We start from the raw sequence: 944138 nt of genomic DNA, 5'->3' as shown, positions 1-944138 counted from the left end.
ACACAGTAGACACTCTATTAATATATATTCAGTGAGGGAGGGAAAATAGTGTACTAGTACTTTACGCTGTGTTTTCCCTTGTGTTTTCTGTGAGGAACCAGATCTCAGGGCTATACAAAACTTTCTCCCTCAGAAAGTTTAACCAGAGAAGTTCTGCACAGTGAATCCCAGCAGAGGTGTACAAAAACAGCCTTAAGGAAGTACTTGCAACCTAGAGCCAGACCTAAAGGAGGGTCTCTCCATTTCTAAAGAAGGAAGGTGGCAACCTCAAAGGGAGCCAGTCAACTATGGAGCAAAGAAAATGAAAGGAACTGAGGCAAATGCAGTTCTAATTCCTGAAGTAGTAGTCCCAGGAAAGGGTGCCTGGTCAGCTTGACAGGTAAATCCAAATTGTAAACATCTCCACCCAAGAGTCTCAGCATAATACGTGAAACATTTAACTCATCTAATGTCCTCCTTTGTTGTGAGGCCTCCAAACATTTGCACACCCTCCCCACCCGCCCCCACACTCCGCTGTGAGTAGCTTGCCATTCATTTATTTTTTCATTCATTCATAAATTTATTGAGCATCTAATATGTGCTATGCCTTGAGGATATAGTAGTAAGACAGAGCTGGTCCTGCCCTCACAGAGTATTACAGTCTATCAAGTGACAGACAAGAAAGCAATTTACCATAAAAGTGTTGGGTCCTAAAGTGTAATAATGCTGCCTGCCTGCCTAAAATCCTTTCTTCAGAGAATCTCTCCTTCTCTCATCCGGTGACGCTATCCATTGCCATGACATAGCACACTACCATACCACCGCACCCTTATCACCACAGGGTCAATCAGGCTGGTCAGGGCCTCACTGAGATTTGTGAATGAAGCCAGGATTGAGAGGGCCTCTCTTCTCTGGGGATTTTGAGTTATGTGGATATAGGTTTGGGGCTGCCAGCAACCATCTTGCCTATGCTGGGGAGAGAGCCACCAGATCTAACAAATTAAAATACAGTACACAATTATTTGTTCAATCAACAAACACTTATTGAGCACCTACTCTGTGTCCAGTACTTTTCTAAGAGCTGAGAATTCATCAGTGAACTAAACACATTAAAATCCCTGCCCTATGGTGTTTCCTTCCTAGTGGAGAGAGAAATTAACAAATAAGACTAACAGATAAAACATATGGTACACTGAAGAGTGGTACATGCCAAGTTAGGAAGGTAAGGGAGCAGCCACATGAATACAGGGAAAAGCAATCCAGGCAGAAGGAATAGCAAGCACAGGGGTCTGAGTGGGGAAAGTGTCCAGAGTATTGGGGGATGCCACCCTGGCTGGGGAGAGTTGAATGAAGGGACCAGCAGAAGGAGATAAAGTCCTAGGAGGTAATAGGGGCCAGATCTTCCAGGCATCACAGGCCTTTGTAAAGATTGCGACTTTTGCTTCCACTGTGACTCTTACTTTGAGTGAGATGGGAAGAGTAAAGTGTTTAGAGCTGTTTCAGATGCTCAATCTGGATATTCTGAGAATCCAGGGCAGAGCAGAGAAGCTGGGAGACCAGAAGGAGGACTTATGTTAAGGACAAAGTCTGTTCTTGGTTAGTTGCTACTATCATTAATTACACTATATTCACATTAGGTAAGTTGTACATGTCAGGATTTCAGAATTACTATACACTTTTATGTTTTTTATTAATTTTTTTCTTTCCTTGGTACCATTTGACATTGAAGCCCAATGACGTTCAGTTTGTGGTTAAGGAAATGGTAATGGAGATACTTAACATATCAATAAACAATCCCTATCCCAGGATTTCAATTTCAGAAGCATTATTATATGAGGGGAGAGTTTAAACATCATCACCCTTGTTCCTTGATACCACAAGTCAAAAAGCAACCCCTCTACAGCCAGAGGGCAAATTAGTTGCTGGTTCCTGTGTAGATGAATTATGGCTTAAGGAGTAATAAAAATTTTGAATTACTAAACAACTTACATTGAAAGAAACAAGAAGAGAGGAAAGATGCATGAGCCTAGGGAAAGGATTTTATAATGTACCCCAGTCGACTCAATGATAAATGTACATAATTAATCATAGATGCCATTTTTGCAAATGATATTTTTAAATGATAGAGGCAATTATCTGTACAGTTACATATGCACAGCAATGCATTATTTTCTGCTTTCAACAGGCAACCTACCCTACAGAATAGGTAAGGAAGAGACTTACCTAATTTAGCATCCTAATTTTAACCTCTATCTCAAGAGGACATTTTTTGGTAATTAGAGGAGGTTCAGAAAAGGAATGTAAAATGGTGACTTCTTGGTTCACCTACTATCCTGGTGAAACTATTTAATCACTATGGTTTAAAGCCATAAAATATAAGTTACATTCTCTTTTTTTAAAGAAACATAAAATAATTTTCTAAATATTTAGAATGTTTTCCAATAAACATTCTGGAAATAAATTATAAAACTTGTGAAAATGAAAGAATATTTGCTACTCTTTTTTGTTGTTGAGGAATGCTTTTTTATTTTTTTCTTTTTCGTTTTTTTTAAATTCACATCTTTATTGGAGTATAATTGCTTTACAATATTGTGTTAGTTTCTGCTCTATAACAAAGTGAAGCAGCTATATGTACACATACATCCCCATATCCCCTCCCTCTTGCGTCTCCTCCCACCCTCCCTATCCCACCCCTCTAGGTGGTCACAAAGCACTGAGCTGATCTTCCTGTGCTATACAGTTGCTTCCCACTAGCTATCTATTTTACATTTGGTAGTGTATATATGTCAATGCTACTCTCTCACTTCATCCCAGCTTACCCTTCCCCCCCAAGCCCCCATCTCCTCAAATCCATTCTCTACATCTGTGTCTTTATTCTGGTCCTGACCCTAGGTTCATCAGAACCATTTTGTTTTTAGATTCCATACATATGTGTTAGCATATGGTATTTGTTTTTCTCTTTCTGACTTACTTCACTCTGTATGACAGACTCTAGGTCCATCCACCTCACTACAAATAACTCAATTTCGTTTCTTTTTATGGCTGAGTAATATTCCATTGTATATATGTGCCACATCTTCTTTATCCATTCATCTGTCGATAGACACTTAGGTGGCTTCCATGTCCTGGCTATTGTAAATAGCGCTGCAATGAACATTGTGGTACATGTCTCTGTTTGAATTATGGTTTTCTCAGGGTATATGCCCAGTAGTAGGATTGCTGGGTCATATGGGAGTTCTATTTTTAGTTTTTTAAGGAACCTCCATACTGTTCTCCATAGTGGCTGTATTAATTTACATTCCCACCAGCAGTGCAAGAGGGTTCCCTTTTCTCCACACCCTCTCCAGCATTTATTGTTTGCAGATTTTTTGGTGATGGCCATTCTGACCAGTGTGAGGTGATACCCCACTGTCATTTTGATTTGCAATTCTCTAATGATTAGTGATGTTGAGCATCCTTTCATGTGTTTGTTGGCAGTCTATATCTTCTTTGGAGAAATGTCTATTTAGGTCTTCTGCACATCTTTGGATTGGGTTGTGTTTTTTTTTGATATTGTGCTGCATGAGCTGCTTGTATACTTTGGAGATTAATCCTTTGTCAGTTGCTTCATTTGCAAATATTTTCTCCCATTCTGAGGGCTGTCTTTTCATCTTGTTTGTGGTTTCCTTTGCTGTGTAGAAGCTTTTAAGTTTCATTAGGTTCTATTTGTTTATTTTTGTTTTTATTTCCATTTCTCTAGGAGGTGGGTCAAAAAGGATCTTGCTGTGATTTATGTCATAGAGTGTTCTTCCTATATTTTCCTCTAAGAGTTTTATAGTGTCTGGCCTTACATTTAGGTCTTTAATACATTTTGAGTTTATTTTTGTGTATGGTGTTAGGAAGTGTTCTAATTTCATTCTTTTACAGGTAGCTGTGCAGTTTTCCCAGCACCACTTATTGAAGAGGCTATCTTTTCTCCATTGTATATTCTTGCCTCCTTTATCAAAGATAAGGTGACCATATGTGTATGGGTTTACCTCTGGGCTTTCTATCCTGTTCCATTGATCTATCTTTCTGTTTTTGTGCCAGTACCATACTGTCTTGATTACTGTAGCTTTGTAGTATAGTCTGAAGTCCAGGAGCATGATTCCTCCAGCTCTGTTTTTCTTTCTCAAGATTGCTTTGGCTATTCAGGGTCTTTTGTGTTTCCATACAAGTTGTGAAATTTTTTGTTCTAGTTCTGTGAAAAATGCCATTGGCAGTTTGACAGGGATTGCATTGAATCTGTAGGTTGCTTTGGGTAGTATAGTCATTTTCACAATGTTGATTCTTCCCATCCAAGAACATGGTATATCTCTCCATCTATTTATATCATCTTTAATTTCTTTCATCAGTGTCTTATAGTTTTCTGCATACAGGTCTTTTGTCTCCTTAGGTAGGTTTATTCCTAGGTATTTTATTCTGTTTGTTGCAATGGTAAATGGAAGTGTTTCCTTAATTTCTCTTTCAGATTTTACATCATTAGTGCATAGGAATGCAAGAGATTTCTGTGCATTAATTTTGTATCCCTCTACTTTACCAAATTCATTGATTAGTTCTAGTAGTTTTCTGGTAGCATTTTTAGGATTCTCTACATATAGTATCATGTCCTCTGCAAACAGTGACAGTTTTACTTCTCCTTTTCCAATTTGGATTCCTTTTAATTCTTTTTCTTCTCTGATTGCATGGCTAAAACTTCCAAAACTATGTTGAATAATAGTGGTGGCTACTTCCTACTAAATTATTCTTTCTATTAAAATGAGAAAGAAAAATTCAGCAACTCCAGTAGGCAATGGCCTTTTTTTTTTTTTAACTTGATAGAATGAATACATCCGCTCTGTGCTATTTCTTTATCCTGATGGTCTTATCTTACAAAGGCAATAAGCTGTGGTGAAGGGTTCAGTCTGGAATCAGATCAAACATAGCTTCAAATCTCGTTCAGCAATTTACTGTGATTCTAACCCTGAGCAACTTACTTAACATGGCTAAGCTTCAATTGCTTTGTAAAAGTGAGTCTAATCATATCAATCTCATAAAATATGCTGTGAGTAGTACAGGAGATAATGTTTATCAAGTATCTGGTCTAATGTCAGGGATTCAACACATGTTCAATACTCTAGGTAGTATTAATGTTAAGTCCTCCCCCTCAAGTTCTTTATCTTACCCGACTAAAATAAATTGTAATGTCAACTATCATTCACTCATTCTACCAATGTGTATTGAGTGCTGTGGATACTTACAAGATATCAGTGTATAAATAAATGAGTCATTTTGGATGTAAGTAAAGGAAGGATGGATTATTCAGGCTAGCAATTTTGATCTCTAACTCAGATTGTCTATAACTGTGTTGTCCATACGACAGCTACACACATGGTTCTTGAGCACTTGAAATGTGACAATTTTAAATTGAGATATACTGAATATGTTAAATATACTCCAGATTTTGAAAACTCATGTTTTAAAAAAAGACTGCAAAGTATCTCTTTACGACTTTTTTGATATTGATCACATGTTGAAATGATGATATTTTGTATATACTAGGTTACATAAAATATATTATTCAAATGAATTTTTTTCTGTTTCTTTTTACCTTTTTAGATATACGGCTATGGGGAAATTTTAAATTTTGTTGCTCACATTTGTGGCTACAATTATGTTTCTATTGGGCGGCACTTATCTAAATATTTAAATACAGTAAGAAAGGAGGAAAGATTGGAAAAGAGGGTGGAAAGGGGGAAGGAAGGAAAATAAAAAGAATCTTCAAGATCTAAAAGATATAAGCCTTAAAAGATCACATAGTGGAACAGTCATTTCTCCACATAACACCAATGACAAAAATATCTGGGAGACTGAGCTACTGTACTTATAGCACAATGCCAGTTACTTGGCAAATGCCAGCTTGTAATACTTCTTTGTTTCATGATCACCTCTCATATTTTAGGCACCACACTAGTGGCTACAGTTACAATGCTGAACAAAACAATCCCGTCTATCCAGGAGTACTCAGTCTAATGAGAATTACAAACAAGAAAAAATTTTGCAAACTTTTTTGTTTTGTATTTTATATTGTTCTCATGGACATAAAAGATACAACGTTCTAATTTTCCTTCAGAGTTTGTACATACCTCTCCACATCTGACCCTTATTAGCATAATTTCTGTTTTGTTCTTGTGAAAATTAAGAGCAAGGCGATATCGAAAGGCATTTTTAGTTCCTCTGGCAAAAATTTCATTGACTAATATACTGCAAAGTTGTTCAGTAACAAAAATCAATTTAGAAGCACTCAGCTGGCATATATTTCTATATCATACATATCATTCTCACGCAAAATCATTCCTGAATCCTCCTACAATATTTCAGGCTGCCTATGTAGTCATGCTTGTATATACGTGTATGCAAACCATTTGCATTCAAATATGCAGAGCAAACCCTTCATTTTGGAGCAATCACGGCTCTCGCCCACCCCCTTCCACCACCACCTCCCCCTACCAAGCTCTAAGAGGAAGGAGCCCGCAGCTCTGGCAGCTCCTGGCCTTTTGTCGTGCTGATTAGAACTGAGCTGAGCTGCAGGATTTACATCTTAAAGGAAACCAAGCCCTGGCCCCAGAAACCTATCGATCCCTGAAGGAAGAGGAGAGAAAAGGAAAAGCTTACAGGAGCCAGAGTTGGGAAGCCGAGTTTGGGGGAGTGGAGGGAGAGAGAGAGAGAGAGAGAGAGAGAGAGAGAGAGAGAGAGAGGAAACAGAGAACAGTTACCATGGCGAGCCGTGCAAGATATTGAGATTTAAGATGAAACTGAAATACTGAGCTATTGATAAGGGATGAGATTCTGAGACAGAAGAGAAATAAAGGCAGAATGAGCAGAGGCAAGAAGATCCCAAGACTTGCCGAGGGTTATATAATCCTTTGGTGATTTTCTGAGAGGCTGCAATGAGGATTTAAAATGCTTTTCATTAATTCTTCCCTATCCAACTGGTGTTTCTACCTGCTTTGTAACATTGACGCTGGTGAGAGCAGCTGGGTTAAATTAATTAAACAATGAGGCTGAGGCTGTTAGACTGAAGGGGCTCTAATGCTGTGCCAGCCTATAGGCAAACCTAAATCTAAGCTTGTAAATGCCTCCAGGTTAGGAATGAAAATGCTAAGGACAGCCAATCACAAACAGCCTACTTGGCTTTGAACCACAGCCAGTCAAATAATTTCCTTTCTTTGCTTCCACACTTTCTCTATATAAGTCTTTCCTGAGCTCCTGTGGTCCAGTGTTCCCACCACTTCTGGTTTGGTGCTGCCTGATGCAAACCAATTTTTGCTCAAACTTAAAATTTTTATTCTGCCTCGGTTTATCTTTTAACAGTTCAAAGCAGCCCAGCTCTCTCTGGGTTCCTGGTGCTACTTCAGTAACTCAGTCTGGAAAGTCAAGGTTGTCCCAAGCCCTGTGCAGCACAGCGGCAATTATGGCGGTCTCTAGCACCCTCACCCAGAAGATGCTCCAGAAATACGGGCTGAATGAAAAAACCTCTGGGGTCTGAAGGGAGATTCGATGTTGGTATCTCCAAACACAGACTAGGTATGCGGCAACTGACTGAATAAACGCATCTGTATGGTTGGAGAAAGTGACAAGTACCGCTCCAAGCACGACCCTTCAACCTTCATGTTTGTGACGCCACGAGCTAGAACAGACCTGGTTTAGTGGTTTTTTTCAGCTGTTTTGTTTGTTTTGTTTTTTGATATTCAATTGTCCTTGACAAGAAATACACATTCTCAGTTTAAATACACAGGTCACTTTACTGCCTCTCCCACCTCCTCCTGCCCCAGGTTCCCTAGTTGCAGGGCCATCCCACTGCCTCTTCAGCACAGGGCAATCCTGGGCGAAGGGAAGAACAGGGTATGTTGCCTAGAAACCTGAGAGAAACCATAGAGTTCCAGGTGAGGTGCACAATAGAATCATCAAAATCTTGTTTAGGCCCAATCCAGAATAATTAAAATTGAATTCCTGGGCCTCTGTAACTTTTTCAAGTCCCTGGGTCATTCTGACACTTCGTTAAGAGAAGAGAAGCACTCTCCCCTTCATCCTGACCAAGTTCAAGTCTGAGTCTTCACTTTCGACATCATAATACCATAGGTTACAGTGAAGGCCTCCAGGCCTCTACAATTTAGTCAATAGCCCAGGTGTGAATCTGAAGGGAGATTCCTTACTCTATCCCTAACTATTGAGACCTGATGCCTTGGCTGGCTGGGCCAGTCCCGGGTCATGCTGGCACCTTGGAAAAATTACTAACAGCTCCTCTTTCTCTCTTAAAGAAGCTCAGGTTTGGATGGTAACTTATATGGTCCCTCTACACATATCAAACAGGGAAAACCTAGCCTAGCGTAGTATTTACCTGGGATTCCTTCCAGCAGCAATGTTAATGTTCTTTCACTCTCTTCCTTCCTCAGATGTCTTTCTTTCCAGTCCTTTCTTCTTTCTCTTTCATCAGATAAGGCTTAAACACTCCAAATAGTCCATCCCCTCACTCTCCCCCCACCCGACATCCCTGAGAGTTTTCCTCTTCATCTCCACATGTGGAGAGCTCAGGGGGAGGCTGCAGCTTAAAGATTTTATCTTGTTTGTCCTGTTTGAGAGCCAGGAGAGAGGGAAGTAGCCTGAAGCTCTGTGGAGCCAGACCACCCCTGGCTTTTCTCCAGGAAAACTAGAGATATGGATAACTTGGATAAGTAGAAATATGGTCTATCAAGCACAACATTCAAAAGGAAATCACTGCAACTGATGAGGGAATCAGATACTGTCACCAAAGTGTGGACCTCAGACTACTACAGATAGAAAACGGAAACCATGGGTTTTCCAGATTCACCCAAATCAGACTTCCCAAAAGGAATGCGAAGGCCAGAAACTGGCATCTGCATCTTTCTGCATCTGGCTTAGGCTCTAAACTTAGTATCCTAATTCCTGTATCTCATACTTCTTATGCTTTGGTACTGGGTTTGCTTTTTGCTCCACCTTTGCCTTGTACCCTGATTGCAGTGCATTGTAATTCCCTCCACCCCCTATCTTGGGCTGACTCTCGCCTCATGGAGCTCTTCCTGGCTTCCGTTTCTAATTCTGGTGATTCCCCAGGAACACAGGCCAGGACTAGGAACTATCACTTGGGGCAAAGATGATATACAGGCCATGTCAATGGCAGAGAGTCTCTGACATTGTCATGAATGTCATGGATTTTTCTTCATGTTTACTACCTGGCCTGCTCTCTTCTCACCAGAATTCAGAAGATTTCTCTGCAGAGCTAATACTAGACAGCAGACTGGATCCCCTGAATCTGTTCTCACATTAAAGCGTGATTCTTTTCATGACCCTCCCCTTCCATTCAGTCAGGCTCTCTGTTTTCATCATATTCCCTACCACCCTCCTAAGCTGCCTCAGCTCTGCATCTGACTTCGATATGAGTTGTTAAATTAGTTTATGAACCAATTTTTGGATCATAAACTAACTACTGACATTTCCAGTTACAGAACTTAATTGTCCCATAAGGGGCAGCAGTTGCAAATTCAAATGACCACAGGGGGCGGAAGACAAGGTAAGTGAATGAAGCAGGCTGGGTGGCAACTAGAGCAAGCTGGCAGGCACCTGCCCTGGATAAAGGGTCTAGCTGCTGTCCTTTCTCAGTGAACTGTTGCCATGAAGGAATGCTGGCCCCAAATGCTAGATCTTTCCAATTTTCCAGAAAAAAAAAAAAAAAGATATCTAGATTCTTATGAACAGTCTACTATTTTTTAGAATATTGATGACTAATTTTAAAACATTTAAATTTCATCCTGGATAAACAAAACTCATCTGTGAGTAGCATCTGGTTTTCTGGTTGCCAGTGTGCAATGGCTTTTCTAGTGTATGCTCAGACAAATTTCTACATAATTTTAAACATGATTTTAATATGGAAAAATCATCTGAGGCAACCCAACATCAAGGGATGTGAAATGCTAAAGGAGATCCTGGAAATCTACAGGTGCTGGTGTTTATGCATAAAAATGACAGCAGCAACAACAGAAATTCCTATTAAGTGGCAAATAGCCACTTAAGAAAATCTTTGAACGAAAGGAGATTTTAAACCTTCTATAAGAGGTCCACTGTGCGTTTTGTGCCTGAACTTTTCATAAACAAAAAGCATCTCATTGTCTTCCATTTTAAAACATCTTTGTCAGCGAAGATATTGAGGAGGTAGTTAGAGGGGAAAATAAAAACACTATAAGAGTTAGCAGTGAAATCAGTTAATCTCTTATCCCTTATGACAGTTTACATTTTGAGTGACAACTAAGGTTATCTACTTTGCAAATACTGTAGCTTTATTCTTGAGCAAGGTGATAGGAAAACACATTATTTTCCTCTATTACTGGACATTATCTTTTTAAAACAATCAGAGTGTAATGCTTTAATACTGCAACACATGCAATATTTTGAAATGCAAAGTATTTCAACATGGGATGACAAAAATGGTCAACTGACGAAAATGCTAGAGCGGGGTTTCTCAACTTCAGTATATATAACTGACATTTTGAGTCTGATAATCTTTTGATTTGGGGGGAGGGTGTCCTGTGCACTGTGGGCTGTTTAGCAGCACCTCTGACCTCTATCTACGAGATGCCAACAGTACCCTCCCCAGCTTGTAACAACCAAAAAGTATTTCCAGACATTGCCAAATGTCTGCTGGGGGCCACATTTGCGCCCGATTAAGAACCATTGCTCTAGAGGAAATGTTGTACCTCACAACTTGGATTTTGACTTTCCAGGAAAGTCTTAAAATGGCACTTCACACAAAGGGGAAGATATTGGCTAAAGCATCACCCCTGACTTCATGTAAGTCCTCAGGGGACTGTGGGGATTGGGGAGGGAGGTCTTTGAGGCAAGAGCAGTGAGTGTATACTGACAAGAAAGTTTCTGTGGGGGGCAGGCGGGGTCAACCCTAGATGTGAAATCCACTCTTCTTGACAATAATGCCGTGACAAGCAGGAACAAATAGAGATCTATCAGGCCAGGCAGCAACATCTGGTAGATTCCAAACTACATATGGGGAATTCCAGCCTTCCTCTGGCCAAGTCTGAGGAGAATTTTCAACATCTTGAAGAATAGGATGATACCAACCAGTTACACATTTAATAGGAAATCCTTTTTTTTTTTCCATTTTGGAGAGAAAACATTTTTCCAGAAAAACATGAAAGGTTATAATAGTGGTTGGAAATCAGTAACTCTCAATTTTTTCTTTGTGGTTATGGAAGAAATCATCAATTCCATTTCTCAATAGAACCTCATAAACACAACAGGCCAGATGCCAGAACAGAAATTAAATGGCTTTGTGAGCCTCAAGGGAAGACATACTTTAACTATGAAGTATTCACACCAAACTTTGAGAACAGTACACGAAAGAGAATAGGCTAGAGTATGTGGTGTTCGCATTTGCTGTTTTTGACAGCACTGTTTATCAAAATAACTACAGCTTTCAAAGACAGGACTACTTAATTTTTACTATACTGCTTTTCTGACAGGTAGGAACTATAAAGAATAAGTTCACTAAGTTTTGGGTTTTTAGTTCATTTAACTTGTTTCAGCCACACTTAGATGTTTCAAAATGGTATCTTCCAGTCTCCTTTTATACTTAGTTAGCTTAAAATCTGTTTGGATGATACTGTAATGGTGGATACATATCACTATGTATTTATCAAAACCCCGTGGAACATACAAAGAATGAACAGTAATGTAATCTATGGTTTAGTTAACAATAATGTATCAATATTGACTCATCAGTGTATCATATATATCACATTAATGCAAGATGTTGATAATAAGGGAAGCTTGGGGGGGTGGAGTGGAGATGTGTGGGCAGAGAGGGCGTAGAAGGGAACTGTACTTTCTGCTCACTGTTCCTGTAAACTTGAAACTTCTCTAAAATATAAGGTTTATTAAATTTTAAAAAATCTGTTTTATAAATTTTAGAATAAAAAACCCAAGACAGTTAAAATTCTTTAAGTGTCTTTTAAATAGGCCTTTTGATGATTGTTCTGCTACCTGCTTATTTACTGATGAAAGATGATTGTTCAGGATGAATTGGGGAGAGGACAGGACTTCCTTCCTTGTCTGAGCCTGGTCCCTGACCACTCTCATCTAAACTCCTGGAAAGCACTATTTGAGCACTGTAAACAGTGAACCTCGAATTGCATTACATTTATGCATTTTCTTCATATCAGCGATTTCACATGCTTTTATGGTTTTTCCCCACAAAATAACTTTTGAAGTAAAATTCACTCAAAACTCTTTATAATGCATTTTACATGCCAGGCCAAATTTGTTTCTAATTAACGACATATACTATTTGCTACAGAAGCAGTAAGTTATGATGCATCAAAGAGCTTTTTGTTGGACTTTATGCAACAGCAAACAAGTTGTGTTGAAATATAGTAAATTTGCTTTCTCAGTGGCATTCTATTCACCCTGTCATAAAAACTGTTGGTTCCAGTTCTAATCTCTGCCACAATGGGACATTTTTCAACATAGACGCTTCTTGGATGGTTGTCAGAGACTCTCCAGGCTAATTAGACCATCATCTGTCAAGGGAAGGCTCAGAGCAAAGCTTCACACTAGATGCTCTGAGGCGAAAGGGCAATCTAAAGAAAGTTTTAAATGATCCTGTGTTCAAAGGATACTCCTCTAGTTGAAAGGATAGAACTACACTTATGACAACATTAAGAACACACCCAAAGCAGATGAGTAAGCACAACTGAATTTAAGAGAAAGCTAGTGCTGAAAATTGCCAAACACTTAGAGAGTTATGAGGTACAGAACAAAGTAGTAAACTCATGGGCTCTGGAGTCCTAGAGACTCAGGTTCTACTCCAGACTGTGGAATCCTGGGCAGGTTATTTCACCTCTCTGGGTTTCCAATCTTGCATCTATGGAGTGAAGCAAGGTGAGGTCATGTCTTTCGAGAGCTAGATTCATGGTAAGAGTGCAATAAGTGATAGTTTTATCATTATTGTTAAGAGTAGTAATAGCAGTACTAGTAGTAGCAGTAGTTATACGTTCTGAAAGAGAGACATGTTTTCCAAGAAGGTGAGACATAGTCAGATGAAGTAAGGAGACTGGATTTCAAGGTGAAAGTTTGTATTTCCAAAGAAGTTGGAAAGAACGAGTCACATTTTGAGGTAAGACTAAGAAAGGGAAGTTCCTTTGGGAGATTTATATGAAGTAAAATCAACGCAGTCAATATCATTTAGGGAATAATATCTGAAGGTTTTGGGGGAGGAGAGCAAAAGGTAGAAAGAAAACTGGTTCAGGAGTCAGAACACTGGGGCTTTGAACTAGGTTTTACCTTCCGAATACTAATTCTTCTGCTGACTAGCTGTGTGACTCTGGGAAGGGCAAATCCTCTCTGGGACTTGAGTTGTTCACCGATGAAATTGGATGTGTGGTCTTGGAGGGTCACACAAGACCTGTGGCAAATAAGAGTCTAAGTTCTTAGGTATATAAGAGGCATGATGAAAACAGGAAGACAGTTGCTCTACAAGCTCTTTGTAGAATTGATTGAAGAGGGAAATAGAGAGGGACCAGGAAAGAAAAGAGTTACATTTACAAAGTACTGTCACAACAGGACAAGAAGGATTGAATCTGTTAACTTGGTGCAGGAATGGATATTAAGAGGCCCATGAGTTGGGAGAATGGGAATAACATGAAAATTACTAAAATTGAGAGAAAGGAATTATTTGTAGAAGAAAGGGAACATGATAAGCTAATTTTTCAAAGAGGTTAAGTGTCAAGACATGGCAGGAGATCTTTAATATTGACTAATGAGCAATAAATTAGATTTGATATAAGTAGAAAAGGTTATATTACACATTTTAATTACCACTTTATCATATTAAAGATTTCCTAAAAACTGACTATAAAATTCATATAAGAGCATAAAATTCCTAGGATAACCAAGACAAATTTGAAGAAGGAAATATGAAGGAAAGATTTGCTTCATTAGAGATCATGAATTACTATAGTATACTACTATATCAGCTAAAATAATATGGTGTTAGGGGAAGGTCAACATATCAATGAATGGAAAAGAAACCAGACCTATCACTGAATGGAAATACCTAGTCTTATATAAGACCTGAGTGCAAGCAGAGGTGACCTTAAAAGCCAGCAGGCTTTATAAGTAGCTTCACTCTCTATATGGAAAACAGTACAGTTAGAACTGTACCTTACATATCATACTCTAAGAAAAAAGTTCCAAATGAATTAAAGACATAAATGTGAACACAACATATTATATCTTTTCATAATGCAGAGAAGGAAGAAATTCTTAAACCATGCTCAGCAAGTAGAAAATCATAAGGAAAAGATTGATTAATTTGACTACCTTATTGTTGGTGAAAGTATACATTTGGAGAGCAATCTGGTAGAAGATGCATGTATTCTAGACCCAGAAACCCCAGCTGTTGCCATAGACTTTAAAGAAACTTGAACATTTATACAAAAGGAGACATGCTGCATAGTCTATATAGTGAAATATTGGAAGCAAACTAAATCGTTAGAAGAATAAGTAAATAATTATGGTGACCTAGTTAAATTTATTTAAACCTTGATCTACATGTATTCACATAGGTAGAACTTAAAAACAAAATACTGAGTGAAAAAACCAAGACTGAAGTACAATATCGTTTATGAACTTTTTAAGAACTCACACAAATACTATTTACCAATTATGGTAAAATTGGTAAAATACACATTTAGTAAAAATGTAGACAATAGATAGGCAGGGTATATGCCTACTTTAGGATGGAAGCTATTTTGGAGAGCGAGGAAGGGAAATAACACCAGAGAGGGGTTTAAACATTCTCAAGTACATGTACCTATGTTTATTTTTTAAACAATAAAGAAAACCTGTTAGTATTTTAAAATTCTGAGTAGTGGGTAATGAATCTTTATTATATCACTCTTTATATTTGTCTGTATGTTTGAAATATTCCAAAATAAAAGACTGTTAGTAAAGCACAGTGGGAAAATTTTTATCACTCTAATAATTTAAATATTATCTATGTATGGCTACTTGAATTTTAAGGCATTGTATTTACTGTTTTGTAAGCGTTTGGAAATTTTATTTCAAATTTTCGGAATGACTTTGTTTGTTTGTTTTACTTCTCCATTTCCCAAAATGTTGAATACAAATACATCAGAAAGAAAACCTGCCATAAAACACTGATAGTTACATCACAAAAGCATTCTTAGCTTATAACGAGATTTATTTCATGGCTCCACTTAAATTTGATCAATTAAATGATCAGGGGCCATTACCAATTGAAAGGATTAGTGGATTAATAAAATTCAATTCACTAAAATTTACTTTCCAATATGTTTCAAACATAGAAGAGCTGTGTAAAATGAGGTATACCTGTAATTCCAAAGTGTAACTCAGGCTCCTGGGACCATAGACCCCTTTGATCTTGTTACAAATTAGCTCCTGGAAAGCAGAAGGCCTCCTGGACTCAAGTCTCCAGGGATTTTACCTCTGAAGCATCTCAAAACAAATAAAATGACTGAGACAGATGCTGGATCCAGACAGAATGGCAACCATTTCACAAAATTAACCCCCAAATGATGAGAACAGACAATTCTCCACATGTAATTATGGCTTTTGTTACTTTTCTCCCATGAAAGCATTCTATTGCTTTGGCTTAAATGCAACAGATAGAGGTATTCAGCCTCAGCTGGCAATATTTCTGATCCATATTTCAATAGATTATCCTGAATTGGCCTCCTGGAAGCATTTATGCTGACCAGTTTTGAAAACCTCTTTGTCAGCCCTCACCCTTACCTGCTAACGCCCAGCTCTAATGGATGAAAGCAGGGGGTGATAATAATCACTGTCTGCCCAGCCCTGAGTGCAGTGCCTGCGTCTGCAAAACAGTCTGCCTGGCGGGGGGGTGGGTGGGGTGGGGAAGGTAACAAGGAGTGTAATTCAATGAATACTTGAGAACCAAGCTTGAGGGTTACTTTTTCTTTTTAAAGGAGTAGTGATATCAGAAGCAGGATTATGAAAAAGAAAGAGTTAGCAAAAATGGGATCTTTGTGAATTAGAACAGCAAGGCCATTTCAAATTGAATTACACAGGATCATGGCAATTAGAATTGGAAAAGATCTCTCAGTCTTTCTCTGTCAAAGCATGATTACTCCCAATGGTACATTCTCCCAAGCTTAGTTCAGTCAAATTTTAAATGATTCAAATGATGAAGCCTCGTTGGCTTCTCTTGGGATATCACTTCACAGTCTAAAATAGCTAACTGCTAGGGAAGCCCCCCCATATATATATTTTTTGTTTGTTTTGTTTTTTGTCTTATTTCTATTATTCTGTTTTGTATTTCCCCAATCCACCTTAAAACTATTTGAATTTAATTTTAAATGGGTACAACCTACATTTAAATGATTAAACCCAGCCGAGTCTGTGTCTTTTTGGATGGGTTAATGTCTCTCTCTCTTTCTCTCTCTCTCTCTCTCTCTCTCTCTCACACACACACACACACATATACACACATCACACATGTACTCACATATACAATTAGAAAATATTATACAACCACAATGTATTTATGGGAAAAAATTAATAAGGACCATTAAGTTTTAGGTCATTCATTGATAAAACAATATAAAAAATCAATAACCTACTGCCTTTAAACTGACAAAGAGGCAACAAACAATAAACCTAAATATTATTCCACTTTGTGAATATTATATCTATTGTACATGAGTAAAATAATATGATCTAATATAGTGTTTTCTATAGCTTATTCAGTATAAATAATATAGATATACAATATGGTGCTAATGCCATAAATATATTTATAGAAATTATTTTATTGAAACATTTTTTGCATCCATTCAAACAAAAGTGACTCATACTTTCTTTGTAGATAGACTCATTCTTACACTAAATTTGGTTTGAGCTTTGAGTAAGTTGTAGAGCCTGGGGGAGCGGCTTGGAGTGTTCAAGGTTAATGGAGGTTGCTTAAGGGTATTTAATTTTGATCAAGATTTTATATAGCTTTCCATGTCCTTTCCAAAGAGCTGCCCTAAAGTATTTTTCACACCTGTCAATCAACCAACCAATATCCAATCAGGTATGAAAATGAGTACCCTGGGAAAAGGAGAAAAAAATGTAAAGAAATGATTTGAGCTTAATTTAAAGAAATGGAATTTACCATTTTTGTAGGCATGATATTTTTATGTCATCAGATCACAAAATTTTGAGCTGGAAGGAGTCTTAGAACTAGGAATCTTTGAGCTAGAATCATCTAGCTCAATGATTATACAGTCATGGTGGAACAATTATAAAGAGAGCCTGTGCAGCAATTTAAACTTTTGAATTTGTCAGTTGGGTGAATTTTAGTTAAATATGTGGATTGAACATGTTTTTACACCAAATTCCTCCATAAATCTTGTGAAAATTACAACAAAGAAATTTAAAAGAACAAGGAAGTGAGAGAAGCCAGTAGCCAAGGAGAAATGTCTACGCAGTTTTGTGAAGATGAAAGCAAATGGAGGGGTAACAATGACTTGAATGGAGGAAGTTAATAATATCTAATGATTTTTGAGCATTTATTATGTGCTAAGCATCATCATAAAAGTTTCACATAATTTAATTCAGTAAACCCTCACAACAACACTATAAGGTAAGTAACTTTTTTTTTTTGGTAAGTAACATTTTTATCTCCATTTAATAGGTGATGTTTCTTAGGCAGAGTAGGTTACTAAGAAAGCTCTTAAGTGACAGTAACTGGTATGTAATCCCAGAGGATCGAACTCCCACATCTGTGAGAGGGGAATATCAATGACAAGCAAGCCAAATTGCCCCACTCAACACCCCCAAAAGCTAAGTGGAAGAAGGAGTGTGAGCAGTAGGGCTGAATGATGGTTGAAAGAACATAGAGAAAACACTTAGACCACTAGCTCCCCTTTACCACACCAAATGAAAGGAGATTTTGAACATCCAAGTGGATCAGAAGATTGGAGGAATCTTTACGGCAGAAACTGATCTCCTTGAAAAAATATTTACAATACCTGACATTATGGGTTCCCATAAAAAAGCGAGATAGCCAACAAATCCCCACACAGTGGTGCCTGTTTACAAGCTCCACTCGTGTATGGAGAGTGCTATCAGATTTTACCGCATCATTCTTAATGTCTGTTTATATCGACTGCTTTATCTTTCACAAAAAGGCTGCTTTTCCCTTGCCTCTTTGTGTCTCATTTTCCACTGAATGCCAGACAGTGTGTGCAGAAGACCAATGGAGACAGGAAAATTTCACCTGAATTTCCATATTAAAAAGAAAGAACCTTGACTCCTACCTCGCCCCATACACAAAATTAATTAAATATGCATCATAAACCCAAATACAAGGCAATTAAGCTTTTAGAAGAAATCATAGGAAAATATATCCAGGACCTAGCAGAGCTTTCTTAAAGGGCACAAAAGGCACGAATCATAAAAGAGTAAACCGATATAGATTTCATTAAAATTAAGGAATTGATTCACAAAAGACAACATTAAGAAAGTGAAAATAAGGGCTTCCCTGGTGGCGCAGTGGTTGAGAGTCCGCCTGCCAATGCAGGGGATGCGGGTTCGTGTCCCGGTCCGGGAAGATCCCACATACCACGTAGCGGCTAGGCCCGTGAGCCATGGCCGCTGAGCCTGCGCGTCCGGAGCCTGTGCTCCGCAGCGGGAGAGGCCACAACAGTGAGAGGCCCGCGTAAAAAAAAGAAAGTGAAATAAAGACACAAACAAGAATTATAAATCTGTAATAGAGATGTATGACAAAATACTTATGAGATTATGCAAAGAACTCCTTCAAATAAATAAAAGTTATTTGTAAAAATTAAATGAAATACTTGAAAACAAACATCGTAAAAGAGATGGTCCTAGAGTCTGTCATACAGAGTGAAGTCAGAAAAAGAAAGACAAATACCGTATGCTAACATGTATATATGGAATCTAAGAAAAAAAAATGTCATGAAGAACCTAGGTGCAGGACAGGAATAAAGACACAGACATACTAGAGAATGGACTTGAGGATATGGGGAGGGGGAAGGGTAAGCTGTAACAAAGTGAGAGAGTGGCATGGACATATAACACTACCAAATGTAAATTAGATAGCTAGTGGGAAGCAGCCACATAGCACAGGGAGATCAGCTCGGTGCTTTGTGACCACCTAGAGAGGTGGGATAGGGAGGGTGGGAGAGAGGGAGACGCAAGGGGGAAGAGATATGGGAACATATGTATATGTATAACTGATTCACTTTGTTATAAAGCAGAAAATAACACACCATTGTAAAACAATTATACTCCAATAAAGATGTAAAAAATAATAATAATTTTAAAAAAAAGAGCATATCCAAATGTCCAATGAGCATAGGAAAAAAATAACCAATATCACTAGTCATCAGGGGTATATAATTTAAAATGACAATGGGATATCACTGTTAAACCACTAGAATGGCTAAAATTAAAAAGAGTGACTATATCAAATTTGGGTGAGGCTTAAGAGCAATTTGAACTCATATACTCTAGCTGATGTGAATATAAATTGATGCAACCACTTGGGAGAACTGTTTGGCAGTATCTACTAAGTCTAAATAAATAACTATTGTACAAGTCAGCAACTCTAGTCCTAGGTATATACTCAGGAGAAATGGGTTTATATGTATACCAAAACATATGTAAAAGAATATTAACAGTAACTTTATATATAATAGCCTCAAACTGGAAATAATCAAAATATCCATCAGTGGGAAAATAGATAAGGAAAGTGTAGTATATTTATATGGTAGAATAGTTAACAGTTACTTTTTTTTTTTAAGTTTTAAAAAAGAATGAACTACTACTATATACAACAACATGGATAAATCTGCCAGGCAATATTTTAGTGAAAGGCAGATGTAAAAACATATATACTACATAATTCAATTTATATGAAGTTTAAGTACAGGCCACACCATCTATGGTATTAGAAGTTAGTGATCACCTCTCTGGGGGTCTTATCTGCAATGCTGAAATGTTCTGTATCTTGACCATCTGTTAGTTACTTGAATTCATACGTGTAAAAATTCATCACGTACATTTAATATCAGTGCACATTACTGAATATACACTATTCTCAATGAAAAATTTTAAAAGGCTAAAACAAGTTCAGCTAGGATCATGACATATTTGAAGAAATCTCTAAAAGAGAACAAAATGAAACAAAACAGACTATCCTTTTTTCCAGAAAGTCAAGAGTATATATATATATATATATATATATATATATATATATATATATATATACATCCATGAAATAGAAAGCAGGAATTAAAAACATAAAACAAAGAACAGAGAAAAAGAAATAGGTTTTTTGGGGGAAAAAAAAGATAAAATGTAAAAATTCCATAGAAAATAAAGTTGAGGAAATTATCTAGAAAGCAGAACAAAAAATTGGGAGATAGTCCATAAAAGTTACCAGGTTTTTAAACAACCTAGCCACTCCAGGCAAAAATGCTCATGTCAGGACATGGTAGTCCTTGCCCTCCATGATTTCAGCCTGACCTTGGGAGGGCCTGGGCATATTTTCCTGTAACAAGGCTGTTCAGAGACTGCAACAGTGTATTTTTGATTTTTTGAGAAATTATATCAACCCAGCTTGGTCACAACTATTTCCTCAACTATGATTGGCAAATATAATTTTTTGAAAACAATTGAGAAAGCCCATTAGTTAACCTTTACTTAATTTTGTTTGGTAGATAGAGGAAACATTTCAAAACATGAGGTCTATATGAGAGGGAGAGAATAACAAATATAGTCCCTGGTGGTTATAAAAACAACAGCAACAAAACAATAAGAGGGGGAATAGTTGAACATACTCCTTTTGGTGTATCACAGAATTATTCAACCCTCTGTATTTATCCATTTTAGAATATTGCATTTTATCATTTCAAAGTCGTTCCTGTTTATCTATTTTCTTAAATAAATAATGTACATTCTAGAAAATCTGGATAATATAGTTAAGACACAAATAGAAAAATCAGTGATGTTTCTTCTGCACACAGATAATCACTGTTGATATTTAGTTAAGAATTTTTAGAGTTTTTTTCTCTTTCACCATATATATATATTTGGGGTGATAAAATCGAGATCATAATATATATATATATATATATCAATACAAGCTTGAACCATTTTTTTAGTTAATAATATATTGTGGACATCTTCCTATGTATATAATCATTTTTAACTAGTAATATTTCACAGTATGGATGATACATGGTTTATTTACCATTATCTTATTGTTGGACATTTAGCTTGTTTCGATTTTAAAATATTATAAATGATATAAAATATTTGTACTTTTTTTTTAACATCTTTATTGGGGTATAATTGCTTTACAATGGTGTGTTAGTTTCTGCTTTATAACAACGTGAATCAGTTATACATATACATATTTGTACATTTTTAAGGTATCTGATTCTTATTGCCAAATTGCCCTGAGAAATGTTACCTAAATTTACATTTACACCAGACACTGCAAGAAGTGCCTGTTTCACTGAGTTGTAGCCAAATCTGGAAATTTTCATTTTTATAAAATCCTCAACAATCAAAAGGGAAAAAAAAGGTAACATTGCTTTTTAAACTTGAATGTCTATGTTTCTAATATTGTTGAACATTTCTTCATATGATTGCTGGCATTTTAATTTCTTTCTTTTATGACTTGCCCATTCATGACTTTTCCCCCAAGTTTCAATTTTTCTTATTAAAGTATAAAATCTTTAATAAATTAAGCCAAGACCAATAATTTTCAAATGCTTTTTCTCTTTGGGTGTTTTTGTTTGGCAAATTATGTATGTCTACACGAAGGAACACGTGTGATGGGAAGATAAGTGGAAAAACAAGGGTCAGAGGGGTTGACAGCTCACAATACCTTAAGTGTGGACATATTTGAAGATGGCATCGGTAAATCAAGAAGGAAAAGAAGGCTAGAAGAAAATGGTTCTTATGGATAAGATGTATTTTGGGGAGTTTTCCATATATTTGTATAACATAAGTAGGGTATTAGCAGGATAAAGTCTCTCTCAAAATCTGGAAGTCAATTCTTTGAATGATGATAGAAATCTTTCTTTTGCAGAATGAATAAGTCTTTTCGCTAAACATAGATAAAAGCTTTTGCTCAATATGGCATAATAATTCCAGGAGGCTCACAGAAGCAAAACTAAGTCTGTCTCAAAGTGTCTTATTACAATAAAATCAAATTTAACCTACTAAACCCAAGACGTACATCACTCACTTTTCTTTTCTTTCAAACAATTTGTTAGTATATTATCATAAATGCTACCTGTCACAGACTGATAGCTGTCAGTAGCTCAAAACTATGAATAAAATTGAAAATGAATTTGAATATGGGGACCATAATAGCATTTCATAGAGAGGTGACAATAATAAGAGGTTGTGGTAGACAAGAAAAATTCTCAAGAATAAGGAAATCAAGAAAACTTTCTTCAAATCAAATAAGCTCCCAAATCAGTCTCACCAGAGTTATATTTCCACCAAACCTAACAGTCAATAAAATACTTATTGGCCCTTGGTAGTCTGTAGCAACAGCAAGTTGAGTTTACCTTGTGAATTTTTATATTGTAAGTATGTATCAAGCTGCAGAGCATAATTTCAAAATAACACAATCTGAGTTTATGTTTCTTTCCAAATGATACCTGAAACTTTCATTAATATTTCTCCAACAATGTAAAAATCTCACTTGAATTTTAAAATATAATTTTAATCACTAACTAGGATCAATAAACACAGTATCTTTTAAAAGATCCAAGTCAATATATTTCAGATAAAAGAAGTTTCATCCAAATTTTAGGACTCAATTTATATTTCTTTTGCATTTTCTGGTTTAAAAAACAGTATTACATGCAATTATTTGGATGGATCTCAAGGGTACTATGCTGAGTGAAAAAAGTCAGTCTCAAAATTTATATACTTTATGGTTCTATTTATGCAACATCCTTGAAATGACAAACTATAGAGATGGAGAAGAGATTACGGGTTGTCAAGGGATGGGTGGAGGTAGGTGTGACTAATAAAGGGATAGCGTAAGAGAGTTCCTTTGTGTTGCTAGAACAGTTCTGTATCTTGATTGTGGTAGGAGTTACAGAAATCTATACACAGGAAAAAATTGCAAGAACAATACACACACTCACAGATAAATAAGCACATGTAAAAACTGGTAAAAAGTGAACAAAATCTGCACTCTCTGAACGGACATACTAATGTCCGTTTCTTGCTTTTGATATTGTACTACAGCTATATAAGTTGTCACCATTGGAGGAAACTGGGTGAAGGGGTCATGGAACTCTAGGCATTAATTTTGCAACAGCCTGTGAGTTTAAGTATTTAAAAATAAAAAAGGGTTTTAAAAACATGTTTTCCACTTATCCACACGTTTAACTTTATATAGACAATTGTCAGAAAGGAAGCAAATTAGAACTCTTAGCAGCCACTATTGATCACAAAAATTCATGCACTGACAATAATTCATTTTACTTACTGGAGAATTCCTCAGGTTCTCATGCAGTGCCAACTTGCTCTGACTTCAAACACATTTCTAGTATACTTGGTAATCTGTTTTTCTCAACTATAGCAGATACATTCATCCAATCAGTCAGCAGTCATTTATTCACTTATTTATGTTTATTCATTCATACTTTTGCTGACTGTGCCAAGTAATGTGATAAGCATGATGTCCTGATGAATGACACAGTTTCTGTCCTCAAGAAACTTATGACTTAGAGTGGTGATTTCTACACAGAGGTTCAGAGAGAAATGAGGAAATATGTATCTGAAAGTTACAAGCTTTTCAAAATACATACTACCCCATCCCCAAAACTCTTATATATCTCTGAGGAAGACATCCTCCCACTTCCTAGAATAGAGGGAAGATGATAAATGGGAAGGGAGAGGTGAAGATAGATGGGACCAGATCAGGAAGAGTCTTATATGTAGGAGCTTTGGACTTCATCCTTAAGGCAGTGGGGCACTACTGAAGGGTTTAGGCAAGGGGGCGGGGTAAATAATCAAATTTACAGTGTTTTTCAAGATTATACCAGCTTCAGCATGCAAGTCTGGAGGATGGATGACTAGTTAAAAAGCTGTTGCAATGATTTTGGGATGGCATAATAATGGCTGTGGGGATAAAGATAAGTAGACACGTTTTTGAATTCATTAGGAAGAATAACTGACAGGATTTGGTGAGCAGTTATTCCTCATCTCCACAGAAATGGAGGTAGCCAAAGTTTACCCATTGCAAGGTGGAGAGGGTAATGACTGGGTGGGACATAGGAGGCCTTCCAGGTTTCCAGTAATGTTTTGTTTCTTGACTTGGGAGCTAGTTAAACTGATCTATTTACTCTGTGAAAATTCATTCAGCTTGTACACTTATGATCTGTGCACTTTTGTTTCTGTGTATGTTAAACTATGATTAAAATTTTACATAAATTATGTACATAGTAGCAAAAATGCACTGAGATGCTGTATGATTTGCATGGTAATGAAATGTATTCAACTGCACATCACATGGGAAGAAAAAAGATAAATTTTAAAGATTCCCCTGTCATAGTGATAAGTCCTTAAATGCCAATATATATATGCAAATGAAAGAAAGAATTAGGCCTTTGGGCTATCAACCATCACATTCAACAGGCTGAAAAACATATGTGCAAAATTTGGCAGTTTTGAAAGTACATGTTTTGTATTAGACCTACAGAGACTGAAAAAAGTTTTCTTACTGACCTTTGATAAAGATGAATACGACTTTCTTTACTTAAACATCATCTAGAGACAAGTCTAGGTTTACCCATAAAAATAGGTTCAGGGACTTTGTGTTTCTCATTGGTGTAAGGGGCTTAGAAGATGCCATTTCATCCTAACATCAAGTATAAAAGTGAACAAACTGAAAAGTCAACAACTCTTCCTAGATCTGTCAGAGAAGTGAGGTCATAAGCAAACCCTAGCCCCCCAGATTGGAGAGAGAGACAGGCAAGTTCAGAGAATGCCAACCTACTAGAGCAGGAAAGTCAGCAGAACCAGTGCTGGGGTAAGAAAACCTAAACTGTAATTGATGAATTGTTAGAGGCTCAGTGTGGACATGTCTGAGAGTTAAAAACTCCAGGTGGACCCAGTCATAGAGGGTACAATACTTTCATTAGTTGTACCTACCAGTTCCTCATATTGAATATCAGAGAAAAATCTCTCCTTGTGCTTCTGGCAGGGTGAGAGGAAAGGAAACCATTTTGAAATACACCAGAGCATTCTGTTTTTCTTAATAGAGCCTGTCTGAGGAGAAACTATTTTACTAGAGCCTAACCTGCTAGGATGTTATCAGAGCATAGCCTACCTGGGGGAAGTGAGATACCTAACTCCAGCTTCCTGTAGCCATCCAGATTCACCAAAGGAGGGAAAAGGGAGAGGGAGGGAGGGAGGGAGGGAGGGCGGGGGAGAGAGAGAGAGAGGTGCATTGGTGAAGTTCACAGTCCAGAGACGCAGGCTCACCAAAGGCTGAGACCTAATCATAGAACTGTAAAATGCTTTTCCTCCACACTTGCCTTGCCACTTCATTATTAAAGTCTTAATTACTGTAGTTCATTTTCCAAGTACATCATGTACACCATTCAACAAAAAATTACAAGGCATACTAAAAGACAAAAATATCAGTTGGAAGAGACTGAACAAGCATCAGAACCAGAGTCAGATATGGTGAGAATGTTAGAATTATCAAACAGGAGTTTTTAAAAACTATGATTAATATGCTAAGGGACTTAATGGAAAAAGTAGACAACATGCAAGAACAGATGGATAATGTAAGCAAAGAGATAAAAATTCTAAGGAAGAATTTTTTAAATACTAGAGATTAAAAACACTGCAACAGAAAAGAAGAATGCTTTTGATGGGCTCATTAGTAGACTGGACATGGCTGAGGAAAGACTCTCTGAGCTTGAGTATACAGCAACAGAAACTTCTAAAACTAAAAATCAAAGAGAAGAAAACCTGAAAAATTAAAACAGAATATCCAAGGATTCTAGGAAAACTAAAAAAGGTATAACATATGCATAATGGGATTATCAGAGGGAGAAGAAAGAGAAAAAGGAAAAGAAGCAATGACTAAGAATTTCCCCATATTAATGCCAGACACAAAACCACAGATCCAAGAAACTCAGAGAATACTAAGAAGGATAAATACCAAAAAACCCTACACCTAGGCATATCATATTCAAACTTCAGAAAATTAAAGATAAAGAAAAAAATCTCAAAAGAAGTCAGAGGGGGAAAAAATGCTAAGAATTACATCCAACTTCTCCTCCAAAACCATGCAGGCAAGAAGAGAGTGGAGTAAAATATTTAAGGTGTTGAGAGAAAAAATATCCACCTCCCTAAAATTCTGTACCCTGCTAAATTATCTTTCAAACTGAAGGGGAAATAAAGACTTTCTCAGACAAACAAAATTTAAGAAGTTTTTTTTTTTTGCAAGTAGACCTACCTTATAATAAATGTTAAAAGAAGCTCTCTGGAGAGAAGAAAAATTATATAGATCAGAAACTTGGATCTACATAAAGAAAGAACATTTGAAGAAAGAATAAGTGAAAGTAAAATAAAAACTTTTATTTTTCTCATTAAAGAATTTTTTTTTTTGCAAGTAGACCTACCTTATAATAAATGTTAAAAGAAGCTCTCTGGAGAGAAGAAAAATTATATAGATCAGAAACTTGGATCTACATAAAGAAAGAACATTTGAAGAAAGAATAAGTGAAAGTAAAATAAAAACTTTTATTTTTCTCATTCTTAATTGATCTAATAGATAACAGTTTACTCAAAATAATAGTAGCAACAATGTATTTAGATATATATAAATCATACATAATTATATATAACCATATGTGATACATAATTATATCTTTATATATATGATTCTGTATGCTTATATATAAGTGAAATGAATGACAGCAATGAAACAAGGGACAGGAGGGAGATATTAGGAATATTTTATCATTATAAGTTACTCACACTACCCATGAAGAAGTGTAGTGTTATTTGAAAGTGTATTTGGATTAGTTGTAAATATATGTTGTGAATTCTAGGGTAACCACTGAAAAAAGCTTTTAAAATGTATGATTGATATGCTAAGAAAGGAGAGAAAATGGAATCAGGTAAAGTGCTCAATTAAAATCACAAAAGGCAGAAAAAGTGTGGAAAACAAAAATAGGAGCAAGGATAAAAGACAACAAATAGAAAACAGTAACAAAATTAGTATATATTAATCTACCATATCAATAATGACTTTGAACATCAATGGTCTAAATACACCAACTAAAACATAGAGACTATCAAAATGGATCAAAAAACATGACTTATCTATACATTGTCTCAGAAAACCTGCTTTAAAGATAATGGCCCATTCATATCAAAACTAAAGGAATGGAGAAAGAAATACACTGATCAAAAGAAAGTGGGAGTATGTTTTAAATTTCAGATGGAGCAGATTTTGAACAAGGAAAGTTACTGGGGATAAACAGGGATACTATATAATAATACCCCAAAGAAGACATAGGAATTCTAATGTGTATGTACCTGGTAACAAAGCTTTAAAATACATGAGGTAAAAAATGGAAAAATCTAAAAGGAGAAATAGACGAATCCACTATAACATTTGGAGATTTTAACACACTTTCATCAGAAATAGACAGATCCAACAGTCATATAGTAAATCAGTAAGCATATAGTTGAACTCAACAGCATCATTGATCAACTGTTATAATTGACATCCATAGACTAATTCACCCAACAACAGATGACTACACACTCTTCTCAAGCTCACATGAAACACTTACCAAATAAACCACATTCTGGATCATAAAACACACCTTAACAAATTTAAAAGAATAGAAATCATATAATGTCTTCTTTTAACCACAGTGGAATTAAACTAGAAACCATTAACAGAGAGATAACTGGAAAAATCCCAAAGTATTTGGAAATTAAACATACATCTAAATAACACATAAGTCAAAGAAGAAGCCTCAAGATTAAATTAAAAAATATTTTGAACTAAATGAAAATGAAAATACAACATATCAGTATTTGTGGATGCAGCAAAAGCAGTGCTAAGAGGGAAATTTATAGCATTGAATGCAGGTATCAGAAAATAAGAAAGATTTAAAACCTAAAATCTAAGCTTCAATCTTAGGGAACTAGAAAACAAAGAGCAAAATAATCCAAAATAAGTAGATGAAAATTAATAATAAAAATTAGAGCAGTAATCAATGAAATTTGAAACAGGAAATCAATAGAGAAAATCAATAAAAACCAAAAGCTAGTTCTTCAAAAAAGATAAGTAAAATCAATAAGCGTCTAGCCATGCTAACTAAAAAAAAAAAAGAGAGAGAGAGAGAGAAGACACAATTGATATCAGAAATGAAAGTGGGGCTTCCCTGGTGGTGCAGTGGTTGAGAGTCCACCTGCCGATTCAGGGGCTGCAGGTTCGTGCCTCGGTCCGGGAAGATCCCACATGCTGCAGAGCGGCTAGGCCCATGAGCCATGGCCGCTGAGCCTGCGCGTCCGGAGCCTGTGCTCCATGGTGGGAGAGGCTGCAACAGTGAGAGGCCCTAGTACTGCAAAAAAAAAAAAAAAAAAAAAAAAAGAAATGAAAGTGGGAACATCACTATGGATCCCGTGGACGTTAAAATAAAGATATATTAAAATAAAATAAATTATATTAAAATAAAGATAAAGATAATAAAGAAACATCATGAACAACTCTATGCCCCCAAATTTGATAACCTAGATGAAATGGTCCCATTCTGTGAAAGACACAATTTACCAAAACCCACACAAGGATAAATAGACAACCTGAATAGGCCTATAACTATTAAAGAAATTGAATCAATAATTAACCTTCCAAAATAGAAATCACCAGGACTGGATGAATTTACTGGAAAACTGTACCAGAGATTAAGGAAGAACTTATACTAATTCTCTACAATTTCTTCCAGAAGATAAAAGCAGAAAGAATATTTCCTAAATCTTCTATGAGGCCAGCATTAACCTGATAACAAAACCAGACAAAGGCATTACAAGAAAACTACAGATCAGTATGTTTCATGAACATAGATGCAAAAATCCTCAACAAAACACTAGCAAATCAAATCCAACAATGTATAAAAAGAATTATACACGATGACCAAGTGGGGTTTATACCAGCTATGCAAGGTTGGTTCAACATTTTGAAATCAATTGATACAATCCATCACATTAACAGGCTAAAGAAGAAAAAACTCACATGATCATATCAATAGATGCAGGAAAAACATTTGACAAAATCCAACACCTATTCATGATAAAACTCTTGACAAACGAGGACTAGAAGGCAAACTTCCTCAACTTGATAAAGAATATCTACAAAAAAACCTAACAGCTAACATCATACTTAATGGTGAGAAACTCAAAACTTTTCCACTAAGATCAGGAACAATTCAAATTAAAACAATGAGACAATACTACCCACCTATCAGAATGGCCAAAATCTGGAACACTGACAATACCAAGGATGTGGAGCAATAGGGACTTTCATTCATTTCTGCTGGGAATGCAAAATGTTACAGGTACTTTGGAAGACAATTTGGTAGTTTCTTAAAGACCTGAACATATTTTACCTACAATCCAGCAACTATTCTCCTTAGTATTTAACCAAATGAATTCAAAGCTTAAATTCACACAGATATTTGCACATGGATATTTGTAGCAGCTTTATTCAGAACTGTCAAAACCTGGAAGCATCATGATGTCCTTCAGTAGGTGAATGGATAAATAAATTGTGGTACATCCAGACAATCAGATATTATTCAGCACTAAAAACAAATGAGCTATCACATCATGAAAGATATGGAGGCAACTTAAAAGTCTATTACTATGTGAAGGAAGCCAATCTGAAAAGGCTACATACTGTATGATTCCAACTATATGACTGACATTCTGGTAAAGGCAAAACTATGCAGATGGTGAAAGATCAGTTGTTACAGGGGTAAGGGAGGAGGGAGGAATGAATAGGGCAAGCTCAGATGCATTTTTAGGGCAGTGAAACTACTCTGTATGATATTATAATGAATACTTGTCATTATAATTTGTCCAAACCCATAAAATGTACAACACCAAGAGTGAACAAGAGTGATAATGATGTGTCAATGTAGCTTCATCAATTGTAACAAATGTTCCACTCTGGGGGAGGATGTATGTCGATAGTAGGGGATATCGTGCATACGTAGGGGCAAGGGCTATGTTAAAACTCTCTTTACTTGGTGCTCAATTTTGCTGTGAACCTAAAGCTGCTCTAAAAAGTAAACTTTATTAATTAAAAAAAGGTAGGTTCAGAAAAACTTACACCAATTTTCACACTCACATTTAGAATTTCCCTACACACTGAACTGTGAAAACTAGAGAGAGATTTTATTCAATTGCTTTCAGAATTACTGACACCACTTAGGTCTCTTATTTTTTTGAGCCTTGAGGCAATGCTTCTTTTCATGGCAGAAATATAGAGAAATTCTCTTCTTCTCATGCTACTTTCCATTTCATATTTTTATATAAGATTTCCATTTCATATTTTTATACAATCCTCTATGATTTTATATTTTTATAGAGAAAAATATTTCATTAAATCTCTTAAAAGTAGCTTTTTGGTGTTTATACTGAGGCTTTAAAAATATGCTAATAATTATTTTATTAATTTCTTTTACTTAGGCTAGCATAAATATGAACATATACGTAATTTCACTTTAATGCTAATACATAATACATTGTGTTTAGATTGGTTAGACATTGAAAAAGAAGTTTTCAATGTGATTTTTTTATTACCGAAGAAGTAATTTATGTACTTGAAGAAAAATGGAGAAAAGTATATGCTATCAGGTACATTTTGTGATTATCTGCAGGTGGTAATGTTTATGAAGAATGAGGCAATTTTTTAAAAAAAAGTGTTCATCCCTGAGCAGATCTTTTTCTGTCATCTAGTCTGTGCCCCCTTCTAACTGCACCTGTTATATTCAGAGATCATGTTGCATATAATGATATAATTATCTGCTTTGGGAGATTATTGATATGTTATGAATGAAAGATAATGGATCAGTCACTATGTGTGATTATAATTTTAAAAAACTGTTACCAATAATATTTGGACAATGAACTCCATGAAGAATGAGTAGAAATTGATTCTCAAGACTTGGGGAGTCCCGAGAACCAGTGGAAAAAATATTTTAAAAGACTTCTCAAGGTCTCAAAAGCAGAAAGTTTCTACAGACTCACTGAAAATTTTTTAATGTATGTTTTTTTAAAAAGTAACTCCCAATATATTTATAGAAATGGCCATCTGATGTTTCAAGACTTCATTCTCTACCAGAGAGTATTTCCTTCATACCAAACTTACTGACCTTACTTCTAATTATTTTCAACCTCATTTTTCTCTGATTTTACTTAATTGCCTATCCTCCAAAGAATTCCTAAAAATGGTCCTAAATAACTATCTTTTAGTTTTCTTCCATGATTTCTGACTACTCTTCTATGCGTTATTCTCTCTTCTGACTCCGTAGGGCTAATGAGCTCCATGCTTTGACTCACCTGCTCAGGCCTCTTGAGAGATGTCTGAATGTCACCATGGTGACAGGGTACCACTCAAGGCCCTGTTGGGAATGGGATAGGGCTCAAGGGCTGAGGCATATGTCTGACAGAATGAGTTTAAGTACTCTTAGTTGGGAGAGAATAAGAGGTAGACAGAGGTACATAAAAAAACTATGTTCTGATGCCAACAGGCCTTGGAAGCCAAATTTAATTTACTATTTCAAGAAACTAAATCTTGGTTTTGCAGCTTCTCTCTATATTCAAGTGTAAGGATAGTCAAAGCTAAGGCCCCAGAAATGTTGCTGTGTCATCTCTGTGTTAATGAACCTGGAAGGGTGTGTGCGTGTGCGCGTACGTATGTGATACTATAACACTCTCAAACTAGGCTGAACATTAGGTTCCTAGTCTTCTATTTGTAGAGGTAGTTTGGGAATAATTAGTGTTAGGGAAATAATTATTAGCAACCTTGTTTTATCAAAGTGCCCTAACAGAGGACAAATAATCCAGCCATTTATTTTTTATTTATTTTTTTATTTTTTTGCGGTACGCGGGCCTCTCACTGTTGTGGCCTCTCTCCTTGCGGAGCACAGGCTTCGGATGCGCAGGCTCAGCGGCCATGGCTCACGGGCCCAGCCGCTCCGCGGCATGTGGGATTTTCCCAGACCGGGGCACGAACCCGTGTCCCCTTCATCGGCAGGCGGACTCTCAACCACTGCGCCACCAGGAAGCCCAGCCATTTCTTCACTGACTGATTTTAGATCCCTATGCTCGGAGATGTCCCCACAAATGCTGAACATCTAGGGAAACCTGCTTCCTTAAGAATCCATAATTAATGACGCAGTAGCCAGGAGCTTTCCTGGTGGCGCAGTGGTTGAGAGTCCGCCTGCCGATGCAAGGAACGTGGGTTCGTGCCTCCAGTCCGGGAAGATCCCACATTGCCGCGGAGCAGCTGGGCCCGTGAGCCATGGCCGCTGAGCCTGCGCGTCCGGAGCCTGCGCGTCCGGAGCCCGTGCTCCACAATGGGAGAGACCACAAGAGTGAGAGGCCCGCGTACCGCAAAAAAAAAAAAAATAGAAAAAAATGATGCAGTAGCCACTTCACAACTGTGGGCTGGCATATAGAAAAATATTTATATCTCAAGATCTTCAATACAAATTTAAATCTAGGTTTTTCATTACAAACTTTTAGAAAGCAAAATTCTAAACCACATCTTTTCTAAAATGTCAAAGATATTCCAATAACGTTCTCAAATGGCTGAAGAAGGGGTAAATAAGAATCGCTTATTGATCAAAGTCAAGAAAAAAGAGAATCACTGCTCAAAGGCTAAAGTTAAAGAAAGACTTGAGGTTACAAAATGTGTTTTGAGTTTCAAGATGCAGGAAGTAAAGAAATAACAGACACTTAGGTAGTACTTTGTAATTCTAATTTCAAAGGTTGGTGTGAGAGCTGAAATGAGCATCTTTTTATATAGGAGAAAACACTATAACCCAACATCCTACATAGTTTCCTCTCATTATTTGGTTCCATGTGTGTCACTCTCCAGTTGGACCCTAAGTTTGTTCTTGTCCAGCATGGTGCTAGGAACGAAAAAGTTTTCTGCCTCTGGAACTGCCCTCCGCAAATACTTAGGGATTAGGGAAATTTAAGGATAATGACTGGATTGGAATGCAGTTTCCTTGAGTGCTAGAGCAATGGGTCTCAGACTGGAGACTGCATCATCTGGAGGACTTGTTAAAACAGAGTTTGCTCGACCCCCATCCAGTTTCTGATTCAGTAGGTCTAGGGATGAAGAACCTGCATTTCTAACAAGTTCCCTGGTGCTCATCTGGGGAGCACAGGTTGAGGGCCTTTGTTCTAGACCAGTGGTCTCAACCATGGCTGCACATGACAATAAGCTGGGGAGTTTTTTGACTCCTCATGCCCAGATTATTATCCAGACCAATAACATCAGAATCTATGGCGGTCGTGACTAGGCTTCAGTATTTTTTAAAGCTTCCTAGTAGATTCCAATGTGCAGCCCAGACTGGGAAACACTGTTCAGTCTCATAGTTGTTCTCAGCCCAGGCTGTATATTAGAGTAACTTGAGAAAGCATTTTTTTAAAAAATTGAGCTATAATTGCCATAGTATAAAAATTACCCACTTCAAAGTGTACAAGTCAGTGATTCTTATTTATTCACAAAGTTGTACAACCATCACCACTATCTAGTTCCAGAACCTTTTCATCAACTTCTAGGGAGATTTTTAAACAAAGTTCTGATACCTCGGTTCTACTCTTAGAGATTCTGATTTAACTGGTTTACAAGATAAAGGCATCAGTGTTTTTGTAAGTGCCTCAGGCGATTCTAATGTCCAGATAGGGCTGAGAATCACAGTTCCTGAGTTTCATTACTGACCTTTCGAGACTGTTTTAGGAGTTAAGACCTATTCGGGAGCTTTCACTGACCCAGGCAGGGATGTGGTAAGTACAGAGGAACTAGCACACATTTTCTGTCTAAACTCCTGCTTGTCCATTAAATATGGTCAATCACAATACAGGGAAAACATCATCCTTGATTTCTGGCGCTCAGAGCAGAGAGCTGGGTGGCCTTTAACAGATGGATCTGGAAGTGACCCTGGTAGTGAAACTGGCTCCACTGTCTGCGGCATTTCCCTGAAAACCATAGCTCCATTTTAGAGACTTCAAGAGCCTCTAAGGCTCTTTGGGCCCCCAGTAGGACTCAGAGCTGTTAGTTAAATTTTTAAACATTTGCTTCCGTTGGTCTGATGTTTCAGTGACGGGCTTCTGTTGATTAAGGCACAGAAGCCGAGTTAGAGTCCTGGCTCCTGCAACTACTATTGCCTGATGTGGGGTAAAAACAGTTTCCTCATTTTGTAATAATCCCTTCCTCCCAAAGATATTTCTGTTATTAAGGAAAATAGTGTATTGGGAGCATTCACCTCTGCACAATTAATTCAGTAGAAAGATGATGAGATTTTACATCATGTGATCTGGATTCAGTCCCTGGCTCTGGCCCTTTTAGCTGATGTGATTTGAGCAAAATGTGAGCATTCACACTCTATAAAAGGGGAATCCAACAATGACAACAATAATAATAGTACCTGACTCACCTTTAATAACACCTTTACATATTTTTGTGACGATAAAATGGTATAGTTCACATGAAAATGTTTTATATACTATGGCATCATATAAACGATTATGCCTTAGGAGGTAACTAGAGACACAGACTTACGAAAGGAGGAAAGAATGCATAATTTATAAATTAAGATGATTCCTTTTGCTATGTAGACAGTTTGAACTTTAGGACCTCAGGAACAAAAGGATACTTCTTCTACAGATCATTTAAAAGCAGCTATTGGGCTTCCCTGGTGGCGCAGTGTTGGGAATCTGCCTGCCAATGCAGGGGTCATGGGTTCGAGCCCTGGTCCGGGAAGATCCCACATGCCTCAGAGCAACTAAGCCCGCGAGCCACAACTACTGAGCCCGCGAGCCACAACTGCTGAAGCCCGTGCACCTAGAGCCTGAGCTCTGCAACAAGAGAAGCCACCGCAATGAGAAGCCAGAGCACCACAATGAAGAGTAGCCCCCGCTCGCAGCAACTAGAGAAAGCCCGCACACAGCAACAAAGACAAAATGCAGCCAAAAATAAAAAAATTTTAAAAATTAAAAAAAAGAAGCTATTGCCTGAAATCTAGGTAATGAAACCTCATTAAAATGATTTAGGGAGAGGGGTACTTCCCTGGTGGTGCAGTGGTTAAGAATCCGCCTGCCAATGCAAGGGACACTGGTTCGAGCCCTGGTCCGGGAAGATCCCACATGCCGCGGAGCAACTAAGCCCGTGCGCCACAACCATTGAGCCTGTGCTCTAGAGCCCGTGCGCCACAACTACTGAGCCTAGTGTGCCACAGCTACTGAGCCTGCATGCCTAGAGCCCTATGCTCTGCAACAAGAGAAGCCACGCAATGAGAAGTCCGCGCACCGCAACGAAGAGTAGCCTGCGCTCACCCCAACTAGAGAAAGCTGGTGCTCAGCAATGAAAACCCAACACAGCCAAAAATAAATAAAATTAAATAAGTTAATTAAAAAAAAAAGATTTAGGGAGAAGGAGATCCTAAGTTGGTATCCCATAAGTAGTCATTTTTTCACTTTTCCTGATTCTATCTATCTCCGCCTTTTTGGGGGTCTTTGCCTATACAGAATTAATTCTCCTCTTTAGTTCATAGCACTTAACTGGTCCATATGAGGCCCCTCCTTTTAATTTATTCTCCTCCTTCATCTCCATCCCTGATCCCATTTCCCATCCTTACATAGTCCCTATTCTTGTGTTTGCAATGTGGATTCCTCCAATCTACCTTCTGAACATTTGTTTACATGTATATCTGTAAAACTATTTTTTAGTATGTATGAAATTTTTGACATTTACACAATTACTGTGCTATAAATTTCATTTGTTTCACTTAGCAGTAGGCTTTTATTTCATGTGGTAAGAATACTTACATGAGACCTACCTTCTTAACAAATTATGTGTATAATACATTATTGTTGACTATAGGTACAGTGTTGTACAGTAGATCTCCAGAGCTTATTCATCTTGCTTAACTAAAACTTTATGCCTGTTGATTAATTACTCCCTACTTCCCTCTTCCTTCAGTCCCTGGCAACTACCATTCTACTCTTTGATTCTATGAATTTGACTATTTTAGATACCTCATATAAGTGGAATCATGCAGCTTTTGTCTTTCTATGACTGTCTTATTTCACTTAGCAAAATGTTCTCAAGGGTCATACATGTTGTCACATATTGCAGAATTTCCTCCTTTTAAGGGCTGAATAGTATTCCATTGTATGTATATGCCATTGTGAGACTGGTCGTCCTACTATATGAAGATCTAACTCATTTTCGTTGACTGTTGTATATCATTCCATCTTAGGCAAGTATTCTATCATATGTACCTATTCCCCTAGAGAGGGATACACATTGCCCCCCAACTCCCACTGCCCAAAACAATGGTGCAGTGTTCCTCCTTGTGTTTCCCCTTGTACATCACTGTACCAGGAGTGGAGTCCCATTTTTTTTCTGTTGAGCTTCTGTCTTTCCTTGAAAATTTTTGAGAATTCCTAATATATTCTGGAAGTTAATGTTTGCCTGTTTATAGATGTTGTGAAGATCTTCCAGTCCATGAATTACTATTTTTAAATTATTAATTAATATTTTATTTTTGGCTGTGTTGGGTCTTCCTTGCTGTGTGCGGGCTTCCTCTAGTTGTGGCAAGTGAGTGGGGGCTTCTAATTGCGGTGGCTTCTCTTGTTGTGGAGCATGGGCTCTAGGCACGCAGACTTCAATAGTTGTGGCACGTGGGCTCTAGAGCACAGGCTCAGTAGTTGTGGTGCAATGGCTTAGTTGTTCTGTGGCATGTGGGATCTTCCTGGACCAGGGATCGAACCCATGTCCCCTGCATTGGCAGGCGGATTCTTAACCACTGCTCCACCAGGGAAGTGGCCATGAGTTCGTTTTTAATATTGTGTGTAGTGTTCTTTGTTCAATAGAAACCATGAAATATTTTGATGTAGTCAAATTCCATCCTTACTCTTTTTAGGGATTTTACTTTGAGGGTCTATTTTAAGACACCCTTTTCTGCCCTGAGGTCCCAAAGGTTCTCCTGCAGGGACTGTTTCATAACTCTATTATTTCTTTATCATTTGTTCTTTCCCCAAATGATAAAGTTTTTCTTAATATCCATAATATTTCTTAATATCTTTTAGGTCAAGCTCCTTATGTGTTCTTCCTTTTCAAAACTGTCTTAGCTGTTTATGGGCTTGTATTGTTCCATGTCACTCTTAGAAGCACTTTATCCTGTTCTCCCAAAATATTCTGCTGGAATTTTTATTGAAATTGCATTGAATTTATAGATCAATTTGCAGAAATCTATATCTTTGAATTGTAAAGATATCAATCCATTCACATGATGTGACTTTACGTTTATTCAAATCTTTGTTCCTCTTTTATTATAATTTTAAAACTTCTCTATAAAGATCTTTATTAGATCAGTTTGTAGACAGTTTTTAGCTTTTGTGTTATTGTAAATGATGTTTTATTTTCTACTGTATTTTCTAATTGGTTATTGCTGGTATAAAAGAATGCTACTTATCTTTGTTTGATATTTTATTTCTCAAACTTGCTAACCTCGAATTCCTTTATTTATTACTTTTCATAGTTTATTAGTTCTCTTGTATTTTTATGTAAATTATATAATCTACAGACAATGGCAATTCTGTCTTCTCCCTTCCAAATTTTATCACTCTTATTTCAGTTGATTGTCTGATTGCATTGGCCAAATCCTCCAGTACTATGTTGATCAATAGCATTCAAAGAATTAGCCTTGTCTGCTTCCAGACCCAATCATATTGTGGTTATGAAACTCACTGTCATATCTTCTTGGTTAGAAACGTGGTAGGTTTTTCCATAAGGCTCTTATCTTCCTGTGGTGGGGAAGGGGAATGGGGCAGAACCTGGCTAAAAAAGGAAATATATGAAAAGTCTTAGATAACACTTATAAAGCCAGGGGACTCATTATACCAAAGCTGGGTAATTCTAGTAAAGATGAATTTTGGGTTTATACTTGAGTGATTACTATAATCCAAAATAAATCCCCTTCCTTTATTTTCTCTCTATTCTCTCATGCCTTAAAATTGCTCTGAAGCCCCTCTGTCTTTAAACACCCCCAAACTCTTTCTTGATATGAACCCACAGGCTTTTCTGTCTCTTCCTCTACAGGTCCTCCTTTCCTGCTTTATTATGTAGCTTACTTTTTCTCCTGGAGAAAACATAACCCTTCCTTTTTGGAAATAGAGTATCCAAAGAGCAAGTGGGTGCAGAAAGAGGGCTGTGAACATTCTCATTATTAATTTTTATACTTTCTGCTTACATGACTTGGCACATTGAGACAGATAATTAGATATCCAGGTAGAAATATTTGAAAACTTTAGTTCCTTTGGCTCTATATCCCTCTGCCCTATCAGTCTGACCACAATTTGTTCAATATGACATCTGCCTCCATCACCATTGTGTCCTATTTATGCAATGAAATGTAGCTTTATCTGTCTATTTATGTAGGCAGCTGTATCACATTTCGGATCCATTTTGAAATTACACTTAACTAAGCTTCTAGTGTTACCCAGTTATTTGTGTAGTTAGCTTTTGGATTCAATTCAAAGATTTTACATTTGTTCTTAAAATTTCATTCTGACGCTCTAACATATGAAGAGTTTTATAAACTGATTTCTGTTATCCAACGTACTACCTATTGCTCCAATCATCTTGTCATCTGTGGAATTTGACAGGAAGGCCATCAGTGTGCTCATCCAAATCTTTGATAAATATGTCAGAAAGGACAGGGCCAGGGAAGAACCCTAAGGCACACCACTATAAAATGTCCTTCAGCTTGACATGGAATTAGCATTCTTGGACATGACTCTTCAATTATTGATGAAGTCACCTGACTGTACTTGCATTCACTCCACATTTCTGCACATTATCCACAAGGTTTTCATGAGAAACACTGTCAGATTCCTTGCTGAAATACTAACACGCTGTGTGTGCACCATTTCCTTAACCTACCCAATTAGTAAATCCATGTATTATTCAGTTCTATTTTGGCTTCAAGTGACAAAGTTTCAACTTCAACTAGAATAAGCAAAAGAGATAATTCGTAATGTACCTAACTGTACATTCTATACCATCAGAGCACTGGCTCTTTCCACCTCTTGGCTCTACCATCCACTGTGTTGGCTCCATTCTTACATTGTCTCTCTACTCTTAGCTTCAAGATGACTACCCGCAACCAGGGAGTTTTAACCCAGCAGTTACTCTGACATCCTAGAATTGAGTCTCATTGTCTCAGACAGGATCATGAGCCCATCTCTAAGTCAAACCCAAGGAGATGGAAGGATCTGAGCAGCCAGCCTGGGTCACATGCCCACCCTTGAAGCTGGAGCTGGAGTCTGCTTCACCCAAATTACATAACCTGAGAAAACCTCAAAGATAACAATGATATCAAAGGAAGAAGAATGAATGGATATTTTCTACACCCAATAAAAATGTCTCAGCCCTCAGTGTATGCTCCAAAGTATTTTCTTAGGAGCCTCACAACTCAAGGATTATTCACATTATATCTACATTTGTATAATCAGTTACTTTATACAAATATATATACACACACACACACACACATATATGGAATACATATATTCAACTATGTATATACATATATATGTCCAGTTGTTACACAGTTGGAAGTAAAGCCCTGTTTGGATAAACAATGTATCATCAGAAGTTTATTTCTACAGGGATGACTAATGAGTGTTCTCCTCTCTGCAGCTGGCCGGCTGACTTCAAACCCACTCACCACAGAAATCTGGGAAAGAGAGTGGTCTACAGATGAGGGGTGAGGGTATCATGTAGGTATTTATGGTGAGCTGTCCTGCAATGAAGAGATAATTTCTTGGTCCTGATTTATTTGAATGGCAACAGTAATATATGGTCCAAAATATAGTGGTCTTAAAGCAACAGGAAAGGCCAGGGGTGAAAGCTATAAGAACGAGAACTGTATTTGGCTTTAATATATCTATTACAATTCGGGGCTGAATTGCTTTTTCAGAAATGGATTCTCTAAAGGCACTTGATGATCTGATTGGTTTGTCACCAAGGTACTTTTCTATGTACTTAATTTTATTTGTTCCAACCACATTCAAGTCCATGGAGAAGTCTTACTCACTTGTGCAAATCTGCTAATGAGAGAGTCCAGCAATGAGCACTAGGGAAGATGCTCTTAGGGAACACTTCAAGGGGATGCTTTTGCAGGGGATAATCTTGGGAACTTTTATTTCATGGAGCTTTTCTAGAATCATTTATAACCAGACTCAAGGACAAAATGAGGACACTTCAGGTCTGACTGCCTGATAAGAGTGGCTTTCTCATGTCTGTGCTGTCAGGCATCCCAGAAGGAAAACCAACAGCAACAAAGGCAGGACCCCACTCCTGCTGCTTGACCACCCAAACAATACAATAAGGCCCTGGCCTGAACTATATACCTGTATACATTTTGGGTAGTGTCTGCTACCTTTCCTGTTCTTATTTAACAAATGTCCTGTCTTTTGTGTTAGACAAACTTGATGTTATCAGAGTCAATATCTAGGCAGCAGCAGAATCACCATATCTTACTTACACTGAGAGACAGATATGCTGGCAGCAGAGAAATAACAAGAGGATTGTCAATTGTCGGGAATATATTAAGCTTTTCCTGAATGTAGTAGATATAAGAATGAAAGCAAAAATCTGTTGGGAATTTTGCTACTATGCTATGAATATTAGTACATTAGGGGACCACCTTCAGACAATGTAGGGAACCAGTGGATATCTTAGGAATCCAATAGAGAAGACAAATAAGCCTCATGTTTTGACAAGGTAGAGCCAACCATATAACCATAGGAGTGTTGGGGCATCCTAGCACTTTTCAGACTGATCAATAACATTAAACACTGCAGTTAAGTCTGACAAAATGAAACTAGCAAGAACATATCAATGAACACAAAGAACCTGATTATTATCACTCCCACGGTGGAAGAGCAACCAAAATTGTAATTTATCTGAGGGTCCCACCATTAGAAAATAGGACACAGTCTGAATTTCCTTTCTCATTTTCACAATAAGAAAGTCAATCCGGTGCTCCAGGCACTATTACATTAAATACTGATATGGAGTCACTGCATAGTAAGTTTTCCTTCTAAGAAATTGATTAATCCTTAATGAAGAATAGGGAGACAAAGCCCAACCTAAATGGGTAATTCGTTCAAATACAGTTGACTTTTGTCTTTAGAGTCATTCTTTTCCCATATTACATAACGAATGATTTTCTTTGGAATTTAATTTTTCGGACAGTAACACATACATACCTAATAAATCTTTGTAGATTATAAATGGACATTCTTGGAAAGCTTTCATTTGGTACAAATGAAAATGAACTAAAGCTAGCAGGGAACTGCCTTAAAACCTACGTTTCATGTCAGGCCCAACAATCAATAGTGCCCACTGAGGATAAATATATATATATATATGTGGCTGGCTGCAAGGCTTCTGCTCCTGCTGCTTTCTGAACCCTTTGAGGCTATCAACATTCTCTGTGCTTCTAGGGAGAAGTGGAGGGTACAGACTTCTGGAACTAAGAGGGCCCTGAGATGTCCATCTGCATCAGAGCTACACAGAGCCATGGAGGTGCGTCACTGCCAATTCAAGGATTCGGTTCCATTCACTTCAGCTCAAAAGTTTTCTGCTGAGCACTTAAGTACAGAGGTGTAATGAGAGCTAGAGGTAGGAAAGGTGCAAAAGACACAATTCCAGTCCTCAAGATACATATCATCTAGGACTTATTCAAAGCTCCCACACATGAGCTAAATAGTCAGGATCAATGTGTGATGATACTATTTACCAAGCTACATGCAGAGGTGCTAAGTGGGTGGAGTTATTTTTTGGACTGAAGTGTAAAGAAAATGACAGGGTCATCTTTTGGCCTTAGGACGCACTCACCTATAGTATCACTGGAAGAGTGTCCCAACTGAGATGTGCCTTAGGAGCTTTGGATGAAGAAACCCAATGGGGAATGCTCTTGGTAAGTTAAAAAGGTGTGTTTTCTGGAACTGAGTGTGTATCTTTCTGGAGATCCCAGCAGAGCACTGCTCAGAGGATGGCCGATGAGATGTTCCATACAACTTGCAGATGACCTCTAACCAAATAACCAGAAACTGGAGGGGGCCGCCCAGTCATTTCAGTCATTATTTTGCTGTTCCCCATTCCAGGATCACACAGAATCGGGGAGCTTACCTGGATCCCAGAAAAAAAGGGATCAGGCTGCTAACTGTCTATTCCAATCTGAAGATGCTGACCATATTCCAGTCTGAAGATGATGACCATTCTTATTTACTGAGCCCATAATGGCCCCTTAAAGTTTTGTGACTCTGCTGTTTTGAGACACAGTGACATATAGAAATCTTTGCTAAGGCTTTGAACATGGTCTCACCCCCTGGGTAGAAGCTAAAGCCAATGTTTGTGAAGTTGTGCCTTTTGCGGGGGACATTGCCACAAAGGACACACTCAGTTCTCTATCTAAGCAAACTTTACGCCCTTTTCTCAGTCTTAAGTAATCACTCTCTCTCTCTCCTGTGGCTATCTTCAAAGTCTTCAGGGAACTCAGGTTTTAAGAATGTGCCTTGCAAGGTATCAGTTAATACAAATTTCCCTCCAAGGAAAAGACAGCCAAAAAGCTGGGCTGCCTTTGTGGAATGGGGTAGGGAAAAATAGATGGGGAGAGCTCCTATTAACTAATATTTCAAGGTGTTTTCCTGCCACACCTGGATATTTGGAATTTTTCTTATAGACAATGATGCTTTAAGTGGTAAAATGATTCTTCTGAGGGCAGGAGGCAGCATGGATTGGAGAGGGGAAGGCATTATTGGGAAACCACTTAGAAGTATATTGTCAAAATCTAGACATGATGTGAAAGATCCTGGACCTTAGTAATGGCAGTGGCCATGGGAAACAGGACAGACATTAGAGGCATATAGAGAAGACTTTAATCACTGACTAGATACAGAAACTGTATGAGAAGGAGTCAAAGACAAATGTGAGCTTTCAAGTCTCAGGGAGTGGAAGATATTGACTTGGAGGGATAGGAAGGGGAAACAGGGGACACGGAGATGTGAAAGTGTTAGCAAGATAGTCAGTGACGTGAGATAATTCAACCAGACAAGCAAGTTGTGAGGTTGAAATTCTGGAAAAGAATTAAAGGCTACGGAAGAAAATTTGGGACCCACTTGAAAAAGGAAATAGTTGAAAATGTGAACATGAATGAGAACTCTGACAGAAAAGTAAAAAGGAAACCAAGACAAAGCTGGGCCCTGGAGTTTGCTGGTGTCTGGCACAGGCAGCTAAGATCCAGAAAACTGTCTCATGAAAAGGAAGAGAATCTCTTCAGAGATCTGTCCCTGAAGCCTCGGGGTCAAGTCAGGGTCAATGAAACTAGATGTTTTAGAAAGAACGGGAATAGCCAACTCAATATCAAGTTGGGAAACTAATATTAAAAAGTTATTGGAGTAGGTTTCTAGCATCTTTGTGAGAAAAGATTTAGTCATTTCGTGGGAAGACAAACAAGGAGTTCAGGAAAAACTAGGTGGTAAAGAAAAGGAGACAGGGCTTATAGACCCATTCAAGAAATCTGGCTGTGAAAATATGGTGACAAATAGAACAATAGCTAGAGGGTATTGCAGAATAAAAGGAAGAGTTGTTTCCTCTTTCCACATACCTAAAGAAAATATCTTTTCTGAGGGCCTGAAGTATCAGCCAGATACTGTTGAAGGAAATAACCAGGTTTTATAAGAGTTTGCCATTTGTAATAGTCATAGTGGAAGCTGTTTGCCTAGATTATTTGGCTTAGGCTCTACCATGACTCAATAAATGATTAAATGTCCATTTTTGTGGCTTTCTGAAAGAGACATTGACCACCATGGCACGGTCAGCAAGTGACAGTGGGTTCTTTATTCTCTGTTGTCATCACAGTCAGTAAGTTGACCACTCCTGCCCAGTGGCTGTCAGTTCACTGCAGAAGATACAGGAAAGAGAGCAAGAAGTTGCAAAGGAAATGTATACTTCAGTCCCACACAGAGATCTAAAGGGCTGGATCTAGACTTGTTCTCTTTTCAGAATTTGGAATTAGAAATAGGCAGAGATGGAGTCTCGGAGAACAGTGCCTCTGGCATTATGACTCACTATTTAAGGATATCATTAGGAGGGGAAGCACATGTCCTTCAGTCAGTCATCAGGAAATCACGACTGTCCGCTTATTCTACCAAATCCTGCAGAATTTAGCTGGAGAGGGTAAGAATCTGGAGGTGGAAACTTCGACACTGTAATGATTTCCTTGCCTAAATCCAATCTTTTCTATTTCAAGTCATGAAAACACATATTTTTAGATGGATTGATAGACATACACATATACAGAGTGCATATATATTATCTTTTCATAAACATTTACCTGTCAATGTCTGTAACTTAGGGTGCCTTTAAATAAAATCCCAACTGAATTAACCTAAAATACGATGTTCTCAATAACAGTTCCCAAAAGAAGATGAATCCTAAGAAGGACTACTTAAATTCATTCCAGAGAAAATAGGGAATAAATGAGAATACCAGGTAGAGTTAGAGGGTTATTATGATGAACTGATTTCTATATAATATGACGGAAGATTAGAGCTCATAGGGTTCCGCATTTTAAAACAAATCACTGCATGGAGGCAGAGGAAACATCACTAAGAATTTTGTTCTGATGTCTGGTTAACACTTTCCTCTCTTTAGAGATTTCAAAATTTCAGAGGGAAAGCACAATTTAAGCAGCCCTTTCACCCATTCAACAAAAAAGGCATTGAGGGCCTCCCATGAGCCAGGCACAATGTTAGGCTCCAGGACAAGAAGGTGAACAAAAAAGACCTTTCTCATTCCTGGGGCTGAGAGGATAGTGGGGAGAGGGGGAGAGCAGTAAACAATACTGGCACTGATGAATGTGTAATTACAAACTGAGATAAGTGCTTTAAAAGAAAAGAATGGAGCCCTCTAAAAAGCAAAGAACAAAGGACTCAAGGTGGAAGCGGGGTGCAGGGACACGGAAAGGCTTCCCTGAGAAAGGGCTATTTGAGCTGAGAACCAGGGTGAGTTAAAGCTAACCAAGGAAGGCGTCGGGGGAAAGCAGCCGATACCCAGAGAAGAGCATGCGCAAAGGTCGATCCCGCCCCCAAGCTCAACCCTCACAGGGGCCTGGCTGTGCAGCTCCTAGTTAAGGGTTTAGCCTTTATTCCGAGAACAGTGGGACGCCTTTCAAGGGTTTTAAGCAGGTTGGTGACATGATCAGATTTGTGTTTTGAAAGAGCACTCTGGCTGCAACGTTGAAAACAAATTGGAAAGACATTGTCTAAAAGCCATTGTTTCACAAAGTAAATGCTAAGGCCTGCAGCTGTCACAATCACTTTCTTGTGGTCACCTGACCCCACTAATATTTTTCTGCCCCCCTGTGGACATTTGGAAGCTATTTGAGGCTGAGGATTAAGAATTTATTGATCCCAGATTATTATACGATTATGTCAACATTTGGGCTAGAGACACAACACCTTTCTGTCTGCTCAAAATTTTGATTAGCATGACTAATCACCATTCTTGTCCGTGATTGAACAAACAAGGCCTAACAAACAAACTTCCGCATTTTACAGTCAGGCACAGTATCAGATTACCCTTCTCCTCCTTCCACCTCCATCGTTGTAAATGCTCATCATCTTTGTAGTGGCTCTGTCTGTGTGTTTTTGTTTTGTTTGTTTGTTTGTTTTTGCGGTATGCGGGCCTCTCACTGTTGTGGCCTCTCCCACTGCGGAGCACAGGATCCGGACGCGCAGGCCCAGCGGCCATGGCTCACGGGCCCAGCCGCTCTGCGGCATGTGGGATCTTCCCGGACCGGGGCACGAACCCATGTCCCCTGCATCGGCAGGCGGACTCTCAACCACTGCGCCACCAGGGAAGCCCCCTGTCTGTGTTTTGACACTCCACGTATCTCACCCTGTCTCTGACTTCCCTGGTTTCTCATCATGAGCCCCTGGTCAGTCGCTTCAACAGTGCTCTTGCTGTGGTGCGTGACTGAGGACAGCAGAGAAGGCACCGTCGAGAGAAAGAAAGAGTCTTGGGTGCCAGGCGGGTTCCAGTCATCCTGAGTTGTTTGTAGCTTTATTGTAGAAAGGCCTGATTGCATAGGCCAGTTTACCAAATTTCAACTAACCAAAACCATGAGTGTGCAATTGCCCTCACCAGAACCCTGCATTGCCCTCAGGTTGCCTCAGCAGTAGTCCTGGAGCCCAGGGGGTGCTGAGCTGCAGTACAGGCTGGTGGTCTCTGCTGACATACACAGAGGAAAGCAGGGGCGGGGAGCCGGGCCAGTCCTGATGGCCCCAGCCTGGAGAACCCACCTTTCGCCATGCCGGCTATGAAATGTTGCTGTAGAGCTGATGTGCTTAGGGAGTATCCAAAACCTCCCCTCCACCGTGTGAAAAACTCTCTTCAACATTCCAGGCAAGTGGCCATCCCTTGGTGTCAATAACATGGCTTTAGTTGTTGTATCTTCCTTATATGGAGCCTAAGCAGACTCCTCCCTTAACTTCCACTAACTTAAACTAACTGTGGCCCCTGCCACCACATAGAAGGCAAATCCTTCCTTGACAAGGTGGCCCTTTAGTACTTTAAGTGTGTCATTATGTCTCCTCAATCTTCTCCACGCTGAAGCTCCCTATTTTCTTGCATGGGTGTTTCTCTGGTGAGCTTTCTAGGGCCCTGTTGTCCTGGCTGTACTTCTCTGGACTTGCTAGGAATTTGAAAAATACCATTCTTGAGAAATGTGTAATTGGCTGATTAAACAAGCTGGGCTCAATCAACTTTATTCTTGTATCCATTCTTTTCAAACCAGTTCTTTTTCCATCTGTGTACAAAATTTGAAACAGACCCCATAGATTTTCCACTATGGGAAATATTATTAGTCCCTTTGTTTGGGCACTAAACATCTAATAACTCTGTCCCAGTCTAATTCACCCCAGTTTAGTGAAAATTCCAAATACATGTCCAGTTTAGGGCTTACCCCCCACTCCTGCTCAGATCTGACCCAGTCTTTGAAGCCTGGAGTTGGGAGCAGTGTGGTTGCCTGCTTTACTGTTTCATAGCTCTTCCTTTTCTTCTCACCAGCTGCTGTTCCCAACCACGCCAGGGCTGGGCTGGGGTAGAAGAGACTAGGGGAAACTGGCTGGTACAGTTAGGTCTGTTGATGTCCTCTAGGCATAAGACATATGCAAAGCTGATTCTCTTATGTAGCACTTTTCCTGTTCCTCAGAGATGCTCTGCTGGTGACAGCTAAGCCACTGCTTCTCAAAGTGTGGTCCACAAATGAAAAAATTATGATCACCTGGGAGTTTGTTAGAAATACACATTTTGGAGCCCTTCCATCCTAAGGAATCAGAAACCCTAGGAGTATGGCCCAGGAATCTGTGTTTTAACAAGCCCTCTGGGTGATTCTAATGCAGGCTAAAGTTTGAGAAACATCGATCTAAACAATCGTTCCTCCCCTCTGGCTGGTCACTTACAACTTTGTTCACACCCTGGGTTCCTGGGCACACTGCACCTCCAGGCCTGTGTTCCCCTGCTGAGCTAAGCCCACAAACCAACCCCGGGAAACTACCCTTTCCCTGTAGCTAAAGGCGGCACATTTCCCTCCCAACATTATCTTCTCATTGCTGTACTCCTCAGGGGTCCCTGCGCCTAGACTGTCCATCTTAGACTTATGGGGACAGGTAGATGTGAATGTCTCTGTGCCCCAAACTTCAGGAAGTAAGTGCCAAGCTCTCAGGATGTTCTCTTGAAGCCTCCCTCTCTTGGCTTAATGAGAAGAGTATGCTCCTCTCTTTACCTCCTGTTGAAGTGGGTGATGAGCTCTTGCTGACCAAACTGGACTTCTGATCTGTTAACATGTTCCATGAAACTGATCTAGCACACCCCTTTGGGACATGGGAGGACTTTGATCACTCTTGAACTATTCATGTCCTTTGGGGCCTACTGCAAAAATCCAAGACAACAGTAGAGTTAATATTTGACATCTTTTTGGACATGGCAACCAAAACTCAGTCCAATTGGGTGGTTGTACTTTTAGTAACGCAGTCCAAGCTCACACCGGTCACATCCCAGCATTGACATATAAGGAATATATTGTCAATTTCCGTAAATAATTTTCACTCATGTTCCTCTTAATTCACGTCTCCCAAAATTTATTCTTAGTTAGGTCTTTGTGTCAGTTTTAAAATGGATTTATGCTTCTCTTTATATTTAGCATGGTTATGTGCCACTCACGCCTTCTTGTATTCATACATTGCTGAGCTCATGGGACTTTTCAGACATTAACTTGCCTGGTATCTAGACTATCTGTCCAACTATGTTACCTACTTTTAAGTGAAATAATCACTGTTCCCATTATTCCTAGCATTTTTCCTTCTTGTTCATCAGAATTAAGAACAAATTGCTAATTTCCTGATCAATTCCTCTACATCCGAGAGATGAAATCATCAACAAGGCAAATGAAGTACTTATCAGATGTCCTGCTGTCATTGCATTCAATATCCTACAGATGCTCATTCTGTATAGGAGCTATTCACCTTTCCTAGTTGGGCACTCACTGCTGCTCGGTAACTGATTTCTTAACTGCTCTTTATTGCTTCTCCATGGAGCTTACACTAACTCTTCTTTACCCCTTAAAATCCAGGCACCGTTTCTTCCCAACACTACTCATAGATGACCCCTCATCCATTTAACGAAAGAACTAATGTCAGACAACATGAGCTCCCTCAACTCCCCACCTCTTGATCTCAAAATCTCCCATAATTTGATTCTTTTACTTTCTCCCTGTTACTATCTCAGAAAACATACCTCTTATGCTTGCCAAGACCATGCCTCCAACTTTGTCATCTTTTCTTACCCTCTTTGGGACTTTCATTTCTTTTGCCTCCTTAACGTGTCTCTCTCCACCAGCCCCCTGACATTGGCCTAAAAAACAAAAGTTTTAGTCCCATATCCTACAAACCAACCGACAAGAAAACACCCCTAGATGCTCAAGTCGCCATCATGTTGTTTTCCTTTGTTTCACTCCTGTTGACCAATCTCAGCTTGCTTTTCTCCATTCTCCTGATAACTTTCCATTCAGAGTTAGTCAGTGATCTCCTAACCATCAAATTCAAAAGCTTTTTCTTATTTTTCTTCATCTTGGAACCATAGACTTTTCATATTACACTTTATAGTCTTGACTCTCCACTGGGCACATGATAAGTCCTCAATCCAGATCAGTCTCGATTGTTGTAATGGCATCAGCTTCAAAACTGATCTCCCTGCTGAAAATCTCATTGTATATTCCATTGTCAGAATTACTTTTGTAAAGGAAATTCAGCTTTGCTTAAATCTCTTAAATAATCTGGCCCCAATATCCATCTCCAGCCTTATTGCCTAATGTTTCTTGACACACCAACCAAAGTGGATGACACAGAATGGAACCATTTCCCTCTTCTCCAAACAAAATGTTTTTTATTTCTTCAGGCTTTTGATTATGATGTTTTTCCACTTTGAACTTCTCCTCCTTCCCAGTTCTTTGTCATAGTACTTATGCTTTAAAATCTATCACAAATGCTACCTCTTCTGTGAAGACTTGCCTGATTCTGTTAGATGAGTGACTTCTTTTCCTCTAAATTTCTACAGGCTATTGGCATCCCTCATGTTATACATTCAAATATACGAATATGGATAATCACTAAATTTAGAGAGCATAACTTCTTTCTAAAATGACTACATCTTTCTTACACAAGGAATACAATATAAAACCAATCCAGGGCTTCCCTGGTGGCGCAGTGGTTGAGAGTCAGCCTGCCGATGCAGGGGACATGGGTTCGTGCCCCCGGTCTGGGAAGATCCCACGTGCCGCGGAGTGACTGGGCCCATGAGCCATGGCCGCTGAGCCTGCGCGTCCAGAGCCTGTGCTCCACAACAAGAGAGGCCACAACAGTGAGAGGCCCGCATACCGGAAAAAAAAATTAAATTAAATTAAAAAAAAAACAAAAAAACCCCCAAAACCAATCCACCTTTCTTGTCTTGCATTAGTTTAGACAAAACACCATCTGAGAACTGGGAAAACCATAATTTTCTTTAATGTTTTGCCTGTAATTTGTAAAACAACAGAAAATATTCCTGTGGACATGTTTAAAATTTTTCCCAGATGCCATAATCTCAGTACTGTATGGCAATGTCTTCATGACACTCACTGAACATCCAGATGCTGAAAGAGTCTGGAGGACAGGAACTAAAATGATTAGCAATTGTGGAAATAGGCCCTTTGTGGAAATAATTTATATATGAAGAAGAAGAAGGAGGAGGACAAAGAGGAGGAGGAGGGTGAATTATTTGACTCAGAGAAGAAAAGGTAGGGGCAGGAAATGTTAGTTATTAGTCTCTGAGTGTCTAAAAAAACTATTATATGAGAGACACTGAGCAGCTTTTTCGTGTTCCTACTCAGAGGAGGACAAATGCTTTGGGCTGCTGCATGAGAGATTACAAAGAGACAGTGGGATAAGTCTCCAGACTCTAAAGTTGATAAAATTGTGGGGTGTGATAACATGTTGTCAAAGAAAGGGAGGACATCTTTCTACACTGGGGTCAGGGTGGTACCTTGGCTGAAAGAAAAGATACTGGAGATAGGGTTTTTATTCATGAGGTCATACATGTAGAGAAAGAAATGATTCTATCACACAGTGTATGAGAAAGCTCTTTCAGAAAACCTAAGTTAGGAATCTAATCTATACCCAAGGAAGGGAGAAAGGTTCTGAGAATATGGCCCTGTGGGTAGATGCAGTCTTTGAAATGACATTCTGTTTACTTCTCATGGATCACCCACTCCCTAGCATTGTGACTCTGGGAAAGTTATTTGACTGCTCTAAGAATCAGTTTTCTCCTCTGCAAAGTGGGGATAATAGCTGTGCCTCCTCCACAGAAATGAGAGTATTCTCTGAGATGATGATCAATAAATGTTATTTTTTAAAATTGTATTAGATATGTAGCACCTTCTAGGTACTACATTAGGCATATTCCCAATCATTATCTCCTTTACAGAGCAATCATCCAAGCCCTATATAAAACAGATGATGCGACGACTTTTCACCAGAGTTATGTTCTTTAATTAAAAATGAAAGCCCTAGGTATCAAAGACCAGCCTGCTGAGTTTCTTTACCTTTCCCAACCACGAGACATTTCCCTGATGTCTGCAGCATGTCTTTGACGTCTGGGACAGAAGACCAATTTGCCTTTACCCCCACATGGCTCCACCTGTCACCATTATTATGTGATCTTTATAAAATTAAACAGAGAATGTACCAACCTTTTTTTTTTTTTTTTGCTATGCTTTCTACCAAAACCATTAAGCTTACAAATATGGTGTCTGTTTAATAAGATGAATGGATACCAGAAAGAAAATTCCTGTAGTTAATTTTATATCTTCAAAACAGTATTTATACCCACTAAAGTATGCGTGATCAATTTGAGCTATAATGTATTTCTCATCATCTGATGAACTTGTGATAGAGGGTCTCTTTTTAGCCAGTGGTTATTATAGAAAGCATATTTTCCTCTGGGTCATTGTTTCTTTCTTCCTCTGCCACTTACCTTCACAAAAAGCCATTTTCTCAAGGATTCCAGGGTGTGAATCCTTTAACTCTTCTCTGTTTCTATCAAGGGAAGAGATCACCATTCTGATCTGGGCAGTAGTTACTGTGTATCAATATAGACAACTGGTAAGCTTTCAATTCCCTATTTGAGAGTCAATTAAGAAGCACAGAATGCTAAAGTTACCTATGTAGTTGTAGTAGAGTGAGTGTGTGTGTGTGTGTGTGTGTGTGTGTGCATGTGCGTGTGTGTGCATGTGTGTATACATATGTATTCCCTTTTTTTAAGGAAAGTTTGGATACTCAGGAGCAAGGATAATGAGACATATGCTCCATTCTTAGCAAAATAAAGAGTTCAGGACAAAGCATTATATATAGCTTAATGCAAAAATATATTAATGACTATCTCTATGCTAATAGTGAAATTTAAAAATCCAAACTGCACAGTTGAATTTATATGGCTGAGTCAGAAAGAGTCATCATAATTGGAATTCGGCAACATGTTTGGATGATAGAGATCAGTGGGGCATGACAATCTTTACTTTGAGTTATACATAAAGATAACTTAGGACTGGAATGAGACATGAGTGATGTATAAAGGAATCCTTAGACACTATGAAAGTAGTTCGCCACTGTGAAGAGAAAAGGGGAAGGTTAAATTACTTTGGCTATAAAACCCTATGTAGGGCTTCCCTGGTGGCACAGTGGTTGAGAGTCCTCCTGCCAATGCAGGGAACACAGGTTCGTGCCCCGGTCCGGGAAGATCCCACATGCCGTGGAGCGGCTGGGCCCGTGAGCCATGGCCGCTGAGCCTGTGCGTCCGGAGCCTGTGCTCTGCGACGGGAGAGGCCACAGCAGTGAGAGGCCCATGTACCTCAAAAAAAAAAAAAAAAAAAAAGAGGAAAAAAAACCCCCATGTAATGCAAAAACCAACTGAACCAACTGTGCTTTCCAGGTGTCTTAAGAACTGCATAATTGCAGAACTTGGAGGAGTATATGAAGATGATTTCAGGGTATGTCTGATACTTTATTACAGAAACAGCAACAATAATGATAAAAGTTTTAAATGATCCCAAGATGAACAAAGGAAATACTACTGCACAGGTTTAATAAGACATCCTTTTATAGAAGATGCCTAAAGTGTCAGCCTTTAGAGTAAGAACCACTTGAGTTTGAGCCCCAGTGTCACCACTTACTCTCTGTTGGAGCTTGAAAAAGTCCTTTACCTCACTGAGCTTTAGTTTGCTCATCTGTAAAAGCTGACCAAACAGGGCTAATGTGAGGTTTAAATGAGATATGAATAAATTTCTTAGCATAGAGTCAGGGGCAAGGATTAAGGGCTCAATAAATGTCAGCTATGGTGTTGATAATGATGAAGAGGAGGAGGAAGGAGAGAATGAAGAGGAAAATCAGCTAGATTGTCTATCTATAGATGCTTGTTAAAAGAGACTCCCAAGAAGAAACAATTGTCGGATGATGAAATGAGAGAATCCTCTCCTTCTAGGGGAAAGTTATATTATAGTAAATCATTTAGGTGCATTCCTATCTGTCCTTGTAGAAGAATATTCACTGTAAAATTGAAATGGGGTCATATGACTTCTGTCAGATGGAAAGAGGAATTTTTTTACCGAGAATTAAGAACAAACCTTAAATATGCTATTAAAAAAATCTGTCCTTTGGCTAAATCCCAATATAGCTAAGAGTTTATGAAAGAGAGCAGTTTGTTTGTTTGTTTCTTTTTGCGGTACGCGGGCCTCTCACTGTTGTGGCCTCTCCCGTTGCGGAGCACAGGCTCCGGACGCACAGGCTCAGCGGCCATGGCTCACGGGCCCAGCCACTCCGTGGCATGTGGGATCCTCCCGGACCGGGGCACGAACCCGTGTCCCCTTCATCGGCAGGCGGACTCTCAACCACTGTGCCACCAGGGAAGCCCGAGAGCAGTTTCTTCACTGTCCCTGAGTCTGCAGGTACAGTGGGGGTAGAACGTAGCACATCAAAAGTTAAGGTGCAATGAGCAGCAGTTCTTGAAATTGACAAGCCAATCCTAATATTTATATGAAAATGTAAAAGACTTCAAATATTTGGAGCAATCTTGAAAAAGAATAACAAAGTTGGAGAACTTACACTACCTGATTTCAATATTCTGGGAAGCTACAGTAATCAAAGCAGTGTGATTGTGGATTCACAGAGCAATGGAACAGAATACAGAGCAAGAGACTCCCACTTGGGTGGTCATTTGATTTTTGGCAAAGGTGCCAAAGTAATCCAATAGGAAAAAGAAATTTTTGTCAATAAGTCGTACAATGAATAAAAGGAAATAAGTATCAATAAATTGGATATCCATATTGAAAAAAGTGAACTTTGGCTTCTACCTCACATATACACATACATTAATTCAAGATGGATAATAGACCTAAACATGAAAGCTAACACCATAAAATTTTAGTAGAAAACATAAAAGAATGTCTTCATGATTTGGGGGTAGGCTAAGGTTTTTTTTTGTGTGTGTAATGGGACAAAGAAACACTAACCATAAAAAGTGTTTTGATAAATTAGTCTTCATTAAATGAAAAGCGTCTTTCATCAAAAGACACTACTAAGAAAATGAATAGGCAAAATGAAGACTGGGAGAAAATATTTGTAAAATAGATATCCAACAAAAGACTGGTATCCAGGATCTAAAGAACTTTTACAACTCAGGGACTTCCCTGGTGGCGCAGTGGTTCAGAATCTGCCTGCCAATGCAGGGGACATAGGTTCGATCCCTGGTCTGGGAAGATCCCTCATGCTGGGGAGCAACTAAGCCCGTGTGCCACAACTACTGAGCCTACGCTCTAGAACCCGTGCGCCACAACGACTGAGTCCACGTGCCACAACTGCTGAAGCCCGTGTGCCTAGAGCCCGTGCTCCGCAACGAGAGAAGCCACCACAATGAGAAGCCCGCGCACTGCAACAAAGAGTAGCCTCCGCTCGACACAACTAAAGAAAGCCTGCGCACAGCAACGAAGACCCAACGCAACCAGAACTAAATAAATAAGTAAATAAGAGCAATCATTAAAAAAAAAATAAAGAACTTTTACAACTCAGTAATATAAAGTCAAATAACTCAGAAATAAAGGGGGCAAAAGATTTGAAGATGCTTTCCAAAAGAAGATGTATGAATGGACAAGTATACAAGAAGATGTTTAACAACATTAGTTGTCAGGGAAATGTAAATTAAAACTACAATGAATACCAGTATGTATCCACGAGGAAGGCTAAAATAAAAAAAAACTGACAACATCGAAATTTGATGAGGATGTAGAGTGATTAAAACTTGAAAATATTATTGGTAGGAGTGAAAAGTAGTACAATCTAAAGTTAGTACAATCTACTTTATGACCCAGAAACTCTACTCCTAGGTATTTATCCAGGATAAATTAAAACATGTGTCTACAAAGGCTTGTACAATAATGTTCATAGCAGATTTATTCATTATAGCTAAAAACTAAAGATAGTCCATCAACAGGATAATGTAGAAACAAATTCTGCTCTATTAATGCAATGGAATACTGTGATAAAACGGGGAAAAGCCATACTGATTACAGACAACAATATGAACAAATCTCAGAAACAATACCGAGGGGGAAAAGGAAATTTTAGAACAGGCAAAAGTAATTTATGGCAGAAAATGTCAGAACTGTGAGTGCCTGAGGGGGGCGAATAATTGACTGGGAAGGAGCCATGTGGGAGCTTTCTGGAGTGTTGGTGATGTTCTATATAGGGGTTTGGGTTATACAAGTGTCAAAACTCATGGAATGTTTCTTTAAGATTTGTGCATTTCATTACATATAAATTTTACCTCAAATAAAAACAAGACCATAAACAAATATTGAACCCTAATTAATAATATGCATACTGAAATGCTTGGGGGAAAGTGTACTGACATTTGAACTGGCTTTGAAATGCCTCAAAAAATAAGATGGATCGATAGATGCATTGAAGGATGGATAGATGGACTGTTAGGTGATATGTGATAAATCATGTGATTGATATGTGATGAAATAGGTATAGTAAAATGTTAATGGCACAGTCTAGGTGGAGGGTATGTGGGTGTTCCCTGTAAAATTCTCTCAACTCTTCTGGATTTTTGAGCAGTTTTGTAATAAGATGTTAGAAAAAGAAGTTAAGGTTGAATGGGTAGTTGATGGGTTGATCTGGGTCTGACCAAGACCCAGATGAGTGAGTCTGGTCCTCTCCTGTGGAGTATAGAATAGAAGAGCCAGGAAGGTTTTAAGCAGGGCAGTGCTATCATCCGATTTACATTTCAGAACGACCTCTCTGCCTGAAGTGTACAGGGTGAATTGTAGGCAGAGGGAGAGGAACTAACTGCAGTCTAGGAGACCAGATAGGAAACTATTCCAGTTGCACATGTGAGATATTTAACAGGGTGAGGTCTATAGAATTACAGTAGGCGATAGTTAGGTAATGGGGGAGATGGCCAGGAAGGAGTCCAAAAGGGCACCCAGGTTTCTGGCATTGTTCACAGAAAGAATGGCCTGACAACCTCTGGAGGAAATGGAGATGAAGCAAATGAGGGGTTGGCGGTGGTGGGTGAGAAAAGGTATTTCATTCCATATCAGACATGCTGACTTTGAGGTTCTCTGTGGTTCTCTGAGATGAAGATGTCCAGGTGGCATTAGTAATAAGGGTCTGGAGCTCAGAGAAGAAGTCTAGGTTGGAGATATGGATTTTGAAATCATCAGCTAAATGATGGCAGTTGAAGCCATGCCAATGGATGAGATGGTCCAGGGGGAGAACATAAATGAAAGAGCCCTGGGGTTACTCACTCTTTAGGGTTTGGCTGAGGAAAAGGAGGCGGGCAAGGAAGGCCAAGGAGGAACAATGTAGAGCGATGTTTGTGGATCTCAAAAGGACTAAGGGCAAAATTCATAGAGAGGAGGGTACACATAACTCTGTTCGGGCTTTTGGAGTGGGAAGAAGAGGATGCAGCAAAGTTTTCACAAAGGAAATACCGGTGGGACAAGACTTTAAAGGGTGAATAGGCGTTGTCCATGTGAACAAGGGAGGTAAAAGAAAGGCAAAAGGAACAAAACGATAGGCCAGAAGTTTCAAGGAGTATTTAGGGAGTTTCAGGCCATGTTTTGTGGGGTTTTTTTTTTGTTTTGTTTTGTTTTGTTTTTTGACCCTAGGTTGGGGGTTACAGTTTGGCTTTTTCACCAAATATCAGCCTGTTGGAATACAGTGTTGGGTTAGGGAAGGACGATTTCTGTACTTCTCCCTGATATAAACTACTAGTTTTCAACAGTAGTGCACACCAGCATCCCCTGGACAGCTTGTTAAAACAGATTGCTGGGCTCCACCCCCAGAGTTTCTGATGCAGTAGGTATGGGTGGGCCTGATAATTTGAATTTCTAATAAGATCCCAGGTGATGTCAATGCTGCTGCTCCAGAGACCACACTTCGAGAACCACTGAGAATGCAGAGAAGAGGTGCCACACTAGCCCCAGAATCAGCTTCTAAGGGCAGGCTTTCCCTGTCAGAGGGGACTGGTTATATTGGGAATAAGGGACTGTTCACATCACACAGTCTTCACATCTTTCTCACTTTCTTGGTAGACAGCTCCTTCCTGTTTAATCTTCAACTTCTAAAAATTTTGGAAAATTTCAAGGCTGGGTTCTTTTCAACAAAGCAGACGCATGCTCGTTTGAGTGCCAGGGCCTCCTCTGTCCACTCACCCTGGTGACACACAAAAAAGAAAATGACTGCCGTGCCTCTCTCCCCAGTCTTGGCTGCCTTGTGGAACTGATTTACATCAGTTCATCATTTTCCCCTCCTAAGCCAGCCCAGTTATTACTGGAAGATAAAATAAGCAAGCATAAACGATGATAATGTATCAAATTCCCCACAATAGCTCCTGGTCTGGTGGTGACCCTAGTGACACCACAGCCTCTCCTAGAAACTGGTGACACTTTTTCATGTAAAATTTACCTCTTCTACAGTTCTGCGACATTTCGACAACACAATCTAATGCAACATCCCCAAATTAATCAGGAATTGTAGTCCCTCCACACCCTCCCCTCCCAGATTGTAGGGTTTTATGGCATTTGAATTTAGGCTGCCTATTACTTTGTGAGAATGAGCTGCTTTTAACTCTCCTCCTTCCCCCCAAACCTTGAGATTACGGGGGTCTTGCGTATATCTCTGTGCCACCATGGTGTAGGAATAGCATAGTTGATATGTCTGCAAGGTGAGTGCCAATTTACTACCCCAAGCCTCCCTGAGACTGGCGGAGAAGAGCTGGGCTGTTCCTCTTCCCACAAGAGGAACACAAAAGGGATGAGCAGGGATCAGAGGATCAAATTAATCTGTAGCAAGGAGGACATAGCGTGACCTGTGGGGCCCATGACAAAGGCCATGGTGAGAGGGAAACTGAGCTTGTTAGATGACTGATCATAATCCAGAGAGGTGTTTACATCAGGTAAGAAAGTTTAAATAGGGAGAATTATACACAATGGTAGAGACAGGGCCAAACTAGAATATACTTGCGAGATACTTCAGAGTTTTAGAAGGCATTCAAATCAAACTTAGCCAAAGAAGAGATAAAGTGATGCAGTTCCAGGAGATTCTAAGGGCGACATTATCACCAAAATACGAGGCTCCTATAGTCTAATCCATTCCTCTACCAAACTAGGTTCAGTTTGTGATAAAGATATTAAAATGGGGAGGAGGGTGTAGGATTCAGAGCATCAAAGAACCCTTACACAGTGTGTGATCTAATAGAAAAAAAACAATGCAGCTGAGCCTCAAAACCAGACAATTCAGGGAGATGTAACACTGGATATTTAAAAGTCTGTCATGTGAAAGGGGATGAAACTTGTATGGATGGGTAGATGTTACAGGGAAAAGATTTTAGAGCAAGAAATATAATAAGGAATTTTCTGGAAGGTAGAACAGCTTGAGGAGTTAGGAGCATGGGGTTTGGAGCAAAGCTGCTTAGGTTTGAAGGTCCTGTAGTAACCTTCTGATTGATTTACCCTCTTGGTACCTCAGTTCTCTAATCAGCACAGTGGCTTTAAGAATAGCATCTTCTAAGAGTATTGTTGGGAGATTAAAGAGTTAATAGTTCTAAAATGCTTACACAGTGTCTGGCACATGCCAAGGGTTATAGTTGTTGTTATTCTTGTTACTGATAGAGCTACCGATGGAAGAATGGCTTTGAGGGATGGTGTGTACCCTCCGAGTTGTTGTCTGAGCAGAGATGTTCAGGTAGGCAGGAAATCAGAGAGGAAGCAGTGGTAGGAGGGCAATGGCACCAGATTGATGGTTTCAGCGATAGGCAGACACGGGACTTCAGAACAACTACAAAGGATTAATTCTCCACCATCTCTATTTCCACTCGCGACAGCATCGTGACTACTTCTAAAGGTTGTTTTTTTCTTTAGTAAAAGCATGAGAACTCACTCCCACAAATACTTCCACAATTATAATATCTTTAAAACTGTCTATAGATGATATTTACATTTTCACAAACTAATAAAAGTCAGTCTTGAGAAAAAGTGAGCATTTTGAATCAGGTAAGATGCAGGGACATTCCTTCATCCTTTCATTCAATATTTACCAAGTAATTCATACGTCGGGCACTGTGCTAGCATCGGGGATACATATATTAGTAGTGATAAGCTACATTCCCTTGCCTTAAAGGAGTTTACGATTTAGTCACATGGGTCAGAAATAAGATACAGGAGGTTAAGAACCACTATGTGAAATAAACCTAAGAGAAGCCTTTCAATACTGAGTGCGAGTCTACAAATCTACAATTCTTGCCCCAGTAAGTAGCAGCAGCAACAGTCCCGTGGACAAATTTAGTACAGAGAACAGATAAAAACCAAAGCCAAAACCCAAAATCCCAACACACACACACACACACACACACACACACACACACCCTGCCGCCCAACCCACAGACAGCAGCCTAGAATCCGCCTTGAGGCTGTATAAGCATGTTGAGTTAAAGGCACTGAGGGTCACTTTGCTTTTGAGAAGTAAAGCATAAGGGCAAGAAAGAGCAATCCCTTTGTGATGAAGCAGAGAAATGACTTCTTCAGAAAGAAAACAGAAATTCTCTAAAGTAAAATATAATCTAAAAAATAAAAATCCACCTGGCTATAGCCATTGAGGTGTTAAATACATACATTAAATTCCAGTGGGATGGGGTAGATAAATATACAGTACAAAAGAGAGATTGCTGAGAACCTTTATGAAAACTACATATTGTAGTTTAGAAGCTGGATGAAAAAATCTGTTGCTAAAGATAAATTTAACAAAGAATAGAGAATTTAAGACATGCAGTTTCAACAAAAGAAGTTTAAGGTAAAACAAAAATTTCTCCTGCAATCACTTTTAGCAAAATGTTGATGGAGACTAAAGTCTCTTCCAGGAAGTCATTACGTAGCACTTAAGACATGTAAGTGTTTCAACTCTCCAAAGCCAGACGGTATTCATTGTGGGGTCCCAGGAGGACTCACATGTGAATGGCCACGGTATTGGTCAGAACGTAAAATACAGCCTCAATGTTACATACTTACCTAAACATCAGGCTCCACTGGGATTTTTGTCTTGAATAAAGGTTTGAGAATTGGGTCCCATCATCTATTAGTGCAGAGGAATTATTTCTGGAAATTAGAAGGGTGTTTTGTCCTCTAGAGATACAAGAAATTTAAAAACTCTGAACCTCTTGAATTCTAAAACACTTTCTTCAAAGATTAATTGAATCACTATGCTGTTATAATCATGATATATTCTGAAGTAAAAAATAAAATCAATATTCAATTTAAATTCTTTCTGGGGAAGGAAAACAAAATGGGGAGAAAAATAATCCAACATTAATTTCTAAAAGTGATTTATATTTTTCTGTTTTTTTCCCCAAATTTTGTCTCTTGAATATGTATCATTTCCATAATCAGGAAAGATGGTTGAAACAAAGAACTATAATATACCAATATTAAGACACTTCTTAAAATATTTATCTTAAAGAGTGCAATTAATTCTGGTAGCTCCACTCAAAAAGATTTAGGATAGCCAAGCATAATAAGAGTTAAGGTGACCACTCTGGATTAAGACTCCAAATAGAGAGTGCAAGATGGATGGTCCAATACATGGTATGAAATTGAACAGTCTAACATTATTTTATTCTAGAATACAGAAAAATTATTAGAGACTTTGTTGAGCTATTTAAGCCCTCAGTGTAATCTGAGCAACTCCCCATTTTAACCTATGTGCTAAGGAGAAAAGAGGGATGCTGTACGAAATTAATAACCAGGAGAATTAGTAAAAATATGAATTAAGTTTTCACTCTATATAGAGCTAAAGTATAGAATATTGTGTCAAAGATTATAGTGGGAAAATCATGGAGGTATATATTTTACAATCATTAGTTATATTTGTCTCCACAAGTATAAAAATATTATTCTATCAAGTAGGTAATATAAAGCTATCAAAAGCAATAGGACATCAGTTGATTACCTACAAAAGAGATTACATTTATTTCCCTTGCTCAGTAGTATCACACATACCCATTGGTTATTGTACTATGGGGTCAAGGGCCAGCTTATTTTAGTATTAGCAGATGTTAGCTACTAATGAAACAGGACACCTGGTGAGGGGGACCAAATATTTGATCATTTATGGGAGATCTTTATTTCTCTTGCAAGATTTTTCTTTAAGAGAAGCTCTTGGTCCTTAGGAAGACTAGTATGTTTCCCAGGGAACTGAAAGCTCTGTGTAGAATAACCTCTATTATGCATGAGATACCATCTGTCTCTGGGTCAAAGAGATGATATACTGTGTTGCAGGACACTGGTTCCTTTTTGCTCCCATTAGATTAAGTCAGACACTTGGCTTCAAGGGACCGTCTGCACCAGTCCCATACCGCGAAGTTTACCCATGGCCTAATGTCAATCAACAGTCTGGAGGGCAGAAGCTCTTCCTATGTAGCAACAATACTTCATTTTAACTGACAGCTGACATCCTCCTTAATAGCAATTAGCACATTGAAAACTCCCAACAATTAACCTTGGCGGGAAAATAAATAATTACGATTAACGTCTTTACCAGGGTCAAAGACTATCATTTCATTATGCTCATACCCTCGTTAGTACATAGATTTTCTATTAATTTGCTGATCATGTATGGACTTCAGTCTCAGTGTACGTATTTAAAATTTGTAGAGGTTGATCCTATAAAAACACTATCCTGTGAACGCTTTAATAGAGTTAAAATGCCTAAGCAGCCCTGCCGATACAATTCTTCCTTTGCATATCTGACTTCTAAAAAGCACACATTCTCTTTGTAGTGTTCAAGCAAGTAGCCTTGAGCTAGAAGCAAGAGTGAAGGTCAAATAAGAGAGGAAATCTTAACTAAATCAGATACATTTCATTTTGCACAAGAATTTTCTATCAGTTACCTCTATCAAAAATCAGCCTATCTTTCCAGTTTACTTTTTACCAGGAGTAAAAATTAGTTTGCAAATTGTAAATGTAGGGGGGAGAGATAATTTAGCACACTGTTTTATCACTGTCAACCCAGTGGTTTTCATAACTGAATCCCACATATTCTGAGAACGTCATTACTGCCTTGCAGTGTTTATAAAGCGGAGTGGAACAAGCCCATCTCCACCAAAGGTCAGAGAGAGAAACCGAATGACCCAAGGAAGGACAGAGTGTGACCTGTTTGTGACTAAACTCTGAACAAGATCAACTGAGTTAGTATAGTAGGCAGAATGAGAGCGAAGGAAGATACACACTGGGGGCTCAGCCATATTTCCTGAGGTTTTTCAGCCCCCCTGCCCCTGCACACCCTGATGACGCCAAGGCTGATAACTGCTCTTTTTAGATCAGGGCATAAATGCTCTTTCCTCAGTATGGTCATTAAAGCCAGGAGAAGGTGAGGATCTTACTTAGTGATGCCAGGATGTACTTCTGTTTGTTTATTCCTTTCTACTTAAGGACAGAAAGAGGCAAGGGGAGTTTACCCTGGGTTTCAACATCTGTCCACATCCCTACAGAAATTTTCAGCAGCTGAAGTCAATCAGTTTCCACAAAGTGCTAAGCAACCGTACCAAGTGCTCCCAACTAACATTACCTCCGGATGTGCATGACCAGGCATATCTCAACGTGCTCTGCCAGGCGGTGTTAGTAATGTGAGCAATACGCAGCTCACTTTACTTGCTGACTGGCTTAAAAAGAGAAAATTAAATACATTTCTCATAAGGATATTTTGTGGAATTTTTCCACATCATTAAATAAAATGTAGCCCTGGTTTAAAGGCATTTCCTGAGAGAAAACATTTCTTAACCTAAACTAACTGAACCATGTGAAACAATCTGCCTGTATACACCATAATATTTTTTTCCTGATTACATGTAATGGCTCTCCTATCATCCTGCAAGTTTACCCATATCATCGAATGTTTCATGGCCATCCGAAAAAATTGACTGCAAACTTTTTAAAGCTGTTCTAGGGAAATGGGTGGTTATTCAATTTTCTCCTCGTAGTTACAAAAGACTGGATGGTATCAGAGATGACGTTTCGGAAATAATTAAGCAAAATAACGACTTGCTTTCTTCAGCTAGGTCTGTGTTTCCTTCACAACTTCGGCATAACAAGCTATAACATTGCTTTCTTATTGCTAGAATAAGGAAGATGAGCTCAAATGTGACAGATAGCAAGAAGCAGATGCTATAAAGAAATACAGAATCAAATGGAAAGCTTTCTTGTTTGCCATCAGAATGCATATTTTTCACTTTCTTCCCAAGGAAGGACTGCACATCCCTAGTGATGACTTAAATCCATTCACAGTTTGGGTTTGCAACACCGTTTAATTACTTTAGATCCCCAGTGAGGCAAATTACCACTCCTAACTCAGTCAGTTTTGGTTCCTGCATAGGGACTGAGGTGCTGTACAAGATTTGTGTTTCTTTTTATTTTCCATTGGAATAGCCACATGAGATGTTCTGATTTTTCAACAGACCCTCCTGGCCTCTTTGTCTCAGTCAGAAGTTTTCTATTAAAAAGAAAGAAAAAAAAATGCTCCTTACAAGAAGATACCACACATCTTCTGTTTAACCCCAGGAGTCCTCTCTCCAATTTGAAAGTCAACATCAGACAGAGAGGTAACGCTTTTTCGTTTTGTTTCAATCCAAACTCTCACAGTTGTTCAAATTGAATCAAGAAGCAAGAGTTTCAAAATAAGTGGTGAGCTAAAATAAAACTGGGAGACATTCGTTCTAAAGGTTGTATGGGAGAAGTGCTGAGTACACCCTGAGAGAAAAAGGAGGGGGTAAGGTCTCCATAAGAGGTTATGGCTACACAACAATCCACAAAGCAATGTGTAGGAAGAGAATGTACATACCGCCCCCAGCATAATCCAAGTTGCTGTAATACAGCTTGGTGAAACATTTCAGCACTGGGGTTTTTGAAAAAACTCTGTGAGTGAGATGCCTTCAGAAATAAAAACAAAGTTGGGTTCCAAGAATCTTAGCGATTCTTGTCCCCATCTGGCAACACGGACAAATGTGCATGTGTGAGTGCGTGTGCGCCCACCCCACACACACACGTGATAGGACAAGGCTGCTGTGTCTAAAGAGAAACATAGAACAATTTTCTCTTTGGAATGCTGGATCAAATTCCCAGTCTCCTAACTAGGTTAGGACTTTGTCCCTGCTTTGAGCATTGCCTTGTGGCAGAGAATAACCTCCTGCTCCATTTCTATTCCCTGCAAAAATAAAACCTTCAAGAAGAAAGAATGTCCTATTGTTGGAGCAGAATTATTCCTCCAGCTTCTCAAAGAGGAGGTATTTTTGGCATCTGGGAAGAGATTGTGTCCAAAGGGGCTTCTTAGTTTTACAGCTGGGTCCACTCAAACCAGTCCAACAAGCCAGCATTACATAGAGGAGCCCCGCCAAACACAGGCACTTCAATCACGCTCGATTCACTTGGGTTCTGGTAAATGAAATAAAACCCCAAAGCTTGGCTTTTTATTTTTCTTAGGGCAAAGTCCATTTAGAATTGATATAATCGCTTGCTATGGTTACATATGCCACATTTATTTTTAAATAGCTCCACATCCCAAGGGCTCCTGATTTCCATCCACACGGCAGGTAGAAAGGCTGCAGGAAAATAATTTTCAACACAGTCTACATTTTACCAGGTTCCAAAAAAGCACATCTGGAGATGCACACCTAAGTTGGTGAGAAGCTGGGCTGCCTGGTAAATATGCCCTGCATTTTGGGTCCTGCTAAAGGATGCCCAGCCAAAGACGTGGCTGGGGATGAAATCCATCCCATAATCTGCTAGCCAAGCTGAACATCCTGTCATGGGGCTGCAATTGCCTAGAGGAAGAGGCCTTTTTTTTTTCCCTACCCTGTGTAAATATGTCATCCACTCATAACTCTTGTGCATGTGGGGCTGTGTCTGCAAGTCACCTAATAGGCGACTGGGGGCCCTGATTAAGAAGTCCCATGTTTGCTCTCGAATACCAGTGGAGGTGGATCTATAGAAGGCTGTTCCTCTGCTATACGAGGGCTCAGGGGCCAGACTTTCACAGCCCCTGCCAAGAAGCTGACTAAGATGCGGACCAACACTGGGATAAGACTCAAGCTCTCTCTGACTCGGGTTCCTCTGCTTCCTGGCCGAATGGTATTTTGTGCTTCTCCTGAGGAAGGTGACATTTGCCTACTCTTATCCAGGGCTGGTGCTTTACTTCTCTTCCTTATCAGCTCCTTGCAGTCAGGGACTGGGTCTCACTCATCTTTGGATGCTAAATAGAGTCCAGCTGAGTCTTGATGGTTAATATCTTGTTTAATCCAGAAATTGCAAACTGTGACCTGTAGACCAGCCTGGCTGCTTGTGTATTATCTGGCACAGATAGAGTTTAGCAAGTCATAAATTAGGTTTCATGTTTTACATACATTCTTACATTTACAAATGGAGAGGTTTCACATTAAAATCTGCATTTCTGGTTTCTTTGGAAAAACTGGGAATGCTGGCATCACTGGCTTTGCTTTGTCTCATGACAGCATTCAGCCAGAGCAGAGGAGCTGCTAGGCTTTTTGATCTGGCGTGTTCTCTAGGTCACAGAGTCACCATGGTGCCTTATTCCTTCCTGTGAATTATCTGCCTTGCTCTTCTACGAATACGGTTTAATTGAATAGGAGTCCATTGGAATAATGATCCAATAATCTCCCTTATTATATTCAGTTACCGGATCCAATGCTGTAGCATGGAGTTTGTCAACTTTTTTTCTTCCTTATCATCCATGGTAGATGACTTTCACATGTGCAACACACTCTCAAGGGTGCTGTCAGTGTTATTCTAGCTGTAACAAGACTGTGAGATGGTTGCTATAGCCTGGAAAACTCTCTTCTTAGAAAAAGAAAGCAAATGCTTTGCAGGCTTCAGAAAAGCTATTACTGGTAACAAATTTCTTGTGACATCTCACAACTGATCATGACACACTTGTGTGGAGTGAGAGTGCAGTTGCAAACAGCTTTGAAGCTGAAAAAGGAAAAGCATAAATAAGTTTAGAGAATTGTGTTTATAAAGCACGATAGAAAAGCATCAACAAGACCTCCCAGTAAATAATTTTAGGTCAGAGTAAATACTAGGTTTACTAACTTCAATTCAGTTTCCCACACATATATTTAGGACCAGGGCCAGCCCACTACATGGGAGAAATTGGCAGCCACCTTCTTTTTGTGATCGGGCTGGTAAGGAATCTCTACTATTAGACTCATTTCTAGGATTTAGGTAAAGACAGGGTATTGTCTCTGGGAGACTCTTGAAGACAGAGAAGATCAACAGATTCTCTCAGATGCTCTCCTAGAACTTGAATTAGGGTCGGTGTCTTAGATTTGTAGTTTGTACCAAGAGAGTAGCAGGAAGCCTGGATCTGTCTCAAGAGAAGGCGTGGAGGCTGAGAGCTCGGCAGCAATGGGGAGGGAGAAGCAATAGGTCTGGACAGCGGGTGATAGAACCAGATGAAGGATTGACAGAGAGCCCTGGGGTGCTGAGTGCTGACTTAGGGAAAGAGACCCAGGAGATGAGCTTTTGAGAAAGAAGAATGGAGTAATGGCAAAATCCATGGGGATGGATTACTCCAGAAGTTCTTTCCAAAGCTGGCTTTGCTGGTGATTTTGAAATTCACCAGTGTTATACGGGCTCATTTAAGGCATGGTTGATGGATTGCCTTCACCTGGGGGGCAAGTGGAACGTCAGATGCTAGTCCCTAATGCAGAGTGTGGTTTTTGTCTTAATCACCAAGCTTTTTTTTTCAGGATTTTTAATAGGGTGACTGGCATTTTGCCTGAGAGCAATAGGGTCTTAAGATAAAGTATTGAACGTCTGATGTTTCTAGGAATTAGATTGTTAACAGGCACAGTAAATGGATCAGGTGGTTCATTTTTCTTTGCAGTCTGGATTATGTACAAGTTGGCCTGGGCAAATTAGGAACCATCTATTGAGAATTAAGTATTTATTACTCTGCCCAGGCTCTGATTTCTTCAAATTCAAAGATGAAGAATTTTGAACGAAAAAGAGGTTTTCAGAAGCTTCTAAAAAGGTGGTGTAGACTAATGGTTTTAGTCATAGCTCTTTAAGTTGTTTTTACCACCTCTCAGAGGGACTTAAATTTCAGCTGTCTGAGGCTGGCTAATTACTGAGGTAAAGTCAAAAGTTGTTCTGTGCTCAGAGAGGACAGGGGAATAAAAGCAGTGAACCACAAAACTGTGTCAGGAAAGTTTACTTTTCATGGTCATTGAATTAACGAAGGAACATGGCAGCTCTGGTCCGTCTCTGTCTGTCTTCGTGTCACCCTGGGCCTCGGTGCCACAAAGGGAGAGACTCTTGTCAGACCCAAGCACCTTTTCCACCAGAGGGGAGCTGGCAAAACAGAATGCTCCTTGATTAGAAAAAAAAAAAAGGCTGGAAATTGCTAATCCTCACTTTCCACTCACTTGCTTAAAATGTGACAATTGTGTTTCTGGGGTGTCCTTTGAGAGACACAAGGATGAGAAGTGGAGTCGGGGGCAGAAAACACAATGCCTGCCTTTTTTCCCTCTGGAGACAGAGAGAGAGCAGAATGATTTGCAGGTGGCCCCACCTGCAGCCACAAGGAATGCAACGACTTGGAAAAGAGCTCTACTTTTTTTTTTTTTAATTATTGCAAAAAAAGAATGAGAAGAAAATGCTAATAGTTGCAGCTAGAAAATATGCCTGGGAGTATGGCCTTTATCATCTGCTTTTGAAGTAGGGGTTGAGAAAGAGATGAAGCCAGGGAGAGTGCCCAGAGGGCTGCTCAGGCGTACAGAGCGCCGTGGGCACCAGGACACATTTGGCACCTGAGGGAGAAACTTTTCTGTAAAGTCATTTCAAACTTGCTCGGTGATTTGGTGAGAATAATTTACATGGTCTTCTAAATGGTATATTCCTGTTTCATCTCCAGACAAGAGCACAAGAGATATTTATAAAGACCTTAGCCTCTGTTTAGGGATGTCTAAATGCATTCTGGTAATTAACTTAACTTTGATCCAATGCAGTGCTTTTTCTTGGTAAAATAAAGAAATCAGTGAAGGTTCTGGAACACTCTCCCCATTGAGACCCCTATCATTAATATCAAACTGAATTATTTCAATGGATATTGTTAAGTCTGTTTTTTTTTTTTAAATCTCCTATCTGGTTTTCCTATTAACAAATAATATTAACTATCTATTAATAAGAGTTCAAAGTGAAAAACTAATTTATTAGCGCAATGCTTATCTTCTCTCATAAAACAAAACCTAAAAGTGTTCTATATAAGACTGTCCACATGCTGGTAATATTCTTGTCATAATCTGCATCTCAGTTCCTCACTATATTGTTAGGAAGGCTTAGTCACGTGGCACAAGTAATAAAGAGAAGAGACCACAGTTCAGCTTCCATAACAATGAATGGATTACGTACATTCAACTCCTCTTGCCATTTTTATGTATCTCTCTTCCCTGAAACCCAGAAGGGAAAGAGTGAGGTAGAATTACTATTTAGCTGAAAAGAATCACAGGCTAATATGTACTAGATATACTGTCACCCTCCTCTTGTCCCTGTTTCCTGGTATTTCCTCAGTTGTGGTGTCTGTGAAATGGACTGGTTCAATATCAGACCTGGAGTTATGAAAGGAAGTATGATTCTTTTCATAAAGGGAGAAACAGATATATTTAATCATTTCATATGAACATTGAATTTCATCAATATAGAGCATCCGGTACCAGTCCGCTGCCTGGGGGTTGAGGACCCCGAGTTAGACTATCCAGTGACATTGGCCCCTAACGAAAAGACTGTGGAATCCTTGAGAAAGGCAAGGTATTGTCATGCTTGATATAGGATACTGCACCCCACAATTCTTCCCAGCCACACTCTTGCAACTCGAAGGTTGCAAATTCAGGTGCCTACTTGGCCAGGAGAGGAAACTGAGTGACTGAAGTGGGAAGGTGTGAGAAATGAATAGGGAAAGATGGGAACCATGGTAAACAGGAAAGAATGTCTCATGGTGTGAGGGTGGAGTTACCACTCAGACTAGTACTTAATGGAAATGAAGCCTAGTGTTACCCTTTTGATTTTTTAAATGAGAAATAAGAAACCTAAATTTTCATGTGAATTTGCCCAATTTTTTAAGGTTGGCAATTTATTAAAACATTTAACAGCGCTGAACTATCCTTGCCTATTGGCTGCCTTAGAGGGCACTCTTATTTTTCTTGCATAAAAGCCCCCTCACTGAAGATGACCATTGCTTTAACTTTACCTGCAAGCCCTAGCTTCTCTAAACTCTGGAACAGACCTCCCCCTGCCCATCTGTTTCTCAGAAGGAAGCTCATGTGACACAGCTAGCTGGTACAGACCCTGACATAACATCACAGCATATCCAGGGCAAAAGATGAGCAGGGCCTTGGGGCAGGCATAGAACGAGGACAGTCCCATTTTTGCCATAGACAGAAAGTGGCATTTTGATCTCCTAGTTCTGCTACTATGATAATATAAGGGGACACCTGAGGCTGCAGGGTTAGGATGGTACCCACTGCCACAAAATGGCCCTGTCTGTCTCTGGTGGAATTCTCCTTCCTGTGAGGGAGCACTTAGGCCAGGGAAGTTGTGGGTAAGAGATCTGAAAATGGTCTAAATATCCTTTTTAAAAAATCCTCTTAAGATGGTCTAAAACCTTTTCCCCCATTCTAAAATATACTCTTTCTGAAACCCAGCCCAACTCCCTTTATTTGTGTTAGCATATTTGCCCTTGAGTGTGCCTGGGTGAGTTTACTCTGTCACCTAAGAAGCAAAAGAAAGCAAATTCAATTTTATGTAAGTAGTGAAAGAAAAATACCATCAAGAATCTTCAGAGCAGCAATTGTAGATGTTTTGCACCAGGGGAATTGAGAATGTGCTTTGTGAAAATGACAAAAGGTTGCTAACAAGAGTCAACAAACCAGTTTGGGAACCGATGTCCCATAAAAATGATGGCCACTTGACAAGGTATGGGTGCCATAAAGGGCACTGGTACACAGCAGAGACCTCAGGTCCTATCTTTACAATGAGGCAGACATCAGTTCACTCAAAATGGCTTACAATTGATGTCTTTGCTATTCTCCTACCTAAAGCAGTGTCTCATTATTTGAATATTGAAACATGGAATCAAACAAACCGATCAATCTATTTCTCCTAGTTATTTGCATTTCAAATTAGGGAGGTCTTTTAAAATATTCATGTTCTTTGACTCAGTAACACCACTTGCAGGAATTTAGTCCAAGGAAACAATTCTACACAATAGCAAAAAACAGAAAACAAGCTAAATATTCAGTAATAGTGGAACGGTGAAGTAAACCACAGTCTATGATCTCAGTGAAATGTTATACAACCATTGCAATGATTATAAGGACTATGCAATAACATAGAAAATACTTCTGTTAAAATGTTGTCAGAAAGGCAAGATGTAAAATTCGAAACAAGCATGATTTTATATTATACAAACCAGCCAACTAGCGAGCAACAAAATCCTCTGTACAGGAAATACAGGATTACAGGAAAATTCATTGAAAAGTTAACAGTAACACTGTCTGGGTGATATCAGTTTTTCTCTTCTTTCCTTAATTTTCTGTATTTTCTAAAATGAGCATATATTACTTGTGTAATGAAAAAATGTATACATTTAAAAATGGGGCTCAGTCCCAACACTTTAGAAAACGATAGCTAGGGACTTCCCTGGTGGCACGGTGGTTAAGAATCTGCCTGCCAATGCAGGGGACATGTGTTCAATCCCTGGCCCAGGAAGATCCCACATGCCGCGGAGCAACCAAGCCCGTGTACCACAACTCCTGAGCCCGTACGCCACAACTACTGAAGCCCGCACACTCTAGGGCCCTCGTGCCGCAACTACTGAGCCCGCGTGCTGCAACTACTGAAGGCCGCGTGCCTAGAGGCTGTGCTCCACAATAAGAGAAGCCACCGTGATGAGAAGCCCGCGTGCTGCAACGAAGAATAGCCCCCACTCGCCGCAACTAGAGAAAGCCTGGGTGCAGCAATGAAGACCCAAACGCAGCCAAAAAAAAAATAAGAAGAAAAAGAAAATGACAGCTAACACAAAATGAAGCAGTCTCTTCAACAAAGTGGATGTAGGGTTATCATTAGCAGGATTTTCTAAAGCGAAAATGTTCATCCTGCGCAATAATGATCCAAAAGCACTGCTTGTGAGGAGGGGAGATAACGCCAACATTTCCCTCAAATAACTCTGCCAACACTGTGCCCAGAATCAAGTTAATTATTCCAAGGATGGTTTACAACCCGAAGCAAGAGATTTTCTTATTTTTATCATAATCTCAGTGAAACCTTGTACATGTGGCACCATCAGTGAGAAAATTAACCTTATTAAAATCCAGCTACAGTATTAAATAAGGGATTTCCATGGAAGCAGATTCAGAAAGTTGAATGAATGTGATGTGAAGTGGAATTTCCTTTCATTTTGTACCCCCTCCCCTCATAAACCTCTACCCTTCAATTTCATCAAGTGATCCTTTGTTCTGACATTCTGGGCAGGAAGTATGGAGAGAACTGATCAACTTTCCTAACACCTCTTGTGAGTTTTGAATATGCACGTGTTGGAATACATCAAACACATCTGCTTCAAGACAGTCCATGCTAAATAACCTCACCATGTGTAATTCATACACCACACCAGCTCCCTTCCTCTTGTCTCCCCTTCATATAATAGCAACTCACACAGACACACACTAGAGTTTTCCCAGCCTGATATTTAAAATGGAGGAAAACAAATTTGCAACAGGAACGTGAAAAGCACTATGTTGCTACATCCAAATAACCATCAAGAGAGAAATAAATCAAATTCAGCAAGTGAGAGGAGAGATGGGAAAGGGAGAGGACTGAGAGGAGAGGAGCGAAATTTAGGCTGGAAATTCCATTGTGTGGTTTTCAAAGGCTTTTCTGAGCTTTCTATTATCACCTTACAAATAGCCTATTGAGTAGAAAAGGATGCAAATATTTGTTTTGGGTTTCTTGCTACCTTCTTCTAGAAGATGGAGAGAAATGTTAAAGAGGATATTTTATTATTCTTGTATCATTTTTGCTTTATTTCACTGAAGTGGCCAAAAGACACAAAGTGAACACACAAAAACAAGCATTACTATTGATGCCACATTGACTTACTTTTTCATCTTGTTTTCTTCGCTTGTGTGGCTCAGGCTACTAGAAGAAATGTATTGATTGGTCGACAATTACTCCTAAGATCCTTCCGTAGGGATGTGTGTGAATTAAGTTTGTATGTTTTAAGAATTAAGTTTGAAGTAGACAAAGTTTATATTAGCTTTCCCTAGTCATTATCATCTTTCCTTTCATTTGTACAAATTAAATACTACATGCTTTCCCCTGGCCTCTTTCCTAGTTTGGTTGTATCTGAAAAGTCTTCAAGTTTGCCACGGCTTATCCTCAGGGGAACAGAATCACCGGCGTTGACATCTGCAACAAGGCTTCAAATTTGGTTCTGAAAGTAACCTGGGCAGAATTATTTTCTGTCTTTGAGCATTAGTTTACTTATTTGAGTCTGTTCAAAAAACAAGGTTAATAGTACAGAGCTTAATTGAATGGAATTCCCAAGATGTTAAGTTAAACATCATTTATGGAAAACCGCATTTAGTTCATAAGCTCATCAGCAACACTCAACAAGGACATGAGGATGCATGTCCTACCACTAAATACTGCCTCACAAATCCAGCAAGTCCTTCCCTTTCCTAACTGGTTTTCGATTCACAAAGGGATCTGACCTTTACCCTATGGTTTCTTATTTCCTTTAAAAGTCAGAAAAAAGTTATGAAAGAGTTTACTAAAATGTCTTATAAAAGACTGTCCATGCCTCAAAAGCTGGCTCTTGCCTCTCAGCTTTTCTCTTCATCCATTTCCACTGGGATTTGAAACATTACTTTAGTTCCCAAGTCAGGGAGGACATTTCTCTTTATTTCCCACATATTCCTCTGACCGGAGCATATATTTAAAATAGCAGTAGCTTGCAAAATTGAATAAACAATTCCACAGGTGTTCCAGTGCCCACTCAGACTTATCAGGAGGTGTGGAGATGGCCTCTGAATGGCTGGGAGACTGGCACAGTGGTGCTAGAATTAACCAATGTGAGAGTTCCTCAGTGAGTTGTTTCTCAATTAAAAAAATAAAACAAAAATAGGGCCCCATAGCTACTGTGCCCTGTGTTAAGAACATTATGCATTACCTATTCCAATCTGAACGATTCCCTGGCCTCTATGAACCCTTCGTTTTTCCTCCCAGTCGCTCTGTCCCAGGAGGAATTTTGCTGTGTGACCCTAGCTGCCAGCCCAAATCTTTACTGGTCTCAGGTCCTTAGTGATTCCACTAACATCCACCCCGAAAACTTTGACACTTCCTTTTATAGTGACATAGGACAGACCATCTCTTTGTGATTGTCCCAATGAAAATGGAATACAGCTAGTGCGTGCGTGTGCGTGCGCACACACGCACACACACACACACACGCACACACACCCCATACACATACAAATTCTTCTCTTGCTTCCAAACCCAAATGCTTTTACTTTCCTTTGATTTTCAGCATGCCTTTTTGGGAGTGAAGAGCTTCATTGTTCGAGGCAAGTTTCAGTGAATGGGTCATTTCCTGGCCTTCTGCATTGCGAACACACTCAGGATAACAATTAATGAGAGGAAGGGTTTTTATGATAGCGTCCAGCTTCCGGTTTTCAGCTCTTAGATTCTCCCTATATGCGCACGGATCCTATTACCTCTGGGAGAGCTCTTATTAATCTCAGTGTCAGAGCTGTTTCAACAAATCTACTGTAATAATGAAAAGTCATCTTATCACACTTTGCTCTCAGTAAATTTACCATTCTTTGATAAGGTTGCAAACAACTGGGAAGTAATTGATCTGTAATTAGCGTGGCAACTGCTGAAGAGAGTCTGGGCTGGGGTTTCAACATTTATCTGCCCAGCACAGCACATCCTTCTCCCCGATGCTAAATTATTTAGCATTCCTTTCAAATACAAATGGTCTCAATGGGTTCTCCATTATTTTAAGAACTTTCTGAAGAGGAGGCTAACATTTAAATTTGTGATTATCTGTCACCAGTGCAGTGCTTAGAGGAGCTGGGAGTGGAGAGGGATCATTTTTCACACATGACTTGCCTGCTGAAGCCAGCCTGTGCTATGAATGGAGAAGGACGGGGGCTCTTTGATCTGAACCAAACTCGCGCAATTTATCTTTCAAATGCACTAAAGCTTTTGATAAATGTCAATTTGACAATTAAATTCTTCAAGGGCCACAATATATCACCATCACAGTGTCTATTTTTGAGGGTTGGTCAGCCATGACATCTTTCAGCAGACTGCAGCAAGCAGAAGTCAGAGGAGAAATGATAGCTCTCAGGCTTTGCTCTTCTACACGTGGTATTTTTGTCTCTTGCTGAGTAAAAGAGCTGTGATCTTTTCCTTCAAGACAGGGCACAGCTCTGACGGCAGAGTTTAGGGTTTGGCTTGCAACCCAAAGGGATTGTGTTTGAGATCTGTCCTCTGTCATTTCTCTGATAGTTCAGGGGAGAAATGAATGAAATTTTTCTTGTCATTTGCCCTTTCTGACAGTCTATTTGCTACATTAATATATATATATGTATAGTCTACTATATTAATATATATATGAATATATATGTATTTCTCTTCTCAAAGGTATTTTCCTTTGTGTTTTGCAAGAGACAAGACAAGGCAAGCCTGCCGTTCTCACAAGTCTCAAAGTTGGTAGGAGGGCAGAAGTAGGATCACTGAGTTAGGACTTTGGTTTTATGTAAAACCCAGTTTAATGACAAAAGTCATTGTTAAGTCAAAGAGTGTAGATCGTAGTTGCAGGTTGAAGGGAATGGAGAAAATAAACGGTAGGCATGAGGGTTTGAGGTGAGATTTCACCTTCAAGGCCATTTCAATCTTTTAGGGTACAGGAACTACAAAGTTATTTCATGCCTAAGCCTGGATCTTTCTATGCTTCTTTGAGAACTAAAATAGCTATCAGATCATGAAGAAGGACTGGTTCCTGCCTTCTCAGGGTTGATGTTCAAAAGCACTTCTCCCCTTTGCTCTTTTTGCTCCATGAAAACTCAACCCTTACTGGAAGAATAACAACTGTAATGTGACATTTTGAAATGTTTCACATGAAAGATTATCGCGAACTCCATGGTTACGAAGGAGTTTCTGAAGTGCTGACAAAGGAAGATGCTTTGGATGGAGCAGCAATGCCTCTGTGATCACCTTTTAAGCTCTTCCGTCATCACAGATAGTGCTGCCATGGCCCAGTGTGGTCCCACCACCCAGACATTTGGCACGGATATGATTCTATCTTTTGCAAAACTGACATTTCAGTATGATTGTGAAGAAGACTAAAGCTCCCTCATCAGTTGGCTGACGTGCTGAAAATACAGACATAAGATGCTGCTCTGATGTCTGCGTGGTACCTTTTCTCAAGAACTGAGGAGAATTGCTATAATCCTTACTATCTCTAAGAAAAAGTAAAAAAGAACCAACTGACTGAGTGTCTTGAGGGCATCTCACTGTTTCCAACACAGATTAATTTTTTGGATGGGCTATCATGCACTATTGTCAATCAAACCCTCCTAGAATCATAACGTAACATCAGCCCTCAGTACAGCGTACTGTACTCACTAGAGTCATGAGTGCTGAAAGTTAGCTACAAAAGAAATGGAGGTCACGTCCCTGACCTTCAAAATGTTTGCAGTCTCTAACTTTTTTGTAAGGACTGAGAATAACAATTATTCTGTAGTTGGAGCTACCAGAGGATATCTGTCATATGCTTAAGGTTATTTCATGATGGCAAAACTGGATGTAATGACAGGAAAAAAAAAGTTATTTTGGTCAACGCCATTTCAAAGTACAGTTCTAAATAGCACCAACAACTCTAGTTGAAATTTAGCAAGTGATCATTTAGCTCATCTATGGCAGCCGTGTAATATTTAGTTCTTTGTTCTGCTGTGCCTATTATTGTAAGGTACACACATGCCCTGCAAGTAAAATTCTCTTTTTTGTTTTTCTCGTATTTTCTCCAACCGTATCTTATTGGATACACTTAATAGATCAGTAAGTAGGTAAACCTCTGCTGATGGATAAACAATTATCCATTTTAAGTACCGATATTCAGACATTCCATATATCATAATGCATTTTTTAAGAGATGGGCAACGTCCTTTGGAACGATATTGCTGATGTAATAAACTTCAAACTTTCATTCTCTATGTAAATTGTCTACTGAAATATCACTAAATTAATCATTGACATTAAACATATGAAATCAGATTAAAAAATTAATCCATAATTGAAAATTTCATCATTTACCCCCAAATAGCGCTTGGTAAGTGTCTCATGTTATCTAACACTCTCCCCTGCATCACTGGATGAACTGCTTCCAGAACTGCCCAGATTTTGTCCTTTTCACTGACTTTTGATACATCACACACTGTAGTAGGCGGAGTCTGAGGCAGAAGCACAAATATAGGCCAAGATATCACATCTAAATATTTAAAAGTTACACATGTCTAAAAATTATAAAAGTTACACATTAAAACTAGCACTCAATAAAATATGTTTATTCTTCTACTTTGGTAAATATATGATCATAATAACAAAATTGAGTAACGTGTTAAAAAAAGTAGAGTTTCTATATGACTGAAAGTCAGCAAAATATAAAATGACAGAATTCAGTTACTTTTACACATGTCTGGATGTTTTGGTGATGTACTGCTGATGTTTGGATGGATAATAAGACATATATAATTCATAAGTTATTATATATATGTATCCCCTAAAATTCTTTTTCTTGCCTTCCTTTCAACAAAATTATATTGCTTTATTTATTTTTAAAAAATTGTATTTAGGTGAAATTCACATAACATAAAAGTTACCATTTTAAAGTGAACAATCAATGGCACTTAGTATGTTCACCATGTTGTGGAATCTAGTTCCAAAACATTTTCAGGACCCCAAACAGAAACCCCACCCCCTAAGTACTAACTCACCGTTTGTCACTCCTCCAACACCTGGCAACCATGAACAAAATTATATTGTAATGATTAAGAATTTTTTCATACATTTTTGTTCTACTGCCAAAAATCATCATGTGTTAAATGTGAAAGGTACTAGTAATCAAATATATGAAATTCAAATACATTTTTTATCAAAAACTTAAATCACTGGGTGGGAAGGAGGGGACTCTGCCCTGCAGATGCTGGACCCGCTGGCATCACGGGTGTGGCTGCCCTGCTGTACCTGTGACGTTGGGGCAGAGAGGAAGCAGCTATTTCTATGCTTTAGTGCTCAGAACAGTGGGTGCTAAGAATGGTTTGTAGCTGGACATTGCAAAAAAAGCCAAAAAAAACCCCACTTAAATAAAACATAAAAATTATTATTGGGTTGGCCAAAAAGTGCCTTCAGTTTTTAAGTAAAAATAAGAAACATTTTTCATTTTCACCAAGGACATTATTGAACAATGTATTCACTGTTTTGTTCCACTACCTTCTGCCATTTTTCAGGCAACTTCATAATTCCATCTTCCCAAAACTTTTTATCTTTTTGAGCAAAGAACTGCTCCAGGTGCCTTTTACAGTCTTCCAGGGAATTGAAATTTTTTCCATTAAGAGAATTTTGTAAAGACCGAAACAAATGGAAATCCGAAGGTGCAATGTCTAGTGAATATGGCAGATGAATCAGAACTTCCCAGCCAAGCTGTAACAGTTTTTGTCTGGTCATCAAAGAAACATGCGGTCTTGCGTTATCCTGATGGAAGATTATGCATTTTCTGTTGACTAATTCTGGACCCTTTTTGTTGAGTGCTGCTTTCAGTTGGTCTAACTGGGAGCAGTACCTGTTGGAATTTATCATTTGGCTTTCCAGAAGGAGCTTATAATAGAAGACTCCCTTCCGATCCCACCATATACACAACATCACCTTCTTTGGATGAAGACCGTCCTTTGGTGTGGTTGGTAGTGGTTCATTTTGCTTGCCCCACGGTCTCTTCCATTCCACCTTGTTGTACAGTATCCACTTTTCATCACCTGTCATAATTTGTTTTGAAAACAGAACATTTTCGTTACGTTTCTGTAGAGAATCGCACATGGAAATATGGTCATGGTCAAGAAGGTTTAGCTTCACTTATGTGGAACCCAAACATCAAAGCAATTAACATAACCAAGCTGGTGCAAATGATTTTCAACACCTGATTTGGATATTTTGAGTATGTTGGCTGTCTCCCACGTGGTATATGATTGTTCTCAATTAATGTCTCAATTGGATCGCTATCAACTTCCACTGGTCTACCTGACCATGGAGCATAGTCCAGTGACAAATCTCCATCATGAAACTTCAAAAACCACTTTTGACAAGTTCGATCAGTCACAGCACCTTCTTCATACACTGCACAAATCAAATCTTTTTTTGCGTTTCAGCTGCATTTTTACCATTCTTGAAATGATAGAGCATAATATACCGAAAACGTTGCTTTTTTCCTCCATCTTAATATTAAAATGGCTACCAAAAATTCACCGATTTTGATGTTTTTTTTTTTAATGCAAGCTGATATGACAGCTGTCACAATACAATCTAACAAAATTGTTTCGAATGAAATTAAAGACAACTAAGCACTACTAGAGCCAGCTTACGGAAAAAACCGAACAAACTTTTTGGCCAATCCAATAGTTTTCATATATTTTTCAAGAATGTTATTTTTCTTCTACAATATTAAAATTACATATTAAAATTAAAAGGCAAAATATAAACTACAATTACTGACTATATGAATTTTTCATAAACTTTCAAAAGTAAAGTTGACTTTTTAATGTACTTTTAAAAAGTTGTATTATTTTTACAAAAATATACACAATTTTAACATTCAGTGTTCATTTACAGTGTAAGATACCTACATATATACAAATTTAATAGCAACATTAATTATTTTATATTGCAAAAATTTCCTCAGCTACCACACTTTCAAAACTGTTGCAAATACCATGCTAAATTGTGGGTACCTCCAAAACAATGAAAAAGGACATGACTAGACAAAAAAAAGAAACAAAAAAAGGAAACTTCATACCAGTATGCTGCTAAACCAGCATAGGGAGAGAGGGGATTAGGACTAATTAATTACTAATTAGTACTAGTAGTGTCCTGATTAAGTAGTATTTACCAATTTCATTTAAGGCTACCAGTGATTTAAAATCTGGCTTGCAAAATTCCTGCCTTTTTAACTACTGGCTCTTGGAAGCTGGTATGAGCTAGCTCCAGCATACCACTGTTAGCACCTTGGGAAATGATAATTCACTAGGCAGGATTTGTACCATTTATGCCCTCTGAGAGTAAGAATTTGACAAGTTACTTAATATGTCTTTTCTCATAACCAAGCATCCTCAGCTCAACGCTCCTCAGAGTTTAGATGAGCTTCCCAAGTTGGCAATACTCTATGTGTACTGTTACACATCAATGCTGGGAGGGTAATGCGTCCTGGGGACAACAGAAGCTTCACATTTGGAACCAACCCCAACTATGCCTTAGTAGTCTCTTCCTTTGACTGATTTTCTGAAAAGTTTTTTTCTCTCTAATAAACTGTAACCATGAATATAAATAGCTTTCAGTGAGTTCTGTGAGTACTTCCAGAGAATTATTGAAACTGAAGGTGGTTTTGAGAACCCCTCTTCTCAGAAGTGAGGGTGGTCTTATGGAGAACTGTGCCCTTTGGCCCTGTAATTTAGCTAACTCTGGGTATGCCCCCTTTTATTGAATTATAGATGTTTTTACATATTCTGAATACAAGCACTTTGCCAGATATATATATAAGGCAAATATTTTCTCCGTATGTGTGGAGTGCCTCTTTACTTGTTTAACAGTATCTTTCAATGAGCAGAAGTTTCAGCTCTGAAGAAGTAAAATTCATTATTTGCTTCTTTTATATTAAGTGCTATCTATGTGCTAAGAAATCTTTCCTGGCCCTGGTGTCATATTCTATGTTTTTTCTAGAAGTTTTATGCCCCTTATATGTATTTTAGAATTTGTTGATTATATCTGTCTCCTATCTTCTCCCTGAAAATGATGTTTACAGAAATTTCTTTATTTTCTTTTGCTTTTGTACAGAGCAAAGGGGAGACCATGCTGACCTGTACTGCTCTGGTCATACCAGGAGTCTACATCAATGTAATTTGAATTTAGAAAACCAATCCCAATATCCCATTAATTTTATATATTTGGAATCTGTTCCATTATGAAAAGTCATGAATTTATAGCTCATGTAAAAGTAAACTTTACTCCAGGAGATTGTAGGACCAGCCCCAGATAAGCCAAGTATATGATATTGAAAGAACACCTCAATCCTGAGGGGGGAAGAGGAGGAGATTAATGACATGTACTTTTAAGACAGGGACCCAATGCCCCATGCACAAATATTACCAGCTGGTGTGTGAGTAAAGGAGGAACAATGGAAGAAGCAGAACAAAAGAAACCATGGTAAATTTTCAATCTAAATTTTTTTTTTACCTTAAAATAATATTTAGAAAATCTGTAATTCCTCTTTCTATAATAAACTCAAAAGTCCCTCCCACAGCCCTAATGATTTTTACAAATGCTGGTCTGGTCCAGATGAAGGAATGAGAACTACATGCACTTTGCGTAGAAAAGAAATATTTGGTAAACACAATCTTGAATAAGATTGGTAAACTGAAGTCATAAATACAAATATGTTGCTGTCTAGGCCTACTTACCACTAGTAAAATATAAATGGGCTCAGAATTTCAGTGTTGCAAGAGATTAGATGATGAGTTAGTAAGCTTAGTAGAAGGAATGCATATGACAGTGGATTTAACTATTACTGGGTATCCTAGACTTAGTTGAGATCATGTCAGAGCGTTTACTACTGTGACACTATAATAAGAGAGCATTGCTGGGAAAAATCTTTTGTATAAACATTTTGCTGTGGTATCAGCCAAATGTGTACCTGCATGCATGTGTATACACATGAATGCATATTATTTGTAAAATATGCACATGGTTTTCTCGTTCATCATTTCCTGTCTAATAATACAGGGCAAGAACAACGTCTATATGAGTTAAGACTAAGTAATTCTCTAATTTTGTTTGTTTCCTTTTGAGTTTTTTACGGTAAAGGTGACTAGTTTAAGAAATTAAGGTATTATATGAGCTTTTTGGTGCCATTTGTAAAACTTATGACATTTAACTCAGACTCTTTATAAAACCCTACTCGCCCTTCTAATATGACAGTCTGAAAAGTTTTAAAAATAGGATATAGTCTGGAGCTTGCCCTCTTGTAAGGGCTCTGAAGGTGTTTTGCGGCCTCTCTTGTGTTTAGAAGGCAAACTTAATTTTTGTCATTGGCTATAAAATAGTAATTTCCTTTCACAGATGGCTGCTGAACTCACTACACCCAACAAAAGAATATTCAACTGGTTCTTGCTAATGTAAGTTCATGAAAAAACTGAAGCAGAACTCCTTGGAAAATAGAAAATGTTCTTTCCTTTTCTCTGTTTCCACAAAATGACAAGAGTATCAATGAACTGACAAATGAGCAGAGTGCCAATTTCATCTGAGGATTTCACTATTTCAGAAATACAGGTGCAGATTAATATGTCTTTAGATTTATATATTGAGATGAAATTTTAACACTGCAATACCCTTGATATATAATAAAATATAAATAATATTCAGCTGTTATGTTCCATGCTGAAATTATCCCACTGATTCTCATCATTTATCATTCCTTTCTAACTAAAGAAATCTATAACTCTTAAACTGATGAGTTCTCTTTCATTTACTTTGAGACTGTGACTGTAGCAGGATTAATACATTCACTTCTTGCCTCAGTTCAGTAGCTATCTATAACCTCTGTTAGACCCAAACGGTCTACGAGGGATTCCAACTCGCCCAAGAACCGCCAAGAGTCGAGAGCCGCTGCAACACGCAAGAGGTTTATTAGGAGCCGATGCACCGGGGTTCCCTGAACCTCACGCAGGAGGCCGATGGGGAACCCCTAAAAGCGGAATCACATACTTTTTATAGGTTTATTTACTCATAGGGCGGGTATATTCTCACAATGATTGGGTAAATGTGGTGACTTTTGAATTCATTGGCTTAGGAACTTTTGTCCCACCTTCTGGCCGTTATAGTTGTCTGTTCATTGTGGCGGTTAGGGCGTATACCTGTTACGGGCAACTGGAAAATTACCCGCTGTCTGGCAAGTCCCCGTCAACTGAAAAACTCCAAGAATTGGTTTCGATAGGGAGAAGGAGTGGCGCACGATAGGGAGAAGAACTGGTTTCGATAGGGAGAAGGAGTGGCGCACGATAGGGAGAAGAATTGGTTTACGGGAACAAGTGAGGGGGTGGAAAGTCCCTAAAGGCCCCACATTCCCCCCCCTTTTTTTTGTAACTAATTTCAATCATGGAATTTCAGTTTCTTTTTGCGAGTTTTGGTATTGTTGCCTTAGCATTAAAACTTGTACCGTACTAATGCGTTCTCTAATAAAGGCTATCAGGCGATTCAGAATGCATGGTCCAAAAGTTAAGAGCAACAATAAAATAATGAGGGGCCCTAACAAGGTGGAAACTAAAGTAGTAAGCCAGGGAGATTTATCAAACCACGATTGAAACCATCCTTTTTGATTTTTCCTTTCCTGTTGTCTTTTGTCCAGGCGCTCCCTAAGTTTGTCCATAGTTTTGGTAATAGCCCCAGAATGATCAATATAAAAACAGCATTCTTCTTTTAGTGCAGCACATAGTTCGCCCTCCTTAAGGAACAGCAGATCTAATCCCCTCCTGTTTTGCATTACCACCTCTGAAAGCGAGGTGAGGGATTCTTTTAACTGAGTTATGGAACTTTCTAATGCCCGGAGGTCAACATCTACAGCTTGCCTTAAGGCATCATAATAGTGGGGTTTTGGATGAGGGCTGTTGTACCCATTCCTACCCCGGCTGCCATTCCTAGTCCTAGGAGTACAGCCAGGGTGAGTGTTATGGGTTCCCTCTTAAACCTTCCTCTGCCCTCATATTCATCTAGAAAGGATGAATCTGAATGATAAATGAGTCTGGGGACCAGCTGAACTAACACACAAAAATCGGTTGAAGCTTTAAGGACCTCTAAAGAAATGCAGGGGGTCAATCCTGTGTTACATGCCCACCATCCATCCGGAGGAGGGAGGAGATACCCTGAGCCCTGTGGGAGGCTTAAATTGGCACAAAGATGTCGGTGGGACGAGGGGGGCGTTCCTACACATGTACCGTTTCCTAATACTGAGGCCAGGGTCAATTTACTATTTCCTTCTTGTTTCCATCGACATTGATCTGGAGTGTTAACATTATTATAATTAGAATTATATCCTATAGCATCATAATAAGGGGGAGGAGCAGCATAGCAAAGCCAACATGATTTGGTAGCCTCCGGGTTTGTGGCATTTAAAACCTCAAAAGCCGCCTGGACCAATGAGAGCATTCGGTCCCGGGGGGTCTTGGGCTTGATTGTTATTCCTTTTGGCTCAGAAGTTTGGTTTCTTATCTCTGGTAACGCTGTGGGAGGGGCCAAAGGTAGCGAAGACTGCCCTATCTCAGGGTTGGGGCTTATAGGAACTGGAGTAGGGGTTTCAATTTTTAGTTTGATGGTCATTAGTAATCCATCATTATATCCTTCTTTATAAAACCTGATTCCCCATGAATGGCCATTTATCCAGTTTTTATCCTTTTTTCCTGGTTCACTAAAAGAGATCTTAAGGGGATGGCACCATTTATTACATTCAGGCCTATAAGTTAAGGGGTTGGTTGGGTGTGTATAATTGGCTGTCACCTTAATAAAGTCCCAGCCAGAGGTGGGCTTCCAATAGGTGTCTCCTGTGGTTTCACACCCCCAGCTTTTACAATAAAAATGTTCCTTTCCCCCACATTGATAATTTAGGGACCTATGGCGATGAAATCCCGGGCATACATAAAAGGTAGGGTTGCTAAGTTTCTGTCGCGTACCCGAGTTTTGGCAGCCGTATTGGCCGGCCCAACCGGGTATGGATGGGGCATTTTGACGATGATGGGAGTGTGCTGTGTCCCAATTGGGAGCTCCTATGGCTAATTTACAAACATCGGGGAAAAGGTCTGGCCACCAGGTCCAAGGAGCAGCAGTATGGCTAACAGACCATATTACATCTCCAGTTTGGGAAATTACCTGCCAGGTTAAATGCTGGGGCAGGTGAGGACTAAAATTACTCACAGTCAGTAGGGGTAACAAAGTTAAAGTTATAAGTCTGATGATCGCAGAAGCTTGAGCTTGAGCGGGTTGCTGGTCTTTTGGGCTCGCCATTCCGATGTTGCAGATGCTGGTGCGGCCTTCACGTGTGAAGCGTGGATCCACGCAGCGATGCCGTCTACCTTTATAGCCGTGGGGGTGGTGAGCAGGACGATGTATGGTCCTTTCCACCGAGGCTCTAGAGTCTGGGTTCGGTGCCGACGGACGTACACGGAATCTCCGACTTGGAAGGGATGAGCCTCTGCTGGTGTTCCTGGTCGGTAAGCCTCTGCCAGCTGGGACCACACCTCCTTTTGGACCAACTGGAGTCCCAACAGCCTAGCATATAAGTCAGTGTTATTCTGGCAGTCAGGACTTAATTTCTCCCTTAGCGTAAAAAGAGGAGGTGGGGCCCCGTATAGTATTTCAAATGGAGTAAGATAATAGCGGGAGGGGGTATTTCTAGCCCGGAACAGGGCTAAGGGAAGGAACACCGTCCAATCTGTACCGCCAGTCTCTATGGACAATTTAGTTAGGGTCTCTTTTAGAGTTCTATTCATTCTCTCTACCTATCCTGAACTCTGGGGTCTATAGGCACAATGTAATTTCCAATCAGTCCCCAGGTATTTGGCCACACCCTGACTTACCTGGGCGACGAAGGCGGGACCATTATCTGATCCTATTACCTTTGGTGCCCCGAACCGGGGGAAAATTTCTTCTAAGATCTTTTTGGCCACCACAGTAGCTGTCTCCTTCTTCGTCGGGAAAGCTTCTACCCATCCTGAGAAGGTATCTATAAAAACTAGAAGATACCTGTTACCGTACCTTCCAGGGCGTATTTCAGTGAAGTCGACCTCCCAATAGGCTCCTGGGCGGTCTCCTCTGAGCCTTTTTCCGACCTCAAGTTTTCCTTTATGGGAGTTTACCTGTTGGCATGGAATGCACTCTCGTGCAATCTGCTCAGCTAATTTAGTTAGTCCAGGGGTATCATAACCTGTCTTGTGTAGTAGGGACACCATCTTTTTGGTTCCCAAGTGTGTCCATCTGTGAATCTGTTGTAGCATGGATTTTGCTTGTTGAGGAGATAATGTTCCTTTAGTTATGGCTGGGGTAATTGTTCCCCTATCATTTGGTTTCCCAGGACTCTCATCTGATAGTTCTAGTATGATTTCCCGTAGAGCCACTTCTCGTGCCACCCTATCTGCCAATTTGTTGCCTCTTGTCACCGGGGTATTGTCCTTCTGGTGTCCGGGGCAATGAATGATGCTGACTTTAGTGGGGAGCATGAGGGCAGCTAGCAGTGCCACTATTTCTTCTTTGTTTTTAATTTCTTTGCCCGCCGAGGTGAGCAACCCTCTTTGTTGGTAAATGGCCCCATGGACATGGGCGGTAGCAAATGCGTACCTACTGTCCGTATAGATGTTTACTTTTTTGTTTTCTGCTAGTTCCAATGCTCTAGTCATGGCGATTAGTTCAGCCCGTTGGGCCGATGTCCCTTGCGGTAATGCGGCTGCCCAGATGACCTCTTTCCCGTCTACCATGGCAGCTCCCGCCCGACGCTTACCTTCCTCTAGGAAACTGCTTCCGTCAGTAAACCAGGTAACGTCGGCGTTGGGGAGGGGCTGATCCATCAAGTCTGGTCTGCTACCGTGTGCTGCAGCCAGTACTTCCTGACAATCATGGATGACGGTAGTGCTTTCCAGGTCAGGGTCGGGTAGCAAGGTGGCCGGGTTGAGTCCTGTGGCTGAGGTAAACTTAATACGATCTGAGTTTAACAGCAGGGCTTGGTAATGAGTCATCCTGGCATTTGTTAGCCATCTGTCGGGTGGCTGGCGAATTACACTTTCTAATGCATGGGGGGCTGTTATCGTTAGGTTCTGCCCCAAAGTCAGTTTGTCAGCATCTTTGACCAAAGCGGCCACCGCGGCGATTATTTTTAAACAGGCGGGCCATCCTGCTGCCACAGGATCCAATTTCTTTGATAGGTACGCAACCGGGCGATTCCAGGGGCCCAGTTTCTGAATTAGTACTCCCTTTGCAATACCTTTATTCTCGGCCACGTACAGATGAAAAGGCTTAGTGATCCTTCCCCCGTTCCTTTTTTTAGGGCATTCTCTTGCCCAATGACCTTTTTCTTTACAGTAGGCACATTGGTCCTTGTCTAATGGCCGCCTTCTATCCGTTGTTCGCCCTTCCTGTCTATTTCTGTCTCTACTGTTTCCTCCTCTGACTACAGTGGCCAGTATCTTACTCAAATGTCTTTCTTGCCTCTTATCTCATCTTACCTCACGAGCCTCTTGTTCCTTCTGCTTTCTTTCTTCTCTTTCTTCTTCTGTCTCCCTCTTATTATATACCTTATCTGCCTCTTTTACTAAGTCCTGAAGGGAGAAACCTTGTAGGCCATCCAGCCTTTGTAACTTCTTTCTAATATCAGGGGCCGCCTGGTCAATAAAGGCCATTGCTATGGTGGCCTTATGTTCCTCAGAAGTTGGATCATAAGGAGTGAATCGTCTAAAAGCCTCCATTAAGCGTTCTAGGAACACGGTTGGCGATTCCTGGGGCCCCTGAGTTACCTCTCTTACCTTAGCCAAATTCGTGGGGCGCCTGGCCGCTCCATGGAGACCCGCCACCAGAGCCTGGCGATACATTTTCAGGTGCTCCTTACCTTCCGGGGTATTAAAGTCCCAATTCGGCCTGACGAGTGGAAACCCGGCATCAATCTCGTTAGGCAACTGGGTAGGTTGTCCATTGGCGGCTAACACATTCTTTTTAGCCTCCAGGAGAACCCGTTGCCTCTCCTCAGTTGTGAGGAGAGTCTGGAGGAGCTGTTGACAATCATCCCAGGTGGGTTGGTGGGTGAAGACAAGAGACTCTATTAAAGCAGTAAGAGCCTGTGGGTTTTTAGAGAAAGTAGGGTTATGCATCTTCCAATTATAAAGATCTGCAGAGGAAAAGGGCCAGTATTGAAGGGGTCTATTCCCGTGGTTATCGGGGGGGCCATATTCTCTAAGGGGTAAAGCAGTAGAATCCGGGGAAACAGCCCTCCGGCTTCTGGTGCCCGCCGAGGGACCCCCCCTTTCTGCCATAACAGGTGGCCCTACTGGTGCGGAGGGTTGTGAAGCTGGGGGTCCTAGGGGCGACATGGGATTTAGGGCCGGAGGATAAGGAGGTGGGGAATCTAGAAGAAGCAAATCAGACTGCAGGTCAGGATATATCGCCTTTGGCGGGTCCGGGGCAGCAGATGACTTTTCTGTGTCTGGGGTTTTCTTCAGGGCCAATATCTCCGATTGTGCTGGAGCGCATGCAGACGTGCCTGTTGAGGAAACAAAGGGCCGGACCCACGGAGGCGGGGAGAGAACTAGATCTTCCCAGACCAGGATATATGGTATCTGGTCTGGGTGTCCGTGGGGTCCTGTGTTAAAGACCCTAGACTTGACTAGCCCAACCTTATCTAACAAAAAAGATCCTTCGGGTGGCCACCCTGTCTGAAATGTAGGCCACTCAGAGGTACACAGCGTTTGCCATTTTCCTTTCCTTACTTCTACCGAAAGGTTGTGGGCCCTAGCCCTAACTTCGGTCCAGTGGCTTAGGGTAAGAGAAAGAGGAGTCGTCATAGTTTGTCCCATTGTCGTCCGTCAAAAGAAAGATAATAGTACAGAAAAACAATAAAATTTCAAAAGACACACATTGATATTGCCGCCGCGAACTTAAACCCGAAACCAACTCAAATTCAGATGGCAGCTTATATAACCTGCCAGAACCAGCCGCCGCGAACTTAAACCCGAAACCAACTCAAATTCAGATGGCAGCTTATATAACCTGCCAGAACCAGATGAAGGGGAGACAAAATTTGTTTCTCCTTCCAGATGGACCACCAGGGCGTCCCCCGGGGCCCGTGGACACCAGCTTTCAGCACGTCTGCCTAGCCAGGAGTCCAATACAGATTCCACAGCAAGCCGGTTCGCACGGCTTTTTCCTAATGGCGGCTAGCAACAAACAAACGACAAACAAACAGACAATTGGGCTCGAGCCTACCTGATACCTCCGACTCCCGATGTTCTTGTGACCCGGGGGCGAGTGGGGATCCCGGACGAGCCCCCAAATGTTAGACCCAAACGGTCTACGAGGGATTCCAACTCGCCCAAGAACCGCCAAGAGTCGAGAGCCGCTGCAACACGCAAGAGGTTTATTAGGAGCCGATGCACCGGGGTTCCCTGAACCTCACGCAGGAGGCCGATGGGGAACCCCTAAAAGCGGAATCACATACTTTTTATAGGTTTATTTACTCATAGGGCGGGTATATTCTCACAATGATTGGGTAAATGTGGTGACTTTTGAATTCATTGGCTTAGGAACTTTTGTCCCACCTTCTGGCCGTTATAGTTGTCTGTTCATTGTGGCGGTTAGGGCGTATACCTGTTACGGGCAACTGGAAAATTACCCGCTGTCTGGCAAGTCCCCGTCAACTGAAAAACTCCAAGAATTGGTTTCGATAGGGAGAAGGAGTGGCGCACGATAGGGAGAAGAACTGGTTTCGATAGGGAGAAGGAGTGGCGCACGATAGGGAGAAGAATTGGTTTACGGGAACAAGTGAGGGGGTGGAAAGTCCCTAAAGGCCCCACACCTCCATTTGACATAGTTTTAATCCCCTCCCTAATTTCAATAAAAAAGTTCTTTAGAAATAATAAAAACAAAATTAGTGTATTATATTCACATTCATTGATTATATTCTGGAAGGTTTACCTATTAAAGCCACCAGGTCATTTGTACTTTTAACAGAACTGCATTCTGCTGATAGCGTTTTCCTTCTAGTTTCATTTTGCGCTGGAAAAACCGTGTAGCAGGTTTTTCCAAAGTGTGTTTCTTGAAGTATCAGAGTCCTGCAGGATATTGTAGTTCTTCAGCCAAAATAAAGGGAGGTAAGATTTAATGAGCCAGTGTATTTGGGAACTTCTGGGTTAAAACAAGGGAAGGCGTTTTCACCTCTTTACTACAGAATTCTCAGGGTTTTTGAAATGCTGGTATGTACTGTGACTTTCTAAAAATGCCATGAATTCTCAAACTTTTCTCAAATATTGGAAACCATGAAATCATTCAAAAATATAAGTTTTTAAAATGAAAACAGGTTGTATCAAGTTAATATCCCAATTCCCTTTCCATCAAGATACTGAAATCAATCTTAAATCAATTAAAGAATAAAGAAATAAATTACAGAATATACAGTAGAATATTGTACAGCCATCAGAAATAATTCTTTAAAAAAAAATATATATATATACATATATATATATATTTTTTTTTTTTTTGCGGTACGCGGGCCTCTCACTGTTGTGGCCTCTCCCACTGCGGAGCACAGGCTCCGGACGCGCAGGCTCAGCGGCCATGGCTCACGGGCCTAGCCGCTCCGTGGCACGTGGGATCCTCCCGGACTGGGGCACGAACCCGTGTCCCCTGCATCGGCAGGCGGACTCTCACCCACTGCGCCACCAGGGAAGCCCCTTTAAAATATTTTTTAATGGTATTGGGACATGCTAATGATATAATAATATTGAATAAAAATAATATACAACTATAGAGAATTTGGCAATATTACTGGATGTTATTGAAAATTACCAGAAAAATAGTAGAAAATTAATGAAAGGAAATACACAGGAAAAAAATGGCCATGGTTTTCTGGCTTATTTTTTTCCTTGCATTTTTCTGTAAATTTTACTTTTTAAATATTAACATGTATTAACTTTATAATATGAAGAGAGTGAAAACTTTCCCCTTCATTTCATTTTCTCTACTATTGTCAGCCCATCATTATTTCTCTGTTTTAGCTGACTCTTTACTTTCTCTTTACCTCAAATCAATCCTCTGTATCCGGAGTCAGCAATTGGGATGCTGCCTGTTTTTTGTCAATAAAGTCTTATTGGAACATGGTCATGCCCACTTGTTTATATATTGTCTGTGGCTGCTTCTGCTCTGTGGCAGAGTTGAGTAGTTAAGACACAGACTGTATAGCTTGCAAAGCCTAAAATATTTACTTTGTCACCAGGCTAGGACCAGAGAGGCAAATAGGGCCCCCAGGATACACTCACTCTCAGGAGACAGGCACTTACTCTTGGGGCAATGATGGGTTCAGATGTGTGCGGCACTCACCTGTCCAGTAGATGCTTGTGTCAGTTTGGCCTGGGAGGAACAAATGCAATAAAAGAATTGGATGTGCAAGAGATTTACTGGAGGAAATGCCTATGGAGAGGAAGAGGAAGAAGCAGCAGGAGGAGGTGTGTGCTTGGGGAGAGGAGTCATCAGACCCACATGCAGGTCTGACCACTGTGACAGGAGAGAGGGACAGAAGATCCGATAGGAGGAGCCTCACAGTGCAGAGCTGTTCTGTTTCAGCACTGCCCACACGGAGCCCAAGAGCAAGACTGACGGTAGAGGAGTCCCACAGTGAGCAGGAGTGGCCTGAATCTAACACCCCTGCTTCAGCAGGAACGTCCAGGTGGGTCCACAGGTGCCACTGCTGGAGGCTGTCACCTGAATACATATATCACAGAAAGTTCTCTTGAAGAGACCTCTGAGCGGTACATCTCCATCCACCACAGCGCTTATAATATTTGCCTCTGTGATTTGAGGTGTGTGGCGAACATTGTGGTTATTTTCTCCAAACCATCACACCTCTGATTTTCGGCTTGGGAGAGATTGATTCCATTTTGGACTAAAGCAATCAGGGGTAGGTCATTCTGGGCCATAGTGGTGCATGGATGGTTCAATCAGAATGAACTTTAGGATTTTTATTAAGTGGGTGGAGTTTGTAGTAGGTTCTCTCTCCTTGGATATGAACAAGGAAGCATGTAACCATGGCTGTTGCTGGGTTAGTCAAGAATGCTTTCAGCTAAAAGTATCCAAAATACCTGATTGGAGTAGTCTGTTACAGTTAAAGAACAAGCGGATCAGAGATGCAAGGTTGCTGGCATTAGTTCAATGGTTTTGAGGGAACATCCACTTGGCCTCATCACTGCAGCAGCTCCATCCTCACGCATTCATATTCAGCGGCAGGGGGTAAAGTGGCACAAGGCACCTGGCATTATTTCTCCTCACGTGCCTTCCGGCCCTCCTCCCATCAGGGATGAATAAGTATCATTCTCAGACACCTCAGAACCATGACTGGGTTACACACTGACATCTAATGCAGACCATGGACCCACATTCCCTGAATCAGGGAATCTCTACACAGAAAACAAAAGTAGGGTTTCACCTAGTGTGCAGGTTCCAAGGAGGTGGAAAAATAGCTTCTGGAAGGGCAACACACAGAACTAGCACCTAGTTATCTTACAAGGCCAGCCTGAGGATGAAGCTGACACACAGAGATAGAGCTGGGAAAACACAGAGAAGTGGAGCCAGAGCCCCCATCAAACCACACGATGATATTCACTCTATGTCACGAATTTTCTGTTATGTGAACCCATGTAACCCTTTGGCAGTCTGGTAAATTTTAATTGGTTTCCTCGTTCCTGCCTCTGAAGAATTCTAGTTAACTGAAGGAAAGAAAGGTATCTTTGTCTTTAGACTTTCTAAAGTTGAAAATAAAGGGGGTTGGGTTGTATTTGTTAAGATGCTTTGGGTTATAAGTTACAAACAAACAAAAAAATTCCTAACTCAAAGTGACTAAATGGTAATGAAACACATGATCTCTTCTAGCAGGAAATCTAGAAGTAGGGCAGCATGCAAGAATTCAGCAGCTCAAGAACATCATCAAGAAATGAGATTCTTTCTGTCTCTCCACTCTGCAATCGGCATCAACTTCAGCCTAAGGCAAAGATGGCTGTCACTGGCAATGGAAGCTACATCTAAGAGGAGAGAGAAAGAGCACAGAACCCAAGGTTTCTCTTCAGTTTGACAGGATCCACCTGGACCAACAACACATGAAAAAAATGGAGAAGCAGCAGGGATGAGATTTGGGAATAGCTGATAATGTATGTATATACATGCGCATGCACACACACATACACACATACCTATGTAGCTAGTGGCCTATTTCTTCAGTTTAGAATAAATATAGTCTTAAGTACCACTTTCATCATCATAATTACATAAACTAATAACTGCTAAGTGTTTACCATATGCCAGGCATCCTTCTAAATATCTGTACATGCACTATCCATTAAATCCTCACTGTAACTGCCCTTTGAGGCTATTTTCATCATCCCTGCTGCACAGAGGAAGCAACTGAAGGCACAGAAATGTTAAGTAATTTGGACAAAGTCACACAGCTAGTAAGTGGCAGAGCTGATATTTGATTGCAGGAAATTTGAGTACAAGTTTTAGTTTCAAACAGTCCTGGATTTGGGTCCTTGGCTCTGTTATTTTCTGGCTGTGCAACCTTGCGCAAGTCACTTCCACCTCTTCAAGCTTCATGCTCCTCCTCCACGCAATGAATCAGATGACAGATCATGCTCCACATCATGGATATGCTCATCACTGTGCTGGAGTTCTCCAAGACCACCCTACGATTCTTCCTTAAAAGGACTCAGAACTCAGAAAAGCTGTTTTACTTAGGGTTATAGCTTATTACAGTGAACAGATACACGTTAAAATCAGGAAAAGGAGTACAGTGCAGACATAAGCTTCCAGTTATCCTCTCTCGGTCGGAATCTCCAGACAATGCTTAATCCTCCCAGCAATGACGTGGAGCAATATGCACAGAGTACTGCCAACCAGGGAAGCTCATCTGAGCCTTGGTGTCCAGGGCTGCTGTTGCAGGTTGGTAATGTAGGCATGGAGTACCCACACGGCTGACCATAGTCACTCAGGCTCAGGCTCCAGCCCAAGGACAAACCGATGGAGTGTGGCCCAAGGCTGCCACCATCAATCACATCATTAACATAAACTCTCTGGTGTGACCCGAGGCCCTAGCTATGCAAAGTCACTCTTATCAAGTAGGATATTCTGAGGATTTAGAGGTTATCTCCCAGAAGCCAGAGAAGGGCCAGTCCTTTCTTTGGGATACGAAAGATTTGAACAACCCAGGCCTGCTAGTTAACCCTTTACTGGGTAATCAGATTACATGAAATTTGTAAAATGTAATCAGTAACATTTGTCTCCTGGCAATCACTCAGTTCTCTCCTTTTACGCCCATCTTCATGGCCAGAAAGCAGCATTTAGCAATGAAAGACTTGAGAGGATCTATCCAGTTTCAACTCATTGATTACCCTTATTCAGAGATTAATACTATTCCTGGTCCCACAACTCATAAACATCAATAAATTGCAATATTTTGAAATCTCAGAACCAAGCGCTTTTAAAAGGGAAGATTCCTCAAAAGTCATAGCCCTGGGCAGAGTTCGCATCTCCCCACAACTGGGGCACCTGCCAGGTGCTGGTGGGGGACCCCGATGAACCCAAGGAGATGGGAAGAACCCCCAAGTGAACCAGTAGGACGTGGGGGGACTAAGGGGGGAGGAGAAGTGGAGATCAGATAGGACTGGCGCCCCTGAGGGGTGGCTGAGAGGGGGGAGGGGTTCCCACACCTGGAGGGACCCTCAGGGGCTCAGATCAGTGGGGGGGAATGGACCCAGCGTTTCTCCTGCCCAATCAGCTGGGGAAGTCTGCCCAGCTCTCGGGCCAGGTCCTACACCCTCAGAGGTCCCCTCCAGGCTGGGTTGGTCCTGGGGGCGTAGGAGGCAGGCCGGGGAGATCAGGAGAGGCAGGCAGGAGGGGCCTTCCAGGACCAGAGGAGCAAGAGAGGAGTGGAGGGTGTTTACCTCACCCACTTGAGCCCAGGAAGCCTGCTGGGCTCCCAAGTGGGGTCCCCTGCCCTCTGAGACCAGAGGTGGGAGGCACATCTGGGCCCCTTCTGTTCTGTTGAACCTAAGCCCACCCCCCACACCTCCTGGGCCTTTTCCAGGCCTGTGGGTCCTAAGTATAGGCCCCTCCCACCACCCAAACCTCACTCCTGCTTAGGCCCCGGCCTCCACAGCCAGGGCCTTTTCCACCTTTTTTTTTTTCCTCCTCCTCTTTTTTTACTACTGTAGCTCTGCTTTACCTTCCTGTTGTTGTTTCATCTATGTTTTTAGTTTTATATTTTTTCTAACATAGCTGTTACTTTCCTAGTCTAATTTTATTTTTCACTTTGTTATTGTCCCTTTTTTTTTGCTGCCCTGAGCAGCTTGCGAGAGCTTGGTTCATGAGCCAGGGGTCGGGCCAAAGCTCTTGCAGTGGGAGCTCTGAGTCCAAACCACTGCACTAACAGAGAACCTCAGAACCTACGGAATATTCATCGGAGTGAGGTCTCCCAGAGGTCCTCATCTCAGCACCAAGACCCAGCTCTACCCAACAGCCTACAAACTCCAGTGTTGGAAGCCTCAGGCCAAATGACCAGTAAGACAGGAACACAACCCCACTCATAAAAAAAGAAAAAAACAAAAGAGGCAGCAAAAAAATATGTCACAGATGAAGGAGCAAGATTAAAACCTACAAGACCAAATAAATGAAGGGGAAATAGGCAACCTACCTGAAAAAGCATTCAGAGTAATGACAGTAAAGATGATCCAGAATCTCAGAAATAGAATGGAGGCACGGATTGAAAAAATATGAGACGTTTAACAAAGATCTAGAAGAACTAAAGAATGAACAAACACAGATAAACAACACAATAACTGAAATAAAAAATACAATAGAAGGAATCAATAACAGAATAACTAAGGCAGAAGAATGAATAATTGAGCTGGAAGACAAAATCGTGGAAATAACTGCTGAGGAGCAGAATAAAGAAAAAAGAATGAAAAGAATTGACGACAATCTCAGAGACCTCTGGGACAACACTAAACACACCAATAGCAAATTATAGAGGTCCCAGAAGAAGAAGAAAAAAGAAAGGATCTGAGAAGATATTTGAAGAGATTATACTGGAAAAATTCCTGAATATAGGAAAGGAAATAGTCACCCAAGTCTAGGAAGCACAGAGAGCCTATTAATCAAACTAACAAAAATTAAATTCAAAGAAAAAATATTAAAAGCAGCAAGGGGGCTTCCCTGGTGGCGCAGTGATTGAGAGTCCGCCTGCTGATGCAGGGGACACAGGTTCGTGTCCCAGTCCAGGAAGATCCCACATGCCGCGGAGCGGCTAGGCCCGTGAGCCATGGCCACTGAGCCTGCGCGTCTGGAGGCTGTGCTCTGCAATGGGAGAGGCCACAACAGTGAGAGGCCCGCATACCTCAAAAAAAAAAAAAAAGCAGCAAGGGAGGGGCTTCCCTGGTGGCACAGTGGTAAAGAATCGGCCTGCCAATGCGGGGGACAGGGGTTCAAGCCCTGGTCCGAGAAGATCCCACATGCCATGGAGCAACTAGGCCCATGCACCACAACTACCGAGCCAGTGCTCTAGAGCCCACGAGCCCCAGCTACTGAGCCCATGTGCCACAACTACTAAATTCCATGCACCTAGAGCCCGTGCTCCACAACAAGAGAAGCCACCACAATGAGAAGGCTGTGCACTGCAACAAAGAGTAGCCCCCACTCACCACAACCAGAGAAAAGCCCACGCACAGTAACAAAGACCAACACAGCCAAAAAAAAAAAAAAAAAAAAAAAAAGCAGCAAGGGGAAAACAAAAAATAACAGACAAGGGAATCCCCATAAAGTTATCAGCTTATTTTTCAGCAGAAACTCTGCAGGCAAGAAGGGAGTGGCAGAATATACTAAAAGTGATGAAAGAGAAAAACCTACAGCCAAAATTACTCTACCCATCAAGGATCTCATTCAGATTGGATGGAGAAATCAGAAGCTCTTCAGAGAAGCAAAAGCTAACAGAATTCAGCACCACCGAACCAGCTTTATTACAAAGGCTAAAAAAACTTCTCTAGGCAGGAAACACAAGGGAAAAAAAAGACTCACAAAATAAAAAAAAAAAAAAAAAAAAAAAGACTCACAAAAAGAAACCCAAAACAATTAAGAAAATAGTAATAGGAACATACATATTGATAATAACCTTGAATGTAAATGGATTAAATGCCCCAACCAATGTAAACTGATACAGCCACTATGGAGAACAGTATGGAGGTTCCTTAAAAAACTACAAATAGAGCTACCATACGACCCAGCAATCCCACTACTGGGCATATACCCTGAAAAAAACATAATTCAAAAAGAGTCATGTACCAAAATGTTCATTGCAGCTCTATTTACAATAGCCAGGACATGGAAGCAACCTAAGTGTCCATCATTGGATGAATGGATAAAGAAGATGTGGCACATATATACAATGGAATATTACTCAGCCATAAACAGAAAAGGAGTTGAGATATTTGTAGTGAGGTGGATGGACCTAGAGTCTGTCATACAGAGTGAAGTAAGTCAGAAAGAGAAAAACAAATGCCATATGCTAACACATATATATGGACTCTAAGAAAAAAAAAAAAAAGGTCATGAAGAACCTAGGGGTAAGATGGGAATAAAGACACAGACCTACTAGAGAATGGACTTGAGGATATGGGGAGGCGGATGGTAAGCTGTGACAAAGTGAGAGAGTGGCATGGAAATATATACACTACCAAACGTAAAATAGATAGCTAGTGGGAAGCAGCCGCATAACACAGGGAGATCAGCTCAGTGGTTTGTGACCATCTACAGGGGTGGGATAGGGAGGGTGGGAGGGAGGGAGATGCAAGAGGGAAGAGATATGGGAACATATGTATATGTATAACTGATTCACTTTGTTATAAAGCAGAAACTAACACACCATTGTAAAGCAATTATACTCCAATAAAGATGTTAAATAAAAAGAAATGCCCCAACCAAATGACACAGACTGGCTGAATGGATACAAAAAGAAGACCTATATATGTGCTGTCTACAAGAGACCCACTTCAGACCTAGGGACACATACAGACTGAAAGTGAGGGGATGGAAATAGATATTCCATGCAAATGGAAATCAAAAGAAAGCTGGAGTAGCAATTCTCATATCAAACAAAATAGACTTTAAAATAAAGACTACTACAAGAGACAAAGAAGGAAACTACATAAGGATCAAGGGATCAATCCAAGAAGAGACATAACAATTGTAAATATTTATGCATCCAACATAGGAGCACCTCAATACACAAGGCAAATGCTAACAGCCATAAAAGGGGAAATCAACAGTAACACAATAATAGTAAGGGACTTTAATACCCCACTTTCACCAATGGACAGATCATCCAAAATGAAAATAAATAAGGAAACACAAGCTTTAAATGACACATTAAACAAGATGGACTTGATTGATATTTATAGGACATTCCATCCAAAAACAACAGAATACACTCTCTTCTCAAGTGCTCATGGAGCATTCCCCAGGATAGACCATATCTTGGGTCACAAATCAAGCCTTGATAAATTTAAGAAAATTAAAATTGTATCAGGTATCTTTTCCGACCACAACGCTATGAGACTAGATATCAATTACAGGAAAAAAAAATGTAAAAACAACAAATACATGGAAGCTAAACAGTGCACTGCTAAATAACCAAGAGATCACTGAAGAAATCAAAGAAGAAATTAAAAAGATACATAGAAACAAATGACAGCAAAAACACAAGGACCCAAAATCTATGGAATGCAGCAAAAGCAGTTCTAAGAGAGTTTATAGCAATTCAATCTCACCTCAAGAAACAGGAAAAATCTCAAATAAACAATCTAATCCTACACCTAAAGCAACCAGAGAACAAAAACAGAGAGAACCCAAAGTTAGTAGAAGGAAAGAAATCATAAAGATCAGAGCAGAAATAAATGAAATAGAAACAAAGAAAACAATAGCAAAAATCAATAAAACTAAAAGCTAGTTCTTTGAGAAGATAAACAAAACTGATAAATCCTTAGCCAGATTCATCAAGAAGGGAGAGGACACAAATCAATAAAATTCGAAATGCAAAAGTAGAAATCACAACTGACACCACAGAAATACAAAGGATTATAGGAGACTACTACAAACAATTTATGCCAATAAAATGGACAACCATGAAGAAATGGACAAATTCTTGGAAATGTACAATTTTCCAAGACTGAACCAAGAAGAACTAGAAAATATAAACAGACCTACCACAGGAAATGAAATTGAAACTGTAATTAAAAATCTTCCACCAAACAAAATCCCAGGACCAGATGGCTTTACAGGTGAATTCTATCAAACATTTAGAGAAGAGCTAACACCAATCCTTCTGAAACTCTTCCAAAAAAATTGCAGAGGGAGGAACACTCCCAAATTCATTCTATGAAGCCACCATCACCCTGATACCAAAACCAGAAAAAGATATCACAAAAAAGGAAAATTATAGACCAATATCACTGATGAACATAGATGTAAAAATCCTCAACAAAATACTAGCAAACAGAATCCAACAACATATTAATAGGATCATACACCATGATCAAGTGGGATTTATCCCAAGGATGCAAGGATTCTTCAATATACACAAATCAATCAATGTGATACACCACATTAACAAATTAAGGAATAAAAACCATATGATCATCTCAATAGATGCAGAAAAAGCTTTTGACAAAATCCAACACCCATTTATGATAAAAACCCTCTAGAAAGTAGGCACAGAGGGAACTTACCTCAACATAACGAAGGCCATATATGACAAATGCACGGCCAGCATCCTTCTCAATGGTGAAAAACTGAAAGCATTTCCACTAAGGTCAGGAATAAGACAAGGATGTCCACTCTCGCCACTCTTATTCAACATAGTTTTGGAACTCCTAGCCACAGCAATCAGAGAAGAAAAAGCAATAAAGTAATCCAAATCTGAAAAGAAGAAGTAAAACAGTCACTGTTTGCAGATGGCATGATACTATACATAGAAAATCCTAAAGATGCCATGAGAAAACTACTAGAACTAATCAATGAATTTGGTAAGGTTGCAGGATACAAAATTAATGCACAGAAATCTCTGGCATTCCTATACACTAACAACAAAAAATCTGAAAGAGAAATTAAGGAAACAATCCCATTTACCATCGCAACAAAAAGAATAAAATACCTAGGAAAAAATCTACCCAAGGATGTGAAAGACTTGTACTCAGAAAACTGTAAAACACTGATGAAAGAAGTCAAAGATGACATAAACAGATGGAGAAATATACCATGCTCTGGGATTGGAAGAATAAATATTGTGAAAAAGACTATACTACCCAAAGCAATCTACAGAATCAATGCAATCCCTATCAAACTACCAATGGCAGTCTTCATAGAATTAGAACAAAAAAGTTTACAGTTCGTATGGAAACACAAAAGACCCCGAATAGCCAAAGCAATCTTGAGAAAGAAAAGTGGAGCTGGAGTAATCAGGCTCCCTGACTTCAGACTATACTACAAAGCTACAGTAATCAAGACAGTATGGTACTGGCACAAAAACAGAAATATAGATCAATGGTACAGGATAGAAAGCCCAGAGGTAAATCCATGCACATATGGTCAACTTATCTACGACAAAGGAGGCAAGGATATACAGTGGAGAAAAGACAGTCTCTTCAATAAGTGGTGCTGGGAAAACTGGACAGGTACATGTAAAAGAAAGAAATTAGAACACTCCCTAACACCATACACAAAAATAAATGCAAAATGGATTAAAGACCTAAATGTAACGCCAGGCACTATAAAACTCTTAGAGGAAAACATAGGCAGAACACTCTTTGACATAAATCACAGCAAGATCTTTTTTGACCCACCTCCTAGAGTAATGGAAATAAAAATAAAAATAAACAAATGGGACCTAATGAAACTTAAAAGCTTTTACACAGCAAAGGAAACCATAAACAAGAAAAAAAGACAACCCTCAGAATGCGAGAAAATATTTGCAAGTGAAACCACGGACAAAGGATTAATCTCCAAAATATGCAAATAGCTCATGGAATTCAATATCAAAAAAACAAACAATTCAATTACAAAATGCGTGGAAGACCTAAACAGACATTTCACCAAAGGAGACATACAGATGGCCAGGAGGCACATGAAAAGATGCTCAACATCACTAATTATTAGAGAAATGCAAATCAAAACTACAATGAGGTATCACCTCACACTGGTCAGAATGGCCATTATCAAAAAATCTAGAGACAATAAATACTGGAAAGGGTGTGGAGAAAAGGGAACCCTCCTGCACTGTTGGTGGGAATGTAAATTCATAAAACCACTATGGAAAATAGTATGGAAGTTCCTTAAAAAACTAAAAATAGAACTACCATACGACCCAGCAATCCCACTACTGGGCATATACCCTCAGAAAACTATAATTCAAAAAGAGACATGTACCCCAATGTTCACCGCAGCACTATTTACAATAGCCAGGACATGGAAGCACCCTAAGTGTCCATCGACAGATGAGTGGATAAAGAAGATGTGGTACATATATAGAATGGAATATTACTCAGTCATAAAAAGAAATGAAATTGAGTTATTTGTAGTGAGGTGGATGGACCTAGAGTCTCTCATACAGAGTGAAGTAAGTCAGAAAGAGAAAAATAAATACCGTATTCCAACACATATATATGGAATCTAAAAAAAAAAAAAAAAAAAGGTACTGATGAACCTAGTGGCAGGGCAGGAATAAAGACATAGACATAGGGAATGGACTTGAGCACACAGGGTGGGGGGGGGTGGGTAGGGGGAAGCTGGGGCAAAGTGAGAGTAGAATCGACATATATACACTACCCTATGTAAAATAGTTAGCTAGTGGGAAGCAGCAGCATAGCACATGGAGATCAGCTCAGTGCTTTGCAATGACCTAGAAAGGTGGGATAGGGAGTATGGGAGGGAGGCTGAAGAGGGAGGGGATATGGGGTTATATGTATGCGTATGGCTGATTCATTTTGTTGTACAAAAGAAACTAACACAGTGTTGTGAAGCTTTTATACTCCAATAAAGATTAAAAAAAAAAAGTCACAGCACTTATCATAGCAAGAAATGTCAATGGTTTGGGGTTACACTTTATGATGCTACATCAGACTGGTTCCTTTTAAAGTCAGATTATCTCTTTCATTGTATTCAGAAATATGTGGACAGATCAAGGTAGTTATTTTTCTGCTTGCACTTCTATGCCAGTACTCTCAAAGATTTTTTGACTGCACATCTACTTCTAAAATAACTTTGGTCTCTCCCCTCCAATTAATGTGTATTAATTATAAATTACATGCACCTATACTACTGTACTAATATAATACATGTATGATAACAATTATACCCTCAATAAAAATCTTAAGAGGATGAAACTGAAAAGTAAATGTAAATAGAAGTTCTAATACTGTCTTCCTTTACTTGAGTGGATCATCTTGTGAAACCCTTGGGGTACATGTCTCCAATGTGGATACCTTTATTCTCCACATGGGAACCACACCACAATTCCTTTATGTCACGCTGTCCTGGTTAGCCTGGGCCTCTCTGAGGTCCTCACTTTAGTATTATGGCAACAGCATTGAATTATGGAGAATATTACTTGATAAGGGAGAAGCAGAAAGAATCGATATGTAGGAAATAACCCAAAGCAATGGAATGCTAAACTGTGTGTCAAGGGGATTAGAGGTTGAAGGCAATCTCCAGGTGTTGGATTTATTGGACTAGGGTAGCCAGGAAGGGTCCGAGAAAGAGGGAAAATATGACTGGTTTTTAAGATGGATGGAACTGGGTTGGAAGATGGAAGCATAAAGTGAGCAAAGCCCTGGAGGAAGGATTAAATGTGATCAAAACTGGGGAGAATGTGAGACCAGCCCAGCTGAAAGACACAACCCAGGCCAACCTTGAAGCTCTTGAGCCTTTCTCCCATTAGGCCACTAAAGTGATTCAATCTGGTTCCTTTCCTAATTCTCAGGAGCTCCAGAGCCTGAAAGCTGTCCTCTCGAGCCTCATCTGTCAAGGCAACTAAGGACTGTCCATAGTTCTCAGAGGTCAGCTCCTCGCAAACTCCTTTCTGAGCTTTGTAGCCTCTGGCTGGCTTTCAGGCTCTCCCCTGAGAAGTCATCAAACCCAGGCTTCCTCTAGGTAGAACTAAGCTGTAGGTGATGGAAAGGGAGTTTTTGACAGGATTAGGACCTCCCTGCATGGTAAGCAATTTGTGTTTTCAAGTTAAAAGTCCTGACAGTAAGCTATGTAGTGTCTTGTGCTGTGTGCAGTTTTCATTTAAAACGTGTGTGGGGCTAAGGTTGAAATAAGATTTCACTGATACATCAACTTTCTCAGTCAAGTTCACTTGGGATCATGTCTTGAGAACGCACCCTCTCCTGTGAGTGGGTCTGAAGGAAGATCACTGAGAAGAGAGCGAGGATGGTGGGTGGTGTGGCAGGAAGTATGAGTTAATGGAGTTAAAAATTAATCGGTGTGTGTGTGGTAACAGGAAAAATGAAAGGAACAGATGTTGAGGAGAGGCCAGTTGCCAGCACACAGGGATGGATGGTCTGTCTCTCTGCCAGGGCTCAATCCGAGCTCCAGGGAGAAATGGTTTCGCTGCCTCAAGATCTTAATGGAACATTAGTCAGGGCTGTGGGGACTAAGTCTTTGCCAAGGAGACGTCATCTCAGACCAGAATTCAGAGAGGCAGGTGAAGTGTGGGACTCTGCCCCTTATATGCTGTTTCAGACAGACAACTTCCAGACTTGTGTGCTCTCGTAGCACCTTCACGAAAGCAAAACTCAAGGAGCCTGTGGTTTTCTCTCAACACTCATTCTGAGTGATCGTTGACACATTATAAGCCACTGAATCTCCAGATTCAATCCAGCCACAAAACAGGACTCGGGCTGTGCCGGTTATCCTTTACAGAATTACAGCCTGTTAGGACACTGGGGCTTCTGCAGAGATCGGTTTCCATGCATAATTCTGTTCATTCATTAAGTCACAACAAAGATACAGTGAGTGCTCCTACTGTACTTTGTGGCTACGTACCAGAAATATATCAGTGAACAGAACAAACATTTCTGCCCTCATGGAGCTTACATTCCAGTGGGAGAAGATAATCAATAAACAATATTCATAACAAGTAAATTATACATTATGATGGAAGGGACGTGTGCTATGGATGGAAAGAAAAAGTAAAACAGAGTAAAAGGGATAGGGAATGCCAGGGCTGGAAGTGAATGACAATTTTAAATTGACTAGTCAGGGCAAGCTTCTTCATTAAAGGGGGTATATGGATATTAGGGGGAAGAGTATTTAAGGTAGTGGCAACAGCCAGTGTAAAAGCCCAGCGTTGGGAGGTACATGAGCAGAATGAGCAAAGGAGAGAATAGTAGCAAATTAGGTCAGAGAAGAATGGGGCCAGAGCACCAGGGACCTTGTAGACCATTGTAAGGGCTTTGGCTTTTAGTCCAGGTGAAATGGGAGCCATTGCAGTGTTTTGAGCAGAGGAGGGACATGATCTGACATGTTTTGAAAAGATGTCTCTGATTGCAGTGTTAAGATAAGGGGCAGTTATAGACACAGGCAGATGCTTTAGGAGGTCACTGCAGTGATGCAAGGAAGAGATGATGATGGCTTGGACCAAGGTAGGAAGGTAGGAAGAAGCAATTGGATTCTAGACATATTCTTTTGAGACTGTCCTCCTCTTATGTTTGAGTGTCCTAAAGTATAAGCTACTGCATGGCCTTCACCATGTGTGAGTGACTCACCCTATCTTGAATTTCCCAAACATGCTTTTTCATATAACACTGGTTATGATTAATCTTGGAAAATGTTGTTTTAATGTCTAAGCCTCGGGGTGAAGATGGGTAACTGGCATCCACAGGCTACATCTGGTATAAAGCTTTTTGTTTCTGTAAAAACTGAACTAGCGTTCTAAGAACAAGAGATTCACATAAAAATCTGAATTCCCAGTTAGCTTCATTTAAAAAATCAGGAAGTTGGGCTTCCCTGGTGGCGCAGTGGTTGAGAGTCCGCCTGCCGATGCAGGGGACACGGGTTCATGTCCCGGTCCGGGAATATCCCACACGCCGCAGAGCGGCTGGGCCCGTGAGCTGTGGCCGCTGAGCCTGCGCGTCCGGAGCCTGTGCTCCGCAACAGGAGAGGCCACAACAGTAAGAGGCCTGCGTACCACAAACAAACAAACAAACAAACAAAACAACAAAAAAATCAGGAAGTTGGCAATACATTTTCTTATGGCAACCATCACCTGGAATTGAGTAACTATTCCCATCGTGTCCTTCAATTCCCCGCAGTCCCTACTTGGCTTCTTTCATATGTTGACATTACTTGCTTAGACCATGTAAGCATCGGGGTTTATGAAATGGCCCTAGTCCAGGGGGAGTTCTGAGGAAGAACAGGGCTATGGGTCAAGACCACAGAAACTACTGGGCCATTAGTCTCGGACTGTGGGACACTCAAGCAGACGAAGAAGTTTAAAGCTCTTCTGTCTAAACAAATACCCTCTTTAGATTTTCTCTATGGGCACGTTTGTCTCTCTTCCTCAGTGGCTCTGTCCCCTCTCACACAGTGGCGTGATGAATGAAACCAGGCCTCTTCGGGCTTGTGGGAAGACTGCTTCTCTCCTGTAGAGAGCCCAGTGGGTCCAAGGAGGGCTTCAGGTCCTAGGACCCATGGAGTGGGTGGCAGAGGCCACATGCTCTAGTCTTTAGGGGGAAGACTGCTCTCTCTTGCTTTCGTCTCTACCATTTTCTGCCTTTTCTTGCCTTCTGACTAGTAAGAATTGGAGGGGCAACACTAGTAAGAAGTTCTAAGTGACAGACTTGAGCCACCGTCCTTGGGCAACCACCCTGCCCAGCTCTCCAGGGCCAGGGGCTCCATGGAGGCCGCGGGACCAATTTTCTCTAGTCATGAGACATGTGCCTCTGCTTAGTTTCCCCTGTAAACCTAGAGTGTCTGTAAACAAGTGTTCAAAGACATGGTGACTTGAGGCTCTCGCCACCTTTCTTTACATAAGAGGTATGTGGCCCTCAACTAAGAGTGAGAAATATTTCAAAAGGCTTGTTTCTGAATTTATTAGGAAAATGCAAGGAAAGACTCATTCTTTCCCCTCTCCTCTTGTTATGGATCCTGAGGATGGAGCAAAAAGGTCTACCTTACCCATTTTACAGAACGACCTCAAGCACACGCTCTCTTCCATGACCCTTACCAAAATCATCCACACTCTTGATGAGGCCTGAAATTCCAACAGTCTTTCATTCCACAGTTAAAAATAAGACTCAAAATGCAAACTGCAGAAACACCATCCTCTAGTACTGCTGCTCCTATTAAGGTCTCAGGGAAGCATGGAGAAGGCACAGGTGATAAGAATCCAGGTGTGTTTACCCTTCATCACATAATGAGAATCAAGCAATTTCTTGGTCTAGGCTGGACTCAGAGGAGGACATATTCACAAAAGTTTTATAGCATCTCCTCATCTTTTCCTAAGTCCCATCCTCCTATCACCATGGCAACCCACACGTTACAAAGGCAGGTGAAGAGGTTTGTGAATCTTAGCTCCTTGACCTTCAGGCCTCTTTAAGTTTTATTCTGTGCTTTTGAAGAGCATAAGTTACCTAACTTGTACATTGCAGGGAAGAGGATTTCTATGGAGGATGTAAGAAATAGAACTTCTAAATGTTTAGCTGGAAATAGCAGGAAAGCCTTCACACTAATGACTGGCCACTCAAGGCTATTGCACCAAGAGAAGAAGATGTCAGGCCCCTAACTGAGAATGGCTGCAGGGAGAGAACTAAAATGCTTATGACTCATCTAAGTTAGCTCCAGTCTTGTTCAAATGTTAGACCTTCTTATCATTAAAGTTTACCTTTGCGGGCTAAACTTATTGCACAAAAGCAGAAACACGTGAGAAAAGTGATGCGTGCACACACACACACACATACACTCTAATTCTCACTAAGGTAGAAATGACTGACTCGAGATCATTCCAGGAGAACCCAGTTTTTTTTTTTTTTTGGCGGTATGCGGGCCTCTCACTGCTGTGGCCTCTCCCGTTGCAGAGCACAGTCTCCGGAGGCGCAGGCTCAGTGGCCATGGCTCACGGACCCAGCCGCTCCGCGGCACGTGGGATCTTCCCAGACCGGGGCACGAACCCGTGTCCCCTACATCGGCAGGTGGACTCTCAACCACTGAGCCACCAGGGAAGTCCGAGAACCCAGTTTTAAACAGAGGAAAGAGAACACCGAATCTAAGAGCAGAGGTGAACACAATGGAGCAAAGAAAATCAACTAACTAGAAAAGTTAGTAGGCGATAGGTACAGAAGAATGCTGGAGTATAGCATTTAAACAGTTTGCTTTTGGATGTATGAATTACACCTGAGTCTAGAGTGCAACGGGAAGGTCAAGCTGTAGGGATGGTCTTTGCTCTCACAAAGGAGTTTACATAGTGAGTTTGATAGGGTTTTAAATTCTAATGCATGTCTTGATGCTGGGTGAAATTTCAGAATTTCCCCGTTCTGGTTCAAATGGGTCTCAGCATTAAATCATTCCTGGTATGAGGCAAGTCCATTCAATGTGGTTCCCAGATGCCCCTTAATAAGCTCTAATTTGAGCCAGGTGCTCAGGCACGGTCACCTCCCTGTACTCAACTAAGTCTGAGCTGTTGCCTGAATGGCATGTCCATTTTTCTAAGCCCGAAGAAGCATACGGTCAATGCATTACTGCTAACGGTAATTAGTGGCCCTGCTGAGGTCTGGTGCTTTCTCCCGGCTCCTGCACAGAGCCACATTTGTTGCTGCCCACAGCCAAAGAACTGCTTCTTTTTTTTTCAATCGTTTGAAATCTGAAGAGGGATTTAGACCTCAGGATGTGAATGACAAAATGCACGTTGTACCCTTGTAAGTGGTTGGAGCCCCTGAGATTCTAGTGTTCTCATCACTGACACAAGGACACAACATGCCAAACAAGGAGAAAGACCCTGCTTCAGCAGAGAGCGATTCCCGTGGACAGCCTGCTGTTCTCCAATAATAGCTCCGAAACGGAGAAACAGGAAAACAAGATCAGCCATTCCGGAAATCAAAAAGAGATGGAGTGGAGGGTGAGGAGGGATGAGACAGCAAACATATGGAAGAGTTTTCAGTTATGGAGGAAGGAAGCCAAACACGCGGGCCATTATTTCAATTTTCTTCAGTTTTCAGCCTTAAGAGATGCCCAGGAAATACTTTATGCTAATTCTCTTTTCTTAAAAAGCTGAAAGATCTTTCAAAACTAGAGAGAAGTAATTGTGGCTTACAGCCGGTTTGGTGTTTTTTTTTTCCCTGTCCTTCAAAATAACCTGCATTTTTTTTCTACCCGGGAGTTAACTAGTTCAAATTCGATTCATGAGTGACAATTTCACTAAAAGAATCTGAAACTATTTGCTATGAGGAAATTCTTATGAAGCTGAAGACTGCATGGGAGCCGGTTATACAACACTGGATTCATTCACTTTAGAAATCCTGAACACATAGAGGATACCTTCTATTAAGAGGACCACTCTGGACTTCTATAAATTTCCACAGTGCTTCTTGGCCTATCTTCACCTTTTTGTCAGTAGCATTCTCTGTAGAGAAGCGATTTAGCGGAAAACAATAAACAGATCAGAATTTAAAGCAACTCTTCTATTTTTGTAAGCCTTACATGGTTTCTGACTATTTCAATCAACATAGCCAAAAATTTTCATGGGGATAAACATCCTTTTGTAATAGTTTTCTGACAAAAATTTTCATACTTTTCAAAAATTACATTAATTAATACTCATAGCCATCAAGGTGAAAATTGTACTAGTTCTATTACGGAGTCATTTTAATCACTTAATAAACATAAGGTGTTGATTGTTTCCTTGGATAGCAAGACAAGCCAATCAACATAACAGAGAGTAGAAAATAATCTCGGGCAAACAGACCCCATCATCTCTTCATACACAAGTGTAAGTTTGTGAGTGTATGTTTGTGCATGCAAGGTACATTTTAAAGTAAGTTTTAATTCTCCCAAAATGTCACTTTTGAAACAAAGCAAGATTAAAGGTGAAAATTTAAGAAATTAAATCTTAGCAGTAGTTCTATCTTTAAGTTTAGTAATAGTACCACCTTTTAAAACAGTGTTGCTTGGAAAAGAGTTCGCCTAACCTCATCTTCATCTTAAAATTTAGGTATTTAAATTAAATACGCCTATTCCTTGGTACATATACCAGGATCACAAAAGCCATCGTATCATTTGCCACAATCAAGAAATAAATATATCATTATCACAAGTAATAAGGAAAACTGAGATGCTTACAGTCCTTTGGCAATGAAATCCCTTGTATGCGCCAGTTCCTTGTGGTATCGGAGTAAATCCTTTTAGAGAAATCTGTGGAGAACCACACCAATCCCCATAACCAGAGTCAAGGGAGCAGGTAGTGGAGCCATGGGGGCAGAGGTGCGGTTGGGAAAGGACGTCTGTTGCGGGAAACTAATCAGAAGTTCTGGCTCCTCTTACAAAAGTGGACAACCCGACAACAAAGAGCACGCATTCCTACCAGGAAATGCTGGGCTGGAGCCCTGCCCCCTTTAGACTTTTAGACAGTGCCCGCATTCTGTCTGCAGCGTTTCTCACACCTTGCCTGTTGCAGTCACTTGTGTTACCTTCCTCACAGCTGTAGGCACTTGAGTTGACTCTGACTTTATGGAGCACATGACCCAATACCCTTCACCTGGCAAAATTCTACCCGGCCTTAGGCGCCCTCATCTAGGAGCCTTCCCTGCTCCTCTGAAGACGAGCCTAGTGTCTGCCATTGTGCTTCTCACAGGGCCCTGTACCCTTCTCCGCCAGTGCGCTTTTCATGTCACCTGAAGAGGACAGCTTAGTGTGTTTGCCACCCCAAGGTTTGTATATAGCCCCTACTCTCCACCAGGCCCTGGAAGGATGCTGGAATAAGCATAACATATTCTCCAAAAACATGAAAAGATAGAAGATGGGATAGGATAAGGGCTATATTCATTGTTCACTTAAGGAGATCAAGAAGGGCTTCGTGGAGTAATTGACATTGAAAGTGCTTTGTGGAGGTTTTCACAGGAAAAATGAGGCAAGGGATGTGTTCCAAAAGGAGGAGACAGAAATTGGAGGAGCATTTAAGGATCAGTGAGTTTATAGGGTGTGTCTGAGGCACAGGGAGCACCGGCAAGCAGGGTGGAGGAGTAGGCACTCGTATAAATAAATGAGAGCTCTTTGGGTTGCAGAGTGACATAATCAGTGCTGGACTGTGGTGACAAAGCAGGAGGAACCGGAGAGGAGAGACATAATGTGAAAAGGAGCAAGCATTTGTTGAGTGTGCCAGACCTGAGCTACATGCTTTTTATCTATGGTTTCTCTTATCCTCACAGCCCTGTGAAGAGGTTGCTAGGATTTTTGTTGTAATTTCAGAGGGGAAAGCTCAGACACAGCTGGTTAAGTGAATTGCCAAGCTCTCAATTTCTGTACCCTTAACATCTTGCCCAGTGTTTGCTATATGAGTACAGAAAAAAAGAAACAAATGGGGACTTCTCTGGTGGCGCAGTGGTTGAGAATCCGCCTGTCAATGCAGGGGACACGGGTTCGTGCCCCGGTCCGGGAAGATCCCACATGCCGCAGAGCCACTAAGCCCGTGCGCCACAACTACTGAGCCTGCGCTCTAGAGCCCATGAGCCACAACTACTGAGCCCTCATGCTGCAACTACTGAAGCCCGTGCACCTAAAGCCCATGCTCTACAACAGGAGAAGCCACCGCAATAAGAGGCCCGCGCACTGCAGTGAAGAGTAGCCCCCGTCGCCCCAACTAGAGAAAGCCTGCACGCAGCAACGAAGACCCAACGCAGCCAAAAATAAAATTAAATAAATAAATTTAGAAAAAAGAAACGAATGAACAGACAAATGGATGGAGCTGGCACTGAATCAGCTCTGCCTCATGCTAAGCCCATTTCTTGCCTTCCACTGGCTGGAAGATATTCAGTAGGCAAGAACAGGCTCAGTAAAGGTCAGACCTTGGGTTGTGGTGCTGAGGGTGGATGGCGCAGCCAGCAGGAGAGGGGGCGGTGTGCTATAGTCACAGCACGGAGACATCATTTCTAGGGAGGCCAAGCACCTGATTTTCCTGGTAAAACTGGGACAATACCAGACAAACCAGGACTGTTAGTTCTCCTAACTGGGAGCCCAGAGGTAAGAGTTCTATATTCCAAGGCAGAGGCTCCAGGACACCCATTGGAAAAGAAGTAATGCTATAAGTGGACAGTGGTGGCTCTAAAACCACCAGCAGGCATCAGCATCCCCTGGAGGGCTTGTTGAAACACAGAGTGCTAGATCCCACCGCCAGAGTTTCTGACTCGGTGGCGTGGGGTGGAAACTGAGGATTTGCATTTCTAACAGGTGATGCTACTGCTGCTGGTCTGGAATCACACTTTGAGAGATGCTGCTTTCCAGTTTGCAAAGCTCTTCTGCAGCCTCAGCTCATTTGCTTCTCATGATGACCTTACGGGGTGGGCTGGGACCACTGGGAAGGTCTGAGGATGACTGCTGGCCCGTGGAGCTGTCCGGTCTCAGACCAGAGAAAATTAGAAACAAATGTCAGACTAGACACTGTCTTGGAGTCGAGTCCCTGGGGGTTTCTGTGTACTTTCTTGTCAAAACCAACCCTGTTGCTCTTATACCGTATACATCCTTGCACCCCCAGAGAGCTTTTATGCACAGTGAATGCTATCCCGAAGTCCCAGAATTCATGAAGTCGGTCTCTTATAACTAGACAGAATCATGAATGTCTTTCCTTTTCCTGCCATATGCTGTGCATTTCTTACCCTGTGATCCCGAGCAAATGGTTTCTTCTTTAAAAAATGTTATTTTATTGAAGTAGAGTTGATTTACGATGTTTTGTTAATTTCTGTTGTGCAGCAAAGTAATTCAGTTATATATATATTCACTTTTATATATATGTGTATTCTTTTTCATAGTCTTTTCCACTGTGGTTTATTACAGGATATTGAATATAGTTCCTGCTTCCCAAAAGTGCTCTTCCAGAAGCTGCCCTCTTCTTTTTTTTTTTACCTCTCTTTATTTTATTTTATTTTTTTTTAACATCTTTATTGGGGTATAATTGCTTTACAATAGTGTGTTAGTTTCTGCTTTACAACAAAGTGAATCAGCTATACATATACATATGCTCCCATGTGTCTTCCCTCCTGCGTCTCCCTCCCTCCCACTCTCCCCATCCCACCCCTCCAGGCCGTCCCAAAGCCCCGAGCTAATATCCCTGTGCCCTGCGGCTGCTTCCCCCTAGCTATCTACCTTACTACGTTTGTTAGTGTGTATATGTCCATGACTCTCCCTCGCCCTGTCAAAACTCACCCTTCCCCCTCCCCATATCCTCAAGTCCGTTCTCCAGTAGGTCTGCGCCTCTATTCCTGTCTTATCCCTAGGTTCTTCATGACATTTTTTTCCTTAAATTCCATATATATGTGTTAGCATACGGTATTTGTCTTTTTCTTTCTGACTTACTTCACTCTGTATGACAGACTCTAGGTCTATCCATCTCATTACAAATAACTCAATTTCATTTCTTTTTAAGGCTGAGTAATATTCCATTGTGTATATGTGCCACATCTTCTTTATCCATTCGTCCGATGATGGGCGCTTAGGTTCTTTCCATCTCCGGGCTATTGTAAATAGAGCTGCGATGAACATTTTGGTACATGACTCTTTATGAATTTTGGTTTTCTCAGGGTATATGCCCAGTAGTGGGATTGCTGGGTCATATGGTAATTCTATTTGTAGTTTTTTAAGGAACCTCCATACTGTTCTCCATAGTGGCTGAACCAATTCACATTCCCACCAGCAGTGCAAGAGTGTTCCCTTTTCTCCACACCCTCTCCAGCATTTATTGTTTCTAGATTTTTTGATGATGGCCATTCTGACTGGTGTGAGATGATATCTCATTGTAGTTTTGATTTGCATTTCTCTAATGATTAATGATGTTGAGCATTCTTTCATGTGTTTGTTGGCATTCTGTATATCTTCTTTGGAGAAATGTCTGTTTAGGTCTTCTGCCCATTTTTGGATGGGGTTGTTTGTTTTTTTGTTATTGAGCTGCATGAGCTGCTTGTAAATTTTGGAGATTAATCCTTTGTCAGTTGCTTCATTTGCAAATGTTTTCTCCCATTCTGAGGGTTGTCTTTTGGTCTTGATTATGGTTTCCTTTGCTGTGCAAAAGCTTTGAAGTTTCATTAGGTCCCATTTGTTTATTTTTGTTTTTATTTCCATTACTCTAGGAGGTGGGTCAGAAAGGATCTTGCTGTGATTTATGTCATAGAGTGTTCTTCCTATGTTTTCCTCTAAGAGTTTGATAGTTTCTGGCCTTACATTTAGGTCTTTAATCCATTTTGAGCTTATTTTTGTGTATGGTGTTAGGGAGTGATCTAATCTCATACTTTTACATGTACCTGTCCAGTTTTCCCAGCACCATTTATTGAAGAGGCTGTCCTTTCTCCACTGTACATTCCTGCCTCCTTTATCAAAGATAAGGTGTCCATATGTGCGTGGGTTTATCTCTGGGCTTTCTATCCTGTTCCACTGATCTATCTTTCTGTTTTTGTGCCAGTACCATACTGTCTTGATTACTGTTGCTTTGTAGTATAGTCTGAAGTCAGGGAGCCTGATTCCTCCAGCTCCTTTTTTCGTTCTCAAGATTGCTTTGGCTATTCGGGGTCTTTTGTGTTTCCATACAAATTGCGAAATTTTTTGTTCTAGTTCTGTGAAAAATGCCAGTGGTAGTTTGATAGGGATTGCATTGAATCTGTAGATTGCTTTGGGTAGTAGAGTCATTTTCACAATGTTGATTCTTCCCATCCAAGAACATGGTATATCTCTCCATCTATTTATATCATCTTTAATTTCTTTCATCAGTGTCTTATAATTTTCTGCATACAGGTCTTTCGTATCCTTAGATAGGTTTATTCCTAGATATTTTATTCTTTTTGTTGCAATGGTAAATGGGAGTGTTTTCTTGATTTCACTTTCAGATTTTTCATCATTAGTATATAGGAATGCCAGAGATTTCTGTGCATTAATTTTGTATCCTGCTACTTTACCAAATTCATTGATTAGCTCTAGTAGTTTTCTGGTAGCATCTTTAGGATTCTCTATGTATAGTATCATGTCATCTGCAAACAGTGACAGCTTTACTTCTTTTCCGATGTGGATTCCTTTTATTTCCTTTTCTTCTCTGATTGCTGTGGCTAAAACTTCCAAAACTATGTTGAATAAGAGTGGTGAGAGTGGGCAACCTTGTCTTGTTCCTGATCTTAGTGGAAATGCTTTCAGTTTTTCACCATTGAGGATGATGTTTGCTGTGGGCTTGTCATATATGGCCTTTATTATGTTGAGGAAAGTTCCCTCTATGCCTACTTTCTGGAGGGTTTTTATCATAAATCGGTGTTGAATTTTGTCGAAAGCTTTCTCTGCATCTATTGAAATGATCATATGGTTTTTCTCCTTCAATTTGTTAATATGGTTTATCACATTGATAGATTTGCGTATATTGAAGAATCCTTGCATTCCTGGAATAAACCCCACTTGATCATGGTGTATGATCCTTTTAATGTGCTGTTGGATTCTGTTTGCTAGTATTTTGTTGAGGATTTTTGCATCTATGTTCATCAGTGATATTGGCCTGTAGTTTTCTTTCTTTGTGACATCCTTGTCTGGTTTTGGTATCAAGGTGATGGTGGCCTCGTAGAAGGAATTTGGGAGTGTTCCTCCCTCTGCTATATTTTGGAAGAGTTCGAGAAGGATAGGTGTTAGCTCTTCTCTAAACGTTTGATAGAATTCACCTGTGAAGCCATCTGGTCCTGGGCTTTTGTTTGTTGGAAGATTTTTAATCACAGTTTCAATTTCAGTGCTTGTGATTGGTCTGTTCATATTTTCTATTTCTTCCTGATTCAGTCTTGGCAGGTTGTGCATTTCTAAGAATTTGTCCATTTCTTCCAGATTGTCCATTTTATTGGCATAGAGTTGCTTGTAGTAATCTCTCATGATTTTTTTTATTTCTGCAGTGTCAGTTGTTATTTCTCCTTTCTCATTTCTAATTCTATTGATTTGAGTCTTCTCCCTTTTTTTCTTGATGAGTCTGGCTAATGGTTTATCTATTTTGTTTATCTTCTCAAAGAACCAGCTTTTAGTGTTATTGATCTTTGCTATCGTTTCCTTCATTTCTTTTTCATTTATTTCTGATCTGATTTTTATGATTTCTTTCCTTCTGCTAGCTTTGGGGCTTTTTTGTTCTTCTTTCTCTAATTGCTTGAGGAGCAAGGTTAGGTTGTTTATTCGAGATGTTTCCTGCTTCTTAAGGTGGGCTTGTATTGCTATAAACTTCCCCCTTAGAACTGCTTTTGCTGCATCCCATAGGTTTTGGGTCGTTGTGTCTCCATTGTCATTTGTTTGTAGGTATTTTTTTATTTCCTCTTTGATTTCTTCAGTGATCACTTCATTATTAAGTAGTGTATTGTTTAGCCTCCATGTGTTTGTATATTTTACAGATCTTTTCCTGTAATTGATATCTAGTCTCATGGCGTTGTGGTCAGAAAAGATACTTGATACAATTTCAATTTTCTTAAATTTACCAAGGCTTGATTTGTGACCCAAGATATGATCTATCCTGGAGAATGTTCCATGAGCACTTGAGAAAAATGTGTATTCTGTTGTTTTTGGATGCAGTGTCCTATAAATATCAATTAAGTCCATCTTGTTTAATGTATCATTTAAAGCTTGTGTTTCCTTATTTATTTTCATTTTGGATGATCTGTCCATGGGTGAAAGTGGGGTGTTAAAGTCCCCTACTATGAATGTGTTACTGTCAATTTCCCCTTTTATGGCTGTTAGTATTTGCCTTACGTATTGAGGTGCTCCTATGTTGGGTGCATAAATATTTACAATTGTTATATCTTCTTCTTGGATCGATCCCTTGATCATTATGTAGTGTCCTTCTTTATCCCTTTTAATAGTCCTTATTTTAAAGTCTATTTTGTCTGATATGAGAATTGCTACTCCAGCTTTCTTTTGGTTTCCATTTGCATGGAATATCTTTTTCCATCCCCTTACTTTCAGTCTGTATGTGTCTCTAGGTCTGAGGTGGGTCTCTTGTAGACAGCATATATAAGGGTCTTGTTTTTGTATCCATTCAGCCAATCTGTGTCTTTTGGTGGGAGCATTTAGTCCATTTACATTTAAGGTAATTATCGATATGTATGTTCCTATTCCCATTTTCTATATTGTTTTGGGTTCGTTATTATAGGTGTTTTCCTTCTTTTGCATTTCTTATCTAGAGAAGTTCCTTTAGCATTTGTTGTAAAGCTGGTTTGGTGGTGCTGAACTCTCTCAGCTTTTGCTTGTCTGTAAAGGTTTTAATTTCTCCATCAAATCTGAATGAGATCCTTGCTGGGTAGAGTAGTCTTGGTTGCAGGTTTCTCTCCTTCATCACTTTCAGTATGTCCTGCCACTCCCTTCTGGCTTGTAGGGTTTCTGCTGAGAGATCAGAAGCTGCCCTCTTCTGGTGTTTACAGAGATGCCCGGCTATAGGAAAGGAGCTATTCATTTGTAATTAACCGTTTTCTAAAAGCACCCCTAAATCCTTATCTGACAGTCTCTGGATTAAGCCAAAAGTTGCTTGCATTAGTTTTTAATGCTTAACTATTGAAGATGGTATATAGGCTACCAACTTTTACAAAAGAGATCAGAGGAAAAAAGCTTATTTTTTTGTATTGCTTACAATTTACAAAGCCTTTCATAGGTCATGTCGTGCTCAATCCATATTAAATCCCTCTGGGTATATTCCACGTTTCATAGATGAAGAGGATAAAGTGATGTATCTTAGGGTTGACAGCTGAGAAGTAATAGAGTTAGGACACATTCCCACTTCTACCCACTGTCTATCTCTACCATTCATAGAGGCAGAAAGTCAGACCAGCTGCATTCTCTCATATGTACATTACGAACATGCATCATTCTTTCTTATGAATGTCAAGTCTGTGAGATATCCAGATCCTAGCCAGACCCTCAAACCCATATCCCCGTAGTGAGCACCCCCTTCTCTCCTATAGCTTTTCATCCACTTTGTATCATAAATTTCATATGTACATGTTTATTTTCTCTAATTAGATGGTAAGTCCTAGCAGACAGAGTCCTGCATTCCTTCCATTCTTCCTAAGACCCTAGAACAATGCTATATACATAGCAGGAGCTCAGCGAGCATGTGCTGAACGCTCAGTGACTATTAAATAAGAACCTGGCCTTCGTGCAGCTCTATAAATGCCAGACAGAGTGAGACGTGTTTTAGTTTCCTATTGCTGCTATAACATATGACCGCAAATCTAGTGGCTGAAAACAACACAGATTGATTATCTTATGGTTATGGAGGCCCGAAGTTTGAAATGGGTTTCATGGGGCTGAAACCAAGGCGTTGGCAGGACTGCATGCCTTCTGGAAGCTCTAGGGAAGAATCCCTTTCCTGCCTTTTTCCAGCTTCTTGGGACTGCCTGCCTTCCTTGCTACACCATGACCTCTCTTTTCCATTTCCAAAGCCAGCAGAGGGGGTTGAGTCCTCACACTGTGTCACTCTGACCTTCTCTTCTACCTCCCTCTTCCACTTTCGATGACCCTCGTTGATTAGCAATCTTAATTTCAGCTGCAACCTTAATTTCCCTTTGCAGTGTAACATAATATTCACAGGTTTCAGGGATTAGGCTGTAGACCTCTTGGGAGGAGAAGGAGAGCCTTATTCTGCCCACCACACTGAGGGAGGAAGAGAGTAAAAGGTGTCCAGAAATTGGTAAAATCCAAATAAAGGTAACTCACTAGAAGTGCCTGCTACCACTGCCTACTGTTTGAGCACTTATGAGGCATCTAGCTCTTACATATATGAGCGCCTTGTGTATATTTTGTGCATCATTTAATCCTCACATCCATCTAGTGATACTGGTATTAGGCCCATTTTCAGACTAGGAAACAGAGGCAAAGAGAAATCATGCAAATTGCTTATAATCCACACAAGAACTCAGTAAGGGAGCCAAGATGGAGCTATGCTCTTCACACCACTGCACACCCAGCCTCCTGGGGTCCATCTCAGCTCTGCTCTGCAGGCCACACACGGCCTTGCATTTTCCTCAGCTCCCTTTCTGTAACTCCCAGCCCAGAACCTGCTTAACTACACAACAAGAGGTAGGGTAAAACAAGACCTGGCAAAGCTCTCCAGCAGGTAACTCTTAGGGGATTTGTTTTTCCTCTTATTCTTGTTGTTCAAGGAGACATGATAATTAAAATGTCAGAGCTCTTCATGCTTCCCTGATCAAGATAACTACTTTACCACAGGTGATAGAAAGGCAAGGAGGAAAATGTCTGCTGTGGGGGAAGGTAGGTGATGATTCTGACAGGGGGCAAAGCTGGGGAAACTGATCCCACTGAGCTCAGGGGGGAGTTGATTGCAGCTTCGGCTGAACCAGGATGAGTGCTCACCCATGGGGTCTTCAGGGAGCTTCCCACCCCAGCCCTCCTCCCCAAATCCCCATCCCCACCGGCTCGAAGAGAGCCAGTTCCCAGCGGATCCATCCAACAGCTTGCTAATTCTATCCAATCTCTCCAATTCAGTTAATTCCCAGTTTTAGTGACAGAAGCAGCAGCTGTCAAGCTCGGCAGCTGTGTTCTTTGTCTCTCTAGCTCTACCTCTCCCCCTTCTCTCTCCAAGTTAACTGAGTGGATCACATACAACCTTCTAGGGGGAAAACAGAATAAAAGTCCTGGATAAGATGAGAGGAAAGGAGAAACAAACCTGTAGGTGCTTGAAATTGTCAGGTCAGCTGGAGACAATGGAGAGAATTCTTTCCCAGCCTGATGTCTCAGTTTAACACTGAACAGTCTCCTCAATGCTCATGTGCTCTCTAGAACAGACAGGGAAGTAGCTTTTAAGTTCTAATCTGTTGCAGGCCAGCGCATGGATCTACTGTGTGTGACTAAGGAGCAAGCTCACACCACACGTGACTCACCCCCAAGAGCAACAGTACCCGGGCTGCCCTGCACTCTGTTCAAGAGACCCCATGCACGGATGTTGCAGTAATGACAAGCTGCCATAAAAAATTCCTATACACTTCAATTTGTGTATTTATCTCATTGACTAAGCTGCACTGTCCTAGAGGCCTCATGGAGAAAGTATGATCTGCACAAGGATTTAAGTTATGTTAGTTAGCCTTGTGAATTTCTGGGGGAAGCATACTTCAGGCAGAGGGAACAGCTAGAACAAAGGTGGGAGACAGGATGGGCAGAGTTGAAGGAATGAGGGGAGAATTTAAAAAAGAGGAGATCCAGCAGGTAAGGGAGGGTAGTAGGTCATGTTGGGCACTGCAGGTTGTTCAAAGATTTTGAATTTTTTCTTACTCTGAGTGAAATGGTGTGTGTTGTAGGATTTTGAGCAAAGAACTGGCATGATCCAGCTGCAGTATTAGGGGGGCAAACCTAGATGCAGGGAGAACAGTAGGTGTTACAATAAATCAGGCAAGAGATTGGAGGACTGACTACAGAGGCTGGGTGAAGATAGAGGATGGACAGGGTACAAGAGAAGAGGAGCCAGGGATGGTGTCATTGTTTTTGGCCTGAGCCACAGGAAGGGTGGAGTTGCCATCACTGGGTTGGGGAAGGCATCACGCAAAGTAGATCTGGTGAAGGAGAATCCGGACTTTAATATTCAGCACGTTGAGATATTGAAATATCTAAAAGACCTCCAAACTGAGAAGAGAGATGCTGAACAGCAGTTGGAGATACAAGTCTGGAGTGTGGGAGAGACGTCTGGGCTGGAAATAGAAATGAGGGAGTTGTATTTCAAGCCATGGGGTTCAATGAGATTTCCAATGGAGTAAATTTAGAAAAGAAGGTACTCCAAAATTAAGAGATCAGGCAGAAGAGGAGGAATGGGTAAAGGAGGGGGAGGATGGAAACCAAGAGAGTACAGTGACATGAAAGCCAAGGGAAGAAAGCATTTAAAGCAGGGGCTCGGGCAAACTGCCAAGCTTCACTTTCTACATCTGCTAAACGGGAATATGAACTCCTCCTGTGAAGTTATCGTAAAGATTATAAATGAGTTAATCCATTTAATAAATATGTACTAAGTGCACTCACTGTACTGGGTATTTGGATTTGAGTAACATATGGGTTCCCTGCCTCGAGTGGGAGGTTACCCATTTGTAAAACACCCAGTGCAGGGCCTGACCCCAGAAGGTGCTCAAATAGGTAACATTACTGCTCGGGTAAGAATAGCAAGTTGCCTGTGTGTGGCCTATGTGGATTTACATTCTCCTCTGCTTCTTGAGGCCAATTAAAATTACTTAGTGCTAATTAGTGAGTCTGGGTAAAGCAGGGGATCTTCCAGTTCCCCACCACACCAACCATCTCGGTCTAACGCTCGGATACTCCACAGAACATATGGATTTCTTTCTTGGTTGGGGAATAAGAAGGGACCGCTTCGGGAACTAGTAACTAGTCTTACCTGTGTACACAACTCAGCCCCAACTCCCCAGCTCCCAAGCCTCGAAGGAGATGAAATAAGGCAAAGGGCAGTTTCCAAGGGGGAAGAAGATCAAGGAAGGGGAGCCCGGATCCTGTGGCCTGGAGAGCAGGCCCAGGGAGAGGCTGTAGACCGTTCATTGCCTACACATTCCCAGAAGGTGCACATGGGTTTATGTGTTGATGTGTAAGATTCACTTTTTAATTTTCCCACAGGCCGATCAGCTGCCTCCTTCACCTGTTTGCTTTGATATTCCAGCAGCCTGCGCCCTCCCTTCTACAGGCTGGATCTGACGCTAGGGCTCCACGGGCCAGGTAGCCAAGGTAGCCAGAAGCCCCTGGAGCCCAGGAGGCCTCCCTGAGGACAGTCCGCAAGGGCCATGGGCTCCAGGCAGTCAGCATAGGGCTCTCTCCCAGCTGCCTGTTTTCTCCCCAGATGTGCCCTGCCTACCTGGCCTGCTGCAGAGAGAGGCTCCTGGGGCCTGCTGTTTTCCTTATGACTATGGGTGACATTGCACAGGCACTCCAGTTTCTTTCACAATGCCTTTGTTTTGATCTACAAAAGTCTGCTGAGTTTCTTTTGGGCCTTGTCATGTTAACAAAAACGAATGTAATAATATGCACTTGAAAAGGCTCGCAAGTCTTGATATTCTAATAAGCTTTTGATGCTACAGGGACCTCTGAGGTTTTTTAAAAGTTTAAAGTTAATAAAGAGAGTAAAAGAAAAAAATATGAATTGTTTTTAATTATTATTATACAAGATTAACCAAACCAGTTGTGTATAATTAGACAGTAGCTACCTTGCATAGTAGAGGCAGTAAATAGGTCCACAGGGGGGCTGCCAGAAGGCTGAGGTGTTTACAAGGCACTGGAGATGTTTTCACCAAGCACATAATCCCCATTGCAGTTACTATTGCTTTTATAATGGATGTGTTCATTACAACCAGAGACTAACAGACGTATCCATCTTCTTTCTAGCACAGATGACTCTGAAGCGGGGGATGGCAGTGGAGAGTGTATGATATAACCTGGCGGTAAAATTATTAAGAGGGCCCATTAGTATGCAGCTTTTTTTGTGGTTTTATTTTTGTTGCCATTGCCGAGAGGAATTTTAAGTTAAACAAACAACTGCCAAAGGAGTGATGATTAAGATATTGCTAAGAAAGTGTGGTTTAAAAACAAAAAACAGAAAGAACCCTCCAGCATTGAAAGCAATGGGTCAGGAGTTCCAGGGCTTGGTTATGAACCAACCTATGACTTCGGGGAATCCATTCATTAACTTAACATTTATTGAGTGCTGCCATATGCCTGGCATTGTCTTAGGTGCTGGGGGAAAATAATGAGTAAGAAACACTGAACCTTTCTTCCCAGGTGTTCTGAAAGAAGGACATCCGTCAGAGTCACCTGGAAAGCTTTTCAAAACATATTCACTGAGACTGCAGTCCAGAGTCAACAGAGCTAGGTATGACCCTGGGCGTATGAATTTTGATAAAGTGTTTCAGTGATTCTGAAGGTTGTTGACTGGAGTGGGAGAGATACATAATTAAACAACAAATATGATGAGTGTTTGATCTGAACTTCCAGTCCTATATTTTTATAGTGGGGATAATAGTATCTGTCCTACATATCTATCTTGGGTCAGGTTCCCCAGGAAGCAGACTCTGAGAAGGAGTGTGTAGGGAATTTATGGGGGAGTGGACTAATTTTGGGGAGTGAAATGGACCGGTCATTATCTACCCCCCTGGTAGGGATGTGACTTGGGGCAGGGCAGCTCTCTCCAGCCCTAGGCTAGTTCCTGGTGTAAGTTAGCTGACAGTTATCAGCCATGACCTCTGCCTGCAGTCCCACTAGCTGAAGGAATGAGGCTCTCAGTCCTGAAGGGGGATGGGAGTGGCATGTCATAGCACCCTACAGTATAGCTATTTCCTACAGAAATAGATATTGAGATGGAGACTGGGAAGTAGTCTAGACTAAAAGTTACTCAAGACTAGAAGGTACCCATTTTCTATTATTAACACATCACCAAATTTGCTCTTGACAATGGCTTTTGAATTTTATTCATTTTTGATGTGAGAATGATCTGACTGTGAAGTGTCACCCCATAATTACCAGTGTTGATTAGGCTGAGCTGGCTGGCTGGGTCAAACCTGCACACCCTGACTGAGAAGGAAACAAAATGAAAAGACAACCCACAGAATGGGAGAAAATATTTGCAAACAATGCGACCGACAAGGGATTAATCTCCAAAACTTACAAAGAGCTCACGCAGCTTAGTATCAAAAAAAGCAAACAACCCAATCAAACAATGGGAAGAAGACCTAAATAGACATTTCTCCAAACAAGACACACAGATGGCCATCAGGCACATGAAAAGATGCTCAACATCGCTAATTACGAGAGAAGTGCAAATCAAAACTACAATGAGATGTCACTTCACACCAGTCAGAATGGCCATCATCAAAAAGTCTACAAGCAATAAATGCTGGAGAGGGTGTGGAGAAAAGGGAACCCTCCTATACTGTTTGTGGGAACGTAAATTGGTGCAGTCATGATGGAGAACAGTATGGAGGTTCCTTAAAAAACTAAAAATAGAACTAACATATGACCCAGCACTCCCACTCCTGGGCATATATCTGGAGAAAACCATAATTCGAAAAGATACATGCACCCCAGTGTTCATTGCAGCACTATTTACAATAGCCAAGACATGGAAGCAACCTAAATGGCCACTGACAGATGAATGGATAAAGAAGATGTGGTACATATGTTCAATGGAATATTACTCAGCCATAAAAAAGAATGAAATAATGCCATTTGCAGCAGCATGGATGGACCTAGAGATTATCATACTAAGCGAAGTAAGTCAGACAGAGAACGACAAATATCATATGATATCACTTATATGCAGAATCTAAAAAATATATATGTATATATATATATATATATATATATATATATATATATATATATAACTGAACTTATTTACAAAACAGGAACAGACTCACAGACTTATAGAATGAGCTTACCAGGGGGGAAGGGTGGGGAAGAGGGATAGATTGGGAGTTTGGGATTGACATGGACACACTTATATTTAAAAGAGATAACCAACAAGGACCTACTGTATAGCACAGGGAGCTCTGCTCAATATTTTATAATAACCTAAATGGGAAAAGAATTTGAAATAGAATGGATACATGTATATGTATACCTGAATCACTTTGCTGTGTACCTAAAACTAACACAACGTTGTTAATCAACTATACTCCAATATAAAATAAAATTTAAAAAAAGAGAGAGAGAAGGTACATTTCCAGGGATAAAATAACTGAGTGTTGATAAGAGACATAAATGAGCTGAGTACTCTTGCTACACGCTTTAAACAAGTTTGCAGGTTCCACTCATAGTCATATAGCAACTATGTAAGAAGCAGTAGTTTTTTTGTTTGTTTGTTTTTTTGCGGTACGCGGGCCTCTCACTGCTGTGGCCTCTCCTGTTGCGGGGCACAGGCTCTGGACGCGCAGGCTCAGAGCCCATGGCTCACGGGCCTAGCCGCTCCGTGGCATGCGGGGTCCTCCCGGACCGGGGCACGAACCCGTGTCCCCTGCATCAGCAGGCGGACTCTCAACCACTGCGCCACCAGGGAAGCCCCAGAAGCGGTAGTTTTTTAATTCACATTTGTCGAATTTTTTTCTTTGATTCTCCTACTCAAGGATGAGTTGCTGGAGTTGATTCATGCATTCAAGCAAAGAGTTGAAACCTGTGCTTCTCCATTCCAGCACCTAGAAATGAAGGGATTAATTAAAATGACCTTTAAGATTTCTCTGGCTCTAACCTTCTATGATGACCCAAGTATTTATCTTGGGCTGGGAAGACCAGATTTCCTCTCAGACAAGAGCAAGCAATGCAAGGAGACCTCCAAGCAGAAGCCTGTTATGCTAGAATGAAAGCTTTATAAAATGTCTCTAAATAACAATAAAGCTGGAAGATTTTTTTCCATGCAGCTTCTCCAGTACTGTCTCTTCTTTGTCTTCACTGTGGAGCATGCAGGTCAATAAGTGTGTATACACAGTGGCAGGAGGGGTACAAATAGGAAGATACTATAGATGGGAAGAAAAAAATTGATTTAAAATTGGGTGAAAAGTTGGAGTGTCCTCCATTGTCTTGGCTGGACACATGTTAACACTTCATCCCCACCCTCAAATTGTATTTACCCATGTTCTTGATGTAGTCAAGCAATCTGATGTGTAAAATTTTTTTTAAATTTTACATTTATTTAAATGAGCCATCTCAGCATGTTCTAGAATATTTTAAACAACGAGAAATGCTCCACGCGACTTCACTGGGGCCTAGAACTCCCTGCTCTGGGAATTGAGAACCATAAACCAGTTCGCTGGGGGATAGTAAGCCAAAACACAAATAGAGCTAGAAAAATACTTGGAACTTGAGAACCTAGATGGCAAGTTGGAAATGAGTTTTCAACATACTCACTTGATTTCTAGAACTTTGAGCTTCAACCACAGGCCATTGTATTGGATAGATATATAAAAAGGTATTTGCATAAATATATGTTTGTATAAAATTTCCATAATTTTCTTCCCTCTGGAGTTAGAGATGGGGCCATCAGGACAACCTGTCAGACCTGGAACCAGACTATTTTGGGACCTGAAAGGGCAATTAGGAGATGGGGTAGCTACCAGGATTTGGTGACTAGGAAAAGTGAATAATGACAAAATGCTTTAAGAAAAGATGAAAGAAATACTTTGGAGCAGAAATGGCTAGGAGGAATGTTAATGGTCTGCCTTCATTGTGCTGTATAGGAAGTGAAGTACTGAGAATCCAACGAAGAAGCCTCATCCCCCTGGTATAGCTGAGAGGTATAACAGGCGGAATTTAAAAAGAGAAATTTGAGACAGGCATTAGGGAAGAGACCAAACTTCCGTGTTCCCAGGGGAAGGGGAACACACTCAAGGCATTTGAAAATTGAGGTTGAATTAAACTCTAGGAAGTATTTTCTATTGTCAGCAACAATTCCATGCTGGCCCACTGGGATGGAGTACATCATCTAACAAGACGTTTTCATTTCTAATTTCTTTAACTTCATGGAAAATCCTTCCTGAATTCTCCACAACTCTCTGTGGTGTTTAATAAGTGAAATAACTTAGTGCCCTCCACGGCCTTCACTAATTTACTATCCACTCGCACCTCCAAATCAATAATAAACACATTAAATAACATTGGTCCCCAAACGGACCACACTATTAACCTCCCTCCACTCCAAGAGACCAACCAACACTGTTTCCTGCTGCTTAGCTGGTTTTGTAAAAATCTACAGTCTTTGATTGCTTCTGCCCAGCTGAAAGAAGAGTCCAACTCCGCTTTTGTTCTTTCCTGGCTAATGCCGCGTGACTATCAGGTCACAGGGCCTGGACCCCTGGGCGCAGGGGTGGGGTCACACCAGTTGCTTTGATGGGAGGCGCCAAAGATTGAGCAAGGGAGCAAAAGAAGGTAGAAAAAGTTCATTGTTCTTGCTGAAAACTCAATTGCACTGCCATTTTTCAATTCCATTGAGAAATGTCAATGTTCTTTTTTCCAGCGTCTGGCGGAGGCAGATTTGACCAGGTGTCTCCACACAGAGTGGGTTCTCACAGTTGGGCTGCGTGTGTGTCATAAAGCTAAATAAGGAGCCAGCTCAGCCCGCCACCCCCCTTCGCTTCTGCCGGCCAGACACACTTCCGCATATGACAGTCTTATAAATAGATGCTGAGCAGCTGGTCCTCCTCTCACCCCCTGACTCCATCAGCTTCCCCCATCAGAAGCCCCTGACAGTCACGCAGCTGGGAGCTCTCCCTTTCCCTTCTCTACCCTCCACCTCCGACACGTGGCCACCACCTCAGCTCTGTCCGCTATAACCATTCAGAGATTGGCTGGTGTGGGAGAAGGGCTCAAGGAGATGGGGGCTGGATCTGACCACTGAAGCAAGCTGTCACCCCACTAAACGAGGGGATGGAAGGTTGTGAGACACCCAACAGCCCATAGTATGGGGCCCAGATGGCTGCCCCAGCCCAAATCCCAGGAATCATTCCGAAGTGAGTTAAACGTTCTAAATATCTATGGGGCTCTGCTATACCTCTATCTATATATGTACCTAGTCGAGAATAGTTTGGGGCAAATAAATATAAGATAAAATGCATTTATTAACTTCTACAAAGTACCAAGAATGTATTCAGGGTTCAAATGAGGGTAGGATTTAGGATAAGGAAAATATATAAAAGAATTAAAGATTTGGAAGCCACTATGTAATTAGGAGGTAATATAATAGAAGTGATATTTTCTTCCTAAATACTGTTATTTTTTATGAAAAATTCAGGCTTTACAGGATATCAGAGTTACAGGGATGGTCAGAGTCAAGTCATTTTACAGGAATTAATTGAGTGTCACTATGTGCCGGACACAGAGAATGCAAGGAGATATCTCCTGGCCTTGATCGGCCCCTGGGCTGGTGAGACAGACAGACAAGTCGAGGGCCAGGGAATGATGCAGAAGATGGAGTGGCCAATTTTGCTTTCCGTAAGGAGAGTTTGGGAAGTATGCAGAGAGGACATAGTGTCGTCTAGGCTACAGAGACAGCAGGAGTTTGGGCAGCAAGAGGTGCATTTCCGGCAGGTCTAGGAAACAGTGAATGGATCCACTGAGGGTGGGGACTGGCTGACATGGGCTGGGGCGGAGTGTGCCACCACAGGAAGGGGATTATAAATGTGAGAGAATGAAGTCTTTGGACAAAGTGTGTGGTAACCACAGGTTAATGCTGAAACTACAGATCTCGATTGTCACCTAAAGAATCCTTCCACTTTCTGGTTCATTCAGGTAGGCTAACCTGAATATTTAAATCTCTCATAGTTTGAATCTCCTACCGAGGAGTCATCCTTAAACCATGGCCCCATCGTTTCCCAAAATACCCACATATTCACTGGAAATGCATAGGCACACCTCCACTGAGGGACCCTTCACAAAGTGGATAAAAGTTCCCAAAGTGGATAGAGCTCCCTTCTGGGTTAACACACACCAAGTTGTCACATTCTATGGGAAGCCCTCCCCGGTCCTTCCTTATATACTCTCATAGCACCATGTACCTGTTCTTTTCATTGTTGTTGTGACTATGATTTTTTTATTGATATCTGTTCCTTTCTCCTGGAGGATGGCAGAATAGCTTTCCTCCCCGCTGAATCTCCTATCCCTACACCTGCCTGGCACACACTATACACTCAGAAAATAACCATTTCTTGAAGTTTTATAAGAGCTAGCGTTTATTGAGAAGTTTGTGTTTAATCTTTCAAAACCACTTGTGAAATAAATAGTGTTAATTGATCCCATCTTACAGACAAGTAAATGGAGAATCAAAGGATTAAGTAATCTGCCAAATGCTAACGAGTGGCAGAGCTGGGATTTGAACTCTGGTGTCTGCTTTACCAGCTTGCATGGGCTGGGAGCGGCCATGGAGAGGGCCTGGTGGCAGAACAGGAAAGCACAGTGACCCAGAGACGGGGAGGCAGGGAAAGTGGTGGATAAGGAGTGGGGGGGTGTATGGAAATCCTTTCTTCCTTTTAGGCTCAAGGGACCCCAGTCTCTGGCTTTACCACTAGCTCACCTCCATCTCAGCTGTTGAGAGTATTTGTCAGTGAATGAGGCTGGTCATCTTCAAGAAACACTGCCCACCCACTCGGACGGCCCTCCCCAGCCGTGCACTGCCGAGTTCAAGCTCAGGTGCCCCTTGGCAGCAGGTCCCCCCAGCTCCCCATGCAGGCTCCCTGGTTCTCACCTCTGACCTAGGCCCTGTTCTTGGGAGCATCTCCATAGCAGGTAAGAGGTCAGGTGGCTCTGAGTTCAAGGGTCACATAGTTCCTGGGAAATACAGGAGATGACCCTAACGAAGACTATCACTACATGCGTGAATCTGAAGTGTCCCGTAACCTCCCTGAGCCTGGGATTTAGATGGTCCCCTGTAAATGTTAGTCCTTCTCTATTTCAAAGCCATTTCATTAAGTCTTAATTTGATGCCAAGTAGACAATATTTTGTCCTGTCCTGAAAGTCAAGCTGGCTTTCTCAGGGTAGTTTTCTTAAATAAACTGAACGCTGACCTGTGCTAAGTGCTCTACATTTATCGTCTCATTTCATCCTCACAGTAGCCAACGAGTAGGTATTAGTATCTCACATTTATAGATGAAGAAACCAAGGCTCAGAGTGATGAAGACACTTAGTGTCACCAGGGAGTGAATAGCGGAGCTGGGATCAGAACACTGATTTTTCTAAATGACAACTAGGGTACTATAGGTTAAGAGCCCATTATGGCTGCCAATGTACTATATGTGTAATTTTTTTCCATTTTGGGCTCTTGAAAATAAGATTTTTGAGCAGTCAAATCTATTACCTGAAATATTGTAAGGAGTCAATGTGAGGATTTCTTTCTCAATCAGCAGCTTGGTTGTTTAATGATCTTTTCTTTTAAGAAAATTAGCCACCAGATTAATAAATCCCATCTTGGTCTGTAGTGCTAATTCTAGGAAGCCTAATCTTTATCTTCATAGAGAAAAATGCAAGGGGAAAAAGGGGGGGGTAGTATTGTCTGAATGGTTTCATTTGGGGATTTTTTCAACAACAGCTTTTGTCTAAGAAATTAAATGTGACAAGAAATTAATCCACATTGTGATCTAATTATTTTTAGAATTATGAGAAAAATGTAAGGTGTCTCAACTATTTAATTTTGAAAAGTGTCTACCGAAATTAACTTTTATTACCTTTCATAAAGATTTTTAGTTTTTTTGACGTCCTTAAATGGCATTTTCGGGCTTCCCTGGTGGCGCAGTGGTTGAGAGTCTGCCTGCTGATGCAGGGGACACGGGTTCATGCCCCGGTCTGGGAAGATCCCACATGCTGCGGAGCGGCTGGGCCCGTGAGCCGTGGCCGCTGAGCCTGAGCGTCCAGAGCCTGTGCTCCACAACGGGAGAGGCCACAACGGTGAGAGGCCCGCGTACCGCAAAAAAAAAAAAAAAAAATGGCATTTTCAACAGTCACTAATGTTGCTATTGTTGTCATGCAAGGTCACTAGCATATAAGGTAGGGTGTCTTACAAAGCCTGACTTTAAAGAACATGTGATATATGATGATCTTGGCTTGTCCAAATACAATTTATCAAATTCATGAATCAGAATGTGGGAGCAAACTAAAGACCCAGCCATTTTCCTGACTTCCTTTATGTCTCTAAAGGATCAAATGTTAATCAGGAAGGAACCCCAAACATGGGGAGCTTCCTTGTGGGGTGTTAAAAGCAATATCAATCTGCCCCTTGAAAATTAGACTAAAGTAAGACCAACAATCATGGAAAAATGGCTAATGGGGATGGAATTAATTAACATCATTAAAAATATTTGAATCGGGGAAGAATTCACAATTGTGACATTTTAATAAGGAATGTTTTGAAGATGTTTAAATCCCACCTATCTTTCCCAAAATATGTCCCCCAACTGCAGGATCCAGTGACCCAAATTCTGAATATTGAAGATGATCTTCAGAGGAAAAAGGCACTGGATCCAGAAAGCACCAATCAAACTCAAGAGTGTACTCTGGGAAGAAACCTGCCTAAGTCACCTATTCTCAGGAAAAGTGGGTTCTTACAGCATTTGGTAGAGAACAAGTCACAAGTGAAGTACAAGAAGTTCTGTTGAGGGGGAAAGTAAAGGGGAGAATGTGAAGCCCCAACAAGAGAGGGTCCACAGTGATGGTGGGAGCCCCAGGGCTGCGGGAAGGAGCTCTAGAGGTGGGGAAAGCCAGGGGATGCTACATTTTATTTACTTAGCAATTCTATAGGCCCTTCCGTCATTCGGGATCCTAAATTCAGTGCTAACCCCTGGGTATCTGTAATCCAAAACACCGGTTCTCCTGAATACCACCTTTAAGCCCCGGGGAAACTCACATTCGCTTCTCTTGTCCTAGATCCTCAACACAAATGGCAACCACATCCAAATGCCATGCAGGTCTGCAGCTAAGGTGCAAGCCGGAGGGGATGGACTCTGCTTCAGAATACGGGAGGGGGAGGATTTCCTCAGCAGAAGCACTTAGGTGAGAGAAATGACAAATTAATTAACTTGTCAGATTCTTACTTTCACAAAGCTTGAATGCAATGGATTTTTAACATAACAAGACACCATTTCCTGGCAGTGCCAAGTATCCATTTACTTGCTTCTCTTCTTTCTCCAGCTGGGGATTCCGAAGGTACTCACACACTAACGTGGCATTCAGAACAGTTACACATGGCTGCTAATGTGTATCACTCTGGTATTTGAATATATACACGGGTCTCTATGTAACATGAGTGAAGTATGACACTGATTCTTTACATTGACGGCTAGATGGCCATTTAATAATGGGGCTGCAAATAGTTTTTTTTAACAAAAATATATGACAAGATTTATATTTAAAACGTTAAATGGAAATCTAGCCTTTAATTTTAAAAATTTTAATAGACTTCGGATATTTTAAAAGAAAAATATTGTTTTGTATAAAATACATAACATAAAATTTACCATCTTAACCACTTTAAAGTGTACAGTATAGTAGTGCTAGCTATATGTGTCTTGTTGTATGACAGATCTCTAGAAATTTTTCATGCTGCAAAACTGAATCTCAGTACCCATTGAACAACAATACTCCCTCTTTCCCCCCTCCCCAGCCCCTGGCAACTACCATTCTCCTTTCGGCTAAAGAAAAAAATTTTTTGAAAATATAAGTCAATTTTAACTTCTTTCATTTTTAAGCTTTACTTTCATTTACATTTTTATAAAAATAAGTTCAAATTGTATGTATTTTAATAAAATTGTATCAATATTTTAATTCTTTAGACTACTTTCAATAGAACACAAATTATATGAAAAATCTTGACTGTAATGTCTTAATTAGTGATTTTGTTGAAATGAAGCCAAAAAATAAATTTTATGGAATAAACACATGATTTTTTATGAATTATGTACATCTTTATTATTCATTCAAATATCTCTAGCTCATCAACGTAACACTCAGACAAGTGCAATAACAATTAATTCAGTCACTTTTGACATTTTGCCAACTTTAAGTCATATAAAGGCTATAATTTTTCTCATATTTTTCAATTCTGTCTCTATGAAATATGTTTTTCAAGGAAGGAAAATAGAACATATTTTGTTTAACAGTTTATTAGCTTTAAATATTTAGACATATGGTATGTGGGCCTGTATTTGTACTCCTGTCTGGCCACCAGAATATGAGCCTGCCTGATTGCAACTGCATGTCTAATTATCATTAATAATGATACACATGTTATCACCATGTCTTCACCATGTTACTATAAACTTTCAAGGGGCAATTATTTGTTTTGTTTATCATCATATCTCCAGTGTTTGGAATAAACCTGGTGTATAATTGATCCTCCTACAAATGTGTTAAATTATATTGAAGTCACCTTCATTGATGACAACTAATTGAGCTACTGAGTGAGCCATTGTATTAAAAATCCATATAGGTACATACCAAGTGCTATGGACAGTAAGTATTGCTAAATTCTAGATCCCATGTGTAATATAGGGATAATAAAATTACCTACTTTGCAAGGTTGTTGTGAAGATTAGAAAAGATAATGCATGTGAGGCACTTAGCCCAGGGCTGGCACAGAGTATCCACCCAATAAATGGTGATGGTAATACAAGTAGTAGTTTTGTAATAGTAGTAGTGGTCCTGGAAATTGTAGTGGTGATAGTCGTAACAGTAGTAATGGTAACTGATATGGAAGTTCAGGAACGAACAGTGTCTATGCGCTCAGATGGTCAGGAAAGGCATCATGAAGGAAAACACAGAGGTATTAGAGAGTCGAGCATACTTGAAAAAATGTATTTTTGAAAAGATGTGTCAAGGAGTCTAAGCTAGATAAAAAAGAATTGAAGAAAGGTAAAGTGGAGAAACCCATAGGTTAATAGATGAAAGCAGCTGTGAAGGAGACAGGGTGATATAGCTGAATGGTATAGTTCACAATGGAACTTGACTGCAGGGAAAGAAGGTCAGGGAGTTCCAGTCAAGGAATAACAGCAAGAAGCAGAGAGGACAGACTCTGAACCCTCTTGGCAGCCTCGAGGTTTACTGTATGGGAAAGGATTAAGAGTCACACTGTGAAAGAGCTTCAGGGGATGCAAAATTTGGGGGAAAGATACAAGCTTCAATTAAGGGAATGAGTTAAAGAGAGCACTCTGATAAAAGACTATAGACCTGTTTTTCTGGAATACGGCAATTCTAGACAGCAAGGTAGAAGCGTTGACAGACTTATGGTGAGGACTGGATCAGGAACAAGGAAGAAAACAGGTGATGGAGCAGCTCAGCAGGATGTGAAGAATATATCATCCCACTCCTGTCACCAAATCTGTATGAATTTAGATAAGTGACTCAACTTTCTGGGTTCATCTCTTCATTTAAAATATAAACTTAATAATACTTGCTTTGTGTATCAATGAAAAATAATTTTTAATATATAAATATTTGGAAGCTTGAAAAAGTGAAACATGCTTTAAAAATATAAGGTATGATTATGACATTCATATATCAAGTCAGATTGGGTTCTCAGTTCACATATTCCAAATACACTAGTAAATATGTAGAGACACGTGGGATACCAGCTTCAACTACCTGATGGATTTGTGTGAAATACAAGTGATTCAGAGCATTGGTCATAACAATAACATCGACCATTGGCATGTTACAAGTCAAGCTGGATAAAGAGGTACGTGAAGAAAGAAGAGAGCAGACTAGGAGAAAGAAGGAAGGACAGACATCTGGATGGTTCCATGAAGCTAAAGAACAGGCGTGATGGAGGACAGCGCTCCATAGACAGGGCTTCCTCTGCCCCACTGGAGCCATAGCTCCATTACATGCCACAAACTCAGCAGTCTTGAGTGCAGAAGCAAAGAATAACTTAACAGGATACAGTTTAAATTAGCCTCATGGGAGGACCTGAGTCATATTTGGGTAGAACAGTGATATTATTTCCCCGGCTCTAGCAATATTTTTCCCCAAAGCTTGGCTGTGTATAGCTTTAGTCACACATCTCTCCAGAAAGTTGTAATTCACTGTAGTTTCTCACGTGTTAATATATCACATTGAGTGTTGACAGGATGGGCATTTAATTATCTGGGGATTGCTTTACTTTCTTTGCTTCTTGAGTAATGAACTGGATTCTATACCAAGGTGTGAGGTACTTCCAGCTTCTCTGAGACACCAGGGACTCTTCCTTAAGTTGCACAGGGATTCGGCTATTCATGTATACCCCCAGAGGGTAAGTGAAGCAATTATCTGGAGATTTCAGGAAAGCCACTGACTCATCTTTATTATCTGGATATAAGTAAAATCCAGTTTCAACAAACTTTAAGACACTGTCCTAATTACTTTGAATGTTGAATACTGTTTACTAGAAGTGACTCATCATTTGGGAATTAGATCTCTGTTGTATAGGCTGTTATCGTTGTAATGGTGTCTATGATAATTAGATTTAACCTGCTTGAATTATCTAGAAAATGGCCTTAAATTATCACTTCATTTTTGCAAAAGTATGTAATCCACCTTGAGTAGAGACAAGCAAAGCAGAAAATACCCCTATTCAGTAATGTACTTGGATTTTCAGACCATGAACTCTGCCGCAGTCAAATCATGGTTCTTACAAAACAATTTATTCTGAGATCACTGGAATGAAGGCAGCAGTGGGTTTAGGCTCCTTGTCCTAGTTAGTTTTGCATTCCGGGCTGCTTGTTTAGATCAGCTTGTACACGGTTTAGTTCAGTTGTTTTCTGAGTATTGCCTTTCCTTAGCCTGGCCCTTCATGTGGGCTGGTTTTGTGAGCTCCTTCAGTTGCCAACGTCATCACTCCCTGGCCGCCTTTAGACAACACTACAGGAGGCTATGAGGTCTTGTCACGTTACATCTTCATACCATTATAAAGGCTTTAAGTACTACAAGGCCACAAGAAGGTGAGCTGCATTAAGAAATGGAAGAGCAGCATACCAAAGTATTACCTGAAGGCCTAGCACAGTGTCTTACACACAGAGGGTGCATGAATGTTTACTAAGTAAATGAGAACATGGTGTGCCCCATATTCAAACACAGCTGCCACAGAGCTATGTAAAAAATTGCTTCACACACTATTATAGTTTGATCCAACTTTCCTTTTCAACTTCAGATTTATACTTTCAACTAACCAACTGACATCAGCATCTTAAGACCCCATAAGCAGCCCAAAACCAACATTCTAAAAGGTGGTGGGGTATGCAGCCCCTAAAATGGCTCCCACTGATCCTGCCCCTTGGTATTCATGCCCTTGTGTAATCCCCTCCCCTGAGCAGGCTGAAGCTGGAGACGCACTTCTAACAAATAGAATATAACCAAAGTTCTGGGATACTACTTGTGAGGTTAGGTTCCCCAAAGACTCTGGCATTTGATTTGCTTGCCCTCTCTTGCTCCCTCACCCTCTCTCTCTCTCTCTCTCTCTCTGAGTCCTTGCTCTGGGCAAAGTGAGCTGCCCTGTTGTGAGCAGCCCTGTGGAGAGGCCAGTGTGGCAAGGAGCTGGTACCTTGGCCAACGATCAATGAGGACGTGTGGCCTGCCACAGCCACACAAGTGAGCTCGGCAGTGGGACTGTTGAGACCTTCCAAGAGCCACGTGAGTGAGCTTAGGCATGGATCCTCCCTTAGTCAAGATTTGAGATGCCTGCAGCCCTGGTTACACCTTGATTGCAGCCTTGTAAGAGACCCTGAGTCAGAGATGCTCAGCTAAGCCTTGACTGGATTCCTGGCCTATAAGATCTGTAAGATAATAAATGCTTATTGTTTTCAGCTGCAAAGTTGTTACACAGCATAGATAACTAATACAGTCAGTTCTGTGTTTTCTAGGGTATTATAATGATCTGATAAATGGCATCCTTGCTTCACACTCTATTTTTTTCCACCACAAATCCAATCATACTCACCTCACTAAAGATGTTTTATGGACTGTTGTTGCTCCAAAAGAAGAATTCTAAAAGTCTGGCACAGAACATCCTAGGTCCTTTGTAATCTGGCAGTTACCTGCAGCTTTTCAACCTGTTTTCTATCAGTGATCCAACTTCTAAATGTCTCTGCTCCAACTACACCAAATTACTTGCAATTCCCAAGTGCATTACATATTTTTATGTTCCTCTGTTCTGTCCTGGCTGTTCCCTCTGCCTGGTACGCCCTCTCCATCTCACACCTTACCCTCCTGGAGAACTACTACCCATCCTCCAGGCCTCAGGCCCCAATCTTCCTCTCTGTAAATTGTTCTATGCCAGGCAAAGCAAGGCACCCCCTCGTCTGTGTCCCATAGCACTCTGCTCCCACTACACCATTCTCTCTCTGAATACAACGTGGGTTTCTCATACCTAGGAAACATGCTTCCTACAGCATGATCATTAAAAGCAAAGGATTGGGTGCCAAACTGACTGGGTTCAAAATCCCAACCCGACCTCTCTACTTAGGGGCAAGCCTTGGACAAATTTTTTAACCTAATTCTCAATATCCTAATCTGTAAAATGAGGATAATAATAGAACCTACCTACTGGGCTGTTTTATAGTAAATGAGATACGGAAATGGGCCGAGCACAGTGCCTCATGGTAATAAGTGTTCATGTTATTATTATTTGCGTCACTAGCCACAGAAACCAACACATAGTAAAATTTCAATTAATGTTTCACGATTCTTTGAAACTTATTTGAACTAAGGACACACTCATGCCATCTGTAAATGGGGGATGGTGGTACCCATTCTCCCTAAGTCACAGCACTAAGCCACAGTCAGGAGGAGCAAATGATCATATATGGGAAGACAATGTTTGAAAGTTTAAGAGAACAGAAATGTACGATGTGTATATTTTTGTGGTTTCCTATTTAAATAAGAAATAGTCAAGCACGTGTAAGGACAGCAATGGAAGACATAATTGATTCTGCTTATGTAAATGTGGTGTTTTTCTTACACGCTTTCCAAAAAATGCAAAGGAAGTCATAAGACTAAAAGTCATTTTAAGGAACTTTTTTTTCGTAAATTGGAGTAAAAGTGATTTTTCTTTTTTGGAACTAACAGAACATGACTTAAAAAAAAAAAAGAAGAAGAAAAAAGGAAACCCTGAGGGATTCCATATTTAACACAAAGGAACTCAACGTTAAGAGCCAGGAACTAGCTTCTTTACTGTGTGCTTGAATTCTCACAGATGTCATTAGGTCAGGTAGATCAGCTCCAAGATACTAGTAAGTCTCTGTATTTCTCAGGGGGTCTATTTGGAATCTGCTCATTGTTACTTGTCTTGAAAGGGCCAACCTATCTATCTGATCTCCCTCAAAAACCATTGTTGTAAGTAGGAATTTGAAAACATCAAATGCAAAAGATGATTCCAGATAAACTAGATGAGCATGGTTATCCTTAAAGATTGATTCATTCCAATAGAAAAAAATAATGAAGGAAAATGGTAGCCAACCAACATGGTCTCCATATTAAACAAGGCATTCCAAATCCAGAGGTTTCTCCTTTGATTATCTCTCAGAGACAAAAATCACTCTTCACAATTTGAAACAAAAGTAAATGGAAGTTTGCAATGCTAAGAACCCCTGTGGAAATAAGGCGAAATAAGACAAGGCCTTTAGACCTGTGAGAAAAATCAATCTGATGGAAAATTGACAAACTTGTTTAACGTGAGGCACAAGAGCTGAGGGCTGACCCCAGAGACCTCCACTGAGACACCCCTGAAGTTCCTGTCAGATCCCTTAATCCATTCAATTACACAACAGCATCTCAAAGGGAACCTTTTTTTTTTTAAACCAAACATCATTTTATATTAACTTTTTCGCCATTGTGCTTTAAATTCCAATTTCTTTCTCTTCATTCTCTCTTCTGTACTAAATTATTAAAATCACCAACTGCTCTACAATCAAAAATATTTCAGAAAGCAGTGATGCCAAATTTGGACTGACTAAAGTGAAATCAGACAGAAGGAAAGATATTTTAAACATTTCCATGCTTGGTGCATTGTTTAAGGATATGGCAACAAGTAATTAAAATTGACTACTTGGCTTTTCCCCATGAAACCAATGCTAAGCTCAGTGTTTGGCCCCATAACAACCTAATTCAGACCAGGGAGGCATCTGAGTGAAATGAAACATATTAATATATTTATAAATAGACAGATTTTTTTCTTCATTTATAACTTGTTCCTTTTTTATATATATTTATAAGCCATGGTAAGATGATAAAATAAGTAAAATTACACGTTGGTTGGAAAGTCAGAATGAAATGACAAGATAGGTAACCTTTTACAACTAGAGAAAGGAAGAGGTTCTTGACTGTTCTTAAAGAACAGATTTTACTCAAATGTCACTTCAATGGACTTGCATGCGTAGCTAGCCATAGCAATTCTGACCTGTATGCTTTTCATTTGGAATCATCTATCTATATACACACTTACACAAATAAAATAGCATACCCAACTACACAGAGGGAGCAGAATCGCACTTCGCCTTCACACACAAGTAACAAACACACCTCCACCACTGGCCTTGCTGCCTTCTGATGGGTGATCACCACTGTCTCCTGATCAGGAGTTTCTATTCAATGCCTGTCAGCTTCTGGCCTAGCCCCTGGCTTTACTATGCTGTCATATGCATCTGTCATCTCAATTTCATTCAGTTCAACAGTTGAGTTCAACCAACACTTACTGAATTTTCTCTGTGCCAAGCATTGTGCTATGCACTAGAGATGCAAAAATGGCCCCTGTTCTCAAAAAATTTATGGAATAGTGAGTCCCTTAAAGTTCCTTCATTGAAGGGCCCTGTATTCCAGGCAGCACGGAACAGAATAAAATTGCTGAATCCCAAACTAACAAGTAGGCTTTGTTTAAAAAGAAAAAAAGGGGGGACTCATTATTTGATTGGAAATCAATTCACATTTTTTTTCTGTGAAAAAAGAATATTCACAGCAGTGGTGGTGATTACATGGCTGGGCCTATGGATGCTTATTTAACTCCTAATGTGGCTGAAATTCCCTTTGATGTCAAAGAAAAGTGCAATGAAAGGAAACTGCACTGCTGTAAATGTGGACCATTTCAGATATAATTTTCCTACTTTTAAAAAAGTCTGTACCAGGCTTCCCTGGTGGCACAGTGGTTGAGAGTCCGCCTGCCGATGCAGGGGACACGGGTTCATGCCCCGGTCCGGGAAGATCCCCCACATGCCGCGCAGCGGCTGGGCCCGTGAGCCATGGCCGCTGAGCCTGCGCGTCCGGAGCCTGTGCTCCGCAACGGGAGAGGCCACAACAGTGAGAGGCCCCCGTACAGCAAAAAAAAAAAAAAAAAAAAAAAAAATCTGTACTAACTTTCAGAGTCTAGAAACCACTTTCAAATATTACCTGGTTTGACCCTATGAGATCAGAGGCTTATTGATCTCAGTTATCACAAATTAGGAAACCAGGCTTGGTGAGGCCAAGGAACTCGTTAAGGATCACCTGGTTAGGAAGTGGTGGTTCCAGGACTGAGGGTTTTCCGATGCAAGAGCCTGTGTTCCTCCTTCTACCTGAGGCTGTCTCAGGAGATCTCTGGGGTAATACAGGCTATTGCACCAAAACATTGAATTGCATTTAAAAATAGAAATACAATGTTTCACTTTGTTATAAAGCAGAAACTAACACACCATTGTAAAGCAATTATACTCCAATGAAGATGTTAAAAAAAAAAAGAAATAAAATGTTCACCTAGAACTTTCCAGTGCTCCTGGTATATTTGATTTCTTCCTCGTGACTTCAAGGAGTAAAATATACCTTGGGGAAGAATGAACTTATCCTGAAGCCATTTTTCTGGCTGGCAGTGGATGAGTAGCTGGTGAACCACATTTTACTTGGCTTACTATTTCAAGAGTTAGTTCTTGGTTCCATTTCTAGATAATGACAATCTTTAAAAAAACTTTCCTTTTCAGGTTTGGAAATTGACATACTGATTAATTAGAAAAGAGAGAAAGGAGCTGCTGCTAAGATAAAAGGGAATGTTTTGTTTGTTTGTTTTTGCGGTATGCGGGCCTCTCACTGCTGTGGCCTCTCCCGCTGCGGAGCACAGGCTCCGGACGCGCAGGTCCAGCGGCCATGGCTCACGGGCCCAGCCGTTCCGCGGCATGTGGGATCTTCCCGGACCGGGGCACGAGCCCGTGTGCCCTACATCGGCAGGCAGACTCTCAGCCACTGCTCCACCAGGAAAGCCCAAAAGGGAAGGTTTGTAAAGACTGTTTGGTTTTGGACATGGGTCACCTAAATTTTCATTTATTTCTTAAATGAAGGAGTTTAAAAAATGTCAGTTATCAAGGCATTAGTTGGACCAAGATTGCATATTTTATCAAGCATTTTATGCAGAAGATAGATCTTTAAGAAAATCAGACATAAGTAGCCTTTCTAATTATGGGGGCCCATAGTGTCAGCAAATGAGTGACACTTGGAAAAACTTATTCTAAAATTAAAATGTCTGAATTTCAGTCCTGTGCTGAAGATAAGGAAACAAAGGCGTTTAGACCACAAATTGCTACGCTGAGTGTCAGACGCAAATCTGTTGTAAGAAATGCAGTATCTCCTGTTATTTTCGAGTCCACAATACACCTTCTGTGTGCAGACTTGCTCTAACCTCCTCCGCCTAACTCCATTTCACTTAGAATACACACGTAGTTTATTACTGTACCATGCAATGGTGACATATTACTTTTACTTTGTGAGCTGAATATTGCACTTTCCCACGTTACTGAGCTGCAAGCTTTTGTGAGCTCTCGTGGGAAATTTGTGATGGTGTGAAGTGAACTCCTGTCACCACTCAATGGATTGCAAAAATAGTGTAGCTCTTGCTAAAGACCTGCATCATATCTTGAAAGATTGCACTGTTCAAATCAATACCTTCAACAAGATTTGCTGTAGCCAGCCTCGTTTAAATGTGTGAAATGGATATAGTATGCTTAAGAACATATAGTTGGCTATCTCCTTCCATTGTACTCCTTCTAGCTAATCTTTTGGTATGGATTTTTGTAAGTATAAAAACAAAAGGTAAGGGCTTCCCTGGTGGCGCAGTGGTTGAGAGTCCGCCTGCCGATGCAGAGGACACAGGTTCGTGCCCCGGTCCGGGAGGATCCCACATGCCGCGGAGCGGCTGGGCCCGTGAACCATGGCCGCTAAGCCTGCGCGTCCGGAGCCTGTGCTCCGCAACGGGAGAGGCCACAGCAGTGAGAGGCCCGCATACCGCAAAAAAAAAAAAAAAAAACAAAAGGTAAGTATCCAAGCACGAATATTGGCATTCTGTGGAGAGAGGATGTTGTGGAGTCTCACAGACCTAGATTCAAAGCCAAGCTCTGTTGCTAAGTAGACATGTCACTTTGGGCAAGCTTCCTAACCCTTCTGAGCCTTGGTTTCCTTCTATGCAAAATGGAGGTGATGATGTCTGCATCACAGGCTTGAGAAGTACCAAGCACAAAGCAGTTACCCACTATATGCTGATTTACTCTCTTTTCTTCCCTACGAGGCACCATTCTTCTTTTGCCCCATGATTCACCCACTTCTCATCTCTATATTATCACACTCTTGAGTATATCTGTACATTTATAGGTGTTCATGCATATGTGTGGATTTACCCCTTTATATTCATACCATTGAATATTGAGCTGAACGGTGACTTTTTTCCTGCATTACCTTTAGGAATTTCAAAATAAGTTCCTTTTTTATATGATTTAACATAGGCCATTAAAAAATTTTAATAGCTATTTTAATTTCTAATTGGTATAATCAATAAAAAGAAATGTTCCTCTTAAAAAATGGTATTCCTGACCCCAAAATATGTAAAAGGGATTTGTAAATAAAAAGGAAAGTCTAAATGAGTTCTATTTACTTGAAGCTTATCTGACAATATACTGAAAAATTAAGCATATGAAAAAGGGTGTCTGTAAGAGATTTAGTCACATACTAAAGAAAATATTGGCTTCTAAATGGGAGAAATTTAAAGTGAAATACTAGAAGAGATGTTACGAAAAGAAAGAGAGCAGCATGTTACTGAGGCCCACACACTCCATTTGCATATGAATTTTGCCCTCAGGATATACCAGGAAGAACAAAGGCAGGCTGGGAACAAGACAGATCATGTCAGAAAGAGTTCCTGGTAATATGGCTTTAGAAAGTGTCTGCAGTCCTTTGCTTAAGCCGGGACCTTAGAACACAACTTCAAAAAGTAGAAACAAACTTTAGTGTGCTGAACAGCAGCCATATTTGAAAACCTAGTGGCAAAATTCATTGACTTTGCCCAAGGTCTTCATCCTGATACACTGTGCTTCACCCTTAGCAAGCAGGCATTAGGAGCTTCCTGAGGGGGACCCCCTCAGGAGAGATTTTTGTTTATTAAGCTCTTTTACCCTGTGGCCGAATAATATTTTTGAAATTTTAATCAATCAATTTTAATCAACCCTTTCAAGCAGCTGGGCCACTTTAGGGTCATTGTTCAAGGTTAGGAGGCTACAGCAGGGTGGAAACCAAAATTGCATTCATGGCTTTTCTCATCCAAAAGCCAGGGCCCCTGGAGCATCCTGAGGAGAGAAAGTGACAAGAAGTTTGAGAGCTGAGGATCTGAGTGGGAAAATGTAGAAATGTATTTCTCCCCACCTTTAACTCCTCAGACTAGAAAAAACCCCCTGGGCTGGAAAAGATGGAAAAGAGATAGGAAAGAATCCATAAGAAAACAGATGGTGGTGGCTCCTGGTTAGAAGGGTCTTTTGTCCCTGTCTCCTGGGCTGAACCCTGTGGAAGCAGGAAAACCCTAGGCGCTTTCCAAAAGCTGAGACCGGAGAGCAGCTGTGCCCTTTCCCAAGGGCTGTGCAGGGAATCTAGGTAGCCAGGGTAGGATCTACAATAGTCTTGCAAAGATTTTCATGTCTCAGCCCGGCACATGGCACGAAAAGAGCAAAATGATGACTCTGACATCAAGCATGGCACCGAGAAGCAGTGAGAGAGAGAGAGAGAGAGAGAGAGAGAGAGAGAGACAGAGAAAGAGATTGACCTCAGGGGCCCAGGTGAACAGAAGCAAGAAGGCTGACAGAAGCGGAAACCGGAGTGGGAAAGGCTCCAAGGACTAAACGCGTCCCCTGTCATCCTCCTTCCACACGGCCCCTCTGTGCCTTCAGATGCAGCCCCAGAGAGAAAGGCAGGGTAGAACCTTAGATGACGGAGGGTAACTTTCCTCCACCTCAGCAGAGCCCGGACTTAATATAAAATTAACCAGAGTTAAAGAAAAATAAACTCTGATAACTCTTGCATACCTGACTTATGATGTACAGCCTTATCGAAACCTAATAAAAAGTCCAGAGATGAAACTAGATAGGCTGCCGAGGAGAGACTAGGGGGCGGGACAAGGGGCAGCTGGAACATGGCTGGGGCAAGAACGTCTCCTTTGGTCGGAAGAGCGTCCCCTCCGCTCCCTTCCTGAGTCGCGCTTACAATTCTGTTTAAGTTTTGAAGCTGAGAGAAGAGAAGGCCCGTCGGAGGGAACTGAGGCCTTTAACACCGTGCACTGCAGTTAGTTCTTGAAGCACAGCAGCTCTGCCAAGGTGTTTAAAAATGAAGTGCAGTTCCCACCTCCCACACCTCACATTCAGGAACTTCAGTCAGCTCACATTCCTTTCACATTTGTTGCAGAAGCTCCCCTTACACCTGAGGGGGAAGCTCTGAGTTTTTCAACTGTTCAAATGCAGTGTTTGAGACGAGCACAAAGTTTCCATTCCAAAGCAGTAGCGGTGGAGGATGGAGCCCGAGGCGCGGCAAGCCTTTCTTGCCAGGTCCTGAGCAATGTCAGGGCCTCTGAGAGGCGGCCTCCGAGGAGCTGTGGACTCAGACCCTCCAACAGGAGCCAGAAAGAGCCCGAGTCCAAAGAGCAGACTCTGTGCTCATGAGAACATTGAACAGCTAAGCCGAAAAGACGTCTGGTCACTAAACCACAATAAAGCGGGCTTTACTTTACAATAGGGCATGGGTGTTAGTCGCTAACACTGAAGGAAGCTGACAGATGAGCCATCTATATCCCAGGAAGGAAATAGGACTGGCTGAATTTTAAGCCAAAACCTTGGAACAACAAAAACAAATACGTGAAGGGCTGGCCAAGGGCAAGTCAATAAAGAAAAAAGGGAAAGGCTCCCAGGTGTGGCTGCCAGAGGTTGAGATTGATTACTTTGCATGTGTTATAAGAGAAGTTGCATGTAATGCACTTCATATTTTTGCTTCCAATCACACCATTTCTGTCTAACAGGGGAGAGCTCTGGTCCCGGATGCACACTGCCAGGCCTGCCAGATAAGGGAAATGTATTCCTCTGGGCAGCCTCCCTGTAATTTGCGGTCACAGTGAAATCACTTGTGCTGTCTCGGATTCCTTTCAGAGTGTGGGAAGGAAGATGACAAGAGCATCCCCTGGGGGCTGCAGGGTCGTCTTAAGCCACCTCTAAGGCAGGTGGGGCCTTAGAAGGTGCGGGTCTACCTGGTAATATTTCAGTGACACCTGGAAGGCTCTTCGTCCGCCTCCTCCAATTGCTCTCAGTTGCTCAGCACTCTTCTAAATAAATACAATCTTTCCTTCCACTGTTAGAAAGAATTTCATAGTAAGGTGTAAATGACTGATAGCATATCCTTTCCCGAGGATGGGTTTTGATAAGAGGAAAATAAGGGGAACATGGAGTTATTATTGATAGCCGGAGTAGTGCCTTGAGGAAGGGAGGAAACTCTGCGTTGGGGAAAATGATGAAAAATGGGAAAGGCGTGGTTGCCAAAAGTTGATCACTTCATAAATTTCCATAGAGTCTGTCTTATTCAAAAGTACTGAAAGGGCTTTGCTGACCCATGTGAAAGTGTCATTTAGAATAATCTACCAGTTGAGAGATCTTGTATGTTCCACATTATTAACATCGAGGTAAGTAGAACTCCCACTAGAACATCCTGCAAATGCTTGGCATTCTCCAGCTCTGGCCTTCTGGGTTACGTAACCTCTGAGTAAAACATAGTCCTAATACATGCCCAGCGGAGCTCACTGCAGTGCCTGGAGGGCAGTGGTCAGAAACCATCAGAATCCCCTTGGACATTTTACAAATGATGGACCCGAAGTGTTCTTGATCAAGAAGTCTTAAGAATTCGCCTTCCAATGTAGGGGACGTGGGTTCGATCCCTGGTCAGGGAACTGAGATCCCGCAAGGCGTGTGATGTGGCAAAGAAAATAAAGTCTCTTCATCATAAATATCCCAATTCTTCCTAAACTAAGTTATGAATTTGACATGACCTCAACAGAAGTACTAACAGTTCTTTTCTGTACCTAAACAAGCTGTTTTTAGAGGGCAGTGGGTACTACAAATCAGCTCTAGTAGATATTAGAACATACTAAAAAGCCTCAATATTTAAAAAGTGTGACACTGTCACATAAAATGACAGGCCTTTGGAACAGAATAGAAATTATAGAAGAATAAAATACATATAGAATTTAGTATATGATAAAGATGGACTTTTTATACAGGGTGTTGGGTGTCATATGCTAAAGGATAAAATTGGATCCATACTTTACACTATACAGCAAAATTAATGATTTAAATGTGCAAAATGAAACCATAAAAGTACTAGAAGGAAACATGGGAGAATTCTTTTATAATCTTGGTATAAAAAAGGCCTTCTTAACTATGACTAAAAATTTAGAATCCATTAAAAAAAGATTGATAAATTCAGCTACATTAAAAAAAAAAACAAAAAACAAAGCCTTCTCCATGTAAAAGTAGCATCAAGTCAAAGAGAAAAAATAATTGGAACTCATATATAGACAAAGTGCTCATTTCTCTACATAAGGAGCTCCTAGAAAAGAAAAAGAGGCTAACAACCCAAAATAGAAAAATGAACAAATGACATGAGCTAACAGTTTGTAGAAAAAGAAACACAAATGCAAAACATCAAGATTATCAGTGTCACTCATTACAAGAGAAAAGCAAATTAAAAATATACAGAGACGCTATTTTTCCCTGTGAGACTGACAAAAATCCAAAAGTAGGACAACACATTCTTCCGGTGAGGCAGGAAAAGAGAAGCTCTCATTCACTGCTGGTCAGACAGCAAAATAGCAAATTCGGAGGCAGGTATTGGGGTGGCCAAAAAGTACATTCAGAGTTTTCTGTAATATCTTACTTTTTGGCCAACCCAATGATTCGTCAGTACCCCCAGATTAACAATGCATCTGCCAGACTTCTGCTTTCAGCCATGATAGAGTAAGACAAACCAAATTTACTTTCTCATCTTAAACAACAACAGCAAGAAAAAGGAAGAAACTTTTTTTTTTTTTTTGCTGTACGGGGCCTCTCACTGTTGTGGCCTCTCCCGTGCGGAGCACAGGCTCAGCGGCCATGGCTCACGGGCCCAACCGCTCCGCGGCATGTGGGATCTTCCCAGACCGGGGCACGAACCCGTGTCCCCTGCATCGGCAGGCGGACTCTCAACCACTGCGCCACCAGGGAAGCCCCAGGAAGAAACATTTGAAGCAAAAGTTTTTAGACATTGGACAATAAGCAGCACAGGACAATGTTGATGGTTAATTTTATGTGTCAGCTTGACACATGGGTCATGGGGTGCCCAGATATACGGTCAAACATTATTCCGGGTGTGTCTGTGTGAAGGTTTCTGGATGAGATTAACATTTGAAGTGATAGACTGAGTAAGGCAGATTGCCCTCCTTCATCCAATCAGTTGAAGGCCTGAGAAGAACCAAAAGGCTGACCCTGTTGTGAGTGAGAGGGAATTCCTCCTTACTGACTACCTTCAAGCCACCACGTTGGTTTTTTTCCTGTTTCCAGACACAAACTGAGACACTGACTCTTCCTGGATCTCGAGTCTGCCAGCCGTCAGACCGGAACTACACACCATCCTGGTTCTCAGGCATTTGGTCTTGGACTAAAACTACACTGTCAGCTCTCCTGGGTCTCTAGCTTGCTGACTACAGATCTTGGGACCTGTCAGCCTCCATAACTGCATGAGGCAATTCCTTATAATAAATCTCATATATATTCTGTTGGTTCTATTTTTTCTGGAGAACCCTGACTACCACAACAGTGAACCCTGAAAAGAGAGAAACAAGTAAGGTGACGCTGTGGTTGCTACAGCCTACCGCCTAGAGTCAGGTTCCAGCCCAGGGAGGGGCCTCCCCAAGAGCCCACAGCCTTGATAAGTTGAGGAGACAGAGTTCAGAATTCTGAGAGGCCAGGGAGACTAGAATTCACAGGGCAAAATACCAGAGAGGTAAGAGCTCACAGAAAGTTCAGAGATCAAATTGTTCCCCTTGAGGGTTCCCCTAAGTCAGGACTCTCTCGATCTATGAGTTAGTCAGTTCTGGGCTCTCATGGTGGGAGCATCTTTACAGACTATGATTCTTGACCTTAAAAGACCCATTTCCTACACAACAGGGTCTCTAAACCCCAACCTGCTACTTCATTTGGTACATAAATTAAGAACAACAATCTACTCTGAAGGAAAATCTGGCCGTGTTGGACTCAGTGGAAGACATGTGTTTGTTTCCAGCATGGTGCCTTTCTAAGAGATTTTCAGAGGCTATTTTTTGGACCATCTGCTATTTTGACCTGATGTAGGCTTCATCTCTGTGCAAAATGCAAATCAAATGAAATGGCAACAGTGCTCAGTTTTGCATCAGGAGGCTTGCTGTTGGCTTTAGTCTGTCACATAACCTCTCTGGGTTTGTTCTCATCTTTACAAAAGGAAGTTGCCCCACTCTGTGATCTCTAAAGCCCCTTGAGCTCTAGAATTCTATGAAAATTTCTGCTAATACATCACGATCACAAAGAATTTACAGTGCTCCAAGATAAGGCATAATTGCACTAGTTCTAAAATATATAGTTATGCTATTTAATTTTACAATGAGATTTAATTAACTTTCCTTTCCCACTGTCAAAAGCCTCAGTGGAATAATTGTCTTTGCAAATCGCGCAGAGCTTTGGTGCCCTGATCAGACACTCCAGATACCCAATTTGCTCTCATAGCAGCAGGAAAAACCTTGGAAAGCAATAATGCTTTATTCACTGGAGAAAAGGACAGCGTAGTTGCCACAGGAAAGCCACCTCCATCCTCCTCTCCACAGCCCCAGAAGAGCTGTGGTACCAGGCGCCGGCTAAATGCCATGAGAAGGATTTAGCCCGATGGATAAATCTTGTTCCTTCGGTTGCCTCAAACAGGTGGATCCAACTGAAGCAAATGTTACAAATTGGACTTTTTCATACAGCCTTGTGGAAATATCCATTGCCCTAGGCCCCCAGAGCCATCAGGGAATGTCTGACTTAACCACAGCTTTACTCATCTTTCAGCTGAAGCAGACCTTCAAGCATAAACCTGAGTCACGTTGGGGCACTGAGTGGATTTGTGACCTTCCCTGGAGGCGACTGGCTCCAAACCCTGGGAATGTGTTATATGAAAAAATAAATGCCTTTTTTTTTTTTTACCATCTGTGAATGAAAAACATTCTTCATATGTTTAACTGTTTCAAATTGCCATATGTCACACACACACACACACACACACACAAACACACGCATGCTGCATGCTTGCTGGGGGCTGGGATCAAGTTGGTACTCGAGATTTTAGGTCCCTCTTCCAACCCTCTGCTTTTTCTTTCAAGGAGGCTACAGGTAAGAAGCTTCCAGGTGGGCTTCCCTGGTGATGCAGTGGTTGAGAGTCCGCCTGCCGATGCAGGGGACGCGGGTTCGTGCCCCGGTCCGGGAAGATCCCACACGCCGCGGAGCGGCTGGGCCCGTGAGCCGTGGCCGCTGAGCCTGCGCGTCCGGAGCCTGTGCTCTGCAATGGGAGAGGCCACAACAGTGAGAGGCCCGCGTACCGCAAAAAAAAAAAAAAAGAAGCAGCTTCCAGGTTTGTACCCACCCGGAAATAGCACAATTTAAATCTTAGTGGGGATGCTATGGCTGGCTTTTCTGGAATTTCAACCATCTGCTGCAATTCTCCCCCTCCCCTTTCAGCCATTCACTTAAACTGTCCCCATGCTGCCACAGAATCATAAACATCTAAGGATTAAAACCATGGCAAAATAGGGTAAGGCACTTTATGTTTTATTTTATAAGAGGGATGGATGGGTAGAGAGAAAGGGAGAAGGAAGAAACTAAAAGAAACTTTTGAATTCAATTGTCCCTCATTAACTGAGTAAGAGGACTAATTAGCTTCTTTCAGAGACTTTTTGGTTGGGTGTTTGCTGCTTGAATTAATGTTCCTGGGAAGCTAACAAGCCAGAGCTTTTCTTATTGTCAAAAGTTCCTCATTCCTCCCTCAAAACCGTTAGGGGATGAAGGCAAACCCCCTAATAGTACCCACTGCAAGATCTATTTTGGTCTGATCTGATCATGGTGACTGAGGAACGGTCAGTGAGCAAGGTGGTGACCCATGGAAGACATGATTCTCTAAATCTAGAAGGAAACCCTCTCATGAAGGACCTTTTAAACTGACTCACAGGTATTGCCAAATAAGTCCTTTTATAGCGAGCAGTGGGTACTGCTGTTTGCTTATCCAGATCGATCCCCTTCCTGACTGGCTGGCACAGATGTTTCTTTACTTCAGAGGGTTGATACTGATTCCATTCCCCCGGATGGGGTTTCAGTGTAGTCAGGATCATGTGACCCAATTCTGGACAAAGAGATATAAGAGGCTTAGAACTTCGGGGAAAAGCTGAACAACATAGGTAACGTTCACTAATATCTGGTTCTCCTTTACTTCTGAATACATGGAAAATTGTACCTCCCTACCCCCTTGAAGTGAAGCAGGGCCATGGCAGGTTTCTGGCCAATGAAACCGAAGGGGAAGTTACAAGAACTATAAGAGGAAGTCACCTCGGGCCAAAAGATTTATCAGCAGCCTTCTTTTTTCTTGCCACTACAAACTCTGAAGTTCTTTTTAAGATGAGAACCTCCATTAGTCTGGGTCCAAGACTGAGCCAGCAAATCTGTGTAAGACATGGAACATGGGCAAGCAATGTGATTTTGTTGTTTTCAAGCCACTAAGATTGGGAGGTTATTTGCTACTGCAGTATAACCTAGTCTATAATGACTGATACAGCTTTACTTGCGCTTGAGAAACAGACATAAGATGCAATAAGGAAGAGCTACTTTTCCTACCCTGGAGACAATTTTGTGAGAATATGACACTGGATCAATTTGGTTCAGAGAAGGATGCCAACACATAAAAACCTAAAGAAGCCGGGCCCTTGACAACATCATTGAACACAGAATAAACCTGGAAGTCACCAGACTTCTTTTTCTTATGTGAGATAATAAACATCTCATTTTTATGCCACTTTCAGTCTCATACTCTCTTATTGGCAATCAAAAGCATCCAAACCAATATACTACAGACGAGGTTATCCACCTCTCTCCTTCTTTCTATATCTTTTTTTTGTTTCCATCCATCCATCCATTCGTTCATCTCTATGACAAACAGATATATCAATTATTTTTCAGGCCACACCAACCATGGGAAACAAAACACAGCAAAAGACCCCCATGGTTTTAACCAAAGCCATACACAGATTCCCTGGAACTCTGGCTCCACCAAATCCCCCCAGTGATCACTGGTGCTGTTCATATACTGACCACCTCCCAGGAGGTGGTCAGTAATAAGAGCTGGGTCTGCCAGGTCCCCTGGCAGGTGGCTTCCTAAGTATCCATTCCAAGGACTGGAAGGCAAAATTCATCTCTGTTCCTTGATGCTTGGACCAAAGGCCCCTACAGAGCTTGAAATGGAATGTGTTCTCCAGAAGCAGACATTTAGATAGACTTTGGGGTACAAGATGGTTTGGTTTTTTTTAGCGAATAACGGCTGTGAACAAAAGGCAGGATTAGGCAGAGGAAGAAGTAAAACTATGATGCAGGATCGACCAACCTCAGCCAACCCGGTATACTGTGTTGGGCTGAAATGGCCAGGCCTCCATTCTGCTCCTGCTAGCTCAGTCACCAGAAGAGAGGGGCTCCAGGAGGAGTGTGACCCAGAGTGAGGCTCCCCTACAGCTGAGGCAGACCATGACCGAGCTGACGGGGGGAGCTGTGTCTGCTGGGCTCCCCGCAACTGGGCGGCAAGTCCTTCTCCGGGAGGGATCTGGCAGACCCAGCTCAGTGTGCACCACAGTCTGCCCTTTGGGCTTCTTGGCTCTACTTCTCCAGGTGTGCTCAGTGAGCAGCTCCTCCAGGATTCCTGTGGGCCTCTTGTAGAAAGCGGAAACAAGTGGACAATTATAGCCCCCAGTGTGATCGTCTGAGCAAGGCAAGTGCTTTCAGGGCCCACAGTTGATGCTTATTTTCTCCTCCCCCGTTCACTCTTGGGTACCACCTCAGCAGACTCAGACCGTCCTCTCCAAAGTTCACCATATCCTTCTCTGATGGGGTTGCTGAATCTGTCCATCCACAGTTACAATCGGGCAAGGAAGTAAAAAGGGGCACCCATTTGGTTCCATACATATTCTTCACTGGTCCCATGGTGTAACAGAAGCCCACCTCCCCCTGATGATCAGGGTCAGCTACACCTGCAATGATCTTGCCCACTTGTCCCTGGATACAAGGATCCTAAAATGCCTGGGAGCAACGGCAGTTGGAATTCAACGGGACTCTTGCTGTGTCCCCTAGAGAAAGTCTGTCCCCTCTGGGACAACTTTGGGTTGCAGGGACATAAAGCACAAAGTTCCCCAGTGAGTCACTGAAAGTGGGTAGGGGGGTCACTCCTACTTCCACCTGTTGGTTCCCAGATCCATGTATTCTTCCTACTGAGAGCATAGTGCTACGGGGACACAGCGCCCTATAAAGGCCTTTGGTTCAATGCATGCGTTATATCCTTCTGGGCAGTGGGGAATGTGATACGACCAACCCGTGGATCCCATGGTAGTGTGCCCAGTCCTCATATCTTTGCTGTAAAGTGGGTCCCTTGATGGGATGCCATGTTTGGATCAAATACTGCACAAGCCCTTAGAGAGTAGTGCTGGCTGAGCCCTGATGGTGGGAAAGTCAAACTTGTGTCTATTCTTATGACAACAACTGCTGGCTTTTCCAGAATGGAAGAGGCTCAAGGTAGTGAGCTTACCACCAAGTGACCAGTTGATTTCCTTCAGGACGGATGCCATATTGGGCACTCAGTGTCAGTCACTGTTGCTGGAAGGTGGGACAATTAGCAGAGGAGTAGCTAGATCAGCCTTGGGAGGTGGGAATCCATGCTGTATGTCCTGCATGGAGACTCTATCTCTGCTGCCATGGCCACTACATTCATGTGTCCATTATGCCAGCACTAATGTGGCTGATGACGAAGGCTAGATAATGTCAGCTGGCCTGGTCATTTCGTCTACTTGGTTGTTTAGTGCTTCTGTAGTGGTTGCTCTCTGGTGGCTTTGGCATGTGGGATGATGTCTTCACACTTGGTGCCCCTCCCCATCTTCATCTGCATGCCTCTGCCTCAGACTGGCTTATCCCCAACCTTCTAATCTTCTCTCTATCGGGCATCTAACCAGAAAGCCAGGACATTTGCTATATCTAGCCCACAATATATATTCTAATCTTGGGTCATTTCTCTTTTTGCAATTTGGTGAACAGGTACGTTAGGAAACTTCCCACTGGGAAGATTTTCCCTTGATGCTCTCTTTCAAGTTCATTGCTGATGAGGTTATATTGAAGCTGCCGTCCATTTTTGGCTCAAACCCACATACTGAGCCAAGCCATCTGTGTACTAGACTCAGGCGTTTCCCTCTATTTTAAGCTGGTCGTACAAGATGTCCTATGCACTCATTAGCAAGAGCTGAGGCGGGGGGAATGTACCAAAATGGTGGATGCTCTGGTCTGGGCTACCTGTTCATGCAGCTTGCTTGTGCACTAGGTCCTCCTTGGGCCTGATCCCAGATGGATCATGTCCATCTTATGATGGATTGCTGCTGGGCTCACCCAACCTTCTGATGTGAAGGGTGTGACAGGACCCAAACCCTGATGGATAATGCCTGGTAACTTAGTATCCTGTTAATGCAGGACTGAGGGATTTCCCATGATAAAAGACTTTCAGTGTTAAAACTGAAAGTCTGGGGAAGTCCTGGGCAAACTGGGATGTGTTTGCCATCCCACCCATGGTCAGTCACTCTATCTCCAGGAGGGCCCCGTTAACATGACAGCAGTTGTATTTCCAAAAGGTGCATAATTCTCCACTGAAGGTAACATGGCTTTGTTCCAGAACCCCAGGAGTCTCCTTTGTTGTTCTTCCACTGGGACTTGCCACAACTCTTTGAGATATTGTTATTAACAATAATAACAGATATTGTTATTGCGTGTGTCAAGGTCCCAGGTTTCCCAGCCCGGAAACCTGGGTTAACATACCTGTCTCGGTTGGTTCGTCCACTCCGACTTGAAGTCCTGGGCTTGGTCCTTGGCTTGTTGCAGTCTCCAGCTAGAGAAGATGAGAGCTTCACTGTGTGTGAGCAAAGAGGCCCTCCGGCTTTCATCCCTGACTTTCAATTAGTTGCCTGCTACTCATTTTCAGGTGTTCACGATCTTCCGTGGAGTAGCAACAGCACCTAGCAACAGCCATCCAGTCCCACTTTAGGGCTAGATGTTCATAAGCTTCAGGTGCCTCATATACTGCTTTCACTAGTACATTCTCTGTTACAGATACACCATCCCAATTCACCACCGAAGGAAGTTTTAATGATAGGACCACCACCTGGTGCCGGAAAATGGGGCCTAATTGCCAGCCAGGCGGTGAGTGATTCAGCTTAAAGCTCCATCTTACCCTCTGCTTTCTGAGACTCTTCTCAGTAGCAACTGTTGAAAGGCTGCTTCTTCAAACTGAGACAGTCTGGGGAGCAGGATAGCTATTACAGATGAATACACCTAAAAGGGAAAGGGGGAAGAGACAGGATTGGTCCCAGGAAGAAGGTGATCTGTGATGCAGGCCTGACAAAGCTCTGGCCAAGCTGGCAAGGCACTCTGGAATGAGTGTTGTCTATAGAATCTAGTGCAGGCTGCCCTGAAAGAGTATGACGGACCACGTGGCTTCTGTTGAAGGAGCCAACACCTGGAGGCTGGCTGTTAACTGCACCCACTCCCTGTAGCTGACCAGGAAGTCCTTCCATGATGGGGGCTCTGCACGCCCCCGCTCCACACCTACCACCTAACTCTCCTCCGACAACTCAGAGCCCCCCGTGAAACACGGCTGTGGCATTGCACAGGGCCCATGGTAGGCATGGGCCCTAAGCCATACTGTGATTCCTGGCTTGTGGGTTCTACAAAGTGAGTCCTTTGTTTTCCCATCGGGGAAGAAGGGGAAAGATGGCGGGGGGGACCCGAAGAATCACTGTTTGTAAATTAGGAGGTAAAAAGAGAAAAGCACCACAACAATCTGAGGAGAAGAAAAACGAAAGCTTGTCTCTCTCCAGATATCCTCTTTCATTGTCTTTTCTTCTCCATATTTTCCAGTCCAAGACCCAGAATAAAAGCATCTGGACTAGGACTTTTCTTAAAGTGTCCTAGAAAAGAGCCAGACATGTCTGTATGGACCTTTCTTCCAGCTTTCTGCCAGAAATATTCAATCAAATGATGACTGCTCTTCCTTGTACTGGGCTATCCAAATAGAGACAGAGAAATCTCTTATCTTGTTCCATAAACCCAAGTCCTAGGAATTCCACCACTGGCCCCATTTCCCACTCACTCTCCAACCATCCAACCATCTGTGTTCACCCCACGCTGACCATCCTGCAGGGAACTGACCAAGTGTGTCCCTTTGGCATGACCAGCCATGCAAACGTAGTGAGACCACTTTCCAGAGGTCTACTACATTGCATGTTTAAAAAGTTAAGAGCAATTTAAAGTGCAAGTATTACTCTGAAAATGCTCCCTAATTAATAAATGTTCTACATTTTTATGTGGGAATGTTTAATATTTAATTTTTCAATAATTTTATCATTTATAATTTATTAAATTTATTTTATGGCTTGTATTTATTAAAAATTTATATACTTCCTATTTCTTTTACTCCAATGTTAGATTTTTATGCAAAGTGAAAATAACTGGTGCTTTTCAGTCATATGACTTTTTTCAAAGCCTAAATTGCAGTGTATCAAGGCTCCAACATCCTAAGCTTCCCTTATGGTATCTCTCTTGACATTTTCTCAATGACCAATGCATTTGTGTAGGTCAGGGTATCAGCAGGTCTTTGGAAGTGGGCTAAGATGTTCAGCTTTTTTCTCCAATGAGCTGGTTATAGCAGTTATTGCAGCACTAAAACTTCATGGTGTTGGAATTGTATGGACTTGGAGCTACAATGTTCTATATGCCCCCGAAAATTCAGACCCTGTATCAAGATGGGTTGAGTAGGGATTTCCGGCCCTCAGGCGTTGACAGCTCAAGTGCGTTAAGTTTCCAGTCAGGTAATAGAAGGGAGGGGCTGGCAGAGAATACTAGAAGTGGAGTTGGTGTTAAATGCCCCAACCATTGAAAACCAAATATTTTCAAAGAAACAAAGCATGTCTGATGTCTTTGGTCTGGATTCTGCAAGTTTGCAGCCTCTGCAAGGGAATCCTTGAGACTTTGAACTGAAATCTGAATATTGGGCTGTACATCTTTGTAGGTAGAGGGAGGGCCAATATTAAAAGTCTCCTTTCCGTACTGTGGATTTTAGGCAAGCTCAAGTTATGATTAAGGTCAGGAGACCACATATGCGTTAAGTGGAGGAGGATTTTATACCGATAAAATCGGCAGGCACACAGTGGGTTCAGTTCATTCAGTGCACACATGTTTATTGAGCATTTACTATGTGAGGTGCTCATGAAGTCAGATAAAAAGAGAGGTGCAAGGAGTGAGAGGGCATTTCGATGAACGATGCTGCAAAAACAACAGAGGGGAAGAATGACCTTTGTCACTCTGTAAGTCACCAAAATTCTATAACAAAAGCCCATCAAACAGGGCTGTGAAGTGTTTCGAGATGCTGGGTTTAAAAATATGATATAAAATCATTAATGTCAAAATCTACCACTCATCACGTTCGACATTTTTTTAAAATTAATTTATTTATGGTTGGGTCTTCATTGCTGCGTGCACGCTTTCTCTAGTTGCGGCAAGTGGGGGCTACTCTTTGTTGCGGTGCGCGGGCTTCTCATTGCTGTGGCTTCTTTTGTGCAGCACAGGCTCTAGGTGCAAGGGCTTCAGTAGTTGCAGCACGTGGGCTCAGTAGTTGTGGCTCACCGACTCTAGAGTGCAGGCTCAGTAGTTGTGGTGCACGGGCTTAGCTTCTCCACGGCATGTGGGATCCTCCTGGACCAGGGCTCGAACCCGTGTCCCCTGCATTAGCAGGCGGATTCTTAACCATTGCGCCACCAGGGAAGTCCCACATTTGAAATTTTTTATGACAACTTTTGAACATATTTTCTCACCCCTGTTAGAACCGAGGGCAGAGCCCACCTCTGTTTTATCTTTACTTCCCTGCATCCTGTATAGTGCTTTGCTCACAGTAACTCCCATAAAGATGAGCTAAATGAGTTCAAGTTTATACCCAGACCATCTCTAGCTTGTAAGCTACAGGAGGATAGGTTGGATGCATTTTTCATTGATGTTTTCCAAGGAGCCTAGAATAGTGCTTTGCACTGAAGGTGCTGAATAAGTGCTGGTTCAGTCAAAGAGAAACTTCTGACACCCTATTCTTTTTATGATCCAGGCCTCCCCCAGTGCCCTTCTCCCAACCTGGCAATGCTGAGTTGGGGCTCCTTTAGTGCCAAACACAGCTCACTCCTGTAATATAGCTGCTGAGTGTCTGTAGCACTTTGATATAATGCATTAAAACATTTCCTCAGCCAAGTGTTTTACACAACATACAATATTTTCCTATGCTAGTGTTTCTTTTATTGAGTTTTTTACAAAAAAAATTATCACACATTCTACAGATATTCAGCAACACTTACTCAACTGAAACACAAAATAAAATTACAGAAACACCAAATACAGACATTCTCTCAAATTAACTGGAAAGAACTGATTGTTAGTGGGGCATCAACTCCACGTAAATTGCTGCGTGGCCTCTGCATAGGGTTCTCTTTGGTCAAATGTCACATTGGTGGGGCACTTTCCAGGTGGGTCAACTCCACTGTCCCTTTATCTGCCAACCCAGCAATCAGGACAGAGACTGAGCATCCCAAGTTTAAGTTCACGGAAGAGGGCTTATACTGTAGCTCCAAGGGTCACAAAGCAGACAGTTGCTACACCTTGTACAGCCCAAGATGAAGGCAAGTGAGGAGGGTATGTAGACTTGGCAAGAGTTACTGAGCTGAGAGAAACACTTGTTGCCAGAAGAATGTGCAAGCGGCCCCTCCCTGTGGAAGGACCATTGTCTGGGGAAAAGATGACTTAGAGAAGAGAGCAGATAGCAGAGGTCTGGGCATGGAGATGAAAGCATGAGGAGGAGGAGGTGTAGGGAGCAGGTCAGGTAGGAAATCAGTGAGGGGAGGTCACGTGGGGGCACCTCCATCCTGGGAATTGAGACCACAGCTTGTGTCAGGTGCTCAGGGAAGACTTAGAATAACCGCCCAAAGCTCAATCGTTATACTTCCACTTGAACTCTAAATCACACCAATTTCATCCCCCTGTGAGGTAGAGGCAAAGGGTCAAGGAGCCTAGACCTTAGCTGATAGGGTTAATAGCATTCATGCCTGCGTGCATCACTTCTGACCCTTGAAATCACCCCCAAATTCATCAAAATAAGTATTTTCACTCTAAGTCAGCAAATGAGGGGACCAAGCACCAGGAAGTTTAAGTATCTTGCAAATTGTTGCACTTGGCATAAAGGGGGAGACCCAGGACTGGGATTCAGGTCCTCTGGACACTCACCTACTGGTTTCCTCCCTTGTTTCCTTTATACCTCTGTGCAAATTTTACCCTCTCAGTGAAGGTGATCACCATTTACAAGTAGGAACCCTTACTCCACATCAGTACTCCCTCACCCCCATCCCTTCCCGAATACTCGTCAACAGCAGAAATACTAATACTTACTTGTCAGCTTATCTTTTGATCTTGCTTCCCTCCCCTATTACAATGTAAGCTCAGGGCAAGCAGGATTGTCTGTTATATTCACTGCTGTATCCTCCAAACCTAGAACTGCACCCGGCACGTCACCCTTGCCTAATCCTATTTGAAATGTCTGGATTAGGACTTCTGAATCATCCAGGGATCTTGCTTGAATGCAGATTCAGAGCCTGGGATAGGTCCTGTACGCTCATATGGCTGGTCTGGGGAACACTCGCCATCACATGTGGTTTTCCTTTAGCTCTGATTTGGTGGTAGGTGGAGATGGCTAAAGAAGAGGGCAGGGTGGGGCCCGAATGGAGGGGAATAGCTGAAAGGAATCTCTTATAGGGAATTTTCTATCCTCGGTAGTTCCCCTTTGATCTCACGTGCATCATGAATGTGTAATATTTCTGAATGGTACTTAAGGAATAGGTATTCTCATCCCACAGCGCTTTGACAAGCACCCAGCCTCATTTCCACTGGACCTCCCTGATGAACATGCTAGGAGCCGCAATGCTGTTGAAAACTTGGTTCAATTCCGAAGCCTACCTTAAAAACAGAAAAGCCGGGCTTCCCTGGTGGCGCGGTGGTTGGGAGTCTGCCTGCCGATGCAGGGGACGCGGGTTCGTGCCCCGGTCCGGGAGGATCCCGCGTGCCGCGGAGCGGCTGGGCCCATGGGACATGGCCATTGAACCTGCGCGTCCGGAGCCTGTGCTCCGCGGCGAGAGGGGCCACGGCAGTGAGGGACCCACGTACCGCAAAAAAAAAAAAAAAAAAAAAAAAAAAACATAAAAGCCTCAAAGGCTGCAACTAAGGGAACCAACTCTCTCAAACAGGGATTTTCTTTAGGATCTGTTTGGCAAACACGTATGTTTCTTACTTTGAGGCAGGCCATGTCAGCAGTTTAATTTAAGACATCAAATGAGAAACAATCTGTCTGGCATAACCTTTTGCCGGTGAAATGAACAGCCTCTGAGCCAGCTCCCAGAGAACACTCTCATTATCCTGGTCTCCGTGACATGGGACATATTGTCTCTTTTCTTGACTTGACCTTAACACATCACTGATGCAAAACATATTTTTAGTTTGAAAAATAGTCATCTAGAAAATAAAACCATTTCATCGTCTCAGCCACAGTTCTGAGCCTCAATGTTATTGAAAATGTGTTTTATTTGTTTGATTTGTACCACTGACTGGTTCTAGCCTCTTAAAAAATTAGGGAAATATTTGTGAGCATAGAGGTACCCTGCAAAAATTTATTCTTTCCATTCAAAACCTAAGGTTAACAACTAAGATCAATGGGAACATGGACTCTTTGACTCTGGTCACAAAATGTTCTTGGAAACTGAGGGATAAAGGGAGTTTTGTTTGGAAGTAAAGACTCATGATCAAATTAAAGAAAAAAAAATCTCCATAACTGTTTAAAATAGCAAAAATGTGATCTACATCATAGAGAGTTCCAGTGGCATGGGGGAGGAAAATTAGGGACCATTTAGTTTAATGAGACTTTGCAGAGATGAGGAAACTGTGGCCTGGTAGGGAGACTTGCTCAAAAATATGTAGCTATAGTGGGAAGAGGCAGGACTAGAATTCAGGTCTCCTGGTTTGTGGCTAATGATCTCCCACTTCACCTACTTTCTTCCCTGTAAAAGTCCTACGCGACAGATATACTTGCACTAATTGGTGCATTGCTTATATGAGAGCCTCTTGTACCTACATCAGTTAGGATTAGCATCAATTACTATTAACGGGCTAGAGCAAGATAAAAATTTATATTTCACTCATTTAAAAGAAGCCTGGTGGTAGGCAGATCTGGTGTAGTGACTGCACAGAAATTAGGGACCCACTCTCCTGGTAACTCTTTACTCCATCTTTCTATTGCCAATTTATGACCTAAGATAGATGCTGAAATTCCAACTATTATGTCCACACTACATGCTGGAAGATGAGAAGAAAGACAGTGGACGAAGGGGCTTCCTTCTGCTGTCTCTTTCTCTTTTAAGGTGACTTCCACTTTCCCCCCAACAACTTCTGCTTATATCTCACTAACCAGGACTTACATTGCCACAAGGGAGATGGGGAAATGTGAGTTTCCATAAAATTGGGTTCTGTTCCTGAAGAAGAAAGAGAATATTGGTATTGGAAGGCAATGAGCTGCCTCTGCAACTGTACGAAGTATATTCATAGCACTGAAAGCCATCCTCTGGTCTAAATTTGGCTTTTTTAAGATCAATACATTAGGAGTCATGATTCTGATAGTGGTATAGCAGCTTGTATTGGACTAACCATCTCACAGATAATGATTAAACTCTAGGGAAAAAACAAACACAAAAAACCTCTTGAAGTCACTGGAGAACAACCCGAAGTAGGAGCTAAAGGGAATTCAACCATTTAAAGAAAGGAAGCGGGGGGCAGAGTCAAGATGGCGGACTAGGAGGACACAGATTTCGAGTCTCCTCACAACTAGGGCACCTACCAGGCACTGGTGGGGGACCACGGACACCTAAGGGGACAGGAGGAACCCCCAGGTACTGGGTAGGATGTGGGGCATGGGGGAGTGAAGGGGAAGGACAAGTGGAGGCGGGATAGGACCGGCACCCCTGAAGAGTGGCTGGGGGAAGGGAAGGGATCCCACGCCCTTAGGGGGAAATTGGGGGACCACTGGGAGAGCAGAGGATCAAAAGGGAGCGTGGCCAGGTTTCCCCTGCCCACTTGGACCCCCAGGAACCTCTTGAGATCCCCAGCCTGATCCTCTGCCCACTGAGGTCCCCTCCAGCAGTGCAGGTCCTGAGGGAGTGGGAGGGAGGGAAGGGGGAGCAAAAGTTAAGGCCGGACCTCCAGGACTGGCACCCCTGAGGGATGGCTGGGGGAGGTAGGAGTTCCTACACCCAGCGGGACCCACCCACAGTTAGGGGTCCAGCAGGGACAGAGGAGACCCTGGGGGAGACAGTGGGGGAGGGGTGCAGAGGAACAGAAGGAAACGTGGCCAGTGCTTTCCCTGTCCACTTAGGCATCGGAAGCATGTTGGGCTCCCGGGCCCAATCCTCTGCCCTTGAAACCTCCCTCCTGTCCTGCAGAGCCCAAGCCCCGCCCCTACACCCTCACCCAGGGCCCTACCTCCAAACTCCAGAAATCCACACTCCAGAGGCCTTCCTTTCCATGTGCTGCCAATCCACTTCCACACCGGGCCTAAGCAGCAGCCTCGCCCCAAGCTTGAACATCGCCCCGCTGAGGCCCCGCCCCCAGGGCCTTTTCCAGCTATGAGGGTCCTGAGCCTAGGCCCCGCCCCCCTCTCAAAATGTCACCATCCCACACGCCTAGGTCCTGCTCCACCCTAAACCCCACCCCTGCCTAAGTTCCACCCCGCCTAAACTCCACCCCCATAGCCTAGGCTTTTTTTTTTTTCCTCTTTCAGATTGGGGTTTTGTTTTACCTGGTTGATTCAGTGTTGATTCTTTCATATTTTTATTTTTCCTAATCTTTTATTTTTCTAATTTTATTTTATTCTTTATATTTTGTTATTGTTTTCTTCTTTTAGCTTCTTTTCCCCTCCCCCACCCCTTTTCTTTTTTCTGTTGTGGTTTTATTTTACCTTGTTGCAGCTGTTTCAATTATAGTTTTATTTTTCCTAATATAATTTTTATCTTTCTAATTCTATTTTGTTTTTTATTCTTTGATATTGTATTGCTCCTTTTTTTCTTTTATTTCCTTTTTTTTTTTTTACTGCACCACGAAGCTTGTGGGATCTTGGTTCCCAGGAAAGAGGTCAGGCCCAAGCTCCTGTGGTGGGAGCTCTGAGTCCAAACCACTGGACTAACAGAGAACCTCAGACCCCAGGGAATATCAATCAGAGTGAGGCCTCCCAGGGGTCCTCATCTCAGCACCAAGACCCAGCTCTATCCAACTGCCTGCAAACTCCAGTAATGGACATCTCAGGCCAAACGACCAGTAAGACAGAAATACAGCACCACCCATCAAAAAAAAAAAAAAAAAAAAAAAAAAACAACAAAAAAATAAGTTACAGATGAAGGATCAAGATGAAATAAATGAAGATGAAATAGGCAACCTACCTGAAAAAGAATTCAGAGTAATGATAGTAAAGATGATCCGAAATCTTGGAAACAGAATGGAGAAAATACAAGAAATATTTAACAAGGATCTAGAGAATTAAAGAGTAAACAAACAATGATGAACAACACAATAAATGAAATTAAAAATACTCTAGAAGGAGTCAATGACAGAATAACTAGGGCAGAAGAATGGATAAATGAGCTGGAAGATAAAATGGTGGAAATAACTGCCAGGGAGCAGAATAAAGAAAAAAGAATGAAAAGAATTGAGGACAGTCTCAGAGACCTCTGGGACAACATTAAATGCAACAACATTTCAATTATAGGGGTCCCAGAAGAAGAGAAAAAGAAAGGGTGTGAGAAAATATTTGAAGAGATTATAGTCGAAAGCTTCTCTAACATGGGAAAGGAAATAGTCAATCAAGTCCAGGAAGCACAGAGAGTCCCATACAGGATAAACCCAAGGAGAAACACACCAAGACACATATTAATCAAACTATCGGGCTTCCCTGGTGGCGCAGTGGTTGAGAGTCCGCCTGCCAATGCAGGGGACATGGGTTCATGCCCTGGTCCAGGAAGATCCCACATGCTGCGGAGTGGCTGGGCCTGTGAGCCATGGCTGCTGAACCTGCGCATCCAGAGCCTGTGCTCTGCAAAGGGAGAGGCCACAACAGTGAGAGGCCCGTGTACCGCAAAAAAAAAAAAAAAAAACTATAAAAAATTAAATACAAAGAAAAAATATTAAAAGCAGCAAGGGAAACGCAACAAATAACATACAAGGGAATCCATATAAGGTTCACAGCTGATCTTTCAGCAGAAACTCTGCAAGCCAGAAGGGAGTGGCAGGACATATTTAAAGTGATGAAAGGGAAAAACCTACAACCAAGATTACTCTACCCAGCAAGGATCTTATTCAGATTTGATGGAGAAATCAAAAGCTTTACACATAAGCAAAAGTTAAGAGAATTCAGCACCACGAAACCAGTTTTAAAAAAAATGCTAAAGGAACTTCTCTAGGCAGGCAACACAAGAGAACAAAAAGACCTAAAAAAACAAACCCAAAACAATTAAGAAAATAGTAATAGGAACATACATATCGATAATTACCTTAAATGTAAATGGATTAAATGCTCCAATCAAAAGATATTGACTGGCTGAATGGATACAAAAACACGACCCGTATATATGCTGTCTACAAGAGACACACTTCAGACCTAGGGACACATTCAGACTGAAAGTGAGGGGGCAGAAAAAGATATTCCATGAAAATGGAAATCAAAAGAAAGCTGGAGTAGCAATGCTCATATCAGACAAAATAGACTTTAAAATAAAGATTATTACAAGAGACAAAGAAGGACATTACATAAGGATCAAGGGATCAACCCAAGAAGAAGACATAACAATTGTAAATGTTTATGCACCAAACAGAGGAGCACCTCAATACATAAGGCAAATGCTAATAGCCATAAAGGGGGAAATCAACAGTAACACAATAATAGTAGGGGACTTTAACACCCCACTTTCACCAATGGACAGATCATCCAAAATGAAAATAAATAAGGAAACACAAGCTTTAAATGACACATTAAACAAGAGGACTTGATTGATATTTATAGGACATTCCATCCAAAAACAACAGAATATACTTTCTTCTCAAGTGCTCATGGAACATTCTCCAGGATAGACCATATCTTGGGTCACAAATCAAGCCTTTGTATATTTAAGAAAATTGAAATCGTATCAGGTATCTTTTCCAACCGCAACGCTGTGAGACTAGTATCAATTAAAGGCAAAAAACTGTAAAAAATACAAACACACGGAGGCTAAACAATACGCTACTAAATAACCAAGAGATCACTAAAGAAATCAAAGAGGAAATCAAAAATTACCTAGAGACAAATGACAATGAAAACACAATGACCTAAAACCTATGGGATGAAGAAAAAGCACTTCTAAGAGGGAAGTTTATAGCAATACAATCCTACCTCAAGAAACAAGAAACATCTCAAATAAACAACCTAACCTTACATCTAAAGTAATTAGAGAAAGAAGAACTAAAAAAAACCCCCAAAGTTAGCAGAAGGAAAGAAATCATAAAGATCAGATCAGAAATAAGTGAAAAAGAAATGAAGGAAACAATAGCAAAGGTCAATAAAACTAAAAGCTGGTTCTTTGAGAAGATAAACATAGTTGATAAACCATTAGCCAGACTCATCAAGAAAAAGAGGGAGAAGACTCAAATCAACAGAATTAGAAATGAAAAAGGAGAAGTAACAACTGACACTGCAGAAATACAAACGATCATGAGAGATTTATTACAAGCAACTATATGCCAATAAAATGGACAACCTGGAAGAAATGGACAAATCCTTAGAAAAGCACAACCAGGAAGAAACAGAAAATATAAACAGACCAATCACAAGCACTGAAATTGAAACTGTGATTAAAAATCTTCCAACAAACAAAAGCCCAGGACCAGATGGCTTCACAGGTGAATTCTATCAAACATTTAGAGAAGAGCTAACACCTATCCTTCTCAGACTCTTCCAAAATATAGCAGAGGGAGGAACACTTCCGAACTCATTCTACAAGGCCACCATCACCCTGATACCAAAACCAGACAAAGATGTCACAAAAAAAGAAAACTACAGGCCAATATCTCTGATGAACATAGATGCAAAAATCCTCAACAAAATACTAGCAAACAGAATCTAACAGCACATTAAAAGGATCATACACCATGATCAAGTGGGGTTTATCACAGGAATGCAAGGATTCTTCAATATACACAAATCAATCAATGTGATATGCCATATTAAAAAATTGAAGAATAAAAACCATATGATAATCTCTAAATGCAGAAAAAGCTTTTGACAAAATTCAACACCAATTTATGGTAAAAATTCTCCAGAAAGTAGGCATAGAGGGAACCTACCTAACATAATAAAGGTCATATATGACAAACCCACAGCCAACATCATTCTAAATGGTGAAAAACTGAAACCATTTCCTCTAAGATCAGGAACAAGACAACGTTGCCCACTCTCACCACTATTATTCAACATAGTTTTGGAAGTTTTAGCCACAGCAATCAGAGAAGAAAAAGAAATAAAAGGAATGCAAATTGGAAAAGGAGAAGTAAAACTGTCATTGTTTGCAGATGACAGGATACTGTACATAGAGAATCCTAAAGATGCTACCAGAAAACTCTATAGCTAATCAAAGAATTTGGTAGAGTAGCAGGATACAAAATTAATGCACAGAAATCTCTTGCATTCCTATACACTAAGGATGAAAAATCTGAAAGAGAAATTAAGGAAACACTCCCATTTACCACTGCAAAAAAAAGAATAAAATACCTAGTAATAAACCTACCTAAGGGGACAAAAGACCTGTATGCAGAAAACTATAAGACACTGATGAAAGAAATTAAAAATGATACAAAGAGATGGAGAGATATACCACGTTCTTGGATTGGAAGAATCAACATTAATGACTATAGTACCCAAAGCAATCCACAGATTCAGTGCAATCCCTATCAAACTACCAATGGCATTTTTTCACAGAACTAGAACAAAAAATTGCACAATTTGTATGGAAATACAAAAGACCATGAATAGCAAAAGCAGTCTTCAGAAAGGAAAACAGAGTTGGAGGAATCAGGTTCCTAGACTTCAGACTATACTACAAAGCTACAGTAATCAAGACAGTATGGTACTGGCACAAAAACAAATATCAATGGAACAAGATAGAAAGCCCAGAGATAAACCCACGCACATATGGTCACCTTATCTTTGATAAAGGAGGCAAGACAATACAGTGGAGAGAAAACAGCCTCTTCAATAAGTGGTGCTGGGAAAACTGCACAGCTACATGTAAAAGAATGAAATTAGAACACTCCCCATCACCGTATACAAAAATCAACTCAAAATGGATTAAAGACCTAAGTGTAAGGCCAGACACTGTAAAACTCTTAGAGAAAAACACAGGCAGAACACTTTATGACATACTTCACAGCAAGATCGTTTTTGACCCACCTCCTAGAGAAATGGAGATAAAAACAAAAATAAACAAATGGGACCTAATGAAACTTAAAAGCTTTTGCACAGCAAAGGAAACCATAAACAAGATGAAAAGACAACCCCCAGAAAGGGAGAAAATATTTGCAAATGAATCAATGGACAAAGGATTAATCTCCAAAATTTACAAGCAGCACATGCAGCTCAATATCAAAAAAACAAACAATCCAATCCAAAAATGGGCAGAAGACCTAAATAGACATTTCTCCAAAGAAGATATACAGATTGCCAACATACACATGAAAAGAGGCTCAACATCATTAATCATTAGAGAAATGCAAATCAAAACTACAGTGAGGTATCATCTCACACCAGTCAGAATGGCCATCATCAAAAAAATCTACAAATAATAAATGCTGGAGAGGGTGTGGAGGAAAGGGAACCCTCTTGCACTGTTGGTGGGAATGTAAATTGATACAGCCATTATGGAGAACAGTATGGAGGTTCCTTAAAAAACTACAAATAGAGTTACCATATAACCCAGCAATCCCACTACTAGGCATATACCCTGAGAAAACCATAATTCAAAAAGAGACATGTACCCCAATGTTCATTGCAGCGCTATTTACAATAGCCAGGACATGGAAGCAACCTAAGTGTCCATCGACAGATGAATGGTTAAAGAAGATGTGGCACATATATACAATGGAATATTACTCAGCCATAAAAAGAAATGATACTGAGTTATTTGTAGTGAGGTGGATGGACCTAGAGTCTGTCATACAGAGTGAAGTAAATCGGAAAGGGAAAAACAAATACCGTACGCTGACCCATATATATGGAATCTAAAACAAATACAACAATGAATGGTTCTGATGAGCCTAAGGGCAGGACAGGAATAAAGACACAGATGTAGAGAATGGATTTGAGGACATGGGGAGGCGGGAAGTGTAAGCTGGCATGAAGTGAGAGAGTAGTAGTGACATATATACACTACCACATGTAAAATAAATAGCTAGTGGGAAGCAGCTGCATAGCACAGGGAGATCAGCTCAGTGCTTTACAACCACCTAGAGGGGTGCAATAAGGAGGGTGGGAGGGAGGCTCAAGAGGGAGGGGATATGGGGTTCTATGTATGCATATGGCTGATTCACTTTGTTGTACAAAAGAAACTAACACAACACTGTAAAGCAATTATACTCCGATAAAGATGTTAAAAAAGAAAGAAAGAAAGAAAGAAAAGAAGCACAGTCATTTCATGAGATCTACTTTTACATGGGTTTTCCCTTGAGGGGACTCCTCAGTCCACATGGTACCAGGAAGATTAGAACCTGAGAAGAAAGCTTCTGTTTATAGACTTGAAGGGCCAGGGAAGGGTCTAAGAGATGGGCAATTGAATGGGAAATCCTGGAAATGAAAGAGCCTCATCAGAATCTGCATATAAACACTATGCCAATCCCTGGCTGACTCCTGTTCTGCACATACGTGGGGAAGGCTATAAAGAGACCAGTGAAAGCAACAATTGGAAGGCTGAAAAGATTAGAAAGATATTTCAGCTCTGCCAACACAGGCAAGAGAGAGTTGAGAGTTTAAGTCCTTCAAAGTTAGAGGGACTTGGCTATTATTTTTAAAAATAATTTTCACCTCTATTATTTTCTTCCTCTTTGCCTGGGATTCAAATTGCACATACATTAGGCCAGTTGTACTACTTGTCAGTGAGACGTTTTTCTGCCCCCCCCCCAACTTTTTTCTCTCCATTTTTCAGATTAGATCATTTCTACTGCTATATATTCACATCCACTGACCTTTCTGCAAACTCCATTTGCTCTTAAACCCATATGCAATAAACTTTCTGTTTCAGATACTGTACTGTTCAGTTCTAGAATTTCCATTTTTTAAATGTAATTTCTATTTCTCTGTGGAGATTCCCCATCTGTTCACTCATTATGATCACTTTTTCTCTCAATATTTGGGCATATTTATAATAGTTTCTTTCAAGTCCTTGTCTGCTAATTCCAATAATGTGTCATATCAGGTCTATTTCAACTGACTGATTTTTTTCTTGAGTATGAGTCAGATTTTCCTTTTCTTTCACATATCTATTAGTTTTTGATTGTACACAGGACATTGTAGATCATGTGTTGTAGAGATTCTGGCTTATGTTATCTTCCTCTGTTGATTTTTAACTTTTTTTCCATTAGGTAATTAGATTATTGGCTAATGACCTTGAACTTGTGGAGGCTTGGTTAGAGAGAAACACAGATCTCTTTGTTAGAGAGAAAATATAAATCACCAATAGCAGGATTGAAAAGGGGTATTATTATACAGCTTGCAAACATTAAAAAGATTACAGGGAGTTATAAACAACTTTATGGCAATATTCTGTAACTCAGATGTAATGAAAAATATCCCTGTGTTGTCCTGATACAAGAAAAATTTCACTGGGGAATTCTTTTAACTATTTAAGAAATAAATAATACCACTTTTACATCCTCCTTCAGAAAATAGAGGGACATTAAGAGGCTAGAGTATACCAGAAGAAAATAAAAGAATCTATATGATCATATCAATCAATTACAATAAATACTAAAAAAAATGTTCTTTAGGATGGAGAAAAGTGACATTAGAATAAGCAATAGATATGAATAGATATTAAGAAAAGCACTTGACAAAATTAAATATCCTTTTGTAATAAACACTCTCAGCAACCTAAAAATAGAAGTGAATTTTTTCAATCTTATGATTGGCCTCTACAAAACTCTACAACTAAGATCATACTTACTGGTGACAGATTAAATGCTTTCCCCTAAGACCATGAACAAGGAGGTCAGCTCTCATCATGTGTATGTAATATTGTACTGGGGTTCATAAGCCAGTGCAATAAATCAAGTAAAAGGTATAAAGATTGAAAAGAAATCAGCATTGTCCTTATTATTGCAGATTTTTTTTGGATTAAAAAGTCCTCAGAATCTGCAAGACAACTACTAAGAACTAATAAGTGAATTTAGCAAGGTTGCTGGATACAAAGACAATGTACAAAAATAAGTAGCACTTCTATATACTAGCAGCAAACAATTCAAAAATGAAAAAATTTAAATTCCATTTACAGTAGCATCAAAGCGTAATATACGTAGGAATAAATTTAATGAAAGCAATACAAGACCTCTACTCTGAAAGCTACTCTGAGTTGCTGAGAGTAATTACAGAAGACTGTAATAAATAGAGAAATGTACCATGCTAATGGACTAGAAGACTCAATATTGTTAAGATATCAATTATCCTCAAATTTATCCAAACACTGAAATAAAAGCCCAATTAAATCTCTAACGGGCCCCTAAAATGGCTAAATTTGAAAGACTGACAACATCAAATGCTGGTGAGGATGTAGAGTAATTAAAACTCTCATTCATTGGTACTGGTAGTAGTGGAAAATGGTATAGCCACTTTAGAAACCAGTTTGGGAGTTTTCTTATAAGGACTATGTTTATACAAATACCCTATGACTCAGCGATGCCACTCCTAGGTATTTACCCAAGCTATTCCACTCCTAGGAATATATCACATAAAAAGAGTTACAAAAATGTTTATAGCTCCTTAATACATTAGTCAAAAACTGGTAACATCCCAAATGTCTATTAAGAGGAGAAAGGATAAATAAATGGTGGTATATTCATACAATGCAATACTACTCAGCAATGATTGATACACACAATAGGATAAATCTCAAAAACAGTCATGTGAGGGAAAGACATTAGACACAAAGAATACCTGCTCTATGATTTCATTTATAAGATATTCAATAACAGGCAAAAATAATATTCAATAGAAATCAGAACAGTGATTGTGGTGGGGTGAGGTGATAGGGGAAATTTCTGGGATGGTATACACACACACATACACACATAAGTGTTTATATATGTATACACACATACATTGTATAGCTTGTTTTATATATATTATATAGCTTGTTTGAGGTATTTGTTACAAAATCTACATATTTGTCAAAATGCAAAAAACTGTGCCTTAATACATGTGTATTTTATTGTAGGTAAGTTATGCCTCAGTTGAAACAAATGTGACTTTTTAAACCATGAGTGCCTATCAGTTGGGCATCTGCAGGTACAGTAAAAGTCCTCTTATCAGCATGGTAAGGACAGCTAGTTGGCCACTTACTTTTAAAAGCTTATTAAAAATCATTTAAAAACATGTATGTACATAAATTTTTTAATATTTTACTTTTAATATAAACACACACACACACACACACACATATATATATATGCATTAATTTGCTTATCTTTTGATGTAGAGCCAAGGCCTTTTTTCTTTGATTTGTGTTCTACACTGTCATTCTTGAATAAACCATCTCCATAACATATCTATGATTTCTAGTTTCAATTTCTTTTAAAAGCAGTAAGAAATTAAATTCATTTTTGAAGCAATCTAAATGCAAAATTCCTCCAGGTTTTAATAATTCTTCCACATTCTACATCTTGTGTGCCCTATAACTAACCTGAAAGATTTCTCTTGTGCCTATCTTTTCATCTGAATTTCCAAAGCATTCAACTTTGTTTTTATAGCAGAGAGAGAACTCTTTTTCCCATTCTTATCTCACTGGTTTACACGGTATTTAATTTAATTACATCATCACTATAACCATACAATTACATAACCTTAATAACCATACAGCTACAGATCCCTGTACTTTCCCATTTAAATCCAAGATAATGGCCTCCTTCCATACAAAAAGATGTAATAACGTCATAGGAAGATAAAGGGCTAAAGTCACAGGAAGATGAAGGGAAAGAAAGCTCTGTTTTTTTAATCAATAAACCTCTTAAAGGGTCTCTCACTTTCCTTGCCCTCTTTACATACCTTTTTACCCACGAGCTATGATCCACAGTGAAATTGTGGCAATCCTCTCAGGCCTTTCCTGTCTATGTTCTTTCTTTTATCTGAAACGGGAAGGCAAACATTGGTTTAAAGGTCTTTACAACCATTATTTCCTAAGTAGCCAATAAACATATGAAATGGTACCTAGTTTTTTAATATTCTGGAGAATGCAGACTAAATCATGATAAGATACCACTACAGGGCAATCGGAAGCAAATAGGTGCTCAATAAGAACTTCCATACTCTGCTGGTAGAGATGTGAATTGGTTCAACAGCTTTGGAAAATGGTGTGGCATCACCTAATAAAGTTGAAGATATGAAAATAGTAGCACTTCCTCTCCTAAGTGTGTATCCTGTGTGCTTGTGTGCACTATGACACTTGTACGAGAATGCTTTCAGCAGCAGAATTTTTAACTGTCCCAGACTGGAAATAAACAAAATGCTTTTCAATAGTAGAATGGCATTTCCACACAATAAAATGGATGGATCCTACCAACACATTTCATCAAGTAAAAAAAGAAAGCTACAAAACAATACACACAGTATGATTCTTTCATGCAAAGTTCAAAACCAAGCAAAACCAAACTATATTTTTCAGGAGGCATATAGGTGGTACAAGAAAAATAAAAGCAAGAAAATTATTTCTATAGAGGCCAGGAGAGTGATTATATCTGGAAGGAGGGAGATGCCTGGGCTTGGGGAGGGGTATTTGGGGGGGCGCTTCTAGGGTGCCAGTGTTGCTCTATGTCTTAAGTGGTGCTTGCTTGCGATTTTGTTACAACTGTATGTGCATGTATGTGTTTTTCTCTGTTATATTCACAACAAAATATTTTAAAACATGGAGTATTTTATGTAATTCACTTAATTCTCCCTGCCTCTCCCCAGTTCCATGTTTGGAGATTACTTTCAAATCTATCATTAATCCTTGGAGGCATGAAGAGCCTGATCAATAATTTTCTTAGACTCTTTGATTAATTATAAGAATGAAGTAGGGCTTCCCTGGTGGCGCAGTGGTTGAGAGTCCGCCTGCCGATGTAGGGGACACGGGTTCGTGCCCCGGTCCGGGAAGATTCCACATGCCGCGGAGCGGCTGGGCCCGTGAGCCATGGCCGCTGAGCCTGCGCGTCCGGAGCCTGTGCTCCGCAACGGGAAAGGCCACAACAGTGAGAGGCCCGCATACCAAAAAAAAAAAAAAAAAAAAAAAAAAGAATGAAGTATAGCTAGGAAGAAATGGTAACATTCAACAGCAGCCACAGGAAGAGAGTAAGGAAGTGGACTAAACATCCATTAGTATACATGTGAGCAAATTCGGTCATCGGAATTATCTAATAACAAGGGATACCAGTAACTTAATTTTTACATTAAACCCAATTATTTAAGTTATCTATGAGTGTGTTTCCCAGTATTTGCCTCTCTATATTCATCCATGAACCCTGAATAGTAATCCATCTTTTGATTTGGAATCGAAGAAACACTAATAAAAGCTTCATTGAAATCCAATTATCAAAGATGTCTTTTTTTTTCACTTAAGCCAGAAAGTGAGTCAGACGCAAGATGCTGCTTAAATTACAGTAGAATTATTTGCTAACAAAATCAAGCTTGCTGAGCTTTCTCCATTAATTTTGGTATTATTTATAAAAATCACCCTTGTCAGTAGCCACCAGGCCCATCAAGGCAGCATCTATTATTTTAATAACACTTCTTTTAAAAAGCCCTCCTTTAGTCACTGATTTTTCATTTTTGATTATGTTAATCACTAAAAACTCCAAGGAAAAAGAAGGCTAAATAGATTGCATTCAGTAGACGTCATTTATGATTGTATGGTGTATGTGAGCACATGAGCGTACACACATACACACGCACACACACACACACACACACACACATAGTCACACCATTGAAGATTTCAGGCAAGAGAAAGGAACTCAGTGAGTGCCCATTGGCCAGCTCTAGTCATGAATCCTCATGCCACTCGACATGATGCCAAGCTGTGGAAAAAGTACAAGAAACATCCATCCGTTATGTGGTGAATAAAAGAGCCGAAATAAACACTTGCCCTTTGAATGTTTCTTTTTTCTTGGGCTGATGACATCCATACATAGTTTTATTAGCCCAGCAAAATCATAGGAAAGCAGATGCTCTTTAGGAGATGATTTTAGTTTTCTGAAGACAGAATTTCTTGGAGACAGAAGGTTGCATTTCAGGGACTGAGGAAGCAATATTGATACATTTGTATCTACTATCTCTCTCAAGAAACTGGGATTAATTTTAATAAGCATAATGCCCAAACAGGAAACAACCTAATATCCACCAATGGTAGTATGGGTAAATAAATTGTGATTTATTCATGTAATGAAATATATAGACTTGACCCTAACTGACTGTTCCATTTCAACTATAGATTATCACATTATCAGACAAGCCTCTGTATTACTAAAAGGTTTTGATACCAGATTTGTGTAATTAAAAATGAAGTGATAGTTCTATTTTTAGTTTTTTAAGGAACCTCCATACTGTTCTCCATAGTGGCTGTATCAATTTACATTCCCACCAACAGTGCAAGAGGGTTCCCTTTTCTCCACACCCACTCCAGCATTTATTGTTTGTAGATTTTTTGATGATGGCCATTCTGACCAGTGTGAGGTGATACCCCATTGTAGTTTTGATCTGTATTTCTCTAACAATTAGTGTTGCTGAGTATTTTTTCATGTGCCTCTTGGCCATCTGACCCAGCAATCCCACTACTGGGCATATACCCTGAGAAAACCATAATTCAAAAAGACACATGCACCCCAATGTTTATTGCAGCACTATTTACAATAGCCAGGACATGGAAGCAACCTAAATGTCCATCGACAGATGAATGGATAAAGAAGATGTGGTACATATATACAATGGAATATTACTCAGCTATAAAAAGGAACAAAATTGGGTTATTTGTAGAGACAAGGATGGACCTAGAGACTGTCAAACAGTGAAGTAAGTCAGAAAAACAAATATCGTTTATTAACGCATATATGCAGAATCTAGAAAAATGGTACAGATGAACCTATTTGGAGGGCAGGAACAGAGACACAGACGTAGAGAAGGGACAAGTTGACACTGTGGGGGAGGGGGAAAGGGGGGATGAATTGGGAGATTGGGATTGACATATACACACTACCATGTATGAAACAGATAGCTAGTGGGAACCTGCTGCATAGAGCAGGGAGTTCAGCTCAGTGCTCTGTGGTGACCTAGATGGGTGGGATGGGGGGGAGGTTCAAGAGGGAGGGGCTATATGTATATGTATAGTTGATTCACTTCCTTGTACAGCAGAAGCTAACACAACATTGTAAAGCAACTATACCCCAATTAAAAAAAAAAAGCTACTTCCAAATATTAAAAAAAAAATGAAGTGATAATGAAAGGGCCCCCCACTGTTTTACAAAACAGTGTAGTGGTCCGTTGATTCCTGTAGTGGTAATGACATGACAGGTGTGCCAGAAAAATTCCCACAGCTGTCTCCCTGCCACATGGACAGCTGTTCCACTTAAAATTCCAATGATGGTCGGATAGAAACCAAGGAGTTACACAATGCTATGCTCCCAGCACAGGAGAAAAGAAAGGTGAGACTAGAATGTTCTTCCACTTCTGCCACCTGCTTAGACATGGGATTGTGTAAACTCTGTGTCACACAGAGCTAACCCCCACTACCAAACAGGTAGGGAATCTTGCATCTAGGTTTAGCGATTTTGGATAATCAATCAGTTTAAACAAGGTATAAAATTTTCTTTCAAATGTTAACAAAACTTTCGATACAAAATAATTTGTTGCATATGAACACATTATGAAGCATATTAATAAAGCAAATACAGGTGAATCCACACTTCAACTAATGAAGTAGAACCTGCAGATTCAGTTGAAGCCCTCCATGTGGTCCCACGCCTGCCCACCCAAGGGTAACCACCACCCTGAAACTGTGCAGCTGTTACCTTTTCCTTTTTCCATTTTTATTAATACACTGTGTCCCTAAATAATAGCTTATTTAATTTTGCTTGTTTTCACTTGATTCTAGGATAGAGCACAGTCCTGGTTGTCCTCCTTCCTCTCAGGTTATTCTGTGTCACTTTCCTTTGAAGAGTTTGCTTCCTCTCCCTGCCTTCCAAATTTTGGAGTGACCAAAGACACAGTCCTTAGACTTGATTTTCTATCTAAAGTAATGGATGATGACCAGAGATGACGATTTCAGACTGGCTTATGGTTTGAAATGCCATCTGTATACCTCTCCTCAGAACTGAACTCCTATATCCAACTGCATACTCAATATACTCATTTGGAAGTCTAATGAGCATCTCAAAATTAACTCATCCAAAACTGAGCCTTTGATATTCTCCTCCAAAATCTTTTTTTTCTTCTTAAGTAAATGGAAACTCCATTATAGCTTTAAACACTGCCATTCCCTTATTCTATTTTTTCTTCTGCAAGATTAGATATGTCGGAAAGTCTCATACTGTGTCCCATGTGTCTTAACCTCTCATTCATCCATATGGAAATTATCCACGCAAAAGAAGAAAAGCTTTTTTTTTTTTTCAATTTTCCTTTTAGTTTACTCACATCTACCTTTCTGTTTACGAATTATCCCTATAGCTGAATCTTTTCTACTAATGCCTTTCCATTTTAATGGTCAATTATATTTTTCATTTCTAAAAATTCTATTTTGCTCTTTTAAAAATATTTCCGTTCATTTTTTTGGTAGTTTTTTTCTTATACGTTATAAATAATTTTTAATATATTTGAATATATCAAACATTTTTTCCGAATTATCTATCTTAACATTTAGTATTGAAGCCTTTGAGGATGTGGGCCTATTGTTTGTTTTCTCTGTTGACTTGAACTAATGTTGGCTTACCCCTGCTATTCTCTGTGATTTAGACTGTGAGTTCATATTTGCTGGCAGGATATTTGTTTTTCTTTTGAGGCTTCGGATGATTTTTGTCTGCTTTGTTGGGCAATGAGCACTCCTGAAATGAATCCTTTTAAAAAGAAAATTACAAGCGATACAAACAACGCAAATACTGTAGATTCAGAAAAACCCATGTGAATGGTAGCCAGTGGCCACTTATTTTCAGAAGAACCTTTTTAAAAAACAATTCATGAATAGCCAAGGCTGAAAATAGTAATTTTTCTTACCGTCTACCTCTTCAACTTTTGTTTTGCTTTGCTTTATTTTAGTTCACTCTTTGTAAAAGGGTATGGCCTTTCCTATTTGTGCTCCCTCTAATAATTACATCGACTGTGCTCCGCTACTATGGCTAGTTTTTAAGACTGTCTCCTTGCTATGCTATGAGCAATTGCAGGATGGGAATGAGTTTTATTTATCTTTAAATGCCCAGTGCCTGGCACATGTTTTTTACTCAATAAGTTTATTTATTTACTTTTGAGAAAATGAATAAATGGCTAAGTAAATGAATGAGGGTTTAGGGAATGGTACTTTAAACGGACCACCTGTTTAAACCCTTGAGGTTTTAATCTTATCTCAGTACTCACTGGCCAAATGCAAATCTCCTAAATTCAATCTTGTTTATTATTCTGGGTTCACTGAACCTACATAAAGTCTGCAGTGAGACACCCAAGGACACGGACCGCTGCATGCATCACACCCAACCAGCGTAAGGGAGGCCATTTATTGTCTCTAAAATAAAACAAAAGACACTGTGTTTTCTTTCTCTTTTATTGCAACCCATTGCAAGGTCAAAAGATTCACAGAAATATAGAAACTCGAAACTGGATGAATTTCCTTTATCCACTCAAAGAGACGTTAAAGACAAAGGACCAGAATTTTCCACCACAGCAATACATTTCATAGTCTTTATTCTGAAAATACTGTTGACATTTTGGAGAGGATAAAAAGCCCTGCATTAAACATGTTCACATATATTTATGACATTCTAAGCAAAAAAAGAAACTCTATATTGCCCAGAAAAATCATTTTAAGCCTTATTTCAAAGCATCTAATGAGAGCACATTCAACAACCATCACAGCATCATTCAAGGTGATGCTTTTTCTGGTTGTTTTTGTGATTAATGCTTTGAGGCTGGATGTGATGTTTCCACAGATTCCTACAAACACACCAAAGCAGTTTTCCAGGTTATGATGCATCAGGCTTTCTGGATTAGTCAACATCTTAAAGAATAAGTGCAAGTCCCCAACCCACCCCCACCCCCAAGCTAAAGCATGTTATAGTGCTGTACTTGAGATTCAAACAACGCAACATTAAAAACAAATTGATTACACACTTCTGAAACCATCTGACAACCAAACTGTGACATTCCAAGGATTATCACAACTTTGAACTGAAATGGCACCACCTATATCATCGATGGTTCTCCTTCCTTTTGTCTTTTTTAACTATTTAAAATATAGTGTGACATATATAAAAATTAAACTTTTGCTTATTCACTCAAGCTACTATTACTTTACATATTGTCTTATAAATTAGTTTTGGATTAAAAATCAGTTAAAATATTGTGAATTAAGATCGTTTTCGGTAGTGGGGAAGTGAACATGAAGGTGACACAGTTCAACATTTAAGAAGAATTACAGTTTGTTAATAGTAAACAGCTTTTTTTTCTTACATAAATTTTATTCCCTTGAAATTAAATTAGTAAGCCATTTAGTGATGGAAAAAATACTCTCGGTGCTTAGTGACTAGATTTTCCAAACTGATTGGGATTAAAAGCAAAAACATGCCACATCAGAAACAGGTTGACATAATCAAAGGAAAGTTGTTTACACAAAAAGAGTTATTATAAATAAGTGAACGGCATTTGAATGTAAAGCTATTTTTCATTTCTTACAGCTAGTATCATTTTAGCAACACTGGGACTTATATAAAGTGAATCTCAAATCTTAGCATATCTGTTAAAGACCAAAAAACAGTTATGTCCACATTGGGAAAGAATAAATAGCAAACTCACAAGTCAGGTTTTTGTATATCTAACTCTACTGTGAAAGACAATCACTCTTTAGCTTAAAAAGCCTCCCTGCTGTCTTGATTATAAATCTAGACATAGGAAAGGTTATTTGAGCCTGAGTTCCCAATATGAATTACTCATAAAGATGTGTGAAATCAAAACATATATTCATTTACTAATAGATACTGTCTAAACTGAAAACTGGCAATCTTTAATTAAACAAAGAAATGCTTATTTCTGACAAGTGTAAACAGAAGCTTAATGAAAAGATTTTCTAATTTTTCTTCTTAACTCATACATTAACCAGCAACAGATCTTTGCCATAGCATAATAATTATTCAAAATATGACAACATGCATATATCCAAAAATCTGTTCCAAAGCCCAAAGCAAAAAAAAAAACTTAATAGAAAGATTGTCTACTCATATCTCACTCATTAACCTTCTATTGACGTGACTAGCCCCAAATCTCAGAAATATACTTTCATAATTACCAAAATTAACAAAAATAATTAAATGATCTGTAGAGTTTTTTTTTTTAATAACTGCACACTAGTAATTACATTGGTGGCTTTAATGTGGATAATGCTAAGAGTAGCTCCAAATATCATTAAAACATATCCAGACCAGTTACTATCCATTGTATTATAAAAGCTAATACAATGTTAACATGAAACTCAAAATACTTAGTACTCAACAGAATTTTGTACAATAATGAATAATTAACTTTTGTGAGCTGGTCAGGGGAGTTCAGATTGTTGCTTCCATATGAAAACTTCACAAAAGGTTTTGTCCCCTATAGTCCCTAAGTCGCCCACCAGACAAGCAGGTTGGGCCACCTGTGGGGACAGTGAGTTAGGCAGAGTGACAGTGGATGCCATGCTCCCTCAGTGGCCTGGAGAAAGGCCCCTGTGTCAGAAAATGATCTAGAAAGAAAGTGCTGTGGGTGTGTGTGTGTGTATGAGAGAGTATGAGAACCTATATGTGTGTACGTGCTTGAAATCTTGAAAAGTACTGGTTTCCAGGCTTCTAATTAGCGCAACGTGGCTCCTTTCCAGTCATCGTCAGTAGAATCGCACAATTCTTTCCCATCAAAAAAGAAGGCAGTTGCCTTCATTTGGGGGCATCTCCAGTGGAGTCATTAGAAGCTCAAAATAATGGATCTGCTTTTTTTTTTTTTGATTCTACAGCAAAAAAAAAAAAAAATTTTTTTTTTTTTAGAGAAATAAGCCTTTGAACTTAAAAACTAAAGGTCTGTGCCTGTCAAAATCGTTATTTAAGGAAAAAACCAGCTCACCTGGGAACAAAATAGCAATTGAGCTTATGCTACGCAGTATGCAAACGAGACACAGATATACACACTCGGGTACACATGGAGACACGGGACAGTCAAAACCTTTGCAAGAGATCACCCACCCCAACTCTACAATTCCTCTCCGCTCTGCTGGCTGATCCACATGGACCCAAGCGTGGGCAGAGCTGTCAGGAGGAGGCAGCAGACATGTTGGGGGTCCAGCCCATCTGGTAGGCTCTCTCCAGGGTCCTCTTGCAGTCCTGCAGGACGGTGCTGAAGGTGATATGGGGGTACTGCTGCACCAGCTGCTCCACTGTCACTTCACTGACCTGCAAACACAAAGAAGAGCCACGGTCACCCACAGGGACCACCGAAACCACCAGCCGCCCACGCTCACTGGGGTGCGCTTTCCACGGCACCGGGAACCCTCGTCTCCTTCCTTTTCAGCAGTGTGACCAATGCTTCGTGAGAAGACAGTGTCGCTTTTTGTGTGACCTCCCTGATTTCCTAAGTACTACATTCACCCTAAGGGATTTTCTGAAAAGACACGATATCAAGAAATTAGTGTTTTCTAGACGCACAGATGACTGTGACTTGTCAAGATCTTAACAATGTCCATTGAAAATGGAGCGCTTGGGAGGTGAGGCAGCAGTTAGCCTCCTAGTGTGCACTGGACTTCATCGTCCAGCTGACAGCTTTTTTAGGATAGAACTGTAGATTGGTGGAGAGGATACACAGGATTCCGGATAGAAGTGTTGGGGAAAATGTTTATTTTTCTTCCCTTTAAACGTTAAGGTATTGCAAACTTCAAGTCCCTTTGTGGAAAGGGCTGAATTGTGAAGAATCAATAATTAAAACATACATGGCTGGCAGGTCAGGGATGGCCCCAATAGACCTTAACCATCAAAGATACCACTTTGATTCTTGATTAGACAAGGCAATCAGACAGGTCTAATTAAAACTAACACCTTTACAATTGCTGTGCTGTGAAGGGATTAATTTGTCAATTATTTTTAAGCTGATTGCTGTTCATATCACAAAAGTAGACAGCTTCCTTCATCCTTTAGATAAATAAATGATTAACCTAAGAACCGCAACTTTTAGGTAGCTTTATTTAAAATCTTTATTGAACACTCAGGCATTTTCAAATACATCAATATTTCATTTATACTGGGTAAGCTGGTCTGAAAGAAGGTGCTGGTGATACACATTTTTGTGCTTCCTCTCCATGTCTGTCCACTATTGAAAAAGATCAGGACCACAAGGCAAAACCTAAAACAGCATCAAACCCTTGCTGTTTGCTTTGAAAGCACGCTTGGGAGTGTGACAACCATGACATTAAGTCATCTGCACTTTTCTGAAATAACATGGTGTTTTCTGGGTGATTTGGTAAACCATGTTATATATAATCTTTTTGTTAAATTTAGGGTTGATATTTCCACGTTGCACTGATGATACTTAGTCTTTGTCAGCATTTCTATACAAGACTTTCTTGTATTAAAATCAATTTTCATTCCAAATTCAACCAAGCCATGTAGTTAATTCTTTCTGTGATGAAGATACAATGTATAACATTTTATTCACAAAAACACAAAATAATTTTGAATAAAAAAGAAAAACTGATATACAAATTAGAGTTGAGAATATCAACTGATGATCTCAAAAGGAGTTCTAAGCAATATGATTTTTGATTTTTTAAATTTGAATTTCTATCCTAAGTCTTGCTTGAGTTGAGGCTGCCTAGAACAGTACACTTAGAAAGTCATGCATCATCTAGCCATGCCTATCTCTCTAGTATATTTTTGATACTAACCAGTCACCTGACCTAATTTAAAGTTATCAAGCTGTCCGAGTTCCTTCTGGCCTCAGGACCTTTGCACATGCTGTTCTCTTTATCTGGAATACTGTTAAATCCACTTGCACCTGAACGTCCCCTTCTCGTGCCTACTCCACCTTATTCTTAGTTCAGTGTCATTTCCCCAGGGAACTTTGATCACTACCCTCACCCTGCTCCCCCTCCCCACATTAGGTAAGGCTTCCAGGTTATTCACTCTTCCAACACTGCCTACGTTTCGTTCATGGTACCTTCAAAGTTAGTTTATAATTGCTTTGTTTAATGTCTACTCCTGTTCCCACGTAAGATCTTACAAGAGCCATGATCATTTTTGTATTCATGAGCCAGGCCTGCTTCTCAGTGAATGAATGAGAAAACAATAACACACTACAAATAAAAAATAGAAACCCAAGAGCAAGGCAAAGCCAGACACTAACATACTAATCACAACATACTGAAGACCAACAATTCCCAGAGGAACTTGTATTCAGCTCAGGAATTCCCTCCTTCAGGAAACCTTCCCTAAGCAAGCCTGTCTCCCCACGAGGTTGGTCTCGGTACACCTTCTCTGTGGACCCATGGCGGGTAACTGCAAGGCCTGTCTCTTATTTAAGCACTCTCACATTGTGTTGCAACCATCTGTTTACTTGCCTCTCTCTTCTACCTGAACCAAAGTCTGGGGACCAGAGACTGCCTTTTATCTTTAAGGCTATAGAGCTGTGTACAAAGTAGAGAAGAAACATGACAACTGTAGTTGACTTGAGAGTCAACCAGGCACAGGTTGGAATCCTGGTTTCACTTTACCATTTGGTTTCCTCAACTGTAAAAACTGGATAATAGTACTGATGTCACAGGACTGTTACAAGGATAAAACAATATGCCTAACACTGCGACTGACATAAAAAGGTCCCTAAATGGTAGCTCTTATTAGTACAGCTGGCGTTCAGTAAACGGTCATTCATTGAATTAATTAATGCTATGGTAGGGTGACCAGTTCTCTATAGGGACGCTCAATATTGTTCAACTTCTGAGATATTTCGGAAATAAACCTTGATAACATAAGTTGTAATGCTCAAAATAAAATCATCGCAGGACAAGAAGTAACTATACACTATTGACACTATGTATAAAATAGATGACTAATGAGAACCTACTGTATAGCTCAGGGAACTCTACTCAGTGCTCTGTGGTGATCTAACTGGGAAGGAAATCCCAAAAAGAGGGGATATATGTATACGTATAGCTGATTCACTTTGCTGTGCAGTAGAAACTAACACAACATTGAAAAGCAACTATACTCCAATAAAAATTTTTAAAAAATACTTTGGTTACAAGAAGAATCTATTCTATCTTAATGCTCTCTGGAGAAGAATTCAGAACTTTTCTTAGTAATACAGTCCAGGTTTTAAATATCCACTTTCAGGAAATCCTCCCTTTTCTTTACCTGACATTCCCCAGGCTGTGGTTAGGTTACATTCCACCCTCTAGCCATGAACAAACCCAGAAGGATGCAGGTCCTTCTAAGGGACAGCTGAAGTCATCTGGTCAGAGGACTTTCAGAAAATCTGCCTCGTATTGGAAAGGAAGTAAACACGGCCCAAATCACTTAGCATTCAAGGAACAACTAACTGAAAAATAGACGGAAAACGGAGGGAGAAGGGAAAACATTTAAACCCACCATAAAGATGGGGCCTGTCTTCTGCAGTACATCTTTTCTAATCTACACATAGGCCTGTACAAAGTTTTATACCGAGGGTTGACAGGCATTTTGTTTTGGAGGTCCAATTTTATTTTTGTTTGTTTTTTTGCGGTACGCGGGCCTCTCACTGTTGTGGCCTCTCCTGTTGTGGAGCACAGGCTCCAGACACGCAGGCTCAGCGGCCATGGCTCACGGGCCCAGCCGCTCCGCGGCATGTGGGATCCTTCCGGACCGGGGCACGACCCCATGTCCCCTGCATCGGCAGGTGGACTCTCAACCACTGCGCCACCAGGGAAGCCCCGAGGGTCCAATTTTTAAAAAGAGAAAATATCACTAAGTGATAACTGTTTTTCAAGAGGAGATATAAAATTCACCTTAAACAAACTTGATACATGAGGTATGGATTTATGAAGTACATAAATTAGGAGATAATTGTTCACTTTAGCAAAGACTTTCATGGTAGGGTTATTTTGTCAGCTCTCTTAATGTGTTTTATATTCCTTTGACTTACCAAAGTTCAATTTACCTATCTCTGTTGCATAAAGTAAGGTCCACCTATAGCTAAGAATACAGAGTGTGTTAGATCTCTGGCTTTCATAGCTTATGGGCAAGGACAGACAGTAAGTTGGCTTTGTATAGCTGTACGAAAAACGTTACAGGTAATCCTCCGTGGATATAACGTGTCTTCTAAGCAATCTTTTTGCTAACTGTGTTAGCAAAACAAAGCAGTAGGGAAAATGCAAATTTTCCATTTTAGAGCTTTGTTGGGTAGAAGCTATTCAGGGGAAATACATGTACTCCCACTAGGGAAGGTTCTATCTTTTACTTATAGTGTCTCCTGGCGATACGGTGTGACAAATTTTATACTGAAGTTATTTTCATTTACTCCTCAGAAGTATAAATTATGCTCACCTCTTTGTATAGACTCCATAAGTCCTTTGGTGCCTTAGAGAAAAAGTTGGGTGTAAGACACCAGGAGGGTCCAAATCATTTTAAATCGTTACGCCTACATACACATTTCTGTAGGCATTTTGTCATGCACAACTCCACTTGCTAGAATGAAAAGGACCATTCTCTGTTCCAACTCATAAAATGTATGTAATATAAAAAAAGGAACATAAAGATGAATTTTAAAAAGTTTCCCCGCGATCCCTGGTTTTCTATAATTTCTTTTTCACCTGCTGAAAACTATCAATGGCAATTCTTATATACACATAAGATTTGAAAAATGCAGCGTATCTTCTTAAAGAAGTATGCCGCAGTGTCCTTTGAAGAAATTACTGTGATTAAAGGGGAAAAAAAGCTTGTACCACAGGTTTTATTTTTAATATAAGAAATATAGTTCTCTCCAAAGACTGTATAGCCATAATTTACATTTTCAAAATTATTATAACTCTTTTTAAGGTAATAGCAATTTGTCTGGTATTTTAATCTATTTTGAGTTAACATCTATTAGCACTTTTTGAAAATGTGAGGCAAACTGCTATGCAAATTAAGGTAAATCATACTATAGTTTCATCCTATTGTTGCTGCTACTATAGAAGGGTGAGGAGAGAGCCTTCAGAGTTTCTGAGATTCAGTTTAACCAATTTATCCACACCATCACCCTGTTTCTTCACCTCCTTATTGACACTTTCCCCAGAAAATTCCAGAAAGTGCAAGCCTAGGCCTGAATGATCTCCTCAATAATATCTATTGTTCAAAAAATACAATTTCTAATGGAATTTGCTGCAGAAACCATTTATGTTAAGTGATTCTTACTTCCTCTTTGACTCTTGTTATAAAATAGAACATGCTTCTTATGTCGGGGGGAAATATTTGACATCTGAGTATATTAAAACCACACTTGAGAATATAATGAACCACTTAGGGACTTCCCTGGTGGCGCAGTGGTTAAGAATCCACCTGCCAATGCAGGGGACATGGGTTTGAGCCTTGGTCTGGGAAGATTCCACATGCTGCGGAGCAACTAAGCCCATGCGCCACAACTACTGAGCCCACGTGCCACAACTATGAAGCCCGTGTGCCTAGAGTCCGTGCTCCACAACTAGAGAAGCCACCGCAATGAGAAGCTCGTGCACCACAACAAAGAGTAGCCCCTGCTCGCTACAGCCAGAGAAAAGCCCACGTGCAGCAACAAAGACCTAACACAGCCAAAGATACATAAATTAATTAATTTATAAAAAAGAATATAATGAACCACTTAAAATCATTTTTTTTAATGAAGAAAGTTTCTCTGCAAAAAGTGGACACTATTTAAAATACCACAAGCAATAAATGTATTGCATTTTTCCTAGACCGTAAGTTCCTTGACAGCAAGGAGGATTTTAGTCATCTTCTTGTTTTCAGTCCTACACATGCTCTCTGGCACATTGTCATCCCGTTAGAATATAAGCTCATGAGACAGGAGTTTTTGTTGTTTCTGTTCACTACCAAACCCCTAGCAGCTAGCGAATGCCTGGCACATAATAAGTACTCAATAAATATTTGTTGGCTAAATTAATATAGTAGTTGTTCCATGAGTGTGTATTGAGGAAACAAAAAGGTGCCAAATAATACTAATACCCAGAAATCATGGAGATAAGCTCATCTTGTTCCCAGGGCATTTAGCTATGGTGGTGGCAGTCTCTAATGTCTTGACATTAGGGCAGCTCCAAACTCCTTTAATCTTCTGAAGTTCACAACCAAGGTGATTGTTTGTGCTACTCTCCTTTCTCTTCTTTCCATCTGATATCACCGGGTGCCTCCTTCCAGATACACCTTGCCTGGGCTTTCCAATAACTTTGCACAGGAGACCAAAGCAGCCCGTGATGGTGGTTCAGCATTATGAGCTGGTGGTCGCTGGGCCATGTGGCTGTTGGGCAGCGCTCAGGAAATGCCTAGGCTATACTTCAGTGCTCAGGAAATGCCTAGGCTATACTTCAGCGCTCAGGAAATGCCTAGGCTATACTTCAGATTAACTGATGGCAGCCTTCCTACTGGAGGTGAGCGACACACTACACTGGGTAGGTGACACTGAGAAACATGCTGATGGTCACTGCACATGCGCCAGTCTCCAAAACTTTGTGAAAACCCACACGGTTCAGAAGATTTCATACTTCAGCCTTCAGCATCCAGTGCCCCACTCAGGGTAGCAGACCCAGGAGGGCCCCACAGAAGATTCTGAAGTTTTGTGATATCTAAGGTTCCTTCTGATGTCACAGTTGCCTGGCGACAGGGGGAACTGTGGGCAGATCTCCTGACTCAAAACAATGCTATTTCCACCCTCTGATTTCTTGGGCTTCAGCAGTTCTACATGTCTTCACTGTTTACCAGAGGGGCTGGTTTTTGGTTGTTGTTTTCCTTGTTACAGTGGTATTTGGCATTTGTTGTCCCAGGGAACATGTAAACAGTACTCCAAAATACAGTATAGTCCCAGACAAGGAAAAATTCTCCCACTAAAATTGCCGCATGCGCCCTACCGAGAGACACTTATCAGGATTAGGCTCTCACGTGCTACGGGATAAATCAAACGCATTCTTCAGCATGGTTTATTTTGGCAAAATACTTGAAAGCAATTTGTTAATTTTTCAGCCTAATGACCAATAGGCAAAATAAAAGTCTGTCCCCATTCCAGTAAGGATGGAGGAAGAGGACTAGGGAAAAACATTCAGTGAGCATCTACTATTTTCCAAGCATCTAAGCATTAATACCACTGATTACAGATGAACTGTGGCTCCTACAGAATTAGTATTTCACACAGGGTCACACAGCTAGTAAATGGCAGCCAGGATTTGAATCCGGGACCCTGCAACACAGGCGCTCTCTGCCCTGGGACACATTGCCCTGCACACAATGCGATGCGCGAAGCGTCAGACTAGGGCCTAGCTGAGCACCCACTCAGTGACACGTTCACCGACATTCATTTTCCAGCTAACATTAAAAAAGTGATGGCGGTTTACATATAAATACAATTCAAAGTCCTTTACAAGCTCTTCAAAGCGGCTGCTCTATGGGAATGTAAATTACAATAGCTCTCACTTGGCCTGGGGAACATTCTGCTGTGGAACTGTGGTTGTGGAGACTTTGACACATGATGGAAACGTGACGGAGCCTTTTAGCAGGGCACCATGCCATAAACTGGTGTAGCTTTCCCTCCAATCTTCTACCCTTCAAAACATTTTTCTGTGTCCCAGAGGTAGAATGGCCAGCATGACAGATATGGTCCCTGCCCTCTTGGTGTGGGAAGATGGACAATTACAACAACAGCAGCAAGGCCTGAGAAGCGCTTTCTAGGGGAAGTACAGGTTGCTGTGGACAAAACTTAGTAGCTCCTGACCTCCGCCAGGAGGGCTGGAAAGGGCTTTCCAAAAAAAGTGATACTTAAGGGGACTCCTGAAGGACGAGGAGGTATCGGCTTGTGTACCCCATGCACTAAATATACACATATGATTCAGGGGAGAAAGGGAACCCGCTCATGAGCTAGAATAAAACAAATAATCTGTCCTTCACTTTGTAAGTTTTGTAAGGCAATGCTTCTCCAGCCCATCTAACAAACTCAAGGGTATAACTGAAGTAAGTTCTTGTTTCCAATAGCACTGCTCTGAGGATGGGGGTGGGTGGGTGCAAAGAAAAGGCCTCCCCTCCCCTTTCTGCAGGCTGGAAAAGTAAGGAGCCCACAGTAAGTCTGTGAAAGTGTCGTAAATAGCACAGTCAACTCCTGCGTCCTAATTCAGGGCTCTTGCCCTCACGCTGGTCTGTCACTCTTCACAGACTCCTGGGCAACAGCCACTCACTGCTAACAGCCCCACAGGCTGACTTCTGGGCAATATGCCTCCGGAGTCGGCCTCGCTCTGAGCTTCTTGGCTCCCGGGAGAGCGTGCTGGCTGTCCGTGGGACCTGGCATTCACCGGGTGACAGCTGCTCTTTCACCAAGTGCCCACTGGCCCCAAGATGGGCACGTATTAAAACGGATAAAATAAGGGTGACATGAATTTAGTAATACCTCAAATTTGCATGTAAATGAGATGAGTCATCTAAGTGCAGTTTAAAATATTGTAAATAGGACACTAAGAAGAGAATAAAAGAGCAGACAATAACAGTGATTTTGCCAGGACCCTCACAGCCAACCACATGCACTGGGCTCTCCGCAGGCCAGGGTAGATTTTTTTGATGACTCTATTTCCCTCCCTTTGCAGCAGGACGTTTCGTGTCCCTGTTTGGGTGGCATACCCCATCCGGCTAATGTTTCCCTATGATCAGAGCAGGGAGGTCCAGGACACCAGGAATCTGGCGCCACTGTTACAATCTCTCACCTCATCTCTTTCCCTTCAGCTGCAAGCCTAGCGTCCCAGCAGCCAGCAGCTCAACAGGCAGAAAGAGGCTGCAGGCGGACCCCACAGGGAAGCGAAAGGCTGGTGAGGGCTGTGGAATGATTCTCGGCATGAGTGGAGCGCCCAGCTCCTTTTCTCCACCCTGCAGGCAGCTTCACGTGCCTTTCCTTCCCGCTTCGTTTCTCAGTCAAACCAAAGCCTTTCTCCACACTCCACAGTGACTCATACGTAACAAATGATCAATCCACGTTTACTGATGTGGGACGAATTAAGCTGTGTCAATAATGCCCCCAAAGGAGAATCATTTAAGAGCTCTTTGGACTTCATCCTCAGAAGTAGCCAAAGAATTCGAGGAACAGTTTACCCCAGAAAACCTTTTGCAGTTATTGAAATTAGGGTATAACTAAGAATGTTCAGAACACCACACACACAGTTTAGGTGGTCTTAGGTATATAACTCATAGTGGTGGGACAGCAGTGATTGTAAAATGAAAGTAATTAACCTGAACACGCTCTGTCTGGGGGCCCTAAGGGGAAACAGGTGTTCAGCCTCGGAAAACGTTTCTCAGTGGATTTCCTATGAAGTCAAAGTGGCTTGGATTTAACTTTGAAATACAAATAACAAATTAAAAAAAATTAAACTGTGTCTGCAACCAAGAATACGAACAAGAATACAGTGGTTCTCAGCCCAACTGCTCATTAGAATCACCTGGGGATCTCTGAAAAATCCCAGTGCCCAGGCCATAACCCAGACTAAATGTAACCCAACCTCGGAGGGGTGGGACCCAGGCATTAGTATTTTTTAAAGCTCCTAGGAGATTCCAATGTGCAGCTCAGGCTGATTGAAGAGCTCCTAGAGGGCACAGGTGGTTTCTGCCCTTGGGAATCTGAAACCAAGGTCTGAACTACCATCACCTACAGGTAACAAGTACCCACCCACCTCCCATGCCACCCACCACAGTAAACACTGAGTCAGGGGTTCTGGAGGAAAGCAGCTGTTGCTCCTACAGCTTGTTGGTCCATCTTGTTTCAGATATTCATCACTGTCTGAAACAAAATGTATATTCTTTGAGTGTAGCAAAAACAGACTGGTTTCCTGTCCTTCCACCTTGGTCTTCCATCTCCAGTTGGGCACAGCCAAAGGAGGTGGCCACCTGACCTTCCCAACAGCTAACGGAGGGAAAGATTCCCCTAAACCCCGTTCACACAAGGACGTAGTGCTTCCTCAAGGACCACTCAAGAGGTGGGAGGAGAGGGCACACATGACTGAGTATTTAATATAATTTTTAAGAAGAAAATGATTATCTTTTTGGAGCCTAAAAGCCACCTGCTAAATTATGGGCATCAGCTGATTATAGGACACCCATAATGCACTATGCCTCATGCGTGAACCTCATACCAAGAGCCTGAGGCCTTTAAGGATGTATTTTTTTTTATATATAGAGGTAAGAAATATTACTTCTGGGTGGCAAAAAACTCATCTAAAAATCCCAAAGCGTAGAAGGAGACAGATACTGAGAATGCAGTGAACCTGACAGAGGCAGGCTCATAAATTCAGTCAACTTTGTCAAATGCAGTCACTCCATTTCAGGATCTGCAATGACTGGAAGTGCCATGCTCTGTCAATATCACAACAGGCCTGGATTCATGCTGTCTCTTTTTCATGAAATGTGGGTTTCCTGTTAACACTAGCATTGCTTCTGTTCACTTGAATTAGCATGGTGAGAAAGCCGCAAAGAACCTGGGAGGATGGAGATCACAGAAACGCCTGCAGTACTAAGTGAGAACCGGGGCTCACCAACCTGAAGCCTCTGATTAGAGATTAGTGTGACAGGAGTCCAAAAACTAGACTGTCAGAGAGAAAAGTTAGTGACATTTTTATTCCCTGTTTCACCGAGTGATCCTTCACCTGGAAGGATGTTTCAAGCCAATTGGAAGCTCCAGGTACACAGTATTCCATAGGACGTTCTGAGGCCACAAACCCATGGAACTGACCCATCGTGCAAGTCTGTACATTTTTGGTATAGATTTGCATGTGCAATGCAGGTTAGAACCAAAATTGACATGTGTGGGACACCAGGATGGAGAAAGCCACTCGGGGAGTCTTGGTGGCGCTCTAAATGATTCAGTAAAAGACTATTTGAGAAAACCTGGGTCCTAATAAGATAATTAATACTGTCACTAAGTGACCGGTAAGTGTAATATATTTATGGAACACATCTGCGTGCTTCTAAATTAAACTTGCAAAGTTAAGCTGAAAAACACAATTGAGGGAGAAAACTCTCAGAACCAAAACTTATGTTTTCTTTTGCGCGTAATGGCTTTCTTGATCTCAGTTTTTATTTTCTTACATAAAGCCTAGGACGGTGGTAATTACCCATGGACACCTGACGAAAAAGAAATCTTTCTAAAATTGAGTTTCCATCAGGTAGAAATTAGGGATTTGACCTGTTTCCTAAAACAAGTTTATTAGCAGCAAAAATGTATTCTGTATAAAAGTGATAAATCCATAAATTCAAATTAAAAAACCTGAAAATAAGTGATATTTTTGGCTTTCAGAAGAGAGACTCTACATAAATCAGAGCATTTCAGGGTTAGGCTCTGAAGGATGCTGAGTCCCGTCACACACAGCAGATGTCTGAACTCTGTCCTTGACTGACCTGAACCCTTGAGGCTGCACTCAGAATTCCCCAGCTACAGGAAACTGGTATTAAATCCAAGGTGTCATCTTTCTTATTTATTTCCCTCTGTCTAGATGCTTTTTGTTACCTATCAAATTATTCAGAGGCAGTGGGATCTAATGGTTTTCAAACTTGCTTTTGGCTGTACAATACTTCTGCACACCAAAGTAATAAATAAGTATACGAACCAAATAAATAACCGGATAAAGCAATAAAAGGGGGGTTGCTCTGGCTGATGTTAGGTGCAAGGACCAGGCCCCGTGGCCTCTTAGCCACTCTGTCATTCCTGGAGGCTCTGAGGAACCTCCTCGGAACCTTGGAGCCACACAGAATTCAGATGAGGAACAATCCCCAATCCATCTATCCATCATCCAACACATATTTGTTTAGCATCTGTTACGTACCAGCCACTGTGGTAGGGCCTGGCAATATAACATAGACTAGAAGCCCATGGATCTTATATTCCAAGGAGGAGGGGAGTCATGGGGGTGAGAATGTAAGAATTCACCACCACCACTACAAGTAAGAGCTAATATTCACTGTTTACTTCATGTAAGGAATTTTACACATATTAACTCACTTAATCCTCTCAATAGCCTAGGAGATAGCTGCTGTCTTTATTTCCACTTTACAGATGAGGGAACAGAGGCACAGAGAAGCAGTATGGGGGGTGGAGATAGAAAAGCCAGGAGTGTGGTGACACTGGAGACAACAGAAAAGCATCCTCACTAAGGAGGGAGTGGTTACCATGTGGATGCAGCTGCTCAGAGATGGAGCAAGTTGTGGTTAGAGAAAATGGAAACTGGATTTGGTGACACGGAAGTCACTGGTGACCTTGCAGAACAAAAAGAGAGTGTATGGAGTGGTGAAAAGTAAGGACAACTGTACATAGTGAATCCTTTTCAGGAACTGAACGGTCGAAAGATAAAACTGGAGAGGACCATAGCTGAAAGCCAGGTGGGACCAAAGTGAAGTTCTTCATGTAGAAGAAACAGAATCGCGGGTGCCGCTTTTGAAAATTAATTTGCAGTCTGATAGCACGGTAACTGCCCATTTACTTGTCTGTCTTCCCCAGCAGGCTGCAGGCTCCATGGGGTAGGAACTCTATCTCGTTCACTGTTTTTTCTGACCTGTCTCCTATTACAGTTACTGGAACACAGTAAGGAGCTCAATAGATATTTCTTTTTTTTCTTTTTTTTTTTTTTGCGGCACACGGGCCTCTCACTGTTGTGGCCTCTCCCCTTGCAGAGCACAGGCTCCAGACACGCAGGCTCAGTGGCCACGGCTCACGGGACCAGCCGCTCTGCGGCATGTGGGATCCTCCCGGACTGGGGCACGAATCCGTGTCCCCTGCATCGGCAGGCGGACTCTCAACCACTGCGCCACCAGGGAAGCCCAATAGATATTTCTTCAATAAATGGACAAAATATATAATAAAAATTGGACGCTGGGGAAGGAAGCTTAGGTTTTCTCTTGAAAAACTACTTGCCAAAATTTTCATTAGACCCAGCATGGCGGGGCCCCGGTAACCTGCTGCTGAGTGGCTGGGCCTCGGGGGCAGGCCGGCTGGTTCCTTTCCACGGAGTCACGGTCCCCCAGTCTCCTGAGCCTCAGCAGGACGTCCTTGTTTCTACTTTGTGAAGTCAGGTGCTTCAGAGTTCTGGGATCTAATCTGAGCTCCATTAAGAAACTGCTGTTACCTTTTCTATTTCTAAATTAGAAAAATAATATGATCCTGCAACCTAATTCTTTCTCATAATTACTTAAGCCAAATCAAAGTTCCAAGGAGATTATTTACTGCAAAGCAATGATGCTCCAGGGAGCCTTCAGGCAAAGTCCAACGTAACATCCTATTCACCTCACAGCATTTGGGAAGCAGTAGGCCCCTCCTGCCTCCTTTTTAAAACAAACAAAAACAATTTCACTATACATCCATCCCGTAACAGAAGTGAGCAAAACATAAGCAACTGCTTGCACACTCCCTTTAAAGGTTCCAGGGAGATGCCGTTTTTCTTGAAGAAACAAACCAGCCTGGAACTGACTGGTGGTCAGACTTGCCGAGTTTTACTCTTACTTATTTTCTCTGTTCACAGAGCCCTGCTGGTCTCTAGGTTTCTTCTTCCTCTATAAGTTTGACTGTAATTTAATGGGTTCTAACTATTAAAAAAAAAAAAAAAAGGATCGTATCATTTTTTTTAAGAATTGCTGTCTAAGTCTCAGGGGCCTAGTTTTCTTTGGAAGATCTTAGCATGTGAATTTATATTCATGGCTAGCATATATGAACTAGGCAGTTCATATCATGGTTAAGTGTCAGATAGGATTCCAGAGCAGCCATGTATACATGAATAAATAATAATGATAATAATGATAATAGTTGACATTTACTGAGTGCTTACAGAGTACATGACATTAGGCTAAGTGCTTTATTGCAATATCTCATATAATCTCATAACAACCCCCTGGGGTAAATATTACCCCCATTTTCAGATGGTAACACAGGGTTTTAGAGACTAAGTTGTCCAAAGTCCCACAGATAGTAAAGTGAAGGATGTAGAATTTGAAAACCTAGTGGTTTGACACTAGTGCTCACCAATTTAACCTCTGCCATAAAGCTCCACACCAGTGTCTCTTGCTTTATTACTGAAATACAGGCAAGGCCTTTCAGTTACCACTTCGTAGAAGTTTAGGTGAGGAGGGCTGGAAGAAGAAGGGATGGGAACTTGGCTAAAATGAGGTTGAGAGATAACCTCTGAGTTTCAGCTGATGTGTTTTCCCCTGTTTCAATTACCAGCAATAATCAGGAGAGGGTTGTAAAAGTGTGTTTTAAAGTATTCCTGTGCGGAAATCACTGGAAGAAACTGTTTCATCAGCAAAAGGAACAAGATGCTGATACTTCAAGTGAAGGACTTAAGTGTAGATTTCAGAGCCCCAGCCATACTCTCTCCCCATTTTTCATCTCCCCTTTCTCTTGGCGCGCATGGCATTGCGGGCTGTTCGGGTAACGGTTATGTCTCCCACGATCTATAGGACTGCACGATCTGATACAGTCAGACCACTCCTGTCTTATCAGGAGAGAAAGTTTTGTTTTGTTTTTTTCACTTTATTTTCTTTGATAAGGCATACTTTGCAATATTCGATTTTGGCCATGGGCAATCTGGAAACATCTGTGGATACACACTGTGGGGAGAGGGGAGTCCCTGCAGGTACGCACTTTGTTTCATGGCTGAAGTGCTACCCAAACAGTCCTGGACACAGTGCCCCACAAATTACTTTTCCCTTAAACTGATTTTTCCAGTTAGTTCTGTATATTAGTTACAGAGTCCTATATTACTTTCCCCATAGGGCTTTCCTGCTCATGGTTCCTAAACAAGCTGATAAAAACTCCATATTCCCCACAGAAATCTTTATGTTGTTGAGGCTTTCTCTTACCATAATTACTTCCTGAAAAATGCAGTGGTCAATGCTGCCTGAATATTTTTACATTAAAATGGGCACATAAAACTTGGCCCTTGAGATTTTAAGGTTGCAAAGCAGGTTCCTGGCTTTAAAGAGCTGACTGGTTGCTATTACTTGCTTTCTGTATTGACTTCTCATTGATTTGATTCAATCTCTCTACCATTTCAATGAGGAACTCTGTGCGAAAACAAGGATTTCTTATGACCTGAAGAAATCTTTTCTTAGGAAAAGAAAATCATCTGTTTCATTCCTTCACTAAGTACTTCAGGAATTAGGCCAGGTCGAGGAGAAAGGTCTTGGCAGCGGCAGTTTGATGAGAAATGAATTAATTTGATTATTTCCATGGTGTGGATCAATAATAGTCAGCCTCCACAGAGGCCCCTGGCCTGAAGGCAGCTGGCTAGTCAATAGGAACACACAGAGGTGCTCTCCTCCCCCAGCAGCCTCTCTGATCTTTTCTGGGTGGACTCTTCACGCCTGTGTAATTCTAATTTATGTCAACTAGAAATCAAAGAAATTCCAAGAGGCTTTGGTCATAGGACATTGGGGTGGACCTTTCAAAATCTATTTATGTCTATTCCTTAAGTAATGTGTCCCCCACAGCCCTCCTGGCGCCTCTACAGGCCAAGGAGAGGTAGCTTCTCAGTGGAAGTCCTGCTACCTGCTCTGGGCAAAGGCAGAGGAATGCAGTTAGGTAAATCGAGGTACCCTTTCTCCTTCCTATTGACAACTCCGCAGAAACATAAGAACTAATAAGCATTTTAAGCAAAACGCTTTGCCAAGAGTGGCTCCCTCAATAACGCTCTTTGATGATACCCCAGACGCTGGCATTTTCAAATCAAACGAACAGTGTATAAAATTAGTTCTGTATGAAGTTAAAAAAAAAAAGTAGAAAGTGAAAGGGAGCTTTTAAAAGCTCCAGCATTTCTTCATCCAACTGCTTTTCACAAGGGTTTGGCATTTGAGAATTGTTACATTTATGATGCTACTTGCTGCTCATAATTCAGGCCCTCTGTCTCCAAACTTCTGTATTAACACTCGCTGCGGAGGTTTCCACCGCGACATTTTATCACTGAGGTTCCCCAAACCAGCCAGGCTGCCTCTGGTGAGGTCTGGTTTCTCAGCCAATGCCATGCCACTGGGCTTCCTCCCTTTTCATCAACCTTGTTACCCCAAACATTTTTCATTAACACTGAACATTGCATTTCCATTTGCCCTACAGCTTTCCCAGGAATTTTTTTTCTTTTGGTCCTTTTTAGTTTTGTTCTCCATCCAAACTGCCATGTAAGAAGTGAGAAAAATATCATATTAGTAGAAGAAACAGATCTGTATAGAATCTAGAATTCACTGAAGTTGTGAAAATGATTTCTATGACCAAAGCCACTGCCTGTCCGTAATTGTGGAAAGCAGAAAAAACATACTGCTCTTATTAGAGAGTCCCCTTGGTTATACAAGTAGTTTTAACTAAATCAGCAAATAAATGCGTGTTAAGTTGATAGGTGATTTCGGGTCAACTCTAATTCCCAAGGTCAAGTAAGCCTTTGAACAGTCTTTAAGAATATGAGTTCACCCCAATTCATCAAAGCCGTCTCACACAGTGTTTTCTTCTCTGGGTTCTTACAATGCGCTAAAGTTTAGGAGATTAAGTGGCCTCGGCTTCAAAACCGAAAGTAATGCCTCTAACGTGCTTATCCATCCAGCAATTGGAAAAGGTACTCAAACAGGGGCTTCTTAATGCTCTTCCTAATTTTACAAGTGTGTGGGGAACGCTGCATTTGTCTAACGGCTGGAGGACTCCTTCCTAGGAGTCACCAATGTTGCAGCCAAATTTACTGCTGTTTAGCTTAGACCCTGACTGATAATCTATATACATGTTGCTTTCATCTGCAAAGAATACATTTAATGTTTCTTATCTGTTCTTTGTCTACCTAATGAAAATGGGAGAAAAAGAAACAGAGGAAAACCACTTTTTTTCCTACAACAAATACAATGCATTTTGTTATTTAATTCTTCAGAAGCTCAAGTGAGGAAAAAAGCAGATGTTTGGTATAGCTTCCAAATCAAATATAAGTGGCCCCAAATGAAAGAAAATATAATTAGCCTTCAATATTTCTGAGAACCCCAGAATTGCAGGACACGAACCCTGGGACACACAGATATCACAAACCCCATCTCTCTCCAATGCAGGGATCCCACTGGTAACATGCCTGACAAGGGGGCTAGTTGTGGAAACCAGTGAGGTCTCTTGCCCCCTCCTTTAGCTCCAGTTGGTGTGCAGAGGGGAAAGAGAACTCAAATGAACAAGTCTTTAGTGGTTAGCAGATTAGGTTAAGGTACAGGGAGAAGAGTAATAGGTCTAAATTAATTTTGTTCTTTAATTCTTTGTTGGCACATATGATCACGTTGAGATAGACAGTGGCTCTTTGTCTCTCGTGTCCTAATCGTAATTTCACTGTTTCCTGTTTCTGTTCTTCTATTCTTTCTCCATTATTTTTCTTATCCTAGCCACTAGACCACCAGGGAGCCACATCTCCATTATTCTCCTTAATACTTTCTTTTTGTTTCCTTACCTATTTGAATTGTTTTATCTTCAACTCACCCTTTTCCCCCACTGCAAATCTTTCTTCAGCATTATGCCTGGATCAGTAAGTTGATTCCAAATACACTGTCCCACAGAGGTATTAGTTTTCCTTCGTAAAGTGTGTTGAAAGTGTAATTATTGATATATTTATGTAGAAAATAATAATCTTAAACTTAAGTGACAAAAATGTAAAAGGGCAACATCTTCTTTAATCTGAGTTCATTTCTTTCTTCTTTTTTAAAATTTCCTTTCAAAATGGCAGGCAATACAGTTTTTTTCTCATTTGGAAATTCAAATATCAAAACACAGGTTAATATAATGATGATGATAAGAATAATCATTAAAAAAAAGAATAATCATTAACACTGAGCATTTTATATATAACAAGCTTTACTCTAAGGGCTTGATATATGTTCACTCATTTAAATGCTCGTAGCATTTCCACGATTATCATCCTTATAGTAAATGACGAAACAGAGAGGTTAAATAACTGCCCAAGATGACACAACTAAGTGCAGAGCCCAGATCTGAACCCGAACTCTGGCTCCAGAGTCCATGTCCTCAGCTACTAACTTCTTTTCTTTGCTACTCATATCTTCCTTTGAATCTTGATAACTTTAAAATCTGGAGACGGACAGCGTAATACAAATGTCAAAGACAGAATAGCTAATCACGCTAGATCTCCAACCAACTAAATCAACCCGCAGGCTTTTAAGTGCAAGGTTTTACGTGCGCTGTGTGTGTGGTTTGGAAACTTCTTCCGTCCTCACAGAACTTCCCGTGTTTGGCCCTGAGCTGCCTTAAGTCTGAGGATGCCAGACGGCAGGCCTGGGCCATGCTGCAGCAGGCTGTGGTCGGACGGCTGGGTGCGAGAGCCAACGGGCTCTCAGAGCAGCAGGCTGGTTGGAGAAAGGATTCAGAGGCCACCTGAGGAAAGGGCTAAAACCCTCAGGAATATCGCTCATCAAAACCGCCTTCTGATCCCATTTTGGACTAATTTGCATTTAGGTAGAAAAGGATCCATTACCTAACTGAAAATTGGCAAAACGCTGGTCAGCAAATATGTCTGGAATAATCTTCTGCGCTAACCGGAACCCAAATTTCTACAGTTCATCTCTGAAGGTGAAGCTGATCTCAACAAATCTAAAGGGTATGGACTAGAAACATGGTGACTTCTGAGAATGGTTGTGGCTACAAAGATACATTTTGAATGCATACATTTTGGCATCCTTGCTTAGGTAGTTCTCATGTAGCAATTCCTTCTGGTGAAGGTGAGAAGCTCTGCTGTCACTGTTTAGTGTTTCTAGAACACTCTGCCTACTGTGGACCCTTTTATCTGTTTTAAAAGAAGTCATTTTAAAGTGACAGGGTTAGTAGCAGTGTTAGGTTAGTCAGTAGTGAAATCTGAGGGAGACTTGCAACCCCTGGGTCTCCGCTGTTGCTTAGTAACAAAGTCAGTCAGCCTTCTAGGCTGGGCTTAGAATATAAAATAAAATCTCTCTAAACATAACTAACTGGCAAAGGCCTAGTATAAGTTGGGATTGTAAAGCATATGGAGAAAAGAACTAGGTCAATTAACAAAAATGACAAAGATCTTGGGCCATTCTTCTTATTTGCCCCCAGATTTGCTACATTTAGAAAATGCATGTCCTTTGAGAGGCATACATATTTAGTTTCACTCTCATTTCACTCTCATTGCTGGATTTGCTAGATTTGTCCCTAATCACCAATTGTAAAAGTAGCACACACGTGTAAATCATTACATGATGCCGGCACTTTCGGAGCAAGTATCTGAGGTGGGTCTTTTCCAAGGAAGCATCCCCTTGCCTGGACATAGCCCCCAGGGTTTGCCACAGGCACTGGACACAGACTTGAAGATCTGGGGTAAAGTCTTGGAGGAGTGGCCTTGGGCCAGTGCCTGGTCTTTCTGAGCCTCTATTCTTTCCCCTTCACAGTACAAATGATTACTTCCTAGACTTGTTATAGGGGAAAACATAAAGTGACAAAGGGGAAGGCACCTCTCTAATGCCTGGTTATCAATTCAGGTTTTGATCATCTTTAGTAAATGCAGCACAATTTCTCAAACTCATGCTCACGTCTCTGGCCAGCTCCACTGACCGTCCTTGGGGCGTCTGGGACCGTTTCTCAACATGTGCGAGAAGTGGCGCCTGAAACGTGGAGAGAGGCAAATTCCCACATAACATTCCCTCACTGGCCCTTTCTTGCCCCCAAATGGCCAGAATACATAGATGTTGAGCACTGAAATGGCACACTTCAGATTGTGACAAAACAATTTGGCACTGTGCTTTCCATCTTACTGTTGTAGGAAACTTGGAACCCAGAACAAAATTTTACTCTTAGACCGTGCACATTGCAGTGTGCCATGCAAACATTTTTAATTGTGGTCCATAGACTTATGGACAGGAAGCCAAAATCTAAGCTGAGCGTGTGTATGATTGTTTTTTCTTTCTGCATAAGCACGAAATTCATTTTTAAACAGAGAAATTCAAAAATAATCTCAGATAAGTTTAGAAAACCGGGCAACTTACAGTGTAATGGTATATGCATGTGTGTGTATACAAACATATATATATAGGGAGAGAGGAAGAATATAATGTCAAGCTATTAACTGCAGTGATATGTAGAAAGAAACTTGATAGACAACTCTTACTTTATCGCATCTCATCAGCCCCAAATATCTTAGAGACTTGCTGCTCTGTGCAATCAGGGTGGCTCCTTGGTCTGTAATTTCTTTACACCATCCAACATCCACAGTCTCTATTGTCATGCTGTATCGCCCAATGGCTATCAGTGCTGCAGGGAGGGACAGAGGGGAAGAAAGCAAGCATAAACGTTAGCAGGGTAAGGGATCTCTGTATCTCATTATGACTATTTCTCTCATTTCCTCACTAAATTTGTTCCTGAAATGTTGTGTGTAAATGAATGTTTTGTAAACGAAATTCAATTTAAAATGCTTTAGGAAAGCTTGCCCTATGACAAACCCTTTCACAAAGTGAATAATCATGCCATAATTTCCCTTTCATTGGAACATAACATTTTATCAGTTTTACTCATTACAAGGTTACCTGTACTTCCAAACACTCATATCTGCAGAAGCCATAAATTAAAATGAATTACACATATAACGTTACAGAAAACCCTAAGCAGTAATTAAATTTTACCCAAGATAACTTTAATAATTTTAAAGAAGAAAAAACATGTAAACACCATTTTGAGGTGTGTTATACTGCATATGAATTTCTTTACCAATTGGCATTTTTTTCCCATCTGTTCATGATCTGTAAAATGTAAGAGTATATAATATTTTTCACGTTAGTCCTTCTTGGGACCGCTAGGAATTAAACGTACATTACACATACAGCTGAATTTAACTGCTGCTATGCTAGAGCACAGTAAAGGGAATGCATTTGTCATGGGGAATTTCCTCACCGTATCAAAAGTCTTCCTCCTATTAACATATGAAATGAAGCCTGTCATCTGAACGTGACGACAGTGTCTCTAGTCTTCTGGACTGTTTAGCACTGTAGCACTACTGACGTTCAGATGCTGAGCCCATCATCTATGATGTGTACTACTTATCACTGCAAAGCTCCATAACCTATCTTCCTGGCAGAGCAACCAGTCGGTGAATTTGGCTCTTTGCTACAGACTTCTGATTAAATAGACGTGCACACTTCTACCTCTGCAGCACAGGAAAACAGATTTCAATACCTCCAGCCAGAAAAAGTTTACGGTGCATTGGTTTGTAAATGAAAACCCCGAAAACAATGCCAAAGATGTTAAAAAGGAATAATAAATTGTTTGCTAATTATTTCCTCATCCTAAGATAGGATGAGTTGATTTCTGTGACATTAAAAGCGGATGATAATTTCCAATTGATTAGATTGATAAGAGCAGAGTGAATTACTCATGTAAATAAACATTAACTCTTTTTTCACTTTAATTTTTTTTATACAGCAGGTTCTTATTAGTTATCTATTTTATACATGTCAGTGTATATATGTCAATCCCAATCTCCCAATTCATCCCACCACCCCACCCCGCCTCCATCCCCGCTTTCCCCGCTTGGTGTCCATACGTTTGTTCTCTACATCTGTGTCTCTATTTCTGCCTTGCAAGCTGGTTCACTTGTACCATTTTTCTGGATTCCCATATATGCGTTAATATATGATATTTGTTTTTCTCTTTCTGACTTACTTACTTATAGCTCGCAGAAAAAAAACACTTGGCAAAATCTCTTTGCTAATTACCTAAGTAATTTTTTTTTAAACTAGAAAACTCATGCCCATGCATTCAAGTATCAAAGCACTCCGAAGTAGCCAGATATTTAAAGTTTATAAAAACAATAATCATGCTCCCAGTGTTTTCCAGTGAAAATGCTCTAAAGGAAGAAAAAAAAAAATCCTGGAAGTTCCTCATGTTATCAGTTTGTTGATGTTCTCATCTGTGCACATGCTGTTTTGGCATTTAGTTTTCCAAGGAGGTAGGGCGGGGCAGGGGAAATCTGCAAAGGTTTGCTGAATGGTCTGAGTGATATTTTCGTGTAGTATAAGCAATATCCCAGGTTAATCCCATCAGTGTTCCTGACCTAAGAAAACTATTGTTATCTCTGATATTGTCATAAATTCCATTGGTCACGATATCCTGAGGATCTTGTATGATAAAAGAAGTAGAAGGTGCAAAAAGAAATTCCTTTCAATACAAAGTGCTCAAACTGTGATTTCAAAAGATGGAGCACAAGATGCAGGATGACCCCACATTAGTGGATAGCGTATTTTTACTGAGGTTTGAGACTAGAATGTGAAAGCCCTGCACTATTCAGAAAACAGTAAATCAAGTGATCTGCGGAGTTTGCAGAGGCTGCTTGATAAGCAAATGAAGAGTTAACAGCTACTAATTCCAGATGCTAAAATCACTAGTGTTTGGTATTTTCCTTTTTTTTCTTTCTTGTCCAAATTAAAACAAACAGTAAATAAGACAACTGAAGATGAAACAAGGTATTCAGTTTTTGTTTTGCCATAGTTCTATTTACTGAAGCAAGAATTAAATTTTATTTTTCTTTAACTCATTCATTTACTCAACAAACACTTCATGAGCACTCACCCTAGAGCATTTCTCTCCAATACTTATTGACTATCCATGTGCTATGCATTGGGCTAAGAATTTTAGGTGCACTATCTCATTTAATCCTCACAGCAACCTTACAAAGTCTTATTGGTAGTTCCATTTTAAAGATCAGGAAACTGAGACACAGAATGATGGAACACCTTTCCCAGTATCACAAGATAGTAAGTGGGGAGTAGACAGTAAGCCGAGAGCCGGCTCTCAGTCCTGGCTGCACATCAGATCTACTAGTTCAGAATCACGGGCCCAGGCACCTGGCAATTCCAACATGCTGCACTGCCAGCATATGGAACTGTGGTGTGACACACCTGGCCTGTGCTCGGTCATAGGGACAGAAAGGTTCACAGAGGTCAGTTCAGTGGGGATGGCGGGGGGAGGGAGGGTTGGGTGGAAATGAGGAACAACCAAGTAAACAGTCACAACACAATGCTCATCCCCCATCTCTTCCCATCCCTAACTTCTCACTTTTCAGATCTCGAGTCAAAGGTCAGCTTCTCAGAACCGATTGCCCTGTCATTTTCTGATATCAGAAAAGTTACTATTTATTTGTTGTTATGTACATTTTTTGCAGCTCACTTCTCCCATTAGAATGACGGATTCCCTATTCACTGTTGTATCCCCAGCATCTAGCATATACCTGGTACAGAATCGGTTCTTAAAAATATTAGTTGAGGGCTTCCCTGGTGGCGCAGTAGTTGAGAGTCCACCTGCCGATGCAGGGGACACGGGTTCGTGACCCAGTCTGGGAAGATCCCACATGCCGCGGAGTGGCTGGGCCCGTGAGCCATGGCTGCTGAGCCTGCGTGTCCGGAGCCTGTGCTCCACAACGGGAGAGGCCACAACAGTGAGAGCCCTGCGTACCACAAAAAAAAAAAAAAAAAAAAAAAAATATATATATATATATATATATATATATTAGTTAAACACGCCAATGACTATAATGTGGTTTGGTCTATTATAGAGGCACACCAAGAGGCATGCGAGCCCCTCACTCTTCAGGGGAGGAGAGAGATCACAGGAGCTCTCATGGAAGAGTTAAGCTAGGTCTTGAGGGATGAGTAAGGATTCTCCAGAAAAACAAAGGCGTGAGGGCTACTATGTCGGGCTAAGGAAATAGCCTATGTAAGGGCAGAGAGATGTGAAAGGACTGGGGAGCTGCAGGTCATTCCGTGCGGCCGAATGCGGCTGAAACAAAAACAAGTACAAGGAAGTGGCAGATTTATTCCAGAAATATTCACCCCGTGATTAGTAGCACTGGGGTTGGCATAAAACATAAACGGAGTAGCAAAAATAAACAGAGTCCTTGATGTCATGAAGCCCATATTCTAGAAGGAGAGATGTGAAGTGGACACAAAAGTATATATAATTCTAAATTGTAACAAGTGCTTTGAAGGAAATGGAATGATCATTGTAAGAATGACATTTAGATGGCACCAGGGATGAGTCTTCCTGGTGAAGTTACTTTTAATCCCTCCAACAGCACTGCAAAAACAATATCCATGGTAGAGGTAAGAAAACTAAGGTTAAATACCTCACCAAGGCCCCATGCCTATTTAGTGGCAAAACTAGGGTGCAAATGGAGATAGTTTGGCTCCAAAGCCAGGGCTCATTCTTTCACAGCAGCAGCATCCAGGGTGGTAGAGGAGCCTGTGTATGTTCAGAATATATTTCCCTTTACCTCCATTCAAAATTTAAACACTACTGCTCATAGGTAGCCAAGTATTTACCCTTTGACTATAAAACAGGGTCCAAGAGTATCTTTAAATCCCGAAATATATACTGAGTAATTTACCTCTCTGTGAATATATCCTACCTTTGGATATATTTTTTTATTGTTTTTCATGAGCTAGCTGTGGCAGTCTCAAATTCATTTCCGGCCTCACTACTTAGTAGATGTTGACCTCAGGATGACATTTAACTTTCCTGAGTCTCAGCTTCCTCACCTGCACAATAGGGATGGTGACTATATGTCCTGTCTACTTCACAGGGTTGGTCTGAGGTTCAAATGAGATAATACATGTAAGGGACTTTGCACTACACAAATGTACTACATAAATAAAATATTGATTTATTCGATATTTCCCCACGCCATCCTACAGTGGTGCAGTTGATTTAAAATGAAAAGACTTGAAAGAGTTTTGAAAAATAAGAAGCTCTGGGCAAATGGGACCATTATATAAATACTTAGTCATTATGTCACTGCTAGAGTTCTTGAATTGCCTGCTCTCCATTGGTGATCACGAACTTACAGACTGCACCTGGGATGATAGGGCTGTAAATGGAATGTATGATTACTGTCCTCACTAGGGGCTGTTGACACATTATAATGGTATTTATTAAGCCTTGAAAAGGGATAAATTATGCAAGACTAATTCCTTATCCCAATGCAATTTTAATGCACTTTTTAATGTGCTAAGTGTAACTAATAAAGTTAAATTTAAAAAAGTTACACAAATTCAAAGTTGTAATTCAGAAACATATGATGATCAAGGATATACACTAACTCACTAAAAGGTGTTTCCATAGGCATACAGAGTGACTGAAAGACATGAGCACATATGTAGTTAATTTTGACAAAGAAACTCCATTTCTAGGAATCTATCCTGAAAATATACTTCTAATTATACAAAATTACACACATACAAGTTTATTCATTAAAGCGTTGATTGTAATTGCAAAATAATGGAAACAGCCCCTAATGCCCATACATAGGAGAGTGGTTAAATAAACGATGCTACATCCTCACAGTTGAACACTATGCAGCTTTAAAAAAAATTAACGGGGGCCGATCACTAGGAACTTCCAAATCATTCAGTGAAAAAACCAAAGTGCGAAAAAGAGTTTACATGATGCGCTACCACCATCCAAAAGACAATGCAATTAAAAAAATAAACAAAAACAAAAACATCAATCTGCTCACTTGTGAAAAAAGAATACGGGAAAGATACACCAGAAACTACAGAGACTGTTTAACTATAGGGGGCTGGTGGGAAAGGGGGAGAAAAGAAGGGGGCATAGAATGTGGAGGTGAGGCTGGGAGAGTGAGGGGGACAAACACTTCTTAGACTCTCTCTTTGGCTATAGCTTTGACTCTCTGAGCCATAGTGATGCTTTACATACTTCCCAAAATAAAAAATTAAAACCATCCAGGATGGGGAGCCCGAAGTGGAATACCAACAGTAACAAATAAACCTAACTGTGTTACAAATGAACAACATGGCCCCAGCAAATAATATAACCACACCAAAGGGGATGGGAATTAAGAATTAAGTGGCTTCGGAAAACATGATTTTGATTGGATATCGTAAAGTGAAAACCAAAAAGGACTGTCAGCAAATACTGCACTCTAGTTAGGAAATCTATTTCTCACAGGGGTGTGAGTTAGCAATTCAGTAAGTATTTTACGCATAATCTAGGACTATAAATAACGAGAGCCAGTCTTTTCACTGTTAGGGAAAGAAGTTACAAATAAGAAAAGTGGGGAGGCTTATAATGAATCTTGTAGTATTGAACTGGAATCAGAGATATTAGAATGAACTCATGGTATTTTATACACACATTACAGATAAATACATGTAGAAATAATAAATATGATGTATGTGCATGCATACATGGCTTAGTATACATACATACATTTCCTAGCTCTTTCTGCTGAGAGGAACTTGGAGCAAGGATACCCCAGTAGCAATGATCTACTAGCACCCAGACCTTAGCTTTTAAGTATCATTCTCCAATAAAGTGAATAAAAAAAATCAGGGCTTCTTAGAAAAATGGCTGATTCCAGAACTGGGGCCGGGAAAATAGACGATGATTCTGGGATATCTTGTGATCGTATAAAAAAGAAGTGCTTAGAAATGAGTGAGGGTACATCAAAAAGACAGAGGATCCAATCAGAAAGAGCTGCCAATGGCCACAGCTGGAACAATTTGATCAGCAAAATAAATAATGATAGTACTGGATTATAATTCAGAAAACTGAATAAGCATTCACAGATTCATACTGATATAAATAAAAAACTAGCCAAGGAAGGTCACCTTACAGAAGAATTCCAATTAATAAATGTATAAGGAACGAGGGAAATAAAAAAAAAAAACATTACCAGGCGAAGACTAGAGTAATAATTATTGCAGGCAAGATCCACCAATGGGTGCAAAAATCAGTGAGTGAAAGTTTGAGGTGAAACAGAATATTGGCATAGTGCCAAAGATATTTATCAACTATCGAAAATTGTAACTTTATAGTGGAGAGACCCAGCAGACACCCCCTTACCCAAATGATCAAGGTTAACATCACCAGTAATAACATATAGAGATATAATGTATCGCTGATCACTTCTGCAGTATTCTCACCAAAATGAATAATTTCAATCTACTCATAAGAAAATATCACACAAACCCAAAGTGAGAAACATTCTATAAATAATTCACCAGTACTCATCAAAAGAGTCAAGATAATGGAGCATAAGAAAAGAATGAGGAACTGTCACAGATTAGAGGAGCCTGAGGAGACATGACAACTAAATACAATGTGGGATGCTGGATTGAATCCTGGACCAGACAAGGAAATTAGGGAAAAACCTGGTGAAATTCAAGTAAGATTTGTAGCTTAGTTAATCTTGTTGTTTTAAGTTAATTTCCTAGTTTGATAACTGTACTGTGGTTATATGTCCTCAACATTAGAGGTAGCTGGATGAAGAGTATACATGAACTCTCTACTATTTTTGCAACTTTTCTGTAATTCTAAAATTGTTTGAAAGCAAAGAGAAAAAAACATGGATAAGTTAATAAGAGATACCAAGTGAATGAGCTAAGTAGAGGACTAAAATTTTCTAAGTGAAAGCAGTTATTATTTTTACACTGTAAGATCTGATATATAAATGTTAGGACTAAAAATACATTTTTTCCTCATAGGAGAAAGATTAGTCATATGAGTGCACTAACAAGTGACCCGCATGTGCCATTTTGTCCCTTCCAGTTCTATCATCTGCTGTAGATCTATGTACCTGTAATAAAATCAGAAGAAATGCCCTAGTGCATGAAAGAATCAGGGTTAAAATTTAACAGTAGGGTTAACATCTTTCATGTAATACTTGGATAAAAGCCATTTGCAGAGAAATTTCTTGGCACAGATACAGAGAGATAAATATGAAAAGTGCTCTTCTTTGTGGAAGCCACAGAAGCCCCCAAAACAAAGGAATGGCGCTTTCAGAGACACTTGTTGTTGCATCATGGTCCCTGCAAAGGTTCCCTCTACCCTGCAGGGACTACAGCAGTGGCTCCTAACCCTGGCAGTTCAGGAGAATCACAGGTGCCTAAAAAAAGTACAGATGCCCGAGTCCCACCCCTGGAGATTCTGATTCAGGAGGAGCTATAAAAGCTCCTGTGATCCCAATGTGAAGTCAAGGCTGAGAACCACTGGAACAGAGTAACCTACAACTCCAGCTAAGTCAGTCAACTAAAAACAGAAGAACTCATTTTTAAGGATATAAATAACTTATGTGTTCTGATATTTTAAAACAACTTTGCCTCTCAAACAGTTATGACTTCTTGTACACAATCCAATGCTTTTAATCCCTTTATTTCTAATTTATAGCTTTAATTCCACTTTTAAACATTATTCTGTTCCTCCCATTATTATGTAGCAAACCCAACAGTGACTACACCCTACATTTTTCCAAGTTGTCCTTTTTTGTAAATATTTTTCTTTATTTCACTGCATTTACTTATATTTCTAATGCTGCACTTATCAGAGTTTGTTTCATATCAGAATTATTTATCAACATGCCCATCTTCCCCAAAACTGTAAAATCTTTGAAGCAGTGAACATGGAGAGTGTTTTCCTAGGACCCCTGAATCTCTGAAAATCAAGTGTCACTCATTTTTTATAGTTTTAATATATTTTTTGGAAGTATACATGTAGAAAATTACACAAATCCTCAAGGTACAACTTGATGAATTTTGACAAAGTTAACATAGCTGTGTAACAGTATCTGGACTGAGAAACAGAGCACGACTAGCACCCCTAAAGCACCCTCATCCCCGACTCCAGTCACTACTATTCCCCCAAAAGGATAACCACTATCTTGACTTCCCATCACACAGATTAGTATTCTTGTTTTTGAACTTCATACAAGTAGTCAAACACCGAACACACTTGTTTCTGGTTTTTTAGCTGTCCATCATGTTAATGAGATTCATCTACATTGCTATGTGTACTGGTGGTTCATTCATTCTCAATGCTGAAAAGTATTCCATTCTACTCTAGATGGACATCTGGGCTGTTTCCACTTTTTGGCTATTAGGTATAACGCTGTTATGAACATTAGCGCACATATCTTTGTGTGAATACATGTTCTCACTTCATTTGGGTAAATACCTAAGAATAGGATTTCTGGGTCATATGGTTAAGTTTATGCTTAACTTCCTACGAAACTGCCAAAGTGTTTTCCAAAGTGGCTATACAATCTTACATTCCCACCAGCAGCATATGAAAGTCCAGTGACTCCACGTCCTTGCCAATACTTGGGAATGTCTGTCTCTTTGATTACAGCCACTCTAGTAGGTATGAAGTGGTGCCTGATTGGGGGTTTTAATTTTCATTTCCCTAAGCACTAATGATCTTGTGCATCTTTTCATGGTGTCATACATTTTTTAAAAATCCTAGCTTAGTGCCTCTATCCTTGCAAGTATTCAGTAGATATCTATTAAATTAAATGATGAAGAGGAAAAGCACATAGATAATTTTTCTATTATTAGACTATAGCAGAGAACTAGCTTTCTAGACAACAGATAATTTTCCATGTAATTTGAAGGAAACTGTCAGTAAAATAAGCTTAGTCTATCCTCTGGAGACATGAAAAGTCTTGAAGTTTCTTAAAATAATAAAGTAAACTCAGGGAAAAAATAAGGTTATAGATAACTTTCCAAATGCTCACTTACTTCTGGAAATTTCAAAGACTGTGGAGTATGCTTAGAGTTCCTAAGAACTCTAAATCTCTAAAAATCAAGTGAAAAAGAAATCTGTATGAAAACTGTCCAAAAATGGTGGATAACAGAGTGGAGACACTGAATTGTGCTAGAATTTTCAAGATGCTGCACATAGGGCATTTATTTTACATAACTCTGCTTACTGAGTTCAGAATAGCAACATGCGAATATTGTCTGACTTACAAACGGAGCAAGCTGGCTGTGGCCCTTGACCTTACTGGGAAGAGGCTCTCCTGCCCTATACATCCTGAAACAGAAATGCAAGCACTATTTATAGGCTGTGTCTGCTTTCCTTCCTATGAGATAAACAAGTTGGTGGAAAAGTAAAAGTTCAAGTGAAGGAATTTTTAAAATAAAGGTCTTTTGATACATTAGGAGCAAGGATAAGTATTTTTCCTGCTTTATCCCTTCTTAATTATTTTTATTTTAATGCAGAAAGATACAAATCTGATTAAGTAGAAACTATTTCTGAATACGTGACATTCAAAAATGTAATGAACAAGGGGTGCATTTAGAACTAACCTTCATTTAACAGGAATCTGATCCACTACTCTGGTTTTCAGTGGTGCTGTATTTGGTGGTAACCAACCCTTTGAGTGGAATGTTAGGTTCCCCTGACAATCTCCTTATTAAATTTTAGAATTTGAGATGAGGAAGAAAAAAAGCCTTACCACTCTAACATTAGCTGAGAACCTAAAGTCCCTGGTTCAATGATTCTTTTTTATTCCAGCCTGCATAAATACATACATTACTTATCAAAGAATTATGCATCCTTTTCAAAATCCTGACATTATATTAGATTTCCTCACTTTATGAGAAGTGAATTCTGGGCTTAAATATGTTGGTTCATAGATATGGAAAAGTACATTAGTGTCTCTGTCATCTATCTGCCTTGGCCACCTTTCTGAACGGAATTTTCCACACCACCATAAAGACAGGGCATCAGTTTCAAGCAGGCGTCAGATACAAACATCTATCTGCCCCAGTGTGCAGAAAAGTAGGATGTGATTTCAGCGACTACCACTTAAGAAATACCAAGGTTAGTGACAACATGTGTGTTGTCGAGCTGCCCAGTAAACATTATAAAAGTATCTTGATGCTGAAAGGAAGGAAACCAAAGGAAGAAAGAACATGTGGGGATGTCAGCCGAGTGAATATATTATCTCTCCTTTCTTTCAACAAATACTAATTGAGCACCTACTACGCACCAGGAAATGTTTTAGGAGCTGGGGATAAAGAGATCAAATCCTTGCCCTCGTGGAGCTCGTATTATGAATACAAATAAATAATACTATATAACACTTTGGATGGTAAAAATGCTTTGAAGAAAAATAAAGCAGGGACCAGAGGTAGGAGTGCTCTAATTTTAATTAGGATGGAAGAAGGCCTCACAGAGAAAGTAACATTTGAACAAAGATCTGAAGGGGAGGGGATCAAGCCATACAGGTATCTGAGGGAAAAGCATTCTGTGCAGAGAAAACCCAGTGCCAAGTCCACGAGGTGGGAAGGTTGCTAGCTTGTTCTAGAGTGAGCAAAGGAGCAAGATGGCAAGCAGTAGATTTTAGATCAAGGAGTTGATGGAAAAGGGGGTGGACAAAATCATCTTACAGGCCAATTTAATGACATTGGCTTTCACACTAAATGAAGTGGGAATACATTGGAGAATTTGTGGCAGAAGAACATTATGAGCTAAAAAAATTTCAAAGGACTTCTCCAGCTTCTGGATTGAGGACAGAGTGTAAGGAGGCAAGAACAGAAGCAGTGAAACCAATAAGGAGGCCACTGCAATTATCCAGACAAGAAGTGATAGTGGTTTGGGCCAGGGCAGCATAATGGAGATGGAGAGGAGTTGAATTATGAATAGAATTTAAATATGGGCCCAACAATATTTGCTGATGGAGTGGATGTGGAATGAGAGAAAGAGAACAGTCAAGAATGTCAAGAGAAAAGAAATCTTTTTGGCACTTAGATTTGAAAGAAATTTCCTACGTGGGATTTTACATAGCTGCTCTTGGTGTCCTTGTGTGTCTAAGTGTCCTTGTGTTGGTAGGGATTTGTTGGCTTCTTCTACTGGATATAAATTCCACTGAGAGGAACAAAGGCCACCTTTATTCATCTTTATATCATCATTGTCTAGCATAGGGACTTTACTTGTTAGTACTCGAGGTATGTTCATTTCAATATGGGTATCTTAGATACCACAATTATAGGCACCTAGGGAATAAAACTCAGAAAGGGGTTTTATGTGTTCTCTAGAGTTCATATTATTCTTTTACTCTAAAAATATTTATTGAGTAGCTCTAGTATGTCAAACACTGTGATGACTGTAGGTATCTTTGGGGAGATTATAGGTAACATATATTTGATTAAATATTTATGCATTCTAAAATGTTCAACACTAGGCAAGTTTTACTTTTATAAAGGATTAAAAACCAGTTTTAAAAAGGTGCTACTGAACAGATCATTTAATTTTACCAAAGTGAACAACTTGACATTTCCTATAATACCATTTCTCTCCAACTCAGCGCTCCTTAAGGCAAACAAACACACTTACTGGTGCCGAAATTCAATATCTAAAATCATGGGAAAAAAGCAAAAAGCTATCTGTAAACTAAAACGAAACACAGAAAGTTGAGCTCAGTTATTCCTCCCTGACTATAACCAGGGCAGCTGTAACTCAGGGGCTGTTGTGCAGTGTACGGACTAGTTTAGAAACTGGCAATAATTCTGGCTGATGGGCATTTCTGCCATAAGAAGGGCAAAGTAAATAAAAATACGAAATTCAAAGTATCTCAGTCTGAGATTTTAAAGTTTAGTGCAGAACTAGATTAAAATGTAGAGAACACTAAACTTTCCTATTCTTTTTGCTTTTGAAGGAGAAGAGAGAGTCCCAGCCCTGGATCCTCTTACCTGGGAGCTTGAACCATGCACACAGGTTCACACGCTCACATGTGCACACAGACACAGATGCAGACATGCAAACACACATTTATTCCTAGGCCCTAGCCCACAGGTAGACCTATCCTGAAACTAATGAAGGTTAAGCTTCAGGGTCCATCATTTACATGGACCTTTACCAGGGCCTGGTCCTAGAAGTGTATTCACATGGTCATATATTTTTGTAAAATCGGTTAAAGCAAGATATTTTGCATTCATTTTCTTAAAGAGAAACCCCGAACTGTACAAACCTCAGGCCCTGAGAAACCCTGACTTTGTCCCTGACCCAACCCCAAATATTCTGATTCAGTGGCTTTGCGGGTGGATACCAGGAGGCTGTATCTTTTCCTGATTCTCCTTTTTTTTTTAAAATGTCACCAAGTGATTTTGATACACAGCCAGGTTTGGAAATCACTGACAAAGGACCACAGACTGTTCAGTTTAATGAGTCCCTGACATCTAGGTAGTAATTCTTTCTGGAGCTTTGCCACCATTGATTGGGACATAAACCATATAACACTATGTAGTTTGGAAAAAGCTGAATATTGGCAACATTCACTTCCTCATTGCAGTGATGAATCACATAACCCTCTGTGCAGAGTAATTAACTATCCATTTGTATGTATTGGCTGTAGTGATAGAGTTTTTTTCCATGAGGAAGGAAGGGAATTTGGACATAACATTAACAGTTGTTAATACCAAGCAAATAGAGTAAATTGGATTTATTAAAAAGAGTATGTGTGTGGATTTTTTCCCTAGGAGTTGATATAATTTGTCTAGCTCTCTAATTACAGCTAGGACAGAAAATGGCTGAACCCAGAGACCTCTCACGGTATCTAATAAACTTTTACTTACAGGGAGAACATTTCTTGGGCTGGAGAATGACAAATAATTTACTAAGCCTTTCCTGAAAGACAGCTAAAGGTGTTTCACCTATATCTAGCTGATGAATTAGCTTTAGCTAATAATCAGTGTCATGAGACAGGGAAAAAGCAGCCTGTAATTACCTTGAAAGGAATGAAGGAACAGATCTGATAAAGAAACTAAATCAGTTAATTCCTCTAGAGGCATACTGAGTGAGAGAAGCTTACTTTACTGCAAGTTTAAAGTGAGGCAGAGATGGGGGCATAGGTAGTTTTTACCTGCCCGGCATCCATTCATTCCCACTTTCTGGTAACAAACCTTCAATTTTCCTTTCCATGGGTGCAGTTTGGGAGCTCTAATCAACGGTCCCCTCCCTTCCCCAGGCTGCAGGTGGGCATGTGCCCCAAACTTGACTAGGCACACTCACCAGCAGATATCTGAATTCTGCCTGGAATGACTTAAGAAGAAAAACAGCTAGAGTCCATGCATCCTTGCAGAGTTCCCTAAAGAGACTCTTATGAGTCTCAGCTACTTAGAGATCCCACGTGCTTATCCTTCCCAAGGCCTACCTTACTTAGGTTTTATTTTTGATTCTGGGAATTACCCCATTTTTTTTCAATAATTTCTGTGTTTTGTTCTTGGTTTTGTTTTCACTTAAAGTAGCCACTGTTGGTTTCTGTTACTTGCAACCAAAGAATCGTAACTGATACAGAAAACTATGCACGGGATGGCTCAGTTATTTTCTACAATAATGTGAAAACCCCAAAAGGATTCTCAACAGTGTTCAGCTGAAAGAGTCACAACAGCAGAATGTATAAATATGGCTCAGTTAATAACCATTTGTTTTGTTGGTAGATGTTACTGAAATATCTGTACTCACTTTAAAAAAATTTACTTTATTTATTTTTTATTGGAGTATAGTTGCTTTACAATATTGTGTTACAATATTGTAACTGTGTACAGTTTCTACTGTACAGCAAAGTGAATCAGCTATACGTATACATATATCCCCTCTTTTTTGGATTTCCTTCCCATTTAGGTCACCACAGAGCACTGAGTAGAGTTCCCTGTGCTATACAGTAAGTTCTCATTAGTGTACTCACTTTTTTAGCTGTCAAATGAAAATAACTTTATTCAGTTCCATGATTTTTAAACAATGACTCTATTGAGTAAAAATGGCACAACTTATTACAAAAGTTAAATTAATAAAGGAAAGTACAAGAAATCTTAAAAATTATCCCAATCCCACTATCCAGAAATAGCATCACTAACTTTGGTAAACATTCTTCTAGGATCTTCTGCATATACACAGCAAAAGAAAGATAAAAATAATTTCAGAAATATATATTATTATACATGCTTTTAAAAAGTATTTAATTGAGTTTTACTTGAATTTAATGAAAATAAAGAAACTGAATTGAAATTAAAAGAATCATAGAACTTCAGTTAAATATTTCTTCACCATAAAAGATAGCAACTCTTAAAAGAGTTTACATATTAATTTTTAAATTTCATGAAAACTTTTAAGAATTCTGAGCTATTTTAAAAATTCTAGGGCTTCCCTGGTGGCGCAGTGGTTGAGAGTCCGCCTGCCGATGCAGGGAACATGGGTTCGTGCCCTGGTCCGGGAAGATCCCACATGCCGCGGAGCGGCTGGGCCCATGAGCCATGGCCACTGAGCCTGCGCGTCCGGAGCCTGTGCTCTGCAGCGGGAGAGGCCACAACAGTGAGAGGCCCGTGTACCGCAAAAAAAAAAAAAAAAAAAAAAAAAAATTCTACACTTTAATCTCAGACAGAATCTATTGACTCTCTTCTAGGAGAGATGAGAAAACTGGCAGGCTTTTCTTCCTCCTCTCATATTTGTTAGCTATATTATTATTTTTACATTATCAGGTTTCAACGTTTCCATCTGCTTTTCTAACCACAATTCTCATGGCTGTTTTGCTCTGGTTCTATATTAAATGGGTGAAATGCCATGAGTCTCTCCATGATTGTTTTTTTATCCTTGAGTTTTTTTGTTTTTTGTTTTTTGATTAATCTCTTGGGTGGCTAGGTAGCATCTTTAAGTAGTTTTGCTTTTTTTCAAAGACAGATTCGTTATATAATTCCCTAAGTTCTTGAATGTTTGAGAAAGACTGTTACCCTTATGTTTAAGGAACAACGTGGCTAAGTATTAAATATGGGGGTCATACTTATTTTTATAGACAAGTACTTTAGTTTTGCTGTGGAGAAACCTAAGTACAACCTGATTTTTCCCCCTTCAAACGTGTCTTGCTTTTAATGTCTAGAAGTTATGTGATTTATTTCTTAGGATCAATACTTTTATCAGGACATGTCTTGATTATTCTGTAGTGATTTAATCTCCTGGAACCTGTCAGATGCTTTTGACTTTTCTACAAAACTCTTTAGACACAAGATCCATGTGTTTCACTCTTGTCCTGTTTGCCTAACTTCCCCCTATCCCACCCCTCACCTTGCAAACGATGTGCTCAAATGAAATGAGAAGCATAGATCTGTTCCTTTCAAAATTGTCTTTGATTGACTGGGATTGGTTATCTGTGGAGAATGTGGGGAATATGGGGAGGTGAGTCATGAGCTAGAGCCATTTGCAGCAACTACTTGGGAATCTTTATGTCTGGTATCTTCACCACAAGTCTATTATTTCCTTTATCCTCTCAGGTTTCTACATTCAAGATGTTACATATTACTAATAACTAAACTATTGGGGTCATTTTTGTGTTGAATTTTGGAACTTTCTGCTTCTCTCCCTTATGATTCATCCACTTCACTTCTAGCAGTCCTCCCCATTCCAAAGCAAGCTAGTAGATGAGAGAGATGGCTCATCAACATGGTTTCTCCTTTAGTGACCTCTTCCCCAACATTTTTGCAATGTGAAACTGGGACTCTACTTGAACATTCCCACCTCTTCAGGGACTTGGAGACTCATGGCTCTAATCAAAAATTGCTGGATGTACCTGTCTGAATAGGGGATACCTATTTCATGTTAATCAAAAGTATCCCCCAGGATTTTTTTGTTTGTTTGAGAATTATGAAGTTAAAGAGAGTCAATAATGTTGAGAAATAACAAATTACATAGAGAATTGTTGAACTGTAGGTTAATTTGACTAATATTTGTTGTATGATTACTGCATGCAAAATGATAAAGGGGATAAAAAATGAGTAAAAGAAAGTCCCTTTCTTTTATGTTCACTGCTGAGCCAAGTAGTATACTACGACCAACCTTTATTCCTCAATTTTTATCTGGAGTTTATATTTGCATCATTATTTTTTGAATGTTCCTATAGATGGTTCAAATCCCTACCAATATTTTTCCAAAAGCTTAAACACTTAAATTAACTTATTAGTTCCATTACCCAACCACACCCTCCTGTGTCTATGCCCTCCACTATGAAGTCCTCCAAACTCCTGCTCCTGCTGAGGGGAAGACTGCTACAGATAGGTGCCCAGACATCCTAAGATTTTCCTTTTCAGCTGTCCTGTGGATCCCATGTCTTCCCCCTATTGTAGTTTATTCTCTCTTGTGATGAAACACATCTTCTAAAGTGCTAACGGGAGATAAAATTTGAGCCCTTAAATGTCTAAAAGAATCTTTACTTTATTTTCACAATTAATTACTAGTTGAACAGTGTATAGAAATCTAGGTTGAAAACCATTCCTCCTTAGTTTTGAAGGTATTGCTTCATTATCTTCTAGCTTCTCGTAATGCCTTTTCCCCTCTCAGCTTAATTGAGATATAACTGACATATAACATTGTATAAATTTAAGGTATATGTTGATTGGATACACTTATAGTTTGCAAAATAATTATCACCTATATGGCTTGTAAGAGATTTGGAGCCATTCATTTCTGATCTATAGCATGAATCCGGTCTTCTTTCTTGGGTAACTTCTAGAATTTCCTTTTCATCCTTGGCAATATAAAATTTCATGATGATGTGCCTTCATGTAGGTCTATTTTCATACATGTTGCTGGGCATTTGGTGGGCCCATTCAATCTGGAAACTCATACTCTTCCTTCTTTCAGAGCAGACTGTTCTTTTCCAAGGATGTAATCGCTTTTCTTATCTCTGAGAACAGTACTTAAGGTTTTTGATGTTTTCTTATGCTATTCGCATTGCCTCTGTTTCCTCTTAGCCTCATTTTTCTGTTTGTTTTCATCTCTCTGTTTTACGTCAAAAGCTTTTCTCAAATGTCTGGTCATTTAAGGATTTTTGACCATATCACGAGGGCCTTTTAGCATATCTGATGCTTCTGAGAACTGAGCCTTGCAGGGGTTCTGCAGGCCAACAGGCTCACCTGCAACAAGCTCACCTGTCATGGAGGCCCTCTCTGAAAGCATTGAGGTTATGAGTTCCTCTACTTTGTTAAGACAGCTAGCACTCTTCCTTCTGATTTCTGTTTTCCAAAAAAATTGTTGACATCTTTCTCATCCTCTCTTATATCCATTCCTACTCTCTCTCTCTCTTTTAATCCCATTAATGTCACTTTAGCAAGATTTTAGGAGGAAGAGAAGATAAATGCATGTGGTCCATCAGTCATTTCAATTGGTGAGAAAGAACATGGGAAACCTATGGTCTTTCCTAATTGTTCCCAGTTTTAGTCATTCATTAAAAATTGCTTTTTTGGGCTTGAATGAAATATAGTTAAAGGAAAGGTCAGTCTCTTTACGTGTGTACATGTTACATACCCAGTCTATTAAAAGCAAAAATTAAAGGCAGAGTAAAATGTAGCCCAACTTAGCGTCAAAGGTGAGCAGTATATCCTGGAAAATATAAGTAAACCTAATAATTAAATAATAATATCTTCTTAGTTATTCCTGGCTCCTGCACTATTAATCTGCTCTTTATTTTATATTACTCTTCTCTATATTTAGGTTAGTCTATGTGGGTGAATAGATTATTTAAAAAATCTATTGGGATATACGTTATCAGCCAGAGTAATATGTTTACCATTGAGTAAAACAATATTTGAAATAGAATCTCAGATGCTTGAAAATTCTCCCTATATTCTCAAAAAATAGTTTCTACAATTTAAATCTTTCCTTCATAACATATTTGAAACACTTCTTCTGATTTCACCAAAACCTTAATACACTAAATATTTTTATTTCAAGATATTTTAAAATAAACAAGTAAACACCTGGCATTTTATGCAAAAGTATATTTTCAGTAAAGGGACTATTTTTGCTAAAGTAAGTGTATTAACATGACTTGATTCAGTGTGTTTTTTGGTAAGAGAATTCAACTCGATTTAATTGCAGCAAATCTTGATGAAATTCCATCATCTATCCACAATATATGAAATAGTCATTAAATTCAGTCAACTATTTTTCAGGTCCAGAGAGAGATGTCTTCAAGAAAATAGACTATGACTGACAGTTCCCATAAATAAATCAGTAATATCATAAATATTTATATACACAGTTATAAACAAACTATTATCAGTTTAGGAAATGCAATTTATCCTCAGTGATAATAGCTTTGAAATTTAAAAGCAGAATTTAAACATTTTAGTTTTCTGAAATTTTATGCTTTAAACAAAACCAAACTCTTCCAACTAAAGTATATCAGATAATGTAGTTCTCTACTAATTACTATATTTCAATTTTTTAGGATATGTATGTAGCATAGGGTAACCACCATGTGCTTAAAAATTATTTGTGTGCACTAAATACATCACTTGCAAGAATGGTTCAGATGCTAAATGAAGGATTTAAAATAAAACTTCATCTCCAAAAGCTTCTATTTAAGTCCTTTGCATTTACTGAAGATTCTTATAAAATCTACTGAATTTCAGGTGATGATCTCTTTCTCAGGTAAAGCCTATAAAAGGTGAAAGTTGCATCCACAGAGGAAAACAAACAAAGTGCAATGTAGTTAATTTCTAGAACATATTTATTAGATGCTAAATAGAGTAAGCCTCTCTAGAGAAAGCATTACATCTCAGGGGATTCGATTTGTGAAGCTACTATCCTCTCATAATGCAGGGATCATCAACTGCAAAATATTTTCAATCATTACACTCGGAATACATTATCACATCCATGAACATAAGCTATATTTCAGACTGTAATGAAACGGTACTGTATGTTTTAATTGCTTTTATAAGCTTCACATAATATCTGTAACTATTCTTCTATATATTTTGAATTTTATTAACCCAGATAAATCACTATCTCATTTTTTGATATTGTGGGAAAAGAAGGAATTCCATATAAGTGAAATAAGCAGGTGGCAGAAACTTACTACTTTACAGTAGGTTAATTAATGTGAAGCTGCCATTTTTGTGGGTTGAAATTACTAAATACTGGCAGCTTCAAATGCTTCAACTTACACACTGAAAGTTTCTTATTTTGGCTATTCTAGATTGAAGTAGTTCTGGAAAGTTTTATCTACTTCTTTATCTTCTAAAATAGCATTTACTGGACCTAGCAAAACTTTTCCTTGATTATTATAACTTTACTGGAATGAGAAGCTGTGCTCCAAGCTATAGAATTCTTTACTAAGCGCAAATGCCTAAAGGGTCGTGTAGATAAAGTACATGAGCAAAGCTGCTTTGTTTATATTTCTTTGACACAGACACACTTTGTTTGCATATTACACACTGAACCATTTTTCTCCTCTATAAAAAAAATGCACTTGCTCCCTGTCTTTTAAAAACACTCAGCCCACGATGCTTGCCTTCCTATTCCTCACTTTGATGGACACTCAGATGTAACAAATATTTTCTTCAGTTTCTTTTTAGCCAGACTGTAGATAAATGGCAACCAACACTAAGCTTCAGTATTGGTGAGACAATGGGGATGAGTGGGGACTGTGAATATTGAAATGCCCTCCCTAAAAGTAGGGGCAGTAGAAAACCAGATACCTCCAACTGCAATCAATATACTGCAGTCAATCTAAATTCCCAAGAACTAATTACTGTTTTTTAGGAATGTAGATTCAGTGCTTCCAGATCTTCAGTTCTTCAAGGGAGACTTGAAATAATTTTTTTTAAATGTGAATCACCTGATACTTGTGTTAGGAACTGAAGAAAATCAACAAACAAAAACAAAACTACTGTGAAGATCAACAGATTGGGAGCTAAACTAAACATGTTTGTGAGATGGACATGGACCATAAAGCATTAGTTTGGAATCTCTGCTCTACCTGTTCCCACATGATGCTGTGTTGTTTTGCATCTCTCTATGTATTTCTCATTTCCCTGTTGCCATAGCTATTTTTCAGTAACTCCAGGCTGTTGGACAGCTTGAGAAATCGGATAATCTCGCTTGTCACAACAATACATAAGGTTGGAATGAATGGGTTTGGCAGGAGTAAAGGACAAGAGGGTTCTCTGAAAATACTTAAATTTACTTTGCTGATTCCAACATGACATCACAGGGTGGGTTTTAATGAAATATTTACTATTGGTACAGTACTAATGCAACTAGGAGTGCCAGAGGGACAGGCAAGAAGAGCAGGTGCCAAGGATATTACCCTCTCACAGCATCCCCCTTTTAGGGTAGGAGTTACAGTCAGAGTCATTAACACTGTAACATTTCAAAAAGCTAAACAAGGATTATCCTTCAGTAACTAAGCAAAGCATGGGTATCTCAGAGGTTGTTTTCTTTCTTCCATAAAGTAAAGCAGCTATGTGAAGATGATGCAGTCTTGAAGACCATCTAAAAATATCTTTTCATACTTTCTTCTCATCTGCCTTTATTTATTTCTTAAAAGTTCTTATTATGGAAATTTAAAATCAAAAGTACAAGAGATTTTATGCATGTACTTTGTGGTATCTATTTTAATTGCACAGCGTTTTTTTTTTAATAACTTGCAGGCTTTTGGTTTGTGTTCTAGTTGAAGTTGGTTGATACGTGATCTCCAGATCACTGAAATTTCACTACAGTTTGTATAATAAAAATCATCATTCACAGCATTGCCTGAATAAAAATTGAAGAGAACAGAAATGTTGTTTTATCTCAGTAATTTATGAGACTGAAGAACTTTTCTTGTGTATTTCATCAACATCTATATAATAAAAATGAAAACCATTAAGTCATTTTGATTTTGTCTTTTTAACTGTAACTTGATTTGTAATCTTTTTTTTTCTTTCACATCTTTATTGGAGTAAAATTGCTTTGCAATGTTGTGTTAGTTTCTGCTGTATAACAAAGTGAATCAGCTGTATGTATACATATATCCCCATATCCCCTCCCTCTTGAGCCTCCCTTTGATTTGTAATCTTAAGCTTAAACAAAAAGATTTAGGAAACATACTTCTGGAAAACATTGATATTTCATATTTCACAGATCTTATTGTAAGATATTTCCTCCTATATTTATTTTACTTTAGATTTTCAACGTAAGCAATTTTAACTTTCCTGATATCATTTTGAAAATAGTTAATTGAGGCAATATTTATAGTGGTAGTAGTCAATCATATAATCATTATTAAAAAATTTATTTATGGAGCACTTTCAAAGTAGTCTAAACACGATACCTCATCCTCACTGTAACACTGCACAGTATTGGATTGAACCACTTGAAATTGTTGTCTCTGTAGACTGAACATCTGCAATTGCAAATGAATCAACCCATAAGTAATATTAGCATAACTCTTATGCTACAGAAAAGAACACTGAGCAGACAGAGGTGGAATGTAGCCAGTTAACAGCAAAGCTAGGATTCACACCCAGGTCGACCTGGTCCCAAAGCCTGTATTCTTAAATTGAAGATCTGTCATGGGGGCATGTGATGACAGGTGAGGACAGACAAGGGGAAAAAGGAGGAAGACAGTCCCTTAACTATAAGACGTTTACAGTTTGCTTGGGGAGAAAATAATAATCCCAAAGTTAACCAGGAAAAATAGAAACCATCATACCACAAAGTGCAAAATGACGGGACATTTGCTTTCACACCATGGTCTGAGCTTTACTATTACAATTTCAGAAGCAATTTTTCTCTGACCCTCTTCATCCCCCCTGAACTGGTTTTCTTGAGGCCATCAAGGCACCATGTCACAAGCTGGCAGGAGGGAAGCCTTGGTCATATGATCCAAGGACTACAAGGCAGCTTTCTTTAATACACCCATAATCACACATTTATAAGAATAACATTTTGAGGGCGATCAGCTTGGTGCTTTGTGACCACCTAGATGGTGGGATAAGGAGGGTGGGAGGGAGATGCAAGAGGGAGGAGATATGGGGATATATGTATATGTATAGCTGATTCACTTTGTTATAAAGCAGAAACTAACACACCATTGTAAAGCAATTACACTCCAATAAAGATGTTAAAAAAAAAAAGGGTCATATAAAGCTACTGTTATGCAACTTGTACTTTTCCCTTGTTGGACATCTTTATATTTGTAGAAAAGCACATTCTATTTATAGTAATGCTGTATCAATGTTTGGCCTAAAATCTGTCATTTTATTTTATTAAAAAAATGTTTACGTCGTTTTCAAAAAAAAAAAAGGAATAACATTTTGACTTTGATATCAGTACAGTTCACTGTACAAGAATGAACTTGTAAAACATTAATGACTCCAAGCCTAGTCCTCTCTCCAGAGCTCCACATTGAATTTTTGCATCTGGGACCTCACCTAGATATTCCACAGGTGTTCAAAGGCCACGTGTCCAAAAATAAATTCACCATTCTTGACTCCAAACCTATTACTCCTCTGATTCCTTATCAGGTCATGGCACCCATGAGTTGCCCAGATCAGAGCCAGGAGAGTCATCCTTTACTCCTCCTCTTCCTTGACCGTCATATTCAATCAGGAACTTACTGTACTTTTGATTCTGTCTCCTCAACAGCTCTTCAACTTCCCCCAGATTCTGCATCCCCACTGCCTCTGTACGTATTTGGATCCACAACATCTCTTGCTGACCAGTGACCCAGTTCAATTAGTTACCCTGCCTCCAGTCTAGCCCCACTTCAATCTAGCCTTCACAGGAAGAAAGCTTTCTAGTTTCCAGTCATATCAAGCATACTTAAAAGATGAAGAAACAACCTTATTTACTTGCAAAGCCCAGTTTAGTGCTTGAACCCCAAAGCCGGGATATAATAAACATCTCAATTTTTTGATAGGTAAGTAGCCCCCAATGACAGCAAGGTCAGGCCTATAAACTTAAGTTCTTAATGGAAAGTTTATACATGACAATAGTCAAATAAAACAGCGAAAACCAAACAGAAGTATATTTTCCCTAAAGAAAGTTACTAAAGGATCAAAGATATAAAACAGTAACAACTATCTCAGTGTCTACGTATTATCAGTCTGGGGTCACGCTCGCTTATTATCAGTCTGGGGTCACGCTCGCGTATTATCAGTATGGGATTATTCTGAATTGCTATTTAGACTTTTTAATCCAGGAGTAAATTTCCAGCAGATTGCTAAAGAACCCTGAATTCTGCTGAAGTACCCCCAGGTACTTCCTCAATTCAGGGATGGGGCAAAAGGAAGAGAAAAGTGAAAGAGAAAGCAGAGGGAAGAGGGAAGGAAAATCCAAGTAAGCTGGATTCCTGGTTTCCTGCTTCCAGCTCAAAGAGGGCAGTTCAACTCTGTTTTGCTAAATACATTGTGGCTCTTCATAAGACTTAATTATAAAAGGGTAATAATTCTTTAAATAGTGATTTAAAAGTTATTGCTCTAGTTTAAAAAGTTTAGAGTAGATGAAAAATGTTAATTCAGGTGTAGCAACTAATAGTGCAAAAATAGCTTTTAACTAAATAATCATTAACACAATACCAATCTCTCTTTCATAAATATAAAACTGTCTATTCTGTGTCTTCTTAAACATTCTCTGTTTACAAAATATATCTAAAAGCAGCTTATCTCAAACTCAAGATTTTATCTGATATTATTGTGATCAATTCCTTTTGCTCTGATTTCTAACATAATCTACTTTTGGTTAATGAGCAAGTATACCCTTAAAACAAGGTATGTGGAATACCTCTTCAGACTTCTAACTTAATATTTGCTTACTATTTGTGGAATAATGTACACTTAGTACTTAGTATCTACTGTGAAAATGAGACCTTGAAATACATCAAATACATACAATTGCAGATATTTGTAGTTAAATACAGCCAGTTACAGGTAAATCTGAACATACAATCACAACATATGTGATGTACATATATACATACATCAGATACACACAACACACCACATAGGTACATACATGCAACAGATGTACACATATACATACATCTCCTGTCTTTGGATATATAGCTGAAGCTATAACTTACCAACACTAAAAGATTATTTTCAGGCCTTTGTCCATCTGGAATGATTCTCATAGTAAAATTTCAAATCATACTATTTGAGTGGAGACTTGCCTTTTAATACATCCTATATGTTTTATATTTTCTTGGGGCCTCACCTGCCTTAGGCAGCTGTGGTCTCCAGTGCTAATCTGTGGGTCTACATTTGTGTCTTTGGGCAACATTTCTTGAGAATGATACATGCAACTGCAGTTCAACTAAGCAGGAATATAAGGACATGACCATGTTGGGAACCAATCTAATATTAGGCCCAAATGAACTGAAAAGGAAAAGAGGTAGACTGCATGCCTGGAGCAGACTTTTTTTCTTGGGGAGTTCAGCAAATCTGCTTAAATTCCCTAGATCCAACTGTACATTTTGACCTTTTCTTGGAAGCTAGATGACAGGCTAGTCAAATAGTGAGAATAATTTCTACTAATACATATTTTTTGAAAGCATGTTCCTTAAACATCACAGGCATTCAAGGTATGTTATATCTAGCACGTACATCTGGAATTTAGTACTTTAAGGCTTCATATACTAAAGCATAATGGGTAAAAACTACTTTAAATAAAGGTAAAATAAAAGATAAAGCATACTCTGTAATGACCTATATGGGAAAAGAATCTAAAAAAGAATGGATATATGTATATGTATAACTGATTCGCTTTGCTGTACAGCAGAAACTAACATGACATTGCAAATCAACTATACTCCAATAAAAATTAATTTAAAAAAGAGATAAAGCAATATAGCAGCCATCAAAGAGACTATGAATAACATAACAACAACAAAAGGAGCGACAGGGGACTTCCCTGGTGGCGCAGTGGTTAGGAATCCACCTGCCAATGCAGGGGACACGGGTTCGAGCCCTGATCCGGGAAGATCCCACATGCCGTGGAGCAACTAAGCCCATGTGCCGGAGCTACTGAACCTACGCTCTAGAGCCCGTGAGCCACAACTACTGAAGCCCACACGCCTAGAGCCCGTGCTCCGCAACAAGAGAAGCCACCGCAATGAGAAGCCCGCGCACCTTAATGAAGAGTAGCCCCTGCTTGCCGCAACTAGAGAAAGCCCGCGTGCAGCAACAAAGACCCAACGCAGCCAGAAATAAATAAATAAGTAAAAGTAACAATTAAAAAAAAAAAGAGTGACAGTTTATGAATATGTATTATCTGATAACATGGTGTTATATTCTTTTATATACATTTACTCAATTAATCTTCATCCCCTTCTTGTGATGTAAATGCTATTTGTGTCCTATAAATGAGGAGGCTACATTTCAGATGAGGTTGTATGACTTAAGGACCACAGCTAATAAGAGGTAGGGACAGGACTGGAGCCCAGATCTGTTGGTTGTACCAGACTCCAACATTGCCCCTCATACCACTGGATAATTAGAAACAACTCATAAAGAAAAGAAGGCAACAGGATTCCGGTGGAGAGAACATATCTAGGAACGTGACTAATAAACGTGAATTGTTATAAATAGTAAACTGAAGTAACCAAAGAGATTCAAAAGCAACTAAGGACTTTCATTTAAACAGTCTGAACAAGACAAAGAAACTACTCAGTCATAAACATTATGCAATTTTGGGGTCGCTTATAATACTACTGTTACATTAAACTTAATTTTTCTTTAATTAGGCGTATCTCTAGTTTCCATTCTGCATGGAAAGTAATGTGATATTAGATTACAAGAGCAGACATTTCCCAGTCAGACTTGGAAATACAGTCAACTTTTGAATCACAATTAATACCTTCATAAAATAGATAAAACTCCCATGACATATATAGTAATTCCTTGATAGAGGAAAATATTAATAGCTAATTTGCACCTTCCTACCCTGTCGTCCTCTACCTCTCCTTGACCATATCATACATTTACACTTCACACATTTACCTTGTAAAGATCTATGAAGTATGACTACAGTGTAATGAATAAGGAATAGTCTCAAAAGATGACTAATTTGAAGGAGATAACAGTGATCTAAATAGGAAAGCTCTAGTATGTTGATTAAAGGTCAGTCACATTACTTTATAGACATCCTTTGGGCATCGCCACTGAACAGTTTCACATGCAATAGCCACAATACGTACATATAAGCTCAGTACCAAACACTGTAATCTCAGCACAGTGCCAAATCAGAATAGCTGCAAACTATTTTCTCTCCAAAACAAAGCACAACAAACAAAAAATCAACCAAGCAAACAAATAACCTACAGGACTCTACTTGGTATCTCCTGTACTTATTAGGGTAAGAACTACTTCTCATGTATTTTGCTTATTTAGTCATGGTGGATTTATTTGCTAATTTCACCAATATTCAAAATACTGTCTTCTGTATACAGAAAAATCCATTCATTTATCCAACAAATGATTATAAGTATCTACTAGGTTCCAGGCATAGTTCTTAGGCACTGGAAAATGAAAGAACAGGTTAGGTGGAAGACAGATAAAAAATACATGACTTTAAAGTTAAAAATGTCCATATATTCAAATTTAAAGGAACCTTGGGCCCATTCAAGAAAACTATACATACAAAACTGAAAACTGTGACCAGAAATCTGTAAACAATTAATTCCCTATAAAGAGCCATGAGTTCAAAGAAAGGGAGAATCCCTGTGTCCTGGAATCATCAAAAAAGACTCCATAGAAGTGGGCTGTGAGCTGGATCATGAAGCAGAAATGGGCTGATAAGTGATGAGAGGGTATTCTAGAAAGTGCGTAGGGGAAGCAAAGGCTCTGAGGTGGGAATGTACATGGTAGGATGGGGTTCAACAAGCACATCAGCGAGCATATGAATCTACGAAAAGAAACAGTGGATATTAAGGTCGTAAATGAAGATTGGGCTCTTCCTACAAGGGTCTGAAATGCTAGTTTGGAAAGTTGAACTGTATTGAAAGGTCCCAACAGCCTTATACTTATGGGTCTGGGATAGTGATCTCCTGCTGAAATGGCTCTTTCTGCTGTGCCAACACACACTTTTGCTGAATGCAGCACAAGTGGCCACAGTGATAGATTCTGCCCCATGTTAATTATGACTAACCAAACCTGTGATGATCTCACTTGTATACTTAAATGAACATAAATAGATATTTAGAACAACTTATACTGAGATTCCGGGGGAATAAATGAACAAAATTAAACAGAATTCTACACTGTGAATCAACGTAGACTGAGTAAAAATACAGTGAAGGGAATGTTTCCAGTCAAACCATTTTGAAGACTCATTATTAACTCCTTTAAGTGGATCCTGAGTACTTAGAAAGAACAATTGCACCAAGTTTCCATGGAAAGAACCACAATTTGTGCATAGTGTCTCAAGTCTGTCAAATTAGTTTCAAATAATGATACCTACTGTATGTGAACAATGTTTATTGCTCAGTGGCTACACATAACTTACATATTCTTTAGACTAACAGAGCTTCAAACCATAATTAGCTGCCTTGCCTAATGAGCACATGGAACTTTAGGAAGGTGGTTGAATGAAATCGTCTTCAAAATCCTTAAACGACAATGGAATGATGGAAATACAAAGAATAGCTATTAGTTCCGCAGGTCTTTGAAACATTTTCCCCTGAACTACAACATTTCTCCAGCCTATCCTGCATCATAAGCTTAAGTAGCAAAATCTTACTTTCCCCACTAATTGAGGCTTCTTTGCCTCAGGGATTTCTCAAGAAAACATAATACAAATGGCAGCAATCTCCTTCAAATCCTTGCCCAATGAATTCTGAGACTTTAAATACAATATAAATCTTTTTTTTTTTTTTTTTTTTTTTTTTTTTTGCGGTACGCGGGCCTCTCACTGTTGTGGCCTCTCCCGTTGCGGAGCACAGGCTCCGGACGCGCAGGCTCAGCGGCCATGGCTCACGGACACAGTCGCTCCGCGGCATGTGGGATCTTCCAGGACTGGGGCACAAACCAGTGTCCCCTGCATCGGCAGGCGGACTCTCAACCACTGTACCACCAGGGAAGCCCACACTATAAATCTTGAATGCAAAAACAAAAGAGATAAGTGGGAGGGCTGCATCCAAAGATGGGGGAGGCTGTTACAGTTAACCAACACTAAGGTTAACTTTCCCTAAAGAATCTTGCTCAGAATTCAATAAAACTCACGCTTCAGGCACTGGGACCAGACCTGAGCTATCTTCTGCTTCAAGTAGGTTTAAACATTTCAGGGATAAAATTCAATCTTGAGGAAGGTTAACAAATATGTTTATATTTACCTTACTATAATTGAAGCTAAATGGCTTAATATATAGGATATATATTGGTTGCATTCTAAGAATCTGCTTCTTTAGAAAAGTAGGGTCACTAAATTCTTCTTGGAGAGCTACGCTGAACTAAAGTAACCTCACCATAAACCACTCAAATAAATGCAGTTCAGAATCTCCAATGTCATTTACTCACAGTATGGGATGGGGGTTGTGGGGAAAGATGTTCCAGGGTGGGTAAAAGCCTGGCCAGGGGGAAATAGGGGACAAACTATTCAAAGAAGTCAAGAAAAGAACCATTAAAGGAAGGAAAGAAATAATGGAATTGGGCCTGACTTTTCTGAAAACTAACAAAGAAGGAAATGAAGTAAATTAAAATTCTTTCATTCTTCAAAACTTAATCAGTGACAAATTACAAGTAAATATATTAGGACTTCTGCTTTACAGATGAAGAAGGCCGACAAAATTTTTAAGGCAAAAGTGCAAAATGAGAAACAGCATGGTGTAGTAGAGAGAGTCCCACTAAAGAGTGTTCATCTAAAACTCACAGCAAACATCAGACTGGAAGGTGCAATAATGTAAGTGTCCATTAAAGCCAGGAACAAGCCAGAGATTCTCCGACATTCCTAGCACCCAGGGTATTTATGGTGCTATATAATGGCAATAAAATAAAAAGAAGAAATGTGAAACCTAAAAACTGGAAGGAGACAAAATGATCAGGATTTTCAAAAGATACTATTACTTACCTAAAAAATGCAAGAGATTCAAACTGACAAACTATTAAAAATACTAAGAAAGTTTAGTAAGTTGGACAGTTACAAGATTCATAAAACCAACTGCATTTCAATATAGTAACAACAACCAATTAGATTTTTTTTTTTTTTTTGAGGTTGAGCAGAGGAAGGTTATTGCAGGGCCAAGCAAGAATGGGTGGCTCGTTCTCAAAAACCTGAACTCCAATCAGTTAGAATTTAAAAGAGAAAAAAGATCCTACTGACAACAGTAACACACACACAAATAGCATTATATAGGAATATAACTAACAAAACATGAAATAGCTTTGTGAAGAAAATCATAAAACTTTATTAAAGGGCATAGAAGAAGACAAATGGAGAGCTGTACCTAATTTATAGATGGGACAATTTAATGCTATGAAATACATCCTCTCTTCAGAAAAACCTATACATTCAGTGCAATCCCTCCAAAAACCAATATTGTTTTTAAATAAAATTTAAGAAATTGATTGTATAATTAGTATGAAAGAATACTGTGTAAGAATGAGAAAAGGCAATTTTGAAAAAGAATTAAGGGGGAATAAATCTACTAGATTTCCTGTCAAAATATAAAGTTACAGTAACTAAAACAGTATAGTATTGGTGACAGAATAGACAACAGATAGAAGAGATTCCAGAAACAGGCCCGTAAATATATGGAACTTCTGTCTATGAGAGAAGTGCCATATCAAATCAGAGGGGGAAAGACATCGATAAATGATTCAGAGACAACTTATGATCATTACACAAAAATTTGTAGATCCCAACCTTACATGTAAAAAAAAAGAAATTCCAGGTCAATTAGAGACCTGAACTAAAGAAAATAAAATTAAAATCATTACAATACTATAGAAGAATATCTTTTTGACTTTCAGTTGAGGAGGGATTACTTAATATTAGAAAACAAAAAAATAGTAGAAAATGGTGCTCATTCTGTGCCTGACACTTTGCATGTATTAACTCATCCACCTCACAACAACCCATGAGGCAGGTATTATTACTATCCTCATTTTATAGCTGAGGAAATGAAGGCATTGAGAGGTTATGTAAGTTGTCTAAGATCTCAGGGTCAGTAAGTGGCAGAGCTGGGATTCAAATCTCAAGTCTCAAGGCCTAAAGCACATCAAAGAACAGACTGATAAATGTGGCCCCATAAAATTCAATCTCTTAAAGACAAAGATATTTTAAGCTAGGGTAAATAAGTGGCAGATTGAGAGAAAATATTTGCAGCATGTAACAAAGAATTAGTATCAAGAATATATTTTTTCAAATTTGACAAAAGTCTATAAAAATAGAAAAATGAACAATGGCTACAAATAATTTAGAAAAGAAATCAAACTGGCTAATAATACGTAAAAATATTCATCTTCACTACTAATCGAGAAAATGCAAATTAAAATGTCACTGAAAGGATTTTCTTATTGGACAGAAGAGCAAATAAAAAGGTTTGCTAGGGGCTTCCCTGGTGGCGCAGTGGTTGAGAGTCCGCCTGCCGATGCAGGGGACACGGGTTCATGCCCCGGTCCAGGAAGATCCCATATGCCGCGGAGTGGCTGGGCCCGTGAGCCATGGCCGCTGAGCCTGCGCGTCCGGAGCCTGCGTTGCTCCGCAACGGGAGAGGCCACAACAGTGAGAGGCCCGCGTACCGCAAAAAAAAAAAAAAAAAAAAAAAAGGTTTGCAAATACAAGGTGTTAGGAAGAATTAGGAAAATGAGCACTCTTACACTGCTGAGGGAATTATAAATCTGTGTGGCCACTTTGGAGGGCAATTCAGAAATACCAATTAAACTAAAAATGAGAGTAACTCAGGATCCAGACATTTATGCTGTATCATAAATGCTCACTTTATAGAGCACTTACTATGTTCTGAGCCTGTAACTCAGCACCTGATATATATTACCTCATCTAATGCTTATAACAACTCTATGATGAGGAGAATGAAGTTCAGATTGTTTAGGTAACTTATCCAAGGTCCCACAGCTAGTAACTCGAGAGCTGGGATTTAACCACCAAAATATATTGCTTTGTTGCACACAAGGAGGTCCACCGAGGAACTTGTAATAGTGAAAAATGAAAAAGAGCTTAATGTTGATCAACAGGGGAATAGATGAATATGACATGCCATGTTCATTTCATGAAATGCACAAAGTGGTTAAAAGAATGAGCTAGATATATATACATTAACATAGGCAAATCTCAAAAGGATATTGTTAATATTGTAAGGGTACATACATATGAATATGTATAAAAATAGTCTGCAGGAAGTACACCTGTCACAGGGTTTTCCATTAGGGAAGGGGAGCAGTAGCTAAAAGGAATTTCAGATTTATTTGTAACATTATACATGTTTTTCTAAAGGACAAAGTATTCATATATAATTAGTACAACTAAAATATAATATTAAAAAAAAGTTCACAATTTGGTGCCCAAAAGACTTAGGTTCAGATTTTAGGTTTGCCACTTATTTCCATATTTAGCCAACGAATCAAATGTTGTAAAGAGGTGTAATATAAGGACTTGGGGAAGACTTCAGGTTTGATGTCTAGGTGGGCACTGGGGACCATTTCTGAGGGAGTTTCAGTGGCTTAACCAGGGTGGGAAATAGCTATCATAAGACTGTAAGTGGTTTACATACGCAAAACATTCTCTGACATAAATCGTACCAGTGTTTTCTTAGGACAGTCCCTCAAGGCAATAGAAATAAAAACAAAAATAAACAAATGGGATCTAATCAAACTTACAAGCTTTTGCACAGCAAAGAAAACTATAAACAAAACAAAAAGACAATCTACAGAATGGGAGAAAATATTTGCAAATGATGCAACCGACAAGGGCTTAATATCCAAGATATACAAACAGCTCATACAACTCAACAACAAAAAAACAAACAACCCAAACAAAAAACGGGTGGAAGATCTAAATAGACATTTCTCCAAAGAAGAAATACACATGGCCAACAGGCACATGAAAAGATGCTCGACATCACTAATTACTAGAGAAATGCAAATCAAAACTACAATGAGGTATCACCTCACACCAGTCAGAATGGCCATAATTAAATAGTCTATAAATAACAAATGCTAGAGAGGGTGTGGAGAAAAGGGAACCCTCCTACACTGTTGGTGGGAATATAAGTTGGTGCAGCCACTATGGAAAACAGTATAAAGGTTTCTCAAAAAACTAAAAATAGAATTACCATATGATCCATCAATCCACTCCTGGGCACATATCCAGACAAAACTATAATTCAAAAAGATACATGCACCCTTATGTTCATAGTAGCACTATTCGCAATAGCCAAGACATGAAAACAACATAAATGTCCATTGACAGATGAATGGATAAAGAAGATGTGGTATATATATTCAATGGAATACTACTCAGCCATAAAAAAGAATGAAATAATGCCATTTGCAGCAACATGGATGGATTTAGAGATTATTATACTAAGTGAAGTAAGTCAAAAAGAGAAAGACAAATACCATATGATATCACTAATATGTGGAATCTAAAATATGACACAAATGAACCTATCTACGAAACAGAAACAGACTCACAGACAAAGAGAACAGACTTGTGATTGCCAAGGGGGAGGGAGTGGGGAGGTGAATTGGGAAGTTGGTGTTAGAAGATGCAAACTATTATATATAGAATGGATAAACAACAAGGTCCTACTGTATAGCACAAGGAACTATATTCAATATTCTGAGATAAACCATAATGGAAAAGAATATAAAAAAGAATGTATATATATATATATATATATATATATATATATATATATATATATAAAACTGAATCACTTTGCTATACAGGAGAAATTAACACAACATTGTAAATCAACCATGCTTCAATAAAAATAAATTTAAATAGAAGATTGTAAGTGGTTTAAAGACAAGGCCATATTTTGTATCATAACAGTAATTAGCTTTTCACACAATAGGCTCACAAGAAATACTTACTGAATTATTAGAGATTTTAGGAGGATGTGTGTTTGTGTGGGAGGGTGAAGGTAGAAGGAGTATCAGGAAGCTGTTATGGACTCTGATACTGACTACCAAGAGGCTAGCCATGAAGAAAAAAGAGAAGGTGTGATTTGTGTGGAAGTGACAGATTGAAGAGAGGTTTGTTTTGCTGCCTTTGTTATATTCTGAATAGGCAGAGGGGGAGGTGGAGAAATGGTGTCAAGTTTTGGAGTAGGACAGAGGAAATGGGAAGAGAGAAGCACACGTGCTGGGTTAAGAGAAGTGACATCTTCTTCTGGGAAGGGAGCAAAGGAAAAGAGGATCTGTAAAGAGTTGGTGGTGATACTGATGATGGTGATGATCACAATGATAATGACATCACCTTGTAATTTCCCTTGATTCTCTTGGAACACTTCTTAGATACAAATGGTTTAGAGCTTCCCTGAGAATCTTTGATCCTTAAGTGAAGCAGATCCGTTAACCCTTCACTGCACTACATCCTGGAGACTAGGGGTGCGGGTCAGGAGGGATGAAAGGCCACATTCTAATCCTTAGATGCCTTCCCCCTTTTCGTCTAAGGACAGCATTCAGGGCTTAGCTTCATAAATGCAGCACGGGAGGATGATATTTGCTAAGGGCAACGGTATCACTGCTCATTCTGCAAATACTGACAGCGGTGGGTAGAAATTCAAACCCAGTTGAGGGCCAAGCCAGGGAACTTTCACGGCTGTTACAAACAGCACAAGAGCATGGGCCACACAACTGAAATGGATGTACTCGGATGAGCACAGGTAAAGAAACAGGAAAAGCACAGGGAAAGACTTCAGGTTTCATTCTATGAGGTTGGTTTGTTTTTGTTTGTTTAATGAGAGACACTTCACACAATCACACGAGTATACAGTGCAACCATGAGTCCACCATACGCAAGTTCAGCATTCTACAGGAATACATCATCATAAATTTAGTAGAAAAACTAAATGTAAAGCTAGTAAAATAGTTATCAAATCTAGCTTTTCTCTAAACTGTATAAGCAGTTCACTGAAACCAGAACAGTGTTTTCAAATCAGAGCATACAACTTAAGGTGGAATGATGAGGCACTAGAGTCAAGGGGGAAGACTCAAGTTACATCTGCTGATTACACTCCTCCTTTGAAAAGTGAATTTGTTTTCAAAATGGATTAAGAATTAACATGTTGGGGCTTCCCTGGTGGCGCAGTGGTTGAGAGTCCGCCTGCTGATGCAGGGGACACGGGTTCATGCCCCGGTCCGGGAAGATCCCACATGCCGCGGAGCGGCTGGGCCCGTGAGCCATGGCCGCTGAGCCTGCACGTCCGGAGCCTGTGCTCTGCAATGGGAGAGGCCACAGCAGTGAGGGGCCTGCGTACCGCAAAAAGAAAAAAAAAAAAAAAAAAAAAAGGATTAACATGTTGAAGTAAGGTTGCAAAAGTCCTACTGGAAAATACCCAAATAATGGGATTGGATGACCTCTCTGCTGAGAGGTAAAGGGGGATAATGGGCAAGATAAACTTCCCCCGACTGATTTAAGCCTAGGTATCTAAGTCTGTACCCTTTTTAGGTACACAGTTGCAGAGGATATTTGCTGGCTCTTTCCTAATTATTCGCCATCCTCCCGCCCTTGTCCTAAAAACACTCAGATTTCCTTTAAGAATCAACCAATACCCAAATTCTTAGCTATACTTGGGTTAAATGGAATCCATCTTTAACCCTGGAGTTAGGCTTTGAAGAGCTTAAACACATCTATGAATTCCATACACCCGGCCAAAGCGATAAGTGGAAAATTGATACATGCCAGTCCCACTAGAGTAAACCCCAGGACTTTGCTGTGAATTCTGGGACACAGATTCTTTCTTTCCTTGGGATGATATTTGTGAATTATTGGGTCTACAACTACTATAGCCCTTTTTGCTACCACAAGGAGAGCCAGCCTAAGGACAACACCAATAGACTGAGGGAGACAACATGCAAAGAACTGCAGGAAAACAGAACTGGAGCCTGAGAACACGAACCTCACAGGTAAATAGAACTACCTCTTCAGGTCCATGAGCCAATCAAATTCACCCCTCCTTTTTTGTTTAAATCAGTTGAGTTGGTGTTTTTATTAACTGCAACCAAAAGATTCCTAACTGACCATATTCCATTCGTTTGATTAATGGTTTTAAAAATAAATATGGAGAGAACACTGAACTACATTTTAGCCTTTGATGGAGAGGCTAATAAACTATCTTTTGTGTAGAGAAAAACTAGTTTCTTACTATAATTGAAATCTTAAAATATATTATTTGCTTAGACCCAAGCGTCCCTTCATTATTTTGGGAACTTCCTAAAATTTATGCCATATGGAATCTGGAGGGGTATGTTTGAATTCTAAAGGAAGAGTCTCAACCATTAAAAGCTTCATGAGCATAAGTAAAACATTTTTGCCAATTTTTTTTATTTGTATACCCTATTTTAGATCTGGGAATCTGACGCTAAAAATGGTCTCAGATTTAATGCTGATTTGTATTCAATGCCAACAATAAAAAAAAAAAAGAACCCTAGTTAATGTCTTTGGTGTTTTTATTTTAGAGAACTGCTATTTCATAAGAGTGGTTTCCCAGATTGAATAGAGGCTGGGGTCGGAGAATGGTTTATTCTTTATATGTGAAGAAAAATTTCCACCAATAGTCTGGAAAAAATATGCAACAGTCTTTTCTGCAAGAACTTATGAAAGTAATGAGATTTTTTTTCCTTCCTTACCTTCTAAGAAATTTACAGTGAACCACATTGTTCTTGCGTAATCTAGTCTTGGGACATACAATTTTAGAAACCAGATGTACCTTTTTGCATGTAAAAATAAAAGTAATTTTGGTGCTTACAATAAATCAATAGCTAAACAGGAGAGCTGTGTTTACTTTAGCCTTGTCTGCTGCCTTGTTCAGCTGCTAGAACAAAATACCTTAATCCAAACTTGACTTCCCAAACATTTCATCGTTATTGCTAGTTCTCGCTGTCTCCCATCTGTGTTCAATCAGGCTGACATCTATTGGTTCAAAGAACTTTACACATATGCCAGCAGACAAAGGATGCTTGGTGCCAGATATCTGCACTCACCCATAGGTACCTCTGGACTTCTCACCTCATCGTTTTGCAGATATTTTCCCTGACTATATAAGACCTCATTTAATACTTTCTTCCTCAGACAATAGATTTTTCTTCTTGTGGTGGGGCAGTCTAGTAAGTACCTAAACTGGTTGCTTAAAGATCTTCTGGGTAGAGCAGATTTCACCTATGCCCCACTGGGTGGTGTAGCTGGTGCAGTAAACATAAAATCCAGATCCCAGGTATTATGTCCATATTTATTCAATAAAGATTAGGTGGTTTGGGACTATAATAATCAATCCCTTGTTTTCACAAGGTTTTATAAAATGTAAGACCACCTAAACATGGTTTAAGGTCATGCTTTTAAAGTCTAAAACAAAATGTACCACAGAGATTGGGAAGGCTCTTAGTCACGGCTAAAGTTGCTGTGAGAACTCCACCTGATCCACATCCTAGGTGAACACAGGGGTGGGTAGAGTTATCCCATTAACTTCAATTTCTTTTCTGACATAATTTTCCTTAAAGCTGCATCACTTCCTGCTTACCTTTTTTGTTGTTGTTGTTAATATATTGGAAAATGTCTTTTATTCTTTTTGTTGTTGTTTTTAATATATTGCAAAGTCTCTTTTATTCTTCTTTTTTAAATGTTATTTATTTTTTATACAGCAGTTTCTTATTAGTTATCTATTTTATACATATTAGTGTGTATATGTCAATCCCAATCTCCCAATTCATCCCACCACTGCCACCACCCCCACTGCCTCTTTCCTGCTTTGTGTCCATATGTTTGTCCTCTACATCTGTGTCTCTATTTCTGCCCTGCAAACTGGTTCATCTGTACCATCTTTCTAGAGTCCACATATATGTGTTAATATACGATATTTATTTTTCCCTTTCTGACTTACTTCACTCTGTATGACAGTCTCTAGATCCATCCAGGTCTCTACAAAAGAACCAATTTCGTTCCTTTTCATGGCTGAGCAATATTTCCTTTTCGTTCCTTTTCATGGCTGAGCAATATTCCGTTATATATATGTACCACATCTTCTTTATCCATTTGTCTGTTGATGGGCATTTAGGTTGCTTCCATGACCTGGCTATTGTAAATAGTGCTGCAATGAACATTGGGGTGCATGTGTCTTTTTGAATTATGGTTTTCTCTGGGTATATGCCTAGTGGTGGGATTGCTGAGTCATATGTCAACTCTATTTTTAGTTTTGTAAGGAAACTCCATACTGTTCTCCATAGTGGCTGTATCAATTTACATCCCCACCAACAGTGCAAGAGGGTTCCCTTTTCTCCACACCCTCTCCAGCATCTGTTGTTTGTAGATTTTCTGATGATGCCCATTCTAACTGGTGTGAGGTGATACCTCATTATAGTTTTGATTTGCATTTCTCTAATAATTAGTGATGTTGAGCAGCTTTTCATGTGCTTCTTGGCCATCTGTATGTCTTCTTTAGAGAAATGTCTATTTAGGTCTTCTGGCCATTTTTGGATTGGGTTGTTTGTTTTTTTAATATTGAGGTGCATGAGCTGTTTATATATTTTGGAGGTTAATCCTTTGTCCGTTGATTCATTTGCAAATATTTTCTCCCATTCTGAGGGTTGTCTTTTCATCTTGTCTCTAGTTTCCTTTGCTCTGCAATAGCTTTTAAGTTTCATTAGGTCCCATTTGTTTATTCTTGTTTTTATTTCCATTACTCTAGGAGGTGGATCAAAAAAGATCTTGCTGTGATTTATGTCAAAGAGTGTTTTTCCTATGTTTTCCTCTAAGAGTTTTATAGTGTCTGGTCTTACGTTTAGGCGTCTAATCCATTTTGAGTTTGTTTTTGTGTATGGTGTTAGGGAGTGTTCTAATTTCATTCTTTTACATGCAGCTGTCCAGTTTTCCCAGCACCACTTATTGAAGAGACTATCTTTTCTCCATTGTATATCCTTGCCTCCTTTGTCATAGATTAGTTGACCATAGGTGCGTGGGTTTATCTCTGGGCTTTCTATCCTGTTCCAGTGATCTATATTTCTGTTTTTGTGCCAGGACCATATTGTCTTGATCACTATAGCTTTGTAGTATAGTCTGAAGTCAGGGAGTCTGATTCTTCCAGCTCCGTTTTTTTCCCTTCCTGCTTACCTTTTTTAAATGTAGTTTCACAAGATAAAAATGACATCAAATAAAGAGATTTGAGGATATACGGTTTCTGACAAGACTATTCTTTCCTCCAAGAAACTCAACAATAAATAGGCATTATGGTTGATCATTTTAAATGAAGTCAAGTCTAACATTTGCTATTTTTATTCCAGACCACAGGCTATACAAACATCTTTCTTCTTTCTTATATAAGAAAGTAAACTTCTTAAATCAGCTATCCTATTTCGCCTGGCAGCTGGGCATAAAATGTGCCATTTAACTAAAGAGTATTTTACCTCTTCTCTTTATCCTGTTCATTTCCAGCAAAATAATGTACATCTTTTACCTTCAGAATAGGTTGAATGAGAAAATGCCTCAAACATATGTGGTTAAAGAAGTTTGTTTTCTGAATTAAAAATCCTCAGAATGAGAAACCGTTTTCTCAACATGCTAAAAATTTAGTCTTTGAGCATGATCAAGGTGTGTCACTAAGACATAGCAACTTTGGGTCTAAGAATCCTATTTAGGATCTCCTATTTCACAGCCTGTCAGGGCATTTCTATCCTTTCCTAAGGGCATTTCAAAGACATGAGTAAAAGTTTCTTCAATATATAAACCTTAAATATATTTAACCCTGTTAACTTGCAAATATTAGTAGATTAGGACCACCATGACCACCACTACCATTACAACTATGATTCCTGGTTGCTGACAGAAACTGTCAGTTTCCTAGAAAGGAATGAATGCAGTGTTGTGGGGAGGCTTCCCTATTTTTTTTTTTTTTTCTAATTTCTAAGATTCCTGAGGATTTAAAATGATCTTGCGAGGACGCTGGTAAAACCACAGCTGAAAATCCAGGGAATGAGCATTCTATAAAACCTAAGAACGAAATAATATCAAAAGCTTTAGAAAGCTGTGGATTTTGTTTTTTTAAAGAAGGTGAAAGATGAAAGGAAAACCTGCACAAGTAGCATACCAAGAAGCAGATGGTCTTTTTAAAAAATGAACTAAGAGTGTGCCTTCCACAAGCATGCTTCTTAATTGTAGCATACTGAGCACTTTTATGCAGATTATTTCATTGCTAAGCAAACAGCCGAATAAACGGGGTTAGCTCATTGACATTAAATGACATAGTATACTTGGAGCTCATCTACTGTTTAGTCTGTGAACACCTGATATGCAAAATCGGATGAAGAAACTAGTGCCAAGAGGGTTTAAGATTGACCAATGTTCAGTGAAGATTTAAAAGCTTGGCTTTCATTTTGCAAAAGATGCTCCCTTTCATATTTAATCAATGAACTCAGTTCTGTTTTAAGCACTCGAGTTAGAATATATGATCTTGTTTCATTTCAGCTTATTCCAAATGAGTTAAAGGAAGCTTAGAAGCTAGAAGGGGGAGGGGGAGGAAAAAAATAAGAACTAATGTGAGTTAAACAGAAAATTTCACAAGAAAATTTCTGAAACAAGTAGATTATCGACTTTACCTCCATTGGACAGACTGAGGAATAATGGTTTAAATGTTTATTTCTATTTAGCACAGGATCGTAGAAACATTAATGACAACCCTCAGCTAAGGTCTTCTTCCTCCTCACTTTGGTTTGCCAGCTTAATGTCCCCTTACTCCTTGCCGAGGAAGCCTTCCAGCGAGGGTAGAGGCAGACCTACTGACACTTAAGAAAGCCAGCTGCTGCCCCAGCTACTTGATGGGAGAAGAGCTGGACCAATGAGGGGCCTGCTCTGAAGAAGAGGAGGCAGATCTCCCTTGTGTGTGTGGGTGGTGGAGGGGTGGGGCTCACGGTGGCAAAGCCAGAAGTCATTCAGAGTCTGCACACAGCAGCTCTCCAACCTTCTGGGATGGCTGTAACCCAGGCAGGGGCACCTTTAGAGCTGGGAGGGAGCTCTTGGCACATCTACGAGAGTCACTGAGATTACCACACCCTGTTACTCAATGCACCAGGTTTTTTCAAGGAATCTGGATCAATATCTTCTCATTAACATGGGTACTAACTTTCCAAACTGATCTTTTTATTTTTGTGGACAAAAAGCTTTGTGTAGCTTACATGACCTCTTACTTTACTATTGCTCTTACTGATCACAGCAGCCAAGCAAATTCTGAAGACTAAAATTTGGAACAAGAATATGCCTAAGTTTGCACTCACATACCTATATTGCTGGTCTGTGTATACATAAAAGACGTACATTGAAATATCTATCTATACAGATCTATATTTAATATATCTATATTTATATTTGAAATAGTCACATTACTGACATATATCTCTGTAAATGATATAAATAAAATCCTAGTGCTCCACTGAGTTATGGAAGGCAAGGTACTTTCATTAGACTTTAAGCTCCTCAAAGATGAGGATGTGCCATGTTCCTTTGTTGATTTCCATGCTTAGCCTTGCTGAGTAACTATTGCAACCAATCTGTGTTCAGCCCTCCTCCGGATTTTGTCTCCCCATCCAGGGAATTCATGCATGAGCTCTTGTTTTTGTTCTTCCTATATTTCAAATTTGACCCTCCCTCTGCTTCCATTACTCATGGACTGTACTTTGGGGGAGAGGGGTGTAGTACAGAACCTGAGCGTCTGGTAACTTAATTCTCAAGCAGCATCTCTATTTTGTTACACCACAGTACAACTTTGTTTACCTTGCAGCAAATACTACTTGTATCATGTTGTTCGTTTTATATACAGAGACACAGATTTTCACTGAGTCAGAAAGAGAAAAAATATGTAGGGTCCTAACTAAATGGAAATTGGATTTCTTGTTTTGGCTACTACATAACAAGTAATCGGGACTATAATGCTGGCAGGCCTGACTCCTCTCTTGCTCTCACATCTATATTTGCTTCATCAGCAAGTCCTGTTGGCTCTGCCTTCCATCCATCCAGAATCCAAGTGCTTCTCCCCACCTCCTTTGCTACCACTCGGGTCCAAGCCAACTTCCTCTCCCACCTGAATTACGTATTATTGCAACAGCCTTCTAATCTGTTCCTCTCCGTCTGCCTTTGTCTTCCTAGAAACCATTCTCTCGAGCAGCCAAAGGGATCCTTTTAAAGCTAATCAGTGCAAGTCCCTCCTCCTTGCACAAGCCATCATAGAGTCTCACCTCACTCACAGTAATGTCCTAAAGGCTTTAATGTTCTGGCTCCCTTTACCTCCCGGTCTTATCTGCCTGTGCTTTTGGTTTTGCTCACTCCACTCCAGCACACTGCCCTCTTCACTGTTTTACCAACAAACAAATCATCCTCCCATCTCATGGTCTTTGTACCTGAAGTTCCCCTCACCCAGGTATGCTCAATCCTCCCTCTCCCAAATCTTCATGGCTCACACTCTCACCTCCCTCAGATCTTTCAGAGTTCCCTTCTCAGTGGGAGCCTTCCTTGATCCCCTTGTCAAATGGCACTACTTCCCACCCTCCCTTATCTCCCCTGCCTGGTTCTATTTGTCTCTCTATCACTTATCAGCTGATTCTACTTATTTACTTACACTAGAATGTAAACCCCTGAGGGCAAGAATTTTACCTGTTTCCTTCACTGCTTTATCTCCAGCAAGCCTGGGGTACAATGCTCAATAAATACTTAAAGAATAAATGAATTGAATGATGGCAAAATAGTTCAACCAAGCAAACTCTTAAGATCTAGTTTTATGCCATAGTTGCAGAATGCATACTTAAAACTTAAGCTCAAACAGCCAAGTTATTTAGTTTTGTGACTCTTTCAGTCATTAGATATTTCAAAATGACATATCAGTTCTTTTTTGACAAATTGGCAAATTGAGAACCAAAGTGACTGGGGCTGCTGCATTTATGTCTAAACTGTGGATGTGCATCTTAGTATATGGCCCACAAGTCTCTGCAGCACTGACTTTATCATTTAATCAGCAAAACTCTGGTGGCCAGAAAGGGTTAACAAAATTTTTAGGTGAATATCAATTATTACAGAGGATTGGGACAACCTAGCTCAATATGAATCTGAGATGTTTTTGGATGGTCAACTTTAGGGGACAATGAAGTGATATCTGGGACATGAATGAATCCACACCCCAAATTCTGAACGTAACTTTTGAGAAAATTGAATGACCTCTGTATAACACCTTTTATAAATCTAGCAGAAACCAAATTTACATCAATGCCAAAGTCAGAGTGACACTTTCTCCAGGAAGTGCCTAATCCTGCAATAAACCTGTTGAAGAGACAGGTTTAATGTTCACCAAGGCTAAGTGTTTAAGAGGTCTCCACGGTATAATTTATCACTACTACAAGTTTTTGCTTTCCTTTCAAAGTCGTGAAGATTGCTCCCCAATCCCACTAGGAACTAAGTTCCTCATGTCAGGATCACAGTTTACAATTCGTTTCTATTTTCATAGTACTTGTTTATTCCTTGTTGAAAAAATATATGCTATTATATACACTACAAAGCCACAGGATGTAGTCACATGAAAATTCAAAGGATAAAATATTTAAAAACTAATACTGCTTGACTATAATAAACTGAGTAAAAACAAGGCAGAATGATTTGAATAGAAGGTTTCAGATTTAAATGGGAATGAGGGAGGTGGTCATTGAATTTTTATTTCCAACCTAGTCAGAAGTTAATTATCCACACACTCTTAGCAAAACCTTACAGTCCATGAGGTTTATCCAGGAATTCTGAAGGCTGAACCTTCCTGAGTTCTTTTCATCACACTAGTTGTAAAAGAAGATGTGTGCTAAATTTACCTGCAACAGCGTTCAAAATTAATGCTGTAGGAATCTAAAGAGAACATTTTTGTATTTACATGCCAAATATATAAAAAGAGTAAATAAAGACACAGTTGGCAAAGACTTATTTTCCATTCATTCTCCTTTAAAAACAAACCAATTTTTTAAATTGTATAAGTCTATATGCACGCACATGCTAATTTGATGTCAGGGTCCATTTTCAGGGAGACATTCATTTACGACAGTACTGTTTATTAATGGTCACAAGAGGACCGATAAGGCTGAGGAGCTTCTATCATGAATGATAAGCTGAACCCTTTCTCAGATTTCATCTCAGAGCATCCTTTGATAGGGTTTTAGTGTAAAGTGTTAGGAGGAGATTTGGTACTAGTTTTTGAAAATCCTAAATATTTACCCCCAACTTTTTTTTATTTGTTTATTTTTGCGGTACGCGGGCCTCTCCCGTTGCGGAGCACAGGCTCCGGACGCGCAGGCTCAGCGGCCATGGCTCACGGGCCCAGCCGCTCCGCGGCATGTGGGATCCTCCCGGGGCACGAACCCGTGTTCCCTGCATCGGCAGGCAGACTCTCAACCACTGCGCCACCAGGGAAGGCCCCTCCCTCCACCTCTTGCTTTCCGGGGAAGATAAAGGCACATAACTTAAACCTGATTTGGCTCAGATTTACTGAGTCCTGATTCAATTCAATTTCAATATCTATGGAGCACCTGCTGAATACAAAGCTCACATTTCCTGTGACCACACAGGTAGGACAGTACTGCTGGGGACCTAAACCTTGTGGCAGAGACCTGGGTATCACCAGGCAGATTCTAAGCAAGGATGCCTGCGCTGGCTTCCTTACAAGGTACCAAGGGATGGCAGAAGTCAGAGAGAGGCCAATAAGATGTGCTTTCCCTCAGTGTATGGAACATTTTATTTCCAAGATGGATTGAGGTCAGACAGAAATACCACAAGGCACGCTGAATCTCTGAATGTGGAAGGTTTGCAATGTGTGCTGTGGGCACCAGAGTCACTAATATGTATGGAAGTCCTCAGGACTATCTCACCATGTAATATATTACAGCATCTGAAAAATCAATGTCCTAGGGCACAGAAAGATGGATACAGAGCTTTTCAATTATCTTTTTTTTTCCCCTAAAAATATTTCTCCCTTCAAACAGATTCAAAAGGCAATATGATACTGTTTTCATTTTGGTTAAGAAGATGTTGAGTTTATGCAAGGATCTCAACCGCTGCAATCCCACAGGGTAATGGCCCACTGGGCAAAAGCTGTTATAGACCCTGAAAACACAGTAGGTTAATAAAACTCTCCCTAAGAGCTCAGTGAATGAGGATGAGGCATCTTCAGTAAATTGACTTATCTGCTTAACAGTCTAGCTGCACCCAACTTCTTTAAGACTGACACTTTTTTTTTTTAAACCAATGTCTTCTGTCAGTAAGTACGTGGATCACAGTATTGTTTTAAAATAAAATTTCCTGTCAAACTCACATCTTGGGAAATATAACAGAAGCAATCCTAAAAGCCCAGCTTCTTCAAATAAAAAACCTGAGTGAGTTTGGCAGAAACCTAACTTTCAATCTCAGTTACCTGAAGGTGCAAGGTCATCTGCCACCTTTGAAAAAATAGGCCTGCACACAAATGATGCAATATCAAGAATAGCCTTGGAGACTTCTCAATTTCTCGGGGTGGGGGGGTGACAGAGAGGAATATTCTGGTGGGACATAGAGCATTTATCCTGTGTTTCAGAACATCTGTATTCTATCTAGTGCCCAAGCACTCCCTACTAGTGTTAATAATGTGTGCAGAGAAGGCTTGGTGGGTTTGTTATAGTGGCAAAGCCCTTTTTCCAAACCAAATTTTACAAGAGAAGTCAATGAATAATGAAGTCAAAAGCAGAGTGCCTCCGTAGCAATGGGTACGCAAGTGTGTTGGGGGTGAGAGGAGCGGGAAGGAATGAGGCTGGAGTCTAAATGGTTTGATAAATATTTGTTAAAAGAATAAATGACCTACCATTTCAGGACAGACTGGACTGCTGTGAACTGCCATGGTATGTTTACCTTAAATACACCCAGCTTGTGCTTTCCCCTGGTGGCCTATAATGGCATTTTCATCTTTGTCCTGGTCTTGGTAAATAGGCCCCTGCAACCAGGGAATGGCTCGACTGTTTGAGCCATGAGAAAGTGGAGATTTATTGAGCCTTTGATTCCTCCTGTTTCTTCACTGATTCATGTCATCTTAACTTCCAGGTACTTCCCAATTATATTTCCACAGCTGCCTGGCACACTGGCCAAGAGTGTCTGCTCCTGGCCATCCTCCAAAACCCTGCACCTAGTGCTCCCTTGTCAGAAAATCCATGGTCAATAGCTCAGCATTCTATTCCTGAGAGGATGCCTCTTTTTCAGATCTTTATATTATTGCTGCAGTGAAAGAAAATGCCTCTTTTTAAGCTGGAAAGAGTTAAAGTTTTTTCCTATAACCCTAAGGCACTTGATATGCTACATTGATTTTCAAGGACACAGGATTCTTAATATCCATTCTTTCGTTGAGTCATTCAACAAAAATTTATTGAGCGCCTACTCTGTGGGAAGCACTGTCCTTGACATTGGGGTATAACAATGAATAAGACAGATCAATTCTCTTCCTCCATGGTGGTAACGTTCCAGCGGGAGAAGTCAAACAAACATACACATAAAGGAACAAGAATAAATAAAGAACACAAGATAGTGATGAATGTGCTGAAGAAATATAGCAGGGTGAGGTGATGAACTGAGTGGCAGGGACAAAGGGCTATTTCAGATGGGATAACCAGAGAAGTTCCACCTGAGGAGGTAACATCTGAGTCAGTGAGACTCGACTTTTGAGAGAGTGTTCCTTTGAGACTTCAGTTTGTATGTAGCTTTCACCAGAAAATCTCAAAAATATGAAGGAAGTACATAAAAGGTCTTTTCATTTGTCTGCATTTATGTGGTTTAAGTTCCACTAAAAGCTTAGCTTCAGGGCAGAGAGCCACATACATTTCTAATCGGGTACAAGGAGTCTTATTAGAAAAATATTTATTACATGTAACTGGGTAAAATACTCCAGATGGCATCCGGGCATTTGCATAGCACTTCATGTCAAATTAATAATCATTAATTAAGGGTTAGAGTATTCAGAATAAGCTGGCTTGAAAGAAGATAAATAAGTAGTCAGGCTAGGACTTAACCCTCTATAAAACTTTCAAGCAGATAAGGTTGGGCCTTGAGGTTGCTCTAGTCTCCTTCTAGAATTCTCTTTTTATCACATTCACCACCAATGTATCTGGAGTCCATGTACTTTACAGTTTAGCAATTCTGGATTTAACAAATAATCAAGAGGATCTGCCCTGAAAAGAATCTGAGGAACCCTCATTTTAACCTAAAAGCAATATCACCAGATGATCTGTTTTAAATTGAGTAAACCATCCATCACAAAATTCTTGAGACCAATTTAAGAATTCAACAAAACTCCTTGTGCCTAATAACACCTTGCTTAGCTGCAGAGGAAAGCTCACGAAGATAATAAGTGAAATAGAGCAATTCTGAAATCTTTGCATTTTCTGATTTGTGTTATAGTGAAAGAACTGCTTTTGACCCTGTCAAGTGGAACCTCAAGGACAAAGGTTTTACTGTTTCTTTTCCTGGAAAATTGATGTAAAGATTCAATTGACTTTGGAGTGTCCAAGTGCTTCAGCAACTAAGGGGGAAAAAAAGATTGATTTTTCATATGGATGTTATGTAATTAAGTTCTAATTTGATAAAAGAGCTGATCAAAAAGTGGTGACCATTCTAAAATGTTCCTCAGAGCCGAACAATTACCTGTAATGCTTTTAGAAGGAAAAATTCTCAAGTAAATTTCCTTTATGTTATTCAGGTGTTGTGTTTCCATACTAATGTTCTCACCTTTATTTAAAAATATATACATGTAAATCCAGCATTTGTACACTCCTCTTATGTTTCTATATATTTTGCCACATTCGGCCTCATGTTGTAGCTTTTGGGTGAGGATCTATGTAGCCAATGCTATTGGTGCCCTCCCACATCCCTCTATAATTACTGTTTCTGAAAAGGCCAACAGTTTCCTGTTGCAAGTGCCTGTGACTCCACTGAGAGCGCTCTCCGGGCCCAGAGCAGGCCTGGGTAGCACACGGTGCTGGTTGGAAGTGCCACGGAATTATCTCCCCAGAAGCAGCCCTTGGCCAACAACATAAAGTCAATGGTTGATACATACCCCATTTTCTTTTCTCCTTGGGGAGACATGTTCTCTGTCAACTTCTTGAGCCCCTCAAGTGGGACTGAGCCCCCGTTGCCCACTGCAGTAATGTGTTCATAAATGTGCCCTCTCGTGGCTTTCTTTTTCTGCCCATTTTCCATCTCCAACCCTTATAACTGCTCCTTGAGATAGCCTCCTAAATACTTGCATTCAAATCCTTGCCTCAGAGTCTACTCTCAGGAATTAAAACCTAAAGTAATCTACATCTCAAATATGCAAAGAGACTATTAATGATAAAGGATAGGTCCAGTCCAAACCTTCTTCTGATTTCTTATAACACGTTACTCAGTGCTTTGTACACAAAATGTGGCATTAATAAAGATGAGGAAAGCATGTAACATCGACTGAGCACGTCCTCTACGTCAGGCACTGTGCCCTATTCTATACCCTATTGACTCTCCCCACAGCCTTGTGAGGTAGGTACTATGGAAGGTACAGCCTTTTTTCACCACTCACTGTTCATGAGATGTACTAAAATGTTCCTAATTTATTTTGAAGCAGAATTAAATACTACCACTACAATCCCCTCTACCTGCCTCCCTCCATATTATTACCTTTTTAATGATAATAATAATAATAAAGGAGATACATTTACTTTTTTTACCTAGCACAGACTGGCTAGTTATTATGCCATCCTAACTTCACTCTTAAGCCTCAGCTCCTAGAAGAGTTCCTAAAACGTATCAGGCACTCATTAAATACCTATTGCATAAATCCAATTTTACAGATGATGTAATAGTGACTTAGAAAGGTAAGTAACTTCCCAATGGTTCTGCTGTAAATGGTAGAGCTGATTCCAGAGTTCAAGCTCTTAATCCTGCACTACACTAGAAGATGATCTACATGAGGAGGAGGCGTGGGGAGTCCACTTAATATTTATTTGCTCTGGGCTTGCAGAGAGACTAAGAGATCTGAGGGGTTGCTGACATATTTGTTGTCACACAAAAATTCTGCATTACTGCATCTTCATTTACTGATGATACCAGTCATAATCCTTCTGGCTACCTGCATCCCTGCCTGCTCTTTCTCCTTGCATCTCCTGAATAAGTAAATTCATGTGTCTGCCTTGCGTTTGATGAGACTATTCCAATGTTTAATTTGGTGATTAATGTGTGTCGTGATCTATGGTAAATGTCCTACTTGTCTAACAGTCATTTCTCAGGTCAAAGGAAGCAGAATAACTAGCCTGTCCGTGCTATGTGAAGAAGTAAACGTCTCTCCTTTTTTATTATCATGAGGGAGGCAGGTAGATGAGGTGGTGGTGGCAATTTTTTTCCACTTCAAAATAAATTAGGAACATTTAGTACTTTAAGAAAAAAAATTTTTTTAAAAAGAAAAAAAAGAAAAAAATTTTTTCTCAGTTACTAATGTACATTTTTGAGCTACCTATACCTACCTTCTCCAATAAGTTAATGGAGAACTGGAAACCTATCTATTTTTGTTGGACTACTGACTTGAATTTTGTTTAAAAACAAAGCACAATAAAATTACTGATGAAACATTTAAAGAAAATAAAGCAAGAAATGATGTATCTAAAAATAATAATTGTAAATTACACAGGTGAATAAGCAAGTTAAAAAATATGCTAAACTTTGTCATCTACAGAATGGGTGTTTAGTGGTTATTAAAATGATGTCTCTAAAGTCCACCGACTTTTAATAAAAAAACACCAAATAGAAAAACAAATGCTAAGCCAATTTCTCTTCAAATATTTAAAATGTTAAACGTTCATCTATTTTGGTGAATTAGCCATGATGGAGTGAAATGTTGTAAATAATAAACAGCCTCTAATAATAATTGTAACTACATTACATAATAGCAGTATTTAAATAACGGTTCAGAGTCACGTCGCATGCTGTCAGTAATTAGCCACGTGAGGAAAAAATGCAATGGTAACTCCTACTCCAGAGTTACGTTACCCAAGATTTTGTAGAAGAGCAAGTGAGTACTTAAGACTCTGTAGAAAGCTTTAAAGTCTTTGATTCTTGAGCATCCCATCTGCCCAAAAGCTAAGAACAATCACTTCCTTTTATATAAAAGATTATGAACCAAATGTGAAAACTGAAACATACAGCAAAGAATTTTTCCAGTTAATCAGCTCTCATAAGACTTTAACTATAAACATATAATGATTCTCTAGTAAATAAAGCTGGATATAGAAGAGCATATTATCTATTACAAGGTTATGTTTTTCACTAACACAGTAATTTTCTTCTGAAGAAAAGATTCTATAATTTCAAAGAAGTATACTTTAGGGGGAGGAAAAAACACTCCATTTTAAAAAAATATTATGGTACTAAATTGACACCCAACATAACAAACTTTTCTTCGCACATGATGATTGGTATTCTACATGTATTCCAAGAAGCTTAGGAGCAAGCATAAAAGAGATTGCACATGACCTCTTTTCATATCATGTTAGCAATCACTCTTTTCAATTCAACTGACCTCATTTGGCATGGAGACATTAAACATCCAAATATTTTAAGGATGGCAGATGATATTATAAAATGATTAATTTCTTACCATTCATCTGCAGAGGCTTTAAAAATATTAAGGCTACCCTGGGAAAAGAGGTTCTTGGGTAGTCCCTCTCAACCATAACAAAGGAAATTCTAAACAATAATTAATATGAGAAAATGTGATTGCCCTTTGAGCACTGGTGAAGGAAACGTGGATATATCTCAAAATCTGGTAAAGAGAAGCAGCATGTAGAAACACATAAAGAGAAAATAGGGCTCCTATGGGGCCGCTCAGGCTCTAAGGAAAGCTTTTCGCGAAGATTAAAGAGGCAGTGGGAAAAAAAGCCTTTGACTAGCTTTGGAGGAAAATACATATACAGTAGCAATCCATCACACCCTTAGTTGTGAAACATTTATTCTCTTAAACCTTTATTTACTTAAGAGAGTTCAGCTCTAGGATTTGTTCTAAGAGACAAAAAGCTGCTTTGATTTTTTTATAAGTCAGCAAAGATGACCTCCCCAAAATAATTCCTAGATATTCCTTTTGAAGAGGCTATACTATGTTTAGAAATATTACATTTTAATTTTACATACAGAACCTCAACAATGACTACTACTTCTAAATGACCTTATATACTCAGATTTAAGGAAGGCATGTAGCTTGCACACTTAGTTCACTGATCAATAGCTTCAAAATTTTATTTTATGGGAAGGACAAGAATCTGAAGATAAAGAGGTAGTGGTTTTAGCAGGATTCATTCCTAACATATTATTACTGTAAGAGCAAAATGATGTATCCCTAATCTTCCCAGTAAGGGTCTTTCATCTGTTATGTAGTTGTGGGCCTGCCTATGATTATACAATCATCACTATAAGTGCATGCAGCCATTTGTAGGAAATATGCTCTTAAAACAGAAGTTATGTATTTCCTAATTACCTCTCTGGAAGGAGAATTTCTTGCTAAAGCAGATTTTTTTTTTTTTTTCAAACATACACGACGCTAGAAAAAAGAAAACAATCTCCTTGTACAGGACTGAATGATCTAAGGCTCTCCATCTCTGCACCACCATTTTACCATTTACCTTTCTTTACATAGTTCAGTAGAGGGGAAATAACACAAGGCAATGAAAGGCAAAATCTCTCTCTACCTCAGAGGAACTTGCCATATTGGTGGTGAAAAGAAACTCACTGTCAATACTGGAAACTGTTAGACTAAACAGATACAATAGGGAAAGCCTTCAGAGAAAAATTCATTTATAAATGGCTTGTCCTTTTATTTCCTTTGGGGTAGGGTGGAGAATATGGAACCAAGTGATTTTGAAAGCCTAAATCTAATTATTCTGTGGTTTCCAATTTTTCCTGATGCTTCTTTTCCTTCTCTACTCTCATTACTTAAAATGAGCCACATTTGTTTGCCATTATTAGATCTGATAAATTAATCTAAATGCTCTAAAATTACTTTTACTACTACTTAGTGGGAAAACATATTAAATTATTATAAAAACAATATTTAACTATGATATGGTTTTTAAGTGTATGCTAGTAAAAATAAAAATATTTTAAGTATTTTTTCCTGATTTTTAGTTTCTAAATGCTTCAGCAGGTTTTCTTGGATTTTACTCTCAATCTAAAATGTTGATTTATTTACCAAACAGAAATAGACTCACAGACATAGAAAACAAACATGGTTACTAAAGGGGAAAAGAAAGTGTGGGGGGGGTACAAACTAGGAGTTTGGGATTAATATATACACACTGCTATATACAAAAGATAACCAGTGATGACCTACTGCATAGCACAGGGAGCTATACTCAGTATCTTGTAATAAATCTATAAGGGAAAAGAATCTGAAATATATATACGTATATATATGTATATATATAACTGAATCACTTTGCCATATACCTGAAATTAACACATTGTAAATCAACTATACTTTAATAAAAAAGAAAATTTTAAAATAAAAAAATGTTGATTTATTGACAATTTGAACATGGTATAAAAGTCAAAAATACGAGTTGTAATCAGATATCTGTGATACACAATGGTTCCAAGAAACATTTTCCCATATAATTATAGGACCCCACAATGCTTACAGATCTTTGTGGGACAAATCAAAGAGAGAAAGGCTGTAGGAAAGTGACTTGTTCCATCTTCTCCCACATCTGTGTATACAAAGGCAAAACATTTCTGTGGTGACCACACTAAAGAGGACAAAGTCTAGGGTGAAGAAAGGATGGGAGCTAGCAGCTGTGAAATTTTTATCCCCTATTTGCTTACATTTCTACATCTACAAAGTCTGGATTTACATATATTCTTCCTGAAAATAATGCTCTAATAACTTCATGTAAATTCCAGAAGAAAATGCAATCCGTCAGCAAAGTCTGTTTATTCTACCGCCAAAATATACCTTGAATCTGTTCACTTTTGTCCATCTCCATGGTCACCATCATTTGTCCTTGGACCACAGCAATAGTCATCTTTCCACCACAGTGCCCCCATCTCCAATCCATTCTGTACACAGCAGCCAAAGTAAATTTTAAAAACATATTTCTGATCACATTTCTCTGCCTAATACTCTTTAATGGCTTCCCACTGCATTTGGAATAAAAGCTAAGTTCATTGCCTACACAGAACAGTCTACCTATCTTCCTTCAACTCATCAGACTTTCCCTCTGTAGGGCTTTTGTGTCTGTCGTTTGCTCAGTTTCTTGATCCAACTCTTCTTGTGCCTGGCTCCTTCTCATCTTTCAGGTTGGGGCTGAGATATTTCCTTCTAGGGGCAGCCTTCTCTGCTAATTCTGTGTAGAGTTGGACCCCTGCTCTGTTCTGTACTTTTCTGTCATAGAATCTTGTAAATTTCCTTAAGAATTGTTTTATAACTTGGTTTGTTCATGTTTTCACGGACTACTCTCCAACTGGTATACAAACCCCAAGTGGTAGGAGTGATTACGTGTGCTCATTCTAGGCTGCAGCCCCACGGCCTAGGACAGTGCCTGGCACTGTCACTTAATAAGCATTTGTTAAATGAATAAACACAAAAGAAGGAAGTGAATAGGAAATCTAGCAGCATCCTATGTCCTTTTATATTTCAGTGCATGGTATTACCTATTTATATGTAATTATGTCCTATAGTACAAAGTTACTGCATGCTTATCTATGAAAGGTGACTGATTTATAAAATGAGTACCTTATTAATAAATTCTGGAAAGCTATATCCTTTTCAGGGGTCTTTATTTATACTGGTTTGTCAATGTTTTCTACCTTGACATTCCCAAGTGTTTTCAAGACTGTACAAGCATCTTTTGCAGTTTAGCTCTATTTATCATTTTGTAGTGCTGGGTAAAAAGTAAATAAGGACATTTTTCCTTGGGGCTATATATACAGTCTTTGTGAGCAACTACTTTTGGCTGAGCTGAGCAGTTGGTAGAACTGAGCAGAACAGTAAAACCCAACACTACGAGGCAGTAGCGCTGGCCTCAAGTAGAGTCACTTGATATTGCTTTTGCTGTGAAATATCTAAGAAGCCAAGACCTCTTTAGCGTTTTTGAGCTATTTTTTAATTGAGTAACTTAAATAGGTATCTTTCTATTTTACTGCATGGCAGATTTATTCCTACTCCGTGCAAACATGACTTCATTCTGACATTTCTACTCCAAAACAGACAGAATGTCTAGAACAGTATGCTTAATTAATTTCTGTTAAGACTTAAAGGCACCAATGGCATGGAATTTTAGATAAATACTTATCCATGTCTCACTCCATATGATAGGTCATATGTTCGCATTTTACATACATTAGAAACATAAATTTAAATAAAGTATCTATCAATGCCAATTCTATTAGAATAATTATCACTCAGTGTTATACTTATTTCTTTTGAGGTCCAGCTTCTTGATATACAGGTGCCTCTCAAATTAATGAGCCTCAGAATCACTGGATAAGTTATTCAAAAGTGCAGATTCCTGATCCTATCTTCAGATTATGGTGCTAAAGGTCTGAGGTGGGGTCCAGGAATCTGCATTTTTAACAAATTCTGCAGGTGATTTGGATACTGATGGAAAGGGGCACACATGCTGAAAGTCACTAGTCCAGTCTTTTCTCCTTAGCAGAAGGACTTTTATTTTGCACTTTTTAATGTCTCCATCAGCACTTTGCACATCACCTGGCATCTTGTAGTCATCAATAAATTTTTACTGAATGTTCATGAGAATAGAAAGTTTTATGACTTTATGAAACATCTAATGGAATATTCTCATTGGTGTATCTTTTGAATAGTAAAATTAGCTAATACTAGTTTTTTTTTAAAAAGGACTACATTTAAGGAATATGTTTATGTTTAAAACTTTCTGTGAATACAATGAAATTGGATATTTTAATGACTTCCACGTGGCTAGCAGCAGGTGGAATTATTGTGAAGAACAGAAAAGAACTCTTTACTACTTGATCTATTTTATTCAGTTCCATTAAATGGTTTGAAATAAAGTGCGACTGTTGTCTACTGAACTCTCAGCAACAAATGTATTTAATAAAACAAATTTGATTTGTTTTATTAATATTGTCATATCTCAAATCATTGAACTAAGTCTCTCTTCTCTAATACACGGTAAAAGATTTTTAAAGATCAAAGACAATCTTAAAATATTTGAATTGAACATGATTTATTTCAAAATAAGAGATATCTATTAAAATAAATTTAAAGAGAAACTGGAAAGAATACCAGAAGGAGGGGGACAGACTCATAAACTATCTCTAAAACAGCGTTTAGAATCCAAGTTACTTCTAAGCCTGAAAACTATCACCACTGAAAGCAAGAAGCATGCTCAGGGATATACAGAATGTCTAGTTCAATGTTGATTGTGGATATAAACTAGGAATTCCAGGAGCTGAGTGTAAGGTTATGGGTATTATAAAAACTGAAAATGGAGATAAAAGTTTGAAGAGGAAAAACTGAATGGTATCAGAAGACAGGAAGAGGCAGCAGTAAAGAAAGAACAGGATTTAGAATTAGAACATAAGAGTTCAAGGAACAGCAATGTGACCCTAGCCAAGTCACTTTAAAGAAGTCTCGGGGACTTTCCTCATGGTCCCGTGGTAAAGAATCTGCCTTCCAATGCAGGGGATGGGGGTTCCATCCCTGGTCAGGGAACTAAGATCCTACATGCTGTGGGGCAACTAAGCCCATGCGCCACAACTACTGAGCTCGCACGCCTCAACTAGAGCCCACGTGCCGCAAACTACAGAGCCCGGAGCCCTGGAGCCTGTGTGCCACAACTAGAGAAGAGAAAACCCACACGCCACAACTAGAGAGAAGCCTGCATGCCGCGACGGAAGATCCCATGTCCTGCAACTAAGGCCCGACACAGCCAAAAAAAATAAGTAAAATAAATAAATAAAATTTTTAAAAAGGAGTCTCTTTTTTTATTTTAGGGATGAAATGGCACTGAATTTCTTACTGGCTTATTCTGGGGACCCACCATGATTTATGTTATGGGTGCCTTGTAAATGGCTGTCTTTTATTATTGGCTTACCATTACAGAGGCACAGAAATAGGATCAATGGGTAAAGAATGAGATGGGACTTGGAAGATATCTACATTTGCCATTTTATCCAATGTCATCAGTTTGCACAAAACTCATCCTCTCACCGATCACTCCATACACAGCCTGGGAAGATGCATCGCAACTATCAACTTACCAACAATAAACAGTCACTTAAACCACACCTAAGACAATGTGACTTAATAAGCTTCTCAAGTGTTCTTTACATCAGGTTAGTTAGAACTCAAAGAATAGAAAATCTAAATCCCTTCTTATTTTCCTAATTATTTCAAATATATAAGGAATCTGTGGTAGGTATATAGACTTTAAACAATACCCCATCCCCCAGATAGGGTTACAGTATAGTCACTGACCTGTATCCAATTCTATTTTCTTACTTTTTACCAGTTTGCCTTTGATTCTGCTTGTGGGTTTTTATCTTGACTTGCTATTCCTCCTTTTGCAAAGTGTGGGGTAGTGTTAAAAGTTAAAAATCTGTGATATACTTCAGGACACATTTCTCCCTAACGGTCTGACTTTGACCATTACATTTATTTTCATTTGAGAAACTCTAAGAAAAACAGATGGGAACTGGAGGAGAGGAAGAAAGGATGTGAACTCTTATCCCACATAGCTTTATACCAGGACTACATAAAGGAAGAGGTCTGGATTCTTAGGATGAGATAAGGACTGTGGCTGCTCTGGGACTGTGACTGTGCTTCCATGTAACATGGACTTGAGGGGTGTAAGCACGGCCTGACTTTTGACATCACAAGTGCTACGTTGTGAGACCTGAAAAATTGCGTATTCCTTTGTGGTATCTGAAATTCTTCTCCCTGTAATTGACTTAGATTTGCTTTACCTCTTTTACTTTCCATGACAAATCTAGGCTTTGGGAAAAGAATTATTTCCATGGTAGAATAATAATAATCTAAAAGTGAAGTTTGAATAAAAATGCTATTTCAAATGACATATTCGACTACGTAAGTTGCACTGCAGATTTCAAAGAGAACAAGTCTAGTTAAATCACTTTTTCACTATCATCCAATATTAAATGAGCATTTTAACATAAACTAAATGAATCTTTTTCTTAATTTCAAAATAGTCAATAGGACAGAATAAGCAGACATGTTTTTTTTTTTTTTTTCACTATGCGGGTCTCCCACTGCTGTGGCCCCTCCCACCGCGGAGCACAGGCTCCGGACTCGCAGGCCCAGCGGCCACGGCTCACGGGCCCAGCTGCTCCGCGGCATGCGGGACCCCCCCCGGACCGGGGCACGAACCTGCGTCCCCCGCATCGGCAGGCGGACTCCCAACCACTGTGCCACCAGGGAAGCCCTCAGACATGATATTTTGATATTCAAAAAATACTTTTAAATTACTATCCCTACGTTAAAAGTTATTGAAAAGTTCGGTTAAGCCTTAAACCTTTTTGAAGCAGGTTAACTTTGCCAAAGGTGTTTGTTTTCTTTTTGAAACTAGGTACATACAATGTTAAAGGCTGTTTTCTAACTTTCTTTCCTATTTTGTTTTCTTAATTTCATTTTCTTCTCATTCTTTCACTACACACTCTTTAACTGCAGACTGGCTCTAGTTACCATATCTGAAATGTAGCCTCTGGTGTCCTTATTGGGGGTAGGTGGAGAGGGGAATCACAGCCATTGCTATGACTGCATTTCAGATGGACCCCTGACTTTAGGAGTCTTAAAAGCTGGAATCTCTTACTATGTACTGTATTTCCTACAAAAGTATGAAAAGGCATTTTGAACTACTTATACACATTTTATCACATACTTCAATATACTTTGTAAAGTACATAAAGTCATGTTAAAAGGTTAGGTGCCAGATGTTGGCCTAAAACATAGTACTGGCATGATTGGAAATAAAATGTGTGCTGAAAGCGTGGACGTCAAGTCAGGTGGTCTTCAAAATTTATTCCAAGGAGGTTATCATTGTCGTTTGTTTACAGAAAAGAATGGTCAGTAGATCAACAAGATGTCTTCTGTTTTATGGTACTTTGTTCACACAAGGTACTGTTGAATAAAAAGTGGTATTTTATATATTACTTACATGTCTATTTCCTTACAGAAGATGCAAAGCGCGCCTAGATTAGTCTCTGTTTGCTATGTATGAACAGCAGCCTTCAAAAATCAAGGACTCTTAAGAACTGATTTGAAAGTAATTGCTGTCCCTTTTACATTGGCAGGAGACTGTAGTAAAGGTATATAAATATTACTGACCCGCCTCAGCTTTCGTGTAAAAACCAAACTAAAGCAAACAAAACAATGCTCTTGATTCTCAGAAGAGGCATATATACACACACATCTCTCTCTCTCTCTCTCTCTCCACACACACACACACACACACACACACATACACACCTCATCTCAAAATATTGTACAACATCTTTTCAAAAAGTGTTGTCGGTGGTAACAGAACACTTACCACAGTGATTGTTAGGGATCTTTAAGAGAAAGAAGGTGAATGTGCTCTCATGGTTTGCCTAGTTTATACTCTAGTGCTTTAGAAGGAATGATAAAATAAAAGGTATATCAAATAGAATAACATACACCATTTTTTCCTTTGACACTTTTGCAAGATATAAACATGTAAGTTGGCATAAAGGGCCATTTTTCATTTATTAAGTCAAAGAAGAACATTAGGTAACACATCTGAACTGAAATGCCAGCACCAGTTCGTCCAATACGTTCACAAGACCTCATTCTGCAAATCAGACTGAACAGGGGAAGAAGCAATGGAGGGGAACCTGAGATTGTAGCAACCATGGGGGGCGGGGGAGATGCAGAGCACCACATGCCACCTGACAAGCAATTAGGAGAACTGTTTGCAAGCTCAAGAAATCCTGGAGAATTTGGGGTTGTAGATAGCACCATAGTTAAGAGTCAAGTAACACACAGAAACTTAACTGGGAATTCTCCTTTAAACTTATAACACTCAGTCATAATATTAACACCCCTATATTAATAATACTATAGTTCATACCAGCCACTTTGCTGTATGCCATCTGCTCCAAAAAAGTCTTATATCTTTACGTTATTACTACAAGCATGAAAGCTGTTTTTAAAGTTGCGCTGATATTTTCCTTTTAGTTTGCATTAATGACACTATTGGATGAGTTTGAAAATGAACTTGATTTTTCAAATGCAGTATTTTATAATTTCTCATTAAGGCACTCTGCAGCTTCAACGTTTATGTAACTGTCTATTTCACACTCTTAAATTTGTTCAAATTCTTACTACTGAAAAAGTCAAAGTATAAATTCTTTCCTAAGATTTGTTTTACATTGCGAGATTATTCAACTTATTGTTGAATGGGGTGGTCCAAGAAGTTTGTAAGTCACTTAATTTACCATCTATTTCTTCTAAAATTATTCCCAGAGGCTCTGAATCCTCTTAAGTCTGTTGCTTTTCTTTTGCCTTCTGGCTAGCTATTCCTCCGCCCCTTGTGCCACCTTCTACCTTGGAAGATCTAACAAGTATTCTTTTGTCCTACTTTCTTGTATTCGGAACTATTGATGACTTTACATTAGAAGGCTGACTGATGTGTTACACAAAGGCCTCTATGTAGGTGAGGTCTGAAGATGTGCTAAGCAGCCCATTATTTTCACAGTACAGTGATCTGCTTGTGGAATTTTCTGAAAACATTTCCAAGGGACAAGACATCAGAGCCTCCATTCCTGTTTTGCATTGACTTTTGACCTAACATTGGACCAGTAAATCCCATGTGTAAATAGGAGGCTGGGTGGCAAGGCCACTTTCCTAAATATTTACAGTGGTAAACTCTCCAGGTTATAAATTACAAGAGAGACAAGATGATCACCTTTACTCACCACGAACTTGTATTTAACACTTATTTTTGTATTATATTAAGCAGGCTAGCGGAAGTTTAGCAGTATACAGAAACTCAAAGAGGAACAAAAATTAGATTAAATAATTCATCATTTCAAATAACCATGGATAAGAAAAACAGCTGAGAAAAAAACAAACAGCCAGTGTTAGCATAGGAAAATGTTTCTTAAATTTAAAAAAGCAAGATAAAACTTGGGTAACAAATAAGCAAAAATGCCATGTTCTCATTTATAAACATAAAAGAGTGTGAATTAACTTAGTGATTAAAAAAACATTACACAATGTATGTGAAACATCCAATGATTGTCTGAACGTAAATAGGCTGAGATGCTCAGTCACCAATCGGTGAAGCAGGGATGCAAATCACCCCATCTTATTCAGTCTGTTGTGCGCAGTGATTCTCTGAGAGTAGAATAAAGGGCTCAGGAGCCAGCGTTAGACTGTGATTTTTGTCTTCTGGGAAACTCCACTTAACAGCTCTGAATATCATTAAAAGCCTGTGAGAGTCATTCAAGGGCTGCTGCTGTAGGCTGACGTGGGAGCTTCCAAAATGCACACATGGAAAGACAGCTCATGGTTACAGATCTTTCTGCAGAATAAATCCAGTGGCCAAGATGCTGAAAAGCTTACTCTGACCTCCAACAGCACTTCTCATCTGTCTCTCCTAATCGTGAGATGGACTTTTATCAGCAGGCAATAATACTGTAAGCCCCTTGAAGGTAGAAAATGTGCCCGCATTTCTTTCTATCCTGTGGCACTTGTGTATTTCTAAGCCAGTGGCAGGTGTGCCATAAATAGATGCTGAACTGAATTACAGCATGAGATCACATACTTGGCCCCGTCAGCAGAACCCCACACAGCGCTCACTGGCAATATTGAGATTACAGGGGTCACTGGCAGCGCTCTGCCTAATGGTGTGCTGACTGACAGAGTAGAAAATCAAATCAAGGAGGCCAGCATGACCTCTGAGTTGGGCAGACAGGGTGCGCACTTACTGTAGCAAGAAGGTCAAGATCAAAGTGACGAATGTCCAACCTTCCAGTACATGGCTAGAGACCCTGACTGACCACATCTGATTATCTGCGCAATTTCATTAGCACCACCTGTAATACTTTAGCTAATAGTAAACAATGAGAGAGGAGCACAAAAAAACACAATCCCAGACCACAGCGAATTTACCAGTTTGAAGAAGTGCACTTGACAACAGGCTTCTTGTGGATTATGCAAGCCTGCCGATTAGACATGAAAACAACTGCTTTATGGTGACCCAAAATGGGATCAACGTAAGCCGGATGAGTGTTAGAAATTCTTTAAAGAACTCAGTGAAGTACCATTCAAAATGATACAGCCAAGCCGTTAAAAAAGAAAAAAAAAGTCCTGGGAAAACAGAGAAGCTGAGGTGAAGCTGGTTATCAGTAATCAAGAAATGGGATGGCTCCTACTGAGAAAACTTATGTGGGAAAACATGATTCTAGGCATCAAAGTCACTAGTTTCTATGAATCCAGGGTGAAAAGGGTTACTAGTCACTTATCTGTCTGTTAGCCACATCAGTCCTCACAAATGGTAGTCAGACCATTTAAATACTAAAGACAAAAATAAATACGCTGTATGTAAATATGTATCTAAATGATTTTTACATCTAAAAGTAACTTCACTCTCAGCTACTAAAAAGCTCCTTTAATTCTAAGAGAGATAGTCAGTGGGTGACTAAGGCACTGCAATTTACATCTGCCTAGTGGTGATATATTAGTCCAGTCTCCAGAGGGCTTCACCTTGATTTTCTCCATATGTTACCCATATGTTACATTATCATAAACATATCTTCTAGAAAATATCCATACGCTTCACTTTTATAACTGGATAATAGTGGCCCTTCTTTATCCTTTGGTTGTTATCTCTTCTATGGATTTTGAAATATTTATAGGAATTATATATTAAAAGAAATATTTTAAAATCAGTTGAATATAATCCCTATTATGCATAACATTGCATTTCTAGGATCTATAAATTTCTTTCCTATAATACTGAAGTTCTCACACTCGAATATCAAGATAGAATTACTACTTACATTTGGGTCAAACAGAATTTAGCCTGAATTTTAATGCATCATCCCAACCAATGTTCCTAAGTGTGCTCTGGAAGTGGAGGATTTTCTCCTTTTGATGAATGAGTCATGGAATAATCATCATCAACCCCGTGATATCAATAACAGTTTATGGTTACTGAGTTCAGATGATGTGCCAGGTACTGTGCTATGGGACACTGCACGTCATTTTTCATTTTACCTACAACTAAAATGTAGGTAAAAATGTAGTAATGATGTTTACAGCTATATTATTTCCAGGTAGAATTCACTGTAATTCTCAGTTATCACAATGGTAATTTTGCACATATGAGACCCTAACAATCCTGGTGCTTCTAGGGTATACAGCATGAGAAAGAGTAAATAAATAATCTGACTGTTGGCTTGCTCTCTTTTTTCTCCACCTTCTAGCTTTCTAACTACTGGAACCTCCACGGATCAGAAAGGGCTATGATGATCTGGTTTCAACGAATGCCTCTCGGTGGATGACTGTAGCCATAAAGTTTTTTATTTCAGGCTGCTTTAAAGTAGGAAATTCAGAGTCAGTCTCTACCCTCAATAGTCTCATTATTTCATGTCAGATTTTGGGGAGAATCACCGTTTCCAGTATCGCCTATTTCCAATCATGTAAAATTGTATAGAATAATTCTGCTCATATACAATCTGAATTATTTCACTCTCTTGCTAGAGCATATCCTTTCAAAACCAAGGATCCTCTCTTTGTCTTTCAAAGTCTTCTCCCAGCTGAGTCCATGAGCTCTGTGTACTCCTTTCCCAAAGCCAGCCGATAAGGCCTTGGAAGAGAAGGGCAGGAGGTCTCAATCAACCTAGACTGGACTAATGCAAACTTCACTGACCATGTTTCACCTATTTCATGCTCTAATCCCTACTGCAGATAATAGTTAGACTTATTATCCAGATAGAAAACAATTAGGAGGTAATAAGAATAATAGCAGTGAACATTTATTTAAAGCTTCCTATACATTAGGTACAATATTAGGCACTTTACAAATAGTATCCCATTTAATTCTCACAAACAGGAAACAGTATTATTCTCACCTAACAGAAAATGAAGTCGAGGCTTAGAAACACTACAAAACTTGCTCAAGGTTACAGATAGTAAGTGGTAAATCTGTCATTTGAACCCAGGTAATCTATCTCTGTAAGCCATGCTACTGCTCCCCATAAAATGAATTTTTATAGTAAATTTCATTCATTCCTATGCTGAGTCCTCACTATGATTTAGGCACTGTATAATAAGACAGAGTAGTAAGGCGCACCCCACCCCTCAAATAACGCGTGTTTTGTTGGGGGGAGGGGTGTGTAGCTAAATAGTGGGATTGCCTGTCTGAGAAAATGGAGTATTATTGTGGTAATCATTTAGGTATATATGTCCAATAATTATGCTGTACCCTTTATACTTATACAGAGCTGTAGTATATCAATTATATCTCAATAAAACTGGAAAATAATGGAGTCATTGGAGGGTATGTACAGCAGACTTGCGTGAGCTTATCTGGATGAGTAGCGGAGCCATGCTGGGAAGGATCTTAAATGCTAAGCAGTTAAGCTGTTTTCTGTGGAAACAGAAACTTTAAAAGGGTTTTAAAGTGTGGAGGCCCCCAGTTGGATGTGCATGTTAAAAGGCAGGGGTTCTCAAACCTGGCTGCACATTAGAATCATCAGGGGATCTTTTAAAGAAATACTGGAGCCCCGACCCCACTCCCAGAGAATCAAATTCAATCAATCTGAGGGAGGGCCTGAGCATCAGTATTTTTAAAAGCTCCCTAGGTGATCCAAATATGCAGCCTAGGCTGAGGACCACAGCTTCTTGGCTTCTAGTGTCTCATTGAGAAAATTTTAAAAATGTACTTTTATTAAACATTTGCCACACAGACAGCAGAACATAACCACCAGTTCAGAAGATTTCACCTAAGATATGATTCTAAACAATGTCTCAAGCAAAATTATTGCTAAATCAAGTGAAAAATTTTTTTTTTTTTTTTCCGGTACGCGGGCCTCTCACTGTTGTGGCCTCTCCCGTTGCGCAGCACAGGCTCCGGACGCGCAGGCTCAGCGGCCATGGCTCACGGGCCCAGCCGCTCCGCAGCATGTGGGATCTTCCCGGACCGGGGCACGAACCCGTGTCCCCTGCATCGGCAGGCGAACGCTCAACCACTGCGCCACCAGGGAAGCCCAAGTGAAAATTTTTTTAAATAATTTTTTTGCTTGTGATTACATGCTAAAAGGTAAGGATTTGCTGGCAAGACGTGAGCCAGAATGCTGAGAGGTTAAGTCACAGCACATGATGATGAAACAGTGGGGAAAATGACTTTAAAGGGGTAAAAAGAAAATCAACCACTCATCTTCAAAACCTTATTTTCCTAAAATTCCGCAATTCTCTCTCAATGCATCTTGGGTGACAATAGTTAAAAATCAAACGTATCTTTACACTATTCTACAGAATCGTGGCTAAACTCTGCCACGGCAATTGCAGACCACTCTCAGCTGAGTTACATAACAGAAGTATCTGCAGTAGTGAAAGTTATTCCAGCTCTTGGGTAAAATGACGGATGCTCCAGTTTCTTCGGATGTGAAGCCACTAGGGACCTGGCTGCAAGCATGTATTTTTATAGACACCTCAGCTAATGTAAAAGTCTTAATGCGAACTTCAGTGCTTGGGAACATTAAATAGGTTTGGGATGCTTCCCCAGAGAGTTTCAGTTCCATTAACACAAGACTTGGTGGCTGAGGACGATGTAATCCTGATCCCATGTTAGAGATATAGAAAGAAAATCTCCTCACTGTCTTCAAGTTAGCACTCACGTTTCAAAAGATAAGGAGAACCTTTCTATGTCGAGAGGACTAAGGAATTCAAGCGGAACCTAATTCAGCATCTTATACACACCCCCTTCCCCCAACAGAACTCAAGTGGCAGAATATAGCTAAACTATTTCAGCTGTTAGAAGAGAGAAAGAATTTGTGGGCCTCCTTCAGCGACTACCATGATAGGAAATTCTGTTTACTAGCTCTTGGCCCTTCAGGTGCTGACTGTTGGCTCTCAAATGGCTACGGGTGGCAGCTGCACGTGAAAATGTCTGCTGCCAACTCAAAGGCACCATGGTGGTCACTGCACATGGAAGGCCTCTGTACACAGATGCTCCTGTATGGAGCTTCTACCTTCTGGCACAAGGCTGAAGTCTGGATACAGGCAACACCAGCAAATCTACTGAGCTCCCATGATTGTTCTCAGAGGGCCTAACGTTCCCTCAGTAGGCCCTTCCCCACCATCATGATCCCAGGAGTCATACAAAGTGGACTCTAAAAAAAACAAGACTTTGTCCTCTTGGAGAGTTCAGAGAAGAGGTGGAACAGTCTCCAAGGACATTCAAGGCTTCCTAGAGGCAGGTCCCACAGCAATTCTTCCCTCGCTACCAGCCTCCACCCCATTCCAGAACACAACCGTGTCCAGTATACTTCCACAACATTTCCTTAGCCATCCCTTTCTCTCCATCCCTACTTTCACAGTCCTGGTTTGGAAGATTTTTTTTTTTTTTTTTTTTACCCAATCCAGTCCAATCATTCTAGTTCACCTTGTCTCCAATACATCTTCTCCTCAATCTATCCTCTATTCCAGTGGTCAGTAAAGTATGGCCAAGGACCAAATCCTGCCTGCTGCCTGTGTTTGTATATAAAGTTTAATCAGGCCACACCTATTCATTTATGTATTATCAATGGCTGCTTTCATGCCACAATGGTGAAAGAGAATGCATGGCCCACAAAACCTAAATTATTTATAATCTGGCCCTTTACAGAAAAAGTTCTCTAACTGCACCACTGTCAGGATGATTTTGATCAAAATATAGATCTGATCACACTGCTTCCATGCTTAAAAGACTTTTGTGGCTACATTTGGTGGTGAGGGACCAAAATGAGGTTGCCTAATGTAGTATTTCTGACCACATTAAATAAACTCCTGATCTTGAAGGTGCCTTGCAATATTAACACCAACTTTATCCTTCTGTGCCTACGCTGTGTGTTTTGCATATCACGCTCTTCGTCTGAAGGATTTCTATTCATCCTCCCAGGTCAAGTGTCATCTTTAATAACCATGTAGACTTCCTTGGCTCCTCTCAATGGTCGGATCCTCCCTATGTACTTTCTTTAGTGCCATAGCACATTTTTCAAATTTGCATTTCTCACTTAGTATTTCATTCATTCATCTATCTGCAGATCTGGTTGCCTTGCTAAGTCATAAGGAATTGGCTTAAATATATCAGGATTAAACTTCCAAATAAACATAATGGAGATTTTATGCCCTTATTTATATTGAGATTACTGTTATTTCAAAATAGTTTGAGAATTTCTCTAAAAGTCTGCCTTCAGAGTCATTTTATGTTCACACCAGAAGAGGAGTCTTAACAGTTTGTAGGTACATCTCATTTCAAGTTAAATGAAAAATCACTCTTTAGTTTCATCACTAAGCTTATTCTAAAGGAGTTCTAATCCTTTCCAAAACTTAAATCTGCCCTTAAAGAAAAATTTACCAATGATGGTAGTTGTTAAATAATTTTTAGCAGGCTTTGAATGTCATTTTAAAAAGATAAATTTCCAAAATATTTTGAGTGATGGCAGCCATCTTGAGAGAATAGATACTTCTGTTAGGATATTAACTTTTTTTTTTTTTTTCCTGTATGTGGGCCTCTCACTGTTGTGGCCTCTCCCATTGTGGAGCACAGGCTCTGGACACGCAGGCTCAGAGGCCATGGCTCACGGGCCTAGCCACTCCGCGGCATGTGGTATCTTCCCGGGCCGGGGCACGAACCCATGTGCCCTGCATCGGCAGGTGGACCCCCAACCACTGCGCCACCAGGGAAGCCCCAGGCTATTAACTTTGATGGGAATGCTACATGGTTTAGAATGTATTTTTTGTTTAATTAATTAAATGGCACCGTGTAAAGAATGGAATACTCAATAATTTGGTTAACCACATTTTTAAAAAATGGATTCAGATGGATAACAAAAACAAACTAAAACTTTTAGGAGAAAACAATCTATATAATTTTTTTTTTTTTCCCCCTGCGGTACGTGGGCCTGTCACTGTTGTGGCCTCTACCGTTGTGGAGCACAGACAGGCTCGGGACGTGCAGGCTCAACGGCCATGGCTCACGCGCCCAGCCGCTCTGCGGCATGTGGGATCCTCCCGGACTGGGGCACGAACCCACTTCCCCTACCTCGGCAGGCAGACTCTCAACCACTGCGCCACCAGGGAAGTCCCAATCTTTATAATTTTGGATAGAAAAGGCCTCTAAAAGGCAAAATAGAAACAACGAAACAGCAAAAAATGATAAATGCAACCTCATTAAAATGAGAGACTTGTTCATGAAGATACCATAAACAAAGTAAAGTCAAGCCATAGCTTTGGAGAAGATATTTGCAAAGCATATAGCTGACAACAGCTTCACATCCAGATTGTCTAAGAATGCCTACAAATCCATAAGATAAAAGCAATCTCCTAAACAAACAAACAAACAAAAAGATAAGAACAGGCAGTCCAAGATAAGATGAAACTTGAAGGTCCAATAAACATACCTAAAAATTCTCTACTTCATCAGAAATCAAGTAAATACAAATTAAGCCATAATGAGATATCATTTCACACCGATCAGATTGGCAAACATTAAAAAGTCTGGCAACACCAAATGTTGGCAGGGATGTTGAGCAATGAGAAATCTTATACCTGATGGTGGGAGTGTAAATTAGCACAACTTGGCTAATTTTGGAGAGCAAATTGGCAATATCTAGTAAAGCTGGAGATGCACTCCTAGGTTTATTCTTAGACACAAAGAGACATATCCAAGGATATTCATTGCAGCACGGTTCGTAATAGAAAAATCACCTAAATGTCCTTCAATTGGAGAATGAATAATTAAATCGAGCTCGTTTATAGAATGGCAAAAACGAATTAACTAGGACACATATACCAACTTGGATAAGTCACAAAAGCATAATGCCGAACAACAGCAAAAAAAAAGTGAGAAGCAAAAAACATATATAGTAAAATACCACCTACATAAAATTTTAAAACCTGCAAAGGAAAGATCTATATTGTTCAGAGATACATACAAATAGAGCAAAAATACATAGTTGTGTGTGGGACTGATAAGTACCAAAATCAGGAGAGTGGTTACTTTTGGAGGGGAAAGATGGAACGTAATTATGGACTTTGTAATCATCTGGTTTTTTAAGCTAAGATATACTGATGTTTGTACATTATTCTCTATGCTTTTCTGAGTATCTAGAACTTTCACAATTTAAAAAGTCAATCACTTTGAAGACAATTCTTTTTGAAGGAAGTTGATATAACATGCACCTCCACAATAATAAAATCCAACAGCCATATTCCAGTACCCGACAGCAAACTGGTGAGATTTTAAACTACTCAGACAGTGTTATCAGTTCTAGAATTAGAATTTACCTTCAAGTTTGGCCAGCCTAGCTCTCTCCCATTTACAAGAAAGGAAATTGCAGGGATAACTCAATTACTCAGTATTGTCAGATTGGCAAGTGACAGGCTTGGAACAGCTGAGTCTGTACCCAAGCTGCTACATCCGCAGACACGGGGTATAATCAAATAGGGGCATTTTCAAGCAATGTCCAACATTCTCGCATTATTACTTTCATCAATCTTACTTAATTTTGAATTATAAATATGTATCTTGAAACTTTCATTAGGGGCAGAAGCACCTGGATACATTTTGGATTTAAATGACTCCTGTATTATGATATAATATTTATCAGATGAAAACAGTAAGGTACAGAACAGTGTGCATAATGCAGCACCACTTTGTAAAAAATGAAGGGAAACAAGAACATTGTATTTATTCAGCTTGCATATGCAAAAAAAAAAAACCACCAAAAAACAAAACTGGACAGGATAAATTAGAACAGTGGTTAGCTGTTAGCAGGAATGGGTACTGGGCAGAGTACCAGGATTGGGAGGGTTACTTTTCGCTATATATTTTTTTATAGTTCCTCTATTACAAAGCATACATTATTTTTCTTATCCTCTTCTCTCAATGAACTCCAGTTCCCGCTTATTATCATGCCTACGTAACCTTTTTCATGGACTGATCAGACAGTGATGGCTTATGGTCAGGGCCTGACAGGTGGTACAATGCCCATTACCTTGGCATTGCTTACGGACCCCAATTTCAATGGCTCAGCTTCTTATGTACTAAGATTCTGGTTTTTACCTCCCAGGATGAAATGCCTCATGCCTATTGCTTTCTGCTTAAGCTCTGGTCTCAAGCTCCTGCAGGTCTTAAGCTTTTCTCACAAGGACACTGTCTTATAAAATTTTCCTTAAGACTATGAGGTAACAGAGAAGTAAACCTTCAGAAGGTAGCGAGCTTTGCCTGGGCTGTAAGATGCTCAGCTTTCTTTTGATGTCTGAAATATGCCTACCAGTCCACTTAGCAACCTCTTTACACCTGACACCTAGGCTCCTGGGTGCTTACTGACTCTCATTATCCTGTCTGAGGTTTGACTGACCTTGACTCTGTGCTGTTGACTCTCACTAGGGTTATCTACTCTAAGCTCCTTTCTCCTCTCTTCTCACCTGTTGATCCCTAAAATGTAGAGTTCTCACTGATATATTTTTTCTATGATTGTTTCCAGCAATCAAGTGGAAGCTACTTCTTCCTTAACTTAGAATTTGGTTCTTGTTCTACAGCTCTTTTTTTAAAGAACTGGGTTCTAAAAGATACTCCAAGAAAAATCATGGCAGACAAGAGAACCCTAGCCTGAGGATCTAAGGCTCCAGGCTGGATGAAGAACAACTTCTCGGGCCCTTAATTTTCTCAACTCTAAAATGAGCAGTTTAGTAAATATTATCTGTAAGGTTCCTTACAGACCTGAAATTCTATGATCCTCCTCTTTCTTTTAGTCTCTTCTACCTTCTTCCAGCTCTACTCCTTCTTTCACCTCAACATTTCAAACATACTCTGAACAGATGTGTTTAGACACATGTACCCATGATTTAATCTCATAGAAATATATCAGAGAAGACTAAAAAGCTTGGAAACATAAAGGAAAATGAGAATTGCCGCCTGCCAACTTTCCTCATGGGAAAAAGGCATTTTCTTCTAGAGAGAAAAATCTCTTGAGGTACTATTGTTAAAAAAAAAAAAAAGGCTCCATTTTCTCATAAGGACATTGTCTTATAAAATTTTCCTTAACAATACAGGAAAATAGAGAAGTAATAGGAGGTAACAGAGAAGTAAACCTCCAGAAATTATTCCTTTAACTTTAACATATATCATCCATTCATGTAGTCACCCACTAAGATATATATATTATGAGCACATAATCATGTAAGTAATTAGGTCTCTATAACTAGTTTGTATTTCTAATCATCACTGTCATGTTGTGGCTGAAGCTAGAAATCTGGGAGTCACCCCAGAGTCCTCCCTTTCCTTGACCACACATCCAGCCCACCACCAAATCCTGAGGACTCAAACTCCAGAAAGACCTTCCCTTCCACTTCTCTTCTGCCCTTGTGCCTGCCTAGCCATGGCTTGCCTAAACTCTTTAATAGCCTCGTGGTGGCCTCTTTGCACTCCGGCCATTCTCCAATCTTCTCTCTGCAGAGCAGCCAGAGCAATCCTTTTAAAACCACAAACCTGGCTATGCCACTCCCCAGGGAACACACTTCAGTGTCATATCAATGGCTTTTGAATCAAATCTACACTTCTTCCTGAGACTTCAGGGCATACAGGATTTGGTTCCTGTCTACCTTTCCATCATTAACTAGCTATGTGAGCTACAGAAAGTTATAGGATCTCTCTTTACATTATAAATTTTATGCTATAAAAATGCAGCTAAGAAGTAGAACCTGCCTGTAAAGTGCTTATGATAGTTCTTGGTACAGAGCAAGTACTCAAGGAGTGTTAGCTCTGAATATTTTATAGTCAATAAAGACTCACAGGGTATCTACTCTGTGTATCACACTAAGCTAGGCACTTCAAAAAACCAACAAATCCTTGCTAATACTTCTCCCAATATATCCCCTTTTCTCATTGCTATGTCAACAAGGGGATTACTACATTTAACTTAACTTTTTATAAAAGTTAAAAAATATATAATATAAAGTCTTACATTTGGGCTAAAATATCAACAACACCAAAAATGGCTTAGAGCACTTCACAGTTAATGTAAAAAGACCTTAAGGATTTTAGGTGATTTAGGATTTTAGAATCTAAGAGAAAAGAGCACAGTGGTTTCCACACTACCTCCCTACCCCAATGCACACACAGAAAAAACTACAGAAATCTTAGATAATGATACTGTTTATATCTGTAACAAACTTACGGTTACCAAAGGGGAAAGGAGGGGGTGGAGGGATAAATTAGGAGGTTGGGATTAACATATACACACCAGTATATATAAAATAGATAACCAATAAGACCTACTTTATAGCACAGAGAACTATACTCAATATTTTGTAACACTCTATAAGGGAAAAGAATCTGAAAAAGAACAGAATCACTTTGCTGTATACCTGAAACTAACACAACATTGTAAATCAACTATATTTTCATTAAAAAATAAAACAAACAAATAAAACAAGAGAAGTCACATGTTGCACTGGTCAGATAATATCTGGTTTTATTCTAGGCATCATATTTTAATGGTTACATTAACATGTGAATTAAGGACCAACTTAGGACAAGTAGGAAGGTAGAGGTCCTGCTAGCAATGTTATATATGAGATGGTTAAGGGAACTGGGGTCATTAGCCTTGGGAAGAAAAAACCTGGAAGAGAGGATGTCAAGATATTTCAAATATTTGAAAAGACTTTTTATAGAAAACACATTATATATGTCCTGATGAGCAGAGCTGGACCCAAAGTCCTGAAGACGCAAAGAAGAAGACTTCAATTCTCACTATCAGAACTACTCAGAAACAGTGGGAAAATACTTGGGAGAGTAACAAATGGCTCTTCATAGGAAAGATTTTAAGTACAGACTGAATTATCATCCTCTAAGAACCATGTGGAAAGAATTTCCTTTTTGGATAAGAGTAGGGACTAGATAATAATAGCTGACTTTTACTAAGCACTCAGCGATGTGCTAAGAGCTTTACAGAATTACTCATTTAGTGTTCACAGCAACTCTAAAAATAGATACCACCATTTTTCTGATGAGGAAACTGAGATAGGTTAAGTGACTTGTCCATGGTCTGAGAGAAAATAGCTGAACAGGAGTCAGATCCAGGCTGCATGACTCCAGAATCTGGACTCTCAGCCTTCATATTAGCCAGCTTCTAAACTAGTTGATTTCTGAATCTTCTCTACCTCTAATTTCCATGTTTCCATCTCTCACAATTTCTGCAGTCACTTGTTGACTGGCATCCCATAGGCCTGTGATTTCCCGTTTCTAAGATTTGTAAGGAAAGGAAGTTTATGGGAAATAGATGGAATATGTACCATTTCCTGGAGATGTATAGGAATCTATATGCAAGGAGACAGAGTTGTAGCAGAAGGGGAATATTAAACTACAAAAACCCTCCAAGAAAAAGTCTCTATAATAAAAAACGACCCTATAAGAGATCCCTCTGCTCATTCAGAAAAAGAATTTTGAGATGCTTTTAGATATACAATAATTTAAAATATGCCATACTTAACAAAAAGATCCAAGAGAAAAATCAAAAGGTATACCAACCTTTATAAATATCGTCTTGCCATTACATTAAAAAGTGATAACTGCAGGAAGTTAAGACTGTTAACATTCTAAAAATAGAATAACAACCATACAATATTCCATATAAGGAGAGAGTTTATAAAGCAAAGTGTTCTGGAGTAATTTGAGATCCATATAAAAATCAGGTGGATAGGGCTTCCCTGGTGGCACAGTGGTTGAGAGTCGGCCTGCTGCTGCAGGGGACACAGGTTCGTGCCCCGGTCTGGGAGGATCCCACATGCCACAGAGCGGCTGGGCCCGTGAGCCATGGCCGCTGAGCCTATGCGTCCGGAGCCTGTGCTCCACAACGGGAGAGGCCACAACAGTGAGAGGCCCGCGTACGGCAAAAAAAAAAAAAAAAAATCAGGTGGATAAATAAGATAATGACAAAGAGCAGAACACCCCACAGAATGCACAGATAATCTGGTCTGGTAAAAACTTTTGGGTATATTACGATGCTTAGATGACTCACATGGTCTCATCCGGCACAATTTTGTAGTGATAGTAAAAAAAATTACAATTTGCTCATTTAGAACATGTTTTAGAGCTGGGTGAGAAATAATTTCCCTAAATTGAATATGTGGGAACGAATTACAACTCCAAATCTGCTATTAACCTCAAAATAGGTAATTGCAAGTTTGTGTCTAAATCCATTTGTCATAATAGAACAAATGAAGAATCAACATGATGGATGTGGTTAATGTGTGACAGTTATCATGAGCACCATGAGCCCAAACTAATAACAACATCAAAGAGAGATTCCAAATGTGATGCAGCCATGAAGGCAAAACTAATTTCCGAATTATAATAGCAACATCCAAGAAAGCTAATGTTTTCTTTGTGTGATAGACACAGCTGGGCATCTGGAGGATGGCCGGCCACTAATATCCTAATAAATGGTTGGCACACACTGGAAAGGTTGTCATCACGTGGTGAGCTGAACAAAATTGCTGCTGCTTTTGTCATAATGGACCTGCCTGGCAGCATGTCACAAGGTGCTGGAAAAAAGTGAGTCTCATTACCGGTTCGGGCTCCGGGCTCGACGCGCCTAAGAATTCTCAATCCGACGGCATAAACACATTTTCAGTGCATACGGGTAATACTCCTTCTTTACTCTTCTGCAACATTTCTTCCCTGTTCTTCTGTTGAGAGAATACCAGAAGTCCTGGAAACTACTTGGTAGCGTCACAGCAAGAGCTTGCTTTAGGCAACAGTCACCTCGCAGTTAAGACAGAAAACTGCCTGCAGATTTTGGGAGAACAGAGGCTTTCGTTGATGCCACTTGATACCGGGGGAGAATAACCACTCTGGTAGCCACTGGCAGACCTTGGTGAACTGTACAAGGAAAGGCAATGACCCTACCCTGCTACACTGAGTGTCATGAGATCAGAGAGATCGGAGAGAAGGTCTTTTTCATCTTTACATCCCTGGCACCGAGCACTGTGCCTGGAATGGATAGCCAAGAAATAAAGGACAGTATAGAAGAGAGTTAAGCAAACAGGCTCAGAATCTTGGCTCTGCCGTTGACTAGCCTATGTGACTCTGGCCAGCTTATTTCAGCTAAGTCTCAGTATCTCTCTACAAAAAGGAAAAACAGTTGTGGGGATTAAATAGTGTATTAAAGCATTTAATACACAGTTGTGCTAAAGAAACCGGCAGTTTATTGCATCAAATACATTTTAATGATGAAAGCTGCCTAGGAAGTATGAGGTAAGGGAAAATAGAGAAAAAGCCCAAGATGGTCATTTTTCACAGATCACAGGGGATGACAAAAGTTCTCTGCATAGCACTTTGAGGTGAATACAAATGACCTTTACTTGTCCAAAGCAGCTTTTTAAAAAAAAATCTAATTGGCTTTTTATCATTGGTCACACAAGGGTTCAAACACAAAGTCTGTCCCAAAACAGTAAATTCTGAGAGTAAATAGAAATTAGAATTAATATTTCTGCCTCATTTTAGCTCAGCAAATTCCTTAAAATCTGGACTACTTTAACACTTGTAGAACCTCAAGGACAGGAATACACATACATTTTTAAGAAAAACAAACTTCTTAACTTTTAGTCATTCGTTTAAGTATGAACATATCTGCCAAACTAAGTGTAGACACATAAAATAATTGATGGCTCCTCTCTTTCAAACATTTTTACATTTATCTACTCTTGGCATTCTTCTATAAAATCACCTTTCTATGGTTTTCTCTCTTTTGACAGGATACAATTTGGATTTTTATTTGCACTGCTCATAGTTTTAAAATTAAAGTAGATATCTTAGATGTTGGCAGTTTTCCACATCTGCCTCCAACATGACTGAAACTATCTTGGTATCGTCTCCGGGGATAAATAACTAATTAGTTATTTGAGTCTCCAGTCACAGAATTGGTTAGCAATGATGAGTATTTTAATACAATTGTTTTTTATTGAAGGGTTAAATTTGAAAGAAACTGTTAGGCCTCCGAAGACTTCTTCAAATTATGGTTTTCTGATGTGTGTCAAATTTTAGGTTCACAAATGTGTTTGTTATTTTAATATACCATCAAATAGCTCTGATAATCAAATGATGTTTTCAGTGGTTCTGTTTAATACATTGGCATGTTTCCAAAATACAGACCTGAAGTAAGTAATCAGACATGAAAGCAAGGTTATTTGAACTATTTAAATGGCATAAATGGCACTTTCATACATCCACATATTCTGATTAAACTAGATTGTATACATGAATGTGTATGTGAACATGATTCAGCCTAAAGAAGTCCAGCTTTTCTTAGAATGGTCAATAAGTTAATTTGACTTTCCTGATGAAAAATATACAAATACTCAATGCAAGGTGAAATCCATATGTATATCTTGTGATTAGTGATTACAGCCTCTTAAGAACCACCACTCCAGTGCTAGAGCACGACATCTGTCTCATCAGACACAGACTGGTCAGAAAGTCAGGAGACATGAACTGTCACTCCTTACTCTGTGATGTCACCACGCATGCTGCTTCTCTTCTCTCTTTAACACTATCATCTGCCCCATGACAACACATCCCCTTCTACTTTGTCTTCATCCACTTGGAAACTTCAGTGTTCCTCCAGGATCAGTCTTCCTCCTTCACTCTCACTAAATATTCCTCTGACCGTAAAAGGTTAGATGTACTTTTATGGGCTCAATTACTACCTGTGTGTAGCAAACTCTGAAATGTTCCTTTATGGAATGTTAAAATGCAAGGACTCTCAGGACTCTTATTTTATGTACAAGAAAATGGAAGCTGGAAGCCATGAAGTCTCTTGGCTAAACTTACCCATCTAGTTGGCATCAGGGAGAGCACTAACTAGAACACAGGTCTCTGCAATTCCAGTTGCCTGCTCTCTACTATACAGCACTGCATCCATTTCTATCCTTGGTGCATCATTTTGTCTCTTGCACCTCTACCTTCTTACTGGACCTCACTCTTCAAATGTCCAAAACCATATTCTTCACCTTCTCTCTCAAGCCAACTCCCACGACATTTCCCCCCCCCCCCACTAATGTCATCTCAATCTCCAGGTTATCCTAGCATGAAATCTTGAAATCTCCTTTGAGTCCTTCCTTTTATCTTCTGAATATAATCAGTAGCAAGTCTTTGGTATGGATATGATATTGAAATATACCTATCTTTCAAGGACAAGTGTAAATACTATCTCTTCAATCAACCCTTCCAAGGTCATCAATTCATATTGATTTCTCTCTCCTCTGAACTCATAGAGCATTGACTGAGTCTACCAATTCTTTTGATACTTAATCATATATCTTATATCTTACTCTGTCACAAATTACCAAACTTTAAATTTTTTTGTAATTCTCATAAGACCTAGAAAAGTTTATGCATATAGTAGGTACTCAATAAATTCTCGTTGTGTTGAATCATATTTCTCTGTAACTTGTTATTGACTGACATAGCTCTAAAACATGAATACGATGCTTGCAAATATTTTCTGATAGTTTTGAATATTAAAAGAAAAAAATTGAGTGCTGACTAAATATTCCACTCAGAAGAGCATCTCATTTAATATAATATTTATAAGTGAGAATAAAAGTAAGTAGATATGCACAAAATAAAATGAATATAAAATAACCCTAACAAGTATTATGGATATTACCCAAATGTGGCCATTTCAATAATGTTTTTCCTGACACATATATGAAACACAAAAATAATGTAAAATAGCAACGTCTTTAAGTGGACAGTGCTGTCTCAGGAAAGATCAGTTGAGAAAGTATGCTGAACCACGCACCGAACAGCAGTCCACTGGCCTGTAGTGCAAAGGAGGGCACACTGTTACAGAGGGCAGGGGTCCTCACACAGAAAACATCCTATTTCAACTTCCCACATCTAACTTGCGGAATCATTAATAGGCAAAGACAGCTGATTTTAATTGATTCACTTGTACACAGGGAGAATGACAATCTCAAAAGTAAAGAATTCTTTTTCCCCTCCTAATTAGTCAAAGAAAGTTGACATACCATGGCATATTCATGAGTCTACAGGAGAGGAAACAGATTTTAAAAGGAGAGATGAATGAAAAGATAGCAGGCGGAGAGAAAAATGATTTTGATCACAGAAGACTACAAATGAAGGAAATTTAGATAGACTAATATTAAAAAGCTGAAATGGTTAGGGCAAAATTAATAAATGTAAAAAGCAGAAAAGAAATGGAATAAGGTTAATTATAGGAAAACTGACTTTCTCCTTTTTCTTATCCATAAAATTAGGCTCAAGAAACTATAGATTGCACAATTACTGCTCTGATACAAAAAGCGACTTTAAAGCCAGAAATTTACTTCAAATTCCACACAGGAAAGTTAATCTCATTAACTTACTGACATGCCTTAGATATGTTAAGTATGGAATATGTAATGCATTTTGAAAATCAACTCTAAATTTTACCCAACTTCAAGGAAACAAAATTTTTCTTTCAAATAATAAAATAATTTTTAGAAGTAAATGTGAAAACTAGTAAACTATAAGGAATTTCATTTTTTAATTACATTTGCTGATATTTGAAAATTGTTTCCAACAAATAGAATAATTCATATGAACAAAATAATGCATTGAGCAGGAGGAAGTATTGACCCTGAAGAACCGCAAATTCAATACATACCACAAAATCATTCTCCCCTTACCTAAATAGCTGTTAGTCTTAAGAAAAAAAAAAAGAAATTAGAGTGAATAATATCAGTAGCATGGGTTTGTGATTTTTTTAAAAACAAATAACTAAGAAAGATCACAAAGATGCTTTACTTTACCACAAACTGATTCCGTAACCCTCTTTAATGTTGATTTTGCAGTCAGAGTAGAGGCAGCTCAGAGCTAATGCAGCTCCCTGTGACAAGAGTCTCCAAAGGAGATGAATGAGATCATCCTATTGATAAGGTCGCAATCAATCTGAAGCAGACCTTTTATAAATTAGCAAAATGTTGCAGCACTTTAGTAAGTGTCACCAACACCCTTTCTCCATGAAAAATGCACTGGCTTATAGAAAACTATTTTTTTTAATTAAAAAATTCTCATAACAAAAGATGTGCTGCTACACCTACTTTTTCCCAATTCGTTATTATTTCAGAGACATAGATTCTCAAGGTAGCCTACACTTACATCTGGGTTCAGAATAGCCCACCTTCCAAAAATCTTTTAAAGTAAGTTATGTCCACTAATTAAAATCAATCTCTATGGTTAAAGTGTCAAAAGAAAGTTTTCTCAAAACACTAAGAGACATCAATCTTAAATAAAATTCTGACCCTATTAAAATGAAAATATCTTTAGCAATACTTGAAAAGACTTAACTCAAAATCAATGAACTCTTGTATCAATCTGAAGAAAGCAAAACCAACCCTTTAGCTTTCTTGGGATGAACAAAGTGGACAGAAAAGGAGTGCTTAGATTTAAAGGAGTTGTCATTAAAACTATCAAAAACTTAACCATCTTTTTTTGTAATTTATTTTTATAATGGGATATAGCTGGTTTTCAACGCTGTGTTTTTTGCTGCTGTACATCCACTTGATTCAATTACAGAGACATCAATAAATTCTTGTTAAGAAAAAAAAAAAACTTAACCATCATGTGGCAAGAGAAGTCAGTTTTTTTTTCCTTCAAGTAGAAATTATTACGGAAACTCTTCCAGATCCACATGCACATGACAGATGCATGGATGGATGGATAGATATTTACAAATAATTTTATTAGTACTTACAGAAAAGCAGTCCTCAAAGTGGAAATCTGCTTCAAAATTACCTAGGGTACTTGTTAAAAATTCAGATTCCTGGAGGTATATTCAGATTCCTCTGCAGGTATAGTAAGGAATCTGCAATTTTACTATGCTCCCCGTGCGATTATTTTGCAGTGGGGTTTCAAAACTACTGCTGTAGAAAGACTTGGTTGGCCACTTTGCTGTGTACAGTATGGTGCTGGTAATCTCTAGCTTTCTTTCCACAGGCATAAGGTGTAGTGACTTCAACTCTCTGTGATTTGGGTTCCTCATCTTGAAAATAAGGATTTTAACCTCCCATAGAGGTGCTTTGGGATGAAAGAAAATTTACGTTAAGTCTGGCACACAGGAGCCTCTCAAAGATCATATTATTAGTTCAATCCCCACAGGGGCAATTAACTTGTCCTGCAGCTGGTCCACAAAATGTACCTCAAAACAGCAGCCAAGAAAAGAAACCGACTATTCTGGGGTGATGTGCTCCTGACTCTCTAAGATAAGGTGATATGATGAAACTCTGAGAAGTTTTACCAACTCTTCACAAAACTAATTTTGTAGGAGTGGGCAGAAGAGAGACTGCCAATTGAACAGTTTAGGGAAAGTCAAGAGAAGCACTGAAAAGAAATGGCTCCAAATCAAAGGTACATTTTTAGTTCTTGTGCCCAAATCTAGGCACCGATAGTGTTGGGAAGGTAGCAAATGAATCCGCATCGATTTCACATTTAAAATTAGGATACAATTTGTCACCTTCAGGACTGTGAGGCTGATTCCCTTCATTTTAAATTTACATGGTTTCACTGCTTTGCTTAATATAGTCATTTCTTGATTATTAGTTTCTTTCCCTTGTGCTTTCTCAACCTTCCAGTGTCACTGATTAAAAATCTTGGTGCCAGAAGTATACAGCTAAGAGGACAAAGGGCATTGGCTTTATAACTAATACAGGTGAGGAAAACGGGGATAGAGACCCAGGAAGAGTGGGTGTAAACAACATCTGGTTCCACCAACTGCTCCACTAGACTCAGCCAATTAGTGTGATCAGGAAGTAACATGCTAATAAACAGTTCTAACACTGGAAAGGAGAGAAAGGAAACAGGATTTTTTCATTGGTTAGAAAAAATGGCTTCAGGCCAAGTTACAAAAAAAAAACAAACCCAAAATCACTCAGGAAGAAGAGACTCTTTATTTCCTACTTGAAATATACATTTAGAAATACATTACTAAAAAGTACTGCACTTAAAGTTGATATTAGTGAAGGAAATGCTGCATGTCACCTTTCAGAGCTTCCTACAGATTTTAACGCATTGACTACATTTGATTCCTCAAATTGGGGCATATTCCTTTTCTCCACCTAACATAACTGTATAACTTTCTGCCCACATCAACTCAGGTGTCACCTAAGCTGCTTTGTATGTCCAAACACAGCACAAGCACACACTTATGTACACATAAAATGAAAACTAGCACTTTGGATTGTATTTTAATTACCGAGAATACAGTTTGCAAATGTTTATGATTAATTGTGGTAGAAACGTCCTGATGATTCAGTTGGATTGAGGAAAAACAAAACATGTTTTAAAATGAACCCCTAATTCCCATTTTTACTAAGCAGTTTTAAGATGACCCAGTTGATTCTAGGTGGTGATGGATATTGACATGTAGAATGCATCCGTAAACAGCAGTTTGTGAATCAGGCATCCTGTACAGGGCATGAGGCTCTGTGTCCACGCAATAAACTCTTAACTGTTGACGTGGTAGGGAAAAGGTCTAAGGTGAAATGGTACAATGGCCACGTAATCCAGGTGGAGAGCATAATTATCTCCCTTATGATTATGAGTCAACTATAGTACACAGAGATGAAATGGCTTTTAAAAAAAAGTGAATCATGAGTAAAAATACAAGGAGAAAAGATAGCCCAGATTCTGGTTTTTTTTTTTTTTTTTTGGTCAGTTGTTCTCAGCACATAGAGATATAAAACTGTTCCTTTATTTTTTGGTAATTTTAAATCTCTCTCTTCCCTTCATAGGCCATCACCCTTTCCCCTTATTCAGTTTTAATACTCTTATTGACTAATGTAAAATATTTACTCTCAGAACAAAAGATATACTATACAGACCTCAGAGTGATCTGCACTTCAGCCGACTCAAAATTTAAGAGTCAACATCTAATATATCTTTTTCTATCTCCTTTTGTGAATAAAGAAAAGCCTAAATTATTTATCCCTCTATAGTTGGGCCAGCTACAAGTTAACTTGTCCTTAAAAAGCACCAAAACACAAATGATTGGGCTATTTAATACAGAGATATTTACAGCGTGCTTCTCTGACCTACGGCCTCACTTAAAAAAAAGTCATCCATTTCTTAATTTTATTTCAAAGTGATGTCACACAACTAGAGTTCAGTAAAAACAACATGACAAATTAGAATTTACAAGAAACCACGTTCTTTATTTTAAAATGTGACCTGCAGCATGTTTGCATTTTGTACATCTCAAAAAATATATCATTAAGAGCTCCTTCCTCATCCTCAAATGAAAAGTTACCAGAATTCTTCCATCCTTCAATCACTCCCCCTTCAATGGCCACTGCTCATGCTCTAGCTGTGACTCATCCATCAACAGCCTATGATGATACAATCGAATGGAAGCTTTGGGATCACTCAAGCTCTGGCCTCACTTCTTTGAGGAATGGGGCAAAGGCTCTAAAATGAACACTCCTATGGGTGCTCCTGGCACACCTCTAAACAACAGTCTCTTCTTCTAGTGCTGGGCCAGCTAACACCCTGTGGCCCATTTTCCCTACATTAGACAGGCCTGTGCTTTCTCCTAAATTAAAACAGTAACATTCAAAATTACGTACAAAATTATCCTGTGATAATGCTAAGAAGAAAATGAAGGGAAAATTGAATCAAGTTCCAAATTTTACAGGGATTATTGCACATCTTTCAAAATTTCGCATCCTGAGTTTTATGAATGATGGGGCAATCACATATTTTCTTAAAATAAACTGTCACATTAGAGTTAAAACTGTCAAGTATGGTCAAGGTTCTGTGGAAATTAGTGGAGACATGAAGATCAGGTGCTTTAGCATCAGGAAGTGACTTGAATGTGGTCTCCATGGTAACAGCCTTGGTGCTTACATCAAAGGCCCTTCTCTTATATGCACAATACCCCGTGATATTTCTGACTTTCTGACGAGCGCTTGGGCCATGGAATTGTTCTCCTCTTAGGTGGGGGCTCACTACATTCAGGGCTGATCACTAAGTTTAGTTTAGATGTTGATGGGTGAAATTCTCTCACAGAACCCTGGGTCTAGCAAAGTACAAAGACCACTTTATATAAAGAGAGGTGTTCAGGAATCATGTAGAAGAACCTCATGTATTTTCGACTTACTTTTATTCAGTTACACAGAAAATTAAAACGTTCTGAATCACGATCATTATTTAATATGTAGGGCTGAGAAATAATCACACACACTCACACGCACACAGGCAACTCTTTGTTATGGAGATAGATTTTATTTCTGTATGCATTTTGTGATATGCCTCACCTGCCTTTCACCTGGTTCTAGTCAACTTCATACTCCCTTCTACTCACTCATTAAATTCACTAGTTTATTTGCTCGGTACATTTCAATGACCACACTGTGAAAAGCATGCTAATCACCCCATCATATGTTATATTTTAGTAGGGGTGGCTTTTATTATGCAAAAAAGTTCACACGCACAATGTACTAAGTTTTGTTATAGTGGTTCTTATAACATGGGGACTATGTCTGAATTTTACTGAAAATATCAGTTTCAGGTCCCTTCCAACATGGTCTCAACTGACACAGACCAGAGCTTAAAGCAGTTTGCTAAAGTTGTGGCCAGAAATGGCCTCTGAGTTCCCTGTTTCTTTTATGCTTTTTTTTTTTTTTTTGTCTTTTGAACTAACATGGTCTCACAAAGGCAAGAAAAGCTCTGGGAGGTTTATTCAGCACTTTGCAGTAAAATCCATACTTACTGCAGGGAACATTTCAGTAGATCTGTTCTCAATGACTAAAATTAATCTGTGTACTTTCCTTCTCATGCGACACACAAGTCCTGGGGCCTTATTCTGTTGTGGGAACTGATATTCAGATTAACCAAGAACAGGAATGATATGGGCAGAAGGCAAATTTGGGGAACTTTGTGGTTCCTGTTGGTTCTTGATTCGTTTTTATTTTCACTCCTTTGGATACCTTGCTTTTCATGTGGGCTGGAGCTCACAGTTCTGGGACTCAACTTGTCCTCCTTACATGCACAGTTGCTCATTTATCTACTCTCACCTTAAGAGTAACCCCCAAAGGCTTCTGATAGACTGAAAATACAAATATAGCAATCCATTGTACTTGGGTCTGAAAGGTTGACTACAATTGGAAAAACTCGAGTACTGTAACATGTATTTAGTAACTATTTACTAACTGCCTCCTCTGTGCCAGTACTGTGCTAGAAAATAGGGTTATAAATATTTATAAGTAACACTACCAAACCTTAGGGAGTTCCCAATCCAGAGGGAAAGAAGGCTGGTGAGTATTTATTCTCAGCAGAGTGTGATACAGGTTACCAGAGGTTTTGCACAGGAAGTTACCGGAGTACAGAGGAGAGGCAGGCGGGCTGGGTGCCAGAGAAGGATTCCTTGAGAAGGTGAGTCTGAGCTGACCACAGAGTGATAGTAACAACCAGCCTGGCTTCAAAGAAGTGGAGGTTCAAGTTGGGGAGGGACACTAGGGCAGAAAAAGCAATACATGCAAGAGGCACAGACATGGGATCGCCAAGTGTGGTCAATGTCTGTTAACTAAGGGAACGGCGGTGGGGGGTGGGCACTAAGAGTGGGGCAAGGCCTGGGGAAATAGAGATGATTTAAACTCATGGGTAAATCAAAATCAGTCAAAACCTGCTACGCTGTGGATAAAATAGAACTAACGTCAAATGTTTTTCCTGGTAAATATTTATTTCCTGAAAGAGAGCTAGTTGGAGAATGCCTTCATTTGGATGTGAGAACCTCTACCTCAGTTGCACAGCTTTCTCAGCTGAACTTCTTGATTCCGAGTGATCATGGGTGGGTATGTGGCAATGGGTGGGAGGGAACAAAGCATAGGAGATGGGTTCTTGGAGTTTGGGTAAGAAAAGATCAAGATTCTTATAATGATACCTTTATTCATTAATTCATTATAGTAAATGTGATTCACAGAAGAGTGAAATGCCTTTGGAATTAAAAAAAAGGGAACACAGTAAATGTTCACTATAGATCTGTTATATATTTTTTGTTGTCTACTTCTTTAAAAATGGAAAACAATTTAAAATTTAAAATAAAACATATAACAGTTTCTATTTGGAAAGTTCTGGAAATGAACAGTGATGATGGCTGCACAACACTGTGAATGTACTTAATGCCACTGAATTGTACACTTAAGATGGTAAATTCTGTGTCATGCATATTTTTACCAAAAAATTAAAAACTATATAAAGTTATACATAACATATATACACATACACACACACACACACACACACTTATACGCAGATGTTTTCAATAAATATGTACTACAGTACTTCATGATCCCTGGTTGGCTGAATCTGGGGATGCAGAATCATGGTTACAGAGAGTCGACTGTAAAGTCATACATAGATTTTCAACTGCAAAGAGAGTCGGTGCCCCTAACCCCTGCATTGTTCAAGGGCCAACTTTGTATATACAAGTTAGGACTTATAGTACAAAACTCTTCGTGTAGGGTAAAACACCAGTAATGACATTATTTAATAAGCCATGCTTTCACTGTGACTAACATTCCACTATATAAATAGCTACCAATTATTGACCATCTACTCTGTCAGGCCTGTGATACAACCTACAACACGTGCCCTTTGATACTGGTACTATTCCCATTTTACAGATGAGGAATATATACTATTAGGATAAGAAATAACATTTACACACAAAAATTGAAAGACCATTACATAGAAGTTACTGCTACTACTTTACACGCCAGATGGGATTTAAAAATTTTTTCTTACATTCTTTTTTTTTAATTTTTAAAAAAATGTTTCTTACATTCTTAAATGCAATTTTAGAAGATACCTATGGACCAGTTGGTTGTAAATAACAGAGCAAGTGTTAGTTTTTTAAAATGAACCACTTTCCATTTTATTTTAAGGAATCTTGTGTAACCATAAGCTAATTATTTTCTTCATAAATTAGAACAGAGAAGTGGATATCAGTAAATTTACACAGCTGATAAATTTCTTTTAACAATTTAAGTAATTTCAAGATTCATATAGGATTCCTCATAGATATGCCAGAATTTGGCAAAAGCATAAAATTTGATAGAGAAGACAGTTGTTTCAAACAATGCATACCACCCAATAATCTAATTTTAAAAAGCTATCTGAATAACTTCATGGTACAAAACCCACCCCCCTTTAGGGAAGTCTTTATCTGTAACAGAAAATTATGTGTTCATGATGAGGAGGAAAAAAAAAAAACCACTTAAAATATTTGGAAGAAGTAATCACACACTATCAAAGAATAAAGTATTTGTAGGATTCTCAAATCCTGATCTTTTAGTAAACTACATATATATTGCAAATCCCAGGACTTTACCTGAATACTTGAAGGATCTGGGAGTGAGAAGCCTGTGGCTCTGGTCCTGGGCATCCTCCCGTTAATTGAGAGCCTACTGTGGGCCAGACACTCTCACTAGGCACTGATGAACAAGACAGACACAGTCCCTTGCTTTTAAAATGGGGAATGAGAAATTTAACAGGAGCAACACATAAATATAAGACCTACATAAGAAATGTACAAGATGCTAAGACTAAACAGAAGGGGAGGGATCTAATTTGCCAACAATTTCTACAAGCTGAAAGCAAAGGCTTTGAAGTCAGGAAAAACTGGATTTTAATCCTGGCTTCTCTGGTTAGTAAGTAGTTGGGTTACTTAACAGCTGTGCTACTGAGCCTTTCTAAGCTTCAGTATTTTTACCTGGAAAATGAGGATAGCACTGCTTTTTCTTTGAGTCTCATAGTAAGAAGAGATAAAGTATGTAAAATGTCTAACAGTACCAACTGCACACATAGTAGGTACCATTATTATTTTAGTACCGCCATTTATTATAAAATACACAAACAGCATGAAACACATTTGACTCTGGGAGCATGGAAAATCATGTTACTACTCTCTGACACTCTGTTGTTGTTATCTTTAGCATACTCAAATTTTGGAGATGCAAATCAACAATTTTATTATTTGAAAACTCACTCTAGGGTTTATATAACAGAAAGTAAAGTGTGGGAAGTAAATTCTTTTCCAGTTAATGAAGTTAATCATCAGATAATTGAGAACATCTAAAATCCTGGATAAATGCTTAAGTTTGTCTTCCTATGCCAGTACAAAGGAGACCTAGCACTTTTATCACCTAGGCAAATGTCCAAATAAACAAAGTTTGAGGAATGTAAATAAAGTGGAATAGGTTTTATGTCAGTAAGAGCTTTTTAAGATTTATCATGGACCCAATCTAATATAGACAGGTGAATTCACTCCACAGCTGCCCTTTCTTTTTTTTTACTTCACTTTATGTAAGGAGGACCCGGCATCAAGAAAAGGTTCCCATTTTCTTTATCCAAATGGATAATTTTGCGCAAAGAGATCACTTTGTCATACGAGCTTTCACGTGGTGAGCTGGACGATTTGTTGCTGCCTTATATGATCAAACAACAACAATAAAAATCACAGGGGATGCAGTGTATGGGCAAAGCACAATTAGAGCCATGAATAATTCTCGGGGATAAAAATGATTACTTAGAGAATAAACACCATGAAATTACTGATTATCTATTCCTTTCCAAAAAATTACCCAAAGTGAAGAGTACTTAAACGTGATACAAATATCAAATGTAATACAAATATGCTAACTGGATCCTAACTGCATGAGATAACAATCCTGAACCAAGAAGCTGCACCCAATTCTCATGCTTTAAATGAAGAATCTTAATAAAAATCATAGTTTCCATTAAATGTTGTCCCATTATCATTAGCACACAGTTAAGACTTGATATCGAATGGATAGCTTTACCTTCAAGGCTATTTATAGGAAGCTAATAACTGGGACCCCAAAGACCTCAATTTGCATAAAAAGGAGGCAAGGCTACATTCACTCAAGTATACAAATGGCAACCTTATAGACAAAAGCTCTAAGAACTCATAATCTCTTCTTTTTGGATTTTGTCAGGGATGGCTGGCTAATTGGAGGAACTCATGAAAGTTCCTTACAATCCAATTAGCACTTCAGTGCAATTAAGCGGTAGAGGCTTCCCTATTCTGCAGAGAATGGCTTTGATCTTGCAGTGAAAAGTGTCCTTCCTTAAAGCTGTGGTTTTGATTTTTTTCTCAGTAATTAGTGCTAATTGTAAACCCAAGCCTGACCCGCTATAAACAGAGTGTTTTACCGCATTTGACACTAGGACCTTAAATCAGTGTTCTCTTTTGTCTATATTGTACTTGCTTATTAGAAGTCTGGCTATTTTGCTCATTATTTGATGCACAATGGATAAGTACATACTAAAGTCAGCTGAAACAAATGCCTGGATCTTAAGAGCTTGTGTGGGTATTTTCACTGATGTCTTTTAAGCCCAGTTACCATAAAAGTAGTTGATTGAATTTCACTTAAGGAATATACTGTAGTTTTTCCACACAAAGAATGACTATTCAGAAGCAATTTCTAAAGAGGTTTAGTGACCCTTGTATGTTTTGAAAATAAAAACAAAAGATGAAAATGGTCTTTTCACAGGAGCAAACAAAGAACTGTACAAATCAACTGCAGCAGTCTGCTGAAAAATACCTATTACAACAATGTCTGTTAAATGAAATCATTGTTTAGATTCATAAAAATGAATTAAAACAGAAGCCTGTTAGTGACTAGGCCAATGAGATATCTCTATATGGAAATAAGATGCTGCAAAATATAAAATCCCATTCCTTCTCTAAGGTACAGATAAGACCTTTTGAAATTAGCACACATTTTCTATGCAAATGCAAAGCGGCTGGATATTAGATAGGACACTTTTCCCTCAAATGTTTTTAAACATACTCTATTCCATTACTTAGTAAATGGAATAGAAAAAAAAAAAAAGATAAAGGAAGCTAGCCCAGTCCAGGTTACATCATTAGACATTCTGAATCCGGACCAATTTACTGATCTTGAAGTAGACATAGTCTAGTGTACAGACATATAATTACTAGGAGGAAAAATATCTATCTAAATACAAACATACTCTACACAAAAAATATGATGACGCCAATTAGCGCTACCTAGAAACAGCTATTTTGGTAAAAAAAATTTTCCCTTATGGAATAAAGTCAAGAATCTAGAAACAGTATTTTCTCTAAAGGACAACATGACTGGGCAAGATGGACTGTTAGAAACCATCCCTTATTTTATGTCTTTTAAATTTATTCTAATCATTTAAAAAACCAAAGTATTGCATGCATACAGTTTAGAAATCAAATAATAAAAAAAGGTCAGTCAAAAACTTAGGGGTACTTTCCCATTCCCTCCCCTCCTCCTTCCTAGAGGCAATGACTTTCAACTCTTTTAGCCATTGCTCCGGCTCTTCTTTGGCTCCATATTTTAAATCAGCTATGACTGTAGTGACGTGGCTCACAGGGATAAGCCCTGACTATCTGCATTTTGGAGCTCCTCAGGGGAAGAGGCTAGAGGCTCAGGTTTAGGACCACTAGACTTTCACCTGTGTTTTCGGTGTGGTTCCCTCACCCTCTTCAGTCCCTGTAGCCTCTAAGTCCTGAGACTCCCTGATTCTGTCTTCCCCAGAGCATCATCTTCTACCTGGATGGAAGGGGTGAGGTCATCTGAGCAGGGGCAGTGGAAATGACCAGGAGGTCTAGTTGCAACTTGTACACATTTTCTAGCAATCCCTATTTTCACTACCCTGACCCTCTATTACTACATGACCTCCAATTCTGAGATCTTTTTGGGAGGCAGACTGGTAAACTGTTCTTTGGTACTCTCAACCTGCATGCATTTTTGTTTGACCAAACTCTACTAAATCACCTATCATTCCTTTAAAAAAATTTATTGTGGTAAAAAATATATTCAAATTGTGCCATTTAAACTATTTTTAAAGGTATAATTCAGTGGCAACAATTATACTCACAGTATTGTACAACCATCAACACTATTTCCAAAATTTTTCCATTACTCTAATCATTTATCATTCTCCCATCTGACTTCCAACTTCACAGGCTGTGTTCTTGGACTACAGTGGGAGATTCCCTACTTCAATCATAATCAAACTTTATGTTTACGTTTTTTTCTAGTTGTGGGTGTGATTTTCAAGAGAAGGGTGCAAAAATGCTTTTATTCTATCATTGTAAAACCTAATTTCCCATCTCCTTATTTTAAAGATGGGACAACTCTTGCCTGGAAAGAGTAAGCAATTTGCTCTGGGTGCCCCTGTGATTTGCCTAATTACCCAACAGGGCACTTTCCATCAACTAGACTACTCGTTTCATTATTGGGGTCCTTATGGGTTTAGATCATTTTGTGGGGTACACAAAAAAAACTGTGTATACCAAAGAGATTGAGAATGATGTTTCTGTAGAAATTATTAGAACAGTAACTGTTGGACAGTTGATGCTTAGGGACCTAGATCTTCCTAAATTCCTGCAACTAGGAAACTGAATAATAGAATTAAGTCTCTGGAACATCTTGGATGTGCAGACATGGAGAACTTGTTGACCAATGTTGACAGCTAAACTTAGCTCCTCCTAGAGCCGGCAGACTTTATTTTAGGACCTGTTTCATACAAAATTTTCAATGTTTTACTGTGCATGCATGCCAAATTCAATGTAGATAATACCTTAAACATCTAGTAATGTAATAGCAAAAATGATAAAATAACATTTTCTGTACTTGGATGTGGCTTTTTATGTTATAAATCCTCACTTTCTGTATTTCATGCACCAGTGTGGCCACCATTTTAAAGTCTGGCAAGTTATTTTAATCTCAGGAGTCATCTGCTTCAACCATGAACTGGAAAAAAAAAAGGGGGCCTTAACGGGATAGTATAACTTAAATAGTGTGGTAAGATTTGAACCTATGGTTGATCTGAATGTCTCTTGAGGAAAGGAGGAGGAAAAGAGGAAGAATTATAAGGGCAACAACATCAAAGAAACAGAACAACTATGCTCTCAGGTAGGTACCCTTGTCACACCTACTCTGTAGATGAAAGAGCCAAGGCTCAGAAAAGTTAGGTAACTTGCCCAATATCACACAGCTGTAAGTGACAGAATTATAGTTTGAACCCAAATCCAGTGCTCTCAACAACTCAGCTATGTGGGCAGATGGAAGAGTTCCAACAACTCAAAAACAAAGTTTAGTTATATGAATAAAGTAAACTAGAGTAGGCACAAAATATTATGGAACACTGATCATGGCGAGGGCAGGGCAATTTCTTTTCATCTGAAAGGCAATTTAGTCTCTTCTTTTAGAGTAGACACATCTGTTACTCTTTTTTTTTTGTTTTGTTTTGGTTTTGGTTTTTTTTTTGCAGTATGCGGGCCTCTCACCGCTGTGGCCTCTCCTGTTGTGGAGCACAGGCTCCGGACACGCAGGCCCAGCGGCCACGGCTCACGGGCCCAGCCGCTCCGCGTCATGTGGGGTCCTCCTGGACCGGGGAACGAACCTGTGTCCCCTGCATCGGCAGGCGGACTCCCAACAACTGCGCCACCAGGGAAGCCCCACATCTGTTACTCTTGATAAACTAATTCATAAATATGGAAAATACTGGACGAGACACACTAAATTATGCCCATGAAAATGCAGTTGAAAAAATTGTTTTTACTTTTAAGCAAATGTGATGTATAGTTACAAAAGCCCATTGAATTACAACAAAATTCTTTTAACACAAAACTTATTTTCCACATTAACAATTTGTTCAAGAACCTAGAAATAAATAAAAATGGCCCCTGAGCAAGTATCAAGAAGGAAAGCCATAGTAAATGCACTCTGTTCCTCTTGACTAGAAAGCTTTTTGACCCTCCCTTGGAGTCTAGTGATTCTTACTTTAAGTACGAATCTAACAAGCTATGTTCTTTTCCCCGGTAGGCCAAACCACATCAAAAGCAATAAACAGAAAAGGGTGAGACATTGCTAAAGGAAGGAATACAAGAACATCAGAACAGCAAGAAACGAGAATCATGAACTTCTAATAAGTTACTCGAGAAAGATGGTAGTTGAGGTCAGAGGTTGTCAAACCGCAGCCTGCAAGCCAAATTCAACCACTGCCTATTCAATGACAAAGTTTTATTGGAAATCAGCTATGCTCATTCACTAAATATTAGCCATGACTGCTTTTGTAATACAGTGGCAGCCGAGCAGCAGCAACAGAGACCACCTGGACTGCAAAACTTAAAATATTTACTACCTGGCCCTTTATAGAAAAAGTTTGTCGACCTTGTGGTTGAGGTCATTAAAACCATGAGTAAACAGCGTTCTACACCTCACTAGGCCACGTGGGCCCAGAACAACTGAGTTACCCAGAAATTGTTGGCTTATCTTTAGTACGTTTCAGTATATACTGTTTAATAAAGCATTGAAGGATATGATGCACTTTAGAAGTTTCCCCCCAAATGATTTTCTTTTAACCAACACAGCTCAAACATTTCAGTTATCCAGAAATCTGATTATAAATGAAATCTAATATTAAAAAAACTATTCAGAAGTTGAAATCTTAGAATTATTCACTGGCATAAGCAGGTGAACAAAATGAAATCATTGCGGACGCACTTGCTAAAGTATTCTTTCTCCTTGAGATCAAAGTTTGTCTTCTAATTTCCTCCAGGTGATCCAGTCTCAGGGCTCTAGAAGCCTTGTGTTCCCTACACTGAGCAAGTTGGAAACACTGATATCGACAAGTGAATTGGCATTTTTTGAAGAACTGGTGCTGTAATCTAAACTACTCCTTGATCTTCCCCCAAAGCATGCTAGAGAACCTAATTTCCGTAAAACTTTCTAACCCAATTATACTAACAGTATAATGTGGACAGTGCGGAATGAGTTTGATCAATTATGAATTTATATGATATGTTAGTAAGCTATTCAGGCTAAGTCTTACAATTCAGTATTTTGAACACTAATGCCATGCTACATAATTTTAAAATGGTGCATTTCAGAAAAACCTCACTAGGGCATATTTGCATATTTGGAAATCTAATTAACCCAAGCATATCTTAAAGCTTTCAAGAGAGAATATACAATAACATTTTTGTCAGCTGAATGTTTGCTTGAGGCTGTGTAAGGATTTTATCATCTGGTATAATTTAACTCTTTAGCTCCCAATTTTTACACAGACCTGTCAGATCTGGCAATTAAGTGTGGATAGATGGAACCTTTCCCTCTCTCTGGGCCTGTGACTCCCGGGGCTGTGTGAACAGGAGGACTCCAGCCACTTCAAGAACACCATCAAGTGCCTCTGACGACCCTGCTACCTCATCCAAACCCAAATGCAAAACTGTCTCTTCTCCCTGACCTCAGATAACGTAACTCTGAGCTGCCTTTCTTGCACAAACACTTGAATTAAGTTAAAAAAAAAAAAGACCTCCACATTGCATAGAGAGCAAAACAAAACATCATTTTTATATCTTTTGTGGTGGAAAATATTTCACAAGGAGACAGAAGCCCGGAGAGGGACGCTGCCTGACCTGCCTCCCCAGCTGCAACCTCCTCTGTCCTTCATGAATCTCCACCACTGGGGTTTTCCTCTCCCCCTACGCCAGAATCTATGCCCGTTGACAAAAAGGAGAGAGCAAAAAAAAGAGTCCAGTTCTAAGGACCTACTGGCTTCCTACTAAAAGGCAGCAGTGATTCCTGGTCACTGAGGTTGATCCATGGCCAAAGCCCTACTCTCCAGACATCTTCCTTTGCATTTCTGGCCATTTACTTTGTCAGAGTGAAGAAAAGACCTGCAGTCCTTGTGACTGCATCTCCCCAAGGATTGCTGCAAATATGGAGGCTCCGGCTGCCAAACACTAGTTGCAATCTCATGGCCCTCACCTGTTTTGCCAAGTTCCCTGCAGATGCTCCCCTGTTACAGAAGCTGAGAGGAAAATGTAGCTCTGGCAAAAATGGAAGTCACTTATATCAGCAGTAAGTAGGAGACTGGATTTATGAGGAATTCTGACATGTCCAATAATCTAAACACACTATGTTAGAGATTTCAGGATATACTGTAAGAAAATTATGAACTTAATTTGCAACAAATACAGTCAGTTCTGCAATAAGGCTTGTTTGGAAACTGCACATTTGTTCCAACAGAATTGATACATTAGGGAAGGACTTGAGCATAATGTGAATTTCACACTTGCTTTTACTCCAAGATCTTGGTGAGAAACACTAGGTGAGCATAGAAAACTGTACCCAGCTGAACTGAATTGTGGAGAAATTTGCAAAACACACGCCAGCACACATCTCAAACTTCTCATTTCACTTCCCGTGTTATGACTCAGTTATGAGCCATATTCATGCCTATCTCCCATCACAATCTTCTATCCTATTTCAGATCACCTCCCTCCACCACTTCTCCCTCGGACTTGACTTCCACAAGTAAACTCCAGGTCTTCTTCAAAGTACACTGCCACATTTTTTGTAGAATCTATATAGTACTGTAGTATTAGTATGTATTCCTTGACTCTTCAATATGTGTAAACCATGCTACCATTTTCATTAAGTTCCTAACATTTAAAAATTTTGTGTCCCCCGGATGAAGTTTTTGAGCGACAAAAACTAAGCTCCAATTTTCTGTGCAGCATGGTAAATTTAGAAACATGTATGTCACCTTATAACAGAACTGACTGTAAATTAGGTTTCATTGTTTTATTAAAGATCAAAGAAAGGGCAGAGGACAGAATCAATAACATTTTAGCTGATAAAAAGAAACAAATGCTTTCATGTATCTTGCCAGGTGGTAACAATCAGTTCCTGTGATAATCCTCTTAGCATTTTGGAGCACAATGGACTCCCTTCTCACCACGCGGCAGTTCAGCTCAGATGGCATCTCCTCCAGTAAACCCTTTGAAATCTCCAGACACTGCCAGAGTCTGTACTAGACGCACCCACCATGTCTCACATGTTTCCAAGCCGCCTGCTTATACCTTTGGCACAGGCCAAGTCACATCGCACTGCAATTCCGTTTACTTATTATCCTCATTCACTAGCCTGTGGGCTCTTTCGAGCCATCTTCGCACCTGTAGTTGGATTCTGAGCGCGTCACATAGTGTTTAGCACAGGGGAGATGACTAGCAAATGCTTGTGAAGAAAGAATAAAGGAGTGTTCAGTTATTTGTATCACTCATAGCCTTGAGCAGTGCTTTACACAGAGCAGGCACTCAACAGACATTGTTAAATAAATGAAAGAAAAGGAAACAAAAAAGTGTACTTACTTAGAGATAGGGAAACAGTGAGCAAAGTCATCTCTTGAAATTGTCAAATAAAGCCTTCATATTAATAATGGAAATTTATCTTTATAGATGAATAGGAAAGGAAGATGACTACGATATTTTATTTTATAACCATGATAGAACTGTTAAATTTCTCAAAAAGTTTGTCTGGCTCAGTTCTACCATCAAGCAGGTCAACTGTTAAGCCTTCCAACCAGGTGGGTGCTCATTTCATTGGTATTATCATGAGATCAAGTTGCTGAATGATTCAACAAAATACTAAGTAAACTGCAGACAGAAGCAAAAACTAGTGAAAAGTAACTAAAATTAAGTGTATTCAGCTAAAATGATAGTTAGCTTCTAAACTTCAAACTAGATATCCTATTTATATAGTTAAAAAAGGGTAAAGCAATTATGTCAATAGTTGCAAAGTCTTTCTTCATTGGTAATTTTTAACTAGATAAGTGAATTTACTTTCTACTAAAAAAGATTTGATCCTAGAGCAATTTCCACCACACATTTCTGTCATTGTTGCTACAATCTTCAATCATTTCATTTTAAACATATTCAAAGATTATATTCTGTCTCTTGGTAACCTTAGACAATGCTTATTGATATTTTATAATCAATAAATCCCTTCCAATGTAAAAGCAAGCTATCCCTTGCTACTTTAAACTAATTTTCTTTTGTTCCTTCTTCCGTAGGGATAGAGAACTGGTCTGCATTCTTATGATAAACCTCTATATACTATAAGACAGTTATTAAGTCAGCTCTTAGCTTTCTATTTTCCTGGCTAAGCAACCAAACTCCTTTTAATCTTTCCCCACATGACCTATTTTACATCCCATTTAGCATTTCTGTTGTTTTGCTACAGACCTTTTCCAATTTTCACACTTCCTTTTAAAATGTAGAAATTCAAAGTCGACAAAATAATTTAATAAAAGCTTATACAACACCAAACATAACAAAGGATTATCTCCTACCTCCCTAAATGCCAGCATCATAGGAGTTTTATAGCACACTTTGCTGAAAGCCAACAAGCTCTTACAGCCTCTCCGTGTCCGCTGGTCCTCACGCACTCCCTGAACGCGTGGTGTCTGAGGTGGGCCTGGCACCCACATTCTCTCTGTGGACAGTTGCTCAGAGGTGCCCTGAGCACACGCTACACCCTCTGTTCTGCTCTCACCAGCTCGCTGAACTAGAGCTTCGGGGTGTGGCGCTGGTTCCAGGTGGGCCTCGTCTTAATTTCCTGTAGTTCTAGCCGCAAAGGAGCTACATGTGCCTTTTGCGGAGCGAGGCTGGCCCTTGTAGTCTTGTTTTAGGGTGAGCACGGCTCTGCTGACTCTCCTGGAGCTCAGTCTTTTTCTTGTCCTATCTGTGCTTGGACAACCTTCCTCCCTCTGCTGACAGTATAGTTTGCTTTTTTCTCTCTTACGATCTAACCTTGAATTTGTTCCATATTTTTGAAATGTGATTTATATAATTTATTAAGATCATTTCAAATTCTAGTTCTAGCTTTCCAAGCATCGTAACCCCTGTTAGCTTAGTGTAATCTCCAAACTTAATCAGTATGCCTTTTATTCTGTCGCCCAGGAATTAATGAAAAGGCAGAATGGAATCTATCATGAGCACCAGGGCTGAATCCTTAAGATCTTCAATTAACAGGCCCTTACAGCTTACAATAAGGACTTTAGAGGGTAATCTCCTAAAAAAATTTTTAAAAAAAAAACATGTTTACCTAATTGTGATTGTCTTGGGATCTACTTAGACAAAATCTTATTTATTGATAAAGGGTAGTAATTTATGGGGTGGAATTAAAGGTGATAGTGAATTGATAATGACTTTATCCATTGCTTTCCTTTAGCCTGTATGGGTTAATTTCATCAGAGAAGGAAATTATACCACTTTGGGTAGATTTGCTATTCACAAAACAGAGCAATAAAATTATAACCAAGATTTTGTAATGATGCTTTTTATTATACTGGTTATTGTCACTGTCCAACTTAAAACTAAATCAATACCTAATTAATTAACTATTAAAATGTAAAACGATTTTAAGTCAATATAAGAAACTAAAGGTAGAAGCTTGATCAGTCTAGGTAATTGTGACAGTGGTATTATCATGAGATCAAGTTGCTGAATGATTCAACAAAATACTAAGTAAACTGCAGACAGAAGCAAAAACTAGTGAAAAGTAACTAAAATTAAGTGTATTCAGCTAAAATGATAGTTAGCTTCTAAACTTCAAACTAGATATCCTATTTATATAGTTAAAAAAGGGTAAAGCAATTATGTCAATAGTTGCAAAGTCTTTCTTCATTGGTAATTTTTAACTAGATAAGTGAATTTAATTTCTACTAAAGGAGATTTGATCCTAGAGCAATTTCCACGACACATTTCTGTCATTGTTGCTACAATCTTCAAAAGATTGAAGACAATGAACAATAATGTCCTTCAAGGGTAGTGTTCAGTCAATCAAAAATATTTATTGACTGAAAATTTGATTGCTATATGGAATCTCTTTCTTGATTATTTCCTAATTTCTTTTAGTTCCAGGTTCAGTTATTTTAGACTACTAAGTTGTTTTGTGTAACTGTTTTAGATGTTTACAGCACTGCATGCACAGAAATGGGTCAAGGGAGAATTACAAAAATTTATCTCACTAGACTCCGATTTATGGAATGTTTCATAAAGGGATAACTGCTGTTAACAGAAAAAGGAAAATATATCAAAAAAGGAAAAAAAATCTGAGCTGTGATGTTCAGCAAAGAGTTAGTGAACTGACCTTGGAATAGTATTGTATAAACACACAATTCTCCCGCATTTAGTTTTCTGCTGGCATATACACTCTGTCTGCATATAATGTTAATGCATCATTTATTTATATCAAAAGGCTGCCCTAGACAATCATCCTAAAAATATAGTAAGATAACAGTCTTTGTTCTGGGAGTAAAAGAACTTGAGAAAGTTCTCATTCTTAAAATATGCCATTTTATAAAATCAATTCTCAGATATTCAGTGTCTAGTCATTGAGCTATGGATTGCCTATAAATGTGCTCAAATACTTCTCCTCTTCCTTTTTTTCATGTATTGGCTTTGAATGCTCATTAGCATATCCAGGACAAGACAGGCTGGGTGATGCAAATCTATCGATTTAGAAGCCTTGCCAAAAACTTGTGGAAATTCACTTCCCTACAGTAATCTTATTTTTCATTACAGTTCTTGAAATATGTTTAATTAACAGGATTAAATCCAAGGTCAGGTAAACAGATCACATAAAGAAATATCATAATACACATTCAATTCTAACATATCATCAACTTATAATGTATTCTTACTAAATACTATCTGATATTTGTATTATTATTTTATATAGTTTTCAAGATTAAAGATGTAAGTAAACCCTTTTAAAATTAATATATTTAAAAATTTGTTTTGGAACAATCTATTCCATTAAAGAGGACTTGAAAAAAACATGTCATTGCCTGAGATTTGGATATTTTTATTATAGTATTTTTCATTTTAATGGCATTAGGATTACTGGAATTTGAATTGAAATGGGTTGGATGAACTTACTATTTTCTTAGGTAATACACAAAGAATTCTAGAAATCAAAAGGATGCAAGGAATCTGAATCAATCTAAATGTAAATTTGACAGTTCATTTTTGTTACAATGATAATTGAAGTTTTTGAAATAACAAGCTTAAAAATAACACCAAAGATCCCATTTGTAAGGTTCAATGAGGAATCTTGCTCTTACTAGATTGTTCTGTTTTTCCTAGCTTAGTTAAATCTGATTTTTCCAAAAAGAAACTTAAAGACAGTTGACCTAATATAGGTAACAAAGTTTTATGGGGGAAATGTTTAATGTTCTAGCATGAAGATAATTATACCAATAGTGGGTATGTAATAAAATGGTTGTATAATATCAAAATGAATATAAATATTAGTTTACTCCAACCCTTTGTTTTATAATACATTGAACAAATGTGGACTTGATAACAGGAAATTCAACAAAAGGTTAGAATGGTTATGTTGTATTTGAATGGCGGTGATGGGGATTTTTTTTCCCCTACAATTTCTATATCTTTCAAATATTTGACTATGAATATCATGTTTACAGACAAATAAAAAGGTATTAATAAGCTAAATACAACTGTGAGAAGACTGGAAGATTTCTGCTAGCATTCTCCAAGAGATCATAAATCTCCAGATGTTATATATGATACAAGCTGACTTCTCTCAGGGCTGATATACGGCCACTTGGAAGAATCATGACTTTATCTTAAAAGCCTATCTTATCCTCACTAGTTACAAGTATAAAGAAGATTTTTTTTCTTTCATAATTGAGATTTATTGGTTGTTTTGAGGATCAGTACGCAGACATTTCAAGTTGTACACGATTCTTAACATAATGTACCAAAAATATAAAAAATCAAGTAATTGTGATTCTTTTCTGAACAGTTATTCCAGTGACTTTCCAGCTTAAAATTTGGAGGCAAATTTTCCTTGACAGGATACCAAGTACCAATATCTTCAAATATTGATATGCTGTTACATCGTAAGTCTCACTAATTCACAATTTAATATCATATACACTACATACTCAAATTGTCAATTGTTCACAGCACGTTAACAAAGTTACTGGAAGAACTGGACTGCCACCACCAAAGATGTTACAGAATGCACAAAATTCTGCCCAGGAGAGCCAAGATCAAAGAGTGAGTGGTTTGCTTTAGGAAACAATTCTACCAAAAACAACACGGGAAGAGAAACACTTTAAAGAACATTTTTAAGTATTAAGGAAGCAGAAGAATCTAGAATTCTGTATCTGCAATTTTTCTTCTCATCACTGAATGTCCCTTAAACCAACAATTATTGAAGTTGATATAAGAATGTCTGAAATATGGGGGAAAAAGATATTTGAATTGTTCATGCTTATCTGAAGCTAATACATAGCATTCAGTCAACAAAGAGTTATTGGGTAAATTGTTAATTTTACGCAGTACTAGAAACTGGACAAAAATGAAGAAAAAAAGACCTGCACTTTCCTTCTCAGGGCTCATAATGTATAAACTCAAAGACTAGGTGGCGGTGACACTGGTATCAGGGATCTGAGGGCAGGTAGGGTCTGCCCATGATCTCCTGTGATTGTAAAGTTTGCGCTTTCAGTTTGACTATTTGGGACACCCATTCCAGACAATCATGGGAGATAAGATGTGAGTAGAAAAAGAAACATATTTTATTTTTTAAAAAGTGCTTGAATGACATTTTTTTCTCTTCTTGAGACATTTCATGTTATGGCAAACAAGGAGGAAAAGAAAAGGATAAGACAGTAAAAGAGATCATGGAACAGACTTCCATATAAATAAATAGTGCTTAAATTGTGGTCTCAGGCTGTAACATCTAGAGATAAAACACAATTAATTCTAGTCTTGCTGGAGGGAAATTATAAGTATTAGAATACACTAAGAGAATGAGAGACATTTTAAATCCACATTCACCTCCATTCCCTTCCCACTTTCCAAGCTCATTATCACTGGGAATTGACTGCAAAAAGGGGCTGGAAATTTCAAGGATGTTTGCTATTTAAGTACCAAATTAAAAATTTTAAAGGCTTATCCCTTGCCACTATTATAGGACAAAGAATATATAGTTGGGTGTAGACATGCTAAATCTTATTCGTGTACTATACTAAATTATTCATTGAAGATAATTCTTTCTAAGCAGGTTTACAAAGAATGATAATATACTATTTAGTAAAAACGGGGGTTACTAAACTGTGCATATCCCAAATGTTTTTTTTTTTTGCGGTACGCGGTCCTCTCACTGCCATGGCCTCTCCCACTGCGGAGCACAGGCTCCGGACGCGCAGGCTCAGTGGTCATGGCTCACGGGCCCAGCCGCTCCGCGGCATGTGGGATCTTCCCGGACCGGGGCACGAAGCCGCATCCCCTTCATTGGCAGGCGGACTCTCAACCACTGCGCCACCAGGGAAGCCCCCAAATGTTTTTAAAATTAGAAGCAATTGTGGTTATTCCTGAGTTATTAGTTATCTTATTTATGGATTATCATTTATTTTCTTTGTATTCATCTGTATTTTCCAAATGATAAAGAATACACACATCTACATAATTTAATGAGTGCCCTACTATAATGCTAGGAGCTTTAAATTTATTACTCTAAATTTTCAAGGATCCTACAAGGTGGGTATTATTACCCCTAGTTTACAGATTTAAAAAAAACTGAAGCTCAGAGAAGGTTAGTCTTGTTTAAGTTCACACATAGATACTTAAGTGTCTCAGATCTTTTTTTTTTTTTTTTTTTTGCGTTATGTGGGCCTCTCACTGTTGTGGCCTCTCCCATTGTGGAGCACAGGCTCCGGACGCGCAGGCTCAGCGGCCATGGCTCACAGGCACAGCCGCTCCGCGGCATGTGGGATCTTCCCGGACCGGGGCACGAACCCGTGTCCCCTGCATCGGCAGGCGGACTCTCAACCACTGCGCCACCAGGGAAGCCCAGAGATAATATTTTTTTAAAGAAAAATATACTACTGAACACAGAGGTCAGATTTTTTTAAGGAAAAATACTACTGAACAGAGATGAACTGCTTATTGTGTTGTGAGGGGCATATAGGGGCCTTGTATATAACCTTGATGATACTTTACAGCTGCTACCTGAGAATCTTCACCTGAACTCCATGGTCATCCCATGGATTGGCACCAGGGAGACACGATTAATGAGTTCTACATGGACATATACACGTGCATTTCTCTGGGCAGGAGGTTCATACCTTTCATCAGATAATGATTACATAAAGTGCTTGTTCAAGAGTAAAAGCTAGCACATAGTTTGTTCTTTCAATAAACTTAAGTAATATTCCTTGTATGGCTGGATTCATGAAAGACAGCAGGGTGATTAGAGGAGGGGCTGGAGGGGACGGGGTGGATGCCAGAAGGCAGCTGCAGCTGGGCACACACAGGCTGGGAACCTATGCTTGAGAGGGGAGAGGAGTGGAAGGCTGTGATTCTCAAACTTCAGCATGACCAGAATCACCTGGAGGGCTTGTGAAAACAGATTGCCGAGCCCCATCCCCAGAGTTTCTGCTTCTGTCGGTCTGTGGTGGGGCCTGAGAAGTTGCATTTCGGACAAGTTTCCAGGTAGTGCTGGATAAGGAACCACATATAAGGGTTGAGGCCTAGGCTCTGGGGCCCGATGGGGTTTAAATCCTTTGTCTACTACTTACTAGTATGGAATCATTGACAAGTTACTTAACCTCTCTCCACCTCAGTTTTCTAATCTGTAAAGTGGGGATGATTATACCTAATGAAATTTAATAGGATAATGCATGTAAAGTGCTTATTCCAGTGCATGACACGTTAAGATATATAATAAAGTTATACACACACACATACATACTTGGATTAAACAAAATTATGTAATACTGAAAACTTCCATAGACAATATGTTAAATCAAAGCAAGCTGAGTATGATATAGTTTTGTCTTTCAGATAAATAAACCCTTTTCAAATTACTGAGTCAAGTTAATCATATCATTGCTATTTCCTTAAATTTGCAGCATTTCAATCACAGCAGGCCCACCGATGCTAAGGGAATCCATGGTAACCATACAAAGTAAACATCCACCTACCCATTAGTGCCAGCAATTATTTGGCATTTGTTATGTTAGTTAAACTGTGTAATGGTGTGTGAGAAATCAGTTTCTGCTTCCTTGACCCTTTGGAAAGCTGGTTTTCCAACCCAGTATGCCTTGCTGAGACTCCAGAGTCTGACAGCTGTGACTTCCGGCACTGATTCTCTCACACGCCTCTTCTGAAAATGAGGCAGCAAACATTGAGGTCTCCTCTAAAAGAGTAAGAATCTATTACAGGGACTTGATTATTGATAATGACCATTTCTATTTTGGGGCTAACAGCTAACTAAGGACTTTTATTGTTCATTTTAATGAGTATTCATCATGAACCCTGAACTGTCCTTCAGAGAACATTAATTTTAGATGCATGAGATACACAAGAACACAATGAAAGGATTATTTTCATGCCTTTAGATTTCAAGAAATATAACCTGTTTACTTATACTGAAGATGTACACAGAAAAGGAAAAGAGATTTAAAAATAAAGAAATAAACTTTAACAAGAACAGTTTTAAATATAAATGCATCTTCATGCTCTCATAAATCCTTAACCTTAATTCTAAAGATATTACAGACCTAAAAACTACACAGAAATTTTACCTAATAAAATAATATTTTTTAACTCTATGCATATTTACTGTCTCCTTAGTAAAATATCCTGTATTAAATTCTGGAAGAGATACAAAAGTGAATAGTGCTTGACTGTTATCAGGGAACTGATACTTCAAAGAGGAGATGATACACGATAGTGAGGGAAAAAGGGAGGGCATTTGAGGCATGGGCAAGGTCACAGAGACTGGACTGAGGCTGAGAATGAGAAGAAGCTCGGCTTGGCTTGAGGAAGAGCTCATGCTGGAGAGAAGCAGGAGATAAAGTGAAATAGAAGGAGACCTGGGGGTGAAAATGAATTCTTTGGACCTGATCATCCCTTTCACAGTCAAAGGCCTTCTTAGCCAGAATCCTGATGTCATCATAGCATTTTATTTTTCCTTACTGTTTCTGCACCCCTGTGCTGGTCACAGATACGCCTTCTCTGTCTCCACAGTGATAGAGATTTGACTAAGGGAGTAACCCTTTGCTACAGGCAGACAGAAAGAGTAGAGGTGGAAAGCTGCTGAGTCACGGCAGGGAGACGAGGAGAGACCGGACTACGTCATTGTTATCTACTCCTTTGGGCTTTAAGTGTCCCACTGGTCTAATGAACATTTGCTCTACTCCTGCCAGAAGAAAGTACGTTTTCTTTAAAGAAATCTGGGTTGGCAGTGGCAGCTTCTACTTTAAAGCATAATACAATATGGCACCAGGGCAGGGGACATTATATGAGAAAAACATTCTCCTCGATGCTCTTGCCAGCATGTGAAAGGGAGAAAAACCAATGAATAAACATAGTAAGTAAAAACAAATAGTTATTCCCGAGCCACGCCCAGATGACGTTTTTACTCCACCATGTTGGTTGACCTCTTCCACTACTTTCCTTCATTGCAGCCAAGAACACAATGCCTCCCTATGGATAAAGCTATGTTTGCATATAACTTGATTACAGAAATACAGAGACTTGAACCAAGGCTGATTATGAAAATGTTAAACATGACTCCTTGGTCATTGTGCAACATTTCTAACATAATTTTAGAGCAATACAGAGTGGAGTCCTAACTATAATGATAACTTAATGAGAAGAGTCACATATTAGGTGAAAAAAAAAAAAAAGACTAGAATGAACCCTGAGCACAGGGTAAAATACATTTGAAAATACATACCCTCCACTTAAAGTCAGAGATTCTCATCTTTAACTGATATGCAGATAATACATAAATGAATTTTCTTTCATTTGTAAACACAAAAGCTTAAAAGGATATTTGTACTTTAAGAAACATCAGGGCATATTTTACAGAATTAGAGTACTGGGCCATCAATATTGACCTTATCTATACAAAAGATTTTTATATTAGGATGTCAAGGAAATGTACCAGGTTCACATAAAAACAAGTCCTTCAATATTCAGTTACACAACTATGAAGTGAGTACTCTTATAATCCTTTCACTCAATGCATTGATGAGTAAAATATATGGCAATGAACTTGGCCATGGAAACAACACTTTTATTTCAAAATGAAACTTTGCTGAGAACCAGAGGAAAAATGCGTCCAGTTTCTCAGGGTGCTACACTGGCTATACCTCATTGATGCAGAATTTAGGTTAATTGATAGGACTCACAGACAAGGGTTCTATAAACCATTTTACTGAGCATACATCCTGATTATAATGTCATGTTAAGAAATGGAGTGCGATCTGTCTTCGTGTCATATTTAATAGATTTCTAGTAAATAGCCCACAAGTGCTCCTTCTAACAGGTGATGAATTATATTAACGCCCTGTTGTACTTTCCTAATTAAGGGTCTGGCAGGATTTCCATTACAATCAAGACTCCTCTGAGGGAGGGAACAAAAGGAGTGGTTTTCATGTTTCCTGGCACTGACCACAGGGCTTCCCTCATGCTCCGCTATGGGGGCCATGGGGAACACACCTATGAGGCCTCTCTCAGAAAAAAGTTTGGGAAGTTGGCTGTTTAATTATTAGCAACGTCCGTTTTTATCAAGTCGTTCCCATTCTTTTCCTAGCTTACTTGCCCTTTCTCTCAGCCTCTGCTTCTCTACTTTCTTACTCAAAAGCATCCTATTCTCCTTCATCAGGGGTGGACTTGATGACTTCTCTTTGATGCCATTTTCTTTCCCAGACTTGGTTGCTGCCCTGCTGTTTGCTCTGGAAGAAATCTGTCCGCCCTGCATCTGAGCTGCACAGTGTCAGCATTCTTTGCCTTTTGAATAACAATGAAGGACCTTCATAAACAAAACCAATACTAAGATGGCAAAGGGAGAGGGGTATACGGTTGATGAGGAACCTCTCTCCACACAATAAACATGAACTTATCAGAAAATTCAGAGGATAAAACTACAGCCTCTAAGGTCCACCCCCAAAGTAACGTTTCTAACAGTGAGAACGTCAGAACAGCTAAGCCAGACGAGGTGGGTAGAGCCTGGGTAGGACTGGAAGCTGACGCCTTGCATGTTCCCCAAGTTATTTTGTGGGCATGCATCACATCCCACTTGCATTAACACTTATCAGAAATTGAAATAGAAGGGATTGGGCAGTGCAGGGAATAACAAAAGTAGAGGGGAGCATAGGACAAAGGGGAAGACACAATGATAAAAAAGGTGGAGGGGTGTTCTGGATTGGTTTAACCTGCTTTGAAATGAACAAAAAAAATCTGAGGACCTAAAGAGAAGAAATGGAGTGGCCAATCATGCCTCTCAGACATAAGTAATTTTTATTTTTATTTATTTATTTATTATTATTATTTTTTGCGGTACACGGGCCTCTCACTGTTGCACCCTCTCCCGTTGCAGAGCACAGGCTCCGGACGCGCAGGCTCAGTGGCCATGGCCCACAGGCCCAGCCGCTCCGCGGCATGTGGGATCTTCCCGGACCGGGGCACGAACCTGTGTCCCCTGCATTGGCAGGCGGACTCTCAACCACTGTGCCACCAGGGAAGCCCCTATTTTAATTTTTTATTATTTATTTTATTTTTTCCATAAGTGATTTTAAATCTTGTTATTTCCATCACAGGCAGACTGTGTGGTCTCATGAGCAAGCACAACCTTGGGGGCTTGCACAGGTGAGGATTTTGATTCTTAGCTTTTCCCCTTATGAGCTGGTTCATCAACTTGGACAAGTCACCTGGGGACAATAACATAAACTACCCAAAGCTATTATGAAGGCAGGCTTAGATATTTAAAACATTTTCAGAGTCACAGTCACATTTCCATCTCCTATTATGAACTTTCAAGCTATTAAATTCTTTAAATTTGTAACATAAGTTGTGCTTAATTCTTATTTTTATAAAATTCAGACATAGTGTATTGACTGTTAACAAGTGAGCACACATTTTTGGAATGACAATATTAACAAAGGTCTACTCCCTCATCCTGTGAGGTCCCCAGAGGTACTCTGGATCTAATTCCAGGGTAGAGGAAGCCAGCCACACAATTTCAGTTCCCAGGTGCCCATGAGTTTCTGGTATCCACTTGCTATAAGGCACACTGCATTCTTCTAATGACCTATCCCTTTGCTCATACCCAAGCAAAGTTTTACTTCTTGCACTAAAACAGTTAAATCAAAGTTAAATAAAAATTAAAAATGGTTATCACACCATCTAACTTCTTACCTGTTTTGCACTGGAATTATATGATCATAGAGGGGGAAATAATCTGATATGCTTTTAAGGTGGATAAAAGATATTTAAATATTGAAAGACATTATTCAGAAAATTAGTATTCATTTTAGCACACGATAAGGATATTGTGCATAGAATCCCCATATATTCATCTTTGGACAAAAAGAAGGAAGTATTTCTGTTGCTGAAGTTGTATATACTTTTCTAGAGTCAAAACTTTATACTAAGCTTTTGTAGAAAATCAGAATGAATTAGTATGGTGTATATGATAATCTACTATGTCATCGTGCCAGAAGTTTGACCAATTCCTCTTCATGGAAGTTTGAAAATGTCAAGTTCGTTTTTAAACCCATGGCTAGTTTCATCTACTTTAAACCAAAAGTGACAAAATAGGAATTGACTGGGGGGAAAATTCTGCAATCCACTGTTCTTAATATTTGATAATCCATGTGAAGCAGGTTTACCACAAACTGCTGTGATAGAACAAAGATGACAGATAAACTCCTGTGACCAAATTAATTGGAAATAGATGCCTCAGACTTGTGATCCTATTTCAGTTTTTGAAAGAATTATATGCACCTTTAGAGCATGCCACGTCTAAGGATGATTAGTCCTTGTACCTCTGGCATCAGGCTGATATGGCATGTTGCCAAGTGTCTCAAGAGAAAGCTAAAAAGTTCAGTGGAGGTGGTGCAGACTGTGTAGCTATTCCAGGATTACCACAGAGAACATTCTGGCTTTTCTGTTGAAAGCCTGTCAGAGTTTGATATCTATTCTCTTTGTGCCTATGATGTGTGTTTTCAGACTGCCCTAAGTGGACCTTCTTAAACTGGTCTCTTGTTTTTTTTTCACTCTGCCATACTGCTAAGAAACGTAATATAAAGCAACTTTAGGCATTTTTTTTTTTTTTTTTGGTACGCGGGCCTCTCACTGTTGTGGCCTCTCCCATTGTGGAGCACAGGCTCCGGACGCGCAGGCTCAGTGTCCATGGCTCACGGGCTCAGCCACTCCGCGGCATGTGGGATCTTCCCAGACCGGGGCACGAACCCGTGTCCCCTGCATCGGCAGGCGGACTCGCAACCACTGTGCCACTAGGGAAGCCCTAGATATACATTTTTTTATACTGTTAAATCTACTTCTTGCCTTGTCAAACCGACCATAACTAAGATAATACATGGAAACCTGAAATAAATAATTATTTTAATAGAGAGGGTTTTTGTTGGCATGTTTAATTCTCTCATCACAAAAGACATCAATGCTCTCAACTTAACTTTTTTTAGGGCTAAGAAAAATTATAAGATTAAACACCCAAAAAAAGCAGCTTAGGGCTTCCCTGGTGGCGCAGTGGTTGGGGGTCCGCCTGCCGATGCAGGGGACGCGGGTTCGTGCCCCGGACCGGGAGGATCCCGCGTGCCGCGGAGCGGCTGGGCCCGTGAGCCGTGGCCGCTGGGCCTGCGCGTCCGGAGCCTGTGCCCCGCGACGGGAGAGGCCACGGCAGTGAGAGGCCCGCGTACCGCAAGGAAGAAAAAAAAAAAAAAAAAAAAAAAAAAAAGCAGCTTATTCAAATGTTAGAACAACAGAACACAAGCATAACACTGATTTAGATATATTTATCATTTTACTTGCAATGTGAATAAGGTTACAAGAAGTATCCCTATTTACATTAAAAGAACTCAAACTTCAATATCATATATTGATAGCCTTTTGAATGTAACAGGAATACACACTGAAATCAAGTAAACTGTTTAAAACTGATCTAAATCACTTAGAATAGTCTATTAAATTATATTTTATTGGAATTATTTTGACAACTCGATAATTATTTTAATTAAAAAATAAAGCATATACATTAACACACTAAACATTCTAGTTAATAGTGACACATTTAAGAATGTGCAGTCCTATTTATAATAACAATTTTGAAAACTATCAGTCGCTCAAAATTTAACAATATATTCCAGTAATCACATTTGAAGGTGGAAATATCTAACGAATAATATCATTTTAACCTTACTGTAAAATCAGTTGTGGGAAAGCTATGTTTATATGGTTGAGCAATATTTTCTCGAATATAAAAGCTACTAAATTTTCCAAAAGTCCATACAAATTTACTGACATCTTAGGTTGAAAATTACTAATAAACTCGGGCCAAAAAAGTCACATAACTGAAACTTTAACACATTTTTTAGCAACAGCATTTATAAAAGGATGGCTGGATATGATCCGCTCCTTTGAGAAGAGAGAGAAGGAAAAACACAGGAGTCAAATTTAAAATATATGATAGTTCATACACTTTAGATATTTTGTCTGTACGATACTTGATTATTTGAAAAAAAAAGTGGCATTAAGAGAAATGTATTTTCTAAGTGATATATAAAAGCCAAAACCACATAAATAGTGCAGATTTCCAGCTTTTCATATCTGCTACTGCTTAATTTTTTAACCAACATTCATCTTTTCTTAAAAGAAAACAATATCAGATTCATAATGGTCAGGCAGATAAGTAAAAATTTTTTCTCCAGGTGCTAAAACCTATAAGATTTTCATTTTAAAAGAATAATAACAATCAATTACAGAATGAAATCTACTATAAGCCAGGTGGTTTGTATAAGTTCTTTATGCCCTCCTTCGTAAATTCTTCAATTTTTTTCAGGTGAGAAAAAAGGCTCACGTATATTTAGTAGCCCAAGGCACATACCTAATAAGAAAGTAGTAGTGATTCAGCCTGAGGCCTGCTCATGCTCTTTGCGTGTTGTGTGTCCAGAAAATAAAACCCGTCTTCAGTGGGCATCTTGTTATTGTTTTTAAGGAATGTCTACTATAAAGATATGCAAAGCCAAGAAATGTAGCATAATTTAGCACATGTTGAATAGATGCTCTGCAACCACGGCTGGTTATGGCAAGACTGAAAAATGGGTTTGAGTGTCCTTAGGAATGATTGAAAAGCTCTGGTCAGGCCAAGCAATGACTAAATCTATACCTATTTTAATGATAAAGACAACACTTTGATAGTGTTTAATTCATCATGGATGGATTAGGTGAAATTGAGTTGATGCTGATAGCTGAGAGAATTATTTTCTAAACTAATTAAATCTTTTTGTATAAATATAGGCTAAAAGAGAACACTGTTGGATTTATTTTTTTATACCTACATGTTTGAAAACAAACAAAAGTTAACTAATGATAATTTTAAGTCACCAATACAAACACAAATATCGTCAGGTTTACTTTAGTGTACAGAGACAATTTTAATATATTTCTTCTTTTTCTAAAAGAAAAATAATTAAAAAAATAAAGATCAAATGACAAAAAATTCAAATGTCCTCTTCATAATATATGCTGTATGTAATATAGCTACAATATCCTGAATTCTATGATTAGTCTGAAACCAAGTAATTCGATATCTGGGAGTCTAGCAAGATATCACCTTTCAACTCATTACCACTTTTTTCTACTGCAGAAACAGATTAATCTGAGAACTTACTGGTCAAACACTTTTCTTCCACTTTTGAAATTTAAAAAAAGAGTTTCAATCATTTTCTCCTGAAGATGTCATATAGGGTGCTAACACTTTCATAAGCAAAATCAACACGTTTAGAGCACTGAAAGATTGATATACGTTGAATATATAGGCTGCTACAAATAGTCCTTTCCTAAGTGGTTTAGTTTTAGGAGTAATATTCTCATAGAGAACCAAAGAAATTATTTTATAAAAATAGAGCAATGCATTGAAATTAAAGATCATTTCCTATACATGAGTGAAATATCAAACACACAAATAACCAGTACTATTGATAATAGACCAAATTTGGAGGTTTAGTTTTTAAATGTAAAAATTTTGCTTAAATGGATTAAAAGAATAAAATTTCTCATCTAGATATGGTACTATATTTGAATTTTTAGACCCATTAATTAAATGTAAATTGAAAAACAGCCTGATGATCTGATCTTTTGTTTAGTGTAATGTAGGTAACTGCCCACCTGGAATTTAAGCCCAAGATAAATTTTCTCTTAGACAGCAATGAAATTTGAAAAAGAAAGAACTTTGGGCAAAGCAGTCAACTCTTGATTATACCTGAGAATAAAGAGGATAATCCCAAATGGCTATTTAACCTCATATCATGTCTATTTGCCCATGTGGGTGTTGTCATCTGAACATATAACTAAGAGTGTATTTCCTATATTTGGAGTTTGTAATATTTCTAGATAAATAATGACATACTGTGATTCCTTGAATTAAGTTAATTTCTCCACCAGGTTCTCCCTGTTGAAACCATTCGTAGATCTCTACTCAACAAGGACCACGACTGCTGGGCTCCAAGAGAAAGCTTTGATGTTCCTTTCTGTTCCTTTCCTAACCCCTCTTCATCTCTCTATGGAAGAGGAGTGTGGATCTGAAGTTGGATTCCAGGACGGTAATTGAGCAACATGTTCTAGGGATGAAACTTTCAAGAGATAAGAGCTTTTCTATACCAGCTGTGGTGGTTGCTTTCTTCCGGCATCCTCCCATGAGGCTCTGCTCAGCAGCCTCCCTACCATCCCTTTTCCTTCAGCATGCGCAGACAGAACTGGAGCTATTGCCCCAGGGAGGACAGGCGGGTGAGGGTGCGGACAGATGTGCCTTTTTGTTTCAATGGGGTTATTAATTCTAAGATTGGTGTTTAGTGGCAGGAACACCCAGGTGGTCCTACAACCAGGAAAAAAGGAGTCCTCCATGTATTTTTTTTTTTTTCTTAATTAGAGTTCTGTGTTAGGTTTGGGGCCAAAGGGGGTCATCATCATTTATTCAGTTAACAATTAATTATTAGGTGAGTAATGAATAAGGGTGCAAACTCTGGGGTTAGTCCTTGTAAATCTGAATTCTAGCTCTGTCACGTAAAACCTGCATAAATTTGGGCAAGTTATTTATTTGTGTCTTCATTTTCTCATCTGTAATACGAGAATAATAACAATAATAACTCCCTAGTTAGGACTGTTGTGAGAATTAAGTTAATAAATGTGGAAACCCTTAAAATAGACCTCACACATAACAAGTGCTCAATAAATATTATTAATAATTTTTAATATAAGAAATATGAATAATGTTAAGTCTTGCTTGACAAGCAGCTAAGCAAGGGAGGATGCAGACAGACATGAAAGACAAGGTCCCTGCCAGGGAACCTGTCTGCTGGTATCGGGCATGCATCTTCTTAGGGACTGATAGGATCTGTCTGCGTCAGGATTCCTGAGGTGAAGTACCATCGTAATAACCACCTAATTGTATCCTTATAACAAACATCAATTTTCAGAATGAAGCCAGGATCAAATCTGAGGCTAAGTGGCTAAAATTTTTTTATATTTGAAGAAGCCCAACTTTATACTTCAAGGTTGACTTATATTAACGAAAGATTTTAAAAAGTGATAATATTGATAGGCATATGAAAGTAAGACTTCCTGAAGATGAATTGAAATGTACATGACTGTAGATAACTGGAAGCCAAAAACACAAAGAACGTCAGCCTTTCTTCTCAGCTCCTTGTGCCTATCTTCAAACGCGGGGGCTTGCTTTCTAAAAGCCTCTGTTCGGTTTGTCTAACATGACTACACAGCTTCTGAAAGTAGAGATGAGACTATAAAAGGCTGAGTTCAAGGAACAAGGCTGAGGTCTAATGGTTTGTAGTCCTGGAGGCCTGAGAAGTGTTGTGGAAAGCAAATATCATACACATAGAAGATGTATATGTTTCTAAATCCACATTTTTTTTTTTTTTTTTTGAAAGAGGATAATGTTCTCTGGAGCAGTGATACCTAAATCTAACTAATCATAAAACTCACCAGAAAAACACTAAATAACATTAACAAAAAGCTACAGAGCTCTGCCTACCATCCTTACACCCTTACACTACTCCTGCCAAGAGTCAGATTTTAGTAAGTCTGATATAGGGGTAGTAATTTGTACTCACCAATGCCCCACTTCCCGCAAAGATACCCAGAATATTTGAAGGCAGTACCAGGATTGGATGCACTCATCTCGATCTGATCTTTAGAATCATCACTCAGTCCCCAACTTCCATAGAGACCCTGGTTTCATCGGTCTGGGGTGGGGCCTGGCGCTGGTGTGTTAGAGAGCACACCCAAGTGTTCCTAAGGTACAGTGAGAGCTGTGTACCAGGGGCCCTAGTTCAGTGCTTTCCTGCTGAGCCTTTTATTGCAAAACTGGACGTGATTTCTGTGCTTCAAAGCAAAGACCAGATGCTACTGTCATTACCAGAAGGTGTTACCTGAGCTCTTACTCTGCATAAGCTACAGCACTGAGTGAAGACACAAACATGACTTGTTACATCCTAACCAGTGATGAAGCCAAATTACAGATAAGATTAAAAAATTAAAAAAAAAAATTAAACTCCAGGATGGCAAACGTGCTATGTAACCTTCATCCACTTCCCCAGAAATAACCTGAAGGCTGCTCTTTCAGATCTAAGTTCCTCTTACTACTTTATCTCTTTCTGCTTTTGGTATTTAGATACTGCTTATGCTGGAAGAAAAACAATCCTGCATGGTTTATCTGTTATTTTACAATATCCTGTCATCGGCTTGGGAAATGAGGCATCAACATAATTTATTTTCAGGGGCACCTTATATAAAACACACTTTAACATATCTAAGCATATCACTCCATTGCTTCTGGTAGGGAGATTTAATCACAATATTTAATGAAATAAAAACTAAATCAGAATTTCTTTCAAATGAAGGGAGAGGAGAGATGAAATATGACTTCACCTGTTTACATCTAAAAATACTGAGATAAAATTATACACACACACACACACGACTTTTAAAAATATTAAATTGGGGCAGGTATATAACCATGTAGGCAGGTATATAATCATGTAATGCTGGGATTTTCCTTATGACAAACAAGAACTAGGAGGAACTACGTACAAATCATCTCTCTTTATACAGTTTAATGATCAAATAGATCTAGTCAGACTAGGAAGAATTTAACTTTCTATTATGGAAATATAACATATTACAAATATCCTGCACTAACATGAAAAGTATAGTATTAAATTCAGAGCACGGTGAAATTTTCTATTATTGAACATCAGACAAGAATACTTTGTCTCCTTGAGACTGGAACTAGAATCCAAAAACTGTTGGCCTTGAGAAAGATGTATAAACAAAGCTATGACTCTTCCAATTTTTATCTTTTTTTAATGTTAAAAATCTTGCCATTATTAAGCGGATTTTGAAACAGGAAGAATTTTTCAGATCAGTTCTAAGAGTGCTTTGGGGGACAAATTTTAAAAACTCTTTTATCATGGAAACTTTTCAACATACACAAAAGTAATAAAATAGTATAATGACCTTCCACGTATTCATCACCTAGCTTCAACAATTAACCCACAGGCAAAATTGTTTCACATATACCTCTGCCGACTTCCCCCACCCTCATGGGCACACTGACTGGATTGTTTTAAAGCAAATGTCAAACTGCATGACATACCATTGGAGGGGGAGGGTGTCAGCGTTTCATCAAGCGATTATCCAGCACCTGAATAATTAGGAATTTGCTTTCTTTTTCAAGGCATAGCTCTTACACTTTTTTCATTCCTAGAATTTTTTTCTCTTATGTCTTAATACTTTTATTAGCTTGCCTGGACAAAAGAAGATTCTTTTAGACTCACATGGTGAGACGATGAGTGATCATTCTTTAGCCATGTGTTTTTCTGATGTCTAATCTGTGGCTCTATCAAAACAATCATCTGGTAAGAAATCAGAGGTTCAGGGATCTTCTAAACCCCCATTTGCAAATATGTTCTAAACAAAGCTATTAAACACATGTAGTTTTCCTGACATTTTTGATATACCAGGAAAGTTCAATGTCAGTGCAGCCTTTACTTTTGCATTCATTTGACTAAGCAATAAATAGTCTAGGCAGATGTTTTTCATGTATCTAAAAGTCAAGGCCTGCATAATTAGGAACATTTCTTATATTTTCCTTTATTTAATCTGATATATATTCTAATATATATTTTCCTGAGGGTGTCCCATTTTTACATATAATATCTTCTTTTAATATAATGCTTAGCTTGAAAAAGTGGGTATGTGTTATTGTTTTTCAGGAATCTTCCTCTAAATCATACTCCTTCGTATTATAGTGCTATCCCAAATAGATAAGTTACGGCAGTACTAAAACAAAATGTGCTGGTAAACCAGAATTTATACCCGATAATGCCACAGCCCACCAATTTTTGAATAGAGCCCATCCTAACGGATGAAGCTCACTTCAGACTAACATCCTTTAGCTCAAGAATGCACGATCCCTTCAGTGTCCTATTCAGGGCTGTGGTGCAGAGACTGAAGAGTAAGAATTAGCTAGTAGAGATTTTCCACATTATGTTAAAATTATACTAAAATCATCATTATGATTAATTCTACATATTTTAAAATAAATTTTAAAGGTAAAGACGAATAACCAAGAAAGCTTGGAAGAGGCAGAATAATGCTGATTCATAAATAGAATAAACACTGATTCATAAAGCTGGATTGTTTTTCTGACTATTCAAGGAGGTTTCAAAATTATTTCCAATAAAGGCTAGTGACATGGTATCACAAAAATTGTTTTTAAAAAGAAAAGCTTCCATTTTGATGCCAAATAATTCCAAATGTTACCAAAAAAATCAATGAAATAGTGTGTTTTCTTAATATTGCATTGGTTTAAGTCAGAAGAATTTGTGGTAGGGCAAAATCTGTGCGTGTGTGTTTGTGTGTGTGTGTGTGTGTGTGTGTGTGTGTGTGTGTGTGTGTATTAGCCTCCCTCCCTCCCTTTGAGGCCACAGATAATTCATTTATGAACCATTTATCTTCAGGCTGAAGATAGCATTTTAAATTGAATATTAAAAAAAAAAAAGACAATAAGCATACTAAAAAACTTATTTAGATATTTCTATAATGTTACATATGTTTAAAGAAAAATGTTTTTTTAAGTAGAAAAGGAGGCAAAATTAATCTATGCTGTCAGAAGGAATGATACTGATTACCCTTGGGGTAGGGTAATGACTGGAAAGGGTAAAGGGAGGGGTGAGGATTGTGAGGTACTGGAAATGTTTGTTTCTTGATCTAGCTGCTGGTAATATGATGTATTCCGTTTGTGAAGATTCACTGAACTTATATGTTCACTTCATACTATACTTAGAGGTTTTTTAAAAAGTAGAAAATGAATTAAAATAGTATTAGACAATTTTTCACACTGTATCACATGTAGTATTTGCTATTTCTGAATTTTATGTATTAATAAATACTTTTATATACATATAAAATATACAGAAGCGGTTCTTCTAAATAATTTCAATGGTGTACAAGGCCAATTTTTTTTAACCTGATTTATTTAAAATATATGCATCTTTGAGGTTTTAGGAATAATTTTGAATGTGACACAGCCTCCATTAAGAGTAAAGATGGCTAAATAAACTCTTTAGTATAGGATATTTAAACTATGTCAGGTGAATGAAAAGAACCAAAAAACAAGGATATATTCCTCATCAATTCCAGTAGGCCTTATTTTAGAGACTATAAAACTTCCCTTACTTTTAAGGAAAAAAAATCATCTGTCCCTTAAGAGTTTGTATAGGTATGTATTAATGTAACCCAAAGCCTTATGAACTCAAATTTCTGAGGGGTTTATAAATTATTCAGATCTTTAAAAGAGTTATTTTTGAAAAATAATGAGATGTAAGAAATTCAAGTAGTCTGGTCCCACTTAAAGTTTAATTTAATAATATTATCAAATAAAAATAAATAATATTAAATAAATAAGTAGTATTAAATCAATGAGTATTTAACTTAGTTCTGTGAAACCTAGTAAAAGGCCTAAAACTGCTATTACAAAAGAAGGTGAAAGTTCTGGACATGGAACATGGAAAATGAAAAAACGCAAACATGGAAAAACGCAGGCATTAAAGGAGTCAAAAAATTGAAATCTGCGACTGATGAAGTACAGTGGGGTAGTTGAGTCTGGAAGAGACAGCCCACCAGAACAGATTTATTCCTTTAGCTACAGTTAGACACTCAGGTAGAAGAAGAAGCTACTTAATTTTACAGTTAACTTATCACCAAAAACTCAACAACTTGAACCATGTTGAAATGCTCATAAACCATTACAAATTCCGAATGTTCTCATATCTGCCGTTCCTGGTTTTCACCTTTGTTCATATAATGCTGCTCACTCTGCGGCACAGTTTTCCTGCTCAAATCCTCCCTTCCTTCTTCCACCAGTCTAAAATCTTCATCCTCTCCAAAATCTTCCCTGATCACACTCCAGTGCTCAATTATCTTTTTCCTTCTCTAAATTCCTTTGACACGGCTTAACTCTTATGTAAGCAGTGTTTTATGAATGAAACTCTCATTTTTTCTGATGGGGAAAGTAAAGAAAGGACAAATCCTGTCTACTCCATTTTCTCTTTGCATCTCCACGACAGTCCGATTCACAAAGAAATTGGGACTCAGGGAGACTGAATAATTTGCTTGTCTTCACACAGATATTAAGAAGCAAGACTGGGTTCTGAACTCGGGCCTGCTTGACTCCAAGGTATTAAAGCCTCTGCCTTCAAGCAGATGGTGATTTGGGAAGACAGAGAGAATCATATTTCACCATGAAACCTCTCCTAGAAAATGGACTGCATTACTAAGTTCACTACTCCTAGCACATTACCTGAGACAGATGTAGATAAAAAATATTGGAAGGAAGATAAAGAATTTGCTCATTTTCGTACACACTGTTAGTGGCAGGACAGGGACTAGAAACCATCTCCTGGGTCCTCTGCACCACACTCAAGAGAGTTCAAGGATGAAAGATTATATCTAAGCAGGCAGCACATTGCAGTGGAAAGAGTACCAGATTTAGGGGCAGAGAGATGCGGGTTTAAATCCTTTCTCTACCATTAATTTATATCCTTAGGCAACTTTTGAGTATATTTCCTTATCAGTACAACAATAATAATACAGATACTGAAGGTCTATAATGTGAAGACTAAGGGATCCAGCATATGTTAAATTACTAACAAAATACTCAGAGCTAGTCTCTCTGCTCCTCCCAATTGATATGTAATATTAAAATGCTGAACTCTGGTATTCTACTGACACCACATCATTTCCAAGGGTTCATCATAAAGCACAGCCCAGAAATCCGACGGATGTCCTCTACAGGGGATCCACCCCACGTGGGCTTCCCGTGACCCCTCTAGGCAGCCTAATGAGAAAACAGTGCTCCTTACTTTTCATTACCCAAGAATATTAAAGAGATGGCATCTTGAAAACAATTTCAAGAATTGACTATCATATCAACTAATACAGGTTTCATTACAAGAGGGCAAGGAGTTATGAAGAAGATGGTTTCCTTTTTATTTGTCTGATTTGTTCCTATCTGTCTTCCAGGATGTCAGATGGATAGTCTGCTCTATTTATAAATGATAGTACAGCTGAGAACAAAGGATGAGGTTACAAAAAGAAAGAAAAAGCCTCAGAAAGATGAAGGAGGTAAACTTAAGGCCTATTAATTAGATGTATGAATTAACACCCTGAGTCACCAAGTCAATAAAATAAATAAAATCCATTTTCAGTGACTGGTTGCATCTTTGCCACAAAGAAAGAAAAACAGAAGTCACACTGACATCCATCTTTCTTATATTACACTAACTTAGAATGAATTCCGAAATGGAGTTTTACATTAAAGATGGTTAATCTAGAGCTGCACTCTCCAATATAGTAGCCACTCCAGCGATTAGTGCACTTGGGCACTTGCAACATGGAGAGTCCAAATTGAGATGTGCTTAAAGGGAAAATACACACCAGATTTCAAAGACTTCATATAAGAAAAAAGAATGTAAAATATCTCGGTAGTAATATTTTTAATTAATTGCATGATGGAATGATAATATTTTGATTACATTTTATTAAGTATATCATTGAAAGGAATTTCACCAGCTCCTTTTCACTTCTTTCAATATGCTATTAGAAAACTTTAAATTACATATGTAGCTCAAATCTGTGAGCATTTGTATTGGACAGTACTGGCCTAGAATGAGAATCAATTTGGTATTTGATACTCAGGCAAGTGACAATACATGAGAAATACTCTCTCTGACTCAAACAGAAGGGGTTGAACTTCATTAAGAATTCCATGTGCAAACTGTTTCTTGAGTCACAGATGCTGATGTGATTTTATACAGTAGGTATTTAGCATGTTACATTGCTACCTGAAATGTTTTTGCTCTTTAGGATTATGATCTAACAAGATAAGATTTAAAGAACTTAATTGTAAATATATACTATAAATATAAATTCTAATACATAAATATAAATTCTAAATGACACAGATGTCACTAGAATATGGAGTTCAGTACATATATATATGTATATGTAAAATTTTTGAGGTCAGAGAGTCAAACAAAAACCTTGAGGAAACTGAGATTTGTCATTTCTTTCCTAAACTACTCCAATATCTTTCCTGTTATCACTCTCTCCACTGATCTCTTCTCAGTGCAACTCATCCTCACACCGCTGTTAGAGTCCTCTTTTGGAAGATAAATTGGATTTTACCACTTTCCTCTTCAAACACCTCCAATAACTCCCAACATTTATAGCATAAAGTCTAAAATCTTTAGAGTTAAAGCTTGCCAACATCTCACTCCAAATTAACTTTCCACTTTCATCTTTGAGAATTCTCCACCGCAGGCGAATGCCTCGCCCTCCCCAATCATGCCAAGCTTGCTCATAGCTCTGCTGCCCCTGTCTCCCTCCTTGTCTGCTGGTGAGCTCTCCCTGCCTTCAGTGCTACCCCCAGGTGACCTCCAGGAATCTGGTACATGGCTATCATCATATATCCCACTCACCGCACTATACTGTACAGGTCTAGCGCCCCTGCCAAGACCAGTTAGATAGGGAGTAGGATAAAGATAAGAACCTAGTGTTGTTGTTTTTTTTCTTATTCTTTTTAAAAATTATTATTGAGATATAATCAACATATAACATATTAGTTCCAGGTGTACAACATAATGATTTGATATATGTATATACTGTGAAATGGTTACCACAGTAAGTTCACTTAACATCTATCTCCACACATAGTTACAATTTTGTGTGTGTGATGAGAACTTTTAAGACTTACTCTCTTATCAACTTGTAAATATGCAATGCAGTATCTTTTTTGATGTGTTAATGTAGGTTTATTTTTTATTATTATTTTTAAATTTTTATTTCATTTTATTTTTTTATACAGCAGGTTCTCATTAGTTATCTATGTTATACATATTAGTATATATATGTCAATCCCCATCTCCCAATTCATCCCACCACCACCTCCCCTGCTTTCCCCACCTTGGTGTCCATACGTTTGTTCTCTACATCTGTCTCTATTTCTGCCTTGCAAACCGGTTCATCTGTACTATTTTTCTAGATTCCACATACATGCGTTAATATACAATATATGTTTTTCTCTTTCTGACTTACTTCACTCTGTATGACAGTCTCTAGGTCCATCCACATCTCTACAAATGACCCAATTTCATTCCTTTTTATGGCTGAGTAATATTCCATTGTATTTATGTACCACACCTTCTTTATCCATTCATCGATGGGCATTTAGGATGCTTCCGTGTTCTGGCTATTGTAAATAGTGCTGCAATGAACATTGGGGTGCATGTGTCTTTTTGAAGTATGGTTTATTTTACCTTTGTGTCCCCAGTATCTAGTACAGTGACAGACATGAACTAGGTGTTCAATAAATATTTATTGGTTAAGAGAATTATGTTTTTTTCCTCTATCACCTTAGGCACTAGCCACGTAAGACTCTCACGTTTCTGAAACATGTAGCACTTTCCTACATGCCTACTGTCCCATCACAGCTTGGAGTGCTTTTCTTTTTGAAATTTGTTTACTTTTGGTTTTAGTTCTATCAGAATAATACATGTTTATTGTTAAAAAAAAAAAAAGTTAAATGCTACAACCAGCAGTCTCAGGCTGTACGTGTCCTCATTTCCAAACCCTACTTCCTGAAATCAACTATTTCCAACTACTTAGCTCTTTTTAAAATTTTTCCCTTCACTCTTATATTTCTCAGGCCTTGTTCTCAAGGAGGACATAGGCAAAAGAAGGCAGGTCTATCTCAATCTTCATGCTCACTAAAATGTCTTGCAGAGTACTTTAATATAATAGATACTCAATAAACCCTTGTTGCTTGATTAAATGAATGGATAAGTGAATATTCATGCTCTTTGGTGCTTGAGCACAAACTACTCAACAGTCTGAATCAGAGATACCTTCATATACCACAGTCAAAGCAAAGTAACAAGTTAAAATGGGGTGTCAATTAAGAAGTAGGAAGGAGATAATGAAAGGCAAGACAAGGTGGGTGGAAAACAGGAAATTCTCCAAAGTTAAAAAGGTCAGAGTGGTCACATAATAGAATGTGAATGAAATTTAGATTCAGATAAACTTAGATTTGCCTTCTAGCTGCATAGGCTTGGGTAAATTACAGAACTTTCCTGGGTCTCAGTTTTCTTATCTATAAAATGGGGATAATGCTCCTTCCTTTCCAGATTTGCCGTAAGTGTATGGTATGCTCTATAAATGGAAGCTGCTTTCTTATTCCTGGGTATGTATATGGGAATAATAATAACAATAACATCACTCTGGAAACCTTGAAGATGAGGCAGACTGATGGCTTAACCAGAAGCTTCTTATACACTTTTTTTTTAAACATTTTTATTGGGGTATAATTGCTTTACAATGGTGTGTTAGTTTCTGCTTTATAACAAAGTGAATCAGCTGTATGTATACATATATCCCCATATCTCCTCCCTCTTGCGTCTCCCTCCCACCCTCCCTATCCCACCACTCTAGGTGGTCACAAAGCACCGAGCTGATCTCTCTGTGCTATGCAGCTGCTTCCCACTAGCTGTTTTATATTTGGTAGTGTATATATGTCCATGCCACTCTCTCTGTCACAGCTTACCCTTCCCCCTCCCCATATCCTCAAGTCCATTCTCTAGTAGGTCTGTGTCTTTATTCCCGTCTTGCCTCTAGGTTTTTCATGACCATTTTTATTCTTACATTCCATATATATGTGTTAGCATATGGTATTGGTTTTTCTCTTTCTGACTTACTTCACTCTGTATGACAGACTCTAGGTCCATCCACCTCACTACAAATAACTCAATTTCGTTTCTTTTTATGGCTGAGTAATATTCCATTGTGTATATGTGCCACATCTTCTTTACCCATTCATCTGTTGATGGACACTTAGGTTGCTTCCATGTCCTGGCTATTGTAAATAGAGCTGCAATGAACATTGTTGTACATGACTCTTTTTGAATTATGGTTTTCTCAGGGTATATGCCCAGTAGTGGGATTGCTGGGTCGTATGGTAGTCCTATTTTTAGTTTCTTAAGGAACCTCCATACTGTTCTCTATAGTGGCTGTATCAATTTACATTCCCACCAACAGTGCAAGAGGGTTCCCTTTTCTCCACACCCTCTGCAGCATTTATTGTTTGTAGATGTTTTGATGATGGCCATTCTGACCAGTGAGGTGATACCTCATTGTAGTTTTGATTTGCATTTCTCTAATAATTAGTGATGTTCAGCATCCTTTCATGTGTTTGTTGGCAATCTGCATATCTTCTTTGGAGAGAGAAATGTCTACTTAGGTCTTCCTCGCATTTTTGGATGGGGTTGTTTGTCTTTTTGATATTGAACTGCATGAGCTGCTTGTAAATTTTGGAGATTATACACTTATTGCTGAGGCTTCACCAGACTAGGGTGGAAACAGAAAGAAGCGGTTACACTTGGTAATGGAAAGTATGTGGGGAGGACATGAAGACAGGTTCCTTCTAGCAGCACTGTAAAGGCAGAGTTCTACTTACATCTATATGTTAATCATCTTTTTTGTTTGCTTGTTTTTTTCCAGAGAGTCTACCAAGGAAAATCAAGTCTCTTTTTCAGATGGCACACTCAGAAGCACAGTAACGATATTTCAGAAATGACAATGGATATGTGATTCCTGCTAAAATTTAATACATATGCTTGATGGAAAGGTAAATTTCATAACATCCTATACTAATGTAATCCATACACTGAATAAAAATTCTATCTTCAACTTTCTATTAAGAGAGATAGCCAGAATCTCAAGACAATAAAATCGAACTAGAGGGTATCAAATAGCAGAGCCTTAAATTGCTCTCAGCATCTCCATGATGATTCAGTGCATTAATGGTAAGTGATTGGTTAAAAGCATTTAAATCAACCTTACATCCTTGAAATTTTCCATGAACAAAACCAATATCCATTTAGAAAGATCTCGCAAAAATGAGTTTGTTGTAAAGAAAAAGAGAAATAGCACAATAAGTTATTTTAAAGCATTTGGCTAGTGAAGTAACATCATCTGCTAGGTGGAACAGAACATAAGCCCTTGAATCACGAAGTAGTCATAGGTGATGGGTAATCAAAAACACCTGTGCTCACTTCCATTTACTATGGACACATGGAATTATGAACTAGCTGATGCACATATCATTAAATTGATCTGCAAATATAAAACCTCAAATGATTGAGGTTTCATATGGTATTGTATATGAATGATGTCCTCATAGCCCTAAATAACCTAAGAGTAGAAGGAAGAAAAATTATCTTCATATATGGTAGTAGACTTTGTTAGTTTTGCAATATTTTTATATAGAACAATTGTAACTATTTACTAGCTACGATCTGATTTATAGAAGAGAAAACCCCAAGCAGAAATAAGGATGGTATGTGTGGATGTTTTTATGCTTGTAATGAAAGAATGACAAGTCAAAACCAAGTCTCCAAAATGGAACTAATTTCTAATTAAATGACTTCATCATTACAAATTTTTAAGTTAATGCTTATTATAATATTAAATGCTCATTATAATAACAAAAGTAGAACTTAGGTAATCTGAATTTAAATATTTGAGTAAATTAAAAATGTATCTCTTTCAACCTAATTCTTTGGCTGAAAGAACAGAAAAGAAATTAGTTTCTTGGGGTTAGCTCTCCTATGTCCTAGAATAAAAACAAAAACAAACTACAAACAAACAAAAACATTCCCTTTCTGAATGAGAATCTGACCTTTGGTTAACTTCCTAGATGTGTTCTCCAAAAATGGTACATTAACCATGTTGCTAGGCAACATTGCTTATAGTATCAATGATCCCCTAATTGGTAGACAGCATCTGTCTGGTTTAAGGGAACTATAAATACCTGGTGGGGACACCACTGCTTAGATTCCCTGAGTACACTCATTCTTGTAACTGGACATGTAACTGTTAGGGATGCTAGATGCTATGCCTATTGGTTGTTTTAAAAGATTATTAGTTCTCAGGGGTTTGAAGCTTCTAAGCCAAAGTAGTGCCTACACCCATGCAATGTGGATCTCATCTCCTGGTACTTAAGCCTTCACCTGGTTGGTGAAAGAGGTTTCCTGGCTGCTGGGTGAGCTGTGGAACGGGCTGCTGCGAGGTCTCCCACAGAAAAGGACCAGCTGACACTGCCCTATGGCAAGCTGAGGTCCCCATCCTTCGCCCTTCTGAGTAGACTGTGCCAAGTGCCCCGTGCAACAGCTAAATGTCTAAGTGTTTAGTTGAACCTAATACGACCTCATGGTAGGCAAGGCGCCTAAATGTTTAACTTTTAGTATTGCTTTTGGTTTTAGCCCTATATGTAACCCAGGATAAACAACAATACTGCTAAAGTCATGAACAAATTAACTTTAATAACATTTTAATTCATTCATTCGCCCAAGAATATTTTAGAAAGTTCATCGTAGCTGTTTTGTGATAGACTGTAAGGTAAGGAGAAGACAAATAGGGGATACAATTAAGTGGCCAGTGCAGTTATCAGTGGAGCTGGCTCTATTCGAGATACATTTTGAGGGTAGAGTTGACCTGGCTTGTTAATGCATGTTGATGAGGTATGAAGAAAAGTGAGGCATCAGAGACACCTAAGTTTTGGCTGGAGTAAGTAGGTGAATAGTGATGCCCTTTCTGAGTCAGAGAAGACAGGTAGTGCTAACAAAGACGTGGTAGACATGGTGAAGAGTAAATAGCCTTCCACTCTGCATTTAGATTAACCCACTGAAAAGTAAGTACTTACATAAGCCAGTTTGGGGAAATGGTGCTCTGAGAATAGTGATAATAAGGATCCAGTTTTATAATCAGCATTACATACTTAATTCCTTTTACAGGGAGCAGGAACGAATAAAGAAGAAAAAGGAGGAAAGGCAAAACACATCTTTCAGTGTGCAGCACATCATGTGTTAAATTGAAACAACCCCAAATTTCAACTTCCTTCACTGTTCAAGGAGAAAATCCTTTACTATGTACTTCACGATAAAGGATTTGCAACTATATGGTGCTTGAGAAATATGCTATTGCTGTAATTTAACTCACTGTATGTGGGCTTCAAGATGCACAGTGGCATTCCAAACCAACTTTTAAAGAAAATTGCATGGAATTTTCAAGACATCAGGAGCGTTCTTAAAAGTTACGCAGAGAAAACGGATTTTTGATAGTTATGAATTACATTTAGTGCTGCCAGATTGCAGGGAACGCTCTTTTTGCCTCAGTATGGTAGAATTACTGTTGACAAAGTTTTAATTTAAATTTTTAAGGGTTTAAATGGAAGAATATAGGTCACTGAATTTTCATTCACTGTGTGAGTATTACTAGTGGCAGAAAGCAGGCTTTGTTAGTGAGGGTCCAATTTTGGGCCTGGAGTCCATCTTTTCTGTAGTAGTTGGGAATTGAGTATGTGTTAGCGAGCATAATTTAGCTCTCAGTCAGTCAATCAGTGGACTGAACACTCACAGTTAGAAACCTGCTTGGCACAGAACAGAAACTCGGTTCAGAAAATACTAAATGCATCTGTGAGACAGACTCAAGTCTGCACAAATCATATATTACAATCACAAGCTGGAAGGGATTCGATCTTGCCTAGCAGGTCGTAGATTTAGATACACTTGTAATAGTCTGAAAACACACTACACAGCTCCAAAGTCTAATTCTAAAATTTTCAACTGGTTTCCTGAAGTTGAAAAAAACGAGGTAAATATTTGTAGAGCCCACTGCATGTAAAACTTGTTTTAAAGAGGCTTGCGATATATCAGGAAACCTTAAGAAATTACAGTAGGTATCTAATTTAAATGCTGTATCTTAAAATAACTAATTTAAAGGTATATGCTATATAGGCTATTAAAAATAAAAATCATTTTCTTGAATAAAAAGTTAAAAATTCTATTTTTTCATATATTTGAGAGACTAGAATAGATTTCAAATCAACATTCTGTTTAACGAAAAGATGAAGTACGAGCTATGTGAGAAAAGCGGTATAATTATTGAAAGGCTTTTTCCACATAATTTGCCTTTCTGCATAATTTGTGGGTGGGTGGGGATCTTTCTCCAGGTTTGTACTGTGTTTGCTGCCCTATTTGCCCTCAGTGCCCCCAGCTCTAGAATCCATGTTTTCCTCCACAGATTGATGAATGTGACGGATAATACTGACATGTGTAGCACATACTCATGCACATTCCCTGAATTTGCTCTAACCCCAAAATACTGTGGAAGTAAATTTTAGGAGAATATGTCTATGTGGAGTAAAGGACTGGCGTTCGCAATAATATATTTTGTAAGCATGTAAATGATTAGTAATGGTATACTTGTAAGTACCACACCGAATGCTCTGACAACAAAGAAGCCACAAATTATGTGCAAATTTCAGCATGCCTGCTAGACTTATCTCTCTTTCTGCCACTCAAGAAGAAATCATCAGAGTCCAAGTGAGTGAAAAGAAGTCACTAAATCTGTTCTAATTTCTAATTTTTTAGAAAGAAAATCCTTTGCAAACCTTGATTGCAAGGTGTGTTGTAATCCCGAAGTTGAAAACGAATGCTTTAGAGGATTTCACCCAATTTCTTATGTAAACTAGTGCAGAAGGTATGATTCTCATGAAAAGCCGAGTACATCTGCCTCAACATAAAATAGGACTGATTGAATTTCAAACTCTTCATTTATTTTGTAGAGTTGAAATGTTAAGTTCCTTACTGCTGTTCAAAATTGGCTTGAATCTTATTTATCCTGACATACATGTATATATATCATATATGTACTATTGTAATGTGTATGTGCTATTATCAATACATAGATATAACAGTAGTCCCTCCTTATCTGTGGGGGATTCGTTCCAAGACCCCCAGAGGATGCTGAAGCCTTGGACAGCACCGAACCTTACATATACTATGTTTTTTCCTATACATACTTGCCTATGATAAAGTTTAATTCATAAATTTAGGCACAGTGACAGAGTATCCAAATTGCCATCATCACTGCTCTTGCAACTTTGGGGTCATTATTAAGTAAAATAAGAGTTCCTTGAACACATGCACTGTTATACTCCAATAATCATCTGAGGACTGAAAGGGCTACTATGACTAATGGGTGTGTACAGTAAGCAACCTGGACACACTGGGCAAAGGGATAATTCACCTCCTGGGTGGGATGGAGTGGGACAGTGCAAGATTTCATCATGCTAGTCAGAAAGGCACAAAATTTAAAACTTACAAACTTTATTTCTGGAATTTTCCACTTCATATTTTTGGACCAAGGTTGACTATGGGTAACTGAAATCATGAATAAGGGAGATTACTGTATTCTCATTCATTTAAAGGAAGTTTTTGGTTACTATAGGATATAAATGATTTAAAATTTCAAATATATTCTCCTCAAGTATGTTCAGAAAGTGTTATTCTAGATGGTTTTGTCTTGGTCATGAGCTGCTTCCTGCATGACTGTCTCATCCTCAGTACCCCAGAGAAGCACCTCTGGACTTCAAATCTCCAAATCTGACTTTCCAAGGCTGACTTCAGAAAGATTCTCAAACAGAGGGCAGAAGAAGGGGCTGGATCCTATGAGGGCGTTATTGTGATTTCAAATCTAAAAGAACAGAAGAATCCTTTATGAGAGGAAGTGAAATATCTTCAAAGCAAAACTGCTTTCTTGGAGAAGCTCCTACAGCCGTATGTGAGGAAAGAGATAATAGAAAGAAAGAAAATGGGAAATTTAACCTAAGAAAGAGATAGAGATGATTAAAAATATATTACAAGTATCACTCATCAAACATTACTTAGCTAGTTTTCTACATACTTTTTTTTCCCACTTCTAACAATTATTTACCATATAAAATATTTCTGGCAAGCAAAATTTACATTATACCAGTATGAAGGTAGTTCATTTAAAAAAGCCATACATATTAATATATATAAAATAGAAGAGTACGATAACTCCCTGAAGACAGAGAGAACTTTTTTGTTTACTTCTTATTTCTAATTTTTAAAATCTCCTTTTCTCTGCCCATACTCAGTCATTCTCAATGAAAGACAAGTTGCTTTCAGGCATTTGGCATGCAATGCATACAGAGGCACGTAGGCTGGATCAGTCACATCAAACTCAACACAATTGTTTGAAAAGTTGAAAAGTTCAAACTATTTATTTAATGTCATGCAGATAAACCCAAGAAAAGGAAAACATTTGACAGACAAATTCTCATTGACTGAGTCTTAAAAAGCCAAGGCAATGTTTTAGGATATGGGCTAAAATGAATAGTTTCATATTCAAGTTAAAAGTAAGTTTGACTTAATTAGGAAATTAAATTAACCAAACTACCTTTCTGCCTCAAGTGAAAGTTCCATTTCATATCTATCCTAAAGTGAAATCATAAAGGGAATCTATTTGATTCTCTTACTCCCAAAGATATGAGAGGAAAGGAATATTAACTCCTTATTTCATAGATAATAAGATCAACACACTGGATTTGATGAGCTTGGGAAGGTTGGCACCTTCTACCTCAAGAACAGTGTCCATTTTGTATCAAGGAAATCCACCAGTTTCCTGCTCTTAAGCAGGTCACTGACTGAGAGGTCTAGTTTTTATATATACTTTGAAGGAGATGAACTAGAGCAGTGTTTTACAAACTGCTAGTCATTCTAGTAAGCGATGAAACAACTTTAGTGAAAATCCAACAAGCACTTTAAATGCAAAATGTATTTTTCACAGTAGAACAAGGAAGTTTAAAAGCCCTGAATAAGATTATGTAACACCATACAGTTTGAACACTTTTCTACATATTTCCAAATGGGTCCAAGAGGTCATATTTTAGGACTTACTTAAAACAAATGCAGAATATCTGAGACAAAATTAGAAGGAAATCCCCAGAAAATTGATGGGGTAGCTAAAATGTAAAAGTACCTCTCCTTCCCAAGTTCCACTCCTAATTTCTCCAAAAGCAGATAATGTGGGTAGAATTAAAAGAGTGTTGGATACAGGCATACCTCGGAGCTATTGCAGGGTAGGTTCCAGACCACCACAATAAAGTGAATATTGCAATAAAGCAAGTCACACGAATTTTTTGGTTTCCCAGTGCATATAAAGGTTATAATGTAGTCTATTATGTGTGCAATAGCATTATGTTTAAAAAAACCAAGGTAGATAACTTAATTAAAATATACTTTATTGCTAAAAAATGCTAACCATCATCTGAGCTTTCAGTGAGTCATAGTAGAACGTCAAAGATTACTGATCACAGATCACAATAAGAAATAAAGTAATAAAGGGAAAGTTTGAAACATTTTGAGAATTACCAAAATGCAACACACAGACACAAAATGAGCAAATGTGTTGGAGAAATGGTGCCAATAGACTTGTTGGACATAGGGTTGCCACAAACCTCCAATTTGTAAATATCGCAGTATTTACAAAGTGCAATAAGGCAAAGCAAAATAAAATGAGGTATGCCTGTGTAAGGAACTAGAAATTTCTAGTGTGTTGAGAATCCCTAAATGAGGATTCTCTAAAACCCAGGGGGCTGATGTTACTGAGCTGTAATGGAAAGGTTGGACTTGTGATGAGATCTAAAGTAGGTTTTAAGCTGGAGGCTTAAAATACAGAAAATACTGTGATGTAAGATTCAGAGAGCAGCATAGACTTCGAAGATACATTTTTAAAAAAATCCTAATTCATTCGAAGAACCAAAGTTCTTTAGAAAAACGGCTGATGCCATGTCTCCAGCATGAAATGCACAAGATGAGCCGGGCATATCTTGACATAATCAGTCTATGTCAAATGGACAGGGGAACCATTTTGAAGAAGCTTGTACTACCAAAAGATAGGACAATTTGAGTATCAATTTAAAAATAACTGCAGTGGATTATTGAGTTTATAATAATACTTAAACAAAAGCAACAACAACACCTCATTGGTCACCTTGGAAGAATAATGGAAATGAAATTAGCATTTTAAAAACTGGTAAATAAAGAGAAAGAATCATTCCTTCCTTTCCTATATAAATTGAACTCAAGTAAACCAAGAAGTCAATAAAGGAAAGCTGCTCTTAATAATAAGGAAATTCTGCTAATAAATAAAAAGAGAAAGAACTTCTGGTAAGGTTTAATCCTACCAGTGTTAATGGATATAACAATGTGAGACTAATTTGTGAAAGACATACAGTAAAATCAATTAGTTTAATGTTTTTTTAGTTTTGTTTTGTTTTGTTTTTTTGCGTTATGCGGGCCTCTCACTGTTGTGGCCTCTCCCGTTGCAGAGCACAGGCTCCGGACGCGCAGGCTCAGCGGCCATGGCTCACGGGCCCAGCCGCTCCGCGGCATGTGGGATCTTCCCGGACCGGGGCACGAACCCATGTCCCCTGCATCGGCACGCAGACTCTCAACCACTGCACCACCAGGGAAGCCCTAGTTTAATGTTTAATTTATATTTTGCTATGAGCGTTACTATCATTTTCTAATGGGAAACTTGGTGGACGTTTGTTTTGTTTTGCTTTTCCGTTTTTTTTTTCCCCAAAATAAATCAGATGCCAAGTGTCTTAAGTAGGCTAATTAACCAGTAAATAGTGAAGGAGATTTAGTCAAACACACAGCTGGGGAGGGCATAATTATCTTAAATTATCTTAAAGAGAAGGTGACACCCTACGAGAGCACTTGTAGATATAATTTACTGCTTTAGAAGGAAGAGATGCAGCCCTTGTGTTTTTACCCCCTTTCGGCTCCTACTTCTCATGATATTTCAGAAAATGAGGAGCACTGATGCTAAGCAGCATAAAGGAGGCAGAGAGCAAAGCCACATTGAAGAGAGATTCAATTTTGACTTCTCAGAGGACATTCTCGGAAGAGGGAAGAAAAGTAAGGGGCACCTGATGCAGGTGATGACTCTGAGGCCCCGGGAACTTCTGAGCCCAGGTTTAAGGAAGAACTTAAAGAAGAGAACAATTACTTACGTTTTTGAGAATGGTACAACTGTGTATCTTTAGAAATATCTGTACTTTAAAAAACTGCTATGGAATAAAATATCTAGGAATAAACCTACCTAAGGAGACAAAAGACCTGTATGCAGAAAACTATAAGACACTGATGAAAGAAATTAAAGATGATACAAACAGATGGAGAGATATACCATGTTCTTGGATTGGAAGAATCAACATTGTGAAAATGACTATACTACCCAAAGCAATCTACAGATTCAATACAATCCCTACCAGACTACCAATGGCATTTTTCACAGAACTAGAACAAAAAATTTCACAATTTGTATGTGGAAACACAAAAGACCCCAAATAGCCAAAGCAATATTGAGAAAAAAACGGAGCTAGAGGAATCAGGCTCCTGGACTTCAGACTATACTACAAAGCTACAATAATCAAGACAGTATGGTACTGGCACAAAAACAGAAATATAGATCAATGGAACAGGATAGAAAGCCCAGAGATAAACCCACACACATATGGTCACCTTATTTTTGATAAAGGAGGCAAGAATATACAGTGGAGAAAAGACAGCCTCTTCAATAGGTGATGCTGGGAAAATTGGACAGCTACATGAAAAAGAATGAAACTAGATCACTCCCTAACACCACATACAAAAATAAACTCAAAATGGATTAAAGACCTAAAGGTAAGGCCAGAAACTATCAAACTCTTAGAGGAAAACATAGGCAGAACACTCTTTGACATAAATCACAGCAAGATCCTTTTTGACCCACCTCCTAGAGAAATGGAAATAAAAACAAAAATAAACAAATGGGACCTGATGAAACTTAAAAGCTTTTACACAGCAAAGGAAACCATAAACAAGACCATGGTTCTGAAGAACCTAGGGGCAGGACAGGAATAAAGACGCAGATGTAGAGAATGGACTTGAGGACACGGGGAGGGGGAAGGGTAACCTGGGACAAAGTGAGAGAGTGGCATGGACTTATACATACTACCATATGTAAAATAGATAGGTAGTGGGAAGCAGCCGCATAGCACAGGGAGATCAGCTCTGTGCTTTGTGACCATCTAGCGGGGTGGGATAGGGAAGATGGGAGGGAGATGCAAGAGGGAGGAGATATGGGGATATATGTATAGCTGATTCACTTTGTTATAAAGCAGAAACTAACACACCATTGTAAAGCAATTATACTCCAATAAAGATGTTAAAAAAATTTTATGAAACATGTCATTTGGCATTAACTAAAATTGCTTTTAAAGGATCATTTAAATGAAGAAATTATTTCTATATGAAAAGAAGAAAAATTTAAGAAGTTATCTGCACATAATCCAGTAAACGATTTGGAGTGAGGAGATTATAGTTCCGGTTTTGTTAATTAATTAAAACCTATCTGGGCTCAATTTTCTCATCTATTAAAAAAGTAATATTTCTGCTTCCTTCATAAGCTTTTGGTAATAATTTAGAAGGAGAGTATAAGAAAAAATTTTAACTCATGAAGAATTATATACAGTTTTGAAATAATTAAGAAAACATTTATTGAATGCATGAATACACACTGAATATCAATGAGAGTCTCTATCTTCCAGCTAGGGAATGTTTAATCATAGAATATAACTGATATTTGGTGGCAGCGCAACAAAGTTATAGTGAATAAGCACATTAAACCTATTAAGTTCTATAACTATATAATTAGATCTCATGGGGTAGCTGCTTTGCGACATTGTTTTTTTATACACAGATGGACAAACATGGTTATCATGGGATTCAGTTACCTTTGTTTAAGCTTTGACAACCGGGAAAATCCAACAAAGCTTTCTAGTAATAAATACTACTAAGCATATCACTGACCTATGAGTGGTTATCCAAGAGATATTTAACACTGAATCTATACCATATGGTTATTCACAGACAGTGTGAACCTGAGGGTTTCCTAGCCGCAGTTTCCACATCTCTAGGCTTGAATACTAACAGTCCATATCTAAGGGGATTAAATGAATAATGCCCCACAGAAAATATCCAATAAATGGTAACTATTCTATTATATTATTATGAAAATTTACACTTCTCTCAATTGAACTGGGTACTTGATTAGTAGTTAAAACCCAAAGTAGTGTTTCCTTTTATATATGTTAAGTGAAGTTGTTACCATGGGAATGGTGAATAAGACAGGAAAAGTCTAGATGAAAGTTGGAACTTACCCTGAATTTTCAACTAGAGTATTTTCATAAGGTTTCTTCAAAATTTGCCTGTGTGTGCACGTAATCACTTTGGATGATTTCTGCTCTTTCTTTAGATTAACCAATGCATACAAACTCATCCATTCAGACACCTGCTCTTGCTCTGAGCCTTTCCTAAGGCTGTACTACCTCAAATGCCCTTGCTTCTCATATCTGTCCTCCCATGCCTCCTCCAACAAAAATCCTTCCCCAAAGATTTCAGCCTCTTATGACCTTGTCCTCCTGAGCTCCTACATCTTGTAGGGCCTATTTGTTAAAAAAAAAAATTGACACCATCATGTTGCTTAATATGTTGGAAAACATTTTCACTGCTTATGTCTTCTTTCTCTATGTAAGAGTATATACTTCTCACCCATCTCTGTATTCTCCTCAGCACCCAGCTAGTACACATACAGTAAACATTTGTTGAATGAAACAAAAATGGAACTGGTCCAGTATAAATCCCAGGATTAGAAAGAAATTTAAACATTATGTACGTCAATTCCTTACCTAGTGCTTCCATCTTTCCATATTCTTTTCGAGAGATTATTTTGGTGTGAATAACTCTTGTAATAGAGGACTCACTACCACTCAAAATTTCTATTTTTAAGAAGTTTTAAACATTAGAAGATTGTTTATTTTGTGGGATACTAGAAATTTAGTATTATTGCAGTTATCTTGGTGTTTATTGCAGTCCCCTTTAGATCTACTCATTGCTGATACAATACTGATAATGGTCAATAATGACTCTATATTACAGCATATTTCAAGGAAAATAAATGCTTAGTCTGCATACTTAAGGGTACTAAGCAGTGGGGGTTAAAAATAGGAACTCCAAAAAATTACTTTTCATGTGATTTGGGATAAATTTCTTTTATCTGTAACAGGACTCCTTCATAAGATTAACGCTAAAACAGCTAATTAATACTAAAAATCAAACACTCTATTTTAGAAATGCTAAAAGCAGTTGAGAGAAGGAAAGTGGGAAAGTTAATATTTTAGCTAGTGATTCGGTTGTATATGGAAATTGAGTATTTGGCTATAAAAATTAATAAACTAAATAATTTGCAGCAACAACATTCATGTATTTGGTGGTGTAAGAAAGTTCAGGGGCAAGCACAGAAACCGGTCCATTCGTCTTTTACATGTAAGTTAGAAGATTCCTTAATCAAAAAAAAGAACCCTATTATATAGGAAGCTAGAGATGGCCTTTGAATTGGTTATGGGAGACTTTTCTTAAAATAAATGTCTTAAGGGCTTCCCTGGTGGCGCAGTGGTTAAGAATCCGCCTGTCAATGCAGGGGACAGGGGTTCGACCCCTGGTCTGGGAAGATCCCACATGCCACGGAGCAACCAAGCCCGTGCACCACAACTACTGAGCCTGTGCTCTAGAGCCCGCGAGCCACAACTACTGAAGCCCGCGTGCCTAGAGCCCGTGCTCCGCAACATGAGAAGCCACTGCAGTGAGAAGTCTGCACACCGCAACGAAGAGTAGTCCCCGCTCCCTGCAACTAGAGGAAAGCCCGCGCACAGCAACGGACACCCAACGCAGCCAAAAATAAATAAATAAAATAAATAAATTTATTAAAAAAAAAACCAAACGTCTCAAGAAGTGCTTCTCGGGCTTCCCTGGTGGCTCAGTGGCTGACAGTCCGCCTGCCGATGCACAGGACACAGGTTCGTGCCCCGGTCCGGGAAGATCCCACATGCCGCGGAGCGGCTGGGCCCGTGAGCCGTGGTCGCTGAGCCTGCGCGTCTGGAGCCTATGCTCCGCAACGGGAGAGGCCACAACAGTGAGAGGCGCGTGTACCGCAAAAAAAAAAAAAAAAAAAAAAAAAAAAAAGGAAGTGCTTCTCAATACATTTGAGATGAAAGTCTATTATGAAAAGTCTATTATGATAAGCATGGTTATTGTTAAGTCTTTTATTTCAGGGTTATATAGCTGCAGGCTTAGGATGACCTAGGGAAGAAAGTCAACAATTTCTTTGCTGTTGAGGGGGGGGGGGGCGGGAAGCATTTAGAAAACACTTATAATTAAATACCAATTTTTTGGTTAAAAATCATGACATATGAAAGAATTAGAAGTGGAGAGAAATAACTTTTAAGATGGACATAAAAACAAGGTGAATTTGCAACAGTAGAAGATTTAGCAATTTAGTACTATTTTGTTAGAAACAATAAAAGCTATCTATATTTAAATGACAGAATGGAGAGAAAGTGTGAATAATCAACAGTAAACAATAAAACATTCTTTTTGACTTGCAACTGTATTTTCTAAAGTTCTTCTCTGTCACTTTACAACTATTAGAGTTATTCCTGCTGACAAAAGGAGTTGAATCTTACCCAGCAACCTTGGAGCAGTCTGAAATACAATTTGAAAATGAGACAAAACATAAAAGAAAAAAACCAAGAATTAAATATTAAATGGAACATCACTGTATGTAATACATACCTAATAATATGAAAAATAAGATGGTGTAAGAAAGAGCAAAATTATTTTTGGTATAAGATTTTTTTCTTGAATAATATATCAGTGTTGGTTTGGCAAGAGAAAAAAAAAAAAAAGAAACACTCCTGATACTAGTATAATCCAGAATGCTTCTTGGGATCTCTTTTTGTTTCTTCAGTGTGCTTATTCTGAAAATGTATCCCAGATCCCAATTTGGATTAACTAATAGCTAAAGAGGTCTGGTATTCCAAGAAGAGGTAGCGAATGTACAACTTATTAATCTTTCAATAGCGTCAGAAGGCCAACAAGGCTGGGGTGAGGCATGGGTTAGACCAAAGCAAAGATTTATGGCTGCTGGCACTCCCTGCCATTCTTCTTGTCTGGAAAAAGATGCATTACCTGTTTTTTTTTTCTTTTTCTCTTTTTTTTTTTTAATAAGCAGGCCAGCCCTGTCTTCTGGATCCCAACAGGGTGAAAGCTCCAGGAATGCAGAAACTACATGTCCTGCCTCTAGCACAGAGCCCAGCACATAGTAGGTACTGAATCAATATTTGTTAACAGAATGAATATACATCACGTCTGTCGTGTGGCAGACCAACTGAAATGACATCTCACATGATAACCACCGGAACAAATGACCTCCTTGTCTTGGAAGACCTTTTGCCCAGAGCAATCCAAAAGCTTTTATGGCAAGCCTTGGGGTTAGGTTTAAAAGGCCCAGATCAGGCAGAAGCGCATTGGCAAGCAGAGTAAGGGGCAGTCAAAGACTGTCCTCAGAGAGCAGCCCCAGGGCCTGCGGGAGTGACGGGAGAATGTGGAGCGGCCCAGATTAGCCTGTGGGTTGTCAGAGACTTGTAGGCCCCAGACATCGATGTCAGTAGTTGAGTGTTTACAGTCCTCTTTAATTAAAAGGTTATTTGACAACCTGAGATGGGAAGCAAAAAGGTATCCTCTAGAGTGTATTTCAAGGGCCCTGAGGAGTGCTAAATAAAGTCAAAGGAAATGTGATAACAACCCAGAAAGGAACCTGGGTCCTTTTTACAACTGCTCCCTGACACAGGGTCACACTGGTAACCTTCACTACGGAGATGCTAATGGAGAAACGGGCTTTATTCATCCAACCCATTTACTATACCACATATTCTATGCCTTGCAGCTGGAGTAAGACTGGCTCTGACCTCTGTAGGCTTGAATGATACAAGTTGTTTTCCCTTTAATCCTAAGGATACACTGTTCTGAAGGAGGAGAATTTTCAACAGAAAAGTGTTTGAAGGTGAGCAGAAAGGTTGGTTGGAAATTATTAGTTGATAAATTATTATAAGAACAAAAAACAAAAGCATACGGGAAGCCAAGAGAAAATTATCCAAACAAAAATGAAGGTAACATAGAGAAGAGATAGGGAAGAAACCTAAGATAGGGAGACAAATTAAAGATTTTATACTTTTTGCTGCATCTTTCTTTTTATTCCCCACTAATAAGAATCTGGTTTAGATAGCTTAGGTGTGAAAGTCAACTAGGCATGTATAGACTAATACAGGTCAAATTTCTAAATAATGATTCCCACAAACGGAAAGCCACACTTGGAGGAGGAGGGCTAATTCTTCTTCAGAAAAAGAGATGATTCTGTAATTATAAAAACTGCCAATTAGTGAGTGTCCACTATGCCACCAGGCACAACACAGATATTTTGTATTCATTTTCACTACCTTTTATGGTGTGTATTATCATATGCTTAACAGATGACAAAACTAAGAGGTTAAGTAACTTGCTCAAGGTCACAAAGAAAAGAAGAGGCGAATTCTAACCTACTTCTCTCAGTTTGAGTTTTTTTCCCCATGATACTACCTATAACATTTATTTGTTTAGTGACAGAAGAGTGACAATATTAGATTTCTCTTTAGGGAGCAATTTCCCAAGACTGTATTTTCCATTTAGCTGTGCCTGAATTATTGATTTGTTTATAATTGTTATCCTTTACCATAAAGATCTATGTTCAATCTGGGGAATAAGAAGCCTATTAGAATGATAGTTTTCTTCATGACAACTGTATCACATATCAATTAAAATGAACATAACTGGGCTTCCCTGGTGGCACAGTGGTTAAGAACTTGCCTGCCAATGCAGGGGACATGGGTTCGAGCCCTGGTCCGGGAAGATTCCACATGTTGCAGAGCAACTAAGCCTGTGTGCCACAACTACTGAAGCCTGTGCGCCTAGAGCCCGTGCTCCACAACAAGAGAAGCCACCGCAATGAGAAGCCCATGCACGACAACAAAGACCCAATGCAGCCAAAAATAAATAAATTAATTAAAAAAAAATGAACATAGCTTCCTAACAGCCTGGGCAGGTGTTGCTAAGTACTATAATACTACACTCAACAACTGTGAGAATCTTGAGAAAAATTACAAATGATAAGCCAGGCGAGCTGCTGTTTCTGAATCAATGCATCCTGCAAAAACACTACAAAAATCTCAGGATACAGTACTGAATGCATGTACGAACACAGCACCAAAGAAAAAGGAGGTGAGGAGAAGACTAGCTAGAATATGAGCAAAGCAATAGGAAGCAGAATTAGGGAGTAGTCTCTTGAAGGATGAAGTTCCCCTGGTATCAGGTGTACATCAAATTTTACAATTTCTAAGTAGCCTCAAAAATCAAAAAGTCCCACAGAATATGTCTTTAATTATCCAGTTAAAGAAGGAAGAAAGCATCTGCTTTTCCTTCTTAAAATTTATAATTAACACAGGGCAAGCGATCACAGCCTCCCCTAGTAGAGCAATGACCTCCAATAACATGCCGTTTCTCTGGTTACAATGAAGAATCTTTCTTGCTGTCTTTTTGACAAAAATTGTTCACGTGTTATTGGCATGGTACCAGAGGAAAAAAGATGCACTGAGCTGAGTGTTTAGTAACTTCTTTTAATTTTAAAATCAAGTAGCAATTATAGTAAAATCTCATAAACTATTGACCTTTCCCCCTCATCCTCAACTGTGCCCAAACATTTTGAAAAACAGAACCAACAGATGCACAGAGACTTTCATCACAAATCCTTAGAACACCTAAAACCTCACGGAAGAAGGAAGAGAGACTAGGTGGGGCGGAGAGCTTGAAAGCTGGAGGGACTGAGGTATGAAAAAAACGGTGATAGATTTCATGTCTGGGTGGAGGAAGGAAGTTCTCAAAATTTTCACTTCTACTTCCTCTCAACTAGACTAGATCAGTGGTTCTCAACTTTGGCTGACATTGACAACAGTTAGGCAGGTTTTACTGCCTGGGCACCACCTCCTAGAAATTCTGATTTAATTAGTCTTGTGTAAGGTTCAGGCATCTGAATGCTTTAGAAACTCCCCAGGTGATCCTAATGTGCAGAGAGGGTTGAGAACCGCTGCCTCAATAATTCAGAGATAGGAATAAATGCAAACCACACGGGCAAAGTTCTAACCGTTTTCACCTCGCCAGGAGAAAAAAATCCTGAGATCTCAAAATATCAGAACCTGAGGATATCACTAAACAATAGCAATAAACAATAGCAATAAACCTTCCTTCCTTCCAAGCAAAGGAAAGGAGGTAGAAGAATTTTGTGTGAATCTTTTCTCTGTCCCGCTCCTGTAGGAAAGCAATTTTTCTCAGCAGTATACATTGTGCTAATCATTAGACTAGGTACCAGGTACACACAGGAGCATGAAGTCAATTCACAAATGAGGAAACAGCCTCAGAGACGCGAAGGAACTTCCCTAAGGCCAAAGAACAAGGAACGAAGACAGAACTCGATCCCAGATCTGTCCCAAGTCCAAAGCTTTTTCTCATTTCCGTATCTTCTGGAACACTTCTTTGCACTGGCTAACTTAACTGGTACTGGGACAGAGTGTAACTTTAGCAACATTTTCCACTGCAGGACCTTGAAGAGTTCATTCTAAGGAACTTAATCCATAGCTCTCCTGGCAATTAGCAATCTGACATTGACAGCAAACAGGTAAAAGGAAGAAATATAAAGTAAGGTTGGAGGGGCAGGTAGGAGACTAATGGTAAAGGATCTTGAATGCCAAGTAAAGAGTCTGCAATGTATGAATGTACTAATTAACAAATCTACAGGTATTGAGGATATGCCCTGTGTTGGGCAGAGAGAACACTCTAAGGCCTAGACAATAGGGAGATATTGGAGGTTTTATTTTTTTTATTTTTATTTTTTTTTTTTTTTTGCGGTATGCGGGCCTCTCACTGTTGTGGCCTCTCCCGTTGCGGAGCACAGGCTCCGGACGCGCAGGCCCAGCGGCCATGGCTCACGGGCCCAGCCGCTCCGCAGTATGTGGGATCTTCCCGCAGCATGTGGGATCCTCCCGGACCGGGGCACGAACCCATGTCCCCTGCATCGGCAGGCGGACTCTCAACCACTGCGCCACCAGGGAAGCCCCTATTGGAGGTTTTAGAGTTACTGTATCTAAGTGGCAATCTAACATGCCAAACCAGAAAACAAACTACAAGTAAAAAGAAAACATATCAAAACACTCCTTTCTCATGGTATAATTAGGAAAAAGACAACAACCCAGAAACATTATAGATAAATCCATGTAAGACATTTACCATTCTCAAAAAATAAACTTTGAAAAGAAATTAGGGTTTTCAAGCCAAATCCTTTATGTTATTTTTTATTTTTTGTTACAGCTTTCATAGAATTTTTCCAAAGGATGAATTTAGTAGCTGATAAAATACAACTCTCCCACCCAGGGCAGATGGTCAGTATGACATCTTAGGATTGGAGTCGGTTATTAGCATATGTTGGAGTTAACAATAAAAAACTTAATGGATTATTAGTTCCCTTCAAGGCAGAAAGCATATTCTCCAGTTTAAAGGAACAAATTTAAAAATCAGAAAAGAAAAATGGAAACCATTTTAGTCTCCCATAAAGCCAAATAATTAGTTAAAACTCTGTATTTAGATTACATACGCAAATTAATAGGAAAAAATATATAAAGCCGAATGAAAAAGGAAAGGCTAGCTTACTTTTCTTTATTACTCCAATAGGATGATTTCATACTTTTCATATTTTTAAAAAACAACTTGCTTTTCTCCACTTTAAAGGGATATTTAAAATTAAGATAATTTAAACTCTTACAAACAAATGTATACCCTTTACTTCCTGTATATCTGAACTTCCTATTGGAAGTTTCCAGCGTTTTAAAGAATTTAAGGCACTAAGAAGGTTGGCATTTGGAATGGCACAAGAATGCATTTTACATGACATTAAGCAAATCAACTCAATGTAATAGTTACTTTATATTTATTATATCAAATATGTAATTATCCTAGTATTTATTTTCATCATACAGCAATTTTAGCCATACTTTTTAATCCTATGTGAGTGTGTACGTGCATGTGCACATATGTGTGTATGATTACATGTGGTGATAAACTGATATACATGTTCATTTTTACTCTGGTTCCATTTTCATGATTTCTTGATTCGGCGGGGGGTGTGATCAGAGACTACAAGTAAAGATAAAACTCATAGTCTCTATGAGTTAGTAGCTTTTGATTTCTTTTAAAAAAGCTTTCAAAGATCTTGTACCTTTTTATTCTTGAAAATGATTAGGACAATGGCTCATTACATACCATAATCTGTGATTTTACAGGACACCAAATACAGCTCTTTCAGGTTTTGTCCTTCCTTTGCAATGACCTCCACACACCTAAAACACATACAAAAAATGGTGAGTTACACTAATGCGTTTCAAGTTAAATTAGCAAGAGTTTGGCCAGGACTATAACAGGAAGAGGTCAGCGTTTGATGAATGCCACAGCTCTCTCCTTTCAACAAACCTCTTTCAGGGTGTTTCAGGAAAAGGTATTATATTCCCTGCTTTAAACTCAAGTGCTCTAATACCTAAATGACTTTAATTAAATACATTTATGACTAGCACATCTTTTAAAACCACAGTGATGAAAGAGAGATATTCCTGTAAGAGTAGTGTTACATTTGGTAATAAAGGATTTGTAAACATGTGCTATATAATGAACATGTTATTTACATAAAAAATAATGTAATTAAAGTGTAGAATATAGACAGATGGTCATTATAAAAGAATGGTAATATTGCTCATGGTTTAATTATTAATGATGGACTTTGATAACACTGAAGTACACATTTTGTGAAATTTTATTCAAAATAAAAATGTTTTAAAAATCTGTAACACTGATTAAAGATGAAAGAAAAATCGTACACATAAGAACTTTAAAATCTTTTACTTTAAAATGTTTTACTCTTAACATTTTAAATGAATTGTTGCATACATATAGGCCATATTCATAATATAGATACAGATATGTAAGATTTAAAGTCTTTTCTGGTTTCATTTCAGTTAAAAGGTTTTTGAATGGTGTACTCTGCTCTAATGGCCATAGTGGAACATGTAGTACAGAATTGAATGAACTTTGAAAACAATGATTAACAGTGTGGCTCAGTCCCCTGAATTATCAGAAAAACCTGTACAGTCAAACTGACACATTGGCAGATGCATCCTTCAATGCAGCTCCTGTTTTAATCTTTATAAATAACAGTTAAGTAAAAGGGTAAAAGCAAAAAGAGTCATTAACCTTTTCTAGAAAGTAAGGATCAAGTAATTTGATACCTATGTGTATAATCCATCAAAAAATTACTGAGTATCCATCTCTGTCTTCCAGATATTTTATTTGCTGTCTGGCTTATTTGTAAGTATCTTCATAAAATGTCAGGAAATTTTATACAATTTTACTTCACATAATTTATTACTGAAGGTTAAATTAATTATAGAGAAGACATATTTTTCTTTTAAAAATATTTTTATAGAATATTGTTTTAATGGAATGATAAACATTTCTAAGTTCCTCAGAATAACTGAATAAACATTTTTTTGGCTATTTAAAAAAAAAAGGTATATGATAAAAATGGGTAAGCTCTTCCATGGTTACAACAGAAAACTTAAAACAGTAACAATGTAATTATGATTGATACAGGTTATTATGAAGGGAAATTTTTTTTTTTTTTTTTTTGAGTTACGCGGGCCTCTCACTGTTGTGGCCTCTCCCATTGCAGAGCACAGGCTCTGGACGCGCAGGCTCAGCGGCCATGGCTCACGGGCCCAGCTGCTCCACGGCATGTGGGATCTTCCCGGACCGGGGCACGAACCCGTGTCCCCTGCATCGGCAGGCGGACTCTCAACCACTGCGCCACCAGGGAAGCCCAAAGGGAAATTTTAAAATCTAATTCCGTGTCATTTCGCTTTACTGTAATATTTGAATAAAGCCATAAAAAAAGGGAAAGTAAAACATTACAGGCAACAACCATGTTTTACATATGACTTTAAAAACTAATTTTCACATACTAAGGATAAAAATAAAGGCCCTAGATGATTATATTATAAATAGTTAATAAAAAGTCTACTTTCTACTGTATCAAATGTGCATAGCTCTCTGTCCTCCTCCATTACCTACCAAAAAAGTTAGCAGATCCAACATTTTGTATGACCACCACAAAATGAAATAAGTTAGTGCAGAAATAATGTTCATATCATTTATTTTGTTCTCATGATCTTTTCAAATAGTTCAAAACACCTGATTTTACATCTGATTATGGAAAAACTCTAAGCAAATACAATATTCTATTTGTGTTCCTGCCACTAGATTCTATATTAATAGGTATGCTACAAGCACACGAGAACATTAAAGACACACAGAGCAGACTACAGACAGCAAACACAAATTGATTTCAGTGTACAAGCCAGATCAAATGCTATTTCATAGGCAACAAAAACCGGTATTCACATAAAATCAGATAATCAATCACTGGATAAAAACTGTCCTAAAACTGATGAAAGGCCATGAGCGTCAGGTTTCCTCCCTACATGACAGAGAAAGTTATGAATAGATATTACACATATATTTAGCTTACTCAAGAGGCAATAGCCAAGAGAAAACATGTGATTAAGAAATAAAAAACAGTACAGTACATATCTTTTAGAGGAAAAAATAGAGGAACATAAGAGAAAAGCACTTTGCTTTTACAAAGGATCACCTAGGATTTTTGTTCTTTTGTTTAAATGTTTTTAAAATTAATTAATTATTTTAAAAATAAGGAACGCTTCATGAATTTGTGTGTCATTCTTGCGCAGGGACCATGCTAATCTTCTCTGTATCATTCCAATTTTAGTGTATGTGCTGCCAAAGCAAGCACTTGCTCTGTTTTTAAAAGTCCAGTCACGGGCTTCCCTGGCGGCGCGGTGGTTGAGAGCCCGCCTGCCGATGCAAGAGACATGGGTTCGTGCCCCGGTCGGGGAGGATCCCACGTGCCGCGGAGCGGCTGGACCTGTGGGCTGTGGCCGCTGGGCCTGTGCGTCCGGAGCCTGTGCTCCGCAGCGGGAGGGGCCGCAGCGGTGGAGGGCCCGCGTACGGCAAAAAGAAAAAAGTTCAGTCACATAAGGTTTTCCAAATACTTTTAATTACCCTGTAATCACAGCCAGTGTGCTAGAAGTTATGCACAACATAAAACTATTCCGCAAATAGGAATTCATGGAGGAAAAAAAAGTATTCCCTGGAAGATTTTTAGCAAAAATTATTTTTTAAATTTAAATATCACATATTTCATGGATGTGATATTTGAGAAGTCCCAAGTTCTGTGAACCTGGACTGAAACTCAATATCATATTAACACACAAAATTGAGTGGTTCAAATAAATAGGTAAAATAGCTATTTTTTTGAGAGTTGAAAATGCAAGTGGTTTATATTATCCTGTTACTGCAAATTGGTGAAAATGGAACACCACATCAGGTCCCTGGCTAGTGTCTTAAGTCCTGTGATTAGTCTAGGCCTACCTAGTTCCCCAGGCAGCTTGTAGTGATAGCAAGTCATGATGAGAGACCACGCTGGTGACTGTCCTTTCCTTCTAAAACGTTTAGAGTCCATTCTAGAGTATATTTACAGGAGGTACCCTAACACAAGTCTGTTGATCACATTTACTCTAAATCTACTCTGTTTCAAGAGTCTTGGCTTTAGTCGTGGCCTTTAGTGTATTAACATCAGAGAATTTCCCAGTTCACTGCATAGACTGTATGCAGGCAACAAACAAGGCTTAGTAATTATGTACACCTTTTGACTACAGGTATTCATGTAAATTTTTAAGGGGTATTAAAAATGATACCAAAAAAAGGGAGGAATGTTTGCAAAGTCATAGTCTGTGAGGAGAGTGAAAGAACCAAAGACCACATTTAAAACCTTTGCTTCTCCATCCCCTCTCTTATTCACAGATATCAAATAGGAGAATATGCATTAATCTCAGTGATTAATTATAGTTTTGTCCCTAGGGGTAAGCCATGAATTCCTAAACTCAGAATCCAGAATTCAAAAATTTCCCATTATCCCCCTACCCGTCCCCACCATCCCTAAGGATAAACCTCAGAATACCATACGACCAACATTTTCTATGGGTCAGCGCATTCGAAGATTTTCTATTTCATGCATGACAACCTAAGGAATTACAAAACTTGGGAAAAGAACAATATCCTTAGGGAAAGTAATAATCTATAAGATTATTAAGAACAAATTCATAATATAGGAATATGGCATAGTGGAAAAATGCAGAATATCAAATATTGTTAAAGTAGCCCATGAACATCAAACACAAGCCTACTAAACCACCTTTCTGAGTTCTGAGAAACAAGAGGAGATATGCTTTAACAAGAGTGAATAAAGAATCAGAAGACATACATTCTATTTTCACCTGCATGAAACCACAGAAAAACCCCTATCTTCTTCGAAGTCCCACATCATCATTCTTTATAAAAATGAGGGCCTATATGAAAAATTTATCCAAATGAAATGTCCTAGGTTCATTTAAATATATTTTAGTTCATTCTGAATTGCCTCCCCTCAGATTATTTTCTTGCTTTTATGTTTTGGCAGGGTTCTGAAGAGAATTAAAAAATTGCAACCACTGTAAATTCCTGAGTAACAGCTGTTGAGTACATATATGTATAAACTCCGTTAGAACAGTAAAAAGGGCCAGAAAACCTGCTCCAAAGTATCCAAAGCGTCCAGAATTATTTTTTATAATAATGTGATTTTATGCTCACTTGCTTTTGATGATGTTCTAAAATGCACCTAAAACATTTGATGAAATATGAAAAACAGTAAAAAGGTACTTTTGTGATCAATATAGGGTTTTTTTTTCTTAAAAAAGAGAAGGCATTACTTAGTTTCAGTGGAGGGAAAAATCTGTCTCCCTAGCAATAGATTCCTGGTAACCTGATTTATGTGAAGGGTAAAGGTTAATGAATTAAGCTGTGTAAGCTTCAAAACTATCAAAGGAATTCAAAAGAGCCTTGAATTATAGAAAACAATGGCCATTCTACATACATATCAAATTTTTATGTTTTTTGTCTCCAACTCAAAAGCTGGAACATGGCATTAGTGACAATTGAAAAGAACTAATGAGGAAATATGACTACATTGCTTGCAAAGAGGAGTGTCCTAGGAGACCTTGTTACTGTTTGTGATGTGTTTCAAATCCAAATGAAGCTAATTGGAGCTGCCAGACACTGGTTTGCAAATCTCACTTTAAAGGACAGGCTCAATCACCTTAGAGGTGTGAAAAGAAATGTCCCCATTAGAGATGCATTAGTATGTGGCTTGGTGAATTTCTAAATAAACTTTAGGATGTTCTTTCCTAAGTCATTTTATATTTGAATAATAGACATATCTTCAAGCAGAAGAAAAAATGCAACAAGACAAAAACAACCCTACAGATTTAAAACAAAAAGTAAGAACAGTGCTATAAAGTAATTGGCAAATAAGTGCAACGGGGAGCTAAGTATGTTTAAAGTTGAATAAACATGTAGATCAAACGTTAAAACTCCTGAAATACAAACACATCATAAAAGTGATCTATTTGGGGGTTTTAGAAATAGAACTTAATTTTCATCATTTCCTGAAACTAGACAAGCCAACAAGCCACTCTGTGTTATATAGATTGTAAGTGGGTAAAAGCAGAAGAGCCTGCAACACACACACACACACACACACACACACACACACACACGTAAAGGAATAAAAAGGATTTACAAGATCTAAAGAGAGAAACAAGGGAGCAAACTTGGTCCAATTCTGTGCTACAAAAGCTCATTGTGACTAACTCATATACGGGTCATTTAAATGATAGCAGAGGTCACCAAAACACAATTTGGCATCTTACACAAAGAATATTGATATTTGATTGATTTTTCTAAAGCCCCAAATCGAGTTTTACTGACGTATAGTCTAATCCCAGTGCAGCAAATGAATGGACATGATTTATAGGTATACCCTGCTTTCAGAATGTGCACTATATAACAGATTTCTATGATAAAAAAAGATAAATTTACAGTTAAACATTTACAAGATGAATCAATTCAAGAATTTACTAACAGTACCTTTCCCGTTATATGTGAATATAATTTCATTTATAAACATTCCATTCATAGGTACTTTTTTTAGTAACAGGACACCTTAACATTATATAGCATGCAGTGGTTATTTTTATCTTTAACTTAAAGAAATGTACATAATGACAAATGAAAGCCTATTTTGAGAAAGTGATACATGGCATCATATTGATACATTGAGCACCCTTTGTATTTCATGGTACACTTTCTTGTAAACGTTCTTCTGTTCCATCCCTTTAACAGCACAGTATCAAATGTATGCTTAAGTCAATTTTTCATGCAAACATCTAAAGATAATCTCATAAAAGAGATGTTCACTGCAAGAGAGATATTTTTAAAAGGATGACTTGCAGTTAAAATGCTAAAGCGTTCACTCAAAACACAATATATCTCAGGGACAAAGACTAGGAGTGACATGCAAAATGTCACCAGCTCCACCAGTTACAATTCTCTTAGGATATTCATTAAGTTCTCACTTACCAAATGTTATTCTCTGGAAAGCCAAAATCTGATTAGTGAATCCAAGATTAATTTAGGTAGCTGCTACTTAAACAGTGGAAAACTGATGCCCATTTTGTCACACAGAGATAGTGAAAGATTACACAATGAGAAGAGTGGTTTGTTTGTTTGTTTTTAATAAGATGTACCACAATAAGTGGCCTGAGATGTTATTGAAACGTAAATTCTATGGGTTTACATCTCTGCCAACAGAGGTGTTACACCTTTGGAAGAGGTGGAGCAGATGTTGTCATCTGCTGATTCTGTCTGGACCACCCTTTCCCTGACAGTCTCTAGCATTAGGTAGGTTTCCTAACTGGAGAGTAAGTAGGAGTCAGCACTGAAAAAGGAGTAATACAACAGCAAAATAATATTTTCTAACGTATTTAGGAGTGACCATCACAAACCAGCTCTTACGGGAATATTTTGTTCCTTCGTTTATATAGCAAAACATGTTTAATGTAATTTGAATGTTTCTTAGAGAACTTTAAAAATGTTTTTCAAATAGAATAAAGCCTGCAGTATTTTTTTAAATGCACATTTTCCTTAAGCTACTAAGAAACAAAATGGTTAAATGTTTTTCCAAAGCAAGGGGGCAGGGGAGAGGAAACCACACTAACACATTTGGATAAACTTGGTTCTGGCTTTAATATTTCAGATACATTTATCCAAAAGTCTTGTTTTTAATTTTAGCCGTTGATCCACCCTTTTACCGCAGCTACACTAAATCATTATATAATAACTTGAGCTAACTTTTTCTAAGCGTGCCTCCGAGTATGTAAGAAGCAAAAAAAAAAAGATTCTAAGCTATTTCTGATTTATTTATTTCAACAAGGTTTTATTAAGTGCAAATTATGTGTTAGAAAAGTTAAAAGATCTAATCAGAAAGCCACATTATTATAAAATGATACCCATAATACTTATAACCTTGATAGATCAACTACTATTTATTTTTGCTGCTACGGCTGATATTAATGTTCATACCCAGCAGCAGAAAAAGCATATCACTACCTCTATATCTACTGAAAATCAACTGAAAAGAGTCATGTTTCAGGACTGAAGGAAATGCTAGAAAGAAAGGGAAGGGGAAAATTTAAAGGTAAGAATTCCTAATTCAGCAGAGTAGTCATTCTTCAATGGAAAAAAAAATGTAGTTATTTTGAAATAGGAAAAGTTAAGAAATCTCTTCCATCCTTAAAGGTTTTTGGGGTTCCATCAATTTATAGCCAACATCTCTGGGGGAATCCAGGCATTGCACAATGTTGATACAGTTAAGACTGGTGCTATCTTTATGGTATTCTGGCATATTTTAAGATAGAGGGTGGAAGAGAAGATTTTATTATCCTACATGTAACAAAAATTTACTGTCTGGAAGCAAAAGCCCAGCCCCTGAAAAAAAAAATAAAACAGGAATATAAAAACATATAAAACTATGGTCCAGTTCAGTGAATTGTGATCCATCAGAGCCCATTCCTTTTCTGAAAAAAAAAGTCAGGCAAAATTCTGGCAAGTTCCAACTCCTACCCCGCCCTACAATAATAAATAAGAACTTTAATGGTAAAGCTAGAAATATTTCAGAGACTTGTTAGGCTTCCAAACAGCTAACATGAAATTTAGATGGAATATTAAACATACAATTGATGATAATCTCCCTGCCCATCTCCACCCCCATTACACTTACTGCTTTAAGTATTGATGAGAAAGTCTAAATTCAACAGACATCATATATTTTAAGCTCACCTTTAATTTAAAATGGACAAGAGAAAATTATTTTAGTGGACTATAAAAATAAACTGAAGATGAGATTCCAGGCATTTTTCAGGAAAGAGTTAAGTACTTCCTTACCAGAAGACGCCACAAGTCGGCTTTGTAGTGACTAATTGCCTCTTTAACCTCTGTACTGGGGGAGCTGGCCTGTGCTTCAATACCAGTTTTGTGATAGAGCCAAAGACTGATGTTCAACAGAGACCTCCCATGACCTGTGTAGCCAAGGAGTTAACTCAGACAAGATGCTGACAAAAGGTTTCCTTCTCACTTGGGAAGGCACAGAATCTCTTTTTGGATAAGCCAAATTCTCAGAAGACTATAAAACACAGCAGTAAAGACAATTATAAAAGTCAAAAGAATGGTTTCACTTTAGCTAACAATGATTCCCAACATCCCAATGTACCGCTCAAAATTTTGTTTGAGAATGGTTTTAGCAATATGAAAAAACTATATTTGTAAAATGCAATGAAGAGGGCACCTAATTTGATATCTTTGAAAGCTTATAATTAGATAGCTGTAGTAGGACACAAAGAAAGCAGGTCAACATTCTCTGTTCCAAATGTTTCCCACATGCTTCAAGCGTTCATATTCAGGAAGCCTGCACTTTGTCACTAATTTTTAAGCTTAGCAAATTTCTGGCCCAATCAAAAGCCAATAAAAGAATTTTTACAGGTGATTTTAAGTACAATTATAAAAAACTAATTAATCCTGTAATTGGGAGAAGAAAATGGTGAAGGCTTCTTATTAGTTTCTGAAAAGGAAAGTATGAGGAAGGAGTTCTAGGTTAGGGAGTGGGAAAAGTATAGGCAGTAGGAATAAAGTTATCCACATATTCATTCGGAAAGACCAAAGGAGAAAGATCACATGGCACTGATGAAGACAAGGACACTACATAAACTTGACCTTATTGATGCTTAGCTAGATTGAACTCTGAACCCTTTGAGGCTTAAGGGTCATCACTGCTGAATTCATAAAACCTACTTCCAAAGCTCCGGGACTCTCATTACTTTATTCCTATTTTCTTCCATATCATTACATATTAATGTCATGTCAGGGGTGAAATAATCTTTGCTCTAACATTTACAGGTAAGAGAGGCAGCGGGTCACCTTTAGTTGTTTTGGTACATTATGTTTACACGGAAAGATAACTTTCTTACTTAGTAAAAAGAAATAACATTTACACTTCTTTAAAAATAAAAACGAAAGAAACAATTCATATATTTCTACAAACTACAATAAGGGACATTAACCAAGAATCCTCTTATGAAAAGTATGCAGTTTACATTTTTAATCCCAAAGGAAGAATGACAACTGATTTCAGTTAATTTTTATTTATCTGAAGGATAGAGAAACAAAGGCCTCCCCATTTCCTTCTTAAATAATATTCAAGTAAGTGCAATAGAATGAGATTTTAAAATTCCAGAGAAAGGCTATTGAATCTTACTTAGCTTCACCTGGCCAGTTCAATGATACTTGACACTATAAAGTCCATTTGCCTGTAAAATATACTTCTAGAGGATTCTTTCTTAACACTTTAATTTATCCATCAATGACAAGAACTGATTATCAGCAATTTAATTTATATTCAAAGTGCTATGTAGTATAGATGTCCACATGTATATAAATACACTTATAAATACAATTCTTAACAAATACTTTTCCCTTCCCAATCAACAAATAACTAATTGTTGTAAATCAACAAATTATCTCAATCAAAAAATATCTAATTGTTGTAAATGCACATAGTAAAGGAATTTTAGCAGCCTAGCCCCTGAAATGCCATGATCACTAAAATTCAGGTTGCTTTGCTTAAATTAGTCCTCAGTCTATTCCCTATGAAGGGAAAACACATCTCTTTGTTCTTGGAGAAAGTGGTGGAAAGCTAATGAAACCAGTGCTAAGACTGATAGAAACCATAGTGGGGAAGCATTACCCATTTTCTCCTTGCAGAAAGTTGCAAAAGCAAGACAGTAAGTAAGCATGGAGAAAGAAGACAGCACATTTCACAATTTGTTTCAGACAGCGAGTACCTTACAGGCAACATCATGTCTGACAGCCAGCAGGAACAAGCAACACTCCCAAACCCAGTCCTGTTTTATGTTATTTTAAAAACGTAAATCAGGGCTTCCCTGGTGGCGCAGTGGTTGAGAGTCCGCCTGCCGATGCAGGGGATGCGGGTTCGTGCCCCGGTCCGGGAAGATCCCACATGCTGCGAAGCGGCTGGGCCCGTGAGCCATGGCCGCTGAGCCTGCGTGTCCGGAGCCTGTGCTCCACGACGGGAGAGGCCGCAACAGTGAGAGGCATGTTTCTAAATGCTCCGCTGTTGATTAGTTGTTGATTATTATAGTTACTGTTCTGTCTGCATAATCAACAAACCATGTAGCAAAATGGAGTAACAGTATTAATATTTCTGCTCTACACACAAAACACTTCTCTCATGTACCCAAGTAAATAAAGAAATACATTCTGATATTCTGAGGAAGAAGATTGAGGTGAGAAGAGGGGCAATTGATTGTTTTCTAAGGTTGTTAGTGGAATAAAGAGGCAAGAGCAATGCCAGGCGTTTGAAATGGACGTCAGGTAAATGTGCTTGGAGTCAGTTGTGTGTTCCTATGGTTGGTTACTGGGGGCTACTATGAGTGCTGCCCTGGTAATGATAGAATTTTATAAAAAAATTAAGAGAACAATTTCCTTTTTGTGATCCGTTATTGAAAGGTAAGTGCGTGCTCATCAGACACAGGACACTCTTCGGCCATTGGGCAAAATTTGGGGCTTTGGGAAAATTAATGGCAATCCAATGCCACATCACACTTTGAAAAAGGTGAAAGAAAATATAAAGGGTAATAGTATAAGCAAGTCAGTGACCATGATATATACTCAGGGACACATCAGTTGAAATAGTGGCTGTAAAGAGGAAAAAGAAGAAAAACAATATATACAGAACATAATATCTATATAAAATAACATTTTATATGTAACATATACAATAATACATTCATATATTTCATAATTACTAAGGAGCCTAAATTCATTTCATCTGTTTACTTATATCCAGCCTTATTTCCCTAGAAATGCATACAAAACTACAAAAGAAATGTTTGAGAGGGGCAAAGAAGGTAGAAAATACGGATAGTAAATAATAAAGTTAGGGATATACTCACCCTGAAGGGATTGATATGACAAGTGGAATAAGATTTTGGAATAAACTTTCAAGGAACCAAAGTAAAGAGGGAAGTATGATTATTTATAAGATTCATAATATCAGTGAGTTAAAAAAATCTGATCAAAAGAAGTTACAAAAAGACTAGATAGGCTTGACATATCTCTGGGGAAAGGCTGAAGTTTCAAGAAAGTGTTAAAATATTCGGAATCATTTGGAAAATTTCCTCCCATTTCTTAATACCACTGTGGACTTAATTCACATGAAAATGGCCTCTCAAAAAGCTGAAAATTTAAAAGTATATCGCACATGATTAATAATATAATGCAATAATAAAACAGAGATGATATTTAGCTACATCAAAATTTTACTGAAGTTTAATGTTTCTTGTACAAAATCAATCAGTCATGGACAGTAGAAATATGCTTCCAATGCTCACATTGTCAAAGTTTTGTATGTGTGTACGTGTAAGACACAGTCCTGGGGTTCGGAATGTAATTGAACTTCTCTAAGGCTTTTCTGTAAAATTCTGGAAATTACAATACCTATCTCCAAGGATTTTGCAAATGTTACATTTCACAATGTTTGCAAAGGTGCTTTTAGTTATTCAACAAACATTTACTAACCCTTACTCTGCCCCTAACTAATGGATACAAAGATGGAAAAGACAAGTCTCTTCCCAAAGGGAATTCACAATCTTGTCAATTTTAACACCTTCCACACAAATAAGACAGGGTTATTTAGGAGCGAATAGAATTTTCAAGTACATCTCTTAGAAAACTAGCAATGTGGGACTTTAATAGTTGACATATGCAAGAAAGAAATGTATCCTCCAATAAGTTCATGTTAAATCGATTTTTTTCCTTAGTAAAAAAATGAATGTAAAGCACATAGGACAGCACCTAGCACACAGGAAGCAATTAAATTTTAATTATTATTATTTAGGCCCTAGCACAGAACTTGGCACATAAAAAAATGCCTGTGGTAGGCTGAATAATGGCCCCCAAAGACATCAGGTCCTAGTCCATGCAACCTTTAAGTGTTACTTTATATATACTTTATACTTTTTTATGGAAAAAGGGTCTTTGCAGGTGCGATTAAATTAAAGATTTGAGATGGGGAGATTATTCTAGATTATCTGAGTGGGCCCTAAATACAATCACAGGTATACTTACAAGAAAGAGGCAGAGGGAGATTTGACACAGACAAGAGAGGAGAGAGTAATATTACCCCAGAAGCAGACTGGAGTGATACGACCATAAGCCAAGGAATGTTGGTAGCCACCAGAAGCCAGAAAGAAAAGGAATGAATTCTTCCCTCCAGAGGGAGACTGACACCTTGATTTTGGCCCAGTGAAACTGATTTTGGATGTCTGACCTCCACAACTGTGAGAAAATAAATAGTTTTGCTTTCAAGCAACCAGATTTGTAGTAGTTTGTTACAGTAGCCACAGGAAATGAATATACTGCCTAATAAATGGCATTAAACTAATCACTGGATTACACATGTGGCACCAAGAAATACGACTTATAAAGGTAACAAACTGGGGCTTCCCTGGTGGCGCAGGGGTTGAGAATCCGTCTGCCAATGCAGGGGATACGGGTTCAATCCCTGGTCAGGGAAGATCCCACATGCCACGCAGCAACTAAGCCTGTGCACCACAACTACTGAGCCCGCATGCTGCAACTACTCAAGCCCGCGTGCCTAGAGCCTGTGCTCCGCAACAAGAGAAGCCACCGCAATGAGAAGCCCGCTCACCGCAACTAGAGAAAGCCCGCGTGCAGCAGTGAAGACCTAACTCAGCCAAAAATAAATAAATAAAATGAATAAACTTATTTAAAAAAAAATAAAGGTAACAAACTAATTGCAATTAAGATGACATAATCAGATAAGACAAAATTTTAAGTTGTGAAAGGGAGAAAAAAAGAAAACCTTAAAGAATCCTACCAAATCTTCAGCCTGAATTAGAATAAATTCCAAAAAGGTATGTCTTCTAAACTTTTTTAGAATAAACACTCATTTTTGCACAATTTATTATCGAAAATTTGAAGCATACCGAAATTTAAAGGAATTGTTCACTCAAAGCCATTATTCACCATCTAGATTCCATAATTAACATTTTTCTACATCTGCTTTATCTCAGATGTATCCCATCTATTTCTCTATCCACCCAGGTATCTATCTATCCATTCTTACTTTTTAATGCATTTTAAAGTTAAGTGCAGACATCAGTACATTTCACCCATAAATACTTTATCACACACATCATTAAAGTTCAATGTTTATAATGGTTCTCTTAAAAAAAAAAGTTTTACCTGCTGTGAAATACACAAATCTCAAATGCAATCAGGTTTGACAAGTGCATATACCTGTCTACCTTGAACCCCTATCAGATCTAGACTATTCCTAGCACCCCACCAAGTTCCCTCATGCCCCGCCTTCCAGTCAATGCCCATATCCACCCACAAAGGCAACTACCATTGTATATGTTTTGTTACTTTGTTTTATTTTACCATAGCTTAGTTGTTTTGTTTTGTTTTGTTTTTTGCGGTACGTGGGCCTCTCACTGTCGTGGCCTCTCCCGTTGTGGAGCACAGGCTGCGGACGCGCAGGCTCAGCGGCCATGGCTCACGGGCCCAGCCTCTGCGCGGCATGTGGGGGATCTTCCGAGACCGGGCATGAACCCGTGTCCTGCATCGGCAGGCGGACTCTCAACCACTGCGCCACCAGGGAAGCCCTGTAGCTTAGTTTTCTCTGTTCAGAAATTTCATAAAAATAGAATCATATTTGGGTAACTTATTTTTACTCAGTGTAAGAGGTTGAGATTCATCTATTTTGTTTAACATTTCAGTAGTTTTTCCTGATTGTACCTTTCAGTTGCCAAGAGGCATTCCATTATATGAATATAGCATAGTTTCTTTATCCATTCTTCTCTTGAATGGCAGGTTAATTGTTCACAGTTTGGGGGGAATTCATTAATAACACTGCTAGGGCTTCCCTGGTGGCGCAGTGGTTGAGAGTCTGCCTGCCAATGCAGGGGACACGGGTTTGTGCCCCGGTCCGGAAAGATCCCACATGCGGCGGAGCGGCTAGGCCGGTGAGCCATGGCCACTGAGCCTGCGCGTCCGGAGCCTGTGCTCCGCAACAAGAGAGGCCAAAACAGTGAGAGGCCCGCGTACCGCAAAATAAATAAATAAATAACACTGCTAGGAACATTCTTATACAGTTTTTCCGTGGACATATGGTTTCATTTCTCATGGGTAAAAACCTGGGAGTAGAATTGCTAAGTCACAGACTATTACCAGTATGTATGTAGTAGATGAATGAATTTCCTTCCAAAGTTGTTATACCATTTTACATGCCCATCAACATCTATGAGAATTGGAGTTTCTTCAAATCCTCACCAATACTGATGTTATCAGACTTTCAGCCATTTGAGTATGTAATTAAGACCATTCTACATTTAAAAATTCAAAGATCCCATCATGATAATAATTCTACTCTTTTTTTTTTTTTTTTTTTGCGGTACGCGGGCCTCTCACTGTTGTGCTCTCTCCCGTTGCAGAGCACAGGCTCCAGACGCTCAGGCTTAGCGGCCATGGCTCACGGGCCCAGCCGCTCCGCGGCATGTGGGATCCTCCCGGACTGGGGCACAAACCCGCGTCCCCTGCATCGGCAGGCGGACTCTCAATCACTGCGCCACCAGGGAAGCCCCTACTCTTTTTATCTTTTAAGAAAATACACAATAATAAAAGATAGCTAGAAACTGATCAATATTTTTAAATTTATTTGTATATTTCCAGAATTTTTTTAATGCACATGATATAAAAGTACACATACATGATATAATTTATTCATTAAACAGACAATGCTCGCTGCAGATTCTTTGCAATAGCCTTCTTGCCCAGATGCAACATCCCATCTGCATGTTCTTTGGGATATCTTCAAGGGATATCTAATTCTATCTCGTCTATCATCTTTATTCCAAGCACCTGACTATCCAACAATAACCAGATAACTTCAGGAAAGGGATCTCAGACTGTTCTTAGCCTTCAACGTTATATGTTGTCTTCCACGTTACCTCTCATGAGTTGAACTAAAAGTTAAAAATGAATATAAAATCAGCCCCCAAACTATGATCTCCTTGATAAGCATCAAGCTTTTCATTTAAGGTTCCTACCCTAACTGAATATTTGGTGAAAGACATTATATAATTTTGTGCCTTAAAAGGTAGACTGCTTATCCAATCACCAAGAGCATTTTTTAAAATGTGTTGCCTTAAACTGGGTTAGGATTCTGGCACTAGTCAGCATAGAGTAAAAGCTGGATACCATGGACCTTTCAGCAGAGTTTTCCTCAATCTGGGAAAAAAAATAATGGAACTGCCTTTCTTTTAGTGTTACTAATTATCTAAGTGAATTGCCCAATTTTAAGTAACACGCAGTCTGCTGATTTTCATAGCTACATATACTGCACATAAAATAAAAGACGTCACCAAAACATGCTGAAAACCATGGAAGTTGCAAATGAACATAAAGATGCTTAGTACTGCTGAAGAGACAAGGTCAGTGTTTTTCTCCAATCGTAAGTAAACAAAGAACAAAACAGATCAAAGAAAATTTAACCTGACAGTTTGTCTTTTTTCGCTCCAATGTAAATTTTACTTTGGTCTCACATAAAATGATTCACCTATGATCAAGATGATTTGTGCTAAGCAACCAAACATTAGGTACTTAAAGAACTCTTTGTAAACAGAGCCCCCAAATAGGATCAAGGAAAGAGTCACACATCTCTTAAAGCATTTAGTTAAGGTTCAAGACATGCAAAAGTTCGTGAACAGCCATATTAACATTGCCAAGCACAGTATAGGTTTCTATATTTGAGGATATCTATTAGATCTGAAATATCTTTTTGATATATAATATAAAAATAATGAAGATATTAATAACATTGGGCATATTACTATAAACCTCACATGACCAAAGTCTGATATTCAATGAGAGGAAAGGATATTATACCTTGATTTCAAAATATAATATGTAAAAATATAGTAAGAATTATATAACCATTATATTATTTTTCAAAAGATTAATATTTAAAAATGGAAACCACTGAGAAATAATTGCAGTTACTGTATGAAAGCCTTTAAAAGTTATTTTATACTTTTATATTATTCAATTACACCATATAACTTTTAAGACATTCAACCTAATTCTTTTTGAAGTAAACACTGATTAGAATCAATGTCTGTAAATCCCTACAAAGGGAGAATAAATACATGTTTATTGCAAAAATTAATACAGAGCCCAAATCTATGAGTTTGGAAATCTCTCTTAATAGCTAGTACAACCAATGTCAAACATTAATTATAAAGAGACATTCAGAATTATTTGGGGTTGAAAAAAGTTTTAATGGCCAGCAGGTTGTGTATTCATACAAACTGGGTACAGCCACATTTGTTACTGAGCCTACCTTCCAACATCCATGCCCAGTCACCCTGAGTCTGGTCTTCAGCCAAACACCTAATTCCTCTATGCTTGGAATCTTCAATTTTATTGGCTTATCCAGGCCAGATTAAGGCATGTAGAGGCCATGAGTCCTGGGAAAAAATATGGTTCCTCTTCCATCTCTAATTTCATAATAATAATTTAAAACTCCACTAAACTGCAAAATTCATGAATGAAAGACCAAAGTCTAATTTTAATTTTTTTTTCTCAGATTGTTGATGCTGTCCTTCTGGGGGTGATACACTAGGCATGTGCTTGGTTTGCTTAATGGTAATCCAGCAGAATGCCAGACTTGTACCAACTTACTGCTATACCCTTCACTGGGAACCTCTATGCCCCTGTTTTATGGACCAAGATGATTTTGGCACATTTCTTTTGTTCAAATTTTGTCCCCCATTTATTTCTTTCATTGTAGCTTGAAACCCTAGATATGGACTTCTGGCCCCAAAATTCTACATAAGTCTATCTGACTTGGCCCACTAAAGAGAATTATTACATAGATAGTTTCTCAAAACACTAAATTTTTCATGTACTTAAGACCTTACCAGAGTCTCAAATAGGCATCCTAGCCATAGTCTGTGTGGCTGAGTCAGTGTTTTAAACAAACCTGTGAATATGAGTGTCCTTAGATCAGACATGCATTCTTCAGTTGTTACAGTCCCCACTATTCCCCAATGATTACATCTGACCCACTTTACTCATTTACATTCTATGTTTGGTCAGACTCCAGCAGTGGACTCTTCTCAGACTGACAGTTGATCTTGACTCCTAGTTTTTCCTCCCTCTGTTGTGACCACTGTATGAAGTATATGTCATCACCTTGACCTGACTTCGAGTCTGACCTGACATGGGGCCTATGTTTTACTCATCCTTGATGAGATGCTCATGACAGGTTTGTTGAATGAAAGTGTGAAGGATTGGTACACACTGATAAGACAAGTCATGCTCTTGTATATACTTGGAATTCTGAATAAAAATAGCAGATGTACCACTTTTAATAAGCATATGTCAACAAAGCAGAACACTATTTTTAGGCACAAGGAATGAATTACTTGCAGTTATAAAGTGAAATATCTATGTAAAATCTGTCTAATAAAAAGGATGAAGAGCATGTATTAAAATATAGAGGGACTTAAAGGGGAAAAAACTGTACATGAAGGTAGGCAGACTTTAAAATATAAATAGGATAAGAATGTGCAAAGGAAACATAAAGTGGATTTTGTTGAATTTCCCTCAGTAAACATACCTCCTACAATAGTTAAGCCAAACTGATTGAGAAGACACTAGAATACTCATTGTTATGTAAGCAAAAGAAGCAACAAAAACTGTAATAATTTCTTTCGTAAATGCTATGGCTATTGAAAATTACAAACTGCCATGAATTTCAAGGAACTCACTTTATATTTCTTGATGCTGCAAAAGAAATGTTTACCTATTTACCTAAGGGAAGTAAGTTTACTTTCTATAAGTTCCACTACAGGAAAAGGAAAATATCACAATTTGTCAATGTAAGAGTAAATATCACAGTAAGAAAATAAATATGGGTTTTATAAGGTATTATTTTCAAAGAAGGTTGATGTGGTAAACAACATAGCTCAAAAGTACTTTTTATTTAAAATATATACCCTTTAACATTCATTTGCTTATAGAATTAAGGCAGTATGTTTACTGGAGGGGTCTGGTACACACCTAACTATTTTTAGTGTAATTTAGAAATGTCACTGCCTTCAAGAGGCAGAATGGGTGCTCTGGAGCACAGACTCAGTAGTCTCAGTTCCAGAGACCAGACCAAATCCAGGCTTGGGAACCTCAGCAAGTTATTTAGCCTCCCTGTGCCTCACTTTCCTTATCCGTACAGTGGGTGTAATAAGAACATCTACTTCAAAAGGCTTTTGTAAGGATTAAAAGAAATGATATATATAAAGTGTTTAGAACAGTGCCTTGCACAAATTAAATGATACATATCTTAGCTATTATAACTTAATTTAAAATTTCCATTATCTCTAGCTAATATGTGCCTCCTGATTTAATATAATAAGAGCTATTCAGCACTCCAGCACTACCTATGCAGTATATTGCCACCAAACCAGGAACCTAAATTTAATCAAGACTCTAATTTATCTATCAATTTATAGACAATATATGGGGGTGGGCAGGTAGCAAAACATATTGAATGGCACCATAAGAAGACAATCAGCTAAATCCAGTATGAAAGAAATTTTGCAGGACAAACTATTCATGTTCCACAACAAATGACTGACAGGCAAAAGAAGAGTAGTGTTATTCATTAAAAGAGACCAAATGCAACATGTAACCTAGCTTGGATCCTAATTCAAATAAATGAGCTGAAGAGAGGCTTCAAGGAATTATCATTATGTTCGTTAGTTGTAATAATAGTATTGTATGTGTGCATTTAAAAAATCTTCATCTGTTAGAGATAACTGAAGCGTTTCCAAATGGTAATTTGTCCAGAATTTAATTTAAAATACTCCAGGAAAAAGTAAGTTGAGGGGATCAATCAATGAAATAAGAATGGCACAATGTTGGCAATTGCTGAATTCAGGTGATGGGTACGCAAGAATTCATTATATGATTCTTTCTATATTTATGTGTGTTTAAAACCTTCCACAATAAACATTAAAATTTTAAAAATTCATTATCTTGTATGTTTGCCCTCAAATCTACTTTGCCAATAATATTTGTTATTCTGATTGTGCAATTTAACTAAATTAAATGTGAAAGTGAAAAAGAATTATTTTTATAAAACTACACTAAATGCTTCACATATATTTGATAAAAGTAACTCATTAAAAATGATTTTACTTCGGTATGAAATGATTTAAAAGTTTAGGAGAATCAAACATCTTTTACAACCATAATGGTATGAGACTAGAAATCAACAACAAGAAAAAAATTACAAAACCCACAAACAACTGGAGTCTGAATAACATGCTACTAAACGACCACTGGGTCACTGAATAAATAAAAGAGGGAATTTTAAAAATACCTTTAGACAAAAGAAAATGTAAAAACAAAAATCCAAAATCTATGGGATGCAGCAAAAGCAGTTTTAAAAGAAAATTTTATAGCAATACAAGCCTACCGTAAGAAACAAACAAACAAAAAACTCAAATAAACAATCTAACCTTACAATAAAAGGAACTAGAAAAAGAACAAACAAAACTCAATGTTAGTAGAAAGAAAATTATAAATATCAGAGTGGAAATAAATGAAATAGGGACTAAAAAACATTAGAAAAGATCAATGAAACTAAGAGCTGCTTTTTAAAAAAGATAAACAAAATTGATAAGCCTTTAGCAAGGCTCACCAAGAAAAAAAGAGGTAAGGCCCAATAAATAAAATCAGAAATGAAAGAGAAGTTAAAACCGACACCACAGAAATACAATGGATCATAAGAAATTATGATGAGCAGTTATATACCAATAAAATGGACAACCTAGAAGAAATTGATAAATTCCTGGAAATGTACAATCTCTCAAGATGAACCAGGAAGAAATAGAAAAGATAACAGACTGATTACCAGTAATGAAATTGAATTAGTAATAAAAAAACTCCCAACAAATAAAAGTCCAGGACTAGACAGCTTCATACGTGAATTGTGTCAAACATTTAGAGAAGAGTTAATGCCTAACCTTTTCAAACTAATCCAAAAAATTGAAGAGGAAGAAATGCTTTTGAACTAATTTTACAAGGCCTGCATCACACCAATACCAAAACCAGACAAAGAGAGCACAAAAAAGAAAAAAAAAAAGAAAGAAAATCACATGCCAATATCCCTGATGAATATAGATGCAAAAATCCTCAACGAAATATTAGCAAACTGAATTGAACAATACTCTAAAAGGATCATGCACCATGAGCAAGTGGAAATTATGTCAGGTATGCAAGGATGGTTCAGTATGCACAAATCCATCAATACGATACACAACATTAACAAATTAAAAAATAAAAATCATATGATCTCAGTAGATGAAGAAAAAGCTTTTGAAAAAATTCAATATCCATTTATGATTTAAAAAAAACTCTCAGCAAGGTGGATATAGAGGGAATATTCCTCAACATAATAAAAGCCGTATGTGACAAATCCACAGCCAACATTATACACAACAGTGAAAAGCTGAAAGCATTTCCTCTAAGATCAGGAACAAGACAAGGATGACCACTCTCATCACTTTTATTCAACATAATATTAGCAATCCTAGCCATGGCAATCCCCAGACAAGAAAAAGAAATAAAAGGAATCCAAATTGGAAAGGAAGAAGTAAACTGTCACTGGTTGCAGATGACATGATACTATATATATAGAAAGTCCTAAAGATGCCACCAAAAAACTGTTAGAACTAATAAATGAATTTGGTAAAGTTACAGAATACAGAATTAATATACAGGAGTTCAGATAGTTTATCAGTGTACAGAAATAACAAACTATCAGAAAGAGAAATAAAGAAAACAGTCCTATTTACAACAGCATCTACAAGAATAATATACCTAGGAAAGAATCTAAGGAGGTAAAAGACTTGTACTCTAAAACTATAAGAGACTGATAAAAGGAAGTTGAAGACAACCCAAACTAATGTGTTTATGAATTGGAAAAATTAACATTGTTAAAATGACATTACCCAAGGCAATCTACAGATTCAATGCAATCCTTATCAAAATATCAATGGCATTTTTCACAGAATGAGAACAAATAATTCTAAAATTTGTATGGAAACACAAAAGACCCCAAAAAGCCAAAGCAATCTTGAGAGAAAAGAACAAAGCTGGAAGTGCCACGCTCCCTAATTTCAAATTATACTACAAAACTATAGTAATCAAAAACAGCATGGTATTGGCACAAAAAGACACATATATCAATGGAACAGAATAGAGAGCCTAGAAATAAACCCCCACTTATATGGCAAGTTAATCTATGTCAAAGGAGGCAAGAATATACAACAGAGAAAAGACAGCCTTCTCAATAAATGGTGTTGGGAAAACTGGACAGCTATATGCAAAAGAATAAAACTGGACTACTTTCTCACACCATATACTAAAGAAACTTAAAATGTATTAAAGACTTAAATGCAAGATGTGAAACCATAAAATTCCTAGAAGAAAACATAGGCAGTGTGCTCTTTGACATCGGTCTTAGAAATATTTTTTTGGATCTGTTTCCTCAGGAGAGGAAAACTGAAGCAAAAATAAACAAATGGAACTACATAAAACTAAAAAGCTTTTGTACAGTGAAGGAAACTAGAAACAAAACAAAAAGGTCCCCTACTGAATAAGAGACAATAGTTGCAAATGATATATCCAATAACAGGTTAATATCCAAAATATACAAAAAAACTCACACAACTCAATATCAAAAATAACAAACAACCTGATTAAAAAATGGGCAGAGGACCTGGATAGACTTTTTTTTCCCCCAAGAAAAGGCATACAAATGGCCAACAGACACATGAAAAGATGTTTAACATTACTAATCATCAGGGCAATGCAAATCGAAACCACAGTGAGATACCAAATCACACCTGTCACAATGATAGTAAAACAACAAATAACAAGTGTTGTTAGACGATGTGGAGAAAAGGGAACCCTTGTGCACGGTTGATGGGATTGTAAATTGGTGCAGCCACTATGGAAAGCAGTATGGAGATTCCTCAAAAAATTAAAAATAAAACTGCCATATGATTCAGCAATTTCATTTCTGGGTACTTAATTGAAGAACACAAATTCAAAAAGATATCACCCACTATTCACTGCAGCATTATTTACAATAGCCAAGAAATGGAAATAACCTAAGTGTCCATCAATAGACATATGGATAAAGAAGATGTGATATATATACACGCAATGGAATATTACTCAGCCATTAAAAAAAAAAAAGAAATCTGGGCTTCCCTGGTGGCGTAGTGGTTGGGAGTCCGCCTGCCGATGCAGGGGACGCAGGTTCGTGCCCTGGTCCGGGAGGATCCCACATGCCGGGGAGCGGCTGGGCCCGTGGGCCATGGCTGCTGGGCCTGCGCTTCCGGAACCTGTGCTCTGCGACGGGAGGGGCCACAACAGTGAGAGGCCCCACAACAGTGAGAGGCCCGCATACCGCAAAAAAAAAAAAAAAAAAATTAAAAAAAAGAAAGCTTGTCATTTGTGATAACATGGATGGATATAGAGGGTATTATGCTAAGTGAAATAAATCAGACAAATAAATCAGACAAAGATACCATATGTTCTCACACAAAACAAAAATATAGATCCAGAAAACAAACACGTGGTTGCCAGAGGGAAGGGGAGGTGAGGAGAAAGAGGTGAAGGGGATTAAGAGGTACAAACCTCCAGTAATAAAATAAATAAAGCAACGAGGATATAATAAACAGTATGAGGAATATGGTCAATAATAATCTAATAACTTTGTATGGGGACAGATGGTTACTAGATTTATCATAGTGATCATTTCATGATGTATGTAAACGTCATTAATTAAGCCAAGCAAGCAAGCAAAAGCAAAAACTTAAAAAAAATAAATAAAATGTTTAGGGAAAGGTCTTTAAAATTTTAAAGGATTCTATTTATATTGCTTTACAAGTATCTTTCTCACCCCACTTTAATGTACTGAAAACTGGAAATCACCGATGATGCAATTGGGGTGTAGTTTACAGAAGAAACATGACGTGACTCCCATCAGCATGCTCTTATACAAATAAAATGCCTTGGTCCTTCAACAGAATACTCATGAATAAATGGGCATTTATATAATTTTAAATTATGCAAATTCCTTGAATATATTATTTTACAATGCTCCTACCTTAACTCTTTAAATCAACAAATACTAATCTCCATCAGGGCAGAAAAGAGGGCTTTCACCGAGTTACAAGTTTGCTTCGTTGCTCTCTAATAAGTTTTGGACCCCTTTTTTGGTTAACAGAGTCCAAAGGTTATTTATGTTTTAAAATCATTTTCAAAATATTATTTCAACTATTTAGATTGATTAATTCACAATATAAGATTAAAGTGCTATAAACTGAGAAAATGATATGATGTTTTAAAGTTTAAATAATGAAAATCCTATGGCCCAACTATTGCCTCAATAAATATAGTCTAGAAGCTAGAGGCCTTTCCAAATTGCAAAAAGCCATGTTTTGTATTTGACCAAAGACAAAATATACAATAAAATGTACTGATATCAACTAGACTTAATAAATACTATAGCTGTGACAATTTATTTATATTATTCCCATTTGGCAAAAGAGTTGGCAGTAGCTTAAAATGAAAGAAAATGTTCATTTTACCTAGTTAATAAAACAAGATGACTTTGAACTTTGCTCTAAAAGGAAAAGCAGTGCTTAAAATAGGCTTTCTTCTGAAAGCCAGGTTACGTAAAATATTCAAAGTCACTATTTTAAAGTTCCAGAATTTCAATATCTTTTCTATTAAAAATTATCATTCTTCATTAGTACAGCTGAATTATCAACGCAAGCATAATTCTGAGTTTGATTCATACACTTTGGGGACAACAGTATAATCACAGAAAGCTAACCAAAATCCTGGCCTGTGTGTTCTAATAAACTGAAGTTGGGAAAAAAAAAAACAACGGATCTCGATAAAAAATATTTTATCGTAGATTTGATTTAAATATAGCCCCCATCTCAAAGCTCTTGGAAACTGAGACAAAAGCAACAAATCAGCATAAAATGAATATATAATTAGTGCCTAAAGCCCCATGCCAGAATTCCTCATCATAAATTTAAAAATGACATTGTTTAATTGTTTATTTAAAAATAGTAAAAATATTGAAGCATATTACTTTATATCTTGGGAAACAAAATAGAAAACTTTATATTACAGTTTCTCTAAGACAAACTTTCAAAACATTAAAAAATATTTAGGTCTAATAAAATCTTGAATTACAAATAAGCACTTATGAATCAGACTAATGCCTCTTCAAAAACCAGCGGACTATATGACTGCCCTCTCAGAGCTACTGGAAACAGTCACCTCTATGAGTCTCTGACCATCTGGAGCTTCTATTCTCACTCTAAGAGCAGTTTATTTATAAAAAGGTAACTGTGGACTTAGTTGTCAACTTTCATACCTTGTTGAGGGGAAACAGATACACATGTAGCAACAACACAAATTAGCAAAACCATTCTGGAGCGTAGTCTACTATTATTCACTCCTTCATTTATATACTTAGGGACCACCACATATGCCTAGGGATACACTGGATCCTGGAATTCCAGGATGAACAAAACTAAGAAAGCTTTCAATGAATATGTCCTGTGACCCAGAAATTCTATTACTGCAAACACAAATAGGATAGGTTAAATAAATTATGGTATCCAGATGCAGGTATGTAATAGGATGATACATATTTTCCTTGACATGTAAAGATGCTCAATTATTATATTAATTGCTAGCTATGATTAAATACTTCTAACTCAGAAAATATATATTTGTAAAATATTTAAAGATTTTTTTCCTTAGTATTTTATATTGAAAGTCTCAACCTGAGAATGTTCCTCCTTGCAACAAAGGAGGCTCATGTTTAACTAACTTTCATGATTGAGTGCTAAGTAGGAAGGATTTCTCATACCATGGTGTTGATACAGTGCTGTGTCCAGAAATGGAACTTACAGAAATTCACAGCCTCATACACTCTACAATAAACACCTGATCTATGATCTTGGGCAATGTCACCGATTTAAGCACGTCTTAGATGGAACACAGTGTTACCAATGATTTACATGTTTTGAAATCTTTTCTCAACAATACAATTTTAAGACTTTTTCTATCTACACACTTAACTCCTACAGGAAATTACAAAATGCCCACCTAACAACTGGCACTTGGAAAGTGAATTATGAATAGATGGCTGCAAGAGACAGAATAAGCAGCAAGGCCTTTAGAGACATACCTGGTAATCTAGATCTCTCTCCTAACTATCCAGTAAGGAATGGAGATTTATCAGAAAAGACAGGTAAGCTATCTACTACCCAAAAGCATTTTGCAAATGTCTTCAAAACCATTAGTCTATTCAAAGAGGTCAGATACACAAATGAAAAACTTAGGCAAAAAGTGTTTGACATAACGTAAGATAAACATAATACATGTCTCACAATAAATTTTAAAATCTAGTGTTTTTAAAAAAAGGCCTAAGCTTTTTGTACTAAACTATCAAAATCTCCCATCAGAAATTAATTTCAGATTAGGACTGACATATATACACTAATATGTATAAAATAGATAACTAATAAGAACCCGCTGTATAAAAAAATAAAATTAAATTAAAAAAAAATTTTTTTTTAAAGAAATTAATTTCAGAAGAAAATGCTTTAAAATAACTTGAACAATGGGAATTCCCTGGTGGTCCAGAGGTTAGGGCTCCACGTTCTCGCTGCCAAGTGCCCGGGTTAGATCCCTGATCGGGGGAACTAAGAGCCTACAAGCTGTGCAGCACGGACAAAAAAAAAAATACATAAATAAAAATAAAATAAAATAACTTGAACAAGATTTCAATGCCAATCATATCTTTGCGTTATGAAATTCAAAGATTTAATAATGACATGTGATAGAAGAAATCAGTAGTAGGATTTCTCAAGTAAGAATTTACAGCATTAGTTTCCCACAGTTCTAAAATGTAGTTTTTAAGTCAAAAACAGATTTTTCCCATCTTTCCCATTTAAGGGTCCCAAAGACTTATAAATTTTTAACTCCATCTCCCCAAGCTCTATAAATTCTCTTTTTGTAGACTTTCTGATGCATGGATTTGATCTATATACAATTCAGCTAAAAATTAAATGCACAATCTTCAAAAACTCTAAATCTTTTACAGTTTTGCAGTTGAAGATGAAAGAACTTGTACACAAATGTTTAAATTATATAAACCTTCCTACATAAGATGGAAAACAAGAGGCTCAGTACTGTTTCTTAAATCCGTCCTAAGGGATTCTATTAAAATAGTATGCTCTTACAACAGGTCCCATTACAGCGATCCCATTACAACAGAAATCGCACTGGAAACAAAAAGGTTCCTTTGTCAAACTAAAAGTCAATAATAATTTTACCACTACTAAAAATAAGTAACATTAATTGGTACTTTTGAAATTAACTACAGCTCTATTATCTCAGTTTATACTTTAAAACACCATGTAAGGTAGTTTTATCTTCATTTGATGAGTGAGGGGGCTGAGTTATAGAGAAATTAAATCCTGGGACCAACGTATTATATGTTGGGATAGTTAGTAATAAATTAGTAATGAAATGAGACCAGGTTACTCACTCCTAGATCTAGGACCTCTCTGCTAGACAATGAAAGAATTAAAGTAGCTAACATTAGTGAACATTCCTTAGCTGGTAATTTGCTAAATATTTACTTATTTAATTCTGTAAAATACAACTCCATTTTACCATGTCCATTTTACAATGCAGAACAATGGCTCAGTCTGAGACTTAGATCCAGTAAGGGGCAGATTTAAACTGAGGTCAGCATGAGTATGATTACAAAGTTCATGTTTTTTCCCTACAAGAAAAAACTTAGAGCTAGAAAGAATTCAGAAGCTAAGATAAGCCTAGTACTAGAAGCCTAGTACTTGTCTACATGGACACTTTCTTACATGAGAAAGGGGAGAGGGGAATGAACTCAAAATACCAGGTAAATTTGGGCCTGGTCTGTAGATTCTTAGTATTCTGACATTCCTACAGTTCTGCCTAACGCTGAACTCATAGCCCAATGCCTTCAGGCGCTCCTGCAGAAGCTGCTCCTGGAGGCCAAAGCAAAGTAGAAGGTCAGATTTTAGGAAGAGGAACACTCAACTATATCTGAGGATCATTTAGTTGAATATGTCTGTGGATAGACTGAAAACAGCCAAAAACATCGTTTCTCAGAGCATAGAGACTTTCCACACAAAAAAAGGGAGACTTCACTCAAATCAACTGGAAAAACACTGCATTGTGGAACCCTCAGATCCTTGGGTCACAATGCATCCAAGCACAGAAAAAGCTTTGAGCAGTATTGCAGAACAAAGGCTTATTTCATTTGGCTTGATCAAGTATTTCCTAAGGGTAAGACCTATTAATATTCTAGGGAACAGCTTCTGATATTTCAGACTTGAGTCTGAAAATAATCTATGAGTATGAAACACACTGTGCTTTTCTCTTAGGATAATTACTACGGAGTGAAATCTTTAGGGCATTATCTCCAAGATCCACACCTCTAGTGCATTATTCTAAAGGTATAGGTAAGAAATAGCCCCAGGGCAGATGAGACTAATTGGTGTAATCTCTGGATATTAGAACTGGCTGGGCCTTAAAGGTCATATCATTCCTTCATTTACATATGAAGAAGCAAGAGCCCAGAGCAATTGAGATCCTGCTCCAAGATCCTAGGACCTTGAGAAGTGGCTGCACTGCTAATGAGAGATGGCCTCTCCTCGCTAGGGTAGGCCATGGTGTCTTAGCAGCACGGCAAGTCAGAGGCTTCCTATCTACCACGTCTCGGTATTCTCTGCTGGTCTGACCCAAGGCCAACAGGCAGAAGGCTAAGGAGGTGTTCTGCCTTCTTGCTTTGCTGTTTTGTTCTCCAAAGGAACCACCCCAAACATAGACAGGTTGCGATTTTGAGCATGAAATGTTTGCAGTGGGAATATCAGACAGGTGTCTGACATCCTAAGATGTTTGTTTCTAGGCTAATATACCCACAATTTACCCCCAACTACTGTATTGACAGGCATTTACAACACCCAAGAGTATTTCTAAATTTTATAAGGATAATTTGAGGAAAAAAAATAAGTACTTTTTACCATATCTATATAGGGAGGGATTTTAAAGTGGTTTTCTAGGGGAAATAAATACATAAATATCTTGGAATTCAGCAGGAAATTCTAAGTTGCTTTCTGTGATGAGCGGGACTTTGGGAAGATAGATTTCTGAAAAGGATTTTTGGAAGTGTAACTAGATAGTGAGAGACTAGTGGCTAGATAAAGTGCTACTGAGTAAGGGATTATTGAACTCGCCTGTGTGTGATACTTTCTGCCAGGTGAAAAAAGTATATCCAAAAAGTGCTGTGTCCCCTACACTCATGTTAGTGATGGGTGACTGAGAGCTAAGGATATCAAATAATGGGTTGGTCGAACAGCAGAGGAACGTCCACGTGATCTCACTGTATCTCTTTACCATTTATAACGCAAACCAGATTAAATTCTTAAGTAATATAGTTACTGAATCAACTCTAATAAAAGCTCTCATTTCCTCTAACCTCCACATTTAAACCTCTAAATTCTACCACCACTCTCTCAAAGACACAGTCTTCTTTGGTTTTAATTTTTCTCCTTCCACCACCACCTCCACACCTTATGCCTCCTTTCTCAATGTAAGTCAAACTTCCCAGTCATCTCCACTCCCCACGCATGCATTAAACTAATCTGAACACCACCACCAAAAGTGCAGGAGAGAAAAAGACCTTCTGAGTCCTCATTCCTTTGATTTTCTACATCCCCAGTCCCCTGCCCCATAGACCAGTGCAAGGCAAGTTGAGAATCACAGACCTACATCCAGACATCCTTAGAACAAGATGGTCTTTTAAAATTAATATTTAAAAAAACTGCCTATTTTCTATTAATCTCTTACTCATGCTTTTATGACTAATAATCCACATTTGAATTCCATTGAGATCATTTATGTCTTTGGCAAAAAAAAAAAGGGAGAGAGAGAGATTAAATGAGAAAGGGGCTCGTTCCTGAGAACCAGCCTCGCCTGCTACGCTGACTAGACCCCAGCCATAGGCTGCCCTTTCTCTAGCCTGCTCAACCACAGCCACAAAACTCTAAAAAGTTTGACCCTGAAAACACTCTTTCTTTCCAGCTGAGTTCTTTTTATAATTTTGAATTTAAAGACGTGAAATGAATAGTCATGTTCATGAAGTTTCCCTCTGTTAGCGCTCATTTTTGTTATGGCACCATTTCCCCTGACTGGGCCATGACAAAAATGTGCTAGTACCAATTTTTACTCTCCACAATTGTGTCACTCTTCAAGCACAGCATATAAACTGATATCCAGGTCAAGAAATTCTGAGTATTTTCAGATATATATTTAATTAAAATCACGACTTTCATTGTTGCAGGTGTAGGCTTCCTTCAGTCATTTAAGCTCTCTAGGCTTCAGTTTTCCTACTTAAAAAAAAAAAAAAGCCAGGGGAAACACTACTTATGCATAAAACACTTTGAGCTCCCCAGATGAAAGCCAGAATATATAAGTGTGATGCATGTTTATTGCCTCTTCTCTGATGAAAAGTGGCAGCCTTCTGCTTGAAATGGGATTAAAAATTCTGACTATAACGGAGAAGAGAGAAGCACAAATGAGTAACAAGCAGTCAGAATAAATAAAACTGAAAAGATGGAGAGTACTCCTTTTACAAAAGGAACATCAGTTGCAAAACTTGTGGTTTAATTTGGTATGCTTTCCACTTTTAAAAAATTGGGCTCCACTGCATGTATAATGAGCTACAAGCAGAAGGTACATTCAGTAGTACATGAATTAAAAATAACCTTTTCATTTGTTTTTCTGTAGCTTGACATTCCTATATTATTAAAATATAATGTATTAAAGATTAAGTAAGCATATTAGCCTACAGACATCATGCTTATGTGGCCATGGATATGAGGCTATCCAACATAAAGCTAGAAATCCATCTATATAAAATTCACATTTATCATAGTACAGCTATCAATTAAAAAGAATGCAAACTTTTCTAACAAAGTCGGCTATTCCATCCGGGATAAAAAAGAAAGGAATGAGGAGAGAATCACTAAAGAGAACCACAAATAATTACAAGCTATTCAGTAATTGGGAGAGAGCTGGATTCTATGCTATAGGAAACATTAAATAAACTCCCTAGCTTAATGAAAATTAATATTCTCCATGTAGGATTTCAAATACTAAGGCAATTTTCATACCAGCCTTTTTGGGGATAATAAAGCATTTATTAAATATTTTTCTAGTATTTATTCCTTTCTATGGTTTAATTTCCTTTTTCCTTTTTTCTTTTTGACGTGTAATACATAAATTTACAGAATATTAAGAAAATGGACAACAAAGTAATTGCAAAGACATAAACAACTTAAAATTATTAAATTTCCAAAGGACAGGGCTTTCCTTTCATTTCATTATTATGCAAGCAGTACAGGTTCATAAAAGAAAATTTGGAGTTCAGGAAAGTGAAGTGAGAAAAAAAGAATCCTATGAGTCTAATGCAGTCAGTAGTCACTTCTTTTATATTTCCTTTATTGTTTTCCAATACCTAGCTTTTTTTGTTCGTGTGTGTTTATCTTTCTTGTATCTCATACACTGTTATATTAGGGATACAATGTTATACCATGCTCTTTTCAGTTAATATGTCAAGAAGCATTTTATACCCAAAGCATGTGTTTCTTTTCTATTTAGAGTTCATATTTCCTTTCAAAAAGTTGTTTTATCAATGGAAAGCGGACATTCCCCAGAAGTTGGTCATTTGTCCTACAGACTGTTCCTCAATGGCTTCACAAATGATGGTGATGGTCTTACCTAGAGAGCACTCCAAGAAAAGTAGATGTCATAGTGCACTGGTGTCTAAACTTAGAGAGGGGCCAGAATTTCTCCTAGTCAACTATCTAAGAATTTAGCCTCATATTTCAGTTACAGGAAAGCCTGAGGTGTGGTTACGTATAAGGTAAAAGCTATTCAGTAACCTCAGCTTAACTTGGTTTTTAAAGATGTGAGCTGTCAATTTCTCTCTTCAGCAGCTCTTCCACCCTCTGGGCCCCTCAGCCTACTGCTGTTAACATGTAAGAAAATAAGAAGCCCAATCTTTGAACTACTATTCCCAATTTGTCAGATTCATCAGTGAAGGATCTGTGTGTGAACCTGTAAGAATGTATGAGACGGAAACTCCTTCATACTCACATTCATTGAAATGAATAAAATGCTTCCTTATGTTGAAGAAAATTAGGTAAGATGGAAATCACACAAAGAGGAATACTAAATTGAAAATTTGGGGAAAAAAACAAACCTTTACTTTTAAAATGACGTAAAATCAAAACAGACATTTACAATAGATGTGTCTTGTTTTCTCCATTGTTCTCTTGGATGAAAGACAATAGTGATTTTTTTAAAACAGTTTGCTATGAACAAAATTTATCATCTACTGATGCATTATTTCTCAATTTCTTTCTCTTATTATCTCTCAGAGATAAATGGCAATAACAAAGACACATTAAAATGACACTAAGAACAGCGTTTTATAGTTTTAATTATTTTTTTCTGTTTTTGCAATAAAAATGATGTGGTATGTTTGCATGTCTTATATATTGAGAAGCAATAACACTGTTTGAAAATTCATAATTGTGAAGATAATTTTTACTTGATATTTTAAATATGAAACAGATTGCTTCTGGTCCCTAATATTATAGCCCTGTTTACTAACATATATTGTAGGCACACCTATATTTATGTCAGTCGCTTACTGTGCTTTTTATTCTGTTCTGAGGTATTCTGCATAGAGATAATATTCACTTACGAGTCCATCAAGTGTTTTCGCTTTCTGAGAAATAATTTCACAATTTGTAATATAGATAAACGAGCACTCATTTTCCCAACTTCTCTTGGGATTGGAGCTCAGTCTAGTCTATGAAGTAAAAACTGAAGACCTGAAATGAAAATCTGAGACAAGGGAGACCGTGGATGGGCAGTGAACGACATGTGCCTCCAGACCTGCTACAGTCATGGAGGAGAGGGGGCATCTGAGGGTGCCCAGCGGAGGCCTGGCAGGCCTCTCAGGGGCAACACTTCATCTAGGTCACTGCAGTGAGGACCTAGTCCCTACCTTCGCACTCCAGAAATGATTTTGTGCTTTAATTAAAACTGAGAAGCCTCTCTGGGATAAACCCATGAAAATCAAATTCCTATAGAGTGCTAATTTATTAATTTAGAATGGCACATTACTGTAATCCAAGCTGGATCTCTGGCCTTGTCAGATTAGTGCATTCTCATCCACACAGAAACTGACAGTACAGAGTTTGCATCATGGACAGAGTTAAACCTAAAGGGCTTGGGGATTTTATCTCAGCGTTCCTAGGCTTAATCTGTTCAGAGCAGTCTTCCTACAGCTTCATTCGGTCAGAAGTTCTCAAGTGGGCTGCTGCTTTTTAATTCTAACTTTTTAAACATAATATTAATTTTATTTTGTTTTTGTTTTTCTTTTTGCGGTACGCGGGCCTCTCACTGTTGTGGCCTCTCCCGTTGCGGAGCACAGGCTCAGGACGCGCAGGCTCAGCGGCCATGGCTCACGGGCCCAGCCGCTCCGCGGCGGCATGTGGGATCTTCCCGGAATAGGGCACGAACCCGTGTCCCCTGCATCGGCAGGCGGACTCTCAACCACTGTGCCACCAGGGAAGCCCATAATATTAATTTTAAACATTCTATTTACTTCTAGATGGGCATTACATTTAAATGATACAACAGTAAGATAGTGAAAATGAAGTCTACTTCCTTCTTCTATTCCTAGATGTCCAGTATCTTTCCCTGGAGGCCAGCTACACTACTAGCAATTTCTTGAGTAGCTTTCCAGAGATAACCTATGTACTTATAAATATATTCCATATGTGTGTGTATACATATACGTGTGTCTTACATATATATACAGATACATATGTATCCGTGTATATATGCAATTTGTCTGTCTATAAATACCATATGTTATTTTGGCATTTTTTTTTAACTTTCCATATACAGAACTTTTTAGTTTTAAAATGCACATTGGACATATGAATAACAACAAACATCCTTAAATATTATTTCCCTCATGTGAGAGTTTATCTGTTACATAAATACCTTGAAATGGAATTCTAGGTCAAAAAATATGCACATTTTTAATTTGAAAAGTACTGCTAATTTTTGGTCATATTTTGTAATGGTTAAAACTTGGAATTTAAAAACACAACATGGCAATTAACTTCTTGCATGTCGTGACCATAGAATGGTTTACTGTGAATTTTTACAGAAGGGAAAGACAATTCAAATTCAATAAAGTTTGCTTCTAGTCACTCTCTTATCCTCAAAGGTAATAACTCAAGGTGTACGACTGATTACTGAACCCTAGAAAATAGGCCATGAATTACATGAAATATATGCCTGATAGATGGGAAAGCAAGAAAAATAAATGGAGAGAACATGAAAGAAAAGATTTTAGACCTGGGGTTCAAAAGATTTCCCTTTTCTAGTAACTGCAGTTTCAGGGCAAAACTCCTCTCAAGCAAGAGGTGATGAGAGTACATTTTTTTTTTTTAAGTGAGAAAAGTGAAATAAAACTACCAGAGCTGTCTGAATCGGAAATTCTAACATTACCAATACAGTCTCATATGAGGAAGGAATGGCTGTCAAAGGAAATACTGAGGGAACCTGGGGAAGAAAGGTTTCTTAAGAGGACTGGGGACTATTGAAGATCAGGTTTCTGGCAGGAATTTTCAGATATCCTTACTGGTAAGAACTTCTTCCAAATGCTAAAAAGGGGAAGGGAGGAAGAGAAAAGGCGCAGACTAAGTTATGAAACTTCAGACTCCAAACCCAAAGTGTCTTTATTGAGAACAAGAGCGATATCATGACATTGATTATGAGGAAGGTTATGAAATCTTAGAGATCCTTCACAGTCTGCTAATACTGTTATTAATTAAATCAATATGTTGGGCTAAAGAAAAAAATATTTTTTAATATCCAAGGTATAGTAACCATTAAAGTTGTTTTTAACATAAAACCTAAATATATAGATTACCTTTTAAATATTTTTAAACTTAAAAAGTCTGGGATATATACGTGGCATGGCCTCATGCATGTATACGACCCTCACTGCCTTATCAGAATACAAAATGAAAGGATCAATCGTAATTATAATTTCCATTCTAAAGTGACTTCAAACAACTTATATAATTCTAGAGAACTATAATATAATCTTTAAATTACCTATATATTAATTTTCTTTAATAAATCAGAATATAAAATAGGTTTAAGTGTATTATTTGCATCTAAAATTTAAGGACAGTGTCAAAATACTGAAGTGTTCTTTTCATTATCATTTTGGAAGGCAAGTAATTACAATTTTCCTCCATTTTATTATCTTTTTTACAAACTTACATATTTTCACAAAACTATCACTTATTTTATAATTTACCTGAAGTGGGATTTAAGAATTTCTCAGTTTTATTCTCAATTATTCAAAATACAACAAATATGCCTTTAGGTTTTCTGATTAGTATATGAAAATAAATGAGATAATTATATCTGAAATTAAATAAAGCATTTGGATCTTGAAAATGAGCACCAAGCATTTAAACATAAAAGCTAAATAATAATTTAAAGCAAAAATATATTTCACAAATGAAATAATTCAGTTTATCTTCTGAGAATGAATTATTAATTTTCATCTTATATCTACAATAAAGCAAGGTCACAGTATCATATAACTCTGAATCTACACCATGTTTTAAATAGATGTCTTAAAATATATTACCTAGATAATATCTCATGTTTGTTGAATGAATATTCTATAAGAAATGTGATGGATATCATTAATAATTTATGTAACAGAGAAAAGTTTGTATCATTATCATAACAATATGGATTTTTTGGTACTAACTATACGGAATATTTGAGTCACATAAAATAGACAATATATACCTCATATCATTTTATTGTTATATATGTCCTTATTTTATCTTCTCTCCAGCAACATATATATCACTGTATTCCTATTAGTAAGCACCAAGCCTCATAAATATTAGGAGTTCAATAATTGATCTCTCAGTGAATACTGAATGAATTAATTGATTATAATATTCAATTTTCAGTTAAAACATGCTAAAGAACTCAAAGTAAATGGTAAAATGAGAAAAATTACTATTATACACAACGAGAAAACAAAAACTTAACAGAATAATTATATTGACTAGAATGTTAGTTTCTGTCATCTACAATCTTGAGGGCCTCTAGATTGCATGAGCCCCTTCCAAGGCCTGGAAGTACTCCTAGCATTGTAGTCACATGATCATAAGTTTTCATAAGATATTTTAACAGTCATTTAAACTATTGCACATTTAGAACCAATTTTTTATTTGTAATTTTGTGTTTGATTTCTTTAGAGGCGGAGGGAAAGTTATAATAGTGGCAGGCTCCACAAACTTGGATCCGCTCCACCATAGTTTCCTATTACACTTAAGATACCTGACACAAGAACTGAAAGTAAACCAACATTTGGACAGGTAACAAAGATTTGATTTACATTTACAAGTATCTGTCATCTCTTGTTGAAAAATCAACATATGGCCAATCCTAAGTTATGGGCTAGCACGCTACTCTGAAATACAGTTCGTCCTCTAACAAATCATGTGGTGAGATTTCAATTAGTTATCAGCACATTTTCTCAAATTGCAGTTTTCTTTTCTGGTAATTATTCTTGGACATTTATTGACAGTTAACGGCCGCTCTACTACTTCACTTATTTCACTTCATGTGTTGACATTTCACATTTACTCATATTTTCAGGTAGCCTAAGGTACTTGAAGAAAACAGACACTTTTATATTACTTTTTTAATTCTTTATGATTCATTCAGCATGTAAAATATCATCAAGTTGTTGTCTTTGCCCGTGTGATCTTATGTCTCGTTAAAAAATGTGCAGTAATTACAATACACATATAACACTCACTTTTCTGTTAAATATTTTGACATACTTATTCTACCAAAATATCAAAAGTCAACCATCATGAAAGCGCCATGAAATACGTGAGTCAATGTTTTTGTTAAGGCCAGCAAAAAAAAAAAAAAAAAAGTTCTCTTTACACCAATAAAACATAAATACTCCTAATTGCTAACAGACTTCTTTTGACAAGTGTTAGCCCAAAATGAATGCTTACAACCTATGCTGAGTAATGGATGCGTGGAAAATAACATTTACGTGGAAACGCTGACACAGTTTTCACCAGAAAAAACTACTAAACATGTATCAGTGCTAGCTTAACAGGGCAATTAGAATACTCTTGGCCTTGGAATGATGTAAGAAAACATTTAAAGAACATCTGATTCCGCTGAAAATAAGACCATAAGATTTTTGTTAAAACAAATGCCTGAAGGTGTGAGTATGATATTACTTAGATACACACACACACACACACACACACACACACTACACACATGCCACACACACATACCATGGTCTACAGCAAGAAATATTTTGATCCTTTGCAAAGGACATTTTGTTATTTTGCGGGGGTAGAAGCTAAGAGAAATAAGAAAAACTATATGGAGAACATGCCCTACAATTTACAACCGAATCATGTTTACTACAACTATTACATCATTTGCTTTCCTTTCTTGTATTATGCTATATCTACATTATTTTGTAGAGTATGTATTTTAAGAGATGGATACTAAAGATTTAGGAGAACAGGACTTAACAGTTTGACTTATAGTAAGGCTACTCTAGAACACTTATTTTATTTGGAAAGTAGAAACATTAAGGACATACCTTTTTTAAGTCAAGAAGGTAAGGAATATGAGTGACGGCCATGTGCAAAGCAAGAATAAGGGAAAAATCATTCTTAAAGGATAATTTTGTGTTATCTGTCACTGTGTTTTCGTGTATATGAATCATGCCAACAGTGGGTATAAATAGAAAATAAGAACTCATAGGAGAAAGTTGCAAAGGAAGTTATCCTCATTAGAAAACTAGATTCTGTAACCGGCAAGTCAGAAAATCACAGAGGTAAACTAAACTTCCTGCTGATCCACTGAGAAAAGGAAGATTATTTTATTTTTCCTGCTCCCTCCCCTCACCTAGCCCCAGTGGTTACAGTCAGTCAAGAAAGCTGCCTTCCTTTTCCTGGTTTCAAAGGGTGTCGTGCCCCCCACACTGCTGGAAGAAGAAATGAGAGCTGACGACTCCATACATATATCTTTCTAATTTCAAAACCTTCCTCAAGCAGATGCCTGAAACCAAGTTCTACAGTGCTGATAAATGATTTTGTTTCACTTTATATTCTAGGCTGCTAGATAAAATTATTTTGAGGCTAGCCAGCACTCCAGTGGTCAAATAACAAAACTAATCTGCAGACTACTCTTACAAGGAGAACTACCCATCGAGATTAGTTGTTGGATTCTTCCTCTACTGACGTCCTAAGATATTTCTTTGGACACATGGCATATATTTCAAATTAAAATATTACGCATTAAAACAGCAGGTTAAGTAGAAGTTTTTCTCCTTATAACAGATTTGTAAATGAATCATTAAGTGTTGGAAATCTCATCATAAATTACTCTGTTCACTATGTCATTCCCTTATATCCATTTAGGCCCTATAAAGCCAAATTCTGCAAAACATTCAATAACACATCTAATCTTAAGGCTCTGATCAGGTTAACGATAGTTTCCTTCAGGATTGCATTCATCTTCACAAAGTGTGGTTGTCTTTAAAAACCACTGTTAGGTTCAGAGACATTAACTTTTAAAGATACTTTTAACAGTTCTTCCCTATTACTAAAAATCTTACCTTTCGCGCTAGTAAATACAAAGAGCTTTTCATGGTAGCATGAAGAAAGAAACTGCCATAAAATGAAAACTGAAAAACATACTGTTTTTAAGTTACCAAACAGGGTTTATTTAACAAGGGTATACTTTATCACTACAAATGCCTTCAACCCGTCTCACAAGATGCATCTTCTTTTCCTACTGTCGTTTCTATTGCATAAATCAAAACAGGACTCATTAGGGTAAACCAAACTTCAATTGCAAGGATCTCAGCATTTCTGAAAACATAGATATAAAGATATCCAAGTTAATGTCACTTAATTAAAAATATATAGGTTGCTCTGGACAGTTTTTACTAACCCTGGTCCTTATTATCTGAACTAGTGAGATTAAGATAATTTAGGGCTGAATAGTTCCAGAGTGCAGCAGAGCATAAAGGCCTTCTAAAATAAAGAGGCCCAAATCCAGAATACCCACTACCATGTAACTACCACTGGGAAATGCAATTTTAATTTGCAGGAGGATTTTAAGGAAACTCTTCAGGGTAAATAACAGTGAATCCTAACCAAAAAAAAAAAAAGGGAATTCAATAATTTTGCAGATGAAGCAGATAAGACATTGCTACAACACTTTTAAAACCAGCCAAATGCAGTTTCTTGATTGGAAAGAGCTCTCTGAGCTAATTAGAATGCAAAGCACCTTGAGATAAAATTTCACAAAAGATCGATTTGTGAAAACATTTTTTGTTACTGAGATAAAATGCACTACCATCCATAGACGGCACGGCTAGGACAAACTCAGTCGTCCCACCGAAATTCCCAATGTGTAACTTTTGGCTTGGCTGCCAAAACATGCATTTTAATATCCTGTTTCGAAAGTAGGACTACAGGTACTAAGATTTTTATAATTCTATTATACTCAACCTATCTGTATGAAGTTCTCAGGTAAAAGACAATGAGCAAAATCTTTAACAGGAAGTATGTGCTTCAGGACTCAGTAACATTTGAAAAACAAAACTCCATCTGTGGGCTTCCCTGGTGGCTCAGTGGTTGAGAGTCCGCCTGCCGATGCAGGGAACACGGGTTCGTGCCCCGGTCCGGGAAGATCCCACGTGCCGCGGAGCGGCTGGGCCCGTGAGCCATGGCCGCTGGGCCTGCGCGTCCGGAGCCTGTGCTCCGCAGCGGGAGAGGCCAAAACAGTGAGAGGCCTGCATACCGCCAAAAAAAAAACCACAACTCCATCTGTGTCACATATCTCAGGTGTAGGCTTGAAATTAAACAGAAAACTTCATCTCATTGTTGGCATCTCCAGTTGTGAGGATGACTTAATTGAACTGCATGGATTCCTCTTTGTGCCAATCTCAATACGGATCCAAACTGATACCAACCTGATTCTAAGTCACCTTCCTTATCCACAGCACTTCGGGGTGGAGGCTGGTGCTGAGAATCATTCTGTCCTCCTCTAACCTTGCCCTGACGTCACAGAGGAAGTAGCTCTGAACACATCCTTCCCAAGCCTAATCTCTTCAGTCCCCCTGTGATATTGTGATGTATAATAAGAAACAAATACTTCATCTTTCTCCCTCATTTCTGGCACAGAGCTCCTAAAATCCTTAGACTTTCCAAAGCGCTGAGAGATATAAACGTGTTTTTGTTATGATAATGAGGTGACTTTTGGATCCCATTTAAGGAAGGGGCTGATTGCCAGGAGAACCAACCTTGTCCTTAGAGGATTGGAACTTTCTGTCCCGACCTCTTCCCCTGACCACCTCTGGGAGGGGAGAGGGGCTGGAGGTTTAATCAATGATTTAATCAATGGTACCAACTTAAAGAAGCCTCCATAAAAACCCAAAAGGATGGTGTTTGTAGAGCTTCTGGGTTGGTGAACACGTGGAGATTTGGGGAAAGTGGCCCGTTTAGAGACTGCATGGAAGCTCCTCACCCTCTCCCCATACCTTGCCCTGTGCATCTCTTCCACCTGGCTGTTTCAGAGTTATATCCTTTTACTATAATAAACCAGTAACCCAGTAAGTAAAATGTTTCTGTGAGTTCTGTGAGCTGATCTAGCAAACTAATTGAACTCAATGAGGGGTGCATTAGAACCTCCAATATGTAGCCAAATCATTCAGCCAAATGCTTCAGCTGGCATCTGAAGTGGAGGGCAGTCTTGTGGGACCAAATCCTTCACTTTGGAATTTGATGCTATCTCTGGGTAAACAGTGTCAGAACTGAGTTGAATTGCGGGACACCCAGCCGGCATCAGAGCTTGTTTGTTGGCGTGGGAAAAATCTCCACACGTTGGAATCAGTAATCAGAATCCTTACCTACCTCATTCCAAACCTGACTATTTTTTTCTTCTTATTCCTCTCTCCCAACCTCAGTCAGCCTTTCTCTCTCTCCTTTGTTTCTCCATGCTCCTTTCTCGAATTCTAAAAGGAACTTCCCTTATTCTGTTTTACCCCAAAGTCATTATCACATTTTTCCTTCCCCTTCATGAATACACACCAAATCAGTTAAACTTGCTGTCCCTTCTGTCTCATCTTTCATTTACTCATTGGTACATTATACTCTAGTTTCTAACCCACAAATAGTAGATTACAACTCCAGCAAAACTACCTAAGTCACACGATTTCCTAAACCAAAAATCCAGCTTAGGATCTTACCCTAAACAGCTTCCACAATATCTGGTTTTGCCAAATACCCAATTCATGAAGCCGTCTTCTCTTTGGCAGCATCAGATTGGCTCTTCTCCTATCGTACTGATTGCTTCTTAGTTTCCTAGCATGTGTTTCCTCAGCTCCCTTGAATGGCGTAACCTCATTTACTTCAAGTGATGTGTATATCACTCTTACCGAATGCCTCCCAAATGCATCCTTGGTCCTGATCTTTATCCCTAATCTTTATGCCTGCGACACTTGTCTAAATAGACTTCAACTGAGATTTAACATGTCTAAAACCAGTCATCATCTATATCCCCTCACACCTTATTTTACCTAACTAAAGTTTAAGAAAGCTTACTTGACCAAATGTAAAGAGTTAAGTAAGAATGCTAAAAGAATTCTTACTAACACCCCCAAACCTTCACAACATGTTACATAAATGAGAGAGTTAATACCGCAAATTCAAGAATGAGCAAAAGCCAAGTCAAGAACAGTTATAATGTCACGATCTGCAGAAATATTCCTAGAGAGGATGACAAGGAAGTCCTCAGCAGTATCTTTATCTTAACCAGCAACTCATTCTTCTTAAACTCTTCTGCATTAGACATTTCAGATGTCTAGTGGCAGGCTAAGTGTTGCTCAACCTTCTCGACGTGAGATATGTTGCATTTAGCAGAAAAATGTTATGGAGCTAAACAAATAAAAGGACCATACCTGAAGTGGAAAAGATTAAAAAAGGTACATGGGATCCCATTCACAAAACTGCTGAAATGAATGTGCTTATTTTCTGATAAGCTTCTTTTCATTTACACATGTTTTTGCTTCAGGAAGAACACTTTTAGTCCTATGTCAAGTTACAAAAGTTAGAAATGCCCATAAGGCTATATTTTAATGCTACTTCATAGCAATAGCTGGCAAAATGGCAGAGTAAAAAGGACAAAATAAAAAATGAAAAACTCTGTGTCTATACTACTACGTTTGGAACATGAAATCTAGGGAGAAGCCACTCCCTTTATTTAATGGATAAAGACTGAACTGCATTGATTTTGAAATTTCAGAGCTAAAGTGGTTACAAGGGTGGAAGAGAAGAGTATTTTAAACATCTATGAACACCTTGCTTACTTTCTGAAGTAGCTATGAAGACTTGAGATATAAACAAATAAAAGAAAATGTTACTCATGCATTTAATTACCATCAATTATAAGGTACTATCTACAGGGATCTAAATTGAAGTCAAAACCTACCATGGAAAACAGTACACAAGAGGAAATGAATGACAACCAAAACTTAAAAATAAAAAAGTAACTAACCTGTTCTACGTGGAAGGCTCAGCAGATGAAGATGAGAAAACAATATAGCAAAGCTTTATAGCATAAGCTAGTTTCTCGAAAATCCAACATGTTAAGGACCTTATTAAGGAAAGCATTCAGTGCTATATTTATAAAGCATTTTCTATGATGAAATATAATGGAATAACATAAATTCGTACTGAGGATTAGGTCAATCTCATGAAACCAGGCACCAGTTTTTAGGTAGGAAAGAAGTACGGGGCGGGGGGGGGAAGAATGGGGTGGGGGGAGGGTGACACGATAACAGCTTCTATACTTGTCTTATAATAAGTCATTGTATGACCAGATCATGCAAAATCAGGTAGATTTAAATCATTTTCTTGTTAGAAAAGTAGGACACTGAAAGCTATATGGTTGCTCATTCATTCATTCTTTATCCAATATTTACCTCTTACCCATTAACTGCCAGGCTCTGTGCTAAGTAATAATGAAGATGACACCTCTCCTCACAGAAACAGACAAAACTGAGCAACCTGGTGAGTGCTATCACAGACGTTTGCGAGGGTGCTATGGAAACCTAGGGGAGATGTACCTAACCTAGCAGGTCTCTTTTGTTTAATGTGAAAGAAACGCAGTTAGAATTAGGTTTGGATTAAAATGCCAGTAGACTGGGTTCCACAGAAGAGGAAGATGCATTCAGGAACAACTGGAAGCAAGGACAGTGAAGTCCTACTTTCTCTGTGTTTCTTTCCATTTCTCTCTATACATTGGCTTCATTCTCTCAGAATCATTGTCTGCACAACTCAGAACCACGGCTGAGGAAGCTCTGTTTTGACACCTCCCCAGGCTTGGCACTGGACTGGCGATCTTGAGCTATGCTTACAGTTGATCCAGAATAATCACTAAACAAGCCCTCTTAGGAACACTACCTTAGAGATCTGAAGCCAAACCCATTTGATGTCTGAGAAGGTGATGAAATGTGAACAGCAAAGGTCAAGTGGTTAGTCCTGGTTCAGCAGGAATTGCACTCTCTGGGCCTGCTTACTAGAAAGCTGGGTGCTTCCTAATGAAGCTGGTGTAAACTTTACTGACGGCCTTGACTATGTTGCTGAAAAATAATTTGTATAATGATGAGGCAAAGTGATCCTGAAACTCTCCACAAGGGCCTTTTTAGAATTTTGGACATGTTCCTTAAATAGGAAGTCTCAAGATATAATTGCTGACTCCTGATTAAAAATAAAATATTTGATATTTGATGTGATGGAAGCCACAGGGTGGAGTTTCAATGTTTTTAAAGACAAGACATTCCTTACCTGTGTTTTAATCCTCAGCATTACAGAAGGACCAGAGAAATTCATTAGAGAAAAATAAAATATCCTCAAACTCAAAAATTTCATCATTATTAACCTCTGCTTGAAAAAGTTAAATGTGCAATTATAGGCTCACTGGGAAAACATAACCAACCTAGTTATAAAATCTGTATGGTTATTTTGTGGGTGTGAGCAATGAGGTTTGAAGGATTATCTCACAGGGGCTGCAGAAGTGGCAAACTTTTCTTGTATTTCTGGTTGCATAAAGCAGGCTTGTCTCTTGTTTACTACCCAGCAGTTGCAATGGGGGTCATTTACACAACAATTATTTAGAAGTAACTCCTTTGAAATGCATTGTGTGATTAATTGACTTGGCTTCAGGAATGCAATGTTGTTTCTACACTGTTGTTCACTTCAACCTAATGCCCCCTAGAGCATAGATCCAATTAAGAAACAAGGCAGGGAGGCAGATATTAAGCGAACTATTTCTATATCACACAGCACTTTCATACGGGATTGAACACCACCACCTACTGTCTGCAGGCACTTGATTTATTCAGTGCATCCCTGTGACACTGGGGTTATGGGTGATGAAAATGAATAGGATTTAAAGTAAATGTCTTAGAGAAAAATTAAAACCAGATAAATTTAACTTATTAAGAAGTGCGTTCTAACACAAAAGCCTAAATACAGCTAAAACTTAATTTTCTCTTAGAAATACAAAGGATAATGATCTGGCCTATGGATTATTTCGGTATATAGTGAGAGTAGAATTTTCCTCTTCAATGAGATGTTTCCAATCAAACTGGCATGGGGAAACAATCTTTTTCACAAGGATTTGCATTTCCCATTCTTTAAAGGAGAAATCACCTACTTTGTTAATAGAGGCAAAATCAGGAATCAGCAGAGTCACATACCAAATGCTCACACATTGAGCAGTTAGGCCTTTCCTCCTCTAATATAAAAGGCACGGGACAGTAACACACAGGGTCTCCTTATAATCATAGGTTCAGACAGTACTCAAGCTTCGCCTGGCAAATAATGTCCCAGTTGTTCCTCCAGGCTCCACTCCATCTGAACCCACACAGTTTCCCTTCCCTTTTTTCTCTCTCCAAGTAACTTTCTACTCTGCCTACTTAGCTATACTCCAGCACCCTCTGGGCTGCAAATTCATTAAGACGAAAAAGCTTAAGTCCAACTCTCAATTCTACATACAAATTGAGGACAAAAGGCTTCCTGGTAAAACAGATCTCCAATGTTTGTCACCAGCATAAGGCCCCAGTGGGTGAGAAAACTGGGGAAGCAGGAAGCACACAGGCTCAACTGTAATTCCATCTCTGTCCCTACTCTCTGACCTTGGGAAAATTACTCAGTGTCTCCCAGCCAGTTACATATTTACATATAAGGACATATGGAAAATAAGGGTTACAGAGTGTTTCTCAAAGTCCCCTCTGGTAACAAAGCACTAAAGCTGTAACGTAGAAAGAGCAGTAGTTCAACCATGGACTTAGGCTCAGATCGCCTGGTTCAAACCTCAGCTGGGTCACTTCCTAGCAATAAATGCCTGGTCTCTCATCTCTAAAATGGTGATGAACCTCATAGCATTGTTATGAAAATTAAATTACTCAGTATTATCAATAAGTGCCCAGGATAATGCCTGACACATAGCAAATGTTCCGTATGTGTTAGCTGTCCTCATTGTCATTCTAAAAATTTCCAACCACAGATTGGTGTGCAGGAGCCACCTGACACTCTGCCTCTGTTCAGAGTAGATAAAATTTCACATAGTAGCAATCTTTTCTTATTTCAAGTTTTCTTACTTCCTGGAAATCTTCCTTTATAATTTGCAATGTGAGCTAAAACATGAGCCACAATGACAGCCCAGAGTGATCCATTTCACATAATAGCAATCTCTTCTACTTATTTCAAGTTTTCTTGCTTCCTGGAAATATTCCTTTATAATTTGCAATGTGCGCTAGAACATGAATCACAGTGACAGCCCAGAGTGATCCATGAGTTCCTTTTTGGAAAACATCAACTGATAATAATAATGAAAACAAAAACTGTAATAGGAGCGTTATTGTTTTGTCTTCAGTCCCTTTTATAGAATTTATTTCCCAACTTTTGATGAACAGATTGAACTATGCTGTGGCCGATCATCTTTGGCCAAAAGTAATAAGAAAAGATCGTAAAACTAGTGAAGAAAGTTGAATTCTTACAATACCTAGGGGTAAGGGAAGCCTTTCAGTAGTATCTCAATAACAAAATTTGTTATTTAAAGAAACGCTGTCAATCAGCTACCTGCATTTTTTCAGGAAGGCAAAATTATACATCAGTATTACGGAAATTTTATGGAATTAATGCCTTATTTTGTCTTTGTCCATGACTGAAAGGACAGAAAAATATAAGGAAAACCAATGAAAAATATAACCTCCAAATAATCAATATTTAAGAAGGTATAAAATATGAAAACTCTTTAAATGGTAGAAAACATCTACCTAATGACTGTTTTTGGAAAAGGAAAATAAAGTGAGAACCACTAGACCCCTATCCTTATGGCTTCATACACACACACACACACACACACACACACAGACACACAGACACACACACACAAACACACACATACACACACACACACACAAACACACAGTTACGATAGCAACTATTTTGATCACACATATAGGGATACACATTTTCCATTCCTTCCCTAGCTCTGTGTATACTCACAAAACATCTGTGTATACGCTCTAGGATTTTCCCACTCGTGAAACAAGGCATCAGTCTCAGAGTTTATGAAACCATTCAACTATAGACACCTTAAAGTATATGGGAAATGTAAATGTACTCATTAAATATAATTAAACACGACCGAAAATATGTATGGCAGAATTGCACCAAATCAGAGCAGGCAGCCATATACAGAGACCTGGGCCTTGAACCCTGGCCAGTTGTCCACAGTTTGGGCAGCAGCGTTTAGCATCATCTATATGAAGGATCTGTTCGACACCTCAGCTAGGAAAGGGAAAAAAACAACTTTGAAAATGGAAAATAGTTTCAGACTGATTTTCATAAGAAAGGTGGGAAACTCACTGTTTAATCGTTTCTACTTAGCAAATAATTTATCTTTCAGATTCTTATAAAGTGGCTTTCTTCTGTGTTATCAGTAAAAACTAACACTGACCTTCCTCCTGGAAGGTTAAACTTTTAGCTTCTGTTTGAAATGCTAGAGTGCCTTTTCTCAGAAGCAATGCTACATATACAGGCAGCGAGCAATGAAAAAGAATACACCATCTCTCCGACCCTTCATTAGTCAGAGAATCTTGCCAACAGCAATGCTACTTGTATACTGTCTCTGCATGAAAAACTGCTTTCAAAGGTAACCTTGCTAAGGGCTATGTCTTGGCAGAAAGAAGCAAACTTTACTTTTCTACCAGTTTGCTCCGCATGAGAAACAGGTGTTAAGGTGTGAAACGAGGCTCGGAGCAGCAGCAAACTAAAACTCACCCCAAATAAGTTTCATCTGGAAAAAAACACATAATAAGCCTGCAGGGCCGACATGTTTTTGCAAAATGCAAATCATGAAAACTGGTTAAGGGATTAAATGCTCTTTTGCAAAAATGACCATAGAGATTATAATCATTAATTAAAATCATGTAAATAATTTTATGAAAGAACTCTCCCTTTTTATCTCATAGGTTTCAAACAGCCTAATGGTAGAAAGGTTTAGTCTCAGAAGAGATTCTCTAATTAAAACTAGAAATCTGGTATAATTAGTAAGTGTCAGTCTGCAATCTCAACCACTTAGTAAAGGCAGAGAAATCAAATGCTGTTGTTTTATAAAAACTCCAATAAAATCTCCGAGAAAATGAAATTTTTATAGCGTCTGCTTCCTATCTATACAATAGGTGTCCCACATGGGACTAGGAACTTGTTAAGTGGATAAATATTTTAACACTTACAATTCATATATGCCAGTTATATTCACTTTTCTTTCTCTCTGGAGTTTCAACTTGACCCACAAGTCAGCTTTCAGTGATTTAACTGGGGTTTACAGTTTTGAATTTTCTGAGCTCCTTGATTCTTTCACTCCCAAATACCCTATTATTATCTCCAGGCAGAAGTGAACCAGAGCAAAAGAGACAAGATGAAACTCAACATATCAGTTACAAATGTTGATTCCATTGTCCTGTGTAGTCCCTCCACCCTCCTTCCCTGCATTGGATGTTCCAACTGTATGAAAGCTTTAGTGTTTACAAGTTTAATTTATCTTCCTAGTAACAGCTCAAAGAACAAGGGGAACTGGGTTTTCCGCAGCTAAGTTTTTGGTATATAAGTTGGTCTGTAGTTAAGCACACACAAGTTAGGAAAACCAATTAGTGCTATCAGACAACAGCACAGTCAGGGATAGTTATCAAAACCCCATGTGTCATCGTTTGTTGGTGGCTTCCCCTCCCTTTTCAATACCCCTGACTTCTCCTGGGAATCCACGGGCTTCTAGAAATAGACTCTATCCCTGGCTCCAGGAATGGGCCGCTGAGCCTCGGCTAAGCCAGTCAGCGCCTTCAGTACCTCTGCCCCTACACTAAGCTCCCACAGTCCAGGCGTGGTTGTCTCAGGACCGCCTGAGCTCTGCATAGCCCCACCAGATGCTCTTTCCTGCTTTGGCCCAGGTGGTACGCAGATGCGAGGCCACAGCTTCTTTTCTACCACCAGAGAGGTCAGCCAGTGGGAAAAGCCTTCTATACCCTGAAGACGACAAAGTCAAGAGAATCCCAGAGAATGGAGCTGAAGCTGCTGGATGAAGAACACTATGAAGCCCACCAGCCCTCTGGGTCTCTGTTTACATGAGCCAATAAAGTCCCTGAATGTTTGAATGAGTGGTTGTTCTTGCTTGTAACGCAAAGAATCCAAACCAATATAAATGTATACAGGGTATTCAACTCAATTACATGGAAAATTGCAAGACAGTGTGTTAGTGATGAGATGCGCTGCTCAGATTCCCCTTCAAACAAGGACTTGCTGCCAAATATGGGGTGGCGAGAGCACCAGCCTCGGCTGTTGACCTGGACTGTAGGGTCAGCCTCGGCTGTTGACCTGGACTGTAGGGTCAGCCTCGGCTGTTGACCTGGGCTGTAGGGTCAGCCTCGGCTGCAAAGAGACGGCTCATCCAAGCAGCAGCCTATAACAGTGGCTGAGGGGTGGGCGGTACACAAAGACCTGTCCATTTCAGCCCTAAGCAGCACACCTGGACCGGCAATGCTAGCTCCACAGGGTTGGCCAAGACCTTGGCTGCACCAGCATCACGGTTTGAATTTTCCCTCTGCCCAATCCTCCCTCCACACTTCCTTTCACAGTAGTTGATACCTAATAAACATCTTAGACCCCAATCAACCTCCATCTGAGTGTCTACTGCCAAAGAACCCAAGAGTGTCAACTTTCACATTATAACACATCACAACAACATAAGAAAACCGAAGAAAAATATGTGTGAAACCACATAAGGAAAATCCTCACCAAATCCCTATAAACAAAATGCATAACAGATTTTCTTCTACCCCACCCACCCCTCTGCTTTTCCAACCTTTCTTTAATAATACAGTTTCCTTTGGCCACACATATTATAGAAACCTTGGTAAAGGAGTAAGGCATTATTTAACAAATCGGAGTAATACAATTAAGTTGGCTGGGAACCTACTGAAAATTGACAAGGCCTGTGAGCAATGTGATATTTCCCAAGTCACCAGTTTTGCTTTTTAACTTTTTCTCATTATTGCAATTTTTTATTAAAGGAGATTTGCTGTATAATCTGGATAAGATTTCAAGTATTTAGGTGATAGGAAATAGATGTTTTCAATCAAAATTTGCTGTGAAGCAAATTTCTTTTAAGTGAATCCCATTTTTAAATTAACTGCCATTGTAAAGTTGGAGATCAACTGTACGATAAAAAGATCACACCTGGGAGCTGGGCTTCCCTGGTGGCGCAGTGGTTGAGAGTCCACCTGCCAATGCTGGGGACACGGGTTCATGTCCCGGTCCCGGAGGATCCCACATGCTGCGGAGCGGCTGGGCCCGTGAGCCGTGGCCGCTGAGCCTGCGCATCCGGAGCCTGTGCTCCGCAATGGGAGAGGCCACAACAGTGAGAGGCCCGCATACCGCAAAAAAAAATAATAATAAATAAATAAAATCACACCTGGGAATGCAGGTTTTCCTTAAAACTAATACAGTTAATGGTATAAATAGCTTTGATAAAACAATGATTTAAGGATTCTATTCTCGTTGCCTCATCACACGTCTTCCTCTCTAGTCATCAAAGACTTTCACATTTCAAAATCCGTGGATACTCATCCATCCCTTTTGGTTGTCTTCTCTAAAACATTGTCATTCCCCTGACACTTCTCATACTTTTTTTTTACGCGGGCCTCTCACTGTTGTGGCCTCTCCCGTTGCTGAGCACAGGCTCCGGACGCGCAGGCTCAGCGGCCATGGCTCACGGGCCCAGCTGCTCCGCGGCATGTGGGATCTTCCCGGACCGGGGCACGAACCCGTGTCCCCTGCATCGGCAGGGGGACTCTCAACCACTACGCCACCAGGGAAGCCCACTTCCCTTCCTTTGACTTCTACCACACAATGCTCTTTTAGTTTTACTCTCACTTTTTTCCTCTGTGCTTTCCAGGCTCATTCTCTTCTACCCAGCCATTAAAAGACATCTCTTAACACTTGGTTAAGGCCTTCTTCCCTTCTCACTCTATAAGCAATCCCTGGTGTTCACAATCGTCCCTATGGTTCTAGAGCAGCACCTCTCCACAGATTACTAATACACAGATCACACAGTTCACTTACACACAGACCACTCACAGAACATTTCAGATGAAAGCCTCAAAGGCACCTCCCAATTCCACATGCCAAAGACTGAACTCTTGACAGCCCTTCTCGCAGGTTGCCTATCTCAGAGAATGGTACTACGCTCCATCCTGTACTAAAAAACCCAAACCGAACAGTCTTAGCTGCATCTCCCTCCTTCACTATCTCCCCACATCCAAATCCATCATCAAGTCCTGTTAGTTCTGCCTCCAAACTTTTCATGTGTCAAGATAAATTCTTCTTTTTATTTATCTTTTCAACCACTGAAATGTAAAAAGCAGTTTTAGCTCATGAGCTTTACAAAAACAGGTGGTGCACCAGATCTGAACTACAGGCTGTGGTTTGATGACCTGGGTCTTATAAGAAACTGCACACCTTCCTAAGTTTGTGTTACATGGCGGTGTTTTAAGGGGTTCTCAAATATCTGGTTCTGTTTTACTCTGTGGGTTGTTACACATTAACACAACACACATACACACAGTCACCCCCTTTTTCCTGGTATACTACAATAACCAGTGAATTAACCTGTGCCACCAAGTTTTGGGTTCCCCCCCATTTGGGGAGGGGGGCTCTGCTTAAAAGAATCTCTTCTCTGCCATCTTGATTAAAATGAAGACTATCACAATGTGACAAAGCAAACTACTAAAACCAAACAAAGCTTTCCATGTACAAGTACTTATTTGTGTGAATCCAGATTTTTCTCTGAAATGTGCAACCTGAACAAAATACAGAAATAGATTTAAAGCTAAAGCCAGTATTGTTTTGCAACTGCTCTGCAAAACACGTAATTTAAAACTAATGGCAAAACTAACAAAAGTAACGAACATTTACTGAGTCCTTACTATAGACCAGCCCGTTTGCTTTTTGAATTAACTTCTTGAGTAAATATTATATACATTTGGACTCGTGTGACAAAATTATAGTTTTTAAAAAGGCACATTTTTCTGTTTTCTACGTTGGCGTCTTGTGTACAATCTGGTTTGGAAAAGGAGATCGATCTTGACTTTATTTTTCCTTTAATACACCACCTGCTTTGGCATTTTATCGCATACTCTTGTTACCACTTGCTACTTTGCTGTCTGTTTTATGTGAACCTTGCTTCACCCATCGGCAGGCTGTTAAGTATGTTCCTTGAGGTCAGGCATCAGGCCTTTTCTCCCGCTCCTTACACGCAAAATATATATCCTACATACTCCCCTAAGACAGGGTTCAGCCCAGAGCAGCCCTCCAAGAAATGGACTGCTGCTTATAAAAGTGAATTTTTAACTTAATCTGTGAGCTCCTTAAATCTCCATTTGCTTAAAATACATTTCAGTTAAACTGAGGTGCATGTAAGAGTTCTTGTAAATATTTAATAAACTCTAATCCTTATATTACATTGCAGATTAGAATAATATCTAGTAGCAAAATAAAAAATTTAGTTTTAGTAACTGTATAAAATAATCATGCTTTCTTTTGTTAATTCATGTGTCAATCTCCTCTGTCCAGAAAACACAACATCCCTCCTCTGTTTATATTCTGGCGTTATCTTTGGCATCTTCTAGGCTGAGAAAAATTGTGACTTCAGACATCAAGCATTTTTTATTTCCATATATTACTTTACATACTAAAATTTATTTGAATGCGCCAACAAAAATTAACTAGTATCTTTGTTGAGATTAATGATCAGAGTACCTCTACAAAGCCTCCAGTGTACATGTGGACCAGTCCATATCTGGACTTTTTCTAATGACCTGTCACACACCAAGGAATGGTGAACACAATGACAGTAGCCAAATGACACCCAACACTCAGCCTTGAGAACTAGAGGTGAAGCTGGGGCTGTGTGTCTATATTTAAACAAATAAGAAATTTACAGGGAAATATTTATACGTCTCATTTAAAGACTTTCCTGAAATGAGTACACAAAATAGGTCTGTTAAATACCGGAGGGATGAATGTTTCCCAAAGGGAATAGAAGGAAAATAAGCAGTAAGTACTGGATTTGCGCATACTGTTAAGATGTACTATATATTTTAGAGAATTTGGTTATTTTGTTTTGTTTTGAAGAAAGCAAGGACAATGAATTGAAGGGCCAATTACAGTATGCTCTCTTTAATCACCAAATTAAATAAATATATAACGAATCTGTGAGATAATTGGAGAATCAGCAATGGAGAGAAGAATAAAACATTTCTAAACCATTTACTCACATAAATAATAAAATATTCAGTTAAATTTTTAACCTTACACATACACAGACTTCTTCGCACCCCTTCACTCCCCTCTCTCCCTCCCTGCCCCAAAATACCATGCGTCATACATACTTCCAAGTATGTTTCTATGGAGAGTAATTAAAATTCAGTTTTTATAATTTATTAAAATTGGTAAATATTTCCCTATTGAAAAAAATCTCCTTTTCTGTATTTTACATGCCATAATACACTCTTATGATAGTAATCCCACTAAAAATCTTAATCTACTTTAAAAAGGTAAAATGCCCTAGCTTAGGGCAGAGAGTTTTCTCCCAGTGGAACTACAGCCCCCTTGAGTTTTATAAGAAAACTCAGTCCTGCAACACCTCCCCTTCCCGCATCTTGTCAGTAATTTACTAAGGAAAAGCAAAACTTTTTAAGAAAGCAAAGTTGAATCCACTGATGTGGAGCATTAAAATGATTACCAAAGAAGATTTCCTTTGAATTTTTAATAAGAAACTCCACCTTGAAATGTATCCAAAAGCTAAACAGGTAATTTACACTGCTAGATATTCCCTGAGGGTCACTAACGAAAAAACATTAAAGCATACAGCGCTGAGCATCTTAGCATCTCAGAAGAATTTTCTTTACTACCCATTCAGGTTCACAATCCTACTCTGACAGTTTTTAACGTCTTTCGATTTAGTAATTTCACTGCATTTATATTTGCAAAGATTATATGCAGACCTGAGTGAGAGTTAAATGGGTAGATCTGTCTAAGAGTAATGACAATAGAATAAGCTTTAAAAATTTTAACTCAGTAGGGTGTCTCTATTTTATTCTAATGCCTAACTCTACTTCAAGATGCAAGTAAATGTAGGATAATGTGGAAAGAAACAAAGCATGATTTTTAAAAATCAAAGCCATTAAGTACTTAGAAAGCCACAAATTCAGGTTGCCAGAGCCAGAACACACCTGCATGCACTATAATCCTTAATTTGAGATGTCCATATGTGAGATGTGCTCTTTTGTAGTTCCTCAATCACTCAAGATTCCAAAATAGCACCATAAAGTCTATGGTTTAAACATCAAAATTTGTACTTGTACATAGTATGCTCTCTGAAGCTTACAAAGAGCCTTGGGCTCTTAAACTTAAAATGATTACTAGAGCACAGATATAAATGCAATCTGTGGCACTTAGCAGCGTGTGCTACTTCAGTCATTATTCTGTGCAAATTATGCTCCCTGCGACCAGTTAGTTAATCAAGAAGCAAGGGCAAAACACGAGGGAAAAGCTCTTCTGCACAAGTTACAAAATCATCTTTCTGATAAAATGCATAAAATTAATTATATATCTCTGTATATCTTATATCCAGAAACTTGTCCAAACCCTGGTAAACTCGGCAGTTCTATAAGGGAGAGGCTACTATTATATGATCACGTTTCCTTAATACAAATGCCAGTAGGACAAGTATATAACACTGTGTAAACAGTATGTGCTATTTGGAGAAAAAACTCCAGGAAACCTCTCCTTACTCACTCATTCTGTTTCTCTCCTATATCTTTAAAGAATACCAAAACGATTTCTAAATTCCATTCTGTTCATTCACATGGACAATAAACATTTAGAAATTTCTCATTCAGGCATAAAAATGTGTCTGTGGTTAACTAACATAAACAAAAGCTGCCAATGTGCTCCTACTGTTTTATGGGAGAAAGGTCTTTTTGTAATTGAAAATATATTGCTTTCAAAATCTGTAAGGGCTCTCATATTCTGTTCTAAAAATGTTACTGTCTAAACCATTTCTGGGGACTAAGTATTACATGATTTACTCTGATTAGAAACCTTATGGAAGCTGAAACAAAAATAAAAATGATTTTAAAAGCCTAAATTTTGAAAGGCTCATATCAAAATTGATAGAAACTTAGCGTACCAAAAAATAAACCGGTGAGTGACCTTCTATGAAAAATCAACTTAATATTTTTCTTGGCATGCCTATTTCTTATGCATTTTATCAGAACACTTCAAAACTGGTAGGGAACCAATGCTACCAATCATCACACCAAGGGAAAAAAACTTGCTTCTCTGGGCAAATACGATAAGTGATATATTTAGCTTTTCTATTTTACACATAAGGAATCCCTCTTAGAAAGCAAATGTGTCATTTATGACATTCATTTAAAAATCATAACATGTCATATGTTTACATTTGGGGGGCGGGAGGACATGTATTTTTCTTTCTATTAAGTATTTTACACGTGCTCAGAATCCGACTTCTGAAGATCTCTGAGCAACTTTTATAAATACCATCGGATGGCAAAGTTGTTCACCTACAACATGAAAATGAAGGAAGAACTGGGAACAGAAATCAGTGGGAACCTCAGACGTTTTCTCACTTGATATGTGGTATTTATTTAACTTTTACCATACTGTTAGGAAGAAAGAGAGGGGATGGTATTTATGCCCATTATGTGGGAAAACTCAAGCTACATAAAATTTAAATAAATTATTTTAGTAAGCTATTAACAAAGAAATTGGAGAACAGAAGTCTCCTCCAGCTTTCACCCTGTATGCTACATAGAATAAATCGAGAAGCTATTCAGATTAACAAGATGAAATCTAACATCGAACTGATTTGATAATTTCCTGACAACTGAGGTCATTTTTCTGTTCAACAAATCTTAACATTTGTTATGTTAGGAACCTTTATGTACAATTTATCACTGTTAATATTAGGCCAGAGGTAATAAATGGCAAATGTAGTTACACTTTATTCACAGTAAGGGCTGATGTGATGATAAATTGCATCATTCATAGAGTTTTCACCTTTAAGTCAGATGCCAGAACAAAATGGCACAAATTCAATTTGTTTGAAAAGAACTAGGAATTTTATGAAGAGAACTGTCTTCTTAGAAATAAGAAAAAACGATAAATCAATTTCCTAGACAGGTAAAATCAATGCTGAACATGGACATGCTGTCTATGACAAAACATAACTTTTAAAAACATAGATGAAATTGTTGTTTAAAAGTTTAAAATTCTGAAGAGCTGAAAATGCTCTGGGTCTGTTTAAACAGTATGATTACCATACCAATCTAGTTATCTTCCTAGGTATAGACTCAGTGTTTTAAAACGGTTATGCTTGTTAGCAATTTCATAAAGTTAAAGACTCCAGGAAACATGATCGATTACCGCAACACAAAATATTCTATGATTTTGTTTCTAAATGTTAGTTATCCTTTGCATATGTACAACAATTTATTTAGGCATGGAGAGCCCACATAGGAAGCACTAGCAAAATGATTTTTCAGCTCAGTAAGAAACCATTAATTCATTATCAGTAACATAGCTCCTGTGCAAATGGAAAATATGGTGTTTTTCAGACACGAGCAGGAACAGCTTTTAATTTAGACAGTTACTCACACAGGACAACCTTAGTGTTACAAGGCCCATTTTCTCCAGAATGTCTTTGGTGGCAGCTCAAAATTAACACCAAGTTTATGGACAAACTTCTGTCTCAAAAGACTATCGGAAACTGTGCTTATGCTACCCTGAAGGGAAAGAATGTGATAAGAGAGCAAGGTAGAGCGGAGTAGGAGAAAGAGAAGGAGAACATAGTCCACATATTGGCCCAGATTCGGAAATCAGATTATCTTATCTGATTATCTTATCTTGGAAGAACGAGTTTGACATCAAGCAGACAGACAACAATAGGTTCCCCTCATTTGGGGAGTTGGGCGGCGGGGGTGGGGTGGGGTGGGGTTCACGCAGCACCAACACTGTGCCTGGATGTCCAGTCAGCATGGAAGGAAAAAGATCAGGAAGTAAGGAGCTGTCTGAACAACCAGGAGGCAGTGTGAAGTTCTGGGTTAGACAGGGCAGGCCCTACAACAAGGGCTGAAAGGCCGGCAGAAGCATGCCAAACCCAAGCATCCTGCTCAGGTTTCCTGCTGGACGTTAAAGAGCCCTGTAGAAGGTACAGGAGAAAGAAAGCCAACCTACAGTGTGTCAGTGATGAGGGAGTGGCATGGATTAAATGCTCCTCTATGGAATAGTTAGCCAGTCCACTATTGGTCAAGCCAAATCAAAGTACATATTTAGAAAAAACCCTACCCCTAAGGAGAATGAGTCACAGCTTTAAGATTTTAGTTTTTAACACACAGAACTAAGAAACTCATCTTTTTTTTTTTTTTTTTTTTTTTTTTTTTTTTTTTTTTTTTTTTTTTGCGGTACGCGGGCCTCTCACTGTTGTGGCCTCTCCCGTTGCGGAGCACAGGCTCCGGACACGCAGGCTCAGCGGCCATGGCTCACAGGCCTAGCTGCTCTGCTGCATGTGGGATCTTCCCAGACCGGGGCACAAACCCATGTCCCCTGCATCATCAGGCGGACTCTCAACCACTGCGCCACCAGGGAAGCCCAGAAACTCATCTTTGAGTGAAGGGCTCTTTGTGACATTCTGATCCCAGGTTAAAGATTATATCTTCAGAGATGCCCTTCTTGACCACCCAACATCTCTCTCCATCACATTAAGTTACTCTAATTCTCCAAATACCACTTTATACTATCTGATAGGCTTTTTACTTGTTTATCTTCCCACAACCCCTAAAACGAAAGCTTCAGGAGAACAGGAAATCTGCCTATCTTACTGACCACTGGATCTACTAGACACTCCGTAAACTCCTAGTAGACTCTACATTAGAGTTTAGTTTTAAAAACTAAACTCTAATGTAGTTGATAAGTGGTCAAACTAAGCCAAACAAAAATGAAGCATAAAATAGTTTGTTATGTGATATGAATAGACATTGGCATACTTATCAGTTACTTTTGGTACATAGTACATCTTTCATTCTCTTAACTGATAATCTGTAATCCAAAATATTTCCACGTCTACAATGGTATGATAAGTCATAACCGCAAAAATGCAATCATTTTCTCAGTTACCTTATGGAGAGTAGGTTATGCCTGGTATGGGCTTACTGCTTATGCTTCAATATATTAATGTTTTAGAAGTGTTCATCTGTGGATAATCTATATTAGAGACTAATTTAACAATCCTAATTATCTCAAGGACGCTAGCATTTTAGCTAATACACTATTCATAGCATGATTTTTTTTTTTGCGGTACGCGGTCCTCTCACTGTTGTGGCCTCTCCCGCTGTGGAGCACAGGCTGCGGACGCGCAGGCTCCACGGCCATGGCTCACGGGCTCAGCTGCTCCACGGCATGTAGGATCTTCCCAGACCGGGGCACGAACCCCCGTCCCCAGCATCGGCAGGCGGACTCCCAACCACTGCGCCACCAGAGAAGCCCATAGCATGATTTTTATATCCATATCCACCGCTAGCATCCTAAATGCAATCACTAAAGGAAAAATTAATTATTTACATGTCAGAATATTGTTTGCATATCATAAATCCTTGTAAAGTTTTTTAAGGTATCTTCAATTTCTAGATTTTCTTTAGCAAGAAAACAGTTCATTCAATGAAGCCATCATTTTGAGCAACCAGAAATTATTTTTTAACTTTTTATTATGAAAAATCTCAAATAAGTAAAAAAAAAAATAGAGGAAATGGTATAATGGACATTCATGTATGCACCCCACAGGTCAACGATGATCAACTCATGGCCAATCTTTTGTCATTTATGTGTTGACACTTCTCTCCATTCCCCTCCCCACTTTGAACTGCTTTCAGATAATCCCAGAAATTATGTTATTAAATTTATATGTCAAAATATATTTCTAATAGATTATCAGATTTTAAATATTCACATAATGCAGGTTTTTCATGGGGTTTTTTTTGGGTGTCATTCTTCTATTTTATTTTATTTAAAAATTTTTTTAAACTTTTTATTTTATATTGGAGTACAGTTGATTAACAATGTTGTGTTAGTTTCAGGTGTACAGCAAAGTGATTCAGTTATACATATACGTGTATCTATTCTTTTTCAAATTCTTTTCATGGTTTTATTAACCTGTTTATACTTTATTAGGAGCCTGTTGGTTTTTTTTTTTAACATTTTTATTGGAGTATAATTGCTTTACAATGGTGTGTTAGTTTCTGCTTTATAACAAAGTGAATCAACTATACATATACATATATCCCCATATCTCTTCCCTCTTGCATCTCCCTCCCACCCTCCCTATCCTACCCCTCTAGGTGGTCACAGAGCACTGAGCTGATCTCCCTGTGCTATGCAGCTGCTTCCCACTAGCTATCTATTTTACATTTGGTAGTGTATGTATGTCCATACCACTCTTTCACTTCATCCCAGCTTACCCTTCCCCCTCCCCGTGTCCTCAAGTCCATTCTCTATGTCTGCGTCTTTATTCCTGTCCTGCCCCTAGGTTCTTCAGAACATTTTTTTTTTTATAGATTCCATATATATGTGTTAGCATACTGTATCTGTTTTTCTCTTTCTGACTTACTTCACTCTGTATGACAGACTCTAGGTCCATCCACCTAGGAGCCTGGTTGTATTATACAAAACTAAAATATGCTTTAAAAGGACACTTAGGAGGCTCTTCTTGATAATTTATAATATCAACAGTAGTTTCAACACAGCTAAAGTAAGTTTTTATTCCTGGCTTCTTCAGGTACCTTCTGGCAGGCTCTGATTACCAAATTTTTATTCTGTTATTAAGAATAAAAATTAGAAATGAAAGGCAAGTTATAATGTCATAGTTTTAATCAATCACTAGAGCTTAATTTTTCCTCGTTTCTTTGCTTTCAAGGTGAAAATATTCATAAGAAGATCAATTCATTCTTGGAATTTAGATGTACTACGAAAAATTTAGACATCTCACTACAAATACAGATGGAGCTGTAAACATAAAAGACCAGAACATCAGAATTCCATAGCAAAAATCTCTGGTAAATTACCACAGATTTCAGAAGGAAGACATTTTGGGGGTAGAGAAAACACTGAATGTCTACACTGCTCTCTAGCTTAAAGAATTTGTTCTCCAGGTCTTTGATGTGAATTTCGGAGAGCTACCGAATAAAGGGGTAAGGCTATGTCATTTTTACATCAGCCACTTGTTTCTGGGCATGCTAGGAGGAGAGGCATTCAAGAACCTCTTCAGAACTTTGCTTTCAAAGTTTAATTATGAATGGAATAGCATAGCAGGAAGACAGATAAATTCAATGAGTGCACATAGACCTCTGTCCACAGGCCAAGATTTTATTTCCAAAAGGACACAGGGCCTTCTCCTTGAACAATGCCATGGTTAGCTCATCATACCGACACAGGGCTTGTGCCAGGACATATAAGGCTTTCGATGTTCCACTATTCATTACTCCTTGATGCTTGCCAAGGACCAGACTGAGCCCATTCAGTATAAACTTAGTGCTGGGCCCAATCAAAGGACTTCAAGGAAAACATGAACAAGTGTTTTGTATGCAGAATCCAGCCGCTGGCAGTGTCTATTAATGTAACACTGTTCCCAGCTAATTCTCATTTAAAAAATGGCTTTTGAACTAAATTGAGTTACCTCTCTGCTGTATTTTAACATTAACTGACACAAAAAGAAGAAAATGGTTATAATTATTCATTTTAAAATGTACTTCGTGATAGTAATTTTCCAAGCAATCTTCTCCCACGCTTTAAAATGGCACATGGGCAGGGAAACTGGACAACAAGTACCAACTTTTAATCATCATCTATTGCTTTTATTTTAATTAACAAAAATTTTTCAAAACCACTAAAAATATAGAATTGAATGTACAAAGGATGCCACTTCAGTTGGGAGAAATGGTAAGGATATACTCTGCAAAAATTTCAAAATAGACATCACAGAGGCGAAAAACCCTTGAGAAAATGGTGACAGAGACCCATGTGAATGGGTTCACCAGTTCCCAGGGCATGCGCACTCCAGGGCTGGGGCACTCATTCAATGTGGAATGTGGGCGGCTGTGGCTCAAGTGAGATGAGTTCAACCAGTCTTGGCAGCTTATCCTCAAGGAATGAGGATTAAATACAGCTTTCTTCCCTCAATCCCCAGAATGGGTGGCCATTACAAACTACAGGGTTTCTGTCTCCAAAGAGTGAGATTCATGAAAATGAAATATGGAGAGATAGAGGGGGCATCAGAGAAGCTGATCCCCCCCAAAACAGACTCCTAAGTGGCATTGTACCGATACTATTTTTAAATACTAAAATTTTTAGTGCCAAATCAGTCTCAAATTAGGAAAATAATTTATTACAAGTTTTAATTTCCATTTGGTAGCTTTATTTCCAGCAAATTTTTAGAACTGAGGAACAAAAATCAAGAGTGTGGTGATTAAAGAGATGCAATGTTGAATCAGACAGAGCTGAGTTCTAATCCTGATTTCACCACTAACTGGGATCTTGGCAAACTATTTAATCTCTCTTAGTCACAGATTCCTTATTTGTAAAATGGAAATAATGCCTACATATTCGCTTTGAATTTGGAGTGTGTGTGGTGATGGGATATCTTTCCCATCACCATCTTTCAGCTTAGTCCACCCTGTTGATCAGAAACACTAGAGTCCAAAGCTACTGTCTTACTGCTGGCCTTCATTATGGTTTTTTTTTTTGTTTTTTTTTTTGCGGTACACGGGCCTCTCACTGTGGTGGCCTCTCCCGTTGCGGAGCACAGGCTCTGGACGCGCAGGCTCAGCGGCCATGGCTCACGGGCCCAGCTGCTCCGCGGCATGTGGGATCTTCCCGGACCAGAGCACGAACCCGCGTCCCCTGCATCAGCAGGCGGACTCTCAACCACTGCGCCACCAGGGAAGCCCCCTCCTTATGGTTTTGCTCTTGTTTATGTTCACCACTGTACTTATGGTACCAACAACAAAAAACACAAGACAAAAAGCCTACACAGGAAGAAACTCCTGCAAACACAGCACAGTGTGTTGTAATTTCCCCCATGTATCAGTAATGCTTGACTGTCTAAAGAATTCCTGGCAGAAGAAATATTTAAATCACATCATTTATAAGACTGGAAATCTTATGACAAAGCAGTTTTCTCATGATTTTTTTTCTGCTAATAACATTTACTATTCTAAACACTGTAAAGTCAGAGTCGAGAGACTAAAAGAATGTTGGCTAGTAGGAAAAGGTAAATATGTGATAAATACCACAAAGAAGCCAATCGGGGGGAAGAAAGGATATTTGCCATCAGAATTACTGGGTACTTTGCAAATATGCGTAACACCCTGTGAAAGTGTGGAACTACTTATTTTTCCTGTCTTTAAAGGTTTTATTTTATGTGAGCCAGTTAATCTGTCCTTACTCTGCTTAAAATCATCAGCTGTGAATTCACTTGGATAGAATTTAGAAAGCAATCAGAGCAAAAAAGACCCATTTCATCAGCTTTATACAGTTATGCAGAAGGTAACCTGTATTCAGTAATTCAATTTCTAAAACTTCAGAAAACTTCCTGCAACTTACGATTTTTAAGCTGCAGCCATTTTGCTTTCAAGGGGCATGAAGAACTTTCAAATTCAAACAGCGTTCCTTAGAAAAATGCACAAGGCAGGGCATTGCCTCTGCTTCAAAAACTGTACATTTGTTGTTTTTGTCATTGTTGTCTAAATGATCATTTGGTCAGTTTGGATCCTATCATCTAATATTTTCAACATAAACTTGCAGTATAAAACACTAGTGATCTAATTTAAGAAAAAATAAAATACAGCATTGGTCAGCAGAGGTTTGTGAGCACTAAAAGTGAAGAAAATGTGTGAGAAGGTTAATTATGAGCTTTTATGTCATGTCATATATCTTACCAGGAAATCTCACACTCTTGTAGTAAAACTTTTTATTTTTCAAGTGTTTCAGGGAAAATAAGAAATTTTCTCTTTCATTTACCACAATGCTTGTATCTCCTTCACTTTGATGGAAGAGATATTTTGGAAGCTAGTAGGTCTTTTATTTTATAGTTAAAAGGATAATAGGTCTCTTCTGTAGTTTTGTATTGACTCTATTTAGTTTACTTCTCAAAAAGTTTCCCTTAATTCACCCTTTTTCTACAGTTCACAACCAAGTTGCTCTGATGCTTTTTATTGATTTTTCCTTTATTCCCCTCAAGTTGCCATCCTCTTCTTGCTTCCACGGAGCAAACTGTGCCAGACACTATGTCTTATGCTGGACATTCTCAAATTTCCTTCATCAATTCTATTCTCTCCCTCAGCCAGATATTAATTTTATACATAATTACATTTCTACATATTATTTTCATTAGAAAGGTTACCTACAATAAAAATAAAGAAATTAATCAATCCTCTAAGACTTCTCCTGAATTTATAGAGGATCACACTAAGATATAGGCTCAAAATGTACAGTTCAACCAACTATACTTATTGTCTCCTACAGGACATACCTCTGTGCATCCCTGATGACGAAGAACAAAAGCTTAAGATATAGCCTCTGTCCTCTGAGAAGCTTCTTACTTTAGTTGAGTAAGACTAACACATATGAAAATGTTAAAAACAGATACGAAGAGTAAAAGATTCATTCACTGAATGTAAAACATTTTTCAGAGTTTTGGGACAAAGCAAGTGGCACAAAACAACATGTATAGGATCATCCTATTTCTATTAAAAATATATTAAAAAATGACTAGAAAGATACAGAGAACTCTGGGGAATAGAAAGAATTTTACCTTTTTCTTCACACAGTTTGGACATGCTTTTTTTTAAAAAGTATAAATTGCTTAGGTATGAATTAACAAAGAACTAACAATAAATAAAATGGATTCAGATAGGTGAAGGCTTCTTGGAAAAGGCAGAAAGAACTGGTGTGAACCTTGAAAAACAGGCAGAGAAAGCACACAGCACTGTGGAAGAAAAGTTTTTAGCACTTAGAAAAGATGTAATTTGGCTTCAGGAGATGATTCAGGTAAAGCTGTAGTAGAAAAGCCTGGCTGTTGTAAACTGGTGAAGGCTTTGACGTAATGTAGTTATTAAGCCATTAGAACTTGCATATGTTTCTCAAAGTTGCTTGTAACTATAAAAAAGGTAAAGGATAAAACACAGCTTTCTCTGGGTACATACCCAAGTTACAAACACAGGTAGGAAAAATGTGGGAAAAAATTTTAAATGCTAGAAAAGAAAGAGAGCTACATTTAACTCTTAACAATCTGTATATGTAGCTTCATTTCTTATCCTAGACAACTTGTAAGATTCTTCCCAAAAGGAATGGGACAGAAGAGCTCTGCTTTCAACATTTTTGCTGATATAACTATTCTAAAGTTAACTAACAATTATAAAAACAAGAAAGAAACATAAAGCTTTTGTAGAGTTTATATTCTATTAGAAAAAAGGTCATTAAAACAAAAAACTTAGTATCTCTCCCTATTTATTTACTTAAAAATATGCATCAAAAAGAGAATAAAAGTGACGGTGACAGAGAAGGAACAGGAAGAAGTCTGATGCTTTACAATTTGCAAATTAATTTTACATATTATTTTATTGGACAACTGCCAGAAAGTGAGGGATTAATCCTATTTGAAATGGTGGAAAACTGAGGCTCACAGAGGTGGAGTGATTGATTTACTCAAGGTCACTCAAGCAGTAAGTAAGAAGCTGGGCCTGAAAGCCAATTCTTCTAAGTTGAGGGCTCTTTCTACTACACCACTTCTACCAACGCCACCACAGTATGCACCAGGGGAAAACTGAGACTGCAGAATAACAAAGCAGGACAGGATTCTACTTCTTGTAAATATGAAAATAAAATACAACTTAAAAGACAGACAATAACAGGTGTTGACAAAAATGTGGAGAAACCGGAGGCCTCATACACTGCTGGTGGGACTATCAAATGGTACAGTCACTTTGGAAAAGAGTCTAGAGTTCCTCAAAATATTATACCTAAAGTTACCATATGACCCAGCCATTCCACTTCCAGATAGACAAACAGGTAAATAGATACATGGAGAGAAAGAAAAGGGATATATATGTAACCTCCAAGGGAAGTGAAAACATATGCCCACATAACAACTTGTACACAAATGTTCATGACAGCATTATTCACGTTAGCCAAGAAGTAGAAGCAACTCAGATGTCCATCAACTAATAAATGGATAGACAAAATGTGGTATATATCTATTCAATGGAATATTATTTGGCAATAAAAAGGAATGAAGTACAAATAAATGCTACAACATGGAAGAAAACTGAAAATATTGTTTTAAATGAAAGACACAAAGAGGCACATATATACTATCCCACTGATATGAAATGTCCAGCATAGGCAAATCTGTAGACAGAAAGTAGACTGGTGGTTGCCAGGGGCTGGGGAAGGGGGTAATTGGAAGTGACTGCTATTGGTTACTTTCTGGGCTGATGAAAATATGCGATAATTAGATTGTGGTGATGGTTGTACAATTCTATGAATACAGTAAATACCACCTGAAGATGGTGAATTTCATGGTATGTGACATATATCTCAACAAAGCTGCTATTTTTAAAGGAGGTGAAAAAATGGAGAGAAATAGAGAAACTTAAAAATAGAAAATAATTACAAAAATAAATTATATAGAATTTCTTTCCTAACAACCTCTGAATTTTAAACACAACTCTGAAAAGTATATTATTTAGTATCTTTTGTTAATTAAGAGAGATAAAGAAAGTTTTAAAACTACGATTAGGCATTGTTTTATAATTCAGTTTCTTCTGCAGCTTCAAAACGTCATTTCACTAGGCTCCTTTAAAACTTCATTCTTTTCACTCCACAAGTCTTAAAGACATGAGAAATTAAAAGGTGAATCACGGAATTCAAACTGTTTTTATGAAATCCTTCATTTGAATGGAATACGTAGAGAGATAAGGCAAAAGGTATTTTTAAAGGGACAGATGACACATACATAAATAAAGTAAATACACCTCTCAGGAGTCATAAGGACTTTGACAGGTCAGGATGGGCACCCGTTTCCTTAGGGTTGACTCATGTAAGCCCATCCCACGTCCTCTTTCTTGATCATCTCTCTCTGACATCATGTATCCTTCTAACGGATGTCTGCCAAAAACCACTCTTAGTTTGATTCTGTTTTTATTGAAATTGAATTAATTCTATCCTAGGCAAAAAATTTTTTCTAAGCCTTTATTTTTCTTTGTTTTTCTAAAACTTGAAAATTTATACTATGAAATGTAAATAGCATTGTCCTGTTTCATTTGATTCAACACATGTGCTTACTCCTCATGAGATGTATGGTGCAGAGTTAAGAGCGGAACAGCGGAGCCAGACTTCCCGAGTTCTAATCCTGGCTCTGCAATTTATTAGCTATAGTTCTACGAACCCAAAGTTAAGTCACTTGACCTCTCTGGGGTCAGGTTCCTCATCTTAAAATAGGAAAATAATCATAACTTCCTTGCAAGCTTGTGTGAGGGTTATATGAGTTAACATATGTAAAGCACTTTGATCAGTGCTGTGTACATAATACAACATTAAGCGCAGCCTAAGTGTGAGCTAATTCCTTAGTAATGAAAACAAGGACCATCTGAGTGCCTTCCTTTATTTGCAGCTTGCACTAGGGTCAGCCTTAACCCACCTGGGCTTCCAGGCTCACAGAGCACAGCACAAGGAGCAGGACTGCTGCCTCTGTTCCCTAGCCTGCTGCTCCACGGAAAACACCCTGTGGGTCCATATGAGAGAGACGAAGGGGTGTTGGGACCATCACTCCTGAGAGATAATAATACACACCAAAGATAATCCTGCCCATAAATGAGTTATTTCAATTCTCAATGTTCCTTTTTACTATCTACTTATTGCCTCCATTTTCTATCCTGTTCCTGATTTATAAGAGCCCTTTCTAAGTATTTCTTTCTCCCTCTAAAATTACACATGGCTGTCAGTCATTCATTGCTGTACTGCTTAAGAAAGGTCACTTGGAACGGAAAGGAGGACTCAATCTTAAAGAAAATGACCTAGAATCTTGAGTATGTTCTTCCAAAAAAATGCAATGAAAATTTTTGTAGTCCTTATGGTGATAAAATAATATGTGTTCATTATATGCATAATGCTGATATCCAGATTACTGCCTCCTTGCCTGCATATAGGATGGTCTTAGTTTTCTGAATAGAAAGAAATGGAAAAGACAATGGACTAGAAAAAGAATTTAACCTTTTTTTTTTTCAGACCTGGTCCAGGTTCTGAAACAGAACAAGCTTTGCAAAAGTACTCAACACCTTGGAACTCCATTCCTTAGCTGCCGTTTAGTGCAGCAACATGGGGTTATATGTGGACCAAGACAGATCATCGAGGGAGGACATTCTCTGCTCTTCTTTTTAGTTCCTGCATATAATCCAGCAGCAAATGCTTTTAGCTCTAGCCTTAAACTATATACTAATCTCCACTTCTATCATGCAGGTCCACACCACAATCATGTCTTACTTAAGCTGTTATAATACTGCTCAACTCCTTTCCCTGGTACTGTCTATTCACTACTCAACAGGTAGCATGATCATTTTTAAATGAAAGCATGTCATTCTCTCACTCAAAACCTTCCAATAGCTTTTCACCATATGTAAAAATCCAGACCCCTTCACATGACCTACAAGGCCCCACATAATCTGCCTGCTGTCATGCTCTCTGACCTTATTTTCCTATCCCTCCTTTCTTCACTGACTTTTGCTCTGGACATACTGCCCTCCTTTCTGTTTCTCAAACACACCAATGTGGTTCTGCTTCAAGGACTTTGTACTTGCTATTTCCTCAGTGATTCACACAGCTCACTCCTTGACTTCACTCAAGTCTCTGCTCCAGTGCCAGCTCTTCCATGAGGCAGACCCTCACTAAGCTGTAGAAAACTGCAAACTATAATCCTCAGGCACATATCCTACTCCCTACATCCACTTAAGCTGTTATACTTTTCTTACTACTCTCTGAAGAATATTTTCACTTGTTCATTATCCATCCCTCCTACTGGAATGTAACTCCCCGAAGACAGGGTCTATTTTGTTCACTGCTGTAACTCCGGTGCCAAGAATAGAGATCAGCAAGTATTCATTGAATAAATAAATAATCAGGTGAACCTCAATGAAAGTGCTTAGAAGACTATGAAATATTATGAACTCTTCGGATACAGGAATCACCTTCGTACCCTTAGGGCTGAGCACCTAGTAAGTTTGAAGAATGAATTCATGAATGAATGTACCAAGTTAAGTTTGAAGGATGGATAGATGGATTCCTGAATGAATGAAGTTGTTGTGTTTAAGGATAATCAGGTTAGGCTAGGTCTATATATCTGAATAAAGTTATGAGTAACTATTACTAAACATTTTTAAAATTTCCTTGGCTTTTCTATCGTAAAAAACATTTTTTTGTTAACCCTCTCCTTTTTTTAGCACTAAGTAGAACACCCCTTAGATATCCTGGGTTTGTGTTCTTACCTAAAACAAGACAAACTGGGGGAAAGCATCCCTATTAGATCATGTTCCCTAGTAGGCCAAAGATTCACACCCTTGGACAAAGACCTAGTGGGAAAGTAAAAAGGTAGAGTAGCAGGGAATACCTGGGCTTTGCAAAAGGAAAGACAAGGAGTGATGGAGAGAATGGAATACTGGCCACTGCTCCCCTCCCAGGATTCCCAAACATGGTCCTATGAGTTTTCATTATTTTATTGCATATGTTAATATAAACAATATATAGCATACAAGAGCAAATACATGATTAAGATGTTTTGTGATTCTTTTTTGATAGTAATACTACATTTTATAGTATCTACATTTTATTTGAAATCACTTTTCACACATCAAATAACATCAAGTCCAACTTTTCACACATCAAATACATCAAGTCCAAAGACGGTGAGGGGGGAATGGGCAGAGGTGGGAGGTAGAATATATCCACTCTGTTAAAATCAGAGAAAGAATTTCTTTCTTTATAATGTCTGTCATTAGAAGTCTATCATATAACAGAGTTCAAATGCCTTTATTCTCGTCTAGCTTAAGGGTCAATAAAGTGACCACAGTTTTATCGACACTAAGGTGTGGTTGTTGTTCCTCACCCCGAGTCCTGGATGGGCCGGGTGCACCCTAGCTCGCTCTGGCTCTTGGACCAGAGCTAGGCAAAGCTCTCAGTGCTCTGTCAGCCTTCGTCTTCACTCATCTGCTTTAAACTGTGTATGAGAAAACCCACTGGATTCAAGAACACCCGAGCAGAACCTGAAGCATAATTCTGAATTAATCTTTTTTTAAGATCCTCTCTTGAAGTTTAATTTGAAACAAATTCTTCAGTAATGCAAGCTATTTATTTATAATAACACTTGAAACTGACTAAAATATGTACTTCCAAATATAGAATTTCTCATATTTCTTACCTGGATATTAATAGATATAATACAGTGCATTATAGCTATACCATTCAAAAAAGACAAAGAAACGAATTAATACATGTATCATAAACAAACTTGCCACCTGACTGTGGAATTAGATTTTAATTAACGGGCCCTTTCTCAAGTTTGTAAATAAAGTTTACTGCTTGAAAGCAGTTTCCTATTTAGAGGAAAATAAGGCTTTTAAATGATTTCAATTTCCAAATGCTGAGTGATGTCGAATTTTTTCAAAGTATTCTTTATTTTAATACTTAAGAATTTGTTATTTTTGATGAGAATCATCATTTGTCAATCCTACTGCCGTATGCTTTCTTTCCTGGTAGTACATTGGCATGCTTTAAAAAAAAAAGCAAATTTGTGCCTGAAAAACATCACACTATCATTTGCTGTACCTTAATTTTTTTAAGGAGAAGAAGCCCCACACACCTAATTAGGATGGCATTTTATGTGCTTCCTTGTTTCTAATTAGTGGTTCAAATAAAATATCCTAATATGAGTAGTTATTAAACCTGGGTTCTAAGTCTCCTTCTTCCTCTTGCCAATACAATGAAGAGTCCATACTACCAGCACCAAGTCTCCTTCATCAGGCCAATGGCAACAAGAAATCTTCAACAAGTGTTGGCCTGACCCCTTTTCTTTTTCTACAGATCCAGCTGAACATCAAAAACTGCTTGAAATTCAGCAATCACATTTCTCACTGTTCCAGAATGACCTATTTCGCACTAGAATGAACCAGTGAATTCATACATATAAATAACTATCTGCAGACGCTGCTTTTAAAAATATTAACAGGAATGAGAAAAAAAAAAAAAAAAAAAAAAAGAGTGGGGAGCTGTAGTTAAAAATGAAGATTTGATTGAATTGGTATTCTTCAACTGTCTGATATGACAATTAGAAACAAAGCAGATCTACATAACTTAGCTATCAATGTTACATTTAAAGTCTTAGAAATTGTCAAAAATAATATTCATGAGAGTACAAGCTAAATTAACTTTTTCTTAAAACATATCATCATATTTTTTCTTGTGTATTTATTTAAGCTATCTTTTTCTAGATACCGAAGAAAAAATATGTTAACATACTTCTAAGCAAGACTATGTCTATAAATTGGTTGCAATGTTCTTCATCCATAAGCGTTTATTGAACCTATTGTGCACAAGATCTAGTGATACGCTACATCCTGTCAAACACAGTGTTCTAAGACCTTCTGATCTCTCAGAAAGATCTTTCCCATTTTTATAATCGTTCAGTCAGTATATAAAATTGTACATTCCAGCTTTTCCCACTAGAATATGGGATCATGCTTTTATTCATTTCTATATCCCCAGTGACTAACAAAAAATCCTATCGCATAATGAAAATTTCAATGAATATTTGCCAAAATGGGATCGATTACTTAGTTCCAGTCCTTGAGAAGCTTACGGAAGTCCAGGCAGTTGCCACACAGAACCCAGTACATCGCTCACATTAGAGCTCTGTGTCGTAAACCTAGGGCCCTATGGCATACCCTGAACTGACCAAAAGATTCTGACTTCAGGCTCTGATTAAATGACCAGATCGTAATTAAATCAAGAGTTAAAGATTTTTTAATATGAAACAACAAATTTTGGTGGATCCTGGAACTTCTGCTTCCAGCCATGATGAGAACAGGAACCAGATTTTCCCTCCTACCTCAGAAAATCACTAAGCTAGACAACATATTAAAAACTGGTATTCAGACACTGACAACAGGCAATGCAGAACAGTGATCTCTGACAGCAAGGAAACAAACAAGTGAGCCCTACACATCAAACACTCACTGCTTAGAGCACTTCCGGATCACGGCACGGGAAAGGAGACGCCAAACAGAGCACAACAGTCTTGCTTAGTTCAAGAGACAGAGTTCAGAGTTCTAGAACACCAAGGTGGCTAGAATCTGCTGCATAGAGAACCAGAAAGGAGGGAGCTACACAAAAAGAGCAAGTGAGTGAGCTGTGCAGATATGCACAGGAGTCCAGTAGAGTCTTGGGCTGAATACTGGTCTGGTTTTACATAAAAGAAAACTACTGAGGCTAGAGAAAGAATCATCATTCAGGACTAAGTGGAACAACGTCTGGAGCTCACAAGGCCTGGAAATACCTTGATTTCCATGAGCCAGGATAACAAAAACCTGCTAATCCACAGGGCATCAACTCAAGGCCTCAGAAGGACAATGCCCCACTAGTGTGGCCAAATTAGCCCTCAACTAAAAGCTGTTCCGGATCCACCTAACAAAGCTTAAAAGCAAGCCTTAGATGATCAACTGTGTCCAAATAACTTAACTGGCATCCCAGAACAAAGTCCAGACATATTTAAAGGAATATAAAAAAAATCAGCACCCAACAACCTAATATTCACAATGTCTGGCATCCAATCAAAATGAACAGTCATGAAAAGGAGGAGGAAAATATATCCCACAACAAGGAGAAAAATCAATCAATAAAAATAGATAAAGAAATGGCACAGGGCTTCCCTGGTGGTGCAGTGGTTGAGAGTCTGCCTGCCGATGTAGGGGACACAGGTTCGTGCCCCGGTCCAGGAAGATCCCACATTGCCGCGGAGCGGATGGGCCCGTGAGCCATGGCCGCTGAGCCTGCGCGTCCGGAGCCTGTGCTCCGCAACGGGAGAGGCCACAGCAGTGAGAGGCCCGCGTACCGCAAAAAAAAAAAAAAAAAATGAAGGAGTAGGAGGGACTTCCCCGGCAGTCCAGTGGTTGAGACTCCGCCTTCCAATGCAGGAGGCGCGGGTTCGATCTCTGATCGGGGAACTAAGATCCCACATGCCGTGGGTGCAGTCAAAAACATAAAAAAAAAAAAAAAGGAGGAGAGCGGTGACCAAGTCTGTGGAGCCGCCCCAGTTAAGCTGGAGCTGTCATACCCCTTGCTCTTCCACTTCCCGCTGCAAAATAAAGGCCGTAAAAATAAAAAAAAAGAAGGAGAAGGAAAGCATGAGCATGATCAAGAGAGAACTGGAAGACATAAAAAGACCCAAATCAAATCTCTAGAGATGAAATGGTATGCTGATACGCTTGATGGTCAAAATATTCTACATTTAACAAATACTACATTTTCATAAATCTTGAACTTCTTCCTCTGATTTCCTCTGATATTTAAACTTTGAAATAGGGGTAAAGCGGGAGTAGGTAATTATATCACACTTCATTGGTTCCAAACTTTTTCTTAATCTGCCATTCATAGTCCTAATCTCTCTAATACTTCTCATCATTCTACCCCCATTTACAGATAGAAAGTTACTCCTCTAAAATTACACAGCATACAGCGATCTGGTTGAATGCAATCTAGATTTTGTCAATACCTCACCCTATTTTTCCTCATACTTGTACTCTTATCTAGACTTCTCTCCTCCAGACGTGTCAGTGTTGTAGAAAAAGTGTGGGCAAGACATCAGGAGACACCAGCTCCCATCTGGCCTCTGCGCCTCTGCGTGAAAACCTCAAGGGCATGTGGCTAATGGGGCTGGATCTCAGTCTCTTTATTTTTTAAATTAATAAATAGATCACTTTAATCTTAGTGGGCAATTTGTAAACACTCTTTAGCCATTGAGCTCTTTAAGTGCAATAAGCAGGATAGACATATGCTATGCTGCTCCTGGAGTGAGTGTATATGTGTACTCTAGGAGGGAACAGGATAAGGGATGAAACAATCCCCCTTTCACATATTCCATCCCTTCTGGTTCTGGATATCTAGTTTAAAAACTACTGGGTTATCTCCACCAGGCACCTCCAATGATAGACTTATTCACTCATTTATTTACAAGTATTTATTGACTCGTCTGCTATATGTCAGATATATGCATGAGGTACCGGGGACATATGAGAGCATGTCTGCAATCTAGAAGGTTGTAGATGAATGAGAAGCTCCATAAGGAAAGATGAGGGAGGGGAACCACACATTACCTTTCATTAGAGTAGCTGTAACCTAGTGTTTATTAGTATCAAATATGAATTTATGCTGATACACTCTGATAGACAGAAAAATATTGCTGCATTGCCCTAATCCAGGTCCTACATATAGGCTAGTTTACTGCTAATAAAGTTAGAAGTTTAGTAAAGAATATTTGTTACTAATAGTCATGGTAATTTTAAAATGACTAAAGTGAACACAGAACAAAGTCAATAACCATTGCAGGTAATATAAAATGTGTTGGGAAATTCTATTTTCTTAAATTTTGCTTTCAATATATCAAAGATAGGACGAATTATGAATGGGGGTAATATATGTGAAACAATCCAATAAGGTAAATGAGAAATACTGGCAAGTGGAAAGAAAAAAGTACTTCTGAGATGTCTTCTCAGAGGCAGGAATACTACTGAAGGACTCTCATGACAGACACCAAGACAGCATCAAAAACTGACGAGTCTCTGAGAAATGTCGCCTTAAAAAGTACACTCCTCACATTAAGATGATCCAATTTGAGGGATGCCTATTTTAAAAATCCTCCTTTCTTGGAGGAAAGGAAGACCTGGAAAGTCTGTCCCCAGAATTTGTACACAACATGCGCTTCTGCCTTGAAATAATAATCCCTGAACACCATACCTGAAATAGCCATCCTAGGAATGGAGCTGTGAAAGCTATTCTTTAGAAAATTGGTTTTTCAAAAGAAAGAGTAAAACAGAATTAAGGCATAAATAATTAAGAAATATACACTTTGGGGCTTCCCTGGTGGCACAGTGGTTGAGAGTCTGCCTGCCGATGCAGGGGACGCGGGTTCGTGCCCCGGTCTGGGAGGATCCCACGTGCCGCGGAGCGGCTGGGCCCGTGAGCCATGGCCGCTGAGCCTGCACGTCCAGAGCCTGTGCTCCGCAACGGGAGAGGCCACAACAGTGAGAGGCCCGCGTACCGCAAAAAAAAAAAAAAAAAAAGAAATATACACTTTGATTTCTTTCATTTTTTGGAACTTTTGCAAATAGAAGAAAATTTTAATTATTAATTTTATGAGTCATTTGAACAACAACCCTTTATATATCTTTTTCAGTTATAGAACTGTGGCAATATCTATTTATATTACACAGCAGGCTGTATATGAAAGTCATAAAGCTAATCTTGGTTGCCATTATCTGTAATAAACAGAAAACATCCTGCAGGAGTTTACACACCGTTTTGTGAATATAACATGTACAGATTTTTACATACGCCAATTCCTAGAACTTATTTATTTACGGATTTATTGTGCATAGTGACAATTTGTTTACTCCTAAAGTACTTTTGATTTGTTAGTATCTTAGTGAACACATTTCATTCAATTCCCAAAAGTTGTCGTCTCTGGCTTCCAAATTACTATAAATTCAATATGACATCAAGCATAAATCATCATTTATATTAATTGAGTGTTATTGTTATTGAAAGACAACTAGGTACACATCACTAAATGTCTGACTGAAACAAATTAGGCAAGAAAACAATTTTATAGCCAATAATAAGAAATAAAGTTGTTGTATGTTCAGTTGCCCCACATTCTTTGTTTGTGATAGTGTAGGATACTAAGTGACTTTTATATTCTTATCTGTGGCCATTTGTTTTTCAGACTGTGTATATCAGAAAGACATTCAAATGGGCAAAATTTACCCTGATACTAAATGAAGCACACAAATGCTTGGCACATTGCAAAATGTTTCAAGCTTGGTTGGCTTTTCAATGCCTGAAAAGGGAATTAGAGATAGGCCACTGAATGCTAATCACACTGTTGCATCTACTCACCACATTTAAATTCTTAGGGTGAACATATTTATCACTGACTTGTGATGCTACATGATTTTTAAATATTGCTCTCAAGCTGCTGGATAGAATTTCATGTCCTAAGTCCAGAAAACCAAGGTAAATGACAAACATGTTGCAGATTTCTTTTCTTACCCAGAATATTAACAGAGTGCCTCTAATCCTATACAGAAATATAGCCCAAAAAGCACAGCCATGCACTCTTTTGAGTGTATACAAGAGCGTAATCTCCAAGCAATTTTTTAAACGAATGCATCAATCACCTGACAATTGGGCAAATTCAAGACATATTAGAAAAAGCTGAGGGATAACTGGGAAATATACGTCTAGGTACAATAACCTGACAGAACAATAAGTGCTCAAGTTACCCAAACAAAAATGTTTGTCCCTTCCAATTACGCATGGTAAAATCAGTTAAGTTCTTCTTAGAGGGAAGAAACAAAACAAAAACTGAAGAAGCATGGGCTTTATTCATTGACTATGAAGCCTAAGTTAGTTTTTAAAATGCGAGAATTTAGTGTGTGTGTATGTTGAAAAATAAATTTATAGTAAGCTAAAAAATTGTTTTTGTTTAAAATGCACATACTATCATACACATAAACATTAGTCCTTAACTTCTAGAACTGGCGTCATTTTTAGACTCATTTCTAAGTAAATGCCATACATATGGGGGGACTGGGGCAAACTGGAAAGCACAGATCCATCCAGAGATGGTAGTCAATATTCATCTCAAGCTGCTGGAGGAGAAGTGGGAATGCAGACATCTCCCAATTTTTAGAAAAAAAGAAAAGAAAAGAAAATCTCCCAATTTAAAAATGTTTGCAACTAATTCAAAGTTGAAAAGTTATTTCTCTGAGGAGTTCTACAATATGGCCCATCTATACAGACCATGTCCGTAATGAGCAGCTGAGTGAGATGAAAAGGAGTAATTACAGCTTTCAGTGACAGAGAAGGCCCCAAGACAGCATCTCATCTGGCACCCTGCCTTCAGACAGGGAAGATATTCATCAAGTTTAAAAACTGAAGCAGCCAAGTCTCAAAGAGATTAAAATGAACTTGTTCATAGTCACACTAAAATTAAATAACAAAACACAGGTTGATCACCTTCCACAACTATTTTTTGTTTGTTTTTAAGCTAAAAAACCATTGGCTTAGATATTTTACCAAGTAATAACTGGCTTGAAAAATGACAAAAAGATACACAGTGAAGAAATTTTGAAATGAAGATGACAGTGAACAAAATCTCCTTAGAAAGAATGTAGTAAACCAGAAAGATAATAGAAAGAAATGAGAGAAGTCCTAAAGTCATGGAAGCATACAATACAGAATACAGGAAGGCCCTCAGCCTGACATCAGTGAAATGACTCCAGAAGGGAGGTCTAGGAGAAGGACTGGGAAGCAAAAGAGGAAGTGAGTGCAGAACCAGGTCAGGTGATGAGAGATTAACAATAATTCACAGTGGGGTAAAGAATATCATCAATCCAAATTGAACAACTAAAAATAGTAAGAAAGGTTAAGATGGAGAATAATGGGATGAAAAATGCATGATACGTTTTGCAAGAAAAAGTCATGGGCACAAAAAAAAATCTCATCATTCTAAAAAGTAGCAGAGATAGATCCCTACAAGAATGAACACCCAGGTTTTCAATTCCCAGTGTGGCCAACAACGCTGAATCCTTAGCTTCAGCAAGACTGGGATGATGATTCTCTGTACTTTGTCAGGTAAGTGACCCTGCAACCCCAAAGAGGGAAGGGATACATACAAAAATAATGAAGTGGATCAAAACAATAATTTGTATACTTTTGCTAGGGTTAGGAATGTTTTGTTTGATATTTAGCGTGTTTGAAACATTTAAGAGAATCTGACACATTAGGAAATCTGACAGTTTAGGCTTGTGATTTTTATTTAAAATATTTAAAAGAAGTTGACTAATAGTAAACTTGAGATTTGAATTTAAACTATTTAAAGATAGTCTGGGGCTTCCCTGGTAGCGCAGTGGTTGAGAGTCCGCCTGCCGATGCAGGGGACACAGGTTCGTGCCCTGGTCCGGGAAGATTCCACATGCCGCGGAGCGGCTAGGCCCGTGAGCCATGGCCGCTGAGCCTGCGTGTCCGGAGCCTGTGCTCCACAACGGGAAAGGCCACAACAGTGAGAGGCCCGCATACCACAAAAAAAAAAAAAAAGATAGTCTGATGGACTAAGTTTACACACATCATTTGAAAACTGATTGACTAATACATACATTAGGTTTCCAGTTTGTAAGTTGTGTTTAAGTGCTCAGGAAGGTTTGTGTAAGGTTATCTTGCTAAAGGTTAAAGTGCTTGGATAAATTAAGTATATTGGGTGTTATCGTTTGAAATGCCTAAAGGAACTTAATTAATCAAGTTTGAAAATGGTGTGAAATGTTTAGGAGAATTTAGGCTGTCAAAATTATGAGCTAATTGACAGTTAATCAAGGAACAAATGAAAGTGAGTGTTTAAATATTACTAATTTTACTAACTTTAAAAATGAGATTTTAAAATTACTAACTTTAAAAATGAGATTTGTAAATTGAGCTTAAAGGCTTATAAAAACTCGGCTTTAAGATCGGAAACTTCAAAAAACTGAGTATTGATTAAAAACATAAGGAAATGTGAGTATTTCTTTCAAATATAAAAGAACCTCAAAGATTAAAAGTCCAATGACTCTATGGAGATGACATTAACTTCTCCAATCAAGAGGTTTGTTTTTGTTTTTTTTGCAATACCTTGAGATATTAATAGGTATTCCAGGAAGAAAAGGGATCTGTAGTTGAAAAAGAGAAAAGCTTGGGAAGGAGCTATTAGCTACATACCCCTCTTGGAAATTTCTAGTGTATGTACATTATTAAAGGTTTTGAGGAGCCCTGCAATAAAGAAATGTTCCATTTTTGTGGGGTTTTTTTTGAATACAGAAGTTTATTTAATGCTTATTAACATCTGCAGAATTGCAGAAGGTGCTCCATAGAACACAGTTTGGGAAACCCCACATTAAATCGTTGTGGAAAACTCCCTCAAGGATTCTTCTTTGTCAGAATGCTGGCAGCAGAAGGAATGAAAAATCAGTTATGCAGGATCCATTTCCATTATTTGATAGTATCACCCAACAGCTGGCAGGTAGGCTGCCTTAATGAAATGGGATAGTTCTGTCTCAGGAGATGTTCATGTATTCTCAGAGTTCAAAACCACTGTTTTATGCTTCGCTGAGTATTACACTTGAGACTCTTCTTTTCTCTAGTCACCATTCATATATACACGATTTTCACTATGATCTACATCCTGATGGCTCCAGTATCTTTATCTCCAGTCCTGATTTCCATCTTCAGATTCAGACCAAACTTTCTAGGTACCTAAGGATTATCTCTGCTTGGGTGACCATGATAACTTCAAAATCAATATGTCCAAAACTGAGTTCATTCTTTTCCACCTAAAATCTGTTTATACTCCAATTTTCTACAATTTGGTAACAGCGTTCTGCCTACCCAGATGTCCAAGCCAAAAACTAAAGTAAATTCTAGAGTCTCTCAGCTCCCTCAGCCTTTATATCACTAAGACCTACACATATGCTGAATGACTCAAGTTTATCCTTTCCTTTGCATTCTGCTTTTCACTACTGATGTTCAGGATGTCAAAATTGTTTTCCTTGGACCACTGCAGTAGTCTTCTATCAGGTTGCCCTGCTTCTGATCTCCCTCTAGTCCACTGTACATCGCTGTTTTTTTGTTTTTAGTATAAACCATTCAATGCCTTCCTATCATCTATAATGAAAATTTCCTATATTCTTAGTGTGATATCCATGGTCCCTTATGCTCTGGCTCCTATTTATCTCTCTAAACCCCTCTCTCACTATGGCCTCCACATTTACCCTGTGTTTTAGGTACTTCTAACTTCTTGCACTTCCTAGGATAGGCCATGACCCTTCAAATCTCTCTATCTTTACACATGCGGTTTTCTCGATCTGAAATGCCTTTACTATTCTCTTCTTCCAAAAAACTCCTAACTCATCCATTAAGATTCAAGTGAAATGTTACCTCCTCTCGGGAGCCTCCCCTGTTCTTTGCATACTTCCCTTTCTGTGCTGATTCACTGTACTTTATTCATATATACAAAAGGCACTCACTTCAAATTGCTGCAGTTATTTGCTTTATATAGCTACCTTGCCCACTAAGACTGAGGTGGCATGCATTATTTTACAGGTTTTTAAAAAATGTTTAACTCTCTAATACTGTACCTAAATTGAGATAATACTTCTTAAAAATAAGTTTTTAAAATCCTAAGTTTGTAATTTGACCGTTTCCTTCCTTGCCTTATTCTAACCCTCTTAGAAACTCCCAGCAGAAATGCCTATCTCACATCCTTGCTTATTCCCTCAATTTTTTTTCCAACTGTAAACAATACCCCCTTCTATCTTCCACAACTAAGGCATAAAATATACTGAAGTTTCAAATATCTTAATTTTAATATAGGCCTCTCTTGGTCACAAATCCATATGTCGGAAGGATGTGAGGATCTGAAGGGCTTGGGCTGATTGGGCTGACAGCATCAGAGACCTCAGTCTCTCTTCCTCTAAGTTGAAAATTGATTCAATTCAACAAATATTTACTGAGCAACCACTAGAGTAAAAGTCACCCTGTTAGGAGAGGTGCAGCCCCACTAGGAAGATACCAGTTTTCCCCTACCTGGCAAAAACTACTCATGACAGCTAGCCTTCCATTCATTTGGACCTTATTTAAATACTCTAGGACTTACAGTACAATTTACTATCTACAAGAAACCTAATCACTTTCTGTGATTTGTTCTTTGTGTTTAAATATAACTTAGGCATTTGGTTAGAACACAGTATATAAGGTTTTACTGATTAATATGTTTCCTTCTACTTGTTTCTCAACTTCTCCATGGCTCCATGTTTTCCCTTGCCTTGGGAGCAGGTGCACTGCTTTCTGTTTTATTTCTGTTGTTGTTGATAGAACCTAGTGCAGTGCTCTGCATACAATACAAACTATAAAAACACATGGTTTCTAAAAGGCAATATTCCAAGAGTATGATTTTCCTGATCCAGGTATTAATATCTTTCATCTAACAATACATTAAATCAGCGCACTTTTTGTAATCAAGTTACTAGAAAGTCAGGCTCAGATAAAAGCAAAAGAGGACGTCAGTACCTCATTAAAAATACAAATAAATGTTAGAGAATGTGTTATTCCAATAGCCTCTTATCACTCTTGGTAAGTGCCCGGGGTGAGGACCTCGCAGGGTCAGATAGGCAGCTCCCACCTGACCATGGCGTGGATAATCGTGTCCTGAGGTTGTGCAAGGGGAATGCCACTAGTCCCAAATCAGCAAGCTCATTCTGTTCACAGCCTGGAATAAATTAGGCACTTCAGGGAATGGAAACTGCTATTCTCCCCAGGAGGAACCAGGGCTATATGAGCAGGTCAGAGTACCTGCCTTGGGCATGTCAGGTGCCCAGCCAGCTGTGAAGTTCTTCCTAGCCTTGCTCAGTTGGAAGCATCATAATAGGGCCCATTGTTAACAATGAGAAAATCAGGGGGCTCAACTTTAGAAAGAATGTATTTCCCATCTCTCCAAGACTCAATGAAGAGAGTTCTGGAATGTAGACCTTTAATCAATGAAATTGTAGCATTCATATTTCTGTCACAAAATTAAATGAATACATCTAATATTCTAATGAGGAGTTGGCTGTATAGTAACTTCTTACATGAATTACACACTTTGCAGAAGTTTCTATGTAATGAGAATACAAGTCAGCATGGTCTACTCACTTGAGATCTATTTAGCCTCCCTACACTGTAACAATAACAACTCCTGATCATTTCTCTATGTTTTCAAATAATTCCAGAGAACAAGATTTAATAAAAATTAACCTGTGATTGGATTTCCATGGTATACAACTCGACGAAATTCAGAAGGTGGTCCACAAATAGTGGCAGTGGTCCACAATTAGTGATGAGCCGCCCACTGGCTCTAGGCACTGCTTGATCAGGCCCTGGCATTAGCCTTGCTTCGTACTGTGCATTCAACATTGAGCTGCTGTAGTGTTAACATATGCTGCATTGGTGCTATTAGCATTACCTTTACAGTTAACATTCATCTACACTTCATCCCATTCCAGAAAGTAGGTGCTAGGTGAAGGGAAGTTTACTTGAGAGCTGCATCTTCACTTCACTACGAGGAATACAAACTCCCTGTGGAAAAGAGGAGGGCAGCAAATTTCCCTCTTCCAGCTTCTTCGCCTTTTGGAACAAAGAGGTCAGTCCTCAGGCTAAATAAAACTAGTTTAAATCAGGTAGCAAACCACAACTTATCCAAATTTGATGAAAAAGGTGGCTTATATATCAAGATGGAAGTTCTATGAACAATTCCCTTGTGTTCAATCTTACCTTCTCTTAGATGGTGTTTCAGATTAAACCACTGCTATAATAACTAAGGTATTTTATGGAAGAGAAAAAAAAGTCATTTTAACCACCATGAAACAGGTAAAAGAAGAACTCTGTGTACTGAATGTGTATATGTATGTCATTAATAATTATAACCATTAAGTTCCTATATCATGGAGTAAAAAAACTTACTAGTTTATTGTCTGATCCAAAAGTTTCACTGATGTATCTTTAGTGCCTAGAACAGTGCCTGGCAGTATAGCAGGCACTCAAATATTGACTGATCAGTTGACTGACTGACAGAATGAATGAGTCTATCCCTTTCACCATATTTATTATTTCTTTATATTAGTCAAAATCTCAAAAGCATAAACGGATTTCAGATTTAATCCATCACCATTAAAGAAATTCTAAAGAAATAGGCTACACTATTAAGAGAATCTTAATGTTTTTTGGCAATGAAATATATAAAACATATAAAATGATGATAGATTGACATACATCTACACTCCCCCACATACACAAAGGATTGGAAAAGAAATATTTCTAAGTTTTACAGGATGATCTTATGTATATTTTAATACAGCTGTTCATTATACAAAAGACAAAGACTACATAAATCTAATGGACAGAAAAACGTGGTTACAATCTAAACATTTTCTTCACCTTATTTTTAAAGATATTGAAAAGTGACACTTCATTACTCTGCATTTTTATATTCCAACCTAAACATTTTACATTTTATTTGGTAACTAATACTCTAATTCCATGCACTGGAAGAGGGTGGAATCAAATTAATAAATACTAAAACATCTTTGAAGAGCAATACAATATTATTCTCTAAATTACAAGTCAAATTTTGAAAGTATATTGGGCACTCAGAATAAAAGTAGTAACAATAGCAATAGCAAACTCTTATAAAGGGCTTATTATGTACCAGGTAGGTACTATCTATAATATAGATAGATAATTTTATATAATTTGTATAACTTCTAAAATAAAATACCAACTAATATATATACATACATATATATACGTACACACACAAATACATATATATTTGATCCTCATAAAAATCCTATGAGATAGATACCATCATTTCCATTTCAAACATGAGGAAACTGAGGCACACAAAGGTTAAATAATTTACTAATTAGTCATTTAGCAGGAAAAATAAAAAAAAGAAGAAGAAGAAGCCTTCAGGGAATTCCCTGGTGGTCCAGTGGTTAGGACTCTGTGCTTCCACTGCAGGGGGCACAGGTTCGATCCCTGGTGGGGGAAATAAAATCCCACATGCTGTGCAGCACGGCCAAAAAAAAAAAAACCAAGAAGTCACATAGCTAGTAAGTAACAAAGCCAGTATTCAAATTCAGACAGTCTGGCTCTTGAGGTCGTGGTCTTAATCACGATGTTATATTTCACAAAGAAATGGATTTTAATTTTTTGTGAAAGCATCATAAATTAAGTACATTGTTAGAAAATGTAAAATAAGTACTTGCAGTTTCTTCTAATAAATTTACTCATGGAAATGCAAATCAAAACTACAATGAGGTATCACCTCACACCGGTGTCAGAATGGCCATCATCAAAAAATCTACAAACAATAAATGCTGGAGAGGGTGTGGAGAAAAGGGAACCCTCTTGCACTGTTGGTGGGAATGTAAATTGATACAGCCACTATGGAGAACAGTATGGAGGTTCCTTAAAAATCTAAAAATAGAACTACCATACGACCCAGCAATCCCACTACTGGGCATTTACCCTGAGAAAACCATAATTCAAAAAGAGTCATGTACAGGGCTTCCCTGGTGGTGCAGTGGTTGAGAGTCTGCCTGCTGATGCAGGGGACACGGGTTCATGCCCCGGTCGGGGAAGATCCCACATGCCGCGGAGCAGCTAGGCCCGTGAGCCATGGCCGCTGAGCCTGCACGTCCAGAGCCTGTGCTTCGCAACGGGAGAGGCCACAACAGTGACAGGCCCGTGTACCACAAAAAAAAAGAGTCATGTACAACAATGTTCATTGCAGCTCTATCTGCAATAGCCAGGACATGGAAGCAACCTAAGTGTCCATCAACTGATGAATGGATAAAGAAGATTTTGCACATCTTCAATATAAAATGGAATATTACTCAGCCATAAAAAGAAACGAAACTGAGTTATTTGTAGTGAGGTAGGTGGACCTAGAGTCTGTCATACAGAGTGAAGTAAGTCAGGAAGAGAAAAACAAATACCATATGCTAACACATATATATGGAATCTAAAAAAAAAAAAAAAATGCTTTTGAAGAACCTAGGGGCAGGACAGGAATAAAGACGCAGACATAGAGAATGGACTTGAGGACACAGGGAGGGGGAAGGGTAAGCTGGGACGAAGTGAGAGAGAGAGAGGCATGGACATATATACACTACCAAATGTAAAATAGATAGCTAGTGGGAAGCAGCCACATAGCACAGGGAGATCAGCTCAGTGCTCTGTGACCACCTAGAGGGGTGGGATAGGGAGGGTGGGAGGGAGACGCAAGAGGGAGGAGATATGGGGATGTATGTATATGTATAGCTGATTCACTTTGTTATACAGCAGAAACTAACACACCATTGTAAAGCAATTATACTCCAATAAAGATATTAAAAAAAATCTACTCATGAATTACCCTTAAAATGTGCACCTAATTTTTATTATCATAAATGGGAGGTACATGCATACAGGAGGAAAAAAACAGAAATAACCTCTAGGGAAAAATACCTAAAATTAGAAAATCAACATTATGGGATTTAAGCTATATGCCAACTTGTATTCATATAAAAACAAGACCTCTGAGTACCATATACTCAAAGTCAGCGAGGCAGATGCAAGTGACTCTCAATAGTGTCTAGCGCATTATGGGTCGGCAAAAGGCTTTAGAGAAAATGCCCATGAGGAGCTACCCAGACATCGCTGCTCCAGCTTCTTCCCACGGCATGCTCATTCCTACAGCCTTTGAGAAGAGCATGTGCAAGAAAACAGCAAGCTCCCACAATTACCCCTGCTTATTGGTGGGCTATCACATTCATTAGCCTAACATTTAGTTCACTAGAGCGCCTGCTTCTAATACTGCTCACACATGACCTTAATCTGGGCTGCGGGGTACAAGCATTATTATTTCTCATCTTCTAGTCTGATTTTTACTCTTATTCTTTTGCTGTATATAAGATTTCCTACTTCATGCTGGATCTTTTAGGAAACGGATATTTTCGTTGTGGCACTGCTTGCTATGTGTATGTGCTTGGTTGAGTTTTTTGCCTTTTTCTTTTTTTATTGCCACCACACAGTTTTGGCAAAACCTTCCACAGGAAAGTCAAAATTCTGTAGGAATTCCTCAAATATCTCTATTTTTTATTACAGCTTTCTCCTGGGAGAAATGCATTAGTCTCTTAATTTCTCTCAACCTCACATTTTTTTCCCCCTCAGCACAGGCAAAGCTCCAAAAAGTAACATCAAGCACTCAAAGTAATTGAAGGAGGCTACCTAACGATCAGCAAATCATGCGTGTAGGCCAATTCCTAAAGACAAATCTTAAAATAAACATCACTGTGGCCACTGAAACATATTCAGCTACTATGTTCACATTTCCATTGATAACTTTAATGTAAACAAATTATATTCTGGTGTTTTTGTACTATTGAATTTTTCATAAAGACATAGTGCTGAATCTTCTCCTTGGAGCTTACTTTCTAGAATGGAAGAAAAAACAGCAGTCTGAGTGAAAGCAAACCCCAGTTTCATCCTATTTCAGCACACCTCAAACTGTCGTCTCATTGTCACCTTTTATTCGCTGATGTGCCCTATTCCTGTGTCTTTTCTACATACCAATAAGGAAAAATAAATCACTGCAAAACATTCGACTTCCTAGGATTCTGTTATTGGGTTAAAGGGGAAGCAAAACAAGAATCTACCCTTGAAATGCTCAGTCAAAATCAATATCTTCACATACAAACATATCGCATCATTCTTAAAGGAAGGCACTCACAAAATGAATTGAAATTCCTGTGTACCTTGGGCTGTGAGTTCCTCTCTTGAGTTCCAACGACAGAGCACCTACCAACTAGTATTCTTTGGAAACTATATTAAAGCGTGCACTAAGTTTGAGTCAGTGACTGTCAACTTATTTGTGGTAAAGAATCTCTTCACACTCCTGATGTTGACATTACTAAACTGCCTTGCAAAGTAAGATAAACATTGGATTTGCTTATGCTTACTTTAGTCTACGGATTTAAGTTTTGGCTAACTTCACCAAGTAAGTCCTACAAAAATTCATCTTCAACACTGCACATTTCAGGTCATCTAGAGGTTAAGTTAAGCTGATAAGGAGAAAAGGTATTTATATTCCTGAAATAAATACAATAATTAATCACAACAATTTCCTTAGATATGAAATATATCAGAAAAGGGCAAAGTGATGCAGAAAAACTTAATTTTGGTTGCATTCATGCTAATTTCTAGGTCTTTGCATTGGTATATTTCTAACTCCGCTGGGCCTCAGTTTCTTCACATGTAAAATAAGAAGGATGGCCCAGATAAACTCCTTACTTGTTTAAAAATTTTAAACTCCAAAACTTAAGTAAATTTATCTGAGTTTTAGAGAACAAACATAATTACAGGTACTTAAGCCCTAGAATTACAACAATATGCAATGGTACTGAAAACATTTCACTCTGGCTCCAAATGTGATTCAACTCTAATAAGAGTGCCACCCAGCTAGTAAGCAAATACCTGTACATTGAAAATATTTTTAGAGCAAGCATAAACAGTTTGACAGTAATTTGTATCATTCTCATGGGAAAATAACTTCTCCAATCTCATCTTTCTAGTCTATGTAGCAGTGCCAATTTATAGGCATATAAAATTCGAAACCTCTTCTGTGCATCAATTATAACTTACACAGCTCCCTGAGCAGCATTAAAAAGCAAAGAAGTGCAAACAATATTCTGCTTGCTGACATAGTAAAAATTTAGCTAACGTAGCTTTAGAACTTTCACAATTTAACTGCAATCAAATATCCCCTTTTCGAGACAGGAAAGCGACTAGGGCAATTATCTAAGTATAAAACTCCATCCCTGAAATTATCTAACTCATTACCCAAGGAAAAGGGATGTAGGTTGGAAAACTGGCCGATGATATTTTCCTTGTTATCAATGTACAAGAAGCTATAAAATCCTACATTTTATTTTTTTTTAAAGTAATGCATTTAAATCACATACATATCTAAGTGACACAAGGAAAAAATGTAATGCAACATAAAGAATATTAAATATTAAAACCTTTTCTACTTGTACTATAAAGATAACAAGATTAATGTACATAAAAATAAAGAACTTGAAAATTTTGTGAAAGTTCCAGAAAAATCAATAAAAGTAGGTCAGGAACAAAACTGAACAAAATGAGAAAGACTTAAACATCTATTAGAATTTAAGTTAGACAGAAATAAGAACTTCCTAAAATGAGACACTCAGAATTTATATCTATGTCTCTGAGTAACTAATTATTAGAGTCTTTGGGAGGGGAGTAGGTAATGGAATTTTATGAAGCCTTTTTTAAAATGGCAGACAGTTTTGTGTTTTTGGGTTTTTTTTTTTTTTGTGGTACGCGAGCCTCTCACTGTTGTGGCCTCTCCCGTTGCGGAGCAACAGGCTCCGGACGCGCAGGCTCAGCGGCCATGGCTCACAGGCCCAGCCGCTCCGCGGCATGTAGGGATCTTCCCGGACCGGGGCACGATCCCGTGTCCCCTGCCATCGGCAGCGGACTCTCAACCACTGCGCCACCAGGGAAGCCCTAAAATGGCAGACAGTTTTGATCAACGGTGATGGCTTTGGTTGGCTATGTCAAAGGATATTCTGGCTGATATTTGCATATAATTTTCATTGTGTTACCAGAACCATGTTACAGTTTGTGCATGGGAGAGCGGGGATCCTTTTTAAGCTGGATGAGTTTATGGTATTATCATTCAAATATTATCCAAACCCCAGGAAGATCTAGAAACCTTTCCTTAGTCCATATATGTTCTTCCATTTTCCTGAGAAATGTAACCAAGTGAAACACAACACCTGTATAAGCTCACAGTCCAAGGAACCCAAAATAGTCAACAAAAATTCTAAAAACCCACAAATGTAAAAATCCTATTTGGTAACTCCTTAATTTTAGATTGCTCTGATGCCAATGGGGCTTTTGAGAATTTTCTCGTACAGCAATCATGTGCAGTTACGAGAGGTGCAGAGGTAAGTAGTTTCTGGGTCAGCTGTACACCAGAGATAGTCCTAGAGAACCCGGCTAATAGCATATGGCTTAACTAAAATAGAGAGTATAATTAGCCTCTAATTTGATCAGTTTAAAAATCAGGTAGAAAAAAAAAAAAACTTGGGCCCTAGGCTAGAACCTGGCATATGAGATATCAGCCCAAGGGCATATTTTCTTAAAACTATTTTTGGAGGTTTTGTAGGTAAAACTAGATTAGGGTCACTCACTTCTCTCTCTTTTCATTTAAGATTCAGTTTCTTTTGTTAAACCACTAAGCATTTTTTAAAAATTTGTCTGCTAAAGTAACAAACCTGAAAATTCCATCCAATTCAAGTCAGACTATTTTCACTTCAGATTAAAATGATTTTATTAACATTCTAGACAGCTAAGACCCTGGGAGAAAACTGCCAGTTTATATCTTTACCATAGTCATAGTTTTATTTTCATTTATACGTGAATATATCATTAATTCTCAGAGCAAATATAGAGCATGGGTCAGCTGAAGGCCTATTTTCTAAAAGAAGGGTCAGATGAAAAAGCTTACTGTCTTTAAAGCTATTAAGGCACAACATTTTAGATAACCAGGTTTAGTCTATTCTTTAGCTCACTGAGAGACACATTTAGGGGGAAAAAAATCTCAGTGGTCACTGAAGACAATATTACAAACATCACACAGATTCCATTTAAAGTCACCAGAAGCCTTTGGGTGTCTAAAATCTTCAAATCAATACAATTTTAGTCCTGTCCTTGTGTCTCTGTATTATGCTTTATTGTTGTTACTTGGCTTGTGCCAATAGGAACACAGAGAAAGATATAAACATAAAATTTAAGAAGTCATTTTTGGCTAAGAAAGTAATTATAAATTTGGAAGAGTCAGACATTTATGTCTTTGTATAAGTGGCTTTTGAATTGTCTGTCATCCTCACTATAGCACAAATTGAGGCTACGATGAGTCCACAGTGATAAATTCTGATGCTCAGCTACCATGAGGACTAATACCAAACAGTTGCCATTGTCCTGTCCAAAACATAATATGAAGAAAAACAGTATAGAAAAGCTGTGCAAGCTCAAGAGGGTTGTTCATCTTGATTCCCTTTTCAAAACTGCCATCAACGCTTGTTTCGACTCATGTAAGTAAAATGCAGAGTCAGCATAAACTAAAGGACTTTGGGTTTCAAAGGTTATTGACACAGAATGCTTGGAGAAAGGGAGGTGCTTAGCCTTAGGAAGATGATGAGGAAAGAGGTGCTTAGAAACATAGAAACTAGAAAGGAGAAAATTCTGCAGCAGGCCATTGTTTCAAAAACAACAACAACAAAAAAGCCCCCCCAAAACTTTAATAGATTTTTTAAAATTCTGTTTCAAAAACTATGTGTAGGGCTTCCCTGGTGGCGCAGTGGTTGAGAGTCTGCCTGCCGATGCAGGGGACACGGGTTCGTGACCTGGTTCGGGAAGATCCCACATGCCGCGGAGCGGCTGGGCCCGTGAGCCGTGGCCACTGAGCCTGCGCGTCCGGAGCCTGTACTCCGCAACGGGAGAGGCCACAACAGTGAGAGGCCCGCGTAAAAAAAAAAAAAAGCCATGGATTAAAAATTGATTTTTAAATATGCTATGCATAAAATCATCCAAACATTGAAAAATGATTTGAATAATAAGCCCAATTGAGATTTTTAAATCAGAATTACAAGTTTTCATGAAACAATATTTTTTCTGCTTTCTCTACTTATTCATTATTAAGAATTTCTCCATAACCCTCCATTAACCAGAAAATCTAATCATCATCCAGTCATAATTTTTTGCTTTCCCTGGATTTTGTCTATTATTGTGGGGGGGGAGGACAACGTTTTATACTTTTCATTTCCAGTGTAGTTTTCTCTAATATTAACAGTCAGTTGTGTTACTGAGGGTTCTTTAGTCAACTAGCCTGTGCCAGCTTCAGTGCTAAAAATACTATTACAATTAGAAAGACAGCCATGAAATAAATGAAAAGTGAAAGAGTTAATATACCAACAATAATTTATCACCTTATTATAACTTGCCCCGTGGCACACAGAAACTCTGTGATAAAAACAATAACTAAGAAAGCTTCCCTTAACACAACACTTCTGATGGCTTGTCATGATAGCTGATTAAAATACCAAAATCAAAAAGAGTCTACAAAACACAGTTAAAAATTATGTGAAGATCCATAGCACAGTTTTTTTCAAGCACTTTAAAATTTTAATGAGATATAGATCGCGCAACACTAGCTAAAGAAAGTAACTGGGATACACTGGGGAGTACAGCTTCCAGTGTATACTTCTGCAGATAATGCCAACTGTAAGGAGAATAAACTTCAATATTATATATAATTTCAGCAGAAACACCTGGATATTTAAATATTTGTACTATAAAAACAAGTACAACCAAGTTCAATTATTACATTTATGTTCATGGTATTATAGAAATTCATTTCCCCATCTAGCTATTTAAATGAAATTTTCTGGTTGATGTGATTTTTTAAGTAGATGTGATACCAACTGCTACTGAGAACTGCATTCTCAGAGAATTGCATCACACAGATTGACTTAAAAATGTACTCCAGTCTTGATTATTGTTAGCAGAAAATCTGAATTTAAGTATTTTCTTTGAACTGTAAGCAATCAATCTACCTATATTGCATCCTGACCAGGCACATGAGTTAAGAAAGAGAAAAGCAAAAGAAAGGGTCTTTGAGCACTGTCTTTTCACGAAGTAGGGTTTTACCAATTTGTACTGTGGTTGTATAGGCTGTCAGCTATTATGAAATCAATGCAATGTATTCACTGGTTGTCAGTCACAGGATGACAGTATTGTAAATTAAGGGGATGCATCTTCAAGCAGAGTTCCATACACATATTTCTAAGGAATCCATTTGCAGTCTGATTTATGCTCTTAAAATAGACAACCTACCACTATCTGTTGAAAAGTCTCACAGGTATGAAACTGTCTAATTGAATATCATTTTCCTTCATAATCAAAGTAGGCTCCCATTTAGCTTCAATCACTTTGCAGTTTTAACCTTAATATTTTCTATACAGTGAAAAGGAGTCAAAAGACTTCACGAACAGTTTTGAATAACTTTACTTATTTAAATATGTATCTACTGAGATGAAAATTACTGAATAAAAATATGTCACAGTAGTTGCATAACTCCTGAGAATATATTAATAGCATTCCTTAAAGCAGTAATTCATTACCATGATAGATTGCTAAAATCTATTCTAAAACCTAATTAGAACAAAGATTTTTCAAAATAAATGAAAATAATTATTGGCAGGCGCACTAAGATCTCTTAAATTTAAAATAATATTAAATTACCATTTTTTGGATAGGTTTTAAAAGACACTGTTGCATAGTCTTTTATCTAAAGAAATGATGTCTTTTAATCACATATACTTAATAATCTATAAAAATAACCAGGCCATGTAAGAATTGATAAACGTTCTGATAAGTCTATGTAAACAATTCTGTTCTTCATAATTTTTTTATTTAAATAGTAACATTTTAACAGGCTAAAAAGTTGTTTTAAAGGAAGGATATTTATAAACAAACGTTTTATTTTTCATGTTCCCTTCCAGATTTTGTCATAAGTTATTATATAACCATGAACATATAATAAATATAATTGACTTTTAATATATAGTTTTTATTATAGGTGAGAAAAGAAACATTAAAAAGGTTTTGTGAAGTCAAAACTGAGACTTAGAATAGGAAAGAAATGAAAGGAAGAAAAATTTCTTTCTCTCATATACACGTGAATTTGCCATTCTAACGTAAGAATCACAAAACTTAAAATTAGCAGAAAAATCATATATCTTAGTAATCAAAAAGCTGTAGTTGGGAGTGAAAAGAAAAAAGATATTCATAAGTATTTGGATACAGTCATATAATTCGGGGAGATTCCTTTAAAACTACAATGAAATTACTATGTGTCAATATCATTATTAGGCCCATGGATAGGATGTCAAGTGTTGTTATTACATGTGGATTCAATTTATGTGGATGAAGGGAAAAAAAAACCACTATCTCTTCAAGATTTTACTCTAGGTTTTTCTAGGTAAAAACCCAGGAAAAGTTCACTTGTAAAGACTGCTTTTCTTCATGCTGAAAATTTCTTAAACCAATTATTTTCTATTGCTCCCTTATAGGCACATTTATCAACTTCTAGGGTTGAAAGTGCTAAACAAAATCTGCTTCAATACCGCACTGTATTTTTTTTAAACTTCATATAGACTATCAGTTGTGTTCCAACTACATAATAAGACTTATGTGCTCAAAGACGGCCACAACCACGTTAGCCAGGTGTGCTGAGAGTAGGACAGCTCTTACACATTGAATTAATAGCCCCATATTGCTGTGACCAAACCTGAAAGACTGACTTTAAAGTTACAGTCCTCATTTTTAATATACTTCTTATTTAGATTTTGTTTCTGAAAAATGAAGGTAGAATAAGTAATATTTTTCATTACTCCAGGTTTTTCAAGTCTTTCTAAACCTTCAGTTTTAGCAAAACAGCAAAACTCAAGAGATACTATCCACATAAATCTCTATGCAGTTCTTGACTCTGATACTGAAATAAATAGCATATTTCAAACAGGAATAGGAACAACTTTAAAGGTTCAGATCTACTCCTGTTTTATGTCTATTCTGACACAAACTTCTTGGTTCAAGGTACTTCTGACAATAGTAAATTATTACTTGATTTCCTTGAGTATCTAATGAATCTTAAATAATTAATGTTCTTCCTTGACTATTCGCCACTGGAAGTTCTGAATTCTATTATAAATAAGTCCATGACTGGTAATAATATTTTGCTTTAAGACTGATTTGTGAAAGATCTGCAAGCAGCCCAAAAGTTCAGGTATCAAAATCACAAATGAAGAGACCCCCAGAGTCTTCATTAATAGGATGACTATAAATGATTTAAAATTGTGGTAAGGCAGACGCTTCTATGGAGAGACAAACTACATGAGCATTATTGGTTTTAATAATGAGAATACACACCTTTGAAGGAAAATCCTAATAAAACATTCCATTAGGGGAAAAAAGTGGGGGGGAGGGGATATCCTCCTTACAAGCTAATCACCACTGTGAGTTCCCTTATATTCTCAGAGCAGCAAGAGACCACATTTTCATCAAAACATAAATCGTACTACAGAGGGAATTCAGAACACTGACTGGTTAGTAAAAAAGAAATAATATTATAGTATTTGTTATAATTATGAATGCTAATTATTATATAGCTATTATAATTATGGTTATATTAAACCTTTAATTTTCTCTTATAATATCTAAAAATATCTGAATAAATGTCAAGTCTGAATTTTAGGAATTTTTTCACGAAATCACTTTAGTTATTTAGAGTAAAATTATTTTATGTTAACTTTGACTGAAGGAAGTCCCTTTTAAGAAATGCAAAAGTGTAAACAGTTTACACACAGCTTTGACAATTCAAAATTGTCCCTTACATATAGTTAACAATGACCACAGGAGACTGAAATCTGCGTACTGTTATTAACGTTAAATACAAAACAGTTCTAAACCCTAATTAGTTAATACACTAACAAATAAACTTTTCTTGCTTCATATAATATGTTGTGTTTATAACAAATATTCAAAAGTTATATAAATAATATTTTCTCTTTAAGAATTGCTTTAGAGGGACTTCATTTTCTAACTGATTTGATTTGCAAGTTTAAAAAGCTTACATTTCAGTAGCCTTTCATTCAAGTAAACAGTGATCTACAAAATATCTTTACCTTCATTACTACTTCTTTTAACAAACACTTTAACTATTTAACAATGATGTTCTTACAGTACAAAAAGTAATATGATTTCCCAGGCCAGCCTGTATAAACATCACCAAAAAACATTTATGTTTACGCTGCTGGACGTCATACATACTCCGTAACTCCAAATATGTATAGAACATCTCCATTTGGATGTCCTAGATTAGTTTACCTCAAACTCAGCACATAAACATGGAACCAAAAGAAAGGAATATTATATGCATAAAGATGTTGCCTGCAGTATTGGTAGTGGTGGGAAAAATCAGAAATAACTTTAATAAATTTTCCCTTCAAAGAGGGAAATGTAAATGATTAAGTAAACTGTGGTAAATATCCACTCAGAGGCACACTTGGCAGCAAGCTAGTAATGAATATGATCACTCTGAAGATTCCAGAGGAATACGGAGGCAAACAGTGGTGAACTGTACAAGCACTATGATTACAATTTAAAAGGCACTATTAATAAAGAGTTGGCGGAAAAAACATTAAAAATTCTGAAATTATTAAACTTCAAACTTCTCCCATAAACTCTCTCCTCTCTGAAGTATCCTCTTTCTGTCTGTCCATGTCTAAAAATTTTTATATTAAATCTGGTTCATAGATATAAATAAATTTAAAAATCTGGTTCTTTCTTTGAGGGGAGACCAACTAGTACTATATCTTGGGAAAGTGGAGACCACTGAGATTTTACTATACTATATTTTAATATTTCCTAATTGTTCATTTTAAATTCTATATGCCAAGTTAGTCTTATTTACTAATAGCAATAATAAGGTATTTGAAATTATGAGAAATCTAAAATTTCTATTTTATTTTCTCCATTCATTCATTCTTCCACACATTCATTCAGAGCACAAAGGAACAGCCCATTCTGGAGAATGAATTTTAAGTTCCCTGATAGCAACACTGAATTCCCAGTGCCAACTCCAGTGTCAGGATTCCAGACAGCATGTAGAGGAAAGAAAGAAATGGAAGGGTGAGGGGAAAGGAAGGAAAAGGGTGTGGTCTGTACACAGCAAATGAAAATAAGGGAAAGAAAAGGAAGAGGAAGAGAAGAGAGTGAAAAAATGCTTAAATTTTAGAGTCAAACATCTCAGCTTGAATTCTGTCTATTCTTACTAGTAGAAAATCTTGAATGCTTTTAAATCTTTATGTTCCCTTTTCCTCATCAGTTAAATTGAGAGTCAGATGAGTTGGCATCTGTAAAAGGTTTAGTAGAAGTCCAACACATAGTAGGTACTCAGTACATACTGGCTGCCCTGTTAATGCCTCAATACACTTGGAAGAATATATAGTTTAAAATCATTTCTAATGTCCTAATACTACAAACCACTGCCAGTAAAGTAAGGCTGAACACTGGCTGCCCTTATTAGCTGTTTTGAAGATATATCACCATTATTTAGAAAAGTCCATTTTTCTAAGTCCAATTTCCAAAAATGGCAAAAAAACAATAAATAGCAATTCTTAAGTCCAATGGCAAACAACTCTAGTATTTGTTACATGACCATAATAGACCACCAAGGGAAATTATATGGAAGGACAAAAAACCCTTGTTTTTCATCTCAAAGTCAGAGTTGGAAGCAAATATATGAATAAATATGTGATAATAAATATACAAAATACATCAGGAGAGCCAAAGAGAGAATCCTTTTTCTGTCTCTTTTAAGAAATCATTTTATGGTGAAAATACCTCCCTCTTAAATTTGTCTTATTTTTTATTTTATAATTTAATATATCAGGTTTTCTTAAACTGGGGCATACTTGTTCTGTCTACCCATAAATTTAAAAATAACAGATAGATGTAATTTCAGAAAATGACAAATAAAAACGCAACTAATTTTTCCCTCAAACCACACAACTGAACCACAGCCACTCTTTCTAAGATAATAGCAGAGTTTTCTTTCCAAGGAGTGCCTGGCACAGTGCAGTGAAGAAAAGCAAAGCACAATTTTATCCTTAGAGGCACCAAAGGAGACTAACATTGGGACAAAAGTAAATACTGGAAGTTCTCCATGAAGGAGCAGACTTTAAGATCATACATATGTGTAAAATGTGTACTGTACTGATGTATCCACTGATTTCCAATCCTAATTCCGACAGCCTCCTGGCTCCTGAAGTCACCCATAGGTTGGCAGCTTCTTCTGTAGAAATTCTCAGATCATGATTCCTTACCCTCCACTTCTGCTACGCCTTAAGCCTCCACTGCACTTCCTTTTCTTTCTCTTCCTTGTTGACAAAGAGCTGCTATGAATTTAGAAACATGTTTCATAAATTTATATATATATGTTTTAAAGAAGATGTTGGGGGTAGGAGTTTATTAATTAATTAATTTATTTTTGCTGTGTTGGGTCTTCGTTTCTGTGCGAGGGCTTTCTTTAGTTGTGGCAAGCGGGAGCCACTCTTCATCGCGGAGCGTGGGCCTCTCACTATCGCGGCCTCTCTTGTTGCAGAGCACAGGCTCCAGACGCACAGGCTCAGTAGTTGTGGCTCACAGGCCCAGCCGCTTCGCGGCATGTGGGATCCTCCCAGACCAGGGCTCGAACCCATGTCCCCTGCATTAGCAGGCAGATTCTCAACCACTGCGCCACCAAGGAAGCCCCCATAAATTTATATTTTAATAATCACAGCATTATCTAAATACATTTTTGTTATTATATGTTTAGATAGAAAGTATTACTGCTATCTACTATGGTCTAAAATAATTCTTTGTAATCAAAAACTTACAGACTTAAAAAGATTAGCAACCACCTAATATATTCCATATATTTGGTGGCAGCTTCAGAATTTCATTAGAGAAGGGGTTTGGGGTGTCAGTCAGATGGGAGGAGGTCGTCTATGGAAATCATCTTACCAGTGTGTTTATATAATTGGCCCATAGTGTTTACATGCTATCTGTTCATTTAGCATAGATTTGGAGGGAGAAAGCTGGTGGTGGTTCTAAGGGGAGCTAAGACCCCCCACAAACCACTCCTTGATACAGCTCCTTCATGTTTCAAGAGGATGGTTTCAATGAGGAGTAGAAGCAAAGGTAGGAGTCAAGAGAATACTTACTCACAACGTGCTATTTTTGTTCCTGGTAATTTTACCCTGACATTCAAAAGGGTAAGAATTACGCAAGGATCTGGATCTTGGTGAGAAAAGGGACTTGGCTAACTTCACGCATCCTTGAGATTCAAACCGTGTTTGCAAGAGATTCAGTCCTCTGCTAACGCCTTAAGCACTCATCAGCAGTGAAGTGAACAAATCTAGATGCTTCTACTGTTTGGCCTCCTTCACCATTCTTTACACTCTTAAAAATTTCTTTTTGACTAAACAGCATGGAACTTTGGCTACATGTGGAATTTTGAGAAAACCAGAGACAGGAAGGGAGTAAAAAGGTCTTTATTTTAAAAGGTAACATTTGCATTTGGCATTTCTTTTTCTTCTCAATTTTTGAGTTGGGGTTTTGGGGTTTGGGGGTTCAGGGTTAGAAAAATAAGACAGTTATTTCCTCTCTAATCAATCATTCTAATCTCTATAATAAGTTGAACATCTCTGATCTCTCAGAAAAAGAAACATTTTAGATGAATATTTTAGGGAGCAGCAGGATGGAGGCAAAGAAAATTCTGAAATATTCACCTCTTCCTCTCACACCATCCAGCTGTCAGTGTCTCCAATACAGTTAGTACTTCGCAGGCATAGCAAAGATAAGGGGTATTTCAATCATGGATGAGCAACAACAGTTGCTATTTCCAAATACGGGAGAAAAAAGTAAGATTCCTTTTGAAGATAACATTCTGTTTTCATCTCTAAATGTGTACATGTATATATGTGTGCTGTGTTCAGTAAAAGAAAAATATTGCAGCTAAGTTAAATCTCTTAGATTTGGAAATGGAAAGACCCTCTTTTATCTATTTATGAGCTTAACTCTAGAACTAATTCAAATTACTACTGGTTGATGTTTCTTGAATCATTCATTTCCTCTGAATAAGTTTCATTCATTCTCACAAAAAGGAAAATGGACTTTTAAGCTTGCTAAATGTAAGAAAAAAGTATTCATATATCAGATCCAAAACCACTAAGTTGCAGTGATAGCAAGTTTCAGTAACATGTTTCTTGGTATGCTGTAATCAAGTTTAAACAATGGTATTTCTTGTCCTAAAGTGGGCTGTGGATATAAGAACTAGCTTTTCTTGCCCAGGCAGGCAATATGGAATGAAGGACTATGGTCAAAGAAGTAGGTACAAGAACTGCTATAGCCAATCTACACAAACACACACACACACACAATGTAGTATTTAATAGTACTGTGCTTACAACAAAAAATGTATCTACTAATACATAAAACTTATCCCTCAGAAGAAAAGTTTATAATGATACTAAATTTGCACTGTGAAAAGAGCCCAAACTAGTGAAAAATTAGAGGACTTGGTAATCCCAGAAGTTTCTGTGAATGGTTATTAGAAATGTGGTCCAAACTCAGAGGGAACCCTCATGTTTCTATATTAGTCTGAAAAAAGTTATTTTGATCATTCCACTTTTTCTTAATATAGCACAAAAATAAAATTTAATGAATCTAGGATTGTTATGGTATTTTGAAATCAGGTTTTAACTTATTATTTTAAAACTATAACTTAAAATTATATATACGTATACATATAAAAAGAAAAGGTCACATTTACTTTAAATTCCAAGAAACTCACTTTGATGATCAGATAACATCACCCATCTTTTAAACAAAAAATAATAAAGATTAAAAACTAGAGTCATCAGAAATTCCATATTAACCTGTAGTATTATAGAAGTTGCCATTAACTGAAATTCTCTATGAACTAAATACATCTCCTCTATGATGAAAATCATATTAAATCATGAAATATGGAAAAATCTTGAAATGTCTGTCATTTTTAAAGAAGGATAATGACACTCAGTGTCATTTCTTATAAGTGTAATTTATCTCATTCTAACTCTATGGAAATTGGTTATCTGCACCACATGATATACAGCACGTGCTGCCTCCCTAAGCCTGCTTTTTGTGACAGGAGGGTACGAGGATTGGCCACTGCTCTCTTTTTTGCGTTACTGAGAAAAGCCTCCTCCCTGCACTTTGCCTCCACATCAGGACATGTGGCTCCTAATCTCCCTATCACCCACATTCACAAAATCAGGAACATCACCCGTAACCTCTGTGTTTTAAAAAACTGGCATGATCACCTTCTGGTAATCACGAATGACAGTAAAGTGGCATGCCTCCTTTGAGAAAGCTGCTCTAGATGATAACTGTACACTGATGAGAGCATTTAATTATTCCAGAGCTTATCACTGCCCAACAATGATCTGCTTCAGAGACGCACTATGCTTGTGAATGATGTATTTCCAGTGAAAGTCATGAAATCAGTTTGATAACCAAAATTTCTGGATAGGTGCCTTGTTAGTGCCCTCTTCCTCATAATAAATAGTCTGACATGACCACTTTTACATTTATTTCATACAGTAACTGTTGAACAATGTGAAACTTCAAATGATGGGGAAAAGAGGAGTATCACAGTTAACTTTAGGTCCAGGAAAACTGGATGAGCTGCTAGGAAATACACTATCTATGGCTAGACTATTCATAATCTGAGCACAACACTTCTAAGATAAAAACTCCAAAGCTATTAAAACTATTTATAACTGCTTATTACTTAAATTTTAAGTTACTTCGTCTTATTTTTCTAAAATCTTTGTGTCTATTTTTTGTCACTCCCCATAAAAGTTCTCAGGACTAGGGTGTTTATAATGTAAAGATAACTTAAACATCAAAAATCAAAAGGACAAGACTATTAGCAAGATAATGTATTGTTAAGGAATTTGTCCAAAGTTATTTAAAAAAAAAAAAAAGACTAGCTAATTGGGGGAAAGGGTCTTATGAGCAAAAGTGAGAACATGTCAAGCAAAGACAATATGGTTCAGACTACAAACATCAAGATTACTGACATTTATAGAAAACCTTTACTTCTTTCCCATTTTCTCTGTCTTCTGATATGTCTGGCTAATTTTTCATCGGCTTTACTCTAAATATGCATTATCTATAGAACTTAAGCATAGAGAATAAAAGGGAAAATTTAAAACTCTCATTTTTTTGTCTCACAGTAATTTTGGTAAAATATTTTGCGTGGGCTTTTAGATTGTATGCAATTTTATGCTTTCTGCCTATTTCATTGCCTAGAATAACTGGGCTTGATATCAAACAGAAAAGTAAAACACCCCTTCTTTTTTTTTTTTTTTTTTTTTGTGGTACGTGGGCCTCTCACTATTGTGGCCTCTCCCATTGCGGAGCACAGGCTCCGGATGCACAGGCTCAGCGGCCATGGCTCACAGGCCCAGCCGCTCCACGGCATGTGGGATCTTCCCGGACCAGGTCACGAACCCGTGTCCCCTGCATCGGCAGGCAGACTCTCAACCACTGCGCCACCAGGGAAGCCCCAAACACCCCTTCTTGTATTGCAAAGGTAAACCAGAGGAACTGCAGTGGGGTGTAGGGACAAAGAGAAATTATAGCTAATCACAAACAAAGTTTTATTCTTCCTCTCTCTCACTCATGGCCTTTACACTGAGGAAGTAATGAGTCATTCATGCATTTATTATTTTATTCATGCCTTTATTATTTATTTACTGCTTATTTACTGTCTAATTTGTACCAGGCAATGGGGAGACATTGGAAGTACAAAGACTCAGTCCCTGCATTCACAGAACTCAAAAGTGTATGGAAAATGCCATGAAATTCTGTGATAGCTGCTTTACGGACAAGGTATGGAAAACAGGCTGCTAGAACAGGCAGGCAGAGATCAGAGAACAGCAGTCTATCTAAAAGGGGAAAAAGACCTTAGGGCAAGTTTTATGGAGAGGGCCACATAAGAGCTAGACTCTGAGGTAAGAAGTGCCTCAGATTTACTAATTCATTGGGAATGAGCGTTTATTTCCCTTCAAGGGACATCATTCATCAAAGAAAAAACTTGTATTCTTACATGACCAATTTAGAAATCTTCAATACTTAGAGTAAGTGATCTGACTGAAATAAAGAAGCTTCCAGGCATAAAACAGGCACTAGAAGAATTAAGATCACATCATACTTAGAGTGAGTGTGTGTGTGTGTATGTGTGTGTGGTGAAGAAAGTGGGTAGGGGAAGGGGATGTAGACTGAAAGTATAGTGTTTAAGTAACTGAGGATATTCTTGAATAAAAAACACTAAATAAGGAACAAATTATGTCCATTTAGCACCTGAGATACAGCACTTGCTAATTTTAGAATTCATAGGATTATTGAGTCTACACTGTCATCTACAAATTTGAATTTATGGAATCTGATACCTGTCTTATACTATCCTAGGTTCACAGCACCTCCAGATTCAGTTTCAATCGACGTTTTTAGAGTTTTCATCACCGGGCTGCTGAGTTCTGCTGAAGGAAATACAACAACCATGTGGACTGGTGCCACTACAGATTTATGGTTTCCAAGCTCTCAAAACCACTCAGCAATTCTATATTCTGCTTGTCAGCTCCCTCTGCCACTTCCCACAGCAGCTTTCCAAATTTTAGCTCCCGTCCCAAGGGCCCTACCCAAGTCCTTCATTGCCTTGGGCTTTTATCTCAGAACTAGTTTGGCTTCAAAGAACAATTAGGGGCCATCGAGCATGTACTCATTCAACTTCTTATACTCCACAAACCCTAGGAATGTTTAATCAGCATCCACCCTCTATTCTCAGAGCTAGAGGATGTCTCTCCCTCTCAAGGTTAATTCCTCCTGACATTCCCTTATTCCTAACCATGTCCCCTGAATTGCTCTTGGACCTCCCTCCATGAATTTCTCCCTCCTCTCACCTATACCTCTCTCCATCTCTCATCTCCTTTGCCTCACCCTCCCAACAAGTTCAAGTCTCACCCACTTTAAAAAAAGGAAACAAACCTCCTCAATCTACTATAAACTTGGTTTTCTCCCCCACTACTTGGCTAAAACAGCTTTCCCTAAAGGCAGCATGATCCTCGCAAATGCTATCTCCACAGGCCTCCCCTCAGTCCTCAACTTCATAACTATCTCTAAGGCATCTGACAGCTCCTTCTAGAAATTTTCTCTTCCTTTGGTTTCAAGTAACAACAACTTTGCCTATTTTTCTGATTCCTCTTTTTCATTTTCTCTGGAAATTCATCTGTCTCTGCCCACCCTTTATCCATGGTTTTGTTGAGGTTACATCTGGATCCTTATACTATAGCAATCCCAGGAGCGTGCATCCACACCCAAGGCTTTAACAGCTGCCAGCAGTACTGACATCTCTCAAAACCTGGCTCAGATTTCTCTCCCAAGTTCTCACCTCTAGATTCAATGGTGAAGTATATATAAACTCAAGGATATCCCACAAATTCAAGATTACTTACCTTATTCAGTGAATGGCACCATCCAATTACATCCACAAGAAACCTGAGCCATCCCTTTTTTCACTCCCCACATCAAACCAGATGACAAGACTCATTAATTCCATCTCCTATTTTGTAAACTTATTTCCCCTAATACTTTCTCCCTGTTCCTGCCTTAAGTCTAGGCATCATCATCTCTTACCTGGACCACCCAAATTGTCTCCCTTCATCAATTTTCCTGAACCTTGATCTTGAACTTCTCCTATCTGTCCTAACATGGAAATGTGACGATGTTACTTCTCTAGTCGGTTTTCTTCAGGATGGGTCCTGTCTGCCTCTCTCGTTTCATCTCCTACCCTTTATGCTCTCATAACAATGAACTATCCTATTCCTCCAGATGTGGTGTTCCCTCCTATGGTCTAGTTCTGTCTACCCAGAGAGGCTTATTTACCTGGCAGAATGGCTCAACTACTCGACAAAGTTCGACTCAGCTTCCAGGTGACAGATCCGGTGTTCCTCCCTTCTTAGTGTAAACAATCCTCAGATTGCCCCCGACTCCTACCCCTGACACACACACAGGCCTGGCAGTTTCTCACATTCCTTTTCCTTTTGTCAAAATGTAGTCCTTGCCACACTACCTTCTGATTTGTCGAATGTCTCTTTGCCTGTTATTCTGTGAACAGAGCCAGGCCAGGTTTTCTTTGCTTTGTAACTCGAGCCTCAAATCACGCTCAAGCCATTGTAGGAACCAGTCAATACTTTCTCAGTGAAAAAGGACACTAGTCTGTTCTCTTTCCAATCACTTTTCTCCTTCTACACACCTACATGAGTTCTGTTTCTAAGAATGGATCTGAACAGGTTACTCCTCTAGTTAATCTGAAGGCAATGAGAGACCTCTGAAGGAATTTCCAAATACCTCAAGATGACATCCAAGTCACTGCATGACCTACTTGAACCTTGTTTACTTCTCCACAATCACTTTCTACTCCTTCACCCACGAATCAGACATTCCAGCAGTATCAGACTATTTGTCGTTCTATGCCTCCCGGTCTGCACACATGGGTACTACATTCCTTCAGGGTCTATATGGGAAAATCCCCCTCATCCTACAAGTCATTATGACTGTATGAAAGCATTTAATGTCTAGGTATCACACCTCCATGAAACATTTCTGGCCTCATCATTCAACCAAGGCTGAGTTGATTCACCTACCCTCTGGTGTACCTTTTTTTTTTTTAACTTCTCCATTTACCTCACACACTTTAATTATTTGTTTAAAAGTTTGTTTCTCCTATGAGAATGTCAGCTCCTTCAGAGTAGCAGCTGTTAGATTTACCTTTAAATCTCTGACACATAAAAGCCTATGTTTCAGGCGCTAGCAGGATAAGAAGACAAGCCAAGCATGTACAAATACAAAAATACAAACACGTTATAACATACTTTAGTTGGCGTTAATTTGTCTACACTTAAAATATTCTCCCTCTATTCTTATCACTTTTGTACTGGCACTTTAGAAACTATAAGAAGCTACACTCTAAGTATAATTATTTTGAATTCAATGTTTTACTTCCCCTATAATCTTTGTTGTAAACAGTAATTTTTCAAAGACTGCTTGGGGAATTTTTTTCCCACTCTACTTCCAGCAAAAGGAGATTCTTAAAAGGTGTTTAAATGAGCTAAATCTGTACAGAACCAAAATGATACAGTAAATGGTAAATTAGTCGGGCTTGAATTTCCAGATGCTCCTTATTATTTCCTTAAATCAGCTCAAAGCAACAGTACTCTGGCATTTGCACCTCTGTCCAAAAATGCTGTCTGTTTATAAATATATATCAGTTTGCTAACTGATTTTTTTCCCCTGAAGCCTACATAAGTAATACTAATCCTTGTGTTTAAAAACTAATTGGAAATGAGGAAAACAGTAAGGAAAAAAACGTTGATGAGGAATTGGACAAGATTTCTTTTAAACCATACATGATGAATTTCAATGCTTACATGATGAATTTCAATGCTTAAAGAAGAAATGATGGCATTACAGGTACCATTATGTAGAATTATTCGGCTATTAAATACATTCTTCAATGAAACAAAATGAACATAGATTGCTAATGTGTTTTATCAGAAGAACAGCATTCACATATACATGAAAAGAACACGCTATTCATGTATTTATTCATTGCTGCAGTATTTTATAAAGAATCGGAAGTGCCACCCCAGGCAACTCTTCATGCCCAGACTTTTCACAACATTCACTCACCATGGAATACTCAACTTTCTGGCTACACCCTGTTCTCTCCTATCTCCATCCTTATTTATGAATAGGAATATGTGAGTATAGTTTGAAGCCCAAAATGTACTCAAATAGTTCTAACAAAGGTGCATCCAATAAACCTTTGTTGGGCCTTTCAACTGAAGTGAACTGCTCTTCATACCTGTGACCTTGCATTTTTTCATGAAAAAAACATATAAGGCTGCTTTCTTAGATGGATACTCCTGCCTTGGGTGCTTCTACAATTTATCTCCATGTGAATGTGGGAGAAAACTCCATTTTGACAGGAAAAGTACAACTCACATTCTTTAATTCTTTAATTTATGTCCCAGGAAGCTGGTAAAGAGACCTTGATTTTTTAAAAACTTGAGCCAATGGAAAAAAACTTATGACTGAAAAATTATAGAGAGATGTTACGACATCTCTTCATCTGTGGCTTTCAAAAAATAGATTAGCAATGCATGTCTCTAAGGCGAGCAGAACCAAAGATGTGTGATATCCCTGGAAGCCTCTCTGGTTCTATAATTCTTTGGTATTTCCGACACACTCAGATCAAATTAAAAAGAAACAAAAATTAAATAAAAGTTTTTTTAAAATTTCAACCATTTCTCAAAGGAGGAAACTCTACTTCACTAGATTAATGTAATCTCATACACTTGATTATACTCTAACACACTCAAAAGTTAACGCACGTGCTATTAAGAAAAGTGATTCTTAAAAGGTGTTTAATAAGCTAATCCTATATGAACCCAAATGATACAATAAACGTTAAATCATTTGGGTTTAAATTTATGTACTCTCATGGACCAATATATATCTAATAGAATTACTTGTAACATAAAAAGGCCCTCATTTAACCATTTGTCAACTGGAGAAAGCAATTTCCCACAGCTGAAACTATTTTAAAATCTGACATAAGAATAAAATTATATTAAAATGCAATAATACATGAATTTGGTAACTTGCCAAGCATAGATATGGACGTCTGCAGATTTCTCTTTCAAAGATATACCGAGCATTCCAACATTTCTAATCATTTGATAGTCAAATGCTGTAGGCAAAAAAACTGTATCTAGTAATTCTGTACTGCCAATATATTTTAAACAATTTCATAAACATTGCTCATACAGTATGTCTAATAGATTTTGCATACTTTTTCTTATCAGAAACTTTTTAAACACATATAATCTGCTGAAATTCTCAAACTAAATTAAATCATAATAGGAATGAAACTGACAAAATCTTTTAGTTGGCCTGTTTTACCTGGAGAAACTGGTAAAATGGAACTCATGACTCTGAATCTCCATATATATTGAAAATAAACATGTTTAATATTTAAGTAATTTAGTTAAATCCTCAGACAATAATTTTGAATACTTTTCATATTTAAAAATGCAAATGTGATAGAGAAGCACAATAACATTTTAAACCCATTGTTTTAGAATCATGCACTTTCACTCCAAACCCACCAGAACCAAGAAATTAATGGCATTAAATGGAGAAAACAGTTGCTTCATTATCAGTTTTATGAAAGTTTTTTTTTAATAGTAAAATAGGACCCAATTTTTCCTATACTTCGATAAATTCTAATTTATGGCACTTGCCAATGATAAATTAAGAAACATTTGTGACTTAAAAGTATGCATGAAGTTTACTTGACAGATCATTTTCTAATACTGTCATTGTGCATTTAGATGTACTTGTAGGATAAATACATCAAGAACAAAACAATTAACTTAATAAAAGCAAATGAGTAGGGATCATACGGCAACAAACAGACTTCTATTTTTTAAGGACACTAGCATCTCAGACCCCCTCTCTCAGAACAGTTAGAGGCAGACAGAACTTTGAAGTTTGTATAATCCAACTTCAGGTAGGTCAAGACAAGTTCCATTTTCTCTCCCCACCAAACCAGCTTACTCAAAAATTTCCTTAATTAAACACATACTAACTCCATTAAACTCATCAGTTTCCTTCATTCTCCTACTTGTTTTCATTTACTAATACAAAAGGTAAGAAGTGTCTTACAATGTTTATTACTGTGGGGAAGTCAGGGATATGAAAGAGGTTATATTTTTAGATGCAGTTCTACAAGTAAATAAAGCGACTTAATCAGATAAAGGGAATTACTCTAAAAAACAGAGAGGTCAGTTTTAAAGAGTTATTTAAAATCAGAACTTTAGGTGCCTCAGTTAGTTCCCAAAGGGCATTTTTAAAGGACAGAGAAAGATAATATAGCACTACATCTCTGTTGCCTTAAAATTTTCTTCTTACAATTTGGAGACAATCATTGTCAACACTGAGAAAGAAATGCACAGACAGCAGTAGTAAGCATAAGCTATTAAGCCTCTTATCACCAAAGCAACCAGAATCTTAGAATCTGAATTAAATTGTCACCTCTCTGGCATAAAAAGAGGGATTTACAAATCCCATTTAAATAAGGATTGTTTTAATTCATGCTCTCTTAAGATAATTCTAAAGTTACTTTCTGTTTCATTATCACTGCAATAGGACTTAGTAACAGGAGTTTCCCTCTTCCAGCTCAGTTCCTGGTACATGCCTCACCCTCCTGTCCAAGTGGCTACAACAATCTACCTCAGTGCCTTAGACAAGGAATCACAGGAAAACAATAATCAAACCCTTCTTTTGAGTTTTATAAATCCAGACTTCTGAGTTGCAATAACATGATTTTTAAGCTTCAAAAGCTATAAAGACCTAAGTTATATGGTTCATGCCATCAATCAAAGATCTAGAAAACTACTGGAGAGTCAGTCATTCCTCTCACCCCCAAGACTATAATTTCCCAAGAAAATGAAGTATGATGAAGGATCCAGCATGAAATGGGAGCAGAATAAATATCTGCTAAGGCAAGAACATCCTCCTCTCTCACCTTCTACACCCTCACTCCTCTATCAATTGAAAGTACTGTGTTTAGAGAAAATTGGCAGAAATATAATTTTGATGACCTCTCTTCACAGAAAAATGAAAAACACTTACATTCTTACTTTCCAAAAATAAAATGGAAACATTCATAATTTATCAAATTATATTTTTCATTTATGTTTTATAGAGCTATTTTTTTATGAGTATTCCTTTTTTGGCATTATCAAACTAAATATTTACATCTTTTAAAGGCTTGCTTCTATTTTTTCCATAGTGTATACATGCTTTTATCTAATTTTACCAATTTGCAATTATACTGCTGTTACTTTAAAGTTTTTTCTCCTTTTTAAAAGAACTTTCCTTAAAATAAAATCTATGATCCCAGTTTTTAGTTTCCTTTAAAGGACCTTTCTGTTTTGTTCATTATGTGCTTTCTTGAAATTTAATTGAATTTTAAAAGGAAATATTAAATTATTCAGCAACTCAAAATCAAATAAACATGTTTTCAATTTTAAAGTGGTTTTATTGGTGCAATGATAGTGAATCAAACAGAATAATTGTAGTATTTTTAATTTAAATGACTACTACTCAGAAATTATTTGACATAGAGCCAAGTTCACCTCTAGTTGGAAGAGCACTTTTAAAAGTAAGAGATTTCTTTTAAACTCATAAATAAAGTAATTTGACACAAATAACAGGTAAATGAAAGGTAAAAGATGCATATAAAACCTTAAATTTAGCCCTGATGCTAACTAAAATTATTAATACACATCTTAGAAAATAAAATCACTTGATTTGCTTTCAAATTAAAAAGTAAAATAGGGGGCTTCCCTGGTGGCGCAGTGGTTGAGAGTCCACCTGCCGATGCAGGGGGACACGGGTTCGTGCCCCGGTCCAGGAAGACCCCACATGCCGCGGAGCAGCTAGGCCCGTGAGCCATGGCTGCTGAGCCTACACGTCCGGAGCCTGTGCTCCGCAACGGGAGAGGCCACAACAGTGAGAGGCCCGCGTACCGCAAAAAAAAAAAAAAAAAAAAAAAAAAGTAAAATAAGACATTTTTGTGAAATTGGGAAATATTTTTAGATACAAAAATATATAAATCTCAATTCACATAATTATTTATGTAAGAAATGTCATTTTTTCATTTTTCTACAGGACTGTGTGAGTATTCTACTGGAGTAAGCCATTGAGACAACAGCAAATTAATTCACTTTGATGCTTCAAATTCTTATAGAATATAGTATTAAATTTCACTTGTCTTAATTATATTCTTTACAATTTAGAGAAAATCGATATCAAAACCAAGAAGTTCAAGACGAATCTGAGGAAATTATTCAGAATGTAGGACAGACAGATAAAGAGAAGAAAAATATGAAGGAGAGGTTAGGCGATATTAAGCCGGAGATACGTAGAAGGAAACGACATTCTACATAATCAGAATTCCAGAATTCCACACAACACATGGGAAAGGGAAATTTTTCAATGACACAATGGCAAAGATTTTTGAGAACTGATGAAAACCAATCCTCAGATCTAGAGTCTAATAAATTATAAGCATAATAATAAAAAGAAATCCACAGCTTGATAAATCATCATGAAACCACGATACCAAAGACAAGGAAATGTCAAAACCTGTCAGAAAGTAAAGACTGCTACCCATAAAGGAATAGTAATTAGATGTATAATGACTTCTTAACAACCACAAAGGATGCCAGAAGATGGTAAAATCATATCTTCACTGAGTTGAAAGAAAATAACTTGTAAACCAAAATTCCATACTCAGCCAAACTATCTTCCAAAACAACAAAGACAAAATATTCAAAAAACCAAAAACTGAAAGAGCCTCTCATTAAAGAAAACTCTAAAGAATACCACTGGGGAGGAAGGAAAATAATCCCAGATGGAAGAAGAGAAATGTAAGACAAAATGTTAAGCAAAAATACTAGTTAATACATGGGTTAAATCTAAATAAACATCAATTGTATAAAACAATAATTTCTGTTGGGAGAAGGGAAAGGTAAGTTTGACCAAAGAGTACATATTGATTAACTTTTATACTTTGTTAAGTATGCATCTTAAAATAGAGAGGGTAACCATTAAAAAAACAAACATAGAGCATATAACTTCTAAAGAGAGAAAAAACAAATGAATCAGTGAATCCAAAAGAAGGTAAGAGTGAATATGGGGGGAAAGGTTAGGAGAGTGAAATAGATAAAAAACATAATAACTTGATCAAAAAAATCCAATATATTAGAAGTCACACGAATCCAAATGATTAAACTCTGCAGCAACAAACTATCTACAGTAAAAGAAAGCCAAGGTCCTACATTAATATCAGACAAAAAATACCTGAAATCAAAAGTATTAACAGAGAAAAAGAGGGTCATGACAGAATAATAAAACATTCTCAATAGAAAAATATAGAAATTCTAAACTTGTAAGAATATAGTAACACAGCCTAAAGCAAAAAGTTACACAGCAATAGATAAGAAACAAAACTGTCATCATTTACAAATGTTGCAACTGTCTATGTAGAAAACGCCAAAGAATCTACAGATAAATTAATAAGAGCAGATAACAAAGCTGTTGGATACAAATATCAACATTAAAAGTCCATTGTATTGCTATATACCAGCAAGAGTTAGGAAACTTAAAAAAAATTTACAATAGCAATACCATATCTAGGAATGATAAACAAGATATATACTAGCTCTTGAGGAAAATTATAAAATCTTATCGTAAGACATAAAAAGACCTAAATAAATGGAAAAGCATGCTATCTAATCCAGAAAATGCAAATTAAGACTACAATGATATTTCTTTTTAAACCTCACTAGAGTGAGGAATAATTAAGAAGCTGGTCTCACAAGCATTTGTGAGTATATGGAACAAAGGGATTCTGACACACCTATGTTTTGACAGTAAATTTATTTGACCACTTTGGAAAATAGTTTGGTATTCCATTGGGAAGTGGAAAACACACAATCCTACATACAATTCACCTGTCACATTCCTAGGTGTGAAACTTTTGCACATGTGCTTAGGAGACGTGTATAAGAATATTCATTCATATAAGCAGCATTGCTTGTAATAGCCCCAAACTGGAAACAATCCAAATATACTACAAAATAAAATAGATACATAAATTATGTTATCTTCATTCAATCAAATCCTAAACAACAGTAAACTCCAACTCCATACAAGATGGATGGATCTCAAAAAATAATTTTGAGTGAAAGAATCAAATCACAGAGAAATTCATACAGTATGATTTCATCTATATAAATAAATAAAAATAGGCAGAACTAAGTTATTCATATACGATTACATACATAGGTGATAAATCTGTGATAAAATGTGACAGACTAAGTGTGATGAGGAGGACTCTGAAAAACTGAATATCCACGGGGCTTCCCTGGTGGCGCAGTGGTTGAGAGTCCGCCTGCCGATGCAGGGGACCACGGGTTCGTGCCCCGGTCCGGGAAGATCCCACATGCCGCGGAGCGGCTGGGCCCGTGAGCCATGGCCGCTGAGCCTGCGCGTCCGGAGCCTGTGCTCCGCAAAGGGAGAGGCCACAACAGTGAGAGGCCCACGTACCGCAAAAAAAAAAAAAAAAAAAAAAATGACATCTAAGGAGTACGTTCATGGTCAAACTGCATCTTGACAACCACCTTGAAAGTTATAAGGATCAGGAAAAATGCGCTGACGTTAGGGACCACCCTGGGATATTCAACCGAAAGAACTACACACACTTTCCCTGTGATTAGTGCATGAGAATCTAAAAATTAACACGAGAAAAAAAAAAAAAACTGAATATCCACATCCAAAGATGACAGATTAATATCTCAGGTAGGTGTCTCAAAGCGCAAAACAGGTCAAGTTATTTAATCCTCCATACTAGTGTATGTAATTTTGATGACTACCACCAAGTGGCAGTTGACGCTACAGATTCTGGAGAAAACACAGAATGCTGAACTACATACAAATAGGCCACAACAATATCATTACTATTATTATATATAAAGGACTAACAATGTGTCAGTCACTGGACATTAAGACATTATCACTCCTCATGGCTCATAAGCAAAGCAGGGGTTCCTCACTTTGCTCATGATAAAACCAAGTCTTGGGTCAATTTGTCAAGGTTACATTGTACATAGTAAATGATAGGGTTCTATACGTGACTTCCAAGCCTGTTCTCTCCCCACCACTATTTTGTGGCACGTACCACAGTGAAGCTTGTAGGATGACAGTGATTTATAGACATATATCTCATTCAACTACCCGTAAATTCCCTGAGGGTAGGATCTATATCTGATTCATCATCCTTCAAAGTAAACATTCAATTAAAGAATGTCTAAATTGTACATGGAATAAACACTTTAATTTTTCTAACCTTTTCACATGAGTGATCTCATTGAAACCTTCTAACAAATTCTCTGAGGAAGGTGTGTAGGAGGCATACTGAAATAAAGGCCTGATAAGTTAGATGGTCCAGGCTCAGAATCAACTGTGTCACCACCATGCTGAACCAATCTGTGCCTTGGAGTAAGTCATTTAACAATGTACACTGTACACCTGAAACTAACACAACATTGTAAATCAACTATACCTTAATAAAAATTAAAAAAAAAACAATGTACATACCACAGGCTTTTATGGAGGAGGAGGAAACTTTTATTAAATAGCCAAAATAGCACAACAACTAAATAAGTGATTAAACATTAATGATCATTATGTATAAACATTAAGAGATACTGACATTTGAAAGATGTCTTAGCTACAATTTTTTTTGCTGCAGTACACGGGCCTCTCACTGCTGTGGCCTCTCCCATTGCGGAGCACAGGCTCTGGACGCACAGGCTCAGCGGCCATGGCTCACGGGCCCAGCCGCTCTGCGGCCTGTGGGATCTTCCCGTACCGGGGCACGAACCCGTGTCCCCTGCATCGGCAGGCGGACTCTCAACCAGTGCGCCACCAGGGAAGCCCCTTAGCTACAAATTTTTTCCTTCAAAGATAGTTTTTGACTGGCACTCAGTTTCTCATTACTCTGATTCTCACCCATTTGTATTACTTAAGTATAAGTAGATTTTACATTTAAGTTTCCTTATTCTCCACCTTGAAGTGTGTTAAGCATGTGTAAAGCATAAAAGATCTGGGCTCTAGTCTTAGCTTCATTTACTACCCTTGACACTTGGACAAGGGTAGTAAATGAAACCATGGACTCTTTGGACAGTCCATGATAGTGGCTGCAGCTTGGTATTCCAAATACCAACCTTAGTATCATAGCCCACACTCTTTGTACTTTCAAGAAGTCACATTCATTCTTTCTCATATTAAGCCCAAGTTAATTATCCATTAATTTATTATGAATAGAAAATAACAGCCCTAACTTCAAGATATCACACATTCTCTAAGTGTTTTCTTATGAACTATATGGCTTGTGTTTAAAAAAGTACTTCTTTTTACCTTGATTATTTTTCTCTTCCTATCTAAATCCAATGCATAAGAGAGAAAAAAAAAAACGCTGGCAGAAAACTCTTGGGAGACTTCCCCTGATCCTATCCCCTTAACTTTCAATGTTGTATATGATAAGGGATATGATGCTTATTTGTTTGTTTTTAACTTTTAATTTTTAAAAATTTCAAACATGCTGAAAAGAAGAAAGAGTAGAATGTATACCTATGAACCTTTCACCTAGATTTATCGATTGCTAATATTTTACCACATTTGTTGTATTGCTCTCTCAATATATTTTTTTTCTTTGCAGAATCATTTGAAAGTCAAGTTGCAAACATAACATTTTATCTATAAATACTTCAACATATATATCCAAAGAACTAGGGCATTCTCCTATTAAATTATGGTGTCACTATCACACCTAAGAAATTTAACTTTGATAACAATCATTTTTTTTCTTATACAGACTATCTCCACCTGTCCCAATCATGTTCTTAATAGACTTTTTTTTTCAATCCAGGATCCAATGAAGAATCATGCTTTGCATTTAATTGTCATATGCCTTTAACTTTTCCTCATGACTTTCATCACATTGACATTTTTAAAGAAAGAGTCCATATAAATTGTCTTAACAGGATGTCCTATAATCTCGATTTGTCTGATTACTGCTTTGTGATTAATTTCAGATTAAGCATTTTTGGAGAGAATACTACAGGAGGTGCTGTAATTCCCACAGGATCACATCTGAATGCACATAATGTCCATTTTCCCCAATACTGGTGGTTCTGATTGATCACCTGATTAAGGTAATGTCTGTTGGATTTCAACATTGTACACGTACCTTTTGCCCTTCACAATTAATAATCTTTGAGGTTACAAAACTATCTTTCCCCCAACAACTTTCACACAATGATTTTAGCACCACTGGTGAATCTCACGACCTTAGTTTTCACATGGGGGCCCTCATTCCTCATGGTTGCTATATTAACCAATCTGTCCTCAGAATGCCTATTTAAGGAAAATACCATAAAGTTCTTTTGTGAAGTCTGTAGTTTTAAGTCTGTTACGTTTGCTCAAGTTATCAGTGTAAAGAGTCCCTTTTTTACCCCTTTCTAAATCTTCTAAACCTCCTTCTAGTAAAAGCTTCAATACAGTATTTTACATAATAGTTGCCTCATAGCTCATATTGGACAAACTCTAGTCTATCCACTCGCCTTACTTTCTATAGAAAGAAAACAGTCATCAAAATCCAAGCAGAACTAAACTTAGCCCATCAAACTTGAGCCCATCTGTCTCACTGGTTAATAAAGAAAATTCTCTTTGCTTCACAAAATTACAGGACAATCTGTCAATCAAACTCTTAGCTTTTCTCCTAAAAGATTTGTACCAGGTTGTCTGTCATATCTCCAGCGTTCTGTATTTGCTGTGGATCTTACTTTATCAGCTCTAATGAAGCAAGCTACATAGGAAGGTGAGATAAGGTTTCCATCAAAATCTTAATTCCCAAATCAGAAGTCAAGACGGCAATCCTGGGAAGAGCATAGCCATCTGTAGACACTGAAAAGAAACTCTGCTAAGACAGATAATTATAATAGTGGAACTTTTTGAGCAAGTAACTATGACCTAGGCTCAAATGTTACCCATAAAAATCAAAACTGATCTTTCTATTATGCAAAATGGAAAAGCAATTTAAATAAGGACGCCTATGTTTCCACTTTTTTTCCTCTGTTTAAAAACCTGGCCGACTTTTAAAGTAAGTGATCTAGCAATGAGCAATATGCATTAATGCCTCCAGTAATGAATACAATATGCTCCAATGACACTCTTTATTCTCATGAACTTTACTGTCAAAGGTGAAAAAAAAATGTTTGACTTAAATGATGCATTCTTCCACAGGGAAGCCTAAATGGCCAGCAGAAAGCATGGTGAGCAAGGAAATCTAGTCTCAACTTGGCCACTGTGATCAGTTTCTTCATGTATGAAAAAAGAGTTTAGGCTTGATGAGTTCCAAAGATTTTATAGTCACAGTGATCTATGAACCTGAATATATATGTGACTAAGATATCAAAACATAAATAGATACTAAAATAAAATAACTCCTTGCTCTCCCCCAAAAGATTGAACCAGAAGCACAAGACTAAAAGAGGTACCAAAAATACTCAGCCATCAAGGTAATTAATAGTTTGGTGCAATAGTTTAAAAAATTATCGCAAAAATCTATGATGAACAAAATATCAAAATTTTAAACAAAGACAGTCATTGTTGTTTGTTTTATGACCCTGCATTAATTGTGCAACAGGAACTGTCATTTCCCATCAGCTCCCAGTCCATGAGGCTGTTCCCCATCAGGAAGGTTTATAAGGGTCGAGCACTGTGTCCAACAGACAGGGCAATTACTTTATATACAGTCATACTTCTTTTATAGAGCTTTTATCAACTTTTTCCACTTGATGCAAAATATGAGAGGATATTTTGATAAATGTACATAGGGACACATTTTTTAATATTTCTCTGCAGCTCTAATGTGGCTCAGTAGGGCACTAAATCTAAGGATTCATTTTTTCAATGGGTGATGCACCAAAATGTTGAAAATAAATACCTCTACTCCAGGAGCTTTCAGTCATGTAGAAATGAAGAGTCAGTTTTACAAAGAAGTAAAATGAAATACAAAGTACCACAGAGAGAAAACAAAAATCCTAGAATTCAGGGAGATCAGAGCTTCCTCTGTTGGGGGAAAGAGAATTAGGAAAAGACCCCTGGAAGTTGTATAGAGTACTATATTTAGCAAATAAAAATACAAACATTGCATGAGATATATTCATACTAAAAAGCATTTGTTGTTTTTATTCTGAAATTCAATTTTTTTAACATCTTATTGGAGTATAATTGCTTTACAATGGTGCATTAGTTCCTGCTGTATAACAAAGTGAATCAGCTATACATATGTCCCCATATCTCCTCCCTCTTGCGTCTCCCTCCCACCCTCCCTATCCCACCCCCTCTAGGTGGTCACAAAGCACAGAGCTGATCTCCCTGTGCTGTGTGGCAGCTGCCCACTAGCTATCTATTTTACATTTGGTAGCGTATATATGTCCATGCTACTCTCTCACTTCATCCCAGCTTACCCTTCCCCCTCCCTGTGTCCTCAAGTCCATTCTCTATGTCTGTGTCTTTATTCCTGTCTTGCCCCTAGGTTCTTCAGAACCATTTTTTTTTTTTTTTTTAGACTCCGTATATACGTGTTAGCATACAGTATTTGTTTTTCTCTTTCTGACTTACTTCACTCTGTATGACAGTCTCTAGGTCCATCCACCTCACTCCAAATAACTCAATTTCATTTTTTTTAAAAGGATCTGAAATTCAAATTGAACTGTGCATCTTATATTTTATTTGGCTATCCTAAAGTGGTAGGTAGCATATAAGTTGAATCTTCATATATAGATATAAATAAGAAACTCCTATATCACTACTTTGAAATTACAATTCAACAAATAGGAAGCATTATGACATAAAGCATTGAACTGAATTCAAATACAATTGTGGTACCAACTGACTGGATAAGTTATTTCTGTGAACTTCAATTTTTCCACTCAATATACTATTATTTGCCCTACATTCACTGCAGAGTAGGTAGGTTCAAAAGATCTGAAGATGCTTTTTGAGGTGTAAGTATCAGTGGAATAAAAATTTAAGATAAAGCATTGCTGTATTGTGGGAGCCAACACCTATTCTGCTGATCTAATAGGTGGTTACCCCACAGTTCATCCACTTGATCCACGGACCATGACGTCTGCCACTAAGAGTTAGGAAATTCCACTGAAAAAATACCAAGGACTATCTTGCCTTTTTGAACACAAAGCTTTATTCAAAGTCGGGACCATCCTCTGATAAGGGGTAAAGTTCACAAGAACACTCAGTTCCACTGTTGTCAGGATCCTCTACCGATGATGAATTATTGTGTAAAAATGTGTTTAAAACTGTTTTATAAAATCCAGAATGCTCAAACACCTTTGACAGTGATATCTATGTGTCCTCTCTAGGTGTCCAGGGCCCAGGCAACTTGTAAAATTTCCTTCTTGCAGGCAGTGTTTCCTTCTCCGATCTGTGAAGGAACTCCCACTTATCCCAGAGGCTCACAGTCAAATCTAACTGGTACATCAGGTAAATGTCAGGGTAAGACCAATAACAAGTGATTTACTCTGCTGTACTCCATCTTCCACCAAACCAAAGATGTGAACGCAAAATTAACTTCAAAATGGAAGGATGGGAGATAGCCAAGAGAAAGGAATAATAAAGAAACAGAGATGAGTAAATTCAAGAGATGAAAGAAGAAAATGGTGTAGAAAGGATTATAGATAATCTCAAAGATGAAATGAGAGAGCTAGGGGAAAAAAAGAGATATGAAAAAAAAGCCAAGGAACGGGCTTCCCTGGTGGCGCAGTGGTTGAGAATCTGCCTGCTAACGCAGAGGACACGGGTTCGCAGCCCTGGTCTGGGAGGATCCCATATGCTGCGGAGCAACTAGGCCCGTGAACCACAACTACTGAGCCTGTGCATCTGGAGCCTGTGCTCCGCAACAAGAGAGGCCGCGATAGTGAGAGGCCCACGCTCCACGATGAAGAGTGGCCCCCGCTTGCCACAACTAGAGAAAGCCCTCGCACAGAAAGCAAGACCCAACACAGCAAAAATGAATGAATGAATTAATAAACTCCTACCCCCAACATCTAAAAAAAAAAAAAAAAGCCAAGGGATGATGATAAAGAAATGAAAAAAAGGGGGTAAAAAGAGAAAATATGGTGATTTACCCAATCACTACCCCTGAATAGACCAACCAACACCAGAGAAATCAGGCAGGACCATAAACCTCACAGACTGCTCTGAAAGCAAGAAGCCAAGGATTGGAGTCAAGAAACTAGGGATTTCTGTAAATTTAAGCAACAGGCCAGAGATAAACAAGAAGTCAGGCCTCCCTTCGGCCTTAATAAGAAAAACAATCCAAATTCGCCACTTTTTTCTAAGTAGCTGCCAGTAAATTAATCTAATAAACTAATATTCATGGTAAACTAATTGAATCATTTTGTAACAAAGTAGGGAAATAACTTAAACATACACACACACACATATTCAAATACATACACACATTTTAAAGGTGTCTTCAAGCGAAGTTTCTCAGACTGGGAAAAATGAGATACATAAAGCAGGTTTTTACAGTTGTTTGTTGTTTCCAATTAGAGATAGACTAATACAAATTTTAGTGCTGGCCTCTAAAATTAACCCCCAAGTACCTTGGCTTCTCTGGGTTTGAACAATGAAGGAAATCCTGACTAGCAGATCCCAGAAATGTTCTGTAAGAATTTGTCTTGATTTTTGATTAACCTACAAGTGTGCCTTCCTAATTTCCCTAACCTCCTGGTCTATAAATTCATTATTTGTAAGCAAACATCTAGCATACTATTAGAGCTCAGATATAAATTTGTCTTAAAATAAATTCTAATTTAGAACAAAAAATAAAAATAAAGCTTCCTTAACAAATCCATCTTACAATACACACTTTTTACTCTCAAGTCATTTTTTTTTTTTTTTTTTTTTTTTTTTTTGCGGTACATGGGCCTCTCACTGGTGTGGCCTCTCCCATTGCGGAGCACAGGCTCCAGACGCGCAGCCTCAGCGGCCACAGCTCACGGGCCTAGCCGCTCCATGGCATGTGGGATCTTCCGGACCGGGGCACAAACCCGTGTCCCCTGCATTGGCAGGTGGACTCTCAATCACTGCGCCACCAGGGAAGCCCTCAAGTTAATTTTAATTGTAGTTATTATCTTTCTTTCTCTGCATTGTTTTTTAAATTCAACTTATAGCATATGAAAATTACAGAATTCCTAGAGACTGCCTGGAAAGCTAGAGGATTACAAAGAGGCTACCTTTTGCCAAAAAAGGGATACTGATTAAAATTTAATTTTAATTCTATAGAAGCAGCTTATATATAATTCTGATTAACCGCATACAGCCATAAACTACTAAAATTTAGGGTGAATATTTGCCTTGACCTTAATAAGGGATTTACTTCTGCTTCTCTTGATTTCTATTATAATAAGCATCATACCATGCTACAGTTATTCATCTGTAAATCTGTCTTTCCCCTTATTGATGCCAATGAGCAACTTAACACAAGAAATCACATTATTTATTTACCTTTTTGTGCCCAGCACCTAACATAGTATCAGAATATATTAGGTGCTCAAAATACACATAGATATTTGAGTTCATACAGTTAATCAACAGGACAAAATTCTTTATGGAATATAAAATGTAAATCTATTCAACTTAGGAACAAAATTTATGTACTTGATATCAAAAAATAATTTCCGGAGAAATGTACATTAGTGTCGTTCTGGTTACAAAATCCTACTTGTATATACTAGATGTACTATACTAAAGTACAAAGAAGGAATAGTTGTGTTTTTCACAACTTGGGGATTTAAAAATTTCTGGAGTAGAGAAAGTATCAAAGCTAGCTGATAGCTTAGCATCTTGCTCTGAATCAAGCCCTACTGTTTGCTTTTCCTCACTTAGAGAAATTTTAAATGTGTTGTTATTAAAACACTTAATATCAGCAAGTTTTCATCTGCTCATAAAACAGGTTTTAAACATCATTGTATGTATCTATCTAAAATGGAGTTTTTCTTAAAATATACTTCTAGCTTTACATATCAAAAAACAAAAAATATTAGCAGCACTTCTCTCATCTGAAGTTCCAAGAAAAATAATTTGAACCTAATGCACATGTCAGCTCTTTTGCAGGGCAAACAGACACCAAAAAAAAAAAGAAAGAAAACAAAATTAAAATATGGGGACCAGCATAATTAGTTATACAAATGGCTACACTAACAACCTATTAAGTTAATATAATTTTATTTTTAAGCACTCTTGAAATGATCTATGTTATTCAAATTAGAAAACAAGAGTTTTGATAAATTTATTTTACATCAAAAGATAAGAGTTAGATCTAGCTGTTAGATATGCAAATATTCATCATCTGAAAATATGCATCAGGTAGTATTTGATTTTTCACTTCATGCACCCCTATAAATGGCACTGAACAAACTGGGAACAAAAGAGTAAGCTAAGGACAACATAAAAATGTGAGAGAGTTAAGGGGATTTCTTTTTTTAGGGTTAGGGGTGGGGGGGAGTATTTTTTCCAGAACATTTTTCCATTCCAAATAATTCATTTTGTGGTGCAACTTAGAGACATTAAAATACATTGCATCAACAAAGAGTCTAAAATTTTAAATCACTACTATAAAGTGTTTTATATAGATCTAGTCATAGAAATATGCCAAAGTATCTCCTATAGGAAGGTTCTCTTTTTTGAGAAAAGATGAAACAAAACCCAATGCAACACTTTTTATTTGAAAGATCATGTTTGCTGTGTTCTATGGAATTTTAGGAATGGTCTATGAATACTCAATAACCAGTGAATTCAACTTGGATTTTTCTTAAAAAACAAAACTGAACTAAAAGGCATAGATGCATTATTAGTTTCAGTACACTATATACAAAATAAATTATATAACGACGTTTGAGAACAGTCAAATTTTAATATGGCTACGTAATTAAAAGAAAAGATAAAAGAAAAATACCTCTGAAAGCCAATAAATTTATACTTGATAGGAATCAAAAGCAAAACTCAGTTTAGCTTTTTAAATGTTCAGTGTTAAATAAAATTGATGCACCAATTACTTTGATAAGTCACCTTTCAACTCTAATTACCCAGACACAGGTAACTTTCCACTAATACTTTTTGCCATTTTGTTTCATTTAATATATCTGCTTTAAAAAACAAAGGGGGGTGCTGGCACCACCACTTCTGGTTCGAGGCAGCTGCTGTAGTGGGGCGGACTATGGCAACTCAGGAAGCCACTCCAGGAAGCCATTCAGAGGAGGGCAATGCTTTGGACCTCCATCAGCTTACGAAGTGGGGCGGACTATGGCAACTCAGGAAGCCACTCCAGGAAGCCATTCAGAGGAGGGCAATGCTTTGGACCTCCATCAGCTTACGATGTAATGGATTATGTGTTGCAGAGACCCAGCCAGGAGGCCGACAGTGAGGCTTTTAAGTTCTGAGGAAGCCCTTTCTATTCCTTGCTCTTCTGATGTGGATCCAGCAGTGTGGCTGACAGGGTCTTGGTGCTCCAGCCTGGTGTCAGGCCTGAGCCTCTGAGGTGAGAGAGCCAAGTTCAGGACACTGGACCACCAGAGATGTCCTGACCCCACGAAATATCAATCAGCAAGAACTCTCCCAGAGACCTCCGCCTTAACGGTAAGACCCAGCTCCACCCAAAGGCCAGCAAACTCCAATGCTGGACTCCCTAAGCCAAACAACTAGCAAGACAGGAATACAACCCTGCCCATTAGCAGAGAGGCTGCCTAAAATCATACTAAGTTCACAGACACCCCACAACACACCACCAGACACTGCCCTACCCAAGGAAAGACAAGATCCAGCCCCACCCACCAGAAGACAGGCACCAGTCTCCTACACCAGGGATCCTACACAAGTCATTGAACCAACCTCACCCACTGGGGGCAGACACCAAAAACAATGGGAACTACAAACCTGCAGCCTGAGAAAAGGAGACCCAAAACACAGTAAGTTAAACAAAATGAGAGGACAAAAAAATATGCAACAGATGAAAGAGCAAGGTAAAAACCCAGCAGACCAAACAAATGAAGAGGAAATAGGAGTCTACCTGAAAAAGAATTCAGAGAAATGATAGTAAAGATGATCCAAAATCATGAAAATAGAATGGAGAAAATACAAGAAACGTTTAACAAGGACCTAGAAGAAATAAAGAGCAAACAGACAATGATGAAAACACAATAAATGAAATTAAAAATTCTCTAGAAGGAATCAATAGCAGAATAACTATGGCAGAAGAAGGGATAAGTAACCTGGAAGATAAAGTAGTGGAAATAAAAAAAAAAAAAAGTAGTGGAAATAATTACTGCAGAGCAGAATAAAGAAAAAAGAATGAAAAGAACTGAGGACAGTCTCAGAGACCTCTGGGAAAACATTAAACACACCAACATTCAAATTATAAGGGTCCCAGAGGAAGAAGAGAGAAAGAAAGTGTCTGAGAAAATATTTGAAGGGATTATAGTTGAAAACTTCCCTAACATGGGAAAGTAAATAGTCAATCAAGTCCAGGAAGTGCAGAGTCCCATACAGGATAAATCCAAGGAGAAACATGCTAAGACACATACTAATCAAACTATCAAAAATTAAATACAAAGAAAAAAATGTTAAAAGCAGCAAGGGAAATGCAACAAATAACATACATGGGAATTCCCATAAGGTTAACAGCTGATCTTTCAGCAGAAACTCTGCAAGCCAGAAGGGACTGGCAGGACATATTTAAAGTGATGAAAGGGAAAAACCTACAACCAAGATTACTCTACATGGCAAGGATCTCATTCAGATTCAATGGAGAAATTAAAACCTTTACAGACAAGCAAAAGCTAAGAGAATTCAGCACCAACAAACCAGCTTTACTACAAATGCTAAAGGAACTTCTCTAGGCAGGAAACACAAGAGAAGGAAAAGACCTACAAAAACAAACCCCAAACAATTAAGAAAATGGTAATAGGAATATACATATTGATAACTACCTTAAATGTAAATGGATTAAATGCTCCAACCAAAAGACACAGACTGGCTGAATGGATATAAAAACAAGACCCATATATATGCTGTCTACAAGAGACCCACTTCAGAACTAGGGACACATACAGACTGAAAGTGAGGGGATGCAAAAAGATATTCCATGCAAATGGAAATCGAAAGAAAGCTGGAGTAGCAATTCTCATATCAGGCGAAATAGACTTTAAAATAAAGACTATTACAGGAGACAAAGGACACTACATAATGGTCAAGGGATCAACCCAAGAAGAAGATATAACAATTGTAAATATTTATGCACCCAACATAGGAGCACCTCAATACATAAGACAAATGCTAACAGCCATAAAAGGGGAAATTGACACTAACACAATCATAGTAGGGGACTTTAACACCCCACTTTCACCAATGGACTGATTAACCAAAATGAAAATAAATAAGCACAAGCTTTAAATGACACATTAGACAAGACAGACTTAACTGATATTTATAAGACATTCCATCCAAAAACAACAAAATACACTTTCTTCTCAAGTGCTCATGGAACATTCTCATGCACAGATCATATCTTGGGCCACAAATCAAGCCTTGAGAAATTTAAGAAAATTGAAATCATATCAAGTATTCTTTCTTACCACAATGCTATGAGACTAAATATCAATCAACTACAGGAAAAAAAAACTGTAAAAAAATACAAACACATGGAGGCTAAACAATATGCTACTCAATAACCAAGAGATCACTGAAGAAATCAAAGAGGAAATAAAAAAATACCTAGAAACAAATGACAATGAAAACACGACAACCCAAAACCTATGGGATGCAGCACAAGCACTTCTAAGAGGGAAGTTTATAGCAATACAATCCTACCTCAAGAAACAAGAAACATCGCAAATAAACAACCTAAGCTTACACCCAAAGCAATGAGAGAGAAAAGAACAAAAAAAACCCAAAGTTAGCAGAAGGAAAGAAATCATAAAGATCAGATCAGAAATAAACGAAAAAGAAATGCAGGAAACAATAGCAAAGATCAGTAAAACTAAACGCTGGTTCTTTGAGAAGATAAACAAAATTGATAAACCATTAGCCTGACTCATCAAGAAAAAAAGAGAGAAGTCTCAAATCAACAGAACTAGAAATGAAAAAGGAGAAGTAACAACTGACATTGCAGAAATAGAAAGGATCATGAGAGATTAGTACAAGCAACTATATGCCAATAAGATGGACAACCTGGAAGAAATGGACAAATTCTTAGAAAAGCACAACCTTCCGAGACTGAACCAGGAAGAAATAGAAAATATAAATAGACCAACCAGAAGCACTGAAATTGAAACTGTGATTAAAAATCTTCCAACAGGGCTTCCCTGGTGGCACAGTGGTTGAGAGTCTGCCTGCCGATGCAGGGGACACAGGTTCGTGCCCTGGTCCAGGGAGATCCCACATGCTGTGCCTGTGAGCCATGGCCGCTAAGCCTGCACGTCCAGAGCCTGTGCTCCGCAACAGGAGAGGCCACAACAGTGAGAGGCCCGCGTACCGTGGAAAAACAAACAAACAAAAAAATCTTCCAACAAACAAAAGCCCAGGACCAGATGGCTTCACAGGCGAATTCTATCAAACATTTAGAGAAGAGCTAACACCTATCCTTCTCAAAGTCTTCCAAAATATAGCAGAGGGAGGAACACTCCCAAACTCATTCTACGAGGCTACCATCACCCTGATCCCAAAACCAGACAAAGATGTCCAAAAAAAGAAAACTATAGGTCAATATCACTGATGAATATAGATGCAAAAATCCTCAACAAAATACTAACAAACAGAATCCAACAGCATATTAAAAGGATAATACACCATGATCAACTGGGGTTTATCCCAGGAATGCAAGGATTCTTCAATATATGCAAATCAATCAATGTGAAACACCATATTAACAAATGGAAGGATAAAAACCATATGATAATCTCAATAGACGCAGAAAAAGCTTTAGACAAAATTCAACACCCACTTATGATAAAAACTCTCCAGAAAGTGGGCATAGAGGGAACCTACCTCAACGTAATAAAGGCCATATATGACAAACCCACAGCCAACAGAGTTCTCAATGGTGAAAAACTGAAACTGTTTCCTCTAAGATCAGGAACAAGAGAAGGATGTCCACTCTCACCACTATTATTCAACAAAGTTTTAGAAGTTTTAGCCACAGCAATCAGAGAAGAAAAAGAAATAAAAGGCATCCAAATCAGAAAAGAAGAAGTAAAACTGTCACTGTTTGCAGATGACATGATACTATATATAGAGAATCCTAAAAATGCTACCAGAAAACTACTAGAACTAATCAATGAATTTGGTAAAGTAGCAGGATACAAAATTAATGCACAGAAATCTCTTGCATTCCTATACACTAAGGATGAAAAATCTGAAAGAGAAATTAAGGAAACACTCCCATTTACCACAGCAACAAAAAGAATAAGATACCTAGGAATAAACCTACCTAAGGAGATAAATGACTTGTCTGCAGAAATCTAAAAGACACTGATGAAGGAAATTAAAGACAATACAAACATATGGCGAGATATACCGTGTTCTTGGACTGGAAGAATCAACACTGTGAAAATGACTATACTACCCAAAGCAATCTACAGACACAATGCAATCTCTAACAAACTACCAATGGCATTTTTCACAGAACTAGAACAAAAAATTTCACAATTTGTATGGAAAGACAAAAGACCCCAAATAGCCAAAACAATCTTGAGAAAGAAAACAGAGCTGGAGGAATCAGGCTCCCTGACTTCAGACTATACTACAAAGCATCAGTAATCAAGACAGTATGGTACTGGCACAAAAACAGAAATATAGGTCAGTGGTAGAGGATAGAAAGCCCAGAGATAAACCCATGCACATACGGTCGCCTTATCTTTGATAAAGGAGGCAAGAATACACAAATGGAGAAAACACAGCCTCTTCAGTAAGTGGTGCTGGGAAAACTGGACAGCTACATGTAAAAGAATGAAATTAGAATACTTCCTAACACCATACACAGAATAAATTCCAAATGAATTAAAGACCTAAATGTAAGGCCAGACACTATAAAACTCTTAGAGGAAAACACAGGCAGAACACTCTATGACATAAATCACAGCAAGATCCTTTTTGACCCACCTCCTAGAGAAATGGAAATAAAAACAAAAATAAACAAATGGGACCTAATGAAACTTAAAAAACTTTTGCACAGCAAAGGAAACCATAAACAAGATGAAAAGACAACCCTCAGAATGGGGAATATGTTTGCAAACAAAGCAACTGACAAAGGATTAATCTCCAAAATTTACAAGCAGCTCATGCAGCTAATATCAAAACAATAAACAACCAAATATGAAAATGGGCAGAAGACCTAAATAGACATTTTTCCAAAGATGATATACAGATTGCCAACAAACACATAAAAGGATGCTCAACATCACTAATCATTAGAGAAATACAAATCAAAACGACAATGAGGTATCACCTCACACCGGTCAGAATGGCCATCACCAAAAAATCTGCAAACAATAAATGCTGGAGAGGGTGTGGAGAAAAGGCAACTGCACTGTTGGTGGGAATGTAAATTGATACAGCCACTATGGAGAACAGTAGAGTTTCCTTTCAAAACTAAAAACAGAACTACCATATGACCCAGCAATCCCACTACTGGGCATATACCCTAAGAAAACCATAATTCAAAAAGAGTCATGTACAACAATGCTCATTGTAGCACTATTTACAATAGCCAGGTCATGGAAGCAACCTAAGTGTCCATCGACAGATGAATGGATAAAGAAGATGTGGCACATATATACAATGAAATATTACTCAGCCATAAAAAGAAACAAAGTTATTTGTAGTGTTATTTGTAGTGTTATTTGAGTTATTTGTAGTGAGGTGGATGGACCTAGAGTCTGTCATACAGAGTGAAGTACGTCAGGAAGAGAAAAACAAATACCATATGCTAACACATATATATGGATTCTAAAAAAAAAAAAAACAAACAAAATTGGTTCTGAAGAACCTAGGGGCAGGACAGGAATAAAGACACAGACGTAGACAGTGGACTTGAGGACAAGGGGAGGGGGAAGGGTAAGCTGGGACAAAGTGAGAGAGTGGTATGGACATATATACACTACCAAATGTAAAAGAGGTAGCTAGTGGGAAGCAGCTGTATCGTACAGGGAGATCAGCTCGGTGCTCTGTGACCACCTAGAGGGGTGGGATAGGGAGAGCGGGAGGGAGGGAGACACAAGAGGGATGGGATATGGGGATATATGTATACATAAAGCTGATTCACTTTGTTATACAGCAGAAACTAATACACCATTGTAAAGCAATTATACTCCAGTAAAGATGTTAAAAAGTGTGGGGGGGGGGGGGGTGGAGAAAGTTTACAGTAAAAGCAAGAACTAGACTTTTTAAATTAAGCTTTAAGCACTATAACTTGCCTCTTGACATTCTAGAGAATACAATCAAATATATAAATAAATAAAAGGAAATAAAAGGCAAAATCTTAGGAAAAAGAGGGTAAATTTATCATTATTTTCAAATGGTGTGATTGTCTACCTTTAAGAGCCAAGAGAATCAACTATAAACCTATTAGAAACTATATAAATTCAGAAAGATGGTCAATTACAAAATTTACATACAGAAGTATATTTAAAATGTACAAAAAGTATACTCTCATTGACCAATAATAACCAGTTAAAAAACATTAAATTGATATCATTCACTACAACAATAAACTTACTGAATAAAACTAAATGTAATATGAAATACATAGGACCTATAATAAGAAAACTATAAATCCCAAGAATGAGAGGCTTAAGCAAATAGGAAGTGCTATGTTTTATAATATTTAAAGATATCAGGGACTTCCCTGGTGGCGCAGTGATTAAGAATCTGCCTGCCAATGCAGGGGACATCGGTTTGAGTCCTCCTCCGGGAAGATCCCACATGCCGCAGAGCAACTAAGCCTGTGTGCCACAACTACTGAGCCCGCGCTCTAGAGTCCAAGAGCCACAACTACTGAGCCCGTGCACACAGACCCAGTGTTCTGCAACGAGAAGCCACCGCAATGAGAAGCCTATGCACCACAACGAAGAGTAGCCCCCGCTCGCTGCAACTAGAGAAAGCCTGCGCGCAATGAAGATCCAACGTCAGCCAAAAATAAATAAGTAAATTTATATTAAAAAAAAAGATATCAAATTTCCACAAATAAAACTGTAACTATAAAGCAATAACCACCAACTTCTAATGGTGTGTGTGTGTGTGTGTGTGTGTGTGCACGCGCGCATGGTGGTTGTGCTCGCTGGCATTATTATTCACACATTAGTAAGTGGAGAGATTGGAGGAGAAAGAACAGAGCCAGGGACTATTCCAAGGTGACATACGGACCAAGGATTTAAGATCATAAAATCAATTCAATCCAAAATTTGATTTCTAGAGGGTCAGGAAAAAAGTCACTGCATAGAAAAGTGGAATGTCTCAGTCCCAGTTTGACTTACAGAAAAGTAGGCTTGGTGGGGAGGTTAATGTAATCAACCATGACATACTGAGATCTTGGAGTTCAAGACAATAGCTTCTAAGAGCTAAAACAAGAAAAGAAAGCCATGATAAGTCTACTAAGTTTTACATTTTCTCTTGCATGTAGAAGATACTGAAAGAGGCAAATATAGCTAAGGGGAGCTTCAAAGGCCTGAAGGTATACCTTGAACCTTACTGGAACAAGGAAAAAGAAACCAAGATAATAGGTCCCTAGCAAGTAAATGGTGGTATTTCAATTAGTATTCCCATATTTTAGATTTGTAAAGTCTCAGAGAACAAGAATCAGAATGTCCTTGGCTAACATTACAGACAATTACTCTGAATAGAGAAATCTACTCTGGAATATCAAGTTGTAGGTATGTTCTCATAACCCTCACAAGTCTAAGCCAGACAAACTCAACTTTCCCACCCTGCTTTTTCTTGATTCAAAACACTATGCGATTTTATTCAAAAAACTACTTAAGCAAAAGGATTACTTAAGAAGACAACATTTCAGATTTGCGAAAACCTGGTGATATGTGATACATCCTGCACGGCATATAAAGATATATTGTGTTCAGACCTTTCTTAATGGGTGAAATTAACACAAATATTTCATTTTCAATCATATTTTCTTAATGTACTAAATCAATGATGTTAAAAATCCTTAAATACTATACAGATATAAAAATGAAAATAGCAAACATAAGAAAATAGCTATGAAAAATCAACTTAGATCCCAGGATTATTTTCTCACTAGGATAGTAAAAGTTTATAGATTTTTCCTATATATAAAATGAAATATCATAGCAATGAGAATTTTAGTTATATAGTATATGCCTGTTTGTCACTGAAAAAAAGTTAGAAAACCTAAATCACAACAGGCTATGTTATTTGTCAAATAATTAAAAATAAAAGGATCAACCAGTGACTCGGAGGGTCTATTCCTACTTATTTATGATGACCAGGTTTTACAAAATCCAGACCCTAAAATCCATGATGAGACACAATAAAAGGATGCACAATTAATATGTCACTCGCAATAATGTCTTTTCCGCAGCACCAAAGGCCTTTAAAAGGGTGAGTGTACTATAATACCAAAATAAGATTTATATATCCTAGAAAACAGGTTACACACTGATGAACAGCATTAAATTGACATAATGGCTCTTAGTGGTTATAAATGTAGCTTTTTCCTACTTTAATTGGCAAGGACTAGACTGACCTTTTCTCTATAATTCTAACTACAGTACAGTAATTAGACAAACCACTACTTACTTCTGAAATAAAGAGGAGAGGAAGAAAGCTCTCAGCCACCAGCTTTGAGAATGCAGAGTAAAATTGGGTTGGCATTCTACTGGGGGAAAATGGGCCACCATACCAATAAGAAAAATCATTTTCCATAAATTATGTTCTATGTTTAGTTTAATATCTGAACTAAAGAAAAAATCCCAGATGAAAGCCCTTTTCATTCATATACTTAGAGACAGTCCCCCACTTGAGGAAAAAAACCAGTCCTAAAAACAAGTTTGAAAGTAAAAAGAAAAGAATTAAGATGTTACTTGGGACAGATGGAGGAAGGGCAGGATAAAATCCCTAACTGTGATCCTGCAGGCATGTCTTCCTTGGGCCTGCATAATTTAGCACGGAGGTAAGAGTCTTGACGGGGCCTTAAGGAAAAGGCTTAGCCTCATGGCTGAGGCTGAGAAGGGAGCAGTTTCCCTTACCTAAGAGCAACCACCCTTTTTTCCACCCTGTTTCTTGGTCTCAGGTGAAGGTCAGCCAGCCCTTAAGCCGTTTAGCTTCCAAGGTGGGAAACACTAGGTCCCTGAAGGAGAGATGGGAGAAGCTTTCTTTTTCAGCAGCCCAGATTGCACATAAGTGATCGCCTCTCTGCAAGACCCTGGGGAGAGAATCATGACATGCTGAAAGAAAAAACAGTGCAAACTCAACCAGTGAGTGAGCTCTTATCACAAGTTCTTATCACCCATTAGCATGCCAAGGCCTCCACACAGGTCACACTCTCCCAGCAGCTGCAGTAGTTGGCAGTCACACCACTGAGCACTGATAAATCAACTCAGGACCCAGAATTATTTTCTCATTTGGACAGGAAAAGTTTACTCATTCCCCAATATGTAAAATGGAATATAACTGCAGTACGAATTTTAGTTAAATTCGTTAGTCACTGAAAATAAGTTAGAAAATCTAAGTAAGAGCCAGGGACCATCTTTCATCAGTGAGAGCAATGAGATTTGGTATATAAACATCAGTTTAAGGGAGTCATTGTACAATATGTAAAAATCCAGGTTACACAAAAGTGCAACGTACAGTAATTAAAAACTATCTACTCATGGAAACTGGAGACCATCGACTCCCTCAGTTACAGAAAGAGCAAACAGGGTTTCAGAGTGTGCTCAACAAAGTTAAAAAGAGTGCATAGAAATGATGAAAATGAAAAGTGGCAAAAGTATTATACAATCATCCAGAAATCCCTTATGTCAGAGGCAAGTATTGCTAACTATCAACTCCATGAAGACAGGGAACACAAAGATTCTGCTTACTGTCCTAGCCCAAATGTCCGGTCATGGTAAGTATTTGATAAATACCTGGTAAGTGAATAAATGACAAATAAACAAAATCATATGCAGTAATTTTCTCTCACAAATTCTTGGGTCACACGACAATTACTTCTCATAATGCTTATCAGACACAAAAGAGACATGTGAATACTGCTTCTCTAAAGAGTTCACTTGGAATAGAAAACTGTATTTTACTTATGTGACACTGGGCCACTTAATCTCGTGTGCCTTGGTTCCCTTATTTGAAAAATGGGAATAATAATAGTATCTACCTCACAGGGTTGTTAGAAATTTACTATATGTAAAGCACTTAGAACAGTGGTTAGCAAAGTCAATGCTATATTAAGTGTTAGTGTTTCAGCTGTTATTCTATAATGATATGCAGGTAGGTTTTTTAAATCCTATGGCTATTCACAAGTCTTATTAGCCTCTCCCTACCCTCCCCTGCTCTGAGAGGCAGAGACCATTTCTTATTCAACTATGTATTGCCAGTCCTAAGCACACTGCCTGGCACATAATCAATGACTAAAAAAAAAAAGAAAAAAAAAAAGGAATACAAATTATATTGAATCAAACACTAATATTATAATATGACAATGTTCTCATCTAGATGAGAAAAAAGTCATCTAGGCCCACTATGATTCAGAGCATGAATTTCCTACACAATAAATTCAAATGTGACAAGCATCTTCCTTTAACATTTGATAATATCTAATTAAGAGAGAGTTATAATGAAAGAGCTAAAAAATGTTTCATTTTTGCCAGGGCCCAGCATAGTGAACCTCTATTCCTTTATGTTCTTTCTTAGCATTTATTCATCATTCAGAAACTAAACTCTCAATCTTTTAAATGTATTATTGTGACATCAATGGCAAGGAAAGCAGATAAGAAGGTTCAACTAACAATCAAATATTAGGAAACTGGCTAAGATGTCAACAATGCAGGACATTAAAATATTTTTAAAAATCTGTATTGAAGATGTGGAGAACTACACATTGCTCAAAACATGTCTATCATTACAATCACACCTGTGTGCAAAATAACATGTTAGACCTCTAAGGAAGAGTGGATTTGTTTTATTTATAAATTTAAAATTGTCCACCACTGCCATAATTCACCCTGAAATATTTCTCCCTTTGGTTTCAGAAAAATAAAGTCTCAGTTGATACCCTGATGCAACATGCTGGATCATCAATAATCCAGCAATAAACTATTGTTCTCTGCCAGTAAACCAAGTTTCTCTTCTAACATTTGCAAGCAGTAAGTGATAGTTAAGAATGAGCTTTCCCCTGAGCACCTGGAAATAAGATTGTCCTCTAAATTAAACTATAAAATTGATCCAAAGTAGAACAAATGAGCAAAGATGATAGTCAAAATAGCTCCTAGGCCAAAGCAAGAATTTGACATCGCATCGTCATCACAATGACATTCACAGAAAGGTATCACTGGGATAAAAGGGTGACCATATAATTTATCATCCAACCATGATATTAGGCCAGACACAAACCAGGACTGTGCTGCACAAATTGAGATATACAATCACCCTAAATCACAGGAGGAGTCGGTCCTGTTGGGAAAAAAAGAATACAAAACAGTAGAGCAAACTGCGGTATTGCTCTTCCAAATACTATAATAGGAAGCCTGTTTCATAAATATACCATTCACTTGGTAATTAATAATGTTTTAATCCATGTCTGTTCTTACAGTGTAATTTTGTGTTATTTAACTTGATTATGTAACTTTCATTTACTACTTATGCCTTATCTCTGGGATGTGGTGGGTCTTTTTGATCAGTGGGATACTTGTGTCTTATATTTCTTTTCAAACCCCATATTCCAGCATTGTGTACTATAAACTGTAGATGGAAATCAAATGCTCACTGACTGATAGTAATAATAATTATTATTATAGCTGGCATGTATTGAGTAATTAACTACGTGCCAGAAACTGTCCTAAGTGCTTTACATGTATAATCACATTTAAATCAGACAAAAACATTATGAAGTGAGTACTATTGGAATCTTCATTTTACAGATAATAAGACAGAGGGAGACTAAGCAACTTGCCCAGTGACAAATGTGTAGCAAGTGGCAGAACCAGGATTCAAATCCAGACTGCCTGGCTCCAGGCATAACTACTATGCATACTGTCTCTTAGTGGAAAATAATTATTTAGTGCCTAAATAATTTTATTAAACATTAAATTTAAACATTAAAGTTATTATTATTATTATTGTTTTGTGGTACGCAGGCCTCTCACTGTTGTGGCCTCTCCCGTTGCGGAGCACAGGCTCCGGACACGCAGGCTCAGCGGCCATGGCTCACGGGCCCAACCGCTCCGCGGCATGTGGGATCTTCCCGGACCGGGGCACGAACCCGTGTCCCCTACATCGGCAGGTGGACCGTCAACCACTGCGCCACCAGGGAAGCCCTAAAGTAATTTTTAAATGCTCCAAAATAGGTGATGATTGCATCCAGGGTTGGCATGGGTAGGAAGAAACAGATACTCTTCTCCAGGGATATAGACATATATTGATATAATCGTCTATAGGGAATTAATCAAGATGTATAAGAAGTTTACATATATTTACCCTTATATGCAGGAATTCCATTTCAAGAATTTAACCCTAAGGAGACAAAAATTAAAAGTACACAAAGACACAGGTATAAGGATGTTCACCATACAGTTATTTATAAGAGTAAAAATTGGAAATAATTAGAATGACTATCAATAAGAGATTGGTTAAGTGCAATGTGCTAAAACCCTACCGTAAATCCATGAGAAATGGTGAGAGGTACCTATATTTATTAAAATAAAAATAAATCCTTAGTATATTGTTGACATAAACACAGACTGCAAAATAGCACACACAATGCAATTCCAAACGGAGGTGGGGGGAGGACATGCACATATGTGCGTATCTAAAAAGATGTTCACCAAAATGTCAATAATGGAAATGTCTAGAAAGTGAGATTTTAGAGAGTCTCCATTTTAAAAAAAATATTTACTAAAAACCTCCTTGTGTGTGTGTTGTTGTTTTGCCAAAGGGGCATAAAAGAAACACAGGAGTGTACAATCTAGAGATACCCAGTTCCATTCTAGGCCATGAAAGAAAACAAGTGTTGATGGCAAATAAGTGGCTATAATGGAAGGTAAGGGAGAAGCTCAGCCAAGTGGGACCCAGCAGCCTAAGGGCCACCTTCACCACTAGCAGGCTATGTGAACCTAGACAAGTCACAGGTGATCTTTGAGCCTCAGTTTCAAAACAGCAAGATGAAGAAGTCACATGAGATGTTCTCAGAAGTCTTTTCAACCCCAAAGGGCTGTGGTTAAAATTTTCAGAAAGAGCAGGTAGAAATATAGTAATGCCTCAATCCCTTGCCAGTCACAGGTGTATTCTGCAGTCTATTAGTATACACGTTAGACAGTTTGTACAAGGTGCGAAATACCAAAACCCAGAAAATGAGAACAGCAATGAAAACCCATAAACACACTCAGGCACTCGTTATTAGAAATATGATTATTCCTCAGAGAGTGGGATAGCACACTCACCTAAAGGCTGAAGCCCACAGGAGACCCCTCGCTATCCCAATAAAAGCTCATTTCCAAACAGTTGACAGTGCTCTTGTAACATTTCACTTTTATACAGATAAAAAAACTACAATATGATCCATCTGACATTGTGGTATTTATACTTCTACTGACAAAAATCTAGGGAAAAGAGTCAAGTGAGACCTTGATGTTGCATTTCACTGTTATTCAGATATATCAATAATCAACTCTGGAGAGCTGCCAATAAAAATAGAATAAACATCATTAGCATTTTAATAAACCTGCAAGCCACAGGGCTGGAAAAACAAAGCAAGACAGAGCAAAGGGAAATCAGCATGTGCAGTGTCTTCCCTCTAGCGGTTTGCCCCCCCTGGCAGTCCGCTGTGTCCTCCCCACTCCACTCCTGCAAAACACACACTCCAGGGAGATGTCTCTGTATTTTAAAACCTCTGATAAACCTGCCCAAGCTCTAAACTTCAGGGGATGTGTTGCAGTCTTTTTTTTAAAACTGAGAATAAATAACCTGATTTTTAAAATACTTTCAGAAAGTGCTGATCTTTTAGTTATGAAGCATTTTGAATGTCAGATAGTCAGAACGTGATTTAATATGTTAACTAAATAGACCCAGATGAGAGATCAAGGAAAAGTGGTAAGAAGATGGGAAGAAAAGAAAAAAGAAAGAACCGCATATATGCAATAGATGAAGAGTCATCAGTTTACAGGTAGAAGGCTGAGTTACATGTCCTTTGAAGCTACTTCCAAATCAGATCCTAGGATTCTTGGAATATATCAAACACAGAATTACATATAAACACTCAAAGTAAACAGTTAATTTCCTTAATTTTCAGTCATTATATTTCCTCAACTGAACCAGAAATTAGAAATTGAAAGCCCTGCTTCCTTAGATATTTTGAATTTCATTTAATCTCCTTATTAGTCCATCATGTGTGTGTATGTGTGTGTGTAGATAATGTTAAAGTATATTCTGAAAAATGTAACTCATTAAAATATACAGTATTTGGATAAAAACTGCAAGTGAAAAACATTCACAGAGGTAAAGTAGCTATATATTAAGGTATTTTACTTTATGGCAACATAAGTAGGGGTCACTGGTTTTTTTAAAAAAAACCTCCATTTATGAATCTGAAAACACTTCACCCATTTAATCTGAAAATAGAGACATTTATGAAAATATACAATAATGAGTACACACTAATTGCCTTATTTTCTTCAGATAATTGTGAACACTTCAGTATTACCACACAATAAGCAGTAAGTAGCCATCAAGAATCTGCTAGAGTCTTTAAAATGTTTGATATAAGACCTTCACTGTCAATTTGCAGGGAACCATGAGGCTACAATGGTGATAAAGCATCAATGATGGATGGTACCACCCAAGCCACCATTCTAATAATGAACAAACGATTCATACTCAAGGTGCTTTTGAAACATGATTAGGCCTCCAAACATTTCACTAAGGTAGGTTCTCATTAACTCAATCTTATCAAAGAGAACTTAAATAAGTTTACCAAGGTTATATAGTGAATGACAATGATAAAAATCTGGAACAACAACAACAACAAAAAACAACACAAAGAACCCCAGACTCCCATAATCCTCTGCGAGCCCTATTCATTAGTATTGCACAGAAGCCTTTCAGGGTAATTTATTTCATTGCTCCGCGTCTAACTGACCTTCTCTGGTAGCCACTGGCGAGTGTTTGCCAAAATGTCACTGACCAAAAAACTTCTTACAATGCCATGTATTATAAAATGAGTATGTCAAGAACCAGATGAAAATGTCATCAGTGACACTGACAACAATAAAAGAAAATACTCTATAGATTGAAGGAATGGAAGAAGACCCAAGTTAAAGGGGAAAAAATTACCTGAGAAATGCCATCAATGACTTCATCAACAAAAAAGTAAAAGCGACCACGGCTTTAAGTAAGGAAAGAAGGCATAAATTAAAGGGGGAAAAGTTCCTGAGAATCAACTGCTCTGTAATGGATCAGAAAGAGGAAAAAAGACTCCTTTTACAAAGGCTTGTGGGAAAACTACAACATCTCATTTACCGATCGTCCTGTTATGCCTGGAGGGGAGACAGAGGCGACATGTCTAAGCACCTGTGAGAGCTCTTCAGAGCTGAATCCCAAAGTCGATGGTTTTCTTATTTGCATGTCAAAATTAATGACATAATTTGTGAATGTCAACAGCAGTCACAGCAAATTAAACAGAAATTGAACGAAAATTTCCTCTGTGTTGCCCTTAAAATATAAAGTCAAAAGTTGTTGGTTATAGATAGCCAGTGGGAAGCAGCTGCATAGCACAGGGAGATCAGCTCGGTGCTCTGTGACCACCTAGAGGGGTGGGATAGGGAGGGTGAGAGGGAGAGGCAAGAGGGAGGAGATATGGGGATATATGTATACATATAGGTGATTCACTTTTTTATAAAGCAGAAACTAGCATACCATTGTAAAGCAATTATACTCCAATAAAGATGTAAAAAAAAAAAAAGAGCTTAGGACAAAAAAAAAAGTTGTTGATATTTCCCACTCTGAAGTCTTTGGAAATAAGTTTCACTCATACATATACTTAAACAACCCAGTTGGGTGTATCTACTTTAAAAAAAAAGAAGTAATTTCACTACAAAATTACTTTTACACTAAGATTTGGGATATTTTATTTTATTTTAAATGTTTTATTTATTTTTGGCTGTGTTGGGTCTTCGTTGCTGCCTGCGGGCTTTCTTCTAGTTGTAGCGAGCGGGGGCTGCTCTTCGTTGCGTTGCATGGGCTTCTCATTGCGGTGGCTTCTCCCGTTGCGGAGCACAGGCTTTAGGCACATGGGCCTCTGTAGTTGTGGCACACGGGCTCAGCAGTTGTGGTGCACGGGCTTAGTTCCTCCACGGCATGTGGGGTCTTCCCGGACCAGGGCTTGAACCTGTGTCCCCTGCATTGGTAGGCGGATTCTTAACCACTGCGTCTCCAGGGAAGCTCAGGATATTTATTTTAAATGGACCTAGCTTGCAAATGTGATTCTTAAAATAAATGATTGCAGCTCGATGCTGATGATTATAATATATTGGGGGTATATTCTGGAATTTTCATCTGGATATGATTGGCACTTTTAAATAACAGCTTTAACAGAACTTTCAAAATAACAAGTGTATATCTTTGATTACCTGCCTGAGGATGAGTTGCACTGAATATTAACTATAGTCCACGTTTAACCCTAGGCATTTTGTTCCACCTAAATGCTTACAGGACACCATTATCTCAACAATGAAATGAAATCAATGCCTATCAGTGCTAAAAACACGGAGAGGTGCATGTTAGGATTTCCTGCTACTTTGAATTACTATCTAACCCATGTTCTCCCCCATACATACTCCCAAGCCCATCAGTGTGGATCACCACAAATTCTAAATTATTTACCAAGTACAGTATGCACATATACAATCTATTTAGAGGATTGAAACATAGTATACAACTAACAGTAACAAGTTAGCAAAGATAAATGTAACCATTCAAATTAAACATTAGAAAGATACTGTCAGTGGGGAAAGAATCACAAGTAAAATATATGTGCATACAACAAGCAATAGGCGTGTAAAGTTATTGCGACCTTGTCCCTTTTTAAATAGCTACATTTTCAAAATGGGAGACACCATCAAGTAGCAGCAGTGTCTGTGTGGATGTCTGAATGTCTGTCAGGGCCTGCCTGGTGATAGTTTATACTTCTCCCCCTTTAACAAGCTTCACTGTTACATGTTACACTGTACTTGGAGATGGATGGCTGCCAAAAGCCATCATCAAAAAAGAAAACAAAAACAAAGCTCCTCTATAACATAATTATGTCTCAGTATTGGAAATAAACTCATAAAAGAAAAATCTTGGAAACAAAAAGAAGATGTACATCTATTTAAAGATATAAATTACTAAACACTTCTAATTCCAATAAGACCATAATATTAACTGTGTGATAAGTAATATATATTTCTTTGAAGATATTTATCCCACAAACGTCTATAAATCTGCAGGAAAAAATGTTACAGAAAAACTCTTCTTTTTTTTCCCCAAATCATTACTAAATTTAATGAAGAAAGCCAGGGCATTGTCTTGACATATTTTGTCATCCCCTTTCCAAATAAATTGTGGCCTCTCCCGTTGCGGAGCACAGGCTCCGGACGCACAGGCTCAGCGGCCGTGGCTCACGGGCCTAGCCACTCCGCGGCATGTGGGATCTTCCCGGACCAGGGCACGAACCTGTGTCCCCTGCATCGGCAGGCAGACTCTCAACCACTGCGCCACCAGGGAAGCCCCTTCATTCAGTTTTTTTTTAATCCAGCAAGGTTAACATGTTGTCAGACTAAAACTGTATCCAAGTACCTCACACATAAACCACACCCCTGTCAGAGAATTCAGTGTGTGCCTCTTTAACTCTTCAATTACACCTGTAACGCATTTTTAAAGGCTATGTCTATATTCATTAAATGAACTTGACTCTTTTGACTGACTTATTTTGATCTGCTCTATTTCTTGATGAATGTGAACAGTTCATTTTCTTTTTCTTTTACCTTGAACATAAGCTTACGTTTACTAGGTTTATTTATATTGCCATCTAATCAATCAACACACATTTACTAAACTTCTGGTTAGGAGCCCAGGAATATGGAAAAGTCAAAATTCCCAGATACAGTTTTAATTCCTATGCTGTTATCAATGTCACATTCTAAGAAATTTACAACCCATCTGCGCGTAAGTTAAAACTAAAAGAAAAAAAATGCAACCTACTCTCTCTCCTCTCCCCAAACGCAGGAGTCTCCAGATATATACTCACACAGAACAAAATATTCATCTCTGTGTGTAATACAACAAAATATCAAAATATTAAAATACACTGGTAATTTGCTAATGGAAAAAAAGATTAATCAAAACCAAAAAATAGGAATTGAGTTTAAATTCAAGTTAAAAGGAAAACAAATGGAAACTGTATTTCCCAAATGAAACTAGTTCTCCAAATACCATAATAAATCATGGAGGAAATGCTCCCAGGCTTCATTTAACAGGCAATAAAACCCTGAGGCAGGTCTGATTAGTGTGGTGCTATAGTAAATGGTAAGATGAGATATGATATACATGTCAGAATCACCCACTAGTCTGAATTAGTTTATTGATGTATGGTTTCTAAGGTGATAGTTAAAAATTTTTAAAAAAGCATTTCAAAAAATGAAAAGACTACCACTTCTATTTTTAGAATTTTTTGTGGTATTTTCGTCATACGTATTAGTACCATTACTGCCTATAGGCCATAGAAGTTATGTCCTTACAAGACTTATTACTAAAAAACACAGTGTTGAAGACAAACATGACAGTGATTAAGCTTCAGCCACAATTCTTCTAAAAGATGATCTCCTCTTTTTCCATTTCTCCCTAACTTGACAATAGGGTAGAAAGAGATCTATTCTGAATAATATGAAACGCCAAAAATGGTTTTAAATACATATAAAATCAAGGCCTTATATTTATGTATTCTTAATTTTGTATTCACACTATTCCTTTCAGAAGAACTGTCTCTTTTCCCTATGCATTTTTTAGGTGATTACCCAAGATTAAATAGTTACACTAGAAACTGCAAATGGATGTTATTTATTGTAATATTTATTTTAATCAATGAGATGTATTTTATTATAATGCAATTTAGCTAGTACTTATATTCATAGACTCTACTGGTAGGTTTAACTGCTTATCGCAACCAAATGTATTTTTAAACTTAAAATAAGCTTTTGGAGCTAGTTTGATAGATGAGACTGAGGTCAGGCAGATCTGCATTCAGTCCTGACTGCACTTCCTAGCTGTGATCGCCAGGAAGATCTTTTACCTCTCTGAGCCTTTTTTTTACCTCATCTATAAAACAGGGCATAATGATACCTATGTCACAGAGTTGATGTGATAATTAAATAGGATAATGAATAAAGCACTCTTGGCACCTTGCCTAACTTAATACAAAACGTTCAACATAGAGCAGCTACAAAGTCAATGTCTGAATAACAAACTACACCAAAACTTCACAGCTTAAAAAAAACTGCTCTTACTTGCTTACAACTCCCTGGGCTCAGCTGAGCAGTTCTGCGGGTTTCATTCACAGGACTGCAGGAATCCAAAGGTTTGACTGAGGCTGGATGGTTTAAGATGGCCTCTGTCACACGTCTGACAGTTCGACCCTGGCTGTTGGCTAGACCTCTATCTCCATGTGATCTCTCATTCTCAGAGAGACTACTCTGGGCCTCTTCAGGTGGGGCAGCTTCCAGAAAAGCAAGTTGCAATGCCCCTTGAAGCCAAACCTTGGAAGTCCCACAACATAATTTCCACTACATCCTATTGGTTAGAGCAAGTCACAAAGCCAGCCCAAGTTCAAGGGGATAGAAAAACAGGTGCCACCTCTTGATGTAAGGGTAGTCAATATACCAATGCACAAAGGCATATAGGGATAGGGTAAATATGTGGCTATAATTTGCAATCTTCTAAAGGCTGTGAAATAGTGACAAATTTTAGAGCACCTATGCTGTCTTTCAACTATAAATAATTGCAGAATTCATGTTTTAAAGGCCAAAAAGAAGTACTAGCTTGAGTTTTCCCCAAACCAGAGTAACACTGTTCTGCTACTTCAATGACAGATTCAAAAGAAGACCAACATCATTTAGGTTTCTTTGTTCATTTTTCTGTATTCTAGGAGTCCTCCACACTTTTCTATTTATTCTAATCAATATATTTATTTTCATCTGATTTGATATTTTTACCTTCACCATGAAGCTTTCTAATCAAACATTCCACAACAAACAGCATCACCGGGAAATCTGGATCAAGTATGCTGCACTTCTAGAAACTATGAAGTTTTGTAAAAGAAGTAAAGAAAAATATATCCTTGTAAAAACTAAATATACTTTTGTTCTTCTCCATGAAAGTGATCACTAGAGAAAAATCTAGTTTTGTGATACAGTTAACTAGCTAGGCTTAGAGATCTATTCATACCGATTTAAGCAGAAATAAAGAAAAATAAAGAAAATAATTTTTATATCTACTAACAAACAAAAAGTAGAATGCCAAAACAAAACTTGAAATTTAATTGATTGCATCAAATCTAATTTTAATGAATATCTTCCTAAATTTCTTGTCACAGACCCGGAAAGTCACAAAGTAACTGCTATCAAGACTTCCTTTAACAGGTGTGTCTCTCAAAGATTCACTCCGAGAGCCACAGTCCTTAATACAATCCAATCTATTTGCTTTGGATAATTTCATGGGGCAGGACAGGCCACTAAACACGCTGCGTGATAGGAATGGCTCCTTAGGGAAGGAGAGAGATGAAAGAAATAGCTACTTGCTGTTTGACAATATGGTGAACAGAGAAGCAGTTTGGGGAATGACTAATTCCCCCACTAATGACATTCCTACATTTCCAATGAAGAACTGATTCCTAAAGTTGCCATTTTTTTTAGCTGAGGTTCTGTTACAACATGGCTTCATACAGAAACAGTTGGAAACTCAAGTCGTTTTCAATTTTAGACAAATTGGTGCTGCCCAAATTATAATGCTCAATAAAGGAAAACTTCAATAACATGAGGTATGCCTAATCTGTTTTTTAAGACATTTAAAAATCCTGATTATATTAGGACAAGCCATACAAGAACCCCGAAACACATCTGTTAGAGAAAATGCCACTAGCCAGTGCCATCTTCGGTGGTTATTTCTCCCCCTGTGTGAACAAACCTCCTTAGTGTGTGCATTATTGAAACGAGATAATTCTTCTTGATAATTAGAGATTAAAGATAACCCTGTGCTACAGTTGCTGAAAAGGTAATCTACTCGATTTATTTTTAAAGGGAAACTTGTGTGCTAAAATACTCTTATTTTGCTTTAATTATTTCCAAGTCCCACATGGGTGATACATCTACTATATAGGTTCATATGGAATAATTACCATTTTTGAAAAATAGTGACCATTCTAACATTCTTTAATTATATTGCTTACTAATATTAATTGCCACGATTTCAAAAGACAGTTCCAAAGTGCATCTTGAACAAACAGAAAAGCAATTAGCCTAAATTAATTGCTTTGCTGATGTGATTTGCAGTAGGTATGCTTGGTGGTTTTGAAACTCCTGCCACTGCTTTCACAAGTTGATGTTCTGATGATTTTTAGCCTATTTTTGCACAAGAGCAATTAACCAGATAATTGTTCTAATGTGAACCTGGACTTAAATCAGTATGTTTAGGTTCATAGTTACAATTAACCAAATATTAAACATACATTTAAAGAGCAGCACTTAAAAGTGCTACAAGGAAGAATGAAGAAAAAATATGCAACAGTTTTTTCATATAGCCACACTTTTCTCACCAAGAAACAGAAAAAAAGCTGTAACTGTCTCCTCTGCCTCTTTTCAATTAATACAAGGTGTCATTACATATGAAAAGCAAATGAAGTTTCTGGATCTTCATTTAAAAGTATTCCAAAGACTCTATTAAAAAAGCAGAAACCAACGATTCAACATTAAAGCCTAGGTATTGTTCAAAAAACGAAGCTATGGCTTTCAGATAAAAAGCATGCAATACATAAAGCAAGCTCTATCTAAATCAAGACAATGACATTGTCCTCACTTTATTAAGTATCAACTTTATTCAGAGGTAAGTAAATCTGGAAGAAGGAGGACATGTGAACCAGTTGCCTGGATTTCAGCCAGAGTTCAAGCCAAATTTAAAAACAGACTTATCCATCCTACAAAAGCAACATTTATAATTCCCTCAACACGTAGGTATTAAATTGCTTCTCTGAGCTGGGCTCTATGTGAGGTTCCAGGGGCTGAGGCTGGGGCAGAGGGCCAAAGATGAAGACGCAGATTCGCCCTTGCCAAGAGAGAGATTCATAAACAAAACATTACACAGCCACACAATGATATATGCCACCAGTAGACTGATGGGCTATGGATTCAGCCAACAGTAACGTGATACAGCACTTCATTACAACCACCATTATTATTTTATCTTTTCTTTAAATATAAAGGAATTCACATTCATTTTAAGGGAAATTATTAGCAGTGCAACTATAACTGTTAATGAAACAAGTTTGCTTTTGTCAAATTCAATAAGCAAGGAGTTATTTTATACTACCTTAAACTAAATATTTTATCAGTTGAGGAATGATATACATAAAACCTTTCCATCTTCATGAAACAAAAAGGTTCAAGCTGAAAGTACTCTGTCATTCTTCATGTCTTCATGTATTCTTTTTTAATTTCTGAAAGGACCGTCATACGGAAAGTAGCCCAGGCACATACATGTCATGTCTGCCATTTTTAATTAATACCAATCAAGTTCCAGCTATTTCTCCTCTGGTTGAACATGTGTGTACCTATCTTCTAAGATATTTCTTTATGCCACTGTTCATAAAATATTTTAGGCTGAAGCAAAATCTCTTGCACTAAATTAATAACTAATCACAGGAGATATTTATCATCTCAAGCCTTTTACAAGGAAATTGTCAGATTTAATCACCTTTCTCATATTTTCACTATTTACTGGGCTTCATTTATCATACATTTAAAAATTTTGACAACAGTGAGTTATTTTAATTACCATTTCTGGTTGGGGATTAAGAATAAGACAACAGCTGGGGGGAAGAGAGGGGAGGGCAGGAAGTCATAAATTTGTCCCAACAGTCAATAAACTATTATCATTTTCATCAATAAGTGAAGATTTTGTTCATTGTTGGTAATTTTAAAATGGGTTTTGAGGTTAGGAAGCCTCCAAATGTATGCGTATACAGCACTGCATTCATCATCATATATTGATACATTGTGTCCCATTCTTTCCCATAATTTGATCATGAATTCTGATTCATAACACATAAGACATAATTTTTTAATCCCACAAACTAAGTGCTTAATATATACATTTACTCATCTTTATATTGTCTTAAAAACACAAAATCAATGGCAGCATTTAGAATAGCACATCCAGGAATACCAATAATATGATTCTATAAAAGCTCTGTTTATTATTTGCAGAAATGTTTACTTATGCATTATTGCTCACTAGGAACCAAAGACAAAGCAGAAATTGAAAATTACCATTATACGTTGGAACTATCATAAAAATTCGCGTTTTTCGATACGACAAAAAGGTGAATGTGGACAATCAATAAGACAAACTCTTCCACATCAAATCCAGTTTCCATCCCATCTCCAGAACTGGAGTTAAAAATCAAAGCAGGCTGACATAGATGAGATAAAGACGACCTCATATAGATTTCTTTTCAAGTGACTGTACTAGGTTAAATGCTCTAATGTTATATATCAATTAATATTTCCTTTAAAATGATATTCGGCAATTAGAATTATTGAAAGAACCAATATCAGAACCGATACCCAACAGCACTACATAGCAAACAATGAAAAAGTACCTTTAATTTGAATTTCATCTGAGGATAAATGCACAAATCGCTTTATCAGAAAAACTTCTCCTTCTGTAGAAAAATATCATTAGCTATTTGAAAAATCACATATGCTAGGGAAACTGTACAGATTAGTTATGGCAGTTATTTTTTACCAAAGGTACTGAAACCTTCAATGAAGTTAACTTCCTCCTTTTTAACTCAGTAACAACTTACTCAAAGTATATACCACCCAGTATTCTCCTTCACTCTGCAACGATTAATTTGTTACAACTGACAGAGAGCATTTATAGATAATAAACTATTTGTAAAAGTAAGTGTGTATCATCACATGCTTAAATATCTACTCAAAATTCATTCTGAAATTCTTTTTGATATCAAGTATGAGCTAGATGTGGTATAAGACACAAAAACGAGCAATACTTTCTACTTTCCTTTAAGAAACTTAGTAAGAAAGGAAGAGTGTTTATAAATGGAGTTGGGGGAAAAATTGCTTTTTATTACAAAATTACATGTTTTTTAAATCTACAGGTCTTATCTGAAACTTTTACCGCTCAGATACCCCATACGGAAAAGAGAGGGCAACACTCTAATGATGTTCAGAATGATCAAGCATAGTCTGAGGTAGGATGACCACGTAGTTTATCATCCAAAGCAGGACATCTGGAACACAGAAAGGAGCAATGGCAGCGCAAGTGCTAACCCTGACAGAATTCCAAAACAACAGGAATGGGCTGATACTGTCCTGAGCAAATCAGAACATGAGGTCATTAGGTCTGAGTCAGAATAAGGTACTGGGAGACAGTGAGCCCCTCGTGGTTAGAGCTTGGACTTTGAAGACACAGAAAAATGGGTTCCAGTCTTGGCTCCACCACTTACTAGTTGAGAGCAGTCTAACCTTTCTGGACCTTAATCCCTCCATTTAAAAATGAGGTTAATTTCTTCCTCAGGGCTGTTGTAAAGATTAAATGAAACACAGGGTGTAAACACTTAGCACACTGTATGGCACAGATGGTAATAAATGGTAGCTATTATTAGCTGTTGTTATTATCCTTGGTTAAAAAAAAAAAGAGAGAGAAAATATTATACCCTCCAACCTCAGGGGCACTACAAAAAGCAATCATGGTTTTAAAGAGAGGGTCTAATGGATAGAAGGACACCTAAGGCATCATTTTTGAAGATGGTTAGGGGGCCTGAATAGTAGTTACCCCAATATCATACTATTCTTCTAGGGATGGTCTTACAAATAACTGTGACTATAAAAGAGAGTATCAATAATAAGCCAACCTCAAACAAGCGTCACTAGCTCAGAAAGGCTCCATTCTGTCCCTGCAACTCTCCTAGAACTCAGTAAAATATATTCATCCTTTTTTAAAAAATATGAATAGATATAGAACATACTCAAAACTATGTAGTAAATTACGGAAATAACTAAAATTCAGATTTACTAAAACTCCACCTAACCAGCCCTACCACATTATTAGGCACCAAAAGTATGCAGATAGACTGCTCAGCATTCTACACTGGCAGGAGAGCGCTGCTCTAAATACCACCATGGAGCTGCTTCTATGGGCAGCATTATTTTTACCACCTCTTTATTTCCAAGTTTTCATGCTTTTATAGGAGCAAATTGTTCAAACTTCACACTCAATACTCCAAGGTGAAAAGTATTCCTCTCCTCCAGATCACTTAACTTTAATAGAAAACAAAATATTCTCCAACTCAAATTCAACCATGCCTGCTGGATTTAATGGATAGGTTTGTCCCCCTTGGGCAATCTTTGAACCTAAGTCTCTAGGAGAATTAAGTAATATTAGGGGATTGAAATGAAATAAAATTCTAAGTCCACTGTGACGTGACATTCACAGGAAGATGGTAGATTATCCACCCAGTCCTCGAACACTTATAAATACAATATATAGCATATGTTCACAAAACAATTCTTGGAAATAAAACACAATGGGCACTCAGCAAATATTTTATATCACCAACACCTGCTCAAATCCCCTTTGAACTTTATTTCTAAATGTCACCGTTTTTTATTGAATCAACGGAAATTTTAAAGAAGAAACAGAATAAACATCCAGAGAAGATCAAGGGAGTTAGAAAAATCTTTATAGAAAGCCTCATTGAGTGTTACATGAGCCAGGATGCTGTCAGTCTCCCTGAAAGGGGTGGTGGAGTAACCTGTCACTCTACAACTTCAATCTCAGTATACCTAAAAGACTAAAAAGGGCTCTGCACAGAAAAAGAAAAGAGAAAGAATAGTCTTAAGATTTTTCTTAACATTATAAACAAAGGAATTGTGAGTCAAATACTAAGCATTGCAAATAAGTTCATTTTAAATCACAGGCTTGGAGTTGGAGTTAATTTAGTAAACTAGTTCAACTCTATTATTCAGGAAACTGTTTTAGAACACTCGTTTGAACACTAAGTGGGAGTGAGTTCTCCATTTTGGAAGGCAGTCAATGAAAACGAAGGTTTTAATTTATTTTAAACTGAATTCTGTCTCCCTCTGTAACTTCAACATGTTGGCCAAAGTTCTGAGGCCTGAAATAATGAAGAACTAATTTAGGTAAACTAATCAACTCTATATTATCTGTTAACATATGTTATCAGACTCAATTTAAAAAGAACTACTTGATTTAAAATAAGAAATCTTTACCTAAAAATCTCTACATTCTGGATTTCAATAAGGGAGAATTCAATTTGTAGACTGGGTAAGGAACAAGTAGATAATATTAAAAAAATAGGTCATGCTGGGTGGGAATAGTAGAGAAATTGGAGAATGGCCAACGAGAAAAGCCCGTTACTCATCCTGGAAAAACTGTTGACGTGAGAAACTGTGGGTCCAATGTTGCCAGATTTGCAACTTTCCCAAGAGAAGGCCAAAATGCAGAATTTTTATGTGAACTACCCCAATTTTTTTAAGTTGGTAACTATTTCAATTTTTAAAATATTGTATAGGCCAAACAAAACAGCTTTGTGGACCGGACTCAGCTGAGCCCACCAGTTTGCAATTTCAAAATGATGGTATTCAAAAGTTTTACTTAAAGAGAAGATATTTATAGTTACTATTCTAAACACAAGTACATATAAAGTGAAAGAGTAACATATCGTAAATGTTATTTTATACTTGAAAGAAACTGGTTGCAACAGTCTCAGGTTTAAAAGTCCTCAAATTTTAGAGTGTCCACTGATGCAACAGCTGCCTTTACATAAATGTAAGATTCATACAGCAAATTAACGCCTTAAAGAAGGTATCCTTAGTTATCCATGTTCAACAAACTTATACATTCAATTTTGTTTTAAACTGCAAATTCAAAGAATAAATCTCTAGCTAGGCAAGTTCAACTAGTTGGCAGCATAACTGGCTTTAACAACCAGCCTGACTTTTGCTGTTTTGTGACTTTAGCTGACGGATGCTAGAGAATCTTTCACTTCTCTTGTATTGTTATCTTGTACTGTTTTCCTAATTCATGAGCAAGCATGGTCAACTGTCAATGAAAGAATCATATATTAGATAATGGGTATATACATTATATGATCAAATTTTATTTTCAAGACTAATGTTAAAAATTGAAATTAGGTAGATTAATTCTCTCTTTGGTAGCCAATTTAAATATTAAAAATAGCTTCCATAAAGATCTATTAAAATAAATTAGATTTCACTTAATTCTTCTTGACAAAAAAAAAAACCATTATAGGCATATTACTATAAAGATGCTCAGAACCATTCACGTTTTTATATATCTTTTTTTGTACTTTCAAAGCATGCTGCTTCTGGACTCTATACCAAACATACAAAAACAATGAAGACCAAATTGAATGTGAAATAACAAAGGATTTATATCAAATACAAGTAAACATTCCAATAAACTTACAGTCAGAGAGAGTAGAGGAGACATAATAACCAGATGTTTAATTTAAATCATTGATAGAAATAGTCAGCGTCGTCTTTTCATAAACCACTTGGATTTGATTTGTATTCAAAAGCAATGGTAAATGTCAAACGACTACTAAGACCATCCTTCTGAATACAAGAAAATATCACGCCGTTTAACTCTCTAAACACAAAAAGTCCTTTTAGAAAACAAAGATAAAGAACAGCATGTCTTAGTCACACAGATCAATTCAAGAACCACAGAATGCTAAAAGGTTTCATGAGCTTAACAGTAAAGATCTTCAATTGCTAAATATTTTAAAATTTTGAGCTTCAAAAAAAGTTTATTGATAAAATCTTTTAAAATCCAGCATAAATCTTATATCTAAAGATCTGGGAAGAGTATCAAAGTGTATCTTCACGTGAGGAATCCTTTATTAAAGCTAGCAGCATTAAACATAGATCCTTTTCACAGGTATTAAGTTTAAAATAGTATCTAAAGGTTCTATTGTAACTTTATTATGAAAGAAAATGATGAGATTAGTCTAAAAAAAACTAAGAATGTTACATATAAATGTCAATTGTATGTGAACCTAGCTATGAAATGGAAATTGACTCATCAGCCATTTGCTTTTTCTTGTTTGTTCCCATCCAGTTTTTACTGCAGCAAAGATGTAAAATACATACAACTGGAAAAGCCAAAGAAAAGTCAAACAAATGGGCTAAATTTAATAGGAATAGTATGACCTTCCGCTGACAAAAGATGTTGAAAGGATTAATTGAGAACACATGTAAAGTGCCTATCAATTACCTGGGTAATACAGGTTACCTTCCTTCCCTCTATCCTTACAAGGCTCACTATTATCTCACTCATTAAGTCTTATGTCACCTAAAGAGAAAACCTTCTGAGAGCAGCAGGGACTCAGTGCTCCACAGTCTGAGACACAGCACCAAGTATTTAGTAGGGGGTTAATAAATGCCTCCTGATTTACTAGAGGATAATAATAATGAACAAACGTAAAACAGACGCTAATTGATAGGCTAAATGCATTAGTGCATTCCAGTGTCCTCTATATGAAAGGTTACTAACCCATCTCGGCTAAGTGCTGAAATTATAATTAAGTCTGATGGGAAGTCCTAGATTTATACCAATATAATTACAAATATTACTTAGCTTAGTGATAGAGTACGGCAAGAACAATGAGCTGAGTAATTTAGATGATACTACAAAGTGGGTTTTAATGTTTGAAACTCCTATTACAGTACACAGGATAAGTGCAAGCAGTGTAATTAAAACCTAAAAGAGTCTGATCTTTAAAACTCTACCGCTCAGCCTCATTAAAATGCATGATTTCTCAATTAATCCAAACTTTTCCATTAAAAACATAAAAATACACTTTCATTCCTTGCAAATAAATCTCTACAGTACAGGTATTTAGGATCAAATACCAAATAACCATTATAATTAGAAAAAAATGACTGAAATAGCAAGAGATCTGAGTAGATGGAACCTAAGAACGAGAAGGTGAGGGCTGCCCACTTTTTTATTTGTAAATACCCAGTTGTGGCTAAATAAGCATTTGAAGAGCTAAATGATGAGAAATCTCTGAATATCTTTGTGTAAATAATACAAACCTAAGCAAAATGTTTACCAAGCAGATAGCCCTTATAATCATATATGGACTGCATCTAATTTACCTCTGTAGGCTCCAAGTACTGAGTCTTCTATGCATGGACATAGAATACTGTTGTGCAATGAAAGGCAATCGTTTTCATAACCATATTGTGGCACAAATAGTTTTCACCTTTCAACCTGAAGCATTACCAAGAAGTTTACCTCAATATTAAGCTAATGCTAAACACCTAAACCACAGGATGATGTTTTTCATGTACTTTATTTTATTAGTTATTATGAAAAACACTTAAAAGATTATTTTTAAGTTGCCACATAATTGGCTATGTAGGCGAATGTTGATTATAGAGAATAATTTAATTTTTAAAATTTTCATCAATTTTCTTTAGATTTTGATCCACCTCACATAGTGACTGTTACTCAAAAACAATAAACACCTTTTATAAATGATGACCATGGGCCAATTCTGGATTAGTAAATTTTTCAAGAAAAATTTTACTAAGAAAGAGCTAAGTCAAAAGCGATCACATAATTTAAAGAGCAATGCAGGGTATTTTATAAAAATGTCACTAGAGGGCTTCCCTGGTGGCGCAGTGGTTGAGAGTCCGCCTGCCGATGCAGGGGACAGGGGTATGTGCCCCAGTCCAGGAGGATCCCACATGCCACGGAGCAGCTGGGCCCGTGAGCCATGGCCGCTGAGCCTGCGCATCCAGAGCCTGTGCTCCACAACGGCAGAGGCCACAGCAGTGAGAGGCCCGCGTACCGCAAAAAAAAAAAAAAAAAAAAAAAAGTCACTAGAATTTACCATACTTGGGGAAAATGTAGTCTACACGATTTTATTGTTAAAAGTATAAAAGGAAATTAAAAGTGAAAGGGGGACGTGTATTGAATTTAAAGCATTATCCCACACAAACTTAATAAACCTCTGCTCTAATTTGTGAAAAATATTTAAATCTAAATAGGTTCTAATTATAGCTGAAATAGTGCTTTCTATTTTGAAAGCAAAATATTTTTAGTGGCCTAACTTTTTTTAAAAATTTATTCTTGAAAAGTTACTGGGCAAGAATCTTATCTCACGCTTATATTTAAGAACCCACCTAAACTAATCAGCAGTAGTAGAGTAGTGCTAACTCTGCAGCTGTTTTCATTACAAAGAAATCTATTTTCAAGGGTTCTTGCATCTTTTTATTTCCTTCATTAAGTATTTCAGATAAAAACTGGTTTATCATTGTTTGTTTTTAAAACTACCCATTTTACACATTTTTACACTACATATTAAACTGTCCATCACATGACTTTCATTTTCAAAACAAATTCTATTTATACAGAAAACAAAATGTCATCCTTGAGAAAGGATCTGAATGCATAATGTTTGAAACAGTTTCTCAGAACCATTTTCCTTGATAAGTGAAAAGTAAAATTAACACATAAGTTGCAAAAATATTAAAGTGACAAATAAACAATATGTCTTGGGTGGGTGACAAAGAGAAAATTCAATAGACTTCTATTATTATAACTGTTCAGGCAAACATTTGAGTCTTAGCACATAAAAACCTTGTTGCAAATATAAGCAATGGATGGGTTAAAAGTATACTTCTAAATGGTTTTCAAAACTTAAACATATCTATTTTAAAAGTCATGGCTTTATCACATTTTCCTTAAAGTAGACATGCCTTATTATAATGATAATCAGTACTTGGTACGTAGAGCACATGTTTCCCTATGGAAAAGTATTTTTAAGATGTTACAATGGTTACCTGTCATTTATGATCCAGTTCAGGCAGAGATTGAGAGAGCTTAGATTTTTGCACCTCTTGACAATTTCCATCACGGTTTCATTATCCAGTTCAGTGATATGACGTAGGTCCAAGCTGGAAAGGTTTCTTAGCTAATAAGATAAATAAAATGAAAGATGAGAAATATAAATACTACATTCATCCTCAAAAACTATAAATATAGTTTATTATAGAGTATCACTGTACAATAGACAACAGTCTAGAATTATTTGATTAAACTAAATGGTTACATAATATTTTAATACTAAATTAGAAATGAGGTCAGAAATCTATGATGAACAAGTGAATGGCAACAAACATTAAAATCAAATAGATTTATTGAGGCATCATAAAAATCAAAAAAGTTAGCAATCTAATAGGTGGGAAAGCTGTTAAATCTCTCACATAATTACCCACAATTTGACAGGCTTATTTTCTTTAACATTGTTCCATTTCAGATATTTATCTTCGTGATTATAATGCCACTTTTGTATAGGTTTTCTCTCTTTTTTTTTTTAAAGATAAAATATGAGTAAGTGGTTAATTCAGAGATATCTTGGTGATATTTTATCAATGTACTCCAAATTGCAGTATTATGGGTTGTATGTTCCACTATGTGAAAAGCAATATAAAACATTGTTTAAGAAGTAAAGATTTTCTCCATGTACCACCTTCCCTATTTGTTCACTTTCTCTACTCCTTTCTTGATGTTTCCTGCCTTCCCCTGATGTTGTCTCCAAGGAAAATTAATAATAATATCATTTACACAAAGATGGTAGGATCTTTTTTTTTTTTGGTAGGATCTTAATTATCCTCTTCAAATAAACTGTATCTCAAATAAGCTATTTTTGCTTAATAACATGCAAAGAATTAATCTGGAAGCATGTGGTAGACCAAATAACACCCCTCCCAAGGATATCTATGCCTTAATATGCTACCTCATATGGCAAAAGAGACTTTGCAGATGTGATTAAAGTTACGGATTTTGAGATGAGGAGACTACCCAGGTTAGGCCCACTAGTCACGTGAGTCCAGCTAAAGTCAGAGAGATGCGAGGGAGGAAGATACAGGGGACATTTGAATTGTGAAAGGGATTCAACCTGCCTTTACTGGCTTTGTGTCTGGAGGAAAAGGGCCAGGAGTCAAGGAATGTGGGCAACTTCTAGAGCTGACAGCCAGTAAGAAAACTGGACTTCAGACCTACAACCTTAGGGAACTGAATTTCCTCAAAAACCTGACGGAGCAAGAAAACATTCTCCTCTCGATCTTCCAGAAAAGAATACAAGGTGGATGATTTTAGTCTGATGAAACCTGTGGTGATCTTCTAATAAACTATGAGATAACAAATTTGTGCTGTTTTAAGCTGCTAAGTGTGCGATAATTTGTTACAGCAATAGAAAGCTAGTACGTGGCCTTTCCAGCACCATCAGGGAGCCCTCCAGGAGATGGCAGTCTTCTCTAGGCCACCCTCAAGTCCTGCTGTAGCGGAAGGAGGTAATTCCTGCATGACGCTGACTTGCAGGCGTAAGAGCAGTGAGTGAGGTGAGCTTCGACCCCAAGAGAAGAGAAGACACTGGTATTGCCGCTGCTGTAGGACAAAAGGGAAAGAAACACTCTAAAGCAGCACCATCCCAGAGAACTTTCTGCAATGATGGAAGTGTTCTCTAATTCTGCTGTTGAATATGGTAACTGCTAGTCACACGTGGCTACTGAGCACTTGAGACGCCACTAGTGTGAGGAAGGACCTGAATTTTTTTTTTTTTTTTTTGTGGTACGCCGGCCTCTCACTGCTGTGGCCTCTCCCGTTGCGGAGCACAGGCCCCGGACGCGCAGGCTCAGCGGCCATGGTTCACAGGCCCAGCCGCTCCGCGGCATGTGGGATCTTCCCGGACCGGGGCACGAACCCCTGTCCCCTGCATCGGCAGGTGGACTCTCAACCACTGCGCCACCAGGGAAGCCCCACCTGAATTTTTTTTACCTTATTTAATGTTGTTTAGTTTGCATTTACTTTTTTTTATCTGTGGCCAGTGGCTACAGTGTTGGACAGAGCAGCTGTGGAGAACTGGGTCTGCCAGGCAGCACGCACACCCTCCTCCCCACCTCAGCTCACAGAAAGGCTTCATGCAGAGTCCCTGCCCCCTGCTCTGATGCATGTTGCAGGGCTACGGAGAGAAACAGGGATGGCTAAGAGGGTGAAATGCAAAAAGGTCCACAACAGTAGGGAACGCTTTCTAGTTGAGACAGCAAGCCTCTGTCACTAAGGCTGAATTCTGAGCCTTCAGCACGAGATTCAGGAAAACCTCTCTGCAATTAGCCTCTCAGGTCAGATGTTCCAAGAAGTCGCCATCCAGTGTGGGACTCAGGACAACACGAGAGAACGGAGGCAGGACCAGGAAAGAAGAAATGGGTTGGACAAAGTTCTTCCTCAAGTTATCATGGACTGAGGCTTTACCAACATCAGAACATTGTTGGTACTTGGCAACCAAAGCATAACGAAAGGGAACAGACTCACCTTTGTTAAACAAACAAAACAAGAAACAAAAACAAACAAAATGACAGACTGCTCTGGCTGTCTCAGCAGCTCCATACAGTTGACCAGTCAGAACCTGGGCTGACTCGCTGCTTCCCCTTCCTCAAGGGTCTCCGAACTCCACTGTCTGAGAGCTATAGCCAACACCACGCCCAGAACCCATAGGTGGGCTGCTTGGGCTCTAGCTTTATACCCCAAACATGGCACCTGATTCCTATCCTTTACCTCTCTACCTACCACAAATAAGGTAGGCTGGTATTAAACAAAACCACAAAAATGTTTTGAAGTACCTAAAGGAACAATAACCAAAAGACTATATGAAATACAAAACAGATAGCAAAATAAGTTTCTAATAATCTTTCAGACATCATTAAAGTCATTTAAAGAATCAAAGGGCTGATGCACGTGCTCCTTGCTATGCTTTCTTCCCTCCCAACTCCTGACGTATCTCCATGTGGTGATGGAAACAGAAATCATCCAGAATAACAGCTAGGCTTGGAGCAAAGTACAAGGTTGTGAGGCCAGTACCCATGTCTTTTATGAAAGAGCAGGAGACACAAGGAGTACAGAGAAGACTGCAATAAAACAGGAGAGACAATGGTAATGCCAAATGGAACAAGTCTCAAAGTCTCGATATTTTGTTAGTTATATTTGTTGTTGTTATTTTTCACAAATGTTGGAAGAGCAATGGTCTGGAAGCAGCCATGGAGAGCAAAGAGGATCCTGCCTCCACTTTCTGACCCTGAGAAACACAGTGAGAAAATGAACAGGTATGGTAGGTAAAATTCTAAAATGACCCCAAGGACCCATGCCCTAACATAATCCCTGACCTTGAGTGTGGGCAGGACCTTATAAGGAAAAGTAAAAGGATTTTGCAGCTATAATTAAGATCCCTGACCAATTAAACACTGAATTAGTCAAAAGACAGTATCCTGGATGGGCCTGGCCTAATCAGTTGAGCTCTGACAGAGGATCTAGAGGTCAGAGAGATTCTCCTGCTGGCCTCGGAGAAGTGAGCAACCACGTTTTGAGAGCGACTGTGAAAGGCCCAGTGAAAAGACCACATGGCTAAGACCCTCAAGAGGCCTCTAGGAGCCGAGAGCAGTCCCTGACTGACGGCTAGAAAGAAAATGCGGACCTCAGTCCTATAACTACAAGGAACTGAATTCCTCCAACAACTACATGAGCTTGTAAGAGGATCTAAACTCTAGAAAGAGATACAACCCCAACTGACACCTTGATTATGACCTCGTGAGACCCTGGAAAAACCAAGTTGCAGCATCTAGACTTCTGACCCATGGATATAGTAAGATGATAAATATATGTGGTTTTAAGATGCTAAGTCTATGGTAATTTGCTGTACAGCAATAGAAAATCAATACAGAAGGGCTATAGGGGACTCTGTATACTTGAAGAGAAGTCAGGTTTCTCTTAAGACAAGGGGGAATATCCTTAGCCACTTTAAACTCTGAGGCTCACTGCCCTTCTTTAGATCGTATGTTCACAAAAGCTTAGAGGGAGATGCTTGCTCCATTCAGCCTTCTCTCTAGGTGTATCTTCAGTGGCCAAGAAAACACTTCCTGGGAAGACGAGCAACTCTGATGTGGTCACTCTTACTAGCTCCACATTGGGGAACTAAATTTCTCAAACCAGTCTTCAATCATGGAAAGATGACTTTAATGGAAATCCATTATGAAAATGTTTGCATAGCTCCTGGCTTTCAATTCATATTCTGAGAACAGTCACATATTTCCTATACATATCTTAATACCACAAGGTAACTGTCTTTTCACTTTCACTAAACTTTTTCACAAGATTTTGCATTGGAGCTAAACTAGTAGCTAAAATGGTTTCACTGGTCACGTTTTCTCATTCTTGATTAAGCAAAGATGAACTTATACATGTCAAGGATCAGAATCACTGTTAAATTTGATATCCCTCTTAATGTTCCCCTCAGTAATGTACCCCGTATTTCTATTTTCTATATAAAAATCACCACTTCTTATGACTATAAATGGAGTATAATCTATAAAAATTTTGAATCACTCTTGTACACCATAAACTACTATAATATTGTCAACTATACCTCAATTAAAAAATCACCATTTTCTAAAGCCACATTATTTTTATAGTTAGCTTTCTTTACAGGGTATTTTTGATCCCAACACCCCCAAAATTTTCATCACTACTGTTCTGGGAACATGTAAAGAATGAAGTAGCCTCTGTGAGTTGCAGGTACTGGGCAGCTTGCTGAGCTCATGTCCTGACAGCAGCCTCATGTCTGTACCACAGCCAAATCAGAAATACACGAAATGGACCCACAGAGCTGCTAGAAAATATTTTGAAGCATGACTATTAAACCTATGAATGTTGTGGATGAATTTTGCTACGTGTAACCATATACATATGTGAACTGTTATGAAATATAGCCATGTTTAATACATATACAGCATCACTTTATTTTCCCAATTATACTGTATTATACTCACTACAAAGATGAAAATCATAAAAATTCTATCCAGCCACATAAATATCTCCTACACATGCATATTCTGGGGTCTACAACAGCTTCTGGCACAAAGTTTCTATGTGAATTATGACTTTATCTCTTAGCTTCCTTCACTGTAAAATATCTCATCACAACACTGTGAATGTACTTAACACCACTGAACTGTACACTTAAAAATGGTTAAAAAGGTAAACTTTTGTTATGTACATTTTACCACAATAAAAAAAAAAATTACTTCCTCGACCAGGACCCAGTGGGAGGATACAATAAAGTTCTGTAGGAAAGAAAACTTTATTTGTGTCAGATCGGTCCCCTCGTATTAGGGAATGTAACTGAGGACCAAAGAGGTTTGAATAACTTATTAAAGTGCTGATAATAGGCAGAGAGTCGATGGCAAATCTAAACTATTTTTCAGACATAGGAAAACCCAAAGATATCTTCTAGAACTAATGGAATAGCAAGAAGTAACAATTCCAGAAACTATCTACATGTGATAAAATTCTAATTCTAGTTCATTGACTCCTGAGCTTTCAGAAATCCTACATCCATGCCCATTCATCAGTTCAAGGTGGGTCAGATGATGACACGGGTTCACTTGTGGCTGATACTGCCCTGTATTTATTGTCCATAAATGGAGCATTCTTTCTCTTCCAATGGAGCAAAGACTCAAACATGAGGAAAAAGGTTTACTTTGGCTCTCACATGCCAGCTTTCTACTGAGATCTTGAAGAGTGTTTTGCCCTCGGATTCAATTAAGGCTCATTTTTCATGAGCTGACAGTCACTGACTACGCTGGTGTCACCTTCCCTATGACCACATTGGCCAGTTCAACTTGAAATATGACAGTATCCAAAGGCAGTTCCAGGAGGTTAATTCCTGGTAACCGGCATCAATATACGACATACGGAGCACCTCTAAGGGGCGTGGCATTTTTATTCAGAACCCCACAAACAGCTCTGTCAAATTCATCACATTCCCTCCCTAGCTATGGGAATTTCATAATAGTGCCCTCCAGCGTTTCATAAAAAGCTACCTAAAATAATCCTTCATAAACAAATAATTACATTTAGGAAACTGACATTTTAATTAAACTTTCTTTCCCTTACAAATTCACTGGTAGTCTTGGGTTACACAAATCACAGAGGATTTGAATAAGCAAAGCCATACCACCAGGATCTTTTAAATGTTTCATTCCAATTTTTAAACAGCTTCATAAGGTATTTTAAAAGAAATTCAAGTCAGAATGTAGAATGCAGGTAATCAACTTTCAGTTTAATACTGCTTTTATTGTGAAAAAATATTACTTATAGCCAATTCAGGTTAAAGGCTAAAATTAGTCAATGATTGTATGGCTGTGGATGTACTTAAGAATAAAATGAGACACTAAAATGTTACCTAGGAAACACAGACTTGGAGGATTATAAAAAGACCTCAAATAGCTTCCAAATTTTGTTAAGACTCTGGAAAAGTAAAAAATGAAACAAAATCCTCAATTGTGCAGGTTGACTAAAGGGGATGAAACAGCATAAGAGGACTCACAGTACCTTGGCAAAGGCAGCAGGGATGTTCCACTGTTTCAGAATAACGAGGATAATTTACGTGAAGCCAGTTGGAGGAGATAATTTTTGAAAAGAATAAAAACTTCTGTATAGTTAAATATGTTCAAATGTCAACTAGTACCCAAATTACTTCTTGCCAGCCCTGTCGATGTTGGCTTCATTGTGACTGAGTTTCAAAGCAATCGGTTGTAATCTTTAGGGAGCAAAGTCAAGGGTTAAGACAGGCTGCTGGGGCTGTAGATCAGCAACACACACTCACCTGCCAATCACCTGTCAGGCTGCCAAGATGGGGATCATGGGAGAGACCAAAAGCACAGGGAGACAGAGGGGTCAGAGAAAGGCATTTATAAGAAAGTGGGGAGAGCCACCTATTAAGGACAGGGAGGGAGATACAAGGAGAAAGGGAGGGGCTATAGTAGGGGTTGTGCATGGCAAGACTAAAAATAATAGTAAAGAAACTGAGACTGCTGGGAATGGAATGGAATGGGGCAGAGAGGGAATTTCTGTCCCTGAGCACAGGAAGGCTTCCGCACCTCGACAGGTTCTGTTATCTACATTTAGAGAAGAACTTGGTTGGACAAAGGAGAGAGCGAGGGGCATCCCTTCTGCTCATCAACTAGGCTGAACCTCAGTTTGGTTAAGGCTGGTACTCGAGTATGGAGAGAGTAATAAAAGCTAGATAAGTCACATTTAGGACATCAGGCAAATCCTTCCCACCACCTCACAGAACTGAGACACTCAGGGTATAACTGAAAGCTTTCAAACAGCCTGAGAGCCTGGCAGAGACAATAAAAATTTCTAATTCTAACCATGAAAATAGGACTTCCAGAGTCTGGAATGCTTATCACATCCACAATAGCTACCACGTTAATTCTCTGGCTCCTTCTTTATGTGTTCCTTCCAACCACTGCCTTGTTAATCACAATGGGATGCTCTCTTTGCTTTATTTCCAAACCCAAGGCCTGGCTGGTTCTGCCATTCTCCTACTGGATCTGACATCTTTCACCATTTTATTCATTCTCTGTTTTGCTTTCTAGGACACTTTACTCACTGCTTCTCTTCAGAGCGATCCCTTCTAACTCCTTCTTGCCACATAACCAGTCAGATAAATATTCCTTAAATAACTCTGATCATATCTCCCACCTTCTCTGAAACCTTCAGGAAAACAAAAACATTTCAACTGCAGAAAGGAATCCCAGAGCTTGCGTATCAAGGCCGTTCACTCTCCATACCTACTATTCCCTGACATCTTAAGTTAAAACAGCTCAAACCTCTTTCTCCAAGTTTTGAGAAGTTATTCTCACTGTGCTCAGAGACCTGTATTCATTATTTAAAACTGAGCTCACTTCCTGATTACTTCAGAGAGAGGAAAAATTAGTGAGTCTTAAAATATAATATACCTGCCTTAACACAAATTACTAACTAGGCAGCCCACAACAGAACTATGCCTTTTAGACAGAAATCGTCAATTGGCAACAGCTGCCAAGGGACCAGGGGAACAAACTTTCCTTCCCGCTACAGCTGCTTGGGAGTCCCCTCTTTGTTTTCTCCATCTACTCACCTTCCCTTCCTCCTCCCCTACCAGCCCTCCCTGCGCTGTGCTGCTCAGGACCAAGCTCTCATTGCAAACATCTGACATCCAATCCTAATGCTTGAGCTGGTCCAAATCTGCATCTCTGGTGCAGTAGTTGTGGTGAACTTTCATTCATTCATTCATACTTATTTAAATGTTCCTGAGCACATGGCTCTAACCTTGGCTGCACATTAGGATATGGGGAAACTTTTAAAAAACACTAATGACCAGGTCCCATCCTTAGAGGTTCTGATTTAATTGGCTTGGGGTAAGGCTAACCATTCCTATTTCTGAAAAAGATACCCAGTTGATCCCAGCCTGGACAAGGAACCACTTCCCTAGTGCAGAACAACTGATATTTAAATCCAGTTACTGAAAGTGTAAAAATAATTTAAAAAGCTCAGCCTCTTCAATCACTCAAAAAAGAACATAGAAAACTATTATTCATATAGTCAGTAACTATTTATTGGGCATCCATTATGTACCAGAAAATATTCCAGCTGCTAAAAATATAGCAGTGAACAAAACAGACAAAAAAATCCCTGTCCATAGGGTACTTATATTTCTAGTTGGAAGGGGGCAGTAGAAACAATAAGTAAACAAATTGTATAGTATGTTAAAAGGTGTTAAGTACTATAGAGAAAAAAATAAAGCAAGGCATGGCAGATGGGAACCAGTGGGGGGAAGAAAGATGGAGTGTAATTTTAAATAAGCAGTCAAGAATGATCTCATTGAAAAGATATATGGGCACAAGTTTGAAGGAGGTGAGGCAGCAAACAAAACCATGCTGATGCCTGGGACAAGAATAAGTGCAAAGGCCCTGAGATGGGAACTGGTCTAGCGTTTTGGAGGATTAGTAAGGAGCCAGAGGTTCTGGAGCCGAGTGAATAGAAGGAAAACTAATTAGAGACATGGCCAAAGAGGGGAGCAAAGAAGGGAAGACTGGGTGAGGCCTTGTAGGCCAAAGTAAGGATTTTAGCTTCTGCTCTAAGGAATCTGGGAATTTGGTGGGTTTTAAGCAGGTATGTGACAGGATCTAAGCTACATTTTTAAATGATTATTCTAGCTTCTGTGTGAGTCTAGCTAGACTAGGGAGCAATGGTAGAAGCAGAGAAGCTGTAATGAATTAAGCTAGTCAAGCAACATCAGTGACCTGGGCCACAGTGACAGCAGCTGAAGGTAGTATAAAGTGATCAGATTCTGGATACATTTGAAATTAGAATCAACAGAATTTTCTGACAAATTAGTTATGGAGCACAAGAGAAAAATAAGAATCAGGGATAATTCCAAGGTTTCTGGTTTGAGCAACTGGAAGGTATTACTGCAATTAACTAAGATGCTTTGGGGACAGGTAGGGAGAGACTTTGGTTTTGAATATACTATATCTGAGATGCCTGTTAGATATCCAAGGAGAGACGTCAAATAAATGTGGGCCTCATCGGCACACCGGTAGCACTTACACTTCTAAATTTAATATATCAAAGTATTAATTATATATAAATGTGCTCAATTCATTGGGTTAGCTAGGTACAATCATACTGGCCTTTCAATTTATAGTGAGTAAAAAAAATGATTAATTAATTGATTAAACTACTTTGTGGGCATACATACCCCGAGTAATAAAAAACAACACATAGTGGACTAGCATGATTCTAAAAAAAAAGCATTAGCAGCAATATTGTCCCAAGCCACCTGGAGCGGTTACAAGGCTGGCTTCACTTCCTGTCAAAGCATAATTCAGCCTTCACACCTCCAGTACACATCCTCTGTAAAACCTCCCAGGATGCCCACCGTCAGATTAAGAGACTCTGCCCTCTGTACACCCACTGATGTTGCTCATTCTCCCACCACGGCCTTAAACACTGCTTTATAATTTAGTCTAATTAAGTGTATGTTTCTCCCACTAGAGTCTAAGGCAAGCTAATGCAGGTCAGTGACCATGTCTTATTCACTTTTGTGTCACCAGTGCTTCACACAGTACTAGGTGCACCAAACGAAATTATTAAATGCTGATTGCTGAATGAGTAAATTTGAAATCAAGAACAAAACATTAACAATAATTTCATGTACCTAGGTTTCTGTAAACCAGGTCTCCATTCTTTCAACTATATCGAACGCAGGATCTGCAGCTCTGAAGCTACATGTTTCTAAAAGTGATATATTTGAACATAAACCTCAGTAATACATAAGCATTAAATAATAAAAAACAACATTCTCACTCTACGCAATTAAAGATCACTTTAGAACAAGAAGCACAATCAGTTCTCTATTTTCATGTTCGTTCTTAAAATGAAGAACATTTAAACAATCTGTAAGTTTTCACAGTTTTGATGTGAGTGGCAGGAATTTTTGAGTAGTTCACCAAAAAAAATTTTTTTTTTTTTTTTTAGATGTTGGGGGTAGGAGTTTATTAATTAATTAATTTATTTTTGCTGTGTTGGGTCTTAGTTTCTGTGCGAGGGCTTTCTCTAGTTGCGGCGAGCAGGGGCCACTCTTCATCGCGGTACGCGGGCCTCTCACTACCGCGGCCTCTCTTGTTGTGGAGCAGAGGCTCCAGACGCACAGGCTCAGTAGTTGTGGCTCACGGGCCCAGCCGCTCCACGGCATGTGGGATCCTCCCAGACCAGGACGCGAACCCGTGTCCCCTGCATTAGCAGGCAGATTCTCAACCACTGCACCACCAGGGAAGCCACCAAAAATTTTAATCACTGTCTTCTGCTGCAGAAATGTGCATATTTGTTAACTGGCTTCCTGTTTTCTTTGTGCAACAAATCAGAATGGATGCTCCGCTCCTCCTCTTCCACTCTGGCAGGCAGCACAGTCTCTAATTGACTTTTTTCTAGGACTTCTTTCTACCAAATCCCTTTCTTTTCTCCATAGAAGATTTTCTCCATAGAGCTCATAACAGACTACAAACAGCACTTAAAGTTAGCAGCACTAAGCAGCCCTGTCACTTTTTTACCTAGCAGGAGCTAAGAAAAAGAATTTCTCCTCAGTTAAAAAATAAAACATTCATACTGTTTGACTTAAATAAGAAAAAAATCAAAGCTTAAATAAATTAAGGATAAATTAAGTCAAATGTGAAGCACGCAAGGAAAGATGACTTTGTCTAATTGGACTGGTTGTATACTTCTCTTTCATTTCCTCATACCAAGTTCACAGATCTGTTTTTTTAAAAAAGACAATTCATGGAATTTTGAACCCATTTCAGTCACCTGAATCCACTTATCACACTTCAATGTGTCAAAAGTTTTGGAAATATATTCCAAATAAATGTTTTACGACCTTATTTTTAAAAGTAGTAAAATAACTGAAATGCCATTAGCCCAAGACAAAAGCTTATCATACCTAAGCCAAGTGACCTGTACATTGACCTCTTGATATTATACTATTAAAGTCAAACAGCCAAATTATTCCATTCTTTATTTCTAAATGTATGAAACTGAAAAACAAAGAAACGACATTAATGATTTTTAATTAAAAATACTCTGGCATATATTGTCATTTTCCGGCATTCAATAAATGTTACAGAAATGATATACCTACTCTCTAAAATGAAGTGCCTTTTATTTCTTTCTTTCTGGTTTAGAATATGCAACTGATTTCTTTCTTTCTGGTTTAGAATATTCACCTTCACATGGAAAATCCCTTGGGCTTACACTCTCATTTCTGAGCCTTAGACTAAAGTCAAAGTTCAGAGTGAAAGAGGCCCCAAACTTAATTTCAGACATTAGTCTTGCTAATCTGTGACCAGGTACTGTTCACAGAGGAACAGCATGAGGCCCCTTCAGTAGGTACCTGCAGCTTCTCTCTGAGGCTTACCCCATAGGTCTGGAGCGCCCTGAGTCATTCAGGAAGAAAACAGCTAACCTAGGCATCCATTAGCTTTCTCTTCTCTCAATCTCCAAGCCATTTTTATGAGAAGAAACATTCCAAAATGTATATGTAACTCTGCCCCCCTACCCTCCCTCCTGAAGTCCCCAAATAAAGCCTCAAATACCCCTTCTAGTTGGTATTAACAATCTAATATTGTTATTAACAATCTAAAATGAATTAACAATTCATTGATATTAATCTAAATATTAATAAGTCTGATATTAACAGTCTAAAAATGAATCAATCAGATCACCCTTACTAGCAAGAAAGAAAAAAATCAGGATGCACGTTTGGGAAAAATACTATTTCTTCCACAATCTTCATTTCTGGCATTATACTTGATACTACGTAAGTGCAACAATCACCTATAATAATAAAAGAATGAACACTTTCCAGGTGAGAAAAATCTTAGAAAACTCAAACTTTTTAAAGAGCATGTAAGGATTCATACTCAAAATCCAAATCAGGAACTCTACAAAACACTGAATCAGGTCCCATTTGTTTTACTTAGTTTTACCTTTGTCCTACAAAAGCAGTTCCAAGAAGCAACAGCATTTGGTTTACAATGTACAAATCATACTCAATGTTAAGAGCTGGAAGTAAATGATCTAAAATTCTAGGTTAATGACTATGCTATAGGCAGTATATCAGATACCAATAAGAAATAGCACTCAGAAAGAAGGTCTTTATGAAGTTTTCCTTGATTTTAAGTAACATAGAACATGAAACTACATTATTATAAAATGCAAATTTTTCAAAAATGAAGTGTAAAAATTATATAACTTTGATTTATATATTAAAGCACTACTTTCTGATACAAAGAACTAATTCTGTTCTCTCAACCAGTTTCTTCCATCTATGAGTTGAAAAGCTTCAACTAACTGAAATGAAAATTTAAATAACAGTATCTAGTATATAGCTAACTTTATCAAAATTTATGATTTACTTTAATATTATGTACTTTGGGGTCACTTATACCTTCTCACATCAACAAAAAGCATGACCAAGATTTTTGAAAATTAAAAAATAAACAGACGTACTGACATGATAGTATGTTACTTGTTGCAGAGCACAGGCTCCCGACGCACAACCTCAGCGGCCATGGCTCACAGGCCCAGCCGCACCACAGGCATGTGGGATCTTCCTGGCCCGGGGCATGAACCCGTGTCCCCTAGCATCGGCAGGCAGACTCTCAACCACCGCGCCACCAGGGAAGCCCAGCATGTTACTTTTTACTTGTCAGTCAAAACCATCCAAGATATAACTTAAATTAACTGGTAACTAATAATCGGTAACTCAAGTAACTAGTTCACAGCAATTAACTTATTTAGTCAAATATTTTTCTTTACATTTGCCTCTGTGAATTGACATTATACATTACAGCACTGAGAAACATTTAAATTTTACTCTTTCTAGGGTCATGTATAAAACCTATTCTTTGGGCTTCCCTGGTGGCGCAGTGGTTGAGAGTTTGCCTGCCGACGCAGGGGACACGGGTGCGTGCCCCGGTCCAGGAAGATCCCACATGCTGCAGAGCGGCTGGGCCCATGAGCCGTGGCCGGTGAGCCTGCGCGTCCGGAGCCTGTGCTCCGCAACGGGAGAGGCCACAACAGTGAGAGGCCCGCGTACCACCAAAAAAACTAAAACAAAAAAAAACCCTATTCTTTTATAATTAAGCACCTAGCCCTCTATCCTATTCTTGAGAATCACCACAGCCTTGTAGCTTCATTATTCCTAATTACCACATAGCTAGCTTCCTCTACCTCTCTAGTTATAGCTTTTCTAGATCCAAGACCAAAGTATGGCTAGAGAGTGTCTAAGGAATCATCAAGTCTAATTTAAATGTTATAGTATGTGCAATTCTCTGCTTTGTGCTTGATCCCCATTGTTACCAGACTTTCTAAGGGGAAATAAATATCAGTTCTATTCTCTTAGATGTGCTCTTGCATAAGAAACCCTGAATGACACAAAAAGGAATAGGTATTAGGATCTAACCAGGAAAACAGAAACCACCATAAGCATTTATCAAATTACACAAAGGGAATTTCATTAAGGAAAGTGGTTATTCTGATGAAGTAGAAGGTGAGAAGACAAACTGGAGAGACTAATGTAACCCACAGATTTAGCAGCAGCAGAAGGCCACAAACACCCTAAGGCTAGGGAGACAGAAAGAAGTCAGTGTTCATGGCCACAGGCCTGGTCTTCCAATACAAGCTGGAGCTGCAGGAGGTCTGTCCAGGGCTGGAACCAAGGAGATGAAGCTGTTGCCAGAAATGTTACCTGAGACAGACAGGGAGGTTGAGAAATACCAGACTGTCTCCCTCCCTATGCCTTCCTGCCTCCCACTAAATGCAGCCTGCAGGGGGAAGCCTCCTATGATATATAAGAGCATGCTTAGAGAGAAGAAAGGATGTGAGGGCTAACAGACCTAGGACCAGCACAAAGCAAAAGGAAAGAAAGGGGAAGGGGGAGCCAGATTCCAAAATGAAAAGAAGTAGTCAATCTAATGAGAGTTCATTATCACAACCCAGAAAAAGGAAGAACTGCCTGAGCATTCCCCACACCTTGTCTGAGAAACCCAGGGTGCTAATAAACTTTTTCTCCTTTGAGCTAGATGAAAGCTGTAAAAGTATCCTGAGCTGCTTTCTGCTTTCTCAGGCACAGGGGTATTGCTTCATTTTTAAAGATCAAAAATTGATAGCCAATTGCATGTTGAAAAGTACCTCTGGTCAAACATAATAACCAAGCATTTCCACTAATGAATATAACAGAGAAAGTTCCAGTGGGCACCTTTTTTCTTGGAAAAAAATGTTGATGGCCAATCATCCCACTGGGATACAATCAATTGAAAGGAAGTCTACTGTAGGGGAAGCAGCTATGTTCCTGACGGTTTTGTAAGTACACTGTGATCAACAGCTTTTGTGTGAATACCTGTGATACCTCTGGGCTGGAGAGCAAACATACGAGGAGTTCAACTGCCTTTAGTCAGTAGACGCTATTGGACTCTATTATTGGGCCAGTGTGCCAGGAGAAGAGGGAGCTCACAACCAAACTCTATTCCAAAAATTATTATGGAAAATAATGAGTAATATTATGTAGACCCAAATTCTGGTTAAATACTGAGGTTCCAAGATAAAATTTTAGAACACACCTCTGCTGTTACATAGATAACTTTTGACTAATAGAGAGTTACCATGGAAATGAATTCCCTGTTTTCAAAGAATGTGACTCCAATAATGATGCAACATAATTTTTCTTCCCCTCAGTATTCAGGAGCCCCTTAGGCCATCGTTATAAACACTGCACAATGTTAAACAAAATTGTAAAGAAAAATCTGATAATTTGGATTCTCTATGGTTAATGATTGGCACAGTGTGGGCATGTACTGTGTTTGTGTATAAGTGAATATATAATATGTACATACGCAAGCATTTCCCTGTGGCTAACAGGACCTGCCCAGGGGCAGTGAAAATAGTGTTTAAATAAGACAGTTGAAAGTTGATAATAAAACACCATTAAATATTTTATAAATGTTCAAAACTATTAAGTGAATATAACTGTCAATGTTTTAATCAATTGAATATGTTTTCAAATTAATTGGACTCTAACTCTGTAATTCTCAGTAAATGTTTATTTTAAATTAATAAATGATAACTGAATCACTTTGCTGTACACCTGAAACAAACACATTGTAAATTAACTTTACTTTAATAAAAAAATTAATTAATAAATGAGATCTGCTTACTTTCTTTCCCTCAGTAGTGTATCTCCTCATTAAGTTTCATTATAACGTATTCTCATTAAGCCCCATATCTGGTTTCTCTAATTCAGGTAGTCTATTCTGTCAATTTAGAGATGTGACCCCATCCGTGCCTGATATAACTATGCATTTATGTATAAACCACAAGATTGAATGAAGCAGATTCACACTGATCCTTAAATAAAATTTCTGTTACAACACAGTGTGAATGAATCTGAAAGCCAAAAAGAGCTTGAAAGCAGTGTCTCCTAATATCTTTCTTGGATAAAGACTGACCTCAAGTGTTAGAGACCAGATAAATAAAGTTGAAATCCTTTTTTACAAGAATACTGGCAACGAAAACCATAATTTATGAACAAGTGTGTGATAAAAATTCAAGGAGTGAACTGAGGATAACATAAGCAAAGTAAAATAATATTTAAAGTATAAAGCCAAGATCCAGGAAAAGCCCTTTCAAAAAAGATAGCCAGCTTTCCTCATTTTGTATTTATATATTTACAGTAGAGCCTGAAGCAACCATTTTATCAAAGGATAGATGCAACAAAGAAATTCATTTGTTCATTTTACTTTGTTAGGACTTTCACAAACTGAGTCATTTGAAAGATGAATTCATTTATTTTACTAGTGTCACACTGATACATCTTGCTGCTGTAGTTGCAGAAATGAAAATGCAGCACAAATATACATTACAACTAGAGTAGGAGTAATAGAGTTGTAAAATATAAAAAGAGTAGCCTCACTGAATAGATATTACTGACTTAACAGAATGAAAAAAAAATGTGATAAATTGCCACAGCTTACGTAGACACTGCCTATACTAATTTAGAAAAATAAAAATCAAAGTCACTAATTTGTGCAATAACAATAAGGTACAACATACCTCACACTGGTCAGAATGGCCATCGTTAAGAAGTCTACAAAGAACAAATGTTGGAGAGGGTGTGGAGAAAAGGGGACCCTCCTACACTGTTGGTAGGAATGTAAATTAGTACAACCACTATGGAGAACAGTATAGAGGTTCCTTAAAAAACTAAAAGTAGAGGTGCCATATGATCCAGCAATCCCACTCTTGGGCATATATCTGGACAAAAATGTAATTCAAAAAGATACATGCATCCCTATGTTCATAGCAGCACTATTCACAATAGCCAAGACTTGGAAACAACCTAAATGTCCAACAACAGATGAATGGATAAAGAAGATGTGGTAATATAGATACAATGGAATATTACTCAGCCATAAAAAAGAATGAAATAATGCCATTTGCAGCAACATGGATGGACCTAGAGATTATCATACTAAGTAAGTCAGAAAGAGAAGGATAAATACCATATGATATCACATAGATGGAATCTAAAATATGACACAAATGAACTTCTATGAAACAGAAACAGAATCACAGACATAGAGAAGAGACTTGTGGTTGCCAAGGGGGAGGTGGGGTGGGGAAGGGCAGGATTGGGAGTTTGGGGTTCGCAGATGCAAACTATTATACATAGAATGGATCAACAACAAGGTCCTACTGTATAGCACACAGAACTATATTCAATATTGTTATAAACCATAATGGAAACGAATATTTACAAAAAAGAATGTATATATATATGTAAAACTGAATCACTTTGCTGTTCAGCAGAAATTAATGCAACAATGTAAATCCCCTATATTTCTATAAAAAAATGAAAAAATAAGGTACAAAAGTGTATTCCTCTGATTCAGTATATTGCTATGGTAGGAATTTTTTTAATGATTTTATTTTAAATATTATTTTAGTTGTTCAGTGTATTAAAGGGGAAAAAACAAAACCAAACCATGAAGAGCAGACAAACAGTTTTTAATCTTAACATTCAGCCTTGGCACTCAGGTAGAAAGAAGGGTCATAAAGTTTTTAACTAAGATTTATTTTCATGAAAATTATTTTTCATTCTTATTTTAATAAAAGAATATGAATGGATTAGGACTAAAGAGTTATAAGAAGCTTTTATACATAATGATGAATATTTTTCTAATTAACTTATTTATTTATATATATTATTTTTCAAATGCTGCTTTAGTATGTGCCAAGCACTCTTCCTCTAAAACCCGAGAGATAGGTAGATGTTATTAATATCCTCATTTTACAGATGAGAAAACTGAGGCTAAGAGATTAGGTGATTTGCCCTACGTCATACCATAGCAGTCATCCTATTAGCTTTGATGACAGCAGTAAGCAGTTTGCTCTCCGTTGTGAACTTCAAAGAAAAAATCTATTAATGGATCACACTAGGCCTAGAGAATCAGCGCCTAAATTCCCAACACTTGATTTTTGGCTCAACTCTTAACTCCCGGAAAGCTAAAAAGAACCAAAAGCACAGTCATCCTACAAATACCTCTTCAGAGTCCTCACTGGTCATACTCACTAGGGAATATTTCAGAGCTGAATGAACTTAAGAACACACACTTGCCACATCTTAAAATATCACTCAAGCACCTATAATTAATCAGAAACAAATGAAATGATAATCTACAACTTAACAGCTAAAACAACTCTAAAGTAGCAAAATAATATGTTCTGCCTTTAGAATAAGACATTCTAAACTGATCTGTTGTTTGGAAATTTGAAAGACAAGAAAGTTCATCTTTCATTTCTAGTCTCTGAATAAACATGAAAAGGAAGATGAAAATTGAGTTAGCTGCATGAATGAACATTCTTTTACTTACTTATGTTAAATTGAGTGAAAAAAATCAATTTTGTTTTTCTTCAGAAAATATTTCATATTTTCAGCCATAAGCACTTTTAAAATATGTGTTTTTTAAAAAGTTCTTTAATATGATATGGTCCAAGAAAATATCTGAACTTTGGGCGTTTTTTTAGCTGTTACCTTCAAAAAAAAAACCCTCTATTTAAAAACAAAAACAAACATACCCATATCTGACACATCCTAAGAATTCAGTTCATGTTTATAAACTGAAAAACTGAAGCAACAATAAGATCTAAGGTATCATCAGAATTAATATCATTAATTAAGATATTATCAGAATTATATCATTAATTAATAAACACAACTTTTAAATTTATCAACAATCTTAAGTTATGACAAATATAAATTTTTATATAGCATATAATGAAAATGAACATTTTGTCAAAAATTCTTCACCATCGTCCTTAATAGTCATATAAAATAGCATCTTCCTGACTACTGGTAGAAATCATTTGAACTGATCTAAGTCAATTCACAATGGATCTGTGGCATTAAACTCATGAACCCACAGCATTTCTGAGGTTTGCACTCCAACTATACGTAAAAATAATGTGTCACTTTGACATTTCAGATTCCATTGGCTTATCTGTTCAACTGATTTTAAATTAATATTATATATTAATGTATATGATTATTAATTATTATCCTGAGCATTTTCCATGGTATTATGCATTCTCAAAAAGCATGCTATTGAATAATATGATTTTATCATGTTATATTAATAGCAACATTTTTAACTTTTTAACCCCTTAAAAGCTTTTTTATTATTATGGAAATTTTCAAATATAAGTAATGAGAATGATATAATGAACCGCCATGTCCTATAGCTCAGCTCAATTATCTATATTTTGCCATTTTTGTCTCCTTTAGTGGCCTATCCACTTTTTTTTCTTTTTATCCCTTTGTAATATTTTAATGCAAATCCCTAACATTGTGTCACTTCACTAGTAAATACTCAAGTATGTATCTCTTACTGATAAAGCTTTTAAAATATATCAGATATTTGGTAGAATTCACCAATGAAGCAATCTAGGCACAGAGTGTCATTGGAGGGAAGGGTTTTAACAACAGACGTAATTTCTTTAAGAGATATAGAGGTATTCAAGTAATCTATTTCTTCTTCAGTGAGCTTTGGAAGTTTGCATCTTTCAAATAAATTTTCCATTTCATCTAACTTGTTGAATTTAGAGGCAGAAAGATGTCCATAATATTCGCTTGTTATCCTTTTAATATCTGGAGAATCTGTAGCTATGTTACTCCTCTGAGTCATGGTATTGGCAATTTCTCTCTCTCTTTTAAGTAGTCTCAATAGAGATTTATCGAGTTTATCAAAGAACCAACCTTTAATTTCGTTAATTTTCTCTTTTTTTGTTTTCCATTTCATTGATATCCACTTTGATCTTTATAATTTCCTTTCCTCTGCTTACTTTGAGTTTAATTTGCTTTTCTTTTTTCAAGTTTCATAAGGCAGACGCTAAGGTCGTTGATTAGAGACCTTTTTTTTTTATACAGGTGTTTGGTGGTATTTAAAGTAAATACTTCAGTAGCATCACTAAATCTGATGTGTTGTGTTTTCATTCTCATTCAGTTCAAAATACTTTCTAATTTCTCTTTTGATTTCTTCTTTACTCATGGGTTATTTAGGACTGGATGAGCAAGGAAGGGAGAGCATACTCCAATCTCTGGGGTTTTCTATGCAAGTTCTCTCCACTCTGGTACTCTGTCCTCTGAATTCTGGCTATCCTGGTCTCCCTGGACTTTCGGTTCTGTCTCAACTCAGATAGTCTGCTGAGTTTTGCCTATGTTATCCCTCTCTGTGCTACAAGCTGGAAACTCTTCCAACATATTAGACGAAGGCAAGCATAGGGCTTCTCTTGTTTGTTTCTTAGATCTCAGGGATCACTGTCCTTGGTTGTCTGATATCCAGTGTCTTGAAGACCATTGTTTCATATATTTTGTCAGTTTTTCTAGGTTGTTTCAGGGAAGAGAGTAAATCTGGTCCCCACTACTCCATCTTAACTGGAAGAAGAAATCCAGTTCTGTTTTGTTTTTTTTATAGATCATTGTAAACTCATGACTTTTATACATTTGTTTTAATCCATTTCAGCCATTTTCCTTTTTGATGCTCAACGCATCCCAGCTTAGGCCAGTGAGAGGCACTTCATGTTGGCTTTTGGGTCCTTTGACATGTTCCTATTAGTCCTTAATGTGGCAAATGATATTTAGGCACTACAGTTTAGTCACTAGGGGTTAACTATACATTTGCATTTGCTGAACTTGTTTTTGAAAAGTGGGAAAGAGAGCAAAAGTACAAGATAGAAATATTTTACATTTATAAATAGGTACATGGCAGTGAAAAGAACACACCTGTGTTGGAGGAAGCTCAATTCTGCCCGATACAAGTCATTAACATTCTCAACTGTTAGAGACCTCAAAAGTTCTTATCATTGCTTCTAAACCCGCTCTGGTAAAGCTGACTTTATCTTCTCAACCTGTGGGCATTCAGTCTTGGCTACTTCTGGACTCTCATTTACATAGTCACAGCAGCTTAGAAGGAAGGCCCCTTACTTCAATATTGCTTGATATTAGCAGAATCTATCTGAAGACTAAAGGTGTGTCATCAATAAATAGAGTCCAGCCAAGACGGAGAGCATCAAAGTAAAATTAAGTCCACGAGACCACAGTAATAGAATATCAATATTCTTCCATTTATTCCCAATCTTCTGTCTTCTTGCCCTTGATTTAACAATCTAAGATGTCACAAATCCCCAATTTTCCCTTCTAACTTACTAAAGACTTGACATTCCTTAGTTTCAGTGACAGCCACTCACAGTCCCATCCAGGCCAATGACTCAAATTCAGAGATTTGTCTGGCTGTAAGAAATTCCAGAGATAGATCACCTAATACAGGCACATCTCTTCATAGGAGGAAACTAAGGCACAGGGATTTTATGGCACCTGCTTCTAGTAGCAAACTTAGAGCCAGAGACTTAGTAAAGTAATAACTTGGAGAGGTTTTCTAAATCATATAAAATTAAATGTATTTATACCAGTAACTCTCAACACTCTGTATCTCATATCTCCCTAATCATTTACCTAAGAATTACATACCACGTTGATAATAAATTATTTAGAGCTATATACCATGATTATAATAAGGGTAACACAACTTTCTAGGAACATTTATATATTTACAGACATTTTGTGAATGTAAATTATACTTTGTATAATGTCTTACTAGAAAAACACTGTCAGAATGCAAATATTTTAACAAAAAAGCTGTTATTTTATTAAAGCTTGAGTTCTACCCTTGGTTTTCAAGAGATAAGATAACCAAAATAGCTTCGCAAAAGTTATGCATGCTTAAAATGCTATCTTGCCTTTACCCGAATCCATGAAACTAAGCAATATTATGCTACAAACCAGTCTTCTCATCAAAACAAATACTGTGCTGAGCAAGAAAGATGCTCCTAAAATGCTGTGGACCAGCTTTGATATGAATCCAGTAGATTCTGACTGCTAACAGGCCAAAACACCAATCCTGGTATATAATCTTCACAATAATCTTCTCAGCAAATTAAGCCTTCCAAAGCTGACATTTGCTATCGCTACTATTTTGTCAAAGAAAATAATTCTGATCTTTTAAGTACCAGTGTACAATAATTTTTGGCCATCTCAAAATGCTCAGGGAAGCACTTACTGATCTAATAAGTCTTGTTTTGTCTTTAATGAGTACAATTTCAAGTGATCGTAAAAAGCCCACATACGGTCATTATAACCCTTGTTGTGCACAAGCTGTTCATCCAAAGGCATTTCTACTCTACACCATAAGCAGCATTAGATGTGACGAGAAAAATATTCATCTACCAAAATGTTCAGGCCAAGGTTATAGAAAATGAATAAAAAATTATGGTTACATATGGTCTTGGTTACACTGAGATGTTTTGATAGAGCAATAAGAGAGAATAACGTGCCTGTCCTCTCTGCTGGCTTTAGGTTCTGATCCTCAAAATATAATTAAAGCTGATCAGTCATTTAAGACACAGAACAACCACAGGCTCTGTTTCAGATACACTAGACTAGAACAGTGATTTGATTTTTTTTTCCAAAGTTTGCTCTGATTTTCCAGCAATTTAGATATTGTAGCACCTATTTTAATAATAGTAGCTAAAGTTTACTTAGCACTTACTGTGGTTTTGATACTGAGGCAAGCATCTTGCATATATTACTTCAATTAATTCCCTGAAAAATAATTTGCTCACTTAGGTAATAAATGGCAGAGCCAAGATTCAAACAGGAGCTGACAACAGAGCCCAGACTCCTATCCACTGGGCCTTATTGCCATTGTTCTAGGTAACTCGTAAACATTTGCTCTTTTCCTAAGAAGAAAGAGAAACATTATATCCCGCTAAGCTGTAAGCTTGAAGAGACCTGACAAATTTCAGATAATACACAAGTAAATTTTATAGTAACCAGTTTTCTAAAGCATGTATATAAGAATTAGCTCCTAATTATTTTAGAACTCTGAAAAACAGCAGAGATGACACATTGAAAGGGAGAGATTACAAAGGAACTGGTATTTTCATTATTGCTAAAATATGAGATTTCATATATTTGGTATATAAGTAAACTCTCTGAACTATAAAGTTAATTTTTGACATACATTTGCTTCTCTTTTCACGTTACATACTCAGCTTAATCATATGCACTGACCATATTCACTTCTTAAAAGCCAAATGCTCAGAAGATCTAATGATATGTGACCAGTGAACACTTTCATCAAAATATCTTCTAACACAATACATTAACATCTCAATATGTTTTGTCATATATATCAGTTTCTTTAATGTATATATTTCATAGTCATTAGCAAATGAAAAAGCAAAAAAGTTTCTTATTTAAATGAATGTACCATTTCAGAAAGGATAGATTTTGTATTGTTGCCTGAAAGTGATTTTAATTTTACCAAACACTACTTACACTTCTATAATGGTTCTGAGTAGTCCTCATTCAAGTACGTATAACATTGCTAGGGCACTGATATGAATGATACTCGGAAAAACTAAGGAGACGTAGCCACGGTTCCTACCTTGGTTAGATGAATGACTCCTTTAGAAGTAACTGAACAACCCATGAAGCCAACGTACTGAAGTTCAGGACAGTGCTCAGCAAATGCTTTCACCGATTGATCTGTCACCTAGGGAAGAGACATGAAGAAAGTCAAGGTGGCATTACAGTGAGTGGATTTAAGGATTTGGCTACTGCAAATTCCCTCTGCCTTACCTTGCATCATTAATATTTTCCTTTCCAATGGATCATCTGAATCCATATACAGACACGCTGCAATATGTCCTGTGGTTTTTTTTTTTTAAATCCTCCCTCAACCCCATATCCCTTTCTATCACCCCATGTTTGTTTACTTCTTCACAGAAAATGTCCCAGAGATGTCAACACTATCTACCTCCACTTCTTCGCATCTCTCTCAATAGATATGTACATATTTTATTGACATACACTTCACAAACTACAAAATTCACCCCTTCAAAAGGAACAGTTCACGTGGTTTTTAGCATATTCACAAGTTGTACAACCATCACCAATATCTAATTCCAGAACATGTTCCTTACCCCAAGAAGAAACACCATGCCCATTAGCAGTCACTCCCCTATTCCAACTCCAGCCTCCAGCCCCTGGCAACTTTCTGTCACTATGAATTTGCCTAGTCTGGACATCTTTTATAACTGAAATTGTACAATTGCTTCCTAAAGTGCAACAATGGTCTCTTTATAAGGTTTCTCCCTACAAGTGTTTCTTCCAAGAAATCTGGTTTTGTCCCTTACTGCTTCAAATTCCTCAGATTTGGATGGTGTGATGGTTAATTTTATGTGTCACCTTGACTACACCACGAGGCACCCAGATATTTGATTAAACATTATTCTGGGTATGTCTGAGGGTGTTTCTGGATGAGATTAACATTTAAAACAGTAGACTGTGTAAAGCAGATTGCTCTCCCCAAGGTGACCACTCAACCTTAGTCACATCCAATCCGTTGAAGGTCTGAATGGAACAAAAAGGTTGAGTGAAGGAAAATTTGCTCTCTCTCTCTCTCTCTCTTTCTCTCTCTCTGCCTTGTCTTCAAGTTGAGACACCAGTTTCCTACCTTTAGACTCAAACTTGGACTGGAACTTATATCATCGGCTCTCCTGGTTCCTATGCATTCACACTCAGACTAGAAGCACACCATCAGCTTTCCTTGGTCTCCAGATTGCCGATTTGGGGACTTCTCAGCCTCCATAGTTACATGAGCCAATTCCTTACAATAATCTCTTTTACAAACACACACACACACACACACACACACACACACCTCATACTAATTCCTGATTCTCTGAAGAACCTTACCTAATGTTATACATATTAGAATCCCCTGAGGAGTTTAGTAAAATCTCAGAGCCAAAAGGGGTGTGGCCCAAGGATCTGTATTTTTAACAAGCCCCTAAGAGACTCTTAGGGATGTGAAAACTTGAGGCCCCAGAGCTGCAAAGAAGTTACACTGACAGCTTTTGGCATTTCTACATGGCCCTGCTTTAAACAAAGGGCAGATTGAAATTCCTTTTTTGTCTCCCTCAACCTCCAAAAACTTTCCATGTATAAAATTATCTTCTTATAATTGTGCTAACATTTTCTTCACTGTTCCACAAAGTTGTAGCTTATTAAAGAAGGTCCAAATATTCTCTATCATAGGCTTAATTTCAGATTCACTTTCTTCACAGTCAAGATGAAATCAACAAGTTAAACATCACTGTTAGTTTTTCAAATAGCAGTGACTTGCATCTCCTTTGCATTAAATTTAATATGGGTGACTCTTACTTTGTATCTTCCTTATCTATTCTGAATAGATATTGGAAAATAAACGTATGTGGGTAGCATTAATTCTGAAACAACCCAAGAATATTTTCCTAAAATAATGAAACCAACAGCATCCATGGTACGTCTGATAAAAGATTAATTCTGCCCTCAAAAGTAAAGTATGCTTCAGCAGATTAAGAGTAAGGGTGCCATTGATAAATTAAAAATGGGCCTTCCTGACACTCAGCTTTCTAAAAACATTATGTTAACAAAGAATACTTAAGGCACTAAAACTGCCTGAAGCTTTAGTGAAAACAAACTTCTATTAAAAAGTGGGGTGGGCGGGGAAGATGAGAGAGAACAAAGGTTAAATAACTATGGCCATTTGGTTAAATAACCCTGCCTAATCTCACTCTAACATCAGGCCTCTCCTAGGTCCACCTTCAAAAGGGGGAAGAGGAATTCAGATAAGGATTAAGGACACAAGAAAGCTCAAGTCCAAGGGGTTAGAGCTTTCAGAGAGAAGAAAAAAAGGTATTAAAATGTGCTTGGTGGGTCTTTCTCTTTCAGCTCAAGGAATCAGAATAAGAGAGCTCGGAGGAGCCTCCAGCATCAACAGAGTCCTATAAGCCAAACAAGACCAGAGTAAGTCCTTGGAGTATAGAAACACTCTTAGTAGGCTTAGATGTGTTTTAGGAGACTTAATAAAAGGCCTTAAACTTAAACAGTTGTGCAACCAACACCAGGATCCAGTTGTAGAACACTTGCATCGCACCACCCCCAAAATTCCCTTTATCCCTTATGCCCATATGTTCAATCACAGCTCCCACCGCTAGACAACCATGCTTTACACATCCATACCTGCCTTTTCTAGAAACTTCATATAGAGTTCTATCATAAGTAGTCTTTTGTATCTAGCTTCTTTCACTAGTGTAATGTTTTTGAGATTCATCCTTGGTGTTACATGTATAAATAGTTGGCTCATTTTATTGCTGAGTAGAATTGCACTGTAGGGCTATACTACATTTTGTTTATCTGTTTACTGGTTGATAAACATTTTAATTGTTTCCAGTTTGGAGCTTTGATAAATAATGCTTCTGTGATCATTCACATACAAGTCTTGGTATGGGCATTATGTTTCATTTCTCTTGTGTAAATATCTAGGAGTGGAATTACTAGTCATGTGATAAGTATAAGCTTAATTTTTCACACATTTTCAAAATCGGGTTGTTTTCTTCTTAAGTTGTAAGAGTTCTTTATATAACTTGAATACAAGTCCTTTATCAGATTCTTGTTTCACAAATATTCTCTTCCATTCTGTGCCTTGTCTTTTCATTTCCTTAACGGTGGTCTTAGCTCTAACATTTAGGTCTATGGTGCTCTTGGAGTTGATTTTTGTGAATAGTGTGAAGTAAGGTGAAAGGTTCATTTTTTTTTTTTTTTGCATATGAATTGCCCCAGTGCTATTTGTTGCAAAGACACCTGTAACGGTTTGATTTTGAAGGATCTTACTTACTCACAGACTGTGGGAAAAGCAGGCAGAAGAAAAGAATTCGTATGCAAAGAGAAATGTGGCTCAGGATTTGGAAAGTGGTATCGGAAAATCAGGGGGGAATGAGATCAGCTTGCAAAGCAGATTTTGATCTTTTAGTCAAAGCTGTGATGGAGATAAAGAGGATGAACCTCAGATTCAATAGGGTCATCTCTTCATATGACAGACGTAGAGAAGACCGTCTCCTTAAGCTGGCATTCTAAAAGCCAGCCTATACTTTTATAGCGGCATGAAAAGCATGCAAGTGCATTTAGTGTTACAAGGTGGAAAAGCCCTGGTGATAGGGAATGTCTATTGTGCCTTCAGAGTCACAAGAACCATGAAAAGCCTCAATAATATAAACACACACAAAGATTCCTGTAGAGCTTCCATTTGTGAACCTTAAGGGGGCCTTCTCTAGTTGCTAAACCCTAAGCAAATGAAAACCAGAAACACAGGGGGCAGAGGGAAAAGGAAAATGTTAGTTCTCATAAGCTCTTGAAAGCTGCACTCAGAAATCCTTTGAGGGTGGTTTCTTGGGAGATCAAATGTGGCTACAAGAGAGAAACCTCTCCAGGAGGTAGAAACAATAGGCCTAGAAAATTCTAAAACGGGGCAAATGTAATAGCCACTGTGTTTGAAGTGTTCATACATGAGTAAACTATTCTGGGCTAGAAGAAAGAGAAAGAACAGAAGGTGAGCAGTACAGGGTCACTAATTTTGCTTGGAGAGTTATTGTTTACAAAATTTTTTTTGAATTGTTGAATCTAGGGATTCAGTCTCTGGACACAGCTCACTCTGTTGAGGTTTGGGGTACTAGTAGCTAAAGAGTTTAAGAGAGAGTAGATAATAAAATGGCTATATTTACTAAGGCCTTACTGTGTGCCAAGCTAAGTCCTCTCTATGCATCACAGGAGATGCTCATAATAGCCTCAAGAGGCAACATTCTCCCCATTTAACAGGTGACTAAAATAAGCCTATTAGAGATTGACTTCCCCAAAATCAAATCACTAGCAGGTGGCAAAGTGGGGCTTTAAACTTTGGTCTTTTAGGTTTTGAAACCCATGCCCTTTAACTTATACACACTAGGTTGTGATTCATTTCATGGTGCTAATTCCACTCAAAAGCAAATTTAAGGCCCTCCCTTTAGCCCCAGAGAAGTAAAGTGAAAAGGATCAAGGCACAGTAGGTCTAACTTTTTAAACAATTTTCTGAAGAGAAGTGCTTCCCTTGATTACTTTTTTCATCTCCTATAGGTAGACCAGGTGTGCTGCCAATGCCGTGATAGTCCTGTATATCCTGAGAACCCTCCCAAAAGAGGAAAGCATAGGAGAGGGCTGGAGTAGTCTAATTCAGAAGTGTTGAAGAAGCTGGATTAACGGTAGTGAATTATAAAACCACGTTAAGTAGAACCTGATAATCCAGGAAAGCACTTTCACCTAAAAAGGATTAAAATTAAAGAATAAGAAAATAAGGATGGGAGAAGCTTTTACAAAAATTTCAGGATTCTAAATAAAGAGATGCAATTTATTCTTATTTTAAGACAAAGTTTTCTTGGAACATGGGAGGAGAGATCTATCTTTATCAGAGTAAGACTGAGTCAATGAAAAGGGTTTTGTAATCTGCACTGAAAGATTAACTTTTGGAAATGATGCTAGCATATCTGGGGAGGAAAGGAATTTGTAGTATTAACTCTAAAAAGGTAGAGCAATCTTTGGACATTTTTATACTGCTGGCATCAAAGAATTGTTCTGTGTAATCCTACATGAGTGTCCTAAATAATATAAAAGTATTTAGTGACCTTGTTCAGAAAAAAAAAGTTTTCTCTAGACTTCACCCTAAACCTACTAATTCAGGACCCAGAAATATATACTTTTTTTTTTTTTTTGCTGTAGACAGGCCTCTCACTCTTGTGGCCTCTCCCGTTGTGGAGCACAGGCTCCGGATGCGCAGGCTCAGCAGCCATGGCTCACGGGCCCAGCCGCTCCGCAGCATGTGGGATCTTCCCGGACCAGGGCACGAACCGGTGTCCCCTGCATCGGCAGGCGGACTCTCAACCACTGCGCCACCAGGGAAGCCCCAGAAATATATACTTTTAATAAGTTCTCTTAAAGAGTCTTATGAAATCAATCCAGAAACAGTCCCATAACTAAATCTAACATTCACAACTAACTAGACCCTCCAAATATTAGTACTGAAGATGACCCTGGGTATACATGGGGCTATCTCTTTGCCATCTGTACTGATACCACAGACCACCATGGTCCAAGACATGTCCTCCTTCTCCTGGACATTTTCAATAGCTTGCACACTGGACCTCTTTCTGCCACTCTTGAGCCCTCAAATCTGTTCTCCACCCATCAAGCCACAGTGATCTTTTTAAGTGTGAATCTGATCGTGTCAGTCTGCCATTCAAAATGCTCCAATGGTACCAATTACACCAAGAATAAAATCCCAACTCCTCTATAACCTACCAGGCCCTGCGTAATCTGACTCCTCCCTAACTCTTCCACCTGTTTTCATCACCCCACCACCCCCTACCCTTGCTCACTAAGTGGTGGTCTCCCCACCTATCCCATTCACTGCGCTAAGCTCAGTGCTTGGCACAGGGCCTGGCACACAACAGGGGCTCCAAAATGAAAAGGAGTGAACGAATGAAGTCCTGTCTTGATGCATGTTAATGCCTTGTTTTCGATGTTGTGTGTGTGTGTGGTACGCGGGCCTCTCCCATTGCGGAGCACAGGCTCCGGACGCGCAGGATCAGTGGCCATGGCTCACAGGCCCAGCCACTCTGCGGCATGTGGGATCTTCCCAGACCGGGGCACGAACCCGTGTCCCCTGCATCAGCAGGCAGACTCTCAACCACTGCGCCACCAGGGAAGCCCAACAAGTCCTTTTTAATGCTAAGAAAATTTGATCTGTTGATCTTATTGGTTCCAAGTGCCACAAAGAAGCCATGGCTAAGAATGGGATATACAGCTTTCAAAGAAAGAAACAGCAGCACTTTGATTCTGGAGTGAACTGGAAAACGAATGGGAGGAAATTAGCAGGGTGACTACCTAATCTCACTTAGGACTTTAGGACCAATTCAAGGCCTTCTTTCCACCACCAAGGACAAAGAGCAACAGGGATCAAGGACATAGTGAGTCTACTTCCTAAAGAATTTTCCAGGAAGAATGCTAACCTCATTACTGAGCTTTATAACTGAAGGGCAAAAACATTTCCATGTGTTCCAGTTCAGCAAAATTCATCAGACTAGAAGAGTCGTATGTTTCTGGGCAGAAGTCAGCTGGAGTAGAGTTTGGTTGTCTAAGTATCCCCTATTGGTTTAGGAAAGCAGAAGAGAAGTGACCCCAGTTGTCAATGGCTAGAATCAGCAATACCTTCAAAACTGAAGAAAGCACATTTATAGTAAAGGGCTTATTTCACTCAGAGTTGCTCGGTCTCTTAAATCCCTTTAGTTCAACAAACATTTGAGTACCTACGATATGCACGATGCTTCATGTCAAGTACTAGTGCAGTATGAAGATGAGGTACAGAGAGCAGAGAGGAGACAGGTTGGGATATGAACAAGTATAGCTGCCACGACTACTAGCGAGATCCCTGGGAATATTTTAGCCTGTGTACTGCATCCCAGTCTAGTTTAGTTCAGTTTCCCAGGACCTTCTGACTAGATCTGAAACCAAGTTTGAAGAGGTGACTAGACTATGGAGGGTTGAAAGCCTGGCAGAATGGTTATGACTTGATATGGGAGGGAGGGAGGGAGGTAATCTATTTTATTGGTAACATGAGTAATATAGGGATTAAAAAACTGTAAGGTCTCCTTGAGTTCCGGCAGGCACATAATTGATGGAGCCATTCATTGAAGACTCTAACGGAAGGGTGATAAAGGGTAAGTTGTACTTCAAAACCCAGCAGGTGTACCCAGGACAAGCTACAGGGGTATTCTGGCCTCAGAGAGGCTGCCAGTGGACTATGGCTGCAGCAGGTCCCCGCCCCCACGTGAACAGCAGCATACCACACAGATGGGTACCTCAGTGAGGCCTAGGCACGTGCCAGAGTCGGAAAGCATCCACGTCTAACAACAAAGAAGTACTATGTGAAGTACTGTGATGATAAAAGTCCCAAATGAAGAAATTTTACTTAGATACCAAGTAACCATACATTATACTTGTAGGAGCTTTAAAATGGAACACAAAATTTCTCCATTGCTTTAGTGGAGTCTTCAAACTCTATGAAAAAATTCTTTTTCATTTTCACCTTCCTTTGTTTTTCTGTATTATTTTTCACAGGGTGTAGTGTACACTTACAATTAATGCACTAGAAAGTCCCCTCCTTTGAAGTAGTATAACAAAAACACAAAACAAATTGGTACTGATCATATCAAAGGAAATAGCTAAATATGGAGACAAAACACTTGGTACAGATTCACTTTATAAATCATTTCATTAAGACCTTTTCACTATGCTCTTTATGTAATAAAATTTTCATATCGTTAGTAAATTTTAGAAAGAAATCTAAAATAATGTTATATAAACAGAAATAGTTTTCTTTTAAACTATGGTCAGACAACAATATTTACTGAGCAAATACTATGTGCCAAGTACTGTGTTACATACAATGATTAAGACAGGCTGCCCTTACAATCTAGTGAGAAGAGTAAATGTTAAACATTTATTACAAGTGTGATAAAGAAGATGTGGCACATATGTACAATGGAACATTACTCAGCCATAAAAAGGAACAAAATTAAGTGATTTGTAATGAGGTGGATGGACCTAGAGTCTGTCACACAGAGTGAAGTAAGTCAGAAAGAGAAAAATAAATACCGTATGCTAACGCACATATATGGAATCTAAAAAAACGGTACTGATGAACCTAGTGGCAGAGCAGGAATAAAGACGCAGACGTAGAGGACAGACTTGAGGATATGGTGGGGTTAGGGGAGGAGGGAGAGGAAGATGGAATGAAGTGAGAGAGTAGCACTGACATATATACACCACCAAATTTAAAATGGATAGCTAATGGGAAGCTGCTGTATAGCACAGGGAGATCAGCTCGATGCTTTGTGACAATCTGGAGGGGCAGGATAAGGAGGGTGGGTGGGAGGGAGGCTCAAGAGGGAGGGGATATGGGATATATGTATACATATAGCTGATTCACTTTGTTGTACAGCAGAAACTAACACAAGATTGTAAAGCAATTATATTCCAATCAAGATATAAGAAAAAACATTTATTATAGGTGTGATCACTAATATAATCATTTGCAGTAGTCAGTGAATTATTACTTTCTATATATATGCCATAATTACATAGTACATGTAGAAAGAAGACAAAAATATAACTAAAAATTATACTCAATTATTACAAATAAGATTTTTCTCAAACATTTTAAGCTATTGTATGCCTGATATCATTATACACCTGATATCATTTCAGTAGCAAGCTAGAATATGTATTGCTTTTATATATCATGAGAAAAATAAGGATTATTTAAGAACTCATATTTACTAATACAACTTTGACTTTTAATTAGCATGATACAACTATTCCATTAAGCAAATCAGAAGCACAAAACAGTAAAATGTTTTACCCTTTTATTATGAAAAATTCCAAAAATATAAAAAAGTAGAAAAAACAATACATAAAACTCCATTCACCAATCACCTAGCTTCAACAGTTACTAACTCATGGCCAACCTTATTTCATTAATAGCCCCATCCACTTCTAAAACATCACATTTATCAGTAAATATTTCAGTATATCTCTAACAATAGGCTCTTTAAAAAATCAGAGCCATAATACCCTTATCATTCCAGCAAAAATGTTCATGTGAGACTTAATATGAAAAATGAACTATGTATAGTTTTATAGAGATAACAATCCAACACGGTAATTTAAAAATCTCATTAAAAATTTACCACAATTTTATAAAAACTGACCTTTTGTCAACAAAGGGCATTGAGATTCATAACTAATCATTTTCTAAAAGTCTAAAATTCCATTAGTGTCCAATGAGGATCTGATCATTTGATTGCTTATTTGACCTTGCCTGATTTTTGCTCATCCCGTCTTGCTTAATGTTAGTCTGGGTTTGGAAAAGTCAGATTGGCTGATAAAAAGAGATTTATAAGTTATGCATTAAAGTATTGTGAAAGGGAAAGACATTGGTCCAGAACTAATGGCATAGATATTTGTCCCTATTAAAAAGATCTATGGTAAGTTAGGTATGACTCAACCACTTTCCTTTAATATTTTGACCAAGTTTCTTTGACGAATACTGCTTTATTTTATTGAAATAATATTTGGGTAATGTAAATGAAACAGAACAATTAGTCTATTCTGCATCTGCTCATCCTTTAATTAATGAAAGGAGTAATCTAAGAAGAAATCTACTAACCTAACAGCCATAGTTGTATTCAGCAATAATATTTACAAAGCATTTTCTAGTACACATATACATCTGTCCACTCACCCAGTTAGATAAATGGGCAGGTGTAATTTCCATTTTACAAATGGAAGAAACAGAGAAGTTAAAGTAATCTATACAGGGTTACATAGGAGCCCAGTACTCTTTTCATTAGCACATAATAATATACTTAAAGTACAACCAAAGAATCTATATGAGCACTAAATTTGAGACCTTAAACATAATTGATAATAAAGTAGTTGCTTCATAAAAATACAATTAATTCTTTGGTCACACCACAGAAAATATGTTTTAATTCTCTGAAAATAAAGCCTCTTCCATTCTGTCAAGCTTTATTTCATTCCTAAATAAAACTTTTAAATTAAGAGATATGGTTAGTTTGAGGATTCATTTCAAAGAGTATAAGGAGAAAATCATAAGAATATGACTGAAGGCTACATTAAATCCACCAGACAGATCACTTACCAAAATTTGATTGTGTGGATGTATCATGAGTTATGTAAGAAAACAGGAAAAAACAGAAGTAGGAAACACAACTTGAACTCTGAATCATCTATGATTGAGGTTTCATCGCAAAGGGTGAAATGAACTTAAGTCCCAGAAGGCTAACACACAAAAAACAGGGGAAGCACTCTGAATAGCAGAAGAGCTAGTTAGTATTTCGAAAGGCACGCTAAGATTCACAAAGCAAGGGAAAAGCCACCATTATAAGGTAACTTAGACTTCCAAACCATCTGGGTTCTCTCCTTTTCTATATAATTGGGCATTCTCTGCTTCCTTCCCCAACCTCTGCCTGAATATCTCTTCCTCTCCAGGACATTTGCTGTCCTCTCCCCTTTCCTGTGTTTCCATCTGTCACATTACCTCCTTTCTCTGGTTCTTCCCTTTCCTTTTCCTCATGTTTCTTCTGAATCTTTTATGCCCACTGTCACACCTTTCTTAACTGGCTGGTCATAATATGGAATGAAAGCATTTTAAATATAATTATTGTACTAATTTCAAATCAGTGATATTATACTTTTTATTTATCTCAAAAAGAAATGTAAGATTATCTGACTGCATGAAATCACTGAACTCAGCCTGGGTTGCAATCCAGCTCCACATCTTACTAGCTTACTACCTTAAAGAAGTTATCTGTTTTCCAAAAAGTGTGAAAATGAGATAGAAACCTAATGGGGTTCTTGTGAGCATTCCAAGAGAATTCCCATGTGCTGGACACATACCATACAAAGTGCTTAATAAAGATTAGTCACTACTCAATGTATACACTTCCTTTCCCCAGTTCCATGGAGCTGTCACTTCAAACATTATTGTACAAAATTAACTTTTATTCCTATCATTATACTTGATAGAATATAAAGCAGCATTTAATGATAGTCTCTGTTATGATATGTCCCACCTACCTACCACTGGGCCATTAGAAATAGAAATGACAAAAAGAAAAGAAACAGAAATGACAATACATAAATTGTCTATTCTATACTTGTTCACCAGGCTGAAGTTATGTATCGATGGAAAAATGTTAAGTTAAATGAGACTTTCATTCAGTAAAATAAAAGTAAAAAGTTTAACTGTACGAAACAAGTTTACCTGTACTTTGTAATATATCTAAAATTATAGATAATAAAAGGAAGTAATCCAAATAACCTTATATTTCTAAGGGTATATTGATTCTACTTTTAATGTTCTCACTTGACAATACTCTAACAGCCCTTGGAGATGACAGTACCTTCCTACTGTTGTTAAAGCCTTTGGAAAGCACAACAAAGTATATACACCCAAACTGGGCTTTGTAATGCTCCTAAATATCCAATGTCTTAGATGATAAGTAGAATAGCAAAGTTTCTTACCTGTGATTATAAGGAATTTAACTCATCAATATATAATTAGTTTATTATAAGTATAATATTCTATAACCACAAAGAACCACCTCCTCCCTGGGAGGCTGATGCATACTTTGCAAAAAGAAAATACATACAAGCAAGAGCACGACCTTCAAAAAGTCACTTGTGTTTGTGAAAATATTTCAGATTAATATTTTAACAAGAGAAAAATGCTTCCCAGAATAAATAAAATCTAACCAAGGTATAAAGTCCTAACAATCCGTGTTTTAATCATAAGTGAGAGCCAATAATCACCTGTTTAAAAAAAGCATACGAACACCCTAATGTATGAATATAGAACATTTCTTACATATTCATGTTTCACATTCTTTAAACAAGAAAACTTATTATCAAAAAACAAAATCTAAAATTAGGTTATACATTTTTCATCATGTCAGACAAATGCATTCACAGCTCACTAAATGTTCGTTCTTACATTTCAAACAGCTTATAAAATCCCACCTCCTTTAATAAGGTTCCCACAATAACTAGAAGTAACATGGCGAGTCCATCACCCACCCTGACCTAGTCCACTTGGTCCACACACTTACCCTTCACAGAGGAAGCGATGCCAAGTAACAAGAATGTGAGAAAAAGGCATTTCCCTTGTCAGTTTGGCAGAATAAAAAAAAAAAGTTATATTGTATAAATACGTTTCATTTCATTTTTTTAAATCAGAAGCTCAGAAAGGGCAAAGTTCATGGTATACAACATCAAGACCCAGATTCATCTCTTCAGGAAAAAGGGGTCAAAGGAGGTTTTTAAGTATTTTCATAACATTCCCCAAGTCCAAGTTAACATATACCTTAACAGGGCTGGACAGATAGTAGGTGCTCATTAAACATTTATGGAATACGTGAATGAATCAGTCAAATCTAGGAAAGGCAGGTACTAGAAAAACCAAATCACTGAGGATGAAATAACAAGTATACTGCAGAATTTCTATGTTAAAAGTCAGTATTTGAGTGCCTATTTGCCAGGCATTGTGCTAGATGAGTTTTATGTACATTTATTTAAAGTAAAGTGTAAAAGTCTTAAAGGTGTTAGACATTTTTACCCAAAAAGAACACATCTGGGGACTTCCTAGCAATAGGCTCAGCAGACCAGAGACGGATTTGTGGACCAGGATGCTCAATGTAGCAGTATTTGTAGTAATGAAAAAACACAGAAGCCTCCCAAATGTATTAAAATTAGGATAATGGTTAAATGATGGTATATATTTTTGATAGACTGCTATGTGGACATGAAAGATCATATCTTCTTAAAACATTTAATGAAATTGGAAAATATAATATAATTGAAAAAGCAGGATATATAATTATTAGGAGTTTAAACATCATTCTATTAAGTATATAAGCAGAGTGAAAAAACTGAGGAGATAAAATGTTAACTACCTCTTGGTAGTGGGATTATATGTGTGATTTTAATTTTCTTTATGTTCTTCTTTTCCAAAGTTCTACATCAATACTCCATTATCACAGAAAACAAACGCTAAAAAAGGAAAAAAAACCATGGGAGAAGGCTTTTTAAAATTGATTTTCTTATTTTAACCTAAATAATACTCATATAAGTTTAGAAAACTTGGGGACTTCCCTGGTGGTCCAGTGGTTAAGACTCCACGCTCACAATGCAGGGGACCTGGGTTCGATCCCTGCTCAGGGAACTAGATCCCACATTCCACAACTAAGAGCCCACATGCAGCAACTAAAGATCCTGCAGGCGGCAACAAAGGTCCCGCGTGCCACAACTAAGACCCAGAGCAGCCAAAAATAAATAAAATAAATAAATAAATAAATGTTTAAAAAATAAGTTTAGAAAATTATAAGAAATAAAATGTAAATTTTCTTAAAATTTAGAGAAATAGGATGTAGATTATTTTAACCTATAAAATATTAGATATAAATTAGTACCATATGGGCTTCCCTGGTGGCACAGTGGTTGAGAGTCTGCCTGCCGATGCAGGGGACACGGGTTCGTGCCCCGGTCTGGGAAGATCCCACAGGCCGCAGAGCGGCTGGGCCCGTGAGCCATGGCCACTGAGCCTGCGCGTCCGGAGCCTGTGCTCCGCAACGGGAGAGGCCACAACAGTGAGAGGCCCGTACCACAAAAAAAAAAAAAAAAAATAGTACCATATTTCTCCCTGGCCTTTATTCTTCCATGCAATAAGAAGAAAATGTATTATAAAACAATATACATCTAAATACGCTTTGCTTGGGTAAGCCAAAAACAAATTTTTGAAAATTTGTTTATATATTTCCCCTATATATTGAAGAAATGTACATTTAAAAAAAATTGTTAAGAAACATAATACTATGTAGAGCCAATTCATTAGTTTAGACCCAAAATATAAAGCAAAAATTTAAAACACTGAATCACTGTTCCAACATATAACTGGACTGCAGAAAAAGACATACATCTAGAACACAGTATTAAAAGGTATTTGAAATGTACACAAATATGCAATGCTTAGTGGAGGGATATATTCCAGGAATTCTCAAAGCCAACGGCTTCGGCAACATGGTGATAATGTGCTTGTATTACACAGCTTCTCGCCTGTACTTTGTCTGAAAACAATAATTAAATATATCCCAGACCTCACTTGCATGGAATTATAAAATAGAGACACATTTGCTTTTAGTGACCTAATTAGGGAGCTAGAATTCCCCACTAGCCTGACTGATGGAAATTAGCATCTCTAAGTTTTCTCCATGGTCTTTTCTGGGATGCCCAAAGTAGTGACTCGCTCCTGCCCAAGTGCTCAGCTTTAGCTGCTGTCCCACAGGTGCTGACTTGCTCTGGTTCCTGTTGCCTCCGTGTGCCTTACAGCAGAGCCACTCAACAGAGCTCAAGGCTTTTCCTGCCTCTTATGATCACTCCAGTGTCATGGCATCGAAGTTCCTAGTCCTGGGAGTGCCAGAGCACTGCACAAGTGGAACCAGTGGCCTCTGCCCCAGTTCTGCCCCAAACCTCACCACCTGAGCCCCGATGGGGCCACCATCTCACAATGTCTGTCTGTCTCTCCATACACAGTTTCTTCAGTTTCTGGCCCTCTCCCTCTAACCATAGGAATTAAAACCAAGTACCAGGGGTTGAATGAGGAATAGATGCCATACAACTTGCACCTTCCCTTACTCCCCTACCACAAAGCTCTCCCCCTTCCTCATGTTTTCAAAATATGTGCATCAGGATCTGGCAAACGCTATGTATATAAGCATATATAAAAAGAAATGGGCCGGCAGGAATCTACAGCTTGAGGTGGTTAAGACTTGAAGTCACAAGGACTAGATTTGAGTCACTCATTTCACCTCACACCAGCTACATACTTAACTCCCCAAATCCCAATATCCTCATCTCAGTTACTGCAGTACCTACCCCCATTGAGTCGTGTGAGGATTAAAAAATATAATGCATGTAAAGAATTCATACAATACAAACTCAATACAATTGTATTCAAATAAATTGGTTCATTTGGTGAAAGAGAGAAAAGATTATATGTTAATCTGGGTGAAAACTAAGTTTCTGGAATTTCATAAAGAAAGAAACACTAAAGCATCAAAAGAAAAACATCTTTGTTCAATGAGATTTTTGGTTTAGTTAGTTGAAGAGGCTTGGTCTTTTGAAATCTTAGGCAATCTGTCCTTACCTAACATTGTAGAGTTCATTAACTATTTAGAGGAGGCAATGCAATATGACAAAGTAGTGTCTAACTGGGAGTCAGATTTTAATTTTAATTCAATTTACAAATGTTTATCATCAAGTATGTAAAAGCCCTGTGTAGTATATATGTATGTGCAGCGATGGTGAGGAGTAATGTACACAGATACCCATAATAACATGAGATAAATGCTAAAATAGTCATGCAAAAATTGCTTTTGGATCACAGAAGAGAAAGCAATTAGTTTTACACATTTGTGGGGGGGACCAAATGGTATCTTGAAAGTCACAAAGGAGAGACCTTTAAAAGATCATTTCAGGCATGGAGGTGAGGTCGGACCACTCAGAACAATAGGTACAAGGGCCCAGAGACGTGAATGTACAAAACATATGGTAAGAATGAAAAATCCAGGTATCAAACTCTGGCTCTGCCCTAGGCAGCACTGTGGCCACCTTGGACACATTATTTAATCTTCTATACCTACGTTTTATATTCTGTAAAAATGGAGGTAAGACTATCAGATTAGAACTTTCTCATAAATAAGGTCACTTTCATTAAAATATAACCTATTACAGTTAACTTTGTTTTATGTGTTATCAGATTTCTTCTAATGTCAGGTTTGAAATTTTTAACTAACATGTCTTAAAAATTAATATATCTAAATTTTTGATATTCAAAGTTGAATTTTTAAAGTTTTGAGCATGTTTTAATTTTTACTCATAGAATTTAACTTTTACTGCCTTCTAAAAATCTTCAGGGTATTCATGGCTTCTGGGGGTTTGTATTATTTATCTGTATGAAGCTAGGAAGTGACGTGATTCATATTCGCCACGTCAGGGATTAACATTCACACCAGCACTTCTCTTCTGGTTCCAGAATGAGATGTATTATCCTACTCTTCCCACCAAGTACAACAACAAAAAAAAACAAAACAAAACAAAATCCTGGGCATCACACATAAAACAAACACATGTAGACTTTTCTTTTGGCTAGAAACAGCAGGACAGCAGGGTTTTCCTGAGGTTTGTTTTTGTCTTTGTTTTGGCTTGTGTTCACTGGTTTTTCCAGGTTGCTAGCTTCTCCATGACCCAATGAGGGATGTGTGAGGCAAAAAGACAATCCAGGGTATTCACCACTGTGTTGTCCTCAGGTTCCCAGGGAAAGATCAAGAGATGCCAACACCATGATGATGCAGATGTTGGAATTATCTGACAAAAGTGTGAAATCAGACATCATAAAAAATGCTTCAGTAAACAAGTACAGTACAGACATTCTTGAAGCAAATTTTTTAAAAAGTCTCAGTAAAGAAACAGATGAAATAAAGAAGAACCAAATGGAAGTTTTAGAACCGAAAAGTAAATAAAATAAATAAAAGTAAATAAAATAATCAAAAGGAAAAAAGTCACTGGATGGTCTCAAAAGCAAAATGAAGACGAGAGGAAAAAAACAGTAAAACGGAAGATAGAAAAATAGAAAGTACTCCCTCTGAAAAACACAGAGAAAACAGACTGCAGAAAATGTAATATTCACGTCATCAGTATTCCAGAAAAAAGAAGAGAAAGAATGTTGAACTAAAACAGTACTCAAAGAAATAATGGCAGAAATTTCCCCAAATTTGGTTAAAGCAATAAACCTACAAATTCAAAAAGATGAGTGAACCCCAAAAGAATAAACATAAAGAAACACATGCCAGAACATATCATAATCAAACTACTAAAGACAAACAAATCTTGAAAGCAGCAAAATCTCTCTATAGTTGGAATGTGAAAAACAATTCAATATTACAGCAGATTTCTCATCAGAAACCAAGGACACCAGATGGAAATGGGACAATATTTTTCAAGTGCTGAAAGAATTGTCAAGCTGAAATTCTATATCCAGAAAATATGTCCTTCAGAAGTGAATAGGAAACCAAGACATTCATTCAAAGATGAAGAAAAACTTACAGAATTTCTTGCCAGCAGGCCTACCCTGAAAAATAACAAGTAGTTCTTGAAAAGCAAAAGAAACGATAAAGAAATCTTGGAACACTGAGAAGTAAGGAAGAGGAAGACAAAAAGTAACAATTTGGATTAATACAATATACTTTACTTCTCCTCTTGAGTTTTCTAAATTATATTTGATACTGAAACATTCAAGCAGGGATAGGCTGAGAAAAATTCAAAGCCAGGTTCAACCCATCCTAATCCTCCCTCCTTCCTATTCCTTTCTCTTTCTCAACAAACAAATGGACACACTGGTCTTGCTCATGTGGCCTAGAGACCTAAGTCCTTCTTGACCCCGCACTACAATGTCTAGACATGCTTTATCCCTTTTACTGCTTTAAGAAAAGAGGATTTCAGTCTCTTTCCCTGCTGGGATGGTATGAGACAAGCCAGGAATGCATCTGACTGATATAAGACCTCTGAACATGACTTTTAACCATGGTGAAAAAAAAAAGATTAAAAGTGAAGGCTGATTCCTACTTATGATCTGGCCCAACACTACTAAATATACTGCTTTATTCTGTACCAACATGTTAACTTACAGAAACATATCAAATCAGTATTTAAAATAGTATCATGCATATTTTATTACAAACTGGGGGAATTCTATATTTAACTTATTCAAATAGTGAAGCTGTTTGTCTGGTATCTTTGCAAGGACATGAACTTGCGTAAGACTGCAACTTACACAGAAACAGAAAGAAAAGGGAGCACACTGCACCCCAGCATTAGAAATGCCCTCTACTCTGGCTTTGGTTCATAATCCACTACCCCAAGCCAGATGCCCCGAGGAGCAGTGCAGAGCTGAGAACAACAAAACATATCTGACCCGTATTTTCTGAAACATGCTATTAGAGGTCACCTGCCCACAATTAGACATATTTGTCTACACTAACAAAACATGAGTACAGGGGAAGTCCCAATGGAGGCTACCACATTAGGGCAGGGAAACGAATTCCTTTTTCCTTTATCCAAAAGTAAACCCCAATGAATGAAGAGATTGTAAAAATAGTTAGAAAAAGCTGACAACTCTCTTCTACATCTAGGAAACACATTTTTTGTATGCAAGAAAAAAGTGACCTTATTATTTTTTAAGAACTGTTACATATCCAAGAAACCATATAAATCTCTTCAAAGGTTTTTAAAAGGTTTAGAAGCCAGGAAATTTAGATGTTTCAGCACCATTAATGCTAACCTTGGCACTGTGACTGCTACCAATCAATTTTTTCCTTTTGGAAAGAATGAATAATTTTGATGAATGCTATTGCAAATTACACACTAAAAACACAATTTTTCATATGAATGGGGCCAATGTCTTTTGGCACGCTTGTCACCATCACAATATAACTGCTAATCTTCAAATACAGTTATTAACAACTTCAGAAAATCATTTAGAAGACCAACTCTCCTTTTTAAGGTCAGTGACTATCACAGTTAATGACCAATTGGCTTTAGCCATTACGGTCCTGAACTTTACATCATGTTTTAAACTAACAAGACAATAAATAACTATTAACACCAACATATTTTGAAGGGTGTTTTTCAGTCACCATCTATGCTTACCAAAAACATAATTGCTTTTGTGTTTTATATAATCACTTGGTCACTTGCTGATTTTTGCCTGTTTCCTTATTGTAGCTGGTGTTATTTTATCACGAAAGTAGGAATAAGGGTGAAGGGTAAAAAGACAAAATCAGGGATAAACCCTATTAGCATTTTTCAAAGATACTAGTTAAACCTGTATTCGTTTAGAAAATATAAAGGGCACTGAAAGGTATCAAATGAAAAGTAAAAGCCACCTTTTCACTTTCATTTCTCAAAGGTAATCACCCAAGTCTCTTAGAGTTGCTTACAAAAAACCTGTTTAATGTATATACTTGTGTACAGTGTATGTACCTCTTTATCTTTCTTTCCAATTTCATACAACAGTTTCATACCTGAGACATTGTTCTGCAGCTTTCTTTTTTCACTTATAATATCTTGGAGATCCTTCCATATCAACATGCATAGGTTTATCTCAATTATATAAGAACTGCAAAGTATTCTATCATGTGAAAATACAAACTTATTTAACCAATCTTATACTGATGAATATCTAAGTTATCTATTGTTTTGTTGTCTATTTTGTTTTGTTATTGCAAACAGTACTTCAATGAATATGCTTGTACACATATTTTGAAAAACATGTGAAAGTTATCTGCAGTATTCCTTACAGTGTGACTTCTGGGTGAAAGAACATGTGTCTTTTTTTTTATTTTATTTATTTTTCAGTACGCAGGCCTCTCACTGTTGTGGCCTCTCCCGTTGCGGAGCACAGGCTCCGGACCCGCAGGCTCAGCGGCCGTGGCTCACGGGCCCAGCCGCTCCGTGGCATGTGGGATCTTCCCGGACTGGGGCACAAACCCGTGTCCACTGCATCGGCAGGTGGACTCTCAACCACTGCACCACCAGGAAAGCCCAACATGTGTCTTTTTAATTTTGAGAGATTTTGCTACACTGTCTTCCAGAAAGACTATACTGACTGATTTTCATTGGAGAGAATGTCTCTTTCTCTACCAGGTATTGTCACACCTCTTATTTTCACCAACCTGCAAGGTAAAAATGATCTCAAGGTGTTCTCACTTCGAATTCTTTAATTATTAATAAGGAGGATGTAAATCTTCTCGTATGTTTGTTCAGAGGTGGTTGTTCTTAGCTATTATTATTTTCTTATTTAGTTAGAACAGGAAAATCAAGTCTGATCCCTTTATTTTAGGGCTTGATACATAACAGCTACTCAATAAATGCCTGATCCCTTATTAGATGAATCGAACAACAGTTTAAAAGAAACCTTCCTTATAGCCACACTGTATTGTCCTGATACAATCTAATACCTGGTTTTCAAAATTCTCAAGATTCCTTGACAATGAGCCAAAAGGAGTTGGCAAAACTATAGAACAAGCAGGTTACAAACAAAAGGACACACAACAGTAAACGCATTATGTAGTCGCTCTCCTGTGGCTATAATCACAGACGACCTTCTACCCTGTTATACACAACACACATTTCTCCATATTATATAAACCTTTTGAAAAGCTAAATAATATTCCACCAATCCTATAAAGTAGCATTTTCCAGGTTTTATTCTTTCTATAAAAAGTATATTTTATACATCCTTTTACAATTTGCTTTTATCTTTTCATTCAACATTATGTTGCTGAGATGTAGACATAGATACATATAAATCTACTGCATTAATTCAACCACTTCCGATTATTTAATATACAGTGATTTATTTATCAATTATATTATCAATTTATGTTTAAATTATCACAAACAATGTTGCAATGGACATTCTCCCACGTCTCTGAAAACATGTACAAAAGCCTCTGTGAGATATGCATATTTATGTATATATGTACCTAGCAGTAAAACTGCTGAGTCCTCTTGCAAAAGTGTTGGAGATGCAATAAAGAAAAGAGAACGCCTTTCCATTACTGGTGAGAGGATAAATCGTCATAAGCATTTCGGAAAGCGACTTGGACATATCTTCAAAGTTTCTGGATCTGTACCTGTGAACTAGTTTATTCCTAAGATTTCTTCTACTCTTATAATTTCATAACTGGGAGATTTTCTTGTTACCAGATATAAAACTGGCTTAAGTGTATTCAGAGCAATTAAGCAACAATGGGAAACATACTCATATGTGATTGAAGAATAGAGCTGGACAGGGTTAAAAAGCATCATAAGTACAAAATTAGGGGCTTCCCTGGTGGCGCAGTGGTTGAGAGTCCGCCTGCCGATGCAAGGGACGCGGGTTTGTGCCCCGGTCCGGGAAGATCCCACAGGCCGCGGAGCGGCTGGGCCCATGAGCCATGGCCACTGAGCCTGTGCGTCCGGAGCCTGTGCTCCGCAACGGGAGAGGCCACAACACTGAGAGGCCCGCGTACAGTGGGGAAAAAAAAAAAAAAAAAAAAAAAAAGCATCAAAAGTACAAAATCAAATCAGCAAGTTTTTGTTAAATCAGAATCTTATGTTGATAACAAATTTTGGAAAAACAGAATTCTGAAAAAACACTATTTTCGAATTGCTTCAAAAATTTCTGGAACAAATGAAATTACTAAAATTAGGAAAAGCACAGTAATATATTTGGTGTGATTTCCAGCAATCATTTGTTTTCTGAAAGTTGGTAGTGAACATACGCCTCAGAATTTAAATACCATTTGAGTATATTATACGACATATAGAAAGATACACGAAACATATATCTGACTATGCCTTTCCTTGATACGAGGGTAAAAGTCACAGAAATAACTCTAGGCCTTCAAGAGAACTTTACAGATATCAAATTTCCCTGACAGCAGAGAGGCAAACACTATTTAATTCACAAAGCTAGGTAACAGGTACTGCTGCTATTCTTTACGTTCTAATTGGAGAATTCTCAATTTCTCATTACGCATAGTGAATCTGGTCCACCATCAGATGAATCCATTACACCTGTATTCTTAGAAAAGCCATAAGCTAATATGAATATGATCTGAGGCCTCTGAGTAGAGTCTTTGGATTTTCTCAAGGTCTTAGATTCTGTAACAATGATCTAAAAGATTCTAAAGAACAATCATATTATCTCAGCAAGTAAAAGCAAATCACCATGTCAAGGACTTCCCTGGTAGAGAAATGGTTAAGAATCCGCTTGCCAATGCAGGGGACATGGGTTCGATCCCTGGTCCAGGAAGATCCCACATGCCGCAGAGCAACTAAGCCCATGCGCCACAACTACTGAGCCAGTGCTCTAGAGCCCGTGAGCCACAACTACTGAAGCCCGCACACCTAGAGACCGTACTCCGCAACAAGAGAAGCCACCGCAATGAGAAGCCCGTGCACCGCAATGAAGAGTAGCCACGCTCAACGCAACTAGAGAAAGTCCGCGTGCAGCAACAAAGACCCAACGCACCAAAAATCAATAAATTAATTAAAAAATTAAAAAAAATTTTTTTAAATCACCATGTCAATAAAACATTCCAGAAAAAACATTCAAAATTGTAACTGCATGTTCAAAGCAACCGTCGAAACTAATGTAGAAAAGCAAAGCTTTCCCAACCTGTATATGAAATTTCCCTTTAAAGACAAGTCATATGAATTACAGAAAGAACATTTTACTCTAAGAAAAAAAGTGTTTTTTTAATCTTCATTTCTGTGCCTCAGCAGGTTGTCTATAATGGTAATCCTTGTATTTAAGCATGTGGAATGGTTCTTTGAAGACTGCCTTCAAATAATTCATAACTGCTAAATGTATTACTTTAAATCTTTACGAATATTTTTGTGTTTGTTAAAGCATAACATAAGGTGCCACCTCTCCACTCAAAGTCCTTTGGATTGCAGAAGTGCTATCTCACCGTTTAATGGCTTCTCTCCCCCTCCCTCTCCCCCTCCCCTTCTCTCCCCTTCCCTCCCCCTCCCTCTCCTCTCGCTCTCCCTCTCCCCCTCTCTCTCCCCCTCTCCTTTGCTCTTTGCAAGATAAAATGAATAAAGTATGTCATCCTCCCTGATTCTAACATCCAGCATTAACTATTGACGATAATTAGACTAGCAATAATTTAAGAAATATTTAGGCAAATAATTTAAAATTTGTAAAAAAAAGTATCCACATAAAAGTAATAATAAACATGAAATCAACTTTTCCTACAACATTGGTATCCTTAGGTAAATTCATGTTTTGAATTCATGGAAAAAATTAATTAAGGTATGCATACATTTTATAGAATCTAGAACTTCAAATGTAAAGAACTTTCAAGGTGCATTATGATAAAGAAACTTACTGGTAAAATAGTTCTTAGGTGGCCAACTGTGCTTCTAAGAAAGAAAGAGGAATAAAGTTTTAAGAATTTGCAACATATTCAAGTATACTCCCTCGATTGAGCTTGAATTGGCTAAATTATATATTCTCTGATATTTCAGAGGAAACAAGACATCAATTACCAATTCCCAAAATTCTGACTATACATAGCTTCTTCCTTAATTCAGTACCCACCTAGAGAGAAAACTCTGTCCCTCATGCTTTCCTACTCTCCACTATTTAAATCACTGATGTGACTAAGTTTAATGATCCAATAAGAATTTAAAATAATCATCACGACATCCTAAAGACATCACTTATTCCCAAGGGATGCATCGGACACTGAGAGAAAATGGAAATCATAAATGCGTCTAATTTCTCCACCATTAATTCTGCAATGTTAAAGAGTAACAGATTCCTACTTAATTGTATTCCAAGGGAAGACAATATGTTAACTTGTAGAAATAATATTTAATAATTTAACATAATCCACAATTTCACAAGGGACTTTCCTGGTGGCACAGTGGTTAAGAATCTGCCTGCCAATGCAGGGGACACGGGTTCAAGCCCTGGTCCGGGAAGATCCCACATGACGCGGAGCAACTAAGCCCATGCACCACAACTACTGAGCCTGCGCTCTAGAGCCTGCGCACCACAACTACTGAGCCCACGTGCCACAACTACTGAAGCCCGCGCGCCTAGAGCCTGTGCTCTGCAACAAGAGAAGCCACGGTGATGGGAAGCCCACGCACCACAATGATGAGTAGCCCCTGCTCGCCACAACTAGAGAAAGCCCGTGCACAGCAACAAAGACCCAACGCAGCCAAAAATTAATTAATTAATTAATTTTTTAAATTAATTAAATTTTTAAAACTTTCATAAAAATATGTTTTTTTACCCCATAAATGTAAGCTAAGTTATAATGGTAAGAACAAAGGACAAAAGACAAGCCTACCCTCTGCTTTCTCCTATACAGGGCTGTCAGAGGTACTAAATTATGCCCTTCAGGAAATCATTCAGAAAACATGAATGGACCTAGGGGGTATTATGCTAAGTGAGATAAGTCAGACATAGAAAGACAAATGCCATATGGTTTCACTTATATGTGGAATCTAAAAAACTAAATGATCAAACATAAAACCAGACTCATAGATACAGAGAACAAACTGGTCTTTGCCAGAGTGGAGGTGGGGTAAGGGGGTATGGGTGAAATAGGTGAAGGGGATTAAGACGTACAAACTTCCACTTATAAAATAAATAAGTCATGAGGATATAATGTACAGCATAGGGAATATAATCAATAATATTGTAATAACTTTGTATGGTGAAAGATGGTAACTAGACAATCCTGGTGATCATCTTGTAATGTATAAAACTATTGATCACTATATGTTATACACCTGAAACTACCATAATATTGTAAGTCAATTATACTTCAATTTTAAAAAACGAAAATTACTTAGTATCAATGTTTATGTTAATCCTAATGTCCTCCTCCTCAAATGGGCTATATACATGTTACTTGTTCACAGATTTATTGTAATAGGACACTGTGCAACCTACATACTATGTTGCTTTATATGCATATCTATGACATTAGAAATAATTTACTGTGGCTTTAGTGAATGTACAAAGGATTTGTACAACGCAATGGAGCAGAGTGTTGAGTAGAACTCTGTCAAAGAGATTAATCAATCTTGAAGAAAAGTTTATATGCATGTATCTCAATACACATTTGCTGTTTATTCTGACATATTGAACTATATTTCTTTCAAAATCCTGAAAACCATTAAGACAGAACATAATTGTGGCATACAGATAATTACTTTATAAATAAAAATAAGTTACGTTCTAGGGTCCTAAAAGCTTAACATGCAGCATATTTTAATACATATACACTGTAAAATGGATTTTAACTTTTTCATTTGGTTGTTCCTATAATGTTTTCTTTGTAGTATTTTATAAAATACTACAAAGAAAATGAAAATGATATGAGTTTCAATATATCTTCATTGACCCCTACATTTAGTCAGATTCAAAGGTAAATTCAAAAAGAGAAAGAACAGGTTTCAGGGTTTTTTTAAGCAATCCAATAACTGACTTGTTTTTTTTTTTTTTTTTGCGGTATGTGGGCCTCTCGCTGTTGTGGCCTCTCCCGTTGCAGAGTACAGGCTCCAGACGCGCAGGCTCAGCAGCCATGGCTCACGGGCCCAGCCGCTGCGCGGCATGTGGGGGATCTTCCCAGACTGGGGCACGAACCCGTGTCCCCTGCATCGGCAGGTGGACTCTCAACCACTGCGCCACCAGGGAAGTCCCAATAACTGACTTTTAATTCAGTAGCCATAGGTTTCCCTGGTTGTTGGGAATATAACAGAACTGTGTTGGGTGCATATTGAGGCTCAATCCCAAGGAATCCTGAGTTTGTGTCCATGGAAAGACTGACCAACTTCATAACATGTTATGGTTCCACCTCCCAGGATGTCATTTCTAACATGCGAGACATGTCAATTTATTTCCACACTTTACTTTCACACACTATATTGTCTTGAACTGGTTGAAAATCAGATAATGGAGTTCTTAAAATCTGAAATAATGCAATTTCTTTCCAAGGTTTTTATAAACAACACATCACTTTTTTTCTAAAGCCTCTTCCTAGCACGGCAACCCTAGACAAATCACTTAGGAAAACTCACATTTAAAGATGTTACTAAGGGCTTCCCTGGTGGCGCAGTGGTTGGGAGTCCGCCTGCCGATGCAGGGGACACGGGTTCGTATCCCGATCCGGGAAGATCCCACATGCCGCGGAGCGGCTGGGCCTGTGAGCCATGGCCACTGAGCCTGCGCGTCCGGAGCCTGTGCTCCGCAACGGGAGAGGCCACAACAGTGAGAGGCCCATATACCGCAAAAAAAAAAAAAAAAAAAAAAAATAAAGATGTTACTAAAAATAGGGCTTCCCTGGTGGCGCAGTGGTTGAGAGTCCGCCTGCTGATGCAGGGGACGCGGGTTCGTGCCCCGGTCCGGGAGGATCCCACGTGCCGCGGGGTGGCTGGGCCCGTGGGCTATGGCTGCTGGGCCTGCGTGTCCGGAGCCTGTGCTCCGCAACGGGAGAGGCCACAGCGGTGAGAGGCCCGCGTACCACCACCAAAAAAAAAAAAAAAAAAAAAAAAAAAAAGTAAAAAAAAGATGTTACTAAAAATAGATTTCAAACTTTGAATCTGGTTATCAGGGAGGGGCAGGAAATAGCACCTAAAACATAAAGCTGTTGTGTTCACGATGTGAGAAAGTGCTTAGCAAAACATCCAGGCACATGATAAGCATGAAAACGTTTTAGCCAAAACTTTGAATACTGGCTTCTCTGTCAACTCTAAAAACAGCCAGCTCTCTGCCCTTGGATAAGCCACTAAACCTCTCCAGGCTTGTTTTTTCACCTGTAAACCATTCTCCTGGATTCTAACCCTTGCAGTCAGAAGAGTTCTCTGGAAGGTAATCTGAGAGAACATCTGGTTCCTATCTCATATAAATATTATAAATAACCTTCAGAACATTTACCTCTGCCCTACCATTGGTACTCAGAAAACATCTGTTCTTATATAATAAGAGTAAAATTAAAAATAGAAATATAACTACTGATGAAGATATTCTGTTCCTGCCTACTGGCTTTCTCTCACTGGGCGAGTATCTTCCTAGGTAAAGTCCACCCAAAAAAGTGCTGAGAAGCCATGAGAAAAGGGTCAAGACCATCAAGACTGGAAACAGATTAAGATCTAGAACAAAGCCAACTCTGCAAATCATAAATGAGACCACGATCACTGGAAATATGAGCTGTATTATTAACCTAAGGCCTGAGGCAAAGCTCAGAGTCAAGAAGGCTCAGGAAAGCCTGCTCTCCTGGCAGGTATTTTGTACCATCCTCCATTTAGGTTATTTGCATATATCTCATCTCTTGACTAGATCACAACTTCCTTGGAAGCAAGGATTAGTGTCTAATTTACATTTACATCCCCTGCTATGCCTAGCACACTGCAGACATCAAATTAATATTAGGCAAATTAATTATGATGCCTTCTAAAGAAAATCAATGCTTATCTTGACATTCAAATAAAACGTCAGCTAAGTTTTGTTAGCTGACAAAAGTTAGTCAAAACATTTATCACTGGGCTAAAGTGTGGTTTTTTTCTTTATTTTTAGGTTTCATTTTATTAAAATTATATATGCACCTGGCTTGAATTCGCAAATAACTTCAGAAGGTCTGGGGTTTTTTTTTTGCGGTACTCGGGCCTCTCACTGCCGTGGCCTCTCCCGCTGCGGAGCACAGGCTCCGGACACACAGGCTCAGCCACTCTGCGGCACGTGGGATCCTCCCGGACCGGGGCACGAACCCGTGGCCCCGCATCGGCAGGCGGACTCTCAACCACTGCGCCACCAGGGAAGCCCCAGAAGGTTTATTTTTTTTTAAATAGCAGACTCCTCTCCCCTGCCCTCATTTCCCCCTTCTAAGGAGTAATAAGCATTTTCAGTTCTTTCAGATTATTATTTTGGAATTGACTTCCTTATCTCTAAATACCATGCTTATGTTGCTATTTCTTGATTTCAAGTTTTAGCCATTATCTGTTGAGTTTTCAACATGAAACAAGGGTTGAGTTCTATTTCCTCCACTCAGATCCAACATACACACAATCTTTCCTACTTAGTTATATAACTTTGGTTAGATTCATATTAGTGTTTATATAATTGTGACTATATAAACAGTATCTAGAGCTGAGCCATTTAGTGTGATATTATTACTTCTATGAGGTTAACAAATGCCTTGGGGTTTGTTGTGGTGGTGGTTCTGTATGTTCCTTGCTTAGTTATCTCTGTATCGTGAATTCAACACCAAATTCTTTGCCAGAGAATATTTTTAGAAGTTTTGATGCTCATTATGACCTGCTGTGGCACTTTGGCATTTTCAGGAACAGCACAAATATTTAAATTATTTTTAACAGAGTTTTAGTTATGCTCCTTCACTGAATAGGATTATGTTAGGCCTGGGTCACAAACTGCCTGGGTTTTACATGGGTTACAGGTATTTCAGATGTTACAAAATTTTATGCTAATCAGATTATCACTTAAAAGTGTTAGATTGGTTTTAATGTGGTGAGATGGAAACAGCAAAAGATATGAAGACAGACAGACATTGTAGAGAATTCTGGGCTCACACTAATTGAACAAGTACTAACTTCTTTGAGCCTTAGTTTGCTCATCTATAAAATAGGGACTGGTGGAATATCATAAGTTGATTTCTGATTTTTCTACCCACAGGAATAATTTGATAATCATTTTTAAAAACCTGAATAAAAATGCCCATAGGCATTTACCCTATCAAGATAGGATATAAAATTAATTGAAACTTACCAAGGCCCTAAATGACAAAGGGGGGAATAAAGAGAGTGCGTTAGAGTCACTTGGGCCCCAATGGTCAGGAAGAATAGCACATGAAGATGATAATAATCACTATTTTTAACTGAATACTTACTATTTGGCAGATACTATCTCCTTTCATCTTCATTGCCAGCAGATGTGAGGTAATTTTGCCCACTTTACAGATGAGAAGCTGAGGCAGAGGGACAAACACCCTGTCCAAGTTCACAGTGACTTAGTGGCAGAGCCAGGATTCAAACTTAGGTATTCTGATGCCAAAGTATGTGCATGTGTGCACTCAATCATGACCTTGATCATGCCTTCCATGAAGATCCAAACAGCAATGTAAATGGTGAAATGATATTAAATTGATCACCGATTTAGTAAATGTTTTGAAAGATAGGCCTATTTGTGCCTGGATTGGGGAATTGGGAACAATCCTATACGGTTGTGTGCGTTTTGCCAAAGGTTGCAGAAGACGTTGTGTTTGCATCAATCTGCATCTCCTCAGACCAGTCACACCTTGACCCTGAAGACAGATCACATTAAGGACACTGGGGCAAGCATGTCAGCAGCTGTTAGGAGTGCTAGCTACTTCACAGGGTTATGATATATAGAGCATGCTACTGACTGAACTGTGTACCACCAAAATTCATATGTTGAAGCCTTAACCTCCATGTGATTGTATCTGGAGACAAGAGTCTTTAGAAAGTAATTAAGGTTAAATGAAATCATAGGGTAAGGGCCCTTATGGGATAGGATTGTGGCCTTACAAGAAAAAAAAAAAAGAGACCTGTCTCTCCCTTTCTTTCTCTCTTTTCCTGCCATGTGCCATGTAAGGACACAGCAAGAGTGGCAAGAAGAGAGTTCTCACCAGAAAATGAACTCGGCCAGACCTTCATCTTGGACTTTCCAGCCTCCAGAACTATGAGAAAATAAGTTTCTGTTGTTTAAGCCACCCAGTCTACAGTATTGTGTACGGCCAACCAAGTAGACTAATACAGAACATGAATTTAGAAGGAACTTGATAATATTAACTCTCTTCTTCCTCTTTCTACTCTTTCATATGTTGGAGTTAAAAACAGGTAGCAAAGAAGCAGTTAGTTGTTGAAAAGAAAAATCATGTGAGATTCCCACAGGAGGAACAGATTCAAGTAAAAATCACAAAATTTCTGTTTACTACTCATTCAGGAGATTAAGTGGAACAGTATAAAGAATGAGAGATGGAATCTAGGGAGGCTTGGGCCCTTACTGACGAGATGGCTTTGGCAAAGTCATTTAATCTTTCCTTTTGCTCAGATTTAATCATGGAAATCAGGCTAGATGATCTTTAACTGTTTTCTGCTAAAATACTCTAGGATCCTATAATGTAGGTGGTAAAAAACTAGTCAACACAAGAGTCTGCTCAGGATATATTCCTAAAGTAGTAACACACTGAGAATTTAAAATGATATAAATAAGATCCCAGTAACCAAGAGAAAAACTGAACATAATAAAAAAACATTATATGCTATATCCAGAGCCTACGTATTTCCAAGGCAGTCTATAGATCATAATGAAAGCAATTACATAATTTCCATTTAAATAACAAGTTTCTGTGATTTAAAAGTGACAGGTTTTCCCCCCAACAGCAAGTCCTTGGCTGCTATCAGCTATTTTCACAAAATAATTTGAATTGGAGAAAAGAAAGCACAAACAACACTTTTTCAAGCTGTGAGTATCAAGAATTGAAGAGATTTGATCTACGAGGAAGTCAGGTACAAGCAAGTATGTTGGTTTAAAGAAAATACAATATGATCTATCAAAAATGTTTATCAATATTTAATATATGGGTTGCGGAAATCCTTGACTTAAAAGTTTCTGAACAGCAAAAACTGTGAAACTCATTTTACTATGAAAAAATAGAATTAAGAATAGTTCTCAAAGAATTCAGAGGATTCTAATGTAAAAAAATTATTCCCCATGTAGCTGGAGTATATCAGACAAAGCCCTGGAATGAAACCAGTCCTGTGTTTACATCCTTGGCTTACCATATACTGGCTGTGTCACTGTGTCCAACAAACTCGACCTCTCTGAGCCTTACAGTTTCCTCCACACAGTGTCTGTTCGAAATGAATATGATTAATAAGTGTAAAAAGGCTGTGTAAAAATGTTGTTGCTAAAAATATGAGAGCTTCTAGGAAGTCCAAAGGCATGTTCAGTTTCTCGGTGTCAAAGATGTGATAATACGAGATGTAAAAAATATGAAGCAAAGGTAAAAAAGAATTCCCAAAGCAAAAGGTAAAAAGGAATTCCTAAAGCAAAAGAATCATATAAGGATACAGACAGTACCCTAAAAGACCATTATTTCAATATCTAATAAAATCAAAATTTAAATACCAGAAGGTAATGGAATAAAATACCACTTTTAAGTTTACTAATTTGAGAATACTAGTCTTTTAACCTAAGCCAAGATGAAACTTGCTTTGTAGTTACCTATAAGGTAGTATATTTTCTTGTTTCTATGAAGATGGGTAAACTCCCTACACTACTGATTCCCTCCACAAAAATCAGTACTGGAGAAACTACAGCTTAGTGAGGGAAACAGTTGCAAGGAACTTAAAAAAGAAAGAAAGAAAAAGATAAAACCATACAAAAACAAACAAACAAAAACTGTATGATGGAGTCAGTGTGCTGCACCTAGGCTGGGAGGGAACAGGTTGTTGGAAAACTTTCCAGTGCTGCTCTTGCCTCTCCTCTGAGATAAGCAAAGCATACACCTCACCACATCATAGAAATAAGGCAGCAGGGTAATACGGGGCAGCTTAAAGGCTTTCATGAGGTGAGAGTGAAACCCCTAGGTAGAGAAGAGACAATGAGTGATCGACAGGAAGTCAGCCGTGCCTGGAGTTGAATATGCCAGATTAACAATGACCAGAGGCTGGCCCTCGGCGCTTCCCAATTCACATTAAGAGGCAGAGTGGCTATGTCCTGGGAACGAGAAAATATCTAGAAATCTAGACACTTAGACAACTATGAAGAACACCCACAATTAAATAAATACACAAATCTAAACATGCATTAACTTTCCTTTCTGGTAGGTATGAAGAAAGGGTAGGAAATAGGAAATGAACGAGAGGGCAAAGCCATGCCAGGCAACCATTTCCATAAGCAGAGAGGGAGAAAGTAGGTTCTTATGCTCCCATATTTCTCCTGATTATTCCAATTAGGCCCACAAAAAGAGAGACGACTGCTGCTGCTGTCTTGCACTTAACTAAATCATGCCCATGGAAATTTAAGCCGGGAGAGGAGATGGTCACTAGGGGGCACCAAACCACAGCCAGTACTAGGACAGATTTGGCTCTCAGCCCAATGCCCTGAAAATCTGGCAGGTGAGATGCACAGACTTGCTCCAGTCATTCCATCAATATTGATATCACACATTCTTGCACTTACACAATTAGAAACTTGGACTCCCTTTATTGTCTTTTGGAAGAGTTTTACAAATCTGCTGAAGCAGAATTATTAGAACTGATGTATCAATAATTTAAAATAAACATGATATAACAAAAGCAATAAGGAAAGATATAAGCATGTGAAGCATGAATAGGAAATCATTAAAAAATAATTTTAAATATTGGTACAAAAACGTAATAGCTGTAATAAAAATCTAATAGAGGAAATACACAGCAGGATGGATACAGCTAAAGGATGAATTATTGATTTAGAAAATCACACTGGACATCTTTCCTGAAAGGCAACAGGAAAGGATAAGATGTAACAACGTGAAAGAGAAGCCAGCAGATGGAAGCAGATGTGTGAACATCCAGATAATAGGAGTCTCAGGGAAAAATGGTGGGGAGCAGAAAGTAGAAAGGGAGAAAAAGTAAACCTTTAAAGGAATAATTAAAATAAATGTTCCAGAACTAAAGAAAGATGAAATATTTCAGAATGAAAGAGCTCTCTGACAGGACAAATAAGGAAAACTCTATACCATGACACATCTTTAACCTTAAGTTGGTTACATTTTAGATTAAAAAAAAAAAAAGATAAAATTCCTAAAGTTTCCATAGAGAAAGCAGATAAACTTTTTTTTTTTTTTTTTTTTTTTTTTTTTTGCGGTACGCGGGCCTCTCACTGTTGTGGCCTCTCCCGTTGCGGAGCACAGGCTCTGGACGCGCAGGCTCAGCGGCCATGGCTCACGGGCCTAGCCGCTCCGCGGCATGTGGGATCTTCCCGGACCGGGGCACGAATCCCTGTCCCCTGCATCGGCAGGCGGACTCTCAACCACTGTGCCACCAGGGAAGCCCAAGCAGATAAACTTTGAAACAACACTGGATACAATACAACACAGTAACATTTTAAAGTGAAGAAAAGTAATTTTGACTCTAGAATTTCCCATCAAGCCAAACTGTTTCTCAAAGGTAAGGGCAGAATAAAAATTACTCAGGCATACAAGAGTACAGAAGGTTTGCCTCAGAAAGGCCCAAATTAAAAACATTCTTAGAGAAGGTACTCAAAAAAAAAAAAAAGAAAGAAAGAAACCAAATCAGGAAGATAATGCAAATATACAGGATATAAGGATTATCAAATATCTTTTTTTCCCAAATATCTTATCTGTTTATGTCTTACAAAGTAAGCTAAACTAAACACAAACTAAAACAAAGAACACCTATAACAACTGAGAACCAAAACTCTAAACAGGAACAAGAAGCAAAGAAATAATATCAATAAGAAGCTAGGAAATAATAAAAAATATAAATCAACAAAATACCGAACAAAAAAGCAGTAAGAGAGATGAAAACAAAGGTTGCTTTTCTGAAGACTTAGAATATTAACAATTACTGACAGACTTTTCAACAAAGACATGGGTGAGGTGGGGGGATGGAACAAAAAAGCAAAATACAGAATGAAAAGGGGAAATATTAAATGTTAAAGAGATTTTTAAAGTGTCATAACAAGTATAGGCTGAGTTGAAAATGAAGATAAAATTGATAAATTCCTATAAAAATGTAACTTGCCAGAAATGGCAAAAGAAGAAATAGGTGGTTCAATATCATCATATGATTAGCTCAATTAATGCAGGAAAAGCACATGATAAAGTTTATTACCTATTCACAAAATTTTTTTAAATGCTTAACAAATGAAAAATGGAAGAGAACTTCCTAAGTTGGTATAAGCTACAGAGGGATACTGTTCCATTTGAACTTAGCTGAACACCTGCTAGCAGAACTTAGTAACAAAATTAATTCAAATAAATTTTCAGTTTTCAATTTTCCTCCCTATGTTAGCTCTCACCACTCACTATCCAAAATTGATGAACCATATATAACCAACTAATTGAGATCATCTTGCTCCACCAACTAACTATCTGAATTCAAGCTCCAAGTAATCTTAGATAGCAAAGAATATCTGTATAGCAAAAAGCTACATGAAACATTATATTCAACATAGAATCTCTATTCTCTCTAAGATCAGGAACAAAAGAAAGGAGACTACTCACACCATCACTCTTAAATACAGTTCTTGAGCTCTTGGTCAAAATAAAATGGAAAAGAAAAGTTGTAAAGATTGGAAAGAAAAGGGAAAAAAACATCATTATTTTTTATGATATAAATATCCACCTAGAAAAAAACAACACAAATTTTTTAAGTTCAGAATAAGGGAGTTGAGGAAGGTTGTCAGATAAATTAAAGGGTTCTTCTCATAGAGTCCATAAACTCTAATGGATACATAACTTTGGATGGGAAAATAAATTACACTTTTACATTTGGTAACTTTCATGTACTTTCCTTAACTTCTATTATATTTTACTTTCACTTTCCTCTATACAGCACTTACTTCAATTACGAATATAGGCAACAAAGTACAGTAGCTGTCACCAATAGAAATGACAGCTGTTTCCAAACTGCATTACAATATTTTTAGTTATCTTGAAGTAGCATTAATGTTCATTATTATTTCAAAATGATGAGAGTTGTAGGCAATGTTATTATTTAATACATTAAAAAACACATCTATATATTTTCATATATCTATGGGTTTTAACATTATCCTGAGAAAGTTTCCATAGACTTCACCAGATTGCCAAAGTGTCCATGATACTTAATCAGCTCTTCAAAAACCAGAATTAGGAAGAAAGAGAAAATTATCTTCATCTGAACAAACTACCCAATATGAAAAGAAAATTTCAGTATTTAATGTGGACTATGTGTTTGTTTTAAATAATCTCTATACTTTTTTCAATTAACACTTTTTTTTTTTTTTTGCCAATTAACTAATTTTGTCCCAACTGAACCAGAAAAACAACAGGTATTCTTGTCCCACTTCAGTGTCTACAATTTTTTTTTTTTTTTTTCGGTACGTGGGCCTCTCACTGTTGTGGCCTCTCCCATTGTGGAGCACAGGCTCCGGACACAAAGGCTCAGCGGCCAGGGCTCATGGGCCCAGCCGCTCCATGGCATGTGGGATCTTCCTGGACTGGGGCACGAACCCGTGTCCCCTGCATCGGCAGGTGGACTCTCAACCACTGCACCACCAGGGAAGCCGAAGTTGACTGAACAGTTTTGTCTCTTCTCTCTTTACCAGTTTATATAATTTTAGTTCCATCATTGGTTCTCCTTATCTTTTGATCTTTGGGGCAGAGCATATGTTTGAAAGTTTGTGGTACTCTTAAATTGTAGACACTGGGGCTTCTTGTCTACATTAAAAGATTTTTTCTGGGACTTCCCTGGCAGTCCAGTGGTTAAGACTTTGCCTTCCAGTGCAGGGAGTGCGGGATCAATCTCTGGTGGGGGAGCTAAGATCTCACGTGTCTCATGGCCAAAAAACCAAAACATAAAACAGAAGCAATATTGTAACAAATTCAACAAAGACTTTAAAAAGTGGTCCACATCAAAAAAACCAAAAATGTTTTAAAAAAAAAGACCTTTTATGTTTTCATCTTTGGCCACTGATTATGTCATTGCCCTTTTATTTGCTTTTATGATATAACTAAACTAAGGCAGCTGTTCCCTTATTTCTTGAAATACTGATTTATCAGTCATTCTACCTAATCAGGGAAAAGAACAAAACAAAACTATTTGTACTCATCTTCCAGAAAGGAATTTCAATTTGACATATAAGGATATTGATACAATTCTTAAATCTAAACAATTGACCCAATTAACCCTATTTTCAAATGATAGAGACCAAAAGCCATCATAGCCAAAACTATTTACTCTTCTCAACTATTTCCTTTTATTATATCTAGAGTATGTTCAGCCCAGTTTGTTGATTTAATGAGTAAAATCAACACATATTAAAAAGATCCCACTTGTGATGCCCCAATGTGCAGCTGTGTTTTGTCAACCTCTGTATTAATCATTAACAATCAACCATTGTTGTCAGGGCTCACATATATGGTAACATGCTTACTTCCACCAGGACTTATGGAACTTGTTATTATTAAATATCTTAATAATCTCTGAAAAACAATATTTAATCATCTTAAAGTCAGGTTCTGTTTTCCTTTTTGTTTAACCACCTTATTCTAAACCAGAGCATCTCAAACTTTAATGTGCATTCATATCACATCTTGCTAAAATGCAGATTCTGATTCAGTTAGTCTGAGATCCTACAGTTCTTAACAAACGTTTAAGTGATGGCTATATGCTGCTGGTCCTCATATCATACTTTGAACATCAAGGTTCAAAACTGCAATTAAGTTTAACTTCTACAGAAATGCAATATAGTTCTCTTCATATATAGAGATACTTAGTTGTCCTTTAGATTTCTCTTACACAGGTGAACTAATTCCAATTCTTTCAAGTTTATAAACTTTAGAAAGTGATATATGAGGGAGTATGGTAGAGTTGAGGCATAGATAAATATAAGAATCTTTTCAAGATTTAAAAATATGAACCAAAATTTGCTTGAAATCTTATACTGTAGCTTTAAGTAAGGTGCAACCATTAACCAGAACTATATTAACACTTTAATGTCTGAATACTGGGAAATAATTCTTAATAACACTAATGATGGGGAAATTTATATTTATTCTATAGCATAATAAGTTGCAACTATATAAAGTTCCCACAAAAAAAAAATTTAAAAATCAGTTTTTTACTATTAAAGGTATTTAATATTTAGAGATTAGTGAAATTTTTAAAAGACTAGCATAATATTTTCAGGATTTTCCAATAACAGATATTATTAGAAACTTTTTAGAAAATCGTTAAAAATCTAGTTGGCATTAGAAAACCAGTTTCCCTAAATAAAAATAATGAAAACATGAATGATGGAAAACTAATACTATTATCAATACCTTTTATACTTGGCATTATGTTATATAATCTAATTATCAAACATCTAGAAGTGTTTGTATCTAGATATTCAAATTTTTTCTAGAAAAGTCTTCATAATGTGTTCACCTAATCTTATTTTTCTGGGTTGGTATGAGCTAAAAGTGTGTTAAACAAAACTTACAAAGGCCACCTTGAAAAAAGTTTCAAGTTTGGAAATGTATTTTCTAAAATGTGTACCCTTGCTGTTATTCCAAAGTTTCTAAATTTACACTCACAAATCTAAATGTCTGAGATGGCTTTTTTCCAATAGACTTTTCAGATAATGTATAACAGAAAATCTAACATTTCTGAAATGGCTATGCACAGAATTCTCCAAACATAGCAAAGGCAGTATTTCTAAGACATACTTCAGAACATTAATAAAATAGACCAAATTTTTACTACTAGACTGAAAATCAAAAGACTCCACTATGAAATGATGTATAACCACCAAATATTCAACTTTTACTTTATATAGAGATTAACAAATTTAAGTGGTTAGAAATTCTTAATTATGTAAATTGCAATGTTCAGTACATACATTGTAAGATTCAGGGTGTTACTTAATCCTACCCCTACTAGTAGTAACGTAACCTTGGTAAAATTATTATATTTTAGTATTAACTTTCATTTCTATAAAATGGAGAAAATGGCTTCCTTTGCCAGTGGTTTATTCAACAAATATTTTGTGCCTACTCTGGGACAGGCACTGTGCTAGACTGAAAAAGACAACTACCTGCCACAATAAACATGGTATATAGGTGGATGGAAGGTAGATGAATAAATAAGTCCTATGAAGATAAAGCTGGATAAGAGGATAAAGAAAGACTTCAGGCTGCTGTATTAGACAGGGTTAGATTAGGGAAACCCTATCTGAGAGAGTGACATTTGAGTAGAGACCTATCCCAAGGATGTTTGAAAAACCAATGATCATGTCCTTTTCATTTCAAATACATTTTCTAAATGTTATTATTAAAAAATCAACTTTCATTAATCCATTATAATGATAAATAGGGATGGCATAAACAACTATATGCTCAAAGTAATTCCCATCTAATTTTGGTTCTTAGTATGATAACTGCTAACAAGGTACAAAGCTGGCTAGTTAAAATTACTGTGTGTCCCAGGCATGTTCCACCCTCTGGTAAAGTCAATAATGAGAAAGAAAAACCAGAAGTTTACTGGTAGGAAGCTAATGGGGGAAAACATGGGAGAGGGGAAGAATAAAGAGAAATAAAGGGTCTGAATGATCAAGAAACTGGATAAACTGCTCATGAATAAATCATGAGTAAATGACATTTCTATTTTCATTTTATTCCTAAGAGGCAACAATTTAAATGGAGTGGGGGGGGTGTCTATGCACACAGGCATGTATGTGCCATGGCTTTTATACCTAACTTCATCTAGCACTCTCCACGTTTTTAGTTTCAAAGCATTTTATCTCAAAGTATAAGGTTTAAAGGCAAATCTGTAACTATGAAACGGCTCTGGTTCAACGTTATCAGAAAAGGACCAGAACTTTAGATTATATAAATTCTCATGTTTTTCTTCTGAGATGCATCAGCCACTTCGCACAATACTTCAGTCGTTGCAGAAAGCCTGATTCCTCACTCCTTCCCTGATAAACTGTTCAATCAGAACTATGCTGAATTTACTTTTAAGTATCAAACTAAAAAGTTAGAATTCAACTCCTGAAGAAAATGACATAGAGGGGAGAAATTCATCTTCTTTAAAGATATATAAACACTACTAACAAGAGGCTGATATAAATTATTGCATGTTATAACTCCTTCTATAGGTTTATAATGTAAGGACTTTGTATAAATTGAATTATCTTAGAATGTATTCTTTCCTTACACTGTTATGAAAGTTTTCAATCTTTAACTTATATGAGTACTGAGACCCATTATCTAGAGATAATCCAAGACAGGAATAATCTGAAGAATTTAACAGGAAGAATGTACACAGAAGGGCTAACTTCATCAAACTTAATTATACTGGATACCAATGAAAAATGTATGAATCCCTTTATTTTTTTAATTGAGACTTCATTTTTTAAAAGCAATTTTAGGTTCAGAGCAAAATTGGGGGGAAAGTATAGATATTTCCCATATTATTTCCTGGGATATGCATAGCCTCCCCATTATCAGCATCCCCCACCAGAATGGTATATTTATTACAACTGATGAACCTACAATAACACATCACGGTCACCCAAAGTCCTATTTTTACATTATGGTTCACTCTTAGTATTGTAGTACATTCTATGGGTTTGGACAATGTATAATGACGTCTCCATCATTACGGTATCATACAGAGTATTTTACTGCCCTAAAAATCCTCTGTGCTCTGCCTATTCACTCCCTCTAAATTCTTTCATTTGTATGTATTTTTCATATCAGCACTAGCCCCACATCATCATAAAGCTGGTCCACAAAAGAAGAATCTTGATTCTCTATACTGTAGTAATCTGAAGTGAGGCAAGAATATAAAACTATGGGTATTGTATCTCCTCTTCTTTCTCCCTGCCCCTCTTCCACCACCCAGACTAATATCTCCCCCCAAAAAGAGGATCATGTATTATTCATCTTTGCATCTCCAGCACCTAAGACAATACTGCCACAAAAACAGATATTCAAAGAATAATGTTCCTGAAATCTTTTAGATGAGTTTTTTCCCACCAGATTACTTTATTACTAGAAATACCAAACAAAAAATTGGTACTGCTCTAAAACGCAATTCCTCCTACTGTTACTACAAATATTAGTGTAAAGTGGTATGGCTATAGCCCCCTCAATAAAGAGACTAGGCAGGTCCCAGCAAAAGCAAAAAAAGCAGCAACAGCAAATATCCAAAGCTAAAAGATTGCCTCGACAACTTTGAAACTACGTTTTCAAGCATGTAGATTAAAAAACATTAGAGAAGTAAACAATCTCCAAGCATCTAGAAGATATCCACGGGGAGGTAAAAAGGAGGGATGCCAGGCATGTTACCATATAAATGGTAAGATTCTAAAAAACAGTAAAAGCTCTTAAGAGTAAAAAGGGTACCTTAAATACTGAGAAACTCTAAGTGTCTGTAGACATCCTATGAAGAAGTGATGGACTTCTCTACATTCCTTTCCAGTGGCAGGTTGAGAAGAGGGTGCTTCCCTAGCATATTTCCAAATGCAGCTATGTCATACATTTAACAACTATATAATGAAAAGTAGAGCTTTAAATTGTTTAAAAAACCACATGTTCCCAAAGAAATTCATCTATTAAGACCAAAGAAACAGAGAATTCATTAGTCATTAACCTTGAGAATAAATGCCATTTAAAATTTCCTCTCTCAGTATTAAGTTTATGTTTTATATGAACTTAAGTTTTATATATATGTTCATAATATTTTACTAAATTATGTCTCCCATATCCCATTTTAATATTATCAGTACGGGGAATATCACATAAAAATAAAGAATAATAGATTGCTGAAACTCACCCCCCAAAGTCTATTTATTCTTGGGAAACATCCCTCTCTATCTCCCTCTTCTTTCCCCTCTCCCTCCTCCTCTCTCATCACCCCCTGGCAGGCACATGTACTCATCTCCCTTCCATATAATTACATCCAAGCAAGCAGTGGAAATGATGAAGAGAAATGATTTGGTGAATAAAACAATGTAAAAAAAGAATAACACAGGAAAGAAAATGGTTAATGAAAATCAGTACCTATACCTAAGCAAATCATGGTAGAAATCATGACACCTGATAGTCTCGCTTTCCCTAGTGAACCACTGAAATAAACTACTAAACTTGGAGTTTTCTTCCCTTTCTGTCTATTAAAAAGTCTATCTTCTCTATTAATCCCACAAATGTGCAAGTCACATTCACGTGTAGCAGATGCTTCTCCATCGTTCACTTTACATCCAATATCTGTTTGCGATGAGAAAAGAAACCTGCAAGCTAAAGAAAGGGAACATTCATCTCATCCATTCATTTATATTTATTCATCACACTTTTATTAAACATCTTCGAAGTTTCAGGCCCTACACTCGGGCTAGAAAGGATCACTGCTGAGGTAAGGAGTGCTGAAATTAAGGAGGAAGTTTACTCCAAACCCAAGATTTAGTCCATGAAATAAATGGGTTCTCTTAGGCTTTTTTTGTTCTTCTTCTACCTAGTAACCTAGTAGAATGTAGGGGAATATACACGTGCACACACACACACATAAACACACACAGAACAAAGGCAGTTAAGATAGTTGGTGAGCCCTCGACACCTGGCCAGGAGTTCTCTTTATTCATTACAACACAGATTCAAACTCTGGAGGAGAAAATGGGAAGGTGCAACAACCCACACACGATGAAAAATGGGCCTCTAACACAAATAAAACTCTTTTTACAGCCAACTGCTTGAGAACACATTTGTGGGCTGGCACATGGCTTACGAGTTGGGATATATCTACCAATAAATTACATACTATAAAACAACAACTCTAAAATAACATGCTAAGAGATACTCAGTTATAAATGCAAGGTTTCACCACGTATCTAACCATGACATCTTAGTATTTCATGTAGATCCTTTCACTCAGTTGGAAGAATCCTTCCAAAGTACTTAGTAAGCAAACTAGACAGGAAGCATAAGAACTCTTCAAAGATGTCCAGAACAGGGATTTCTGGTTCCCTCACTCACTACCTATGTGACCGTGAGCAAATTAATCTCTGTGTCTTAGTTTTTTCACCTATAAAATGTGGCTAGTAACAGTATGGGGTCATAGTGAGGATTAAATGAGCTAATATGCTGGCATAACATGCGGCATATAAAAAGCAACCCACACGTTAGCTATGATGTTTGTAACGAATTATGCCACACTTTCCCAGTAACAGGTCTCTGATTTCACTGAGGAGAAAACCAATATTCTCTTTGTCAGAAACCTATTACACATTTAACTAGTCACCTAATTATAAAAAGTCACATTATGAATGCTTACTTTTTATATATGTGTGTACATGTATATAAAAATAAACCATACAGAGTACGGTATGAAAAAGTAATCATAATTAATTAATTAACATGAAGCACTTTCTGGGTATTAGGACCTTTGCATATATATATATATATATATATATATTTTTTTTTTTTTTTGCGCGTTACGCGGGACTCTCACTGTTGTGGCCTCTCCCGTTGCGGAGCACAGGCTCCGGACGTGGCCATGGCTCACGGGCCCAGCTGCTCCGCGGCATGTGGGATCTTCCCGGACCAGGGCACGAACCCGTGTCCCCTGCATCGGCAGGCAGAGTCTCAACCACTGCGCCACCAGGGAAGCCCTATCTTTTTTTACTTGAGATATAATTGACATGTAACATTATTAGTTTCAGGTATATGACATAATAATTTGATATTTGTATATATCGTGAAATGATCACCACAGTAAATAGAGTGGTAGATTTTTTTTTCCTATAATGATCACTTTTAAGATCTATTCTCTTAGCAATTTTCAAATATACAATACAGTATTATTAACCACAATCATGCTGTACATTACATCCCATTACTTATTTTATAACTGGAAGTTTCTACCTTTTGACTACCTTCACGCCACAGGTAACCACCAATCTGTTCTCTGTATCTATGAGTTGGCTGGGTTTTTTTTTAGATTCCACATATAAGGGAGATCATATGGTATTTGTCTTTCTCTGCCTAACTTATTTCACTTAACATAATGCCATCTGTGTTGTTGCAAATGGCAAGATTTCCTTCTTTTTTATGGCTGAATATTCTATTGCATTTATATACAGACCACATTTTCTTTACCCATTCATCCATCCATGGACACTTAGGCTGCTGGCCATTTGTACCACTTATGTCTTCAGAAAAAAAAGTCTTATATCCTTTGCCCATTTTTTAATTAGACTTTTTTGATATTGAGTTGAATGAGATCTTTATATATTTTGGATATTAACCCCTTATCAGATAAGTGATTTGCAAATATTTTTCTCCCATTAGATAGGTTGTGTTTTCATCTTGTTGATGGTTTTCTCTGTGAAGCTTTTCAGTTTGATGCATTCCCACTTATTTTTGCTTTGGTTGCCTTGGTTTTTAAAGTCAAATCCAAAAAATCATTGCCAAGACCAATATCAAGGAGCTTATTGCCTATGCTTTCTTCTAGAAATTTTATGGTTTGAGATCTTACATTCAAGTCTCTAATCCATTTTAATTTTTGTGTATTGTGTAAGATAGGGGTCTGGTTTTCCCAATACCATTTATTCAAATGACTGTCCTTTCCCCATTTTATATTCTTGGCTCCTCTGCCATAAATTAATGGACCATATATGCATGGGTTTATTTCTGGGCTCTCTGAATTCTGTTTTATTGAATTTGTGCCTGTTTTTATGCCAATATCATACTGATTTGACTACTGCAGTTTGTAATATAGTTTGAAATCAAGAAGCATAATGTCTCCAGCTTTGCTCTTCTTTCTCAAGATACCTGTATTATCTTATTTAATTAAAAACAGAACCACAAATGTAGGTACTATTAGTATCCTAAGTAAGGATATAAGGAAACTTGAAGAACAGAGAGGTTAAATAACTGCTCAAGTCCGCACAAGGGAAGTGACTGATTCACAATTAAAGTCCAGGCTGTGTAACCCCAAACCAGAGTTCCTCGTCAGTATGAACACTGCTTCCACAAATAACTATCGACCCGCTAAGAATTCTATATACATATGTGTGTGTATATACACACACATATATACATAGAGACAGACAGACAGACAGACCTTTAGGATTACTTACCATGAATGCTAAATGCAAATGTGTACCTCATCAAGTAGATGACAAGGACACTTCCTTCACCATAAACTACAATGAGAGTTCTGACTGACCATTTGATCAAAAAAAAAAAAAACAGGTCAGGTTTTTTGTTTTGTTTAGGCAGCGGTGCGAGGAGTAATTTAAATCAAAACAGTTACATGAAATCATTCAAAAAAACAAGTTTTTAAAAATATGCCACAATTTTCACCTTCTAGGTGTCCCTGGCCTGTGGTAAGCCTACTGTGACTTACCCTTATTTTCATTAGAATGTATGATAGTAACCATGCCTCCCTTCTACCTACCTCTATAGCCATTAAAGAGATCAACTGTTTTGCTATCTTTGCTCTCAGACAGTTGAGGTGGGAAGAGGAATGAACTAACATCTTTGAAGCGCTATTTTGTGTCAAGAATTATAAGGCTCCTACAAAGGCTGTGGTATTAATCCTCACAACCACCACGTGGGCAAGGTATTATTATTCCCATTCTGCAGAAAAGGAAATGAGGACAAAGAAAGATTTATGGCTCTTGATTAGATCACCCCTACATTAAGGACAGAGCCTAAATTTCAACCCAAAACTAACTCTAAGGCCTTGTCAACAAGGATTCCAAGAAGCAGCCTAGGCTATGCTCACTGGGAAACATACACCCTCACTTTCTTCTCTGGTCTCAGCACTCCTTCCCATTTACTATCCCAGAACTAGTGTGGATGGGGAATCCAGATAAAAGGGAATTTACACTACACAATGCAGATTTCTCCTTCAAGGTAATCAAGAGAAGTTAATTTGAAGAGATATTAAATGTAAATTTTTAATATAGTATTAAAACTTGAAAACAAAAAACAAGAAAGTAAACGTGATCCAATATAAAATTATCTTTTATATGTATTCTTTAGCCAGACACTTGAGTAAAATATCACTTGAAGAGAAAACATGTCTATTTCCAAGGATGAAATGAAATGTTTAATGAATTAGCTGGATTTTTTGCATGTTTCCCAACTTTTTAATCCTTTCTATTTCATTACTTGATTGTACCACAGAACTTTAGAAAGTGGAAATAGTATTTTATTTTAAATATTTGAATTGCTTTGTGAGAATATGAAAACACTACTTTCAGAGACGCTATCAAATGACCTTGATGATCTATACAACATTCATAATAGACTGGTAAACATTTGTGAAAATCCTTGCTGTGATGATTGATTGCTTTTTTCCTTGCTTCAGTTACCTCAAACTAAATTGCCTGTCACTAAAATGATGACTTCTGTCAATGTAGTTTCTTAATCCTTCCTCAATCCTTTCTAGCAATGACAGCCTTAGAATAATATATTGTAAGTCTTTATGGATCAATAATGCTCAGTATAAAACACTGCAATCTACCACCAAGATTCTTATCCCCCTATTTATAATGATGTCTGACAAGCTAACTAACAGTAAAATTTCTTACTGAGGAAAAAAAAAAGACATCTAACAAACAAGTCAAATACAATACTATAAACAGCATATGCCAATCTAAACAAGTTAAGAATTTTGAGTGAAGCTCAATGTTAGCAAAATGCTTTTATCCTAAAGTAGTTAATGACTGAGATGTCATTTTCAGACTACTCAAGAAAAAAATTATTCAGGCCCTTACTGAGACATTTTGAAATGATTTATGGGAGGTTATTTATGTGAAAAGGCTTCTCGGCAATGTCAAAAACAGAAAGCTTCCACTTAAAAACCATAAAAGATAAGCCAACATGCATACTCTGGGTAAATTTTTCCATAGGCAATTAGAAAAGACATTGTTTTATTTATCTATATTTAGATTGTATCTTGAACATCTTTATATGGAAATTAGTTTATAATTACCTCTAAATACTACAATTTTGACATTTCCATTTAAGCCAAGAATTACTTAAAATAAATGCCATTATATCAATGAAAACAGAGCCATGACACTGTTTTACAACTGACAGTACCTCTTTTATATAATGAGTTATATTAACTATGTCTTCTCTAAATCTCCATGTGTTTCATCACTTATTAAACTCAAATAACCTGAAATTTCTGACAGCACTAAACTGGAGGGGAAAAGTTTCAACAAGCTAGAAGTTCACGATATTTTTCCTCCCAAACTATTTAACTACAGAATGAGAAGAAACAATTTATATTTACTATTGGGCAACTTGAAAAACATTATCAAGTTGGATTTAGAGAATTAACTCCATATCAAGTATCTCTTTAAACTCGGGGGGGGGGGGGAATGTAAACTCCATTCATTCTTTCTCAAGAAACCATTGGAGGAATTAAAATTGAAGAAGTAGGACTTCCTCGATGGCGGTGTGATTGAGAATCCACCTGCCAATGGAGGAGACACAGGTTCGAGCCCTGGTCCAGGAAGATCCCACATGCTGCGGACCAACTAAGCCCGTGTACCACAACTACTGAGCCTGTTCTAGAGCCCGCATGCCACAACTACTGAAGCCCGTGTGCTGCAATTACTGAAGCCCGTACACCTAGAGCCTGTGTTCCTAGAGCCCGTGCTCCACAACAAGAGAAACCACTTCAATGAAAAGCCCACGCACTGCAACGAAGAGTAGCCCCCACTTGCCATGACTAGAGAAAGCCCGCACACAGCAACAAAGACCCAATGCAGCCATAAATAAATAAATTTTAAAAAAAGATTGAGGAACTAAAACAAGTGAAAGGAAAATATAGAAACCAGGAACAAAAGACCCAACGCAGCCATAAATTAATTAATTAATTTAAAAATTGAGGAAACAGGGCTTCCCTGGTGGCGCAGTGGTTGAGAGTCCGCCTGCCAATGCAGGAGACACGGGTTCATGCCCCGGTCCGGGAAGATCCCCACATGCCGCGGAGCGGCTGGGCCCGTGAGCCATGGACGCTGAGTCTGCGTGTCCGGAGCCTGTTGCTCCGCAACGGGAGAGGCCACAACAGTGAGAGTCCCGCGTACCGCAAAAAAAAAAAAAATTGAGGAAACAAAACAAGTGAAAGGAAAATATAGAAACCAGGAAACAGGGATCTAACACAGAAAAGAGACAAAAGAAATCTAAATTGAAGAAGGGTTTAGGGCTCCAGGAGCAATGTCTCTAGTGAAACACACACACACACACACACACACACACACACACAATTATGTTATTAGTTTGGTCATACTGAAAAGAGTTTATAGTTCTGTCAGAGTTCAAGGTAAGAATTAGTAACTGGTACAAAGAAAACTAAGCAAATGGGGGAAGTTATTAACTCAAAAAAATTTACACAAGGAAAAAAAGTGAACATAGTACAATATATAGCTCTGTTGTAAATGTTCCCGTAGTCATAATAATGTGATATAAATATAATGGAAGATGAGAAAAGAGAAAAAGGAAAACAGATTATGGTAGGAGGAAAGGGGGGAAAATGCTAAATCATTTTCTTTCACAGTAGAAAGACATTGTGTATTAAAATTGCAAAGTCAGGAAATAGTAGTATGGATTTGGGGAAGGACGATATAGAGGTAAATAAAAAGGAGGAAACAAAAACAAAAAGTTGAAAGCAGTCGTCTCTGTGGAGGAGGACTAAGGCATGAAGAGGGAGGTACCCATTTTTCCCTCTAAGCCTAACATACTTCGACTTTTTAAACTATGTACACTTACTGGTTTCTAAAAATTGTTTAATTATTGAATGAAGTGGAACTACATGAATCAACACTGACAAAATCTCTAAAAAAATATTGGGCAAAAAAATAGAAAACTGCACTGTTAGTTCACTACTGACATTTATGTATCAAGTTTAAAAACAGAAAACCAAAACAGAGTGGGAAGGGTACAAAATTGTTCCAGACAAACAAGAACACTATTTACTAGCAATGACACCATGGACAAATGACTTACCAGCTCTTCACCTCCATTTTTTCATGTGTAAAATACAGATAACAATAGTATCTATCTGATAATGTTATTTTGTGAATTAAATGAGATAATGCAGGTGAAGTGGTTGGTACACAATATACTTTTGATAAATGTGTCTTATTATTATTCCTTTTATTTTTCTTCATTTTTCAATTTTTTGGTAATGGATATGTAAATTTTTAATTGAAATTTTTTCCCAAAATGTTCCAGAATTTATTGAAGTAGGAAATGGCATCTATTATTTGAACTATTAGTTGGTGTCAAAAGAATAGCTCAGCCTCAATTATGCCTGCCCTGCACTGACCCCACACACAAACGTGAACAGATATTTAAAGAATCATTGGTTTGAATGGGGTGCCCTAACCTCCTCCTCTACTTTTATTCGTTCAGCAGGTACCGACCACTCACTAGGTTTAAGGAATGTATAAAAAGGTACGAGGAACATAAAGATGCAAAATACATGGTTTCTACACTCAAATAGCTTACTGTAATCAAGGTAGGGAAGCTGAGAGGTAGGTAAATGCAGTGTGATATGCCATGTCATGGCTGTGAAGTCAGGCGGTCTGGGGTTCCAATCCTGGTTCTGCAATCTTAAACTCCAAGCTCCAGTGTCCTATGTAAAAATTTGAATAATAGAAATTGCCTTACAGAGTTACCTAAGGATCAAGATAACATTCTTAAAGCAACTACCACATGACACACAGTAGGTGCTCAGTATTTGGAAGCCCTTGGTCCTACTAGAATTGTTGTAGAAGATACACACTTTCAGAAATGGAAAATTCAGGGGAAAAGCCCTGCACATCTGTTACTCTGTAAAACTTTCACAAAAAGATATAAATAAATGATTACAAATTCTTAGTGAGAAAATTTACTTTCAGACAAGGGAAAGCAAGGATTATTTTTTGTGGAGACACTGGCATTTTAAACACCATGTTCCAAAGATCCTAAGACACATTATTTTCCTGTTTTAATATCTCTGAAACAGAATGTACCCAGCAATGATGATGTGTCAGTTTAACTGGCAACATTTTTTCTTAATGGTACATAAAATAATAGATTCAGTTAAGTACAGTAGACAGGGATGAAGGGAATTATATAGAGAATAGCAATACTAAAGGCACAGTACTGAAATTCCCAAGGCATGAATGTTGGCATGTACAGTTCGGGTTGGCCAGTATGCAGTTGTATACAAAGAGGAGTTAGGAAACAAGGGTGAAAAGGCAGTCTGTTCCATTAGTTTGTTTACCTGAATCACTACCATACTAGTTAAATATTGCTGTATGTGGCAAGGTATAAATCTTGGTATGTGGTAGGGTGAGTTCACCCATATTGTTCTTCAAAATTATTTGGTTCTTCTTGCCCCTTACACTTCCATATCAATTTTAAAGTCAGACTGTCTAATGCTGTAAAAAATACTAGTTGAGATTTTGATCAGAATCGTATTATTGAACTTACTGGATTTATTTGGGGGATAATTTCTATTCTTATGCTTTCCCATTCAAAAGCATAGTACCTATCCCCATTTATTTAGCTTTTAGGTCTTTCAATAAAGTTGTATAATGTTTTTCCATAAAGGTCTTACACATCTTTTGTTGGATTTAGTCCCTGGTATATATTATTGGGTTTTTTTTTAAATTGCAAATGGCATTTAAATTACCTTCTGTAAATTGATGGAATATTCAGTAATCTCAACTATATATGGTAATACGATTGTTAATATGTTTAGTCTTGCTTTTCTGTATGTTTATATGTATCATAATTTAAAATATAACAAAAATATTTCCATGATACAGATTAAAACTTCAAAAGTCCAAATAAAAGATTCATAACATATATGCAATTTCATTTAAAACAAGCGAAGCACAGATGCAAACTGTCCTGGAAAGAACATAACATCCAAAACCCATATTCATGTATAATATCATACAATACATATAAAATGGTGGGTTATTAAACACTGGACTAGTTCCATTTCTGCAACCTTGAAATAAATGATAGGAGTGGTAGTGATATCAAAACAATTATTCTTGCTCACTTTAGTGATTTTATTAGAGTCAACTCTCTATTGCCCACACCAACAGAGAGAAACATTGACGCTTGCAACAGAAAACTACAGATAACCAACCCAGGTGTTGAACATACACTAAAAAATTAGGCCTCCCCTAAATTTATAAGTATCCAGAACAGCTGGGTCATCATCTGCTCTACTTTCCCTCAAGACAACTTCATTGATTACATGAGACAGCTGGTGGCAGAGAACTGGCAGCAGAAATGAATCCCAGTTTCCTTAAAATCTGAAACAGACTATACACAGACATTTATTTTTCCAAAATTTCTCTAATTCAAGTTCTAAAATGTCCTTACTCTCATAACTTTACCCTTTTCTTAAAGAGTCATTAGCAGACTAAAGAATAAAATCGATGAAATGAGTTCGGGACGAGTATGCTAACTTCCAAACCTCTGTCTCTCGGGCTCCAAATCTTTAGACATCCAACTGCCTACCTGAACATTTCCTAAACTAGTGTCCTCTGATGTCTCAAACATGACCTTTTTACTAGAGCAGTCCACCCCAAGTCCCAAAACTATGTCCCCTTTCCAATAGTCCCTATGTCAGTGAGTAGTACCTCAACCTAGAAACCTAGAAGTTGACTTGGGTATTCCAACAAACCTAGAATTTGGTCTAGGTACTCCTAGAAGTTGGTCTTGGGTACTCAAAACAAAACTATTGTTGTGAACCACAGCATCCAGCTAATCGTCAAGGCTGACTCCACCTCAATACTCCTTCTACTCACTGCCACTGCCTTCATCAGACACTCATTACCCTTTCCTCTACTATTGCAGTAATTTCTTTACTTGGTCTTTCTACCCTCATCCCTCCACCAGAAAATCTTCTGAAAATGTAAATAGGTACATGTTACTCTCCCACTCAAAATTCTTTAATGCCTCAACAATGCTTACAGGATAAAATCCAAAATTCTTAGCATAACATCCAAAAAGCTTTTATAGCCTACATTTCCAGTCAGCCTCATAGGTCCATAGTCTCCTTTTCCTAGCCCTGCTCTCTAAATGCCTCCATACCTCTGCACATAATGTTCCCTTAACCTAAAATCCCTTCTTTATTTTCTATTACTACCTGGAAATATTCTTCAATTCTCTGTAAACAAAACAAAGCATCATCATCTCACAAAAACCTTCTCTGAACCCTGAAGAAGACTTAAATAAGCACTGCTCTAAAGTTTCCTTTGAATCATGCTTTATTATATAGCACATATAACACTGCATTTTAATTCTCTATTAATATCTGTCTCTTCCTAAATAACACTTAATTGGGAAATATCCAGAATTAAAGCATAATGTCAGTATTCATTAGACACCAAAAAACATTTGAATAAACACTGTATATTTCTATTAACTTCTTATTAATCTGAAAATATAGTTATCACTGATACTTTGAAATTAAAATATTTCTTGGTAGGAGTCATTACATCTCACAATGAGGAATTTTCATTATAAAATGAAATACTGCCTATTAATATGAGTGATATATAAAATTGAAATAGTTTACACTAGTTTTAAGTGGCTTATTCATTTAAAAAAAGGATTGAAAATTTTCTAATCTAATACAAAGTATGAAAATTGTAAATCCAATAATTAAAAGCTATTTTCAAATATGGAGACAAGCATAATTTTGTTCCCAGAAAATAATTCTGGAATATTTATGTTTCCTCTAAGTTTAATGTCTCTACTTGATTCTGAGCACACAAATTTGAAGGAATAATTTTCAATTTACTAAACAGTAAAATATAACTTTAAAATTGTATATTTAAGACTATATTCATACTCAAATGTTTAATTAAATCCCCTCAAAATTATATTTACTGAATCATCATACATTTGATAACCATATGATGAAACAACATACAAAAAGTAAACAGAAAGCCATTTGCAGTTAAATTACTCATTTTAGACTGCACAAATTATTTAAGAACACTATCAACAGCAAGGATCTCACTCAGGAGTAATGTATGTCAATCATTAAGAAAAATAATTCAAAGCAGACACACATAAAATTAAGCAAACACAGACTGTCAAATTAATACTTATTTCTAATATAAGCACTCAACCACAGAAAAAATGATATATATCAATGATACTTTTTAAAACTTATGCAATATGTACACTCTTAATGGTACTAAATTGCAAAATACACGATTCAACCAAAGATCAAATTTCTGTGTACTCTATTGTCTGAAATACATGTTTTATAATTCCAAGAAGTTGAAAGTTCCTTAAAGACACTTTGCGTTTACAATCTAATATTAATACTACTCAGTGATTCTCATTCATTATGAATGTTTTTATGAATTTTTGAGAACTGTCTAGATTCAGAAGCATAGATCCCAGTGGATGCTTTTAACCTTCATCTTACCAGTGCCAAATGGTGAATAAAAATCTCTAACTGGGGGCTTCCCTGGTGGTGCAGTGGTTGAGAGTCCGCCTGCCAATGCAGGGGACACGGGTTTGTGCCCCGGTCCGGGAAGATCCCACATCCCATGGAGCGGCTGGGCCTGTGAGCCATGGCCGCTAGGCCTGCGCGTCCAGAGGCTGTGCTCCACAACGGGAGAGGCCACAACAGTGAGAGGCCCGCATACCGCAAAAAAAAAAAAAAAAAATCTCTAACTGAAGAAATCAGATTTAACTATAACATTATATATGTATATAAAAATATTTCCTTGACATTTCCTTATGTATCCACCTATCCGCTCTCCAGAAACCAATGAAAGAAAATCAGGAAAATCTTTACATTCAACTTGGTTGGAAGTGATGAGAAAATTAATCAGACCAACAAGGACGGAAAAAAGTAAAAAACAAACCCTTCTACTGAGATTATTATACTCAGCGTATCTTTAAAAAAAAAAAAAAGCCTATGCTACGTCTTCATTTTTTAATTTAAAAGTCTACCTAAAAGGATCAGGTGTCAATTTCTTATTTTATTTTCTTAACAACATTTCTCTATATCTCCAAAAAACATTTTGGTTCATAGTTATTTAAAGTGATTTTACTGTACCATAATATAGCAACAACTCTAATAAAATATTAAAGTTAGTTATATACATGTGCATATTTTTTTAAGTCTTAAGGATAAGCTTACTAAAACTTAACATAATTGAATTCTCAGTTACTAAACTCTTAAACAGAATAGCTTTCAGATATTCAAGGAAAGATTTTAAATTAGTTTTAAAATGTGATATTTTACTGCAAAAAAATGATCTTTAAGAACTATGCTTCAAATTTGTGTACTTTCTCAAATTTTGAAATTTAATATTATCTAACTGGCTTATTTTATTTTTAAAATAAAAACTGTTACTATTTAGTAAGCATTTACTATGTACCAGGCACTATTCTAAGCACATTACATATATCAACATATTTAGGGGCTCAGGAATTAAATAAATTGCTCCAGGAGACAAAGCAGAAGAGCTGGGATTTGAGCACATTACATATATAAACATATTTAGGGGCTCAGGAATTAAATAAATTGCTCCAGGAGACAAAGCAGAAGAGCTGGGATTTGAACCCAGGCAGTCTTGTCCGGAGTCCACACTCTTTACTATAAGTTTACAGCCTCTTCTGTGCCAAGGACTATGCTTAGGACTTGCAATTCAAAGTTCACACAATCAAACAAAACACACAGTCTCTGTTTTCAAAGAGTTCATAACTATTTATACATATATAAACCAACAATGTTTCTTCTAGTGATAAGAGACCTTCTAGTAATATGATCCAATTGCTAGTAGAGCTCAAATCAGTCTAACTAATTCTTAAAGTAACTCTTCACAAAGGAGATGACATTTGGTTTCAAAGGGTGGGAATGCGAAGGGAAAAATTCTAGAAAGGTAGATTAGAAACAGACTCTACGGTCCCAATGAATGCTGTTCTAAGGGATTTAGATTTGACTGTGTAAGCAATTGAGAGCGAAAGAAGGATTTTTACTCTGTCCAGCCAAGTGTTTTAGTAATAATAATAATAAAAAAGCAAAAATACTTTTCAGTGTTATTGAAGATAGGTGGAACAAGAAAGAGATTGAAGACAATAACATTAGTTAGAAACCTACTAGAAGAGTCAGGAAAAAAAAAGTACAGAGAGAAGAAAGAATGAAGAGTTATTTCCAAAGTTCAGAAACTGAATTTGATGGGAAAGTGGGAAAGATGAGAGACTGGATTGAGTCTGAAGTTTCTAGCTTGAAAGACTAACAAGTGATAACATTAAATGGATACAGAAGAAAACAACAGGAGTCAAGGGGAACTGGGATATGATTCATGATTTCGAACAATATAGCTGACACTACAAGTCTTGATCTTTATGATAAAAAAATCAGCTGCTTTCTGTCATGAAACATATTCGTATATAAAATACAAATGTAAGTTTCTTAAACTTGTTTCTTTTGACCCTATTTATACTATTTTCTTGATAAGAATATATCTAATACTAAGCATGGAACAATTTCTTCTTAGAAAGTATGACCTAAAATAAAAAGATCAACCTCCCTAAAACCCCAAAACACTGATTTATTTACTGTACATTATTAATGTATGATGGTTAAGACTTTGATACAGCTGTAGCACTTACTTTGATGTCAGCAGTAGCAGAAGTACCCCAGTTGCCTTCTATACCCAGTCTTAATGAAAATATATTTTTAATACCTGAGTATCATATGTCACTTCAGACATTTTCTGCTTTGCTCTGAGTAGTAGTTTATTTTATTAATTTTGTGTTAATATATATTAAAATAAACATTTTAAAATTAATCATTTGCTTTATTAATGCCTACTAGAGTTATAAGTATCCATTTCAAATGAAACAAAACATTCAATAGTCTAAAATTATAAAAGATACATAACTGCAACAAAAAATAGTAATTGCTGCTTTTAATACAAGAATTGTTTTTTACTTCAAATTGTTATTAAATAAGAAAAACAAATAGAAAAGGATTTCATTTTCTTAAAAATTAAATCTAGCATCATTCAGTTAACACACAGTTAACAACATAGGAACTGACTTCCTCATTTTGATAATTTCCACATGAGGCAAATAAAATAATCATCTCCTTTAATAACTTCATAAATAAACCCAGGGTTAAGACCATTCACTTCCTTAAAAAAGGATAACTTATAATTCAGTAGCAAAGAGCAAAGTGAAGAAAACAAATAGTAAAGGTGGTAAAGGTGGATCATTTTATAATCTATAATAAACAAGGCATTCTGGTGAATTTCATGAAGTATAGTTTTCAGACATAAATCTATACTGTGACAGAATTATATAATATATAAGACCTCAACAGTTAAAGAATGCAATCATTAAATTAAAACAAAATTTTTTTGCTGAATTCACAAATTAAAATACATTAGTTTGACCAACAGGTGGTGCTCAATCTCCATTTATAAAGAGAATAAACATCCCCCAAAGCATTTCCAATACAATGAAATCATTTGCAGACTATGTGGCAAATTTTAAAACTCAAACATCAGAAAACCCAGTGTATAAACATTATTTTAAATGTTTTACTGTGCAGAGGAAAATTGGTTACCTTGCAAAAGAATTTTAAAACTGATACTGACTGCCCATTCATCCATAGAAGACTTTGCTAAAACAGTTTTTTTAAATACTGCTGAAACATTTCTTTTAAAAAGTAACATTCAATACTGTAAAATGTTATGCAACACAGAAATAAACTTTTAAAAATTAACCCAGTGTTCATTATAAATTAAGAAAAGACTAAAGTCATTTTACTTTTTTACTTTTTTTTAGTCATTTTATACCAGTTTAACTCATGCTTTAGAATTCTTACTATTTAACACTATCCTTTGCTAGAAAGACAGTTTTTAAAACTAACAAAAACTAAGATATTTGGCTCAACTAGAATCAGCCAATTTTTGAAAATTCAGATTTCTATATGGCACTATATTCTTTATTTGTAAAAACAGCTTAAGACTCAATTGTCTGCTTGGATTCTAAATGCAAGTTACTCTCACCAAAAGCAATATCCTTACTTCTTATCTGAACTGTGATCAAACAGTTTCACTCTTTCATTACCACAAATACCCAAGTAGAACTTATACAATTTTAATTTATCTGTCACATAACTAAATTTTTTTTCTTCTTAGGGAGAAAGAAGCACAAAGTACTACAGAAATTTTGCAAAATATAGCATTATATGATAGAAAATGCCCCAAGACAACTTTTAGTCTATTCCAGTTATAGTCTTCTTGCTACTTAATGTGAAGATAAGAAGGCATACAGTATTTGGTTTCTAAATGTCCAAAAAAAAGGATAGAAGACACTAAGAAAAATTACTTTTTGTATAAATTCTGTGCATAGAAAAAAGACGTTGCTACGTATTAGTCAAAGGGAGAGCAATAAAGCAGGATAGAGATGGATTTAAACTAAAATCTAAACAAAACAATTTCAATGGGCTTACAGTTTTACTGGAAGCACCTAAAGCCTTAAGTTTTACTCTACAAAAATTAAATGCCACTGATTACTAACTCAATAATGTTAAAAAGAAGTCAACTCAAATTCAGTCTGAGATATGGGAAACAACGTTGTAATCGTAGAAAATATTTAAAAAAATTTTTAAAAGCAATGTTCTGGATCAAGAAAATACAGTACATTCCTTGATAACATACTATCTTCCTCATACAGAATTTTAAAGTATCAGAAGTCTTATTCCCAATTCATTCTTTAATTTTTAGACCCATGTTTATTTATTCACTGTTATTAACCACAAATTAAAAGTCTAATTTAGTTCTTACATGTCTTCAAAAGGAAACAAAAAAATTTAAAACTGAATACTTTGGCATTTAAAACATATATATTTATTCTTGTTTATAAAATGAAAGTCTTTTTTTCCATATCCACATTGAAATTCTGGCTCATTGATCTAAAAATTAACCTTCAGTTTTATATAGTACCAATATTTCATTAAAATACAAATAAACCATATTTTCCTTTGTTACCTAACTGCCAATATTGAAACCTAGTTTTAACATGATTTAAGAGTACACATCTGAAATAGTAGCCCCAAATTTATGTTGCTTTTCTAAAGCAGTCTGATTTGTAACAGTTTCTAAAATCCTCTAACAGTGTTAAAGTCACTTAGACAAGATTCTACCAAAATCTTGTTTTTCTTTTAAACGGATGGCAGAGTTGGTTGTATCTTTGTGACACACAGACTAAATTCCCAATTCACAGCTACGTAGTTTAAATCTCCTTAAGCAAATCTCTCACTTCTACTTCCCTTGTAAACATGAGGTTATTACCCCTCGCCCAAGATACCATTAAGGTATATTTTGTGCATACACAGAAAAGTTTCAAACTTTTTTTTTCATATCTATACAAGCAGGTTTACATTACAGAAATATGCATTAGAAAACAAAGACATGCCTAATTTTTAGGGACAGAAAAATGTTTAAGTTACAATGTAAACATTATTGAAAAAGGAAAGAAAAACCAGCAGGTAGGCTCATTTCTACATAATCCTTCCTTTTTAAGATAAATATTCCCTACAGTAAACTTACTGGATTTTACTTTTCAATAGCTAAAATGAATATCTATACTTTGAAATGCAAAAAATATATAAAATTTTTTTTTTAAAAAAGGCCAGTCTGCCCCTTTTCATGATTGGCTGCTTGTCCAGTAAGACCTGGGTCCCTAGGTATGTTATCCGCTCTGCAGGAGCTGATTGAAGCAGTGCATGTGAAATTCGGAAGGATCCAGGAGGAACTAAATAGCGTGGAACACAATAACACGATAAAATGTCAGTCGAGAATCTGAAAAAAAGGGTAGATGTCATGGAAAAATCATTAGATATTTCTTCCCAGAACATCTGAAATGATGGGTAAATGAACCTACATGTTCAAATTTATACCCTGCACCCTGCAGTTTCAGAAGATGAATTTCTTAAAGCTCAAAAGGAATGTGTCCATTCTCACAGAGAATTCTGATTACAGTTTTGAGTTTGTATAATCTATAATTTTTAAAGCCATAAATAGATGGTCACGTATCAGTGTCTCACTTGAAATTTTTAAAACACATTTTAAAACACATTTTAATCGAATCATTGGGTCTGCTAATGATTAGATTAAATGATTTAATATTTATATCTCTGACTCAAAAAAATTTTAGGGACTTAATTTTCAAAAGTTTCACTCAACTGATACTAAAGCATTCCTTCTACTTGATGGAAAAAATTTTAACAGGGAAGAAAACATATTCAGATCTAAAATGAAGGATATTTTATACAGAGACAAATACAAATACAGAGACTACTACTTGTTCAGTGCCCCAATTTAGAGACAAATAGATTCATGATTTTGTTTTCAGGAACAATTTTGGAATTGTACAATAAATGCTTCCAAAAAGAAAGATAATGGTTTTAATTAAATGTGTGGACCAAATATCTACTGTACTATATAGGGCAGTTGTTAAAAATTACTAACTATAAAAGAACTGCTTCTTTTATGCTACCTAATTATCTCCATATGGAGGTTTTTTCTGTAAAGTATGTTTAACAGGGCTCTATATACAAAAGAGATGTATTCATTCTATGAAGTTTTGTTTAATTTCATTTTGCTACGGCAGCAATTTGAGAAAACCTAGAGGGAAGCTCCTAGACCTAAAAATTATTCATTAGTATAAAATAACTCAGTTTCTTTTACACAAAAAGAGGCAACAAAGAGAAAGGAAAAAACTAAAGATGTGTATTTCTGGCTACATTTTTATTACCTAGAATTTTTATAATGAAGGTCTATATGCAATTATTTTACACACATAAGGGTAAAATTCCCCTAGTTCCAAAAATTGATGACTCATAGTTAGTAAAATAAAATGAATATTAAAGAATATGTATATATGTTTAAATCTTTATAGCTTAGTAGCTTAAAATAAAATCTATAACTAGATTATAGAGTAAAATGTAGTACACAAATACATGAACATAATAAAAAGTAACGGACCTACTAAAGTTTTTTCTATGAAATGAAATTGATTCATGGAGTAACGACTAGAGCATTTTCACTGTAGCTTTTTACTGCATTTTTGTCTACCAATTTTAAGAAAAGATACAGATAAAACTCAGGGATCTCTGAATTCTGTTATTTCCACCACTTATTAATTCTGTGACCTTTGGCTTTTCTTTGTTGCTCAGTTTTCTATTACCCTGTCTGAAAATGGAGGGGGCACAAAATTCTATACATGAATTAAATAATAAAAATCTAAGATGAGTTTAAGAGTTTTTAAAAATTCATCTTAATAAAGGAAATTTTAAGAATAAAACAAGTCATCTTTTCATGGAGAACTGTTGGCATTATTTGAATTGCAAAACAATTCTAAGCCAGCAATTTTACTAAATTTCTTTTAGCACACAATTACTACAGCTTGTCTATGCTGCAAAATTCTTACATCTTTCTTATGCAGCACTTTAAGTTACAATTCTAATAGGCAGAAATGTAAACACTACGTTAACTACTATGTGAATGCAATAGAAATTAGTTGTGGTAAGTTTTGTATTTTTGGCTTTAGTTGAATTACCATAGATCTAACCCTAAGAAAAAAGACAAACACTGGAAAAATAACACTTATTCTTAAATGAATTGTAAATAATAAAACTGCATTATTCCTGGAAAATGTGTATCAGTTATCAGTATAAATGGAGTAGGTTAATAATTATTTTACTAAGAGACATGGTATGGTTCTTCTATTTAGGAGAGCCATAAAAAGTTGGAATCCAAAAATCTTTGGCACATCAGTTCCTAGAATGATAATTTCTATGGATCTGTAAGTATCATATTTTTAACTCTGCTAGTAACAAAATCCAGATACTTCTCATTCTTAATGGAAGATAAAAGTACTGATATAACAGGATAACTAATTTTAAGAATACCTCCTAGTAGGACAGGCAATCCAACCATTTCTCATGTCGTGATTGGAATATGACATTTCTTTGCACCAACCCATCATAAGTCTTTCTGAAAAACATGCCACAAATTTGGACTAATCAATAAAGCAGTTGGTCAAGGTTAATTTAGCTGAAAATACAGATGTCAATGTAACTAAACTGGCACATCCCAGGAAAAACAAAAGTTTACACTAAAATAGAGACAAAGATACTATAATGATTATCTCTAGATGAGTATAAAGTCATCAACAGTCAAAAATACTTCCATGAATATATCAATACACTGTAACTGAAGAGTAATTTCTCTCAAAAAGGTGGATGGAGGATTCACTTTTGGTTTATGGAATAGCCATTTCAAACAAAACCCCAAAATTAAAGCTGGAAACACATACTGCTTCTTGACCTTATTAAGTCTTAGAAGCCTCCCTAAATGAGTCTTTAGCCTGAGGAAATAATCACTTTCAAATTAACCCTTTTTAAAAAGTAAATTAGCTTATGATTGTTTAGGCTGAGAAAGCCTTGAAAAATTAAGATACTTACAAAATATAGTTTCTACAAAGTCTGAAAATTTTCTTCTAACCAAACAACTGTAATTAAGATAATAATTTTTCTCATCAAATCCTTAAACCCAATTGAACCATTTAAGAAATAAATTGTTTTAATTTAAATGTTTTCCTATATTTAAATAATACTTTAAGGAATAATATGTTTGTATTTTGTGAGGTATTTTAATATAAATTATTTTTTTCAGAAACTGACATATATCTTTTATATATACACTAATAGTTTTTTCTATAAGGTAACCTATGGAATTCATATATAGATATATTTCATTTTTTAAAAAACCGATGTTGAAAGAGAAATCAGTGCTAATTCACAGTTCAAAATAATTTTTCATTCTATTAAAAAAAAAGCTACATAACTTCTTTAGGCCCAAAATGTCACAACTAAATTAACATGTTACCAAGGTAAAATAAAAATGGAGATTTGCATTCACTTTTTAAAATAGAGAACCTAAGACATAAAGCTACAAATACTACCATTGTAAGAAAACAGTTGTATATGAAATTGTATAGCTTTACCATTACATTCAAGTCCCTGATGCAGATCCAGCTAGTGGTAGCAACAACACAAAATGCTGAAATCTTAACATAAACACTCTTCCCTAAGCCTTAGAAAAATCATGAGATTCTCTCATACATATGCAATGCTTCAAAATATAGTCCCTTTACTAACCGTGGCCTCTAAACTACCCAGTATAGGACTCAAATAGCCATACACTGAACCATAACATATGGCTAAAGACAGAGCAAAATGACCACCATTAGATGAGCCACCTAGAACACACTTCTAGTACCAGCTCAATTCCATTTGACTAGATCACTTCCCCAAAACACACACATATAACACACATACACACACACACACACACACACACACACACACACACACACACATATATCCCACAATCAACACTACCCATTTTTTTTTTCCATATCTTGGTCTTCTAATTTAAGACTAAATGCAAACAAAGACAAGTCCAATTGCTTTATTTCACTGTGGAAAATAACTGAATTTGAGAGAGATGAGTCTGCTCAACATAAAATATATGTATTCTGAAAACTTTACTTGTTACTTCAACTAAAGGCTTCTCTCATTTAAAGTAAAGAAATTGAAAAGTGAAGTATTTTAACTACAGGAGCAATTTTTAAAGTTTGGTCCAGGGATTCTCACTCAGGACCTGCTCAGGGTATCTGCAATGTCAAAACTATTTTAATAATAATACTAATGCATTAATTGTTTATTCCATTCTCATCCTCTGAATATAGTGCAGTTTTTCACAAACTATATAACCGGCGATGACATCACTTTAATGAGTGATGGAATATATGCTTGTATATTAAATTTTCTCATTTATAATTTCAAATGCAAAACATATCAATAGATACAACAACATGAACAATGTTGTTCATGAGAGTCCTGAATAATTCTTAAGAGTGCAAACAAGAAATCCATAAACCAAAGAGATTAAGAAATACTGAACAGAGGAAATTTGGTTCCCAGAAATACTGCCTTTAGGAGGGGAGATCATATACTATGCTCCTTCCTCTATCTCCTTTACAGCCGCAAGACATGTATCTCCAGCCCTTTTAATTTTATTACAGTTTCAAACCCAAAACAATCTATCATGAACACTAAACACTCTCAATACAGTTGTTTTAAATAAATACAAAGCAGCCACAATTTCCATGCAAATTTATATCTACTACTTTATGATTATTTAATTAAATCTGTTTTTCTTCAAGTACCAGCATTCAAGAAAAACTATTTTAGTCTTAATTTGAACTACTGATTCTGTTTTAGTAACTATATTTCAATAGTGTTATTTATTTTTATTTCATTATAACTTTCAGTAGTTAAATCTAATAGGTTAACAACATTTATAAAATAACCAAAGAACATAATTATCACTTAATTGTTTTCATGAGAAACCATTTTCTAAACTCCAATCAAATTCATAAATAAACCTATGGAATACAAACACTTTTCAGTGAAGATTTCCTCTAATTATTGAAACAAAGCTACCAAGTATACACAAATACACAAGTTGCTTTAATTTTACCCTTTGGGTTGCCAAGAACAAAAAATCAATTCAAATGAACTCCAGAGAAAGGAAATCTCAACAATCATCAACACAAGAATGAAAAGACCTAGACACCAAGAGAGCTCTTAAACTCCCTCTCTCTAAGTGTTGTTTCTACCTCTCACATTCAGTATTTCTTTTCTTACCTCATATCTAACCCTTATACATACTTGATAAAAAACAATTTCCGTACCCTGTGGGGAGTGAGATGAGACTTCTTCCTGATCCTTCTTTACAGTAAAATAAAAATAAAACTTTTCCATTTGAAACCGATTCTCTACTGTACATCTACAGTAAAACTTTTCTATTAGGAACTGATTCATTTTTTACAACTTCTAACTCCCAGGAGAAAAATTTGATCAGTTCTTGGGAAAGGTAAACTTTCTAAGCTTCAATTTCCTCCTCTGAAAAATGGGGAGATAATAATACCTACCTCATAAAGCTGTCATAAATCAACAAGTCTTAAAAGATGAGCCTGGTGGAAAAGAGGGGAAAGAGAATTTTGAGCAGGAAGAAGTGAGCATGAATGGCATGTTCTGCAAACCACATATGGATTCAGATAAGGCAGAATGGGTTTGTAAGGACATAGTAGGGCAAGGCTTGCTAAGCAGAAGTCAGGCCAAGTCAACCATTCTAAGGAGTGTGGGGTCTCTACCTTATATGAGAGGAAAAGACATTTAAGGATTTCTACCCAAGAATGAAAACAGAAGAAAAACAGGCTGAGAGAAGGGAGTAGGTAAGATTATGAGTTTAGTTCTACTGAGTTTTGGCATGCTCAATTTGAACTGAAAATAAAGGTTTACAAAAGAGAATAAGACTAAGAGAATTATTCAGCAGTCTGAGCATACAGGGAGTAGCTGAAGTCGGAACTCAAGCAGTTGTTAAATGGTCCTTTTCCAACTATTTAGACCAATCTCCACAGAAACATCCATACATTTATCTATCCACTTCTAAAACTAAAGTTTCTTAAAACAATATTGACCTTTACTATTTAATACATCTGAATGCTTCCATTCCTATTAAAAAAACCTGCCAAATTGGATCCAATAAATTTATATCAAAACCCACTACTGGAGGCTTTACTGACAGAATAATACTGATTTAAGGTACTGTTGTAGTACTCAGAGCAGACTCCTATATTCAAGAGCCATTACATTTGTATTTTTAAGTCTTATCCATAATTGTTTATGTACATGAAGGAATAAATTTGTGTGTTTTTAGAGGATCTTTTTATTTTGAGGGTAAATCTTTATACATTTTCATGAAAAAAAGGATGTATATATATTTATTGTTATTTTTATTCTGTGAGCATTTAAATATTCAGAGAAAGTGTACTTCCCAGTGCCTCAAGTAGAGCTAAAGGTTTAATGTGTAATGCTGTGAACTAAATGAGAAATCTACACTGGTGGTTATGTGTTTGATACATATTACTAATGGATACAGGTCTCAAAGAGGAATTTTTACTATGTTTAGGTCTAAAACATTAGGTTCAAAAATCTGCTATAACAGAAGTAGTACAGAGCAGTGGTTAGGAACATGTATTTTTGATGTCATACTGCCCAAATTCTAACCTTGGCCCTGAAATTTACTAGTTGTCATCTCTCTGTGCTTCAAGTTTCCTCATCTGGAAAATGGAGATAATAACAGTACCTACCATAGGGATGATGTGAGAATTAAAGGAGTTAAAATATATTTAATGCTTCACAGAGTGTTGGACTCAAATGTTAAAATATTATTATTATTTACCTTGGAACAAGTTATCTAACCAGACTCTTACTTCTTTTAAGTGAAGGGGCTTCCACTATGTGGTCTGTCAAGTATTTCATCATTCTGAGTATAGGGAATAAAGCTGCCATTTTTTCCATCATGGTGTCCACAGACTGCTGAGTCATAGGATTTTAAGTTAAGTACAGTCTGAAGGTCTTTTATAAAAAGAGAACTTGAACCTTCATACTCTCTTCTCTAATTATCACTTCTGAGTATATAAAAAAATCCAAAATACTGACACTAGTAATTGCCGCTTACCATTTAATGACTATGCCTGCCTCAATACCTGTCAATTTTCAGTTCTTATACTTTCTCTTTTTGATGGTATACCCCAAAAGTACTAAGTCTGGAACCACTGACTATCAGATCAAGTACCCATATACCTTTCAATTATCCCTGCCTGTATCACTGTACATAACATAGTAATGTCATTGATAGTTGTTATAGTGATGACTTTCTTGAGCCACCAAGAAAAGGCTAATTATCTTGATATACTCTTTAACATATTTTAGAAAGACTGCCTTTTAAGAGGTTTAAAGTGAAATGAGTGGCCTTCAGTTATCTAGTCTAAGGTGTTAACTCTTTGGTAGTATAAGTAAAATCCTGTTTTACTCTATACCATATCAACCTCTGATTCTGTTTAACATATGTATTTCCATTTGCTTATAGATGACCCTTACATGAAGATACTTGGCTGATATGCTGACAATAAGTTCTATTGGACAAAATATTCTGTATAACAAATTACCTTTAATCTTGGCCCAGGAGAGTATATTCATTGTAATAAAAGTTGCTTCTATTGAGATATATTGTTATAAAATATTGAGGAATAAAGAAAAGACTGGTCATCATAAGTTTTCTAAGCATCTCCAGCTTGTTTTAAGTTTTATCTATGTGTGTACGTGGTTTACAATATAACTATTTCATTTAAATAGTGTATGTTTTAGGAGACATAATAATAAGATAGGATTTCTTAAATATTAGTTGATCAATGAATACTGCCTTAAAAATTCATGTTCTCAGTTCTGTTTGTTCCTATAAACTGATAGAAACACAACTTTGTCTAATTTCTACCCCATCTACCTAAGAAAATTCCTACTACTGCTGTTTCTAACTATCTTGCTTTTCTTTTTTTAAATTTTTATCAAATAAAATTAAGGAATGAGAAAGAACATTTTGTATTAATAGTAAAAACTAACAAGGGGGCGATAGTAGTACTAGTAAGAATAATAGTAGCATGAACAGCAACAACAATAACAAATAATGGTGATTTTCATTTTTTGAGTGCCTAGAATGCATAGACACTGTGCTAAGCATATTATATATATTATCTCATTGCAACAATCCTATGAGGAAAATTTAATTATCACTTTATGGTTTAGAAAAACTGTGGTTCAGAGAGGTTAAGTAGCTTGCCCAAGATTACAATGGCTAGTAAGTAGTGGAAAAGAAGTTCAAACCAACTTGGCTTCCTTAACACTACACACAACCCTGACTCCTGCTGGTATATTCTGCAGTCCAAAAAAGTTTTGCTTTAGAGAAAAAATGTTAATCTAATTTGGGGGGAACCTCCCTTGTAGATTATATATAAGCAATTATTCTACAAAATTGCTTAACTACTAAAAGAATCTAAGTGAGCAGTGTGACACCTCTGCTGTTATTTAGAAGAGAAGTAACTTTTGTCCTCATTTCCTCCATCCTTTGCCCTTAATGGGTGAGAAAACTCTTTTGCTTGAAAAGGAAATAAATAGGTAACATTAATTTTTAAAAAACATAACTGTTCATTAACTGATTTTCAGGAATTAAAAGATGGATAACAAATGGTTTAGAATAGACACAGGGAAATGAGCATTCAGATATACTGTGGGTGAGATTACAAACTGACACAGCCATTCACCCTGAAGTGTATTCTGCCAACAGGTAGCAAATTTTAAAAGCAAATACCCTCTAGACTCCAAAATTTCACTCTCAGAATATATTCCCAGGAAATAATTGCAGAAGTAAAAGAAAAAAGAAGAAACTGAGGCAAGGATATACAATGGAGAAAAGATAGTCTCTTCAATAACTGGTGCTGTGAAAACTGGACAGCTACATGTAAAAGACTGAAATTAGAACACTCCCTAACACCATACACAAAAATAAACTCAAAATGGATTAAAGACCTAAATGTAAGACTGGACACTATAAACCTCTTAGAGGAAAACATAGGAAGAACACTCTTTGACATAAATCACAGCAACATCTTTTTTGAACCATCTCCTAGAGTAATGGAAATAAAAACAAAAATAAACAAATGGGACCTAATGAAACATAAAAGCTTTTGCACAGCAAAGGAAACTATAAACAAGACAAAAAGACAACCCTCAGAATGGGAGAAAATATTTGCAAATGAATCAATGGACAAAGGATTAATCTCCAAAATATATAAACAGCTCATGCAGCTCGATACCAAAAAAACAAACAACCCAATCAAAATATGGGTGGAAGACCTAAATAGACATTTCTCCAAAGAAGACATACAGATGGCCAAGAGGCACATGAAAAGCTGCTCAACATCACTAATTATTAGAGAAATGCAAAACAAAACTACGATAAAGTATCACCTCACACCGGTTAGAATGAGCATCATCAGAAAATCTACAAACAATAAATGCTGCAGAGGGTGTAGAGAAAAGGGAACGCTCTTGCACTGTTGACAGGAATAAATTGATACAGCTACAATGGAGAATAGTATGGAGGTTCCTTAAAATACTAAAAATAGAATTACCATATGACCCAGCAATCCCACTACTAGGCATATACCCAGAGAAAATCATAATTCAAAGAGACACATGCACCCCAATGTTCATTGCAGCACTATTTACAATAGCCAGGTCATGGAAGCAACCTAAATGTCCATCAACAGAAGAATGGATAAAGAAGATGTGGTACATACATACAGTGGAATATTATTCAGCCATAAAAAGGAACAAAACTGGGTTATTTGCAGACATGTGGATGGACCTAAAGACTGTCATATAGAGTGAAGTAAGTCAGAAAGAGAAAAACAAATATAGTATATTAACGCATATGTGGAATCTAGAAAAATGGTACAGATGAACAGGCTTGCAAGGCAGAAGTAGGGACACAGATGTATAGAACAAATGTATGGACACCAAGGGAGGAAAGCGGGCATGGGGTGTGGGATGAATTGGGAGACTGGGATTGACATATATACACTAATATGTATAAAATAGATATAGCACAGGGAACTCCACCTCACTGTAGAGTAGAAACTACCACAACATTGTACAACAACTATACCCCAATAAAAAAAAAAAAGAAAAAGAAAAAGAAACTGATCTAGCAATAGTTAATTATTTCAGGGATGTTTATAATACTGAAAAGTCAGAAACATATGCAATAATAAGTAATAGTTACATAAAGCACAGTATTTACTAACATAGAAAAATACGTCTGAGATAACTTAGAAAAAGATAACACAAAACAACACTTAATATGAGCCTTTTTTATATTAAAATAAATATTTATATGTGATGCCTATATGCATTAACAAGTCGGAAATGGAGCTAACCAAATTGTTCATTATAGATTATGTAGTTGCAAGAACTCTGAAACCATATACTTTATTCATTCACTTATATATTTTTGGTTGTGCCGGGTCTTAGTTGCGGCCTGCAAAATTTTTAGTTGCGGCATGCATGTGGGATCTAGTTCCCCTGACCAGGGCTCAAACCCACGCCCCCTGCATTCAGAGGCAAATTCTTAATCACTGCGCCACCAGGGAAGTCCCTGAAACCATATACTTAAAAAAATACTTTTAAACATACACTTTAAAAGTATTAAGTTCCAATCAACATGTATTCCCATCATAATCAGAAAAGAGGGTCATTTTCATGACATTTTCATGTTTTACATCCTTTAAAAACAAAAGAAATAATCAAGATGCCTACCAAGATGCATGTGCAAAAGTATAAAGAGCAAAAAACAAATAATGTAAATACCAAATAAACATACTTCCCAGCCATGAAGAACTAATGTTCTATCAGATTATTTCTTGTTATGGGATAATGTTCAAAATATATTAATTAGTGAAGCTATACATTAAGTATAACTTCTCTGGAAAATACAAATTACATTTACATAGAAAAATACTGAGAATATTCACTCAGTATAATCCGGTACAAACAGTGATTGATTTGTCTTTGGGTTGTAGATTATGGGTAATTTGTGATTTCTGCCATTTGTGCTTTGTGTTTTCCAAGCTTTCTTTAGTGAGGATGTATTGATTTTGTAACTTAAAAAGCAAAATAAAGAAATATAAGGATTCTTCACTTCTCATCTGTTTATGTTTCAGGCAACAAACTCTACAACCAATACTTCAAATGAAAACTGTTCTACTTAGAATAAGTATGATAGATGGCTAAAAATCACTAAAAAGTTTTTCTAAAATTGAAAATTTCTATTAAAATACAAAGTATCAGTCTCTAAATTAAATATTTAAGAGTTTTTTAAAGCAGGTGAATATCTGTGCATTAAGAGGCACTTTTAAATAATTCTGTTTGAGGAAAATTCAAGCTCTTCCTAAGCATCACCAGGATTTTCTGGAATAGAATTTCCTACAGATCACAGTTTTACAGTTGGAAGATTTCACAAAACAGGTAGTATCTCTGAGCGGACTACATTCTTCAATAGCTGCAAAAGGATGGTGAAGTTAACAAAAAAGCACTTACCACACTATCCACTTACCCTGACCCTTAAATTATGGCCTAACCATTCCTTTTCTACCCAAGAGTCTCCTTATTACAAAATGTGAAAGCTGTTTTACTCTAAGAAACCATTTTTTAAAATTTTCTGCCCAAAATTTAACCACTTATTTCCATTTAATGATCCCATTAGGCTATCTGATATCCCTAAATGTTTAATTATGTCAGAAACTGACCACTTAAACTCTGTAACTTCAATAAATAACCTAACTGTGGTTACAATATATATAGTTTGTACTGCAGTAAATTGCATAAATAAAAAAATTACTTTCTATTAGAACTTTGAGATATTTTTAAACTATTTCAAAAAACCAATATAGAGATATCTACTCAACAATTAACAAATTACGTATGTTAGGAAATTTGTTCAATTTTATTGCAGGGCCCTTCTCTCATTGCCATATTAGACAGCCATCACTTAAGCATCATATTGTGGAATTTAAGTTTCTTTGGTTTTAAACAAAAAGCATATATGACTTACAAGCATCCCTTACTTACACATGTTCTACATAGCCCAAGGCTGAAAAGTCCACAGATAATTTTCCTTCACTATCTGCCGCTGCTGGTTCAGACTTAAACTCCTCTCTTCTCCTAGCTAAACTGTCAGCAAACTTCTTCAGATTACTCCAGCCACTGCCATGCTGGCTTTGAGCAAGGAACAACTCCAGAGCAAGTCAACACAATTTAAATTTGGGACTGAAGGGGGAAAGAAAATGAGGGTAAGATAAGCACTATTGAAATCATTGCATTTTACCTCCTGTTCCCCACTGCAGAAAAGTTAACTTACCTACCCTTTCCTCAGGTACTTTTTATCACTAATTCTCTTCATGCTCTTCCTTAGGAATGCTCCAAGGAAGTCTCAGTATTCTTCCAAATATATACAGAAAATGACTTTCAGTTTCTGGGTACCCCAAAATCCACCACTGGTCTCTTTTCTTGGACTGAGCCCTTCCTAAGAGTATTTTTATTCCTTTCCCAAATCTCTATTTGTTTGGTATCTGTATAAATTCTTAGAAAACTTTTTAAAAGAAGAAGATTTGCTCTGATGACAGGAAAAGATAAAGAAATGCTAATACTAGAAAGATGAAGGCTCAACGCCAGGAAACGCTGAGTGTGATCTAGTATTTCCAATGGAAGAGTTCTAGTCAGACCCTTTAGCTTACAAACTAGAACACCTGTTCTCCAGACCCCAGCACCCACTCCTGTGCCCCAGCCAACACTTTGGAGCCACCACGAGAACACAGAAATGTATCCTTTGAACCACCTAAGTTAGTGCTCTAAAGATTATTTTTCCACAGAAACATTTTTATAAAGGCTGGCTGGATCCCATAATACCATCAATATTATAGTTCATGTAAAAGACTACTGTAGGCCAGATTAGGGACCCATTACACAAAACACTCCTAAGAAAGAAAGAGTATTCCTAGTTCAACTCCTAAAAAAAAGCACAACTTTAAAAAATCAACTCTTCAAACACTGCCTATTTGTATGTCATGAACTACCTATTCTTCTGATGCAACCAGAGCTAGTACAGCAACATTTCCATGTAGAAAAGCAATTTCTTTTCTTCTTATATATATAAGAAATGGATCTCCTTTTCCTAAACTTAAATATCCTGAGTAGCAGATTGCTTGACTGTAGCAGTCCAATGCATTGCTGGAAGGCAATCCAACAGTAGGATGAGAGTAATTTCACACGTATCTTCTATTTAAGCAGTCACACATGTTATGACACTGTCCAAATGCCAAAGTGTGAGCAAAGAGATTAACTTTTATAAAACTAAGTTTCAATTGAAGAGCCCCTTAAAACTTGAGGGAAAAAAAGCCTGCTGTTCTAATTCTGAATTTGTTACTTCAAAAGTACAGGTCATATACTAAATGTTTTTATATCTTTTAAAATACAACTATGGAAACTTTTTACTACTCTGCAGAAATACAAAGGAATGATTTTTACTCCATTATTATTTGCAGGCCAACTACAGTATTCTACATAACATGTTCACAAATGTATTATTTTTTCAGAACCTTCTAATTAAAATGCTCCAATAATGACCATTTCTAAGCTAATGCATAGTCATTTCAGTAGTTAAAAATGTATTCTTTTCTAATTTCACCATAATAAATTAATGGCAGAGACTCTGAATTCCTGCTTTTATGTCAGACCCAAGTTACTTACATGAAATAAAACATGAATTTAAACTTAATTAATTACAAACTCCAATTGATAATTTCTGTCATGTTTTCAAATGAAAGTAAACATTTAATATACAGCCAAATCTCAGTTAATAAAGATCAGACTGTCCAATGCTCATGATGCTTTTATTTCTCCTTCCATCTTCCACTTTTAGTTCTTTTTCACTTCTTATCTTTTGAATAGACAGTTAAGATGATACATAAAGTTGTTAGAAAGAAGAATTCATCTATTTCAACTTTCTACCTGATGAATAATCCTTCCAACAATATTGATGTACATATAAGCCCTTCTATTCAGAGAAGTACCTGAGAACACAATTCCTCTGGAATAAGTCCTACACACCACTTACATTTACTCCCAGCCTTGGGCACCTGATTGGATACATATCCTTTGGGACTAGATATTACAATTTGAAAATGATAGGCTGAGTATCTTCAAAAAGAAGAGACTTAAGGCCATTTCATTTCAACCCTACCTTCTATCACATAGTAGTCTACCACAGTGTTATTGATGGAAAAATTAAAACAGAGAGACCTAATTCGTCATTCATTTATAGCAAGCTAACAACTGCAAAATATACCCTTAGTAGCTATACTAAACTATTCTGCTCATTTACCTTTCAGTAAAAGTTGGATAGTAGCAAGGGAAAGATTAAACATAGGTCAGTATCAGGTTTGGTGATTGTCCTCAATTATTTATATTTATACATTATTATATGTATATTATTTCTCTACTCATTACTAAGATAAGGGTTATCAGTTCACTCAAGTCTCAATGACAACGAAGACAGAATATTCTGTAAAACATGGAGGTAAATATCACCATTTATAACTCTCTACATTGCAGTTATTTAATGCCTATCAGCCTTAGTCCCAATGCATATATAAAAATCATTTCTGAACATTCAATGTTATAGTGTTCACTTTATTTTACATTATATAATAAAAGAGTTACATAGCATAGGAGAAGGAAAATCTGATTAAAAATCTGAAAACAAAATTCTTAATAATATGAGCAGTTATCATCAAGAAAAATTTATGCTTTCACAATCAAAACAGAAGGTGGTGAGAAATATATTGATGGCAAAACGTTAAAAATTAGTGAATCTGATTAACAGATACAAACTACTATACATGAAATAGATACACATAAAGTAGACACAGACCAAAAAAGAATTCACTGTATAGCACAGGGAATTATATTCAGTATCTTATAACAAAACTACAGAGGAAAATAATCTGAAAAAAACACATATTGTATATACATATATATATAAATAACTGAATCACTTTGCTGTACACCTGAGACTAACACAATATTGTAAATTAACTATACATCAATTAAAAAATTAGTGAATCGGGGTAAAGGGTATATGAGATATCTGTACTACTCTTGGAACACTTCTACTTTGAAATTATTTCAAAGTAAAACAATTTAAACACCTAAATGAAGGCAAGAAACACCAGATTTAAAACACTGTCTTTAATACAACCAACAGTTAAAAAGTAATCAAGCAGCCTTAAATGCTAACATTTTTCCACATTCTTCAGAATACATTTTCTTCTGAACTGTGTGGTAAAAGAAAGAAAAATCTAGAACTTCAAATACATCCTTAAAAGTAAACATAGACTTTGAGTTGTCTGACAATATCGAAATGGTTTGATCAAGATTATGCTTACAAAGACTAGACTTAAAAAAGAAAAATAATTCAGTATGCAACAACAAATTCCTAAGATCTTCCCATAGGTAAATTCTAAAAATTAGCACAAAAAGGGAAATAATGTATAATTTAATATCCTATTCATACGGTTGCCACATGTTGCGCTCCAAATGCCATACTGATATTATTTACTTTGATGCTAAATTTTGTTCTTAGCCTATTTCTTCTTCCACATTACAAACTTAATTCAGATTAAGTTTGTTCAAAAGTTAAATGGTCTGTCTACACTACCTGGAAGTTAGGCACATACAAAAAAAAACCCCAGTAAAAATTAACATTCAGATTCTGAAATTACTACTTATAAGAGCAATGAGATATGTTTATTTCATTTCATTATTTTGAAATCAAGCAAGAAAATCATTGCAGTTCTAATAAATATTACTATATTTGTGTAGCATTAATACTTTATAAAATGCTTTAAAATCTACAATCTCTATAATCATATTTTTAGTCTCATAATAACATTGCATGCCAGGTAAAATAGGTATCATAGTATCAATTTAATAGGAAATTTTCATAACTTATTGCAATATTAAATTTAAGATCATTTATTGTCCTGTTTTCATATTTTAAAAAAGTTTTTCCATTTTTACTTATAGTTTCATGAACAAAAAGATACTCAACAAATGCCGTGTAATATATCATTACGTTTACCATGAGAACTCTTTCTAAAAATCAATCAAGAATGATAGATTAATTATTTTTGGAACTGATCAGCTAACAAGGCTGCAAAATGCAGTTCATAGTAAGGGGGAAATAATCAAAACTTAGGAAAATAACATATCAATAAGGTCACTTTATTACTGAAGTAAAAAATAATAAACACACATTCACAAAACGAATTCTCAAGTATATTTTTCAGAATCTATCTATAGCTATGAGCTCTAGAGAAGAAGATAGGGAGAAAATCAGCTTGAGTGACTTATTATCAGTTTTACTTTTTTAAAATTTGTTGTTAAAAATAGAAATATCTTAGTAAGATCATGAAAATTCTCTCATTTATAATTTAATATTTTGTTTTTCAATGGTGAGGTGAAAATATTTTATGTATAATTTTAGTAACATGGTTATAAATTAATTGTGTTAAATACGCTATATTTCAAAATATTTTTCTAACATCAATAAACTGAAATAACACACTACAAATTACTCCAAATGTGCATAATTTTAACCAAATCTGGTAACAGTTCTCTTTCACTGTTTTTCTTCCAATTACAATACAACCAAAAGACCTTTTATTTTCCCCCCAAAATATGAACCTTGTCAAAAAAAGAAAATATCACTTAAGCAACTAAGCATCAAGCATATGCTTATTTAATTCAGCACCACAGTCTCATTAAAAACTCAAAGAATCATCAAACACAACTGAAATTATGCTCGCTAATCTATATCTTTTGGTAATTCAATTAGGATATAAATCTAATATCTTCCAAATATTTTTAAATATATATAGACTACTTAAAAACAAATTAACGTGTTCTAAATCTATATAACACTTTGGATTTATTATGTTAGGAAACAATTATCTGTGATATACAGAGTACATCTAATAGGTAATTTTTTTTTTTTTTTTTTTTGCGGTACGCGGGCCTCTCACTGTGTGGCCTCTCCCGTTGCGAAGCACAGGCTCCGGACACACAGGCTCAGCAGCCATGGCTCACGGGCCCAGCCGCTCCGCGGCATGTGGGATCTTCCCGGACCGGCCACGAACCCGTGTCCCCTGCATAGGCAGGCGGACTCTCAACCACTGCGCCACCAGGGAAGCCCGGTAATTATTTTTAAGCATCCCAAAATGGGCACAAAACATAACTAGAGTCTGATTGCAATGCTGCCCTGCAAACACACACCCTTGCTGATAAGGCTGTCTCAGGATATCTATTTAACAAGGGTCTTCAGCAATGAAACCTCTTTGAGTGAGGTCCACACAGATCTATCTCAAACATGATGCATTATGATTCATGAAAAATGATGTATTATGAATCTGATGAAACTCTATCCTTAAGAAATATTAAGACTCAGTAAACTCCATCCTGCTTACCTGACCCTCTAAAAACTTTACAGGAGAAAAACACTGGTGATTTACTAATAAATACTTGCTAGACAAATACATTTTTAAAAGGTTACTGACAACAAAAAAACTATAGTTGAAATGTAAACCATTTTTATATGGCAATATCAATTTTAAATTCTAATTTCTCATTAAATAACTCCCTAAAACAATAAATTACTTCTGTCATAGATTACAAATTAAGCCTAAAAGACACTTAATAGATGATTAATAAAATCGTATCTTTCAAAACACAAGCACTAGTCATCATTTTGCTGGCAGGCATTCAAAAGTTTATACATATAAATGATAGTTGTCTTTGAATATGAACTGTAAAAGTTTTAATATTAAAATATCAAAACAAAAAGTGAGGAACATCTTCAAATTCAGAAGACAACACTTATTTCCTGTGTTCAATGATGTCTACTCATTATTAGACAATCAAGTAGTCATTTTTAAATAGTATAATAATATTCTAAATATAATAAACAAATAACGAATTAGGTAAAAGCATAACAGAACAGACCAAAAAATTGTACATATTGGATATTATGCTGTTGATATTTTAGAAATCAGTAATCCTTAAATCACACCAAATTATTAAACTATTAGAGACCTTATCAGTTATTATAAACCCAGCTAATTACATAAAATATCAGTTTTAATGTCGAGCCAATATAATTTTCTCCACTTTAGCTTTTTAAAAAATTACTTGTTAGTGTATTTATCCATCACATTTAAAACCTTTGTAATAATAATTTCAAGTTATATATAATGGCCTCAATATCTAGTTCTGAGCTGTGCTTCTATCAAATCTCATCAAGTTTTAAGTGGAATAGGTACACTGGTAAATGTTAAACTTTTTAAATTTAATATTCCATTATAAAGTTTTTTTTTAATGTAGGTAAAGTTGACACATTAGTTCTCCAAAAATTGAACCTATGTATATTCATTTATCTGTTAAAATCATACTCCCAAAACCTTGGACATAACTTTTTAAAAACTCTGATACAAAGGGCACTTTTAATAATGACACTAATTTTCCTACAATCTGCTAAAGAACATAAGTATTTTGGCATAAAAATTAAGATATGTTACACTGAAGGTTAACCACCTTAAGTACAATAAGAAAACATTTCCATACATCTTAATATGACAGATTCATGAAAAAAATTACACCAGTAGGCACATTCTACTTACAGTCACATTAAAAATACTATCTTAAAACAAAATGATTAAATATCTATTCCAAGACCTATATAAAATGTCAACTGTCAATCGAGTGCAACAGTATTATTTAGTGTAAAATAAGAACCTTACAAATATGGATATTTAAAAGCAAAAGCATTTAATGTATGCATCCTATCTTATCTATCTACAAATAAAATCACATGAGGCTTGTTTTTATTGTTACTGTATTTGCCAAGATAAAAACTTTAATAGATCATTAAGTAACAATAAAATTCAATACATGGTTTTGCCCAAAATGACTTCTGTGAAGAAGTTCATAAAACAATGGACTAAGGTAACTATAAAGACTGTAAACATTTTTCCTTCTAACAAATGAATGTTAGATTTCCTAATACAGAGGAAAAAACAACCCATGCACACAACAAAAAGATGTCCTGTACCCTTAATAATTTTCTACTAGTAGTAATAAGTTTCTACTGGTTCAAAAAAAAAAAAAGTAATGAGCTATAGCCAGTAACTTAATGCCTTAGCAGGTTTACACCCTTCCTACGGCTTTGCTAAACAGTAGGTAGGATATACAGATTATCAACCAAAAGTATTTACAAACCTCTTTTTATAATGTCTATATACTTGCACCTATGTGTTAATATATTTGTGTTATGTGTTATGTTAATATATTTGCAACTATTCCTATTTTAATTTTTAAATAGGTCCTAAATAATCCAGTATTGATAAAAAAAAAATGTTCTTCAAAAACCAACCTACAAAAAGGCCCTGAAATTTTAGGCAAGAAGTGGAAACCAGTTTTAAAGACTGATATCTTTTACTATTCATATATGATTTTTTCAAATATGAAATATTATTTTCATTCTTACTCATCAAAACTGTGTTTAATTAAGCTTTTCTGGCACTGTATGCAATCATAAATAGAAAACAGAAAACAGCAGTCTACTTTTATAGGCTTGAGAGACTTCTAGTACAAAGAAGCACTAGCACACAAGATAAAGATACAATATGACTGCTCTCATAGTGAAACATTTAACATTCCCAACCATGGCATTTAAAATTATAAACCAAACAAGTGATGGTTATGAAAACAATTGTCTAATGTCCATTATATTTACCATAGGACAACTGTAATTAATAATTTAAAAGCTCTTTTAACTTTATAGCTATAAAAATCACAGTGGAAATTAAATATTCATTTAAAAAACAAATTACAGCAAATCCCAAAATCAAGGCCAAACTCAACCATGACTGACTGCCTGATCTGACACAGCTGGAACATTCTGCTTTGTCTACTCCCCTGAAAGACACAAGGTGGGGACAAACAGAGCTGCCTTCCAATAGTTTTACTCTACACATACAGACAACAAAAGAAATATTTCAAATAAGACATTCCACTTAAAGTTTTCTTCAATGTAACAGTGCTTAATTTATATAACTAATCTAATTCTTGAAACTGATCATTCTAAGTGCAGAATGGGCAGAATTAGCAACATAGAAAAAGAAAAAAAATTCCCATTAAGACATGTTTTAAAACATTTAAGATGTACTTTCTTAGAAATTTTTCTGGATATTTATAAGTGTGGCATTAAACCTACAGTAAAACAAAAGCTAACTATCATATTTCTTGGATTAAAGCAGTCCTATTTTTGTCAGGACAAGCAACTACCATTAGGGGGAGGTTATATTTAATGACAGCTGTGCACTGCCATGCAAAAAGTATTAACAAATGAAACAACTTGAAGTACTTAATATTTTTCAAGAGAATTTACTTCATAAGACATCTGAAATAATGTGAAGATTTTAATGTTTTCCTATCAGCATTAAATTAATATTTCCTAAATATTTAAAAATATTTTATTTTAAATAAATGCAAACTAATTTTGAAAATAATTATTAACACCCCTAAAAATAATATATTTTAAATAGACAAAAATCAATACTCTAAAAGTAATTATTTTAATTAGATAAAATTATCTATCAGAAAAACAATGTATTTAAATTTTTTGATAACTTTCACTTTTTAAATTTAACAATTTACTTCTAAATATGTCACTTCTATTAATACTGTAGCAAACACTAGGATAATTACCTCTAGAATCTAGGCTAGGCACTACCAAAAAGTGAACAGCAATATTTTTTCTCAAATATATGTATCTGAGATGTGTGCAGTGAAAAATAAGTTTATCAACTACGATCTAAAATTGTGTCCTAAGGTCCAAAAGTCATCTGTTGGCCTTGAATATTATTTATACACCATGAAAAATTACTCAATTTTGATATTCCTACTTAAAAACAATTATTCTTTCTTTAAAAAAATTTTTTTCCCTTACCTCTAAAAATATTTTCTAAGATGACAGTGAGATCCTCCTTTAGAACATTTAGCATTGCATACTTATCTCTCCTTACTACTTTGAACTTATTTCATCTTTTTAATCCTCAATGTTCTCCTGTTCTTTTACCTTGAGCTTTGTTCCTTTCCTTACCTTTTACGCCCTTCTTTGCTTTTGTCTTTTCATATTTCATTCTTTTCTTTAAGCCAGCATCATATGAAGCCAAAGTGGCTTATGTCCCCAGGTTGGAGATAGCTATAAAAAATAAATTCTTACTATTTTTAAGGAGAGGAAAACAAGCTAGTTATCATCTGAGAGAGGATGAGGGGATTTTAACCCACCAGACAAGCCTGTCCAATAAAACTCAGACCTGAATCAAGTGATTAGAACTTCTCATGCACACACGTAGAGTTCTTGGAAAGCATCCAAAAATTTTTTTGCTTTCTTCTCCCTTGTCTAGAAAAAAAGGACTAAAAAAATAATTGGACTATAATCATTTAATCACTTTCAGAAGTCTATTGAACACAAAAATGCTTTAAACAGAATCTTTAGAAGCTGGAACTTTAAATGTTTTGACAATTTTTAATTACACTTAAATACTTAAATCTGAGGGAAGGCTAAACTCTGTTTTCTGCTTCTCACAATTTCTGCTCAACTAGTAAGAGGATCAATTACTAAATATGTAATTTCTAGCTTATCCTAGAATGAAAATCCTGCATTTTGCACTAAAAATAAATAGCTAAAGTAATTCCATAACCCTTTAAAAACTTGATTTTCAGCATATCATCATATTTGAGTAGGTTATTTGAAAACAGTTTTTTTAAAAAAAGGTTAGCTTTGTAACTACTTACAGATAATGCTGATTTTAATTTCAGATCATACAAATTTATTTAAAGAAAAAGCCGAAGTTTAATGCCTATATGCAAAGAAAGCTTTATGACAAAGATCTAAAGTTAAATAAATTATCACCAACTGGTTCACCTAGCAGGGGTGTCCTAATAGTATGTATTCAATGACATATTTAATGAGCATAATTTTCATGTTGCCTAACAGTTGTTGCTTACAAAAATACTATTATTAATACTATTACTACTACTTACCTATCGTATGGCACTTATTGTAGTATGTTCAAATCTATAGCAATACTCACATGTAAAGTCTTTAAATACTGAATATATTACCAATAAGGCACTAAATTTAAAGAAATTGATATGGAAGTGACTATGGCTAGAGATACACTCACAACTTTATAATATTTACTCTGCTTCTTCTTTGAGGATAGAAGAGCGAAGAAGGATGCTTCTTCCCAAATGCTGAACAAATTTAAATGCATGTCTTTTATTAATGCAGATTTGAAAGAATGCTCACACTCTTCCCACACTTTCTTCACATATGAAGTGGCCTCTGTTTTATACAAAAGCAGACTGGCGTTGATGCTATTATACAAGATTACATCTGCATATTACTGTCCTGAAAATGTTTCAGTGTCTCTCCCACACATTAAGTTGTACGATTTAGGTGGCTGATGATTGTCCTGTCCATTCAGAAAGTACTTCTTCTGCCTTTCTAACTATAACTCAAGATTCAGAGGCCAAAAAAAGGAAACAAAAGAAATGATTAATGTAGATTAAAAAAATCTTTAAAAAATAAAACTTCTGCATGGCAAAACTGCTATAGGCAAAGGCTAAAGCAAAATGACAAAATGGAAAAAAATATTTATAACTCTAATCATATACAAGGAACTAATAACTAATACATAAAAAGTGTTCCAGGAACAAAGAAGAGAAAGATCAGCAACTTGGTAGCAAAATGAGCCAAGGATGAATAATCACAGTTAAAGAAAGCCAAGTAGTTTTTTAAACATATGAAAAGATGCCCAATCAGACTCACAATGGGATAAATACAAATTTAAACTAACCCAGATACCATTTCTTGCCTATCAAGATGGCAAAAATCTAACAGACTGACAACACACTATTGGCAAGGCTGTGAGAAACAATCACTCTCAATGCATATCCACTGCTTACATGACTGCAAAATGATACAGCCCCTAGGGAGGGGAATCTGGGAATATCTACCAACATCATAGGTGCCTGTACCCTTTGACCTAGCAATCTTACTCTGATAATCTCTCCTACAAGTACACTTAAATTTGTACAAAATTATAGATGTATAACTGACCTAACAATTCTTGTAATAGCAAAAGAGTGGGCACAAATTAGATACATACCATGAGTGAATGAATTATGCTACTTCCAAACAATTAACTGCTATATCACAGTTACAGAAGACAAGAAGAAGAAAGAAAAAAAAAAAAACAATGAAAGCAATCTTATGGATCTATTATGAGAGATCTACGAAGTGAAAAAAATAAAAGTACAGTATATATACCAATTTAACTTCTGTGTAAATAGCATGCCATCCTTTGTGTAAGTACTATCTATTTTTTATTTAAGAAAAGAATATAAAAATATATTATTCTTTTTCTTATATTTTCATAAGAAACACTGGTTACACATAGGGAGAAAGGGAGAAGATGGAAATGAATAGAAGCAAGAGTTCTTGGTATGTATTTTTTAAAAGATTTTTTTTTTTTTTTGCGGTACGCAGGCCTCTCACTGTTGTGGCCTCTCCCGTTGCGGAGCACAGGCTCCAGACGCGCAGGCTCAGTGGCCATGGCTCAGGGGCCCAGCCGCTCCGCGGCATGTGGGATCTTCCCGGACCGGGGCACGAACCCGTGTCCCCTGCATCGGCAGGCGGACTCTCAACCACTGTGCCACCAGGGAAGCCCAAGAATTTTATTTTTGATCCACTAACCTTTCCAAAAATTAAAATCAAAGGGTTGACTTGCCAGATATTAGTGGAAAAAACTACTACCTTAGCCCTCTTAAATCATTTGTAATATTGCCATCAATTATTTAATAGATGTTCCCAAACAGAATAATGAGATCACAAGTGCCATATCAATGCCTGTAAAGTAATTAAAAATATTACTTGGGAGTTTACTATAAGCAAGGCTTCTGGAATAAAAGACGAAGCTTCAAAACTTTAATGCCAATAAAACATGGTAAGTTTATGTCTAGAAGCAGTATACTGTGTATATTAGAGGTGACCAATATTGTTCAATAAAAAATAGAAAGGGCTCACCACAGCTAACATCATATTCAATAGTGAAAGACTAAAATCTTTTCTTCTAAGATCAGGAACCAGGTAAAAATGCCCATTTTTTTGTCACTTCTATTTAATATAGTACTGGAAATCACAGACAGAGCAATTAAGCAAGAAAAAGAAATTAAAAGCATTCGAATTAGAAAGGAAGAAACAAAATTATCTCTGTAGATTATATGATCTATACCCTAATATTACACCAAAAAAAATATTAGAATAAATGAATTGAGTATAGCTGCAGTATACAAAATCAACACAAAAAAATCAGTTGTATTTCTCTACACTAATAACTAACAACCTGAAAAGAAAATTAAGAAAATAACCCTATTTATAATAGCACCAAAAGGAATAAAATATTTAGAAATAAACTCAACCAAGAAGTTTTAAGAATCGTATACTGGGAACTACAAAACATTGCTGGAAAAATTAAAGATGACACAAATAAATGGAAAGACACCCCATGTTCATGGATTGAAAGATTTAATATTAAGATGCCAATATTGGGGCTTCCCTGGTGGCGCAGTAGTTAAGAATCCATCTGCCAATGCAGGGGACATGGGTTCAAGCCCTGGTCCGAGAAGATCCCACATGCCACGGAGCAACTAAGCCTGTGCACCACAACTACTGAGCCTGCACTCTAGAGCCTGCGAGCCACAACTACTGAGTCCACGCACCACAACTACTGAAGCCCGCATGCCTAGAGCCCATGCTCTGCAACAAGAGAAGCCACGACAATGAGAAGCCTGTGCACCACAACGAAGAGTAGCCCCTGCTCGCTGCACCTAGAGAAAGCCCGCATGCAGTAACGAAGACCCAACACAGCCAAAAATAAATACGTGAAATAAATAAATTTAAAAAAATTAAAAGTAAAAGATGTCAGTACTACCCAAAGGGATATACAGGTTTAATTAAAATCCCAACAGCATTTTTTGCAGAAATAGAAAAATCTATCTTAAAATGCATATGCAATTTCAAGCGACCCTGAATAGTGACAACAATTTTGAAAAAGAACGAAGTTGGAAGTCTCACACTTCCCTGACTCAAAAAATTATTACAAAGCTGCAGTAATCAAAAGTATAGTAGTGGCATGAAGACAGACATATAGACCAATGGATAGAATAGAGAACCCAGAAATAAATCCTCACTTATATAGTCAAATGATTTTCAACAGTGTAGCAAGACCATTCAATGGGAAAAGGACAGTCTTCTCAACAAATGGTGCTGGGAAAACTGGATATCTACAGGCAAAAAAGAATGAAGTTGGACCCTTCCATCATATTCAAAAATTAACTCAAAATAGATCAAAGACCTAAATATAGAATTAAAATTATAAAACTCTTAGAAAAAACCATAGGGGGAAAGCTTCACGACACTGGACTTAGCCATGATTTCTTGAATATGACACCAGGCAATAAAAGTAAACATAGGTAAATTGGACTACATCAAAATTTAAAAGTCTGTGCATCAAAAGAAACAGTCAACAGAGTGAAAAGGTAACCTACCGAATGGGAGAAAATATTTTTGAATCATATATCTGGTAACAGGTTAATAACCAGAACATATAAAGAACTCCTACAACTCAACAATAGCAACAAAATAACCCGATTTTAAAATGAGCAAAGGACTTCAACAGACATTTCTCCAAAGATACACAAATGGCCAAAAAGCATATGAAAAAACGCTCAACATCACTAATCATTAGGGAAATACAAATCAAAACCACAATGAGGGCTTCCCAGATGGCGCAGTGGTTGAGAGTCCGCCTGCCAATGCAGGGGACACGGGTTTGTGCCCCGGTCCGGGAGGATCCCACATGCCACGGAGCGGCTGGGCCTGTGAGCCATGGCCGCTGGGCCTGCGTGTCTGGAGCCTGTGCTCTGCAACAGGAGAGGCCACAACAGTGAGAGGCCTGCGTACCGCAAAAAAAAAAAAAAAAAAAACCACAATGAAATAACATTTCACACCCATTGAGATGGCTATCACCAAAAAAAAAAAAAAAAAAAGTTTGGAGAAGATGCAGAGAAATTAGAACCCATGTGCACTAATGGTAAAAATTAAAACAATTAAAACGATACAGCTACTACAGAAAACACTATGGCAGTTCCTCAAAAAGTTAAAAATGGAATGACCATATGATCCAGCAATTTCACTCCTGGTTATATACCCCCAAATACTGAAAGTAGGGGTCTCAAAGAGATACTTGTACACCCATGTTCATAGAAGCATTATTCACAGTAGCTAAAACAGGGAAGTAACCCAAGTTTCCTTTGATAAATGAATGGATAAACAAACTGAGGTATATACATACAGTGCACCATTATTCAGCCTTAAAAAGGAAGGAAATTCTGACACATGCTACAACATGGATGAACTCTGAAGGCACTATGCTAAGTGGAATAAGTCACAAAAAAGACAAATATTATATGATTCCACTTATGTGAGGTATCAAAAGGAATCAAATTCATAGAGACAGAAAGCAGAATGGTGGTTGCCAGGAGCTTGGGGGAAGGCGGTTAGCTTTGTTGCTTAACTGGTATAACGTTTCAGTTTTACAAGATGAAAAGAGTTCTAGAGAATGGGTCCACAACACGTGAATGTATTTAATACTACTGATCTGTACACTTTAAATGGTAAAGGTGGCAAATTTTATGTTATGTATATTTTACTACAATTAAAAATAAAATGATTTTTAAAAGAGGAGAAAGCTGATAGAAGGCACTGCCTTCTAATGCAGTATTGCCATCAAATTCAGACAAGAAAAAAAGGAGTGATCAACCAAGAAGCATCACCTCTATAACCAAAACCTTACCAAAGAAGCAGAATGCATGAATTCTTAACAAGGAAGAAACAATCCAGAAGGGCAAAATATGATATCATGAAATACTCAGCAAGATAAGTTAGGCAAAAACATGATCTTAAGAATAAGTAAAAGACCTCAAGAATAAGTGGAATTTATTTTGGCAGGAGGAAAAGAAATAGTATTACAGGAAGGAGAAAAATAAAGGTAAAAACTATGGTAAATAAGAACATACGGAAAGACAAATATTAAGATGACAGGTTCTACCTTACCATCTACAATAAAACTTTAATCAGTTCTTAACAAAAAAGTAGTATTTTTGAGAAACAGAGTAAACAGCTTACTGATTTGTTTGAAATTGGTTTACAGGTAAACCCTAAGAGGGAGGGGGTGGCATCTGACATGCATATGAAAATACTGCAATTCAGACACAAAAATAAAGAATTAGCAGTAGCACTAGAGAAGCAAGGCGTCAATCAAGACAGTGTAAGGATAAGTGGAATACAAAGGATGGGAGAGAATAAGACAATCAATGGCTAAAATTTTCAAGTCTATGAGACCAACAAAATCCATTCATTCAAAAATTACTTCTGAGCAATTACTATGTGCCTGGCATCCTTCTAGGCAGAGGATACATCAGTGAATAAGGCAGATGAGCTCCCTACTCCTATGGAGTTTACACTCTAGGAGAGGTGCATGATACACAAACCATAATAAAGAAAAAACAGCTGACACTATCCAAAGGTTTTACACAAGACACAAAAGCAATTATCATTAAGGAAAAATGATAAATCTGACTTCATAAAAACTAAAACCTGTTCTTCAAAGGAAAATAAAAGGAAAGGAAAAGGAAAGACATAGACAAGGAGAAAGTAATCACAATGCATCTATTTGACACAAGAACTTGTATCTAAAACATATAAAGAACTTACAAATTGATACGAAGAAAACCAAAATTCTTAAAAATAGGCAAAATATATGTACAGACAGACACTTCACAAAAGAGAAAGTAATACCTAATATGCACAATTAAAGCGTGCTCAAGGGCTTCCCTGGGGCGCAGTGGTTGAGAGTCCGCCTGCTGATGCAGGGGACATGGGTTCGTGCACCGGTCCGGGAAGATCCCACATGTTGCGGAGCGGCTGGGCCCGTGAGCCATGGCCGCTGAGGCTGTGCGTCCGGAGCCGAGGCCCGCGTACCGCAAAAAAAAAAAAAGGTGCTCAACAGCATGAGACATCAGGGAAAAGCAAACGAAAACCACAATAAGGTACCACCACACATCCACTCGGATTGGCTAACATTTAAAAATCTGACATTACCACTGTTGGTGAGGATGGAGCACAAATGGAGCTATCAAACATTGTAGAAGGACATAAAGCAGCACAACCACTTTGTAAAACCCTTTGGCAGTTACACACAAAGTGAAATTTAAAGAAGCACTAACCATATAACCCAGCCATACCAATCCTAGGCATTTACTCAAGAGAAATGAAAACCTTTGTCCATTCAAAGACTTGTTCATGAATGTTCATGGCAGTTAGTTAAATAGTTAAAAACTGGAAACAACCCAAACGTCCATTAACAGGTAAATGGATAAACAAATTATTGTATGTTTATATTTTGTACCAAGTATCAAATTAAGTACAACATACTCAGCAATACACAGGAATTAACTATGATACATGCACAACATGTACTTAGGAACTGTTATCAACAACCTTTAACTACAAGTGGAACCAGACTTAGATTGAAAATGAGATAGCAATGAGCTAAGCAAAGAGTCAGAAAGTACAAGTTCCATAAATACACTGTAAAAGACACTGAATCAAATCAATCCTAAAACCTGACCTACCTCTACAAAGAGCAGTTACAAGTCAATAAACTTCTTACTGTTTAAGCAAGTTGAGTCAGGTTGTGTTATTTGCAATCAAATGAATCATAGATGATATGATGTAGCTCACACTTAATTATTTCAATATTCCCCACTAAACAGTATGAAAATTTAACTAAGGATGAGAACTCATGGCAAAGAAAATGACAGGAATTCATGAAAAAAATTAATTGACTGGAATAACCATTGTGACTAAGTTACTAAGAGTAAAAAATATAAAAGCAGTAAGAAGTATAGGTGGAGTTTTGAAAAAACACAAATACTAGAGGTTAAAATGACTCTTCCAGAAATTCCCCATAAGATGAAAGGCTCACTGGACCCCCTCAAATGTATAAAGCACCAACAGTTACTTCTCCCCCTTGGCAAGTTGCTCAATAACAAAAATGTTCACTACCAGCAAAGCTCTGGCAATAACTTCCTTCCAGGTTTCCTTTAGTCATAAAGAGAGAGAAGAGAAATGGCAGTTGAGAAGTTAACAAGAAAACAGAGGAACTTAACATTTTATGAATTGCTATTTTCCAAGATGCCTTGTTGGACAATTTACATATATCATCTCAATCCATATAACTTTCTCAATGACCAAAGTAAACAGTATCATCTCCAATTTATACATAAGGAAATCAAGTCTTCAAGAAGTTTAAATTTTAAGTGCTTAGGGCTTCCGTGGTGGCACAGTGGTTAAGAATCCGCCTGCCAATGCAGGGGACACGGGTTCAAGCCCTGGTCCGGGAAGATCCCACATGCCATGGAGCAACTAAGCCTGTGCACCACAACTACTGAGCCTGCACTCTAGAGCCCACGAGCCACAACTACTGAAGCCCACACGCTGCAACTACTGAAGCCCGCGTGCCTAGAGCCTGTGCTCCGCAACAAGAGAAGCCACCACAATGAGAAGTTCGCGCACCACAACGAAGGGTAACCTCCGCTTGCCACAACTAAAGAAAGCTCATGCAGCAACAAAGACCCAATGCAGCCAAAAATAAATAAATAAAAATAAAGATCCCTTAAAAAAAAAATTAAGTGCTTAAGAAGAAATCCACAACTTGTGAACTGGTAATTGGTAATTCTGGAATTGAAATCTCTACCTGATACAAAAGCTACCTTTCCTCAACCTCTTGATGAGAATAAGCATCAAGAGGTCTGTCACTGTGTGTCCCTTTGCCTGACCTGTCCCACAGGAAAGCGTCAGTTACTTCTCAGAAGAAAAGTACGTCCCTTAATGATATGACAGAGCACAGAGAATCAAAGATTTTTTTCAAGCATCTTGTTTATTCTTATCTCTGCCTCTAAGTGTAAAACTATTTGATGTTCTCAGAAAAATCCAGCGGCACACTTGGTCACTATTTAAAAGAAAAACAAAAACACCTGGAATGGAGATGAAGGACAATATGTAGCGAAGACATGTTTCTTGGTTTTGTGAAAATTATCAACAAGATATCATAAAAAGGGTACATATGAAAATATATTCTTTTGATAGAAAACCATTGAAATTTATGGCTATTATCATTTCTAATGGGGAAAAAAAAAGGAAAGAGCCTAAGTATTCACCAATAATGACATCTGTAGAACAGAATATGTGGTACAGTTTTTTAAATAAAAACATATGTCCTCAAAAAACTAAACACAGAACTACCATACGATCCAGAAAATCGCCTGCTAGGTGTATATCCAAAGAAAACAGAAACACTAATTTGAGAAGACACATGCTGTTCACAGCATTATTTTTATTATTATTATTATTATTTTTTTTTTTTTGCGGTACGCGGGCCTCTCACTGTTGTGGCCTCTCCCATTGCAGAGCACAGGCTCCGGACGTGCAGGCTCAGCGGCCATGGCTCACGGGCCCAGCCGCTCCGCGGCACGTGGGATCTTCCCGGACCGGGACACGAACCCGTGTCCCCTGCATCGGCAGGCGGACTCTCAACCACTGCGCCACCAGGGAAGCCCCACAGCAGCATTATTTTAAATAGCCAAGATATGGAAGCAACCTACGTGTCCATCAACAGATGAATGGATAAAGAAGATGTGGTAGGTATGTATATGTATACACACACACATGCATGCGCGCACACACACAATGGAATATTATTCAGCCATAAAAAAGAATGAAATTCTGCCATTTGCAACAACGTGAATGGTCCTAGAGGGGGGTATTATGCTTGGTGAAATAAGATGGAGAAACACAAATACTCTATGTTATCACTTACATGTGGAATCTAAAAAATAAAACATGCATAAAACAAAACAGAAACGATTCACAAATATAATGAATAAACTAGTGGTTAGCAGTGTGGAGAGGGCGGGGGTGGAAGAGGCTGGATAGAGGTATGGGATTTTGAGATACAAACTACTATGCATAGAATAAATGAGCAACAAGAGCATATTGCACAGCACAGGGAAATATAGCCATTATTCTGTAATAACTTTAAATGCAGTACATCAAGAAAAAAAATACTGAATCACTATGTTATACACCTGAAACTAATATATTATAAGTCCACTATACTTCAATTTAAAATTTTTAAATAAAAAAGTTTAAAGAAATAATATAAAAACATATGCATACCTATTTGTATGTGCATTAAAAGTTTTCTGAAAATAATCACCACAGGGATTAACAGGAAGTTCTCACTTTTCACTTTCTACTTTTCTATACTATTAGAATTTTGTAAACATGCATAAGGATTTTTTATGACAGCAAGGGTTATTTAAGCCTCTTTTCTTATATTTCTTAGTATTTTATAAAATCCTCCCAAATATTCTTTTAACTATGGTTAGCTTTCAATATTATTAAGTGTGACAGACAAATGACTAAAGAAAAATATCTTACTATTCACCTAACATGAGACTACCACTTTTACATAAACTGCCTGAGGTAATATTTTTATTCATTCCTCAAAGAGAAAATCACCTCACGGGCACTTACCCAAAGTCACTCAACTAAGATACAGAAGCCCTAGCTAAACCTGTATCTTCCTAATTCAAGCCTCAAAGCACCCTCCATTATATCACAATTGTCTATTCAAAGAAGATGGTGTTTTAAAGTTGAAATAAGCTTATATAAGTACTTCGGTTTGTATTCAGGTATACCCCTCCTCTTTCCAAAAAGGAATTGAGATAGTTCATGAAAATTCACCCTACAGGATAAAAGCAAGTAGAAAATGAGGCAAGGGAAAATAAGGGTTAAAAAGAAAAGTTATTCTACAGTAAAGAGAGAAATTCTGAGTGCTTTTAGATGAATTACTAGTTTCTTGATTTCTAAGATGCCAAAGAAAAGAGGGGAAACAGACCACAACATCTTTTTAAAAAATTCACAGGCCTTCCCTGGTGGCACAGTGGTTAAGAATCCGCCTACCAATGCAGGGGAGACGGGTTCGATCCCTGGTCCGGGAAGACTCCACATGCCGCAGAGCAACTAAGCCTGTGTGCCACAACTACTGAGCCTGCGCTCTAGAGCCCGTGAGGCACAACTACTGAGCCCACGTGCTGCAACCACTGAAGCCCACGAGCCTAGAGCCCGTGCTCCACAACAAGAGAAGCCACTGCAATGAGAAGCCTGCACACTGCAACGAAGAGTAGCCCTGCTCGCCGCAACTAGAGAAAGCCGGTACGCAACAATGAAGACCCAACACAGCCAAAAATAAATAAATAAAATAAATTTTTAAAAAAATTCACAGTAGTTAAAACAATAAAGAAAAGCAATTGCTCAGAAGTCTAGCTTTCCCCTTTGCTGTACACCTGAAACTAACACAACACTGTAAATCAACTATACCCCAATAAAAATTTAAAAAATAAATAAAATAAAATTCATAACGTAACAAAAAAAAAGAAGTCTAGCTTTCCCCAGTACCAAGCCCAGAGGGAATATATAACTGAGGGCTCTCATGAGGCAGAACTCTGTGTGATCTAGATGACACTCTCCTTATAAATATCCTAATAATAATTAAAACATTAAACCAACGGAATGTGGGGGGTGGGATGAATTAGGAGATTGGGACTGACATATATACACTATTATGTAGAAAATAGATAACTAATGAGAACGTATTTTATAGCACAGGGAAGTCTACTCAGCGCTCTGTGGTGACCGAAATGGGAAGGAAATCTAAAAAAGAGTGGATATATGTATACGTATGACTGATTCACTTTGCTATACAGCAAGAAACTAACACAACACTGTAAAGCAACTATACTCTAATAAAAGTTAATTTAAAAAAATAATGAGAAAAAGAACCCAATGGAATAATGCCAAAACTCAATTCATTAGATTTAATTCTTCAATTATTGCTACCCATATACTACTCAAGTACTACTATGGCTCAATGGAACAAATCTATCTTTAACAGCAAAGTGTCTTCATAAAAAAACTAACAGAACAAGTCACTGTAATGAATACAGCATGTTTTATACTACATAATAACTCCTTTAATTTTAATCTTCAAAATATTTCACCTTAATTAGGTAACTAGCTTAGAGGTTATCATCATTAGCAAATAAAATATTATCTAGATGTCATTATTTTCAAATTCTTACTATTAAAATGTAGTTTTCAATATAAGAAAGGCTAAGAGTCCAGTCTCTAAAGCAATGGCTTTGACCGGGGGATGTTACTGTCCCCCCCAGTGGGCTCTTACATAAGTAAATACAAGATGGAAAGAAATTGCTCATGTTAATTGAGTTACTTTATAGTAAGTGGGCTGGCATGACCCAAGATAAATTGGCTCTAGAAGCATAGTGCTGCATATGTGGTTAGTACTCGACAAATGGTTAATGAATGAATCAGTGAATGGTAGGAGATAGGACTTATGGAAAATAATTAATTGATCCATGTAGCTAATAACCATGAAGGAGCCAAGGAAAACATATTTTCCAGAATTATATGACTTGTAACGACAGCACCATTAATTTCCAAGCTTTCAATATCATTTTCTAGGGTATAAAATGTCATTCCACCCTCTAACCTTTGCCTCTAAATTTAGCTTCTATTCTCCCAAATATCATAAATCAATGTATTTAATAATTTATTTCCATCAAATTATCTAAATGACCGGTCTACACTGAGAAAAACCAAGGAAGTATACCATTATATCTTTATAAAGCTATTTGACATTTCTAAGAAGCATGCAAGGGATTTACTGCTTTGCTTCTTCAGGTAGGCCTCACATTACAAAACACTGAATAAACCTCAATGGAATGAACTATGTGCAGCTTCTCAAACTACAACCCTAAACACCTTATGCCAACTGTATTTGTCACTCAAGCAATCTCACTAAGATACATTTTTGAGAGCAAAGACAAATCAACACTCCACATGGACCTCTTAGACTCCTTCATAAGGCAAAGAAGCATAATCCATCAATAAAGAGGAAAAAAATCTCCCTTTTAAATTCAAATTACATTAATCTGAAATCACTTCACCACTTTATATTACTTTGTATATATGGATACAAATACATATTACATATGTATGTGTGTATAAACATACACATACACCCACATATGAGCTCTCCATTTAGACTGAAAATCTCCTAAAAATGGAGATTGGTACAAAAATTTACTCTATATTCCACATTCTTGTAAATATGATCAATCATAACTTGCTCAAAGGAAAAAATCTGTGTCAATCAAAGTTGAAATGTGTTAATTTTATCTCCAATAATATTTTATTAGTTAGCTCACTCAACATTTATATATCATTAACCATTCTGAGTACTGACTATTCCTAGGTATAATCAACCACATTTCCAAAGGATTCACAGAAACAAAAAGGTAGATTTTTTTTTATACTACATGTTAGAAAATAGCAACTGGAGAAAAATCCACCTACAGTTAAGAAAATATTTTGTTTGATTTGATTTCACCAAAACGTGTATCAGACCAGTACTGAATTGCTGACCGATTTGATTAAGCTGGAAAAAAAAAAAAAGGACTCTCATTTTTCTACAAATTAGTAGCTCTAAAATCACAGGAAGTCTTAAAATCAACATAAATATTTAATGTGGTTTTCCCCCCCAAAGAAGTTGTTGTTAAATCATAGTACATCTAGAAATCAAAGAAATATAGTACGATCATCTTATCCTTATGAAAGATGACAATGGTTGGATTTATTAAATTACTAGTGATACTCCAAGCTGATAAGTAAAACAAAAAGTTCACTTGGTAAGGTTAAAATTCACTTACCTCCATACCAAACAAGTGATTGGTCAGATATTCCCTTACCACCTAAAAGAGTTAACTTTTCTAACCTGTAAATCAATTCACAGGAATTGCTACAACTGCAGCAAACCAAAACTAAGAAAGAAAAGACCTCATTTCACATATTTATGAATACAATTTATAAATGGAAGGTGCAAAATGCAAGGGACCAACATGTAGTTATTGTACCTGCAATTGAAAGATCTAAAAAGAACATGAAAATGCAACAGAGAATATCTTAAAAGTTAGATTTAAATAGTATCAAGTTTAAGATCAGAAACATACTTTCCTTACATTAATTTACTAAATTATACCACTCTTAACTAATATGTTAAAATACCTGCTAAAGCACTATATTTACAGTTCATCAATGACCTCTTTAAAAATTTATTTGATTAAAAACAAGTAAAAATTAACAATTTATTGTTTAGGCAAATATACATAGGTAACAAACTGGGGAAAATGGTAAACATAAAATTTAGGATAGTGGTTACTTCTAATTACCTCTGAAAGGGAGTCAGAGATGAGAGAAGTAAAGAACACACAGGTAGATGAAAGTTACTGGAAATACTCTAATTCTTGGTTTAGATAGGAGGTTCTTGAGTGAATGTTAAATAATTTTTAGATAAACTGACTTTCATAAGACAATAAGATCATGCATGGACCAAATAGGATAGTATGCCATGAACCAAAGATTATGACTAGTAAAATTTTATGCAGGTGAGGTCCATTTTGAAAAATTGACATTTACTTTAAAAATTTACCTTTCACAAATGTTTCTTCCTAACATTAATATTAAAATATCAGCAAACTCCTTTTTTCAAATATCCAGACTGAAGGACAGACTGGAGGAATGCCCTCAGACAACCAAGAGCCAAACCAAAATCATTGTCCTTAAATCAGAGGAATATTATCATACTGGTTTCAATTTTCAGTCCTTCAAAGGCAGTTCGGGGCAAACGTGAACAAAAATGATCAGAAACAAAAAAAAGAGTCTAACTGTATTTAGATTGTATATTGAATCTGTATTAAGATTTCTTAAATTTTAAAAAGCTTCAAAAATAGATATAGAATCTTAATTTACAAAACATTTTATTCCAAATAAAATTAATCAAATAAAAAATTAGGCCACCTGAATCAATGCCAACATTAGAATTCCTAAGTCAAACTACTTAAAAAGGAGACCCTGAACGCTTTATGTAATGCTAAGTTTATCTAAAAGCCAAATCAGAAATACCACTATTTATAGGTATGCTCAAATATATTATTCTGAAATTGCTCAAACATAAAATGTATTTATAGCTAACAGTAGTCTAGAAGCCAAATATTAGTTTAATGTAAAGGTAATACAACATAATATATATTGTTTTATATTCTTTTATATATCTAAACGTATAAAGGAAGACTTACGTTACTTATCAAAAATAAACAAATATGAGACTTTTGGCAAAAATGAAGAAGTTATGAGATTAAAAATCATTTTTAAAAGGCTGCCCCACTAAGATTCTTTATTCATCTTACTGGAAAATCAGTATTTTCAAATCAATTCTTATGTGAGGGCAAATGACTGTTAACCATGAGCCTGAATGAAATTCGGCAGTATTTAAAATACCAAAAGTTGAGATGCTGAAATCTAGTAGCAGTCAAATCTTTGTTCTTAATGTAAAGGAAAACATCATAATTAAAATTTTTAGAAATATGCCTCAATTGTCAATTTATCCACACAGAAAGCTAATGAAAGATAAAAATACCATCCTTGTTCTAGACTTTGGTCACATACCTCTAAAGATGAAAGGGCAGAGAAAAGAACCACACATACAAAACCCCAATGAGACTGTCTCAAATTTTCTTTCAGCTGACTTAGAAAGGGTTACCTTAAGAGATAATACAATAATCATTTATAATAATAATATAATAACAATAATTTTCCCACTTAGGGGTTAAGAGTTAATTCAAATTTTTTGAAATTAGTGAGGTTACTTCCAAAATTTTACCATTGAAGGGTCCTACTATGTGTCAAGCTTAGCACTATCCACTTTGTTACCCACCATTGTAATTATATAAATGTTCTGATTAGTTATAGTTAAGATGCTTGAAAGAAAGAGTTTGGTGACTTCCAAGCCTGTAGTATACTGTATTGAAACTTGCTTGTTCATTAGTACTATCTCTAAATATATATTGATAACAAAGTTAGTATGGTTAAGTCTTTATATTTTTTTCAACAGAGAATGACTCTATAACCTCTAGATAATTAAAGTAAAAAATTTAAACACCCAAACTGCTCAAGAACTAGGATGTAAAAATCTGTACTCCAGTTAAGCTTCCATTCTGACTTCTAATTCACTGTACATCAAAGAAAATCAACTTGCCCTGACACATAAGGACTATTCCCTTCAGTGATCAGGCAGGTGTTGAGGCCAGAAAGAGAGCCTATTTTCCACAGCCCTTTACCTTGTTTGATCACTGGTTACTTTTGATCTGACACTGCCCTCTCTCTAGTAATGACTTCCCCCTCATAGACCCTACCTCACATCTGTCAGAAAGAATAAAGGGCATCAAACTGAGACCTGACAACGCCTATGGGCCATGCGATGGGCTGCCAACTGAATGCTCCCCAGCTCCCACAATTTCTAATTCAGTTTCTTTTGTTCTGGTAGGTACAGGGTTAGGGTACCAATGACAGCAGAAAGGATTATGCACCAACTGTGAAACCGAGCCTTCTTGAATGTGTATCTTTTATCTCTGCTTCTTCATCTTCTTAAATGCTGCAAACTTCATGGTGGTTACTATGAAATACATATTCAACAAGTGCAATAGAAAGGTTGTTTAAATCCTTTTCCAGGAGAAAACAAAGGACACAATGTATTGTAATTCAACTATAAAGCTTTAAGGAAAAAGTTTCAAACCCATGGTGTGAGATTATTAAAGGCCAGCTGTCAAAGAGCATGTTAATTGTAAATGAAAGACAAAAGTTTTACGAGGACCACTACTTAGTGCCATACACCATCTAAAATGGAAAGGTCCCCTAAAACAATGCACATATTCAGAAGAGGCAATCATTTCAATTGTTAAATTATAGATTCTCACACTAATTTGGTATTAACCAGTACTGAAAATAAGTTCCTCTAGTCCTGTTTAAAAAATGTGGTGAGTATATGTAATCCTTTTTTTAAAAAAGGCATTAGTAACAATCATTTTAAAATGTTAAAATTTTTTAAATTTGGCCAAATATCATTTTGACACCATTTTACTAATAATTTTTCAACTGTCATTAGAATATTGCATGAGTTCTTGTATATTCATTAATAAATAACCTTCTACACACACACACACACACACACACACACACACACACACACACACACACACACACTGGTGGAGAGCTCATTATCAGGCATGCAATAAAAGGATTTGTAGGAAGCAGGTTTAGAGGCCTTCTAAGATCACTTTCAAGGCTAAGTTACTATTTTTTTTTTTAAGAAAGGAGGGTCAGAAGAAGGAAGTACATGATCAATAATATAGCCATGCAAGTTTAATGTACCTTTAATACTATAATGCATAAAAACAAATAACTTTAGACATCAACAAATACAGAATCTCAAAGGTGAGAGGGAAGCATTAAGGTGATCACCAGTTGACTCTAATGACTGGAGAAGTTAGTTTCTACAACAGCTAAAGAAAGATATGCCTTGATGGAGAGAAAGAAGAAAGGCTCTCACATCTGAGAATTAACCTGTGACACTGGGGAAATCCATACACTAGACTGATAATGATTAACCCCTATGAAAAAGACTATATGTGAAATACCTCCTATTCTAAGACTGATCAGTAATCAACACCATTATACCCTTTAAAAAGAAAAAGCCTGTCTTGACTCTGTAATCTAAAAGTATCATAATATAAAGTATATTATACACATGTGATTGTTTTAAATAGACTTTAATATATGAAAATAGATGATGCCTACATACACACTTGGACTGACTGTACAGAAGAAAATCATCTAGGTATACTAGAAAAAGCACTTCTAGATTGAAAAAACAAAACTTAATCCAAGGTTAAACAATTCAGTAGGCTGACCCAATACTCGCCCATTTTTTTCCTTAAGTTTTCCAAATGCCACTTAATTCTCCAAGAAAATGAAGAAATAGACTGCATTATTCTACTAAGATACCTAGTTATGCTTCCTTTGGGGTATTCTTTTCCTAATTTTTGATTCTACAAAACCATTAGGACATATTAAAGAACAAAAAGATAATAAAATAAATGGAACCAATTTATGATATTTAAAACTAAGAATTTTATATAAAGTATTGTCAGTGTAATTTCTGCGTGTTATATCACGCTCAAAGCAAGCAATGTCAATGTTCTAACTACATTTACTGCCAGATATGCTTGATGCATTTTCTGGGTACCAAGCAATCAAGATATGTATCAAATATATTTAATTTATCTCTTTCTAACTGCAACAATAAAAGCAAGCTCTTCTAAACAAACTCAAACATAGAGGCAATTTGTTAACTTTCACCTTTTTAAGAATCAAGTGATGGAATATGACAAAAGAAAAAGGACCACAATTCTTAGCAAGCTTAAGAGATTTTTGTTAGGGTTTTCTGAAAGTAAAAGAAGGAAAATGCACTGGTAGAAGCACTGAAACAATTCAAATATCCTCAATGGAATGTAAACCAAGAAATGAAAATATCTAACAGGTAATCTGCAATAAAAAGAACTTTAAAGCCACAAGCTTCAACATTCACTCTTTTTTTGTTTGTTTTGGCTGCGTTGGGTCTTCATTGCTGCGCGTGGGCTTTTTTTCTAGTTGCAGCAAGCGGGGGCTTCTCATTGCTGTGGCTTCTCCTGTTGCGGAGCACGGGCTCTAGGTGCGTGGGCTTTAGTAGTTGTGGCACGTGGGCTCTACAGCGCGGGCTCAGTAGCTGTGGCCCACGGGCTTAGTCGCTCCGCGGCATGTGGGATCTTCTTGCACCAGGGCTCGAACCCATGACCGCTGCACTGGCGGCAGATTCTTAACCACTGAGCCACCAGGGAAGCCCTTAACATTCACTTTAAAAAAATCATTTCTTAAAAACTACTTAATTCTTGAAGAGGACATACTTATTTGGGATTTTACTTCCTCAAACTATGACTGCCATTCTTCTGGTAAGAACACTAGTGAAGAATCACTTCACACTGCTATAGAATGAAACATATTTCACCAATGCCGTTAATAAAAATTGAAACTTGTATACGAAAAGCTGTATTGTATGTACATATCAAAAGTATAAATAATCATACTTAAAGTTACTGACATGTGCCTCATTAAAAATATTAATTTTTAATAGCTTTCTTTTTGGCACAAAAATAATTTTTCCCAGGACAAAACCAAAAGGATTTGAGAATAGAATGATTCATCTTAATTAACAGTCCTTTTCAGAAAATTTATAATTTTTATGTAAAAAAGATTGATTTTTAACCACTTAGTCAAAACTGACAAATATTCAGTTACTAACTACAAGTTTACAAAAAAAGACAATCTCATCCCCATTTTCAAGGAGCTTACATGACTAAACTGAAGCCGTGAAACCTACAACAAATTATCAATGGATTAATAAGAAAAAATAAAGGAAGCTGATAGAATATTGGAAAGTAATAAATGTGGAAGAATTCTTAAAGAATATTTGACCAAAAAAAATAATATTTACCTCAGCTTGAACACATACTGGAAGAAAGCAAGATGACAAGAGAAAATGAAGACTAAGTGGACAAGTTAAGAACACAATGAGAACAGAGAAAAATAACTGGAGAAATCTTTGTAGTTAGCCACTACAGATTCTTGAAATGATAAAAAAAACAGTATTTTAGCAAGAGTATATCTGTGTTGTGGATGTGAAAAAATAAAATGTCGATCTTTAGAAATGTCTTAGGTCATGACTGAATTCAGTGGAATACAATATACCATCATTTTTCACACTGTTTTCCGTTAAGTTCTTTACTCATAAGCTGATAACAATTGTACTTTATAAAATGTATAATAGATTATACAATGGAACTGACTACATTTATGCATGATGAAAAAAATACTTATTAATATATCAGTGAAAAGGGGTACCTGCATATATGTGTGTATGTGCACAAAATTGTGTCCTGCAATAACTTAAAATATATGAAATATCAAACTACTCGTAAGTATCTTCAAATATTTAAAGTTAACATTAACCTAGTAAATAGATATGGAATTATATCTATATTCCCATTCAGAGAATCTACAAATCACAGCTCCACCTAATTCTACCATGTTCTCAGAGGAGTTAAAACAAAAAGCTAGCATTAAATGATGAAAATATTGATAATTTTATAATCTGTAGGCATTCATGTAGGCATTTAAACAACAAAGAATATAAATATATACCTTCCTCTTTATTTTCTCAAAGATATATATTCAATAAGAGGAAAATAAAAGATAAGAATAATCATGCAGCTACAGCTCAATTAGAAGCACTCTGATATATAACTACTTTTCTTTGGATTACAAATTCTCAATATATTCATTTATGTATCGTATTATAGTGAATGATAAATACCTAGATTTTATACTTAAATCAAAAATAGTCAATAAAAAACCTGGCAATAGACACTATAAATTTTCTACCCCCAAGAACTCTCCATAACTCATTTCTATCATATTTTAGAAACCAAAAATAGTGAAGTAGAGGACCCATTAAAGAAAAATACTGTATTGCTCTTTTCTACAACCTAAATTTTATGTGGCTACACAAAATAAGAAGCAATAGAAGGGTTAAAAAAATAATATCAAAAAAGTACAGATTTTATCTGGCCTCAAACTATCAGCTACTAAAAACCAGAAGGTACAGTCCAAGGGAAAGATTTTACCCTAACACTCTCATCTGAGCAGCTTCGTCTTTAGACCTTTAACAAGAACTTGAAGAAAGATTATATAGGTAATATGAATAAGCAAAATCTGTAGCAGGAATAGGAACAGTAATCACCACACAGGATGCCTAGATGCACTTTCATGACAATGTATCTTTCTGATAATAATGACAAGAAAATGCTTGAAAAAGAAGCATCTTATCAACTGGTAACCAGATTCAACTATAGTTTGTAAAAGATATTCAGAAAGGCACATCTTAAAAAAAGAGAGAAAAAGAGAAATTCTTCTCCCCTTAAGCCTAATCACTAAAACATTAAATGGGATTAAGTCTTGGATAACCTGAGACTCTAACACCTCTGTGATAGGTAGATGAAGAAAAATATAAGCCAAAACTTCTCCCTAGATCCAAGCAATACATCTCACTTGTTGACTGATGGTCTAGAAAGGCAGTTGAAGAATGTGTGCTCATAAATGACACGCTTAATGTACTCCCAGCATTCCACTGCCATCTAACCTTATAAAGTTTCTATTTGCTAAGTCTAATGACTTGGCTCTTTATCTCAACCCACTATCAACTGTTACCAACACTTGAGCACAGAGACTGAGACAGCACTTTCATGTTTATATCTGAAAGATAATTTGAGTTGCTCCAAAACTCTTTGTGATTTTTTTAATATGCAGTCCTAAAAGAAGTAAACAAAAATTACATTTTAATAAAAGGATCTAGGGGCTTCCCTAGTGGTGCAGTGGTTAAGAATCCGCCTGCCAATGCAGGGGGACACGGGTTCGGGCCCTGGTCCGGGAAGATCCCACATGCTGCAAAGCAACTAAGCCCGTGAGCCACAACAACTGAGCCTGCACTCTAGAGCCCACAAGCCACAACTACTGAGCCCACAAGCCACATCTACTGAAGCCCATGCACTCTAGAGCCCATGTTCTGCAACAAGAGAAGCCACCACAGTGAGAATCCCGTGTACCACAACAAAGAGTAGCCCCTGCTCGCCGCAACTAGAGAAAGCTCGCACGCAGCAACGAAGACCCAATACAGCCAAAAATAATAAATAAATAAAAATAATTTTTAAAAAAGGATCTAAACTACAGACTATGTAAGTGGAAAATAACACCAGCAAAAGAACTGCAACACTAGGAATAACCTACCAACTATAAATTTTAAACCCAAAACAAATTGGATATTTTTAGTAATCTAGAATTTGATCCAGAAAAAAATTTTTTAAGAATATGTAAATACTATTTAGAGTCACCTATTTTTAGCTATAATAAATTCTGCATTATCAACACTGGAATATCTGTATCAGAGTTTTTAATACTAGGCTAGCTTCCTCCTGCAATCCTGTTTGCATCTGAGCAACTCCTACCATCAGTTGATGGGCTCCCAAAATTTGTGAACTAATTTTAGTATTACTAAATTTATATAATGTTAAATAAATATGCTGGGTAAAAAAATTAATGCATTCCAAAGAAAAATTACTTGGATATTATCAAAGTCACTGCTTGCCCTCTACCAAACTGGTTCACAGGGGAAGAAAAATATACATACACACACACATACTCATTCTTTATGGTTTTCTATGCCTTTCACAAATGATGGAATACAATTCAGTCATGTTCTTATCCAGATACCTGATAGATAAAAAAGATACCCACAGGAGAAAAACAGAAAATAGAAAAACAGATTAAAAAGAGAGACAGTAAGCTCTAATAAAGAATATGTAACGAATAAAAATGTATTTATTCTTCAGACTGAAAAATCTGCCAAATAACATTTTAACTTTTTTTTCAAGTGGATCTTTCAAATATCACTGAACAAAATAAAACCAATTTTATTAATCGTACGAATGTTCAAGTCAATGTAATTCAGACAAGAATAGAAATTATACTCTAAGTTGATCAGAACTCCACACTGTTAAAAAAAAATATTGTCCCAGAAAATACTCCTTGAGAACATTAATGACTCTGGCTAGATAAATTTGATACATGAAAAATGGCATCATTAATATAGTAACTAGATCAAAGAAACTTACTTATTTGAAAAGTCAGAAAACCACTGACTCTGCATCTTTAACCTATTTTCAAGCTTTTATTTATATGCTTAAATCCACCTTCTTTTTAAAGCATGTTCCCAAATACTGGAAGAAATATGTTTTAAAAGTATGTTTAATTCAGCAGTAAGCCATTTGTCACTAACCAAATTTATTGAATGACTATTATGTGCCAACATGCGGGTGGATGGGATGAAAAGATAACTAGATACTCTCCACCCTCAAAAGAGTTGACAATCCATCAGCATGATACAGCTGTAATTACAGTTATTTATGGAGAGCAATTTGACATTATCTAGCAAAAATTTCCAAAAGTACCCATCCTTGCTCCCTTAAATTACATTTCTAGAATAGATCCTAGAGAAATTCTCACAGATAAGCACAGAGACTTGCACCAAGATTTTATTGCAACACTGCCTATAATAGCAAAACGACGGAAGCAATATAAGTGTCCCTCAATATAAAATGGATAAACAGGAGATATATACATATATAGGATACTAAAAGTTTAAAAAAATGAATTACATATTCATTACGGCTACATATCAAAAACAACTTAAAAGTAAAAATGCAAACTGTAGACTGACACACTTTGTGAGACCAGATTTTAACCATATAATATCAGATATAAACTATTTGGGACCACATACTGAACAGTATTATATTGTTGTTCATGGTATCCATTATGTCTGTTAAAGCAGTTGTTTTTTTAAGCATTTTAGATCATCACAGTAGTTGCCTCTAGAAAGAGATAGTGGAATAACATGGGATGCAAGACAAGAGACTTAAAGATTATTTGCTTTATTAATTCAAGAAGAGGAAACAAATTTAACAAAATGTTAACAACTGTTGATGTCTAGGTGATGGGCATATATACGTTATTATTCTTTTCAGTATTCCAAGTTTTTTTAAGTTCCTAAAATTAAAACAAAGATACAAGACCGAAAAATTTGATCACCTTTCACATTTGAAATCCCAGGTATAATCCCAATTACCAAGAGAAATATAAATTTCTTAGCATGACACTCAAGAAACTTAACAACCTGGTCCCCACCTTCCTTTAGAGACCCAACTATGAACACTTCCCCCACCAGCCTGATATAATCCTAATCTTACTTTAACACCTACCACTTATTAAACATTCCACATATCTTTCTGATGCCTTGTCTGTTAATGATATCACTTTCCTCAAAAAAATGTTTGCTTGCGGCACAATTGCCACATCACTATATATCATTCAAGATCCAGTTATAAATGTCACCTACTATTTATAGGATTTCCTGATTCCTCCCTAATCTCTCACACAAGTAACTATTTTGCGATTGGCATTTCCATAGCACTTATCACTAGAAAATGATATTCTTTCTTTGGCAATATAACTCTTTTTAAATTCCATAGTGCCTGGCACATAGTAGGCATTCAAATGTTAACCCCACTGAAACAACATCTGAAACAGTGTTAAGGAATAGAGTAGAAAGTTACCAGTTCATTAATCCATTAAAATTTCTATTAAATCTATCGAACAAAAATGAAATGGTATTTAGCTTCTGAATCCAAGTATCACAAAAAACACAATATTATGTTTTTGCCAAGTAAAAACTTTTGCATAATGAGTGCAATTCTACAAAAGTTCATTATGTTCACATTTATACAGGATTAAAACCAACATTAAACACTATCCTGAAGACAGTTTTCCTCTTTGGTAATTTTACTAATTTTCCTAGAAAAGATTTCAGTGTATCTCCATTGGTACTAGCAGCTTCCCCTAAAATCAGTTATCCTAGCAAAAGGATCTTCTGTTCATGCTAATAGCTAATTTCCTCCTCTGATGTCTCACAGCACCTGACAGTTAAGTGTTTTAATGGGGATAATGCCTTTCGGAAATTATTGCTTGGTTCAAAAGCATATATGGATTAGCTCCACCTGTGATGTATCCATGCAATCAAAGGTCTTGAGGACAAACTTTTGAGAGTCCAACAGATCTGGGTTAGAATCTTGACTCTGACATTTATCTGTTGTCCCTTAACCTTTCTAGGCCTCAATTTCTTCATCTGTAAAATGGAATAAAAATAAACTACCTCATGGGGACTTCCCTGGCAGTCCAGAAGTTAAGACTCTGCACTTACAATGCAGGGGGTGCGGGTTCAATCCCTGGTCCGGAACTAAGATCCCACATGCCACGTGACACGGCCAAAAAATAAAAATAAATAAATAAAAATTTTAAAAAGTAAGCTACCTCATATGTTGGTTGTGAGGATTAATTATGTAAAACTACACAGTGCCTGGTACATTATAAACAGTCAATGAGATAACTATTATTAAATATTTTCAGATATCAAAAAATGACAGCAAAATACTGAAAGGTAGTATACAATAACAAGATGAAGTTTATTAACTTTAGGTCACCTTCTTTAGAATGCCATATGCATGCATCACTGTTTATTGGAAACTACCACTCTCAGTATCAGTAAATGCCTCATCCATTCAGAGAAGAAAGGCCACTGAAGGCGAATATCTACCCTTGGAGACTTTGGAGGCTGAAGTGAGTACTTGTAAAATGGAATTCTTCATAAATGTACATTATTTATGTCTGGGATTACAAGTAAACTCACTTCACAAGGAGTATCTGAGGAATAAGGTAACAAGAATGTAGTGGGGGTGTTGGGGAGTAGCAGGGACCAAACCCCTTAATGTATTAACTCTAAGTTGAGAAGTAGAAGAGTCAGGAAATGCAAGCCTTAATATAATGCTGAATTAGTTACTGTTATTTAAGCTCTGATGCAAATGCTTACCTTACTTATTCACCCTAGTTGATGATAACATGGCTACCAGTCTATTCACTTAGCTGCTGCAACAACCTCAAAACCACAGCAAGCAGCAAAATAAGAATTAAACTGTGGGTAACTAACAGATGAAATCAGAACATAGTAAGTGACAGTAGGTACTGACACAGCCCAATTCAAACTGGTAGACTCCAGAAAGTGAACTCTGATAGGGAGAGGAAGAAAAAAAAAACATTTATTAAAGAACTTCCTACGTTTGGGACCATATATTTTGTACTTCACCTCAATCTCATTTAGTCTGATCCTCATAAGAACAAGTCTGAGGTAGTATTATATCTTTTCTACAAACAAGGAAATGAAAGTACAAAAATTAAGATAACTAACTGAATCACATGATTAAGAAACAGTAGGATCAAGATATGAATTAAGTTCAATTCAACTCACACTCAGTATTTGCCTCATTCATCCCAGAAGGAAGCAGAGAGAGGTAAATTTAGGTCCTACATGATACATGTAAGCCTCCAAAGGATAATAAAATTAAAAACAATGAACAAACAATGTTACAAATAATGTTATAGCAAGAGCCAAAGGACTATGGGAGATGGCACAGAACTGTAAAATACTTCACCAGGAGGTTGAAAAAGTAAAAGGTCATAATTAACCATTGGGAAATCAAATTTTAACCAGAAAACATTTAACATTTCCCTAAAACTTTCTAAAATCTATTCATAATACATTACTACTTTCTTGGGTAACTCAGAAATCTATACTAGTTTCTTAACTCAACTCTACAGAGTAGAAGGTGTTAAAAAAAATAAGCCAAAAAAAATAAAATAAAATAAGCCAAATAAATATAAGACATAGAGATCTCTATCAAATATGCTGACCCTAGAACTTAGCATAGAAGCCATTTTCAAAATTGTAAAATCCTAGTACTTTAAAACATCAGGTTGGATAACAAATGTAGATAATCTATCTGACCCCATCATTTTACAGCCAAATAAAAAGCTGCCCAAGACGTAGGGAATGGACTTGAGGACACAGGGAGAGGGAAGGGTAAGCTGGGATGAAGTGAGAGAGTAGCACTGACATATATACACTACCAAATGTAAAATAGATAGCTAGTGGGAAGCAGCCACATAGCACAGGGAGATCAGCTCGGTGCTTTGTGACCACCTAGAGGGGTGGGATAGGGAGGGTGGGAGGGAGATGCAAGAGGGAGGGGATATGGGGATATATGTATACATATAGCTGATTCACTTTGTTATACAGCAGAAACTAACACAACATTGTAAAGCAATTATACTCCAATAAAAATGTTTTTAAAAAAAGCAGCCCAAAGAGCTTCTGTCCAAAAAGTAGCGAAGCAGAATCTGGAGTAAGGAGAGTAAGAAAGCAGAGAAAATATACTTAATGAAGTTTCTAGATCATCAATAACTATACACACAAACTAAATATGGCTTTAAAATAATTTTGTAGCCAGTACTGCACAGAAGTGATATAAATGCTATAGCTAAAAGACAGCAGACATGGGCTTCCCTGGTGGCACAGTGTTTGAGAGTCCGCCTGCCGATGCAGGGGATACGGGTTCGTGCCCCGGTCCGGGAAGATCCCACATGCCGCGGAGCGGCTGGGCCCGTGAGCCATGGCCGCTGGGCCTGCACGTCCGGAGCCTGTGCTCCGCAACAAGAGAGGCCACAAGAGTGAGAGGCCCGCGTACCGCAAAAAATAATAATAATAATAAAGACGGCAGACAGTTGGATATAATATGCTAGACACCCACTATAGTTGTATTCCTCAGATCTGTTTTTAGTCTCTACAACAGTTTTATAGCAAATGAAAAATACATCCATGTAGGTGTATGGCAGTTGTCTCACTCAAAAATTACTAAAACAAAAACTCACTCTTTGGGGGTAAGATTTTACATGTATGTCCTCAATTATTTGCCTCACCATAAATCATTTGAGTACTAAGATGTCAGATCATTGTCCTCTTTCCACCTGAATAAAACTCCTTGTGATAAATACAGGAATCCTTTCCCTATGCTAAAGTGTACCTTACTTACAGTGCCACAAATAAGAATATTCGAGTATCTTGCTACTTTGTGTAAGATAGCAAGTTCACCTTGTAACACTCTAGATGCAACTATTATTTCATAGTTTTAAAGAAAATTTCCCTAAAACCATCTAAAGGACAAAATTAAAAATAAACCATAAATATCTGCAGAAACCATGTACGAGCATTTTATCTTTATAGTTACATCAAGGACACAAAAGCTATGTCACTGAAATATACAAAGACAATGCTGCCATCTAAAGGCCAAGATATAATATGAAAAAAATGTATACTTAGTCATATACTGTCAACATATATAAAAGCAACCAATTTGATATTTTAAAGTCAGCAAAGTTTATACTTTAAAAAAGCACTATGCTACGATTATTTTTAGGCTACACAATAAAACTCTAATACTATTTTGAGAAGATTCTTTTTGAGAAGACTGATAAGAGAATTAGCGAAATAGTTTAGCTAATGATCAGTATCTGCACAGGTAAAGTTCTGTTGGCATCCTTTCAGACACAATATTCTCCTGAGTACTGAATATTTCTATTAGTTGTTTGTCGTATTTAATGATGTTTATTATTTCCTGTCTGTAATTAAATATATGGTATGATTATATATATGCATATATAAATATTATTTGCCTTTAATCAGACTATTATTTCTACTCACCCTTTTAAAAATGTTTGTTATTAAAGGACTAACAATAATACATCTCAGGGTGAAAAACCCAATCTACTTAAAATTGTAGCTTTGCAAGTAATTCAAATATTTCTCCTTATTTCATAAATTCTAAAAATACAAACTAAAGTTCCTATGGGAGACCAGTTATCAACAGCTCAACTGTCCAACAGAAAGAGCTCATACTATTCTAAATTTCCCTTTCTAAAAACCTTAAATTGAAAGAATTTCATTGAACTGAACTTTACTTAAGATTTAGCAAAATCACTTCTGATTTGCAATGAAATCAAAGTGTTTACTGAATAACACTACACAGGAAACTGATTCCCTTAGCATTTAAGTATATAACACCTTTCTAATGGACCACAATATTAAAGAAATTTGAACATAACTAGAACCTTCAAAACATATGGTTTAATTCTTTTGAAAAACCACTGACCAAAATTATTAATGTGTCAAGAAAAATGTTTTTCTGGTTTTGCTCAACAAGAAAACAAATATTAATCACTCAACAAATATTCCCATTATGTGAGAAATATAAAAATTGTAAGCTGGGATTACCACCTTTTAATTTATCTTGAGTGGAAAGTGGAAACCAATGGACAAAAAATATGGTCAAGTTCTCATAAAGACTACTAGTTTTTTATTGTCGTCTATGAGTCAAGAGTTCATACTAGACAATTTAAGGACATTATATCATTTATTCCTCAAAACCACAACCTGCAAAAATACAAATACTAATAACCCCATTTGCAAAGGAGGTTCAAAGATCTTAAGTAACTTTCCCAAGGTCACAATGCAAGTAAATGGATACTGGGATTCAAAAATTCATTCTCTCTTACCCAGAAGACCTTACTCTATCCACAAGAACATAATGCCTCAGGAGTGATTATTAAATTTGTATTAAATGTGAACAGGAATAGGAAGTATTTTTACTGTGTAATTTCACAGAAAAAGATAATTCTACATGGTAATAAAAGTGTTTACTTTTAATTCATAGTATTTCAACTTTTCTAACTGTAATCTTTAAAAAAAAAAAAAAAGCGTTGTCTCACTTGAAGTGCTGAGGCTTCCAGAGACCTTTCAAAACTTACATTACTATGTGAGAGGTATTTATCAAATTTTGTAAACTAACTCCAAGGGGCAACAAAAATATCTCGTCATTTTGAAGATACAGTTAAAAAGCAAATCTTCTTTGTAAATATACATATTCAGGACCACCTTGCCTACATTTTAACGTACAGTATTTTTCAACATTGAGAACTCTACTAATGCCTCCCCAGTGACAACTTTTTCTGTTAACCTGTACTATATACCTATCAAAGCAATATTAAATGGATTTGGAATATTATTCAGCCATAAAAAGGAATGAAGCTCTGATACATCCTACAATAGGAATGAACTTTGAAAAAATATGGTATGTAAAAGAAGGCAGACCCAGAAGACCACATATTGTGTGATTCTATTTATATGAAATGTCTGGAAGAGACAAAAGTCCACAGAAAGTAGATTACCAGTTGCCATGGGCTAGAGGAAGGGGAAATGAAGAGTGACAGCTAATGGGCACAGGGTTTCTTTCTGGGATAATAAAACTGTTCTGGAATTAGTGATGATGACTGCACAACTTTGTGAATATACTAACAAACACTGAACTGTACACTTTAAAAAGGTGAATTTTATGATATATAAAGTATATCTCAATAAGAGAAAATTACATGGCTTTAAATATATTTATAATATACAATAAGTGTAAATGAGTTACCTACACATGTGCTTAAAATATAATATAAAACCTATGTAACTAAACTAGTAGTCTTTACAACTAAAAACAAGATTATCTGTCTCAATTTACCAAGTCCCATTTTACACCATACTAAGTGAAAGGCTCTATTTCACAAGCATACATCTTCCCGAATATTAAAAATTCCTAACTATCTAAAATTACTACAATCCCTAGGGGAATCAGAAGGAACGACAACTACATACTTATATTTGGCAGCCAAATTTAATTTTTTCAAATTAATTTTTTCCACTGTCAGAGTTTAGAAAAAAGCACATTAGCACATGCTAATGAAGAATTTTTAACATGTAAGTACCACATACAAGCACCCACACAGTTATAAAATCAATTTATACAAATCATTGTTTTGAGAAGATTCTTGCTTTTAAGTAGAATCTGCCTCTAAACCATCCAAAAAAAATAAGCAGAAAAAAATTTATAAGCTAAGTTATAAGGAATTCAAGAGTTAGAAACAAAATGAAAAACACAAGAATGGTAATAAGTACTTACTAATTTGTTTTCCTGCATGTATATTCTTTGTAATTTCAGACAGCCCTTAGCTATGACGATCATGCCTTCATCTGAGATCTTGTAACACTGGCCGAAATGAATATCTTTGAGTTCTCTGCATTTTGAGCCCAGCTGTAAACAAAGAGATTTGACTGAATGCTCCAAAAATAAGAAAGGTGACATATTTCTAGTGGGATTTCCATATAATTTTTTTAAATAGCCATACCAAAGTTAAATAATTGCTTATAAATTACTCTTAAAATAGAATGTAGGCAATCTATTATTTAAAATAGTGTTGTGTAAGCCTTTTCACCTTCTAATTATCTCCTTGCTTCAACTGCCTCACATATTATATGCCCACCTAGGTGCCTAGATTCCATAACACTTCAAATTCATGTCTTAATTTCTCTTGAGTCTTTTTATCAGTCATAGTGTTAGACTGAATGGAACACAGGTCCAAGGAATAAAACCAAGGTCCAAAAGTGAGACAAAGGTCCAGTGAGTGAACAAATATTTAATTCAGGAGATTCTACTTCTAGTTCTGATTGCCCCAATGTATCATTTTTCTCCATCAGCTCATTTATTCTGTGAAAGAGAAAAAAGACTGAATATGCTATAGCCAATATTCTAGTTAATACTTATATACACACTTATTGCATAAACTAAAAAAAAAAAAAAAGGACTAGTGATTTCCTGATTGAAATCTCAAGTGTACCTTAAACAGCTACTGAACAGATACAATGTTCCCCTTAAAAAACATTAAGTACAACAAAGAACAAATTATATAATTTCTTTTCAAAATCTACAGTAGAAATTAGATGATCAAAGCAAACTATAAATAAATGTTTTATAAGTATTACATATAAAGAAAGTCATCTTAGAGATAAAATAAGAAACTTTACTAAAAACCTATATATCAAAAATTGTCTAAAAAATTACATTAAGACAATAAAATCCAGTTTGGCAAGGGTTCAAAGTGTGCTGATACACCACTGGTAAGAGTGTAAATTAGTACTAAAAATCTTCTTGGAGGGCTAGTTAGCATAAATGAAAAAATTTTATAAAATTTGCCTGAAAATTATATGACTCAGCTTCTAAATATTTACCAAAAAATGTAAGAGGGATGGATAATTGGATAGATAACATAGTAAAGTCAACATACTACAATGTTAATTATACAATCTATGTAGTGGGTATACGGGTGTTCACTGTAAAATTCTTTCAAATTTTCCATATATTTAAAATTATTCATAAAGACTACTGGAATAATTAACTAAAGGTGTTTGGTAAGATTTAGCTACAAGAAATTAGCACAAGAATTTTTTTTTAAATAGTGAAATACAGAAAACCTAAAGTTATAAATTATGGTGTTTCTATAAAATTGAGTATTATATAGCCATTAACTTGAAGTAAACACTTGACAAAAACTGTACATGTTTTTATAATAAATTCAATTTTTATAAACAAATTAGGCACATTTAAATATACATATACATACTTAATTATACACATGTATATAAAAAAGAGATAAAATATACACCAAGGTGTTTACAGTGGTTATTTCTGATCAGTGCAATAATGGGTACTGTTCTTTTTTTCTATCAGTCTTCTTACATCTTTTTAAAAATAAATATTATTTTTGTAATAAAAACTTTCAAGTCCTGTTTCAAGTAAAGTAATGATATTATCAGAAAGATATGCAATTTCAGTTAGTTTTTCCAGGGGTGGTGATATATACAAGCCATCTTATTTTAATCTGGGTAACACTATAACCAATTATATATTCCACTAGAAATGTAAACTCCATGAAGACTGAAGCTTGTTTAACTAACATAGGCCTGGTGCCCAGTGTCTTACAGTCAGTTGATACCTAGTAAATATTTGTTGAATGAATGAAAAGGCTGATCAGAGTTATTCATTATAAAGAGGCCTCTTTGAAAAATGGACAAATAAAGGAAACTATGATTATGGTCTCATATACCACCATGTTCTACTTAATTCAAGAGTTCTAAATTGGGTCCACAGGTGGAAATCAGGGATTCCAGTAAAATGGATGAGAAAAAAAAAAAAAGAGTACATTTTTATTTTCTTACTATTCTCTAAATGAACTTTAGCTTTTCTTTCACTTATTAAACAGAAAATCAAAGTAGTTTAGTAGTATGTGTGACTCTGTAAACAACAGAAATCAAAGATAATTTCATATAACACTACTGTTATGCAGATAGTGAAATATCATTTTTGTTCATCAGTATTCATCATGTTTATTAGATCTACTACCAGATCTTATAATGCATTAAAGAGGCACATATATTTCTAGAACAAACATACAATGGCATGTTACTTAGACGCCAGAAAGCTGAATCCAAAGCCAATAGTGGGGAAAGCAGAAAAGCAATATGATAATCACTACAAAACTCCCAATAAGCTCACATATGTCTGGCAGTGAGGGCGAGGTTGGTCTTAAAACCACCAGGATTCTTGAAAGTCTACTTAAGTAGTTGTTAACCACTCAGATCACCTCCTCATTTCTGCACAGCCTGCCCCTGCCCACGCTCCCACAATAGCAGAAGACTGGAGTTCACTGAGGGGAGTAAACCATAGGGTCTTTGGGGTATGCCATGCACAGCTGACAGCAGAAGCACACTCCAGAAAATGTAGGGATGTGAAAGTTTATACAGTGAAAATGGAGAATTAAAAGAAATAATTCTATAAAATGTTCCAAGATGAAAGGATATGGACTTCCAGACTAAAAGGACTCACTCATATGTCCAATACAAATGACAAAAGCAGAGCTGTATCAAGGCAAATCATCATAAAATTTCATAATCGTAGGTATAAAAAAATATTCTAGACTTCTAGTGAGAATCAGATTTCATACAGAGGATTAAGGATAAAAAAGGCAACAAACTTCTTAATTATTTAAGAATACTTATTTCAAACCTAGAATACTGTACTCAGGATTCAGACTATGAATTAAGTTTGAGGGTAGAAGAGAGACATTTTCAGACATGCAAGCTCTCAAAAGATGTACCTCCCATATATTCTTTATCAGGAAGCTATTACAATCTGTGCTCTACAAAACATGAGAATACATCAAGAGAAAGAACACATGACATCTAGGTAATAGGACATCTAATAGAACAGCAAGGTGAGGAAAACATTGAGAATAAGGGTGAAGATAAGATACTAAGATGACCATTAATGCAAGAGTAGTTATATACAGTAAGTCCAGACTGCTGTCTACTTTAAGAAAATAAATTCGACGAAGTAAATACATATAGGTATACTAAAGCAACTGGGGGAAAGCTGTGGACTCCATCACTAATAAGATATAAAAACTAAGTAAACTAAATGAGGACAAAAAGACATTTATTCATTCCAATAAAAACAAAATTCCAGAGGGAAAAGAAAGGCAGGTAATTATAAAACGTAAATACTGAATACTTATTTAATCAAAATTATAACAGAATTATTTTGACACAATGAGGGCATAGGAGATAGAAAACGATAGTGAGCTAAATCCTCATCTTTCCATAGCAAGGAAACAGCAGAGATCAGCGGTCCACAACCTTTTTGGCACCAGGGACCGGTTTCGTGGAAGACAATTTTCCCACGGATGCAGGGGAGGGAGGTTCAGGTGGTAATACGAGCGATGCGGAGTGATAGTAAGTGGCAGATAAAGCTTCACTCACCTGCTGCTCACCTCCTGCTGTGCGGCCTGGGGGTTGGGGACCCCTGGGATGGTCTAAAATGGATAAATCAAGAAAATACATACAGACATAGGGGGCAAATGCTTCTTCTCTACCACTGCTTCCTTCTTCTGGAAGGAGTTCAACTGGTCTAACTTCTGGTCTCTACACTGATTAGTTTGTATTTAATAAGCTGAACGTGTTCAGTTCATCTCTATCTTTTTTCCGCTTGAGAACAAACTGCCCACAAGGAGCAATCATCTACTTCTACATTTGCAGGACACTGCTGGTCCAGCCTAGTAGATGACGACTGGGTCCCCTGGCCAAACTCCAGCGTTTGAGTTAACAAGCCTATTTAACTCTATTACTAAGCAACATTCCCAATCTAGCCTTTCTGTGTAATAAAGTTGATATTTTTCCTCTGTCACTATTCCAGTGTCTTATTTGTCAATTTATTGAGATGCTGGAGCAATAAAGAGACTTCAACACTTAGTGCACCAGCCAGGTGATCTCTTCCTGTATCAAGCTTACCGCCATTAACTCTTTTTTTTTTTTTTTTTTTTGATGTGGACCATTTTTAAAGTCTTTATTGAATTTCTTACAATACTGCTTCTGTGTTTTTTTATGTTTTGGTTTTTTGGCCGTGAGGCATGTGGGATCTTAGTTCCTCGACCAAGGATTGCACCCACACCCCCTGCACTGGAAGGTGAAGTCTTAACCACTGGAACGCCAGGGAAGTCCCCCCATCCTTAACTCTTACCTTATCCCAGCAAAAAGTCAATAGAGCTAAAGGATCTACAAACACCTCAAAATTACCTCCATAATACTTTCTACTTTACCAAAGAACATTCTGAAATAATAACTACTCATCATAAGATAAGAATACCTATCTGGCTGATATTGACAGGATGAATACCACCACTCACCTTGGTTGGATAATGGAAAACTCCTCCCTGAGGGCCCTTCCAGGTAAAAGAGGTTATCAACCTTGTGAAATTTTAGCTCCAACCACACCTATCCATTCACACCCAGCCTGTCCTTCATTGCTATTTGCACCTGACACTCATGCCAGGTCCAATCCTAACTCTCACTCTTCACCAAGTAAATGGTCTTAGTTACCTAAGACATAGAACCCCAGTATGTCATTTAAGAGGTTCTGAATCTTTATCAATACAAGTCCAATATCTAGTTCCCTAGGAAAGGTGCAAGTCAGATGGACAGTAATAGAAGCCTTCCTCTAACTCTAATAATATGTCAAGGGCACCCATCAGTCAACCCTGAAGAAATCATTTAATGAAAAGGCTGTTAGTAGCCACTTTATCACTTAAATGAAGCTAGTCCACCTATTAATCCATGGTTCATTTTAGCACATGACAGTAATTAAAACTGAAAATGGACTAGAGTAAATAAACATAATATAAAAAGGACTGTCTTTGATTTATTCTTTTCTTCTTTGTAATAATCCTTTAAGATTATTCACAATTTTGCTCAAGAACTCCAAAGGTATTTTTCAAATTTTTCTATAAAATATTTGGAGGTGATTTTCCCAGCACCTCAAAATTTAATTAAAATTTTGCACACCACCCTTGAGAATTTGTTTTAGCAAGCTATATGCTGTTACTGAGTTATTTTTGTAATAAAACAAACACCTTAGGAAGAATATACTTCGACAAAGAATCTAGATAACTGAAACCAGAACATGGGACCCACTGGGATAAAAATAAGATTAGGTCTTCAAATGTCACGCGAAATCTGCTCAAAACCAGTATTAAGAACATATTTTTAAAACATGAGGTATGCCACCTTCAACAGAAGAGGGAAGTTGTTCCTTCTACTTTCCATTCCCAATATGTCACCACTGTCACTATTATACACATGCAAAAGAAAACAGTGAAGAATACCCAATCCATATATTCTAGTAACTTCACCCAACTATGCTAACTATTCACGTTTGTGAAATCATAAAAATGACAATTTCATAATTTGATTCATTAGTTTCATCATTTGTAGTAGAGTAGCACAGACAATGAGATATGAAAGAAAGCAAAGCAAATTTTTCAAACTGCCACTCATCTGACCCTCTTTAAGGACTCAAATTTGAATCTTTTTCCTAGATTTATATTGTCTAACTTTGCCTCATTTAAAGAACATTCCATTTAATACATGAAAATATGCTACATAAGGTCCCAAAATGTGTACCAATACTATTTTTTAGTTGTACTAGCATGATGTATAATTATAACTCAAGAGTAAATGAAAATTGAGAACATACATGGAATAATCACTTGATTAATTTGTTACACACTAAAAAGATTTTTTTATCTTTTAGAAAACCAGTAAAAATGCTATTTTAGCACCAGTACATAGAAACATTTGTTACTTATTATTAATGTTTCAAATTTTAAAATACTGTGATTAAAACTTTTGCAGCTTAACTTTAAAAACATGGGAAGCCATCAACAGATGAGTAGAAAAAAATATGGTTTATACATACACTAGAATATTATTCGGCCATAAAATGGAATGAAACTGATATATGCTACAACATAGATAAACACTGAAAACATTATGCAAGTGAAATAAGCCAGACACAAGAGTTAATATTGTATGATTCTACTTACAGGAGGTAGCTAGATAGGCCCAGAAAGTATGCTAATTAGAAATTAGAAGAGAGCCTACGATGGTTACACAACATTGTGAACATACTTAAAGTCACTGGAATTGCACACTCAAAAGCTGTTAAAATGGTAAATATTATGTAGATTTTGCCACAGTAAAAAAAATCAACACAATGAAACAGCAAATGTCAATAAAACCTGAGATGAAAAAAAACAGTCAAGAGAAAGTGATATTTCTTCCCAAACCTGTTTTTTCTAATTATAATTATTATAACATAATTACATTAGATATTAAATAAACCGACAAATGAGAAGGAAAAAGAAAGCTCTTGCTAAAAAAAAGTAGGTTGAATGTTTTATGTTCAATGAAAGCCATAAAAAAGTGCTGATGAATTAGTTTTCAGTGACAACTATAAAGTTATAAAATATTGGGAAAATCATATTCTAAAACAAGCTGCACCCATATTCCTTCATAAGTAGTGACTACCTGTCCCACTTCAATTTAAAAAAAAAAAACAACTGAAAATCATGGGTGCCACATCATTGATATAGTTTAAGTAAAATAAAGTCAAATTCTAACTAGCTGTCTCTAACTCAAGAAAAAGGCCCTGACCCTGTATCAAAAGACTCACTAATAGGGCTTCCCTGGTGGCACAGTGGTTGGGAGTCCGCCTGCCGATGCAGGGGACACGGGTTCGTGCCCCGGTCCTGGAGGATCCCCTGTGCCACGGAGCGGCTGGGCCCGTGAGCCATGGCCGCTGGGCTTGTGCGTCCGGAGCCTGTGCTCTGCAACGAGAGAGGCCACAACAGTGAGAGGCCCGCGAAGACTCACTAATGAATCTACAGTTATATAGTATTTTTTAATTAAAATGTTTATAGTACATATTGATTTTTGTGATTCTATCATTTAACTGATTTTCAGTTAACTGACCAACTTCCATTCTCAGGCCCAGAAGGCTTATGCTGAATTATAACAATGCCTACCTATACCTCACTGGGTTGTGGAGAAGATTTTAAATAAAATAACACAAATGGAAATGCTTATTAAGGCACACTGCAAAGCATATAAAAGTACTAAATAAATGTTTTATACCTCTATTATTATTAATGGGTAAAGAAGGAAGCTATTAGAACACTATTTATTAGGATTCATGTGAAGAGAACTTTTTAGAAGTATTCAATACTATAAAGATAAATTTCCAGAAAGAAGCCTTCTTGAATTACATGAAGGCTCAATACTCCCAGTTACAGATGAAAAATTTTCTCTCTAGTCATTGAACTAAAAATTCCAGCTTAAAATCCTAGATATGATTCCACATGACATGATTCAGAGATCAAGCAAAATTTAATGAGAATATTGGCTCCATACCTTCCCAACTATGTGAACTTGGACAAGTTACTTAACTTCCAAAAGATTCAACTTTTCATCCTGAAATACCTCAGCGCTGCTGTGAAGATTAAATTGGACAACAAAATATGAAAGCACAAAATACAAAGCCTGTCATATAGAAAGCACCCAAAATATTATTTACCTCCCTTTGCAAACTGTGATGCTAATTTAGAAACAGAATGCTTAAAACATTCTTAAACTACCTAAATGTAACACATTTTGATAAAGGAGGCTTTTCAAGATCTCTAGTTTCTCAGTCTCATTATAAATATCACTTATCATTATAGGGATAAAATGAGTGTCACGTAATCTGAAAAGGGGAGGAAATGAGCTAAGTGGATTTAGTATGAACTCAAGACATCCCTGGATAAGAATGCCAGCCCTATCACTTATTACTTTGTCTCAGATAAATTACTTATGGTCTCTCTGTAACTGCTTCCTCACCTATAAAAATGAAATAATACCTATCTCACAGAGTGGCTGTGAATCAAAAGAGAAATTAAATGTATCAACGTATAGTTGGAATATATGAACAGTGCCCTACCCACGGTAGATACTCATAAAAGTTACATACTTGTTCTTTACTTAGTTGACTGAATATCACTAGAACATGTAAAGATTAGATGAGACTGACATCTTCCTTTATCTCACAGAAATTCAGCATCTAAAAACATGTTTCTTTTTTCCTTTATTGTGGTAAAATATATCAAACATGAAAACTGCTATTTAACCATATTTAGGTATATAATTCAGTGACATTATATTCACAGTGTTGTGCAACCAACACCACTCTTTCCAAAACTTTTTCATCACCCCAAATAGAAACTCCCTACCCATTAAGCAACAAGTACCCATTTCCTACTTCCCCTAGCCCCTGAAGCCCTCTACCTACATTCTGTTTCTGGGAATTTGCCTATACTAGGTAATTTAAGTAGAATCTTATAATATGTGTTCTTTGTTCTTTGTGTCTGGCCTATTTAACTTTGCATATGTTTACAAAGTTCATTCATGTGGTAACATGTACAGTGTTTCACTCCATTATAAGGCTGAATAATATTTCATTGCATGACATACATTTCATTCATTCATTCATCTCTTAATGGACAGTTGGGTTGTTTCTACCCCTTAGCTATTGTGAATAATGATACAATGAAAATAAGTGAACAAGTATCTATTTGAGTCACTGTTTTCAATTATTTGGGGTAAACATCTAGGTGGAATTGCTGGGTCAAATGATAGTTCTATGTTTAATCTTTTGAGGAACCACCAAACTGTTTTCCACAGTATGTGCACCATTTATATTCCCACTAGCGATGTATGAAGATTCAAATTTCTCCACATCTGAAGAAGCACTTTCTTTTTTTTTTTTTACATCTTTATTGGAGTATAATTGCTTTACAATGGTGTGTTAGTTTCTGCTTTATAACAAAGTGAATCAGTTATACATATACATATGTTCCCATATCTCTTCCCTCTTGCATCTCCCTCCCTCCCACCCTCCATATCCCACCCCTCCAGGCAGTCACAAAGCACCGAGCTGATCTCCCTGTGCTATGTGGCTGCTTCCCACTAGCTATCTACCTTACGTTTGGTAGTGTATAGATGTCCATGCCTCTCTCTCGCTTTGTCACAGCTTACCCTTCCCCCTCCCCATATCCTCAAGTCCATTCTCTAGTACGTCTGCGTCTTTATTCCTGTCTTACCCCTAGGTTCTTCATGACATTTTTTTCCCTTAAATTCCATATATATGTGTTAGCATACGGTATTTGTCTTTCTCTTTCTGACTTACTTCACTCTGTATGACAGACTCTGGGTCTATCCACCTCATTACAAATAGCTCAATGTCATTTCTTCTCATGGCTGAGTAATATTCCATTGTATATATGTGCCACATCTTCTTTATCCATTCATCCAATGATGGACACTTAGGTTGTTTCCATCTCTGGTCTATTGTAAATAGAGCTGCAATAAACATTTTGGTACATGACTCTTTCTGAATTATGGTTTTCTCAGGGTATATACCCAGTAGTGGGATTGCTGGGTCATATGGTAGTTCTATTTGTAGTTTTTTAGGGAACCTCCATACTGCACTTTCTTATTTTCTGGTTTTTGCTTTTTTTTTTTTTTATTAATATCCATTGGAGTAGGTGTGAAGTGATGTCTCATGATTTTCATTTGCAGTTCTCTAATGACTAATGATGATGGGCATCTTCTCATGTGCTTGAGGGCCAATTGTATTTTTCCTTTGGATAAATATCTATTCAAGTACTTTGCCAATTTTTCAATTGAGTTCGGGGGGGGTTATTGTTGGATGGTAAGAGTTCTTTATATATTCTGGATATTAAACCCTTATCAAATATATGATTTCTACATATTTTCTCTCATTTTATGGGTTGTCTGTTCACTCTCTTGAGAATGTCATTTGAAAAAAAAAGTTTTTAATTTTAATCAAGTCCACCTTATCTGTTTTATACTTTTCTTGCCTATTCTTTTGGTGTCATATTTAAGAAACCATTACTAAATCCAAGGTCATGAAGATTTGTACCTATACATTCTTCATAGAGTTTTACAGTTTTAGCTCTTAAATTTAGTTCTTTGATCCATTCAGAATTAATTTCTGTAGATGGTATAAGGTAAGGGTCCAGTTTCACTCTTTTGCATGTGGACATCTACTTTTCCCAGCACCATTTCTTGAAGAGTGTTCCTTCCCCCAGTGAATGTTCTTGCCACTGTGGTAAAAAAAATCAACTGACCATAGATGTGAGGGTTTACTTGTGGACTCCCAATTCTACTCCATTGGTCTATATGTCAATCCTTATGCTAATATTACATGGTTTTATTTACTGTACCTTTGTAGTAAGTTTTAAAATAAAGAAGTATGAATCCTCCAACTTTGTTCTTTGGATTCAAGATTGCTGTGACTCTTCTATGTCCCTTAAAATTCCTTATGAATTTTAGGATGGATTTTCCATTTCTGCAAAAACCACCACTGGAATTTTAATAGGGACTGCATCAAATCTGTAGCCCACTTTGGGTAGTATTAGCTTAACAATATTAAGTCTTCCAATTCACAAGCTCAGGATGACTTTACATTTATTTAGGTCCTCTTTCTTTCAAAAATGTTTTGCCATTTTCAGTGTATAAGTCTTGCATTTGCTTGACTAAATTTACTCCTAAATATTTTATTATTATGGATGCCATGATAAATGGAATTATTCATTTATTAGGCCAAACAGTTTTTTTGTGGATTCTTTAGGGTTTACCGTATAAAAAACATTATCTGCAAATAGAGGTAGTTTTTTGTCTTCCTTTCCAATTAGGAAGCTTTTTATTTCTTTGTCTTTCCTAATTGCTCTGGCTAGAACTTCCAATACAATTTTGAACTGAAGTGGCAAAAGCTGGGCATCCTTGTTTTGTTCCTGAACTTAGGGGAAATGTTTTCAGCTATTCACCATTGAGTGTGATATTAGTTGTAGCTTAGTCACATCTGACCTTTATTATGTTGAGAAAGACCCTTCTATTCCTAGTTTGTGTGTTTTTTTATCATGAAAAGGTGTTGGATTTCACCAAATGCATTTTCTGAGCTAATTAAGATGATTATGTGGGATCTTTTCCTTCATTCTGGTAATGTGGTGTATTACATTGACTGATTTTTGTACGTTGAGTCACCCTTGCATTCATGGGATAAATCATACTTGGCCACAGTATATAACCCTTTTAATATATTGTTGACTTCTGTTTGCTATGTTTTTTTGAGGATTTTTGCATCTATAGTCATTACGGATGTTGGTCTGTAGTTGTCTTCTCTTGTAGTGTCTTTGTCTGGCTTCAGAATCAGGGTAATGCTGGCCTTGTAGGAATCAGCAAGTGTTGCCTTCTTTTAAGTATTTTGAAAGAGTTTGAGAAGGATTGGTATTAATTCTTCTTTATCTGTTAAACCAAATTCAACAGGGAACCCATCTGATTCCTGACTTTGCTTTGTTGGGAGGATTTTTATTACTGATTCCATCTCCTTACTTGTTACAAATCTGTTCAGATTTTCTACTTATCCCTGAGTCCATTTTTGTAGTTTTTACATTTCTAGGAATTTACCCATTCCATCTAGGTGATCCAGTTTGTGGTATACATAGTGGTTCATAATTTTCTTGTATAATCCTTTTTATTTCTATAAAGTTAGTGGTAATATCTACTCTTAAATTTCTGATTTAGTAAGTTGAATCTTCTATTTTTCTTCATCAATATAGTTAAAGGTTTGTCATTTTTGTTGGTATTTTCAAAGAAACCAGTTTTGGTTTCATTGACTTTATCTATAATTTTCCTGTTTTCTAGTTCATTTATTTCTGCTCTGATCATTATTTCCTTCCTTCTGTTAGCTTTGGGTTTAGTTTGCTCTTCTTTTCCAAGTGCCTCCAGGAGTACAATTAAGTTACTAATTTCAGATTTTTCTTCCTTTGTAAACATAAACTTTCACAGCTATAAATTTCTCTCTAAACATTATTTTTGTTGCCATAATTTTTGCTGTACTGTGTCTTCATTTTCATTCATTTCAAGGTATTTTCTAATTTCCCTTGCGATTTCTTCAATGTTCGATTGGTTGTGCAAGAGTATGCTGTTTAACTTCCACATATTTGTGTATTTTCCACATTTCTTCGTGTTACTGATTCTTAGATTCACGTCATTATAGTCAAAAAAGATACTTGCATGGTTTCAATCTTCTTCCCAGACTTATTAAAAGTTGTTTTGTGGTCCAAACTATCATCTAATCTTAAGAATATTCCACGTGTACTCTTCTGTTGTTGAGTGTAGCCTACTGTATATGCCTGTTAGGTATAACTGGCATACAGCATTGTTCAAGTCCTCTAGTTTCTTGTCGATCTTTTCTGGTTGTTCTCTCCATTACCGAAAGTAGATTATTAAAGTCTCCAACTACTAATGTAAAACTGTCTTTTCCTCCTTCAAGTCTTTCCATTTTTGCTTCATATATTTAGGGGCTGTGTTGTTTGAGTCATATATGTTTATAATTGCTATATCTTCCTGATTAACTGAAACTTTTATCAATACATAATGACCTTCATTGTTTCCTGCAACCTTTTTTCACTTAAAATTGATTTTTTTTCTGGTGATAATACAGATCTTCCTCAGTTTACAATGGGCTTACATCCTGATAAACCCATCATAAATTGAAAATATCGTAAGTCAAAAATGCATTAATACACTTAACCCACTGAACATCATAGCTGAGCCTAGCATACCTTAAATGGGCTCAGAACACTTACATCAGCCTATAGTTGAGCAAAACCATCTAACACGAAGCCTGTTTTACAATAAAGTGTTGAGTATTTATGTAATTTCACTGAAATTGAAAAAGAGAACAGTTGTATGGGTACAGAATGGTTATAAGTGTATCAGTTGTTTACCCTCATGATTGTGTGGGTGACTGGGAGCTGCAGCTCACTGCTACTGTCCAGCATCATAAGAGAGTGTCATACCACATATTGCCAGCCTGGGAAAAGATGAAAATTTAAAACCTGAAGTACAGTTTCTACTGAATGCATATGGCTTTCACACCATCATAAAGTCGAAAAATTTTAAGTTGAACCATCATAAGCTGGGGACCATCTGTATAGCCACTCTAGCTCTGTTTGGTTATTAGTATTTGAGTGGAATATCTTTTCCCATTCTTTTACTTTCAACCTCATTGTGTCTGTTATCTGAAATGAGTCTCTTTTAGACTTTATATGCATGATTTATTTTTTTTTATTCTGCCAATCTTTGCCTTTTAGAGAATTTAATCTATTTATATTTAAAGTACTGATAAAGAATGATTTATTTCCACCGTTTAGCTATTCATTTACTGTATGTTTCATACTTTTTTTACTGTTGTTCCTCAGTTCCTCCATTACTGCACTTTTTGTATTTGGTAGATTTTATGCAGTGTACCATTTGATTCTCTTATTACTTTCATGTATATATTTTAGTTATTTTCTTAATGGTTATCATGGAGATTACAATTAACATCTGAAACTTATAATAACCTTATTTGAATATTACCATGTTGGTTTCAATAGTATACACCCTATTCCTGTACATCTCTATCCCTCCTACTTTATATGGTTATTACCACAGATCATACATTATGTGCCCATTAACAAAGACTTGTAAATACTGTTCTATACATGTGCCTTTTAAATCAAATAGAAAAAAATAGTTAAAAACCAAAAATACAATAAATCTATCTTTTACATTTACCTATGTGGTTACTTATATTCGCATTCTTTTTTTCTTCATATGGCTTTCAGTTACTATCTAGTGTCTTTTTATTTCAGCCTGAAGAACTCTCTTTACCACTTCTTGTAAGGCAAGTCTACAAACGAACTTCCTCAGTTTTTGTTTACCTGGGAATATCTTAACGTCACCTTTATTCTTGGAGAACAGTTTTGCCAGATACAGAGTTCTTGGTTGACATTGTTCCTTCAACACTTTAAATATGTTAGCCAACTGCTTTCTGGCTTCCATGGTTTCTGATGAGAAATCAGTTGTTAATCCTATTGAGGATCCCTTGTATGCTATGAATCACTTCTCTGTTGCTTTCAAGATTCTCTTTGGCTCTAGTTTTTGAAAATTAGACTATTATGTGTTTTAATGTAGGCCCCTTTGAAATCATCCTGCTTGGAGTTCACTGAGTTTCTTGGATGTATAGATTCATGTCTTTCACCAAATTTGAACAGTTTGGGCCATATCATTTCTTAAAATACTCTTTCTGCCTCTTTCACTCTCCCTTCACTTTATGGTATCCCACAGGTCCCTTAGACTCTGTTCACTTTCCTTCATTCTTTCTTCTTTCTGCTCCTCAGACATGATCATTTCATTTGTCCTATCCAGGTTCACTGAGTCTTTCTTCCGCCTGCTCACATTTGATGCTAAATCCTTCTACTAAATTTTTTATATCAGTAATTATACTTTTCAGCACCAAAAATTCCTATTTCATTCCTTTTTATACTTTCTAGCTCTTTATTGCTATTCTCATTTTGTTCATGCATCATTTTCTTGAATTCCTTTAGTTCTCTGTCCATGCTTTCCAAACCTTTCAACTTGCTCTACAGAAGCAACAATTCAATCAATTGCTATGTTTAAGAGTAAAAAAGAAAAAAATACCAGGAAAATTAATCAATTATGAAAGCTCCATACTAGGCCTTTTGAAACTTTATTATACATTTTTAAGTTGTTAATTCACTAAAAGTATAATGTAGTCCACATCAGAGCTTATCAAATATCACTGGGTCATGAAATTAATTTACTGAGTGGATCAAGATCAACATTTATTTAACATAATAGTACAGAATAGAAAATATCAACTGCACTGTTCATAAGGCTATATATTACTTCATAAAATTTTTACTTCTATTTTGTGTATATATGAAAGCCATTCTCTTTCTACTATACCGTAACACTATCCCAACAGAAGAAAGAGGCTAAAAGAGGACACACCCTACCACAGCACCATCTTAAGCATAGGAAAGGATTACTCATTGTACTGCAATGAGGTTCATATGCAATTACTTTTAAAAATTACTTAGAATGAAAAAGATTTATTTTACTACTTTTATCAGATTATTACTTCATATATAACTAATTCAGAAACCATAAAAATCTGAAGCAAACATCTAATTTATCATAAATTAATGGGCTCCAAAATACCTCACATTCTAGGGAAGATTTACATAATTAGTCTCAAAGCTGTAAATATTAGATAAATTCATAATACTTAACTGGCATATTGTCTTGTTCCTTAAAGAACTTTTTAGTTTCCCTCTATTTCAACCATAATTATGACCTTATTTTTACAAGGAACACACTTGGCACTCTGGTCAACTGGTACCTATTTGTGTTATATCAGATTTAAATATATAGCAAATTTAATCCATTTCTTAATAAATACATAGACTTTTTAAATGTTTCATTGTGAAGTATAACTTGCTGGGAAATTTCCGTCACAAAAAAATCACGCCATGTCTATAAAATTTATAATTTACCTCAAAAACTAATTTGTTTTAACAGACTTAAGAACTTCATAAAATGCTTTGTTAGTGAATAATCCTGTACATAGCAGAAATAGATCAGGACAAATATTACAACAGGTAAGACGGTTGTTGCACAATTAGCCTGAGCAGACAAAATAGGCTCCCTTATAAATTGCAGGATTCTTAACACATAAATTGGATTGACATACCTAGTACTATTTAGGATAGTCTTTCCAAATTTCTTCTAATACTGAGCTTTCAGTTAATTCATATGCAGTGTTTAAATTTAGGGATCTTCAGGGACTTCCCTCGTGGCCCAGTGGTTAAGACTCCGTGCTCCCAATGCAGGGGGCCCGGGTTTGATCCCTGGTCAGGGAACTAGGTCCCACATGCGGCAACTAAGAGCCTGCATGCCACAACTAAAAGATCCCACATGCTGCAATTAAAAAGATCCTGCATGCTGCAACTAAAAAGATCCTGCATGCCGCAACAAAGATCTCACACGTGGCAATGAACATCCCACGTGCTGCAATTAAGACCCGGCACAGCCAAATAAATAAATAAATATTTAAATAAATCAATAAATTTAGGGATCTTCATATTATTTCTGACTTCGTCTCAGATCAGACTTAAGTCTAGGACTTTACTGATACTCTGCTTTTCCTGGGAACTATTAGGACTACATCTCTATTCTCAACTTAAAAAATAGTTCTGACAAAGTTCTTGAGTGAAATTATTAATTCTTTCTTTCAACAAATGTTTGCCAAGGGCACTGTGGGTAGAGTGGTAAATGTGCATAGCCTCTGCCCTCGTGGAACAGGCTCCTTTATTCAAGGTCTAGAAGAGTACAGTCTATTGGCATGGAAAAAATGGAAAGACTGTAGGGCAGTAGGGCTTTGGAGAATCCAAGCTTCAAATCCCAGCTCCACTGTCTACTACACATTAGGCAAGTTTCTTAATCTCTCTAAGCCTTAATCTCTCCCTTTACAAAATGAGTTTAAATCAACTATTTCCACAAAGTTATTTCAAAGGTTAAATAAAAACTACAAGAAGTGCCTAGTACAATAGAGGGAACATTACTAAATATTCAAAATATTCACAAATTCAGGGACTGGCACATACAATCCATTCAATATCCACTTTGAGACAAGAAACCTTAAATACCATTTCCAAAGAAAGTGAATCAACCAGAAAATACACATGATACTATATTTAATCCAATTATTGCACCTAATATAGGTAATTACCATCTTTTTCTTCATTTTATACTCCTTAATTTGGACTTCCATTTAAAAGATATTTTAAAACATGTAAGCGTGTCATCTAGTAACATAAAAGAGGAATTAAAAGTTAATTTTTAAAACCTCATGCTGACCCAAACTGCATACTGCTGTTACCTAAAGCAAAATTTCGCATAAAATTGAAGTAACAAAGGAATAAATTAATAAAATGGCTGGTCAAAGAAGTTCAGGCACTTATTATAAAACACAAAAAAGTTAATTTATCAATTACAGCCATGGCACTCTAGTTCACTAACCCAAATATTCATAGATACATAAAAAGGATGACTTATTTTAGTCTCTGAACATTACAATATGTATGTTGCTATGTATGTTGCTACAACATAGCAATCTTTCAAAGTGTTGCTGCAAGAAAACAATGTTGAGTTAATACAAGTAAAACCATTTTATAGATGCTAAAATTTACCTGTTTGAGTCCTTCATCAGTAAGTTTGTCCTGGTTGCCTACATGAACTTTCTGAAGTAAAGGACAGTGAGAAGCAACCGCAATAATAGAGGTGTCAGAAAGCTGTTTACACCTGTAGGCTGTATACCTAAGAAGTCCAGGACACTTAAATGCTAGAACACACACGCCAGTATCAGACATACTGCGACAATCAGAAATGTTGATTTCAATTATATTTTGACCTCTTGATGCAATTTTTTCCAATAATTCATCAGTGACCTATGAGAGAGAAGAAAAGCAATAAATTTAAAAATCTGCTAAAAGTAGAAACTTACATTCTATTCTTTTATTAAATTCTCCCCAATAAATAATAATTAGATTATAGCATGAAAACCACAATGAAAAGAAAACCTTCTTACTTAATATTAAAGCATAATAAGAACTGTGGTATAATAAAAAAATATATTTGGTCTTTGTCTCCAGTTCCTGGAACAGAGCTCCTAAAGTTCTAGGCATTTCCTGAGTGACAGGAATGTCTTTTGTTATTTTTAACAAGCCCCTTTTACCATGCCTGAGTTTATACTAATGAAATGACTTAAGTTGGGGCCCCTAGATAGCTTCAGGATGGGGGCTGGTCACCAGAAAGACCAAACACCATGTGATTAGAGGGTGGAAACTTTCAGCCCCATCCTCCGATTTCCTGGGAGGGAAGGGAAGCTGGAGACTGGATTATAAAAACTCTTGAACACTGAGATTTGAAGGGCTTCTGGGTTGGTGAATACATCAAAGTGCTGGGAGGTCAATGTGGATGTAAACAATATAGAAACTCCAAACTCTCTCCCCCCATACCTTGCCCTATGCATATTTTCCATTTGGCTGGTCCTGGTTTACATCCTCTATAATAAATCAGTGAACATAGTATTTTCCTGAGTTGTGATCATTCTAGCAAATTATCACACCTAAGGAGGGGGTTGGGGGAACTTCCAAATTTACAGCTGGTCAGTCAAAAGTATAGGTGACTCCTAGGACTTGTGACTGGCATATGAAGTGGAGACAGTCTTATGGGACTGAGCCCTTAACCTGTGAGGTCTGCACTAACTCCAGGAGTTAGTGTCATAATTGAACTGAATTGTTGGACACGCATTTGGTGTCAGAGAATTTGTTGTCAGAATGGAAAAAAACACAGATTTGGTGTCAGAAAACACCAAGTGATAATGTATGTGTTAGTTTTCATTAAACGCCTAAAAATCTATCCTTATTAGGAAAACATACTTTAAACTTTCAAAATCACCAAAAACTCCCCACAAACAAAATTGTATTGAGATTTGGAGTTGGTTCTGTTTTTAACCCAACAAATAGTATATATCAGCCATCATGATGTATGACTCTTGACTTTTCACACTTATTATGAGATGATACCTACCAAAGTATATACATTTCAATTGTTTTACTACTTTTATCAGAATACATTACATATAACTAAATCCATAGCTTAGACAATATATCATTTTGGGTTTCAGCACACTGAAGACTTCATAGAAAAGTCCATTTAAAAAAAGTTTTTCTCGGGCTTCCCTGGTGGCGCAGTGGTTGAGAGTCTGCTTGCCGATGCAGGGGACATGGGTTTGTGCCCCAGTCCGAGAAGATCCCACATGCCGCAGAGCGGCTGGGTCCGTGAGCCATGGCTGCTGAGCCTGCGCGTCCGGAGCCTGTGCTCCGCAACAGGAGAGGCCACAACAGTGAGAGGCCCGTGTACCGCAAAAAAAAAAAAAAAAAAAAAAGTTTTTCTCGGAAGACTCAAAGCTACCTGTAAGTAACCTTAAAATTCAACTGCTGAAAAATTCATATGGCCATCTCAATTCTTTAAACAAATTTTAGAAACCAACCTCTACACATTCCCTGCCCAATCATATTTCCAAAAAAAGAAAACAGAGTTAACATTATTCAAGTCTTTTGTGCAAAAATAATGATGAGAGAAAATGCACATGATGAAATTTAGAAAGGAAAAAGAAGGGCTTCCCTGGTGGCGCAGTGGTTAAGAATCCGCCCATCAATGCAGGGGACACAGGTTTGAGCCCTGGTCTGGGAAGATCCCATATGCCACAGAGCAACTAAGCCCATGCACCACAACTACTGAGCCTGCACTCTAGAGCTCACGAGCCACAACTACTGAGCCCGCGTGCCACTACTGAAGCCTGCGCACCTAGAGCCCGTGCTCTGCAACAAGAGAAGCCACTGCAACAACGAGAAGCCCATGCACCGCAATGAAGAGTAGCCCCCGGCCACCACAACTAGAGAAAGCCCACACACAGCAACGAAGACCCAACGCAGCCAAAAATAAATAAATAAATAAATTTATTTGAAAAAAAAAAAAGAAAGGAAAAAGGAAAGAATTGGAATGTTGAGGGATACAAGGAGTAAGAGCCAAGGTTGAAAATACCTTTGTTTACGCTTGTTGGAAACAGCATACCTCTCTTTTTTTTTTTTTTTTCTTTTTTCACCTCCAGATCTAACTACCAGGAGAGGGGAAAAGCTCTTCTTAGTCTGAGTTTGTAACAAATAGCTCAGACAACCAAGACTAATGAAGTATAGAGCCAATGGATTACTTCACGTTACCTCTCTCCACTGTATCAGCCACAACTAACTAAATATTCACCATTCCCCCTGGACACAAATTTCATGAACCTGGACAGGTAAATGACTAATTCTATAACTGTCTTAACCTCTTACCAATGAGGCAGTAAAACAAAAAGAAAACTCATACACAAATGCTCAGGAACTTGCTTATTTTGTTTAAAGTACATGTGTTTATAAACACTCACAAATGCTACCACTGGTGTGTTGGAGTTGGCTTGTACCAAATCACAAGTCTATAGTATATACCACTTTCGAAGTCAGTCATATCACTACATTCAGTGACATCACATTGGTAGCTTGAAATGGGTCATGGTGAAAATATTTGTACAACAAAAACTGGAAAATATAACAAATCAGGGCTTTTTCTTTGCTCATTTGTTTTTGAAAGCCAGCTGTTAAACATTTAGCAGCCCATCACTAACAATATCATGGAAGGATTTAAAGCAGGTTTAGTAGTCTAATAAAATCCTATTCTTATTGGATATCTTTTTTATGTTTCCAATGCCAAGCACTGAAAACCAAGTTTAAGGGAAGAATTTAACACGTCCAACAAATTATTTGTAATAAGCACTATTAACTATCTTCTTTCCTAATTTATGCCACCATATAAACATATTGGCAGTCGGGCAATGGGGAGGATTAGAAAATTCATCAAAATGAAAATTAAAACAAAATGAGTTATCTTATTCCATTTTGCTTCCATTTCTTCACACAAAATAACATTATAAGTATACTGTTATGAAAAGTATAATAATAAATTAATAGGGATAATGATAGTATCAACTCATAAGTTGATCAAATAAATACATATAAAGCTCACTGAACAGTATGTACATGGCACATCAGCAGCACTATGTAAATGTCTACCTTATTTTCTACTATTAAACTAATATTTGTAAAATGACCCCTCCAAAAAATGAAAAGTTTAATAACTCTTTTTAAAGGTAGTAAAAACTGAGGGGGGGGATGAAGAGGACTAAGACAAAGAGGATTAAGAACCAACCCAAAATTACCAATCCAAACTAAAAAATGTATTCTTCATCATAGGAACCTAGCTTCAACTTGAATTTGAAAAAAAATTACTAAAGCACAGAATTATAGATTACAGTCATTTGAACTATCTTGAAAAACAGCGTGAAAGAAGTGATTTCTGAGGAGGAAAAAGATATTTTTTGAATAGGTCAACCTGAGTGTTTCTTTAGAATTAGAATCCATACCTGCTGACGACTACTAAGATCCAGCTGCTTCCAAAACTGGAAATCTAAACAAAGGTCACGCCAGTACTTGCAAACCAATGATGCAGAAAGGCAACGCTCATCCAGGGATAAATTGGAAAATATCTGTGAATAAAAAAGGAACCACATAATATGCGCTAAAAATTTTAAAGGCAATGAAAAGGTCTTCATCAGTTAGAAAAAATTACCCTTTTTTTTTTTTTTTTTTTTTAATTTATCCTTTCTGTCGAGGGCTGACTTTAAATAGATCGCAGTGAGGGAGCTGCTCTGCTATGTAAGACACCCTGACCCAGAAGCAGGTCATCTACGAATGGTTTAGCACCAGGTTCCCTATGAAAGTGTGTTGTGTGAAGGGCGAGGGTGCACAACAGGCAAGGGGGTGGCCGCCTTTCCAGCCATGAAAAATCAACTTTAAAAACAGAAAACCATCTTAAGTACAAGTGGCCATTATTAAAAGAGTCATTGTTATGGACTGTCCTAAAGAGGAAGTATGATATGGGAGAAGCTAAGAACACAACCAAGAGAGGGAAAAAAAAGCAAACACTCAAATTACTAAAATCATGAATAAATAGAGACATTATTACCAGCCTTACAAAAACAGAATTATAAGAGAATATTATGAACACTGTATGCCAACAAATTAGATAACCTAAAGGAAACAAACTTCTAGAAACATAAAAACTACAAAAAACTGACTCAGAAGAAATAGAAAATTTGAATAGACCTATAACAAGTAGAAATATTAAATCAGTAATATAAAAACTTCTAACAAAGAAAGACCAAGGACCAGATGGCCTCAATAGTGATATATTTAAAGAAGAACAAATACAAATTCTTCTTAAATTCTTCCCAAAATTGGAGCATGAGGGAACCCTTGCTAATTCATTCTATGAGGTTAGCATTACCCTCATACCAAAGCCAAAAACATCACAAGAAAACTATAGACCAACATCACAAGAAAACTAAAGACCAACGTTCCTTATGAATTTAAATGCAAACAATCCTAACAAAATACATTTGACCCTTGAACAATGCAGAGGTTTGGGGTGTTGACCCTCAATGCAGTCGAAAACCCAAGTATCACTTTTGGTTGGCCCTCTCTATATGCGGTTCCTCACCCATGGATTCAACCAACCAAGGATCATGTAGTACTACAGTATTTACTCTTGAAAAGAAATCTGCATGTAAGAAAACCTGCACAGTTCAAATCCATGTTGTTCAAGGGTCAACTGTATTAGCAAACTGAATCCAGCAGCATATTAAAAGGATCATACACCATGGCCAAGTGGGATCTATCCCAGGAATGCAAAGATGGTTCAACATGCAAAAATAAATCCATTTAACATATTAATCCATTTAACCATATTAATAAAATGAAGGTTTAAAAAACCCAACCAACTCAATTAATGCAGAAAAAGCATTTGACAAACTCCAATACCCTTTCTTGACAAAAAATACTCAGAAAACTAGGAATAAAAGGAAACTTCCTTAATGTGATAGATGGCATCTATAAAAGTTCCACAATTATCATTATACCTAATAGTGAAAGATTGAATGTTTTCCCCTGAGATGAGGAACAAGAAAAAGATTTCTACCATCTCCACTCCTATGCAACATCGTATTGGAGATTCTGGCCTGGGCAATTATGTAAGGAAAAGAAATAAAAGGCATCCAGGTTAGAAAGGAAGAATGAAAATGTTCCATAGTCACAGATATCATGATCTTATATACAGAAAAAAAAATACATACAAAAATTTAGAGCTAATAAGCAAATATTTCTGTATACTAGCAATGAACAAATCAGAAATGAAATAAGAAAGCAGTTCTATTTGCAACAGCATCAAAGAATACTTTTTTATACTTTCCACTTCTTCATACTGAGATTTCCCATTTGTTGGGTCAATGTTATCATATTCTTCTGTAATTTAAATCATGTTTCCTTCCATTCTTTTAACATGTTTATAATAGCAGTTTAAAGTTTTTATCTGCTAAGTCTAATATCTGTGCCTACTCAGTTTCTATTAACTGCTCTCTTTTCTCTCAGTATAGGTTCCATTTTTTTCTGTCTCTTTACATGTCTCAATTTTTCATTCAAAACCAGACATTTTAGGTAACATATTGTAGCAACTCTGGAATTTGATTTACTTTTCAGAATTTTTTTTCAACTTTAATCTCCCTGGCCTTAAATGGTAGGATATGAGTCCCCTGAAGTTTGAATGTCTCTGCTCAAGTTTTAATTCTTATTCATATTTTTTTTTTAGCCTGGCTTCCTAGGGAGGTCAACCTGTGTCCAAATTGCTTAGTTTCCAGCTAGTTATTTGGGCAAAGATATGCTCAAACATCTCAAGTCTGCTCTCCAATCTGTGCGTGGGATGGGAAAAGCATATTCAAGGCTTATACTCAAGTCTGCTTTAGCCCTTGCTTTCTGCTAGATACTCTCAAGTTTCCCCTGCACATATGCATAGTTTCAGAGTAAGCCAAGGATATGTTAAGAGCTTATTATCCCTTTATGGTTCTCTCTTTTCCAAGGTCTGGCTGTTAAACTCCTAGCTCGTCCCCCACTCATCCCAACTGGCACCACAACATGAGACTTGCAAATATGTGGGTTTTCACCATTTTTTTCCTAACAAGTTCATCACTTTTAGTTGACAAACACAGGTTGTTACTTATTGCCCCAAACTAAGTTACCCTCTTAAGACACCTAAGCTGCTGGTTTTCCAAGCTCCTGATTCTTGCCAAAGGTACTGGGGTTCGAGGGTACAGTAGGGGCCTCATTCAAGTGTGGTGTAGACCTCCACTATTCTTACCTGAAGCTCTAGTAGTTTTCCTAAGAATAAATGCGTCTCATTTTGTTGTGTGCTTTTGGTCGATTTCCAAAGCCCAAATAGTTTTGGGCAATTCTTCCCAGTTATTTTATATATATATATATATATATATATATATATATATATATATATATATATAAAATTTATATATATTTATTTTGTGTTTGTGGAGAGGATTCACCAAACTCTTCATGCAGCCAAAGCTGGAAGTCCCTCTCTGGTGGATATTTTTAATGCTTGTTCCCCTCATTTTATAGATGAGAGAATTTAGAGAGATTTAGAGAGACTAGATCATTTGTTTAAGGTTAAAGGACTACATGGCTTTAAAGGGCTAATTTGTCCCTTAACAAAGAGAAGATTTGTGGAACATAGTCACTGGAACCAAGAAACACCTTGTTTAAAATATGTCCGACTTTCGATCATACCTTCTTTGAACCTTAGTTTTCTCCTTTGTAAAAGTGAGAGGATTGTTATCATTAACACAAAATTGACTAATCTAGATAGATCTAGATGGGTCTTATTTATTCAGGTGAAAGGAAATTAGTGAGTAAAGATAAAACCAGTACCAGCAAAGATGGATAAAAGTAAAAAGGCAAAATACTCAGCTAAAATACCAATGCATATTTAATAGATCTTTGCATATGGTTTGTGGTAGGCAACCTACAAAATGGCCCTCAATGACCCCACCTGCTGGTATTTACACCTGTGTAATTCTCTCCTCTTGAGGGTAAGCTGGATTTACTGACTCACTTCTAATGAACAGAGTATGGCAGAAGAGATTAGATTAAGAAAACTGTGGCTTCCATTTTGAGTGTTCTTGACTCTGTTGCTCTACGTGATTAGCCCTATGGAGAAGCCCAAATGGCATGGCAAGAAACTTAAGCATCTGGCCAACGGCCAGTAAGGACCTGAGGCCTGCCAAAAGCCATGCAAGTAAGCTTGGGTGAAAATTCTCAAGTCCCAGTCGAGTAGCCCCAGCAAACACCTGAATATAACCTCGTAAGAGACCTTGGATCAGAAGGACCCAGCTAAGCCACAAAGGGATTCTAACCCACAGAAAATATGAGGTAATAAATGTTTGTGGTTTTAAACTGCATAATTTGTTAAACAGAAATAATTAACTAACATGTGTTTAAATATTCCCACTTTTCTTTCTGTCATTAAAATGCTATCTCGCCCCTATCCTAACTCCTCAGAAAAAAACTACTATGCACCATGCTATTTTCTTAACTCATTTAACAAACATCTGTGCACATGTACCTAGGTTTCTGTGGGAGACACTAAGGCATGAGATTTATTCACTGGTTTCAAGATTATATGGTCAAAGGCATTTCTGAATTATCTCTGGATCATCTGAGATTCAAGAGAAAGAACATTTCAAAGGTTGCTTTGAAGAAAGAGAACATAGGTCTGTAAAGGACTGGCCTGGAACATTTTTGCTAAATAAGAAAGAGGAAAAAATGACAATGAAAAAACTGAAATGGCACTTGCATCAAGCCAGGAAATTGCTTACTTTAACACAGGCCTGTTAGCAATGTCTTGAGCGTGACAGAAGTCCAAGCCAAGTAGGTACTCTAACGCTGTATTAGATCGAAGGATCTATCATCTTATATCTTGTTGCTTTTTCATCACTGCCCTAATTTATAGGGTAGAAAATGGGTTACTCTTTTAATACAGGTGGTCTAGCCCTGGAAAAGGGAAGAGGAAGCAAAAGGACAAGCAGCTGCCTTTTATAGTATGATCTGGAAGTCATATACATTGCTTCCACTCACATCCTATTATCCAATATTTAGTCACATAGCCACCCCTATATGAGAGGCTAAGAAAGTCTCTAGTTAGGTAATCATGTGCCTAACTAGAACACGATGGGTACTGTTACTAAAAATAATATAAGGCGAATGGATATTGGGAAACAACAATGACTTCTAGTCAGGACCTGGGTTGAAAACATGCTTAATATTCTTAATCTTTACTGGCAGATCTGGACAATGCAACTAAGCTATTAATTACCAGAAAATGTACAAGCCATATTACTGATATAATCTGAACTAATCACTACCAGGCCAATATCCAAATATTTCTAAAACTTGAAGATTCTATTTTTGACTGAGGCATTGACATAAGGTATCAGAAGATATTTCAGACTAAAAAAACTTCCAGAGAACGTATCATTGCTTAACATTTGGTCATACATATCCCACAGACCTTTATAGTACTTAAAAATCAACCATGCCAACACCTACATTTGGCCATTTCTTTTCTTGATGAAGAGATCTTATCTGCTATCAGATATTACTACAAAAAGGAGTTAAGGCTTACGAGCATGCAAGTTATAGAAATATAAGAAGTAAATCTGTGTAGCTATTTTATATTGACTATCTTCTCTATGTCAGTTTAACTTTTTTGGCCTTTTCAATTTTTTTCCTATGTACACCATATCTTGCCTCTTTCTTAAATATTCTACTTATATTGCTTGCCAAAAGCTTGAAAGTAAAATTTACTAAACAGTCTGTTGAATAAAGCACCATTTAGAAAAACAGAGACACAAAACATATTTCTGGTACTTTTTTTTTTTTTTTTTGGCCACACGGGGCTTGCGGGGATCTTAGTTCTCCGACCCGGGATTGAACCTGAGCCCCGGCAGTGAAAGCGGTGAGTCCTAACCACTGGACCTCCAGGGAATTCCCTTTCTGGTATTTTTCTAACCGTACAGCCATAGGGAAGTCACAGATTCTTAAACTATTTCCTAATCTGTAAAATAATTTCTCACAATTTAATCATTAAAATTTAAAGCACAGCAAACTAATAAAACCCCCAACTGTTACTACATAGAGTATTAGTCTATAGCAAAGTCAGGTATTTACACAAGAATAAGTTTTATTCGAAAGCCAGTCACAAAAGTCAATAAAACAAGACTTTTTTAAAAGTATTTTGGGAGGAGACACTATGAAATAATGTGTTCTTTTGACATATATCTCCATTATTCTCTGAGCACTTCCTTGCATTCTGGCTCAAAATATTCCAAGCTCATCTTGTGCTTTACTTGTCCCAGCCCTGGAATCAGTCATTTCTCCAAGGAACACTGATTCCTTTTAGCAGAGAATGATATTTAGAAGCTAAGATCTAGACACTAAGTGTACTCACTGTCTTGGGTATTGCTGCTCAAAGATCCTCTTAGAGGGCAGAGTGAGGGAATGCATGCATGTATGTATGTATGTAACCAATCTCCCGTCACTGTTGCTAGCTTCTTCCACCACATGGATGCCCTTACCACATCACTTGAACACCAAAGTGGCCAAGACTTGGGCAAGATTCTTTATTTCTAATTGAAGTATAGTTGATTCACAATATTATATTAGTTTCAGGTGTACAACACAGTGATTCAATATTTTTACAGTTATACTCCATTTAAAGTCATTACAAAATAATGGCTGTATTTCCCAGTGCTGGACAATATATGTTTGTTGCTTCAAGATTCTTGATAAGCATAAAACAGGATATTTAACCAAAGATAAGTAACTTTTTAAGAAACTATTATTTTAATATTAAATGCTTCCATATTTGCCTTCACATATCTTCCCTTACACTCCCTATCATTTATACAACCTGGTATCTTAAGTTGGTAAAGAACAGCTTAAGGTTACTCCCCTTGACAGCTACTCCTTACAAGGCACCAAAATGTATAGACTTCTCAAAATGAGAAGAAAAAAAATCTCACCTTTTGGTAGCCTGATTTGATTAAATTATCCAAGATTACTAGGCATTCTCCAGCAAAGAACAATCTTGAACCTGACTTCCTAAGGACACTCCATTTTAGCACGGGCTAAACCATCCCTAGAACTCCAGAGCCATACTTTCTAGAATTTATCTGGTACTGGAGCCTTAAGTCAAAGCACTCATGAAAAGCTACATGTAACTTAGCTCCTCTTACCCACTAGTGATCTACATTCAAAGCTTTAAAAAGTCACATCACTTTTTTTCTTCAACTCCTATTGTCATTGCTTTTATCCTTGTTTTCATATTTGAAAAAAATAGATCAGATACATAAGCTTTCCTCCAAAGCACACTTCTCTTATAAAACTCTTCCTTGATCACTAAAGCAACCTGTTCATAATAAAGCTATAAAAATACAAATTTAACAACTACTGATACATTATCAGAGATGCATTCATGGTGAAGTGGTTTTCTAATGGTGGTGATAGATTTTGGGTCTCTCACTCACCTGGTTTCCTTTGGAAAGAAATAGTCTGCTGACAGAGAGCAAGATATCTAAATATATAGCATACAAAGCCTCTAAAATTTAAATATAGATTCAAAATACCCAGTTACTCAAATAGCTACTACTTAAAGAAAAATATTCCACTGCTATCATTTGGTAAAACTGTTATAGTGGATCCACTATATAAAAATCTAATTGTGATATCAGTAGGTAAGGTTGCTTAAAGTAATAAAGGCAACAGGTAGCAAAGACTGAAGCTAGCTTATGTGATCCAAAACAATCCATTTACCAGTCCAAGATCATATGTAACAGGCTTAAGTACTTCAGAAAATGCTATTCCCACAGTTGACCTTTGAAGAGCCATTCCCTGCTTCTCAAATTTCTAATATTTAAAGACACAATTCAACCTTACAGACCCAATTATAAAATTAGCCTCTGACTCATAATGGTTAGATGTTGGCTGGTGTAAGCTTCCCCCCACTCCCTAATTCAGGAATCTCTTTCATAAATTTCTGAGAGAAGACTATTTAAGCCCTTTTACACCATATGTTGAAAAGATCTCTAAACCTGGAAACACTGAGCTGGGTTCTAGCCCAGGGTCTGCCATTCACTATCTGAAATGTCTTGGGGTAAGCCATATCACTTCTACAGGCCTGTTTCTTCATGCATAAGAAGTAGGGAGTGACAAGATGACCTCAAAGGTATCTTCCTGAAGTTACATAATTATGATTTCCAATGAAGTTCACCATTTTAAGAAAAAATTCATTTCATCTTTACAGAGCTCCTATAGTTAGAAAGGACTTTTTAAATTTTCAGAGAATCACATTCTTCAACCCTGAAATTCCACTTCTTGAAATCTACCCTAGAAAAATGACCACATGTGCATAGAAAACATCTATTAGCATTGTTTACAATAGTAATAAATTGAAAACATCCAATTATACCATACTGAAATATAGTATGGCATAATACTATGGGATACTATACAACAGTTAAAAAGAATGAAGGAAACCATACACTCACTAATAAAAAAAAAACCTCCAAACCATACTGTTAATGAAAACAATTGCAGAACATGTACATTTTGATGCCATTTATGAAAGGCTATGAAGTTTTACACAGGGCTCTCTACAAAGAAAAAAATATTCTGGAACTGCACAGTCCAGTACAGTAGCTGCCAGCCACGCATGACTACTGATCCCTGAAATGCAGCTACTGTGACTGAGAAACTGAATTTTAAATTTTATTTCATTTTAACTACTTTAAATTTAAATAGCAACATGTGGCTAGCGGCTACTGTACTCCACAGTACAAGTCTAGAAGAAAAATCTAAACTGATAACAGTGGTTAGTGACCTCTGGAGAGAAAACTAGGTAGGAGAGTAGGAGGTGAACCAAGGCCAACTTTTGCTTTACGGGCATTATTTGAATATTTTAAAGCAAGTAATACTTCTTACATAAAAGTAAAATTGAAAAAGAAAAACCCCTATTGATATTGGGCCAAAAAATCTGCCTATGAACCACAGTAGAAAGAATTTAGTTTTCTTTTGCTGTTGCCATACCTGGAAAAAACTGAGCAAGTATGGTAGTTTGAGTCAACTTCCCTAAAAACATCTTTGAATCACATTTCCTCACGTCTCTCTCCCAAACTCTCTCCCCTCCACATCCCCCTTTTCTACAACTGTAGTAACTTCTGGTACAAAGGCCGCAGCAATACAATTATAGAAGTTATCGCCCATTATGAGGGGAGTAGGACATACTTTCTAATGCGGATAATGGATTTGTGCCTCTCTATGCAACAACTCTCTGGTACTGTAAAGAAAATTGTCATAGCTCCCTAAGTCTTCTCTTCTCCACGCCTAAACAGAGCCAGAAACTCTTCACCATCCAATGGCTCTACTGTGGCTCAAAACAACAACTCAGGATAGAAACACTTCTTAGAGACTTCCCTACTGGCATGGCATATTCACCCAGAGTCTCAGCCCAGACTTCCTAAAAACCTGGTCATTCACTTGTTCATCAATATTTACTGAGTGCTATTAAATGCCAGGCACTGCACTTAGGGGAGAAGATAGAGCAATGAACACTACCTGTGTCACAGAGCCTCTGCCCCCCAAAGCCTTATCCCCGAAAGTTCTACTTCAGTTGGTAAACACTAAAAAACTTCGATTTCAATTCATTCCAGACAGTCTGACTCACTCTGTGCAGAATACCACCAGGACCATGAAAACCACACAGAGTATCTTTATCCAAGTTTCTAATACAAGTAATGGAAATCTATATAACATGTCTAAATACTCCAACACAATAGGTAAGTCTAATGAGTAATTTCCCCAAATGTCCCTTAGATCAGGTTTTCAACGGTCCCTAGCAAAAATGTGGAAAAGAACAATGTAGCAAATGAAATAAACTTATTCTATATAAGTCTCTTTATTATCAATCATGTCCTACCAGCCTTTTTTCTTTCTTTTGTTTTTGTATTAATATTCTCTATTTCATGAAATAATAATGGTTTAGGTAGAAAGTGGGAAGTACCTGGTTTTTGTTTTGTTTTTAAACAGTTTTACTTACCAAACAAGACAGCAATCAAACCTCTATACCAAGTATTCGTTGATATTTAATTTGTCCATGTCATCCACTAATTTAAAAGGTTCAAGAATGTTTCCTGTGCCCTAAAATGCACACCCTGAACATACAGAGGTGGCAATTACTCCTCCAAAAATACACCTCTGTAAATTAAACAATTACATTTGGACACAAGGAAAAGGTAAGCTTTCCCACTCCTTTGCTATATCATTTACAAAAATATTAATATCACAATAAAACAGACCCAAACACACAGGATTACAAATATGCAAAAAGTCTAATCAAAGTATATTGTTGACAGTATATAATTATACTTTCAACAATTATAATTGATGACACTTACTTCAGTAACAATAAAAGTAGCCAAATTCTTATCTAGGTTTTTCTATCTAGTCTTAAATATCATCCACACTGAGTAAGCGGGTTTATATTTATTAAGCTTCAGAAAGCTGCAGATGTGGGGGTGGGAGAGAAGAGAGAAAATGAGGGAAAAAATAACGTTTTAATAATAGCTTACTACAAACTATCACATAACTAAGTGACTAGCACTAGCATTGACAAAAATTGCAAATTTTACTTAGTAGTTGCGAGACAAGGCTCCCACAAGACACCTACCTCTTCCCCACTCATCTATCCCCCAACAAAAAATACATTTGTCCTTACCTTCTGGTAATCTGTATGCTTTTATGTAAGGGTTAAAATGTACAAAGGTAATACAACACAGCTAAATAAAAGGGTTTTCAAGTCAGGCAGCCTAAATTCCCCAATCTGCCCCTTACTGTCTGTGTGTGACCTTGGCAAGTCATTCAACCTCTTCAAGCCCACTAGACTGTAAGCTCCGTAGGAGCAAAGACCACTTCTGCCTGACTTTACTACTGTGGCACATGGCACTGAAATATCAGTTTCTTCTTGTATAAAAGTAAGGATGTTAACATATATTTCTCTCACAACGTTAACTGAAGGATTAAATGAGATATTATGTATATAAAGCTCTGGCACAGTGCCTGATCATGGTAAATGATCAATAAAATTAACTGTTTTTGACATCAACTAGCAGCTATCAAACCTGAAAATACTGTTTGAAGACTTTCAAACACTAACATACAAAGTCTTCACCCAGTCAGTGTAAACTGCTCAAGTGATAAAACAATATTTCACACAAAACTTACGAATAGTTCTAAACCCCTGGCCTGGGAATCTAATAATAGATGAACCCTGAATTATGCGCAACAGACCCAAGCTATTAAAAGACATTTAGTAGACTCCAAGTTTTTCTATTTCAATAATATGCCATAGGCATCCTCCCCATTGGCTTCCCAATCTCCCCTTCGGACGTCTCCGGCTGTCAGGGAACCCCCTCCTCCGTGCTTAGAGGGAGGAGAGAGAAAACCTCCGAGGCGGGGGCCGGGGTTGGGGGACAGCGAGCATCCCCGCGCCACTCGCCCGGACCCACCTTGAGCAGGATGGATGGCGGCAGCTGATTGATGTCTGGGGTTTCGGAGGATGGCTCCCTATGACAGTCGCACGGATTTTCGGGGGTCTCCTGACAGTCCGCGTCGCCGCATTCGTGGTGCTGCTGGGCGGGCGAGGGGGCGGTGCCCCCCGCTCGGACGGCGTTCCCACCGGCCTCTGTGGGGGCACCTTCCGAAGTGGGAGAAGAGCGCTGGGAGCAAAGAGGCTGCGGTGGCTGCTCTGGGCCCTGGCAGCAGCCGGCGTCGGGGGGCCGCGGCGGCGAGGCGCCTCCCCCCGCAGGTCCTCCTCCTCCTCCGCTGCCGCCGCCGCCGCCGCAGGCCCCCCCGCCACAGCGGGGCTGCTTACAGGGGGTGCAGGCGGGGACCCCGGCCCCCTTCCGCTTGCACACCATCTCGGGAGGCGTCGGGGGCTCGGCCGGCGGCGGCGGCCCCCGGAAGAGCTGCACGGCGGCAGGCGGCCCCAGGAAGCGCACGGGCCCCAGGCTGGCCAAGAAGAGGCTCCGGCCCTGCTGTTCCCAGGCGGCTGCCGCGGCCAGCCCCAGCTCTTTGCAGCAGGAGGCGGGCGACGAGGCCGAAGCAGCGGCGGCGGCGGCGGCGGCGGCCGAGGATAGCAGGAAGCGGCGGGCGGCGGCGGCGCAGTCCTCGGCGGCCAGGGCCGCGTAGCGCCGCGCCAGGTGCTGCGAGGAGGCGGCCGCGGCGTAGGCCCCGTCCCGCGGCGGCGGCGGCGGCGGCGAGAGCGGCGGCTCCTCCTCTGGGCCGGCGGGGGCGGGCGCGCCGGGGCTGTGCACGATGAAGCAGAGCATGCAGGGCCCGCGGAAGAAGCAGTCCCGGCTCCGGGGCGCCGCCGGCTGGGGGGGCGCCTTGGCCGGGGTCCGGCGGGGCAGCCTGAGGAGAGGGCGGCGGCGGCGGCACCAGCTGCAACAGCGAGGCCTCTTCTGGCTTGGGCGGTTACGCGGCTCCTTCGAGAGAAGGTGGCCCATATAGAAGGCCCCGAAGAGGGGGACCGGGATAGAGAAGTAGGGAGGCCCGGACAGCCGGGCTCCCGGCAGCGAGGAAGGTCCCTCTCTGGCTGGGCCTCGGGCCCGCGGCGGGCGGCGGGGTCGCCCGCCTTGCGCACACACACGCACACACACGCACACACGGGCACACACGCGACGGTGGGGGGGGGGGGGGGTGGGCGTCAGCTGCGGGCCGGCCTGGCGCCGGATGGGGGCTACATGCTTTGCCCCGGGAAGCCGGGAGAACGATGGGCGCGAGCTTTGGGGACGCGACGGAGGGAGCGAGCCTGCCGGCTCAGTCAGTCAGTAAGGCTGCAGGGGGAACGCGGGGTCCGGCTCGGACCATTTTAACTGCGGCTCTGCTGGCGGCGCGCGCGCCCGCGACACAGCTCGGAGCCGCAGGAGCGCGCGACCTGCTCGGGGAGGGGGCGGAGCCGCGGTAGCGGCGCGCTGGGGGGGGGGGCGCGGGCGCCCGGCTGCTCACCCGGGACGGGTGGGGACTGCTGGGAAGCGGGCCGGCGAGGGTGCGGGGCTCGCGGGGAACTGCGCGCGCCCTTCCCTCCCATCGCCCAAGGTTTCGCGTAGCCCACGCCCCTTTTGTGGGGCGGGAGGAGACGCTTCCGAGCCAGCTGTGTGGCATCCGTTTGCACTGCCGCGCTGACGTCTCTAGGTATAAGTTCAAGGACTGCCATTGGCCGGGAGCCGCTCGGCTCTTTCTTTCACCCCCACCTCCCGACTCGGAGACCCGGGCCAGGAAGAATAGGTAAACTCGATTCCGCCTGAAGGCCGACTTGGGTCCCCGGCGGCCCCTCGGGTGGAGTGGCAGATGCGCGGCCCTGGGCTGGTGAGGACTCTAGTTCTCACGTAAGGAGCTAACAGCAGGTAGTGCGGCTCTGCAGTGTTTCTCCACTTGTTTGCATACTTGTTGCTTGCGACAGACTACTGACTTTCCATAACTTTATTTCAGAATGAAAGCATATATCAAATTATTTATACACACCAGAAAGATAAAGTTTTTTCAACCCAGTTAGTCATCCAACATCCCAGGCTGCAAGCTATGGATGACTTTATCGTCTGCACCCTCCAAGTCCCATCTATCCATCCATCAGGTACAGTACTTTTAAAATGATTATGCAGTGCCTGCTCTAAGATAAAAGGTTCTAGGCAGACTTGGGAGACCCAGATGAAAAAGAGGAAATAGTCTTGGCAGACAACCCTTTAGAAGATTTGCCTACAATGAGACCAGAGAAAGAAGGCAATAGCTAGGAGCAGTACCTGGTGTTGAGAGAAGGTTAGTTTTCACAAGGGAGAAATCGGGAGAGGCTTTTGCAAGGAAGTGGACATGCTGATGGGAATGAGCCAATATAAAGGAGGAAGTAAGGAAATGAGAAGAGATAATACAACAAGGCCCCTGAGAAGATGGAGTGACGATTACCTTGGGAGGGATACGGGCTTCACTGTGACTGGAAGGAAGGAGGAAAAGATAGATCAAGGTTGAATACAGATAGGTGGACATTTTTGGCAAGAAAGTGAAAGAGTTCCTTTCAAATGGTCTCTACTTTAAGTGGAGCCTGGTTACATACTGAAGGGTGGAAGGTGGCCGATGTTTTTAAAAGCTACTAAGGGTAACAGAGAACTGACTGAGGAAGCAGTATTGCAATATTCAAGGCCTGTCAGCATAGAAACCTTTGTTTGAGCATGCCTGACTTTCCCACCACAGTGGCCAGCCTCACCCCACCTTCACCCAACGTACCATCAAACCTTTGCTAATAGAGGCCTCTTTGTCAGGAATCACTTTTATTTTTGGTCTGCCAGCATTCAGGGATCTCCCTTTCTCAGCTTAAGAACAGTGAGATGGAATTCCAAGAAACCTAGAGGCAAAGATTCATCAAAGGGTTTAACATACATTTCTATCAAGGCACTGCCCAAACTACATTTACCTGCGGGTATTATCCACACAGCTTTCATCCCTCTGACTTTAAAGGATTCTTTCAGGGCCCCAGAGCTTCACTGGTGAGGAAGGGAGGTTAGGAGTGACAGGGTTACCTGAGGCCTTATAACAAATCCTTTGCATCTCTTCCAGGCTACACTTTGAGCAAAAGGAGAGTGTGTTCTAAGCCTTTTTATTACTCTCTCTGTGTCAAAATTGTGGACCCATTAGCTTCATATAAATTAAACACACATTATGACCTAGCAATTCCACTTATAGGTATTTATCGAAGAAAAATAAAAGCTATACACACAAAAAGGCTTGTGCAAAAATGTTCATAGCAGCTTTATTCATGATAATTAAAATCTGCAAACAACCTAGATGTCCATCAGTAGAAGAATGGCTAAACTGGTATGCTCGTTCGATAGAACACTACTCAGCAATTAAAAGGAAGGGAGGGAGGGAAACAACATGAAGGAATCTCAAAAAATTTAGGCTGAATTAGACCCTGGAGTTGGAGGCCTAGAATTTTTACCTGATTTTAACAAGCTCCCCATGTGATTACTACACAAACAGCCTGGCACCATACAGATCTATCAGAACTACACATAAAGTCTAACTACAGCTTCTTGTTTTCAGAGGTGAGGCAAGTGACTCTGAGACTTTTGAAGTGGTTTCTGAAATATACAGCACTGGTTCTTCCAATTCCAGAGCCATTCAGCCACAAGCAGGTGGCTGCTGTACCACAGCATGTAGCAGAGTGTTTCATATGTTTTAATAAGAATTAAGCTACTACTATTGCCACCAGAGCTATAATGAGTTTTAGAACTCATTACCCTAAGTGATAATACTGATAAGTATTCTAAATATTCAGGAGACAGAATTATGAGTAAGAGTAATAAATTGCAATTTAGAGATAATTATAGCACTGGATGGCCTTTTTAATGAGGAAAAGGAAAGCAGCCTGAACAACCAGGAGCTGGCCTGGAACTATTTGCTAGGCCTTGGTGTTACTGGCATTCTCAACTAGGTTTGAGTGTTCTGTTGTACAAAAACAATCTCACAAAACATCAACATCGAACATGGCCACTCTGTGATCATAACAGACAAGAAAAAAATAAGATGCCTCTGTAATCATGTCTGAACACAACCAACACAAGAACACTCCAAACCACAAAAATGACCAAACATTCTGCCTAATATAAGTGATTACTGTTTCTTGACCAATTACAACCTAAGCCTTGCTCCACTCTTCCTACCTGCTAGATAACAATTATTAAAATATCCAATCATAGAATAACCTCTGCTTCCTGACAGCATCCAATCCAGAGCAAAGCCTTAAACCTTCCTCAAAATCACCAAGCACAAGCCCAATCCTGTAAGTCTTTTACACCTTTTTATTGAGACTCTCCACAATTCCTCACATGTGCTATGTGCCTTTTTGTAACAAGTCAGTAAACTCAACTTGGTTCAACTATGGGTGTGCTCCTGTTGGTCTTTGGCTGGAGAGCATTAACATTTGTTATAATCAAATGTCACCACCCTGTCTAAAATTACTCCCTCTTTATGCTGTACACCTTAAATTTTATAGTGCTGTATGTCAATTGTATCTCAATTAAACAAATAAAATTACACCTTCCTTTACTTTTCCTCTTACAGTGCCTTTATTTTCTTTATATCTCATTAGCACGTGTCTGTTTTGTCATTTTTTTCACTTTTAGTCTCTAGTGGAAGAGTGTAAACTCCATGAGGACAGGGACTTAGCTCAGTTTTTAGGAAGATAATCTGGCAACTGTATAGAAAATGGACTAAAGTAGGAAGAGGCTCTTAGCAGGAAGACCAGTTAAGACTGTTTGAAAGATCAATGGATGGGCCTTAAACGCATGAATTAAGGCCAGCATGGTGGAGATAATGAAGTAGGGGTGGGATTGAGAAACATTTTTTATGTGGAGTTTTCAGGATTTAGTAACTCACTTATGAATTAGGTAGAGAGGAGGGGATGATGGATAGGGAAGAAACCAAGAACCCCAGAATAGCAACATGTATATTCATATGACTTATTTCAGTGTATAACATTGTGGTGAAATAATGGATTCTACAATATAAAATATTTAGATATTTGAATAAAATTCAAACCTGGAGTAGATATGTATTATAACATAGATTCACACTGAAAGCCAGCACATAAATTTAAAATGTTGAAAACAGTTTAAAATAAAAGCCTTTTCTTTCTTCTTTGCTGATATAGAATATATGTACTCACTTTGAAATTCACATTTGCCTATAAAAACACACCCACATATAAAAAGCTTTCATGCTTACAGTTGGCTAATGATGGTTGTTATTAATGGCTAAAACATCCTAGGGCACCAGTGATGTAAGTAGACATCAGTTAATGTGCCATTGGTCCCACTGATCGTGGTAGGTGCAATGGATGACCTAGAAGGACATTCTGGGGGCAAAAGACATTGTTTATGCATCTGGAAATCATGCAAAACCCCAAGTGTTCAATAAATTTAATCCGTTATTGAATTGCGTTTTTGCTCCAATACTCAAAGCCAAAGATAAAGATAACTTAGCAGGCTTTCAGAGAATTCTCTTAAGGAACTGAGCTGTACTCTTTAAGAGTTTGTTTCAGGCACAATATAAAAGTGCAACTGGTACCTCACTGGTTTTCCCTCAGTTCTTCCCATGACTGATTCGTGCTCATCTTCCAGGTCTCAGCCCAGGTACCACCTCCTGTCACAAAAGCTTTTCCCTGGTGTCATACCACCCTGTTCATTTCCTTTACAGCAGTTACCAGAGTCTGCAGCTGTGGTATTTTCTTTTAGTATTAGTTGACTATCACCAGAATTAAGGCCTACTTTGTTTACCCTTGAATCACCAGCACCTAAAGTCGCTAATCAGTTGCACTTTAAAGGGAAATTATTCTGGGTGGGTCTGATGTAGTCATGTGAAATCTTTAAAGACTGTCTGGAAGTCAGAATAAAGGAGATTCAAAGCAGCAGCGGTTGCTTTACCTTTGGCCTTAAAGAAGCAAACTCTCACGTTGAGGAGAGGGCTGCACCTGGCTGATAGCCAGTGAGAAGACCAGCCCTCCATCCTACAGAATTCTGAATTCTGCCAACAAATGCATAAGCATGAAAGAAGAGCCCGAACAACAAGGGAGCACAGCCCCACTGATGCCTTGATTCCAGCCCCATGGGAACCCGATCAGAGACTCCGGCTGAGCCCACGCCAGGATTTCTGACCTACAGAACTATGAAATAATAAAAAGGTGTTGTTTTAAATCACTCCATTTGTGGTACTTTGTTATTGTGAGAATAGAAAATGTATTCACCGAACAGTCCTGTGAAACTAAGACTTCATGCAATTTAATGGGAGAAAGAGAAAGTGAAGTAATCAATTATCCATAACTCTCCGAAGATTAATTCAAGCTCATGAAAAGAAACAATTAACCAAGAGTTAATACAACGAATTCATTGTTCTCCCACTTTTATATAAGTTAATGTGGTAATTGAGGCAAATGTAGGGGTTTATTTTACTTTTTTTTTTTTTGCTTAAGATTCACATATTTATCTTTTCCTCTATTTAAACGAAATTAATACAGCACAAAGATGTTCTACCATGTTTACATTCCCTCAATTCTGTGCCCAGCTATCTCCTATATTATAACTGGTATTTCCTTATTTTCAACGGGTAAAATAGGGCCTTTAGAAAGAATTAAGTTATGTGTGACTCCCTAACCAATTTAATGTTTTTCCCTCTTCATAACATTTTTGTTTCTTATTGTATAATTTTAGAATAGTTATATATGTGCTCACAATAAACAAAGAAAGGAGAGATAATAATATTTACTTTTAGTGACTCAGAAATGGCAAGCCACAATTCTAAATGTTGAAAATTTGCTGTATCAGTATAATAATCAATCAAATGTCTATACTCCAAATTTGTTTGCTCCACTCCCAAATCTGATCACAAGTATCAGGTTGCCCCTTCCTAACCTGTTCCCTTTATAACATGGGTTTTATCTCTCCTTCCAGAGATTGAACAGTCATAACCAGGATCCACAAACTACGGGGACTGAAAGAACCATTCAAGGTGTCATCCCTCCTGGGGCAGGTGGGAGACAGAGGAAGGGTGGCTGGAGTGGTGATGTGAAGTAACTCCTACCTCTCCTCTGATCCTCTTTCTGATACGGCTGGCTTCATTAATCCCTGGATTATGGGATTTTTCTTGTTTTATGTTGCCTCCTTAGCCAAGTGATAAGATGTTATTCTTTGTCACCACTCAGGGAGTAGATACTTCTCTTTGGATATAGAAAGGGATGATAAAGTACTTTTTTCTGTTGCGGAGCACAGGCTCTGGATGTACAGGCTCCGCAGACATGGCTCACGGGTCCAGCCGCTCCACGGCATGTGGGATCTTCCCGGACTGGGGCACGAACCCGTGTCCCCTGCATCGGCAGGCGGACTGTCAACCACTGCGCCACCAGTGAAGCTCTGATGCATGCTTTTTAAAATCAAAAGAATGCCCCCCCCAAATTGAGCAAAATGGCAAAATCTTTAAATGAAGACAGGACCAGTAATACTGTTTTTCCTTTTTCCCTTTTGCCTCGGGCTCCAGTATGGCTTGGCAAGGCTTTGCTACATTTTACTGCACCCTGATCCTGGTCCTGTTGCAAAGCTAAAAATATTTACTACTGGGCTTTTATAGAAAATTTGTGAGCAAGAGTGTTAACCAACCATACAAGCTTCCTTGAGTTTGCTATTCAAACTTAAGCACTAAACATTGAGGCCACAAATAAATTTCTGACTGGGAAATTTCATAAGGAATCTTGGACTGGAATCTTAAAAGCTACTATTATTTGTTATCCTGAGGCTAAGAAATCAAGTTCCCAAACCTCTCTCCACCAGATTTCTTCTGCAGTACCTATAAATTTGATGACTTCCACTCTTTTAGATATTCTCAAAATAGGCTGTTTCCTGGCTTGCCAGAAAATGACATTTTCTTATCATTTGTAGGCGTGAGACCCTGAAAGTCAATTTTCCTAGGTGGGCTTAACAGGTATTGGTCCTGTATGTAAAATCAACCTTCTTTATCCATAAAAATAACCTGTCATACCTGATTAAAAGGGCATCATTCTCAAATCATAAATTCCAAGTAATTTGTCCAATTGTATCCTGATATAAGGCAGATAGAGTCTTATTGAATGTATGCAAATAACTACATTATCATGAAAAGCAACAAGACTTAGTAAAAGTTTCTGAATTTGGGAGAGCCAGTAAGAATCAAATACCATGTAAAAATGTTTAATTTAGCTCACAAAAGCAGTCTACTAAGTTGTGTGGGTTATAGATTGCTTAAGAAGAAAGAGAAAGGGCTTCTTCATATATCCAAAAAATGAAATGGTAACACAGCATCAACAATATTCCAAACAAGGGGGTTCCTGAACAATATTCCAAAAAAGTAGCCATAGTAATATTTCCCCCTTCACTCCATTTGGTCATCTGTAATTAATTTTTGCTTTGCTGGATCTTGGACAGCAGTCTGCTCTCTGGACTAAAAAGAGTTCTGGAAATTCTGACTCAGTTCGTTGATAAGGTCTGAAAGTTATCTAAGTGATATCAACTCAGAAGCCTGGGCGAGAGTCTGTTTTTTGAAATGCCAGTATTTTGAAGTGCTTGTTATGGTCCTTTCCCACTAGTCTCTAAGACTGTCCTTATTTACTGAAGACACAGACTCTGGGCTGTAACTTATAACAGAGTCCTCAGGCAAGCATCAGATTACAAGAGATAGATAGATGATAGATAGATAGATAGATAGATAGATAGATAGATAGATAGATAGATGGATGGATAGATAGATGGATAGGTAGATGGATAGATAGATAGATGGTTAGATAGGTAGATAGGAAGATAGAGATAGATTACAAAGACTCAATGGCTGTGGTTCATTTATTACTGTGGCTAATAATAACAGAATGAAAGAAAGTAAAATTCTCTGTTGGGATACAATGCATACTATTTCAAATTTTGGTCTGATTTCTCCTGAGAGTAAAATCCTATTATAGATAGCAAGGGCACTGGCAAACTTCTAGGGACATTCAATAAAGAATACAAACTCTGAAAGTTATCTCAATATTTGTCTATACAAACCTATTCTAGAGAAGAGTGAATATCTCTCCTGATATGACAACTCTTCCCATCCAAGTCTCACAATAGGAACATCTCAAACAAACCTAATTATTTTTAGCAGCTCTCTTTTTATAAGGTGAGAAACCAAATCTTTGTGGTTTTCCCAGGAAACTTTTGCAAATCCAAAGACACTTTTAGGTGTAAAAGACATCCTGAAATTTTTATTTTAGTTTTCCTAAATTTAGGGTTCTCATTTGGGGAAGGCAATTTCCAAAGAATTGGCAGAGGATATGTGGACACTTCATTAAGGTAGGATCATGGGTTACTGAGCAACAATACTTGGTTACTTATTTAATCAAAATGACAATAAAAGATTTTAAAAGTAAATATATAAGGTAACATGAATGTAAAGAACCTTAGTTCTTTCAAAAGTAAGAAGACTTTGTTCTTTTTTTTTCTTAAATAAACAAAATTATTCTGATAAGCCACAGAATCTCTGCTATGTAGGCAGATAACCCAAAAGGTAAAGAATGAGCTTTCATATTACAATTGAAGGTTATTAATCAGTGAACCAAGGAAGTAAGCCATTAAAACACAATAATCTTTGCTAAAATTTAACATATCTTATAGCCTCTTTACAAGCTCAGGTATTATAAAACCAAAGAAAATAAAATTCACTTTCCAAGTTTTCCCCATTACACTATTTTATATTCTGGAACAAACTGACCCTTTTCTTAAAGACTGTATTAATCCATTTGGGCTTGATGGGAGAAATTTTCACATATTCGGGTATGGAGAAGTCATTCTGGCTCATGTGAGATTTGGCTTGAACTTTATGCTAACTCAGCCTGTTTTATGGCCTATATCTGCTTTAACCATTGAAGAAAAGAATGCAATTAAAAATCAAAATGGAGTTATTGTGGTTCAGGCATTCAAAATGGAGCCAGGTGGCCATTGTGAGTGTGGTTTCAGACACATTCCTGCATCACTGAGAACTTGAATTTTCTGAACTGCATCAGTCTCAAGGACAGCATCAGCCATTCTCAAAACAATATGCTAGCAGCTGCCAGATGCAATCTTACAGTCTCAATGTCTCCCCTTGTAACTAGGCAACCATTTTGGATCCTTGCTTAACAAGCACCCTAACTTCCTGTCAGCTCCAATCCTAACGCTTGACAAACAACTTATGTAATTCTGTGGGTTTTGTCTTTATAAGCCTCCCCTGTTTTGTAGTCCAGAGGAACACAGTGCAAAACTCCTTGAATCTGTCTCTCAGGCTACAGTCCTCAGTTTGGCTCAAATAAAACTCTTTTCTATTCCTATTATGGACTGGTTTATTGATTATTTCTGTCTACAGGCTGCTATAACAAAATACCATATACTGGGCAGCTTAAAATATAAACATTTATTTCTCACAAATCTGTAGGCTAAGAAGTCCAAGATCAAGGTCCTGCCAGAATCAGTGTCTGCTGAGAGCCCCGCTTCTTGGTTCATAGATGGCTGAGTCTCATTGTGTCCTCTCATGATTGGAAGCTGACAAGAGAGCTCTCTGGAGTCTATTTTGTAAGAACGCTAGTCTCATTCATGAAGGCTCTTCCCTCCTGACCTAAGTACCTCCAAAAACTCCACCTCATAATACCAACATATTGGGGATTAGGGTCAACATATGAATTTTCAGGGGGACACAAACTTTCAGTCTATAGCAAGGACAGAGCCCTAAATCTCTTTCAGGGGATGCATGAAGTAAAACCTATTCTCATAGTAATATTAAAATGCTATTTGCCTTTTTCATTCTCATTTTCTCACAAGGGTACAGTACAGAAGCTATGGGATGTGTAATATTACAACAGATTACATGCAGAAGTAGATATGAGAATCCAGCTTTTTTCTGGTAAGCCAGACATTTAAGAGATTTCCAAAAACATAAAACAATGCTATGATCATATTTTTTTGGTTTTATAAAATATATTGTTCATAAAAATATGTTATTATTTTAATATGCAATGGATTCCTTTGATATTGCTGCTTTCCAATGATCAAAAAATAAATTTTTTTGTTTGTCTCTTTGTTTGTTTGTTTTGCGGTACTCGGGCTTCTCACTGTTGTGGCCTCTCCCGTTGCGGAGCACAGGCTCCGGACGCGCAGGCTCAGCGGCCATGGCTCACGGGCCCAGCCGCTCCGCGGCATGTGGGATCTTCCCGGACCGGGGCACGAACCCGTGTCCCCTGCATCGGCAGGCGGACTCTCAACCACTGCGCCACCAGGGAAGCCCAAAAATAAATATTTTTTATATTTCTCATACAAACAAAAGCTCTTTGGAGTCCTCAATAATTTTTAAATGTAAAGGAGCCCAAAGAATAAAAAAGATATTTTATTTTAAAGGAAAAAACCCTACTCTTTTTTTTTTTTTTAAAAAATGCACAATTTTATTTCTCTGTCATTCTTGCTTCTATTATGGTCTCAACTACCCCTAATAATTATAACTTTTAACAAAGTTATTGGGGGGGTGGGATGAATTGGGTGATTGGGATCAACATATATACACTACTGTGTATAAAATAGGTAACTAATGAGAACTTACTGTATAGCACAGGGAACTCTACTCAATGCTCTGTGGTGACTTAAATGGGAAGGAAATCCAAAAAAGAGGGGATATATGTATATATATATAGCTGATTCACTTTATTGTACAGCAGAAACTAACACAACATTGTAAAGCAACTATACTCCAATAAAAAATAATTTTAAAATTAAAAACAATAAAATAGCTTGGAAAAAAATCAAAATCAAAAAAAAAAAAAAAGAGAAAAACAACCAAAGTAATTACCTGCTGTTTCACAGAGAAAAATGATGGCATGGGGGTGAAGGAATTAAAATTTCTTTAAGCTTAAAACACCTGAACAATCAGCTGCCACAGAAAGAAACCTTATCTAAACTTAAGCAGATACTCCTGAAAATACAACTGCCATTGACCCTTTTGTGAGAGATTTTCCTGTTTGGAAGGAGACTGACCCTTAGCACCGGGAAGTGCAAATTCGGCTGCTCGTTAGCATCATGACGTCCAATAGAACCTTCCACACTTTCCAGTGAAGCCCTAAACATGCCTCTTTTTTGTTAAGTTGGAACATAAACTTTTACCTTTGGCTAGTCAGTGAGTTACTCATTACTTAGTGACTTCTGTGAGCATGGGTGTAAATAAACTGTGTCTTTTCTTCTGCTTGTCAGTTAATTCACAAACCCACAATGAATTGAACCTAAGTGGATAAAGGAAAAGTTTTCTTCCCAACAGGGATGGATTATTGAATCGGATGTCATACACAAGCACTTGCAAACTAGCCTGTGAACACATTTTATACAACTTTCTACAGCAATGCACATCTCTTTTACACCTCTGAAGATGGCAAAAGTGAGCACATTCATTAACATGACTGAAAGATATAGCCTTTCTATAGCATATAAAATAAAATGAAAAGTTGATAAATCTCAAACTTTGTTTCATAATCAGTGGTTCAGTATTCTAATTTACCCAGAAATTATCCTGATATTCAATGATTATCTATTAATTCATTTAATTTAATAACAATCCAAGGTTTTAAATTAACCACAGATCCTGAAAATTATCTTAAAGCTGACATACTTAAAGCTAACATAGCAAAACATAACTGCTGTTGAAATTAAAAGTTTGTTGGAATACCAAGACATGGAAGCAACCTAAGTGCCTTATCAACAGATGATTATATTAAGATGTGGTGTGTGTATATATATATAGTACTCAACCATAAAAAAAGAATAAAAAACTACCATTTGCCACAACATGGATGGACCTAGAGAATATTATGCTTAGTGAAATGTCAGGCAGGGAAAGACAAATATTATATGATGTCACTTATTTGTGGAATCTAAAAAATAATACACTAGTGGGAAGCAGCCTCATAGCACAGGGAGATCAGCTCCGTGCTTTGTGACCACCTGGAGGGGTGGATAGGGAGGGTGGGAGGGAGGGAGACACAGGAGGGAGGGGATATGGGGATATATGCATATGTATAGCTGATTCACTTTGTTATAAAGCAGAAACTAACACACCATTGTAAAGCAATTATACTCCAGTAAAGATGTTAAAAAAATAAAATAAAATAAAAAATAATACAAATGACTACATATACAAAACAGAAAGAGATTCACAGATATAGAAAACAAACTTGTGGTTACCAAGAGGAGAAGAAAGTGAGGAGGGACAAATTAAGGGTATGGGATTAACAGTTACACACTACTACATACAAGATAGATAAGCAGCAAGGATATACTCTATAGCACAGGAATTATACCCATTATCTTGTAATAACCTATAATGGAATATAATCTACAAAATACTGAATCACTATGCTGTACACCTAAAACTAACACAATATTGTAAATCTACTATGCTTCAATAAAATAAATAAAATAAAATAAAAGCAACTATCAAAAAAAAGTTTGTCAGAATAATGACTCAATTTAATCGAACAAAATTTACATTTTCCACAGTCCTAAACGTTATGTAAGAGTAATGTCAATTTATTTGATCAATAAACCTATAGCTTAGGAAAAACAAATCCAAGTAAAATAAAAGGTTTGTGAAGGGGTCCAGAGTATGTCACTGTGGCACAAAAGTTATTTTGAACAGAAGGCATTTGAGTTCCTGAAATCCCTTATCTGCCTAAAGGCAGAGCCTTCCAAAGAACTCAAAAGAGTTTAGTTGTTATAACTCCCCTCCCTGGGAGCAACCAGGGAAGATTGACCCATCACCAGAAATGAGAAGACTCTACACCCCACCTAAACAGACATGGCGACAAAACTCTGTCTCCTTTCTATGGCCCATTTATCTATCCAAAAAAGCATTTGTTTTCCCATAAATGCCCTTCTGTTTTTGCTCCTGTCCCTATTAAGATGGTATATAAGCCTCAAATTCTAATCGCCCCTTTGAGTCACATTTTTCTGTGAAATTCTCAGTTATATATACATAAGTACATGCATAAAAATCTCTTTTCTTGGGGCTTCCCTGGTGTTGCAGTGGCTAAAAATCCAGCTGCCAATGCAGGGGACACGGGTTCAAGCCTTGGTCCGGGAAGATCCCACATGCTGTGTAGCAACTAAGCCCTTGCGCCACAACTACTGAGCCCGCGTGCCACAACCACTGAAGCCCACGTGCCTAGAGCCCATGCTCTGCAACAAGAGAAGCCACTGCAATGAAGAGTAGCTTCCCCCGCCTCACCGCAACTAGAGAAAGCCTGCACTCGAGACCCAACACAGCCAAAAATAAATAAATAAAATCGATCTTTTCTCTTGCTAATCTGTCTTTTGTCAATTTAATTTGAAGGCACCCAAATCCTGAACCTAACAATGTAGAGGAAAAGTTTTTACTCCATGACATACATTTATATTATACTTGGCACTGATAAAGAGAAGACAGAGTTCTCTTTTTTTTTGAACGAAAATTATTTAACTATTCTCATTTATCCAAGATTCACATACATTACGTAAATTTGAATTCTTAAAATGTTTGATTTAGCTCATTCTGTAGGATAGATTTATTTTTAAGTGCAACACTTTTAAAGTATTAGATATTTGATTTCCTTATTTTCTGGAAACCTAGAAATATAAAATTTATGTAAATTCTTAGCTGTCTATAAACCAGTCAGAATAGAGTTGTTTAAGAAACTTTATTAACTAGTATATTAATATTCTCCAAAGATAGGGAAACCTTTTACAGTTACAAACCAAGAGGTAAAGGCCTTTCTGAATTATAAACACATATATATATAGACACATTGAACACTTACAACTCCAGTTCTACAGCTTCAGCCATAGGTCAAGACTAAACAAAGAAACAGAAAAACTCAGTGATCTATATGAGTTTGTGCCAATGGGAGGAAAAGTCAACAAAATTAAAGTCCTGGTATTGCTTGGTATTCGCCCCAGCTAAGGTACTGGGGCTCCCTCTGAGGTGTACTTCTCCATGGTGCATATTCCCTGGCTCTGTCAGGTGAAGCCATTGGGCATCTTGGAGGATGGTGTTTTAAATTGTTAAAATTTAAATTTTTAAAAAAGGAAAATCATAGCTGTCAATCAAATGTAAAATGAATGTATGTCAAAGTTTTTTAAAAACACGGTATTTAACGGGGGAACCAAGAAGGTTAAAAATGAGGTCAGAGGAGAAGTCAAAGAGCAGAAGAAGATACAGGCAATCAGATAGGCTGAAATGAATTCAGTTACAGATGCCAAACTGGTCAATATTGCCAGGACAATAATCAATTACATCCCCACTAACAAAAATGTATTTGTGTTTCTATGGACAAGAATTATTTGTATTTGTGGGAGACGAAAAAATTTTCCTTGACACTCTTAGGGTCCTTGGATGGGTCTGAAAATTAAACCAACAAAGACAGATGAACAGGAGAGAAGCATATGAGTTTATTTAAGTTTTACCAGACATGAGAGCCTTCATAAGGAAATGAAGACCTAAAGAAATGGTTAAACCTGATTGTTTTTATGCTAGGTCTGATAAAGAGTGGACAGTCATGGAGAAAGACGGTAAGACAAAGGGTATGAGGTAAGTGTAGTAAACTGGAGAAATTTCACAAGACCTGCTTGGATTCTTCTTGGTGTTCTTTCATCTTGGAGATAAGGATGACCCTTTCTTCTGGGTATCGGAAGGGCACCTCCTACATGAGGGTCTTATGACTGCTTCAGGGGAGAAGGGCAGGGAGGTGGAGTGGGGAAGGGAAAGTCAGAGATACCTTCTTGCTTCTGTTGCTTTCTCAAACTCCTGCAGCTTCAAATATTCAATATTCCAAAGTGCCATATTTTAGGACAGTGTGTCCTGAACCCCACCATATTACTCTCTGTTTCCTGCAGCTAACAGTGATAAGATAGCTCTGAGACAATCCCTGTGGATAACCAGGGAGCTTGGGCTGGATAACACCTAACCTTGCATAGAACACCCAGTAATCTTTTTTCCCACTTTTCAAAGCCTTCCACAATTTTTCCCACTTTTCAAGGGCTTCCACCTCCCCTTTCCCTTCTCTATCTTTCCCCTCCCTCATCACAAGTCCATTCACCTTTGGCTCCATCTACTTCATCTCCATTAACTTTGAGAAAAAGCACTAATTTACAATAATTTATAATAAGAAGCTCTCAGCCCTTTACACCTTATCTGCCCAAAGGTGTGGGTATGCTAACAGTAACAAGAGTAAAGATGCTTCTTGTCCTAAATGAGATCTCTAATTGAAGGTATTTTTAACGGATATCAAAGCAAAGTAAAAATTCTTTAGACAATATACAGAGAACAAGTTTTTGATGTGGGGCAAACACTTAGGCAGCCCAAACCCTGGCTGTTCTCATTCTTTTTTTTTTAAAGGGAACTTTTAAAAATTATTTTTATTTATTTATTTTTGGCTGTGTTGCATCTTCGTTGCTGCGCTGGCTTTCTCTAGTTGTGGCGAGCAGGAGCTACTCTTCGTTGCGGTGCACAGGCTTCTCGTTGTGGCTTCCCGTTGCAAAGCATAGGCCCTAGGTGTGTGGGCTTCAGTAGTTGTGGTTCATGGGCTCAGTAGTTGTGGCTTGTGGGCTCTAGAGTGCAGGCTCAGTAGTTGTGGCACATGGGTTTAGCTGCTCCACAGCATGTGGGATCTTCCCGGACCAGGGATTGAACCCGTGTCCCCCGCATTGGCAGGCAGATTCTTAACTACTGCGCCACCAGGGAAGTCCCCTGGCTGTTCGTCATCTGCAGAATTTCTGACTTCATAGACAAGCTCATAGCAAAGGTCCTATGAGCTCCAGTGGTCAGGGAAGTGAAGTGGGGGTGTGGTCAGCAACAGCCTGGATATGCAGGTGGGTCTTGTATAAGTGGCATGTTTAAAAATCTGTAACTGTCTGTTTTTTGAAGGGACAAAAATCATTGGGTAAATGACTACGTTCTGGTCATTTAAAATCATTTTGTTTATGTAAGTCAGCCTGTGGTGACAAAATCTTGTGAGTAATATGTTTTCCATGTTGCAAAAAGTGGGAGAATTGTTATGAAGTCTTTTATTTACCTAAAAGTAGATACTTCAGTGCAGTGATTTAGATCATTTAAATTTGGTAATGTTTCCTATTTTTATTAAGGAGAGTTGAAATAGTTAAAGCTCTAATGTTACAGTCTTTAATATTATTTTTATTTTCACATTTCTTCCATCTCATGTAATTTTTAACATTGTGGAATTTATTGAAACTTACTACACATGTCAATTTTTTTTTTTTTTTTTTTTTTTAGCGGTACACGGGCCTCTCACTGTTGTGGCCTCTCCCATTGCGGAGCACAGGCTCTGGACGCGCAGGCTCAGCGGCCATGGCTCACGGGCCCAGCCGCTCCGCGGCATGTGGGATCTTCCCGGACCGGGGCACAAACCCGTGTCCCCTGCATCGGCAGGCGGACTGTCAACCACTGCGCCACCAGGGAAGCCCCACATGTCTATTTTAAGTTACTGAAATATTTTCTCCTGCAAATAATGATGACAAAGATTCTTTGCCTGACCAAACTTTAGTCAGGCTCCTGAACCTTTTCCAAGGTCCATCCATGAACTTCCCTGTAAAAATCTAATTTTAGCAAGAACCCTGCTAAGTCATTTTAACCAGAGCCCTTTACCCTAGATATCTGATCACCCTGGATATCTGATCACCCTGGATATCTGATCAGGTCGCTCACCCCACCAACCCCCAGGTGATGTCTGTTTACTCTGACCTGTCTTCAGCGAGAATCCTGTTAGGTCAGTTTTTTGCCAGAATCTTCCTGATCCCTGATGTTTTCTCTTAGTAATGTGCCATCCACTGACCCCTCACCCTGTTCCTTGGCTATAAATTTCCCACTTGCCCATGATGTATTCAGATTTGAGCCCACTATCTCTCTCCCACTGTAAAATCCCACTGCAGTGGTCCCTATACCTAACACAATGATACTAAATAAAGTTGCCTAACTATCTTTAACAAGCGTCAGTAAAAATTTTTTAACAATGGCTTAGAGAAAAACTCTGTGAGGAAAATTATGTAATTGATTTTGTTAATTTAGAAAATACAAGAAAAGAAAGAAGTGATGCGACGACAGGTGGTATCTTGGACAAGGTTCTTATTATTCTCATTTTTGGGAGAAAACAATCAATAAAAATTTGTGTTCATCTTATCATCTCTTTAATCCCTACCTACTTTTATGATTTACTGTCTCCAAACAGCTAGAATTCAAGTTCTCATTTTCCTTTCTCCAAGCTGAGTTTCTAAGAACATTTTGAGGAAGTACCAAAGGTATATGTCAAAGCGTAGGACAACACATTTTTATCATTTTACACTCCCTTTCCTCTGACCCTGTAAGAAATCAGTTATATCTTAGAAAAACATTGAAAATTTGTGTACTTTCTTTATACATCTGATAGAAATCTTGAGAAGAAACATAGCAAATTTTGAAGTTGGATGTAACAAGATTCCCTCGCTTGAGGAACTAATGATGCGGGGGCAGGGAGGAATAAACAGTTAGCTATGAAATGAGACAATAAAAGAAGTGCTAAGGGCAGGAGTAATACAAGTCCTTTGGAAGGCCAGAAAAAAGGATAGGCTAATCTCAGGGCAGGAGGTGGAGAGGCCTTTTGGGAAGGCTTCACAGAATAGGGCAGCTGAGTGGGTTTTTAAAGAATGATATGATAATGACAGCAATTAACATGTGGTAGTTAGCTGCACTTCAGTGCTGCTTGGTGGTGGTCTGAGGCTGGAACGGGAGATGATTTTGGAAAGGTAATTTGAATCCAGGTTACATGAAGTCTTCAGTTACACCCAGGGAAACCAGCAGTAGATATGCAAACCTCAGCATGTCCTGACTGGCAAAAAAAAAAGCCCAGACAAAAATCACTCTTCTCACCCTATATTCCTCTTTCTTCTCAACCTAGTATTTTCATGATCTCTCAGCCATCTCCTACCCATACCTTTCCAGTGAGTTTAGCTGCCCTTCAAAAATCCCATTTTCACTAGTAACAATCAGAACAAATACACACTACTGCAACTGTATCAACCCCACTCTCTTACAGAAGAGTAGGGAAAGGTGTTTTGGGTTTCTGTGGTGGCTGTTGGTGGTGGCATCAGCGTTTCTTAGGGGAGATTTCAGTTACTTCTTAGAAAAAATATTACTTTTTAAACCCCAAACTGACTCAGGCTCCTGGTCTTCCAAAATTCCCATTTATATTCCATCTTCAGTCAGTACTTCAGTCAGTGGGTACTTCCCCCAAGACTCCCAAGGCGGCACGCACGAACACACACACACACACACACACACACACACACACACACACACACACACCTCTTTCCGGTGGTAAGAGTGCATTTTATAGGCCAAAGTCAGCTGTTCAAATCCATCAGGTGGAGATAGGATTCATTAACATGTCAATGACTGCTATCTCTTATCTAAACCCTTCCTGCTAAACAACGGAAAAGTCAACTTAAACCCAATAATTCTCTGATAGAGCCTTCTCCAGATCATTTATAAAGATGCTAAGAAAGGCGGATTCTACCACTAAGTCTTAAGAGATCAACTCTTCACACTTCTTATTTATCTCCTCCATCTGCATTCTATCTCCAGGCCAACTTTCAGTTTTGGACAACTCCCACCCATTTCCTTGTCTTATTTCCCATAGCGAATTGTTAGGAAAAACTATGTCAGCATTTTCAGCTTCAAAGAATTCGAATAAGGCATACTTTCATATTGCAAACCACCACCCACATATTGGTTTTCCATTTGGCAATCCTAAAACTTATAGAATCCACTAGCTCAGTTTCACTAGCATAAAGTGAAAGTTAAGGCAAATTACTTCTCTGGGAGTCAATATTCTTACGTGTAAAAAAGTCCACACCACAGGCCACTTACATGGCTAATGAACAATTATGAGAGACCCTAGCACACCAGCCTGCAGGTTCATGATCACTGCTGTTCTGCTCCAGCCCAGCTTGCTGGCACCTCCTCTTTGGTTTACCACTGACTCTGCGACTAGCTTCTGAGTGAGTGTCCACATCTAGCACAAGTTTACAAAGTCTGACCCACAGCGGTTCAATTTTATCTGCCAATATCTTGAGTTCTCTGGTGTTTTATTTTTTTTTTTCTTTTCTGCCCTAAAGCCTTACATTAATGAAGCAGGATAGTCTATGAGTACTTGCATGTGTTTTGTCAAGTGCAACTTGCAGCATTTTAGATGTGAATCTCTTTTTGATGTAGTAACTCACACATATCCATTTCAGGGGACCATATATTCATTCCATCAACAAATACTCTTGAGCATCTACTCTGCACCACATACTTCTAAGATACAGAGTTGAATAAAACTGTCTTAAAGTACCTGCTCTCAGGGGATTCACATTTTTAGCAAATGGAGTATGTGTGTTGGGGGCTGGGGGCTATTTTAGATAAGATGGTTAAGGAAAGCTTCTTGGTGAGGTTAACATTTGAACAGAGTGAAAAATGCAATGAGCAAGTAGGTTCTGCTGATATCTGTGGGTGTGTATGTGGGGGTAGGGGGTGGGTCAAGTAAGTGCAAAGGTCCTGAGGTAGGAGTCCCACAACAGCAAAGAGCCAGTGTAACTGAATCAGACTGACTGAAGGCAGAGTGTAGCAGAAGTTACAGAGGTAGGGAGGGGCAATATCAAGAATGACCTTCTTGACCAGGATAACGACTTTGGATTTCATTCTGAATGACATGGAAAGCCGCTAGACAGAATTCTATTTCAAAATGCGTCTTTCTGGTGTTTAAAAAACAATGTGAAAAGTTAACTCAGTCTGTACACTACTTTATTTTGACTCTGGAGCATGCTTTTAATTGTATGATAATTAACTGCTGCAGAGACCACAAACATCTGTACAGGACCAGATAGTAAATATTTTCAACATTTCAATCTATGCAGTTTTTGTTGCAACTACTCAACCTTGCCATTGTAGTGCATAAGCAGCTGTGGCCAAAAGAATATGACTGTGTTCCAATAAAACTTAAATAATGAACACTGAAATTTGAATTTCATGTAATTTTTCTTTCATAAAATATTGGATTGGCCAAAAAGTTCCTTCGGTTTTCAAGTAAAAATAAAAGACTCAATTTTCACCAACAACTTTATTGAACAACATATTCACCGTTTTGTTCCACTACCTTCTGCCATTTTTCAGGCAGCTGCATAATTCCATCTTCCCCAAACTTTTAATCTTTTTGAGCAAAGAACTCTTCCAGGTGCCTTTTACAGTCTTCCAAGGAATTGAAATTTTTTCCATTAAGAGAATTTTGTAAAGACCAAAATAAATGGAAATCCAAAGGTGCAACATCTGGTGAATATGGCAGATGAACTCTCCAGCCAAGCTGTAAGTTTTTGCCTGGTCATCAAAGAAACATGTGGTCTTGCAGTATCCTGATGAAAGATTATGCGTTTTCTGTTGACTAATATTGGACGCTTTTCATCGAGTGCTGTTTTCAGTTGGTGTAATTGGGAGCAGTACTTGTTGGAATCAATCTTTTGGTTTTCCAGACTGAGCTCATAATAGAGGACTCCCTTCCAATCCCACCATATACACAACATCACCTTCTTTGGATGAAGACCGGCCTTTGGCGTGGTTGGTGGTGGTTCATTTCGCTTGCCCCACGATCTCTTCCCTCCCATATTATTGTACAGTATCCATTTATTATCGCCCGTCACAATTTGTTTTAAAAACAAAGCATTTTCATTATGTTTAATTTAAGTAGAGAATCGCATGCAGAAATACAGTCAAGAAGGTCTTTTTCGCTTTACTTATGTGGAACCCAGACATCAAAGCGATTAACATAACCAAGCTGGTGCAAATGATTTTCAATGCTTGATTTGGATATTTTGAGTATGTTGGCTATCTCCTGCGTGGTATAACTTTGATTGTTCTCGGTTAATGTCTCAATTTGATCGCTATCAACTTCAACTGGTCTACCCGACCACAGAGCATCATCCAGCGAGAAATCTCCAACATGAAACTTCGCAAACCACTTTTGACACGTTCGATCAGTCACAGCACCTTCTCCATACACTGCACGAATCTTTTTTGTGTTTCAGTTGCGTCTTTACCTTTCTTGAAATAATAAAGCATAATATGCCGAAAATGTTGCTGCTTTCTTCCATCTTCAATGTTAAAATGACTACACAAAAATTAACCAGTTTTGGTAAGTTTTTTTTAAAATGCACGCTGATATGGCACAATACAATATAACAAAATTGTTTCGAATGAAGCTAAAGACAGCTAAGTGCTATTAGAGCCATCTTACGGAAAAACAATGAATGAACTTTTTGACCAGCTCAGTATTATTTTTCTTCTGATTTTTTTCAACAATTTAAAAATGTAAAAATTTTACAAAAACATTCTTAGCTCATGGGCCATACAAAACATGCGTTGGGCCTGATTTGGCTCATTGGTTATAGTTTGCCAACCTCTATCTAAACCATAACTACTACAAAGTTGGGTTTTTATTTCTAGGCTACTGAAAGAGGAAATGAGAACTTGTGGCAGAAGGAAAAAAATTAATCCCATTTTGAAATCTCTCAAGTAATGCATTCATTTATATATTTAAGACAAACACAACATTTTAAATCAACGATACTCCAATAAAATTTAAAAAAAAAAAAAGAAGAAGAAGAAGACAGGACTTCCCTGGTGGTGCAGTGGTTAAGAATACTCCTGCCAATGCAGGGGACACGAGTTCGAGCCCTGGTCCAGGAAAATCCCACGTGCCGTGGAGCAACTAAGCCCATGCGCCACAACTACTGAGCCTGCGCTCTAGAGACCGTGAGCCATAACTACTGAGCCCACCTGAAACAACTACTGAAACCTGCGTGCCTAGAGTCCATGCTCCGCAACAAGAGAAGCCACCGCAATGAGAAGCCCGCACACTGCAACAAAGAGTAACCCCCGCTCACCGCAACTAGAGAAAGCAGTGCACAGCAATGAAGACCCAACACAAGCAAAAATAAAAAAATTTAAAAATGAAGAAAAAGACAAACATATATATGAAAATGTACTGAAATCTTAAGTGAATACAATCTCAAGTCTTTATGATCAGAAAGAAATAAGATTATATGTAAAATAGAGAAGGAAAAAATAGCTTTTGTCAGTAATCTGAAAAAGAAACCTACATTTTAATAGCTCAGAAATAAAATAGAAAGTATATACAGAAATAAAGATTTAAATGTGGATTTTTCTCAAGAATCTAAAACCAGAGTGCATCTTATGTACAGGCAAAGGATGATAACCATTAATGAGTAATTTCCAGGGCAATGGGCAAGTACTAGCACCTTCCAAAATACTTTTACTACCAGCTCCATGATACATGAAGTTTCTTTAAACAGGATGAAACCTTTTAGTCCATTAATTTAAGGTTTAAAATAGAGTTAAGTTTTAAAAGATAACAATAGGTATGCACACCCATGGTGATACCTGAAAACTTTCCAAAATGTGCACTTACATGAATAGTTTAAAGTGATTTCAACATCCTTATGTGTCTTTTCCTCAAATTGATCTGTCTGAAATATTTGAGTCCCCAGTGGTATGAGAATGGTATACCTGTCTCCCACCCTTAATCCAAATCTCATCACAGTCTCATCACATCCTCTGGGATGTAAATACCTCTGAGGAGGCAAACAAATATCAAAGCTTTTTTTTCAAGGAACCCTCTTGCAATGATTAATTGAGGCATGAGATCTTACATACATTTCTGTTAAAGGTGAAGTTTGGCCTGAGAAATAGGGTGTTTGGCCCATGTTGGGACACTAAATTCACAACAGGATGGGAAGCATAGATAATGATGCTTTTTCCTTTAAATGCAAATGGAATGGTTTGTGAGGCTACCAAAATGTTGACATACATTGGATAAAACCCACAGATAAAAATACAACATCACTTCTTTAGGTGGGCTATACTTATTCAGCAAGGTAGTTGAGACCTATTTCATCAAATTTTATCTTAAAATATTGATTCCAATTATAATCAATCACCCTATTTTATCTTACAATATATTTAATATTTTGTATCCTCTATTAACAAGAAACTAGCTTATTTAAATGTATGATAAAAATTTTGTGACTTTAAAAATGAGCAGCAAGGTACACAGATTTTCATACTTATTTTAAGGGATAAGTGAACAAAAATATTTGAAGACAGTTGCCCTAGAGAACTGAGAGGGGCACTTGGTTCCTGCAGGGAAAACAAGAGCACAGGGAGAGGTGGGAGGCCTTGGGAAATTTGGGGACAGCACAAAAAGGTTGTTGAGGAATCCAAACACACACATCTACTTTGCAATTTTCCCAAAGAGCAGCCCTAGTTCTACCCACTAAATCTATCCCCTTCTCCCTCCTCTCCATTTGAGATTGGTAAGAGGAAAGGGAAGAGGAAGCATCTTTACTGGGGTTTCCATGGGCAAAAAAAGTTGAGGATTAGCTAGTTTGAGTAATTTTAGTGGGATTTGGGCTATAGGATGGTCTCTACTTGTCTGCTACCTGGCCCTAGGATGATGTAAAGCAGGAAAACACTGGTTTGGTGTGTGAGAGGAAGACAAGGAGGTGGTTGGGGTTATAGATTTGGGACTGGTTGGTTTGTCTGTAAAAGATGTGCTCCCAGCTCAGTCTTTGCTATCTCTAGAATTGGCTATCCCTGGGAGGGGCAGTCTCTCCCCAGCCAGCAAGCTTTGTAAGATGTCAAAACATCACAAAATACAAAAAAAAAATTTTTTAACAATTAATACATTAAAAAGAGTGAATATGATCTTTGGTGGCCTCAGCTTGCAGGGCCTTGAAGCAGGATTTCAGTTCCCAACTGGTTCCTATTCAGTTCCCAATCCTGTTTGAAGCAGAATTTCGGTTCCCAGACTGAAGTCAGGCCACAGCAGTGAGAGCACTGAATCCTAACCACCAGAAGGCCCTGGCCCATACAGCCTTGCAGAAATGAATTCCCATAAAGGTGGAAAGTAGTGAAACAAGTAAAGTGTTTATTAGGAGGAAAAAGAGTACATGTGGATAGACACACGGGCGGACTCAGAGAGAGAGTCATGCCCTCGTGGTAGTTTGAATCACTTATAGGGGGCATTTTTTCTGGGTTTCCTTTGGCTAATCATCTTGCTTTGCTTGGTTCTGAATTCATATTTGGTTTATCTCAGGGTCCTCCCACATGTGCACATGCATTTCTTGGCCAAGATGGATTCTAGCAAAGAGGTCTATGGGTAGGTTGACATCACCTACTATGGTGTGGCACCCCCTCCCTTTCTGACCTTCAAGGAGCCTTTCTATGCATGTGTAGTCAGGAAGGTCTCCTTGACCTTGAGAATGAGAAACATGTGGTCTCTTATCTGGGCAGGGCTTAGCTCCTCCTCCCCTTCATCTTGGAGTATCTGTCCACAGGGGACAAACTCCAGCTGTTCAGCCAGAGGCCCATCTATCTCCTACCTTAAATATATGTATATGTATAACTGATTCACTTTGCTGTACACCTGAAACTAATACAACATTATAAATTAACTCTACTCCAAAATTTTTTTAATAAATGAATAAAATGATTAATATAAATTATCTGCTCATATCTTTTGTCCACTTTTAAAGTGAGTTGTTTGCCTTATTATTGAACTGTAAGAGTTTGTAACCACAGGACCAGCCGAAACTGGACCTACTCTGTTTATTACAAGATGCTTAGTTGTTTTCCAGAGATGACAGAACAAAACCACAAGTCATGCAGCTAAGCATAGGCAGAGGAGAAAATCTTGACCTCAAAGTCTCTACCTCCCCTCCCCGGTGACAGAACCAAAGGACCTGGGACATGACTGGAACCTGAACACTGGAACTCTTTCAGAAGCGAAGGGTCCACTGTCCAGGAATATCCAGTGCTGAAACCCCTTTACTGTATCTCACCATAAATGTCCAAGTTCCAAAGCCCTTCAGTTGAAACCTGCCTTATCAGCGTTTCCACATACAAATCTGTTCCCCAAAACCCCTTAAATTTCACCCTGAATCCTGGATTGGGAAGATAGATTTGAGAGCGCCCAGTCTCCTTTCAGGTTGACCTTGCAATAAAGCTTTTTCTTTTCTGAAAAGCCAGTGACATAGTACTGGCTTCTGTGTGTGTCAGGCAGTAAACCCTTGCTCGATAAAAAGTTCTTTGTAGGGCTTCCCTGGTGGCGCAGTGGTTGAGAGTCCGCCTGCCGATGCAGGGGACGCGGGTTCGTGCCCCGGTCTGGGAGGATCCCACATGCCGCGGAGCGGCTGGGCCCGTGAGCCATGGCCGCTGAGCCTGCGCGTCCGGAGCCTGTCCTCCGCAACGGGAGAGGCCACAACGGTGAGAGGCCCGCGTAACGCATAAAAAAAAAAAAAAAAAAAAAAAAAAAAAAGTTCTTTGTAAATTTTGGATAGTGGTCCTTTATCAGATCTGTGTTTTCCAAATATTTTCTCCCAATCTATGGCATGTCTTTTTGTTAATAGTTGGAGAGTTGTTCTTAAAAGTGTTACCAAATCAAACTTGGGTCTGCTTGTCCACTTTTACTGACACCAGGTTGTGGTGAAAAAAAGTGTGGCATTTATTTGCAGGGTGCCAAGCAAGGAGTGAGGTCAGTTCATGCTCAAAAGACTAGAGTTCCCCAATGGCTTTCAGGGAAAGGTTTTTAAAGGCAACATTTGGGGTGAGGGCTGCAGGGTGTGTGACTTTCTTGTGATTGGTTGGTGGCGAGGTAACAGGGTGGTGTTTCAGGTATCTTAATCATCAACCTTCTAGTTTCAACCAGTCTGGGGTCTACATGTTTGTGGTCAGCATGTAGTCAACATCCTCCACCTGGGTGGAGGTGTTCTTTTTTTCTTTTTGCAGTGCGCAGGCCTCTCACTGTTGTGGCCTCTCCCGTTGCGGAGCACAGGCTCCGGACACGCAGGCTCAGCGGCCATGGTTCACGGGCCCAGCCGCTCCACAGCATGTGGGATCTTCCTGGACTGGGGCACGAACCCCTGTTGCCTGCATCGGCAGGCGGACTCTCAACCACTGCGCCACCAGGGAAGCCCTGGAGGTGTTCTTAATTCCCACAGAACAACTCAAAGATATGTGTCAGAATGGTGTGTATATCCCTTGAGGATGAATTAGGACTCTGTTTTATAGCTGAACTATTGTTTCTTAATGGTTTTTCCTTTGTTTCTGCATTCCCTCACTTCTCTAATTAGTAACTGCTTGTGCCTGCTCTTTGGAACCCAGGGAAGGCCTAGAAGACCAAAGTCTTTTTCCTACAAACAAGAAACAGGGGAACCAGAGAGGCTTTTGTACCCGGGAAGGCCCTGCAGGTCCTGCTCGGTTTCCCTCTTCTTTGATACTCCTCAATCCTGAGAACAGGGGCAGGACAAGACAGGGAATAAAGTCTTGGATTGAGAAGTTAATCATAAACTTGGCAGGAAATTTAGTTTTAGGGGGACTAGACTTCACAAGTTATGATGCTATCTTTCCTTAGCCTAAAATTACTCAGGTCATTGATTCTCAATCATGACTTACACATTAGAACCACCAGAAAAACATGTATCTTTGCCTGCCCCCTCCAAAGATTCTGATTTCATTCCTCACTGCTCCCTCTCCTTCAATATTTTTTAAGGTTACCTAAGTGACCCTAATGTGTAGCCGGGATTGAAAACCACCATATTAGGGAAAGCATATAACAAGACTGTTAAAGGCATAGTCAAGGCTAACCAAAGAGTGGGGCTTGTTTGATATTCTCTATTCTTACCAATAAGCAGCCCAGCCCCCTGGCCAGCTTTCTTGGATATCAGGACTTGGTTGCCTCTCCTCTGAATGCCTCCCTATGTGCCAAGTCATGTTTGGCACTTTTATGTATATTATCAAATTTAACTCTCCCAACAAACCTTTGGGAGTAGATATGATTCCCTCTTTAGCAGATACAGGAAATGAGATTGAGAAAGGCCAAGCAAATCAATTACAAATATGCAATTATTAGGTGGTAGTGACACAAAACTTGAAATTTGTGTTCTGACTCTAAAAACCACATTCTTTCATCTACACCTCAATTTCACAACTGGGAGGCAGTACCAGCTTGAGTCAACACTTACTGCATGATGTCATTCTTCATCAGAGAACACCATCTCATGTCCTGAGGCTTTCAGAAAGAACCGGGTATTTGAAGCAGACAGGAAGACCACAGCTTCATGCAAAACCTCCTCAATAATTAATTCCCCAGTGCCTTTAAGATTTTCTGAAGCAGATGTCTTACAAAAAGTCAGAGACTTTTAAATGTGTAAGAGAAGAAATGAGCTCCAGAAAATTTTCATGTCTAAGAAATTCACCCTTGCTTTAAAACTAGGGCACTAGGAGGAGGAAAATCTTCATTAAAAAAAACCTTCCCTGGGCGTCCCTGGTGGCGCAGTGGTTGAGAGTCCGCCTAACGATGCAGGGGATATGGGTTCGTGCCCCGGTCCGGGAAGATCCCACATGCCGCGGGGCGGCTGGGACCGTGAGCCATGGCCGCTGAGCCTGCGCGTCCGGAGCCTGTGCTCCGCAGCGGGAGAGGACACAACAGTGAGAGGCCCGTGTACCGCAAAAAAAAAAAAACCCAAAAAAACAAACAAAAAAAACCCTCCCTAGCCCAGAGTGGGGGTTGGGGGGGAACCTCTATTAAGTAGAAGAGAAAGAAGTAGATTTAGGGTTAGCCTCCTAAACTATTCCCCAGAGTCTCATCTGGAATTTTCAGCTTCTGTCTCTATGGTCAGGTTGTCAGGAAAGAAAACAGGGAGAAAGAAAAAAATCAAATTACTTGGAAGCTTCTCCTTTAGAAAAATCCACTAAGGTCTTTAAGAATCTAAAGTTGGCAAAGAAAGAATAACTGTTTAAAAAAATTCTCCTTAAAAATTGTCCAGAACCCCTAAAATCTCCACAAAGTCTCTTTAGGGCCTTTAAAGCGAAAATGAAGAAAATGGTAGAACTTATTTAAAGCAAAGACTGTGAGGAAATAAGAATATCTGTGGGGGAAAATAAGCTCCATGAAAACTCTTAACAAAAGAAAATTAAAAGTGCCAAGTGCGGGACTTCCCTGGTAGCACAGCGGTTAAGAATCTGCCTGCCAATGCAGGGTACAGGGGTTCAAGCCCTGGTCCGGGAAGATCCCACGTGCCTCAGAGCAACTGGGCCCGTGCGCCACAACTACAGAGCCTGTGCTTTAGAGCCTGCAAGCCACAACTACTGAAGCCCGTGTGCCTAGAGCCCATGCTCCACAACAAGTGAAGCCATCACAGTTAGAAGCCTGCGCACCACAACAAAGACCAAATGCAGCCAAAAGTAAATAAATAAAAAATTGCCAAGTGCAAAATAAAGAAATACAGATGACACAAAGAGAATTTTAGTGGAGAAAATGAGTACATTTATGTAAAAATCTTCTGAGATATTTGAGAATATGTGTTAGAGCAATCTGAATATGTTTAGGCTAGCCTTCTGGAAGGGTAAGAGGAATCAGATATGGCATGACAAGAGAAAAAAACTTCACAGAAGTAATTACTTTAGGTATGAGAAAAAAAGAAAGAAAGAGTGAGAGAGAGAGAAAGAGTGAGAGAGAGAGAGAAAGGAAGGAAGGAAGGAAGAAAGGAAGGAAGGAAAGAAGGGAGGGAGGGAGGGAAGGAATGAAGGAAGGAAGGAAGGAAAGAAGGAAGATCTCATGCAATATTTTTAAAATAATTAATTCCCCAGTGCCTTCCATAATTAAGATAAACTACTTCAGAGGGTAAAAAAAGAAATATTGGAGAAAGAAAAAGAGTATTGAAGAAATTACTTTTGCAAAATTTTAGGGTTTCTAAATATTTAAAGCTCCTGTCTGATGCCCCCTGCACACCCCTATCTGGTTGTATTATCTGCTCCCTCTCTTTATTCTTCAAGCGCAGGGACTGCAACTGCTCTCCGCTTTCCCTAAACCCCTACCCACATCTTAAATTCTCATCAAACTATCCAGTTTAAGGAGGCCATCTGTTTCAAACAGGACACTGGCAAACATCATCTCCACATTTTAATGCTTAAAAACAAAACAAACACCATACATTTCCTGCTTACCTTATTTGCAGGAATGCAAACATGAATTAGAGTCCACCAATCAGATGCAATCTCCTGAGATTTGTGGTCGTCCCGGAGTTATCCAGGGAAGCATCCACTTTGCAGTCATGGATTACTGCAGAGGGAGTGTTTCAGTGAAGTTCATTCAGGGAAGCAGAGCCACTACAAGTATATGGAATAAGGATTTATTATAGCAACTGGAAGCTTGGTGCGTTTTTTTTTTTTTTTTTTTTGGCTGCACCATGCGATATGTGGGATCTTAGTTCGCCCACTGGGGATCAAACCCGTGCCCCCTGCAGTTGAAGCACGGAGTATTAACCACTGGACTGCCAGGGAAGTTCCTACGATAGGAACTGTATAGTACACTAGTGGGAGAAGGGCTGGGGCAGTAAAGTTTGGAAAAGGGAGTTGGAGGGTCAGGGAAAAGGGCAGTTGTTCTGGTCTATGGGCACAGGTGGACAAGTCCGAGCATGAGCGTGGAGGAAGCCAGGCACATCCACTACTAGCGTGGGACCCTGAAGGGCTGGCGTCAGCGTCTAGGGAAGGCCGCTCCCTCCTCTTGGCTGTCGCCTCTGAGTTACAGAGGAGCATTTGGTGGTGGGTGTGGGGTTGCTTTGCTGCTGCTCAGAACAGCCAGCTGTCGGGAAGAGCTGGGAGCGCCGGAACCCGCCGGCACCTCTGTGTCTGGCTCTCACACCGTCTCTAACCACAGTGACCTTCAGAGAGCACTGACTGCAGCTTCACTTCTGTTTTCCAGATCTCCCCCTAATTTTTCTTTCGGCCAGCTCTAACCCGGAACCAGACTGCTGCAGTCTTTCAGGGAGTTTGGGGGTCTGCATTTCCACTAATGATCACTAGATGGCAGAAGAAGACCCTGGTCTTCTTCAGACTTCAAAGTGACGCTAAATCCACATGTCCGGGAGCAGCCGCGGTCTTTTGTTTTTGTTTTTTAATATCTCCGTCCAATATTTGAAGAGGAGGTTATTTGAAACTGTAGTCTTTTTAAGCTTTTTTTTTTTTTTTAATTATTTATTTATTTTTTGCCTGCATTGGGTCTTAGTTGCAGCACACAGGATCTTTCATTGCTCTGCGTGGGTTTCTCTCTAGTTGTGGCCCCCGGGCTTAGTTGTCCCGCAGCATGTTGGATCTTAGTTCCCTGACCAGGGATTGAACCAGCGTTCCCTGCATTGTAAGATGGACTTTTAACCACTGGACCACCAGGGAAGGCCCCAGCCCCAGTCTTTGCTGGCTCTCCTGACAGGTGCCGTGTTGGCTGCAGTGAGGTCATCTGCACACAGGGCATTTGCGGAATTTCTGTAAAGTTTTCTCCTGTGGTCCCGGGGTTGTTCTAAGTTGTCGCAGCCATTTTGATCATCACCTGAACTGTCATGTAACTCCACCTGGCCTTGCTGGACAGACCAGAGCAGGAGAGTTTGTTAGCATGAGCCAGGTCATATTTGACATGGTATGGAGAAGACCTTAGAATATGGTGATGTGGTGTGGTCAGCAAGCTTTCCTAAAGGGATGTCATGTTCATTTTATCAATGCTACCTTGCAATTAAATTCTTGCCTCGACTGAAGGTCCCCGGGAACAGGCACCTGAAGATATAACACTTCTAATCTGTTACCAGCTAAGGATGATTATTTTTTTTTCAGAAGAAAAAGAAATCCTCTGTTTGAGGAACAAAGCATGGGTTGCATCAATTGTAAACGGGAAGGTTTGACTGTGTAATCTATGTAGTAAAGAGATTTGTAACAGAAATAAATTTTGTGTTTTCACCTCTGCATTTTCTTTTTATGTAAAATATTTGATAATTAACATTAAACATATACAAGAATATATAACATGTATAAAGTATAAAGAATAAAATAAAAGGCTCACTCTTTTAAAAGAGTCATTCATTCATTCAGCAAATGTAGGAAATCTGCATAAAGATGGAAATGCATAAAAATATACTTATTCTTTGGTCTCTCCACTTTTTTTCTGTCTGCCAGCCATTTTTTTTACACTACTCTTTTATCCAGCTTAAATTAGAAGGTTTATTGTTTCAACAATGCCTTTACCAATTCTCTAAATTCCTATGCTCTTTTATCTTTTGTCCCATGTCTGGCAAAACCTTACCCTGGATTAACCCAACTATCTGCTGTTCATGTCTGCACCAGCTCAGCTGGACATTGATGATGAAAGTCACACAGCAGAGAAGATCACCCTCACCGAAAACTCATGATCATTGACCCTAATCCCGCTGGATTTATCTAAGCAAGTTCACTGTCTTGTCATTACAAAGCAATCCCGCCCCCTCCCAACACTGCAGGTTATACTTGCTGGCCAGGACTAAGATCCCTCAGTGCCTCTTCACTTCCCTCAAGCAAAGAAGTGAAGAGACACTGGGGGTGAGAACCTCAGCATACTGGAAACTGCCTATAGCAGGAACACGTGAACTCATGGGGTCAGGGGAGGTGGGATGGAACCAATTATGTCTGCTACATCTGGGGTGAATGAGGTAGTGGGGGAATAGCTTAGGGAAGAGGTAATAATCTGACCTTTCATATTTTAAGAATTAAAAATAAAAACTCTGCTCTGTGGATTATTTTCTGTGGTGAAAGGCAGACATAGTTTTAACATCATGCAGAGGCCAAAACAAGAAACCAGTCCCACTCCAGAACTTCTGACCCAACAGAGACCCAGAGATGTGCCTGTGTATAAAAAATGGAAGGAGCTGAGCACAAAAAGCTACTCTCCAAGGACCCAAGGGTGGGACAAACTTGGCTGGGACAGCACTGAGGATCACTCCTGTTCAAAGGACAATGTGCCCCTGACAGGGATCTGTGTCAGGATTAAATGAATTATATGGACTTAAAAAAACCTTTCTATTTTGAAATAATTCTAGACTTGTAGAAAAGTTGCAAAAACTGTACAGAAAATTCCCATTGGCCCTCCACCCAGCTTCCCCTAATGTTAACAACAGATTGCAAATCACAATAGAATTATCAAAACCAGGAAATTAACATTGAAACAATGATATTGCTAAACTACAGATCTTACTCAAATCTTTTCAGTTTTTTCATAGTGTCCTTTTTCTAGTCCAGTATCCTATTTGGGATCCCACATTGCATTTAGTTCATGCTTCCTTTACCTCCTCTATCTGTCACATTCCCTCAGTCCTACTTTGTCTTTTAGGATCTTGACGCTTTTGAAGAGCACTTACTGGTCAGTTATTTTTTTAGAAAGTCCCTCAGTTTGGGTTTGTCCAGTATTTTATTATGCATGATTAGATGCAAGTTATGCATTTTGGCAAAAAAACACGGAAGTGAAGATAAGAGCATTTAATAATGCTCTTATCAGTGCATCCTTTCAGGAGGTACAATGATGTCACTATGTCACATTACTGGGGGTGACATTAGCCTTGATCACCTGGTTAAAGTGGTGTTGGCAGCATTTTTCCAATGTGATGTTTTCATTTTTCCTTTTCAATTAATAAATATCGTGGAGGGAGATTCTTTGAGAGTGCCCTATTTCTCATTATACTTGGCCCACTCATTCTTGGCATCCATTGATTGTTCTTGCCTGCCACGTTATTACTATGCTATTTGCCTGATGATGATTTGCTATTTCCCTCATTTATATGAACTGATTTTCAGTAACCTGTTGGGTTGCAGTGGGAGCTAATGATGGAAATGGACTGATCATGGTGCAGTTCTATTCCTGCACAGATGTGGAGGCCGGAGTAGCCTCCTTTTCACCTTTTGGAGATTGTAATGGCCACAAGAATTCTTGTATAGATCTGTAAGAGGATGGAGATGCAACAGGGAGATAATTGGACTTCCTGCTAATAAAGCAGTTAGGAAACTGAATAATTAAATAAAATGAATGAGACATTAATCGTATTTATACATGATTTTGTGGAGCAGTTTATTTCAGTTAATTAATTTTTATCTGTAATACAATGATCCCTTTAAATCTGTAGATTTATGTAAGCCTCCATTTATTGAAAAATTTTAAAAATTGTTAGTGTTCCATAGGGCCTGCCCTTTTATTTCTACCAATTATTTATATTTTGGCTTTCTGTTGTCTTTCTTCTATATCTGATTATCTTTTTTCTAAATTATCTTTATCCTTTTTTTCCTCTGCATTGTGTGGATATCTTAAACATATCTCAATGTCATTTTTTCATTTCTCTGTAGGGTAAATTTTGCTCGTAATGAACTTGAGGTCCAACAATATTATCTTCCTCCTAAAATACTGAACTCTGTTCTGTTTTTATTCAATTCTCTTATGTCAACTTTTCTCTGACATTATTAAACATTGTTTTCTAAATTTTTTTCTATTTGCAAGAGTAAACTTTGATGCTGGTGTTTGATTTTTCTTTTTTATAGATATTATTAAAGATTGTCTCTCTTATTCTCAAATTTGAGTCAGAATAGTTTATTCAGAATTATTATTTGTGTAGAAATAACATCTATGGCTTCTTATTGGCTTATTTTCCTATTTCTCTGGGCATTATTTGAGTCTTCACTAGAGCTAGAAGATGAAATGTTCTATCCTCTGTTCATTTATGTAGCTGCATGTGTTGGATAGGGAGGAAGCCATGTCTATGGGTAACTATATTCAGAGAAATTTATCTCCGCTTTCCCATTCTTCATAATTCTGTTAAAACTCCTGCACCTGAGACTAGATGAATTGAGATAGTGATATTTCCTAACCAATTGTGAGGACATATTATTTTCAATGTGTTTTTCTCTTATCTTTAGGATGAGTGAACCACTTTGGGGAACAGTCATCATATGTTTTATCATGTGTGTGTGTGTGTGTGTGTGTGTGTGTGTGTGTGTGTGTGCACCTACATCTCCACACTTATCTGCTTTTCCTTGCCACTGTCACTCAAGATTGAGTTAGTGGTCCCAGGAATTATCCCCATCCCCTCCCCACTTTGTGATGGGTCGAGGAAAACACTTCTCCTTCTTGGTATTTCTTCTAGCTTCTGCCTTGGAATGTGGGCTGAAGGGCCCCAAAGACTAGATTCCAAGTCTTTTTCCCAGTATGCTCCTGTCATCAGTTCTAGTACTTCCAAATTGGGCAACATGAAAGAAGGTTTTTACAATGTCTTGCCCTGCTAACTTGTCTCTTTACTCCTGGCCTTTATATTTACCCTGCTCTAAATTGAATTATTCTTCATTGATGCCTTGTGAAGTTTATAGACAAGATTAGACATATCCCCTAAGTTCAGTGTTGATAATATTGTCTTTATACATTTTTGTTGTTCTTGTTGCGGTATTTTTTTTTTTTTTGCTTTTGATATTTTTTAAATTGATTTGTAGGAGGAATCTTCTGCCAAGTCCCCATATATTTTCAGAAGAGTCAATATACTTTTTGCAACCTAAAAACATGAAACAAGATAAATCTAGTTGCCATTTTTTTGTGTGTACTTTTGGAATTCAAAATGTCCCCTAATTGATTTTCATTGCATACAAATCCCTTATTACTTTTGTAATCGTCTACAAATTTTACCTCAAAAAAACTTTTTTTTTTGGCTGCGTTGGGTCTTCGTTGCTGCCCGCAGGCTTTCTCTAGTTGCGGTGAGCGGGGGCTACTCTTCGTTGCCGTGCGCGGGAGGCTTCTCACTGTGGTGGTTTCTCTCCTTGTGGAGCACGGGCTCTAGGCGCACAGCTTCAGTAGTTGCAGCACGCAGCCTCAGTCGTTGTGGCGCACGGGCTTAGCTGCTCCATGGCATGTGGGATCTTCCAAGACCAGGGCTCGAACCCGTGTCTCCTGCATTGGCAGGCTGATTCTTCACCACTGCGCCACCAGGGAAGTCCGTCAAAACAACTTTTGAAGTTCACAAAATATGAAAGTACTCACTGAAAAGTTTTTAATTTTATTTTTGTTTGTTTCTTTGTTTAATAAAAAGGAGCCTTAAAACCCAAACGAAATATTTCCAATGGCATAACTGTATGTAATGAACACATATGACCACCAGATGCCAGTCTTGCTTCATGCTAGATTTCAACCAGCGGCTAGAAAAGAGATAATGCAAAGCTGGTTTTCAAGTGGTAAAATATTTTTATCACTAGGGAAGACATATCCTCTAATTAAGCAACAAGGCCTAAAAGGGAGTTCATTTTAATAGTAGAAAGACAAAAAATTTGCTTGGCTTTAATTACCAAAAGAAAAGAGGTAATTCTTTAAACTGCGTGTCACCTAAAGAATGAAGGAGTTATCTAACACATGGAGCTTAACTTGCTCTTAATTATATACTGGCTTTATTAAGTTGACATACACAATGGCTGCTTCATACTTTTAATTTATGTAAGTACAATTACAACAAAATTTAAAGGATTATTTTCTCCTAAGTTTTAGCAGAACGGATGAAGTTTAAGTAGGTACAAACTAAAAATTATTATATTATGTTTTGAATTTTTCTTTTAAAGAAACAGAAGTGTTAACTTTCTCAAAAGTCACTCTTTTTTAAGATTGGTAAGGCCATTTAATTCATAAGTACTATACAAAATTATCTTAAGGATTTGCACACTTAAAACAATGTAATGTCAATACCTTATATTGCATTTCACTTCTAATTCCTAACATTTATTGTGTACTTACTAGATACCAGGCACTATTCAAAGCACTTTATATGTTTTAACTCATTTCATCCTCTCAATAAACCTATTAGGTCAATACACATCATTTCTTTTTTAGAGTTGAACAAACTAAGTCTCAAAGGAATTCAGTAAACTACCCAAGGTCTTGTTTCGAAACCCATGAAGTCTGGTTCCAGGATCCACTGCTATGCCATCCAATAAAATTTTACACACCAGTAAACTTAAAAGTCTGTAGAAGTTAAACTACCAAAGAATATACAGTAGTTAGTCATTTCATAGTAGTTTTAGAAGCTTGGTTATATATCAGAAAGTTATAGCCCCTTCACTTAGAGACTAGATTATTTTTGTGTCAGTCTTCTTTACTCAGTTTCAGAGGCTAACATTTCCAGTGGGGAACAAACTTAAACACTGTTCAGCAGCTAGAAGAATATATACATCATAAATATATATATATTTATATATATAGAAAACAAAACTACTAAGACTGTAGGTTAAGTTGCTGACTGGGATAAAATAATGCATAAAATCTCATTCCTTTCCCAGAATATGCTAAAACTTCAGCCAAAGTTTCTTTTCCCCCCTCCCGAAGTTATTGATATAGTTGACATACAACATTGTATTAGTTTAAGCTGTGCGACATAATGATTTGATATATGTATATATTGCAAAATGATCACCACAGCAACTTTAGTTAACATTAATTACCTCACACAGTTACAGTTTTTTCTTGTGATGAGAACTTTTAAGATCTACTCTCTTAGCAACTTTCAAATACTGCAGTATTGTTAACCATAGTCACTATGCTGTACATTGCATCCCCAGTACGTATTTATCTTATAACTGCGAGTTTTTACCTTTTGACCAGAGACAGGGTATAATTTAAGATGTCAGAAACTCTCAACATAGTGTCAAGTTGAGAGGAGAAAACAGCAACACAATTTTGTAAGGTGGAAAGTGGATCGTGGAGGGTAAACTTACTAGAAGACCAGATCTTCAGCTAAGAGCTGAGAAAGCTGAGAATGAACACAATTCACAGTTTACTCCAGAGTCTTGAGAAGGCTCAGGAACCGTTAGTTCCAGGTACATTTGGAAATGGATGTGAAGTGTGTTCATGTACGGGTGTGTGTTGGGGTCAAACTATAAAAAGTAGTACAGGGTTAATATTGTTTTATATATGATTATAATTTTAAATTACCTCTTGCTTTCCACACCTCTGGGCAACTGCCAGAGGTTTATCTCCAGAGAGAGTAAATCAGAATCTCTGTACAGGGGGTGATAGGGAAGGGAATTCATGCACAGCTGAGGAAACATGGGTACAATGACAGAAACAGAGGGAAAAAGTGACCATACGCTTTACTGAATGCTGAATGCAGAGAACTTCATCCTTCATTGAGCATCTGGAACAGTCAGCCAGACTCTTTCCCTCCCGTCAGTATCAGAAGACTCTTAGAAATCTAACAAGGCCAAGAGGAAATACCTAAATATATCAACATCAAATGAAGTTTATCCAGATAAACTTAAAGAGAAGCTCAGAGTTGATAGCCCTCATTCACACACCCATTTCTAATTAGATTTAAAATTTTTATTTAATTTAATTTTATTTTTATACAGCAGGTTCTTATTAGTTATCCATTTTATACATATTAGTGCATATATGTCAATCCCAATCTCCCAATTCATCCAAACACCACCCCCACTTTCCCCACTTGGTGTCCATACATTTTTTCTCTACATCTGTGTCTCTATTTCTGCCTTAAAAACCGGTTCATCTATACCATGTTTCTAGATTCCACATGTATGCGTTAATATGCGATATTTGTTTTTCTCTTTCTGACTTACTTCATTCTTTATGACAGTCTCTAGGTCCATCCACATCTCTACAAATGACCCAATATCGTTCCTTTTCATGGCTGAGTAATATTCCACTGTATATATGTACCACATCTTCTTTATTCATTCACCTATTGATGGGCATTTAGGTTGCTTCCACAACCTGGCTATTGTAAATAGTGCTGCAAAGAACATTGAGGTGCATGTGTCTTTTGAATTATGGTTTTCTCTGGACATATGCCCACTAGTGGGGTTGCTGGATCATATGGTAATTCTATTTTTAGTTTTTTTAGGGAACCTCCATACTGTTCTCCATAGTGGCTGAATCAATTTACATTCCCACCAACAGTGCAAGAGCGTTCCCTTTTCTCCACACCCTCTCCAGCATTTGTTGTTTGTAGACTTTCTGATGATGCCCATTCTAACTGGTGCGACGTGATACCTCATTGTAGTTTTGTTTTGCATTTCTCTAATAATTAGATGTTGAGCAGCTTTTCTTGTGCCTCTTGGCCATCTGTATGTCTTCTTTGGATAAATGTCTATTTAGGTTTTCTGCCCATTTTTTGTTTGGGTTGTTTGTTTTTTAATATTGAGCTGCATGACTTGTTTATATATTTTGGAGATTAATCCTTTGTCCATTGATTTGTTTGCAATATTTTCTCTTATTCTGAATGTTGTCTTTTCGTCTTGTTTATAGTTTCCTTTGCTGTGCAAGAGCTTTGAAGTTTCATTAGGTCCCATTTGTTTATTTTTGTTTTTATTTCCATTACTCTAGGAGGTGAGTCAAAAAAGATGTCGCTCTGATTTATGTCAAAGATTGTTCTTCCTATGTTTTACTCTAGGAGTTTTATAGTGTCTGGTCTTACATCTAGGTCTTCAATGAATTTTGAGTTTATTTTTGTGTATGGTGGTAGGGAGTGTTCTAATATCATTCTTTTACATGTAGCTGTCCAGTTTTCTCAACACCACTTATTGAAGAGACTGTCTTTCCTCCACTGTATATCCTTGCCTCCTTTGTCATAGATTAGTTGACCATAGGTGTATGGGTTTATGACTGGGCTTTCTATCCTGTTCCATTGATCTATATTTCTGTTTTTGTGCCAGTATCATATTGTCTTGATTACCATAGCTTTGTATTATAGTCTGAAGCCAGGGAGTCTGATACCTCCAGCTCCATTTTTTCCCCTCAAGATTGCTTTGGCTATTCGGGGTCTTTTGTGTCTCCATACAAATTTTAAGATTTTTTTGTTCTAGTTCTGTAAAAAATGCCATTGGTAATTTGATAGGGGTTGCATTCAGTCTGTAGATTGCTTTGGGTACTATAGTTATTTTCACAATATTGATTCTTCCAATCCAAGAACATGGTATATCTCTCCATCTGTTTGTGTCACCTTTGATTTCTTTCATCACTGTCTTATACTTTTCTGAGTACAGGTCTTTTACCTCCTTAGGTAGGTTTATTCCTAGGTATTTTATTCTTTTTGTTACAATGGTGAATGGGATTGTTTCTTTAATTTCTCTTTCTGATCTTTCATTGTTAGTGTATAGGAATTCAAGATATTTCTGTGCATTAATTTTGTATCCTGCAACTTTACCAAATTCATTGATTAGCTCTAGCAGTTTTCTGGTGGCATCTTTAGGACTTTCTAAGTATAGTATCAAGTCATCTGCAAACAGTGACAGTTTTACTTCTTTTCCAATTTGGATTCTTTTTCTTCTCTGATTGCTGTGGCTAGGACTTCCAAAACTATGTTGAATAAGAGTGGCGAGAGTGGACATCCTTCTTTTGTTCCTGATCTTAGAAGAAATGCTTTCAGTTTTTCACCATTGAGAATGATATTTGCTGTGTGTTTGTCTTATATGGCCTTTATTATGTTGAGGTAGGTTCCCTGTATGCCCACTTTCTGGAGAGTTTTTATCATAAATTTGTGTTGAATTGTGTCAAAAGCTTTTTCTGCATCTATTGAGATGATCATATGGTTTTTATTCTTCAATTTGTTAATATGGTGTGTCATATTGATTGATTTGCATATATTGAAGAATCCTTGCATCCCTTGGGTAAATCCCACTTGATCATGGTGTATGATTCTTTTAATGTGTTGTTGGATTCTGTTTGCTACTATTTTGTTGAGGAATTTTGCATCTATGTTCATCAGTGATATTGGTCTCTAATTTTTTTTTTGTAGTATCTCTGTCTGGTTTTGGCATCAGAGTGATGGTGGCCTTTTTTTTTTTTTTTTTTTGCAGTACATGGGCCTCTCCCATTATGGAGCACAGGCTCCAGACGCACAGGCTCAGTGGCCATGGCTCATGGGCCCAGCCATTCCACGGCATGTGGGATCTTCCCAGACTGGGGCATGAACCCATGTCCCCTGCACTGGCAGGCAGACTCTCAACCACTGAGCCACCAGGGAAGCCCGATGGTGGCCTTTTGAATGAGTTTGGGAGTGTTCTTTCCTCTGCAATTTTTTGGAAGAGCTTGAGAAGAATGGGTGTTAGCTCTTCTCTAAATGTTTGATAGAATTCACCTGTGAAGCCATCTGTCCTGGACTTTTGTTTGTTGAAAGATTTTTAATCACACTTTCAATTTCATTACTTGTGATTTGTCTGTTCATATTTTCTATTTCTTCTTGGTTCAGTCTCAGAAGGTTATACCTTTCTAAGAATTTGTCCATTTCTTCTAGGTTGTCCATTTTATTGGCATAGAGTTGCTGGTAGTAGTCTCTTATGATGCCTTGTATTTCTGCAGTATCCCTTGTAACTTCATTTTCATTTCTAATTTTATTCATTTGAGTCCTCTCTCTCTTTTTCTTGATGAGTCTGGCTAAAGGTTTATCAATTTTGTTTATCTTCTCAAAGAGCCAGGGTTTAGTTTTATTGATCTTTGCTATTGTTTTCTTTGTTTCTATTTCATTTATTTCTACTCTGATCTTTATGATTTCATTCCTTCTAGTAACTTTAAGTTTTGTTTGCTCTTCTTTCTCTAGTTCCTTTAGCTGTAAGGTTAGATTGTTTATTTGAGATTTTTCTTGTTTCTTGAGGTAGGATTGTATTGTATTGCTGTAAACTTCCCTCTTAGAACTGCTTTTGCTGCATCCCATAGGTTTTAGATCATTATGTTTTCATTGCCATTTGTCTCTACGTATTTTTGATTTACTCTTTGATTTCTTCAGTGATCTCTTGGTTATTTAGTAACACATTGTTTAGGTTCCGTGTGTTTGTGTTTTTTACCTTTTTTCCCTGTAACTGATTTCTAATCTCATAGGGCTCTAGTCGGAAAAGATGCTTGATACGATTTCAATTTTCTTAAATTTACAGAGGCTTGATTTGTGACCCAAGCTGTGATCTATCATGGAGAATGTTCTGTGTGCACTTGAGAAGAAAGTGTAATCTGCTGTTTTTGGATAGAATGTCCTATAAATATCAATTAAATCTATCTGGTCTATTGTGTTCTTTAAAGCTTATATTTCCTTATTAATTTTCTGTCTGGATGATCTGTCCATTGGTGTAAGTGAGGTGTTAAAGTCCTCCACTATTATTGTGTTATTGTCATTTTCCTCTTTTATGGCTGTTAACATTTGCCTTACGTATTGAGGTGCTCCTATGTTGGGTGCATATATATTTATAATTGTTATATCTTCTCCTTTGATTGATCCCTTGATCATTATGTAGTGTCCTTCCTTGTCTCTTGTAGCATTCTTTATTTTAAAATCTATTTTATCTGATATGAGTATTGCTACTCCAGCTTTCTTTTGATTTCCATTTACATGGAATATCTTTTTCCATCCCCTCACTTCCAGTCTGTTTGTGTCCCTTGGTCTGAAGTGGGTCTCTTGTAGACAGCATATATATGAGTCTTGTTTTTTTATCCATTCAGCGAGCCTGTGTCTTTTGCTTGGAGTATTTAATCCATTCACATTTAAGATAATTATCGATATGTATATTTCTATTGCCATTTTCTTAATTGTTTTGGGTTTGTTTTTGTAGGTCCTTTTCTTCTCTTGTGTTTCCCACTTAGAGAAGTTCCTTTAGCATTTGTTGTAGAGCCGGTTTGGCCATGCTGAATTCTCTTAGCTTTTGCTTGTCTGTAAAGCTTTTGATTTCTCCATCAAATCTGAATGAGATCCTTGCTGGTAGAGTAATCTTGGTTGTATGTTCTTCCCTTTCATTACTTTGAATATATCATCCCACTCGCTTCTGGCTTCTAGAGTCTCTGCTGAAAAATCGGCTATTTACCTTATGAGAGTTCCCTTGTACGTTACTTGTTGTTTTCCTTCGTTGCTTTTAATAATTTTTCTTTGTCTTTAATTTTGGTCAATTTGATTATTATGTGTCTCGGCATGTTTCTCCTTGGGTTTATCCTGCCTGGGACTCTCTGTGCTTCCTGGACCTGGGTGGCTATATCCTTTCCTATGTTAGGGAATTTTTAGACTATAATTCCTTCATATATTTTCTTGGGTCTTTCTCTCTCTCGTCTCATCCTGGGACCCCTGTAATGCAAATGTTGGTGTGTTTAATGTTGTCCCCGAGGTCTCTTAGGCTATCTTCATTTCTTTTCATTCTTTTTTCTTTATTCTGTTTTCTGCAGCAGTGAATTCTACCATTCTGTCTTCCACATCACTTATCCGTTCTTCTGCCTCAGTTATTCTGCTATTGATTCCTTCTAGGGTAGTATTCATTTCAGTTATTGTATTGTTCATCTCTGTTTGTTCTTTAATTCTTCTAGGTCTCTGTTAAACATTTATTGCATCTTCTTGATCTCTGCCTCCATTCTTTCTCCGAGGTCCTGGATCATCTTCACTATCATTATTCTGAATTCTTTTTCTAGAAGTTTGCCTATCTCCACTTCGTTTAGTTGTTTTTCTGGGGTTTTATCTTGTTCCTTCATCTGATACATAGTCCTCTGCCTTTTCATTTTGTCTATCTTTCTGTGAATGTGGTTTTCATTCCACAGGCTGCAGGATTGCAGTTCTTGCTTCTGCAGTCTGCCTTGTGGTGGATGAGGCTATCTAAGAGGCTTGTGCAAGCTTCCTGATGGGAGGGACTGGGCGTGGGTAGAGCTGGCTGTTGCTCTGGTGGGCAGAGCTCAGTAAAACTTTAATCCACTTGTCTGCTGATGCGTGGGGCTGAGTTCCCTTCCTGTGGGTTGTTTGGTCTGAGACGACCAGCACTGGAGACTACAGGCTCTTTGGTGGGGCTAATGGTGGACTCCGAGAGGCTCATGCCAAGGAGTACTTCCCAGAACTTCTGCTGCCAGTGTCCTTGTCCCCGCAGTGAGCCACAGCCATGCCCTGCCTCTGCAGGAGACCCTCCAACACTAGCAGGTAGGTCTGGTTCACTCTCCTATGGGGTCACTACTCCTCCCCCCGGGTCCTGATGCACACACTACTTTGTGTTTGCCCTCCAAGTGTGGTGTCTCTCTTTCCCCCAGTCCTGTCAAAGTGCTGCAATCAATTCCCACTAGCCTTCAAAGTCTGATTCTCTGGGAATTCCTCCTCCTGTTGCCGGACCCCCAGGTTGGGAAGCCTCATGTAGGGCTCAGAACCTTCAGTCCAGTGGGTGGACTTCTGTGGTATAATTGTTCTCCAGTTTGTGAGTCACCCACCCAGCGGTTACGGGATTTGATTTTATTGTGATTGCACCCCTCCTGCCATCTCACTGCAGCTTCTCCTTTGTCTTTGGATGTGGGGTATTTTTTTGGTGAGTTCCAGTGTCTTCCTGTCTATGATTGTTCAGCAGTTAGTTGTGATTTCAGTGCTCTCTCAAGAGGGAGTCATCTATTTCATTTTTTAGTTCTTTACACTTAAGGGCAAAAAGCCAAGGATTTCTAGGCACACGAGGAAAGCTAACACAAAAAACAGGGCTTCCAAAGAAGATGTAGAAATGGCCACTAACCACAGGAAAAGATGCTCAACATCATTGGTCATTAGGGAAATGCTAACCAAAACCACAATGAGATACCACTTCACACTGACTAGAATGGCTGTACTAATTTTTCTTTAAAAAAGACAGTAAATAGCAAGTGTTGGTGAGAATGTCTGACCCTTGAGAGAGGAGGAGCTATACTTTCCCACAGACCCTGTGATCTCCTGGTGCACACAGCTAGTATTCTTGTACAACTCCTATAAAAGCCAGCACCTCAGGACTTCCCTGGCAGTCCAGTGGTTAAGACTTCGCCTTCCAATGCAGGGGGTGTGGGTTTGATACCTGGTTGGGGAGCTAAGATCCCACATGCTTCACAGCCAAAACACCAAAACATAAAATAGAAGCAATATTGTAACAAATTCAATAATGACTTAAAAAATGGTCCACATCAAAAAAAAATCTTAAAAAAAATAAAACAGAAAAATGCCAGCATCTCCAAACCAGACTAGGTAGTTCCCTCCCCTTGAATTTAGGCTGGCTTAAGAGACTTGCTTAACTAATAGAATGCAATAGACATGATATTATGGAACTCCCAAGTCTAAATCCTAAGAAGCCTTACAGCTTCCACCCAAGTCTTTTGGAACACTTGCTCTTGGAACGCAGCTGCATGTTGTAGAGAAGCCCAAGCAGCCTGCAGAAAGGAACTAAGCCTCCCCTAAACATCCCAGCTGAGCTTCTAGACAATAGCTGGTACCAACCTGCTTGTAAGTGAGCTATCTTAAAAGTTGAATTACAAACCCCAATCAAGCCACTCCAACCAAAGCTGTGTGGAGCAGAGGTGGACCATCTCTACCAAGTCCTGCCCAAATTACAAGTTCTTGAGCAAAATAAATAGTGGGTGTTGCTATGTTTTTCCTTTTTAATCTGTTAATATGATCAATTGCATTAGTAGATTTTCTGATGTTAAATTCCCTGTGTTCTTGGAATATACTTTTTTAATCTTGATGTAGTCCCACAATTTTGACACTGTACTGAGCATAACCATCACTGTTTATGGAAAAATAGATTTGCCAAGCAAATTAATAATGCTAAAAAATGCATAAAAATATTTCACCTATTTCAGAAAATTTCAGACATATGGGTAGAACATCATTAAGTAGTCCAGAAGAACTCCTGGCTGGCAACACTGTAAAAGCCAGTTTTCCTTATTTTACACAATTAGACTTTTCTTTAATTTGGAATCCTTAATCCAAATGAGCTATATATATTTTTTTAGCTATTTTGAAGTTTAGTTTTTCTTTTTTTGTTTTTTTGGTGTGTGTGTGTGTGTGTGTGTGTGTGTGTGTGTGTGTGTGTGTGTTTATGATTCAAATTACAGACTTGATTAATGGTATTCCATTTAGGAAATAACCAAGGCTTCACTAATCTGAAGTACTCAGAGGCGGAATTTTCTCTCTCTCACTCATTCTCTCTGTCTTATCTCACTGAGTGTTTTACTTAATGCATATAATCAGCTGTTCACATAAAAGTGGAGAAACACAAATGAACCTTGAAAGTCTTTGAAAATTAAAAAAAGAAAAGTAACAAGGCAGACTAGAGGCTTGGGATTGCTCTAGTTTGAAAATTTATCAGGTGAAAAGACGTTTTTCTGCTTTTTCAGATATAACAATATTTAGGAGAGGCCGTCCAAGCCACCCCTCACTCTCCAGCTTCTACCCCAGGCACACACACACACACAGACACACACACACACACACACACACACACACACACACACTGTCTCTGTCTCTCTCTCTCTCCTATACTTCCCCACCACCTCTACAGTGACTCTCTTTTAACCAGTTCTCCAAAACAGTCTTTCTAGGGTGGAACCAGTTCTCCAAAGCAGATTTTCTCCCCTCCTTCTACCGTCCTACCACCACCACCTTAAGAAACCTATTTTCTAGGAAAAAGAAAGAGAGAGACAGAGAGACCTTGAAGCCAAAACAAATTCCATTTCTAAAATTTTTCAATAAAAATGTCCTCTAAAAGATGCCTGCTCAGAAAAAGTTACTGAAGTGTCAAACAGTGAGAGACCAGCATTTATTGCCAGAAGTGACACAAGCTGAGAGCAGAGCTCCCAGCGGGAAGCTGTCATTATGTAAATGTGCCCGCGTGACAGCCCTCCAAGGAGGACAAATGACTCGTCAGTGACTTCTTAATCAGCCTGTCTCTAGCAATAATAACCTAACCACTGGTCACCTAATTAAAAATGAAAGAAACCAGTGTCTTTTCCAAACACTGAGTTTCTAGAGTCTCAGGTTGCAGACTGTCATGAAGCAGAGAGCTGTCAGCTGTTTGCACTTCATGTCACAGACAAGCAGACCCTTGTGAGGGGCTTCAAGCTCATGTCTGTGATTTGATTATGTTGCCATCATTCAGTTAATGCATTGATCTGGATGATTTGCTGCTATGGGCCCTTAGTCATTTATTCATTCATTCACCAGTTGCACAAGTATTTATTCATTCACAACTATTTATTACAAGCTTACTGTATGCCAGGGGATATATCCTGGGGATATAAAGATGAATAGGACACTTATGCAGCATTTGGTGGATCTCTCTGTCAGGGAAACAGATATAAAAATATTTAACTATGATACAATTTGATCTACAGAAAACAAATATATATGTGTATTGCATATTATGGAAAATGCAAAATGGTGGCCCACTGGACAGAACCATTCTACAGGATTTTTAAAAATTAATTAATTAATTATTGTCTGCTTTGGGTCTTCATTGCTGTGTGCGGGCTTTCTCTAGTTGTGGCGGGCAGGGGCTACTCTTCGTTGCGGTGCGCGGGCTTCTCATTGCGGTGGCTTCTCCTGTTGCAGAGCACGGGCTCTAGAGCACAGGCTCAGTAGTTGGGGTGCACAGGCTTAGTTGCTCCGCAGCATGTGGGACATTCCTGGACCAGGGCTTGAACTTGTGTTCCCTGCATTGGCAGGCGGATTCTTAACCAGTGTGCCACCAGGGAAGTCCCCATTCTACAGAATTTGAGATGCTTTTATTTGGGGCATGTGCCCCTCAGGTGACCAAAGACTCTGACATATTCTATTCTTTGAAACTTAATCCACTTCATTCATTTATGTTACCTTCTTGGTTCTTGTTAAGCACTTGAGTTTCAGATGCTGGTGTAGAGATAGGTCTAACAAGCAGACACCTGCCATGAAATGTGATATTAAAATTTAATTATTGCTCTTTTAAATGAGTTTTAAAGAAAATTGTGTGTGATGTGTTAAAAAATTCTTAATCACACTTCTCTCAGGTATGGAAAAAAAATACCTCACCAGCCACCTGTGCTGTGTAGCAGGGAAAATAACCAAATATTTAAAACTAGCCAATCAATAGTATCTCAGTCTGTTTCCATTTTAGTTGTCTTCGTTGCCGTCATCGAAGGGGAGGTTCATTCTCTCTGGGTTCAATGCTCACTCTTTTACTTCTCTTCTCTACGAGCTGCTTCTCTTCAGATAGTGTTGGGGTGTCTTTCTTGACTCTGGAAGGGTGTGAGAAGTATTCTTGTAGCATTGCTGGCCCTCCTGTCCAGTGGCTGCTTGGCTACCTCTGGACCAGTGACTGGGGCAGGACAGCCAGTCCCTGGCCATTCATGCACTATTCAGGTACAGGCACCACTGGTTAGTCCACGGTCACAGTCACTTGTTCCTGGCTCCAGAGTGTCCTCTCCTGGCAGCCTCCTTTTCCTGACCCCGGCACCTGCTCATGTATAGCCAACACTCTCAGCACTTCTAGGCTACACTAAGGCACTGAAAACTTCTAGATTTCCCAAAACTCATGAATAGATTATTGTGTTAATTGTACCGAGATCAAAGAACATAGTTTATGCCCTAAGACCTTGCTTGGGATCAATTTAATAAATATTCAATTTGTGGTTGAGAAGAGTATGCTTCTCTAATTCTTGAGTCTATATTGGTGTTCTATTCCCGTGTAACAAATTAACACAAATTTAGAGGCTTAAAACAACATCCTTTTTTTTTTTTTTTTTTACAACATCCATTTTTAACATCTCACAGTTTCTGTAAGTCAGAAGTCCGGGCATGGGTTCTCTGCTTAGGGTTTCACAAGTCTGAAATCAAAGTATCCACCAGCAGTGTTCTCATCTGCAACTCAGGGGCTTCTTCCAAGCTCATGTGGGTTGTTGGTAGAATTTAGTTCCTTGCAGTCGTAGAACTGCATTTCTCAGTTGACAACGGCAGGCCTCATTTTCTTACTGGCTCTTGGGCTGGGGGTTGCTCTTAGCTCCTTGAGCCCACTCTGCTCCTAGCCATGTGGTTTCACCCATGGTAGGTTATTTTTTAAAGCCAGCAGAAGGGTATCTCTCTCCAATATGATAAGATGGAGTCATGTATGACATAATGTAATCAAGGAAGTGACTATCCCATCATATTCAAAGGCCCTGCACCCGCTCAAGGGGGAGGATTATATAAGATGTTTAGCTCAGAGGTGGGAATTTGGGGACCACCTTAGGATTCATCCTACCACAGAATATGAGTCTCTATAAATGTTGATTAAATCCCACTTTTTAACCGTTATTCAAATCTCCCTTATACTTACATGTTTTGGGTCTGCTTTACCTATTTTAATCACTAATACAGTTGTGTTACTTGTGAATTTATTTCTACTTGTAGCTCCATCTTTTTCTTTTTTCTACTTTATCTATTCTGAGAACATTTATTAGTTGCATGCAGTTTAGAATTATATTGACCCTCTTTAACTCTAATAATGGCTTTTGTCTTAAAATCCATTCTGTCTGGTATTCATACGTAATGTTGAACTTTCATCTTGCTAGGATTTGCCATGTATATATATTTTTAATCGCCACTCTGTACCTTATATGTTAGGTGTGTATCAGTTATCTATTGCTGCTTATCATACTGCTCCAAAATTTAGCAGCTTCTTACGGCAACCGTTTGACTTGCTCAAGATTCAGTCATTTAGGAATGTGAGTTAGACTCAGGGGGTTCTTCTGCATTATTAGCATTATTCCTGCCTAGTGTTATTCACGTGGTTGCAAGTCATCTGGCCGTTTGACTAGAGCTCAATGGTTTAAGATGTCCTCACACAGTTAGTGTCAGCTGTTGATTAAGCTGCTCTCTTTACACAGTCTCTTATCCTCAAGGAGGACGCTTGGGCTTCATCATATAGTGTTGACAGGGGAAGACAGAGAGCAGAAGCTGCAAAGTCTCTTGAGGACCAGGCTTGGAAATCCACACGTTCCTTCTCTAGTACCCCTGCTGTGCTCAGTCATTGGCTGTGAGCAGTCAGAGGGTGTGTGGCCTCAATGTGAAACTTTTGAAGGTCCAGAGATGTGTCAGTCAATAACGCTCCTCAGAGCAGGTCCTTTGAGGCATGAGTCTGAGCAGTACTCCTTCATGGTCACCACATAGATATGGTTTAATATCATAATTTAAAATATTTCAGACTTTTGCTATTAATGAGAAATCTTGTTATAGACTTCTGTTTTCAGTGGTTGTGTTTTCCTCTCACATGTATCATATAAAGCATTCAAAGCATGAAAGAATGACGATATAGCTATTGGATATAGATTCACCATTAAAAAACCAATTGCTTGAACTATTGGTCAATTAACTCACACAGAAAAAAATAAATTTGTTTCCTGATTTTTGGTAAAATTCAAGTACACTTTTCTTCTAAACTATCATTAAGACAACGTAATTATGTAGTAAAGATCTTAAAAGACATTAAAACAACAATTAACTTCTGCTTATTAACTCTATTTTTCAGCTCGAGGGTGTAGTCTACAGAGTAATGCTCATCCCGATTCTCTCCTTTCTGAAGCACAGCCCATGGCCTCTCAATATTTGTCTTCCTTCTTCAATTTTTTTTTGCTGGGCATATGGCTGCTACTAATGAAGACTAGTTGTAGTTGTGTAACTCAGTTCTGGAAAATGGGATATTGATGAAAAGTGATATATATGACTTCCTGATGAACGCTCTTCTCTTCCTGCTTTTCTTCTTCCTATTGGCTTAATGTTGACAAGAGAGTGGAGCTGGAGCAGCCATTCTGGATCATCAAATGATACCTGCATGACGGGGTTGACAAGAGCAGCGAGGTAAAAGAAGCCTTGTGCTCGCATTCCAACTGTAGGTCATAGGTCTGGGCATTTAGATGAGAGAAAAATAAAATTCTATCGTGTCTAAGCTATAGCTATTTGGGGATTTCTGTTATTAGTTGCTAAAGTTAATCCTAAACATCTTTCATATGTTTGTTTGGTTTGCTCCCCATTTTATCCCCAGCATCTGTTATGGTACCTGAAGAGAGCAGAACTATGAGAGGCAGCCACCCAGCAGGAGAAATATGATGGACCTTCCCCAGCTATAATAATATGAGTTGAAATTAAGGACAAAACCCATATCTGGCATATAACATGCACTCAATAAATATTTGTTGAATGAATTAATGAATTCATTAATTAATGAATTCAATAATGGCAGGGGGCTGCCATGTTTTAGAACCCAACATCATACCTGTCTAGAAGATCTCCTCCTTCTTACATTAGTTAGCCAACTGCTACTAATCTTCCAAGATCCAGCTTAATTGTGACTTTTCTGTCAAGCTCCCCCAGCTTTTCCTGGCATTGGGTAGTGCCTGCCTTCCTGGTAGTAAATATCTCTGCCTCTCTTACATTTACCTCCCTTATCTCCCATCATATTGAAACTTCAGACTTTCTTCTTCGTGTTCTTAACAGCCAACATGATGTTTGGAAGGTTGGAGGAGAAGCAAGGAAGGAATACTTCTAAACATGCAAAAAGTCATATAGGACTTTCCTCTGAAGATTTAGGAACTGGATTAATCAGTGTTCTCCAGAGAAACAGAACCAATAGGATGTGTGTGTGTGTGTGTGTGTGTGTGTGTGTGTGTGTGTGTGTGTGTATGTATAAAGGGAGAGATTTGTTTTAAGGAATTGGCTTATGCAATTGCAGGGGCTGGCAAGTCTGAAATCTGCAAGACAGGCTGGCAGGCTGGAGACCCAAAGAAAAGTGGATGTTGCAGTCTCAAGTCTGAAGCAGAATTCCTTCCTCCTTAGGGGATCTCAGTCTTTTCTCTTAAGGCCTTCGACTCACTGGATGAGGCCCACCCACGTGATGGAAGGTAATCTGCTTTACTCAAAGTCTAATGATTTAACTGTTAATCATACCTAAAAAATATCTTCACTGCAACATCTAGATTGGTGTTTGGCCAACAACTGAGGTACCATGGCCTAGCTAATTTGACATAAAAAGTTAACTATCACAGGAACCATAAATAGAAGTGGGTTTATTCCATAATTTTAAGTTCCAATACTACTATTTAGATGACATCTGCCAGGAAAGTTTCATGTATTACCAAGTGTCGTAGCAGGTCATCATGAAGCCAGAAAAAACGACTGATTATGACAATGAGAGAGAAGATCCTACAGAAAACAATTAGAAATATAATCAGATGTGTTTAGTAACTTCAAATTCATTATTACTGTTTGCATGGTTAAAGAAAGTTCACTCTCAGAGAGCATTTGCTATGTAACAAAATTAAGCGAAGCTTATGTGAACAAAGATCCCTGGGGGGTAAACTTCCTGCTTCTTTCAAATTAATTGTGTACATATATATAATTTAATTATGTTATTTATATATTTTTTTCCCAAATTGAAATAGGTTTTTTGTTTCTTGTATTATTTTTTTACTCTGGAAACCTCAAGATGGCAGCGTTTTACTTTGGAAAAAGGTGTTCAGTGCCAGCAGTAGTCCTGCTTTTCAATTCATAACAGCACCCAGGAGTCAGGCTGTCAATAGGGAGAGGGGAATGGAGACAAGCTGGTAGATGGGTTTCGAAAATTTCTGACCTCTTACACTCTTCCCTAATTTCCCATCCACAAAGACCTCTGTAAACTGGCAGTTCAGGTAAATAGTTTCTCTACAGCAGCTGGTCCCCAACATTTTTGGCACCAGGGACTGGTTTCATGGAAGACAATTTTTCCACAGACGGGCGTGGGTGGGCAGGAACGGTTCGGGCGGTAATGCGAGAGATGGGGAATGGCAGATGAAGTTTCCATCGCTTGCCGTCTGCTCACCTCCTGCTGTGCGGCCCGATTCCTAACAGGGCTACGGACCACTACCAGTCCACGGCCCAGGGGCTGCGGACCCCTGCTCTACAGTCATTATAGAAACCAGTATTTTATTCTAGCTGCATTTGTACTGCTCCAGCTAAATAGCTGCTTTTTCTGTTCCCAACACACCACTTATGCAGAAACAATTTTTATTTTTCATCTAGGAATTAGGCAGTAAAGAGTCAATATTATAATAGTGCATTAATGTCAGCCCTTGCTTGGGCTACTGAAATGGCCTTCTTCTTGTCTCCTTAGGGCCTCTTTTCCAAACTTCACATCATGTCCCTCTCCTATTCCCAACCATCCAGTGGCTTCCCATTGCAACTAAAGTAAAACCAAACTCCTTGTCGTGACCTGCATGCTCTACAGGGTCTGGCCCTCCCCACTTCTGTGGCCTCATTGTCTATTATTCTCCCTCTTGCCTGCTCACTTTGTTCTAGCCACCATGGTGTTGCTGTTCCCTGAACACCGTGAGCTTGTTCTACCTCAGGGCCTTTGCCCTTCCTGGTAGTCTCTGATTTTTACATGACTCACTTCCTCCTTCTAGTTCCTTCACAAGTGTCACTTTCTTCAGATAGGACTTCCCTGATCACCGTCCCTCTCTCCCTCACCTTAGCCTTCCTCTGCTTTATTTTTCTTCAGTGGAAGAATAATACCACCTAATAATTGATTATCTGTCCTCCTCAAGCAGAATATAAGTTCTATGGAGGGTTGGGACTTTGTCTTGTTTACTCCTGTTTCCCTAGAACCTAGAAACATGTCTGATTCATATTAGGTGCTCAATAACTAGTTGTTGAATGAATGAAAGAATAAAGCAAAATTCAGTCAATCTGGTGTCTTTATTCCATCTCTTTTGTATGTGGCAGTGTGCCAGATACCTAGAAAGTAGCAGTACAAACCCTAATGAGGGAGTCTTATTGACACTAACACATTGGGTTTTTTTGACATACATGATTCTCTATTTTTTAAACAGATATTTGATTTTAAAAAGTCTCCCCCAAATTGTCACTAAAACAAAAATGATCAGATAAATGATAGCAGTTAGATGTCTTTAGTATTTACATAATTTTTAAAAAACAAAAAATTAGCATCAGATTTTCCTATAATAGATCTGTGAAATTAATTCCTTTTTAATATATATTTTTAATTGAAGTATAGTTGATTTACAGTGTTGTGTTATTTTCTGCTGTACAGCAAGGTGATTCAGTTATACATATACATACTTCTATTTGTTTATTTATTTATTTATTTGCCGTATGAGGGCCTCTCACTGTTGTGGCCTCACCCGTTGCGGAGCACAGGCTCTGGATGCGCAGGCACGGCGGCCATGGCTCACAGGCCCAGCTGTATGTGGGATCTTCCCGGACCGGGGCACGAACCCGTGTCTGCATCAGCAGGCAAACCCAATATACATACTTCTTAACATTCTTTTCCATTATGGTTTATCATACCATATTGACTATAGTTCTCTGTATTATACAGTAGGACCTTGTGTTTATCTATTCTATATATAAAAGCTTACATCTGCTAACCCCAACCTTCCACTCCATCCCCCACACCAACCCCCTCCCTCTTGGCAACCACCAGTCTGTTCTCTATGTCTGTGAGTCTGTTTCTGTTTTGTAGATAAATTCATTTGTGACATATTTTAGATTCCATATGTAAGTGATATCATATGGTATTTGTCTTTCTCTTTCTGACTTACTTCACTTAGTATGATAATCTCTAGTTGCATCCATGTTGCTGCAAATGGCATTATTTCATTCTTTTTTATGGCTGAATAATATTCCATTGTATATATGGACCACATCTTCTTTATCCATTCATCTGTTGATGGACATTTAGGTTGTTTCCATGTTTTAGCTATAGTGAATAGTGCTGCTATGAACATAGGGGTGCATGTATCTTTTTGAATTATAGTTTTGTCTGAATATATGTCCAGGAGTGAGATTGCTGGATCGTTGGCAGCTCTATTTTTAGTTTTTTGAGGAAACTCCATACTGTTTCCATAGTGGCTGCACCAACTTACATTCTCACTAACAGTGTAGGAGGGTTCCCTTTCTGTGGAATTAATTTTTTTTTTAATTATTGGAGTATAATTACTTTACAATGTTGTGTTAGTTTCTGCTGTACAATGAAGTGAATCAGCTATATGTATACATATATCCCCTCCCTCTTGGACCTCCCTCTCACCACCCCGCTCCATCCCACCCATCTAAGTCATCACAGAGCACCGAGCTGAGCTCCCTGTGCTATACAGCAGGTTCCCTCTAGCTATCTATTTTACACGTGATAGTGTATATATGTCAAACCTAATCTCTCAATTCGTCCCACTCTCCCCTTCGCTCCCTGTGTCCACATGTCTATCCTCTATCTCTATTCCTGCCCTACAAATATGTTCATCTGTACCATTTTTCTAGACTCTACATATATGGGTTAATATACAATATTTGTTTTTCTCTTTCTGGCTTACTTCACTCTGTATGACAGGCTCTAGGTCCATCCACATCTCAACAAATGATCCAATTTCGTTCCTTTTTATGGCTGAGTAATATTCCATTGTTTATATGTACCACATCTTCTTTATCCATTCATCTATTGTTGGACATTTAGGTTGTTTCCATGTCCCAGCTATTGTAAATAGTGCTGCAGTGAACATTGGGGTACATGTGTCCTTTTGAATTGTGGTTTTCTCAGGGTGTCTGCCCAGTAGTGGGATTGCTGTGTCATATGGTAGTTCTATTTTTAGTCTTTTAAGGAACCGCCATACTGTTCTCCATAGTGGCTGTATCAATTTACATTCCCACCAACAGTGCAGGAGGGTTCCCTTTTCTCCACACCCTCTCCAGAATTTACTGTTTGTAGATTTTTTGGTAATGGCCATTTTGTCTGATGTGAGGTGGTATCTCATTGCAGTTTTGATTTGAATTTCTCTGATAATTAATGATGCTGAACATCTTTTCATGTATATATAGGCCATCTGTATGTCCTCTATGGAGAAATGTCTATTTAGGTCTTCTGCCCATTTTTTGACTGGGTTGTTTGTTTTTTTGTTACTGAGTGAAGTAAGTCAGACAGAGAAAGACAAATATCATATGGTATCAGTTGTATGTGGAATTGAAAATATGATACAAATGAACTGTTTCCCTAGTGGCTGCACCAATTTACATTCCCACCAACAGAGTAGGAGGGTTCCCTTTTTGTGGAATTAATTCTTAAATGAAGCTAATTTTACTGAGAAGTTATTCAAGTTACCAAAAAGAACTTGTCACCTATGTCAAAAGAGGATCTGCATTACTAATCATGGGTGATATTTTGTCTGCTGCAAAACAACTCTAAGGCATAGAATATTTAGGCTGCAAAAAGAAGAGTGTAAATAATTAAGATGTAAATCCAATTATGGCTGTCCCCATTACAGTTCTTTTTTTAAGTAATAGAAATATACTGTCTCCTCAGTTTATAAATGAAATTGCATCCAGATGCAAGCGGTGGAATAAGTTCTGAAAAATTCTTGGTAAATAAAAAGCAATTCATTAAACATTATTCCTAGTAATACTCACAATATTTGATTCAGTTTTGCAACTACATAGAATCCCCAAATTCAAAATATAATAATATAAAAATAATCTATTTTGAAAAATATTAAGATAACTCCCTACATTTTTTTAGTAACAATAAATAATCTTTAAGCTAAAATATATTAAATACCTTTTTCTTTGAATTGGAATTAGGAATTAAAAGAAGTAGAGCTTGTTTTTTTCATAGTAACTTAATGAGTCTCCCTGTCTGTTATTTTTCTAAATGCTCATTAGCTTAATGCTTATTTATTATTTTAAAAAAATCATTTTGATTTGATCATTTTTTTCACATTATTATATTATAATCAATGATAATAGCTATATCTATTAAGTGTTTACAATGTGCTAGGCACTATACCTAGCATATTCGAATTACTTAATTAATACTTATGGGCTAGCCTTGGAACCCAGTCCCCATTTTTAATACATTTTCAATGGAAAAATGGATTCCCACTTTAAAAGCACTGACTTACAAATGAAGTTTTTTAATACGACGTATTTATAAGTGACTGAATTGGGTGACTGCAACTTCTAATGAATGGAAATCTATGCAGCCTGACAAAGTGAGTTAAATCAGAATAACCTCTGTGTGCAGGAAAATGTAGAAGCTCTTTCACATTTTATTTCCAAATAGAATTCTTGGCATTTGAAGATATTACGGCTGTCAACATTGTCTTCTGCATATATGCAAAGCTACAAAGTCTGATACATGCACGACTTGCAGTTACTTCCACAGTAAGCACCATCCATGTGAATTCAATCTGTTGACTGTAATGTGGCAAAGTACTTTACTAGCAATGCCTCTCTACCCTCTGTGCTAAAGGTTGCCTTTGCTCAAATAGTCACACCATCTCAGATTGCCACAGCTTGCTGGGTATTCTGCTGCTGCTCTGTGTACACATCTGCATCGGTATGATTCAGTGAAACCTTGTTGGTGCTCTTCCGCTCACTCTTGCCTTAACTTACACACGGCTAGCTCATTGTAGGAAAGTCATTTTGATGGAGAACCCCAAATGTCCTCAAAGTGATATGGTAAGATGGAAACTTATTCTTCTCACATGCCAGGCTGAATATACTGGACATCTGTGGTTTATACTCTTCAGCATCTATTTCCCTATATTGAGGTAAAACCATGCTTCTTTAGGGGAACCACACTCTTCTATTGACGTAGCTGAGGCCCGTGATTCTGCTGGGGCTGAACCTTCTTCTGGAGTCAGTGGTTGGTATATGACATATGAGAGCAGTATATGCCTTGGCCAGAGAGACTAGTTCAGAGGTAGACCTGAGGCCCAAGCAGGCCAGTCACAGCCATAAATATCAGTTTAGGACTTTTGTCAGAACCACTGTGAAGAGAAACTGTCGTTGTTTTCTGGGGTGCTAAGCCTAGACCTTCTAATAGCTATTCTGCCACCACTTGAGATCAGCCTGAGAATGAAAGCAACATGGGGGTAAGCCAATTGGGAGGTGGAAAATATACAAACTACATTGTTTGAGTACCTAGATCTATCTTCACCTGAAGCCAGTAGTGAACCCTAAATACTACACTAGCTTAAGTTACATTAGCTTAAGTTAATTGAATTGGTTTCTGCCCTTTGCAGCCAAAAGAACCCTGAATAACACAATGGGAATGACCACAGACTGAATCTCAAGAGCAGTTTTATGGCTGTATTTGCCTTCCCAAAGAGGTAAACAGTCATTTTGAGGACTTCAGCTAACATGGAGGAGCCCTCAAAATCAACTGTTGACATGTTCCTGAAGATCAGCAAATGTGCTGCATGTTCCTGGTGCTGTGTTTTGGAATTCTGCTTTGCTGTCCTTTATACTTTTCATAAAACTGGAGAGGCAGAGAGCAATAATCAGGGAAGTGCTGGTGCCATATCATCTTGCCAACTCTATAATCTTGAAACAAATCTTAGTATTTGGTTGAAAAATATAGTAATTAATAAACAGAAGAGTTCCCATGTGATGGACATGCTTTTGAATTTAGGTTTTGCTCCCCAGATCATGGTCAAGTTACTAACCTCTCAGCCATAGCTGCCTCATATTTAAAATAGGAATAATAATGGTCCTGCCTAATAGGGCTTTTTAAAATAAAATTAAATGAGTTAATTTAGGTAATAAGCTTGGAACAGTGCTTGGGTATAATAAGTACTCAAGGACTTCCCTGGTGGTTAAGAATCCACCTGCCAATGCAGGGCACACGGGTTCGAGCCCTGGTCTGGGAAGATCCCACATGCCATGGAGCAACTAAGCCCATGTGCCACAACTACTGAGCCTGCACTCTAGAGCCTGTGCTCCGCAACAAGAAAAGCCACTGCAAAAAGAAGCCCACACACCTCAATGAAAAGTAGCCCCCACTCACCTCAACTAGAGAAAGCCTGAGCACAGCAGCAAAGACCCAAAGTAGCCAGAAATTAATTAATTAATTATTTATTTTAAAAAAGTACTCAAAATACTTTAATATTAGGCATCACAACATATGGCCCCAGAATGGAGCCCTGAATTCTCACATCATGACACCATCCTCATCATTTTCTTCAGCCACATCTGGACATGGTCTGACAGCCCAAGGTACAAACACAAGACCCTTACCATGTTTTCAGTTTCTTGTAGGTTAATGCTTAATACAGAAAAGCAACAAACTATGACTACTGTATCAGGATTGTATTCAGCCTTGAAGAAATTTCCATTTTTCTATGTTCACTTAGACCAGTTTGTATGATATGAAATCAAATTGGCAAGAACTCTGCCTAGTAAAAAAAGACATTTTCTTAGACCACATATGCCTTTAAACGTTGTTATTTAAAAATTTGTTATTTCCTGGCAAAGATATGATTACGGCATTACAAGGAAGATATTGTAGTTGCACAATAGGCTTCGTTCAGCTCTCTTGAAGCAAATGTAATAGATGTCTAGTGTAAGTACAACCACATGTTATAATGGGAAATTAAGTAAAGTATGTAACATCTGAAATTGGTCATAAAATCAGAGAAAGTTTGGCTTTCTGGGCACATTTTTAAACCATTCTTTTTTGGCTTGTGTTGCACAATATGAGCTTCTATTACAGAAACAAAATTATTAGAGAATGAAAATAAAGCATTAAAATAATTTAGTGAAGACTTTTTTACTGAGGTAATTCATCTCAGTTTCAAGTAAATAATTACCACATCTCTCACTTTATGGCTGCTTTTAATACTTTTTATGCCTCCTTCTTTATTTTCAGATGGTCAGCTATCAAATGTTACAACGGTCAGAATGCTTGAGTCTAGAAGCTACCTCTTAATTTCTTGCTTCTATTCTGCAGTGGAGAGAGGAGTAAGATTTTCTGTATATTAACAGTGAATAGCCTCTGAGAGTCAATTTTCTCATGGTGAATTGGATGATCTTAGCATAAAGTGTTTATGATTTCCCCGCCCCCCTGGATATTCAAAGGCTGCTGGTTGCTTACTTCTTGTTTTCTCAACCATGTCCAGATGAGGATGTGACCTTTGGTTAAATGAAGTACTTTTATAGCTAATTTTAAATTTCAGGGACTTTTTATACAGCTAAGCTCTGCACTTATGCATAATTTATTTTCCCTTGCTCACTACCTTGTTCATGACCTTTCAGTGAGGGTGTTCAGTGTCAAGAGGAACAAATCTATATTCTATATTTTGTATTAGTTGTTCTAAACTGACCCCCTCTTCCTTCCCTAGCCAATCCAAGACAATCATTGGCCTTATCATTGGTTCCTAAATATATCCTGCTTGCTCTTGCCCTTATGCAATATTTATACAGTTGAGTTACATTTTCCAACATGTCTCAACCCTCTCATGTTCCCAAGTCATCTCACAGCCTAATGTTTCCATGACGCTAACTCTGGTCCATGTGAATCACTCCCCATTCTAATTGTCTATAACTGCATAGTCATTCCCATGCATTGGGGAGCTGATAAAATACTACCACTTATTTTTCTCTATTTGGGAGAATACATGTTTATTATCTCTAAGTATGTTATTATCTGCTTTGAGCAATTGTACATTCCTTATTCAGTACAGAGAAGAAAAGAATATTATTGTCTCTTTTTACATTCTTCCCATCATCTTGTCTTATGTCTGGTAGAAAGGATATGACATTATTCAGTGAGGGATGATGGAGAAGCACAGGAAGGCTGGTGATTTGAGCAAACTTGTTGACCTTTCTTTGTTCGTATCTTTATTTCTCCTGGCACAAGCTTTCTTTGTTTAAAGGTGTCTGGATGTTGTCGTGCTACCTCGAAGTGGGTAGGAAAAAGTGATTCCTTGATCACTCACATACACCTGTGAAGAGATTTAAAGGAAACTTGGCCTCCGAGGTCTAGTTGCAAACACAGAAGTTGAGAGATAAGGTCCGTCCGTACACAAAAGGTGGTTTCAGGCATTTTTTTTTTTCAGATAGAGGATTTCTTGTTTCAAACATATGGTCCAGATATATGACTAATATAGCTCTCTAATCAGGAAGGCTTCATATTTCCAACTACAAAAGAACATCTTTTTATAATTCTGTTATTCCCACCTCAATCTTTATGTTTTATCAAAGGGAATCTTTTCCAATATGTTTCTTCTCTGTTCTGAAACCACTTTGTTGGAAAATTTGCTCTATTTATTTTTGTACATTCCAGATGAAGGTTATTTTACTCTTGTTCTAACCACTTGTCAATGAGTCACATAAATCCCTTGAGTTTTCCTGACCCAAATTCCAAGTGGTTTTTTAAAAAATCTCATAAAATGGTAAACACTTATTAGAGATGAATAAAATCCTTCCTGGAAGTAAAATTTATGTCATTAATTGGATAACCCATCAGAGTCCCCACTTAATAATTCATGGAACCCAGCAAAAGATTCAAAGGTATCTGGGTTGTTTGGTTACAACTGGATGCTAATTACATAAGGTCAGAAGAGCCTCATTTCAGCCCAGTTAGTTTATTCTGATGAAATTTCTGTTCTAAACATGTACACTATTTTTTCTGCTGTAGGCAGTGACCTCAACGAGCCACCTGCTCTGTCAGGAAGGAAGAAAACTGAGTGGCAACCTCACCACTGTGAGTGAAGTTTCAAAGTGAAGAGCTTACATTTCTGTAGATGCAGGGTCAATGTATGTCAAACCATAGTCATTTATTTCTAAATAATCTCAGAAATTAAATATCTCTATAATGATGTGTTCTAGTTTATGTTGACCCACGACCTTTCTCTTCCTGGTGCTATAGCTAGTTTACAAAATGACACAAGGCACCAACCTGCCATATTTCATTACCTATACTCCCACACACTTCCCCAAAGCTTCTTATAAAGGAGAGTTAATTGCAGATCTAACTAACTACACAAAGCTGACACATATAACATATAAAAAGCTTTCTGTTGCCAGATAAATGCTTTCTCAGTTGTAGTCATATTGAATGGCAAGTGGTGATACCCAAGAATGGCTAATTACAGGTCTGATTCCCAGTGGATTATGGTGAAGCTGTGCTCTGGACTCACCTCATATTTCAATACAGAGACATAAATTTGAATTAGATAAAACTTCTTACATACCTATTACAGCTAAAAACTTACATTTCATGACTCAAAAGGGCAAATGATTAGTATAAACTGCATTTTATATTTAAAATACATTAAATAACAGGATAACACTGGCATTTGACATTCTTGAAATTTTATACAAAGAGATTTCTGATATTTTCTCACTTACTTCCAACCACTTTCTTGTGAATAACGTGTTCCTTCACAAGTTTTTGGTGGAGACTTGAAAGTTTGAAGGAAAAATGTCATATAAGAGGAAAGTTTTAAAAAATAACCCAAATCTTTATTCTGTTCTGGTTAAAGAAACTTTTAGGATCCTATTATTCTGTGGATGTCTGGTGGAGAATTACTGTTTCTAACTATAGTGTTTAGATTGTTTATGTTTTCACTTCCTACTCTCCAGTGTCATCACCTCCTACTCTACTTGTCCAAGTGTTCATTTATTCTTTAGTTGTAGAGGATTGTGATTCAACAATCATAAAGTCGGCCAAGCTTCTCATAATATTAATTTTCAGTGTGGCCACACGTGAAAGCTCTCCCATGGAAAATGTGTATGCCTTGTTAAGAAAAGGATCTAATTGCAAAAGCTTATTCTATCAACAATTTCAGTGTCTTTCTTTTTTTGTATAAAAAACCTGCATCATCTTTATTTTGCATACTTTAATTTCAGAACAAAACAAACAAAAAAACACAATACACAACATTCAAACCCCATATCAAATGTGGAAAGGGATAGGGCTTGAAGCCCTTATATCCTGCTTTAGACAGAAGGACAGAAATAAAATCACTAGACATCAGCAGAAGGAACCAAGTAGGCCAAGGCCACTGTGGCTGCTGCTGAGGGAGCCATGGGGACACTATACAGAGGGAAAAAAGTCTGCAGGTAGAAATTCCTAATCTACTTCTTCCATGCAAGAGGCATCCTCATCACCCTCAAGGCGGGGGTGGATCTCATCAGGAACAGCAGTACTGGGCTCCTCTGCTGTCACTTCATCTTCATCAATGCCCAAGCCTAGCTTGATCATGCAGTAGATGCTGTTGGAGTGGGTCTGGGGATCCTCAAGCGAGAAGCCGAAAGAGAGCAGTGCAGTTTCGAGCAGCAGCACCACCAGGTCCTTGACGGTCTTGTCATTCTTGTCTGCTTCTGCTTTCTGCTGCAGGGTCTCCACAATGCGGGGGTCAGGATTGATCTCCAGGTGCTTTTTGGCCATCATGTAGCCCATGGTCGAGTTGTCCTGAAGTGCCTGGGCTTTCATGATGCTCTCCATGTTGGCAGTCCAGCCGTATGTGCTCGTCACGATACAGCAGGGTGAAGACACAAGCCTATTGGAGATTGTCACCTTCTTCACCTTCTTATCCAAGATCTCTTTCATGAGTTTGCAGAGGTTATCAAACTTGGCCTTGTTCTCCTCCATCTTCTTCTTCTCCTCCTCATCCTCAGGAAGCTCCAGACCCTCCTTGGTAACCGAGACCAGACTCTTCCCATCAAATTCCTTGAGCTGCTGCACACATTGCTCATCGATCGGCTCTGTCATGTACACCACCTTGAAGCCCTGCTTCCACATTCGCTCTACAAATGCAGAGTTGGCAACCTGCTCTTTGCTCTCTTCTGGGTCTCCTTCATGCGAGACACGTATTCTGAGAGAGAAGTCATCTCATCTCCAGACTGGGAGATGTGATAGCGCAGCAGCTCAGAAAGGTGTCGCCAGTTAGTGGAGTCCTCATGGATTCCAAGCTTTAGATTTTTAGAGAACGCCTCATGGAATTTCTTGTAGTTGTCCTTGTCTTCTGCCAGCTCCGAGAAGAGCTCAAGGCACTTCTTAACAATGTTTTTATGAATGATCTTCAAGATTTTGCTCTGCTGGAGCATTTATTGGGAGATGTTCAGGGGAAGGTCTTCAGTCAACCACACCACAGATGAAGTTGAGATATTCTGGTATTAACTCATCACAGCTGTTCTTGATGAACACATGGTGGACATAGAGTTTGATGTTCTTTTTCTTTTTGTTCTCAAAGAGGTCAAAAGGAGCCCGAGGAGGGATGAACAGCAATGCTCTGAATTCCAGCTGACCTTCTACAGAGAAGTGCTTCACTGCCAAGTGATCTTCCCAGTCATTTGTAAGCCTTTTACAGGACTCTCCGTATTCTTCCTGGGTGATGCCATCAGGGTTTCTGGTCCAAATGGGCTTGGTCTTGTTCAGTTCTTCCTGATCAATATATTTCTCCTTGATCTTCTTTGTCTTCTTTTTCTTACCCTTGCCACTATCATCCTCCTCATCTGAGCCCACATCTTCAATCTTAGGCTTCTCCTCATCATCTTTATCTTCCTCTTCTTTCTCACCTTTCTCTTCCTCTGCCTCATCATCACTGATTTCCTTCTCACTTTCCTTCTCCAGATAGAGTGTGATGGGATAACCTATGAACTGTGAGTGCTTCTTCACCACTTCTTTGACCCGCCTTTCTTCTAAGTACTCTGTCTGGTCTTCCTTAAGGTGGAGAATCACTTTGGTACCCCACCCAAGGGGCTCACCATGGTCAGCACGTACAGTGAAGGAACCCCAGCAGAAGGCTCCCAGGCATACTGTCCATCATCATTGTGCTTTGTGATCACAACCACCTTCTTGCCACTAGGTAGGCAGAATAGAAGCCAACACCAAATTGCCCAATCATGGAAATGTCTGCACCAGCCTGAAGAGCCTCCATAAATGCTTTAGTACCAGACTTGGCAATCGTTCCCAAATTATTTACAAGATCAGCTTTGGTCAGGCCAAAGCCTGTGTCTACCAGAGTCAGGGTGCACTCCTGAGGGTTAGGAATGATGTCAATTTTCAGCTCTTTATCACTGTCCAATTTGGAAGGGTCTGTCAGGCTCTCATAGCAAATCTTGTCCAAGGCATCAGAAGCATTACTGATCAACTCCCGAAGGAAAATTTCCTTGTTGGAATAGAAGGTATTGATAATAAGAGACATGAGTTGGGCAATTTCTGCCTGGAAAGCAAAAGTCTCCACCTCCTTCTCTCCACGGTGCACTTCCTCAGCCATCTTAAAGAATAAGAATCGCAGATACTAGAGAGCTGAGCGGGCAAGGACTGACTCAACCTCACTCGCTACAACAGGGGTGGACGAGGGTGACTCAAGAGCTCGGGTGTCTTTTTGACATTAATTATTCCAGTAAATTTTTTCAAACCAATTTTTCAATAAGCAATACATGCACATAGAGTTTTAAGAGTGATAAAAATTACATACAGTGAAAAGTAAGCCTCCTTCTTACTCATCTTTAGGGCAACCACTGATACTAACATTCTTTGTATCCTGCTAGAGATATCTTATGCATATATACACACATAAAAAGTCCATCCACTTTTATATACAAACTTCAGCATAATATATTACATATTTACACCTTGCCTTTTCATATAACAATATACCTTGGAGATCTCTATATTTAGCTATTTTATTGGCTTTTATGGTGGTATAATATTCCATTACAATTCTTAAATAAACAAAGGACCTATGACTTTTTAAAACATACTTAAAATGAAAAAACATTGCCTTTCCTGGTAATCAGAATACATGGTGGTTTATTTTCCTATTCTTATTTTGAGTATTTTTGTGCAAGAACCTCAATGGAACACATTTTCTTATGCAAATGGCACACAAATAGAATGTGGTTTCCAGCACTGACACTTTTAGGGAAGTGACTTTGATGTGTTATTTAAACTCTCTGAATATGAGTTTTTTGATTCATAAAATGGGTAGTACATCTCAAAGGATTGTTGGGAAAATTAAATAAACTAGTGAGTATGACACACTTTAGCTCATTATGTGGCACATAGTACTGTATCTAGAACATTTACATTTATCTGTATATCTATACCTGTATCTATGTTTACACCTATACATGTCTATGTCATGTCTACAAGAATGCCCATATCTTTACTGTATGGAATTGAAATTAAGATGACTGCCTCATCTGTAATCACCCCCATGACTCTCTATCCTTTTTCTATTCTCTATTTTTCTTCATGGCACTTATTGACATGAGTGATGTAGCACATGTGACATTATATTATATATTTACCTACTATCTGTCAGTTTCCACTAGAATATAAGTTCCACGGGAGCAAAGACCTTGTCTATTTTATTTACCACTGTGTCCTACAGAGTCTAGAATTGTGCCTGAAACACATAATAAGTACTCAGTAAATATTTGCTGAATGAATGAATAAATTTTATAAATATTTGTTCATTATCTATATTAAATCATACATTGAGCTTGACCCTTACAATTAAAGTTTATGTTGAAGATTCAGTTTTTATCCTATTAAATATGGTGCATGTTATGTGATAGAATCTTAAAAAAAAAGCAATATGATGTGCATGGTGAGCATTATCATAACTTCTTGTCAAATAGATAAAATAATTAGTATTGCTAGAATCAGACTGCAGCAGGTGAAGGGGATCTGAGTGATCATGGGTCCAGGTTCCTCAATTCACAGATAAAGAGAATTTAGCTGGAAGGGTAAAACTTGAATTTTAAAAATATGAGTTTTCCCGACTCAGGTACCTTCTACCACATTAATTTGCCTCTCAAGCACCTATTCTGTGTTCAATACTCTACAAACCACTGTGTGAATCTAGGGGTATAAAACAAGGTCTCTGTCCTCAGGGACCTTATTTGAAAACATAAATCTATCACGCGTGAACTATTAGAGAATACCAGGAGATAACACAGTTCTAAAAACCAAAATATGCAGTAAAATAATTCAGAGATAGTCAAGGAAAGGCATCATGGGAGCCACAGATCTTCAGCCAGACTGTGAAAAATGACTTAATTTGGAAGGGAAGTTTGGGAGAAATATTACAGATGAGGAAAATATGTGGAAATGGGCATGAGTGTTTATGAATCAGAGAGAAGGGAAGCAGATGACACATCGCAGAAGTACATGATAGGTAAGTGATGGGAAATACTATTGGACAGGGAGCGAGGGGAAAGGAAAACAAAAGGCCTTTACAACATTCATTTCTCTCTGATGTAAGAGTTGAGGTTTCTTATTTTAATGGTGAAGGAACTAGAAAGAAATGGAAGGATTTAAAGAGGAAATTGAAGTATTGAAAGTGGTACTTAAGGCCAGTAGTTGAGGCAATGATGTGCTGAATGGTTTAGGTGGGATTTAAGACAGCTAGAGATATTGGAGGGGAGATATTTTCCTCTTGTACTCTTTTGGTGCTTGCAACTCTCACTTGGAAGTCATGAGACTGGATGCCGTCAACTCCTCTTCATCACTGTCATTTGTCTATTTCCTAATATTACCCTCCCTTGAGTAACTCTGGCAAGCACTACCTTCTCAACAAAGTCTTCTCTGAACTTGCCAAGTTATTGACTATACTTTCTCCTTTGTATGCCTACTATAATTGGGCATTTCATCTCAATTATTATTTACCACATACTAAATGGGATATTTACCAGTTTTACTCTGAACTCTTTTAGTTCTTATAAGGTCTGATTCATGACTTAATACAGTACCTGACACCAAGAAAGGCTTTATAGGAGTTCATTGAACTGTTGCATTCTTCCTCACCTGAAGTCCTCCCATTCAGTCACCTGCTCCATGGCTGATCCTTCAACCAGATTAGATCCAGATGAAATCTTAGACCCCTGCATGTTACTACATGACTAAAACATCATACCATGTTGGTTCTCATACTGCCTTACTCCCTGGTATCCTGTCTCCTAATCCCTCCATCATCTCTCAGGTTATCAGCCTTGTCCTGGCTTCAGTTCCTTCCTTCTGGCAGAGATCTATGACACATAAACACTGCTTACCTTGGTCCCTTGTTTTCACTCTACCATCCATGGAGGAGAATCACACAACCAGGTTGATATGGAACCTCTACAGATTCATGGCCTCCAATGTATGCTGATCTTTTATGCTAACTGGAATTTATCCTAATTCTCCTAATCAGCTGTCTTTCTCCATCATTTTGGTGACTATTTCAAGCCTTTATTACTCTCCTCATACCTTTTAACCACCATGACTCTCAAGAAAGAATCTCAAATCCTGCTTTGTAGACAAAATAGAATTAATCAGGCAGAAACCTCTTCAATTTCCCCCCAAATACCTGCTGATTCAATTGCAGTCTATGTGCAGAGCTAATCGCTCTACCCCTGGTCATTGTTTTCACATCTCCAGTCCATGTGAAAGAGCACCTCTTACCACTGGTGTTTCAGCATTTAGCCTGCTACATCTGTCACCTCCTTGAAGGCAGACTTTGAGATTTTTTCTGTCTGTAGCACATCACCTACAGTAGAAGCTCAATAAATATTTAATGTTAATAAATGAATTAATATATGTGATGGATGAAACTAGTGACACTATTGTTGGGGGCATTTATTGAGAAGTAGAAACTGCTATTAGAAGAAGTGTTTTCAGGTATAAAAGAGGGTAATTTTAATTTTTCATTATAGGCAGCTTTCCGGAAAGGATAGATGGGACCACATACTTTTGAATGAGAAAAAATTTGAATTCAAGGAGAACATTGGAGAATATGAAGAGGAGCCAGGCCACATTCAGGGAGAGTGGGAAGCCCTGAAGCAAGGCCAGGCCCTGAGATCTTGTTTTGTCCCATAAGACCTGGTCACACTCTGCTTTGCAAGAGGGCTGAAGGACAGATCTACAAAGAGTAACATCAGAAGGTATGACATCTAGTGTTAGTTCAATTCTAGTGTAGCTAAAATGCTCTAAAGAGACACATTTTATTTTATTTTATTTTATTTTATTTTTTTTTGCGGTACGCGGGCCTCTCACTGTTGTGGCCTCTCCCGTTGCGGAGCACAGGCTCTGGACGCGCAGGCTCAGCGGCCATGGCTCACGGGCCCAGCCGCTCCACGGGATGTGGGATCCTCCCAGACCGGGGAATGAACCTATGTCCCCCTGCATCGGCAGGCGGACTCTCAACCACTGCGCCACCAGGGAAGCCCTAAGAGACACATTTTGAGTAATGAAATTGGTAAAATCTTGTGGAAGACTCAGGGGAGAAGGGAAACTTACCTGAATCATGAATTATTCATGCTTCACTAGAGAACAATGAGGCAGAACTTTGGCTTTTATTACTGCTTCTGATACAAAATGATTAGTTTTAATTTTAGATGATTGCACATGCTTATGTAACACACGAAATTCTATATGCATATTAACTTTTTTTTTGACTATTCCAATTTGAAACGATTTATGTTAGGTTATGGAATTGTTTCTTCCTAATGAATGCATTAGACTTGAATATCACGACATATGGAAGAATTCTTCCCAGACCTCAGTTAATCAAATAAAGTAATTTTTGCCTCTGATGCAGAACCAGAGACAAATGGATCTTTGAACTAAAATTAGATTAAACCAACACAGTCATCTGAAGAACGGAAATATACATACCCTTTGCTAATATTTATTATAAGAGAACATTCTTGTTTTCTGCTGTTGATTGTAGAGGTGCTGGCTGTACCATGACTGAAGTCACAAGTTGAGTCTCTAAAGTTGGCAGGGTGGTTCAGCTGTTTCCCCACAACCAAGAATATTGGTTATGTAGTGATAAACAGAAACAATTTAATAGCAGATTGTGCACGATAATAATCACATGAATTTAGCCATAGATTTTCCTGTTCGAGTTTTGCTGATCAATAGTTACCACAGGGGTTTTAAATCCAGAATTTCTTTGGTCATCTTGCATATTCTGCATCTCTTCAGGTTAGAGGGAGGAGTAGTTATGGATCTCTCCTAAAGCTAGTTTTAAAACTCTTGATGCTTTTATGTATTTTAAAGTAGACTTATTTATATTATCGTCATCCAGTCCTAAAAAGAGTGACTGAAGCAGAGAAAATGACCATTCTTCCTGTGATATCATAAATTCTACTGCTATAAGGGAAAGTCAAGAGAATGGCTGCAATAATTTAAAAAACAACGGGTGAATTAGTTTTTCAGTTAACCAAAAGGTATCAATAGAACTTTAACATTAAAAATCCTGGTTTTAGTATTAAGGAGATGATAACTTTTAATCTTATGAACAATACTTAATTTAGATTATCAGACAGAAAACAACAACCCTAAATACATTTAAACCTCTAGTCATCACAGACTGTATCAACCTGCCTCAGAAAGAAATGAGGGAACTTCTCCAGTGGCACAGTGGTTAAAAGCCCTGGTCCAGGAATATCCCACATGTCACGGAGCAACTAAGCCCGTGTGCCACAACTACTGAGCCTGCACTCTAGAACCCGCGAGCCACAACTTCTGAGCCTGGGCGTCTAGAGCCCGTGCTGCACAACAAGAGAAGCCACTACAATGAGAAGCCCACGCACCGCAACGAAGAGTAGCCCCCACTCGCTGCAACTAGAGAAAACTCGTGCAGCAACAAAGACCCAACACAGCCAAAAATAAAGAAAGAAAGAAAAAGAAAGAAAGAAAGAAAGTCTCCTGAAGTGTGTTTTTTTAAGAATTCTTGTGATGGACTGAATTTGAGAAAAGTTTTAGCTTCTACATTTTGAAATGTGGAAAGATTGAAAATATCTTAGATTTCAGAAAATACGTAAAAGGATGTACATACATGCAGAAGGATGACTTATAGAGTAAAAAACTCATTTAGGTAAAAGGAGAAGGATAGGGAACTGTAGGGGTGATGAGAGTTTGTTTAGTTTCAATATAAAGTTCTCTACACGAAGATAAATAAAACCCCCATTTATGACAGCAACAAATATTTAAGAATAAAGTTAAGAAATGTCCAAAACCTATATGTGGTAAACCTTAAAACACTCCTGAAAGACACATGACACATTTTGCATTTGTTCAACATGAACTTGAACAAATGCAAAATATATACTCTATTCTTGAACAAGAACGCTCATTACATTCTCTTTAAGTGAATTTGTTAATATTATGCAACCCCAATGAAAACACCAACAAGCTTTAATATAGAGTTAGAAAGTTGGTCCTAAATTTTGTATGGAAAAACAAGCATGCCTGTATTGTCAGGAAAAAACAAAACAAAAATATGAGGAGTACTCTTATTAGGCATGAAAACATAGTACAAAGACACTATAATCAAAGCAGTGTGGTACTGGTGCATGACTAGACAGACAGACAAGTAGAACAGAATAGAAAGCCCAGACAGATATCCAAGCTCATGAAGAAATTCAGTGTATTATAAGGGTGGCATCTCAAATCACTGAGTCAAAGATGGACTTGGGTAGCCATTTGGGAAAAGGTAAAATTAGATCTCACAATATACACAAGAATAAATTTCATATTAATCAGAGATCTAACTGTAAAATTCTAACAATTTAAGTACCAAAGGGAATATGGGTAATGCCTCTTTAATCTTAGTGTGGAGAATGCTTTGTAATTATGACTCAAAATCCAGAGACAATTAAAAAAGACAGCAATAAATTTAACCACAGAAATAAAAGAATTTTCCCATTACTTCTGTGATGTTTTTGCCAAAGACACTTGCTGAATCTGAATCTCATCACAGGGAAACATTAGACAAACCTAAATTAAGGTACATTCTACCAAATAAGTTGTCTATAATGATTTAAAGTGCCAAGATCATGAAAGTCACTGAAAGATAAATTTCCTTCCACACTGAAGGAAACTAAAGGGATGTGATAACTCATGGAACACATGATTCTGAACTACACATTTTTGCTGTAAAGCAGGGGTCCCCAAACCCTGGGCCGCAGACCACTACCAGTCCATGGCCTGTTAGGAACCAGGCCACACAGCAGGAGGTGAGTGGTAGGCAAGTGATTGAAGCTTCATCTACCTCTCCCCATTGCTCCCCATCACTCACATTACCACCTGAACCATTCCCCACCCCCATCCATGGAAAAATTGTCTTCCACAAAATCGGTCCCTGGTGCCAAATAGTTGGGGACTGCTGCTATAAAGAATATTGTTGGTACAGTTGACAAAACCTATATGGGGTTTGATGATTTGATGGTAGTAATATATCAATATTAGTTTCCTGAATTCCTTGTATTTGGGTTATAAAGGAGATTTTCCTTGTTTGTAGAAAAGTTATCCTAATGTTAGGAGATAATAGTGCATCAGGTCAATGAGTCACTCTCAGAGGGTTTGGGGGAGAAAAAAACTTCTTTGCACAGTATTTGCAACTTTTCTGTAAGTTTGAGATTATATATATTGGATGTATATATATGTAATATGAGATATAATATGATCTTGTATATATAATATACATCTATCCTGGTAATGTGAGTAATTGCATAGGAAAAATTAAATTACAAAAACTGATCTCAGAAGACATTTGAAAATACAAACAGCCATTACCAGAGAAGAAATACGAAATGTTGTCAAAAAGCAACGCCCAAAACATCATCAGGTCCAGATGTTCTCACAGGAGAATTCTATTTAGCTCCTAAAAGACAGATAGTTCCAGCGCTATCTAAATTGTTACAGAACATATGAAACAAATTAAGCCTCCAAACTCTTCATAAAATGAGAAAACAGCAATATCCAGGTCCCAAATACGGCAGCGAAAAAGAAAAAGAAAAAAAAAGAAAATGACAGATCAATCTTTCTTATGAATATCTATGTAATAAATCTAAATAAAACATTAACAAACAAAATTCAGCAGCATATTAAAAAGATAATAAACCATGACCAAGAGACATTTTATCTAGAAGTTCAGGAATAATTCAACATCAGAAAAAGCTATTAATATAATTTATCATATTAATAAATCCAAATGGAAAAATTACATGATCATCTTTGTAGATGCTGAAAACGTGTTAATAATGCTCAACATTCATTTTTCATAAAGAATGTATAAATAAAACAGGAACCAATAGATATGTTTTATTATGTTAAAGATGAATCCATTTCTACTCTCAAGTGACACCACTCTCAAGTAATTTAAGATTGTACTGGAACTGGTTCATAAAGTGATGAGCAAGATGAAGATGTGAGGGCTACTTCATATTGTTCCAGAAGTTCTGGTCAACACAATTAGACAAGACCAAGAAACAAAATGAACACATGTTGGTAAAGAGGAGGTAAAAATATTGTTATTTCTAGATGATATAATTATATACATGGGTAACATAAGAGAATCAACTAAAAAACTATGTAAACACTGAGAGAATTCAGTAAGGTATCAGAGTACAAAATTATATAGAAATAGATATCCTTCATAGATATATAAAACAGGCAACATTGAGAAATCCAACTACTGGTATAGGTTGGAAATACTCCACATTTCCAGTAATACCCCTGGGAATTTTCTGTATTACGTGGATACACCTCAGAGGTGAGTTACCCAAGGCCATCATTGTTCTTTTGTAGGTAATCAGAATTTCTCTCTGGTAACTTTTAGAATTTTCTCTGTGATTTTCATATTCTCGGCTTCACTATAATATGGTTAGATATGAACTGGTTTTACTCTCCTCAGGACCTGGCGTGCCCCTTTCATTTGTGACCTCATGTCTCCTTACAATTGGAGAATCTAAGCCATTTTTAATTTAAATATTGCCTCTTCCCATTCTCTCTATTCTTTACTCCTGAAACTTCATAGATATATATTGGACCTGATCTTTCTATCCTCCATGTCTCAATATCTCTTTCATATTTTCTATCTTTTTATCTTGCTTTGGAATTCTCAGTGTGTTTCCTAGATCTGTTTCCCAGATCTGCTTCCCAATTCGATACTTCTTTTTTGGCTGTATTTAAGCCACTGTTCAACTTGGGCATTGAGGCTTAAAATGTTTTAAATTGATTTTACTTATAGATTTAAAAATTTTAAGTGAAATTTTAATGTACTTGAGGTGGAGGAGAAATATCAAACTGTCATACTGGCCAAAAGTCTATAAACACTTTTTTTTATGTATGAATAAATATTCACAACTGCATTAATTTATGGCTAATATGCCATTTGTTTAACATCTTCCTATTCTTGACTACTGAGGTTGCTTCAAATTTTTGCTAATGTAAATAATTTTGAAGTGACTATCTTTATGCACAAGAGATTTTATTTTTTTCATTTTAGATCATTTTCTTAAGAAGGATGGAACCGAAACTATGCATGCTTTTAATGTTCTCAGTGCATATTGTCCAAATATTCTTTAAAGCAATGAGCCAGTAAAATGGCACACTATAGCAGAGTGACAGACTCTGTCACTTCAGCTTCATTGGGTATTTGAATTTTGTTTAATTTTTTGCCAATTTAAAGGATGTAAACAATATCTTTTAAAAAATATTTGCATTTATTGGATTACTGGTAGGGACTGAACACTTCTCCAAGTTTGTTTACTGGCTATATTTATTCTTTTGAGTATTGTCTCTTTGTGCACTTTGCATTTCATTTATTAGAGTCTTACTGTTTTTCTTGCTGATGTGTTTTACTCCATTTATGATACAAATATAAACCTGTTGTCATATTTGTGGCCGTTTTCTCCCTAGCCTATGGCTTAATTAATCTACAAATTGCCATGAATACATCTATTCTCATGCATTCTATTGAAGCAGAACCAATCCTTCGATTATTTTAGTCGGCTTAATACTGAGAGACATATTTTCTTCATGGAAATATAGAAACTGAAGCTCTGATTTCAGCTTCACATGATTCAAAATGGCCTGTAATGCTGTCCCTCTAATGAGTGAAGGTTACAGTTGTGATGGCCCCTCGATAAAGCTACACTGCTGCAGGTTGGGACAAATAGGGGCTGTCTACCTGAAAGAACTATGGCCAATATATTATGAAGTTACTACAAGATCAGCACACAAATCCATGCTAGCTTGAATAACTCACTTCTGAAGTGTATTCACATAACCAAGAAAAATTCCCAAAGGAATTATTAGACATAATAATATATGAATAACCTGCTCATAGTTAGGTTTCAGAATGTAAACCATGGAAATGCATATATATTGTGGCTGAGTCATTGCCCCTTTTCAAGTAATATGAGCTGAATTATGAACTAAGCAGTTAGTTTAGTTCTGTTTTAAACGTGGCCGCATAGACTCACAGATATGGGAGATATATTCAAGCAGGTGTTATAAAATTTGTGAATATAATCTTGCCATTTGCAACCACAGGGATGGACCTTGAGGATATTATGCTAAGCAAAATCAGTCAGATGGAGAAAGACAAATACCGTATGATTTCACTGGTATGTGGAACATAAGACAAACAAACAAAACAAAACAAAAACAAACACATAGATACAGAGAACAGACTGGTTGTTACCAGAGGGGAAAGGGGGGACCGGGAGGAAGGCTAAATGGGTAAAGGGAGTCATTTGTATGGTGACAGATGGAAACTAGACTTTTGGTGGTGAACACGCTATAATATATACAGAAGTCAAATTATGTTATACATATGAAACACAATAAGTCAAAGTTACCTCAGGAAAAAAAAAGTTGTAATTATATATAGTGTTAGAGATTAAACAGGTGATGTAATTAGGAAGAACTTATCATATGTAATAATCAGCATTATTCAAATTGGAGATAATTGGCCCCAAAAGAGCCAAACCTGAATCAGTGTCAAAAGACTGAAATTGAACTGGCTGTGGCCAACATAGTTAATACTATCAGTAAATCCAAAAGTGGAAGAGTGCTCTCCCTGAATGGAGATAAAAATTGCATCTTTAAATGCAGGTTCCACTCCCCCAGTCCCGGTAGAATTGTTTAGGTTTAGCCTCAAGGGCAGGTTTTTTTAAAAACTGTAAATGTAAATCCAATTGTCTTTGGGGTTCCTAGCCTTTCTGCCCAGAGCAGGGTGATTCAGAACTAGTCTTTCACTACTGTACAAGAGCCTCTGCTGTCTGGAGGTCCCTCCCTCCACCCAGAAACTCCCAGTGACCCTCTCCATACCCTGCAGAGCCCCCCATCTGATTTCATGGACAATCGTAATTAAAAGAACCAGAGGCCCGTCCTCATCCCTTTTATTTCTGGAAGCTAACTGAAGCAATGAATTATATTTCAGGCATCCTACATAGAGCTACAGGATTTATTTTCCACTACTTGGCTTCCACTTCTCAATAAAAGCAGTTATGCTAACCACGGTAATCAGTTCTTTTCACAAGTAATAAAGCACAAATATCACAGGTTTGAGTTCTTTTTTAAAAGAAGCACAGTTTAAAAACCTTTAGAACTTTGATGCCTGGAGCTGGATGGTATAACAACCTCTCCTTTCAAATCAACATTAGACCCAGATTGTATTTCCAAGTGAAAAGGTTGCTGGGCCAGAGAAAGTGACCTTTGGCTGAGAGACTACTTGTTACCTCCTCAGCTTCAGTGCTGCCTGCCATTAGGAAGAACTACCAAGTAATAAACTATTTACAGCCCACACTTATCTATCCCCTACTGTGCCCCGCCTGGGGAGGAAAGTAAGGCAATTGATTTTTTCTATTCGATAGTGATCTTATTCTTAGATCATCTAACTGCCCAGCATTACTTATGTTCAATTCTCAGCGTACCTTATATAACAAGGGTGATATATTTTGTTTGTTTGTTTGTTTTTGACAGATTTTAAAAGCCTAGAGCTTTTGTACAACATAAAATAATACCTAGAGCCATAGACAAAAAAGGTACACAGACAAGGAACACAGAAAGAGGTTTTCCTGTCCTAAAGGATCTCATTTGAACCAAGCTATAAAAGGAAGGACTAAATTCTCTCCCCATATGCTCCAAACATTTTTATTCTGATGAATTAAGAATCATCAGATTCTTAATTTCTGGAAATTTCTTTTTGAAAATGTATTTTAAAAAAGCGAATTCACTTACTCTCTCCAAATCTTGGTTTTCACATCTGAAAAATAAGGAAGTTCTTTTTACCTCTGGGATTGTATAATTTTAAGTAGATTTGCACACACCTGCAACTCCAACCTGCAGTTGGGAGTTCCAGCACACTATAGCCACAGGCAAAGTGCTTGATACCAAGTTGTTCAGAACAGTCCAGTATTGACCCAACTATAAGGTTTATTGACCTGAAGACTACAAGACAAACTCTTCAATAATGAAATATACTAGAGCTCATGTCCTCTGTAATGCATTTATAGCTACTGTGCCTTGGAATAACTATTCTTGTGGAAGTACCTGGCACACCTAAAATCATGTATATTATGTTCATGTATATTATGTTTGAATAAACACAACCATGAATATATTTGAGACAAACATACTGAGTTTGTGATTTAAAAAAAAAAAAAGGTGACACTAGTCTATGTTTTCTAGAAAAATTGCCTAATGCTATGTCTTGACTGCCTGGTTAATGTCCTGACTTTGGTAAATTGTAGTAGTTTGCACCACTTTTACCTTTAGAAAGTCCATGTTGCCAAAGACGCAGTATAGCACAGTGGTTTGCATTGGAAAGTTGGTTCTGCCAGTTATTTAGCTGTGAGATGAAGGTAAGTTATTGAACTTCTCTAAGTGTGTTTCCTCATTTGTAAAATGGATAAAATAATAATAGTTCCTAGCTCATAGGTTATTGATAGGATTAAATAAGGTAATGTGTTTACAATGCTTAGCTCAGTGACTGTCTCATGGTTAATGCTTAATAAATATTAACTATTATTGTAACAGTTATTTAAAAGACTTTTGAATGGCCTCTCATACCTATTACCCCCCATTCTACTGGGGGTAGGAGCTTTGTCCCATGTGCTGGAAGTCTTGCCTCAGTGGCAGTCTTTCACCATCCGTGAACCAGGAGTGTGAGGCGTCGGGGTTGGGGTTTACTCTCCCAGGAAGAACTCTTCTCTCTGGCTCGGGTTTACCACCTCTGGTCTGCAGACCAGTAGTACAGAGGGCAATAAAATGAGCCTGGGTGAGACAGTGCGAGATCCCACTTGGCTGATGTACACAGCAAATACACCCCTCCTCTTCACCCCCACTCTAGGGAATGGTGACCTTCCTTTCACTGGTCAGGGAGAAGTCTGGCATAGCTTATTTTGTCCTCTCAGTGAAAGAGAAAGTTAAATACTCTGAGGGAAGGCCAGGAACTGATAGGGAGCCAGGGGCTTGAGAGGAAATGTCTACTTTACTGAAGTGCTGTTATATGCCAGGCACTATTGTTAAGTTCCAGGGATGTAAGTAAAATACACACTGTTCCTGCCATCAGAAAACTTAGGAGATTGATGTGGAAGGAAAAGCACAAGAAGTGATAAAAATAGGACCTGACCTAATCAAGAAAATTCTCCCTGAGGAAGTGACATTTGAAATGAGATCTAAAGTTTCAAGAAAATACAGCCTGCTTACGGGGATGGCATACAAAGCGGTCAGCAGATGCCAGAAACCTGGGGCAGGAGAAAGACTAGTGTCCTCAGGCCTGAAAGAAAGCCATTGTGAATGGAGTAGAGAAGACAAAGGTGAGAGTGTGCAACACGAGCCTTGGAGAGGCCGGCAGGCCCAGACCCTGCAGGACATCTTTGGCCAAGCTAATTATTGTAGTACTTATCCTAAGAGCACTGGGAAGTCACTGGATGGCTCTAATTTAGGGAGAGATTGACATGCTTTAACTTGCATTTTTACATGCTGCAGGGTAGAGTATAATGAGAGTGGATACTGAAGGCCATGGAGGAGTCCCTGCAAATGATGAGAGTGCAGTGAACTAGGGTGGTCGTCCTCAGGAGGCATTAGATGCATTAGCTGTCATGGACAGGAAGGGGCTCTTATCAAGGATGACTCCAAGCTTCCTGGCTTGTACCAAGCCTGTGTGCTTGTGCCATTTACTCATGTTGGAAGTGCTGAAAGGGGATGGGTTTGAAGGAAAAGATAGTCTAATTTGGAGCATATTGAGTTAAAAACACCTTTAAGACATTGAGCGAGAAGACTTGCACTGAGCATAGGTTCTACCACAGTGCCTTTTCACTTGCTGTTTCCCTGTCTGGATGTTCCTTCCTCCAGGTACCTTCATGGCTCACTCCCTCGTTTTGATCAGGTCTCTGTTCAAATGTCAGCTTATCTGATGAAGGGTTCCTGACCATGTTGTCTAGAACAGCAGATCTCAGTTTTGCTTTCTATTATCTAATCCAAAGCGAGGCCCCTGCCTTTTCTGGCCTCTGGTGCCCTTGAGTGGGCAGTCCCATCTAGTGGTTTCCTGACGCCCACTCATCCATGATGGCCATTGCCCTCCCAGGTTTCCCAGCCTCAGCAACGGCCTCATCTTGTTCTGAAGCAGAGGCTGTATTTTCTTCCAAACCCCCATAGTTGTCTTGGCATAATTTTTTGGTTTGTTTTTTAACCATTCTTCAAGTCCTAAGGTCATGCTTGATCTTCTTGGGGGTTAGGGACAAGCCCTAATGAATGTGTCAGGTTGTATTATTTTCCCCCAGTTTAACTGACCACTTAATGTTCACATGAATGAGAAGATGATGGTTCAAATCTAGTATTTCCTTCTTTGACTTTCAAAAAAAATTGGGGTTTAATATTTTTATCAAAGCAACATAGTATGTAGAAACAAGAATACCAAAAAAATTGATATGAAAGGTTATAAAGAAAAAGGGTATAATCTCCTAGGCATTTTTTTCCCCACAGAAGCAACCAACTAAAATCTTTTTAAAAACTTTTTCTGGTGATTATCTCCATACTACTAAATATGCTTATAATGCTGTTTTTTGTTTGATCAGTTAAGCTCCTGTCTTTTATACTCCCTGCCTTGAAAGATGGATTTTTTTTTTTTTTTTTTTTTTTTGCGGTATGCGGTCCTCTCACTGTTGTGGCCTCTCCCGTTGCGAAGCACAGGCTCCGGACGCGCAGGCTCAGCGGCCATGGCTCACGGACCTAGTCGCTCCGCGGCATGTGGGATCTTCCCGGACCGGGGCACGAACCCGTGTCCCCTGCATCGACAGGTGGACTCTCAACCACTGCGCCACCAGGGAAGCCCGAAAGATGGATCTTTTCCTCATCTTTTGATCACTTCTGTTCCTTAGCTCATTTCCCACTTCTAATTTTTAGTAGTTATTATTTTAGATCTTCTATTGGTTACATTTGAATATTTAAGCGTTTATTTACTTAAATTCTATCTCTTGGCTGTTCCTCTTTTAAGGTATTTGTTTATTCAAAGAGTTTTTCTTGACTCCTACTCTGCTGGATGAGAATATTTGCATTACTATCATTATGTAAGTATGGTCCGTTGGAGAGGAAAGGAGCGTGCTGGGTCCAATGTCATGACCCCTGAGCCACTAGAAGGCTAATATTCCTGTCATGAATATTCCTACATGAATTCTCTTTTCATGTTTTGCATCAAGTCCAGCCATAATTTAGTTTGCTTATTCGGAGCATGAATTTTATACTCTTTTCCCCCTAAAGTTTCTCATTTTTCTTCTTCAGGGAGAAAATATTTGCTTTTTTTTTTTTTTAAAAAAATCATATCATGAACAGCTATTCCCCTTTTGCTATTTACTATCTTGGATCCATTCTATTTTGCCCAAGAACACTTCTGACGGTTCTTTTTTTAAGAGGATTTTTGTTTTGTCTGTATGATGTCTTTCTCTATCTCCTCCATGCTGATGTTTTTCTTTATATGTCTATGATCTTATTTGACTATGTTGATTGCTCCTGGTAGCTGGTCTGGAGTGTCTGTACTGTTTTGCTCATCTGACCTCTAGCACAATCAGGATGGCTAACCAGTAGTTCTGCACACCTGAGGTGTGGAGACAGGGAGGGAGCTGGCCAGGAGACAGGGGTGGCTCCAAATGTCAAAATGGTAGTGGCTGCAGGTACCTACCCTAATAACTAACTCTCCTCAGGCAGAGCACTACATGTTTAAGAGAAGAATCCCCTGATTTTTTATTGATTTATTTTTTTAAACATCTTTATTGGAGTATAATTGCTTTACAATGTTGTGTTAGTTTCTGCTCTATAACAAAGTGAATCAGCTATACATATACATATATCCCCATATCCCCTCCCTCTTGCATCTCCATCACACCCTCCCTATCCCACCCCTCTAAGTGGTCACAAAGCACTGAGCTGATCTCCCTGTGCCGTGCGGCTGCTTCCCACTAGCTATCTATTTCACCCTCGGTAGTGTGTATATGTCAATGCTATTCTCTCACTTCGTCCCAGCTTACCCTTCCCCCTCCCTGTGTCCTCAAGTCCATTCTCTACATCTGCATCTTTATTCCTGTCCTGCCCCTAGGTTCATCAGAACCATCCCTCTCTTTAGATTCTATATATATGTGTTAGCACACGGTATTTGTTTTTCTCTTTCTGACTTACTTCACTCTGTATGACAGACTCTAGGTCCATCCACCTCACTACAAATAACTCAATTTCGTTTCTTTTTATGGCTGAGTAATATTCCATTGTATATATGTACCACATCTTCTTTATCCATTCATCTGTCGATGGACACTTAGGTTGCTTCCATGTCCTGGCTATTGTAAATAGAGCTGCAATGAACATTTTGGTACATGACTCTTTTTGAATTATGGTTTTCTCAGGGTTTATGCCCAGTAGTGGGATTGCTGGGTTGTATGGTAGTTCTATTTTTAGTTTTTTAAGGAACCTCCATACTGTTCTCCATAGTGGCTGTATCAATTTACATTCCCACCAACAGTGCAGGAGTGTTCCCTTTTCTCCACACCCTCACCAGCATTTCTTGTTTGTAGATTTTTTGATGATGGCCATTCTGGCAGGTGTGAGGTGATACCTCACTGTAGTTTTGATTGCATTTCTCTAATGATTAGTGATGTTGAACATCCTTCCATGTGTTTGTTGGCAATCTGTATGTCTTCTTTGGAGAAATGTCTATTTAGGTCTTCTGCCCATTTTTGGATTGGAATCCCCTGATTTTTATCTAGGAATAACATTCCGTCAGGGGGAAGGGTGGGGAGAAGGGATAGGTAGAGAGTCTGGGATTGACATGTACACACTGCTATATTTAAAATAGGTAACCAACAAGGACCTACTGTACAGCACAGGGAACTCTGCTCAATATCATGTAACAACCTAAATGGGAAAAGAATTCGAAAAACAATAGATACATGTACATGTACAACTGAATCACTTTGCTGTACACCTGAAACTATCACAACATTGTTAATCAACTATACTCCAATATAAAATAAAAAGTTGAAAAAAAACAAAAACATTCGGGGCCTGGATGGAGAGGTGGAGAGCTAGGGGAGGAAGCTGTCCAGTGGAACTGTTCACAGTGAAGTTTAAAATATGGCATTCAGAGACTTCCCTGGTAGTGCAGTGGTTAAGACTCCACGCTCCCAATGCAGGGGGTCTGGGTTCGATCCCTGATCGGGAAAGTAGATCCCACATGCGTGCCCCAACTAAGACCCAACCAAATAAATAAATAAATAAAATATGGCGTTCAAATAAATGCCTCCTATAAAGTATAAAATGCTGACTAAGCACACGATTGTAAACACTCATCAGACCCAGTCTCGGATAAAATGGAAAACTTCGTAAGAAGCAAAAGGATAGAAGGAGAAGATGGACAAGGATAATGAATTTATGAGTCAGCTAGTAGAACTTCCTGTATCAGAGAAATGAACACCACATTTTTCCATAAACATTTAATTTCCATTTGAACATCGCTATTGAGCTTACCATAATTACTTCTTTAGGGAAATGGTTCCACTTTCTGACTGCAGTTAGCTCCAGGAATATTTTCCCAATTTCAGCTTGAGTTTGACCTTTGCTCTTGTTTTACTGTTCTTCAGTTGTCGTCAATCTAAAGTCTGCCTTCCTCTTAAGTTAGACACTTTTTAAAAAGTGTTTTTCTACCTGAAATGTCATTTCTTTAACCTAAATAAATCAGATCTCTTGATCTCTCTCTGGTAGTTACCTTCTAATATCGGCAGCTTTTTTGGTTTGTTTCCAGAATTTAAGGTTCTTTTAATATTTTATCTCCCAAATTCAATTTTCACATAACGGATAAGTCAATTTTTTATCGAAATACAAAATACCACCCTAACCATTAGGTGGTGAAACCCCTTTCATCACCTTTCAAATCACAGTTGAGTGAAACTTTCTTTGACAAATGCATACTCTGTATTCAATATGATTATAATATGTCTCCCGGGGTGGACTTGTAAGGCAATTTTGAGAATCATATGCTATTCACTGCCCTATATGACCTCTCTTTGTGCTGTTCAACCCATAGATTCTGCAAGTGTTACTTTATTAACATCGTGGGTCTTTGTTAAGACCCACAGCTACTCATGCAAACCCTGAGCCCAATCATTCATTCATTCATCACCAATTATGTACCAGACACTGTGGTGGGCACTATGAAGCAAGAGGAATTAAAAGGAATCTGGTAGGGGAGAAAATTTCAACCATGATACGTGCTATGAAGGGACAAAATGGGATTAACTCTGATGGGACGAGAGGTGCTCAGGAACTTTTGCTTGAGATTGGAGATGCTATATACAAATATATTTATTTGTGTGCATGTGTGTAAGTGATATTTAAGAAGTATCTGGGACTTCAGCAGCAATAGTTTTTTTTTTCTTAAATAGCAGGTTTATTGAAATAGAATTCACAAAACACAAAATTCACCTATTTAAAGTATACAATTCAATGGTTTTTGGTATGTTGCATTATTAATTTTAAAAATTGTGGATATATGTAATAAAATTTTATATTCGAACTATTTCTAATTGTACAAATCGTGACATTAATTACATTCACAATGTTATGCAATCATTACTACTATCTATTTCCAAAATTTTCAGTCACCCTAAACTGAAACTCTGTAACTGCTAACTCCTAATTCTTCCTCCCCCATACGCTGGTAACCTCTATTCTACTTTGTGTCTCCGTGAATTTGCCTATTTTAGGTACCTCATATAATTGGAATCATGTAGTATTTACATTTTAATGTCTGGCTTATTTCACTTAGGTAATGTCTTCAAAGTTCATTAATGTTGAAGCATGTATCAGAACTTCATTTTTATAAATGAATAATGTTTCTTTGTGTATTTATACACCACATTTTATTTATCAGTTCATCTGTTCATGGACACTTGAGTCGTTTCCACCTTTTGGCTATTGTGAATAATGCTGCAGTACACACTGGCGTACAAGTATCTGTCTGAGTTCCTGCTTTCAATTCTTATGAGTAAACACCTAGGAGTAGAATTTTTGGATCATATAGTAGGTTTTTTGTTTTTTACATCTTTATTGGAGTATAATTGCTTTACAATGGTGTGTTAGTTTCTGCTTTATAACAAAGTGAATCAGTTATACATATACATATGTTCCCATATCTCTTCCCTCTTGCATCTCCCTCCCTCCCACCCTCCCTATCCCACCCCTCTAGGTGGTCACAAATAGCACCGAGCTGATCTCCCTGTGCTATGCGGCTGCTTCACACTAGCTATCTACCTTACGTTTGGTAATTTATATACGTCCATGCCTCTCTCTCACTTTGTCACAGCTTACCCTTCCCCCTCCTCATATCCTCAAGTCCATTCTCTAGTAGGTCTGTGTCTTTATTCCTGTCTTACCCCTAGGTTCTTCATGACATTTTTTTTTCCTTAGATTCCATATATATGTGTTAGCATATGGTATTTGTCTTTCTCTTTCTGACTTACTTCACTCTGTATGACAGACTCTAAGTCCATCCACCTCACTATAAATAACTCAATTTTATTTCTTTTTATGGCTGAGTAATATTCCATTGTATATATGTGCCACATCTTCTTTATCCATTCATCCAGTGATGGACACTTAGGTTGTTTCCATGTCCTGGCTATTGTAAATAGAGCTGCAATGAACATTTTGGTACATGACTCTTTTTGAATTATGGTTTTCTCAGGGTCATATGGTAGTTTTATGTCTAACTTTTTGAAGAACCACCAAATTGTTTTCCACAGTGGCTACACCATTTTATATTCCCATCTGCAACATATGCAGGTTCCAGTTTCTCTGCATCCTCACCAACACTTCTTATTATCATCAAAAAATTATAGACATCCTAGTATGTGTGAATTGGTGTTCTATTTCAACTTTTGGAGAAGCTGTCAGACTGTTTTCCAAAGTGGCTACACCAATTTACATTCCCAGCAATTTATTAAGATTCTGATTTTTTTCATATCTTCACTAACACTTGCTATTATGTGCATTTTTGATTCTAGCCATCCTAGTGGGGTTGAAGTGGTAACTCACTGTGACTTGAATTTACATTTTCTTCATGACTAATGATATTGAGCATCTTTTTATGTGCTTATTAGTCATTTGTAGGTCTTCTTTGGAGAAATATCTATTCAGATCCTTTGCCCATTTTTTAATTGGTTTATTTCTTTTCTAATTATTGAGTCGTAAGTGTCCTAACAACAATAAATTTAATTCCAAACTACTGGGCAATTTCGAAAAGGAGTTCTTCTTCATTTCAGTAGTAAAAGATTCCGGTTTGTAAATCCTGGGATGTTTTTATGAGTCGTCCAGTGATGCAAGGATTTATGGAGGGTAGTTATTCCTTGATTTGATTCCTTTAAGGTTTTCACATGAAGTCAAATGATCAATTCTAAAAAGAAGAGAATCTCACTTTAATTCAAAGCAATAGTCAAATAGCTATATCTTATTATTATGCTCTACAATTTTATTGTTTTCCTATACAATAACTTACCTTGGATTGTTTTTTTTTTGGCTGCATTGGGTCTTTGTTGACACATGCGGGTTTTCTCTAGCTGTGGCAAGCAGGGCCTACTCTTCATTGCTGTGTGCGTGCTTCTCAATGCTGTGGCTTCTCTTGTTGCGGAACACAGACTCTAGACGTGCAGGCTTCAGTAGTTGCAGACCGTGGGTTCAGTAGTTGTGGCTTGCGGGCTCTAGAGCACAGGCTCAGTAGTTGGGGCCCACGGGCTTAGCCGTGGCATGTGGGATCTTCCTGGACCAGGGCTCGAACCCATGTCCCCTGCATTGGCAAGTGGATTTTTAACCACTGTGCCACAAGGGAAGTCCCTTCCTTGTATTTTTAAAACTGTTTTGGGTTAGTGTTTAACTATATCTATTTCCACTTTTTACTCCTTTGAATTTGGTTAGACTCATTGAGTTTTATAATTATACAATTTATATCACTCCCGGGTCATGGGCAATTTTGATTCATGTCAAATTAACTCACATTTGATTAATGTCAAATTCATTTAAGGTTATTATTAATGAGAACTCATACTTGGGATTTATAAAGCAAGTGTAAAGAGTGTACTACATACACTCTTCAGATAGTAACTAGTTATACTTTACAATATACCTGAAAGATAGATTTATTATTAATAATATTTGTCCTGATGTCAAACTCCATGAAGCACCTGCTTGACATAAATGTCTAATGTGATATAAGTTAATTGAGAAGAACCTTTGCTTTTCAACTAGCAGGCAACTGTTTATCCAGATATTACATTACTAATCTCTTGGCAAATGTTTTTTTTCAAAAGCAATACATCAAAATGTTACTAAAGCTTGATAAATTATACCTTGTCTTAGTAGAGGGACTGTGAATAAAAATCTTTCCTGTGGTATCTTATTTCAAGATAAAGGGAAGGGAAAATGATTCAAATTTTTTTTAGTTTGAAGAGTAAATGTCTTGAGAAATGATTAACCTATTTAAAGCATTTTGAATTTCAAGTGGACTATTTGACTATACAACAGTGGAACAAATTTCAGTGAATACTTAGGGTAAAGGGAGTGCGAGGGACAAGAAGAATTGAGTTCTAATCCAAACCCTGACACAAGTACTTTCATGATGCTCAGGCAGGTCTCCTAACCTGCTATTTTACTTATACAGTCATGGGATCACAGTTAGTCAGTTCCATAAACGGATAGGCAGTAGTCTGAATACAGTCCCAATTTTCAATTGTTTGGCCAACACATTTTTTAAAATATTTGAACTAGTGTGCAACATTTTAAAAAATGACAGATTACACATACAAATTCAAATTTCTAACTTCCCTTGAAAAAAATCAGGTGATCTGGCGATAGTGGTCCACATCCTTGAGTGACATTTGTTTGGGGGCGAGTAGCTGCCCCTCCTGCTAAACAGAGCAAGACTGTGTCGTTAGCCAAACCTGGCTCAGGTTGCTTGTTTATGTCACCTGCCTATCTTCTGTAGTCACGTCAGTGTGCTCCAAAAAAAAGTAGGATATTTTTGGGTTTTTTTCCTAAAACATCTGTGATATCTGTGGCAGAATTCCAAGATGGCCCTAAGTTTACTACCCCTGGTGTACGACCCCTGTATAATCCCATGTCTTGAGTGTGGTCTGAACCTGTGAATATGATGGATGTCACTCTCATGATTATGTTATGTTATATGGCAAGAGATATTATAGATGCAATTAAGATCCCTAACAGTTGACTGTGACTTAATCAAAAGGGAGATTACCCTGGGTGGGCTAGACCTAATCAGGTGAACCCTGAAAGAGTCAAGAAGCAACAGCAAATACTTTCCTGTGGATCTTAAAGAAGAAGAAATCAGTCATGTTGTGAACTGCATGAGTGGTGTCTCTAGAAGCTAAGTTTCTCGGAGCCACAACTGCAAGAAACTGAATTCTGTCAACAGCCTGAATGAACGTGGGAAGAAGGCCCCGAACATCAGATAAGACCCCCCCATCACCGGTCGCCATCTTAATTTCAGACTTGGTGAGACCCTTAACAGAGGATCCTGCTAATTCATATCCAGAGTTGTCTTTCATGATGTTGCCATCAAGCTGTTGACTAAGGCTACAGTCATCTTAATGGTTGGTTGAGGCTGGGGGACAATTTCCAAACTCACTGATATGGTTGTGGGCAGAAAGCTTCAGTTCTTTACCCTGTTGGCCTCTCCAAACACTGCTCATGGCAGCTGACTTCCCCCAGAGAGAGGAAGGAGAGGAAGAAATGGAAAGCCAGAGAAATCAAAACGGAAGCCACAGTGTCTTTAATAACCTGAACTCAAAAGTAGACATGTCATCACTTCTGCCATGTCCGGTTGGTCACTCAGACCAAACCTTATACAATGTTGTATGTACACCAGGGTGTGAACGTCAAGAGGCAGGGATCACTGGGGGCCATCTTGGAGGCTGGCATGGCTACTATAATGCATGTGTATAAGTACATGTATATATGTGTGTGTGTATATTTATTTGTGTATATGGTTGTTTGTGTGTATGTATATGTATATGTAGATATACATACATGTATTTCCTAACTCTGTCTGTTGAAAGGGCCAAGAAGCAAAGACACGGTAGCAGCAATCAGTGTACCTAGCATCCAGATTTTTATCTTTAATATCATTTTCAGTAAAAACAACTAAGGTTTCTCAGACAAATAACTGATTCCAGGGTTGGGGCAGGGTAGGTACAAGATGATACAGGAACGTCATGTTATCTAGAGAGTAAAGAAGTACTCAAAAAACATGATAGGGACATGTCACAAAGACATAGAAGCCAGCTGAATGAATTTCCACTTGCCAAATAAGTAAAATAATGAGTTTTAAATCACTGAAAAAGTATGTACTCATGAATTTTTACTGGTGATGTATAGATAGGTGACTTCTCTTGCTTAAAGTGGAATGACTGGGCCTTTCTGGTAAATGTAGAGGGAGTGCTCGATTTTGGGAATCATCATTTGTAACCATAATGGTAAAGACTGGATTATACAAGAATCACCAATGCATGGTAAACCTAGAAGTGAAGAATAGGATATTTGCAGAGTCTTAAAGTAGCTCCCCACACACTGCTTATTGGTTGCAACTGAGGAAAACAACCCAGTAATTAAGGAGTACAGAAACTGGGCAACACTTTAACCAGGTGATCAAAATTAACAGCGTCCATGAGGGACAGATGCACATTGTGTGCTTCCAAATGATATACTCTAAGAACAGCACAGCATCTCTGTCCTATGCAATACTCCACCCAAGAATGCAAAACCTTAATCTAAGTAAGAGAAAACATCGGACAAACACAAAAGGAAGAAAATTCTATTTTAAAAAATTATGTAGAGGGACAGCATTCTTTAAAAATGTCAATGTTGTAAAAAAAAAAAAAAGGCTAAGGAGATGTTCCAGATTAAAAGAGGCTAAAGAGGCATGACAATTACATGCAATTATCCAACACTAGATTCAGTCCCGTACTGGAGCAGGAAAAAGTGCTATAAGTCATCTGGCAAAATGAAATATGGGCAATAGCTTACATAAAAGTATTGTGGAGGGAAAAGACTGGTCTTTTGTGTTGGCTAGAGATTGGTTTGAATGCTATATTCACCACTCCTCAATGTATGCTTTCTGTGCCGTGTAGAAAACCAAATGTGATCACTACGAAACTACCTGTCTCCCCTAATGCTGTGAAAGATTTAAATAATTTCCCTAGGGATATATCTTACCACCGTGGGGTAATTAAGGCCATTGTTACATGTCATCTGAGTTTTTTCAGCTACTTTAATTTTAATGGTTGGTGTTGACACGGTCAATCAGACTGGATGTACAGCCTTGCCATTTGATTATTAACTGCCAAAACCAGTTTTGATTATTTTCAGAGTGTTAGATGCCTGCTGAACACAAAATAAGACATGACACAAACCCAACAAGCTGGTTGTCTTAATGCCAAGACTATATTTTCTCGTGTCCTATAGCTTCTATTTTGGGCATTCTATCAAGGGCATTCTTCAGAAAGGTAAGTGATATTTCAATAAATATAGAGTTGAATTAGAACAACCGCATGCTTTAAGTAATTACTGGAATTTCTTAGAGTAATAGAACTAATATTGAAAGAGACTGTATAATTCTCTAGCACAATTTTTACCTTTTTAGTAGTCTTTTAGCAATTACCTTTTTAGTAACAAAGGCAACTCATTAGGAACACTAATAGTCACCAAAAATCAACACACAGCACAAAACAAGAGTCTCTGGAACTCTCACATAACTGTACACCACACATTGACTGTCTCTCCTACTGACACCTTAAAGCTGGATAAGATCACCCTTTGCACCCAAGGTGATTTTGATCTATTCCAATCTGCAAGGATTACCTGAAAATACAGAAATTCATAGGCATATTTTTTAATGTCTTCTTTTATTTTGGAAACAATTAATACCTTCACTCTAATATTCAAAGGGTGCAAAAAACCATATGGTGAAAAGTCCTCCTTGAACCTTTGTTCCCAAGTCACCCAGTTGCCCTCACTGGGCAATCAATGCTATGAATTTCTGGTATATCTTTCCAGGCATATTTTGTGCCTATACAAGCAAATCTTAAAATACAGTCCCCCTCTTTTGCGAATGACGGCATATTACACACACTGTCCTGCACCGTTTTTATCTTTCATCTGCAGTAGATCTTCGAGACCCTTCCATAGCAGCTCATAAAGAACATTCTTGTTCTTTTCTGGGGTTAAGAATATGTCATTGTACAACTGTAACATTATTTAATCAGACTACTACAGATAGACATTTAGATTGTTTCTCACCTTCTGCTCTTGTAAGCAATGCTGTCATAAATACACTTGTATATGTGTCAGTTTGCACATGCTTGAACATATCTGTAGGTGAAATAGTAGAGGAATTGCTGTGTCAAAAAAAATCCATTTGTAAATGTGATAGATACCATCAAATTGTCCTCCATAAAAGTGATATCAATTTTCATTCCCCTATAGTATAGAAGTGTGTCTGTTGATCTCCGTGATCTTCCCACAGAGTGTTATCAACCTTTTTGACTTTTAACAAGCTGGCAAACAAAAAGTGCTGTTTCAATAAAGTTTTATTTGCATTTCTCTTATTATAAATGGGATTTAACATTATCTTATATGTTTATGACCCACTTGAATTTCTTTCTTCTGTGAACTGTAAGTTCATATACTTTGCAGACGTTTTTCCTTGGGTTGTGGATTTTTTCCTTCTTTTTTTTTTTTTTTTAGGAGGCTTAGTGTTAGGAAAATTAACCATTGGTCTGTGATATGAACTGATAATATTTTTTCCAAGTGTATTATTGTAGAGGCTTTTATAGTACCTATTTTTTTTTAAAAAAACACCTTATTGAAGTATAACATACACACAAAACATACTTAAATTCATGATTTTTTTTTAAGTGAAGACACTTCTGCAATCACTATCCAGATCAGGAAATACAATTTTTTTTTTGGTATTCACAGATATTACTAATTTCAAGAAGAAGTGTAAAAATAGATCTTTCAAGCAGATATATTATTATGGACAGATTAGAGACAATAGCCAATTAGCATTTTAAGTTTCATTATTTTTTTAGTGGAGTTGTTTGGATAGTGATATCAAAAAGTGGCATTTTATAGAAAAACAGAAAATTGTAAGGAATAATAATTTTTTTCGAGCTAGATTGTGTATTTTAACATCAGTTTATGCATACTCTTCTCTGATGAAGTGAAATATACCTCCAGTAACTGCTATGAAGGGAGTCTTGAAGAATGTTAATTTTAGATGGGCCCCAGAAAGATGATTCACCACTTTGCTCTTGGAGCAAAGATCTAGGCTTGTTCCACTGTGTTCATATTTGCTACTAATTATTTTAGGGTTTCTGATGCATTTAAAATAATATAGAAGCTTTTCTTGTTTGGGTCAATGATTCATTCAAACGTTTATTTCCTCTGAGTTCTGTAAATGTTCTAAGTGATTGTCCATTTTAACTTCTCTCCAAGTACAGCATTGAGAGGCTGTGGCAGCCACATCCAAGCAAATGATTTCAAGGCTAAACATGCAGCATCAAAAAGACCTTTCTATGGGCTTCCCTGGTGGCGCAGTGGTTGAGAATCCGCCTGCCGATGCAGGAGACGCGGGTTCGTTCCCCGGTCCGGGAAGATCCCACGTGCCGCGGAGTGGCTGGCCCATGAACCATGGCCGCTGAGCCTGCGCATGCGGAGTCTGTGCTCCGCAACGGGAGAGGCCACGACAGTGAGAGGCCCGCATACCGCAAAACAACAACAAAAAAGACCTTTCTAAAGTATCTTGATTTTAAAAGGCATTTATAAAATTTGGCCTTAGACCGTACTTGATAGCTATTAAGAATGATAACAGAAGAAATCTTTTTTGAATAAATGATATTCAGCCATATTCTCAAAGTGATGCAATTACGTGTTGTCTTTCTGTTTTAACTTCATTTTTAATAACAAATCTTCACACCCAATACAGATTTTAGAAATACCTAAATTTATATCAGCTTGGTAGCCCATAAAAATCGCAGATGAGCAACAAAAAACTCCAAAGTAAGGCAGTCCAAGTAAACTGGAGATGTACAGTGTCTTCCACCCTAAATCTGATCGGTTCTGAGCTTAGGCTTTAGTTGAATCCTGGAGAATAATGAAGATAATGTACTAATTTTGTAAATTTTGTGAGGATTTTTGCCTGATTTACATAGCAAACATACCAAAGACTCCTTTCTTGCATAGCATAATTTTAAACTGTCATTATGAGTGATGCCCTTTGTTTTTGTTTTAATTTTTATTGGAGTATAGTTGATTTACAATGTTGTGTTAGTTTCAGGTGTACAGCAAAATGTAATCACAAAATGAATACATATACCCACTCTTTTTTAGATTCTTTTCCCATATAGGCCATTACAGAGTACTGAGGAGAGTTCCTTGTGCTATACAGTAGGTCTTTATTAATTATCTATTTTATATATAGTAGTGTGTGTATGTCAATCCGAATCTCCCAATTTTATCCTCCCCCGCCAATTGGTAACCATAAGTTTGTTTTCTACATCTGTAACTCTATTTCTGTTCTGTAAATAAGTTCATTTGTACCATTTTTTTAGATTTCACATATAAGCAATATCATATGATATTTGTCTTTCTCTGTCTGACTTAATTAGTGATGTCCTTTGTATAAGACTTCCCTGTAAATACGATAAGGTCAGAAAATTAAGGCTACCGAGATTAACTAAAAGCCGCGATGTCCATGAGAATTTCTACGGATGAGGAAAGAGCTTCACCTGCTGTGAGAACTTCACCTCTCTTTTTGTAACAAGCAGAATGTGAAACAGTGGGAGACAGAAATCCTCCATTCAACCCCAGTATAAGAATAGCATTGTTCTCATGATTGATATTCAAATATGTGTTTTGCATGCGTGCTCTGAAGAGCTCAGAGCATCTTGCAAACTTCAGTAAGAGTAGCACACACGTCAGCTTTTTTGAGGCTAGTTCAGTATTCCAAAATACCCAACTCATCTCTCTTAGCCAAATTTGATCAAGAGCTAGGACTCAGCAAAATACAAAAGCAGACAATGCTTTTCATTTCTACCTTCCTTTTTTGTATCCTTTTCCACATCGTTAACATTCACAACCCAGCCCAAAGCACTGAGGATCCTTGGCTCCACTTATAAAACTCCTGTTCTTGTCTCCACCATGAAGAGGCAATAGGAATGAAGAAAACACTGAATGTGTATCTGAATTTTTATAGTCCTGACTCTATAATGAAGTAGATGTCACATTAGAGTTTCTCGCTACATCTCAGTGATCTCTAAGTATCCCAGAGTATTTGCATTCTGTATTTTACATTAAAATATAAATGACTGACAACCAGGCTTGTTAATTTATACACAAAATAAGTTCAAATCCTGAAAATAGAAGTCTCCCCTCTTTCTCAGCCTTTTTGTTGGAATTGGGAGAAGGACAGGTAAAGCAAGCAAGGACCACAGAGGCACACAGGAAGAAGGATGATGCGAATAGAATATCAGAGCCTATACCGGGCTATTCTGTTGCTTCTGCTCCTTCTAAAGAGACCAACCCAAACTGGTAGTGGCTAGAACTGAGTTATAATGGGTATATATGGCTTATATGTTGCCAGACTAAAAATAAAATATTGGCCCAGATTTCTGTAGCTCTGATATTTCCTCTGATCCTTTACTGATACTATAGTTACCTTTCACTTATCAAAATTTCACCTGAAGAACTGGCATAAAGACAGACATATAGAGCAATGGAATAGAATATAGATCCCAGAAATAAGCCCTTGCAAATATAGTCAAATGATTTTTGAACAGGGTGGCAAGACGATTCAATGAAAGGACAGTCTTTTTGACAAATGGTGCTGGGAAAACTGGATATCCACATGCAAAAGAATGGAGTTGGACCCTTACCTTACATTATATACAAAAATTAACTCAATAAATATTGGCTGAATGAAGATAAAAACATTGGTTGAATGAAGTTTTTTTTTTCTTTTTTTTCTCCTTTCTTGTTTTGCTTAGTGGAGAAAAGAGAAATTAAAATCTGATTTCAGTTGTGTGTTAGAAAAATTGTCATCCAGAGTGACAATTCCACAGGGGAAAGCTGAGGTTCAAGGACATTGAGAGAAGAGTTGAAGGAGGGGCTTATAGAGCTAGGGATTCAGAGTCAGGTTCATGAGGTCAAGAGTTAGCAAGGTGACTGTCCAAGCACCACTAGGGACCCTCAACTCACCTCACAGTCTGGATGTTGTGGCACATATATACAATGGAATATTACTCAGCCATAAAAAGAAATGAAATTGAGTTAGTCGGTAATTATTCATCATGTTGAAGTACTTAGAGCTAGCAGCTGTGAGAAAAAGGTTTTTGATGACCATTGATTTGATTGTGAAACTCTTTTTCTAGGAGAGAAGTTCTCAGCCCTAGCTGGACACTGAAATAATCTGGGCCATTTGAAAAAAAATACAGATGTCCAAGTCCTACTTGAGAACAATTGAACCAGTTCCTAGGCATCAGTGTGTTTTATAATTACTCCAGATGTAATGCACAGTGCAGTTTCTAGGAGCCGTATATCTCCCAGAGACAATTTCAGACAAGTTAGAAGGCAATTATTAATACAACATTGAGAATTAGCCAGAGAAATATTAAGCTATGATATCACACCAAATTAGGATTTATTGTTGGAAAAAGTATCAAATTATCTTTTATGAGCAGTAACTCATTTCCTTGTTTTTCTTATTTCCCATGAGTTAATTCAAACAATTGTCCTTATATGCTATTCCACCCCATTTCCAGAGTCAATACCAATGGAAGGCAGTAAGAATATTTGGAGTCCTCTGCCATAACTTGGTGATGTTTATGCTTTTAGTCAAGTTACAACTATAGCACACTTCCTATTCAACACAGCCTGTGCCTTAATAATTTTAGCTAATGTTCATTGAGTTCTTACTGTATGCCAGGGTGATATTCTAAGTGCTTTATCATGTATTGATACTAACCCTCACAATAACACCATGAGTTAGGCGCTATTGTCATGCTTGTTTCACATATAAGAAAACTCAGCCTTAGAGAAGTAAAGTCAGTAAGTTGTGGAGCTAGGAGACCAAGCCAAGCCTCTGCCTGTCCCCAGCTCACTAGAGTGCCAAGGTCCCCTCATCCTTTGCAGCTGAGCCAACCCCCAAGTTAAAAATTTGTGTGTTTATTTCATTAGAAATAGCCAATGACACCAAAAACATTAATATTTATTAAATCCTCACTATGTGCTGTGCACTGTTGCAAAGCACCTTCTATGCACTTTTTCACTTGACCCTCACAATAACTCTATTAGCTAATGTGACAATTAACCCTATTTAGTCACAGGTAATGAAACAATGGCACAGAGAGAGATAATTAGCCCCAAATCAAAGGTAGAGAGGGGTAAAGCATGAACTCAAAATCAGGACTGTGACTCTTTAACACACTATGCTATCTGCCTCTTAAGAAAAATGTTAAATATATCTTTGTGACTTAGAAATTCTAATAAAGAGTTACAGTTTGACGTTTTGTTTTTCTTTCAGGTAGACTTTGAAAATACAAGATTTGTGGTATAAATTCTTATGTATTTCTGGAAACATAAGCATCTTTGGTGGCAGTTCCCTTCATTGTAAAAAAAGAATCTTAATAGATTTCTTCAAAGAACTTGTAAACTTAGAGTCAGTGATGGTCGATGGACCACCCTCACTGGCTCATGAAGTCTGATTATCTGCATTTCTTCTCAACTCTGGAATCCATGTCACACTTATAGCTTGAAATCGGCCATGGTAGGCAAATTTACACTATGGAAATTGGCAAATGCTACAAATCCTCCAGAACATTTTCCCCCCAAAGAGCCGGTTGTTAAACATTTATCAGCACATTACTGTCTAAAGTTATAAAATAGTAACAAGTTGTTAATATTTTAGTAATTTAAAACGAAGCAGGCTGTTGTCATTTCGGGAAATTTTATTTCTTTTTAAGAGGAATTTTGCTTATAGGAAACTGAAGAGTAAAATTCATTAAGTTTTTCAGATGTTATCAAATGTCAAATGCTTTACCTGTTAACTTAGTTCAGCTTCAGAGGAGATACTGAAAATGATTTTACTCTCATTTTTTGCAATGGACACATTATCTGGGCTACTGGCCAGAAGACTTTGGTAATGATTTCACCTTACAAATTCAAATACATACTAGAACACTAATATTCTAACTCCCCTTGCCTTTCTTTAGTTTTATATAACTGAATAGTAGAACTTCAGATGTTCTGCCTCAAAAAGAGTAAATGTGAAACATCTGTAAAGGACTGTGATAGACATGGCTTTGAATCCTTGGTTTTTGGGACAAGTATTTTATATGTCTATTAATAGTCATGTTTGAATCTGAGAGTGATTCTCCCCCTTGCCATTTAATAAAATGGAATGTTTTATCAATTTGTGTGACTTTCAGATATTCAGTGTATTCAGTATATATGCAATTGCTGCTGTGTGGAACCCATTCTTTCTGAATACTTCCTTCAGCACTACCATCTCACCACCACCCTGCCCCTTGAAGATCTGGGGCTCATCCACTGGAATGTCAGGGCTGCGAACTGTAGCCAAGGCTGGAGCTGGTTACTCTGACAAAGATACCTCAGCATGCTGACATCCAGAGTGACAATTCCACAGGGGAAAGCTGAGGTTCAAGGACATTGAGAGAAGAGTTGAAGGAGGGGCTTATAGAGCTAGGGATTCAGAGTCAGGTTCAGAGTTAGCAAGGTGACTGTCCAAGCACCACTAGGGACCCTCAACTCACCTCACAGTCTGGATGTTGTGGCACATATATACAATGGAATATTACTCAGCCATAAAAAGAAATGAAATTGAGTTACTTGTGATGAGGTGGATGGACCTAGAGTCTGTCATACAGAGTGAAGTAAGTCAGAAAGAGAAAAACAAATACCATATGCTAACACATATATATGGAATCTTAAAAAAAAAAAAAAGGAAAAAATGGTTCTCATGAACCTAGTGGTAGGACAGGAATAAAGATGCAGATGAAGAGAATGGACTTGAGGACATGGGGAGGGGGAAGGGTAAGCTGGGATGAAGTGAGAGAGTAGCATTCACATATATACACTACCAAATGTAAAATAGATAGCTAGTGGGAAGCAGCCCCATAGCACAGGGAGATCAGCTCAGTGCTTTGTGACCACCTAGAGGGGTGGAATAGGGAGGGTGGGAGGGAGACGCAAGAGGGAGGAGATATGGGAATATATGTATACGTATAGCTGATTCACTTTGTTATACAGCAGAAACTAACCGAACATTGTAAAGCAATTACACTCCAATAAAGATGTTAAAAAAAAAAGTTTCAAGGTGTGTTAAAAGCCCTGATTCAATGTTATAGTCTCCCATTAGAATGACACTTCCATGAGGGCAGGATCTTTGTCTAGCTCTTGCTTATATCTCTAGCATCTAGAACTCTGCCTGCCATATGGTGATCATAAATACTGAGCATTCATAAATATTTGTGCAATGAATGAATGGATGGATATTGGAAATATCCATCCATCATCATATTGTGAACTATATGAAAAAAAAATTTAAGGAACCTCCCATTTGGTTGGGTTATCATTTTATTCCTTTAGAACCTGTTTACTTCAAACGTGCTAAGGAAAAAAATTATTTTCTTCATCCAAAATTATAGCATCTTTCCCCCAAATTGTTCTATGACACATTATTTCTGCAAGATGCTATCACAAAAGGGTTTAATAATAAAATAAAATGGGGAAATGATCAGTGAAACAGAAATTAAAAGTATTCTTTGATGCTGTACCTCTCAGAGCTCTTAATATGCTACTGTCCTGTGGAATCTCCAAAGAAAGGAGAAACAGTGTGTGGGATTTTCCAAAATCAATTTGCCATGTAGCACTTTTATGCAGAGGAACTTGGGTATTCCAAGTAAAAACTTTTAGAAATTCTTGTCTAGGTGTTCTGTTACTGAACCAGGTTCGTTTTGCCCAATGTGTAGCAAGCCAAAGCACTGAGATGCCGAGATTTGCAGCAAAGAGGGTTTATACACAAGCCAGACAAGCAAGAAAACATAAAAACAAGTCTCAGAACCACCTCCCCAAAGGCAAGGGGCTTGGAGTATTTATGGGATAAAGAATAAAGCAGCAGAGCAGTCTGAGGCGTGGGGAGTGTGGGGAGCATGGGGAAAGGTGTTTAGAAAAAGGTTTGGTAATCATTGTCCTGCGCAGGTGTAACTAAGTTATGGGCCTCTGCAGGTATAAACATGGAGGCATTTAGCAGGATCTGAGGGTGGAGCTTTCAGCCCTCAAACATCAAAAGGTCGCCAAGGCTTCCCTGGTGGCGCAGTGGTTAGGAGTCCACCTGCCGATGCAGGGGACACGGGTTCGTGCCCCGGTCCGGGAAGATCCCACATGCCGCAAAGCGGCTAGGCCCGTGAGCCATGGCTGCTGAGCTTGCGCGTCCGGAGCCTGTGCTTCCGCAACGGGAGAGGCCGCAGCAGTGAGAGGCCCGCGTACCGCAAAAAAAAAAAAAAAAAAAAAAAAAAAAAGTCGCCAAGCCACCTAGCAGACACTCACACATGACCACTTGGAGGGTCGGTGGTCCTAACCAGCCTTAACCAGTTCAGCTCAAACTAGACACAGCTGACCCCAAGTTCCTGGAAAACAACTCCGGTAAACATCTTTTTTTCCTTTTTTTTACATAAACATTTATTTTGTTTATTTATTTTTGGTTGCGTTGGGTCTTTGTTGCTGGGTGCGGGCTTTCTATAGTTGCGGTGAGCAGGGGCTACTCTTCTTTGCGGTGCGGGGCTTCTCATGGCGGTGGCTTCTCTTGTTGTGGAGCACGGGCTCTAGACACACAGCTCAGTAGTTGTGGCGCACTGGCTTAGTTGCTCCACAGCATGTGGGATCTTCCTGGACCAGGGCCTGAACCCATGTCCCCTGCATTGGCAGGTGGATTCTTAACCATTGTGTTTCCCTCCGGCAAACATCTTAATATTTAGGCTACGTGCAACTTGGAGGATGTGCAATCTTTTGTAGCAAAAATTAAAATGACCTTCATTTGTGAAGGCAGGTGAAATGGATTTGACTAATGATTACCCACAGTTTCATTTTCTAAAGTTTTACCCTATCTAAAACAAATGCACGTGGAATCTTTTTCATGATCTGAATCTTTCTTCACCTGCTCCATACTCCATCAAAATTTATTTTAACCCATTTCCACCAGAGTCTGCCAGGGAACTGACTAGTCTGATAAACTATATGGAGGTAAAATGTTAGCACCCGATAAGAACTTTCTCACCTCCCCAGGCTACCTTGGCATGGCAAAGAAACTTCAGGTAGCCCCAGCTCAAGAGTCAGCCAATTCAGAATCTCAGGTAGGGTCAATCAATGGAATGGCAGCAGAAACAGGGCTGAGGATAACAAGCAGTTTGGTTTGGAAGCATAAGGTTTTTGATAACCTTTCAAATTATATCTTATAGGGATCAACTGCTTTATCTACACAAACAGCAAACTATGTCCCCTGTTATAAAACCGATTGCGGGAAGTCTTTCTTTTTCAGCATCAGAGGGAGAAATCAATAAGATGACCAACCATCCCAATTTTTCTGAGACTAAGGGGTTTTCTGGGACATGGCTTTTCAGTTCTAAAGCCAGGAAGGTTCTAGGCAACCATGACAAGTTGGTCACCCTCACAAAGCAGTCACTTCACAAAATGAAATGACTCTCTAGGTCTTTAAAATTTCTGGAATCAGAAGCTTCAGTGTGAACCACATATAATATTTTTCACTGAATTGCAGAAGTGCATTTGTGAGTTTGCTTATGGTGAAGGAAAATAATCCAGGAAAATAAAATGTACAGTATTCTCTCGGTAATTTGAAACCTAATCATGTAGTTGGTGGAAGGCCCAGCGTCTTCCTTCACTTTCCCACTCTTCTTCTTTCCTTTTTGACCGTTTCACTGCTTTTTTTTTGGTAAGAGCACCAGAGGGGGTGCTGAAGCTGGAGGGAAAACTCTTGGCTCTGTAGGTCAAACCTGCTACTCATGCTCTGACCCTGCTTTTTCTCACTCCCCAGTGTCTCTAACCTATTCATTGATGTGCATCCAGGCTTTCTATTATTAAATTTTATTCATTTTTCTTCTACTTATTATTTTGTTTGCTTTCCTAGTGTTATTCCCTAATTTTTAAAAACCATTTATTTTTATCATTTATTTATTTATTTTATTTATTTTTGGCTCTGGCGGATCTTAGTTGGGGCACGTGGGATTTTTGTTAAGGCGCGTGGTCTTCTCTCTAGTTGTGGTGTGCGGGTTTTTCTCTTTTCTAGTTGTGGTGCGCAGGCTCCAGGGTGCGTGGGCTCTGCAGTTTGCAGCACGCAGTCTCTCTAGACGAGGCGCGTGAGCTCAGTAGTTGTGGCACACGGGCTTAGTTGCCCCGCAGTATGTGGGATCTTAGTTCCCTGACCAGGGATCGAACCCGTGTCCCCCGCATTGTAAGGCGGATTCTTTACCGCTGCACAACCAGGGAAGTCCCTATTCCCTAATGTTTTTTTGTGAAAAATGAGAATGATGTCCAACATTTACTCTGTGTCATGAACTGTGCTATAGACTTTGAATACATTTATTTTATCTAATTTTCACAAAACCTTAAGGTGAAAAAATAATTTATCCCCATTTTACCATGAAACAGGTGAAGCGACTTGCCTGAGGTCATAATTGATAGATGGTGAAGCTAGGATGCAAATCTGGGCTATCTGAGTCTGAGCCACTATTCTTAAGTCCTGCTTTAGCTACACTGTCTCTATAGCTTTCCAAGGTTTGAAAGAAACCTAAAGAGTCTTTGCCACCCTAGGCTGTCATCACCAGGTGAGATGGGTCTGGATGTTAAAAACTCTTACCAGTCTGACTGTCAGGTATTTTTATTACACACAGACCTATTTTAATAGCTGGATTTCCACTTTTCTCTCTGGCTGTTCTTTCTCAGTCCGTTTGCATGCTTTGCCTCTAGCCAGTCATTAAATGATGGATTCCTCAAATCTCATTCCCAGCCCTCTCCTCTCTTCACTCTTTACTCTGCCCTTAGGCCAACTGATCTATGCCCACGTCTCACAAATTTACATCTTTAAATCCAGCTGGCTACCTGCCCTTGTCCTGGATGGGGCAAATGCTTCTCATACCAAATATATTCTGAATCAAAATAAAGGAACTCCTTGCTGTGCTCGCTTGCTTGGATTTGGAAAGCCTGGTTCTTTCCAGCATTCTCCATGTTACAGCCACTATATCATCTGGTTATGCAAGCTGGAAACCTGGGAGTAATCTTCATTATCTCCTCATCTAATCTGTGACAAGCACAATTAATCTCTCTTGGGCAGTTGATAAAATGTCCTAATTGATCTACGCTCACCCATTCTGGCTTTCTTACAATTTTTTTTAAAATTACACCAAGAGAAATCTCTTTAAAAAGTACATCTGATCATATTAGTATGATCGTTCCCCTACCTATCTCTTCAGTCTCATGTCATACTCAAATTATCCATCTATATCAGTCAGGGTTCCAGCAAAAATTTTATGGTATAATCAAGTTGGATAATTTGTGAAGAGTTCAATAAAGACATGGGCAGTGTTAATGTCCTATGGGGCTACTAGTAAGAGGTCCTATAGGTTACCACCCAATGCCAGAAGGGGCAAGAGAGGGGAGAATTACCATAATGAGGAGTTGGTAACAGTATGGAAATATTATCTGACAGGAGCTGTGGCCTTGGATAGAGGGATGCAGATAATCCATGCCTACCTGTCAGGGAGGGTGCTGGGGAAATAAATAACCTGACTTATCCTCTTTCTACCCTCCAGTCCCATCCCAGGGCTGCTCATTGGTTGCACTCAACTGAAAGTCAAGTGTCCAAAAGAGACCATTGTTGAATGCATCAGCCTTCAGGGGCCAGAGCAGGGCAGAGAAGGATAGACAATGGAGGAGGGGGAAATGGAAGATGGACAGGATGCTTACTAAATCAGGAAGGATTTTCAAATGTAGAAAGAGTAGCAAAGCGAAATAAAGACTACCTCATACAACCAATAAAAACGATCATAAACTCAAAGCTTGAACCTCACTTGGAATAATAGTCTACTTGTGCTGTGTGTGGTTCTAGAAGAAGACTTTCCAGGTTTACACAGAGTTCCGTTCGCCGTAACTAGAGTTATACTTGCTCATACTCTCATCCACAGAACCCCATTTTATTAGACAATGGGCCCCTTCTCATACTTGAGTTAGTCAACTCAATTCAGAAATGGTCTCTCTCACTAAACCTGGTCTAACCACTTTGGAGACTGTCCCTTTCTTCTTCTCCTTTTTTTTTTTTTTTTTTGTTTTACATTTTTTTTCTTAACCACTCTACTAATTGCCTCTGAAAGATCTCCCTCTCTTTTTACCTTAGTAAAGGAAAAGTTTGTTAGGTTTTTTTTTTAACCCATTAGGCATGTGTTGTTATTCTCTATTTATGACTATAGAAAATGTATTTATGTAAACAAAAACCATCATATGAATGCATTAACACTGAAACAAAGTGAGTTGTTTAAATGAAATTGACACACCTCTAAAAAAAATCCAGCAGGTGTTTCATAAATATCTGTCAGCTATTTAAATTGTGAGATTCTCATGGGAGATGATTGTATGCTTGCGTTGACTACATTATTTTTAGAATATTTAGGAAATATTTTGAGACTTTTACTTCCAGAAATTTATCAGATTAGATATCCTGAAAAACTCTCCTGCTACAAACACCCAAAAATGCTGCATAAGGTAAAATAAACATCATTTTAAATGTATAGGTGAGCTCACTATAAAACAATGGAAATCCTCAAGTGTCAAAAAGGAAGAGAGAGACAAAATCCCCGGTGGTGATGCCTACAGGCTGCCCTGGGGCATCTCAAGTCCTGAGGAATCTGGAGACTAGGCTGTGAATGGGTCCTCAGACTAGGCATGGGGCCCTCGTCAGGTGGGGAGTTGGAACTGACACCCCTGCAGAAAGCCCGGACCCTCAAAAAGCCAGTATTTCTCTTTTTCTTTCTAGAATAGGATGCTATATAAAGTTTTAAGATAATAAAAACTAATGTTAGATATTTGGGGAGGGATATAAAATAATTAACAAATTCTGGTTATGGGAGGAGGAGAGGAAGGAGAGTGAAGGAGGTGAACACAGTGGAAAAAGTGTACAAGTAGGCTTCTAGTATATTTGCAATGTTTTACTTCCTGAGGTATGTCCAAAGGTGTTTGTTCTATTACTTTCTGTATTCGTGAAATATTTTAGGATAAAAAAACATAAAGAAGGGGGCTTCCCTGGTGGCTCAGTGGTTCAGAGTCCGCCTGCCGATGCAGGGGACACAGGTTCGTGCCCTGGTCCGGGAAGATCCCACATGCCGCGGAGCGGCTGGGCCCGTGAGCCATGGCCGCTGAGCCTGCGCGTCCGGAGCCTGTGCTCCTCAACGGGAGAGGCCACAACAGTGAGAGGCCTGCGTACCACAAAAAAAAAAACAAACCATAAAGAAAAACATGAGGCTACAAAGTAGCATGTATAGTATGTCTGTATATGTGTGTGCACAAGTATATGTGTAGAACTTCTAGAAGGATGTACACTTAAATGTAGACGAAGGTAAACTGCAGAAGAAGTCACACAGTACAATAACACACACAATTTAAAATATGCACAATAAATAAGCCATGGGATGTAACATAACAGCATAAGGAATATGATCAGTAATATTGTAATAAATTTGTATGGGGACAGATGGTTTGTACACTTATTGTGGTGATCATTTAATAATATATGCAAAGTCAAATCACTATGTAGTACACCTGAAACTAACATAATATTGTACATCAACTATATTTCAATTGATAATTTAAAAAAACATGCAACACAATACTACTGGTGTTTAAAGATATATATCCATATAATTACAAAAAAAAAATATGAGATTGATAAATACCAAATTATGTCCAATGGTTACATTGCAGGGGAGAGTGGGGAAGTCACCTGGGGAGGGCCACACTAGGTGAACTGAACAGTGTTGGCAATATATTGTCAACTTAAGCTGGTGGTAGTACATCGGTATTAGTTATGTTATTCTTCATTCCCCTTTTGTAATATCTTAAATACTATAAAATTTTAAAGTGAAATATATTGGTGTTATAATCTTCTGAATAGCAGCTGTTCATTCCTCAGGCTCTGAAGAGATGCTGGTGGTCTGATAAACTTAAAGAGTGAATACCTCTCCCAGAACAGTCTTTTACATTTTTTCCTAATGCAATGATGTATCTTATCAATAATATTTATTGAGTGTCTACTATGTCCCAGGCCCTGTTCTAGGCACTGGAGATTCAGCGGTGATTAAAACAGACAGAAACTATATTCTTGGGCATATCAGGTTCAGACAACATCAGAAAAATTGCTGAACATTTTCCCTTATCTGCTGTTAGTGGGCTTGGCAGGTGGGTTGGTAGAAGGTGCTGGAAGTTTCTTTGGGATTCGATTCTGAGAATGCTGTACATCCTCAAACAAACCTAGAAATTGTGATTGGATCCTGAATCAGCATCTGATACAGTGCACCTATAATTACTACATTACACACTATCTGGGTAGACTCATTAGACAGGACTGGAAGAAAATTGGATTGGAATTAAATTAGATACTATGATGGTATTTTTTATTTACAGGTCGTCCTGAGGAGATATTCTTGGTATTTTTGTGGTTTAGATTGGCTCTCTTAGAAAACAGCCAGGAATCTGCTTCTGAATTTGTGAAGCCACCATTCATCACCCTCGTTCTGAAGCATTGATTATAGTTTCTTTGCATATCAGTCATATCACTGATTACAACCATCTTTTTTTTTTTGCGGTACGCAGGTCTCTCACTGTTGTGGCCTCTCCCGTTGCGGAGCACAGGCTCCGGACGCGCAGGTTCAGTGGCCATGGCTCACAGGCCCAGCCGCTCCGCAGCACGTGGGATCTTCCCGGACCGGGGCACGAACCCGTGTCCCCTGCATCGGCAGGCGGACTCTCAACCACTGCGCCACCAGGGAAGCCCACAACCATCTTTTTTAGAGGAGTAGAGAGTCATGCTTTCTTGGAAGGATAAAAGTCAATCTACCTGCTTGTCCTCTCACCTACTGTCACTTCACAAACAACCCAAAACTTAATTCCTTAAAACAAGAACCATTTCATTAAGCTCAAAAATCTTCGGGTTAGGAATTTTAGCAGGGCGCAGCTAAGGCAATTATTCTACCCCATGGGACATTGATTGGGATCACTCAATTGTATTCATTTGGTGGCTGTTTAAATTTGGAGAGTCCAGGAAGGGTTCATTTACATGTCTGGCGCCTTATTTGTACTGACTGATGTCTGGGCTCAGGTGGGCACCTTTCCCTCTCCTTTAGTTTGAGAGCTTCTCTCCGTGGTCTTTCCACAGGGTAGTTGAACTTCCTACATGGTGGCTCAGGGCTCTAAGACAGTGTGTTCCCCACGGCGGGAAGTGAAACCTACCAGTTTCTTAAGGCCTGGACCCAGATACTGGCACAGTGTTACTGTTACCAACCCTCCAGGGTCGGTTCCCAACAAGGGTCCTCCTGCCAGTGTCCTTCTTGCCAAGTGAACGAGACCCAGTTTCATCCACAAGCAAAGCGAAGCTTTTTTCTTTGATCAAATAACAGAGAGGTTTAAGCTCCGCGCTGGAGTACATGCTCGCCCCTAAAAGGCCCCAGGTGCGGCTGCTTTATAGGTTTATTGTCCTTGGGGAAGGGAGGAGGCGGAGTTCTCACAGGTCGGGCGCAGGTGTGCTGCTTCCCGCGCTCTAGACCAAAGCGCCGGCACAGTATCCCTGCGCTCGGCCAGCCGCCGCCATCTTGAATTGCAGTGTCGTGCACAGCGCTTGCGCACATGTCGCGTGGGGCTGAGGTTCGGGAGCACCCCTTTGGCGTGAGGGGCTCTGGTCGGAAGTGACAGGTGCAAGGCCTTCACACGCAGTACCCTGTGAGCAAGTGAAACCGGACCAAGCACAAAGGAAAGAAAGGTTAGACTTTATTTTATTACCCAGATTCTGCTTTTATTTCCCAAGAATTGTTAATGGTAACAAATCCCTCCTCCGTCTTTTGTCCTGCCCCTCATTACTGAGGGGTGCTGAGGGGTGAGGTAGTCTTCTGAAACTATTTCCTGCTGGGTCTGTGTGTCGTCATAACCACCATTTGTCTAACCTTTCGGAGACAAAGAATGCCAGACAATTTAAGATACATGGCCCAAATATTAGCAAGAGAATAATGGTCACAAGTCAAATTTTTCCTAAAAATGAAGATATCTAGGTCTTGCCCCTGTAGGCACAAGTGTGCCCTGATGGTGAGACTCACTGCCACGGCCTGAATCTCCCTGGTCACACTTTCGTTGTTTTTCCGGAAGAGAAGCCTCAGGTCAGAGGTTCACACAAATGGTCAAGGGGGGGCATGGCCCCAGGTTGTCTTTCCGGATGTTGGGGCTCAGAGCCCTCTTCACTTGAGTGTGATGTCCCCATGGAATGATCCCCTGCACATTCAGGGCAGCATGGGTGGTTAGGATCCCCAGGTGGGGTCCATTCCACTTAGGGGTAAGTGGGTCTTGCAGGCTGACAGTTTTCCAGTTTTTAGGTGCACCCAGTCTCCTGGCAGAAGCGGTGGAGAGGCAGGTCAGTGGGTGCACACAGCACCTGGTTACCATATTCAGTGAGACCTTTCATGGTTGCTCCTACCTGAGGGCATACTTGAGTTGTTCCACTTCAAGGGGTTTAACGGGTCTCTTTTCTCAGGCTTGGGGAATGGATCTACCATACAGGAGTTCAAATGCAGTTAACTTTAACTTATTCCTTGGGGTTAACCACATGCAGAGCTGGACAATCAAAAACAACTTAATTCAATTTTCTTGGGTTTCCTGATATAGCTTGGCTCAGGCCTGTGTCAAGTTCTAATTGAATCTATCTACTTGCCCAGACAATTGAGGTCTCCAGGATGAGTTCAAGATCCATTTTATGTCCAGGGTATTGATTATCCCCTTCATCACTTGAGACACAAATGCTAAATCATTCTCACTTTGTAGGGATCCTGGAAGCCCAGACTTGGAGATTATTTCTTTCAGTAATGCTTTGGCCACTTCAGCTGCCATTTCAGTTCTAGCAGGAAATGCTTCTGTCTGTCCAGAAGTTGTGTCTACGTGCACCAAGAGATACCTGAAATTTCCCGGTACTCTTGGCATGACAGTGAAATCATTCTGGCAATCTTCCCCACGATATGTTCGTCTGGTCTGAATGGGCCTTATCTGGGGACCTCTCGAGGTGGGGGTGTCTAATGTTGGGGTTGTTTATTGTGCATATGGGGTGTGTCTCAACTATTCAACTGGTTATACTTTTCATCCCAGGAATTACCATGACCTCAACTGGCCAATTATATAGGGCTTCCCTCTTGTAGTCATTTCCTTGATGAGCCTCCCTGATGGCTTGACAAGCTGTAGCCTGGGGAAAGAAGTATTGCCCGTGATCATTAACTAGCCACACATGGCCTCCTAGATCTCTGTTGAAGTCCCATTTTCAGGCTTTGTCTAATTCTTCCTTTGTGTAGATTGGGGAGTAATTGGATGGATCTGGCCTTTGAGGTATGAGAGGTAGTTGCCAAGTTAGCTGTTCTGGGGCCACCCTTTTGGCAGTCGTGTCCTCTTTGTTATTTTCCTTTATTACCTCTGCATCCCACTTTGGGTGACTCCTACAATGAATCACTGCCACCTTTATTGGAAGCTGCACTGTTTCTAGGAGTCTCAATATGTTTAAGCCATGTTTCACCTGCTTATTCTCCTCATTAAGCATAACTCTTTCCTTCCAAATAGTTCTGAGTGCATGTAGGATGGCATATACCTACCGGGAGTCTGTGTAAACATTTAAAATCTTCCCTGTCCTGAGCTCTAAGTCTTGGGTGCAGGCTATCAGCCTGGCCTTTCGGGCAGAAGTCCATGGGGGTAGGCTTCCCACATCTATGAATTGGGTCTGGGAGGCCACTGCATATCCCACCAGCCTTTTTCCCTCTCTCATAAAACTGGTCCTGTCTGTGAACAACTCCTCTTCAGCATTTGAGAGAGGTTTACTTCCTAGGCTGGGAGACTGGAATCAATCGTGACTGTGGTTTCTATACAATCGTGCTCCGGGGACTCCGTTTCTGTGGGTAGCAGGGTGGCAGAATTTAGCATGTGGCAGAATTTAGCATGTGACAGGTTTCTATGGTAGCCACTGGGTTGTCTAAAAGCATAGCCTGACCTTGAATCGACCTTCTGGGGGACAGCCATTCTGTTCCCTTAGAACTTACTAAAGCCTGAACCTGGTGGAGTCTATACAGTGACTGGCTGACCAAACGTTAACTTTTCAGCCTCCTTTAGCTGGGTGGTAGTAGCTGCTCCTGCCTGTAGGAAAGTAGGCCATCTATTAGTGGTTTGATCTAATTTTTCAGAAAAATAAGCCGTCATCTGAGTGAGGAGTCCCAGTTTTTGAGCTAACGCCCTGAGGGTGATTCCCCTTCTCTCCTGAATGTCAATATCAAAAGATGTAGCTAAATCTGAGAGGGCCAGGGCAAGGGCCTGAAATAATTGCTTTTTCTATTCTTGAAAGATCCCTTTGCATTCTGGGTTCCATTCAAAAGCATTATCATCCTTTCCTTTCAACTTTTCACATAGAGGCCTTGCTGTTAGACCCTAGTTAGGGATCCAGATGCGGCCAACAGGCCATCCCCCAGGAAACCCCTCAGCTGTCTTCTAGTTTTAGGACGGGCAAGGCTGCAAGTGACTTCTTTCCTTTCCTTTCCTGGGATGGCTTTCTCTGATCTTCTGTGAAAATGAATGCTACATAGGTCACCCTAGTTTGTGATATTTGAGTCTTTTTCTTGGACACCATATATCCTTTATCAGCTAGGTGGTTCAGGGTGGTTACAGTATTTTTGTCAGAGGCCTCCTTAGTAGGACTGGCCATCAGAATGTCATCTACATACTGGAGGAAGGTTCCTTCTCCAGACGTAGATCTTTTAGGTCTTTAGCTAAAGTTTCCCCAAAGATGGTGGGGGAATTTTTGAACCCTTGGGGAAGGACTGTCCCGCAGTGTTGTTGTTTTTGTTGCATGTTTGGGTCCTCCCATTCAAGACTAAAAAATTCCTGTGACTCTGAGGCTAATGGAATACAGAAGAAGGCATCTCTTACATCTAATACAGAATGCCAGGTACTAGTGTACAGTAGAGTGGCCAGCAGGGTGTAGGGATTGGGGACCACTGGATGTATATCCTCGATGGTTTCCTTGACTGCCCTGAGGTCCAGCACCATTTGGTATTCCCCATTGGGTTTCTTTACAGGGAAAATGGGGATATTACATCCTGATTGGCATGATCTAATAGGCCCTGGTCAATTAGGCCCTGTATAACAGGAGCAATGCCCCAAAAGACCTCCTGACAGAGAGGATACTGTTTTCTATTGAGCCATGTATGTCTGGGTTTTAAATGGACTATTATGGGACCAGCTCCTACAGCTCATCCTACCTGTCCCTGGGCCCAGAGCTCAGGATTTACTCCGTAGAAGTTGACTTGCTCTGGCTGGGGAGATTTGTCTTCAGCCATTAACATTATCATCTTGTGCCCTTTGTCTGAGGGGATGGCAATCTCCAGTTTGTCTTCCATCAGGTGGATAGTAGCCCCCAATTTATGTAAGCTATCCCTTCCTAGAAGGGTTATAGGGCATTTGGGAACATATCAGAAGGAATGGGTAAGAGTTTGTTCATCCAATTTGCATTCTAGTGGCTCTATGAAAGCCTATTCTTGGGCCTTCCCTGATAGCCCCATAATGACTGAGTTTGCCTGATCTTGTGTTCAGAACCAAGTAAGTGGTACTGGTGTTGACTAAGAATTCAACAGGCTTTCTCCCTATTCCAGTGTCACCCAGGGCTCCTCAGAGGTCATTTGAAGTGCCAGCTTAGGACCCCCTGGGCCCATCATCCTGGGTCCTGGGTCCATTGATTTGGACCATCTGCCTTCAAGGGGAGTGGTTGGGGAACTGCCAATTCTGTCTCCCTTTGGGGGTGAGGAGGGCATTCTCTCTTCCAGTGTCCCTCTTGTCTACATATGGTGTGCTGATCGGGTCCTAGTTTCCTTGGCCTGCTATCCCTCAGTGGGGGGCAGAGGTCACTCATTGGAGTAGAGGCTCCGTGGGCAGTTAGTCAAGGTTCCTGTACCTACCAGTTGACATTGGAGGGCAACAGCCAGAAGGTGGGTTTACATCCAGGCCTTTTTATCCTCTGACTTTTCCTCCTCTATATCTCCGTTTTTAAACACCTAGTAGGCAACCACAGCCAAAGATAGAGTTATCTGGTTCTATTTCCAGTTTCTGAAGTTTATGTCTAATATTGGGACACTTTGGGAAATGAAATATGACCTCAGGATTGTGTTCCCTTCTGATGATTACACAGGGCCATTGTTAGTATAGATTTGGAGACATTCCCTCAGGTACTCTAGGAATGCCGAAGGGTTTTCTGTTGGCTCCGATGGATTTCCTTCAATTCCAATTGACAGGTTTCTTTCCTGCTGCCTGGATTCCCTTTAGGATCATAATTTTATAATGGATCAGTCTCTGTCTTCCACCCCATTCTCCCTTGTCTCAGTGGTCCCAGCTGGGTTCATTATCCAGCACCATTTGATTCCCCCATCTGAAAATATTATGACTTGCATCATTTCTGTTTTGTTGTCTGCTTCCTCTTGGGCTTTTGAAAAGATTGTGGCCTTTTCTTCACCTGTTAGGAGTACATTGAGGTGGCTCTCACTATCAGCCCAGGTGGGGTCATGGGTCTGAAAGTTTCCCCTAATCAGGTTCAGAAGCCTCTCTGGGTCTTTCCTCAACACTTACTTTGACTTTCCCAGTTCTACAGATCACAAGTGGTAAATGGGATGTGTATCTGGATGAACCTTCCTTCTCCATGGGCGACTTGTCTCAAAGGGTGTTCTTTTCCTGGCAGGTTGTTGGGCCCTTGCTGGTAATGATTCCTGCTTCATGTACTTGCTGGACGGGGTTCTGAGGGAGGGGTCTGGTATGGAGGGGGCCCCTGGGGCATCTTGAATTGCAGTGTCATGTACAGTGCTTTTGCACATGGCCTGCTGAGCTACAGTGCTAAGCTTAGCCATTTTGCACCAGGAACTCTGGTCTGAAGTGCTGGGTGCAAGGCCTCTGCACGTGGTACCCTATGTGCAAGTGAAACTAGGCTGAGCACAAAGGAAAATAAATTAGGCTTTATTACCCAAATCCGATTTTTATTTCCTGGGAATTGTTGATGGGCTTTGCCAGTAACACTACTTCCAATGTATTCCATCAGCCAAAGCAGTCACAGAACACACCCAGATCCATGGGGAGTAGACATGTTCTCCCAGACATATACCGAGGATTAGGGTCAATGAATTTGTGACAATCTTTAATCTGTTGCACCATCCTTTTCCATTGTTAGCTAGTAAACCTGGATAAGGATCATAGGTACTCATTGTCAGGACCCCATACATAGGCTCAGTCCACTGTCTTAAGCCAAACTCAGTCAAAGCAGAATAGGTCAGAAGGTGACTAAAATACCAAATTGTCTCTTGGACAGTTTTTTATTTTGTTTTGTTTTTAAAATTGTTTTATTTGGGAAAAGTGCATCTTACAAAAGAGCAGCTGCAAAATACAGAGACCTCTGCAACAATTACTTGTTTTTGCTTAACGTGAAAGAATGAGTGGTATCCAAGGAATCAAAGCAGTAGATGGACAAATCAGGGGCATCTCCAAGTTATTTTCAGGAAATAACTGAAATATCAAATTGTCTGAGAGGAAAGCCAGATAATGTAACACTGGGCAGCAGGTTAACCTAATAACTAGGACAATAACTCCAGCACCTTGGAGTCAGGGGCTAAAACCAGAATGTCATTCCTTCATTCATTTACTTCATTCCATTTAATAAATGTTTATTGAATGCCTACTAGGTGCTGGTTAAAATTAGGCACAAGGGTGAGCTACTTGTTCTTCTGGAGCCTATAGTCTGTTGGAGGTTAACAACAAATGGATAAATGATTAAGTAATCTACAAAATGTGACAGATTTGTCAGAGAGTGAAAATCTATTGGTGATCAGGAAGGACTGTTTATGGAGTGGACATTTAAATCAGATTACCTGAGTGTTACAAAGGAGTCAAGATCAGAAGGAAGCACGTTCTAGACAGAGAGAGAAGTGCCAAGTAGAAGGAGCAGAATAAAGGTCAGTGTGTTTGGACCAACATGAATGATGGGAGAGTTGTAGGAAGTGAACATGGAGAGAGGCAGATGTTAGATAATCAAGGGCTTTGAAAGCCATGGTAAGGAGTTTAGATTTTATTTGGAGTGTGAAAGGAAGGCAATAAAGGGATTTGATTCAGGAGAGTTACATATCTTGATCGATATTATAAAAAGACCTCTCTGGCTACCGTGTGAGGAACGGACTATGATAGCACAGGAATAAGAGAAAGGAGACCATGGATTGGGAGTGGCGGGTGTGTGTGTGTCCAAGGGAAAGCTGAAGTCTAGGTATTCGTGGTGGAGATGGAAACAATGGATGGATTCAAGAGATATTTAGGAGGTAACATCAATAGGGCTTCATAAAGGATTGAAAGGGGTACAGAGGGAGAGGAAGGCCTCAAAGGGGAGTCCTAGTTTTCTGATAACTGAGATCTGCTGTCATCTCAACCTGCCTCGTCATCCAAACCAGGACAGAATATTTATTTAGATCATTATTTTCACTCATCTCAGCTTGCTTTTGGGAACGAGGCTTCTCTATCACCATGTGGCTTTTATAAATGCTACCAGCAGTGAGCACAGAAAAGTTCAAAGACACTAAATATATTTTCAAAGTGCCTTTCAATTCACTAAGGGAAAAGGGGAAGTGCCTTCCTAACCCTTTCACCGTCAGCGTATTTAGCTGAGCCAAGTAACACAAGCTTTCCCCTATGTGAGTGTCACAGTGCATCTTTGAAAAGCAGCTAACCTGATTATGAAAATGAAATTGAGAGACTCAAGCTCTGTGGGACACTGGCTTGTTCTCCCAGCTTGCACAGAAATAGCTCTGGGATACCTTACTTCCTTGCCACATGGTGCTGCTGCCCTTGATTTATTTTCTCAGATGAAGGGATGTTGAGTGATCACAGCTCTAGCTCTGTGCTGTCGTGACCAACCTTAATCAATTATAGCCTCAGATTCTGGGCCAAACAAGAAGCCAGAAGAAAATCTGAGTGAGAATTATTTTCTGGGCAAACCTTTACAACTCTTCAGATTGTAGTTTATCATTCCAGCGTGAGTGGAAGGTGAGTTGGACACCAGAATAAAAATGTAGTTTATTGATGTGAGGAGTGACAGACAGGCACACTCTGAAGACGTAGCAATAGAAGGAAATAAACGTGCTCCATTAGCCAGATGTTGTGGTCTCTGTCAAGGCAATGCCCTGGGTTCAAATTTTCAGGCCAGCTTGGCTTCACTGCTTAGCTGGTTGCTGATTTTCCTTGTGTAAATATTTCCAGGCTCATGTGAGAAACTTGTACAAGTAAATTTAAAGGTGAGGGCTTCCCTGGTGGCTCAGTGGTTAAGGATCTGCCTGCCAATGCAGGGGACATGGGTTTGAGCCCTGGTCCGGGAAGATCCCACATGCCACAGAGCAACTAAGCCCGTGAGCCACAACTACTGAAGCCTGTGTGCCTAGAGCCTGTGCTCCACAGCAAGAGAAGCCACCGCAATGAGAAGCCCGTGCACCGGAGCGAAGAGTAGCCCTCGCTCCCCGCAACTAGAGAAAGCCTGCATGCAACAATGAAGACCCAGCACACCCAATAAACAAACAAACAAACAAATAAAATCTATTGAAAAAGAGAAAAAAATTTTTTTTAATAATATAAAAGATAAATTGTTCTTCCTCGGTCTAAAAAAAAAAAATTTAAAGTGAAAAACAAAACACATCAGTATTCAAAAGTCACAACCCTTACCTCCAACAAATAAATTTTGCTTCAACAGAACTGCTTCCCTGCCTCTTCACTTTCAGCAACATGCTATGCTCAACGTGGAGCAAGAGGTTTTAGAATTATTTCTAAATCAGTCTAAATGTGCACAAATAAATAGAAATATACAGTCAGTACCTTCTGCTCTATATGCACCAGGCTAAGGGTTGTACTTAAGTGTGTGGACTAGGTATCTTCTGCTCAGGGCTACCACATGGGATGACTCCAGTGGACACCGTTCACATTGTGTTCCCTTTGAATCCTGTCTGCTAGGCAGTGCCAAGGGGTACCGTACACATGCCCCTTGGAGTTGTGGAATGAAGCAATGTCTTTGCTCATCCATCCATGAACCAACCTCATGAACCTATTAAATGTCCCTTTCCCAGCTGTGGCATGGTCTTGGGCACCTCGAATGGCTTCCAGGCAGTCTTGGCCTTACACGGCTGCAGACTTTCCCCTTCACCCTGGTGGCATACACTGCTTATAACTGGGCTTTTGCTTTGGTTTCTTATTTTGTCCTAGAATCCTGCCCTAAACCCCACCCAGCACTTTTCATTCCCTTCTCTAGGGGACTGGAATCTGTTCCCTGTACACATCATTTGGCTATGGTCTTGTCCCACCAAGCTAAGTTTGCTTCAGTTTACTCCAGAAATTGTTTCTAGCAAAACTCATCTGCCAGATCCAACCCAGATCAAGCTCAGGTGTGTTTGACCCCCTAAAACATTGTGACTCATCCTGCTGTGAAATCAAGACCAGGCTTGATCCTGCCATTTTGGGATTATTCCCTTCTTACAAGATCACTTTTGAGGGTCCTGTGGGCAGCACAAGGGATGACATTATCCCATTATAGATCCATATTTTTGGACACTTCAGTGTGGGCCGAGTTATAAATTACTTCAAGAGTCTCTGACAGCAAAGTTTTAAATTTAGTTCATGAAACATGTCAATAAATACCACATTCTTTCTATTTTTTTATATGAAAAGCTCAAAATATTTGGAATATCAATTCCCAAGCATCAGATCCTCTTAAATTGAGTCAGCTAGTGACATAAACTTTCTTGTCCTGCCCTGTAATTCTCTCCTTCCCATCCAAACTCCCCTATCTTTTCACCCCATGGAAACCTTAGGAATTTGGACAAAGGGAGGAAGTTAGATATAAGAGATGTAAGCCACAGGGTATCTTCAATGGTTGTTTTCCTTGTGGTGAGTAAGATGTGATCTGTCCTTATCTTCCAGAAGGGACTCATAAAGCTTTGGATGTAATGAGTTCTATTCTGGGAAATAAACCAAAAATTGAAGTTTGGATTTTTTTTTAGTGCTACACTCCAGTCATCCAAAGAAAATAATGAGTTAAATATTTATAAATACTGTAATATGACTTAGTTACACTATATCTGGACACAGATTTAAGACACATGAAATCCCTGTGCTCCCTGGTGGTCTCCCCAGGGGTGACATCACTTATTATGAGGTTGAGAGGGAGTATCTCAAAGAATGTAGTGGAAAAATCCCAATGCACATGTAATTGGTTATGAATTCCAGAAAGTTCACTGTGTTTATACCGGGAAGACTGACTGCATCTTTTAGGAATCAAGAGGCTTTTGCTGTTACCACAAAACTGTCTGTTGAAGATGCTATTCCTCCCACTTATGAACCCAGATTTTGTTGGTTAGGAACCCAGATGTAAGCACAGGGACCTTCGGGCACTGCCTTTTTGAGAAGAATGGGAGGTGGGGTATTTAGGGACAAGGGGCAAAACACCAGTCCTTGTCTCTTACAACCTCTCCCCACTTTCAGAGTGAGGGGATTTGGATAAATGACCAAAGACTGTTTCCCTGGTTCTGTGCAGTAGCCATATATGTACTGGTATAGTGAAAAGAGCCCTGCTTTGGCATTGGACTCACTGGCCACCACTGGTTAAAAGTGCCTTTAATCTCCCTGAATCTGTTTCCTCATATGCAAAAGTGGGGATAAAAATACCTACCTTGCAGGAATCATTGTGAGAACTGAAGATGATAAATAACTGTTATTTTCATGTTTCCCACAGAGTAGAAATTTATAGCCAATAATAGCTATTATAAGTATTTGTAATCATTATTATTTTCTTATCATCTCTCTCTTCTATTGCTTCCTCCTAAGAATTCCTTATAGTGACAGCTAAGTCCTGAGAAACATTCTCTTTCTTCCTTTCTCTAGGAGTGACCTAGGTACTGAGGCAGAAATATTGTCCACTGTTTCCCCCACAGATTGCTGAGACTTCCTCAGCCTAATGCATGCCCTGTAAGTCTCCTTACTCAGAACCTGCATGCACAGGAGCTGTCTTGCTTTAGTTATCTTTGTGGGGTCCCCTCTCTCATGCTCAGGGCCCCCCGGAGACAGTCTGCACCTCCACTTTACCACTTAAAATCTGGCCATTGAATGAAGCACAGCATCTGTTCATGGGAGGCTAAGTCAATGTTTGCCTAAATAGAGGAATTAGCTTAATCATCACACTTCACTTAGCTATCAGAAATGGTCAGACACTTATTTCTAATGTTTGATGCCTTTCACACCATAATCATAGACTTACCCATGATTATAGATTTTAAATTTATATACTACGCAAGTGTGTAGAAATGTACCTTTTTTATATCGTTATGATTGAATTCAAATGACTCAGGACCCCACCCTATCCCCACTTACCATTTCTTCAGGTGGTGGGAAAAATAATCTTGACCTTACAGATTAAAGATAATTTAGTCACATTCAGTTTAAAAATTAGTCTCTCAGCCAATTAGGTTCAGTTCAGGATTTAGAGCCATACGGTTCAGAGTTCATAGCATATCTTTCCATCCCGCCAATGGTCCCGAGGTGCAGGGGGAGCTTATGTACCATTACTTATGTTGGGGCAGTGTATGTGGTCTGTAGTCTGGCCTCAGCTCTTCACCAACCTCCATTGGCTCTTTAGAGATCAGCCTCTGTAGCACTTCATCTGCTGCTGATGTACCTGGTCACATTTGCTTGGGGGGCTTGGACGGAAATATGCTGCTGATGCTTGTTGTTTCTGCCAGAGCCTCTGGTGAGCAGGTCCACATCTTCTGCATCTTCTTCACCCCACCTGGGGCCTCTTTTAGTCCCCAGCTCCTCTCTTTGCCTAAACACACCACTCTACCCTTCCTGCCCATCCATCCTGTGACAATGCCAGCAAACTGAGAGTGAGTCTCCTCTCACCGTTCCAGACAGGAAGTGGAGCAGAAATCTCTTCCACTTTCAGCCTACTCCCAAACCCCCTGGGATTTTCATAGTCTTAGGCTGAGGATCAGGGGATGGGGGACATTACTGGTTATGATTCTGATAGCTCTTCCTTCTGTCCTCCTTGCTAAAAGAAACCCAATTTTGTTCAGGGTATCAAAGTTATTAGTACAAATATTTACCTTTTCAGACTTCTTTTTGCTAGGCATGGGCAATAAGATAGTAACTGAAAATTACTGGGTAAACTTCTCAAAAGTTACTGTTTCCAGGACTTAGGAAAAAAAAAGCTGACATGTGTCTTTAGCCTTTGCCTTTCTTCTTTCGTGTTGATTAAAATACGTATATGATGCCAGGATGTAGAGTGGGCATCCTGTAACCAGCAAGACACATACTAAGGCAGCAGTTATAAGCTAGGAGACATTGATGATTGAGTACAGATTTGAACTACTTATCTTCAGACTTCTTGTTAGAGAGGAAAAAAGAAAATCCTATTTACTTACACCTCTGTGATCAGATTACTTGTACATGAAAAGCTAAAAGCAATAAAAATTGATTGACTTGTGTACCATATTTATCTTAGTCTTGCTGCCTGTAAATATACCTCCAGCTGAACCCCCCAGATTAGCAAGTGTTCTTAGTGCCATCCTACATGTCGGGAAACCACTGTTACATCATGGCGGGGAAATAAAACTTCCCTGGATTCCTTAGTGCTGTCGTGAAAAGCCGAGCTTCCTGAGACACAGAAATATAAATGATATAAAGATAGAGAATATTGGCTTCCATTTCCCCTGGACATATTTTCACATATCATAAGGATTAGATCTGTAGCCATTTGTTCCCTAATGATGTAGCTAATTGATCTGAAAGGATATTACAACTTTTCTTATCCCTCCCAAAGCCAAATATCTGGAGATAGGCACCCAGGTTAGCTCCTAGGAATATATCTGTAAAAATATATGAAGCCAGAGACCTCTCTAGGTGGAACACTCTAGGCTCTCTGACTCCTGGAGAGACTTTATTTACAATCCAGATGGTTAGGGTAAGATCCCAGCATCCTTTCATCCTCATCTCAAAGCAACAAAAGTTTTTTTCCCCCTTTCTTCTCTTGTTTTGGGAGGAGAGTAGAGGCAGCTTCCTCCTGTACATAAACAGAAAATCCATTATTCTTCACCCAACCCCACCCCTGCCAACACGAGTTAAAAGCTTCCATGGCTCTCATCGAGAAGCCTGTGGGACTAGGTTTGGGGGACTCATGCTCAACGTTATTCTGGTTGTTGATCTGGTTGTGTCAATAAAGAATTCTCTGGCTCACATGCCTCCTGTCTCTGCAGTATTTACATATAAAAAGTAACTGTGCAAGTGGTATAACATGTCACAGTTCTTCAGAAAACAATCGTATCTTTATCCTTGCTATTCTGTGGTCCATTTTATAACCTCTATTTTTTTTTTTTTTTTTTTTGTGGTACACGGGCCTCTCACTGTTGTGCCCTCTCCCGTTGCGGAGCACAGGCTCCGGACATGCAGGCTCAGCGGCCATGGCTCACGGGCCCAGCCGCTCCGCGGCATGTGGGATCTTTCCAGACCGGGGCACGAACCTGTGTCCCCTGCATCGGCAGGCGGACTCTCAACCACTACGCCACCAGGGAAGCCCTATAACCTCTATTTTTGACTCCCCATAAGTTCAGGCTCATTTAAAACTCCAAGTCCTTACTGGCTCTAAACAACCTGACTCTCACACTCTTGTGTGAAATGGACTTCATGAACTTAATGAAGAAGTCCAAATGGGAACATATAAACGTTTGTCTTTTCTGTGTTCTTCCCTCACTCTGAAGAGCGCCTTTGGAGAAGTAATCTTATAGGAATAAAATATGGGTAGTATAATACTTCAAAATATTAACCTGTTGTACTTTTTTGTACTAGCTAGCATGACATTGTCATGTTACAGATGCTATAACCTTTCATGATATTGTAAATTTAACTCTTTGTCAGGTTCCTCCAGAACCACAGTAGCACTACCTCTGCTGACCTTACTGTTCATTTTGCACTGGGCCATTTCCCTCTGTCCCTTTTCTCAATGTCTTTCCTGCATGGACATGGTAGTTTGCATCTTGGGGAGGTGTAATGTGTGTCCATCAACCTCTTTTTTTCTTTCAAATTTGGTGGATTAAGTGGCCAAAAATTCTTTGATCCTTTTCCATTGAGGGGGGATGTTTATTTTCCTTCCCTCTAAGTCTGTGCACCACCTGTGATAGTGACCAGTATAATACAGCAGAAATGATGCTGCACTAGTTTCTGGGCTGCTTCCACTTCTTCCCGGGAAACATTCTCGCAGCCCTAAGCCACCATGTAAACAGTTCAGTTACCCTTCAGAAAAGATCATATGGAGAGGACAAGGGGCCCAGCCAAGCCTAAGCTTCCAACCCTCCTTGTCAGGGTATTGAGCACATGAAATAGACCATCTTGAACCTTGCAGATCAGCCCGTCCTCCAGCTGAATACCTTAGTGACTCTAGTGGATGCCCCATGGAGCAGAAAAATTGTGCAGCTGAACCCTACCTTAATTCCTGACCCCAAAATTATGAGATATAATTAAGTTGGCTATTGTTTTTAGCTGCTAACTTGGGGGGAGTTGATTACACAGCAATTGATAACCAGAACACCCTGGTTCATTGCTGTCCTTCCTCTTTGTTGCCTCTCTTTGTCACTAGCATCTATTTTTTCCCTTCTTCTGTCTAGGACAGCCTCATAGCATCCCCAACACTGATTTTACCCAAATGCTATTTATTATGATAACAGTGGTTCAAGGAATCATATAGTTAATTGCCAGACAAATTGCTTAATAGCCTATAATATGAATTGTAATCATTATGTTTAGATATCTTCAGGATCTAGGTCTGTCCTCTACGTGGTGAGACAAAGTATTCACTCAGAAGTAGATTTTTTAAAAGTTCTAATCAACATTATCATTATGCTGATGGAAGTATTGGTATTAATAAACCCTAAGCAGCCTCAGGGTTTGAATTTCTTTTCCGTTTAGATCTATCAGAATTCATAAAACAAAACTTAGATTAATGCAAAGAAATATATCCAACATGCAGTGATGTAATTAGTGTCCAGAAATGTAGGGAAAAATAAAACATTTAAAAAATGTTCAAAGCAGAATCAAGATTGAAATTCCAATATGTTTCTCAGAGGGATTTAGAGAGATGTGAAAGGAAGAGGTGAAGTGGTTGCAATATGTTTGCGTAGTCATGCCATTTTGATTTTTCTTGTAAAATTTTAGAACCTTTCTTCAAAGTTCTTTTTCCACCGGAGCCTATCCACGTTGCATGGTAGGCAAAACAGGTCCAAGGCCCCTCAGCAGTGGATATTGAACTTATCAGACCCAAGTTCCCCTTACTCTTCTGAAATGAAATTCATAGGTAATGTGATCTATCTCCACAAATATTTTGAACAAAATATATTATGCCTTAATTTTAATGTAAAAGAGAAATAAACGGAATTTATAATACAGTATTTTCATGGGTAAGAATTTGGGCTCAATATTATAAGAATAACGAAGAATCTGGTGATGCACACACACACATATAGAATCACTATGATGGTGACAGCTACAAATAATTTAAGTGTGGTATATTGGGGACTCAAATACCACCAGCACTGTTGCCACAAGTGATATGGTTTTCTGGAGTGATGAACAACTGTTGGTGAACAAAACAAAGTAAAGTCATCCTTTAATTTACATAGTTGTTGCATTCTGATTTTTAAGACTCTGTTATATGTTAAATTCATTATACATTAAAACTATCCCTATTTACTTTGTTTTCATGAGTGTCCAGTGGGCTATTCAGACGTCATGTGGCTACAGGACAGTTTTCTATTGTGTAAGATTGGTCAACACGTGCACAATATCTAGCATCCCTGTTCCCCCCATCACTGTGGTGATAAAATTCCTTCCACAAATTATAAAAAATCTCCCTAGAGTAGGGTTATCAGATTAAATCCAGGATGCTTTGTTATATTTGAACTTCAGCGAAACAAAATATTTTTCAATATAAATATATATCCTATACAATATTTGGGATGTACTTTCACTAAAAAATTATTTCTTTGAAATTCATATTTTACTAGGCATCCTATATTTTTATTTGCTAAATCTGACCACCATACCCTCAAGGGAGGTATTGATCTCTTGCGAACCACTGCTCAGCAGGCTACTCTCAAGACCTCAAACCAAACCTCCAGCGTCTGGAATCATGACCCCAGGGCACATGGCGGCATCTCACAAGGAGAAGAGATAGGCAGCAGGGTGCAAGGGCACAGCCACTTTCCCTTTATGTCATCCACTCAACATGCAGAAGTTCTCTCATATCAGAAACTGGTTTTGGGGTCACTCCAAACTTGGCCTATGTATGGCATTGTATTTACTTGTCATTCTGTCCTCTGTGCTAATTTTAATTTAAAGGAACTTACAAAGGAATCCAAGGCCAAATTTTCCTAAGAAACCATTTAAAACATTTCCTTTATTAGGAGAAAGGGACAGTTAACCTTTCATTGATTTTCACGTTGGCATATTTTCTCTCTGGAGGTAATGAAGATAAATAGAGAAATAACTTAGTACTTTGTTGCATCTTTTGCTGCACGTATTTCTTCTGAATACCAGAGACAAATATAGGAATTATGAAGAGAGAGGGGACAGAGGGAAGAGAGAAATAAAAATATATGTACATGTCTGTCTCTCCGACATGACTGAGAGATTTCTTGAGGGGAGGTGTCATTATTCATTCTCATGAGTTTCCCCAAAAGTGCCTAGCATAGTACCTTGTAATGGTGGAAACTCAGTTTCTCTCTAATGTGATAGAAAGAAACAAAGGCACCAGAGTAAAGTAGATTTCATATTAAATAACATCATGACAAATGTGAGTCAAAAATAAGTAAACTAGTTTTACAAGATCTAAAAATATTTTGGAGCAAATTTCCTCAACTTTATAGATGAAAAGAAGTCAAAGAGATCTTCTGTGAATAATATGTTGGAGGTGGAAGTTAGGCCTCTTGAAAATAGCTCCAGATTTCATTTCATTTTCCAAAAAGTGTGCTTAAGAAGAATGGTGTCAGGAGGTACTCTAGGAAAAACAGAAGTTTCTTTAGTAAAAGAAGATAGAAAGAGGGAGTTCCCTGGTGACCCAGTGCTTCAATCACTGGTTGGGGAAGTGAGATCCCTCAAGCTGCTTGTCACAGCCAAAAAAGAAATAAAAGAAGAAGATAGGAAGCGTTTCATACTATCCTTCTCTACCGCAGTTCACAATGTACATTATCCTTTTAACTTTTTGAAAAGCCCTACAGTAAGTAAATTTATTTCACTCTGATTAACTCAATTTCCCAAACATATTTAATCACGGATCTCTGTCAATATCATGCCTAGGAGCTTTAAGAAATAATGTTCTATTTTGCCCCAGAAGAATTAGAAATACATAAAACTGACATTGGACTTGGCAAGCCGTGGTCAGAGACTCACTGGGAACTGAACTCTACCCTAGAGGTTCCTGAGTACTGTCCTGTGAGTATAGCTGCATCAAAATCACAAAAGGAGCTTATGAACATACAGAATTTTTGATTCTATACCCCAAAATATGATTCTCTAGATCTGTATGGGGCTCAGGAATGTGTATTTGTAAAGTTCTATAAGACTGTTAACTACTGCCCTTCTAGAACTTAGTCTGGAGAAGGGTGTAAGTTACCTGATGTTCTGTCAACACATATTAAGGGAAGGTAAAATGTATACTGCCTTGGACTTATGTTTCCTGTGATCCCAGGCTTTGAGGAACTTGCTCTGGAGATATTTGCACACATGTAACAGGGGAAAATGCAAGATCATCTAAAATCAATTGCAGGTTGTTAGGCTCTGAAGGCAGACATCTATATGGTTACAAAGAAAGAGAGACTTCATGGAGTCTTCAGGATTTAGGTGGAAGGCTGGATTTTGGACCTATAAAGAAATAACATTTTGAATTACGTGGTATTATGGGTTGAATAGTGTCCCCCTGCCCAAATTAATATATTGAATTCCTAACCCCCAGGACCTCAGAATGTGACCTTATTTGGAATAGGGTTGGTTGTTGCAGATATAATTAGTTAAGATGAGGTCATTCAATCAAATATCACTGGCTGTCATAAAAAAAGGAAACTGGGACACAGACATGTACCGAAGGATAGCGCCATATGAAGATGAAGGAAATGGTTAGGGTGATGCTTCTACAAGCCAAGAAATGTTAAAAATTGCCAGCAAACCATAAAAAGCTAGGGCAGAGGCACGGAACAGAATCTTCCTCACAACCCTCAGGAGGAACCAATCCTGCTGACACCTTGCTCTCAGACTTCCAGCCTCCAGAACTGTGAGAAAAAACATTTCTGTTGTTTGAGTCACCTAATTTGTGGTACTTTATTATTACAGCCCTAGAAAATTAATACACAGGGACAGAAGTTACCATAGCCCATGAAGTTATCTTCCTGTTCCTGTGTCTCCACTACCTCCAGAGTTCCCCAGCCTCTGATGCCTTCAACCCTACTACTTCCACACCCCTTCAGTAGCAACCGTCTGTGGATAAGAGGTTAGGAAAGCTGTTGGTAATGATAAAAAAAACTGCCCCCCTCCTCTTTCCACTTCCTCTACAATCCTCCATATTATAAAAGCAAACATGGCCCTTCAGACTCATCATTATTATTATGTATTACTATTAGTAATAATCATAATGAAAAAGCTGTATTGATTATATACAACTAAGAAGCTTAGAGTTTGCTTCTTATTACTTTTTTTCCCAAACACACTTAGGAGTTGAGCTCAGGGCAGGAGAGAAGCACAGAATTTCGATGACACAGTTATTAAATCACTTAGCATAAAAACCTGATTCTGAAACCAGTTCCCTTGACTTTCAGTTCACACACAACACAAGTCTAATGGTTGTAGCAGATGCTGTTGGATCCGGCCCATAGAAACGTTTATCACTCACCATGCTGGTAGACTTAGTTATCACAAGCACTCAAAACTCTTTGAATGCTTTCTCTCAACCCAATCAAGAACAGGCTAGCTGTTCCTCTGGGAACAGCCCTCAGCCAGTGACAGACAGGGGTTAAAGGGAAAATATCCTACTTTACTTATCCTACAGGTGGGATAACTCTTTGGAGTATTCCCAGAGGGTTTGAGCCCCAGTTGCAGCTGTTACCACATGCTCATTTTTAGCTTTCTTTCCTTCCTCTTTCACATCCTTATCCACTATGATCACTTCTAAAATAAACTACTTCTACTCAATTTCTTATCTCAGGGTTTGCTTCTAGGGGAAGCCAAGCTAAGACAATGATATAATGGTATAATTAATTTGGTTAATTTTTAACCTGTTATTTTATGCATTGATCTGTTTGTAGCCAGTGAATCCCTCTACAGAGCCCAAAGTAATTTTATTTCATAGACAAAACATGGCTGTCATTGGGGTTGTTGGTAAATATTCTGTTTCTCCTCTCCCCAGGCATATGTAGAATTGCATCTCCCCTCTCCTAAGACAGGTATGGCCATATGACTTGGTATGGCCAATGAAATGTAAGTGGAAGTGATGTGTCTTTAAGGGCCAGTGCCTGGCCCCTCATGTTTACTTTTCTCTGTCTTGGTGAGTTGTGGACAGACCCTAAGATGATCCCAAAAGACCTCCACACCTTGGAATTCATGTCCTTGTGCAGTCCCTTCGAGTGTGGGCTGGTCTGGTGACTTGATACTAACCAATAGAATATGGCAAAGGTGATGGGATGTCTTTTCCCTTATTATATCACATAAGATTGTAAGTACAACCTTGCAAGCACATTCTTTTCCCTGCTGGCTTTATTGAAGTAAGCTGCCATGTTTTCATTTGCCCTGTGGTGAGGTCCACATGGCAAGAAACAGAGGCCCCCGTCCCAACAACCTGCCAGGTACTATTTCTTGCCAACAACCATATGAGCTTGGAAGTGAATCCTTCCCCAGTCATGCCTTCAGATGAGACTCCCAGCCCTAATACCTTGATTGAAGCCCTGTGAGAGACCATAAATCCAAGGACCCTGCTAAGCTGTACTTAGATTTCTGGCCCACAGACCCTATGACATAAGTGTGTGTGTTATTTTAAGCTGCTAAATTGATGATAGTTTGATACACAGCAGTAGAAAAATAGTTGGCAATTGTGGTAGCACAGAGATGTAACCTTCTCCCAGCTAGGTCTTGGCTGACCCAATGAACATGTAGTATGATTGAAAACTAAAGCTTTGGTATTTAAAGCCACTATGATTTTGGAGTTGTTACTGCAGCATAGTTTAGCCTATCCCAAATGAATTATAATGCAAAGTCTTTTGCTCTCCCCCACCTGGCTACCAGATTTTTTAAATAAAGAAAAAAAAATCCAGCTGTGCTAGTCACCTCAAGTTATGCAGAAAACAGAATTTTACATGGAACAAAACTTGGTTAAAAAATCTTCCCCCCTAAATCAATATTCAGCTATAATTATCTCTGTCTTTCTCAGCTACTGGTTCTAAAATGTGACCTCATCAAAGTTAAGACATATTCAGATCTCATCTTTGACGTGCAAATATCCTAATACAAAAGTGCTAATATCCTGCCAACTTTCAGAGTAGTTGCCTCAGAAACTAAAAAAGCTAGTTCTATCCCTGTTGAAAATAACAACAACCCAGCCTCTAGCTCTAGTTTGATGATTCGCCTTTCTGACATTTTGCGTTTAGCAGGAGGTTAATTAGACACAATTGCAACACTGCTGTGCTGCCCTAGGGCACAATACAAAGGGCCAATTTGGAGACAACTGTATCTTAGAAATCCTGGGAGATACCAGCTTGAAATTTCCAGCAGGTTTAAAACAGAATCTTCTTTACAAATTTAGTGGCTTTATTGGAACCTTAAGTCTGTGGCATAAGCCCTAATTGGGCTAAAGTTTCCATTGCAATGATCTGCTCAAGAACGTAATGAAAAGTTAACTTTCTGATGGGTTTATCTACTTCCTGGCTCCAAGGCACAATTGGAAATGCTAATATCCAGATGCCCTTCTACATAAAGAAACTGAGGACTTTTTATTTGAATTATAGTGTGCAGGTTTTTCTGTAACCTGAACTAACTCACACTTAGAAAGTGAGTATAGAAGAGACAGCCAACTGCTTAGCTCTATGTATGTTATAACAAAAGAAGAGGTAATCACCCCCAGGATTGAGGGCATTTCCTGGGCAGGGAGGAAAGCCTCAGGCTCCACCTTCCAGTCCTTGGTTCCTTCAGACCCCAACTCAGGAGGCCCTTGCTCTTCCTTCGGCCAAAGCTTCCTTCCTTCAAGACTTTGCTCAAGATCACTTCTCCCCCTAAAAACTCAAGTCATTGGAGGAGACAGGTCTGGATTCTAGTCCTTGACCCCTCACTTACTAGTTTACATGAATTTTTATCAAATTATTTTACCTTTATAAACTTCGGTTTCCCCAAATGAGGATAATCGCTCAGAGGTTGTGGAGAAGATTAGGTAAGACAATAAGTGGAAAGCCCCTGACCCAGGGCTGGGCACCTTGTTAAAGAGTTTTGACTACTTTTTTATACCACTCATTCTACTTAGCTGTTAATTATGATTGGCCTTGAAATACCTGAAAAACGGTTAAACCTGTCACACTTGTGTTTGCTCCTCAGCTAGCTTCTGTGTTTCATAAAAGCAGTGACCAGTTGTCATTATTCTTTATATTCAATGCAATATCTAACACATAGTAACAGTTGGTTTTATGGTGAAAATGGTGAAGGCATTCACCTTGCAGGGACCTGTCGCAGTGCCTTGCCCTCAAGAGTGACTTAAGGCATTGAATGATTGGTGGGACACACAATAGAGGGGTCACAGTAGCACTAATTTCAGTGACCTTGCTGGAATATGATAATCTCACTAATGTGAATTATAAATGTGACCACTTAAAATAAATAACTTGTATTTTCAAGATTTGTGGGCAAGAAACATTCAGTTTGCTGAGCTTTATAAAGTTAAAGAGTGATTTGATTTGCCTCTATATGAGTGCTTTCAGGCATATTCTTGTATTAATTAAGTCTATTTTTCAGGGGTTTTCAGCAGTGCATGCCCCAAGTACTCAGGCATGAAAGGCAAGATCCTCTATACATATTCATATATTTGGAGAGGAGATTTGAACTTCTCAGGAGAGGGTAAATTTGTGACAAGGAAGGTCTCAGAGGCTTGAGGCTGTTTCCTCTTCCAAGGAGAAATGTTCACATTGGCCTCTTTTATGGAATGTACAAGGGAGTACACACGTCTATGAAACTTCTAATACCCAGAGAAATTGTCCTGAGTCTAGAATAAATTCTTTAATGTGTAGCTAAGCAGGACTAGTGAATAATGCAAGTATTCTAATATATTCCATTTTTGTATTAAAAACCTTTGGAAATAGAATTCTAATAGCACACAGAAACCTACAGACAGCTTCACTGCCAGGAATTTCTGTCAGCCTGCAGCTGCCCTGAGTCTCTGCTTAGCCAGCCTTCTCCCTTGAGGATAAAAGGGGTGAGTGATGGAAAACAGGCCTGTTCCATGTCAGTCTGAACAGGTGAGGGATTTTACCTAACAGCACAACAAATTGGATGATGCATGTTATTCCTCTGCCTTTTTGCCCTCTGTGGGTGGTATATTTGCCCTAAAGTTTCACTGAAACTGTCAATTTTAGTTTCAAAATATATTTTAGTACCAGTTACTTAGCAGCAAATGTCTTTCCAAGAGAGCTACAACTTGTGGTTCCATACTTAACCACATCTCTCTGTTCCCATTTCCCAATTACACTCTTGCCTTTTCCAAAGGATCTGTAGGCATGTCACCTCCTGTCTGATACTCCAGTCTCTGGTGAAGAGATGTGAAGTCTGCACATGCACACTACTCTGGCTTGAAAACACTGCTCAGGACGTTATGTCTGCTCTTGTCATCGTAAACTTCACAGTGTGTTATATTGTACCTATCATGTTGTATGTTGTCATTGTTGATTTTTAAATATGGTAATCTTGACATGAGAAGTTTATTAGTGAATATATCAGGTGATCATATTATATCATTAGGACAATGAGAATGATAATGACTGTGCTGGATCTTACAGCAATTAAGATTTTCTGCATTGTTCCATTAGTCAGGACACAGGCTAAGCTGAGGTAGCAAAGAGACCCCAAAATAACGTAGTTTAAATTAGAAGCTTTTTTCCTTTTCATGTAACAACTCAGAAGTAAGCAACCTGTGCTCCATGTGTTCATCCAAAGACCAGGCTGCTGGGTTGGCCCAACCATGCTTAATATGCAGCTTCCGTCTCTACGTCTAAGGCAGCTCCTCTTGTTGCCATTTCCCCCGATGATGGGAAGGGGGAAAGAGGGAGCCCAAGGGAAGGGGCTTCTCTTTATGGACATGACCAGAAGTTCCCACATTTCTTATGCTCTCATCCCAATAACCTGCATCCTATTCAGCCTCATGTAACTACGACGCAAGCTGAGACATGTAATTTCCAGCCGGTCGGTGATGTGCCAAGCTAAAACTTAGGGCATTTATTTTTTAAGTAAAAGGAACAAAGGAGAATGAATCTGAGAGATAATTAGCACTATCTTTTAAATTCCTTTCAATGTTAACCAAAATGGAGCAAGAAAAGAAACGGACCCACCAGGACAGCCAGGAGAGGCCACTTATCTTTGTTATACAATTCCTCTCTGACACTTATATCCAAAAAAGTTTGATGATCAATTAAGATACATATTTCTGGTCTCCGTCTAACCTTTGTGACATTTATGGAATCATTGGATCCACCAAATAAAATATCAGTTCTAGAAAGCATAGAAACAAGAGGCCTACTCAGACCTGAACATTGTTTCCCACTATTCTTCAAGAGTTGCTAGATTTCCTGCACAAGATGGCCGTCTTTAGCCCAGCTACAGACCTTGTGAGCCCCATGGTATAGGAACCAACACTACACATCCCTCTTTATGGAGAACCAACATGTGGAGAGCAAAAAGGGGGTGATCAGTAGACATTAATAGAAAAGACTGACCCAGAATGCATTAGCAATAATAATAACAACAACAATAATAGATCTTGAATGTGCATGTGTTTGTCAGATATGTACAATTACATTCAGTTTAGAATCGTATGGTTTTGCTAATTGATAAATAAAAGAGGTCACCCTCTCTAGGGCTGAACCCATTTTCTATTTTCATGAGGTATAAATAACAGGTAATTGATCAGTGATAAAAATGCCTTTCTTCTTGTTAACCTTGCTAAAATAGAATTTTACATAGTATAAGTGTAAAGCTCAAAGCCTCAGTTTATCTAGCTCAGGGTTCTTTTGGTTCCAAAAAATAGTAGATGAAGGAACAGTCCTCTGACAGCAAAAATTTAATAATTTAAATGATGGTTAAAATTTGCACACAAAACTTATTGGGAAAATATGTATTTAAAAAATATAACTACAGGGGAGACCTTCAAGATTGCGGAGGAGTAAGACGTGGAAATCACCTTCCTCCCCACAAATACATCAAAAGTACATCTAAATGTGGAACAATTCCTACAGAACACCCACTGAATGCTGGCAGAAGACCTCAGACTTCCCAAAGGGCAAGAAAATACCCACGTACCTGGGTAGGGCAAAAGAAAAAACAGAGACAAAAGAACAAGGAAAGGACCTGAACCTCTGGGAGGGAGCTGTGAAGGAGGAAAAATTTCCACACACTAGGAAGCCCCTTCACCACCCATGTGGTGACGGGGGGTGGGTGGGGGGAAGCTTTGGAGCCATGGGGTAGAGCGCAGCAACAGGGGTACGGAGGGCAAAGCAGAGAGATTCCCACACAGAGGATCAGTGCCGACCAGCATTCACCAGCCCAAGACGCTTGTCTGCTCACCTGCTGGGGCGGGAGGGAGCTGGGAGCTGAGAATCGAGCTTTGGAGATCAGATCCCAGGGAGAGGACTGGGGTTGGCTGTGTGAACACAGCCTGAAGGGGGCTAGTGCACCACAGCTAGCCAGGAGGGAGTGTGGGAAAAAGTCTGGACCTGCCTAAGAGGCAAGAGACAAGGAGAGTGGATTCCTTCCCCATCTGCTCACAGAAGGCAGAGCAACGCCTAAATGAGCTTCAGAGACTGGCCCAAGCCACGGCTAGCAGCTCGGACACGAGACAGGCATGAAACGCTAATGCTGCTGCTGCAGCCACCAAGAATCCTGTGTGCAAGCACAGGTCATTATCCACAACCCCCAGGAGCCTGTGCAGCCTGCCACTGACAGGGTCCTGTGATACCGGGACAACTTCCCCAGGAGAACACATGGTGAGACTCAGGCTGTTGCAATGTCATGTTGGCCTCTGCTGTCACAGGCTCGCCCCGCATTCCAAATATAACTACTATACCCCTCCCTCCCCCCCAGCCTGAATGAGCAAAGACCCCCTAATCAGCTGCTGCTTTAACCCTATCCTGTCTGGGTGGGGACAGTTGCCTGAAGGTGACCTACATGCAGAGGCAGGGCCAAAACCAAAGCTGAACCCCAGGAGCTGTGCGAACAAAGAAGAGAAAGGGAAATTTCTCCCAGCAGCCTCAGGAGCAGCGGATTAAATCCCCACAACCAACTTGATGTACCCTGTACCCTGCATCTGTGGAATACCTAAACAGACAATGAATCGTCCCAAATTGAGGCGGTGGATTTTGGGAGCAACTGTAGACTTGGGGTTTGTTGTCTGCGACTGATTTGTTTCTGATTTTTATGTTTATCTTAGTTTAGTGTTTAGTGCTTGTTATCATTGGTGGATTTGTTCATTGTTTGGTTGCTCTCTTCCCTTTTATTAATATTATTATTTTTTTTTTTTTTGCTGTACGCGGGCCTCTCACTGCTGTGGCCTCTCCCGTTGCGGAGCACAGGCACCGGACGCGCAGGCTGAGCGGCCATGGCTCACGGGACCAGCCGCTCCGCGGCATGTGGGATCCTCCCGGACAAGGGCACGAACCCGTGTCCCCTGAATCGGCAGGTGGACTCTCAATCACTGCGCCACCAGGGAAGCCCTATTAATATTATTTTTTAAATAATTTTTAAAATTATTTTTTTTCTTTCTTTTTTTGTCCCTTTTCTTCTGAGCCGCATGGCTGACAGCGTCTTGGTGCTCCAGCCTGGTGTCAGGCCTGAGCCTCTGAGGTGGGAGAGCTGAGTTCAGGACATTGGTCCAACAGAGACCGCCCAGCCCCACATAATATCAATCGGTGAGAGCTATCCCAGAGATCTTCACCGCAACGCTAACACCCAGCTCCACCCAACAGCCAACAAATGCCAGTGCTGGATGCCCCATGCCAAACAACTAGCAAGAAAGGAACACAACCACACCCATTAACAGAGAGGCTGCCTAAAATCATACTAAGTTCACAGACACCCAAAAACACACCACTGGATGCGGCCCTGCCCACCAGAAAGACAAGATCCAGCCCCACCCACCAGAACACAGGCACCAGTCCCCTCTACCAGGAAGCCTACACAAGTCACTGAACCAACCTTATCCACTAGGGGCAGACACCAAAAACAATGGGAACTAAAAACCAACAGCCTGCAAAAATAAGACCCCAAACACAGTAAGTTAAACAAAATGAGAAGACAGAGAAATATGCAGCAGATGAAGGAACAAGGCAAAAACCCAGCAGACCCAATAAATGAAGAGGAAATAGGCAGTCTACCTGTAAAAGAATTCAGAGTAAGGATAGTAAACATGACCAAAATCTTGGAAATAAAATGGAGAAAATACGAGAAATGTTTAACAAGGACCTAGAAGAACTAAAGAGCAAACAAACAATGATGAACAACACAATAAATGAAATTAGAAATTCTCTAGAGGGAATCAATAGCAGAATAACTGAGGCAGAAGAAGGGATAAATGACCTGGAAGATAAAATAGTGAAAATAACTACCACAGAACAGAATAAAGAAAAAACAATGAAAAGAATTGAGGACAGTCTCAGAGACATCAGGGACAACATTAAATGCACCAACATTCGAATTATAGAGGTTCCAGAGGAAGAAGAGAAAAAGAAAGGGTCAGAGAAAATATTTTCAGAGATTATAGTTAAAAACTTACCTAACATGGGAAAGGAAATAGTCAAGTCCAGGAAGCACAGAGAGCCCCATACAGGATAAATCCAAGGAGAAACACGCCAAGACACATAATAATCAAACTATCAAAAATTAAATACAAAGAAAAAAACAGCTAGGGAAAAGTAGCAAATAACATACAAGGGAATGCCCATAAGGTTAACAGTTGATCTTTCAGCAGAAACTCTGCAAGCCAGAAGGGAGTGGCAGGATATATTTAAAGTGATGAAAGGGAAAAACCTACAACCAAGATTATTCTACCTGGCAAGGATCTCACTCAGATTCGATGGAGAAATTAAAACCTTTACAGACAAGTGAAAGCTAAGAGAATTGAGCACCAACAAACCAGCTCTACAACAAATGCTAAAGGAACTTCTCTAGACAGGAAACACAAGAGAAGGAAAAGACCTACAAAAACAAACCCAAAACAATTAAGAAAATGGTAATAGGAACATACATATCGATAATTACCTGAAATGTAAGTGGATTAAATGCTCCAGTCAAAAGACATAGACTGGCAGAATGGGTACAAAAACAAGACCCTTATATATGCTGTCTACAAGAGACCCACTTCAGACCTAGGGACACATACAAACTGGAAGTGAGGGGATGGAAAAAGATATTCCATGCAAATGGAAATCGAAAGAAAGCTGGAGTAACAATTCTCATATCAGACAAAATAGACTTTAAAATAAAGACTATCACAAGACACAAAGAAGGACACTACATAATGATCAAGAGATCGCTCCAAGAAGAAGATATAACAATTGTAAATATTTATGCACCCAACATAGGAGCACCTCAATGCATAAGGCAAATGCTAACAGCCATAAAATGGGAAATCGACAGTAACACAATCATAGTAGGGGACTTTAACACCCCGGTTTCACCAATGGACAGATCATCCAAAATGAAAATAAATAAGGAAACATAAGCTTCAAATGACACATTAAACAAGATGGACTTAAATGATATTTATAGGCCATTCCATCCCAAAACAACAGAATACACTTTCTTCTCAAGTGCTATGGAACATTCTCCAAGATAGATCATATCTTGGGTCACAAATCAAGCCTTGGTAAACTTAAGAAAATTGAAATCATATCAAGTAACTTTTCCAACCACAATACTATGAGACTAGATATCAATTACAGGAAAAAAAACTATAAAAAATACAAACACATGGAGGCTAAACAATACACTACCTAATAGCCAAGAGATCACTGAAGAAATCAAAGGGGAAATCAAAAAATACCTAGAAACAAATGACAAGGAAAACACGACAACCCAAAACCTATGGGATGCACCAAAAGCAGTTCTAAGAGCGAAGTTTATAGCAATATAACCCTACCTTAAGAAACAAGAAACATCTCAAATGAACAACCTAACCTTACACCTAAAGCAATTAGAGAAAGAAGAACTAAAATACCCCAAAGTTTGAAGAAGGAAAGAAATCATAAAGATCAGATCAGAAATAAACGAAAAAGAAATGAAAGAAACGATAGGAAAGATCAATAAAACTAAAAGCTGGTTCTTTGAGAAGATAAAAAAAAATTGATAAACAATTAGCCAGACTCATCAAGAAAAAAAGGGAGAAGACTCAAATCAACAGAATTAGAAGTGAAAAAGGAGAAGTAACAACTGACACTGCAGAAATATAAAGGATCATGAGAGATTACTACAAGCAACTATATGCCAATAAGATGGACAACCTGGAAGAAATGGACAAATTCTTAGAAAAGTACAGCCTTCCAAGACTGAACCAGGAAGGAATAGAAAATATAAACAGACCAGTCACAAGCACTGAAATTGAAACTGTGATTAAAAATCTTCCAACAAACAAAAGTCCAGGACCAGATGGCTTCACAGGCAAATTCTATCAAATATTTAGAGAAGAGTTAACACCTATCCTTCTCAAACTCTTCCAAAATACAGCACAGGGAGGAATACTCCCAAACTCATTCTACAAAGCCACCATCACCCTGATACCAAAACCAGACAAAGATGTTACAAAGAAAGAAAACTACAGGCCAATATCACTGATGAACATAGACACAAAAATCCTCAACAAAATACTAGCAAACAGAATCCAACAGCACATTAAAAGGATCATACACCATGATCAACTGGGGTCTATCCCAGGAATGAAAGGATTCTTCAATATACACAAATCAATCAATGTGATACACCATATTAACAAATTAAAAGATAAAAACCATGATAATGCAGAAAAAACTTTCGACAAAATTCAACATCGATTTATGATGAAAACCCTCCAGAATGTAGGCATAAATGGAACTTACCTCAACATAATAATGGTCATATACGACAAACCCACAGCCAACATCATTCGCAATGGTGAAGAACTGAAACCATTTCCTCTAAGATCAGGAACAAGACAAGGTTGCCCACTTTCACCACTGTTATTCAACATACTTTTGGAAGCTTTAGCCACAGAAATCAGAGAGGAAAAAGAAAGAAAAGTCATCCAAATCGGTAAAGAAGAAATAAAACTGTCACTGTTTGCAGATGACATGATATTGTACATAGAGAATCCTAAAGAATCCTAAAATGCTACCAGAAAACTACTAGAGCTAATCAATGAATTCAGAAAGTAACATGATACAAAATTAATGCACAGAAATCTCTTGCATTCCTATACACTAATGATGAAAAATCTCAAAGAGAAATTAAGGAAACACTCCCATTTACCACTGCAACAAAAAGAATAAAATATCTAGGAATTAACCTACCTAAGGAGACAAAAAACCTGTATGCCAAAAACTGTAAGACACTGATGAAAGAAATTAAAGATGATACAAACAGATGGAGAGATATACCATGTTCTTAGATTGGAAGAATCAGCATTGTGAAAATGACTATACTACCCAAAGCAATCTATAGATTCAATGCAATCCCTATCAAACTACCAATGCATTTTTCACAGAACTAGAACAAAAAATTTCACAATTTGTATGGAAATACAAAAGACCCTGAATAGCAAAAGCAATCTTGAGAAAGAAAAACGGAGCTGGAGGAATCAGGCTCCCTGACTTCAGATTATACTACAAAGCTACAGTAATCAAGACAGTATGGTACTGGCACAAAAACAGAAATATAGATCAATGGAACAAGATAGAAAGCCCAGATAAACCCATACACATATGGTCACCTTATCTTTGATAAAGGAGGCAAGAATATACAATGGAGAAAAGACAGCCTCTTCAATAAATCGTTCTGGGAAAACTGGACAACTACATGTAAAATAATGAAATTAGAACATTCCCTAACACCATACACAAAAATAAAATCAAAATGGATTAAAGACTTAAATGTAAGGCCAGATACTATAAAACTCTTAGAGGAAAACATAGGCAGAACACTCTATAACATAAATCACTCTATAACAAGATCCTTTTTGACCCACCTCCTTGAGAAATGGAAATAAAAACAGAAATAAACAAATGGGACCTAATAAAAGTTAAATGCTTTTGCACAACAAAGGATACCGTAAACAAGACCAAAAGACAACCCTCAGAATGGGAGAAAATATTTGCAAACGAAGCACCTGACAAAGGATTAATCTCCAAAATATACATGCAGCTCAATGTCAAAGAAACAAACAACCCAATCCAAAAATGGGCAGAAGACCTAAATAGACATTTCTCCAAAGAAGATGTACAGATTGCCAACAAACCCATGAAAGTATGTTCAACATCACTAATCATTAGGGAAATGCAAATCAAAACTACAATGAGGTATCACTTCACACTGGTCAGAATGGCGATCAGTAAAAAAAATCTACAACCAATAAATGGCTGGAGAGTGTATGGAGAAAAGGGAACCCTCTTGCACCATTGGTGGGAAGGTAAATTGATACATCCACTATGGAGAACAGTATGGAGATTCCTTAAAAAACTAAAAATAGACTACCATATGACCCAGCAATCCCACTCCTGCTCATATACCCTGAGAAAACCATAATTCAAAAAGAGTCATTTACCACAATATTCACTGCAGCACTATTTACAAGAGCCAGGACATGGAAGCAGCCTAAGTGTCCATCGACAGATGAATGGATAAAGAAGATATGGCACATATATACAATGGAATATTACTCAGCCATAAAAGAAATGAGATTGAGTTATTTGTAGTTAGGTGGATGGACCTAGAGTCTGTCATACAGAGTGAAGTAAGTCTGAAAGAGAAAAACAAATACTGTATGGTAACACATATATATGGAATCTTAAAAAAAAAAAAAAGGCTCTGACGAACGTTGGGTCAGGAGAGGAATAAAGACACAGACATAGAGAATGGACTTGAGGACACTGAGAGGGGGAAGGATAAGCTGGGATGAAGTGAGAGAGTAGCACTGACATATATACACTACCAAATGTAAAATAGATAGCTAGTGGGAAGCAGCCTTATAGCACAGGGAGGTCCGCTCGTTGCTTTGTGACCACCTAGGGGGGTAGACTAAGGAGGGTGGGAGGGATATGAAAGAGGGAGGGGATATGGGGATGTATGTATACATATAGCTGATTTACTTTGTCATACAGCAGAAACTAACACAACATTGTAAAGCAATTATACTCCAATAAAGCTGTTAAAAAAATGTAACTACAAAGAAAAGTAAATAATTCTAAATACATTTCTGTGATTGCATTTTATGCAATTCCTAAAGAATAATGCAAGTAAATTTTAGATTTTTTCCACTATAGATCCAAAATCATATTTGTATGACTGTACTGTGCAAAGCATATTTGCAGTTCAGAAGTAAGTAGATATTTTTTTAAATATCATATTACTCATGACTGTATATAATAAGACTCCTTGGCTAGTTATTTCTGTGTGTATGATAAAACATCCTATGATCTACTTAGTAAAGCACTCCAAAAAAATGAGGAGGATAAAATTTTTTAAGTGTGATTATGGAACTAACATAGAAAGTCTTCCAAGGGGAAAAAAAAGGCCTTGCTTGTTTTGACTCACAAAATTATAATATAGAAATTCCTTCATTATTAATAACTGAATATTAATATGAAACCACTCCTTTTAATGAAACTGATGAATTGAGGTATATAATGTTATAAATTAAAATTTAGCCACATACAGCAGATTCTTAGGAGAAAAGATTGTGTGACGAAGATATTTCCAATTTTCAGATTGCTTTTCAATTTTCTTCCCGTTAAAATAAAAAGTGTCATTGAATTTACACTTTTGGCTTTCTCTCATCCTCCTATAAGGTTAAGAATTTCAGAGAGTGAAAGTTCTGCTTGGTTGAGTTTTATAATAAGAATCTTCAAGTCAAATCCAATTAGGGTGGTCTTCAAGGACTAACTCAATTCTATATTTATACTGATATTCAGCTTCAACTTGTGAAAAAGCAAACCAAACAAGCATATTGTCTTGGACTTAGGGAAATTTAAAGTCCAGAGAGATTTCCATTGTGATGTTATATCGAAAATTGGGACTTAGCTTGGAGCCAAAGCAGTGAAGCCTTGTGGAAGGGCCAGTAGGTTAATGGTAGAGCACCAAAGAAAGGCCAAGAATTAGGAAGGGGAACTAAGCACAAAAGCAGGCAACAATCTGATAACTGATGACATCTGTCACAAGCAGGTTACATGCTAAGCAAGGAGTGGTAAGACAGGGGAGAGAATACTCATGTTGCTTCCATGAGAAGGAGATAAAAGTGTTCTATGCCAGACTGGTAAGATTTAGAGGACATTTTCATATGATAACTATTGTTTTTTAATGTGCATTTTGTTCCTCCCTACTGCATGTATAATTGACAACTTTAAGCGCTTTTTTGAATATCTAATCTTTCTAGATGTTACGAAGCACATGATACATGTTAAATATAGAAGTAATAACACATCACATTTTGTAAATATATTTTTGTTAAAATTCATATGAAATGTTTTTTGGGAGGAATAGCCAAAGCACCTCTTTAAGCAGTACACACAGGAGGGCAGAGGAGAAGGAAGTAGAGCCCTATGCCACAGTGTTTATACCGAGGCAATAATTAACCACTGTCTCTTGTGTTCCTGTGTTTTATTTTACTTTGCTATGTATATTGTGTGTATCATGGACAAATGAGTCCTAATTTACAACATCTAGTCTTTCTAGATGTTAAAGAGGTTGCAGTGTATGACAAAACTAGACTTAGTAACCAGTAAATTTTGTACATTTTGCACAAAAATTCCTGGGAAAGATTATCTTCTGAAAATTTGAGCATTATATCCCGCTGGGTTGATAGAGGAATGAGAGGAGGAAAGGATTTTAGGCCAGCATATTCACATTTTGAAGATACTTTCAGATTAGAACTGTTGTTACATGTGTGCAGTTTATTCAAGACTGTTGTGTATATAATGGAGAAATTAAGTCCTTATTTGAAACACTTAATCTGTCTAGACATTTAGAAGTGCCTGGTGTATGTAAAATGTAGAGGTAGTAAAATACCACTTTGTAAATACCTTTTCGCTAAAATTCATAGGAAATATTGTCTTTGGAGACTAGAATTGTTAAATCACCTCTGTGAGCAGGATACTATTATCTATACTTGTTCATTGGTTTGGAGGAAGTGGGAGGGAAAAAATTGCAAAAGGTAAAGGCTAGTATGATCACATTTGGAAAATGAGTCCTAATTTTGCAACACCTAATCTCTAGTTGTTAAAGAAGTTGCCCGTATGTGACAAAGTATTTAGTAATACTAGCACATTTTGTACCCTTTGTGTTGAAATTCAGGGGAAACTTGTCTTCTGTAAATGACTTTCAGATATGAATTTGTTCAGCCACCTCCAAGCATTACACATGCCTTTACTTGTCCACTGGATTGGTGGTGGAGAATAGGAGATGAGGATGGAATTGTTTAAGGCCAAAATGGTCATATTTAAAAGATACCTCAAATTATAACCATTGTTATGGGCATGCAGTTTTATTTAGCAGTGCTGTCTGTGTACATAGCAGACAAGTAAGTTCTTATATCTAGTATTTCTAGATATTTAGAAGTGTTCAATGTATTTAAGAGTAGAAGTAGTAAATAGCACTTTTTGTAAATAGCTTTAAAAAATTGATGGGAAATATTGTCTTTGGAAAAATGAAATGGCTAAACCACCTCAATGAACAATATACTCTTTGTACTTGTTCATTGGGTTGAGGAGGTAGAAGGGAAGAAATTCCAAAAGGTGTTTTGTTAGTGTGTAATAGAAAATTTTAGCTTATCTATATGTTACGTTTAACTGAACTTTGCTGTACAATTATTTTTACCCACCTATCTATCCTTCTTTGGTTACTAAATCCTGCTTTCCTCTCAGAATCATCTCATCCATTTTCATTTCATGAAATGAAACTTCCTCAGGGAAGTTCAGGTGACTCATCTAGCCAATCAGAGCACTGCATTCCCTAATTTGTAGTTATTGGTTCAGAGATGGACACACACCCAGTCAGAGTTAATGAAATAGAATAAGACTTTTTGCTGGGTCTGCTGAAGGAAAGGCATACTTTTTTGCTGTTAGACTTAAACCTGGAAGGTTGTTGGCATGAGATTATTGGTGCCATCTTGTCACTATCTGGAAGATAAGAATGAAGAAATGGAAAAGTTGCAGAACCACAGAAAACTGGAGACACACTAGATCCTGATGACGTTGTTCCATTTCCTTAATTCAGCCATTTCTGAAGCCAGATCCACACTGGACCCATCAGATACATGAAGCAATAAATCCTTATTTGATAAGCTACTTCTGGTTGAATTTTTTGAAACTTGGAACCAAGAGAGTTATGAATGATCAACTGAACAGCATGATAATTTTTTAAGAAATAAGCCAACTGGTGTACCATTTTTTTCTTGCCCTTACTCCTGAAAAGGAGGTCAACACAGTGTTTCTGTAAGTCTGAGCACATCTCTCAGGCGGAAGTTAAGTGTTTTTCCATTTCAGGCTCACTGAAGCGACTTTCCCTAAAACAACAATAATCCTTTATTACCTCTTATGATTTCTGTGAGTGGGGATGACTTATCCCTGCTCCACAGTGTTCAGGGGCTGAAATCTTCTGAAGGCTTATTCATTCACCAGTCTCATTGTTGATCCTGGCTGTTGGCTGAGGACCTAGCTGAGGTTGTAGGGCAAAACACCCACATGTGGTCTCTCTATATGGTTCGAGCTTCCACACAACATAGTGGCTGGGTTCCAATGGCAAGTGTCCTGAGAGAGAGATCAGACAGAAGTCACAGAGCATTACTTCCCCCACATTTTGTTAGAAGTGAGCACTGCCTACATTCAGGGAGAGAGGAATTAGATTTCATCTTTTGAAAAGAGGAGTGTCAAAGAATTTGTAGACATGTTTTGAAACCACCACAAAGGAGAAGGGGAAAAAGAAGTTTCCCTGACACTAGGGAAAACTGGAACAGTGTATTTTTCTGATAAACAATTCCTTCCAGATTTCTCATTATATGTGTTTCGGTATGCTCAGGAGAAATGATGTGGGTTTCTCTATCAGCTTTTCTGTGCGTTTTCCAAAGTGGACTATTGGGGATATTATGTAGCCATTATGATTTTCTGAAAGATTCTGGTTTCTGTATTATTTCCCACTAACAGAATCAGGACTCCTTGGAAAAATGGTCGATTCTAGGTGTAGGTCAGGTAAAGAACAAGCTGTTTTGCCAAAAAGCAAATCAGTAGTCAAAGATTAATGGAGATGTATTAAAAGAACACAGGAACCAGCTTGAAGGGACTCCCACCAGTGAAACTTGAGATAACTTTAGCAAAAGAAGGATAATTATAATTTATGGTTAAAAAGAAGTCGAATAATTAAAACTTCATGAGGCTTGTTGGGTGCACACAAGAATAGGTGCATTTCTGACATTGGCTATTAAGAAAAGGATGTGTGATGTAGGGCAAGAGTTGCTAGGCTGATCAGGTAATCGCTAAGACAAAGTGAAAATTAGATGGATCACCTAAAATTGAAAGAAGCTCACCAAGGCTCTGACTTGTACAGTATACAAAAAAGAAATAAAGAATAATGTAGATGTTGGAAACCTTCCCACCACTGTCCATTGGGTAAAGAACATATTTCAAATCTGGTTTCAGCCAAAGTATATTCAAAATGTGCATTTTTTAAAGAAAATGTTATTCTTTTGTGATATTTGCAAATTCTGGAGAAGTGACTCATGCCCATCCAAAATGTGCACATAGGTTGGGAATTCCCTGGAGGTCCAGTGGTTAGGACTCTGCACTTCCACTTCAGGGGGCATGGGTTCAATCCCTGGTTGGGGAACAAAGATCCCACATGCTGCGCAACGTGGACAAAAAAACCCAAAAAAGCAGAAAAAAGAAAAAAAATGTGCATATAGGACTTATGAAGGCCGAAGGCTGATTTTGAATATGGCATATGTTTCCCACAGAAATTATCTGCATGCAAAATGACAGGATCTGACTACTTATGTGTAAAATCATTTAACTGCAAGTGACATTGATGTAGTGCAACTTCAGGAATAATCTGGACCCCCAAATATACCATAAATGTGGAGCACTAGAGCTTTCAGATGTAAGAACCTGACTAATTGCTCCCCTGCTCCAGAAATAGTGGAAAATATTTTGAAAAGAGATTCAAATTAATTATCTGTAGTCTGACTTATACATTCTTTTTATCTGTGCCTGCTGACCTCCAAGCAGTTCAGCTTTCCCATTAGTCCTATAGACCACTTCAGTGTCCCCGAGGCAACCATGAATGAGAAGAAAGAACAGCTAGAGAGGTCTCTAACTCAGGCAAAAGTTCACCTAGTCAGCTGAATGAACACAAGGCAGAGACTCCTGTCTGTGTCCCACAGTGTCCTAAGTCTACAGTGCCTAAGACAGATTGGGGAGTCAGTCAATGTGTTAAACTGAACATTTGGTATTAAACTCAGTCAAATTATTCAAAACAATGGCAAAGCTGCACTGACTCACAGATCACCAGGCTGAGACCATTCTCCTTATGAGGTTACAGCTACAATCAAGAGAAGACAACCAAGATTTTAAATCTAACCTCTCTGTTTTTCAAACTCCCCTCCTTTCTTTACCTTACACAGGGCAAAGCCTGCATGTCCATTATGGCAAAAAAAGACCCTGCTCAACCAGAGAGCACCCAGAGATCCTATTTGAGGGGCTGTTATTCAAACTGTTAAACCACAGTGACTCATAGTTTTGCATTGCCAATTTGAAGTGAAGAGTGAGATTTGAAGCTGAGAAAAGCAATCAGCATGAGTGTACAAACCATGCAGATGGCAAAGATGTCGACAATAAACTTTGTCATGACATCAATAGACTCACATTCATCTAGGAGAGAAGTGCAGGCACACGGTGAATTCGAATGTAACTTCCCTCCCCAGTCAATTAGCAACCTCAACATGCTTACTCGACATGGAGGAAGAAAGAATTTCCAACTGAAAATCTTTCTGTATTTAAAAAAAAAAGACTAGAAAACCTTTCCAGGGAAGCCTAGGTTCCTAAAGTTGGCTCATTAGTGGAACAAAAAGTTGATTGTAAATGAAAGAGACTGAGGTACAAAATCAGGGAGTAAGAAAATCAGAAAGAATTACTCTTCCTTGATATATGAAGTAATATGTAGCAACTACTAGAAAACTGGTATATCCTTGAGCAGAGTTTTACTTCCATACACCTAGAAATCCCAGAATACACTCACTGTGAAACAGAATTAATTCCCCACTGTAAACCAGGGTAAAAACAATCCTTTGGGAATGACTCAGATAATTATTATTTTTTTGATCCTACAAATTGAGACTATCCCAATCCATTTTGTAAGTGAGAAGAATTTTAGGGGAAAAAGTTTCGAATTATCACTAAGATAACTGGAGTCAAGAAATCTAGAATTTAAGGAGATACTGGAGAACATCCACCCAGTTCTTTCCTTAGGCTCATCATTCTGTCCTTATAAACCACATGCCTTTCACCGTCATTTTTCCTCCTAAATTAATTAACCCCTGAAAATCCAATTTGTTTGGAATAAGTAACTTGGTCAATCAAACACTCTGAGCCATTAGAATGTATTATACTTACAGGCTTAGCAATAATTGAAGTAAGTGAGCTAAGAAAGAAGAATAAACAATTCTACTATGGTCCATACTTATCTGAGTCTAGTTTCCTGTAACTGGATTAAGGTCAACTGAAAAATAAAAGTTAAAAACAAAATTAATTTTAGGGAAAAAACATTTTAGTTAAGCACTTCTCAAATATATGACTTTCAAAAGAAGGTCCTCGTTATGGATAAGTAGTATCCAAGTTTTAAACCTGGCCTTTAGAAGCACATCTTCTGCCAAAGCTGGGAGACCAGGCATTGTTTGGCTCTATCTTTTATACCAGTCAGGACACAGGCTGTGTGACATCAACTCACTGTGACATCAATTCTCTTTCATAGAATTCTGAATTCTGGTTCATGTTCAGGCATGTTATAGAAAAATAAAATGTTAGAGTATTAGTTTTAATCCTTTCATTATAGGTCTTTCACTTTTGAGGTTTTCATTTTCTCCAAAGAAAATTTTCAGGGTTTGTCTAATCAAAAACCTATTTGGGAATTCAATTTTTAAAAATGGAACAAAAATCAGGCAACTGGGGAGGATAATCATGTCTTTAAAAGTCTAATCATAGAAGAATGTTAAAATTTTATGTTTTAGTCACAAAATGGAACACTATGTAGTCATTTTAAATGATCCATATATATGTTGACATTGAAAAGATTTTTCATACTATATGATTAAGTGAAAACAAAGTTACAAAAGAGAAGGTAAACACTTGTTCTCATCAGGTTTGTGTGACTACTAATTTCAGTAACTCAACCATGTCAGTCCAATTAACTGAGGGTTATTTTAGCTACAAAGGGATTCTTATGGATTTCCAGAAACACAAACCACAGTACAGTAGGGCATCATGAAAACAGGTGTGGAATCTGGGAGGACATCTAGCCCTGGGACAATTCTCTTCAGATATACAATGACAACACAGGAAGTAAAATATGACCAAGGGCTACTTTAAATTATTTTATTCTATTTTTTTCACCTTAGCTTTTTGTTTCACTGAAAATTCTTAATAATTGTCTTTCATTCAAAGCTATTTTTTTCTGATTTTTTTTCACACACACACTGTATTTTATTTTTACAAGAGATAAACTGACACCAAACATTGTAAATGGATCACCACAATGAAAGCAACAATGATTGCAATTACCAAACACGAAACACACTCATACTATGTCATAATATTGACATTCAGTAATCCTCCACTGTAACAGCTCCTTTACTTTGCAGTGAAAATTGCTTTGTATATTTTTTGCCTCTGAGTCCTTGTGGGATTTTTTTTTTATTCAAACAGAAAGTCACAAAAAATATAATCATCCTCATCAGTTCACTCAGTCCCATGTAATTAATTTTTTTTCATCTTCATCTTTTGTTAGCACTTTTCTGAATTCATCAGTTTTCCATTAGAGTTCTGAAAATGCTTATTCATTCAGTCCAGCAGTATAGTCAGTTACTAGAAACCTGTACTTGTCAGAGTCTTTTCCATGAATTCCTTGAAGGTGAAACCCTTTTATAGGAACAGTTTTGCAAAAGCATCAGAGTACACCCAGAACTGTCTGTAAATGACAAAAGACTTAAAAATGACCACGGTTAAAGATTTGCTGAAAGTTCATAATAATGCCATTAACAAGGAAATTTAGTTATTTCTGAGATACACATTTTAAAGTAATAACTAGAATTATGACTTATTATACCAGAACATATAAGATTTTTAGAAATTTCATGTAATGTCTGAAACATTTATATTAACATATTTCCATACAAATAACCCAAAGAAAGCTTAGTATTAGTTTTTGTTTGTTTGTTTATACTGCAGGTTCTTATTAGTCATCAGATTTATACACATCAGTGTATACATGTCAATCCCAATTTTCCAATTCAGCACACCACCATCCTCACCCCACTGTGGTTTTCCCAGCTTGGTGTCCATACGTTTGTTCTCTACATCTGTGTTTCAACTTCTGCCCTGCAAACCAGTTCATCTGTACCATTTTACTAGGTTCCACATTCATGCGTTAATATACGATATTTGTTTTTCTCTTTCTGACTTACTTCACTCTGTATGACAGTCTCTAGGTCCATCCACGTCTCAACAAATGACTCAGTTTCGTTCCTCTTTATGGCTGAGTAATATTCCATTGTGTATATATACCACATCGTCTTATTCCATTCGTCTGTCAATGGGCATTTAAGTGGCTTCCATGACCTGGCTATTGTAAACAGTGCTGCAGTGAATATGGGGGTGCATGTGTCTTTTTGAATTATGGTTTTCTCTGGGTATATGCCCAGTAGTGGGATTGCTGGATCATATGGTAATTCTATTTTCAGTTTTTTAAGGAACCTCAATACTGTTCTCCATAGTGGCTGTATCAATTTACATTCCCACCAACAATGCAAGAGGGTTCCCTTTTCTCCACACCCTCTCCAGCATTTGTTGTTTGTAGATTTTCTGATGATGCCCATTCTAACTGGTGTGAGGTGATACCTCACTGTAGTTTTAATTTGCATTCCTCTAATAACTAGTGATATTGAGCAGCTTTTAATGTGCTTCTTGGCCATCTCTGTGTCTTCCTTGGAGAAATATCTATTTAGGTCTTCTGCACATTTTTGGATTGGGTTGTTTGTTTCCTTAATATTGAGCTGCATGAGCTGTTTATATATTTGGGAGATTAATCCTTTGTCTGTTGATTCGTTGGCAAATATTTTCTCCCATTCTGAGGGTTGTCTTTTCATCTTATTTATGGTTTCCTTTGCTGTGCAAAAGCTTTTAAGTTTCATTAGGTCCCATTTGTTTATTTTTGTTTTTATTTCTATTACTCTAGGAGGTGGATCAAAAGAGATCTTGCTGTGATTTATGTCAAAGAGTGTTCTTCCTATGTTTTCCTCTAAGAGTTTTATACTGTCTCGTCTTACATTTAGGTCTCAAATCCATTTTGAGTTTATTTTTGTGTATGGTGTTAGGGAGTGTTCTAATTTCATTCTTTTACATGTAGCTCTCCAGTTTTCCAAGCACCTCTTATTGAAGAGACTGTCTTTTCTCCATTTTATATCTTTGCCTCCTTTGTCCTAGATTAGTTGACCATAGGTGCATGGGTTTATCTCTTGGCTTTCTATCTTGTTCCATTGATCTATGTTTCTGTTTTTGTGCCGGTACCATATTGTCTTGATTACTGTAGCTTTGTAGTATAGTCTGAAATCAGGGAGCCTGATTCCACCAGCTCCTTTTTTTCCCCTCAAGACTGCTTTGGCCATTCGGGGTCTTTTGTGTCTCCACACAAATTTTAAGGTGATTTGTTCTAGTTCCATAAAAAATGCCATTGGTAACTTGAGAGGGATTGCATTGAATCTGTAGATTGCTTTAGGTAGTATAGTCATTTTCACAATATTGATTCTTCCAATCCAAGAACATGGTATATCTCTTAATCTGTTGGTATCATCTTTAATTTCTTTCATCAGTGTCTAATAGTTTTCTGCATCCAGGCCTTTTGTTTCCCTAGGTAGGTTTATTCCTACATATTTTATTCTTTTTGTTGCAGTGGTAAATGGGAGTGTTTCCATAATTTCTCTTTCAGATTTTTCATCATTAGTGTATAGGAATGCAAGAGATTTCTGTGCATTAATTTTGTATCCTGCAACTTTACCAAATTCATTGATTAGCTCTAGGACTTTTCTGGTGGCATCTTTAGGATTCTCTGTGTTTCGTATCATGTCATCTGCAAACAGTGACAGTTTTACTTCTTCTTTTCCAAGTTGTATTCCTTTTATTTCTTTCTCTTCTTTGATTTCCGTGGCTAGCACTTCCATAACTATGTTGAATAATAGTGGTGAGAGTGGACATCCTTGTCTTGTTCCTGATCTTAGAGGAAATGCTTTTAGTTTTTCACCATTGAGAGTGATGTTTGCTGTGGGCTTGTCATATATGGCTTTTATTATGTTGAGGTAGGTTCCCTCTATGCCCACTTTCTGGCAAGTTTTTATCATAAATGGTGTTGAATTTTGTCAAAAGCTTTTTCTGCATCTATCGATCATATGGTTTTTCTTCTTCAGTTTGTTAATATGGTGTATCACATTGATTGATTTGCATATATTGAAGAATCCTTGCATCCCTGTGATAAATCCCACTTGATCATGGAGCACAATCCTGTTAACGTGTTGTTGGATTCTGTTTGCTAGTATTTTGTTGAGGATTTTTGCATATATATTCATCAGTGATATTGGCCTGTAATTTTCTTTTTTTGTAGTATCTTTGTCTGGTTTTGGTATCAGGGTGATGGTGACCTCATAGAATGACTTTGGGTGTGTTCCTTCCTGTGCAATGTTTTGGAAGAGTTTGAGAAGGATGGGTGTTAGCTCTTCTCTAAATGTTTGATAGAATTCACCTGTGAAGCCATCTGGCCCTGGACTTTTGTTTGTTGGAAGATTTTTAATCACAGTTTCAATTTCATTACTTGTGATTGGTCTGTTCATATTTTCTATTTCTTCCTGGTTCAGTCTTGGAAGGTTATACCTTTCTAAAAATTTGTCCATTTCTTCCAGGTTGTTCGTTTCTTTGGCATAGAGTTGCTGGTAATAGTCTTTTAGGATGCTTTGTATTTCTGCAGTGTCCATTGTAACTTCATTTTCATTTCTAATTTTATTGATTTGAGTCCTCTCTTTTTCTTGATGAGTCTGGATAAAAGTTTATCAATTTTGTTTATCTTCTCAAAGAGCCAGGATTTAGTTTTATTGATCTTTGCTATTGTTTTCTTTGTTTCTATTTCATTTATTTCTGCTCTGATCTTTATGATTTCTTTCCTTCTACTAACTTTGGGTTTTGTTTGTTCTTCTTTCTCTAGTTCCTTTAGCTGTAAGGTTAGATTGTTTACTTGAGATTTTTCTTGTTTCTTGAGGTAGGCTTGTATTGCTATAAACTTCCCTCTTAGAACTGCTTTTGCTGCATTCCATAGGTTTTGGATCATCGTGTTTTCATTGTCATTTGCCTCTAGGTATTTTTTTATTTCGTCTTTGATTTCTTTAGTGATCTCTTGGTTGTTTAGTAGCATATTGTCTAACCTCCATGTGTCTGTGTTTTTTACGTTTTTTTCCCTGTAATTGATTTCTAATCTCATAGCGTTGTGGTCAGGAAAGATACTTGATACAATTTCAATTTTCTTAAATTTAAAGAGGCTTGATTTGTGACCCAAGATATGATCTATCCTGGAGACTGTTCCCTGCACACTTGAGAAGAAAGTGTAATCTGCTGTTTTGGGGCGGAATGTCCTATAACTATCAATTAAATCTATCTGGTCTATTGTGTCATTTAAAGCTTCTGTTTCCTTATTTATTTTCATTTTGGATGATCTGTCCATTGGTGTAAGTGAGGTGTTAAAGTCCCCCACTATTATTGTGTTTCTGTCGATTTCCTCTTTTATAGCTGTTAGCAGTTGCCTTAAGTATTGTGGTGCTCCATTATTGGGTGCATATATATTTATAATTGTTGTATCTTCTTCTTGGATTGATCCCTTGATCATTATGTAGTGTCCTTCCTTGTCTCTTGTAACGTTCTTTATTTTAAAGTTTATTTTATCTGATATGAGTATTGCTACTCTAGCTTTCTTTTGATTTCTATTTGCATGGAATATCTTTTTCCATCCCCTCACTTTCTGTATGTGTCCCTAGGCCTGAAGTAGGTCTCTTGTAGATAGCATATATATGAGTCTTGGTTTTGTATCCATTCAGTAAGCCTGGGTCTTTTGGTTGGAGCATTTAATCCAGTCACGTTTAAGGTAATTATCTATATGTGTGTTCCTATGACCATTTTCTTAATTGTTTTGGGTTCGTTTTTGTTGATCATTTTCTTCTCTTGTGTCTCCCACTTAGAGAAGTTCCTTTAGTATTTGTTGTAGAGCTGGTTTGGCGGTGCTGAATTCTCTTAGCTTTTGCTTGTCTGTAAAGCTGTTGATTTCTCCATCAAATCTGAGTGAGATCCTTGCCGGGTAGAGTAATCTTGGTTTAAGTTCTTCCCTTTCATCACTTTAAGTATATCATGCCACTCCCTTCTGGCTTGTAGAGTTTCTGCTGTGAAATCAGCTGTTAACCTTATGGGAGTTCCCTTGTATGTTATTTGTTGTTGTTCCCTTGCTGCTTTCAATAATTTTTCTTTGTCTTTAATTTTTGCCAATTTGATTACTACGTGTCTCGGTGTGTTTCTCCTTGGGTTTATCCTGCCTGGGACTCACTGTGCTTCCTGGACTTGGGTGGCTATTTCCTTTCCCATGTTAAGGAAGTTTTTGACTATAATGTCTTCAAATATTTTCTCTGGTCCTTTCTCTCTCTTTTCTCCTTCTGGGACCCCTATAATGCAAATGTTGTTGCATTTAATGTTGTCCCAGAGGTCTCTTAGGCTGTCTTCATTTCTTTTCATTCTTTTTTCTTTATTGTGTTCTTCAGCAGTGAATTCCATCATTCTGTCTTCCAGGTCACTTATCCATTCTTCTGCCTCAGTTATTCTGCTATTGATTTCTTCTAGTGTAGTTTTCATTTCAGTTATTGTATTGTTCATCTCTGTTTGTTTGTTCTTTAATTCTTCTACGTCTTTGTTAAACATTTCTTGCATCTTCTCGATCTTTGCCTACATTCTTTTTCCAAGGTCCTGGATCATCTTCATTATCATTATTCTGAATTCTTTTTCTGGACGGTTGCCTATCTCCATTTAGTTGTTTTTCTGGGGTTTTATCTTGTTCCTTCATCTGGTACATAGCCCTCTGCCTTTTCATCTTGTCTCTCTTTCTGTGAATGTGGTTTTTGTTCCTCAGGCTGCAGAATTGTAGTTCTTCTTGCTTCTGCTGTCTGCCCTCTGGTGGATGAGGCTATCTAAGAGGCTTGTGTAAGTTTCCTGATGGGAGCCACTGGTGATGGGTAGAGCTGACTTTTGCTCTGGTGAGCAGAGCTCAGTAAAACTTTAATCCGCTTGATTGTTGATGGGTGGGGCTGGGTTCACTCCCTGTTGGTTGTTTTGCCTGAGGCAACCCAGCACTGGAGCCTACCTGGGCTCTTTGGTGGAGCTAATGACAGCCTCTGGGAGGGCTCACACCAAGGAGTACTTCCCAGAACTTCTGCTGCCGGTGTCCTTGTCCCCACAGTGAGCCACAGCCATCCCCCCTGCCTCTGCAGGAGACCCTCCAACACTAGCAGGTAGGTCTGGTTCAGTCTCCCCTGGGGTCACTGCTCCTTCCCCTGGGTCCTGATGCACACACTACCTTGTGTGTGCCCTCCAAGCGTGGAGTCTCTCTTTCCCCCAGTCCTGTCAAAGTCCTGCAATCAATTCCCACTAGGCTTCAAAGTCTGATTCTCTAGGAATTCCTCCTCCCATTGCCGGACCCCCAGGTTTTGAAGCCTGATGTGGGACTCAGAACCTTCTCTCCAGTGGGTGGACTTCTGTGGTATAAGTGTTTTCCAATCTGTGAGTCACCCACCCAGCAGTTATGGGATTTGTTTTTACTGTGATTGCACCCCTCCTACCTTCTCATTGTGGCTTCTCCTTTGTCTTTGGATGTGGGGTATCTTTTTTGGTGAGTTCCAGTGTCTTCCTGTCGATGATTGTCCAGCAGCTAGTTGTGAGTCTGGTGTTCTTGCAAGAGGGAGTGAGAGCACGCCCTTCTACTCCACCATCTTGGTTCCTCCTCAAAGCTATTTTAAAAACTTAAAAATTGAAAAGAAAATTATAGCTCAAGTTGTGGAAACTAATAATGCCCTTATATCAGGATATTTTTAATGTGCTCATAATTTGTATTTAGTTTTTTCAAACTTTTGTATGGACATCTGTTTTCAACTATCTTGGGTATATACATAGAATTGGATTTGCTGGGTCAAATGGTAACTCTATGTTTAACATTCTGAGGAACTGCTAAACTATTTTCCAATATGGCTGCACCATTTTACATTCCCACCAATAATGTATGAATGTTTTAATTTCTCTGTATCTTCTTCCACACTTATTTTCCTTTTATTCTTTTTTTGGCTATAGCAACCATACTAGTAGGTGTTAAGTGTATCTCATTATGGTTTTGGTTTGCCTTTTCTTAGTAACTAATTATGTTGAGCATTTTTTCATGTTCTTGTTCACCATTTGTATATCTTCATTGGAGAAATGTGGATTCAAATTCTTTGCTCATTAAAAAAGGTTTTTTTGGGCTTCCTTGGTGGCACAGTGGTTAAGAATCTGCCTGCCAATGCAGGGGACATGGGTTCGAGCCCTGGTCCAGAAAGATCCCACATGCTGCAGAGCAACTAAGCCTGTGTGCCACAACTACTGAGCCTGTGCTCTAGAGCCTGCGAGCCACAACTACTGAGCCCACATGCCACAACTCCTGAAGCCTGCATGCCTAGAGCCTGTGCTCTGCAATGAGAAGCCACTGCAACGAGAAGCCCATGCACAGCAACAAAGAGTAGCCCCCACTCACCACAGCTAGGGAAAAGCCTGTGCACAGCAACAAAGACCCAATGTGGCCAAAAATAAAATAAATAAAAATAAATTGAAAACAAGTAACGTTTAGTAAAAAAAAAGTTTTTTAAAAATTATTGAGTAGTAATAGCTCTTTATGTATTATTAATACTAGATCCTTTTCAAATATATGATTTGCAAATATTTTCTCCCATACTGTGGACTGTCATTTCATTTATTGTTAGTACCCTTTGAAAAAGAGAAGTTTTAAATTTTTATGAAATCCAATTTATCTTTATTTTTTTTTTGATGACTTGTGCTTTGGTGTCATATTTAAGAAACCACTGCCTATTCCAAGCTCACAAAGACTTACACTTGTGTTTTCTTTGATAAAGTAAAATTTTCTATAAGGAAAATGAACAATAGGGTTACATAAAGTATGGGGATCAGGGTGTCAGATAAGGTCTCTGTGGAAGTGACTTTTGAGCAAATATCTGAAAGAACAGAAGAAGTAATACAAGGAAATATATTCCAGGCAAAGAGAATATAATTGTCAGAGTCACTGGAGCCAGAATGGGTTTCATGTGTAGAGAGAGTAGCAAAAAGGCAAGCATAACTGAGTAGTATGAAGAGGGAGATGGATGAGATGAATTAGAATTGGTAGGCAAGGGTATTGTAGACGCTCATGACTATAATAAAAAGTTTAGACTTCACTTTGATTGTCATGGGAAGGCATTGAAGGGTGTCATGTAGGGTTGATGTTTTAAGGGATCACTCTGATTGCTCTGCAGGGGCCTAGAGTAGAAGGGAGACCAAGAAGGAGGTTAATACACTGTCCGTGTGAGAGTTGATGGTGGCTCAGACTAGGCTAGTAGCAGTGGTGGTAATGAGAAGTGTTCAGATTCTGGTGTGAATTTACATTGTGAAGGTCAATTCTACACAACTGATTGATGAGTTAACTGTGGTGTGGGGAAAAACAAAGAGAAACTAGTTCATGTTCTTCTCTGGTTTCTTTGCTTCTCATTCATTCACCCAATAAATATTTTCTGAGCCCCTTTTATGTGTTGAGAACTGTGTTAGATACTGAAATTAAATGGTGAGCAATAACCAGACTTGGTGGCCTTAGTGTTTCTAGGATAATGGAGAGAGAGGTGTTATTCAAATAGTCACAAAAATAAAAATGAAAAATTTTAACTATAATGTATGCTATTAAGGGGAGTTCACAGACCTATGAGAGGCTATAAGAAAAGAATGGGTATCCTAAAAAGTGATGTTTCAGCAAAGTGGGAGAAGGAGTTGTCTAAGAAACAGGCAATAGTGTTCCAGGCACAGGGGCAGTACATACAAAGTCCCAAGAACAAAGCACTAATAAAAGGCTCATGTGGATGCAGCGGAGAGATTATACGGTACCTTATTGCAAGCCGTGTGAAGATTTCTGTCTCCCTCTTACGTAAGATGGGAAGTCACTGATGAAATGTAAGGGGGTGGAGGATGGGGTGGGAGCAGTGGTGAGAGGATTGGATTTACACTTTTTTGTGGAGAATGGCTTAGAGAGGGGCTGGAGGGGATGCAGGTAAGCCATTTACTCTAGGTGAGCAAGAACAATGTGTTGCACTAGGCTGGGGCTACCGGATGCATGATGATGCCGTTCCCTGGGATGGGGAACAGGATGAGAACACTGCCCTGGCACAGAAACCCACTTGATTTCCTTTCCTCTGTTGTTCTCATAGTTTCTGCTCCCACAGCTTTGACTTTCATGAGACTGTTGCTTAATGTGCTCACCAAGGCCTCTCTCTTCCTACCTCTACTTCAGTGTCACTACTAACTGCTTCAGTTTCTCAGTTTCCCAATTCCAAATTCCTGGTAAAGGTTTCTTACTGGCCCAGTTATTCTTTTTAAGGCAGGTCACATAGACCACGGTTGGATCACCAGCATTTGTGACAGATGCCCACTAGCCAGGTCCAATCAGCTTTGACCTTTAGAGCCGGGAAATGGTACAGGCCACATGGTAAAAACAGATGCAAAGGTGTTTGGGATTGGTAGACATTGATAGACACCTCCACTGAGATTCCATTTTGGGAAAAGGAGCTACCTGTAGAGAGATAGATATCAACATATATAGAAATATATCTGATGTTGTATTTGGGTTTTTAAAACATAAGCAGGAAACACTTTATTAAACTGCAGTAGGAAAGTGATCAAATACATGGTTCATTTTAAAACCATCAAGGTAACCATCAATCGTTTTTATACAATATAACTTGAAAAAAAATCTTAGTAAACTATATTTTAAATCTTTTATATTAACAACAACCACAACAAAATCCAGGAATCCACATTGGATAGAGAGCAGGAGGGAGAGAGTGAGACCCTATTTTCCGCCTTCGGAGGGACAACAGTGCCATTCCTCACTCTGAAAATTGCAATGAAAGACAAAAAAGTAAACATTTACTAAGCCTTTTTAGGAGAAAATATAGTTTATTCCCAGCTCAGGGAAATGTCTTTATTACAGAAGAATATCAGCTAATAAATGTAGAAGGAATAAGTGAATTAGAAAAAACACCGTTTTGCAACACCATTTGAAAAAATGTTCCAAATAAAAATAATCAATGGAGGCTAAAATCATGAGATGAAAGATTGTGAGGAGCAGAATATTTGAAGGGTTCTAAAATATCAACCCACAGATTACTTGCTAATTGCAAAGGAAGTAACATTCATTCCTAGTGGAGAGATTTGGTAATGATCAGCTTACCTAAGAGTTCAATCTTAACATCACTAACAGTGGGGAACCTTCACGTTTTCTGCCTTCTGATGTGATACACTCTGAGAAGCATGTTATAACCTACAGAATTTTCTTGCCAAACATATTTAACCTCAGCCTAATTAAACTTTAGGCCTTTTTGCTAATATGCAGGATATAATTTCAGAAGAGGAATAAGACATCAGGAAGAAAGAATCAGACAAATCCAAAATATGATATGAGACATTATTCTATAAGATGACTGGTTTAATTTCTTAAAAAGTCAATGTCAGAGAAAAAAAGAAACAGGGAGGGTAGAGACCTAAATACACACACACACTATAAAAGATAGTTGGATAAATTTAATGTAGAGCAGAATTAAAATGATATAACGATGGAATTACCATTATTTTTCTTAGGTATGATAATGGTACAGTGGTTTCATAGGAGAATGTCATCACTAGAGTCACCCACTTAGGCTGATCAAGGGTCCTGGTTTGCCCAGGACTGGAGGGGGTCCTCAAGACACAGACATTCACTTTAAAAACCAGGAAAATCCTGGGCAAGTAAGGATGAGCTTATCACCCTAAACCCACCAAAGAATTTGGGGGTGAAGTGACATGATATCTGCAATTGATTTTCAAATGTCTTGACAAAAAGTTATAAAAGATAAAACAAATTACAGTAAAATGTTAACATTTATTTGAGTAGTGTATATATGGTTATTATCTTACTACTCTTTCACCATTTATATATGTTTGAAATTTTTCATAATAAAATGTTGGGGAAAACATGTTTAGGTAACAAAAGATAATGCAAATATGAAATTAGACAGGACTGAAGTTCTATTAGAACCTGACACTAAACTTATTAGAAAAAATTATTAGAAACAAAACCTATTAGAAACTGAAAATATAACAAAAGTGAATAGATTAATAAAAGAATTGAAAGATAAAATTAAGGAAATATCCCAGAAAGTAGATCAGAAGAACAAAAAGATGAAAAATAAGAGATCAAAATAAAAATCAAATTAGAATATTAATTTAGTAAGTTTTAATATTCAAATAACTGGAGTTCCAGAAAGAGGAAAGAAAGAAAAATAGAAGGGAAGAAATAATCAACAAAGTAAGTGAGGAAAGAATTGTAGAATAGCACAACTTAATTTCCAGGTTGAAAGGGCACGCAGTGTGCAATACTTATGGATGAAAAGAGATCTACATTGAAGTACATCACTGTGAAATTTCAGGACACAGGACACAAAGAGAAAGAATGAAAGAGAAACTGGCCAAATATTGGGCTGGCCAAAGAGTTCATTCTAATACGTTAGAAGCTGGAATACTAAAGAACCTAGAATACTAACGAAGTTGGAATCAGAACATTTTAGAATTTTCACTAGCAATATGGAATACTAAAGAACCTAGAATACTAATGAAGTTGGAATCAGAACATTTTAGAATTTTCACTAGCAATATGGAATACTAAAGAACCTAGAATACTAATGAAGTTGGAATCAGAACATTTTAGAATTTTCACTAGCAATACTGGAAGCTTGAAGGTGATAGAGTAATGCCTTAAACAAAGAAAACGGTCCTAATCTATGTATCTGTTCCCAGCCACTCAATGTGTAAGAGTAACATAAAGCATCTTCAGACATACAAGTTCCTCAAAGCATCCTCTTCCATTCCTGCATTTTCAGGGTTCTTGGAAATTAAGTCAAGAAAGAGGAAAACATAGGATAGAGGAACAAGGAGAACCAATAGAATAGGAGACAGAAGGAATGCCAGGATGATGGTGAAAGGAGATCCCAGGATGAGAGCTGTGCATCATACCTGGAGAACTACCATTCCAGATTGATGATGTCAGAAGTTTCTGTAAGGTCCTTCTTTAGCAAGCTAAAATGGAGGTAATGCTAATGAGCCTGACAGTCTTGAGAGGAGCCTTTGACAACTGATGGCAAGCCAGGGGATGAATTAGTGATAAGTAAATTAAAAAATCAAGACAATCATTAATTCCAAAGAAAAGAAAAAATTGTGCAAGAAAGAATAAGTTACCAGAGTTTACCATGTACTTCAACTATGGACAGCATTTATGTAATCATAATAAAATAAACCCTGATACTTACTAACCTAACAAAATTATGATACAGTCATATTGGGAGGACAAGGTAAAAGAAAGGGAACACATGAATGGTAGGATCAGGGGAGGAAAAGGAGCCAAACTCTATTTTTTATAATGGGAAGACAATAATGTCTAAAATAAAAATTAATGATAAAAATTCAAGCACATTATTTCAAGTCTTGGAGGTAGATACCAAAATTCAGCTAAGAGTTAAATGTGATGTCTCTTGGAGAGGTAGATGCTGGAGTGGGAATGGAGGACTTCTCTTTTTCATTAAAAACCTTGTAGAACTATTTGATTCTAAAGTATGTACATATAAAACTTAGGTTTTATTAGTTAAAAATAAAGAAAGATACAGAGAGCTGGTAAAGGATTGAGTCCAGAAAAATAGAACCTGTAACAAAACTTATTTTTAAAGGAGAGTATGGAACCATTTTTTTAAGTCTGTAGAAAAAATTAAGAAAAATAGCTCTTTTCAAAATGTAGTCTGAGAGACTTCCCTGGTGGTGCAGTGATTAAGAATCTACCTGCCAATGCAGGGGACATGGGTTTGAGCCCTGGTCCGGGAAGCTCCCACATGCCGCAGAGCAACTAAGCCCGTGTGCCACAACTACTGAGCCCGTGTGCCATGCCTAGAGCCTGTGCTCCACAACAAGAGAAGCCACTGCAATGAGAAGCCCATGCACCTCGATGAAGAGTAACCCCCTCTACAACAAAGAGTAGCCCCTGCTCACTGCAACTAGAGAAAGCCCACGAGTAGCAACGAAGACCCAACGCAGCCAAACATAAATAAATAAATTTATTTTTAAAAAAAGCAGTCTGAGAAAGTTATAAAACATTTAATACATCCATAATGGCAATGTATAAAATAGATAATAAGGGCCTACTGAATAGCGCAGGGAACTCTTCTCAATACTCTGTAATTACCTATATGGGAAAAGAATCTAAAAAAGCATGGATATATATATATAACTGATTCACTTTGCTGTACAGCAGAAACTAACAACATTTTAAATCAACTATACTCCAATAAAAATTAAAAAAAAACAAAATGGCAATGTTTGTGACACACATCCAAGCATAAAATACTTAAACGGTGTTAAAGAAATACATCAAGTTATTTCCAATGGAAAACTAAGGCATATTGCTGAAAACAGACAGGAGCGTGGTGGGTGGAAAAATGAACAAGGAACAAAATAGATGTGTAATCAATTTTTAAGAAATAAGTATGATTTGGGTCAGCATCATCTGGTTCTTATGTTGACAGATTAAAAAGTTGTGGTGCAGCTATTGAAAGAGAAAAGTTGTAAGCAACCAGAGCACAGAAGAACTATGTCTAACAGAAGGCCGGATCTGCATAGAGGGCACATCCTACCAGGACAACCCCCAAGGAGGAGAACGGGAGAATGCTGCCTAATTGATGGATGTAGGTGCCAATGGATCATTGTATCTGAGCCCTCCAAATCTTATTTACAAAATTAATTTAAAACAGGCTTGAATAAGAATCTAGTTATATTAAAAATGCTTAGATGATTATAAACAATTGGCAAATGATTAATGACAGCATAATTAAGTCTAAAGCAATGTGTAGTGGGGTGTTGCAAGGGTCCATATTGGGTCTGGTCTAGTTCAATGCCTTTAATGAACTGGAAAAGGAAGTGAATAGAATTTAGAGATGTTACTCAATTTTCCACTGAGTTCATGGCCCTAAATAGAAGGTTTGCTTGGCATGGTATGGATGGCACACAATCTGGCATAGAAAAGGATGGATTACAATCTCAAGTCCTTCACCCTTGAATGCTTGCCTTGTATATTAGAATTAATATTCTTTTCACCTGGCCCATTTTGCAAGCCCTGGCTTTCTCTAAAACATTTTTCCTCTGATTCCCTTTATACTACTTTCTGCTGAAAGTCATGTGAAATGGCTCTCCCTTTTCCTATATGTAAGTTACTGTTACTCTCTCAGGGCCTGAATTTATGCTCTGGTTTCTTATATGCTTTTAAAATACAAGTATACTCATCATACTTGAGTATACTTGTATACTGAGTTAAAAACTATAACTATAAACTGAGTTAAAAATCTGACCACCTGTGAGTTGGACTAGTCTCTCTCTCTCTCTCTCTCTCTCTCTCTCTCTATATATATATATATATATATACACACACACATATATATATGTATATATATACACACACACACACAAACACACATATATATGTTATATATGTTGTTTAATCTAATACTTACATGCCCCTTTCAAAATCTGATTCTTTAAAATCTCTCCCTTAAATCATGGGCTAAACCATGCTGTGTTATCTCTTGATAAGACATTCTGCACTTTATTACCTAGTTAGGAAGCTCCATCATTCTCTGTGAGGTTGGCTCTCTCCGTGTTTTCCACATTAGTTCCCTAAGAAAAGTTGCTAACTTGATTCCACTTCTTTTTGCTTTTTTTTTTTTTTTTTTTGTGGTAAGCGGGCCTCTCACTGCTGTGGCCTCTCCCGTTGCGGAGCACAGGCTCCGGACACGCAGGCTCAGCGGCCATGGCTCACGGGCCCAGCCGCTCCGCGGCATGTGGGATCTTCCCGGACCGGGGCACGAACCCCTGTCCCCTGCATCGTCAGGTGTACTCTCAACCACTGCGCCACCAGGGAAGCCCTCTTTTTGCTTTTGATGGCTTATTAAATAAGCCTATTTCATGAAAATGTTCTTATCATTTGAAGGCAATGAAGTGCCTTGGTTATCCATGCACTGGGTATTCAGGCGGGGAGAGAATCCACTAATAATGCAAAGGCTTCATTATAGCCAGAAATTTCAACCAAAATCAACTCTTTCACAGTGGATAAACACAGAAGGAAAAGTAATATTTGATTTTCATATTTGCCTTTTCTCTGTCCTTCATACTTGGAGAACTAAGGAGGGAAGAGTAAAGATTAGAAGAGCAAAGGGTAAGGATAACAGCTTGAGAGCTTTATTAAATTATCTACGTGTAGACAGTTAACCCTAATTGCAGAAAAATCTTGATTTTGTAAAGTTAAAAACATCAAAATTGGAAATTAGAGCAAAATGATGAAATGGGCAAATGCATTTACCTCCCTTCCTACCTCAAATCCCTTTTAAATATAGAAAATATATTTTATGGTGAATAATTCTTTAGCAGCATGAGAAAGCAAATTTTAAAATTATGCTGTCAACAGATAAAAGATTGTGAGAAATTCCTGGAAGATAGAAAGCATATGGGACAAAAATGGAGAAAAAGATACCCTCAAACACACATACCACCACCGCAACCAACAGCAGCTACAGAGGTAACAACAGATCCAGAAAAACTGCAAGCTCTGATTAAATAGCAAGATCAGGAGGGAGTCTTGGGACAGCTGTTAGGAAAGTTAATTAGAGAGATGAGCAAAGAACAGCAGGGCCAGTGAGACCACCAGCGCAATCCATCCCATCAACACTTGATCACAGGTTGAAACCCGGCATGATGAAGAAAGTAAACTACCTACTTAAGAAAGTTCCTGGTTGAGTATAGGAAATTAAGAGAAGAACAGACTTCATAGTTACTGGATATCCCATAGAAAAAAGTCATTTTCCTGGAATAAAATGTCCTAAGAACCCTCATTCCTCATGTAAAGCTTCCTTATTTTGGATAACTTGTAAAACCAGCGAGTCAACACACTTCCATCCCCACTCCACTTGGCTAATTTTCAGTGCACTGTCCTACAGGAGAAATAGCGAGCCTGTAGGGGAAACAGATGAACACTTACAGAAAAAAATTATGCCTCTTCTTATAGAATTCTGAGATGGCACCCAAGATTCTGGCCCCTTGGTGTACACATTCTGTGTAATCTCCTTCCCCTGAATGTGGACAGAACCTAGGAATACAATGGGATTTCACTCCCATGATTAGGTTACTAATAATTTGACTTTGAGTTAATCAAAAGGGAGATTACACTGAGTGGGCCTGGAATTATCAGGTGAGCCTGCAAAAGAAGTCAGGGAAATTCAAAGCAGCAGAGATGTTTTCCTGCTGTCCTTGAAGAAGTAAACAATCATGTGAACTGCATTTGGCAAGGCTCTAGGAGGTGACAGTTGCCCTGAAGAAAGTAACCAAGGAAATGAGGACTTCACTTATTCAACAAGGAACTGAATTCTGCCAACAACGAGTGAGCTGGGAAGAGGACCCTGAGATGAGAGGAGACCCCAACTATGAGTCACATCCTCATTTCAGCCTAGTGAGACCCTGAGTAGAGGACCTAGCTGACCCACACTGACTCCTGATGCACAAAAGCTGTTAGATAATACATTTGTGTTGTTTTCAGCTGCTAAATTTAGCGTAATTTATTACAGTTGCAATAGAAAGCTAATGCACTACCTATTATTTTGACCTATTTTTTTCTGTCATAAGAGTACCCTGACAACCAAGAATACCAAATGCATGAACAGGTCTGAGATGGATGAAGAGAACAAATGACTTCTGAGAAAGCAAAGATAATTCAGAGACCAGAAAAGAACTTTTAAAAAAATATATTGATATTCTCAGAATAGAGAGGATATTTATCCATTAAATAAGAAAATACCGCATTTAAAAAAAAAAGCACAAAAAGTTTATTTTAACTTAAAAACATGATTGTTGTAATAAAAAAAATAAATAGAAGGGTTTAACAATAAAATGGATGAGGCTGAAAACAAAATTAGTGATCTAGAAGATCAAGTTTAGAAAATATCCTAGAATACAAATTAAGAGAAATGGAGTAAGGGGGAAAGAGAGGGAAGGAGAGAGAGAACGAGAAAGAGGACAGAAAATTGGGCACATGGAAATTATCCCAGCAATAATAATAATAAGTTGTTTAAATATGTCCATTAAATATATAAAAACAACTTCTAGAAGAATAGAATCAGTATGACTGACTTTCAGATTATTAGCAGAAATATTAAAAGAAAATTAAAATGCAATTAAGCAATAAATGGTAAAAATATGAAAAAAAATAATTAAAAGGTCATAGAAACATAAGATGAAAGGGAAAAGTCCAAGTATAATACAAAAAAGTGAATGAGTTGACTCCAAGTAAAATAACCCAGGGTTACAGAAAAAAAAGGAAAAAACCAACTGTATGCTCTTAACCAAGAGACAAACTTAAAATGACACAAGAATTTAAAAAAATAAAGAAAAACAGATATTCCAGACAAATGCTATAAAAGAAAGAAAACAAGTGTAACAATAGATTTGAAAGATAAAATGTATTAAAAGAAAAAGAGAGTGATATTTGAATTGAGCAAGAGGTTATTATTGAGCAAGAAGTAATTATCCACCAAGTCATTATAACAGTCAGGAAACTTTATGCATCTGAAAAAATAGATTTGAAATATGCTGGGAGTCACTGATATGTAAACTTATCATTAAGCTTACAAAGAAAAGTCAAAAAAACAATTTAGGGCTTCTCTGGTGGCGCAGTGGTTGAGAATCTGCCTGCCAATGCAGGGGACACGGGTTTGAGCCCTGGTCTGGGAAGATCCCCCATGCCGCAGAGCGGCTGGGCCCGTGAGCCACAACTACTGAGCCTGCGCGTCTGGAGCTTGTGCTCTGCAGCAGGAGGGGCTGTGGTGGTGAGAGGCCCGCGCACCGCAATGAAGAGTGGCCCCCACTCGCCGCAACTACAGAAAGCCCACGCACAGAAATGAAGACCCAACACAGCCAAAAATAAATAATAATAAAAATAAATAATTAATTAATTAAAAAAAACAATTTAAATAGGAGATGTCAACTTAGTCCTCTCATAAATAGTTGACAAAATAGATGAAAAATAAACAAGGGTATTGAAATAACAGAATTAGCAAGTATGATCTAATAGCTATACAAAGAATTTTGAAACCTAAAAATTGAGAATAGTGTGGTACATACTCCATCAGATATCAAAAATTTATATAATGTTATAGCAATTAAAATAGGGCAGTATTTGAGGGGCCATTTACAAATGTATGTATAGAACAGATTTGAAAGTTCCAAAAAAAATCCAAGTATATAGGGGTATTTAGTATAAAATAAGGGAAATGTTTCAAATGCATGAGGAAAGAATATTTAGTAGTAGTTGTATCAATTAGTTATCCATTTGGAAAAAGACAAAGGGAAGATGACTACTCTGTACACCAAAAGAAATTCCTGTGATTAAGAAATTGTCTATATAAAATAAAACCCTACAAAAGTATTAGAAGAAAATATAGGAGAATATTTTTACAACGCTGGAGTGGAGAAGACTTTCTTTTTAAAAAAAAAATAAATTTATTTATTTATTTTTGGCTGTGTTGGTTCTTCATTGCTGCATGCAGGCTTGCTGCTCGCAGGCTTTCTCTAGTTGCATCGAGCGGGGGCTACACTGCATTGCGGTACACGGGCTTCTCATTGCCATGGCTTCTCTTGTTGCAGAGCATGGGCTCTAGGCACGTGGGCTTCAGTAGTTGTGGCACGTGGGCTCAGTAGTTGTGGCTCGTGGGCTCTAGAGTGCAGGCTCAGTAGTGGTGCATGGGCTTAGTTGCTCTGCGGCATGTGCGATCTTCCTGGACCAGGGCTCGAACCCATGTCCCCTGCATTGGCAGGCTGATTCTTAACCACTGCACCACCAAGGAAGTCTGAGAAGACTTTCTTAAACAATACCCCAAAGTCAGAAATCATAAAGAAATGAAAGATTTGACTATATAACAGTTTAAAACTTCTGAAAGACAAAATGACATCTTAAAGTTAAAAGATGAGTAACATACAACCCAAAACAATATAAGGGTTATATAATGAGTTCCTAAAACTCATTAAGAAAAAGGCAAATATTCAAACATTAAAATGCATACAAAGCCCAAATAGTACACAGAAGAAAATAAATGAATAGTTAATAAAGGTAATTTAAAAATGATTCACTTCTTTAGACATGAGAGCAAAGCATATTAAAATAAATAGGTGTAATTTATCCTCTATCTTATCTGAATAAATAAATAAAAATGAATATCCACTGAGGGCAAGGGTGTAAGGGAAGCAGGTATTCTCTTGCATTCTTGGTGCACAATGACCAAGCCTTTAATAGAGGACAGTTTTGTAGTATCTAGTAAAATCTTTTGATTTTACCTATGACCTAGAAAGTCCACTCTCAGATATCTATCCTAGAAAAATACAAATGTGCACAGTAATGGAACAGTAATGTTGTTTGATACATTATTTGTAGCAGTGAAAACTAGAAACAGATATACATCAAATAGGTTATATGGTGCATGCATTACTATGAAATACTGTATGGAGCAAGTTCAAAGAAGTGGGGTGGATCATAGGGCAAGGTTACCATGATACATCATGAATAGAAAAAAGCAAGTTGAACTATAATACATTGTTATTTAACTTCAGTCTTGTTAAAGGTAAAGAAAGCAATACTAGATATTTTTATGTGTGTCTATACATATATGAATAAAAGGATAAAAGTATGGAAAGTTACACACAAAACTGTTAAGAGCACTTGGTTTTCTCTGGAGAGTGGATTCGAATTTGGGGGGAGTGGTAAGGATTATGATCTTCACTTTATATTCTTTTGTACTGTCTGTGTTTTTAATAAGGAGAAGATATTTGCAGTTTCCTTACAAAAATTGATGATAAAAATATTTAAAGAAGAGCACTTCTCTAAGCAGTCTGTATTTCCCCTTAGGGGTTAATTTTAATTTAGCCCCAAACATGTACAGAGAAAAACACACACTGCTTTCCAAATTAATTAATACTCAAGTGAGTAAAATTAAGAAAAGGTGTTATTATTTTTTTCTGTCTCATTACTGGGAATTAAAATAATTACCAAGGAATTTCTCCTAGAGACTGCATATTCTTACTGAGGAAAAATGCTGGGAAACTGAACAGCAAGTTTCCATGGGCTCTAATGAATGGGAGGTGGGAGAATGCAAAGGGTACAGAGATATTCAGGAACAATGGAGAAGGTGAATTGTGCATTGAACTACAGATAAGAAGACATCTATACTTTAGTCATGTTGTCCAAATGCATTTATTTTTCATACTGATTTGAGAACCTATACCCTGGGTGAGCATGATCCCACTTAAGGGGCCCTGAGACCAATTCCCAAAGGCGTTACTGTGACAACAGTTTAGCAGAGTCTCAAGAAATGCATATTTGAAATGACAGGCAGCCGGCAGCTGAGTATTTCTCTATTACTTTTTAAAGTCATATTCATGTGGATCTGACCAAGCAAATCTTAGGCTCAAATCAGTTCCTATTTATTTATTGAGAACCAACCATGTGCTAAGCCCTGGACCAAGTTCTTTCACATACATACCTCATTTATTCCTCAAAACAACACACAAATTAACAAGTGTGAAAATAACTGTGCTTATTGCCTTTGAAACATGAAGTCAATCTGAAGATATGCAAAAGCAGTTTAGAATCCCCTTCCTTCCTCTATTACATTCAGAGATTTCATGATTATCTTAAAGGCTGAATGATTTTAATGCTAAGACATCAGCATTTAGAGCTTATTTTTGTCCCCCACCTCCCGCCTTTTTACAAAGACTAACTCAGTAGTGCTCAAACTTTAAAATTACTATTTAAAGTTACATACACAAACCATTTTAGAAATTTTCAAAGACTGTTTTCACTACAGGGGATTTCTGACTTACACAAATGACTTTACAACCCAATGCTACTGGAAGATGTATAATCTAAAAGACATGGGATTAATTCCCATGTTTTTAACTTCGGAAGCTCCTATACTTATGTACACGTTAGATTTCCAAATTTGATCCTAAGTCCATTTATCTATGAGGACAACATGTCTAGGGACAAAGTATATTTGTGTAGAGACAAGATCAATTTGGTTTCCATCATAATCATGTACCTGTTTTTCTAAACACATTCAATACCACTATGTTTTTGCACTTACGGGATTTGACAGGGTTTGTAACAGATCTGGAAACAAAGCACAAATATGACAAACTTGCTATGGGTTAACAACCAACACTGTATCACCACACAACTGCTGACCCCATTTTCTACAGAGGGGGCTGATAATGACACTCTTGCACAAGCACACAGCTTTGCTTAATCTCTCCAAATTCCTAAGTGAAAGTTGGTTTGTAGAGGAGCTTCTGTTTTACAGTCTTTATTCCCAATGCTCCCATCTCCACTATATTATGTCAAAGCAAATTTGGTCATTTAAACAAAGGGAAGGAAGAGAATTTCATACCATTAATTACCTTCTCCTGACTTCTATGGATACTGAGATATTATTAACACAATGCAACTATTGATGTGTATCCATCACCTAAACTGCTGTTACCACCCAACAGTAAAGTGGGGAAATGGCAGCCTGTCTTTCTACACTGCTTTATTATAATTCATTCACTGTCTGTCTCTCCAAATAGAATAGTTTATTAAGGGCAGGGATTTCATCTGTACTGTTCATCTCTGTACCCCCATGCATAGAAGGATGTCCAGTATCCATGTAGTAAAGGAAGAAAAGAAAGGAGAAAAGGAGGAAGAAAGAGAAGAAGGAAAAAATAGGAGCAAGAGTGTAAGAAATTAATTGATCTTTATTACAGTTCTTATCTAGCAATTATATTTCCTATTATACTTTTATGCAACCAAAAATTGTATTTGACAAATGGGACTTCCCTGGCAGTCCAGTGGTTGGGACTTCGCGCTTCCAGTGCAGGGGGCGAAGGTTCGATCCCTGGTTGGGGAACTAGGATACCACATGCCGCGTGGCGTGACCAAAAAAAAAAAAATTATATTTGACCAATGATGCAAGAGAATGCAGTTCTCTGCATATAGATTTTATTTTCAATAAGCTTTTGATCTCTCAAGTCAGTTGTCATCCTTATGAAAAAAAAACTTTTTAGAACTTTTCCTCTCTTGCAAACGAATTTGCACTATAAATCAAGATAACTGCTAGAAAATCTTCTTCAATATCCTGCTGATCTTTAGTTCAAGTAAAGAAGGGAAAATGTGTGTGTGGTAGGGGGGTGAGGGGTGTGGCATAAATCAGAAACTAATAGAACTGAACTGATTACCCACAAGTGATGAATGAGAACAGAATGGAAGGAATAGAGACCTTCTAAATAATCTTTTTTTTTTTTTTTTTTTTTTTTTTCAGTACGCGGGCCTCTCACTGTTGTGGTCCCTCCCGTTGCGGAGCACAGGCTCCGGACGGACACGCAGGCTCAGCGGCCATGGTTCACGGGCCCAGCCGCTCCGCAGCATGTGGGATCCTCCCGGACCGGGGCGCGAACCCATGTCCCCTGCATCGGCAGGCGGACTCTCCACCACTGCACCACCAGGGAAGCCCCTGAATATATCTTTTAATATAAGTTTTACCTTTGAATCAAGTCAATGTTTTATATATTTAAAACAGTATAATTATAACAAGGAGGGGAAAAACCTAAAATTGAATATAAACAAAAACAAATGAACCTAAAATTTTTCATATCAAATTTGTAACGAGCACAAAAATGCATCAAGTAACATCTGAACACAGTACATTATATGTATACAGTATATGCACTCAGAACTGCAAAGGAATCTGGGATTTTAGTTGGTTTGTTATTGGTAGTAGTATAAGTATAGTGCTTCTAAAATAATTTTATTTTTATTTTAGAATAGAGTAAATGATTAAATATATCAATGTTTGGAACCAAAACTCTCACTGAGGGAGTTGAAATACAATAAGGAATGGAGGTGGTGTTGAAATGGAATAGGTAATATCAATACGAACTCACGATTAAAAACAGCCCTCTTATTTCTTCACTTTGTCACTGAAATGACATTATTTAGAAATAATGATGCATGTGGCAATGTGCGCATTTAGTGCTCAGGTTTCTCATTGCTACTCCCCAGTAAAAGGAACCAAATATCCATGGAGAAATAACCTGACTCCAGGCCTGAGGCAAGGAAAACACAAAGCAAGCTGGAAGATCTTATGCTAGAAGGAAAATGCTCAAGGACAAATGACAACATGTCAAAAAGTCACAAGAGCCAGCTTGAGGACATTGTGACTGGCCAAATTTGGAATCTGGGACAATTTGAACATCAAAAAGAATAACTGTGAAAGATAATACTTTGAATTTTAAAAATAGAGTGAGCTTCTGGCTGCTTCTTAGGATCTGGAAAGTTGGAAGAAGTGTCATTCCTACCCTAGGAACAGGCAAATGCTGCATATTTTATAAAATCATTTTTCTTGAACCCATTTAAGAGCTAAGTTTTCAGTGTGTCCAACTATCATGAAATCTGAGTTAAAAATGGATGCCTTCAGGAAGAGAGAGTGCATGAGCCCTGGTTTGCCTGAGGCAGGGCACCGAGGAAGGTGGGGTCACTATGCAAGCAAGTAAGATTTCAGGTCACTTTTAATGAATTGCTAAAAGAAGAGGGTGAGCAAGCATGAGAACAGAATGCCTCCGGGAACCTCATACACAAGGATGTCATAGCACTTCCAGGCTCCTCTCTCAGACCCCAGAGGGTGCTTGCAAGGGGATGCTGTGGGTAGAGAGGGTAGATAACCTGCCTCCTGGGACTGGCTGGGAAGAGGAGAGCAATGGTCACTGAAGAGACTTGACAACTAATTGTAAGGAGCTTGGCTCTTTAAACAAACAAATAAACTACAGGACATTATTGAGGAAATTGAGGAAATCTGAATACAGAATTTACATAAGAAAATTTTTTCAATATGATAATTGAATTGTGGTTATGTAGTACTTTCATGGTTCATGTCCTTGTTCTTAGAATATATACACTGAAGAATTTAGAAGTGAAGTGTGGTAATATCTACAACTTACTCTTAACTGGTCTAGATAAAATGTGTGTGTGTGTGGATAGAGAGAGGGAGAGAGAAGAGAGAGAAAACAAATGTGGCAAAATTTTAACAACTGGTGAATATAGGTATAGAGTATATGTGCGTCCAATTGTATTAATAGTCTTTCAACTTTTCTGTAGGGTGTAGCAAAGAGTGAGGACCTGTTAACATTTGAGTTCAGGTGTTATTTGAGTTTTAAAACTTTTTTATTGAAGTATAACAGCTACAACATTTATACAGAGAAGTAAACAAATTATGAGTGTGCTGTTGGATGCATTTTTATAAATTGAGCACACCTGTATAATCAGCACCCAGATAAAGACACGGTGTATTCCTACATATAAGCCCACATATAAAGCAAAGATGTATGTGCTGTGTAGACCCTGTGCTTTGAGTCAGAAGGCTGGGTGGGAGGAATAGTTATACACATGATCCAAGAAGGAGATAAATGCAACCTTCCTTACCTGTCCATGTAGTACAGGTAGATACTAACACAAGACCTACCTGTTATCTTTGGCTAGTTGACCATATGTACTAACAAGGAGAAAGAACATCAAATAACTAAACATCCTAAAAGGTGAAAAAACTATACTTAAAAAAAATTTTTATTGGAGTATAGTTGATTTACAATGTTGTGTTAGTTTCAGGTGTACAGCAAAGTGAATCACTTATACATGTACATATATCCACTCTTTTTTTAGATTCTTTTCCATATAGGCCATTACAGAGTACTGAGTAGAGTTCCCTGTGCCATACAGTAGGTCCTTATTAGTTATCAATTTTATATATAGTAGTGTGTGTATGTCAATCCCAATCTCCCAATTTATCCCTCCCCACCTAACCCTCTGGTAACCATAAGTTTGTTAGAAAACTATACTTTTTGACAAGGTTATTTCATTGAATTCAGTTTGGCATTTTTTGGTGACCAATGAAGTTGAGTATATTCTCATATGTGTATTGGCCATTTGGATATTCCCTGTTCAAGTAAAAGTTTATTTTTGTATTGTCTGTGTTTTTCTTTATGACTTTCTTTACGTAACATGTTTCCAAGTCTTTGGTTGGTTATCTGGATCACAAATATCTCTCCTCATACCATGGGCTGTAGTTTTGCTCCTGTAATGGTGTCTTTTGATACACAGTTCTTAATCTTATAGTTCAGTTTATCAATTTTTTCTCAATATACTTAAATGCCTTGTGTGTCTTTTTTTTAAATACATCTTTATTGGAGTATAATTGCTTCACAGTGCTGTGTTAGTTTCTGTTGTACAGCAAAATGATCAGCCATATGCATACATATATCCCCATATCCCCTCCCATTTGAGCCTCCCTCCCACCCTCCCTATCCCACCCCTCTAGGTCATCGTGAAGTACCGAGCTGATCTCCCTGTGGTATGCTGCTGCACCCCACTAGCTATCTATTTTACATTCGGTAGTGTATATATGTCAATGCTACTCTTACGTCGCCCCAGCTTCCCCTTCTCCCCCACCGTGTCCTCAGGTCCATTCTCTATGTCCGAGTCTTTATTCCTGCCCTGCCACTAGGTTCATAAAGATATTTTTGCCTGTGCCACAGTCATGAAGATAGTCTCCTGTCTTTTCTTCTAAAATGTTAACCTTTCACCAATTAGAACGTGCAACCCTCTTAGAATTTATTTTTGTATATCCTTGGGGGGATACAGATTCTTCTTTTTTTCATATGGACATCCAATTTACCCAGCACTAATTGCTGAAAAGATAATCCATTCCCCCACTGCGCTGCATTGTCACCTTTGTGATAAATAAGTTCTGGAGATCTAGTGTACAGCATGGTGACTATAGTTAACAATACTGTATTGTATATTTGAAATTTGCTTAAGTGTTCTCACCAGAAAAAAAGAAAAGATGGTAACTATGTGAGGTGATGGATATGTTATTAGCTTGATTGTGGTGATCATTTAACAGTGTATACATATATCAAAATGTCAAGTCGTACACCTTAAATGTATACAAGTTTTATTTGTCAATTATACCTCAGTAAAGCTGTTAAAATATATAACCATCCTAGATAATAGATATTATTCAAGTAAAATACACTGATCCATATTAATCCCTAACTTTAACTCTCCATTCTTGAGTCTAGTCATTTCGCATCACAGAGTAGTCAAGGCAAATAATGATGAAAAAAACAGAAAGAAATTAGAGTTCAGAGTTCACATGAAACTTGCTAAAATCAGATCCCTTTGCATTTCCAGTCAATACATTTCACTTCCTTTCATTTTGTTCCTTTTCACTCACGTTGAAAGGAAACAAAAGTGGAGCCATGTCCTAACATTACCTTTTGTTATGCAGGTCATGGCTGCTGTCACCTTCTCTGTGGGACAGCCCCTCATTCCCAGCTGTTCTATATTATCATGGTCTGCATATATTCACTCTGTCTTTCTCCTAATTTTCACATTCCACTTGCAGCTCTTGGTATCATTTTGGTGTTGTCTCTGGGTGACAAAGGAGTGTTCAACTTTCTCTCTTTGCATGAGAGTATTATGTCATAGTCTCTAAAACTCAAGAAATGCCATAATATCTTTGTGAAACCGATGATAATACTGTCAAAGCTACGGAAAATTTCTCTTGACAAAGGAAAAAAGAATAAATCTTTGTCAACAAGCTTCTCTATCCATTAGAATAAGAATTTCATGCCAGCCACATTTAAAGTCTTGTAAGATATTAATACCAACCAGTGTTTATTAACATTCAGACATGTTCACAACTGTTGTAGCAGCTGAGTGCCTGTAAGTTAAATTGATTTTAGTCCTTAGCTACCCATTAACATCATTGCTTCCCATTCCAGTAATGGAGTACAGTTGTTTGGAGGGTGTTTATGAAATGACATCTATTTGATTTATAAGTAACTTTGACTAGGAAATCTCTGTGTGTTAGAATGTAAATGATCAGCTCCCGCGCTTTGCTGCCACATTGCAGCTGTGCATTCTGATTTCCAAACCATAAAAGACCAGAAAGATCTGGAAACACAGCAAATACTTAGTCTCTCAGCCTAGAGCAGATGCATTAGTGGAAATAGCTTTCAGATTTGCTTTTAACCGGCCCAACCACAAGCCCACTAAGGGGACTGTGTGAGGATGTAGTGAAGAGACCTTGGGAGTTTTTCTGAATTCAAAAGAAGATATTTTTTTTGAATTCTGGCTCAATATGCTAACAACCTATTCTCAGACACATTTTAACCCTAAAAAAACTTAGAGTCTGACATGCCTTGTATTGATTTGAGATATTCAATCAAAGCAAGCTCCAGAGCTATAGAGGAAAGAAAATGCCACACCCTGGTTTTCTGCCCAAAATGGAACTTAGCGTCGTTTCAGAGATTTGCTGGAACCAACCTGGTTGCAGACCCCAGGGTCAAGACACCTCCCTCTCATTCTCTGAAAAAGTCTGCACAGAGAGAATAGAGGGTTTAACAGACTGTTCCTCTGCTTCCGTGATACTCCCTTCTGAGTACTTTTATTTAAAGAATTTTTTTTTTTCTTTTGGAAGAGAGTGAGTACACTGGCCAAGAAAAGATAACTCCAGGTGCTACTCTTCTCTACTGAGGGGAAGAGTCAGGGAAACATCCCAACCCAAGCCCACTTTTAGATTATAACTACCTACTTTCTGAATTTTAGCTTGAGAATTGCATCAATTTTATTTTAAGCACAGCAGAAGTCCCAGCAATGTTTTGTACTTCAATGTTTTATTATTCAAGGCTGAATCACAATGTCCCTTACATAGGTATTGCAAAGCAAATTTATAGATGAGCATACTTATTTTCCAGGGGGATTCTTTTTTTTTTTTTTAAATAAATTTATTTATTTTTGGCTACTTTGGGTCTTCATTGGTGCACAGGGGCTTTCTCTAGTTGCAGCGAGTGGGGGCTACTCTTCCTTGTGGTGCACAGACTTACTGCAGTGGCTTCTCTTGTTGCGGAGCATGGGATCTAGGTGCGCGGGCTTCAGTAGTTGTGGCTCGCGGGCTCGAGAACACAGGCTCAGTAGCTGTGGCGCACAGGCTTATTTGCTCCGTGGCACGTGGGATCTTCCCGGACCAGGGCTCAAACCTGTGTCCCCTGCATTGGCAGGCAGATTCTTAACCACTGTGCCACCAGGGAAGTCCCCAGGGGGATTCTTTAAGTACCAGATTCTTCTTTGTATAACACTAAAGGGGAAAGTTTGTATATGAGGACAGGTTCCCACTGGGCTCCATGGCTAGAAGGTTTTCTGAATGCTGATGTGCTGAGCATCTCCATTTTAATTTACAGGCAATATTACTGTTTCCACAGACTATAAATATTTTTTAGGGAATTTTATGGAAAAAAAGCAAATAAATGACTGTAGAATTAAGAAGGAAATGTAAAATTTTGCAGGTCACATTTGCAATAATATAGATAGTAGAAAACATGGCAGGAAATGGGAGGTAAGAAAATATGCAAGATAGAAGTACAACCTCATGCATACATCAGGAAGAGGTCCAGTAGTGTTATCCTCACAGAAAGGACAAGACAAAATGCTTTCTTTGCAGGGAAGAATGGAGTTATTAGTTGTTGGGACTGGGGAGAGCTAACCTAAAATAATATGATAACAGCAGTGAAACCCACGTCTGTTTCATGGATAATTTTTATGAATCTCCATCCTAGATTCTTGTCCATTCTACCACATAACACCCACCTCACATGTCCTATACTTTAAAAACTGAGCGGTCCCGAAGTGGAAGGTTTACAGATTCTTCAAGGCTGTTCATAGTAGTTGTCTTTCCTCTTTTTTCTGCCCTCCCCTTGTCTAAATCTCTGCTTCCCCCAGACTAACCTCTTGGCTCTGTACCTTCAGTCCTGCCTCTGACCCTTTGTCTGCCTGTCTCCTGCAGCGTCTGCTAGCTTGCTTTGTCCTTTGGCTCTCTAAACCCTCAGGACAAATCCTCAGATCCACACCAACAATTTATGCAATGCCAAGCCAGCCAAACCACCATTCACTTCCCATAAGAGGTTCCGAGTTCACAACGAGGTCCAAAGCCAATGATTTCTATCCATAAAGAACTCACAAGCCAGGCTAGGAGACACAGGCAGAATTTTTCGGAGGGATGTGTGTGTGTATCTTCCTGTCTGGTTTTGTTTGTTTGTTTGTTTTTTGGAAGGGTATGTCTTGATGAGGGAGAAATGATATGGGTTCTCCTGGACTATCACTTTAGTAGTTTTTAGAGGGATATGACCACATTTTTCCTAGGACTGCTGTTTTGCTCTGCTGCAAATTCCCATGCTCATGCAAATAGGAAAAGGGAAGAGAAGGCCGTGGAAGTGAAAATACAGAAGGGAAACTTGCATTACTTGAGGTATGAGCAATTTGCTCCCCAAAGGCATAATATTTCCATATAGTTCTTACTCTAAAAATTGAGCAGGCGCAAGGTGGGAAAGGGTTACTGAAATCTGCTTTCATTAAGTCATACCCCAAGACGAAATATGTAATGAAAAGAGCATAGAGTCAGACAGGTCAAGTTCTAGTTCACTCACTCTCTGTGTAGAAACCTGGGCAATTTACATATTGTCAGCCTCAATATCCTTACCTGTAAATATGGAAATAATAATTCGTATGTAACAGGGTTTTCTAGGACTGTATGAGCTAAGGTATGTGAAAATCCCTTATACTGAGCTCTAGCCTTAAATAGGCACTCAGCACCTACTTGTTTCCTTTCCTTTCACTATCTTTATGGATGCCAAATAAAGAAGCTAATGTACTTTAATTTATTCTCCCATTCTTGTGGGGATAACAGTTATTTGAGCACATTAGAATGAATTCGTTGTGCATTTTCACTGACTTATTCCCTGACAGGTGTCTTTAATAATTAGTCCTTTGCAGTCCAATCACGAGGATGTACAATATACGCATTACATAAACAAAAGTTGTCTTTAAGCTGATCTAATAAAAGGGATGGATCTTAAAGACACACTCTGAATATACCTAAAAGCACTCTTCAGCAGAGAAGAACAGTAATAACAGGGAAATATTCTTTTGGAATGAAGAGGTAGAAATCTGGTTGAAGCCAGCTGACATGTCACCAAGCTTTGTGGGCCCTTCCCCTCTTATGGCTCTCAGACCTTTTATACCTTAACCTCACAGGGGATGTCACAGTTGTGAGAAGTGCTTGTTTGTTCCCAGACCACACAGCAAGTCGCTGATCCTATGTTCTGTCTCTGGCCTGTACTCGAAACTTGGTGCACTGGACTTCTCAAATGCAGTCTGCTCTCTTGGTTGCTGTTGACAATTATGATTTTATAGCCTGAAGTAATTTGTTTGAGGGAAGGAGCTGCAGCTTTGGGTATCCTCTGCCATGATTGGTGGGATGGGCTTTCAGCCTCCATAATAATGCACAACAGCTGCTGAAGAACATCTCGTTCTAAGTGACACCACATTGGAAATGGAGAACCAGCCTCCACAGTCATTTGTACAGTCATTTGTATGATTGAATTTCCCATTTTGAGCGAGGCAGATGACATTTTTATCTAAAAACAATTTAGCTTTCTTTCTTTGGTGATCTAGATCTACCAGCAGAATACAAAACAGGTTATGGAAAGAGGGAGGTCTGGATGGAAGGAAAGGAAGCAAAGCAATAAAGTGAGGAATTTGCATCCACCTGTTTCTGTGCACAGTGATAACACAATGACTATTTCTGCCCTTGAATGCTTACTCCCTTAAATTGGCTCCTCCCCAGTGCTCATAATAAAGAAGGATTGGAACAGCCCGAAGTTGAATTTGTATTTATCACATGGTCGAATTGCTGGGCATTTGAGCAGCTTGGGAAACAGGATAGCTGCCCGGGTGAGAAGTGAGAGCTGTTCTGAGACACCCCAGGTGCCCTTGCACCAGAGCCTTGCACAATTTAGACTGGTTGTCCATTAACTAAACTCCAGCTGTCTCCAATCGGCAGTTCCCTCCCTAAAATGAATTACTTCAGGCTGTAAATGTGTAGTCTTTAATCTGTTGTCACGACTGAGTTGGCATCAGATTGTACTCTGCTTGATTGTGACATCTAAATTCAAAAAGGGCATTGTGATGGGGAAAGGCTGGGTTTTAAGACATAGTTCCATGTATGGTCCCAAAGAATGGCATTCGGGGGAAGAATTATGAGCTTGAACCATCAAATCCAATGTTAGTTCGCTGCAGCTTCTGAATTATTTGTGTTGTCTCTTCCAAATTTCCCTTCTTCTGCTCTTTCTCTTTGAGAATTTCCCAGAACTTCTTTTAAGAAGGAGGGAGCCTTTTCCCCTGACTTCCCACAGGCCTTTTTCTGTACACCTCTGCACATTTCACAGACACAGAGCAGGAGGGTTGGATTCCTGCCTTGGCAGATTTCTACGTACCACTCTGACCACATCTTCCTCATAACCTGCTTTCTTTCTAGTTAAACATGTAGTTGGACATAAAGTAAACCCAGGTTTACATATGAACTACTCTATTACCGAGTTCATTCTTAAGGAAGTGGTTTGAATTCTACTTGAAAACCATATGTTGGGCTATGCTTTAGCAAAAAGGAATAGAGTAGTAAGGGCTGAGTCTAAAATACAACTGTGCTGGATACAAAGTGGTGTCCAGGGACCCTCTGCAGAGCTCGCATAGAAGTGCAACAAGATCTCTAAATTCCAGGGTGTATGTGTAAGGTGAGTGGTAATCTCATCTCAACAGCTGTTTCTCCTTTGAAGGAGGACTTGTTCCTACAAGCAGGAAGAGAGCTATGAAGGAAGAAGTAGCGTAATAGTGTTTCTTTCCTGGCACAGCCCCTTTCCCAGGGTTTTCCCATTTTTACCAACAATGAGGCATCCTCTTTGCTCTCAGACTTCAATCTGGAAATAAGAAAATTATTCTATTTGAGGGCAAGAGGAAAAGAAAAATGGGTCTCTGAGTCTGGGAAGAGAAAAACCTTCTTAACATAAAGTACTCTGAAATAAAATGCTTGTGAAAATTGATAGCTGGACTGAGATTTCCTTTCTCCTTATTACATGAGGGGATTACATTTTGTCAGGGGTACATGTTGAGTTAATACATGGAGATGTGGAAGCTATTAAGTACAACTTAGTTATGAACCAGAGCTGCTGTCTCTCTACTGATGTGACAGAAAAACTGAAATTTAGAGAGAAATTCATTATTTGTAAACAAGAAACATGTAGCCTTGTTAGTCATTGGCAGCCATCTCACTCCATGAAGGAAGCCAGGTTGAGGACCAAACCAACACAGTGGGAGGGCAGAGCCAGCACTACAGAGAAGTGGAGCCAAAGTCCTGATCAAACCATGCTTGAAGGCTGTCCTACCACCAAACTGTTTATCACACGAACCGATAAAGCACTTTTGATGTTTAAACCACACTGCATGTTCTATTCCCTTCAGTCAAATACATCCTAACAGACACAATTTATTCCCAGAAATAAGGTGTGGAAAGTAACAGACTATAAAGTGTGAGAATTATTGAATGGAAATTAGGTAGTGAATGTACTTTATTCTAGGCTGGGAAGTTGGCAATCATTGTCATATGATAGAAAAACAACTGGTTAAACATAAGGATGGTGATCATGTGCCTAATGAGGATATAGAACTAGAAAAACTGGTAAGAAAAATTCAGTAGGTTAGAATGCCTTGTGGTCTTCAATTTGATCCTAAAATAAAAAGGCAAGCTTAGGCTTAAGAGGGCTTGTACAAAAACAAGGAAGAAAGCACATGTTTTCTAAGAGAGGCCCTCTCTGGAAGCTTGAATCTAGCAGTGCTGGAAAAGCCAAGAGAATTACAGAGAAAGACATGCAACCCTGATGAAAGCTCACCTGAAGCCCCAAACATAAATGATATAAGCTATAAATCCCCCTTCCAAGCTCAAGTTGGGGTTTCAGTTACTTATAGTTACTTATCTTCCATTGAAGTTTTACTTACCTTTAGTTACTTTCTTTAAATCAATACAACAAGGCCTAAAATGTGTTGTTGCTGTTGCTTTTTAACCTTTATTCCATTGTATTGTTTCTGCCTCTTCCAAGAGAGTCAAGATTTGAATATTCTTCTCTTGAGTATCTGGCTTCTGCCTAATCCTAAAAGATAGAAACGCTAAATGCTATATATTTGAGTAGGGTGACTCCTTAACTACATGATATCAGATCAGGATTCAGAAAATAAACCTGAGTGTGTGCTTTAGCAATGGTTGCATGATAAGACATTCATCATTAAGGCTAGCTCTGGACAAATCTGGTGTCTGAATGGTGAACCAGCAGTCTCTTCTTGGTGTTGGCTTGTAGCTTTCTCCCTGCCTTTTTACTGAGGGCTTGATGATTTCTCCTGGGGCCAGCCTTGGGAATGTAATTCTCTATACCAGGAGTCCCCAGCCCCTGCGCCGCGGACAGGTACCGGTCTGAGGCCTGTTGGGAACCGGGCTGCACAGCAGGAGGTGAGCGGGGGGCAAGCAAGCGAAGCTTCCTCTGCTGCTCCCCATCGCTCACATTACCACCCGAACCACCCCCGCCCTGGTCCGTGGAAAAATTGTCTTCCACGAAACCGGTCCCTAGTGACCAAAAGGTTGGGGACCACTGCCCTACACCTTCTCTGCCTCCAACTTTCCAATATACACATTATCTCTCTAACCCTTTTTAAAAACTCCCTTCTTAGGATGGTCGTGACAACAATTGGATAGTCTTTTCCATATTCTTTTTTTTGATGTGGACCATTTTTAAACTCTTTATGGAATTCGTTACAATATTGCTGCTGTTTTATGTTTTGGTTTTTTGGCCGCGAGGCATGTGGGGTCTTAGCTCCCCAGCCAGGGATCGAACCCGCACCCCCTGCATTGGAAGGCGAAGTCTTAACCACTGGACCACCAGGGAAGTCCCCATATTCTTTTTTTTATTATTATTTACTTATTTATTTATTTATGCTGGCTGTGTTGGGTCTTAATTTCTGTGCGAGGGCTTTCTCTAGTTGCGGCGAGTGGGGGCCACTCTTCATCGCGGTGCGCGGGCCTCTCACTGTCGCGGCCTCTCTTGTTGTGGAGCACAGGCTCCAGACGCGCAGGCTCAGTAGCTGTGGCTCATGGGCCCAGTTGCTCCGCAGCATGTGGGATCTTCCCAGAGTAGGGCTCGAACCCGTGTCCCCTGCATTGGCAGGCAGATTCTCAACCACTGCGCCACCAGGGAAGCCCCCCATATTCTTACCTAAAGCAGAAATGTCCACGGATTCTCAAGATCTCAATTGTAAGGTGCAGAAACACAGTTCCAACTATCTGAAGAAGGAATGAATTAGCTCACATAACACACCATTGAAAAGCTGGGATCTGATTCCAGGGATGATTGGATATAGGACTCAAAAGCCAAACAGGACAATCGCTATGTGTGTGTGTGTGTGTCTCTCTGCAAGTTTCTTCTCTGCTTCTTTCCATAAGTCAGCTTTAGTCTTCTAGGCCAGCTCTCCTTATGTCCTTCCAGGCTCTAATGATGGCCAGATTTAGGTTTACATCCTGATAACTTCCTGACCAGATATGAAAGAGAGTTCTGCCCAGCCAACTCCAAGTATGCAAATCTTGAGGAATGATAGAAGCTATAAATGCTCTCATTGGCTTCACATAGGTCACAAGCTCTACCACAGTCACTGTGGCCTAGGGGAAGCGATACAAGATTGGGCCAACCTGCGCAGGTGCCCACTTTTCCTGATAGAAGAGGATCATCTGTATCTCTCTACAGAGTCATGTGGTTGAAATGAGTGAGGAGCACTTCCCAAAAGAAGGGGAGGGGGTACTATTCTAGGGAGACACAATAATACCTGTCTGTCCACTAAAGACAGCAATGCCAGCAAAGGGACAATCTGTTTGGTAGTGAAGTGGACAAATAGTATAATAATTGCTGACTCACATGCAATGTATCCTCAATAAATGCTACTGAATAGATAAGTTAGTCTTGAGTTCTCTAGCTTTAGAAATGGATTTTACTCATTTCTCTGTCTAGAGATTTCTGTTTGATCTCTGTCTCACCCCTATTCTCAGTCTGGAGTCCTTCTGCCTAACTTCTCAAGAAACCTTATGACTCTTTCAGAAATAAAGCTACCAGTAAGTCATGCCATTTACTTGCCTCATTCCTTTTGAAAATTGAAATATTTTCTCCTTCTCAATCTTTGCTATCCCTCAGCCTCAACTCCTGGCTCCTCTTTGAACTTAGCGGTTTCTATAGCCACAGTCATGACAGTTTCCTAGAAGAATCATCCTGTCAGCCAGATGCAAGATCTGTTTAAGGTGTGTAAACACCAGTGGCAAAAGTACAATTACACACACAGACTATATTTAGGAACCTTCACATGGGGATGCCTCCATTTATGATAAATCCCTGATATATGCTGTTGGTGACAAGTGCAGAATGAATACAGGCATACCAAGAGATTTCGTGGGTTCAGTTCCAGACCACCACGATAAATAACTGCAATAAGCCGAGCACAGGGATTTTTCGGTTTCCATGTGGGTATATAAAAGTTATGTTTATACTATACTATAGACTATAGTATGTACGTACCTTAATTAAAAAATACTTTATTGCTAAAAAATGCTAACCAACATCCAGCCTTTCGTTAGCTGTAGTCTTTTTACAGTAGTAACATCACAGATCACCACAACAACTGTAATAATAATTAAAAAGTTTGAAGTACTGTGAGAAGTACCAAAATGTGACACAGTGGGCAAATACTGTTGGAAAAATGGCACCAATAGAGTTACTTGAGGCAGGATTGCCACAAACCTCCAATTTGTAAAAAAACAGTATCTGCAAAGTGCAATGAAATGAAGTAAAGCTGTACCTCCCAAGTCCTGTTTCTAACCAGCAATAAATGTGGAAAATCCTGAAGCCAGTTTTTGAGGGGTTTCTCTTTGAAATTTCTTGCCAGCCGACTGCCTTGTTGCAATCAAACATGTGGGACACAGACAAGAGTTCCTGAAGAGTGATCATTAGGTGACTATAAATAACCGGGAGACAAATGTCCACTGGAAGCACAAAGAGGATTAGCTTGGCAAATAATGTAACAGAGAAGAAGTAGAAATGGATAATTGCTTCTTTCTTCTTGGTACAAATACAGAGAAATGGAATAATCTCTCAATGTCTTAGAAATAAAAAAGTGCATTCTTCTGAAAAACAAGGCAATAAAATTATGTATTGCTTTGGAAGAAGAGTAGACTCAGGATCACACCATTTTGCAGCATAACTACAAGTAAGAAGCTCAGATAATTTCAAATAGAAACACATGGTACACAGCATTACCACCATGAATCCTCTGAGAGACACAAGAATCTAAAACATTGATTCTGGCAACTCTTGTATGACTTTCCATTTACAGCAAAGTTACTGAAGGGGAAACATGGACTGCCATTTTGCAAAAAGGATAATCTCAAAAACATGGCCATCTTGAGAACAAGAACATACAGACATTGGACTATTTATTTCTTGTCTATTATTGCTAGATTTCTCAGAATTCATGAAAACAGAACAAAATACTAGGTTAGCATTTACTAAGATGGAAAAAATAAGAATCTCCTATCTGGTATGTCAGATTAGTCATTGAGAAAAATGCAAATTGAAACAGCTTGTGGGGAAAATGTGATGTTCTGTAAATATATCTAGCAAGTTTAAAAAAGGAAAGTGTAGAGGATAAAAGGAAGCTCATAATATTAAGAGCAGCTGATGTGACTTGTCCAAAAATATCTATCAGAAGTTTGTACACTGTGAGCTTCATAGTTTATCACTGATGATGTCAGTCTCTGTTATTAATTGAATGATGAACATTCAGAGTTAATTTCAAACACTTAATTTTTATTGTGATTTTAAAGCAAAATAGATTTCAGGAGAAACTCATAAAGATTAAAAATAAAAAAATTTAAATTTCAAACCAAATAAACCATTTATTTATGATATTAAGGATATTCTTCCCAAAGGAAGTCACGTTTTAAGCGCATACAAATTGTATTTCTCTTTGTAAGAGATGGGCGTGAATCCCAAGATTAATGGCTAGAAGATGACATAAGTGAGAATTGGCATTTCCTTAGATAATTTACAGTTATCCAAAAATAGTGTAGGCAGGGGTCAAAGTAAAAAAAAAATAGAAGAAGAAGAAGCAAGTGACTTAGAACTGACCACAGTCATGGAGAGATGATAGATGTGGCCAAAGCTAGAGCATTAATAGAAACACAGTGGAAGAAGTGGTAACATGTAGTACTGGGGCTTTTGATCCAGTACCCACCCATATTGGTGGTGTGAAGAAAGTTCATGAGTTGATTCCAGGAGTATGTGATATCATGGAACGTTTGCCCTAGAAGAAACCCTTCAATGAGCCCCACCCTTCCATCTGACAGGCAGACCAAAATGGGCTGGGGGATTAGCTCAAGGTCACAGTGTCTTTCCAGCTCTTTCTGTCTGAAGACAACTTACAGGTGAGAGTTTCTCTAGTTTTTCTCACCATCACAAACACAAAATCTTTGAGGACCTTGCCTGTGGAAAAGAAGCATAGGTTTAATTTCATTTTTTAAGTCTTCATTTTCTGTCTTTTAAAAAGCAGTTTCAAATCTGTGATACAGAATATATATATTCTGGGGAAGTCCAAAGTGACAGAGCTTTTTCATTTGACTTGCATTTTGGATCAGCCCACACACAACCTGGTGAATATTAGAATCTCAGAATGTTTGCAATGAAAAGGTCTCAGGGAGCATTTAGAAGCACATCCCTGCTTAGAAATGGCGGGCTGTCTCACCTGCTGGAGTCTGAAAGGAAGTGGTGAGGCAGAGCAGGTTATGGGTCCAGCACTCCTGACCTCCACTCTAACACTACTTCCACTGTTCCCTGCTTCCTCTCTAGCTTTCAATTTGTTCCTTAGCAAGAAAAAAAAAAAAAAAGAGAGAGAGAAATAGGAGGTTCTCATACTGACCTAATATAGAAAGCCTTTTAATTATCTGACATTTTTGCCAATAATCTGTAGCATCTATTTGGGGAAATCATCATTCAGGTAGATAAATCACTAGTCCAGCCCTCTCATTTATAAATGATCATTATTCATGGACTGTTTGGGACTTGCATTTTAAGAACCACCTATGGCAAATGATTCTTTCATTCATGCATTCATTCAGCAAATATGTATTGAGAAGTTACTCTCTGCCAGAAACTGCTAGATATGGGGAGAAAAAAGCCCTTCCCTTAAGAGGCTCATGGTCTAGTGGGAAGGACAGATGTACATCAAACATAAGTGCACTTCCATGTTATGAGTGCTATGCTACAATCACTGTACAATATAGCAACTTAGCACAGCAGTTAATCGACTCGCAGTGCCAGGGGAGATGTCTCACTTCTGACACTTCTGAAAACTTACTTAATCTCTCTGAGCTTCAGCTTCCTCCTTTTCAAACTGTAAACAAATAATAGTTCTTATGGCATAGGTTGTAGGAGGATTAACGGAAATATAACTTGTAAACATGACTGGCATATAGTAGGTGCTCGATAAATGTTAGCCATTGTTATTATTCTTTCTACAGTAGAAATGAAAAAGAGGCAGTGTTTTATTTGACTTGTGAGGGTCTAAAGATGCTTCATGGAAAGGATTTTCTCTAGTTGAGTCTCGAAAATGAACTAAATTTCTGCCAGGTAATTGTGGGGAGAGATAGGTTCTGGGCAAAGGTTACATGAGTAGAGAGCTAAAAGCAGGGCACAGCCTGACACATTGGAGAATCTTCTGGCCATAGGGAATAGCCAGTATTCAGGATGCAGGCCTGGCTGTCCCGCACACAAGGCCCAGACAGGGCCAGGGCCAAAATGCTATGTGTCTGGTTCTATCCTACTCTCCCTGACCTGGGCCAAGCCAGTCCTATGCCTTGGCCTTAAGTTGCTTATTTGGGAATTAAAGTGGTAAAAGTAGATGACCTCTACTGTGCCTCCTAGCTCCAAAATGCTATAGTTTTATCTTAGGATCTAATCAGGTCAAACCAGAAGATTCATCGTGTGTACTGGCCCAAACTAAGTGAGTGCTACGAGTTGGGAAGCTGCTTAAGAAAGATACCAGTTCTTCTGTTACCAAACCAAACTTGGGTTCATTTGCCCCATGTGCAGCAAAGCCCATTTACTGATCCTAAGTTTTGGTGGAGGCAAGGACAGCATTTATTGCAAGGTGTCCAACATGGGGCCAAGCAAGGAGAAAAAGCAGCTCATGCTTAGAAGACCTGAACTCCCCGATGACTTTTAGGGAAGTGTTTTTAAAGGCAAAGTGAGGGACAGGGTCACAGCTTGATCAGCTTATGCACGGTTCTCTGATTTGTTGATGGTGAGGTCACAGGGGTCAGCATTACCAATCCTCAGGCTCCAGCTGGTCTGGGGGCTATGTGTTCATGGTCATCATGCAGTTAGCTTCTTCCACCTAGTAGGGGTCTTAGTGTCTGCAAAACAGCTAGGATATGGCTCGGGATATTGCCTGTAGCCACTGAGGAGGCACTAAATGTCCTTGACTTTGCTTTATGACTAAACTATTATTATTTTGTCTTACTTGACTGTTTTCCTTTGTTTCTGCATTTTCTCACTTCTCTGATTAAATTTGCTCTTTGGAACTTGAGGAGGGCCTAGGAGGCTAAAACTTTTCTACACACAAGAGGCAGGTACTGGACATGGGAGTTTGGGGGTCTGTCTCTGGGAAGGCCCCTCAGGGTTCCTGCTCAGTTTCATCTCAAGGAAGTCTGTGTGGGGAGGTGCAGAACTGTGGGGAAAGGGTGGGCACAAATTCCTGAGCAGCCACTGAATTAAAGGATCAGCTCCTTCATCCTCATACTAATGACTACCCAAAAGTGAAGGATTGATGTGACTCAAGTATAGTGCACTACTGTCTTTCAAACTTGTGAAATTGTTCAGTTTTTTTTTTCAAGGTGTTCAAATGCTTCTGCTTTTGTCATTAAGTAATTTTTCAATCAGTGGATACTAAATGTTCTGCTCCTACAATGTGGGGATCAGGAAACATTTTTAACCTGTTAAAGGGTCTTAAGTATGAAAATCGTGAGAATGACTGAACTAGACACTGCTAAATTGCTATGAATCGACTTTTACCTCAAGGTTAAAAATTAATCCACCCAACCTGAAACTTTAAAAATATAAAGAAAGTAAAATTATGCCCAGGCAAATAACATGACACTAAGGGAAAGTGAAATATGACAAAAATGGAGAAGCATCTCCTGAAGAATGAATGCAGTCTTTGTTGGAGCTTTTGGAGTTTTTCTGTACCAGAAATGTGGTACTGAAGATACTGATAATGTGGGACATTGTGGACATTTGTGGACTTTCTGTAACCACTCCTCACCCCCATGAGTTTGAAAGCTCCCAATAAGACAATTTACATAGAAGACATTTGCATGGCAGAAACCACCACCAGGCTAGGTTAGTCCTCATTGGCGCTGACTGGTGTGATAGTAAGAGCCTTTCATATTTTCAAAAGCCCAGGTGAGCTCCATGTTTGAAGACAGGGTTCATTCATTAGTGGAAGCTGCCCCAGGAAGGGTACAGGACATAGGCCAGAATCTCAAAGACAGTTCTTTACCCTAATCCAGGGGTATTATCTCCCATTCATGAGGCACATCTCAGAATATTCACATAGATGGTGTTTTAGGAAGTTCAGGCTCCAACCTAAGAGATGCAGAGTGGTAGTGGGGAATTGGGTTCTGAAAGAGACAAGTGTGTGAAACTTGATAACAGCTATAACTGGCACTGAGATCACATGCATCCTTCAGTCTATCCATAGGGTTCAAACCTGACTTGAAATGTGGTCTGTATTTAACAAAGCACATTATCTACCTCTGCCACTTCCGCTTGCCAATACTCTTCTCACAGGTCTCTTCAACACTCTCAATGTTAAGTCAGTGACAGTTTTTTTAGATTTGAAGAGACTTTCTCACTTCTACTTGTATACATAATTCAAAATTATTTTATAATTATATACAATAATTCAAAATTAATTTATTTTGGGGTGTTTTTTTTTTTTTTTTTTCCTTCTTAGAAGAATCTTCCATTTATGGCTGGAGGATTGGGGAAAGGTAATTGCTTATGGGTCCAACTGTAGCAAAACCCTAAACCAAAAATTTGGTGGTATTCTTCCTTTGAAGTTGTCACAGCTTCCATATTTGGTTATCTACAATGTCTCAGAAACAAATCTTGCTTTGTTTCTCATGTCACTGAGATGCTTCAAGGGTAATAGTCAGCAAGTGGATGCAAAGTCTGTTGCCTTCTGGGCTTTGTACTAGCTAAGATGAAAAGACAACAGAGGTGAGATGAGAGGGAGAAAATGGAGCTCCCCATGATGACCAGCACTGCCACATATAATACTGCAGCACAAAGTCACTGCACTGCTAGCCTGAGAGAGTCCTGGAGTAAAGGTGCCAGAAGGAAAGGAGATGGGCCCCATGCAGGACACACGCAATTTGCATATATTATTTCATTTAATCTTCACACTATCCCCTACTGATTTATAAATGAGAAATCTTATGTTTCAAGAGATGAAGCAACTTGCCCAAAGAGCTAAGAAGTGACAGAGCCAAGATTAAAATCTTGCTATAATTTCAGGCTCAGGAGAAAGGACTTATGGAGAGTAAAAAATTATTGCCTTGACTGGTACATGAAGTTTTGTTGTTAAAATTAATTTTGTGTAGTGGTTTTCCAAATATATTCTTAGAAGAACCACTTCTCTGAAGTTTTAGTTGTTCTTCAGTGGTTCTAGAATAATCTATTTTAACTTCATTCACAAGATAGAGTTCTAATTTTAATAAAACACGTGTGTTATATACCAACACCTAGGAAACCATGAAATTATTCATTTAAATTCTTATTGGTTAATTTCATAAGTAAATGTTACAATTTGGGACTTGCAAAAAAAGGGGAGGGGGGATTCTAGTAAGAAAAAAGTTTTTTTCTACAGTTGGAATTCTGTCACCATCCCATTTCGACCATCCCATTTCTCTGCTTCTCTTTTCAGCAATATTTATTGAAAGAATTCCTATTTTTGATCACATCTCCTAACCCCCCATGCTGTCTTCAACCCACTCCAATCAGCATTCAACCCCATCTACTTCACAGAAGCTTACTCTAGTCTGTGCCAACACTCCCTTGGCCAAATTAAGTCAGCCAAATTTGGGGGTTTTTTTGGTTTGTTTTCTGTGGGGATTTTTTGGGCTTTGATTTTATGTGACCTCTCAGAAACATCCAACATAGATGACACCTCCATTCTCCAAACCTCTTGCCCACCCGCACTCCCCCAACCATGTCTTGCAGGATACCACGTTCCTCTGGATCTTCCACCTTATAATTTGGCCCCTAAATATTGGGGAGATCAGCACTCTCCCCTCTGCCCCTCCCAGTCACCCCTTATTCTTAGGTTATCTATCTAGTCTCAAGACCTTAAGTACTATCTACATAATGATAACTATTACTAAAGTAGGTTCGATTTGCTAAAGCCCTGACATGCCGAAATCTGCAGCAAAGAGAGGATGTATTTGCAAGTCAATCAAGCGAGGAGACAGGAGAGATCTCAGATCTGCCTCTCCCAAAGCAAAGGGCTGAGGTAATTATAGGATAAAGAATATGAAGCAGGGTGGTCCGAGGCACGGGGAACGTGGGGAAAGGTGATTGGAAAAAGGTGTGGTAATCATTCTGTCCTGTGCGGGGGTAACTAAGCTACAGGTCTCTGCACATTCAAAAAATTGAGGCATTTGCCAGGCTCTGAGGGTGGAGCTTTCGGCCCTCTGACGTCAGAAGGTCACCAAACTGGACACTCACGCATGCCCAGTTGGAGAGTTGGTGGTTGTAACCAGTCTTAACCAGCTCAGCTGGAACTAGACACAGCTGACTGCAAACTTCTTATTGTTTAGGCTACCTGCGGCTTGGGGGAGAGGCAAGTCTTTTGAAGACAACCTTGGTGAGTGAAGTCAGGTGAAATGGATTTGACTAATGACCATCCGTGGTTTCATAACTAGACCTGACCTTTAGATTCAGACTTCTGTTCAGCTGCTCACTTGGTATCTCCACTGTCTAACAGATGCCTAGAACAAAACTCTTGAACTTTCCCTTCTCAATCTATTTCTTGCCTATTCTTCCCCATCTAGGTAAATGACCTGACCATCTACTTAGTTGCTCAGACTAGAAGTCACCTTTGACTCCCTTCCTTAACTTCCCACAGCCAACTTATCAGCAGGTCCTGTCAGCTCTATCTGCAAAATATATCCTGAATCACTCTACCTCTCTCCAACTTTGTTGCTGCCATTTTAGTCCAAGTAACCATCATTTCTCCTGGGTTCCTACCCCGGCCTTCTGCTTCCACTCTTTCCCCCTTCCCGAAAAATCTATTCTCTATACCATTAGCTCAGGGTTTCTCAACTACAGCAGTACTGACCTTTTAGGCTGCCTATTTATTTGTTGTGAGAGCTGTCCCAGGCATTATAGGATATTCAGCAGCATCCCTGGCCTCTACCCACTAGATGTCAGTAGCACTTTCCAGTTGTGACAACCAAAAATGGCTCCAAACATTGATAAATGTCCCCTGGGGGGGAGGGCAAAATCTCCCCCTGTTAAGAATCACTGCCATAGCAAGAGCAATTTTTATTTAAAAAATGAATCATAGATAATAATGATAATAAATATTAAAGTAAAAATAAAATTAAAAATAATGTCACCTCCCTACTTTAAAACCTCCAGTGACGCCCCAGGTCTTTTGCATGTCCAGGAAGTCTCTGCATGATCTAACTGCCAGTTTCTCTGATTTTAAGGCTCCCGGTGGCCTTACTTCTATTCCTCATTATAAATTAAGCTCATCCTCACCGCAGGACATTGCCCTTGCTATTCTTTCTGTTTAGGATACTTCTCCCCTAACTTCCTAACTTTTGCATGACTTCTCTCTGCACATAATGGATCTAGCTTCTCGGCAATTCTTCTGTCACTGCTCTGCCTTATGTGTCCCACTTTACATTTCCACATCTCCTTTCTTCATAGCATCTACAGGTACCTGAAATTACCTTATGTCTATGTTTGCTTGTCTGTCTCTCCAACTACAGTGTAAGCTCTGTGAGGGGAAGCTCCTAGTCTATGGAGCACCCTGACTGCATCTCCAGTGCCTAGAATAGTGCCAGGCACACAGTAGCTGCCTGAGTAATATTGATTTTTAAAATTCTTCACGTCTTGGCTAAACATACTGAAGGGGTTACACGTGAAGCTTTGCAGTCTAATGTTTGCAGGTGTTTTTTAATAGAACAGGATACCTAATAGAACAGGATACACAGAGCTCAAATGAATTCCTGTGTTGACACCATGTGTTTGATGCGACAAATGTGGAAAATGCCCCTTTTGTAAGGAAAAGCTGCTATCCTGTTGGGATTGTGATTGGAGCCCAAATGCCAATAAATAAAGTTTGGCAAAGTTAACACCATGAAACTCTTCCTTTCAAGTGACCTAAGCTGTGTGGAAACCCATTCCCAGAGGTGAAAGCCTAATGAATCTGTCTCCTGTGCCATCGAGGCTTCTGTTTGATATAAGCTTTGTCAGGGGAATGAGGTATTGATGTTTTAATGTCTGTGGATTATGGTAATGTGCTTAACTATATTGATCTGTTCAGCATTCTGTACTTGCTTTGGCTGCCATCCCAAAAACTCCAAGAGAAGGAGGTGTCCAGATGGTCGTAACACGGGCTATGAAAAGGGATCAAAGAAGTAGCACATCAGTGTTACTCATAAAATATTAGACATCACATTTTGACATTTCACTTAAGCCACAAGCCTAATGGGAAGGTGCTTAACGGGCTAAATTAAGCCTACCTCTGACAAAAATCGTGTGTGTGACAAGAATAAGAACTTCCCAGCTGACCTGCAGTCTGGGAGGGACAGAGAAGTAGCTTTCCATGGGTGAAACCTTGGGCTGTGCCATTCAGGCAAGGACCTCAGAAGTAATGCAGGGGTGGGTCACACAGACAGAGGAGGCACAGAGCACTGGGGGGTCCAAGAAGGCCTGGCAAAAGAACCAGGGCAAAAATCAGAAGGGTGAAAAGTACTCAAGCTGTGAAGTGGGGCAGTCCGGGGTTAGCCCCCAGCTCTGCCACTTGCTGATAACTTCTTATCTGCATCCCTGCCTGTGGGTGATTTTATTTCCCGATGCTTTCTTTTTTTTTAACCTATAAAATGAGGTAAATAATGTGTCTTCTCTCATAAGATGGAAGGAGAATAAAATATGCTAATGTAAAGTACCTGCAGCAGAATAGGCACGTCAATTTTCCTCTTCCTTCTTCTCTATTTCCTTCCAGACTCTGTAGTGTCTACTCTAGGTAAGACACCATGTGCATTACCTACCTGACCTTGAAATCAGCAGAGACCTTCAGAGAGGGAGCCCAGAGTCACTCTTCTGTTCCCAGCAGTGTTTTTGTCAGCTGCCTCAGAGGAAAGATTAGCATGTGTCAGTTGCTGACATTGAGTCGCCTTCTGTTCTGTAAAGGTGATCTAAGGTTTGGCAGCAGATATTGGGGGATGGGAGGGAGTGCTTGGGGGAGCATCTGCGCCCACTCCCCCAAATTGCCAGCCTACAGGAGAAGAGCAGGGAACAGCAGAACCCTGTCTTGCTAGGTTGATTCTCGTCACAGACGCCACAGACGCTTTACAGCTATTATAATAAAAGCTGAGTCTGCCAGCCCTGGCTTCATAAGATGAGGGAGTAAACAATAGCTTGTAGATTAAATAACACAGGACATTTTACATTCAAGTTTGAGAGTTTAGTAGAAACTGAGAGCATAATAAATAAAAAGGACTGCAATAGCCTTTAATAAAGCAAACAGACCAAGGAGTCATTCATTTACCATATGAAGGATTTGTTTTCCAGGGCAATCATGCAAAAAGGCTTAGCCTATACTGCAGATGAAAAATTGGCCTGACCCTATCCTGCCCAGCTGAATGAACTTTGCAAACAGGATTTTCAATGTGCTCTTTTTCAATTAATGTTTTAATATTTTGAGCCCTTTCATGGAAATTATAGCTTTAGCTGCTCAAGATGACTTAAGCGACTGCCTGATTTACAAATGCACCCAAGCAATGCCAATGGCCTTTGCAAATTAGATTTTTAAAATAATTCACATGGTGGTTTTTTAATGTACTCAAGTGCTTCCCATATGCTGCCTTCTAGCCTCACTCTGAAAAACAGATTTTCAGAGCATAGTGCACATTTCAACTCTTTTTTCATACTTTCCCTTTCCCTTTTAGATAGCTTCAAACACTGCTTTTATTTATCAAAAGAGTGAAAAGAGAGTCATAGGACTCAAGATGAGATGTCAGTCACCAAGGTTTCCTTCACATTGAGTCTCAGATCATCGCCAGTCTTCAACCCTCTCTCCTCATCTAGCATCTGTATTGTTGCCACAGCCCCTTGCTGTTTGATCCACTCCATACATTGTGGCCAAGGTGTTCTTCTTAAAACATTGCTCTCATCACTATTCCCTGCTCAAGAAATACAGAAACACCCTACTGCCTCCAGTCTAAACTTTCAATTCCCCATACTGGCTTTTTTTCTCCATTAAAAAAAAAAAAAAAAGGCTATTTTTTAGAGTAGTTTTAGGATCACAGAAAAATTGAGCAGAAAAGAGTTCCCCTATATTCCTTCCCCCACATACAAATAGCCCCCGTCCCCGCCCATTATCAGCATCCTGACTTAGAGTGGTACATTTGTTAAAATTGATGAGCCTACATTGATACATCATTATTACCCAAAGTCCATAGTTTACACTAGGGTTCACTCTAGGTGTTGTATATTCTTTGGGTTTTGACAAATGTACAATGACATGTATCCACCACTGTAGTACATACAGAATGATTTCACTCCCCTAAATCCTCTGTGCTCTGCCTATTCATCCCTCTTTCCTCTCCAATCCCTGGCAACCACTGATCCTTTTGCTATCTCCATAGTTTTGCCTTTTCCAGAATGTCATACAGTTGGAATCATACATTACACAGCCATTTCAGATTGACGTTTTTCACTTAGTAGTATACATTTAAGATGCTCCATGGCTTTTCATTCTTTTTAGCACTGAATAATACCCCATTATCTGGATGTGCCAAAGTTTATTTATCTGTACACCTACTGAAGGGATTCTTATTTGCTTCCAGGTTTCAGCAATTATGAATAAAGCTGCAATGAACATTCATGTGCAGGTTTTTGTGTGGACAGTTTTCATCTCATTTGGGTAAATCCCAAGGAGTGCGATTGCTGGATTGTACAGTAAGAATACGTTTAATTTTCTAAGAAGCTGCCAATTTATCTTCCAAAGTGGCTGTTCCTTTTTGTATTCCCACTAGCAATGAATGAGAGTTCCTATTGCTTCACATCTTTGCCAGCATTTGGTGTTGCCAGTGTTTTGGATCTTTGCCATTCTAATAAGTGTCGCAGCCTGACTTTTAAATCCTGATTTCAGTTTACCTTGTCTCTCCAAATGTGTTTGCAGTTTTTTCAAACAAGAGCATCCTACCGTTGTCTAGCTTGTGTTCCAACTGAGCCTCCACCAGCCTCAGTTCAAGCTCTGCGCCTTTACCCGTGCTTTCCCTCACATGAAAGTACGCCACCTTCTTTTGTGTCAAAATGTCCTTTGCTCTTGTCTGTGGGATCTTCTTGACTGTACCGGACATTATTTCCCTTCCTTTGCTATGAATTTCTCTAAGGATACGGTTGTCAACCCTAGACAGCTTTAAGAGATACTGGAGGCTAGGTCCCATCCCTAGAGATTCTGATGTTTTTGAGCTGCGAACAAAGACTTTTAAAAGTCCTCCAGATGATTCTAGATGTGCCCACAGTGTCAAGAACCAAACACTGGGACTTACAGTCTTCACTGGACTATCAAGTACATTGTATAATCCAGTTCTCTGGAGGTAGGACTCAGCACCAGTAATTTTTAAAGCTCCCCAAGTGATTACAATGTATAGTTAAGATGGAGAACCGCCGGCATTCTACCTTACAATTTGCTTGACATGTATTTTCTGTACCCAGTTAGATTCCCAGTTAATAAACGGGGTTTCTACTTTTTGATTGCTGATCCCACCCCACCCCCTATTCCTAAAACACACCGTAATACTGAACACACAACAGAAATTAGTCAGTAAGTAAATATCTAAGCAGGTAAGTCAGTCAGTCCTTCTGGTGGCCTGTTTGATTTTATCAATTGTTGAGGTCCAAGGATTAGAAGCAAGATCATAGGTTTCAATGTCAAACTGGTTATTTATCTTCACTCAAATTAAATTACTGCCCTGTCACCAAAGGCTAAAAATTTACCCTCTGCTAATTGCCTGATAAATGTGCCATCTTTTAGAGCAAAGACCAGCTGAGCAAGTGTAGATGATATGGTACAGCCTGTCACACCATTGAGGAAAAGAAAAATGTCAATAAAAGATGAAGAAAAGAAGCATTCACATTCATTACTGATTTTTTGTTTTGAGGATTTTGCTGAGTCTTGTTCCATGGTTTTGTTATGATGCCATCATTATCACTTGCTGACTTAAAAAAAAAAAAAGATTGTCAACCAGACGACAAATGCTACTTGCTGGCCCACCTAAGCTGAGCTTCTAGATTTTTCTTACCAACTTCAGCCCATCCTGAGAATATGATTCAGCCCTCTAGAAATTAGTTTTCTTCATTCCTTTACCAGGCACAAAGCATATCAGGAAAAATCCACTGATGGTCAGTCACAGCAAAGCTTCCAGGGAATGAGTCCCTTCCAGATAGTGATGGCAAATATTAGTCCATTGACTCAGTTCTCTGCTGGAGTGGTTGAACTTTGCCTTTCCTAAAATTCACCTCTTTTAAAGTTTTCTGCTCACTGTGATGCTGCTATAAGACCAGAGCAGTAAGAATGTTTGTTTTGTGAAAACATATTGCTTTCAAGGATGCACATGATGTTAAAGTGAACTAAGCCCATCAAAATGCAGAAGCCAGGTTTTGGTTCAGAAAGTTGACTGAAAACCTGTATTTACTTCTTCTCCCCCATGTCCCATAGAAATGACAGTAAAGATAACCAAAGAGGGATAAATCCATAGTAATATGTGATGTGCCTCTTTTCTTTTACCCTTTCAAAAAAGAAATCTCCTTTGAGTAACCTTTAAATATTTCTCTGAAATGTGTTGATAAGGTCCCCTGATACCTTAAGGATGTAGATATCCTCTCCTTTATCATTTATATGCTCTTCTAGGTGTATATAGCCATATACATCAGCAATACATTATGAGCTGGCTTGTCCTGGATGGACCAAGCTTTGGAATGTTTGCCATGCCCACAGACCTTTTAAGACGTGATCTTCCCAAAAGTTGCCTCACTGTTGCATGTGGTCCCGGGTGAATGAACAAGGGCAGCCAATCAATAAACCTACTGGCTGGAAACACTTTAGGGGGCCAACAGGTGAGCTTTGCCTAAAAAGATCTCTCTCAAGAGTTCTGAATTTAAGGCATTAGAATGAACCATTCGTTTTGGGAAGGAAATGAAATACACAAGGAGAGACAACAAAGTCATGAATAATCACGAGTAATGAGAGGGCAATAAATAGAAGCCATATAAAAGAGGAAAGTGGAGAGAAGTTGGTGGGAAAGAGCTGGAGTAGTAAAAGCAGAGATAATAAGTAGATGAATGGAACAGTAGAAGAAAGATAGGGCTTTGGGGAATCCTTTTTAAGGACAGTCTTGACCAGCATGCTTTTCTGGCTTTTAGCCTTTCATGAAAATAAAAGTCCCATACACTAAAAATATCAGTGCAGGAAGTTGGAAAAAGGCATAGACTGTATAAAGTTCCTTTTCTAAGCTACTTACCAAGGCAAACACAACCTCCCAGATTTTTTATTCTGCTTAACTGTAAAGAAGCTCTTCAAGTATATGTAGCCTATGGCAGTGAGGAAATAAAGGGGAAAAAGGTCTAGATTTAAGTCCTGGGATTCCTTTTGAATTCAACATCTGATTCTATAGGTTGTGTTTATATGACATCAAAGTAACTATTTTAACTTGTGGGGTAAAAAAGGAGTCTTTGACACCACATAGACAAGAGACTCAAGGATTTTTCTTGTTTAACCTCTCCAGTTAGCATCTATAGAAAGAGCCCCTCTTCTGCCAGACTGCAGTGTCATTATTTTCCTCATCCATAGAGGAGCTGTAAATCACTCAGAGGATAAACTGTCAGGTGCTATATAAACACTGAATACAACTGAACATTCCTTTCAAATAGTGTCATGGTAAAACTCACAAGGCTCAAAGAATTTGCAATACTCTGAAGAAGAAAGCAATACAATAGCCTCAGAAATACTGACATTGCTAGTGAAATAAATCTACAGTATTGACTTTGAGAAAAAAACAAACAACAAAACAACAGCAAAGTCTATATGTAAAAGGAAGCAACCAATGTTAAAGTAAGTAAAATGTCTTCCTATAACCAGAAATACTGCTGCTTCCCACAGGTTTAAAGTGCTTTTATGCTGCAAAATTACAGTTTACAGTTGCTTGTGTGATTAAGGAAGTGCAGTGGAAATGCCTACCTATCTTCTGGAAGAAACAGAAGCCAGGTATGAAGTAGGAAGGAGAAAAGCTATTTCCTGTTATTTTTCTCAGGACTTAAAGTCAGTTCACTGCAACAAATGTTAGCTTCATTTCTACATGGAAAGCCCTTCATTTTCCTTTTCTCTTTGAGCCAAGTCACACTCGTTTATTGAGCATCTACTCTGCGCCACTGGTGAAAGATGCTGAATATATAATGACAAAGAAGATTCACTGGGGGGAGTGGGATTCAAATGGGGATAAGAACCTATGTGGCTGGAGGGCAGAGAAGATACCAGATGGGAAGTAACATCTGAAAGAGACCTTAAAAGAATGAGCAGGTGGAGGTGGCTACAGATTGTGTTCCACATTGAAAGAACCGCACAAGCCAAAGCATGAATATACAGTCATCAGGCTCTGAGACAAGAGCAGATAGTTTGGCATAATTGTAGAGGGGTAAGAGGAGATGCTTGAAAAGGTAGATGAAAGCTGTATTAGTCAGAATTCTTTAGGTTCGGGATTCTTTAAGCTCAGAACTTGGCCCACAATTGGAAAGTCAAGGGGTGCTCTGGCTTCAGTCATAGGTGGATCCAGGGACTCCCACCTTGCTCTCTAAATGTCACCTCTTTTCTCTCTGTTGGTTTCATTATCATGTTTTACCTGTTAACTCCTGGCAGCTTCAGTCTTTTATCATACCAATTCTAGCAGTCTCAACAGAAAATGAGCTTCTTTTTCTCAACTGTTCAGCCAAAAGACTCAGAATAGAGATTCACTGGTCTGATGTAAGTCATTTCTGCCTATCCCTGAACCAATTACTGTGTCATATGTCCACTCCTAGAGCCAAGAAGAGGGATCGGTGCCAGCCAATCCACATGGACGAGGGAATGGGGAGTGGGTCCCCATAAGGAATCTTAAAGACACCTACCAAAAAACAAACTGGCTTCTGGGAAGGACAAACAGCAAGTGTCCCCACCAGGGGCCATATCTTGGGGGCTCTGAAACCAAACTGAAGAATATGCACTTGATTCGGCCATGGAGAGTCACCGAACATATTATGCAGAGAAGCAGCATAATGAGAGGTATTCCAGAATGATCTAGCAAGAAGATGAAGGGAAAAATAAGACAGATGAGATATAAGAGGATCCAGTAATAATTTCTGAAAAAGAAAATGAGGGTCCAAACTAGAATTGTGGCCCTGATGTGAAGGTGATAGATTAGAGATGGAAGATGCATCAACTTGGTTATTGGCTGAATTCTGTGTAAGAGAAAGAAAGAGGTAAATGGGGCAATCAAAGATGATGTCGCTTTCAAATCTGGTCAACTGGAGAAACAGGGAGTCAGGAGGAGAAGTAGTTTGGGGGTGGAGTTAGTTGAGCTCGGCGGCACTGAGTTTGAGGATAGATGGTGCTCCCAGTAGAGATTTTCATCAGGCAGCTGGGAAGTGAAGTCTGAGTAAAATCCAGAAGCAGAGCCAGGTCCATAAAGGTAACAATGGGAAACATCAAGGTAATCCCAGGAGGCAGTAAGGTGGGCATAGGACAAGAGCAATCCGGGAGCAGAGAATGACCGGTCGAGCTGGTTTCCATGTTCACACCCATTGTTTGTGTGTGAGGTCCTGACAGGTACTGAAGAGCAGTCAAGGGCCTGGGGTTTTGCCCAGGTGGTCACCACAGATAGATAACAGGTAAGGAAAGAGGACAGGGAAGATTGTTTGTGTGATCAGCTGATTCTTTTCTTGATCTCTTCCCTAATAATTGAAAGGTTTCATTTCTTCCTTCCACTGTCTTACTTTTCATTATTCATATATATTCTGACCCTTCAAGGTTGTTAGCTAGTCTGTATAATCTTTCTATTCCCAAATCTCTAGATTATCGTTGTCAAAATTGCTCCTCTGTGGTTTATCAGCTACCCCCCGCTTACCTCTGTCACATTCATTCCAGCAGTTCTTGTGAAAGAAGCCATTCCAGCACGGGACTAAGAACTTTGCTCTGGATCACAGTTACTGTGACCAAATTATTAGCCATTTTTTTTTTTTTTTTTTTTTTTGCGGTACGCAGGCCTCTCACTGTTGTGGCCTCTCCTGTTGCGGAGCACAGGCTCCGGACGTGCAGGCTCAGCAGCCATGGCTCACGGGCCCAGCCACTCCGTGGCGTGTGGGATCTTCCCAGACCGGGGCACGAACCCGCGTCCCCTGCAGCAGCAGGCGGACTCTCAACCTCTGCGCCACCAGGGAAGCCCCAATTATTAGCCTTTTGAATCCTCAATTTCCTCATCTGAAAAAAAAAAAGTTAGTAACGATACCTACTTCATAGGGTTGCCATGAAGATTAAATACATGTGGTGCAGAAGCAATAATGATGTGTTTAACTTACCCAATTTTGTGTCTTAGTGGAAAATAATTTGCGAGGAAGGAGTTCAAATCTGGATAAGAATTCCATCTTTCTGTTCTTGAATTTTTTACTCCACTCCTCATGGGCCCTGTTCCATACTACCCTCCCTAGAAGCACATGGACAAGCTCAGTGTGAGATTCCCATGGACAGTCTTCACTTTCACAGGTCACAGCAACTGAACAGATGGAAGAGTGAGGTGACCTCCTTCACCTTCACTGTGAGCACAGTGAGGCCGTTGTCATGGCAAAGACTCTCACGGTCCTGGGTGTGCAGCAGCAAAGGAGGCTGAGGCGAGCTTCCAAACCTCTGAGCTGCTATCTCCTCCTTCACAAATAAACCAGGATACCGTTAGCATTAGTTCCACCAAGGTGAGGACCTAGGGGTGTGTGGTGTGTGTAGGGTGTGTTGTCACCAGAGATATGTAGGAGAGAGGCTGGCATGTAATAGTAAAGGGGAAAGGAGCAGGACAGTGTTACAAGCACAGACCGGCAAGTGAACTAGGAATACAGGGGATGAGAAGGAAATGGTGCCATCTGGAAGAGATGCAAAAGGCAGGACAGGGTTGCCAGAGCCCAGTGTGTGTCTGAGGCCAGCCTCTATCCTCTCACTGTATAGAGGGTAGAAAAGAATAGAAAGCGCTAAGGAAGCCCAGGAATATCTACTTGAGAAAATTCGCTTTATGAGATTTTCTGCTTTCTTCATTTGCTACGGTTTAGAGTCAAGAGCCTACACCTTCTTTATTCTTTAAATGTTGTGGTATCCCCCCAAAAGAGTGAAGCAGGAGGACATGGACAGCCAGCACAGGTGGCCTTGGAGGGGAACAGGAGGCCTGTGTGTACTGCAGGTGCGGCCGCGTGCAGCAACACTGATTCCTCATTCCCACAGTGGGACCAGGCCAGCCCCAAGAGCATATGTAGGAACGACTCTTTAATGAATCGTGCTATTTTGAAAGGGCCGTTCATCTATCAGGCTGACCCAAAATAAATACAACTGTCACAGTCGGAAGCCCTGAAGAAAGCCCTTCTCTTTGGCACTCTGATTACAGCTGGAGCTGACATTCCACAGAATGCAATGATTTATGCAGCAGGAAGATGACTGGCTGCGGGGCAACAGGGAGATTTTCTTCTGCAAGAATTTCTGTCGTGGCCTTTCCTGACCCTTCACCCTGGTGATTGAAATTTAAAAGTAAAATGAATGCCTTTTCCATGAGTTATTGAGTTTTCCTACCCTGTACTTAGCATAACTTGCTACTTGGGGGGGGGAAAAAAAAGGGATAAAGGGCTCTGTTCAGTCAAATGTCTGAATTAATGATCTCCCTAAGCGTCTTGGATTTAAATGATAGGTTTGAGGGTGTAGAGAACATGGGTGTTTTCAATGAGATGTGCAGCTTGAATAGGGCTTGTTATAGAAAGAGAAGCTAATCAGCAAAACGAAACTCCAGCGAGGATGATGACCCCAGTTTGAAGTGATTTTGAGCTGTTCTGGTGAACCAGAGGAACTTGGTTTCCAAGTCCTCTCTGCTCATGTTGACCTGGTTTCAGGAACTTGATTCACAAAAGCACCAGCCCTGACACTATCACAGGGGGGTGGTAGAAAGAGGACAAAGCGTATTTATCTTAGATTTGCCAAAATAAATCTGGTGATTTAATTGAAAAAGAATGGGTATCAGTTAGAGCTGGGGGCAGAGAATGCCAAAAGGAACCATATGGCAGCTCTCCATTTCCCTGAAATTGCTTTACAGAGAATTTTTATATTTAAATCAAAAGTTTCCAAGATCTTTTTACAATAGCCATCTGACACTACAGGAAGTCAGAGAGAATGGATGTATGTTGTACTACGGTGGACACAAAACCTGTGCACTCAGCACCAGCCTGTGGGTTGGCACTGTTTCCTTCTAGCTAGAAGTTTACCCTAAAGCCGTCAACATCTGCAACAAGGCAACTTAAAGAGAGTGAGGCTGGAAATAGAGGTCCACGTTAAACAGCTGAGATAAGCAGTGTAATGCAGAGAGAACAGCATCTGACTAGAACGAGGAACACCTTCATCCAAGCTGGCTACTTGGACAGCCCTCACCACAGCAGCCTCACACTGGAAGGACAAAGAGAGGTCTGAAAGAGAGGCTTCCTGAAAGCCTTCTATCCACTAAGCATACCTACCAAGTGTCAAGAGCCAAGGGACTATACACAGAAGCGAGGCACAGCATTTGATGAGTAAGAAATGCCTACATAAACAGCCATAATGCAAAACGCAATATCATAAGCATACAAAAATCTCATAGTTTGGGCTTCCCTGGTGGCGCAGTGGTTGAGAGTCCGCCTGCCGATGCAGGGGACGCTGGCTCGTGCCCCGGTCCGGGAAGATCCCACATGCCACAGAGCGGCTGGGCCCGTGAGCCATGGCCGCTGAGCCTGCGCGTCCGGAGCCTGTGCTCCGCAACGGGAGAGGCCACAGCAGTGAGAGGCCCGCGTACCATAAAAAAAAAAAAAAAGAAAGAAAAAACTCATAGTTAGCTTTCTGGCAGTCTCTGGGACCCACCAGGCCTATCAGTAACTGCCTGGCAAGTCAAGATGTGACTACAGTACCCAGCAAGCACTTATTTAGCAGCACCCGTTAGAAAGTATACCCCACAAGGCAGGGGGATTTTTGTCTGTGTGGTACACTGCATTACTGTTCCCAAGAGAATAAGAACAACAACAATAGCGGCTACCCCTTCCTGAGGGCCAATTACGCCAAGCACTGTTGTACAAAGTGTACATGTATTAACTCATTTCATCTTTTCAACGACCTAATGAAATAGACATCATTATCCCCATTTTACGGGTGAGGAAATTGTGAGAGATCGGAAAATCAACTTGCCTAAAATCTGACAGAGCTAAAGGACAGAGAAGCAAAGATGGAACCTGAGCCAACCACTGAAGAATAGGTAGGAGGAAGGCATGGAGGTGGCCAGGCAATAAGAAACGCGGAAGTACAATACGAGATAGTTAGATGCAAGTCAGATTGCAAGCCAGGGTTTGGCAGCTGTGTCAAGTTTGTACAAGGGGATGACAGATGACAGAGAATGTTCTTGCTGGATAGCATTGAGTCTAAGGCTTCTCACACTTTAATGTGCATACAAATCACCTGGGGATCACGTTAAAATGTAGACTCTGATTCTGCCAGTCCTGAGATTCGGCATTTCTGACAAACTTCCAGGTGATGTGATGTTCCCGGTCTAAGGCTTCAATTTAAGTAGAAAGAATCTAGTTGATTGGTCCTGAATACTGGCCTAAGAACCAGTGCTCAACAGTCTATACGGTCCACAAAGCTAAGTAAAAACAATAAAGACAAACTGAGTGATTTTGTTTTTTTCTGCTTACTAGATTGCCAGTTTTTTAATAAAAGGATACCACTCAGAACAGCCAGATGGAAGAGGCTCACAGGCCAAGGTATGGGGAAAGGGGTGCAGTTTCCATGCCCTCTCCAGGTGTGCCTCCCTCCCAGCACCCCCATGTGTTCACCAACCCAGAAGCTCTCCGAACTCCAGTTGCTAAGTTTTTTTATAGAGTTAACTTTATTCTGTGTTTTCTTGGTGTTTATGTTAAGTTGGAATTCACTTTATTTGCAGCACAATCCTGTTAAGATAGACTGACTGTATGAATATCAAACTTAACCGCAGACTAAAACACTGGAAACCCTATGTCAGTCTCCACATGTTTTATTTTTTAAATCTAGGAACCAATAATGTGATCCAACTTCTTATTTTATAGATGGGGAGACTGAGGCCTGGAGTGGAGAAGTGCTTTACCAATTGATAGAAGATGTAGGCTGGGAGTCTCCTCGTTCTGAAAGGTAAAGCTAAGGCTACAGAGGTAGGTAGATGAGAACACACTGCAGAGAGCGTTACTTGTCACATTGAGAAACGCAGATTTTATCATATAGGCAAAGGCAAATTATTGAATATTTTGACAGGGAGAAGTGTCGATGAAAATTCTAAGTTAGGGTAACTAATCTAGCAACACAGCACAGCATAAGTGCCCAGAGGCTGGGAGATCAATTCAGAATCGTATGCCTTATTAGCTTGATCTATAAAATAGAACCTGAGATGCCACCAGTTATAAGAATCACTTATGTTTCCCAAAGAAAGAAAAATTTCTGTCAATAGAACTATGAAAAAATGATTTCTTATTGCTTTGGAATGTTTATTTTATACGTATTGAATTGCTCTTATATATTAATTTAGACATTACTTTTCTATTATGTATTATTCTTATGCATTCATAAAAATAAACCATGAGCCAAAAGGATTGACTAAGGCTATGGTTCCCAAAATATGCACCAAGCCACCTCAAGGAGCCACAAGGAGTGGTTCCTCAAGGAGTGAACTAACAGGGGTACCATGGGATGGTTTTATTTTCAGAGGAAACACAGTAATACTTGACATCTGTTAGACACGGTACCAACTATGAGCTCAAAGTTATTTATAATTTCAACATTAGATCAGGCTACACTCCTCTTGATGACGTCGTATTTTGTGAATCTGGGTTATTGGCAGTTGCTGCAATAAAAAAGCAAGTACTGAAAAAAATAACGTGGAACAGGAAATGAGGATGGCAGTGTCCAATTTGATTCCAAGGTTTGGAAAGTTGTGTAGTGCCTCCAAAGCACATCCATACCATTAGTAAGTAATTCTAGTTATTTAAGAGTGAAATTAAAAGTTATTTTTTCAAATGGCTATTAAGTTGTTGAACCAAAGCATTTAAAAAAAAAAATGAAACCATTAGATAATTCTTTTAGCCTGGAGGTGCTATCAAAAAATATTCAGACCCTAGAAGTGTCATGAACCAAGAAAGTTTGAGAATCTCTGGGGTAAGGTATTCCTAAAGCTTCTTCACATTCATAGTGCAACTCACCTGGATCACTGTTTGTTTCAAAGTAGTCTGCACGCATGTTTTATCTATATAACACCATCCTCTGTGCCATGGATGCATTGGTGATATGCCGTATTTTTAAGAATGCTCCACTACTGTTTCTGCAATTTTTAAAGCCCCATTCATCCTGAAAATTTTGTTGCTGGCAAATATCGCAGTTTGTTCAATAGAAGGTTTTTAGGCAATAACCAGACCTCGTATTCCTTCCTTGAACAATCTATTAGGAGCTAGCAGTTGAGAACAGTGAATTACATTTATTTCACCAGGAAAAATATGTCAGAATGAGCTAGCATAGACAGTGACAAATACACCACTACTGCTGTCTTCTGTTAATACACCACTACTACTACACCAATAACAATTGTAAGTTGACATTGAGAGTAAAACCTATTACAATTTCAAATATATTAAAATGTGAAAAAAGGTATATGTAGCAAGAAACCAACAAAATATGATATCTGACTCACAATGCCATGAGAGTTGAGGTAATAATGCGAAAAGGTGTGTTGTAAACTATAAAGCACTACCAATATTAATCTGATTAGGCACCAGGAGATAAGGGCCTGAAGGAAGGTATTGAAAGAGGCCATAGAAAAAGGGCTACAGTGTTAAGAGGCACTGAAGTAGAATCAACAGGATTTCAAAATTAGAACACAAACTTGGGTCATTCAGCAACTCTCAACTCATGAAGATTGTCCCGTAAGTGCTTGGTGAGGTACCTGTACCCACCATAACCCATAAGTTAGAAGTTACGAGAAACATACGATCCACCTGGCAACTCCTTGATCCTCTGTTACATCTTGTTCCAAAGTCATGGCCACAGATTCAAGTTACATGTGCTTTACCCTGATATTTATTCAGTGGTAGAATCTAGAGCCCTTAGTAAAATTATGAAGAAAATGTCCTAGATATTTACAGAAAATCACATACATTTCATTCTTGAAAAGCAGTTTAGGTTGGTAGCTAAATTTTAAACTGGTTTTGGTAGAAGCAGTCCTAGGTTATAGGACTGTTTTTCTTAAAGCATTTATAGGACGTTTTATTCTTAATTGAAGTGTAGTTGACTTACAAGATTAAATTAGTTTTGGGTGTGCCAAAAAGTGATTTGATATTTTTATAGATTATACACCACACAAAGTTATTATAAAATACTGACTATATTCCCTGTGCTATACATTACAACTTTGTAACTTATTTATTTTATAACTGGTAGTTTGTACCTCGTAATCCCCTTCACTTATTTTACCCCTCCTCCCACCCCTCTCCTGACTGGTAACCACTAGTTTGTTCTCCGTGTCTGTGACTTGTTTCTGTTTTGTTATATTTATTCATTTGTTTCGTGTTTTAGATTCCACATGTAAGTGAAAGCTTATAGTATTTGTCTTTCTCTGTCTGATTTATTTCACTAAGTATAATACCCTCTAGGTCCATTCACGTTATCACAAATGGCAAGATTTCATTCTTTTTTATGGCAGAGTAATATTCCTCTCTGTGTGGGTGTACACCATATCCTCTTTTTGCTTCATAAATGTATTTATTTATTTTTGGCTGTGTTGGGTCTTTGTTGTTACATGCAAGCTTTCTCTAGTTGTGGCAAGCAGGGGCTACTCTTCATTGTGGTGCACGGGCTTCTCATTGCGGTGGCTTCTCTTGTTGCATAGCATGGGCTCTAGGTGTGCAGGATTCAGTAGCCATGGCATGTGAGCTCAGTAGTTGTGTCTCGCGGGCTCTAGAGCTCAGGCTCAGTAGTTGTGGCGCATGGGCTTAGTTGCTCCGCAGCATGTGAGATCTTTCCAGACCAGGGCTTGAACCCATGTCCCTTGCATTGGCAGGCAGATTCTTAACCACTGCACCACCAGGAAAGTCCCTACACCATATCTTCTTTATCCATTCATCTGTTGATGGACATATCTGGGCTATTGTTAACAATGCTGTTAGAAATATTGGGGTGCATATATATTTTCTAATTAGTGTTTTTGTTTTTGTTTTCTTTTTATAAATACCCAGGGGTGGAATTGCTGGATTGTATGGTAGTTCTATTTTTAATTTTGGGGATAACCTCCGTACTGTTTTCCATAGTGGCTTCACCAATTTACATTCCCACCAACAGTGCACTAGGTTTCCCTTTTCTCCACATCCTCGCCAACACTTGTTATTTGTGTTCTTTTTGATGATGGCCATTCTGAGAGGTGTGAGGTGATATCTCATTGTAGTTTTGATTTACAATTCCCTGATAATTACAGTAGGCACACGAAAAGATGTTTAGCATCTTTTCGTGTGCCTATTGGCCATCCGCGTATCTTCTTTGGAAACATACCTATTTAGTCCTCCGCTCATTTTTTAAATTGTATTGTTTGTTAACTATACCTTTTTTTAGCTGTGTGACCTTGGATCTCTAAGCCTCAGTTTCCTCATGTCATAAAATAGAAATAATTATAATACCTCCTTCATAGGGTTGAAATGAGGATTAAATGAGATAAAGCATAAATCACAGAGCTTGGCTTACATTTAGTATTTAAATGTCAAAAAGACCAAGATATTCTAGTTCTTTTGCCACTTCTTTGACATAATTGGATTCATTTCTCATGGGAGTTTGTTCTCCCGCCTAAAATTTCATTTGGAAAAGTTGCATGAGAAATTAATAAACTGAAGCCAAATGTGAATCATATGTAGAATCTTTTCACTCATTCCATCTTCACAAGTATCTCCCTAGTCTGTGTCGCCACCGTGTTTTCACTGATGAAGAACTATTCCTTCTAACTAGAAATCTTGCTTCCACTCTCAACTCACTGGAATCTGTTCTCTACCCACATTTCTAAATTTTCTTCAGAGTCTGTCACTACTCATGTTAAAATACGTCCAGCAACTTCCCATTGCACTAAGAATAAAATGCAAATTCAGTACCTAGACTTTCCAGCTCTACTGTTTCATCTCACTTCCTGCCATATACTTACCACTTCTCTCCACCCATGTTGACCTGCCTCTTTTTCCTTCAACATGCCAACCTCATTCCCACTGTAGGGATTTTAGGTTCCCTGTGCTTAGCACTTTTCACTCTCTGGCATTTTCCTTGTTCATTAATTTATTTAACAACCATGTTTTCTTCATCCACCCCCAGCCCCAGCCTTCAGAAGGTAAACTCTGTGATAAAAGATATAGTTTTGCTCTCTGCTATATACCCAGTGCCTAAAGCACTATCTGGCATTTATGAGGTATTCTATAAATAATTGCTTCATCATAAATAAACACATACAAATCAAACATCAGCAAAATACCATTACATATGTACCCTTCTGGGTACACATTTCTTAAGAGACAACATTCTGTAAGCAATAAATAAAAGCATATATTATAATTCTTATCTGACAGTGAAGAACTGAAAGAATCTTACCCAGGTACTGATAAACTGAATTTGCACAAAGCCAAGGAAATTATGTTTTATTGTCACCTCCCTTTGTTTTAAACTGCTCTGTAACCAAAAGCTCACTGTAAGATTTTTCCTTTTACATCTAGAAAGTCTTCTGGTTCTGGTTCCTGAAAGATTTTCTTGTCAGTTTATTTGCTCAGACAATACATCTCAAAGATTGACATTCTATTGCAAATTGAATCCCTTGCAATTACTTGATCCTCCTAACATTTAACAAGTAAGCTATTCCAAAATTCCAGGCTAGTAGTATGCTCTGAATAGCTATCAAAGGAGGAGACATTTATCTCACTATGTATCGATAAACATATAGGAATCTCCCTTTACTCTCTCTATCTCTCTCTCTCTCTCTCTCTCTCTCTCTCTCTCATTTTCCCTATTCGTTATTGGTGGAGAAAACGTCAATTTACAGTAGAGATTTATTTCTTCAAGTTCTTTACTCATGAAGCTGGCAAAAACTGAGAGCCAGATACATTTATTCCATTCTGAAGGACTAGTCTCTTTCAAGCAATCAGCAGTAACAGCATATACATCTGTCAGCATAATAGTAGTTGTCTGAGGAAGATCTGTAACTTAGTTACTGAGAAGGTACAGCAGAAGAAAATGGTCCTCAAACTCTGAATCAATGTAAATAAGATTCTATTCATTTAAATTAAAATGTTCATTGAACAACCACTATTACTCTCCAAGTACAATGCAATAGCAAGTCAGACACCTGAAGAAAGAGCTTTAGGAAAAGTGTATAAAGTGTCAAGCACAAGGCTAGGCACACAGAAGGTACTCAACAAACACTGGATTTCTCCCAAAATCTCTTGATTTTGTTCTGTGACTCTGGGGATGTGTCTTTAAAAGTACTATCAAGCAACTCCACTCAGATATACCCCCAGGTGGACAAAGGTGGGGGCAGCAGCCCAATGGGACAGCCTTGTCTGTGCCCAGCATGGGGCAAGACACTCACGTACATAAAATCTCATTTCTGTCCTCATAGATAGGTATTTTATTCCCATTTGCCAAAATAGGAAACGGAGGCACTGGGAGATTAAATAAATTGCCCAATAATGTGTGATAGATACAGAACACAAATTAACTTCTTCTCATCCATAGCCATACTCATCTCACTCAGAACACACTTATTGATAACCTTGAATCCCTGAGGCTGAGGATTCAAACAAACAGGACATGTTCCAAATAGCCAAAGCGTTTTCATTTAATGTGGGATGATACATATAAAACAATTAACTTTCTTTTTAGCATCTTTATTATAGTATAATTGCTTTACATTGTTGTGTTAGTTTCTGCTGTATAACAAGGTGAATCAGCTATATATATACATATATCCCCACATCCCCTCCTTCTTGGGTCTCCCTCTCACCCTCTCTATCCCACTCCTCTAAGGTGATCACAGAGCACTGAGCTGATCTCCCTGTGCTATGCAGCTGCTTCCCACAAGCTATCTATTTTACATTTGGTAGTGTATATATGTCCATGCCACTCTCTCACTTTGTCCCAGCTTACCCTTCCCACTCCCCATGTCCTCAAGTCCATTCTCTATTTCTGTATCATTATTTCCATCCTGCCCCTAGGTTTTTCAGAACCATTTTTTTTAGATTCCATATATATGTGTTAGCCACAGTATCTGTTTCTCTTTCTGACTTACTTCATTCTGTATGACAGACTCTAGGTCCATCCACCTAACTACAAATAACTCAATTTCATTGCTTTTTATGGCTGAGTAATATTCCATTGTATATATGTGTCACATCTTCTTTATCCATTCATCTGTTGATGGACACTTAGGTTGCTTCCATGTCCTAACTATTGTAAATAGGGCTGCAATGAACATTGTGGTACATGACTCTTTTTGAATTATGGTTTTCTCAGGATATATGCCCAGTAGTGGGATTGCTGGGTTGTATGGTAATTCTATTTTTAGTTTTTTAAGGAACCTCCATACAGTTCTTCATAATGGCTGTATCAATTTACATTCCCACCAACAGTGCAAGAGTGTTCCCTTTTCTCCACACTCTCTCCAGCATTTATTGTTTGTAGATTTTTTGATGATGGTCATTCCTGCGGGTGTGAGGTGATACCACATTGCAGTTTTGATTTGCATTTCTCTAATGATTAGTGATGTTGAGCATCCTTTCATGTGTTTGTTGGCAATCTGTATATCTTCTTTGGAGAAATGTCTATTTAGGTCTTCTGCCCATTTTTGGATTGGGTTGTTTGTATTTTTGATATTGAACTATATGAGCTGCTTGTATAATTTAGAAATTAATCCTTTGTCAGTTGCTTCATTTGCAAATATTTTCTCCCATTCTGAGGGTTGTCTTTTGGTCTTGTTTATGGTTTCCTTTGCTGTGCAAAAGCTTTGAAGTTTCATTAGGTCCCATTTGTTTATTTTTGTTTTTATTTCCATTTCTCTAGGAGGTGGGTCAAAAAGGATCTTGCTGTGATTTATGTCATAGAGTGTTCTGCCTATGTTTTCCTCTAAGAGTTTGATAGTGTCTGGCCTTACATTTAGGTCTTTAATCCATTTTGAGTTTATTTTTGTGTATGGTGTTAGGGAGTGTTCTAATTTCATTCTTTTACATGTACCTGTCCAGTTTTCCCAGAACCACTTATTGAAGAGTCTTTTCTCCATTGTATGTCCTTGCCTCCTTTGTCATAGATTAGTTGACCATCGGTGTGTGGGTTTATCTCTGGGCTTTGTATCCTGTTCCATTGATCTATATTTCTATTTTTGTAGAAGTACTGTCTTGATTACTGTAGCTTTGTAGTATAGTCTAAAGTCAGGGAGCCTGACTCCTCCAGCTCCATTTTTCTTTGTCAAGATTGCTTTGGCTATTCGGGGTCTTTTGTGTTTCCATACAAATTGTGAAATCTTTTGTTCTAGTTCTGTGAAAAATGCCATTGGTAGTTTGATAGGGATTGCATTGAATCTGTAGATTGCTTTGGGTAGTATAGTCGTTTTCACAGTGTTGAATCTTCCAATCCAAGAACATGGTATATCTCTCCATCTGTTTGTCTTGTCTTTCATTTCTTTCATCAGTGTCTTATCGTTTTCTGCATACAAGTCTTTTGTCTTCTTAGGTAGGTTTATTCCTAGTTATTTAATTCTTTTTGTTGCAATGGTAAATGGGAGTGTTTCCTTAATTTCTCTTTCAGATATTTCATCATTAGTGTATAGGAATGCCAGAGATTTCTGTGCATTAATTTTGTATCCTGCAACTTTACCAAATTCATTGATTAGCTGTAGTAGTTTTCTGGTAGCATCTTTAGGATTCTCTATGTATAGTATCACATCATCTGCAAACAGTGACAGCTTTACTTCTTCTTTTCCGATTTGGATTCCTTTTATTTCTTTTTCATCTCTGATTGCTGTGGCTAAAACTTCCAAAACTATGTTGAATAATAATGGTGAGAGTGGGCATCCTTGTCTTGGTCCTGATCTTAGTGAAAACGGTTTCAATTTTTCACCATTGAGAACGATGTTGGCTGTGGGTATGTCATATATGGCCTTTATGATGTTGAGGTAAGTTTCCTCTATGCCTACTTTCTGGAGAGTAAAACAAGTAACTTTTTAAAAGTGGAAATATTATCACAGAGGTACACTTGGTAGGACAAGAGAAAATAGCTCAGTCTGCCAAGGTGGAGTGAGGGTGAGGGATAGTGAAGACACTTCCAGGATGTAATAACAGATGGGTCTTGAAAAAATGAATAGGAGCCCATGGGGCAATCTATGGGAGGAGGAGAAAGAGGAGATGGTGGCTGTGTAGGAGTGAAGTGAGTTGGGCATTGGGAACTGCAAATGTGGGTCCAGGGGACTTTAGGGAACAGCAAGTCATTTGATTGGTCTGGAATGTGAATGTGTGATGGGGATGGCAGGAGTTGAGCCTGGAGGAGGGAGCAGAGGCCAGGCAGGAGGGCTTTGTGTCAGGCTGAAGAGTTCAGACTTTATCTTGAAGGTTCCAGGGACCCAATAACAGATTTTTAAGCAAGAGGATGACATCCTTAGAATGGTATCTTCTAAAGGTCCTCCACCAGTGGTTTCGAAGAAAGATTAGAAAGAGACTTATTCAAGGAAGCAGGAAGACCTGAGAAGAGGCTTCTCCTCCAGTCCTGGCAAGAAAGGCCCCAATCCAAAGCAGTGGCTCAGAGATGCTCCTGTCTGGGCCCTCTCCACTGCATAGCTCAGCGTGGTGTGCTCCTTGAAGCAGCTCTGTTCCCTCAGCGAAGTGAACTGACTTCAAGGAACAGGAGAGCCCTGCTGTCAGCCAGTGCCTGGCACTCACTCTCCTGTTCAGTCCTCCAAATGGATTTTGACCTTGCAAGAGTCCTGAAATTAGCCCATTAGTCACTACTTTGCATCAAGTTAAGGAGACCCCTGTTAAATTTACAGCAGATGCCCTAAGAGGAATGGAACATTACAAGCCACTAATGCCCTGCCCTTAATTGCTTCCCCAAATTAATTAGGTGGCTCCCCAGCAAGGCCCTAATCAAAGGGGGACAGAACAGGTAAATGTTGATGAGGTGAGGGAGTAAATGAGATTCAAAGCACTGGGCACAAGCTGGGAGGGACTGCGCTCAGCAATCCGGGCAGAAATGGAGCACCGAATACAAAGGAGAAGAGTCAAGAAAGAAGGAAGGGCAAAGAGCTTTAAAGACAAAGGAGGCCAGCTGGGCTCATCAGGCATGGATTCCGCTTACATCCCTTTCACCATCTCTTATGGGTCCTCTGTCCTAAAAAGAGATCCTCACCTGGGACAGCAGTGGGGACTAATCAATGTCGTTTTTACATCCAGCCAGTTCCTATAACATGCTGAGCAGAGTACTGGATGCTTTCTATGCGTTCCCTCAGTCAACCCACATGACCATGCTCTGAGCTACTTATTGTTTCCAGGTTTCCCAGGAGGAAACTGAGGCTCAGATAGCTTAAATAAATTGCCTACAGTCATACAACTGAGCAACAGAGTCAGGATTTGAGTCTAGATCCACTTGGCTCCAGTATCTTAACTGCTAAGTCAACCGCGCCACGTCTTACCACTCACTCCAGCAATCACTACCTCAACTCTTCTCACCGGTTTAGGGTTCCCATGGCCTGCAGAGGTAGTTTGATGTTTAGAAGTCCTTGGATGCATTCAAAAAACCCCAGTCCAGCTCCATTTGCACCCCATATGGGCACCTTACTGCATCCTCACGATAGCCTGGCACTGCACTCTGTGGTACACCAGGAGACTCGTAATCGCTGCAGTCTGAGCCCCAACAGAAGAGTTTACATACCAAGGGAGCTGCTGGGTTCTTACAGCAGTAAGTGGTGGAACTGGAATTACAACCCAGGTCTGTTTGACCATAAAACAAATGCATGTCTATTCTATGACTTTCTCAGGTGATGCTTGAGATGAACTTGAACAATGAGTCACAGAGGTGCAGAAAGGTAGAAATTGTAGGCAGAGGCAACACTGTCGGCAAAGGCATGTAATGTAGGCCTGATGTGGCAAAAAAAATGCTTGGACTACGATGAGGAACTTAACGTGCTTGCGAGAGAAGACAGATGGCAGGAGATGAGGTTGGAAAAGAAGTCTGGATTGATGTTGGAAGGTGATGATCTGGGAAGCATTCAGTGGAGGGGAATGCCCTCATTGATGAGATGATGCAGGCATCTGAAAACCATGGGGAGAACACGGCCTGCAGTGCTGTTGGCTGGTTACTACTAAGTTGTATTGAAGCCTCACAGAGGGATAATTAGGAACCAAGAGCTCCTAACAGTTAAAGGGTCAAAGTGAGCGCTTACCTGGTAGTTTACAGTGGGGCCTTTATATCCTGCAGAGGGAAAGCATCATAGCTGAGGAGCAAAATCAAGATCTGGTAGTTGAGGTTCCTGAACTCTAGTGATATTTAAGTACTCAGCCAAAGCAGGTATGTGTGATAAGGTAAGGACTGGAAATTGGGAAAACCTGGGACCCTGAAATGTGAAATGGGGACATCTGGGTGGGTGCTTCTTTGTAGAGCTCCCTGAAATATTAGAGCTTGAAGGAGTAGCCCACCTCTCTGGAGGAAGAGCTAGCAGCCCCAAGAAGGAAGATTCTGCTGAGTTCTTTTCCCCATAAAGCAATAGATAACCCCCTCAGGAGTTAATTCTACCTGCACTTCTGGCTGCAGGCTAATTACTAGGATTAACCCCACATAATCTGACTGTGGACTTACTGTACCTAAGAAGGAAGGAAAGAGATTTCTGTTGAAGGAGCTGCAAGAATTAATCAGCATGTATTACATATGAGCTGGGGGATTGCCTCTAGGATTGAACTGGGGGGGGTACTTGATCAAGGGAATCACAACATAAAACTGGATAAACAAAAATTCAGTAACTTGAGACACTTTCTCAGGACACAGGATTTACCACCCTGGCAAGGACTCAAGGGGATGGGACAAACCTCCAGCTATGATGGCTCTTAGAAGCCTGGAAAACACAATGTCCTATGCTAGACAAAGTAGAAATGCCTGAGTTGCCCTGCACATAATATAGGAGGGAATAAAAAGGCTAAAGAAAGTGGGATGCTGAAGTAGATATATTATTGAAACCAGAAGACCTACTACTGCAGGATTATATATTCCACGGAGGGGGCCCGAAGATACCAAGGCCATTGGGAATGTGCTGGTGAGAGGGGCACCAGCAACATTCAAGAGTTCAGGGATGGCCTCATCTGCAGGCCAGGGAGATCACAGAACTGGACTCATGATGTGAAGTGAAGTAATAGCAGCCAGTCAGTGGAGCTCAACCATTAAAAGCCAGAAGGCCACAATTATCATAACAACCAGCAAGGATAGAGGGGGCAACCAAGGATACTTGATCCAGGAAGTGGTGGAGAAAATTAAAAGAGCATGGTATCCCAAGGAGCAAAGTTGATCAGTGCCACTTAACATCTACAAGCAGAAGCAAGACCACAGGGCACAAATAAGCTGCATGAACAGGTAGCCTAGCCCTTTACCGCAGTTGTACAAGAACCCCTGTCCCAGATCACATCCATGACTATCTATAGGGCCCTTTATGACGAGCTGTAGGAGGGGAAAAAAACCTAAGCTTGGTTTGCATATGGATCAGGTCAATATGTGGGTCAAACTAAAAATGAACGACAATTGTATATAGCCGTATTCAGAGATGACTCTGTAACACAATGGAGAGGCAAAATCTTCCCAGTGAGCAAGTAATATGTCTCATCATTAACTGTGTGTGTAATAAAAAGTGACTCAAGGCAAGAATATATATAGATTCCTCAGCAGTGACCAATGACCTAACCAGATCATTAACCAGGAGCCTAAAAGGTAAAGCACTGGAAAATCAGAGACAAGAAGTTCTGGTGTAGACACAAATAGATAGCAAATGGTAGTGGGTACAAAGTATGAGGATTTTTGTTTTCCACAGTAATGCCCAGCAGAAAATATCTGCTATGGAAGAGACAGTGAACAGCAAGTAAAAAAAAAAAAAAAGGCAGTTGGCATTAGCCAGCTTTCATTACTGGCACCGCCGAATGGGAATGATGACCCAGTAGAAGAGATGAAGGCTACACGTGAATCTACAACGTGTACTTCCGTTTGCTAAGGCTGATCTAGCTGCCACTGCCTCTGAATATTGAACCTGTGAGCAACAGAAACAAATCGGTGTTGATCCCTCAATCTGGCATTACTCCTTAAGCAAACCAGCCATCTACTTGGTGGCAGGTGAACAATATTGAGACCCTTCTACTTTAGAAGGGCCAGTAGTGCACCCTCAGAGGGATAGATACCTATTCTGGATATGAGTTTGCCTTTCGTCTTCATAGATCCTCAGGCAGCATCCCTGTCTTGAGGCTTACAGAATGCTTGATCCATTGGATGGAATCCCACGTAACATGGCATCCAATCAGGGGAACCACTTCTCAGCAAAGAACACAGTTTCTATCACCCACTGTCCCATCCAGAATCAGCCAGCCTCACAGAATACTGGAACAACCTTCTGAAGGCACATCTGAAGTACCATCTTTGGGCACAGCATGCTACAAGCATGGGCTGGCATCAGAGGACCTCTAAATGGTCTCAATAGGAAGAATACATACATCTGGGAACCAGAAGTAGGCACAGAAGTGGCCCCACTTATTTTCACTCTCAAGACCTACTGGGGAGCCCTGTGCTTCTCCCCCATTCAATTCTGGACTCTGCAGGGCTAGAGGGCCTGGTCACCAAAGGGGCACACTCTTGTGAGGAAGCATAGCAAGTGTCCCTGTGAACTACCAACTATGACTGCTGCTAGATCCTCAGGTCCAAGGATCAGCAGGTGAGAAGAGGAGTCACCATCTTGGCAGAGAGAATTTACCCCAACCAGCAGAAGGAGGTGGGAGCTGTATTGACAAAATGAGGGCAGAAAAGATATGTGGAACCTAGATCGTCCACCTGGCTGTTTCTTGGTACTCCTGACACAGTTTTAACTCTATGAACAGGCATGTGCAACAACCCTGGCCTGAGAAGGGTATGAATTCCATGATATCAGACCCATCAGGTATGAGGGTTTGGGTTATACCACTAGGTAAGCCAACAAGACCAGCAAAGGAGGTATCTGGGGATGAGAGGAATTTAGAATGGAAGGAGGGAGAGCATGGCTATCATTATATGGCAGTCCTGGAGAAGGGCTGTCCAGATCTCCAGCCTGCTGTAAGGAACATAGTTCCTGATAATTTCTCCCTGCTGCCCCTGGCAGCCCTAAGACACACTTCCCACAGGCTGCTCCAGTCACTGACTGAGCACAGCAGTGGTAGGAGAGCCAGTCCACTCCTGCTCAACACAGTTTCTCTAACAGGAAACTTTTTCTCAGTGGTGTCTCATCAGCACAGCTGAGATTTTCTTAGAGCTTTGCTATGGCCTGTGACTTTTCTCATCCAACCCTTCCTTCCTTCTCTACTTGCACAGCATCTAAGCGCTCTCCCTGCCTATGCCAGCTCCTGTATCCTGCCCAGGCATTTCCCTCAATATATCTCTTGCACATCTAATCCTGTCTTGACAACTGTTTTTTCAAAAGTCCCAAACTGATACACCTCCTATACTTTATGTTCCATGAAGGCAGGAATCATATCTGCCTTGTTTGCTACTGTATCCCCAGTGCCTAGCAACATTCCTAGGAATGGAATTAATGCACTCATTAATCATGGCAGCATCGATTACATGGAAGGAGTGGAATCCAGACTGGATAGAAATGGAGACAATAAGTCCAGGACACACTTTCAGGAATACTGGCATTGAAAGAGAAATAAGACTGGGGGTTGAAGGTAGCTAGAGGAGATTGACAGGAGTTCTTTTTGGTTTGGAGAGGCTTGGTCACATTTATATGCAGAGGAGAAGTCACTGAAGAGGGCAAGACTGAAGATACACTTGACATGAAAAAAAAATAAGTGAGGAACAGAGCTCAGATGGGAGTAGAGGAGGAATGAGAAGTTGAACACCTGCCTTGGGGTCTCTCTTTTTTTAGTGTCATAGGAGGAAAGATCATCTGCTGAGAAAGAGAATGGGTAGTGAGGGATAGTAGAGACCATGACGGGGAATGAGGCAACTAGCCCCCAGTGGTGAATGGACACAAGAACACTCTGGGCCATGTGTAAGGCTGACAGAAGGAGTTCTTCTGAGGCCAGAATCATGAATCTATAATTCCAGCCATGGGATTTTCTTCAGCATCCCTTAGGCGTCCCTATGAAGAACTGGAGATGTTAGACAACTACGGTGATACAGGGTGGGGAAAGGCAGCCTATGAGAAGGGTTCTGGGGTGGAACTACAGGAATGAGAGGAGGTTGATGGTGACTGATTTTAAGCAGTGATTTACCAAGGTCCAAGTTTGGAGGAAGGAACTCCCATTGAGGGAATAATAAACTGACCACATTTCCTCCCTGTATCTTGTCTAATTCTCCCACATGAAAATATTTTCTGCCCACAGATGAGGTCCTGGAGGCTCAGAGAGGTTTGTAGAACATGCCCAATTTCCCTCAATTTTTGTGTATTGAAAAACTCTTCCAAGGTATAGAATTGGCTCATTCCACAAGAAGGTTTTTCTTCAAGGGAACAGAGACAGTTGCCCTGGTTATGTTCAAAATGGGCTCTGACAAGAATTTTAAGAAGTTTTGCAAATGCGATTGCTCCCAGAAACTTGTTCGCTCATTATGAGGGCCCTCATCCATTATCTGATAAAGGTAATTTGAGTCAAGTAAAGGGTGAAGTTCAAAATGAAAGCAATAAACGATTTATTTTCAAATCTGGTGATGACTATGTTCCCATGAGCATTCTAGTGAATTTAGATTTATGGACATATGTGACTCTGCAACATGTCTTAAAATTATATTGCATTCCCTGTGGTGCCATCTTTGACAGCTGGTCCCATGTAAATGTGAGATTGGACTATTAACCACACAACATCACAGATGAATGTGAGAAGCATGGTTCAAGCTGTCATTCATTTTAATTTTTTAAGAAATTAACTAGAAGAAATGTGAAAAGATTCATTATACACAGAAGAGGAAGCAAAATTTCTTTCCTGATGTTTTCCTATTGGAGTTGAAAGAAATAGTTCACGGAATTATCAGTAATGGATAAGCTCTCCATTAAGGAGGAATTTTATTAAAATAATATTTTAAAAATCAAAAATGAATCAAATCTACCAAAAATTTGTGAATTGTTTAAAAAAAATGTAGTTCAGTAGGAGTACCAGGAAGAATTTGTGCTACAGGTTGATTCTGAATCACTGTTAATGTGGTAAGACCCTTGCTCATTACAAGTAATACCCAATTTACAGTGGGTTTATGTTTCCATTTTTTCATAAGTGGGTAATTTAGAGCTTCAGAGACATCTTGCTAAAGGAAAAGAAAAATACTGCCACAGAACCAATATGGGTCAGACTCATAGTAGGAGTTTTAGATACCTAATCCTTTAGATAGCTAATCCTGCAAGGCTGCCCATTTCATAAGTGAGAGAGTGGAGGCCCAGAGGTTACCTGCGTGGAGCTAGTCAGGACCAGCAGTGTCAGTCTAAGCTCTGCATCCTGTGAGAGGGCCATGGCATTCGAGAGGAAAGGCATGAAGCTTAGAGAAATTCTACCTAATTCTTAGTCCTGGAGCAGGGCAATGAAGAGGGCAAGTGCTCAAAAGGGCAAGTATCCTGAAGGTCTGGAGGCTTAAAGTTAAGAACTTTTTATTTTCAAAATCCTGACTCTTTTTTTTTTTTTTTTAAGAGAAGGAGGGCTCTGTTAATTGAATAAGAGGGAAGAACCCAGCTATAAGTAGAAGAAGTGGAGGGGTGGTGGGGTCTAGTGGTTGATAGTTGTGCCCAGTGGCTGACTTGGGTGCAGAGGTAGCAGATGCAATGATCAGCAGAAAACCACGTAATGACGAATAATGAGGATCTCAGTGCAGTTCTGATGAGCTCAACACCAGGCTACTTGGGATTTCTATATAATGCTTATAGTGCTAGAGAGGAAGGCCTCCTAAACAGGACTTATACTGAATTTCCTTGCATGCAATATGATTTTGAAAACTTAAACAAAATATCCTTTGTTGTCCCAAAGATTTTTTAAACCAATCCTGCCCAGTTATATACATACCTTCCTGAATGACAGATATTACCTTAACCATCCCAGAAGTTTTTGCAATCCTTCTAAGAGGCTTTGATATTAATTAATCAAATGAATTTCTCATTGGTGAGAATTTTAAGCAATGTAAAATAATGAAAATTTAAGAAAAAGTCACGGGAAAATAGTCATCTGGGCTTTGGGGGATCCGTTAAGCGGCCTTGCTCCTGAGCATACCATTCCTCCACTTCTGAAATTACAAGATCTTTCGAAGTTCCAAGATGGTTTCAGCTCTTAAAGTTTCCAAGGTGATTTTCATTTGTTTATTTGTTCCCTCTGGTGGAGATGTCAAATGCAGAAGTTTGTGTAACACAAAATATCCAGGTACACATAGCTATTGCTATGAATCAAATCTTCTCTATACCAGGGAAGATCTCCCAAACTACTCTCATTTTATTTCTCAGTAGCCTTTAAAATAACCAGATAAGATCAGTCATTTGGGTTTAGAGACCCAGAAACTGATTGCTGGAAGCGTTTAATCCTTAATGTTGCCTCACTGAAATAAACCAGTCATTTGTCTTTGTCCATGAAATAAAACTAGATCGACTAAGGTCTCTTTTCAATATTTTTTTTTCTCTCCTTAATATGTATTACACTTGATCAGAGCAATTAGCCATGATCCAATTCAGGTAGGAAGGTATTTTCAAAAACCTGACAACCAATCTGAATTCCAAATCCATGAAGGAGACTTGCCAGAATGCTGTTAGTGTGTGCAAATATATGCACTGTTCAAAATCAAAGAGAAAAAAGATGAAATTCTGTTAAAGGTGGCCCAAGATAAAAGCACTGAAACTCCTGTTCCTGAGAACTGCTGCTGAGTTCTTTCTTTTATTTTTTTAACAACTTTATTGGTGTAAAACTGCTTTACAATGGTGTGTTAGTTTCTGCCTTATAACAAAGTGAATCAGTTATACATATACATATGTTCCCATATCTCTTCCCTCTTGCGTCTCCCTCCCTCCCACCCTCCCTATCCCACCCCTCTAGGTGGTTACAAAGCACCGAGCTGATCTCCCTGTGCTATGTGGCTGCTTCCCACTAGCTATCTATTTTACGTTTGGTAGTGTATATATGTCCATGCCACTCTCTCACTTTGTCACAGCTTACCCTTCCCCCTCCCCATATCCTCAAGTCCATGCTCTAGTAGGTTTGTGTCTTTATTCCCGTCTTACCCCTAGGTTCTTCATGACCTTTTTTTTCCCTTAGATTCCATATATATGTGTTAGCATACGGTATTTGTTTTTCTCTTTCTGACTTACTTCACTCTGTATGACAGACTCTAGGTCCATCCACCTAACTACAAATAACTCAATCTCATTTCTTTTATGGCTGAGTAATATTCCATTGTATGTATGTGCCACATCTTCTTTATCCATTCATCTGTCGATGGACACTTAGGTTGCTTCCATGTCCTGGCTATTGTAAATAGGGCTGCAATGAATATTTTGGTACATGACTCTTTTTGAATTATGGTTTTCTCAGGGTATATGCCCAGTAGTGGGATTGCTGGGTCATATGGTAGTTCTAATTGTAGTTTTTTAAGGAACCTGCATACTGTTCTCCATAGTGGCTGTATCAATTCACATTCCCACCAGCAGTGCAAGAGTGTTCCCTTTCCTCCACACCCTCCCCAGCATTTATTGTTTGTAGATTTTTTGATGATGGCCATTCTGCCAGGTGTGAGATGTTATCTCATTGTAGTTTTGATTTGCATTTCTCTAATGATTAATGGTGTGGAGAATTCTTTCATGTGTTTGTTGGCAGTCTATATTTTCTTTGGAGAAATGTCTATTTAGGTCTTCTGCCCATTTTTGTTTTTTTTTTTTTTTTTTTTTTTAAAAATCTTTATTGGGGTATAATTGCTTTACAATGGTGTGTTAGTTTCTGCTTTATAACAAAGTGAATCAGCTATACATATACATATGTTCCCATATGTCTTCCCTCTTGCGTCTCCCTCCCTCCCACTCTCCCCATCCCACCCTTCCAGGCTGTCACAAAGCACCGAGCTAATATCCCTGTGCCTTGCGGCTGCTTCCCCCCAGCTATCTACCTTACTACGTTTGTTAGTGTGTATATGTCCATGACTCTCTCTCGCCCTGTCAAAACTCACCCCTCCCCCTCCCCATACCCTCAAGTCCGTTCTCCAGTAGGTCTGCGTCTTTATTCCTATCTTACCCCTAGGTTCTTCATGACATTTTTTTCCCTTAAATTCCATATATATGTGTTAGCATACGGTATTTGTCTTTTTCTTTCTGACTTACTTCACTCTGTATGACAGACTCTAGGTCTATCCATCTCATTACAAATAGCTCAATTTCATTTCTTTTTAAGGCTGAGTAATATTCCATTGTGTATATGTGCCACATCTTCTTTATCCATTCATCCGATGATGGGCGCTTAGGTTGTTTCCATGTCCTGGCTATTGTAAATAGAGCTGCAATGAACATTTTGGTACATGACTCTTTTTGAATTTTGGTTTTCTCAGGGTATATGCCAAGTAGTGGGATTGCTGGGTCATATGGTAATTCTATTTGTAGTTTTTTAAGGAACCTCCATACTGTTCTCCACAGTGGCTGAACCAATTCACATTCCCACCAGCAGTGCAAGAGTGTCCCCTTTTCTCCACACCCTCTCCAGCATTTATTGTTTCTAGATTTTTTGATGATGACCATTCTGACTGGTGTGAGATGATATCTCATTGTAGTTTTGATTTGCATTTCTCTAATGATTAATGATGTTGAGCATTCTTTCATGTGTTTGTTGGCATTCTGTATATCTTCTTTGGAGAAATGTCTATTTAGGTCTTCTGCCCATTTTTGGATTGGGTTGTTTGTTTTTTTGTTATTGAACTGCATGAGCTGCTTATAAATTTTGGAGATGAATCCTTTGTCAGTTGCTTCATTTGCAAATATTTTCTCCCATTCTGAGGGTTGTCTTTTGGTCTTGTTTATGGTTTCCTTTGCTGTGCAAAAGCTTTGAAGTTTCATTAGGTCCCATTTGTTTATTTTTGTTTTTATTTCTGTTTTTCTAGGAGGTGGGTCAAAAAGGATCTTGCTGTGATTTATGTCATAGAGTGTTCTGCCTATGTTTTCCTCTAAGAGTTTGATAGTGTCTGGCCTTACATTTAGGTCTTTAATCCATTTTGAGTTTATTTTTGTGTATGGTGTTAGGGAGTGTTCTAATTTCATTCTTTTACATGTAGCTGTCCAGTTTTCCCAGCACAACTTATTGAAGAGGCTGTCTTTTCTCCATTGTATATTCTTGCCTCCTTTATCAAAGATAAGGTGACCATATGTGTGTGGGTTTATCTCTGGGCTTTCTATCCTGTTCCATTGATCTACGAGTTCTTTCAATGTGAGGTGCACCATTGTGTGCAGACAGGACATAAAGGGATCAAAGGAAAAAGTAAACAAACAGAAAGTGTTCTCAGAACTCCTGCTTGATGGCCTCAAAGAAGAAGCGGAAATCGATCAAATCAAAGCCTTTTTTATAGGTGCTGAGATGGCTTTTTAAACATCAGCATCCTAAATGCCAGATGGTTAATGAAGGTCAGGCAGGCAACTTTCATAATTTGTCATTATGAGTTTAGTCGTGTGCCTTTATTAGGAACTGGTGGATAACTTCCCAGTTGGCAATATTTTAGGGAGTATTTTTCCTATAAGTAAAGTTTTAAAAATATGAGCATAAAAGTATAGCATAAAAGTAATTAAAAATTTTTTTGATAGAGTTAGGAAGGCAAATGAACTGCTCAATAGCCGTGTTTATGCAGCCAAATGAGATTAATTGTTTGCTTTACTTTCACCTGGAGCAGTTTCTGTGAATCTGAATCACATTTTTGCTGACTTTTGAGTTCAAGAACAAAAGTTGAGGAGGATAAAGCTGAAGCAACCACTGTTAAAATGGCTTTTGCAGTACAGATTTCAGAGGCTAGAGGGCATAATTGTTTTAGCTGATCCAAAGCAAGGAAAAGCAAAACCTATTCATCTGTTTCTTACACAGTGACCTAGAAGCTTTAAAATTTGGATCATGAGTGCAAGTTCATTTCTCATTAAAAACCAAATCGGTATCTGCAGAACGGAGCGGCAGAATAAGATGTGCATTTTCTATGGTTGTTGGGGATGTTTTTGCAGAGGCTGTGGGTTTGTGAGAGAATGTAGAGCACGCTCAGAGGGACCCTTTTGTTCTGCATATATTCCTATCTTTAGGTTTATCAAGCGGTCTACTTGATCTCCACTTGGGCTAGTTTTCCCCCAAAACAGCAGCCCTCCCACCAAAGAATATGTATATATGTATGTATGTGTATATACAGTGTCATCAAGGATCTTGATAAGTAATTGAATATCATTAGGAAATGAGAAGGTTGATACCAGGTAGTGAGATTTGACTTTTATGAAAATGGTTTCTTTTCAAAATGTATGAACCTTGATAATTTTTCTTCCAAAGTGGTTAGCTAATCAGTGACATTGTATGGAACTAACATGGTTTCTACCTTTATTTGACCTCTTCTTACTTAGGACTTTCTGGGTCTTCTTTGCCATTTTACCGTCTTTATTATGATATACTTCTTATTTCCCTTCCTCACATATTGTATGTGACCCCAAGCCCCAGATCACCTACCTCTTCATTCATTTATTCTACTCCTGTTCATGCCAACATACCCAAATGGAAGAAGAACAGTGGAAAAAGTAACTTCCACCCTCACAAATTCCTCCTTAATTTCATCATGTCTTTGCCTCACAAACCACAATTCCTATGACCACATTCAAATTTTTTTTGAATGACAGTTGTCTTTCCCCTCTTTCTGCACACCAAAAGCCCTCAAACAGGATATTTGTAGCCTAATGAATACAAGTACTCAAGGAAATGATGGGGAGGGGTCTTTAAGAAGTTTCTAAATAAGGGATAAATGTCTCATTAAATAAAATGTTAAACATTTTTTGAAGCAAATCTTTTCACCTCCACCTCCAAAATATATTCCAAACTTATCTATGGTAGGCAGAATTTTGGTCCCCATGATCGTTATTCCCTGATGTTACTCCAGTGAATATGTTACTTTATGTAGCAGAATGGATTTTGCAGGTGTAATTAGGGTCACTAATCAGATGACCTTAAAACAGGAAGATTATTCTGGATTATCCTAGTGGGCCCAATGTAGTCACATGAGTTCTTTAAAGCAGAGATATTTCTCAAACTGTAGCAGAAGGTGAAGTCATATTTGAAGCATGAGAAGGATGTGTTGGTGTACCACGGTTGGCTTGAAGATGAAGAAGACCATATCAAGGAAAGGGAAACCTAGTCCTATAACCCCCAAGGAATTGAATTCTGCCAACAACCTGAATGCGCTTGAAAGCAGAATCTTCCCAAGAGCCTCCAGATAAGAGCCCAATCCAGCCGATACCTTGATTTCAGTGTTGTGAGGCCCTGAGTAGCATACCCAGTTGAGAGATGCTGTGCACAGACTTCGAACCCATGGAACTGTGCTTGTGGTAATTATTTACAGCAACAGTAGAAAACTATTAGACCACTCCTTCTTATTATGTGGGATTTTAAAAGTCTTTGCTACTTAATGTCTTCATTTTTGCTCTTGTTATTTATAATTGAAAACTAAAGTTTTATATCTGCTTCTCAAGCTGTGAAAAATAAGTCCTAAAATTCAAACTTTCCCTTCTTTTCTGATGGACTATTGTATGTATTGGCCTTTTGATGAAAGAATACAATTTTATTTGCATTAGCTGAACGTCTATCAAGGACAAGGCTCTATGCTATTCAGTTTACAGATCCTGCTTCCAATCTTCAGAACAACTTTTATGTCCCAGAAGGGAATATAAATGTTCAAATTGGGGAAGAAACAGTAAACATCTCTGATGGTAAGAAGAACAGGAAACAGTATTCCTAAGGAAGCAGGTATGTAAGGAAACAGTTTATTTTTGAATCTGACTCCAATATACAAAATATCCAGGATTTCAGGAACCAGAGCAGAAATGTTTCTGTTTTTAAGTCTTATGTCACAAACTGAGCTGTCCAATAAATGAAATTTAAAAATTTTTATATGACAGCTTAATTGTTCACTTTTGAATCCTATAAAAGAAACATTGTGGGCTTCCCTGGTGGCGCAGTGGTTGAGAGTCCGCCTGCCGATGCAGGGGATATGGGTTCGTGCCCTTGTCCGGGAAGATCCCACATGCCGCGGAGCGGCTGGGCCCGTGAGCCGTGGCCTCTGAGCCTGCGCGTCCGGAGCCTGTGCTCCGCAACGGGAGAGGCCACAACAGTGAGAGGCCCGCGTACCGAAAAAAAAAAAAAAAAGAAAAAGAAAAAGAAACATTGTGCCAGACCAGTAAAACAGTCAGGGAAAACTTTATTCAACACAATTGCAATAGGGGAGAGAAACTGAATTCAACTCCACTGAAACAAAAGGTGGGAGGATTTTTAAGTGCTGGGACGAGCTAGTGGAAAAGTACAGGGGACTTTAGGGAAGTTGGTCACTGTGATTAGACCATCCAGATTTACTAATTGTCACTTTTCAAAGTTAGGATCTTACCTTCCCCCAGAGACTACGAGACAGGGCCTCTATCTTTCTTGATGAATTACATTTCAAAGGGATGGCTCCCTTGTTCTTGAGAAAGACATTTCTGGGTTGTATAAAATTTACATTACAAAGAGACAAAAGATTTACAACTGCAAGTTTTCTAAAGTAAGTGCTCTGGGAAAAAGTTGGTCAGGAACCTATAGTCAAGAACAAGCTTGTCTAAAGTTTAGTCAAGCTGAGGGGACTATTAAGCCTATCTTGGTCAGTCCCCATTTTGCTTACCTTCAGGAAATTTAAACACAGTCTTTTTGGAGAGTTTTGCTTCTCAATTCCAGGATTCATTCCAACCCCTACCTACCTCTCAGCAGTTGAGTTGTGGTTCCAGGCACCCCTCTGAATATCAATTGTCCACCTGCCCAGTTTATGGCAGAATGGTCCATTGTGCTGGTTAGCACAGCTCCTTCAAGACCAAAGGCTCTCTGCTGCTTCTATGCCATATTTGGAGCACAGGAATATTACCTGTAAGTGGCTTGTGAGCCAGTCCGCCTACATGACAAGGATAGTTCTCTCTCTGCCACATTTCACGTCTAATCAAACTAACACTTAGCCTGATGGAGGCAACAGGAGTAGAAGAAATAAAAAGAAAAATAACACAGTTAATTTCTCAAACATATTTTCCTGCCACACATCCTAAAGAATAGGCGGATTCAGTGAACAGACACGAAAGCATTAAGATGCTAATGTTTTGCATTCACATGCTAATTCAGGAAAACAAAGGAAATGTATCTCATTAGCCTAAAGTCATTAGAGTGACTTTCACCATCCTTTCAGTTTAGTTTCAGTAGTATTCAAAGAACTTGTCAAGATGGAGCAGTAAATTTAAATATTAAATACATTTTCTTTTCAGTAGCACCCAGTATTGGAAACCATCATAATCATTCAATTTTAAAATATGCTTTTTACTCACATATTTTTAAAAGTTTTTGATTGTGTACTATTGTTAGCTATATAGGGATTTTATTTTTTAAGTTTTCTTTTTGACCTTTCTGATAATCACATTTAGTGAAAAAAGAATAAGACAGAGTATAACATACCAGTATATAACATAGAATGCATCTATTTGTGTAATTATGCAAAAATAAGGTATAGTCTTTTTTTCTCAATTTTAGAATTATATTTATTTTTTTATACAGCAGGTTCTTATTAGTTATCCATTTAATACATATTAGTGTATATATGTCAATCCCAATCTCCCAATTCTTCACACCACCACCCCTCCCCCACCACTTTCCCTCCTTAGTGTCCGTAGGTTTGTTCTCTACATCTGTGTCTCTATTTCTGCCCTGCAGACCAGTTCATCTGTACCATTTTTCTAGGTTCCACATATATGCACTAATATGTGATATATGTATGAAGTAAGTCTTTCTGACTTACTTCACTCTGTATGACAGTCTCTAGATCCACCCACGTCTCTACAAATGACCCAATTTCGTTCCTTTTTATGGCTGAGTAATATTCCATTGCATATATGTACCACATCTTCTTTATCCATTCATCTGTCGATGGGCATTTAGGTTGCTTCCATGACCTGGCTATTGTAAATAGTGCTGCAATGAACATTGGGGTGCATGTGTCTTTTTGAATTATGGTTTTCACTGGGTATATGCCTAGTAGTAGGATTGCTGGGTCATATGGTAATTCTATTTTTAGTTTTTTAAGGAACCTCCATACTGTTCTATATAGTGGCTATATCAATTTACATTCCCACCAACAGTGCAAAAGGTTTCCCTTTTCTCCACACCCTCTCCAGCATTTGTTTGTAGATTTTTTGATGATGCTCATTCTAACTGGTGTGAGGTGATACCTCATTGTAGTTTTGATTTGCATTTCTCTAATAATTAGTGATATTGAGCATCTTTTCATGTGCTTCTTGGCCATCTGTATGTCTTTGGAGAAATGTCTATTTAGGTCTTCTGCCCATTTTTGGATTAGGTTGTTTGTATTTTTAATATTGAGCTGCATGAGCTGCTTATATATTTTGGAGATTAATCCTGTGATGATTTGTTTGCAAATATTTTCTCCCATTCTGAGGGTTGTCTTTTGGTCTTATTTATGGTTTTCTTTGCTGTACAAAAGCTTTGAAGTTTCATTAGGTCCCATTTGTTTATTTTTGTTTTTATTTCCATTTCTCTAGGAGGTGGGTCAAAAAAGATCTTGCTGTGATTTATGTCAAAGAGTGTTCTTCCTATGTTTTCCTCTAAGAGTTTTATAGTGTCCGGTCTTACATTTAGGTCTTTAATCCATTTTGAGCTTATTTTTGTGTATGGTGTTAGGGAGTGTTCTAATTTCATTCTTTTACATGTAGTTGTCTAGTTTTCCCAGCACCACTTATTGAAGAGGCTGTCTTTTTTCCATTGTATATCCTTGCCTCCTTTGTCATAGATTAGTTGACCATAGGTGTGTGGGTTTATCTCTGGGCTTTCTATCCTGTTCCATTGATTTATATTTCTGTTTTTGTGCCAGTACCATATATACAGATTCAATGCAATCCCTATCAAATTACCAATGGCATTTTTTACAGAACTAGAACAAAAAATCTTAAAATTTGTATGGAAACACAAAAGACCCCGAATAGCCAAAGCAGTCTTGAGGGAAAAAAACGGAGCTGGAGTAATCAGACTCCCTGACTTCAGACTATACTACAAAGCTACAGTAATCAGGGTATAGTTTTGTATATAATCTCTGTACATGAGGATGAAGCCTATGATAAAATTTTTAGAGATCATTTATGTGTTAAATATGGATCTGCTGTTCACATCAGGAATAAGCATCATAAGTCCATGGAATGATTTCTGAAAAGCTTAAGAGATAAACATTGAAGACTTTTATTTAGAAAACCTTGCAGTTTTAAATAACATAGCAGACATCAACAAACATTAATGTTGAACTACTCAATTCATGATGTTGCCATAACAACAGATCTCAAAAACTGAAAGGCGAGGATAAAGTTGAATGAAAATTTGGGTTTTAGATTTTATGCTCAAATCCTTAATTTGTTTAAAAAGAAATTTTCCAATGGACAAGGTTCCTGTAGGAATCCCTAGACAATAGTACTTCTCTCTTTGCCTCCTAAGGGTTTCCTGATGCTGCCACTGCACCCAGCCTCTTGAGTCTTTCTGCTTCCCTTGACTGTTGGTTGAAAAGTGACGAAAAAAAATTCCATTTCTTGATAGTGCAACAGAAACAGCTTGGAATGCTCCAAGAGAGACTTTAATAAGAAAACAGAGAAAAACAAAAAAACAATATGAAAGCTCCCCAAATCATTTTTCAACGATTCCTAAGTGTGTCTCTCTTATGTGACCAGTTATGGAACTATGACTAGGGAGACTAACCTGTCCAAGCTTTCCCAGGAATCACCTGGTTTTAGTAACTGAAAATCCCACATCCTAGGAAACCTCTTAGTCTTGTGCAAGCTGAAATGGTTCATCATCCTACCTGTCTGTTAGGGGGAATTCCATAAAGGGCTTCTTTTCCAGTCCTTGGACTTTTTCCTATTCAGCTCCTCCAGTGTCCCTTGATGATAGACACAGATGATAAGGTTGAATGAGCTGGTTTCAGTCTGAGAATGGAAGGGTCCTGCTTATGCAGTTATGTTAGTGTGGCAGTAGCTAGTCAGAGGGTAATTGAGCCATGGACTTGTAAATGAGTATTTCACCATAAACCTCAATCAGTACTCTTAGAAACAGATGTCATCAAACTCCAATAGTAGACAGCTGCCCAAAAGTTTATCACAAGTATAGCAGGTGCTGGTGTCAAAGATAAGCTGAGGGCTTCCCTGGTGGCGCAGTGGTTGAGGGTCCGCCTGCCAATGCGGGGGATATGGGTTCGTGCCCCGATCCGGGAAGATCCCATATGCCATGGAGCGGCTAGGCCCGTGAGCCATGGCCGCTGAGCCTGCGCATCCGGAGCCTGTGCTCCGCAACGGGAGAGGCCACAACAGTGAGAGGCCCACGTACTGCAAAAAAAAAAAAAAGCTGAATCTTTGGGTAGTGTGAATAGTCAAACAACAGAACAGCTATTCAACTGAGTAATGTGTAAACAGTCAAAAGAAAGTGGCTTTGAAGACTTTTTGACCCAAAAGTCCAGCACACTTGGTCTTTTATAGACCGAACGCACAAGTATGGACAAAGAGAACACTCTCAGGAATATCAGAATACCATATACAGTGATAAATTACAAGTGGAGGATTGACTTTACTAAAATTAGAGCTGCCATTAGCCTCAAATATGAGTGGAATTTTTATAAGTGACTTTTATTCTTTTTTATGTGTACCCATGTAGAAATATATATCTATACAAAATAGAGAAGACAGTGAAAATCACCAATAATCTTATTCACAGAGAAATCCACAGATAACATTTTATCATTTCTTCCTGATCTCTCTCTATATATACTAACACATATATGCATATGTATCATATAGATATAATATATGTAGTTTTCTAATCTTTTTTTGACATAACATTTGTTAGGGACTGAATGTTTGTGTCCCCCTCCAAATTCATATGTTGAAGCTCTAATCCCCAATATGATGATATTTGGAGATGGGGTCTTTTGGAGGTAATTAGGGTTAGATGAGTTAATGAGAGTGGGACCTTCATGATGAGATTAGTGACATTATAAGAAGAGACACTAGCTCTCTCTCTCTCCCTGCCATGTGAGGACACACCAAGAAGGCAGCCATCTACAAGCCAGGAAGAGAGCTCTAACTTGACACCAAATCAGCCAGCACCTTGAACTTGGACTTCCCATTCTCCAGAACTAAGAGAAATAAATTTCTGTTGTTTAAGCCACTCAGTCTGTGGTATTTTGTTATGGCATCCCCAGCCGACTAAGAAAACAACCGTGAAAATTTTCCTATGTTAAACATTCTTCAGATACATAAAATGACCAGTCATCCACCATACAGTATGAATGCACTCTAACTTATTTTACCAAACCACTAGTTTAATTCATTTAGATATACAACGTACACTTTTGGCTGCCCTTCCTATTTTCCAAAAAAGAATAACAATTTTGTTCAGGAATATACTTCTCCTCCATGTAACCTTGCACCTCAAAGAGAAATAATTCCACTGCAAAATCCAGGAGTGGACCTGATTGGTCTAAGAATAATACAGTTCTTTCCCAGTGATTGGTTCAGAATTGGCATATGGCCACTTCTAGCCAATAAGATGTGAAGGGAAGTTCTGATGGAGAGATTTGAGGAAGTTTTCTGACATCTAAGACAGAATCATAAGAAGTAACAGACTCTCTTCTTCTTGAGGCCATTGTGAATTGTGGATGTGCAGTCATCTTACTTTTGGCCAGCTCTGAAGACTGCAGAAGAGATTAATGATACCTAGTTCTTTGGTGAACATTGATGAACCACTGAATCACAACCCTGAAACCTACCTCCTCCTCTGTATTTCCTGTTATGTGAGATAAATTTCCTCTTTATTTAAGTCAGCTTGTGTCAGGGTTTCTGGTACTTGCAGATAAAAGATTTTATAAATTTTGCTGTTACAATCATCTTTGTACATAAACCTTTGTCTCTGTACATATACCTCAGGTTATTTCCTAGGATAGAATCTCTGAAGAGAAAATCCTAGGTCCAAGGTAGGAACACGTTTAATATTCTTCATACCTATTGCCAAATTTATTCTGAGAAAGGCTGCATGACTTTATACTCCCATCAGCAATATATAAGTGACTATTTCAATGTATCTTTACTAGGATCAAATACGATCCTTTTAAAACCTTTCATTGCTGTGATGGAAAAATAATGGTACCCTGTTGTGATATCAATTTGAGTCTTTGTTATGGGGCTTGAGTATATTTTCATATACAGTATTTATTAGTCACTTATATTTAGGCATCTGTACATTGTCTATGGCTGCTTTTCTTAATGTTTTCTTAAGTGGAATTTGAGGACAAGTAGTCATTTTAAAATGTTGGTTATAACATACTTTTTATTTTAGTATCTTTCTAGTTTGGATGGAAAGGCATATTATTACAGGGAAGAAATTTATTTTGGCTTTTTAGTTCATAAAATGAAAAAAAACCCCAAAATCCCTGAAACTCACTAGAGACACGAAAAGCTTCTCTTCTTTAAAAGATGTTCTTATCTATGGAGTTTGGGTAAATTCGTGAAATAGTTTGATTGTTGTAACCCAAATTCAAATGGAATCTTCTTTTTGATTTCTCTAATCAGTACTCTTAGGCTATCTAACTACCCATTTTAAAGCTTCATTTATTGTAAAATGGATGGCTAGTGGGAAGCTGCTACATAGCACAGGGAGATCAGCTCGGTACTTTGTGACCAACTAGAGGGATGGGATAGGGAGGATGGGAGAGAGGCTCAAGAGGCAGGGGATATGGGGATATATGTATACATATAGCTGATCCACTTTGTTATACTACAGAAACTAACACAACATTGTAAAGCAATTATACTCCAATAAAGATATTTTTAAAAAAAGAAATACTACCCAAAAAAAGCTTCATTTATGACCTGTTCAGCAATATTTAGGTTTCCCTCTACTGTTTTAATAACTCACTATGACTTTCTTCATGTACCCTCTTGCTAAAAATTGCTTTATGTCAGGGCTTAGCAAATTTGTGATCAGCTGGAGAAAAACATGGGTGTGTGAAAGAAAAAATGAACTTTAGTAATAATACATACTCAAGATATAGGAGCCAACACTTGTCCATTTTTATTCTGAATGTGCCAGTTTTCAGTGTGTCTGCAACCCTGAAAAATAGCATAATGCAGTCTTCATTATTAATGTGTTCAAGTGCACCTTTTTATATAGGTTGGCATTAGCTAGGTGCTGTCTTGAGAGAAAAGGGGAGATGTGATTAATGATACGTACTTCCTCATTGCCAAACTCCTCCCATGATTTTGGCTGGATTGGAAAGAAGAATATTGCCAAATATGGCAACCTGCTTTGCCCAGAAGCTTTGTCAGAAGGAAAATCTTTGTCACCTTTGGGTCTGGCCTTGTGTGTAGGTGTGCAGGAAGAATGGCAGCCTCCTCAGTGTGACTCAGTAGGTCCCTCTCAGGCAGGAACACAGGAGCCAGGAATCCTGGATGGGTGATCCTTGAGTCAGACAGGCTTATCCTAGAGGTCAGTCCCCAGACCAGGCAGTGGGGCTGCAGTCACTGAAGTCTTGGGGCAGGGCTTTAGTGACCCAGGAGAAGCTGGCAAGGGGAAGACAGGGTAGCAGGAGCAGATTAAAAAAAAGCAAATCCTGGAAACTGAAACACATAGTGGTAGAAAGAGCTTCTGCCAGATTTGACTGGCAGCAAAGGAGACTCAGACATGTGGAAGCCCAGTGGTTGGCTCTGTACAACCCAAATTCCAGGTCTGTTGGAAGTGACAAATCTTTCCAAACTAGTTTTAGCAAAAGAGTGGGGTACAAAAGAGTATCATAGGACCCATGGGCAGGAATTCAAGAAGGGATTAGAATCAAGAACAGGAAAATCATCACCAAGCCATGTTCTGCCATCTCTGCTTCCCATTGTCCATCTGCTACATTCTTCTATGTACCTGTGGATAACTTACCTTGCTCCACACAGAATGTAGCAGCTCCCAGCTCCAGAGTTTACATATTGTAGTCCAGCCACACAGACCCCGAATCTTTTTTTTGTCACCCTTAGTCTCTTGCAAACGTTTCTCTTTTTTTTTTTCACACATTACTCTTTAGATAGATAGATAGATGGTAGGTGGGTAGATAGATAGATTCTATTCCAATTTCTATTCACTGATTGGTCCAGCTCTAGTCCAATGAGCTGTGTTTGTGGCAGGTGAGGTCACAGTGAACATACAGGACTGTGGAAACTCAACCCTGGGGACTGGAGTGAATGAGGGGTAGCAGGATGGGCAGTTAAGAGATTATTGTGAACCATTTACTCAAATTCTGAATTTCATTAGATTGGAGAGGAAGAGTGAGGCTGTTGATATACTGCCTGCTGCATAATGAGACTGGCCTTTGATCTACGGACACAGCTATTATTGAATTAAGGACAGTAGAAGCCACTACCGATGTAGTTCCTTTCTTAAGAAATATTTCTGAGGAAGTGGTTATGTAAGTGCTTATAAATTGTTTTGTTAAATAAGCATATATATTTAATATGTATTTGTTTTTATACTTTAAAAAATACTGAAAACTTTCTGCCATGATGGAACAATAGTGTCTAGATTTGCCCTCCCACTTTCAACAGTTAAAAAATCAGATAAAATATATAAAATGATGGTTTTCAAACATTAAACAATGAGTACTACAGGACTCATAATCTACAAGAGTGGAAGCTTATGACTACCCAGTTTACTGCCTGGAGGGGCTGCAGAACAGGTAAGCAAACCCAAACACAGCCCAGCACTTTCATGAGTTGAAAGTTCAAGGAGGCCAAGGGAGCTAGAATTTGTGGGGCATGGTGATGGAGAGAAGGAAAGAGAGAGCTCCATAGATCTGCAAAGGGCCTTCCTCATATCTTCATTTGAGTAATGACCTGAGTAAGCCTGCATGTGAGGAAATTACCCGAGGCCAGGGAATGAGCCAACAGAAAAGAATAAGCATAAACATCACTGGAATTAATGCATAGCTAGGAGTAAGTCATGTTCCTATTAGCCCAGATGAAAAGATGTCCTAATACATAAGGCATTGAGTAGACCCCTTAAGGGCTATTGCCTTGGTGGTGGGACCAAATTAGCTCTAGACCAAAGGCCATTCTGGTCCAAACCAAAGCTTAAAAGCAAGCCTCAAAATGATTAAAACTCATTCCAAGTGACTCAACTATGTCCCTAAACAGAGCTCATCAATGGTTATCAAAAACAAAAACAAAAACAAACCACTTAGCAACATAAAATTCACAATGTCTGGTATCCAACCAAAACTCACCAGACATATGAAAAGCAGGACAATATGATCCTTAGCTAAGAGAAAATCAATTCCACATTTGTTAGAATCAACAGACTAAATATTAAGACAGCTATTGTAGATGTATCCCATATGTTCAAGAAGATAGACAAAAGCATGAATACATGAATATGATAAGAGAAATTGAAAATATAAGAAAGACCTAAGTGGAATTTCTAGATGAAAATACAATATCTGAGATGAAATCTGAAAACAATACCTGAAATGAAAAATACATTGGGCTGTGTAGATGAAAAATTGTCACACACCATCTGCCTTTACAAGGATTAGGTCACTATCCACTGAAGTCACTGACCTTCAAAAAGGAGTTCAGGGCAGAGATCAGGAATGAGGCACCCTGTGCTCTGGAAAAAACTGGCAGAATAGGCCTTCAGGTAGTTAGATGTTTTCTGGAGAAGACTTTATGAGCCCAATTTCTTGCATCTTCTCATATCTAGAAAAGCACTAAAATCATTAATGGAGACACATCTGCATCTTGTGACTAGAAGCAAACTTGCCAAAATATGAGCTTAATTGCACATAGCCCCCCTTCACTAAAATCATATATATACTGACATCCCCCCTACTTCTTCAGAGCAATTCCACAAAGCTATCAGAGAGGCTGTCTTCCAGGCTATAATCCTCATTTTGCCCCAAATAAAACACGCACAACTCTTGCGTTGTGCTTTTTTTTTTCAGTTGACAATGGAATTAACAGCAGATTAACACTAAGAAAAAAAAATTATTGGACTTGAAAATGCATCAACAGAAACTATCCTCAAAGAAAAAAAGAGTGAAAAAAAATGAATAAAGCATCAGTGCCCTGAAGAACAGCATTGAGCAGTCTCATACACATTTATTGGAGTCACAAAAGAAAGGATGGGCGGCAAAATGGAAAAAAAAAATTTTGTGAAGAAGTATTTTCCAGCAGAAGCAAGAAGAACTACAATCCTCCAGCCTGTGGAACAAAAACCACATTCACAGAAAGATAAGCAAGATGAAAATGCAGAGGACTATGTACCAGATGAAGGAACAAGATAAAACCCCAGAAAAACAACTAAATGAAGTGGAGATAGGCAACCTTCCAGAAAAAGAATTCAGAATAATGATAGTGAAGATGATCCAGGACCTCGGAAAAAGAATGGAGGCAAAGATCAAGAAGATGCAAGAAATGTTTAACAAAGACCTAGAAGAATTAAAGAACAAACAAACAGAGATGAACAATACAAAAACTGAAATGAAAACTACACAAGGAATCAATAGCACAATAACTGAGGCAGAAGAATGGATAAGTGACCTGGAAGACAGAATGGTGGAATTCAATGCTGCAGAGCAGAATAAAGAAAAAATAATGAAAAGAAATGAAGACAGCCTAAGAGACCTCTGGGAAAACATTAAATGCAACAACATTCGCATTATAGGAGTCCCAGAAGGAGAAAAGAGAGAGAAGGGACCAGAGAAAATATTTGAAGAGTTTATAGTTGAAAACTTCCCTAACATGGGAAAGGAAATAGCCACCCAAGTCTAGGAAGCTCAGAGAATGCCATACAGGAATAACCCAGGGAGAAACATGCCAAGACACATAGTAATCAAATTGGCAAAAATTAAAGACAAAGAAAAATTATTGAAAGCAGCAAGGGAAAATTGACAAATAACATACAAGGGAACCCTCAAAAGGTTAACAGCTGATTTCTCAGCAGAAACGCTACAAGCCAGAAGGGAGTGGCATGATATACTTAAAGTGATGAAAGGGAAGAAGCTACAACCAAGCTTACTCGACCTGGCAAGGATCTCATTCAGATTAGATGGGGAAATCAAAAGCTTTACAGACACGCAAAAGCTAAGAGAATTCAGCATCACCAAACCAGCTCTACAACTACTAAAGGAACTTCTCTAAGTGGGAAACAGAAGAGAAGAAAAGGACCTACAATAACAAACCCAAAACAATTAAGAAAATGGTAATAGGAATATACATATCAATAATTACCTTAAACATGAATGGATTAAATGCTCCAACCCAAAGACACTGGCTTGCTGAATGGATACAAAAACAAGACCCATATATATGCTGTCTACAGGAGACCCACTTCAGACCTAGAGACACATACAGACTGAAAGTGAGGGGATGGAAAAAGATACTCCATGCAAATACAAATCAAAAGAAAGCTGGAGTAGCAATATTCATATCAGATAAAATAGACTTTAAAATAAAGAATGCTACAAGAGACAAGGAAGGACACTACATAATGATCAATGGATCAATCCAAGAAGAAGATATAACAATTATAAATATATGTGCACCCAACATAGGAGCACCTCAGTACTTAAGGCAACTGCTAACAGCTATAAAAGAGGAAACCGACAGTAACAAAATAATAGTGGGGGACTTTAACACCTCACACCAATAGACAGATAATCCAAAATGAAAATAAGGAAACAGAAGCTTTAAACGACACAATAGACCAGATAGATTTAATTGATATTTATAAAACATTCCATCCAAAAACGGTAGGTTACACTTTCTTCTCAAGTGCGCACAGAATATTCTCCAGGATAGATCACATCTTGGGTCACAAATCAAGTCTCAGTAAATTTAAGGAAATTGAACTCATATCAAGCATCTTTTCTGACCACAATGCTATGAAATTAGAAATGAATTACAGGGAAAAAAACACAGACACATGCAGGCTAAACAATACGTTATGAAATATCCAAGAGATCACTGAAGAAATCAAAGAGGAAATAAAAAAATACCTAGAGACAAATGACAAGGAAAACACGATGATCCCAAACCTATGAGATGCAGCAAAAGCAGTTCTAAGAGGGAAGTTTGCAGCTATACAAGCCTACCTCAAGAAACAAGAAAAATCTCAAATAAACAATCTAACCTTACACCTAAAGGAACTAGAGAAAGAAGAACAAATAAAACCTAAAGTTAGCAGAAGGAAAGAAACATAAAGATCAGAGCAGAAATAAATGAAATAGAAACAAAACAATAGCAAAGATCAATACAACTAAAAGCTGGTTCTTTGAGAAGATAAACAAAATTGATAAACCATTAGCCAGACTCATCAAGAAAAAGAGGGAGAGGACTCAAATCAAAAAAATTAGAAATGAAAAAGAATTTACAACAGACACCGCAGAAATACAAAGCATCATAAGAAACTACTACAGGCAACTCTATGCCAATAAAATGGACAACCTGGAAGAAATGGACAAATTCTTAGAAACTTATAACCTTCCAAGGGTGAACCAGGAGGAAATAGAAAATATGAACAGACCAATCACAAGTAATGAAATTGAAACTGTGATTAAAAATCTTCCAACAAACAAAAGTCCAGGACCAGATGGCTTCACAGGTGAATTCTATCAAACATTTAGAGAAGAGCTAACACCCATCCTTCTCAAACTCTTCCAAAACATTGCACAGGAAGGAACACACCCAAAGTCATTCTATGAGGTCACCATCACCCTGATACCAAAACCAGACAAAGCTACTACAAAAAAAGAAAATTACAGACCAATATCACTGGTGAACATAGATTCAAAATTCTTTAACAAAGTACTAGCAAACAGAATCCAAAAACACATTAAAAGGATCATACACCATGATCAAGTGGGATTTATCACAGGGATGCAAGGATTCTTCAATATATACAAATCAATCAATGTGATACACCATATTAACAAATTGAAGAATAAAAACCGTATGATCATCTCAATAGATGCAGAAAAGGCTTTTGACCAAATTCAACACCCATTTATGATAAAAACTCTCCAGAAAGTGAACATAGAGGGAACGTACCTCAACATAATAAAGTCCACATACAACAAAACCACAACAAACATTCTCAATGGTGAAAAACTGAAAGCATTTCCACTAAGATCAGGAACAAGACAATGATGTCCACGCTCAGCACTATTATTCCACATAGTTTTGGAAGTCCTAGCCACAGCAATCAGAGAAGAAAAAGAAATAAAAGGAATACAAATGGGAAAAGAAGAAGTAATACTCTCACTGTTTGCAGATGACATGATACTATACATAGAGAATCCTAAATGTGCCACCAGAGAACTACTAGAGCTAAACAATGAATGTGGTAAAGTTGCAGGATTCAAAATTAATGCACAGAAATCTCTTGCATTCCTATACACTAATGATGAAAAATCGGAAGAGAAATTAAGGAAACACTCCCATTTACCATTGCAACTAAAAGAATAAAATACCTAGGAATAAGCATACCTAGGGAGACAAATGACCTGTAGGCAGAAAACTATAAGATACTTATGAAAGAAATTAAAATGATACCAACAGATGGAGAGATGTACCATGTTCTTGGATTGGAAGAATCAATATTGTGAAAATGTCTGTATTACCCAAAGCAATCTACAGATTCAGTGCAATCCCTATCAAATTACCAATGACATTTTTTATGGAACTAGAACAAAAAATCTTAAAATTTGGAGACACAGAAGACCCCGATAGCCAAAGCAGTCTTGAGGGAAAAAAACGGAGCTGGAGGAATCAGACTGCCTGACTTCAGACTATACTACAAAGCTACAGTAATCAAGGCAATATGGTACTGGCACAAAAACAGAAACATAGATTAATGGAACAAGATAGAAAGCCCAGAGATAAACCCATGCACCTATGTTCAACTAATCTATGACAAAGGAGGCAAGGATATACAATGGAGAAAAGACAGTGTCTTCAATAAGTGGTGCTGGGAAAACTGGACAGCTACATGTAAAAGAATGAAATTAGAACACTCCCTAACACCATACACAAAAATAAACTCAAAATGGATCAGAGACCTAAATGTAAGACCAGACACTATAAAACTCTTAGAGGAAAACATTGGAAGAACACTCTTTGACATAAATCACAGCAAGATCTGTTTTGATCCACCTCCTAGAGTAATGGAAATAAAAGCAAAAATAAAAAAATGGGACCTAATGAAACTTCAAAGCTTTTGCACAGCAAAGGAAACCATAAACAAGACAGAAAGACAACCGTCAGAATGGGAGAAAATATTTGCAAATGAATCAATGGACAAAGGATTAATCTCCAAAATATATAAACAGCTCTTGCAGCTCAATATTAAGAAAACAAACAACCCAATCCAAAAATGGGCAGAAGGCCTAAATAAGCATTTCTCCAAAGAAAACATACAGATGGCCAAGAAGCACATGAAAAGCTGCTCAACATCACTAATTATTAGAGTAATGCAAATCAAAACTACAATGAGGTGTCACCTTGCACCACTTAGAATGGGCATCATCAGAAAATGTACAAACAAGAAATGCTGGAGAGGGTGTAGAGAAAAGGGAACCCTCTTGTGCTGTTGGTGGGAATGTAAATTGATACAACCACTATAGAGAGCAGTATGGAGGTTCCTTAAAAAACTAAAAATAGAATTACCATTTAATCCAGCAATCCCACTACTGGGTATATACCCGGTGAAAACCATAATTCAAAAAGACACATGCACCCCAATGTTCATTGCAGCACTATTTACAATAGCCAGGTTATGGAAGCAACCTAAATGCTCATCGACAGATGAATGGATAAAGAAGATGTGGTAAATATATACAATGGAATATTACTCAGCCATAAAAATGAATGAAATTGGATCATTTGTTGAGACGTGGATGGATCTAGAGACTGTCATACAGAGTGAAGTAAGTCAGAAAGAGAAAAACAAATATCGCATATTAATGCATATATGTGGAACTTTTAGAAAAATGGTGCAGATGAACCAGTTTGCAGGGCAGAAATTGAGACGCAGATGTAGAGAAGAAACATATGGACACCAAGGGGGGAAAACGGCAGAGGGGTGGGGTGGTGGTGTGATGAATTGGGAGATTGGGATTGACATGTATACACTGATGTGTATAAAATTAATGACTAATAAGAACCTGCTATATAAAAAAATTAATTTAATAAAATTTAAAAATTAAAAAAAAAAGTATTTTGCCAGGTTTAGTGAAAATTATAAACCCATAGATGCAAGATGTTCAACATGAAATAAACAACAACACTTTGGTAGGCAGAATCATGGTCCACCAACGATATCCATGTTCTAATCTCCACAACTTGTGAATATGTTACCTTACATCACTTTACAAGGTAAGGTTCTTGAGATGGAAGATTATATTGAATTATCTGGGAGGACTCAATATGAGGACGATGGATCTTATGAGATTGATGCAAGAGAGAGTCAGAGAAGGAGATGTGACAGTGGAGGCAGAGGTTAAAGTGATACAAGGAACAGGCCAGGAGCCAAGGAATGCAAGCCGTCTCTAGCAGCTGAAAAAGGCAAGGAATGGATTTTCACTTAGAGCCCCTAGAGGAAGGCCGCCCTGCCACCACTTTGATTTTAGCTCCATAGGACCCATTTTTGAACTTCTGACATCTAGAGCTGTAAGATAATAAGTTTGTGTTATTATAAGCTACTAAGTTTATCATCATTTGTGACCACAGCAATAGGAAACTGATATGAAAGCCAAAGCACATCATAGCAAAACTGCCAAAAAAAAAAAAAAAAATGATAAAGAGAAAAATCTTGAAAGCCGTGAAAAAAAAGAAGAGAGCAGTCAAAAAACAACAACAACATTGCATATTGAGGAACGAATCTTAAAAGCAACCAGGGGAAAAAATGCACAGTATATATATAAAGGAACAGACCCGTTCTGAACACACTAACAGTGTTGGAGTTCACTTGCTATGCCTTCAGTATATGTTTTGGCTCTCATTTTTACACAGCTTGGAATACCATCCTTTCATGAGTAATAATAATAGTTCCCCCTGCTTTTTTTTTTAATGTGCCCCTGCTAGAATCCAGGCTTTTTGGTTATATTTTCACTATTCCCAACCCCACCCCTAAACTAACCAGTAAGGTTTTGAACCTGAAGATAGATGATTAGTAAATGGAAGAGGCAGGATTCAAATCCAGATCCTCTTGAGAGGATATGCTCATTTCACCATGAGCACTTTTCTTTCCTTAGGGAGAACCTACACATCCATCAAAGTCTTATTTAATTCCCACCTCTTCAGCGAATTGTCTTCCTCGACAGTCCTGAAGACAATAATCCTTATTGTCCCTGAGCTATGGTACCTTGTCTTTAAGGATATACCACTCCTCTTACCCTCAACCCCTACCCTACAAACCATACACCTGATAAACTCAAGGCCAACATAGCCCTCATCTGAGCTGACTCTGTAACTCACTTTTTGACCGATGGATTGTGATGGAGATGGAACTGCATAACTTCCAAGCCTAGGAAATAAAATATCTAGAAGCTTCTTCCTGGGTCTCTGAAATGACTCCCTCTTGGGGACGCCGGCCTTCATGTAAAAACTTGGACTACCCTGAGACTGCCCTGCTGTGAGGAAGCCAAATGAAGGAGACACTTGAGGAAAGAGACAAATGTCTGATCAGCCTCTAACACTTCCAACCATCCCTATCCCAGCTGAGGCAGAAGAAAATGATATTGGATGGAAATTTGAACCTAGGTAGAGAAATGAAGAGCAGTAGGAATAGTAAATATGTGCAGAAATAAAAAATAATAATTTTTCTCATTTAAAAATCCTTAAGGTAATTGACATTAAGCAAAAACAATAACAGTGTACTATGGCGGTTATAAAATGTACAGGTAACATTTATGACAATATGACCACAATAGCACAAAGTAAGAGAGGAGAGAAATGGAAGTGAACTGTGGCATAGTTCTTAAAAGATACTTTCAAGTGGTATAATATTATTTAAAGGTATGTTGTGATAAGTTAAAGATGTATATTGTAAACCGTAGAGCAGGTGTTGGCCAACTATAGCCTGTGAGCCAAATCTGACCTGCCATCTGTCTTATAAATAAAGTTTTATTGGAATACAGCCAAGCCCATTTATTTTCATATCTGTATGGCCCACAGAGTCTAAAAGATTTACTCTCTGGACCTTTAGAGTAAGATTTGTCAACCCTGCCTTAGAATAACCACCGAAAACCCAGCAAAACAAAGGAGTATAGCTAATAAATCAATAGTGGAGCTAAAACAGAAACATAAAAAAATACGCTTAATCCAAAGGAAGGCAGAAAAAGAGGAACAAAGTAACAATCTTTCTGCTCCATCTTAGGCAGTTGAGCATGCTGTCCTTGATTCTCCTTCTCCAGCTCGGGCTTCTCCTTCTCAGTCTCCTCCCCAGATTTCTCTTCGTCTGCTCCTCCCTGAAATGCTGGCCCCTAGCTACCAGCTTGTCTACCTCACTAGCTTGTCTGCCACTTGCCACATGCGTCCTCCTCTCCAGACATGCAGAACTAACTACCACACTATATTCTCTATGCTGAGTCTTTGCCCAAGATACTCTATCCTCTATGTGGACCTCCTCACTCCTTTCATCCCTCAGTCCCTACACCAGCTGCTGCCCTGTGCCCTTGCTAACTCTGGTTAACTGTAGTTCAAGTTTGAGGATTTAACTTAGACGTGATCTCATCCATCCCCAAGCCTTCCCTAAACCACCCTTCACATGCCCAAGCTTGTTTCTATTAAGGCTCTTACTGCATTGAACTGTAATTATAAGTTTACATGATTTTCTTCTCCATGAGACCCTAGGATCCTTGAAGCTAGTAATAATGTCTTACGTGACTATTTTTTATCCCCAATACCTATACGAAGTAGTAGGGTGTTGAATAAATATTTGTTAAATAAATAAATGAAAAGTTAAATGAATATCTACTTATAAAATAAGGATATTATAAAATAACTTGAATAATTATTAAAGGATACTTATGTGCCAGGCACTGTCCAATGTGCTTTACATGCATTAACTTATTTAATTTTTTTTTTTTTGCGGTAGGCGGGCTTCTCACTGTTGTGGCCTCTCCCGTTGCGGAGCACAGGCTCTGGACGCGCAGGCTCAGCTGCCATGGCTCACGGGCCCAGCCGCTCTGCGGCATGTGGGATCTTCCCGGACCGGGGCACGAACCCGTGTCCCCTGCGTCGGCAGGCGGACTCTCAACCACTGCGCCACGAGGGAAGCCCAACTTATTTAATTTTTATAGTAATACCTATTAGGCAGGTATTATTATCCTCATTAACTGATAGGTTAAGTAATTTTCCTGAAGTGGTAGAGAAATAATCAGGATTCAAACCGAGGCATTCTGATCCCACAGCCTAAGATCCTGAATGTTAGAGTTAAAAGAAACCCTAGAGATTGTGTGTTCTAACCCCTTCACTTTAGAGATGAGGAAGCTGAGGTTCACAGAGCTGATGTGTCTTAATCTTCAAGAGTTTAACTGAACATTCAGAAATATTTATAAATTTATTGTCTTATTTAATTTAAGAACTAAGTATCTTCAAACTATTAACACCTCCAGAGAGTGGCATTGTGTAATCCCATTTAGGTTACAGGAAAGCAAGCAGTTCTCCTGGCAACTACTGTCTTAATAAAAGAGTGGAATGTGAAGAATTTAATAAACATTTTGAAATCCTTGGAAGAGAGAGAGATGCTGCCAAAGATAGAGGAAGAAGGTTAATTCAAAGAGAATGTATGGATTAAAACACAGCAACAGAAATCTTTGTACTTAAAAATGAAGAAAGATAATAGAAGGCAGGAATACAATAATTTTGTTATCTATAAATAAGCACTCATGATGGACACTGTGTGACCTTATTTGTGCTTGTGTTTATGAAAATGTAATATCCAGGAGTCTATATGCTGAGGTTATTTTTTCACTAATATAGACATAGCATGACAAGAAATGAAGTCCTGTATTCCTACTCAGTCCCTGGTAGTCAGGTTTTGTTTGTTCATCTTTGTAAATAAGTAAGAGACTCTGAGACTGGCTGTTTTTACCACCCCCTAAGTAGGATTTAAAATTTTTATATCACGTTTTAGAAATGGTTATATTAGATTATTTCAAGTAAAGGTTTTCTTTTTTTACCTCAAATGTTTATCTATATCTGTGAGCAGATATCAATAACAAAATAATCCTTTGTACAATAGTAATTCTAATGGTGAGACTGGTGATACCAGTTGCAAAGGACAGGTAAAATATGTTCTACATTCCTGGTGTCCTAACACAAAGAGATTATCAAAATAGGTTATAACTGAGACCTAAGAAATAATTTCAGACAAAGCAAACAGGCAGAGAATTTTACAAAAGTAAGTTTGTATTCACAGAGTACAAGGTCTGACAGTTTTAGATTAAGTTTTTGCCTAATGAACTTGTAGTAAAAAAAATTCTCCAAATTCCCAAGGTTGGCCACCTAGATGGGTTCAAATACTGAATGTTAAATTAGAAACAAGACTTTGATTATGATGGAAAAAGGATACAGTCTTCTATTATTCATTTTAAGTTGTTATTCAGTCTAATTATCCTATGAGGCACTTTTCTAGATTTAAAGAAAATATCCATGGTAACAACCACATATTAAATAAAAATTACACCCTAAGCCACATTTAGATTTTTTGCCCACTTTTTATTAGAAGACCAAAAAAAAAAATCTTTAGAATGGATATATATTTCCCATCAACAAGTACAGTTTTCAACTTTTCAAACTCTGGGGACTTTTAGTCTTCTTAGACCCACCTCTGGATTTATATCAATCTCTCGCTCTCCTTAAGCAGATGGGTTGTGGGTGCTTTCTTTTTATGAGGCAATAACTGCAGTCTCCACTAAATAAACTCAGTGGCTGAGGCATTTATAGAAAACAAACTCAAGACTAAAAAGCTAAAGGGTTTTTTAACTGAGGATTTGATAATAATTGAGTATTTCCAGGAGTACACCCTCAAGTTAACTCTGTTACACTGAACTGGCATCTCTCTCCCCCTTTCCATTTTTCTTCAAGATCTTAACTGACTCTCTCCACATTTAAAAAGTAGCTCTAAAAGTTCTGTAATTAATTTCTCATTTCTCCATAACAAATGCTTTATTTTTAAACTGTCAGACTTTAAACTTCCTGCAAACTCACCAATTACAAAGGCAACACATTCAAAATTTTAAAAGAGAGGGGTTTGGGTCTCCTCTTCCTCTACTATAAGAAGCATAGGAAAAACATTTATTAGCACTCATGATTTAGAATCAATTAAAAACTATAGTCATACGATAAGGAAATAAACAATTTAAAAACAGTCCTGAGCTCTGTCCCTTGGGGAAATTGGGATTCGACGGTTTACTACCTTAGCTTATTTCAGTTCTGAAATCCAGTTTGTTACCTATATAAAGAAAACGGGGTCTCAAATAAAATGGAGTCTTTGCTTGCTTATTGCTACAGCATGAAAAAAGTAGCTGAACAGATTTTCACCAATTTTGTAGGGTAAGTTTAGAATGGTCTGATGTAACAAAAAACAAACAAAAAAATTAGTTTACAAGGGTGTACACACGGTTCATTTTGAAAAGTCATTAGGATGGCACTTCAAAGAGACAGGACAGTTTCCTCCAGAACAGCTGTAGGCTTTCAGATTTGCAGGGGCAATTCAATCACAGGTACATACATATTACATGTAAAAGCATCATTTATTTGACAATGGTTAGTGATACTCCAAAGCAATGCTGGCTTGGCCCAGTTAAAGCTGCCAATGTTTTTAAATATGTAAATCTATAATCAATTGTAGTATGGTCTTAGAAATGAATATCATTTTAGTTTCTCTTTTTAAATTATAAGCCTTCCTTAAATTGGGAATTAAAAGCTGAAAGCTAATTTATTTTATGATACAATTTGACTGAAGCAGAAATTCACTTATTTATGAAGTAGACTGTTCTCATACAATTAATAAAATTTCTGGTGATTAATTGTTTTGAATTAATTCATGTCCTGTAGCAGATGCTGTCAACGTCCCACTCATATCTCATGGGTCCAACCCATGTGTGTTTCAGTGGTGGTTTCCACATATACCAAGGATATCCTTCCTTAAGCACCTGCATCTCCTGCTCAGCACATGTATGCTACAGGCCAGAAATGCCAGGGAATTCACCTCTTTAGGAACTACAATCAATCAATGAGGGATGAAAACTGGCAGATAAATAGACCAACTTCCTTGCCCCTTGGTCGGTCCGTTTTGAGCCATGTTCTACACGGTATCTCATAGTTCCTGGGGGACTGAGCCCACACAGTAATGTATTTGTTAATGCACGCTTTATCAGCTGTCCTCCTTCCTCTGCCTTACCTCCTCACACTGTGCCTCCTGAGATCACCTCTCAGATGACCTTGCATGCATCCAAAGCCTTGTCTCAAATTTGCTGTGAGGGGAATCGAAACTAAGATAAATTTAAAGCAGTAGCAATTCCATAACTTGGTAGCACTAATTATTTTCTGTTTTACATCTAATTAGGAGGTTAAAATTACATGCTTGTCCACCAAGCAGGCCCAGATTTAAATCCTGACTTCCCCTCTAATTAGCTGGGTAATTTGAGCAAGTTACTTAACTTCTCTGAGCTTCAGTTTTCTGTTATCTATGGAGTGGGGAAAAATAACAGCACCTATTTTAAGGTGTTGTGTGTTGTGTCTATGGAATTAAATAATACACTCAGCATAGTGTAATACATATAGTGCCTAACAGAGGCATATCTCAGAGACATTTGCAACAAAGTGGATATTGCAATCAAGTAGGTCACAAAAATTTGGGGGTTTCCCAGCATATAAAAGTTATGTTTATACTATACTGTATATTAAGTGTACAATAACATTATGCCTAAAAAATAATGTACCTACCTTACTTAAAAAATAATTTATGGCTAAAAAATGCTAAGCATCATCTGAGCCTTCAGTGAGTTGTAAGCTTTTTGCTGGTAGAAGGTCTTGCCTTGATGTTGATGGCTGCTAACTGATCAGCGTGGTGATTGTTGAAGGCTGGAGTGACTGCGGCAATTCCTTAAAGACAGGACAATGATGAAGCTTGCTGCATCTATGCAATCTTTCTTGCACAATTTCTCTGTAGTATGCAATGCTGTTTGATAGCATCTTACCCACAGTAGAACTTTCAAAACTTGAGTCAGTCCTTTCAAACCCTGCTGCTGCTTTATCAACTAAGTTTATGTAATACAATCCTTTGTTGTCATTTCAACGCTTTTCACAGCATCTTCACCAGGAGTAGATTCTATCATAAAAAACAACTTCCTTTGCTCATCCATAAGAAGCAACCTCTCATTCATTAAAGTTTTATCATCAGATTGCAGCAATTCAGTCATCTTTTCAGGTTCCACTTTTTGTTTTGGTTTGGTTTTTTTTGCGGTACGCGGGCCTCCCACTGCCGTGGCCTCTCCCGTCGCGGAGCACAGGCCCCGGACGCGCAGGGTCAGCGGCCATGGCTCACGGGCCCAGCCGCTCCGCGGCATGCGGGATCCTCCCGGACCGGGGCACGAACTCGCGCCCCCCGCATCGGCAGGCGGACTCCCAACCACTGCGCCACCAGGGAAGCCCCAGGTTCCACTTTTAACTCTAGTTCTCATGCTATTTCTATCACATTTGCAGTTACTCCTTCCACTGAAATCTTGAACCCCTCAAGGTCATTCATGAGGGTTGGAATCGACTTTTTCCAAACTCCTGTTAATGTTGATACTTTGACCTCTTCCCATGAATCGCAAATGTTTTTCATGGCATCTAGAATGGTGAATTCTTTCCAGGAGGTTTTCAGTTTAATTTGCCTAGATCCATAAAAAGAATCACTGTCTATGGCAGCTGTAGCCTTACAAAATGTATTTCTTAAATAATAAGAATTGAAATTCAGAATTACTCCTTGATCCATGGGCTGCAGAATGGATGTTGTGTTAGCAGGCAAGAAAAGAGCATTAATCTCCTTGTATGTCTCCATCAGAGCTCTTGGGGGACCAGGTGGCCATTGTCAATGAGCAGTACTATTTAGAAAAGCATATTTTTTTCTGAGCAGTAGAAAAGTGGGCTTAAAATATTCAGTAAACCATGTTTTCAGCAGATGTGCTGCCATCCAGCCTTTGTTCCCCCATTTACAGAGCACAGGCAGAGTAGATTTAGTATAATTCTTAAAGACTCTAGAATTTTTGGAATGTGAAATGAGCATTGGCTTCAACTGTAAGTCACCAGCTGCATTAGCCCCTAATAAAAGAGTCAGCCTATCCTTTGAAAATTTGAAGCCAGACATTAACTTCTCTGCTCTAGCTATGAAAGTCCTAGATGGCATCTTCCAATAGAAGGCTGTTTTGTCTACACTGAAAGCCTATAATTTAGTGTAGACACTTTCATTCATTATCTTAGGTAAACCTTCTGGATAACTTGTTGCAGCTTCTACATCAGCACTTGATGCTTCACCTTGCATTTTTTTTTTAATTTATTTATTTTTGGCTGTGTTGGGTCTTCGTTTCTGTGCGAGGGCTTTCTCTAGTTGTGGCAAGTGGGGGCCACTCTTCATCGCGGTGCGCGGGCCTCTCACTGTCGCGGCCTCTCTTGCTGCGGAGCACAGGCTCCAGATGCGCAGGCTCAGTAGTTGTGGCTCATGGGCCCAGTTGCTGCGCGGCATGTGGGATCTTCCCGGACTAGGGCTCGAACCCGTGTCCACTGCATCGGCAGGCAGACTCTCAACCACTGCGCCACCAGGGAAGCCCCTCACCTTGCATTTTTATGTTATGGTTATGGCTTCTTTTCTTAAACCTCATGAACCAACCTCTGCCAGCTTCAAACCTTTCTTCTGCAGCTTCCTCACCTCTGTCAGCCTTCATAGAATGAAGAGAGTTAGGACCTTGCTCTGGATTAGGTTTTGGCTTAAGGGAGTGTTGTGGCTGTTTTGATTTTCCACCCACACGCTAAAACTTTCTCCACGTCAACAGCAAGGCTGTTTTGCTTTTTTTTTTTTTTTTTTTTTTGTCACTTGTGTGTCTACTGGAGCACTTTTCATTTCCTTCAAGAACTTTTCCTTTGCATTCACAGCTTGGCTAACTGTTTGGTGCAAGAGGCCTAGCTTTTGACCTGTCTTACCTTTTGATATGTCTTCCTCAACTAAGCTTAATCGTTTCTAGCTTTTGATTTAAAGTGAAAGACGTAGGACTCTTTCTTTCACTTGAACACTTAGAGGCCACTGTTGGCTTATTAATTGGCCTAATTTCAATTTATTGTGTCTCAAGGAATAGGGAGGCCCAAGGAGAAGGAGAGAGATAGGGAAATAGCCAGTCAGTGGAGCAGTCAGAACACATACAACATTTAAAGTTAATTTCACTGTTTTATATGGCTGTAGTTTGTGGTGCCCCAAAACAATTACAATAGTAACATCAAAGATCACTGATCACAAGTCACCATAACAAATATAATAATAATGACAAAGTTTGAAATATTGCGAGAATTACCAAAATGGGACACAGAGACACAAAGTGAGCAAGTGCTGTTGGAAAAATGGTACCAATAGACTTGCTCAAAGCAGCGTTGCCAGAAACCTTCAATATGTAAAAAATGTAATATCTGCAAAGTGCAGTGCAGTGAAGTACAATAAACCGAGGCCTGCCTGGACATGCAATACAGTGCCTAGTACATATTGTAAGTATTCAGTAAGCGTTAGTGGTGGCTTCTTGGTTTAATATCTTCTTGTTTTGTTGCTAGAAGCATATAACCTATAGATATGTGTTGAACAAAAAAATTAAATTTTAAAAATCACAAGCTTGGATGTCTAGTATGACCAAACATACTTATAGAATCTTAATGCAGGAAGGGCTCTTACAGATGCTTTATCCTCCTCACTTTAAAGTGTGAATGAGAAACTTAGGCTTTAAAAGGTCACATAGCTGGTAACTGGCAGTGCTTGATAGAACACAGGCAGTGTTCTTTACTTCAGCCTGACACTTCCCGAAAAAGCAGGTGGCACTGAAAGCCCTGCTAGAGGCAGCATGGGGCCCCTACTATTGCCACTCTTGTGCACAGCCGAGACCCTAGCATGTTCTTTCAGCAGCACTGCCCACCAGCACCATTGTTGATACATAACACCCTCAAGCCGTTGCCCCAAAGTTTCCCAACCTCCTATTCCTCTGGATTCTTGCTGGCAAAAAACAACTACTGATTCTAAATAATTTAGACTAAAAACAAACCAAATGAACTTACTGTAAGTAGCCCATTGAGCTGGTAGGGCAGCTGGAACCTAGACTCAAAAACGGACGGGAGCGAACAGGGCCAACCTACAGTCAAAATTACATCATAGTAACAGTCTGTGGCCATTGGAGGGATACTCAAGCCACCCTGCTGGACTCCACATTCCAGCAGGGTGGCATGAGTACTGGCTACCATGAGGCAACCATCTCAGGCTATCCCCTGACCCTCACCCCACAAAGCCACATCCAGTTGGCCAAGACTGGTTTTATCCACCATACCCTTCCCCTCCCCAAGTGCATTAGCTTCTGAGAGTGAGACTATTTGCTGCTTTTCAAGTTTAATCATAGGAGGCAGTGCCTTTTTTTTTTTTTTTAATGGTTTCTATGGGAACTTCTTACTAATACCTTTCAATAAAATCATTGCCTTTGACATAAATTAGAATTAGGATTAAAAGTACATGTAATTTCTGCTCTTGGATTGGAAGAATTAATATTGTTAAAATGGCCATACTACCCAAAGCAACCTAGAGATTTAATGCAGTTCCTATCAAAATACCCATGACAAAAAAAAAAAAAAATACCCATGACATTTTTCACAAGACTAGAACAAATAATCCTTAAATGTATATGGAACCACAAAACACCCAGAATTGCCAAAGCTATCCTGAGGAAAAAGAACAAAGCTGGAGGCATAACCCTCCCAGACTCCAGACAATGCTATAAAGCTACAGTAATCAAAACAGAGTGGTATTGGCACAAAAACAGACATATGGATCAATGGAACAGAATAGAGAGTTCAGAAATAAACGCACACACCTATGGTCAATTAATCTTTGACAAAGGAACAATGGAGAAAAGACAGTCTCTTCAGCAAGTGGTGCTGGGAAAGCTGGACAGCTGCATGTAAATCAATGAAGTTAGAACACTCCTCCACACCATACACAAGAATAAACTCAAAATGGTTTAAAGTCCTAAATATAAGACACGACACCATAGAACTCCTGGAAGATAACATAGGCAAAGCATTCTCTGACATAAATCATAGCAATATTTTCTTGGATCAGTCTCCCAAGGAAAGAAAAGCAAAAATAAACAAATGGTACCTAATTAAACTTAGAAGATTTTGCATAGAAAACCATAAACAAAACAAAAGGACAACCTATGGAATGGGAGAAAATATTTGTAAACAATGCAACTGACAAGGGGTTAATATCTAAAATATATACAACTCAATATAGAAAAGACAAACATCCCAATCAAAAAATTGGCAGAAGACCTAAACACACATTTCTCCTAGGAAGATATACACACATAGCCAATAAGCACATGAAAAGATTCTCAACATCGCTAATTATTAGAGAAATGTAAATCAAAACCACAATGAGGTATCACCTCACTCCAGTCAGAATGGCCATCATCAAAAAGTCTCCAAATAATAAATGCTGGAGAGAGTGTGGGAAATGCTCCTACACTGTTGGTAGGAATGTAAATTGGTGCAGCCACTGTGGAAAAAGTATGGAGCTCCCTTAAAAAAACTAAAAATTGACCTACCATATGATCCAGCAATCCCACTCCTGGGCATATATCAGGAAAAGATGAAAACTCTAATTTGAAAAGATACATGCACCCCAATGTTCATAGAAGCACTATTTACAAAAGCCAAGACATGGAAACAACTTAAATGTCCATCAACAGAGGAATGGATCAAGAAGACATGGTACATATGTACAATGGAATGTTACTCAGCCATAACAAAGAATAAAATATTGCCATTTGCAGCAACATGGGTGGACCTAGAGAATATAATACTAAGTGAAGTAAGTTAGAGAAAGGCAAATATATCACTTGTATGTGGAATCTAAAAATTAATACATGGACCTAGAGACTGTCATATAGAGTGAAGTAAGTCAGAAAGAGGAAAACAAATATAGTATATTAACACATATATGTGGAATCTAGAAAAAATGGTACAGATGATCTTATTTGCAAAGCAGAAATAGAGACACAGATGTAGAGAACAAACATACGGATACCAAGGGGGAAGGGGGATGTGGGGTGAATTGGGAAATTGGGATTGACATATATATACTACTGATACTATGTATAAAATAGATAACTAATGAGAACCTACTGTAAAGCACAGGGAGCTCTACTCAGTGCTCTGTAGTGACCTAAATGGGAGGAAATCCAAAAAAGAGGGATATATGTATACGTATAGCTGATTCACTTTGCTGTACAGCAGAAACTAACACAACATTGTAAAGCAACCATATTCAATAAAAATTAATTTAAAAAAGTAAAATAAAATAAAAAGTAAAAATTAATACAAATGAATCTATGTACAAAACAGAAACAGACTCACAGACATAGAGGACAAACTTATGGTTACCAAAGGAAAAGGGGAGGTTGGTGGGATAAAATAGGAGTACAGGATTAACAGGTACAAACTACTATACATAAAACAGATAAGCAATAAGGATTTACTGTATAACACAGGGAATTGTATTCAACATCTTGTAATAACCTATGATGGAAAATAATCTGAAAAAATATGTATATGTATAATGGAATCACTTTGCTGTACCTCTGAAACTAACACTATATTGTAAATCAACTACACGTCAATAAAATAAAAAAAAAATTTACAGCACCAAAAAAATAATAATAGTAGTACATGTAATTTTCATGGAGTTGAAAATTGAATACAGCGTATAATAATGGAGTGCTAAAGTTACTCTAGCTGTGCTAAAAATCTTAATATATTCACTGTTAGAGCCCCTTTAGAGATTTTTTTCCCTTTCATAAACCCCACAGTAGTAGGCTAACGAAGTTACAACTCTAAGTTTGATAGGATTGTGACTATGACAGGAACAAATTATATTTAAAACATATCTTAAAATTAAAGTGTAAAATTTTTTAAATTTCATAAGGACATTACAAAGATACTGTGTTGTCTTGTACTCTACATGTTGCTCAAATGTTTGGTGTGTATTTCTCTATTCTCACCAAAGTGATTGTAAGTTCCTTGAGAGCATAAGGGAGGCTGTACCTTGTATTATTTTCTTGGGCCCCACAGACCTCCAGTATTCTGTGAATAGCAGACATTTAATGAATGAATCGCTGGCTGGTGTACTAAATGAATATATACATGCACTATGCATTGCTTTTCCAGGAGTAGATTTATATTAATTTGCAGTCACTTTCTTGCTCTTCATCACAATGAGAACCACTGGCATGAGGTAGAGTCTGTGGCTGCAGAACATGTGGGTTTTCCTGAAATTGGGATTCTATCTTGTTAGGCTACACCAAATATTAGTTCCTTTGCCTCTGCCAGATTCATGTGTCATGAATTCTGCTTAGTCATGAGAGATAGAACAAATTCACACTCCAGGAGGGTGGCAAGGGCAGCCTGTGCCCTTGGGCAAGTTCTTCACCTTGCTTGTACATGCAGACCATAATGGTACCTCCTCCTCTTGGGATCATCCTAAGAATTAGAAGAATGAATAATGGCCTCTGACAAGCACTCCAACAACGCTAATCGTTGTTATTACTTCTCTCTGTGCGTGTGTAGGTAAGAATGCTGCACTAGTGAACTCATAGGTTCCATCCTTGGTGGCCCAGTTGTTGGCCACACCCCCTCTTGTACTGTCCTTAGGGCAGGGTTGGTAAACACAATGAAGTCACGGGGGCTGGAGGTTTTGGTGAGAGGCATAAACCTATAAAGGACTCTACTGTAGGTTTTAAGACGAAAGAATGAAGGTGTTTCTAAAACATTTCTATATATTACAGAGATAGGAGAGCAAATGGAGATGTGGGGTATTCTATATGATTAAAATATCACATGGTTAACGTTTGTAAAAATTTTTAACCTAACTTTGGTGTTGTAATTGAGCTACTAATGCCACTTGTGTTTCAGGCAGTGTGGGATGAGTTGTTTTCCCATCTTATTATGTAGAGATGTGCACAATTGATAAAATAAAAATTTATTTTCTAAGGCAAGTCAAGGAAAATTTAAACGTAAAAAATTTCCCTGCCCTTTGACCTTTTCTCTCCCTTTTACTGTGCACAGTGTATCCTCATGATGCGTCAACCAAACTTCCCCCTCCGCAGAAATAGCTGCTCAGCCATTCAGAGCAACATATCCTAGCATCAACAAGACAACTCCTTAGAAGGTAACCTTCCTGCTTAATCTTGGAAGGGGCCACAATGATCCATGACCCACTACTCGTTTTGTATGCTTAGATCTGGATTGTGTAAACCGTCAATGATATGTTATTTAATGTACAGCCTTTTGTCTCAAAAACTTATATGTAAAACTGTGCTTTGACCTTACCTAGTAGAACAGTTCTTGGACCTTTCTGAGAGGCTGTTCCCAGATGATAGTCCTCAATTTGGCTCATATAAAATCTTCCATTTTTTTCTTAGATTGACTGATTAATTTTTTTGTCGACAAACCAAAGATAGCACCTCCAATTTTACTTCTTAGAATTTACTGTATTCTCAAAGATGCTCATATTTAGATTGACGTTGATTGGTGCATTGTTTGTAATAGCAGAATGTTGTAAGTGTCGTACATATCACCACCACCACCACCACCACCACCACCCCCGCGCACACACACACAACTGGGGAGTGGTTAAATAATTTGTAGTGGATGGATACTGTGGACACTATGTGGTTTACGGTCAATTAGCATTCAGCACCCATTTCTACCCCTCTCTATGTTCTTTCCCAAAGGAGAAAACTACTTTTCTCAAACTCACTTACAGATAGGCTTCTGGATGAGAATTTGCTTCCACCAATGAGAAGTGTGTGTGTGTGTGAGCCTTGGAAGCCGGAAGTTAGAGGGAGGCCTCCTTCGTAATGAGCTGCCAGCTTATTAGTATTTGCAGCTAGTCTTAACATTCCAATGTCTCATTATCTCCCGTGTCATTATCTAGAGGCAGCAGCCCAGATGCAGCAGTCAGAGTCTAGTCACCAGCTTCAGGGGGAACTGAGGCAGCTGTGGGGCGCTAGCAGTAGAAACATCAGCAATTTGCCAACCTCTGGATCATAGTGGTGTGTCCTTGAAATCAGTATTTGGTAACACATCACTGTCTTCTGCTTCTTGAACCCAAACTACAATTTTGTAAGCACCTAATTTAAATCCCTTTCTATCTGAAGTACTTACTTAGAGTGATTTCTGTTTCCTGCACTAAATTCTGACAGATAAAAATACTATATGGGGCTTCCCTCGTGGCGCAGTGGTTGAGAGTCCGCCTGCTGATGCAGGGGACACAGGTTCGTGCCCCAGTCCGGGAAGGTCCAACATGCCGCGGAGCGGCTGGGCCCGTGAGCCATTGCGCTGAGCCTGTGCATCTGGAGCCTGTGCTCCGCAACGGGAGAGGCCACAACAGTGAGAGGCCCGCGTACCGCAAAAAAAAAAAAAAAAAAACTATATGGATGTCAAGAAGAATTAAAATAGCTATGGGCTGTAGAACAATATTCAAGTTATAGCATTAGAGTACAAAAATAAAAGTAGAGAATAGTGTGTAAAGTATATTTTCATTTGTGTAAAAATTAAGTGTGTGTGTATATTAACTTATATTGTTGACGTGAAACAAATGACTGCCAGATATTTCTCCAGCAAGGATGGGTTTATTCTGGATCAGCAAAGAATTGCAGTTGGGGGTCTGAAACCACCTGCATGCAAGTCACCACCTGGCAAGGGAAAAAGAAGTCTTTTATAGAGAGGAAAAGGAAGTTGGGAGGGCTGTAGTAAACAGAGTCCATGGCTTTTCATTGGCTGAGTCCCTGCCAGGAAAGAAGAGAAGTCTTTTTCCTGGCCTCTGTTATTGTGAACCCTATTTAATTATGGTTTCTGTTTATTAATTTTTTTTACAACATATACGTACACATATATGCTTCTTTATATGTAGAAAAAATTCAAAAAGTTTATATAAGAAAATGAAATCAGTAATTGCCTCTGGGAAAACAAAAATGGAGTCTGGGATAGGAAAGAGCTTTACACTTCATTTATATACCCCTTAAAGTGTTGACTTTCTTTTTATGTGTTTATGAAATACATTTTTTTCAATTAAAAACATTTTTAATTATAAGAAAATGGCAAGTTTTTGTAACAATTTGCAAGCAAAAGGAAAAACACCCATTAACCCACCAACCTGACATATTATCATGTGTTTTCGTGTATGTTTTCTCTAAATCTTACAGAAAGATACGAACACAGACTACTTTATAGTCCAGTTTGGTTTTTTTGTCTGTTTGTTTTGTTTTTGTTTTGCTTATCATATATAACTAGCACTTAGGAAGTACTGTTCATTTGTCAGGCACAATGGTTAGAAGTTTCCTTGAATTATATTTCATTGAAACTAAGATGTTATTGATGGTAAGATGCACCATTACCTTATGTATCATTAAGAAAGGAATTTTTTTAAAAAACTGCCTGCTAAATTCTTACACAAACCCCACATAGGCTTTCTCCCTCAAATGAACCATGTATCTCTGGAATTTAAGCAACTTCCATCTGAAGGCAACAGGACATTTCTGACACACTGATGCTACCACTCTGATGATGGTTTTACAGAAGGCATGAATTGGTCAGACCAACCTCTCACTGCTTTGAGATTTCTTTCATCTCTTTCAAGCTATTTCACAGTTTCTCTGGCCTTTAATGGCATTGGCTGGTGTATGACAGGCTCATCTCACAGTGACAAAATGCAACACAGCTTCCTCTTCAAGGTTGCTTTGCATGAATGTGTGGAATTGCAATCTTTCAGGGACAAATATTTGTTTGCTAGGATCGTATATAAGCCCTCCTGCTCTACTTCTGTACCTTGTCCATACACAATAACATTTATTTCCATGCTGAATCATAGTGTAATTTTAAGGCACTTAAAATGGCAGTTAAATTCAAATTGTGTGGTGCCACGATGTACATAATTCAGTTGATGTGACAATCACATGAACAGAGATGGCCAGGTTTACATGTGTAAACAATACCAACTCTGTGATTATAAGATACCTTCAACTATAAGTCGCAGCCCAGTATCAGAGATGTTAAAATAAATGTGAAAAAAATATTCTCCTTAGAGTAGATGAAACATGATCCATTTGATCCTCAAACAACCTTTAAGTCAATTCTATTAAGCCTCAAGTAAGAAAACTGGGAAACAAGGAGGTTATCAAGGTATTTAGCTATTAAAAAGCAGGTCTTTTAAAAATGTAGTCAATCTGGTTCTGATGCCCAGAGTCTTAATCAGTAAGCTATGTTGTCCTCTTGTTGTTATAAAACTTTTCCTTTATTGCTACATACTATTCATAATATGGCTGCTTAGTATTCCATTAAAAGGACAAATCAGAATTTAATAATTATCAAATATTAGATAGATTGCTTCTAATTTTCCCATCATGAGTTATGCAATTAACGTATCAATGCATATGGCTTTTCACAACCCAAAGAGATATATTTTATTTTTTTAATATAGAAACAACACATGTTCTAGAAATTTTGGAAAATTATAAAGAAGCAAACAACAAAGTTATTATAATTTCATCACCTAGGGGCAGTCATTGCCAACATGGTAGGAAGTTTCTTTTCAGTTTTGTCCATAAGCCTTTTCGTATAGTTAAGATTATGGTGGAAATACCTTTCCATGTTCTACTTTATTCTCTTAGAGTGTTGTATTAGTTTCCTGTGGCTGCCATAACAAATTATCATGAACTTTGTACCTTAAAACAACAGAAACCTATTCTCTCACAGTTCTGGAGGCCAGAAATCCAAAATCAAGCAGTGAACAGGGCCACTATACTCCCTTAATCATAAGTGATCAAAACATGTTGCTTTTATAATGTTCTAAGATTATAATCATAAATGAAGAGCGTAATAACCACTTGTGAATACTGGCACCTCATTGCATTCTCTTTAGAAGCTAGACACACTCAAATCAAGGAAGACTCATTCTCTATAGTCAGTAATCAACACTTTTCCTTTTTAAATTTTATTTATTTATTTATTTACGCCCTGCCACGTGGTTTGCAGGACCTTAGTTCCCCAACCAGGGATTGAACCCTGGCCCGGCAGTGAAAGCACTGAGTCCTAACCGCTGGACTGCCAGGGGATTCCCAATCAACACTTTTCTTGTTGCTTTAAAATTGGCTTGGAGAGATGTGGATGTGACTCATTTATGACTGTGGCAAGTGACGATGTGACTTCATCAAGTTGACGGGTCCTGTGCCCTGTGTGTACCACTTTCCTAAATAAGGCTAGACACGTTTGCTTCAGGTAAGTGTTCAAAACACAACAAAAATACTGAGAAATTTCCACAGTCCTGGTGAATATCTCATTGAACAATGTTGCTTTATAAAGAGCTGTGTTGGATTTGTAAAGGTTGCTGTCCTCTATATTCAGGTGGTTAATTTGAACGTAGAACTACCATTTTAAACTAAAGAATGGATTTGCTGGAGAGGCAGTGCTTTGTGAAAAGAGGAAATATGAAGTCAGATCTGGATTCAAATGCTGGCTCTGGCTGCTTTATTTTCTATAACATTTGGGAATTTAACCTACCTTTAAGAGTAAATGAAGATGATAAGGAGTATTTAGACATTTGTGAAGATTAGAGATGGAGTATATAAAAAATATTGCACAGCCAGATTATTTTAGATGGCAGATTATCCTTCTAGAGAATAAGGCAGTGAGTGGACAACTAAAGACCTTGATATTACTCAGATGCCATTAAGCTTCAGTAGCGGTACCATGTGCTGCCTTAATGCTAATGTTAGCTGCTTTGCATCAACAATGAAAACCAGTTAAATGCTTGGTGAAAGATTTCCCTTTGAAGGCTTATATTCTCCTTCTCCCCATTCAAAAGCAAAGGTTCCTGGAATGAGGCAGTCTACATTTAAGGGTAAATCTACACTTCAGTAGATCAAATGAGTGATTCACTATTTACAGCACATTGAAGAATTAAGTTGACACGGATGCTTTGGCCTTTCAAATAAAGTAAATAAAATGATGAGAGATAAATTGATGTTTCTAGAGTAGTAAAGCTTAATAAAGTGTAATATAATTAGCAGACCAGATCATGGTGCTTCAGCACTGATAATTCTGACACCAGAGTGATCTTGAAATGACTTATCAATGAAGATATAAATTATTCTCTTTCTTATTGCAAAATGAAATTGTAAACCTGTTATAGTAAAGGTCTTTGGATATATTTAAGTTATTATGTGTTGCTTTAAATTTACAAAATTCTGTAGTATTTAGAGAAGTCTATAGCTCTCTTGGAAATTAAACCAAAAAACTCTTTGGCAAGAAGAAACCCCTGATGACTTTGACAGCAGCTGGGGTCATGGGCTTCTCAAGGAACTGCTGGGACAGAGCTCCAAATGCAGGAGATCACTACCCCAGAGTTGTGAGTTCTTTAATGGCAGAAACGTTGTCATATATGTTCGTTCCTTATACAACACCGTGTGGCTGGACCAGAGTTCATGCTCGATAAATGTTTGTTGGATCAATAGCTTATCTAGAGAAGCATTGTTTTCCATTGTGGTGCAGCATCATTGTTTAGGAAGTTCTTCACATACAAATCCTACGAAAGTAGTAATCCTAAAGTATTTGCATTTCTGTTCTATTCCCTTCGTGTTCTCCATGTGTGATATTGATTCATTGGATAGAAAAGGGAAGCATGTTAAACTTATAATTAACCTTTTCTCTTGACATGTAATTAGCTAGGATTTATGAGATGCTAAAGACTTCAATGTCTGAGAAAGGGAGCATAAATAGGGCTAATTTTGTATTACTAAGCTTGGAGTAATACAGTCATTTATTTTCATTGAGACATTATGTATCTGATATATTTTTATTTTAAAGTGGCTAATCTTCTAAAACCTTAGTTATATTATTCTAGTCCAATCCTGGAATAGAGATCTGATTTTAGCTTTTTTCCACCCCAGTTGGGGATCATATCAGTTCAAGTCCACATGAAATTTTACAGAGTGTGAATTCACTTTCATCTTCATTTTGTTAAGATAATTTTATTATTATGCTACTATCGTAATTCAAAATTATACTGTCGATAGAGTAACATTTTAGATGAACCAAACGAATCTTTTAGGAAAAATATATTAAAATTTATATTAAACTAGAACTTAAAACTCTTTGTACTGTTTTACAATACGTTGCAAGCAAACCTTTATCAAATAATGGTTATTTTGCATTAGATGGAATTAATTTTTAAGGTTTCTTCTCCTTTATTTAGGAAGAAATATTTCCCCCCTAAATTTAGTAGGCTACCTTCAAGAGAAAAAAAATGCCTATAGTAAGGAAATAGATTACAAAGTATCTAATTTTTCACTTATTTGGAAAAAATCTAGTTGGCTTGCCCAATGAAATATGAGAGATTTTTAAACTTTGGAGTCTTCCTCCTAAACTTGAAAGTGTCTCACAGTTTCTGTGTTGTCAAGAACATAGACATCCAACCTCACCTGAACTGTCTTTTACCTTACAATTCTTGTGCTTCTAAATCTTGTGAAAACCTCTCTAACATCAGTTAGATCAGATATTTTCTTCGGGTCCTATACTTTATCATGCCAATTGATTAAGGAGGCTAAAATTAGTAGCTGGAACTGTTGTTCAAAGCATCACTTTTCCTCATCCGTACTGCAGTAAAGCACTCTTTTTATACTTTTTAAATTCACTTTCTAAAGTTTAAACCAGAAATAGTAGATGTTTACTCCATACTTAGCAATATTCCTTGGCTTCCTGTTTATTTCAATTTTCAAATAGGAGCTCTACCTATAATTAGTATCATTATTAATACTATTGTTAGTCTTTCATAAGTACAACTTATGTTCTGCTGATCCCCTTCCCTTCTTGCTAGTTAGATGTATGTGATTATCACTAATAGGCTTATATTAAATAGTCTTCACAACCCTTCTTTCCCACATTTACTTTTCCTAATCATTTGAATAACATTTATTTTGTTCTATGATTTAATAATTGTTATTAAACTTATTGTTGTGACTTTTATGGTAAAGAGTCTTTTAAGAAACACATTTTAATAGCATAAAATATGTGAGTCGAAGGAAGTAAAAATGCAATAAAAACAAGAAAGACATATGAGAAGAAAGAAGCAAAGTTAAGTTAGCTGAACAGTGGTCTTTTGTTTAGGAAGTTCCATACCTTCTTATGAGACCCACCGTAAATCAAAGATAGGCTGGTCTAGGTTGTTCTTGATTTTTGCTTATGATGGGGAGGAAAAATGGCTTTTCGTTACCTATTCCATTACCTATTCATCAAGAATCTGGGCATTAGTTTTCATTTTATATTTTGACTACTATCCTCAGAGAAATTCTTTGTTTCCGGTGATTGCAGTGATTTCTGTCTTTTGAGAGCTGCTGATCCAAGGTTAAAGTTGACTATTCCCTCAACCTTCTTACAAGTGTTTTATTAAATGGTACTTGTCTGTGCTTAAATATTAGATAGCAGAGCTATTAGGAAGGAAAGCCAGGAGGATAGCAGACATAAATATCTTTTTCTGTGCTTCTGGGACAAGGTGACCTGGAAGCCAGTTGCTGTGTTACTGTTAATGAGGATAAACAAGCCCTATAGGAAGACTCAGATTGTAGAGGCCAAATCATAATGTTCAGTTCAAAGGGTACCAGGCTCTGTGGTCGGAATGCAGAGATGAATGAGATGCTCTGCCCCATGAAGATTCTTTTTTCCTGTGAGGATAGGAAAGCCCTATAGAATTGAGGCATCACTATTGGAATAACGTAGAGGAACCCCTCAGTGAGCCAGTGAGCATATCTCAGAATGAGAAAAATCAGACTTCGTGTGACACAGAATTTTTAGAAAAAAAATAGGATTTTTAGCAATTAATACTACTCATCTCCAACTTTTTACTACTAGACTTATCAAATAGCTGGTGTGCCACTACCATCTTTATTTCCTTGCCACTTCCAGCCTGATCACTCCTCTGAAACTGCATTCTGATCACTTAACTGAAACTACATTCTAAAAGGACATAATTTCTTGATTGTTAATTTAATTGTAAAATGTAGATGGAACAGCAAGGTAGTTAGTAGAATGAGCTTTGAAATCAGCAGACTTGGGTTAAGATTCTGATTCCACCACTTACTAACTAGCTCTGTGACTTTGAGAAAGCATTTTTTAAAGTCTCATCTGAGAAATCAGGATAATAAAATCAATCTAATAAGATTATCATAAGGATTGAGAAAATATATAAAGCACCTATCACAGGCCAAGGCACATAGTTGATACTCAATACTTCCATGATTATTTTTTAAAGGCTTTTCACAGTCTTTATTTTTCCTGACATTTCTATAACATGTAAAAAACGTCACCATCTCATACTTACTAAAAATGTTTCTTTCTTCTTCTAGGTCACAAACCTTAAACAATCCTTAATGTTCAATCCTTGTACTGCTATTCTTTATTCCATAAGAAGCTGTTACCACATTTTACCTAAAGGGATGAAGGGAGTGGCTTAAAAAGGCAGTGCATCACTTTGAAAGAAGGAATAACCCTCAGTGGAGGGACATAGCCAACCCAAGACAACCTTGTTGGAGCTAGAGTAGTCAGTATTACCCTGATCTCACTCTCTTCCTTCTCTCTGATCTGCTGCTGGGGCCCCTTATTGGCTTAGAGAGCCAGAAAGCATAGGAAGCCATGGATGAAGTCTGTGTAGTCTGTACCTCAACATAGGTTCCACATGAATACTGACAAATTTTCAAATCAGTTTGTGCAAATTAATTATTCTACTGAAACTGTCTTTGATATGTTCTATAGGAAATGCAGCTCTGATCTTTGAATGTTCTTGTGTACAGAACAGATGCAATTAGAAAAAAATTACAGCTAGAATGAATGAATGATCCCATCAAAGAATCTGTTATTTTAAAATATTTTACTCTCCTATTTCTCAGGGTTGTATACAGGCAGGCCTGATTTTGCCCCTAAGGGACATTTGACAGTGTCTGGAGACATCTTTATTTGTTGTACTTGTGGATGAGGGTGGGTGCTACTAGCAATTAGTGGGTTTCATGTGTAGAGAAGCCAGGGATGCTTCTAAACAGCCTATAGTGCACAGGCCAGTCACCCACAATAAAGAATGATCTGGCCCCAAACCAAAATATTAACAGTGCCAGGATTGAGAAACACTCCTCTAGAAGAAACTAAAGATACCAACAATATATTTTAAAAGATAAAATAGATCTTTTAAAAGATATATATGTATATATATTTACACTGAATACACATGTATGACATGTGCTTATAAAGTAATGAGACGGGCTTCCCTGGTGGCGCAGTGGTTAAGAATCCTGCCAGTGCAGGGGACACAGGTTTCAGCCCTGGTCCGGGAAGATCCCACATGCCACGGAGCAACTAAGCCCGTGAGCCTAGAGCCCTTGCTCCACAACAAGAGAAGCCACCTCAATGAGAAGCCCGTGCACCACAACGAAGAGTAGCCCCGCTCCCCTCAACTAGAGAAAGCCTGTGAGCAGCAACGAAGACCCAACGCAGCCAAAAATAATAAATAAATAATAATTTAAAAAAATAAAGTAACGAGACCACTTTGATAGCATATGAAATTAATTGTTAACATTTCAGTAATGGTCTACTGTTTATGGAATTCTTTCTAAACACTCTCCCTGACAATATTATCTATTCCCACAGCCTCAACTTTCATCTCTATAATTATGACTGTCAAATATTTATCTCTAGCCCAGGCTTCAGTATGTTACCACATACTGATTTTCTGTCCTCAGTATTTCCTGTCACTCGCCCTGCCCTCATACCACTGCATTAGTTTGGCCTCATCCTTGTTTGCCTGGATTACTATGTGACCTCATTGTCCAAGATCACACCGTCTTGTGGCTATAAATAAGGAGACACCTTTTTCTTAGTGCACAAACTACAATAGTCTCAGTTCTGATTCACTCCCAGAAATCAGCTCTCATCAAATTACCTGCCGGCTGCTTCTGAGAGCTCCCAGGGTTTTGCCGTGTAGTCTTCTGAGCAGGTCCACAGGGATCCCTGCTAAGGTTTGGATGCTGCCATGTCTCCCTGTAAGATCACACTGAGGACTCAGCTGGGCATGGCTTTCTGCAGACTGTTACCAGCACCTCCGTCTCAAGGAGGAGGTATACTTCTCACCCCTTTGCAACTCTTTCTGAAGTACAGGAGGAGCACTTCCTGCATCCCCCACAGTGTAACCGAGTCCAGACTGTAACTTTTGACAAAATTTTACTGCATGTTTAGGAATTTTAAAAAAGGGGTGTAGAATGAGGTAGTTACAAGCTGCTCAGGCCCAGACCCATGCAAAGTTTCCATGCAGGGATCTCATTCCCAGCCAGTCCTCACCTGGCAGGGTACCTTCCACTCTAGAAATGCCCCAGGAATCTTTTTGCTTGAAGTCCATTCCAAACTGATTCTGGGACCAGAAACAGGATAGTTTTCCTTCATTCAGTCTGAGATCTCAAGTATGACTGGAAGAAGAATTTAAATTTCTTGTAGATAGAACCTCACCGCACCCCTTACATGGAGGGATATGACCCAGTCCCCCAAAATAATCATATCAGAATACAGTGGCCAATTTCAGTTCATTTACCAGAGGCTGGATAATTCAATCTTAAAATAATCTCTCATGGGCCATCAACAACCTAGTGGAAGCTGGGCTGCACCAACTTTGTGCTAGCTTATTTTCAGTCTCTCCTCATGAAGCATTTAAAATCTTCATGTCAGTCTCACAAAGAATCACCTTGTTATGACAGAGATGAGTTTCCAACTAATCTTCCTCCAGTCTGGTCTCATCGAGTTCACTCCTTCCCTGCTGCCTATGTCCCATCAGAAATGCAAATCTGATCACTTCTTTACTTAAGACTGCATAGTGATTCCTCTTGCCTATTTCTCCACCCCCGTCACTTCTCTTTTCCCTACCCACACCCTGTGTTCAAGTCCAGACGCTCAGGTTTCCTACAAATCCCTAACCATGGATTCTCTTTCATGTGTCTGCCTTTGCTGTTGTCTAGGCCAGGAATGCTTTTCACCCAGTCATCAGGGGGCCATATCTTATTCATCTTCCAAGATGCAACTCAGTTGCCACTCTCTAGGAATCCTCTGTTTGCCCCATCCCCAAGCCTGGAGCACATTGTACTTATCTCTGACATACCTCTCATCACACTGTAGTGAAATGGTTTGTGTCTTCTAGAAGACCGTGGGAGCTCCCTAAAGGCAGAGGAAATGGTGTTGCCCTCTGTATTTTCATGCACCTGGCACAAGCATGCAATATAGTAAATCCTCAGTTAAGTTTAGTTGATGTTGACTCAGTATTTTCATTTGATCCTCTTAACAACACTGGGAAGCTAGTATTATTTCCAGCAGTGCTGGTGGAAAGCAGTGAATGCATTTAACTTAAGACTAGGATGAAAACAACCATGAAAATTACGGTTACAGAATAGAATGTAAAGTTTATGAATCATGACAATGTAGAAATAATATAATTAACAAAGAGGAAAGGAGAATAGAGTGAAAAAGTGGGAAGTGTGTAAGTTGTTGATTTTCTCTGTTATAGACGAGGTTATAAAGGTAGGTTTTAAAGCTGACAGATCAAGTAATAAATGTACAACCACATTTCGCTATATAAAAGCAAACAGAAAATACAGAAAAATAATGCAGTTAATTAAAATCAGGGTTTAGAGGGTAGGGAGTGGAAAAGGGTGATACTACTCACAGTGGGGATATATAGATTTAGATATATTTTAAAAAGAAATAGAGAATAAAGTATGTTATATAAAGTTATGGTAACTTTTAGCCTAAAAACAACCTAGAGTACAATTTATTTTTTACATATTCAGGAGAAATACATGTACAAAATATAAAATATAAATATAAGAATATATGGAGCATATATAGTAAAAAATAAAAACTAGAAAACATAAGAAGGGGTATCTATCATACCAGTAAATTTACCTATGAAAACAAAATGGCTCTCAGAAGGATAAGAAAACAAAATCTAATTAAATGCTATACACAAGATATATTCCTAATACAAAATATCGAAAAATGTTGAGTATTAAAAAGTATAGAAGCAAGTCACAGAGTGAAACAAACATAAATAACTAATACTGAGAAAATACTTGCTGTAAAATATTAAGGAAAAGACTGAGGGAAAACAATAGAAAAATGGGCAAGAAACTTGAGCAGACACTGTCAAAGAGCACATCTTTTCATTAACACATGGAAAGGTGCTCTACCTCATTGTTGATCAGGAAATTAAAGCCTCTACAGGTAGCTGTAAGAGTGGGTTTGCCATTCCCACACGGGTTTCTCTCTTTGTCTCTGCCTCTACAACAGGCAGTGTTTCAGATGGTGGCTTGAGTTCTGGAGTAAGGATGCCACAGAGGAGCACCCCCAGCCCACCACAAGGACATGACGTGTGAGCAAAAACCGTGTGGCTGACAGGATCTTGGTGCTCCAGCCTGGTGTCAGGCCTGAGCCTCTGAGGTGGGAGAGCCGAGTTCAGGCCATTGGACCACCAGAGACCACCCAGCCACACGTAATATCAATCGGCGAGAGCTCTCCCAGAGATCCCCGTCTCAATGCTAAGACCTAGCTCCACCCAACGGCCAGCAAGTTCTGGTGCTGGATGCCCCACGCCAAACAACTAGCAAGACAGGAACAGAACTCCACCCAACCTCCACAAATCACATCTTGGGTCACAAAGAAGTAAATCTGTCACTGTTTGCAGATGACATGACGCTATACATAGAGAATCCTAAAGATGCTACCAGAAAACTACTAGAACTAATCAATGAATTTGGTAGAGTAGCAGGATACAAAATTAATGCACAGAAATCTCTTGCATTCCTATACACTAATGATGAAAAATCTGAAAGAGAAATTAAGGAAACACTCCCATTTACCATTGCAATAAAAAGAATAAAATACCTAGGAATAAACCTACCTAAGGAGGACAAAAGACTTGTATGCAGAAAACTATAAGACACTGATGAAAGAAATTAAAGATGATACAAACAGATGGAGAGATATACCATGCTCTTGGATTGGAAGAATAAACGTTTTGAAAATGACTATACTACCCAAAGCAATCTATAGATTCAATTCAATACCTATCACACTACCAATGGCATTTTTCATAGAACTAGAACAAAAATTTTACAATTTGTATGGAAACAAAAAAGACCCTGAAGAGCAAAAGCGATCTTGAGAAAGAAAAATGGAGCTGGAGGAATCAGGCTCCCTGACTTCAGACTATACTACCAAGCTAAAGTAATCAAGACAGTATGGTACTGGCACAAAAAAAGAAGTATAGATCAATGGAACCGGATAGAAAGTCCAGAGATAATCCCACGCACATATGGTCACCTTATCTTTGATAAAGGAGGCAAAAATATACAATGGAGAAAAGACAGCCTCTTCAATAAGTGGTGCTGGGAAAAACTGGACAGGTACATGTAAAAGTATGAAATTAGAACACTCCCTAACACTATACACAAAAATAAGCTCAAAATGGATTAAAGACCTAAATGTAAGGCCAGACACTATCAAACTCTTAGAGGGAAACATAGGCAGAACGCTCTATGACATAAATCACAGCAAGATCCTTTTTGACCCACCTCCTAGAGAAATGGAAATAAAAACAAAAATAAACAAATGGGACCTAATGAAACTTAAAAGCCTTTGCACAGTGAAGGAAACCGTAATCAAGACGAAAAAACAACCTTCAGAATTGGAGAAAGTATTTGCAAATGAAGCAACAGACAAAGGATTAATCTCTGAAATATACAAGCAGCTTATGCAGCTAAATATCAAATAAACAAACAACCCAATCCAAAAAATGGGCAGAAGACCTAAATAGACATTTCTCCAAAGAAGATATACAGATTGCCAACAAACACATGAAAGGATGCTCAACATCACTAATCATTAGAGAAATGCAAATCAAAACTGCAATGAGGTATCACCTCACACCTGCAGGAATGGCCATCATCAAAAACTCTACAAACAATAAATGCTGGAGAGGGTGTGGAGAAAAGGGAACCCTCTTGCACTGTTGGTAGGAATGTAAATTGATACAGCCACCATGGAGAACTGTATGGAGGTTCCTTAAAGAACTAAAAATAGCACTACCATATGACCCAGCAATCCCACTACTGGGCATATACCCTGAGAAAACCATAATTCAAAAAGAGTCATGTACCACAACGTTCGTTGCAGCACTATTTACAATAGCCAGGACATGGAATCAACCTAAGTGTCCATCAACAGATGAATGGATAAAGAAGATGTGGCACATTTATACAATGGAGTATTACTCAGCCATAAAAAGGAAAAAATTGAGTTATTTGTAGTGAGGTGAATGCACCTAGAGTCTGTCAAGTAAGTCAGAAAAACAAATACCATATGCTAACACATATGTATGGAATCTAAAAAAAAAAACCAAATGGTTCTGACCAGCCTAGGGGCAGTACAGGAATAAAGACGCAGACATAGAGAATGGACTTGAGGACATGGGGAGGGGGGAGGGTAAGCTGGGACGAAGTGAGAGAGTAGCATCGACATATATACACTACCAAATGTAAAATAGATAGCTAGTAGGAAGCAGCTGCATCTCACAGGGAGATCATCTCGGTGCTTTGTGACCACTTAGAGGGGTGGGATAGGGAAGATGGGAGGGAGACGCAAGAGGGAGGGGATATAGGGATATGTGTATACACATAGCTGATTCACTTTGTTATACAGCAGAAACTAATACAACATTGTAAAGCAATTTTATTCCAAGAAAGATGTTAAAAAAAAAAAAGAAAGCCTCTACAAACCCACCAGAATGGCTAAATATTAAAAAGACTAAGAAACCAAGTATTTGTGAGGATACAGAGAAATGGGAATTCTCATACAGTCTGGTGGGTGTATAAATTGATGGAACCACTTTGGAAGACAACTTGTTATGCCATTATGTTGAAGAATGTGTTCTCTATGATGCAGCCACTCAATTTCTAGGTATATACCCATCATAAATGTGGGCATATGTGTACCAGTGGACATGTATAAGAATGCTCACCGGCCAAAAACAAGAAACAATTAAATGTTTGTCAAGAGTAATGATAAATTCATACAATGTAAAACAACACAACAATGTAAATAAATGGATTATAGTGTAAGCAATGACACAGATGAATCTTACAAACAATGTTGAGCTCAAGAGAAAAGACTACACACTGTATGATTACTGATTCCATTTATATAAACTTCAAAAACACACAAAACTAAATTCTAATGAAAACAGATGGCACACTTATATAGTAAAAGAATTAAAAGAATAAGGAATAACTACATAATATTTCCATAAATATCAGGAAAGGACTACATTTAAGGAGAGAGAAGAAGCCGTGGTTGGGAATGGGCATGGAAGTAGGGGTGCTTCTTGAGCTTTACCAGTGAGCTACTTCTTGAACCTGAATTGGTGATTACACGATGTTCTAATTGTAGTAATTCATTAAACTGCATGTTTATGTTTTATGCAATGTTCTATATATGTGTTTCATTTGACAATAAGAAACTTTTTAAAAAGTAAAATATAACAGATTCTAAAAACTTCCCCTGAATTTTTAAAATAGATTTTGAGAGATGTTTATAAATTTCTAGTGTAAGAATGCTTTTCTTTTAAAAAACTTTTGAAAACTAAAAATACGAAAGAGTTTACAATGATAAAAAAATCTATCAAATACATTATATCTGTGCGTGGAAACTTTATCAAGATCACTCATCTAGCAGATTCACTCCTCCCAAAGGCTATAAGTTCTAACGCTTTTCTCAGGATGCTACTATATCTTTGCTTTGAGATAACTTGGGCTGTATTCATTCAAAGTCATCTTTTAAATTTTAAATAATAACAAACCCATGAGTCATAAAGAAGGCATATTCTAAGAGGAGAGAAAGTTCCTGAATATGGTGGCATTACTTCAGAGCTAATAAAAATTTAAAACATCTAATTTTTAAAAATTTCTAGTATTCATTTGATATTAACTATTCCTAAAATAAAATATGAAAAGCATTTACTATTGATTTGCTAATAGCCATTTGGTAGACAGGTGTCAAGAAAAGAAGAATGCTTAATGTTATATTATATAATTATGTAAATTAATTGATTTTGTCCCCCAAGGGATATTTGGCAATGTCTGGAGACATTTTTGCTTGCTGCAACAAAACGGGAAGTGGTACTAACGGCACCTAGTGGGTAGAGGTGATGCTGTTAAACATCCGACAATGAACAGGAAAGCCCTGCCCCCCTCCCCAACATAGAATTATCTGGCCCCAACTGTCAATAAATCGAAGGTTGAAAAAAGCCTTGGAATAAGTGAATCAAGAGAAAAAAGTTATCACATATTGTTAAGCAAAAAGGAAGATTACAAAAGATTAAAGTTAAGGGGACTTCCCTGGTGGCACAGTGGATAAGGCTCCACACTCCCAATGCAGGGGGCCTGGGTTCGATCCCTGGTCAGGGAACTAGATCCCACATGCACGTCACAACTAAGAGTTTGCATACTGCAACTAAGGAGCCCGCCTGCCGCAACTAAGACCCTGTGCAACCAAATAAATAAATATTAAAAAAAAAAGATTAAAGTGTGATTCCATTTTTGTTAAAAAAAGTGATTGTCTCTGTGTATGTAATGTATATGTAGTATATTTACATATAAATGCACAAAAATGTCAACAGGGTTTGGCCCTCAATGATGAAATCATGGATGAATTTTATTTCCTTTTGCTTTGTCTTACTTGGCTTACCTGGAATTTCTGATTTTTTCTATTGATCATTATATTACTTGAACAACAAGAAAAATACGAAGTTTGGTTTCTACCAAAGAAAGAACACGGCTTTGGCATCAGAAAAGAACTGAGTTTGAACACTGGTCATCTTTCACTAAGAGTATGGCCACTTTTATCCTTCTGAGACTGTTTTCTTATTGGGAAAATGAAGAATTAATACCTCACATACTTGCTCCTTTTCTTTTGTTCAGTTTAAATATAACTACACATACTCACACATACATGCATACTTACCCCAACTCAACAGAAAAATGTTGAGAAAGAATTCATTTTACTTCTATCTTTAATGTTTGAAGGAGAGTATATTTATTTAAAGGGTAAAAAGATAGATGATGTGTGACGATTCTGAAGGGAATTTCTAGGCATTTTCAGACTTTAGAAGTTAACCTCCCATTTATACCTATTTCACTTAAAACTTTAACAATGAATTCCTTTTTTTTTTCCATTCAAAATACATTCACTGAGTACCTATAATATACCAGGCATTGTGCTAAGCACAGGGAAAACAAATGGAAAGAAAGAAGGGAAAAAAAGACTCAGTCTCTATCAGTAAATACAGTCATAGACATATTCACTGGATATTATGGAAACAAACAGGAGGAACAGTTAGGTATACTAGCTTATACTAGCTAGTATTACCAGTATCCTATAGTACTATGCTTATGCTACTTATGATTAGATCTCTTTTTTAGTTCATAAATAAAACTGATAAAGTAATTTCCTAATCATAAACAAAAAAGACAAAAAAAGAGAAAGCAATGGATACGAACATATGGAAGGTGCCTAAAGTAGAATTACAGTGCTGTGAGCAGCAATAAGCAAAGGAAATGGAAAAATAAGATATGTACACAATATCCAGTCAGGCAGGAAAGTCGATGGTGGGGTGAGCTAAGTCAGTCTCCATCCAGTTACTATCGGATGGTTCTGAAATGCCTGGCTGGCATCTGGAGTGGAGGGATAGGAGATGAAAGCCTCCTGAGTGGGAAGAAAAGGAATCCATGCATAGTAAACAATTTATATGTTGGATTGGGATAGAATTTTATAAATAAAAAGTATGCCTATATTCAATAACTGCAACTATTTAAAATAATAGTATTAGTCTATTGTGTTAGCAAACAGTGGTTAAAGGATAAACATTTTCTGGAGTTAAGGAAATATTTGGGATATCAAGAACCGGTGCGCTAAATAAGAACACAGCTGCTTCATAATGCGCAATGCTTTGAACAGCTTTTAGATTAGAGAATTGAGATAAAGAATACTCCAAAAGAAGTCAACATCAACTGAAGAAAACAGTGAAGGGTGCAGCAGAGCAGAAGTTGGAATTGAATATGGTTGGTTTGATAGAAAACTTTGCAAGCAAGTTAGTTGTTTAAATTTGATTTAGAAGGCAATGAGAAACCATAGATGATATGATACTGTTTTCTTCAGCTTTTCAAAAATACCTGTTTTGATCAAACAGGACATAGGAAGAAACTGCATGTTGCTTACTATAAGTAAAAAAGATTAGGACCAAAATTAGCTGCCGGCTTCATTGCCTTACTATGGGGAGGGCAGGGACATAAGGAAGGGGAGAAAACATATGAGTAAAGCTCTCTGTCGGTGCTTTGCAATACTTCCAGCGCGAGTCCTCACACGTACTCTTCCCTAGGCTTGCAATACTAGTAGAATCTGGTTGATTCCTCCACATCTTTTAGGTCTCTTTCCCATCTTCACCTCCTCCCCATAGGAATCTCCCTGTTTTAAATTCTCAAACTTATAATTGTGTTTTTTGGTTAATTATTTAGAGTCTGTCTCCTCTTCCATACTCCAACCAACCTCTCATCTTCAAATAAGCTTCAGAAGGGCGCGGACCCTGACAGTTTTCCTCACCAAAGTGTGAGTGTTCTCCAGCGCCTTGCTGTTTGGTGGTTAACAATACCAGGCCCACAGGAAGCGCTCAAGAAATAAACAGCACTTACTGGTATCCACATTTATTATCTCATTTATTTCTCACAAAACCCGGTAAGTATCAAACCTGGTACTAGGATCTAGAAAACTAAGGAAAGTTAAACAGCCCGCCCGGCGTCAAGAGACACCAGAATTACAGCGCCGGGCCTGGGACCAGCACCGAGCACCTCCCTGGCCGGGTTCTTCTCGGTTACCCCAAGCGGCGGGCCACAGTCTCGCCCTCCGCGGCTCGGTCTTCAGCCGCCGGCCTGCCGCAGACGAAGCTCGTTTCCGTGGTTGGAAGGAGGCTCCGGGCAGGAGGCAGCGCCGAGGGCGGGGCGAAGACGACCTAGGGTCAACACAGGCGGGCGCCGGAACCGCCCGAGCCTGTGGCTGCCCAGCAGGCGGAATCCCGCTCCTTGAAACGAGCCGCTCCCCCTGAGGGTCGCACCCCGGTGTAGGGACTCGGGGTCCTCTCCCCAAAGCACGAGACGGCCCGCCTCTTCGAGGCCTGAAGCTGGCAGCTAAGCCGAAGCAGCGAAACTAAACCAGCCACCCCAGCCGCGCGCCGGCTCCCCGCGGCCGCTCTAGGAAGCCGGAGGAAGGGGCGGGACGGAGTGGGGGCCCTCCTCTCTGTGGTTGGGACTGGGCCGCCCTCCGCCGGAAGCCGGCTACCTTCGGGCGCGTCCTGGCCTGGGTCTTGGCTGAGGCGTAGGTCCGGCGTTAATCCTTCTGCGAGCGAGCTGGAGTTGGAGCTGGGAGAAGCTTACGCTCTGGCCTGTGTTCCCCTTCCACGCGCAGGCTGCCTCTAGAAAATCTCTGATTTCTAAAAATCTCAGAGAACAACCGTCGTCAATTTTTGCTCGCAATTCCACCTTCCTTTGCTGCGTGGAAAAAAAGGGGAAAAAATGCTAGTATTTCTTAGTCTTTATTATCTTCAAATGATTTCCTGTGTATTTCTTAGTTTTGTTTCTAATTCTTGCTAAAGAAGCTTCACGTGGTGGAAGCACATGAAAGGAGCCTATCACTGTGATTTCCTAAGCGTTGGGCAGAGTATGGGATTAGGACGTATTTTTCCCCCCATACAGAGCTAACAGCCTTTTTTTTTTTCCTTTTTAAGGATCAAACATTTGCTCTACTACACTGTAGCCAACTCAGCTAATTAATTCATAAATTTATAAGTACCAAGGGAGAGGGGAAAAATTATACCATTAGAACCACAAATATAAAAGATGAGAAGTTTATAAAGCCCCAAGTACTGAAAGTGAGTGCTACAGATCCCATTTGAAACTTGAGTAACTCTGTATGAGATAAATGGAAATAGCAAGGGAAAATGAAGTAATTGGTATATGTATTTATAAATGTACAATTATCAACTAAAATAACCCCTTTTATGACTAGGTTTATTGAAGTGACATGCACTAATCCTTTTTACAATTTTTTAAATTTTATTAATTAATTAATTTTTGGCTGTGTTGGGTCTTCGTTGTTGCGCGTGGGCTTTCTCTAGTTGTGGCGAGCAGGGGCTACTCTTCGTTGTGGTGCATGGGCTTCTCATTGCGGTGGCTTCTCTCGTGAAGCACGGGCTCTAGGTGCGTGGGCTTCAGTAGTTGTGACACGAGGACTCAGTAGTTGTGGCTCGTGGGCTCTAGAGCACCAGGCTCAGTAGTTGTGGTGTGTGGGCTTAGTTGCTCTGCAGCATGTGGGATCTTCTAGGACCAGGGATTGAACCCATGTCCCCTGCATTGGCAGATGGATTTTTTTTTTTTTTACTTATTTTTGAGACATACATTTTAAAGTAATAACTAGAATTATGACATAACATTATAACAGAACATATAAGATTTTTAGAAATTTCATGTAATGGCTGAAACATTTATATTAATATATTTCCATACAAATAACCCAAAGAAAGTTTAGTATTAGTTGTTTTGTTTGTTTGTTTGTTTTATACTGCAGGTTCTTATTAGTCATCAATTTTATACACATCAGTGCATACATGTCAATCCCAATTGCCCAGTTCAGCTCACCACCATCCCCACCCCACCACGGTTTTCCCCCCTTGGTATCCGTAGGTTTGTTCTCTACATCTGTGTCTCAACTTCTGCCGTGCAAACCGGTTCATGTGTACCATTTTTCTAGGTTCCACATACATGCGTTAATATACGATATTTGTTTTTCTCTTTCTGACTTACTTCACTCTGTATGACAGTCTCTAGATCCCTCCACATCTAAACACATGACTCAATTTCATTCCTTTTTATGGCTGAGTAATCTTCCATTGTACATATGTACCACATCTTCTTTATCCATTCGTCTGTTGATGGACACTTAGGTTGCTTCCATGTCCTGGCTATTGTAAATAGTGCTGCAATGAATATTGGGTGCATGTGTCTTTTTGAATTATGGTTTTCTCTGGATGACCAGTAGTGGGGTTGCTGGATCATATGGTAATTCTATTTTTAGTTTTTTAAGGAGTCTCCATACTGTTCTCCATAGTGGCTGTATCAATTTACATTCCCACCAACAGTGCAAGAGGGTTCCCTTTTCTCCACACCCTTTCCAGCATTTATTGTTTGTAGATTTTCTGATGATGCCCATTCTAACTGGTGTGAGGTGATACCTCATTGTAGTTTTGATTTGCATTTCTCTAATAATTAGTGAGGTTGAGCAGCTTTTCATGTGCTTCTTGGCCATCTGTAGGTCTTCTTTGGAGAAATGTCTGTTTAGGTCTTCTGCCCATTTTTGGATTGGATTGTTTGTTTTCTTAATATTGAGCTGCAAGAGCTGTTTATATATTTTGGAGATTAATCCTTTGTCCATTGATTCATTTGCAAATATTTTCTCTCATTCTGAGGGTTGTCTTTCTGTCTTGTTTATGGTTTCCTTTGCTGTGCAAAAGCTTTGAAGTTTCATTAGGTCCCATTTGTTTATTTTTATTTTTATTTCCATTACTCTAGGAGATGGATCAAAACAGATCTTGCTGTGATTTATGTCAAAGAGTGTTCTTCCTATGTTTTCCTCTAAGAGTTTTATAGTGTCCAGTCTTACATATAGGTCTCTAATCCATTTTGAGTTTATTTTTGTGTATGGTGTTAGGGAGTGTTGTAATTTCATTCTTTTACATGTAGCTGTCCAGTTTTCCCAGCACCACTTATTGAAGAGACTGTCTTTCTCCATTGTATATCCTTGCCTCCTTTGTCCTAGATTGGTTGACCATAGGTGCGTGGGTTTATCGCTGGGCTTTCTATCCTGTTCCACTGATCTGTGTTTCTGTTTTTGTGCCAGTACCATATTGTCTTGATTACTGTAGCTTTGTAGTATAGTCTGAAGTCAGGGAGTCTGATTACTCCAGCTCCGTTTTTTTCCCTCAAGACTGCTTTGGCTATTCGGGGTCTTTTGTGTCTCCATACAAATTTTAAGATGATTTGTTCTAATTCTGTAAAAAATGCCATTGGTAATTTGATAGGGCTTGCATTGAATCTGTAGTTTGCTTTGGTTAATATAGTCATTTTCACAATATTGATTCTTCCAATCCAAGAACATGGTATATCTCTCCATCTGTTGGATCATCTTTAATTTCTTTCATCGGTGTCTTATACTTTTGTGCATACAGGTCTTTTGTCTCACTAGGTAGGTTTATTCCTATGTATTTTATTCTTTTTGTTGCAGTGGTAAATGGGAGTGTTTCCATAATTTCTCTTTCAGATTTTTCATCATTAGTGTATAGGAATGCAAGAGATTTCTGTGCATTAATTTTGTATCCTGCCACTGTACCAAATTCATTGATTAGCTCTAGTAGTTTTCTGGTGGCATCTTTAGGATTCTCTATGTATAGTATCATGTCATCTGCAAACAGTGAGAGTTTTACTTCTTCTTTTCCAAGTTGTATTCCTTTTATTTCTTTTTCTTCTCTGATTGCCGTGGCTAGGACTTCCAAGACTATGTTGAATAATAGTGGCGAGAGTTGACATCCTTGTCTCATTCCTGATCTTAGAGGAAATGCTTTCAGTTTTTCACCATTGAGAATGATGTTTGCTGTGGGTTTGTCATATATGGCCTTTATTATGTTGAGGTAGGTTCCCTGTATGCCCACTTTCTGGAGAGTTTTTATCATAAATGGGTGTTGAATTTTGTCAAAACCTTTTTCTGCATCTGTTGAGATGATCATATGGTTTTACTTCTTCAGTTTGTGAATATGGTATATTACATTGATTGATTTGTGTATATCAAAGAATCCTTGCATCCCTGTGAAAAATCCCACTTGATCGTGGTGTATGATCCTTTTGATGCGTTGTTGGATTCTGTTTGCTAGTATTTTGTTGAGGATTTTTGCATCTATATTCATCAATGATATTGGTCTGTAATTTTCTTTTTTTGTAGTATCTTTGTCTGGTTTTGGTATCAGGGTGATGGTGGCCTCATAGAATGAGTTTGGGAGTGTTCCTTCCTCTGCAGTGTTTTGGAAGAGTTTGAGAAAGATGGGTGTTAGCTCTTCCTTAAATGTTTGACAGAATTCACCTGTGAAGCCATCTGGTCCTGGACTTTTGTTTGTTGGAAGATTTTAATTCACAGTTTCAATTTCATTACATGTGATTGGTCTGTTCATATTTTCTATTTCTTCCTGGTTCAGTCTTGGAAGGTTATAAGTTTCTAAGAATTTGTTCATTTCTTCTGGGTTGTCCATTATATTGGCATAGATTTGCTTGTAGTAGTCTCTTAGGATGCTTTGTATTTCTGCGGTGTCTATTGTAACTTCTCCTTTTTCATTTCTAATTTTATTGGTTTGAGTCCTCTCCCTCTTTTTCTTGATGAGTCTGGCTAATGGTTTATCAATTTTGTTTATCTTCTCAAAGAACCAGCTTTTAGTTTTGATCTTTGCTATTGTTTTCTTTGTTTTTATTTCATTTATTCCTGCTCTGATCTTTATGATTTCTTTCCTTCTGCTAACTTTGGGTTTTGTTTATTATTCTTTCTCTAGTTCCTTTAGGTGTAAGGTTAGATTGTTTATTTGAGATTTTTCTTGTTTTTTGAGGTAGGCTTCTATAGCTGTAAACTCCCTCTTTGAACTGCTTTTGCTGCATCCCATAGGTTTTGGATCATCGTGTTTTCCTTGTCATTTGTCTCTAGGTATTTTTTGATTTCCTCTTTGATTTCTTCAGTGATCTCTTGGTTATTTAGTAATGTATTGTTTAGCCTCCATATGTTTGTGTTTTTTATGTTTTTTTTCCCTGTAATTCATTTCTAATCTCATAGCATTGTGGTCAGAAAAGATGCTTGAAGTGATTTCAATTTTCTGAGGCTTGATTTGTGACCCAAGATGTGGTCTGTCCTGGAGAATGTTCTGTGCACACTTGAGAAGAAAGTGTAATCTGCTGTTTCTGGATGGAATGTCCTATAAGGATCAATTAAATCTATCTGGTCTATTGTGTCATTTAAAGCTTCTGTTTCCTTATTTATTTTCGTTTTGGATGATCTGTCTATTGGTGTAAGTGAGGTGTTAAATTCTCGCACTATTATTATGTTACTGTCGATTTCCTCTTTTATAGCTGTTAGCAGTTGCCTTATGTATTGAGGTACTCCTGTGTTGGGTGCATATATATTTATAATTGTTATATCTTCTTCTTGGATTGATCCCTTGATCATTATGTAGTGTCCTTCCTTGTCTCTTGTAACATTCTTTGTTTTAAAGTCTATTTTATCTGATATGAGTATAGCTACTCCAGCTTTCTTTTGATTTCTATTTGCATGGAATATCTTTTTCCATCCCCTCACTGTCAGTGGCAGACAGATTCTTAACCACTGCACCAGGGAAGTCTGACATGCACTAATTCTTAAATATTCTGCAATTAGAAGAGTTTCTATGTTATGAAGGCAATTTACAAGATTATAGCAAGATGGTGAAGTCTGACTCCTTTTATATGCTTGTTCTTCATTGGAGAGGCTTTTATCAGTAACCCAGATCTTTAAAAAGGAAGCCTAATTCCACTTATTTTCATATGAGTACTCTAATAAATACCAATACCAAAATCAAATATTTCTTTGTGTTTAGATACAGGTAGAAACATTCTTGCATGGATCAACAAAGAGATATGGATAATTTAAACAGGAGAAAAAATAATAAAGTTGATGCCTTTGACTAGTTAAGAACCCTAAGGAATTCAATTTCAGTTGGAAAACCTTAGCGCTATTTCAGAATACTTATTAACGAGCTTATTATATTATCCATTTTAAGACTCTGTCTTGGCAATCTTTTATTCATAGTGGCTCCCTCTGACAACTTCCTCGTTTTGTTGCTGTGTGCATAATGATGTTCTTTAGTATATCCAAGAGAGTTTTTGATGTTGGAATATGCAATTACTCAAATTTCACTCTAGCAGCTTGAAAGAGTGATAATGAGGTGCTCTGTTTTTTTACTCTGTTTATATGCCCCTTCCAGGTGTATAATTTCATTTAAAAGTTGATGTTGTTCTTCTAGATTTTCTATTCAATAATGAAATGCAAAGCAGTGCTTATTCCCCTAAGAACAACTTTAAGTTTTCTGAGAACTGTGATAAGGACTTTGCAGCGAGCTCTGAAGGTATCATTTTGGGAATTTAACACAATATGCTTCAAAGCCAAATAAAAAGGAAGGTTCTGAATTAAAAAGTGTGGATGAGAATCTATAATCTGGCACTAAATCAGTTGAGAAGTAGTGGCAAAAAAAATTGCAAGAAGAAAGTGAAGATTCTGGTTGCTTGTAGCTTTTATGAGTAGAGCTCAACTCCAGCTTAAAATTGTAGGAAGAATTACTTAGACCACAAAGACAGAAGGAAAAATGGTGTTTGAAGATGAGAAACTCAAGCAAGTAAAATACTAAAAATAATAGTAACAGTAACTAACACTTATAGAGCATGGTGCCAGGCACCATGATAAGCATTTTATGTGCATGGTGCCATTTAATCCTCACAACAACCCTGTGAAGTTGGCACTGTTGTTATCCTCATTTGACAAATGAGAGAATTAAGATTTAGTTAAGTAATTTCCCCAAGGCCACAAGCTGGGAAATTGTGGAGCAGGTTCTCAAACTTAGGTCTGTCATACTTTTAGAGCTATTAAGAGATTTTTATATCAGCTATGCTATTTTTTACTTTGAAAGATCTGATCTCCCCTCCATTTTGTCGTTTTGCTTGGATGTTGATCATCTTTCTTTCCTCTCAGAATCACTCCTCTACTTCTGAATCAATGGACTTAATTGGCAAAGCAGCCTAGATAACAGTTAAGCGGCTCTTGCATTAGATCATGTGAATTCAAATCACAATACCTGTACCAACAAGCTGTGAGACTATAAATCATGTATTTAAATTCTCTTTGCTTTTTTTTTTTTTTAACATTTGTAAATTGGGGTAATATTAGTGCCTACCCTACAGGGTTTTTATGACTTAACTGAGACAATATGTGTAAAAGCACTTGGTACATATCTGAGCATATAATAAGTACTTAGTTTATATTATTTTTACTGGGACCCAATAGTGCATATGAAAACATTCTCTAATAAGATCCTATGAAGAATCATAGGAGAATGAAGTAAAACATTTACCTCCAGGCCCCTTTGGATCTTATGAGCAGTTCACTCAGGGCTGGGGAAGAGGAGATGAAATAACAAATTATCAGTGACTAAATACAATCTATAACTGCTGTAGAAAAAGCAATTTCTGTGTATTTTATACCATTGGTGATGGACTAAGTACTAAAGGGTTCTTACTAAATTTAGACATTGATTAACATCATTAAATAGGCAGCAAAAGCTCAGGCTCACTCTGCATGGAAAGGATTTATAAAGAGTGCTTTTTTTATATCAATCAAACAGTGCTTATTAAAGCAGGAAAAAAGTGCTGTTAAAGGTGCTAAAATAGAAGGCTTTTTTTCCCTTTCTTCTGCAGCCTCTCTTTCTCTCTCTCTTGAGGTGTGCTTTTTATTTGCTACTAAATAAAAGAATCCTTAATTTTAAATTATTAGCATGAATTTACTCTTTTTCTTTCTATGGCGTATTAACAATTTTAAACGCGAATATAAGAGCATTTAACTTATATGTAGAATCACCAAAACTACAGAATTCATATTACGTAGTTCACATATGAGTACAGTATATATTTCATTCTTACCAGAACAGTGTAAACTACACAAAACTAAGTTTTTAAAATTTCACTTTTTGATGTGTGCACATCTATCAACCCTCTCTAGCTTTAGCTTGCTAATGAGTAAGAAAGGACAAAAAGGGAAAGTAACTATATGATGCCCTGTGTCCCCCTTTCCTCCTATATCATCATTTTAGTATGAAGAGTTGGCTAATACAGGAAGTAACACAAATAAGAAAGAATATGATAGGATTCCTTGCGTGTTCATATTTCTTAGAATGCCATTGCCTTCTTTCTGCACTTGAAGCAAGTTCTGGTTTGAATGGAAAGCATACCCTCTCAGGCTTGTCAGTGTTCCTTTTAACTCAGTCATAGATGTAACACACTGACCTTGTGCTCACTTTGAACTCTCTGAACTCTCATGCACTGTGGGTCTACCTGAAGGCTGTACTCATGAGGTATTGGGAATACTACTGAGAACAGAGTGGCAAGGAGCATTGCAAATGCGTATCTTGCATATCTTCTCTGTTTACATGTATGTTCCATCGTTCCTTCAGACTTCAGTTACAAAACACAACTTCAAAGATAAAATTACTAAGAATTTCAAGATGGCTACAGGAGAGCATTAAGTGAAGGACAAGGCCTTCTGAGTGCGGGGACATGTTCAATTATATTGTACCTGTATTCACTTGCTGAGTGGGCCCAACTTTCCTTAATGTGTATGTATTGGGAAGCTCTGTATACAGTAAGTCTATTATCTTAAAATATTTGGAGGAAATATCCATGTTACATATTTTCCTGGACTCTTGGAATACTGCTGCCCAGGATGTTAATTTATTAAGGGCTCCTCATTTGGTCCTTAGCACTAATTCTAGGCCTAGCAAAAGGGGCTGCATTTAAATTTAGCAAATCGTGGCTTTTTGAAAAATGCAGTTGGGCTAAATGGCCTCCAGAATAGACAAAAGCTTCTGATTTTCAGAGAAAATGATAATACAGTAGTGTTTGGCAAAAACTGAAACTGAAGAGAATTGCTATTTCAACAAAATCGATAAAATATATAACTTAGAATTTTCCCATTTTTTTAACTTTCTATAACTGTATACTTAGACAAATACATATTCACAGATCCATACAAGACATTATATATAGTTACAAAATATACTTTACCAGACCTGCCCTAGTTAGATATAACCTCCCTAAGGCTAAGATATAATGTAAGCAATTTGGAATCTGTAAGATAATGCCATCCATCCATAGTACTTATTATTTCAGTCAATAAAGTTTCATTTCATTCCATGGGAACATACTGCAATATATCAAGTGTCTGGCAAATACATTCAGGTTTTTAGTTAAAAAGAGGACCAGAATATAAGGGTATATTTATTAGTGCATACATTGTATTTTACAGGAAAGTAATAATGGCTGAGAAATGTTCATTCATTCATCCACTAATGGTCCAGACATATGGATTCTAGCTCATCTGGTCTTTGAAGTTTTCACAGAGCTGAGATTTGAGTTGAGCCTGAAAGAAGGGAAAGCATTTCTTTAAAATCAGAGAGTTGTATGCTGCATATATGCCCTTCATCAGATGTGTGATTTGAAAATAGTTTCTGTGGCTTGTCTTTTCATTCTCTTGCCCATATCTTTTATAGATCAATTTTCTTTTCTAATTTTAATCAAGCCCAATTTACCAATTTTTTTCTTCCCTATGTAGTGCTTTCAGTGTTGTATCTAAGCACTCTTTCCTTAACTGAAGTTCACAAAGATTTTCTCCTGTTTTTTCTTCTGAAAGGTTTGTTGTTTTATTTTATATTTAGGTCTATGATCCATTTTGTGTTAGTTTTTGTATAAGGTGAGAGATATGGGTAGAAAACAAGCCACCAGAAAACTTTTGCATGTCAATGGCCAATTGTTCCAGCAACTTGTTGAAAAGGCTGTCCTTTTCTCCACTGAATTGTCTTTGCACCTTTGCCAATAATCAACTGATCATGTTTACATGGGTGTATTCTGGATTCTTTATCTATTCCATTGATCTGTATATCTATGTTTTCACTGATACCTCACTTTCTTGTTTATAGTAAGTCTTAAAATCAGGATAATAGTCCTTCAACTTTGTTCTTTCTTTCAAAACAACAATCCAATTTTTAAAAAAAATTTATATTTTCTTTTCTTTCTTTATTTGGTTGCACTGTGTCTTAGTTGTGGCAGGTGGGCTCCTTAGTTCAGCTCACTGGCTCCTTAGTTGTGGCACACGGGCTCCTTAGTTGTGGCATGCGAATTCTCAGTTGTGGCATGCATATGGGATCTAGTTCCCTGACCAGGGATTGAACCCAGGCCCATTGCATTGGGATTGTGGAGTCCTTAACCACTGTGCCACGCAGGAAGTCCCAACAACTACTGAAGCCCATGTGCCTAGAGCCCGTGCTCCACAAGAGAAACCACCACAATGAGAAGCCCATGCACCACAATGAAGAGTAGCCCCTGCTCGCTGCAATTAGAGAAAGCCTGCATGCAGCAACAAAGACCCAACGCAGCCCAAAAATAAATAAATTAAATTAAATTAAAAATTTTTTAATTAAAAATAATTAGTGCATGTCACTTCAATAAACCTAGTCATAAAAGGGGTTTTTTAAGTTGATAATTGTACATTTATAAATACATATACCAATTACCTCATTTTCCCTTGCTATTTCCATTTATCTCATACAGAGTTACTCAAGTTTCAAATGGGATCTGTAGTGCTCACTTTCAGTGCTTGGGGCTCTATAAACTTCTCATCTTTAATATTTGTGGTTCTAATGGTATAATATCTTCCCTCTCCCTTGGTACTTATAAATTTATGAATTAATTAGCTGAGTTGGCTACAGTGTAGTAGAGCAAATGTTTGATCCTTAAAAAAGGCTGTTAGCTCTGTATGGGAGGAAAAAATATGTCCTAATCCCATACTCTGCCCAATGCTTAGGAAATCACAGTGATAGGCTCCTTTCATGTGCTTCCACCACGTGAAGCTTCTTTAGCAAGAATTAGAAACAAAACTAAGAAATACACAAGAAATCATTTGCAAATAATAAAGACAAACTAAGAAATACTAGGATTTTTTTTTAAATGGGCAAAAGCTTTGAACAGATACTTCACCAAAGAAGATACGTGGATGTCAAATAAGAACATGAAAAGATGCTCAACATTATTAGTCCATAGGGAAATGTAAGTTAAAACCATGATAATATACCACTACACACCTTTCAGAATGAGAAAACAAACAAACCCACCAATCCGCCTCCCCCTCCTTAAAAAAACACTTGACAATACCAAGCTTTGGTGAAAATGAGGAAAAATTGGAACTGTCATGCATTACTGGTGGAAATGTGCACCAAAGATGGTGCAGCCACTTTGGGAAAAGTTTGACAGTTTCCTACAAATATGTACTTACCACAGGACCTAGCAATCTCACTCTTAGGTATTTGCCCAAGTGAAATAAAAATGATCACACATATATGTGTTAATATATGATATTTGGTTTTCTCTTTCTGACTTAACGTCACTATGTATGACACACTCTAGGTTCATCCATGTCTACAAATGACCCAATTTTGTTCCTTTTTATGGCCAAGTAATATTCCATTGTATATATGTACCACATCTTCTTTATCCATTCATCTGTCGATGGGCATTTAGTTTGCTTCCATGTCCTGGCTATTGTAAATTGTGCATGGAATCTAGAAAAATGGTACAGATGAACCTATCTGCAGGGTAGAAATAGAGATGCAGACATAGAGAACGAATGTGAGGACATGGGTTGGGGAAGGGGGGTGGGATGAATTGGGAGATTGGGATTGACATATATACACTACTATGTGTAAAACAGATAGCTTGGTGGGAACCTGCTGTATAGCACAGGGAGCTGAGCTCGGTGCTCTGTGATGACCTAGATGGGTGGGATGGTGGGGCGGGGGTGGGAGAGAGGTCCAAAAGGGAGGGGATTATAGGTATACATATAGCTGATTCACTTCGTTGTACAGCAGAGACTAAGACAACATTGTAAAGCAACTCTACCCCAATTAAAAAAAAATGATCACACAGTAAAACCTGTATGTGAATGTTTATAGTAACTTTATTCATAATAGCCCAAAACTGGAAAAAACCCAAATGTCTCTGAACTGAGAAATGGATGAACAATGAAATACTACACTGCAATAAAATGAGAGAAACTGCTAAGACATGCTATAACATAGATGAATCTCAAATGCATTATTCTTAGTGAAGAAGTCAGACTCAAAAGGCTATATACACTATGACTGCAATTATATGACATTTTGGAAAAGGCAAAACTATAGAGATGAAGAACAGATCGGGGGTTGTGTGAGAATAGGGTTGACTACAAAGGGGTAACATAAAGAGACTGTGTTCTGTGTGTGTGTGTGTGTGTGTGTGTGTGTGTGTGTGTGTGTGTGTGTGAGGGCAGGAGAGGTTTGGAACTGTTCTGCATCTTATATGGGTGGTGGTTTGATGGCTATGAAATTCTCAAAACTCATAGAACTCTACACCAAAAACAGTGAATATTACTGTATATAAATTTAAACTACATGTGGAGGTGTAAAGTATTCTACTGCTGAAGGGAAATGGGGAAAGGTAACAATGAGGTGGGAGGGAAGTCTGGATAGTTAAATTGCTTGTAGATTTGTAAAGGCTGAAGTCAAGGTTAGGAAACTAGATTTACCTCTAAGTTAAAGAATTTGAATGTGGAAACATCAAAATGAAAATGATGGTTAGGTGGCTTAAATCTGTTGACAATGTGTACCATAGAACCTTACGGAAGCAGTCAAGGAAACCAGTTAAGAATTGATAAGGGCTCCCCAAGGGTAAAAAACTTATGTTTGAATAGGAATTTATATATTGAAAATTCATTCGTTTACTCTATCTCAATTTATTGTCATAAGAACCAGTGAAGTTAGAATTATTATTTGCAATTAATAGATATAAAAATGGAGGCTTAGGGCTTCCCTGGTGGCGCAGTGGTTGAGAGTCCGCCTGCTGATGCAGGGGACACGGGTTCGTGCCCCGGTCCGGGAGGATCCCACGTGTGGCGGAGCGGCTGGGCCCGTGAGCCATGGCCGCTGAGCCTGCGCATCCGGAGCCTGTGCGCCGCAACGGGAGAGGCCGCGGCAGTGAGAGGCCCACGTACCGCAAAAAAAAAAAAAAAACAAAAAAAAAAACCCCCAAAAACCCCAAAAGAGCCAGCTATTTTACCAGCAAAATAAGTTTATTTGGGAATAGCAGAGAATTTCAATTTGGGACAAGCGAACTGTGGTAAACCATAGGTAAATCTGGAGAACCAAGGGGAGAGACTTGCTTTTTTAGAGAAGGGATGAAATTGGGGAGGCTGTGGTGGTTCTTCACAGGCTGCAGGTAGTGGGCAGCTTGTTGTTGGGTCAGAAGGCTACAAACTGTGGTGAGTGATACCTGCGCGAGAGCTCCCCCTTCAGGGCTTCCCAACTCCACTTTAAATGAGGTTTCACACACATGAAAGGGCGCTCAACATCACTGATTATTTCAGAAATGCAAATCAAAACTGCAATGAGATATCACCTCACACCTGGCAGAATGGCCATCATCAAAAAATCTACAAACAATAAATGCTGGAGAGGGTGTGGAGAAAAGGGAACCCTCTTGCACTGTTGGTGGGAATGTAAATTGATACAGCCACTATGGAGTACAGTATGGAAGTTCCTTAAAAAACTAAAAATAGAACTACCATATGACCCAGCAATCCCACTACTGGGCATATACCCTGAGAAAACCATAATTCAAAAAGAGTCATGTACCACAATGTTCACTGCAGCTCTATTTACAATAGCCAGGACATGGAAGCAACCTAAGTGTCCATCGACAGATGAATGGATAAAGAAGATGTGGCACATATATACAATGGAATATTACTCAGCCATAAAAAGAAATGAAATTGAATTATTTGTAGTGAGGTGGATGGACCTAGAGACTGTCATACAGAGTGAAGTAAGTCAGAAAGAGAAAAACAAATACTGTATGCTAACACATATATATGGAATTAAAAAAAAAAGGTTCTTAAGAACCTAGTGGCAAGACAGGAATAAAAACACAGATGTAGAGAATGGACTTGAAGACACAGGGAGGGGGAAGGGTAAGCTGGGACGAAGTGAGAGTGGCATGGACATATATATACACTACCAAATGTAAAATAGATAGCTAGTGGGAAGCAGCCACATAGCACAGGGAGATCAGCTTGGTGCTTTGTGACCACCTAGAGGGGTGGGATAGGGAGGGTGGGAGGGAGATGCAAGAGGGAGGGGATATATGGATATATGTATGTATAGCTGATTCACTTTGTTATACAGCAGAAACTAACACAACATTGTAAAGCAATTATACTCCAATAAAGATGTTAAAAAAATTGCATTTCTTAGCATGGTGCTTGGCATATGGCAGGCAGTTTTTAAGTTGGGAGTGAATAGGTGAGAACTGAGAGAATGGTTGAAGAACTAGAAAGATTCTTACTCTTTTCAGAGATCTGAGTTCCTTAAAACTCACACATGCACAAACACATACACACACACACACACTCACACACAATGTTGTATAGCAAACAATTCTATTTTTCAAAACCAGACTTTTATTTAAAGCTACTTTCTGCACATATGTAATAACAAATTCATAAACCACATCTTTCCAGATTTAGATTTTCTTTGTATAAAGATAGAGAAATCCTAAGGTTCTTGGAAAAGATATGCCTTGGTGAAGCAATCCCCAAAGTTGTATTTTGGCTTTGTCTAACCATATAATGCATAAACATTCATCGATTTCTTTCATATTGATTTGACATACCACAGTATTTAATATTTATAGAAAATTAATTTCTTTTATATTTTAAGAGGTTTACTCACATATGTTTAGTTTGTGCAGTTAACAGTCATTACAAAATACATACCAAACATTAACTTTATTATTTCTCACTCAAAATGTATTTTTAGTTCGGCAACACATTATCATCTAATGTGAGGTCATTTTCGAGAACAAATTAAAAACCAGAAACTAATTACTTTCTTTAACTTCATAGTCTTGATATTTTAGGCATAGGTATTTTTTGTGGAATATAAATAAAAACAAAATGTTCTCTCAACCCAGAAATTCTCTCCACAAACGCAGTGGAGAAATAATACTTTTCTTGTTGAATAAGCATTACACCAGAATGTGATGCACATTGCAGGCAATCTGCAAAGAGACTGCAAAGACAGAAAGCAATCTCACCCTTTTATACAGCCTAGCAGATACAACCCATTACGTATGTTTTCAAGATAAACAATAACTAGTCATCAAGTAATAGGCCTTGATAACATTGCACACATAATTCATCTTGACTTTATTTCCTAATTGGGGTGACCATCAGAGTTAGCGAATAAGCATTATCCACAGGAAAAACAAATGTCTCATCTTTATGACAGAAGGTAGTTTTGCAACTTGGAAAAATTTGCTCACAAAGTTAGGTTCCTACTACCCCATAGAAACTGGGAGAGAGGGGTGCTATCTCTCTCTCTCTCTCTTTTATTTGAGGTATAATTGACATATAATATTACAATAGTTTGAGGTATACAACATAATTCCATATTTGTATATATCTCTGATCACCACAGTAATTCTAGTTAACATCCATTACCATATATAGTTACATAATTTTTTTCTTGTGATGAGAACTTTTTAAGATCTACTTTCCTAGCAACTTTCAAATATGCAATACAGTATTATTAACTACAGTCATCATGCTTTTACATTCCTATTTTTTATTTTATAACTGGAAGTTTGTATTTCTTGACCATTTTCACACATTTCACCCACCTCCCACCCCCTGCTTCTGGCAACCATCCATTTGTTCTATGTATCTATGGGGGGTTTTTGTTTTGTTTTTTTTAATTCCACATATAAGGGAGATCATATGGCATTTGCATTTCTCTGTGACTTATTTCACTTAGCATAATGCCTTCAAGGTCCATCCATGCTGTTGAAATGGCAAGCTTTCATTCTTTTTTTAAGGCTGAATAATATTCCATGCTGTATATATATGTATACCACAACATCTTTATCCATTCAAGGGCGCTAGCTCTCTTGACATTTGCATTTCAAAGAGATAGTTCCCAGGTCCTTGAGAAACACATTTCTGGGATATAACGCTAACAAAACACAAAATGATAGAGACCTATCCAGTCTTCAAAATAATTTATATACATTTCAAAGAGATGAAAAAGTATGCAACAATTACCAGTTTTCTAAGGCAAGTGCTCTAAGAAAGAGAAATCCCTTCTTCTATATCCAATAGGGAGAATTAAGCTTTTTTAAAAAAAATTTTTGTCTTTACATTTGTCTAATTGGTTATGTGTAACCTTTGTAATTTTACTTAATCTTTCTCAACAGTAGAATAATTTAAGAATAAAATAAAAGTTCTTTTAGGCTTAAAAAATACAAATAAACAATTAAAACCCCCATAACACAATGGAAAAAAATAAAATTCT

General features: G+C 38.1%; 3 protein-coding genes, 2 non-coding genes and 1 pseudogene across 5 annotated transcripts; 2 read left to right on the top strand and 4 right to left on the bottom strand.

Moving 5' to 3' along the window:
- Positions 1–77876: 77876 nt before the first annotated feature.
- Positions 77877–78011, top strand: LOC116752422. Its single transcript, XR_004349493.1, has one exon. It is a non-coding gene; the product is annotated as a small nucleolar RNA SNORA43 (small nucleolar RNA).
- A 9008-nt stretch (positions 78012–87019) lies between these two features.
- LOC116750678 lies at positions 87020–88540 on the bottom strand (the record flags this gene model as incomplete). Its single annotated transcript, XM_032625622.1, is given in 1 exon segment — positions 87020–88540. A coding segment is annotated over 1 exon segment (1521 nt), but the record flags the coding sequence as incomplete, so codon positions are not given.
- Positions 88541–176209: 87669 nt separating this feature from the next.
- Positions 176210–656851, bottom strand: FBXL17 (F-box and leucine rich repeat protein 17). Its single transcript, XM_032627137.1, has 9 exons — positions 655734–656851; positions 644634–644756; positions 640801–641058; positions 623376–623507; positions 514489–514596; positions 490834–490964; positions 339609–339685; positions 198998–199140; positions 176210–179093 (listed from the first exon to the last, which is right to left on the bottom strand). The coding sequence occupies exons 1-9, from the start codon at positions 656730–656732 to the stop codon at positions 178953–178955; spliced, it is 2112 nt and encodes a 703-aa protein (XP_032483028.1). The 5' UTR covers positions 656733–656851; the 3' UTR covers positions 176210–178952.
- On the bottom strand, positions 342098–342204 carry LOC116752464. Its single transcript, XR_004349530.1, has one exon. It is a non-coding gene; the product is annotated as a U6 spliceosomal RNA (small nuclear RNA).
- LOC116750524 lies at positions 459651–468863 on the top strand (annotated as a pseudogene).
- A 61538-nt stretch (positions 656852–718389) lies between the features above and the next one.
- On the bottom strand, positions 718390–725914 carry LOC116750427 (heat shock protein HSP 90-beta-like). The gene is given in 5 exon segments (XM_032625075.1): positions 718390–719105; positions 719108–719397; positions 719399–720056; positions 720059–720118; positions 720121–725914. Coding segments are annotated over 5 exon segments (2142 nt in total). The 5' UTR covers positions 720539–725914.
- Between the last annotated feature and the right edge of the window lie 218224 nt (positions 725915–944138).

This window comes from Phocoena sinus, chromosome 3 (assembly GCF_008692025.1).
Source record: "Phocoena sinus isolate mPhoSin1 chromosome 3, mPhoSin1.pri, whole genome shotgun sequence".
Taxonomy (NCBI): Eukaryota; Metazoa; Chordata; class Mammalia; order Artiodactyla; family Phocoenidae; genus Phocoena; species Phocoena sinus.
Note: the sequence above shows the minus strand (reverse complement) of the source record. Positions and strands in the feature narration are given on the sequence as shown.

What these genes read in the sequence shown, in the direction of transcription:
- FBXL17 (XM_032627137.1), bottom strand. Translation starts at nt 656,732, where the DNA reads ATGGGCCACCTTCTCTCGAAGGAGCCGCGTAACCGCCCAAGCCAGAAG. An exon ending in ATCTTAGTAGTCGTCAGCAG is followed by an intron (nt 641,059 to 644,633) that starts GTATGGATTCTA and finishes TCTCTCTCATAG; the next exon opens with GTCACTGATGAATTATTGGA. An exon ending in GAGTCATTCATCTAACCAAG is followed by an intron (nt 490,965 to 514,488) that starts GTAGGAACCGTG and finishes TTATCTTATTAG; the next exon opens with CTAAGAAACCTTTCCAGCTT.